The 1,123,631-nt window shown below is 47.3% G+C and overlaps 1 protein-coding gene across 1 annotated transcript; it reads right to left on the reverse strand.

Annotated features, from left to right (window-relative positions):
* Window positions 1-283,990: 283,990 nt before the first annotated feature.
* On the reverse strand, window positions 283,991-822,573 carry ERBB4 (erb-b2 receptor tyrosine kinase 4). Its single transcript, XM_054380880.1, has 28 exons — window positions 822,561-822,573; window positions 822,237-822,388; window positions 706,192-706,378; window positions 597,325-597,459; window positions 568,163-568,228; window positions 555,232-555,350; window positions 549,344-549,485; window positions 545,596-545,709; window positions 544,103-544,229; window positions 538,930-539,003; window positions 537,121-537,211; window positions 535,008-535,207; window positions 523,978-524,110; window positions 521,536-521,629; window positions 519,672-519,826; window positions 510,660-510,734; window positions 484,009-484,141; window positions 480,553-480,675; window positions 477,087-477,185; window positions 448,755-448,940; window positions 339,256-339,411; window positions 332,400-332,475; window positions 327,945-328,091; window positions 324,953-325,050; window positions 320,859-321,029; window positions 289,544-289,591; window positions 287,530-287,818; window positions 283,991-284,427 (listed from the first exon to the last, which is right to left on the reverse strand). The coding sequence occupies exons 1-28, from the start codon at window positions 822,571-822,573 to the stop codon at window positions 283,991-283,993; spliced, it is 3,840 nt and encodes a 1,279-aa protein (XP_054236855.1).
* Between the last annotated feature and the right edge of the window lie 301,058 nt (window positions 822,574-1,123,631).

Consider the following 1,123,631-nt stretch of genomic DNA (forward strand, 5'->3'; position numbering starts at 1 on the left):
GAGCAACCCCAGGCTGCTCCTGGCATGCACTCTGAAGCTCCTTGGGTTTCAAGAAGCTTTTAGTGTGGAGAGAGAGAAAGGGCAGGTTGGGAGTCCTGTGTTTTTAAAATTAGAATCACAGAATGGGCTGGGCTGGAAGGGACCTCCAAAGCTCATCCAGTCCAACCCCTCTGAAGTCAGCAGGGACATCCCCAACTAGATCAGGTTGCCCACAGCCCTGTCCAGCCTCACCTTCAATATCTCCAGACATGGGGCCTCAACCACCTCCCTGGGCAACCTCTTCCAGTGTTCCACCACCCTCATGCTGCACAACTTCTTCCTCACATCCAATCTCAATCTGCTCTGCTCTACTTTGAAGCCATTGTCCCTGGTGCTGTCCCTGCAGGCCTTAGCAAACATTTTCTCTGCAGCCTTCTTGCAGCCCCCTTCAGGTCCTGGCAGGTTGCTCTTAGGTCTCCCTGGAGCCTTCTCTTCTGCAGGCTGAATACCCCCAGCTCCCTCAGCCTGGCCTCACAGCAGAGCTGCTCCAACCCCCTGAGCATTTTCCTGTCCCTCTGGACCCTCTCCATCAGGTCCATGTCCTTCCAGTGCTGAGGGCTCCACAGCTGCACACAGCACTGCAGGTGAGGTCTCAGCAGAGCAGAGCAAAGTGGCAGAATCACCTCTCTGGCTCTGCTGGCAATGCTGCTTTGGATGCAGCCCGGAATTAATGCTGAAATAAGAAGGATATAAGATCTGATAAGAGCTCTGACTGAGAAGTACAAAGGGGTGGGAATAGGCTGTGTGGCCTTTTGGCAGCGTTGGGACTCTCTAAACAACTGAAGCTAAGTGTCATGGACTTAGTCATGAACCTTCTTTCTGACCTGGTTGAAATCCCAAATGCTCTTGGCAGGAGCATTTCTCCAGGCTGAACTTTTGTGATGAATGCAGCCCTGCCTGCTGTGCACAGGCAGAGCTTTGCACTTCTGAAGTAGAGATGTTACTCAAAACCAAACCAAGCCACAAACCCAACCAAAGAAACAAACAGAACCAAGCAAAGCTCCAGAGGAGCCTGAAGCCCTCAAGTATTCACCCACTGGGTGACTGATGGTGGTTAATGAAGCAGCACTCTTAATACTTCCTGCACCTTTATTTTTTTTCAGTGGCAAACATCCTATTAGCAACTGGTTCACAGGACCATTCAGGTTGGAAAAGTCCTTCAGGATCACCAAGTCCAACCCAGAACCCTACTCTACAAGGCTCACCCCGAAACCACAGCCCCAAGCACCACAGCCAAACCACCTTCAAACACAGCCAGGCTTGGGGACTCCACCACCTCCCTGCCCAGCACATTCCAATGCCTCACTCCTTCCCTCCCTGCTTTTACCTAGAATCACGGGATCACAGAATTGTCAGAGCTGGAAGGGACCTCAAGGATCTTCCAGTTCTAACCCCCCCTGCCATGGGGAGGGACACCTCACACTACAGCAGGTTGCTCACAGCCACATCCCGCCTGGCTGCAAAAAATTCCAGGGATGAAGCTTCTCCCTCTAGTAAGGAAGGAAGCAACTTCTTAAGTCACCTTTATTCACATGTGCTTTATCTCCTATTTCACCACTTCTCTTGTGAGCTGAACATGAAATAAATGCTCCAGATTGTGATTTCTGCTCCTTCTTACATGTTGTGTGACCTGGATTCTGCCCTTTCTTTTCATAAGTCTTCTTTTTAAGGCACTGATGAAGAGCAGTCTGTTAGGAATCCATCACTCCTCTGCCTGGCAGGGAGGGCCACAGTTAATGCAGAGCTGCTGTGTGCCTCAGAGGCAAGAAGGTTCTGAGGAAGGAACAGCAGGACAGAGAGAATGCTTCTCTTTCAGTTCAGCTGCAGGTATACATCAGAGGTGGCCAAGAAAGCCAAAGGCACCTTGACTGGGATTAGAAATACTGTGTCCAGCAGGATTGCAGCTGTGGTCTCAGCAGGGCAGAGCAGAGGGGGAGCAGAACCTCCCTAGCCCTGCTGGCCACACTTTTCTTGCTGTCCCCCAGTCTCCCATTGGCTATCTTGGCCACCAGGGCACATTGCTGTGCCATGCAGAACTTGCTGCCCACCAGCACTCCAAGCTCTTTCTCCATGGAGCTGCTCTCCAGCAGGGCATTCCCTACCCTGTCCTGGTGCCTGCTGTTGTTCCTCCCCAGCTGCAGGACCCTGCCCTTGTCCTTATTGAACTCCAGGAGTTTTGCCTGCAGCCAGCTCTCAGCCTGTGCAGCTCTGGTTGGATGCAGCACAGCCTGACAGGTGTCAGCCACCCCCCAGGTTGGGATCATCAGAACTTGCTGAGGGTGCACTCAATGCCCTCAGCCAGGTTGTTGGTAAAGATATTGAACCAAACAGGGCCCAGAACTGATCCCTGAGGAGCACCACTGGCTACAAGCCTCCATCCTGACTCTGTGCCACTGATCAAAACCCTCTGGACTCTGTTGTCAAGCAGTTTTCAATCCACTTCACTGCCCAAAGGCATCCTGGCTGGGATTAGAAATGCTGTGTCCAGCAGGAGCAGGCAGGGGATTGTCACCTGGGACTCAGCTCTGGGGAGGCCACACCTGGAGTGTTGTGTCCAGTTTGGGGCACCTGAATCCAAGAGAGATGTGGAGGTGCTGGAGGGAGTGCAGAGGAGGGCAAAGATTCTGGGAAGGGCCTGGAGAAGAAATGTGATGAAGAGCAAGTGAAGGAGCTGGGGATGGTTAGTGTGAAGCAGAGGAGGCTGAGGGGAGACCTCCTGGCTCTCTGCAGCTCCCTGAAAGGAGGTTGTGCAGAGGTTGGTGCTGCTCTCTTCTCACAGCTCATTAGCCAGAGAAGAAGAGGGAAGAGCCTCAAGCTGCAGCAGGGCAGGGTCAGACTGGATAAGAGGAAGAATTTTTTCCCCTCAAGAGTGTTCAGGGATTGGAATGTGCTGGGCAGGGAGATGGTGGAGTGCCCAAGACTGGCTGTGTTTGAAGGTGGTTTGGCTGTGGTGCCTGGGGCTGTGGTTTAGGGGTGAGCCTTGCAGAGTAGGGTTGTGGGTTGGACTTGATGATCCTGAGGGTCTCTTCCAACCTGAATGGTTCTGTGAGTCTGTGATAAAGGAGACAGAGCAGTTTGTGCAGCAAATTTTATCCCAGTCAGCAAACAAAAATGGAATGATACAGACCTATCTATATCTGTGATCCTGTGAATGGGGAAGCCCTGATTTCCCAGGGGATTTGTATGAACCCTAAATGAGGAGGCAGGTGATGGAGCAGTGGGCTGAGAGCCATGCAAGTGAGGGCAGCTTTACAGGAGGGGCTGCCAGTTGCTGAAAATGGGGAAAGAAAACTTCACGGCTTTCAACTCAGCTTTCTCAAGCAGTGCAAAGCACTTAGCTCCCTGTGTGGGGGGTGTTGTGTATCTGAGCACACATAATCTTTACCTTCCTCTCATTACTTACTTGCAGCAGCTGCAGGTACTTAAGCCAAATCTTCTTTGCTGTCCAGGACTCTCCTATAATGAGAGTGGAATAGAGTGGAAAAAACACACCAAGGGCTGAATGTGTGCTGAGTACTCTGTAATTAGGCAGCAGTTTTAATGTTTTGCTGCTGGTGCTAAATTCTGGTCCCTTCCCCACTCCTCTGAAGTGGGTGACACTGATGTCCTTGCACATTTCATCAGACCCATCTATAGTTACTCTGTCCCCTCATCTCCTTTCAGTGCCTCCTCCCCCTTCCTGCCTGAAGGGGGGAAAGAAAAAGCTGTTTCTGAGCTGACTGGTGCAAGATGAAACTTGTAACTCCTGTCATGGTCAGGAGGAGCCAAGAAAATCATTTGCCAGCTTACCTTCTGCAAACACTGAATGCTGGTGGAATTTGCTCCTCAGTAGGATTTTCTCGCTTGTGTAATGGAGGTGCAGACACTGTAGGCAAAGGGCTTTAAGTATCTCCAGCTGTTGGGATCAGTGCAGGCCTCCGAAGGAATCACAAAACCCCCAGAAGTTACAATTGGTATTCTTTGTACCATGCTCATCTCTGCTTTCAAAAGATTCTGCCTCATGAATGTCTTCTTCATATTAATCTTGGGTGAGGTGACACTGCCAGATGAAAGGAGAATGCTGTTCAGAGCAAGAGATTTCCTAATCTAGGAGCAGTCAAGAAATCTTACTCATTTCTACTGCCTTGAAAGAAGGCTGATAAAGAGACACAGGAAGGTACAAGAGGCAGCACAAAGCACAGCTTCTCAGATAAGCACAAGAGAAGGTGGCAAGGGCCCTGATGAAATATGAAGGGGTCTAATTTTCAGTGACATAGACATGAGTTTTATTGCTCAGCAGTCAGGCTGCTGAAACACTCTCTGGAGCCACAGCCCTCTGAGTGTGCCAGGTGCTGGGAGCAGCCCAGGCTCCATTCCCAGGAGACACTGCTGGGCATTGGGGTCAAGCTCTATATCCACTGGATCACCTTCCTCCATTTACCTTTCTGCTCTCAACACAACTTCAATTACTTGGAGATTGCTCAGGCAGCCTCTTGCAGAGGTGAGGAGGGAAAAAGCAAAAAGCAGTGAGAGTTTGGCATGTGGAAAGCAAGGAGAGGAGAAAGTAAAAGTGAAGACAACCTGGGAGTGCTGGTGGGCAGCAGGTTGTGCATGGGACAGCAATGTGTCCTGGTGGCCAAGAAGGCCAATGGGGTCCTGGGGGGCATTAAGAGGAGTGTGTCCAGCAGAGCCAGGGAGGTTCTCCTCCCCCTCTCCTCTGCCCTGCTGAGACCTCACCTGGAATATTGCATCCAGGTCTGGGCTCCCCAGTTCAGGAGGGACAGGGATCTGCTGGAGAGAGTCCAAGGGAGGGCTGCAAGGATGCTGAAGGGCCTGGAGCACTGCCTGGGGAGGAGAGGCTGAGAGCCCTGGGGCTGTTTAGTCTGGAGAGGTGAAGGCTGAGAGGGGATTTAATAAATGTTTGTAAATATCTGAGGGATATCTGAAAGGGGATCTGATCAATGTCTATCAATAGCTGAGGGCTGGGGGGCAGGAAGGAAGGGACAGGGACAGGCTCTGCTCACTTGTGCCCTGGGATAGGCCAAGGGGCAATGGATGGAAACTGCAGCACAGGAGGTTCCACCTCAACAGGAGGAGGAACTTCTTGACTGTGAGGGTGACAGAGCACTGGAACAGACTGCCCAGAGAGTTGTGGAGTCTCCTTCTCTGGAGCCTTTGCAGCCCTGTCTGGATGTGTTCCTGTGTGACCTGTGCTGGATTCTCTGGTCCTGCTCTGGCAGGGGGGTTGGACTGGAAGATCTCCACAGGTCCCTTCCAACTCCTAACTTCCTCTGATCCTGTGAACTTATTGCTGCCATTTTCTGCTTTTCTGGTAGAAGTCTTAAAACACAGGAAGATGAAAGCCTATGGTTTACAGAAGTGACAAAAAAAGAATACAACAGTGAAGAGGTTTTTAAAAGAACTCTTTTCTCTGAAACAATAAAAATCAGGTTTCTGAAAGTCCTTGGAAGCAGCCAAGTAGGAGTCTCCATGATCAGAAAGAGCTCTTGGTACTGTGCAGAACAATAAACCTTGCTTGGCTTGCAGGCTGCAGGGTTTTCTTGTTGCCTCCAGCCTGCAAGGAATCTTTTTTCCCTTCCCCCACATCCCATGTGTGTTTTGTACTCTCAAGGTTTAAAACCCTATTTGTGCTTCAGTTCTCTCTGCCTGCATCAAAGCCATCTAGGAGTCTGTCTGGAAGCTCAGTGCCTCTCTGTGTTTACCATGAAGCCATCCTTAAAGCAGGGAAGGGGTTGCCAGTCAGCACCATCCTAAGCCCCACAGCTGCACTGTGAGGGCAAGTACCACTGGCCGACTGCAAGGACCTGGAGGAGGGCACTGCCAGCAAGTTTGCTGAGGACACCGAACTGGGAGGAGTGGCTGACACAGCAGGGTTGTGCTGCCATTCAGCCTGACCTGGACAGGCTGAGAGCTGGGCAAGGAGAAATGGAATGAAGTTCAACAAGGGCAGGGGGAGAGTCTTGCACCTGGGCAAGAACAACCTCATGGAGCAGGAGAGGTTGGGGACTGAGCTGTTGGAGAGCAGGGAAGGGGAAAAGGACCTGGGGGTCCTGGTGGATGGGAGGTTGCCCATGAGCCAGCAATGTGCTCTGGTGGCCAAGAAGGCCAATGGCATCCTGGGGTGGATTAGAAGGGCTGTGGTCAGTAGGTCAGAGAGGTTCTCCTCCCCCTCTACTCTGCACTGCTGAGGCCACATCTGGAAGATTGTGTCCAGTTCTGGGCCCCTCAGTTCAGGAAGGACCTCAGGGAACTGCTTGAGAGAGTCCAGCACAGAGCCACAAAGATGCTGAAGGCAGTGGAAGATCTTCCTGATGAGGAGAGCCTGAGGGAGCTGAGGGCTCTGGAGCTTGGAGAGGAGGAGCCTGAGAGGTGACCTCATTGCTGGTGCTAAAGATGTGCAGGGGGCGTGCCCAGAGGCTGGAGCCAGGCTCTGCTGGGTGATGCCCAATGCCAGCACAAGGGGCAGTGGTGGAAGCTGAGGCAGAGGAAGTTCCATGGAAACAGGAGGAAGAATTTTTTCCCTGTGAGGGTGACAGAGGCCTGGAAGAGGCTGCCCAGGGGGGTTGTGGAGTCTCCCTCTCTGGAGATATTCAAGACCCACCTGGATGTGTTCCTGTGTGACCTGCTCTAGGTGCTGCTGCCCTGGCAGGGGGGTTGGACTGGATGAGCTTTGGAGGTACTTAACAACCCCTAACATTCTGTGACTCTGTGATGCTGTGACTCTGTGCTGCCTCTGTCCCAGCCAGATGTGAGGAGTCACTACAGGAGAGTGAGCTCATTCTCACTAGATCAATCCCTATCAGCCTAGGTCCATCCCTATCAATTGCTTTGTGCTCAGTTCTAGACACTGAGATGCAGCAAGAAGAAAAGGAGAGGCCAAGGTGAGGTGGTAAAGGGAGAGAGCACCTCTGGTTCCTTCTGTTCATAGTATCTGTAGCACCAAATCGCAGTCAGAACAGCCCTGGCCCTTCAGCAGACAGAATGAGTGCTGCTGCCAGCTCTGCAAGGACAGGAGGTGCTGCCATGCAGGATGAAGAGTGTTGAATGCTGCTGCTGTAGCCTTCTGCAGGGCCTGGAGATCTGCTGTGCTCCTACAGCTGCCACACAGTACCCAAAGCCTCTCCTTTTCTTCTTGTCAAGCACTGAGCAGAAAGCAAGTGACAGGGATGGATCTAGATTGATAGGGATGGATCTAGATTGATAGGGAAGGATCTAGATTGATAGGGAAGAATCTAGTTTGATAGGGATAGATCTAGTTTGATAGGAATGGATCTAGTTTGATAGGGATGGATCTAGTTTGATAGGGATGGATCTAGTTTGACAGGGATGGATCTAGTTTGATAGGGATGGATCTAGTTTGATAGGGATGGATCTACTTAGGCTACAACATTTGTTTCAGCCTCACAGTGAGGGGAGTTGAAATATGAACCTTCATAATGCATCCTGATGAAGTGGAGCAGAGGACGTTTTGTCCTCTGTCAGGGAAGGCTGAACTCTCACTCATCCTCCTAACTGACCCCTGTTGAACTCTGCAGACTGATAGTAGCAGCTGAGGGAAACTCTTTCAGCCCAAGGAAGTTTGTAAAGAAGGAACTGAGAGACAAAAGCCTTCCTTGCAAAGTTTTGTGATAATATATTGGGGGGGAAAAGAAGAATAATATCTAGGGGGTCCTGCTGAGTGTTCTGGGATTGCCATGAGCTTGGATGAATGCTCTAAATCATCTTAAGAGGATCCAAGAGTAGCAAGGGCAGCTGCTTTGCAGGGAGCTGCAAGCACTGCCAAGAGTTCTGGCAGAAAATGGCAGCAATAAGCTCAGAGGATCACAGATCATAGGATGTTAGGGGTTGGAAGGGATCTCTGGAGATCTTCCAGGCAAACCCCCCCCCCCCCCCGCCACCCCTTGCCAGAGCAGAACCAGAGAATCCAGCACAGGTCACACAGGAACACATCCAGACAGGGCTGCAAAGGCTCCAGAGAAGGAGACTCCACAATCTCTCTGGGCAGCCTGTTCCAGTGCTCTGTCACCCTCACAGTCAAGAAGTTCCTCCTCCTGTTGAGGTGGAACCTCCTGTGCTGCAGTTTCCATCCATTGCCCCTTGGCCTATCCCAGGGCACAACTGAGCAGAGCCTGTCCCTGTCCCTTCCTTCCTGACCCCAGCCCTCAGCTATTGATAGACATTGATCAGATCCCTCTCAGTCTTTTCTTCAGACTAAACAGCCCCAGGGCTCTCAGCCTCTCCTCCCCAGGCACTGCTCCAGTCCCTTCAGCATCCTTGCAGCCCTCCTTTGGACTCTCTCCAGCAGACCCCTGTCCCTCCTGAACTGGGGAGCCCAGACCTGGATGCAATATTCCAGCTGAGGTCTCAGCAGGGCAGAGGAGAGGGGGAGGAGAACCTCTCTGGCTCTGCTGGACACACTCCTCTGACTGCCCCCCAGGAAAGGTCAATTTTAAAGGTCAGTTTTAAAGGTCTATTTTATTTTTAGTCCCATAAAGAGTTGGGGTTTTTTAACCTCTATGGATATTTTGGGTGTTTTTTTGTCAGTGTCTGCAGAGCTGCTTATGCAAGAACAACCCCAGGCTTGTGTTGCTGTGCTGCTTCCCCTCTGCTTTCAGCCTCTGGTGGAAATGATTGCCCAAGATTGCCCATCACAGAGGAGCAGCTGCCTTCTCAGCAGACAACATTTGCTCTTCCAGCTAGAGACAATTTTGTTCTGGTTTTGTGTTTCTGGTGGCTTCTTTTTTTTCTTTGCCCTGACTTCCTGAGTGTTGCTAAATGCTGCCAAGCTCTTGTCCTTCAAGATCTCTTGTAGTAATGAGACCTCATTACAGCTTAAAAGCTGTTCACTGGCTTGGAGAGGCACTAGCAGCCATCCCCTTAGGGTAGAACAACTCTTAGGAAAGTGGCTTAGGTTCTGACTCAAGATCATGGGGCATGGGCTGAAGAGTTTGCTGCTTTTCATGATCCCTGGGAAACAGAATGGTGGAGGTCTGACAGTGAATAAGTGACCCTTGCCCAGAGTCAAAGCTGAGCCTTTAGTCAAATTGTGAATGCATTGCTGTGGGCAGCTGAAAGCAAATAAATAGTGTGTGCTTACTGCCAGAAAGGCTGAGTGTACATTGCACCCTAGAATAAACCTGGGAGTCCTTTGTGGTGCTCTTCCAGCAGCTACAAAGGCACCAGGATTTATCTACGTTGCAACACAGCCTGATCTGTTGAGCCTGCAATGAAAGACTCAGCAGTGCTGCATCAGCAATAGTGTGGCCAGCAGGAGCAGGGAGGGCATCCTGCCTGGTGCTCAGCACTGGGTAGATCACACCTGCAGTGCTGTGTCCAGTTCTGGGCTCCTCAGGTTAAGAAAGATGTTGTCGCTGGGTTAGGAACTGGCTGGAGGGCCGAGCCCAGAGAGTGGTGGTGAATGGTGCCACTGCCAGCTGGCAGCCTAGTCACCAGTGTCACTAGTGGTGTCCCCCAGGTATCAGTGCTGGGCCCCATCCTGTTCAATATCTTTATTGATGATCTGGATGAGGGGATTGAGTCCATCATCAGTAAATTTGCAGATGACCCAAGATGGGAGCAGGTGTGGATCTGTTAGAAGGTAGAAGGGCTCTGCAGAGGGACCTTGCCAGGCTGGACAGATGGGCAGAGTCCAACAGGATGGCATTCAACAAATCCAAGTGCCGGGTGCTGCACTTTGGCCACAACAACCCCATGCAGAGCTACAGGCTGGGGTCAGAGTGGCTGGAGAGCAGCCAGACAGAAAGGGACCTGGGGGTACTGGTTGACAGCCGCCTGAACATGAGCCAGCAGTGTGCCCAGGTGGCCAAGAGAGCCAATGGCATCCTGGCCTGCATCAGGCATAGTGTGGCCAGCAGGAGCAGGGAGGTCGTTGTCCCCCTGTACACAGCATTGGTTAGACCACACCTTGAGTACTGTGTCCAGTTCTGGGCCCCTCAGTTTAGGAAAGATGTTGAATTGCTGGAGCATGTCCAGAGAAGGGCAACGAGACTGGTGAGAGGCCTTGAGCACAAGCCCTATGAGGAGAGGCTGAGGGAGCTGGGACTGTTTAGCCTGGAGAAGAGGAGGCTCAGGGGAGACCTCACTGCTGTCAACAACTACCTGAAGGGAGGTTGTAGCCAGGAGGGGGTTTGTCTCTTCTCCCAGGCAACCAGCAGCAGAACAAGAGGACACAGTCTCAAGCTGCGCCAGGGGAGATTTAGGCTGGAGGTGAGGAGAAAATTCTTCACAGAGAGAGTGGTTGGCCATTGGAATGTGCTGCCCAGGGAGGTGGTGGAGTCACCATCCCTGGAGGTGTTCAAGAGGGGATTGGATGTGGCACTTGTTGCCATGGTTTAGATAGTCATGAGGTGTAGGGTGACAGGTTGGACTCGATGACCTTTGAGGTCTCTTCCAGCCTTCTTGATTCTATGTTGAGATGCTGGAAGGTGTCCAGAGAAGGGCACCAAAGTTGGGGAGGGGTCTGGAGCTGAAGGCTGGGGAGGGATCTGGAGCACAAAGCTGAGGAGGGGTCTGGAGCAGAAGGCTGGGGAAGGGTTTGGAGCACAAGGCTGGGGAAGGATCTGGAGCAGAAGGCTGGGGAGGGATCCGGAGCACAAGGCTGGGGAGGGGTCTGGAGCACAGCCCTGTAAGGAGAGGCTGAGGGAGCTGGGGGTGTTTAGCCTGGAGAAAAGGAGGCTCAGGGGAGACCTCATTGCTCTCTACAACTCCCTGAAGGGAGGTTGCAGCCAGGTGGGGGTTGGTCTCCTCTCCCAGGCAAGCAGTGCCAGAAGGAGAGGACACCATCTCCAACTGCACCAGGGGAGGTTTAGGCGGAATGTGAGGAAGAAATTCTTCCCAGACAGAGAGAATGGCCATTGGGATGTGCTGCCCAGGGAGGGGGTGGGGTTGATGTCCCTGGAGGTGTTTAAGAAAAGCCTGAATGAGGCACTCAGTGCCATGGTCTGGTTGATCAGTTAGAGTTAGGTGATCAGTTGGACTTGATGATCTTGGAGATCTCTCCCAACCTGCTTGATTCTGTGGTCATTTATATCTCATTCAGATACCCAAGCACATGTTGCCCCAGCAGCAGTATCTCATGGAGAGCAAAACTAGAAATGGGGAGATTCAGACTGGATGTGAGGAAGAAGTTGTGCAGCATGAGGGTGGTGGAACACTGGAAGAGGTTGCCCAGGGAAGTGGTTGAGGCTCCATCCCTGGAGATATTGAAGGTGAGGCTGGACAGGGCTGTGGGCAACCTGATCTGGTTGGGGATGTCCCTGCTGAGTGCAGAGGATGAGCTTTGGAGGTCCCTTCTGGCCCAGACCTTTCTGTGAGTCTCTGATCCAAAGACACTGGAAACCAGGCAGGTAAATAGAGGCTCCTGAGGGCACCTAGGCAGAGGCTCCAACGGGCACAGGCAGTAGAGGGGAAGAAGGACTGACATTTAATAGTCACTGGGCAAATTCCAGCTTTGTTAGCTTACCTTGGTCAGGAATTGCTTCCAGGACATTGCAGGCAGCCTCAGGGGTTGCTCCATTCTGAAAGAGCTGGAAGGGATTCTGAGTGCAGGCAGAGTCATGCTCTGTAACTAGCTGGGAGAGGAACAGATGACTGTGGCATCAAACTCACAGACCCAGCAGCAGCTGAGCCTGATGTGTTTGCTGGGATTTGCTTTTGGGACATGGAGTTCCACATAGCCTTCGTCTGATGGAGTGTAGTCCTTGCCTGGAGAGAAGGAATATTTTTGCTTTATTCTCTTTTTCAAGGACATCCCCAACTAGATCAGGTTGCCCACTGTCCAGCCTCACCTTCAATATCTCCAGGCATGGAGCCTCAACCACCTCCCTGGGCAACCTCTTCCAGTCTTCCACCACCCTCATGATTCCTAACATCCTCACATCCAATCTCAATCTGCTCTGCTCTACTTTGAGGCCATTGTCCCTGCTCCTGTCCCTGCAGGCCTTTGCAAACAGTCTCTCTGCAGCCTTCTTGCAGCCCCATTCAGGTCCTGGCAAGTTGCTCTTAGGTCTCCCTGGAGACTTCTCTTCTCCAGGCTGAACACCCCCAGCTCCCTCAGCCTGGCCTCACAGCAGAGCTGCTCCAACCCCCTGAGCATTTCTGTGTCCCTCCTCTGGACCTTCTCCATCAGGTCCATGTCCTTCCTGTGTTGAGAGCTCCAGAGCTGCACACAGCACTGCAGGTGAGGTCTCAGCAGAGCAGAGCAAAGTGGCAGAATCACCTCTCTGGCTCTGCTGGCAATGCTGCTTTGGATGCAGCCCAGGCTGCCCTTGGCCTTCTGTGCTGCAAGCTCACCCTGCCTGCTCCTGGCCAGCTTCTCATCCCCCAGCACCCCTAAGGCCTTTTTCTCAGGGCTGCTTTCTCTCCCCTCCTCCCCCAGCCTGTCTTGACAGTGAGGATTGTTCCAGCCCAGGAGCAGGATCCTGCACTTGCTCTTGTTGAACCTTCCTTAGAAACCTGGGGAGTTTTGCAGTGCCTCACGCCCTCTCAGGTGTGGTAGCTTCTGGAACTGGATGGATTTGATTTAGTTATCTGTCTGTTACAGTTCAGAACCAGATTCTAGTTGCAGAATTTTCCAGAGGATTTTGGACAGTCTGAGGAGTCCTTAAAGTTCATCATTATAATTAAAGAAGAATCCGTCTCACCCAGCTGGTGTGAAGAACAGCTTCTATTCTGCAGAACAAGTTACTCTCTCTCTCTCTCTGCTCCTGCTTAGGCTTCGGACTTTGCTTTTCTCCCTCTGACCTTTTGGCTGCTGTGTTTTGACTTCTGCAAGGCACAGGTGGGTGGAGAGGGACCATGTGTGGCTGCATAGCCTTCTGGGCCCCTTGGTGCCCAGGAGGGGATAAAAGAGCTTCACTAAGGTACAGGGGGAGCCTGTGCTGTTGTTAAGCTGTGCAGAGATGTGTCAATATACCTTGTACAGGTTTGTTGTTTCTCGGCTTTTGTGGTTAGTCTCAGCAGCATCTGCCAGCAGTCAGGCTCCTGGGAAGTGAGGAAAGTGCTGAGTGCCACCATGCAGTCAGTCCCATACAGGCTGATGGCAAAGCCCCAGAGCCCTTGCTCTCAAACAGGACCTCTGTACCTTACCTTGCTCCCAGGTTATAGAGCCAAGTGGTGCCCTGCACTTCCCTCCACACTGCAGTTCAAGCAGTCACTCCTCATGGCTGCAGGTACCATCAGGAAGTCCTCTTCTCATCCTCCTCTACAAACTGATGTGGAATGGAACACTAAGGTCAGGGTTGGTTTTTTTCATCCTGCTGAGAAGCCTGGGAAAAGGCTTCATTGTGCTCTATTTCAAAAGCCACAAACCCTCTGCTCTGCCCTGCTGAGACCTCACCTGGAATATTGCATCCAGGTCTGGGCTCTCCAGTTCAGGAGGGACAGGGATCTGCTGGATAGAGTCCGAGGGAAGGCTGCAAGGATGCTGAAGGGCCTGGAGCACTGCCTGGGGGAGGAGAGGCTGAGAGCCCTGGGGGTCTTTAGTGTGGAGAGGAGAAGACTGAGAGGGATCTGATCAATGTCTATCAATAGCTGAGGGCTGGGGGGCAGGAAGGAAGGTACAGGGACAGGCTCTGCTCAGTTGTGCCCTGGGATAGGACAAGGGGCAATGGATGGAAACTGCAGCACAGGAGGTTCCACCTCAACAGGAGAAGGAACTTCTTGACTGTGAGGGTGACAGAGCACTGGAACAGGCTGCCCAGAGAGGTTGTGGAGTCTCCTTGTCTGGAGCCTTTGCAGCCCTGTCTGGATGTGTTCCTGTGTGACCTGTGCTGGATTCTCTGATCCTGCTCTGGCAGGGGGGGTTGGACTGGAAGCTCTCCAGAGGTCCCTTCCAACCCCTAACATCCTATGATCTGTGATCCTCTGAGCTTATTGCTGCCATTTTCTGCCAGAACTCTTGGCAGTGCTTGCAGCTCCCTGCAAAGCAGCTGCCCTTGCTACTCTTGGATCCTCTTAAGATGATTTAGAGCTGGCTGCTTATCTCCTTTGCTTTGCCTGCTCAGTAGTTTTCTCACCTGCCCCCCTTGAGGTGGGTGGAGATTATCCCCCAACAACTTGGAGCTTTACCTCCTAAATGCATCCCCAGACTGGCTCAGAAGCTTTGGAAGCTCAATGAAAGTTATCTTTACAAAAGCTGAGCTAAAATCTAGAGGTACAAAATGTGATGAATATGTACCAAAGGTATTTACATATATTTACAATTCCAGAAAAAACAAATACTAGGAATTCCCTTGTACAGAACTGCAGCCCCCCTGGACAGCCTAGAAGGCTGCTTGCAGCCTCCTCCTCTCCTCTTTTTCCCTTCCTGGTACCTCAGAGGCACAATATGAGAGCAGAAGATCAGGAGAGAGAGAAGGGAGCAAACCATGTAAAAGACAGAAGAGACCTCATGGCTCCCTACAGGAGGTTGTGGAGAGGTTGGTGCTGGTCTCATCTCACAGCTCGTTAGCCATAGAAGAAGAGGGAGCAGCCTCAAACTGCAGCAGAGCAGGTTCAGATTGGACAGGAGGAAGAATTTTTTCCCATCAAGAGTGGTCAGGGATTGGAATGTGCTGGGCAGGGAGGTGGTGGAGTCCCCAAGCCTGGCTGTGTTTGAAGGTGGTTTGGGTGTGGTGCTTGGGGCTGTGGTTTAGGGGTGAGCCTTGTAGAGTAGGGTTGTGGGTTGGACTTGGTGATCCTGAGCGAGTTTTCCAACATGAATATTTCTGTGAGTCTGTGAAAAAGGAAACAGAGTAGTTTGTGCAGCAAACTACAGAATAGTTTGTGCAGGTGACTTCAGAAGTTGCTTCCTTCCTTACTAGAGGGAGAAGCTTCATCCCTGGAGGTTTTTTCATCCAGGCTGGATGTGGCTGTGAGCAACCTGCTGTAGTGTGAGGTGTCCCTGCCCGTGGCAGGGGGGTTGGAACTGGATGATCCTTGAGGTCCCTTCCAACCCTGACAATTCTGTGGTCCTGTAATTCTAGGTAAAAGCAGAGAGGGAAGGAGTGAGGCATTGGAATGTGCTGCCCAGGCAGGTGGTGGAGTCCCCAAGCCTAGCTGTGTTTGAAAACAAATGGAATCATAGAATCATAGAATCATAGAATCAAACAATCATAGAATCATAGAATCAAAGAATCAAAGAATCATAGAATCATAGAATCATAGAATCATACAATCAGTCAGGGTTGGAAGAAACCACAAGGATCATCCAGTTCCAAGCCCCCTGCCATGGGCAGGGAATGACATAGACCTATCTATATTATTCTTTTGTACCCAACCCCCTGCTTCATTTAGCTTTTCCTCAAACATCTCCAGAAAGTTCCTATTCTTGTGGACAGTTAGGACACCAGGGTAAAGTATCAGCCTTAAACCATCACAGCCCTAAGCACATGGGGTGCTTTATAACATTAGGAAGGATTTATTTATTTATTAATTATTATTATTATTATTATTATTATTATTATTATTATTATTTCCCCCCAGGTCTGTAAATTGTGCCACTAATATCCACCCATGCTGCTGTGATTCTGTGACCCTAGCTGTGTTTGAAGGTGGTTTGGCTGTGGTGCTTGGGGCTGTGGTTTAGGGCTGAGGTTTGTAGAGTAGGGTTCTGGGCTGGACTTGGTGATCCTGAAGATCTTTTCCAGCCTGAATCTTTCTGTGATCCTGAAGGTCTTTTCCAACCTGAGTCTTTCTGTGATTCTGTAACCCTGGCTGTGTTTAAAGGTCATTTGGATGTGGTGTTTGGGGCTATGGTTTAGAGGGGTGAACTTCATAGAGTAGGGTTCTGGGTTGGTCTTGGTGATCCTGAGGGCCTTTTCCAACCTGAATGTTTCTGTGATCCTGTGATTCTGTAACCCATCTCCCCTGCAAACCTTGCTCTGGGCAAATGGCTATTAGGATGTAAACAGGAGGGAAAAGTTTTTCCCTGTGAGGGTGACAGAGCCCTGGAACTGTGTGCACAGGGAGGTTGTGGATTCTCCCTCCCTGGAGCTGTTCAAGACCCACCTGGATGTGTTCCTGTGTGACCTTGGTCTGGGTGACCCTGCTTTGGCAGGGGGGTTGAACTGGATGAGCTTTGGAGGTCCCTTCCTAATATTCTGTGATTCTGTGGTTATCTGAAGGAGTCATCTGCAGTTGTAGGTGATGTACACCCAGCAGCAAGTGCAGCCAAGCAGCTTGGGTGATGATGAGGGAGTCATTCCTTTGCTGCCTTAAGCAGGTCAGTAGCTCATACCTGCAGTCACAGGAAGTTTTGTTACTGTAGATAAGGTTTCCAGGCTGAAACTCCTGAGATTTTTTCCTCTGGCTGACTCCCAGGTGCCCTTGGACACAACTCTTCACCTGTGGTATCTCCTGCAGTGCTGCAGTGCTGCAATGGCACATGGGGGAGCTGATGGGGAGAAGTATTTGCCCAAAGAAATTGCATTCCTTGCCATGGATTTATTGCAGTGGTGGCTTGGGTTTGGGGGTTTTTTTATCTGTTTTTGTTTGGTCTGGTTTTAAGAATAATCGTTAAAAAAAAGACAGATAAAATCTTTAAGTGATTTTTTTTTTTTCAGGATCATTTTTCTTTATGCTTATATTAAAAACAAAGGTAAAGAAGGAAGCTCAAAACCCCAGAGTCTCTTCATGGTAACAGGGGGGCAGCAAACTGTGCCACTTGTGCTAAATGTAAGCATTCAGTTGTCAATAAATTACCAATTCATGCTTCTGAACGTGCTAATAAAAAGAGAGAAAAGGAGAGAAGAAGGAGGGAAACTTGGGAGGTTTATGTTTTACTGCCAGGCATTTGGGTTTATGTTTATCTCAGAGAAAGTAACTCCATATATCAGCATAATTGACTTACCAACTGCCTTTGAAAATGAAACAATATAAAAAAAGAGATTTTTGCTACAGCAGAACAGCCTCTTATGCTGGAGAATACCCTGCATGGGTTTTCCACTAAGCAAAACTTTTTTTTTTTTTTTTTTTTTTTGAATCAGTGGTTTAAGCTTTTCACAGTGTTCCTATTTTGTGGTACAATCATGGCAGAGAACAAGCAAGGTCACAGCTGCTGCTGGTCTCTTCTCACAGCTCATTAGCCATAGGAGAAGAGGGAACAGCCTCAAGCTGCAGCAGGGCAGGTTCAGGCTGGACAGGAGGAAGAATTTTTTCCCACCAAGAATGGTCAGGGGTTGGAATGTGCTGGGCAAGGAGGTGGTGGAGTCCCCAAGCCTGGCTGTGTTTGAAGGTGGTTTGGCTGTGGTGCTTGGGGCTGTGGTTTAGGGGTGACCCTTGTAGAGTAGGGTTGTGGGTTGGACTTGGTGATCCTGAGAGGCTTTTCCATCCTGAAAGGTTTCTATGATTCTGTGATATATGCAAGCAAAATGTTTGTTGTTCCCTTAAACCCCAAACAAACCCTCACTTATCTACCATCATTGACTAATTGATCCCTGGAAATCTATGGAGTGAAGCCTTCCCCCCACCCTACTTGCTTCCAGCTATTGGCTTGGTGCCTTTTGAACAAGAGTGATTCATAGGCAGTTTGTTCACATCATAGAATCACAGAACCATAGAGTTGTCAAGGTTGGGAGGGACCTCAAGGATCATCCAGTTCCAACCCCTCTGCCATGGGCAGGACAAGGTATAAGAATATGATGTTGAAGGAGAAGGGAATGGCCTCTTCTATGTACTATGTCCTCTGCTTCTACATCATCCTATCTGCATTGTCCCTTTCTTCTTATCATAGAATCACAGAATCATGGAATTGTCAGGATTGGAAGGGACCTCAAGGAGCAGCCAGCTCCTACTCCCCTGCCATGGCCAGGGACACCTCACACTACAGCAGGTTGCTCACAGCCACATCCAGCCTGGCTGCAAAAACCTCCAGGCATGAGGCTTCCACCACCTCCCTGGGCAATTTCTTCTAGTATCTCACCACCCTCATGGGGAAGAATTTCTTCCCTCCTGACCAGGGATTTTGATCCACCCTGCTTTTAAGGGATCACCCTTAGCATCCTGCAACAGGAAAGCAGGACAGGCAAGCAGCTGAAACTGTGGATTTTTCCACCATGTAGCACAACAAAAAAACCAAGTTTTGCTGCTGATGTGTTTTGGAAACAGCATTGGTAGCACTTCCTCTTCGAGTCAGTCAGTAAAGCAGAGGATGGGATTGTGGCAGGCCATAAACCCCCCTGCTGCTGCTGCTATAAGGACTTTAATTACTCACCTCATTACAGGTTGACCAAGGGAGGTTGGCAGCGATGCCAGCTCCACCGCAGCTGCAAAGGATTTATTCTTCCTCAATGATGAGTGGGAAAGGCTCTAAAAACACTGTACAAGGTTGGCTAATAAACTGCATTTGATTAGCCACAGTCATTAGGAGTGTTTACAAGCTGGTGTGCCTATCAAGCATTCTGATGAGAGCGCTTTACCTTAATTGCAGCCGTTCTGGGATTGCAACACAAAGCCAGAAAGCTGGAAAGCACTTTGGCGTAGGCATATGTCAGGTCAAGATTTATAGCCAGATAGTGAGCAGCTAGCTTGGCAGCAGGTACTTTAAGTGGTTACAGTGCTGGCCTCATCAAGTCATTTGTGGCTTGTTCAAAGCAGATTGATAGTGCTGATTTGTGGGTGTTTGTGGCTGGGAGGGAAATTCGTGTGCTTTAGCCGTGGATCTCCTCGGAGCATCACAGGCTGCTGAGCTCTGACAGCAGACCAGAAAGCTGGCAGCACGCCCTTCTTCCACCCCTGCTTTCCTTTGGTGGGCATAGGGAAAGGAGAAAAAGGTCAGAAGAGCCTCCCCACCCCACCTCCCCTCATGCAGTGAGCCCCTTGTGAAGATTTAAACATGGGGTTCCTGAGTTCCATCCTAATACCACCAGCCCCACTGTGGCTTTCTTGTGTGGAGTTGGAGTACAACCTCCCTTTCCTAGTGCCCTGCCTGCAGATTGGCATCTTGCAGCTTGGAGCCAATTTCTAGAGCTCTTCCAGCAGCACCAGGGGTGCAGTTCCTGGAAGTGCTGCTTGGTTAGGGGTTGTGGTGTTCTCCTGTGTTGGCAGCAACACATCCCAGGCTGTGATACACCCAAGTAGCAGTCCTGTGATCAAAGGAATGACAGGCTGGTGGAAAACTGAGATTCATCTGAGAAGAGGCTCAGTGAGAAAAGCCTCTCTGCTTACAGTCTTTGGCTCTCTGTTTATTGCCTTTCAGCCTCTCTGAGAAAAATGTGCCCTGCTTACAAGGAAAAACAGTGGAGTTGTTGTTCATTGTGCTGACAATCCTGCAAATCCAACCTGAATTTGCAGGATCATGCTGGTTTGTTTACTTTTTATGTCTAATCTCCAGGAGTAAATGTTCTGCAGGCAAGCCACATCCTCAGTAGTAACTCTGCAAGCCTGCTGTGTTGGGTTTTTTTCTTTTTGTGTGTGTGTCTGTGTGCTGATTTTCCCTGGTGCCCCCAAATGATGCCTAGGAACGAGCCAGGAGCAATGCATGCAAAGGAGCAGCTCCATGCTGCTGGCTTAGCTGTGGTGGTGCTGCAGTTCTGATAGCTCTAAAGGGGAAAAAAGGGCTGTGGGAAGCAGGCAGCATTCAGAGCAGTGGTCACCTGGGAGCAAACCTTTCAGGACATCAGGTATGGCAAGATGCAGGTCAGGGCAAGTTTCATAGCTGTTTTTGTAAATCACACCTCGTACCATCAGTGAGTGTGGGAAGCAAACAGCTCTGCTCCTCCCCTTCCCTGTTTCTAGCTGAGTCTAAAAGCTACCAAATGACACAGCTGCACCTGCTTTGACACTTGGCTAATTATTGCTGTCCTCTGGCTGACCTGAGATCACTTGGGCTGCAGCAGGTGCAGTCCTGGGAGTACTTCACCTCCCTTTCAGAAGCAGCCAAATCTGCAGCCTGGTGAATTCTGCCTAGCTCACAATTTCAGACTCTCCACTTCACACAGATGAGGAAAACAGCAGCAATGTTTTCTAGGGAGCACAATGAAAACACAGCCCCTGGACTGACCCTCTGGCAGATGCCTAAACATGCCAACTAACACTGACCTTGGCGAGCTAACAGCCTCTCTGCTTCTTAAATCTTTGCCTTCTGCCTGGGGGGAGGAGGCCCCTGGGAGAGGTCCCTTGGGGAAAGTCCCTTTGGGGGAAGCAAAAGGAGCTTGGTTGTGCTTTTCTGTTGATTGCACATATTTGTAAATGCTGTGACTAGTGTCTATTTGTATATATTCATTGCATTGCATCAGAGATTGTGGATTTGCTTGTAAATACAGCTTGCATTTGCTGCCAGACTGAGCTAGCCTGGTCAGCGTTGGTGTGGGAGGGGGATTTCAGCTCTCACACTGTTACAATGTCCAACCTAAACCTGCCCTGCTCCAGTTTCAATCCATTGCCCCTCATCCTATCACTCCAAGGCCTTCTGAACAGTCCCTCCCCAGCCTTCCTCCAGACACTGAAATGCAGCTATAAGGAATCCCTGGAGACTTCTCTTCTCCAGGCTGAACACCCCCAGTTCTTTCAGCCTCTCTTTGCAGGAGGAGGCCCCTTGGGGAGAGGTCCCTTGGGGAAAGTCCCTTTGGGGGAAGCAAAGGGAGCTTGGTTGTGCTTCTTCTGTTGATTGTACATATTTGTAAATGCTGTGAATAGTGTCTATTTGTATATATTCATTGCATTGCATCAGAGATTGTGGATTTGCTTGTAAATACAGCTTGCATTTGCTGCCAGACTGAGCTAGCCTGGTCAGCGTTGGTGTGGGAGGGGGATTTCAGCTCTCACACTGTTACAATATATAAACAACATCACTGCCAGAAATAGTAAATATAAGAAACCATCCATATGGTTTTTCTTACACTCAGTCCCTCCCCAGCAAAGAGAAAACCCCCTGTGTGCCCAGTGCTGCATGACTGTGTCTGTGAGTGCCTGTGCTTGCTTGATGAGGGGGGAGATAGTGTCCATATGTGTGAGCATCTGCATGGGGAGAGCTAGGACTAACCCTGCTGAGGGGATGAGACTCACACCAGTACAACTCCATCTCTTTCCATAAGCTGAGTGCAAAACTGCAGCTGGCCCTCCTGATATGGGAAGGGAACATATGGCCAGTGATCTGCAGGGAAGAGGCTTGTCAGACCATGCATTTCAGACCTGCATTTGAGAGCAGGTAGAGACTGAGACTGCACCCCCAGGAGTAGGAAGTTCTGTAGCCTAGGGGCTGATGCCAGGTAAATACTGATGTCTGCAGGGTATGCTGTGCTGTGTCTCATGGGCCTCAGCACTGCTGACACCATGGGAGAAGAAAGGAAGGTCTGCAGAGGTAAAGGACTGAAACTTGTTCTTTTTGAATCCTGTTCCAGGACTAATTCTAATATTGATCCTGTTCTTCTAGGAATTGAAGACCTACTTTTCTGCCTGGTGGTTGTATAGAGGGGCTTGAGGTCACAGGAGCTGCCTTGATGAACTGAGGGATTAGAACTCCACAGTGGCATTCATCCTGCCTAGTCTGACTGAAAGTTACATTTCTTGTGGAGAATCACAGAGTCATAGAACTGTCCCATGGCCAGGGACACCTCACACTACAGCAGGTTGCTCACAGCCACATCCAGCCTGGCTGCAAAAACCTCCAGGCGTGAGGCTTCCACCACCTCCCTGGGCAACCTGTGCCAGTGTCTCACCACCCTCATGGGGAACAACTTCTTCCTAACATCCAATCTCAATCTACCCTCCCCTAGATCACAGCAGGCCACACCCCCATAGCTCCTCCTTGTGTTTTTTCCCAGCAGTTCATTACCTGCAGTAATGTCAAGGACTGAGCCCAGTGGGCAGGTTGAGGACCAGGAATGACTGTGGTGCATGCCACACATAGTGCTCAGAGAAGGCCACACATGGGAAATCACACAGCTAGATGAACACAAAAATGCTCAGGGGGTTGGAGCAGCTCTGCTAGGAGGACAGGCTGAGGGAGCTGGGGGTGTTCAGCCTGGAGATAAGAAGGCCCAAGGGAGACCTAAGAGCAACCTGCCAGGATCTGAAGGGGGCTCCAAGAAGGCTGCAGAGAGACTGTTTGCAAAGGGCTGCAGAGACAGGACCAGGGACAATGACTTCAAAGTAGAGCAGAGCAGATTGAGATTGGATGTGAGGAAGAAGTTGTGCAGCATGAGGGTGATGGAACACTGGAAGAGGTTGCCCAGGGAGGTGGTTGAGGCTCCATCCCTGGAGATATTGAAGGTGAGGCTGGACAGGGCTGTGGGCAACCTGATCTAGTTGGGGATGTCTCTGCTAACTGTGGGGAGGTTGAACTGGATGAGCTTTGGAAGTCGCTTACAACCCAGACCATTCCATGATTCCATGATTCTATGATTCCATACATACCCCAAAGCACTGGAAATAGCCTATTGCCTGAATTCAGCTGCAGGAAGTTTGCCAAAGGGTCAGAGGTAAATTTTAATGTGAACTACTTATAAATCCTTTTATATTTGTAATATTCTGTTGAGATTGGGCTGATACCATGCACTGGGAGATCACAGCCACATCCAGCCTGGCTGCAAAACCCTCCAGGCATGAGGCTTCCACCACCTCCCTGGGCAACCTGTGCCAGTGTCTCACCACCCTCTTAGGGAACAACTTCTTCCTAACATCCAATCTCAATCTCCCAATTTCTAGTTTTGCTCCATTCCCCCCCAGTCCTATCACTCCCTGACACCCTCAAAAGTCCCTCCCCAGCTTTCCTGTAGCCCCTTTCAGATACTGCAAGGCCACAAGAAGGTCTCCTCAGAGTCTTCTCTTCTCCAGACTGAACAACCCCAACTCTCCCAGGCTGTCTCCATAGAAGAGACTTTTTGGCTCCAGGTTGCACAGAGCCCTATCCAGCCTGGTCTTATCCTGTGAACAACTGTCTTGGAGGGACACAAGCCCCCAGACATGCCCTAAACCGGACAATGGGTTAGGTGTCTGGAACCATAGAATCCAGCACAGGTCACACAGGAACACATCCAGACAGGGCTGCAAAGGCTCCAGACAAGGAGACTCCACAACCTCTCTGGACAGCCTGTTCCACTGCTCTGTCACCCTCACAGTCAAGAAGTTCCTCCTCATGTGGAGGTGGAACCTCCTGTGCTGCAGTTTCCATCCATTGCCCCTTGTCCTATCCCAGGGCACAACTGAGCAGAGCCTGTCCCTGTCTCTTCCTTCCTGACCCCCAGCCCTCAGCTATTGATAGACATTGATCAGATTCCTCTCAGTCTTCTCCTCTCCACACTAAACACCCCCAGGGCTCTCAGCTTCTCCTCACCAGGCAGTGCTCCAGTCCCTTCAGCATCCTTGCAGCCCTCCCTTGGACTCTCTCCAGCAGATCCCTGTCCCTCCTGAACTGGGGAGCCCAGCCCTCAGCTATTGATAGACATTGATCAGATCCCTGCTTATGAATGTTTAATTCCTGTGTTGCACATGGCCTGACCCTTGTGACACAGCTGTGAACTGAGTGTGTGTCTGGCCATGTTTGGAGAAGTCTGAAGCTATAGTTTAAAGTATCAGCTTTCTATCTTTTAATGCCCATCATAATCTTGGGGAGTCTGTTAATTGCTGTTCTTCCACCCTATTTGGGGGTTGGTGGGTGACAAATGAAGGCAGGAACCCTGTTGGTGTCTAGCAATGAGATTCCAGAAATGAATCTCCTCCAAACCTGCTCCATCAGGTCCATGTCCTTCCTGTGTTGAGGGCTGCTGACATGTGCACAGTGCTCCAGGTGAGGTCTCAGCAGGGCAGAGATTCTCAGAGAATCTGTAAATAGGTGCTGTTAGTATTTCTCACAGGATTTTGGGGTTAATAATATTTTATTAATCATAGCACCAATTGTTAAATATTAATAATTCCATGACAGCAGTGTCCTGAGAAGTTCTCACAAGGCACTCATTAAGCAACCTGCTAAACAGGAGTGAGTTTCTGCCCAGTGTACTCTGAACCACACAGCAGAATGATGCAGTCAGCTACCATGAGCTCAGGTCCTGCTCCTACCATTCAAATGGTACTACTGAGACCACAGCTGCAATCCTGTGTCCAGTTCTGGGCTCCCCAGGTCAAGAGAGACAGAGACCTGCTGGAGAGAGTCCAAGGGAGAGCCAGGAGGATGCTTAGGGGACTTGAGCATCTGCCCTGGGAAGAGAGACTGAGAGCCCTGGGGCTGTTTAGTCTGGAGAGGAGAAGGCTGAGAGGGGATCTGATCAATGTCTATCAATAGCTGAGGGCTGGGGGTCAAGAGGATGGGGCCAAACTATTTTCAGTGGTGCACAGCTAGATAAGACTTGAACAGAGAAGGCTTCACTTCAACATGAGGAGAATATTCTTTGGTGTGAGGGTGCCAGAGCCTTGGAGCAGGCTGCCCAGAGAGGTTGTGGAGTCTCCTTCTCTGGAGCCTTTCCAACCCCAGCTGGATGCACTCCCCTGGGTGCTGATACTCTGGCAGGGGGCTTGGACTGGGTGATCTCTGGAGGTCCCTTCCAACCTCTAATGCACCGTGATACTGTGAAATGTAGCCCAGCTGAGGGCTGATCCAACTGCTGGGACTCACTGCCATGAACAACGTCTGCAGTAGAACAATCAGGCTCCTGGACTTTGGGAGCTTCTCCAGCCTGGCTGTTAGCCTGCAAATCTCTCCCTTACAAGCAAACAATTAAAGCAATAGGTATTTGGTGCAGTCACAAGAGAGCAGCAACATCAGCATGCCTGTTTAAATGATTTACCATCTAGGATGGCATCTCTGCCAGGGGCTTATCTTGAGCCCTGGGGTTCACTTTCCATTTCTTTTTCTTTTTTTTTTTCTGGCCCCCAAATCTGCTGCTGGTCTTTTCTCTGAGAGTCTGAGAGCTGCTGACTTCTTTCTCTGAGCCAGCCACTATTAGTCACTTGGGCTAAGCCCTGCCAGGGTTTTATTTCCTGCAAGACCCAGAGAGGGATTTAAAGCCTTGCAACAAAGCCACAAAGGCTTTGCTGACCATTTAACCGAAACTGGTGCTCTCTGTCACCCACCCATGATAGCCCTGAGGGACTCACAATCACAGAATCACAGAATCAATAAGGTTGGAAAAGACCTCAAGAATTATCAAAGTCCAACCTGTCACTCAGGACCTCATGACCACTAAACCATGGCACCAAGTGCCACCTCCAATCCCCTCCTGAACACTTTCAGGGATGGTGACTGCACTACCTCCCTGGGAAGTACATTCCAACATCTAACAACTCTCTCCATGAAGAACTTTCTCCTCACCTCCAGCCTAAACCTTCCCTGGTGCAGCTTGAGACTGTGTCCTCTTGTTCTGGTGCTGGTTGCCTGGGAGAAGAGACCAAACCCCTTCTGGCTACAACCTCCCTTCATGGAGTTGTAGAGAGCAGTGAGGTCTCCCCTGAGTCTCCTCTTCTCCAGGGTAAACACCCCCAGCTCCCTCAGCCTCTCCTCACAGGGTTTGTGTTCGAGGCCTCTCCCCAACCTCGTTGCCCTTCTCTGGACACCTTCCAGTATCTCAATGTCCTTCTGGAATTGAGGGACTCAACCAAGATGAAGGCTGATGTGGCACCCTGATGGATCCAGCCTTGTGTCAGCAAGGTCAGAGCCTGACCTCCAGGTGTGAGAGGCCATCTGGCCCAAGAAGGAGCCACAATCTTGATGTCTCCTCACAGGGGCATCGCTGGCAATGTTACAAAGCAGAATCAGAGCCCTTGGAAGCAATGAAAGCTGTGCTCCAGTGTCACAGGACTTGGCATGGATGCTCAGCCCACTGAGCCAGCAGGGATTTTCCCATACAGACTTACCTTGAAAAGATCCTCAGTATGCAGGCAGTGATCTGGAGAGACCTGCTGAGATAGTCTGGATGCCACCTCTCATCTCACCACTCCCCACCTGGGGTACTGCGTCCAGTTCTGGAGCCTCTGTTACAAGAAGGATCTGGAGGTGCTGGAAGGTGTCCAGAGAAGGGCCACCAGGATGAGCAGAGGGCTGGAGCACCTCTCCTATGAGAACAGACTGAGAGAGTTGGGGCTGTTCAGTCTGGAGAGGAGAAGGCTCTGAGGAGAGCTTCTTGTGGCCTTGCAGTATCTGAAGGGAGTTACAAGAAAGCTGGGGAGGGACTTTTGAGGCTATCAGGTAGTGATAGGACTGGGGGCAATGGAATAAAGCTGGAAGTGGGGAGATTAAGGCTGGATGTGAGGAAGAAGTTCTTCCCCATGAGAGTGGTGAGAGCCTGGAATGGGTTGTCCAGGGACGTGGTTGGAGCCCCATCCCTGGATGTGTTTAAGGCCAGGCTGGATGAGGCTCTGGCCAGCCTGATCGAGTGTGAGGTGTCCCTGCCCATGGCAGGGGGTTGGAACTGGCTGATTCTTGAGGTCCCTTCCAACCCTGACAATTCTGTGATTCTATGCCCTTAGCCTGGTTTCTAAAGAGAAATTCTGAGTCCTAACACTGATGGACAGACTCTCCCTGGTCAGGGCTGGACCTGCCCAGGTGATTTGAGCTTAGCAAGGCACAGGTCAGCACAGTGACCCTCCAATGTCAGGCAGAAGATGCCATAGAGCAGGAGTGCCAGATCCTTTTCTGTCCACACACATCTCCATGGTAGAAAAGGTTTGCCTGGACCTCCCCCGCAACCATCTCCTAGCTGGCTACACCTTACCAAACTGAAGTGTCACTGCCAGGTAACACTGCAGCCCTGGAAGTGCCTGGGTGAGATTTAACCTTGATTTACCCTCTGATTTATAAAGCTTAGCCCTTATTCAGAGCGCAGTACTCTGGGTGCAATGCTTCCAATCAATCCTGACACCTCTGCCCAGCCCAGCTCTGGCTGCAAGGGAGAAGGTAATGATGAAGCCTTGTGTTTGTTCAACCCCCTTTGGAATGTACAGCACTTGGTAAATGATTTATTGCAGTGGTAAATAATTCATGCCTCTAGAAATGGATTCCTGTCAACAATACATTCAGGCCCAGGCCTTCAGCTTCAGCTTCATGGTGGCAATATAGCTTTGCATGGGGAAACTGGTCCTGTTGCTGTGGGTTCTTATTTATGCTTTCAAATGGCATGCTTGTAGTCTTGGAGGTGTCTCTTGCTTCTGTAGGAGGAAACCTGTGAGGAGAGTGCAGGCTCACCAGGTGCAGGAGATGTGGTACTTGCCCTGCTTTGTGGGGGAGGGACAGGAGGAATTGCAGTGTGGGCTTCCTGCTGTGCTGTTAGTCTGAAAAGTGGAGTCCTCAGAAGGTCTTGGCTGATGGGGGTAGACATAAAGAGATAAAAACATTAAGGCAGATCTTTGCCTCTCACTCTTGCCCTCAACCTGTGATGGAGACTCCTTTGCTTGTCTGTTCTTGTCATGACTTCTCCTAGACCCCAGGTAGTTTCTTACCTGCATTTCTTTCTGGTCATACCTCATGGCAAGGAGATGGGAGTAATGCTTTCCACCATGTAGACCATTAGTTAGACCATTAGTTTTTCCCTTTCTTTCACACTGGCATGCTGTGAAACCTTCTTGGTGAACATCCTTGTTGTGGAGAACCTGGGCTATGGCTATTTTGCTAGATTTGGTTCTCATCTCCTTCCACCAGTGCCAACAGCTCTTCTACTGATGGGCACTAAGTGCATTCTGCCTACAGGAAGCCAGGATCATAGAATCATACAATCATAGAATGGTCTGAGTTGGAAGGGACATCCTAAACTCATCCAGTCCAAGCCCCTCTGCAGTCAGCAGGGACATCCCCAACTAGAGCAGGTTGCCCACAGCCCTCTCCAGCCTCACCTTGAAGATCTCCAGGGATGGAGCCTCAACTACCTCCCTGGGCAACCTCTTGCAGTGTTCCACTACCCTCATGCTGCACAACTTGTTCCTCACATCCAATCTCAATCTGCTCTGCTCTACTTTGAAGCCATTGTCCCTGCTCCTGTCCCTGCAGGCCTTTGAAAACAGTCTCTCTGCAGCCTTCTTGGAGCTTCCTTCAGGTCCTGGCAGGTTGCTCTTAGGTCTCCCTTGGGCCTTCTCTTCTCCAGGCTGAACACCCCCAGCTCCCTCAGCCTGGCCTCCTAGCAGAGCTGCTCCAACCCCCTGATTTTTTTGTGGCCCTCTGGACCTGCTCCATCAGGATACTTTCAGATTATGCAGGAGCTGACTTGTCCCCTATAGCTGTTGTCACAGCTGCTCCAATGAAGGAAAAACCTCCATGTAGAAAACATCAGCATGGAAAATATGTGGATGTTGACCTCATTCAGCTGTGGGTATTTGTATGTAATCTTCCCATCACCATGTGAAGTGACTGCAGAAGAGCAATTCATGGAAGGAAATGTCCCTTACCAGGAGGCACGGACCTGCAAAGTAAGTTGTCCAGGTCACAGGATCACAGGATCAGAGGATGTTAGGGGTTGGAAGGGACCTCCAAAGATCATCAAGTCCAACCCCCCTGCCAGAGCAGGACCAGAGAATCCAGCACAGGTCACACAGGAACACATCCAGACAGGGCTGCAAAGGCTCCAGAGAAGGAGACTCCACAACCTCTCTGGGCAGCCTGCTCCAGTGCTCTGGGACCCTCACAGTGAAGAAGTTCCTCCTCATGTTGAGGTGGAACCTCCTATTCTGGAGTTGATATCCATATCTACATTCACAAGTCCATCCACAGCCTTTCTTGGGGTTAGGAACAAGTTGTGCAGCATGAGGGTGGTGGAACACTGGAAGAGGTTGCCCAGGGAGGTGGTTGAGGCCCCGTCCCTGGAGATCGTCAAGGTGAGGCTGGACAGGGCTGTGGGCAACCTGATCTAGTTGGGGATGTCCCTGCTGACTGCAGAGGGGCTGGACTGGATGAGCTTTGAAGGTCCCTTCCATCCCAGACCATTCTGTAATTCTATGATTCCATGATTCTGTGATTCTATTATTCTATGATTCCATGAGTTGATGTTTCTGTGATTCTATGATTCTATTATTCTAAGATTCTGTGATTCTATGTTTTTATTATTCTAAGATTCTATGATTCCATGATTCTAAGATTCTATGATTCTGTGATTCTGTGATTCTGTGATTCTGTGATTCTATGATTCTCTGATTTTATGATTCTATGACTCTTATTCTGTGATTCTGTGATTCTATGACTCTCTGAGTATGGTTCTGTGATTCTGTGACACAGCTCCATCCCCACTGCCCTGTGGGCTCAGCTCTGTCAGTTGGCTGCAGCTCTGTGAACCGAAGCCCGTAGCTCGCAGAGTTGTGAAGTCAGGACAAAAAGCTTCTCTGGATTTGTGAATGAAAATGCAACAGGAAAATAATTCAATTTATCCTTCAGAGTCAGTAATCCCAAAGAGCCAGAGGTAAGGCATTTCACCTGGAGCCTGATTACTGTTTTCAAACAGCTCATTAAAGTGCCTGGTTTCCCAGTGCCTGCAGCGCCTTATCTCCAAGGGGTTTAGCACACCAAACACAGAGTAACTGAGACCTTGCAATCATTCTGTCACAACTATCAACAGCAGCCAGGGGAAAAAAACACCAAACAAACCTTCTGTTTTTCTTTTTTGAACAAGAGAGTTTAAAGGGAAGGAATTGCCTTCCAAAAATAGTTCCCAAGGCTTTCAGGAGTCGCTGGGGATTTTCAGGGGTCACTGTTGTTTGTTGGTACCCTTGAAGGGCTGCAGGGTTTAGGGAAGGGATGTCTGTCTTACCTCTGCTGTTTGCTTGCTGAGTCCTGTGGAGTGACTGGAGTGCAGCAGAGAGGCTGAGCTGAGAAGGGATGAAGTCTTTTCTAGTTATGACCCATAGGTGAACCAGCCTGACCCTCTGAGACTGAGTTAGAGAATCATAGAATGGTCCAGGCCAGAAGGGACCTCCAAAGCTCATCCAGTCCAAGCCCTCTGCAGTCAGCAGGGACATCCACAACTAGATCAACTAGATCAGGTTACCCTCCCTCCCTCCCTCCCTCCCTCCCTCCCTCCCTCCCTCCCTTCCTTCCTTCCTTCCTTCCTTCCTTCCTTCCTTCCTTCCTTCCTTCCTTCCTTCCTTCCTTCCTTCCTTCCTTCCTTCCTTCCTTCCTTCCTTCCTTCCTTCCTTCCTTCCTTCCTTCCTTCCTTCCTTCCTTCCTTCCTTCCTTCCTTCCTTCCTTCCTTCCTTCCTTCCTTCCTCCCTTCCTCCCTTCCTCCCTTCCTCTTCAGCACTGTCAGATGTATTTAAGAACAGTTTCTGAGGTGAGGCTGGAAGAGCAGAGGGAGTGGAAATGGGAATGTGCTGTTATGGAACGGGATGAAGCAGCTTCAGAAAGCAAAGGGGATTCTTTGATGATGCCTTTGTGGAGAGGTGGTCAAGGTAGGTGGTCAGACGATGCAAATGGCCTTGGAAAGGGCTGGAAGAAGGTGGGGGTGCCCTGATGAGAGTCTGCCCCACTTGTCCTGTCTGACATCCTTCCCACTCCCCTGGTGCTCCGGCTTTTGCCATGGGCACCACGGCAAGGCTGCCGAATCCCTGCTGCATTTAGGCTCCCAACCTGTCTGAGATCCTGGGGGACTCCATGGAGCTGTTCCACTCCCATCCCCCAGACCATCTGTGCAAGGCACAGAAATCCCCCAGTAATTTAACTGGACTCCATCCCACATGGCTGGGCTGTGTCTCCGCAGGAAGGAAACAGGGCTGGCATTGTCAAGGCAGCACAGGAGTGAATCCAACCCCCAGGCAACAGGGAGCCTCTGTCCACCTTGTGTCTGGCACCAACACTGGCTCTCAATCTCCCCCTTAACTTCTGCTTTCCCCAGGAAAATGAAAGAGACATCTTGGCTCCTTCCTCCCCCAGTAAGCACCCTGCAGGTGGGGGAAGGTCAGCAATGGTTTCTCCTTCCCTTCTTTTCTCCCTGTTCCTTTTAGCCTGTCATGAGCAGCCTTAGCAAATCCAATTTATCTTTCCATTTTTCATTCCTGATGGTGAATTTGAAGTGCTAACTGGTGCCCTGGGAAATGAGCTGTGCTAGAAGCCCTTGAGGACCCAGGGCTGCACAGGCACTGATGGATTGTGCAAGTCAGGAGAGCAAAGGAGCTGCTCTCCTCATGCTTGAAAACAACACAGTGCCCAGATGAACACCAGCAGAGGGGCTTCTCCTTTGTCTGTGATACAAAGATTCATGGCTGCTTCTTTTGGCCAGACTCAGGCCATTTCCCTTACTTAAGAGCCAGGTAAAGGAAGTTCACCATCCAAACATTTGTTCCAAACACACCTTTTCACCTTTTCCAACACAGGATTTCATCTGAGATGCATCAAGAAGGATGTGTCCAGCAGGTCTAGGGAAGTTCTTCTCCCCTCTCCTCGGCCATGCTGAGACCACACCTGCAATACTGGGTTGGAAGGGACCTCAGGGATCATCTAGTGACACTTCTTGGCCAAAATTTATGTTCCTTCCAGCTAACCTTACTGTGCAGCTGGGTGTGTTCTGCTATTTGCTGCATAGATATGCAGGCACTAACATCAGGTGGATTGCAAACTGGCTCCACAACAGAGTTCAGAGGGTCATCATCAGTGGCACAGAGTCAACCTGGAGGCCTGTGGCCAGTGGTGCTCCCCAGGGATCAGTCCTGGGCCCAGTTTGGTTCAATATCTTTATCAACAACCTGGCTGAGGGCATTGAGTGCACCCTCAGCAAGTTCTGATGATCCCAACCTGGGGGGTGGCTGACACCTGTCAGGCTGTGCTGCATCCAACCAGAGCTGCACAGGCTGAGAGCTGGCTGCAGGCAAAACTCCTGGAGTTCAATCAGGGCAAGGGCAGGGTCCTGCAGCTGGGGAGGAACAACAGCAGGCACCAGGACAGGTTAGGGAATGCCCTGCTGGAGAGCAGCTCCATGGAGAAAGAGCTTGTAGTGCTGGTGGGCAGCAAGATCTGCATGGGACAGCAATGTGCCCTGGTGGCCAAGAGAGCCAATGGGAGCCTGGGGGGCAGCAAGAAAAGTGTGGCCAGCAGGGCTAGGGAGGTTCTGCTCCCGCTCTGCTCTGCCCTGCTGAGAGCACAGCTGCAATCCTGTGTCCAGTTTGGGGCTGCCCAGGTCAAGAGAGACAGAGAGCTGCTGGAGAGAGTCCAAGGGAGAGGCAGGAGGATGCTTAGGGGACTTGAGCATCTGCCCTGGGAAGAGAGACTGAGAGCCCTGGGGCTGAAGAAGAGAAGGCTGAGAGGGAGTCTGATCAATGTCTCTCAAGAGCTGAGGGCTGGGGGTCAAGTGGAGGGGGCCAAGCTCTTTTGCGTGGTGCACAGCTAGAAGCCAAGGAACAATGGAGACAAACTGGAGCAGAGAAGGTTTCAGCTCAACAGGAGGAGAAACTTCTTTGGTGTGAGGGTGCCAGAGCCCTGGAGCAGGCTGCCCAGAGAGGTTGTGGAATCTCCTTCTCTGGAGCCTTTCCAACCCCAGCTGGATGCATTCCTGTGCAGACTCCCCTGGGTGCTCCTGCTCTGGCAGAGGGGTTGGACTGGATGATCTCTGGAGGTCCCTTCCAACAAGCCCTAATATTCTGTGGCAGTGTGATACCTCTTGCCATCCTTCCCCAGATAGTTAAGGCAGTTTAAGGGCAATTTCTGTGCCCCAAGCCTGTCCCTGCCCCTCACTGGCATGAGTGGATGAGCACTCTGCAGCAAGTAAGCGAAAAGCTTGTTTTGGCAGAGCTCCGAGTAACACTGCTGCAGCTGGGGGGTACCTGTATCAAGCTGGCACAATCTATAGCATCATTTAATTGCTTGAGGCAAAGAGAAAAGCAGTGAAGAAAACTCCAAGTCCCAAGGCAATAGATAAACTGTGGATCAGTTTGTGTTCTATTTTGAGCAGCAGAGGAGGGACCTGCATCAGCACTTACTGCATCTAGGATCCAAAAGCTGTCTCATAAATTCCAGCTAATTTCCTGACTTGGTTTAGAATGGAGCAGCAATCTGAACCACTTTTATATCTCTATTTTTATTGTAATGCTGTACAGAATATTTTTTTTTAACATTTGCCTTTTAATATCTTCCAGCCTGGTCTGCTGATGCTTGAGAAATCACAGGATCAGAGGAGGTTAGGGGTTGGAAGGGGTTGGAAGGGACCTCTGGAGATCTCCAAGCCCAGCCCCATTTTGCATTCTGCTCCATCACCATAAAAAGAGGAGAATTGTCTCCTCTTTCTGGGCTAGTAGCAATCACCAGGTACAGAACCACACACAGGATTCACCCACAGGGTGTTAGGGGTTGAAAGGGACCTCTGGAACTAATCTTCCAGTCCAACCCCCCTGCCAGAGCAGGACCAGAGAATCCAGCACAGGTCACACAGGAACACATCCAGACAGGGCTGCAAAGGCTCCAGAGAAGGAGACTCCACAACCTCTCTGGGCAGCCTGTTCCAGTGCTCTGTCACCCTCACAGTCAAGAAGTTCCTCCTCATGTGGAGGTGGAACCTCCTGTGCTGCAGTTTCCATCCATTGCCCCTTGGCCTATCCCAGGGTGCAAGTGAGTAGAGCCTGTCCCTGTCCCTTCCTTGCTGACCCCCAGCCCTCAGCTATTGATAGACATTGATCAGATCCCCTCTCAGTCTTCTCCTCTCCACACTAAACAGCCCCAGGGCTCTCAGCCTCTCCTCCCCAGGCAGTGCTCCATTCCCTTCAGCATTCTTGCAGCCCTCCCTTGGACTCTCTCCAGCAGATCCCTGTCCCTCCAGAACTGGGGAGTCCAGAACTGGATACAATATTCCAGGTGAGGTCTCAGCAGGGCAGAGGAGAGGGGGAGGAGAACCTCCCTGGCTCTGCTGGACACACTCCTCTGAATGCACCCCAGGACCCCATTGGCCTTCTTGGCCACCAGGACACATTGCTGTCCATGCAGAATTTGCCCAAGCCACCTCTCTCCTCCCGAGCAGGGTGCAGGGTCACTGAGGGAGCCTGCAGCTCTGTTTCAGAGCTGGTGCAAGCTCTCACACTGGCATGACAGAAAGGGTACAGGTCTGGTGAGCAGGTCCTCTGCAGCACAGAGCAAGAGGCTTTCCTGGGCAAAGGTATTGACTGGAGTGGGAATTTCTGTCCCCTGAGGTGTGCTGGGCATTGCTGTAGGTGAGTGCTGCCCTGGCTGCAGCTGCCAGGCACTCTCCTCAGAAGACTTCAACCATACATAATATAATATAATATAATATAATATAATATAATATAATATAATATAATATAATATAATATAATATAATATAATATAATATAATATAATATAATATAATATAATATAATATAATATAATATAATATAATATAATATAATATAATATAATATAAAGCAGCTGCACTGCTCTGCTGCCATTGGTCCATCATAAGCACTCCCAGCAAGTGTCTTTAGAACACAGCCTCTTTGATTTTTCAGGAGCTGGTATTCCTTTGGTATATTAACTCTGGAAATGTTTTTTTCTTACATTGCTTTGCTTTTCACAGTGATATGCTCTGCATCTTTTAATAATGATTATTAATAACAAATATGTGAAATAAAAAGAGTATATAATGATAATAATATTTTGATAATTACTATTATTACTATATTATAAATATATTCTATTTCTATGTGATATATGATGCACTATTAATATAATTAATATTTTAATTAATATTAATATTAAAATATTATTAACGTAATTATGTAATATTATTTTAATTGTTATTTATTATTTGTTATTAATACAAATACGTGAAATAACAAGAGTATATAATGATAATAATATTTTAATAATAACTATTATTTCTATATTATAAATAAATTATATTTCTATATAATATATAACACAACATTAATATAACTAATATTTTTATTAATGCTAATAATATGTTATTAACATAATTATATAATATTTTAAAATATTTATTTATCTATTTATTATTTTTACAAATATGTGGAATAACAAGAGTATATAATGATAATAATATTTCAATAATTACTATCATCACTACATATTTCTATATAACATATAATGCAATATTAATATAATGAATATTTTAGTCAATATTGATATTAAAATATTGTTAATATAATGATACAAGATTTTTTACATTTTTATTTATTATTTATTGTCATTACAAATATGTGATATAACAATAGTATGTAATGGTAATAATAGTTTAATAATTATTTTAATAATTGTTTTTCCTGCTGCACATGTTCTGGGGCAGATGTGCTTTTCCAGCAGGCTCTGCAGCTCTTGTGTGAGACAGCCAGCTCCATCTCCTGGGATATAGCTCAGTCCCTAGGCCATTAACAGAGTCCTTGAAAGGACTCACTCTTTTTATTCTTTTTGTTGTTGTTGTTCCCAGAGCTGAGGAATGCCCTGTGAAAGTGTTTACTGCCTGTGTGGGAGTAGGGGAAAGGAGAACATGTTGTGTTGTTCAGACTGCAGCCCTTTCAGAGATGGCTGCCAACACCTAGATTGCAGCCTTGGGGCTTAGAAAAGCCATAGCCTGCTGGTTCTTTAAAGGGAAGCTGATATTTGTCCCTAGATGTTCCACTCTGGACACTAAACCCCTGTGCATTCCCTGGAGAAAAGCAGAGATCCCAGTGAGTTGCTCCCAAAGAAGTTCCCAATTTGGTCCCTGCTTGGGCTGGGGGTCTTGGTGAGATTTAGAACCACAGAATTGTCAGGGTTGGAAGGGACCTCAAGGGTCAGCCAGTTCCAACCCCCTGCCATGGCCAGGGACACCTCACACTACAGCAGGTTGCTCACAGCCACATCCAGCTGGCTGCAAAAACCTCCAGGCATGAGGCTTCCACCACCTCCCTGGGCAACCTCTGCCAGTCTCTCACCACCCTCATGGGGAACAACTTCTTCCTAACATCCAATTTGAATCTCCCCACTTCTAGTTTTGCTCCATTCCCCCCAGTCCTATCACTCCCTGACACCCTCAAAAGTCCCTCCCCAGCTTTCCTGTAGCCCCCTTCAGATACTGGAATGCCACAAGAAGGTCTCCTGAGAGCCTTCTCCTCTCCAGACTGCACAACCCCAACTCTCTCAGTCTGTCTCCAGAGCAGAGCAGCTCCAGCCCTCTGCTCATCCTTGTGGCCCTTCTCTGGACACCTTCCAGCACCTCCAGATCCTTCCTGGAACAGAGGCTCCAGAACTGGACCCAGAGCTCCAGGTGTGGTCTGAGCAGAGTGGAGGAGAGGGGGAGAATCCCCTCCCTGGCCCTGCTGGCCACACTTCTCTTGCTGCAGCCCAGGCTCTGCTTGGCTCTCTGGGCTGCAAGTGCTCACTGCTGGCTCCTCTTGAGCTTCTCCTCCCCCAACAAACCCAAATATTGTAAATGTTGTGTGTTTTGTACACATTCATTGCATTTCATTGTGGATTGTAGTTTTGCTTGTAAATACAGATTCATTTGCTTCCAACTGAGCTAGTCTGGCAATTTAATGTTACGGGGAAATTTTCCACCCACCACACTAGTCCATCTGACCAGTGGAGAGGCAGCCTTAGCACTGCAAGAGAGAGAAGGGACAAAGCTGCAGTCCAAATGTGGCTCTTTGTAGATCTCTGAATGACAGCAGAGAGCTGGCAGTGTGCTGGGGAAGGCTAGCTCTTTCTTTGCACACTCTGACAGGGGCCTTAAAATGTATTTATAATAGCTGGGGATGGCTTGCCCTGAGGAGTGAACTTAATTCTTAGCCTGCCAGGCACTCCTTTGTGAGTGACAGTGATTTGTCCCCCGTGTGCTGTTTCTCCTTCTTGCCCTCTTGCATTCCCCTTGCATTTCACAGATCTGTCTTTGACAGTCTAATTTCATATAACTAATGACATCATGTAGTGAAATGAGCTCCTGTGTCCATTTGTCACGCCAGCACTGAGCTGCTTGGTAAATACTACTTTTACCACCTCTCCTCTTGAGCCTCTGCCATGGCTCAGCTTTCTGATCTCCCCTTAAAACAAATATTTTGCTGACATCAGTGCTCTGACTTCTATCTTCCACCTTCAGTGAAGTGGCTTTATAGAGCTGGAAGAGGCCTTTTGATGGCAAGCTGCAACACATAGATATATAGAGTCCTGCACCTGGGAAGGAAGAAGAAACTGCAGCAGGACAGGTTGGGAGGGGATCTGCTGGAGAGCAGCCCCAAGGAGAAGGAGCTGGGAGTGCTGGTGGACAACAAGTTCTGCATGGGACAGCAATGTGCCCTGGGGGCCAAGAAGGTCAATGGGGCCCTGGGGGGCATTCAGAGGAGTGTGTCCAGCAGAGCCAGGGAAGTTCTCCTCCCCCTCTCCTCTGCCCTGCTGAGACCTCACCTGGAATATTGCATCCAGGTCTGGGCTCCCCAGGTCAGGAGGAACAGGGATCTGCTGGAGACAGTCCAAGGGAGGGCTGCAAGGATGCTGAAGGGACTGGAGCACTGCCTGGGGAGGAGAGGCTGAGAGCCCTGGGGGTGTTTAGTCTGAAGAAGAGAAGACTGAGAGGGGATCTGATCAATGTCTATTAATATCTGAGGACTGGGGGGCAGGAAGGGAGGGGACAGGGACAGGCTCTGCTCACTTGTGCCCTGGGATAGGCCAAGGGGCAATGGATGGAAACTGCAGCACAGGAGGTTCCACCTCAACAGGAGGAGGAACTTCTTGACTGTGAGGGTGACAGAGCACTGGAACAGGCTGCCCAGAGAGGTTGTGGAGTCTCCTTCTCTGGAGCCTTTTCAACCCTGTCTGGAATTGTTCCTGTGTGACCTGTGCTGGATTCTCTGGTCCTGCTCTGGCAGGGGGGTTGGATTTGGGAGATCTCCAGAGGTCTCTTCCAACCCCTCACATCCTCTGATCCTGTGATCCTGTGAACCTGACATTGGTTACTTTAATTTTTTTTTTCAGGTAGAAATCTTGACAAGCACATCTCAACCTTCCCCCTCACCTTGGGATGGAAACAAAATGAAGGGGCAGAAAATCCCATCTCTGCCAAAATGAGAGAGTGCCACTGCTGGCTTTGGCAGGCATTAGGCTTTTTGACCCTGCAGCTTCTGGTCTTTACTCTTCACCCTTGATACAGAGCCACAGAGATCTATAGAGAGAGACCTTTCAGATAGAGGACTTGGGTGGTTGTGTTACTGCCTGCTTTTGGTAGAATTGATGATGATAAGAGGAACGGTGGAAAGGTAGAGCTTGAGGTCATTGCAGGACACATAAAAATGACAGCTCTGGTTGCTAATTAGAGAGATTTCCTTAGTAGGGCTCACCCCCAGGTTTGTAGCTGGGGATATAAACTGCACCTAGGATATGACTGCATCCAGTCACTCAGAGCAATGACTAATGGGGTTGGTGACAGCTTCTGACAAAGTTTTTGCCCTTGGCCACCAAAATATCTTGGGGCAATGAGTTGCACTATGGAGAGAAGGCCTCTTTGAGGACCTCATCTTAGCACAGCAGCAGGGACATCTCCCTGTTTTTGGGTGGGGAAGGTGCAAACAAGAGCATATGTGGCATCATCAGCTTCTTTCTCTTGCACTTCATCTTCAAATACTCTGTCATCCCTCTTTGGACATCCATCTGCATCCTCTGGCCCTGCAAGGAAGAGTCAGGTGCAGGTCACTTTTGAGGAATCAGAGTTTCCAGACCTGTTTTGTAGCTAATGCTTTCAAAATATGTATTTTTTTTTTTAACTGGATCCTTGCTTTTTGTATCACATCATCACAGAATCAGTGTTAGGGGCTGGAAGGGACCTCCAAAGCTCATCCAGTCCAACCCCCCTGCCAGAGCAGCATCACTTAGAGCAGGTCACACAGGAACACATCGAGCTGGGGTTTGGAATATCTCCAGAGACGGAGACTCCACAACCCCCCTGGGCAGCCTCTTCTAGGCCTCTGTCACCCTCACAGGGAAAAAATTCTTCCTCCTGTTTCCATGGAACTTCCTCTGCCTTAACTTCCACCACTGCCCCTTGTGCTGGCATTGGGCATCACCCAGCAGAGCCTGGCTCCAGCCTCTGAGCACGCCCCCTGCACATCTTGAGCACCAGCAATGAGGTCACCTCTCAGGCTCCTCCTCTCCGAGCTCCAGAGCCCTCAGCTCCCTCAGGCTCTCCTCATCAGGAAGATGTTCTACTCCCTTCAGCATCCTTGTGGCTCTGTGCTGGACTCTTTTAAGCAGTTCCCTGAGGTCCTTCTTGAGCTGAGGGGCCCAGAACTGGACACAATCTTCCAGATGTGGCCTCAGCAGGGCAGAATAGAGGGGGAGGAGAACCTCTCTTGACCTACTGACCACAGCCCTTCATCCACCCCAAGATGCCCTTGGCCTTTTTGGCCACCAGAGCACATTGCTGGCTCATGGGCAACCTCCATCCACCAGGACCCCCAGGTCCTTTTCCCCTTCCCTGCTCTCCAGCAGCTCAGTCCCCAACCTCTCCTGATACCTATGAATAGTTTGGTTTGGCCAAATCTTTCCTCCATCTCCTCTCAGTGAGGTGCAACAAAGTCCTTTGATTGAAAACTGCTGCTTCTTCCACTGTAACCCTGGCTCCTGGCCTCATCTTTTCCCAGCAGTGGCTCAGCCTTGGTCTCTGACATTAGCATAGATTTTCCAGACAAAATAAATTCTCAATAAAGGGAGGAGGAGGAGGAGGGCACAGCTCAGAGCTGGCAGCTTCACAGACCTCATCCATTCAAGAGAGCAGTGCAAATGACTTTGCTTATTACCTGTTTTGCAGAGTAGCCAGAGCACAACCTCCCCAAAATGAGAGAAATGGAGGGGTTTGTACTCATTTTCTGTACACCTGCTTCCCAGAAGGGAACAGAAAGTGAAGGGAGTGACTGGGACCAGTGCAGCACACCATGTCCATCCACCTGCCCTTTCTCAGTGTATGCTTAAATACATCTGTGTAGAGAGGACTTGTGTGTGTCAGGTGGGTTAGCCCTAGGATTGTACCTGGCATGTGGTAAAGTAAGATAAAATCATGGGGGCAGGTCTCCCAGGGGAGTGGGGACCATCCCAGCAGCACAACTGCTTGCTGCCTGCCTTGGCTTTTGCTCCTTGTCCTTGAGAGTGGTGGTGTCTGCAGAGACAATCAACCAGCTTGGAAAAGACCTTTGAGATCACCAGGACCAACCTCTCACCCAACACCATCAATCAAATCACCCATGGCACTGAGTGCCTCATCCAGGCTGCTTTTAAACACTTCCAGGGATGGTGATTCCACCACCTCCCTGGGCAGCACATCCCCATGGCCAATCTCTCTTTCTGGGAAGAATTTCTTCCTCATATCCAGCCCAAACCTCCCCTGGTGCAGCTGGAGAGTGTGTCTTCTCCTTCTGGCACTGTTGCCTAGGAGAGGAGACCAACCCCCACATGGCTACAATCTCCCTTCAGGGAGTTGTAGAGAGCAATGAGGTCTCCCCTGAGCCTCCTCTTCTCCAGACTAAACACCCCCAGCTCCCTCAGCCTCTCCTCACAGGGCTGTGCTGCAGACCCTTCCCCAGCCTTCTGCTCCAGACCCCTCCCCAGCCTTGGTGCCCTTCTCTGGACACCTTCCAGCATCTCAACATCTTTCTGAAACTGAGGAGCCCAAAACTGGACACAGCACTCAAGGTGTAGCCTAACCAGTGCTGAGCACAGGGCAGGAAGACTTCCCTGCTTCTGCTGGCCACAGTATTGCTGATGCAGGCCAGGATGCCATTGGCCTTCTTGGCCACCTGGGCACACTGCTGGCTCCTCTTCAGCTGCTGTCCACCAGCACCCCCAGGTCCCTCTCTGCCTGGCTGCTCTCCAGCCACTCTGTCCCCAGCCTGGAGCACTGCCTGGAGTTGTTGTGGCCAAAGACTAGAACTAAAGTGTAGCAGCTGTGGCCCTGCCTACTGTTCCCAACCACCACTGCCCTATGTGTGGTTTATAGTCCCAGCGTGAAGAGTGTTTGGGATGTAACTGAGCTGACCAGATCAGTTTCTTCTGCTATAGGAAGCTGACCCAGAAGACTCTGGACGTTTTCTGCCTGTCGTGGAGAGGGTGAATAGGGATGGAGGATGGTGATTATTAATTATGGATTATGAACATATGAGTTATGAATTATTGTTTATTATTACAAATATTCGATTAATTACTTTATATATATTGATTCGGATGCACGGTTGTAATAATATAGACCATAACTGATTTAGTATTTACAATTATACCCAATTATAATATTTACAGTCAATTTCTAATTAAGGGAACGAAAGAGTGCAGTTCCGCCGCTTGTCCACTAGATGGAGACTCGACAAAGCGCTTGCGGTTGCTAGCTATAGGTATAGACATATTTATAACGTTGTCACGAGGCAGGTTAAGCTGGAAATATCACGCGGCTATGCGCGGGCGCTTTGAATAGAACATTACTAAATGTTATACACATGAAGATACATGCAGCGAGACAAATTGCCGGATCACGCGGGCTCGCTGGGTATCTGCTTCTGCCCGAGGATGGCCCCGTTCGGGCGGCGCTTTCTTTCTCCCTCCCGGCTCGGGGGGCGGTGGGGGGGGGGGCGCAAAGTTGGCTTTCTCCTCCCGTGGTCTGCGGGAAGGGCAGTTCGCTTCTTTGTCCTCCCGCGGTCTGCGGGGGGGGCACTGGCTCTCTGACCGGGGGACGGCTCAGGAGGGCCAGGTCTTTTCGGTGCTCGGCCCTACGAACGAGGACGGTTTTCCCGTAGGCAGGTCTCCGGTGGGGGATGCGGTGACGCGATGCTTCCCCCTCCTCGGCTCGGCTCGAGGTGAGCTGACTGCCGCTTCTCTGGGCGACTGCTTCCATTTAAATTATAATGGTACAGTCATTGCCTTGACTTCAATGGAGAGGCTAATCTTTGCTCTCTCTCTTCCCTCGGGGAAAATCCCGGGTGTTTCGCCCTGATACGGGCTGCGGAGCGGCTACAGGGGGTGGCTCCTTTCACTCCCGCGGTCTGCGGGGGCCACGCAAGATGCGTTTCTGCTTATTCGGCTGCTTAATTAGCTTGCAGCGTTTCTGGACAGCCAGGCTTGGGCTAGTCCTTCCCCCTTTGGGTTACAGCTTACCCTCTTTGGGGGCTTCCCTCAGTCCTTTTCAGCTGGGTCTACGTCGCTTCTGGCGACGAGGTCATCCTTTGCGGGTCCTCGATGCACGCTCCATGGGCTGGCTTCCATGTTCGCAGAGGCTTCCGAGTACGCTTGCGTGAAAGGCTTATAGCTTACTCTATCGTGAGTTGCATGGTGGGTGAAAGCAGAAGGAGAGAGCAACGTGGCACCGAAATGGGGCAATACTTATAGACACTCGAGGCTGGACTTAGCCAATGGGCACATTGCCAACAACCTGCTTCCACCTATAGAAAGGTGAAGTGAGAATTATGCCCTTAGATGGACAGAGCATAGGCATCCCATTGAGATGGGTGCCTGCAGTTTATTATTCCCTTAGGAGACGGGCTGGTGCCTGAGCCTTTTGTCTTCCCTTCCTGAAAGGAGAGTGGAAGGGGGACTTCCCAGAACATGTTGGGACAAGTTGGCTGGTATCTGGGGACATAATTCTGGGCATGTGATGCCTTCACAACACTGCCCATTATGGGATCAACAGGGACAGGAGTAGCAACTACTTGTTTGAGGCTGGGCAAGATCTGCTTGTGTGTTGTCCACCCTCTGCAGTACAGTAAAATGGGTTTAGCTGAGAATGAGGATCAGACTGGAATACTGAACCCAGTTCTGGACTCCCCAGTTCAGGAGGAACAGGGATCTGTTGGAGAGAGTCCAAGGGAAGGCTGCAAGGATGCTGAAGGGACCGGAGCACTGCCTGGGGAGGAGAGGCTGAGAGCCCTGGAGGTGTTTAGTGTGGAGAGGAGAAGACTGAGAGAGATCTGATCAATGTCTATCAATAGCTGAGGGCTGGGGGTCAAGAGGGAGGGGACAGGGACAGGCTCTGCTCAGTTGCACCCTGGGATAGGCCAAGGGTCAATGGATGGAAACTGCAGCACAGGAAGTTCCACCTCAACATGACGAAAAACTTCTTCACTGTGTTTTTCTATATCAGGTTGGTCTTTGATGATCCTTGAGGTCTTTTCCAACCTTATTGATTCTGTGATTTTGTGAATCAGGTATTTTTAATGGCTTTTAATATTTTTATGCTTTAAAATATTTTTCACATTTTAAATATTTTACTTTAAAAAATTTTCACTTATTCTTAAATTTTAAAATATTTTGAATATTTTTATATTTTTAATAATTTTAAATATTTTTAATATTTTCATATATTTTAATACATTTAATATTTTAATAATTTTAGTATCTTTGTTTTTTAAATGTCTTAATATTTTAAATTATTTTACATATCTTAATATTTTAAAATATTTTTAATATTTCATAATGCTTTATATTTTTATATTTTAAAACACTGTAATATTTTAAATATTTTTATTTTTGTATTTTCAAATATTTCAAAATATTTTTAGTCAATTTTGGTATTTTTATGTTATTAAATATTTCAATATTTAAAACTAATTTTTTATATTTTTAATATTTTTAAATTTTTAAAAATTATTTTAATTTTTTTTACTATGTTCATGTCTTTAAATATTTTAACATTTTAAATTATTTTTCATATTTCCATCTATTTAAATATTTTTAATATTTTAAATTGCTTTTAATATGTTTCCATTTTAAAACATTTTAAATATTTTTAGTTATTTTAAATATTTTTAGTTATTTTAAACATTTTTATTTGAATAATTTTTATATTTAAAAATATTTTAATTAATTTTAATAATTTTTTCTATTTTAAATAATTTTTTAATATTTAAATTTATTTTCAGTACTGAATATGTCCGTGTGGTCTTATTAGCAAGATGGCAAACCACCAGGAGGTTTCTTTCTGATGTTTCTGCTCACATCAGTTCTTTGGGCTGGCCTGAGCATCACAGCTGACCTGGCCTGGATTAGCAGATTTGAGCTGGAAAACTGAGAGAAGCTGCAGATCACCTTTTTTCCTCCCCCCTCCAGCCCTCTCTACCAAGCTGGATAGATTTGATAGATTTTTTCCCCCTCATCTTTTTTCCCATACAGTCAAAGTGCTTCATTTGGGCAGGGCTGCAGTCCTTGATCACCTTCCTGTTTGCATTTTGATGTCGCTCTTGAGGCGAAGGGACCCCTCTGGTACTTCTCCTGCCTCCTCCACTCCTGGAACTTTGTCCCTGTCCTTTGGGATCTCTTTGCAAAAGATCAAGAGTGGAGAAGAGGCTTCAGATGCCATAAATATTGCAGGAAGCTGTGCTCATCAGAGAGCAGCCTCCTGTAAGATCAAGATGTCTTCCTGAGGGGGCATTGAGTCCTTCACAGTAAACAAGCTGGGAACATAAGCTCAGATGTTTTTATACTAAATCCATATACATGAAGCAGCCTGAGTGGCTGGGGTAAAGAAGTGTTATGTAAGGGAGCTTTCAAGATAACTACACAGGCAGGGAAACAAAAATGAAAAAAAAAAAAAAAAAGGAAGCAGAATCTGCAAATATGCTTAGGCACAAACCAGTTCCTACTCCTGATTCTCCCCTGCTCCACTCTGGAGAGACCAGAGAGCCAAGCAGAGCCTGGGCTGCAGCAAGAGAAGTGTGGCCAGCAGGGCCAGGGAGGGGATTCTCCCCCTCTGCTCCACTCTGCTCAGACCACACCTGGAGCTCTGGGTCCAGTTCTGGAGCCTCTGTTCCAGGAAGGATCTGGAGGTGCTGGAAGGTGTCCAGAGAAGGGCCACGAGGATGAGCAGAGGGCTGGAGCTGCTCTGCTCTGGAGACAGACTGAGAGAGTTGGGGTTGTTCAGTTTGGAAAGGAGAAGGCTCTGAGGAGACATTCTTGTGGCCCTTCAGGATCTGAAGAGGACTACAGGAAAGCTGGGGAGGGACTTTCGAGGGTGTCAGGGAGTGATAGGACTGGGGGGAATGGAGCAAAACTAGAAGTGGGGAGATTCAGATTGGATGTTGGGAAGAAGTTGCTCCCCAATGATGGTGGTGAGAGACTGGCAGAGGTTGCCCAGGGAGGTGGTGGAAGCCTCATGCCTGGAGGATTTTGCAGCCAGGCTGTGAGCAACCTGCTGTAGTGTGAGGTGTCCCTGCCCATGGCAGGGGGGGTTGGAACTGGCTGATCCTTGAGGTCCCTTCCAACCCTGACAGTTCTGTGATTCTGTGATCTTCTGATGACTTTAATTGTGTTAAAGGCCTAGAAGCAGGAAGTTCTCTTTACATTTGTGAATAGATTGTTCTGGGCTATAAGAATCTATTCCTGAGAGGAAAAATAAATACCATTATGCTGAGATGCTTTGCAAAATGTGCTGAATCTATGTTTTTTTTTTTTTTTTTTTTTTGCAGCCTGTCATTGCCTGGGGTTGCAAGAAAAATGATCATTTCCTGGGGAGTTAAGAGAGACAGAGATGGGTTACCTTCATCTTAAGGAGGGAAGGTAGAAGCAATGTGTCTTTATTTCTTTCTGTCTCAGGCTGCAGCAGGGGAGGTTGAGGCTGGATGCTGTGAAATATTTCTTGCCAGAGAGAGCTCTCAGACAATGGAATGGTCTGCCCAGGGCAGTGCTGGAGTCAGCATCCCTGGAGGTGTTCAAGCAGCCTTGGAGCTGTGCTTAGGGACATGGTTTGGTGCTGACCCTACAGTTCTGAGTGGAATCTTGGAGGGGTCTTCCAACCTGATGTTTTCTGTGATATTGAAAACTGGCTCAGATCAATGGCAGGTATTTTCAGCAGGTTTGTAAGCTGCCTGAAAGAGGTAAACTGCCAAGCAGTAAGTGCCCTGCAGTGAGAGCAGGAACCTGGCCAAGATTTGGTTTTGACAAGAGGTGGGTCATAGCCTTTGATTCTTTCATGACTTTGATACCACAGGGTGCCAAGACAAATGAAACTTCAGGGAGAAGGGGCCCATGGAAATTCAGGAGAATCAGGATGGTCCTGAATTGACCATTTGGGTCTGTTCATGATGGAGATACTCTCTTTCCCTCAGTGAAATCAGTCTCCTCTAGCCTGGGAGGAGGTAAGTGTTCTTAGAACCTCTGAGTCTCGAGGTTATTAACAACCCTAGATAATGATTTCAAGAAAATCCTTCCCTTATAAAGTATAACAAGGGAGAGAACTCAGGGGAAAAATGCTAGGAATATAAAGGGTTGATTAGAGAGAAAATGTTACTAGTGGTGATGAATTGGGATCATTTGAATTGCAGGAGGACAGAGCTGCAAACAATTTTGGCAAATGATGTTGCCTGCTCACAGGCACAGGTCCTAGGTTTCCCCAGCTAGGTTTCCCCAGCTAGCCACCACAAATTGATTTTGCTTTCACCTCTTCCCCTCTTCCATCCATTCTTGGCAGCATGGGGCTGTAATTCTCTGAAGGGAAGGCTAAGGGAATGTGAAACTCCCAGCCAGAGAGGTCAGTTTTCATGGGAGCACTCTGGTCCTGACTTGCAGCAGGGCTGCTCTGAGCTATTCCTCGACCTTGGGCAGGTCCAGAATGTTTATGTGCATTATGTTCACAGCCTTCCATCTCACAGATCCATCTGTGCTGCCTGCAGTAATGGCGATAATAAAGACTCCTGAGACATTTGCCAGGGTCTCTGCTACAAGAGCCACAAATTCCTCTCCACCAACCTTGTTCAGCACTGCTGGACTGGGGCTGTTTGGTTAGGGTTTTGCTCACTCTGCTCTTCTGAAAGTGTTTTGACATTGGTGCTCCTCTGAAGGGTGTAAGAGCAGCCATGTGTGCAGAATGTGTGGAGCATCCATTCAGACCCAAACCAGTACTGTTACAGATACATGTTTTAGTCAACATTTGCACCATTGTAAATAGGCAGGAGGTGATGTCTGACTTTTGGACTGACCTAGGTGGACCTGTCTTCCATGTGTGTGGCTGGAAAGTCACATTCTGAATTTAGGTTGTTCCTCTGCAAACAGACTTTGACAGCCAAAAGAATAAAGCAAAAGCATCCAAAAGGAAAGTTCCTCCTGCACAATACCTTCTGTAAGTGCATATTTCTCTGTTTATTTCCCTATTGATTTCTCTATTCCTCTATTTATTTATCTGTTTCCCTCTCTCTCTCTTTCCCTCTCTCTCTCTTTCCCTCTCTCTCTCTTTCCCTCTCTCTCTCTATTGCTGTGTCTCTGTCTCTCTGTCTCTCTCTCTCTCTCTCTGTCTCTCTCTCTCTCTCTCTCTCTGTCTCTGTCTCTCTCTGTCTCTCTCTCTCTGTCTCTGTCTCTCTGTCTCTCTCTCAGTCTCTCTCTCAGTCTCTCTCTGTCTCTCTGTCTCTCTGTCTCTCTCTGTCTCTCTGTCTCTCTCTGTCTCTCTCTCTCTCTGTCTCTCTGTCTCTCTGTCTCTCTCTGTCTCTCTGTCTCTCTCTGTCTCTCTCTCTCTCTCTCTCTGCCCTGTCTCTCTCTCTCTCTTCCCCTCTCTCTCTCTCTCTCTCGCCCTCTCTCTCTCTCTCTCCTCTCCTCTCTCTCTCTCTCTCCCCTCTCTCTCTCTCCCCTCTCCTCTCTCTCTCGCCCTCTCTCTCTCTCTCGCCCCTCTCTCTCTCTCTCTCGCCCCGATTCTCTCTCTCTCTCTCTCGCCCCGTCTCTCTCTCTCTCTCTCTCTCTCTCGCCCCCCTCTCTCTCTCTCACCCCGTCTCTCTCTCTCTGTCTCTCTCTCGCCCCGATTCTCTCTCCCTCTCTCGCCCCGTCTGTCTCTCTCGCCCCGTCTGTCTCTCTCGCCCCGTCTGTCTCTCTCTCGCCCCGTCTCTCTCTCTCTCTCTCTCCCCCTCCCCATCTCTCTCCCTCTCTCCCCCTCCCCGTCTCTCTCTCTCCCCCACCCCGTCTCTCTCTCTCTCTCCCCCTCCCCGTCTCTCTCTCTCCCCCTCCCGTCTCTCTCTCTCCCCCTCCCCGTCTCTCTCTCTCCCCCTCCCCGTCTCTCTCTCTCCCCCTCCCCGTCTCTCTCTCTCTCTCCCTCCCTCTCTCTCTCTCTCTCTCTCCCTCCTCGTCTCTCTCTCTCTCTCTCTCTCTCCCTCCCTCCCCATCTCTCTCTCTCTCTCTCTGTCTCTCTCTGTCTCTCTGTCTGTCTGTCTCTGTCTCTCTCTCTCTGTGTCTCTCTATTTCTCTATTCCTCTCTCTCTATTTCTCTATTCCTCTCTATTTCTCTGTTTCTTGTCTCCAGGGACAGAGACAACCTGTTCCCTGGGCAGCCTGTTCCAGTATTTTACCACTCTCATTCTTAAGAACTTACTCCTCATGTCTAGCCTAAATCTACCCCACTCTAGCTTAGCACCACTGCCCCTTGTCCTGTGGCTACAAGCCCTTCTAAAGAGTCCTTTCCAAGCCTTCCTGTAGGAAGACTTGAAACCCACCTGGATGTGCTCCAGAGCAAGCTGCTCTAAGTGAACCCAAGGTAGCAGTGTGGTTGGATGAGGTTATCACAGGACCACAGGATGTCAGGGGTTGGAAGGGACCCAAAGAGATCCTCCAGTCCAACCCACCTGCCAGAGCAGGAGCATGCAAGCTAGCTCATTTGTTAGTTGATACAAGGAAGGACTGGTTGAGGACATTGAAGTCAGGAACAGCCTTGGTGACAGTGACCATGACATGCTGGAGTTTAGTTTTATACAGGGTAGAAGCAGACCAACAAGCAGAATTACAGCCCTGGACTTCTGCAGAGCTGAATTTGCACACTTCAGAGACATACTTGCAGAAATGCCATGGGCTAAGATCTTCAGAGTCTCACCTCCATGGCCATGATCTCCAGAGGTCCCTTCCAACCCCTATCATTCTGTGATTCTACCTTAGCAGTGCACCATAGTTTGTTCTTTCATTAACTCTTGTGCTGGAGTCTCTGTTTCACTTCAATGAAAGCTGCAGTCCTCCCCCCTCTTACCAAATCGACTTCTGATCCAAGGCCTCCTTTAAGCAATCCAAAGTCTCTCATTGACCTTTGGGACATCAATGTGCCCTGATGGCATGATGGGATCCTGGGGTGCATTCAGAGGAGTATGGCCAGCAGAGCCAGGGAAGTTCTCCTCCCCCTCTCCTCTGCCCTGCTGAGACCTCACCTGGAATATTGCATCCAGGTCTGGGCTCCCCAGTTCAGGAGGAACAGGGATCTGCTGGAGAGAGTCCAAGGGAGGGCTGCAAGGATTCTGAAGGGCCTGGAGCACTGCCTGGGGAGGAGAGGCTGAGATCCCTAGGGGTGTTTAGTGTGGAGAGGAGAATACTGAGAGGGGATCTGATCAATGTCTATGAATAGCTGAGGGCTGGGGGTCAGGAAGGAAGGGACAGGGACAGGCTCTGCTCACTTGTGCCCTGGGATAGGCCAAGGGGCAATGGATGGAAACTGCAGCACAGGAGGTTCCACCTCCACATGAGGAGGAACTTCTTGACTGTGAGGGTGACAGAGCACTGGAACAGGCTGCCCAGAGAGGTTGTGGAGTCTCCTTCTCTGGAGCCTTTGCAGCCCTTTTTGGATGTGTTCCTGTGTCCTGTACTGGATTCTGTGGTCCTGCTATGGCAGAGGTTTTAGACTGGAAGATCTCCAGAGGTCTCTTCCAACCCCTAACATCTTCTGGTGCTGTTTGACTTCAAATGTTTTCAATCAGACCTCAGTGTTTTGTTTTGGTTTGTTTTTTTTCAAAGAGAAATGCAGTTAAAGTTTCTTCATCTCACTCTTCCCCTACTCTTCTTCTTGCTGTTCACACCTATGAGCCTGCAGGTTCTTTTCTGCTGTAATTTTTGATTTGTAAAGGAGGGATTCCCTGAGCTCCCTACCACAGGACCATGTGTCCCTATGGCCAGTGGTGACATGGAAAGCCAACTCTACCTGAGTTGTGGGCTAATATAATCCAAGCCACCTGTCTGGAAGCTCTGAAACAGGTTAAGGTGGGCTCCTGCCCAAGTGATTTAATTTGATGCAAAAAAAAAAATGTGTTCCTCAGGCTTAACAGGGCAGTGGGGTGCTGGTTGCAGACCAGCTTAGAGCACATCAGGCTGCTGAAGGCTGCACAAAATGAGGCTTTGGTGTACCTGAGAGCTTGATGAAAAGACGGCAAACACCTACCCAGATTAATCCTGTGCAATGCTTGCCTCAAAACACAGCATTGCCTCTTACAACCTGGGATGTTCAGAGGGAGCTGTACTCAGCCAGCCCTTCCAGCTGCTGCTCAGCAGACAGGACCTGAGAAATAAAAAAAGCAGCAAAGGCTTTCTGCAGCTTCTCATTCTGTTGTGTTCTGGTTTGTTGAATTTCACAGAATCACAGCAGCACAGAATGGTCCAGACTGGAAGAGACCTCCAAAGCTCATCCAGTCCAATTCCTTCTGCAGTCAGCAGGGACATCCCCAACTAGATCAGGTTGCCCACAGCCCTGTCCAGCCTCACCTTCAATATCTCCAGGGATGGAGCCTCAACCACCTCCCTGGGCAACCTCTTCCAGTGTTCCACCACCCTCATGCTGCACAACTTCTTCCTCACATCCAATCTCAATCTGCTCTGCTCTACTTTGAAGCCATTGTCCCTGGTCCTGTCCCTGCAGGCCTTTGCAAACAGTCTCTCTGCAGCCTTCTTGGAGCCCTTTCACGTCCTGGCAGGTTGCTCTTAGGTGTCCCTGGAGCCTTCTCTTCTCCAGGCTGAACACCCCCAGCTCCCTCAGCCTGTCCCCATAGCAGAGCTGCTCCAACCCCCTGAGCATTTCTGTGGCCCTCCTCTGGACCTCTCCATCAGGTCCATGTCCTTCCTTGGTTCCTGCTGTGTCTGAAGGTGGGGAAGGCTCAGGAGAAAGAGGCAGGCAGCAATATGCAAGGCTGGCTTCAGCAGGAGCTGTGGGTGTGGGAAGGAGCAGAAGCTGGCACTGGGAAAGGTCAGCAGTTTGCATGGCCTGATTTAAAGCAGGCACGTGCCAGGCTGCAGTGCCCCCAGGGGAGATCCCTTCTGTGGGTTTATGAACTATGGGAAAGAGGCCAAGTTAGCCCTAATTCTATTTTGTTTGATCAGCTATTTAAATAGTGAACTGTTTTCTTGGCTCTCTTCCCCACTGAGAGCACATCTTTATGCTCCTGACCTTTTCATTTAATGCAAGAGGCTCTTTGATTGCTTTGGACCATACCTCTGAACCCAGGTGAAGCCAGCTGCAGTCAGCTTGCTCTTCCATCACCTCTTTTTGAGGAGACAAAGCCCAAGGTTCCAAGGTTACTTCTTTCCCACGTTTTCAGTATCACAGAAGTACAGATTTTCTTTTTTTTTTTTTTCTTTTTTTTTTTCCCTTTTGGCGTCCCCCCCCCCCCCCCCCCATTTTCACTCTGCAGCCTTAGAAGGCTCTCTGGAATAAAGGGAAGTATGTTTAAGGATGTTACAGAATCACAACAAACATCCTGCTGGAAGAGTCCTCCAAGCTCATCCAGTCCAACCTTCCACCCAGCACTGCAGGGTCAGCACCAAACCATGTCCCTAAGCACAGCTCCAAGGCTGCTTGAACACCTCCAGGGATGCGGACTCCAGCACTGCCCTGGGCAGACCATTCCAATGGCTGAGAGCCCTCTCTGGAAAGAAATATTTCCTAGCATCCAGCCTGAGCCTGCCCTGCTGCAGCTTGGAACCATTTCCTCTGCTCCTGTCCCTTGCCCCCAAGGAGCAGAGGCTGTCCCCTCCTGGCTCCAACCTCCCTTCAGGGAGCTGTAGAGAGCACTGAGGTCTCCCTCAGCCTCCTCTTCTGCAGCCTGAACACCCCCAGCTCCCTCAGCCCCTCCTCTAGCCCAGGGGCTCCAGGCCCTTCTCCAGCCTCGTTGCCCTTCTCTGGACAGGCTCCAGCCCCTCAATGTCCTTGCTGCAGTGAGGGCCCAGAGCTGAACACAGTAAGTAGGTTTCCAGACAACACCAGGAGCACCTTGTAGCTTTGCTTTGAACAATGCTTGGAGAAAAACACAGATCAGCTATCTTCAACATATTTATTCCTCCTCCTTTCTTCTAAAGTTTTATTTAGCTATTAAAAAAAAATGGAGAGGAGAGCAGAGAAATTAACTCTCTGACACCTCTCTGCCATTTGTTTCTGAGGAATGTTCTCTACTCCAAGCACTGAGTTCCCTTGATATTCAACAGGGTCTGGATATACACTGAATGAGGAAGAGAATCACAGAATCACAGAGTGTTAGGGGCTGGAAGGGACCTCCAAAGCTCATCCAGTCCAACCCCCTGCCAGAGCAGCATCACCTAGAGCAGGTCACACAGGAACACATCCATCTGGGGTTGGAATATCTCCAGAGAGGGAGATTCCACAACCCCCCTGGATAGCCTCTTCCAGGGCTCTGTCACCCTCACAGTGAAATAATTCTTCCTCCTGTTTCCATGGAATTTTCTGATTCAATAGAATCCTGGACAGGTGCTCTGGCCTTTCCCACCTCTTGATTTGGGAAGGAGTGGGATGTGGGCCATGTACAGCTTCCTTTCCAAAGAGCTACTGACAATGGCTTGAAATTAGAGAAGAGGAGATTAAAATTGGATCCTAGGAAAAAGTTCTTTGCAGTAAGAGTGGTTGAGCACTGGCAGAGGTTGTCCAGGGAGGTGGTGGAAGCCTCATCCCTGGAGGTTTTTGCAGCTAGGCTGGATGTGGCTGTGAGCAACCTGCTGTAGTGTGAGGTGTCCCTGCCCATGGCAGGGGGGTTGGAACTGGATGAGCCTTGAGGTCCCTTCCAACCCTGACTGATTCTATGATTCTATTCTATGATAAGTTCTGCATCTGATTGTGCCTCTGATAAACCAAAGGTAATTAAAAAATAGAGCAGTGCTGCTGCTTTTTAACAGCTTGGAGCTGTCCCCATGGAAGGATCATCAAACAGTGGAAGGCTGTGAAGATTCAGCTCCCCAGCACCTGCTGGGCAGCCTGTGTCAAGATGAACAGTGTCTCAGCAGGTTATTAGAGTGAACATGAACACTTTTGAGGCTTTGTGGGTAGTTGTGGTATCACATTTTTATTATCTTCCACCCAAATGAAATTACTTCTTGTAATTGCTTGTCAGTCACAGGCCAACCCAGCTGACACAGGACAGCTTCTGTGTTGTGCACAGGGAGCAGGAGACAGAAGGGAGAAGATCTGACTGCTCTGGTGAGGGGAGGGGGATAGGAGGAGATGGAGAAAATATGACACAGAGAGAAAGAGAGGGAGAGGAAGGGTTCCTGCCTTGCACAGTGAGCTGAGACAGAATCACAGAACCACAGAATCACAGAATCACAGAACCACAGAATCAATAAGGTTGGAAAAAACCTCAAGGATCATCAAAGTCTAACCTGTCACCCAAGACCTCATGACCACTAAACCATGGCACCAAGTGCCACTCCAATCCCCTCTTGAACACCTCCAGGGATGGTGACTCCACCACCTCCCTGGGCAGCACATTCCAAGGGCTAACAACTCTCTCCATGAAGAACTTTCTCCTCAATCCATCCTAAACCTCCCCTGGTGCAGCTTGAGAGTGTGTCCTCTTGTTCTGGTGCTGGCTGCCTGGGAGAAGAGACCAAACCTCTCCTGGCTACAACCTCCCTTCAGGGAGTTGTAGAGAGCAATGAGGTCTCCCCTGAGCCTCCTCTTCTCCAGACTAAACACCCCCAGCTCCCTCAGCCTTTCCTCACAGGGCTGTGCTGCAGACCCTTCCCCAGCCTTCTGCTCCAGACCCCTCCCCAACCTTGGTGCCCTTCTCTGGACACCTTCCAGCATCTCAACATCTTTCTGAAACTGAGGAGCCCAGAACTGGACACAGCAGTCAAGGTGTGCCCTAACCAGTGCTGAGCACAGGGCAGGATGACTTCCCTGCTCCTGCTGGCCACAGTATTGCTGCTGCAGGCCAGGATGCCATTGGCCTTCTTGGCCACCTGGGCACACTGCTGGCTCCTCTTCAGCTGCTGTCCACCAGCACCCCCAGGTCCCTCTATGCCTGGCTGCTCTCCAGCCATCCCCACCCCAACCTGTAGCCTGCATGGGGTTGTTGTGTCCAAACCAGCTCTGGCCAAAGGACCTGACCAGAGCGAGCATCTTTAAGAGTTGTGAAGGGAGTGAGAGAGCTAATCCAGGGTGAGGCATGTGGCTGGCTGCAGGGGACTGCTTTGTGTGCAGTGTGTCAGCCATAGCAGCTCAGCAATTTCATGATAACATCAAATACTGCACCTCCTGCAGACAGGGCGGTGTGATGTGCAGGGAACAGCAGTCAGCAGGGGGTATAAGCTCCTCACGTTGCAGAGATCTGTGTCAGACAAGAGAATGAGCCACTCGGCTTGATTGCTTCGGGACAGCTCCGTCTTTTCTATTGCTCTGAAAGGAGGAGAGGGATGCCTGAGAACAAAAGTGCTGGGAGGGGGAGGGAGCACTGCAGCTATGTGGGAATGCAGGTTGTGGTGCTAGCAGATAGATGGCCTCTTCCAAGAAGGGCTCAGGGAGCCAAGAAATCATGGACAGTGTGTTACGGTGCAAGGGAGGGAGGGGATGGTGTTGGCTGCAGGCAGCAGCAGCCACAGCCCTGTCAGGGGAGCAGAGCTCACTGCAGACTTGCAGGCAGAGGTTGCCTGTCCCGGTGGAAAGAAAACTCTCAGCTCTGCACCTGCAGAAAGCAAGGGGTTCAAGATGTAATTCAGAGGGAAGTGTACCACTGAGAAGGCAAATCAGAGGGTCAGAGGATGTTAGGGCTTGGAAGGGACCTCTGGAGATCTTCCAGTCGAAACCCCTGCTAGAGCAGGACCAGAGAATCCAGCACAGGTCACACAGGAACGCATCCAGATGGGGCTGCAAAGGCTCCAGAGAAGGAGACTCCACAACCTCTCTGGGCAGCCTGTTCCAGTGCTCTGTCACCCTCACAGTCAAGAAGTTCCTCCTCCTGTTGAGGTGGAACCTCCTGTGCTGCAGTTTCCATCCATTGCCCCTTGGCCTATCCCAGGGCACAAGTGAGCAGAGCCTGTCCCTGTCCCTTCCTTCCTGACCCCCAGCCCTCAGCTATTGATAGACATTGATCAGATCCCCTCTCAGTCTTCTCCTCTCCACATTAAACACCCCCAGGGCTCTCAGCCTCTCCTCCCCAGGCAGTGCTCCAGTCCCTTCAGCATCCTTGCAGCCCTCCCTTGGACTCTATCCAGCAGATCCCTGTTCCTCCTGAACTGGGGAGCCCAGAACTGGATGCAATATTCCAGGTGAGGTCTCAGCAGGGCAGAGGAGAGGGGGAGGAGAACCTCCCTGGCTCTGCTGGACACACTCCTCTGAATGCCCCCCAGGACCCCATTGACCTTTTGGCCCCCAGGGCACATTGCTGTCCCATGCAGAACTTCTTGTCCACCAGCACTCCCAGCTCCTTCTCCTTGGGGCTGCTCTACAAACGGCCTCAGTGTTTGCCATGAAATGACATCAACCTGCCCCAGGAAGCAGGTTGCTGAGCTGCTTGAGAGCAACCTTCTCTATTGTGAGGTGTCCCTGGCCATGGCAGGGGGGTTGGAACTGGCTGATCCTTGAGCTCCCTTCCAACCCTGACAATTATGTGATTCTATGATTACAGACAGGCCCAGGCTGTGAGCACAAAAAAATGGAGGAAAAATCAAAAAAACCCCTCAGTCTCAAAATCTCCAAGTAAAAGTTTGGCCTCAAAAGGACTTTGTCTTGTGTGCAGCTGCTGTCAGCAGGAATGGGCATGGCCTCAACGACAGGGCAATCATTCTCTGCCTTCTGAAGTCTTCAGTGCTGCTTTCTGGCGTTTGCAGCTCCAACTTCCAACTCAGAGCCATTCTGTTTCCTCTTGCATCCAGGATGTGAACATGTTACCACTTTTCGACTCTCTGTGTACTGCACTATCAGCTGCCTTCTGCACTCTTTGGAGGACATATCTCCCTTCATGCATCCTGAACTTGTGACTTCCTGACTTCCTTCCGTGCCTCATCACTGCTGCTTCAGAGGAAGCTGAGCAGCTGCTCCTTAAGCCATGGCTCATGCTACTCACCAAATGCTGACTCAGTGACCAGTTGTAAGACCATGAGAAATTGCACCTTCTAGTTCCAGTGTGGGGATAGAGGCAAACCATAGCAGTGAGCACCACAGATCATGTTGGAAGTCCAACATCACATAGGTCACCAGCCTAGATGCTTCACCTGGGCCACAGCTGAAGGCTATCATCCTGCATTCGCAATCCCAGAATTGTCAGGGTTGGAAGGGACCTCAGAGATCATCCAGTTCCAACCCCCTGCCATGGGCAGGGACACCTCACACTACAGCAGGTTGCTCACAGTCACATCCAGCCTGGCTGCAAAAACCTCCAGGCATGAGGCTTCCACCACCTCTCTGGGCAACCTCTGCCAGTGTCCCACCACCCTCATGGGGAACAACTTCTTCCTAACATCCAGTCTGAGTTTCCCCACTTCTAGTTTTGCTCCATCCCCCCCAGTCCTATCACTCCCTGACACCAGCCCTCCAGCCCTCTGCTCATCCTCCTGGCCCTTCTCTGGACACCTTCCAGCACCTCCAGATCCTTTCTGGAACAGAGGCTCCAGAACTGGACCCAGAGCTCCAGGTGTGGTCTGAGCAGAGTGGAGCAGAGGGGGAGAATCCCCTCCCTGGCCCTGCTGGCCACACTTCTCTTGCTGCAGCCCAGGCTCTGCTTGGCTCTCTGGGCTGCAAGTGCTCACTGCTGGCTCCTCTTGAGCTTCTCCTCCCCCAGCACCCCCAAGGCCTTTGCTTCAGGGCTGCTCTCCAGCCAGTCCCTGCCCAGCCTGTATCAGTGCCTGGGATTGTCCTGACCCAGCTGCAGGACCTTGCACTTGGTGTGGTTGAACCTGATGAGGTTGGCTTGGGTCCAGCTCTGCATCCTGTCCAGGTCCCTCTGGATGGATCCCTTCCCTCCAGCTGTCAGCTGCACCACACAGCTTGGTGCTGAGGGCGCCTCAGTGCCACTCTCCATGTCACCAATGAAAATATTAAAGAAGACTGCTCCCAGTACTGATCCCTGAGGGACTCCACTTGTCCCTGGCCTCCACTTGGCCATGGACCATTGACCTCCACTCTCTGTGTGCAGCCATCAAGCCAGTTCTGTATCCACCCAGTGCTGCATCCACTTGCTTGAACTTACTGTGTGCTGTTCCCAAAGCAAATATGTTTAGCTCTTTAATTGTTTTTTTTTTTTTTTCCTTACTGTAACTAATTTCCTAGTGGGTGACTCCCTGCCTTGAGATAGGTTTTGTTGTGTAATTGCTGTTAACGATTAGAGCTCAGCATTAATTAAACAGATTGGTTTTCATTCTCAGACATGTTAGTTAAGATGCCTTCAGGCTATTAGTCTAGGAGGGGGTTCTTTTTGTTTTTAAAGTACTTCCTCATTAGAGCTTTGTCTCTTTTATCTGCATATGAGGATTCTTTGCTTCCTTTGTACTACAACATCAACCACAGCAGCATCAGCTTTTCCTTCCCTCAGCAGAAGCTAAACTCCAGTGCTCTATTGGAGACATAAAGGATGCCTTATGATACAGGTACAGCTCATACCTTGAGTTGTTTTGATTCTTGTTCTCCTGGATGCTTTTTGAATCACAGAGCGTCAGAGGTTGGAAGGGACCTCCAAGATCATTCCAGTCCAAGCCCCCTGCCAGAGCAGCATCACCCAGGGCAGTCTGCACAGGAATGCATCCAACTGGGGTTGGAAAAGGCTCCAGAGAAGGAGATTCCACAACCTCTCTGGGCAGCCTGCTCCAGGGCTCTGCCACCCTCACACCAAAGAAGTTTCTCCTTATGAAACCTTCTCTGCTCCAGTTTGTCTCCATTGGTCCTTGGCTTCCTGCTGTGCACCACGCAAAAGAGCTTGGCCCCCTCCACTTTACCCCCAGCCCTCAGCTATTGAGAGACATTGATCAGATCCCCTCTCAGCCTTCTCTTCTCCAGACTAAACAGCCCCAGGGCTCTCAGTCTCTCTTCCCAGGGCAGATGCTCAAATCCCCTAAGCATCCTCCTGCCTCTCCCTTGGACTCTCTCCAGCAGGTCACTGTCTCTCTTGATCTGGGGATCCCCAAACTGGACACAGGATTGCAGCTGTGGTCTCAGCAGGGCAGAGCAGAGGGGGAGCAGAACCTCCCTAGCCCTGCTGGCCACACTTTTCTTGCTGCCCTACAGGATGCCATTGGCTCTCTTGGCCACCAGGGCACATTGCTGTCCCATGCAGAACTTCCCCAGTCCTGAATCATGGATGATAGTATGATACTTACATATCAGTTTTACAACTTAATCTTGTAACTAGCATTGGAGTTTTGACCTGAACTCTGGAGTTTAACAGGATCCTTTTCTCCTTTCAAGTTGTTTTTCTGTGGTGAAGGATCTGATTGTGGACTGCTTGTCAGAACAATTGCAGATTTGGTTAACAGCAATTGCAGGAGAAGTCATTGCATTTGTTCAGACATCATGTAGAAGACAAAGTGAAAAATGGCATTTAATAACTCCTCTTTAGCTCCTGTCTTATCTGTGGAGCTACCACAGGCCCTGGGGAAAGCCAGTTGATCTTCACTTATAGCAGAGTCACCTCCATCACCTCCTTGGGTTGCTGTAGTAAATTGTTGTTGTTGTCACTGCAAATGTGAACCTTGGTTTTTTTGAACTTGGAGCCTGAGTATTTTCAGGTTTTGGTCCCTGAATCTTGTCATTCCTCTGTCTGATATAAAGTGCCCTGAGAGCTGATGGAAATCTTCCCTCCCATAAAGATAATGACAGGTGCTCAAGAGTTATGTCCAATTTGAATTTCAAAAGGGAAGTGATTAAAACTCCTGTCATCATTAGTGAGGAGGTTTGAACTGCTCTGAGATGTTCATGCTGTCAGAAGGTGGGATGCTGCTGTAACAAGCTAATCAATAGCATTCACTGAGCAGAGCTAGGGAGATGTTGTGCACCCTGTGCTGGTTGGTGTGAAGCAAGCCCCACACTTTCCCAGGAAGGGAGGCTTTGGATATTGATGTTTGTTGTCTCCATTGCACGGAATCATAGAACCACAGAAGGGCTCAGGCTAGAAGAGACCTCAGAGATCATCTAACCCAACCTCCAGCCGTGGGCACGGACACCTCTCAACCAGCCCAGGTTACTCAAGGCCCCATCCAACCTGCCCTCAACATCTCCAGGGAAGGGGGAGCCACAACCTCTCTGGACAATCAATGCCAGAGCCTTGCCACCCTCACAGTGAAGAATTTCTTCCTAAGATCCAATCTAAACCTCTTCTTCAGTTTCAATCCATTTCCTCTTGTCCTGTGGATGGACACTGTTGCAAAAAGTCCCTCTGCAGCCTTCCTGTAGGATCCCTTCAGCTATTGGCAGGCAGCTCTAAGGTCCCCCTCCAGGCTGAACACCCCCAGCTCCCTCAGCCTGTCCTCACAGCAGAGGTATTCCAGCCCCTGGATCATTGTTCTGGCCTCCTCTGGACTTGTTCCAACAGTTCTATATCTATATCTATATCTATATATCTCTATCTCTATCTCTATCTCTATCTCTATCTCTATCTCTATCTCTATCTCTATATCTATATCTATATCTATATCTATATCTATATCTATATCTATATCATCTATATCTATCTCTATTTATATCTATATATTCATCTATATCTATATTTAGATATAGATCTAAATATAGATGTAGATAACTAGATTTATGTGGTATCTATATCTAGAGATGGAGATAGAGATAGAGATAGAGATAAGAGATAGAGAGAGATACGAGTAACAAACGAGGTCCGCTACGAGATATCGCACGCTAACGCGCCCGAATCGCGCACTCTCGCAACGCTCTCGCTGCGCTCGCTCCCGATATCACGTCGCAATCTTACCTCACACCACACACACACTCTCTCCTCTCTCGCACCACTCTCACTCGCTCTCACTCTCACTCTCCCTCACACTCTTACCTCCCTCGCTCTGCACTCTGACCGCAACTCGTCTCTCTCACTCTCACTCTCGCTCGCTCATCACTCGCACTCTCTCACTCTCTCTCTCGCACTCTGACCTCTCTCTGACACTCTCACACTCTCACACTCTCACTTTCCTCGCTCTCGCTCTCCAGCACTCCTACTCTTTTTCTCTCTCTCTCTCTCTAATCACTTTTACCTCTTACTCTCTCTCTCTCTCGCTCACTCTCCATCACTCTCCACCTCTCTCTCTCCCTCGCACGCTCACTCTTATCCTCACGCTCATCACTCTCACACTCCCACTCTCATCACTCTCACTCTCACTCTCTCTCTCACTCTCACTCTCACTCTCACCTCGCACGATCACTATCACTCTCATCACTCTCACTTATCACTATCACTATCACTCGTCATCACGCTCAAAAAAAAAAACCCATACCCAACCCCACATCCACCATCCAAATAGTACCCAAATACATTGTGATGCAGATTTCAAGGTTAATTTCCTTGGTGGATAATCTTAAATCTCTACTGCTCTATTCCTTAACACTTTCAGAGTCAGTAAATGGCAATTTGGAGATCACAGTTTCTGCTCAGAACTGGTTTTATGTTTTGGTTTTGTTTTTTTTTTCCCTCCATAATGAGGGGGCTGCAATAATCTAAGAACTGAGTGGTATCAAAGTGCTTTACCTCATACTGAAGTACATTGATATAAACAGTCTTCCATTAAAACACTGTTTAAAAGGACATATTTAAAGCCACTAGGAGCACAGATGGGTTGCTTTTTAATTTTATTTTCCCCTCCCCCTACCCAATCAGATTAAGTGTAACATACAATGTCTGCGTGTAAAGGAAAGTTGAATGTTCCTGGTCAAGAGAGCCAATGGCATCCTGGAGGGCAGCAAGAAAAGTGTGGCCAGCAGGGCTAGGGAGGTTCTGCTCCCCCTCTGCTCTGCCCTGCTGAGACCACAGCTGCAATTCTGTGTCCAGTTCTGGGCTCCCCAGATCAAGAGAGACAGAGAGCTGCTGGAGAGAGTCCAAGGGAGAGGCAGGAGGATGCTTAGGGGACTTGAGAATCTCCCCTGTGAAGAGAGACTTAGAGCCCTGGGGCTGTTTAGTGTGGAGAAGAGAAGGATGAGGGGATCTGATCAATGTCTCTCAATAGCTGAGGGCTGGGGGTCAAGTGGAGGGAGCCAAGCTCTTTTGGGTGGTGCACAGCAGTAAGAGAAGAAACAGGTTCAAATTTGAACAGAGAAGATTAGGAGAAACTTCTTTCCAGTGAGGATGACAGAGCCCTGGAGCAGGCTGCCCAGAGAGGTTGTGGAGTCTCCTTCTCTGGAGCCTTTCCAACCCCAGCTGGATGCATTCCTGTGCAGACTGCCCTGGGTGCTGCTGCTCTGGCAGGGGGGTTGGACTGGGTGATCTCTGGAGGTCCCTTCCAACCTCTAACGTTCTGTGATGCTGTGATTCTTATCAATTTGAGAGGAGTCTGTGGCAGCATTTTAAAAAATAGAAAAAAAAAATAAAGCATTTAAAGTTGTGGTGCTTAGAGGAGCCAGCCTGGGGCACAGATTCTCCTACACATGTTGCATTTCTAAAGCCAGCCTGTGAGGAAGGATGCGTGTCTCCAACCACACCAACCCAGCTCTTTCATACCAATGATTTATGGGGCTGGCAGAGCAGCCCAGGTGAGCAGTGGGGGATTGGCCTCAAATGAGAGCACTTCAAGGTTATTGGCTTGGTGTGCATCAGAGGGCTTCACTGTTTCCCATCTCGGATCAGGAAACTTCACCTGGGGAAATGAGAGCAGTTATAAATAAGCCTCTTTAATGCCATCTATTGCATGAGGTTTCAGGTGCTTACTGCTAATACTGAGGCAAAATGCCCCAGCAGAGTAGGTGAAAGTAGAGAGGAAAAGGCCAGAGCACAACACAAGACCTGAGACTCCAGGGGGACTTTGAAGACCTTGGTGCTTTGGGACAGGGGCAAAGCCTTTGCTCCCTCTGCTTTGGGTAGTGCCCAGCTCCTGTTGCTCTCCTGTGAGCTGATAGTTTGGTAGCCACAAAGAAATGAGATCACAGATCAGAGGATGTCAGGGGTTGGAAGGGACCTCTGGAGATCTTCCAGTCCAAACCCCTGCCAGAGCAGGACCAGAGAATCCAGCACAGCTCACACAGGAACACATCCAGACAGGGCTGCAAAGGCTCCAGAGAAGGAGACTTCCCCAGGGAAGGAAAGGAACAAAACAACTCATTCCTGTGAGTACACAAGGAACTGCTGCTCTTGCAGGCACTGACTGCAAAACTCATTCTGCTTTGTCACAGGGCTTCATGCTCTTCACTTGCATAAAGACTTTTTTTCCCCTTCTCTTTTTTCTTTTTTATTTTCTTTTTGGTTTCTTTTTCCTTTTCTTTTGTTTTACTTTTTCTTTTCCTTTTTCTTTTTTCCTTTTCCTTTTTCTTTCTTTTTCTTTTTCTTTTCCTTTTTCTTTTCCTTTTCCTTTTCCTTTTCCTTTTTCCTTTTTCTTTTTCTTTTTCTTTTTCTTTTTCTTTTTCTTTTTCTTTTTCTTTTTCTTTTTCTTTTCTTTTCCTTTTCCTTTTCCTTTTTCTTTTTATTTTTTTCTTTTTCTTTTTCTTTTTTCTTTTTTCTTTTTTTTTTCTTTTTCTTTTTCTTTTTCTTTTTCTTTTTCTTTTGCTTTTGCTTTTGCTTTTGCTTTTGCTTTTCCTTTTCCTTTTTCTTTTTCTTTTTCTTTTTCTTTTTCTTTTCCTTTTCCTTTTTCTTTTTCTTTTTCTTTTTCTTTTTCTTTTTCTTTTTCTTTTTCTTTTTGTTTTTCTTTTTCTTTTTCTTTTTTCTTTTTCTTTTTCTTTTTCTTTTTCTTTTTCTTTTTCTTTTTCTTTTTCTTTTTCTTTTTCTTTTTTTTCTTTTTCTTTTTCTTTTTCTTCTTCTTTTTCTTTATCTTTTTTTCTTTCTCTTTCTCTTTCTCTTTCCTTCTCTTTTTTTCCTTTTCCTTTTCCTTTTCCTTTTTCTTTTTCTTTTTCTTTTTCTTTATCTTTATCTTTTTTTCTTTCTCTTTCTCTTTCCTTCTCTTTTTTTCCTTTTCCTTTTCCTTTTCATAGAATCATAGAATCATAGAATCAAGAAGGCTGGAAGAGACCTCAAAGATCATCGAGTCCAACCTGTCACCCTAAACCTCATGACTATCTAAACCATGGCACCAAGTGCCACATCCAATCCCCTCTTGAACACCTCCAGGGATGGTGACTCCACCACCTCCCTGGGCAGCACATTCCAATGGCCAACCACTCTCTCTGTGAAGAACTTTCTCCTCACCTCCAGCCTAAACCTCCCCTGGCGCAGCTTGAGACTGTGTCCTCTTGTTCTGCTGCTGGTTGCCTGGGAGAAGAGACAAACCCCCTCCTGGCGACAACCTCCCTTCAGGTAGTTGTAGAGAGCAATGAGGTCTCCCCTGAGCCTCCTCTTCTCCAAGCTAAACACCCCCAGCTCCCTCAGCCTCTCCTCAGAGGGCTTGTGCTCAAGGCCTCTCACCAGCCTCGTTGCCCTTCTCTGGACATGCTCCAGCAATTCAACATCTTTCCTAAACTGAGGGGCCCAGAACTGGACACAGTACTCAAGGTGTGGCCTAACCAGTGCTGTGTACAGGAGTACAATGACCTCCCTGCTCCTGCTGGCCACACTATGCCTGATGCAGGCCAGGATGCCATTGACTCTCTTGGCCACCTGGGCACACTGCTGACTCATGTTCAGGCGGCTGTCAACCAGTACCCCCAGGTCCCTTTCTGTCTGGCTGCTCTCCAGCCACTCTGACCCCAGCCTGTAGCTCTGCATGGGGTTGTTGTGGCCAAAGTGGAGCACCCGGCACTTGGATTTGTTGAATGCCATCCTGTTGGACTTTGCCCATCTGTCCAGCCTGTCAAGGTCCCTCTGCAGAGCCCTTCTACCTTCTAACAGATCCACACCTGCTCCCAGCTTGGTGTCATCTGCAAATTTACTGATGATGGACTCAATCCCCTCATCCAGATCATCAATAAAGATATTGAACAGGATGGGGCCCAGTGCTGATCCCTGGGGGACACCACTAGTGACAGGCTACCAGCTGGATGTGGCACCATTCACCACCACTCTCTGGGCTCGGCCCTCCAGCCAGTTCCTAACCCAGCACAGAGTGCTGCTGTCCAAGCCACAGGCTGACAGCTTGGCCAGGAGTTTGCTGTGGGGGACAGTGTCAAAGGCCTTGCTGAAGTCCAGGTAGACTACATCCACAGCCTTTCCTACATCCACCAGGCTGGTCACCTGATCATAGAAGGAGATCAGGTTGGTGAGGCAGGACCTGCCCTTCCTAAATCCATGTTGGCTGGGCCTGATTCCTTGGCCATCCTTCAGGTGCGCAGTGATTGCCCCCAAGAAAATCTGCTCCATGATTTTCCCTGGCACTGAGGTCAGGCTGACAGGCCTGTAGTTCCCAGGTTCTTCTGTCCGTTCCTTCTTGTGGATGGGTGTCACACTGGCCAGTTTCCAGTCTTCTGGGACCTCTCTAGTGAGCCAGGACTGGTGGAAAATGATGGAGAGAGGCTTGGCCAGCTCATCTGCCAGCTCTTTCAGCACCCTAGGATGAATCCCATTAGGTCCCATGGACTTGTGAATATCCAAGTGACTCAACATGTCTTGAACTAATTCCACATGGATTTCAGGAGTACAACACTGCTCCTTGACCCCATCAACCAGCTCAGGAGGCCAGTTATCCTGAAGTCCTCCTGCCTTACTGTTGAAAATGGAGGCAAAGAAGGTATTTAGAATCTCAGCCTTCTCCTCATCCTTAGTTACAATGTTACCCTCCACGTCCAATAAAGAGTGGAGGCTCCTCTTGCCCCTCTTTTTAGCATTAATATATTTATAAAAATGCTTTTTGTTGTCCTTCACGGAAGCGGCCAGTTTAATTTCTAACTGTGCTTTTGCCTCTCTAATTTTTCTTCTACATGATCTAACAACATCCTTAAACATATCACTAGTTGCCTTCCCCCCTTTCCAAAGGCGATAAACCCTCTTTTTTTCCCTTAAATCCTTCAGGAGCTGCTTGCTCATCCAGGCCGGTTGTCTTCCCCGCCGGCTCATCTTACGGCATGTGGGAACTGCCAGTTCCTGTGCGTTTAGGAGCTCCTGTTTGAAGTAGGTCCAACCATCCTGGACCCCTTTCTTCTTAAGGGATGTTACCCAGGGAACTTTCCGAATAAGTTGCCTGAACAACCTGAAGTTTGCCCTCCAAAAGTCCAAAGTGAGGGTTCTGTTACTGCTCCTCCCTATTTCCCTGCATATTGAAAACTCCACTATCTCATGGTCACTGCACCCTAGACAGCCTCCAACCATCACATCTCCCACCAGCCCTTCTCTATTTGAGAACAGCATATCAAGCAGAGCCTTACCCCTGGAAGGTTCACCTAAGAGCTGCATCAGGAAGTTGTCATCCATGCACTCTAGGAACCTTCTGGACTGTCTCCTCTCTGCTGAATTAAGTTCCCAGCAGATGTCTGGTAGGTTAAAGTCCCCCACAACGACAAGGTCTAATGATCTTGAGACAGCTTCCAGCTGCTTATAGAATATCTCATCGGCCTCCTCGTCCTGGTTGGGTGGTCTATAACAGACTCTAACCAGGATGTCAGTTTTGTGTGGCCTCCCTCTGATTTTAACCCACAAGCATTCAACCCTTTCTTCTGCAACCTCAAGTTCTGAGGCATCAAAGGATTCCCTAATATACAGGGCCACGCCTCCTCCTCTTCTCCCTTGCCTGTCTCTCCTAAAGAGCTTATAACCCCCCAGTGCGGTACTCCAATTGTGAGAATCGTCCCACCACGTTTCTGTGATGGCAACTACATCATAGTTCTCCTGGTGAAGCAAGAGTTCCAGTTCATCTTGTTTGTTGCCCATACTGCGTGCATTGGTGTACATGCACTTCAGCTGGGCTGCTGATTTCACCAGTTTATGTGGTCCTCCCTCCTCTCCAGGGAGACTGGTTTCCACACCTACCCCCTTCAGACCTAGTTTAAAGCCCTTCCAATGAGTCTTGCCAACCCCAGTGCCAGCACCCTCTTATCCTTTCTAGATAAATTCAACCCAACTTGGTCCAAGCAGGTCGGGTGCAGTAAGAGTTGCCCCGTGATCAAAGAAGCCAAAATTCCGCTGCTGGCACCACCTCCTAAGCCAACTGTTGATGGTGTGGGTTTTCCTGTTCCTCTCAGTGTACACCACTGCTGCTGAGGGAACTGAGCAGAACACCACTTGAGCTCCTGCCCCGTCAACCAATTTCCCAAGGGCCTTAAATTCCTTTTTAATCTTCCTGGTGCTGCTCTTTTCAATTTCTTCACTTCCAGCCTGGATTACCAGCAATGGGTAATAGTCAGAGGGCTGGATTAGTTTAGGTAACCTTTGGGTGATGTCCTTCACCCGGGCCCCAGGTAGGCAGCACACCTCCCTGTGGGATGGGTCGGGACGACATATGGGTCCCTCTGTTCCCCTCAAGAGAGAGTCTCCAACAACGATAGCCTTTCTCTTTTTCTTTGGAGCACTGGTCCTTAAGGTTTGGGGGGGGGCTGCTTCGTCTTTGGCATCTCCTTGATTGGTTCCTCTACAATACTCTCATCCACATTGCCATCAGCCTGCAGAGTCTCGTACTTATTGCTCAAGGGCAGCGGCGGAGGGGAAGAGGGTCGGAGTGCATTCCCTTTGCTTCCCCTGACAGGGACCTCTATCCATCCTCCACTGCTCCCCTCAACTGGAGGGGGTTTCAAAGCCTGTTCCCAGAAGCCTGTTCCCTTTTCCTTTTCCTTTTCCTTTTCCTTTTCCTTTTCCTTTTCCTTTTCCTTTTCCTTTTCCTTTTCCTTTTCCTTTTCCTTTTCCTTTTCCTTTTTTTTCCTTTTCCTTTTCCTTTTCCTTTTCTCTTTCCTTTTCCTTCTTCCAAGGTGAGTTTGTGTGTTTGAAAGTGTGTGACATCTCCTTGCTCTGCAGAAGGGGAGGAAGCTGTGACTAGCCTATATTTCCAAGCAGACAATGCAAAGAAGTCATGAAAAGAGAGAAATCATCTAGGTGCTCTGTGTCTAGAGGGGGATCCTCCTTGTAGAGCAGTGTGAAAGGGAACAAAGTAAGAGCCAAAGAAGTCAAGCAGCCTTGAAATTGCTCCAGACTCCTCTTCCTGTTTCTGGGGCTAGGGACACTACATTTACACCACACAAAAGGAAAACTAAATGGCGCATGAACAGCAATTTGAGCCCCTGGGGAAATATGAGGAAACTATATCAGATTGAGCATGTAGGAAAGAATTGTCAAAAGCATCCCAGGTGATAGAGTTATGGGAGAATAAGGAAGGACACAGATAAATGTGGGAAGGAGAAATAGCTGCTGAGTGCTGTGAAGCCTCATGTGTCAATCCAGTTGGGACCAAGGGCATCCTGACCTTCCCAGGAAGGAAGGAAGGAAGGAAGGAAGGAAGGAAGGAAGGAGGGAAGGAAGGAAGGAAGGAAGGAAGGAAGGAAGGAAGGAAGGAAGGAAGGAAGGAAGGAAGGAAGGAAGGAAGGAAGGAAGGAAGGAAGGAAGGAAGGAAGGAAGGAAGGAAGGAAGGAAGGAAGGAAGGAAGGAAGGAAGGAAGGAAGGAAGGAAGCTTCTTGAGAGACTGTCAGCTGTCTTCAGGAAACAAAGCTGAAGAAGACCTTGTGATTAAAAAATGAGGGCTGTTTGCTAAACGCAGCTCCTGGCCCAGGATTTGCTTGTGCCAGGCAAAGAACTGGAGCAGCATATTGTCTGGTTACTGGAGGGAGTGAGATGCTGCATGACATTAGGCTGCCCATGATCATGGCCACCATGAGAGTAAGAGTGATCAGGTCAAGTAAACCCAGCCAAGAAATTCCTCACCCCTCTGCAATCATTTCTGGTGTATGGAAAAGACTATTCTGTGCTGCAGCCAGGAACCTCAGTCAGTTAAGGGCTTCTTGGTCATTAGTTGTCCACAGATCCAGAACCAAGATCAACACATCATTTGTGGCCAGGTCTGGGAGCAAATGGAGTTGAACAGCTATAAAGAAATTCATTCATTGCCAGAGAAATGTGTCCCTTTCTAGTGGAATATTTCAGGATCTGTGTAACTTGTAAGTAGCAGCAACTTTTTTGTGGCCTTTGACACTGGTGCAAATTTCCAACAGATGAAAATCACAGGTTGTTAGGGGTTGCAAGGGACCTCTGGAGATCTTCCAGTCCAAACCCCTGCCAGAGCAGGACCAGAGAATCCAGCACAGGTCACACAGGAACACATCCAGACAGGGCTGCAAAGGCTCCAGAGAAGGAGACTCCACAACCTCTCTGCGCAGCCTGTTCCAGTGCTCTGTCACCCTCACAGTCAAGAAGTTCCTCCTCCTGTTGAGGTGGAACCTCCTGTGCTGCAGTTTCCATCCACTGCCCCTTGTCCTATCCCAGGGCACAAGTGAGCAGAGCCTGTCCCTGTCCCTTCCTGACCCCCAGCCCTCAGCTATTGATAGATATTGATCAGATCCTCTCTCAGTCTTCTCCTCTCCACACTAAACACCCGCAGGGCTCTCTGCCTCTCCTCCCCAGGCAGTGCTCCAGTCCCTTCAGCATCCTTGCAGCCCTCCCTTGGACTGTCTCCAGCAGATCCCTGTCCCTCCTGAACTGGGGAGCCCAGACCTGGATGCAATATTCCAGGTGAGGTCTCAGCAGGGCAGAGGAGAGGGGGAGGAGAACCTCCCTGGATCTGGTATCTATTCAAACTCAAGGCAAGAGAAACTCAAAATCTGGGAAGGAAATGTCTGGGCTTTTGTGCTGTGGACACAGCATGGAATAGGCACAAGTAACAAATTCACAGTCAGACATGTTGAGTGCACGCTCAGCAAGTTTGCTGATGACACCAAGCTGTGTGGTGCAGCAGACAGCTGGAGGGAAGGCATCCATCCAGAGGGACCTGGACAGGCTGGAGAGGTGGGCACAAGTCAAGATCAGGAGGTTCAACAAGACCAAGTGCAAGGTCCTGCAGCTGGGTCGAGGCAATCCCAAGCACAAATACAGGCTGGGCAGGGACTGGCTGGAGAGCAGCCCTGAGGAGAGGGACCTGGGGGTGCTGGGGGATGAGAAGCTCAACAGGAGCTGTCAATGTGCACTTGCAGCCCAGAAAGCCAGATCCTGGGCTGCAGCAAGAGAAGTGTGGCCAGCAGGTCAAGGGAGGTGATTCTCCCCCTCTGCTCAGCTCTGGTGAGACCCCACCTGGAGTACTGCATCCAGTTCTGGAGCCTCTACTACACGAGGGATGTGGACATGATGGACGGTGTCCAGAGAAGGGCCACCAGGATGAGCAAAGGGCTGGAGCTGCTCTGCTATGAGGACAGACTGAGAGAGTTGGGGCTGTTCAGTCTGGAGAAAAGAAGGCTCCAAGGTGACCTTCTTGTGGCCTTCCAGGATCTGAAGGGGGCTACAGGAAAGCTGAGGAGGAACTTTTTAGGATATCAGGTAGTGACAGGACCGGGGGGCATGGAATAAAGCTGGAAGTGGGGAGATTCAGGCTGGATGTGAGGAAGAAGTTCTTCCCCATGAGAGTGGTGAGAGCCTGGAATGGGTTGTACAGGGAGGCGGTTGAGGCCCCATCCCTGGAGATGTTTGCAGCCAGGCTGAATGAGGCTCTGGCCAGCCTGATGTAGTGTGAGGTGTCCCTGCCCATGGCAGGGGGTTGGAACTGCATGATCCTTGTGGTCACTTCCCACCCTGACTGATTCTATGATTCTATGATTCTATGATTCTATGATTCTATGACTCTATGATTCTATGATTCTATGATTCTATCATTCTATCATTCTATCATTCTATGACTCTATGATTCTATGATTCAATGATTCTATGATTCTATGATTCAATGATTCTATTATTCAATGATTCTATGATTCTATGATTCTATGATTCTATGATTCAATGACTCTATGACTCTATGATTCAGTGATTCAATGATTCCATGATTCTATAAATAGGGTTGCTGCAGCATGGATAGGCTCCATATGGATCCCTCTCCACACGTAGCACTGCTGACAAGGGGGCTGGGAAGAGCATGAAGCCCTTCAATTATCTTCCTGGTCCTAGATGGTTGACTGATTTTATGAAGATGGAAAATCACAAGTCCACCAATGCCAGCCCCACAAGCAGTTTGGTTGGCTGAATGCAGAAGAGGCTGAAAATTGCCACTCCTCATGTTTATAGGGATGGAGGCAGGTTTTGGGATGGTTATTTTGTTAAATATTTATGTCAAATATGCTGCCCTCTGCCAGAAAAGGAGAAAATAAAATCAGCTGTCAGTGTAATTGAAAATAGCAGGGGACTCCTGCTTCAACTGCCAACGTGGTTAAGCAAATTTAGCAGCAGAGGTTTTCTAGTATTTCAGTTTTCATTAAGAAGAGACAGGTAAAGGGTAATGAAATCCTGCAGAACTCATCTCAGAACCAAGCTGCTGCATTGTTTGGATCTGAGGACTGCAGCAAAAGAGTCCTGTGGGGCTCTGCAGCCACAGGGCTCCTGTAGGTTGTGTTCACCTTTACTTTTTGTCTAAGAGAACTGCTGGGCTGAAAGTAATGAGAGCATAGTTAGGAAAAAAATAAAGGTTTTATGTGTTTACCATAACTCTGTGAATGTGGCAGTTTAGGCTGGGCGCCCCCTGCCACTGCTGCATGAGATACACCTCTGGTGTCCTGGGTGCCCACCCACAGGGGTGGACACAGGAAAAGGCGTATTTCTACCCATAAGTCCTGCGCCCTATAAGGGCATCTGCAGAGTCATTCTCTTCCTCTTTCTTCCCTCTCTGCTCCCATGGGAGATGTCCTCTCTTATCGGGTAATGTCGGGGGAGTATCCTCAAGGCCTCTTAGGCCTGACTAGGCCTAATGCCAGGAGGAGAATGGAGGGGGGGGCAGTCTCAGACCTGGCCAGCCTGAGACTTGCCTAGCAGTGGGAGGGGGAGCCCTGAGGGTTTGGGTTTACCCTCAGGTGGGAAGAAGGGAAGGATTGGGAAGCTTTTGGGAATTCTGTGAGGGGTTCTGTACGCTTTGGGATACTCTTTGTCACTGTGCTTTGTAGTTTGTAGTTTTTTGTAGCTTCACCAATTGCTTTTCCATTTAAACTTTCCATCACTCTCCAATCCGTTTGTGTGAGTCTCATTCTTTGGTCCCTTTCGGGGCAAGAAAGGATCTGTCTGGCCCCAAACCAGCACAGTGAACAAAATATTTTTTTCAGTGCAGTACTGTCCAGAGAGTCCAAGGCTCCTTTGTATCACCAAACTGGCAGGCTTGGCTGAGACCCCTTGAAGGCTGTGAGGCCATTCAGAGACTTGGACAGACTGAGAGCTGGGCACAGAGGAACCTCTGGAGAGGAGAAGTGCAGAGTCCTGCACCTGGGAAGGAAGAAAAAAACTGCAGCAGGAGAGGTTGGGAGGGGATCTGCTGGAGAGCAGCCCCAAGGAGAAGGAGCTGGGAGTGCTGGTGGACAACAAGTTCTGCATGGGACACCAATGTGCCCTGTGGCCAAAAGGCCAATGGGGTCCTGGGGGGCATTCAGAGGAGTGTGTCCAGCAGATCCAGGGAGGTTCTCCTCCCCCTCTCCTCTGCCCTGCTGAGACCTCACCTGGAATATTGCATCCAGGTCTGGGCTCCCCAGTTCAGGAGGGACAGGGATCTGCTGGGAAGAGTCCAAGGGAGGGCTGCAAGGATGCTGAAGGGACTGGAGCACTGCCTGGAGAGGAGAGGCTGAGAGCCCTGGGGGTGTTTGGTCTGGAGAGGAGAAGGCTGAGAGGGATCTGATCAATGTCTATCAATAGCTGAGGGCTGGGGGGTCAGGAAGGAAGGGACAGGGACAGGCTCTGCTCATTTATGCCCTGGGACAGGACAAGGGACAATGGATGGAAACTGCAGCACAGGAGGTTCCACCTCAGCAGGAGGAGGAACTTCTTGACTGTGAGGGTGTCAGAACAGTGGAACAGGCTGCCCAGAGAGGTTGTGGAGTCTCCTTCTCTGGAGCCTTTGCAGCCCTGTGTGGATGTGTTTCTGTGTGAGCTGTGCTGGATTCTTTGGTCCTGCTCTGGCAGGGGGGGGTTGGCCTGGAAGATCTCCAGAGGTCCCTTGCAACCCCTAACATCCTCTGATCCTCTGATCCTACAAAAAGTTTCCTTAAAAGCCTTAGAGTTACATGTTTAGTCCCTGTCAAATCTTAGTAAGAGTTTGGATAGTCAGAGATGCTTCCAAACCCCCTTGGTCTGAATATGTCCCATGTTTGCTGCTCCCTCCTGGTCCAGCTATGCACTGCCTGCACATCACTGTGTTTATTCCAAGAGGTCTCTGGGTATATCCCAGAACAGGCTGAAATCTTCTAGAACATACACTGAGAAATGTGAAGCAGACTTGGCTAATGGGAGTGACTTGGAGAAGATGGCTGACTGCTGTCTATGCTTAGATCACTTCAGGAGTGAATTTGGGAGTAATGGAGTAACAGGGAAGTACATTCAGAATTAATATATTCATATAACTATTGTACAGCTAATTATTTGCCAAATAGCATTCATTACTGCACAGCAGAGGTCAAATAATGGGGAAAGTCTATTTGTGAATAAATTATTCAACTATTACTGCAAAATGTAGCAGTTGAATTATTCACAGAGACTAATTTTGGAGAGGAAATGTGATGAAGAGCAAGTGAAGGAGCTGGGGATGGTTAGTGTGAAGCAGAGGAGGCTGAGAGGAGACCTCCTGGCTCTCTGCAGCTCCCTGAAAGGAGGTTGTGGAGAGGTTGTGCCGCTCTCTTCTCACAGCTCATTAGCCAGAGGAGAAGAGGGAACAGCCTCAAGCTGCAGTAGGGCAGGGTCAGACTGGACAGGAGGAAGAATTTTTCCCATCAAGAGTGGTCAGAGATTGGGATGTGCTGGGTAGGGAGGTGGTGGAGTCCCCAAGCCTGGCTGTGTTTGAAGGTGGTTTGGCTGTGGTGCTTGGGGCTGTGGTTTAGGGGTGAGCCTTGTAGAGCAGGGTTGTGGGTTGGACTGTTGAGGGGAGAGGATGGTTCCAGTCTTATCTATGTCCTTCGAGGCCTGACTAATTTTTACTGCACAATCTTTGCCTGTTTAGGTCTAATACCAGGGAGCAATGGGAGGCAGTTTCAGGCCTGGCCAGGCTGAATGGAGGGCTGCAAGAAGGTGCAGAAGCTGGTGCAGAGCACTAGGGAAAAGCACAGGAAGTGGTGCAGGAGCAGAAGGTGGTGAGGGTGCCCGAGATGGGGCATGAGCACTGACTCACAAAGAGTATGAAAGAAATTTTTCATTCCCAGTGAGTGAGATGCTGGAGTTTTTTCTAGAGATCTGTGTTTTACAGTCCCCAAAGAGCCATGGTGAGTGCTGCCACTCAGCCCCTGCCTGCCTGGAGGTGAAGGGTTGTGTCAGGCACGTGGGCTCGGTGCTCAAAGCTGCTTGAGGCACCAGCACTGACTCACAGAATCACATCAAACATCCACTTGGAAGAGGCTTCCAAGCTCATCCAGTCCAACCTTCCACCCAGCACTGCAGGGTCAGCACCAAACCATGTCCCTAAGCACAGTTCCTTGGGCTCCTTGGGCTCCAAGGGCTGCTTGAACACCTCCAGGGATGCTGACTCCAGCACTGCCCTGGGCAGAACATTCCAATGGCTGAGAGCCCTCTCTGCCAAGAAATATTTCCTAGCATCCAACCTCAACCTACCCTGCTGCAGCTTGGAACCATTTCCTCTGCTCCTGTCCCTTGCCACCAAGGAGCAGAGGCTGTCCCCTCCTGGCTCCAACCTCCCTTCAGGGAGCTGTAGAGAGCACTGAGGTCTCCCTCAGCCTCCTCTTCTGCAGCCTGAACCCCCCCAGCTCCCTCAGCCCCTCCTCTAGCCCAGGGGCCCCAGGCCCTTCTCCAGCCTCGTTGCCCTTCTCTGGACAGGCTCCAGCCCCTCAATGTCCTTCCTGCAGTGAGGGCCCAGAGCTGAGCACAGCACTGGAGGTGTGGCCTCAGCAGTGCTGAGCACAGCACTGGAGGTGTGGCCTCAGCAGTGCTGAGCACAGGGGGATGGGCACCTCCTGGCCCTGCTGCCCACCCTGCTTCTGATCCCAGCCAGGATGCCTTTGGCTTTCTTGGCCCCCTGGGCACTGCTGGCTCATGGTCAGTGACTGCCAATCAACACCCCCAGCTCCCTCTCTGAGTCACAGCTTCCCAAACACACATCCCCAACTCTGTAGGTCTCCATGGGGTTGTTGTGACCCAGGTGCAGCACCTGGCCCTTGGCTGTGACTGAGGATGTGACACTGCTCCATGTTCTTATGGGAGGTTTAGCAACAAGTTCTGCATGCAGAAAATGTGTTAGGCTTCTTAGTTTTTCATGTTGCATCTTTCTGTGGTCTCCAAGAACTAAATCTCCTTTAGTGTTGCTGATAGCAGGAGAAACTGTTGAGACACAAAAATCATGTGCCTGGAAGAGAAAGAGTTCTGGTGTGACAGAGCTCAGGATCCAAGGCAGGTTGATGAACTACCCTAAACAGTGTGAGGTTTTACCCAAAACCCTGAGAAAGTCTCTCCTTAAGGGTTAGAAGAGGAAGTTCTGGGTTTGAGCACATGGCTGGTAGCTGTCTGGCTGTGAGCATCAAGAGGTGGCAGTGTTTCTGTGTGCTGGCAGCATTCCACTTGCTGGCTCCTCCTTGTACCCATCCTGTCTGACAGAAGGGTGTTCTGACTACACAGAAATATACTTCTGCTAATCACCTCTAAGAGTGTTATGACAAACAATTAATAATCTGACAAGAAAGGAACTATTTTTAATGGATTTCAATGAACACTTGATTTCATCTTTGAAGCAAGCCTCATTGTTATCCCATTACTGCAGTAAGAGTATGGGTAGCTGAAAGTGTGCTGTGGCCTTACTCTGCCTCCATGAGATCAGTGCTAGCAGGAGAAATGTGTCCAGCACCAACACATACAATCACAGAATTGTCAGGGTTGGGAAGGACTTCAAGGCTCAGCCAGTTCCAACCCCCCTGTCATGGGCAGGGACATCTCACACTACAGCAGGTTGCTCACAGCCACATCCAGCCTGGCTGCAAAAACCTCCAGGCATGAGGCTTCCACCACCTCCCTGGGCAACCTCTGCCAGTCTCTCACCATCCTCATGGGGAAGAATTTCTTCCTAACATCCAATCTCAATCTGCCCACTTCTAGTTTTGCTCCATTCCCCCCAGTCCTATCACTCCCTGAAACCCTCAAAAGTCCCTCCCCTGCTTTCCTGTAGCCCCCCGCAGATCTTGCAAGGCCACAAGAAGGTCTCCTGAGAGCCTTCCCTTCTCCAGACTGCACAACCCCAACTCTCTCAGTTTGTCTCCAGAGCAGAGCAGCTCCAGCCCTCTGATCGTCCTCATGGCCCTTTTCTGGACACCTTCCAGTACAGAAGCCTCAGGGAATAAATCACCTGTCAGGCCACAAATCACCTGTCAGGGCACATACATGTGGCAGCAACTGAATTTGTTTGGGAGGCAATTTTTTTTTGAAGAAAGAAGTTCTTTACCATGAGGGTGGTGGAACACTGGAACAGGTTGCCCAAGGAGGTGGTTGAGGCTCCATCCCTGGAGATATTGCAAGTGACGCTGGACAGGGGTTGGACAACCTGATCTAGTTGGGAATGTCCCTGCTGATTGCAGAGGGGCTTGTACTGGATGAGCTTTGTAGGTCCTTTCCAACCCAGACCAGTCTATGATTCTAATTCCATGGTCTGAGCATGCATACATTGGGTTTTAAAATAGGACACTGGAGGTCTGCAAGACATAGTCCAGAGCACTGGTTTTGCCGTTTCACAGTGTAAAGCTCAACCCAGAGTGTGCTGAACTGAGCTTACATAGTTTGCAAGATGAAACCCAGACCATTCTATGAGTCTATGACTGATTCTCTGATTCTGTGATTCTATGATTCTATGTTTTTTGTTTCTGTGATTCTGTGATTCTGTGATTCTGTGTTTCTATGACTTTTTGTTTCTGTGATTCTCTGATTCTCTGATTCTATGATTCTATGGTTTTGTGATTCTGATTCTAGGATTCTAAGATTTTATGTTTCTGTGATTCTGTGATTCTATGATTCTATGATTCTATGATTCTATGATTTTGTGATTCTGATTCCAGGATTCTAGGATTTTATGTTTCTGTGATTCTATGGCTTTGAGATTCTATGATTCTGTGTTTCTATGAATCTATGATTCTGTTTCTATGATTCTATGATTTTGTGATTCTATGATTCTGTGGTTCTGTGACTATAATTCTGTGACTCTATGACTCTATGATTTTATGACTCTTTGATTCTATGACTCTATGATTCTATGTTTCTATAATTCTATGATTCCATGATTCCATGAACTTGGAGCATTCCCAGCAACTTCTGTGGGCTTTAGATGAGATTTTGTATAGCTGACAACTGCTCATTTGTACATCAGCATCCTTGGTGATGTTCATTCTTCCAGTATGATAATAAGGACAGCTTTTTGTACTCCTTCCTGGTCTCCATGTATTGCAGTCTTCATTTGAGAATCTAAAACCTGCTGGTGATAGAGTCCAGGCGAAAGTGGTGTTTTGTCCTTTGATGCAGCTTGTGAAAACTAATGAACAAAGCCACTCCTTGCCTTCAGAGGAGGTTGTACAGCTTTCAGCCCAAACAATGGCCCTTTAGTAAGATGCTGACCTCTGCGGTCAATATTTTCCTGTGTGTCTTTGTAGGGGGTGTGTGGCAGTTTTTAGGCTGAATCTTGGGAAAATCCCTTAGAAAATAGTAGAAAAGGTAAATAAATTACCATTGGATGTAAAAGGAAATTAATGATGAGGTCTAAATAATCCTTTTGGCCTTGGGAACTGGCCTAAAGTTACTTGAATAAACTGCTCTGCCTCTCTTGCTCTGCTCTAGCCCTAGGTGATACCAGCTGGTGGCTCTGCTTTGTTTGCTGACCTTGGTTGTGTTCATTGCTGTGGCTAAATACTAACAGCTCTCTGCTTTCTCCTTTTCTTCTGTTTCCCTTGTATGGGAGAAGGAGGAGGAGGAGTGAGGGGGAAACTATTAGTAACCCCCTGGTTTTACCCAGAGAGGGTCTCTGTGCTGATTATAAATTGTAGATATATATATATATATACATATATTTTGCACATATTCATTGCATTTTCTGTTTCTAGATCTTAGTTTGCTTGTAAATGGAACTTCATTTGCTTCCAAATAGGACTTCATTTAGAATCATAGAATCAGTCAGGGTTGGAAGGGACCACAAGGATCATCCAGTTCCAATCCCCCTGCCATGGGCAGGGACACCTCACACTACATCAGGCTGGCCAGAGCCTCATCCAGCCTGGCTGCAAACATCTCCAGGGATGGGGCCTCAACCACCTCCCTGGACAACCCATTCCAGGCTCTCACCACTCTCATGGGGAAGAACTTCTTCCTCACATCCAGCCTGAATCTCCCCACTTCCAGCTTTATTCCATTCCTCCCAGTCCTATCGCTACCTGATATCCTTTGCTATATCCTGACATATTTGCTTCCAAATAGAAATCATTTTCTTCCAAAACCTTCTGTGCTGACCTGACTATTTATTTTGGAGGTAAATCTCCAAATTCATGTTGAGGGGGTGATTACCAAAGCCACCACAGGCGGTGAATAGGATATTTGGAATGGCCATTGGTAAATGTTAGCATCTTACAAGGCTTAAACCCAGACTGTGACAGATAACTGCAGCTGGCTGTGATTCAGGGAGGGAACATGAATGATCAGGAGGTTGGTAGAAGAGGAGTAAGTAATTCTTTCATCTTGATCATTTTCTCCCTGAAGCCAAATATCTGGCATATGGTGACAGCTTTGTAAAATAGTGTGATGGGCAGTAAGGATAGGGGCAGCTTAGATAAAGCCTGCTGAGACAGATTTGATATGGATATAAGGGATGGAGCCTGTCTGTGTCTTGCCTTTTCTGCTGCTTCTTTTTTTTTTTTCTTCTCTTTTTTCCTTTTTCTCCTTTTTTTTCCCTTTCCCTGGCTCTCTCCCTGGGTACTCAGGGAATTGTTAGGAACAGAAGGTAGCTGGCCCAGAATGCTAATATCTCTGCTTTGATAAGTCAGGGAGATGTTTTAATTAGGGAGAGGATGCAAAGGCTTAAAAGAATGTAGTTACTCCTGTAACTTGAAACCCCTGGAAACAATGCTGAGGGGCAGGAACCTGAGGACTGACTGGAGTTTATTTCTCTGGGAAAAGAAAACCAGATGTAGCTGATAGGTGGGTTTCTGATGTGGCCTTCTTGGAAAGCAGCTGTGTGGTTTGACTTCTGTTGGTTGGCTGCTCCCCAGGCAGCAGAGCCCTAACATGCACTTAGCATGTTATCAAGTGCTGTGTGATGGGTTTAAAGCTGTCTTTGTAATTTTGCTTCACAAAGTTCGAGCAAAGTGAAAGAATGTCAATAAGTCACTATTGGGTGTGAGAAAGCAAAATAAGGATTATGCTAAACACTTCCAGTGGAGAGAGAGAAATGGTTAAGAACCACTACTCAAAACAAGGTTGGGGAGTGGGCAGTCTCAGCTTGCTCAGCTTCTGTCTGCTGCTTCTTCTCTTTCCTGGCTGAAGATAACACAGTGACTGTGGCAAGCAAAGTCTAACAGCCTCTCTGCTTCTTGATTCTCTGCCTTCTGCCAGGAGGGTCTGGGGGGAGTCCTTCTGGCTGGTGGGGAGGCCTCCTGGAGGAAGCAAAGGGAGCTTGATTGTGCTTTCCTGTTGATTGTACATACTTGTAAATCATAGAATCATAGAATCAACCAGGTTGGAAATGACCTCCAAGCTCATCCAGTCCAACCTTTCTCCCAGCCCTATCCAATCAACCAGACCATGGCACTAAGTGCCTCATCCAGGCTGCTCTTGAACATCTCCAGGGATGGTGACTCCACCACCTCCCTGGGCAGCACATCCCAATGGGCAATCACCCTCTCTGTGAAGAACTTCCTCCTAATATCCAGCCTAGACCTCCCCTGGCACAACTTGAGACTGTGTCCTCTTGTTCTGCTGCTGGTTGCCTGGGAGAAGAGACCAACCCCCACCTGCCTACAACCTCCCCTCAGGGAGCTGTAGAGAGCAATGAGGTCTCCCCTGAGCCTCCTCTTCTCCAGGCTAAACAGTCCCAGCTCCTTCAGCCTCTCCTCATAGGGTTTGTGCTCCATACCCCTCCCCAGCTTTGTTGCCCTTCTCTGGACACCTTCCAGTACCTCAACATCTCTCTTGAATTGAGGAGCCCAGAACTGGACACAGGACTCAAGGTGTGGCCTGACCAGTGCTGAGTACACGGGAAGAATAACCTCCCTTGTCCTGCTGGCTACACTGTTCCTGATCCAGGCCAGGATGTCATTGGCAAATAGTGTCTATTTGTACCTATTCATTGCATTTCATCATAGGTTGTAGTTTTGCTTGTAAATACAGCTTGCATTTGCTGCCAGCCTGAGCTAGCCTGGTCAGTGTTGGTGTGGGAGGGGATTTCAGCTCTCACACTGTTACATGCTCTTACCCTGCACATTCTCACTTGCTCAAACAATGGAGATGAAGAGCACCTTTACCTGAGCCAAACACATATGAGAGTAGATGTGGAATGGGATCCAAGGCGGAATCCCTGCAGTTAGCTGGAAGAGAGGGGATCGCTCTTTATGCTGTTCCCAAGCACCAATATAGGCTGGGCAGGGACTGGCTTGAGAGCAGCACTGAAAACAAGGACTTGGGGGTGTGGGTGAGAATTCACCTGGAGCACTGTGTCCAGTTCTGGAGCCTCTATTACAGGAAAGATCTGGTTACAAGTTAAAATCAGTCACTTAAGATGATTATTGAGCTACTGGGGAATGTCCTGCAGCTGGGTCAGGGCAATCCCAGGCACTGATATAGGCTGGGCAGGGACTGGCTGGAGAGCAGCTCTGAAGAAAAGGCCTTGGGTGTGCTGGGAGAGGAGAAGCTCGAGAGGAGAAGCTCAAGAGGAGCCAGCAGTGAGCACTTGCAGCCCAGAGAGCCAAGCAGAGCCTGGGCTGCAGCAAGAGAAGTGTGGCCAGCAGGGCCAGGGAGGGGATTCTCCCCCTCTGCTCCACTCTGCTCAGACCACACCTGGAGCTCTGTGTCCAGTTCTGGAGCCCCTAGTACAAGAAGGATCTGGAGGTGCTTGATGGTGTTCAGAGAAGGGCCAGGAGGATGAACAGAGGGCTGGAGCTGCTCTGCTCTGGAGACAGCCTGAGAGAGTTGGGGTTGTGCAGTCTGGAGAAGAGAAGGCTCTGTGGCCTTCCAGTGTCTGAAGGGGGCCATAGGAGGAACTTTTTAGGGTGTCAGGTGACAATCCATTACTAAGAGCTGAATCTTGCCAGAGGGGCTTTGTAGTGCCAGTCCCGGCCAAGAAGCCCACCATGAACTGACCAGACACAGAAGAAAGGAAGTCTCTGTGCCAGCCCTAACATAACTGCTCAGAACCAAATTGTCCTACAATGGTGGACACCTAAGGACTGCAATCAGATGCAGTACTCTTGAAAGGTCACGGAATCAATGATTTTGGAAGAGACCTCCAAGACCATCAAGTCCAACTGATCACCCAACCCTAACTAATCAACCAGACCATGGCACTGAGTGCCTCACTCAGGCTTTTCTCCAGGAACATCAACCTCACCCCCACCCTGGGCAGCACATCCCCTTGGCCAATCTCTCTCTCTGGGAAGAACTTCTTTCTAAGCTCAAGCCTAAACTTCCCCCTGCACAGCTTGAGATTGTGTCCTCTTGTTCTGGTGCTGCTTGCCTGGGAGAGGAGACCAACCCCCACCTGGCTACAACCTCCCTTCAGGGAGTTGTACAGGGCAAGAAGGTCTTCCCTGAGCCTCCTCTTCTCCAGGCTGAACACCCCCAGCTCCCTCAGCCTCTCCTCACAGGGCTTGTGCTCCAGACCCTAAAATTGCCTTCAGTATCTGTTTCTCCCTTCTGTTTCTCTGTTTCTCTTTGCCATTTTCTCCTAAAGACAAGCATTTGTTTTTGTTTGATTGATTTTTGTTTGGTTGATTTTCTTTCTTCTGACCCCTCCTCTGATGACACCTAATTGCAGCACAAGGCTTCTTCCAGCTCACCTTCTCTGCCTCAGAACAGCTTCATGAGCCAGGGCAATGTATTGTTGCCTTCTCTCTTGCCTGCAGTGAACTCCTCGGTGCAATGATAAACTACTTGTATTAAATAACACAAGAAGAACGTTGAAGCAATAAATAAATCATCTCCTGCAGAACAAATCAGGGTAAGCTTTAAGTACTTCCAACCTCAGGAGCCATAGCATGCAAAAAAATTTGGTCCAGCCCTGCTGGAGTCAGTGTAAAGGATCCTGTAGGATTCCAGGAGCCTGGGATGGGGATTTGTGATTTCCAGGTGTGATGAGTTGACCCTGGCTGGGTGCCAGGTACCTACCAGAGCTGCTCTATCACTCTCCTTCAGGGAGAGATCACTCAGTGATTGCTGTACTGGCCTAAACACACTTGGCTTGGGGGAAAGGTAATTTAATCTGGGGGAAAGTTAATTTAATTTCTTATCAATCAAATCTGAGTAGGATAATGAGAAATAAACCCAAATTTTAAGAAACAACTTCCCTCCACTCTTCCCTTCTTCCAAGGCTTAACTTGACTCACAATTTGCCTTCCTTCTACCCTCACAGCAGCACAGAGGAATGGGGAATGGGGTTGTGGTCTGTTCACCACTCATGGTCTCTACTGCTCCTTTCTCCCCAGGGGAGGACTCCTCATACTCTTCCCCTGCTCTGCTGTAGGGTTCCTCCCACAGGAGACAGTTCTCTACAAATTACTCCACCATGAGCCCTTCCCACAGGCTCCAGTCCTTCCCAAACTGCTCCAGCATGAGGCCTTGTGGTAGTTTTAGGCTGTGCCTAGGAATATTTTCCACAGATTGAGTAGAAAGTAAATAAATTATCATTGGATCACAGTACATCAGAAGTTGGAAGGGAGCTCCAGAGATCATCAGGTCCAAGCCCCCTGCCAGAGCAGCAGGGGATCACTTAGGGTGGTCTGCACAGGAATGCATCCAGAAAAAGAGACTCCACAACCCCCTGGGCAGCCTGCTCCAGGGCTCTGGCACCCTCACATCAAAGAAGTTTCTCCTCCTGTTGAGCTGAAACCTTCTCTGTTCCAGTATGTCTCCATTGGTCCTTGGCTTCTTGCTGTGCACCACCCAAAAGAGCTTGGCCCCCTCCACTTGACCCCCAGCCCTCAGCTCTTGAGAGACATTGATCAGATCCCTCTCAGCCTTCTCTTCTCCACACTAAACAGCCCCAGGGCTCTCAGTCTCTCTTCCCAGGGCAGATGCTCAAATCCCCTAAGCATCCTCCTGCCTCTCCCTTGGACTCTCCAGCAGCTCTCTGTCTCTCTTGACCTGGGCAGCCCCAAACTGGACACAGGATTGCAGCTGTGGTCTCAGCAGGGCAGAGCAGAGGGGGAGCAGAACCTCCCTAGCCCTGCTGGCCACACTTTTCTTGCTGCCCCCCAGGCTCCCATTGGCTCTCTTGGCCACAAGAGCACATTGTTGTTCCATGCAGAACTTGCTGCCCACCAGTACTCCAAGGTCTTTCTCTGTGGAGCTGATTTCTAACAGGATGTAAAAGAGAAAATAATGATAAGGTCTAAATAATCCCTTAGGTCTGATAGCTAACATAAGGTTGGTTGTGTCAACTAACTCCTTCTCTTTTTGGTTTCTTTGCTCTAGCTGATGCTGTCTGGTTGCTCCTGCTGGCTTGCTGACCTTGGCTGCATTTCTTTGTTGTGGCTAAGTGCTAACAGCTACTCTCTGCTCTTCTCTCCCTTTCACCTTGTACAGAGTGGGGAAGGGAGCAGGGGAAGCTGTTGGTAGCCCCCTGGCTTTGAAAGCTGGGGAGGGACTTTTGAGGGTATCAGGGAGTGATAGGAATGGAGCAAATCTAGAAGTGGGGAGATTCAGACTGGATGTTAGGAAGAAGTTGTTCCCCATGAGGGTGGTGAGAGACTGGCAGAGGTTGCCCAGGGAGGTGGTGGAAGCCTCATGCCTGGAGGATTTTGCAGCCAGGCTGGATGTGGCTGTGAGCAACCTGCTGGAGTGTGAGGTGTCCCTGCCCATGGCAGGGGGGTTGGAACTGGCTGAGCCTTGAGGTCCTTTCCAACCCTGACAATTCTGTGATCCTATAACAATTTAACAGAATTGCCTCTCTTTGTACTCTGAACTGAGCACACAGCTTTCTTTTTTTCTTTTATTCCTTTCTTTTTTTTTTTTTTTTTAATGTTTTATGGCAGTTCCAGCACAGGAAAAAGGATTGGAGATGTAATGGTATTTAACTTAATTTTAGCTGGAATGGAGTTAGTGAGAATTCTGTGGGTAAAATAACAATTGAGTCAAAATGATATTTTCCATCAAAGCTGGAGGTGGGTTTTGTTTTGTTTTGTTTTGTTTTTCTCCTTTGCAGAGGAGTATTTTTTTCTAGGATCTCCTTGCAGGGGACTCCTAGGTCTGCAGCAGAAAGCAGTGTTTTAAGTGCTGACCTCAGCTGCAGAGGGCTTGTGTTCAAATCTCATTTTTAAGGATGAAGGAGGGGAGGAGTGGAACAACAACAAAAAAATGAACAACAAAAAAATGCTTCATAATTTGCAGTCCTGGGATTTTCATACAGAGGGTTTTTGCATTGCAAGATCATCCTGCAGGCTCTTTTCGGTTTTGTTTTGGTTTTAAATATGGGGAAATGGATCTCCTCTTTGCCTGGGAGGAAGGCAAATTTTGGCATCTGGAAGTGGTGGTTGTTGCCTTCTGCTCTGAGGACTTCATCTTCTCTGGAATGTGCTCTGGTGGCCAAGAAGGCCAATGGCATCCTGGGGTGGATTGGAAGGGCTGTGGTCAGTAGGTCAAGAGAGGTTCTCCTGCCCCTCTATTCTGCCCTGCTGAGGCCACATCTGGAATATTGTGTCCAGTTCTGGGCCCCTCAGGTCAGGAAGGACCTCAGGGAGCTGCTTGAATGTGTCCAGCACAGAGCCACAAAGATGCTGAAGGCAGTGGAAGATCTTCCTGATGAGGAGGGCCTGAGGGAGCTGAGGGCTCTGGAGCTTGGAGAGGAGGAGCCTGAGAGGTGACCTCATTGCTGGTGCTCAAGATGTGCAAGGGGAGTGCCCAGAGGCTGGAGCCAGGCTCTGCTGGGTGATGGCCAATGCCAGCACAAGGGGCAGTGGTGGAAGTTGAGGCAGAGGAAGTTCCATGGAAACAGGAGGAAGAATTTTTTCCCTGTGAGGGTGACAGAGCCCTGTAAGAGGCTTCCCAGGGGTGTTGTGGAGTGTCCCTTTCTGGAGATATTCCAACCCCACCTGGATGTGTTCCTGTGTGACCTGCTCTAGGTGTTCCTGCTCTGGCAGGGGGGTTGGACTGGATGAGCTTTGGAGGTCCCTTCCAGTCCCTAACATGCTGTGACTCTGTGACTTGCTGGGGAAGTCTGGGGAGCTCTGGGAGAAGGCTGCAGCACATTTCCAACACCTGGCAGGGCATAGGGGAGGTTGTGTTGACTCAATTGTTTGTGAAAGATTTCTGTTGGTATTTGTTTTAAAGTATACTCTAGGGGGGCAGTCACAGCTTGGATTCAGTGGTGATATAAATGCAGGAGAAAAGAGGTTTCCTGTTTCTGAAGAACCTGAGTCCTAAAATAGGTGAGGCTGAAAGTGCATGGGAGGAGGGAAATCCTCTCAAGGTTGTGCAGGAGGATGCAGAAATTCAGAGATCTGTAGTGATCACCTTGAGCTCCACAGGAGCCTGAAGGAGAGTTAGAACTGCAGGTCCAAGATGGCTCAGAGGAGTTCTTCAGCCTCTCCTTATCTGCCTCCACCATCTTAGAATCACCCAGGAGGTGTCTTGCAGTGAGCCAAGGCAGGTGCTGGGAGCAGCAGATGAACCTTCTTTTGTTTGTTGCTCTCTTGCCTTATGCCAAATGAAGTCTGTGATGCACACTGCTGAAAACCTCCCAATGAAATGTACCCCCTGGGCAGTGACTCTGCTGCTGTGTGCTCCACAAACCCTCCCAAGCATCAGGCCCTCGTTGTGTTCAGCCAGATCAAGAGCACTGCCCCAGCTAAAGATATGGTTTCAGAGCACAAGAGGAGGACAACCATAGAATCATGGAATGGTCTGGGCTGGAAGGGACCTAGAAAGCTCACCCAGTCCAAGACTTTGCCATCTGGGATTAAATATTAGACACTGAGAACAAGGAAAGGCTTTGGCTTGGAATCATAGAATGGTCCAGGCTGGAAGCTCCAAAGCTCATCTACTCCAACCCCTCTGCACTGAGCAGGGACATCCCCAACTAGAGCAGGTTGCCCACAGCCCTCTCCAGCCTCACCTTCAATATCTCCAGGGATGGAGCCTCAACCACCTCCCTGGGCAACCTCTTCCAGTGTTCCATCACTCTCATGCTGCACAACTTCTTCCTCACATCCAATCTCAATCTGCTCTGCTCTACTTTGAAGTCATTGTCCCTGGTCCTGTCCCTGCAGCCTTTGCAAACAGTCTCTCTGCAGCCTTCTTGGAGCCCCCTTCAGGTCCTGGCAGGTTGCTCTTAGGTGTCCCTGGAGCCTTCTCTTCTCCAGGCTGAACACCCCCAGCTCCCTCAACCTGGCCTCCTAGCAGAGCTACTCCAACCCCCTGAGCACTTTCCTGGCCCTCCTCTGGACCCTTTCCATCAGGTCCATGTCCTTCCTGTGCTGAGGGCTCCAGAGCTGCACACAGCACTGCAGGTGAGGTCTCAGCAGATCAGAGCAAAGTGGCAGAATCACCTCTCTGGCTCTGCTGGCAATGCTGCTTTGGATGCAGCCCAGGCTGCTCTTGGCCTTCTGTGCTGCAAGCTTACACTGCCTGCTCCTGGCCAGCTTCTCATCCCCCAGCACCCCCAAGGCCTTTTCCTCAGGGCTGCTTTCTCTCCCCTCCTCCCCCAGCCTGTCTTGACAGTGAGGATTGTTCCAGCCCAGGTGCAGAACCCTGCACTTGCTCTTGTTGAACCTCATGAGGTTCCCCTGGGCACCACCTCTGCAGCCTGTCCAGGTCCCTCTGGATGCCATCCTGTCCCTCTGGGGTATCCACAGCACCACTCAGCTTGGTGTCAGCTGCACCCTGGGATGCTGTTGGCCCTCTTGCCCACCAGGGCACATTGCTGACCCACAGAGGACTCTTTGGCTCTTTTCTCCACGTGAAACAGACCTGATTTCAGGACAGGAGCAGCTGGAGACAGGTGGATTTTAAACCTTTCTGAATTGTTTCCTGAACGTAATGTGAAGGTGCTGTGAGGAATTTCCAGCAGCCTGAGAAGAGGCATTTCCAAGGGCCAGGTTTTGTCTGGAAGTTGCCATGTCTGATAAGAATAGAAACCCACTGGTCAGGGAGCTTCCAGTCACAGCCTTCTTGCTGGGGAATCTGATGGTGCTGCCTGCTCTCTCCTGAGTGAATCACAGCCCCAGAAAACCTCTTCATTGCCTCTCTTACTCTCACCAGTTTCTTTTTGGGAATTCAGGTGAAAGCAGACATGGAGCTGTTGAGTTAAATGCCCAGGAGAGTTAAGATCAGCTCTGGGGAGATGGAATTATAAAGCCATAAACTTAGACACTTAAATCAGGAACTCTTTTAGCTAAGATTTGTTCCTGAAACCTTGCTCCAGAGTGTGGCTGTGGGCATCAAGCAACAGCCCCCAAATATCTTCCTTTAAATATTTGGTTAGCCACATATTGAAACGGCTGAGGGGACAGACAAACAGACAGCCAGAGTCTGCTCAGCAGGTTTGCTGATGATACCAAACTGGGAGGCTTGGCTGAGACCCCTGAAGGCTGTGAGGCCATTCAGAGACTTGGACAGACTGAGAGCTGGGCACAGAGGAACCTAATGAGGGTCAACAAGGAGAAGTGCAGAGTCCTGCACCTGGGAAGGAAGAAGAAACTGCAGCAGGACAGGTTGGGAGGGGATCTGCTGGAGAGCAGCCCCAAGGAGAAGGAGCTGGGAGTGCTGGTGGACAACAAGTTCTGCATGGGACACCAATGTGCTCTGGGGGCCAAAAAGGCCAATGGGGTCCTGGGGTGCATTCAGAGGAGTGTGTCCAGCAGAGCCAGGGAGGTTCTCCTCCCCCTCTCCTCTGCCCTGCTGAGACCTCACCTGGAATATTGCATCCAGGTCTGGGCTCCCCAGTTCAGGAGGGACAGGGATCTGCTGGAGAGAGTCCAAGGGAGGGCTGCAAGGATGCTGAAGGGACTGGAGCACTGCCTGGGGAGGAAAGGCTGAGAGCCCTGGGGCTGTTTGGTCTGGAGAGGAGAAGGCTGAGAGGGATCTGATCAATGTCTATCGATAGCTGAGGACTGGGGGTCAGGAAGGAAGGGACAGGGACAGGCTCTGCTCAGTTGTGCCCTGGGATAGGCCAAGGGGCAATGGATGGAAACTGCAGCACAGGAGGTTCCACCTCCACATGAGGAGGAAGTTCTTGACTGTGAGGGTGACAGAGCACTGGAACAGGCTGCCCAGAGAGGTTGTGGGGTCTCCTTGTGTGGAGCCTTTCCAGCCCTGTCTGGATGTGTTTCTGTGAGCTGTGCTGGATTCTCTGGTCCTGCTCTGGCAGGGGGGTTGGATTGGAAGATCTCCAGAGGTCCCTTCCAACCCCTAACATCCTCTACTCTGTGATCCTGTGATCAGAAGCAGGAGCCCACAAAATCTTCCTTGAGTTATGTGGTTTGGCAGACACTGAGCAGCATCCTTGCAGCAGGTTTCGAGCAGATGCCTGTGGCAGGGGTGGGATCTGAAGTCTTCTGACTCAGGCATCTGATCTGAAGAGGGAAGCAAAATTATAGCCATAAAACCTTACCCTCTGCTTCACCTTCCTGTTCTATTTATGGTTTTTGCAGCAGGGGGATGGGCAGAGCCCAGAGTCAGCGTTCAGATGGGTGGCAGGAGGGGGAGCTCAGTGCTCTGCAGGTGGCCTGGGCAGGCGAGAGTCAATCTGGTGCCTTTGGGAACCACTCTGCTGCACTGCTGGGGTTAGAATCCCTCTGCCAGGTTTGTGTTTCAGTGTATGGTGTAAGGGGAATGAGACTGAAAAGCATTTGTGGAGTGCTACCCCTGAAGGTCATGAGTATCACAGTCTCACAGTGTGTCAGAGTTTGGAAGGGACCTCCAGAGATCATCCAGTCCAAACCCCCTGCCAGAGCAGCAGCACCCAGGGCAGTCTGCACAGGAATGCATCCAGGTGGGGTTGGAAAGGCTCCACAGAAGGAGACTCCACAACCTCTCTGGGCAGCCTGCTCCAGTGCTCTGCCACCCTCACAGTCAAGAAGTTCTTCCTCATGTTGAGCTGAAACCTTCTCTGATCTAGTTTGAACCCATTGCTCCTTGGCTTATCACTGTGAGCCTGGACCCCTCCACTTGACCTCCAGCCCTCAGCTATTGGTAGACATTGATCAGATCCCCTCTCAGCCTTCTCCTCTCCAGATTAAACAGCCCCAGGGCTCTCAGTCTGTATCTGGGTCACAGAGTATCTTTGTTGGAAGTCAAGAGATTTAGACTGCATGTTAGGAACAAGTTCTGCACCATGAGGGTGGTGAAAGACTGCAGCAGGTTGCCCAGGGAGGTGGTTGGAGCCCCTTGTGCTGTCATGAGACTGGGGAAGGGACTGGAGGGCAAGGCTGATGAGGAGAGGCTGAGGGAACTGGGGGTGTTCAGCCTGGAGAAGAGGAGGCTCAGGGGGGACCTTATCACTCTCTACAACCACCTGAAGGGAAGCTGTAGGCAGGTGGGGGTCAGGCTCTGCTCCCAGGCAACTTGTGACAAGAGAAGAGGGCATGGCCTGAATCTGTGCCAAGGGAGGGTTAGGTTGGATGTTAGGAAGCACTTCCTGCTTGAAAGGGCAATCAGACCCTGGGATGGACTACCCAGGGAGGTGGTGGAGTCACCATCCCTGGAGGTGTTTAAGGCAAGCTTGGATGTGGCACTTGGTGGCAGGGTTTAGCTGATGTGGTGGGGGTGGGTCCAAGGCTGGACTGGATGATCTCAGAGGTCATTTCCAGCCTCAATAATTCTGTGACTCTGTGAGTAGGCATCACCCAGCAGAGCCTGACTCCATCCTCTTGACACTCACCCTTTACATCTTTATTAAGAGCAATGAGGTCACCTCTCAGGCTCCAATGGTGGAAGCTGAGGCAGAGGAAGTTCCATGGAAACAGGAGGAAGAATTCTTTCCCTGTGAGGTGACAGAGCCCTGGAACAGGCTGCCCAGGGGGGTGGTGGAGTCTCCCTCTCTGGAGATATTCCAGCCCCAGCTGGATGTGTTCCTGTGTGACCTGATCTAGGTGCTCCTGCTATGGCAAGGGGGTTGGACTGGATGAGCTTTGGAGGTCCCTTCCAGCCCCTAACACTCTGTGATTCTGTGATTCAATTGCAGATCTCTGAGCCATAAGTTGGTTGTCAGCATAGCTCAATTGCCCCTGAAAAGAAGTTCATTTGGGCAGAAGAATCATCCAGATGTAGGAAGTACACAAAACAGGGACTGGGGAATTTAACCAGCTCCTGTCTTGCACAATTGCTAAATAGAACAGATCCACAGCCTAATGAGGAACCAGACTGAACAGAATTGGGAGGCCTGCCAGCTGGCTGCAGTGCCAGGAATCAGCCTGGCATTTTAAACCCCTTTTTGGCCATCTTTTAAATTTTTTTTCCACATGGCAAAGCACTTCTACAAGTGTTTACAAAATGCTTTGCTGTTGTGGGACATTACAGGTCCCTGCCTTTTGGGTACTTTCCTATCTACTCACCTGTAGGTGATGTTTCAGCTCAGTGTGGTGTGCAGAAGGTTAGTTTTAGGACAGCTGCATTGCAGCAGGAAATGATAAATTAGGTGGAACTTGGGGGTCTGTGGCCAGTGGTGCTCCCCAGGGATCAGTCCTGGGCCCAGTTTGGTTCAATATCTTTATCAACAACCTGGCTGAGGGCACTGAGTGCACCCTCAGCAAGTTCTGATGATCCCAACCTGGGGGGTGGCTGACACCTGTCAGGCTGTGCTGCATCCAATCAGAGCTGCACAGGCTGAGAGCTGGCTGCAGGCAAAGCTCCTGGAGTTCAATCAGGACAAGGGCAGGGTCCTGCAGCTGGGGAGGAACAACAGCAGGCACCAGGACAGGTTAGGGAATGCCCTGCTGGAGAGCAGCTCCATGGAGAAAGAGCTTGGAGTGCTGGTGGGCAGCAAGTTCTGCATGGGACAGCAATGTGCCCTGGTGGCCAAGAGAGCCAAGGGGAGCCTGGGAGGCAGCAAGAAAAGTGTGGCCAGCAGGGCTAGGGAGGTTCTGCTCCCCCTCTGCTCTGCCCTGCTGAGAGCACAGCTGCAATCCTGTGTCCAGTTTGGTGCTCCCCAGGTCAAGAGAGACAGAGACCTGCTGGAGAGATTCCAAGGGAGAGCCACAAGGATGCTTAGGGGACTTGAGCATCTGCCCTGAGAAGAGAGACTGAGAGCCCTGGGGCTGTTTAATCTGGAGAGGAGAAGGCTGAGAGATGATCTGATCAATGTCTACCAATAGCTGAGTGCTGGGGGTCAAGTCGAGGGGGCCAAGCTCTTTTGGGTGGTGCACAGCAAGAAGCCAAGGACCAATGGAGACAAACTGGAGCAGAGAAGGTTTCAGCTCAACAGGAGGAAGAACTTCTTTGATGTGAGGGTGCCAGAGCCCTGGAGCAGGCTGCCCAGAGAGGTTGTGGAGTTTCCTTCTCTGGAGCCTTTCCAACCCCAGCTGGATGCATTCCTGTGCAGACTGCCCTGGGTGCTGCTGCTCTGGCAGGGGGGTTGGACTGGATGATCTCTGGAGGTCCCTTCCAACCTCTAATGTGCTCTGGTGCTGTGATTATTAACAGAGATGATGTTACTGAAGCTCAGTAGTAGCACAAAGGTGTTGAGGAGTATTTCATTTCCTCACACATTACCTTTCCAGCTCTTCTCTCCTCCTTGCTTGTAACTTCAAACTATGGGGATGGGTATGACAAAAGAAAATCAATTCTTTCCCCCCCTTCCTATTAAGGCTACAGCAGGATAACCCAATCACCCCAGGGCAGCCTAGGAAATCACAAAAGCTCCAGACATCTGAGGATGTTGCAGGTTTGACTGAGAATACAAATGCTGTGGCGAAGATGCTTTAGGTGTCTGCAAGAGGAGATTAATTCCATTAGCAGAGCAGCAAAATGCTGCCACAGCTGAAGTGCTCTTGTAAGAGGCCATGCTGCAGTTCCTTATAGGATACCTCATGGACCACGGATAAAGGGAGGGATTCTTTTAGGCAGAGGAATTCTTTTATGAATTTCATAGAATCACAGAACTGTCAGGGTTGGAAGGGACCTCAAGGCTCATCCAGTTCCAACCCCCCTGCCATGGGCAGGGGCACCTCACACTACAGCAGGTTGCTCACAGCCACATCCAGCCTGGCTGCAAAAACCTCCAGGCAGGAGGCTTCCACCACCTCCCTGGGCAACCTCTGCCAGTGTCTCACCACCATCATGGAGAACAACTTCTTCCTCACATCCAATCTCAATCTCCCCATTTCTAGTTTTGCTCCATTCCCCCCAGTCCTATCACTCCCTGACACCCTCAGAAGTCCCTCCCCAGCTTTCCTGTAGCCCCTTTCAGATCCTGGAACCCCATGAGAAGGTCTCCTCAGAGCCTTCTCTTCTCCACACTGCACAACCCCAACTCTCTCAGGCTGTCTCCAGAGCAGAACAGCTCCAGCCCTCTGCTCATCCTCATGGCCCTTCTCTGGACACCTTCCAGCACCTCCAGATCCTTCCTGGAACAGAGGCTCCAGAACTGGACCCAGAGCTCCAGGTGTGGTCTGAGCAGAGTGGAGCAGAGGGGGAGAATCCCCTCCCTGGCCCTGCTGGCCACACTTCTCTTGCTGCAGCCCAGGCTCTGCTTGGCTCTCTGGGCTGCAAGTGCTCACTGCTGGCTCCTCTTGAGCTTCTCCTCCTGCAACACACCCAGGTGTCCATGGAAGGCTGCTAGGTAGGAAGTTACTGAGCTATTGGGAAAACAGAGGTTAAGAAATGGCCACTGTACCAAAAATGAGCATGGAGAACATCCTAACTAACAGGGTGTGTGTGTCTCCCCTCAAAGCCACCAAGCTGGGGACCCTGGGGGTGCTGGTGGACAAGAAGTTCTGCATGGGACAGCAATGTGCCCTGGTGGCCAAGAAGTCCAATGGGGTCCTGGGGGGCATTCAGAGGAGTGTGTCCAGCAGAGCCAGGGAGGTTCTCCTCCCCCTCTCCTATGTCCTGCTGAGACCTCACCTGGAATATTGTATCCAGTTCTGGGCTCCTCAGTTCAGGAGGGACAGGGATCTGCTGGATAGAGTCCAAGGGAGGGCTGCAAGGATGCTGAAGGGACTGGAGCACTGCCTGGAGAGGAGAGGCTGAGAGCCCTGGGGCTGTTTAGTGTGGAGAGGAGAAGACTGAGAGGGATCTGATCAATGTCTATCAATAGCTGAGGGCTGGGGTCAGGAAGGAAGGGAGAGGGACAGGCTCTGCTCACTTGTGCCCTGGGATAGGACAAGGGGCAGTGGATGGAAACTGCAGCACAGGAGGTTCCACCTCAACAGGAGGCAGAACTTCTTGACTGTGAGGGTGACAGAGCACTGGAACAGGCTGCCCAGAGAGGTTGTGGAGTCTCCTTGTCTGCAGCCTTTGCAGCCCTGTCTGGCTGTGTTCCTGTGTGAGCTGTGCTAGATTCTCTGGTCCTGCTCTGGCAGGGGGGTTGGACCTGGAAGATCTCCAGCGGTTCCTTCCAACCCCTAACATCCTCTGATCCTGTGACAAATTATTAGAGAGGCATCCTAAGTACAGGGTGTCAGCTGCATCTGCTGGAACTTCCAGGTGGTGTGGCTGCAAAATAAAACAGGTGATTTTCTTCATCTGTTTTTAGCAGTAAAGAATGAAAATATCTTTTCTTCTTTGAAGTGACTCCATTTCATTCCAGTTGAGAAACAATCCTGTGCTCTAGGGGTGTAGAGGGACTTTCCTTGCCCTTTGCCTGTATGGTTCCTACTCTACAAATCAATGAAAGCCTGCAATATTTATGTGACATCTTGAAGCCCTCTTATAAAGAAAAGCTCTCTCCAACAACAGATACATGAAAATTTCCTCCACTTTCTGCCTCCATTTAGAGCCTTCAGCTGGGAAATGTCAGCTGCTCAGGGCTGCTCAGCTGAAGCATGGCTTGGGAGGCTTTTTTTTTTCTCCCCTTGAAAGAAAGACACATTGATATTGCAAAGTATTGATGCCTTCAGAAAGATGCAGTTAAAGAGCATTTTTATTTACTTTACAGCATCCACCCCTGTGCCCACAAATGAAGTCATTATCTGCCAGTGACTCTAAGCAGCTCCTACAGCAGTTTTCACCCCTAAGAGCTGGGAAAGAGCTGTGGGACTCTCCACTGGAGTAACACAGGGCTGCTAGGCTGAGGCCAAGAGGGTGAGGTTTAACCCCCAACTAATTAGAGAGAATCCCCCCTCAGCTCAGCTAGGGAGGGAAGCACATGAAGCTCTATTTACAAGCAAACTAACATCCAGAGACATGAAAAGCAAGGAGTATGTACAAAACATGCAAGGATATATATAAATAGATTGGTTTACAATTTATAAACAATCCAGAACCTCCTCAGAACCCCTCTGGCTGGATCCAGGGGACCTGTTCACCTCCTTCCCCACTCTCCCCCTCCTTCCTGGTACCTCACAGAACAGAGATCCCTGGCATGGCTCCAGGAGAGGGAGAGAGGGGATGGAGTCACCCATGAGTGAATTTGCAGATGACAGCAAGTTGGGAGGCAGTGTGGATCTCCTGGGGGTGGGAGGATGCTGCAGAGGGACCTGGCCAGGCTGGGTCAATGGGGCTGAGGCCAATGGGATGAGGTTTAACCAGGCCAAGTGCAGGGTGCTACACTTTGGCCACAGCAGCCCCATGCAGGCTACAGACTGGGGATGAGAGTGTGGAGAGCAGCCTGGCAGAGAGGGACCTGGCAGTGATGGGGGACAGCAGCTGGACAGGAGCCAGCAGTGTGCCCAGGGGCATGGAAGGCCAAGGGCATCCTGGCCTGGATCAGGAGCAGTGTGGGCAGCAGGAGCAGGGATGGAATTCTGTCCTGTGCTGGGCACTGGGGAGGCCTCACCTCCAGCACTGTGTGCAGCTCTGGGACTTCACTGCAAGAGAGATCCTGAGGTGCTGGAGCAGGTCCAGAGGAGAGCAACCAGACTGGGGAAGGGACTGGAGGGCAAGGCTGATGAGGAGAGGCTGAGGGAGCTGGGGGTGTTCAGCCTGGAGAAGAGGAGGCTCAGGGGGGACCTTATCACTCTCTACAACCACCTGAAGGGAACCTGAAGGCAGGTGGGCGTCAGGCTCTGCTCCCAGGCAACTTGTGACAAGAGGAGAGGGCATGGCCTGAAGCTGTGCCAGGGGAGGGTTAGGTTGGATGTTAGGAAGCACTTCCTGAAGGAAAGGGCAATCAGACCCTGGGATGGACTGCCCAGGGAGGTGGTGGAGTCACCATCCCTGGAGGTGTTTAAGGCAAGGTTGGAAGTGGCACTCAGTGCCATGGTCTGGTCGAGGTGGTGGGGTTGGGTCCTAGGCTGGGCAGGATGAGTCAGAGCTCTAGTCCAGCCTCAGTCATTCTGTGAGTCTGTGAAAATGGGAGGATTGTTTGGGTTTCACTGGCAAAGAGCTAGACTGGCTAAAGCTTTGCCATGTACTTTTTTTAAGGTTCTTGTTCTGGTTATCTTCTGTGCCTCCTACCTGATTCCTTCCTGAATTATGTAAATTAATATTAACTGATGTTGATTCTGGTCTTTTTTTGTTTGTTTGTTTTGGAGTTTTTTGTTGGTTTGTTTTTCTGTTTTGTTTTGGCTTTTTTGTTGTTGTTGTTTTGGTTTGGTTTTGTTCATTTGTTGTCATTTTTTGTTTTATTTTTTACTGAAACATTCCCAGACAAGGGGGGAGGGCAGAAATTCATATTCTGCACTTAGCCCAGCCCATTAGCTCCAACATTGTGAAGTTCTTTAGACCTAGAGCAGGCTCAGCAATTAGCAAGTGAAATGCAGCTACAGCAGAAGAGAGAGAGCTGCAATATTCCTGTTTGTTGTCTCCCATACACTCTGGCATCTTAATCAAACACAGTGGCATTTTTGTTCCAAAGCTGATGAACAGACTATTTTTAGTGAAGGAATCTAGCACTGCCCACTAATTAGGAGTTTATTCTTCACTGCTGCTAGCCACAGCCTCTTTTTTATCCCCCTGCTTTTTTAATTTTTTTTAAATTATTTTTATTTTTCCCCCCTGACTTTGTTTTGAGGCCACATAAGGAAATATTGCTGAGACCTTTGCCTTTTTCATCTGAAGATCAAATCGTTCCTACAAGGATCTCCTGTCCCAGAATCACAGAATCACAGAATCAATGAGGTTGGAAAAGACGTCAAGGATCATCAAAGTCCTACCCGTCACCCAAGACCTCATGACCACTAAACCACGGCATAAGTGCCACCTCCAATCCCCTCTTGAACACCTCCAGGGATGGTGACTCCCCCACCTCCCTGGGCAGCACATTCCAACCTCTAACAACTCTCTCCATGAAGAACTTTCTCCTCACCTCCAGCCTAAACCTCCCCTGGCACAGCTTGAAACTGTGCCCTCTTGTTCTGGTGCTGGTTGCCTGGGAGAAGAGCCCAACCCCCACCTGGCTACAACCTCCCTTCAATCCTACCACTTTCCCTCACAGTTAATGTCCATCAGCTGAGGTTCTGGTTCCTGCTCTTTTATTATCTGTTGATCCTTCTGTGACAGATCCTGTCAAAATTGAAGCAATGGGCCCTGGTAACAATAGATCTTTCTAGAAATGTTGCTTCATGGAGATGATTGGTAGTCAAAAACTGTTCCCTACCACTTCTCTTGCCAAACTCCAAAATGCTCAAACAGCTGGAGTACACTGGATGGACTGGGCTGACCCTGGTTCATTGTTGTAGTGCTGTGGGCAGCAGGGCCAGGAGGTGCCCATCCCCCTGTGCTCAGCACTGCTGAGGCCACACCTCCAGTGCTGTGCTCAGCTCTGGGCCCTCACTGCAGGAAGGACATTGAGGGGCTGGAGCCTGTCCAGAGAAGGGCAAGGAGGCTGGAAAAGGGCCTGGAGCCCCTGGGCTAGAGGAGGGGCTGAGGGAGCTGGGGGTGTTCAGGCTGCAGAAGAGGAGGCTGAGGAGACCTCAGTGCTCTCTACAGCTCCCTGAAGGGAGGTTGGAGCCAGGAGGGGACAGCCTCTGCTCCTTGGAGGCAAGGGACAGGAGCAGAGGAAATGGTTCCAAGCTGCAGCAGGGTAGGTTGAGGCTGGATGCTGGGAAATATTTCTTGGCAGAGAGGGCTCTCAGTCACTGGAATGATCTGCCCAGAGCAGTGCTGGAGTCAGCATCCCTGGAGGTGTTCAAGCAGCCTTGGAGCTGTGCTTAGGGACATGGTTTGGTGCTGACCCTGCAGTGCTGGGTGGAAGGTTGGACTGGATGAGCTTGGAAGGCTCTTCCAGCAGGATTTTTTTTGCTGTTTGCTGTGATTCTGATGAGACTGCTCAACCTCAGCACTGTTGAGTTAATGACAGTAGTCTACAGAGTAAGGTTTGTCTCTGTTTCCAGTGGTGACCCCGCTTTGGAAACCCTCCTTTGGGACCTGGTCAGTCACCTGGATAAAAAGTGGAGAGCTGCAAGTTTTCTTCTTGCCATACATGACTGCTTCTTGGCACTCAACCCTGGCATGCTTGGCTGTGAGGTGATTTCAGGAGGTGATAGACTAGCATTGGGGCTCAGCTTTTCACCTTGCATCCTGTACTGGCTTTTCTCTGTTGCAGTGTTAAATTCCAGGCCAGGTGCTAAGCTTAACAGCTCCAGGGAAATCAACATTCTGGATCCTCTTCCCTCCCTGTTAGGAAATTAAAAAGCTCTTGAAGCTTCTGATCCTGCAGAGGAGAGCACTGCTGGGAATTTGAGTGCACCACTGGCTTTATTAGAGCTAGACCTGAAAGTAAATTTGTTTAGGTGTGTTGGTGTTTGTAAAATGGAGGTTTAGATCCTATAAGCTGCCATGCAAGGGATGTGTTCTGTGTGACCTGTGCTGGGTTCTGTGCTCCTGCTCTGGCAGGGGGTTTGGACTCAATGCTGTGCAGAGATCCCTTCCAACCCCTACCATCCTCTGATCCTGTGATCCTGTGATCCTGTGGCCAAGAGAACCAATGGAATCCTGGGATGTATCAAGAAAGGTGTCCAGCAGGGCTAGGGAAGTTCTCCTACCTCTCTCCTCTGCCCTGCTGAGACCACAGCTGCAATCCTGTGTCCAGTTTGGGGCTCCCCATGTCAAGAGAGACAGAGACCTGCTGGAGAGAGTCCAAGGGAGAGCCACAAGGATGCTTAGGGACTTGAGCATCTGCCCTGGGAAGAGAGACTGAGAGCCCTGGGGCTGTTTAGTGTGGAGAAGAGAAGGCTGAGAGGGGATCTGATCAATGTCTCTCAAGAGCTGAGGGCTGGGGGTCAAGTGGAGGGGACCAAGCTCTTTTGCGTGGTGCACAGCAAGAAGCCAAGGACCAATGGAGACAAACTGGAACAGAGAAGGTTTCAGCTCAACAGGAGGAGAAACTTCTTTGGTGTGAGGGTGGCAGAGCCCTGGAGCAGGCTGCCCAGAGAGGTTGTGGAGTCTCCTTCTCTGGAGCCTTTCCAGCCCCACCTGGATGCATCCCTGTGCAGACTCCCCTGGGTGCTGCTGCTCTGGCAGGGGGGTTGGACTGGATGATCTCTGGAGGTCCCTTCCAACCTCTCATATACTGTGATGTGTGATCCTGAGATCCTGAGGCCTTTCCAAGCATCTAGAGGTAGTAAGGAGCCCCTAACAAGTGCACTGTAGGTCAGTCATAAGCTTGTACCCCCACCTTGGTGGTAGCAGCCCTTCAGAAGAGTGAGGTTCTCCTGCATCCTGCCTACCCATACTGAACTCAGGATCCAGTCCAGTGCAGCTGGGAGGACCTGCCTGAAGTCTCAGCTAGAAAATCTGTGTCTGCTCCATTCAGCCTGGGTATTGGTGACATAAATATGGAAGGTGAGAGGTCTCTACAGCTCTGGGTGCATTAACCCCAGGAAAAAGCAATGTGACAGGGCTGTGTCAGCCAAGAGTCACACTGCTGAATCACTTCATGTCAGGATTTAATTCCATGTTTCCCTTCTATTTCACATTTCACAGATTCACAGATTGCACTGGGTTGGAAGGGACGCTCAAAGGTCATCTTGTCCAGCCCTGCTGCAGTGAGCACTGACACCTCCAACCAGAGCAGGCTGCCCAGGGCCACATCAAGACTGATCTTGAATGTCTCCAGGGACCTGGCTCTCAACTACAACCCTGGGCAACCTGTTCCTGTCTTTTACTACTCCCATCTTAAAGAACTTTCTCCTGATGTCCAAACTAAATCTCCCCTGCTCCAGTTTCAAACCATTGCCCCTCATCCTATCACTCCAAGCCCTTCTGAACAGCCCCTCCCCAGCCCTGCTGTAGGTCCCCTTCAGATATTGAATCATAGCTAATAAGGTCTCCCTGGAGCCTTCTCCTCTCCAGGCTGAACTGCTCCAATTCTCTCAGCCCATCTTTGTAGCAGAGGTGCCCCAGCCCTCTGAAGAGGTGCTCCAGCCCAACAGCTTTGAGTTTTCTTGTACAAAATCCCAACTCTCCAATGATGAACATGTGATCCTGAGGGATTCTGAATTGTGAGGGACAGCAGAAACAGGGTAGTTAATGACTAAGATGCTTTTGATTCTTCTGAGTCACTCTGTTCACAGGATCAGAGGATGTTACGGGTTGGAAGGGACCCCTGGAGATCTCCCAGTACAACTTCCCTGCCAGAGCAGGACCAGAGAATCCAGCACAGGAGCTCAGGAACACATCCAGACAGGGCTGCAAAGGCTCCAGACAAGGAGACTCCACAACCTCTCTGGGCAGCCTGTTCCAGGGCTCTGTCACCCTCCCAGTGAAGAAGTTCCTCCTCATGTTGAGGTGGAACCTCCTGTGCTGCAGTTTCCATCCACTGCCCCTTGTCCTATCCCAGGGCACAAGTGAGCAGAGCCTGTCCCTGTCCCTTCCTTCCTGCCCCCCAGCCCTCAGCTATTGATAGACATTGATCAGATCCTTCTCAGTCTTCTCCTCTCCACACTAACAGCCCCAGGGCTCTCAGCCTCTCCTCCCCAGGCAGTGCTCCAGGTCCCTTCAGCATCCTTGCAGCCCTCCCTTGGACTCTCTCCAGCAGATCCCTGTCCCTCCTGAACTGGGGAGCCCAGACCTGGATACAATATTCCAGGTGTGGTTTCTTGGAAGTTTTGTGGGCTGCAGTGAAGCAGCTGTCCAGTCTCTTTTGATAAGGATATGTCAGCTTGAGCCAATGAACAGAAGGAAATCAATAAGCTGAACAAAGCTGTAAATGGGAGAGGTGGCCATGGAGGCAGAGGCTTCAATCCCACAGCTCCCATGGCAAAATAATAGCATCTCTCTGCAACTGCCAGGACCCTGCCAGGATTGTACCCTGGGAGTGGCCAGGGGCTTGCAGGAGAGTGTAGGGAGCCTGGCAACTGCTGGAGCAGGCAGGGGCAAGACAGCTGGCATCAGACAGCTGTGCAGCTGGGGTAGAGGAGACCTTAGAAAGGCAGGTGTTACTTCAAAGGCAATACAAACTTCAAGGCATTCAGGGTAATACTGCATGACAGAAGACCAAAAATGTTTCACAGATGCCTTCTGCCATGCTTTGCATCCCCCTAAAGCCAGGAAGTGTGCAGGCTTTTAAAGATCCTGTGAAAGGATTCTGACCACACTCATTTCAAGCTGCCTAGAAGGCACCCAGGTAACTTTGGAGCAATGGGAAGTGACAGCTTTAGTCTCTTGAGCTGTTCCTGCCCTAGAGGGGGGAGCATGGCTCATCCCCAGGCTTTTTGAAGGGTGGTATGTCTGAAAAAAGATAAAGCTGACTGCAAGCTCTGGCAGCCCCCAAAGAGCACCAGCAAGGGGGGAGTGCAGCTCTGAGAACCAGTGAAGGTCATTTTAAAAGCTCCAAGGAAAGAGTTCCTCTTATGCTGGGAGTTGAGCAGCTTGGCAGTCTTAGGGTCACTCTGTTCAGGCAGTAAGAGGAGGGTTGCACTCAGAGATCTCCAGAGGTCCCTTCCAACCCCTAACACCCTGTGGTGTGTGGTCTGTGAGGTGAACAGCACAGGTCAGGCTTCTTTTAAGGAAGAAGCAGGCTCATGGGGTTGTGCTGAGCAACAGGCAGAAGCAACAGGCACCTCTTGAGACCCAGCTGGTTCAGCCACCCATGTGATAATAACTTGGCTTCAAGGGAGAGAAGATATTCTGAGCTGGTTATAGGGACCCTAGAGTTACAGGTGAAAATCAGTTGCTAAAGATGAATATTGAGCTACTGGAGAAGGTCCTGCAGCTGGGTCAGGGCACTGATGTAGGCTGGGCAGGGACTGGCTGGAGAGCAGCCCTGAAGCAAAGGCCTTGGGGGTGCTGGGGGAGGATAAGCTCAAGAGGAGCCAGCAGTGAGCACTTGCAGCCCAGAGAGCCAAGCAGAGCCTGGGCTGCAGCAAGAGAATTGTGGCCAGCAGGGCCAGGGAGGGGATTCTCCCCCTCTGCTCCACTCTGCTCAGACCACACCTGGAGCTCTGGGTCCAGTTCTGGAGCCTCTGTTCCAGGAAGGATCTGGAGGTGCTGGAAGGTGTCCAGAGAAGGGCCATGAGGATGAGCAGAGGGCTGGAGCTGCTCTGCTCTGGAGACAGCCTGAGAGAGTTGGGGTTGTGCAGTCTGGAAAGGAGAAGGCTCTGAGGAGACCTTCTTGTGGCCCTTCAGGATCTGAAGAGGACTACAGGAAAGCTGGGGAGGGACTTTCGAGGGTGTCAGGGAGTGATAGGACTGGGGGGAATGGAGCAAAACTAGAAGTGGGGAGATTCAGATTGGATGTTGGGAAGAAGTTGCTCCCCATGAGGGTGGTGAGAGACTGGCACAGGTTGCCCGGGGAGGTGGTGGAAGCCTCATGCCTGGAGGATTTTGCAGCCAGGCTGTGAGCAACCTGCTGTAGTGTGAGGTGTCCCTGCCCATGGCAGGGGGGTTGGAACTGGCTGATCCTTGAGGTCCCTTCCAACCCTGACAGTTCTGTGATTCTGTGATCTTCTGATGACTTTAATTGTGTTAAAGGCCTAGAAGCAGGAAGTTCTCTTTACCTTTGTGAATAGATTGTTCTGGGCTATAAGAATCTATTCCTGAGAGGAAAAATAAATACCATTACGCTGAGATGCTTTGCAAAATGTGCTGAATCTATGGGTTTGGGTTTGTTTTTTTTTTTTTTTTTTTGCAGCCTGTCATTGCCTGGGGTTGCAAGAAAAATGGTCATTTCCTGGGGAGTTAAGAGAGACAGAGATGGGTTACAGGGTGTCAGGGAGTGATAGGACTGGGGGGAACGGAGCAAAACTAGAAGTAGCTCGACGGAGATTGGATGTTAGGAAGAAGTTGTTCCCCATGATGGTGGTGAGACACTGGCAGAGGTTGCCCAGGGAGGTGGTGGTAGACTCATGCCTCATGATTTTGGGTTTGTGAGGTTTTTTTCCTTTATTATTATTTGGTTGGTTGGGAGTTTCTTTATTATCGTTTTTTTTTCCCCTCTCTCTTCTTCCTTTGGATTCTGGGTGGCATCCTGCATCCCTATGTTCTGGAGCTTGACATTCTTGTGACTTCATGGATGACAAAACTTTACTCTGGTTCACTCCTGTGCAACTGGAAGCAACATCAATCCCTTCATACACAGCAAGGTCATGGAACTCTTGCCAAAATAATCTTTTTTTTTTTTTTAATACATTGATATTTGGGACTCTGGAATATTTTTTGCCCCCTTCTCAGCAGCCCTAGAGAGAGAGAGTTCAGACTGTGCAGAGCTTCTTTCACTGATGATCCCAACCTGGGGGGCGGCTGACACCTGTCAGGCTGTGCTGCATCCAACCAGAGCTGCACAGGCTGAGAGCTGGCTGCAGGCAAAGCTCCTGGAGTTCAATCAGGACAAGGGCAGGGTCCTGCAGCTGGGGAGGAACAACAGCAGGCACCAGGACAGGTTAGGGAATGCCCTGCTGGAGAGCAGCTCCGTGGAGAAAGAGCTTGGAGTGCTGGTGGGCAGCAAGTTCTGCATGGGACAGCAATGTGCCCTGGTGGCCAAGATAGCCAATGGGAGCCTGGGGGGCAGCAAGAAAAGTGTGGCCAGCAGGGCTAGGGAGGTTCTGTTCCCCTTCTGCTCTGCCCTGCTGAGATGACAAGAGAGCATTAAGATTTCCCTCTGCATCTGCAGTAATAATTAAATAAAGAAGTAATAATGATACTAATTCTGATGCTTTGCTGTGCTAACGTGATGGCCACTGTTAGTGTGATCAGCATGGAGATGTCTCTTGCTGCTGGGAAAGGTTTGCAATTAACACAGAGCTCTGGGGCTTTAGTGCTTGTTTTTTTTTTTTTTTTGTTTTGTTTTGTTTTGTTTTGTTGTTGTTGTTGTTCCATATTAATTCTTTTCATTATTATTATTTTATTATGGTTTTAATAAACACAGAAAGAACCACTGGAAAACTTCCAGTGCCTTTAATTCACAATGCTCAGCCCATGGAAATTGATTCACAGAATCACAAGGTGTTAGGGGTTGTTAGGTACCTCCAAAGCTCATCCAGTCCAACCCCCCTGCCAGAACAACATCACCTAGAGCAGGTCACACAGGAACACATCCATCTGGGGTTGGAATATCTCCAGAGAGGGAGACTCCACAACCCCCCCTGGGAAGCCTCTTCCAGGCCTCTGTCACCCTCACAGGGAAAAAATTCTTCCTTCTGTTTCCATGGAACTTCCTCTGCCTCAGCTTCCACCACTGCCCCTTGTGCTGGCATTGGCCATCACCCAGCAGAGCCTGGCTCCAGCCTCTGGGCACTCCCCCTGCACATCTTGAGCCCCAGCAATGAGGTCACCTCTCAGGCTCCTCCTCTCCAAGCTCCAGAGCCCTCAGCTCCCTCAGGCTCTCCTCGTCAGGAAGATCTTCCACTGCCTTCAGCATCTTTGTGGCTCTGTGCTGGACTCTCTCAAGCAGTGCCCTGAGGTCCTTCTTGAGCTGAGGGGCCCAGAACTGGACACAATCTTCCAGATGTGGCCTCAGTAGGGCAGAGGAGATGGGCAGGAAAACCTCTCTTGACCTACTCACCACAGCCCTTCTAATCCACCCCAGGCTGCCCTTGGCCTTCTTCGCCACCAGAGCACATTGCTGGATAATGGTCAACCAGCACCCCCAGGTCCTTTTCCCCTTCCCTGCTCTCCAACAGGTCAATCCCCAACTTGTACTGCTCCATGGGGTTGTTCTTTCCCAGGTGCATGACTCCTCACTTGCCAGCTAGGTTTTATTATTTTTCTGTCTTTCCTACTTGCTGGCTGTGATGGACCTCTGTGGCATGAGGTCTTGAGCACTGCCAAACTGACATCCATAATGAAGATCCATTACTTATGGCTGGCCTGGGTGCTTTTCTCTCACCAGATGGCTTGAGTCACTCATGTTTCACAAGCTTCTCAGGGGAAAGTGGGCTGGAGTGACCCAGGGCAGCATGCTGGAAATGCAATTAAAAACAAGAGACCTGGTACACAGGGCTGTGGCTGCTCCTCAGTCATGCAGTGTGATGGGTTTAAGACTCTCTTTGATTATTTTTTCTTCACAAAGTTGGAGCAGAGAAAGTGAAAGAATGTAAATAGATCACAGCTGGGTGTAAGAAAGCAAAATGATGATTGTTCTAAACACTCCCACTGGAGAGAGAGAAATGGTTGCGAATCGCTACTCAAAGTCATTCAGTCTCAGTTTGCTCTGCTGCTTTCTTCTTCTCCTTCTGCCTTTGGAAGATACCCCTCACCCCCTGCATACTGACCTTGACAAGATAACAGCCTCTTGGCTTCTTCGCTCTCTCTGCCTTCTGCCAAGGGGCCTGGGGGGAGTCCCCCTAGGGGGAGCCAGGAGGCTTGATTGTGTTTTTCTGCTGATTGTACCTATTTGTAAATGTTGTGAGTAGTGTCTCTTTGTACAGATTCAGTTTCATTTCACCAGAGATTGTAGATTTGCTTCAAAATACAGCTTGCATTTGCTGCCAGACTGACCTAGCCTGGTCAGTGTTGGTGTGGGAGGGGGATTTCAGCTCTCACAGTGTTCCATGCAGGAAAACCCAGATCCATGCCTGGCTCCAGCTCTCACACTGTTCCATGCAGGAAAACCCAGTTCCATGCCTGGCTCCAGCTCTCACACTATTCCACACAGGAAAACCCAGATCCATGCCTGGCTCCAGCTCTCACACTGTTCCATGCAGGAAAACCCAGTTCCATGCCTGACTCCAGCTCTCACACTGTTCCACACAGGAAAACCCAGATCCATGCCTGGCTCCAGCTCTCACACTGTTCCATGCAGGAAAACCCAGTTCCATGCCTGACTCCAGCTCTCACACTGCTCCGTGCAGGAAAACCCAGTTCAATGCCTGGCTCCAGCTCTCACACTGCTCCGTGCAGGAAAACCCAGTTCCATGCTGGGCTCCAGCTCTCATACTGTTCCATGCAGGAAAACCCATTTCCATGCTGTGCTCCTTCCTGGAAAAATAGGGAGGGTGTGCACAGACTGCAGTCTTGGCTTCTGTTGCTACGATGTTAATTTTTCCAGCTACCTCTGCAAGAAACACTCAGGTTTCAAAAACCATAAGTGGAAGATTATGGTGAAGGCACACCTGGAGTGCTGTGCCCAGCTGTGGGGCTTTTAAGGCTATGCCTTTACTTTTTCTTCACAAATTTTGAGCAGAAAGGTGAAAGAATGTCAATAAATCACTGTTGGGTGTAAGAAAGGGAAATAATGCTGTGAGGCCAGGCTGAGGGAGCTGGGGGTGTTCAGCCTGGAGAAGAGAAGGCTCCAGGGAGACCTAAGAGCAACCTGCCAGGACCTGAAGGGGGCTACAAGAAGGCTGCAGAGAGACTGTTTGCAAAGGCCTGCAGGGACAGGACCTGGCTTCAAAGTAGAGCAGAGCAGATTGAGATTGGGTGTGAGGAACAAGTTGTGCAGCATGAGGGTGGTGGAACACTGCAAGAGGTTGCCCAGGGAGGTGGTTGAGGCTCCATGCCTGGAGATATTGAAGGTGAGGCTGGACAGGGCTGTGGGCAACCTGATCTAGTTGAGGATGTCCCTGTTGACTGCAGAGAGGCTTGGACTGGATGAGCTTTGGAGGTCCCTTGTGGCCTGGACCATTCTATGACTCTGTGGGAGGGGAAGCCAATATTTCAGTGTGGTGCTAGGAATGAGCAGCTGCAAGCCAGAGCATGTGTCTGGCACCCACCTTCCTCTTGCCCCCAGTCCTCACCTGAGTGCCAGTGCTGTGGAAGTGGCAGCCTTGCTCTGTAATTAAATCCCAGCAAGTGTGCTGTGCTCAGGGTCTCATCCTCCCAGCCCATCAAAACCCCAGTACTCCAGGGAGATGCTGTTAATTGCCTGCGGGGATAAGCAAGGGGCACATGCAGCACAGCCTGACCACCTCCATGCTCCCAGCCCACCACAATTTGCTTCCAGCAGGCTGCTGTGAGGGGTCAGTGAGGGCTGGGAGCTGCAATTTGCAACTCCTAGTAGGATTCCACAAGTAATGGGATGAAATGCTGGGGCAGGGTATTGACCTCTAGCTGCCAGGGTTGCTCTGGCATTGGGAATAAGCAAATGTTAACGTGGGGGTGGTGATTGTCTCCTAAACAGGCAGCAGGGATGTTCAGATGCTGCTTGGTGACAGTGAATAGACCACTCTGAAGCCAGCAGATGCTGATTTCAATAAAATAATAGCACTTTCAGGCAAGGCTTTTCTGCAACTTCAAAGAGCCAGAATTAATAAGCAGGTGTTACTGGGAGCTATTGCTGCACAAAATCACAGAAATCACAGAACCACTCAGGTTGGAAAAGCCCCTCAGGATCACCAAGTCCAACCCACAACCCTACTCTACAAGGCTCACCCCCAAACCACAGCCCCAAGCACCACAGCCAAACCACCTTCAAACACAGCCAGGCTTGGGGACTCCACCACCTCCCTGGGAAACACGCATAAAATACACAGTCCAAGAGAGTTTGAGGGGGAGGGAGTTTCCTGCTCTAGGACATCTGCTGGTGCTCTATAATTAATCAATTTTCATTAGGTCATCTTGGTTGGTTTGGTTTTGTTGTTTTTTTTTTTTTTTTTTCTGGAATTCTCCAATGATCTTTGATTCTTAAGCATGACAAACATTTATCACAGCACCACAGTACATTAGAGATTGGAAGGGACCTCCAGAGGTCATCCAGTCCAACCCCCCTGCCAGAGCAGCAGCACCCAGGGGAGTCTGCACAGGAATGCATCCAGGTGTGGTTGGAAAGGCTCCACAGAAGGAGACTCCACAACCTCTCTGGGCAGCCTGCTCCGGGGCTCTGGCACCCTCACACCAAAGAAGTTTCTCCTCCTGTTGAGCTGAAACCTTCTCTGCTCCGGTTTGTCTCCATTGTTCCTTGTCCTATCACTATGCACCACGCAAAAGAGCTTGGCCCCCTCCACTTGATCCCCAGCCCTCAGCTCTTGAGAGACATTGATCAGATCCCCTCTCAGCCTTCTCTTCTCCACACTAAACAGCCCCAGAGCTCTCAGTCTCTCTTTTCAGGGCAGATGCTCAAGTCCCCTAAGCATCCTTGTGGCTCTCCCTTGGACTCTCTCCAGCAGGTCTCTTTCTCTCTTGACCTGGGGAGACCAGAACTGGACACAGGATTGCAGCTGTGGTCTCAGCAGGGCAGAGCAGAGGGGGAGCAGAACCTCCCTAGCCCTGCTGGCCACACTTTTCTTGCTGCCCTCCAGGACCCCATTAGCTCTCTTGGCCACCAGGGCACATTGCTCTCCCATGCTCAATATACTCTTTGCTCTTACACAGCTCCAATCAACACTGCTGTCAGGCTGGCAGCTGTCTTCAAGACGATGAAAATCAGAAGTAGGCATCCTGTTTGCTTGGGAAATAATTCAATGTGGACCTCAGCACAGCAACAGAGCAGCTTCACTGCTGGCTTTCAGCTCAGCCCTTCCTTTCTTCCCTTCAGTTAGCAGAACAGTGCTCTGCACAAAGGCAAATTGAAAGCCTCCACATTGCCCTGGCTTTTTATGGAGAGGCAGAACTCTGAGTGAGAGGTCTGGGGAGCATTAGTCTATCAGTTCCTTGGGAACCTGGCTGGGGGACAGCCCAGCGTGGCACTGAGCATAATGCACTTATCTGGAATTAATGGAGAGGACTTTTTGCAAGCCCTTGCATTTGGAGAACGCTGATTGTTGCAGCCTCCTGGCTCAATCTGCAGTCTTAGCTGGCTGGATTTGTGTACTGAGGTTGTTCCCTGCTCTGACTCACTTCTTCCAAGATCTCTGAATCTCAGACATTCCCTAAAGAGCCGCGAAAAGCTGAAATGCAAAATTGATCAGGACAGCAGTCTGCAGAATACACAAGGAGAATATCTGATGTTATTTCTTTCTTTTCCTGGCAGTTACATGGCAGCAGAAACCTTTTTCTCCATTTATCTGTTTCTATGAAGCTGGGGGAGGCACAGCAAACCCATTCAGTTGGGGCTGGGCTCTCTAAACGTGCTGCAGGCTGAGCAATCACCTGGTCATTAAGTTGGTACAATAGCCTGGTGGAAGACAAAGAGTTTAAAGCTGTGTGGTACTGCAGGGAGAGGAAAGCAGCAGTGAATGTTCCCTTCTCCTGTGAGGAAAGGCTGAGGGAAGGATATTGAGGTGCTGGAGCAGGTCCAGAGGAGAGCAACCAGACTGGGGAAGGGACTGGAGGGCAAGGCTGATGAGGAGAGGCTGAGGGAGCTGGGGGTGTTCAGCCTGGAGAAGAGGAGGCTCAGGGGGGACCTTATCACTCTCTACAACCACCTGAAGGGAAGCTGTAGGCAGGTGGGCGTCAGGCTCTGCTCCCAGGCAACTTGTGACAAGAGGAGAGGGCATGGCCTGAAGCTGTGCCAGGGGAGGGTTAGGTTGGATGTTAGGAAGCACTTCCTGCTTGAAAGGGCAATCAGACCCTGGGATGGACTGCCCAGGGAGGTGGTGGAGTCACCATCCGGGGAGGTGTTTAAGGCAAGCTTGGATGTGGCACTTGGTGGCAGGGTTTAGCTGATGTGGTGGGGGTGGGTCCTAGGCTGGACTTGATGATCTCAGATGTCTTTCCCAGCCTCAATCATTCTGTGACTCTCCATGCACTGTTTTACTCATCCCAGTGGCATGGGAGCCCTCTGTCCTCAGTGCCAGTCATTTTCAGCTGCTAACACTGCCTGGTGAGGCACTCTCCAGCTTCCAGGGGCTGCTTTCTCCTCCCAAACCAGGTATGCAATGTAAATACAGCATGGAGGACTCCCTGAGATGTTTTGGGTCAGGAAGGAAAGCTTTAGATTACCACGAGCTCTGTGTTTTGCAATCCCCTCCTTCTAGGAAAGAACTAGGTTTTCTGACCCTTTAGTTTTTAGTCTGGAGAGAAGACTTAGAGGGGACCTGGTCAATGTTTATCAATAGCTGAGGGCTGGGGGGCAGGAAGGGGACAGGGACAGGCTCTGCTCACTTGTGCCCTGGGATAGGACAAGCAGCAATGGATGGAAACTGCAGCACAGGAGGTTCCACCTCAACATAAGGAGGAACTTCTTGACTGTGAGGGTGACAGAGCACTGCAACAGACTGCCCCGAGAGGCTCTGGAGTCTCCTTGTCTGCAGCCTTTGCAGCCCTGTCTGTCTGTGTTCCTGTGTGAGCTGTGCTGGATTCTCTGGTCCTGCTCTGGCAGGGGGGGTTGGACTTGAAGATCTCCAGAGGTCCCTTCCAACCCCTAACATCCTCTGATCCTGTGACCCTCCCTGGGAGGCTGTTTCCCCCTCTTTTCCTTCTGCAGATGCTATGTCCTCCCTTCCCTAAATGGTAATACTGTGACTTACAAGATGATCTGAGCTCAAAATGAACTCTGAATGAAAATTACCCTCACTCTAGTGCTTCAAAAGGTCTCATGCTCCTTGTGACATCTCACTTTTGTTGATGGATCTTTTCCTATTTGCCATAATTTTGCCATAATTTCCTTCAGAATCATAGAATCACAGAACTGTCAGGGTTGGAAGGGACCTCAAGGATCATCCAGTTCCAACCCCCCTGCCATGGGCAGGGACACCTCACACTACAGCAGGTTGCTCACAAGCCACATCCAGCCTGGCTGCAAAAACCTCCAGGCAGGAGGCTTCCACCACCTCCCTGGGCAACCTGTGCCAGTGTCTCACCACCCTCATGGGGAACAACTTCCTAACATCCAATCTGAGTCTCCCCACTTTTACTTTTGCTCTATTTCCCCCAGTCCTATCACTCCCTGACACCCTCAAAAGTCCCTCCCCAGCTTTCCTGTAGCCCCCTTCAGATCCTGGAAGGTCACAAGAAGGTCTGTACTTGAGTAACCTGTGACCTGCTTGGTTTGCTGGGCAGCCCTTCCTCCATGTGCAGGGAGTGCTCCTCTGCCTCAGCCACTGCTACAGTGGAGAAAAAGAAGAGGCTGGAAGTGTAGTCAGAGCCCTGCAGATGGCACTGCCTTCCTGGGCTATTGGAGTGCCCCTTGCATGCCATGTGATGGGCTCAGCGTCCTCTTCAGTCAGAAGAGCTCTTCTTGCTCCAAGCCCTGGTTGGGGATGTTTGTAGCTGACAATGAAAAACAACACAGAGACTGCTAGGAAACTTCCCCCTGACTCCTCTTCATGTCCTTTTGTTTTTTCTGAGTTCTGTTCTGTTTGAGGTTTGTCTTCAAAGGGTTTTCAACAACTTCTTTCTACAGATTTTTTTATTGTATATATTTTTTTCTCCCCCCACCTGAAGTTCCCTGTGCCAATTAAGTGCCAAATTAGCTGCAGAGTTAATTGCCTCTTCCTAAGAGGACCCTGCTAGCAGGGATCCAAGGGAGGGGAATTTTGTCATCAGTGTTTCCTGGAAGATTCCCTCCTGCCAGGGCAGAACTGGCCTCCTTGGAAAGCAATGGCAGCATCAGGGACACAGTGGGAGTGATGCATCTCACATTGGTGCTGTTGGCTCTTTCCTCCTGCTGCAGTCACTTTGTCTGCACATAGCTCTGTTCCCACAGCTTTTCCTGAGGCACTGGGGACATATCTGCCCTGTAATGCAAACACAGAGCACTACTGGCTTCATGCTTACAGCTCCCTGGTCATGCCTGCCTGGCACATGGCAGCTGATGGGGCTATTTGTTTTTTAGGATCACACAGGATCAGAGGATATTAGGGGTTGGAAGGGACCTGTGGAGATCTTCCAGTCCAACCCCTGCCAGAGCAGGACCAGAGAATTCAGGACAGGTCACACAGGAACACATCCAGACAGGGCTGGAAAGGCTCCAGACAAGGAGACTCCACAACCTCTCTGCACAGCCTGTTCCAGTGCTCTGTCACCCTCACAGTCAAGAAGTTCCTCTTCATGTTGAGGTTGGAAACCTTCACCGACTCTATTTTGCACTCGTCAGATGTCTCATACTAACCATTAGTTCTTCATACAACAATTCACCCACCACACCACAGCATTTTACCACCCAATCCACATTATAACTCCAAAACAATCCCTCCACATAGAAATGTCTATGCCTCCCACCACTCTTAATAACTCATCCCCCACCCCCTTTCTCATTTCAACCCTTGTTCCACTTGTCTCACCACTTTGTGGCCACAAACCGCATGTAATAATGCTAGTACCTGACCATGTTACTACCATCCCAATAACAGTGTCCCTCAAGTGTGACCAAACAACCCAACGCCACCCACGTATGTCCTCTCCCCTCACACTCATACTCTGAATGCACCTCATCACCATATTCCACACAACATCATCCACACTCCCATGTGATCTAGTTATGACACATATTCTCACACCCGTCAGTACCAGACACTCCATCAACAACTCCCCTACTACACCGTGCAAACAACCCACTCTCTGTATTTGTCTACAGACCTCTGCAAGAAAATAACAATCCACCTCATCTCATAACTCCAAACACCAACTAGACTCACTTGAGTCATCGTTCTCACTCTGATCCATCTCATAGATCACTCATGCCACTCTCCCCCCGAATGCTGTCTCCATGTGAACACCAACATATGTATTCTGATCATCACAGAACACCCTACCCCGTACATGTTGTGTCTATGTTTCCACACTGTGTCCTCAGTGTATAATCTCACACACATCGCCAGCTATCACTATACCCCCTCTCATAGTCTTCCCAAGACTCACGCCACATGGTATCCGTATCTCGTCTGGATGTATTTCGCTCGTGCCTAATGTACGCCACCACATCAGTCCCACTGTGCACGCTCCCCACTATGTGTCCAGACTAGTCATACTCGAGAGATGTCCACGTTACTTTCTTTAACCTCTGAGAGTGATCCACAACAGCCCTCACCATCCCACCCCCCCCCCAACACCCTATTACCCCCATCATCCCTTCATCCACCCAACCATCCAACCCCCCCCCTACCCACCAAAAATATTTGATGTGTTCGTATACGCAAGTCTCGTACCTGCACAATCTTGCGCCTAGCTAACACTTACTAGTATTAACCACCCCCCCAATTCCACACCTCCCATACACCCACCTATCCCCATTATTCTTCCACATTCCATTATACATTATTCATATACCTCCCAACACCTCCACCATACTTCTATAACCCTTAACCCCCATCCCCCCATTTCCTTATCAATATATTCAATCATTCCTTTACATACTTCCACCAATCCCTACAACCACCATTCACACTCTATGTGTTGTCCCCCACTGTAGTCCCTCCGCTCCCCCCCCTGCAAATTAAAGAAATATCCTGATACATACACCCAATCCTCCCCTGTCACACCCCTATACCCCCCCTTCGCCGTACCATTACCCTAAGTCCACGTGACTCTCCGCCTACTCCACCACCCACCACCACCACACTCGCTCACCCCCTAACCCCCACCCCCCATTTCACACAACACTCTCGCACCCCCCCCACACCCCTATCTCTCGCATGCCACTACCCCACTCTCACCACCTCTCCCCCACCACCCCCCACCCCCTCACTCCCATCACACCGTAACAACTACCAACACCCTTGCACACACATCCCACACACTCGCACCCAACACCCCCTCCTCACCCACACCACAATTGTGACTCCCCCCCCCCATACATTTCATCCCACACCCCCACCACCCTCCACCACACCCCCCTCACCCTCATCCTCATCAAATCTCCCCCCCCTCTAAAATAACATCCATCTACCACCCCCCCACCACAAATCAAACACCTCCGCACTCACCACCACCACTATGTCTAGACCCTCTCGAATATGTTGCTCGTTCACTAATGTGTGACTAAACTACAAACAAGTTATGAGTTGTCTCTGCATTCCCTACGATTGTGATATCGCCCTTCCACTCAAAAACTCCCCAAACAATCCTCGCTGAAGATACAAGCTGTTCATCACATAGACATAATATATATTTGTATCCTGTTTATAAAACAATCCTCATTTTCTAAATGTATTCACCTTTTAAATAAAACTACGCTATCTCAAACACATGACGTCATAGCCTTATAGTGTCCTATATACTCTTGTACTATATATCCCAATAACTCATTATTGTTCAGCACACCCAACTCTAGTAAAAGGTATCACGAGAAACTAAGATATCAGTCGATTTGTGAATATATGTATACTCCAGACCTAACATCTTAGTCACTCCTCGCCAACCACCTCCACCCCCCCCCCAAGTCTCACCACCCGCCTCCCCACCCCTACTAAATTTCTCTACTCGTCATTGCATACCCTAGAGCAAAGAATCAATCTTCTCCAACTATATCCATACTCCCTATACAAATAACCTCCAATAGCCTGACCATACTCTACATCACCCACCGAACCACACAGTGTCTAACACCACACACTCCCTCTCCCCCCCACCCCCCCCACTCCCCCCCCCTACCCCCCCCCGTACGCACTCCCTTTCATAAACCATATTTTCTCATCTATGAAAAAACCCCTCCCTCGCCCCAACCTCCACCTCTAAAACATACACACACGAGAACTCAACAATATACAATTCTACACTAGTCTCATCTCGTGTATCATACCTCTCATCCCTATAAGCATGTTCACCCACATATATCAAATGCCCACTCGTTTACTCCTCCACACTTCTATGACCTTGAACACAACGTATCCCACCTGTGTTCTGACCCACCACCTAACTCATATGAGTCCCACAATAGACTTCTCCATCACATAATAACTCTATCACATCTCCAGTAACCTCTCTCGTCTGATCGTACACTCTGTCCACTACATCACACAAATCCCAGATACTCACCATCCCCCTGATACCCCATTATATCACCTCACCCACCAAATCCCCCAACAAAACCCCCTCAATTGCATAATGTACAACCAACCCACAATCTCACACACAGTTCATATGTTTTTACCCGTTATCGTCATACTTGTACATAATTGATGTCAGGTCACCTGTAGTGTGTACCCACTTTCTTCAACACACATTGCCTGCCCCCCAGTGCACGCTCTCCCTGTCCGTCATCTGTCAAATTTCCTAACATCCCTAACGACTCCCATCCGTCCAACTGAAGTGTTATCTCATACACAGTTGTGTGACTATAACCTCCATGAAAGATCGTAACAAATCGCATACCCCATACACATATACATCACCCATCCACACACTATCACACATATCTACATAAACCCACCCACCAATCTCTATCCATGTTCAAGTGACAAATGTGCTAGATCTAAACTGCACATATGATATATCTCGCCCAGCTCACGTGCTCCCACCCTCCACCATGAGACAAAATCTCCATCAATTCAATCTCTCCCCCCGTGTACCCTCTACACTATCAGTCTACCCAGCCAGTCCCCGTCACACCCTTATGATAGATACCATAGACACCCGACCATACCCAAATATAAATCCAAACTTACACCTACTACCCCTCTTGTAACGTCACTACACGCCTAACATCTCCTATCTAATCACAGATCTAAGATCTCTGAATGTGATACACTACCACTGCCTGACCCCTACATACATGATGGCTACAACTCAAGCGCGCTCAACAGTTACACAATTGTGTTTGTGTAGCGCGTGTACACATCTACCATGACTCCTCATCCCTCCACTACAACCTTTCTCAGTGTGTCTGACCACACCCTCTGCGATTCAACCCATAGAGACATATTGTGTTGCCAATAATCCCCAGCCACAAGTCCACACCCTACCTCACCTCTCTCCACCTTTCTCCTCCCCTCCTCCATCCATGATCTTCTCATTGTCACCGTGTGATTCCTCAAGCCACATCACCATTTATTAAACTACCTTCTGTGCCTGTCCACCATCCTTTAGTTCACCAACTTATATTGTATTGTCGCTCATATGTGACTTGTTTCCTGCAACAACGCCGTGAACCGCATGTTCTTCATCACACCTCTTTGCTAGTCATCCGACCTATGTTGTATGCGACCGCACATCAACTGCCAGTCACGTACGATGAAGTATACTGCTGCTCTATTACTCCAAAAAGTGTCTGTTGTGCCCTATACCTAATAGTCTGTAGATATGATATTCACTCTCTGTTACTGCTGTTTTTACACGGTGTCTACACTCACCATACCACTCGCTTATCTCGACCATCCTAACCTCAATGACACATATCTCTACGCACCTAAGTCCTCGCAAACATACCCAACTGTTATACTGTCACATCGCTCCACACTCCTGGCCTTGAGTGTATATCACGTTCTTGTGTAGTCTAAAAACAATAGTCACACTTGATAGTCTTCTTAACTGTGTCACCTAGCTATTGTTAGTCACCGATGAGCACGCTCTGTTATGATCTTGTGTTACCATCATTCTTGAGTGACCATTGTCTCTCTGTCATATTTCTGCAGTCGATGTATCTCATATGTGATTGAATGATCTGCTGCTCCCTACCTGCGCTGATCTGTGATCTGATGTGTTAATACATGTACACACTGAAATCACCGCATAGAAGCTCACGCACTATAATGAAGTGTTGAATACGCGTTGTCTATTTGTGTATTTCGTTGAAAAACTCTGTATGTTGTCCGCTCATTTTTCGCAATTTCTGAGGTTCCTTAGACATTGCGCTACAGAGTCACCAACATGCGTGTGTCTCTAGTGAATTTAGTGATCTTGCCAACTATGTGGTTCACTCAGTCGCTTGGTAGAAGGGTATTGTGTGATGTCACAATAGGACTTGCGGAGATCTGTCTGTGAGTGAGTCAGAATGTGTGGCACACTCCTGTACCCCAGGACGCTATGCCGCCCGTATATGAACGAGAGAGTCCGCTCATATACTATGCCTGTAGACAATGGAGGCTTGTGCGAGCTGTGTTCAGATCGATATAGCTTGTTTAATAATTCACTCGTCTTGTTTAACTGTCGCGCTCTCCTCAGTGTGATTATGATATTGTGTGCTATCTCAGTATATGATTAATACATGTGAGAATAAAACTTAGCAAGTAATATCTCCAAAGTAGTCTTTATGTAAGAGACAGTGATGGCAGAGTGTTTGTGTTCCATGTTGTCACTTGAGAAGTATCGTAAAGTGTCGTGTAGCTATGTCATGGTGTCAGTGAGGTCAGGCACTTCGTCGGAGGTCGGCCTACCATAGTAGAACTCGTGATCTATGTCATGTCAAATACTCCGAAGTGTGAGTTGGCCTGGAACAGAGCCCAGGGAGAGGCTGCTTTCGAAGCAATTCACGCTGTTAGAGGGAATCGTTTCTCAGACCAGTAATTAATGATAGAGCTAAAGGTCACAGAGTCTAGTGGCGTCGTCGCGCGATGTGTACTGACGAGTGAGTCACAGCGCATAACGTGTCATCAGACCACGCACACATAAGGAGAGAGGGCCTGCGCATTGCACCTTTGTGTCTCAGTGCTGCTCGACAGGCGGCTGACCTGTCTGCTACTCTCCAACTAGCTTAAGAGGTATTCCAGTGTCCTCGTTCAACATGTTGGTCTAGTGAATGAGTAGCTGTTGAAAACGCGTGAACACAATGGATTCAGAAGGTTGGGCCTCGAAGCGCATGTGGTGTTGAGTATATCAAGAAGGGGAGGTGTGCTCATTGCACATGACGCCTCGTCCAGTGAGTATGTGTCGTGGTCACACTGTCGTGTCAGAGTTGTCAATGTACTCTGTCGGAGCACGTGCAGAGAGACCTACGGCGGCGCGGGGACACCTGGAAGATTTGCATCCAGTCCTGGGCTTCCCAGGTCAAGAGGGACAGGGATCTGCTGGAGAGAGTCCAAGGGAGGACTGCAAGGATGCTGAAGAGTGCTGATGGATAACAAGTTATCCATGGGACAGCAATGTGCCCTGGTGGCCAAGAAGCCCAATGGGATCCTGGGATGTATTAAGAAGATTAAGTCCAGCAGATCCAGGGACATTCTCCTCCCCCTCTCCTCTGCCCTGGTGAGACCTCATCTTGAGTACTGTGTTCAGTTTTGGGCTCCCCAGTTCAGGAGGGACAGGGATCTGCTGGAGAGAGTCTAGCGGAGGGGTACGAGGATGATTAGGGGAATGGAGCACTGCCTGGGGAGGAGAGGCTGAGAGCCCTGGAGGTGGTTAGTGTGGAGAGGAGAAGACTGAGAGGGATCTGATCAATGTCTATCAATAGCTGAGGGCTGGGGATCAAGAGGGAGGGGACAGGGACAGGCTCTGCTCAGTTGCACCCTGGGATAGGAGAAGGGGCAATGGATGGAAACTGCAGCACAGGAGATTCCACCTCCACATGAGGAGGAACTTCTTGACTGTGAGGGTGACAGAGCACTGGAGCAGGCTGCCCAGAGAGGTTGTGGAGTCTCCTTGTCTGGAGCCTTTCCAGCCCTGTCTGGATGTGTTCCTGTGTGCGCTGTGATGGATTTTCTGGCAGGGGTGTTGGACTGGAAGATCTGCAGAGGTCCCTTCCAGCTCCTAACATGGACTGGAAGATCTGCAGAGGTCCCTTCCAGCTCCTAACATCCTCTGATCCTGTGATCCTGTGACACATCATTATAGAGGCATCCTGAGTGCAGGGTGCCAGCTGCATCTGCTGGAGCTTCCAGCTGGTGTGGCTGCAAAATAAAACAGGTGATTTTCTTCATCTTTTTTTAGCACTGTAACAGGCTGCCCAGAGAGGTTTTGGAGTCTCCTTGTCTGGAGCCTTTGCAGCCCTGTCTGTATATGTTCCTGTGTGACCTGTGCTCTGCTCTGGCGGGGGGGGGCAGGGGGGGGGGGGGGTTGGACTTGATGCTCTCCAGAGGTTCCTTTCAACCCTTAACATCCTCTGATGCTGTGATTGGTGATGAAGGAATGCAGAATTCAAGTATTTCCACAGGGAAGAAATAAGAGCAGAAACCCCAGAGGTTTGACAGTTCTGGGCAGCATTGCTTCCCAGTCCCATGACAAAGTGGAGCCCTTTTGAGGCATGAAATACCCAACTAACCTTGAAGCAAGGCAGCAGAGGATTTATGCACAGGGAGCAAGCACCTCACTGGGGCTGAATTGTGGCTTGGCCCCTGGGAAATCGGACGGCCCCCCTCACATGTGACAGCTGCTGCCTCTGTTAAACACTGCACAGCAAAAACCAGAAATTCATTCCACTGGCCAGGGAGTCCCAGAGAGAGCAGTCCCAGAAAGCAGAGCTCTGTGTGCTTGTCAGCAATCTGCAGTGGCAGCAGGTTTTGAGCAGCTCCTGAGCTCACTGTCCCACGGCAGCTACAAGACAGGAGATGGCTGCAGTGGGTTTGTCTTGGCCAGGGTTGGTTTTCTTCACTAACTCTTGGAGGGCTGTGGTTTGGATTTGTGCTGGGAACAGCAGGTGATAGCACAAGGAGGTTTTAGCTACTCTGAGCAGAGCTTACAGGGAGTCAAGGCCTTTTCTGCTCCTCTCACCAACCCCAAGCAGGTGGGAGCCCAAAAGCAGCTGGGAGGGGACCCAGCTGGGATATCATGCATCCATGTCATGGATGTGACAGCATCCTTAGCATGATTCTGGTCTGGCAGAAAGGGACCTGGGGGTGCTAATGGACAAGCAGCTGAATAGGAGCCAGCAGTGTGCCCAAGAAAGCCAAAGCCACTGGGGACAGTCTAGGCCTAATGGGGGGGAAGAAAGAGCCCTGGGGGTTTTGGGTAGACCCTCAGGTGGGGAGAAGGGAAGAGTTGGGAAGTCTTTGGGTGTTGTGTAAGGGACTCTGTATGCTTTGGGATTCTTTGCTACTATGCTTTGTAGGTTTTGTGGTTCCACCAATTGCTTTTCCATGGAAACTTTGCATCACTCTTCAGTCCTTCTGTGTGGGTGTCCTTCTTTTGTCCCTCTTGGGGCAAGAGAGGATCTGTCTGGCCTCAAACCAGCACACCTGCTCTAGGTGCTCCTGTCTGGCATGGGGGGATGGTCTGGATGAGCTTTGGAGGTCCCTTCCAGCCCCTGAGATTCTGTGATTCTGTGATATGTATTTCTTTTTAATATTAGCATTTTCACAAAAGCTGTTTTATTTTCCAGTCCACCAGTCTCCCTCCCTGAGTCCTTTCTGCTCTTTGGGAAGGGAGGGGAGGCTAATAGAGAGCATATGTCACTCATGGAGTGGCTGGCCCAGCCCTGACCCTTCACACCTGTGAAAGACATTCAGAATTTAGGGGTCCTAGTGCACAGAATTGCCACCTTTTCATTGGCTCCTCGTGGTCCTTTTTATCCTCTCAAGATATGCAAGAATGTTGAGGAGTCTGTGTTTGCAACAGCTCAGAGCCCCTCTCCCACCTTTGGTTCCTATGAGAGCTGCTGCACAGAGACAGTAGCCAGATCTCATGGAAGCAAACTGAACTGGCAAAAGGAATCAGAGAGAGCAGAGGAACTTCTTGACTGTAAGGGTGACAGAGCCCTGGAGCAGGCTGCCCAGAGAGGTTGTGGAGTCTCCTTGTCTGGAGCCTTTGCAGCCCTGTCTGGTTGTGTTCCTGTATGACCTGTGCTGGCTTCTATGGTCCTCCTCTGGCAGGGGGGTTTGACTGGATGATCTTCAGAGGTCCCTTCCAACCTCTGTCATCCTCTCATCCTCTGATCCAGAGGGGTTTGTCAGCAAGTTCAGCTACACAAGGTTCTGTCCAGCTACACAAGGTTCTGTCCAGCAGGTAGGAACTAGGGCTGAATGCCTACTTCCAACTTCAAGGAGGCTTGCACCAAGGAATGATAGGTGGGAGTGAAAGGGCCACTTCATGCTGACATTGCAATGCAGCCCTCCAAAGCTCTCCAGGAGAACTGCTGTAGCTTCAAAGCTTGGGGTTGACCACAGGGATTCTACAGCAACTGGAGCAGCAGCAGGACTCTGGTCATTGCCCAACAAAAATCCATGGTGGGCTTGGGGCTGCTTGTTCAAGGATCAGGTTGCCTCAGAGCAGTGCATGGCATGTCTGCAGAAATGTACATGCCGTGGAGAATTTCCCTTTTAAAGCTTTCAGAAATTTTTGCTTTGCTGGATGTCCAACAAACCAAGCACAAACATAGGCTGGGAAGGGACTGGCTGGAGAGCAGCCCTGAAGAAAAGGCCTTGGGGGTGCTGGGGGAGGAGAAGCTCAACAGGAGCCAACAGTGAGCACTTGCAGCCCAGAGAGCCAAGCAGAGCCTGGGCTGCAGCAAGAGAAGTGTGGCCAGCAGGGCCAGGGAGGGGATTCTCCCCCTCTGCTCCACTCTGCTGAGACCACACCTGGAGCTCTGTGTCCAGTTCTGGAGCCCCTAGTACAAGAAGGATCTGGAGGTGCTGGAAGGTGTCCAGGGAAGGGCCACGAGGAGGAGCAGAGGGCTGGAGCTGCTCTGCTCTGGAGACAGGCTGAGAGAGTTGGGGTTGTTCAGTCTGGAGAAGAGAAGGCTCCGAGGTGGCCTTCTTGTGGCCTTCCAGTATCTGAAGGGGACTACAAGAAAGCTGGGGAGGGACTTTTTAGGCTATCAGGTAGTAATAGGACTGGGGGGAATGGAATAAAGCTGGAAGTGGGGTGTGGCAGTTTAGGCTGGGTGCCCCTTGCCACTGCTGCATGAGATACACCTCTGATGTCCTGGGTGCTCGCCCAATAGGGGTGGACACAGAAAACGGCATATTTCTACCCATAAATCCTGCGCCCTATAAAGCGATCTGCAGAGTCATCCTCTTCCTCTTTCTTCCCTCTCTGCTCCCATGGGAGATGTCCTCTTTTATCGGGTAATGCCGGGGGAGTATCTCAGGCCTCTTAGGCCTGACTAGGCCTAATGCCAGGAGGAGAATGGAGGGGGGGGGCAGTCTCAGACCTGGCCAGCCCGAGACTTGCCTAGCAGTGGGAGGGGGGGGAAGGAAGAGCCCTGAGGGATTGGGTAGACCCTCAGGTGGGAGGAGGGAAGGATTGGGAAACCTCTGGGTACTGTGTGGGGGACTCTGTATGCTTTGGGATGTTCTTTTCCACTATGCTTTGTAGTTTGTAGTTTTTCTGTATTTTCATCAATCGCTTTTTTCCACTTAAACTTTTCCATCACTCTCCAATCCGTTTGCGTGTGTGATTCTTTTGTCCCTTTCGGGGCAAGAGATGTTCTGGCTGGCCTCAAACCAGCACATGGGGAGATTCAGACTGGATATGAGGAAGAAGTTCTTCCCCATGAGAGTGGTGAGAGCCTGGAATGGGTTGCCCAGGGAGGTGGTTGAGACCCCATCCCTGGAGGTGTTTAAGGCCAGGCTGGATGTGTCTGTGAGCAACCTGCTGTAGTGTGAGGTGTCCCTGCCCATGGCAGGGGGGTTGGAACTGGATGATCCTTGAGGTCCCTTCCAACCCTGACTGATTCTATGATTCTCTGTCAGCAAATGGTAAAAAGGTGCCTATAGTGCTGTCACAGACACAGGATTTGTCTCCTGGCTCAGAGCTACACCCAAGTAGAAAACATTCTCTGAAGGGTGGACAGGGGCAGGGCTGCTTAAAATCTTAACTTACAAATGGGTTCCTATTAGATGCCTCTGTAAATGCTAGATTTTTTTTTTTAAGTTGTTTTTGAACCCCTACCTTTTTGAAATTATTGACTTGCCAGCCCTGGCACTAAAGCAGAACTGAATCTCCTGATTGTGATCAGCTCTCCCTGGTTAGCTACAGTGTATGATTGCTATTGATCTCCTGGGAATATAAAACTAACAATGCTTTGGGCTTGGGAGCTGGGGAGATATTTATCTTCCCATCTTTAACTCTCATTTCCTATGAGAGAACATTTCCAGGTCTGTAAATTCTCACTGCAGTTGCACATTTTAGTATTTTCTATAGATTTTCAGTGTTTCCTACTAATGATTTTCATTGGTGATGGTGAACAAGAGGCTGGGGGTTTGTCCTACAACCTTCCATTCTGCTCTTGTCTGGAAATGCTCCCAAGGGCTGCTGGATATCATTAGGTAGGATGCTGGCAGATGGAGAGGGGTGGAATCGTTTTACAGCTTAGGTCTTCATCACCTGTCAGAACTGCATGAGGATTTAGGTTTAGATTTAGGCTGGGCAGGGACTGGCTTGAGAGCAGCCTTGAAGAAAAGGCCTTGGGGGTGCTGGGGGAGGAGAAGCTCAAGAAGAGCCCGCAGTGAGCACTTGCAGCCCAGAGAGCCAAGCAGAGCCTGGGCTGCAGCAAGAGAAGTGTGGCCAGCAGGGCCAGGGAGGGGATTCTCCCCCTCTGCTCCACTCTGCTCAGACCCCACCTGGAGCTCTGTGTACAGGTCTGGAGCCTCTGTTTCAGGAAGGATCTGGAGGTGCTGGAAGGTGTCCAGAGAAGGGCCACGAGGAGGAGCAGAGGGCTGGAGCTGCTCTGCTCTGGAGACAGGCTGAGAGAGTTGGGGTTGTTCAGTCGGGAGAGGAGAAGGCTCTGAGGACACCTTCTCTTGGGGTTCCAGGATCTGAAGGGGGCTACAGGAAATCTGGGGAGGGACTTTTGAGGGTGTCAGGGAGTGATAGGAGTGGGGAGAATGGAGCAAAACTAGAAGTGGGGAGATTCAGATTGGATGTGAGGAAGAAGTTGTTCCCCATGAGGGTGGTGAGACACTGGCAGAGGTTGCCCAGGGAGGTGGTGGAAGCCTCCTGCCTGGAGGTTTTTGCAGCCAGGCTGGATGTGACTGTGAGCAACCTGCTGTAGTGTGAGGTGTCCCTGGCCATGGCAGGGGGGTTGGAACTGGATGATCCTTGAGGTCCCTTCCAACTCTGACAATTTTGTGATTTTGTTTGGGTCCTGATCCCCATTTAAGGAGTGTATTGATTATGAGGTTTATGGATCTATCAAAAAGAGAGGAGTGACATGAATGTAATAAATGAGCTTTAGTATTAGTCCATTCTATGGCACAATTTCCTTTCAGAAGTGTTTTCTGCACCCAACTTGATCTGAAAAAGAGGGAAGTTCTCAGAAGCTCTCTTTTTGCCCATTTGTCCTTTCCAATGCTAGGGTAGGAGGGAATGGAGCAGCTGCAGGAGAGGGGAACCAGATCCCTCTCTTTGCCAGGCTTGTCCCTGTTATACCTGACAACAGGATGCTTCAAGAATGTGGTGGAGTGAGAAAAAAGGAGGTGTCCAAGCTGCTTTCTTTAGCTGTTTCTGTGTTTCCAGCCTGGGACAGTTGGCTGGCCTGGATGAGGTTGCTGAATCACAATTCACCTCCCTTGAGGGCAGGGGCATGTCTGAATGATCATACCACAACATCACAGAATAGTCTGGGTTGGAAGGAACCTCCAAAGCTCATCCAGTCCAACCCCCCTGCAGTCAACAAGGACATCCCCAACTAGATCTGGCTGCCCAGAGCCCTGTTGAGCATCTGTAATGTGGTGGGTTGAAAAATTCCACCCCCCCAACATTAAATTTTGCCAGACCAGCTCAGTTGGAAGCACCTGGAAGCTCTGTTTACAAGGAAAACTACACCCTACAATGGAATGCACTGGATATGCACAAAATACACAGCATTTACAATATTGACAGGGATTTACAATCAATGAACAGCACAAGGACCACCCCTGGCCAAAGAGCAGGGCAGCTGCTAATAGCTTCTCCCTTCCCTGCCTCCTCGCCTACCTCTCTGTACACAAAAGGGATAAGAGAAAGAAGCAGAGGCATTAGAACTTAGCCAAAACAATGCAGCCAAGATCAAGCAGAGGCCATCAGAAGTACAAAGTTAGTATCTGCCAGCCTGAGGAAACAAGAAGAGAGATTACAATGTCACAGTCTCACAGTATATTAGAGATTGGAAGGGACCTCCAGAGATCATCCAGTCCAAGCCCCCTGCCAGAGCAGGAGCACCCAGGGGAGTCTGCACAGGAATGCATCCAGCTGGGGTAGGAAAGGCTCCACAGAAGGAGACTCCACAACTTCTCTGGGCAGCCTGCTCCAGGGCTCTGGCACCCTCACACCAAAGAAGTTTCTCCTCCTGTTGAGCTGAAACCTTCTCTGCTCCAGTTTGTGTCCATTGGTCCTTGGCTTCTTGCTGTGCACCACCCAAAAGAGCTTGGCCCCCTCCACTTGACCCCCAGCCCTCAGCTCTTGAGAGACATTGATCAGATCCCCTCTCAGCCTTCTCTTCTCCACACTAAACAGCCCCAGGGCTCTCAGTCTCTCTTCCCAGGGCAGATGCTCAAGTCCCCTAAGCATCCTAGTGGCTCTCCCTTGGAATCTCTCCAGCAGGTCCCTGTCTCTCTTGACCTGGGGAGCACCAAACTGGACACAGGATTGCAGCTGTGGTCTCAGCGGGGCAGAGCAGAGGGGGAGCAGAACCTCCCTAGCCCTGCTGGCCACACTTTTCTTGCTGTCCCCCAGGCTCCCCTTGGCTCTCTTGGCCACCAGGGCACATTGCTGTGCCATGCAGAACTTGCTGCCCACCAGCACTCCAAGCTCTTTCTCCATGGAGCTGCTCTCCAGCAGGGCATTCCCTAACCTGTCCTGGTGCCTGCTGTTGTTCCTCCCCAGCTGCAAGACCCTGCACTTGTCCTGATTGAACTCCAGGAGCTTTGCCTGCAGCCAGCTCTCATCCTGTGCAGCTCTGGTTGGATGCAGCACAGCCTGACAGGTGTCAGCCACCCCCCAGGTTGGGATCATCAGAACTTGCTGAGGGTGCACTCAATGCCCTCAGCCAGGTTGTTGGTAAAGATACTGAACAAAACTGGACCCAGAACTGATCCCTGGGGAGCACCACTGGCCAGAGGCCTCCATCCTGACTCTGTGCCACTGATGCCAACCCTCTAAGCTCTGTTGTGGAGACAGTTTTCAATCCACCTCACTGACCAACCATCTGTGCCACATCTCCTGAGCTTTTCTATGAGGATGTTATGGAAGACAGCATCAAAAGCTTTACTGAAGCAAGCTATATGACACCCACTGCTCTGCCCTCATCTACCCACTTGGTCATAACTTCATAGAAGGCTATTAGGTTAGTTAGACAGTATTTCCCCTTGGTAAATCCATGTTGGCTATTCCTGATAACCTTCTTGTCTTCCCTGTGGTTAGAGATGACCTCCAGGATGAGCTGCTCCATCATCTTTCCAGGGATGGAGGTGAGGCTGACTGCTCTGTAGTTGCCTGGCTCCTCCTTCTTGTCTTTTTTGAAGACTGGAGTGACATTTGCTTTCTCCCAGTCATCAGGTACCTCTCCTGTTCTCCAGGACTTTTCAGAGATGATGGAGAGAGGTTCAGCAACAGTTGTTTTGGCACAACTGGTTGAAGACCCTTATCTTTCCAATGGGATTGGTTAGAACTTTCATTATTTTCCTTTTTACACCCAAGAGTGATTTATTTACATTTTACTGCATTTCTGTTCAGGATCTGTGAAAAGTTTTAAAGGCATAGCCTAAAACTACCACAGCAGCAATTTGAATACCTCCAGGGATGGGACCACAACCACCTCCTTGGCCTTTGTCTGCTTGGCTTGAGACAGTGTAGGCTGAGACAGGCAAACAGGGATGTGATCAGTTTCAGATGAACAGCCATAAGGAGGTGCCAAAAGATGGGTCCTGGCTTGTGTGGTGTGGTGACTGCAAAGAGTTTGGTGATTCCTCCACAGCACATGGCTGACTCTGAGTCTTCCTTAGAGCCAGAAAAGAAATCAGAAGGCAATGAGCTGAGAACATTTTGATCTCACACTGTTCTGAATGCTCTAGAGGGACAACAGGGTTGCTCCCTTTTAGTTTGGGTGTGGAAACAAGCAGACATGTGCAGAATTCAACACAAGGAGAGGAGCTTGGTGTTTGTTTCCCTTCACTCTTGAGGTTTTGTAGCCTTGGTGTGAGTTTGAGTTAAAATTCTTCCAAGAGGAGCTTATCTCACAGAGCAAACTGAACTTGCTGTGGAACGTGCCTGGATTTAATGCAGTTGGGTTTATTTCACTTTCTTTTCATTTGCTTCCCTTTCTTTCCATGAAGATGTGCAGTGCTTGCTGGGTCTTGATGGTTGTTTATGTATTAGTAAATAAGCTCCTCTTTCACAATTCATTCCTGTTATTTCTAAATTCATGTCTAGGTAATAATGACTTTCTTACTTGTCTTGAGCTATTTGCAAGGAATAAGAATTTACACACTGCCTCTGCTTGCTGACCTAAATGCTGTGTGTAGAGTGGAACTGTAGCCAGTGATTTTCTGATGATTTTCTTTTTTTTTTTTCTTTTCTTCTTTTTTTTCTTTAAATAAAATATTTTCTAAACATTTTTTTCTGGAAAAATGTTGGACCACAAAATTATCCCTGGCTTGTGTTAGAAATGACTGAAGATTGGTTGAAGGAGCCTACAAAGTCTGGCTTCCTGCCTTTGGTACCCACAGAGCACACAAAGGGAGTTGGGGGTGCTGGTGGGCAAGCAACTGAAGAGAAGCCAGCAGTGTGCCCAGGTGGCCAAGAAAGCCAAAGGCTGGGATTAGAAATGCTGTGTCCAGCAGGAGCAGGCAGGGGATTGTCCCCTGGAACTCAGCTCTGGGGAGGCCACACCTGGAGTGTTGTGTCCAGTTTGGGGCACCTGAATCCAAGAGAGATGTGGAGGTGCTGGAGGGAGTGCAGAGGAGGGCAAGGAAGCTGGGAAGGGCCTGGAGAAGAAATGTGATGAAGAGCAAGTGAAGGAGCTGGGGCTGGTTAGTGTGAAGCAGAGGAGGCTGAGGGGAGACCTCCTGGCTCTCTGCAGCTCCCTGAAAGGAGGTTGTGGAGAGTTTGGTGCCGCTCTCTTCTCACAGCTCATTAGCCAGAGAAGAAGAGGGAAGAGCCTCAAGCTGCAGCAGGGCAGGGTCAGACTGGACAGCAGGAAGAATTTTTTCCCATCCAGAGTGGTCAGGGATTGGAATGTGCTGGGCAGGGAGGTGGTGGAGTCCCCAGGCCTGGCTGTGTTTGAAGGTGGTTTGGCTGTGGTGCTTGGGGCTGTGGTTTAGGGGTGAGCCTTGTAGAGTAGGGTTGTGGGTTGGACTTGGTGATCCTGAGGGACTTTTCCAACCTGAATGTTGCTGTGAGTCTGTGAAGAGTGTTGTTATTCACAGTGGGGTTAAACCACTTGGCTCTAAGGCAGAGTCACATCTTTAAATCAGGCAGTATGCTTCCCTGGTCTACTTTATTACTCTTGGTATTTCCTCTCCTTTTCACACCAGCATGTGGAACAGAACATTTCATTTCAGAGCAAATGGAATGTCAAGTGAAATGATTTGGTGTGGGGATTTTGTTCTGCAAGGGAAACAAAATAAAAAAAAAGACGTTTGATCCATGACAGTTTAATTTATTTATTTAATTTTTATTCTGTACTCTTTAGTTCAGCAGCTGAAACAGAAAACCCATTGGTATTACAGCCCCTGTGTGCAACTAGAATCATAGAATGGTCTGGGATGGAAGGGACCTCCAAAGCTCATCCAGTCCAAGCCCCTCTGCACTCAGCAGGGACATCCCCAACTAGATCAGGTTGCCCACAGCCCTGTCCAGCCTCACCTTCAATATCTCCAGACATGGGACCTCAACCACCTCCCTGGGTAACCTCTTCCAGTCTTCCACCACCCTCATGCTGCACAACTTCTTCCTCACATCCAATCTCAATCTGTTCTGCTCTACTTTGAAGCCATTGTCCCTGGTCCTGTCCCTGCAGGCATTTGCAAACATTTTCTCTGCAGCCTTCTTGCAGCCCCCTTCAGGTCCTGGCAGGTTGCTCTTAGGTCTCCCTGGAGCCTTCTCTTCTCCAGGCTGAACACTCCCAGCTCCCTCAGCCTGGCCTCCTAGAAGAGCTGCTTCAACCCCCTGAGCATTTTCCTGTCCCTCCTCTGGACCCTCTTCATCAGGTCCATGTCCTTCCTATGTTGAGGGCTCTGGAGTTGGACTCAGCATTGGAGGTGAGATCTCCCCAGAGCAGAGCAGAGGGGTGGAATCTCCTCTCTCCATCTTTAGTCACACTGCTTTGGATGCAGCCCAGGCTGGCACTAGTCTTGGTGATGGGACTAAGAACTCTTTTGAGGTACAAATGTAGCTATTACTCTTTCTAAAGTAGAACTCTTAGAAACATAAGTGTTGAGATACTGTAATGTGTCCCTAGATTAAGTGCATATCAAAGCCAGGCAGAAATGGTACATTTTAAAAAGGAATGATGGCATTCAGTCATAATAATTGAAATCAGTTGCCCAGACTTCATTTTTTGACTTGTCTGTGATCACACACATGGCTCAGCTCACTGAATAAATGGTTCTGAGGCACTGAAATTAGATGCTTCTACAAAACATTCTTTTATTTAGGTTTCTGCAACAAGTGAAGACCAGGGACCAAGGTGGGATCCATATCCTGCCTGTTATGTTTGGGGCTATTTTGTGGTTTAAGCTTTCCTGCAGTCCAAAAGCCCAGATGGAATAGATTTAGGTTGCCTCCCCTCTCCCTTTTTCCAGTAAGGGAAAGCAAATTAGGCAGGTGTGATGGTTTAAAACTGTCTTTCTAATTTTTCTTCTCCAAGTTCAAGCAGAGAAGGTTAGAGAATGTAAATAAATCACTGTTGGGTGTAAGAAAGCAAAATAAGGATTGTTCTAAACACTTCAATTGGAGAGAGGGAAATGGTTAAGAACCACTACTCAAAACAAGGTTGGGAGTTGGGGCAGTCTCAGCTTGCTCAGCTTCTGTCTGCCTGCCTCTTCTCTTTCCTGGCTGAAGATAACACAGTGACCTTGGCAAGCTAAGTCTAACAGCCTCTCTGCTTCTTGATTCTCTGCCTTCTGCCAGGGGAGTCTGGGGGGAGTCATTCTGGTTGGGGGAAAGGCCCCTTGGAGGAAGCAAAGGGAGCTTGGTTGTGTTTTTCTGTTGATGGAACATACTTGTAAATGCTGTGACTAGTGTCTCTTCATTGCGTTTCATCATAGATTGTAGATTTGCTTGTAAATACAGCTTGCATTTGCTGCCAGACTGAGCTAGCCTGGTCAGTGCTGGTGTGGTAGAGGGATTTCAGCTCTCACACTGTTACAGCAGGAGAAAAGAGGAAGGAGAAAGGATCCATTATGACGGAAACAGTCTGGAATTGATTTGGAAGTAAAAAAATTTTAGCAAAATATAAAAGGCATGTGAGTTAAACGAAGGTTACAAAGGTATAAGGAAAAAGGGTAAATACAAATATATACAAACTCAGGCCCAGCTGGCAAAGGATTCTCTGGGTGCAAATGTGGATTCTCTTTGGATGCAGTCCTTAGGAGCCTGAAGCAGCATGGAGCAGGCTTCCAAGTGCTTACAGCAACAGCAGGAGCAGCACAAGATCTGTTGGGCAGGTGAGGAGCAGGAGCAATAGAAAGGGACAGGAAATGTCTCCCCTTAAATAAGCTTGGGTGGACAGGAAGTGGGAGTGGAATGGACTTTGACTTGGGGACCCCTGCCCCTGGGAGTGGGGAGCAAGTCTCTCTGCCCACCTGGGTCAGGTTTTTTTGTCCACCTGGGGGCTAGGTTCTTTTCAGCCCACCCCCCTCCAGGCCTGGGTGTAACCTGACAGAGGCCAGAAGTGGGACCCTGTAGAGGTAAAGGATGAGGATGTTTGAGACATCTGCTTAAGTCGGGTCACAGGGAGAAAGGATGTGCTACAGACATGAATTGTGGGTAAGTGTACAGCTAACACTGAGAGCAGCATGGGTTCATGGACTAGGGATAGAGCTGGAAATGTTTGAAATTCCCCAGGTGCTCCTAGGATGGGGCTGGTATGGTTTAATTTGCCAGAGGGCACCAGTCTTGGCCTTGTATAGAATTTTGCTATTAGTTTCATAATTGCTGGGTAATTATTACAAAGAAGCCATAAAACTCATTTGTAAGAGCCTGGTAACCCCAAGAGCTAAGTGCTGCAGCCTTGCAGCAGCCCTGGAGCAGTGGGACTCAAGAGTTATTGATCCAGACATCCCTGAGGCACAGGTCCCTTTTTAAACAATGGCAAACTGATTTCAGAGCATCCATGGCTCAGTTGCAAGTGCACAGATGTTTGTTTGGTCCTCTTGTATGGTAATTTGTGGCTGGGTTAGGAGCTCTTCTCTTTAGCATAACCTGCTGAGAGAGGATCATTCAGAAGGGAGTTTGGGGCTATGATTAATTTTCATAAAGAAGCTAATTTCTGACAACTGACAATAGGAGTAGCCTCAGGGAAAGCAACATCAGGCTGAGTGTACACTTCCCAGCACAACACTCTCCTGCTCTTTATTGTAGTAGGATCAGAAGATGTTAGGGGTTGGAAAGGACCTCTGCAGATCTTCCAGTCCAATACCTCATGCCAGAGCAGGACCAGAGAATCCAGCACAGGTCACACAGGAACACATCCAGACAGGGCTGCAAAGGCTCCAGACAAGGAGACTCCACAACCTCTCTGGACAGCCTGCTCCAGGGCTCTGGGACCCTCCTCATGTTGAGGTGGAACCTCTTGTGCTGCAGTTTCCATCCATTGCCCCTTGGCCTATCCCAGAGCACAGGTGAGAAGAGCCTGTCCCTGTCCCTTCCTGACCCCCAGCCCTCAGCTATTGATTAGACATTGATCAGATCCCTCTCAGCCTTCTCCTCTCCAGACTAAACAGCCCCAAGGCTCTCAGCCTCTCCTCCCCAGGCACTATTCCAGTCCCTTCAGCATCCTTGCAACCCTCCCTTGGACTCTGTTCAGCAGATCCCTGTCCCTCTTGAATTGGGGAGCCCACAACTGGATGCAATATTCCAGGTGAGGTCTCAGCAAGGCAGAGTAGAATGGAAAGAGAACCTCCTCCCTGGATCTGCTGGACACTCCCTTCTATTCCTTCAGGTACAGTTTTCCCACTGAAGGATGGAGAAGTCTCACCAGGTTTCAGGTCAATGTACTCAGTTTTTATCATTTCTAGAAATGTTTTGGTGCTGGGGAGCACTCCAAATCTTACCCAGACTGGAATTCAGTCTAAATTATCATGTCCTCCCCATCACATTGGTTCTGGTCATACCTGATGCTCCCTACAACTGATTTAGACTTTCTGGAGCTGCCATTGAGTTTTGGCCCCAAAGCTACACAGAAGCTGACATCTACAGAATCATAGAATGTTGGGGGCTGGAAGCGACCTCCAAAGCTCATCCAGTCTAACCCCCCTGCCAGAGCAGGATCACCTAGGGCAGGTCACACAGGAACACATCCAGATGGGTTTTGGATAGTTGTAGTGAAGAATCAACAACCCCCCCGGGCAGCCTGTTTCAGTGTTTTGTTACCCTTACAATGAAAAATAACGTCCTCTTGTTTGCTTGGAAAACATCTATCCTTACCCTAGTCCCTTCTTGCTCCTTAAAAACCTTTACCCAAGCAGCCAGTTGGTGGCCAGCTGCAGGGAGCATCACTGCTAAAAGTGCATCTAGCATCCCCTTGAGTGTCCTGTGGGTGCCTGTGGCTGCTGGCAGTGGCACAGGCACTGGGTGTTCCTCATGGGGTTGTTGTGAGGTCAGCAAAGCTTCAGCCTCTTCTTTTTCAGGAAATGAAAAATTGAGCATGATAAAAGCTCAGTTGCTTTGCTTGGCACTCTCTGCAGGTGAGGTCGAGTCAGTGCCTGGTAGTGGAGGCAATGCTGACTCTCATCTGAGTTTAGAAACTCTTTAGTGAAATATTCCAAGGGGATCTTTAAAGGCACTTGCTGTGGGTATAAGATTGGGTGTCTTGGCCATAGAGTACAGTCCTCCAGGGACTGGATAGTCCAAGGGGTGGGCACAGGAAAGTGTAATCTCTGTTCTGTTGTTCCCATCAGCCTGCACCCCCTTTATAAATGGACATTTCTGCCTGCTCTGACCTTTTCTCCCCCTCTCCTTGTTCCCAGCATGTCAGGTTGTTACCTCTTGTCTGCTGTTCCATGGGAGGCTTTTGGCCTTGAGCAGCCTGGAGATTTTTTGCTACACAATTTGGGCATGGTATAGGTGGGAAGCATTGAGGTATGGGGGGGAAGGGAGGGGTTTGGTGTTTGGCCTGGATGGGAGGGAAGGTTTGTGCAAGATTCTGCCCCAGTGAAGTTTTGGTCAGCCCAGGCTGGAGAACTGGGCTGAGGCTGAATATGGATTTGTGCATTTTGTACTGTCTGTGTTTGTGAAGAGACAAATTTGTGTATTTTGCATTTCTGTATCAATTTGGGAATAGTTATTTCCATTTAACTTTCCACTTCTCTGTGTGGAGTGGTTTTGTTTTGTTCCTTTGGGGAGGGGTAAGAGAGCTCTCTGTCTGCTCAACCCAAGAGAGTAAGACACTTAGTGAGGTGCAATATACCCAAATATGGCAAAACTCACTGTAGGAGGGTCCTCCTTAGGTTACAAAAGAGTCTTGTCACAGCATCACAGAATCACAGAGTCCTGGAATCACAGAATGTTAGGGGATGGAAGGGACCTCCAAAGCTCATCCAGTCCAACCCCCCTGCCAGAACAGCATCATCTAGAGCAGGTCACACAGGAACACATCCAGCTGGGGTTGGAATATCTCCAGAGGGAGACTCCACAACACCCCTGGGCAGCCTGGTCCAGGTCTCTGTCACCCTCACAGGGAAAAAAATTCTTCCTCCTGTTTCCATGGAACTTCCTCTGCCTCAGCTTCCGCCACTGCCCCTTGTGCTGGCATTGGCCATCACCCAGCAGAGCCTGGCTCCAGCCTCTGGGCACTCCCCCTGCACATCTTGAGCACCAGCAATGAGGTCACCTCTCAGGCTCCTCCTCTCCAAGCTCCAGAGCCCTCAGCTCCATCAGGCTCTCCTCGTCAAGAAGATCTTCCACTGCCTTCAGCATCTTTGTGGCTCTGTGCTGGACTCTCTCAAGCAGTTCCCTGAGGTCCTTCCTGAACTGAGAGGCCCAGAACTGGACACAATCTTCCAGATGTGGCCTCTGCAGGGCAGAGGAGAGGGGCAGGAGGACCTCTCTTGACCTACTCACCACAGCCCTTCTAATCCACCCCAGGATGCCCTTGGCCTTTTTGGCCACAAGAGCACATTGTTTTCCTTTTCTCCATTACTAACTTCCCTGTGAAAAAATAACCTGGTCTCTCTCTCAAGAAGCAGCAATCAATTCTAGAAGAACACGATGCCACTTACAACGCTGTGGAAGCACTCAGTGACTCATGGGTAGTCTCCATTAAAATATTAGATTATAGATCCTGTCTTAAAAATCAGTGGGAGGGATTGCCATGATAGACAATACCAAACTGGGAGGCTTGGCTGAGACCCCTGAAGGCTGTGAGGCCATTCAGAGACTTGGACAGACTGAGAGCTGGGCACAGAGGAACCTAATGAGGGTCAACAAGGAGAAGTGCAGAGTCCTGCACCTGGGAAGGAAGAAGAAACTGCAGCAGGACAGGTTGGGAGGGGATCTGCTGGAGAGCAGCCCCAAGGAGAAGGAGCTGGGGGTGCTGGTGGACAACAAGTTCTGCATGGGACACCAATGTGCTCTGGTGGCCAAGAAGGCCAATAGGGTCCTGGGGTGCATTCAGAGGAGTTGTGGCAGTTTAGGCTGGGTGCCCCCTGCCACTGCTGCATGAGATACACCTCTGGTGTCCTGGGTGCTCACCCAATAGGGGTGGACACAGGAAACGGCGTATTTCTACCCATAAATCCTGCGCCCAGAGTCATTCTCTTCCTCTTTCTTCCCTCTCTGCTCCCGTGGGAGATGCTCTCTTATCGGGTTACGGTGGGGGAGTATCTCTCTAGGCCTCTTAGGTCTGTCTAGGCCTAATGCCAGCAGTCTCGGACCTGGCCAGCCTGAGACTTGCCTAGCAGTGGGAGGGGAAGAAGGAGCCCTGGGGGGTTTGAGTTTACCCTCAGGTGGGAAGAAGGGAAGGATTGGGAAGCCTTTGGGAATTCTATGAGGGGTTCTGTACGCTTTGGGATACTCTTTGTCACTATGCTTTGTAGTTCGTAGTTCTCTGTAGCTTCACCAATTGCTTTTCCATTTAAACTTTCCATCACTCTCCAATCCGTTTGTGTGAGTCTCATTCTTTGGTCCCTTTCGGGGCAAGAGAGGATCTGTCTGGCCTCAAACCAGCACAGGAGTGTGTCCAGCAGAGCCAGGGAGGTTCTCCTCCCTCTCTCCTCTGCCCTGGCGAGACCTCACCTGGAATATTGCATCCAGTTGTGGGCTCCCCAGATCAGGAGGGACAGGGATCTGCTGGAGAGAGTCCAAGGGAGGGCTGCAAGGATGCTGAAGGGACTGGAGCACTGCCTGGGGAGGAGAGGCTGAGAGCCCTGGGGGTGTTTAGTGTGGAGAGGAGAAGACTGAGAGGGGATCTGATCAATGTCTATCAATAGCTGAGGGCTGGGGGTCAAGAGGGAGGGGACAGGGTCTGCTGAGTTGCACCCTGGGACAGGACAAGGAGCAATGGAAGGAAACTGCAGCACAGGAGGTTCCACCTCAACATGAAGAGGAACTTCTTCACTGTGAGGGTGACAGAGCACTGGAACAGGCTGTGCAGAGAGGTTGTGGAGTCTCCTTGTCTGGAGCCTTTGCAGCCCTGTCTGGCTGTGTTCCTGTGTGAGCTGTGCTGGATTCTCTGGTCCTGCTGTGGCAGGGGGAGTTGGACTGGGAGGTCTCTAGAGGTCCCTTCCAACCCCTAACATTCTCTGATCCTGTGATTACTTGACTCAGAGTGTTTAGATGGGCCAGTGTACCTCTGATTGCCATGGGTCACTGTCATCCTGCCACCATCACATGGATCTTGGTGACAGCAAGCCATCTCCAACAAAAACTAAATCTGCAGCATTTCCAAAACTCTGAGCCCCTGGGAATTCGAGCAGGCTCATTGAGTCTAACAGTTGGCATCTGTTGTTCCTAATTATTCCATAATAAATAGTGATGCAAATCCTGCTTGGGGAGGATCTTCCCTCTGCTTTTTAGAATCCAACATCAGAAGACAGAAGGCTTGAAGCTGAGGTTCAGTGCTCAGCAAGGTGATTAGGCAGTGGTGTTAGGAAGGGTTAGAAGGAGCCAGCAGCTGCCTCTGCTGCTCCTCAGAACACCCAGAAATGATTTTTTCTGGGTGGGGTGAGGGTTTCCCAAGGCACAAATGCTGAGTGGTGTCTGATGTGTCAGTGATTAACAGCTGAGCAAGTCTATGCAGACTAAATGAATTAGCATCCTGGTTTGAAAACACTCAGCTCTGCCCTTTCATGTGGAAGCTTTGCCATGAAAACAGAGAGCTCATGAGAAGGGCTTCAGATGGGATCCTGTTCCAGTTGGTTGGCAGAACTCCTCTGATAACTCCGTTCTCCATGATGTTGTCTTGGATGGTGTCTGTCAAACCTGCTAGGGGGAGAGGATTTAGGCCCTCTGATTGCAATCTGGATTCCAGTCTTGCCTCAACTTTAACTTCCTTCTTGTAAGGCAAAATAGTTATTTTTCTGTGCAGTTAAAATAGTTTCAGTGCTTCTCATGAAAGGGTGAGAGTAATTCAAGAGAAAAAGGGTGTACACTGTCACAGGATCAGAGGATGTTAGGCGTTGGAAGGGACCTCTGGAGATCTCCCAGTCCAACCCTCCTGCCACAGCAGGACCAGAGAATCCAGCACAGCTCACACAGGAACACATCCAGACAGGGCTGCAAAGGCTCCAGAGAAGGAGACTCCACAACCTCTCTGGGCAGCCTGTTCCAGTGCTCTGTTACCCTCACAGTCAAGAAGTTCCTTCTCATGTGGAGGTGGAACCTCCTGTGCTGCAGTTTCCATCCATTGCCCCTTGGCCTATCCCAGGACACAAGTGAGCAGAGCCTGTCCCTGTCCCTTCCTTCCTGACCCCCAGCCCTCAGCTATTGATAGACATTGATCAGATCCCCTCTCAGTCTTCTCCTCATAGGGCAGTGCTCCAGTCCCTTCAGCATCCTGGAGAGCAGCCTCAAGGAGAAGGAGCTGGGAGTGCTGGTGGACAACAAGTTCTGCATGGGACAGCAATGTGCCCTGGTGGCCAAGAAGGCCAATGGGGTCCTGGGGGGCATTCAGAGGAGTGTGTCCAGCAGAGCCAGGGAGGTTCTCCTCCCACTCTCCTCTGCCCTGCTGAGACCATCACCTGGAATATTGCATCCAGTTGTGGGCTCCCCAGTTCAGGAGGGACAGGGATCTGCTGGAGAGAGTCCAAGAGAGGGCTGCAAGGATGCTGAAGGTACTGGAGCACTGCCTGGGGAGGAGAGGCTGAGAGCCCTGGGGCTGTTTAGTGTGGAGAGGAGAAGACTGAGAGGGGATCTGATCAATGTTGGGGTTGGACTCAGTGGTCTCCAGAAGTCCCTTCCAACCCCTAACATCCTCTGATCCTGTGAGAAACAGTCCTCATCAGCTCTGCAGGGATTTCAGTGCTATACAGGATTCAAGGGTTAGCAAAATAGCAGGGCAAACATTTCTGTGCTTGTTTTAAACTCTTGGTTCATTGTCCACACTCCAAACAATGTCACCTTTGTGCTGCAAATGCTCTGGCTCTTGCCCTTGGCTTGTTTGAAGCTCATCTTGGCACACTGCTTCTTGTCTTGTGAGCCATGGCACAGGAGTTACCTACAGTTAAAAAAAAAAAAAAAAGTTATGGAAGAATCTAATGCCTGGGAAAGGGCAGACACCTGAACCAGGAACCATGGATGTAAATTAAAAAATAATGATAAAAGAATTAAAACAAGTGGAGCCTCCCCTCTTTGAGCTCCTGAGGTTACAGGCAAAGTCAGTCTGCCATGGCGAGTGGGGGCTTTGGAGCTGTGCCTGTAGGAGATCACCACAACAGAGACTGTGTTTCCATTCCTGGTGACCTGCTAACATTTTGCAAAGCCTCTCATTCTGCATGCAGGGAGTTGTGGCTCTTGTGGGTTGGTTTCTAACCCCTAAAAAAAAAAAAAAAAAAAAATGAGAACTTCACCCCAGAATGGAGATTTAGCCCTGGAATAAATCTACCACACTAACTCAGAGGTTTGGAAGGCAAGATGAAGAACTATTTACAAACAGCATCCTCACAGCTAAACTGAGGCAGCGTGGTCTGGAGGATCAGGGAGTGAGGTGGATGGGAAGCGGCTGCAGGGAAGAAGTCAGAGAGTTGTGGTCACTGGGACAGTCTAGATGGAGGCCTGGCTCTACTGGAGTCCCTCAGGGACTGGGACCAGAGCTGTTCAATATATTCATCAGCAACCTGGATGGAGAGCAGGGAAGGGGAAAAGGACCTGGGGGTCCTGCTGGATGGGAGGTTGCCCATGAGCCAGCAATGTGCTCTGGTGGCCAAGAAGGCCAATGGCATCCTGGGGTGGATTAGAAGAGCTGTGGTGAGTAGGTCAAGAGATGTTCTCCTGCCCATCTCCTCTGCCCTGCTGAGGCCATATCTGGAAGATTGTGTCCAGTTCTGGGCCCCTCAGGTCAGGAAGGACCTCAGGGAACTGCTTGAGAGAGTCCAGCACAGAGCCACAAAGATGCTGATGGCAGTGGAAGATCTTCCTGATGAGGAGGGCCTGAGGGAGCTGAGGGCTCTGGAGCTTGGAGAGGAGGAGCCTGAGAGGTGACCTCATTGCTGGTGCTCAAGATGTGCAGGGGGAGTGCCCAGAGGCTGGAGCCAGGCTCTGCTGGGTGATGCCCAATGCCAGCACAAGGGGCAGTGGTGGAAGCTGAGGCAGAGGAAGTTCCATGGAAACAGGAGGAAGAATTTTTTCCCTGTGAGGTGACAGAGGCCTGGAAGAGGCTGCCCAGGGGGGTTGTGGAGTCTCCCTCTCTGGAGATATTCCAACCCCAGCTGGATGTGTTCCTGTGTGACCTGCTCTAGGTGCTCCTGCTCTGGCAGGGGGGTTGGACTGGATGAGCTTTGGAGGTCCCTTCCAGCCCCTAACATTCTGTGATTCTGTGAAATATGAAAGTGTAAAAGGCACTAAACCATAATCTGGGTATATTTACCCATATGCACAATTCAAGAACAATCAGACACATTCCCTCACACAAATTCATCTCTTCTCATCCTCCTGTACAAAAAAAGCAATGGCTTTCCCCCCAGCCCCTGTACAAGGGAAATAGGGAGAAAGCAGAGAGGGTCCTGCTGCTCTTTAGCTGTAACAAGAAGCTCAGCCAAGGGCAGTGAAGCCAAGCGAAGATAAAGCCAAGGCAGCAGCCAGCAGCAGGCAGAGCTGCTAAAACAGAAGATATTCAACAAACCAATGGAATGATATTAACCTATCCAGTGGTGCCATGCTGGGTCCAGGCCCTAACATTATTTATCTTCTACTCAAAGTCTGTGGAAAATTCCTCCTTACCATTAGTGTCTAAGCCAGCTGTCAACTATAAGTGTGGGACATTGTGCTTCTGCACTTAGACCTTGAGCAAGACACCACAATCCCAGTGTTTCGGAGGGAAAATCATATGGGGAGAAGCTGAGGGAGCTGGGGGTGTTCAGCCTGGAGAAGAGGAGGCTCAGGGGGGACCTTATCACTCTCTACAACCACCTGAAGGGAAGCTGTAGGCAGGTGGGGGTCAGGCTCTGCTCCCAGGCAACTTGTGACAAGAGGAGAGGGCATGGCCTGAAGCTGTGCCAGGGGAGGGTTAGGCTGGATGTTAGGAAGCACTTCCTGCTTGAAAGGGCAATCAGACCCTGGGATGGACTGCCCAGGGAGGTGGTGGAGTCACCGTCCCTGGAGGTGTTTAAGAAAAGCTTGGATGTGGCACTTGGTGGCAGGGTTTAGCTGATGTGGTGGTGTTGGGTCCTAGGATGGAATTGATGATCTCAGAGGTCTTTTCCAGCCTCCACAATTCTGTGATTTCGTGATTTGGTAGACCAGTGTGTAGACCACAACTTGAGTGCTGTGTCCAGTTCTGAGCCACTCAGTTTAAGAAAGATGTTGAGATGCTGGAAGATGTCCAGAGAAGGGCAACAAAGCTGTGGAGGGGTCTGGAACACAAGGCTGGGGAGGGGTCTGGAGCACAGCCCTTGAGGAGAGGCTGAGGGAGCTGGGGGTGTTTAGCCTGGAGAGGAGGAGGCTCAGGGGAGACCTCATTGCTCTCTACAACTACCTGAAGGGAGGTTGTAGCCAGGTGGGGGTTGGTCTCTTCTCCCAGACAACAGTGCCAAAAGGAGAATACACAGTCTCCAGCTGCACCAGGGGAGGTTTGGGCTGGAGGTGAGGAAGAAATTCTTCCCAGACAGAGAGATTGGCCATTGGGATGTGCTGCCCATTGAGGTGGTGGAGTCACCGTCCCTGGAGGTGTTTAAGAAAAGCTTGGATGTGGCACTTGGTGGCAGGGTTTAGCTGATGTGGTGGTGTTGGGTCCTAGGCTGGAGTTGATGATCTCAGAGGAATTTTCCAGCCTCCACAATTCTGTGATTTCGTGATTTGGTAGACCAGTGTGTAGACCACAACTTGAGTGCTGTGTCCAGTTCTGAGCCACTCAGTTTAAGAAAGATGTTGAGATGCTGGAAGATGTCCAGAGAAGGGCAACAAAGCTGTGGAGGGGTCTGGAACACAAGGCTGGGGAGGGGTCTGGAGCACAGCCCTTGAGGAGAGGCTGAGGGAGCTGGGGGTGTTTAGCCTGGAGAGGAGGAGGCTCAGGGGAGACCTCATTGCTCTCTACAACTACCTGAAGGGAGGTTGTAGCCAGGTGGGGGTTGGTCTCTTCTCCCAGACAACAGTGCCAAAAGGAGAATACCCAGTCTCCAGCTGCACCAGGGGAGGTTTGGGCTGGAGGTGAGGAAGAAATTCTTCCCAGACAGAGAGATTGGCCATTGGGATGTGCTGCCCATTGAGGTGGTGGAGTCACCATCCCTGGAAGTGTTTCAAAGCAGCCTGGATGAGGCACTCAGTGCCATGGGTGAGTTGATTGGATGGTGCTGGGTAGGAGGTTGGACTGGATGACCTTGAAGGTCTTTTTCAATCTGGTTAATTCTGTAAAGCAACAGAAGTCACTAATTTTGTCAGAGACAACCTGGGAAGGCAGGCCGCAAGCCAAGGTCTTTTCCAACCAGTTTCATTCTGTGATGCTGTGGTTCTGTAATATTACAACAACGAAATTCAACCTCTCTACCCACCTGGGGCAGCTCAGGCTCTGTATGTTGTTATCTTTCACAGCAGGCAAAACCTTTAGCTGCTGCTGCTGCTGTGCACCCTCTGTGTTTTTAAGCAGATATTTCATTCAGGACCTTAGGAATACAGACAACAATAAACACTGCTCAAACTTTTACTGGCAGATAGCAGAGGCAATTCCAATGAGCCAACCTTTTATGAGACAAGCAAAAAAACCACTATCAGGAATTCCTTGCCTTGATCTAAAACCTTACCAAAGTTTTGCTCACTGTGACAATTTCCTTTGTTTCAGAGTTGTAAATCATCATTATACCAGGGGCATTGGAAGAAAAAAAAAAAAGATCTGCTCTCCCGGTGCAGAAACAGTGCTGCTGTCCCTTCTGATTGCTTTTCATCAGCCTCCTCGTAGTAATTGTCATTTTCAACTTTTTTGACCTGAATTTCTGTGCATATTGCCTTGGTTTCTGTCTGTAGGGGTTTGTTTCTTTGCTTGGTTGATTGCTTGGGAGGTGGTTGGGGTTTTCTTTGTGTTGTTTTTTGCTTTAAGTAAGTTTTCTACCCTTAGAACTAAAGAGAGGAAAAGAAAAACAACAGAACTTTAAAGCCTACCTGACCTGTAAGGAGCAAAAAACCAAAGTACAAACAAAAAGAAAAAAACATCAACTCCCCTGTGTGGGTTTTTCCATCCCAAAAAGAACAAACACCAACTCCCCTGTGTGGATCTTCCATCCCTAAAAGAACAAACATCAACTCCCCTGTGTGGATCTTCCATCCCAAAAAGAATAAACATCAACTCCCCTGTGTGGATCTTCCATCCCCAAAAGAACAAACATCAACTCCCCTGTGTGGATTTTTCCATCCCAAAAGAACAAACATCAACTCCCCTGTGTGGATTTTCCATCCCTAAAAGAAAACACATCAACTCCCCTGTGTGGATCTTCCATCCCAAAAAGAATAAACATCAACTCCCCTGTGTGGATCTTCCATCCCTAAAAGAACAAACATCAACTCCCCTGTGTGGATCTTCCATCCCAAAAAGAACAAACATCAACTCCCCTGTGTGGATTTTCCATCCCAAAAAGAACAAACACCAATTCCCCTGTGTGGATCTTCATTCCTAAAAAAACAAACATCAACTCCCCTGTGTGGGTTTTTCCATCCCCCAAAAGAACAAACACCAACTGCCCTGTGTGGATCTTCCATCCCCAAAAGAACAAACATCAACTCCCCTGTGTGGATTTTTCCATCCCAAAAGAACAAACATCAACTCCCCTGTGTGGATTTTCCATCCCAATTTCAGCCAGCTTTGAAGCAGCTAAGTGTAGGGATTGGTGTTACATAATGCAGGCTGTATCCTCATGGCTCCTGGAGGAGTCAGAGCAGGAGCTGGATGACAGCAAACTTTAGATGTCACCTGCATAGAGTCACGGAAGTGTTAGGGTTGGAAGGGACCTCAAGGATCATCCAGTTAAAACCCTTCCCCTTCCCTTCCCATCTTTCCTGTAGCTCCCTTCAGATCCTGGCAGGCCACAAGAAGGTCTCCTCAGAGCCTTCTCTTCTCCAGACTGCACAACCCCAACTCTCTCAGCCTGTCTCCACAGCAAAGCAGCTCCAGCCCTCTGCTCCTCCTCGTGGCCCTTCTCTGGACACCTTCCAGCACCTCCAGATCCTTCCTGGAACAGAGGCTCCAGAACTGGACCCAGAGCTCCAGGTGTGGTCTGAGCAGAGTGGAGCAGAGGGGGAGAATCCCCTCCCTGGCCCTGCTGGCCACACTTCTCTTGCTGCAGTCCAGGCTCTGCTTGGCTCTCTGGGCTGCAAGTGCTCACTGCTGGCTTCTCTTGAGCTTCTCCTCCCCCAGCACCCCCAAGGCCTTTTCTTCAGAGCTGCTCTCCAGCCAGTCCCTGCCCAGCCTATATCAGTGCCTGGGAATAGCTTCTCTCCCTTGAAGCCAAGTTTCAGAAGCAGATGGCACATTTCTGTGACCCTTCAGAGATTCCTTACAGTGGGGTAGATTAAAGAAGGGGCTTCCATTGTCTCTTGGAAGGCTTGAATATCCTCAGGACCCTTCTCCAAAATAAAAGAAAAGATGCCCAAATTTGGTGCTTTCTTTTTCAGATGTGCAACATACATCCCTCATATGCCACCTCAAAAGTGTCCTCCAGGAAAATGGACCAAACAACCACAAAGGTCTGCATTTGGATTTCTTCACAATGAGGAGGGCAGAGTCTACTACTAAACAACTCTTCTAGTTGAGGATGTCCCAGATGACTGCAGAGGGTGTTGGACTGTTGGATGACTTTTGGAGGTCCTTCCAACCCAGAGTATTCTGTGATTCTATGTGACTTCACATACAGGACAGAGAATTTCTGGATAGTAAACAAAAGAGCTGAAGCAACTTCCTAATGAGCTGGAATGATTTATAGCTTCTGGTGCTCCTGACACCTATTTGAAACTCTGACCACTTTCTGCTGTAGGCACAGTTAATAAAAGCTGGAATAGCTAATCCTGGATTTTCCTCAAGTGGAAGTTTTAACTACTCCAAACATCCAACTGATAGACCAAAGCAACTACTACTGAGCCCTCCAGACACCTGCAGTAAGAGACAGGCTCAAGTCACATGAAGTCAACAAAAGACATCAAAAACTTGTACCAAACTGTACTCATTTCACCTCAGTCAAAGTGTCTGTCAGTGGTCCATGGCCAAGTGGAGAGAGTCCCTCAGATCAGTACTGGGATTAGTCTTGTTTAACATCTGTGTTGGTGACTTGTACAGTGGCACTGAGGCAGCCTCAGCACCAAGCTGTGTGGTGCAGCAGACAGGCTGGAGGGAAGGGATCCATCCAGAGGGACCTGGACAGGCTGCAGAGCTGGACCCAAGCCAAGCTCATGAGGTTCAACAAGACCAAGTGCAAGGTCCTGCAGCTGGGTCAGGACAATCCCAGACACTGATATAGGCTGGGCAGGGTCTGGCTTGAACAAGAGGCTAGGAGTTTGTCCTACAACCTTCCATTCTGCTCTTGTCTGGAAATGCTCCCAAGGGCTGCTGGATATCATTAGGTAGGATGCTGGCAGATGGAGAGGGGTGGAATCGTTTTACAGCTTAGGTCTTCATCACCTGTCAGAACTGCATGAGGATTTAGGTTTAGGATTTACGCTGGGCAGGGACTGGCTTGAGAGCAGCCTTGAAGAAAAGGCCTTGGGGGTGCTGGGGGAGGAGAAGCTCAACAGGAGCCAGCAGTGAGCACTTGCAACCCAGAGAGCCAAGCAGAGCCTGGGCTGCAGCAGGAGAAGTGTGGCCAGCAGGGCCAGGGAGGGGATTCTCCCCCTCTGCTCCACTCTGCTGAGACCACACCTGGAGCCTTGTGTCCAGTTCTGGAGCCTCTGTTCCAAGAAGGATCTGGAGGCGCTGGAAGGTGTCCAGAGAAGGGCCACGAGGATGAGCAGAGGGCTGGAGCTGCTCTGCTCTGGAGACAGACTGAGAGAGTTGAGGTTGTGCAGTCTGGAGAGGAGAAGGCACTGAGGAGACCTTCTTGTGGCCTTTCAGTATCTGAAGGAGGCTACAGAAAAGCTGGGGAGGGACTTTTGAGGGTGTCAGGGAGTGATAGGACTGGGGGGAATGGAGCAAAACTAGAGCGAAATACCCCATGCTCCGCTCTCAGCCCTTCCTTCAAGCCATGCCCATGCACACTGGCAAAGCATCCAGCACAGCACTGCCTCCCATTTATGCAATTATTTTCTAACTTAAATTGGACCTGGGGGGCCTTGCCAAAGCTCTCTCATGCAAAATCACTGCATAAACCTCTCCCAACTGATTGCATATGCAAGAGTTCTCCCTCTCTCTCCTATGGTCCATGCCTCTTTCTGCACAAAGAGTGATTTATTATTTTAGCAATAGAAAGCTGCAGATATAGGCTAATGGAAGTGGCTGAAATTGTAACCACTTTGCTTAGCAATTACACATGTGACAATTTCATTTATCTGCTAGGCCAGCAGCTTAATTTACATCCCTGCTGAATGGTTAATTGTCAAAGTGCACTTTGATGCAGCAGCAGCAGGGCAGGGACAAGGCTGGACTGAAAGAAAAAGCTTCTTTTAATAATTACCTCTGCAATTAATTATACTACTAAAACAGCCAACAGCAAGTAAGATCAGTGGAGAGAAAGAAAACATCAGAGCATTTACACATGGAAATAGAACATGAGGCTGGCACCATGTAGATGACTTTTTAGGATGTCAGGGAGTGATGGGACTGGGAGGAATAGAGCAAAACTAGAAGTGGATAGATTCAGATTGGATGTTAGGAAGAAGTTGTTCCCCATGAGGGTGGTGAGACACTGGCAGAGGTTGCCCAGGGAGGTGGTGGAAGCCTCATGCCTGGAGGTTTTTGCAGCCAGGCTGGATGTGGCTGTGAGCAACCTGCTGTAGTGTGAGGTGTCCCTGGCCATGGCAGGGGGGTTGGAACTGGATGAGCCTTGAGGTCCCTTCCAACTGTCATAGTAGGGCCATGACAGGCTTTAAGATGTCTAGACAGGGTCCCTTTCTCTCCCCTCCTTCCTGCACGAAAACAGGGCAACGCAGGAAAAAGAACAAAGGGGACAGGACTCTGCTTGTCTGGTAAACAAGATGCTTATCTGGGGTGAGAGCAAGTAAGCTGACCACTGCTCCTCCAGACTCAAGGTCCTGGCTTCTGCCCAGGTTACAGCCTGGCAGAACACTTTCCATTGGGCAGCTACACGTTAGCTTCAGTGCCCCACTGGACCAACTGGCCTCTGGCATTTTGTATATGAAGGCCACCAGGATGAGCAGAGGGCTGTAGCACCTCTCCTATGAGGACAGACTGAAAGAGTTGGGGCTGTTCAGTCTGGAGAAGAGAAGGCTCTGAGGTGACTTTCTTGTGGCCTTCCAGGATCTGAAGGAGGCTACAAGAAAGCTGGGGAGGGACTGTTTGGGATATCAGGGAGTGATAGGACTGGGGGGAAGGGAATAAAGCTGGAAGTGGGGAGATTCAGACTGGATGTGAGGAAGAAGTTCTTCCCCATGAGAGTGGTGAGAGCCTGGAATGGGTTGTCCAGGGACATGGTTGAGGCCCCATCCCTGGAGGTGTTTGCAGCCAGGCTGGATGAGGCTCTGGCCAACCTGATGTAGTGTGAGGTGTCCCTGCCCATGGCAGGAGGGTTGCAACTGGATGATCCTTGTGGTCCCTTCCAACCCTGACTGGTTCTATGATTCTGTGATTCTATACACACAAGTGACTTGGTAGTCACCCTTGCCTTGCCTTGCCTTGCCTTGCTCAAGCCTGCTTCAGCCTTGCCTTGCTTTCAAGCCTACTTGGACCTGTCTCATAGAAGCTGCCTCCGATTGTCCTGCCCTGCCTCGAGTGCCTGGTCCAGAGCCTGGGATATAGCCACGAGCAATAGCCAGCAAGCCAGAGAAGCCAGGAGCCTAGAAGCTGGATCTGCCTGGCCTGCTTCCCCTTGCCCCCAGCCTGGTGCTGTGCCTCAGTGTCCCCAGGAGCCAAGCCAGCTCCGTCCCCCAGAGCGTCGTTCACTGCCTGCCACCCGCTGCAGCCAGCCCAGCCTGGGCCCAGGCAGTGACCTCTCCTTGCTGGCAATCTGCTGTGCTGTGCCCTACCAGAGTGACCCAAAGGTAACACAGCAGCAGCAGCAGCATCCCCCATGGGCGTGAAACCAGCTGTGAGTAACTCATTCACTGCCCTATGGGTTTAGAGGTTCTTATCCTGCCTCCCCTGCTGTAACTGAGCTCTGTCTGCTCTTGGGGACCTTTTCCTTCCAAGTTCTTGCCTCCTAGTTTGCATAGAGCAGTTTGTATTTGCCCTAAGACTGCACATTCCCATTGGAAATCTATCTTCCAATCGTACAAGGATCCTCTTCAACAAGTTTTGGCATATTTATATTAATAAAGGTTACTATTTTTATTAATACCCCCTCCCCATATCGTTTGTTATGGTTGTGAGGGTAATTAATTAATAATATCCCCCCCTCGACCACAACACCAACCCTGACAATTCTATGACTCTGTGGGGTCTCTCTTTGCCCCAACACTTATCAGTAGCACTGACAAAGGAACCCTGACCCACACTGAAGTGCCTACCTTCAGTTGGAGCTTACCACACACTGCAGGCTCTGAGCAGGTCCAGCACAGCTGCTGACCTGATTCAATAGCTGCAAGGTGTTTGGTCTTCCTGCAATTTCCCAATATTGCAATCTCCCCAGAAATATTGGCAGATCAAGATAAAACAATTTCAGCTATTCCTCAGTGGCTTCCTCTGCACTGATTTCAGGCTCTTCTTGAAATGCTAATACATCATCCTCGCTGCTGTCCCCTCGCAGCCTGTTCCCTGAAGGGGATTCAGATTGCCTTCTTAGTAGCAGTTTATTTCCTGATCACATTTCTCCTGTTAGGGTGATCTCAGGAGGAGACCAAAGAGCAACCATCATTTTGCAGTGTAGCTTTCTCTAGCCAACTATTAGCAAGGCATATATGATCTTTCTGGTTGTGCTGGCTTGGATGAGGCAAAGAGCTCACTGAGATGTTAATTGTGTTAATAGTGAAGGCACAGAGCCCTCTGTCAGCTAGGAAGGAGTTTGTACACAAAGCCAACCTGTGCCTCAAAGCACCTCCATAAAACACTCTCTCTTTGCCTGAGAACCAGATATTCCTGCTGCCCATGACACCAGAGGGTGTTTACAGATGCCTTCATGTGTCTTCTTTGCTAGGACCATTTAATGCTAAACATAGAATCACAGAATGGTCCAGGCCAGAACTGTCCTCCAAAGCTCATCCAGTCCAAGCCCTCTGCACTCAGCAGGGACATGTCCAATTAGATCAGGTTGCCCACAGCCCTCTCCAGCCTCACCTTCAATATCTCCAGGGATGGGACCTCAACCACACCCCTGGGCAATCTCTTGCAGTGTTCCATCACCCTCATGCTGCACAACTTCTTCCTCACATCCAATCTCAATCTGCTCTCCTCTACTTTGAAGCCATTGTCCCTGCTCCTGTCCCTGCAGGCCTTTGCAGTCTCTCTGCAGCCTTCTTGGAGCCCCCTTCAGGTCCTGGCAGGTTGCTCTTAGGTGTCCCTGGAGCCTTCTCTTCTCCAGGCTGAACACTCCCAGCTCCCTCAGCCTGGCCTCCTAGCAGAGCTGCTCCAACCGCCTGAGCATTTTCATGGCCCTCCTCTGGACCTCCTCCATCAGGTCCATGTCCTTCCTGTGTTGAGGGCTCCAGAGTTGGACTCAGCACTGCAGGTGAGGTCTCCCCAGAGCAGAGCAGAGGGGCAGGATCCCTTCTCTCCATCTCTGGCAATGCTGCTTTGGATGCAGCCCAGGCTGCCCTTGGCCTTCTGTGCTGCAAGCTCACACTGCCTGTTCATGCCCAGTGCCCAAAGAAGGCTGTCAGCTCCTGACAGAAGTGAACCCAGTTGCTCTTTGTGTCCAACCTTAGTGGGGAGGCTCTACCACCAGCTGAGCTCCTGCCAGCAGAGCTGCAACGTGTGTGGTGCCTGAGCAGCCTGCAACCCTCAGGTGCAGGGCTGAATTGATCTGAAAAGTCTCCCTGGAGCCTCCTCTTCTCCAGGCTGAACACCCCCAGCTGCTTTTAACTTACACCCTGGGAGCTTCAGAGATGAGATTTCTATCCACTGACAAATCATGGCTGGGTGAATACTAGAGGCAGATACTTTTCTACATCAGGTGTGTGTTACAGTTGGAAACTAAAACTGAGCTGTAAACGGAATTTTCCCGAGGTTTGGGACAGTTCCAGAGGGGTGGGCTCCTCAAAGTTTGCGTCCTAATAATGCTAAGTCTATCTAGTTCAATTGGTCTGAAGAATAATAATAGGTTAAAATCAGTCCCTTGGAGTATCGAAAACCTTTGGTCTTGCAGCAGAGCTGTTTTGGGCTCTCTTGGCTGCTGGATCTTGCTGCTTCACTCAGGGGATTCAGGCTGTGCTATCTTCCTTCTGACCTTGAGCCTTTGCTATTTGGTTTCTGTAAGAGGCACAGAGGGAAGGGAGAGGCTGAGCTTTCCTTGGGGCCCTCTGTCCCTAAGGGGAACTTGTGTGAGCTCTTAAACTGTGTCTGTAAATGTAACTACACTCTGTACATGTTTACTGCCTTTTATACTATAACACTGAGGTTCTTTTGTAAATGCAATTCCATTTTTGCCTCCAAATTCTGAGGGTGGTAGATTTGCTCTCTGGGGCCACAGTTACTGAAAGAAATGGTTGGGAGGGGATCTAATTCAACCCATAACAGTGTGAAACACCCTTCATCCTAACCCTGCTGAATGATAAGGGAATGGAGATCTGTGCTGTGCTGCGTTAAGCCCAGCCCAGGAGGAGTGGGATGGAAAACCTGACCCCAGTTGGGCAAAGAAACCTGACCCCAGGTGGGCAAAGGAACCTGACCCCAGTTGGGCAAAGAAACCTGACCCCAGGTGGGCAAAGGAACCTGACCCCAGGTGGGCAAAGAAACCTGACCCCAGGTGGGCAAAGGAACCTGACCCCAAGTGGGCAAAGAAACCTGACCCCAGGTGGGCAGGAAGTCCTGCCTCCACCTCCTAGGGGAAATTGCCCCCAGGTTAAAGTTTATTGCACTCCCACTGCCTATCCACAACCCTATTGCAGAGGGGCAATTTTCTGCATCTCTCTCTCTCTCTTTCTCCTGCCCTTGGCTCTCCAACACCCTTGAGCTGTTGTTGTGAGCTGCCAACCATGTGGCCCAGCCTGCTCCATGTGGTCCCAGACACCTAAGGGGACTGCATCCACACGGAATCCATCTTCCACCCAGAGAATCATTTGCCAGCTGTGTCTGTTTTGTATATATTTTTATTTGTCCCTTTTCCTCACACTTTTGTAACCTTCCTTTTACTTAAACACCTTTTGTTTTTCCTTAAACTTACCTTTGTACTTCCAAATCAGTGCAAAACTGTTCTTTTGATGTTTTACTTCTCTCTTCTCCTCCTGCCTAATTTTCTTTCCCAAACAGAAAAAGGGGAGAAGGGAGGCAAAATAAATTCTGTTCCATTGGGCTTTGGGGCTCCAGGAAAAGCTTACACAGCTACATGTGGAAAGGGCTTGGTTATTCCACAGAAGTGATTTCATCTGCAGATGAAGGGCAGGGGAAATACTTATCCTTAAGCTCTACACAACAGCAGGAAGACCAAAGTGGGTGTAAAATGTTGTTTGACACCCAGGCAATGCAGGTTTTAAGGTCTGTTACAAAGTGCAGAGTGGCAAAGGCGAAGACCCTATTTGCTTTCCCAGCCCTGCTAGTCTCACTGGTGCAAACAGCCCAGGGAATTCAAGGCCATCAAATGCACCTCAGTGAAGAAGGGCTGGAGAAGAGGTTTTTCAGCTGGCATAAATCCAGGTCATTCTTTGGGGTGCATTCAGAGCAATGTGTCCAGCAGAGCCAGGGAGGTTCTGCTCCCCCTCTCCTCTGCCCTGCTGAGACCCCACCCGGAATATTGCATCCAGTTCTGGGCTCCCCAGTTCAGGAGGGACAGGGATCTGCTGGAGAGAGTCCAAGGGAGGGCTGCAAGGATGCTGAAGGGACTGGAGCACTGCCTGGGGAGGAGAGGCTGAGAGCCTTGGGGAGAGCTCCTCTGGAGAGGAGAAGACTGAGAGGGGATCTGATCAATGTCTATCAACAGCTGAGGGCTGGGGATCAAGAGGGAGGGGACAGGGACAGGCTCTGCTCACTTGTGCCCTGGGGTAGCACAAGGAGCAATGGATGGAAACTCCAGCACAGGAGGTTCCACCTCAACATGAGAAGGAACAACTTCTCTGTGAAGGTGACAGAGCACTGAAAGAGGCTGCCCAGAGAGGTTGTAGAGCCTCCTTGTCTGGAGCCTTTGCAGCCCTGTCTGGCTGTGTTCCTGTGTGAGCTGTGCTAGATTCTCTGGTCCTGCTCTGACAGGAGGGTAGGACTGGAAGATCTCCAGAGGTCCCTTCCAACCCCCTTCCAATCCTGTGATCCCAGTGTGACTATGGTTGTTAAACTTTTGGGGCAAGTACCTGGTGAGTACCTACAAGAGCTGGTGAGTAGAATGGGCCCTGGAGAGCATCTCTATTTGGTAGCAGGACTGGAAGAGTGAGACTTTTTCCAGGATTAATGTGAGCCATTAGGGCTTTGTGCTCATGTTATTGATGGATTTTGCTCTATTGAATTTATTGCCTCAAATTCCTTCTCTGTTAACAAATGACAGTGTATTTTACAACCATTGGGTATTCTTGGAGGATACTCCTGGAGCATCTTTCAAATTCCTTTGTGTAGGATGCCTTTGGGGGTCTTCAGTGTTTTGGATTTTTAGCACCCAAATAGGAATGAAATTTGGAAGGCAGCTTGGGTTTGATTTTTCACAGCATTGTGTCTTGTGCAGCCCTTGAAATCTGGGCACTGAGAGCAGGAGATAAAACACCTTCCATGCAGAAACTCAGAGCACCACACTGGCTTTGTTCTCTTTGTAGTGCTACCTGAAAGCTGGAACCCAGCAATAAATAAAGCCTTCTCTTTCTGCTTTTCCAAGTGATGCAGCCCACTCCCTCTGCTTCAGGTGGCAGCAGCAGAGCTACTTACCAGGCTTTCTTTGTAGTCACTGCTAAGAAACAGGCACTTCTGGAGCATGATTCATCTGATCTGTTCCAGATGCCTACCTGGGGAGGAGGTGGGATGCACTGCTTCTCTCTGACACCTGTGAAGGGAGCCTTTCCATGTCTGCTTCAGACTTAGGCATCTAATCCTAGCTGTCAGCTGTTCAGCCCCTTCCCCTGATGATCTTAGTTGTCCCTGATCTCTCTAGTTGTCCCTTCTGGAGAGAAAAAGACAAAAGGCCTCCTCTAAGTCAGGCTGTTTTTTGGCAGCTGAGCAGTGCAATAACACAAAGTCCAGTGCAGGGGTAGAATTCTTCAATTTAAAACAGGCAGTTCCCAGATTAAAACCTACATACTTCCCAGGCTTCCTCCTGTGGGAAGGAATGAGGTTAGACTCAATGATCTGGGCTTAATGATCTCAAGGATGTGGCCAGCAGGTCAAGGGAGGTGATTCTCCCCCTGTGCTCAGCTCTGGTGAGACCACACCTGGAGTACTGTGTCCAGTTCTGGAGCCCTTATTACAAGAGGGATATGGACATGCTGGAACGTGTCCAGAGAAGGGTCATGAGGATGAGAAGAGGGCTGGAGCTGCTCTGCTATGAGGACAGACTGAGAGAGTTGGGGCTGTTCAATCTGGAGAAGAGAAGGCTCTGAGGTGACCTTCTTGTGGCCTTCCAGGATCCGAAGGGGGCTACAGAAAAGCTGGGGAGGGACTTTTGAGGCTATCAGGGAGTGACAGGACTGAGGGGAATGGAATAAAGCTGGAAGTGGGGAGATTCAGGATGGATGTGAGGAAGAAGTTCTTCCCCATGAGAGTGGTGAGAGCCTGGAATGGGTTGTCCAGGGAGGTGATTGAGGCCCCATCCCTGGAGGTGTTTGCAGCCAGGCTGGATGAGGCTCTGGCCAGCCTGATGTAGTGTGAGGTGTCCCTGCCCATGGCAGGAGGGTTGGAACTACATGATCCTTGTGGTCCTTTCCAAACCTGACTGATTCTATGATTCTATGATCTCCAGAAGTCCCTTCCAACACTTAACACCCTGTGATCCTGGAGTGCTTGGTGATGCTCTTGCACCATAGACACTCTGCTCTGCAGAGGGTGAATTACCCTCTTCCAAAGGGGACAACCAGCCCTGGCAGGAGGTTGGTTGCTTTTGGCTATTGATACAAGGAGACAGCAATTTCCTTTCAGGAGCCAGTGTGATAAAAACAAAAAGCTGGGACCTGGCTCCCAGTTTTCTACCCTTACTGCAGCCTCCTGCCATGCCTTTTGCTACAGCTGCCCCACTGTCCCACCTCTTTTCTTGGGACAGTTTACCTGGGTGACCAGATTTCCACACTTAACCCTTGCTGTGAGTCTAATGGGGGAAAAAATAATTAAAAGTAAGTCAGAAGCATCCACTGAAAAGAAGAGACAAATTGCTTTGTTTATAGAGGGGAAAGAGATTAAAAGATGGTCTAGAAAAGAGGCTGGGAGGTGAGGATAAAGTAGAAACCAGCAAGCAGCTGGCAGAGTGGATGGTCAGTTCTTGCTCTTGAAAATGCTCTTACACATACCAGTGACCCTTGAAGGGTGGCTTTGATTGATTGGACAACCCCAGCTAAGTGGGCAGCACAGAGTCTATTTTTCACAGCTCCTGGAGACAGGCCTGCTAGCCCAGGCTCAGTAGCAGCTTGGGTAGCTCTTTTCTAACCCCTTTGCACTGCCATTAGACATTCTGCAGGCTGCCAAAGGAGGGGTAATGAAAATCAAGCCAAGGGACACCTAAAACCTCACTCCATCAAGGACAGAGTCTGCTGTGTGGATTGTCAGGAGAGGTTTAGCTATTGGCAGAGTCTTCTCTCCTGGAGGCAGGACAGTCAAGCTACTGAATTCTCCATAAATTTTCCTGTCATTCATCTGCCAGAAGTATTTTTCTGAGAGGCTGCTGTTCCATTCAGATACTCCCTCTTCTGTAATCGAATGATTTATTATCTGAGCAATGAAGAAAAATATATTACCTTGGAACTTATGAATGCCTAATGGTATGTAAGCCACAGTAATGAATCGCTCCTTGCCCTCCCCTCCCTTCCTCAGGTACATCTGGGTGTTTATTTCTACATAAATTTCCATTTATTTATGTCCTCCCAGGTTCTCCTTCACAAAGGGGAATTCCCAAGTTAGGGTCTTGGAGAGTTTGAGATACCTGAGTTAGAGAACAAACAAACAGGAACTGTAAGTCCTCCAGCTTCCTGCTTCCCTCTCTGCTTGCTTTTGCTCTGCTTCTCTGAGCTATCAGCACTGCTTCCCTCCCTGGCAGATGTGGTTTTGACTCAGGTAATCTGGGTGTGGAGCTTTGCCCACATCTGAGCACAGGCTAAGGAGAGCCAAGGTCCTTTGTGTGGTTGAGGAAGGGCTGGTGTGGAGTCATAGCATCATAGAATGGTCCTGGCCAGAAGGGACCTCCAAAGCTCATCCAGTCCAAGCCCTCTGCACTCAGCAGGGACATCCCCAACTAGAGCAGGTTGCCCACAGCCTTCTCCAGCCTCAACTTCAATATCTCCAGGCATGGGGCCTCAACCACCTCCCTGGGCAACCTCTTGCAGTGTTCCACCACCCTCATGCTGCACAACTTCTTCCTCACATCCAATCTCAATCTGCTCTGCTCTACTTTGAAGCCATTGTCCCTGGTCCTGTCCCTGCAGGCCTTTGCAAACAGTCTCTCTGCAGCCTTCTTGGAGCCCTCTTCAGGTCCTGGCAGGTTGCTCTTAGGTCTCCCTGGAGCCTTCTCTTCTCCAGGCTGAACACTCCCAGCTCCCTCAGCCTGGCCTCCTAGCAGAGCTGCTCCAACCCCCTGAGCATTTTCATGGCCCTCCTCTGGACCTGCTCCATCAAGTCCATGTCCTTCCTGTGTTGAGGGCTCCAGAGCTGCACACAGCATTGCAGGTGAGGTCTCAGCAGAGCAGAGCAGAGCAGAGAGGTAGGATCCCCCTGATCATTTCTGTGTCCCTGCTCCGGACCCTCTCCATCGTGTCCATGTCCTTCCAAGTCAGAGAAGTGCTGCATCCCCTACAGGTTGTTGTGGTGAGAAGTGCCCAAGGGGTGCTCCCCAGGACACAATGTGCCTTAGAGTCCTTTTCTAGTCTATAGTCTTAGGTTTTGCTTGTATCTGAATAAAATTAATCAAGCCAAGGGTCTAACATCATCTAGCTGGAGTAGGAGGAAAAAAAAAAAAAAACCCTCCCTCCCTCTTGCCTTGAGGGAGCAGTGCTGGGGAGAAGCTGAAGCCTGTCATGGAGTGAAATGAACTTGGTGATACAAGATGCTCAGAGTGACTCCAAATGTGCTACATTCGGGTCCTGAGCACAACTCTCAAGCTGTGTAGCCTTCACCACAAGGTTGTTTTTTTCCACTCTACTGCATTACTCCATCTGGACCCATTTGGAAGACAAGGCAGTGACATGCACGATGGCAGAGCCATTAGGAAGGAAGGAATCTGTCTGGACTAGGTGGAAAATTGTTTAAGCTGATTCAGTGGCTTGGCCTTGGCCACTGCTGTGCTCAACAAGCTGGAGTGGATAAATAGTAGTTCCATGATAGGTAGAGTGACACCAGGGAAAGCAGACTGCCACACAATCTTTAAACCTCTGCTGCCCTTTGCCAGGGAACCTTCCAAGCAGGCTGCTGCTTATGGTTATCTTAAAGAGATATTTGCAAACATCTCTGTGCCACTTCCATGTGTCCCAGTTGGATAGTCTCATGATATGCTTGAAATCTAACACCCAGATGTGTTCTCTTAGGCTGGAGGGGGTAGAAAACTTTGATGGTGAGTAGAGACCCAGATGTGCTGTTGAGAATCTGCATGGTCAGGGACCCAGATGTGCTGTTGAGAAGCTGGATGGTCAGTGACCCAGATGTGCAGTTGAGAAGCTGGATGGTCAGAGACCCACATGTGCTGTTGAGAATCTGCATGGTCAGAGACCCAGATGTGCTGTTGAGAAGCTGGATGGTCAGTGACCCAGATGTGCAGTTCAGAAGCTGGATGATCTGTGACCCAGAATTGCTGTTCAGAAGCTGGATGGTCAGGGACCCAGATGTGCTGTTCAGAAGCTGGATGGTCAGAGACCCAGATGTGTTGTTCAGAAGCTGGATGGTCAGAGACCCAGATGTGCAGTTCAGAAGCTGGATGGTCAGAGACCCAGATGTGCAGTTCAGAAGCTGGATGGTCAGAGACCCAGACCTGCTGTTCAGAATCTGGATGGTCAGATCCAGATGTGCAGTTCAGAAGCTGGATGGTCAGAGATCCAGATGTGTTGTTCAGAAGCTGGATGGTCATTTACCCAGATGTGCTGTTGAAAAGCTGGATGGGCAATGAGCCAGATGTGCTGTTCAGAAGCTGGATGGTCAGAGACCCAGCTGTGCTGTTCAGAAGCTGGACAGTCAGTGACCCAGATTTGCTGTTCAGAAGCTGGATGGTCAGAGATCCAGATGTGCTGTTCAGAAGGCGGATGGTGAGAGTCAGATGTGCTGTTCAGAAACTGGATGTTCAGGGACCCAGATGTGCAGTTCAGAAGCTGGATGGTCATTGACCCAGATGTGCTGTTGAGAATCTGCATGGTCAGGGACCCAGATGTGCAGTTGAGAAGCTGGATGGTCAGGGACCCAGATGTGCAGTTGAGAAGCTGGATGGTCAGAGACCCACATGTGCTGTTGAGAATCTGCATGGTCAGAGACCCAGATGTGCTGTTGAGAAGCTGGATGGTCAGTGACCCAGAATTGCTGTTCAGAAGCTGGATGGTCAGGGACCCAGATGTGCTGTTCAGAAGCTGGATGGTCAGGGACCCAGACCTGCTGTTCAGAAGCTGGATGGTCAGAGACCCAGACCTGCTGTTCAGAAGCTGGATGATCAGAGCCAGATGTGCTGTTCAGAAGCTGCATGGTCAGAGCCAGATGTGCTGTTCAGAAGCTGGATGGTCAGAGCCAGATGTGTTGTTGAGAAGCTGGATGGTCAGAGACCCAGATGTGCAGTTCAGAAGCTGGATGGTCAGAGACCCAGACCTGCTGTTCAGAATCAGGATGGTCAGATCCAGACGTGCAGTTCAGAAGCTGGATGGTCAGAGATCCAGATGTGTTGTTCAGAAGCTGGATGGTCATTTACCCAGATGTGCTGTTGAAAAGCTGGATGGGCAATGAGCCAGATGTGCTGTTCAGAAGCTGGATGGTCAGAGACCCAGCTGTGCTGTTCAGAAGCTGGACAGTCAGTGACCCAGATTTGCTGTTCAGAAGCTGGATGGTCAGAGATCCAGATGTGCTGTTCAGAAGGCGGATGGTGAGAGTCAGATGTGCTGTTCAGAAACTGGATGTTCAGGGACCCAGATGTGCAGTTCAGAAGCTGGATGGTCATTGACCCAGATGTGCTGTTGAGAATCTGCATGGTCAGGGACCCAAATGTGCTGTTGAGAAGCTGGATGGTCAGTGACCCAGATGTGCTGTTGAGAAGCTTGATGGTCAGTGACCCAAATGTGCTGTTGAGAAGCTGGATGGTCAGTGACCCAGATGTGTTGTTCAGAAGCTGGATGGTCAGAGACCTAGATGTGCTGTTGAGAAGCTGGATGGTCAGTGACCCAGATGTGTTGTTCAGAAGCTGGATGGTCTGTGGCCCAGATTTGCTGTTGAGTAGCTGGATGGTCAGTGACCCAGATGTGTTTTTCAGAAGCTGGATGGTCAGAGACCCAGATGTGCTGTTGAGAATCTGCATGGTCAGAGACCCAGATGTGCTATTGAGAAGCTGGATGGTCAGTGCCCCAGATGTGCTATTCAGAAGCTGGATGGTCAGTGACCCAGATGTGCTTTTGAGAAGCTGGAGGGTCAGAGACCCAGACCTGCTGTTCAGAAGCTGGATGGTGAGGGACCCAGATGTGCTTTTGAGAAGCTGGACGATCAGTGACCCAGATGTGCTGTTGAGAAGCTGGATGGTCAGAGCCAGATGTGCAGTTCAGAAGCTGGATGGTCAGAGACCCAGATGTGCTGTTCAGAAGCTGGAGGGTCAGAGATCCAGATGTGCTGTTCAGAATCTGGATGGTCAGAGTCAGATGTGGTGTTCAGAAGCTGGATGGTCAGAACCAGATGTGCTGTTGCGAAGCTATATGGTCAGTGACCCAGATGTGTTGTTCAGAAACTGGATGGTCAGTGACCCGGATGTGCTGTTGAGAAGCTGGATGGTCAGAGACCCACATGTGCAGTTGAGAAGCTGGATGGTCAGTGACCCAGATGTGCTGTTCAGAAGCTGGATGGTCATTGACCCAGATGTGCTGTTGAGAAACTGGATGGTCAGAGACCCACATGTGTTGTTTAGAAGCTGGATGGTCTGTGACCCAGATGTGTTGTCCAGAAGCTGGATGATCAGAGCCAGATGTGCAGTTCAGAGGCTGGATGGTCAGATGCATATGTGGTGTTCAGAAGCTGGATGATCAGAGACAGATGTGCAGTTCAGGAGCTGGATGGTCAGAGACCCAGATGTGCTTCTGAGAAGCTGGATGATCAGAGACCCAGACCTGCTGTTCAGATGCTGAATGGTCAGAGACCCAGATGTGCTTTTGAGAAGATGGATGGTCAGGACCCAGATGTGCTGTTCAGAAGCTGAATGGCCAGAGACAGATGTCCTGTTCAGAAGCTGGATGGTCAGTGACCCAGATGTGTTGTTCAGAAGCTGGATGGTCAGTGACCCATATGTGTTGTCCAGAAGCTGGATGATCAGGGCCAGATTTGCAGTTCAGGAGCTGGATGGTCAGAGACCCAGATGTGCTTTTGAGAAGCTGGATGATCAGAGACCCACACGTGCTGTTGAGAAGCTGGATGGTCAGGGACCCAGATGTGCTTTTGAGAAGCTGGATGATCAGAGACCCAGACCTGCTGTTCAGAAGCTGGATGGTCAGAGACCCAGATGTGCGGTTCAGAAGCTGGATGGTCAGGGACCCAGATGTGCTGTTCAGAAGCTGGATGGTCAGAGACAGATGTCCTGTTCAGAATCTGGATGGTCATTGACCCAGATGTGCAGTTCAGAAGCTGGATGGTCAGTGACCCAGATGTGGTGTTCAGAAACTGAATGGTCAGGGACTGTGATGGTTTGAAACTGTCTTTTTAATTTTTTCCTTGCAAAGTTCAGAACAGAGATAGTGAAAGAACGTAAATAAGTCACTATTGGGTGTAAGAAAGCAAAATAACGATTGTTCTAAACACTTCCATTGGATAGATAGAAATGTTTAAGAACTATTACCCAAAACAAAGTAGGCACTCTGCACATTCTGCGTTCTGCAGTGGGGGCAGTTGCTGGGCTGTCTGGCTGCTGTTTCTTCTTCTCTTCTGGCTGAAGATAACACACTGACCTTGGCAGCTAAGTTAACAACTTTCTGATTAACAAACTCTGCTTCTCTGTCCAGGGAGGTCTGGGGGGAAGCTCCTGGGAGAGAGAGAGGCCCCTTTGGGAGGGTGCCCTTTGGGGGGAAGCAAAGGAAGATTGGTTGTGCTTTTCTGTTGATTGTATATATTTGTAAATGTTGTGAATTTTGTATATTTGTACATATTCATTGCATTTCATCCTAGATTTTAGACTCTGCTTGTAAATACAGCTTTTCATTTGCTTCCAGACTGGGCTAGCCTGGTTATTGTCGGTGGGGGGGAATTTCAGCTCACACTGACACAGGGACCCAGATGTGGTGCTCAGAAACTGGATGGTCAGAGACCCAGATGTGCTGTTTAGAATCTGGATGGTCAGACCCAGATGTGTTGTTCAGAAGCTGGATGGTCAGTGACCCAGATGTGCTGTTTAGAATCTGGATGGTCAGACCCAGATGTGTTGTTCAGAAGCTGGATGGTCAGAGCCAGATGTGCTGTTCAGAAGCTGGATGGTCAGAGCCCGTTGTGCTGTTCATAACCTGGATATCTAGCACACAGAAATTCCATTGAAAATCCCAGGCAAGGCCTTTTTTCACCCTTGCTGTATTCAGTACATGTCAGAGGGCAAAAGAATATCAATAACTGTTCCCTATAAGAGCTGTAGGGAACAATCCCAGTTTTACCTGCTCTGTTAAAACATCATAAGGCAGGACAGGCAGTGCATCAGCTTTCCTCCCTCTCGGGCTGCAATTTGTGGTTCTGAAGGGATTACTAAAGCCTCTGTATTTCAATGAGAGCTTTAACAAGGCAGGATTGCCAAAGTCTCTCAAACAGGGAGCAGGGCTCTGGCCAGAGGCAGACTTCTCAGTGCCTGGCAGTGCACACACACACACACAGAGGCACTATTAGCTCACTCAAGACTGAGGCAGGCTTTAGCAAAATGAAGATGTTACTAGGAAAAAAACATTAAAAAGAAAACCTTCTCCACCCCTGCAGGGATGCATTTGCATTTGAAGGGGGGTTTTAGTCTTTTTTCTTGTGCTCACAAGAAGTCTTGCATTAAATATTAATACAGTGTTGGGTTGGTTTGGTTGGGCTGGTTTGGGTTGGTTTGGGTTGGTTTGGTTGGGCTGGGTTGGGTTGGGTTGGTTTGGATTGGGTTATTTTGGTTTGGGTTGGGTTGGGTTGGGTTGTGTTGCATTGTGTTGCGTTGCATTTGATTGGGTTGGGTTGGGTTGGTTTGTTTTGGTTTGTTTTGGTTTGTTTTGGGTTGTTTTGGGTTGGGTTGAGTTGGGTTGAGTTGGGTTGGGTTGGGTTGGGTTGGGTTGAGTTGGGTTGGGTTGGGTTGGGTTATTTTTGTTTTTTTTTTTCTTTATGTTACTGTACACTTTCCACACACCTGGAAATTAACTCCATTGTAATCACAATAACCCTGGGGGAAAAAAAAAAAAAAGAAGACAACAAAGCTCCCTGTTTATGCTAGGGGAAAAAAAAAAAAAAAGAAATATATCAAAAGCAGGTTGAAGAGTTTCGTTTTTCCAGGGGTTGCCAAATTCTTTGACTGCAGTGACTGAAGATTCAGGCAAGGAACTATATCTGGGTTCCTTTTTTATTAAAATCCAGTAGAACAACAGGGCAGGCAGACCAGGGAAAGCACAGAGAGAGAGCTTGTAAAAACCTGCTTAGCAGCCTTATCTCATCTCAGGGCCTTGTACTCTCTGCAGGCAAGTCCAAAGGAACACCAGGATTTTGATGATTTCAGCTGCAGGGTGTCTTGTCCTGGGATTTTCTGAAGGCTGGAGTGGGATGTGTTGAGAGCAGATGAGGTGGCAGGGGGACCACATGAATGCCCTTGCAGTGGTTGGTGTCCTTGCAGTGGTTGGTGCCCTTGCAGTGGTTGGTGCCCTTGCACTGATAGGAGCCCCTGCAGTGGTTGGTGCCCTTGCACTGCTCGGTGCCCTTGCACTTGTTGGTGTCCTTGCAGTGGTTGTTGCCCTTGTACTGGTTGGTGTCCTTGCAGTGGTTGGTGCCCTTGCAGTGGTTGGACCTCATTGCTGTTGCTCAAGATGTGCAGGGGGAGTGCCCAGAGGCTGGAGCCAGGCTCTGCTGGGTGATGCCCAATGCCAGCACAAGGGACAGTGGTGGAAGCTGAGGCAGAGGAAGTTCCATGGAAACAGGAGGAAGAATTTTTTTCCCTGTGAGAGTGACAGAGGCCTGGACCAGGCTGCCCAGGGGGGTTGTGGAGTCTTCCTCTCTGGAGGTATTCAAGACCCTCCTGGATGTGTTCTTGTGTGACCTGCTCTAGGTGCTCCTGGATGGTTGGACTGGATGAGCTTTGGAGGTCCCTTCCAGCCCCTGGCATTCTGTGATTCTGAAGGCACACCAGAAACATCCTCATTAATGCTGTCATGAGCACAAGGGCAGGATTGGGTGCCCCTGATTCTGGTGCAGTTCCATTTGCACCTGCACTGGCTGGAGCAGGATTTGGTGCACTTTGCTGTATGCACCAATTCCTCTGCTCTGATGGCTGGCAGTTTTTTTTTAACTAGGTTCTGGAATTTCTGAGCAAGATAGGAATGTGTGAACTGAGATTTGAATTTGCAGCAATGCAATAAAGGAAGAAGGGTATTTTCCATAGGTGTAATGGACTCTAGAAATATAATATCTAAAAGCACAGTGATTGCATTTTCATGTGCTCAATATGAAATCCAGTAAGGTACCTCAGCTGTAGACCCCCATTAAATTGCTATTTTATCTGAAGATTTGTCACTGATACTCTCAGTCAAGCTTCAGATCTCAGGATGAAGCCTCTCTTCTGGCAAACTGATTTGTTTAGGCTTGCTGTACTTACAATCACAGAATGGTCTGGGAATGAAGGCACCTCCAAAGCTCAGCCAGTCCAAGCCCCTTTGCACTCAGCAGGGACATCCCCAACTAGATCAGGCTGTCCACAGCCCTCTCCAGCCTCACCTTCAATATCTCCAGGCATGGGGCCTCAACTACCTCCCTGGGCAACCTCTTCCAGTGTTCCACCACCCTCATGCTGCACAACTTCTTCCTCACATCCAATCTCAATCTGCTCTGCTCTACTTTGAAGCCATTGTCCCTGCTCCTGTCCCTGCAGCCCTTTGCAAACAGTCTCTCTGCAGCCTTCTTGGAGCCCCCTTCAGGTCCTGGCAGGTTGCTCTTAGGTGTCCCTGGAGCCTTCTCTTCTGCAGGCTGAACACTCCCAGCTCCCTCAGCCTGGCCTCCTAGCAGAGCTGCTCCAACTCCCTGATCATTGTTGTGGCCTTCTCTGGACCTGCTCCATCAGGTCCATGTCCTTCCTGTGTTGAGGGCTCCAGAGCTGCACACAGCACTGCAGGTGAGGTCTCCCCAGAGCAGAGCAGAGGGACAGGATCCCCTCCCTCCACCTCTGACCACATTGCTTTGGATGAAGCCCAGGCTGCCTTTGTCCTGAGCTCACACTGATTGTTTTCATGATCCTCCTCTGGACCTGCTCCATCAGGTCCATGTCCTTCCTCTGTTGAGGGCTCCAGACCTCAATATGTCAAATTCTCCCTGTCAGTTGCTAGAGATTAAATAAAGATAGAGGAAAGAATTTCTTCCTAGGTCCTGGTTGCCTTTTTTTTTATGTGTTGCCTACCAGTTGACTTTCCTTATCAGGCTGAAGGGAAAAGCTGAAATTCAAGAAGCACTGACTTAGCTGAGCTGTGTGTTTGGATGGCACCTGCTAAAAGCCAGCAGACCATAGTATTTACAAGTCTTCACTAAACACTTAAATCTATTTTGTGGGCAAAAGGATTTGAAGCTAATTTATTTCTGTTGAAAGAATAATTTAAGCAAGTTAGCATTTTGTTGACAGCAACATTGATGGAATTCATTTTGTCTCCATAAGTGATTGGACAGTTGGCTGAATGCATTTCCTCCAGCAGAATGAAGGATGTGCCAGGACTCTCAAACAGGGTTTCCTCCATGCTTTCAGCTCACTTTGTCAACAGAAGGACTACAAAATCCTTTTGCCTACAGAAGGAACTCCTGTGTTAATTGTTTGTCAATAAAGAGTGCAAAGCCAAACAAGCCTCTGTTGGAACACTGATAAAAATGCACAGGGGGGGTGTGTGTCTGTGCAGAAACACACAGAGCTGTGTGCCTTGGTGTTGTGCTTTAAGCTTTCCTGCAGTCCCAAAGCCCAAGTGGAACAGATTTAGGTTGCCTCCCCTCTCCAATTTTTTGCCCTGTTAGGGGAAAGCAAATTAGGCAGGAGAAAAGAGAGGGAAAATCATGAAAGAAACAGTCTGGATTTGGAAGTGAAAAGGTAAGTCTAACAAAATATAAAAGGCATTTGAGTAAAGGAAGGTTGCAAAGGTCAAAAAGGGTAAATAAAAATATAAACAAAACCAGGCCCAGCTGGCAAAGGATTCTCTGGGTGCAAATGTGGATTCTCTTTAGATGCAATCCTTAGGAGTTTGGATGCAGCGTGGAGCAGCAGGGAGCAGCAGGAGGTCTATCAGTTAGGCAAGGGCAGGAGAAAAGAGAAAGACACAGGAAAGGTCTCCCCTCAAACAGGCTTTGTGGACAGGGAGGGGCAGTGGCATAGACTTTGACCCAGGGACCCCTGCCCCTGGGAGTGGGGACCAAGTCTCTCTGCCCACCTGGGTCAGGTTTCTTTGTCCATCTGGGGTTAGGCTCTTTTCAGCCCACCTTCCTCTGGGTGGTGCTTGTCAGAGTCCAAATGTCACAAACCAAGCGCCTGGTGTTTGAGCCAAGCTGGGATGTGGCACAGTCTGGATATCATTCATAGATTCATAGAATGGTTTAGGTTGGAAAGGACCTTGTAGATCATCTAATTCTGAGTACTCTGCCATGGGCGGGGACGCCTCCCAGGTTGCTCAAGACTTCACAACATCAACATCCTGTGGTTTTGAAGGCATCACAAAGAATTCAGTAGTGTAGAAAGGCAAAACACAGGGGCCAGAGAGCCACTGATATTGTTTGTATCAGGGAGTCAAAGTCTTCCATTGTGAAGGTTAATTCCATTTCTACTTGGTATGGTTCAAACACATGGATCTGCAGTGGTTTTCCTACCTTCACAGAATCACAGGGACACCTCACACCAGAGCAGGTTGCTCACAGCCACATCCAGCCTCGCTGCAAAAACCTCCAGGGATGAGGCTTCCACCACCTCCCTGAACAACCTGTGCCAGTGTCTCACCACCCTCATGCTGAAGAATTTCTTCCTAACATCCAATCTGAATCTCCCCACTTCTAGTGTTGCTCCATTCCCCCCAGGCCTATCACTCCCTGACACCCTCAAAAGCCCCTCCCCAGCTTTCCTGTAGCCCCCTTCAGATCCTGGAATGCCACAAGGAGGTCTGCTGGGAGCTTTCTCCTCTGCAGACTGAAAAACCTCAACTCTCTCAGCCTGTCTCCATACCTTGAAGAGTTGTATCAGAAAGAGATGTGGCAGATGAGTAGCAGAGAGGAGGATGTGTTGTAATCAGATCATGCTGGCTTGGAGCTGAACCATAACAAAATAAACTTCATTAGATGAAAGTCCTATAGGGAAACATCTCTCAGACTCCAGGAATAGATTTGTCTTTTTGAGCACAGAACCTCCCCTCTCATTCTGGACAGGTGCCAATTCATGAGGTACATGGAGTCATAGAATCATGGAGTCATAAAATCATAGAGTCATAGAAACAACCAGGTTGGAAGAGGCCTCCAAGCTCATCCAGTCCAGCCTATCACCCAGCCCCATCCAATCAACCAGACCATGGCACTAAGTGCCTCATCCAGGCTTCTCTTGAACATCTCCAGGGATGGCGACTTCACCACCTCCCTGGGCAGCACATTCCAATGGGAAAATCACCCTCTCTGTGAAGAACTTCCTCCTAATATCCAGCCTAGACCTCCCCTGGCACAACTTGAGACTGTGTCCCCTCCTTCTGCTGCTGGCTGCCTGGAAGAAGAGACCAACCCCCACCTGCCTACAACCTCCCTTCAGGGAGTTGTAGACAGCAATGTGGTCACCCCTGAGCCTCCTCTTCTCCGGGCTAAACACCCCCACGTCCTTCAGCCTCTCCTCATAGGGTTTGTCTTCCAGACCCCTCCCCAGCCTTGTGTTCCAGACCCCTCCCCAGCTTCGTTGCCCTTCTCTGGACACGTTCCAGTACCTCAACATCTCTCTTGAATTGAGGAGCCCAGAACTGGACACAGGACTCAAGGTGTGGCCTGACCAGAGCTGAGTACAGGGCAAGAATAACCTCCCTTGTCCTGCTGGCTACACTATTGGTGATCCAGGCCAGGATGCCATTGGCTCTCCTGGCCACCTGGGCACACTGCTGGCTCATGTTCAGCTACTATCAACCAGCACCCCCAGGTCCCTCTGCCTGGCTGCTCTCCAGCCACTCCAGTCTCTTCCGGTCAGTAAAGTCTCTTCTGCTCAGTGAAGTCTGTTCTGGTCAGTTTGTTTTCCCCAGGCCCTTTAGAACCTGTGGTCTCCTGACTTTCCATGGAGAGCCCAGCAGCCAGCTTTACAGCCAGTCCCCCACTGCAGGCCCAGGGCAGGCTTTGGAAGATGCTGGCTGCAGAGGTGCCTCAGCATGAGCACTGCAGGTGTGAGCTGCAGCCCCCTGGTGAGTGCCTGCTGGACCCATGCTAATGTGACCAGTGCAGCTTGCAACCTTTTCACTCCCTTTTCACTCTGGGCTTTCTGCCAGAGGCATGGTTTGTGTGTTACAGATTAGCATGGCAATGAGCCCCAGGTGCTGCCTCATCCTCCCTGCATTTCTCATCATCTCCTCTCCAGCACTGCTCCAGCTTCACCACCACTGGCCTGGGACCAGCTGACACCACCTCTGTTCTGCTGATTAAGTGCATGGGGATGATGGCATTGCTAACCAGGCCTTGGCTCCTGGAGGCACTGAGCTGCCAGTGGCCTGGGAAGCAGCAGCATATGCTGCAGTCATTAGTGACTGGTGAGCAGCAAGGGAATCTGCCATGTCTGATTTGCTCTGCCTTCTGTAGCAAGAGCAGTTGTGGCTCTGTGCAGGGCACAGCACAATGTGCTCAGCCAAGAAAGTCTGGGTAAATGGTGTAATCAATCTGGAAACAGCCCACCGCTGCTCATGCTCTGCCCCACAGATCTCTTGCTCACACCTTAAGGCAAAAGGCAAAAGCCAGCAGGGAAATGTTTTGGAAGTACTGCAAAAAACTGCACAGAAAAAGGTGCAATGGACACTCAAGCACATACAATCATGGGATGGGCTGGGCCAGAAGGGACCTCCAAAGCTCATCCAGTCCAACCCCTCTGCTCTCAGCAGGGACATCCCCAACTAGAGCAGGTTGCCCACAGCCCTGTCCAGCCTCACCTTCAATATCTCCAGGCATGGAACCTCAACCACCTCCCTGGGCAACCTCTTGCAGTGTTCCACCACCCTCACGCTGCACAACTTGTTCCTCACATCCAATCTCAATCTGCTCTGCTCTACTTTGAAGCCATTGTCCCTGCTCCTGTCCCTGCAGGCCTTTGCAAACAGTCTCTCTGCAGCCTTCTTGGAGCCCTCTTCAAGTCCTGGCAGGTTGCTCTTAGGTCTCCCTGAAGCCTTCTTTTCTCCAGGCTGAACACCCCCAGCTCCCTCAGCCTGTCCTCATAGCAGAGCTGCTCCAACCCCCTGAGCATTTTCCTGGCCTCCTCTGGACCCTCTTCATCAGGTCCATGTCCTTCCTGTGTTGAGGACTCCAGACCTGTACACAGCACTGCAGGTGAGGTCTCAGCAGAGCAGAGCAAAGTGGCAGAATCACCTCTCTGGCTCTGCTTCAAAGTCACTCCTGTCCATAAAGCTGATCTTGCAGCCCAGTAACTCCTCAGGGCCAGCCAGGGGGAGGAGAGTGAGATTTCACTGCAGGCAAAGGCAGCACAGTTGGAAAAAAAAATGAAAAGCCTGTGCTGTGTGCTGCAAGAAGGGGAGAAGGGAGCCCTTGCTATTGAACCTGCAATGTTATATAATATCTTAAACCCAAAAATTGAGCCACCAGAAAGGCCAAACCCTGCTCTCTTCTGCCTACAGGCATTTTCTTTGCTGAAGTAGTTATCCCTGCTGCTGGCTCCCAGCACAATTATCTCCTCAATGACTCGGCCTACATTACATCTCCACCTTCTAGAGGAAACCTTAAGTGTCATTTCAGTGTGTGAAGGGGATGGAAGAATCCTTCTCAGGTTGTAAATTACTGGCAGAGTCATTTAAAGCCCTAATAACTAAGTGCATGAATGACTGGAGAGCCCTAGTGAGGTTGGTGTGCAAAGATCACACAGGGACCATTTCTGAGTGCAAACTGAAGCAATCCTTCCTGGCAAGGCTGTGTGGGGGTTTGATGTGAGGAGCAGAAATGGGCAGCAGTTATTCCACCTCTATCAAAAAGAGGAGCAGAGATGGCAGCAGTTATTCCACCTCTGTCAAAAAGACTCAGGAATTAGGTGGTTTACAGCTGTGTGTGGGAACATCCAGTTCTGGGCTCCTCAGTTCAGGGATCTGCTGGAGAGAGTCAAAGGGAGGGCTGCAAGGATGTTGAAGGGACTGGAACACTGCCTGGGGAGGAGAGGCTGAGAGCCCTGGGGGTGTTTAGTCTGGAGAGGAGAAGACTGAGAGGGGATCTGATCAATGTCTATCAATAGCTGAGGGCTGGGGGTCAGCAAGGAAGGGACAGGGACAGCCTCTGCTCACTTGTGCCCTGGGATAGGCCAAGGGGCAATGGATGGAAACTGCAGCATAGGAGGTTCCACCTCAACATGAGGAGGAACTTCTTGACTGTGAGGGTGACAGAGCCCTGGAACAGGCTGCCCAGAGAGGTTGTGGAGTCTCCTTCTGTGGAGCCTTTGCAGCCCTGTCTGGATGTGTTCCTGTGTGACCTGTGCTGGATTCTCTGGTCCTGCTCTGGCAGCAGGGGTTGGACTGGAGGATCTCCAGAGGTTGGAAGGGACCTCTGGAGATCTTCCAGTCCAACCCCCCTGCTAGAACAGGACCAGAGAATCCATCACAGGTCACACAGGAATACATCCAGATGGGTCTTGAAAGTCTCCAGACAAGGAGACTCCACAACCTCTCTGGGCAGCCTGTTCCAGTGCTCTGGGACCCTCACAGTGAAGACATTCCTCCTCCTGTTGAGGTGAAACCTCCTGTGCTGGAGTTCTCCCCAGGCAGTGACGCTGAGTCCTCAATTATCACCATGCTAGAGCCCTAGTGCATGCTCAGGAGGTTTCTGTGCTGCACTTGCTCATTTTGCTGCTTCTAAGTCATCCCCTGGTCACCTTGCGCTCTCCAGTAGCCTTGCTTTTAGTCTCTCATGCATCTCTCCACTAACCATTCATGGCCCCCATCACAGAGCAGATAAATTCCTCTATGGACTGCTTAGTGCAAGACCAGAGTCCCACCACCAGATCCTTGTGTCTGAAAGGAGCAGGTAGGGAGTGCAGCCCTGGAAACTGAGATGCTAGAAATGTAGCACATCAAACTCCCACTGAATCTAATCACTTTGTCAAGCTCACTTTTAGCCTGTTTGAGGCCCCACTCTACCCATTCTGGGAACAGACTTCATCCTTAATGTCCAAAGACAAATCTCACCTTTCCTTTTGGGCAGAGAGGGTTCAGCTGTGTCAGCTAGAGGGGAGTGGCAGCAGTGTCATCTCCCTTCTCTTTTTATAGCCTCATGAAAAGGCATAAGAATGATGCTTTAGAAACAATAGGGATGACTCATGAGGGATGACTGTATCTGACTCATCAGGTGTGAGAGTATTCCAGAGCCTTGAAGTACATCTCCATGCACTGAGGCTTGGGCTGGGGGCTGTGTGTATCACAGTCTCACAGTCTCATAGTTTATCAGAGGTTGGAAGGGACCTCAAGACATCGTCAGGTCTAAGCCCCCTGCCAGAGCAGGATCACCTAGGATAGTCCACATAGGAATGCATCCAGGTGGGGTTGGAAAGGCTCCAGAGAAGGAGACTCCACAACCCTCCTGGGGAGCCTGCTCTAGGGCTCTGGCACCCTCACACCAAAGAAGTTTCTCCTCCTGTTGAGCTGAAACCTTCTCTGGTCCAGTTTGTCTCCATTGTTCCTTGTCCTATCACTGTGTACCACCCAACAGAGCTTGGCCCCCTCCACTTGACCCCCAGCCCTCAGCTATTGAGAGACATTGATCAGATCCCCTCTCAGACTTCTTCAGACTAAACAGCCCCAGGGCTCTCAGTCTCTCTTCCCAGGGCAGATGCTCAAGTCCCCTAAGCATCCTCCTGGCTCTCCCTGGGACTCTCTCCAGCAGGTCTCTGTCTCTCTGGACCTGGAGAGCCCCAAACAGGATTGCAGCTGTGGTCTCAGCAGGGCAGAGCAGAGAGGTAGAAGAACTTCCCTCGACCTCTGTGTGTGTATGGGTTATTTTTCATCTCTGGAAGAAGAATGATCCTCATGCATTTCCAGATACACCCAGCACAAACCAACCTCTTCCTGCACACTGTGTGTGTGACTTACAACATCCAGTGGCCTTTCTGAAATGTTCCCAGCCTCTAAGGAAGTGTGGCATTGAGCACACTTTCCATATCCCCTGCTTCCAGTTCTGGGCTATGGCTGATGGCTGCTACAGTGGGAACTTGAACTTTCTAAAGGGCAACAAAGCTGGGGAGGGGTCTGGAGCACAAGGCTGGGGAGGGGTCTGGAGCACAGCCCTTGAGGAGAGGCTGAGGGAGCTGGGGGTGTTTAGCCTGGAGAAGAGGAGGCTCAGGGGAGACCTCATTGCTCTCTACAACTCCCTGAAGGGAGGTTGTAGGCAGGTGAGGGTTGGTCTCTTCTCCCAGGCAACCAGCAGCAGAAGGAGGGGACACAGTCTCAAGTTGTGCCAGGGGAGGTCTAGGCTGGATATTTGGAGGAAGTTCTTCACAGAGAGGGTGATTTTCCCATTGGAATGTGCTGCCCAGGGAGGTGGTGGAGTCACCATCCCTGGAAGTGTTTCAAAGCAGCCTGGATGAGGCACTCAGTGCCATGGGTGAGTTGATTGGGTGGTGCTGGGTGAGAGGTTGGACTGGATGATCTTGAAGTTCTTTTCCAACCTGGGTTATTCTGTAAAGCAACAGAAGTCACTAATTTTGTCAGAGACAGCCTGGGAAAGTAGGCCCCAAGCCAAGGGCTGGCTTGCAAAGATCCCCAGTGTTATCCAGGGATTTTACACTGATCCAAGCAGGCTCTGCCCATTTTGCTTCAAAACCAGGAAAGCCCAGCTCAGAAATGCCTGTGCAGTGCACAGACACCCAGAGGATGAATGGCCTGTCCCTTTAAGCAGCACCATTAAGCACTATGAATCCCTCAGTGATACAGACAGGCACTTTCACTACCTTTCTAACAAACCCTTGTGATCAATCAGCTGTCTCAGTCCATCAGAAAAGGAAGCTGTCACTTGCCTGGGCTCTGCCACAGGCATTCTGTCAGTCAGATAGGCAGAGGTGCTAACCTGACCCCCCTGGGGCAAGACTCAGGATCATCACCAGCCCAGCCCTTTGCTCCTTGCCTGGGGAGGTCAGGGAGCTTCACTGCTTTCACAGACAGAAAAGCCTTTTACAGCTCTTTGTTAGCACAGACATTCCTTGCAAGGAAAGGCAGGGTGATGGATTAATGAAACCAGCCAGTGCACTGTTGATGAGTTCCCTCCATGCTCACTTTCTTCCTCTGGATTATAACCACAGCTACTTCTCCCTTGAAGTGGATGCAAGCCCCTGGGACTACACCTGCCAGCATTATTTTCCAGTGCTGTGACATGTAGTGGCATCTTGTCCCATTTGCTTTGCAGCTGGGAGAATGTGAAGACCTTAAAAGAACAGTGTGGCCAGCAGGGCCAGGGAGGGGATTCTCCCCCTCTGCTCAGCTCTGCTGAGACCCCACCTGGACTACTGCATCCAATTCTGGAGCCTCTGTTACAAGAGGGATCTGGAGGTGCTGGAAGGTGTCCAGAGAAGGGCCAGGAGGATGAGCAGAGGCCTGGAGCTGCTCTCCTATGAGGATGGACTGAAAAAGTTGGGGCTGTTCAGTCTGGAGAAGAGAAGGCTCTGAGGTGACCTTCTTGTGGCCTTCCAGGATCTGAAGGGGGCCTCCAAGAAAGCTGGAGAGGGACTTTTTAGGCTATCAGGGAGTGATAAGAATAGGGGGAATGGAATAAAGCTGGAAGTGGGGAGATTCAGGCTGGATGTGAGGAAGAAGTTCTTCCCCATGAGAGTGGTGAGAGCCTGGAATGGGTTGTCCAGGGAGGTGGCTGGGGCCCCATCCCTGGAGGTGTTTGCAGCCAGGCTGGATGAGGCTCTGGCCAGCCTGATCTAGTGTGAGGTGTCCCTGTCCATGGCAGGGGGATTGGAACTGGATGATCCTTGTGGTCCCTTCCATTCTATGATAACAGATCACAATAAAATGGGAGAGCTCACACATCTGAATTGCAAAGATGTGTCCAGCTCTGGAGCCCTCCGCACAGGAAGGACATGGACCTTATGGATCAGGTCCAGAGGAGGGCCACAAGAAGGGATGTTGGCAACCCTGTTCTTAGAAGGGAAACTACCCTAGGCTGCTCATCCAAGTGGATTGCAGGGAGCTGCTCCCAGGCTTACAGCCAGCTGGGCTTGGCTAAGGCTTGTTCAAGTCTGGCTCATGGTGCAGAAATACTCAGGGCAGCTGAAGAGCTGAGTGTTCCTCAGGAAAGAGGGAAATCCATATTTTATCTCTGCCACCAATTACTGCAAACCACTGTGAGGGTCTGCTTAGCTGGGAGAGGGTAGAATGTGGCAGGACAGCACCTGCTTCCTTGGGGCTCTCTTTGGTTGTGTTCTGATAACAGCACATCTAATGTGTGAGAGACTTTACAGGACACAGAAGACAGCTTCTGTGGTAACTGCTGTTTGGAAAGGCAAACCTCATGAAGGTCAATCAGGACAAGTGAAGGGTCCTGCAGCTGGGGAGGAACAACAGCAGGCACCAGGACAGGTTAGGGAATGCCCTGCTGGAGAGCAGCTCCATGGAGAAAGAGCTTGGAGTGCTGGTGGGCAGCAAGTTCTGCATGGGACAGCAATGTGCCCTGGTGGCCAAGAGAGCCAATGGGAGCCTGGGGGGCAGCAAGAAAAGTGTGGCCAGCAGGGCTAGGGAGGTTCTGCTCCCCCTCTGCTCTGCGCTGCAATCCTGTGTCCAGTTTGGGGCTCCCCAGTTCAGGAGAGACAGAGACCTGCTGGAGAGAGTCCCAGGGAGAGGCAGGAGGATGATTAAGGGACTTGAGCATATGCCCTGGGAAGAGAGACTGAGAGCCCTGGGGCTGTTTAGTGTGGAGAAGAGAAGGCTGAGAGGGGATCTGATCAATGTCTCTCAAAAGCTGAGGGCTGGGGATCAAGTGGAGGGGGCCAAGCTCTTTTGGGTGGTGCACAGCAATAAGCCAAGGAACAATGGAGACAAACTGGACCAGAGAAGGTTTCAGCTCAACAGGAGGAGAAACTTCTTTGGTGTGAGGGTGCCAGAGCCCTGGAGCAGGCTGCCCAGAGAGGTTGTGGAGTCTCCTTCTCTGGAGCCTTTCAAACCTCACCTGGATGCATTCCAGTGCAGTTTCCATCCATTGTCCCTTGGCCTATCCCAGGGCAAAAGTGAGCAGAGCCTGTCCCTGTCCCTTCCTACCTTACCCCCAGCCCTCAGCTATTGAGAGACATTGATCAGATCCCCTCTCAGCCTTCTCTTCTCCACACTGAACAGCCCCAGTGCTCTCAGCCTCTCTTCCCAAGGCAGATGCTCAAGTCTCCTAAGCATCCTCCTGGCTCTCCCTTGGACTCTCTCCAGCACATCCCTGCCATAGAATCATAGAATTGTCAGGGTTGGAAGGGACCTCAAAGATCATCCAGTTCCATCCCCCCTGCCATGTCCCTCTTGAACAGTTTGTGACTTTTCCGTAATTATTCCAAGTCCCTTGGCTGTGTCCCCTTTCTGAAGGACAAATGCTCTTTCTGGTTCTGTGATGCTGCAGATCAGAGCCACAAACCTTTGTGGTCTTGCCTGTACAGATATAGAAAATGCTCATGTCCTGTGGCAGTGACCTCAAAGCCTGCCCCTTACCTGCTCATTGCTCACAGCAGTTCACAGAGGGTACCCAGTACAGCAATCTGCCATCTGCATGCAATCCCTGCTCTGTGTGTGGAATCCTCCATGCCTATATTTATATAAATAACTAAATATTTCCTAATTACAACTCCAGCTTCTCTTCCCAGAGCATGGCTGTGCCTCCATACAATTTAATGATTCAGGGAATCATAGAATCATAGAAACAACCAACTTAGCATAAAGGAGTGGAAGGCTGTAATACCAGGTGGGAAGGCAGGTGAAATTTGAGTAGACAAGGTGTTCAAGCAGCTTGTGGAGATGGCTTAGGGACATGGTTTGGTGTTGACCCTTCAGTGCTGGGTCAAAGGTTGGACTGGATGAGCTTGGAGTTCTCTTCTAACAGGATGTTTGCTGTGATTCTTAGTGTGAAAACTGCAGGTGGTATAAATACAGAAGGAGGAGAGATGGCTCTGAACACCCTGCCAGATGCCCCTCTTTCCAGTTATGGCTGTCTGCTCTCAGCACAGAGGCAGAGACTATATGAAAGGAGGGAAAAAGCAAATTTCTTCACGTGGGAGCTGACAGTGCCATTGATGAGATGAGTGTGCAGATCTATTTCCCTGGAGAAAGCCTTCACGTCAGAAGTGACCTCTTAATCCCACAGCTGATTCCCAGGACTCCTGCCTCCCACTTGCAGAGGCAAGCTAAACATCTTTGATCCTGTGCAGGGCTCACCCCTGTAAGAGGATCAAGACTGCAGGGAAGTTATTAGAGACTTAGCTCCTGCATTTCCTTTGAAGAGAATGGAGAGACAACAAGAATAAACTTTGCAGCAGGGAAGAGGAAAGATGAGGTTGAGAAAAAGCATAACAGTGGAGAAGAGGAAAGATGAGGCTGTTGCTTAGGCAGTGGGGTAGCCTTGGTATGCTGTGGAAGCAGCAATGTGTGCGTAGAGGAGTCACTGTGGAGCAAGCAGGAGCATCCTTGCCTGCTGCTCTGTGGGGAGAGGTACTGCACTACTTCAGAGCTCCTCTTCCTTCTCTGGTGCTCTAAGATTTAAGGATGATTTCTCCCATGGTGAAGGTGCACAACTGCTGCTTGGGTTAGGGAATCTTCATGAGGGTAGGGAGGTTCTGAAGAGGGACTTGGATAGATTGGATCCATGGCCAACATTACCAGGAGGAGCTTCAACAAGGCCAAGTGCCAGGGCCTGACCTTGGGGCACAACAACCCCAAGCAGTGCTCCAGGCTTGGGGCAGTGTGGCTGGAAAGCTGCTGGCAGAAAGGGAGTTGGGGGTGCTGATGGCCAAGCAGCTGAAGAGGAGCCAGCAGTGTGCCCAGGTGGCCAAGAAAGCCAAAGGCATCCTGGCTGGGATCAGAAATGCTGTGTCCAGCAGGAGCAGGCAGGGGATTGTCCCCTGGGACTCAGCTCTGGGGAGGCCACACCTGGAGTGTTGTGTCCAGTTTGGGGCACCTGAATCCAAGAGAGATGTGGAGGTGCTGGAGGGAGTGCAGAGGAGGGCAAGGAAGCTGGGAAGGGCCTGGAGAAGAAATGTGATGAAGAGCAAGTGAAGGAGCTGGGGATGGTTAGTGTGAAGCAGAGGAGGCTGAGGGGAGACCTCCTGGCTCTCTGCAGCTCCCTGAAAGGAGGTTGTGGAGAGGTTGGTGCTGCTCTCTTCTCACAGCTCATTAGCCAGAGAAGAAGAGGGAACAGCCTCAAGCTGCAGCAGGGCAGGGTCAGACTGGAGAGCAGGAAGAATTTTTTCCTGTCAAGAGTGGTCAGGGATTGGAATGTGCTGGGCAGGGAGGTGGTGGAGTCCCCAAGTCTGGCTATGTTTGAAGGTGGTTTGGCTGTGGTGCCTGGGGCTGTGGTTTAGGGGTGAGCCTTGTAGAGTAGGGTTGTGGGTTGGGCTTGGGGATCCTGAGGGGCTTTTCCCACCTGAATAGTTCTGTGATTCTGTGAATCTCTCTGTTAGCTGTGTGGAATTTCATTGTACCTTCCTGTTAAGGGCACTGCTGCCTTGTTTCCACTGCAGAATGAGACACTCATGGAGAGGTGAGGCGGTACCAAAACCTATGCAAGGAAAAAGAGCTTTGGTATTTACTCTACACATGAAGAATCCTGTGAACAGCTGTGTGTGAATTACCACTGCTGTGTCAGGTAGTGCTTCCTTCAAAATTAGAGAGCTGGCTTTAGTTGCTAATCATTTTGCTTGGGTTGATCCTCTGCACAAATACTGCTGTGGGCTGGCTTTCTAAAGCTGCTGTTCGTTCAGCCAAGTCTCTTCACCTGTCTGCCAGGTTACAGCCAGCCCAGGAGGGAGTGGGCTGAAAAGAACCTAGATCCCATTTAGATGGAGAAACCTGACCCAGGTGGCCAGAGAGACTTGGTCCCCAATCCCAGGGGGAGGTGTCTCCGGGTCAAAGTTTATTCCACTGCCCTTTCCTGTCCACCCAAACTTATTCAAGGGGAGACATTTCCTGTCCCTTTCTATTGCTCCTGCTCCTCACCTGCCCAACAGACCTTGTGCTGCTCCTGCTGTTGCTGTAACCACTTGGGGGCCTGCTCCATGCTGCTCCAGACTCCTAAGGACTGCATCCAAAGAGAATCCACATTTGCACCCAGGGAATCCTTTGCCAGCTGGGCCTGGTTTGGTATATATTTTTATTTACCTTTTTTCCTTACACCTTTGTAACCTTCCTTTTCACTCAAATGCCTTTCATGCTTTGTTAAATTTACCTTTTTACTTCCAAATCAATTCCAGACTGTTTCATGATTTCACCTCTCTTTTCTCCTGCCTAATTCACCTTTTGCCATGAAAAAAGGAAGAGGGGAGGCAACCTAAAACTGGGCTTTTGGACTGCAGGAAAGCTTAAACCATAACAACCTGGGTTTGGAAACAAGGCATTGAGAATGCTGCTTTGATCTGTATGGACTAAAAAAACCTTAGTGGAAATCTTTTCCTGAGGGTTTTGAATGATGGTGCCTGTTGCATCCAGCATGCAGCTTTCTGCTGTGCTACACAAAGTCAGGCAAAGCTTGATGAGGTGTTTGGGGAATAGAGTTTGCATGTGGTGGGGAGAGACCTGTTGATTTTAGCAGGGAAAAGAGTCAATACTCTTGGAGCATGAAACATCCCTTTCTATCTGCTGGCAATGACTGTCAGCTGCAGCTTTCATAGAATCATAAAACGAATCATAGAATGGTCTGGGCCAGAAGGGACCTCCAAAGCTCATCCAGTCCAAACCCCTCTGCACTCAGCAGGGACATCCCCAACTAGATCAGGTTGCCCACAGCCCTCTCTAGCCTCACCTTCAATATCTCCAGGGATGGGGCCTCAACCACCTCCCTGGGCAACCTCTTCCAGTGTTCCACCACCCTCATGCTGCACAACTTCTTCCTCACATCCAATCTCAATCTGCTCTGCTCTACTTTGAAGCCATTGTCCCTGCTCCTGTCCCTGCAGACCTTTGCAAACAGTCTCTCTGCAGCCTTCTTGGAGCCCCCTTCAGGTCCTGGCAGGTTGCTCTTAGGTCTCCCTGCAGCCTTCTCTTCTCCAGGCTGAACACCCCCAGCTCCCTCAGCCTGGCCTCACAGCAGAGCTGCTCCAACCCCCTGAGCATTTCTTTGGCCTCCTCTGGACCCTCTCCATCAAGTCCATGTCCTTTCTGTGTTGAGGGCTCCAGAGCTGCACACAGCACTGCAGGTGAGATCTCAGCAGAGCAGAGCAAAGTGGCAGAATCACCTCTCTGGCTCTGCTGGCAATGCTGCTTTGGATGCAGCCCAGGCTGCCCTTGGCCTTCTGTGCTGCAAGCTCACCCTGCCTGCTCCTGGCCAGCTTCTCATCCCCCAGCACCCCCAAGTCCTTTTCCTCAGGGCTGCTTCTTATCCCCACTTCCCCCAACCTGTATTGATAGTGAGGATTGTTCCTCAGGTGCAGTACCTTGCAGAACCTTCAGTCTCACTGATTTACCACCCATGTGTCCCTTGCCCAGGACCACAGTGCCAGGTCAGTGTTTGAAACTGCTGAAGCTGCCTGCCCAGGGGGACTCTTTTATTGCCATGTGAGTTTGCATTTGTACATCCTTCTTGTGTTTGCACCCTGCAGGCAGGGAAGCCATCCTGATCCAATGCAGGGGGCAAGGAAAATGAGGCTTCAGTGGTGGTGTTCTCTGACCTTTGAGCACAGGGTGGTGCTGTCATTGGCAGCTCATGGGACAGAGTTATACTGGAGTCAGCTTGCAGCAAATCTTCCATGGTGCTGTAGTTCCTGGGACAGTCACTAACCACTTCAGAACAGGGTTTCACCTACTGAAGGGTTTGCCTGTGCTGCATCAAGTAGGAAAACAATTTGAAATATGCAGTGGATTTTGAATTATAGATATCCCAAGCCTGAAGAAACCACTGAACCTCTCTCACTGAACCTCTCTCACTCATCATTCTACATCAAGGCTTTCTGATTCCCCAGAGGTGGTCTTCAACAGATATTGGTTAAATTTTAAAGACATCAAAAAGATGTCCAGATTCTCTCCCTCCTTGCTTCAGTTCATTATTGATTTGCTCATTAACATTGCAGATGAGTGGAGTGAGCTCTCCAACATGCTTAGATCTTCAGTGCTGAGTGCCAGTGGTGGGGATGAGTGTGGTGACTGCTGCCACCTCCACATGGCTGCTTTCTGCTGGTGGGCTGGTTGCTCCAGAGCAGCTTGCTGAACTCAGCAGTGGCCACATCCCTTCTGCATGTGGAAACCCTCCTGAAAGCAGGGATGTGCAAACCATAATCCATGCAGAGACCTGAAAGGATCCTCCGTAGAAGAGGTGGAGGGCAAAATATGGTAAAATATGGGTTTGATAGATAGACTTTGAGGTGGATAAAGAACTGGCTTGATAGCCACACCCAGAGAGGGGCTGTCAATGGGCCTGTGGCCAAGTGGAGGCCAGTGACAAGTCCCTCAGGGATCAGTACTGGGGCTAGTCTTGTGTAACATCTTTGCTCGTGACACAGAGCAGCACTGGAACCTCTCTCCCTGGGCTTCCCCCATCTGTGCCTTGCCCCAGGAAGCTGCTTTCTGAATGAGCATTAGATTTTAGATACCTACACAGAAACCATGTGGTATTGAATCCAATCCAGAGAGAAAAAAATCAACAAACAACCTACTTAGCTAAGCTCTTGCTCATCACTAAATTAATCTTCAGTATTTTTTTTTATGTACAAGGAAATTGCCTCTTGAGCTGCAGTGGCTTTTATTGCCTGGCTGCATTGCCTGCTGTGGTTGCTGCCAGCTTGGCTCCTGGGGCTCTTTGCTGAATTACTACCTCATCTTACCTGCTTCTCCCTTGTTGTAGAAGCAGTTATTGCTTGGCAGAAGCTGGAAGTACAAAGCCATAAGGCTGCCAGCCCCATCCTTGGCCTGCAGACATTGTTGCACAGCTGAGCAAGCAGCCTGGCAGCCACTGAACTGCAGTAACTCAGGGGAACCTTGCAGGAAATAAGGAGGCTCACTCCTCCTCTGCTCCTTAAGCAATGCAGCAACTACCAAGGGGATGGTAGCTGGCAAGAAAGTTAAGACCACATGTTTTTGTACAGAGCAGGCTCTTCTTGCTCTGAGACTTTGCTGGAGGATCACAGCATCATAGAAAACATCCACTTGGAAGAGCCCTCCAAGCTCATCCGGTCCAACCTTACACCCAGCACTGCAGGGGCAACACCAAACCATGTCCAAGCTCCAAGGCTGCTTGAACACCTCCAGGGATGCTGACTCCAGCACTGCCCTGGGCAGACCATTCCAATGGCTGAAGAATGTCTCTCTGGCAAGAAATATTTCCTAGCATCCAGCCTGAACCTGCCCTGCTGCAGCTTGGAACCATTTCCTCTGCTCCTGTCCCTTGCCACCAAGGAGCAGAGGCTGTCCCCTCCTGGCTCCAACCTCCCTTCAGGGAGCTGCAGAGAGCAAGGAGGTCTCCCTCAGCTTCCTCTTCTGCAGCCTGAACACCCCCAGCTCCCTCAGCCCCTCCTCTAGCCCAGGGGCTACAGGCCCTTCTCCAGTCTCCTTGCCCTTCTCTGGACAGGCTCCAGCCCCTCAATGTCCTTCCTGCAGTGAGGGCCCAGAGCTGAGCACAGCACTGGAGGTGTGGCCCCAGCAGTGCTGAGCACAGGGGGATGGGCACCTCCTGGCCCTGCTGCCCACCCTGCTTCTGATCCCAGCCAGGATGCCTTTGGCTTTCTTGGCCCCCTGGGCACTGCTGGCTCATGGTCAGTGACTGCCCACCAACACCCCCAGCTCCTTCTCTGAGTCACAGCTTCCCAACCACACATCCCCAGGTCTGTAGCTCCCCATGGGGTTGTTGTGATCCAAGTGCAGGACCTGGCACTTGGCCTTGTTACACTTTATGCAATTAGCCTGGACCCATCTCTCTAACCTGTCCAGGTCCCGCATCCCTGGGGTCCTGACCACCCAGTTAACAGTCCCAGAGACATGTACTGCCACAGCAACAGCTCTGAGGATCATGTGCAAGCCATCAGCTAGCCAGCATCCAGCTGCTGAGGTCTGCATGCCCAAAATGAGTGAGCACAGAGCAGAGAGGGACTTGGTGCAGCCTGCAGACAGCTCCCACAGCCACAGGCAAAACAGAACAAGTCATCTACTTGAACAGGGAGTGTACATCTGGAGCTGCTCCTGCTCTGGGGATGGCTGGGCCCTTGGGTGTGCATGTATATAGATATAGATAGAGATAGATAGATAGAGATAGATAAATAGATAGATATAGATAGGTAGATACAGATAGATAGATAGATAGATAGATAGAGATAGATAGGTAGATACAGATAGAGAGAGAGATAGATAGAGATAGGTAGATAGATAGATAGATAGAGATAGATAGAGATAGATAGATAGATAGAGATAGGTAGATAGAGAGATAGAGATAGAGAGAGAGAGATAGAGATAGAGATAGATAGATAGATATAGGTAGATAGATAGAGAGATAGATAGATAGATAGATAAAGATAGATAGATAGATATAGATAGATAGGTAGGTAGATAGATAGATAGATAGATAGATAGATAGATATAGATAGGTAGGTAGATAGGTAGGTAGATAGATAGATAGATAGATATAGATAGGTAGGTAGGTAGATAGGTAGGTAGATAGATAGATAGATTGATTGATAGATAGATAGAGATAGGTAGATAGATAGATACATATAAATCTGCATATATGTAGTTAGTTGTAAAATGGATTTCTTCAGCCCTAATAAATGTTGAGAGCACCCTCAGCAAGTCTGATGATGACACCAAGCTGTGTGGTGCAGCTGACAGGCTGGAGGGAAGGGATCCATCCAGAGGGACCTGGACAGGCTCAAGAGCTGAGCCCAAGCCAACCTCATCAGGTTCAACAAGACCAAGTGCAAGGTCCTGCAGCTGGGGCAGGGCAATCCCAGGCACTGATAGAGGCTGGGCAGGGACTGGCTGGAGAGCAGCCTTGAAGAAAGGGCCTTGGGGGTGCTGGGGGAGGAGAAGTTCAAGAGGAGCCAGCAGTGAGCACTTGCAGCCCAGAGAGCCAAGCAGAGCCTGGGCTGCAGCAAGAGAAGTGTGGCCAGCAGGGCCAGGGAGGGGATTCTCCCCCTCTGCTCCACTCTGCTCAGACCACACCTGGAGCTCTGGGTCCAGTTCTGGAGCCTCTGTTCCAGGAAGGATCTGGAGGTGCTGGAAGGTGTCCAGAGAAGGGCCACGAGGATGAGCAGAGGGCTGGAGCTGCTCTGCTCTGGAGACAGCCTGAGAGAGTTGGGGTTGTGCAGTTTGGAGAGGAGAAGGCACTGAGGAGACCTTCTTGCGGCCTTCCAGGATCTGAAGGGGGCTACAGGAAAGCTGGGGAGGGACTTTTGAGGGTGTCAGGGAGTGATAGGACTGGGGAGAATGGAGCAAAACTAGAAGTGGGGAGATTCAGATTGGATGTGAGGAAGAAGTTGTTCCCCATGAGGGTGGTGAGACACTGGCACAGGTTGCCCAGGGAGGTGGTGGAAACCTCATCCCTGGAGGTTTTTGCAGCCAGGCTGGATGTGGCTGTGAGCAACCTGCTGTAGTGTGAGGTGTCCCTGCCCATGGCAGGGGGTTTGAGCTGGCTGATCCTTGTGGTCCCTTCCATCCCAGACAATTCTCTGATTCTATGATTTCTCAAGTGTGGCCTTTAAAACCCAAGTGTTGTTACACTCAGATTTTCATTAGTATTAACCCTCTGCTCACACTTTGCTTTATAGGGGTGCTGAGAGAGGTCATAAACCCTAAAGAAAAGGGAAAGAGAAGACCTGACTCATTGGATGAAAGCAGTGAAATCACTTCCAGGCCCACAGATTGATGGATGAAATGTTGGTAGTAAAGATTCTACAACCCAGATGGGAAGATTTTGAAGTAGGCTATTCCCATTAAATTCTTACTGCCTAAAAGCAAACTTCTTAAAATCAAATGTGTGCCAGATAATTCATTGGGCATTACAGCCAGATGGAAATGGGATGGTTTCACCTGCCAGAACTCAAGGGGCTACAAAATGCCAGACTGTAAGGCATTGTGCTGTTGAAATGCCCTGGACTGAGGTCGTGAGGAAGGAATTGGTAACTGGAACCTGGAGTCTCTGGAGACTAGAAGCAAGAAACAAAAAAAAAAAAGAAAAAAAAAAAAGAAAAAAATTGGGGGTGGGGAGGGAGGAGGAAGGAGCATTTCTGTGTTCTGTTTGCCATGATTTGGATGTTCACAGGTTCAGAGGATGTTAGGGGTTGGAATGGACCTCTGGAGATCTTCCAGCCCAACTCCCCTGCCAGAGCAGGACCAGAGAATTCAGCACAGCTCACACAGGAACACACCCAGACAGGGCTGCAAAGGCTCCACAGAAGGAGACTCCACAACCTCTCTGGGCAGCCTGCTCCAGTACTCTGTCACCCTCACAGTCAAGAAGTTCCTCCTCCTGTTGAGGTGGAACCTCCTGTGCTGCAGTTTCCATCCATTGCCCCTTGGCCTATCCAAGGGCACAAGTGAGCAGAGCCTGTCCCTGTCCCTTCCTTTCTGACCCCCAACCCTCAGGTATTGATGGGTATTGATCATATCCCCTCTCAGCCTTCTCCTCTCCACACTAAACAGCCCCAGGGCTCTCAGCTGTTGTTCATCAGAGTCCTGTCACAGCATGTGCAAGGCTGGAGCATGCCTGGGAGCAGGGTGAGAGAAGGCCATGCAGAGCCAACCTGCAGAGCAGAGCCACTTTCTAGATCTCCAGGGACCCTGGCAAAGTCTCAGGGGGACAGAGGACACTTGGTTCCCACTGACTTGGTGGTGGGCTAGAAAAACCTCTCCTAAGGACCTGGACAGGCTGGAGAGCTGGGCAGAAGCCAGCCTCATCAGGTTCAACAAGACCAAGTGCAGGGTCCTGCAGCTGGGTTGAAGCAATCCCAAGCACAAATCCAGGCTGGGCAGGGACTAGCTGGAGAGCAGCCCTGAGGAGAGGGACTTGGGGGTGCTGGGGGAGGAGAAGCTCAACAGGAGCCAGCAGTGAGCACTTGCCGCCCAGAGAGCCAAGCAGAGCCTGGGCTGCAGCAAGAGAAGTGTGGCCAGCAGGGCCAGGGAGAGGATTCTCCCCCTCTGCTCCACTCTGCTCAGACCACACCTGGAGCTCTGGGTCCAGTTCTGGAGCCTCTGTTCCAGGAAGGATCTGGAAGTGCTGGAAGGTGTCCAGAGAAGGGCCATGAGGATGAGCAGAGGGCTGGAGCTGCTCTGCTCTGGAGACAGCCTGAGAGAGTTGGGGTTGTTCAGTCTGGAGAGGAGAAGGCTCTGAGGAGACCTTCTTGTGGCCTTCCAGGATCTGAAGGGGACTACAAGAAAGCTGGGGAGGGACTTTTGAGGCTATCAGGGAGTTACAGGACTGGGGGGAATGGAACAAAGCTGGAAGTGGGGAGATTCAGACTGGATGTGAGGAAGAAGTTCTTCCCCATGAGAGTGGTGAGAGCCTGGAATGGGTTGTCCAGGGAGGTGGTTGAGGCCCCATCCCTGGAGGTGTTTGCAGCCAGGCTGGATGAGGCTCTTGCCAGCCTGGTGTAGTGTGAGGTGTCCCTGCCCATGGCAGGGGGCTTGGAACTGGCTGATCCTTGTGGTCTCTTCCAACCCTGACTGGTTCTATTATTTTATGATTCTATGGCTCTATGATTCCATGATTCTATGATTCTATAACTTGGTGGTGGGCTTGAAAAACCTCTCCCAAGTGCCAGGTTAGGCTCTCCATGCTGCCTTGAATGCTTTGGGCCAATCCTCACTACTATCAGGGCACAGAATGTTCTCACTCCTGTATTTTCTTCTCTTCTTTCATGCTTCCTTTTTTTTTTTTCTGTTTATAGAGTGGAATCATTTTCTCTCCTTTTGTGAAAAAAAAAAAAAAGGAAAAGAAAAAGAAAAAAAAAGGAGAAAGTGCTGTCAGGATCATGTCCTATTACTTAAAGTGCTTGTTCTGCTCCATGTACACACCAATGTAATTACTCTGGCTGTATGAAAGATGCATGAAGGTTTAATTTCGGGAAGCGAGCCAAAGATCTCTTCTGAACGTGGAGCTGTTTGATGTAGGCTTCTGCAGGGTAATTGAATTACTCATCAAGTGCTGTATCAATGAAATCATTGTGCTTAAACTCTGTGTACTTAAGTAACTCCAGCCTGGAGGCTATGGCAACTGCACTAACCCTCTTAGTGATTTCTTGGGGTTGTTTTCTTTGGTTGAATATGCATCTTTTATACCTCTTAATAATGCTGTCCTTTTCTAGCTGCTGCTGTGTCCTTCACATCAGAGGGGTTTTTATCCCATCACTCATAAAGGATTTTCCTGCCACTGCTTATACTAAGGGACTTCTCAGACATCCTCCTCACAGGCCCCTTGCTGCCTTCCTCCTCCTCAGCCATTGGGAATCCTGCTGCAACGTCACTCTGCTGCTGAATTCAGCAAGGGCAGAGTCTTGCACCTGGGAAAGAACAACCCCATGGAGCAGGAGAGGTTGGGGACTGAGCTGCTGGAGAGCAGGGAAGGGGAAAAGGACCTGGGGGTCCTGGTGGATGGGAGGTTGCCCATGAGCCAGCAATGTGCTCTGGTGGCCAAGAAGGCCAATGGCATCCTGGGGTGGATTAGAAGAACTGTGGTCAGTAGGTCCAGAGAGGTTCTCCTCCCCGTCTCTTCTGCCCTGCTGAGGCCACATCTGGAAGATTGTGTCCAGTTCTGGGCCCCTCAGCTCAAGAAGGACCTCAGGGAACTGCTTGAGAGAGTCCAGCACAGAGCCACAAAATGATTCAGGGAGTGGAACTTCTTCCTGATGAGGAGAGGCTGAGGGAGCTGAGGGCTCTGTAGCTTGGAGAGGAGGAGCCTGAGAGGTGACCTCATTGCTGGTGCTAAAGATGTGTAGGGTGAGTGCCCAGAGGCTGGAGCCAGGCTCTGCTGGGTGATGCCCAATGCCAGCACAAGGGGCAGTGGCTGCAAGCTAGAGCACAGGAGGTTGCATGTGAATATGAGCCAGCAGTGAGCACTTGCAGCCCAGAGAGCCAAGCAGAGCCTGGGCTGCAGCAAGAGAAGTGTGGCCAGCAGGGCCAGGGAGGGGATTCTCCCCCTCTGCTCCACTCTGCTCAGACCACACCTGGAGCTCTGGGTCCAGTTCTGGAGCCTCTGTTCCAGGAAGGATCTGGAGGTGCTGGAAGGTGTCCAGAGAAGGGCCACGAGGATGAGCAGAGGGCTGGAGCTGCTCTGCTCTGGAGACAGCCTGAGAGAGTTGGGGTTGTTCAGTCTGGAGAGGAGAAGGCTCTGAGGAGACCTTCTTGTGGCCTTCCAGGATCTGAAGGGGGCTACAGGAAAGCTGGGGAGGGACTTTTGAGGGTGTCAGGGAGTGATAGGAGTGGTGGGGATGAAGCAAAAGTAGAAGTGGGGAGATTCAGATTGGATGTGAGGAAGAAGTTGTTCCCCATGAGGGTGGTGAGACACTGGCAGAGGTTGCCCAGGGAGGTGGTAGAAGCCTCATGCCTGGAGGTTTTTTGCAGCCAGGCTGGATGTGGCTGTGAGCAACCTGCTGTAGTGTGAGGTGTCCCTGCTCATGGACCTCCTGTCCCTGCTGCCCACCCTGTTTATGATCCTAGCCAGGATGCCTCTTGGTTTCCATTTGCTGCTTTTGTTTACATGAAGAGCTTCAATGCAAATCCTCTGCTAGTAAGAAAAATTCCTTGATTCCCATAGTTTGTTCTCCTCAGGGCTGATGTGTGAACCATGGAAAAGGAAATGCTGGATTGTCTTCAATGTGGGTGACTCTCTAACAGAGACACTGGAAATGTCTTCACTAGTAGCTGAACAGAAGGGATGTAAATCCCTCTCAACATGAGTTTTCAGCCTGTGATCAAGGATCTTTTTTCTTTGATGTTTTATGTGAGGAAAAGCCAATGTTTGACATCACCTTCAGAACAACAACATCCTATTTCTTGCCACTGCTAGCTGCTGGTGCAGGAATTTCAACATCAAAACATTTTTTTCCACCTTCTGTTCTTCGCCACAAGCCACTCTTTGTGGCATTCTGTGTCAACTTAACAAACCTGAGATTCATTCCTTTCCTTGTTTGTTTTCTTTCTTTCCTACTAAAGAGAGCAGGCAAAGGAGGTGGGACCAAACCAGCTGCCTTTAGAATAGAATTTATCATATCTGGACTGCTTCCTTAATTATACTTGTTTCTAATTTGCAGGGTGTTTAGTCATGCTCATGGGCCAGGGTACAGTCAGGTCAGAACCTGGAATGGCAGCTCAAGAGTTCAGGTCTGACCCAAGTGTGGCTCACAGCTTTGCTGCACAGCACAGCACTGTGGAACCATCTTTGCTACACCTGGCCAGATGTCTCCTCCTCCTTAACAAGAGTTCAGGTCTGACCCAAGTGTGGCTCACAGCCTTGCTGCACAGCACAGCACTGTGGAACCATCTTTGTACACCTGGCCAGATGTCTCCTCCTTACTAAAGATTCAGTGTGACCCAAGTGTGGATCACAGCTTTGCTGCACAGCACAGCACTGTGGAACCATCTTTGCTACACCTGGCCAGATGTCTCCTCCTCCTTAACAAGGGTTCAGGACTGACCCAAGTATAGCTCACAGCCTTGCTGCACAGCACAGCAGTGTGGAACCATCTTTGTACACCTGGCCAGATGTCTCCTCCTCCTCCCTAACAAGGGTGGAGGTCTGAGCCTCCCCAGCATTTGCTGCTACTCCTCCTCTCCCTGCTTCCACAGCCCTCTAGCAAGTCCTGGTTTTCCCCTGGTGCTTTGGTCTCCCAGGTGTGCAACAGAGAGCTCCCATGAGGGAGCAAGGCTGTGTTCCACAGCCAGCAGCACCACACAGGGCTGCTCCCTCACCAGCATGTCTAATGGCTGTGCCAGCAGCACTAGAGATTAATATTGCACACCTCTCTTGGTGACATGGATAGTGGCACTGAGGCACCCTCAGCACCAAGCTGTGTGGTGTGGCTGACAGGCTGGAGGGAAGGGATCCATCCAGAGGGACCTGGACAGGCTGCAGAGCTGGGCCCAAGACAACCTCTTCAGGTTCAACCAGACCAAGTGCAAGGTCCTGCAGCTGGGGCAGGGCAATCCCAGGCACTGATAGATGCTGGGTAGGGACAGGCTGGAGAGCAGCTCTGAAGGAAAAGCCTTGGGGGTGCTGGGGGAGGAGAAGCTCAACAGGAGCCAGCAGTGAGCACTTGCAACCCAGAGAGCCAAGCAGAGCCTGGGCTGCAGCAAAAGAAGTGTGGCCAGCAGGGCCAGGGAGGGGATTCTCCCCCTCTGCTCCACTCTGCTCAGACCACACCTGGAGCTCTGGGTCCCGTTCTGGAGCCTCTGTTCTAGGAAGGATCTGGAGGTGCTGGAATGTGTCCAGAGAAGGGCCACGAGGATGAGCAGAGGGCTGGAGCTGCTCTGCTCTGGAGACAGCCTGAGAGAGTTGGGGTTGTGCAGTCTGGAGAAGAGAAGGCTCCCAGGAGACCTTCTTGCGGCCTTCCAGGATCTGAAGGGGGCTACAGGAAAGCTGGGGAGGGACTTTTGAGGGTGTCAGGGAGTGATGGGACTGGGGAGTTGAAGCAAAACTAGAAATGGGTAGATTCAGTCTGGATGTTAGGAAGAAGTTGTTCCCCATGAGGGTGGTGAGACACTGGAAGAGGTTGCCCAGGGAGGTGGTGGAAGCCTCATGCCTGGAGGTTTTTGCAGCCAGGTTGGAGGTGGCTGTGAGCAACCTGCTGTAGTGTGAGGTGTCCCTGCCCATGGCAGGGGGGTTGGAACTGGATGATCCTTGAGGTCCCTTCCAACCCTGACAATTCTGTGAGTCTAAAACTAAAGGTTTGCAGGCCAGAGTTTGATCTGTAGGGCTTGGAGGGTGTCAGCTCCCTGTAGCTGAGGGCATGATCTGTCTTTCTGCACTTCTGCTCTCTGCCCTATTGATTCACAGTGGAAAGGGTTATGGCTTCAGGACTGCTCCCTCAACATGAGGCAGAGGACAATGACCAGGATGCACCTGAAGTTATTTTTATACAATGCCAATGAAAATTCTGTTTAAGTCTGATTAATGTTCTTCACCCAGGGTAACTAATGTGCAGATTCTCTCACACTTTTAACATCAGGGATCTTACCAGTACCTCAGCCTCTGTGGTACTGTCTCTTCCCTTCACCTTTACCTTTTCCCTTTCTCCTGCAGTTCAATACTTGCATTTCCCTCACCTCTGCTGTGCTATTCCACTTCAATTGCACAAAGCTCCAGGGACCAATTCTCTACAGAAATCAGCCAATAGTGCCAGCAGGGAGCAGCAGCTGGAGACCAGCTCCTTCCAGCTCTCTGCCACAAGAAGGCATTAGGAGGAAGGGCTTGACCATGAGGCTGTTTGCAAAGGCCTATAGGGACAGGACCAGGGGCAATGGCCTCAAAGTAGAGCAGAGCAGGTTGAGATTGGATATGAGGAAGAAGTTGTGCAGCATGAGGTTGGTGGAACACTGGAAGAGGTTGCCCAGGGAGGTGGTTGACGCTCCATCCCTGGAGATCTTCAAGGTGAGGCTGGACAGGGCTGTGGACAACCTGATCTAGTTGGGGATGTCCCTGCTGAGTGAAGAGTGGTTGGACTGGATGAGCTTTGGAGGTCCCTTCCAACCCAGACCATTCTGTGATTCTATGATCCCTCTGTAGCACAGGCCTGGGAAGGATGAAGGGTGTTGGTGTGAAGCTTCCCCCAAGAGATGAGGGGAGAAGAGAGGAGGGGAGAGGAGGACAGGGGAAGAAAGGAGAAGGGAGGGGAGGGGAAGGGAAGGGAGGGGAGGGGAGGGGAGGGGAGAAGGATAGGGGAAGAGAGGAGAAGGGAGGGGAGGGGAGGGGAGGGGAGGGGAAGAGAAGAGAGGGAAGATGAGAGGAGAAAGGAATTCCCCATCTCACAAAGAGAAGATCAGTTGCTCACGAAGAGCTGTCAACTGATTCCAGGGAATTGTGCCTGTATGGGAATTGGGGGTGTGTGTGTGTGTGTGTGTGTGTGAAAATTTGTCTTCTTGTGAAGCTACAAAGGACATTAGGGAAGTGCAGTGTTTTTTTTTCTTAGTGATTCTACTGATGTTCTAGGTTTTAATTTCAATTTCTGAACTAATTCATGGCATTTGCTTTAAAAGTGTCATAAAAGCAACCTTTGACACGTTTCTTAAGGCATATTCAAACATTAAATGAAATAACCCCCCCCCCCCAGAACTTAGGATGCAATGTAATGTTGTGCCTCAGAAAGGATATTTAAAGTAGGTGATCACAGGCTCACAGGATGTTAGGGGTTGGAAGGGATCTTCTGAGATCTTCCAGTCCAACCCCCCTGCCAGAGGTCACACAGAAACACATCCAGACAGGGCTGGAAAGGCTCCAGACAAGGAGACTCCACAACCTCTCTGGGCAGCCTGTTCCAGTGCTCTGTCACCTTCACAGTGAAGAAGTTCCTCCTCATGTTGAGGTGGAACCTCCTGTGCTGCAGTTTCCATCCATTGCTCCTTGTCCTATCCCAGGGCACAAGTGAGCAGAGCCTGTCCCTGTCCCTTCCTTGCTGACCCCCAGCCCTCAGCTATTGATAGACATTGATCAGATCCCTCTCAGCCTTCTCCTCTCCACACTAAACACCCCTAGGGCTCTCAGCCTCTCCTCCCCAGGCAGTGTTCCAGTCCCTTCAGTATCCTTGGAGCCCTCCCTTGGACTCTCTCCAGCAGATCCCTGTCCCTCCTGAACTGGGGAGCCCAGAACTGGATGCAATATTCCAGGTGAGGTCCTGTCTAGGACTATGTATGAACCAGAGCCCTTAAAACTGTGGCAGAAAGGTGATCCATGGAGATGACAGCCACAGCAAACACTGCACTGCTGACACCACTTATACCCTCCTCAGCAAAATGTACCTAAGGAGAGCACTTCAGCCTCCAGTGCTCTTAAGAATGATAACTTCATTGTTTAAAAGGAAAAAAAAAAGAATTAGCAGGGGTGGGAGGGGTTTTTATTAAGAACGTTTAACAGTTGGGCTGTCCCTTGGGGAGGGGTTGCTGGTGCAGAGGTGACAGGTGAGTTTCATGAGTTTAGTGATGGATATCGTTAGTGCTTGTATTTCACATGGAGATTAATGATCTCATTTTCTATTCATTCCGTGTGACAGTAAAAGCAAATAATCTGGGGTTGTGGGATGAAGAAAAAAAGAAACAAAAACAAACAAACAGAAAAACCCAAAAACAGCAGAGAAAGGAATTTCAGTGCAGATACAAAGATAAAAGAAGACCCTGGGGGTGTTGGCTGGCAGTCACTGAACTTGGCCATGTGGCCAAGAAAGCCAATGGCATCCTGGCTTGGGTCCAGGCTAATTGCATGAAGTTTAAGAAGGGCAAGGGCCAGGTCCTGCACCTGGGTCACAACAACCCCATGGGGAGCTACAGACCTGGGGATGTGTGGCTGGAAAGCTGCAACCTGGAGAAGGAGCTGGGGGTGTTGGTGGGCAGTCACTGACCATGAACCAGCAGTGCCCAGCTAGTCAAGAAAGCCAAAGGCATCCTGGCTGGGATCAGAAGCAGGGTGGGCAGCAGGGCCAGGAGGTGCCCATCCCCCTGTGCTCAGCACTGCTGGGGCCGCACCTCCAGTGCTGTGTTCAGCTCTGGGCCCTCACTGCAGCAAGGACATTGAGGCGCTGGAGCCTGTCCAGAGAAGGGCAAGGAGGCTGGAGAAGGGCCTGTAGCCCCTGGGCTAGAGGAGGGGCTGAGGGAGCTGGGGATGTTCAGGCTGCAGAAGAGGAGGCTGAGGGAGACCTCCTTGCTCTCTGCAGCTCCCTGAAGGGAGGTTGGAGCCAGAAGGGGACAGCCTCTGCTCCTTGGTGGCAAGGGACAGGAGCAGAGGAAATGGTTACAAGCTGCAGCAGGGCAGGTTCAGGCTGGATGCTAGGAAATATTTCTTGGCAGAGAGGGCTCTCAGCCATTGGAATGGTCTGCCCAGGGCAGTGCTGGAGTCAGCATCCCTGGAGGTGTTCAAGCAGCCTTGGAGTTGTGCTTAGGGACATGGTTTGGTGCTGACCCTGCAGTGCTGGGTGGAAGGTTGGACTGGATGAGCTTGGACGGCTGTTCCAAGTAGATGTTTGCTGTCATTCTGTGTGATTCCATTTGTGAGACCCTTCCTGATATGCAGCTACCTCTCCCTGCTCCCACTCTGTCCCACTCAGACACTCTAAGCTGCTTTTGGGAAGGAAAATCCCTTATTTCTTCAAGTAGGATGCCAGAATGTCCTGCAGTTTCCAATATTTGTACTGAGTTGTGTAAAAGGATTTCTGCTCTATGTGTGTGTGTGTCACCATCTAATGTTTTGGTTTGTTTTTAAATTTGGTTTTCTGAGTGGGTGATCAAACTGTGGCTGTTGGAGGGCTGTGCTGCATTGTTGGCTTGGGGGCCTCTGTGAGCAACTGGTGTGCCTCCAGGTCTGCCTGTAGCTTGGGTTTAAGATGAAGTTATCCCCAGGGGAGCCAAGAAATGGTGTGGGCTGAATTTCCTTCAGAGAAAGCTTTGTTTGCCTGTGGTTCAAAAGGTGAGTGGATGCAGCCATGTAGAACCTTTGTCTCTATGGGGAGGCTGCTCTGCTACGTCTGTTCTGGACACCACCTCTACAACTGGGTGGAATAATGTACTGGCAAAACAAAGAAGGTATGGAACTGACTTAAAATGAGACGAGGATTAGCCTACACACTCAGCTATGAATTGGAAGCAAACAGTGTTGTAATTTAGGGTGTTCAGTTCTCTGTTGGTGCCCTACTCTCTGGTGGCTGCAGTGCTGTAAACATCAAGAGGGCTGCATTTTCAGTAAGTCCTCTCTAGCTGTCCTCTCAATTTTACTATGTAAAGAACTTCCTCTGCTTAAAAGCTTAAGTGAGGGTCTCAAAATATCTGAAAAAAAAAAGTAGTAAATTTCTCAGTTTTGAACCACAGCACATTAGAGGTTGGAAGGGACCTCCAGAGATCATCAGGTCCAACCCCCCTGCCAGAGCAGCAGCACCCAGGGGAGTCTGCACAGGAATGCATCCAGCTGGGGTTAGAAAGGCTCCAGAGAAGGAGACTCCACAACCTCTCTGGGCAGCTTGCTCCAGGGCTCTGGCACCCTCACACCAAAGAAGTTTCTCCTCCTGTTGAGCTGAAACCTTCTCTGCTCCAGTTTGTCTCCATTGTTCCTTGGCTTCTTGCTGTGCACCACCCAAAAGAGCTTGGTCCCCTCCACTTGACCCCCATCCCTCAGCTCTTGAGAGACATTGATCAGATCCCCTCTCAGCCTTCTCTTCTTCAGACTAAACAGCCCCAGGGCTCTCAGTCTCTCTTCCCAGGGGAGATGCTCAAGTCCCCTAAGCATCCTCCTGCCTCTCCCTTGGACTCTCTCCAGCAGCTCTCTGTCTCTCTTGACCTGGGGAGCCCCAAACTGGACACAGGATTGCAGCTGTGGTCTCAGCAGGGCAGAGCAGAGGGGGAGCAGAACCTCCCTACCCCTGCTGGCCACACTTTTCTTGCTGGCCTCCAGGCTCCCATTGGTTCTCTTGGCCACCAGTGCACATTGCTGTGCCATGCAGAACTTGTTGCCCACCAGCACTCCAAGCTCTTTCTCCATGGAGCTGCTCTCCAGCAGGGCATTCCCTAACCTGTCCTGGTACATGCTGTTGTTCCTCCCCAGCTGCAGGACCCTGCCCTTGTCCTGATTGACCTCCAGGAGGTTTGCCTGCAGCCAGCTCTCAGCCTTCTAAGCCTTTTAAGCAGCTCCAGTGGTATTATTTCAGTCTGGTTTACTTCTGAGCACTGATTATCCACACTCAGTAGCCGCTGCTTTTGGCTGTCTTGCATTGCTGTGGAGAAATGCAGCAGTGGGAAGCTCCATGTCTCACAGAATCACAGACTATATCTAGTTGTAATAGACCTCAAAGATCACCCAGCCCAGCTCTCAACCCTCTCACTTCTCTCTTTTTTGGCTTGAAAATCAGTACAGCTTTTCCAATACAGCTTTCCACTCACTGAATGCTTTCCTCACCCTCTAGTTGTAAGTGCAGTGTAAGTCTCTTAAGTTGTAAGAGAGTTGTAAAACTCTCTGACTGGAGTAGGATATGTGAAGAAACATTATCAAAAATCTAGCATCTTGAAAGAGATACAACAAGGTTTAGATTGGATCTGAGGAAGAACTTCTTCTCTAGGAGGGTGGGAAGGCTCTGGCATGGGTTGTGGATGTCCCCTCCCTGGAGATGCTGAAGGTCAGGCTGGATGAGGCCTTGAGTAACCTGGGCTGGTTGAGAGGTGTCCCTGCCCATGGCAGGAGGTTGGGTTAGATGATAGGACTGTGGAGGAATGGACAAAACTTGAAATGGGGAAATTCAGATTGGATGTTAGGAAGAAATTCTTCCCCATGAGGGTGGTGAGAGACTGGAAGAGGTTGCCCAGGGAGGTGGTGGAAGCCTCATGCCTGGAGGTTTTTGCAGCCAGGCTGGATGTGGCTGTGAGCAACCTGCTGTAGTGTGAGGTGTCCCTGCCCATGGCAGGGGGGTTGGAACTGGATGATCCTTGAGGTCCCTTCCAACCCTGACAATTCTGTGATTCTATGTTTTCTCTAAAGTCTCTCCCAGCCGAAGCCATTCTGTGATTCTATGAAGTGTGATGACTGCCAGAACATTTGATTTTTGAGTGCAGCTTCACAAACACACCTCTCAAACACCATTTTGCTGCAGAGCTGTAAAGCATTGTGAAGGGAAGGCTTCACCTCTCTGAGTAATAAATGGAAAAGAATAAAAAGCCTGATCAGAACTAACAGAGAGCAGGTAAATGACAGGTGAAGTTTAAGCCATTTAATAGAATAAATCCTATTTATCAAGGCCTGCAGGCACAGGGCCTAGCCCAGTTTGGGTTAACTGGGGTCTTGCAGCACATCACAGGTTGATTTGTTTGTCCCTGTGTGACACTTCATGAGCATGCAGGTGCCATTTATAGAGCTCTCTCTCAGAGAGCTGTCAGCAATGGCAGTGGGAAGGGCTACAACATTTGAATCAATATCTCCTGGCTCCCTACACCCACCTGGACCCTTGTCTGTCAATGTGCTGCTTGCTCTCTCCCACTGGAGTCTTCCTGGTCTACAAAGTCCCTCCTCCAAAGTCTCTCCTCCAAAGTCCCTCCTCCAAAAGCCCTTCCAAGGTCCCTCCTGAACCCTTTAGAGAGGGATCCCCTCCACTGGAGGCACGTCTCCAAACCCCCTTTGCTTTTGTCCTTCTCTTCTTTGGTTGGTTTTACAAAGCAGCAACTGTTATTGATTATTCCATCCTATCAATCCTGTTGTTAGTGTTCACAGAGGGGACCTCTCCCTCCAAGTGTTGGATGCCATGGACTCAATGCTCTCTGGAGGTGCCTTCCAACCCCTAACATTCTGTAATTCTTCCATTCTCTCCTGTGGCAACTTGCTTTAAGGCCTTTAGGTTGCTCCTTGAACAAGGGTGGGTGGTCCTTCAGCTCAGCCTTTAAAGTCACAATAAGTAAAGTCTGTAGGCAGTTGCTAAGCAAAGGAAGAAAAGGGCAGGAAGAAGCTTCTCCATTTCTACCCACACCTTGTCTGCACAGGCTCCTTCCCACTGCAGAGCTGGGAGCCGTGTTCTGTGTCCTAGTTTAGAGGGGGAACAGATTGCTCTGTTGCTGCAAAAGGGGCAAAAGAATAAGGCTCACACAAATGGACTGCAAAACTACCAAGCATAGCAATTCAAAGAAATCCCCAATCTGATCGTAACACAGCAGTTCCTTTACAACAAAACCCTCACACTCCCCTTCCCCTACCAGGGGTTCACCTCTTTCTTCCCTGCCCCCATTGCTAGGCTGGTTTCAAGCTGGCCAGACCTGAACTGCTCTCACTTTTGACCATGGCATTAGGCCTAAACACGCCAAGATTGTGCAGGAAATAAAAAGGGCAAAGAGGCCTCTGATGCTCCCCCATCATTACCAGGTAAGAGAAAGTCTCTCTCCCATGGGGGCAGAGAGGGAAGAAAGAGAGTGTGGTAGCTTGAAACTTCTCCTAACATTAAATTTGCCAGCCCAGCCCAGCTGGAAGCAAATGAAGCTGTATTCACAAGCAAAACTGCAATCTACAATGAAATGCAGTGAATATGTGCAAAATATACAATACTTACAACGTTTACAGGTATTTATAAACAGCACAAGGACCCCCCCAGGCCAAAAACCAGGGGACCTGCAACAGCTTCTCCTCCCTGCCCCCCTCTTTACCTCCCTGTACACAAAAAGGGACAAGAGAAAGAGCTGAGAAGATGTTGTTAATACCAGTCACAACAAAAGCAATGCAGTCAAGATCAGTAAAGCCAGGAGAAGCATCAGCCAGAGCCACAGAAGCAAAAAGAGAGCAAGATGGTTAAACAAGACCAGCTTCAGTCCATTATCTCTCCAATGGGATTGTTCAGAACCATCATTATTTTCCTTTTAGCATCCAATGGTGATTTATTTACATCCTACCACTTTCTGTTCAAGATCTGTGGAATATTGTAAAGGTACAGCCTGAAACTACCACAGAGATAGACAATAACTTTGCAGCCAGATTGCTAAGGGTGCAGGATTAGTGGGTGTCATAGTACATCAGAGGTTGGAAGGGACCTCCAGAGATCATCAGGTCCAAACCCCCTGCCAGAGCAGGATCACCTAGAATAGTCCACACAGGAATGCATCCAGCTGGGGTTGGAAAGTCTCTAGAGAAGGAGACTTCACAACCCTCCTGGGCAGCCTGTTCCAGGGCTCTGTCACCCTTACACCAAAGAACTTTCTCCTCATGTTGAGCTCAAATCTTCTCTGTTCCAGTTTTTTGCTATGCACCACCCAAAAGATCTTGGCCCCCTCCACTTGACCCCCAACCCTCAGCTCTTGAGAGACATTGATCAGATCCCCTCTCAGCCTTCTCTTCTCCAGACTAAACAGCCCCAGGGCTCTCAGTCTCTCTTCCCAGGGCAGATGCTCAAGTCCCCTAAGCATCCTCCTGCCTCTCCCTTGGACTCTCTCCAGCAGCTCTCTGTCTCTCTTGACCTGGGCAGCACCAAACTGGACACAGGATTGCAGCTGTGGTCTCAGCAGGGCAGAGCAGAGGGGGAGCAGAACCTCCCTACCCCTGCTGGCCACACTTTTCTTGCTGCCTCCCAGGCTCCCATTGGCTCTCTTGGCCACAGGAGCACATTGTTGTTCCATGGAGAGCAGAAATAGACTATTCCCTACGTCCACCCACTGGGATGGACACTCTGGACACTGGAGGTCTCAACTCTCTGCCTTCTCGTTTGGAGGCACCCAGCCTGAACAGCCACACCTAGGGAGAATGTCTTCTGCTTTCCCCTGCAGAGCAAAGCTGCACCTGTGGAAAATTGAGACTGAATTAGTTCAGAGCCTGTTGGGTTATAACAGACTTCACAGTCTGGAGGAAAACAAAATCACCATCCCCAGAAAGCATGCAGCTGAGAAAATGGCTCTTGTAACCTTTCTTCATGGTGGCAAGCTCGAAAAGGAGGATTAAGCCAGTCTGAGGTGGGAGAGATCATTGCCCGTGCAGGCTGTGAGTCTCCTGGTTGCATACACAACGCCAGGCACAGTCTGCAAGCCTGGTGGGAATGGTTCACTACTGAAAGGCAGCAAAAATAGAAGGATTTGTAAAGGGTCTGTCCTGTCTTGCGAACTCCCTTTCTTTGTGACTGGTGTCCTTTACTTCCACTGCATGTTGTAGCAAATTGCAAGCACTGGGTTTGCTTCTCTGACCAAAGTCAATCAGTTTTTTCCAGATAAAGCAAGAGAACTACCCAGGTTTAGCTAAATCTTTGCTCAGATTTGACCCAGCAGGGCAGAGGACTGAAGCTGCAGGGCCAAGTCCTGCCCTGTTGAAGTGCTGTTCCCATGAGGGGAGCAGCCAAAGGGCATTGCTGCAGTTGGGAATGTGATTCTCTTCAAGGAGTGCTGCTCACCCACTTGCCTTTCCCTGTGTATTACAGGAAGAAAGGAAAATGACAACAGCTGCCTGAGCTTCAACTGAGACCCAGCTGGCTAGAAAGCTTGCTGGCAGTCTGTCCTGTTCTCTGTGTAGCTTCTTCATTGCTTTATCTGGTGGTGTTCAGCATTCTTAGTTCCTCTGTCACCTGATCTGTAGGGTGATAACAGCAGAGATCAAACGCAAGGATTTTGTCTTAGGAGCCCTATCAAGCACAGCACAGGTTTGATGTGGCAGAAGCAATAAGCACTGCATCTGCTGGTGTGCAGTGATAATTCTCTTATCAATTAGCCTGTCACTCACAGGCTTGTGCCAGCTTCCCAGCCCTGTGCCATGTGCTGGTAACAGTAATCACAGGATCAGAGGATGTTAGGGGTTGGAAGGGACCTCTGGAGACTGTCGAGTCCAACTTCCCTGCCAGAACAGGACCAGAGAATCCAGCACAGGTCACACAGGAACACATCCAGACAGGGCTGCAAAGGCTCCAGAGAAGGAGACTCCACAACATCTCTGGGCAGCCTGTTCCAGTGCTCTGGGACCCTCACAGGGAAGAAGTTTCTCCTCATGTTGAGGTGGAACCTCCTGTGCTGCAGTTTTCATCCATTGCCCCTTGGCCTATCCCAGGGCACAACTGAGCAGAGTCTGTCCCTGTTCCTTCCTGACCCCCAGCTCTCAGGTATTGATAGACATTGATCAGATCCCCTCTCAGAGTGACTATGCTCATCTTCGGTAATAGAGTCTGCCCTGCAAATCTCTCATGTTGAATGATGGACAAACTGAAGACATAATAGAGTTGTAAGGGACTGCTTAGCCCCAATGAAATGATAGCACAAATAGGTCCAAGCCTAATGCACTGTTTTATATCTATATATCAAAAATTGCACCCTCAGGACAGCTAGGAGTAGCTTGTAGAAGGTGCATCAGGGTTTCAGTGCTCCTTTGAGCTTCCAAAGACAGCACATACTGGCAAGGGAGGCACTGAGTGTGGTGAGCAGGCTGTTGTGTGGTGTGAAACCACCACTGAACGTCAGCAGTGCTGATACACTGCTCCCTCTTGTCCTCTATTCAACTGCTCTGAGAACTGAGCAGCTTTAAGCAATCTCCTCGTGTGACAGATGCACTCCACCCCCAAACTAGCAGCAGTTTGCTGGAGGCTCCAAAGGAGGTAAAGGCCTGGGAAAAAGCTGGGCCAAGAATGCCTCTAGGAAACTCCCAAAGGAGCAGAGTGACACAGTGAGCACTGCTGTGTATGGGCTTGGGACAGGGATCATGAAGTTACCACAGGAACAGCAGCTGGGTACAAGGAGTCTTATGCATACCTCTCCCACCCACAGTGTGCAAATGGCTATGAGCTCACCTCTGCACTCCATAGGTTACACCCTGGTGAGCCTTCCTTGAGCTCTCCCTGCTAAGCAAGGTGGCTGCATGGACGTGACCTACTCTGCCCTGCTGAGACCTCACCTGGAATATTGCATCCAGTCTTGGGCTCCCGAGGTCAAGAGGGACAGGGATCTGCTGGAGAGAGTCCAAGGGAGGGCTGCAAGGATACTGAAGGGACTGGAGCACTGCCTGGGGAGGAGAGGCTGAGAGCCCTGGGGGTGTTTAGTGTGGAGAGGAGAAGACTGAGAGGGGATCTGATCAATGTCTATCAATAGCTGAGGGCTGGGGGTCAGGAAGGAAGGGACAGGGACAGGCTCTGCTCATTTGTGCCCTGTGATAGGCCAAGGAGCAATGGATGGAAACTGCAGCACAGGAGGTTCCACCTTGTCTTGGAGAGGGTGAATAGGGATGGAAGATGGTGATTATTAATTATAAAAATATGAGTTATGAAAGTATTGTTTATTATTATTAATATTCGATTACTTTATATATATTGATTCGGATGCACGGTTGTAATAATATAGACCATAACTGATTTAGTATTTACAATTATACCCAATTATAATATTTACAGTCAATTTCTAATTAAGGGAACGAAAGGGTGCAGTTCCGCTGCTTGTCCACTAGATGGAGACTCGACAAAGCGCTTGCGGTTGCTAGCTATAGGTATAGACATATTTATAACGTTGTCACGAGGCAGGTTAAGCTGGAAATATCACGCGGCTATGCGCGGGCGCTTTGAATAGAACATTACTAAATGTTATACACATGAAGATACATGTAGCGAGACAAATTGCCGGATCATGCTCGGTGGGTATCTGCTTCTGCCCGAGGATGGCCCCGTTCGGGCGGCGCATTCTTTCTCCCTCCCGGCTCGGGGTGTGCGGGGGGGCGCAAAGTTGGCTTTCTCCTCCCGCGGTCTGCGGGAAGGGCAGTTCGCTTCTTTGTCCTCCCGCGGTCTGCGGGGGGGGGACTGGCTCTCTGACCGGGGGACGGCTCAGGAGGGCCAGGTCTTTTCGGTGCTCGGCCCTACGAACGAGGACGGTTTTCCCGTAGGCAGGTCTTCGGTGGGGGATGCGGTGACGCGATGCTTCCCCCTCCTCGGCTCGGCTCGAGGTGAGCTGACTGCTGCTTCTCTGGGCGACTGCTTCCATTTAAATTATAATGGTACAGTCATTGCCTTGACTTCAATGGAGAGGCTAATCTTTGCTCTCTCTCTTCCCTCGGGGAAAATCCCGGGTGTTTCGCCCTGATACGGGCTGCGGAGCAGCTACAGGGGGTGGCTCCTTTCACTCCCGCGGTCTGCGGGGGCCACGCAAGATGCGTTTCTGCTTATTTGACTGCTTAATTAGCTTGCAGCGTTTCTGGACAGCCAGGCTTGGGCTAGTCCTTCCCCCTTTGGGTTACAGCTTACCCTCTTTGGGGGCTTCCCTCAGTCCTTTTCAACTGGGTCTACGTCGCTTCTGGCGACGAGGTCATCCTTTGCGGGTCCTCGATGCACGCTCCGTGGGCTGGCTTCCATGTTTGCAGAGGCTTCCATTTCGCTTGCGTGGGAAGGCTTATAGCTTACTCTATCGTGAGTTGCATGATGGGTGAAAGCAAAGGAGAGAGCAACGTGGCACCGAAATGGGGCAATACTTATAGACACTCGAGGGTGGACTTAGCCAATGGGCATACTTACCAACAACCTGCTTCCACCTATAGAAAGGTGAAGCTAGAATTATGCCCTTAGATGGACAGAGCATAGGCATCCCATTGACATGGGTGCCTGCAGTTGTTTATTCCCTTAGGAGACAAGCTGGCACCTGAACCTTTTGTCTTCCCCTCCTGAAAGGAGGATGGAAGGGGGACTTCCCAGAACATGTTGGGACAAGTTAGCTGGTATCTGGAGGCATAATTCTGGGCATCTGATGCCTTCACGACACACCTCAACATGAGGAGGAACTTCTTGACTATGAGGATGACAGAGCACTGGAAGAGGCTGCCCAGAGAGGTTGTGGAGTCTCCTTCTCTGGAGCCTTTCCAGCCCTGTCTTGGATGTGTTCCTGTGTGAGCTGTGCTGGATTCTCTGCTCCTGCTCTGGCAGGAAGGTTGGACTTGAAGATCTCCAGAGGTCCCTTCCAACCCCTAACATCCTCTGATCCTGTGATCTCCTTTTGAGCTAGGGCACCTCTTAAGATGAAGCATGGGCCTTTGGTTTGAAATAATTTCCATCATGTGGAGTACTCTCTCTACTCACCTAGAAGCCCTGTAGACTGGGGGGAAAATATATAAAAGATAACCAAATTAGAAAAAGGAGGCAATTCCTTCTGGTTTATTGTGAACATGGTTTCTCTTACAACCTTTTCACCTAAGGAGTAGGGGCAAACTGGATCTGAGGTGCACAGCACACAGGAGTGCATTCCCTAAAGGGTTCTCTTCCTCACTGCTTGCAATGCCTCTTGGTGGGTAGGAAAAGCCTCAGTGGTGCTGCCCAGCCCTTGCCCAGTGCTGAGGGCACAGCTCAGCTCAGCTCACTGCACCATGCAGGCCATAAATGCAAGCAAAGATGCCAAAGCAACCTTTCTGTGTGAATTAAGCCAACTGCCTCCAAAGCTAAGGACCTCCTTTTGTTTAAAAGCTGCAAACAATTCCTGATTTTTTTTTCTCTCTTCCCCTACTTCTGCAAGGTCATTCAGGCTCCCCTCTGTTGTTTTTTTTTTTCCTCTCTCATGCATATGAGGGAGCAAATGATTGTTTAATCAACACTGGGTAGTGGAGGTCTTTGTGGAGACACCTGGAAAGAAACTTGAATGCAGCCATTCAAGCCTGCAGATATGCCTAGCAAGGCAGAGATGGGAAGCCTGTCATGGTTTGTCTGCCTGGAATGGGGCTGTCAGGAATCACCTCCCTCTCCTTTGGGGCAAAAGTGGAAACTCAGCCTGTCATAATCACATCTTCAGTAGCCCTTGGTGCAACACAAACTGATTTATGGTGGGTGGAAGTATGTGAGTTCAGCTGAGGGTATGGCTTTACACCTCTCTTTGTCTTTGAATGTCTTCTACAGACAACTGAAAAACAAAGGATTGTAGAGAACCAGGGTGGGCAGCAGGGCGAGGAGGTGCCCATCCCTCTGTGCTCAGCACTGCTGAGGCCACACCTCCAGTGCTGTGCTCAGCTCTGGGCCCTCACTGCAGGAAGGTCATTGAGGGGCTGGAGCCTGTCCAGAGAAGGGCAAGGAGGCTGGAGAAGGGCCTGGAGCCCCTGGGCTAGAAGAGGGGCTGAGGGAGCTGGGGGTGTTCAAGCTGGAGAAGAGGAGGCTGAGGGAGACCTCCTTGCTCTCTACAGCTCCCTGAAGGGAGGTTGGAGCCAGGAAGGGACAGCCTCTGCTCCTTGGAGGCAAGGGACAGGAGCAGAGGAAATGGTTCCAAGCTGCAGCAGGGGAGGTTGAGGCTGGATGCTAGGAAATGTTTCTTGGCAGAGAGGGCTCTCAGCCTTTGGAATGTTCTGCCCAGGGCAGTGCTGGAGTCCGCATCCCTGGAGGTGTTCCAGCAGCCTTGTAGCTATGCTTAGGGACATGGTTTGCTGTCGACACTGCAGTGCTGGGTGGAAGGTTGGAGTGGATGAGCTCGGAGGGCTCTTCCAACAAGGTATTTTCTGTGAATCTGATTCTGTACCTTTTGCCTTCCTTGTTGGATCTGCCCACGGGGCTTTGAATCATAGATCCCAAATCCTGCTCTGACCTTCTCCTTTGGCATGTTCTGCAATAGGCTTTGCTAGGTAGTAGCTGGCACCCTAAGAAAAACTGCAGAGCAGTGTACCCCTTGCATTCCTCATGGGTCTGCCCATGTGGATGGGATTTCAGGCATGGCATCCACAGGGGAAAGCAAAGAAACTCTGAATTTTCTTGGGCTGTAGGACTCACTGTGCTCTTATGGAAAAAAACAAAACATAAAGTATCAGTAAGGTAGGAGGAACAGTTAATAGAATTTGTAGGAGGATCCAGGGAGCATCAATTAGGCATTGCACCAAATATCTGATTTGATTGTCTTGTCATGCACTGCTTTTCAGTATTGCTATTGCTGGTACCAAGCAGGAAATAAATGCAAACAAAGATGCAATAGGATGATTTCTGTGGGAATTAAGCCAACTTTCTCCAAAGCTAAGGGCCTTCCTCTGTTTCCAAGCTGCAAACTATTCCTGACTTTTTCTCTTTTCCCCTACTTCTGCAATGTCATTCATGTTCCCCTCTGTATTTTTTTCCCCTCTCCCATACATATGAAGGTGCAAATCATTGTTTAATCAACACTGGGGAGTGGAGGTCTTTGTGGAGACAACTGCAAAGAAACTGGTGGGGAGTTTTTTTCTCTTGCAGCTGAACATTTTGTATTCAACTAACATCTTCTTGATCACTTTTCCATGCCAAAGAACTAGAGAGGTGTTTAGGGGAGAAAAAAGAAACCACAAAACCTTTCACAGCCTCTCCAAGCACTGAGCTCATTAAAGTATCAATATAAAAGAAGAGGAAACCATGATTGTTTTTCCCTATGAGGTGTTGATGTTTCCTCATGTTGCTGCAGGATCCATGTACAGACACTTGCAGGGAATGTTAATATGAGGGCTGGGCTGGGAGGTGCCAACCACCTGGGTGGCAAGAGCTGACTATGAGCCAGCAGTGTGCCCAGCTGGCACAGAAGGCCAAGGGGATGTTGGCTGGTATCAGGAGCAGTGTGGGCAGCAGGAGCAGGGATGGAATTCTGCCCTGTGCTGGGCACTGGGGAGGCCTCACCTCCAGCACTGTGTGCAGCTCTGGGACTTCACTGCAAGAGAGATCCTGAGGTGCTGGAGCAGGTCCAGAGGAGAGCAACCAGACTGGGGAAGGGACTGGAGGGCAAGGCTGATGAGGAGAGGCTGAGGGAGCTGGGGGTGTTCAGCCTGGAGAAGAGGAGACTCAGGGGGGACCTTATCACTCTCTACAACCACCTGAAGGGAAGCTGTAGGCAGGTGGGCGTCAGGCTCTGCTCCCAGGCAACTTGTGACAAGAGGAGAGGGCATGGCCTGAAGCTGTGCCAGGGGAGGGTTAGGTTGGATGTTAGGAAGCACTTCCTGCTGGAAAGGGCAATCAGACCCTGGGATGGACTGCCCAGGGAAGTGGTGGAGTCACCATCCCTGGAGGTGTTTAAGGCAAGGTTGGATGTGACACTCAGTGCCATGGTCTGGTCGAGGTGGTGGGGTTGGGTCCTAGGCTGGGCTGGATGAGCTCAGAGCTCTAGTCCAGCCTCAGTCATTCTGTGAGTCTGTGACAGGCACCAAAATGAGTGTGGCTTATTTTGCTTTTACTTGGAGGATGAGAAAGGGAAGTAGATGGTCAACCTCATTTCTGGTCTGGTACAATATTCTAGAGTCAAAGACAACAGTGCAGAATAACACTGAAGCAGGACACATTACATAGCTCCCATTGGCAGTGGCAGGAGTATTGTTGTGAGCATGGACTTTTCTCCCTGCCCATGTTCAGGATGGCTTAAAAAGGAAAAACATAATGTGCAAGTGGAGTTGTACAGAGCTGTACCTGAGAGAGGCTTGGGAGCAGAACTTATAAAGCTTGACATTTTGTATGGAGTTTGTTTCTTGTACGTTTGTTAGATGGTTTTAAATTATCACAGAATGACACAATGTCAGAGGTTGGAAGGGACCTCCAGAGATCATCCAGTCCAAGACCCCTGCCAGAGCAGCTCCACCCAGGGGAGTCTGCACAGGAATGCATCCAGCTGGGGTTGGAAAGGCTCCAGAGAAGGAGACTCCACAACCTCTCTGGGCAGCCTGCTCCAGGGCTCTGGAACCTTCACACCAAAGAAGTTTCTCCTCCTGTTGAGCTGAAACCTTCTCTGCTCCAGTTTGTCTCCATTGGTCCTTGGCTTCTTGCTGTGCACCACCCAAAAGAGCTTGGTCCCCTCCACTTGACCCCCAGACCTCAGCTCTTGAGAGACATTGATCAAATCCCTCTCAGCCTTCTCCACACTAAACAGCCCCAGGGCCCTCAGTCTCTATTCCCAGGGCAGATGCTCAAGTCCCCTAAGCATCCTCCTGCCTCTCCCTTAGACTCTCTCCAGCAGGTCTCTGTTTCTCTTGACCTGGGCAGCACCAAACTGGACACAGGATTGCAGCTGTGGTCTCAGCAGGGCAGAGCAGAGGGGGAGCAGAACCTCCCTAGCCCTGCTGGCCACACTTTTCTTGCTGCCTCCCAGGCTCCCATTGGCTCTCTTGGCTACTAGGGCACATTGCTGTGCCATGCAGAACTTGCTGCCCACCAGCACTCCAAGCTCTTTCTCCATGGAGCTGCTCTCCAGCAGGGCATTCCCTAATCTGCATTGATTTGCTTTTATTTTCAGCTCTTCCCTGAGGATGGAGATTTAGTGATGATTAAAATATTTGAGCAGTAGCTGCCCCAAATTGCTTTCAGGATATTTATATTTAAATAGGAGGTGATTGCAATCTACTAAAGCATGGCAGTAGTGGCCATGTAAATGTTGTAGAATGCACGCAGAAATATACAAGTGGAAAAGAAATACAATCATAGAACCACAGAATCGTCAGTGTTGGAAGAGACCTCAAGGATCATCCAGTTTCAACCCCCCTGCCATGGGCAGGGACACCTCACACTACAGCAGGTTGCTCACAGTCACATCCAGCCTGGCTGCAAAAACCTCCAGGCATGAGGCTTCCACCACCTCCCTGGGCAACCTGTGCCAGTGTCTCATCACTCTCATGGGGAACAACTTCTTCCTCACATCCAATCTGAATCTCCCCACTTCTACTTTTGCTCCACCCCCCCCAGTCCTATCACTCCCTGACACCCTCAAAAGTCCCTCCCCAGCTTTCCTGTAGCCCCCTTCAGATACTGGAAGGCCACAAGAAGGTCTCCTGGGAGCCTTCTCTTCTCCAGACTGCACAACCCCAACTCTCTCAGGCTGTCTCCAGATCAGAGCAGCTCCAGCCCTCTGCTCATCCTCATGGCCCTTCTCTAGACACCTTCCAGCACCTCCAGATCCTTCCTGGAACAGAGGCTCCAGAACTGGACCCAGAGCTCCAGGTGTGGTCTGAGCAGAGTGGAGCAGAGGGGGGAATCCCCTCCCTGGCCCTGCTGGCCACACTTCTCTTGCTGCAGCCCAGGCTCTGCTTGGCCCTCTGGGCTGCAAGTGCTCACTGCTGGCTCCTCTTGAGCTTCTCCTCCCCCAGCACCCAACCAGTGCTCCAAAATGGTATGGTCCAAATATGATATTCTGAAACTTATCCTCTTTGGATGTATTTGTTGTCAGTCCATACTGGAAACAAAACAAATGTTGACATATCCAAATGTTCTGCAGGCCAGCCAAGCATCCTGGGTAAAAAGAGAAAAAGTAGAGGGCAAACTTGAATGAGAGAAAAAAACAACAACAAAAACAGAACAAACCAAAACAAACCAAAAACCAAAGTCTGGGGAAAGATGAGAGAGAAGTAGCAGATTTGATGTTTTAAAATTAATATTCAGTTAGGCAAAACAGTCAGGGAAGGAACAGCATGATATTCCCAGATGGAATCAGGGGAAGCTCAGTCTCTTTATTGAACCTTTTCATGCAGTAGCCAAAGTAGATATTCACCAGACATAATCTTTATTTATTTTAAATTAATGATGGCTGGATCCTGCCACTTGCACCAACAGAACAGCTTTACTGAAGTTGCTTCTCACTGACTCTAAGGTCTGTTTATATTAACCCATAACAGGATCAGGATCAGAGGATATTAGGGGTTGAAAGGGACCTCTGGAGGACTTTGAGTTCAACCCCCCTGCCAGAGCCGGACCAGAGAATCATAGAATGGTCCAGGCTGGAAGGGACTTCCAAAGGTCCTGCAAAGGTCTGACCTCCCTGCAGTCGGCAGGGATATCCCCAACTAGATCAGGCTGCCCAGAGCCCTGTCCAGCATCACCTTGAATATCTCCAGGGGTGGGGCCTCAACCACCTCCCTGGGCAACTGTAGCAGAGCAGCTCCAGCCCTCTGCTCATCCTCGTGGCCCTTCTCTGGACACCTTCCAGCACCTCCAGATCCTTCCTGGAACAGAGGCTCCAGAACTGGACCCAGAGCTCCATGTATGGTCTCAGCAGAGTGGAGCAGAGGGGGAGAATCCCCTCCCTGGCCCTGCTGGCCACACTTCTCTTGCTGCAGCCCAGGCTCTGCTTGGCTCTCTGGGCTGCAAGTGCTCACTGCTGGCTCCTCTTGAGCTTCTCCTCCCCCAGCACCCCCAAGGCCTTTTCTTCAGGGCTGCTCTCCAGCCAGTCCCTGCCCAGCCTCTATCAGTGCCTGGGATTGCCCTGACCCAGCTGCAGGACCTCATGAGGCTGTCATATGTCCAGCTCTGCAGCCTGTCCAGGTCCCTCTGGATGGATCCCTTCCCTCCAGCTGTCAGCCACACCACACAGCTTGGTGCTGAGGCTGCCTCAGTGCCACTGTCCGTGTCACCAACAAGGATACTGAACAAGCTTAGTCCCAGGACTGATCCCTGAGGGACTCCACTTGTCCCTGGCCTCCACTTGGCCATGGACGATTGACAGCCACTCTTTGGGTGCAGCCATCAAGCCAGTCTGTATCCACTTGAATGGTCCAAACATCAATCCCATGTTGTACCAGCTTGGAGACAGGATGCTGTGTGGGACAGTGTTGAAGGCTTGCATGGTCTGTGCTGACTCTCAGAGGGCTCTGATGCTCCTGTCTCATGGGGCAGCCCCCAGCTCCCCTGTCCTTTCCCTCCCAACAAATCCAAAGTGTGTGCAGCTGCAGCAAACATGTGCAAGCTTTATCAGCTCCAGCCAGGTGGAACTTTGGCCTTCTACCAGACACCTATGGTATAACTCAGGCCACTTTCCCTCCTCCCCTGCCTCTTCCTGCATGAAACAGCAGCTGTAAAGCACAGCTATGGGCAGCAGCAAATCCTTCCAGAATTTCTGCCTTCCAGAGATGGGTAGCAGTCCCTGTTTCTCACCATCTTCCTCTCTCCCTTCCTTGCTCTCCTTTAGGGACAGGTGCAATAATTCTGCTCTTTACATGTCCTCCTTCCAGCTAGATAACTAATGATTACCATTATAGCCCTGCCAGAGTAGGTAACTGCAATACTCTTCATTATATATCTGTCTCCCAGCCAGTACCAGCAGTACTCTAAATTATGAACCTTTCTTCCTTTTTCTCTGCCAGGCAGGTAATTGTTATGCTCATCTTTATGTCTCTTTCCCTGGAGCTGTAATAGTTTTCATTGTATCCCCTCAGAGCTTATTATGGTAATGTTCCTTACTGTATATTTCAGAGTCATAAGAGGGTTATTTTTTTTTTTCATCTGTAGTATTTTGCCTTCTATATTTCTTACAATTTGGGGTAATTAAAATAGTGTCCTTAGGCTGCCAGCTTTCAGAAGGATTCTGCTTTTCCTCTCAGGACTGTTTCTGGGTTGGAAGTGCCCTTTTGGACTTCAGTAGTGTTTGTTATCCATGGCTGGGTTTATTATCCAAGCCTGGGATCAGCTGTGGAAGATGCTGAGAGGGGTTTGGTCTCCCTTGATGCTTAGGACTCACCTTCAGGAGTCAAGGTGTCCTACATGGCTGCATTTTCATGTCCACCACTTTGTAACTTGAGGTGGCAAGCTGTTCAGAGGAATCATAGAATCCAGGCTGGATGTGGCTGTGAGCAACCTGCTCTAGAGTGAGGTGTCCCTGCCCATGGCAGAGGGGTTAGAACTGGGTGATCCTTGAGGTCCCTTCCAGCCCTCACAATTCTGTGATTCTGTAGAATGGTCTGGGCCAGAAGGGACCTCCAAAGCTCATTCAGTCCTACCCCATCTGCACTCAGCAGGGACATCCTCAACTAGATCAGGTTGCCCACAGCCCTGTCCAGCCTCACCTTCAATATCTCCAGGCATGGGGCCCCTACCACCTCCCTGGGCAACCTCTTGCAGTGTTCCACCACCCTCATGCTGCACAACTTGTTCCTCACATCCAATCTCAATCTGCTCTGCTCTACTTTGAAGCCATTGTCCCTGGTCCTGTCCCTGCAGGCCTTTGCAAACAGTCTCTCTGCAGCCTTCTTGCTGAGAAGGTACTGGAAAACCACTCTTCAGTGCCCAGCACTGATTTTTATTTCACTCTTCTTTCTTATCTCATGATGTAAAATCTGTTATGCATGAGGAACTGAGGAAAGTTTCCCAAACTCAGCTATGACTCCTTGATTATTATGAAGAGCCTTGTTCAACATCTTTGTCAGTGCCATGGACAGGGGCATTGAGTGCACCCTCAGCAAGTCTGCTGATGACACCAAGCTGTGTGGTGTGGCTGACAGCTGGAGTGAAGGGATCCATCCAGAGGGACCTGAACAGGCTGCTGGAGAGCTGGGCCCATGACAACCTCATCAGGTTCAACAAGACCAAGTGCAAGGTCCTGCAGCTGGGTCAGGGCAATCCCAGGCACTGATAGAGGCTGGGCAAGGACGGGCTGGAGAGCAGCCCTGAGGAGAGGGACTTGGGGGGCTGGGGGAGGAGAAGCTCAAGAGGAGCCAGCAGTGAGCACTTGCAGCCCAGAGAGCCAAGCAGAGCCTGGGCTGCAGCAAGAGAAGTGTGGCCAGCAGGGCCAGGGAGGGGATTCTCCCCCTCTGCTCCACTCTGCTCAGACCACACCTGGAGCTCTGGGTCCAGTTCTGGAGCCTCTGTTCCAGGAAGGATCTGGAGGTGCTGGAAGGTGTCCAGAGAAGGGCCATGAGGATGAGCAGAGGGCTGGAGCTGCTCTGCTCTGGAGACAGCCTGAGAGTTGGGGTTGTTCAGTCAGGAGAGGAGAAGGCTCTGAGGTGTCCTTCTTGTGGCCTTCCTGAAGGGGAAGTATCTGAAGGGGGCTACAGGAAAGCTGGGGAGGGACTTCTTAGGCTATCAGGTAGTGATAGGACTGGGGGGAATGGAATAAAGCTGGAAGTGGGGAGATTCAGGCTGGATGTGAGGAAGAAGTTCTTCCCCATGAGAGTGGTGAGAGCCTGGAATGGGTTGTCCAGGGAGGTGGTTGAGGCCCCATCCCTGGAGGTGTTTAAGGCCAGGCTGGATGAGGCTCTGGCCAGCCTGATCCAGTGTGAGGTGTCCCTGCCCATGGCAGGGGGTTGGAACTGGATGATCCTTGTGGTCCCTTCCAACCCTGAGTGATTCTGTGATTCTATCATTCTAAGAGTTACCCTTCTGAGACTTCAGTGTTTCCTCTTTGTTTTCCTTCTCCCAGTACGATGTCCTCCCTTCGGCCCCGCTGGGGCAGGCATTATGCTGTGGGTTTTAGGCGGTCTTCCTCCTTGCAGCATGTGTACTAAACAGGTTAATAAACCAGTGGTTGGAGATCAATTTATGTAAGACAACTCCAAGCTGCAAGCCCAATCTGCAAATCACTTTGATAAACCATTCAGTAAATGTAGCTGCATAAATATCACAGAGGAATAAATTGGGACCGGTTTGAGAGTAGGAAAGGAGGGCTACAGATTTGCAGCATGGTTCAGGGACTGCAAATCAAATCAAACCCAATTTTGTCTCCTGTTCCATCTGTTATTAGAGAATCAAAATTCTGATCAGCCTCACAAAAAGATTTCCTTGTACTGGCTGAGTCTCCTAAGTGAGCCTGAGTGGTAATTTCAGGAAAACATTTCGACAGATTGAGTAGAAAAGTGGCAGGATGTAAATAAATTACCAGTGGATGTAAAAGAGAAAATAATAAAGTCTAAATAATCCCTTTGGTGTGATAGCTAACATGAAGTTAGTTGTGTAAACCAACTCTCTTTTGGGCTTCTCTGCTCTAGCTGGTGGCTTCTGCTGGCTTGCTGACCTTGGCTGTGTTTCTTTGTTTTGGCTAAGCACTAACAGCTACTCTCTGCTCTTCTTGCCTGGTAAGATCATGGAGCAGATTCTCCTGGAGGCACTTCTGAGACAGAAGAATAGTGAAGAGGGGATTTGGTACAGTCAGCATGGGTTTAAACAAGGGCAAATCCTGCCTGGCAAACCTGGTGGCCTTCTATGAACAGGTCACAACATTAATAGATGAGGGGAGAGCAACTGATGTCATTGACCTGGACCTGAACAAAGCCTTCCACACAGTCCCACACCACATCCTGCTCTCCAAACTGGTGACACATGGGTTTGATGGGTGGACCACGAGATGGATACAGAACTGGCTTGATGGCCACACCCAAAGGTTGGATGTCAATGGCTCCATGTCCCAGTGGAGGCCAGGGACAAGTGGAGTCCCTCAGGGATCAGTCCTGGGACCAGTCTTGTTCAACATCTTTGTTGGTGCCATGGACAGTGGCACTGAGTGCACCCTCAGCAAGTTTGCTGATGACACCAAGCTGTGTGGTGCAGCAGACAGGCTGGAGGGAAGGGATCCATCCAGAGGGACCTGGACAGGCTGGAGAGGTGAGCCCATGACAACCTCATCAGGTTCAACAAGACCAAGTGCAAGGTCCTGCATCTGGGTCGAAGCAATCCCAAGCACAAATCCAGGCTGGGCAGGGACTAGCTGGAGAGCAGCCCTGAAGAGAGGGACTTGGGGGTGCAGGGGATGAGAAGCTCAACATGAGCTATCAATGTGCACTTGCAGCCCAGAGAGCCAACCAGATCCTGGGCTGCATCAGGAGAAGTGTGGCCAGCAGGTCAAGGGAGGTGATTCTCCCCCTCTGCTCAGCTCAGTGAGACCCCACCTGGAGTACTGTGTCCAGTTCTGGAGCCTCTGTTATGGACATGCTGGAAGGTGTCCAGAGAAGGGCCATGAGTATGATCAGAGGGCTGGAGCTGCTCTGCTATGAGGAGAGACTGAAAGAGTTGGGGCTGTTCAGTCTGGAGAAGAGAAGGCTCCGAGGTGACCTTATTGTGGCTTTCCAGTATCTGAAGGGGGCTACAAGAAAGCTGGGGAGGGACTTCTTAGGCTATCAGGTAGTGATAGGACTGGGGGGAATGGAATAAAGCTGGAAGTGGGGAGATTCAGGCTGGATGTGAGGAAGAAGTTCTTCCCCATGAGAGTGGTGAGAGCCTAGAATGGGTTGTCCAGGGAGGTGGTTGGGGCCTCATCCCTGGAGGTGTTTGCAGCCAGGCTGGATGAAGCTCCGGCCAGCCTGATGTAGTGTGAGGTGTCCCTGCCCATGGCAGGGGGGTTGAAACTGGATGATCCTTGTGGTCCCTTCCAACTCTCACTGATTCTATGATTCTATGATTCTATGATTCTTTCTCCTGTGCACAGGGGGAATGAAGGGGAAGAGGAGGAAGCTGTTGGTAACCCCCTGGTTTTGTCCAATAGGCTTCTTGTGCTGTTTATAAATTGTACATACCTGTAAATACTGGAGAATTTGCACATCTTCATTGCAGTCCAGATTCCTAGATTGCAGTTCTTCTTGTAAACAGAGCTGCATTTGCCTTCATCTGAGCTGCTCTGGCTATTTTATTTTGGGGGGATAATTTCAACCCACCACAGCCTGCCTCTGCTTGTAAGCCAACACTGCCTCTAAAAGAACAAATGGGAAAGCTGCCTGTCCACACCTCCAGCACAAACCAGCTGGGAAGCAAAATGCATTTCAAGAACCATTTCATTTGAATGTTGAGATGAAATGGAGCAGGAGCTGCTCAGAAGAGCAGTGGGGATCCAGGTCAGGGACATAACATATGGAGAACTCTCAAACTTCACAGGAAAGTGATAGGTAGAGCTGAAGGAGGTAATTTTCAAGAGGAAGACCTGTGAATAGCATCACTTCCAAGAACTGTGTTATTAAAATTGCCACCTCGTTGGCTGGCATGGAGAGAACCCACAGAGGAAATCAGCTGGCAGCATTTAAGCTCTAATCACAAGAAGTCAGTGAAAATGGAGGGCATTCTGCAGCTGAGGAGGAAGCTGCAAAGTGGATTGCAAAGAGCAGCACATTCAGGAGATGGGCTTCCAGCAAACCCTTCAGCTTAGATGAGAAAGAGATGCTGGCAATACTTTTCATATAAAGGGAAATTGAATTCTTACCCAGATTAAGGAGGGGGGCAGAAATGGGAATCTAGTGTGACTGTGAAATTCCCTCTGTGGTAATCTGATCTGTAGACTATCAGCCGGGGAAGGCTTTATCTGTCATTACCTGCCAAGGAGAATTTCTCAAGCAAAATGTCCAAAGCAGTCACCAGAAGTGATTGCTGTCAGCAGCAAAAGTCCATCGAAGTCGGAAGAGCAGAGCTGGGGTGGGGCTGCACATCTCCTGTGGAAACAGTTCCCACAGTCACAGAAGCATTGAGCTTGGAAGAGCCCCTCAGGATCACCAAGTCCAACCGACAACCCTGCTCTACAAGGCTCACCCCTAAACCACAGCCCCAAGCACCACAGCCAAACCACCTTCAAACACAGCCAGGCTTGGGGACTCCACCACCTCCCTGCCCAGCACATTCCAATTCCTGACCACTCCTGATGGGAAAAAAATCTTCCTCCTGTGCAGTCTGAACCTGTCCTGTTGCAGCTTGAGACTGTTCCCTCTTCTTCTCTGGCTAATGAGCTGTGAGAAGAGAGCAGCAGCAACCTCTCCACAACCTCCTTTCAGGGAGCTGGAGAGAGCAGGTTGCTCACAGCCACATCCAGCCTGGCTGCAAAAACCTCCAGCCATGAGGCTTCCACTGCCTCCCAGGGCAACCTCTTCCAGTCTCTCAGCACCCTCATGGTGTAAAACTTCTTCCTAACATCCAATATGAATCTCTCCACTTCTAGTTTTGCTCCATTCCCCCCAGTCCTATCACTCCCTGATGCCCTCAAAAGTCCCTCCCCAGCTTTCCTGTAGCCCCCTTCAGAACCTGGAAGGCAACAAGAAAGTCTCCTTGGAATCTTCTCTTCTCTACTTGCTCTTTATCAGATTGCTTCTCCAGGCCCTTCCCAGCTTCCTTGCCCTCCTCTGCACTTCCTCCAGCACCTCCACATCTCTCTTGCATTGAGATGCCCCAAACTGGACACAACACTCCAGGTGTGGCCTCCCCAAAGCTGAGTCCCAGGGGACAATCCCCTGCCTACTCCTGCTGGACACAGCATTTCTAATGCCAGCCAGGATGCCTTTGGCTTTCTTGGCCACCTGGGCACACTGCTGGCTCCTCTTCAGCTGCTTGGCCATCAGCACCCCCAGCTCCCTTTCTGCCAGCAGCTTTCCAGCCACACTGCCCCAAGCCTGCAGCATTGCTTGGGGTTGTTGTGCCCCAAGGTCAGGCCCTGGCACTTGGCCTTGTTGAAGCTCCTCCTGGTACGGTTGGCCATGGATCCAATCTGTCCAAGATGAGAAATAAACTCAGGTCATGAGGTGTTTGGTGTAAATTGCTGTTGAGTTCATTGGGTGTAAATCCAGGCTTGAAAGTGAGAGGTAAAAGCACATGCTGCCCAAAGTCCTCCACTCCTGCACCTCTCTTTCCTGGATGAAATGTGTTCATGCCTCATCTCCTCATCTATAACCCAGCTACCTGGGCACTCTGAGCTCTGCCTTACCTGGTGGGAAGGATAGGCTACCAGATTGCATCATAACCATAACTGCTAAATGTTCAATTTACCCAGGTGAACCAGGCTGTGAATATTAATGTACTGTCTGCAATCCAGTGCTGCAGAGCCCACCCCAGGCCTCTTTTACACTCCCCAGAAACCACACAGGATAAATGCAGAGTCCTGCACCTGGGAAGGAAGAAGAAACTGCAGTAGGACAGGTTGGGAGGGGATCTGCTGGAGAGCAGCCCCAAGGAGAAGGAGCTGGGAGTGCTGCTGAACAACAAGTTCTGCATGAGACAGCAATGTGCCCTGGTGGCCAAAAGGCCAATGGGGTCCTGGGGGGCATTCAGAGGAGTGTGTCCAGAAGACCAGGGAGGCTCTCCTCCCCCTCTCCTCTGCCTTTCTGAAACCTCAGCTGGAATATTGCATCCAGGTCTGGGCTCCCCAGTTCAGGAGGGACAGGGATCTGCTGGAGAGAGTCCAAGGGAGGGCTGCAAGGATGCTGAAGGGACTGGAGCACTGCCTGGGGAGGAGAGGCTGAGAGCCCTGGGGGTGTTTAGTGTGGAGAGGAGAAGGCTGAGAGGGGATCTGATCAATGTCTATCAATAGTTGAGGGCTGGGGGTCAGGAAGGAAAGGACAGGGACAGGCTCTGCTCATTTGTGCCCTGTGATAGGCCAAGGGGCAATGGATGGAAACTGCAGCACAGGAGGTTCCACCTCAACAGGAGGAGGAACTTCTTGACTGTGAGGGTGACAGAGCACTGGAAGAGGCTGCCCAGAGAGGTTGTGGAGTCTCCTTGTCTGGAGCCTTTGCAGCCCTGTCTGGATGTGTTCCTGTGTGACCTGTGCTGGATTCTCTGGTCCTGCTCTGGCAGGGGGAGTTGGACTGGAAGACCTCCAGAGGTCCTTTCCAACCCCTAACATCCTCTGAACCTGTGAGTAGCAGCACCTCCCTGTGCTGAGTGCAGAGCTGCTGTTGATGTGGCACTGCTTCCACCTGGTTCCTCTCTCTGCATGGACACAGGGTGAATAAGAACAGACGATGAAGCAGTGAGTGAAGCCCCTCAAGAAGGAAGCTGTGTGCTGGGCTCATTTCTCTTAACCTTTATCTTGTCCAGTGTCGTGTTTAGTGGTGGACTTGACTCTGTTAACTGTTGGATTGGAGGTTTTGGAGATCTTTTGCAGCCTTTAAGATTCTGTGATCTCTGCTGTGCACAGTGAAGCCACACCTCTGGGACACCAACAGAACTGCAGTTTTTAGTATTAGCCTTCATCTCCTTCTTATGCATGGTTGGCCAGAACAAGGGCACCTCAGACTGCATATCTCCAGACACCCAAACTCTTCGGAGGGCTGCCATGCTGATGCTGTACAGATCTGAGGAGGGCTGGAGGGGTTGCTAGGCTGTGCCAAACCATGGCTAGGGCTTGCTGCAGAGCTTTGGTGCAGAGCATCATGCTGTGATGTGTGGCCTCTGCTCAGACCTGGGCTGAGGCAGCACAAGAGCTAGCTGCAGAAACAGGCACACAAAGCAGGAGTCCCCAGAGCTGCACCTGAAAGGTTCAGTTGGACTCTGTTGATGGTTTCCTGTTTCAGCCCAAGAGGACCAGGAACATCCTGTTGAGCACTAACCACAAGATGGGAAGTCTGAGGCTAAACAAAGAGCAGAGATGAGGCAAAGCATTTGCTCAGAGACATGGGGATGTTCTGATGTCCTGGGGCTTTCATGTCACAGGGCTTTTTGACACACACACACAAGTGAGATATGGCACTGAACTGGGCTTGCAACTTGACACTGCTGCAGGAAGTCTATAGCTGACAGTTTTGTATGGCATATGATCCCTGATGGAACATTTTGGATTCCAGGCAGGCATTGTACATTTAGCTAAGAGCTTCCAGGGGCTGGAACCATCAGCATTACCTTCAGTAAGGATGGCAGCAAGATTCAAATCTTTACTTGCTAAGTAAAAGCCTGACAGCAACTCTACAGTGTAAGCAGTCATCTCCACCAAGTCTGTGGGGAGTGGGAAGGGGAGCAGGAATACCCCAGCCTGTTTGGCTGCTTCAGAAGGACTCTGAAGTGCAGTTCAGGATTTATGCACCTGACTCCCTCCATGTTTTAAAAACATGATCAAACCCACTGTGATTTATGCAGAAGTGAATGTGACATCCTAAAGAGTAGAATCACAGAGTTGTCAGGCTGGAAGGGACCTCAAGGATCATCCAGTTCCAACCCCCCTGCCATGGGCAGGGACACCTCACACTACAGCAGGTTGCTCACAGCCACATCCAACCTGGCTGCAAAAACCTCCAGGCAGGAGGCTTCCACCACCTCCCTGGGCAACCTCTGCCAGTCTCTCACCACCCTCATGGGGAACAACTTCTTCCTAACATCCAGACTGAATTTACCAACTTCTAGTTTTGCTCTATTCCCCCTACTCCCTGACACCCTCAGAAGTCCCTCCCCAGCTTTCCTATAGCTCCCTTCAGATGCTTGAAGGCCACAAGAAGGTCTCCTGGGAGCATTCTCTTCTCCAGACTAACAACCCCAACTCTCTGAGGCTGTCTCCAGAGCAGAGCAGCTCCAGCCCTCTGCTCATCCTCCTGGCCCTTCTCTGGACACCTTCCAGCACTTCCAGATCCTTCTTGTGATAGGGCCTCTGGAGTAGTGCATGAAAACCTTAGGTTAATCTTGTGTAGTGGGTTGAAAATTCCCCCCTACATTAACTGTGCCAGACCAGCCTTGTTGAAGACAAATGAAGCTGTATTTACAAGGAAAACTATCCTCTACAATGGAATGCAATGAATGTGTACAAAATATCCAACATTTACAATATTTGCAGGTATTTACAATTGATAAACAGCACAAGAACCTCCCTGGACAAAAAACAGGGGAGCTGCTAATAGCTTCCCACTCCCTGCCTCCCTCTCCTTACCCCCCTGGACACATACAGACAAGAGAAAAAATAACAGAGATTTATTTTGTTAGGATACTCAGCGAAAACACCACAGCCAAGGTCAAGAAGAAGCAAGTTAGTGTCTCTCAGAGAGAGGAAGCCAAAAGAGAGACAGAAAGTTTACCAAACTGTTATTGTAGCTCTCTCTCCAATGGATTGTTTAGAACTATCATTATTTTCTTTTTTACACCCATAGTGATTTCTTTACATTCTGCCACTTTCTGTTCAAGATCTGTGGAAAATAGTAAAGGCACAGCCTGAAACTACCACATCCTGAAAGCTGAGCAGAGTAGTAGCTGTGGCTTTGTTTTGCTGCCTGTGGTCCTGTGGTCATCAGCACTGTGCAGAAGAAAATACTGACAGAGCAGCAAAGACAGGCTGGGACTTGCCTTCCTGACAGCTGAATGTGGTGCCAGAGGGCTGTGCCACACACACCACTCACTTGTGATGTAGCAAGAAAACATCATCACCATCCTTTGAAATCGTCATAAAGACATCCAGGTCCCTGTCTTCTCCCTTTGTGATATTCCATCAGGGCTGTCCAGCTCAGCAGCTAAACACAGCCAGAGTGGGGCTGCATGGCTCTTTGGGCTGCTAGTATGCACTGTGGATTTCTTTCACAGCCCCTGGAACTTTAAGCTTAGAGAAAGGATAGCTGAGCAAGTAACCAATCCCACCCTGTTTGTGCAGCTGAGTAAAGACACTTCACAGAATCACACAGCAAATATCCTGTTGGAAGAGCCCTCCAAGCTCATCCAGTCCAACCCTCGACCCAGCACTGCAGGGTCAACACCAAACCATGTCCCTAAGCACAGCTCCAAGGCTGCTTGAACACCTCCAGGGATGCTGACTCCAGCACTGCCCTGGTCTGAGAACCTTCTGTGGCAAGAAATATTTCCTAGCATCCAGCCTGAACCTCCCCTGCTGCAACTTGGAAACATTTCCTCTGCTCCTGTCCCTTGCCACCAAGGAGCAGAGGCTGTCCCCTCCTGGCTCCAACCTCCCTTCAGGGAGCTGCAGAGAGCAATGTCTCCCTCAGCCTCCTCTTCTGCAGCCTGAACACCCCCAGCTCCCTCAGCCCCTCCTCTAGCCCAGGTGCTCCAGGCCCTTCTCCAGCCTTGTTGCTCCTTGACACTCCACTTGACCCCCACCCCTCAGATATTGATAGACATTGATCAGATTTCTTCTCAGTCTTCTCTTCTCAGGACTAAACAGCCCCAGGGCTCTCAGGGAAGATGCTCAAGTCCCCTAAGCCTTTCCCTTGGAGTCTCTGCAGCAGGTCTCTGTCTCTCTTGAACTGGGGAGCCCCAAACTAGACACAGTATTCCAAATGTGGTCTCAGCAGGGCAGAGCAGAGGGGGAGAAGAACCTCCCTAGGCCTATTAGCTGATTATCAATAGTCCTTTAAGCCCTAATAGAACAGCAAGGGCTGGTTTCCTCATCCCATCTCTGGGCCAGATCCAGACCACACGTTCAAAGCAATAGAACTGAAATGCTGGCAAAATCAAGGGAGTAAATCACAGCAGTGGGAGATCAAACTACAAAGGGGATTTCTTTGCCTCCACAGAGACAATTTGCTATATCATGTTAGCCTGCCAGCCAAACTCATCAATTCACCTTCATTATATTAGCCACAAGCACCTGTCAACAGCTGAGCACAGCTCTGGCAGTGAACACTCTGCAAGGCAGAAGAGAGAGAAGTGCTCTTAATTCAAAAGGCAGGCTCAGTGCCTGCTCCTCTCCTTCAAAGAGCACAGAGCCATTCCTCTCCACCACGGCCCTGCACATTCCAATTGATCTGCAACCAACCTGCGTTGTCTAAATGCTGCTGCTGCTGAGTCTGAACCTCAGCAAAAAATCCATTTGCGAGAAATGAAAGTTGCCAATTAAAATCTGGCTGTTTATGTTCCTTCAGGGAGCTGAGGAGGGGGAGGCAGAGAGAAAGGAAAAGCCAAATAACTCATTAAGTGATCTATATTGTGCCAGTACAGTTGGCAATTATAATTATCCTAATAAGACTTTCCCACTTATATAAGCCCTTCTATTCAGGGATCTCAAAACACTTTGCATCCATTAATGATGTTAGCTTCATAATGTTCCTGACCTCATTTACAGGTGAGGGAATTGAGGAAAAGAGAGAAAACATCACCATTTTCTGTTAGCAGATAACTTTCAGTTTGAAACTGCCTGCAAAGTTTGCACACCTGAAACCAAAGCCACCCTGAAAACCCAGGGTCGGTTCTGTGCTCACACTCTGAGTGAGTACCACAAGAAGCCAGCTCCAAAAAGCCTCCTGAGAATTGTGTGAGCAGGGCAGGCCCACCTGCAAATCTTCTGCAAAGAGCCTTGGCTCACAGAAATCTCTCACCATGGAAAGGTGGCAGACTCTTACTCAACCTCAAGAGGTTCCCAGGTGAACCTCATGAGGTTCAACAAGAGCAAGTGCAAGGTTCTGCACTTGGACTGGAACAATCCTCACTGTCAATACAGGCTGGGGGAGGAGGGGAGAGAAAGCAGCCCTGAGGAAAAGGACTTGGGGGTGCTGGGGAATGAGAAGCTGGCCAGGAGCAGGCAGTGTGAGCTTGCAGCACAGAAGGCTAATGACAGATCCCCTCTCAGTCTTGTCCTCTCCAGACTAAACAGCCCCAGGGCTCTCAACCTGGAAAACAAAGGGCTCCAGGGAGGCCTAATAGCAACCTTCCAGTACCTGAAGGGGGCTCCAAGAAGAATGCAGAGAGACTGTTTGCAAAGGCCTGCAGGGACAGGACCAGGGACAATGGCTTCAAAGTAGAGCAGAGCAGATTGAGATTGGATGTGAGGAAGAAGTTGTGCAGCGTGAGGGTGGTGGAACACTGAAACAGGTTGCCCAGGGAGGTGGTTGAGGCCCCATGCCTGGAGATATTGAAGGTGAGGCTGGACAGGGCTGTGGGCAACCTGATCTAGTTGGGGATGTCCCTGCTGAGTGCACACGGAGTAGGACTGAATGAGCTTTGGAGGTCCCTTCTGGCCTGGACCATTCTACAGTTCTATGATTCTATGGCTTAACCCTTACATCACCATTAATGTGATGTCTCTAAAGAGTCTACAGAAATATTTACATTGGCAGCCCAAAATTTTAGAGTTTAACAGAATGAGAATGCTACCTTCAAGTCAGGGAGGAGCTTGTTGAGGCTGCCAAAACTTTTTGTCTGCAATTAGAAATTAATTTTATCACTGCAGGTACTCATGAATTTGACAGAGAGAAGACTCATCCCACAAATCCTCCTTTGTGGGCCTCTTCTCCACATGGCCACTTTCTTCTCAAAAATGAAATTAACTTTCTTGCACACACCACTGAAATTCCCTTCACAACCAGATAGCCAAATAATGTTAATACTAATTTTAATTCTGAAAAGCATACAGGAAAGGGGATTTCTTTCTCATTATTAGTGGAAGAAAAGCCCTATTTAGCATATCTAAATGAAAGGTATAAGATCAATAACCTGCACAATAGTAATCATGGAGAAGCTACAAGATGGAATTACTCTCTCAGGGCTTTTATCAAGGTAGTTATCATAACTTAAACATGAAATCCATCCAGAAATCACTCAGAGAATTCAGTACCCACACACTTCTTTACTGGAAATAATTCCCCATGCAGTGGTAAATGCTCTCTGTTTATGTCTCTATAATTCAGGTTATGTTAGCAATTAGCACTCAGAGTTTCACACTTCAGAGTGCTACACTTCATGAAAGTTAGAGGAATTTGCCAGACTGCTGCCTGATGAGGCTGGAAGAGAAGGCAGCACAGAACGCAAGAACATGGTGAGAGAATCCTCTCTTGGGCATGTAAATCACCTGGGCATGTGCTGATGTCATTAGGAACTGGGGAGTGTCTCAGCAAAGATCATCCTGAAGGACCCTTCCTGATGTGTCAGCTCTGCTCACCCAGACAGCAGCTGCCCAGGGCTGTGCTGGATAGCGGATGGTAAAGGGGTGCAGAGGCTGCTCAGCACAGACCCCTGCAAGCACACAGGGAAGACCCCCAGAATGTGACAAGTGTGTGAGCTGTGGTGAATGAACCAGGCACATAAAAGCCCTGGGCTGTGCCAGCTTACTGGGGAGAACATCACTGGGGACATCTCAGGCTGGAGACAGCAGCCCAGGATATCTCTCCCCACACCACCAGCAAAGAAGAACCATGGGGTGGTAACTATTTTCCTTCTCCCTCTTCCTCCATTGTCTCTCTCCCCCTCTCTCCCTTTTCTTTCTTTGTTTTGTTTGCTCCATTTTCTCTCATTTCCCCATCGTGATCTATGATCTCATTCATGTCTCAATTTCACTCAGGGACATGCTCAAAAAGAGCTACATCCTCCCTCCCAGCTTCTGGACCAAGACACATGGGTAGTGTTGGTCTCCTAGGCTGACAGCACAGGAGGTTTCACCTCAACATGAGGAGGAACTTCTTCACTGTGAGGGTCCCAGAGCATGGGAACAGGCTGCCCAGAGAGCTTCTGGAGTCTTCTTCTCTGGAGACTTTCAAGACTCATCTGGATGTGTTCCTGTGTGAGCTGTGCTGGATTCTCTGGTCCTGCTCTGGCAGGGGGGTTGGACTGGAAGATCTCCAGAGGTCCCTTCCAACCCCTAACATCCTCTGATCTTGTGACAGACAGCCAGGGAAGGGCAAATGGACCACTCATGCCTAGTGTAGCTCAGCTGCAACGGGTTCCTACTGAGCTCCAATAAAAGAAAGGCAGGAAGCTGCTTGCCACATGGAAAGCACTGCTGTATGCTTCAGGGTGATTAAAATAGCAACTTCCCTCTGCAAGGTTAAAAGCAGCAAAGTCCGTCTCATGGTGAGGCCTTTGTCAGAGGGTGATGGGTAGCACCAGGCATTTTATTCTTGCTGTCTCCAAAGTTCTCCTAATTAGGTATTACAATGTGGATTTGGTTGTGGAGAAACCATTTTAATTACTGCTAACACTCTGGGGGGGGATTACTGCTGTGCCTGGAGCAGCTCAGCATTCTGCTGCCTCATAGCCATGACAGGAGAAAAACCCAATGTGTTGTGTGGCTAAAAATACCTTTTGGAGTTTATCAACTGATCTTCTGCAATTGAAGACGGCCCACATCCTTCCTATCAGCATGGGCTGGGGGGTGTGGTGGTAGAAAGCAGCCCTGAGGAAAAGAACTTGGGGGTGCTGGGGAATGAGAAGCTGGCCAGGAGCAGGCAGGGTGAGCTTGCAGCACAGAAGGCCAAGGGCAGCCTGGGCTGCATCCAAAGCAGCATTGCCAGCAGAGCCAGAGAGGTGATTCTGCCACTTTGCTCTGCTCTGCTGAGACCTCACCTGCAGTGCTGTGTGCAGCTCTGGAGCCCTCAGCACAGGAAGGACATGGACCTGATGGAGAGGCTCCAGAGGAGGGCCAGGAAAATGCTCAGGGGGTTGGAGCAGCTCTGCTAGGAGGCCAGGGTGAGGGAGCTGGGGGTGTTCAGCCTGGAGAAGAGAAGGCTCCAGGGAGACCTAAGAGCAACCTGCCAGGACCTGAAGGGGGCTGCAAGAAGGCTGCAGAGAGACTGTTTGCAAAGGCCTGCAGGGACAGGACCAGGGACAATGGCTTCAAAGTAGAGCAGAGCAGATTGAGATTGGATGTGAGGAAGAAGTTGTGCAGCATGAGGGTGGTGGAACACTGGAACAGGCTGCCCAGGGATGTGTGTCACAGAATCATAATAACATAGAATCATAGATTCACAGAATCATAGAATAACAGAATCATAGAATCATAAAATCATAGAATCATTGAATGCTCCAGACCAGAAGGGACCTCCAAAGCTCATCCAGTCCAAGCTCCTCTGCAGTTGGCAGGGACATCCCCAACTAGATCAGGTTGTCCACAGCCCTGTCCAGCCTCACCTTCAATATCTCCAGGTATGGAGCCTCTACCACCTCCCTGGTCAACCTGTTCCAGTGTTCCACCACCCTCATAGTAAAGAACTTGTTCCTCACATCCTGATAAAAACTGGCTTGATGGCCGCATCCAAAGAGTGGCTGTCAATGGCTCCATGTCCCAGTGGAGGCCAGGGACAAGTGGAGTCCCTCAGGGGTCAGTACTGGGACCAGTCTTGTTCAACATCTTTGTTGGTGCCATGGACAGAGGCATTGAGTGCACTCTCAGCAAGTTTGCTGATGACACCAAGATGTGTAGTGCAGCAGACAGCTGGAGGGAAGGAATCCATCCAGAGGGACCCGGACAGGCTGGAGAGGTGTGCACAGGCCAACCTTATGAGGTTCAACAAGACCAAGTGCAAGGTCCTGCATCTGGGTTGAAGCAATCCCAAGCACAAATCCAGGCTGGGCAGGGACTGGCTAGAGAGCAGCTGTGAGGAGAGGGACTTGGGTGTGCTGGGAGATGAGAAGCTCAACATGAGCTGTCAGTGTGCACTTGCAACCCAGAGAACCAAGCAGAGCCTGGGCTGCATCAGAAGTGTGGCCAGCAGGTCAAGGGAGGTGATTCTCCCCCTCTGCTCCACTCTGCTGAGACCCCACCTGGAGTACTGCATCCAGTTCTGGAGCCCCTATTACAAGAGGGATATGGACATGATGGAAGGTGTCCAGAGAAGGGCCATGAGGATGATCAGAGGGCTGGAGCACCTCTTCTATGAGGACAGACTGAAAGAGTTGGGGCTGTTCAGTCTGGAGAAGAGAAGGCTCTGAGGAGACCTTCTTGTGGCCTTCCAGTATCTGAAGGGGGCCTCCAAGAAAGCTGGGGAGAGACTTTTTAGGCTATCAGGGAGTGATAGGACTAGGGGGAATGGAATAAAGCTGGAAGTGGGGAGATTCAGGCTGGATGTGAGGAAGAAGTTCTTCCCCATGAGAGTGGTGAGAGCCTAGAATGGGTTGTCCAGGGAGGTGGTTGGGGCCCCATCCCTGGAGGTGTTTGCAGCCAGGCTGGATGAGGCTCTGGCCAGCCTGATGTAGTGTGAGGTGTCCCTGCCCATGGCAGAGGGGTTGGAACTGGATGATCCTTGTGGTCCTTTCCAACCCTGACTGATTCTATTCTATCCGATCTCAATCTGCTCTGCTCTACTTTGAAGCCATTGCCCCTGGTCCTGTCCCTGCAGGCCTTTGCAAACAGTCTCTCTGCAGCCTTCTTGGCACCCGTTCAGGTCCTGGCAGGTTGCTCTTAGGTCTCCCTGGAGCCTTCTCCTCTGCAGACTGAACACCCCCAGCTCCCTCAGCCTGGCCTCACAGCAGAGCTGCTCCAACCCCCTGAGCATTTCTTTGGCCTCCTCTGGACCCACTCCATCAGGTCCATGTCCTTCCTGTGTTGAGGGCTCCAGACCTGACCCCCCAGGGGCGGGTTCCCCAGGTCATATAATTTCTTCCCAATTTCCTGCCTGCCCCCTCTGTAAGGAGGAAGAATTTCCCTTTCGCTCTCTCTTGCTCTTTGCCTGCCTGCCTGTCTGACGGCCGGGCCTGCCATCTCGTCCTGGCCTACCTCCACGCGTCAGGTCCTACACCCACAGCATCCATTGCCATCTGCGATCTTGTTCTGTATATCTCTGTGTTTATCCCCTGCCCTATGTCCCTGTAGAACCTTTTTCCCTAAATACCTTTTATTTGTTGTAAAAATTACTTTCTTAATTCCTAATTTCTGTGCAAGTCTTTTGTTTCCTCTTCTGCTTCCCCTGCCTACCTTCTCCCTAGGGAGGCAGTGGGAGGGGGAAGGTGGTGGGGGGGGTTGGGTAACCTACATTCCACCCCATGGGTTTGAGCCCTGGAAACCCAAACGGCGACACCTTGGGAAACATAAACTCTGGGAATAAAGCCACAGCTGTAGCCTCAAAGCTGAAGTAAATCTTGGCAGCCTCCAATCACCAGCCAAACACCCAGGGAGAACATTTCAATTACCACCAGCTCTCTAGCCTAGCACACAAAGCCAAACAGATCCATAGAATAGCCAGCAGGGCCAGGGAGGGGATTCTCCCCCTCTGCTCCACTCTGCTCAGACCACACCTGGAGCTCTGGGTCCAGTTCTGGAGTCTCTGTTCCAGGAAGGATCTGGAGGTGTTGGAAGGTGTCCAGAGAAGGGCCACAAGGATGAGAAGAGAGCTGGAGCTGCTCTGCTCTGGAGACAGACTGAGAGAGTTGGGGTTGTTAGTCTGGAGAAAAGAAGGCTCTAAGGAGACCTTCTTGTGGCCTTCCAGTATCTGAAGGGGGCTACAGGAAAGCTGGGGAGGGACTTCTGAGGGTGTCAGGGACTGGGGAATGGAACAGAACTAGAAGTGGGAAGATTAAGACTAGAGGTCAAGAAGAAGTTGTTCCCCATGAGGGTGGTGAGACCCTGGCAGAGGTTGCCCAGGGAGGTGGTGGAAGCCTCATGCCTGGAGGTTTTTGCAGCCAGGCTGGATGTGGCTGTGAGCAACCTGCTGTAGTGTGAGTTGTCCCTGCCCATGGCAGGGGGGTTGGAACTGGCTGATCCTTGAGGTCCCTTCCAACCCTGACAATTCTATGATTCTATGCTTCTGTGTCCCTGCTGACTGTGGGGAGGTTGGACTGGATGAGTTTTGGAGGTCCCTTCCAGCCTGGAGCTTTCTATGATTCTGTATCTTGAAAAATTTCAGGACAGGTGCTGTTAAAGCTCTGTGGTAACTTAGAAAAGGCTCTCAGCTTCACAGAGCAACAAGCACAGGAGAAAAAACTGTGGGTGGCCAGTCTGAGACCAGGGAGCACCACAGTTACAAGCTGTGATGTTCAATACCCTGTACAAAAAGCTTTAGCTCTCCTGCAGCTGGTCCTCCTCGAGAAGGATGTTAAGTATATTGAATACTTATTTTAAAGTTCTCCTGCTTTCTGAAGAAATCCAAACCATCCCTTCTACATATTCATAGCTGGTTTTACAAACCACAGGGCCAGACCCTCAGCTAGAATAAATCAGTGCAGTTCCACCCAAGTAAGTGGAGTGTGAGCAGTTTTCACAGTTGTCACAGTGATGAACCAAGGAACAATGGGTTCAAACTTGAACGTTGAAGATTTCAGCTCAGCATGAGTAGAAACTTCTTTCCAGTGAGGCTGCCCAGAGCGGTTGTGGTGACTCCTTCTGTGGAACCTTTCAAACCCCACCTGGATGCATTCCTGTGCAGACTCCCCTGGGTGCTGCTGCTCTGGCAGGGGGGTTGGACTGGATGACCTCTTGAGGTCCCTTCCAACCTCTGACATACTGTGATACTGTGTGAGATGAAAAATCCTAGGCCTTTATCACAGGCACCTCTGTATTTCCCAGTGTTCCCATATTTCTGCCCTAAATCCCCCCCTTGATTTCCAGCTAAGACTAATGCTTGTGAACAGACACCTCTGCCTCTCCAGCAGTGTGTTCTGGACCTTCTCAAGCATTTCCTTGTCAATTGTGTTCACTCAGATTTTGTTATGTGCATACCTTGTCTCCAGCATGGTTTGTGAGTGCTTGAAAGGAATAATCAAGCCCAGAGCTAATCAGCAAATAGACTCAGTGAGCTTATGGCAGCAGGATAAGCAGGATTAGCACTTCAGGAGGACAAAACCAATAGAGATGGGCACTCAGTGTGCAGGTTTCACTCTCAAGCCAAGAGTGTCATGTAAAGCAGGGACAAGGGAGCTCTTAGTGCTTTTGTTTCTAAGCAGGGATCTTCAGGAAAGCACAACACTGCAGAGTGGAAACTGAAAGTTTGTAAATATTTATATGACAAATGAATTCAGTGGGAATGGAGAGAACACTGCTCTAACATTTTATTCTCCTTTGCTAAAGGGCTGTGAGCACAGGCTGAAAGCACACACAATGGCAATGCATGCACTGCATGCAGCCCTGTGAGCACGCAGCAATCCCTATGGCAAGGGGCTTCTGGAGGTCTGCAGTCAATCCCGTGCTCAGAGCAGGGTTACATTTAATCTTGGATCCCATTGCTCTGCACCTTTTCCATTCAAATTCCCAAGCAACTTTTCCATGCAAATTCTCAAAACCTGAAACAATGGAAATTGCACCAAACTGGGACAATGGAAATTGCACCAAACTGGGACAAGGGAAATTGCACCAAACTGCAACATTGGAAATTGCACCAAACTGGGAAAATGGAAATTTCACCAAACTGGGACAATGGAAATTGCACCAAACTGGGACAATGGAAATTGCACCAAACTGGGACAATGGAAGTTACACCAAACTGGGACAAGCGTGACCCACACTCTGGACTACCTGCTGCCTTGCTTAACTGCTCCTGCTATCAATGTATTTTTCATTCTGCTTGACAAGAATTTCTCCTGCTGCATCCTGTTCCTGTTGCCTCTTGTCCCATGCACTCCTGGGAAGGGTCTGATGCCTTCACCTCTGTAGCGACCACCCATCAGTAGTCACAGTCTGCAGTTAGCTCCGCCCATACCCAAAGCCTCCAGGCTGAGCAATCCTACTTCCCTAACTTCCCTGGCTTGTGTGCTTCATCTAGCCTCCAAACACCTTCACAGTCCTCCACTGGACTCACTCCAGTGTCTCAGCATCTCTCTTGCAGCCTCCAAAGCAGACATGCCCACTATGGCCCAATCCCTGATGATATTTGCAAAGGAAGGCTGAAATGAAAAGTGTCCAACATACCTGCTCCCTTTGGAAATCCTCACAATCATTCACTGCCAGTGGGCAAACGCAGAACTCACTAGTCCCACACAACAAAAGCTGAGAAATTCAAATAATTTCTGCCAGTCCTTATCAATTGCCTTCTGCAGCTGGGAAGGAAGAATAAACTGCAGCAGGACAGGTTGGGAGGGGATCTGCTGGACAGCAGCCCCAAGGAGAAGGAGCTGGGAGTGCTGCTGGACAAGAAGTTCTGCATGGGACAGCAATGTGCCCTGGGGGCCAAGAAGGCCAATGGGGTCCTGAGGGGCATTCAGAGGAGTATGTCCAGCAGATCCAGGGAGGTTCTCCTCCCCCTCTCTATCCTGCTGAGACCTCAGCTGGAATATTGCATCCAGGTCTGGGCTCCCCAATTCAGGAGGGACAGGGATCTGCTGGATAGAGTCCAAGGGAGGGCTGCAAGGATGCTGAAGGGCCTGGAGCACTGCCTGAGGAGGAGAGGCTGAGTGCCCTGGGGGTGTTTAGTCTGGAGAAGAGAAGACTGAGAGGGGATCTGATCAATGTCTATCAATAGCTGAGGGCTGGGGGTCAGCAAGGAAGGGACAGGGACAGGCTCTGCTCACTTGTGCCCTGGGATAGGCCAAGGGGCAATGGATGGAAACTCCAGCACAGGAGGTTCCACCTCAACATGAGGAGGAACTTCTTGACTGTGAGGGTGACAGAGCACTGGAAGAGGCTGCCCAGAGAGGTTGTGGAGTCTCCTTGTCTGGGGCCTTTGCAGCCCTGTCTGGATGTGTTCCTGTGTGAGCTGTGCTGGATTCTCTGGTCCTGCTCTTGCAGGGGGGTTGGCCTGGAAGATCTCCAGTGGTCCCTTCCAACCTCTAACATCCTCTGATCCTGTGCTTTTCAAGCCTTATTGCCCATTGTACTGGTTTGAGGCCAGCCAGAACATCTCTTGCCCCGAAAGGGACAAAAGAATCACACACGCAAACAGATTGGAGAGTGATGGAAAGTTTAAAGGGAAAAGCAATTGGTGAAACTACAGAAAAACTACACAGCATAGTGGCAAAGAACATCCTAAAGCATACAGAGTCCCTTTACATAGTACCCAGAGGTTTCCCAATCCTTCCATTCTCCCACCTGAGGGTCTACCCAAACCCCCCAGGGCTCTTCCTTCCCCCCGCCTCCCACTGCTAGGCAAGTCTCAGGCTGGCCAGGTCTGAGACTGCCCCCCCCCTCCATTCTCCTCCTGGCATTAGACCTAGTCAGGCCTAAGAGGCCTGAGATACTCCCCCTGCACTATCTGATAAGAGAGGACATCTCCCGTGGGAGCAGAGAGGGAAGAAAGAGGAAGAGAATGACTTTGCAGATAGCTTTATAGGGCGCAGGATTTATGGGTAGAAATACACCGTTTCCTGTGTCCACCCCTATTGGGCGGGCACCCAGGACACCAGAGGTGTATCTCATGCAGCAGTGGCAGGGGGCACCCAGCCCAAACTGCCACACCCATCTTTCTACCTGCAGAGCATTCAGAATTTATGGGCTCAAGGTATGAAGTGCATGTCAATTTGCAATACTTTTGAGAGCTTTTTAGTATCTCCTCCACACTGAACCCGGAAGGTTTCCAGGCTGACACTGCCCAAATCTTGCAGAATGACATGGCCATGCTCTTTGGGAAGTGCATTCCAACACTACACATTGCTTCTGCATCTCTCACACACAAAAAAATCAATACAGAGTTTGTCATTTCCAGGTGGGAATGTGTAGGTTGGGATAGGCTTGAGAATAGAAAGAAATAAATCCTTTCTTGTGCTAGGAAAGTGCTTGGACAGAAGTGAATTAGGCTCAAAGGACTGAAATGTTAAAGCTTCCCTTAAAAACAGGATTCATTTTTCTACAGGGAAGGAGTTGGGTTGTGCTTCCAAAGGATCCAACAGGGTTTATTTTTTGTTGTTGTTGTTGTCACATGCCAGACGTTTGGACCAATTCAGAGATATTTTGTCATTCCACAGGTCCAGCACAGTGAGCAGGGACTCTCTAGTGCCACAAATTGACCTAGTTCTAGAGGGGAGATTTCCTTGGCAAAGGTGCTCCCCCATTTAATTTCACAGTTGTTCCAGGGATGAGGGAAACCAATGCATGGGAAGAAAATCTGAGGCACTGAAGGGCTCTGAGCTAATGGGAAAAGACAGAGCAACAATCTGGAGACTGAAAGAGCAATTCCAAGCTGCAAGTTGACACATCCTGAGGAGTTATGCATTTACTATGAGAAACAACTGGTGTAGGCACTGGGGTTTCCATTTAATAATGCTCTCCAGTAGACAGCCAGCACCTTGCAAAACACATGGTAGCATAAGGCCAAGCACATTGCAGAGCCACAGCCTGGCTCTAGCCTGACTGCTTTTTAATTACATAAAAAGTTCATAGCAAGCCAATCATAGAGTCATAGAATCATAGAGTTATAGAGTCATAAAATCATAGAGTCATAGTCATAGAATCAGAGTCATAGAGTCATAGAATCACAGAATCATAGTCACAGAATCATAGAGTCATAGAGTCACGGAATCATAGAATGAGAGTCATAGAGTCATAGAATCATAGAATCACAGAGTCATAGAGTCAGAGTCATAGAGTCTTAGAGTCAAAGAGTCATAGAATCATAGAATCATAGAGTCATAGAACCATAGAGTCATAAAGTCATAGTCATAGAGTCATAGAATCATAGAGTCATGGAGTCATAGAGTCATAGAGTCATAGAATGGCTAAGGTTGGAAGGGACCTCAGAGATCATCTACTCCAACCTCCCTGTCATGGGCAGGGACACCTCTCTCAGCTAGACTTGGTTGCTCAAAGCCTCATCCAGCCTGGTCTTAAACAGCCCCAGGCAGGAGGCATCCACAACCTGCCTGGGAAACCTGTTCCAGAGTCTCACCACCCTCACACTGAAGAACCTTTTCCTCAGCTCCACTGTGACCCTGCTCTGCCTCAGCTTTGAACCATTCCCCCTTGTCCTGTCTATAGACACCCCCGGGAAAAGTCCCTCTGCAGCCTTCCTAGAGGATTTATTTAGGTACTGCATGACAGTTGTAAGGTTCCCCTGAGGTCCTCTCCAGGCCAAACACCCCCTGCCTCTGCAGCCTATTCCCATGGCAGAGGTGGCTCCAGCCCTTGGACCATGCTTGTGGCCCTCCTCTGGACTCGTTTCAAAATCTCTGTTTTATTCTTCTGCTGGGGACACCAGATAGAAGGAGATGATTTCCCTCTGCTGACAGACACCTCTCCCCCAGCAGCAGAAAATATGGATTGCCTGGGGATGTGTGGCTGGAAAGCTGTGACTTGGAGAGGCACCTGGGGGGATTGGTTGACAGTTGACTGACCATGAGCCAGCAGTGCCCAGGGGGCCAAGAAAGCCAAAGGTATCCTGGCTGGGATCAGAAGCAGGGTGGGCAGCAGGGCCAGGAGGTGCCCATCCCCCTGTGCTCAGTACTGCTGAGGCCACACCTCCAGTGCTGTGCTCAGCTCTGGGCCCTCACTGCAGGAAGGATATTGAGGGGCTGGAGCCTGCAGGGCAGTGAGGCTGGAGAAGGGCCTGGAGCCCCTGGACTAGAGGAGGGGCTGAGGGAGCTGGGGGTGTTCAGGCTGCAGAAGAGGAAGCTGAGGGAGACCTCAGTGCTCTCTGCAGCTCCCTGAAGGGAGGTTGGAGCCAGGAGGGGACAGCCTCTGCTCCTTGGTGGCAAGGGAGAGGAGCAGAGGAAATGGTTCCAGGCTGCGGCAGAGGAGGCTCAGGCTGGATGCTAGGAAATATTTCTTCAGGGATGATCTTGGAGGGCTCTCCCAACCAGATGAATTCTGTGACTCTGTGTGATTCCCTCTGCTTCTACCCAGGTGTTCTCAAAGCTGACAGCCTCACTGGTGGCAGGGTGGGGAGTAGGAGGAATCTGCAGATTTCCATGCAGGATCCAAAACAAGAAGCAGAAATGTTGCAAAACAAGGGCATTTCTTTAGAGGAAGGAGAAGGAAGGAGGAAGAGAAACTAAGGACTTATGGAGCCCTGAGTGATCATTTATCTTTGCTCACCAGTATCCTTTATGAATGCAATTGCTCTGCTGAGCTTGGCACATTGCCTGTAACATTTGAGGACCTTGCTGCCTTAGCAAAGTGTCTCTCCTGAATTCATTCCATTCACAGGTTGTTGTCTGACAAAGCAGAATGTCCTTTTTCATGTTCCTCATCTAAGGAAGCTCATGGGATAATAGAAGCAGAGCTCTTAGCCCTAAACTAAGCTTTTGTATCACAGTATCACAACACCACAGCACATTAGAGGTTGGAAGGGACCTCCAGAGATCATCCAGTCCAAGCCCCCTGCCAGAGCAGGAGCACCCAGGGGAGTCTGCACAGGAATGCATCCAGCTGGGGTTGGAAAAGGCTCCACAGAAGGAGACTCCACAACCTCTCTGGGCGGCCTGCTCCAGGGCTCTGGCACCCTCACACCAAAGAAGTTTCTTCTCCTGTTGAGCTGAAACCTTCTCTGCTCCAGTTTGTCTCCATTGCTCCTTGGCTTCTTGCTCTGCACCACCCAAAAGAGCTTGGCCCCCTCCACTTGACCCCCAGCCTTCAGTTATTGATAGACATTGATCAGATCCCCTCTCAGCCTTCTCTTCTTCAGACTAAACAGCCCCAGGGCTCTCAGTCTCTCTTTACAGGGGAGATGCTCAACTCCCCTAAGAATCCTCCTGGCTCTCCCTCTCTCCAGCAGGTCTCTGTCTCTCTTGACCTGGGCAGCCCAAACTGGACACAGGATTGCAGCTGTGGTCTCCCCAAGGCAGAGTAGAGGGAAATAATTTCCACCCTCACTTTTGGAAATATCATAGCTGCAAGGCACTTTGATGGTGCCATGAAGGGATGTGCATCTAGTTTCTTAATTACAGGAGAATAAACCTGTTTGGGTTATTGCCTTTGCTTGATGTTCCAATGAAAGCTGAAAACTGCATGCACATGTCACGATATCAAGGCATGGCTAAAGGCATTATTATAGTTCAAGGCTCTCATCATGCTAAGGAGAAAAAAAAAATCCAAACCCCAGCCTTGTTTTCCTGTCTCCACTCCATCCAGGGCGTAGTATTCAGTGGCAATGCACTCGACCCTGCAAGCTTCACCTCCTGCTTCCCTTCTGCTGCTGGCTCCCACAAGTAACTGAACTAATACTGTTCTCTCAAAGCTCAACTCATCCATATCACAAGTACCATGTGAAGAAAAGCTCTGGCTGTGCCTCCCTTTCCTGCATGGCAAAAAGGGATTGACCATGCTTAGCCTTGGAGGAAACCCAATCTTTTGCACGACACCCCTGAGGATGGGGCAGCTCCTCTTTCCTGATGGCAAAGCTGCCTTCCCTCCCATCACCCCACCAGGCAGGGACTGGTTTTGCTTCTCCAGCTTTTCTCCAGGAGATGGCTTCTCATCAGAGGGAAATGGCACTGAGAGAAGGTGGCTGGTTTATTGCTCAGAGTGCTGCAGACAGAGCCCTAATTCTCAGCTGCCATGAACCCTTGTGATTAAAGTCAGGAGAGCCACCATTATTTACACCACACAGGCTTGAGGCTGCCAAGATCTGAATTCCTGCCTATTATCCAAGCTGCCTGGACCCAGAGAGAAGAAAAACATTATTATTCTCAGTATACATCAAAACTATTTATTTTCCCAATGCATTCTCTTCTCTTCTGCAGGAAGCTGTTCAGTGTTTAAATGTCACTGAAGGCAGCAGAGGAGGCCTGGGCTCAGTTCCTGCTCTCAGGGACAAACCACTTTCCCTGTTCTTCTACTGGATTCTTCCCATTCTTCTGGCGCCATGAGGCACTGAAACTTCCTGATGAAAAGGCTGAAGAAAGCCTGCACACCTTGCAATGACAGTGGTGTCCCTCAGGGGTCTGTTCTGGGACCTGTGCTGTTTAATATTTCTGTCAGTGCTATAGAGGGCAGAATCCAGGCACCATCAGCAGTGTGCAGATGGCACCAAGCTGAGTGGTGCTGTGGATACTCCAGAGGGACAGGATGGCATCCAGAGGGACCTGGACAGGCTGGAGAGGTGGTACCCAGGGGAACCTCATGAGGGTCAACAAGAGCAAGTGCAAGGTTCTGCACCTGGGACAAAACAATCCTCACTATCAATACAGGCTGGGGGAGGAGGGGAGAGAAAGCAGCCCTGAGGAAAAGGACTTGGGGGTGCTGGGGGATGAGAAGCTGGCCAGGAGCAGGCAGGGTGTGATATGGTCACAAATGCACTGTTGCAATCCCACATCTGGGGCCCAATGCAATCAGTTTGTTTTTCCCTGTGTTCCAGACTGAATTTTAGCAATTATCTTGAGAAGAAATGTGATGAAGAGCAACTGAAGAAGCTGGGGATGGTTAGTTTGAAGCAGAGGAGGCTGAGGGGAGACCTCCTGGCTCTCTCCAGCTCCCTGAAAGGAGGTTGTGCAGAGGTTGTGCTGCTGTCTTCTCACAGCTCATTAGCCAGAGAAGAGGGAACAGCCTCAAGCTGCAGCAGGGCAGGGTCAGACTGGACAGGAGGAAGAATTTTTTCCTACCAAGAGTGGTCAGCGCTTGGAATGTGCTGGGCAGGGAGGTGGTGGAGTCCCCAAGCCTGGCTGTGTTTGAAGGTGGTTTGACTGTGGTGCTTGGGGCTGTGGTTTAGGGGTGAGCCTTGTAGAGTAAGGTTGTGGGATGGACTTGGTGCTCCTGAGGGACTTTTCCAACCTGAATGCTTCTGTGATTCTGTGAGTCTATGAAGAAACCTTTCCCATGCAGCTCCTTTGCAGTTTTACCATGTGAAAAATCATAAGATGCCAAACTCCCAGTGCCTGACCTGGGGTGAGAGTTCAGCCACTCTTCTGCACATTGCATCCACTCAAGCCCCTTGGGTAACCTTCCATCCTGAGGGCTGAGGCTGGTGGTTTGAGGTTATTCTCTGGGGGGTTGTGCCTTCTAGTGGTTTGGGTGCAACTGCTGCAGGCAGCTGCTGCCACCTCCCTGGGCAACCTCTTCCAGTGTTCCACCACCCTCATGCTGCACAACTTGTTCCTCACATCCAATCTCAATCTGCTCTGCTCTACTTTGAAGCCATTGTCCCTGGTCCTGTCCTTGCAGGCCTTTGCAAACAGTCTCTCTGCAGCCTTCTTGCAGCCCCCTTCAGGTCCTGGCAAGTTGCTCTTAGGTCTCCCTGGAGCCTTCTCTTCTCCTGGATCCTGCTTTCTATAGCACTGACAGAAATACTGAAACAGACTGAAATGGAGAGAGCTGAGGGTGTTCAGCCTGGAGAGGAAGAGGCTCCAGGAGCAACATTCCAGTACCTGAAAGGAGGCTACCAGAAGGCTGGAGATGTTGTGGATGTCCCTGCTGACTGCAGAGAGGTTGGACTGGATGACCTTTGGAGGTCCCTTCTGGCCTGGCCCATTCCATGATTCTGTGAAAGCATGTTCTTGCCCACACAAGCTGGGTGTTGAAGCCTAAAACCTGGGGAGTGCAGGCAGACAGCTGAATTCCAGAAAGCAGCAAGGTGTTGTTAATCTGAATTATTGATGATGCAAGATACAGCCAGGAATGTGAGCATTTCTGTGTCCCTCTCTGTATTTTAATACCCATATATATATATATTTTATATGCTTATTCTCAAGTGTTTTTCCAGCTTGGAGCTCACACCATAGCCAACCAGCTCTCCGGTGGGACTTGAAGGCCTTGCAAACATCCATCTCCTACATGGTTCCTGACAGGCCTCTCCACCTGGATGATGCAAGCAGGGGACCTGCAGTTGCAGCAAAGCTTCAGACTGCTTCTGTTTGTTGGTGTCAGTATGGCTGAGGCTGGCACCTGCCTGCTGGGCAGGGGAGCACACTTACACCGAAGGAATCTGAGAGAAGGATATGAAGAAGGTTCATGAGCTCATGAAAAGTCCTGTCCTGTGGCAGCTGGGTGTTGGATGGTGAGGCTCACTCTGGCTCAAAGGCAGTACCTGGGGTCTGAGTGCTTTGGGTGCAGAGTGTCCCTGCCCAGTGGTGTGCATGCCCCGCTGCCTGCAGCTCCCTTGGCAGGCTGGGGGAAGAGGGTGGTGTGCAGTCAGAGGAATCTCAAGATCTCACCCCTCACAAAGGCAGCCTGCACAAGAGGGACTGGAAACCCTGTCCAAGCTCTCCTGTGCCACAGACACCATCTTCACAAGCGGTGTGCTCGGACCACACAATCACAGAATGGTCTGGGTTGGAAGGGACCTCCAGAGTTCATCCAGTCCAACCCCTCTGCACTCAGCAGGGACATCCCCAACTAGATCAGGTTGCCCACAGCCATGTCCAGCCTCACCTTCAATGTCTCCAGGGATGGAGCCTCAACCACCTCCCTGGGCAACCTCTTCCAATGTTTGCTCATGCTGCACAACTTCTTCCTCACATCCAATCTCAATCTGCTCTGCTCTACTTTGAAGCCATTGTCCCTGGTCCTGTCCCTGCAGGCCTTTGCAAACAGTCTCTCTGCAGCCTTCTTGCAGCACCCTTCAGGTCCTGGCAGGTTGCTCTTAGGTCTCCTTGGAGCCTTTTCTTCTCCAGGCTGAACACCCCCAGCTCCCTCACCCTGGCCTCACAGCAGAGTTGCTCCAACCCTCTGAGCTCTACAGGTACCTCAGCCCTAACAGAAAGTGCTGGGAAGGGAGATTTGCCTTTCATCCTGTGTGTGTTGTTTTTTTTTTTTTTCCTCTTTTAAACTCTTAGTGTTTTCTCTCTTTTTCCTTTTTGAGGGGAGAGATTGTGTCTGGTGGAGAGATGAGAGCTGACATGCTGCAATAAACAGCCAGTGGGCTTGGCTATGTGTTCAGACAATTTTGAGACCATGCCAGGCTGCTGGCATTCTGGAGTTGTGCTACACCTCACAAGCTGCTAGCAGAGAGCTGAGGGAAGTGCTAACCACACATCAGCTGATCACATCCAAGTTGCCACAGTGACAGTGGACACCAGAATGTTTTCAATACAGCCTTTTGTGCCTCATTTTCAGGTGCCCAAAACAGAAGCCTGCCTGGAGAAGCAGATGGGATTGATGCAAAGTGTGTGCTGAAGTGAGAGGATGTTTGTGTGGCTCCTTAGCCATGCCCAGAGGTCTCTTAGTGCCAAGAAGTTCTATGGGCAAGCTCAGCTGCTTCATCTCAGTTACAGCTCCTGAATCTACTTAGCTCTGGTCCACAGCCTGAGGAGACTATCTCTGGGGTGCATTTCATTTTATTCTCTGAATCCCACCCAGAGTTCCCTTTAGTGTGACCTCTGGAGCACAGGACAAAGCTGCGGATGAATTGTGTCTTCTAAAAGCCCAGTGTGTGATCTCCATTTGGGACCAGAACTGCTCTTCCTACACCTGTCACAGTCCTGTGGAAATCATAGAATCACAGAATGGTCTTGGGTTGGAAGGGACCTCCACAGCTCATCCAGTCCAACCCCTCTGCAGTCAGCAGGGACATCCCCAACTAGAGCAGGTTGCCCACAGCCCTGTCCAGCCTCACCTTCAATATCTCCAGGGATGGAGCCTCAACCACCCCCCTGGGCAACCTGTGCCAGTGTTCCACCACCCTCATGCTGCACAACTTGTTCCTCACATCCAATCTCAATCTGCTCTGCTCTACTTTGAAGCCATTGTCCCTGCTCCTGTCCCTGCAGGCCTTTGCAAACAGTCTCTCTGCAGCCTTCTTGGAGCCCCTTCAGGTCCTGGCAGGTTGCTCTTAGGTCTTCCTGGAGCCTTCTCTTCTCCAGGCTGAACACCCCCAGCTCCCTCAGCTTGGCCTCCTAGCAGAGCTGCTCCTGAGATATGGATTGACATCAGGAGAAGACCAGCAGCATTTCAGTGCCCATATCACTGTCCATGTATCAAAAGATTCAGAAATCTTATATTTAATCAGCAGCAAAATTTACCTCCAGAGCGAGGAGGAAACACATTGCTTTGAACCTTTATGCAGTCAACTATGCAGAGAATGTTTCTACCACATACGCATTGTCCAAATGTTCCTGCTCTCTGAATTTCCCTCTTGGATGACACTTCTCCCCCCACCCCAAATTAATTGCCTTCCATTGGATGAATCAATATTTCTCTCAAGAAGAAGGGGAAAAAAATCAAAGAGCTAAAAATGTATGCTGTGTAGAAAACACAGTGCAAGTGCACTGAACAGCCTAAAGATAATCTCTCCAGAGACTGTGGTCATTTATAAACCCTGAAATGTAAATCTGGAAATTGCTTTACCAAGTTAATACAAAGAGAAGAACTGAAAAGAGCCTACAAAGGTGATGCAGAATCCCAGAACCACAGAATGTTAGGAGCTGGAAGGGACCTCCAAAACTCATCCAGTCCAACATCCCTGCCAGAGCAGGAGCACCTGGAGCAGGTCACACAGGAACACATCCAGGTGGGATTAGAATTTCTCCAGAGAGGGAAAACCCCCTTGGGGAGCCTCTTCCAGGGCTCTGTCACCCTCACAGGGAAAAAATTCTATGGCCTCAGCAGGGCAGAGGAGGTGGGGAGGAGAACCTCTCTGGACCTACTGACCACAGCCCTTCTAATCCACCCCATGATGCCCCCCAAGAAGGCCACCAGAGCACATTGCGGGCTCATGGTCAAACTCCCCTCCACCAGGACCCCCAGGTCCTTTTCCCCTTCCCTGCTCTCCAGCAGCTCAGTCCCCAACCTCTCCTGCTCCATGGGGTTGTTCTTGCCCAGAACACATATCTGTTAAGTTTTCCCCTCTATTTTTCCCAGCTGTGGAAGGTTAGAGTCATGTCTTGTTTGTCAATAAAAGATTTTCTAGGCCTTTCCAGGTACACCTCACAGAGCAATTACCCAAATGATCACTGCCAAATGAGACATCTCTGAAATAGCCTTGGCTGTAGGCATAACTAATAGCTTATTCGTACTATGTGCAAGCTCTGGCTTCCAGTCATTTGCAAAACATCTAAAATAAGTTCTCCATCCAGATGCAATAAAATATTTACCCCTCCCCAAGGGCAGGCTAAGATGGAATATGCTGAAACAGTTTGTGGAGTGTCTAACAAACCAGAGCCTCATCTGTGCTTCTCCTTAAGAAGGCATGGAGCAAACAGACAAACTGGATGCCAGGTGGGGAACACAGGGGCAGAGTGTCCCCTGAGCACCCAGCCTGGGGGCAGTGGAGTTTACCAGCCCATGGAACAGCTGTCCTCCAGGTTTGCCTTTTGCCCCAAAATGCACTTCTCTAGAGAGAGCTTTCCACTCAGAAGAGAACAAGGTGCTTCCCAGAGTAAAAGCATGAATGTCTTTCCTTTCATTGCTGCTCCAGCCCTTCACAGCCTTCAAGGAAGGACTTCATGTCACACAGAAATGATTTTACAAAACCCTGACCAGTCTCAAAAGAAAATTAGCACAGCATCACAGTACCACAGAACATTAGAGGTTGGAAGGGACCTCCAGAGATCATCCAGTCCAAGTGCCCTGCCAGAGCAGCATCACCCAGGAGAGTCTGCACAGGAATGCATCCAGCTGGGGTTGGAAAGGCTCCAGAGAAGGAGACTCCACAACCTCTCTGGGCAGCCTGCTCCAGGGCTCTGGCACCCTCACTCTAAAGAAGTTTCTCCTCCTGTTGAGCTGAAACCCTCTCTGTTCCAGTTCGTCTCCATTGTTTCTTGGCTTATTGCTGTGTACCACCCAAAAGAGCTTGGCTCCCTCCACTTGACCCCCAGCCCTCAGCTATTGATAGACATTGATCAGATCCCTCTCAGCCTTCTCCTCTCCAGACCAAACAGCCTCAGGGCTCTCAGTCTCAATCAATATTATCCAAACTACCCTCCAATCTCTGCACAAAACCAGTGGCATGAGCTACAGGAAAGCACAGCACAGCTCTCTGCCTTGCTCATGCCTTGTTGGAACAGTCCTTGCACATTCCCATTAAAGTGCTTAAGAGCAGAGGAAGGGAATGTTCCTCCATTAGAGACTGCAGACTTCTTGTAATACCTAAGTGATCTGCATGGCTGGGCTCTCTCTAACAGGCATTTCCCACTACCATATGAAAGGAGACAGGATTCCTGATTGGCACTGGGGTGAGAGTCTGGCACCACCACTGCTGGTCTCCAGAACCAGCACATAGAATCATAGAATCACAGAATTGTTGGGGTTGGAAGGGACCTAAAGGATCACCCAGCTCCAACCCCCCTGCAGGCTGCACGTCCAGCCTGGCTGCAAAAACCTCCAGGGATGAGGCTTCCACCACCACCCTGGGCAACCTGTGCCAGTGTCTCACCACTCTCATGGGGAACAACTTCTTCCTAACATCCAGTCTGAATCTCCCCATTTCTAGTTTTGCTCCACTCCCCCCAGTCTTATCACTCCCTGACACCCTCAGAAGTCCTTCCCCAGCTTTCCTGTAGCCCCCTTCAGACACCTTCAGCACAGCCCAGAAAGCCTTGTGCAGCAGAAATCAGGAATGCAGGTCCCTTGGTGTGTGGTTTCTGACTGCAGAGCATCATGGTACAGTGTCACTCCCTTTGCCCTGGCAGCAGAGAGCCCTTTGCCCTGGCAGCAGAGAGCCCTGAGCCAGGCAGATCCCAGCCCCACGCTTTGGCAGCTGGGTGCTGCCACTGCCACTCTTTCAGACACAGCTTCTAAGTTCAACATATTTTGCCTCTCAATTCCTTTTCAGATATTTCCCCTTTGGAGACACTTCTGCTGTGCTCTTTGACCCTCACCAGGCAGTGCAGTACAACATTTCTGGCAGGTTGCTGCTGCAGGCTGGTCCACTGCCTAGAGCTCCTCTGACCTCCAAGGGACCAGGGTGACGTTGCTGACAATTGTCTGTGCAATGAAAGCAAGGAAGCTGTGAAGGGCTTGGAGAATAAATCTGATGAAGAGCAACTGAAGGATCTGGGGCTGCTTAGTTTGAAGAACAGGAGGCTGAGGGGAGACACAAACACCCTCTCACTTCAGCCACACTTTGCATCAAACCCATCTGCTTCTCCACACAAGCCTCTGTTGGAGGGCACCTGAGAATGAGACACAAAAGGCTGCATTGAAAACATTTTGGTGTCCATTGTCACTTGTGTGTCACTATTATGGGATTCTCTGAAATGGCCACAAATGCACTGTTGCAGTCCCACATCTGGGGCCCAATGCAATCAATTTGTCCAGACTGAATTTTAGCAATGATCTTGAGAAGGAAGGAGATGAAGAGCAACTGAAGGAGCTGGGGATGGTTAGTGTGAAGCAGAGGAGGCTGAGGGGAGACCTCCTGGCTCTCTCCAGCTCCCTGAAAGGAGGTTGTGGAGAGGTTGCTGCTGCTGTCTTCTCACAGCTCATTAGCCAGAGAAGAAGAGGGAACAGCCTCAAGCTGCAGCAGGGCAGGGTCAGACTGGGCATTAGGAAGATTTTTTTTCCCTTCAAGAGTGGTCAGGGTTTGGGTTGTGCTGGGCAGGGAGGTGGTGGATTCCCCAAGCCTGGCTGTGTTTGAAGGTGGTTTGGCTGTGGTGCTTGGGGCTGTGGTTTAGGGGTGAGCCTTGCAGAGTAGGGTTGTGGGTTGGACTTGGTGATCCTGAGGGACTTTTCCAACCTGAATGTTCCTGTGTGATTCTGTGCACTTCTGGGCAGGCCACCTGCCGGCACTGCACTGATGGAGCTGCCAATCTCATCAGCACCAGGTCTGTCTCTGCTAGTTTCTGTCTTTGAGGGATTTCTTCCTTCCCTTCACCAGCACAGTGCCCCCTCCCCTCAGTAACTCTGTATATGCTTTAATTTATGCAAGCCTCAGTCATCAACTTGGCTCTGGGGAGTCTTTTCCAAAGGGGAAACTGTTGTTGTTTCCTCTAGAAAGAAGGCAGAGCATTCCCTTTACACACTTGTCTGAAGTGATAAGCTGTAGTGCTCCCAAGCTCCAGCAGCTGCCAGTTGTGAGGGCAGCACAGGCTCCATCCCCCCTCCAGCCTGCCCTCCTTTAATGCAGTTCTTGCAGCCTCCCCAGGCTGACAGATCTGCTGCCACACAGTTACTGCTATTTTTTTATGATCTCATTTCACCTCCAGCACATCTTGGTGCTATTCTGCTGTAATCACAGGTGTTAGGAAATGGGGCAAACTCTGGGCTTTTTTCCTGCTGGACTTGTTTATTGATGTTCTTTTTGAAAGTTGCTGCCAATGTGGAAGTTTAACTGCCTCTAAGCTGTAAAGCATAGCTCTGATGGCAACACAGCTTGCAAGGGCTCACAGAGCCCCTCTATAAATGGGATAGATTTACTGAGCTACTACACTGCCCATGTTAATAATCAAAGAGCCAATAACAACTCCCATGTCCAGTCATGCCAGAACCCTAACACATCTGCATCTTTTTGTTATCTGGCCTTCTGAGTTGGAAGGGACCTCTGGAAGTCTCCCAGTCCAACCCCCTGCCAGAGCAGGGCCAGAGAATCCAGCACAGGTCACACAGGAGCACATCCAGACAGGGCTGGAAAGTTTTTCAAGTCAGGCTGGATGTGGCTCTGGGCAGGAAGTTTCTCTGCCCATGGCAGAGGGGTTGGAACTGGATGATCCTTGAGGTCCCTTCCAATCCTGACAATTCTATGATTCTATGCATATGTAGAAACCACCTCATCTGCTCTCCTTCTGACCACAACCAGAGGGAACACTACATTGGGGTTGGCAGTGCCTCTACAAAAACACTCAGGAAGCCTCACCCTTCCATAATCTGCTATCCTTATAGCCAGTAAACTTATCACCAGAAATACTCTGTCTCTGTGTCTGTGTGCTGGTTTGAGGCCAGCCAGAACATCTCTTGCCCCGAAAGGGACAAAAGAATCACACACGCAAACAGATTGGAGAGTGATGGAAAGTTTAAAGGGAAAAGCAATTGGTGAAACTACAGAAAAACTACACAGCATAGTGGCAAAGAACATCCTAAAGCATACATAGTCCCTTACATAGTACCCAGAGGTTTCCCAATCCTTCCCTCCTCCCACCTGAGGGTCTACCCAAACCCTCAGGGCTCTTTCTTCCCCCGTCCCTCTGCTAGGCAAGTCTCAGGCTGGCCAGGTCTGAGACTGCCCCCCCCCTCCATTCTCCTCCTGGCATTAGGCCTAGTCAGGCCTAAGAGGCCTGAGATACTCCCCTGGCACTATCCGATAAGAGAGGACATCTCCCGTGGGAGCAGAGAGGGAAGAAAGAGGAAGAGGATGACTCTTCAGATGGCTTTATAGGGCGCAGGATTTATGGGTAGAAATACACCGTTTCCTGTGTCCACCCCTATTGGGCGGGCACCCAGGACACCAGAGGTGTATCTCATGCAGCTGTGGCAGGGGGCACCCAGCCCAAACTGCCACAGTCTGCCTCTCTGAAAGGGTAGCTACCCTTCACCCTTACATTCAACCATACCACGAGAACTAGTCTCTGAATCAAGCAGAAAAATGGTCCTGATTTCTGCAGTTCTGGAGACTAAAAACACACCTACAGAGATCTATTGAAATATATGGCTTCATAGAAATGTATAATTCCAGAGGGAAATATATACAGACATCTGTATCTGTACCTACATCTATCTATATCTGTATCATCTCTATCTGTCTTTACATCTCTATTTCTACCTATCTCTCTCTCTCTCTGTATCTCTCTCTCTCTCTCTCTCTCTCTCTCTCTCTCTCTCTCTCTCTCTATCTCTATCTCTATCTCTATCTCTATCCTCTATCTATCTCTATCTCTATCTCTATCTCTATCTCTATCTCTATCTCTATCTCTATCTCTATCTCTATCTATCTCTATCTCTATCTCTATCTCTATCTCTATCTCTATCTCTATCTCTATCTCTATCTCTATCTCTATCCAGATACAACAAAAAAGTAGTATGTCAGAAAAGTGCTACCTCCAACAAAAGTGTCCCAAAGTTCTCCTTTAATCCTTCCCCCAGTATTACAGAATCACCAAATCACAGAGTCACCCAGGTTGAAAAGACCTTCAAGATCATTCAGTCCAACCTCTCACCCAGCACCATCCAATCAACTCACCCATGGCACTGAGTGCCTCATCCAGGCTGCTTTGAAACACTTCCAGGGATGGTGACTCCACCACCTCAATGGGCAGCACATCCCCGTGGCCAATCTCTCTGTCTGGGAAGAATTTCTTCCTCACATCCAGCCCAAACCTCCCCTGGTGCAGCTGGAGACTGTGTCCTCTCCTTCTGTCCCTGGGTGCCTGGGAGAAGAGACCAACCCCCACCCGGCTACAACCTCCCTTCAGGGAGTTGTAGAGAGCAAGAAGGTTTCGCCTGAGCCTCCTCTTCTCCAGGCTAAACACCCCCAGCTCCCTCAGCCTCTCCTCACAGGGCTGTGCTCCAGATCCCTCCCCAGCCTTCTGCTCCAGATCCCTCTCCAGCTTTGTTGCCTTTCTTTGGACACCTTCCAACATCTCAACATCTTTCTTACACTGAGGAGCCCAGAACTGGACACAGCACTCAAGGTGTGACCTGACCAGTACTGAGCACAGGGCAGGATGACTTCCCTGCTCCTGCTGGCCACAGTATTGCTGCTGCAGGCCAGGATGCCATTGGCCTTCTTGGCCACCTGGGCACACTGCTGGGTCCTCTTCAGCTGCTGTCAACCAGCACCCCCAGGTCCCTCTCTGCCTGGCTGCTCTCCAGCCACTCTGTCCCCAGCCTGGAGCACTGCCTGGGGTTGTTGTGGCCAAAAGGTAGAACCCAGCACTCAGCCTTGTTAAACCTCATGCCCTTGGACTCTGCCTATCTGTCCAGCCTGGCAAGGTCCCGCTGCAGAGCCCTCCTGCCCTGTAACAGATCAACTCCTGACCCCAGCTTGGTGTCATCTGCAAACTTCCTGATGGTGGACTCAATCCCCTCATCCAGATCGTCAGTACAGATATTGAACAGGATTGAGCTCAACTCTGATCAGTTTTTCTCATGTCCTGGGAAGAGTTGAAGAAACAGCATCCATTAACACTGCCTCAAACTTCAACACTGATGTGATTGCACCTGCCCAGTGCAGTCTGGCTCAGAAATACCTGATGAACACTGGAAACTCACCTCCAGTGCTTGCCATCAGGAGAAGGCCTCACATTCTGGTCTCCAAGCTGGTGCAGTCTAGGTTTGATGTTTGGACCATTCAGTCGATACAGATCTGGCTTGATGGCTGCACCCAAAGAGTGGCTGTCAATAGCCCATGGCCAGGTGGAGGCCAGTGACAAGTGAAGTCCCTCAGGGATCATTCCTGGGACCAGTCTTGTTCAACATCTTTGTTGGTGCCATGGACAGAGGCATTGGATGCACCCTCAGCAAGTTTGCTGTTGACACCAAGCTGTGTGGTGTGGCTGACAGCTGGAGGGAAGGGATCCATCCAGAGGGACCTGGACAGGCTGCAGAACTGGGCCCAAGTCAGCCTCATGAGGTTCAACAAGACCAAGTGCAGCTGGATCAGGGCAATCCCAGGCACTGATAGAGGCTGGGCAGGGACTGCCTGCAGAGCAGCCCTGAAGAAAAGGCCTTGGGGGTGCTGGGGGAGGAGAAGCACAGCAGGAGCCAGCAGTGAGCACTTGCAGCCCAGAGAGCCAAGCAGAGCCTGGGCTGCAGCAGGAGAAGTGTGGCCAGCAGGGCCAGGGAGGGGATTCTCCCCTTCTGCTCCACACTGCTGAGACCACACCTGGAGCTCTGTGTCCAGTTCTGGAGCCTCTGTTCCAGGAAGGATCTGGAGGTGCTGGAAGGTGTCCAGAGAAGGATGAGCAGAGGGCTGGAGCTGCTCTCCCTGTGAGGACAGCCTGAGAGAGTTGGGGATTCTATGAAGGCAGCTAAGAAGCCCTCTTAGAAGAGCTCATGGCTGGGTCATTGGGAAATTTGGAGTAGCCAGAAGGTTCTCAGGGGGGTTGGAAGTGCTGGAAATAAGATTTCTTTGAAAAAGAAGTCTTGGGTTTAGATACTGTATGGGAGATAAAGAAAAATTAGTTTCCTGCCTCAGTCTTAAGGCCTTTGTGAATATCTAACCAGGAGAATTTGTGTTGCACTGAAATAACGTGTGGTGTTCCAATTTCCTGATGACCCGTCAAAAATGGCTTAAATAATCAAGATCCTGCATTTCCATCACAGGCTGTTTTCTTTTCTTGTCTTCTCCAGAGATGGCCATTCTCTGTTCTCTTCCTATGAATTAATTAGGTCTTTCAGACCCCCAGTAAAATAAAATAAAATAAAATAAAATAAAATAAGTAAAATAAAAAAAAAAACAAATACCATACAATGAGTAAATAAAATTAAATAACTAAAATAAATAAAATACAAGAAAAAAAAGTACAATAAAATAAATTAAAACAGAAATGAAATAAATAAAATTAACAAAATACAATAAAATGAAATTAAATGAAATAAAATAAAATAAAGCAAGGCTGGATGTGGCTGTGAGCAACCTGCTGTAATGTGAGGTGTCCCTGCCCATGGCAGGGGGGTTGGAACTGGATGATCCTTGAGGTCCATTCCAGCCCTGAATACTCTATGATTCTATGAATAGGTTGCATTTCTTTCCTGTATTCTGCCTACACTGAAGCTTGGTGGAAGCTGGTCACAGAATGGTTACACTTAACTGAAAACTAAGCAAAAAGGCAAGTTAGAGTATTGACTCTACAGTCAATTCCTGCATGAATACCAAATGTGTTTTCCTTCCTTAGCACTCTTGTTTTCACGTGTGTTTTGCCAAGGGGCATTGTAATATTGGATATTCAGATGTATTGCAATCCCATAATGGTTTTGCAGTCATGCATAAAAGGATGGAACACATAGTGTGGTTTCCTGAAGTGCAACCCTTCAAGCACTGAGGGGTTATTTTTGGATATTCCTAACACATGGAGCCTCTGCTACAAGGCATTTGTGGAACTCTGCTTTGTTTAGCAGCAGCTCCAGCAGAACATCTGCACCTGCAGCTCTCTCAAAGCAGCTCTCTTGCTTCTTGAAGCAAAAGCTAACAAACTACCTTGAGGGCTTTCTCTCTGTAACAACTTTCCATTTGTGGAGAGAAGAGTCATATGATCTCACTAGAAACAAATTAAAGAATGGCCTCAAGGGAAAGTGTTTTTCATCAGAATCTTCAGCTCCTCCTCCACAAGCTGCTGGGCTTTCATTGCAGCTGCCCATTGCTGACATAAAATTATCTGACACTGGCAGAACTTGTGACACACAGTAGAGCTCTAGTGGCTTTCCTTGTCACTGTCAGGTAGATATAATTCAGGCCTTTAAATCAATTATTATTGCACCAGAACAAGCACTAAGCAGGGCTGGGTGGGGTTTATTTACTTCAACCGAGACAGAGCCTGTTTGGTGCTGTGTACTGCAAGTCTTAGCAACTGCCAGTTCTGGTGAACTGATGGTCTGTTCACAGGATCACACAGGATCACAGGATGCTAGGGGTTGGAAGGGACTTCTGGAGATCTTCCAGTCCAACCCCTCTGCCAGAGCAGGACCACAGAATCCAGCACAGGTCATACAGGAACACATCCAGACAGGGCTGCAAAGGCTCCAGACAAGGAGACTCCACAACCTCTCTGGGCAGCCTGTTCCAGTGCTCTGCCACCCTCACAGTGAAGAAGTTCCTCCTCATGTTGAGGTGGAACCTCCTGTGCTGGAGTTTCCATCCATTGCCCTTTGTCCTGTCACAGGGCACAACTGAGCAGAGCCTGTCCCTGTCCCTTCCTTGCTGACCCCCAGCCCTCAGCTATTGATAGACATTGATCAGATCCCTCTTAACCTTCTCTTCTCCAGACTAAACAGGGCTCTCAGCCTCTCCTTCCCAGGCAGTGCTCCAGTCCTTTCAGCATCCTTGCAGCCCTCCCTTGGACTGTCTCCAGCAGATCCCTGTCCCTCTTGAACTGGGGAGCCCAGAACTGGATGCAATATTCCAGGTGGGGCCTCAGCAGGGCAGAGAAGAGGGGGAAAAGACCCTCCCTGGATCTGCTGGACACACTCCTCCCCCAGGACCCCATTGGCCTTCTTGGCCACCAGGGCATCAGCTTCAGTTCAAACTGTCTGGTTATTACCAGTGACCTTCTTCTTCTCCCATTATGTTTTAATTGCCCCTAAGATCCAGGAAAGAAAGGGTCTGAGCAATCTCCACACTTGTTTGGAGGATTTGTTGTATGAGTTCCTTATCTTGCTTTTGTCATCCTTTAGCACAGCCTGAGAGATTTAGCAGGTAAACAAAAAGGCATTATGCACTTATTGCTCACTGTCTTAGAAACCAGCCCTCAGTTCCTCAACTGCAGGGAAAGACTGGAAATCATATTACCCTTTACATATCTTTTCTTATTTCCACAGCACTCCTTTAATCCCTTCCCAGCCTCTGTGAAAGGTTTTGGAGGCAGACTGCTCTGACTTCTGCTGTCATCCTCCAGCCCACAGATATGGAGCAGGAGGCATCACATGGGAGTAAAACCTCTCACAGGGGCATTCCCTTCCTGTATCCAGAGGGTGTCATTTTATTCCATATTATTTTTTTATCTCATCCCAAAGCCCAAAAGACTGCAGGTGGGGTGTTTCCTGCACTCCGTTGTTGCAGGAATATCAAAGAGCAGATTTAGATTGGGTGTTAGGAACAAGTTGTGCATCATGAGGGTGGTGGAACACTGGAACAGGTTGCCCAGGGAGGTGGTTGACGCTCCATTCCTGGAGATATTGAAGGTGAGGCTGGACAGGGCTCTGGGCAACCTGATCTAGTTGGGGATGTCCCTGCTGAGTGCAGAGGGGTTGGGCTGGATGAGTTTTGGAGGTCCCTTCCAACCCAGACCATTCTGTGATGCTGTGACCATGGAGGCTCTGGTCTTGACCACAAACCCAAGAAACATTAAGTTTCCTCTCAAAACCAGCTCCCCAAGACAAAAACCTATTGGAGACAGAGGCTTTGGCACTCCCACCAGCTCTGGTTGGTGAGGTGCTTCACCTACCATGAAAGAAATATGTGGCTTGGAGCTAGTCATCTGCTGAAATCATGAGGGAGGGAGGTAATCTGTGTTGCTAGTTAATCTAGACCTGGAGCCACAGAATCACAGAATTAACCAGGTTGGAAAAGATCTTTGAGATCACCCAGTCCAACCTATCACCCAGCACCATCCAATCAACTCACCCATGGCACTGAGTGCCTCATCCAGGCTGCTTTTAAACACCTCCAGGGATAGTGACTCCACCACCTCTCCCTGGGCAGCACATCCCAATGGCCAATCTCTCTCTCTGGGAGGAATTTCTTCCTCACTTCCAGCCCAAACCTCCCCTGGTGCAGCTGGAGACTGTGTCCTCTCCTTTTGTCCCTGCTTGCCTGGGAGAAGAGACCAACCCCCACCTGGCTACAACCTTCTTTCAGGTATTAGAGCAAGAAGGTCTCCCCTGAGCCTCCTCTTCCCTAGGCTAAACACCCCCAGCTCCAGAGCCAGAGACTGTGTGCAAGCCCTTCCTTGTTGAGTTAGGAGGAAATGCCCCTGAGGCTGGAGCCATGCTGAATGCAAGGTCTGCTCCTTGCAAACATCACAGAGGGTGTTTTCATTTCTGTGTGCTGGGAAGCTAATATCCATGTGTTTGTGTGCTGCCAGCCCTGGGAGTGAGCAAATGTCCTCTAACTGCAATTTCAGACTGGTCAAGGTAAGTGACCTTTTACATTAAGTGCTTCCAAATCTCCAATTTAGCCAGGGATGTGAGAAATCTCTGCTAATTGCAGGCCTGCCAGGAGGCCAAAAGTGCAGAGGGGAGATGAGGAGGGTGCAGAGGGGAGATGAGGAGGGTTCTGAGCATGCTTTAAAGGTACAGCATCGACAGCAGCAGGGGGTTTGGCTTGCACTAACACACTTACATTAACACACTGTCCTGGGCTCTATGGTTCAGGTGGAGTTGTGTATGAAGAGGACCAAAAATTTCAGAGGGCTTGAAATATTGGAGTCTGTCATTAATGACAGGATCAGAGGATGTTTGGGGCTGGAAGGGACCTCTGGAAATCTTCCAGACTGTGCTGGTTTGAGGCCAGCTAGAACATCTCTTGCCCCAAAAGGGACAAAAGAATGACACACACAAAGGGATTGGAGAGTGATGGAAAAGTTTAAATGGAAAAGCAAATTGGTGAAGCTACAGAAAACTACAAACTACAAAGCATAGTGGAAAACAACATCCTAAAGCATACAGAACCCCCTCACAGAATTCCCAAAAGCTTCCCAATCCTCCCTTCCTCCCACCAGAAGGTCTACCCAAACCCTCAGGGCTCTTCCTTCCCCCCCCCCCCTCCCACTGCTAGGCAAGTCTCAGGCTGGCCAGGTCTGAGACTGCCCCCCCCCCCCCCCTCCATTCTCCTCCTGGCATTAGGCCTAGTCAGGCCTAAGAGGCCTGAGATACCCCCCCGGCATTACCCAATAAGAGAGGACATCTCTCATGGGAGCAGAGAGGGAAGAAAGAGGAAGAGGATGACTCTGCAGATGGCTTTATAGGGCGCAGGATTTATGGGTAGAAATACGCCCTTTCCTGAGTCCACCCCTATTGGGCGGGTACCTGGGACACCAGAGGTGTATCTCATGCAGCAGTGGCAGGGGGCACCCAGCCTAAACTGCCACATACCACCCCTTATTTCATACCCATAATTCCTGCACCCAAAACATATCATCAGATCAGAGACAGTTCTTAGATGACATGTCTGGCAAAGTCCAGGTCCTCATCTGGGCATCTTTCCGAAAGGTCTGTCCCTCAGGCTCAGGTCACAGTTCATTCCAGCTCTTCTTCCTCATCCTGTGGAACCTCCCAGCGACGCAGAGTTCATTCCTCTGCACGGTGAGCTCTTCATGGGTCCGATGGGCATCCTGGCCACCTGGAAACAACCTCACAACTTCTCAATCAAACATCAACCTCCATCCACTCAAGCAGCATGTCTCCACCCCTTGAGGCAATCGAGTCAGAGCAATCAGGCTCCTCGACTCGACTCCTTCCACCCCTTGCAGGCAACAGCACGCCAAGATATTTTTTCCAAAGCTGCACGGACCTTTCCCAAGCCCAGTGCTGACTGCTTCCAGCCGCGGCCCGAAGCTAATACGGATGCACACCGTGCACAGGCACACCGCTCCCCCTGAGCGTACTCATGCCGAGGCATAGAGGCATCCGGCTACACAGCCCTCCCCCGGAGAGGGCGTGGCTGCACTGCAGCCCGCCGAGAAGAGAGGCGGAGCCAGGTGCTTAGGCGCCATTTTCGGAACGCGTCCGAAAGTCAAGGGAGAGATAACAGCGAGAGCCGCCGTCACCTCTGCAGCCGCCATACAGATCCAAACCGCCGCCACCCCTCAGGCCACACGAGCGGCTTTTCCAGCCAAAGCTACGCTCGCTCCCTGGGCCCTCGGAAGCAGCCTTTGAACTGGAGCCACTGCCCGCCTTCTTGAATACGGGAGCCACCGCTCACCTCCCGCTGCGGCCAGCCCCCACCGCCGCGGGACAAGCCGACCCTGGTCTGCTTCCGACTGTCCCTCCCCCTTCCTCGGCTCCGCGCCACTCTGCTCGCCACTGGCGCCGTGGGGAACAAAAGGGAAAGGGACAGGCACCGCATTCTTAAGCTTTTCCCCCGAAGCAAGTGGCTACAAAATCACTGCTGCCGCTTGGAAGGGCAGATGGGATTCTACGCCACCACCATGCACCAGGGCGCCCCTCGGAACCCACAAAACGCCCACACGATTTGCCAGCACAAAGCCTTGAGCCCAGCCACCAAAACCAACAACGCCCAGATACCATTTTAACTTTTCCACCCCTGCACCTCTCCAAACCAACCTGCAGAGCCCTGCAGTAACCATCTTCTGCTACCAAAAAATCTGTGCTGGTTTGAGGCCAGCCAGAACATCTCTTGCCCCAAAAGGGACAAAAGAATGACACACGCAAATGGATTGGAGAGTGATGGAAAAGTTCAAATGGAAAAGCAAATTGGTGAAGCTACAGAAAACTACAAACTACAAAGCATAGTGGAAAAGAACATCCCAAAGCATACAGAACCCCCTCACAGAATTCCCAAAAGCTTCCCAATCCTCCCTTCCTCCCACCTGAGGGTCTACCCAATCCCTCAGGGCTCTTCCTTCCCCCCCACCCCCCCCCCCCCCCCACTGCTAGGCAAGTCTCAGGCTGGCCAGGTCTGAGACTGCCCCCCACCTCCATTCTCCTCCTGGCATTAGGCCTAGTCAGGCCTAAGAGGCCTGAGATACCCCCCCAGCATTACCCAATAAGAGAGGACATCTCCCGTGGGAGCAGAGAGGGAAGAAAGAGGAAGAGGATGACTTTGCCGATGGCTTTATAGGGCGCAGGATTTATGGGTAGAAATACGCCCTTTCCTGTGTCCACCCCTATTGGGCGGGTACCTGGGACACCAGAGGTGTTCTCATGCAGCAGTGGCAGGGGGCACCCAGCCTAAACTGCCACACAGGCCAACCCCCCTGCTAGAGCAGGACTAGAGAATCCAGCACAGGTCACACAGGAACACATCCAGACAGGGCTGGAAAGGCTCCAGAGAAGGAGACAAGGGCAAGGAAAAGGGGCAGGGTATATAAACTATAGCACAGGAGGTTCCACCTCAACATGAGGAGGATCTTCTTCACTGTGAGGCTTACAGAGCATTGGAACAGGCTGCCCAGGGAGCTTCTGGAGTCTCCTTCTCTGGAAATGTTCAAGGCCCTTCTGGATGTGTTCCGGTGTGACCTGTGCTGGATACCATTATCCTGTTCTGGCAGGGGTGAAGGGTGGATTGTAATATCTCCAGAGATCTTTTCCAAACCCTAACATCCTGTGAGACTCCACAACCTCTCTGGGCAGCCTCTTCCAGTGCTCTGTCACCCTTACAATAAAGAAGTTCCTCCTCATGTTGAAGTGGAACCTCCTGTGCGGTAGTTTCCATCCATTGCCCCTTGTCCTATCAGAGGGCACAACTGAACTGTCCCTGTCCCTTCCCTCTTGACCCCCAGCCCTCCACTACTGATAGACATTGATCAGATCTCCTCTCAGTCTTCTCCTCTCCAGACTAAACAGGCCCAGGGCTCTCAGCCTCTCCTTGCCAGGCAGTGCTCCAGTCCCTTCAGCATCCTTGGAGCCCTCCCTTGGATCCTCTCCAACAGATCCCTGTCCCTCCTGACATGGGGAGCCCAGATCTGGCTGCAGTATTCCAGCTTTCACTCACTATGCCCTTGATTCTGATAGCCAAGGGGAAGCGGCTAGGCTGTGCTAGGCAGCAAAGGAGTCACCCTCTCTACACCTGCCTCTGGTTTTGGTGCCAGCCCCTGCTGCAGGCTGGACCCCTGCTCTCCTCCTTCTCTGTGCAGTAACATCCCCAAGGACTTGCACACAGTGCTTAAAACAAAATGGCTTATTACTGTAAGAGGTATCACTTGAGAAGGTGAGCCCAGCTCTTTCCCTTTTATATCCTTTTTAATAAAGCACATTTTGAAACTCACTGACCTTTCTCCTTTTTTTTTTTCTTTTCCCTTTTTCGAGTTCCCTGCATTATGTAGAAAAAAAAAAAAAAAACAACCCATCAGTGTGAAGTGGCCTCTAATGCAGTTTATTACCACTAACAAGGGAATGGACCATAACTCTAAAGAGACAAAGCCTCAAGTGAGCTATGAAGGTCATTTCCTTGCAGCCAGAAAGCAAATGTAGCGCTGACTGCTTCCCATGCTACTGGCAACGTGGGCTGCTGTCACTTTTCTTGTAAGAAATAGTAAAAATTCAGTTTTGTGGGGTTTTCCCCCTTCCTTTCAGATGTAGTTTCACACAATCAGTCCTCCCCCACTTTGCAGGGCAGGAAGGTGAATATTTGTATGGATTTTTCCAGCATTATTTATACTGCTCTGGATTTAATGGTTGATTTGTGCATGAAGCTTTAGGAGACACAAGCCCCTGATGGCATACCCAGCCACTGCTCCTGCCTTCTGGAATCACACAATCACAGAAACATTCAGCTTGGAAGAGACCCTCAGGATCACCAAGTCCAACCCACAACCCTACTCTGCAAGGCTCACCCCTAAACCACAGCCCCAAGCACCACAGCCAAACCACCTTCAAACACAGCCAGGCTTGGGGACTCCACCACCTCCCTGCCCAGCACATTCCAATCCCTGACCACTCTGGAGGAGAAAAAATTCTTCCTCCTGTCCTGTCTGACCCTGCCCTGCTGCAGCTTAAGGCTGTTCCCTCTTCTTCTCTGGCTAATGAGCTGTGAGAAGAGAGCAGCAGCAACCTCTGCACAACCTCCTTTCAGGGAGCTGCAGAGAGCCAGGAGGTCTCCCCTCAGCCTCCTCTGCTTCACACTAACCAGCCCCAGCTCCTTCACTTGCTCTTCATCACATTTCTTCTCCAGGCCCTTCCCAGCTTCCTTGCCCTCCTCTGCACTCCCTCCAGCACCTCCACATCTCTCTTGGATTCAGGTGCCCCAAACTGGACACAACGCTCCAGGTATGGCCTCCCCAGAGCTGAGTCCCAGGGGACAATCCCCTGCCTGCTCCTGCTGGACACAGCATTTCTAATCGCAGCCAGGATGCCTTTGGCTTTCTTGGCCACCTGGGCACACTGCTGGCTCCTATTCAGTTGTGTGGCAGTTTGGGCTGGGTGCCCCCTGCCACTGCTGCATGAGATACACCTCTGGTGTCCCAGGTACCTGCCCAACAGGGGTGGACACAGGAAAGGGCGTATTTCTACCCATAAATCCTGCGCCCTAGAAAGCCATCGGCAAAGTCATCCTCTTCCTCTTTCTTCCCTCTCTGCTCCCATGGGAGATGTCCTCTCTTATCAGGTAATGCCGGGGGGGTATCTCAGGCCTCTTAGGCCTGACTAGGCCTAATGCCAGGAGGAGAACGGAGGGGGGGCGCAGTCTCAGACCTGGCCAGCCTGAGACTTGCCTAGCAAGGGGGGGGGGGGGGGGGGCGGGGGGGGGGGGGGAAGGAAGAGCCCTGAGGGATTGGGTAGACCCTCAGGTGGGAGGAGGGAAGGATTGAGAAATCTCTGGGTACTGTGTGGGGGACTCTGTATGCTTTGGGATGTTCTTTTCCACTATGCTTTGTAGTTTGTAGTTTTTCTGTATTTTCACCAATCGCTTTTTTCCACTTAAACTTTTCCATCACTCTCCAATCCGTTTGTGTGTGTCATTCTTTTGTCCCTTTCGGGGCAAGAGATGTTCTGGCTGGCCTCAAACCAGCACAAGCTACTTGGCCATTAGAACCCCCAGCTTGTTCCACCCAAGGCCAGGGACACATTCCAGTGGACATCAGTTGGTTTCACACTGCTGTGCTATTTCCCAGTGCTCCTGTGAGGAGCAAAGCTGCCAGCAGGGTGGGAATTTCAGTTAAGGAAAAGCCATGACACTGCTGGGCTGCCTGAGAGCCACTGCACTGCTTTCAGGCACAGTTGCCAGGTTGACACAGTGCAGGGAGAAGGCTGTGCTGGCTGCTCCCCAGACCTGGATGGATGTGCCTGGTGGCTGGATGGGGGCCTCAGCAGTAGACTTCATCATGTTGTTGACTATGTCTGCAGCAGCTCAAGGATGTGAGAGGCAGTACCAGCTCCTAGAGCAGCAGCTTGCCACAGCCAGTTCCTGAGGATAGAGGCAGACCTTGGAGCCAAAGGAGACCATTTACAGACTGCCACATCCAACCTCCCAGACAAGTGGCCTGAGTATTTCATCCCATCAGCCTGACCTGAAGTCCTGGTGGACAACAAGTTCTGCATGGGACAGCAATGTGCCCTGGTGGCCAAGAAGGCCAATGGGGTGATGATGTCTCCTGGACTGTGCAGGACTGGACGGAACAGGGAAAGGCGATGAGGTCCCCATCCCAGGACCAGCTTAAGGCAGAGTCAGGGCAGATACTTAAACACTCTCCAATTCTCAGTCAGTTTTTGGCCCTGGGGCATTTTTAGCAATTCCCCCCTTCTCTTTATATTGTTTGACTTTTGCCAGCATGCTACAACAGCCCAGTCCAGCTGGGCCACAAACGGGGATGGGGCTTATGCCAGTTTAAGCCCAGCCTGGGGGGGGTGGGCTGAAGAAAAACTGACCCCAGGTGGGCAGAGACCCCTGGCCCCCTCACAGGGGGAGGGGTCCCCAGCTCAAACTTTATTCCACTCTCACTTCCTGTCCACAACCTTATTTAAGAGAGGACAACTCCTGCCTTTGCCCCTCTTGCTCCTTGGCTGTCCAGCACCCTGTCTGCTGCAGCCACATGGCCAAGCCTGTTTCCATGTGGTCCCAGACAACTAAGGGGACTGCATACAAAGAGAACCTATCTTCCATCCAAAGAGAATCCATCTTCCACCCAGAGATTCCATCTTCCACCCAGAGAATCCTTTGCCAGCTGTGTCCTGTTTTCTATATATTTTTATTTATCCATTTCCCTTATACCTTTGTAAACTTTCTTTTACTTAAATACCTTTAATGTTTTTGTTAAACTTACCTTTTTACTTCCAAATTGAGGCAAGGTTGTTCTTTCATTGTTTTACCTCTCTCTTCTTCCCCTGCCTAATTTTCTTTTCTACCAGGAAAGGGGAAAGGAGAGAGGGAAGGCAACCTTAATCTGTTCCATTGGGCTTTTGGGGAAAGATGAAACCTGCAGAGCTGCCCTGTCACCCACAGGACATATGTGTCTGACAGTGCTCCAGGTGGATACAGCTCCCTCTTTCCAGTTGCATCACTTCCACAGGACTGTGCTTGGGTTTTAGCAGCTGTGAAAGGTGCCAGACTGGCAGACACCTTTGCAGAGCCTGAGCGAGGCCTGAGCTCCCACACACCTTTCATCTCACAGGAACAAACCTGTGAAGGGTGGCAGAGAACTCAGCTCCATGTGAGAAAAGCTAATGGAGGGGGAGGTTCAGGCTCAGTGGCACATTGCCTGCAGCAGCTGCTTCCAGGGTCCCCAGAAAGGTGATCTGCCAGTTGCCAGGCTGCACTCTTGGCCACGGGTCAGGGCCAAGTCCCTCTCTCAGCATCATGCCAATGCCATTGAAGGAAGGAGGAGGCAGGAAAGAGGAGGCAGGAAGGAGGAGGCAGGAAGGAGGAGGCAGGGAGAAGCTTTTGTTCAGACTGTGGAAATTTTCAGTAAAATGAAAACAAATTGCTCTAAGTAAACCATTTGTCACAGTCTGATTACTCTGCTGCCACTCTGGGAACACCAATTTGTCATGCTAGATCAGGGTAACAGCAGGCAGCCTCCAGGAAGCCTCGTGCTGCCTTCTGGCTGTTTTTTGCTTGCAAATGGTGAGGGCAGTGGGGATCTCCCATAGCTCTTTCCCATGCCACATCCCTCCAGGAGGCAGAGGGACATGCCTGGGGACCTGCATCTAGCATGGCACTGGTGAAGGGCCCTTACTTCCCAGCCAGCACCTCCACTTCCTTGTGCTGCAACTCTACCTGAGACCTGTTGAACGTGGGACTCTCACCTATGTATTTAGTTATGTCCTGGGCTGCAGCAGGAGAAGTGTGGCCAGCAGGGCCAGGGAGGGGATTCTCCCCCTCTGCTCCACTCTGCTCAGACCCCACCTGGAGCTCTGTGTCCAGTTCTGGAGCCTCTGTTCCAGGAAGGATCTGGAGGTGCTGGAAGGTGTCCAGAGAAGGGCCAGGAGGATGAGCAGAGGGCTGGAGCTGCTCTGCTCTGGAGACAGACTGAGAGAGTTGGGGGTGTGCAGTCTGGAGAGGAGAAGGCTCTGAGGAGACCTTCTTGTGGCCTTCCAGGATCTGAAGGGAGCTACAGGAAAGCTGGGGAGGGACTTTTGAGGGTGTAAAGTAGGGATAGGACTGGGGGGAATGGAGGAAAACTAGAAGTGAGGAGATTCAGATTGGATGTTAGGAAGTTCTTCCCCATGAGGGTGATGAGACACTGGCACAGGTTGCCCAGGGAGGTGGTGGAAGCCTCATGCCTGGAGGTTTTTGCAGCCAGGCTGGATGTGGCTGTGAGCAACGTCCTGTAGTGTGAGGTGTCCCTGCCCATGGCAGGGGGGTTGGAACTGGATGATCCTTGAGGTCCTTTCCAACCCTGACAGTTCTGTGATTCTATGATTTTATGGCCAGAAAAGGTAGAATCTTCCCTAAATTATAGAAAAGCATCCACATTCACAGCACCCAGGAAGGGCAGAGGGCCTGGAATAACAACAATCCACTGCACTGTGCAGTCCACAGCATCACAGAATTAACCAGGCTGGAAAAGACCTCTGAGATCATCCAGTCCAACCTCTCACCCAGCACCATTCAATCAACTCACCCATGGCACTGAGTGCCTCATACAGGCTGCTTTGAAACACTTCCAGGGATGGTGACTCCACCACCTCCCTGGACAGCATATCCCAATGGCCAATCTCTCTGTCTGGGAAGAATTTCTTCCTCACATCCAACCCAGACCTCCCCTGGCACAGCAAGTTTCCCAGGATACTGAGCCCTTAGGTACTGTGGAGGAGGAACTTCTTCACTGTGAGGGCCCCAGAGCACTGGAGCAGGCTGCCCAGAGAGGTTGTGGAGTCTCCTTCTCTGGAGCCTTTGCAGCCCTGTCTGGATGTGTTCCTGTGTGACCTGTGCTGGATTCTCTGGTCCTGCTCTGGCAGGGGGTTGGACTGGAAGATCTCCAGAGGTCCCTACCAACCCCTAACACCCTTTGAGCCTGTGATCATGTTCAGTGTCAGCAAGGATGCTTTAGATAGGGTGCAAAGCAGCACCTCCTGCACTCACTAACACCCCTTGCCTTTCAAAGATTTGTTTTTACTCTGTGTGTTTAACACTGAGAGGGATCATAGCACATTGCTCTGCACCTTAATTGTTTGGCAAATGTCATAGTGTAAGAGCAAATCCCTGTCTTGGCCTTGCAGGGTACCATGACATTCTCATGCTGCCAAGAAGCCTCTGCAAGCTGCTTCTGAGAGCACCTGTCCCAAGCACATTTTGTGTTCCACAAACCTTTCCTTCTCTGGAGCCTTTGCAGCCCTGTCTGGATGTGTTCCTGTGTGAGCTGTGCAGGATTCTTTGGTCCTGCTCTGGCAGGGGGGTTGGACTGGAAGCTCTCCAGAGGTCCCTTCCAACCCCTCACATGCTGTGATCCTGTGAGTGCAGAGTGGGATTTGCTGAGAGTACAACCACTTGCTAAAGAAGCTTCTGCTCTCCCCCTCTCTTCACACAGTGCCTGTTGCCTACCAGAGCTATCCTACCCCAGTGTAATTGTCTAACAATTGTTCCACACTGAGAAAATAGTTCTGATTACAGGCATTAACACACTGAGGCATTAAAGCTTCCTCACTGTAATTACCCTTGAGCTTAGTCTCACAAATGAATTAATGCTCTGATCACTTGGACTAATAGAACCAGCAAAAGGGTGAGGAATTGCTGCCAAATCAGATAAAATCAAGCATGGCATCAGTTAATTAATTTCATGGCTTGGGGAGGAGAGGGGGGAAGGGAGAGAGGAGAAAGGGGGTCAGCAACATGCTGAAAAGTATCTCCCCCTTGGTGATGTCTTTGGAGACAGAAATACACAAAGAGGGAAAGATGGGCCTGGGGAAAGGGAAAAGATGCATACCAGGTGTGGTGGGTTCAGGAATTAACCCCTCAACATAAATTTGGAGAATTACCCCAACAATAAACCACCAGAGTAGCTCAGAAGGTTTTGGAAGCAAATGAAGCTCTATTTAAAATCAAGCTAAAAATCCAGAAATATGGAATGCAATGAATATGTACCAAATATCAATAGATTTACATAGATTTGCAAGTTAGAAACAACACACAGAGCTCTCTGGACAAAGCCAGGGGGGCTCCTTGCAGCTTTCCCCTCTTCCCCCTCCTTCTCCTTCCCTTCACAGTATTACAGCACCACAGCACATTAGAGGTTGGAAGGGACCTCCAGAGATCATCCAGTCCAAGCCCCCTGCCAGAGCAGGAGCACCCAGGGGAGTCTGCACAGGAATGCATCCAGATGGGGTTTGAATATGTCCAGAGAAGGAGACTCCACAACCTCTCTGGGCAGCCTGCTCCAGGGCTCTGGCACCCTCACACCAAAGAAGTTTCTCCTCCTGTTGAGCTGAAACCTTCTCTGGTCCAGTTTGTCTCCATTGTTCCTTGGCTTCTTGCTGTGCACCACCCAAAAGAGCTTGGCCCCCTCCACTTTACCCCCAGCCCTCAGCTACTGATAGGCATTGATCAGCTCTAGCTGTGCTGAGATGTGTGGTGGGTTGAGATCAGCCCCCAAGTATTTTGAGAGAATTCCCCCCAAAATGCAATTGCCAGAGCAGCTGAGTTTGGGATAGAAGCAACTGAAGCTCTATTTCCAAGCACACAACAATCTAGAAATATGGAATGCAATGAATATGTACAAAATATCCAATATTGACATGGATTTAGGATCTCAGGTAGTGATAGGACTGGAGGGAATGGAATAAAGCTGGAAGTGGGGAGATTCAGGATGGATATGAGGAAGAAGTTCTTCACCATGAGAATGGTGAGAGCCTGGAATGGGTTATCCAGGGAGGTGGTTGAGGCCCCATCCCTGGAGGTGTTTGCAGCCAGGCTGGATGAGGCTCTGGCCAGCCTGATCGAGTGTGAGGTGTCCCTGCCCATGGCAGGAGGGTTGGAACTGGGTGATCCTTGTGGTCCCTTCCAACCCTGAGTGATTCTATGATTCTATTTATCTGATTTTACAAGTTAGATACAACACAAGGACCCCCCTGGGCAAAACCTGGGGGCTCCTGACAGCTTCCCCTTCTCCCCAACCCCCCAGACAAGGGAAAAGAGAAAGAGGAGGAAAGCAGAGAGTAGGTTGTTAGCTACTTAGCCACAACAAAGAACACAGCCAAGGCCAGCAACAGCAAAGCAGAGCCAGCAGCTGGTATCAGCTAGGGCCAGGAGCCCAGAAAGAGATAGAGCTAGTGGGCACAACTAACTTTCTGTCGTTATCAGACCAAAGGCATTACTTAAACCTTATCATTATTTTCCCTTTTACATCCAATGGTAATTTATTTACGCTCTGCCACTTTCTACTCAATCTGTGGAGAACATCTTCAGCATCAGCCTAAAAGTGCCACAAGGTGCAAGTCTTACCTGCTCTGCCTTGCTCCCTGGTAAGAGGAGCTGCTCACACCTGGGTTTCTTCCGGGCTGGTGAACACATGGTGCACTTCCTAGAGCCTATTTTCTTTTAGAGGCAACCCAAGCACTAGACCCAATCACTGCCAGGTGTTCAAATAATCGGTACTGAGCTCTTTTGGGTAGGGGACCTGGGGCTTTGTTTCTGTACTTCAGTTCGCCAGGAGTAAGCAAGTAAGAATAGAATAATTTCCTTACCTCTGAGGGATGCTCTGTGTGGAAAGGCTTGTGGAACACAAAATGTGCTTAGGACAGGTGCTCTCAGAAGCAGCTTGCAGAGGCTTCTTGGCAGCATGAGAATGTCATGGTACCCTGCAAGGGATTTGCTCTTACACTATGACATTTGCCAAACAATTAAGGTGCAGAGCAATGTGCTATGATCCCTCTCAGTGTTAAACACACAGAGCAAAAACAAATCTGTGAAAGGCAAGGGGTGTTAGTGAGTGCAGGAGGTGCTGCTTTGCACCTTATCTAAAGCATCCTTGCTGACACTGAACATGATCACAGGCTCAAAGGGTGTTAGGGGTTGGTAGGGACTTCTGGAGATCTTCCAGTCCAACCCCCTGCCAGAGCAGGACCACAGAATCCAGCACAGCTCACACAGGAACCCAACCAGACAGGGCTCCAGAGAAGGAGACTCCACAACCTCTTTGGGCAGCCTGTTCCAGTGCTCTGGGGCCCTCACAGTCAAGAAGTTCCTCCTCATGTTGAGGTGGAACCTCCTGTGCTGCAGTTTCCATCCATTGCCCCTTGGCCTATCCCAGGGAGCAACTGAGCAGAGCCTGTCCCTGTCCCCTCCCTCTTGACACTCCGCCCTCAGTATTTACAAACATTTATTAAATCCTCTCTCAGTCTTCTCCTCTCCACACTAAACAGCCCCAGGGCTCTCAGCCTCTCCTCCCCAGGCAGTGCTCTAATTCCTTCATCATCCTCATCGCCCTCCCTTGGACTCTCTCCAGCAGATCCCTGTCCCTCCTGAACTGGGGAGCCCACAACTGGATGCAATATTCCAGGTGAGATCTCAGCAGAGCAGAGGAGAGGGGGAGGAGAACCTCCCTGGCTCTGCTGGACACACTCCTCTGAATGCCCCCCAGGACCCCATTGGCCTTCTTGGCCATCAGGGCACATTGCTGTTCCATGCAGAACTTGTTGGCCACGAGCACCCCCAGCTCCTTCTCCTTGGGGCTGCTCTCCAGCAGATCCCCTCCCAACCTGTCCTGCTGCAGTTTTTTCTTCCTTCCCAGGTGCAGGACTCTGCACTTCTCCTTGTTGACCCTCATTAGGTTCCTCTCTGCCCAGCTCTCAGTCTGTCCAAGTCTCTGAATGGCCTCACAGCCTTCAGGGGTCTAAGCCAAGCCTCCCAGTGTGGTATCATTAGGAAACCTGCTGAGCAGACTCTGTCTGTCTGTCTGTCCCTCATCAATGTCACTGATGAAGACGTTAAACACTCTCTGTTCCTCTTCACCCCTTCCTCAGGTTCTGCAGTCTTACACCAGTTGCAAAGCCATCTCTCTCTCTCTCTCTCTCTGTCAGGGCAGGTGGTGTGGGGCATGGAGGAATGAAGATACCTCTGATGTTTTCTCTGAGACATACACATCCCAGGCTTTTGCTTCTGGAGTCCCACTTTAGGTCCATGCAGAGAAATCATTAATTTCAGAGGTGCTCCCCAGTAAATCAAATGATTTATCTTGATTTTAGTGCTGCATTTGAACCTGTCTCCCACAGCATCCTCACAGACAAAGTGAGGCAGTTTGGTCTGGGTGGTCAGGGAGTGAGGTGAATGGGAAGCGGTCGAAGGGAAGCTAGAGAGTTGTGGTCAATGGGATGGAGACCAGTTGGAGGCCTGGGTCTAGTGGAGTCCCTCAGGGGTCAGCACGGGGACCAGAGCTGTTCAATAGATTCATCAAGGACCTGGATGAGGGCACAGAGGGCACTGCCAGCAAGTTTGCTGATGGCACCAAACTGGGAGGAGTGGCTGACACAGCAGGGTTGTGCTGCCATTCAGTGAAACCTGGACAGGCTGAGAGCTGGGCAGGGAGAAATGGAATGAAGTTCAACAAGGGCAAGGGGAGAGTCTTGCACCTGGGCAAGAACAACCTCATGGAGCAGGAGAGGTTGGGGACTGAGCTGTTGGAGAGCAAGGAAGGGGAAAAGGACCTGGGGTCCTGGTGGATGGGAGGTTGCCCATGAGCCAGCAATGTGCTCTGGTGGCCAAGAAGGCCAAGGGCATCCTGGGGTGGATTAGAAGGGCTGTGGTGAGTAGGCTGAGAGAGGTTCTCCTGCCCCTCTCCTCTGCCCTGCTGAGGCCACATCTGGAAGACTGTATCCAGTTCTGGGCCCCTCAGTTCAGGAAGGACCTCAGGGAACTGCTTGAAAGAATCCAGAGCAGACTCATAAAGATGCTGAAGGCAGTGGAAGATCTTCCTGATGAGGAGAGCCTGAGGGAGCTGAGGGCTCTGGAGCTTGCAGAGGAGGAGCCTGAGAGGTGACCTCATTGCTGGTGCTAAAGATGTGCAGGGGGAGTGCCCAGAGGCTGGAGCCAGGCTCTGCTGGGTGATGCCCAATGCCAGCACAAGGGGCAGTGGTGGAAGCTGAGGCAGAGGAAGTTCCATGGAAACAGGAGGAAGAATTTTTTCCCTGTGAGGGTGACAGAAGCCTGGAAGAGGCTGCCCAAGGGAGTTGTGGAGTCTCCCTCTCTGGAGAGATTCAAGACCCTCCTGGATGTGTTCCTGTGTGACCTGCTCCAGGTGATGCTGCTCTGGCAGGGAGGGTGGACTGGATGAGCTTTGGAGGTCCCTTCCAGCCCCTAACATTCTGTGATACTGGGATTTTTTATTTGTTTAACCAGTTCTTTCCAGTCAAAAGATGGCTAGGAGCCTGTGAACTTTGGGACTGACATTCTCCCTCTTTTGCCCACCTGAAGGGCTCTCTGTTGACCTTGTGGTGGGGATGCATCTTGCCAGGGTGCAAGTGCTGCCAGGCAAAGGAAAGCAGCTGTTGATGAAGGGACCCTTATGGGCACAGTGGGACCACAGAAGCACAGCAAGGGGTCAAAATTTCTTCCTGAGGAAGGTCATTTTCTCTTGTTCTATGGTTCTCTGACTGACTGAGCTGTCAGTGCCCTTGTCTGACCAGAAAACTCCTAGCTTTATGTCAGCTACCCTAAATGTGTCTGGTTTAGTTTTTTTTCCCAGAAGCAGTCAGGGAACTTGCAGCTAAATGTATAAAGTTCAACTTTTAATAAAAAGACCTCTGCTAGAAAATATCTGGCACCAGAAAACATCCCCCAGTGCCACCACCCTGCCTACGGCTCAGCAGTGGCCACACAGAGGCTGCACAGCATGCCTCATGTCCTGGCCTGCTGTGGGACCATGTGGGGACATGCAGGCACCCCACAGGCTGCATGGGGGGCACCCTGCAAAGGGGTTTCAGGAGGCTGCAGAGCATGTCTGATGGCACAGAATCAGTCCCACAGACCATTAGAGGTTGGAAGGGACCTCCAGAGATCATCCAGTCCAAGCCCCCTGCTGGTGCAGGAGCACCCAGGGGAGTCTGCACAGGAATGCATCCAGATGGGGTTTGAATATGTCCAGAGAAGGAGAATCCACAACCTCTCTGGGCAGCCTGCTCCAGGGCTCTGGCACCCTCACACCAAAGAAATTTCTCCTCCTGTTGAGCTGAAACCTTCTCTGCTCCAGTTTGTCTCCATTGTTCCTTGGCTTCTTGCTGTGCACCACCCAAAAGAGTTTGGCCCCCTCCACTTGATCCCCAGCCCTCAGCTCTTGAGAGACATTGATCAGATCCCCTCTCAGCCTTCTTTTCTCCTCACTAAACAGCCCCAGGGCTCTCAGTCTCTCTTCCCAGGGCAGATGCTCAAGTCCCCTAAGCATCCTTGTGGCTCTCCCTTGGAATCTCTCCAGCAGGTCTCTATCTCTCTTGACCTGAGGAGCCCCAAACTGGACACAGGATTGCAGGCTGTATGGTTGCCACCTTGCAAAGGGGTTTCAGGGAAAGATACAGCCCTGACTCCTGCCTGCACAGGGTGGGCTGTGGTGGAACCCAGTGCTGCTGTCCCTGCAGAGGCTGTTGGTTTCCTGCAGCAGGAGAAGGACAGGGACACAGCTGTGGGTGAGGATCAGGAGTGTGGCAGTGAGGAGCAGTTCATGCCTGCAGCATGGGCCAAGGGAAGATGGGGACAGCCCAGTGCCTGCACCCCAGTGCTGCTGGTTCAGGGCAATTCAGCCTCACAGGAGGGCTGATTCCTACTTGCTTTACCCCTTGCTCCAGCTGGCATGTGGCATTTGCAGGCAGGTTTTGTTTAGCCTCTTCACTCCAGATGTAGCAGCCCTCTAAAAGTGAGGATGAATTTGCTGCAGTCTCTGTGAGCTGCACAGTGTGTCCAGGCAGAGGGACAGCTGTGAACCCCACAGAGTAATTCCTCTTCCTTCCTGAACAGCCACACTGACTTCCTCTGTCACTGGGTGAGTCACAGAATCACAGAACTCTCAGGGTTGGAAGGGACCTCAAGGCTCAGCCAGTTCCAACCCCCCTGCCATGGGCAGGGACACCTCACACACCAGCAGGTTGCTCTCAGCCACATCCAGCCTGGCTGCAAAATCCTTCAGGGATGAGGCTTCCACCAGCTCCCTGGGCAACCTGTGCCAGTGTCTCACCACCCTCATGGGGAACAACTTCTTCCTAACATCCAATCTGAATCTCCCCACTTCTAGTTTTGCTCCATCCCCCCAGTCCTATCACTCCCTGACACCCTCAGATGTCCCTCCCCAGATTTCCTGTAGCCCCCTTCAGATCCTGGAAGGCCACAAGAAGGTCTCCTCAGAGCCTTCTCCTCTCCAGACTGCACACCCCCAACTCTCTCAGTCTGTCTCCAGAGCAGAGCAGCTCCAGCCCTCTGCTCATCCTCATGGCCCTTCTCTGGACACCTTCCAGTACTTCCAGATCCTTTGTTCTAGCCCCCATTTAAGATGCTCCCAGCACTTGTGCTTCCCAGCTGGGGAGAGATTTTACTGCAAAAACCCTGGAGGTCCTCTAATGCACAAGGCGCTGTAGCTCGCAGAAATCCTGCTCTGGGGTGATGTCCCATGAGAAATGCATTTCCTGGTGTTTGAAGACAAGCCTCTAGCTGTGCTGGATTGGCAGTGTCCTCAGCAGCCCCTGTGTTAGCCCGCAGCAGCATTCCAAGCCTCCTGCCACAGCATGGGTAGGGGATGCAGTGAGTTGCTGTGATGGGTTGAAACTGTCTGTTTAATATTTCTGTGCAAAGTTCAAGCAGAGAAAGCTAAAGGATGTAAATAAGTCACCATTGGGTGTAAGAAAGCAAAATGATAATTGTTCTAAACACTTCCAGCGGAGAGAGAGAAATGGTTAAGAACCACTACTCAAAACAGGGTTTGGGCAGTTGGAGTCTGGGTTTGCAACTTCTGGCTGGCTTCTGGCTGGCTGGGCTTCTGTCTGGCTGCTTCTGTCTGGCTGGGCTTCTGTCTGGCTGCTGCTTCTTCTCTTCTGGCTGAAGATAACACAGTGACCTTGGCAAGCTAAATCTAACAGCCTCTCTGCTTCTTAACTCTCTGCCTTTTGTGAGGGGTCTGAAGGGAGGAGGCCCCTGGGAGGGAGGCCCCCTGGGGTAAGTCCCCTAGGGGGAAGCAAAAGGAGCTTGGTTGTGCTTTTCTGTTGATTGTACCTATTTGTAAATGTTGTGAATAGTGTCTCTTTGTACAGATTCAGTGCATTGCATCAGAGATTGTGGATTTGCTTGTAAATACAGCTTGCATTTGCTGCCAGACTGAGCTAGCCTGGTCAGTGTCGGTGTGGAGGGGGATTTCAGCTCTCACTGATACAGTTGACAACGATGTGTTTTGCAGGGAGGATGAAGCTGGTGCCAGTGACAACCAGGACCAGAGCTGCCTGCTCAGGTGGCCTCACAAGGCTGTCTGCACCCAGAAGAAGGCAAGACCAGATCTGAAGCTTCTGTTGTCATTAGTGACATCAATGAAGAACAAATGATTTCCTCTCTGTCCCACAGCTGGGCTTGCAAAGGGACTGTGGCAGTGACTTCCCTCATGGTTCACACCTGATTTTTAGCAGGACTGCTGTGAGCTTTGTTCAAGCCTTAGGACACAACAAAACCCTGCTGGGGCGCCTGATGAGGTCTAAGACCTCTTTTAACAGCACAAGAGCAGGGAGGCTCTGCAGGCAGGAAGGACAAAAGGGGCTGGGCAATTGCAAACCAAATGCTGTCCCTGCCCCTCACAGAACCACAGAATGGTCCAGGCCAGAAGGGACCTCCAAAGCTCACCCAGTCCAACCCCTCCTGTAGTCAGGTGGGGATTTATCTGTTGGCTCTGGCACCAGCTTGCCAGGCAAGATGAGACAAGCTCTCTCCTCACATCTTTCACCTGCCCCACAGTTTTCACCCCACATCCCCCTGGTCCTTGCTCTGCTGAGGAGGTCAAACCCCCATTAGCTGTGTTACCCAGAAAGGTGCTGAAGCCTGGGCTGAGCCCACTGAACCATCCAAGGCCTCCAAGCTTTCCCAGCCAAGGGGCAAGAAGCAGCAGGAGACACAGCCCAGCTGCTGCTTGATGAATGTCACTTCTCAGGATTAGTCCAGAGCTGCTGTAGCTAACCTTTGAAATAATCATCCCTGAACAATAGCTTCTGAAATCTTCACCTCCTCCTCCTCCTCTTTCTGTCTTTATTGGAAGCTGTAGAACATTTCTGTTCTGACAGGAAACATGCTCCTTTGTTTCTCCACTACATTTGACTGAAATGAGGCTGCCTCCTTGCATAAGGGTACACACCTCTGAATTCTGAGCTGTTCTGAGCCCTGTGCAGTTGGGAGTCTTTTAACCCCTTCAGTCTCAGGAAACCACTTGATAAAAGTCTTCCAGGCCATTAATCTGGATGGGGTCTTACCCTGATTACAAACAGTGAGTGCACACCAATGAAATAAAAAATACAATCAGCTGAATCAATTAGAGAATGAATATCTCCATTCTCTCACCTGAACCTGGGGGTTAGATGCTTTCAGACCATTTCCACCTGACAGAACATAGTCCCTGTGCCTTTAGTCCTGCATGGTGAGCTAACAGATGGAGGAAGAATCAAGAGCAAGTTCTGCATGGGACAGCAATGTGCCCTTGTGGCCAAGAGAGTCAATGGGATCCTGGGGGGCAGCAAGAAAAGTGTGGCCAGCAGGGCTGGGGAGGTTCTGCTCCCCTCTGCTCTGCCCTGCTGAGACCACAGCCTGCAATCCTGTGTCCAGTTTGGGGCTCCTCAGGTCAAGAGAGACAGAGACCTGCTGGAGAGAGGCCAAGGGAGAGCCACAAGGATGCTTAGGGGACTTGAGCATCTGCCCTGGGAAGAGAGACTGAGAGCCCTGGGGCTGTTTAGTGTGGAGAAGAGAAGGCTGAGAGGGATCTGATCAATGTCTCTCAACAGCTGAGGGCTGGGGGTCAAGTGGAGGGGGCTAAGCTCTTTTGGGTGGTGCACAGCAAGAAGCCAAGGAACAATGGAGACAAACTGGACCAGAGAAGGTTTCAGCTCAACAGGAGGAGAAACTTCTTTGGTGTGAGGGTGCCAGAGCCCTGGAACAGGCTGCCCAGAGAGGTTGTGGAATCTCCTTCTCTGGAGCCTTTCCAACTCCATCTGGATGCATTCCTGTGCAGACTCCCCTGGGTGCTCCTGCACCGGCAGGGGGGCTGGACTGGATGATCTCTGGAGGTCCCTTCCAACCTCTAATGGTCTGTGGGACTGTGATACTGTGATTCCTATCCCAAACCCAGATATCAGACTTCTAATGCCTCCCCCAGCAAAGACTGCTGAACCCTTGCCCTGCCCAGTGATGTTGGCCACAGTGCTGGAGCTCAAGGCTCATGCCACAGCCCCATCCCTTCACACAGCTCATGCACCAGCATCCCACTCTGTCTGCTAGTCACAGATCACAGCATCACAGAATGTTAGGGGCTGGAAGGGACCTCGAAAAATCGTCCAGTCCAAGCCCCCTGCCAGAGCAGCATCACCTAGAGCAGGTCACACAGGAACACATCCAGCTGGGGTTGGAATATCTCCAGATAGGGACACTCCACAACCCTCCCTGGGAAGCCTCTTCCAGGCCTCTGTCACCCTCAGAGGGAAAAAATTCTTCCTCCTGTTTCCATGGAACTTTCTCTGCCTCAACTTCCATCCCTGCCCCTTGTGCTGGCATTGGGCATCACCCAGCAGAGCCTGGCTCCAGCCTCTGGGCACTCCCCCTGCACATCTTTAGTACCAACAATGAGGTCACCTCTCAGGCTCCTCCTCTCCTCAGCTCCCTCAGGCTCTCCTCGTGAGGAAGATGTTCCCTTCCTGAATCATTTTTGTAGCTCTGTGATGGACTCTCTCAAGCAGTTCCCTGAGGTCCTTCCTGAACTGAGGGGCCCAGAACTGGACACAATATTCCAGATGTGGCCTCAGCAGGGCAAAGGAGAGGGGCAGGAGGATGTCTGACTGATGCTCTTCCCACAGCTGTGCTGGTCAGAGAGGCAATGGGTAGGCCAAGGCCAGGATGCTCTGTGGGGACCTGAGGGAATAAACTGCTGGCCCTCAGCATTTTCAAGAGGTGCAGCCTTGCTGGTGGTGTTACCAGCCTGGTTGAGAGGTAGGGGGTTAGAGGCCAGATGTGAGCACCTGTGGTGACGCAGCTCATGTAGGTTCAGGGGCTTCCTGCCCTGCCCTGCAAAGCAAGAGGTTGCCTCCATCGAGTCACACTGCAAATCCCCACTGCAAGGCACCTGCAAAATGCTCTGCATATGTCTCTGACTGCCTCAGGAAAGCAAAACTCCTTGCTCAGAAGTTTTGGTTACTTTGCCCTTGGTTATGGCTTCACAGAAGCAAAGAAAACAACCTGCAGGAAGAGTGGAGTTACTGAGCCTGAATTATTTTTCCTTGTCACACAGCAGTGAGAGCCAGAGGACTCCAGCAGCATTGGTAAGGAAAAGCTGCTGGGCTGCAAGCAGCCAGAGACCTCCAGGCTGTGGGGAGAGGAGCAGTGGCACCTGAAAGGGTGCCTGAGGTATCCTCCAGCCAAAAAAATTATAGAATGGTCTGGGTTGGAAGGGACCTCCAAAGCTCATCCAGTCCAACCCCTCTGCACTCAGCAGGGACATCCCCAACTAGATCAGGTTGCCCACAGCCTTGTCCAGCCTCACCTTCAATATCTCCAGGCATGGGGCCTCAACCACCTCCCTGGGCAACCTCTTCCAGTGTTCCACCACCCTCATGCTGCACAACTTCTTCCTCACATCCAATCTAAATCTGCTCTGCTCTACTTTGAAGCCATTGTCCCTGCTCCTGTCCCTGCAGGCCTTTGCAAACAGTCTCTCTGCAGCCTTCTTGGAGCCCCCTTCAGGTCCTGGCAGGTTGCTCTTACGTGTCCCTGGAGCCTTCTCTTCTCCAGGCTGAACACCTCCAGCTCCCTCAGCCTGGCCTCCTAGCAGAGCTGCTCCAACCCCCTGAGCATTTTCCTGGCCCTCCTCTGGAGCCTCTCCATCAGGTCCATGTCCTTCCTGTGCTGAGGGCTCCAGAGCTGCACACAGCACTGCAGGTGAGGTCTCAGCAGAGCAGAGCAGAGTAGAGGGTCAGCTCTGTCACTCTCAGCCTCTCTGGTACCCACAGCTTGCTGCTCACCAAAGCTACCAGGATGAACCTGGGCATGCACTGTTTGCTGTGACACTGACATTGACACCCCCTGGCCTTGCCATGGCTGCCAGGCTGGTGCCCTGGTCCCTGAGGACAGTGTGCAATGGTGTGTGTGTGTGTGTGTAGGTGTGTGCAAGCCAGGGCTTGCTGGGATTACCTCAGAGTTCTCCTGCTGCCCTTGAGGCCTCAGGGGTTGGCTCAGGCCATGGCCACTGTGTGGTGGACCAGCACTGGGCAGCTCCTGAGTGGTTCCTCTTACCTGTCAGGCATGGTTGTCTTCTCCCTGGTGTCTGGAAGTGCACTCAATCAAAACCAGCATTGTTTTGTTCTTCTCTGTAAACAGTGCCAGTGCAGAGCAAACATTTCACTGTCTGCTGCTTCCTGTTCCTGCACAACCTGGCAGTCCTGCACAGGGCAGATAAAGCTGTGGGGAGAGGAAGTTCTTGCCTCATTTCTCTCTCTGGCAGGGCACACAGTCTGTCTGCTCCAGATATGCCAACCTTTAATGGCTAAGTCTGCCCTCATGGCAGCTTCTCTGAGGTCCCTGCTTGGAAGCCATCCCTACCCCAGCAAATACTCTGAGTTTAGCAAATCAGCAAATTCAGACAACGAAATGTTCCCTGCTGCCTTGCTCTCTCCTCAGGTCACAGCATGTACCACAACAGTGTTTGCCTGATGGCTTTGCTCCTGGGCTGGAGCCCTTCTGATAGCCTTCTATGATGCTGGAACAGAATGGGGAGATGCAGGGAGGGCAGGGGGGTAGCCTGCCTTGACCTTAGCAAGGCTTTTGACACTGCCTCCCATAACATCCTGGTGAGCAAGATGAGGAGGTGTGGAATGGAAGAGCAGAGAGGGAGATGGATTAGGAACTGTTGACACAACAGAGTGCAAAGAGTGGTCATCAATGGTGCCAAGCCCAGCTGGAGAGCTGTGACCAGTGAATCAGTGCTGGGTCTGATCCTGTTCAACATCTTCATTAATGACATTGATGAGGGGAGAGACAGACAGACAGACAGAGTCTGCTCAGCAGGTTTCCTAATGATACCACACTGGGAGGCTTGGCTTAGACCCCTGAAGGCTGTGAGGCCATTCAGAGACTTGGACAGACTGAGAGCTGGGCAGAGAGGAACCTAATGAGGGTCAACAAGGAGAAGTGCAGAGTCCTGCACCTGGGAAGGAAGAAGAAACTGCAGCAGGACAGGTTGGGAGGGGATCTGCTGGAGAGCAGCCCCAAGGAGAAGGAGCTGGGGGTGCTGGTGGACAACAAGTTCTGCATGGAACAGCAATGTGCCCTGGTGGCCAAGAAGGCCAATGGGGTCCTGGGGTGCATTCAGAGGAGTGTGTCCAGCAGAGCCAGGGAGGTTCTCCTCCCCCTCTCCTCTGCCCTGCTGAGAACCCCCCTGGAATATTGCATCCAGTTCTGGGCTCCCCGGTTCTGGAGGGACAGAGATCTGCTGGAGAGAGTCCAAGGGAGGGATCCAAGGATGCTGAAGGGCCTGGAGCACTGCCTGGGGAAGAGAGGCTGAGAGCCCTGGGGCTGTTTAGTCTGGAGAGAAGACTGAGAGGGGATCTGATCAATGTCTATCAATAGGTGAGGGTTGGGGGTCAGGAAGGAAGGGACAGGGACAGGGACAGGCTCTGCTCAGTTGCACCCTGTGACAGGACAAGGGGCAATGGATGGAAACTGCAGCACAGGAGGTTCCACCTCAACAGGAGGAGGAACTTCTTGACTGTGAGGGTCCCAGAGCACTGGAACAGGCTGCCCAGAGAGGTTGTGGAATCTCCTTGTCTGGAGCCTTTCCAGCCCTGTCTGGATGTGTTCCTGTGTGAGCTGTGCTGGATTCTGTGGTCCTGCTCTGGCAGGGGGGTTGGCCTGGAAGATCTCCAGAGGTCCATCCCAACACCTAAAATCCTCTGATCCTGTGATCCCTTCACTCAGGCCCTCTGAAAGGCCTTTGTTCAGCTCATGAGTGACCGCTGCTGGGTGCCTGTAGCATGCTCAGTGCATCTGAGAGGCTGCAAACCAACCTCCCTCTGACCATGCAGCAGAGAAGAAGCACTCAGTAAGACAGGCCGGGGGCTTCTGCTGGGCTCCTCTGGTCTGCTCAGCAGGAAGTCACAGTAAGTAGGAATTCATTGACTGTGGCTTGTTTTGCTCAGTTTGCAGGGTTCAGGGGTGCCACAATTGCTTTGAAGCAAAGCAATACTCTGGCATTCAGCACAGGTAGCAGCTGGGGCACCCTACTGTGTTAGAAGGTGAGAGAAGAAGGAAACCACACATCTGTGGAAAGCTGCTTGGGTACCTAGCAAAGGAGGAGAGAAGGGCAGGTTGTTCTCATCCCCAGCTGCTGCTTTATTCTGCTCAGAGACAAGGCTGTGCAGGGCTGGTCAGTGCTGACTGATGCTGTGTTGGAGTGGTGACTGCCTGTGGCCAGCCAGCAGGGTTTTGGGGCAGCTGTGTCCACGAGTGCTGTTCAAGTTGCCTTCCCTGATTCCTCCAGCTGTGGTTCAGCTGCCAAGGAAAGCAGGGCAAGCACCCCAGCCCCCAGCCCCAGCTGGACCACAAAGGGCAGAGGGAGAGAGGCAGAGACTCACAGAATGACTGAGGCTGGACTAGAGTGCTGAGCTCATCCAGCCCAGCCTAGGACCCAACCCCACCACCTCGACCAGACCATGGCACTGAGTGCCACTTCCAACCTTGCATTAAACACCTCCAGGGATGGTGACTCCACCACCTCCCTGGGCAGTCCATCCCAGGGTCTGATTGCCCTTTCAAGCAGGAAGTGCTTCCTAACATCCAACTTAACCCTCCCCTGGCACAGCTTCAGGCCATGCCCTCTACTCTTGTCACAAGTTGCCTGGGAGCAGAGCCTGACGCCCACCTGCCTACAGCTTCCCTTCAGGTGGTTGTAGAGAGTGATAAGGTCCCCCCTGAGTCTCCTCGTCTCCAGGCTGAACACCCCCAGCTCCCTCAACCTCCCCTCATCAGCCTTGCCCTCCAGTCCCTTCCCCAGTCTGGTTGCTCTCCTCTGGACTTGCTCCAGCACTTCAGGATTTCTCTTGAAACAAGGCAAGGCACAGGTGACGAAGCAGCAGGTCACAAAAGAGATCAATTTGCTTTTCATGCAGTTTCTTCACCCCTTCTGCCCTCCCCTGCTTCCATCCCCTGCCCAGACCTCTTCCCTGCCTTGCCAAGAGCAGGCTTTGGTACAAAGGTCAGAAAAATCAGGACCATTTCTGCTGTGTGGGAACAAAAGGTTTCCTCTGCTGCAGTTCCTCTGTTCAGTTCTGCTGAAGGCCCTCCCCTGGGGGAACAGAGGAGACCCCCTGTGTGACAGGGACAAAAGCAGATGACTATGGGGGTGGCTGGAAGGAACCCATGACTGCTTCCCTTGTTGCCACAGCCTTGCTGACTTGCTGGTGCTTTGCAGGGGGCAGCTCAGGCAGGTTTCCTCTGCGTGGGAATAGTAAAGGCTTTTCTTGGTGGGGAAAACAGGAGGGTAGGACTGGAGGCTTCCTCACACAGCCCGAAGAGACACAGTTTAGGCTGTTTTGTGCTAAGTTAGATGTTCACTTTCTACCTCTTACATGCTGTGGCCCTGATTCAGCATGGTGGAGAAGGTGGTGTGAAAGGCTGGGGGGGGGGCAAGGCTGTGTCAAGCTCTTGTTTCACTGCTGGCCCACAACAGGAAAGTCGAGTGTGGCAAAGAGAGGACAGCAGCTGGGTTTTGCTAAGAGCAGCCTGCTACACAGCTTGCCTGAGTGCTGCTGGTCTACTGGGGGCCTGCAATTTTATGTATTTAATTGCAGATGTTTGGAAAACAAAGTGGGCTTGTCTTAAAGGTCGTGATTAACATTCACTTGGCTCTTACCTCTTGCACTTCTGCAGCCCTCTCCCTGTTATCTGCATCTCAGCCTGCTGTCCCACTGCGTGTGAAGACACTCTGGTGGCCTCCACCAGGCTGCAGGAAGCACAACAATAGAAATATAGAAAACACAGTAAACTCCCACATGGAAGAGCCCTCCAAGCTCATCCTGTCCAACCTTCCACCCAGCACTGCAGGGGCAACACCAAACCATGTCCCTAAGCACAGCTCCAAGGCTGCTGGAACACCTCCAGGGATGCTGACTCCAGCACTGCCCTGGGCAGACCATTCCAATGGCTGAGAGCCCTCTCTGCCAAGAAATATTTCCTAGCATCCAGCCTCAACCTGCCCTGCTGCAGCTTGGAACCATTTCTTCTGCTCCTGTCCCTTGCCTCCAAGGAGCAGAGGCTGTCCCCTTCTGGCTCCAACCTCCCTTCAGGGAGCTGCAGAGAGCAAGGAGGTCTCCCTCAGCCTCCTCTTCTGCAGCCTGAACATCCCCAGCTCCCTCAGCCCCTCCCCTAGCCCAGGGGCTACAGGCCCTTCTCCAGCCTCCTTACCCTTCTCTGGACAGGCTCCAGCCCCTCAATGACCTTCCTGCAGTGAGGGCCCAGAGCTGAGCACAGCACTGGAGGTGTGGCCTCAGCAATGCTGAGCACAGAGGGATGGGCACCTCCTGGCCCTGCTGCCCACCCTGCTTCTGATCCCAGCCAGGATGCCTTTGGCTTTCTTGCCCAGCTGTTTGTGCAGGTTGTGTTTTGTCTGGCCAGGAAAGGAGCCTTTTGTTGTGCTGTAGGAAGCACTCAGCTACTGCACTTCAGCAGTGGCCACAGCCCCAGCAGTGCAGCTGAGCTGGTTTGTGCCTGCTGATGGTTTTCACCTGCTGCACAAGCAGGCTTTGTGTTACAGGGGCTGGTCACTGGATGCCTTTGGTAGCTGTACAACCACAGTATGGTTTGCTAACTGAGGGCAGGCTTTACCGTCAGTTGTTTGATTCTCTGGGCTGATCCAGTACTACTGAAAGTGCTCAGCCAGCCTCCTGCCTGGAGACTGGGGCCACTGCTGGGCCCTGGGCAGACCATTCCAGTGTCTGAGGTCCCTCTCTGGCAAGAAATATTTTCTAGCATCCAGCTAGGGCCACCTGGTAAAGGCCAGTGTTGGTGTGTTTGCCTTTGCACACACAGCCCTCCCCTCCTCCAAGCTGTGGGACTTGGAGATGTTTTTGTTAAACTGCTGGATCGACTTTCTTCAGGTCTGAGCACCTTGCTGTGCACATCTCCCTCTGGTCCTGGAGTGACAGTGCAGCAGAGGACTTCATCCCCATTAGTGCATTGTGAAACTGTTTGAAGGCTCTCAGTTGTGCTTTCAGCAGCAGCTTCAAGCCTTGAATGCAGTAATGTAGTGGCCTTTGCCAGACTTGACTGAGGGAGCAGCTGAGACTGTGGAATTAATGTTGGTTCACTGGAAAATGCTGGACTTTGAGTTGTTCTTTCTTTCTGTTTTCTGTCTGCTCTTTCTTTGTTTCTCTTTTTTTTTCTCTCTTTCTGGTTTTCTTCCCCTTCCCTTCCCTTCCCTTCCCTTCCCTTCCCTTCCCTTCCCTTCCCTTCCCTTCCCTTCCCTTCCCTTCCCAAAGGTGCTCCCTGGCTGGTCACAGGGCTGCACAACGGCTTCCAGGTCTGTCCTTGGATCACAGCCACCTGAGTCAGGGATGCTGCAGCTCCAGAGGCAGAGTGGGGAGAACAGGAGAGACATTTGGAGTTTGGCAGGGTGATATTCCAGCACACCCCAGGAGCACCACAGGGCCAAGGAGTGGGCAGATTTGGGTTGGGATGGAGCCACCCCCAGCCCAACCAAGGTGCCCAGTGTAAGACTTTCCCTGAGTAGGGTGTGAGGAGGCCACTCACTGTGCCAGAACAGAGGTGGAGCCTTTGCGTGGCTGGAAACGCTCAGGCCCCAGCAAGAGATTTCACAGGTGCAGAGAGTTTGTTTCATATTTTATTGAATCTCATTTATATTAAATTAAAAATATATTTCTGACAGATTCATGTAACAAAAAGGCAGAACAGTTCTCAAATTGTTCAGCAGGAATGAGCATGGGGGTTGATGCAAGGTGGGTTGCAGCCTACTTTTGCCTTAACGAACAGATAAAGCTCTACCCCCAAGGACCATAAGGAGAAACTCAGGACTGCACTCAGGCAAAAATAGAACCACATAAAGGGGGGGATCCACAGGTTTCTCCCCAGCCTCCAAACAAGACAAAAGGGGAGGGAAGGAAGGGGGAAAAAAACGAAAAAAAAGAGGCCCCAAAAAACCAAAAGGAACAAAAACCAGGCACAAACAAAAAGGAAGAAAAAACAGGCACAAAAAAAAGGAACAAAAAACAGGCACAAACAAAAAGGAACAAAAAACAGGCACAAACAAAAAGGAACAAAAACAGGCACCGACAAAAAGGAAAAACAGGCACACACACAAAAAAGGAACAAAAAACAGGCATAAAACCATGAAAAGGAACAAAAAACAGGCACCAAAAAAAGGAAGAAAAAACAGGCACAAAAAAGAAGAAAAAACAGGCACACAAAAAAAAAGGAAGAATAAACAGGCACAAAAAAGGGAATTAAAAACAGGCACAAAAAAAAAAGGAAGAAAAAACAGGGACAAAATCACAGAACAAAAACCAGAAAAAAAAAAAAAAAAAAACAAAAACAAAGGAAGACAAAACGGGCACAAAAAAAGGAACAACAAACAAGCACAAAAAAAAAAGAAAAAAAACCAGGCACAATAAAAGAAAGGAAGAATAAACAGGCACAAAAAAAAAATGGAAGAAAAAAGAAGGAACAAAAAAAAAAGGAAGAAAAAACAGGCACCAAAAAAGGAACAAAAAACAGGGACAAAATAACAGAACAAAAACCAGGCACAAAATCAAAAAAAAGGAAGAAAAAACAGGCACAAAAAAGGGAACAAAAAACAAGCACAAAAAAGGAAGAAAAAACAGAAACAAAAAGAAAAAAGGAACAAAAAAAGGCACACACAAAAAAAGTAACAACCACAACAAAAAAAGGAACAAAAAAAAAGGAAGAGAAGGAGAACCCATGTAAAGAAGGGAAATGATGCTAAAGTATGTAGCTAATATTAACCCAGGTCAGTGTGTTAGCAGAGCAGAATCCTCTAAGAGAGCTAAGCAGGAGAAAGGAAAGGTTAAAGTAACATTACGCCACACACGCTTGGCATACCCCTACTGTGGAAGCAAGTGCAGAAAGGCTGAACACACCACAACAGTGCTGAAACACAGAATCACACAGAATGCCAAAAATGGGATTTCTAAACCAAAACCAGAGGGTGGGAAGGGGGGAAGAGAGGGGAAAGGAGGAGCGGCTTAAATCACGAGCAAAATTACCTATATACAAATCAACTCTAAAGGACAATTATGTTCCAAAGAATGGCGCCCACGAGGGAAATAAAAGCAACGTTACCCTTATTTACAAATGCAACTAGCTGTGTCTTGTAACAAGCTATAAAAATACTATTCACATTTTCAAAGTAACATACAGTAGGTTTAGTAGGGTTTTTTTAATTTTTGTTTCAGAAAGGCAGCTAACTCTGAATGCATCACTGCGAGGAAGGAGTGGCTCCCCCCAACACGCTGCTGCTGCTGCTTCCCTTCTTCTGGAGGTACTTGGTAAGGCAGAAGTGTTGTTGTTTAGTCTCTCTGCACCTTGAGAAGGTGGACAGCTGGCTCAAGGCCAGCCCCTTCTGCCCCATCTCTGCCCAGCTTTCTTTCCCTGGACTGGGCTGGCTGCAGTGAGCGTGGCCCACGGAGGCAGCTTCCCCGGCTCTGGGAAGGGGGTGTCTCACAGGTGCTGTCCCTGCATTGCCTTCCAGATGGGGCTTGGCCTTTGATTCTCGAGGGGGCAGTAATGTCATCCCCCCAGGCCTGGGAACCTGAGCCTCATCAGAAAAGAGAAAATCTACAGTTCAAGACTGCCAGGTCAAGAAATGCATTCTGGGTCTCTCTGGTGTTTAGAACGAGACTGATTTTCCTCCTCACTTTTCTCACCCCATGCTAGGGCTGATGCCTCCCCAAGAAATTCCAGCTTAGGGTTGCTGTCCATCCAGAGAGTCCAGCTTACCACATTGGGGAAATGGCAAGAGCTGGGCAAAACCAAAGGGGGGGAAACCATGGTGAGCGATGCATCGAACGCGTGCAGATGCCTGACGTCAAAATGCTGTATAAAACCTGCAGGCTCTTCCCTTCACCTGCAGTGCTCTCTGTACACAGCCCACCCCAAAAGACGAGTGCCTAGCAGCTCCCTGCAGCCCTCGTTTCCATGTGAGCAGTGGTTTAGTGCATTCAAAGTTAGCTACCCCCTACACAGCTGCTCAGTTAATAATCGACCCATTTAACAGCAGTACCACTTTATGCTACATATGTCAGAGTACCTCACCTCAAAAGAAGGGCTACCTATCTACACTGACTTAGAAAATATCAGTCACAGTCTCTCGCTGTGGTCATCCCAAAAGGCTTTAGTCTTCGGAGTGCTATGGACAATGCAGTGCTCCCTGCCTAAGAGGGCCCAGGGGCTGGGCAGGGTGCAGGGACAGTGGCGTTGCGGGGAGCAAACAGATGCCGGTGGGTGCTCGGGGCAGCGGCGGCTGGCAGTTCAGTGTCTGAGTGTGCCCTGGGCACACCTGGGCTGCCAGCAACAGGCTGCTGCCTGGGATGCACCTCTGCCACGGTGGCTTCATCCATGACACGTCTGAAGCACAATTTCATGGCTTTTTTTTAATTTTATTTTACTTTTTACTGGGGAGGGGAGAAGACCTGGGGCATCATTCTTCACCCTGCAGACCACCTCACACACCACCCCTTGAGCCTCCTCTTTGCCAAGCCCCACCAAGCTCACTCTCAGAATTAAAAAAGGTAAGAAAAGCAGTTCTGACTCCCATTGTTTCCTAACAGACCATGTCCTGAAGTTCACACTTCTCACCTTTTCCCAGCTCCCTGGGCAAGGGGCCTGGCTAGAGGGGACCTTGGCTGGAAACACCTCCCAGCCTGGCTCTGGTTAGGAGGTGCAATTGACTGCAATTCAAGCTAGTCCCACCACCATCAGCTGGACCTGAACCCACCAGCTTCCACCACAAGCTGCTCAGCATGGCCCAAACCTACAGGTAGACCCCAGCCACCACTGCCATACCCTGATGGCAGCCAGCAGTTTCCCCAGGAACAAGGAGCTCCCCAGCCTAGAACTGGACCACTCCCCAACAGAGGTATGGGAATATGACCTTCTGATAAAGCAAAGGTGGAGACGAGATTTTTCACAGAATCACAGAGTGTTAGGGGCTGGAAGGGTCCTCAAGAGCTCATCCAGTCTAACTCCCCTGCCAGAGCAGGAGCACCTAGAGCAGATCACAGAGAAACTCATCCAGGAAGGTCTTGAACATCTCCAGAAAGGGAGACTCCACAACCCCCCCTGGGAAGCCTCTTCCAGGCCTCTGTCACCTCACAGGGAGAAAATTCTTCCTCCTGTTTCCATGAACTTCCTCTGCTTCAACTTCCACCACTGCCCCTTGTGCTGGCATTGGGCATCACCCAGCAGAGCCTGGCTCTGGACACTCAACCTGCACATCTTTAGCAACAGCAATGAGGTCACCTCTCAAGCTCCTTCGCTTCAAGCTGAAGAGTCCTCAGCTCCCTCAGGCTCTCCTTGTGATGAAGATGTTCCACTGCCTTCAGCATCTTTGTGGCTTTGTGCTGGACTCTCTGTAGTAACTTCCTGCCCTCTTGAACTGAAGGCCCAGAGCTGGACACAATATTCCAGATGTGGCCTCACCAGGGCAGAGTAGAGAGGGAGGAGAACCTCTCTTGACCTACTGACCACAGCCCTTCTAATCTACCCCAGGATGCCCTTGGCCTTCTTGGCCACCAGAGCACATTGCTGGCTCATGGTCAACCTCCCCTCCACCAGGACCCCCAGGTCCTTTTCTCCTTCCCTGCTCTTCATTTGTTGGCATTTTAGAGTGGTGTTTCTAAGCACTGAGCTTTATTTCTGCTACTTATGCCCAATTTGAAGGCCCCAGCTGCAGCAGTGACTTTTTCCTAGCTGTGCAATGCTCAGCAAGAGCCAGAAAAGAGAGGGAATCCTGCAAACACAGCCACACTGCCCAGAAGCTGCCCTGTGGGACAACTGCAGCTCCTGGCACCTGGTGAAGTGTCAATCCTGCAGCCAACCACCCCCACCCCACCCCACTCTGCAGTGCCTTGACTTTCTAAAACAGAATTTGAACCCAAGATTTTCTGTAACAATAGCTTTGCCAGCAGCAGAGGCCCAAGATCCATCAGAACAAGCAGACTGCAAGTGACAGAGCTACAAGTGAAGGGGCATGCTGTCTGCCTGTACCACCTGCAGTTCCTGTCCACTCTGAGCTTCCCTTGAAGAGCCATAGGAGAGCTATAGGTCATGCTGAAGCTTGTGTTCCACCTGCCACCCTCAAGCTAAGCAGCCTTCAAACAAGGTAAACACTTTCCCAAGCTCAGTAACTCCAAGAAGTGATGGGGGAAGCAGGGAGGAAGCCCTGAACCAGCAGTGGTGCCAAAGGAGGGGAAAACCGTCCCCAGCAGGCAGTGATGCCCCAGCTGCTGGGTCCTGGGGCACTGATGATACTCATGCCCCCTCCCCCTCAAGGTGTCTGCATATAAGGAGTGAGGGTGCTGCACTGGTTGCTACCCCTTCCATCAGGAGATGCTTTCACAGAGTGGAGAGGGCTCCCTGAGGGCAGCACAGCTGATGGGATGTCTTCAGCACTGCTGGGGAGTGATGTGATCAGCCACCTCCCTCTGGCTTGTGCCAAAGCCTCCTCATCTCCTGGGTGCTACAGAGCAGCCCAGGTAATCTCTGCCTTCCTTTAGCTGCCATGGGGCAGGGACACCTACACAGACACCCCAGCAGAATATTCCTTGCTGAGTTTCCCATGCAGGCCCATCCTATCTTTCCCCAGAAGCTCAAGCTGCATTTCTGGGCTGACTCAAGTGACAGCTTTTGACCCACACTGCCCAAGCTCTGTCTATGACTAAGGAAAGGCTAAATCCACAGAAGGTAGCTCCTGTTAAGCCCCATCCCTGGAGGTTTTCAAGGCCAGGCTGGATGTGGCTCTGGGCAGCCTGCTGTAGTGTGAGGTGTCCCTGCCCATGTCAGGGGTATTGGAACTGGATGATCCTTGAGGTCCCTTCCAACCCTGACAATTCTCTGACTCTATGACTGTTCTGCTGTTGCTGCCTCACTTGCTGCTCTGCATTTCCACACTACTTAACACATCAGATCACAGCCATGGCCAAGCTGCTCTCCCAGTTGCCATTTTCCTTACATCTAGGCTGGGACTGGTGGTATCTGAGGGTAGGGGAGAATGCCACCCCTGTAACTCCCTCTCAAGTCTTTATTGGAAACCAGTATTGGATCCGTGGTACATCATGCACAGGCTGCCCTGCGCTGCACCACACTGACACAGGTGCCCTTTGCACACAGCCCCTGGGCTCACCAGCACCCATGGGACAGGCCAGGAAAGGTATTTCTCCATCCATCCAGGAAACAGCTGGCATGAGATCACTGCAGACAATTCCTGCAGCCCAGAAATGCACTCTAGAGTAGAGAAGAGGTGCACCCAGGGTTAAGCCACCTGCTCTCTGCACAAAGTAAAGGGTTCCTGGGCTGAGATCAGGGTACCTGAAACAGACCTGCATGGTGCCTCCTACTGCTGATTCTCAGCTGGCTTTATCTCCACTGCTTCCTGCCTGTGACAGACAACCACTCTGAGAGTAAGAAGCAAACAACTCTGCTACACCTGAGTGAATGGTGAATGGCCATTAAGAATCCCTTGTGGCAGAAAAAAATGAAGGCAGCTGAAGAAGGAAACTCAAAAGTAGTTGGCTTCAGCCATGCAGCCTCTGCCAGTCAGGGACTGCACTGCCACAGCCATACAAGCCTCTGCCAGTCAGGGCCAGGTGAAGCACTGGTGCTGATGCCTTCGCCCACTGCTGTGTGCTGACAAAATGCAGTTTGTGTGTAGAAACATCTGCTGTTGCCCCAAAGCTGTAACTGTTCATTACCCCCCTGACCTTTCACAATGTAGTCATGTGAGTATTTGCCATGATTTCACCACATACACTCACCCAGATGAGCTCGGACCAGCCAGCTACTTCTGCTGATCCGGTTAGGGCAGGCAAACAGCTCTGCTCTCAGGTTTGCTTTCCTAACTATGGCTAAACTTCCTTTGTCAAAGACAGAAACCTGCCAAAGCAGCAACCATTCTGCCAGAGGACACAAACCCATTTGACAGGCTGTGCCCAGAATGCTGCCATCCTCACTGGGGAACAGAACCACCTAACCAGACGCTCAGCACCATGCAGGCACAGATGTGCCAATAAAGGTGAACAAAAGGACCCTTCCTGGCAGTTGCAACTCAAACCAGAAGCTCAGAAAAGGAAAAGTGCCCATTGGGAAAGCTGCAGCCTGTTGAGTTTTCCACCATCAGGCATTTCTGTGCTCATTAACTCTTTGTTTGCCCTCTGCTATTCAAGGCAATGCCAGAGCAGTTCAGCATCGCTGCCCGCCAGAGCCCCAGCAGAAGGTAGCTTCTGTTCTGGTCTTCATGATACCTCACTTCAAGGAACCTCTGCATTTCCATGCTACTTAATACAGTATATCACACCCACAGCCCACGAGTAGAATGAATAAATAATTCAAGTTTTGCAAGAAATCAAAAGTTAAACTGTCAAACCCCATGATTACTTACACGTGATGATTCCACAGGCCTGTTTCCAATACCAACAGTGCTTAATTGCCAGGGAAACCATCAGGCTCACCTTCCATTAGCAGCTACATCCCAGCACCACCACCCCACCAGAGGCTGGCAGTGTGTACTCTTCTGCCCCAGCAGCTTCTGAGAGCAGCTGTCTGAGCCCAAACACCTCAGCTGGACCAGGATTTGGACTTTTCTCCATGAGGAGCTACCCTGTTACAAAATCTGTTCTAGGACAAGACAACCCCTTTCTCCACCTACCCATGCATCCCAGCTGCTCCTCCACTGAAACAGGACACTCACACTCCTGTGCTAGTTTGTCTCCAAGCCTCTTCTTTGCAGCTTGGCAATTGCATCCCAACCTGTGAGACCTCTGCCTGTGCCTCAGACAACACCCTGAGCACACTGCCACCGGAAAGCTTCCCCCAGAGCAGCCTCTGCAGGCCCCCATGCTGCCCCTCTCAACCCCAGCCCCTGCCCAGTGCCTGGCTTTGCCCCCTGCCAAGCTCATGAGGAGTTACAGGAGGGCACCAGGGAGACGCATGACGTGTTTGGAACCCTCTATCCTACTTGATTGGCACGCAGGTCTTTTTGTTCTGCCACCACAAGCTACCTTGGTACCACTTGACCCAGCATCTCCTTTAAGAAGCTCCACTTGTCCTTGCTGCTTTCAAACTCTTCAGCTCCATACTTGGTTTACAGGTTTCATCTCCACCCCGCAGCTTGTTCTAGATGGCCTGAACATCCTTGAGGCAGAACAGGCTGCTGGCTGAACCACCCTTGACCACAACTAACCCAGGTTTGAAACCTCTTCCTACCTGTGTCAAGCTGACCCCTCAGCCACCACGATTTAGGTAACTATTGCTTGGGGTTTTATCTTTCATCTGCTTCTCTACGATTAAAGGTGGCAAGCTGTTGAGATGGAAGGGATTCAGAGGAGCTGGATGCCGTTTCCAGACCACTTGGTTGTTGATGGATTTTTGGCCAGCTTAGGTCATCCCAAAGATCTCAATGCTTAACAGTAATGGAGTGCATAAACTGAAATACTCTTGTATCACCCAAGCCTGCCATCCACCAGGTAATGTTTCTTCCCCTTTAAAAGCCATGATGGATAGGGACAGAAGTAGAACTCTAGGGGCACTTAACAGCTCCTTGAGAGTTTGGGTGGGAACTAAGTATACAAATGCTCTTACACACATGGGTCTTGGTGTGTTGGGAGCAAACCATCAATGTCTCTGGCCCTTACACCTCCCTTCCCGGCTCCATCCACCACAGGTTGCTAAAAACGTCCAGAACTCTGGCTGAAAGGTATTTCCAAGGAGGGGGCCAGGGGATGGACTGGGGTGGGGGTGTCTACCTAAAAACCAAGGCTGATGAAAGCATAACTAAGTGCAGGGAGTCTGACTCATACTTATTTACATCTTTGACAGAAAGCTCTGCCAGTCATGCACATTTTGACTTCTCAAACCTCATATGCAGCATCTTCTGTGCCTCTTAGAAAAAAAGAATTCTGTGCTGTGCTGCAAGGCAGAGCAAGGCTTTTGTTTTTTTTTTTTTCTTCTTCTCTGATGCCTCTCAGAGCTTGCTCTGCTGTCCTTCCCCTGGCAGCAGTAAGAGCTGGCTGCTCTGTCACTGTTCTACGAAGCGGTCGATGCAATGGCCTCTCCCAACTGGCAGACGTCGTTCCAAAGACTTGGTTTCTTCATTTTGGCATTTCCACAGTCACCCTTTACATGTAACTCATTATTTTTATTATTTTTCTTTTTTAATTTAAAATCATTATTTTGTGTTTTGCTGGTCACTTCATATTGCTTCATTCAAAATCCAGAAAACAGTTCAAATAAAATCAGAGCTGAAGTGCAAACTAACTTTCCAGTGGAATTCTATGTGCGTTTTCTCCAGTCCAGTGTCTGTCTTCCAGTTTTACAGGACCCTTCCCACAACCACCCCACAGAATACCGAGCAGACTTCATCACCCATATCAAAGTCTCCAGTTCTCCATCTTGTCCTCAGTGTTGCCTGACAGCATCCCCAACTCCCTTCAGGATCAGGAAGAAGAAAAAGAGGGAAGGATTTGCTTGTGTCTTGTGACGTACTCATAGTCAGCAGGTATAAAACAGGGAAGAGAAGCTTTCTGCTTACAAATCTTGGTTTCTTGGTGTGTCTTTTAGCTTCAAAAAGGAACATCTTGGAGGGGTGGTTTTGTTGCTCTCTCCTGAATGGTTGCTTTTTGTGTGTGCTAAAAGAGTTTGTCGTGTTGGCACGTGTACAGAAATGGCTGTGGCATGTACCAGTTCCGAGTAGGGAGCTTTGTGGTTAGGGCTTGGCACAAGCTCACGGTGTGGCTCGGGACAAGGGCTTAGCTGCTTGCTAGAGTCACATCATCATTCCTTGGAAAGTCACAAGGAGCATCTGAGCGATTATGGGAAGACAGCTTGGCTGTTAGGTTTGCTGGGGCAGGAAGTGTTAGAGAAAGCAACTGGGTTCTCAGTCTCCATCACTATGTTACCAAATGTGATATAAAAACTGTGAGCATTTCCCCCTCATGGAAACCGCACTGAGATTTCCAGGAATGCTGCAGAGCCTCATCAGTTCCTGCTGAAGGGAACAGCCTACAGTGTCTGGGTGGAATCACAGAACTCGCTCGACAGCAGGCAACACTGCCACCAGCCTTTGCTGGTACCATCTGGCTTCTCCAACCGTCCAACCCTCCGCCTCTGTGGGAAGTAAGAATCGCCAGCTTGTGTGTGCCTTCCTCCAGTCTCTTTCCTTCCTTCCTTCCTTCCTGGTTCCCAATGCAATCTGCAAAGAGCTCCAAGAGATCCCTTCATTTGGAAATATCAAAAATGAGTGAACTGGCAAGAAGAGGAAGCTCATGGGAGAATGGGAAGGAGGGAGGGGAGAGAGGAAAGGAGAGGAAGAGCGAAGGAGTGAGGCAGTTAGAGGGTTGCCTTTCCACCTCCGCGAGACTGCCAGCCCTACACCACCGTGTTTCGGTGTCTGTAGGGCGGTGGGGGCAGCACAGTGCCAGGCTTCAGGGAGAACTCGGCGAGGTACTCAGGGTTCTCCGCCACGAGGGGCCGGATCCGCCCGTTCTGCCTGTACAGGTATTTGGTGCTGTACTCCTGCAGGTAGTCCGGCTGGTGCAGCGTGCTGCGCGGGGGCAGGCTGTGGTTCCAGTAGTCTGGGTTGTCAAAGGCCTTCTTGGCTTTCTCCGGCTGATTGCCCTTCAGGTACTCGGCACCCTCCAGGGTGTTGGCGAAGGTGTTGAGGTACAGCGGCTCGTTGATGTACTCCTCCTCCGCCTTGGGCTGCCCGTTGGATGCCTTCTGGTACTCAGGGTTGTCCACGGCCTGCAGGTCTCCGTTCTTCCGCCGGGAAACAAAAGGGTTCTCTTCCACAGGGTTCAGGTAATCTGCAGGAAAGGCGGAAAATAAGTCAGCAAAGACAAGGAGCAAGACACTCACAGGATCAGAGGATGATAGGGGTTGGAAGGGACCTCCAAAGATCAACCAGTCCAATCCCCCCTGCCAGAGCAGCACCAGAGAATCCAGCACAGGTCACACAGGAACACATCCAGACAGGGATGCAAAGGCTCCAGAGAAGGAGCTGAGCCTTAGCCTGTGTGGCTTGCTTGATCCTGGACTTCTCAGTGTATCACCTAGAGAGCCAAACATACAGAGTGACTTCTGCCTCTGCTGCTGACTCTTTGTGCAGACTTGGACACATCAGCCAAAGGCTCTGCTCTGCAGTCTCACAGTCCAGAAAGCTTTGCAGAAATCTTAGCTAAGCCTCTATGCACCAGGGCCATCCCCAAGGGCTAACTTCCAAGACAGCTTCATATCCAACAGAACAACTTGCCTGATTAAAACCCTTCCATCCCTGAAGGACAAAGGGCCTTGAAGCATTAAGGGGAAAAAATGATTCAAAGGAGCCCTGGAAAAGGTACAAGAGAGCTTTATATCAGCTTCAAAACAGAACTTGGTGCAGGTTGTAATTGCTTCAAATCACTTTCTGTGGATTAACACCACAAAAATTGTAACTGAATGACAAGATCACAGATCACAGGAACAGAGGATGTTAGGGGTTAGCAGTAATTAAAATGGTTTCTCCACAACCAAATCCACATTGTAATACCTAATTAGGAGAACTTTGGAGACAGCAAGAATAAAATGCCTGGTGCTACCCATCACCCTCTGACAAAGGCCTCACCATGAGACGGACTTTGCTGCTTTTAACCTTGCAGAGGGAAGTTGCTATTTTAATCCCCCTGAAGCATACAGCAGTGCTTTCCATGTGGCAAGCAGCTTCCTGCCTTTCTTTTATTGGAGCTCAGTAGGAACCCGTTGCAGCTAAGCTACACTAGGCATGAGTGGTCCATTTTCCCTTCCCTGGCTGTCTGTCACAAGATCAGAGGATGTTAGGGGTTGGAAGGGACCTCTGGAGATCTTCCAGTCCAACCCCCCTGCCAGAGCAGGACCAGAGAATCCAGCACAGCTCACACAGGAACGCATCCAGACAGGGATGCAAAGGCTCCAGAGAAGGAGACTCCACAACCTCTTTGGGCAGCCTGCTCCAGTGCTCTGTCACCTTCGCAGTCAAGAAGTTCCTCCTCATGTTGAGGTGGAACCTCCTGTGCTGCAATTTCCATCCATTGCTGCTTGTCCTATCCCAGGGCACAAGTGAGCAGAACCTGTCCCTGTCCCTTCCTTCCTGACCCCCAGCCCTCAGCTATTGATAGACATTGATCAGATCCCTCTCAGCCTTCTCCTCTCCATACTAAACAGCCCCAGGGCTCTCAGCCTCTCCTCCCCAGGCACTGCTCCAGGCCCTTCAGCATCCTTGCAGCCCTCCCTTGGACTCTCTCCAGCAGATCCCTGTCCCTTCTGAACTGGGGAGCCCACAACTGGATGCAATATTCCAGGTGAGGTCTCACTATGGCAGAAAGACTTTAAGGATACAGGGAGTCTGCATGGGGAGGGAAGAGAAACGTAAAGAGATTCTCTGTTCTGGGTTAAGAACACCCCCAGCTTTCTGCCAGCAGCTTTCCAGCCACACTGCCCCAAGCCTGGAGCATTGCTTGGGGTTGCTGGGCCCCAGCTGTAGGACCTGGCACTTGGCATTGTTGAAGCTCCTCCTGGTAATATTGGCCATGGATCCGATTGATCCAATTCTAAACTTCTCTTGGCTATCAAATGCCAGCTGTGTGTATCAGTTTGGTGATATGTGCAGCAGGATATTTACCAGGCACAATGCCATGAAGATAAAGAAGATCAATAATAAAACAAAGCGGAGGCCACATCTGGCACATTCTTTTCTTGGAGAGAATTGAAGACTTCTGTTTGGATAAGAAGAGAGCTTTCTATTTTTTTTTTCCTTTTCTCTTGCAATTTCACAGAAAGTAAATAGGGGGAATTACCTAACTTTTATTTTGGCACATTTGAGCTTTTCTAAGTAGAAAACATACGCAAAGAAGAACAAATCCCTACGCAGAGAAATATTAACCTAGTCAGAATGGTTCAGCATTGCTGGGTTACTCAATAAAGATTTTTTTTTAGTGAAAAACTGCTGATGTAGAATCACAGAATTGTCAGGGTTGGAAGGGACCTGGCTCCAGTTTGATGGTGGCAGTGGTTGAGTGGCACCTTGCTTTCACAATCCATTGTTTGCTGCAATGTCAAGATTTCAAAATGCCATTTAAAGATCATAGAATCATAGAATTGTCAGGGTTAGAAGGGACCTCAAGGAGCAGCCAGCTCCTACCCCCCTGCCATGGCCAGGGACACCTCACACTACAGCAGGTTGCTCACAGCCACATCCAGCCTGGCTGCAAAAACCTCCAGGCATGAGGCTTCCACCACCTCCCTGGGCAACCTCTGCCAGTGTCTCACCACCCTCATGGGGAACAACTTCTTCTTAACATCAAATCTGAATCTCCTCACTTCTAGTTTTGCTCCATTCCCCCCAGTCCTATAACTCCCTGACACCCTCAGAAGTCCCTCCCCAGCTTTCCTGTAGCCCCCTTCAGATCCTGGAAGGCCACAAGAAGGTCTCCTCAGAGCCTTCTCCTCTCCAGACTGCACAACCCCAACTCTCTCAGGCTGTCTCCAGAGCAGAGCAGCTCCAGCCTTCTGATCACCCTCGTGGCCCTTCTCTGGACACCTTTCAGCACCTCCAGATCCTTCCTGGAACAGAGGCTCCAGAACTGGACACAGAGGTCCAGGTGTGGTCTCAGCAAAGTGGAGCAGAGGGGGAGAATCCCCTCCCTGGCCCTGCTGGCCACACTTCTCTTGCTGCAGCCCAGGCTCTGCTTGGCTCTCTGGGCTGCAAGTGCTCACTGCTGGCTCCTCTTGAGCTTCTCATCTCCCAGCACCCCCAAGTCCTTTTCTGCAGGGCTTCTCTCCAGCCAGTCCCTGCCCAGCCTGTACTGGTGCCTGGGATTGCCCCAGCTCAGATGCAGAAAGAGGGAATAGAGTCAGACTCGATCAGGAGCTTGCCCAAAAAGAGAATTCTGTACCTGTTTTAGGCTTGTCTCTCATAGGTGTCATGTAGCCATCCTCATCCAGCTCTCCCTGGACCCCCCTCTCAGGTATGAAGACAGTGGGGTCAGCGCTGTACCTCTGGGTGCTGCTGTCCTCCTTGGCCAAGGTTGCCACTTGCTTCCGCAGGGTCCCGTTGCAGCAAGTGTCCTCAAAGATCTCTGCTGTGGCCCCTTGAGCAGCTGGGGCCTCTGGTATGCAGCCAGGAGCTCTGTATGGCATCGGCACCTCAGCAGCATAGCCACCATCTCTATAGACAAACTGGTTCTGTTGGAAAAGAAGAGGCAGCATGAGAAAGGAGGCCCTACAAGGAAAGAGGGTTCAGCAGCAAGTCCCCACAGAATCACAGAGTGTTAGGGGCTGGAAGGGACCTCCAAAGTTCATCCAGTCCAACCCCCCTGCCAGAGCAGGAGCACCTAGAGCAGGTCACACAGGAACACATCCAGCTGGGGTTGGAATATCTCCAGATAGGGACACTCCACAACTCCCCAGGGAAGCCTCTTCCAGGCCTCTGTCACCCTCACAGGGAAAAAATTCTTCCTCCTGTTTCCATGGAACTTCCTCTGCCTCAACTTCCACCACTGCCCCTTGTGCTGGCATTGGGCATCACCCAGCAGAGCCTGGCTCCAGCCTCTGGGCACTCCCCCTGCACATCTTGAGCAACAGCAATGAGGTCACCTCTCAGGCTCCTCCTCTCCAAGCTCCAGAGCCCTCAGCTCCCTCAGGCTCTCCTCATCAGGAAGATCTTCCACTGCCTTCAGCATCTTTGTGGCTCTGTGCTGGACTCTCTCAAGCAGTTCCCTGAGGTCCTTCTTGAACTGAGGGGCCCAGAACTGGACACAATCTTCCAGATGTGGCCTCAGCAGGGCAGAGGAGAGGGGGAGGAGAACCTCTCTGACCTACTAACCATAGCCCTTCTAATCCACCCCAGGATGCCCTTGGCCTTCTTGGCCACCAGAGCACACTGCTATGGCAAGACTCCTGTGCCTTTCCTGCCACACTTGTTCAGTGATGCATTTCACCAGGCAGGTGAAGCCTTCTCCACCCTGCAGACCACCACATTTCCAGTGCAGTGGCACCAGCAGAGGCAGAGACTCTGCCGTGGACTGGCACAGTATCTGTTTGCCCAGTGGTGCTGAGCCAGCTTCCCCTCCCAGGGAGGGACCATCAGAGCAGCAAGGGGAGCAGGGAAGCAAGCTGACTGCTCAGGGCTGGAAATGGGGCTGGGAAAGAAGCAGGAACATCCTCCCTGCACAGGTGGAGGTTGGATACACACAGCTGTAGAAGGCAAAGGCAGTATCTCCCTATTAGTTTGGTGACCTCCCCTCATTTCTGAACAAACTCCTTCAACCTCACTTCTGCAAAGTGGCCTGGGGATAGAGGCCATCATCATCTCTGAACTCTATTCCTGCGGGGGTTTGCTTTTAGGGTGTCCTGCAGTGGCAATCACACAGTGACTCCAACGCTGCATGACTCTGCCAGGCAGTTAATGCCAGGCTGGTGAGCTGTCTTCATATTGCTGCCTGACAACCTCCCACCCTGCTTCTCAGAGAGGGCATTGGGCAAGGGAATTTCCACAGCATAACCTAGAAACAGCAAGGAAAAATTTTTGAAGGGAAGTTGGCAACTGGCAGTATTTTGGCTGTGGGCCCATGGAGCTTGCATGTGAATCACAGAGTGTTAGTGGCTGGAAGGGACCTTGAGAGATCCTCCAGTCCAACCCCCCTGCCAGAGCAGGAGCACCTAGAGCAGGTCACACAGGAACACATCCAGGTGGGTCTTGAATATCTCCAGAGAGGGAGACTCAACAACCCCCTGGGCAGGCTGAGTGGAGAGCTCTTAACTGTTTGATTGCTTTCAGAAACACTTTGTTCACTGGTGGCTTTGGTTTGGGACATCTATGAAGGAAAAAAAAAGGGGGTTGAAACAGAAAACACACAGTGAAGGAAGGAGGAAAACCTAAAGGATGAAGTTTGAATGTGAAATACTTACTCCTGATATAGGGGTGTAGGCAGGAGGAGGGCTGTGTCCAATTTCACTCTAATAGGAAAGAAAAATGGAATGATGGATATGTAATAAGAGGTCACACCAATGAAACAAGTCAGATGAGCTGTATGAGCTAATGGGGAGAAACATGCACTGCCTTCAAGTTCCCTAACTGAATCCACAACTGGAAGGATGGAGTCAATGCAAATGCCTCACCAGCATCCACAAACTCTGTGCCTCACCAGTGTGGGGCAGCTCCTCTTGCTGCATGTTTCACCTGCTCACAGCTGGACATCCTGCAAATGTCTCCTGTTTAATGTTTGGAAGGGGACATTGTGCAATAAGAGAGGCAGATGGTGCACTCAGCTTCAGAGGAAATGCAGGGCAGGAGGAGCACAAAACACATCCAGCTCTGAGCCAAGGCTTCTTCTCCCAGGGACAAAGCAGGAGAGGTGGAACTGGAGGGCAGAAGGGTGCAGGGCTGTCACTGGGCTGTCACAGCTAGCTCAAGTATCACAGGAAAAACAGCCCCTGAGCTTTGGTAGTCCCAAGCAGCACAGCATCTCCTGGATGTCAAGACTCCAACACATCCTGCTTTTAACATACCCCCCCCTGTCCTGGCTTAAGATTCTCACAAGCAAGCCCCACACGCACAGATCAGGAGGGAAAAGGAACACAAAGTGCACAAGGTTCTGTGTGACACAAGGTGCACAAGGTTCTATGTGACACAAAGTGCAGAGGGGCTTGACTGGATGACCTTTGGTGTTCTCTTCTGTCCTGGACCATTCTATGATGCTGTAATAACATCATAACAACAGGGCCTCCTTAAACAGCCCTGTCCCCACCAGACCACGGCACCAAGTGCCACATCCAACCTTGCCTTAAACACCTCCAGGGATGGTGACTCCATCACCTCCCTGGGAAGTCCATCCCAGGGTCTGATTGCCCTTTCCAGCAGGAAGTGCTTCCTAACATCCAACCTAACCCTCCCCTGGCACAGCTTCAGGCCATGCCCTCTCCTCTTGTCACAAGTTGCCTGGGAGCAGAGCCTGACCCCCACCTGCCTACAGCTTCCCTTCAGGTGGTTGTAGAGAGTGATAAGGTCCCCCCCGAGTCTCCTCGTCTCCAGGCTGAACACCCCCAGCTCCCTCAGCCTCTCCTCATCAGCCTTGCCCTCCAGTCCCTTCCCCAGTCTGGTTGCTCTCCTCTGGACCTGCTCCAGCACTTCAGGATCTCTCTTGCAGTGAGGTCCCAGAGCTGCACACAGTGCTGGAGGTGAGGCCTCCCCAGTGCCCAGCACAGGGCAGAATTCCATCCCTGCTCCTGCTGCCCACACTGCTCCTGATCCAGGCCAGGATGCCCTTGGCCTTCCATGCCCCTGGGCACACTGCTGGCTCCTGTCCAGCTACTGTCCCCCAGCACTGCCAGGTCCCTCTCTGCCAGGCTGCTCTCCACACTCTCATCCCCAGTCTGTAGCCTGCATGGGGCTGCTGTGGCCAAAGTGTAGCACCCTGCACTTGGCCTGGTTAAACCTCATCCCATTTACCTCAGCCACATTGACCCAGCCTGGTCAGAGCCCTCTGAAGAGTTTTCCTACCTTCCGGCATATCCACACTGCCCCCAGCTTGGTGTCATCTGCCAGTTTACTTACAGACTGGATCCCCTCATCAATAAAGACATTGAATGGAAGATCTCAGTAATGCTATTTTCTTCATGCCTCCCCTTTGGGTTTCTACTAAACATAACTGTCTTGCAACATCCTTAACACAGAACCTTACAGCTTACCACTGGTCTCTCTCTGCAAACTCTTAAAATTCTTTACTCTTTTCCCCTATTAGTTAATATCTTGCGGTCACTCTTTCAAAAAAAAAAAAAAAAAAAAAAAAAGAAAAAAGAAAAAGAAAAAAGGCAAAGAAAACAACTGTGGTGCCAGCTAATGGGGCTGAAAATGTGATAGAATTGCTTAAGTATCATTCAGTTGCCTGCTAACTGTACTATGATGTCATCATTTTACAGGCTTCCAAAATAATTACCCCCTGCCAACTCTTATTGTTCAGGAGGTGAATCACACTGTGAGCAGAAAAGCCATTTGAACCTTCCCAAGTGCAGCTTAAATGGCTTCATTTGCATGTGCAAGCCAATTTACCTCCTTGGTTTTGGTTTGAGTGGTTGATTTAGCATCTTAAGTGCTACCTGGAAAGAAGATCTGGGGGTTTGGATTGCTCATCCTGGAACTCTGACCCGAAGGGTCAAGATCTCTAGCTTGATGAGGTGGACAGAGGCTCACAGACCTATATAAGCCAACTTTAAAAAGTCTCAAATTCCATACTTTGAAAAACAAACAGACAAACAAGATCAGCAACCAGCCCTGCTGGATCCTGTGACATCCATTCTGTCCATTAGCTCTGCAGTGCACACATCCACAGGGACTTCAACTCTAAGCATCCTCCAGGAGCCAAGCCTGGTTAGCTGCCCCTGAGCAGCCCTACCCAGAAATGCCTGAGATTGCGTTCTTCATACCACATGGCTGAATTTTAGGCACAAACATGACATAGACTCACAGAATCACAGAACACATCCAGTTGGAAGAGGCCTCCAAGCTCATCCAGTCCAACCTTCCACCCAGCACTGCAGGGGCCACCCCAAACCATGTCCCTAAGCACAGCTCCAAGGCTGCTGGAACACCTCCAGGGATGCTGACTCCAGCACTGCTCTGGGCAGACCATTCCAATGGCTGAGAGCCCTCTCTGGCAAGAAATATTTCCTAGCATCCAGCCTCAACCTGCCCTGCTGCAGCTTGGAACCATTTCCTCTGCTCCTGTCCCTTGCCACCAAGGAGCAGAGGCTGCCCCCTCCTGGCTCCAACCTCCCTTCAGGGAGCTGCAGAGAGCAAGGAGGTCTCCCTCAGCCTCCTCTTCTGCAGCCTGAACACCCCCAGCTCCCTCAGCCCCTCCTCTAGCCCAGGGGCTCCAGGCCCTTTTCCAGCCTCCTTGCCCTTCTCTGGACAGGCTCCAGCCCCTCAATGTCCTTCCTGCAGTGAGGGCCCAGAGCTGAGCACAGCACTGGAGGTGTGGCCTCAGCAGTGCTGAGCACAGGGGGATGGGCACCTCCTGGCCCTGCTGCCCACCCTGCTTCTGATCCCAGCCAGGATGCCTTTGGCTTTCTTGGCCACCTGGGCACTGCTGGCTCATATTCAATCGACTGTCAACCAACACGCCAGCTCCCTCCTGAGCCATCAGGGAGATCAGGTGACAAACAAGCAAATGTCCCCTACAGCCTTCTCAGAGGCCCTTTGGTATTGAACACCACTGCCATAACCCCTAACATCTGTGCAAAATGAGCCTTGCTGAAAGAGAGGTTTTGTGACCATTGTCTTGTGTTAGTGCTTCGTGGTCATTCATTTCATTTTCCAGCTCCTTGCTTGTAAGACCTCCCAGAGGTAAATATCTCCTCCTCTGGTCTTCCTAATTCTGTGATTCTGTAACAAGAGGACACAGTCCCCAGCTGCACCCAGACAGAGAGATTGGCCATTGGGATGTGCTGCCCATTGAGGTGGTGGAGTCACCATCCCTGGAAGTGTTTCAAAGCAGCCTGGATGAGGCACTCAGTGCCATGGGTGAGTTGATTGGATGGTGCTGGGTGATAGGTTGGACTGGATGATCTCAAAGGGCTTTTCCAACCTCGTTCATTGTGTAATGCTGTGATTCTCTGTAGCAAGGACATTGTATTTTCAGGCTGCACCTTAAACTGCAATGAAATCAAAGACTTGTTGGCACCTGCCACTCCTATTTGTGTAGTGGTGTGAATGTCTCTCTGGTGTCTGCCTGGTCTCTTTCCATGTGAGTCCTGCCTGGAGTACAGCACCCAGAGGTCTGCCCTGCCTGCCCATCCCACACCACCCCTGTGCTCGCTTACAGCTGCACACACAGCAGACTGCACGTGGAGAAAATGCTGCAGGTACCTTCTTCCTAACATCCAATCTGAATCTCCCCATTTCTAGTTTTGTTCCATTCCCCCCAGTCCTATCACTCCCTGACACCCTCAAAAGTCCGTCCCCAGCTTTCTTGTAGCACCCTTCAGGTACTGGAAGGCCACAAGAAGGTCTCCTGGGAACCTTCTCTTCTCCAGACGGCACAACCCCAACTCTCTCAGTCTGTCCTCATAGGGGAGGAGCTCCAGCCCTCTGCTCATCCTCATGGTACTCCTCAGCACACACTCCAACAGCTCCATGTCTGGTTTTTTGTGTTGGGGTCTCCAGAGCTGGACACGTTACTCCAGGTGGGGTCTCAATGAGAGTGGAGTAGAGGGGAAAGAAGCCCCTCCCTTTTCTCCATGAAAAGCAGGGGGTGAAGCCAGACTACTGCTAGTCCACATAATGCAGCTTTGGGGCTGTGAGTGGTACAGGACTATCACCCTATGGAAAACAAATACAGCTTTATTTTGCAGCATGATCCACACTTCCCTTGCTAGCACAACCTCCCAACAGCATCCTTCCTGCTATGGAACTGGTCTTGCCTGTCCCCACAGGAGACGTGCAGATACATTTGATAGATTGAGATTGGATGTTAGGAAGAAGTTGTTCCCCATGAGGGTGGTGAGACACTGGCACAGGTTGCCCAGGGAGGTGGTGGAAGCCTCATGCCTGGAGGTTTTTGCAGCCAGGCTGCATGTGGCTGTGAGCAACCTGCTGTAGTGTGAGGTGTCCCTGGCCATGGCAGGGGGTTGGAACTGGATGATCCTTGAGGTCCCTTCCAACCCTGATAATTTTATGACTCTATGTTTATTACTGCTTTTTGTTCTTAAGCAGCCTGCTAAGATCACAGACTGAGAGAATTTCTTTACTGAAGGCAAGTTTCTGCCAGCACAAATGCACACATACACACATTTTAACCTACTCTGATCCTGCTCCTGTCCACACGAAAAGCCAATTCCCTTTCACTGTCCTGGCCTCCTACACACAAAACCACTAAAGCATAAGAAACCCAAGAGCACCAAACCACAAAGCTGGAGTGAACCATTCCCACCTTCTCCCTCGGATGCTCCTCACATGTCATGTTCAGGGGCATCTCGTCCATGCTTAAGGCATCTCAGTGATAATCTGTTTTGATCAAGCTCTGCCACACTGGTTTCTACCAGCTCAGTCCTGAGCTGTGAGCTCCCCAGCTCAGGAGAGACAGAGACCTGCTGGAGAGAGGCCAAGGGAGAGGCAGGACGATGATTAGGGGACTTGAGCATCTTCCCTGGGGAGAGAGACTGAGAGCCCTGGGGCTGTTTATTATGGAGAAGAGAAGGCTGAGAGGGGATCTGATCAATGTCTCTCAAGAGCTGAGGGCTGGGGGTCAAGTGGAGGGGGCCAAGCTCTTTTGGGTGCTGCACAGCAAGTAACCAAGGAACAATGGAGACAAACTGGACCAGAGAAGGTTTTAGCTCAACAGGAGGAGAAACTTCTTTGGTGTGAGGGAGCCAGAGCCCTGGAGCAGGTTGCCCAGAGAGGTTGTGGAGTCTCCTTCTCTGGACATATTCAAACCCCAGATGGATGCATTCCTGTGCAAACTCCCCTGGGTGCTGCTGCTCTGGCAGGGGGGTTGGACTGGATGATCTCTGGAGGTCTCTTCCAACCTTTACTGCACTGTGATACTGTGAAATAACTCACTTTCCTCCACCTAGAATATGTTTACCTGACTTTAAACCACATCAGTACCCAGGCTTGAGTTGCCCAACTGCAGGCTCCTAACATGCCAGACTGAGCAGAGCTTGCTTCAAGCAGCACTACTGCAGCAGTCACCTAGGGAGCAGGGCAGCTGACTTGTGTGTGGATCTGAATGATACATCTGGCATGCTCTGGTGGGGCTGCAGGCAGAGCACACAACACAGACCTGTCCCACCAGCCCTGAGCAAACTCCAGCTACCTTCCAAGGGAACAGCTTGGTATTTACCACAGAATTTGAACTGAAATGCAAACAGGGAAGGCCATGAGAGAAGAGCAGCCACCTCTGCTCAGAAGTAGTCTTGCTTCCCTCTGACCACAGAGCTAACAGCTTGCTCTGCCCTCTTCCAGACAGCTCACAGCAAACAGGTCTCAGATGAAAATCAAAGGCAAAGGAGCAAGTGCACCATGAGAGCACTGTAATGTAAAACAGAAATGAAATGTGGTTTGTGTAGTTATAGCTAGAAGGCTTTGCAGACCTCTGGAGATTTCTGGTCCTAGCACAGAGCAGGGCCATATATAAAAGGAAAGGATTAGATGTACCCCATGACTGTGACAGTCTCTGCAGCTCACAGCACCACTGCTCTGGTATTCCTCAGGAGCTCTCTTCCATCCAGCCTGGGCTGCTGACCCTAGTAAAGAAAACTCCATTCCCCACTGGGCGCTTTGCTCTAGACTATGAAGAAAAGTTCTCATCAGCCTCACTGCCAGGTGTCATGGCTTGGCACTAGGTGCAGGTCATTGTTGGCATCCTGCATCATTTCTGCACACACCAATAACCCAGTCACAGCACACTGGAGATGCACATCCTTCTCCCCCTCCACTCTGCCTTGGGGAGACCTGCAATCCTGTGTCCAGTCTGGGGCTCCCCAGTTCAGGAGAGACAGAGACCTGCTGGAGAGAGGCCAAGGAAGAGCCAGGAGGAGGATTAGGGGACTTGAGCATCTGCCCTGGGAAGAGAGACTGAGAGCCCTGGGGCTGTTTAGTATGGAGAAGAGAAGGCTGAGAGGGGATCTGATAAATGTCTCTCAAGAGCTGAGGGCTGGGGGTCAAGTGGGGGGGGCCAAGCTCTTTTGGGTGGTGCACAGCAATAAGCCAAGGAACAATGGAGACAAACTGGAACAGAAAAGGTTTCAGCTCAACAGGAGGAGAAACTTCTTTGGTGTGAGGGTGCCAGAGCCCTGGAGCAGGCTGCCCAGAGAGGTTGTGGAGTCTCCTTCTCTGGACATATTCAAACCCCAGCTGGATGCATTCCTGTGCAGACTCCCCTGGGTGATGCTGCTCTGGCAGGGGGCTTGGACTGGAAGATCTCTGGAGGTCCCTTCCAACCTCTAATGTGCTGTGACTCCCTGATTCTCTGAAGCTGCTTTGGGATGTGTGTGTGTTGTGCATCTACTGCAAGCAAAGAAACAGCAGCTTGGCCCTTCTGAGTCAGTGTAGCCCGCCAGCACATACATTTTTCCAGTGAGAGGAAAGGGGACCCTGTTATTCAACAACACAGCAGGGTAGCAATAAAATATAGAGGTTGTTGACAGCAGCTATGCAGCAATTTACAGCAGCCTTAGTTCAACAGCCATAAACTTCCACTGGGGATCAATGGATCTTTGCTGGAGATGATCAAACCCCAGGCTCCCTCCCAGCATTACTCCTCCTCAGAATGTCTGTAAACATTTTAACTGGAAAGCTGAGACACAAGTATGCAAGAAAAGAATGCAAGCATCATCCTGTGTTTCCTAAATTGCTCCAGCTTCTGAGGCCTCACCTGGAATTTTGCATTCAGGTCTGGGCTCCCCAGTTCTGGAGAGACAGGGATCTGCTGGAAAGAGTCCAAGGGAGGGTGTGATGGTTTGAAACTGTCTTTTTAATTTTTCCTTGCAAAGTTCAGAACAGAGAAAGTGAAAGAATGTAAATAAGTCACTATTGGGTGTAAGAAAGCAAAATAACGATTGTTCTAAACACTTCCATTGGATAGATAGAAATGTTTAAGAACTATTACCCAAAACAAAGTAGGCACTCTGCACATTCTGCGTTCTGCAGTGGGGGCAGTTGCTGGGCTGTCTGGCTGCTGTTTTCTTCTTCTCTTCTGGCTGAAGATAACACGTACTGACCTTGGCAGCTAAGTTAACAACTTTCTGCTTAACTAACTCTGCTTCTCTGTCCAGGGGGGTCTGGGGGGAAGCTCCTGGGAGAGAGAGAGGCCCCTTTGGGAGGGTCCCCTTGGGGGGAAGCAAAGGGAGATCGATTGTGCTTTTTCTGTTGATTGTATATATTTGTGAATGTTGTGAATTTTGTATATTTGTACATATTCATTGCATTTCATTGTAGATTTTAGACTTTGCTTGTAAATACAGCTTTTCATTTGCTTCCAGACTGGGCTAGCCTGGTTATTGTTGGTGGGGGGGGAATTTCAGCTCATGCTGACACACATTTTCTTTTTGGCGCCCAACGTGGGGCTCGATTGCTTGTGATTTATTTCTGCTCAGATTAGGAAGTAAAATGAAGCTGTTTTGGATTTTGAGTAATTTTATTTCATCTATTATCGGTGCAATTGTCTACAGATGGGCCGTTTCCTGCATGATAGACAAGATTGTGAGATATGTGGCATATAAGTCGTTTCTTTGGGTTAAGAACAAGTTACTGAATGTTGGTGAATTATGTTGTGGTCTTATTGGGCTAAGAAGCTATGGTAACTCAACTATGGATGTGCTAGCAGACACATATGAGTTTGTTACTCCTCTTACAACTACAGAGGGTCCTTGGAACCAGTGGTACCCTAGATATCTTGTGCTAGCCTTAATCTTAATTTTGTTGCTTTTTGGAATAATCATATGGCTACTGATAGCACTGTGTCAAAAAAGACATAAGGCTACTTGCTCTTCCAACTCTGCTGTAAATGTGAAAACCAAGCCAGTAAATTTGGTTGCCACTTGTGATGCTTTGAAACTGTCTTTTTAATTTTTCCTTGCAAAGTTCAGAACAGAGAAGGTGAAAGAATGTAAATAAGTCACTATTGGGTGTAAGAAAGCAAAATAACGATTGTTCTAAACACTTCCATTGGATAGATAGAAATGTTTAAGAACTATTACCCAAAACAAAGTAGGCACTCTGCACATTCTGCGTTCTGCAGTGGGGGCAGTTGCTGGGCTGTCTGGCTGCTGTTTCTTCTTCTCTTCTGGCTGAAGATAACACGTACTGACCTTGGCAGCTAAGTTAACAACTTTCTGCTTAACTAACTCTGCTTCTCTGTCCAGGGGGGTCTGGGGGGAAGCTCCTGGGAGAGAGAGAGGCCCCTTTGGGAGGGTCCCCTTGGGGGGAAGCAAAGGGAGATCGGTTGTGCTTTTTCTGTTGATTGTATATATTTGTGAATGTTGTGAATTTTGTATATTTGTACATATTCATTGCATTTCATTGTAGATTTTAGACTCTGCTTGTAAATACAGCCTTCATTTGCTTCCAGACTGAGCTAGCCTGGTTATTGTCGGTGGGGGGGAATTTCAGCTCACACCGATACACCACTATCACCAGAAAGCGTAAAGGAGCTGCAGGAGGAGATGCAGATGCTGCAGGAGATGGTGCAGATGGAGATGAGGGTCCTTCTACTCAGGGTCCCTCTGTTAAGAAAGATCCTTCTGATGAGGAAGAGAGGGTTAGCCTTAAAACTCTGGTAGACCTCTTGAGACCCCACATGGATGATGGAGATGTAGGTCAAGATGTAGACCCTGGTAGATTAGCAACTGCTGGCAGAGCCTCTGAACTCAAGGAAATTCAGTGGAGGATTACAACAGGATTATGGGGACAGCGACCTCAGGATGATGATGATGAGGAGGAGGAGGATGACATACAGTCAGCTAATGCACCCAGACAGGAAATTAGACATGTGAGAAAGGATTACATCAGAGGAGATAATGAGCCAGTCCTGTCTTGGCTAGCCAGGTGTTTTGATATGGGAGCCCCAGCACTGGTGGTAGGCGACAAGTCGGCCTCTCAGTTGGGGATGCTCTCAAAGGATACAGGCATAGACAGGCACCTAGGCAAGTGCATTGGTAAAGTTTCTCTGTGGGCACGCCTCCTACTGGCAGTCTCGCTGAGGTACCCCAGCAGAGATGATTTACCATGGAACCCTAAGCCTTGGACCACAATAGCTGAGGGAATCAAGCGTCTGAGAGAGTTTGCTGTGAGAGAAGTAATGTATGGAGATCATAAGACTCTGAATCCTGATGAAATTCCTGTTGGTACAGGCCTTGCCAAAAAGCTCATTAAGCTTGCTCCTCCTAATTATGCTACTATTCTGGCAAGCAGGATTGTGGCAAGAAATTATGGTGGAGTGCCTCCTACTGTTGCCCATTTCACTGACCAAATGAGGCAGCTGGAGGATAGTCTTGCACGTACTTCTTTGGTTTCAGCCATTGAAACTCTGTCTGGAGAGATAAAGAATTGCATGAAAGAGCTGAAGGAGGAACTTAAAACATCCATATCCAACTTGATGAAGGGGGATGATTCTGATTCCTCTTCCTCCAGATGGATACAAGTTTCAGCTGTTAGGAACAGACGTGCTCCAAGAAGGCCATTCCAGAATAGGTCAAACCAAAACAGACAGCAGAGGCAATCACGTGGCAGTATCTGGATAACTCTGCGTGATCAGTTTGGTGAGAACATGAACAGATGGGATGGTCAACCAACTTCTGATCTTTTCAAGAGGTTATGGGAGCTGCAGAGGGGCAGATCCCGAGGTAACAATACCAGGAGGGTAGCTGTCGCTTCCTCAGTTTCCCAGAACAACTCTGATAGCTCCAACAGTGATCCTAATTCTGATGCTGGACGTTGTGCCAGCTGTACATGTGGAGGTAATCCCCACCATTAGGGGTGCCCTGCCTTCCGCCAGGGGGAGGTAAGGGATAATGGAGATAACAGAATCTATTGGGATGTGTACATCCAGTGGCCTGGCACTTCAAAATTTCAGAAGTACAGGGCCTTGGTTGACACAGGAGCTCAGTGCACCATAATACCATCAAATTATCAAGGGGGAGAATCTATAACTATTCAGGGAGTCACTGGTGGATCTCAAGAGTTGTTTAAGATAGAGGTTGACATAAGTTTAACTGGAAAGCAGTGGAAGAAACATACTATTGTAACAGGTCCTAATGCACCTTGTATTTTGGGAATTGATTTTCTGAGAGAAGGGCATTTTAAAGACCCTAAGGGTTACAAATGGGCTTTTGGAGTAGCAACTGTAGAAATTGATGGAGGAAAATTGAAGTTGTCCATTAGACCTGAGCTTTCAGATGAATCTGCAGTTGTGGGACAACATGAGATAGAGGATGTAAAGCTGCCGGTTGCTTCTCAAACTGTGCATCACAGACAATACAGAACCAACCGTGACTCTTTGGTGCCCATTCAAAACTTGATTCGTCAGTTGGAGAGTCAGAAGGTCATCAGCAAAACTCATTCACCTTTCAACAGTCCAATCTGGCCTGTGAGAAAGCAGAATGGAGAGTGGCGTCTGACAGTTGATTTCCGTGCCTTGAATGAAGTAACTCCACCCATGAGTGCAGCTGTACCAGACATGATGGAACTCCAATATGAGCTGGAATCCAAGCAGGCCAAATGGTATGCTACCATAGACATTGCTAATGCTTTCTTCTCTATTCCCATAGCAGAGGAATGCAGGCCTCAGTTTGCTTTCACCTGGAGAGGCATTCAGTACACATTCAATCGTTTGCCCCAGGGGTGGATTCACAGTTCAACCATCTGCCATGCAGTGATCCATGATGCTTTGGAGAAAGGTGGAGCTCCAGAACACATTCAGTTCATCGATGACATCATCGTCTGGGGTGAGACTGCTGAAGAAGTCTTCGAGAAAGGTAACAAAATCATTGACATTCTCTTGCAAGCTGGTTTGGCTATCAAGCGAGACAAGGTGAAAGGACCTGCCAGAGAAATCCAGTTTCTGGGAGTGCGGTGGCAAGATGGTCGCCGTCACATCCCAATGGATGTGATAAACAGAGTCTCCACCATGGCAAATCCCATCAACAAGAAAGAAACTCTGCGTTTCTTAGGCATAGTGGGATTTTGGAGACTGCACATTCCTGGATACAGTCAGATTGTGAAACCTCTCTATGATGTGACTCGAAAGAGAAACAGTTTCCAATGGGGTCCTGAGCAACAAGCAGCCTTTGACCAGATCAAGCGAGAGGTAGTCCAAGCAATGGGTCTGGGACCTGTCCGAACTGGTCCAGACATTAAGAACATTCTGTACACAGCCGCGAGTGACAATGGTCCAACCTGGTGCTTATGGCAAAGAGCTCCAGGGGAGACACGAGGACGTCCTCTTGGTTTCTGGGGTCGTGGCTACAGAGGCTCAGAGGCAAACTACACTCCAACAGAGAAAGAGATTTTAGCTGCTTATGAAGGAGTGAAAGCTGCTTCTGAAGTGATTGGAACTGAGTCACAACTTCTTCTAGCTCCTAGATTGCCAGTTCTGAATTGGATGTTCAAAGGCAAAGGTTCTTCACCACATCATGCAACAGATGCTACCTGGTCTAAGTGGATGGCTCTGATAACACAGAGAGCTCGAATGGGAAATCTCGAAAGGCCTGGTTTGGTGGAGGTGATCACAAACTGGCCAGAAGGCACAAGCTGTGCTAAACCTCCAGAGGAGAGAGTAACTCGTGCTGAGGAAGCTCCTCCTTACAGTGATCTGTCTGATGATGAAAAGAGATATGCTTTGTTCACAGACGGTTCCTGTCGTCTTGTTGGGAACAAGCGGAGATGGAAATCTGCAGTGTGGAGTCCAACGCGCAGAGTTGCAGAAGCGAGAGATGGAGAAGGAGAATCCAGTCAATTTGCAGAGGTAAAAGCTGTCCAGCTAGCTCTTAACGTAGCTGAACGTGAGAGATGGCCAAAGCTTTATCTCTACACTGACTCGTGGATGGTAGCCAATGCCTTGTGGGGTTGGCTGAAAAACTGGAAGAAGAATGGCTGGCAGAGGAAAGGAAAGCCAATCTGGGCTGCAGATCTGTGGCAAGACATTGCTGCTCGCATTGAGAGAATCCCAGTGAAAGTGAGACACATCGATGCTCACATTCCTAAGAGCAAAGCTACTGAGGAACAACAACACAACCATCAGGCAGATCTAGCTGCAAGAGTTTCCCAGGTGGACACAAACTCTGATCCTGATCCTGATCTTGACTGGAAACACCGAGGTGAGCTGTTCTTAGCTCGGTGGGCCCATGACTCGTCAGGACATCAAGGCAGAGATGCAACCTACCGATGGGCTCGTGACAGATCCATTGACATTTCCATGGATGCTATCACACAAGTCATCCATGACTGTGACATTTGTGCTGCTATTAAGCAGGCAAAGCGGATCAAGCCCTTGTGGTACGGTGACCGATGGTCCAAGTACAAGTATGGTGAAGCCTGGCAGATTGACTACACCACTCTACCTCGTTCTCGATCTGGTAAGCAGTATGTGCTGACTATGGTAGAGGCAAGCACTGGATGGCTGGAAACTTATCCAGTTCCTCATGCAACTGCACGTAACACCATTCTTGGTCTGGAAAGACAAATCCTGTGGAGACACGGAACTCCAGAGAGGATTCAGTCAGACAACGGAACTCATTTCAAGAGCAATCTTGTAAAAAACTGGGCCAAAGAGCACGGCATCGAGTGGATATTCCACATTCCCTACTATGCACCAGCTGCAGGGAAGATCGAACGCTACAATGGTTTGCTGAAAACCACTCTCAAAGCCATGGGGGGTGGATCTTTGAAAAACTGGGAGAAACATTTAGCACAAGCAACCTGGTTGGTGAATAGCAGAGGTTCAGTGAATCGAGCTGGACCTGCCCAATCAGATTTGTTGCGAAAGGAGGAAGGTGATAGAGTTCCTGTTATCAGAGAAAAGAATCTGTTAGGCAAAACTGTTTGGGTATTTTCTCCTTCAGGAGAGGCCAAACCTGTCCGAGGGGTGGTTTCTGCTGAAGGTCCTGGTCACACCTATTGGGTGATGCAAGAAAATGGTGAAATTCAGTGTATTCCACAAAGAAATCTAACTTTGGCTGAGAGAGGTTAAATTCAGAGTGTTGCGCAGAACAGCATCGCGCCCAAGAGGAGAGTCCATAAGATCTACGGTGCATGAACCCTGAGAGCCCTGAGTCACCTGAGAGTCCCTGTTCCTTTCTTCGCTCCATCTGCGAGGAAACAAGCTGTTTGCTGTTTTTCCTGTGATTTGACCCTTTTGAATCTTCCACATCTGAGATAGCCGGAATGGACTATGGTCTTTATTCACTTATTGTTGTAGATATTATTTTAGATTAGATAAATGGTAGTAGCAGCCAATGGAATTGTTTAGAAGGGGTGGACTGTGATTGTTTGAAACTGTCTTTTTAATTTTTCCTTGCAAAGTTCAGAACAGAGAAAGTGAAAGAATGTAAATAAGTCACTATTGGGTGTAAGAAAGCAAAATAACGATTGTTCTAAACACTTCCATTGGATAGATAGAAATGTTTAAGAACTATTACCCAAAACAAAGTAGGCACTCTGCACATTCTGCGTTCGGCAGTGGGGGCAGTTGCTGGGCTGTCTGGCTGCTGTTTTCTTCTTCTCTTCTGGCTGAAGATAACAGTACTGACCTTGGCAGCTAAGTTAACAACTTTCTGCTTAACTAACTCTGCTTCTCTGTCCAGGGGGGTCTGGGGGGAAGCTCCTGGGAGAGAGAGAGGCCCCTTTGGGAGGGTCCCCTTGGGGGGAAGCAAAGGGAGATCGGTTGTGCTTTTTCTGTTGATTGTATATATTTGTGAATGTTGTGAATTTTGTATATTTGTACATATTCATTGCATTTCATTGTAGATTTTAGACTTTGCTTGTAAATACAGCTTTTCATTTGCTTCCAGACTGGGCTAGCCTGGTTATTGTTGGTGGGGGGGGAATTTCAGCTCACACCGACACAGAGGGCTCCAAGGATGCTGAAGGGACTGGCACACTGCCTGGGGAGGAGACACTGAGAGCCCTGGGGCTGTTCAGTGTGGAGAGGAGAAGGCTGAGAGGGATCTGATCAATGTCTATCAATAGCTGAGGGCTGGAGGTCAGGGAGGAAGGGACAGGGACAGGCTCTGCTCACTTGTGCCCTTGGATAGGCCAAGGGGCAAGGGATGGAAACTAAAGCACAAGAGGTTGCACCTAACATGAGGAGGAACTTCTTCCCTGTGAGGGTCCCAGAGCACTGGAACAGGCTGCGCAGAGAGGTTGTGGAGTCTCCTTCTCTGGAGCCTTTGCAGTCCTGCCTGGATGTGTTCCTGTGTGACCTCTGGCAGGGGGATTGGACTGGAAGATCTCAGAAGGTCCCTTCCAACACCTAACATCCTCTGATCCTGTGACTGCTGCTTCCACAATCTAGACACAAAACATTCAGTTTAGATCAGTGAGGGGGAAAAAAAACTTATAATTGAAGGAAGGAATAAGCCTTGTCTGCACTTCAGTCTTTTCTGGTTGCTGTTTGTCTCAAGAGATGCAAGATTTGCAGGCAGCCTGAGCTCTAACTCAGTTGACACAGGCTGTCTATATCCTCTGGATGGGCCACATCACTTCCTGGCATTTTGGTAAGTTTATAGACATCCCTGAACTTGTTCAAAATACGGATATTTCACTGCTGACCTGAGTTCAAGTCAGTACTGACTGACTTCATAGCTTCAGGTGAGTCAATTCTTACCCCACTGCACTGTTTTGCACCATTGTCTCTCCTAACAGCTGTTCTAAGACTTACAAACTCATTCAGAGAAGAGCCTATGTCCAAGTTGGAATACAGCCTCCTAGGAGCCCTGTGAAGAGGAACTGGCATTTATCACAAACCAAACACACCTAACAGCTTTGGCATAGTGGCTGTGGAGTTTTAGGCTGTGCCTAGGAAAATTTTCCTAGGATTGAGTAGAAAAGTGGTAGAATGTAAATAAATTACCTTTGGATGTAAAAGGGAAAACAATGATAAGGTCTAACTAATCCCTTTGGTCTGATAACTGACAGAAAGTTAGTTGTATAAACTAACTCTCTCTTTGCAGCTCTTGGCTCTAGCAGATACCTGCTGGTAGCTTTTGCCTAGCTGTTACTGACCTTGGCTGTGTTCTTTGTTGTGGCTAAGTACTAGAATCATAGAATCATAGAATCAGTCAGGGTTGGAAGGGACCACAAGGATCATCCAGTTCCAACCCCCCTGCCATGGGCAGGGACACCTCACGCTAGATCAGGCTGGCCAGAGCCTCATCCAGCCTGGCCTTAAACACCTCCAGGGATGGGGCCTCAACCACCTCCCTGGACAACCCATTCCAGGCTCTCACCATTCTCATAACAGCAAACCTCTGCTCTTCTCTCTACTACTACTCCTCTCTACTAACAGCAACTCTCCGCTCTTCTCTCTACTACTACTCCTCTCTACTAACAGCAACTCTCTGCTCTTCTCTCTACCACTACTACTGTTTACAAACAGCTACTCTCTGCTCTTCTCTCTCTCTCTTTTCCCTGGGGGGAAGGAAGCAGGGAGGGGGAAGCTTTTGGTAGCCCCCTGGTTTTGTCCAGGGTTATTTTTGTGTTGTTTATAAACTGCAAATACATGTAAATATTGTGTATTTTGTACACATTCATTGCATTCCATATTTCTAGATTGTAGTCTGCTAGTAAATAGAGCTTCATTTGCTTTCCAACTGAGCTGGTCTGGCAATTTTATTTTGGGGCAATTTTTTCTCCAAAATAGTTTGGGAGGGGGCATAATTTCAACTCACCACAGCAGCATAGGCAATGCCATGCTTAAATATTGCACAGAGTATCACTTGTGTTCGTACTGGCAAATACCAGCCACACACCTTGGAATTTCAGCCTAACTTCACCAAGCAGAGCACTCCAAAATTACAGCAAAAGCAATGGAAACAAATAATCTGTTGAGAGATGCATGGTGTGGACAGAAAATTCAGTATCCAGGCACACTGAGGGGGAAATGGGGGGGGGGGGGGGGGGGGGGGGGGAGAATGCTTTTCCAGAGAGTCACCTCCTATACCTGGGCTGAGAATCAAAGCATTCTCTTGTTGTATGGCACCAAAAGCTCTCCCTGAGGACCCCCTTTGTTTTTTAGACCTTAGACATTGTCACTCCAACCTTCAGAATAGCTGGGAAACAGACTTCAGCTGGCACATTGATCATCTGGACAAGGGGATTGAGTCCATAACCAGGAATTGTGCAGATGACACCAAGCTGGGGTCAGGAGTTGATCTGTTAGAGGGCAAGAGGGCTTTGCAGAGGGACCTTGCCAGGCTGGACAGATGGGCAGAGTCCAAGGGCAGGAGGTTTAACAAGGCTGAGTGCTGGGTTCTACCCTTTGGCCACAACAACCCCAGGCAGTGCTCCAGGCTGGGGACAGAGTGGCTGGAGAGCAGCCAGGCAGAGAGGGACCTGGGGGTGCTGGTGGAGAGCTGCTGAAGAGGAGCCAGCAGTGTGCCCAGGTGGCCAAGAAGGCCAATGGCATCCTGGCCTGCAGCAGCAATAGTGTGGCCAGCAGGAGCAGGGAAGTCATCCTGCCCTGTGCTCAGCACTGGTCAGGCCACACCTTGAGTCCTGTGTTCAGTTCTGGGCTCCTCAATTCAAGAGAGATGTTGAGGTGCTGGAAGGTGTCCAGAGAAGGGCAACAAGGCTGGGGAGGGGTCTGGAGCACAGCCGTGTGAGGAGAGGCTGAGGGAGCTGGGTGTGTTTAGCCTGGAGAAGAGGAGGCTTAGGGGAGACCTCATTGCTCTCTACAACTACCTGAAGGGAGGTTGTAGGCAGGTGGGGGTTGGTCTCTTCTCCCAGGCAAGCAGCACCAGAACAAGAGGACAGAGTCTCAAGCTGTGCAGGGGGAAGTTTAGGCTTGATCTTAGAGAGAAGTTCTTCCCAGAGAGAGAGACTGGCCATTGGGATGTGCTGCCCAGGTGGGGTTGATGTCCCTGAGGTGTTTAAGAAAAGCCTGAATGAGGCACTCAGTGCCATGGTCTCGTTGATTACTTAGGGTTGGGTGATCAGTTGGACTTGATGATCTTGGAGGTCTCTCCCAATCTGCTTGATTCTGTGATGCTGTGATATGATCTAAGCATGGCACAAAGAGGAGGATGCAAGAACTCCTTTTCCCCTGTTACTCTGTATTAAGGCAGCAGGAGTGTCAAACAGAGCAGGAAGAGAGGCAGCTTGCCTGTGCCTGCCCTTGCCTGTCAATCTCTTTTACTCCCATGTCCTCCCTGTCACTCACCACTGGCTTTCTGTAGCTCCTTTTTTAATACATTCTCCAAGACATTTTGCAGTCAGTGGCAGCTTCTGCCATGAGGCTAACTCCCTGCAGTTTGGGAGAGACAACACCACTATTTCCTAGCTGCCTAACAATTCCTTGTGGGAGAGAAGGGTCAAGGCACTGCTCCTATTCATATGCTGTAGCATCTGTCCAAAATGCAGCAGCAGCATCTCCTTTTCTGTACAAACCTCAAGCTTCAAATCCCAAAACAGGGCAAGGAGGGGGAAATAGGACCAAAACCACGACATGGTCATCATTTGTGATTGTGACATGGCAGACAAGGGGGAAAAAAAGAAAGAAAGAGAGAGAAAAAGTACAAAAGAAAGTTGATGAGCAGCAGCCCTTTCCTATGCCATCTTCCCTAGTCTGTTTTATACAGTAATCAAAGGATATTCTGAGCCTCTCAAAATGCCATCAGCCCTCATTGAGAATGAAATAGAGCACATCTCCACTGCAGCCTTTCCAGCAGTAATCATTACAGCATGCTGGCCTGAACAGGGAGCTCTTACAGACAAAGAGGGGGGTTAAAAATAAAAGAAAGGGAAAAAAAAAATTCCTTCCTAAAAATCTGAATAGAAACTTGATGATAATCTCTGAATTTTATTATGCAAGGGGGAAGAGAAACCTGTAATTGTGCACTCTTGGTCTCTTATGGCAAAGAATAGGCTGCTTGATGAAATGCTGATTTGATTTAAAGCAGGGCTGAGGTTCTGGTGGCAATAATACACTAAAATAAATAACCATCCAGCTGATTGGAATAAAATAATATTTTTTTTTTACTACTCTATATCTAAACTTCATCTGTGCCTCCTCCCACTTCTCCCCTCCACATCTTTTGGAGACTCTTATTATAGCTTTGGCCGTTTTTTGCCCTCCCCTGCCACAGCATTTCACAGGACAGTTCAAGAGAGACAGAGACCTGCTGGAGAGAGTCCAAGGGAGAGCCAGGAGGATTCTTAGGGGAGTTGAGCATCTCCCCTGTAAAGAGAGACTGAGAGCCCTGGGGCTGTTTAGTCTGAAGAAGAGAAGGCTGAGAGGGGATCTGATCAATGTCTATCAATAACTGAAGGCTGGGGGTCAAGTGGAGGGGGCCAAGCTCTTTTGGGTGGTGCAGAGCAAGAAGCCAAGGAGCAATGGAGACAAACTGGAGCAGAGAAGGTTTCAGCTCAACAGGAGGAGAAACTTCTTTGGTGTGAGGGTGCCAGAGCCCTGGAGCAGGCTGCCCAGAGAGGTTGTGGAGTCTCCTTCTCTGGAGCCTTTCCAGCCCCGGATGGATGCATTCCTGTGCAGACTCCCCTGAGTGATGCTGTTCTGGTAGGGGGCTTGGACTGGATGATCTCTGGAGGTCCCTTCCAACCTCTACTGTACTGTGGTGCTCTGACAGACAGACTCTGCCTGGCTAACAGGTAGAAAGAGCAGTACTGGGCACAGGATGCTCCAGAGTGCTCCTGCCACCTTACACTGGCAGCAGCATCACAGCAGTCCCACTGCCATGGGCCACTCTGGATGGCCCTCTGTGGCTCCTGAGCCTCAACCATGATGGGCAGACAGGTGTTCAGGTGACGACTCCTTGGAGCCCTGCCAGCTGCCTTTCCAAATCAGGGCCCCTTTGTATTTTCAAGTCCTTTCATTATTTTAAGCAAATGACAGCTCTGATTCCTCAGAAAAAGGCTATTTTTTCCACCCACAATTTCTGCTTCAAAGCTAAGTCACCAAAGGAAGACTTTTTTTCTCCCAGCTCTCATAATTATTTCCTGACTCTTAGTCCACTTTTCCCTCTCCTGAATTATGCAGAGTTGTTTAGCTTGCTCTTTTCCAAGAATGCCTCATCAGTGCAGTGGAGAAATATTTATTACTTACTCTCTTTATATCTATTGACTTTTTTTTTTCTTTTTTTCTTTTCCTTTTCAAGAGAGAAGACAAAATGGACCAGCTGTGAGCTCTCTTGACTGCTAACACAGCCAGCAGCTATTCATGGATTAAGCAGATGCTGCCTGATTTTAAACCAGTTGATATTAAAGCTCAATAAATTCCTATGCCGTGGCATGGAAAGCAATAGACAGCTACAGCCTTTTGCATCAATTCCACTGAACATTAACTCATGGCAGGTCTCACCAGGAAGCACTGGGAGGTGGAGATTTGTTATTGAGTACATATTAAACCTGTAACAAACAAATTGCCACCCCACATTAAATCTATCTGCTTGAATGGGACAGAAAACAGGCAATATCACAGCAGCACAGTAGCACAGGACCTCAGAGGTTGGAAGGGAGCTCCAGAGATCTTCCAGTCCAAGCCCGCTGCCAGAGCAGGAGCACCCAGGGGAGTCTGCACAGGAATGCATCCAGTGGTGGGGGTTGCAAAGGCTCCAGAGAAGGAGACTCCACAACCTCTCTGGGCAGCCTGCTCCAGGGCTCTGGCACCCTCACACCAAAGAAGTTTCTCCTCCTGTTGAGCTGAAACCTTCTCTGCTCCAGTTTGTCTCCATTGTTCCTTGGCTTCTTGCTGTGCACCACCCAAAAGAGCTTGGCCCCCTCCACTTGACCCCCAGCCCTCAGCTGTTGAGAGACATTGATCAGATCCCCTCTCAGCCTTCTCTTCTCCACACTAAACAGCCCCAGGGCTCTCAGTCTCTCTTCACAGGGGAGATGCTCAAGTCCCTTAAGCATCCTCCTGCCTCTCCCTTGGACTCTCTCCAGCAGGTCTCTGTCTCTCTTGAACTGGGAAGCCCCAAACTGGACACAGGATTGCAGCTGTGGTCTCAGCAGGGCAGAGCAGAGGGGGAGCAGAACCTCCCTAGCCCTGCTGGCCACACTTTTCTTGCTGCCAGCACGTCTGATGTCCAGCTTGTCCTGGACTGCTGTGAGGCCATGTGAGGCCATGCAGGCACCCCACAGGCTGTATGGATGCCACACTCAGCTGAAACCTTCTCTGTTTATGCTTGAATGCATGAAAATGCATGAAAAATATCCTGGTGTAAGGCACCTGACCTGATAAATCATGAGGCAATTTGACACATTGGTCCTGCTCCTCTGTTCAGGCTGAGGAGGGCTTGCTCCTGGAGGAAATTTCATTGATCTCAGCTGGCCTGGTTGTAAAGCAAGAAACTGAAGCAACTTGCAAAGAACTCTCTGTCAAGAGTCAACATCATCTGTTCTCTTTGGAGTGAACTTTCTTCCTTTCCTCTGGCAAACTTAGCACATTTGAAAGGGTATTTAAATACTTACATTCCAAATCTACTTTTTTTTTTTTTGAGAAGCTTTCATTTTTCATGTAAATTATTAAAACTGAAGAAAAAAAAAATCCCTCCTGTATTTTACAGTCTCCTTTTGCATGCTTATCCTTAGTACTTAGTTCACTCGGTGCAATGGAATTATGTGGACTAGCAGCAGTCTGGCTTCACCCCCTGCTTTTCATGGAGAAAAGGGAGGGGCTTCTTTCCCCTCTACTCCACTCTCATTGAGACCCCACCTGGAGTAATGTGTCCAGCTCTGGAGACCCCAACACAAAAAACCAGACATGGAGCTGTTGGAGTGTGTGCTGACGAGTACCATGAGGATGAGCAGAGGGCTGGAGCTCCTCCCCTGTGAGGACAGACTGAGAGAGTTGGGGGTGTACAGTCTGGAGAAGAGAAGGTTCCCAGGACTTCTTGTGGCCTTCCAGTACCTGAAGGGTGCTACAAGAAAGCTGGGGAGGAACTTTTGAGGGTGTCAGGGAGTGATAGACTGGGGGGAATGGAGCAAAACTAGAAATGGGGAGATTCAGATTGGATGTTAGGAAGAAGTTGTTCCCCGTGAGGGTGGTGAGACACTGGCAGAGGTTGCCCAGGGAGGTGGTGGAAGCCTCATGCCTGGAGATTTTTGCAGCCAGGCTGGATGTGGCTGTGAGCAACCTGATGTAGTGTGAGTTGTCCCTGCCCATGGCAGGGGGGTTGGAACTTGATGATCCTTGAGGTCCCTTCCAACCCTGACAATTCTGTGATTTCATTGAAGCACTTGCAGAAAGAAGTTACTGAGTCTGGAAAAAAAAAAAAACAAACAAAACAAACCCAAACACAGACTGCTAAGATTTTAAGAAAGTTTCTGATCACCTTTTAAGGAGAAGGGATAGAAACAAATAAAAAGGTCTAGGACCTGACAGATTGCAGTCAATAAGCATCAACTCCAAGGAAGATTTGGTCATAATATCTTTGAGAATATATTGCAGAAGCAGAGGGGTGGCAAACACCAAACTGAACTCAGCTAAAAAGGAGACATGAGTGTGGTCCTTCTTTTAGAGCAGATGTAGAAATGGCACCATCCTACTCAGCCCCAGAAATTGCAGCTCCTTGACCTAGCACACACAAAAAAAAGGATAATGGCAGACATTAATAGGATCCAAACCCTGCTAGAGAGTCACCATCAACTGCCCAGTGAGACCTTCCAACACTGTGATGTATTTTCCTTCCAATCTGTGTCCAGCAGGAGCAGGCAGGGGATTGTCCCCTGGGACTCAGCTCTGGGGATGCCACACCTGCAGTGTTGTGTCCAGTTTGGGGCAGCTCAATCCAAGAGAGATGTGGAGGTGCTGGAGGGAGTGCAGAGGAGGGCAAGGAAGCTGGGAAGGACCTGAGGAAGATGTTCTTCACCATGAGAATGGTGAGAGCCTGGAATGGGTTGTCCAGGGAGGTGGTTGAGGCCCCAACCCTGGAGGTGTTTAAGGCCAGGCTGGATGAGGCTCTGGCCAGCCTGATCTAGTGTGAGGTGTCCCTGCCCATGGCAGGGGGGTTGGAACTGGATGATCCTTGTGGTCCATTCCAACCCTGACTGATTCTATGATTCTATGATTCTAAATGTGATGAAGAGCAAGTGAAGGAGCTGGGGATGGTTAGTGTGAAGCAGAGGAGGCTGAGGGGAGACCTCCTGGCTCTCTCCAGCTCCTTGAAAGGAGGTTGTGCAGAGGTTGTGCTGCTCTCTTCTCACAGCTCATTAGCCAGAGAAGAAGAGGGAACAGCCTCAAGCTGCAGCAGGGCAGGGTCAGACTGGACAGGAGGAAGAATTTTTTCCATCCAGAGTGGTCAGGGATTGGAATGTGCTGGGCAGGAAGGTGGTTGAGTCCCCAAGCCTGGCTGTGTTTGAAGGTGGTTTGGCTGTGGTGCTTGGGGCTGTGGTTTAGGGGTAAGCCTTGTAGAGTAGGGTTCTGGGCTGGACTTGGTGATCCTGAGGATCTCTTCCAAGCTGAATGCTTCTGTGATTCTGTGATTGTGACATGCTGTGAGGTGCCCCTCCAACTTCTAACTGCTGCCCAAAAAATCTCCTTCCAGCTCTGCTGAAGACAGTGGTGCCTACAATCTCCTCTTCCAAGCCTGCTATATTTCTGTACGTAAAAGAGGTCACATTAGACCTCAGAGCTGATCTGCCACCACTGAAGCACTGCAGGTGCCTAATAAATTCATCTTTGTCACTTAAACCTCTAATAAAAGTCACTGGACTCTGGTGTCAATGCCACTGGGTGACCAGTCCCTGTTGTCTATACCAAGCTTTGGAAGGGAAACTGTCATATGTCAGGCAGGTGTGAAACACACCTGAAACCCAGGGGATAACCACCTCCTTTTGTAATCCTGTGATTTGAAAATGGCTACCTTTCAAACTCAGCAACCTGAACAAATTCATCACAGAGAGAGCTTCTTGCCTGGATTCTCTCTGGAATCATCTTTTTGCATGCAGACCTTCAGCCACGGAGCACTGCCAGATCTAACCCTGCAGCAAGCAGGACTGCTGCATCCCACACCCTACACAGGGAGGCTGAGAATTGCCTTTTGTCATGCCAGAGCCTGCTGCAGCCAGGCAGAAGGGTGCCTCCCTGCACAGATGAATTAGGCACCTCAGAAAACAATAGCTTGATGTTTAATGGCAGGGCTGGCAGGTGCTCCCCTGATACACAGCACATGGACCAACATTACAGAGGCAGTATCAACAAGTCATAAACAGCAGAGACAGCCTTCAGCAGGAATTAGCCAAGGATTGAGAGAGGAAAAAGCATCCTGGGGTACACAGAATGTTTCCTGGCTGAGCATTATCTCTGTCCACAGAGGACAGCACTCATTACAAACACCTGAATGAATCATCTAATGGCTGTGAATGAAGCACTCTCTAGAACTAGCTGGGGCCCTGTGCTCCTGGAAGCACTGCTGAGGATTTAGCTTATCTGGCTGAAGCACAGAGCTTCTAAAACTCCATATTTCTAGAATATCTCTTGACAAGAGAAAAGAAAACCTGGAAAAAGCTGAGGAGCTGGAAATTGCAACTGAAGAGCTCCAGATGTAATGAAAGAATTCAATTTAGCCTAGGATGCTGATTTTCACTTAAAAGCTGCATCAGTCTCAAGCTGAGCTCCTAGCAGAGGGCACTGTTGTGGGCTACACTGCCTGCAGGCTTCTGCTCCTGGGAGCACAGCTCCCAAAGATGTGCTAGAATGAAGCCAGTGTGGGTGTGATGGAAACACTGAAGCTGTGTCTGAGCCTTGCATCTTCACAAATCTCATTAATCCTCAAGGATGGAGAATGTGACACTTCTTGGAGAAGTTGAAACTCCCTGGAAGAGTTCCCTCTTTCCAGCCCTCTTTCCATGGGCTGCTAGCTCAGTGTTGTCGATTCAGATCACAGGATCACAGATCAGAGGACGTTAGGGGTTGGAAGGGACCTCTGGAGATCTCCAAGTCCAACTCCCCTGCCAGAGCAGGACCAGAGAATCCAGCACAGCTCACACAGGAACACATCCAGACAGGGCTGGAAAGGCTCCAGAGAAGGAGACTCCACAACCTCTTTGGGCAGCCTGTTCCAGTGCTCTGGGACCCTCACAGGGAAGAAGTTCCTCCTCATGTTGAGGTGGAACCTCCTGTGCTGCAGTTTCCATCCATTGCCCCTTGGCCTATCCAAGGGCACAAGTGAGCAGAGCCTGTCCCTGTCCCTTCCTTCCTGACCCCCAGCTCTCAGCTATTGATAGACATTGATCAGATCCCTCTCAGCCTTCTCCTCTCCACACTAAACAGCCCCAGGGCTCTCAGCCTCTCCTCCCCAGGCAGTGCTCCAGTCCCTTCAGCATCCTTGGAGCCCTCCCTTGGATTCTGTCCAGCAGATCCCTGTGCCTCCTGAGCTGGGGAACCCAGAACTGGATGCAATATTGCAGGTGAAGTCTCACCCAGGCAGAGGGGGAGGAGAACCTCTCTCACATAGCTTCTTTCTTCACACAGACCTCAGCCAGCCTCTCCCAGGCAACAAGCTCTAAGGATTTAGGACCAAGATCAGCCTAAAGAAACTTCAGAGCTTTCCTAGAAAGCTCTTCCTTAATTCCCCAACTTCAAAGCCTGAGTGTGAGGAAGCTCATGATCTCCCTGCTTGCTTCCTGGAGAAGAAATGTGATGAAGAGCAAGTGAAGGAGCTGGGGATGGTTAGTGTGAAGCAGAGGAGGCTGAGGGGAGACCTCCTGGCTCTCTCCAGCTCCCTGAAAGGAGGTTGTGCAGAGGTTGGTGCTGCTCTCTTCTCACAGCTCATTAGCCAGAGGAGAAGAGGGAACAGCCTTAAGCTGCAGCAGGGCAGGGTCAGACTGGACAGGAGGAAGAATTTTTTCCCATCAAGAGTGGTCAGGGATTGGAATGTGCTGGGCAGGGAGGTGGTGGAGTCCCCAAGCCTGGCTGTGTTTGAAGGTGGTTTGGCTGTGGTGCTTGGGGCTGTGGTTTAGGGGTGAGCCTTGTAGAGTAGGGTTGTGGGTTGGACTTGGTGATCCTGAGGGGCTTTTCCAACCTGAATGGTTCTGTGAGTCTGTGAGTCCTGCAAGCTTCTGCCCCCAGCAGAGCTGCACTGCTGGAGCACTCCAATCAAAGTGTCAGTACAAGACACTCAGAGAAGGAGCTCAGCACTCTGCCATCATACAGCTGACTCTTTTCTCCCTGAAAAGTCAGAGCAGTCAGAGCTGCTCAGAAGAGAGATAGTGCCTTTGATGCTCTGGTCTCTGAACACCACAGGAAGATCACACAGCTCCTGCCTGTGTGTTTTACCTCACCAAACTGCAAGGCAATCTCCCCATAACATTTAATTTGCCAGCCACAGGGAACACAAACTGCCTGAGCTGTATCAATTCAGTTGGCATCCATGGCTGGAAAGCAGCACCACGAAGTTGTGCAATATTTATATTCACTACACCAAGCAAGCAGGAATCACAAACCACCCACAGGAAACACAGACACAGCATCAGACAAGTGCAGATAGAGAGCTCTGACAGCATTTCAGCTCTGTGTGATTCGTGTAGCTGACATCCATGTGCACTCAGCTATGCACAGCAGATGCACTATTGCCTGAAACAAACTCCTGTGTGTTTTGCATTAAATCCACCTCAGTCTTCACTGAAGGAATAGTCAATGCACCAAGAACCTGAGTGCTTCAGAAGAAACAACAGCTGCCTAGCTTCCTGCTCAGAGAGCAAACAAATGTGCTATATCCAGAAAAAAAAAGCCTTCCTGCAAAGCAAGCTAGGTAGGCTTAGCTGCTATGGGACTGCCAGCCTGCCCCCAAGCCCTCCCAGCAACAAGGCCCTGTGGCCTTCCTGCAGTCCAGATGTCCTGCAGTAGGAGCAGTCCATTTAGGAGAGGGAGAACTGCTAGCAAACAAAGCAGAGACTGAAGCTAATCTGAGACACCAGACAGGCATCCAAACTCTGCAGGCAATCCTGCTACAGAAGCCAAGTTCCAATGACATCAACAAGTGCTACTATAAATCACTTCAATGGCAATTCCTTTGCCAAGCTCTTCTTTTACTCTTAAAAATGACTCCTCCATAAAGAGGCTCCTGCCATCCACAGAAACTATAAACATGGAAAGGCTACAAAGACTTACAGCTTTCTCTCCCCAGCTGCCCTTCCCAAGGCTACCTGGGTCAGGAAACTTGGCTCAGAATCTAAACACCTGACAAAGTTTAGATTTCCAGAGGAAGCAAGGGAAAAATTCCCAGCAGTAGGAGTCACTGAAAGAAGGACACAGTCTTGATACTGTCACAGTATCACAGGATCAGAGGATGTTAGGGGTTGGAAGGGACCTCTGGAGATCTTCCAGGCCAACCCCCCTGCCACAGCAGGACCAGAGAATCCAGCACAGGTTACACAGGAACACATCCAGACAGGACCGGAAAGGTTCCAGACAAGAAGACTCCACAACCTCTCTGGGCAGCCTCTTCCAGTGCTCTGTCACCCTCACAGTCAAGAAGTTCCTCCTCATGTTGAGGTGGAACCTCCTGTGCTGCAGTTTCCATCCATTGCCCCTTGGCCTATCCCAAGGCATGAGTGAGCAGAGCCTGTCCCAGTCCCTTCCTTCCTGACCCCCAGCACTCAGCTATTGATAGATATTGATCAGATCCCCTCTCAGCCTTCTCCTCTCCAGACTGAACAGCCCCAGGGCTCAGACTAAAGAGCCTACACTGAACTGCAAAGTGAAGCTTCTGCTGAGCTCAGTGGCAGAAGATGACAGACATGCTCCAAGAGGGGAAATTGTGAGCTGCAGAGGGGAGACCTCACAGCAGGAAGGTGACGGAGTCTCTTTGTGGCAAAAATCAAGGCACAGTGTCTGTCTCTGCCGGTCTGCTGACGTAGAGGAGATCATATGTGAGAGAAGGCTGAGGGGAGACCTCCTGGCTCTCTCCAGCTCCCTGAAAGGAGGTTGTGGAGAGGTTGGTGCTGCTCTCTTCTCACAGCTCATTAGCCAGAGAAGAAGAGGGAGCAGCCTCAAGCTGCAGCAGGGCAGGTTCAGATTGGACAGGAGGAAGAATTTTTCCCATCCAGAGTGGTCAGGGATTGGAATGTGCTGGGCAGGGAGGTGGTGGAGTCCCCAAGCCTGGCTGTGTTTGAAGGTGGTTTGGCTGTGGTGCTTGGGGCTGTGGTTTAGGGGTGAGCCTTGTAGAGTAGGGTTGTGGGTTGGACTTGGTGATCCTGAGGGACTTTTCCAACCTGAATGTTTCCTTGTGATTCTGTGAAATAGCTCCATCAGGTTTGAATCTGGGCAATGACTGTGAGAGAGTCACTTGAATTTCACAATGATAGCAATAATGATAATGGTGATGAACCAAATGCCTCTGCTGGCTTCCTGTGCCTGTCCCAGTGACCACGTCAGCTGCCCAAACAACACATTGGAAAGAACTCTATCAGAATATGTTGAAATTAATTCCCTCAGCTCCCTCTTAGCTGGAACTGAAGACAGAGGGCAAAAGGAGCTGCTGAAAAGGCAAGTACATTTCCCTGCTGATCCTTCCTCCCTGAAATCTGCCCCAGAATTCCCAGTAAACATGTCAGTGAGATGACTATAGGGGTTCTGACTCTGCTGCCTCAGCTCCATGCTGGTACAGATGGCAGTACAGACCTTGGTGAAACTAAGCTGCAGTGATTTACCCCACTGTGACAGTCAGCACCTTTAAAAGGCGACTATTGCCGTTTCCTTCTTTTCTCAGAGGTTGGCAGCAAACAGAACTTCTCCAGAGACAGCTTGGAGTAAAACTGAATTATTTCTGATCAGCATCAGCACTGAAAATTAACTCTTGCTGCCACAAAGAGGAAGTTTCTTGCTTATTGCTATCTTTCAGTGAAGCACTACCTGAGTCCAACTTACCAGAGGGACTACAATCGTAGAATCACAGAATATTCAGGGCTGGAAGGGACCTCAAGGATCATCCAGTTCCAACCCCCCTGCCATGGGCAGGGACACCTCACACTACAGCAGGTTGCTCACAGCCACATCCAACCTGGCTGCAAAAACCTCCAGGGATGAGGCTTCCACTACCTCCCTGGGCAACCTGTGCCAGTGTCTCACCACCCTCATGAGGAGCAACTTATTCCTAACACCCAGTCTGAATTTACCAAGATCTAGTTTTGCTCCATTCCCCCCACTCCTATCACTCCCTGACACCCTCAAAAGTCCCTCCCCTGATTTCCTGTAGCCCCCTTCAGATATTGGAAGGCCACAAGAAGGTCTCCTCAGAGCCTTCTCCTCTCCAGACTGCACAACCTCAACTCTCTCAGTCTATCTCCAGAGCAGAGCAGCTCCAGCCCTCTGGTCATCCTCGTGGCCCTTCTCTGGACACCTTTCAGCACCTCCAGATCCTTCCTGTAACAGAGGCTCCAGCCAGTCCCTGCCCAGCCTATATCAGTGCCTGGGATTGCCCTGAGCCAGCTGCAGGACCTTGAACTTCGTCTTGTTGAACCTCATGAGGTTGTCTTGGGCCCAGCTCTGCAGCCTGTCCAGGTCCCTCTGGATGGATCCCTTCCCTCCTGCTTCTTCCAAAGACCTCTGGCCTATTTGTCTTTAGAAACAGTAGCAATTTCCTTATGAATTGGCAAGGTGTTCCTTAAGATCAGATTTTTGTCTTCCTTATTCCAGAGGAGCACTGATTTATTCAGGAGAGTTGAAGGAACTTCACAGTCAGATGTGGTTTATACACTCCTGCCTCCTTTGTTTCCCTCTTCCCTGCCTCGTAAGGTGTAATCAGTTCAGAGCAGGGGATGAATTTGGAACTTCTCTGGCTAAGAACAAATGTCCAAAAGGTTTCTAAAGCATGAGGAACAAGCACTGACATTTCAGTGAGGCTCCACAGAGTATTTGAAATGTGACTTTCCAAATGAAAGAAGTACAGACTTCAAACCAACAAACAAATCCCTGATGGCCAAATCATAGAATCATAGAATCAGTCAAGGGTTGGAAGGGACCACAAGGAACATCCAGTTCGAAGCCCCCTGCCATGGGCAGGGACACCTCACACTACATCAGGCTGGCCAGAGTCTCATCCAGCCTGGCCTTAAACACCTCCAGGGATGGGGCCTCAACCACCTCCCTGGACAACCCATTCCAGGGTCTCATCACTCTCATGGGGAAGAACTTCTTCCTCACATCCAGTCTGAATCTCCCCACTTCCAGCTTCATTCCATTCCCCCCAGTCCTATTACTACCTGATATCCTAAAAAGTCCCTCCCCAGCTTTCTTGTAGCCTCCTTCAGATACTGGAAGACTTCTGATGTTTGTGCAAATGTCCTCACATTAGTAATGGCATTCACCACCTTTTAGTTTTGTGAGAAGAACTTGCACTTAGGCCACCAAAATGATGGAGTCAAGCACAGGAGGAGGCAGAGGTAAGAGCTGTGGGCAGGGAGGTCAGGAGTGAAAAGGGGTTCTGGAAAGCTGAACTCAAATCTCCACCTGCAGCAGGGCTGCTGTAACACAGAGGCTGATCACAGAATGTCAGGGGTTGGAAGGGAGATCTTCCAGTCCAACTCCCCTGCCAGAGCAGGACCAGAGAATCCAGCACAGCTCACACAGGAACACATCCAGACAGGGCTGCAAAGGCTCCAGAGAAGGAGACTCCACAACCTCCCTAGGCAGCCTGTTCCAGTGCTCTGGGACCCTCACAGTCAAGAAGTTCTTCCTCATGTTGAGGTGGAACCTCCTGTGCTGCAGTTTCCATCCATTACCCCTTGTCCTATCACAGGAGGCAGGACTCAGTTCACAAGAACTCATACACCAGGTCTGAGACTGCTCTGGAGATGTCAGTAGTCAGTGATTAGAGAAAGACACCTCCAGAAAGTAACTTCTCCCCTTGTAGATGTCCAAGGCAGGCAGCAATAATCACCCTCTGGGTGGCAGGAAATGAAGCCTAGATGAAGAGCTTAGATGATATTTCTGTCCTTCTGATGGTTGCAGTTATGTGAGCTGAATTCTACAACACTCTCTGTGCCTCAGCTACCCCTGCAGGCTGAAGAGCATTTCCTCCTCTGAGCAGGATGTTATGAAGATCACCATGCTGAAATCTGTGACCTGCTCAGCAAAAAAATCCCCAGATGCTTGTGAAGGAGAGTCATGAAAGCATCACCTACAGATAAGGAAAGGGGCTGAAATCTGGCTGCAGACAAAGCAGTAGCTTTATATTCCAGCTGCCCTCACTTACAGCACTGCCAGCCCTGTCAAGACAGCAGCACTGCAGGGATGGGGGAATGAAAGCTGTGCACCTCCAGGCCAGGATGGACCCCAGCTGAGAACCATCACCTCTGGATTCCCCAAGCCTCAGCTGTGCCTTCAGGACAGATGGATCAAGTCAAGACTTTGCTCACTCAAGGCCAAGCTGTGAATTGGGAATTCACTGAGGCACAGTGAAGAGGGGACCCACTGACAACATATTTACAGTGGCTCTCCTTCCAAAGAGAGCTTGTGATTCCCAAGGCAGCCCTGGGCTGTGGCTGCTGAGTGCACTTCAGCCTCCACCTGTGCTTTTATAAGAACCAGCACCTCCTGCCAGGCCTCCTTCTTACCCTGTTGGAATCAATTCTTGTCCTGGACGTGTAGATGGGAGGAGGGATGTTGAAGGCTTGAGGAACAAGATATTCTTCAGCATCCATCATATCTTCCAGGTCTTCCTCATCAAGAAGGTTCTGGAAGAACTTGCTGTCATTTGGGCTTGGGAGCTTCATACGATCATCTCCCTAAAAAGGTTGCATTGAGAGAGGACAACGGTCAAAAGATGCATGAATTTCCAAAAAAAGGGAAACTTCAGCCTCCCTCATGCCCTGACAGCCAGGCTGCAGGGACCACACATAGAATCATGCAGTCATAGAATCACAGAATCATAAAGTCACAGAATCATAGAATTATAAAAGCACAAAATCATAGAATCATAGTCATAGAGTCATAGAATCATAGAGTCATAGAGTCATAGAATCATCACATGCTGCTTTGCTCTAAAGCACCACATCCACATATTTTTTTTCCTCCTTTTCCCCAGCCCCCCCCCCCCCTACCCCTCCCCCACACTGGGAATATGATGACTGAAAGAGAATAACTGCATAGAATCACAGAATAGTCTGGGTTGGAAGGGACCTCCAAAGCTCATCCAGTCCAAGCCCTCTGCAGTCAGCAGGGACATCCCCAACTAGAGCAGGTTGCCCACAGCCCTGTCCAGCCTCACCTTCAATATCTCCAGGCATGGAGCCTCAACCACCTCCCTGGGCAACCTCTTCCAGTCTTCCACCACCCTCATGCTGCACAACTTGTTCCTCACATCCAATCTCAATCTGCTCTGCTCTACTTTGAAGCCATTGTCCCTGCTCCTGTCCCTGCAGGCCTTTGCAAACAGTCTCTCTGCAGCCTTCTTGGAGCCCCCTTTAGGTCCTGGCAGGTTGCTCTTAGGTGTCCCTGGGGCCTTCTCTTCTCCAGGCTGAACACCCCCAGCTCCCTCAGCCTGGCCTCCTAGCAGAGCTGCTCCAACCCCCTGAGCATTTTCATGGCCCTCCTCTGGACCCTCTCCATCAGGTCCATGTCCTTCGTGTGTTGGGGGCTCCAGAGCTGCACACAGCAAAGCAGGTGAGGTTGCAGTAGAGGAGAGCAAAGTGGCAGAATCACCTCTCTGGCTCTGCGGGCAATGCTGCTTTGGATTGTGGAGGGTTGAAATTCCCCTCCCACATTAACCACAGCAGACTAGCTCAGTTCAGAAGCACATGTAGCTGTATTTACAAGCAAAAACTACAGCCTACAATGGAATGCAATGAATCTGTACAAATATACAGGATTTACAGGATTTACAAACATGTACAATTAACAGAAACAGCACAAAACCCTCCTGGCCAAAGCCAGGAAAGCTGCTTCCCCCTTCCCTGCCTTCCCCAAACCCCTCTGGCAGAAGGAAGAAAGACAAGAAGCAGAGAGGTTGTTAGAACTTAGCTTCCCAGGTCAGTATGCCAGGATGTTATCTGTGAAAGCAAAGCCAGAGGAGAAATGCAGACTGCCCAGCAGAGAAACACTAGACAGACTGACTGACAGACTGCCTGTACTTTGTTTTCAGTACTGACCCTTCAACATTTCTCTCTCTCTAATGGAAGTGTTTAGAATAATCAGTTTCTTACATCCAGTTGTGATGTATTTACATTCTTTTTGCTTTTCTGCTTGAACTCTATGAAAAGAAATTAAAGGCATAGCCTTAAAACCACCACATGGATAAATCAAGTAAAGCCATTTCTTGATGTTCCTGTGTTATTTTTTCTTCTGTTTTTAGACCACAAGCTCAGTTTCTGAGCCTAGCCCTGATGTATTTAGTGAAATATCTCAGCTATTTAGGTTCACATGTGGGGTGGGGTTAAAATTACATGGAAACTGATGTGGCTGGTTGTTTGCTTTATTGCAATTTGTATTTTTAGGGACTAAGAGGCTAAACTTCCTTCTCATTTCTCTCTACATATATGGAAAGTTCTGCAGAATGTAACAGAGCTGAAAAACAATAAAAACCCAACCAGGGAGCAACAGCAGGAACAATAATAGGTATTGTTATTGAAATAGCATCCTCAGGCTGGAGAGCCACGTCAGTGCTGCACTTTGCTTGATGCCACAAAATATCCCCAAGAGCAGTCCATATCCCATATCCCAAACACTTAACAGCCCACAGAAATGATGCTAAACTTAACTGCATGGCTAAAGGATGGGCTCCCACTCCACAGGAGTTGTTATGCCATGGGTGAAATGATGGCTGTGCTGTGGGCTGCATACAGAGTGCTCTGCACACATGGAACTGATGGAGAGGGTCCAGAAGAGGGCCAGGAAAATGGTCAGGGGGCTGGAGCAGCTCTGCTATGAGGCCAGGCTGAGGGAGCTGGGGGTGTTCAGCCTGGAGAAGAGAAGGCTCGAGGGAGACCTAAGAGCAACCTGCCTGCTCAATATCTTTATTGATGATCTGGACAAGGGGATTGAGTCCACCATGAGTAAGTTTGCAGACGACACCAAGTTAGGAGCAGGAGTTGATCTGTTAGAGGGCAGGAGGGTTCTGCAGAGGGACCTTGCCAGGCTGGACAGATGGGCAGAGACCAACAGGATGGCATTGAGCAAGTCCAAGTGCCAGGTGCTGCACTTTGGCCACAACAACCCCAGGCAGTGCTACAGGCTGGGGTGGGGATGGCTGGAGAGCAGCCAAGCAGAGAGGGACCTGGGGGTGCTGGTAGACAGCAGCTGAAGAGGAGCCAGCAGTGTGCCCAGGTGGCCAAGAAGGCCAATGGCATCCTGGCCTGCATCAGCAATAGTGTGGCCAGCAGGAGCAGGGAAGTCATCCTGCCCTGTGCTCAGCACTGGTTAGGGCACACCTTGAGTGCTGTGTCCAGTTCTGGGCTCCTCAGTTTAAGAAGGACATTGAGAGACTTGAACGTGTCCAGAGAAGGGCAGCAAGGCTGGGGAGGGGTCTGGAGCAGAAGGCTGGGGAGGGGTCTGGAGCACAGCTGTGTGAGGAGAGGCTGAGGGAGCTGGGGGTGTTTAGCCTGGAGAAGAGGAGGCTCAGGGGAGACCTTCTTGCTCTCTACAACTCCCTGAAGGGAGGTTGTAGCCAGGTGGGGGTTGGTCTCTTCTCCCAGGCAAGCAGCACCAGAACAAGAGGACACAGTCTGAAGCTGCACCAGGGGAAGTTTAGGCTGGAGTTGAGGAGAAAGTTCTTCACAGAAAGAGTAATTGGTCATGGAATGTGCTGCCCAGGGAGGTGGTGGAGTCACCATCCCTGAAGGTGTTCAAAAAAGGATTGGACATGGCACTTGGAGCCAGGGTTTAGTTAGTCATGAGGTGCTGGATGATAGGTTGGACTTGATGATCTCTGAGGTCTTTTCCAACCTGGTTGATTCTATGATTCTATGATTAAGTCATTCAATCAGACTGATTTTTCCAGAATCATTTTTATCAGAGGAACTTGCAACTCAGCTCCACAAATCCTCTTGACTCATACTTAACTCTTCAGATATGTTTTAATTCTCCTCAAGCTGAAGGAGAGCAGAGTAGCTTCACACACCATGAGCAGGCGAGCACCTCTACACACTGAAACCAAACACCATCTGCTCAGCCTAGCACTACACCCAGAAGCAATCAAGAGACACAAAGTGGCCGCAACTGAACTTCTGGCAGCTCTTCAGCTTGAGTCTGAAATGTAATATGGATAGATTGGCTCCATGGCCAACGTTAAAGGGATGAGCTCCAACAAGGCCAAGTGTCAAGTTCTTTATTATGAGGGTGATGGAACACTGGAACAGGTTGCCCAGGGAGGTGGTGGAGGCCCCTTTCCTGGAGACATTCAAAGTCAGGCTTGATGGGGCTCTGAGCAGCCTGGTCTGCTAAAGATGTCACTGCTTACTGCAGGGGAGTTGGCCTGGCTGATCCCCAGCTGTCCTTTCCAAACCAATGTCCTCTATGATTATTATATTGTTTTGGAGGTACTGACCCTGGCCACTCTACTTCATTCTTGCACAGTACCACAGTCACTGTTTGCTTGAAAACCAAGAACACCTCGAACTTAAGAGACTGAAAGGCCACCCCCTTAACAGTCAGGTTGGGCAGACAGAATTCTTGTTTCTTTTTTGTATTCCCCTGATGTTTCAGAGTTGCTCACCTGAATGACCAGGTATCTCTGAGGGTCTCGAGCCATTCTAGAGAACTCAGCAGCCAGCTCCTTGAATTTTGGTCTGCTGTCTGCATCAATCATCCAGCCTGGGGACAGATGAAAGATGAGAAAGAAAACAGTCAATTGTCAAGGGAAGACATCATCCTCTGCTTAAAACCTCACAAATTTGAAGTCCTTGATGAAGTCCTTGATAGCTCTGGCCTAAAGAAAAGCTGCAACAGAGAGCACAGAAGAATGGAAAGTTAGAACCCTGGGATGAATCTAAAGTGGAAGACATCTGGATTTGACCAGAGAAGGCTGGGCTGGTCCACAATGCATGGATGTCTTCTTGTCATGGTTTAGAGCAGGACAGATCGCTCTGATGCCCCTGGGGCAAAAGCAAACCACTTCACACACAGGGCTGGAGTATTGGAAAGCTTAAATGGAAAATCCATTCACCAGCTACAATACTACAACATTCCAAGGAATAGTGATGAGCACAGCAAAGCATATCAAATACAGAGGAAGGCTGATCTGGGTTTGACAGAGAAGCTCATTAAACCAAGAACCTCCACCAAATCAGAACACAAAACCCCAGTTGCTCCTTCTCTCCCCACCTGGGGTTTAACATATGCCCCAGGGCTCTTTCTTCCCCCCCATTGCTAGGCTGGATTCAGGCTGCCCAGGCCTGAAACTGCCTCCCCTTGGTCCCTGCCATTAGACCTAAACAGGCCAAGATTGTGCAGGAAAAATTAGTCAGGCCTTGAAACCCACAGCTAAAACTGGACCCATCCTCCCCCACAGCAGAGAAGGGAGCTCACTGCCTGCAGGGAGGAGAAGGGGAAGAAAGAGAGAGGCAATAATTCTGCAGCCAGATGTGCAGAGCTGTAGGATTTGTGGGAGGGAATCCTAAGCTTACACTTCCAGGACAGCTCCTGAACACTCTGCAACTTCTGGAGGACTGCAGCTTTGTGCTTCCTTTTTACAGACACCCATCTCGAACTGGGACACTTCTTAATTTGCTCTGAGCTCCTGTTCCTCATCTCCAAAACAGAGAGAACACCACCAACTTGCAATTTGCTGTGCCTGTCTTGCCCATTTAGATGTCAGCTCTGACTGCCTTTTCTTATGGATGTGTCCAACCTCTAATATAGAATCATAGAATTGTCAGGGTTGGAAGGGACCTCAAGGAGCAGCCAGTTCCAATCCCCCCTGCCATGGGCAGGGACACCTCACACTACAGCAGGTTGCTCACAGCCACATGCAGCCTGGCTGCAAAAACCTCCAGGCATGAGGCTTCCACCACCTCCCTGGGCAACCTCTGCCAGTGTCTCACCACCCTCATGGGGAACAACTTCTTCCTAACATCCAATCTCAATCTCCCCACTTCTACTTTTGCTCCATTCCCCCCAGTCCTATCACTCCCTGACACCCTAAAAATCAGATCTTGCTCTAGGAGGTTTATTACAAAGTTACTACTAAATACAGTTTTACTTTCACTGACTTACTGTTCCACAGGACCTTAGGTGAAAAATGAGCTGTTCAGCTCTGGGTGACCCTGCTCTGGCAGGGGGCTGGATGACCTTTCAAGGTCCCTTCCAAGTCCTAATCTTCAGTGATGCAGGATGACTGACCTGGCATCCACCTCCCAGGTCATTCTGCACTCCTGTGCCTGCATCACAGACCCCACACAAAGCACTAGATGGTATTTTCATCCAGGAAGAGGGATTCTTTTGTCCTCTGCTCTTCACGAAGCATTCATTAAGAACAACAACTCCCAATCCCTACTAAAGCTGTCTGAAAAACAAGCAAGTAGTATAGGCAGCCACCATCAGCAACCAACTCTATCTCAATGTCAGCTTTTCCTAATGGAAGATCCTATCAGTCAATTCCCAAGAACAGGTTCTCCTTCTCCAGGGAGGCTAAAGGAACCAGACCTTACCTCCTTCATGCTATTTATCTGAAGAGGTGACCAACAGAGTTAAAACAAAGCTACCACAGCTTGGAAAGAATTTCACACAGACATTGCAGGCCTCAGTCTGCACAGCTGGCTGCAACTTTCCATCTGTTAGCTTCTCCCTTTGCCCACTGAGCCCTTCCTCACACCCATCAGAAATCCTATCAGATGGAACATTTTTGCACCCAGCCAACGTGAAGCCCCTTGCACTCTTCAGATAATTTCCATACAACAGTTTTCAGAAGGTCTCTTTATTTCTCTCTTCTAGTCATGTTGTCTTCCTTTCAGTGTTTTTTTGTGTACAGAGCAAAAGAGACAGGAATGAGGAAGATGGATGAGGTGTCTATATGTTAATCTCACTTAAATTAAATTAGAAACACCAGAGAGATGCTCCTAATTCTTTTTAAATTAGAAGCACAGCCTTGGAGGATACTGTCACTAGTGTGAGTATCTTGGAGGTAAAAGGATAGCAAGAAACACTGTGCAGGCTGTTTGCCGTTTATTTTTGTTATTTTTGCTAAAGTAGAAATATTCATAAATTATTGTACTGGAGTGAGCCTGATAAAATTTATCCTCTCTGTGGCACTTCTTGTATTAATTTAATTTCCCTTTTCATTATTACCGTTACAGTCATCACTCTTGTTAGTAACAATAACACCTCCATGCTTTCTCTCCTCAATATTTGGAACCAGCCTTTCTCTGTACAACCTTCACTGGCTGGATAGCCATGTCCCATAATTATGTTTAATGCTATCATTTCTTAACATCAGAATCAACTGTCATGGAAATGGGCAGGATTTACAATAACGATCATACAACTCTGACTTCACAGTAAGGCTGTGAGATACCATCTGACAGTAATAAGAGGCTGAGGCAATTCAACTCCTGTCTTTTGCAACTGCAACACATGTGCAGGCAGCATTTAAATGGCATTTACAGTGCCTTGGGAAGCTTCTCTTCTGAAGCAGCCTGCCCTCTTACCCAGTACTGCCAGAGACCACAGCTGCAAATGTTCTAGGGACTTTAGAAGTGACAATGACTTACACTTCACCATCACCATATAAACATCAATAGTACAGATTGGAGGCTGGGGCAAGCGCTCTCCTTTCTCCAAGAGGTCAGGGATCTCTCGAGTAGGGATTCCATCGTATGGCTTCCCACCAAAGGTCATAAGCTCCCAGATAGTTACTCCTAAACAGAAAAAACAGGAAAAAAATAAAAGAATTGAGGTCATCCTCTTTATATTCCTTCATAGTTTCCCACAACACCAAGTTCTGAACTGCAATCTCTTCTTGGCTTTATGGGGGTAAGAAGCAGCATGATCGATCTGAGGCACAAGGGAAGGTCTAAGTCAAATAAATGGCACTGAAGTAAATGGATGCAGTAACAAAAAAATGTATCACACTTTTATCACAGCAGAAGGGAGAATGGATGGTTGATGGACTCCATTATTTTAAGGGGGAAACCCACAGATGTTCCCTAACTCAGAGCATCAATTTCCCCCTAAGGCAGAGCACTGAGCAATGATGTCATTGTCTTTGCCTTGTAAGTCATTCCCAGCCACTTGTGTTATTTTTCCCTTCAATAACATAATGGATTTGAGTTATGACCATGCTGTGCTTCAAAATCCAAGATTCTCCTTGTTGAACAGCCACAGGACTTGTTTTGGCATCTGAGCTGGACATCAAGACCATATATCATGAATAACAGAATTCATCCCCCAACAAAAATCTTCAGTCTTGCCAAAGCTGCTCTCACCACAGCTTAACTGTGTATTTTTATTGCAGAGGTCATGTCCGACATGCCTGCAGATCAGTGACCATATTGTGGCATCTGTCACACTAATGTGAAAGGTGCTGGGCAGAATTACCACCTGTATGAAACACACATCTATTTCACACTCATTTACCTCTTCTTTGATGTTCAGTAACTGTAACTTGCCAATTGCTTTTGCTCTTGTCCTTTGTGACTACAGATACCCTGGGCTTCATGGACTTGAAGTGAACTTTATAAACAGAGGCATATTTTATCCTAAGTGATGCAAGGTGTACTGAATCTGAGGAGAAAGAGCAGCTTGACATGATTGATTTAACTTTCCTAGGTTTTTCCTCAGCTGAATAGAAGAGAGCAGCTAACCACTCACAGCAAACACTATCTTCTGCTGCTACCCACAGAGAAAAGTAAATGATGAACAGCACTGAACACCTTCATGAGAGAGTCCAAGGGAGAGCCAGGAGGATGTTTAGAGGACTTGAGTATCTCCCCTGGGAAGAGAGACTGAGAGCCCTGGGGCTGTTTAGTCTGGAGAGGAGAATGCTGAGAGGGGATCTGATCAATGTCTATCAATAACTGAGGGCTGGGGGTCAAGTGGAGGGGGCCAAGCTCTTTTGGGTGGTGCACAGCCAGAAGCCAAGGAACAATAGGTACAAGCTTGTGCAGAGATTTCATCTCAACATGAGGAGAAACTTCTTTCCAGTGAGAGTGACAGAGCCCTGGAGCAGGCTGCCCAGAGAGGTTGTGGAATCTCCTCCTCTGGAGACTACCAGAGAAGGAGATTCCACAATCTGGACAGTCTGTGCAGACTACCCTGGGTGATGCTGCTTTTGGCAGAGGGGTTGGACTGGATGATCTCTGGAGGTCCCTTCCAACCTCTCACACTCTGTGATTCTGCAATATGGCAACAAGAAATGCAAACAGGAGTCCACAGCCTTAGACACTGCTGAAAGTTCCACTTACAAAGGTATAGATGATTTTATTACTAACAGCTCTAATGGATAAACAGGCAGACAGCTCAGCAGATGTGACACAGCAGCTTGTCTGGACAAAGGAATTAACATTTATGATTATCAAACATGACTTTTATTTTGGGGTGTGTGTGGGGTCCACACGAGCTGACCTGTTAGCTAGCTTGAAGAGCTCGTGCTGTGTCCAGCAGGGGCAGGCAGGGGATTGTCCCTTGGGACTGAGCTCTGGGGAGGCCACACCTGGAGTGTTGTGTCCAGTTTAGGGCACCTGAATCCAAGAGAGATGTGGAGGTGCTGGAGGGAGTGCAGAGGAGGGCAAGGAAGCTGGGAAGGGCCTGGAGAAGAAATGTGATGAAGAGCAACTGAAGAAGCTGGGGATGATTAGTGTGAAGCAGAGGAGGCTGAGAGGAGACCTCCTGGCTCTCTTCAGCTCCCTGAAAGGAGGTTGTGGAGAGGTTGGTGCTGCTCTCTTCTCACAGCTCATTAGCCAGAGAAGAAGAGGGAAGAGCCTCAAGCTGCAGCAGGGCAGGTTCAGACTGGACAGAAGGAAGAATTTTTTCCCATCCAGAGTGGTCAGGCCTTGGAATATGCTGCCCAGAGAGGTGGTGGAGTACTCCAAGCCTGTCTGTGTTTGAAGGTGGTTTGGCTGTGGTTTAGGGGTGAGCCTTGCAGAGTAGGGTTGTGGGTTGGACTTGGTGATCCTGAGGTGCTTTTCCAACCTGAATGTTTCTGTGTGATTCTGTGACTCTGTCTCTTTCTCTTCATTCTCTTGCTCTGTGTTATGACAAATTCCCTTTCATCTCACTGTTGGAATAGAAAGTTCCATCAGCTTGAAAATGCTTTTTGACATCTATGGCCTTTTATTCAAAGGACTCCTGAAAATGATGTCCTGTAGCTGTATTTTTAGGACTCTGTGGCTGTGCTCAGAAAGGTCGTCTTCTGTCACAGTAATCAGCCTAACTGCTACCAGCCTAGACCTTACAGCTGTCATCCCAGCAGGGGCAGCAAGATAATATACTTCAGTGAGCAGGGAAGTAACCCAGGAGACAAGTAACAATTGCTGTTTAGAGAAACAAAGGGAAACTAAGGGGAAAAAAAAAAAAAAAAAAAAAAAAAAGGAAAGAAAGGATGTGTTCCTGTGTAACCTGTGCAGTTCCTGCTCTGGCAGGAGGGTTGGAGTGGAAGATCTCCAGAGGTCCCTTCCAGCCCCTAACAAAAAAAGGAAAAAAAGAATTTGGACAAAAAAAGGAAAAATGAAAAACAAAAAGAAAAAAATGGGAAAGAGGAAAAAATATGGAAAAGAAAAAAATGGAAAAAGGAAAAGGCAAAAAAGGAAAATAATAAGAAAAAAAGAAAAAAGAAAAATTTTTAAAATTAAAAAGGAAAAATTAAAGAAGAAAAAAGAAAAATATTTTTAAAAAGAAAAAAGGAAAAAAGGAACAAAACAGGAAAAAGAGGAAAAGAAAAGGAAATAACAAAGAAAAAAGAAAAAAGGGTTATAGGGAAAAAATGAAACAAAATGAAAAAAAGGAAAAATCAGGAAAAAAGAAAAAAGGAAAGAAAAAGAAAAAACAGGAAAAATGTGGAAAAAAGGAAAAAAAAAGGAAAAGGAAAAAAGGAAAATGATAAGGAAAAAAACAAAATAAAAAGAAGGAAAAGCAAACGCTAGTGGCATGAAATCCCCTAAGAAAAGAAGGTATCTTTAACCCAGCAACACAATTTTGCCTATTGGCTGCAGTTTGATGGTGGCAGTGGTTGACTGGCACCTTGCTTTCACAATCCATGGTTTACTGCAATGCCAAGATGCCAAAATGCTATTTAAAGATCATAGCATCACAGAATTGTCAGGGTTGGAAGGGACCTCAAGGATCATCCAGTTCCAACCTCCTGCCATGGGCAGGGACACCTCACACTACAGCAGGTTGCTCACAGCCACATCCAGCCTGGCTGCAAAAACCTCCAGGCATGAGGCTTCCACCACCTCCCTGGGCAACATCTGCCAATGTCTCACCACCCTCATGGGGAACAACTTCTTCCTAACATCCAATCTCAATCTACCCACTTCTAGTTTTGCTCCATTCTCCCCAGTCCTATCACCCCCTGACACCCTCAAAAGTCCCTCCCCAGCTTTTCTGTAGCTCCCTTCAGATCCTGGAAGACCACAAGAATGTCTCCTCAGAACCTTCTCTTCTCCAGACTGCACAACCCCAACTCTCTCAGGCTGTCTCCAGAGCAGAGCAGCTCCAGCCCTCTGGTCATCCTCGTGGCCCTTCTCTGGACACCTTTCAGCACCTCCAGATCCTTCCTAGAACAGAGGCTCCAGAACTGGACACAGAGGTCCAGGTGTGGTCTCAGCAAAGTGGAGCAGAGGGGGAGAATCCCCTCCCTGGCCCTGCTGGCCACACTTCTCTTGCTGCAGCCCAGGCTCTGCTTGGCTCTCTGGGCTGCAAGTGCTCACTGCTGGCTCCTGCTGAGCTTCTCCTCCCCCAGCACCCCCAAGGCCTTTTCTTCAAGGCTGCTCTCCAGCCAGTCCCTGCCCAGCCTACATCAGTGTCCCTTCCCCTGCAGGGTGATTGGACTTTTGGGCTCCCTGCCGACCCAAACCATTTTGTGATGTTATGATTGGTGCTGGTAAGGTAACCCTGCTCTGGCAGGGGGGTTGGAGTCTATGATCTCCATAGGTCCCTCCCAACCACTTCCATCCTGTGATAAGGATAAAGAGATAAAGGTTCAAACTGCAGTTGTGCAGGTTTACCATAGCTCCAGACGTCACTCTGGTGGGTGAATTTCCTGTAGTGTATGCACTCCAGAGCCATCCACTTAATTGGCATCTAGGGAAAGACAAGAGAAAAGTGACCTGAGAAATACAACATTGAAACAGTGCAGCCAGGCAGTCACATCCTGCACAGACACAGCAGCTTCCTCCATCTCCTTTCTCAGCTGAGCCTGGAAAAATAAGGCAGAACTGCCCAGCAGCGGAAATGATTGCTCCTGTCCACTAGACTGGTGCTTGGCCTCATAAAACATAGGGAGGTGAGCAATGCTGACCAGTCTTCTGCTGAACATCTCATACCACACCAATTTTAATGATTTAAATGTAATGGAACTCCTCACTTTGCCATCATACCCTTATAAAGATGGAACCATCACAAATGCCACATCCAATCTCTCTAAATCAGAGAATCACAGAATCTTAGTAGGGCTTAGGCTGGAAGAGACCTCAGAGATCATCTAACTCAACCTCCTGCCATGGGCAGGGACACCTCTCAACCAGCCCAGGTTACTCAAGGCCCCATCCAACCTGCCCTCAACATCTCCAGGGAGGGGCCACCCACAACCTCTCTGGACAATCCATGCCAGAGCCTTGCTACCTTCATAGTGAAGAATTTCTCCCTAAGATCCAATCTAAACCTATTCTACTTCAGTTTCAATCCATTTTCTCTTGTCCTATGGGTGGACACTGTTGTAAAAAGTCCCTCTGCAGCCTTCCTGTAGGATCCCTTCAGCTATTGGCAGGCAGCTCTAAGGTCCCCCTGGAGCCTTCTCCCCTCCAGGCTGAACACCCCCAGCTCCCTCACAGCAGAGGTGTTGCAGGCCCTGGATCATCTTTGTGGCTTCCTCTGGACTTGTTCCAACAGATCTATGTCCCTCTCATGGTGGGGACACCAGAACTGGAGGCAGGATTGGAGGTGAGTTCTCAGCATAGCAGAGCCAAGGGGTAGAATCCCCTCTCTTGCCCTGCTGCCCACACTCCTCCTGATTCATCCCAGCACACATCTGCCTGCTGGGCTCCATGAGGGCACTGCTGGCTCCTGGGGAGCTTCTCATCTACCAACATCCCTGAGTCCTTCTCTTCAGGGCTACTCTCAACCCACTCTATACCCAGCCTCTATTTGTGCCTGGGATTGCCCTCACCCAGGTGCAGCACCTTGCCCTTGGCTTGTTGCACCTCATGCAGCTGGTACTGGCACATTTCTCAAGCCTGTCAAGGTCCCTTTGGATGGAACCCTGCCCTCCAGTGACTCCAGCACTCCACACAGCTTGGTGTCATCAGCAAACCTGCTGAGGGTGCACTTGATGCCATTGTCCATGGCAGTGACAAAGATGTGGGACAGCACTGGACCCAGAACAGAGCCCTGGGGAGCTCTACTTTTCTCTGGTCTTCAAAATCTGAAGTGCAGCTGAGGAGGTGGAATACAGATGCTCTTCCTCCTCAACACTTCACATAAACAGACATTGCTTTCTTGTTTGCTCTCTAATAAGGCTAATTACTAATACAGCATCCATAATATTTTACAGTCCACATCATCATTATCAGAGTAAACAGGCAATAGGAAAAATTTATAATGCTTAATTTATAGCTCCTAATATCCATTAGGAACTCAGCCTTCCCAGTTCTATGTATTCTTACTGCTCTGAGGAAAGCTGCCCCACAAAGCAAGCCAAAAGCCATGAGCGACCCTCTGGCTCTGAATCACTCTTGTGGGGAGCTCATGACTTCTGACAGACAGAGTTCACAGGACCACAGGACCAGAGGATGTTAGGGAGTGGAAGGAACCTCCGAAGAATATCAAGTCCAACCCCCCTGCCAGAGCAGGACCACAGGATCTAGTGCAGGTTGCACAGGAATGCAACCAGATGGGTCTTGAAAGGCTCCAGAGAAGAAGACTCCACAACCTCTCTGGGCAGCTTGCTCCAGTGCTCTGTCACCCTCACAGTCAAGAAGTTCCTCCTCCTGTTGAGGTGGAACCTCCTGTGCTGCAGTTTCCATTCCTTGCCCCTTGGCCTATCCCAGGGTGCAATTGAGCAGAGCCTGTCCCTGTCCCCTCCCTCTTGACACTCAGCCCTCAGATATTTACAAACATTTATTAAATCCACTCTCAGTCTTCTCCTCTCAACACTAAACACCTCCAGGGCTCTCAGCCTCTCCTCACCAGGCACTTCAGCATCCTTGCAGCCCTCCCTTGGACTCTCTCCAGCAGATCCCTGTCCCTCCTGAGCTGGGGAGCCCACAACTGGATGCAATATTCCAGGTGAGGTCTCAGCAGGGCAGAGGAGAGGGGGAGGAGAACCTCCCTGGCTCTGCTGGACACACTCCTCTGAATGCCTCCCAGGATCCCATTGGCCTTCTTGGCCACCAGGATACATTGCTGTCCCATGCAGAACTTGCTGCCCACCAGGTTGTGTGGGCAAACACAACCCTAGGTTTGGTATAAGGTTCCCTCTTGAGTTTGTGTTAAAATCAGATCCACAGTGTTTCCTCTTCCTGAGCTGGGCCTGTGAGGCACAGTCCTGCTGTCCATTAATTTCTCATGGACATACATTAACATCAGATTTCCACCTGGCATGAACTTGTACAGGTTGCCTCTAATTGGGAGCTCTGGAAGATGCACTGGAATACCACCAGGGAGAGAGGTAACTATGCAAAACCTGAACAGCTGGTGGGTGTAAAAGCAGAGGATGTGCCTTCATTCAAATCCTTATGAAAATACCTTCCATGCAGCTGAGTAATGAGCATAACCTATAGAGCTGAGGTGGCAAAAATAGCACTCTTTAATAAAAGCTGGCTTAGCACTTGTAAGGACACTTCATCCTCCTCCACAGAACTCTGCACAACTCTCTTGCCTTCATTCCCATCAAATCCACTGGGTAGCTCCAACTTGAAGAACTGCTGAAGTAGCAAAGCTGCACTGCTCATCATGGGACAGCTTAGGGTGGAAGGGATCTCAAGAGTCTCTTGTCCAACCTCAGGTTCAAAGCAGGTTCAGCTATGAGATCAGATCAAGTTTATCTTATTTAATATGTTTGTTTGCAACATGGAGAGTGGCACTGAGGCACCCTCAGCACCAAGCTGTGTGGTGCAGCTGACAGTTGGAGCGAAGGGATCCATCCAGAGGGACCTGGACAGGATGCAGAGCTGGGCTCAAGCCAACCCCATCAGGTTCAACAAGACCAAGTGCAAAGTCCTGCAGCTGGCTCAGGGCAATCCCAGGCACTGATATAGGCTGGGCAGGGACTGGCTGGAGAGCAGCTCTGAAGAAAAGGCCTTGGGGGTGCTGGGGGAGGAGAAGCTCAGCAGGAGCCAGCAGTGAGCACTTGCAGCCCAGAGAGCCAAGCAGAGCCTGGGCTGCAGCAAGAGAAGTGTGGCCAGCAGGGCCAGGGAGGGGATTCTCCCCCTCTGCTCCACTCTGCTCAGACCACACCTGGAGCTCTGGGTCCAGTTCTGGAGCCTCTGTTCCAGGAAGGATCTGGAGGTGCTGGAAGGTGTCCAGAGAAGGGCCATGAGGAGGAGCAGAGGGCTGGAGCTGCTCTGCTCTGGAGACAGCCTGAGAGAGTTGGGGTTGTGCAGTCTGGAGAAGAGGAGGCTCTGAGGAGACATTCTTGTGGTCTTCCAGGATCTGAAGGAGGCTACAGGAAATCAGGGGAGGGACTTTTGAGGGTGTCAGGGAGTGATAGGACTGGGGGGGAATGGAGCAAAACTAGAAGAGGGTAGATTGAGATTGGATGTTAGGAAGAAGTTGGTGAGGGTGGTGAGACACTGGCAGAGGTTGCCCAGGGAGGTGGTGGAAGCCTCATGCCTGGAGGTTTTTGCAGCCAGGCTGGATGTGGCTGTGAGCAACCTGCTGTAGTGTGAGGAGCTGCAACTGTATGACCCTTGAGGTCCCTTCCAACCCTGACAATTCTGTGATGATTCCAGTCTGGACTTGAAAATCTCCAAAAATGAAAATTGCTCCACCCTAAGCAACCTGATCACTGTTTAATTGTCTTGATGGTGAAAAAGCTTTTCCTTTTATCTAGTCTGAATCTACCTTAGCAGCCTCTCAACACAAGTTTGAACTGAAAATGTCTTCTGGATTTCACAGGATGCTTCGCTGGAATGTGACACATCTGACATGCAAAGCCTTCTCCAGAATTCCCACCACTGTGATTGGCTTGACAAGATAACAACAGCTGCCAGGAAAAAGCTAGTTCACAAGGACCAGCTCATTTTCTATCATTCACTGGCTGATGAAGGGAAGAGGTAGAGTGGCTACTGAAGAGGAGATTAGACAACTGAAGGGATCAGGGAAAACTGCCAAAACTCCACCTTCCCAGCTAGGAGGTCTCTTTACTGGGGAAATGGGAAAGCACTGGTGTCTCCTTTCAAGCTCTTCACCTCATTGACTTTGATGCTGCTGTGACCCTTGGAACAGCTGCCAAGTGCATCAGCCACAAGAGAATGGCAGCAGCTCATGCAGCAGCAAAGCAAACACTAACAACAGCTGTTGGTACCAGACAAGGGCAGAAGTGAGAAGAGAAAAACACAGGTAGCAAGTAGACAGAAAGCAAACTGAACATTCAGGAAAAGGAAAGACAGGAGAGGCAGAATCCCTTAGGATTTTGTGACAGGTTGAAATGTGGAATTGAAAGATGCTTAGGGAGCAGCTAGCAGCAGTATGCACTTAGAGCCTTTGCTTACAGCCTTCTGAATTGCACGATGCATTATAGAATCACAGAACACAGCCACTTGGAAGAGCCCTCCAAGCTCATCCAGTCCAGCCTTCCACCCAGCACTGCAGGGTCAGCACCAAACCATGTCCCTAAGCACAGCTCCAAGGCTGCTTGAACACCTCCAGGGATGGGGACTCCAGCACTGCCCTGGGCAGACCATTCCAATGGCTGAGAGCCCTCTCTGCCAAGAAATATTTCCTAGCATCCAGCCTGAGCCTGCCCTGCTGCAGCTTGGAACCATTTCCTCTGCTCCTGTCCCTTGCCACCAAGGCGCAGAGGCTGTCCCCGCCTGGCTCCAACCTCCCTTCAGGGAGCTGCAGAGAGCACTGAGGTCTCCCTCAGCCTCCTCTTCTGCAGCCTGAACACCCCCAGCTCCCTCAGCCCCTCCTCTAGCCCAGGGCCTCCAGGCCCTTCTCCAGCCTCCTTGCCCTTCTCTGGACAAGCTCCAGCCCCTCAATGTCCTTCCTGCAGTGAGGGCCCAGAGCTGAGCACAGCACTGGAGGTGTGGCCTCAGCAGTGCTGAGCACAGAGGGATGGGCACCTCCTGGCCCTGCTGCCCACCCTGCTTCTGATCCCAGCCAGGATGCCTTTGGCTTTCTTGGCCCCCTGGGCACTGCTGGCTCATGGTCAGTGATTGCCAACCAACACCCCCAGCTCCCTCTCTGAGCAGTGGTCTTCCAGCCTTCTGATCATTTTCCTGGCCCTCCTCTGGACCTGCTCCATCAGGTCCATGTCCTTCTTACATAAAAGCCTCCAGTCCTCTAGACCTGTACTCAGCACTCCAGGTGAGGTCTCAGCAGAGCAGAGCAGAAGGGCAGGATCCTCTCTCCCCATCTCTGGCAATGCTGCTTTGGATGCAGCCCAGGCTGCCCTTGGCCTTCTGTGCTGCAAGCTCACACTGCCTGCTCCTGGCCAGCTTCTCATCTCCCAGCACCCCCAAGTCTTTTTCCTCAGGGCTGCTTTCCCTCCCCTCACCCCCAGACTGTATTGGCCCTGAGGGTTGCTCTCTGTAGTAAATGTGTATCACAGTGTGAGTTCCTCCCCAGGGCAGTGTCTGCCTGTGACCTGTTAACTCTGTCACAAAGTCTGTCAGTGGCCTGTGCTGTTTCTTGCATCCATGCTGAATGCCAGGCCCCTGGAAAGCTATCTGGAGGATAATTTTGACACCACACATTTTCCCCATGTTACCTTTTAGCCTCACCTCATTTCTAACATCCTCAGATGCTCAGTCCTGGGCCCTTCACTATCAGAGGGACATTGAGGCTCAGGAGCATGATCAGAGAGGGGCAATGAGGCTGGAGAAGGGCCTGGAGCACCCAGGCTATGAGGACAGGGTGAGGGAGCTGAGGGTGTTCAGCCTGCAGAAGAGAAGGCTCCAGGGAGACCTAAGAGCAACCTGCCAGGACCTGAAGGGGGCTCCAAGAAGGCTGCAGAGGGACTGTTTGCAAAGGCCTGCAGAGACAGGACCAGGGACAATGGCTTCAAAGTAGAGCAGAGCAGATTGAGATTGGATGTGAGGAAGAAGTTGTGCAGCATGAGGGTAGTGGAACACTGGAAGAGGTTGCCCAGGGAGGTGGTTGAGGCTCCATCCCTGGAGATATTGAAGGTGAGGCTGGACAGGGCTGTGGGCAACCTGATCTAGTTGAGGATGTCCCTGCTGACTGCAGAGGGGCTTGGACTGGATGAGCTTTGGAGGTCCCTTCCGACCCAGACCATTCTGTGATTCTGTGATTCTATAACCTGTGAAGAAAATCAAAGCTCAGTTTACTATAGCCCAAAGAGGTGAGAGAAATTGTAGCTTGCAGCTGCACTTTTAATAAACACTTCACCAGTAAGGACACAGTAACCTGGATACAGGTCTGCAGCTCCTTTCATCCCTTCAGCTGGGTCAGCAGATGGAATGTAAAAATACAGCTTGCAACAGAGACATCAGGAGAGTTTCTGACCCTCCAATTACTGAACAGGACCAAGGGCTCCATCCCTGGAGATATTGAAGGTGAGGCTGGACAGGGCTGTGGGCAGCAGGATGTCCCTGCTGACTGCAGAGGGGCTTGGACTGGATGAGCTTTGGAGGTCCCTTCTGGCCTGGAGCATTCTATGATTCTATGTTCAGGACTCACCTTCCCTCCATCAGCATTATACTCTTTTTCATCCCCTTCCAGAAGCCTGGCCAAGCCAAAGTCAGTGATCTTCACGTGGTTTGGTGATTTCACCAGGACATTACGGGCTGCCAAGTCTCGGTGGACAAGTCTCCTCTCCTCCAGGTACATCATTCCCTGAAAGACAAGGAACAGTAAAGTTATATTAATGAGTCATCCATATTTTCTTCAGGACTATTTTACACTGGACACACTTAAAATTTCAAGTTCCCTTCTTACTATTCACAATAAGGAAGTGTCCTAGGGAGCAGAATTTACACACTGCCCCTTGCTCTGAGCAGGAGGTGGGATTAGATGACCTTAGGTTCCTTACACTGTACATGATTCTCTAAAATTCTATGGCAGTTGCCAAAGGAATAAAACTCCAGGTAGATATCTCCTCTGCTCCAGCAAGTTTAAAGTCTGGAGCTGTGAGGCAAAGAAAAGAAGTATTATGGCACTTATTTTTCAGGGAGGAAATCTCAAGGCCATAAAAAATAATCATAGAATCACAGAACTGTCAGGGTTGGAAGGGACCTCAAGGATCATCCAGTTCCAACCCCCCTGCCATGGGCAGGGACACCTCACACTACAGCAGGTTGCTCACAGCCACATCCAGCCTGGCTGCAAAAATCTCCAGGCATGAGGTTTCCACCACCTCCCTGGGCAACCTGTGCCAGTGGCTCACCACTCTCATGGTGTAAATCTTCTTGCTGACAATAGTAATCAGCTTAGCCAGAGACCCACAGAAATTAGGGCAGACTGGGAACTGATCCCAGCTCTTCTGCATTCCAAGCAAGTGTCTTCAATTCAAGATCAGGCTTCTTATCCATCTCCCAATGCTTGTAAAGCTGGACACAAACTTTAACTGCCCTCAGGTGCTGCAGCCCCCTTGCTTTTTCACTCCCTTGGAATGGGGCAGTACCATAAGCCTGCAGATCAATGGCCATGTTTCAGAGGAGCACACACATTCTGTGCTCATTCTTTTTATTGTTTTGCCTTTAAAGGTCATGTAACATAGACTCAATCTACCTGGCCTGACCCTTATTCTTATCCTGATGGGAGACTACCTCAGTATGGGAGTTTGCATGAAGCTTTGTGACACCAAGCTGAACACCAAAACCTGCTCTTATTGATTCCATGACACACAAAGGATAGCCAGGCAGGGCTCCAAGCCCTATAATTTCATTAAAAAGCATTTATGACAGTAAGCATCACTGTAAGAACCCACAAATGAAATAAAATCACATATTTGATGAATTCTTTTAACGTAACTTTTAATCTTTAGTTTATATTAGCTCTGTTTAATATATATGGTAATTAAAAAAAAGCCACTGCTGAATAGCAGACAGATCACATTATCCTCTAATTCAGGTGATAATTCAGAGAGTCACAGGCAGTGATTAAAATAACCAAATCACTCAGTGTCATGGGCATTCTTATGTCACAGCATAAGAATCTTACACACACCTATCCCCATGGTGGTGGGCAGCAAATTTTGCATGGGACAGCAATGTGCCCTGGTGGCCAAGAAGGCCAATGGGGTCCTGGGGGGCATTCAGAGGAGTGTGTCCAGCAGAGCCAGGGAGGTTCTCCTCCCCCTCTTTTCTGCCCTGCTGAGACCATCACCTGGAATATTGCATCCAGTTGTGGGCTCCCCAGTTCAGGAGGGACAGGGATCTGCTGGAGAGAGTCCAAGGGAGGACTCCAAGGATGTTGAAGGGACTGGAGCACTGCCTGGGGAGGAGAGGCTGAGAGCCCTGGGGCTGTTTAGTGTGGAGAGGAGAAGACTGAGAGGGGATTTAATAAATGTTTATAAATATCTGAGTGCTGGGGGTCAAGAGGGAGGGAAAAGCCTCTGCTCAATTGAACCCTGTGATAGGCCAAGGGGCAATGGATGGAAACTGCAGCACAGGAGGTTCCACCTCAACAGGAGGAGGAACTTCTTGACTGTGAGGGTGACAGAGCACTGGAACAGGTTGCCCAGAGAGGTTGTGTAGTCTCCTTCTCTGGAGCCTTTGCAGCCCTGTCTGGATGTGTTCCTGTGTGCCCTGTGCTGGATTCTGTGGTCCTGCTCTGGTAGGGGGGTTGGACTGGAAGATCTCCAGAGGTCCCTTCCAACCCCTAACATCCTCTGATCCTGTGATGCTTTAATCCTAGGGGGACAATGCATATGGGTAAGCCACCACACATGGCCAGAATGTAGCTCAGTCTTGACAGAAAATGAATATCTTTACAGAAAAGCAGCAAGTGGAGTTCTGAACTGCCGTGGCTTTGAGGAGAAAAATTTCAGTGCACAGACACTGCTGAAAGGTTTGGAGGTATGTGGGAGAGTGTTTGGCACAAACACTCTGTCATTTGAACCTGGAAGGCCTTGCTGCAGTCAACATGGGGGTGGTTTGAAAGGAAACCCAGGGACCCTGGCACAAAGCAAATCGAATTATTTGTTATACGCACTGCTAGTTGAAGCTAACACACTCTCTTGCCAATTGCCAATCAATACTTTTGTCTGTTGAATATCAGAACTTTAAGTCTTTGAAAGTATGGGGGGTTTTGACATAAAATTAAGTCTTGTAGAATAGGAGCAACTAAATCTCTTAGGTCAAGCAACTGTAAGTCACAGAATAAACACAGCTTGAAAACCAGAGACAGTATGACTAGTACAAGATTTACCATCTGAAGAAATCCTAAATGCAGTTAAGAGCAGAGGAAAAGTAGCCACAAGGGTGGCCCTGTAAAATTCAGACAGAGATTCCTGTAAACCTTGTTTCACACCTCTAACACTGACAAGAAACCAGAAAGGGCTCCTGGGCTTGTTCAGCCTGCAGAAGAGAAGGCTCCAGGGAGAACTAGCAGCAATCTTCCAGTACCTGAAGGGGCTACAAGAAGGCTGCAGAGAGACTGTTTGCAAAGGTCTGCAGGGACAGGACCAGGGACAGTGGCTTCAAAGTAGAGCAGAGCAGATTGAGATTGGATGTGAGGAACAAGTTCTGCACCATGAGGGTGGTGGAATGCTGGAACAGGTTGCCCAGGGAGGTGGTTGAAGCCCCTTCCCTCAAGGTGAGGCTCAGTGAGGCTCTGGGCAACTTGATCTAGCTGGGGATGTCCCTGTTGTCTGCAGACGGGTTGGACTGAATGAGCTTTGGAGGTCCCTTCCAGCCCAGACCATCCTGTGATTCACAACAATAACACTGCTCACAGCAAGTACTCTGGGAAGCAGGTGGAGTACAGCAGCCTCCCAGTCTCAGGTCCCTCCCTTTCCCCTGGGGGTCTTGCAGCCAGGCTGCTGAGTTGTCTGCAGGTAGGTGTCAAGCAACCTCTCTGGAGATGCCTCAACAAGGCACTGAGCAAGCACCCTGCCCATGCTGGGCTGGGCTGAACAGTGTCTGCAGGCAAGTAGGGCTCTGAATGCTTTGAGGAGAACGTTTGAAGAGACAGAGACCATTGCCTGTGCACTTCCTTAAGTAGAGAAATACAGGAAAACAGAGAAGAATAAGAGATTACAATACCCTTGGAGAAACTGTCCACCCCCCTGGGACTCTCTAGAGGACTCTTCTTTATAGTTAGACCAATTAACTCTTAATTTCCCTTGACCTACAGGGGTTCAACCCAATACTCTCATAGAAAGATGTGTGGTCACCAATCCGAGCACTGCTTCTAACCAGTGCCACACCTGGCTTTCTTTTCTCCCCAGAGAGAGGGTAAAAAGAGCTGTCTGTGTATCACTGCACTCACAGCTTACTTCACCTCTTTCCAACAACCTTCTCAGGGCTTTTCCCCACCTGTGTTATCTGTAAAGATAAAACCAACACATGCCAGGTTCACAGCTGCAAAGTCCTCTGCAGGTCCATGACCTGCATGAATGTCAACCTTCTTAGGAATACTCATAAATATGTTTGATTTTCCTGATACTTTACCAACAGGTTTTACAGGTGGATGGCAGAAATAGAAGAGAAAATATACATGTGTGTACACACATATATATATATATCAGTAGATAAGATTCTACAAGCATAATGAAATCAACCTGAACATGGTAATCTTATAGTATTCACTGCAGCAATGCTGTCTAAACACATGTACAGATGCCAAGAATCATCATCTGAAGACTCTTTTGAACCTGGCAGGAAAAGTGTTCTCTGTGCTGCTCTAATCTTTTTACATGATACAGAAGTATGAAAACAAACAAAAAAACAAAACCCCCTACCCTCTGCATGACACAGCTGGTGCCACCAGCACCCAACAAGCCCATGATCAAATACCAGGAAGACAGAACCACAGAACTGTCAGGGTTGGAAGGGACCTCAAGGATCATCCAGCTCCAACCCCCCTGCCATGGGCAGGGACACCTCACACTACAGCAGGTTGCTCACAGCCACATCCAGCCTGGCTGCAAAAACCTCCAGGCATGAGGCTTCCACCACCTCCCTGGGCAACCTCTGCCAGTCTCTCACCACCCTCATGGGGAACAACTTCTTCCTAAAATCCAATCTCAATCTACCCACTTCTATTTTTGCTTCACTACCCCCCCCCCCCCCCCCAGTCCTATCACTCCCTGACACCCTAAAAAGTCCCTCCCCAGATCTCCTGTAGCCCCCTTCAGATACTGGAAGGCCACAAGAAGGTCTCCTCAGAGCCTTCTCTTCTCCAGACTGCACAACCCCAACTCTCTCAAGCTGTCTCCAGAGCAGAGCAGCTCCAGCCCTCTGCTCATTCTCGTGGCCCTTCTCTGGGCACCTTCCAGCACCTCCAGATCCTTCCTAGAACAGAGGCTCCAGACCTGGACACACTGCTCCAGGTATGGTCTCAGCAGAGTGGAGTAGAGGGGGTGTAGTAGAGGATGTTCTACAAGAGTTACAAGTGACTCTACACCCTGAGAATGGAAGGAGATCTCTTGGTAATGATGACACTCTGATGTCTGATCCAAAGGACACTGCACTGTGCCATTTGTGGGGTGATCAGTGAGTCTGGGGAAATGAAGAGCCCTTCAGGACTTGTCCAAAGTAGAGCTATGCAGATCCCATATAACTATCAAAGCAGAACATGTCCAGATAGTAAGAAGCCTCATACTTTAGCATACATGTCAGAAAATCCACAGTATAGTGGGACTTTAATGATGAATCACAGACTCACAGAACCATTCAGGTTGGAAAAGTCCCTCAGGAGCACCAAGTCCAACCAACAACCCTACTCTACAAGGCTCACCCCTAAACCACAGCCCCAAGCACCACAGCCAAACCACCTTCAAACACAGCCAGGCTTGGGGACTCCACCACCTCCCTGCCCAGCACATTCCAATCCCTGACCACTCTGGAGGGGAAAAAATTCTTCCTCCTGTCCAGTCTGACCCTGCCCTGCTGCAGCTTGAGGCTGTTCCCTCTTCTGCTCTGGCTAATGAGCTGTGAGAAGAGAGCAGCACCAACCTCTGCACAACCTCCTTTCAGGGAGCTGCAGAGAGCCAGGAGGTCTCCCCTCAGCCTCCTCTGCTTCACAATAACCATCCCCAGCTCCTTCAGTTGTTCTTCATCACATTTCTTCTCCAGGCCCTTTCCAGCTTCCTTGCGCTCCTCTGCACTCACTCCAGCACCTCCACATCTCTCTTGGATTCAGGTGCCCCAAACTGGACACAGCACTCCAGGTGTGGCCTCCCCAGAGCTCAGTCCCAGGGGACAATCCCCTGCCTGCTCCTGCTGGACACAGCATTTCTAATCCCAGCCAGGATGCCTTTGGCTTTCTTGGCCACCTGGGCACACTGCTGGCTCCTCTTCAGCTGTTTGTCCCTTATCACCCCCAGGTACCTTTCTGCCAGCAGCTTTCCATCCCCAACCCACTGAGAGAAAAAAAATGTACCATGCAGCCATTAAGGCTCAGTTTTCCACATTATGTCTGAGCCCAGATTCATGTCACCTGAACACAAGAATCAGTCACAAGCTACCCATCACTGACACTTCTTCAGCACAGTCAGGACAGAGGTATCCTCACCAAGAATGTCATTAGAAATGCACTTACTGCCAGGATCCTTTAACATAAAACCACTCTCTGAACCAGTGCCTGAGCCCATTAAGAAAACAAACAGCCACTGCAGACTGATGTAATGCAGGTAAGTGGAGGAAGTCCCTTTGGAACTTGAAGATGAGTGAGGCAGAGCTTTTTATCTTTCAGAACTTCACCCCTCATCCTCACCCAGCACCAGAGCCATGAGTGAAGACAAACCTGTGCTGTATGGATCTTTACCTAGAGCTGCACAGCAGGAAAACCCTCTGCAGTGTAGGTCCCTTCCACCTGTGTGATTATGCAGCTGGGAAAACGTAAATGCTCCTTCCAGAAGCAGAGACAAATGCTCTTGCCAGGGCTTTGATTAATGTTAAAGGTCTTTTATCCTTGCCTACACAGTTACTAACTTGCTCTGCCCCTGTGTTTTTACATTTCACAGAAGGCTTGCAACAGCTCTAGGGGAAACCAACAGCACTGCTGAGGGGTAGAATAGGTTTGCGAAAAGCCAAGATGGCTTTGTTCAAAGATAGGAGTTGGACAGGAGGAACGTAAATTGCTATCAGGAACAAAACACTACTAAGAATTTCCTGCCTGTCCCTTTCCAGCCTTGATAGGTTTCTATGTAATAATTAAGCAGGGGGGAAAATCAGCAGTTTTACTAGCTGAGATGAATCCTGCTCTCTCTCCATCAGTTTACTTTTGGAGCTGGCTAGAAATACTAACTGCTCAATAAAGAACATAAGCAGGTATGCTGGCTTGGGCTGGTTTTGGCCACTTCTCCCAAGTAACTAATGACAGGACAAGAGGAAAGGGCCTGAAATTCTGCCAGGGGAGGTCTAGGTTTGACATCAGAAACAATCTCTTTGCTGCAAGAGTGGTCAGGCATTGGAACAAGCTCCCCAGGGAGGTGGTAGAGTCACCATCCTTGGAGGTGTTCAGGAAATGTGTGGACATGGCACCTGGGGACATGGTCAAATGGTGTAAGGTTGAAGGTTGGGCTTGATGATCTTAGAGGTCTTTTCCAGCTTTAATGAGTCTATGATTCTATGACTCTAAGTCATTAAATGAAAGTCCCTTTGGGATAATCATCAGAGACAAACTGAAGTGTGTGGAAAATCACAGAGAAAATCACAGAATCACAGAAACATTCAGCTTGGAAGAGACCCTCAGGATCACCAAGTCCAACCCACAACCCTACTCTGCAAGGCTCACCCCTAAACCACAGCCCCAAGCACCACAGCCAAACCACCTTCAAACACAGCCAGGCTTGGGGACTCCAACCACCTCCCTGCCCAGCACATCCCAATCCCTGACCACTCTTGATGGGAAAAAATTCTTCCTCCTGTCCAGTCTGAACCTGCCCTGCTGCAGCTTAAGGCTGTTCCCTCTTCTTCTCTGGCTAATGAGCTGTGAGAAGAGAGCAGCACAACCTCTGCACAACCTCCTTTCAAGGAGCTGGAGAGAGCCAGGAGGTCTCCCCTCAGCCTCCTCTGCTTCACATTAACCATCCCCAGCTCCTTCACTTGCTCTTCATCACATTTCTTCTCCAGGCCCTTCCCAGCTTCCTTGCCCTCCTCTGCACTCCCTCCAGCACCTCCACATCTCTCTTGGATTCAGGTGCCCCAAACTGGACACAACACTCCAGGTGTGGCCTCCCCAGAGCTGAGTCCCAGGGGACAATCCCCTGCCTGCTCCTGCTGGACACAGCATTTCTGATCCCAGCCAGGATGCCTTTGGCTTTCTTGGCCACCTGGGCACACTGCTGGCTCCTCTTCAGTTGCACCAACCCAACCTGTAGTATATACTTATTTAAGTCTTTGCACAATGGCAGCCATCCCTTTGCAAGCCAATTTGAGTGTAACAAATAAGGATAAAGGCCTTCCCCTGCCCCTAGAACTTCAGCAACACCAGCAAATGGTGAAGGTACTATAGACACTTTTTGCCAGTGTGACTTTTTGCTGTTTTCTATAAAAAACCCAATTATCTCCCAGAACAGAGGGAATGTGGCTCTTTTCCCAAGCAGGAATCCGGGGCAGCCTGCCTTTCTCAGGCAGTACTTTACCCCACCAAAGCCAGCATGCACAGCACCAATCAGGCAGGTGAAGGGAGAAAATTTCAACTCAGATCTCATGGACGTTAATCTCCAGGCCTGGAGACTGCCCTCTTTTCATCCCAATAACTTGAGGTCAGCTTAATAACAGGAATCACTACAGAAAGCCTCAAATGATCATCTTTCCCCCCACTTACCCCACAGAAAAAAAAAAAAAAGAAAGTGTAATTTTCCCTGGGGCTCAGTAAGCTTTCAAGGGAACCAGTGCCCTTTGTTGTCAGCAGCAACCAGAATCAGCTAAGTAGCTGTTACTCCAGAGTTAGCAGTGGGAGGGAGAAAAATGACACTGCTCTGAATTACAGTGACTCAGCTGCAGAGGTGTGATTTGTTATGTAGGGCTGCCTGGGAGCCTGCCCTGGAGGTCATCCTGACAGCCCAGGAAGAGCAGAGGATGCTCTTTGAGTCCAGCGCTGCCCAAAGGAGCTGGGCACTCACAGCCTGTGTTACACACACCCCCCAGCAGCTCGGCTGCCAAGCACTGCTGAGCATCCACAGCTCTGCTGACTTCAGCAAGGGGGGACAGGTAGGCCCTCTCCTGCCTCCTGGACTGTGCAATCACCCTGATATTTCACAGGATCACAGGATGTTAGGGGTTGGAAGGGACCGCTGGAGATCATTGAGTCCAAGCCCCCATGCCAGAGCAGGAGGAGGTAAATTACCTCCAATTTTTATGGTGTGAAGCAAAATGGAAAGAGGCCACAAGGCTGAAATTTAGATGAGAATTAGAGGAAAGACAGAGCCTGCACTACACTGACAAGGGATTCATACAGGGAGGAAGCATCAGAAAATGAGAGGAGAAGCAAGTCTGTAAGCTTGTGACATTTCAAGATTTAACTGACTGGGCTGAGCAGACATTCTGATGGGCCCAGACCCACTAAATGAAAAATCTCTGGAGTGCCTTCTCAGCCAGTCAGAGCACAGACAAATGGGTCACTGCTGCCTGGCACAGGATTTGGAGGCTGTGGGTTTTTTCAGACGAAGCTCTGTATTCTGGGTGAGTCCTGAAGTTCCTCAGGCATCCCTCGAAGGGGAGTTCATTCCCCTGCCACCATCAAACAATGTCCTTTGTCTGAACTCCTGTGGAAAGTATGAGTTGTCTCCCTGGCTCCTTCAAATTATGCAGACATCTGAATTAGGTGGTGCTGAACATAAAGAGTCTGTGAAGCACTTTATGTTCTTCTGAGGAAAGATATTACAGAAATGTGCATTAAGCAGCATAAGCAATGAGATGCACACCAGGTATCTCAGGTGTATGCCCAGACTGCAAGTGCCTCTCAGGTCTGGTCCCACTTCCACTCACACATCTGCAGCTGCTGCATAGGCTGTTTGAGACAGCAGAAAAGAACTACATCAGTCATCTGACAGCTTGTCAACCAAATGGGGAGACAAGGGAAGAGCAGTGGATATCATCTACCTTGACTCCAGTAAGGCTTTTGATACTATCTGCCATACAACCTCACAGAACAGCTCAAGAAATGTAGCAGAGGGCTGGTCCATGAGGTGGACTGAAAAATGTCTCCACAACAGAGTTCAGAGGGTTGGCATCAGTGGCACAGAGTCAGGATGGAGGCCTCTGGCCAGTGGTGCTCCCCAGGGATCAGTCCTGGGCCCAGTTTGGTTCAATATCTTTATCAACAACCTGGCTGAGGGCACTGAGTGCACCCCCAGCAAGTTCTGATGATCCCAACCTGGGGGGTGGCTGACACCTGTCAGGCTGTGCTGCATCCAACCAGAGCTGCACAGGCTGAGAGCTGGCTGCAGGCAAAGCTCCTGGAGTTCAATCAGGACAAGGGCAGGGTCCTGCAGCTGGGGAGGAACAACAGCAGGCACCAGGACAGGTTAGGGAATGCCCTGCTGGAGAGCAGCTCCATGGAGAAAGAGCTTGGAGTGCTGGTGGGCAGCAAGTTCTGCATGGCACAGCAATGTGCCCTGGTGGCCAAGAGAGCCAATGGGAGCCTGGGGGGCAGCATGAAAAGTGTGGCCAGCAGGGCTAGGGAGGTTCTGCTCCCCCTCTGCTCTGCCCTGCTGAGACCACAGCTGCAATCCTGTGTCCAGTTTGGGGCTCCCCAGGTCTAGAGGGACAGAGACCTGCTGGAGAGAGTCCAAGGGAGAGCCAGGAGGAGGATTAGGGGACTTGAGCATCTTCCCTGTGAAGAGAGACTGAGAGCCCTGGGGCTGTTTAGTCTGAAGAAGAGAAGGCTGAGAGGGAGTCTGATCAATGTCTACCAATAGCTGAGGGCTGGGGGTCAAGTGGAGGGGGCCAAACCCTTTTGGGTGGTGCACAGCAAGAAGCCAAGGAACAATGGAGACAAACTGAAGCAGAGAAGGTTTCAGCTCAACAGGAGGAGAAACTTCTTTGGCGTGAGGGTGCCAGAGCCCTGGACAAGGCTGCCCAGAGAGGTTGTGGAGTTTCCTTCTCTGGAGCCTTTCCAACCCCAGCTGGATGCATTCCTGTGCAGACTCCCCTGGGTGATGCTGCAGGGGTTGGACCTGATGATCTCTGGAGGTCCCTTCCAACCTCTTATGTTCTGTGGTGCTGTCATTCTGAGATTCCTATGCATGACAATCCCCAGGGGAGGAGCTGTGGAGGAGCATCTAAAGTCCAGTTTGAAATTAACTCGAGGCTACTGCCACAGCGCTTCCTTAAGGCAATGCATGCAAGGTGCTCTCCCATGCCTTCTGTGATCAAACTGGTTCATGCTGGCTGTGTTACCACTCCCCTTAGGTTGGGTGGGCACAGGTGCATCAGCCTGCCTCAATATCTTCTCCTGATTACCAAAAGGGCAGGCAGTGTGAGCTTGCAGCACAGAAGGCCAAGGGCAGCCTGGGCTGCATCCAAAGCAGCATTGCCAGCAGAGCCAGAGAGGTGATTCTGCCACTTTGCTCTGCTCTTCTCTGCTGAGACCTCACCTGCAGTGCTGTGTCCACCTCTGGAGCCCTCAACATAGGAAGGACATGGACCTGATGGATAGGGTTCAGAGGAGGGCCAAGAGAATGCTCAGGGGGTTGGAGCAGCTCTGCTAGGAGGCCAGGGTGAGGGAGCTGGGGGTGTTCAGCCTGCAGAAGAGAAGGCTCCAGGGAGAACTAAGAGCAACCTGCCAGGACCTGAAGGGGCTCCAAGAAGACTGCAGAGAGACTGTTTGCAAAGGCCTGCAGGGACAGGACCAGGGACAATGGCTTCAAAGTAGAGCAGAGCAGATTGAGATTGGATGTGAGGAACAAGTTGTGCAGCATGAGGGTGGTGGAACACTGGAAGAGGTTGCCCAGGGAGGTGGTTGAGGCCCCATCCCTGGAGATATTGAAGGTGAGGCTGGACAGGGCTGTGGGCAACCTGATCTAGTTGGGGATGTCCCTGCTGACTGCAGAGGGGCTTGGACTGGATGAGCCTTGGAGTTTCCTTCCGACCCAGACCATTCTGTGATTCTGTGATTCTATAACCTGTGAAGAAAATCAAAGCTCAGTTTACTACAGCCCAAAGAGGTGAGAGAAATTGTAGCTTGCAGCTGCACTTTTAATAAACACTTCACCAGTAAGGACACAGTAACCTGGATACAGGTCTGCAGCTCCTTTCATCCCTTCAGCTGGGTCAGCAGATGGAATGTAAAAATACAGCTTGCAACAGAGACATCAGTAGAGTTTCTGACCCTCCAATTACTGAACAGGACCAAGGGCTCTAATAGGAAAAACTTGATAAATTCAGGGACTCGTAGGTAAAGGGTCACCCCTGCACTTTGATAAAGCACTCAGCATTTGATGCCTCCCTGCTAGCTCTGCAGTATCTGCCTCTCACAAGGGCTTCAGAAGGTGAGCACAACCCAGCCAGGCGTCTGCAAGAGACTCCTCTCAGGCTGCACTGTCCCAAGGAGGAAGAGGATAAAAATAAGGCAGAAATCTACAGACAGTCCTTGAGTAAGAAAGAGAAGGACTGCTCAGACAGACTGCTGCTCCTCTGCAGGGATGCCCTTCCCCTGAGCACCCCAGGGGCTGGGCTCTGCCTGCTGTGTCCACTGCAGGTAACACAGCTCATCTGGCTGGGGAAGCACAGAAGCATGAAGCACTGTTCCCCTTCAGACTGCAGCTACCTGTTTTCAACACCTTTTTTTCTGCAAAGGAATCACAGAATTGTTCTAGTTGGGAAAGGCCTCTAAGGTCATCAAGTCCAGCTGTCAACCCAACAGCACCATGGCCATTAAACCATGTCTCAAAGTGCCATGGCCACGGGTTTTCTGAACAGCTCTGGGGATGGTGCCTCCACTCCTGCCCTGGGCAGCCTGTCCAAGTGCCCAGCCATGCTTTCTGGAAGCAATTTCCCCCTAACATTCATGGCACAACCTCAAGCCATTTTCTCTCATTCTACCACTTCATACTAGGGGGAAGAGACCTACACCAACCTCATTCCAACCTCCTTTCAGGTAGTTGGAGACAACAATTAAGGTCTCCACTCTCACAGGATCACACACAGAAAACATTCAGTTGGAAGAGCCCTCCAAGCTCATCTAGTCCAACCTTCTACCCAGCACTGCAGGGGCAACACCAAACCATGTCCCTAAGCACAGCTCCAAGGCTGCTTGAACACCTCCAGGGATGGGGACTCCAGCACTGCCCTGGGCAGACCATTCCAATGGCTGAGAGCCCTCTCTGCCAAGAAATATTTCCTAGCATCCAGCCTCAACCTCCCCAGATTAAGCCACCCCAGCTCCCTCAGCCATTCCTCATAAGGTTTTTTCTCACAACCTACACTGCTCTTCTCTGGACCTGCTCCAGAACCTCAATGCCCTCCTGGTAGTGAGAGGCCCAAAACTGAACCCAGTATTCAAGGGGCAGCCTCACCAGGGTGCTGTTGGCCTTCTTGGCCACCTGAGTACATTTCTGGCTACTGTTCAGACAGCTGTTGACCAGCAGCCCCAGGCCTTTTCTGCCAGGCAGCTTTCCATCTGCTCTGCTCCAAGCCTGCAGCATTGCATGGGGCTGGTGTGCCCCAAGTGCAGGACCAAGCCCTTGGCCTTATTAAACCTCATAAACTGACCTTGGTCCTTCAATCCAGCCTGTCCAGATCCCTCTGAAGAGCCTTCCTACCTTTGAGCAGATCAACACTCCTGCCCCCAGCCTTCTGCCATTTCAAAAAGCCTTTAAATGAGAACCAACTGCCTAAACCACCAACTGATTGCTGCAGAACTCCCCTTGCTGGGCAACAAACGCTCCCTGCTCAGTACCCATAGCTGAGGGGCTGGCAGGAACACAGCCAGCCCTCAAGGCTGTCAATCGCTGTTTCAAAATTGAATCCCAGTACCCTGTGCCACACATGCCAGCAGGGAGAGTATACCCACCCTATGCTTTGGAGAGTACTCAGAGACTTCAGGCTTCAGCTCCCAGTGGATCACACACTCCTGGAAAATGTTTGATGCTTTTCAAAGTGGCAGCCAAAGGGGGAAGCACATTAATGGTTTGAAAAGGCTGAAATGGTTTGAAAAGCAGTGCTATTCTTCTCTCTCAGAGTAATTGCTGCAGTTAGCCTAGCTCCAGCTCCTTCCTCTGACAAGGCAGGCAGGTTGTGAATGTGTTCTGTAAAAGAGCTCCCAGCTAGCTTGGAGCATTGAGCTGGGACCAGTGCTGGTCAGGGCTCTGTAGTTACAGACTGCCCACGAGGGAGGCAAAGTGGTGTGGCAGTTTTAGGCTGATGCCTAGGGAACTTTCCACAGATCTTGAGTAGAAAGTGGTAGAATGTAAATAAATTTCTGGAATGCGTCCAGAGAAGGGCAACAAGGCTGGGGAGGGGTCTGGAGCACAAAGCTGGGGAGGCGTCTGGAACACAAATCTGGGGAGGGGTCTGGAGCACAGCCTTGTGAGGAGAGGCTGAAGGAACTGGGGTTGGTTAGCTTGGAGAAGAGGAGACTCAGGGGAGACCTCATTGCTCTCTTCAACTACCTGAAAGGAGGTTGTAGCCAGGTGGGAGTTGGTCTCTTCTCCCAGGCAAGCAGCACCAGAACAAGAGGACAGAGTCTCCAACTGTGCAGGGGGAAGTTTAGGCTTGATCTGAGAAAGAAGTTCTTCCCAGACAGAGATTGGCCATTGGGATGTGCTGCCCAGGAGGGGGTGGGGTTGATGTCCCTGGAGGTGTTTAAGAAAAGCATGAATGAGGCACTCAGTGCCATGGTCTGGTTGATTAGTGAGGGTTGGGTGATCAGTTGGACTTGGGAAAGGGAAAATAATGATAAGGTCTAAAGAACCTCATTGGTCTCATAACTAACATAAAGTTAGTTGTATAAACTATTTCTGTCTTTTTTCTTGGCTCTAGCTCTAGCTGATACCAGCTGGCTTCTGCTTGGCTGTTGCTGAACTTGGCTGTGTTCTTTTTGTGGTTAAGTACTAACAGCTACTCTCTGCTTTTCTCTTCTTTCTCTTTTTCCCTTGTCCAGGGGGAGCAGGGAGGTGGAAGGGGCAGTTATTGGTAGTCCTCTGGTTTTGTCCAGGGGAGTCTTTGTGTTGTTCATAAATTGTAAATGTTGTGTATTTTGTACATATTCATTGCATCCCATATTTCTAGATTTTAGCTTCCTTGTAAATAGAGCTTCATTTGCTTCCAAAACCTTCTGAGCTGGTCTGGCAACTTATTTTGGGGTAGTTTTTTTCTCCAGATTAATGTTGGGGGCTATTTCCTCAAGCCACCACACTTGGCCTTCTTGAAGCAAAGCCTGCAGGGACACCTGCCCTTGGAGGGCCAGCAGCATACTAAGCACAGGGCTGCATTTCCCCCAGCCCAGCCACTGACCTCTTGCCAACACAATTACCATCAGGAGAGTCTGTTGTGGAGTGCATTTGCTCTCCCCAAGAAAGTGTATTTGAAATGGATTACTTCTGCTCCTTAAGCAGGAGATCAATAGAGATGTGGGCTGCAATAAGTTCAGAGATGTCTGTGCAGCACTTATCCTCAGTGTCTCCTCTGAAATTAATTAAAAATCAATGAAGTGTGCAGCCTATTAATAAGGAACCTCCAGATGAACAGAGACAAGCACAGCATTCCCTCAGCACCAGAACAAATGCAGCCCTGGTGCAAACAGGAGGCACTCAAACAGTACCTGAGGAACTGTGACCTTTCATGGCTATGCCCTGCAGCTGACTGAACTGCAAGAGCTGCAGCTTTATGCACCCTCAAGGAGTTATCTGCTCTTTGGTTCAAGGTGGTTCACAGGATCAGAGGATGTTAGGGGTTGGAAGGGACCTCTGGAGATCTTCCAGGCCCTGCCAGTGCAGGACCATGGAATCCAGCACAGGTCACACAGGAACATATCCAGACAGGGCTGGAAAGGTTGCAGACAAGGAGACTCCACAACCTCTCTGGGCAGCCTGTTCCAGTGCTCTGTCACCCTCACAGTCAAGAACTTCCTCCTCATATTGAGGTGGAACCTCCTGTGCTGCAGTTTCCATCCATTGCCCCTTGGCCTATCCCAGGGCACAAGTGAGCAGAGCCTGTCCCTGTCCCTTCCTTCCTGACCTCCAGCCCTCAAATATTGAGATCAGATCCCCTCTCAGTCTTCTCCTCTCCACACTAAACAGCCCCAGAGCTCTCAGCCTCTCCTCACCAGGCAGTGCTCCAGTCCCTTTAGCATCCTTGCAGCCCTCCCTTGGACTCTCTCGAGTAGCTCCTGCTGGTTAAACAGCAGGACTTGAGGGAAGCATTCAGAGGCTTCAGAGTTACTGCACTGGTCTGAGGACAAAGAAAAACCATCAGCATGAAGATCTGATCTGGCAAACACCTGGCAGGGTGCAGTATAAGTGTACTTTGTCCCTCCTGGAGGTCACTTGTGGGATTCAGCTCAGCTTCCTGTCCTGGTTTGAGCTCAAACAGAACTAACTCTGCTCAGGGATTTCCTTCCAGCTCAGTCTCTTGTCAGTAACTGTGCTTTCTGAAGTCAGTGCTGTGTTTTTGCAGGCAGTGCCTGCTTCCCATAGTGCTAATGCTCAGTGTGTCAGTATCCAGGAGTGGTGTGCAGACCAAGGTCACTGCTAAATCTTCTGTACTAAATGGGGATGAAGAGTAAAAGGCACCTGTAGGGAGGAGCAGACAGGACAGGTGACCCTACACTGAGCAATGAGGTGTTCCAGTCCATACACCTCAACTTGAGTAAAAGCTGGGGGATCACAAGGGTCAACTCATTCTTCTTCAGTGGCCAGCAACCACTCTGCCTGATCTGCCTTCCATTGTGATCCATGAGTTCCTGAATCCAGTCCCAAAAGCCAGCTCCTGAACCTACTTCCATCTGCTGCTCAAGTCCAGCCTGGGACTTCTACAGAGCACCAGTGGTGATGGTGACTAATTGCCATCAGGGGGGTTGAGTTCAGTCCTGCCTTTGTACATATTTCATTCTGCTGTTATGGTTTCATTAAAGCAGTTATAGTTTCATTTTTCCAGTTCATAAGTGTCTCTCCACTATTCCTTTTCTCCTCCCCTTTAGAGAAGGGAAAAGGGTGAACAGAGCATCTGCCACTCGTCTAGTAGATGGCTCAGCCTTAACCCTTGACACTTGAAATTACAGAATCAGTCAGGGTTGGAAGGGACCACAAGGATCATCCAGTTCCAACCCCCCTGCCATGGGTAGGGACACCTCACACTAGATCAGGCTGGCCAGAGCCTCATCCAGCCTGGCCTTAAACACCTCCAGGGAACTTCTGCAACAACCTGAAGACTACCCCTTGCAATCTGGTGAATGCTTAATTACTGTGGAATTTGCCTGGGTATAGAAATCAGCTGGGCAGGTGCTGGTGAAAGGCATTTTTGCTGCTGGTTTCTGTTAGTCAGGACTCCCATCACTACTATTCCCCCCCTCCCAGCCCAGCACTGTTAGCATGGAATGCACAGAATACAGAGCAGTTTACAGCACTCTTAGAGCTGCCCACTCAGGGCAGGCTCCCTGCTGAGCACATAGCCAGAAAAAGAGCTTCCAGCAGAGGAGATTCTCATTAAAAGAACCAACACTTTATGTTAATAAACACAACAAGAGAATAAAGAAATAAAATACTTAACAAACAAAGCTGTGTTTTAGAAGGAGAAAGATGAAATCACAGAATTAACCAGGTTGGAAAAGACCTCTGAGATCATCCAGTCCAACCTATCACCCAGCACCACCCAATCAACTCACCCATGGCACTGAGTGCCTCATCCAGGCTGCTTTTAAACACTTCCAGGGATGGTGACTCCACCACCTCAATGGGCAGCACATCCCCATGGCCAGTCTCTCTGTCTGGGAAGAATTTCTTCCTCACATCCAGCACAAACCTCCCCTGGTACAGCTGGAGACTGTGTCCTATCCTGCTGTCTCTGTTGCCTGGGAGAAGAGACCAACCCCCACCTGCCTACAACCTCCCTTCAGGCAGTTGTAGACAGCAATGAGGTCTCGCCTGAGCCTCCTCTTCTCCAGGCTAAACACCCCCAGCTCCCTCATGCCTCTCCTCACAGGGCTGTGCTCCAGACCCCTCCCCAGCCTTGTTGCCCTTCTCTGCCGTTCCAGCACCTGAACATCCTTCTTGAATGGAGGGGCCCAGCACTTGCCGAGGATCCGTGGTGCTGGGGCAGAGGCAGGGACTGCTCCTAAGTCAGGCCAACACACCACCTTGCTTCCTTTATTTCCCAACCCACCTTTCCCAGACAGCTTTCCTGGGAAATGAGCCAGCCCTGCCTGGGGCAGTTTCCATTCAGACGCCGTAAGACCCAGGGGTGAGGCAAGGGAGACGCCTCCCTTGCCAGGAAGTCCTGCAGCCACAGCAGGAGGGGTAAGGCAAAGCCCCCTGCTGAGAAGCAAGCTCCAGGGCTGGCCAAGCATCGATGTTGTCTCTTTCCTGGTGTCTCCTTTTGTCTGGGCTTGAAAGCTGGGGTGGAACAAAGGAGTGCTGCTGAGAGAGCACCGCTCTGCGGGTTCTGCTGCACCCTCCCCCCACGTGGAAAGCAGCTCCTAGCAGTTAGGAGACTTCTCTCTGCTAAAAAAGGGACTTTAAAGGCATTTCTTCCTTCTCTGCTTACTGGCTTTGGTGAGGGTATTTCTGGGTCTCTGGAGAGATCTTATCTTTTTTTCTTTTTTTTTTTTTTTTTTTTCCCCCAAGTCAGTGTGCAGTGAGTTTTGGTTCATCTTTCCAAAGACTCCAAGCCCCTGGTAATCTGACCAGTTGTGACAGAAACACTCAGCCAAAGGCCAGACCTATAAATTCTGCTGTGTTGGAAGGAGAGGAGATCTAAATCACAGAATCACAGCAAACATCTGGTTGGAAGAGCCCTCCAAGTTCATCCAGTCCAACCTTCTACCCAGCACTGCAGGGTCAGCACCAAACCATGTGCCTAAGCACAACTCCAAGGCTGCTTGAACACCTCCAGGGATGCTGACTCCAGCACTGCCCTGGGCAGACCATTCCAATGGCTGAGAGCCCTCTCTGCCAAGAAATATTTCCTAGCATCCAGCCTCAACCTGCCCTGCTGCAGCTTGGAACTATTTCCTCTCCTCCTGTCCCTTACTCCCAGGGAGCAGAGGCTGTCCCCTCCTGGCTCCAACCTCCATTTAGGGGAGTTGTAGAGAGCAATGAGGTCTCCCTCAGCCTCCTCTTCTGCAGCCTGAACACCCCCAGCTCCCTCAGCCCCTCCTCTAGCCCAGGGCCTCCAGGCCCTTCTCCAGCCTCCTTGCCCTTCTCTGGACAGGCTCCAGCCCCTCAATGTCCTTCCTGCAGTGAGGGCCCAGAGCTGAGCACAGCACTGGAGGTGTGGCCTCAGCAGTGCTGAGCACAGAGGGATGGGCACCTCCTGGCCCTGCTGCCCACCCTGCTTCTGATCCCAGCCAGGATGCCTTTGGCTTTCTTGGCCCCCTGGGCACTGCTGGTTCATGGTCAGTGACTGCCAACCAACACCCCCACGGCCCTCTCTGAGTCACAGTTTCCCAACCACACATCCCCAGGTCTGTAGCTCCCCATGGGGTTGTTGTGACCCAGGTGGAATGAACCAGAGTTTGTTTGTATAACTCTCCTGGTTTCTCTGCCTCCTTCATACCCTCACCCAGGACCACAGAGCAATTTCCCAGCAGAAGTGCACTGCTGAACTGGCAGGACACGTGCTGGATGTAAGGTGTGTTGGTATTTACCCTGTGGTGCAGGTTATGAAAACAAACTACATGACCAAAGAAGTCTTTCCTGCATCTGTGCACCTGACTGGTTCAGAGGTGCTCAGGTTTTCAGACAGCTGAAACTTCCTGTTCCCTTCTGTCATGGGCAGTGCCCCTGGGCATGCAGGGGGAACTGCAGGGGCTACTATCCTAGGTGTTCAGATGGAAACACTACCAGATGAGCACACAGCGGCTTTCTTTGCACTGCAAAAGGCAAATATGTACAGAATGCCACTGATCCCACTCCCAACACTGGAGAGCCCAAGTTTTTGACCTCAAGATACATATTTCATAAGGGACTTTTTGTGCAGATCAAAGCTGTCAGCTCTATCTTGTGTTCTCATGAAATTAAGGATGGATAGTTTGGCCCTTCTTTTTTCCTCTCAGCAGAGAGGACAATTTGGGCTGAATTTCTGATGCAGGCATCTTCATTTGAAAGATGCCTGTGGAGCACACAGAGTGTCAGGACTCACAGAATCACACAGAACCATTCAGATTGGAAGAGACCCTCAGGATCGCCAACCCACAACCCTACTCTACAAGGCTCACCCCTAAACCACAGCCCCAAGCACCACAGCCAAACCACCTTCAAACACAGCCAGGCTTGGGGACTCCACCACCTCCCTGCCCAGCACATTCCAATCCCTGACCGCTCTTGAGGGGAAAAAATTCTTCCTCCTGTCCAGTCTGAACCTGCCCTGCTGCAGCCTGAGGCTGTTCCCTCTTCTTCCATGGCTAATGAGCTGTGAGAAGAGAGCAGCACCAACCTCTCCACAACCTCCTTTCAGGGAGCTGGAGAGAGCCAGGAGGTCTCCCCTCAGCCTCCTCTACTTCACACTAACCATCCCCAGCTCCTTCAGTTGTTCTTCATCACATTTCTTCTCCAGGCCCTTCTCAGGTTCCTTGCGCTCCTCTGCATTTTCTATGACTGCTTACAAACATCATCCTTTCACTGTATCCAGGAATGCATCAGGACAAGGGAAGTGCTGGGTCCCCTACAAACCAGTGCTTTCCCTCACAGCTTTTTGCACTGCAGGGGCCACTGGGCTCTGCAGGAGGAAGGTGAAACAAATGCAGATTTACTCTCTCCCAGTTTTCTCCTCATGTGGGCAGAGCAAGCAGTCAGTCTGCATGATGGCTCCTGGGAGTCCTGCTTGGGACTGCAACACCAGTTCCACAAAAGAGAATGCTCTGACTTTATTCTAAATGCTTTGCATACCCTGATTGAAGAGAGTTCTTGAATCAATTAAAGCTTTGAACTTCCAAAGTCTGTTGCCACTACCTTTCTGAGCTCTTCCTCCAAGCCCACATCAAAGGTAACCATAGTTACCCATTTCATAGCTTTTTGTTTGTTTGTTTGTTTGTTTGTTTTGTTTCTCCTTTTCTAATTGAGAAGCTTATGACAGCTGACAGCACAGGAGAGGCCAGCCACACAAACTGATGATGGCTGGAGAAACCTGCTAAATAATCCATTAAGCTTCCTCAACAGATCCAGATGAATGCTAGCAGGGGTGGCTGGGAGACAGAAATGTGGTTTCAAAAGGCATCTTTTCCCCCAGCTCAAAAGTCATATAATTATTAATGGTTCAGAGCATGCCTGTGTTGACAGGAGAGGCCAGGGGGGGTGAGGCAAACTGCCACCACACCCCACTAGCTGCCTGCACCCAAGCTGAAGAGCCCTTAGTGTGTGTGTGGGGCGTGATTAATCATTAACCACAGCCTGCCACCTTTTTCTCTCCATTTCATGATGCTGTGGAGGATGTTTATAGCACAGACAACTTATCCAAGCCTATAGGAAAGGTTGAAAATGCTCTTTGAGCACATGGACACCACAGCCAGTGACTGTGTACTGGTAGAGGCTGAGCACTGAGGTGCATGACCTGTGCCCTTCCTTGCTCAGCACTGTCTAGACAGTAACACCAACTGCATGGAGACCACAGAATGATTAAGGCTGGACTAGAGCTCTGAGCTCATCCAGCCCAGCCTAGGACCCAACCCCACCACACCCACCAGACCATGGCACTGAGTGCCACATCCAACCTTGCCTTAAACACCTCCAGGGATGGTGACTCCACCACCTCCCTGGGCAGTCCATCCCAGGGTCTGATTGCCCTTTCCATCAGGAAGTGCTTCCTAACATCCAAACTAAATGTGATAGGGGGTAACATATCCAGGCTGAGTTAAGACAAGCCCTCAGCTCACTTTGTTACAGGTTACTCCAACAAAATAAGGCATAATTGAACCCTGTAAGCATACAGGGCTCTGGGCAGCCTGATCTAGTGGAGGATGTCCCTGCTGACTGCAGAGGGGTTGGACTGGATGACCTCTGGAGGTCCCTTCCAACCCAGACCATTCTGTGATTCTATGACTCTATGGTTCTATAATTCTATTATTCTAAGAAGCTATAATTCTATGATTCTATTATTCTATGATTCTGTGATTCTATGATTCTATTATTCTACAATTCTATGATTCTTTTTCTATAATTCTATGAGTCTATATTTCTATAATTCTATGATTCCATGATTCTGAAATTCTATAATTCTATGATTCTATAATTCTGTTTCTATAATCTTATGATTCTATAATTCTATGATTCTATGTTTCTATTATTCTATGATTCTGTGATTCTATGATTCTATGTTTCTATAATTCTATGATTTAATGTTTCTATAATCCTATGATTCTATAATTCTGATTCTGTAATTCTGTTTCTATAATCCTATGATTCTATAATTCTATGATTCTATGTTTCTATAATTCTATGATTCTATAATTCTATGATTCTTTTTCTATAATTCTGTTTCTATAATTCTATAATTCTAGGATTCTTTGGTTCTATGATTCTGTGATTGCTATGGAGCACTGACTGCAGTAATACTTTGTGCTATACATCTCACTCGTTCTGCTAAGCAGTTCCCACTGTTCTGCCAGAAGAGCACAACCCCACACAGAGGAGAAACTCTGAAGCTGTAAAAGCCTAGAAAGAAACCTTCTCTATATGCCTAAATGAAACTGGATTCTCCTTTCTGCCTGGATCACAGAAATACCCAAATGTGCCTTGTCTGGAGCTTTCCAAGGCCATTTGTTCACAAGGTGAATCCCAAAGATGGAGGCTGCGGACCCAAATCCGAGAAGCTTCTCAGCGAGTGAGGATTGGTTCTTTGAACTGCTCTCTACACACTCCCCAGTGCTAGCAAATACCTCAGTTACCTTTTGTCAAGCTGTCTCTGTCCCAGGGATGCCATCATTTATCTGAAAAGACTCTGACATCCCAAACTTTGAGCATGTGGGTGGGGGAATGCATTGGAAATGTGGAGAGCTGCTGAGCTGAAGCAGGTGACCTGAGCTGAACAAAAGGAATCAGGGCAGGTGCATTTCCACTCACACTCACAGTACAAGTGTCTTATGACACAGTCACTAAAGTTAAAGAGAGATTTCCCATTACTCAGGACTAGGAGAGATTCAAGCCTTGGGTCAGGGCTGTTGCCATTGCATAGCACCCAGCTGGGGCCTGTGCTGTGGGTTCAAATGGGTTTTAGTTGTTGGCAAAGTAGTTCACAGAATCATAGAGTGTTAGGGGCTGGAAGGGACCTCCAAAGCTCATCCAGTCCAGCCCCCCCTGCCAGAACACGAGCACCTAGAGCAGGTCACACAGGAACACATCCAGCTGGGGTTGGAATATCTCCAGAGAGGGAGACTCCACAACCCCGCTGGGCAGCCTCTTCCAGGTCTCTGTCACTCTCACAGGGAAAAAGAAAGTCTTCCTCCTGTTTCCATGGAACTTCCTCTGCCTCACCTTCCACCACTGCCCCTCGTGCTGGCATTGGGCATCACCCAGCAGAGCCTGGCTCCAGTCTCTGGGCACTCCCCCTGCACATCTTTAGCACCAGCAATGAGGTCACCTCTCAGGCTCCTCCTCTCCCTCAGGCTCTCCTCATACTTCACTGGGGGAAGCACAGGAACCCCAATACCCTTAGGTTCCTCTGAAATCTCAAACCTTTTCTGGGAAGATTCATGCTTGACTTTTCTCCCCATGGCTTTTTGCCTCTCACTCTAACCCACAGCCAGGAACTTGTCTGTGGCTTACAATAAGGTTTGAAGTAATCAACTGCTAGTCCTGGCTACAGAATATGTGTGGAGCTTGCCTGGAGTAGCTAAAGGCCTTTTAACTGGAATAAATTTTGTCCTCTAGCCTGTGACCAAGACCATCTGAGGACTGGCAGCTAACATCCTGCCTAAGGAGTTGTCCCTGCTCCTCCTGTAGTTCTTCAGAAGCATTTCCATGCTTGAACTAATGCACCAGCACTGCCAATCTGCCATGCAGCCACAACTGGTTTTGCCAGACTGCCAGGCAGACACATGAGCCTTCTTTTTCTTAGCACTGAAAAAAGAGTCATAAAGAAAGGATCTGCTGATGGTAAAAATTATTGCAGTGAGTAGAAAAGTCTCCTGCTGATGTTGGTTCATTTGGATGACATCCAAACACAAGACATCTCCAAGCATATTTTCCACCTGTCTCTTGGCTGGAGTTTTCTGCCATACCCCCTTCTCTTGGCTGCTTCATCCACAGTTATCTCCCTCTCTCTTTTAAACTGCCTGGATGTATCACAGGCTGAGCTGTAGGAACTCCCCATTTCCCCAAGGACCCCAGAATGGTCTGGGTTGGAAGGGACATCCAAAGCTCATCCAGTCCAAGGCCCTCTGCAGTCAGCAGGGACATCCCCAACTCTGGTTGGCCAGAGCCTTCTCCAGCCTCACCTTCAATATCTCCAGGCATGGGGCCTCAACCACCTCCCTGGGCAACCTCTTCCAGTGTTCCACCACCCTCATGCTGCACAACTTGTTCCTCACATCCAATCTCAATCTGCTCTGCTCTACTTTGAAGCCATTGTCCCTGGTCCTGTCCCTGCACGCCTTTGCAAACAGTCTCTCCACACTGTTTTTTTTTTACTTCTTTAATTAAAACTAACTGGCACCAGGCTTAAAATGTTTCTGCATCTTGACTGAAACACATAGATTAAAACATAAGCCAAGGCACAACAGGACCCCTCTTTAAAAAGCTCTTTCCAGTAAGGCTTCTTTAGGAGCATGGCAAGGAGAACCAGACTGTCACTGAGGAAAACTGGAGCACAGTCACCAGGTGGTAGGGATTCTATGGAAAGAACCTCTTGCCTCGAGGCACTGAGCTAGCTGAGGATGCCTGGGATCCTCCCACACACCTGGGATCCTCCCACACACCTGGGATCACACCCAGACACCTATCAAGTGGTTTCTTGCCAGGGAGATTATTATGAGAACACAGCACATTCATCACCCATTCTGGCTCTGCCTCTCCAGAAAACTCACATGAATCTGCACTGGCTGAAAAGCTGGGTCCAAAGAGTGGTGGGAATGGAGCTAAGTCTGGCTGGTGCCCAGGCACCAGTGGTGTCCCCCAGGGCTCAGTGCTGGGTCCTGTCCTCTTTAATGTCTTCATCAATGATCTGGATGAGGGGATTGAGGCACCCTCAGTAAGTCTGCAGATGGCACCAAGCTGGGTGGCTGTGTCCATCTGCTGGAGGGTAGGGAGGCTTTGCAGCAGGACCTGGAAAGCTCACACCCAAGGGGCAAGGCTAATTGTATGAAATTTAACAAGGCCAAGGGCCAGGTCCTACACCTGGGTCACAACAACCCCATGGAAAGCTACAGACCTGGGGATGTGTGGTTGGGAAGCTGTGACTCAGAGACGGAGCTGGGGGTGTTGGTTGGCAGTCACTGACCATGAACCAGCAGTGCCCAGGGGGCCAAGAAAGCCAAAGGCATCCTGGCTGGGATCAGAAGCAGGGTGGGCAGCAGGGCCAGGAGGTGCCCATCCCTCTGTGCTCAGCACTGCTGAGGCCACACCTCCAGTGCTGTGCTCAGCTCTGGGCCCTCACTGCAGGAAGGACACTGAGGGGCTGGAGCCTGTCCAGAGAAGGGCAAGGAGGCTGGAGAAGGGCCTGGAGGCCCTGGGCTAGAGGAGGGGCTGAGGGAGCTGGGGGTGTTCAGGCTGCAGAAGAGGAGGCTGAGGGAGACCTCATTGCTCTCTCCAGCTCCCCTAAATGGAGGTTGGAGCCAGGAGGGGACAGCCTCTGCTCCCTGGGAGTAAGGGACAGGAGGAGAGGAAATGGTTCCAAGCTGCAGCAGGGCAGGTTCAGGCTGGATGCTAGGAAATATTTCTTGGCAGAGAGGGCTCTCAGCCATTGGAATGGTCTGCCCAGGGCAGTGCTGGAGTCAGCATCCCTGGAGGTGTTCCAGCAGCCTTGGAGCTGTGCTTAGGGACATGGTTTGGTGTTGCCCCTGCAGTGCTGGGTGGAAGGTTGGACTGGATGAGCTTGGAGGGCTCTTCCAACCAGATGTTTGCTGTGACTCCTCCAAACTGCACTGCTATGAATATTGCTTTTAGCACACCCAGCACAGGTCCTGGAGCACCTCCAGTCCCAGGCTCCAGACACACATTGGTTCATTTCTACATCTCTAACCAAGCACACCAGACTGGTGCAGTTGCCCTGGGTGTATATTTATCTATCTTCCCTTCTCTAGTAATTTTTCATGCTTTTGACTGTTTCTCAGCCCAGTTTGGCCCTCCACTTGTCTCAGCAGTTTTGCATTCCTGTGAGTTTCCTGCAAGCCAGTAGACAAGGAGAGAAGAGAGACTGTGGTGGTTTTGCTGCTGTTGAGGTTGCACAGTGGGCACTGGATCCTACACCTAAGAGAGAGAAACTATTGAGGGTCCTTTCACTAGCACTAGGAACATATTAAATTCCAGATAACCTAATCACCTGACAGAAATCATAGGCAATCATCTCTCAGCAGCTCTACAGCTCATAAACTTGCTTTTCTAAATAGCTTCAGGGAGCCTCACTGATCACAACTCCCATGAGGTTCTATGGGAGGAAAAAATGCAACTCTCTTTACAAACACTCCTAGCCTGAAAGGAGGACTTGGAGCAGCTTCTCTGGGGGTCTGCAAACCAGGACAGGAAATGGTCAACTCCCTTGAGCTGCTGAATGATACTAAAGAGCAGCTACAGAGGTGCTGGTAAGGAGCTCAGAGAGAGCTTTTCTCCAGGAAAACTACTGGAAGTTCTGTCCTCCAAAAGGAAATTTCTGTGACAAAATCTCACTCAGCAGAGTCCACAAAGCCTTGAGGACCACCTGGCCTCAAAGTTACCTTAGCTGAGGCCTCATGGATGGTGGTGTTCCCTATGGACAGCAGGTATTCAGGACTGGGAAAGAGACAAGCAGAGGTTCCTCTCACTAACTATGGGGCTGGAAGCCTGGGGTGGGACATGCAGCTTAGGTAAGGCTGAGCTGTCTGCACATTGCCAAGGCCAAGGCTGGATGCACTCTAGCTGCTCTAGCCCCATATTGCATGTGGGTAATGGAAGCAGTCCAGGTCCCCTCAACCTGGCAATGCCATGGCAACAAGCCAGGACACTGCCTCTGGGCCAGGCTTGTAAGTGCTGTATAGTGTCCTGCTGCACTGCACAGATTCCCACTGAACTGGACCTTTCTGCCCTGCCTTCCAGTATGTGGTGGGGCTACAATCTGTAGAGCTTGCCTGGCAGCAATGATGACATCCCTAGAGCACAAAAAGGCTTCAGGAAGCTTAACACAGACCTAATTTACTCCTCCTCAAGGACCTTGAAGCCTCTTCCAATAACAATTGAAAACCCTCTCTGAAATCCTGAGGTCTTGAGATCAACTAGTTCTGAGGGAGTTGGGTATCCTTCCAACACTGAGCTGCCTTCAAAGGTCCTGACGTGTCCTGATGATGCTGCAGGTGTGCCTGTATCCTACTCTAACAAAGGGGCAATCCTACCACAGATGCATCCAGGATAAAAGACCTGGGCTCATTTGATGGTTTAGTAGTCATGAGATCTTGGGTGACAAGTCAGACTTGATGATCCTTGAAGTCTTTTCCAACCTTATTGATTCTGTGATTCTGTGACTTTGCTCTCTTACCAGTGGCATGCTGGACAATCTGGATGGCAAATGAACTGGGACCTGGAGCAGCCTGAAGGCAGTTTGTTGTGGCAGTCTCCTGCTTGGACTCTCAGCTGGTTAATCATGTTGGTGAGCCCTAAAAGCCTTCCTTCCTTTCCCCCTTTTCCTTCAGCAGGAGTACTAATTACAGTCTCATCTACCCAGATGCCTATCTTTGTGAAACTCATACAAAGATAAGATCTATGAGACCTTTTCTCCCATGCCAAACCTGAAAAAATTCAACCAACACTTTGAAAAGTTATTGCAAGGGAAACTGACAGGTACAGAGACTGCAATGAGGCTAATTTCCATAGAATACTTACATATATCCCAGAGAAGATTTACATACATCCACAGTGAAACAACAGCACAAAACCACAGAACCACAGAATCATCAGGGCTGGAAGGGACCTCAAGGCTCATCCAGTTCCAACCCCCCTGCCATGGGCAGGGACACCTCACACTACAGCAGCCACATCCAGCCTGGCTGCAAAAACCTCCAGGCATGAGGCTTCCACCACCTCCCTGGGCAACCTGTGCCACTGTCTCACCACCCTCATGGTCAACAACTTCTTCCTAACATCCAATCTGAATCTCCCCATTTCTAGTTTTGTTCCATCCCCCCCAGTCCTATCACTCCCTGACACCCTCAAAAGTCCCTCCCCAGCTCTCTTGTAGCCCCCTTCAGATCCTGGAAGGCCACAAGAAGGTCACCTTGGAGCCTTCTCCTCTCCAGACTGCACAACCCCAACTCTCTCAGTCTGTCTCCACAGCAGAGCAGCTCCAGCCCTCTGCTCATCCTTGTGGTCCTTCTCTGGACACTTTCCAGCACCTCCAGATCCTTCCTGTAATAGAGGCTCCAGAACTGGATGCAGCAGTTTAGGTTAAGGAGATGTGCAAAGCCAGCAGAAGAAACAGCAACTTTTATTTAGTAGTCCCTAGGGGGAAAAAAAAGAGATGAAAATGGGAAGGAGTGCAGAAGAAGATGAATTTATGAGGGCAGTGCTCTCAGTTTCCAAGGGAGCTCAGGTAAGGTCATTGTCAGTGTTTGCCACTGTGCAGGAAATGCCCACACGTTCCCTTGCAATTAGCTGAGCACTAGAATCAAACCTGCACTACTTGCAAACTTGCAATCTGTTTACTATTCTGGGTTGTGTCTTTTTATGTGTCTGATGCAATTTTCATTGCTTTTATCTTTTATGGCAGGACTTGGTTCAGACCACAATAATCACTGTATTAATGTTGGTTTTTTTTTCTTAGCCACTCCAAGCAGAGCTGTTCATTACTGCAGAAACAGCAAGCCTCCCCAGCCCATCATTAACTCCCACTGCTTTAATTATGAGAAAGGAAAGAAAATACCCTCTGTGGAAGACTTTGTGCATTGTAAATATGAATCTTAACACAAAGCCATAAAAAAGAAACCAGGCAAGTCAGTTTCTGAAGGGAAGATTCTGGTAAAGATCAGATTTTGTTTGGTAGAAACTCAGATTCTCACCCTGCCAAACCACCCTCTTTCTGCTCTACACCCACTGAAATGAACTGCAGCACAGCTGCCTGCAGAAGGATGAAGTCCTTACAACTGTCCTCACAATGAATTCAGACCACATCCCCAGATCTCAATTTGACAAAGTTCAGGGAAATGTCAGTTCAGAAGCATGGAGAAAAGACAGGAACTGGGATTCTAATTGCAGACAGTTCTCCTTGGGGGCAAGGGACAGGAGCAGAGGAAATGGTTCCAAGCTGCAGCAGGGCAGGTTGAGGCTGGATGCTAGGAAATATTTCTTGGCAGAGAGGGCTCTCAGACACTGGAATGGTCTGCCCAGGGCAGTGCTGGAGTCACCAACCCTGGAGGTGTTCAAGCAGCCTTGGAGCTGTGCTTAGGGACATGGTTTGGTGTTGCCCCTGCAGTGCTGGGTGGAAGGTTGGACTGGATGAGCTTGGAGGGCTCTTCCAACAGAATGTTTCCTGTGATTCTGTAATGTGGGTAAAGTTTTGATGAGGATCTGAGCCTGGACTTCTTTCTACTTTGGACTGGTTTCTTCAGCTACACTCACAACAGAAGGCAAATCAATAAACCCACTGCTTGCATTAATACAGAAAAGCTACACCTCTCAGGGTGGGTCAAAGGGATCCACAGGCTTAGTTAGGGTCATTCTGACCTCAGGACTCTTGCATCTCAAACTGAAGCATAAGACAAATGCCACAAAGTACAAACTGCCTGTCCACGTTGCCAGCATGGAGTACTTCAAGTTCAGTACTAACACAAATGGTGCCTCAGAGACCCCAAGTTTGTCTGCAGAGTAGGAAGTCCAGAAAGCTTGAGGTGCTGAGGCTGAGCACTCTGTATGTATCCAAATGGGAAAAGCTGGCCCTTGTCTCTCTGACTTTGAGAGTGACTGGCACCAACACTGTGCTATTTCACATCTCAAGGTGCTAATAGTCAAAGTGCAAGGTCCTGCATCTGGGTAGGGCCAATCCCAGGCAAACTGGGGACAGAATGGGTTGAGAGTAGCCCTGAAGAGAAGGACTCAGGGGTGCTGATAGATGAGAAGCTCCCCAGCAGTGCCCTCATGGAGCCCAGCAGGCAGCAGTGTGCTGGGATGCAGCAGGAGGAGTGTGGGCAGCAGGGCAAGAGAGGGGATTCTGCCCCTTGGCTCTGCTATGCTCAGAGCCCACCTCCAATCCTGCCTCCAGTTCTGGTGTCCCCAGCAGGAGAGGGACATAGATCTGTTGGAACAAGTCCAGAGGAAGCCACAAAGATGATCCAGGGGCTGGAACACCTCTGCTGTGAGGACAGAGGGAGCTGGAGGTGTTCAGCCTGGAGAAGAGAAGGCTCCAGGGGGACCTTATAGCTGCCTGCCAATAGCTGAAGGGATCCTACAGGAAGGCTGCAGAGGGACTTTTTACAACAGTGTCCACCAACAGGACAAGGGGAAATGGATTGGAACTGAAGGAGAATAGGTTTAGATTGGATCTTAGGAAGAAATTCTTCACTGTGAGGGTTGCAAGGCTCTGTCATGGATTGTCCAGAGAGGTTGTGGCTGCCCCCTCCCTGGAGATGTTGAAGGGCAGGTTGGATGGGGCCTTGAGTAACCTGGGCTGGTTGAGAGGTATCCCTGCCCATGGCAGGAGGTTGGGTTAGATGATCTCTGAGGTCTCTTCCAGCCTGAGCCCTACTAAGATTCTAGGATTCTATGATAATTGGCTAAAAAAAAGCTAACATAAGAAAAAAAAAGCTTAATGTAAAGCACAAATGATACACTGGGGTGTTACAATTCCTCCAGTCTGAGATTTCAGCAATCTTCTCTTTTCAAATCCTGGAAGAAGTAACACACAGGATAAAGATGCAAACTCACTAGACTGCAGATCCAGGGAGACTCTCCTCCCCCTCTGCTCTGCCCTGCTGAGAGCACACCTGCAATCCTGTGTCCAGTTTGGGGATTCTCAGATTAAGAGAGACAGAGACTTGCTGGAGAGAGTCCAAGGGTGATTAGGGGACTTGAGCATCTCCCCTGAGAAGAGAAACTGAGAGCCCTGGGGCTTAGTCTGGAGAGGAGAAGGCTGAGAGGGGATCTGATCAATGTCTATCAACAGCTGAAGGCTGGGGCTCAAGTGGAGGGGGCCAAGCTCTTTTGCGTGGTGCAAAGTAATATAATCCAAGGAACAATGGAGACAAACTTGAACAGGGAAGGTTTCAGCTCAACAGGAGGAGAAACTTCTTTCCAGTGAGGGTGCCAGAGCCCTGGAGCAGGCTACCCAGAGAGGTTGTGGAGTCTCCTTCTCTGGAGCCTTTCAAACCCCAGCTGGATGCATTCCTGTGCAGACTCCCCTGGGTGCTCCTGCTCTGGCAGGGGGCTTGGACTGGATGATCTCTGGAGGTCCCTTCCAACCCCTAATGTTCTCTGATTCTGTGAAAGGGTTTTTGTGTCCATTCCTCATCCAGCCCAGAGGGTCACACCTGAGTTCAACTCATTTGCTTCCAGCCACTAAGTTGGGCAATAGATGTGATTAGACAAATAGGTGAGAAACTCCAGGGACCTTGTTACTGGTCAAGGTTTCCTGCTTATTCAGGACTATTTTAAAAGGATACTAATAGGAGCAAAGAGAATCACATGCCTGACATGCACATTAGCAATACATTCAAGCACCATCAAATCACAAATTAGAACAAAACCAGGAGAAGAAAATTTGTTTGTTTTTTTTTTTTCCCTTAATACAAATAAGCAACTTAAAAACTGCTTGCAGCAGGACATTTGATTTGTTCATATCCTTGTTACATTATATTCAGTTCAACTACTGCATGACCTAGCAGGAGTATCATTAGAGGTGGTAACGCCAGGGAGAAGCTTCTTCCATGTGTCTTTGCTGATTAACTGATTCTAGCAGTAATAGCTGGAGCAACACTGACCATGCCCAGTAACTCACTGCATAATTGTTTCCATGGGATCATAGAACTGTCAGGGTTGGAAGGGACCTCAAGGATCAACCAGTTCCAACCCCCCTGCCATGGGCAGGGACACCTCACACTACAGCAGGTTGCTCACAGCCACATCCAGCCTGGCTGCAAAAACCTCCAGCCATGAGGCTTCCACCACCTCCCTGGGCAACCTCTGCCAGTGTCTCATCACCCTCATGGGGAACAACTTCTTCCTAACATCCAATCTGAATCTACCCATTTCTAGTTTTGCTCCATTCCCCCCAGTCCTATCACTCCCTGACACCCTCAAAAGTCCCTCCCCAGCTTTCCTGTAGCTCCCTTCAAATCCTGGAAGGCCACAAGAAGGTTTCCCCAGAGCCTTCTCCTCTCCAGACTGCACAACCCCAACTCTCTCAGTCTGTCTCCAGAGCAGAGCAGCTCCAGCCCTCTGCTCATCCTCATGGCCCTTAATAGATATAGATATAGATATGGATATGGATAGAGATAGAGATAGATAGAGATAGAGATAGAGATAGAGATAGAGATAGAGATAGAGATAGAGATAGAGATAGAGATAGAGATAGAGATAGAGATAGAGATAGAGATAGAGATAGAGATATAGAGGTAGAGATAGAGATAGAGATAGAGAGATAGAGATAGAGATACAGACATAGAGATAGAGAGATAGAGATAGAGCTAGAGATAGAGAAAGAGAGAGAGAGAGAGAGATATGATAGAGATACAGACAGAGATAGAGATGATAGAGATAGAGATAGATAGATAGATAGATATAGATATAGGTATAGATACATATTTACGTGTGTGTGTACACACATGCATAACAGCTAATATGACAAATATGAAATGTTTACTGCAATACAATAAACCTCTTGAGAACCTGACCTGGCATCCATGAAAAGCCTTTTCACCTCCCACAGCCGTTGGATTAAAGTGAATGCAGTGAAAAAGCCAGAGAGCAACTGAGAAAAAAAAGCCTAATGGGATCTTCACAATCACCTTTAAGTGCTGCATAATGATCAGGTTCAGCTTTGAAAGACCAATATTTGAAAATAGAAATCACCTCACATTCTGTATTGCTGCTGGATGCTATTTGAAAATAGAAATCACCTCACAATCTGTATTGCTGCTGGATACTATTTGAAAATAGAAATCACCTCACAATCTGTATTGCTGCTGGATGCTTCCTGTCAGCTCTGCAGCTGAGTCTGTCTTGGGCCTCTACCCCTTATAAAAATCCTCACCAAGCTTGACTACACCACCAGTGACCACAACCATTAATGGGAATTGCTGCTGAAGGGAATGAGCACTTTCACTGCTTTTGGACTGGCTGTCCCTTGCCTCTACCCCTTTGGGAAGCACTTCAGGAACATGGGCATCAAGAAACCTAAAACCCTCCAGGCAGAAGAGCTCCTGACATCAATAGTGTCTGCTGGCTACTGCAGTGACACCACAGGTCCTTCCCTTGGATTCACAAGCTGCAGCCACATTAGGTCTCACAGCATCACAAAATGGTAGGGGCTAGAGGGGACCTCTGGGGATCATCTAGTCCAAGCCCCTGCTAAAGCAGGTTCACCTTCAGCAGGTTGCCCAGGATAGTGCTGAGATGAGTTTTGAAGGTCTCCAGAGGAGGAGACTCCACAACCTCTCTGGGAAGCCTGCTCCAGATCTCCAGAGAAGACTCCACAACCTCTCTGGGCAGCCTGCTCCAGGTCTCCAGCGGAGGAGACTCCACAACCTCTCTGGGCAGCCTGCTCCAATGCTCCATCACCCTCACAGGAAAGCTTTTTCCTTCTGTTTAAGTGGAAGTTCCTGTGTTCTAGCTTGTGCCCATTGTCCCTTCTCCTGTCACTGAGAACTAGTGAAAGGATGCTGGCCCCATCCTCTTGACCCCTGCCCTTTAGATACTGAGCAGCCTTGAGGAGATCCCCTCTCAGTCTTCTCCAGGCTAAAGAGCCACAGGTTTCTCAGCCTGTCCTTGTCACAGAGATGTTTCAGTCCCCTTAGCGTCTTTGTAGCTTCCAGTGGACTCTCTCCACTAGTTCCCTGTCTCTCTTGAACTGAGAGGCCCAGAACTGGACACAGTACTCCAGATGTGGTGTTACCAGGGCAGAATAGAGGGGGAGGAGACCCTCCCTTGCCCTGGTGGTCACAGGCTTCTTAATGCACCTCAGGATCCCATTTGCCTTCTTGGCCACAAGAGCACACTGCTCAAGCCACTTCTGCTTCTGCACAAAGTCCAACTGGAGTTCACTAATGGGCTGAGGATGATGCATAAAGAAGCATCTCTCAGCCTGAGCTTCACCTCAGAGAAAAGTCAGGTCAGGACTGAAGGGCTGCAGTCCTCTTGGGGGCTGGATGGTGTTGCACAGGAGAAGAGCTCAGCTTGAGAGGACTGCAGCTAGATCTGCCAGGTAGGACTAGAGGAAGCATGCTGTGAAATGGTTGTTTCTTGACAAAAACGTGTGTGGTACTTTCAGATTTGTCCACAGACCTTGAACAAAAAGTGGTAGAATGTAAATAAATCACCACTGGGTGTGAAAAGGGAAATAATGATAAGTTCTAAACAATCCATTGGAGAGACAGCTACCATAAGAATTAGTTTGGTAAACTTTCTCTCCCTCTCTTGGTTTCTTGGGAGATACTAACTTTGTGCTTCTGCTGGCTTCTGCTGACCTTGGCTGCATTGCTTTGGCTAGGTTCTAACAACTCTCTGCTCTTTTCTCTTGTCCCTTTGTGTCCAGTGGGGGTAAAGAGGGGGGCAGGGAGTGGGAAGCTATTAGCAGCTCCCCATGGCTTTTGCCCAGGGAGGTTCTTGTGCTGTTTATCAATTGTAAATACCTGCAAATATTGTAAATGTTGGATATTTCGTACGCATCCATTGCATTTTGTTGTAGAGTGTAGTTTTCCTTGTAAATACAGCTCCATTTGCTTCCAACTGGGTTGGGCTGGGCTGGCAATTTAATGCTGGGGGGAAATTTCAACCCACCATAATGTATTTCCACAGGAATGTGAGCTGAGCACCTTTGGCTGATCCCAATTCCCTATAGCTGCTCTATGATCAAGAGGCTCAAACAGAAGACACACAACTGCATTTCCAGCATGGCTACAAGACCAACCAAAATCATGGAACCAAATCCATCTCCTGCTGGACAAACCCCCGGTTCTGCAACCCAGGCTGATTTCTGGGCACTACTTTTCACAGAAGATGGATGATAGGGTTAGCATAGAGACTTACTGCAGAAGAAGCAAGAGTTTGTAGAGTGCAACCACCACAGTTGGTGACAAGTAGGTTTTTATTTAAGAAACTGTTCTGGCTTCATGCAGTTGTCCCAGTTTGAGCTGGGTGCCTGCAAAAAGGAAGCACAAAGCTGCAGTCCTCCAGAAGTTGCAGAGTGTCCAGGAGCTGTCCTGGAAGTGTAAGCTTTGGATTCCCTCCCACAAATCCTGCAGCTCTGCACATCTGGCTGCAGAGTTATTGCCTCTCTCTTTCTTCCCCTTCTCCTCCCTGCAGGCAGTGAGCTCCCTTCTCTGCTGTGGGGGAGGATGGGTCCAGTCTTAGCTGTGGGTTTCAAGGCCTGACTAATTTTTCCTGCACAATCTTGACCTGTTTAGGTCTAATGGCAGGGACCAAGGGGAGGCAGTTTCAGGCCTGGGCAGCCTGAATCCAGCCTAGCAATGGGGGGGAAGAAAGAGCCCTGGGGCAAAAGGAGCACTGGGTTGTGGTCTGATTTGGTTTTTGGCTTAATGAGCTTCTCTGTCAAACCCAGATCAGCCTTCCTCTGTATTTGATATGCTTTGCTGTGCTCATCACTATTCCTTGGAACGTTGTAGTGTGGTAGCTGGTGAATGGTTTTTCCATTTAATCTTTCCAATACTCCAGCCCTGTGTGTGAAGTGGTTTGCTTTTGCCCCAGGAACATCAGAGCAATCTGTCCTGCTCTAAACCACAACAACAGTCCCTGCCTGCCTGCCTGTATTTCCAACAGCTGCTCAGCTCTTTCCATAGTGTGTGGGGTTTGTGCCTGGGGGTGGGTTGGTAGGAGGGGAGGTGCTGCTATTAAGAACTTGGAGAAGCAACCCTGGCTACCAGTTGGAGCTGCCTGTGGCTAAGGCTGAGCCAACCACCACCTTTGCACCAACAGCCTTGGTGGTTCCCAGCCAATGCACTAAAAAAGGAGAGGCTGAGAGCCCTGGGGGTGTTTAGTGTGGAGAGGAGAAGACTGAGAGGGGATCTGATCAATGTCTATCAATAGCTGAGGGCTGGGGGTCAAGCAAGGGACAGGGACAGGCTCTGCTCAGTTGTACCCTGGGATAGGACAAGGGGCAATGGATGGAAAGTACAGCACAGGAGGTTCCACCTCAACAGGAGGAGGAACTACTTCACCGTGAGGGTGACAGAGCCCTGGAGCAGGCTTCCCAGAGAGGTTGTGGAGTCTCCTTCTCTGGAGCCTTTGCAGCCCTGTCTGGATGTGTTCCTGTGTGATCTGTGCTGGATTCTGTGGTCCTGTTCTGGCAGACGGGGTTGGACTCTATGATCTTCAAAGATCCCTTCCAACCCCTAACATCCTCTGATCCTGTGATACCTAAGAGCAGGAAACCTGTTGGTTAATCTTCTTTGACTCTGAGAGCTCCTTTGGTTTGGAGTTGCTGTGGGCCAGGAGAGAGACAACCATACAGACAGCCAGGTCAGTGAGGAGGGAGAGGAGAAGCTATGGCAAAGAGGAGCCATTCCCCTTCAGGCAGTGGTGAGTGGCAGGCAGGCTGAGCTCCTGCAGCAGATGGAGATCAGCAGTGGAGATGAATCCTGCTCTGCAGCCCAGACAGGACCCCAGGCTGATCAAGGACCAGACTGAAGCCACATTGGCAGCACATGGGTGTCACACTGCCCCAGGGACACCATGCACATGGCCCTGAACAAAGGTGGCCACAGGCACCTGCCAGGCCATAGGTGCAGCTGCAGCCAGTACCTCTGACAAGCATTCCCTGTTCAGGTCCAGCTCATGCAGGGTTTTTCTGTCTGTGTTACTTGCTGGTTTTCTTCTGGCCTTGAGCTGCCATTCACAAATGAACATGGAAATGGAGAATCTAAGGGCTGAATAAGCCATCAGGAAAGGGAACAGACCAGGATTTACTCATCATGGCATTGTGCAGCATGGAAAAGAGAAGGCTCAGGGCAGACCTTCCAGTACCTGAAGGGGGTTACAAGAAGGCTGCAGAGACTGTTTGCAAAGGCCTGCAGGGACAGGACCAGGGACAATGGCTTCAAAGTAGAGCAGAGCAGATTGAGATTGGATGTGAGTAACAAGTTCTGCACCATGAGGGTGATGGAACACTGGAACAGGTTGCCCAGGGAGGTGGTTGAGGCCCCATGCCTGGAGATATTGAAGGTGAGGCTGGACAGGGCTGTGGGCAACCTGCTCTAGTTGGGGATGTCCCTGCTGAATGCAGAGGGGTTGGACTGGATGAGCTTTGGAGGTCCCTTCCAACCCAGACCATTCTGTGATTCAGTGATCTCATACAACCTCCTCTCCTTGCCTCAGTTGTGATTGGGACCATGGCTCTGTTTAGCAGGGAGGGGCCCCCCAGAGCTCCCTTAGTTTTGTGAAGATGTGTGGCAGAAGCAATCACTTTATCAAGTGGTCAAACAAAGAGTGCTGCTGGTTCTCACAGGGCTTGTGAGACTCATCCAGCTGCTCTGCCCCCTCCCTTGGCTGAAGTAATCTGCTGTCTGACTGAGGAATGCTACCAGTGTTTAGAAATGCTTAGAAAACATTTTCCAAAGGGAAAGAAGTGTGATCCCTTCAGCTCTTCCCTGCCACTGCCACCCCCACCCCCAACCAGCCATCCAGCTGCCCTGCTGCCTGCTCCCCTCTCTGCCACCCCTCTGCCTGCCTCTCCTCATGACTGCATTTCAAACACCCTTTAGTGTGTTTGCTTCATGCCCTGTCACACCTTTTAATTCCAGTCCCCAGCCAGTCAACAATGCACTCTGCCAGCTCACCACAGCTGGAGCTGCTGCTGCTTGGCTGCAGAGCTCTGCTGAAGCAGGGGGGAATTGTTTGTTTTTTCCACAGCAGGCTTCATGGAAAATGCTGAAGCCTAGTGCAGGCTAGAGACTGCCATTAAACTGCAATTCCCTGATAGGCTGGGAACCAGCATGTCCTACCAGCTGGCCTGGGAAAGGGTTTCTGTGCTTCTAAACACACATTTGGGTTTGCAGTGCCCCAGTCTGAAGGGAAGAACCTGCTGCAGCCCCAGCCAGGGGCAGATTTTCCCAGTGCATGGCAGCACCCAGGAGCTCTGAAGCCTTCCAAGATGGCCAGGCTATTCCAGCAGCCCCTTCCTTCCACATTAGCCTCAGCAGGGAATGTCCTTCTCCTTCCCTGTCCCAGGGGTTGCAGCCTCAGCTTTCCTTCCAAATCACAGACTCACAGACTCACAGAATCACAGAACCATTCAGATTGGAAAGGTCCCTCAGGATCACCAAGTCCAACCCACAACCCTACTCTACAAGGCTCACCCCTAAACCACAGCCCCAAGCACCACAGCCAAACCACCTTCAAACACAGCCAGGCTTGGGGACTCCACCACCTCCCTGCCCAGCACATTCCAATCCCTGACCACTCTTGAGGGGAAAAAATTCTTCCTCCTGTCCAGTCTGACCCTGCCCTGCTGCAGCTTGAGGCTGTTCCGTCTTCTTCCATGGCTAATGAGCTGTGAGAAGAAAGCAGCAACCTCTCCACAATCTCCTTTCAGGGAGCTGCAGAGAGCCAGGAGGTCTCCCCTCAGCCTCCTCTGCTTCACACTAACCAGCCCCAGCTCCTTCACTTGCTCTTCATCACATTTCTTCTCCAGGCCCTTCCCAGCTTCCTTGCTCTCCTCTGCACTCCCTCCAGCACCTCCACATCTCTCTTGGATTCAGGTGCCCCAAACTGGACACAACACTCCAGGTGTGGCCTCCCCAGAGCTGAGTCCCAGGGGACAATCCCCTGCCTGCTCCTGCTGGACACAGCATTTCTGATCCCAGCCAGGATGCCTTTGGCTTTCTTGGCCACCTGGGCACACTGCTGGCTCCTCTTCAGCTGCTTGGCCATCAGCACCCCCAACTCCCTTTCTGCCAGCAGCTTTCCAGCCACATTGTCCCAAGCCTGGAGCATTGCTTGGGGTTGTTGTGCCCCAGGGTCAGGCCCTGGCACTTGGCCTTGTTGAAGCTCCTCCTGGTAAGGTTGGCCATGGATCCAAACTATCCAAGTCCCTCTGTGAAGGCTCCAGGGAGACCTAAGAGCAACCTGCGAGGACCTGAAGGGGGCTGCAAGAAGGCTGCAGAGAGACTGTTTGCAAAGGCCTGCAGGGACAGGACCAGGGACAATGGCTTCAAAGTAGAGCAGAGAAGATTGAGATTGGATGTGAGGAACAAGCTGTGCAGCATGAGGGTGGTGGAACACTGGAACAGGTTGCCCAGGGAGGTGGTTGTGGCTCCATGCCTGGAGATATTGAAGATGAGGCTGGACAGGGCAACCTGCTCTGGTTGGGGATGTCCCTGCTGAGTGCAGAGGGGTTGGACTGGATGAGCCTTGGAGGTCCTCTCTGGCCTGGACCAGTCTGTGATTCCAAGTGAGAAGGTCTGTGGCTGCACAGCCACTGCCTGTTGGGTAGCTCTGCACAAGGCAAAGGGCTGCAAAGCCAAACCTCCCATGAGCCATGGCACAGAACAGACCCTGCATGAGGCAGACCTAGTTTTAACCAGAGGAAAAAAAAGACCCCAAGCTTCAATTTAAAAACAAAAACCAAACCCAAACCAAACCAAAACAAAACCCCAACCAACCAAACAAAAAAAGCCTTATCTATCGTGAACTTACCCTAGTGCTGCCTTCTCAGACCTCAGTGCCTTAGTTCATGCTGGTCTGGAAACAAAGATGTTCAGGAGATCTGCAGTGGTCCTGCTGTGTGTGTGGAGCAACACAGGCTGGTTTATTTTCCCTCCAGATTTCTGGAGTGGTAAAACCAATGTGAGGGAAGTATAGCAAGGGTGACCAGGGAGGGTTGGTAGCACCTCCAGTGCTGTAAGCTGATTTCTTAGTACAAATGCAAAGCCATGGCTCCTGCAAGTGAAGAGCTGGGATCCTTTTCACAGGGCACACCTGCTGATTGGATTTTAGGCCTCACATATTGTAGTCTGCATTTCTAAGCCTTGTTTCAGGTGCCCAGACCCCTCTCTATTTTGTGGCATCCTGCATCCCCAATGCCAGCACAAGGGGCAGGGTGCAGGGTGAGTGCCCAGAGGCTGGAGCCAGGCTCTGCTGGGTGATGCCCAATGCCAGCACAAGGGGCAGGGTGCAGGGTGAGTGCCCAGAGGCTGGAGCCAGGCTCTGCTGGGTGGTGCCCAATGATAGCACAAGGGGCAGTGGTGGAAGTTGAGGCAGAGGAAGTTCCATGGAAACAGGAGGAAGAATTTTTTCCCTGTGAGGGTGACAGAGGCTGCCCAGGGGGGTTGTGGTGTCTCCCTCTCTGGAGAGATTCAAGACCCTTCTGGATGTGTTCCTGTGTGACCTGCTCTAGGTGATGCTGCTCTGGCAGGGGGGTTGAACTGGATGAGCTTTGGAGGTCCCTTCCAGCCCCTGACATTCTGTGACTGTGATTCAGAGGTGGTCTGGTAGAGACCGAGGATAGGGCAGAAAGGGGAGGCGGTGCTGTTTGCTGTGGCTTCCATCCTGCTCCATTCCCTTTCCAGGATGAATGCAGGAACTTTCCCTGCCCCTTTGTCAGTGAGAGAGGAATATGCAGCATCAAACAGGCCATGTTAAAGTGCTGCCTGGGATATGAGCTGAGGGAGCTGGAGCCTGTGCTTATGTCAACAGCAGCTTTCACATCTCACAGGCATGGGGAGATGAAGGTCACTGAGGAAGAGCACTTGAATCAACACCAACCCAGCTGACACTGTGAAGCTTGAAAGAAAAAAATGCTCCTTTTTTTTTTCTTTTTTCACTTCTCTATTTCTATAACAAAAAAAAATACTAGGAGAAAAAAAATGTACTAAAAACTATCTCAGCAGCCGCCACTCAGCCCTAGACCCCATGCACCTCTCAGACAATGCTGTGCCTCCCCAGCACGCAAGCAGTGTGAATGCTGCCAATCTCTTGCCATTTCTGGCTTTATGCAGAACTGAGCTCTGGGGCTGGAACCTGCTGTTCCCTGTCTTTAAAGCCACATTGCCAGCCAGATGTTTGATGCCACTGGGAAAAGTCCCTGCATGAAATACCAAGAGTGACCAAGTAGCAGAAAGTGACAGAGGGAGAGAGAAATGCACATTGCAAGTCTGATCCATGCATCATTCCAACAGGGAGAGGCAGCTGAAGTGCACTGAGGGTCAAGTTCCAGCCATTCTTTCTTCCTGTGTGCATGGTGCTGAGTTCTGCTCTGAGCTGGGGCTCCAAACACAGACTAGTTTTAAACACACAGCACATGACTTCATCTGGCAGCAATATTGTACTCCTGTACAGTCTTCCACAAATGTGTTCACAGAACTCACTGTGGTGTGCCTGACAGCTGGACGGAAGGGATCCATCCAGAAGGATCTGGACAGGCTGCAGAACTGGGCCCAAGTCAGCCTCATCAGGTTCAACAAGACCAAGTTCAAGGTCCTGCAGCTGGGGCAGGGCAATCCCAGGCACTGATAGAGGCTGGGCAGGGACTGGCTTGAGAGTAGACTTGAAGGAAAGGCCTTGGGGGTGCTGGGGGATGAGAAGCTCAAGAGGAGCCAGCAGTGAGCACTTGCAGCCCAGAGAGCCAAGCAGAGCCTGGGCTGCAGCAAAAGAAGTGTGGCCAGCAGGGCCAGGGAGGGGATTCTCCCCCTCTGCTCCACTCTGCTCAGACCACACCTGGAGCTCTGGGTCCAGTTCTGGAGCCTCTGTTCCAGGAAGGATCTGGAGGTGCTGGAAGGTGTCCAGAGAAGGGCCATGAGGGTGAGCAGAGGGCTGGAGCTGCTCTGCTGTGGAGACAGACTGAGAGAGTTGGGGTTGTGCAGTCTGGAGAGGAGAAGGCTCTGAGGAGACCTTCTTGTGGCCTTCCAGGATCTGAAGGGAGCTACAAGAAATCTGGGGAGGGACTTCTGAGTGTGTCAGGGAGTGATAGGACGGGGGGCAATGGAGCAAAACCAGAAGTGAGGAGATTCAGATTGTATGTTAGGAAGAAGTTGTTCCCCATGAGGGTGGTGAGACACTGGCACAGGTTGCCCAGGGAGGTGGTGGAAGCCTCATGCCTGGAGATTTTTGCAGCCAGGCTGGATGTGGCTGTGAGCAACCTGATGTAGTGTGGGGTGTCCCTGCCCATGGCAGTGGGGTTGGAATGGATGAGCCTTGAGGTCCCTTCCATCCCTGAGAATTCTGTGATTCTATGAACATGAACAACCCTTCCATTACCTGCATATATTAAGTAGGTAAGGACTTCCACCAGCACAAAACCCAGGAGGGATTCTGAGGACTTAAAAAGGTGAGACAAAAAGTCCCAATCTTGTGACCACCTGATGGCACTGTCCTTGCAGGACACTACTGCCTGCCCTCAGTCCAGCACAATGCTAACCCCCTCAAATCAGCAGTGGGGTGTTGCTCTTCTAAAGGATGGGGAATTCAGCCTTCCCTTTAAACAACCAGCACAACAGCTACTGGAGTGTGGCTGCAGCCACCACAATGTGATGGTAAATCCTAGCACACCGCTTCAGGAGAGGGAGAGATTAAGGCTAATAAAGCAACAAGGCAGGACATTGATTTTTCAGGCTTACAAGATGTTTCAGACAGGGCTGGCTCACTGGAATTTGACATCTTGTTAAGAGTTTAGCATGAACATCATGTACAGGCTCTGCCATGGATTAACTTCAGCAGCCAGGGTGAGTTTTTATGGTGGGAGTGTGTGTGGGGGGGTCCTGCTTTTTGTGTTTTGTTTCTATTTCTTTTTCAGTATGAAATTCTTCATTTGCCACAAAACCAGAAAGCAAAAGTTAAATTCTACAGAATGTTCCCTGTGTTGCTGGCAATTTCCTTTCTGTCCTGCACTGCATTCTCCTGTAAGATCCATGCTGACTGGGATACCCACCCTGAGGAAGGCAACTGAACTGGGCAGGCAGCCAGGGATGCCTGACCACAGTCACAGCCACTCCTGGACCACTAGAGAGAGGATCAGTATTAAGGCTCAATAGCAATCCCAAACTCTCTAGTTTTTCACTATGGACCAAAGTGCAGCTAATCTTACCATTACCTTTTGTTTCCTTTAGATAAGCAGCAACTGGAGAAAGGAAGGAGTATGCTGCCAGGACAGTTTCATCAGCAGGACTGTGTGCCAACACTACTTACAGAATCACAGAATGGTCTGGGTTGGAAGGGACCTCCAAAGCTCATCCAGTCCAAGCCCTCTGCACTCAGCAGGGTCATCCCCAACCAGATCAGGTTGTCCACATCCCTGTCCAGCCTCACCTGCAGTATCTCCAGGCATGGGGCCTCAACCACCTCCCTGGGCAACCTCTTCCAGTGTTCCACCACCCTCATGCTGCACAACTTCTTCCTCACATCCAATCTCAATCTGCTCTGCTCTACTTTGAAGCCATTGACCCTGGTCCTGTCCGTGCAGGCCTTTGCAAACAGTCTCTCTGCAGCCTTCTTGCAGCCCCTTTCAGGTCCTGGCAGGTTGCTCTTAGGTCTCCCTGGAGCCTTCTCTTCTCCAGGCTGAACACCCCCAGCCTGACCTCATAGCAGAACTGCTCCAACCCCCTGAACATTGTCATGGTCTCCTCTGGACCCTCTCCATCAGGTCCATGTCCTTCCTGTGTTGAGGGCTCCAGAGGTGGACACAGCACTGCAGGTGAGGTCTCAGCAGAGCAGAGCAGAGCAAAGTGGCAGAATCACCTCTGTAGGTCTGCTGGCAATGCTGCTTTGGATGCAGCCCAGGCTGCCCTTGGCCTCCTGTGCTGCAAGCACCACATTATTGCTCTCCTCACCCCCAGAAGGGTGCAGAGCACACAGAGTCTCCAGACACAAACTCACTGTCCTTGTATGTTCACTCCTGAAGGGCAATTCCCACTGCAAAGAAATGCCAAGGTGCAGAACAGTTGGAGTTTGTGCCAATATTTGTTTGAGATGGTAGGAATCTGTAGTGAGGCGTAATCAGGTGCTCCTGCTCTGGCAGGGGGTTTGGACTGGATGATCTCTCCAGGTCCCTTCCAGCCCCTAACATTCTGTGAGTTCAGCCAAGGCAGGCTTAGCAGCCCTGGTGAAGGACTTTATAAAACCTCCACACAGAACTGCTTTGGTTTGTAAGTCACCATTGTTGTCCCACACAAAAGCCTTCACTTAGCAGGAGTCAAGGGGCAGCATTTTTTTTTGTGATGGGTAAAAGCTGCCTCACATCTCTACAGGGAGTTAAGCAGATGAAACGCTTCAGCTGACAGAGGGAATGCCTGTTTGCCATCACATGTGAATGGGGCTGTGCCCTCTGCTTCATGTGCAGCTGCAAGGCAGCTCTGAGGCCATAGGAACAAACTCATTCAGCACTGAGAGAAGGGAAGCTGTGTCTGAAGCTTCCATGCACTCAGCCCAGCTGGGTCTGAGGTCACAGTCAGTGTAGGAAGCCTACGAGAAGGATGAGGAGAGGCTGTTCCCAAAGGCCTCCAAGGACAGGAGCAGGGACAATGGCTTCAAAGTAGAGCAGAGCAGATTGAGATTGGATGTGAGGAAGAAGTTGTGCAGCATGAGGGTGGTGGAACACTGGAAGAGGCTGCCCAGGGAGGTGGTTGAGGCTCCATCCCTGGAGATATTGAAGGTGAGGCTGGACAGGGCTCTGGGCAACCTAATCTAGTTGGGAATGTTCCTGCTGACTGTGGGGAGGTAAGACTGCAGGACCTTTGCAGGACCTTTGGAGGTACCTTCCAACCCAGACCATTCTGTGATTCTACACAACTGTGACTGCAACCAGGTTTGCCTTGTGCCTGCTCCTCCACTGTGTCACTACAGTTCATGGGGCATAACAAATCATCTCCTTATCAGTGAGACTTGAAAAGACCTTGATTCCACCTTGTATTTTGGAGCAATTTAAGTTTTGCTCTGTTTCCATTCATAAGATGCCTCAAAATTAGCAGAGTCAGGAAAAGGATTGGCTGAGATCATCAGGCCACTACCAGAATCCCACTCTGGGGGAGAACACATAGCTTGCTCTGTTGATGTTCTCCTGCAGAGAACTTCCTGCAGCAATGTATCTCAACAGCCTTCTCTTGGGTGTGCTGGTCCCTTTCCTAGGAGCAAGATGCTCTGTCAGCTGTCTCCCTGAGCAGCCAGCTTACCTGACACAGCTTCTGAGTTTTGCTTCTACCAATCTGAATAATCTATGTACCCATTTCTGCAAAGGATTTAGGCATGAAGCACCACCATCTTCACTTCCCCCTCCCCTCTCTTCTTGGTGTGGTAGTTTTAGGCTGATGCCTAGGAAAATTTTCCACAAATATTAAAAGTAAAAGTAGAAGGTAAATAAATCACCATTGGATGTAAAGGGAAAATAATGATGAGGTTTAAATAATGCTTTTGGTCTGATAGCTAACATAAAGTTAGTTGCATAGTCTATTCTGTCACTTTCTTGGCTCTAGCTCTAGCTGATGGCTTTTGCTTGGCTGTTGCTCACCTGGGCTGTGTTCTTGTGGTGGCTGAGTAACTAACAGCTACTCTCTGCTTTTCTCCTCTTTCTTTTTCCCTTGTATAGGGTGGAGGAAAGGGAGCAGGGAGGGGGAAGCTGTTGGTAGTCCCCTGGTTTAGTCCAGGGGGGTTCTTGTGCTGTTCATACATTGTAAATCCATGTAAATATTGGATATTTTGTACATATTCATTGCATTTCATATTTGTAGATTGTAGTGTACTTGGAAACAGAGCTTCATTTGCTTCCACTGAGCTAGTCTGGCAATTTTATTGTGGGGGGTAATTTTGACCCACCACACTTAGCTATCCTCTGTGCCTCTGGACATTGCAAAGGCCCTGCAGTACAACTTGCCTGCTCAGGGATGTGCATTACCTGAAGAAACTTCTGCTAGCAGCTGAAGTGATGCACAGCAGACCAGAGAAAAAAGGCTACCAATTCTACTTAGTTGCACCTACGAAATATGCAGCAAATAACAAACAAGCACAGCAATTTAGAGAGCCCTCCCAGAGGACAAAACCCAGAAGTAAAAACCAGGGGTGACAGAGAAGAAACCCAACCAACCAAAAAGTATTGCTGGAAAGCATTAAACTTTAGAAGTAAAGAGGGACCCTGGAGAGACACCATGAGAAGGACATACATCTGTTGGGAAAAGGCCAGAGGATGATCCAGAGGCTGGAACACCTCTGCTGTGAGGACAGACTGAGGGAGCTGGGGGTGTTCAGCCTGGAGAAGAGAAGGCTCCAGGGGGACCTTAGAGCTGCCTGCCAATAGCTGAAGGGATCCTACAGGAAGGCTGCAGAGAGACTTTTTACAACAGTGTCCACCCATAGGACAAGAGGAAATGGATTGAAACTGAAGGAGAATAGGTTTAGATTGGATCTTAGGAAGAAACTATTCACTGTGAGGGTGGCAAGGCTCTGTCATGGATTGTCCAGAGAGGTTGTGGCTACCCCCTCCCTGGAGATGTTGAAGGCCAGGTTGGATGGGGCCTTGAGTAACCTGGACTGGTTGAGAGGTGTCCCTGACCATGGCAGGAGGTTGGGTTAGATGATCTCTGAGGTCTCTTCCAGCCTGAGCCTTTCCATGATTCTATGACTCAGGGTCCAACACTGCCTGTGCTTCAGGTCTGGAAGCAAGCTTGATGCTCATTGGCCAGGCTGTCCACAGAGCTGCCTCTAGCAGTGACTTTGTCATTGTGGGTTGTGCCTTGGGGTTCCAGGTTGGATTAGATGATCTCTAACGTCTCTTCCAGCCTAGGCCATTCTATGATTCTATGAAATATTTGCTGTGAGGAAATAATCCCAACAGGATGAGAGAATGTCCTGCTGTGCATGGGGATCCTTCCAGTATCTGAAGGGGGCTACAAGAAAGCTGGGGAGAGACAGGACTGGGGGGAATGGAATAAAGCTAGAAGTGGGGAGATTCAGACTGGATGTGAGGAAGAAGTTCTTCCCCATGAGAGTGGTGAGAGCCTGGAATGGGTTGTCCAGGGAGGTGGTTGAGGCTCGATCCCTGGAGGTGTATAAGGCCAGGCTGGATGTGGCTGTGAGCGGCCTGCTCTAGTGTGAGGTGTCCCTGCCCATGGCAGGGGAGTTGGAACTGGATGTTCCTTGTGGTCCCTTCCAACCCTGACTGATTCTATGATTCTATGATCCTGCCATGGCACAGAGCAGGGAGGAGATGTTCCTGTCACAAGGCTATCTGGACACTAAGGAGCTGTCATGGGTTTAGCCAGCTGGATCTGCTGATGAGCATTCAATACCACTGTGACACCATGCCAGCTTCAAAACCAAAGTGCTGGCTGCAGCAAAGCATCCTGGGGCTTCAAGTTCAGAGTGTAACATGAGAGGTTTCTTGTTTCCAGTTTGGGATGTTGGTCTTTCCTGCCAGGCTGGCTGCCTGCTCGTGGGGTGTGGGTTTGGTTTATGTGTGGCTTCTGCTGCTGCTTTTGCTGTACTCTTGCTGTGCCATAGGCTGGGGTAGCTGTACAGTTCCTCATTTCATTGAACTCCTCATCTCAACCCATTTTTATGGTATTACTTTCCCCAGCTTGTGAGAGCAGGCTGACCTAAACCAGGGCAGTTTGTTTTGGTGCCCAAGGTGGGGCACAAAAAGGGTTGAGCAAACGAGAAGCAAACTAACAAGAGGATTCAATTAAGGCTTGTCAAAAGAATGTGGTATTTTATTTTTTAATTAGCATGTTTGCCATGTTGATTCATTTGCTTTCTGGGGGGGTGTGGGGCTGATAACCTGGGCTCCAGCCCTGGCTACATTATATAATACCTTATGACATGTTTACTCCACTAGCCACTTGGTTTGTATGACCCAACTGATGGGCCAGGCTTTGTCCACAGCAATACAGATCCTTCCCAAAAATGCCACCTGGAGATCTGAGGTTGGATAATTGTGGCAAGAGGTGTGGGAGAGAATGGGCAAGGGCCTAGGGTGATGGCCACCTCCTGTGTTTTGGAATTTCACCTGTGAGCAAGTGCAAAATGCTGACAAATCAGTGAAAGATTTGGAGAATGTCTGTTGTCAGCCTGTTCTGGAGAGACAGAAATCCCTATGAGGCATTGAGGCCAGTTCCATGCCTATCAAACCCTTAAAGGAGACCAGAAGCATTGCACTAGTAGGCATTCCATATGAAAAGCAGGATGGACCCACCAAATAACAGCAAGCATCATGATTTCAGGGGGCTGGGTGCTAGCACAAGCTTTTGCCAGGTGTGAGAGAGCGTATGGATGTCTGCTTTTATGATCATTTCTTGGACAGAAGTTCTTCCCCATGAGGGTGGTGAGACACTGGCACAGGTTGCCCAGGGAAGTGGTGGAAGCCTCATCCCTGGAGGTTTTTACAGCCAGGCTGGATGTGGCTGTGAGCAACCTGCTGAAGTGTGAGGTGTCCCTGCCCATGGCAGGGGGGTTGGAGCTGGCTGATCCTTGAGGTCCCTTCCAACCCTGTGAGTCTGTAACAGAAGGGGTGGCTATGACATACATAGATAAGAAAAGCACACTGGATGAAGTCACCATTATACAGCCAGTGCCTAGGAAGGTCACTAATATTGACTGCTTGATTAAAAATGAGATTTATAAAAATAGAATCTGATGCCTAGCTTGTATACATGATATACTGCAAACTACAGATAATGCACCAGGGGATTTATTGCTAAAAACCCATTTGATTCTCTAAGCCTTAGGTAATTGAAAACCTGCAGGCGAGTAACAAAAAGGCTGCTCTCTAGAAATTCATTCTTCTGGAAAAAAAAAAAAAAAAGAAAAAAGGGAAAAAAATACAAAAGAAAAAAGGGGAAAAAAAAAGAAGAAAAAAGAAAAAAGAAAAAGGAAAAAAATAAGAAAAAAGAAAGAAAAGAAAAAGGAGAAAAGAAAAAGGAAAAAAGAAAAAAGAAAAAAAGAAGAAAGAAGAAAGAAAAAAGAAAAAAGAAAAAGGAAAAAAGAAAAAAGAAAAGAAAAAAGAAAAAAGAAAAGAAAAAAGAAAAAAGAAAAGAAAAAAGGAAAAAAAGAAAAGAGAAAAGAGAAAAGAAAAAAATTTAAAAATAAAGAAAAAGGAAAAAAGCAAAAGGAAAATAATAAAAGGAAAAAAGAAAAAAAGGAAAAAGAGAAAAGAAAAATAATTAAAAAAGAAAAAAGTAAAGAAAATGAATAAAAAGGAAAAAGAGAAAAGAAAAAAATGAAAAGAGAAAAAAGAAAAAAGAAAGAAAAAGAAAAAATGGAAAAAAAAGGAAAGAAAAAGGAAAAAGAAAGAAAAAAGAAAATAAAAGAAAAAATAAGCAAAATTTAAAAGACAAAAAGAGGAGAAAAGAAGAAAAGTAAAAAGAAAAACAAAGGAAAAAAAGAAAAACACTGCTAAACATTCTCCTCTGTAAAAACCCAAACAGAGAAGGAAACAGAAAAAAACAAAAGAAACCCACAACAAAACCCCTAACCCTTAAAGCAGCAGAGCTTTGTGCTTCATCACTCCATGTACTGCATTGTCAAGCAGAGTGGCAGATCAGACGGAGCTGACAGCTCTCCAGAGCAGCCCTCAGAGCCCTCTGTGCAGGAGGCTGGAACGGCACAGACCTGATCCTGCATGTAATGAGGCTGAGGAGCGCTGGAAGGCAAACTCCCTGCCCCAGCTGCAGGGCAGGAGCAGACAGGCTGCCTGCCAGGCCTCAGCCTGTGCCCCTCTGCATCTGCAAATTCAGACACAGGCATCACCCTCTCGCCCAGGTGGCTTTGTTCAGGGGAGGTACCCTCATGGGGAGGAGGAAACAAAAACACAAGGTTCTGTTTGCCATAAATGCACTGCACAAAAAGAAACTATTAAATATAGTTAATTTAATAATTGATAATTTAAATTATATTTAATGGAATAAAATGTGGTGGCAGAGAGCCATGAATACACATCTGGATACAGACTGCAGCGAGCTTGCCACATGGAAGTCTGCTGGTCAAGAGAGGTTCTCCTCCCCCTCTCCTCTGCCCTGCTGACGCCACAACTGGAATATTGTGCCCAGTTCCAGGCCCCTCAGTTCAGGAAGGATCTCAGGGAACTGCTTGAGAGAGTCCAGCACAGAGCCACAAAGATGCTGAAGGCAGTGGAAGATCTTCCTGATGAGGAGAGCCTGAGGGAGCTGAGGGCTCTGTAGGTTGGAGAGGAAGAGCCTGAGAGGTGACCTCATTGCTGGTGCTAAAGATGTGCAGGGGGAGTGCCCAGAGGCTGGAGCCAGGCTCTGCTGGGTGATGGCCAATGCCAGCACAAGGGTCAGTGGTGGAAGCTGAGGCAGAGGAAGTTCCATGGAAACAGGAGGAAGAATTCTTTCCCTGTGAGGGTGACAGAGGCCTGGACCAGGCTGCCCAGGGGGGTTGTAGAGTCTCCCTCTCTGGAGATATTCCAACCCCAGCTGGATGTGTTCCTGTGTGACCTGCTCTAGGTGACCCTGCTCTGGCAGGGGGGTTGGACTGGATGAGCTTTGGAGGTCCCTTCCAGCCCCTAACATTCTGTGATTGTGTGACTCTGTGACATTACATTAAAACTCCACTACTTGCACTCAAAGTGCCTTACTCAGGAATCCAGAGAACATACAGTCAAATCCAGGAAACACTGGCAAACCTGTGCCCCTTTTTGCATGCCTTAGGTTAAGCAGACTGGAAAAGCCTCATTAACTGGTGACAGCTTTAGCTGAAGATCTTGTGCACCAGGCTGGCTGAGAATATTTGGCCTCGTTAAATTACAAAAAAACCCAAACCAAAACAAAACAAAAAAACCCACTACACACACAAGCAACAAAAAAAGCCCCAAACCAAACAAAAAAGTTGCTCTAATACTCCATTCAGTTTGTCTAATTTCACTTCAACTGGTATCCATATAACTGATCACTTGCATTCCTCGTGGAACTGTCCTGGAGACAGCCACTTCACACAGCTGAACATAGCAAACATAATTGCTCCTTCAGTTTGCTCCTGCTGGTGTTGTCCCAAAAAGGCTCTGCATGACCACAGAGACTTCTCACAACCTCTCAGCAGGTCAGGCAATCCATGGAGAAAGATCCTAGCAGCCAGCAAGTTCTGCATGGGACAGCAATGTGCCCTTGTGGCCAAGAGACACAATGGTATCCTGAGCTGCATCAAGAAAAGTGTGGCCAGCAGGGCTATGGAGCTTCTCCTTCCCCTCTGCTCTGCCCTGCTGAGACCACACCTGGAATGCTGTGTCCAGTTTTGGGCTCCTCAGTACAAGAGAGGTAGGAGAGAGTCCAACAAGGGCTATGAGGATGACTAGGGGACTTGAACATCTCTGCTATGAAGAAAGATTGAGAGTCCTCAGGCTGTTTAGTCTGGAAAAGAGCAGGCTGAGAGGAGACCTTATCAAGGTCTATAAATATCTGAGGGGTGGGTGTCAGGATGAAGGTGCCAGGCTCTTTTCAGTGGTGCCCAGAAATAGGACCACGAACAACAGATGTCAGCTGCAGCACAGGAAGTTCCACCAGCATAAGGAGAAACTTCTTTGCTATGAGGGTGATGGAGCCCTGGAACAGGCTGCCCAGCAGGGTTGTGGAGTCTCCTCTGGGGACTTTCAAGATCAGCCTGGATATGTTCCTGTGCAGCCTGCCCTGAGTGATCCTGCTCTGGCAGGAGGGTTGGACTGGATCTCCAGAGGTGCCTTCCAACCCCTATCATTCCATGATTATTCTTTGCATATTATTCCCCTCTGCCATTGCTAGGCTGGATTCAGGCTGCCCAGGCCTGAAACTGCCTCCCCTTGCTCCCTGGCATTAGACCTAAACAGGCCAAGATTGTGCAGGAAAAATTAGTCAGGCCTTGAAACCCACAGCTAAGACTGGACCCATCCTCCCCCACAGCAGAGAAGGGAGTTCACTGCCTCGGGGAGGAGAAGGGGAAAAAAGAGAGAGGGAGAGAGGCAGTAACTCTGCAGCCAGATGTGCAGAGCTGTAGGATTTGTGGGAGGGAATCCAAAGCTTACACTTTCAGGACAGCTCCTGGACACTCTGCACCTTCTGGAGGACTGCAGCTTTGTGCTTCCTTTTTGCAGGCACCCAGCTCAAACTGGGACACACTCTTTGCTCAGCCTGCAAGATCCAAGGTGGGCACATAATTTTTCCTGCACATCACAGAACTCAACCCTGCAGCTTCTCCTCACATGTCCATTCTCTCTGTGCCAGTTTGGATTGCTCTCTCTTTCTGCCTTGTGTTACAGCAGTGGCTTTTCCTTTTCTAGCAGATAGTTAATAAGTGCATGAACCACAGCAAAACTAAGCAATAGGAATACCAGCTGAGGAGGAACAGTGCATTGAAAAGATTGAGTTACTCCTTTTCAACATCATCCTGCACTGATTGAACTGTCACTGGCCACAACCAGTCTGGCTCCAGGAACTTGGTCCAAGAGGACACTCCTTGAGAGCAGACACTCCCCTGAGCACTCTGCCTGGGAGAATGTGCCAGTGGTCATGACAGCTCCCAACAGAGACATAGAATCATAGAATCAGTCAGGGTTGGAAGGGACCACAAGGATCACCCAGTTCCAACCCCCCTGCCATGGGCAGGGACACCTCACACTAGATCAGGCTGGCCAGAGCCTCATCCAGCCTGGCTGCAAACACCTCCAGGGATGGGGCCTCAACCACCTCCCTGGACAACCCATTCCAGGCTCTCACCACTCTCATGAGGAAGAACTTCTTCCTCACATCCAGTCTGAATCTCCCCACTTCCAGCTTTATTCCATTCCCCCTAGTCCTATCACTACCTGATCACTTCCCTCTTGTCACCACCCACCATGGACAAGCAATCTTATCCTCAGTATCCCCCAAACCAACCACAGAAGCTGTAACATGCTCAGAATCACAGAATCACAGAAACATTGAGGTTGGAAGAGACCCTCAGGATCACCAAGTCCAACCCACAACCCTACTCTACAAGGCTCACCCCTAAACCACAGTCCCAAGCACCACAGCCAAACCACCTTCAAACACAGCCAGGCTTGGGGACTCCACCACCTCCCTGCCCAGCACATTCCAATCCCTGACCACTCTTGATGGGTAAAAATTCTTCCTCCTGTCCAGTCTGAACCTGCCCTGCTGCAGCTTGCGGCCGTTCCCTCTTGCTCCATGGCTAATGAGCTGTGAGAAGACAGCAGCATCATGACCTGTACAGGGGAGGAGAGCTACAGGCTCCTCTCCTCCTCTAACCCATGGGGACCTGTACACGCTGTGATGTGCCTCTTGCTTCCCCACTCCTCTCTGTTCAGCTCTGCACACACAGACACACGTGCAGGCATTCCCAAGGCTTCATTGCTGCACTTTAGGCTGATGAAAGGAGCAGCTTTACAGCAAACCCCTCTGGGACTGACTGCACATTCTGCAAAACTGCCTCTACAGCAAGGAAATTAATAAATAAACAACATGACCCTCCCTTTTGATTTAGACTGCAATTCCCTTTTTAATAACTATCTGCTTTCTCAGCACAAGCATCAACTGAACAGTATTTAACAGGAGGCATTCAGAGGACTTCAGTTATGAACTAGGCTGTAAAGTTCTTCCTCCTTTTATTTTTTTTTAATATTTTTGTTTCCTCAAACACTTTACTAAGTGGCATTGTGTTCAAATTACTCTTCAAACAGATGCATTTCTTCCAGTTTTTACATCAGGGAATAGGGCTGCTCTCTTCCTGCCTGACTCTCCTGTTCTCCTCATGGCCATCAGAGTAAAAAAAAAAAAAAAAAAAAAAAAATGGGTAAAAGAAAAAAAGCTAAACAAAACCAAACAGAACTAAACAGCACACTAAAACCAAAAAGCCCAGGCACCAAATAAACACTGCCCCAGATGAATCCCACGTTTCAATCACTCAGTGCTCTTTATCTTGCTACACGCAGCAGTTTTGGTTGAAAATGAATAAAAGCATTTAAGTCTCACAGCCAGCCCTGTCCATTTTAAATGCCAAAACCACATTTGACTTTGTAATGAACTGCAGAGCTGTTTATGTAGCCTCCACGTTTTAGAATCCAGCAATTGTCCCCTTGAAACCACTCATTACTGCCCAGTGTGCTGATTAGAGCCTCAGGCAAGTGCAAGGGCAGCTTAATCTCCTACCACCGCCATTGCCAAGGGCTCCTTTATTAGGTATTGCCACTCTCTACTGAGCAGAGCTTCTACAAAATGCTTTAACAGCTACATCTCCAAAGTGTCGTGAGGAGGGACCTGGACAGGCTGCAGAGGTGGTGCCCAGGGGAACCTCATGAGGTTCAACAAGAGCAAGTGCAGGGTTCTGCTCCTGGACTGGAACAATCCTCACTATCAATACAGGCTGGGGGAGGAGGGGAGAGAAAGCAGCCCTGAGGAAAAGGACTTGGGGGTGTTGGGGGATGAGAAGCTGGCCAGGAGCAGGCAGTGTGAGCTTGCAGCACAGAAGGCCAAGGGCAGCCTGGGCTGCATCCAAAGCAGTGTGGCCAGAGATGGAGAGAGAGGATCCTGCCCCTCTGCTCTGGGGAGACCTCACCTGCAGTGCTGTGTACAGCTCTGGAGCCCTTAACACAGGAAGGACATGGACCTGATGGAGAGGGTCCAGAGGAGGGACACAAAAATGATCAGGGAGTTGGAGCAGCTCTGCTATGAGGACAGGCTGAGGGAGCTGGGGGTGTTCAGCCTGGAGAAGAGAAGGCTCCAGGGAGACCTAAAAGCAACCTTCTAGTACGTGAAGAGTGCTCCAAGAAGGCTGCAGAGAGACTGTTTGCAAAGGCCTGCAGGGACAGGAGCAAGGACAATGGCTTCAAAGTAGAGCAGAGCAGATTGGATGTCAGGAACAAGTTGTGCAGCATGAGGGTGGTGGAACACTGAAACAGGTTGCCCAGGGAGGTGGTTGAGGCCCCATGCCTGGAGATATTGAAGGTGAGGCTGGACAGGGCTGTGGGCAACCTGCTCTAGTTGGGGATGTCCCTGCTGAGTGCAGAGGGATTGGACTGGATGAGCTTTGGAGGTCCCTTTCATCCCAGACCATTCTGTGATTCTGTGAACATTCACTAATAAACCTAAAAGGTAGGTAAGTGGAATAAGTTACTGGGGAAAGCTGTATCCTAAAAGGGCCAAACAGTAGGACAGCCTTCATTTAGGAGCTGGAGTCACATCCTCTAGGCCAGTAACAGCAAGCCTGAGGAAGGGGAGATACTGCTGCAGAGAACCAGCCACAGCACTTTAACATTTGACAAGACAGGTGAGGAAAAAAGTGCTGCTCTCAAAGCAGTGCCAGTGAGAACCAGCTAGACATGACAGGCAGCCAGCCAGCCCTTCTGTCTTTCCAGTCTTACAGCAGGTGATCAACAGCAGGCACAGAGAACACAGAAATTCCCCTACATTTTAGCTGCTTTGCACTGCTCACATGTCAATCTTCTGCTTAAAAACTGTTTCAGCTGATTGCCTCATAGGAGGACAAAATAATAACCCTTCCTCCCAGCTTAGGAGGAGAGCAGTGATGTATCCTGATAATGAAAATGAAGCAGAGTTGAGCTATGCTTCAACAACCCATTCACCACATGGCCCAAGCATGGAGAAGGAGGCACACACAAGAGGAGTTGCATTTCACTTCTTAATGCAGCAGCATCCAGCTGACTAAAAGGGACTCTGTGTGAGCAATGGGGTTGGACCCAAGCGAGCCTGACAGGCCAAGTCCAAACTGCCCTTGAGTATCAAGCTCATACAAGACAGAGATGGTGCTGGCTCAAGTCAGTCTGAATTGAGTCAGCTCTTAGAATCACAGAATCATAGAATCACAGAATTGTCAGGGTTGGAAGGGACCTCAAGGATCATCCAGTTCCAACCCCCCTGCCATGGGCAGGGACACCTCACACTACAGCAGGTTGCTCACAGCCACATCCAGCCTGGCTGCAAAAACCTCCAGGCATGAGGCTTCCACCACCTCCCTGGGCAACCTCTGCCAGTCTCTCACCACCCTCATGGGGAACAACTTCTTCCTAACATCCAATCTCAATCTCCCCATTTCTAGTTTTGCTCCATTCCCCCCAATCCTATCACTCCCTGACACCCTCAAAAGTCCCTCCCCAGATTTCCTGTAGTCCCCATCAGATCCTGGAAGACCACAAGAAGGTTTCCTCAGAGCCTTCTCTTCTCCAGACTGCACAACCCCAACTCTCTCAGTCTGTCTCCAGAGTAGAGCAGCTCCAGCCCTCTGCTCATCCTCATGGCCCTTCTCTGGTCACCTTCAAGCACCTCCAGATCCTTCCTGGAACAGAGGCTCCAGAACTGGACACAGAGCTCCAGGTGGGGTCTGAGCAGAGTGGAGCAGAGGGGGAGAATCCCCTCCCTAGCCCTGCTGGCCACACTTCTCTTGCTGCAGCCCAGGCTCTGCTTGGCTCCATCTGGGCTGCAAGTGCTCACTGCTGGCTCCTCTTGAGCTTCACATCCCCCAGCACCCCCAAGGCCTTCTCCTCAGGGCTGCTCTCCAGCCAGTCCCTGCCCAGCCTGTATCAGTGCCTGGCATTGCCCCGACCCAGATGCAGGACCTTGAACTTGGTTTTGTTGAACTAAGACAGATAAATAGTTAGAGAGATAGATAGATAAACGGATAGATAGATAGATAGATAGATAGATAGATAGATAGATAGATAGATAGACAGACAGATAGATACCAGCAGCAACTGGCAACAGAAGGAGGGGACACAGTCTCAGGCTGTGCCAGGAGAGGTATAGGCTGGATATTAGGAGGAAGTTCTTCACAGAGAGGGTGATTGCCCATTGGGTGCTGCCCAGGGAGGTGGTGGAGTTGCCATCCCTGGAGATGTTCAAGAGAAGCCTGGATGAGGCACTCAGTGCCATGGTCTGGTTGATTGCTTAGGGCTGGGTGCTAGGTTGGACTGGATGATCTTGGAGGTCTCTTCCAACCTGGTTGATTCTATGATTTTAAGATAGATGGAAAGACAGATGGATAGGTAGATAGATGGATAGATAGGTAGGTAGATAGGCAGGTGATATATAGATATATAGATAGGTGATATATAGATAGATAGGTAGATAGGTGATAGATAGATAGGTAGATGATAGATAGATAGATAGATAGATAGATAGATAGATAGATAGATAGATAGATAGATAGATAGATATGATAAACCCATACTGGTGCACTTAACTGCTTTAGAGAAAAAAATGCATTTCTAAAAGGGGAAAAAAAGAAGGAAAAAAGTTTCTGTAACACCTCCCTCTTACTAATACTTTCAAACTTCTGTGCTGGGAAACAGAACTGAGGTAGTGGGAAGCTGAAGAAAATTGCCTTTTCTTACTCTGTTGCTGACATGGAGAAGAACTGCAGAGAGCAAAGGAACTCACACAGACACACATATTTCAAGGCAGGGACAGAAACAAAGCTCCTTGAAGATATCTTTGTGGTACACCTCAGCTCCAAGGGGTCAGCAGTGGTAACTGGTGTTGGTGTGTTTTTCCCAGTGCCATGTGCTGGTTGCAGCTCATTCAGAGGCTTGTTGGTCTGAGAGCTGAGCTGGATAAAAGAACCACAGCACCTTTTCCTTCCATGTGGCAGAGCTGGAGCAGCAAGAGGGCATTATGCTATTGCTTTAAATCACACTGACAGTGGAGGGCCACTGGGGTTAGGTGGGATAAGCAAAGTTGCACAACTACTAGTGGTAGAAGTAATTAGCTGGTGTAATGAAGAGCATGGAAAAAATCAAAAAGAGAGGAGTTTCGGCCAGCAGAGCGCTGTCCTGTCAGCATTAGCATTCTCCAAGGCTCGGGCAGAACAATGCAGTGCTGAGCCTCTGCTAATCTCTACACATGGCTGCCCATGAAGAGAGTAATTAAGAAACGTCATTGTCTCCTTGGGAAAATACCACGGCGTCTGGGAAGAATGATGATGATCACGGCCCTCTGCTCCCTCTCTCTCCTCTTTGTTGAGGTGGCCTGGCAATGGCTGGGAGCTGAGGGCGCTTCTGTTCTGCCTTTTGTCAGGCAGCAGCCCAAACAAAGCTCTGTGGCTGAGCCACAACAGAGCCACTGCAGGCACGCCCAAAGTCTGCAGCAGCAGCCGAAGCCACATCTGCAACGGCTGAGAGCCCTGGGGCTGTTCAGTCTGGAGAGGAGAAGGCTGAGAGGGATCTGATCAATGTCTATCAATATTTGAGGGCTGGGGGTCAGGAGGGAAGGGACAGGGACAGGCTCTGCTCACTTGTGCCCTGGGATAGGCCAAGGGGCAATGGATGGAAACTGCAGCACAGGAGGTTCCACCTCAACATGAGGAGGAACTTCTTGACTGTGAGGGTGACAGAGCACTGGAACAGGCTGCCCAGAGAGGTTGTGGAGTCTCCTTCTTTGGAGCCTTTGCAGCCCTGTCTGGATGTATTCCTGTGTGAGCTGTGCTGGATTCTATTGTCACAGAAACATTTTTCGTTCATTCAGGTTGGAAAAGTCCCTCAGGAGCACCAAGTCCAATGCAGAATTCTACAAGGCTCACCCCTAAACCACAGCCCCAAGCACCACAGCCAAACCACCTTCAAACACAGCCAGGCTTGGGGACTCCACCACCTCTCTGGGCAGCACATTCCAATGCTTGGTCCTGCTCTGGCAGAGGGGTTGGATTCGAAGATCTCCAGAGGTCCCTCCCAACCCCTAACATCCTCTGATCCTGTGACCCCAACTAAACAGTTTTTAAAATGCAAATGTCTGGCACAAGAGGGACAAAAGCTTATCAAGTCTGATCCCTGGAGAGGAGGGCTTTTACCAGAGCTCCTGCATCTGACAGGTGCTCATTGTTTTGGGGAAAGCTGTGGGGTGTGCTGGAGTCACTGGAGGGCAGGGATCCATCCAAAGGGACCTTGGCAGGATTGAGAAATGTGCCAGTGCCAGCTGCATGAGGTGCAACAAGCCAAGAGCAAGGTGTTGCACCTGGGTCAGGGCAATCCCAGGCAAAAATACAGGCTGGGTATAGAGTGGGTTGAGAGTAGCCCTGAAGAGAAGGACTTGGGGGTGTTGGTAGATGAGAAGCTCCCCAGGAGCCAGCAGTGCCCTCATGCAGCCCAGCAGGATCAGGAGGAGTGTGGGCAGCAGGGCAGGAGAGGGGATTCTGCCCCTTGGCTCTGCTCAGAGCCCACCTCCAATCCTACCTCCAGTTCTGGTGTCCCCATCAAGAGAGAGACATACATAGATCTGTTGGAACAAGTCCAGAGGAGGCCACAAAGATGATCCAGGGGCTGGAACACCTCTGCTATGAGGACAGGCTGAGGGAGCTGGGGGTGTTCAGCCTGGAGGGGAGAAGGCTCCAGGGGGACCTTAGAGCTGCCTGCCAGTAGCTGAAGGGATCCTACAGGAAGGCTGCAGAGAGACTTTTTACAACAGCGTCCACCCATAGGACAAGAGAAAATGGATTGAAACTGAAGAAGAATAGGTTTAGATTGGATCTTAGGAAGAAATTATTCACTAGGAAGGTGACAAGACTCTGGCATGGATTGTTCAGAGAGGTTGTGGCTGCCCTCTCCCTGGAGATGTTGAAGGCCAGGTTGGATGGGGCCTTGAGTAACCTGGGCTGGTTGAGAGGTGTCCCTGCCCATGGCAGGAGGTTGAGTTAGATGATCTCTGAGGTCTCTTCCAGCCTGAGCCCTTCTAGGATTGTATAAAGAGGGAGTGCTACAGCCCTTGCCCAGGAACTGGGGAAGTCCACACAGGATAGCTGTTTCAGGTCTGATTCCAGCCCAAAAGCAGCATTCCTGCAGTGGTGTGCAGCTGTGTCACCTACAGAAGAGATCAGTACTTCCAGGCCAGCATAAGGAAGGCAACTGCTGTCCTTCCAGAGCTGAGCCAGACTGGTGCCGTCCTTTACTAGGTGACCTTTGCATTCTACTCATGCTTTGTCAATCAGCCGTAAGAGGCTGGCTCTGCTAATTGACACTGCCTGAAAACAGACACATAAAACTGATCTGAAGGGTTATAACCTCGAGTGTCCTAATAGAGATCTGTCCAAGAGCTCCATCCTACTGGGGAGCAAAGCAGGTGTACTCTCAGAGAGCAATGCAAAGGCCATTGCCAGGATTCAATGAAGAAGCTAAACACCACTCTGCTGTTATTCCTCTCCCTGCCTACTAGATTTGCACCCCTGAAATATAGGAGAGCTGAAAGCAACCTTGCTGGTCACAGTGATACCTGGAAAAATACCAGCAAGCCCCTTACTGAAGGATTCAGACCCAAAGGGTTACAGCAGCACTCTGCTAATGAGGCTGAGCAATTCAAATACTTTTTTCCTTCCCCAAAATTTCATTCCAGGATGTTTACTCTGCTCTCTGAAATGAAGCAGTTGTGTCTACATAGCTAACACACCTTTGATTTTCCAATTCACCACACATTTGGGTTGTACTAGAGGGTAACTATTTGAAGCTGACAAGCAGGCAGGCTATAGAGTTTAAGCATAACACTTCCTGCTTCTGTTTATTCCAGACTGTTTCCCTGATGAAATGGAAAGGAGATGAGAAACTTGGATGTGAAAAGTGTCTTTTGTGGTTCTGTGATACACAGCACAAAAGGCACAGGTTCCTCACTTGGGGTCAGGAACAAGTTGTGCAGCATGAGGGTGGTGGAACACTTGGAACAGGTTGCCCAGGGAGGTGGTTGAGGCCCCATCCCTGGAGATATTGAAGGTGAGGCTGGACAGGGCTGTGGGCAACCTGATCTAGTTGGGGATGCCCCTGCTGACTGCAGAGGGGCTTGGACTGGATGAGCTTTGGAGGTCCCTTCCAACCCAGGCCATTCCATGATTCTATGATTCTATGGGTCTAGGAGTGTATGATTCTGGGATATTATGACTGTAGGATTCTATGATTCTGTGGTTGTGTGATTGTATGTTTCTATGATCCTCTGATTCTGGGATTCTGTGATTCTATGATTCTGGAATTCTATGATTCTGAAATTCTATGATTCTGTGATTCTGTGATTTTGTGATTCTATGATTCTGTGATTGTATGATTCTGTGATTTTGTGATTCTATGATTCTGTGATTCTATGATTCTGTGATTCTATAATTCTATGATTCTATGATTCTACAATTGTGTGATTCTCTTTCTATAATTCTGTTTCTATAATTCTATGATTATATATTTCTAAAATTCAATGATTCTATAATTCTATGATTCTATAATTCTACGATTCTGTTTCTATAATTCTATGATTCTATGATTCTATGATTCTATGATTCTATAATTCTGTGATTCTGTCATTCTATGATTGTATGGTTCTGTGATTCTCAGACACCTGTACAACTCATAATTGCTTCCAGTGACATGGAAGCTTTCAGGCAAAATGCAGCATTGATTAGCATGTTCTGAAATTCTGAGCAGCTATTTTATCTTTTTTCCTTTCCTGCAAGCATGATTACATACAGAATGCCAACATCATATTGAAGGAATAAATGAGAAGAAAATTAGAAAAGGAAAAAAAAAAAATCTTGTTCAGCCTGCCCTGATTATGGTAACTGTCATTCTCCAAAGGAGTCTGATAGGTCCCTGTTAGCAATCTCTAGCTTCCCAATTTCAACACATTATCTAGTGACACTGCCGGTTTAGTCTGGCAGTCCCCCTCAGGATACAGCTGAAACCAATCAGGTAAGTAAGTAGGCAAAAGATAATCACAGTCATGTTATAAATATAATGGGGAAAAAAGAATATTTGAAAAGAGCTGAATGCACAGTTTTCAGGAGATGGAAAGTGATGGAAAATGACAACTCCTCATGGGCAGGTTCAGAAAAAAAGGGGTGGGAAAAAGTAACCCTTTTGTAATGGCTTTTGGAAGAAGGGATAAGGAATTTGTAATTTTGACATTGAACTACTCCAAGAATAGTAAAAAAAAAAAAAAATACTAAAATCTTTTAGAAGTCCAACTGGAGAATGACATAATCTTGCCTGATGGAGTTGCAATCCCTGCAAAGGTTGTGGTGTCCTCTGTAGCTTTTCTCTGCCTCTCTCTACAGCACCTGCCATTTTTCTTTGGCTAAGGATGGGTGGGTTTGTACAGGGGCATTTTTACATGGCTCCTGGGCATTCAGTCATGATGCCCCTGAGTCCTTGGAGTGGAACAGTGGAAGCATGACAGGGGTGTGGTCAACTGATGCAGACTGGGAAAGCTGCAAAGCTCCTAAACCTCCTTTTGGTCTCATGTACAATACAGACTCTGATGAGGCAGAGTCTTGTATCTGCCCATTTGTATCTGGCCACACCCAAAGAGTGGCTGTCAATGGCTCCATGTCCCAGTGGAGGCCAGGGACAAGCAGAGTTCCTCAGGGATCAGTCCTGGGACCAGTCTTGTTCAACATCTTTGTTGGTGCCATGGACAGTGGCATTGAGTGCACCCTCAGCAAGTTTGCTGATGACACCAAGCTGTGTGGTGCAGCAGACAGCTGGAGGGAAGGGATCCATCCAGAGGGACCTGGACAGGCTGGAGAGGTGAGCACAAGCCAAGCTCATGAGGTTCAACAAGACCAAGTGCAAGGTCCTGCATCTGGGTCGAGGCAATCCCAAGCACAAATCCAGGCTGGGCAGGGACTGGCTGGAGAGCAGCCCTGAGGAGAGGGACTTGGGGGTGCTGTGGTATGAGAAGCTCAACAGGAGTTGTCAGTGTGCACTTGCAGCCCAGAAAGCCAACCAGATCCTGGGCTGCATCAGGAGAAGTATGGCCAGCAGGTCAAGGGAGGTGATTCTCCCCCTCTGCTCAGCTCTGGTGAGACCACACCTGGAGTACTGTGTCCACTTCTGGAGCCTCTGTTACAAGAGGGATATGGACATGCTGGAAGGTGTCCAGAGAAGGGCCACCAGGATGAGCAGAGGGCTGGAGCTGCTCTGCTATGAGCACAGCTTGAGAGAGTTGGGGCTGTGCAGTCTGGAGAAGAGAAGGCTCTGAGGTGACCTTCTTGTGGCTTTCCAGTATCTGAAGGGCGTTACAAGAAAGCTGGGGAGGGACTTTTGAGGGTGTCAGGGAGTGATAGGACTGGGGGAATGGAATAAAGCTGGAAGTGGGGAGATTCAGACTGGATGTGAGGAAGAAGTTCTTCCCCATGAGAGTGGTGAGAGCCTGGAATGGGATGTCCAGGGAGGTGGTTGAGGCCCCATCCCTGGAGGTGTTTGCAGCCAGGCTGGATGAGGCTCTGGCCAGCCTGATCTAGTGTGAGGTGTCCCTGCCCATGGCAGGGGGGTTGGAACTGGATGATCCTTGTGGTCCCTTCCAACCCTGACTGATTCTATGATTCTATGATCTCTCTTGTTTTGTCATTACCCTCCATAGACCCTTGACCTTAACCCAGAAGTGTCCACATGACAAAAGATGACCTCTTCTTCCCTGGATTATCAAAGCTTGAAGTGGAAGATCTCACCAAGAATTGTTGTGTATGAGATCCTGAAGCAGGCTTCATTTTTGAAAGCAGTGTTCTTCATATCCAGCAAAACAGGTCGCCCTGCCACAGGTGACCTCCCAGATGATCTTTATTTGGCTTGGACAAATTCCCACAGTGAGAGAATCCTCTCTTGAACACATAAATCACCCTGTGATCATGGAGATTACATTGAGAACAGAGAATCACAGAATGCCAGGGGCTGGAAGGGACCTTGAAAGCTCATCCAGTCCAACGCCCCTGCCAGAGCAGGGCCACCCAGAGCAGGTCACACAGGAACACATCCAGGTGGGTTTGGAATCTCTCCAGAGAGGGAAACTCCACAACCCCTCTGGGCAGCCTCTTCCAGTGTCTCCACAAAGATAAGTTCCTCCTGAACAACCTACCTGATGTATCAGCTCTCCCCACCAAGACAGCAACTGCCCAGGCATGTGGTGGATGGCAAAGAGGGGCAGAGGCTACTCAGTGTTGAGCCCTGCAAGCCTACAGGAAGACCCCCTGGAAGTCACCCCTGGAAGTCACCTATGCATTGTTAATGTGACATGGGTGTGAGCCAGAATCATGCAATCATGGAATCATAGAATGGAAACATAAGAGTCTTGGAATAATGGAGGCATAGAATTATAGAGTCATGGAACCATAGAATCATGGAATCAGAGAGTCATAGAATTACAGAATCATGGAATCATAGATTGGAACCATAGAATCATAGAATCGTACAATCATAGAATCATGGAATCATAGAGTCATGGAACCATAGAATCATGGAATCACAGAGTCATAGAATTACAGAATCCTGTAATCATAGAATGGAACTATAGAATCATAGAATCCTAGAGTCATACAATCATACAATCATAGAATCATGGAATCATACTGTGGTCTGGGTTGGAAGGGACCTCCTAAGGTCACCTAGTCCAAACACATCACAAGCTGAAGGAACATCAGCTTTAGTGACAGCAGAACACCCTCTTAGCAGCCTGCCCAGGAACATCTCTTCCCTCCTCCCCAACAAAGAAAGAACCCTGGGGTGGTAATTACTTCTCTCCATCTCTCCTGCTCTCTCTCTTTCTCCATTCTCTCTCTCCCTGTCTCTCTCTTTTATTTTCCTTCTTTCTCTGTTTATCTGCAAGAAATAAAGTCTCACTTTGATATCTGACCTCAGTTGTGTCTAAATTTCACTCAGGGGAATGTTCAAAAGAACTGCCTCTCCTTCCTAGCTTCCAGACCAAGACACACAGATGCTTAAACTCCAATGGATTTGAACTTGGAGGGAGTTCGTTCACACATTTTCAAAGGGGTTGCTAATAAAATGGAAAGCTCTGAGCCTGTGTTAACAGAACACCTGGCTGAATGGGAAGGTACAACTTCATTCCTGGAGCTCTGTGTCCAGTTCTGGAGTCCCTAGTACAAGAAGGATCTGGAGGTGCTGGAAGGTGACCAGAGAAGGGCCATGAGGATGAGCAGAGGGCTGGAGCTGCTCTGCTCTGGAGACAGACTGAGAGAGTTGGGGTTGTGCAGTCTGGAGAGGAGAAGGCTCTGAGGAGACCTTCTTGTTGGACTACAGGAAAGCTGGAGAGGGACTTTTTTGGGGGTCAGGGAGTGATAGGACTCAGGGGAATGGAACAAAACTAGAAGTGATATTAGGAAGAAGTTGTTCCCCATGAGGGTGGTGAGACACTGGCACAGGTTGCCCAGGGAGGTGGTGGAAGCTTCATGCCTGGAGGTTTTTGCAGCCAGGCTGGATGTGGCTGTGACCAACCTGCTGTAGTGTGAGGTGTCCCTGCCCATGGCAGGGGAGTTGGAACTGGATGATCCTTGAGGTCCCTTCCAACTCTGACAATTCTGTGATTCTATCATTCTATGATTCCTTTCTTCCTTCAAAGTCTCTTCATTTCCTAAGATGGGTCCCAAGGAGCAAAGAACCACAAAGCTTCAAAAGAACAGAGAAACACTGGGCTGAACACTGCAGGCCCTAGCAAAGCAGACTTCTTCTGTGGGCTGCTTTGCTATGAGGTTGTAAAACAGAAAAAGAGAGAAGGGTAAAAAATGTATGTGGTGAAGGAGGGTGGAAATTACATTTAATAGGGCTATAAAATTCTGCCTGACTCAGATCAAATGCTTCTGTCACTGCTGTCAGGCAAAATTAGGGCAGATGAGTATTAAGGGTGCATTCTTTTGAATCCGTAGCTCTGCCTCTCACATTGATTTGTGGCAATGGGTCACTACAGAGTCCCTTAAGAGGTACATGTACGGATGGACATGAGTTGCAGCCAGCAGTGCTAAATCTTGAGTGCATGCATGTCTGCATCAGTTCCATTTTGCTCCATGAGCCTCTTTTAACCACATTCATTATTGTGACAACAGGTTGAAGCTGCAATTCACCATCTGCCTAAACCACATTAACCTTCATGCAACCTCATATTATTATTGGTAGGCTTTGTCTGAAATTTAAAATCCTCTTAATATAAGCTGGGGGGACACACCACTGTTGCACTTAACATCATCCCTTCCATTAAATGCACAACCATCCTTCTCCAGTGCAGCTGGAAACTTGCATATGAGATTGATTTTATTGACTGGAACACACTAGGCTCTTAAGACAGCACTGGTGTGTTACTGACTGCCTTGTACTGCAGGAGAATCTTCAAACACACCCCCAGCCCTCCTCATCCCTGCTTGTCAGCAGCTGCCATTCTGGTCACAGAATCACAGAACCAACCAGGTTGGAAGAGACCTCCACGACCATCAAGTCCAACTGATCAACCCTAACTAATCAACTCACCCATGGCACTGAGTGCCTCATCCAGGCTACTTTTAAACACTTCCAGGGATGGTGACTCCACCACCTCCCTGGGCAGCACATCCCCATGGCCAATCTCTCTTTCTGGGAAGAATTTCTTCCTCACATCCAGCCCAAACCTCCCCTGGTGCAGCTGGAGACTGTGTCCTCTCCTTCTGTCCCTGCATGCCTGGGAGAAGAGACCAACCCCCTTCAGGGAGTTGTAGAGAGCAATGAGGTCACCCCTGAGCCTCCTCTTCTCCAGGCTAAACACCCTCAGCTCCCTCAGCCTCTCCTCAAGGGCTGTGCTCCGGATCCCTCCCCAGCCTTGTGCTCCAGACCTTTCCCCAGCTTTGTTGCCCTTCTCTGGTCCACACTGATGGGCTGCTGATGTGCATCACCAGAGTCCCTCCTCTACACTTCTAGAGTCACAGACCTGAGATTTGCCAACCACTTGAAATGCCACAATGCTATTGCTACAGAATCTTTTCAAAGGACTGCAAGTAGCTCTGGGTGTTGAGTATCCACTGAAAAACAGGGCCAGGTCCCTCTAGTGGGAGTATGAACACAGCCTGCTGGTGCAGCATAACTACTTTGAATTATAGAACATTAGAAATTGGAAGGGACCTCCAGAGATCATCCAGTTCCAGCCCCCTGCCAGAGCAGGAACACCCAGGGGAGTCTGCACAGGAATGCATCCAGGTGGGGTTGGAAAGGCTCCAGAGAAGGAGACTCCACAACCTCTCTGGGCAGCCTGCTCCAGGGCTCTGGCACCCTCACACCAAAGAAGTTTCTCCTCCTGTTGAGCTGAAACCTTCTCTATTCCAATTTGTACCTGTTGTTTCTTGGCTTCTTGCTGTGCACCGCCCGAAAGAGCTTAGCCCCCTCCACTTGACCTCCAGCCCTCATCTATTGAGAGACATTGATCAGATCCCCTCTCAGCCTTCTCTTCGCCACACTAAACAGCCCCAGGGCTCTCAGTCTGTCTTCACAGGGGAGATGCTCAAGTCCCCTAAGCATCCTCAGAGCTCTCCCTTGGACTCTCTCCAGCAGGTCTCTGTCTTTCCTGAACTGGGGAGCCCAGAAATGGACACAGGATTGCAGCTGTGGTCTCAGCAGGGCAGAGCAGAGGAGGAGCAGAACCTCCCTAGCCCTGCTGGCCACACTTTTCTTGCTGCCCCCCAGGCTCCCATTGGCTCTCTTGGCTACCAGGGCACATTGCTGTCCCATGCAGACCTTGCTTTGAGGCAGTAGCACCACATCCAGTACTTGCTTCTGTTTTGCAGAAGTATGGAATGAGCCTGAGGAAGTTCAATGAATGCGGTATACATCACACATCTGCTCTACTTCTTCCATGAGAGCCCAGAGCCTTTCCATACCTGCACACCTAACCCTTCTGAGGGCTGATGACACACCCCCTTACAACACCTTCATAGCTGAACAAAGCAGCAGCTGTTATTACTATCAAAAAAACCCCTGTTTTAGTAGATCTTTTACATAAAAATCCAATTAATAAACCTGGTCCCTGAAAATATGTCACAGTTTCATGAGTCAGGTTAAAGCTTCCAGAGGAGGTGGTAGGTTTCTTCCTCATTCCAGCATGTGTTTGGCTCAGACCACACCTGGCACATCTGCTTGCAGCTGGCATTCACTCCAAGCAGCAGGCAGCCAGGAGAGCCTGCAGCTCAGGAAAGCTTCCCTGTGTCTAAAGGGGCACATTGAGCACATGCTCAAGGCCATTTCCTCAATCACACCCAAAGTCAAAACTCACTTCTCAGTTACCTGATTTAGAAGTGCCTGAGGGAGGAGCAGAGCTGTCATTGACTTTCAGTCAGCTAAAGGGTTCAGAGTCTGATGAGACAGTGACAGGCTGCACACCACTGTCTGCTGCTGTCCACAGATTCCCAACTCTAATTTCCTAATGACATCTTCCTGATGAGGAGAGCCTGAGGGAGCTGAGGGCTCTGTAGCTTGGAGAGGAGGAGCCTGAGAGGTGACCTCATTGCTGGTGCTAAAGATGTGCAGGGTGAGTGCCCAGAGGCTGGAGCCAGGTTCTGCTGGGTGATGCCCAAGGACAGCACAAGGGGCAGTGGTGGAAGCTGAGGCAGAGGAAGTTCCATTGAAACAGGAAGAATTTTTTCCCTGTGAGGGTGAGAGGCCTGGAAGAGGCTGCCCAGGGGGGTTGTGGAGTCTCCCTCTCTGGAGAGATTCAAAACCCAGCTGGATGTGTTCCTGTGTGATCTGCTCTAGGTGTTCCTGCTCTGGCAGGGGGGTTGGACTGGATGAGCTTTCAAGGTCCCTTCCAGCCCCTGGCATTCTGTGACTCTGTCATTTGGGCAACAATGTCCCAAACAGGACCACAGAAGCCCATTACCACATCTTGGCTTCATTTCACAATGTCACTCTTGAAACTGCCAAGAGGAAAGTGAAGCAGCTTTTCTGAGCTTTTGATATTTCTGTGATATTACATGTATCTTTATATAAAATAAATACTTTTACACTTCAAATTCATGCTTCCCTAGTGACAGCAACTTGTATTGTTTCCCAGCAAGGTACTCAGCAATACTTTGATGCAAATAGGAGAAATGAAGGTTTGCAGCTAAAAATGTTTTCGTAGAATCACAGAATGGTCTGGGTTGGAAGGGATCTCCAAAGCTCATCCAGTCCAAGCCCCTCTGCACTCAGCAGGGACATCCCCAACTAGATCAGGTTGTCCACAGCCCTGTCCAGCCTCACCTTGAGTATCTCCAGGGATGAAGCCTCAACCACCTCCCTGGGCAACCTGTTTCAGTGTTCCACCACCCTCATGCTGCACAACTTGTTCCTGACATCCAATCTCAATCTGCTCTGCTCTACTTTGAAGCCATTGTCCCTGCTCCTGTCCCTGCAGGCCTTTGCAAACACCCAGTTCTGCAAGGTAATTCATTGCTTCATTCCATTCTCTCTGAGGACAGCATGCTGGTTCATTGGCTTTCAAGAAATACATAGAATTTACCTTCTTATTGTCTCCTCTCCTTACAGATCACACTGCTCCGTGCTCTGCTCAGCTCTCTGCAGAACTTTCCACTGTTGCTACCACTATTAGTGAGATATTTCTCACATAGTGTACACTTCAGCTTTATCACCCACTGCCACTCTGTACTTCAGCCATCACACCAAGAGTGAGTGCTGCAGAATATGAACACCTGACAAAGTTTAGTGAGATTGCCAGAGGATGCCAGAGAAAAATTCCCAGCACTGAAAGGACACAGTCTTGTTACTGTCACAGGATCAGAAGATGTCAGGGGCTGGAAGCGACCTCTGGAGATCTTCCAGTCCAACCCCAGAATCCAGCACAGGTCACACAGGAACACATCCAGACAGGGCTGCAAAGGCTCCAGAGAAGGAGACTCCACAACCTCTCTGGGCAGCCTCTTCCAGTGCTCTGTCACCCTCACAGTCAAGAAGTTCCTCCTCAGGTTGAGGTGGAACCTCCTGTGCTGCAGTTTCCATTCATTGCCCCTTGGCCTATCCCAGGGCACAAGTGAGCAGAGCCTGTCCCTGTCCCTTCCTTCCTGACCCTCACCCCTCAGCTATTGATAGACATTGATCAGATCCCCTCTCAGTCTTCTCCTCTCCAGACTAAACAGCCCCAGGGCTCTCAGCCTCTCCTCACCAGGCACAAGCCCCAGCCCCTTGCTAGGACTCCCTGGGAATGCGGGGCTCCCAGTCCTGCAGAGGCTAAGTGCTGTGTTGGAAGATTTAGGGGCCAAGGCTGGGGATGATGTGTCACTTGGAAAACAAACGTCTTTGTTTTGCTGCTGCAGGATCCTTCACTCTCAATGCTTTAGTTAAGCTTCAGTAGCCATATTTCACCAGGAGAGCATTATGTGCTGACGATTATGCCCTTCTATTAACATCATTGTCTTTTCAATCTGTGAAAGGTTACATTAAGCAGAAAGAAGGCATGCAGGAGACTAGAGAAAGGAGGGCACCTACCCTTTCAGGGGAGAGAAGTAAAAAAAGGATCATTCAAATTATCATCCTGACATTTATTTTTATACAAAGGGAAATAGAATCAGAAACGTAACAGTGTTTTGGTGACCTGAATACCAACAGAAAGCAAATTAAAAGCCACACCACAGATGCAAGTGACAGAACAGATTCTTCCCCCTGCTATGCTTACAAGGGGGAGGTGAATAGCATTAACTGGGAAATGGTTCTCCTGTGGGCTTGTCCACAGCAGCCATTGCTGGCATGCCTGAGAAAGCACAGTGATGATCAAAGAGGTGGATCTGATGTGTGCTACCTTACTGTAGACCCTTAGCTGTCCAAAGGATCCAGGAAGACCAAGAGCAACTAGCAGTTTTGAAACATGAGTACTGCAACAGCCTCCACAGCCACAGGATGAAGCACAGCTACCAGCAGGCGCTGAGAGCCAGCGCAGTGCCAGACGAACATCCCAGAACAATTCCAGCAGCCCAGGCAGTGCTGTTGCAGTGGCTCTGCAGAGAGCAGAGCTGCCCCAAATGCACACCCCCTACCCATGGGCACAGCCCCAGGCACCTGCATTCCAAACCCACACAGCCAAGGGAGCTGCCTGGAGCAAAGAGGAGCTGCAGGCTTTCTCTGCATCAGGTAGCAGTGGTGAAGACCTGAGAGGCAGCCAGGATTTGCTTGGGGTTCTTAATTGACACAGGAGGAGAAGAAAGGCCCCAGTAAATCCAACAGGTTATACATTTGGAATGTTGTGCTCAGCCCAGGCACCAGTGGTGTCCCTCAGGGCTCAGTGCTGGGCCCTGTCCTCTTTAATGTCTTCATCAATGATCTGGATGAGGAGATTGAGGCACCCTCAGTAAGTCTGCAGATGGCACCAAGCTGGGTGGCTGTGTCCATCTGCTGGAGGGTAGGGAGGCTTTGCAGCAGGACCTGGACAGCTCACACCCATGGGGCAAGGCTAATTGTATCAAATTTAACAAGGCCAAGGGCCAGGTCCTGCACCTGGGTCACAACAACCCCATGGGGAGCTACAGACCTGGGGATGTGTGGTTGGGAAGCTGTGACTCAGAGACGGAGCTGGGGGTGTTGGTTGGCAGTCACTGACCATGAGCCAGCAGTGCCCAGGGGGCCAAGAAAGCCAAAGGCATCCTGGCTGGGATCAGAAGCAGGGTGGGCAGCAGGGCCAGGAGGTGCCCATCCCCCTGTGCTCAGTACTGCTGAGGCCACACCTCCAGTGCTGTGCTCAGCTCTGGGCCCTCACTGCAGGAAGGACATTGAGGGGCTGGAGCCTGTCCAGAGAAGGGCAAGAAGGCTGGAGAAGGGCCTGGAGCCCCTGGGCTAGAGGAGGGGCTGAGGGAGCTGGGGGTGTTCAGGCTGCAGAAGAGGAGGCTGAGGGAGACCTCATTGCTCTCTGCAGCTCCCTGAAGAGAGGTTGGAGCCAGGAGGGGACAGCCTCTGCTCCTTGGTGGCAAGGGACAGGAGCAGAGGAAATGGTTCCAAGCTGCAGCAGGGCAGGCTCAGGCTGGATGCTAGGAAATATTTCTTGGCAGAGAGGGCTCTCAGCCATTGGAATGGTCTGCCCAGGGCAGTGCTGGAGTCCCCATCCCTGGAGGTGTTCAAGCAGCCTTGGAGCTGTGCTTAGGGACATGGTTTGGTGTTGCCCCTGCAGTGCTGGGTGGAAGGTTGGACTGGATGAGCTTGGAGGGCTCTTCCAACCAGATGTTTGCTGTGATTCTGTTCTACACTGAAGGCTCCCTCTTAATGAGGACTACGATTTAGAACAGCCTCAGTGCCCCAGCATAGCACTGCTGGACTTGCTTCCAAGGTGTCACCATTCAGCTGGAGTTGCTGATCAGCAGCATAGGAAGCTCTGGAAATCGATAAATGTGATGGTTTGAAACCGTCTTTTTTAATTTTTTCCTTGCAAAGTTCAAAACAGAGACAGTGAAAGAGTGTAAATGAGTCACTATTGGGTGTAGGAAATCAAAACACTGATTGTTCTAAACACTTCCATTGGATAGATAGAAATGTTTAAGAACTATTACCCAAAACAAAGTGGGCTCTCTGCACATTCTGCGTTCTGAAGTCGGGGCAGTTGCTGGGCTGTCTGGCTGCTGTTTTCTTCTTCTTCTCTTCTGGCTGAAGATAACACGTACTGACCTTGGCAGCTAAGTTAACAACTTTCTGCTCTAACTAACTCTGCTTTCTGTCCAAGGGAGGTCTAGGGGGGAGGCTCCTGGGAGAGGGAGGCCCCTTTGGGAAGGGTCCCCTTTGGGGGGAAGCAAAGGGAGATTGGTTGTGCTTTTCTGTTGATTGTATATATTTGTAAATGTTGTGAATTTTGTATATTTGTACATATTCATTGCATTTCATCATAGATTGTAGATTCTGCTTTGTAAATACAGCTTTCATTTGCTTCCAGACTGGGCTAGCCTGGTTATTGTCAGTGGGGGAGGAATTTCAGCTCACACTGACACACGTCACTTACTATGTACTTGCAGGTTGTGATTTTTAAATAATTGTGGGAAAGGGGTGGGCAAATACAGGAGGAAGAGGCCTGCATTCTTCTTTCCAAAACTGAACTGAAGGTGCATTTGTATTGTTCATCAAGCACTGGCAGAGGACAATTGAGAGAGCAGAGAATCTCCTGCTGCCTAGGGTGCTGCAATTGACTGACTCTGCTACCTGAGAGATCCCATTAGTTATTGGCTAGGAGATCTCGGAACAATCTGTTTACACCCATTTGCTGTTCATCTGGATGGGTTTATGACCTGTACTTAACTGACTCTGTGCATAACTCAGGGGCTCTTTCTCCCCTTTCCCATGCTGTGCTGTCTATTGTACATACTGTAGGAGCACTCTGTAACCACAACCCATGCCATGGAGGGAAGGGGATGATTTTTGCACATTCCCTTAGTGCCTGAGAGGCTGCTCACTGAATGGAGAGGTCAGCTGAAGTAGAAGAGAACCAGGAGGGCACCCTGCCTGGAGGCTGACTCTGTGCTTTGGAAAAACTGAAGAATGGCAGAGTTGCTAAACAGTTCTAGCAGCTGCACCCCTGTTTGACACCAGAGCAAAATCACCAAGAGTCAGATTGTGATCTCCTGTGACAGGCAGCACTTTGCTCCACCTGCATGGGTAGAGGCCTTCTGAGCTTTGTCCTTGAAATTAAAACTCCTACCAAGAAAATCACATCCCCGAAAAAAAAAATCTGCATATTCATCCCTATAACTGTCTCACTGCTCCTCACTTGCTCTTTTCCTAATTTTCTCCTTGGGACTTGTGCTCTGCACACAGACAGAGATGAAAGTTTAGTAGTTCAATCTGCAGTTGCCAATGGAAGGCATGGAAGCACAGAAATAGCTTTATAGCTTTTACAAAACTTTGTTTTGTAGTATTTCTAAAGGTGCTCCCCACAGAAGCATTTGTTTGCCCTTTACCAAGCAGGCAGAATTACACAGTCTGGAACTGCACTTTCTCACCTGAAATGACTGATTAGAAGACTGTTTCTAAGGGAAGTCAGGGGTAATACCTGTCACAAGTCACTATCTGCAAGGACCTAACACTTAGAAAAAAAATTGTACAGAATCTTAATTCCTTTATGACTGGAAAGGATTAGGGTTTAGAACAAGGCAATTACACAACTGAGAAACTTACACTTGCCCATGTGGTATAGAATCATAGAACTGTCAGGATTGGAAGGGACCTCAAGGATCATCCATTCCAACCCCCCTGCCATGGGCAGGGATACCTCACACTACAGCAGGTTGCTCACAGCCACATCCAGCCTGGCTGCAAAAACCTCCAGGCATGAGGCTTCCACCACCTCCCTGAGAAACCTGTGCCAGTGTCTCACCGCCCTCATGGGGAACAACTTCTTCCTAACATCCAATCTCAGTCTCCCCATTTCTAGTTTTGCTCCATTCTCCCCAGTCCTATCACTCCCTGACACCCTCAAAAGTCCCTCCCCTGATTTCCTGTAGCCCCCTTCAGATCCTGGAAGGCCACAAAAAGGTCTCCTCAGAGCCTTCTCCTCTCCAAACTGAACAACCCCAACTCTCTCAGTCTGTCTCCAGAGCAGAGCAGCTCCAGCCCTCTGCTCATCCTCATGGCCCTTCTCTGGACACCTTCCAGCACCTCCAGATCCTTCCTGGAACAGAGGCTCCAGAACTGGACACAGAGCTCCAGGTGGGGTCTGAGCAGAGTGGAGCAGAGGGGGAGAATCCCCTCCCTAGCCCTGCTGGCCACACTTCTCTTGCTGCAGCCCAGGCTCTGCTTGGCTCTCTGGGCTGCAAGTGCTCACTGCTGGCTCCTGTTGAGCTTCTCCTGCCCTAGCACATCCAAGTCCTCTGTTCTCTTCAGAGCTCTGCACAGACATAGAAATGTTAGTTAGAAGGCTGATCTGGAACTCACCTAGCCCAATCTCCTTTCAAAGCAAGACTTTCAATGCTGATGTGACTTCTCCAAGATCATTTAAAGCAAAGTGGTAACTTGCATATGTTGTGCTTCCTAAACAATTAATCTATTGATGTGCAATGAGAAAAGGGTCTATAAATAAATCCTCCCTGAAGGTGCAAGATGTCACACATCTCACAGCTCTGCCTAGCCACTAGAAGGCTGCTCACAAGATCTGTGAGCTGACCAACTGTTACCATTACTTCTGTTGGATCAGGGAATCAGTTAGGCTGGGAAAGACCTTTAAGATCATTGGGTCCAGTCATTAACCTAACACTACCAAGTCTGCTGCCAAACTATGCCCTAAGGACCATGTCTACCTGTGTTTTAAACACCTGCAGGGGTGGTGACTCAACCACTTCCCTGGGCTGCCTGTTTTAGGGCTTCACAATCCTTTTGGTGAATACTTTTTTCTAATGTCCAACCAAAACCTTCCCTGGCATGACTTGAAGCCACTTCCTCCCATCCTGTCACTTGCTGCTTGGGAGAACAGAGCTACCTCCAGCTAGCTGCAACCTCCCTTCAGGTAGCTGCAGAGCATGAGAAAATGTCACCTCAGCATCCTCAGTTCCCTCAGCTGCTCCTCACAGGACTTGTTCTCTAGACCCTTTACCACCTTTGTTGCCTTTCTCTGGGTCCATTCCAGCACCTCAGTGTTTTTCCTGTTGTGGTGGCCCCAAAACTGAATACAGTATTCAAGGTGCAGTCTCACCAGTGCAGAGTGCAGGGGGACTTCAACCTACATTGAGTTCAAACCACACAGCAGCCTCTGCCTGGCCTTCCTTAATCCCAGGGAAAGCAGGTCACAGGGCACAACTGCCTGCAGATGAAGACAGCCCTGCATGTCCCCATGAAGCAGGACAAGGCTACACCACTGAGGATTTTCTGTGTCCTTGCCTGCAAGCAGATCCCCAGGAGGTGGCTGAGCACACTGTGGGCTGTTCCTGAGAACATACATTAAATTACTTCTAAGAAGAAAAGACTCCCACTTGCAGCCAGGCCACTTCTGCCTCAGCCTGTGCAAAACAAAACTGGGGACTGGATGGCACCACAAGGATTGAGCAACACACAGGTTCCAAACACCACAGAGCTCCAGGCTGAGGTTCACACTGAAGTCTGTGCCAGCTAGGAATGCGCCACTTTAGGCTGGGTGCTTCCAAAAAAGCAGACACAGAGTCAAAACTTCCAGTGTCCAGAGTGCTCAGCCCAGTGGGTGGAGAATAATCTATTTCTAGCCATCACTCCTGCACCCTTATCAACCTGGCTGCAAAGTTCTTGTCTTCTCTTTCTTCCCTCTCTGCCCCCGTGGGACAGAGACTCTCTCTTACCTGGTAATAATGGGGGAGTATCAGAGGCCTCTTTGGCCTGGGTAACTTTTTTCCTGCACAATCTTGGCCTGTTTAGGCCTAATGCCAAGGTAAAAATGATGGGGGGTGGGGTGGGGACCAGTTCAGGCCTGGCCAGCCTGAAACTAGCTCAGCACTGGGGGAGGATTTTGGGTGAACCCCAGGTGGGGAAAAGGGAAGTGTTGGGCTTTTGGTCTGGTGAAAGGAACTTGTATGTTAAGTTTCCTTTGCTGTGCTCGCCATTAATGTTTTGTAGTTTTTGTAGTATGTTAACTGCTTTTCCATTTAACCTTCCCACCCCTATCCAATCCGTTTGTGTGAGCCCCTTTTGCAGCAGTAGAGCAATCTCTCCCCCTCTAATCTAGGAAGGAACTAAACCAAGGAACTAGAATTTTGTTGAAATTCCAACAATTGAGCTAGAGAACACAACTGAAATCATTGAAATCCCAACACTTGTGCCACTCACTCACCAGTACCAGCCACATGTGCCAGTGGCCAACAATGATACACTTGGACAACAGGCAGGAACTGCAGAAAAGACAAATGAGTCCTTGTGGGGCTAATCCTGGGCTGTAATTTCAGTTCAAGCTCCCAGGACAACTCAAGCCAAGAGTCTGAAGCCTGGAGCACGCTGAACCTAATGAGAAATGGCAAGCTGCAGAAAGCTATCTCTGACTTCCCCTTGAAACAGCATGCTCTGCTAATCAATGGAATGGTTTTACATGCCCTCCCCCAGCTCCCACTAAGGCTGCCTCCATTTCAGAACTCATTCTTTAATTGGGATGAGAAGAAGCCTTTCCAAATGCCAAGGTAAATGAGCATCAGCAGGGTGACAGATGAAAAGAGGGATGTGCTCTCTACAGAGACATCAGCATATAGACACAGATTAGATTAAATAACATCTACCTGATCTTTTATACTCTAGTTCTGCTCTTGCATCACCACACTTAAGCACAGACAACTTGAAGAGATTGTGGTTGGCCAGGAAAACTTCCATGCTGGAATGGGGAAAACCTTTGAATACGTAACTCTTCAGGTGAAGTTCTCCACTGACTGCTAACTGCAATGAAGAGAGGGAGAGAGATGCCTGCCAGCTCCATGTGTGCAGTGGTTTGAGCTACTCCCTAAAGTCCCTTAGCTTAGATATTGATTGTGACTAGAGGAGTTATAGAGACCTTGGAGTATAAGATACATACCATAGGGATTGGATACAAAAGGATAACAATAGATAGGTTAATATCATTCCATTGGAGTAGTGAAAACCTTCTATCTTGCAGCAGAGTTTTGTCTGTGCTGTTTGCCTGCTCGCTCTGGGCTGCTCCACTTCAGGTTTCAGGCTGTGCTATCCTCCCTCTGACCTTGGGCTTCCCTATTTCATGTCTCTAAAGGTGCAGGGGGAATGCCAAGAGGGAGCCTGTGGTCAGCATAGCTGTCTTGGGGCCTTCTGTCCCCACGAGGGGGCAAAGAGCTGAACCAAAGGCACAGGGGTGTCCTGTGCTGTCGTTATGCTGTGTATATAAATGTAAATACATTCTGGACAGATTTAGTGCCTTTTGGACTGTTAGATTTAGGGGGGGTTGTAAATGCAATTCCATTGTCACTTCCAAGTTCTGAGTGTGGTGAGATTCGCTCTCTGGGGCAGAATTCTGAAGGAAATAAGTGACTGGGGGGATCTGATTCAACCCCTAACAATATGGCTCCCAGGTACAGCAGCAGGCCTGAAGGAGAATTAGGAGACTTGTTCTAGAGACTGCTGAAGGGCTTGGGGGCTTTGACCTGTTTTTTTCTTCTCAACAAGAAGTCCTTCACAATCAGCCAGGGATTCTGATTTAGAAACTGTGCAAAGAACCCTACACTGAGATGTGTGTTCTGCTACTGAGCCTGTACCTACTATTAGAAACTTCAGACAAAGCAATGAGTTACAGATCTGCTAAAGCTGAAACACAAAATACCTGCTGCTCCTAACAACCTTCAGCTTGCTGTTGGGCTCAAAACAACTCATTAGCTGTCTCTCTTCAGGGCAGGGAAAGATTAGATTATCAATTATAAAGCAGACTACTTAGAGTCTCTGCTATCTGTTTCTGGTGTGTTTCTGTGGCTTCATTAACCAACAATCAGCCAGAAATGATGTCTAGTCTGAGTCAGCTGCAAAGCCAAGGCTGCTGCAACTATCTAATGCATATCTGTGTCTCTAATCATTCCTACTCACAGCATTTGTGAGTGCTGCAGCTGGCTCAGGCACTTTTGACTATGCCAAGCACTTTTCCTGTTGGGAACTGAGAGATAATGAGATTTTAATAAATGGTTGAGATGGAAACAGAAGTATGTCCATGCAACTTGAGAATTCTGGCCATGAGGCATAGTTAACACAAGCACTGCATCACAGCTTCATGCCAGCAGGGCCAGGGAGGGGATTCTCCCCCTCTGCTCCACTCTGCTCAGACCACACCTGGAGTTCTGTGTCCAGTTCTGGAGCCTCTGTTCCAGGAAGGATCTGGAGGTGCTGGAAGGTGTCCAGAGAAGGGCCATGAGGATGAGCAGAGGGCTGGAGCTGCTCTGCTATGAGACAGACTGAGAGTTGGGGTTGTTCAGTCTGGAGAAGAGAAGACTCCCAGGAGACCTTTTTGTGGCCTTCCAGTATCTGAAGGGGGCTACAGGAAAGCTGGGGAGGGACTTTTAGGGTGTCAGGGAGTGGAAGGACTGGGGGGATGGAGCAAAACTAGAAGAGGGTAGATTCAGATTGGATGTTAGGAAGAAGTTGTTCCCCATGAGGGTGGTGAGACACTGGCACAGGTTGCCCAGGGAGGTGGTGGAAGCTTCATGCCTGGAGGTTTTTGCAGCCAGGCTGGATGTGGCTGTGAGCAACCTGCTGTAGTGTGAGGTGTCCCTGGCCATGGCAGGGGGGTTGGAGCTAGATGATCCATGAGGTCCCTTTCCAACCCCAACAATTCTATGATTCTATATTCCACATTTATTTAGACTGATATTATCACTTCTCAGGCTTGATAAAGCATTGTCTGAATGTGCTACAGCCCAAAATCACAGAGCAAAACTGGTCAGCATGAACCACCTTTATCTAAAGAGTTTACCCCCAAGGTACCTCCCCTAACCACATTGCTGTGTAAATAAAGCAAGCATAGAGTTGGTTACTGTATGTCAGCTGGCAGGTGGCAATTTAGGAAGATATGGCAATTATCACACTTTCAGATAGCCACAAAGGTGAACGCTTTGTGTGAAATCTAACCACTGCTCTAACCTTCAGCTTAATGAAAACAAACAGTGAGTGACTGCAGCACAGAAGGTCAAGGGCATCCTGGGCTGCATCCAAAGCAACATGGCCAGAGATGGGGAGAGGGGATCCTGCCCCTCTGCTCTGGGGAGACCTCACCTGCAGTGCTGAGTACAGGTCTGGAGCCCTCAACACAGGAAGGACATGGACCTCATGGAGCAGGTCCACAGGAGGAACACAAAAATGCTCAGGGGGTTGGAGCAGCTATGCTATGAGGCCAGGCTGAGGGAGCTGGGGGTGTTCAGCCTGGAGAATTTGAAACTAGAGAGCAGATCCTCACAAGTTCTGCACACAAAGTAACTGTGAAACAAAAACTGGTCTTGAGATTACCTTTCTTGGAAGTGCCAGATGACTTCATGTGATTGGAATCAGTTGAATGCTACTCACTATCCATCCTTCTGCAGCACAATTCCTACACTGCATAAGCAGGAGGCACACAGTTGGCACTTAGGGAAAAGCCTCTGCAATGCAACTGTCTTTCTGCTTCTGATTTTGCAGATTTCCAGTTCAGGTAGATTCATCATATCAAGCAAAAGAGCACATCCAGCAACAGGAAAACATATTCAAGAATGTCATCTAAAATTGCTGGGGAAAATACCAAGAGGCCTAATACCTTGCTGCCAGTACAGAAATGTACACTTAAAAAAGGAAAGGCAAAGGTCAATGGATGCACCAGAATAAACAACCCACGGGGTAGAAAGTTGTAAGACCACAGGAAGATGAGCTACAGCAAAACAACTCCTGCAATCTACTGCAAGCATTCTAATGCACTTGGACCCCCATGTGCCCATCAGGACTTCAAGGGCTAGAGGGCAGGAGGGCTCTGCAGAGGGACCTTGCCAGGCTGGACAGATAGGCAGAGTCCAAGGGCATGAGGTTTAACAAGGCTGAGTGCTGGGTTCTACCCTTTGGCCACAACAACCCCAGGCAGTGTTACAGGCTGGGGACAGAGTGGCTGGAGAGCAGCCAGGCAAGGAGGGACCTGGGGGGGCTGGTGGAGAGCTGCTGAAGAGGACCCAGCAGTGTGCCCAGGTGGCCAAGAAGGCCAATGGCATCCTGGCCTGCATCAGCAATAGTGTGGCCAGGAGGAGAAGGGAAGTCATCCTGCCCTGTGCTCAGCATTGGTTAGGTCACGCCTTGAGTGCTGTGTCCAGTTCTGGGCTCCTCAGTTTAAGAAAGATGTTGAGGTGCTGGTAGGTGTCCAGAGAAGGGCAACAAGGCTGGGGAGGGGTCTGGAGCACAGCCGTGTGAGGAGAGGCTGAGGAAGCTGGGGGTGTTTAGCCTGGAGAAGAGGAGGCTCAGGGGAGACCTTCTTGCTCTCTACAACTCCCTGAAGGGAGGTTGTAGCCAGGTGGGGGTTGGTCTCTTCTCAAGAGGACACAGTCTCAAGCTGCACCAGGGGAGGTTTGGGCTGGAGGTGAGGAAGAAATTCTTCCCAGAAAGAGAGATTGGCCATTGCGATGTGCTGCCTGGGGAGGTGATGGAGTCACCATCCCTGGAAGTGTTTAAAAGCAGCCTGGATGAGGCACTCAGTGCCATGGGTGAGTTGATTGGATGGTGCTGGATGATCTTGAAGGTCTTTTCCAACCTGGTTAATTGTGTGATTCTGTGACAAAAAACAGGGGCAAGTGTGCTCTGGGGCACATAGGTGGTAAATCCCTTCTAGAATGAGGTAGCCCTGCACAGCATCAGTCTGCACAGCAGCTGTGGGCTTCAGCCTCCCCAGACCACAAAGGCAAGTCCTTTTGTTTTCCCAAGCTGATTTTGCTGCAAACACAACCACTCTTCTGGCACACATCAGTGGTAAAATCCTGATAGTGATCTTTTATAGGTGGTTAACAGCTTGCAACAGTTCTTTACTTCTCTCCCTTCCCTCAAATAATGGTATGGGATGCTGTAGTGTTCAGACACAGCTCTCCCTGTAATCATAACGTGACACCTTGTCATGGGAAAACACAGAGTGGAACTATCAGTTTCTTATCAGATGGTGCACTATTAACTAGCATTAAAGGCTGCTGCTACTTACAGAAAGCTATAACAGCTGTTTTCTGTGTTAAAAGCACCTCCTTGCTCGTGTTGCAGTCAAGCAAATCACAGAATCACAGAGCTGGCAGGGTCGGAAGGGACCTCAAGGACCATCCAGTTCCAACCCCCATGCTAACAGAAAGCACCTCCAATTAGTTATTCTTTTCTAATTACATTTTATTGTTATTATTGAAATATGTGTCTATGTCAGAATCAGGTATGGTCTGATATGCTACACTTGGCACACCACAACCTACGTTCCAGGAAAGAAAGCAAAACCATGGGGGGAATGGATTTTAAATGGACTTGCTGGAGTTTCCCTCATGGTGCATTTTTGCAGGTTTTCTTTAAAAGCATAAACTTTTTCCCCCTGCAGATGTTAAAATCCTGGTCACTGGCCAGCTCTGACAGGCAAAAGGATCTTCACCATCTGTTTTTCATCACTTCTTTAAAGCCATTCGTGTAGCAGCCAAGGTAAAGACTGGAAGTCAAAGAGAGACCAGCTCCAACGAGGGGGGAACCATATGCAAGCTACCCTTGAGATCTCTACAGAAACACAAATCAGCAGCTGGGCTGGACAGGACCACAAGCCATTGACAAACACCCCACATCTGAGACATAATTCTGTTTCACAGAGCCAGCCCTTGGAACTCACTTGTAAGAGACAGATAACAGAAAATGGCTCTCATTTAGGACTGCATTAGCCAAAGGGTCAAAAGCCTGCTTGCCTCACAGATTGCTTATTTATTTAGCATTTCCTGCAATTTACCTCCAAACTCAGCCTGGTTCATCAAATCCCTCGCTGACCACCACTTAACTTTGTGATGCTCACAGAATCACAGAATGCTCTGGGTTGGAAGGGACCTCCAAAGCTCTCCAGGTCCCTCTACAGTCAGCAGGGACATCCCCAACTAGATCAGGTTGCCCACAGACCTGTCCAGCCTCACCTTCAATATCTCCAGGGATGGGGCCTCAACCTGGGCACCAGTGCGCCCTGGGCAACCAGTGCTCCATCACCTCCATGGCAAAGAATTTTTTCTTAACATCCAATCCCAGTCTGCTCTGCTCTAGTTTGAAGCCCCCAGGAAGAACTATTCTAAACCAAAGTCAGCCTTCTCAATCACAGTTTCAAGTTTTATCCCAACGAGTCCGGGATCCCCACCCAATAAGCATGACAGCTGTGGGCAAAGGCCCTGCAGCACACTGCAAAAGACTGTGACTGTGTCAGAGATGGATTTTACCCTGAAATTCTGACACAGAGGAGGAAACCAAACAGTTGTGATATGGGAAAGGAATCAGAGATGAGAATAAGTTGATTAAATATGAGCAAGCAGTGCCCAGGGGGCCAAGAAAGCCAAAGGCAACCTGGCTGGGATCAGAAGCAGGGTGGGCAGCAGGGCCAGGAGGTGCCCATCCCCCTGTGCTCAGCATTGCTGAGGCCACACCTCCAGTGCTGTGCTCAGCTCTGGGCCCTCACTGCAGGAAGGACATTGAGGGGCTGGAGCCTGTCCAGAGAAGGGCAAGGAGGCTGGAGAAGGGCCTGGAGCCCCTGGGCTAGAGGAGGGGCTGAGGGAGCTGGGGGTGTTCAGGCTGCAGAAGAGGAGGCTGAGGGAGACCTCCTTGCTCTCTGCAGCTCCCTGAAGGGAGGTTGGAGCCAGGAGGGGACAGCCTCTGCTCCTTGGTGGCAAGGGACAGGAGCAGAAGAAATGGTTCCAAGCTGCAGCAGGGCAGGCTCAGGCTGGATGCTAGGAAATATTTCTTGGCAGAGAGGGCTCTCAGCCATTGGAATGGTCTGCCCAGGGCAGTGCTAGAGTCCCCATCCCTGGAGGTGTTCAAGCAGCCTTGGAGCTGTGCTTAGGGACATAGTTTGGTGTTGCCCCTGCAGTGCTGGGTGGAAGGTTGGACTGGATGAGCTTGGAGGGCTCTTCCAACCAGATGTTTGCTGTGATTTTGTGCAAGATAACCATTCTCAGGTAAAATCCTGCAACAAGGAGCTGTGAGTGGTAGTGAGGCTGGGATTTAGCAGAGATGCTTCTTTAGCATAAGAAGAGGAGTCTGGTGATGCAGACCCAGGCTGTTAAGGGCTGATTCAGTTTGCTTCTGAAGTGCTCTATTACAACAGCTTTCCATGATGGCAAAGCAAAAAATTCCTAAAAACTGTCACCTCAAAATTAGTTAAAGATAGACTACAGTAAAAGAAATATGAAGTTAAGCAAAGACTAGAAGAAATGAAGATGATTTAACTAACAGTGAAATGAAGGCTGTGTGTCAGATCACAAATAATGAAAGGAAGCTCTGGTGAGTGACTCAAAATACAAAGATTGGTACTTTCAAAATAAAAGCACTGCTGCCCTTTAACAATGAACTTGGTAAAGTGTGGAAGAACTTGAAGAAGGCTGAAGATTTCATAATGTCTGGTTTAGAGCAGAGCAGGCCTTGATGAGTAAAACCTGCCTACATTATTGGTATGTGGTTCCAGTTAAGGCTTTGCTTAAGGTACAAGTGCCAAATATTCCTTCCTTCCTGGTCATCCTTGTGCCTTTTTCCTTTTTTTACTTTTTCTTTTCCTTTTCCTTTTTTTTTTTTCCTATTTTTTCTTTTCCTTTTTTTCTTTTTTTCTTTTTATTTTTCTTTCTCGTTTTCTTTTTTTCCATTTCTATATATTTTTTCTTTAGTTTTTCTTTTTCCGCTTCTATATATGTTTTCTTTTTCTTCTTTTTCTTCTTTTTATTTTTCTTTTAATTTCTTTTTCTTTTTCTTATTTTTCTCTTTATGCTTACAGGAAACAGATGTAAAGAAAAAGTAGCCCAGTCAACTACCATGGCAAATCCCTGCAGCCCAGCCCTTCAGACAGAACCACTCCCTGAAGCTCCACTGACTTCAAAGCCAATTTGCCCTGGCTAGGAGCCTGCTCAGAAAAGGATGGGAGCTGAATGCAATAAAGAAGCAGTGAGCACTGCAACCCAACCCAAAAATCCCTCAGCTTCAGGAAGCCAATTTCATAGCTTCCACCTTGCACACAATAGAATCCTCTGCAAGAGCTGCCAGGAACTGAAACCTCTGTGTGTTAGACAGCACAGGGCTGGGAGCAACAGCATCACCTCTGGGAACACTGATGGGGAGCAGGAAGGAGGAAGCTGAGTATGATGGTTCAGTGCAAGGGATAAGCTGCCTGTTCCCCAACACAAAACTGGGGGGAGAAGTAACACACCAAATTCAGGGGTGAGATAAAGAGGTAAAAGTTTAATATAACTTATAGAATCATGGAATTGTCTGGTTTGGAAGGGACCTCAAGGATCATCCAGTTCCAACCCCCCTGCCATAAGCAGGGACACCTCACACTACAGCAGGTTGCCCACAGCCACATTCAGCCTGGCTGCAAAAACGTCCAGGGATGAAGCTTCCACCACCTCCCTGGGCAACCTCTGCCACTCTCTCATCACCCTCATGGGGAATAACTTCTTCCTAACATCCAATCTGAATATCCCCACTTCTAGTTTTGCTCCATTCCCCCCAGTCCTATCACTCCCTGACACCCTCAAAAGTCCCTTCCCAGCTTTCCTGTAGCCCCCTTCAGATACTGGAAGGCCAAAAGAAGGTCTCCTGGGAGCCCTCTCCTCTCCAGCTGAACAGTTCTATGATTCTATCCTTGGAGAGCAGTTACAGCTTGTGGGGTGCTCAGCTGTCTGGGACACTACTAACTACACTGCATGCCAGTGGCCCAGATATGATCCACACACATGTCTGATTCTAGCCCGTCAGTAGCAACAGCAAGGAACCAAACCCAGCCAGTGTAAGGTACTAAAGGCTCTGAAGTATCTTCTCAGCTGTTAAGATGTGCTTCAGAAGCATAGAGCTCGATTCAAAGTGGGCTGCTTTGCATTATCACAGTGCTAATGACAAATGCCTTTGCAATTTTCTGAGTTAAAAACCTGCCACAAATTCAACCTGTGCTCACCACAGCTTGGGAGGCAAAGCAAAACAAAGACCCACAACACAGCCCCAATACTGAGCTGTCAAAACAAAGGTTTTTTTGACCGTTTCTGTAATTAAATTTTCTTTCTTTCTGACATCCATGGTTATAAAATGAGATGTAAAAGGAATTATTATTAGTATTACAATTCAAGACAGAAGATGCTGTGCAGAGCATAACACCATTACTAAGATTTTAGTCTTAGACATAGAATCACAGAATCACACAGAATGATTGAGGCTGGACTAGAGCTCTGAGCTCATCCAGCCCAGCCTAGGACCCAACCACACCACACCGACCAGACCATGGCACTGAGTGCCACATCCAACCTTGCCTTAAACACCTCCAGGGATGGTGACTCCACCACTTCCCTGGGCAGTCCATCCCAGGGTCTGATTGCCCTTTCCATCAGGAAGTGCTTCCTAATATCCAACCTAACCCTCCCCTGGCACAGCTTCAGGCCATGCCCTCTCCTCTTGTCACAAGTTGCCTGGGAGCAGAGCCTGACCCCCACTTGCCTACAGCTTCCCTTCAGGTGGTTGTAGAGAGTGATAAGGTCCCCCTTGAGTCTCCTCTTCTCCAGGCTGAACACCCCCAGCTCCTTCAGCTTCTCCACATCAGCTTTTCCCTCCAGTCCCTCCAGACAGAACAGCACATGGGCAAGAAAGTCAAGTAAGAGTGAAGAGAGGAAAGACTACAGAGGAGAAGGCAACTAGTAGCACTTGTAAAGAGGCAGGGAACTCATAACTAATGAATGGGAGGCAAGAACTGTGGCAGCTAAAACACAAGCCATTATTCTGTAAATATCGGTAGACACACAGGTCTGAATATCAAAGAGAGTAAGAAGGCAAGATAGATAGGAAAAGAGTCAGAGAATGTGGGATGTATTCTCCCTTCAATAAAACATTGTCCAGGTGGGTGAGCTCTGAAGAGTTTTAAGGAGAGCTAAAATGAAAGACTGGGCTGTCCCAGCTGTTCCCCAGACTGCCAGCTGTGCAAAAGAAAGGCTGCAGGTCATTAGTCCCCAACATGAGACAGAACACTCTGTATTTACATGCAATAAAGTCTTCATTACACAATTCCATCGTGCTTGTATTCCACCTACTGTACACTTACCAGGAATTACTAACAGCAAGCTCTAGGCAAAGGCAAAAGGGAAAAAAAATCTGAAGTGAAATCTTTTTTTTTTTTTTTTCCTGAGGGTGAAGCAGGTTGAACCCAGGAGATTGATTCTGATCTGTTTACTCACATGGACAGCATCATCACTGCATGAATAGGCTTGCTGATTTCAGTGAAAACTCAGGATGATGCATTCATTATTCAGTTCAGCTAATGGAATCAGAACCTGCTTGAATTTGAATGGGGAATTAGTAAGGAGAGAAAGTAAGAAACAGGAAAAAACCCAAGGAGCAACCCAAAGTGCAAAGCAGAACCTGATCTGTGCCTGCTCCAGATTGCAGAGCTGGGCTGTCTCCCAGAAAAGCCTGAGAATGCTCTGTCTCATTGTTTGCTCTTGTCCTGTTGCTCAGCTCTGAAACAGGGAACCAATGGCAACTGTCATCAGATTCTGCTCCTTAAAAGCAACCATGCCCTTCAGCCATTTTGGCTGGTGAGCTGATCGGGATCGACACCGGGTCAGCTGTGCCTGCTTTGGGTTCTTTCTCTTTTCGTTTCTTTTCGGGGTTTGCGGGGCGGAAGGACCCTGGCAGAGAGCGACAACCAGCGGTCGTCCTCTCGCGTGCCTGCTCGGGATTGTGACGTCAGCCGCGGGAATTTTTAAAACCCGGCGAGGCTAAGCGCGCGACTCCATTTTGGCTGGTGAGCTATAGGCTTCTTGCCTGCTTGCACATGCCAGGTCAGCTGACAGGATACAGGAAAAAAAAAAAAAAAACCAAGAAAAACCACCACAAAACCAAACCAAACCAAACCAAACCAAAACTCTCAATAAAATCTCCGATCTCAAGATCTCTTGCCAGCAGGTACCTACCATGGTAACAACTCGGACAAAGGGTGTTAAACATGCAGTAGGTTCCCAGACTGAGTCTCTCTGCAAGCATGCTGGTGTTCAGGCTTCTAGCTGCAGTGAGTGTTCGAGCCTGGCACTTGGTGTGGAGGGTGAAGGAGACACCTGTGTCAGGTGTGACCAGGTGAATTGTCTCTTAAATTTGGTAGCTGAGCTGAAGGATGAAGTGGCTGAGCTGAAAGCAGAGGTAGCAAGGCTCAGGACCATACGAGAATGTGAAAGGGAGTTGGATATGTGGGAACAGGCTTTGAAACCCTCTCCAGTTGAGGGGAGCAGTGGAGGATGGATACAGGTCCCTGTCAGGGGAAGCAAAGGGAATGCACCCCGACCCTCTTCCCCTCCCCCGCTGCCCTTGAGCAATAAGTATGAGACTCTGCAGGCTGAGGGCAATGTGGATGAGAGTATTGTAGAGGAACCAATCAAGGAGATGCCAAAGATGAAGCAGCCCCCCCCAAACCTTAAGGACCAGTGCTCCAAAGAAAAAGAGAAAGGCTATAGTTATTGGAGACTCTCTCTTGAGGGGAACAGAGGGACCCATATGTCGTCCCGACCCATCCCATAGGGAGGTGTGCTGCCTACCTGGGGCCCAGGTGAGGGACATAACCCAAAGGTTACCTAAACTAATCCAGCCCTCTGATTATTACCCATTGCTGGTAATCCAGGCTGGAAGTGAAGAAATTGAAAAGAGCAGCACCAGGAAGATTAAAAAGGAATTTAAGGCCCTTGAGAAATTGATTGATGGGGCAGGAGCTCAAGTGGTGTTCTGCTCAGTTCCCTCAGCAGCAGTGGTGTACACTGAGAGGAACAGGAAAACCCACACCATCAACAGTTGGCTTAGGAGGTGGTGCCAGCAGCGAAATTTTGGCTTCTTTGATCACGGGGCAACTCTTACTGCACCCGACCTGCTTGGACCAAGTTGGGTTGAATTTATCTAGAAAGGATAAGAGGGTGCTGGCACTGGGGTTGGCAGGACTCATTGGGAGGGCTTTAAACTAGGTCAGAAGGGGGTGGGTGTGGAAACCAGTCTCCCTGGAGAGGAGGGAGGACCACATAAACTGGTGAAATCAGCAGCCCAGCTGAAGTGCATGTACACCAATGCATGCGGTATGGGCAACAAACAAGATGAACTGGAACTCTTGGTTCACCAGGCGAACTATGATGTAGTTGCCATCACAGAAACATGGTGGGACAATTCTCACAATTGGAGTACCGCACTGGGGGGTTATAAGCTCTTTAGGAGAGACAGGCAAGGGAGAAGAGGAGGAGGGGTGGCCCTGCATATTAGGGAATCCCTTGATGCCTCAGAACTTGATGTTGCAGATGAAAGGGTTGAATGCTTGTGGGTTAAAATCAGAGGGAGGCCACACAAAACTGACATCCTGGTTGGAGTCTGTTATAGACCACCCAACCAGGACGAGGAGGCTGATGAGATATTCTATAAGCAGCTGGAAGCTGTCTCAAGATCATCAGACCTTGTCCTTGTGGGGAACTTTAACCTACCAGACATCTGCTGGGAACTTAATTCAGCAGAGAGGAGACAGTCCAGAAGGTTCCTAGAGTGCATGGATGACAACTTCCTGATGCAGCTCTTAGGTGAACCTACCAGGGACAAGGCTCTGCTTGATCTGCTGTTCTGAAATAGAGAAGGGCTGGTGGGAGATGTGATGGTTGGAGGCTGTCTAGGGTGCAGTGACCATGAGATAGTGGAGTTTTCAATATGCAGGGAAATAGGGAGGAGCAGTAACAGAACCCTCACTTTGGACTTTTGGAGGGCAAACTTCAGGTTGTTCAGGCAACTTATTCGGAAAGTTCCCTGGGTAACATCCCTTAAGAAGAAAGGGGTCCAGGATGGTTGGACCTACTTCAAACAGGAGCTCCTAAACGCACAGGAACTGGCAGTTCCCACATGCCATAAGACGAGCCGGCGGGGAAGACGACCGGCCTGGATGAGCAAGCAGCTCCTGAAGGATTTAAGGGAAAAAAGAGGGTTTATCGCCTTTGGAAAGGGGGGGAGGCAACTAGTGATATGTTTAAGGATGTTGCTAGATCATGTAGAAGAAAAATTAGAGAGGCAAAAGCACAGTTAGAAATTAAACTGGCCGCTTCCGTGAAGGACAACAAAAAGCATTTTTATAAATATATTAATGCTAAAAAGAGGGGCAAGAGGAGCCTCCACTCTTTATTGGACGTGGAGGGTAACATTGTAACTAAGGATGAGGAGAAGGCTGAGATTCTAAATACCTTCTTTGCCTCCATTTTCAACAGTAAGGCAGGAGGACTTCAGGATAACTGGCCTCCTGAGCTGGTTGCTGGGGTCAAGGAGCAGTGTTGTACTCCTGAAATCCATGTGGAATTAGTTCGAGACATGTTGAGTCACTTGGATATTCACAAGTCCATGGGACCTGATGGGATTCATCCTAGGGTGCTGAAAGAGCTGGCAGATGAGCTGGCCAAGCCTCTCTCCATCATTTTCCACCAGTCCTGGCTCACTGGAGAGGTCCCAGAAGACTGGAAACTGGCCTGTGTGACACCCATCCACAAGAAGGGCTGAACAGAAGAACCTGGGAACTACAGGCCTGTCAGTCTGACCTCAGTGCCAGGGAAAATCATGGAGCAGATTGTCTTGGGGGGCAATCACTGCGCACCTGAAGGATGGCCAAGGAATCAGGCCCAGCCAACATGGATTTAGGAAGGGCAGGTCCTGCCTCACCAACCTGATCTCCTTCTATGATCAGGTAAGCAGCCTGGTGGACGTAGGAAAGGCTGTTGATGTAGTCTACCTGGACTTCAGTCCAAGTGCATTTCATAATCTTATCAAGCTCCATCTTAAAAGTCATTCATTAGTTTGATTCCATTCCTTCTATTAGAAGGTTTGACAACCTTACCACTCACAGTGGCTAATAAACTTCTTCTAATCTTCACTCTAAAATTTATTCATGGCCAGTTCAGACTCATTCATTCTCATGCCAATGTTGTCCTTTACCTCTCTCACTTGTTTTCCTCTTGGGTGTTTTTATAGCTAACACTCAGCATACAAACCTTCCTTTAGCTCAACTAAACAGACCCAAACATCTCATCTCTTCTCCTGTGATTGGCTTTGCAATGCCCCAATCCACTTCACCTGTTGCAATTTGATCTCACCTTTTGGGTACCAGGGGACGTTTTTCACTGTTAGCCAGAGCAGATAAAGTGAGAGCTCTGTTCAGTGCTAACAACAGTTCCTGCCTAACTTAACTGCAAGTGTTTATTTAAATCTAAAAATGTGCAAAAAAAAAAACCCTAAACAAACAAACTAAAAAACACCACCAAAAAATGGCATAAAGAATCACCAAGACTCTTTCCAGTTTAGACACACAAAATGCTCTGCGGAATGCAAACTGGACACACCTGGAGTGCTGTGTCCAGTTTGGGGCACCTCAGTCCAAGAGAGATGTGGAGGTGCTGGAGGGAGTGCAGAGGAGGGCAAGGAAGCTGGGAAGGGCCTGGAGAAGAAATGTGATGAAGAGCAAGTGAAGGAGCTGGGGATGGGTAGTGTGAAGCAGAGGAGGCTGAGGGGAGACCTCCTGGCTCTCTCCAGCTCCCTGAAAGGAGGTTGTGGAGAGGTTGGTGCTGCTCTCTTCTCACAGCTCATTAGCCACAGAAGAAGAGGGAAGAGCCTCAAGCAGGGCAGGTTCAGACTGGACAGGAGGAAGAATTTTTTCCCATCAATAGTGGTCAGGGATTGGAATGTGCTGGGCAGGGAGGTGGTAGAGTCCCCAGGACTGGCTGTGTTTGAAGGTGGTTTGGCTGCAGTGCTTGGGGCTGTGGTTTAGGGGTGAGCCTTGCAGAGTAGGGTTGTGGGTTGGACTTGGTGATCCTGAGGGACTTTTCCAAACTGAATGTTTCTCTGTTATTCTATGAAAATCACTGCCACCTGGCATTCACAGAATTGCACTCTGTTGTTGCAGTCTACTCACAGTCAAACTCTTTCTCGAATGACTCCTGCCTCTTAAACCATCTTCACTCCCAAGCCCATAGAAATTAATGTACTTTCTAACGTTTCAAGTCCCTTTCTGGTCTCTTATGATTTAATTCTTTCTCCTCACAGAATCATAGGATAGTCTGGGTTGGAAGGGACCTCAAGGCTCAGCCAGTTCCAGCCCCCCTGCCATAAGCAGGGACACCTCACACTACAGCAGGCTGCTCACAGCCACATCCAGCCTGGCTGCAAAAACCTCCAGGCATGAGGCTTCCACCACCTCCCTGGGCAACCTCTTCCAGTCTCTTATCACCCTCATGGGGAACAACTTCTTCCTAACATCCAATCTCCATCTCCCCGCTTCTAGTTTTGCTCCACCCCCTCAATCCTATCACTCCCTGACACCCTAAAAAGTCCCTTCCCAGATTTCCTGTAGCCCCCTTCAGGTACTGAAATGCCACAAGAAGGTCTCCTGGGAGCCTTCTCCTCTCCAGACTGCACAACCCCAACTCTCTCAGTCTGTCTCCAGAGCAGAGCAGCTCCAGCCCTCTGTTCATCCTCATGGATCTTCTCTGGACACCTTCCAGCACCTCCAGATCCTTCCTGGAACAGAGGCTCCAGAACTGGACACAGAGCTCCAGGTGGGGTCTCAGCAGAGTGGAGCAAAGGGGCAAATCCCCTCCCTGGCCCTGCTGGCCACACTTTTCAGAGATCCATAACCGAATCCTATTTCTCCTCTAATAGGAGACATTAATCTGCGGCAGGACTTCAGTTTTCAGTCATGCCCCATGTGGAACATGATCCCCTCTGTTTGCTAACCTGGGCAGGCAGGAAACAAAAATAGAAACAGTGAAGATTTTACTCCGGCCGACAGACAAGAGCAGAGTGTACAGAAGCAGGAAGGCCACAGGATAAAGGAAGAAACCCAAACTGCAGTGAGAATTGCTGCGTGCTGAGAGCTAATTTGCACAACCAGGCTGGACAGAAACAGATGGGCTCCAGGAAATGGGGATGGCAGTGACTAATGTCTCCTGGCTGGCCAATGACCCTGCAGGCCTGAGGGCTGCCATGGCACCTGAAACAGTGCCAGCAGCTGCTTGGAGCTGCCCCCTCCCCTCTCACATTGCACTAAGCAGACTCTCCTTGGGTCTCTGCATCACATGGAGATTTCACAGCATCCCCAAGCACTGCATTCTTGCAGCTGTCCCCAGGCACTGCATTCTTGCAGCTATCCCCAGGCAGTGCCTTCTTGCAGCATCCCCAGGCACTGCATTCTTGCAGCTGTCCCCAGGCACTGCATTCTTGCAGCTATCCCCAGGCAGTGCCTTCTTGCAGCTATCCCCAGTTTACCAAGGGGCTGCTTAACTGACAGTAGATCACTGCTGCAGGTGTGCATCATTGCATTCATTGCTGGGTTTCAGGGGAGCTCAGCTGCAGCAGATGTTCTGTGTCATGTATTCCATCTCTGTGTTTCTCTAGAACTTTACTTCGGGATGGAAGGATTGTACCAGCAAAGTACCAGGATGTAAGGTGCCATCTTCAGGTTTCATTTATGGCTTGAGCTATACCTCTGAGAGGCTTCACACAAGGATATGGAGTAACAGCCACTTTGGTACTTTTTTCAGGGCCCCCTGATACAGTAATTGATGACAGGACAAGGAGACAACAGCCTTCAGCATGCTGCTGCTGCTGGCTCCCACTTGGACAGAAAAGCAGTGGGAGTGGATAGTTTGGGGTTTTTAGGACACATCTGGATCTGGGACGTGATCAGTAGCTCTTCTGCTAACAGACATCTGCTAGGTTTGATCTCATACTTAAGGACCACAGCTTTCATCTGGAACAGCTTCTGCCAAGCATCTACCTTCCCCTCTAGCAGACCAGTTCTTTTCCTTGTACAAAAGGCTACTGAATTTGTGCTGAGCACTGGATTGCACAGGAGAGCTTTGAGATCTAGCTGAGAACACTCAGCTAGGGGCACATCCTTTACCCCCCCAGAACCTTTTGCAAATAGCCTTGCAGCATCTCCTGAAGACACTCAGGTGGGTTTAGGGGCGGGGTTTTGTGGGGCACATGCATCCTGTGGTACTCTGCCAAAGTGTGGGGGAGTTGTAACTTTAAAGACCAATGCCTTGGCCACCCATTTCTTGTAGCTATCCAAGCAGGATAAGCTATGCTATAAAATACCCAGCTGAAAGAAAGGCACTCACTAGGGAAAATGCATTTTCATTGATGGGTATATATAGACAGAACTCCAGCAACTTCAAAATAGCCAAATACACATATTTCTTGAAGAATAATAATAACAAAAAAATGCTTTGGGCTGAGACATTTTATGCCAAGTCACAATCCCAAGCAAAAATTTTATGGTGGAGTCACAAAGCTGAAAAATATGGGTTTATAATGGAAATCATGACAGACCCTACTAGGTGCTCCTATAATATCTTGAATTTGATTTAGGAGTGGTTTTCAATCATGCTTTCCCAAGCCTGTATGTTGGGGATTGCTAGGGAAAGTCTAATGTTTGCCACCCCCCTGCCAGTGCTGCTCAGGGTACTTGATGAAGATGCTCAGGACAAGCCAGCCTCTGGGCTTTGGTAGCCTGCAGCTGGCAGGTTCCCAGTATCAGAGACCCCACAAATCATAGAATAATAGAATCAGTCAAGGTTGGAGGGGACCACAAGGATGATCCAGTTGCAACCCCCCTGCCATGAGTGGGATACCTCACACTAGATAAGGCTGGCCAGAGCCTCATCCAGCCTGGCTGCAAACACCTCCAGGGATGGGGCTCCAACCACCTCCCTGGACAACCCTTTCCAGGCTCTCACCACTCTCATGGGGAAGAACTTCTTCCTCACATCCAGCCTGAATCTCCCCACTTCCAGCTTTATTCCATTCCCCCAGTCCTATCACTATGTCAGTGCTAAGTGCACCTTTCATTTAAATAAACAATAAATTGTCTGTCTCTGTGCAATAAACTGTTCATTTCTGTGCCTTTGCAAAAAATCTGAAAAAAATCTTCCTCTGCTTCTTTTCTAGCAACTGTGAATCATGAAACTGTTTTGAGGAGTGCTGGAGTTTTTAAGGGGAATGGAAAAGAAAGCCAAGATAAGCCTGGAGAAGAGGAGACTCAGGAGAGACCTCATTGCTGTCTACAACTCCCTGAAGGGAGGTTGTAGTCAGGTGGGGGTTGGTCTCTCCTCCCAGGCAACAGTGACAGAAGGAGAGGACAGCTGCACCAGGAGAGGTTTGGGATGAATGTGAGGAAGAAATTCTTCCCAGAGAGAGAGATTGGCCATTGGGATGCGCTGCCCAGGGAGGTGGTGGAGTCACCATCCCTGGAAGTGTTTCAAAGCAGCCTGGAAGAGGCACTCAGTGCCAAGGGTGAGTTGATTGGATGGTGCTGGGTGATAGGTTGGACTGGATGATCTCAAAGGTCTTTTCCAAGCTGGTTAATTCTGTGCTTCTGTGATAATCCAGGAGTCAGATTAAAATTGGAGAAAGAATAATTACTACCCACAACAAACCTCTCCAGGTCACTGCCAAGCTGCAAGCATCCTTGCTCACAGGACCCTCCACCCCGTGCAGAAAAGAAATCCAGCCACATTTGTATTAGCAATTCCAACCTTATCTTAGTCCTTACCTGCTTTGTCCCAGATTCCCTCTGTGTCTTTGTCACCACCTGCACCCTTCACATTTATCCCTCTGTAAATTAAGCTGTCAGAGAGCTACAAGGTTAGCCCACGCTTGTCTTCTAGGCAGCACAGTCAGTTGAGAGAGAGTCACCTTCAAAGACTGAGTCATCCCACCCAGCTCTGGAGCTAATGACCAAATACATACATACACACACACACACACTACAGACCATAAACAACTCAAAGGCTATCACAGTGGAGTTATTACATCTGCCAGAAGAACCTCAGAGAATCAGAGGTCAGGGCACAAAGCTGGAAGAGGCCATTTTTACATGGACCCAGTCTCAGATTTTTGTTCCTGTGGTTCTGAGGATATCTTCTGGATTCAAATATCCCTCCCCTACAAAGCAGAATAGCACACACAGAATAGCACATAGAATCATGGAAGTGTCAGGGTTGGAAGGGATCTCAAAGATCAGCCATTTCAACCCCCCTGCCATGGGCAGGGACACCTCACACTAGATCAGGTTGCCAGAGCCTCATCCAGCCTGGCTGCAAACACCTCCAGGGATGGGGCCTCAACCACCTCCCTGGACAACCCATTCCAGGCTCTCACCACTCTCATGGGGAAGAACTTCTTCCTCACATCCAGCCTGAATCTCCCCACTTCCAGCTTTATTCCATTCCCCCCAGTCCTGTCACTACCTGAGAACTTAAAAAGTCCTTCCCCAGAATACTTACATATATCCCAGAGAAGATTTACATACATTCACAGTGTAACAACAGCACAAAACCACAAAATCACAGAATCATCAGGGCTGTAAGGGACCTCAAGGCTCAGCCAGTTCCAACCCCTCTGCCATGGGCAGGGACACCTCACACTACAGCAGGTTGCTCACAGCCACATCCAGCCTGGCTGCAAAAACCTCCAGGCATGAGGCTTCCACCACCTCCCTGGGCAACCTCTACCAGTGTCTCACCACCCTCAGGGGGAACGACTTTTTCCTAACATCCAATCTGAATCTCCCCACTTCTTGTTTTGCTCCATCCCCCCCAGTCCTATCACAACCTGACCTTTTTGGGAAAAGTCCCTCCCTTCAGATCCTGGAAGGCCACAAGAATGTCACCTCAGAGCCTTCTCCTCTCCAGACTGAACAACCCCAACTCTCTCAGGCTGTCTCCAGAGCAGAGCAGCTCCAGCCCTCTGCTCATCCTTGTGGCCCTTCTCTGGACACCTTCCAGCACCTCCAGATCTTTCCTGTAATAGAGGCTCCAGAACTGGACACAGAACTGGACATGGGGCTCATCAGTATTAAAAGCCTCAACCCCAAATGTATCATGAGACAAATGAAGAAACTGAGGCTCTCTGCAACTCCTGCACTGAGATGCTACAACACAGAAGGTTTAGTAGGTGCTAGGCAGGATGCTCCCACACTCTTTCAGAGCACTGAACAGGGACCAGCTAGAGGGAGCCAAGCAGCCAGAGAATGAGAATGAAGAATGACACTGAAGAAAGAGCAACAGAAAACAGACTGACACAAAACACTGTAAAAGAGAGAGGTAAAGAAAGCAAAGGGCAAAACTACAGAGAAGAAAGGAGGGAGATTTTGATGTGTGCACAACCTGAGATGAAGGAAAGGGAAAGACAAACCAACCTTGTTCAGCATTTAAGTTGCTGAGTTTTTCCTGTGTGCTCCTGAATTTCAATGCTTTTCACAGGAAATTTCTTTTGTGGAGAGCTGAGTTTGGCAGAAGTTACTAACTCAGATCAATCCTGGTGACTAATGACACACAAACCTCCACACAGAGGTACACAACCATGCAGGAGCAGGTGAAATGGAATACTGTGCCCAACATGGAATCACACAGAGCACACAAACAGTGCCATTGTGTTTTAATAGGATCCAATTCCCTTCTTTAGTTGAAGAATTATTTCTAGCCATAGCAACTACCAGTCAAGGAAAGAGTCAGCAGGCACTGATCCTGTGTCTCAGCACACTAGCATGTACTCACATTAACCTGAGCAGGGTGTCAGGGAGTGATAGGGCTGGGGGGATGGAGCAAAACTAGAAATGGGGAGATTCAGATTGGATGTTAGGAAGAAGTTGTTCCCCATGAGGGTGGTGAGAGACTGGAAGAGTGTGGCAGTTTAGGATGGGTGCCCCCTGCCACTGCTGCATGAGATACACCTCTGGTGTCCCAGGTACCCGCCCAATAGGGGTGGACACAGGAAACGGCATATTTCTACCCATAAATCCTGCGCCCTATAAAGCCATCGGCAGAGTCATCCTCTTCCTCTTTTTCTTCCCTCTCCGCTCCCATGGGAGATGTCCTCTCTTATCGGGTAATGCCGGGGGGAGGTATCTCAGGCCTCTTAGGCCTGACTAAGCCTAATGCCAGGAGGAGAATGGAGGGGGGGGCAGTCTCAGACCTGGCCAGCCTGAGACTTGCCTAGCAGTGGGGGGGGGGGGAAGGATTGGGTAGACCCTCAGGTGGGAGGAAGGGAGGATTGGGAAGCTTTTTGGGAATTCTGTAAGGGGGTTCTGTATGCCTTAGGATGTTCTTTTCCACTATGCTTTGTAGTTTGTAGTTTTCTGTAGCTTCACCAATTTGCTTTTCCATTTAAACTTTTCCATCACTCTCCAATCTGTTTGGGTGTGTCATTCTTTCGTCCCTTTCGGGGCAAGAGATGTTCTGGCTGGCCTCAAACCAGCACAGATTTTTTGGTAGCAGAGGATGGTTACTGCAGGGCTCTGCAGGTTGGTTTGGAGAGGTGCAGGGGTGGAAAAGTTAAAATGGTATCTGGGCGTTGTTGTTTTTGGTGGCTGGGCTCAAGGCTTTGTGCTGGCGCAATCGTGTGGGCGTTTTGTGGGTTCCGAGGGGATGCCCTGGTGCATAGCGGTGGCATAGAATCCCGTCTGCCCTTCCAAGCGGCAGCAGTGATTTTGTAGCCACTTGCTTCGGGGGAAAAGCTTAAGAATGCGGTGCCTGTCCCTTTCCCTTTTGTTCCCCGCGGCGCCAGCAGCGAGCAGAGCGGCGCAGAGCCGAGGAAGGGGGAGGGACAGTCGGAAGCAGACCAGGGTCGGCTTGTCCCGCGGCGGTGGGGGCTGGCCGCAGCGGGAGGTGAGCGATGGCTCCCGTAATCAAGAAGGCGGGCAGTGGCTCCAGTTCAAAGGCTGCTTCCGAGGGCCCAGGGAGCGACGGTAGCTTTGGCTGGAAAAGCCGCTCGTGTGGCCCGAGGGGTGGCGGCGGTTTGGATCTGTACCGTGGCTGCAGAGGTGACGGCGGCTCTCGCTGTTATCTCTCCCTTGACTTTCGGACGCGTTCCGAAAACGGCGCCTAAGCACCTGGCTCCGCCTCTCTTCTCGGCTGGCTGCAGTGCAGCCACGCCCTCTCCGGGGGAGGGCTGTGTAGCCGGATGCCTCCATGCCTCGGCATGCGTACGCTCAGGGGGAGCGGTGTGCCTGTGCACGGTGTGCATCCGTATTAGCCTCGGGCCGCGGCTGGAAGCGGTCAGCACTGGGCTTGGGAAAGGTCTGTGCAGCTTTGAAAAAAAAAAATCTCAGCGTGCTGTTGCCTGCAAGGGGTGGAAGCAGTCGAGTCGAGGAGCCTGATTGTTCTGACTCAATTGCCCCAAGGGGTGGAGACATGCCGCTTGAGTGGATGGAGATTGATGTTTGATTGAGAAGTTGTGAGGTTGTTTCCAGGTGGCCAGGATGCCCATCGGACCCATGAAGAGCTCACCGTGCAGAAGAATGAACTCTGCGTCACTGGGAGGTTCCACAGGATGAGGGAGAAGAGCTGGAATGAACTGTGACCTGAGCCCGAGGGACAGACCTTTCAGAAGGATGCCCAGATGAGGACCTGGACTTTGCCAGACATGTCATCTAAGAACTGTCTCTGATCTGATGATATGTTTTGGGTGCAGGAATTATGGGTATGAAATAAGGGGTGGTATGTGGCAGTTTAGGCTGGGTGCCCCCTGCCACTGCTGCATGAGATACACCTCTGGTGTCCCAGGTACCCGCCCAATAGGGGTGGACACAGGAAACGGCATATTTCTACCCATAAATCCTGCGCCCTATAAAGCCATCGGCAGAGTCATCCTCTTCCTCTTTTTCTTCCCTCTCCGCTCCCATGGGAGATGTCCTCTCTTATCGGGTAATGCCGGGGGGGGGTATCTCAGGCCTCTTAGGCCTGACTAAGCCTAATGCCAGGAGGAGAATGGAGGGGGGGCAGTCTCAGACCTGGCCAGCCTGAGACTTGCCTAGCAGTGGGAGGGGGAGGGGGGGAAGGAAGAGCCCTGAGGGATTGGGTAGACCCTCAGGTGGGAGGAAGGGAGGATTGGGAAGCTTTTTGGGAATTCTGTGAGGGGGTTCTGTATGCCTTAGGATGTTCTTTTCCACTATGCTTTGTAGTTTGTAGTTTTTCTGTAGCTTCACCAATTTGCTTTTCCATTTAAACTTTTCCATCACTCTCCAATCCATTTGCGTGTGTCATTCTTTTGTCCCTTTCGGGGCAAGAGATGTTCTGGCTGGCCTCAAACCAGTACAAAGAGGTCGCCCAGGGAGGTGGTGGAAGCCTCATGCCTGGAGGTTTTTGCAGCCAGGCTGGATGTGGCTGTGAGCAATCTGCTGTAGTGTGAGGTGTCCCTGGCCATGGCAGGGGCGTTGGAACTGGATGAGCCTTGAGGTCCCTTCCAACCCTGACACCTCTATGATTCTATGATTCTGCAGGTCCATGGTGGATACTGGCAAGAACAGTTAAGCCATATCATGAGTTAGAAGGACCAACCCTTCAACCCTGTACTCCAGATCACCCAACTGACCACTCAGGAATTGGCACACAAGCTAAATTCCCCTAGGAACTGCAGCTATCACTCGGGGAAGTCTGACAGCACCAGACGAAATGGTTCCAAGCTGCAGCAGGGCAGGTTCAGGTTGGATGTTAGGAAATATTTCTTGGCAGAGAGGGCTCTCAGCCATTGGAATGGTTTGCCCAGGGCAGTGCTGGAGTCACCATCCCTGGAGGTGTTCAAGCAGCCTTGGAGCTGCTGCTTAGGGACATGGTTTGGTGCTGGATGGAAGGTTGGACTGGATGAGCTTGAAGGTCTCCTCTGAGTGGATGTTTTCTGTGATTCTCTGAAGCGTTGCGAAGCATGAGGACAGCAGGCTAGGAAACCACCTGCAGAGCATTGCCAGTGTCTGAGCAGTGAACAGAAAAAATCTAAGGGTCACTAGGACGTGGGAGTGGAAATGAAAGTATGCAAACATCCCTGGAGATATTCCAGGTGAGGCTGGACAGGGCTGTGGGCAACCTGATCTAGTTGGGGATGTCCCTGCTGAGTGCAGAGGGCTTGGACTGGGTGACCTTTGGAGGTCCCTTCCAACCCAGACCATTCTGTGATTCTACGGTTCCAAGACTAATAACCTGGGAGAGCCTGCATGTGGCATGGAGGCTTCTGCCCCTAAGCAGAGCACCCCGTCCAGGAAGCTGCAGGAGTGAGTTGGTGTGATCATAGAATCATAGAATGGGCCAGGCCAGAAGGGACTTCCAAAGTTCATCCAGTCTGACCTCCCCACAGTCAGCAGGGACATCCCCAACTAGATCAGGTTGCCCAGCACCTCACTGAGTCTTACCTGGAATATCTCTAGGAAGGAGGACTCAACTACCTCCCTGGGCAACCTGTTCCAGCACCTCGCCCTGGTATTGGCTGCTCCAAGACCGGGAAGGCAGCAAGTGGCTCACAGCAGCAAACTGCAGGGATGGTAATGGACTTGCTTGCAGTGATAATTATCACAGCCCTCAGCCCTGGGCCTTGCCAGGGTGAGCACATCAGGAGGGGGATAGCATGATAATGATACAATTAGCCATGTCATGGCGAGGGGCTCTGGGAATAGAGACATCTCAAAGCTGAAAATGCAGACAGCTGATAGATGACTGTCATTAAGTCCTTTGTTCACTCCATCGTGGAGGAGTCTCTAAGCTCTAGGGTAGGCTCCTTTAACGAAAAAGAAAGACCTTGAACCACAGCCACCATCCTCCACCTCTTCCCAACCTGTCCAGCCATTCCTGATTCCTCCCCACTTCAGACAGCTTCTCTCTCATCCCATCTGCAGCAGGATAACAAAAGCTGTCTCTAACAAGCCATTGCCAATCCATCAAGTCTTGATGGCAGAGACAGGCTCCTCACCCCACAGTGCAGCCAAGGGCACCTCACTTGCCTGCAGTCCTGCCTGCTCAGAGCTTCCCTCACTCCATGCATGAGAAGTGCACACTGAAAGCCATTGGATTTGTGGGGGGAGCACTGCACCAGCTTCAGGATCAGCTTCCAAGTTGCATAAATGATCACAAGTCACAGAATTACAGAATGACAGAATGTTAGGGGCTGGAAGGGACCTCCAAAGCTCATCCAGTCCAACCCCCCTGCCAGGGCAGGAGCACCTAGAGCAGGTGACACAGGAACACATCCAGGTGGGTTTGGAATATCTCCAGAGAGGGAGACTCCATAACCTCCCCAGGAAGCCTCTTCCAGGGCTCTGTCACCCTCACAGGGGAAAAAAAAATTCTTCCTCCTATTCCCATGGAACTTCCTGTGTCTCAACTTCCACCACTGCCCCTTGTGCTGGCATTGGGCATCACCCAGCAGAGCCTGGCTCCAGCCTCTGGGCACTCCCCCTGCACATCTTTAGCACCAGCAATGAGGTCACCTCTCAGGCTCCTCCTCTCCAAGCTACAGAGCCCTCAGCTCCCTCAGGCTCTCCTTATCAGGAAGATCTTCCACTGCCTTCAGCATTTTAGTGAGTCTGCTCTGGATTCTCTCAAGCAGTTCCCTGAGGTCCTTCTTGAACTAAGAGGCCCAGAACTGGACACAATATTCCACTTATGGCCTCAGTAGGGCAGAGGAGAGGGGCAGGAGAACCTCTCTGGACCTACTGACCACAGCCCTTCTAATCCACCCCAGGATGCCATTGGCCTTCTTGGCCACCAGAGCACATTGCTGGCTCACGGGCAACCTCGCACCCACCAGGACCCCCAGGTCCTTTTCCGCTTCCCTGCTCTCCAGCAGCTCAGTCTCCCATCTCTCCTGCTCCATGAGGTTGTTCTTGCCCAGATGCAAAACTCCCCCCTTGCCCTTGTTGCATTTCATTCCATTTCTCCCTGCCCAGCTCTCAGCCTAAGTCTGGCTGAAGTCCTTTGAAGTTCACACAGCCTGTGAACTCGCATCCAGCTGAGAAGCACTGCCTTGGTCAGTAATGAAATGCACTTTTCTAAAAAGCCTGGAATAGAGAGAGGCTTCAGGAGGTGCCAGGAGAACTGCAGAAGGGCACTGCACTCTCATGAGCTTAAAAAGGAAAGAGAGCAGCGTGGTCAGGAGGCTTTGCAAGTGCCTTTGGCTTCATGGCTCCTGGAGACTCCCAGCTGCAGATCTGCACTGCTGGCAGGGAATCCTTAAAGAGAAGCATGACTGCAAGTGTGCCAGAATAAAAAACTCCACAGAGTTGCACTGTGCACCTGCTTCATTCAAATTCCTTGGCCAGGCTCCTTTCTGCTTTCCTTTCCTGGAGTGTTTTCCGACATTGTTTTCCTGCCCACCCAGATAACTGATGCTGTGCAGGGCTTTAGCTAAGGTAATTTGAGACTTCTTTCACACTGAAAAGGTATAAAAAGTAATCCCCTCAAGTACTTGATTTTCCTTCCATGACATTCCACTGTACCAGTCTACCCCTGCTTCACCTCATCAGCATTCTGAAGGGTTAAAAATGAATGATCATAGTCCAGAAGGCAAAAAAACAGGCCTGGCAGCCCCTGAGGGATACAGAGCAGAACAGAGTGGGGCACCAGCTAAGACCCAGGAGAGGTGGGCTCTCCTCCACAGGCCAGGGGGTCTTAGGCAAGCTCCTGCATTGCAGGAAGGCTGTTCCCTTCTCACTCTCTGTCTTAGTTTTTAGAGTAGACAGAAACACTTTTACTCCCCAAAGAAGTAAAATAAAGAGGCTCTTGCTGAATTGGAGAGAAATACAGAATTATACTCAAAAATATACAGGAAAACACAGAACACATGAATCCTTAACACCTAATAGATATACAGGATACATGACAACCCCCCAGAAACCTTCCCCCCAACCAGAATAAACCACAAACCCAAGATGCTCCTTTTCCCCCCCTCATTTCCTCCCTAGCCTAAGCAGTCCAAGACTGCACAGGAGAAAATTAGTCAGGCCTCTGAAAGTCAGAAAAAGGTTTACTCCCCCATGCTACCAGCTAAGGACTCCCTCCAGAGAGCCAAAGGAAGGGAGGAAGAGACTGAGTTGGGAACTTCAGGATTGAATAACGAAGTTACAATTTTCCAGGTCCAGCTCCTGGACCTTTCTGGTCCCCTTAGAGGACTCAACTCAATGTTTTTTTTTATAAAAAGGCACCCACCTCAAACCATGACCCTCTTGCTCTGCCATGTCTGCTTGGGATCAGGCAAAGGTCCCTCATCCAGCCCAAGCCCCCTGCCAGAGCTGCATCACCCAGGGGAGTCTGCACAGGAATGCTTCCAGGTGGGGTTGGAAAGGCTCCAGAGAAGGAGACTCCACAACCTCTCTGGGCAGCCTGTTCCAGGGCTCTGGCACCTTCACACCAAAGAAGTTTCTCCTGCTGTTGAGCTGAAACCTTCTCTGTTCAAGTTTGTCTCATTGTTCCTTGGCTTCTTGCTGTGCACCACCCAAAAGAGCTTGGCCCCCTCCACTTGACCCCCAGCCTTCAGCTATTGATAGACATTGATCAGATCCCTCTCAGCCTTCTCCTCTCCAGCCTAAACAGCCCCAAGACAGGTGGCTTATAGTTAACTTCACCTTGTGGCAGAGTGTAACCAACTTCTGCCTAGTAAACTCCAGATGTTTCTTCTCTTCTTGAATGCATTACCATGAGAATGTCCTCAACTCCATACCTGCAGCTTGCCAAGGAATGTGTTTGGGCAGCAGCTCTAGGAAGCTATCTTCATACATGACCACAGATTACTGCTTTCCTGGACTTCAAACTTCACACAACATTGCTGAGCTGAACTCAGAGCTGAGAGGGTAGAACACTGAGTCCCTAAGTGAGACACTGCCCATAGAACTCAGAGCTGAGAGGGTAGAACACTGAGTCCCTGAGTGAGACACTACCCATAGAACTCAGAGGTGAGAGGGTAGAACACTGAGTCCCTAAGTGAGACACTAGCCATGGAAATGAGACACCAGGAGATGCCTCCTGTATATGCAAAGCAGAAGGGAAGAGCCCTGTCAGACACAGCTGCTAACAGCCACGTTTTATGCAGGATGCTCTGGGGCTACTCTGTTTTTATAATATTCATCCATAAAATGAGAGTCTAAAGCTCCTGGAAAGAGAACACAATTACCCTACCACGATAAAACAGACAGAGGAAATTCAACACAAGCTGTATGAGCAAAAATAAAGGCATCCAAGTTTTTTTTTTTTTTCAATTGGCAGTAGATAATACTTAATAACTGCCCTATCCTCAGCCTGCAGAAATGATCTCTGGAGCCATATGCAGGGCTGGCAGCCAGGCACAGTGCCTAAGCAGTTTGTGCAGAAGTGGAGACATACGGAAATGCAGAGCCTGGCAGAGCAAGTGACCTCTGAAGCAGTGCCTTCGATAAACAAATGCCTGCAGGCTGGCAGATGGGGGAAGCGCAGCAGGGAGGGACGGAAGGCTGCTGCAGCACCAACACCATTTCAAGAGGTTCCTGAAGATCAGCCTGAAATTGGGAACCCAGGTGTTTCCCACTCCTTCAGCCCTCTGCCTGCTGGGGAAAATTCTCTTTGTACACAGAGGGAAGGCTGAAGGATGTGTCTGACAAAGGACCAGCAGCTGCTTTGGAGAGCGGAGGATAGGAGCAAGGGATGGCTTATGGCTTTTGCCTGCTGCATTGGTAATCATGGCTTTGGTAGCCTTCACACAGGAACAACCAATCACTCCCAGAAGGCAAAGCAAGAGGTTGTGGCAGTTTAAGGCTGATGCCTAGAAAGTTTTCCACTGATTTTGAGTAAAAGGTGGTAGAATGTAAATAAATCACCATTGGATGTAAAGGGAAAATAATGATAAGGTCTAAATGATGCCTTTGGTCTGATAATGACAGAAAGTCAGTTGTGTCAACTAATTCTTTCTCTTTTTCTCAGCTCTCGGCTCTAGCTGATAGCAGCTGGTGGCTTTTGCTTGGTTATTGCTGACTTTGGCTGCATTCCTGTTGTGGCTAAGTACTAACAACCTACTCACTGCTCTCTTCTCTCTCTTTTCCCTTGTATAGGGTGGGGGAAGGGAGTGGAGAGGGGGAAGCTGTTGGTAGCCCCCAGGTTTTGTCCAGGGGGGTTCTTGTGCTGTTTATAAATTGTAAATATATGTAAATACTGGATATTTTGTACATATTCATTGCATTCCATATCTCTAGATTGTAGCGTGCTTGTAAATAGAGCTTCATCTACTTTCCAACGGAGCTGGTCTGGCAACTTTATTTTGGGGGTAATTCCAACCCACCACAGAGGTGGAGAAACACTTTCAAGGCATGTGGCAGAGCCTGGAAGGTGAGCACAATGGATACAGATATGTGGGGTACACAGCCCTCTCCTGCAGCCAGTGGAAACCTCTGCTTGATGCAACAGCCACCTTCTGCATCCCTTCCTCTGAAGACCAATCTATTGTTAAGCAAGTGGAATCTTTCCTATTTGCAGGCTGACTTAGACACTGTTACATGTGACAGAGGAGTGGAAAACAAGTGTTGGTACTTCTCTGCTGTTAGCAGGGCACTAGCACAGTTACTCCACACTTTGGGATAAGGGGACTCCATGTCTGGTGATCTCAGACTTTTTCTCCTGTACATCACAGAATCATAGAATCTAAAAATCAGCTGTTCCAACCCCCTCTGCAGTCAGCAGGGACATCCCCAACCAGACCAGGATGCCCAGGGTCTTATCAAGCCTCACCCTGAATATCTCCAGGGATGGCGCCTCAATCACCTCCCTGTTCCACTGTTCCACCACCCTCATGGTGCAGAACTTATTCCTAACATCCAATCTAAATCTGCTCTTCTCTAGTTTAAATTCATTGTCCCTCGTCCTGTCCCTGCAGGCCTTTGGAAAGAGAAGAACCAGTTAGAACCAGTTTCACTGTGCCGAGAATCACCATGGGAAAACCAGGACCTGCCTTCCCCAGGTATGCCAGCTGTAAGCTTCACTAAATCAGCTGTCCCACAGCAAAGCAAGAAGAGGATGAGTCAGTGGCCATCTGCCTGCACAGAGGGAGAAGGAAGGTGGATTCTCTTCTCACCTATGCCACTGTGTATATGTTTTGTAATAAATATCAACAGCCACTGCCAGTCAAGGGAGTGGAGAACAGATGGGAACGAGGTTGTGTTGAGATAAAGGACTCCATTAGGAATCTGTGTTTTCTCCCCCACCTTCCCTGGTTGCATAACAGCCCTGAATAATCCTTTGCAAATCCCCATATGCAGGCAATCCCCAGCAGTGTGTTCCAACATTACTCTGTGCAGCTCTGGCTGCTCTACCACTACAGCACAGAAGAAAAAAAAAAAAAACAAAAACAACTTAACACATCTACAAAATGCTGCAACATCAGAATGTGGGATTGTGAATTAGTTGTGGCTCAGAGCAACATGATCTTGTGGAGGGTGTTGCTGCCCATAGCAAGGGAGTTGGAACTAGAGGATCCTTGGGGTCCTTTCCAACCCTGACAATTCTGTGATTGCCCCCAAGTCTTCTGTGGATCACCCCTCTGCTCAGCATTCCAGCTACTTCATCTACAGTCACCTGCAGGCAGGTTTGACAACAGCTCTGATCCCAGAAAGAAAACAGTCCCTATTCATGAGGAGCCTCAAACTCCTCCTTCTCCTTGAACAAAACCTCAGGGCTAGCTGAATGTCTTTAATTTTCTCACGTTTGTAAGAAAATGTTTGGTATCTAAGTTTTTAAAAGAAGTGATCATTTACCTGATGGCTCTTTGGCCCAGCAACCCAATTGCTGCACCTGCAGGTTTCTCTCCAGCGATAAAAGTTTATCATTACAACTTGAATTAAGATTTTTGTAATAGATATTGTAGCAAATTCACCTGTGGCAGTTTTAGGCTGATGCCTAGGAAGATTCCACAGAAAATAGCAGAAAGGTAAATAAATTACCATTAGATGGAAAAGGAAAATACTGATAAGGTCCCAACACTTCCACTGGCCTTGCTAGCTGGCACAGTTAGTTGCATAAAGTGTTCTGTCTCTTTCTTGGCTCTAGCTCTAACTGATACTAGCTGGTGGCTTCTGCTTGGCTGTGCTGACCTTGGCTGTGTTCTTTGCTGTGGCTAAGCACCAAAAAGCTACACTCTCTGCTTTCTCCTTTCCTCCTCTTTCCCTTCTACAGGGAGGGGGGGCAGAGAGAGGGTAGCTATTGGTAGCCCCCTGTCCTTCTCCAGAGGGGGTCTCTGTGTTGTTTATAAATTGTAAAAATATGTGAATATATGTATTTTGTACATATTCATTGCATTTCATGTTTCTAGATTTTAGTTTGCTTGTAAATAGAGCCTGATTTGTCTCCAAAACCTTCTGAGCTGGTCTGGTGAATTATTCTGGGGGTAATTCTCCAAATTCACTTTGGAGGAGTGATTACCAAACCCACCACATCACCAAAGGTTGATGACTTTCTGTCAGAGGGCAGTCTGTGGTACCCATTTGTATGTAACAAGCATATTCACCATAATAATCTAAACTTTAAATAATTCCTAACTAACTCTAAATAAAAAGTGGGTTCCAGACTGTCATTGGTAGGAATGCCATTGTACAAAACTCTGGTTGCAGAAAAACAGTGTCTAAAATGGGTAAAATTTGTGACCCTCTGTGCTCTCTGGTTATTCTTTGCAACTGACTTGCACAACACCCAGTACCTAAACATAGCTAAAAGCCAGGGAAAGCTTTGTGCAAGGGTTACATTAAGGCTGCATTTATGACTGTAATAGTTTAGCACAAGGGCTAAACTGCCTGCTCCCCCAGCACAAAAGTGAGAGGAGACCTCACACACATACCTCAGGGGTGCGATAAAGAGACAAGATAAGAGTTTAATGGAACTTTTTTTTTTCTTCTTTTTCTCTTTATGTTTACAGGAAACAGATGTAAAGAAAAAGTAGCCCAGTCAACTACCATGGCAAATTCCTGCAGCCCAGCCCTTCAGACAGAACCACTTCCTGAAGCTCCACTGACTTCAAAGCCAATTTGCCCTGGCTAGGAGCCTGCTCAGAAAAGGATGGGAGCTGAATGCAATAAAGAAGCAGTGAGCACTGCAACCCAACCCAAAAATCCCTCAGCTTCAGGAAGCCTATTTCATAGCTTCCACCTTGCACACAATAGAATCCTCTGCAAGAGCTGCCAGGAACTGAAACCTCTGTGTGTTAGACAGCACAGGGCTGGGAGCAACAGCATCACCTCTGGGAACACTGATGGGGAGCAGGAAGGAGAAAGCTGAGTGTGACAGTTCAGTGCAAGGGATAAGCTGCCTGTTCCCCAACACAAAACTGGGGGGAGAAGTAACACACCAAATTCAGGGGTGAGATAAAGAGGTAAGAGTTTAATATAACATAAGATACCATCATCACAATGCACAGCTAGCTACCTTAGCCAATGGCCTAATTAATCTAATAATACAATGCATGATTACCTTAGTTTAGCCTATCTGCAGAAGCAGTGCAGTGAAGTACAGGAGAAAAAAACAGCATAAAGCAGAAAACCAAACCTAGAGCTACCTGACTCCCTCCTGTTCCACCACCATGCCTGCAGAAAGGAGGCAGCACCTAAGACATGGAACCCAGGAGCAGCAACCAGTATGGGAAGCCTCCCATGCTGCAATCTGAACTTCAAGATCCATCAGGCTTTGCTCCAGTCAGCACTTCCATTTTGGAAGCTGGCATGAGGCAGGATGGTGTGGATAACAACAGCATGGTGTGGATAACAGTAGCAGGTTCAGCTCAATCCATGACAACAACCTACACCCTTCTGCCTCAGCTGAGGTGCAGCCTGTATCTGAATGATAACAGATAACAGAGCTCTTGCTCCTAAAAGCCCAGAGGAAAGCAGGGAACATTTTGCCACAGCAAGCAAAGCAGGATCCAGCCCCTGCAATTTCCCATCCTGCAGAGAGGAGCAATGTTACCCTCCAGCCTCAGCTGTTGTGATAGGTCTTAAACACAGCAGAACTGTGGTGGTTCCCAAAGGAGTGACACAAAGTGAATATTTCTCTTCTTGGCAGTGTGTGGGCTGACAATTGATAGCATATCAGGAATTAAACTTGCAATGCACACTGAGAAAGGTTGAAAACTACAACCAGCTTACATCAGTAGCTATGAATAATGAACAATACAAGAGGCTGAAAACTCACTTGGTGATCGACACCCCAGATGCCACACAGGACCTGCTTTTTTGTTTTTCCCCCCTGAAAGCCTCCCCTCCCCCATTAGCACTGAGTTGGAAAGACAGTCCAGAAAACCACTTTGCTTTACATATTAACAAGCAGTCTACAACCTTGCAAGCAGCCAAAATAGTATTTCAAGAAATACCAAAACCTTCTCGGAAGCACAAATGTGCCTAAAAAACTCCTCATGAAACAAACCCTCCCAAAACAACCAAACCTCTTGTTGTTTCAGGGTGGTTTTTTGGTATATTGTTTTTGCATGTCCTGTTTTCCAGTTAGTCATGAAAATGACACAAAAAGAAGAGTAGGAGCCACATACCTTAGCTATTTGGACACACCAGTTCAGCAGAAGCTGGGAGCCGATGTTATCCTTATGTTCATGAACATAATCCAGCAGGCAGCCATGGGGCATCAGCTGAGTGACCAGCTGAATGGTGGGGCTCAGGCAGACACCAAGGAGTCTAACCAGGTGTGGGTGGTCCATGCTGGCCATAATCAGAGCTTCCTGTAACAACAAAAGTGACTCAGTTACTCCACCTCCTTGGAAAAACATCATCTCATTCTGGCAAATCCTTCACTGGCAGTTTGTGACCACAGGATCAGAGGATGTTAGGGGTTGGAAGGGACCTCTGGAGAGCTTCCAGTCCAACCCCCTGCCAGAGCAGCACAGGTCACACAGGAACACATCCAGACAGGGCTGGAAAGACTCCAGAGAAGGAGACTCCAAAACCTCTCTGGGTAGCCTGTTCCAGTGCTCTGTAACCCTCACAGTGAAGAAGTTCCTCCTCATGTTGAGGAGGAACCTCCTATGCTGGAGTTTATACCCACTGCCCCTGTTCCTTGCCTTTGTCTCCTTCTCTGGAGACTTTCCAGTATGCACTTAGAGCCTTTGCTTATAGCCTTCTGAATTGCACAATGCATTACAGAATCACAGAACACATTCAGCTGGAAGAAACCTCCAAGATCATCCAGTCCAACCTTCCACCCAGCACTGCAGGGGCAACACCAAACTATGTCCCTAAGCACAGCTCCAAGGCTGCTTGAACACCTCCAGGGATGCTGACTCCAGCACTGCCCTGGGCAGACCATTCCAATGGCTGAGAGCCCTCTCTGGCAAGAAATATTTCCTAGCATCCAGCCTGAGCCTGCCCTGCTGCAGCTTGGAACCATTTCTTCTGCTCCTGTCCCTTGCCACCAAGGCGCAGAGGCTGTCCCCTCCTGGCTCCAACCTCCCTTCAGGGAGCTGCAGAGAGCAATGAGGTCTCCCTCAGCCTCCTCTTCTGCAGCCTGAACACCCCCAGCTCCCTCATCCCCTCCTCTAGCCCAGGGGCTCCAGGCCCTTTTCCAGCCTCCCTGCCCTTCTCTGGACAGGCTCCAGCCCCTCAATGTCCTTCCTGCAGTGAGGGCCCAGAGCTGAGCACAGGGGGATGGGCACCTCCCTCATCCTGCTCAGTGTTTCTCACAAGACTTTGTTTCACTCTTTATTCATCTCTTCCTGATCATCTCCTCTCAGAGGCTGCCACCTAGCAAGCTTAGTTGTCCCATAGTAGGGATAAGAAGGACTTCATCTCACCTGTGCTATTAGGCCCTAGAGTTCATACCACTGACAAGCAACACAGGAGCTCCTTACAAACCCCCTACCCATCAGTTCTTAGAGCTAATGCTGCCATCAACCAACTGGCATTCAAAAGAGGCAGGCAGAAAGCTTTTCTCTCTCATTCACCAAGCTGAGCTTCTCCATTTCAAGACCACTTTCATCATGGCAGTGGAACAATGGAAAGTGAGATGAAACTGCAGCTTTGCAAAGCTATTTTGGTTCTTTCTCTCAAAAAAACATATGTGACAGCTTTCTGACAACTTAAACAGCTGCCTGAGTGCCAATGGAGACAGAAAGAGGGGAAAAAAAAGGAGGGATGGGGAAAAGTTGCCATATGAGGAACAGAGCATACCCCCCAACTCATCAAAGTTGTTGTTTTGTTATTTAGGGGTTTTTTTCTTTCTCTATATTAAGGCCAAAAAAAAAAAAAAAAAAGTCCTGGCAAGTAGGTTGAGTTTGTATTAAAGGAAATTGCTCATCATAGTACAATGAATATTTGAAACCCAATTGCAGAGTATTTGCATAATAGTTCTCTCTCTTTCTTTCCCTCTTTTTTTCCTTTTTTTTATTTTTTTGTTAAAACCAAAAGACACTAATTGTAGGCTTTCTTTTCCCCAATAAGAAAAGAGCAGATGGTCTCCACTGGGGGGGGAGCACCTCCTTCCTTTTTCTTCCTAAATCTATGAGAAGAAATGAAATCAATAAATGAATAAATGGTGGCTGCTCAATGGGATGGCTGGAGGGGGAGCTGTCAGGAACGACTCTGAGGGAGCAAACTGGTGTAGATAAGGTCTCCTGCAAGCTATCTGAGCCTGTCTTGGGCCATCACTAGGAAATGTCACTGAGGGCCACCTGTTGACAGGTACATTATTCAATCTCAGATTGCAAAATCAGTCTGCCTCATGTTTTCTTTTTTCCCCTGCAGGGGCATAAGGGCATAGATAGAATCATAGAGTCGTAGAAACAACCAGGTTGGAAGAGACCTCCAAGCTCATCCAGTCCAACCTAGCACTCAGCCCTAAGCAATCAACCAGACCATGGCACTAAGTGCCTCATCCAGGCTTCTCTTGAACATCTCCAGGGATGGTGACTCCACCACCTCCCTGGGCAGCCCATTCCAATGGAAAATCACCCTCTCTGTGAAGAACTTCCTCCTAATATCCAGCCTAGACCTCCCCTGGCACAACTTGAGACTGTGTCCCCTCCTTCTGCTGCTGGTTGCCTGGGAGAAGAGACCAACCTCCACCTGCCTACAACCTCCCTTCAGGGAGTTGTAGAGAGCAATGTGGTCACCCCTGAGCCTCCTCTTCTCCGGGCTAAACACCCCCAGCTCCCTCAGGCTCTCCTCATAGGGTTTGTGCTCCAGACCCCTCCCCAGCCTTGTTGCCCTTCTCTGGACACCTTCCAGTACCTCAACATCTCTCTTGAATTGAGGAGCCCAGAACTGGACACAGCACTCAAGGTGTGGCCTGACCAGTGCTGAGTACAGGGGAACAATAACCTCCCTTGTCCTGCTGGCTACACTACTGCTGATCCAGGCCAGGATGCCATTGGCTCTCCTGGCCACCTGGGCACACTGCTGGCTCATGTTCAGCCTACTATCGACCAGCACCCCCAGGTCCCTCTCTGCCTGGCTGCTCTCCAGCCACTCTGTCCCCAGCCTGTAGCACTGCTTGGGGTTGTTGTGGCCAAAGTGTAGAACCCTGCACTTAGTCTTGTTCAGTCTCATCCCATTGGCCTCTGCCCACCCATCCAGCCTGTCCAGGTCCCTCTGCAGGGCCCTCCTGCCCTCCAACAGATCAACTCCTGCTCCTAACTTGGTGTCATCTGCAAACTTCCTGATGATGGACTCCATCCCCTCATCCAGATCATCAATAAAGATATTGAACAGGATGGGGCCCAGCACTGATCCCTGGGGACACCACTAGTGACTGGCTGCCAGCTGGATGTGGCACCATTCACCACCACTCTCTGGGCCTGGCCAGATAGCACGTGGTGCCCTCTCCCTCTCTGAGCACAAGTATGAGCCTCTCCAGGAGCACTTCTCCTGACAATGAGACCTAATCAAAGCAGGGACAATATATTCTTTTTGCTGGCAAAGGCAGCAGATGGAAAGCCTTGAGGTAGATGCTCCATTAGTCTCCAGCTACTTGGCATTTCCAGCCTGTCTGAGTCCAAGGCAAAGCCTCTTCTGCCCAAGAAGAAAGGGAAACAGAGCCATTTGTCTCCTTCAGATGTTATGGGAAAGCACAGATTCTCCCAAGAGTGTTGGGCAACAGTTCCAAGAAAAGATAGAAATGTTGTTAATAGAATACTATGGACTGCTCTGTAATTAATTGAGACACACAACAGGGAGCAAGGAAATCTTCATTAGCCATCTAAGTCACTAATGGATACTAAGGTAACACAAATCCTGGCTCCACATAGCTGTTCTCATTAGCAAAACTGTTCTTATTTTTATTGAACTCACAGCCACAGGAGAGCTAAGTTCAGGCTTACATCTATCCAGCACAACTCCAACACAAAGGAAAAGAGATTGCAATTGTTCTGCTAGAGCCCAATTAGACAAACCAGGCAACAACAACAGAGACATTGTGACTTAGCAGCATTTCAAAGATCTGCTCCACACATAAGGAACAGGAAGTCCTCCTTTAAAATCTGTTTGGATATGACAGACCCTAGAGCTACAACCTCCATGGCACTTAGGCACTCTGCAGCTTGTTTCCCAAGGACATTTTCTGAGCCATTTAAGCAGGTAAGGCACCTTGGCTGCCTGACCCTGGCATGCTTGCAACTGCCCTCATCTCTTGGTAGCTTTCCATCTGCAGATCTTGTCTCTGTATTCAACTGGCAGGATTAGATGAGAGATTCTAAACTCTGCTTATTCTAATCTAGTGTACAGCAAATTGAGGTGCAGAAAAGCACAACCTCCTGTCCAGAGTCACATAGGAAGTCTAGAACAGAATCACAGAATGGTCTGGGTTGGAAGGGACCTCCAAAGCTCATCCAGTCCAACCCCTCTGTACTCAGCAGGGACATCCCCAACTAGATCAGGTTTCCCAGAGCCCTGTCCAGCCTCACCTTCAATATCTCCAGGCATGGGGCCTCCACCACCCTCATGCTGCACAACTTGTTCCTCACATCCAATCTGAATCTGCTCTGCTCTACTTTGAAGCCATTGGCCCTTGTTCTGTCATTGAAGGCCTTTGCAAACAGTCTCTGCAGCCTTCTTGGAGCCCCCTTCAGGTACCAGCAGACTGCTCTTAGCTCTCCCTGGAGCCTTCTCTTCTCCAGGCTGAACACCCCCAGCTCCCTCAGCCTGGCTTTTAACAGAGCTGCTCCAACCCCCTGATCATTTTTGTGGACCTCCTCTGGACCCTCTCTATCAGGTCCATGTCCTTCTTGTGTTGAGGGCTCCAGAGCTGCACACAGCACTGCAGGTGAGGTCTCAGCAGAGCAGAGTAAAGTGGCAGAATCACCTCTCTGGCTCTGCTGGCAATGCTGCTTTGGATGCAGCCCAGGATATGACTGGGAACTGAGTCCCAGACCACTTTATCTTTCTCTTCCAAACTTTGGAGATTGAAATAGAAGAGAGGAGGGGGAGAGGAATGATGAGGACACAGTACTTTATCTTTCTGCCAGGAGTCAGAGTCTTTGTAACATCATGTGCTTACACTAGCCTCTAGAAATGACAGGAGTGGTGACAGTTTTGAAAGGCTCCTGTGGGACATCAGGCACCCTTCTTCCTTTACCTGCAGGGGTCTTATCACAAGAGTAACCCCCAGCCAATCCAAATCTCCTCCTGGAATTTGTTTGCTGTTGCTTCTCAGGTACTAATTGGCCCAGCAGTGCATGGCAGCCACGCACAGGGCAGGTGTGAGCCAGACAGCTTAGGCACAGGGAGCTGCTGTGGAGCTCAGCTTGCCCTTACCTCCAAGATGTATTCTGCAGCCTGTGGACAGCCCTGAGCAGCAGAGGCTGGGGGACTGCAAGATCTCCAGTGGGTCACTCAAAACCAAGGCTGTGCACATCTATTCCATTCCCAGCAATGCTTCCAGTGGTAATGTATCTGAGGGGAAGGCTGGTGAAGAAGAGCTTCAGTGCAGAAGGCAACTCATGGTGAGAGCAGCTTGGCAGGGCTGTTGTGATGTCCTCCCAGACTCCTCCCAACAGGGCAGCAAGTGACTTTAAGTGAGCCTTCCACATTCCAATCAGTATTGTGTTTCTCAGACATGCTTCTTTGATCACATCATAGAATCATAGAATCATAGAATCAGTCAGGGTTGGAAGGGACCACAAGGATCATCCAGTTCCAACCCCCCTGCCATGGGCAGGGACACCTCACACTAGATCAGGCTGGCCAGAGCCTCATCCAGCCTGGCTGCAAACACCTCCAGGGATGAGGCCCCAACCACCTCCCTGGACAACCCATTCCAGGCTCTCACCAGTCTCATAGTGAAGAACTTCTTCCTCATGTCCAGTCTTAATCTCCCCACGTCCAGCTTTCTTCCATTCCCCCCAGTCCTATCACTCCCTGATATCCTAAAAAGTCCCTTCCCAGTTTTCTTGTAGCCCCCTTCAGATACTGGAAAGCCACAATAAGGTCACCTCAGAGCCTTCTCTTCTCCAGACTGCACAGCCCCAACTCTCTCAAGCTGTGCTCATAGCAGAGCAGCTCCAGCCCTCCGCTCATCCTGGTGACCCTTCTCTGGACACCTTCCAGCATGTCCATATCCCACCTGTAATAGAGGCTCCAGAACTGGATGCAGTACTCCAGGTGGGGTCTCACCAGAGCTGAGCAGAGGGGGAGAATCACCTCCCTTGACCTGCTGGCCACACTTCTCTTGCTGCAGCCCAGGATCTGGTTGGCTTTCTGGGCTGCAAGTGCACATTGACAGCTCCTGTTGAGCTTCTCATCCCCTGCACCCCCAAGTCCCTCTCCTCAGGGCTGCTCTCCAGCCAGTCACTGCCCAGCCTGGATTTGTGCTTGGGATTGCCTCGACTGATCATGTTGATCAGTCCTCAGCTCTGCCCATTTTGAATGTGGTTGAATCATCACAGAACCACAGAATATTAGGGGCTGGAAGGGACCTTCAAAGCTCATCCAGTCCAACCCCCTGCCAGAGCAGGAGCACCTAGAGCAGGTCACACAGGAACACATCCAGGTGGGGTTGGAATATCTCCAAAGAGGGAGACTCCACAACCCCCCTGGGCAGCCTCTTCCAGGCCTCTGTCACCCTCACAGGGAAAAAAAATTTTCTTCCTGTTTCCATGGAACTTCCTCTGCCTCAACTTCCACCACTGACCTTTGTGCTGGCATTGGGCATCACCCAGCAGAGCCTGGCTCCAGCCTCTGGGCACTCCCCCTGCACACCTTGAGCACCAGCAATGAGGTCACCTCTCAGGCTCCTCCTCTGCAAGCTACAGAGCCTTCAGCCCCCTCAGGCTCTCCTTGTGATGAAGACGTTCCACTGCCTTCAGCATCTTTGTGGCTCTGTGCTGGACTGTCTTATTCAGTTCCCTGAGGTCCTTTCTGAACTGAGGGGCCCAGTACTGGACAGATGTGGCCTCAGCAGGGCAGAGTAGAGGGGGAGGAGAACCTCTCTGGACCTACTCACCACAACCCTTCTAATCCAGCCCAGGCTGCCCTTGCCTCTATTGGCCAGCAGAGCACATTGCTGGCTCGTTAAGCTCAGCTCCTGTGATTCCCATACCCAGCTCTACATGACATAATTACACTGCACAATGCTGAGCACTGACCCAGCTGCAGGTGCAGTTAGTAACAGAGCTGCTTACACAAGGAGGGCAAGGTCATAGCTCCCAGAGAGCCATCCCCAGCCCTGTGGACTCTGGTTTCTCTTGACCCTCTTTTTGTTGCTGATGCATTTGAAATAACATTTTTTGTTGCCTTTTACAGCTGTACCAGATGAAGTTCTAGCTAGGCTTCTGCCTTTCTAATTATCTCTCTGCATATCCCAACAATATCTTTATAGTCTTCCTCAGCTGCCTGCCCCTTCTTCCAAAGCCAGTAAGCTCTTTCTTTCCCCTGGGTGGCAGTGAAAGCTCCCTAGCCACCTAGGCCAAGTCTTCTTCCCCACCTGCTCATCTCTTGGCACATGGGGATGGCCTGCTCCTCTGCCTTTTTCCTTCTTGAAACATGTCCAGCCAGTCTCCAGCATTATCTCCATTTATTCTCCACGTGGCGTGGTCCAGGACACCGTTCTCTTCCAGCACATGTCCTTGTCAGAACACCAGTTCAGTACATGGCCAAGCATCCCTGTCCAGACCACTCCTGAGATGGTGGATATGGCTTACAGGCAACCTCAGAGACTCCTGGGGCCCTGAAACCAGGAGGAGCTAAGAGCAAACCATCACCATACTGAGTTCAAACCCACACTCCAAAGGAAATCTGAACATCAGAAGCAGTCAATGGACCTTTCCTCAGCTGCTTACAGAACCTCTGAAACACGTTAACAGATTGTGCCACTAAGAGCCCTGTACTGTGTAGTGGACCCCAGAACAGAGTCACACAATGGTAGGGGTTGGAAGGCACCCCCTGGGATCATCTGGCCCAACTCCCATGCTGGAGCAGGTTTGCCTAAATTAGGTTGCACAGGAAGGTGTCCAGGCAGGTTTTGAAAGTCTCCAGAAAAGGAGACTCCACAACCTCTCTGGGTAGCCTGCTCCAGTTCTCCCTTACCCTCAAAGTAGTTTCTCCTTCAGTTCAAGTGAAGCCTCCTGTGTTCTAGTTTGTACTCACTGCCCCTCATCCTACCACTGGACACCACTGAGAGGAGCCCAGCCCCATCTGCATGGCCTCCACCCTGTAGGTATTTATATGCATTGATAAGAACCCCTCTCAGTCTTTCTTTCCAGGCTGAAGAGCCCCAGGCCTCTCAGCCTCTCCTCCTGAGAGAGATGCCACAGTCCCTTCATGGCCCTCCACTGCACTCTCTCCAGTAGTTCACCGTCTCTGTAATCAAGGAGCCCAGAACTGGACGTGAGATTGCAGATGCAGCCTCACCAGGGCAGAGTAGAGAGGGAGAACCTCCCCTCACCTGCTGGTCAGAACTCTTCTTACTGCACCTTCTAATGGCCTGCTTGATAACCTCACCTTCCTGCTGCTGAAGACACCACCCAACAGGAGAACCAGCCTGTGAAGCAACACTGATTGCCTCCTTCCATCACACTAAAGTCTGGCAGAAGCAAACAAATGCTCTTTCTGAAGGCTTGTTCTCTAAGACACAAGCTTTCTGAGCACCAATGTACAGGGAGCACTGGGAGCAGCTCACTTACACATCACCCATGTCCTCTTCCAGTGCTTCACAAGTATGTGCAGCCCCTCACAGCCAGGGAAGGACAAACATTCTTCTTGTGCCAGACAGCTGTAACAGATCTGCTGCCCCAATTCAGCAGACCCTGGGTAGATTCTACTTCTCCACTTAAGGCAGATGAACAGATGAGCAGCCCTGAATCTACCCTGGGTAGATTCTACTGTTCCACTTAAGGCAGATGAACAGATGAGCAGCCCTGAATCTTCCCTGGGTAGATTCTACTGCTCCACTTATGGCAGGTGAACAGCTGAGCAGCCCTGAATCTACCCTGGGTAAATTCCAGTGCTCCACTTAAGGCAGATGAACAGGTAAGGAGCTAGTGAGCAGGGACAGTCTGAAAAGTCTTTGGCTTCCCAGCTTTCTACTCCAGACTGTTCCCACCATAAAATGCTCTTAAACTTAACAAAACCAAGCAAAACAAGGCAGAAGAGAACAATTCACCTGCTTCCCCCTAATAACTGCAGAGTAAATAAATGCATTTAAAAGCTAACTTCCCACTGTGCTGTGCATTTTTCCTGCAAGAACAAGCTGTGCTGTGGCAGCAGGAGAGAAGCTACAGTGCCTACACTGCTCTTGACATTCATTTTCCAGTGTTTCTAGTGGCCTCTCTGGGGCCCATGGCTGACCTGCTTCAGAGCAGATCCAGTTACAGCCCAACAGATTTCCAGTGCCTTTGGTTTGCCTGCTAGGTCTCACATGGCTTTGAGGTTGCAGCCAACTTAACCTGTGCAGTCTGCACAATCACTTAAGCAGAGAGACAGCACAACATAGACACACACAGGATCAGAGGATGTTAGGGGTTGGAAAGGACCTCCAAAGATCTTCCAGGCCAACCCCCTGCCAGAGCAGGACCAGAGAATCCAGCACAGGTCACACAGGAAAACACATCCAGACAGGGCTGGAAAGGCTTCAGAGAAGGAGACTCCACAACCTCTCTGGGCAGCCTGTTCCAGTGCTCTGTCACCCTCACAGTGAAGAAGTTCCTCCTCCTGTTGAGGTGGAACCTCCTGTGCTGCAGTTTCCATCAATTGCCCCTTGGCCTATCCCAGGGCACAAGTGAGCAGAGCCTGTCCCTGTCCTTTCCTTCCTGACCCCCAGCCCTCAGCTATTGATAGACATTGATCAGATCCCTCTCAGTCTTCTCCTCTCCAGACTAAACAGCCCCAGGCCTCTCAGCCTCTCCTCATCAGGCAGTGCTCCAGTCCCTTCCTCATCCTCACCAGCATTTATCACACCCCACAGCCCCCCAGTGCTGTGTTTGCCCTGTACTTGCTGTGCAGGATGCTGGGGCTGATTGCTTTACAGCTCTGCTAAGCTCTCAGCCCTGGGGCTGCCATTTCTCAGTACTCAGGCAGATGCTCCCTGGCAAGCTGCTGCTGAAATGTCTCAGCCATTTCTGAGAACCAAACACAAGATGCAGCCATGGGGACCAACAAAGGATATCAGAGTTCCACAGTGGGACAGTAGCAAACAGAGGGAGGACAGTAACAGCATAAACTGCCACAGCTGTTTTTCCAAGGCCCATTTTATAGTCATTAGGAGCAGACACATTTAACAGGGCACTTGATGGCAAAAGCCTCATTTGGGACTTGGTAACAGCTTCTCTAACCAATTTTACTGCTTCATAACAACCCTTGAATGCTGCCAGGACAGATTTCACCCTGAGATTACTGCTGTAGACTCAGGTGAGCATGGTAGCACAGCCCACACCCTGTGATGAAACAGGCTTCTGCCTCTGAACCCTCCTGAGAGAGGCTGACAACATCCAGATTGTATACAACACATTAGCTCAACAATAAGGTCTCTGAGGAGACCAGGACCTGAAGGAGGCTGCAAGAAAGCTGAGGAGGGACTTTTGAGGGTGTCAGGGAGTGATGGGACTGGGGGGAATGAAGCAAAACTAGAAGTGGGGAGATTCAGATTGGATGTTAGGAAGAAGTTGTTCCCCATGAGGGTGTTGAGACACTGGCACAGGTTGCCCAGGGTGGTGGTGGTGGAAGCCTCATGCCTGGAGGTTTTTGCAGCCAGGCTGGATGTGGCTGTGAGCAACCTGCTGTAGTGTGAGGTGTCCCTGCCCATGGCAGAGGGGTTGGAACTGGATGATCCTTGAGGTCCCTTCCAACCCTGACAATTCTGTGGTTCTATGAACATGAACAACCCTTTCATTATCTGACAATTCTGTGATTGTATGATCTTACTGGAGAAGCAGGGTCCAGAAGGCAATGAAGAATGGTATAATAATGATAATAATAATGATAATAATAATAATATCTTTCTATTCATCCATGTCCATACTCCAAGCACAAAGCAAGAGGAATACCTGACAGCATGCAGTTCAGCAGTGGTGGCTGCACTGAAATGCACCTTCAGGTCAGGATCCTGCATGTTCACAAAGACAATCTATCACTTTATCTTTGGGGAAATGCTAAGTTTGGATGGCCCAGCAAGAAGTAACTGGAGGTCTTCACTACAAAGCCACATTATTAAGTAAGTCCAACAGGCTGTTAGCTGTAATTCTGCACTAACCATCATCCCCTTGGAACCACCCCATGCTTGTTTTGCTTTAGGCAGACATGCTGAGGAAGTTCTGTGTGCCTAAGCAGAGAAGCTAACAGTGTGTGCTCTGTTAAATGTGTGCTTCTTCAGAGCCAGGACAGACTCTCAGCATTAGAGGGACTGCAGGCTGTCAGTGCCTGGTTCTGAGCTTGACCTCTTTTGGACAGAAGACATTTGAGCTTTTTGAGTTCAGTTTGCAATGAGGAGCTTGACCAGAGGTCTGCTGGGTAGCAAATGGAGTTATTGCATACGTAGCCTGGGTTATCACAGAAATCACAGAAAACATCCAGTTGGAAGAGCCCTCCAAGCTCATCCAGTCCAACCTTCCACCCAGAACTGCAGGGTCAGCACCAAACCATGTCCCTAAGCAGCAGCTCCAAGGCTGCTTGAACACCTCCAGGGATGGTGACTCCAGCACTGCCCTGGGCAGACCATTCCAATGCCTGGGAACCCTCTCTGGGAAGAAATATTTCCTAGCATCCAGCCTGAACCTCCCCTGGTGCTTCTAGTTCAATCTTTCACTTTAAGAAACAGCCCTAGGGCTCTCAGCCTCTCCTCACCAGGCAGTGCTCCAATCCCTCCAGCATCCTTGCAGCCCTCACTTGGTTCTCCAGCAGATCCCTGTCCCTCCTGAACTGGGGAGCCCAGAACTGGATGCAATATTCCAGGTGAGGTCTTAGCAGGGCAGAGGAGGGGGGGAGGAGAACCTCCCTGGATCTGCTGGACACACTCCTCCGAATGCACCCCAGGACCCCATTGGCCTTTTTGGCCACCAGGGCACATTGCTGTCCCATGCAGAATTTGTTGTCCACCAGCACCCCCAGGTCCTTCTCCACAGGACTGCTCTCATCATTATTTCAGAAGTCTGTCAAAAGCAGTTTGTTCCTTACCATTTTGATGCAACCAGCAGAAAGGTTTGCAGTTTGAAACTGGCAGCCTAAACCAGCACTCACTACAGCAGGATCCCAAAGGGAGGGCAAACAGGCAGTACCACTGCCCAGCTCACAAACCTTTCCAGCCTGGGGGAGACTAAATCTTGTCTCTCTTGTACATATAAATCAACAAAGATAAAATCACCTTTGCTCAGGTGCTCAGCTGCTCAGAGGTGTGGTGCAAGCACATCCTGGGTGTTTTGCCTGAGAAGACCATTGGTGCCCAGCAGAGGGATGGTGTAAAGGTCTCTGGACTATGCATCAGATCTGTTCCTGGCTTGATAAGCCCAGGGATGTGTGTTGGAGGAGTGAGAGGCGGAGGGGCAAGGGGCAAAAGCCCACCCTGCAGGCACAAGGACTCCCTGGAAGGTGCAACACAGACAGGATGGTTGTGAAGGGCTCTGCCCACTGACAGCACAGCTGGCAGCCCCACAGGCATTAATGTGGGCCAGGGGGAGGTACCATTAACTGGATAAAAGCCCTGAGTCAATATCACTACCAGCTTGTGCGGAGAAAACACCACCTTGAACATCCAGTCTGAATCATAGAATCAACCAGGTTGGAAAAAACTCAGAGATCATCAAGTCCAACCTATCACCCAGCACCTCATGACTAACTAAACCATGGCTCCAAGTGCCATGTCCAATCCTTTTGAACACCTCCAGGGATGGTGACTCCACCACCTCCCTGGGCAGCACATTCCATGGCAAATTACTCTTTCTGGGAAGAACTTTCTCCTCACCTCCAGACTAAACTTCCCCTGGCACAGCTCTAGACTGTGTCTTCTTGTTCTGGTGCCTGTTGCCTGGGAGAAGAGACCAACCCCCTTCAGGTAGTTGTAGAGAGCAAGAAGGTCTCCCCTGAGCCTCCGCTTCTCCAGGCTAAACACCCCCAGCTCCCTCAGCCTGTCCTCACAGGGCTGTGCTCCAGACCCCTCCCCAGCCTTGTTGCCCTTCTCTGGACACATTCAAGTGTCTCAATATCCTTCTTAAATTGAGCTGAAGGCAGCTCAGGAAGCCTCTCTCCACCACCAGCACCCTTCCTCAGAAGGACCATGCCATGCCCTAAGTTTTGCCTGCTGTAAGAAAAGAATCACTCCTGGACAAGAGAAAAGCACTCCACTGAAGACACCACATGCTGGAAGCTGCTCAGAGAAGGGAAAAACATTACAGGATTTGGACTTTGGGATCTCTTCCTCACCTCCTTCAGCTGAGGACAGCACAAGACAATGACATCTCTCCCTCTCCCTCCTCTCCTCCAAGCCAAAGCAGCAGCACCCTTCCTTGGACTTCCTCCAGGCAATGCAATTGTCTTGGGGGGGTGGTAATAGAATCTCTTTCCTGCTCTTCTCCTCTCTCTCTCTCAATTCCTCCTTTAATAAATAGCTTCTCTTTTGATATTGACCTCCTTTGTGCCTTAATGTCACCACACAGGAATGTTTGAAAGAGAACTTAGTCTCCTCCTCCTCCGGACCAAGACACAGCCTCAGCTGCAGGTTCCTTTCAGAAGGAGGGAGTTAGAGCTTTGATTTTCAGTTTCAGATGAGCAATGGCAAGGTCTCAAGAATGAGTGAGAGAGAGAGATAAAAAAAGAGTCTCTCAAGTTCTCACTCCTTTCTGAAGGGTCTGAGGACATTACTTTGAAATCTTGTGGTATCCCTGAAAAGCTTGACTTTATAATCACACACTCAAAGCTGCTTTCTCCTTCAGGATCAATTTAAAGGGATAGCACCAGAATGAAACATAATTTCATGAAGCGTACTATCAACATGAAGAGTTGTTCTAATCAAAGATACATTCTGTCCATAACTCAGGTAATTCAGCTCCTGCACTGAGAATTCAAGACAGACTCATCTCCATGTTTCCCTCATCTGTATTCAGCTGCCTCAGAGCATCACACTCAGGACTCAATTACTGCAAAAGGACGATGATACTGAAACAGAAAAAGGTTTCATTGGATTGTTTGGTTCACTGTTAGACCTCTCTTCTTTTTGACCAAGGTGGTATCAAAGAGCCACAGAGCCATCAAAAGCTGTCACACATTTCCTGTGTTACAGTACTTTCTTCCTTTCAGCATTACTCTGTCTGCTCTTTTCTCTTTAGTTTCTACCAAGTTTTCCTCCACCTTTTTCCTCTCTGCTTTATTTGTTCTTTTACCATCCTGCTGACCCCCACTCTTCTTCTGAAGAGGACACTACAATTAAAAACCTCTTTAACAAAATGCTTGAAAGGAAACCATTGCCACCCCCAAACCCCATACACCTCCTGCCTTCTGTGCAGGATTGCATTGCTCTCCACGTGCTGCGAGGCTGAGCTCTGCCTTGTGCTGCTCTGGCCAGGGCAGGGCCTCCACCTCCTGGGCCGACTCAGGTGGTCCTCAGCCCCACTGTTGTAGGACAGCCTTAAAGCAGCCCATATGGGAGCAATGGGAGATGATGGCAATCTGGAGATGTCCATGCAGGGAGAGGCTGGGGCTGCCCCAAACCAGTCACAGCTCGCTCCAGCCACCCCAGGCTGGTCTGCACCACTGCGGCCGGCAACCAGTGGGGAGGAGACCAGGCTGGGGCTGGGCCAGGGCCAGGAAAGGGAGCAGGCCCCATCAATATCTTCATGCAGGCTTTTGTTGTTCTTCACACAATCACAGAATATGTCCATCTGGAAGAGACCTCCAAGTTCATCCAACCCAGCCTTCCACCCAGCACTTTTTGCGTTTTTTTTTTCTGTTGTGCAAGCAAATTATGCCACTCATGTACAGCAAGGTGGCCTCGTCTGCAAGAGACTTTGATTAAGTCTGTTTTGTCACAGGAAACACCCAGTTGGAAGCTAATCCAGCTCCAAGCTCATCCAGTTCAACCTTCCACCCAGCACTGCAGGGGCAACACCAAACCATGTGCCTAAGCACAGATCCAAGGCTGCTTGAACACCTCCAGGGATGCTGACTCCAGCACTGCCCTGGGTAGACCATTCCAATGGCTGAGAGCCCTCTCTGCCAAGAAATATTTCCTAGCATCCAGCCTGAGCCTGCCCTGCTGCAGCTTGGAACCATTTCCTCTGCTCCTGTCCCTTGCCCCCAAGGAGCAGAGGCTGCCCCCTCCTGGCTCCAACCTCCCTTCAGGGAGCTGGAGAGAGCACTGAGGTCTCCCTCAGACTCCTCTTCTGCAGCCTGAACACCCCCAGCTCCCTCAGCCCCTCCTCATAGGTCATGTTCTTGTTTGCTAATAATGAATCAGCTTTTAAATATTTATGTAATTTGGCAATAAATTCAGTTACATTCCAGAAGCTGAGTCTGTTTTGCCTGTGACAGTAACCAAGAGTGGTTTCCCTACCCTCACTCTGTCCCTGTTCCTCTTTTGTCTCTCCAGTCCCACTGGTGAGGTGTTGGCTGTGAGCCAGAATGGCTGCTCTACCCCCTTCCATGGCCACGGGATGATACCCAACCAGTTACTAACCTGGCTCAGGAAAGTGGCTGGAATTCAGGAATGAAATGCAAACCTGGCTCACATCCCTGCCTTCTCTACAGATAAGTTTCAGAGGGAGGATTCTTATAAACCCTAAAACTGGAAGCTTATCTGATGCTCTGATCATCAGGTTTCATCCACCTGGATGTGTTCCTGTGTGACCTGCTCTAGCTGTCCCTGCTCTGGCAGGGGGGTTGGACTGGAAGAGCTTTCAAGGTCCCTTCCAGCCCCTAACATTCTGTGATTCTGTGATTCATGAACCTCTCTAAACTTCCACAAGATTTGAGCATGTCCCACTGTCAGGGAAAGACATGCAGACCTAACAGTGTATTACAATAAGAATGAATCAGTTCTTCCTGTTGATAAAATCCTGACAGGTGCAGTAACTCCCACATCACACACTATGATCTTCAACATACAGCCATGTTCAGGCCAGGCTTCTGTCAAGACAAGTCAAACAACTCTAAGAATGAACCTTCATGACTGAGGGGCCAACAGCCTGTCAGCAGTACAAACCCTGCACTCACATCAACAAATGCAACTGTCTTTATTTGCTTGCACTCAGGGCTCAGTAGGCACTCCCACAAAAACAAGATCTCACTGAAGTTCAGAAACCAAGAACACAAGCAACAGGGAACATTACTTCAATGATTCTGCCACTCTGCTCTGCTCTGCTCTGGGGAGACCTCACCTGGAGTACTGAGTCCAGCTCTGGAGCCCTCAACACAGGAAGGACATGGAGCTGATGGAGCAGGTCCAGAGGAGGGCCAGGAAAATGCTCAGGGGGTTAGAGCAGCTCTGCTAGGAGGACAGGCTGAGGGAGCTGGGGGAGATCAGCCTGGAGAAGAGAAGGCTCCAGGGAGACCTAAGAGCAACCTGCCAGGACCTGAAGGGAACTACAAGAAAGCTGCAGAGAGACTGTTTGCAAAGGCCTGCAGGGACAGGAGCAGGGACAATGGCTTCAAAGTAGAGCAGAGCAGATGGAGATTGGATGTGAGGAAGAAGTTGTGCAGCATGAGGGTGGTGGAAGACTGGAAGAGGTTGCCCAGGGAGGTGGTTGAGGCCCCATGCCTGGAGATATTGAAGGTGAGGCTGGACAGGGCTGTGGGCAACCTGATCTAGTTGGGGATGTCCCTGCTGAGTGCAGAGGGGCTTGGACTGCATGAGCTTTGGAGGTCCCTTCCAACCCAGATCATTCTATGATCCTGTGACATTTGCAGTGTATTGCAAGTTGGAATTGCCTATTTTATAGACAATGTGCAATCTGAGAGAGGCAAAAACAGGTCAAATAATAATTTACATTATTCTTTCATCCTCTTTGTGAATCCCCACAATCCCAAGAACTATGTTAGCACAATGGTATGGTAACACAGACCCAGAATTTCCAGAGCACTGTGCAAATAAAAAGGACTCTATGAGGAAAACCCAAAACCTATTTGTCCTGCATTTCCTACAGCAAACTGTGACAGCACTGACTGAAGTGAATCTGCTTGGTAGTACTCAGAGGTACCTTACAGCTGTCCAGGAAAGGAAGTGACACTGCCAAGGAAATTTACACAAAGGAGGTACAGTTAGAAAACCCCAAGGCACTACCCACAGTGACAAAGTCACTGCTAGAGACAGACTCACAGCAGCTCTGTGGACAGCCTAGACAATGAGCATCAAGCTTGCTTCCAGACCTGAAGCACAGGCAGTGTTGGACCCTGAATCATAGAATCATGGAAGGGCTCTGGCTGAAAAAGACCTCAGAGATCATCTAACCCAACCTCCTGCCATGGGCAGTGACACCTCTCAACCAGCACAGGTTATTCAAGGCCACAACCTCTCTGGACAACCCATGCCAGAGCCTTGCCACCCTCCTAGTGAAGAATTTCTCCCTAAGATCCAATCTAAACTTATTCTCCTTCAGTTTCAATTCATTTCCTCTTGTCCTGTGAGTGGACACTCTTGTAAAAAGTCCCTCTGCAGCCTTCCTGTAGGATCCCTGCAGCTATTGGAAAGCAGCTTTAAGGTGCCCCCGAAGTCTTCTCTTCCCCAGGGTGAACACCCCCAGCTCCCTCAGCCTGCCCTCACAGCAGAGGTATTGCAGCCCTTGGATCACAGAATGATAGAATCACAGAACTGTCAGGGTTGGAAGGGACCTCAAGGATCATCCATTCCAACCCCTCTGCCATGGGCAGGGACACCTCACACTACAGCAGGTTGCTCACAGCCACATCCAGCCTGGCTGCAAAACCTCCAGGGCCTTAAAACCTTCCACCACCTCCCTGGGCAACCTGTGCCAGTGTCTCACCACCCTCATGGGGAACAACTTCTTCCTAATGTCCAATCTGAATCACTCTGTAGCCCTCCCCAGAGTTTTGCCACCCACCACCTCAGTGCCAAAACCACTAATCCAGGGGTTGACACTGAATAAAAAGCAGGAAAAAGCATCCATGGATATTGCACTACCAGTATTTCTTACCAACACAGCTACTGGGGATGGCTTCTCCAAAAAAAAAGAAGCAAAGCTACATAAAATTATTCATTTGTATCTATTCCTTGCAGCAGGCATTTATACTTTGATTTTTAAAGAGTTCACAGGCTCACAGGATATTAGGGGTTGGAAGGGACCTCTGGAGATCTTCCAGTCCAACCCCCCTGCCAGAGCAGGACCAGAGAATCCAGCACAGCTCACATAGGAACACATCCAGACAGGGCTGGAAAGGCTTCAGAGAAGGAGACTCCACAACCTCTCTGGGCAGCCTGTTCCAGTACTCTGTCACCCTCACAGTCAAGAAGTTCCTCCTTGTGTTGAGGTGCAACCTCCTGTGCTGGAGTTTCCATCCATTGCCCCTTGTCCTATCCCAGGGTGCAACTGAGCAGAGCCTGTCCCTGTCCCTTCCTTCCTGACCTCCAGCCCTCAGATATTGATAAACATTGATCAGATTCCCCCCTCAGTCTTCTCTTCTTCAGACTAAGCAGCCCCTAGGTGAGGAATCCACTGCATTTTATCTCCCATTGCCAAACTTCAGCAGGAACTCTGTCTTTTAGTTCCAGGAAATTAATATATTTTTACCATAAAATATCTGCTCAGTATTTTGCCAAGTGAACATTTCCACACATTCATTCACCTTCCTTCCTCATTTCAACCATTTCTTTCCAAAACCTTTCCTTACTATGTTAACTTCTCAGAGGACTCACATTTCCAGCAGCTGGCTGCAGCCACTGACCTTAACCAACAATATTTCAGTTCAAAACCAACACCAATTGGCTTGTCCTCAGAAAACATACAAAGAGCAGAATTCACTTTTATAGACATATACAAATCATTCCACTGAGCTCCAAAAGGTGCTGCCTAGCCAGAAAAGGCATAGAATCACAGAATCACAGAATCACAGAATGGTCTGGGTTGGAAGGGACCTCCAAAGCTCATCCAGTCCAAACCTCTCTGCACTCAGCAGGGACATCCCCAACTAGATCAGGTTGCCCACAGCCCTGTCCAGCCTCACCTTGAAGATCTCCAGGCATGGAGCCTCAACCACCTCCCTGGGCAACCTGTTCCAGTGTTCCACCACCCTCATGCTGCACAACTTGTTCCTAACATCCAATCTCCATCTGCTCTGCTCTACTCTGAAGCCATTGTCCCTGGTCCTGTCCCTGCAGGCCTTTGCAAACAGTCTCTCTGTAGCCTTCTTGCAGCCCCCTTCAGGTCCTGGCAGGTTGCTCTTAGGTCTCCCTGGAGCCTTCTCTTCACCAGGCTGAACTCAGCCTGTCCTTGTAGCAGAGCTGCTCCAACCCCCTAAGCATTTTGTGGCCTTCCTCTGGATCCAAATATGCATATGCAACACAGTTGTAATTTGTCAACATATCTCAAAAACCTCCACAGCTGTATTTTCTTGGACACTTGGATACCATTTTTCATGTAAAACATTAAGCTAACAGCAGGCTCTGGTCTATCTGAAACCCAGGCAATCTATTTTGCACAATGCTTATTTGTCTATGCAATTAAAAACTTCTCACCTGTCCCTTATGAGAGAGCCTCAGGGAGCTGAGGGCTCTGTAGCTTGGAGAGGAGGAGCCTGAGAGCTGACCTCATTGCTGGTGATCAAGATGTGCAGGGGGAGTGCCCAGAGGCTGGAGCCAGGCTCTGCTGGGTGATGCCCAATGCCAGCACAAGGGTCAGTGGTGGAAGCTGAGGCAGAGGAAGTTCCATTGGAACAGGAGGAAGATTTTTTTCCCTGTGAGGTGACAGAGTCCCGGACCAGGCTGCCCAGGGGGGTTGTGGAGTCTCCCTCTTTGGAGATATTCCAACCCCACCTTGATTTGTTCCTGTGTAACCTGCTCTAGGTGCTCCTGCTCTGGCAGGGGGGTTGGGCTGGATGAGCTTTGGAGGTCCCTTCCAGCCCCTAACACTCTGTGATTCTGTGACTCTCTGTAAAGCAGAAACATTCAGGATACAATTTTTCCTGCAGACTGGATTACATACAGATTGGCAATGCTATGTTGGAGGAACAAATGAGGAGAAAATAGAAAATATTAAAAAAAATTATCATTATAAGTATCTTCTCTTCAGCTAAGAGGTAAGACACCTTTTCTCTCTCCTGTGTTGCCTTGTATCAATAGTCACCCAGCTTCTTTCAAGAACCTGAGCTGAAGGAAAGCACTGACTAATAGCAAGAGATGTTTTCACCTCAGGCACATTCTCACTGGGTAATTAGCTAAAGCATCTTTGTCTGCAAACAAACCTCAAACAGCATCTACTGCTCTCCATGAGCATTTCAAATCCAATTTCAAACCAGAATAGCATTAAAATTAAAAATTAATTTATAAACTCAGAATCATTTGCTCAGAGCTTAGAAGATGTGTGTGGTAATTCATGGAGTCCCAGCTATAAACAGGTACAATAATTACTCCACCCTTTATTTGTTGTGTCTGCCTTGACTGACACCACTTCAGGGCTGGAAAAGCTCTTCGTTTCTTCACAAAACAAACACATTTTAGGATGAGAAGTTACACAAGAGCAATGTGGAAAACATTGGTCTGCAAAATCTTTGTGGGTTTGGAACTGCTGTTTCAGTGTTGAAGGACCAAGCACCTCAGAGCAGCAGTTACTGCTCTGTGGACTTCCAGACACATTATGACCTAAGCTCCTCAGTTTACTCCAGTAGCTGCCCTGAAGTCTGAAAGGTGTTGGCAGAATATAACAAACATTAGCAGCAAGCCAGTCATGGACCAGGTCATAGGATCACAGACCATCTCCTACACAGTAACAGACCCCAAAACTCTTCCATGTCACAGGATCAGAGGATGTTAAGGGTTGGAAGGGACCTCTGGAGGTCCTCCAGTCCAACCCCCCTGCCAGAGCAGGAACATAGAAGCCAGACAGGGCTGGGAAGGCTCCAGAGAAGGAGACTCGACAACTTCTCTGGGCAGCCTCTTCCAGTGCTCTGTCACCCTCACAGTCAAGAAGTTCTTCCTCATGTTGAGGTGGAACCTCCTGTGCTGGAGTTTCCATCCATTGCCCCTTGTCCTATCCCAGGGTCTCTTCCTGTCCCTTCCTTCCCGACCCTCAGCCCTCAGCTATTGATAGACATTGATCAGATCCCTCTCAGTCTTCTCCTCTCCAGACTCACCCTCAGGGCTCTCAGCCTCTCCTCCCCAGGCAGTGCTCCAGGCCCTTCAGCATCCTTGGAGCCCTCAGACTCTCTCCAGTAGATCCCTGTCCCTCCTGAACTGGAGAGCCCAGAACTTCTTCAAACAGATCCATGTCCCTCTCACAGTGGGCACACCAGATCTGGAGGCAGAGTTGGAGGTAGCAAAGCAGAGCCGAGGGGCAGAATCCCTTCTCTTGCCCTGCTGCCCACGCTCCTCCTGATGCATCCCAGCACACAGCTGCCTGCTGGGCTGCATGAGGGCACTGCTGGCTCCTGGGAAGCTTCTCATCTACCAATACTCCCAAGTCTTTCTCTTCAGGGCTACTCTCAACCCACTCTGTACCCAGCCTGTATTTGTATCTAGGAGTGGCCCAACCCAGGTGCAGGACCTTGCTCTTTGGCTTGTTGAACCTCATGCAGTCAGCACTGGCACATTTCTCAAGTCTGTCAAGGTCCCTTTGAATAGATCTCTGCCCTGAAGGTTTATCTGCCACAAAGCACTAAGAGGGAAGCATTCCAAGCCACAGCACCTTGAAGATAAAATGTGCTTTGACAGTGATAGCTGAAGCTCAGCACTGTAAGCCTCTGCCCCTGCACACTCACATTTCTATGAACATGGGCACACTCTGAGAATTTGTTGGTATAAAATGGTCTCACAGTCATTTTTCTTCCTGACTGCAACACAAAGCATCTTGCTCTTCCTTAACTTTATGTTGACTTGGTACTTTAGCGGTGTAAAAATCAATATGGCAAATGAAAGACAATAATCCCCCCAGGGCCTGGAATCACTTTCTGCATTGTTGCAAACCTCTGAATTGCACTGTGGCTAACCTCTGAGTTGCACTGTGGCTAACCTCTGAGTTGCATTGCTGCAAACCTCTGAATTGCACTGTGGCTAACCTCTGAATTGCACTGTGTCTAATCTGTGAGTTGCATTGCTGCTAACCTGTGAGTTGCATTGTGCCCCCTCACCAGCAGCAGCAGGCAAGCTCTGTCCCTTACTGCAGTTTGCAGTCGGAGCACTGTGCCAGCAAAACTGTTTGCAAACAGCCTGGCTTGTCTGTCTGTGCTTACACTGCAGCCCTCCTGTGTGTGTGTGCTTTCCCCAGACAGCCACATGCTCCTGCAGATGGAAGATCTATGCACACACACTCACACAGCTTACCCTCACACAGCATACTGGGAAAAATGACAGAAGACATATAAAGAGAACATTATTACTTAGGATAGAAATAACAGAAATGTGGCCTTGAAATAGTTACTCTTCAGATGACTAAAAGCAGTTAGCCTTCAACAATGATATGATTTCCAGCTTCTGTAGAGGCTGATGACTAGAGGTTGATGACTCTCAGGACTTGTGCATCGTATGCAGAGCTCTCAAGGGCAGCCTGGCTCCTGGCATCTCTGGGCAGGCTGGAAATTGCAACTGCAGTCACAGTGAGCTTCTGTGCCTGGAACTGACAGGACAACAGTTCCCCCTCCTAGTGGCTCTACTTACAGTGTGTGAAAGAGAGCAGGCTGCACAAAAAGGTGAGTTAGGTCACCCCTGCCTTCCACCCCAGCAACCTAACATGATGGAGTGAAAATGTGTTGGAATCAGAGCTGAAGAACACCAGCAGGCAGTGCAGCAACAGGGCTGGTCGTTACCAGCTGCACTTACACAGAGCCCTTATGGCAGCTGGAAAGGAGGAGGTTTACATAAACGACAGCAGAAAAGGATGAGGAAAGTGTCTCACTGCTGCCAGAAAGGGTCTCATTTGATCCTAAAGCTGCCCCTTAAACTGCAGTTCAAGATGAACTTGGCTGTATTTCCCAAGCAGTCAGTGGAACTACCCTGGGGTGCCTGGAGCTCTCATCCAGCCTAGCACTAGCTTTTCAGTCTTTCAAAAGCATCTGCCTGGGCTGTTGAAGGGCTGGGTCAAACACTCAGCTAGCAGAAGGTGCATACAAGGAATTAAGGGGAGGACAAAAATATTTCTCCAGTCATCCTCACATAGTCTTACATGGCTGCCCAGGGAAGTGGTGGAGTCCCCAAGCCTGGCTGTGTTTGAAGGTGGTTTGGCTGTGGTGCTTGGGGCTGTGGTTTAGGGGTGAGCCTTGTAGAGTAGGGTTCTGGGTTGGATTTGGTGATCCTGAGGGTCTCTTCCAAGACGAATGTTTCTGTGATTCTGTGATATCAGGCAGGATCTTACAAGAAGACTCAATGTAAATGCACCTCTGACAAGTGAGAAATTGTACATCCCAAAGTGTGTCCACAGAGAGTCACAGGTGTTCCTCTGTGGGTCAGAGAAGGAATCCAAAAGTTTCAGCTCAGAACCTCCTGTGTTTAATGCCAATGGTGAAAACAGAGGCCAGGCAAGACCTCCCTCCCCTGCCCCACCTGACTAGCTGTATCTCCAGTGTACTCTCCATGATGTTACCTAAACATACCAGAAGAAAGCACCTAGACCTGTCCAGGCCCTTGCAGGTTTTCAGTTGAGCAGGAGATAAAAATTCTTTTTCTAGCCAGCTACATAATGTTTTGTTTTTTTCCTCTTGAAAGCTCTGAAGATTTGTTTGACTACAATTTAGGACAAGCTGTTTGTCTTCCTTACTGCACTAGACCTGACTGCTTTATTAACTTAATTAGGCCAGACATAAATAAAAGATGTGGGTATCAGCCCCCTACATGCAGCTCTAATTTGTTTGCTGCCTGCCTGGCGGAGGTCATTGTCACTTACTACCTTTACACTTCACTTGACAAATGCTCTCCTGCACACTGACTGCTGCTCCCAGAGCCAGCAGGGCACCACTCTTAAGTCCAGGTGAAGTCAAGAAGCCCCCCTAGATCTTAATTATAAAGCCATAAAAGAAACCAACTGCCTCTGAAGCTCTCTTACCAGGAAACAAATGAGAATGGGAAATTTATTTCCAACCATAAATCCCCAAACCCTTCAGTTTAATTTTTCCCAGGTTAACTTTTTCACCTATCTAAGCAGCACTGCCTTCTATTATTAGCTTCTGGCCCAATATCAGCTGACCACCATCAGTCAAACTGTCTTCATCTCAATGAGCTCAGGGACTCCCAAGAAACTCTGTGTATGCAGGCTTGGGCTTGCAGCCTCTAATTATTTTCTAACAGATAATGGAGCATTTAAGTTCAGAAGGGATAGATTAAACTTGTAAGTGGATCAAAACCCTGGACAAAATCACAGCTCACAGGATTACTTACTGGCAACATCAGGCTTACAAGGCTAGAGTGGAAAGGCCCTCAGTCTGTTTCCCCATGATGAGTTAGCTTAAATATCTAAGCTTTTATGCTCAGAGTTGGTTTATTAGACCTTCCAACAGCAGCATGGCTCAGGAATGTACTACATTACTTGGTAAGCACATGGTTTGATGCCATCTGCTCAGGCCAACAGTTACTGCCTTAGCAGACAACCACAGCAGGTAAATAATTTGAGGCTGAGGAGGGGAAACTGTTTTGATAAGCCAAATTGTAAGTCTCCCTTCAATCAGTTGGCCTCTCAAGCTGCATGTTTTCCTCCTTTCCTCACAAGGGGCCTCTCCTCCCTCTCTACAACTCACTGCCTTTGTACATTCAAGTACCAGCCTTAGGGTGGGGAGCAGGATATCCTTCCCTCCTGACACTCCCTGCAGCCCTTGGGGAGTCTCCTCCCAGACAAAGAATGATAGAACCACAGAATTGTCAGGGTTAGAAGTGACCTCAAGGCTCATCCAGTTCCAACCCCCCTGCCATGGCCAGGGACACCTCACACTACAGCAGGTTGCTCACAGCCACATCCAGCCTGGCTGCAAAAACCTCCAAACATGAGGCTTCCACCACCTCCCTGGGCAACCTCTGCCAGTGTCTCACCACTCTCATGGGGAACAACTTCTTCCTAACATCCAATCTCCATCTCCCCACTTCTAGTTTTGCTCCATTCCCCCCAGTCCTATCACTCCCTGACACCCTCAGAAGTCCCTCCCCAGCTTTCCTGTAGCCCCCTTAAGATCCTGCAAGGCCACAAGAAGGTCTCCTGGGAGCCTTCCCTTCTCCAGACTGCACAACCCCAACTCTCTCAGTCTGTCTCCAGGGCAGAGGAGCTCCAGCCCTCTGCTCATCCTCGTGGCCCTTCTCTGGACACCTTCAGCATCTGCCCTGCTGAGGGCTACAAAGTGTGACTAGCCAAGGAGAGGGAGAAACTTTGCCCCACAACCAAAGCACCTAACCTTTAGGTTATTATTAACCTCTGGGACTAAAAATAACTTTGTTTTTTTCATCACCTTGTTACCACTGGGTCAGAGATTCATGAGAAACTGCTAAAAGAGAAACCTTTCCTAGTGTGGCTGTACCTTACCTAGCTGAAACCTCTAGAGTTTCCAACAAACCTTCATCATTTCCAAGTCATTTTTCAGAAGTTAAGACACACATCCTGGAGGGAATGTGGCCCAGTGAATTAAGTCAGCTGCTCAGACTGAGCTGTCAAACCTTATGCAAGTAACTTTGTCTTTTATCAAGGACCTGATGTTTGCTTTGCAGAGCACTTCAAGGTTACTCAGCCCCAGAGGAGATATTATTATTATTTCTCTATCAGATCAGGGGTCATAGCCTCAGCTAGTGCCAGCTGCTCAGTGCCACTGACTTTCATGCATTGATGCAGACTTGGGGTGTGTGGTTGGAGAGCTCTGACTTGGAAAGGGACCTGTGGGTTCTGGTTGACAATCACTGACCATGAACCAGCAGTGCCCAGGGGGACAAGAAAGCCAATGTCTTGAGTGAGAACCAGGGTGGGCAGCAGGGCCAGGAGGTGCCCATCCCCCTGTGCTCAGCACTGCTGAGGCCACACCTCCAGTGCTGTGCTCAGCTCTGGGCCCTCACTGCAGGAAGGACATTGAGGGGCTGGAGCCTGTCCAGAGAAGGGCAGGGAGGCTGGAGAAGGGCCTGGAGGCCCTGGGCTAGAGGAGGGGCTGAGGGAGCTGGGGGTGTTCAGGCTGCAGAAGAGGAGGCTGAGGGAGACCTCATTGCTCTCTCCAGCTCCCTGAAGGGAGATTGGAGCCAGGAGGGGACAGCCTCTGCTCCTTAGGGGCAAGGGACAGGAGGAGAGGAAATGGTTCCAAGCTGCAGCAGGGCAGGTTCAGGCTGGATGCTAGGAAATATTTCTTAGTCACCATCCCTGGAGGTATTCAAGCAGCCTGTGGAGCTGGTGCTTAGGGACATGGTTTGGTGTTGACCCTGCATTTGCTGGGTGGGAGGTTGGAGTGGATGAGCTTGGAAGTCTCTTCCAATCAGATGTTTGCTGTGATTCTGAGTGATTCTGTGATAGGACAAGAGGCAATGGATGGGAACTGCAGCACAGGAGGTTCCACCTCAACATAGGAGGAACTTCTTCATTGTGTGGGTGACAGAGCACTGGAACAGGCTGCCCAGATTGGTTGTGGAGTCTCCTTGTCTGGAGCCTTTGCAGCCCTGTCTGGATGTGTTCCTGTGTGAGCTGTGCTGGGTTCTCTGGTCCTGCTCTGGCAGGGGGTTGGACTGGAAGATCTCCAGAGGTCCCTTCCAACCCCTAACATCCTCTGATTCTGTGACCTCATATTAACAATACTTCAGATTAGTAAAGCAAAGGGGATTTTAAAACACACCATCTTTTATTTTGTTTCCTCTCCTTGCTGTTCACTACTGCTGCTGCTGCTGCCAGCTCCCAGACTTCTCAGAACACTGAAGCAGAGGAGAGCTGAGGCTAAATTTCTCTTCCTGTGAATTCTGCACTCATGTAACATGGTAACATGCTTCCCTGAAATTCCTTCTCTCTTTTGTCTCTTGCTCCTCTGCCACAGAAAGACAAAATGTCTGGCACATGAGACAGAGGAGTTTCAAGTGCTCCACTGAAGGGATGACAATTTCACAGAATCACAGAAACATTCAGGTTGGAAGAAACCCTCAGGATCACCAAATCCAACCCAGAACCCTACTCTGCAAGGCTAACCCTCAAATCACAGCCCCAAGCACCACAGCCAAACCACCTTCAAACACAGCCAGGCTTGGGGACTCCACCACCTCCCTGGGCAGCGCATTCCAATCCCTGACCACTCTTGATGGGAAAAAATTCTTCCTCCTGTCCAGTCTGAACCTGCCCTGCTTGAGGCTGTTCCCTCTTCTTCTCTAGCTAATGAGCTGTGAGAAGAGAGCAGCACCAACCTCTCCACAATCTCCTTTCAGGGAGCTGCAGAGAGCCAGGAGGTCTCCTCTCAGCCTCCTCTGCTTCACACTAACCATCCCCAGCTCCTTCACTTGCTCTTCATCACATTTCTTCTCCAGGCCCTTCCCAGCTTCCTTGCCCTCCTCTGCACTCCCTCCAGCACCTCCACATCTCTCTTGAATTCAGGTGCCCCAAACTGGACACAACACTCCAGGTGTGGCCTCCCCAGAGCTGAGTCCCAGGGGACAATCCCCTGCCTGCTCCTGCTAGACACAGCATTTCTGATCCCAGCCAGGATGCCTTTGGCTTTCTTGGCCACCTGGGCACACTGCTGGCTCCTATTCACTGCTTGTCCATCAGCACCCCCAGCTCCCTTTCTGCCAGCTGCTTTCCAGCCACACTTCTGATTTGTGAGGAAACTCCAAGCATCATAGGGTGCACAATACCTGCACAGGGAGAACCTCAACCCTTCATTACCACAGCACTGGCATCACCCTGGTCACCCAGGTACTTGGGGTTGTACAAGAGAATGATCTGCATGAAACAAACAATTGGCAGAGCACGGCCTAATACAGATCTGCTTGGCTGCACAGCTTCAGAGGAGCAGGACTGAGCTCCCTGCAGCTGAGGTGCAACCTTGTCTGGTTGTTTTTGTTGGGACATTGCTGCAACAGGGAATGCTGTGGAGATGCAGCACCACTGAGCATGGCAAAGACTAAGGGAAGGTGGAAGTGGCCTGCACACAAAATCTGAGCAGCTGAGTTTTTCCAGGGACATGACACCGTGACACTCACTGTAAACAAGCACAAGACTGGTCCTGTGCATGTGCCTCCTCCTGCTATTGAAACACAAGGAAAGTAAAGTGACAAAAACTCTTCTTTGCAGTCTCTGCAGGCTACAGAACAGACACACACCATGCGTCCCAGGAACACTCAAAGATATTGATCACCTCTTACTTACATCCATAAACTCCACATTGGCCTTTGGACCAGTGGTCTCATTCAGGATCTTAATGGCCACAGGAATCTTTACAGTTTCTCCCTCAGGGACCCAAATACCCTAGGAAAAAAATCAAACAAACAAAGAAACAAAAAAGAAGAAGTGCCAGAAGATGAGTAAGACAGCAATCACAAAAGCTTCATTCAGAGATAGAGCTCTTTTTGATGCATCCTGTCACATTATGCAGACCAGTTAGGAACTGCAGAACTGAGAACATATAGAGCTATAAAATAATAGTAAAAATCCCACAAAACTACTTCTTTCAGCAAAGTACAGTGCAAGATTTTGTGTAAGTGACTATTCTCAGTAGGGCCCCTGGATTTTCCTACCCACAAGCAGGTTTCTGGAGAGCTACTTCAGCACATCAACACTTGTGGGGGTTTTAGGCTGATGTCTAGGAAATGTTCCACAGATGAGTAGAAAAGTGGTAGAATGCAAATGAATCACATTGGATGCAGAAGGGAAAATAATGATAAGGTCTAAATTATCCCTTTGGTCTGATAACTGACAGACAGTTAGTTGTATAAACTAACTCTTTTTGGGTTCTTCACTCTAGCTGATACTACCTGGTGCTCTTGTTTGGCTGTTCCTGACCCTAGCTGCATTCTTTGTTGTGGCTAAGTACTAACAAGATACTCTCTGCTCTTCTTTCTCTTGTCCCTTGTACAGGGCAGAAAGGGGGGAAGAGGAGGAAGCTGTTGGTACCCACCTGGTTTTGCCCCGGGGGGCTCTTGTGCTGTTTATAAATTGTCAATCCATGTAAATATTGGAGATTTTGTACATATCCATTGCATTTAATATTTCTAGACTGTAGTGTGCTTGTAAACAGAGCTTCATGTGCTTTCAACTGGGCTGGGCTGGCAATTTTATTTTGGAGGTAATTTCAACCCACCACAAGGCTGCACTTGCTTTTCCAACTAACTATTTGTTCTGATCAAACTCAGCAGAACTCTGGATTTTGTGTCTGGATCCTCATGCTCAACTCCCTGAAGCTACCAGTAAAGTCTCCAAACTGATTAGCACCAGGTCATAGTATTAGGCAGGGACAGGAGAGAGCAACATATTTGTGGTGAAACATTTAAGGGCTATTTTTCTCATGAATTGCTGTCTGAACATTAACAACTTAGATGCCTAGAAAGTAAACTTCAACAATAAACTTTAAAACCATGTGTGTTGGGCTGGGTTCCCATCCTTCCTGACTATTGTTGTGTTCTTGGCAACTTTCTGGCACCCATCTCTATCATTATTGTCTAAGTGGATCCAAACTGATGATCCAAAGGTGTATTCCCATGATCTTGTAGCTTGAGTGGCTTCCTCTGTACTGCTTCCATTTCCTCCTCAGTCTGAAGACAGATGCAGCACCTGCCCTCCTCCAGTGCTCTGACACACCACCTGGATTTGGCAGGTTTGGGTTGGGTGATTGGCTTGACTTGTTCATTAAAACCTTACTTCATGCCTTTGCTTTGGACATGAGCAATACATCTTAAAAAAAAATATTTAATTGAAGTATTTTTTTCTCTTGTGAGTTCTGGTTGTTAAAGGGTGCATTGACATTACTCATCTTTTCCCTTTAAAGGGAAGGAGCAAAACATATTATGGATTAGCTAATGACAAGGTAAAACATCACTCTTATGAGCGCCATGTAATGCAGAATGAGAGATGAAGTCACCCTGACTTTCCAAAAGCATTCTCTGAAGTAAGAGCAGAATGACAAACTTTGATGCTGCATTGTAACCTGAAGGCAGCCCAGCTTGTGCAGCTCTCTGGCATGCAAGAATGCTTGCGGCTGACATTCCCCTTCTCACCAAGAAAAAATTTCTGTATGTCTGCTTCTGGCAGTTTTAGGCTGATGCCTAGGAAATTTTCCACAGATTGAGTAGAAAGTGGTAGAATGTAAATAAATTACCACTGGATGCAGGGGACAAATAATGATAAGGTCTAAATAATCCTTTTGGTCTGATAAGTGACAGAAAGTTAGTTGTGTAAACTAACTCTCTCTCTTTTTGGCTTCTTTGCTCTAGCTGATACCAGCTGGCTGCTCTTGCCTGGCTGTTGCTGACCTTGGCTGTGTTCTTGTGGTGGCTAAGTACTAACAACCTACTCTCTGCTTTTCTCTCTTTTCCCTTGTATGGGGTGGGGGGAAGGGAGTTGAGAGAGAAAAGCTGTTGTCAGCCCCCTGATTTTGTCCAGGGGGGTTCTTGTGCTGTTTATAGATTGTAAATATATGTAAATACTGGATATTTTATACATATCCATTGCATTTCATATTTCTAGATATTAGTTTTGCTTGTAAACAGAGCTTCGTTTGCTTTCCACCTGAGCTGGTCTGGCAATTTAACTTTGGGGGTAATTTCAGCCCACCACACTGCTCAAAGCTGAAGCCAACACTTGAGCCTGACCATGCCCTCCTTCCACACAACCCACTGCCCTGAGTTTCCCAGACACCTCATGAGCCCAGACACAGCACAGGGAGGTTTGCTGCAATTCAGAACTTGACAGTTCCAAAGCTACATGAGAAAACTCTCTGCTGTGCAGCGTGTGGTGGTAAGCCAATACACATAGCCACGTACGAATCCAGACAGGCCTTAAGACGTCTAGACAGGTCCTTTCTCTCCCCTCCTTCCTGCCACAACAACAGGGCAAGGCGGGAAAAGGAACAAAGGGGACAGGCCCTTGCCTGTCTGGTAAACAAGATGCCTATCTGGGGTCAGGGCACGAAAGCTCCACCAGATACGAGGTCCTGGCCTCTGCCTTTTATGTCATAACCTGGCAGAAGGCTTTTCCATTGGGCAGCTACATGTTAGCTTTAGTGCCTCATTGGACCAAGTGACCTCAGGCATTTTGTATATATACAAGTGTCTGGGGAGCCTGGGGGCTCCTGCTCAAATCAGCTTTTTGCTCAGATCTGCCTTGCTCAGATCCTGCTCGCTCAAATCTGCCTTGCTCAAGCCTTGCTCACATCTGCTGAAGCCTCTTCTCACTTCAACCCTTGTTGTCTCGAGTGCTTCGAGTGCCTGGTCCAGAGCCCTGGGATAAAGCCTGAGCCTGGAACTGGATTACAAACCGACAGTTTCTGGAGCCTGTCAGCAGAGAGAGCGAGCTAGGGACCATCTCCAAATTCCCACTCTACTCCTCGTGAGTAAACCCTGACCTGATCATATTTTCCTAAGGGTTATTGGTTGGCCTTTGGTTCATAAGTGGGTGAAGCTATTTGTGTCATAGCTTTTCCCAGTCTCTGAACTCTAAATTGTGTCAAAATTGCCATTAAGCATCCTGGAAGAATTTACGACCAAATAGAACCTGTAAATAATTCTATCAGTTTTGCACATAGTTTTGGGGTGGGGTTTTGGGAAAATAAAAATAACTAGATTTTATAATTCCTGCCTCGTTAATTTAACCCAAACTAATACATAGTGATGACTTTTACCTTGTAGACAGTTCCAAAGGCACCAGAGCCAAGAACCTTGACTCGCTTCAGCTCAGTTTCCTTCAGGATACGAAGCTGTGCTTGGTTGGGTGCTGTGCCACTTGGAGTCAAGGGTTCCACAAGCTAGGAAGGAAATCCAACAGGCTTAAAGATTTGGAAACATGAAGAGCTGCCAGAAGTCCATACTGAAAAGAGCAAACCAGCAGAACACTGGAATTACACAGGGGTAGTGTCTATTGACCTGCCAACCTGTGGAGGGCTTTCTCACCTTCAAAAGCAAATGAGCAATGCTACAAAGTCAAGAAAACTGATCAGGAAAACCCTCAGTCCACATTCAGTAATACCCATCAGGAGCTGCACAATGGAATTATGATCTGGAAATGGATGTCACAACAACACATCCAAGGGCTTTTGGTAATGCAGGTGGGGTATATACTTCCTCTAGGACAGAAATACAGCATGCATTTGCAGTGCACCACATTCTATACTTGCCCATTTTAGTGTCTCTTAGATGATTCAGATTTCTTTATCATAGCCCTGACTGAATGGCTCATCACGTTCTTACTCAGGTTTGGGCTCCTGGAGCATCACAAACTGCTCCAGTAGGTGACTGGGCTAATTAATTTTGCTCAAAAAAATATTGGGTTAAGAAAAGGTAATAAAACCAACAGCACTAACTCAGATTAGCATAGAAATAATCTGTGAGCTGTCTCATGTCCAGTTCTGGAGCCCCAATTACAAGAAGGATCTGGAGGTGTCCAGAGAAGGGCCACAAGGATGAGCAGAGGGCTGGAGCTGCTCTGCTCTGGAGACAGACTGAGAGAGTTGGGGTTGTTCAGTCTGGAGAGGAGAAGGCTCCCAGGAGATCTTCTTGTGGCCTTCCAGGATCTGAAGGGGGCTACAAGAAAGCTGGAAAGGGACTTTTGGGGATGTCAGGTATTGATAGGACTGAGGGATGGATCCAAGCTGGAGGAGGGAAGATTGCGATCAGGGTTAGGAATGCTGATAGTGCAACATCTGTGGATGCTTTTTTCCTGCTTTTTATTAAATGTCAACCCCTGGACTACTGATTTTGGCAGTGAGATGCAAAAGTCTGGGGTGCTGTCGGAACAAGTCCAGAGGAAGGCCACAAAGATGATTCAGATTGGATATTTGGAAGAAGTTCTTCCCCGTGAGGGTGGTGAGACACTGGAAAAGGTTGCCCAGGGAGGTGGTGGAAGCCTCATCCCTGGAGGTATTTAAGGGCAGGCTAGATGTGGCTGTGAGCAACCTGATGAAGTGTGAGGTGTGGCAGGGGGGTTGGAAGTGCATGATTCTTGAGGTCACTTCCAGTCCTGACAATTCTGTGATTCTATGATTCTTTAGAGTGATTTCTCTTTCCTCCTCCCCACTGGAGATGCCCTGCACTTTAACCATGAAAGCAAGCTTTACTGTAGCAAAAAAGCAGTCAGACTGGCAGAACACTTCTGTGTTTTCAGTTTGTGAAGACTGCCAACAGTTTCTGTGCCACAGTCCACAATTACAAATGTGGCTAAAGAAATGTTGTGAGGGTTCTGGTAGAGTTTTCTGGAGAACAATCTACAAAAATACTCAGTTACAGCACCCAGCTGACTTTAGCTGAAGCTATGGTTGCTTGTGTGTTTATCTCAGCATGCTCCTGATTTAATCTTCAGTTTCCAAGCCAAGACAACAGCTTCCCCACATGTTCAGCAGGAGGCCCTGGGTCCCTCAGGAACTGCTGTCAGTCCCAGCTTTTATCTGACCAAACGGAGAATGAAAGCTGGGCTTCAAAGTGAACACTTCCCAAAACCAATGAATATTACCTGCTTAAAACAATCTATGCTTCAGTAGCGGCTGATGCAGGGCAAGATTTACCTTGTACTGAGCACTGCTTTCCATGCAACTGAACAGGATTTAACTAGCAACACATATTCTAGACGAGCATAAAGATAGGTAGGCAAACAGACTGGGGATGCATGAATTATTTGCTCTGCAGTATAGATGAGCAGGAGCAAGACCCTTGGAAGGGCACAGAAGCCAGCATTCTTAACAGAGCCTAATGAAAGAATCACTAACACTGTGCCCAAGCTTTATCAGCTTACAAAGGAGCAACCTAATTTAAAAGTATCATCCCTTGCAAAGTGTCTCAGGTGTAGGACTGAGCAGATTGTAGGAATCACCTTTGCTGTAGCTGAAAGGTAATGATTTAATGTTATGCTTAAAACATACTTCCTAGAGTGCCCCCTCCACTCCTGGCATTTCAAAGATGAGGTTGAACTGGGCACAGAACTCCTTCCTAGAGCTCTGCTACAGATTTTTTTCTGGCTGCACTGTGAACTTCGTTTGGTTAAGCTGTGGGAAGTATCTTGGCTCAATAAAATGTATTACTGTTCATGAACAGGCTTTGACAAAATCTGAACCATAAGGGCAATGTAGGCACTGAATAAAAATGAAGTTACAAGCTCTTAATTTAAGTATTCCTGATGAGGTTAAGTTTGCATCAGAGCTTACTGAAGGAACTTAAAAGCAATTTTACTTCCAAGTCCACCTCAGTATGCACTTGGTGAAAACCTGTAATGTTTATGCATGAAAGCTCCTAAGTATACTGATGAACTTTGATGGGATCACAGGATCACAGATCAGAGGATGTTAGGGGTTGGAAGGGACCTCTGGAGATCTTCCAGTCCAACCCCCTGCCAGAGCAGGACCAGAGAATCCAGCACAGCTCACACAGGAACACATCCAGACAGGGCTGCAAAGGCTCCAGACAAGGAGACTCCACAACCAATCTGGGCAGCCTGTTCCAGTGCTCTGTCACCCTCACAATCAAGAAGTTCCTCCTTGTGTTGAGGTGCAACCTCCTGTGCTGGAGTTTCCATCCATTGCCCCTTATCCTATCTCAGGGCATAACTGAGCAGAAACTGTCCCTGTCCCTTCCTTCCTGACCCCCAGCCCTCAGCTATTGATAGACATTGATCAGATCCCCTCTCAGTCTTCTTCTCTCCACACTAAACAGCCCCAGGCCTCTCAGCCTCTCCTCCCCAGGCAGTGCTCCAAGCCCTTCAGCATCCTTGCAGCCTTCCCTTGGACTCTCTCCAGCAGATCCCTGTCCCTCCTGAACTGGGGAGCCCACAACTGGATGCAATATTCTAGTTGGGACCTCACTAGGGCAGAAGTTCATTTGACAGCAGGATGGAAGGTTAAAAACAAATCTGCTGTTACAATGACTTCATGATCACATGGACCTGTTTTGGTCCCCAGAAGTCAGGGATCTCTTTATGTGCAGACACAACCATCATGACATAGCTTCATTCCTTCACTCAGATTAGTCCTGGAGAAGTTAGTGAGATGATTTCTGCAGACCTATCTGGTAATGGGACTGAAGACCTGCCCATCTCTAACAGAAAGGCAGAACTTCTCTTTGCAAACACTCTGCTGGAAGCAGCCCTCTCTCACCTCAGTCTCCAGGAACCTTCGCAGTGCTCTCTTCTTCTTAATGCTTTTGCGCCGAACGTAGACGGCAAAGGTCAAGCCCAGGATGACGATGATGAAGAGGCCACCAATAACTCCCGCAGCAATCAGGGGGGTTCTAGCAATCAGAATCAGAGACTTTATTTTTAGGAAGGGTGAGAGACCCCAGAGTGGCTGAGTACATAGAACAACATCACTTGGAAAGCCTACTAACTGCCTTAGGACCAGGATTTCTTACATCAGTCCAAACAGGAAGGCAGAGGAAACACAGTAACACAGAGTAGGACTTCTCCTGGTTTCAATCAATACACCAATCCTGCTTCTTTCAAACCACCATGCACAGGTGAGGAGTTGTGTGGACAAGGAGACACAACATGCATTTGGATGGCAAAGGCAAATCTGCAATGGCAAAACGAAGATACAGGTATCTGCAGCTTCCCAGCAAGAGCTTTGACTATGCTTACCATGACCATGAGCACTGGAACAGGTTGCCCAGGGAGGTGGTTGAGGCCCAGTCCCTGGAGATATTAAAGGTGAGGCTGGACAGGGCTCTGGGCAACCTGATCTAGTGAAGGATGTCCCTGCTGACTGCAGTGGGGTTGGACTGGAGGTCCTTTCCAACCGACACCATTCTATGATTCTGTGATACTCTGTCTCCACCTTCATTATCTCATGGGCTTCTGCATTTAGGGGAAAACTAAGGGAACATTCCCAAAGTACCAATATGAGATATCTTCCTGAGTCAGGGGACTGAGAGGCAAATTCAGCCATGGTGTTTCACAGACAAATCTGGAGGCTTGATTGTCGTGCACCATTGCCCATTCAAGGATACTTACATCTGAGTAATGCAACTCATGACTAGAAGCACACAGATATCATAGAATCACAGAAACATTCAGCTTGGAAAAGCCCCTCAGGACCACCAAATCCAACCCACAACCCTACTCTACAAGGCTCACCCCTAAACCGCAGCCCCAAGCATCACAGCCAAACCACCTTCAAACACAGCCAGGCTTGGGGACTCTACCACCTCCCTGCCCAGCACATTCGAAGGCCTGACCACTCTTGATGGGAAAAAATTCTTCCTCCTGTGCAGTCTGACCCTGCCCTGCTGCATCTTGAGGCTCTTCCCTCTTCTTCTCTGGCTAATGAGCTGTGAGAAGAGACCAGCAGCAACCTCTCCATGACTTACTTTCAGGGAGCTGGAGAGAGCCAGGAGGTCTCCCCTCAGTCTCCTCTGCTTCACACTAATCATCCCCAGCTCCTTCACTTGCTCTTCACTGCTTCCTTGCGCTCCTCTGCACACACCCTGTTGGAACTCCTTGCTCAAACACTTTGGTCAGGGGCTGAGGCTGCATCCATCTGGTCTTGCTGTGTCTCTTCAGTACAGCCAAATGCCAGACCAAAAGCCTGATGTGTTGGCACCAAAAAGCTCTTGTGAACAATACCAAGCAAGGCTCAGTTCCTGCACAAAACCTACTGTCCCTTCACTACTCCTAGATCTCATTTTGGCTTTCCAGTTCTTGAGCAGCATGAGCTACAACTACTAATTTCTTTTTCCATAGTGATAACGTATGGCAGATTGGCAGCAGAGTAGATCCTATACAAGCACAAAACAAAAAGAGTTTCTCAGAGAGTTGCTCTAACTTGGGAGCCCACATTTGGAGGTCGCCCACAGAGTCAGTGCAGAGAAGCAAAGAAAAAGTCAAAGCAAGAGGTGCTCTAACTGAATGTTCTTTCTTTCTGTCTGTGCTTCTAAAATTGAGTAGCAGCCTCCAACCCAAAACCTCAAATTAGTCATTTTCACAGCACAAAACAACTAACCAACATAAACACACTGATAGCACTCAACTCCCCTCCAGCAACGGCTGGACAGCAGCTCGAAGGATGAGGACATGAAGACAGCATAACAAATCAGAGCAGGAGTGGTGTCAAAAGCATTGCCTGCTCCCTACAGGAGGTAGTTGAACTAGTGTCAAGCTTGTGGAAGCATCACTGCTGTGCTTTAGCAGCCTTCCTCCTTACAACTGAATGATGATGAAGCTCCATTCTGGCCTATGAAGAAAAATGCAGCACAGAGCTACTGAAAATGTAGTATGCCATGGAACCAGCAAAGTGTTTATCCAGCTCTTTATTCCAAGCCTGCTACAAAGCAGAGCAGTGGGAGGCAGTGCCATCTAACCTGGTTTGGTGTGTTAAGATGTGTCTACATTAGTACTGAGTACCATTTTGGTGCTCATTAAGATGTGTCTGCATTAGCACTGATACCATTTTGGTGCTCAGTAAGATGTGTCTGTATTAGCACTGAGTACCATTTTGGTGCTCATCTCTAAACCATCCTAAGTGTCCTTCATCACTGCAGTTTGGTTCAGAGAGGTCTCAAAGTACAGGATCTGGATTAATTTCAGATGCAAGCCAGAAGGTACCTGATGTGCTCCAACCCCTAACTGACTTTAGAGCCCACAGGGTCAGCACAGAGTTAACCCCAAGAGGCCTAGCCTAGACTTTGGGACTGTTAGCTATCTCATCCTCCAGATCCAGTCCTTCTGTGTCATTCTCTTCACATTAATAGAGACAAAGGCTCAGACTTCCACATCCAGCTATGAAAGCACCACTGCAATGCTTGCCCAACACATTAACATTGCACAACAGCAGATCTGCTACAGTTCAGAGACTTTGAGATGCAGGCATAAAACCTGTAAATAAAGGAATCTGAATGCTGGCTGGATGGGAAATGGATTATGATGTTTGGGAAACACAACTTCAGTACAACCTAACTCCTCAGGCAGTGACACCCCTCCATCTAGTTTGGCCTTAACACACATCAGCCTTTGCAACACCACTGTTTGCTCTGTCATTACAGTGCTCAGATTCAAGCACCTGGCATATCCACCCCAAAAAACACTCCACTTGCATGTTTTTTCCCATGATGCTGATGCAAGATGCTCTTTAATAGGCAATTAAGAAAACCCCCTGGACATCTTTCATGGAGCTACTACTGACTGGTGTTCTCGAACAGAGGGATTGCTATTTGTATTTATGACACCATGTGAACAATCATCTAATTTCTAACAACCACCACCAAAGCACAGCTTAACGAAACAGGCAGGAGATCTCTCAGCTTTAAAGTGCATATTAACAACTATCATAACAGCTGTCAAAATAAATAATTAGAGGTTTATGCTACTGTGTAAACTAAGAATGTTGCAAACAATATTTACATGATGGACCATAATAAGGAAATGGTTCCAAAGGAGACATAACAACTACTGAAGTTACACATTCCTTGCAGCCCTTTTATTGTTATAGAGTATCACAGTACCTTAGAAGTTGGAAGGGACCTCCAGAGATCATCCAGTCCAAGCCCCCTGCCAGAGCAGCATCACCCAGGGGAGTCTGCACAGGAATGTATCCAGGTGGGGTTGGAAAGGCTCCAGAGAAGGACACTCCACAACCTCTCTGGGCAGCCTACTCCAAGGCTCTGGCACCCTCACACCAAAGTTTATCCTCATGTTGAGCTGAAACCTTCTCTGTTCAAGCTTGTACCTGTTGTTCCTTGGCTTATTGCTCTGCACCACCCAAAAGAGCTTGGCCCCCTCCACTTGACCCCCCGCCCTCAGCTATTGGTAGACATTGATCAGATCCCTCTCAGCCTTCTCCTCTCCAGACTAAACAGCCCCAGGGCTCTCAGTCTCTCTTCACAGGGAAAATGCTTAAGTCCCCAGATCATCCTCATTGCTCTCCCTTGGACTCTCTCCAGCAGGTCTCTGTCTCTCTTGACCTGGGGAGCCCAGAACTGGACAGAGGATTGCAGAGCACAGGGGTTCAGAATGAACCTTCATGATGTATCTTTCACTGGCTTTAAAAGAAAGCCCTCATCATTTTTAGCAGTGAATTGAAAACAAGGGGATTGGAAAACTTCACCAAAGGAGCATGTAGTCATTACTGCAAAATACACTGGGGTTGAAAATCAGAGCTGAGTTTTCAGGAGCTACCATCTAAACACACCATAAAGTCAGCTTGCAAAGGCAACATAAGAGGAGCAACCCACCAAGCAGGAAAAATGCATATTGAAATACTAAACAAATGCATGAAAGACAGCAAAAGCTCTGCTTTTCCCTCAAACAGTGAACAGTTGCCTTCACTCCTAAGTCCACTACCCCTGCATGAAAACAATGCCAAAGAGAGCTGAGGGGATGTGATTGCAGCCCATGCAGCTTCTCCTTACCCTGTTACCGAGCTAAGCCCCAGAGCCAACAACCATGCCCTGCATTTGCTGTACTGCCAAATGACAGCTCACTGCCTCCAGCGCCTCCCGCTGCCATGGGTGCACTTCGCTCTCATTTCCAACCACACAGAGATGATTTTCTAAGCTCCAGTGTGTTCCCTTCCTCTCTTGGGGTGCTCATGTTTGTTGGGCTGAGCTTGCCTTTCTATCTGTTGCGCTAACTCCTTCACATCTCCTCTATCATTCCTCAACTATTTTCATGTTTGCAGTTTCTGATATTGAATACCTTGGTACATTTCATTAACATGCTGGTTCCTGCTCAATGGTCAGGTTGTTTAACATGGATCCCTGCAAGGTGGTGCTGCTCAGAGGTGTTGCTGAAGACAATAAATCCCCTTTGGCCCATTTTATGTTTTGGGTTTTTTAAATCCAATCCTTTTTTTTTTTCATATGCACCTAAGAGTTCAGCTTCACATGCAGCTGGACATACAAATCTCCTTAGCTGTAGTGGCATTAAAGGATTCATCCACTTTTATTTTTGTTACATTACTGTCCCACAGCCACCTGTCAATGCAGTTCACTACATTTACCCACCTCAGACTACTGCCCACTTAAAACTAATTCCATGCAAGTTAACAGGAGCAATATTGATGAGGAGACAGAAATTTCACTACCAATACCCCAGCATTTTGTTAAGTCCTTCTGATAGGCATGGAGACTGTTTCTCTGCTATGGCTCAGAAAGGCTAAAGCCAAGCAAAGAGAGGCAGTTCTGTGTCAGTCCTTTGGAGACAGCACAAACAACAGACAGCCAAAACCCAGACCTAGGTCACATTTCTTTCAGTTTCACTATGAACCCAACACCACCAAACTCCTGATATAGGCACTGAATCACAGAATCAAAGAATCACTGAATCACTGAATCAAGGAATCAAGGAATCCAGGAATCACTGAATCAAGGAATCCAGGAATCACTGAATCAAGGAATCACTGAATTGCTGAATCACTGCATCACTGAATCTAGGAATCAAAGAATCACAGAATCACTGAATCTAGGAATCACTGAATCACAGAATCACTGAATCTAGGAATCACTGAATCACTGAATCTAGGAATCACTGAATTACTGAATCACTGAATTTAGGAATCACTGAATCACTGAATCACAGAATCACTGAATCTAGGAATCAATGAATCACCGAATCACAGAATCAGTCTCAGAATCAAGAAGGGTGGAAGAGACCTCCAAGATCATCAAGTCCAACTGATCACCCAACCCCGACTAATCAACTAGACCATGGCACTAAGTGCCTCATTTAGGCTTTTCTTAAACACCTCCAGGCACACTGACCCCACCACTTCCCTGGGCAGCCCATCCCAATGGCCAAACTCTCTTTCTTTCTTTCTAAGATCAAGCCTAAACCTCCCCTGCACAGCTTGAGACTGTGTCCTCTTGTTCTGTCACTGGTTGCCTGGGAAAAGAGACCAACCCCCACCTGTCTGCAACCTCCCTTCAGGTAGAATCATAGAATCAGTCAGGGTTTGAAGGGACCACAAGGATCACCCAGTTCCAACCCCCCTGCCATGGCCAGGGACACCTCACACTAGATTAGGCTGGCCAGAGCCTCATCCAGCCTGGCTGCAAACACCTCCAGGGATGGGGCCTCAACCACCTCCCTGGGCAACCCATTCCAGGCTCTCACCACTCTCATGGGGAAGAACTTCTTCCTTATGTCCAGCCTGAATCTCCCCACTTCCAGCTTTGTTCCATTCCCCCCAGTCCTGTCACTCCCCAGCTTTCTTGTAGCCCCCTTCAGATACTGGAAGACCACAAAAAGGTCACCTCAGAGCCTTCTCTTTTCCAGACTGAACAGCCCCAACTTTCTCAGTCTGTCCTCAATGGAGAGGTGCTCCAGACAGGTAGTTGTAGACAGCAATAAGGTTTCCCCTGAGTCTCCTCCTGCTTTCCTTTATGCACTGAAAATCTACCCAAGAAGATGAAAACAATCTTTGCCAGGCATTTCTGGGCTTATCTGCTCATCACAATATAATGAAGAGGCCAAGGAGCATGGCCCAGAATCATAATCCAACCTCATATAACTAATTTGCTATCCCCCACCCCTCCACAGCTGAGCAGAGAATACCCAGTTAAAGACTGGGAGAAGCAGCAGCAGGGGAGGGAAAAAATTCACATGGGAAAAAACCTGCCTTGGAGAGTGGAAACTGTATCTGTGGCTGTGTTGAAAGCAAGACTCCAGTCTTCTCTTGGGAGAAATTAATAATGGATTCATTTTAAAATGTATGCTGTGTTTTCATATTTAAAAAGCCTGTGAAATCCACTCTTACACACCAAAACTGAGATCAAAAAAGGTTCACAGTTAGTCATCCAGGGTGGACAAGGTTGCTCAACAGGAGGGCCTTGCGTCACTCCATCCACCCATAGCATCTGCAATTCCCATGGTGCCTTGAGATCAGGTATTAAAGGCTAATTACTGATTTAGAGGATTATATGATCTCATACTCATTACACCCTCAAAGACCTGCCCAGTAGTCACTTCTTGTAGGTTTTTGCTGTCAAGGCATTAGTTTACTCCTGAAGGACAATTCATGTGCTTCATACTCCTCACCCAGTCCAAAGGGGACTGTGGCCAACTTTGAAGCAGCACTTCTAGAGATCTGCTGGAATCTGCTAATCCTGGAATGATAACCTTAGTATTTAATACATACAAGATAAACCACCATATTGGGAAACAAATTTCTTTATGCTTTACTATCTTCTCTCTGTTGTGCAGCACTGCCCAGCAGAGCTCTACAACCATGACTTCCAGAGGGCCTCCTGTTCACAAACTGGGGATCCCCTGGGGCTGGGAAAAATTCATCTCATGTCATGAGATGAATTAAGAGGCTAAGAAGTTAAGACACTAAGATGTGCTCAGCCTTGTATTTTTCCTTTCCCAGCTCTCCACCTCACCTGAGGGTGTTTTTGAAAGTGACAGGTGTCACCATTCATGTTCAGTCTGGGGGCCTTTATCATGTGAAAACACCAAACTTGACTGGCAGCTGGTCTCAAGGACTACCAATTTCATATTGAATCTGGATGTGGGCCAACAGCATCCTCTGCACTGTCAGCCAGGTGTAAACTCTGGAGGCTGCTCTAGCCACAACTTGTCAATATGCAAAATGACCACAGCATTGCACTCCATTGTCTAGGTCCATTCAGAAGTTAAACATCAGTTTTCACTCTAGACAAGGCTAATGCTGCCAAACTGCTGTCTATAGTTGTCACAGTTTTAGGCTGATGCCTAGGAAAATACCAGAGACTTTGAATAGAAAAAAGGTAAATAAAGGTTAGCCACTGGATGCAGAAGAGTAACCTAGATAGGTCTATATCATTGCATTTGCTTGCAGACTGGGATCAAAGTTAGCTGCATAAACTATTCTCTCCCTTTTCACTTCTTGCTCTCTGCAGCTTCCATGGCTTGCTCCCTTACCTCTCTTTCCTGACCTTCTGCTGGCTGAACTGACTTTGTGTTGTGTCTCTGAAGGTACTGGGGAAGAGAAAAGGGAAGAGGTTGTGAGCACCCCCCGCTGGACTTCCCAGAGGGGTCTGGGAATGATTCAAGGGCATCTTTGTGTTGTTTCTAAATTGTGAATATATGCAAATGTATTTTGTACACATTCATTGCATTTTATATTTCTAGAGTTTGCTTGCTTTGTAAATGCAGATTCATTCTGCTTTCAAACCAACTGAGCTAGTCTGGGGATTTATTTTTGGGGGGGTAATTCTCCAAATTTGTTGGGGAGTCTCAAACCACCACAACAGTCAAAACTGCTTTTTTTTACCCACACTGATTCCCATATTGGAGCCTTCCTCAGGCAGCCATTTAAGGACATTTCCAGATAACTCTAATCAAGTTATCTGTATGCACAAATGTTTTCTTCACTGGCTTTGCCAAGAGAGAACAACAGGCTTGCAGATGTGCTGCTGTTAGTGTATACCAAAATATTTCACACATGGAGACACCATCTACTGCAGGTTTGCACAGGTTTTGGTTATCTGTTTCCTGAAAACAAACAGCAACAGGGCACAAATAAATCTATTAATGTGCATCTCTTCAGTTTTAACTGTGTCTTGCTCATGCCTCAAACATTCAAGTAAATCTTTGAAAATAATCTAGAATTCTAGAATTTGATAGTCATTGATTATAAATTGATGACATCTTCATCATTATTAGGCAGACAGAATGTGCAGTGGCTTTCCTCAAAACTAGTTTTAAATCCAAATGGCATCATTTAGGAGAACAACCACATTTCTGTTATGTTTTCACCACAAACTACTAAGAACTCTCTATTTTAACTCCCTGTTAATACATTTGTCCGGGAATGAATACTGAAACCTCTGGATTACAGCATCACCATGGAGGCTTTTCATAGGCTTCCCTCCCTGCAAAACGGCAAAGCCCAGCTGACATTTTTGCACCCCTGGTATTTTTAGGCTGAGATGTTTCCCTTTGGATACACCATAAGAAAGCAATGTTCTTGTTAAGAACTTGCACATGGCTTTGTTTGCTGGCTTGTGCTCTAAGTAAACAGCTTAATAGTCCCTGTAAAATCTGCCAAGTCAGGTACCATATAATGGAGATTGATTTATCTGTGACAGAAAGCCAGTTAAACCCATGAGATTGGACTCCCAGGAGAAGCCAGTACATGTTAAGGAAAAATCACAGGATCAGAGGGTGTTAGAGGTTGGAAGGGACCTCTGGAGAGCTTCCAGTCCAACCCCCCTGCCAGAGCAGGACCAGAGAATCCAGCACAGCTCACACAGGAACACATCCAGACAGGGCTGCAAAGGCTCCAGAGAAGGAGACTCCACAACCTCTCTGGGCAGCCTGTTCCAGTGCTCCAGGACCCTTCCAGTCAAGAAGTTCTTCCTCAAGTTGGGGTGGAACCTCCTGCGTAGTTCATATCCATTGCCCCTTGGCCTATCCCAGGGCACAAGTGAGCAGAGCCTGTCCCTGTCCCTTCCTTCCTGACCCCCAGCCCTCAGCTATTGATAGACATTGATCAGATCCCCTCTCAGTCTTCTCCTCTCCACACTAAACAGCCCCAGGCCTCTCAGCCTCTCCTCCCCAGGCAGTGCTCCAAGCCCTTCAGCATCCTTGGAGCCTTCCCTTGGACTCTCTCCAGCAGATCCCTGTCCCTCCTGAACTGGGGAGCCCACAACTTGATGCAATATTCCAGGTGAGGCCTCACCAGGGCAGAATAGAGGAGGAGGAGAACTTCCCTGGATCTGCTGGACACACTCCTCTGAATGCACTCCAGGACCCCATTGGCCTTCTTGGCCACTAGGGCACATTGCTGTCCCATGCAGAACTTGTTGTCCACCAGCATTCCCAGCTCCTTCTCCTTGGGGCTGCTCTCCAGCAGATCCCCTCCCAACCTGTCCTGCTGCAGTTTCTTCTTCCTTCCCAGGTGCAGGACTCTGCACTTCTCCTTGTTGACCCTCATTAGGTTCCTCTCTGCCCAGCTCTCAGTCTGTCCAAGTCTCTGAATGGCCTCATAGCCTTCAGGTGTCTCAGCCAAGCCTCCCAGTTTGGTATCACAGATTGGTTCATCTGTGACAGAAAGCCAATTAATTCCACTAGACTGGGCTTCCAGGTGAAGCCAACTCATCATGTTAAGGAAGAATCCTCCTTATAAGCTTGCCATATTTCCTGGTTTTGTCAGGAAGAGGAACATTTTGCTTTCAGTAAAGGAAATGGGAGCTGTGATGACCATTGGTGCTGATGGCCTGCTCTGAAAACAACCTCATCAGCATCACCTCCAGGCCTCTCTCTGCATAAAGCATTCCTGTTAGGAGCAATAAACTCAACCTGCTTCTCTGCAACCAGTTGCAGTCAACTGGGCTCAAAGCTTATTCCTGTACATAAAAATTATTAGTAGGAAACCTTGCTTTCTCAAAGAGAGACATAAAGCACATTGCCCTGTAGGACATCATGTGCTGAGAGGCAACTTTGTCTGATGGCCCTGCTTTGTATTCATTAACTGTCAGACCCACGAGTGCCACAGAGCAGCACAAGCTGAGCCAGAGAGCTTTCCATCACTGGAGGAGTTGGGAGAAAGACAAGGTAATGCCCATATTAAATCAGCAGGTAGCTAACACTCTGTGGGAGCTGAGTTACACAGACAATACAAATCCTAGCACAAAATTGGCCATTGGACCCGAGCAGGAACATTTCCTTCACTCTGCAGGGGCTGCTCAGGGCAGATCTTTACAACGGTTTTCTTCATTGCTACATTTTGGGTTCTGTCACACCTTCTAGCAGACATGAGTAGGCCAATTACCTTCAGCCTTCACCCTGCACAATTTTTCACACAGAAGGCTGAACTCAAGCCCAAATGGCTCTGAAATGACTTCAGCCTACCCTGAGCTTTGCTCCAGCAGTGACTATACAGATGAGTGAGTCCTGCAGCAATAGGAATCCATTAGCATTTTGGGGGGCAGCTTGAGTCAGGCTAATTCATGCCATTTCCTTTGCACAGCTAACAAACAGTTATGGAGATAGATGCATGCTCCAGAGTCTGGAAGAACAATCAGACCTGTGGGGACATGTTCTCATGATGAATTAGATGTTCCCTACTCTGTTGTCTACAATTTGGAATACTCAATATTAGGCACAGGACACGGAGTGAAATTCACTCCCGTTGGGTGATAGATCAAATTGTAAAGAACAGAGGACAGGAAGGAATGTTTGGGGAGTAATTTAAATAATCACAGAACCACAGAACATTAGAGATTGGAAGGGACCTTCAGAGATCATTGAGTCCAACCCCCCTGCCAGAGCAGGAATCAAGAGGAGGAAACCCCTTTGAATACTGTGCTCTTCCTTCTGCTGCTATTCTTTTTATTTTAAAGTACTTTCCAGGCTCCACTGGGGCAAAGTGCTTGTAATTCACTGAAGTTCCTGTGAAGCTTTTGCTGGAAATGAGCTCTTCAGCATAATCATAGATTCACAGAATGGGTTGGGTTGGAAGGTACCTTGAAGATCACCTACTTCCAACCCCTCTGGGAAAGATAGGATATACCTAACCTCACAGACAATTGACCAAATCCTTGCCTGTAGCACTGCAGAGGTAGTTTTATACCTTTAAGCACTTCTGCCAAGAGGAAGGTTTCTCCATGCCATACCTTTCATTTTTATTTCACAATTCATTGTCTTTCTTATGAAAATCTCTCTTTTTACACCAGTCTTCCCTCAGAGTAATCATTCAGAAGATTGAAGCAGCACAGAGAGATTTGTTTGTCTAAGTGGTTGTGAACAGTGGACTCTGTAACGAGGCAGCAAGCATTTGCTTCATAGGCTCCAGGAGGATTTCACAGTAGGGAACCTTCAAGGACTGCATTTGGGGACCAAGCCTGAGACGCTCTCCCAGAACCCCTCCTTCTGAAGTCTCTATGACTTTACCTTTCCCCTTTGTGAGAAGAGGTTTTGTACATTAAACAAAGCCCTAACTTTTGCGAGACCATTTCTGCTCCAGCTCTGCACCTACCTTCTATGCTCCATCTCACCTAGGAGAACAAGCCTCTTCACAGGAGCCAGCTGTCAGAACAAGGGGCACTGGCAGAGGGGGAAAACCAAAACAATCATCACAATGAAATGTGAGGTGATAAGCTGATGAGAACTGCCACACCATGTTCCCAATCTTCAAGTGTCTTCTCATATCCAACTCACAGAACCACAGAATGTTAGAGGTTGGAAGGGACCTCTGGAGATCATCCAGTCCAAACCCCTGCCTAAACAGGAACACATAGGGCAGGCTGCACAGGAATGCATCCAGGCAGGTTTTGAAAGTCTCCAGAGAAGGACACTCCACAACCTCTCTGGCACCCTGCTCCAGGGCTCTGGCACCCTCACTGGAAAGAAGTAATCTCCTCCTGTTGAGGTAGAACCTCCTTTGTTCTACCTTGCCTCCATTGTTCCTTGGCTTATTGCTGTGTACCACCCAAAAGAGCTTGGCCCCCTCCACTTGACCCCCAGCCCTCAGCTATTGATAGATCCCTCTCAGCCTTCTCTTATCCACACTAAACAGCCCCAGGGCTCTCAGTCTCTCTTCCCAGGGCAGATGCTCAAGTCCCCTAAGCATCCTTCTGGCTGTCCCTTGGACTCTCTCCAGCAGGTCTCTGTCTCTCTTGACCTGGGGAGCCCCAAACTGGACACAGGATTGCAGCTGTGGTCTCAGCACAGCAGAGCAGAGGAGAAGCAGAACCTCCCTAGCCCTGCTGGCCACACTTTTCTTGCTGCCCCCCGGGATCCCATTGGCTTTCTTGGCCACAAGGGCACATTGCTGTCCCATGCAGAAACTGCTGCCCACCAGCATTCCAAAACTGATTTGTTTTGTGATAAATGTAGAGGTTCCATGGGTTTAAGCTGAGTTTTTTTACAAGTGGTGGCATTAAAGTATGTTTTGCACCTCCATTTGAGATTTAAGTTAGAGCACAGGGAGGATTTGGAGAAGACTGTGTTTGGAAAGATGCAGCCCTCTCTCAGTCATGCATTCCCTGAGTTCATACAGAGATATGCACACGCCATGAACAAGTTTTCCTTCAAATGCTAAGTCACAAAGAACACTTTAACACAGCAGTGCTTCCTTCTGCACCCTTATGAATGTCTATAGAAACAAGCACTTCAGGATACATTTATCAGGATACTACCAATGGCCATGATGCTGCCAACTTCAACATACTGTTCAGCAATTCCTCATTTGAGTTAAATATGCAGAATTTATCTCTGTGGAGCATAGCAGGGAATAAATGCAGCCAGTGCTCATAAATAGTAAGGAAAATCCAATGGGAGATAAAGAGCAGGGTACATGGAATCTATTCCTGAGTCTGCCTGCTGCTTCTTGCAGATTGATCACTGTTATTGTACAGGGATAGCTTTCTGTCTGAAGACTCTACACAAACTGTATTGATCATCAGAAGATCCTATTTGACTATGGGGAAAAGCTCACACAAAATTAGGATCGTGCTTCTGAGGCACAGCTTACAGCAGACCATCTCCTACACAATAACAGACCCCAAAACTCTTAGGAGAAGCAAAACAAGACCAATGAGACCTTTGAACAAACACTTAAATCTTTACTTCTGTGGCTATCATGAGAGAGAGAATAGGATCACACAGGATCAGAGGATGTTAGGGGTTGGAAAGGACCTCCAGAGATCTTCCAGTCCAACCCCCCTGCCAGAGCAGGACCAGAGAATCCAGCACAGCTCACATAGGAACACATCCAGACAGGGCTGGAAAGGCTCCAGACAAGGAGACTCCACAACCAATCTGGGCAGCCTGTTCCAGTGCTCTGTCACCCTCACAGTCAAAAAGTTCCTCCTCCTGCTGAGGTGGAACCTCCTGTGCTGGAGTTTCCATCCATTGCCCCTTGTCCTGTCACAGGGCACAAGTAGCAAAGACTGTCCCTGTCCTTTCCTTCCTGACCCCCAGCCCTCAGATATTGATAGACATTGATCAGATCCCCTCTCAAGTCTTCTCTCCAGGCTAAAAAGCCCCAGGCCTCTCAGTCTTTCCTTCAGTCCCTTCAGCATCCTTGTAGCCCTCCCTTGGACTCTCTCCAGCAGATCCCTGTCCCTCCTGAACTGGGGAGCCCACAACTGGATGCAATATTCCAGGTGAGGCCTCACCGGGGCAGAATAGAGGAGGAGGAGAACCTCCCTGGATCTGCTGGACACACTCCTCTGAATGCACTCCAGGACCCCATTGGCCTTCTTGGCCCCCAGGGCACATTGCTGTCCCATGCAGAACTTGTTGTCCACCAGCATTCCCAACTTGAAAACCTGAAAATCCCCAAACACTCTCCTTCACTCCTCTCCTCTTTGGGTATCCACAGCCACCCAAAGGAGTCAGTTTGACTTCACTGACTGCAAATTGAGCCAAGGGAGATGTGTCTGTGCCCCTGTTGGTCACCATGTTCCTAACCCAAGCTAGGACACTTTGCAGATGACCCACCACACCATGCTAGATTGGCAATAGCAGGCACTGCAATGTCCTGAAAGACCATACCCAGCAACACAATACACTACAGGTTCTAACTTGGCTGACCCTTAACAGCATCAAGAGGAGCAAAAGAAACAGCAACAAATCACTGGAAACTATGATCAACCCTTTCATTTGCCTCTACTCTTTCCCTGCCATCTCTTCTTTTCACACATGTTGTAGACTGGACAGGAGGAAGAATTTTTTCCCATCAAGAGTGGTCAGGCATTGGAATGTGCTGCCCAGGGAGGTGGTGGAGTCCCCAAGCCTGGCTGTGTCTCAGGGTGGTTTGGGTGTGGTGTTTTGGGCTCTGGCCTAGGGGTGAGCCTTGTAGAGTGGGGTTCTGGGTTGGACTTGGTGATCCTGAGGTTCTTTTCCAGCCTGAATGGTTCTGTGATTCTGTGTGTTACCTTCTAGCTTCTGTGTCTGTTAAGCAGTATTTGTGCTACTGAATTGCAGTGAGATGCCTAAATATCCTTAGGTTTACTACAAGCAGACAGCTACGATTTCAAATGGAATGGTGATGAAAGTAAGAACATGTCATGAAAACCCAAGTGAGCATTTTAAGAGGCAGGTACCACCTTGGTGTGCTGCTTTGATGGCTTCTCTTTCCAATATCACAGGCAGGGGATTGGTAGTCATTCAGACAAATTATTACAGGAAACAGTTCACACTTCTTCCTTAAAAGGCTGATTACATTTCAGACAATTTTCCTGCAGGTACTATAAGAAAAACTTCCTATAATTTACAAGCCAGGCTTGATTACATCAAGCCTGTCCCACATGTGGTGGGTTTAGGAATTACACTTGATATGAATTTGGAGAATTACCCCCAAAATAAATCACCAGACTAGCTCAGAAGGTTTTGGAAGCAAATGGAGCTATGTTTGCAGGCAAACTACAATCCTTCAAACGTAACACCATGTGTAACCAAAGTCTGGCCTTTGTCCTGATGATAAGGTTGAATTTGTTCTCAGATTTCTGCCTAAGTGCCACAGCTCCTCAGGGTGAGGGACCACCAGCTCTGTTGAAAGATGTACCAGAAAGGTAAAACACACAGCAAGCTCCTCACAACCCTCTGCCAGTGGAAAGGTCCATTAGAACTGGCCAGCACGTGTTCTTCACCATTGTCTCACAATCTTTCTTGCCTCTTTGATCATTTGCTGAGCGTCCATCACAGAAATCATCTACACTATCTTTGATTGACTCAACAGCTGCCATGTCTGCAAAGGAGCCTGTTCACTACCGTCTGAGGATGGTGTCATTAAAAATTGCCTTAAGACTGCATAAAGAAGTGTGAACCTTTTTGCAAAGAGCACTGCCATCCCCACAGAAAGCTTCACTTTCAATGGTTACTTACCAATAAAAATCTGTAGACACCAGACATTCCAAAACTTCATAGGACCAAAGACATCCCCACCAAAGCACCTCCCAAGAAGAAGGAAGGGAGGGAGGACAGCAAGATTACTTTAGAGATGTCAGAAAGGAATAAATCTGTTTCAAAGCCAAACACAGTCCCCACTTACAGCAGATTCCAGGGCTGAACACACTGACTTTGGTCTGAAGAGGTCTAATCAAGCAGACCTGACTGTACACATGCTACAACATCAGCACACAGAATCACAGAATCAATAAAGTTGGAAAAGACCTTTAAGAGCATAAAGTCCAACCATAACCCAACTACCATGACCCCTAAACTATATTCTGAAGCACCACATCTACAGCTTCATGAACACCTTCAAGCATGGCAACACCACCACCTCCCTGGGCAGCCTGCTCCAATGCCTGATCACACTTTTCAGTAAAGAAGTTTTTCCTAATGTCCAACCTAAACCTCCCCTGGTGCAGCTTAAGCCCATTTCCTCTCATCCTATCCCTGGTTACTTGGGAGAAGAGAACAACACCAGCCTCACTCCTTCAGGTAGTTGTAGAGAGTGTCCTCTCAGCCTTCTCTTCTCCACACTAACCCTCAGCCACTCCTTGTAGGACATGCTCTCCAAAGCCCCCACTAGCCTTGGTGCTCTCCTTTCCTCTCCTATCTGCCTGTAGGACCACACAGGTTTTCACAACACCTGATTGTAGACATTATATTCATAGAATCACAGAATTGTCAGGGCTGGAAGGGAGCTCAAGAATCATCCAGTTCAAATCCCCCTGCCATGGGCAGGGACACCTCACACTACAGCAGCTTGCTCACAGCCACATCCAGCCTGGCTGCAAAAACCTCCAGGCATGAGGCTTCCACCACCTCCCTGGGCAACCTTTGCCAGTCTCTCACCACTCTCATGGGGAAGAACTTCTTCCTGACATCCAATCTGAATCTTCCCACTTCTAGTTTTGCTCCATTCCCCCCAGTCCTATCACTCCCTAACAACCTCAAAAGTCCCTCCCCAGCTTTCCTGTAGCTCCCTTCAGATTCTGGAAGGCCATAAGAAGGTCTCCTCAGAGCCTTCTCCTCTCCAAAGTGAACAGCCTCAACTCTCTCAGACTGTCTCCATAGCAGAGGAGCTCCAGCCCTCTCCTCATCCTCATGGTCCTTGTTCTGTGGTTCTCCATATTTCCTTCCCTCCAGCCCTGAGGCCAGGCAGCAGAGCACATCTGACCTCTTCCTCTCCAAACCAGGTCGCTATGTCTCATGAATCCTGGTTTCCTGTGGCTGAATCCTACTAAATCCTTGCTGGGAGGCCAGTTTGCAGGTCTGGGGAGTTCTTAGGGGAGTCAGGTGCTACCAGAAGGACAATGTGGGTTTGCAGGTGAATGAAGATCTCTCATCTAGTTCCAGCAATGTTCTGTTTTAAAGACCTCCAACCAAGACCTTCCTGTTTCATGCAAGAATTGCAGGTCCTTTATCCCCTTACAGGTCACAGTGAGTATGGCAGAAGGCAGAGAATTAAGTCTTGGCCAGACTCTAACTCCAATGCATTTGTAATGCAAATTGTCTGACTGTGAAGGAGTGACAAATCCTACATTACACAGGGAGACTGGGAGTGAGCCTGCAAGCTTCGCTTCTGATTTACTCTAAGTTAAATACTGATGAATTATTAAAAACCATTCACTGAGGTTTAAGCAACTCTACATCTTATATATTTCTAAAGCTCTACCAATGTATTTTTAATCACAGATAATTAATTTATAACAACATTAAATCTAAATTAAATCCTCATTTCAAGCCATGGAAGAAGCCCATAGGAAAGAGTGGTGAGATCTATAGTGTTGCTCTGGAATAAGGTCATCTCTTCACAGCACAGTTTTATTTCTGCCTCCTATGTTATCTGTGCAGCCAAACCACTGCAGACACATGACACAAGGCTGATGCAGCCTAATGAGAAACAAAAGCAGTGACCTCTGCAGCAGGGCTCTGTGCTGTTTGCCATTCTACCAAACCATTTTCAAGTTGGAATTTCCTGACACTTCTTGTCTTTCAGCAGTGACCTACTACAGCTGGCCTCATCAATACTTAGTTTTTTCTGCTCACAGTTTCAGTTTTCTGGGAAAAAAAAAAAAAGAGTTTTTGTTTGGGTTGGGTTTTTTCATGTATTTGAAAATTTATTTTGCAACTTGTGGTATTGAGAAAAATCTCTGCAAAAATAAATCTGGTTATGACCTCACAAAGCTTAAATTGGAGAACTTCTGGAGAGTAAGTCTTATGAGCATTGGCTGAGGCAACTGGGATCCGTCTGAAGAAGAGGAGGCTGAGGGGAGACCTCATTGCTCTCCTAAGCTACCTGAAAGGAAGTTGTAGTGAGGTAGGAGTCAGCCTCTACTCCCAAGTGAGTAGTGATGGGACGAGAGGAAATGGCTTGAAATTGTGCCAGGAGGAGTTTAGATTGGATGTGAGCAAAAATTTCCTCGTGGAAAGAGTGGTCAGGCGTTGGAACAGGCTGCCCAGGGAGGTGGTGGAGCCATTGTCCATGGAGCTGTTAGAAGAACATGTAGACATGGCACTTTGGGACATGGGTTAATGGCCATGGTGGTGCTGGGTTAATGGTTGGACTGGATAGTCTTAAAGGTCTTTTCCAACAGAAATGACTCCATGGCAAGTGCTTAGTGAGCATTGTGATTAGGGCACTTGTGTACTTTCCATGACACACTTCATAACATTGAGAAGCTTGCTGTTGAGATGGGGCTAACATAACTACACAGCTCACCAAGCTGGGCCTTGCAGAGAGGGATAGGACTTAATAAACACTTGGGCTGAAGTTCAGGGACAACAGAGGTGCTACAAAAGGAATGATGTTGATTTGGGTGCTAAGCAGACCAGAGACAGGCCCCTGCCTGTTTCTGCAGAAACCCTGCTTGCTTACTTGCTTTTCAAGAGTGGGTATGGCACTGATGGATCTGCAGATCTCAGCAGCTGAGAATGGCACAAGGGCTGGCACACACCCAATGAGACAGTAAGGACTGCCACACCTGTGCCCAGGTGACATGCCAAAGCAACTTCCAACACCTGACTGTAGCATTTCTTTGTTGGGCACACAGCACTAGGCAGTCAGGAACACTATCCAAACCCACCCAACGATCACAGCTACTGTGAAACCTGCTCTGTGAGTATCAATAACTCCAGGATGCCCTGTAAGCAGTTGGCTCACATTGCACCCTCTGTGTAGCAAACTGTAGAACCATCACATCCCTGACCTTATTCTATCCTGTGCACTGTCAACAGCAGCCTCAAAGTACTGGAGCCACAGAATGGATTATGAAAAGCACTTGTGTGACAATTGCTGCTAGTTCTTTCACTCCTCCAACACTGATAGCTTATTTCTCTCTATAGTAGTAGGGTCATGGCAAATCCTCCCATGCTATGAGACCACACCAGCTAATCCTGCTGAGTAAAGCAGATCACAGAATGTTAGGGGCTGAAGGGACTTCCAGAAGTCACTGAGTCCAACCCCCCTGCCAGAGCAGGATCACTTAAGTCAGGCTGCACAGGAACACATCCAGGTAGGTTTTGAAAGTCTCCAGAGGAGAAGACTCCACAACCTCTCCGGGCAGCCTGCTCCAGTGCTCTGTCACCCTCACCATAAAGTAGTGTCTCCTCATGTTGAGGTGGAACATGAAGTAGGAACCCCTTGCAGATCCCAGACAAATCTTTATGAGCATGTTACAGACAATGAGAGCTTTTCCATCTGAGTTTAGATCTGTATAGCAGAAAAGAAGGAACCTCCGCCTAGCTCCTTTGCTAAGCAGGCCAGTCTTCCTAAGTGGGAGTAGTAAAAAAGTGAAGAACTACAGAAATCACAGCAGGAATCACAAATGTGTTCCTCCTGAAGCTCCAGGCAGTGAAATGTGACAACAAAGGCTCCCACAAGAAAGGTCTGTGTGAAAAATGAGTTCCCTAGCAGCCAGTTCTAACAGAGCAGGGATTTCTCTGTCTGTCCTAAGCAGGTCACATGTGAGCTCTACCCAACCCACAGAGGGAGGACAAGAAACTGCCTGCTTTTATAGTCTTGATTCTTAACAAATAAAACCAAATCTGTTCCTTCAACTGCTCTGACACTGCAACAGAAAGCTGCATAGTCAAAGTCTCTCAAGAGCAGCTACGTTACCACTCAAGTACTATAGCTTAGTTCATATACTCACAGATTTCCCTCTTCCCTTATACAAAGGTTCTCTTCCCCTCCAGAACGGCTATAATTATTTTATAAAAATACAGAGCATATGGAACATTTCCCTCCAAGCAATGGAACAGAGAGCCATAAAAGCAATTAACATAAGCAATTTATTAGAGGTGGTTTCCCTTCCCCATCATCTACTCTGAGCTGCTGCTGCTGGATTCTATCGGAGTCCTACTGGGTGGGGGTAGAAGCAGCTCGGGAAGGATCTGCCTGCATTACATAGGGTTTGCTGTTATTTAGCTCTCTTACACACAGAGAGAACATAAACCCAGCTTTGGGGTTTTTTGGCTTAGGAAATGATGATTTGTTGAGAGAACATCCATGGGTGATACACAGCTAGCATCAGGATTGTAATTGAAGTTACCATCTACACATCATTTGATGTAACCACTTGCAAAGAGGGGTCCTGGCTAATTAGCTTCTGTTAGTTAAATGGGAAATGTGAATGACATTTTCTTAGGGCATAAACAGAGAGAGGCATCAGCTTGCCAGAGTAATAACATCAAGGTGCAAGTTCTTTCCTATCATGTCCAACATATGCTTTTGATGACATCTTCAGACTTACAATCTCTCACACACTGGAAAACAGAAACTTCACTCCCCCTTTGACAGCCCTGAGCTCTCTCAGTATTAAGCTGAATGGATCACAGGATGGATGCACACCTTTAAAAGTCATACCTAAAGTAAAAGCTTTCTCCACAGCCTTGCTTAAAGAATTGAGTTAGCTAAACCTTTCTGGTGGACTTGAGAGCAGGAAAGCTTAGAGGAACCATCCTTTCATGACTGGCTAATTTTCTTAATGGATGGCAGAGCCACGTTTTCACAGCTTTCCAATCATCCCTTCAGGCAATGGTTACCAAACCTTTGAGGAAGGCATGCTCTTCCTTTCACTTTTTGTTCCAGAGCTTCCAACAACAATGCTGCTCTACCCAAAGAGACCACTGACCGCAGCTGTCAGAAAGGAGGACTGCCACTCCAGTAGGAGCTGGGAAAGGAGGTTGACTGACTCCTTTGGGCACCCTGGAAATTCCAGCTTCCCTCTGCTATCTTTGGTGGTTTCTAACAAATGCTGATCTAGAAGGGGGAGCCCACACTGAAGCTTTACAGTCATGATCCAGCATCTACCCCCCTGTCCCCAAAAGGCAGAAAAGAGCTACAGGCTGCTGAGACACAAAGCTCTTGTCCCCTCTGCATTCCTGGGATAAGATTCTCAGCATGGGAAGAAGGGAGGAACACTGAGAAGCAGTGACATTGGTTACATGCCAGCTAAGGACTCCATCTAGCATGGGGAATTCTTTGCTGGCCTGTGCCATTCCTTCAAGTCTCTGCGTCATCAGAGCAGCTCCAGGAGGTCAGCCAGGAAAGTAATTAATGTGATTCACAGAGTCATGATCAGACAGCATTGTGACAGGGATGATGCGAGTTAAACACAGTGTAGAGACAGACAGAACACAAATCACAGGTGTGAGCAAAGCCTTGCCCTGCCTCCTGACTTCAAATGCAGCACACCAAGTGCTATAATGGCAAGAACTGGAATGTGCAAGTAGAAGAGGAAATTGTTTCAGAGTTTGGACTTCCTGGCAGTTAAGCATACAGAGAAAGCCTTTGTGAGGTTAAATTGAAGACCAACAATAAATGTGGGTCCTTACAGGGTAAAAAAAGGCATATGAGATCCATCAATTAACCTAACAGGCTTTTGAAAAATACATAATGTAGTCTAGAATCACAGAACTGTCAGGGTTGGAAGGGACCTCAAGGCTCAGCCAGTTCCAACCCCCCTGCCATGGCCAGGGACACCTCACACTACAGCAGGTTGCTCACAGCCACATCCAGCCTGGCTGCAAAAACCTCCAGGCATGAGGCTTCTACCACCTCCCTGGGCAACCTCTGCCAGTCTCTCACCACCCTCACGGGGAACAACTTCTTCCTAACATCCAATCTCCATCTCCCCACTTCTAGTTTTGCTCCATTCTCCCCAGTCCTATCACTTCCTGACACTCTCCGAAGTCCCTCCCCAGCTTTCCTGTAGCCCCCTTCAGATTCTGAAAGGCCACAAGAAGGTCTCCTGGGAGCCTTCTCCTCTCCAGACTGAACAACCCCAACTCTCTCAGCCTGTCTCCAGAGCAGAGCAGCTCCAGCCCTCTGCTCATCCTCATGGCCCTTCTCTGGACACCTTCCAGCACCTCCAGATCCTTCCTGGAACAGAGGCTCCAGAACTGGACCCAGAGCTCCAGGTGTGGTCTGAGCAGAGTGGAGGAGAGGGGGAGAATCCCCTCCCTGGCCCTGCTGGCCACACTTCTCTTGCTGCAGCCCAGGCTCTGCTTGGCTCTCTGGGCTGCAAGTGCTCACTGCTGGCTCCTCTTGAGCTTCTCCTCCCCCAGCACCCCCAAGGCCTTTTCTTCAGGGCTGCTCTCAAACCTAAATCGGTGCCTGGGATTGTCCTGACCCAGATGCAGGACCGTCTCCTGCATGGATGAGGCCAAACTATTTTCCAGGTGTGCTTTGGCCCTTCTAATTTTCTCCCTGCAGGAGAGTACAATCTTGTACTCCTCCCAAGTGGCCTGCCCCTTATTCCAAAGACTTTAGGCACCCAAAACTCTCTATTTAGTCAGGCTGACCTTCTTCCCCACCGATTTGTCTTTTGGCACATGGGGACAGCCTGTTCCTGTGCCTTTAAGAGTTCCCTCCTGAACAGTTACAGAAGCCCTCCAGTCGGTGGTTCATGGAGATATCCATTTGCAAACTGCAAAACTGGAAAGACAGGAAACACTGGTGTGAAAGTGAAGATGAGAGCTGTCTTGTTTGTGGTTAGAGTCCTGCTTTCACTGCCTGCCTGGAGAGAACCTTGCCCTTCAACTCACTGCTAATTCACAGCAATGGAAGAAATCCAAGTCGATGGCTAAGAGTAAAACTAATTATTATTTTATGGTCTGCAAAGCCCAAGGAAGGCATGGAATTGCTAAAGGGACATGAAGAATGTCCTGTCTATCGTGAAACACATCCATGCTTGATTTACACCCTTACAGTAATGAAAAGCATCACTTTGCCAGGGCAGTTTTGCCCATTGTCAGGCCAAACAAAATGAACCTTTTCCATTAGAAAGAAAACAAACAAACAAACAGCACCACCGACAACACCAACAGAAAAAAAAAAAACAAAACAACAAAGCAAACAAACAAAAATAAAAGCACAATTTCACTGCTGAATACAAAGGTCTGATAGCTCCTTCTGTGCTTGGAAGTGGCAGAACACATTACTGACATTAAACACAGAGCAGAAAGTTTCAAAGTTGGAACACAAACTAAATTCCTCAGCTCTAAAGGAAAACATTTGAGAGCATTCCTCCTCTGACTGAATGAAGCAGGAAATGATTCCCTTGAGTAGAGAAAAACAATTGATTTAGTTTCCAGTGCTCTTTCTTGGTAATTTGCTTTCCTATCTTGACAGCAGATTCAAAGAGCCAAACCCTACATTTCACACAACATGAAAAGCCAAGATCAGCGCTGCCTGCTAACATGTGGCTGCAGCCTGGCACCCCACCAGGCAAGACTTTCTTTAGCATCATGCTGTCATGTTTGACTTCCACTTCTTTAATTTCATTTGTAAATCCAGGGCCCATTCTAACACCCACTGTGGTTAACAGGACTCTTTCCATCGAATGGTTACTTGGCAGTACCTCCAGGGACTTTACTACATCCTGAACATTTTCAGTGCAATGGAAAATTCTGAGTTACATCACTTGAATTAAAAACTGAATGAGATTTGACTGGCTTTTGGGCTGACAGAGGAAGCTAGAGTGATTAGAATCATAGAATGATCGGGGTTGGAAGGGACCTCCAAAGCTCCTCCAGTCCAAGCCCCTCTGCACTCAGCAGGGACATCGTCTACTAGATCAGGTTGCCCACAGCCCTCTTCAGCCTCACCTTCAATATCTCCAGGGATGGGGCCTCAACCACCTCCCTGGGCAACCTCTTCTAGTGTTCCACCACCCTCATATTGCACAACTTGTTCCTCACATCCAATTTCCATCTGCTCTGCTCTACTTTGAAGCCATTGTCCCTGCTCCTGTCCCTGCAGGCCTTTGCAAACAGTCTCTCTGCAGCCTTCTTGGAGCCCCCTTCAGGTCCTGGCAGGTTGCTCTTAGGTCTCCCTGGAGCCTTCTCTTCAGGCTGAACACCCCCAGCTCCTTCAGCCTGTCCTCATAGCAGAGCTGCTCCACCCCCCTGACCATTTTTGTGGCCCTCCTCTGGACCCTCTCCATCAGGTCCATGTCCTTGTTGTTTTGATGGCTCCAGAGCTGGACACAGCACTGCAGGTGAGGTCTCCCCAGAGCAGAGCAGAGCAGAGTGGCAGAATCACCTCTCTCCATCTGGCTGTAACACTGCTAAGAGCTACGCTACAGCCAATAAATTGTCTTCCTAGTATCAAAGCCTTAATATTCCCTCAAAAACTGATTAAAAATCCAATTGATGAAGGAGTTTAATTGGTTCCTGTTCTCTTAGCCTAGATAGCCCTTTCAGTTTATGCAAATAATAAATACTGAGTTTGTGCTCTGAGTAAAGTTGACCCAATGGAGACCTCTGACTGCTGGCTTGTTTTGGGCAGATGAGGAGTTCATCTGCAAATGGGGACCCCACAGTAGCATCTCTATCAGGATACAGCACATCAGTAAAAAAATACTGAAATACTGAATAAGTCAGTCTTCTGTCACTGATTCATTGGTCCATGAGCTCAATCAAAACTGGAACAAGGCTACCATTTGATAGCATATAGAGAACCCTTGTTTTCAAGTCAAATCACATTCTCCCTCAACAGGTAGAAATGGCAACATTCACATCAGCTACACAACAGGAAGGAAAGGAAACTTAAAATCTTAAACAAAAAAATGGAAAAAAAAATAAATCAAAGTAAAATCCTTAATGAGGTGAAGCTGACTGAAATGAGAGATTTTTTTCATCCAGTTCTAGCTGAGGACAGTAATCCCAAAGCCTGGAAGTCATACTAACCAGTTTGAATCAAAAATTAACTCAATGGCAATGAAAGACTTTTATGAAAAAGAATGGAAGTAATAACTGAAATCTTTTGAGTCTTCTTAAATCAATTTGTTTCAATCATCATGACGGAAAAATACGATTGCTGCAAGATTACAATATTTTAACAGAAAAAAAAATTAAAAGATTATCAAATGATGGTGTTATGTGAACTGAAAAATTCAGTTTTGCTGAAACATTTACTTTTTCTCCAGACAAGTATAGAAGAAAAAGCTTCATTTACTTTTCAGCTGTCAAAAAAACAAAAAAAATAAACCAAACCAAACCAAACCTCTCAAAACAACAAGCAGCACTCAACCCAACCACTACCACTCAGCCAACCATCACTCAGCCATCCACCACCACTCAGCCATCCACCACCACTCAGCCATCCACCACCACTCAGCCAACCATCATTCAGCCATCCACCATCACTCAGCCATTCACCACCACTCAGCCATCCACCACCACTCAGCCAACCATCACTCAGCCATCCGCCACCACTCAGCCATCCACCACCACTCAGCCAACCACCACCACTCAGCCATCCACCACCACCACTCAGCCAACCACCACCACCCCTCAGCCATCCACCACCACTCAGCCATCCACCACCACTCAGCCAACCACCACTCAGCCATCCACCACCACTCAGCCAACCACCACCACTCAGCCAACCAGCACCACTCAGCCAACCAGCACCACTCAGCCATCCAGCACCCCTCAACCATCCACCACCACTCAGCCAATCACCATCACCACTCCACCAACCACCACCACTCAGCCATCCATCATCACTCAGCCAACCAAAAACATTTAAGTCACAGAGAATAAAACTAAAAAAACCCCAAGAAAGTAAATTCCAGTTTAAAGAAAATTCCAATTTATGTGAAATTTCATCAAGAATTATGTATTTCTGCAGAAAAATTCAGAATTTAACCTAAAAATATTTTTAAGTAGTTTAAAACTTTAAAAAAAATCAGAATTTAACCTAAAAGTAATTTTTAAAATCATTTAAAACTCTTTTAAAAACTCAGAACTTAACCTAAAAGTAGTTTTTAAAATAGTTTAAAACATAAAAAACCCAGAATGTAACCTAAACATAATTTAAAACCAGCTTAAAACTTTTTTAAAAATTCAGAATTTAAGCTAAAAATAATTTTAAAAACTAGTTTAAAACTTTTTTAAAAATTCAGAATTTAACCCAATTTTTAAAATAGTGTTAAACTTAAAAAAAAAACAGAATTCAACCTGAAAATATTTTAAGAGTTTAAAACTTTAAAAAAAATCAGAATTTAGCCTTAAAATAATTTTTAAGAATAGTTTAAAATTTAAAAAAAAGAATCAGAATTTAACCTGGAAATAATTTTTAAATGCATCTCAAATCCACTGAAGCAAACTGGATCCTGACTTGGCTTTCCCAAGGCCATGTGGCCATTCAGAGGCTTTGCTCCGTGCAGCACGAGTGCTGTGCTCCCCCCTCTTGCCTTCTGACCAAACTGGTTAGTGTGAGCCCCTCAGGCTGTGAGCCCCCAGGCTGTGAGCCCCTCAGGCTGTGACCTCCAGGCTGTGAGCCCCTCGGGCTGTGAGACCCCAGGCTGTGAGCCCCTTAGGCTGTGAGCCCCTCGGGCTGTGAGCCCCTTAGGCTGTGAGCCCCCGGGCTGTGAGCCCCTGGGGCCGTGAGCCCAGAGGTGTGCCCCGGGGGGTGCTGGCCGTTACCTAGCGTGCTGCGGTAACGCGGACTGTCGCGTCCAGGGATAGTAAATGCAGTCATGACTAGCGGGACCTCTACACCTGCAGGCAATTACAGAACACAAGAGGTCATTGGCCATTCACAAGGACATGCAGAGCATGCGCCCTTGTCCACATGTGGAGGATGGAAGACACACAGGGAGCGCTCACTCAGCAAGTACCTATCCATCAGGCCGATGCAGTCCTCCATGCGCGGCCCTATGCACCTGCAGCAAATCCAAACGGGAAAAAGGGAGAGAAAGAGAGAGAGCTGTTATTCACACAACCCAGAGGCAGGGATCCCCTCGCTCCTAATCACCGCTCTGAAGAGAGGACCACATCACTGCCAAATTACAGCTTGTAAGGAAAACAAACTTGGGATGGGAACAATAACAGCAACATGAAAAGCACTCTGAGGCTGGGAAAATCTTGGCTCAAACAGTGCTTGAGGCAGGTCTCACCTTCCTACGTGGGAGGCCTGACAATAGAGCTGCTTTTTCTGGATGCTGTCTGAATCATTAAACCAGTGATTACTGCACAAAAAAGCTGCTCCTTTCCAAGATGAGAGCTCCAGGAGCACAACGCAGAACTTGTTTTTCTTTTTGCTTTCTGTAACTGACACAGCTGCTCAGTTTGTTCTGAGCTCCCAGCCAGGGCAACTGCACAGATACTATGGAAGCTCACTATGGAATGCTCAGGGATATACTTTCAACAACAAAACCCAGAACAGAATAGTGTCTGCCAATCCAGGCATTTCATTCTGCCTTCCTTAGATGCTTCCAAAAGTCCTCCACCTGCAAAATCCCCAAATGCTCCCCAAAGGCAATGGAAAAGCAGGGAATCAGCTATGCAGCACCACTGAACCACCACCACCCAGGGAAAGAATCCATCTGCAGGGATAGAAATGCAGGGATTTACCTTGGCCTCATGAAGAGCAGTGTGTGGTGGTTTAGGGCCCCTGCATTCGAACAGCAAGGCAGCTACACATTTACACAGCAGCCAGGGTTCTCAGACACAGAAAGGTAAAGCTCAGCTTTTAGGGCCTTAGTGCTGAAGGCCCAGCTACTCCCTCTGTAACCACAGGGAGCAGGAGGCTCTCAGCATTTTAAGGAAGCCAAATTACTTCTCTCAACTCTTTAACAGGACCTGCAAGCCCTTTTATGGACAGGTTTTTTTGGCTGCATGTCTACCACAGGAGCAGGTAATCTGACACATCAGTAGACTGGAACTCACTTCTGTTGAGGCATTTTGAATTTAAGTTATGATCCTCGACTCTGTGTCGAGTCTCCTGCTTTGAGTTTGGCTTTGATAGAAGGATATGCATGTCAAAAAATCTGAAAGAGTTCAACTGTGCTCCCAGGAGAGCTTCTTTCCACTTCACCATCTCATGCCACTCATCAGCTTTTGCTGCATTTAAATTAGGTAGCACTTTGCCATTATAAAAATAAATGCTGTGAATTCAGTTTCCCCTTACCTGCACATCAGGGAGAGCAGAACGACAGTGAACCTCCCCTCTTGTTTAATTCTTATGTAAAAAACTGACATGGAAACACAAACTGTAAGGATTTTCTCAATAATTCTTTCCTTCAGCAAATGTGCAGATGCAGAAAGAATTCATTAAACACCCAGCTGGACTGATAATTGAATAAAAATGGGAAATGTAGACTTAAACATAGTTCAAACACTGAGAGAGGATTCTTGATGGGCATTTTTGGAGATATCAGCAGTCCTGGGATTCAGACTCCAGCATTCAGGCCTGTGAATTCTGACCAGTCTCAAACAGACTCCAGCATTTCGGCTTTTCCTGGCATTCTCAACAATTTGGAGAACACCACTGAAGGAGGCTGTTAAAAAAGTTTTTCATTTCCTGGCATGTCAAGAGAATCTGAGCTCAGATTCCCAGCCCCAAACAGGACACTGTCCAGGGTGCAGCTGCCACTGCTTGTAGTCAAATTGAACAGTTTCCTACTCTCTAGGGAACTGGCTGATCTGATTACATGCAGTGAAGTACACCACCACTGTGTGAGCAATGGCAACAGATATCAACAAGCTCTTTTGCACCACCAAGTCACCAGATATTCTTTCCTCTGGAAGTAACTTCCTTGGTTTCAGGCTTTTTGACACATCTCAGTGCCAACATGGTACAATCACAGAGCATGCTGGTATTCCATTCACCCCCAGGCCTCCTCTTCTTCTGCTTGGAGTCTGGGCATTGTTTTATTTCCAAGGCTGCTGTGTGAAATGAATTGGTTAAGTGATCCATGCCAAATTTTAATGATATATTCAGTACCTTACAACAGTTCAATGGAGCTTTTACAGAAAATCACACTTGGAGCTCACCTTTGCATCCTCTGGAAGAAAATTACAGGTTAGAAGGGTTTTGAAAACTGAGCTAACTACTGGTTTATGATGAAAGATCTTTTCTCCTTTGTCACAAATACTGCTGCCCATCAATTTTCCTTCAGGTTGAAAAGAGAGGTCTCAACTGTGCACAGGCATGGAGTAGCAAAGACATTTCCCATCAGATGAATTCTTAAAAATCTTTATTGTTAGAAACAAACAAGGACAGGAGAAAATGTGAGTTGTGACAATGGTCTGGTCAGGATAAGGCCAAACAACTCAAACCCAGGGGGTTACTTGGCTAATGGGAAGTGCATACTGATGATGATTGGAAGAAAGTTGAACTGGGGCAGGGGACAGGAGGAAATTTTGCATCATCAGAAGAGTTTCTCATTCAGAGTTTGTTGCCATTGAATTTGGACTATTGTTTCATCTGGAATTCATAATTATTTCCTAAAAATAGACCTAAGCTTTAGGGGCAAGAGAGTACTTATGCCTTCTGGACCACACACATGCTGATAGGGCTCCTTGACTTCTGTGGTCTTGGCTTAGAAGGACAATAAAGTTTTGGTGTAAAGGAATGCTCTTCCTTGAAAGAGTTGTATGAGAAACTGCCTTCCTACGATGAGAGGATGTGCCCAGTGAGATGTCCCATTTGTGCCTCAGGCTGGCAAATGCAATTATACAATTAGCATTTTATTTCTGTGGAAGTGTTCCATTCTGGCTAGCTCTGCCAGAAGAAGTGCCAAATGCTTCCTGTCTCTTGAACTAAATGAGAGAGCTGTCCCACGTGCCTCAGCTCTGCTCCAGACTGGCTGCAACTAGCTGATTTCTATCATGGGTATGCTAGGCCAAGAGCACAGTTGTTGACTCCAAGGAAGTCATGCCTCAATAGTTCTCTTGGTCTCATTATGAGGCCTGGCTCAAAGCATAAAGCAATCGTTTGGAAGTGCCACGACCACACTGGCAATACACTCATGGAAAGCACAGAGGTGGGATAGATCATGGAACACCTTAGGCTGGAAGAGACCTCAGAGATCATCTAACCCAACCTCCTGCCATGGGCAGGGACACCTCTCAACCAGCCCAGGTTACTCAAGGTCCCATCCAACCTGCCCTTCAACATCTCCAGGGAGGGGGCAGCCACAACCTCTCTGGACTAATCCAGAGGTTTGCCACCCTCCTAGTGAGGAATTTCTTCCTAAGATCCAATTTAAACCTATTCTCCTTCATTCAATCCTTTTCCCCTTGTCCTGTGGATGGGCACTCTTGTAAAAAGTCCCTCTGCAGCCTTCCTGTAGGATTCCTTCAGCTGTTGGAAGGCAGCTCTAAGGTTCCCCCAGAGACTTCTCCTTGGTGAGGGCAACAGGTGAGGAGGACTGGAAAGAACTTAGGAGAACTAAGAAGGCATTTTAGCAAGCAGCCTTGTTCAAAAGCAGCAGCCCTGCAGGAATGAGATACCAGCACACTGGGAGCACTGCTCTGGAGCACTTCAACACTTTTTGACAGATATCCAAGCTGTGCTGCGAGGGCATTGGTTTCACTCCAGCAACTGATCTGACAGAGAGGAGAACAGACATGCGAGGTGAAATAGAATTACTGTTCCTTTGTACTACTCCTTTGTGAGGCAGATACCAACATGTGTTCCCTCCACAAAGTATTTCACCAAAGAGTCCTGATGATTGAGGGGAATTTAAATATTCATTTCCAAAGGAAGGGTATGGACCTAAAGGGGGTGGGTGTGGAAACCAGTCTCCCTGGAGAGGAGGGAGGACTACATAAACTGGTGAAATCAGCAGCCCAGCTGAAGTGCATGTACACCAATGCACGCAGTATGGGCAACAAACAAGATGAACTGGAACTCTTGGTTCACCAGGCGAACTATGATGTAGTTGCCATCACAGAAACATGGTGGGACAATTCTCACAATTGGAGTACCGCACTGTGGGGTTATAAGCTCTTTAGGAGAGACAGGCAAGGGAGAAGAGGAGGAGGGATGGCCCTGTATATTAGGGAATCCTTTGATGCCTCAGAGCTTGAGGTTGATGATGAAAGGGCTGAATGCTTGTGGGTTAAAATCAGAGGGAGGCCACACAAAACTGACATCCTGGTTGGAGTCTGTTATAGACCACCCAACCAGGACGAGGAGGCTGATGAGATATTCTATAAGCAGCTGGAAGCTGTCTCAAGATCATCAGACCTTGTCCTTGTGGGGAACTTTAACCTACCAGACATCTGCTGGGAACTTAATTCAGCAGAGAGGAGACAGTCCAGAAGGTTCCTAGAGTGCATGGATGACAACTTCCTGATGCAGCTCTTAGGTGAACCTACCAGGGACAAGGCTCTGCTTGATCTGCTGTTCTGAAATAGAGAAGGGCTGGTGGGAGATGTGATGGTTGGAGGCTGTCTAGGGTGCAGTGACCATGAGATAGTGGAGTTTTCAATATGCAGGGAAATAGGGAGGAGCAGTAACAGAACCCTCACTTTGGACTTTTGGAGGGCAAACTTCAGGTTGTTCAGGCAACTTATTCGGAAAGTTCCCTGGGTAACATCCCTTAAGAAGAAAGGGGTCCAGGATGGTTGGACCTACTTCAAACAGGAGCTCCTAAACGCACAGGAACTGGCAGTTCCCACATGCCATAAGACGAGCCGGCGGGGAAGACGACCGGCCTGGATGAGCAAGCAGCTCCTGAAGGATTTAAGGGAAAAAAAGAGGGTTTATCGCCTTTGGAAAGGGGGGGAGGCAACTAGTGATATGTTTAAGGATGTTGCTAGATCATGTAGAAGAAAAATTAGAGAGGCAAAAGCACAGTTAGAAATTAAACTGGCCGCTTCCGTGAAGGACAACAAAAAGCATTTTTATAAATATATTAATGCTAAAAAGAGGGGCAAGAGGAGCCTCCACTCTTTATTGGACGTGGAGGGTAACATTGTAACTAAGGATGAGGAGAAGGCTGAGATTCTAAATACCTTCTTTGCCTCCATTTTCAACAGTAAGGCAGGAGGACTTCAGGATAACTGGCCTCCTGAGCTGGTTGCTGGGGTCAAGGAGCAGTGTTGTACTCCTGAAATCCATGTGGAATTAGTTCGAGACATGTTGAGTCACTTGGATATTCACAAGTCCATGGGACCTGATGGGATTCATCCTAGGGTGCTGAAAGAGCTGGCAGATGAGCTGGCCAAGCCTCTCTCCATCATTTTCCACCAGTCCTGGCTCACTGGAGAGGTCCCAGAAGACTGGAAACTGGCCAGTGTGACACCCATCCACAAGAAGGGCTGAACAGAAGAACCTGGAAACTACAGGCCTGTCAGCCTGACCTCAGTGCCAGGGAAAATCATGGAGCAGATTGTCTTGGGGGCAATCACTGCGCACCTGAAGGATGGCCAAGGAATCAGGCCCAGCCAACATGGGTTTAGGAAGGGCAGGTCCTGCCTCACCAACCTGATCTCCTTCTATGATCAGGTGACCAGCCTGGTGGACATAGGAAAGGCTGTGGATGTAGTCTACCTGGACTTCAGCAAGGCCTTTGACACTGTCCCCCACAGCAAACTCCTGGCCATGCTGGCAGCCTGTGGCTTGGACAGCAGCACTCTGTGCTGGGTTAGGAACTGGCTGGAGGGCTGAGCCCAGAGAGTGGTGGTGAATGGTGCCACATCCAGCTGGCAGCCTGTCACTAGTGGTGTCCCCCAGGGATCAGTGCTGGGCCCCATCCTGTTCAATATCTTTATTGATGATCTGGATGAGGGGATTGAGTCCATCATCACTAAATTTGCAGATGACACCAAGCTGGGAGCAGGTGTTGATCTGTTAGAAGGTAGAAGGGCTCTGCAGAGGGACCTTGACAGGCTGGACAGATGGGCAGAGTCCAACAGGATGGCATTCAACAAATCCAAGTGCCGGGTGCTCCACTTTGGCCACAACAACCCCATGCGGAGCTACAGGCTGGGGTCAGAGTGGCTGGAGAGCAGCCAGACAGAAAGGGACCTGGGGGTACTGGTTGACAGCCACCTGAACATGAGCCAGCAGTGTGCCCAGGTGGCCAAGAGAGCCAATGGCATCCTGGCCTGCATCAGGAATAGTGTGGCCAGCAGGAGCAAGGGAGGTCATTGTACCCCTGTACACAGCACTGGTTAGGCCACACCTTGGGTACTGTGTCCAGTTCTGGGCCCCTCAGTTTAGGAAAGATGTTGAATTGCTGGAGCATGTCCAGAGAAGGGCAACGAGGCTGGTGAGAGGCCTTGAGCACAAGCCCTATGAGGAGAGGCTGAGGGAGCTGGGACTGTTTAGCCTGGAGAAGAGGAGGCTCAGGGGTGACCTCATTGCTGTCTACAACTACCTGAAGGGAGGTTGTAGCCAGGTGGGGGTTGGTCTCTTCTCCCAGGCAACCAGCAGCAGAACAAGAGGACACAGTCTCAAGCTGCGCCAGGGGAGGTTTAGGCTGGAGGTGAGGAGAAAGTACTTCACAGAGAGAGTGGTTGGCCATTGGAATGGGCTGAGGTGTTCAAGAGGGGATTGGATGTGGCACTTGGTGCCATGGTTTAGATAGTCATGAGGTTCAGGGTGACAGGTTGAACTCGATGATCTTCGAGGTCTCTTCCAGCCTTCTTGATTCTATGATTCTATGATTCTATGATTCTAAAGAATTCAACATTGAAGGAGAAAAGGAGAGAGAGTAACTGGTTTCCTTTCTCTCTGTGGGCAGATTCAGCCCCTGACAGCACTGGCAAGAAGATGGACAGCCTATAGATCCCAAACATCTCAGGCAGTCATTAACAGTTTCATTAACATAATCACAAGCCTGAGAGTCTTTAAGAACACTAGAGAGGAACACCCACACCTACTCAGGTTTGGGTGGTGGTGGTGTGGGGTTTTTAATGAGGGGTAACAAATCCCAAGGATAGACACATTAACTCTTAATAAAAGGAGGATTTCCATCATAGAATGCAAGGGATTGGGAAGGACCTCCAGAGATCATGAGTCCAACCCCTAGGAACAGTACTTGGCTCATGGCAAAAGGACAGCTCCCCATCTGGGGAGATAACCACACCTTGGCAAACGTGACCTGGGAGAGACTTTTGGCCCTTTACCTCATGGCAGTTTGTCACTTCTCTGGAGACTGGCATGCAGTGCTAAATGAGATTCCTTCACCTAATCAGCTACAGAAAATAAAAAGGAAAACCTGAAAGGTGAAGGCTTAAATGACACCATAAGTCTGAAAGTTGAAGGATTAAACAACAACAGAACTCAACAGAAGTGAACCCTTTGTTACCCAGGGTTGCCAATGAACACTGCCAAGTTACAATCACCTTCAGTCCTTCCTATTTGATTATGAACCCGATTGTTAGACTTCCATCACAAGGCATAAAAGCCTCCTTCTGTGATCTCTTTCCATCCAGGGTGACAAAAATAACCGATCACTGGCCTATAAAGAAGTGGAAAGGCAAGAAAAACATTCTGCTCCCTTCCTGGTCCAGGAGAAACACAATTGGGCCATGAAGATTAGGTCAGTTAGACATTCCCAGAAAAGGAGATTAAAGAAAAGGAAGTGTCACATCCTGCTCTTCTGAGAGGCCAGCAGAGTTGTGAGGCACTCCCTGTGCAGAGCAGACACCATCCACCATCCACCATCTACAGCTGGGTTAGTCAGATATGATTGGAACTGGCTCTCCTGCCGCTTCCAGAAGCCAGCACCAGAGCTCATCTTTCTGTCTTGTTTCTTCTTACCCCCTTCTTCCACAGCAGCAGCATTTTGTATAGTGTGTAACTGATTTCAAGGGTCCAAGGGGAAGCAAACCTGTAACAGACCCTGGCTGTGTCTTTGAAGTCTCCCTTTCATTTCTCTAATGGCTCTGTTGTAATTAGATTTGCAAAACCAGCAAAAGGTCTCCTTTTGAATGGCCACAGCTGTTGGCATCACGATTACATTGAATAATTTGCTGGTTTCATTTTAGTTGCTAAACAATAAGAAACAATGAGAGCCTCTTGTTGAAGATGATTTCATTGGCTAAGTTTTCTCTTTTTTTTCCCCTGGCTGCCTTTGCCTTTCTTTGTGTGCTGGGCACCAACTACCCCATCAAAAAGACATTTATACCTTCTGTGGGCCATGCAAAACAACAGCTGGTATGTCACTACTCTTCTTTTGTTAAACAAATGTAAGAAGTGATTTTGGGCACTCAGGACCTGAGAAATGAATGCTCAGACTCAGACACCTGTGCAAAGTCTGTTTTCAGAAAAACCCTGTGCATCAGTCCTCATGAAAAAAAGAGCAGCAAAACTTTGATCTCACAGAAGTGCTGCTGGGTTAGTTCACCATCACTGAAGAGCAGGGATGAAAATCCTGTCAATAAGTAAATACTAAATATAAAGTCGTTTCTCCTGTCTACATTGAAGCCCAACCAGTGGCAGACAGAAGGAAAGCCAAGAGCAGTGCTATGAAAAGTTGCTCTCTGTGGGTTTCCAAAGGGGTGTATGAGTTTTGCTGATAAGCTGTTGGATACTCATGACTGGAACCTGACTGTCACAAGGCCTGAAAATCAAAGGTTAGGTTTCTGCTGCACACCCTCTGTGTTCAGGAGTGCTTTACAAGGCAACCTGAGTGTAAATTTTCACATGCTATAAACAGCCAGCCCCATGGCTCACCCCCCAGACCTTGCACTTACCCTTGGCTGCAGTTTGGATGACACGGATGGCACTCGCGATCCTCATCAGCATATTTGAAAATGAAGCTGTTGGCTCCCTGTAAGCCATCAGGGCACTTTTCCACACAATTTGGACCATCCTTAAAGTGGAAACACTTTGTGCAGTGGTCAGGTCCCTGGAAAGTGTGGAAGAAAAGAATAAAGTGCGTTCAGGTTACTCTGTCCTCTGCTGCACTAGAATTGCAGGTCCTAGACTGACAGCACACTCAGCAGTGCCTGCAGCAGCATTCCTTTCCCAGTGGCCAGTGAGTTAGCTACATGGTTCCAGTCTCTGGTAAGGAGCAGCTGATGTGTAAACCTGCAGGTTCTGGCCATAAACTTATCCTGTAAGATGTAACACTAAATTCTAGCTTCTAAATAGCTTTCTCAGTGTTATTGGTGTGCTTAACACAATGGAACTCATGCCCACTTTCACTCTGAGAAATTCCCCACAACATTCTTCAGGCTTGAGCTACATCTGCAAAGCAACCGCAATGGCCTTTCAGTAGGGTCCCTGAGCTCTGCATTCCATAATTGCTTTCCACACTGCATTCTCCCTGTGGAATCTGGTCACGACAGTACTGATGATCTAGAGGCTCTCCTTTTCCTTAGTGCATATACAGACTAAATAACAAGGGGGAATGGTTTGAAGCTGAGGGAGAGCAGGGTTAGACTGAAGCTAAGGAAGAAGTTCTTCAGTAGGTGGGTAGTGAGACTCTGGAACAGGCTGCCCAGGGAGGCTGTGGATGCTTCCTCTCTGGGGGTGTTCAAGGCCTGGTTGGATGAGGCCTTGAGCAGCCAAGTCTACTTGAGAGGTGTCCCTGCCTGTGGTGGGGAGGTTGAAGCAGATGAGCTCTAAGGTCTCTTCCAACCTAAGCCATGCTGTGATTCTGTGAAGTATGAACCAAGGCTCCTGGACAAAGCAAAAGCACAATTTCAACACTGTGATGAAAAGCCAGCTTATAACTAAATCTGGTGTTCAGGATGGACACTGGTCCAGGATTTCATGTCCTATGGATAATTTTCCAATGCTATGAACACCTGAAACATCAGCTTCCAGCTTTTTGGATGTGTGGCAGCAAACAGAATTTGCAACAAAAATTATAATGACTTTTTTTTCACTTTAGTATGTACACCACAGAAACAAGGAAATAAACCATGGGTTACATTTTCTCAACATTGAAGAGCTAAAATACAACTTATGGTTGCAGAGGATACTCACTGCTTTTAATCCTGGCAATACAAAAGGACCAAAAGAAAGATAACTTCTACCTCACAGCAGAGCAATAATCTTTTAAAGACTCGCTGGCCATTATGAAGGTGACAGCCACAGCTAACATTCATTTAGCATGCCTGGAAACCATTCTCTCTCAAACAACCTACAAGGCTAACCTAAGGTAAAAAGGAAAAAAGAGAAAACCCCCAACATATTGTTCAAGCTAACTGAGGGATTAAGATAAAGTCCCACAAAAAAAAAAATGTAACTGAAGTTGTAGCAGAACAAAGCAGAACAGAGAATAAAGAATCGAGGTGGTGATAAGAGAGGGCACTCAAATCACAACTGCATGCAACTCTCTGCATCTGTGTTACTGAGGCATTAGGACAATTTGGGAATGAAAAGAAGAACTTTTAAAACCCCTTCTTTAAGCAGGCTGATCCTAGACAGCTTATTGCCTGCACCAATCCAACACAAGCAGCGTTCTTTCCCTGCATGCACACTGCAGATGTTCTCTGCTTTTGTTGGTGCTGATTTTCAGCAGGCACTTTCAAGCCTGGTGGCAGGGAAGGTGTGTGCTGTTGCTCCCTTGAAGAATCTAGCCCCTAGCACAGGAAGCTTTGCTCTTACCGGCCCATAGCAGGTGATCATGTTCTCTTCCATCTTCTCACATTGGGGATCACACTCCACACACACAGAGCCGTTCACAAATTCCCGAAATTCCCTAGGAAAACACCGTCAGGGAGGTTAGGGGAAAGCAAGAAGATAGACTGCAACTGAAACAAGGCAGCTGGCTCTTCACATGGTGGCAACCATCTCATCTTCACTAAGGTCAGGAGGCTGTGCCAGCTGAGATCACTACTGCTAACAACATTATGCAAGGTCCTACATCTGAGTCGGCACAATCCAAGGCACAAATAGAAACTGGGCACAGAGTGGGTTGAGAGTAGCCCTGAAGAGAAGGACTCAGGGGTGCTGGTAGATGAGAAGCTTCCCAGGATCCAGCAGTGCCCTCATGCAGCCCAGCAGGCCGCTGTGTGGTGGGGTGCAGCAGGAGGAGTGTGGGCAGCAGGGCAAGAGAGGGGATTCTGCCCCTTGGCTCTGCTCAGAGCCCACATCCAATCCTGCCTCCAGTTCTGGTGTCCCCACCATGAGAGGGACATAGATCTCTTGGAACAAGTCCAGAGGAGGCCACAAAGATGATCCAGGGGCTGGAACACCTCTGCTATGAGGACAGGCTGAGGGAGCTGGGGGTGTTCAGCCTGGAGAAGAGAAGGCTCCAGGGGGACCTTAGAGCTGCCTGCCAATAGCTGAAGGGATCCTACAGGAAGGCTGCAGAGGGACTTTTTACAACAGTGTCCACCAACAGGACAAGAGGAAATGGATTGAAACTGAAGGAGAATAGGTTTAGATTGGATCTTAAGGAGAAAGTTTTCACTGCAAGTGTGGCAAGGCTCTGGCATGGATTGTCCAGAGAGGTTGTGGCTGCCCTCTCCCTGGAGATGTTGAAGGGCAGCTGTTGGATGGGGCCTTGAGTAACCTGGGCTGGTTGAGAGGTGTCCCTGCCCATGGCAGGAGGTTGGGTTAGATGATCTCTAAGGTTCTCTTCCAGCCTAAGCCCTTCTAGGATTATGCAAGTCAAGTAGAAGACATCTTGCTTCTAGTATAAAACCATAGTGGCTTTGTCCCCTCTTCTGTAAGAAATAAAGACCTTTTTTATCCATGCCATTGTCATGTATGGCTCAGATTCAGGAAGCCACTTCTTGCATGTGAGAGATCACCCTCAGGTAGGAAAAGATTAGCAAAAGCATTTCTTACAGTGCTGCTCTGGTTGAGTCACACTTCCAGGAGCTCTGGTTTTAATACCTCTCTCCAAAAGCCCTGCAACTTCTTCATCAACAATCATTACAGACTGAGGTCTCAATCTAAAAAATCTCCAAACAAGTCTTTTTGCTCATTTATTTGATGAACACACAAGAAATTATCACTAATGTGGGGTTTTAAAAACATCTTAAATTATTATTTATTAACCACTTATAAGGGGGAATAAAAGTAGTAGCTCTTCCTTCAAACATCAGTTGTCTCATTTTGGCTGCCAGCTCCCCCTCACAAAAACCTTCCAGCACACTCTCAACACAATTTTTACCACTCTCATCTAGGCTGAGATGAATTAACCTCTGAACAGATCACTTATTAGCTCCAACTAACCACGGACAAACTCTGTGTAACTAGTTCAGACTGGACACATCTAGGCCTTGCAGATGAATCCCACCTCACTGCATGAACCAGGTGAAATATTTGCATTAACCACTCAAAGATGTGCTGCACACTCATGTGAGTGGCCTCCAGTAATAGCCAGGGGCAAGCTGGGTGCCTCCCTGGTTTGTTTACATCATTCCTCTACAGTCAGAGGTTCCCTTACAATAATACAGGTGAGGAGAAGCTCACTGGACTGCTGCAAGTGAGCTGAGCATTCCCTGAATTGGGACATGAATCTGTTGAGCACGAAGAGAGGAGCCAAATACATCTGCCATGCAGAACTTGCTGTCCACCAGCACTCCCAGGTCCTTCTCTACAGGGCTGCTCTCCAGCAGACCACTTCCCAGCCTGTACTGCTGCAGTTTCTTCTTCCTTCCCAGGTGCAGGATTCTGCACTTATCTATAGTTTCCTGGAACCTCTTTCTTGCCCTTTTTGATGACTGGAGTGACATTGGCTTTGCTCCAATCCACAGGCACCTCTCCTGTTTGCCATGATTTTGCACCAATGATGTCAAGTAGTCAAGTAGGGCTTGTTCAGCATCATCAACAATACAAAAGGTGCAATCAACTTTTGATGCTGCGTGGAAGTTTTAGTTAGCAGAGTACGAGGTAAAGCCTTTTCTACAAGTATGTATATAGAAGAATGTGGAAATCCTTAGAACTTATCCCAAAATATCTTTCACTCAGTATCAGTAATATTGGCAATGGAGCCAGACACTTAATGATTAATGTAAACCCCAAACAACTTCCTCATTGATGTCCTGAACAAGATAATCAGCAGCTCCAGGGGGAAGTGCAAGGAAAACGTCTTACCCATCATACAGGTTACAAGAGTCTATGCAGGTCCTTCCCCTGATGAAGCGCTTGCAGGAGAGACACTGGTCAGGTCCTGGCCCCCAGCAGCCATCACTTGAGCATAACTCATTACACACCATTCCATCAGCAGCTGCAGAGAGACAGAGCACACTGCCATTAATTTACACAGCCCTCTGGATCTCAGAGGAAAAGATTTCATTCAGCATTCCACCACACCTAGGAAAGTGAACCTCCAGATTTTCTAGAAACAGAACTGAGGAGAAGCCAAAAATTATCCTCAGCCAGCTACAGGAACACACTGTGCACCTTCAGCTTGAATGCCACACACCAACCAGACTATCCTTTCAGAAAGGCTATGAAAAAGAGAGGAAAAGATCCAAGAGAGTGCTGAAAGGATGATCAAAACTAGAGAAGAGAATCATAGAATCACACAGAGTCATCCAGGCTAGACAGGAGCTCCGAGCTGATCCAGCACAGCCATTTCACCCACTGCACCAAGTCTGTCACCACACCATGTCCCCAAGCACTAGATCTAAGCACCTTCAGGGATGGCAACTCAACCACCTCCCTGGGCAGCTGTTCCAGTGCCTCACAACCCTGTCTGTGAAAAAATGTTTCCTAATGTCCAGCCTAAACCTCCCCTGGCACAGCTTGAGGCCATTCCTCCAATTCTGTCCTTATTGCATAATAAACAGAGAAGTAGCCTTAGATTTGGATGAGAAAAACCATGATAAACATCTGTAAAGTCAGGAATGACAAGGAGAAGGTAAAGCAGCATGAATTATAGAATCACAGAAACAACCAGGTTGGAAGAGACCTCCAAGCTCATCCAGTCCAACCTACCACCCAGCCCCATCCAATCAACCAGACCATGGCACTAAAGTGCCTCATCCAGGCTTCTCTTGAACATCTCCAGGGACACTGACCCCACCCCATCCGTGGGCAGCACATCCCAATGGCCAGTCTCTCTCTCTGGGAAGAACTTCCTCCTAACATCCAGCCTAGACCTCTCCTGGTGCAGCTTGAAACTGTGTCCTCTTGTTCTGGTGCTGGTTGCTTGAGAGAAGAGCCCAACCCCTACCTGGCTACAATCTCCCTTCAGGGAGTTGAGGAGAGCAATGAGGTCTGCCCTGAGCCTCCTCTTCTCCAGGCTAAACACCCCCAGCTCCCTCAACCTCTCCCCACAGGGCTGTGCTCCAGACTCCTCCCCAGCTTTGTTGCCCTTCTCTGGACACGTTCCAGTACCTCAACATCTCTCTTGAATTGAGGAGCCCAGGACTGGACACAGCACTCAAGGTGTGACCAGTGCTGAGTACAGGGAAGAATAACCTCCCTTGTCCTGCTGGCCACACTATTCCTGATCCAGGCCAGGATGCCATTGGCTCTCCTGGCCACCTGGGCACACTGCTGGCTCATGTTCAGCCTACTATTGACCAGCACCCCCAGGTCCCTCTCTGCCTGGCTGCTCTCCAGCCACTCTGTCCCCAGCCTGTAGCACTGCTTGGGGTTGTTGTGGCCAAAGTGTAGAACCCTGCACTTAGCCTTGTTAAATCTCATCCCAGTGGCCTCTGCCCACCCATCCAGCCTGTCCAGGTCCCTCTGCAGGGCCCTCCTGCCCTCCAACAGATCAACTCCTGCTCCTAACTTGGTGTCCTCTGCAAACTTCCTGATGATGGACTCCATCCCCTCATCCAGATCATCAGTAAAGGTATTGAACAAGATGGGGCCCAGCACTGATCCCTGGGGGACACCACCAGTGACTGGCTGCCAGCTGGATGTGGCACCATTCACCACCACAATACATGAAAGTATTGTACCTGGTTTCTTCCAAGTCCCTCATGGGCATTCAAAGAGACAGGGACCCTATAGAGTTCAGAATGCAGAGTTTTCTTCACAGAAGATACAGAGCAAGCTGCAGATTTGAAGGGCATGGCACATGATAGAAATTTAAATGATTTGAAAAACCAGTGGTCCAAATCCAGAGAAGGGCTAGTGAGCTAAAATATAAATCAGCATATCTGAAGTGAGGACTCTCAGAAATCAAATTCATGGTTGGTGGAGAAAGAGTTGAAGGGAAGTCACCATTAATGGCGATTTGTAAATTGTTTATTGAAAAAGCACCTGAATAACCAGCCTTGATATCACAGCCCCCAAACCCCCATAAAATACACAGTGAAAACAGGGCAAGGGGGAAGGGTGGCTTCCACAGCACCATTCATTCTGTATTTTTATTGGTGTTATGGGTTGAATTAGATCCCCCCCAACCATTTCTCCTTCAGTAAATCTGCCCCCAGAGAGCAAATCCATCACATGCAGAATTTGGAAGTGAAAATGGAATTGTATTTACAAAAGAAAAGAAACTAAATATATAACAGCATAAAAGGCAATAAACCTGTACAAAATGTAGTTACATTTATACACACAGTTTGACAGCTCACACAAGTTCCCCTGGTCCCCTCCTCGCTCCCACCCCCCCTCCTTAGGGACAGCAGGCCCCAAGGAAAGCTCAGCCTCGCCCTTCCACTTGTACCTCTTACAGAAACCAAATAGCAAAGGCCCAAGGTCAGAAGGAAGATAGCACAGCCTGAATTCCAAAAGCAAAGCAACAAGATCCAGCAGCCAAGAGAGCCCAAACCAACTCTGCTGCAAGACATAAGGTTCTCAATACACCAATATCCATTATATTATCTTATCTGTGGTTATTATTCCATATCCAGTCCCTCCATTATTTATCTTATATTCAGAAGTCTCTAGAAATTCCTATTCACAAATAGTATCTGAGTTAGAGACTAGCTCAAAAATACCAAAATTTGATGTAGATCTTTCTTTCCATAGTATCTACAGGACTGTGACAGATGCAGAAAAGGAGCACAGAGCAAAAGGAAGCACAAGTTATCTCTCCAGCACCTGAAGAAAGTCCAGCTGCACAGCATCAGCCACAACCTGGCATGTGAAAGGGTAGATCTCTTAATCTCAATTCACTCCTGCACAATGAAAAGCTTTATGCAAATGGATTACAGACTAGACTGGGTAGATTACAAACAAGCAAGAACTGAAGGAGCAGAGATGGAAACTATATATATAAACACCTGTTTGTTTTTTAAACCACAAGAAACCATTTCAGGGAAGTGTCAAATAATAATTAAAAGTATGCGCACGGGTAGAATTCTACCACCCCCTCCAATGCTGCAGTACAGGAGATGTCCAGTTGGGAACAAACACCACAGTGCATACATATCAACACCAGCAACTGCACATCCCAGTATGGCTGCACAGCAAGGGGACTGGAAGAATAATAAAAAACAGCCAACCAACAAACCAAGCAACTCTGTTTTCACTGCAGGATACCTGATGGTTTTGTCTGCACTATCAAGGCTGGAATGCTGCAGTCAGGTGCTGAAACAGAATCACAGCAAACATCCCTTGGAAGAGACCTCCAAGCTCATCCAGACAAACCCTCAACTGCAGGGGCATGTCCCTAAGCACCAGCTCCAAGGCTGCTTGGACACCTCCAGGGATGGTGACTCCAGCACTGCCCATTCCAATGTCTGAGAGCTCCCTCTGCCAAGAAATATTTCCTAGCATCCAGCTTGAACTTCTCCTGCTGCAGCTTGAAACCATTTTCTCTGCTCCCGTCCCTTGCCACCAAGGAGCAGAGGCTGTCCCCTCCGGGCTCCAACTTCTCCGGGCTTCAGGGAGCTGGAAAGAGCAATGAGGTCTCCCTCAGCCTCTTCCCTGAACTCTGTTTTATGCTGGCAGTCAAAAGAACCACACCACACAAAGGCTGTATGAGCAGAGACAAAAATGTCTGCTTTTCACTGTTGTCCCAACCCCAAGTGTAGCAACATTTTTGTTAGAGCTACCAGACACCAGCAGCTCCACTATGCTGCCACTGACTGAACCTCCTAGCAATCAAAGGAACTAGGCAGAGGCTTTGCAGTAACAAATGCTCCAGGTGTAGCCCACAGGGTCCTTTCTCATCTACATTCAGATATTGCTTGTACATCTCAGTCTAATGCTGGCTTTATGCAGTACAGCTCAGGAAGTGCTGACCTGGCAGCAAAGGCCTCTTTCAGATTCATTGCCTACAGGAACACCCAGCAAACATCCCAGGTGAGACAGCTGGGGGTCCTTACAGGGGACCCCCAATTATGCCTTAGGATTTAGAGCACACTTGAGGGTTCCCCCAGAGGAGATCCAGCACTTCATGTCTGGTCTGCCAATGTCCCTTAATCCCATCCATTCTCATCGCAGAATCACAGAACCATTCAGGTTGGAAAAGTCCCTCAGGATCACCAAGTCCACCCCAGAACCCTACTCTACAAGGCTCACCCCTAAACCACAGCCCCAAGCACCACAGCCAAACCACCAAACACAGCCAGGCTTGGGGACTCCACCACCTCCCTGCCCAGCACATTCCAAGGCCTGACCACTCTTGATGGGAAAAAATTCTTCCTCCTGTCCAGTCTGACCCTGCCCTGCTGCAGCTTGAGGCTAATGAGCTGTGAGAAGAAAGCAGCACCAACCTCTCCACAACCTCCTTTCAGGGAGCTGGAGAGAGCCATGAAGTTCACCCTCAGCCTCCTCTCATGGTGATGTGTGACTGACACTGACCACAGAAACTAGGAGCTTTGCCACAGGGACATTGTCTGCCACAGAGACACCTGGGATGGACAGTTAAACTGGATCAAGAAATATATAAATAATGATAATTTAATGATAATGACAAATAAATAATGACAATTTATCAAACATACAAACAAAATGCCCAACCAACCAAACAAAACCAAAACAACAAAAACCCCAACCTAACCCAAGCCAAAACCAAAACAACAAGAAGAAAAGGAAGAAACCCAAACCCATAAACTCTAATAGTTCTAATCAAGCAATCCTTTCATATGAATAGTTTTATTTTCTAGTCAATGAATCACTGTGAGACTTGTCATGCAATAAAATACTCTCCTTGCTTTGACAACTGCTTTGTGTCTTAAGAGTATTAATAATCCTTCTGATTTTGTTTTATACACTCTCATCCCTGAAAGACAGTTTCTAACTGCTTCTTCCCCTTTTGGTAACCTGAAATTGTGCTTTTATTACTACTGGTTTCCTTTCTTTTCATTTTTCTCAGCTGTTAGACTACTCTGAAGCCAGAATTTATTTACAGACACACACCAGTATTATATAGATATTAGATATTATTTATCATAGAACAGTTTGAGTTGGAAGAGACCTTTAAAGGTCACGTAGTCCAACCTCCGTGCAGTCAGCAGGGACATAGAATCACAGAACCACAGAATAATAGACTCATAGAAAGGTCTCAGTTGAAAGGGACCTCCAAAGCTCATCCAGTCCAACCCCCTCTGCAGTCAGCAGGGACATCCTCAAATAGATCAGGTTGCCCACAGCCCTGTCCAGCCTCACCTTCAATATCTCCAGGCATGGGGCCTCAGCCACCTCCCTGGGCAAGCTCTTCCAGTCTTCCACCACCCTCATGCTGTTCCTCACATTCAATCTAAATCTGCTCTGCTCTAGTGTGAAGCCATTGCCCTTGGTCCTGTACATGCAGGCCTTTGCAAACAGCCTCTCTGCATCCTACACACAGGATATAGTGTATATCATATAAGATATACCCTATATTGCACAGGATATATTATATTATTACACAGGATATATTATGCTGGATATATTTATATTATATTTATACTTACTTATATTTATACCTATGTATTATGTTTAGTACAGCACTAAACTATCCCTTCAAATAGCAAGTAACACCACTACAAGATAGCTCAGAATATACACTGCATGTACTTATCATGCAGAGAAAAAGAGGGATTTCCAGTAAAGAAAATCATTCCCCCATTGAAACCAGCCAGCACAGTGCCTGTACTCTATGAAGAAAGCAGTAGGGGAAAAAAACCCAACCAAACAAAAACCAAACAAACCACTATTTGCTTCTGCTTATTTCTACATCACAGACTTGGTTTTGTATATGAATCTGGGCAAGAAATGATTGTTTGTCAGCTTCTAAACACCAGTTCCACTTGTCTGTCTTCTCCTCCTTCAGCTCTCTAGGTGGCTAAGGAAATGTTCCATCTTACAGACATCACTTGGCGTTTCCACGGGCTGGGCATGTTCTGAGGCTCCAGAGTATCACCCAGCCCTGGGTGGAAGGCAGGAAGGAAGGAAGGAAGAAAGGAAGGAAGGAAGGAAGGAAGGAAGGAAGGAAGGAAGGAAGGAAGGAAGGAAGGAAGGAAGGAAGGAAGGAAGGAAGGAAGGAAGGAAGGAAGGAAGGAAGGAAGGAAGGGAGGAGGGAGGAGGGAGGAGGGAGGGAGGAGGGAGGGAGGGAAGGAAGGAAGGAAGGAAGGAAGGAAGGAAGGAAGGAAGGAAGGAAGGAAGGAAGGAAGGAAGGAAGGAAGGAAGGAAGGAAGGAAGGAAGGAAGGAGGAAGGAAGGAAGGAAGGAAGGAAGGAAGGAAGGAAGGAAGGAAGGAAGGAAGGAAGGAAGGAAGGAAGGAAGGAAGGAAGGGAGGCAGGAAGGAAGGCAGGAAGGAAGGAAGGCTTCAATTAGCTTTGTATCAGAACTGATAATGAATGTAGTAATTTATTAGACTTGTTAATTGGTGGCTAAATTTTCATAACTCATAACAATCACATTGGTAGCAACCTTTGCCTCGCAAGGTCTCACTGCATGCCACAGTTGTCACTAAAGACAAAAGGAATTATTTCAATAACTTTGGCTAAAAGGGTTTTTTTTTTTTTTTTTGTTGTGCATTTCTTTTGTGCCTGCTCATATTTGACACAGGGCACCTCTGACTTGTGTGTAAAAAAGCCTTGCTGGGTGAAGGAGGCAGATTCCACACTTCAGCAGGGAGCAACAGTAAAACCTAACTGCCGAGGCACATTCTCCAGGCATTCACTCTGCATTAATAATGCTCCTCACAAAGTAAGGTTTATGCACAGTGTTTAACATCACAGTTTATGGTAGTAGACAACTAAAGTCCACATGAAATGAGAGCTTCGTGCACTGCATTTTAGATAAATGCTCTCCAGCTAATTTTGGAGAATCACAGAATGGCCTTGGAGATTATCTAATCCAACCTCCCTGCCATGGGCAGAGATGCCCCATCCAAGGCCATGAAAATGCTCAACCCTCTGCTACAAGGACAGGCTGAGGGAGCTGGGGGTGTTCAGCCTGGAAAAGGCTCGGGGGAAACCTTATAGCAACCTTCCAGTACCTGAAAGGGGCTACAAGAAGGCCTGCAGGGACAGGACCAGGGACAACGGCTTCAAATTAGGGCAGAGCAGATTGAGTTTGGATGTGAGGAACAAGTTCTTTACTATGAGGGCAGTGGAATACTGGAACAGGTTGCCCAGGGAGGTGGTTGAGGCCCCATCCCTGGAAATATTGAAGGAGAGGCTGGACAGGGTTCGGGACAACCTGATCTAGTTGAGGATGTCCCTGCTGACTGCAGAGGAGATTGGACTGGATGACCTTTGTAGGTCCCTTCCAACCCAGACCATTCTGTCATTCTATGATTCTATAATGGCTCAGGCTGGGAAAGACCTCAGAGATCATCTAACCCAACCTCCTGCCATGGGCAGGGACACCTCTCAACCAACCCAGGTTACTCAAGGCCCCATCCAACCTGCCCTTCAACATCTCCAGGGAGGGGGCAGCCACAACGTCTCTGGACAATCCATGACAGAGTCTTATCATGGCACACAAAGTACACTTGTTACTAGACTGCTAGCACAGAACTAAGTTCCTCCTCACCATCTGATCCTATTACACTGGAACCCCACTGCAGGGGAAAGCAAACCACCATCCCTGGGCAGATGTGATTCTCTTTCTTGGCAACATGTCTATTTTCCAAATAATTCACCATTTTTCATAGCTGGCTTTTGGTGTGGGGGCAGGAAAAACAGGCTCAAAGTACAAGCCATGCACAAATGCACTAGCTGGCAAGGCTGAAGATACCAGTTAATCACAGGGAATCAGGAGCATTCCTCCAAGTTTCAAAGGAGTTGATGGTGCCAAGAAATGCATGCTTTTCCCTTGCAAAGTTTGTATTATTCAATATTCAAATGATATTCACCTTCAGAAGAACTCAAAGCAAAGAAAAAGGCATGAGACTAAAAAAAAAATAAATTAAAACCAAGAGAACAGAACCATTACAATGACACAAAGCTCATGGATGTTGGTCAGCTGGAACTAATTCAGAAGAAGATAAAGTTGTGTGTTTTGAAAATAGAGACTGTGCAGCCTTCTTTGTCCTGCAACTGGTTAACTTATTTCAGTATTCAGGACTATTCTTGAACTCTTGATCAATGCTTCATTCCCATGAGACATTACCATCACATGTCTCATCACTTCTGGATGACAAAGAACTGTGCTACTCTGACAGACAGCTGGGTTCATTCACTCATGCCTCTGTCACCTCTTTGTTGAGTTATGGTAGTAAAGGACACCAGGGTGTAAAGCTGTTCAACACACCGGACACCCTTGCACCTCCCCACTACAGAAGCAGCAGCAGACACCCATCTCTCCTCCACCTTCTGTATTGCCTTCCCACAAGATGTTCTACCAAATGTAAAGGTGTAATCCATAGTTCCACAGCCTATGCTGAGGGCATCTTCTGCAAACACAGACACAGACAAAAGCTTCTGCCCAGTCCTGTTCAGCACATCCTTCTGTCCCATTTAACAGATAATTTCCATTGAAGTATGCTGCAGTTTGGAAGTGAAAGTTAGGAAACATCCCTTTCCCTCTACACCCTCAGGCAGAATCACAAGTATCTACATCAACGGAGTCACCATCCCTGGAGGTGTTCCAGAAATGTGTGGATATGGAACTTTGGGACATGGTTTAATAACCACAGTGGTCTGATGTTGATGGTTGGACTCGATGATCTTACAGGACTTTTCCAACTGAGACAATTCTATGATTCTATGAAGAGCAAGATGCATTTCTCTAACTTTCACTCTTTTAACTTGTATGTAGCCTAATAATGATGATGATGGTGACACTACTACCACTGAAACTCAGAAGAACAAAACCATGCAGGAACCTACCAAACAGGACTTCACACCTTACGCAGCTCTAACATGGCAGAGGAGATTAGAAAATAACTGAACAGCAGCTGCAAACAGTGAGGGGCACAGCCACAGACTCTCAAAGCACAGCAGAAGAGTACTTCAAAAGGATAGGAGGGAAAAACAAAACCAAAGGAACTAACAAGGTAAGTTAAAGTAGGACCACAGCTTGAAAAATACGCAAAGCAAACCCATCTGGCTGGTGAAAGCACGAACTCCTGAAGTATCACTTACACATACAGCAATTTATTGACCCTCCTCTCTTGCCAGCACTCTAACAGATGCTTGCCATCAACTGTATTGCTGCTACAATATGGTGGTATTGATGGTATTAATGTCATCTGATCCTTGACTTCTGTATAAGCAAACTGGTTCATCTGCTGCATCACACTCATAGATTCTTAGATTCATAGAATACCAGGTTGGAAGTGACCTCGGTGGCCAAGAGAGCCAATGGCATCCTGGCCTGCATCAGGCATAGTTTGGCCAGCAGGAGCAGGGAGGTCATTGTACCCCTGTACACAGCACTGGTTAGGCCACACCTTGAGTACTGTGTCCAGTTCTGGGCCCCTCAGTTTAGGAAAGATGTTGAATTGCTGGAGCATGTCCAGAGAAGGGCAACGAGGCTGGTGAGAGGCCTTGAGCACAAGCCCTATGAGGAGAGGCTGAGGGAGCTGGGATTGTTTAGCCTGGAGAAGAGAAGGCTCAGGGGAGACCTCATTGCTGTCTACAACTACCTGAAGGGAGGTTGTAGCCAGGAGGGGTTTGGTCTCTTCTCCCAGGCAACCAGCAGCAGAACAAGAGGACACAGTCTCAAGCTGCGCCAGGGGAGGTTTAGGCTGGAGGGCATGGAGAAAGTTCTTCACAGAGAGAGTGGCTGGCCATTGGAATGGGCTGCCCAGGGAGGTGGTGGAGTCACCATCCCTGGAGGTGTTCAAGAGGGGATTGGACGTGGCACTTGGTGCCATGGTTTAGATAGGCATGAGGTGTAGGGTGACAGGTTGGACTCGATGATCCTTGAGGTCTCTTCCAACCTTCTTGATTCTATTCTATTCTATTCTATTCTATTCTATTCTATTCTATTCTATTCTATTCTATTCTATTCTATTCTATTCTATTCTATTCTATTCTATTCTAACCTTTCAGGGTAAGAATACAGTTTAAATGACGTGGCCCAGCACCCTGTCAAGATGGGCCTTGGAACTGCCTACACTCATTTGCTTTTTAGTGCTATGATCTCAGTCCAGGTACTGACACATCAACTTTTCTGAAAGAAAGTTAGGCCCAGTTAAAAGTTATCTTCTTTATCAGAAGGAGAAACTCAGCAGTTCAAAGTGAAGCAGGCTAGGGGAAACAAAATATGATAACCTCACTCCATAAGGAAAGGACTGTAGTCTGCCAGTCTGTAAAATCAGTGCCTCTCACAAGCACTGCATTCAGTCTACATTTACAGCCTTCAGAATTCCTATTTGTGAAACCAGATCTTCAATTTGGGAATTTCACATCATGGTAAGGCAGTACAGCTCTCTCCTCTCTTTCATTTATTCCTATTTGTGAAACCAGATCTTCAATCTGGGAAGTTCCCATCATGGTATGGCAGTATAGCTCTCTCCTCTCTTTCATTTATTCCTATTTGTGAAACCAGATCTTCAGTCTGGAAGTTCACATCATGGTAAGGCAGTACAGATCTCTCCTCTCATTTATTCCTTAAACAGCTCACTTGCTTCTAAATCTGTTAAGAGGCAGTCTGGTCCAAACCCTTAGATTCTGCATATGGTCACAACTCCACTGATGTCCCTGGAGCTGTAAGAGACATCAGCCCAGTTTCTGGCCCATGCACTGCACTATATCCTCTGAGGAGCTGTACCATTTCCCCCCCCAAGAGAGCCAGGTGCAGCCATGAAGGCCTGTAGTGAGCAGCATCAGTACTTACTGCAGTTCTCTGCCTTTTTGTTCCGATGGATCACTGTCTTCTGGCTGGGTGTGCTGAAGAGGCTGCTCCAGTTCACAGTGTGGTAGTAGCACAGATTGCTGTTGTCTGTTATGTAGATGTTGCCAGCACTGATTTGCTTCAAGGACTGAAACTGCAGAGAGGTGATGCCTTGCTGCTTTAGGATGAGCAAGGAAAGGCCACTGCGATGAAAACAAACATAAGAGAGGACAGGAATTAGCTCCAGAAGGCAGAACATATTAGAGCTGGCTGGGAATTTCCCACTGTGGTAGTTTTAGGCAGATGCCTAGGAAATTTTCCACAGATCTTGAGTAGAAAGTGATAGAATGTAAATAAATCACCATTGGATGTAAAGGGAAAATAATGGTAAGGTCTAAATAATGCCTTTGGTCTCTGATAACTGACAGAAAGTTAGTTGTGTAAACTAACTCTATCTCCTTCTGGGCTCTTGGCTCTAGAGGGGAAAGCTGTTGGTAGCCCCCTGGTTTTGTCCAGGGGGGTCTCTTTGTTGTTTCTAAATTGTAAATCCATGTAACTATTGGCTATTTTGTCCATATTCATTGCATTCCATATTTCTAGATTGCAGTTTTGCTTGTAAATAGAGCTTAATTTTCTTTCAACTAAGCTAGTCTGGCAATTTTATTTTGGGGGGTAATTCTCTCAAATTAGTTGGGGGGTAATTTCAACCCACCACACTCACTAGAATTGGTTCCTAATGCCAAGATGATCTTCCTGGCAAAACTGAAGTTTGGTCAGAAACCATTTGGTTTGGGGAGACACAAACGTTTTATAAGTCAAAATCCAGTTCTACCGCCTTGAAAAGAGGGAGTCCTGCAAGAGCTGTGACACCACAGCTGGTGCTGCTGGCAGTGACAGGCCAAGTGGGCTCACAGAGCTCCTCAGCTAGTGCCACTTGATCCATTAACATCTTTTGGAGACAAAGTGCTCTTGAGAAAACTGAGTAAAATCCAGTTTGTTGGGGTTTTTTGTAGGGTTCTTTTTTTGGCAGAATTAATACCATGATAGTTTATCTGCTCAGGAGAAACTGACAAAGTCATGCAAAACGTATTAAACATCTTCTGTCAGGCATCAAATTAATGTAATTTATAGTAATAGAGGAAGAAATTGTTATTTTCAAGGAAATTTTTCCAGCTGACTTTCTACATTTCATTTTTCTTTTGTTGTGATATGTGGTTATCTCCTTTATTCATCAAAGGAACAGCAAATGGTTGTCTGTGTAACAAGGGAATTATTGCACATATTTTTTGACTGAAGGCAGGCAATGTCAAGTTTCTGGGCACCCTTCAAGTTATTATATTTTAATGATTGCAATTGTTTTCCAGCTGCTCCAATACAAATTGCTGCTTCCAAAAAGAATGCTGGGAGGTAATTCAGCTTCAGGGTTTGACTGCTGTTCCTGTTCTCCTCGCCTTACTGCTGAAGATGCCAGCAGAACCCCACGACAAATTGACTGCATGTACACAGTGGGGAGCCAGAGGTAGCTCTTTAGATCATTCTGGTGCCTCCTTGTGTTTCCCCCCATTATTTGTCACCATATCTTCTCCTCTTCTAAACAATTCCTCCACAGGGGTTTTCACAAGGAAACACCTCTGGCAAAATAATGAAACCACCAAGCTAATGCACACCGCACCTGCAAGGCACCTCAGTGATGTCAGTGCTCTTCTATCTTCTACTGTTTCTTAAGACTGCTTTGTTCTTTGGGCACAGGAGCCTGCACTTCCAGCCACAGCCATGAACTTCCTGAGCATAGTGCTCAGGTCTCTTGTTAATGCCTTTTAAGATGTGTTTGACATTCACAAGGTGTTTTAACCCACCAAGGGTACTTGCTGGACAATGAGTTAAGAGATACAGCAGTGGGCCAAGGCTGCCTTCTATTTTAAAGAGCAAATCACTATATTCAAGAAGTATTGCCCATTATTGATCAACAAAGACACTGTTAGGGAATACCTTGAAAACAGAGGAAAACACATCGTTTCTTATGCACTTCCCAAGGCATGCTGCATTCTGTGCTCCTGAAGAAAGACTCATGGAATATTAACTAACAAGGACTGCATCAACAGAGGGAGCATCTTACCTGTAGAGAGCTCTCCCACCAATAGTAACCAAGTTAGAAAAGACCCTGAAATCTGTCATGTTCTCAGGCCACGACTGGATGTTCAAATATCCTGAGGGGAAAACAGGCAAGCAGAGGAATGTCAATGACTTCAGCCATAAGGACTGCTTTATCATACACATCAGCTAGGGCAGGCTTGGCCTCCACATGAAAGGCAGTGCTGGTTTCAGAAAAGGAAATAAATAGGTAATGAATGCTGCAGACTAGCACATTTGAATTCATCAGGCTGCTCACCACTGGCTCCTCCAAGAAAGCAAAGCAGGGCTTGTCACAGCAGCATCACTTCCACTTTCAGCAGCCACAGTGAGTGTGAGCCTAAACAAAAGCTGGGATCTTGCAAGGCTTCCCAAGCCTTTTCTACACAGCAGAAGCAGGAAAAAATGAATAATTGTCTAAATTAAGAACATTCAGTTTTAAATATGGCAGACACTTAGGACAGAAACTGAGAGAGCTGTCACAATTCATTACAAGGTGACAAGAGCTCCCTAACCCAAAGAACTTGCATTCCATTCTGAGTGCGTGTGTGAGGATGCTCTGCACAAAGCTAATCTGGTGCTACAGAGACCTCTGCAGAGTGCAGTTCCCTGAGATCTTGATCACTGCTGGACTGAACTGCAGTACCTCTTCAAGCACTGAGGGAACTCCACTTAAGTAGTAGAGCTGAGCCCATCAATTAGTGTGCTTAAGAAGAGAAAATAACAAATACCCAGACACCAGACTATCTTTGACATTTATTACTGAGAAATTTAGAGCTTACTTTCATTTTCTAATACTACTGCCTCACTGAAATGCACAACTTTGGAGAGGTGAACCACGTGGGAGAGAACTAATTTCAAATGCCAAATGCTTGTGGAACTCCATCAAGCTACAATTGCTTTGCATTATCCAAAGATTTTTCTTATGTGCATGAAATAGGGAAATGCAAAAAAAAAATCTAATTGTATCATGGAACTTCCTATGCCTCAGTTCCCACCATTGCCCCTGGTGCTGTTGTTGGGCATCACCCAGCAGAGCTTGGCTCCAGCCTCTGGGCACTCCCCCTGCACATCTTTAGCACCACCAATCAATTCTCAGGCTCCTCCTCTCTGAGCTACAGAGCCTTCAGCTCCCTCAGGCTCTCCTCATGAAGAAGATGTTCCACTGCCTTCAGCATCTTTGTGGCTCTGCTCTGGACTCTCTCAAGAAGTTCCCTGAGGTCCTTCTTGAACTGAGGGGCCCAGAACTGGACACAATCTTCCAGATGTGGCCTCAGCAGGGCAGAGTAGAAGGGGAGGAGAACCTCTCTTGACCTACTTACCACAGCCCTTCTAATCCACCCCAGGATGCCATTGGCCTTCTTGGCCACCAGAGCACATTGCTGGCTCAGGGTCAACCTCCCATCCACTAGAAGCTAATCTGCAGCAGCATCTGCTCTTGAAACAAAACAAGCAGCTGTAATACTAGATTGGCTTCTCTGTCTTTTTCCAAGGCATATTTCAAACTCTTTCAAGTGAGGACCAAGATCTCTCACCCACTGAACAGCAAAGTCTTGGTCTTCCGAACCTCATGCACCCAAAAGGTAACAGGCCTTGAGTATTCATGAGCAAAGGACAACACATTTGTGACTATCAACAAATATGGAAGTCATTGTGCATTAAAACTTTATGGTATTTGGAGCACAGTGACCTTAAAGAAAAAAAAAACACCTTGCATTCTTCAGAAGATCCAATAAATGACAACCATAAAGACAGAGTGAGGAGTTCAGAGGGCAGGGTATCACAAGTGTGTTACCTGTTATCTCCCGCACAGTTTGGAAGATATTCAGTTTCTCTGGATTGATTGCAGCAATTGTGTGGTAAGGGTCCCTGAAAGATCAAAAGGACAAAACGTGATACTCTGAAGAAAACAAAGACCAGGTTCTCACAGAATCACACAGAACCATTCAGGTTGGAAGAGATGCTCAGGATCACCAAGTCCAACCCACAACCCTACTCTACAAGGCTCACCCCTAAACCACAGCCCCAAGCACCACAGCCAAACCACCTTCAAACACAGCCAGGCTTGGGGACTCCACCACCTCCCTGCCCAGCACATTCCAATCCCTGACCGCTCTTGATGGGAAAAAATTCTTCCTCCTGTCCAGTCTGAACCTGCCCTGCTGCAGATTGAGGCTGTTCCCTCTTCTTCTCTGGCTAATGAGCTGTGAGAAGAGAGCAGCACCAACCTCTCTACAACCTCCTTTCAGGGAGCTGGAGAGAGCCAGGAGGTCTCTCCAGCTTCAAACTAACCATCCCCAGCTTCTTCAGCTGCTCTTCATCAGATTTACTCTCCAGGCTACTGAAACATGAGATTATCTACAAGCAAAGGAAAATCAAGAGCATGCCAGCAGCTCCTGGTGCATGGCATTAAAAAGGTTCACTTTGTAGATGTGATTTAGAGCAGGACAGATTGCTCTGATGCCCCTGGGGCAAAAGCAAACCACTTCACACACAGGGTTGGAGTACTGGAAAGCTTAAATGGAAAATCCATTCACCAGCTACAATACTACAACATTCCAATGCATAGTGATGAGCACAGCAAAGCATATCAAATACATAGGAAGGCTGATCTGGGTTTGACAGAGAAGCTCATTAAGCCAAAAACTTCACACAAAACCTCCACCAAATCAGACCACAAACCCCCAGTTGCTCCTTCTCTCCCCACCCGTGGTTCAACATATGCCCCAGTGATGGTTTCAGGCTGGCCAGGCCTGAAACTGCTTCCCCTTGGTCCCTGGCATTAGACCTAAACAGGCCTAGACTGTGCAGGAAAAATTAGATAAAAATTATCTGTGGCCTTAAAAGCCACAGATAAGACTGGAACCATCCTCCCCCACACCAGAGAAGGGAGCTCACTGCCTCCAGGGATGTGCAGAGGAAGAAAGAGAAAGCAGCTGACTTCTCAGCCAGCTTTATAAAGATGCAGGATTTATGGGAAGAAACATGATTCCCTCTGTCCACCCACTGGGCTGGACACTCTGGACCCTGGAGGTCTGTCATTTAAGCACCCAGCTCCAACTGGGTTATGAGAACATCAGAAAACAGAGATAATTTCCAAGCCAGGATCAGTTAGAATTGTACTGAATTCAGTCTAGGCCTTTTGGAGTTTGAGCTGGATAGCTTAAGAATTTGAAAAGGGCAATTAAGCAAGATGTCCAAAGGCTGGAAAAGGAAATACTGCCATCAAACAAACCCATGTGCATAGACAAATCCCAAGAAGACCCTGAGGACAAAGTAACTCATTCAAGCTGGGGTTGAAGTATAGGTGAACCAAGAGGAAAGATGTTATCTTTGTGAGATCGTGGGAGGCTGTGAGTCCTTCCAGCATACTGCCCTTCAAAAGTGGAGTTTGAATCTTAGCTGGCTGCCAGCATGGTCCACAGCCTGCTTAAGGATGGCTGCACCTGTATGGCCTGGTCTAGGATTTGCGAGAGCTAACAGTTGGAGTTCACAGAGCATAATTTGCTGTGATACAGCCTTACAAGTAACTATTATAGCTACAGTTCCAAATGTGGATGCCTTCTGTTAGATATCAAGTCTGACAGGATTGATTTCATGTCTTTAATCACCCAAAAAGATATCATTCAAGTCTTGGACAGCTTAAGTTCCTTTCATAAGCAGTGGAGAAGACAGGCATATTTTCACTTCTGTGGAGACCTTCAAGAACTGCCTGGGTGTGTTCCTGTGTGGCCTGCCCTAGGTGATCCTGCTCTGGCAGGGGGGGTTGGGCTGGATGAGCTTTGGAGGTCCCTTCCAACCCAGACCATTCTGTCATTCTATGACTCTATATTAGCATAAACAGATGAGGCTGACCTTAATTTCAAGTCTGTCATCATTTAGTAAACCTTTTCCTTTTTCCTCTGATTTTAAAGGAGTCAAGCTTCTCCAGCTATTGAAGAGGGTAGGAACCATCCTCAGAAAACGTGGAGCAGGCATTTCCATCTCTCCTCCTTATGCTTTCCCAGCACATCATTTGTGGAACTGGAACATGCAGATAATCAGCCAGGCTGTGCCTGGGGACAGACCTCAACACGTTAGTGTGGAGGCAGACTGATGGGGTCACTTCTGACCATGCTGCAGATGACTCCAGGTTAGCAGTAACAAAATGAGTTCTTGAACCTTAACATAAAGCCCAGTAGACCACAGAAACATCATATACACTTAATAGTAACAATCTGAGGCTCTCAGAAAGCCAGATAAAAAAGTCTTGGCTGTCTGAGAAACACAGCACTTTGCTTTTAACATGCATTACCATTAAAAAAGAAAACCCTTTTCTGTACCAAACATGAGGTCGCTGAATTTCACCTCCAAATTCTAAGGTAAAAGAGTCTTCAAAGATAAGAAATCTGCTTTTAACCCCCTTGAACAGCCAAGGGCATGATATGTTTTATGAACATTCAAAGCTGTGGAACAATGCAGTCAACTTCTACCATCCTTATTAGCAGAGCTGGGGTTTTCCAGTAGGTTTTTCAGCTGAATTTTACAAGAATGAGAGTCTCAGTTCACTCTGAAACTGGAGTTTAACAACTACAAGGATCAAAAAAAGCTGGTGAGCACTGAGGGCTTTTTGCTCCTGCTGTGAGTCCAGCTGGGGTGAGAGGAGGGAGGAAGCATTTGTTTCTAGTTGAGGATGTCCATCCTTAGACCTAGAGCTCTCTGTATATCTCACTCCTTCACAAGCAGCCACACAAGCTGAAGGCACTTTGGCTTTTTAGCACCCCAAACAGAAGGAAACAACAGAGAGAAGATTACTTTATCTATGTGCTTCAGCAGAGGATAACCTTAAAAGAATCACAGAATCATAGAATGGCTCAGGCTGGAAGAGACCTCAGAGATCATCTAACCCAACCTCCTGCCATGGGTAGGGACACCTCTCAACCAGCCCAGGCTACTCAAGGCCCCATCCAACCTGCCCTCAACATCTCCAGGGAGGGGGCAGCCACAACCTCTCTGGACAATCCATGCCAGAGCTTTGCCACCCTCCTAGTGAAGAATTTCTTCCTAAGATCCAATCTAGACCTATTCTCCTTCACTTTCAATCCATTTCCTTTTGTACTATGGGTGGACACTGTTGTAAAAAGTCCCTCTGCAGCCTTTCTGTAGGATCCCTTCAGGTACAGGAAAGCAGCTCTAAGGTCCCTCTGGAATCTTCTCTTCTCCAGGCTGAACAATCCCAGTTCCCTCATCCTGTCCTCACAGTAGAAGTGTTCCAGCCTCACAGATACTTTAATACATACTGCTGTAATTTATGCTGTGGGGAAAATATAGATTGCAGAACTCAGTGTCCTCATATGTAACATTTGGAGCGAGTTTTCTTCATAAAGAATAATACATCAAGTGCTACAGGGTTTCAACATTATGTTTCCTAGACCTGTATTCTTCTATAGAACAAAATATTTTAACCCTCTGCTTATGGACTATAGCTTAGATACTGTTCATATGAATATGGTTTCATGCGAGATTTGGTTTGGTCCCTTTAAATCATCATTTTTACTGAGATTCAGCTTGTAACTTGGCAGCTAATGTAACTTCTGCAATAAAAGCAGTTACAATATCACAGCACCACAGTACCTTAGAGGTTGGAAGGGACCTCCAGAGATCATCCAGTCCAACCTACCTGCCAGAGCAGGAGCACCCAGGGGAGTCTGCACAGGAATGCAAACAGCTGGGGTTGGAAAGGCTCCAGAGAAGGAGACTCCACAACCTCTCTGGGCAGCCTGCTCCAGGGCTCTGGCACCCTCACACCAAAGAAGTTTCTCCTCATGTTGAGCTGAAACTTTCTCTCTTCCAGTCTGTATCCATTGGTCCTTGGCTTATTGCTGTGCACCACCCAAAAGAGCTTGGCCCCGTCCACTTGACCCCCAGCCCTCAGCTATTGATAGACATTGATCAGATCCCCTCTCCACCTTCTCTTCTCCAGACTCTCAGTCTCTCTTCCCAAGGGAGATGCTCAAGTCCCCTAAGCATCCTCCTGCCTCTCCCTTGGACTCTATCCAGCAGGCCTCTGTCTCTCTTGACCTGGGGAGCCCCAAACTGGACACAGGATTGCAGCTGTGGTCTCAGCAGGGCAGAGCAGAGAAGACAGGGCAAAGAACCTTCCTAGCCCTGCTGGCCACACTTTTCTTGCTGCACCCCAGGATCCCATTGGATCTTTTGGCTACCAGGGCACATTGCTGTCCCATGCAGAACTTGCTGCCCACCAGCACTCCAAGGGCCTTCTCCATGGAGCTGCTCTCCAGCAGGGCATTCCCTAACCTGTCCTGGTGCCTGCTGTCTTTCCTCCCCAGATGCAGGACCCTGCACTTGTCCTTCTTGAACTGCATGAGGTTTGCCTGCAGCCAGCTCTCAGCCTGTCCAGCTCTCGCAGCCATGTAGCCATATTTAAACCATTTCAGCCACATTTAACCCAAAGACTGGATTTAAACACCAGCGTGTTATGCACTGACTGCAGCTGAAACTCCAATCTCGACTTCAAGGCTGACTTCAAGAGGGCAGCTTTCGTGCATGTGCATGCAGTGACAGGCACCCAGGCCATGACACTTTATGCTAAGTGAGGCACTCTCTCTGCATGTGGCTGCTGAGCAAATGAAATCCAAACCAAACTAATGGAAGGTAATTTCCCTTCCTCTTTCCCATTCTCTCCTCAGCGGTGATGGTAAGCCAGGACTGAGGCTCATACGATAACCACAGACCACAGCTGCTTTTTCTCTTTCTAGAGCAGACAATCCTTCACATCCTTTCTTTTTGTAGAGGTTGAATCATAAGAATCAAGTTAATGCTTCCCTTCATAATGGAAGGCAGAAAAGTAATTTATCCTGGATCTGCTGCTCCACAAAGGAAGCCTGTAGCCATCATTAGGAGGAGAGGTGGTTACAGTTCCTTTCAGCTACCACAACGACATCCCATCTGACCATGTTTTCACTTACCCGTGAATCCCAGTAACAAGGAAGATAAGGTTGCCATTGATCTTGGTGCAGTTGATGAACTTGTCAATGTTGCTGGAATCCACCGTCTGAGCTGACACTAAACTCCCTGTTCCAATGCCATCACAAGCTGCCAAGACAAAGAGTTTGTGTCAAGAACCAGGGAAAGCAACTCCTGAACCAGGACATGTTGGCATTCTGGGCACAAGCCTGCAGTTCTTTCAAAGACAAAGCAGCAGAGAGGGGTAAAAACAGCACCCCTTGCCCACAGTGCCAAAGCAGCAGGTGACAGTTTAAAAACTGAGCCTAAGTACCTGCCACAGAAGGACATCCTGGCACATAGGTTAAGGTATTCCAGATTAGATCTAAAGGCAGGTGTGAACCACCCAAAATCCCACTGAAGCCAGCTGTAAACAGAGAGGTATAACTTAGCTCAGACCAGCCTGGTGGCCATTCCACTTCTTTGTGCACTACTCACAGCTGAAACTGAATGGTCCTAACACTCCCAGTGAGAAAACTTCTCTCCATAGCCTTTCTATGGAATTTACTTTGTATTTTCTGGGACATAGAAGACATCCAGGAAAAAAATTCCTCATGACTTCCATCACAAAATGTGTCCTACCTCCATCAATGGTAACTATCAGCAGCACATCTGAACCTTTTACACACATGTGGTAATCTTCCTTCTCACAGAGTAAGACTAAGATCTTGACAGGAAGATGCTATGTGCACTTCCATGCATAGAACTCTCCACCCAGCAAAGAAGCTATGTGCTGCAGTCATACCATAGACAAAAGCTAGAGCTTTAGCATGCTCCCCCTTGGATCATATCATACAGTCATAGAATTGTCAGGGTTGGAAGGGACCTCAAGGATCATCTAGTTCCAATCCCCCTGCCATGGGCAGGGACACCTCACACTACAGCAGGTTGCTCACAGCCACGTCCAGCCTGGCTGCAAAAAACTCCAGGGATGAGGCTTCCACCACCTCCCTGGGCAACCTGTGCCAGTCTCTCACCACCCTCATGGGGAAGATCTGAATCTACCCGCTTCTAGTCTTGCTCCACCCCCCAGTCCTATCCCTGACACCCTAAAATGTCCCTCCCCAGCTTTCTTGTAGCCTCCTTCAGATACTGGAAGGCCACAAGAAGGTCTCCTCAGAGCCTTCTCTTCTTCCTGTGGAAGGACTGAAGGACAGCTCTCAAACCCCACCAGGAAATACTTGTCACAACAGAATAAATAATTCTTCCAGCTTTCTCTAAAGCCAACAGAGAAATCCCTTTTATCTAATGAAAAGTAATTGGTTTGGTTCTGTTACCATTACAACTGAATACATTTTCATTCTGTTGTGTAGACCTCACACACAGCCTACAGCAGCTTTAAGTCCTGTGGCTATCTGAAGGCTTCCAGCATCCTCATAAAGAGTATTTCAGGCCAGCCTGCTCTGCTCTATGACAGCACAGGCTACACTCAAGGAAATTTATATCAAACTCCTACCTTTAGGACAAATGTCAGTGCAGGGCTTGCACATCTTAATGCCATTTTCTTCAACTTCCATCTTGGAGCTGGGACATGCACGGACACAAGAGCTGGAATCCACCACAAAGTTATCTGAAGAGAAACAGAAGAGATTTGCAGGAAGTGACTCAGTGGACCCAAAAGCACTGGGACACAGGCTTGGGGATGTTGTGTCAGTCCATAATTACTAATTACCTCAGCACTGCCAGATTGGCATTAACAATTAACGCTCAGTGCTTTCTGAAGCATGCAAGCAAGCAAATGAAGCACATTTTCAGAGGCTTAAGAAAATCCATGACTTGTCAGGCCTGATCTCCTCTCCTCCCCTAATTTCCTTTTGTTATTATTTGTAGTTAAAAAAAGCTACACTAATTTGAGGTTAAGTAAAAGGAGATGCTCTACCCTGTCTCTTTCAATTACAAACAGACAGATACACCTGGGATCAAACACTGCAAAGGACAAGTTTTGCCTTGTAGAACAACTGCCAAGGGCAATACAGAGTGATCCTACCTAATTGAAGGACTTCATTTTGTCAAAACAGGAGAGAAAAATAACAAAACAAAACACACACAGACAAAGAAGGAATAAAGGTCAATGAAGTATTTGGACAAAGAGTCATATCAGGAAGAAAGGCATGGAGGGAGAGAGAGAGGAAGGGAGAGAGGGAGGAAGGGAGAGAGGGAGGAAGGGAGTGAAGGAGGGAGTGAAGGAAGGAAGGAAGGAAGGAAGGAAGGAAGGAAGGAAGGAAGGAAGGAAGGAAGGAAGGAAGGAAGGAAGGAAGGAAGGAAGGAAGGAAGGAAGGAAGGAAGGAAGGGAGGGAGGGAGGGAGGGAAGGAAGAAAGGAAGGAAGGAAGGAAGAAAGAAGGAAGGAAGGAAGGAAGGAAGGAAGGAAGGAAGGAAGGAAGGAAGGAAGGAAGGAAGGAAGGAAGGAAGGAAGGAAGGAAGGAAGGAAGGAAGGAAGGAAGGAAGGAAGGAGGGAAGGAAGGAAGGGAGGGAGGGAGGGAGGGAAGGAAGAAAGGAAGGAAGGAAGGAAGAAAGAAGGAAGGAAGGAAGGAAGGAAGGAAGGAAGGAAGGAAGGAAGGAAGGAAGAAGGAAGGAAGAAGGAAGGAAGGAAGGAAGGAAGGAAGAAGGAAGGAAGGAAGAAGAAGGAAGGAAGGAAAGAAGGAAGAAAGAAAGAAAGAAAGAAAGAAAGAAAGAAAGAAAGAAAGAAAGAAAGAAAGAAAGAAAGAAAGAAAGAAAGAAAGAAAGAAAGAAAGAAAGAAAGAAAGAAAGAAAGAAAGAAAGAAAGAGAGAGAGAAAGAAAGAAAGAAAGAAAGAAAGAAAGAAAGAAAGAAAGAAAGAAAGAAAGAAAGAAAGAAAGAAAGAAAGAAAGAAAGAAAGAAAGAAAGAAGAAAGAAAGAAAGAAAGAAAGAAAGAAAGAAAGAAAGAAAGAAAGAAAGAAAGAAAGAAAGAAAGAAAGAAAGAAAGAAAGAAAGAAAGAAAGAAAGAAAGAAAGAAAGAAAGAAAGAAAGAAAGAAAGAAAGAAGGAAGAAAGTTCAGTGAAGTAAGTGAAGTATTTGGACAAAGACTCATATTCCTTAAGCAGTGCATGCAATACCAGTTTTGTTTAAAGGGATGAATGATGAAATAAATAAATCAACAAAACACCTTCCTTCAAAAACCCTACCCCCTCTTTTAGAGACAGGATTAAGCCTTGAGGTTCCAGACTTGGCTCTTGGCTTGGGTTACATTCTCGCCATCCTTCTTGGGTAAAATAATGAGTGCACAACACAAGGACACAGAGAGAAGAATACCCTCCCCCTTATTCTTTTTTCTAACTAAAGCAGTAGTATCAAAGCCAGTGGAAGTGATTGGCCTCTGATTTTTCCTGTGGCTTGTCACCATCTGTCTGGCATCTCAGAAACATGTGATTCTTACATGTGTTGCATTATTCTTTTATTATTAATTCCCTCCTCCTGCAGCAGGACAGATTGGGATGTGATCTGCTGGAGAGCAACCCTGTGGAGAAGGAGCTGGGAGTGCTGGGGGACAACAAGTTCTGCATGGGACAGAAATGTGCCCTGGTGGCCAAGAAGGCCAATGGGATCCTGGGGGGCATTCAGAGGAGTGTGTCCAGCAGAGCCAGGGAGGTTCTCCTCCCCCTCTCCTCTGCCCTGCTGAGACCTCACCTGGAATATTGCATCCAGTTCTGGGCTCCCTAGTTCAGGAGGGACAGGGATCTGCTGGATAGAGTCCAAGGGAGGGCTGCAAGGATGCTGAAGGGCCTGGAGCACTGCCTGGGGAGGAGAGGATGAGAGCCCTGGGGCTGTTTAGTGTGGAGAGGAGAAGGCTGAGAGGGGATCTGATCAATGTCTATCAATAGTTGAGGGCTGGAGGTCAGGAAGGAAGGGACAGGGACAGGCTCTGCTCAGTTGCACCCTGGGATAGGCCAAGGGGCAATGGATGGAAACTCCAGCACAGGAGGTTGCACCTCAACACAAGGAGGAACTTCTTGATTGTGAGGGTTACAGAGCACTGGAACAGGCTGCCCAAAGAGATTGTGGAGTCTCCTTCTCTGGAGCCTTTGCAGCCCTGTCTGGTTGTGTTCCTGTGTGAGCTGTGCTGGATTCTCTGGTCCTGCTCTGGCAGGGGGGTTGGACTGGAAGATCTCCAGAAGTCCCTTCCAACCCCTAACATCTTCTGATCCAGTGAAAATAATTATGGTAATGTTTTGTCAAACCATCATTTTTCTAAGTTAAGAAAAGGACATCAGGATCATAAAAGCCCTTGGTGCCAGTTAGTCCTGGTGGAAGACTCTTGATTTTGGGCAATAGAAATTTCTGCCCTTCTACAACCCACTAACCCCTATAAGCTTTTGGCACTGCTTCAGCAGCTCATGCTGAAATTCACACACACTCACCTAAAGCACAAATGCAGTCAGTGGTGCTGGAGAAAACAGAAATCTGCTCAATCCCCTTTCTTTAAGGAAATCACTACAGGGATACTTGGGGAGTGTCAGGAACCCAGCATGTCACTGACTGCATGAGAGAATCCTCTCTTGAACGTGTAAATCACCTGGGGATGTGCTGATGATATTAAGAACTGAGGAGTGTCACAATAAAGATAAGGTCATCCTGAAGAACCCTTCCTGATGTGTCAGCTCTGCTCACCCAGACAGCGGCTGCCCAAGGCTGTGATGGACAGTGGACAGCAAAGATGGGCACAGGCCACCTGCCAGCACACAGGAAAGACCCCCAGGGAATGTGAAAAGGGTGTGGGCCAGGAGGGGCTTTGATGAATGAACCAGGAACATAAAAGCCTTGGGCTATGCCAGCTTACTGGGGAGAACATCACCAGGGACAGCTCAGGCTGGAGGCAGCAGCCCACATCATCTCTCCCCCCTCACCCTGCACCAAAGAAGGACCATGGGGTGGTAACTATCTTGCCTGCTGTCTCTTTCTCCATTCTCTCTCTCCCTTGTCTTTCTCTGTTTTGTTTGCTCCATGTTCTCTCTCTTTAATAAATAGCCTCATCATGATCTATGACCTTGTTCATGTCTTAATTTCACTCAGGGGAATGTACAAAAGGAACTGCATCTCCCTCCCAGCTCCTCGAACAAGGCATTGCAGTTAACACCCAAGTTCCTACAGGCTGCAAGCACTTGTGGAGCTGCAGAGGTGCTGCACTGAGCTCTTGTTTTGTAAGGCTCAGCCCTCAGGGCAGGGAGGGGCAGCTGCACAGCACTTACGTGGGCACTTCTTGACGCAAAAGGCCCCATAGGTGTACTTGGCATTGTGGTTGTGCTCCAGCTGAAAGGTGGTAGGGTTGTACACAAAGGTCTGGGGACACTGCGTGACACAGGCGCCACTGTCGTTGAAATTCATGCAGGCCTACAAAACAAGGCAGAAAGCAACACTCAGTCAAACCAAACAGCTGCTCTGCTGTGCCCTGGGCTGGGGGGGGGAGGGATGCTGGATGAGAGACCCCCAGCACTGGCCTTGTCTCAAGCAGTGCTGCTGAAGGGTGGGGGAGCACACGGCACTCTGCAGCCCTGAGGGTGCTGCCCCGGCCTGCACCTGCCTGAGGACATGGGGGGAAGCAGGGGGTCAGGGGGCCGGAGGAGACCACACTGTCCCTGCTGCTCTGCTCGGCCCCACGCCTCGGCAGGCAGCAGGGGAAAGAGTGACAGCCATGGGGCACAGCCATGCTTGGTGCTGCCCATGGCCTAGAGAGCACCACATGGCACAGCCCTGCTTGGTGCTGCCCATGGCCTAGAGAACACCACACGGCACAGCCCTGCTTAGTGCTGCCCATGGCCTAGAGAGCACCACATGGCACAGCCATGCTGGGTGCTGCCCATGGCCTAGAGAACACCACATGGCACAGCCCTGCTTGGTGCTGCCCATGGCCTAGAGAACACCACATGGCACAGCTCTGCTTGGTGCTGCCCATGGCCTAGAGAACACCACATGGCACAGCTCTGCTTGGTGCTGCCCATGGCCTAGAGAGCACCACATGGCACAGCTCTACTTGGTGCTGTACATGGCCTAGAGAACACCACATGGCACAGCCCTGCTTGGTGCTGCCCATGGCCTAGAGAGCACCACATGGCACAGCCCTGCCTGGTTTCAGTTGGGTTGTTCTTTTTTGTGTCATTGTTGTTTTGTCTTTTGGTTTGTTTGTTTGTTTGTTTGTTGGGGGGGGGTTGTTTGTTGTTTTTATTTGGTCTGGGGGTTTGTCTGTTTTCTTTCCTTTGCAAATACAGTGTGTTTTGTTCACACTTGCCTCAACTGCAAGGAATGTGATGATAGTTTTCTAACCTTCCTCCTGGCACCTTATATTTCTGGCCAGTATCTCAGCACAGAGATGACCCACCAAAAGGGGCTGAGTGAACCCCCCCAGTCTGAAGCACAGTTGACTGCTGCAGCCCTTCGGACAAACACCTAACACCCTTGTAATTTGTTTCATAACTATTCTCACTGCTAGCAATCAGCTCCTTCACCACTCCATAGGACGTTCTAAAGCTGCCAGGGGCCAACAGCTATTTATCATCATCTAAACAAATGCTAATGACCCTTTCAGAGGTCCAGTCTTCATATGTCTTACAGCACCAGCCCATCCTCCAGCAGAAAACTGCAGTTCCCAATAAGAAAGTGAGAGGGATAAGGACTTCTTTTGTGCTGGCACAGGAGGGGGTCATTTCCCTAAGTGGCAAGTTTAACAAGGTCACTTGCTTCACACACTGGGAAAAGAAAATAGGACTTTGGATCACTTAGCATTCATGTTCAGCCACCCACAGCTGCCAGAGGACAGGGCCCTGACAAATACAGAGGCAAGCGTGTGGATAAAGAAAGGTAATGGTATGCAGGGAAAATAACTGACCGTGCCAGATGGATAATTAGGAATAGAAAAGCCCACCGACTTTGAAGGTCCTTATCACCACGTACCACGGCTAGCTCATGACAAACTGGTGGAGTAATATTCACAGTGTCAATGTCAAATAAACATGAAAGCTGTAGCCTGGCTTGGACCCCTCTAGCAGTGTCAGCATTCAGTGCTGCTGCTTTCTGCTTCCCCCCAACATGTCCTTCAGAAGTCAGGCTGCTTCAGAAGTTTTAGCCCAGGGATGAAACCTTCTGGTCCTTTTCTAGGTTGTAAAAACTACAGCTGGGTTTCAATCTTTAAAGAGTCAACAAGCATACCAACAAGCTTGCCATGTTCCCTCCCCTCCTGGGCTGGGACTGAGAGGATTACACAGAATCACACAGAACCATTCAGGTTGAAGGGATGCTCAGGATCACCAAGTCCAACCCACAACCCTGCTCTACAAGGCTCACTCCTAAACCACAGCCCCAAGCACCACAGCCAAACCACCTTCAAACACAGCCAGGCTTGGGGAATCCACCACCTCCCTGCCCAGCACATTCCAAGCCCTGACCACTCTTGATGGGAAAAAATTCTTCCTCCTGTCCAGTCTGAACCTGCCCTGCTGCAGCTTGAGACTGTTCCCTCTTTTTCTATGTCTAACGACCTGTGAGAAGAGAGCAGCACCAACCTCTCCACAACCTCCTTTCAGGGAGCTGGAGAGAGCCAGGAGGTCTCCCCTCAGCCTCCTGTGCTTCAAACTAAGCAGCCCCAGCTCCTCCAGTCTCTCTTCTTCAGTAAGAAAGATTCCTATGTTCTGTTGCTTTTACTAACAGTCCTTATTTCCATTCAGATCAGGACCACCAGGACTGAGGGAGGTCTCTCATCACAACAGAAGATTTCAGATGAGAGGGGCTAATGATATAACCAAAAGGACTCTTCTGCTGAAAATGACAAACAGGCAGTTCCAAGATGAAGAACTGTCCTACGTAGATTCATAGAATGGTTTGGGTTGGAAGAGACCTTGAAGATCATCCAGTTCCAACCCCCTGCCATGGGCAGAGACACCTCCCACCAGCCCAGGTTGCTCAAGCTCTCATACAGCCTGGCCTTGAACACCTCCAGGAAGGGGGTATCCACAACCTCCCTGGGCAACCTTTTCCAGAGTCTCCCCACCCTCACTGTAAAGAATTTCTTCCTAATCTCCAGCCTAAATCTACTCTCCTCAAGCTTCACTCCTTTCCCTCTTGTTCTGTCACAACAAGCCTTTGTAAAAAGTCCTTTTCTTTGATGATCCTTGAGGTCCCTTCCAACCCTGACAATTCTATGATTCTATGATTATTATTTTCTTGCTTTTGGAACTGAATATGCAAATGATTTTATGGCAGCATATGGAGGAGGGTGGATAAATTTTATCTGGAAATACTAAAACCATATTTACAACAGGCTGCTGTTGCAAGCTGCCATAATATGCTAAAGGATTTGCAATGCTTCATAAAATGGGTTTTTATTTATTAATAAATATTGGGTTTGTTTGTTTCCTCAGCACATTTTTCACACTTGCTGTTGACTTCAGAGGTGCTTTAGCACACACATGACAACCTTCTGGTGTTGCTGAGCCAGTAAAGCACACCAGTGCTCTTTGGAGAGATGGTACTTCTCAGGAAAAGCTCATCTACAACACTTGGAAACTTGTCATTTATGATTATGGTGCTTTGTATACATTTGGAATTGCTTCAGTAATCCATGCAATCTCCTAGCATTTGGTGCTAAATGACATTAATTTGTGAATGGAAGCACAGGAAAATACACAGGGAAAAGCCAAAGTCCTGTATCTCAGCTGACAGCTAAGCACAACTGTCTGTAGCCTACAGGGTTACACTTCTCACCCCGTACTAAGCAAGCAATGAGTAGTCCTGAAAACTGCCAGACCCCTGATGGATTTCTTTTACATTGCTCTCAGGCCAGGAGTGACTGAGAATCAAGCCCTGGGTGCTTCTCTGCTGGATCAGAACAGCCATGCTGGCTGCAGTCCAGCCTACATACTTCCAACAACTGCCTCAGATCAAGAAGTCTGGAGCTTTATTTCAGCCTGCAGCATTGCAGAACTTTTCCTGAAACAACTAGCTCTTAACCTTTGAACATGGATGTACATCAGCTTTGAGCATGGTCCTTCAGATGTTCCTCAACGATCTCACAGGAACAGTAACTGCAGTTTTCCTCTTCCCTTTGCCTATTTACATGTCTGGAACAGAATGTCATTTCCCCCTCTCTCTACCTGAAAGCCAACACAGAACTTTCATTGCTTTTGAAGCACACCGCCTTTCATGTTCAGATGACATCTGAATAGGGAGCAAGTTCCAGGTTCAGTCCAGGAAAGAAACATTTTGCTGGTCCGTTATGATCCACTTGCTTACACTACCAAAACTTCCGTAATTTTCCATCCCATCCCATCCCTCCTCCCAGTCCTAACTGGCAGATGTTTAGAGGAGGATATCTACTTTGTAGATGTTTGTCTCTTCAATCACCTGGTACCTAGGATTGTTTAGCCCTAGGTTTGCTTTCCCTGAAAACATCAGCAAAAGTTATCTCTGCAACCCTGTGAGATGAGTTATTTGAGATCAGTGTGGAGTTCTGAAGCAGCTTACACCATGAGACACAATGGACTAGAAAGAAGACAAATCTATTCATATTATCTTTTTTTTTTTAAGGAAAAAGTTAGCCTTTTCCTCTTTTCATCTTAAGCACACACAGCATGCATTTGAGGTAGAGTATTTTCATAGATTCATAGAATGGTTTGGGTTGGAAGGGACCTTAAAGATCACCTAATTCCAAGCCCCTGCCATGGACAGGGACACCTCCCACCAGCCCAGGTTGCTCAAGGCCTCATTTAACCTGGCCATGAACACCTCAGGGAGGGGACATCCACAGCCTCCATGGGCAACCTGTTCCAGTGTCTCCCCAATCTCACTGTGAAGAATTTCTTCCTAATCTCCAGTCTCAATCTACTCTCCTCAAATTCAATCAATTCCCTCTTGTTCTGTCACAAGAAGCCCTCGTAAAAAGTCCTTTCCTGGCTTTCTTGTAGTGCCCTTCAGGTACTGGAAGACTGCTCTAAGGTCACCCAGGAGCCTTCTCAAGGCTGAACAGCCCCAGCTTTCATTGTCTGTCCCCATAATGCTCCAGCCTCTGATCCCTGTGACCCTTTTCTGGACTCGCTCCAGCAGTTCCAAGTCCTTCTTATCCTTAGTGTTCATCTAATTCCAACCCCCAGCCATGGGCAGGGACAGCTCCCACCACCCAGGTTGCTCAAGGCCTCATCCAACCTGGTCTTGAACACCTCCAGTGAGGGGGCAGCCACAACCTCCCTGGGTAGCCTATTCCATCCATCTTCAGTAAGAAGTACACCCAATAAAAAACTCTGCATTTCAATCAAGTCTGGCAGTAATGGGGAACAACTTTCACAGCGAAGGCAAATGGTGTTCTTGACTTTTAAACACAAAGCACACAGCAGTAATCAAAGCCATGCTGCAATGTAATGACAGAATCTTGATCGCCTCAGAAAGTTAATTTCAGAAAAGCAGAAGATAAAACCCAGTGATATTAGCATATCAATAGTTCCCAATCTGTTAATGGGCTATAGTAAGTAGATAAGCAATGTTAATATATGTGAAAAACATTAAATACTACATTTTGCAGTCTAAACCTGGCAGCCTGCATGCAGTGCATTAAGGACAAACTGCTTGAAAGAGTCCAGCACAGAGCCACAGAAATGATGAAGGCAGTGGAACATCTTCTTCAAGAGGAGAGCCAGAGTGAGCTGAGGCTCTGTGGCTTGGAGAGGAGGAGCCTGAGAGGTGACCTCATTGCTGGTGCTCAAGATGTGCAGGGTGAGTGCCCAGAGGCTGGAGCCAGGCTCTGCTGGGTGATGCCCAATGACAGCACAAGGAGCAGTGGTGGAAGTTGAGGCAGAGAAAGTTCCATGGAAACAGGAAGAAATTGTTTTTCCCTGTGAGGGTGACAGAGGCCTGGAAGAGGCTGCCCAGGGGGGTTGTGGAGTCTCCCTCTCTGGAGGTATTCCAAGCCCTCCCGATTATGTTCTTGTGTGACCTGCTCTAGGTGACCCTGCTCTGGCAGGGCGGTTGGACTGGATGAGCTCTGGAGGTCCCTTCCAGCCCCTAACATTGACTCTGTGAGAGTGGTGAATCTCCTGGACTAAAGCCGTGAGTGTGTGCAGTGTGGCTGCAGGGGGACGAGGGGAGTCAGACGTACAAAGCAGTCGGTGTCCTTGGGTCCGGAGCAGCCCCCGGCGCACTCGCGGTGGCAGCAGTCGCTGACGTAGGGCCCATAGCAGCGTCCGTCGCACTGCTCCGCGCACACTGTCTTCGTCACTGCGAGGGGCAGCAGAAAGCACCACGTCAGAGTCATGACTGAGCAGAGAGACCTTCACCTGCACCCCGAGGCAAACAGCAAACTCAACAGTCTACTGAAAACCCCCCTTGATGCTAAGGGTTCTTTAGAAACAGATATGTTGCTCGAGGAGTGCAGAGGAAGAGTTTTTAAGGTGTTTGCTCTTCCCCTTGGAAATTAGTGTGGAATATTATTTCCAGATCATTAGTGTTTTTATAAACATCTGATGGAAGGATATGAAAAAAACCAAACCTCACAAAATAACAGAGGGGCTCCCCAGTTCCAGTGCAGCCCCCAGAAAGGACAGCAACACTGAGAAGATGACTGCAGTTCAGAGTGAGGCCAGCATTCTGAGAGCCAAATGCTGCTCTTGAGGGCAACCCATCTGACAGACAGGCAGTGAGAGAACAGAACAGAGCCTGCAGATTGCAATGCATTTGGAAACACCACTTACCTTCCAGTGGTATCACATTACTGTAGCTCAGGGCTTAGTTCTGTGCAAAGAATGGTCAACAAGTAGAGCATCCTCCTCCCCTCACTAATCTAGAACTTCTATCTTTATTTTTGGAAAAACAAATTAGTTTTATCCACAGGACTGCACCAACCACTGCCTACAAAATGCCAGGAAGCTGTGCTGTCAGCTGTGTTTTGATAAAAGCAGGGACATTACCCTTCTGTAATTAACCTTTACCATTTATTTTGTTAAAAGCATTTAATTATTTCTCTATGAAAAATGCTTTTCAAGAAGCCAGAGTTCGTAAAATTCTATCCACCTTCCTGCTCTGCTCTACCATTTCATGTATTGGTAACTCCTCTGTAAGTGCTTTCCAGTCCAAGTCCCCTCCACTCTCTGCCAGGGAAACTTCAGGCAAAACCAGAGCTTCTTGATGCACAGAATATTTATTGAGGACATAAAAATGTAAATAAGTAAAGAGGAGTCATCATTTATAATCTACAGAAGAAAGCGATGCACTTTTAGAGCAATTGCATCTTGCTGATCCCAGAGGCAAACTCCCTGTGGTTCCTTATGCACTCTCATTTCAGAAATGAGGGAAATTTCTGTCAATGCCCTTGCTGCCAACTCCGCCAGAGAAGCAGGAGCTGTTTGCTTAAGTACCAGCACTGATAAACATTAGAGCAGAGGTATCACACAGTGCTGTATGGGAAGCAAAACACACACGTCACATTCTGCCACCACCACTCTGTCAGCTCATAGGGACAAAGGCTCATCTCAAAGAAAGGAATGAAGACCTCATTTAGTCAGTGACTCTATATTGTCTTCTGCCAGTTCAGAAACTGGTCCAAAGTGCCTTGATCTGCACTGGGCCAGGCACTATGCCCTCTGAACTCAAAAGGAGACCAGGGTCAGACTTATCCTGACTTGATGAAGGACTCTGTTTACCAGAGGCTCCCCTTGACCATCTGTGGAGCACAAGATATTTATACCAGCCTGTCCCACAATCAAAGACCCTGCCTTTATCTGTGTCACTCCTCAAACAAAGATCTGCCCTCCAGGCCAAGGGGGCACCATCCAAACTCTCTGCCTCCCTGTTGCACACAGAGCACTCATGGCCGTGCTTACCTCTCCTCTTAAAACAACCTCTCCTCTGCCACCCCTTGCTGCCTCTCTGGATGGCACTATGGCTGCCAGCACAGGGCAGCCCCTGAGGACCTACACTGGGCCGCTCTTCACTGGGCTGCATCCCTCCTGAGCAGGCTCAGTATTCCCCTCTGAAGGTTCTGCATGCAGAGGGTACAGTGCCTGGCTTCTCCTCACCAGCACCAGCCCACCCACCACAGCCTAAAATGTCACAGCACACCAGCAGCATTTTGATTTCTTTTCTTTTTTTTTGGTGGGTTGGCTGGTTAGTTGGTTGGTTGGTTTGTTGGTTGGTTGGTTGGTTGGTTGGCAGGCTGGGTGGGTGGGTAGTTGGTTGGTTGGTTGGTTGGTTGGTTGGTTGGTTGGCTGGCTGGCTGGCTGGCTGGCTGGCTGGCTGGTTGGTTGGTTGGTTGGTTGGCTGGCTGGTTGGTTGGCTGGTTGGCTGGCTGGCTGGCTGGCTGGCTGGCTGGCTGGTTGGTTGGTTGGCTGGCTGGCTGGCTGGCTGGTTGGCTGGCTGGTTGGCTGGCTGGCTGGCTGGCTGGCTCGTTGGTTGGTTGGTTGGTTGGTTGGTTGGTTGGTTGGTTGGTTGGTTGGTTGGTTGGTTGGTTGGTTTTTTCACTTGCACCAGCAGCAGCAAGCCAAGGAGCCAAATTTCAAGTGGGCACACCCAACAGTGTTATGACAGGTGAAGAGGATGTGACTCCATGGTCACTCAGTGGAAGAATGCTGTAAAAAACATTCTTCACAGCAATCTAATACTTTGCTTAAACCTACCTCTGTGTAAGCCACCTTAGTAGCTCATTTGTAATTCATTTACCTCAGTGCTGGCTGCAGGTCAGGATGTCTGCCATGACCATATAACCATTACTTCCCAAGGAGGAGGACTCCTGGCAGACTTTGAAACAGGCAAAGGGGCCTAGACTGTGCAGCATGTCCGTTCCATCACCCACAAAAGGAATCCTCCACTGCTGCCTCCCTGAAAGCAAGCCCTGAGGAGGTGAATCCCCTGCCTGGAGGGAAGGAGGGAATTGCATCTCCTGTGCCTGGTGTTTGTGACCACTATCCCCACTGACTGTTTTAGGAAAGGCAAGATCTCTTCCTCACCTCAGGAGGTAGTGCTTTCAGTTAGCCAAGCTGTGTCCTGGCAGGATTACAGAGCTCTCTCAAGCTGAGCTGCAGGTAATAGTGCTTCCCTAGGCTGCATAGCTCACACAGCAGCAGGGAACCAGCTCCAACAGCAGTGATGGATTTCAGCAATTTACTGACACCTTTTCAGCAGTTATCCCTCTCTGAGTCACTCTTTCTCTACAGCCCTGCTGTAATGCTCATCAAATGTAGAAAGATACAGATACTGTCTTTAAAAAAACAAATCCAAACCCTAACTTTTGAAGAGGATACAACAATTATTCCACAGTGTTTCCTTTAAAAAAAAAAAAAAAAAAAAAAAAAAAAAGCCCCAGTAGCCCCAGCAGCAGGGATGGCCTGGAGGGTTATGGCCCTGTTGTCAGCACAATACTGAGAGAGTGACAAGCCCAACTCTGCTTGTGGTTAGGCCCCGGCTTACTGAGGGTCTCTAGCATGCTGTTCAGGACAGGCAGCACTGTGAGTTTTCCTGAAGCTATCCAGCAGTTTGCATAATCTGCAGTCACAGAATCACAGAATCTCAGCAGCACAGAATTAACCAGGTTGGAAAAGACCTTCAAGATCATCCAGTCCAACCTATCACCCAACACCATCCAATCAACTCACCCATGGCCTCATCCAGTCTTATTTTAAACACTTCCAGGAACAGTGACTCCATCACCTCCCTGGGCAGCACATCCCAATAGCCAATCTCTCTGTCTGGGAAGAATTTCTTCCTCATATCCAGCCCAAACCTCTCCCCTGGTGCAGCTGGAGACTGTGTCCTCTCCTTCTGTCACTGTTGCCTGGGAGAAGAGACCAACTCCCACCGGGCTACAATCTCCCTTCAGGTAGTTGTAGATGGCAATAAGGTCTCCCTTGAGCCTCCTCTTCTCCAGGCTAAACACCCCCAGCTCCCTCAGCCTCTCCTCACAGGGCTGTGCTCCAGACCCCTCACCAGCCTTGTGCTCCAGACCCCTCACCACCTTTGTTGCTCCTCTCTGGACACGTTCAAGCAGCTCAACATCTTTCTTGAACTGAGGGGCCCAGAACCAGACACAGTACTCAAGGTGTGCTCCAACCAGTGCTGAGTACAGCAAAGGTTTCTCTCTGCTCTACCCTAATTGTTTGTTTTGCCATAGTAACTGCCAGCATTTTACTCTAGGAAAAGGCCACCTGCATACTGCTCTACCCTAATTGTTTGTTTTGCCATAGTAACTGCCAGCATTTTACTCTAGGAAAAGGCCACCTACATACTGTGCTTATCTTTGGCTTCGTTGCATGCTGTATCCTGCCAGTGAGGATCCAGCTCTGAGGAGGACCTCTCAGGTATTGTCAGTGGCACCACTCACCAAGGCAGGAAAGAGCTTAGTGGGCTCAATGTTTTTAAGGACTCATACTCAAGACAGTTTGCACTGAAGGCTTTTCCCCAAAGCAAACCACAGTGCAGTACTATCTATTGGGTGAAGTCCTGAAATAATAAGATTATTCAGATTTCAGTAAACACAACTCAACAATTGAGCTTCCTGCCATCGTTATCACTTGGTAAGTCAGAAGAAAACCAGCATAGTGTCAATGCTTTCAAAAGACAGAAGCTTTTGCTCCGAAAACATTCATACAAAGGCAATTGACTGATTTTATAGCTGTCACTCAAGACCTGTTTGATTCCCATGATATCAAACACTGTGTTCAGGCTCATGAACATTGGCAGGTGGCTCCTAGAGGAGACACATGGCTCAAGATGGTGGCGAGAAGAGAGTGGGGACAGATGGTAGGGAACTGGGCAACAGCTGGGAACAGGCAGCATCAACTGAGAGCAACACTGCTGCAAGCTGGAAGGTGTCCAGAGAAGAGCCATGAGGATGAGCAGAGGGCTGGAGCTCCTCTCCTATGAGGACAGACTGAGAGAGTTGGGGTTGTTCAGTCTGAAGAAGAGAAGGCTCTGAGGAAACCTTCTTGTGGCCTTCCAGTATCTGAAAGGGGCTCCAGGAAAGCTGGAGAGGGACTTTTTGGGTTGTCAGGTAGTGATAGGACTGGGGGGAATGGAGCAAAAGTAGGGAGCAAAACTAGAAGTGGGGAGATTCACATTGGATGTTAGGAAGAAGTTCTTCCCCATGAAGATGGAGAGATACTGGCACAGGTTGCCCAGGGAGGTGGTGAAAGCCTTGTCCCTGGAGGTTTTTGCAGCCAGGCTGGATGTGGCTGTGAGCAACCTGCTGTAGTGTGAGGTGTCCCTGCCCATGGCAGGGGGGTTGGAACTGGCTGATCCTTGAGGTCCCATCCAACCCTGACAATTCTGTGATTCTATGATTCTAAGCTGAGAGAGAAGAGTGGAGCAGTAATGACACAGCATGGAGACTGTTCAGGGAGGAGCTGGTGGACAGAGGCAATCAGGAGGAGCCTTCATATTGTGTCCTTCTTGCAGCCCAGACACATACAGGAGGTCCAGGAGCAGAGCCTCCTCACACAATGTAAATGTAGGGAGAAGCTGAAGCTTGAAGTTTTAAACTAGACTTTCTGAGGGTCAGCACAACTACCTGCCCTGACTCTATGAGATCCCAAGGCATCTGTGAGTTTGGCTGCATAGAACTGTCACAGACAGGGCCAGGACAGCAAAGGACAGTGACAAACAACAAGGTCTGAATAAAAGTGTTCCATGCATTGGTGTGGGTTGTTGGGGAAGTGCAGAACACAGCATGTCAATCCCTGCACTACAAGCTGTGTTGGACACGGGGTGGGATGGGCACTTCATATATGTGTGCAATTAATTACTCTCTCTTATTGTTTGCCTTAATCTGTAATTATGTCAGGGCACTACAAACCTATGAAGGGAAGGAACTGAAATCAGTGAAGTCTTATGACCATGCAAAGTTATCAGAGAAACAGGAGGAGTTTAATTAAAGATGCTGGCTCCAAGCTGAAACACTGAGTAATTGATGTAAGCTGCTGCTTCAGCTATTTCTGACCCCCCACCAGGCCCCTGCTTACTTTTTGGTGTTCTAAGTGGATACTTGCTGCACTGGCACCTTCTCAGCTGCACAAACACTGTGTAAGTACAATTCCACTCAGGCCAGCCCCTGTACACATGCACATTCCTGAAGCTTCTCACCTTTGCTGAAGGTGGATGATTGGGGGTTGACTTAAAGGCTCTTTGTCTTTTTTTGCATACCTTTAGTTGGGCCTATATTTTTATTTAAATTCTTCTTATTTGTTTCAGTTACCTTGAGAGTAGCCCTGAAGAGGGCTTGGGGGTTTTGGTAGATGAGAAGCTTCCCAGGAGCCAGCAGTGCCCTCCTGCAGCCCAGCAGGCAGCTGTGTGCTGGAATGCAGCAGGAGGAGTGTGGGCAGCAGGGCAGGAGAGGGGATCCTGCCCCTTGGCTCTGCTACGCTCAGAGCCCACCTCCAATCCTGCCTCCAGTTCTGGTGCCCCCACCATGAGAGGGACATAGATCTCTTGGAACAAGTCCAGAGGAGGCCACCGAGATAATCCAGAGACTGCAACACCTCTACTGTGAGGACAGACTGAGGGAGCTGGGGGTGTTCAGCCTGGAGAAGAGAAGGCTCCAGGAGGACCTTAGAGCTGCCTGCCAATAGCTGAAGGGATCCTATAGGAAGGCTGCAGAGGGACTTTTTACAACAGTGTCCACCAACAGGACAAGAGGAAATGGATTGAAACTGAAGGAGAATAGGTTTAGATTGGATCTTAAGGAGAAAGTTTTCACTGCAAGGGTGGCAAGGCTCTGGCATGGATTGTCCAGAGAGGTTGTGGCTGCCCCCTCCCTGGAGATGTTGGATGGAGCCTTGAGTAACCTGGGCTGGTTGAGAGGTGTCCCTGCCCATGGCAGGAGGTTGGGTTAGATGATCTCTGAGGTCTCTTCCAGCCTAAGCATATGAGTGTATGACTCCTGTAGGACAAAGTACATAATCTGTCATTCTAATAAAAACTTGCATGGAATTTCTAAAAGTTTCCTTTCTTTTTTCTTTTTTTTTTTTTTTTTAATATGAAAAGTAAAAAAAAAAAAAAAAAAAAAAAGCAAAACAGCAAATACCAAAACAACTCTTAACAGACAGCAGCAAAAATAATAACAACCTAACCATAGATTTTAAAATTTGATTAGTAACTTGATGAGGGCACAGAGGGCACTGCCAGCAAGTTTGCTGATGACACCAGGCTGACACAGGAGGTTTGTGCTGCCATTCAGCCTGACCTGGACAGGCTGAGAGCTGGACAGGGAGAAATGGAATGAAATTCAACAGGGGTAAGGGGAGAATCTGGCACCTGGGAAAGAAGAACCTCATGGAGCAGGAGAGGTTGGGGACTGAGCTGTTGGAGAGCAGGGAAGGGGAAAAGGGCCTGGGGGTCCTGGTGGAGGGGAGGTTGACCCTAAGCCAGCAATGTGCTCTGGTGGCCAAGAAGGCCAAGGGCATCCTGGGGTGGATTAGAAGAGCTGTGGTGAGTAGGTTGAGAGAAGTTCTCCTCCCCCTCTACTCTGCCCTGCTGTGGTCATATCTGGAATATTGTGTCCAGTTCCAGGCCCCTCAGTTCAAGAAGGACCTCAGGGAACTGCTTGAAAGAATCCAGAGCAGATGCATGAAGATGCTGAAGGCAGTGGAACATCTTCCTGATGAGGAGAGCCTGAGGGAGCTGAGGGCTCTGTAGCTTGCAGAGGAGGAGCCTGAGAGGTGACCTCATTGCTGGTGCTCAAGATGTGCAGGGGGAGTGCCCAGAGGCTGGAGCCAGGCTCTGCTGGTTGATGCCCAATGCCAGCACAAGGGGCAGTGGTGGAAGTTGAGACACAGGAAGTTCCATGGAAACAGGAGGAAGAATTTTTTTTTCCCTGTGAGGGTGACAGAGGCCTGGAAGAGGCTGCCCAGGGGGCTTGTGGAGTCTCCCTCTCTGGAGATATTCCAACCCCAGCTGGATGTGTTCCTGTGTGACCTGCTCTAGGTGACCCTGCTCTGGCAGGGGGGGTTGGACTGGATGAGCTTTCGAGGTCCCTTCCAGCCCTTAACATTCTGTGATTCTGTGAGCTTCCAAAATGGTTTGCTCCTGTGTTTTTTTAAGGGGGTTACATTCTATTGAGTGAGTGCCCAATGCTCTGGAAAACATTCTTTCTAAAGAAGTTCCACATTAGCCTTTTCTGGCATAAGACTACATCTACCTTTTACATTTTCAATACTACTGTTTACTAATGTTTTCATTGCAAAAGAAAAATGGATTATTAAATGTGTAAACCTGTACACTGAAATTACATCTTCTCTACCTCCTAGTAGAACAAGGTATCTTAAATTCCTATTAACTGCCATCTTCAATATGTAAATTTCCCTGTCACAGTCAGACAGACATTAGGACAGAGTCAGATGCAGGTGGTGTTGCACACAGAGTTAGAAGCACAGAGAGACATTGCTGGAAGGCAACATAAGAAGGAGCTGGATGGATGATATTCATCCAACAAAGCAAAAGGATTTGGAGGTTTTTCCATATGTAATTTGAAATGGAAGCCACGGATTAAGATCTTTCATTTTTTTTTATCCTTTCCCAGGAAAATAATTTAAATCTTATCTTGGAAGGGGGGCTCATTAGATTTTTTTGCTTCAGTGACTCCATGAAAAAAAAGAAGAAATGATTAAAATGCAGCCATGCCTCTGGCTTGTTTCTAGGAACAAAACAGTTTGACAAGGGGATGCAGTCCTGCATTTGAAGCTGGTGCATCTCCAACGTGACGAGGTTAAGGTGTTTGCTGTTTGTGACACCAACCAGCCTATCTCCAGACTGTACCTAACCATAGCCCTTAGGAGTCTGAGAGTCAGGCCTGCTTTTTAAAGTCAGAAATGAAGGCAGCAAAAGCACCACTTGCAGTTTCCTGTTTTGAGTCTCTACTCCTTTGCTTTGCTTCCAACAGTTTGGGAAAAAAAAAAAAAAACAAAAAACCCAAAAACCAAAAAAACCCAAAAACCAAACCACATTTTGAGCAAGTGCGAAGAAGAAATACCAACTGCCAGCCTAATAGGCAGCCTCTGCCTTAAATCCTGCTGTTTACCCCGAAGGTACAGGGAGGTCAGGAAGGCAAAGAGGAAATACACAATAGAAAATTAACTTCTGTCCCTGACAATCAGAGGCTGCAGTGTGCTTGAAGGTAGAAGGCTGTGGAGCAGCTATTTCAAATGTGAGCTGTGATCAGTGTATCTCCCTGTAGATGTTACAGTTTGAAGGGGCAACTTTAGCCTAGTCCCTGACTGCAAAGACTGAAAGTAAAATACATTACCATTGGATATAAAAGGAAAATAATGCTAAGGTCTATAGAATTCATTGGCTTGCTAACGAGATATAGAGCAGAGGCACAAACAGTTCTTGGTCTCTTTTCTTCTGCTTGCAACTTCTCTCTCTCTCTCCTGTGGCCTTTGCCAGGGGATCTCTGTTCTGACTACTGTGTGAGGCAACAGGAAGGAGGGAGGGACTGGGGGGGAGGAGGTGAACAGGTTCCCTGTATCCATCCAGGGGGCTCTGAGGAGTGTCTGTGTTGTTTATCAATTGTAAATATCTCTGTATTGTACATCTATTGTCTATTTTGTACATATTCATTGCATTTCATATCTCCAGATTTTAGTTTGCTTGTAAATAGAGCTTCATTTGCTTCCCTCCCAAACTGAGCTGGTCTGGAGATTTATTTTGGGGGCAGTTCCCCAAATTAGTTGGGGGTAATTTCAACCCACCACACACACATCTTTCCACCATTTGTTACTTTACATCCATGGCTCCATCCCCACTGTTGGGATTTGAGAGGGCAGTCAGTGAGCAGAGAGAGCTGTCAGTCCTGCAGCACACCCAGCCTGCAGCAAACCAGCCTGCAGCTCTGCTAAGCTCCTGACTTCACTGCAGGTAAGTTTTGGTTTCCCTGGTATTAGTACATTAATCCACCAAATCACTTTGCTTATGTAAGAGCAGTGCTTTGTGCAGGTTGAGACCATGGGAGCTGATCCAGCCACAGAGATGTCTGCAGTCCCATAGAAGCCCACTGGACTTTCCACCTTTATGCAAGGCTGGAGATAAGGATCACAGAATCACAGAACATTAGAGGTTGGAAGGGACCTCCAGAGATCATCCAGTCCAAGATGATGCCAGAGCAGGAGCACCCAGGGGAGTCTGCACAGGAATGCATCCAGCTGGGTTGGAAAGGCTCCAGAGAAGCAGACTCCACAACCTCTCTGGGCAGCCTGCTTCAGGGCTCTGGCACCCTCACACCAAAGAAGTTTCTCCTCATATTGAGCTGAAACCTTCTCTGTTCCAGTTTGTCTCCATTGGTCCTTGGCTTATTGCTGTGCACCACCCAACAGAGCCTGGCCCCGTCCACTTGACCCCCACCCCTCAGCTATTGATACACATTGACACATTGATCAGATCCCCTCTCAGCCTTCTCTTCGCCACACTAAACAGTCCCAGGGCTCTCAGTCTCTCTTCACAGAGGAGATGCTCAAGTCCCTTAATCATCCTCCTGGCTTTCCCTTGGAATCTCTCCAGCAGATCTCTGTCTCTCTTGACCTGGGGAGCCCCAAACTGGACACAGGATTGCAGCTGTGGTCTCAGCAGGACAGAGCAGAGGGGGAGCAGAACCTCCCTAGCCCTGCTGGCCACACTTTTCTTGCTGCCCCCCAGGCTCCCATTGGCTCTCTTGGCTACCAGGGCACATTGCTGTCCCATGCAGAACTTGCTGCCTACCAGCACTCCAAGGGCCTTCTCCATGGAGCTGCTCTCCAGCAGCAGGGCATTCCCTAACCTGTCCTGGTGCCTGCTGTCTTTCCTCCCCAGATGCAGGACCCTGCACTTGTCCTGACTGAACTCCAGGAGGTTTGCCTGCAGCCAGCTCTCAGCCTGTCCAGCTCTGGTTGGATGCAGCACAGCCTGACAGGTGTCAGCCACCCCCCAGGTTGGGATCATCAGGAACTTGCTGAGGGTGCACTCAGTGCCCTGAGCCAGGTCGTTGATAAAGATACTGAACAAAACTGGGCCCAGTACTGATCCCTGGGGAGCACCACTGTCCACAAACCTCCAGATAGACTCTGTGCCACCCTAAGGACTCAGCCAGGAACACACTGTTCTTGTGCCATCTATCTGCCAGGGTTTGCAGTGCTATTGAGTAAACTAACCACAGAAGGTCTGAACAGGTCTGTAGTCACACAGCAGTGGGTGACCCAGGGTCTTACAGAGGTTATTGCTTTAATAGACAAATAGGTCTCTCATTAAGTCCCTTTCCATTAGCTACTTCAGCACATAACCTTGATGCAAAGAGGCTTTCTGAGCACTGACTTCCTCAAGGCTTTCATAAAGACTGCCAGCAGAGGCAGAAGCTGTATTGGCTTGATTCAGGTGAAGCAGAACCTGCGTAACATCACTCCACTGGGTTTGTCACACAGTTATCTCTACAACCTGTCCTAAAGCATTTTTAATCACACCTACGGATAAAAACCAATATGAAACAGCAATATAGGAACATGTTGACTTCAGTGGAGCTGCAACTGCCATCAGCTTTGCCAGCAACATCAGCTGATGCTCCTGAAGGAAAAGCAGTACCTGGCAGGGTGGCAGAGCCTCTGCAGGTGCACAGCTCCGTCCTCCCTTGCTTTGCTGTGGACACCAGGTCAGGTTGAACTTCCTGCTCATGCTCACTGGCAACATGTTCATGTTAAGCTGTCTGCCATTTCTAATTTCCTCTTATCTCTTGCTCCAAGTAGTCACACACACAAATAAAAAAAAAAAAAAAGAAAAAGAAAAAGAAAAAGAAAAAGAAAAAGAAAAAGAAAAAGAAAAAGAAAAAGAAAAAGAAAAAGAAAAAGAAAAAGAAAAAGAAAAAGAAAAAGAAAAAGAAAAAAAGAAAAAGAAAAAGGAAAAGGAAAAGGAAAAGGAAAAGGAAAAGGAAAAGGAAAAGGAAAAGGAAAAGGAAAAGGAAAAAGGAAAAGGAAAAAGAAAAAGAAAAAGAAAAAGAAAAAGAAAAAGAAAAAGAAAAAGAAAAAGAGAAAAAAAGGCACAGCTGCACTGTTCCAAATATTTCCAACCAAAAAAAAAGGCAGGTGACATCGGCTATCACCAGCGGAGAGGCTTAGCTGGTGTGCTTGCCTGATAGCGCTTCATTTTTCACAATCCCTGCTTCCTATCTACAGCTCAGCCAAGGAGAGAAGCAGAAGCCTGAGCAGGGCTCTCCGGGGAAGATAGCAGCAACCATTTCATTTCCTAGGAAGAGTGACTCCAGCAAACACAACCAATTTCCAGCCTCCTCGATTTCAGAGGAAGGCTCAGTAAAGGATAGCTCTATTCCCACAAGGAGGAGAAAGGAAAAGCTTGGAGGAAAAGACAGCTCTCAGTTCTCTCCTCTTTTGTATTTGCTAATATCGTGACTGCACTTCTAGCTCTCTAATGCCTGTCTGAAGGAGCTGAAAGCACACAAGGAAGAAGCTCTCTCCATATAGTTCTTTTTCTTCATTTTAATGCTCTTTAAATTCAAGAGGACAGACAGACATTGTGAACAACCCTTCGCTTCCCACCTTCTTCACAAAACAACCATTATTCTCTCTTTCCCTACAGCACAAAGACATTCTGGGGTTTTTCTAAGCACATAACTAATATTCCCAGGCTCCCACGGAAATTAACAGGAGTACTCTGGCATTAGGAACTTTGCAGTGTGAGGCCATGGTTAAAGATCTCCAAATCTGCCCGGTGGCTTCTCCTCTTCCTGCAGTGTTCATTGCAGGGGATTTCAAAATAAGCACCAATATTCTCAGGAGCCCTGCTTCGTGTTGCCATCAAGTGAGAAGAAAATTCAAGTAAGCTTAAGCATTGTGAAAAAGCACAAGGGAGAAAAGGAAACCACAAATTCACAGGGGTGGAAAAAGAGCATATCAGCTGTTGGGGGGGGGAAAGGATTTCAAATAGTTTTTATTTTAAACCAGATTTTATAATATCCCTTCACAATTAAAAAACAAACAAACAAACAAAAAAACCCCGCCCAAACCACACAAAGAAAACCCCAGGATCCCTTTTTTCCCAGTCCTTTGTTTCCCAGATTCTTGCATACTTACAGGTCTGGCAGTGATTCTCCGTGGGTCCCCAGCATCGGCCTGTGCAGGACTTATGGCAACGGCCACCTGCAGGACAAAGAGGAATGGAGGCAGATTAGAAATGTGGATTCCTTCCATTTCATCAGTCTCCAGCAGTGCTGAAGAGCAGAGCCCAGCCTGTCTTTGAAGGGGCTTTATGCCTTATCAAGTTTGAAACAGAGCCTGTAAAAAATGCCCAGACAAACAGCCAGAGCTGGTGTCAAGCCTACATGAAATGTGGCTGCTCACCTAAGTGCTTTAGACCCTAAGTGCCTCTCTGCTATGTATGATGCCTGTGACACCTTAAAACCAAATCATATCAACAAGGCTGGTGGAATGAAGAACAACTTCACCACTCAGTGCTATTACTATAGCTCTGCACAGCCTATGTAAGACCCACTCACTACTCCATGGCAGAAGAGATGGCTGTGCGAGAGAGAATAGATAGCTATCAGCTATCTATCTATCTATCTATCTATCTATCTATCTATCTATCTATCTATCTATCTATCTATCATCTACCAACCTACCTACCTACCTAATATTCAGTTTAATCTGATCAGTGAGGTGATAGAGTCCATGCCTTCCCTTCAAAGCCAACCCTCTCCACCTTGCACAGCCGTTCTGTACAATAGCCTGGCAAAGGACACATGCACTGAACAAACACCTAACCACAAGGGCAGCTAAGCTCACAGAGCCTTCCCCTTTCTGGCTGCTGGTTCTCTAGTGCTCTGCAGCTGTGCTTCTGAGGAACTCCTGTTCCTTCTGAACCTGGAAGTCATGCTCTGCATGATTCTTCACATGCTGACAGGTTTAGTCCCTTGAGAAAAGGAACTGTAGGTGCTTCCACTGTAAAGTGCAGATGCAGGAGGAAGACTTATCAATGGCAGCTTTTATAAACTACTTAGTAATAATTAGTGACTGAAACTTGCTTTGCATGACGAGATGGTGGAGTTCACATCTTCCATTTCACAGCCAAGTGGTGACCACTGTGTGAGGAAATGGAAAGCAGATAGAAGAACAGCACATTCTCCCCTGGCTGCACCTTCTGCTGTCTGACAGAACATGCCCAGTGCCACTCCAGTCCTGACTGCAAGCAAACAGAGACCTCGTTCCACAGCTCCCATCCTGATATGGCCAGACCTCAGCCACACTGCTACACCTATGCTTCTTTCTCCTGAATGCTCCCACAGCTCTGGGGAGACCTCACCTGGAGTACTGTGTACAGCTCCGGAGCCCTCCACACAGAAAGGACATGGACCTGATGGAGCAGGTCCAGAGGAGGGACATGAAAATGATCAAGGAGTTGGAGAAGCTCTGCTATGAGGACAGGCTGAGGGAGCTGGGGGTGTTCAGCCTAGAGAAGAGAAGGCTCCAGGGAGACCTAAGAGCAACCTGCCAGGACCTGAAGGGGGCTCCAAGAAGGCTGCAGAGAGACTGTTTGCAAAGGCCTGCAGGGACAGGAGCAGGGACAATGGCTTCAAAGTAGAGCAGAGCAGATTGAGATTGGATGTGAGGAATAAATTCTGCAGCATGAGGGTGGGGGAACACTGGAACAGGTTGCCCAGGGAGGTGGTTGAGGCCCCATCCCTGGAGATATTGAAGGTGAGGCTGGACAGAGTTCTGGGCAACGTGATCTAGTGGAGGATTTCCCTGCTGACTGCACAGGGGTTTGGACTGGATGAGCTTTGGAGGTCCCTTCTGGCCCAGACAATTCTGTGATTCGATGATTCTATGAAAAGAGAGGACTGCTGCCTGGCTAGCAGTGTGCCCTACAGGACAGCACACAGCTGAGCCATCCCCCAGCCCAGGGCAGTCAGGCCAGGCCAGACTTTCTGTCACTCCCTTTTCAAAGCTACCACTCTTGCCCCCGCACTGGCACTGTTCTATTGAAGATGTTACACAGTAATTACCACACTGGGTGCCAGTTCCCTCTTTAAAACCACCAACTCCTTGCTGCAGTCATGTTCATTTAAAGCAATTAGACTTGGGAAGTGTTGTTGCTGACATCACCAGCACATAATCAGCTGTCACACTGCCATCTGCTTATTCAGATCACAAATGTACTATAACTACATAATGCAAACTCGTTCTGGCAGGCAGGGAGGGGGCTCCATCTGGCATGAATAATGCAACTTTAATCACTAATAACAATTATTATGATTATTAAGAGACTACTGGAACCCTGTGCAGAAAGCACACACATCTGCATTGGCTTCTAGGAACAGAAGTGTAGAAAGAAGGTGAGGTAAATGGTGAACCAGAGGAAGAATTTTAACAGAGGAGGCTTCATAAGGTACAGCTGAATAAAAATGATCCCCAGAGAGTGGGTTCTACATACCAGCTATGCTTGACCAGCAGAAGAAGTGAGAAGGGGAAAGGATCCTGGATGTACACTCAGATGCAGTTCCTCACAGTCAAATCTCAGGCTTAAGGGGTCTGGATGTACTAAGAAATCCAGAAGTCTTGCAGGTAGATGCAGTACAAAGCACTGCACAGGGATGTAGAGAGACTGTTTGCAAAGGCCTGAAGTGATAAGACCAGCAGCTCAACCAGGTGGTTGAGGCCCCATGCCTGGAGATATTGAAGGTGAGGCTGGACAGGGCTCTGGGCAACCTATCTAGTAGAGGATGTCCCTGATGACTGCAGAGGGGGTTGGACTGGATGAGCTTTGGAGGTCCCTTCCAACCCAGACCATTCTGTGACCCACATATTCCTGAGGCAGAATAAAGCACCACTTTGGCTGCTTCTTCCTCATTCTGTCCCTGAACTCTAACCCCTTCCAAAACACACTGCCTGCACTGAGCTTTCCACTGCAATATGTGCTGCAGGGTAACATAGAGGAAACTTAGAAATTATGTGGAGACATGCTTGAACTAGAGAGTCCCCCCAGACTTCTGCTAAGACCTACATTTACATCAAAACCTTCCCATTTGAAATTCCTAGGTGCTGAACTGATCCTCGCCATGCAACTATAAATGTATTCAGCCACTTCTGCTCCTCCTGGAAATGAAAGGGATACAGAATCATCAAAAACAATTGTAATTTTTTATTTTTTTGTTTTAACTTGCATGCCTGCTTCCTGGTACATGACTTTGTTTGGCAGTGTCAGATGATAATTTGCATTTAAATGGAGATATTTAACAAGAAAGCAAGAAAAGGCTGCCGGTTCCCTTTCTTTTTTCTCCCTGGGAGCTCAAAGTGTCTGTTTCATTGTTTTGGCTTTTCTCAGCGGCACAGACACAACAAGCAGTTGAGCTCCTAGGCAGCAGACCTCTGAATTGCATTGCTACCTGTCCTTTTGAAGGTCAAACTATACTGAGAAGTAAAAACAAAGCCCAAACCCCCTCCCAATAGTGTGTCACAGGATCACAGATCACAGGATGTTAGGAGTTGGAAGAGACCTCTAAAGATTTTCCAGTCCAACCCCCTGCCAGAGCAGGACCAGAGAATCCAGCACAGGTCACACAGGAACACATCCAGACAGGGCTGGAAAACCTCCAGAGAAGGAGACTCCACAACCTCTCTGGGCAGCACTGTTCCAGTGCTCTGTAACCCTCACAGTGAAGAACTTCCTCCTCACGTTAAGGTGGAACCTCCTGTGCTGGAGTTTCCACCCTTTGCCCCTTGGCCTATCCCAGGGCACAAGCGAGCAGAGCCTGTCCCTGTCCCTTCCTTCCTGACCTCCAGTCCTCAGCTATTGATAGACATTGATCAGATCCCTCTCAGCCTTCTCTTCCCCAGACTAAACACCCCCGGGCCTCTCAGCCTCTCCTCAGGCAGTGCTCCAGTCCCTTCAGCATCCTTGGAGCCCTCCCTTGGAGTCTCTCCAGTAGATCCCTGTCCCTCCAGAACTGGGGAGCCCAGAACTGGATGCAATATTCCAGGTGAGGTCTCAGCAGGGCAGAGGAGAGGGGGAGGAGAACTTCCCTGGATCTGCTGGACACACTCCTCTTGATGCACCCCAGTGTCTGGATCAGTTGCTTTGTTTAAAGAGTAAAATAACTTCCTCTGCCTTCAGTATCAGCTGGTCCAGATTCTGGTCCATACCTCACCTGTTTCTCCCCACTGTAGTAAGGACAGATTGCTACCATTCCAGATCAGCTCTGCAAATCCAGCACACAAACAATCCCATGGAAGGCAGCCTAAGCAGTCAGGAGCAGAGGGAGCATTCATGTGAGGAGCAGGTCTCCTGATTAGATTTGTATGTCAGGTTTAAATGATAATAAATCTACTGACCCTAAGACTGGCACAAACTCCTTGAAAGAATTATGCTGCTTCTCATGGATCTTTCTGTATATATTCTATATGTTCCTTAGGATTTTGGACTGGAGTGAGCCAACAGATTTGAGAAAAAAATATCAATAAAATCCATTATTCCTTTGACTCCTTGTGTCTCTAAAATAGACATACAGCAGCAAGAGCTAAAAGAAACAACTCATCAAGAGACAGGAAATCATGAAGCTGCAGAAGTGTTCTTCCTTTTGCTCTGATGCAGCAGAGAGGAAAGAGGTAGAACTCCTTCCTATGATTTTTCTCCACTGGATGCTTACATCAACACGAGGAGGAACTTTTTCACTGTAAGGGTGATAGAGCACTGGAACAGGCTGCCCAGAGGGGCTCTGGAGTTTCCTTCTCTGGAATCTTTCCAGTCCTGTCTGGATGTGTTCCTGTGTGAGCTGTGATAGATTCTGTGGTCCTGCTCTGGCAGGGGGGTTGGACTGGAGGATCTTTGGAGGTCCCTTCCAACCCCTAACATCCTCTGATCCTGTGATCCTGCAAAACGATGCTGAAGTGTTGGTGGCTAGCAGTGGGACCTAGGAACCTAGGAAAACTCAGCAGCAGTAAAATAGCCCATCTGTAACAACTCATCATGTATGTTCTTGCAATCAAAAAAAGAGAATCAAGAATTAGCTGGAATTTGGCAGGAAATACATAAACAAACAAACAAATAAATTCTGCAGGGTTTTACCTTGCCCATTAACTTAATTTTTGCAGATTACTGAAGACACGTAAAAACAAAACAATAAAAACAAACAAATACAAAAAGGTGTTGGGTTTTTCTTTTTTTCTTTCTTTTCTGAGTGAGGTAAGGAAGGGAACAACCTGGAAAGTCTCCTGCCCCATTCCAGCTGTGATGCGTCAGTAGATTTCTGCCCCTTAATGGGGCATGCCCCTTTGCATGCACAATGACATTTTATTCCTCAGGCTGCAGAAGAGAGAAAGGAGCTAAAAGAAGCCTTATATAATTTTTACAAGGTTTATTGAATCTGAGTTTAGAAAGGGCAGATTCTCACTGGAACATGAGAATGAATTTTGCTTTGGCAGATTCCATGCAGAAAACCCATAACTTGTCTCTCGGGTTCATCTTCCCTTGGCCTATCCTACCACCACATGTATTCATTATGGACTCTGGTGCAGAGGACCATTGCAGCCTCCAGGACAGAGTTTTATTTGTGGGAGATGCTTCTGCTGTACCAGATGGGGAAAAATCCCCAGCAGAAAACAGCTGCTGACTAGCCAGGAAAATACCAAGGTTACTTCATCCTTGTGCTTTCCTCAGAATAAAGAAGGGCTTTCCTTTGGCTTCAGGCCAGCTTTATTATTTCAGGAACAGTAAAATCTCAAAGGATTAAGTTACTGACAAGACAAGAAAAATGAAGTCCTCCTCTTAGGTTTAAGCTCAGTGTAGTTCAGAGAAGAAACCCTGCTTCTTCCCATCAGCTCTGCCAGCTGCCTGAAGCAGACCTCTCTCAGTAGAAGGAAAGCAGAAACAAGAAGGCATAGTCTCACTTTGCACAAAGCTTGCCTTTGTGGATGGTTTCTATCAGGCTAATAAATCATTAATAAACATTAGCATGTCTGCAACACACTGAGATTGAAGCGTGAACAAACACAGCCAAAGTAAAGTGGCTTTGATGAGGATGAGCCGTGGTTATAAGCAGCCTCTTGACTTCTTTGACAGTCTGAAATAATTGATTAACTATCAAAACATCTATAAATCATTTATTACCTTCTGTGAGCCACTTATAAACCCATCCTTCACCTAAAAAATTCACTGCTGCAAAAATGCTAGAGATGGATAGAGATGTTACTAGGATGGAACCAGCCCGAAGGTCCAAGAAGACACAGCTGCACTCTGTGATGAGAGTCCCCTTCTCCTCCTTCCATTGCCTAGATGGGAAGAAAGGTCTAAATACACTGGAGTGTTGTTTTTCTAGGCAGCTGAGATTCCTTAGTTTTATGTCTGAAGAGATAAAAAAATCAAAATAGGACTCACACAAGGCAGCAGAACATTAACAGGAATTCAAGATAGGATTGTTGTGATGGATTGGTCTGCCTTTATCAGGCTGCAATGCTTTCCCTGCCCTCCTCTCACTGTTCCTATAGTCCCACATTCAGTCACTCACACTTCTTTGTGAAGGAAAAAACAGTTTGCATTTTCTACCAGCCCTGTGCTAGCCTTCAGATCCCTCCTATTGATTTGAAAGTTAATTACCCAACAGAGATTCACACTTTTCAGGATTTCCTTTCTTTATGGCAGGAGAAGTACATGTGGCAGGGGAAATACATGTGGCAGGGGAAGTACATGTGGCAGGGGAAGTACATGTGGCAAGGGAAGCACATGTGGCAGGGGAAATACATGTGGCAGGGGAAAGGGAAGCTTTCTGTAAAAGAAGAAAGCATCTCATGCAAACCTGTAGGGATCATTTTCTCTTCCGTTCCCTAGAAGCATTATGTGACACAGAAATCTAAGGGTCAGTTCCTCTACTGCTATCAAACTATGTTGCTTTCCCTGATGTCAGGTGAGTTCACCTAGGGATGTATCACCAAATATTTTTCTGCCATGGGATTAAGCCCATAATATTCAGGATTTCTTTAACAAGCTCTTCCTGCACTCTTTTATTACTTTTTGTTACTTTTATTCTGGCAAATGGAAGCACTTCAACTGACCTTTTAGTCTCCTATCTGAGCTCTTGCTTCTACCTCAAAGCCTCCATGCCCAATAGAGGTAATCACAGAATAACAAAATCACAGCAAACATCCTGTTGGAAGAGACCTTCAAGCTCATCCAGTCCAACCTTCCACCCAGCACTGCAGGGTCAGCACCAAACCATGTCCCTAAGCACAGTTCCAAGGCTGCTTGAACACCTCACCTCTAGGGATGGTGACTCCAGCACTGCCCTGGGCAGACCATTCCAATGGCTGAGAGTCCTCTCTTCCAAGAAATATTTCCTAGCATCCATCCTGAACCTCCCCTGCTGCAGCTTGTAACCATTTCCTCTGCTCCTGTCCATTGCCACCAAGGAGAGAAGACTGCCCCCTCCTCACTCCAACCTCCCTTCAGGGAGCTGTAGAGAGAATGAGGGCTCCCTCAGCCTCCTCTTCTCCAGCCTGAACCCCCACAGATACTAATGGGATGCCTTTACAGTGTTCATCAGTGATGAATGCTCGGACTGTAGAAATCACAGAGCCTTCTGTGGATGCTACCACCATCCATAAGCCAATTTTCTATTGCCCAGCCCATAACTGCAAGCCATGCATCCAGCAGGCAGGGACTGCTGGGGCTCAGTAATGGTGAAAGTGAACTTCCTCTAATGATTGCTTCCAACAGGTACTTCCTGCTCTGTCATTCAATGGCTCCATCTTCCCCTCATCTTCCTCAGTAGATAAGAAGAGAGAGGAACAGAAATGGAGACTGAGGCATAGGCAGCTGAAAGGAAACCAGCAGGGGAAATAGGTCTGGGAAATGAAAACAATCCAAGGAATGGAAAGAGATACAGGGACAGAGCGAGGGAGAGTAAGGAGAGGGAACAGAGATAAAACAGAACCCAAACTGAAGAAAACAAAACGTCAACACCAAAGAGGGATGCATTTGCTTGAGCAGTGTGGGATAGAGACAACCCTGGTCTGCAGTTTGGGCCCAAGGATCTTCTGAGAGCTGCGAAATTACAAAGTACCAGCAGACAGCCTGTTGGCAGGCAGGCTTGGTCTGAAGAGAGATTGGCCACCAGAGGTGCAGCAGTGAATGGAAAGGCAAGAAGAGCACAGCAGCAGCACCCAGCGGGCTCGGGCTGGCAGACTGTCACTGACAGCTCTGGGCTGAGAGCAAGCTCCCTGTAAGGGCACTGCAGCTGCTGCACAAACACATCCGCAGGCCACAGCAAGGGCTGCAGGAAGGGGCCTGAGGGGGTGATGAAGACAGAGGTTATATTTCTGTGTAGAACAGGCCAGGCAGCACTGGTAAGCCTGGATGACTCGCTGCATTAATTTCTGGTTTAGTCATCCACACAAAATAAAAACCTTCACATATGACACAGTCTAAACTTTTACACCGATTAAGAAATTAGGAGCTATTAATTATCACTGCTCATAGCTGTTGGCGCAGAGCAGTGTAAGTGAATTCCCCCTGCTGTGGAGGGGAAATCATTCCCATCAGCACCATGTGCCTGTCTGAGCACACACACACAGAGGGAGCCTGAGCACACAGGGAGACACAGCTGGAAGGCTAAAGAACAGGTCAAGGCATACCTGCTGCCTGGCAGGCTCATCAAGAACAAGCCCTCAGGAGTATGTCATAGAATCATAGAATCATAGAATCAACCAGGTTAGAAGAGACCTCCAAGATCATCCAGTCCAACCTGTCACCCAGCCCTAAGGAATCAACTAGACCATAGCACTAAGTGCCTCATCCAGGCTTCTCTTCAATGTCTCCAGTGATGGCAACTCCACCACCTCCCTGGGCATCACATCCCAATGGGCAATCACCCTCTCTGTGAAGAACTTCCTCCTAATATCCAGCCTATACCTCCCCTGGCACAGCCTGAGACTGTGTCCCATCCTTCTGCTGCTGGTTGCCTGGGAGAAGAGACCAACCTCCACCTGGCTAATTACTGCTGTTCCAAAAGGATATTGCCTTCTAGTAACCCAGAGATAGCTACCCATCCTTGCACACCTGCAGCTGGATCTCTGTCTCTGAACAGTGGAGCAGTTTGGTCCCTGTCATTAAGGTCAGGTCACATAATCACAGGATCACAGAATCATAGAATCACGGAACAGTTTAGTGATTCTAAACTCTGCCTATTCCAATTTAGTGGACAGCAAATTAAAGTACAGAAAAGCACAACCTACTATCCAAAATCATGTAGGAAGTCTAGAGCAGAATCACAGAATGGTCTGGGATGAAAGGGACCTCCAAAGCTCATCCAATCCAAACCCTACTGCACTCAGCAGGGACATCCCCAACTAGATCAGGTTGCCCACAGCCCTCTCCAGCCTCACCTTCAATATCTCCAGGGATGGGGCCTCACATGGGCAACCTGTTCCAGTGTTCCCCCACCCTCACACTGCAGAACTTCTTCCTTGCATCCAATCTCCATCTGCTCGGCTCTACTTTGAAGCCATTTTGCCTGGTCCTGTCCCTGCAGGCCTTTGCAAACAGTCTCTCTGCAGCCTTCTTGGAGCCCCTTCAGGTCTTGGCAGGTTGCTCTTAGGTCTCCCTGGAGCCTTCTCTTCCCCATGCTGAACACCCCCAGCTCCCTCAGCCTGTCCTCACAGCAGAGCTTCTCCAACTCCCTGAGCATTTTTGTGGCCCTTTTCTGGACCTGCTCCATCAGGTCTATGTCCTTCCTATATTGAGGGCTCCGGAGCTGGATGCAGCACTGCAGGTGAGGTCTCCCCACAGCAGAGCAGAGGGGCAGGATCCCCTCTTCCCATCTCCAGTAATGCTGCTTTGGATGCAGCCCAGGCTGCCCTTGGCCTTCTGTGCTGCAAGCTCACACTGCCTGCTCCTGGCCAGTTTCTCCCCCACCAGCACCTCCAAGTCCTTTTCCTCAGGGCTGCTTTCTCTCCCCTCCTCCCCCAGCCTGTATTGACAGTGAGGATTGTTCCAGCCCAGGTGCAGAGCCCTGCACTTGCTCTTGTTGAACCTCATGAGGTTCACCTGGGCAGCACCTCTGCAGCCTGTCCAGGTCCCTCTGGATGCCATCCTGTCCCTCTGGGGTATCCACAGCACCACTCAGCTTGGTGCCATCTGCACACTGCTTATGCTGCCTGGATCCTGCTCTCTACAGTATTGATGGAAATATTAAACAGCACAGGTCCCATTATGGACCCCTGAGGGACACCACTTGAAACATCCTCCCTCACAAGGACATCCTCAAAGCACACATCACAACCATGGGCCCCTTCAAAATACAGAGGAAGCTCTGACTTTCCCTTTGCTCTGCAGAAAGGAGAAGGTGATGCTCCACCATCTGTAGATGCTGACACTCAAGTGGAATGTGGCGTTGTGCACTCCTTTGTTTATTGTGATGAAGACTCTCAGCCCCCAGGACTGCACCCCAAGAATCAACCTATAGGCTTCTGGAAATGGGGAGCATGGAGCAGGAGGCCTTGCTTCCCAAGCACAGCTCTCCAGACAAGTCAAGGAGCTCTGAAGGGAGAGAGCTGGACACAGCATGCAGTCATTCTCGGGTTCTTGCCCCACAGCTCAGTACTTCTGATCATTGGAGCTGGGGCTTAGCTAAGCATCAGTACTTGCCCCTCAGACTATTTCTGTATCTTACCTGATGGTTACTTAAGACTTAGGATTTCAACAGGAGTAGAAAAGACCACAACTCAACCTGGGGCAGTTTCCACTAGTAGGTGGGAGATAGGAGGTACAGATTTGAATGCCTTCAGGCAGGGCAAGAAACTGAACCCTGCTCTTCCACATCCTTGGGGAGCTCCTAAGCTGCTAATGTATTCCATACAAGGGGAGAAAAGTCCCTCTTATTGGGGAAATTTGAGTGTGAGCAGAAGACAGGTGTGTGAAGGGGAGGAGGCAGGCAGATAGGCACTGCAGAGTCCCAGCAGACAGAGACCATAAAAAGACACCACCTTCTATTCTTTCTGTTCATTCCAGCATTTTCCCCTGGCTTGCTCCCGGCAGTACTATTTTAATGGGCTCCCTCCTCTGCATGGAGGTGTCTGGAAGCCCAAGTTTTCTATCCAGGAAGCATCCACTGCAATGCCTAATACTGTGACACCCACACCCTTCCTTGCCCCAGAATACTGCCCATTAGCTCTCAGCCCAGGGCCTTTCCATCCTTGCTCACAGAAACAGCTCTGCAGTGTGGCAGCACATGACAGCAAAACCAGAAGCAAGGCAGGCTGCAGCAGCTCCTCCTGGGCACAGCAATCAGATGTGCATGAGGAGAGGGAGGAGAGGAAGGGGAGAGGGGAGGAGAGGAAGGGGAGAGGGGAGGGAAGTGGAGGGGGGGGGAGAGGGGAGGGAAGTGGAGGGGAGGGGAGAGGAGAGGGGAGTGGAAGGGAGGGGGGAGGAGAGGAGAGGGAGAGGAGAGGGAGAGGAGAGGGAGAGGAGAGGGAGAGGGAGAGGGAGAGGGAGAGGAGAGGGAGAGGAGAGGGAGAGGGAGAGGAGAGGAGAGGGAGAGGGAGAGGAGAGGGAGAGGGAGAGGAGAGGGAGAGGGAGAGGAGAGGGAGAGGGAGAGGAGAGGGAGAGGAGAGGGAGAGGAGAGGGAGAGGAGAGGAGAGGAGAGGAGAGGAGAGGAGAGGAGAGGAGAGGAGAGGAGAGGAGAGGAGAGTTCTTGTGCTTGTTTAATACCAACTTCCCCACCCCTCTAACAGATGTGGTCAGTCAATACCACGTAAGTCACAATAATGTTCTGTAATGTTCCTGTGATGCTGCCACAGCAGTAATAAAGCTCAAACAGAGGGGCATACAGTTTTCATTTTTTAACCAAAGTAATAACCTCAAAGAAAGGAAGTGAGAAGTCAAAACTGAAGTAGCTTTTAAAATTCATTTAACATTTTTTGGATGTCATGTAATGTTCCTAGAGCCTGGGTAGGTGCAGCCAGGCATGCTAACGCTTTAACCAGCTTCTGACTGGGAATGCTACAGAGAAACTCAGCATTAAAGCTGCAACTCAGAGAGGGATCTGGGGGTTCTGGCTGACAGTCGACTAAATATGAGACAGCAGTGCCCAAGTGGCCAAGAAAGCCAAAGGCATCCTGGCTGGGATCAGAAGCAGGGTGGGCAGCAGGGCCAGGAGGTGCCCATCCCCCTGTGCTCAGCATTGCTGAGGCCACACCTCCAGTGCTGTGCTCAGCACTGCTGAGGCCACACCTCCAGTGCTGTGCTCAGCTCTGGGCCCTCACTGCAGGAAGGACATTGAGGGGCTGGAGCCTGTCCAGAGAAGGGCAAGGAGGCTGGAGAAGGGCCTGGAGCCCTGGGGCTAGAGGAGGGGCTGAGGGAGCTGGGGGTGTTCAGGCAGGAGAAGAGGAGGCTGAGGGAGACCTTCTTGCTCTCTACAACTCCCGTGAAGGGAGGTTGGAGCCAGGAGGGGACAGCCTTTGCTCCCTGGGGGTAAGGGACAGGAGCAGAGGAAATGGTTCCAAGCTGCAGCAGGGGAGGTTCAGGCTGGATGCTAGGAAATATTTCTTGGCAGAGAGGGCTCTCAGCCATTGGAATGGTCTGCCCAGGGCAGTGCTGGAGTCAGCATCCCTGGAGGTGTTCAAGCAGCCTTGGAGCTGTGCTTAGGCACATGGTTTGGTGTTGACCCTGCAGAGCTGGGTGGAAGGTTGGACTGGATGAGCTTGGAGGGCTCTTCCAACCAGATGTTTGCTGTGATTCCCATGAAATCTAGACTCCAGTTTTAGACAAACTTTAGATAAGTATCATACTGTGCTTAATGAGAAGTAACTGCTTATTCAAAATGTACCTCTAGCAATGTGAAACCAAAGTGATTATTACACAAAAATGCTTGGGCAACAGAAGGCTGTTTTCACTTGGAGAACACTACTGGGCTATGGACTCTGATATTTAGATTGACTGTTTGCTGTACTCAATATTAAATGCAAACAGTCATGCAAACAAAACTCAGACTGCAATTTCCTGGGTAATCTTCAGCTGTCAGAGACCTGCAGAGAGGTGATGCTGTGGACGCTCTGTGAGTATCATGTAGTCACAATAGGGTGAGTTTGGTATGAAGTTGTTTTCATCATTAGCAGTTTGTATAAAGCCACCTGAAAGCCCTGCATTAAGTATCTTTTGTAGAATCAAAGAATTACAGAATTGTCAGGGCAGGAAGGGACCTCAAAGACCACCCAGTTCCAACCTCCCTACCATGGGCAGGGACACCTCACACTAGAGCAGGCTGCTCAGAGCCACATCCAGCCTGGCGTTTTTAAGGGACGGGGCTTCCACCACCTCCCTGGGCAACCTGTCCTTTTCCCTGCAAATATTTCCAACATCTTCCCCTCTGCCAGGATACTTCACTGATGACTGCTTGGATAAGTTTTTTGAAAGTAAACTAAGTTCCTACAAGAGCACCAGAGAGAACATTTGTGAGATGTGAAAGCTCCTTCGGCTAGTGATCCAAGGAGATATTGATGTGCAGATCCTACACGCCAGGACAGAGAGTGTGAGGGGCTGCAGGAGCACAAAATGCACTCTTTGTTTTTCTTTCATACTTCCTACACCTTGCCCATTGCTTAGCAGAGAGAAACTTCCCTTCCAGTCGCTCAGTCTCATCTGAAGCCGCAGCACTGTCCTCTGCCCTGCAGGAGGAACAGCCCTGGGTCTGAGCAGAGCAGAAGGCAGATCCCTTTAGCCAGGTTGTCAGCAAAGGCAGGACAGGAACTTTAGTGATAGTTCTGAGAATTCCTGCCAAAACAGCCATGCATGACAAAATCCTTTAAAAAAATGCAGGCATGATAGCAGTAAGGGCTTGGGGTGGCTTTGTGTTTCATGCAAGCAACAGAGCAGGCTGCTGGGAGAAGCCTGTCAGGACTCTGTCTGGCTAGTCCCAGCACTGCACCCACCCACTGCTACCCAGCCAGACACCTACCTCACACCCTGTGCAGCAGCACCAGCCAAGCTGCCTCTGAGCTGGTGGCTGAGATCTGCATCTTGCAGATCTAACAACAGACAGTTTCAAAAGTGTGGGAGGCACACAGCAGCACCAAGAACCAGTAGCTACAATAAAGCAGCTGCTTTTATAGTCTTTCTTTTCCTCCTCTTTCTCTAAACAGATCTTCAAAGGTAGCTAGCTGGAGCAGCTGGAGCTTGCTGTGAAAGAGCAGTTCCACGCACCCACCCACTCACTACAGATCTGCCAATTACCATTCAATTACACTAGTTTGAATATTCAGAATATTTGGGGTTTATTTGGGATAAAGCAAGCTGCTTAAAATGGCAGGGATGCTTTCATTTGAACTAAAAAGTCTTTCCCTTGCGCAATATATTGCTTAAACACCAACCTGCTTACAAACAGGTGGCATACAGTAATACATTATGCACACACAGGTTGCCATTAAAGGTAAGCATTTGCCAACAGATCACAGAACCACAGAATATTAGGGGTTGGAAGGGACCTCAAAAGCTCATCCAGTCCAACCCCCCTGCCAGAGCAGCATCACCTAGAGCAGGTCACACAGGAACACATCAAGGAGGGTTTTGAATATCTCTGGAAAGGGAGACTCCACCATTCCCCTGGGCAGCCTGTTCCAGTTTCTGTCACCCTCACAGGGAAAAAATTCTTCCTCCTGTTTCCATGGAACTTCCTCTGCCTCAGCTTCCACCATTGCCCCTTGTGCTGCCATTGGGCATCACCCAGAAGAGCCTGGCTCCAGCCTCTGGGCACTCACCCTGCACATCTTGAGCACCAGCAATGAGGTCACCTCTCAGGCTCCTCCTCTCCAAGCTATAGAGCCCTCAGCTCCCTCAGGCTCTCCTTGTGAGGAAGACATTCCACTGCCTTCATCATTTCTGTGGCTGTGTGCTGGACTCTTCAAAGAAGTTCCAGTTGCCAGAGCACAATTTCAATTCTGGAGCTACAGAAGGAGTGCCACATTGTAAGAGTTTCAAACACCAGCCTGGTAACCTGTGCCACCCGGTAAGAGATTGGCCCTGCACTGCTCCAAGAAGGGAGGAAGAGAACACAAGAATCAAGAATCAAGAATCAAGAATCAAGAAGGTTGGAAGAGACCTCAAGGATCATCGAGTCCAACCTGTCACCCTACACCTCATGCCTATCTAAACCATGGCACCAAGTGCCACGTCCAATCCCCTCTTGAACACCTCCAGGGATGGTGACTCCACCACCTCCCTGGGCAGCACATTCCAATGGCCAACCACTCTCTCTATGAAGAACAACAAACCAGTTCAGCCACCTTGTCAGGGAAAGGGTTGGGTTGGGGATTTTTTGCTTATCTTTTTGCAAAATACAATTTTCCCTGTCAAGAGATGTCCCTGTCAGAGGGCTGGCTTTCTCCATGCCCTCTCCTCTGTCCAGGACTCCCAAAGATCCCTGGCTTTGTGGCAACTCCCTTGCTAGATCCCTGCACTAGGGTCTGGCAGCCTAAGGAGTCCCTTCTGGCATTGTTGCTTCCCATTAGCCAGGTCATTTGTGTTTCTTACTTCTTATTCAGCGAACTCAAGTGTTAGAGCCATTGCATTTCCACTGCACGCCACCTCTGCCTGCCTTTCAAACCTGTTTCAAGGGCATACACCAAATGACAAATCCCTTCTGAAAATGCTGGCTGAAGGTACTTACTTATTAGGAAACTAAACTGATTCCCTTTATTCAAGCCACACTGCTCTGGAATGAGGGAAAACACTACAGGCAGCTGAAAGCAGTTCAGCTTGCCATACTAATGCAAAGCAAGTGCACTGTACTGATGGATTTCATGTATTCCTCCATCCTCAGTTACATACACTTGGTAAAAATCCTGTTCCTTACAATCAGTTTCTTCTGGTACTATATTTGTCCTTCAGTTCCAGCTGAATAAATAAATTCTGTCCTGACTAGAGAGCCCTTAATGGTGAAGCAAAGCAACCTCCACATGTGCTGAACAAAAGGCAGCTCTGGGACTTTGTGTCTGTCTGTGCTCAGCTCTGATATAAATTTTCTTTCCAGCTGAGATATCCATGGAGCTGTAGCTGCTGCTACAGCACAGTGCTACCAGCCCTCGAAGTGTGATCCACATGCAAGGAGCTTTCACAAAATGGTTTAGTAACTGGTGGCTTTGCATGGAGAAGAAGCCTTTCTCCTTTTCTCTTTTGCTGCCAGTGACACCTATGGCAGGGAAAAGATTCTGTACCCCAACCACCTGTCTGAGGAGCTCCTGTTTGCCTGTCTCCAAACCTGCATTTAAAATGTCAAGTAATAACCCCAATGAAAGGTTATAATTTAACAAAGTCTGCAATAACAAATGTCCTCGGGGGTATACTTTCTGGAGTGCCATTACCTCCAAATTCTAGGTACAGCAGGAATGACACACCAGCCACGCTGGGAGCTGGCTTACAGCATGCATTACTCACAGAATCACAGAATCACAAAATGTTAGGGGCTGGAAGGGACTTCCAAAGCTCATCCAGTCCAACCCCCCTGCCAGAGCAGGAGCACCTAGAGCAGATCACACAGGAACACATCCAGGTGGGGTTGGAATATCTCCAGAGGGAGACTCCACAACCCCCCTCGGCAGCCTGCTCCAGGGCTCCGGTCACCCTCACAGGGAATTTTTTTTCCTCATGTTTCCACGGAACTTCCTATGCTTCAAAAATTCTTCTGTTTTTAAGCAAAGGAGTAGAAAACATTACCCAACACATAAGCTCCTTTGGGTTGCAGTAGGACTTTATCTGACCTGAGCTCTCATGTCTCCTTCCATGGTAAACAGGCAGGAAACAGGGTGGGACTACAGCACAGGAGGTTCCACTTCAACAAGGAGGAAGAACTTCTTCACTGTGAGGGTCACAGAGCACTGGAACAGGCTGCCCAGGGAGGTTGTGGAGTCTCCTTCTCTGGAGCCTTTCCAGCCCTGTCTGGATGTGTTGCTGTGTGACCTGTGCTGGATTCTCTGGTCCTGCTCTTGCAGGAAGGTTGGACTGGAAGAACTCCAGAGGTCCCTTCCAACCCCTAACATCCTCTGATCCTGTGAGTCCTGGGTTGCTGAGAACTTTGAACAGCAAAGTGTCACTTGCTTTCCCTGTCAGGAGGGTTGAAGATGCTGGGCTCTGATGAGGCCAGTTAATATCTGCACTGTCTGATGCTACTACTGTGGAAAAAAAATAGCTGTGAGATGTTATCATGAATTTATGGGGAAGTCACTTCCCTCTTTTCTTTCTACCAGCACACATAAATATGCTGCTGTTACTCTGCCCTTCTGTAGAGCAAAATCCTCATGCTTTGAGAAAGCAGAAAGGACAAAAGGAGACCTGTGTCTCTGGACTGAAGGGCTGGGGGTGGGTGATTTACACTTGTTAATTATGTAGATGTAATTGTCTCCTGTTACAGGCACATCCACTGCTCTGAGGGAAAGCAACACTGCAGCAGCCCTCACAAATCCTTCCTGACCAATGGTACTTTTACACCTGAGAGAAAGGACTGGACTTTAGGAATAATTTTTCCCATCAAGAGTGGTCAGACCTTGGAATGTGCTGCCCAGGGAGGTGGTGGAGTCCCCAAGCCTGGCTGTGTTTGAAGGTGCTTTGGCTGTGGTGCTTGGGGCTGTGGTTTAGGTGTGAGCCTTGCAGAGTAGGGTTGTGGGTTGGACTTGGTGATCCTGAGGGGCTTTTCCAACCTGAATGTTTCTATGATTCTGTAACTCTATCCTTACTCCTGTGATCATCCAAGACTCCTCACTTAACCAGTGTGATTTCCCAATGGTAGCAGGACTGATCCTGTGCCGCAGTCTGGTTTGGATGGTGCAGCTGGAAACACTGGTGTGCACGTGTGTAGCCCAGCCTAACTGAGAACTTGGTTGGGAATTCTGGGAGAGATTGAAAGGATCCAAGGAAACCCTGTTCTTCATAACTATCACACAGCTACTTCAGAATTAAATACCCAATGGTCTGAGCTCAGCATAAATCTGCAGACAAGTCACTATGTGTAAAAATGATCCCTTTGTAATATTGCAACCACAGGTACAAAAAATGACTTACTGTGCTCTGTGAAGAATTGCAAGGTCACTGCTGAACACTGAATCAAGGAGCTGGCTACCCTTCAGACCTCATTCTGTAACTGCAAGAAATGGCTGTGCACAAATCCACCTACATCCCTCGGCACCAGCTCCACACACAGGCTGTTAGCACCCAAAGGAGAACAAAGCTCATCACATACACAAACTTCCAGTCAAACATCAACCTCCTTCTTGTGACACACTCTGCAAGAAGGCACTGTGTGTACTGGAAGGGACGCAGACCTAGCCATATGGCTCATTTGCTCCCACACCAACTAACTAACTAAATAAATAAATGCTCTTTTGGCTTTAATCTAGTCTGAAAAAAAGAGACATATCTACTTTTCATGGTTTAACGAGTGGATGGATTGCTCTATTGCCCCAGAAAGGGGGAAAAGAATAAAGCTCACACAATTGGCATTGATAGTGATGGAGAGTTCAAATGGAAAAGCTCTTTACAAACTATAATGCTACAGTTACAAACTGGTGAGCATAGCCAAGCATATGAAATACACACAGCCTAGGCTTGACACACAAGCACATTAAGCCAAAGCAGATACACAAAACCTTCCACCAGACCAAAACCCCAGTACTCGTTTTCTTCCTCCAGCTGGAGTTTACCATAAGCCCCAATTCTCTTTCTCTCCCCACCTCCCATGTTGCTAGCCTGGTTTCAGGCTGGCCATGCCCAAACTGCCCCCCTTTGTTTCTCTCTCCCCCTATGCCTAAAAAAAAAATACCAGAAGACAAGAGAGGTGCCTCCCAGAGGAGTAGAGAGGGAAGAAAGAGGAAGAAAATCACCTTGCAACCAGACATATAGGGATGCAGGATTCATGGGAAGAAATACAAAGATTGCACCTTCCAGTACACCTTCTGGCCTGGACAATCCAGCTCCTGGAGGTCTCAACTCTGTGACCCTCACCTAGGCTCAAATGGACACACTACTAAGCTAATTTTCTACCAAATTGTTCTTGTTTCTGCAATATTTTAAAGAGGCATCTCTCTAGAAATCGTTAGTCTTTGTCTTGCCAGGGGAGGAATCTGCAGCAGAACCTGGCCCAGCAAACTCCAGCTATCAGGGCCCACACTGTAGCAGGTTAACCTAAATGCAGCAGCTCACAAAGACCAAAGACAGGAAAGGCAGAAAGAACAAAAAGAAAGGAGCATCATCCAGGGCCAGCACTGACCCACATCCACCAAACCCATACTATCCAGGGATCAGTGTGTGAGCTGTGATGCTTCCAAACACACCTGCCCCCAGGTAAGGGCACTCCCAGCCTGGGCTGTCTGCACCAGGGAACACAGAGCTGCCTTCCTAAGTGCCTGAACTAGCAGCTGGCTAGTTCATTTGCCGTTCCTTTAATTAAAATGCAAAGCACTGGATAATGGTAAACATTTAATTAGATTTGTCTCTATGTTTCAATATTAATAAAGCACATGAAAAATGCATTAAGAGCCAGCTAATTGGGGGCTCTCCAAAAGGAGCTGTAAATGAGCAATTAGAATACAATTGGGGTGTGGTTCCCCAGGGATCCTCTCAGGACTGCTGCTGCTTAATATTCCAGACAAAGGTTTAGAAATTATTAACAAATCCCAGGCAATAAAATATAGAGATGACAGGAAGCCTGCAATCCCAGCAAATTACAGTGAAGAGCAGCCAGTGTTAGAGAGTGAGCAGGCTGCTGGATCAACTGGAGGAACTCCCACCAAATGCCTCTGTGGCCAAAGATGAGGCTGCACATTTTGGAATGAAGCAGACAGGCTGTGCTTGCTGAAGGAAAACTGGGAGTCTCTACACCACACAGATGTGAGAGGTTCCTCATGAGAAGCTGAAACACAAACTATACAATTTGTACATCTGCAAGGTATTGGTTACATCAGTAATAAAATGCCAAGACACATTTTTTGTTTGGTTTCTACCTTCCAAAAGCACATTGAAAAATACAGGTATTTTATGTAGGATCAGAGCATGTTAGGGGTTGGAATGGACCAATGGAGATTATCAAGTCCAACCCCCCTGCCAGAGCATAGAATCCAGCACAGGTCACACAGGAACACATCCAGACAGGGCTGGAAAGGCTCCAGACAAGGAGACTCCACAACCTCTCTGGGCAGCCTGTTCCAGTGCTCTGTCACCCTCACATTGAAGAAGTTCTTCCTCCTGTTGAGGTGGAACCTCCTGTGCTGGAGTTTCCATCAATTGCCCCTTGTCCTACACTGAAAAACACAGATATTTTACACTGAGGAACAACTAAACTTCTAGAGCTGGAAAGAGATTCCTCCCTCTGAAAGATGTGAGATGACTCTGCTCAGGCTATGGAGAAACACTCAGGAGCTGAGCTGATTACATGGTGTCTGCCATTTCTGCAGAGAGAAAATGCTGCTTCTGAGAGGGTTCTTTGAGCTCCCTGGAGAAGATGCAAGATGCAACAATACCTGCAGTTTAAAGACTGTGTTCAGATCAGAAATGAAGGCAGCCAGCATCATCTATTGTAATGCCAGGGAAGTAAGCATCTTCTCAAGGGTCTGCTGCAGTTCTGTAATGCTTCAGAGCAGTGTCAGGAGAGTGTACAGAGGACCCAAACCCCATGGTCACCCATTCAGGGGCTGTGGGAGTAGTCACTGTGGGGCTGGGGCAGATTCTGAAACTCAAAGCTGGGCTGGGACACAGGCTGTGGTTGGGAAAATCACTGAGCTCAGTGCCGGGCAAGAAGATGAGACTTCAGCACCTCCACATACAGGAATTCAGAGCTCATGGTGCTTCAAGGCTTATTTTGCCCTTGAAAAATCTATGAATCAATAGGTAAGAAAGAGGGGAGAACTTTTAAAGCACAGTCGTTCACCAAGGAATTGACTGAGGCAGAGGTACACAGCTGAAGGCCAAGCCTCTCCTTCCTATGCCTCGTGGTGCAATGGACAAGTGCTTCTGCCTGGCTCAGCACTGTGCTGTTCTCACACGACCAGGTGCCGTTAGACACAAAGCAGTGGCAGAGGAGTGCTGTGTCATCAACAGCAAGTGACTGAAGGCCTTCTGCTTGAAAAAATGTCCTGCCAAAGATTCCAGGGCTTTTTCCCAGCTGACAGGGGCTGGGTAACACAGCAAGCTCAAGTCAGGGAAAAATTTTCCACAGATCCCATTGCACTTCAGAGTCTGAGCAGAAAGTTCAGTTCAGGAGAACACTTGTGTTACCAATAGAGGCTGATAAGGTGAGACATTAATGCAAACATAAATCACTCAGCAATTTGGCTCCGCCTCCCATGGAGGTAGATACAGAAGTCACTAAAGATTATAAAGGTTGGCCAGCAGATTGAGGGAGGTGGTCCTCCCCCTCTGCTCCACTCTGCTGAGACCACACCTGGAGCACTGTGTCCAGTTCTGGAGCCTCTGTTCCAGGAAAGATCTGGAGGTGCTGGAAGGTGTCCAGAAAAGGGCCATGAGGATGAGCAGAGGGCTGGAGCTGCTCTGCCATGATTCAGAGAGTTGGGGTTTTACAGTCTGGAGAAGAGAAGGCTCTGAGGAGATCTTCTTGTGGCCTTCCAGTATCTGAAGGTGGCTACAGGAAAGCTGGGGAGGGACTTTTTAGGGTGTCAGGGAGTGATAGGACTGGGGGGAATGAAGTAAAACTAGAAATGGGTAGATTGAAATTGGATGTTAGGAAAGAAGTTCTTCCTCATGAGGGTGATGAGACACGGGCGACAGGTTGCCCAGGGAGGTGGTGGAAGCCTCATCCCTGGAGGTTTTTAAGGCCAGGATGTGGCTGTGAGCAGCCTGTTCTAGTGTGAGGTGTCCCTGCCCATGGCAGGGGGGTTGGAGCTGGATGATCCTTGAGGTCATTCCAACCCTGACAATTCTGTGATTCTGTGAAGGTTCAGTATTCAGTTGAGAGTATCTTCAGAATCTAGCAATGGTTACAAATGGTTTGAGAAACAGTGTTTGGATAAAGCTAGATCCACAAGCAGTAAATTCCCCCAATAACAAAGGGCAGGAATTTCCCAGAGACTTTAGGAATAATCAATTACTCACAATGCTGCTGGCCAATTGTGGGAATTCCTCTTTTGTCTCTTTTTATGGGAAAATCCTCCTGAACTGTGTTGCTAATTATCATCCATGTGTGTGGTGGGGAAAAAACCCATGAGAGAAGAGCCTAACGCTCCCTGCAGCTCACCTGCTTTATCCAGCCAGCTAATTTGTGTTGGGATTGTCACCAGACAAAGGCTAGAATTGATAACCATCATCTCTCTGCTTAAACATGCCCAAATATGCCCAAAACATGCCCAGACCTGACCCTGCATGGGGTCTGTGCCTGGCAGGATATATGGCTTGGGTGAAGGGCCCATGTAAAATCCAGGAATGCACAGGCCTGGGAGGGGGAGGTCTCAATCTTCTGGCTCCCTTCATCCCAGCCTCACTGTTCCCCCCCATCCTGGCTTCATGGGGAGCAGGGAGGGGTTTTGGGTGCCCTGCCACAACTTGAAAATAGGCTTGATTTTCAGAGTCCCATGGTACCCAGCTCTTGGCACATGCCAGCAAGCAGCACAGCATTTTTCCTGAATAATTTCTTGAAGAGCATATTTAAAACAAAAACAAACAAAACCCAACAAAAGCAAACCAACCTTGAAAATGGAAAGTAATTTTAAAACCTTTATTATTCAAAGAGTTACCAACTCCATCCTGGACAATCATCCACATAGTTTCAGTATTTTTAGATGTGTAATTGATTTATTTATTTGAACCTATTCCATCTGCTATGGAATCATTAGGGTACACAATAATTCCAACCCTTCAGGCTTTCCTGTGAGACAAAGTCTCCAAGTAAAGCTCCAGTGGAAATGCTGATTTGAAACATAATTCCGTGTCAGTCCTTTGCTGATAGCAGAAATAACAGACAGGCAAAACCCAGACCTAGGTCACACTTCTCTCAGCTTCACCATGAACCCACCACCACCAAACTGCTGATACAGGCACAGAATCACAGAAATCAACCAGGTTGAAAGAGACCTCCAAGATCATCAAGTCCAACTGATCACCCAACCCTATCTAATCAACCAGACCATGGCACTGAGTGCCTCATTCAGGCTTTTCTTAAATACCTCCAGGTATTGGAAACCAATGCACAACTTTGCTTATCTATGCAGGACTAGGGCAGAGGGGTTGGACTAGATGGTTTTCAGAGGTCTTTTCCAAACCTCACCATGCCGGGATCCTGTGATAGTCAGATTTAAACTTTATCTTTTGATACCCAAGAATATAATCCAAGAGAATGGATTGAAGCTTGAGGAGCAACCTGGTCTAGTGAAAAATGTCCCTGCCCATGGCAGGGGGGTTAGAACTAGATGATCATTAAGGTCCCTTCCAACCCAGACCATTCTGTGGATCTGTGAAGTTGTCTACCAGTCCAGAGGCATTTTAGGCAGGAAGTCTAATCCTGATGTCCTGCTTTATTTCTTGCACCATGGCTGGGAATTGTACCTTTTGTTTCTACCTCTGAAGGGCAGAGCTCAAGCTTTTTAGTGACAGGGCCAAATCCAACAGGCCTTGGATGTGGGCAATATGCTTTTGCAAAACATGGCTCTACCATGCTTGGCTAATGCTTGAATTCGTGGTTTCTTTTTGGAAGGAGAGAAAACAGATTTTCAGCACTGAAGAAACAAATTCAATAACATCTACCTAAAGGGATTTTGTTTGTTGCTGGTTTTTTTCCTCCTTAGACAGTTAAGCACTTTTGAGACTCCCACTGCAAGGTGCCCAGCTTAAAAGCCCAGGCTGACAGTGTTGATTTCAGGTAAATGGAAGAGAAGGCTGCTGTCAAACTACAATTAATTTTAAAAGTTTCAGCCACAAGACACCAGTGTGGGAATGCTCTGAATACAGTAAATATTGCTATTATTTCAGCATTACAAGTCACAACACCAGGCACAGAAGTACCTGTCCTCAGAGAGCTGAGCACACGTGATCCCTGTGCATTTGTTTATTGCATGCCAGCAGCACACAACCAAGCTCCATGCCTGCAGCCACTGCCTGTGCTCATCTTAACAGGAGGATGGTGCCATTCAGAGGCCTCTAACATCAGCTCTTCTGCATGCATTTGATCAGAACACAAAGCAATAGAGAGAATACATGTAAGGCCAAAGGAAAAAAGGGGAACTTAGGGTTTATGTGTCTGTAGTATTTCTATCGTAGTGCTTAAGACGCCATGGTGATTTCACTGGCTTCTGGACACTGCAGAGGCAATGAAAGTATGCAAAGAAGGGAATCACGGTAAACATCCAGTTGGAAGAGCCCCCCAAGCTCATCCAGTCCAACCTTCCATCCAGCACTGAAGGATGAACACCAAACCATGTCCCCAGGCACCAGCTCCACAGGCTGCTTGAACACCTCCAGCAACAGTGACTTCCAGCACTGCCCTGGGCAGACCATTCCAATGGCTGAGAACCATCTCTGGGAAGAAATATTTCCTAGCATCCAGACCGAGCCTCCCCTGGCACAGCTTGAAACCATTTCCTCTGCTCCCGAATCAGAAAAGCTTTATTCCCAGAGCTCTCTGGCCATACTCTCTTCTGTCTAACACCAACATAAATGCAGGGGATTGCCAGGGTTAGCAGACCCAGGGTATGAAACAAGCACAGGGGTAGGGGACTGATTTTATATTAGAGCATCTTCATTTCACTCCACCCTTTTGTCCTCCTCCTCTTCTCCTGATTGCCTTGGAACAGCAGGGAGGGTTGCAAGTGGAATTATCTCTGAAGTGGGACCATTATGAGCTCCCTGTCTGGCTGGGGAAGAGAGCAGCATGGGCAGCTTGCAGCACTGCTCCCTGCTGGGGAAGGAGGCAGAAGGAGCACGGCTGAGCCCTGATGTGCACACACAGAGTGTATGGCACTGCTCGCAGCACAGCAGTGCACTCATACTGACCTGCTGCAGTCCTCCTTGCAGCAGCCAAGTCCTCACAAGCACTGGGCTCCTGTCTGAAGGCAGGGCCTTGTTTCTTCAGACATGCAGACACGTGGGGGGATGTCCTATCTGCTTTGGAGGGCTGGAAACAGCAACAATGATGCCAAAACACCCAGCTGGGGTTTAGGCTTTAGGACCTACTGGAACTATGAAGTATCTCCTTCTGACACTCATGCCAGTTCTCAGCCTTTTATCACTGAAATATTCTCTGCCATGGAGCACGCTGGAGGTGGTCACAGTGAAATGGCCCTAACAATTCCTGGGGCTTAAACTCTCCTCCAGTCCTGCCAGCCATGGCTAAACATGGCACAAAGGCCATCTGCTCAGGTCTTACATGACTGCACAAAGGCCAATGCATCTCCTCAGGTCTTACATGACTGCACAAAGGCCATCTACTCAGGTCTTACATGATCACACATCTACACAGACTCCCCCAAATTACTGCTAGTATGGGCTTTGTTGAACCAACAGGTTTGGTTGGTTTAGATTTCCAGGTCAAAGCAGCCTCCCTGACAGACCTTCTCCTGAAAAACTGATTAGATAAGTAGTAAAACTGCTCTTTCTTTTCAAGATATGCTGACCTGGGAAGTCCCAGAGGGCTTTCCATGACATCCCTTGCAGTTAGGATATTCTTGGTAATGCCAAGCAACATGTAACTTACTCAGTTCCAGTAGGACTTAGCTGAGCTTTGCATTTGACAGGAGTCACCTGAGACTCCAGACAATTTAATACAGTCAGCTAAAATAAACAGTAAATACATACACATGCTGGGTCAAGAAAAGCGTGACAAGATGAGGGGCAATAGCTTCGGACTAGAGCAGAGCAGATTTAGATTGGATGTTAGGAGCAGGTTCTTTACTATGAGGGTGGTGGAACACTGGAACAGATTGCCCAAGGAGGTGGTTGAGGCCCCATCCCTGGAGATGTTGAAGGTGAGGCTGGACAAGGGCTCTGGGCAACTAGAGTTGGGGATGTCCCTGCTGACTGCATGGAGGTCAGACTGGATGAGCTTTGGAGGTCCCTTCAGGCCTGGACCATTCTATGATTCTATGATTCTGTGAGTTAGTCTATGGAGAGGAGAACCAAACTTTGCAAAGCACTGAGTACCATTTAGAGCAGTGGGGAAGCAGCCATTCTGTGCCCAGCAGGCACCCACACTGCCTAAGCAGATTATGAACTGTGACAGGTGAGCCAGATCTGAGAAGCCTATACCTTACTTAATGACACTCCACACTGATCTCTGTTCTAAAATTATAATTCAGTGTTCATTTCTCCAAGTTCTTTCTGCACCAGTACAAATATCTTGTCTTATTCCTTTCATAAGCTACCACTGTAGCATATTTCCTTTCTCTTGCCTCTTGACAGGTAGTAATAAGGTTCCACATTTGAGTGATTTCATTTGAAGGCTTTAAAGAGAGGTATATATATATATATATATACATACATGTATATATATATATATATACACCCCCCCACCTTTCTGTGAGTGCATGTAATTCCATGTGTGGATGCACACATGGAGAGCTGTTTAATTTTAGGTTACTTTAAACTGTGTTTCCTGTACCTGAATTCTTTTCCTCCCAAAGCCTTAACACAGTTGTTAAACCATTTTAGTCATTTATTTGCCTTCTGTGTAATGGGGTTTAGATTTTCACCTGTGTCAATTGTGAAGACAGAAATAGTTTGGATCAGCTAATTAGGGGTCATGAATAGTACTGAGATGGAAATCTAGTTTCTTGGGGAAGAACATTTAAGTTTATTAAATTAAATATAGCCCAGATGTGCTCTCTTCCATCCCAAGCAAGGATAAATAAAGTAGAATCATAGAATTGTCAGGGTTGGAAGGGACCTCAAGGATCATCCAGTTCCAAATCCCCTGCCATGGGCAGGGACATCTCACACTACAGCAGGTTGCTCACAGCCACATCCAACCTAGCTGCGAAAACCTCCAGGCATGAGGCTTCCACCACCTCCCTGGGCAATCTGTGCCACTGTCTCACCACCCTCATGGGGAACAACTTCTTCCTAATATCCAGTCTGAATCTACCCATTTCTAGTTTTGCTCCATTCCCCCCAGTCCTATCACTCTCTGTCCCCTAAAAGGTCCCTCTGCAGCTTTCCTTCAGATCCTGGAAGGCCACAAGAAGGTCTCCTCAGAGCCTTCTCTTCTCCAGACTGAACAACCCCAACTCTCTCAGTCTGTCTCCAGAGCAGCACAGCTCCAGCCCTCTGCTCATCTCATGGCCTTTCTCTGGACACCTTCCAGCACCTCCAGGGCTTTACTGCAATAGAGGCTCCAGAACTGGACACAGAGCACCAGGTGGGGTCTCACTAGCGTGGAGTAGAGGGGAAGAATGACCTCCCTGGCCCTGCTGGCTATGCTAAGTAAAATTTGTGTGGCTATCTTAATGAAGCTGCCTTTGTACATAGCTCTCAGTCATCCCTGGAACAATGTTGTTTACCAGGTTTACCATGCACAAATGGTAAAGTACAAATTGATCCTTCCTTAGGTTTCAAAACAACTCAAAATGAATGCAAAAATGTTTTAAGAAAACTGAACTTAAGTAGCTACATTCTCTCTTCATGCTGTGGGAGCTAATATTTGTCTTTATCTCTTTCAGGGTGTGATTTCAAAAGTACTCAGCACTGATCTTGCTCTGAGTCCTCTGGAGTCTCCAGTAAAGCTTTCCTTAGCTTAAAAAGATAGCATTGATGTTGGTTGCTTTTCAAGAGGAGCTGATTACCTTGGTGCTGCAGAAGCATTTGTCTTGAAGAACTGCCAGAGTTTCAAAGAAAACCCAAGAGCAGAACAAAAACTGAGTAACAACCAAGTCTGTTTCTTGTTGATGACTCACAGAAGGGTACAGGCATTCCCAACCTTCAAAGGTTTTATCAGTTCTGCTTAGAACTGAGCATCACCAGTGATAAGCAGGTTTAATATGCAAATGAGGAAGCTGGCTTCATTACAGCTGTGTCAGGTTTCCAGCCAGAAGGCAGAACTGAAGAGCCTCAGCTCCAGAGTTGGGAAATTGAGGAGCAGTGGAGTTTGGCAGTGCTCCCAGAGGAAGTCTTCTCTCAAGTAGTTGTGCCCTGCTTTTGGGGGTAGCAGGTAGACATACAAAAGCAAGCCAGCCTGCCATAACATCTCTTACATCACAAAACACCTGGTTAAATAAAAGCTGCTTCTTACAAATTATAGGGACACATCAAATGGGTATAATTTTTTTGTATTTAATTTCTGAATTCCAACCATACAACAGAAGAACTTCTGGAAGAAAAAAAACAAACTACTAAAAACTAAAACTACTAAAAACTGAAGTTTTTCTTGGCTATAGCAGAAGCTGAAGAGGCCATCAGTTATTTATACATCCTTGAGGGACACTCTGGATTGTTTACCACATCCTAAAATGTCCCTACACCCAGAATTCTCAGAACAATATGTCTGCTCTGGTGTCACTTCTGACATCAGATATAAAATTCTTCCCAGCCTGTACCTGAATTTCAATGCTAACACATCCTGAGGGTAGTGATTAATAGCATAGTATTCATTTGGAATGCATTTACTCTGTTATGGAACATTTTACTCTAAACACTTTGTATCCCTGTCACCACCATTCCCTAGAACTCATTATTGCTGCAAGAATCATCAAAATACTACTAAATGTGAATAACTGTAGGGAAGGGAAATAGAGAAAAGAGATAAAGAAAATTAATCAAGCATTAAAATAGAGAGAACACATCAAAAACAGAGAAGTATTTGCTGTATCATGAAGAGCACCCCAGCCTCTGCAAGTTCTCTTCCTTCACAGAAATACACCACAGGATGACTCTTTCTGTGAGGTTCCTTTCTCATATGAAGTCAGAATATCTCTGAGCCCATGCCATAATTACTCCAGCAGTTAATTATGATGCCATGGACATTGCAATTGTGACTCAAGGACCAGCCTGAGCAGCAGGAACACATTCAAAGCAAACAATAACATCTGTGCTTCCGCAGCAGCACAGTGGCTTTAGCAATAAATGGGGGGAGGAGAGGGAAATACACAGAAGAGAGAACATGTAGAGGATGTCTGATGTTCCCCAAAACTCTCCATAGACAAAGTGTTTTTAACATTAGCTTAAGTGCTGCTACAAGCATCACAGAGGGAACATTTACAGATACAGCCCTGGACATAATTCGAGTGTTTCCTATGGAGCAGATGAGAAGGCTCAGACTAAACCCAGTACTTACATCCTGAGCTACCATTCGTTGGAACCAGAGTGAAGTTGGAGGCCCAGGGGTTACGCACAATATCCTGCCAGTGAATGGTGTCTGCGAAGCAAAGGAATTTGTTCTGGCCAACGTAGACTCCACCATTCAGTATTTCTGCAGAAAGAACAAGAGAACACACTTGTAAGACCTTAGGCATGCAGCTGATTAAATCCGTGCTGCTTGGTGTCCTGGAAAGACAGGGAGCAAAATTTAAATGCACAAAATTCTCACTGTAATCTCACTTAATACTCTGACAGTTGGAGGGTAAGTAGCTCACAGCAAACACCAACACACAGAAGAGACCTGAGGAAGGCAGGGCCAGTGCTGTGAGCTAGGTCACTGGGCCTGTGGAACAGTACTGTTAGTTGTGCAGCTGTTCCACTGACTTTGACAGCAGCACAAGCAATCAGCCACACTGAGATGCGTTTCATATCCCTCTGTGCCCAGCACTGCTGAGGCCACACCTCCAGTGCTGTGCTCAGCTCTGGGCCCTCACTGCAGTAAGGACATTGAGGGGCTGGAGCCTGTCCAGAGAAGGGCAACAAGGCTGGAGAAGGGCCTGGAGCCCCTGAGAAGGAGCTGGGGGTGTTCAGGCAGGAGAAGAGGAGGCTGAGGGCAGATCTCATTGCTCTCTACAACTCCCTGAAGGGAGGTTGCATCAAGGAGGGGGCAGCCTCTGCTCCTTGGTGGTAAGGGACAGGAGGAGAGGAAATGGTTCCAAGATGCCCCGGGGAGGTTCAGGCTGGATGCCAGGAAATATTTCTTGGCAGAGAGGGCTCTCAGCCATTGGAATGGTCTGCCCAGGGCAGTGCTGGAGTCAGCATCCCTGGAGGTGTTCAAGCAGCCTTGGAGCTGTGCTTAGGGACATGGTTTGGCGATGACCCTGCAGTGTTGGGTGGAAGGTTGGACTGGATGAGCTTGGAGGGCTCTTCCAACAGGATGTGTTCTGTGATTGTACCTTGACTATGGTAGCAGTGATGAAGGTTGGCTGATAATCCTCGTGTCCCAGGAATACCTTTAAAAACTCCAGTGGGAAAGATCAGATTTGACCATAGGAAGACTAGATCTTAGATTTTATGTTAGGTACAACAAACAGGCTGTGAGGGCTTAGCTTTTGGGGTTCAAATAAAAGATTTCATCTTTTTTTTTTCTTTTTTTTTAGTTTGATATCTTTGCTGTAGGCTTCTAGGATCTGTGTGTGTCTGTGTGTCTGTGTGTCTGTATACAGTGGCAAAATTAAAGCAATCAAAAGGCTAATTACAGGTTGGCAGGTCAGTAATGTTATCAATAACATACCGAGTGTATGAGCAATTGTTGTTTCTTAGGCAAATACTCTCCTCCTACCCGTCTGAAAGTTATCCCTGTATTTCCAGATTCTGTTTTAGCCCACTGATTGCAAGCTTAACACTTTTTATTTACTGGAGATAAACTAGAAATGGGTAGATTCAGATTGGATCAGGGAGGTAGTAGAAGCTCCATTCCTGGAGGTTTTTAAGGCCAAACTGGATGTGGCTCTGGACAGCCTGATCTAGTGGAAATTGTCCCTACCCATGGCAGCAGGGTGGAAGATCTTTGAGGTCCCTTCCAACCCTGACAATTCTGTGATTCTGTAATGCTGACACACAACAAGGAAGGAATTACTGCATATTTGTTCTTTAAATCTCAGGTTTGCAGGCTGTAGCATGCAGGGGAGGAAGCACCCAATGAAAGAAGTCATTAGAGGATTATCTGTAACTACATCCTGCCACCCTGTTAATCAGTTCGGAGTATTACTCTTTCTCAGAAAGCTCTGGTTTAAAAGCTTGGCTTTTCATTGAACAGGGGCTTAAAAATGAAAACAATATTAATAATCGTATAGAGAAAAGAGTCCAGATTAGAGACACAGCAATGATCTGGCTGCATGATACTCTTATCATATCCAGACAAACCCAAATATACAGCATCTGCTAGCAATTGTCCTCGGGGGGAAAAGTGGGTCTCAGAAGACCACTTGAAAACATGACCAGTGATGATTTGTCTGTGTTGCCCCTGCTCTACAGGATTACCCAATCCATTGTGGCCCAGACTTGGAGTAAAAATAACATTGAATACGCCACAAAAATCTGTGAATCTACGTTCATAGCTGAAACAGTTGCACAGGATTCCAAATAGTGCCTCCATCAGCTGGGATGGCTGAACACCTGCCACTGGCAGCATTTCTGGTCTGAGAGCATTGACTCCTGACAATACCCATCAAATGTTCTTTTCTGCTGGGAACTTTGATGCATTCCTCTGTAGCAGGCAGCATCTCACTCCAAAAGTCATTTTAACAGTTTCAGTTTGTAGAAAAAGACTTTTTCCAGCACAAAAGTAACTAGAAACTGTCCCCTCTCTACTGCAGGGGAAGCTGACCACTTTCCCTGTGATTTATTACAGGATCACAGGATCAGAGGATATTAGGGGTTAGAAGGGACCTCTGGAGAACTTCCAGTCCAACCCCCCTGCCAGAGCACATCCGGCACAGGTCACACAGGAACACATCCAGACAGGGCTGCAAAGTCTCCAGACGAGGAGACTCCACAACCTCTCTGGGCAGCCTGTTCCAGTGCTCTGTGACCCTCACGGTGAAGAAGTTCCTGAGCATGGAAAATGCTCTGACTTCCCTCAGCACTGAATAATAGCTGTTGTTCCTGGTGCCTTTCCCCAAAACCACACTGCAGCATCTATCCTTGCCCTGCTCTGTACCATTTCTCACAGGTGACAGAGTTAAAGCTTCCTGCTCTGTGCAGTGAGGCACTACTAAACCTGAGCCACAATATCCAAGATGGGCTCTCACCTACATTAAGTAACCCTGAGTTCACAGTTTCCCACAACCTTTAGAGTACTTGTGCTAGGCTCTTACTGCTCTGTGGCATCCAGATTCATTCCCTTTCCCCCTTCCTGTTCCAAGCTGTATCTTGCTCTTCTTTATGCCAAGGCTCTGGCATGTGTAAATCAGCACAGATGCATTGGCTTCACTGACTTGACTGCATTTTGCACTTCTCCACCCTCCCTTAGCAAGAACAATGCCTGCAAAGACCTAATAAGCCCTGCTGCATGTTAAGCAAACGAAGCACAAATGTAATCAATATACAATGGAGCTGCTGTACAAGGAGCTCATCATCATAAAGTCATCATCTCATTTCAATTTACAGTGCTGGAAGTGCCAGATAAAGTTAAACAACAAACTGGAGGAGAAAGGCAGCTCTGCCTGTGCAGACGAGCTAACAAAGGGAGCCAGGCAGAACCAGGCTGCTTCTCCCATTGGCAGCACCTGAGGTGCCTCTTTGCTGAGCTCTTTCTGAGGCTAGAGCAGAAAGGGGTCTGACAAGTCTTTTACTGAATGTTGTGACTTCTGCTGTGGAGAAGGAAGCTCCTTTCTGCCAAAGCAGCATGAAAAGGGACTGCTCACAGTGGAACAGATGTTCCATTTGAGGGAGAATATAATTTTGTTTTCTACACCAATTTTTTTGTGACAGTGGAATGTTGTTAATCCAAACCAACACCACTGCTGCCTGGGTCAGAAGGCAGAGCAATTGGCTTGATCAACTGCTGCCCAGGCTACTTTTGCAGTGCAGCAGAGGTTACCCTTGGACTTTGTGCTGCTCAGGGACAGAGAGTTAGTTACAAAAGGGGATTTTGAAGCACAAGCCCCACTGGCTCACATTGGGAGAGGAGTTCCTACCACTGTCTCTCATTTTGGCATCAGGGCTGGAGCAAAGGAGAGGTTCCAAGACTTTTTACCACTGACTCTGAAGTGAATGCAGAATCTTATCTCCATTATTAGAGCTACTTTACTGGGTTAAAAGTGTGCAATTCTGTAACCAAAGATGAAAAGAAATTAGCAAGTGCACTTGCCACTGATTCTATCATTATTTTGCTTATTGCTCCCAAATTAGAATCACTTAGGCTGGAAAAGACCTTTAAGATCATCAAGTCCAACTTATGTCTGCATATTATTAAAATTCTATTAAATGGTTATTGATTCAGGAAGCTAAATCAGAAATGTATTCTCTGTTATATCTGCTATTTTCTTGTGTCTGTTAGCCCAGGGATGAAGCAGAACCATTACCTCATCACTTTGGTAACCTACCACACAATATTTACAACACCAGCAGGAGAAATGGAAACATAAAGGATCAGAGTAGGGGTTGGAAGGGACCTCTGGAGATCTTCCATTCCAACTCCCCTGCCAGAGCAGGACCACAGACTCCAGCAGAGGTCACACAGGGACACACCCAGACATGGATAGAGTTTCCATCCTTTGTCCCTTGGCCTATCCCAGGGCACAAGTCAGCAGATGCTGTCCTTGTCCCTACCTTCCTGAACCCCAGTCCTCAGCTATTGATAGACATTGATCAGATCCTTCTCAGTCTTCTCCTCTCCACACTAACCACCCCCAGGGCTCTCAGCCTCTCCCCTCCCAGGCAGTGCTCCAGTCCGTTCAGCATCCTTGGAGCCCTCCCTTGGACTCTCTCCAGGAGATCCCTGTCCCTCCTGAACTGGGGAGTCCACAACTGGATGCAGTATTCCAGGTGAGATCTCACCAGGGCAGAGTAGAGGGAGGAGAACCTCCCTGGATCTGCTGGACACACTCCTCTTGATGTACCCCAGGACCCCATTGGCCTTCTTGGCCACCTTTTCCACAGGGCGGCTCTCTGGCAGGTCTCTGATAACCATGAAACATGAGTTCTGTTACACATCCATAAAGTGCCATGACACAGAGATTTGTACCTCACATACAATTTATACTTTAGTCTGCTAAACTCAAAAAGGGGCTGCATTCCTCACACCTAACAGAGTGAGTCTGACCACTCATTGAGAATGTGTTACCCCCACCAGAAGGCTAAGATCACTGCACGTAAGGGACAGCAGCTCTGCAAGTGTGCTGTCTGTTTACACCAGAGATGGACAAAACTCTTCTTCATCCATCTGTTAAAAGAGTCTTTCCTTCAGCTGACTTTTTCTTGTGTGAAGGGTATTCCCTCACAGTCTCTGATCTAATTTCTAATGTGGCTTAGACTACCAGAACCATACCCACATTGTGCAATGTATCCTGAAGTGCAAGGAACTCGTGTGCTGATACGCAGTGGCACTGCAGGCATCCATTCAGCAGCAGAATCTGGTTCTAAATCGGTTAGAAAATTGCTATTGCTATTCAAGGCTGCAAATTAAAGGCCCTTCTCTGCTGCTATGAAGCCAGTTAGCACAACGAGCTGCAAGAAGTCTTGGCCAGAGGGAGAAGAGCCAGCTCTGAAGTGGGCAGAGAAAGGGTAATGAGTTAATTATAAAATGTGGTGGGCATGTCCTCTCTAGCAATAACAAAAGCACAACAGAAGGAAACTTTTTCCTTCCAAGCTGGCTGCCTACTAAGGAAACAGCTGCCTTTTACACTACACCACACACAGGCACACTCTGCACATCCACATTATATAGTGTATCTTAATTGCCAAGGTCAGCCTCTGTTAGAGCTGAAGCATCTTTGCTGGCAGCGCTGTGTCCCAGGTGATGGTGACCTGCTGTCAGATGCTCCCAAAACACTGTCATAGATGCTGGATGCATTACCCCAAAGTGGCTTTGGCCTGGCAATTTCATGCCAAACCAAGTCTTTTGATCTCTTAGCACAGCTGATTGCTGATGACCCACTGGGAAAGCACTTCAGGTCCATCATTAATAAGCTGTGTCTTAAAGGGTAATGAGAACTGGGTGCTTGAGGAGACAATAGCTCATCCATCATCAATCAAGATCTGAAGTTTTTATACAGATGATTTAAGAAGAGTTGGACTGTGTAAAATTGAAATGTCACAGTTGTATTGGGGAATGGGGGAGGCTTGGTAATGAAAATGAGAGTTTTAACCTTCTCCATTTCAGCTCAATGACCATACTCTGAAGCTCACGGATGTGGAATCTGTGTACCAGCTAGAATCCCCAGACAACCTTCAATCTAAATTACACAGTTTCAAGTAAAGATTATTTGGGTCATTAGCTGGAAGTCAGTTTCAAGGCTTGATGGTAACGGCAAGATATTCTTTACTTCTATCAAAAGCAATCAGTGTTATGTGCAGCCTGTGGGGCTGCACTTCCGACTGCTCGATAACTAAGAGCACTGGATTGCTGCATTTGAACTGAAATCTTCCAAATCCAGCTACCTATTTTGCTGCTTAAGTAAAAATGGAGTCATTTGATTACCTTTCACTCAGTTTGAAGGGGTACCTTTCTCACCATTTCGCTGCAAATGTGTGTGAAGATGGGCTCAAGGGGTCCTTGAGATTCATTCAGCTACTCCATTAAAGGACAACAGGCTCTGGTCAGCTCTTCCTTTAGCAAGCTCCCTGAAGGGAATGTCAGCCACATTATCCAGCTCAGAGAAGAGCTCTATATCTTCCGGGAGTATTCCTCTCTCTGTGCATGCCCTCAACTCCTCCTTCTCACAGACTTACTAAAACTAAGACACCAAATCATTTAGCCAGTTACTTTGTAAAAGGAAACACCACCACAAACCATCCCAGCCCTTTGCAGTACACACACCTATTGTAGGCTAGAGACTGAGTGTGCTACCATGGAGATAAAAGTCCTCTGGCGATAGGGAGTCCAAGGGCCTGGACAGTCCCAGGGGGTGGACACAGGAAACTGTAATCTGTTATTCCACCCCATAACCCTGCATCCTCATCCTAAAGGGAGGTTGTAGCCTTGTGTTGGGCAGGAGGGGCAGAGATCTTGGCCGGGTTGTGGCCTAGCTGAGGCCTGGTGGGCTCAGCTCAGAAGCTAGGCCCAAGTTGATTCTGATTATGCAAGTATTCCTTTTGCCTTGAATACCTTTTGTATTTGTTATGTATTTGCAAATAGTATTTCTATGTAACCTCCAATCCTGTGTGCTTTTATTTTACTCCTTTGGGGTGAAATCATAGAATCAGTCAGGGTGGGAAGTGACCACAAGGATCATCCAGTTCCAACCCCCCTGCCATGGGCAGGGACACCTCACACCACATCAGGTTGGCCAGAGCCTCATCCAGCCTGGCTGCAAACACCTCCAGGGATGGGGCCTCAACCACCTCCCTGGACAACCCATTCCAGGCTCTCACCACTCTCATGGGGAAGAACTTCTTCCTCACATCCAGCCTGAATCTCCCCACTTCCAGCTTTATTCCATTCCCCCTACTCCTATCACTACCTGATAGCCTAAAAAGTCCCTCCCCAGCTTTCTTGTAGGCCCCCTTCAGATACTGGAAAGCCACAAGAAGGTCACCTCGGAGCCTTCTCTCTCCAGACTGAACAGCCCTAACTCTTTCAGTCTGTCCTCATAGCAGAGCAGCTCCAGCCCTTTGATCATCCTCATGGCCCTTCTCTGGACACGTTCCAGCATGTCCATATCCCTCTTGTAACAGAGGCTCCAGAACTGGACACAGCTCCTGTCCCAGCTCAACTCAGGACAACACCAAAGTCACAACAGATGTCCTGTGACTGCCTCATCCCTGGGGAAGTACAAGCCGGTGTGCAAGTCTCTGCCACACTAATGGGCACCATTTAGCCTCACACCCAGAGCACTTACTGAGCACTTACTAAGCACTTACTTCTCATGACATTCTGCTGCTCGTGGCTTAGATGGGCACAGGCTCTGCTGGGTACAGCGCTGGCTGGCTGGCCAGTGAGAGTAGTGGTCAATGGATTCAAATCCACCTGGAGGCCAGGCACAAGTGGTCTTCCCCAAGGCTCAGTGTTGGAACCAGTCCTGTTCAATTTCTCTATCAATGACGTGGATGAGGGGATTGAGAGCAAACTTACTCTCAGTAAGTTTGCAGAAGACACAAAATTAGGTGGTGGCATTGATCTGCTTGAGGGTAGGGAGGCTCTACAGAGGCACCTGGACAGGTTGGACCCATGGGCTAAGGTCAGCTGTATGAGCTTCATCAAGGCCACATGCTGGGTCCTGCACCTGGGCCACACCATGAATGCTACAGGCTTGGGGAAGAATGGCTGGAGAGCTGTGTGGAGGAAAAGGATCTGGGGGTATTGACTGACAAGAGGATGAACATGAGCCAGCTGTGTGCACAGGTGGTCAAGAAGGCCAAAGGCATCCTGGCCTGTATTAGTGTGACCAGCAGGAGCAGGGAGGTGATTGTCCCTCTGTGCTCAGCACTGGTGAGGCTGCACCTCAAGTTCTGTGCTCAGCTCTGGGCACTGCCCCACAGGAAGGACATCAAGGGGCTGGAGTGGGGACAAGGAAGGGAGACTGAACTGGTGAGGGGCTGGAGAACAAGGCCTGTGAGGAGCAGCTGAGGGAGCTGGGGCTGTTTGGTCTACAAAAAAGGAGGCTGAGGAGAGACCTTATTGCTCTCTACAGCTACCTGAAAGGAGGTTGCAGAGAGGTAGGCTCTGGTCTCTTCTCACAAGTAACTTATGACAGAACAAGAGGCATGGCCTCAAGCTGCTCCAGGGGAGGTTTAGGTTGGACATTAGGAAACCTTTTTTCACAGACAGGGTTGTGAGGCACTGGAACAGCTGCCCAGGGAGGTGGCTGAGTTGCCATCCCTGGATGTGTCTAAAAGCCATCTAGATCTGGTGCCTGGGGACATGGTGTGCTGACAGACTTGGTGCAGAGGGTGAAATAGCTGCACTGGATGAGCTCAGAGCTCCTTTCTGGCCTGGATAAGTCGTGATTCTAAGACCACTGGGCACATAAACGATGGCCACATGGCTCTAAGGGGTTCAGTGCACAGAGAAAGTCACCCAAAATACTATGAAAGAGAGCAAAAACTGCTGAATCAAGTAATGAAAAAACCCCTCACCCATCCAAAGGGAAGAAAGCAGCTGTCTGAGATGTGCTGCTGTTCACAACAAACACTCCTGTTCTGAAGGAGAATTTTATTCTTTTTCAATCAAGGCACTTGGGTTGTGCTAAAGGAATAGTCTTCATAATCCAGCTGGATTCTCTTGTCCTAGTGGCTACTCAGTTTAACCCATCTTGCAAAGATCACAGCAGCTTTTGCCTACCTGCATCTTGATTTCTCAAAGGGTTTGGGCCCAGGTTTACATTTAAATCATCTCCTTCCCCTCCATCCTGGAGAAGGCTTCCTGCTCCTGTAATAATTACTCTGTTTTGACAACAGAGAATAAAAAGATGCATTGATTTCAACCAACACTACTTTAGCTAACAATATACCTGCCATCAGTACCACATATCCTTGATGTTAATTAACAACAGGGTAGGCTTAAAGCAGCATGACCAGTCTCAGCTCAGGTGTTAGCTGTAGAAGCAGCAGTAGCTGTTTACAAGGTTACCCATCTCATTTCTTTGCCTCTTTTCCCATCACTAGATTTTGAAAGCTGCTTGACCCAGCTGACTTTGCAGGTGAGGAGCTTTCATGTAGTATGTTGACTCTGTTATGAGGATATTAATTTTCAGAGGGAGAAGTTAATTACCTCACTTCTTTGCCCAGTCAAATTCTGATCCCAATACTACCAACCAAGGCCATGACTTACTGTTTTCCTAACACAATTTTGGAAAGTGACAGATTAACAAACATAAACCATAATACTGTAACAATTCACACAGCCTCCTCTGGTTTTCTCCAAACCAGAGAGAGAGAGAGACAGAAAAGGGCCTGGTGATCCCTTGGGGTGGTGAAATAGACATGAGTCAGAGGTACACTCAAGTGATGAAAGGTGGTCAGAAAACGGGATGCAGAAGGTGAGGGAGGTGAAGATATACTGAAGATGCACCTGAAGCCCTGGGTTCATTTTGAGCACCCTGCTGCAACACAGTTGTTGCCAAGCTGTAAGAGACTTCAGGGAAGGCCTACTATGGTGGTTAGAGGCTGGAGGACTTGTTACATGAGGAGAGGTGAGAGAACCTGGGCTTGTCCAGCCTGAAGAATTGTTAGGGTTGGAATTGTTAGGGTTGGAAGGAACCTCAAGGATCATCCAGTTTCAACCCCCCTGCCATGGCCAGGGACACCTCACACTAGATCAGGTTGCCCAGAGCCACATCCAGCCTGGTTGAAAAAACCTGCAGGGATGAGGCTGCCACCACCTCCCTGGGTGACCTGTCCCAGTGTCTCCTCACCCTCATCATGGTGAATAACTTCTTCCTAACATTCAATCTGAACCTACCCATTTCTACTTTTTTCCATTTCTCCCAGTCCTATCACTACCTGATACCCTAAAAAGTCCCTCCCCAGCTATCTTGTAGACCCCCCTAAGATACTGGAAGGCCACAATAAGGTCTGCTTGGAGCCTTCTCTTCTCCAGACTGCACAACCCCAACTCTCTCAGTCTGTCCTCATAGCGGAGGAGCTCCAACCCTCTGCTCATCCTCGTGGCCCTTCTCTGGACACACTCCAGCACATCCAGAGCTTTCCTTGTACTAGGGGCTCCAGAACTGGACGCAGTGCTCCAGGTGGGGTCTCACCAGAAGAGATGACTGGGGAAGGGAGACACTGCAGACTACCTCTACCTAGAGGAGGGCTACAAGGGAACACAGAGTAGACTCTTCTGAGAAGGGCACAGTTTAAGGGCAAGCTGCCACACGCACAACCCACACCATGGAAATCACTGATTAGACATCAGGAAAATACTCTTCAAAGCCTGAGCAGTTAAGCAGAGGAGCAGTGACCAGAGATGCAGTGATACTACTTCATCTTGAGATTTTCAGAAACAAAGAACAGCAGTCTGGTCCTTGTCTGAAGCTATTCTTGCTCTGAGATTGGACCATTGGCCTCCCAATATCCCTTCCAATATAAAGTTTTTTCCTTATATAATTATCAATCACCTACTACTACAGCATTTTTCCAGGCTCCATGAGCAGCCACTCTCCATTTTTATAGAAGCAGACTGCACTTTAAACTCTTATCTGCTGATAAGCATTTGGTGATCCAAAACACCTCTCTAGAAGATAAGGTGTATTTAACAGTATGTCCTGGGTATGTCCTAACAAGTGCTGCAGCATTTGAAGTACAGGGCCCATGTCACCATTGCTGTCCCCCATTGCCTGCAAAGGGCAAATCTGGGCTAAGAACCATTGCAGCTTTCCCTGCAAACTGCTGCCCTTTGAGCTTTTGACTTTTTGTTAGCAAAAAGAAAATTGCGTTCATTGAAGTCACTGTAATGAGTCACTGATAAGGTTCAAATTACTGTCTTTGGAGAGCATGACACACAGCTCGCTCACCCCAGAGGGCCCACTCTTGAGCTTCATAAGAGCAGCAACACACTGGCAGGCAGAAAGGAGCAGTCCTTGCATTCACAGGAGCCATGGCTTCATATCCATGTAACAGTTGGGGATGTCCCTCCTGACTGTAGAGGGGTTTGGACTGGATGACCTTTGGAGGTCCCTTCCTGCCCATTCTGTGATTCTATGATTTTTCTTCATAACCTCTCTTGAGCTTTCGCTGTGACTGAAGCCTTTCTCCCGGTGGATGGTTTCCGTTCCCTCATGAGGGGCAGTATGTTTGTTTATTTGCCAGCCCTACAACATCAGCAGCGGCTTCCAGGAGAGTTTTCTAGTGCCTCCAGGATGTATCTGTTGGCTGCAGATACACCCACAAACTTTAGAGATCTACCAGTTAAGGCTTCCTGGGGTAAGACTGGTCCTTCAACCATCCTCCTTCACCTATGACCAGCTGTTGTGCTAGTTCAGAATCCATGTGTGTGATACTGGGACCTAAAGCTTACTGTCCCACTGCTCCAACAGGGACTCAGCCTATCTCCTTCCATTCCAATCTCAAGGGCAGGCAGCCAAAGGAGTCTGAAGAAGCATGGGGCAGCAGTGGAGAGAACATCCTGTTCCAGGCCAGAAGAAGTGGAAGGTGGTGCTCAGAGCCACCTAACAGGTATCAGGTGCAACCGAGCCAAACTAAACCCTTAGGGAAACCAACTCTCCACTGAAAACTTTACCTTCTGTTTCATATCTATGTGGGCCAGATTTGAAAAATGGCACAGAGAGTATTTATTTTCTCTTTTTTTTTTCCCCCTCTCCCAAACCTTTTACACACTCATCCCTAGCAGGGTGTTCACATCATTTCTTCGCCCAGGATGAGGCCACACACTTTGATTGATGCCCTTCTGTGTTGCCAAGACAGACATAAGCATTTTAAATGTCTCTGCTTGTCAGGACCTTTGCTAGATAATATTTTGATCAAACCTGTAATGTTTCATGTCTGCTAGTGGCAGCTCTCAATTTATCTTTTCCATCTGCTAAGATGTGTAGCTGTGAGACAAGCGTGTCCCTGTTCTCCTGGCATCAGCTCCTTACAAGACACAGAGGCCTGATGCTTCGTCTGCCATTGCTGCTGCACCCTTCCCAAGCAGGTGCTTCACAGGGAAGTCAAGCACCAGTAGGAACAGACACCTCAGCAAGGCCATGGGCATCTCAGTGCATATATTTGGTTTGGGTGAGCTGGAGTTAATTGTCCCCAGAGCACCTTTCCAGAGCTGTTTGGCAGTGCTGTAGCTGGGTGTCAATAATACAACAGTGCTTTGGCTGTTGCTGAACCCAGCACCCAGGCTGTGCTTTTCCAACATTCCCCTGCCCCAAGAGCATGCTGAGGGGTGGGCAAGATCTTGGGATGGGACACAGCCAGGCCAGCTGACCCAAACTGGCCAAAGGGGTATTCCATGGCAGATGATGTCATAAGGTCAGTGCCAGAAGGCAGTGTGGGGTCATTGGTCGATGGCTGTGCATACTGGAGCCCTGCTGCCTGGAGTGACCAAAAAGTGCCTGCTGAGAACAACAGCCTGGTTTGCTTTGGCTTTGCATCAGTAAATTGCTTCCAGCTTTTTACAGGCCTTTTGTTATATTTTCCCCTCTCCCCTGTCCATCTAAGAAGGGGAGTGATAGAGTGGCTTTGGTGGGTGCTTTACCCCCAGACAGTGCCAAACCACCACAATGCCGCAGGGTTTCCCTACAGCATCCCCAGGAGCTTCAACTCTGGCTTTATTTGGAGGTATATATTTTAATTCTTTTCATAGGATGGCTGACAAACTCCAGCAGCCTGCTTTCTATCCCCAGCACATCTGGCACTTGGGCCACACACTTGGAGCCTAAGTGCCTCAAGTACATCCTGATTGGTATCAACATGCAGAAATTCCTTCTCCCTTCAGAAAAAAAAAAAAAAATCTGGATTAGTGGTGGTTTCCTCCATTTTCTGAAAGGCTGTAAAAAATTACTGGCTCCATAGAGCCCTTCTCTTTCAAAACTGTCATAATGTAGCTTGGAATAATCTTGGAATGCTGCCCATACCCACGTCCAGCTGCATCCTGTGTTTCAGTACAAGCATTTGCATAGGGGCTGGTAATTGGCATGCAGCTGGTTTGATGCCAGCTCCAGCAATTTGCATAACCCAGCTAATTTTTTTTCCTGGGCTCAAAAGAGGAGTCTCTGTCCACTGTGCTTAAAATTTCTATATGGGATGCGTTCAAATCTGCTCTCACATTTCTGTGCCTCACTGTTAACCTCTCCTGAGATACGGTGTAGACTCTTCCAAGAGGAATTTTAATGGAAGTCTGTCTGAGGTGGGCAGTGGCTGTGCCTTTCCCTGGCTCTCCTGTGCCTACACTGTAGGAGCCACACACTGAAAATCCTCTTCCTGCAGAGGACTGTGAAGTGACTCTTCTTTGTCTCCCGTGAGCCAGGAGGACCTTGGATTGCATTTGCCTTCCCCACACAGTGGCTGGGGACAGCCTGACAGCCAAAAGAAGACCTCTAAACTGAGGACACAGCAATCACACAGACCTTGTTTGTAAATTAATGAGCTTGATAAGGTCTGAGCCTCAAGTATCCCAACTCATATTTCCTCTCCTTTAACTGCTGTATTGGCTGAGGTCACTTTTAGTTTTGTGTCTTTCCTTTGCCTGCACATTTCATTCAGGATTCAGATCTGATGGGGTGTCAGGGAGCTGGTCCCTGATAGAGCCACGAGGATGCTTAGGGGACTTGAGTATCTCCCCAGTGAAGAGAAACTGAAAGCCTTGGGGCTGTTTAGTCTGGAGAAGAGAAGGCTGAGAGGGGATCTGATCAATGTCTATCAATAGCTGAGGGCTGGGGGTCAAGTGGAGGGGGCCAAGCTCTTTTCAGTGGTGCAGAGTAATGAGCCAAGGAACAATGGAGACAAAATGGAACAGAGAAGGTTTCAGCTCCACAGGAGGAGAAACTTCTTTCCAGCGAGGGTGCCAGAGCCCTGGAGCAGGCTGCCCAGAGAGGTTGTGGAGTCTCCTTCTCTGGAGCCTTTCAAACCCCACCTGGATACATTCCTGTGCAGACTCCCCTGGGTGCTGCTGCTCTGGCAGGGGGTTGGACTGGATGATCTCTGGAGGTCCCTTCCAACCTCTAATGTGCTGTGGTAGTGTGATACTATGGTACTGTGACTCATGCTGATCCACTTACTCTGCAGAAACACAGTTGAGGTTTTCCTGCTAACTTTTCTTACTCCTTGAACTCCCATGCCTTCTGTGATCCTCATTTTTGACCACATCCTTTCCAACCTTAATTATGCCTGGTTGCTGTGCATCTATTATCAGGTAGTAATAAAACAGTGGAAATAACTAAAATATGGCTGTTATGTAAAAAATGGATCCAAAATTCAGGCCAGTTTTCCTTGAAATATTAACCTCAGACTGAGGGAAACAAGCACAAAGGAATTCATGCCAAAATGATCACCTTGGACAGTGGGAGCTAAAGAATGGGGGACAAAGTTCTAAACACAAGAAAGAGTTTAGGATTAGTTCATTCACTTTTGTTACAGAATCAGAGTCACAGAACAGTTTGGATTGGAAGGGACCTTAAAGATCATCCAGTTCCAACCGCCTGCCAAGCTGCTCAAGGCCTCACTCAGCCTGGTCTTAAAGTCTTCCAGGGAGGAGGCTATGCAAGAAAAGCACCATGGAGATGACTTCACTAAACTTCCTACAAATCCCACCAGGTTCAGCTCACCAGCAACTTAACACCAAACACCAAAGGGAAAAAAAGAAGTCAATAATTGACTTTGGAATTGCTCTATTTATAGCCAACTCATCCTGACATACAGAGGAGACACCTGACTTAGCTGGAGGCATTTAATTTACTTTGTTTTTATCAATAACATAACAGAGCTTCACTTTTCTCTGTGCTTCATTAATGAGACCAACATCATACTTCCACTTTTGTCTTAGATTTACAGACTGATTCCTGAAAACTAAGCCAGCTTCCAGTTAATTTGACAGCACTTCTGCAGAGCTATTTATCTTTTTTTCTTTTTTTTTTCCTACAATAAAATAAAAATATTTTTCCCCAATTCACTGGTGAAAGCTGGATGGTAGCCGGTCCAGGCTGCCAGGATGCCTGTCCCTTCTTGGAGGTGATTCTCCCCCTCTACTCCTCTACTCCTCTCTGGTGAGACTCCACCTGGAACACTGTGTCCAGTTCTGGAGCCTCTAGTACAGGATAGATCTGGAGGTGCTGGAAGGTGTCCAGAGAAGGGCCACGAGGATGAGCAGAGGGCTGGAGCTGTTGTGGTATGGAGACAGACTGAGAGAGTTGGGGTTGTGCAGTCTGGAGAAGAGAAGGCTCTGAGAAGACCTTCTTGTGGCCTTCCAGTACCTGAAGGGGGCTATAGGAAAGCTGGGGAGGGACTTTTGAGGGTGTCAGGGGGTGATAGGACTGGGGGGAATGAAGCAAAACTAGAAGTGGGGAGATTGAGATTGGATGTTAGGAAGAAGTTCCCCATGAGGGTGGTGAGACACTGGCACAGGTTTCTCAGGGAGGTGGTGGCAGCCTCATCCCTGGAGGTTTTTGCAGCCAGGCTGGATGTGGCTGTGAGCAACCTGCTACACCAGGTGTGAGGTGTCCCTGCCCATGGCAGGGGGTTTGGAGCTGGATGATCCTTCAGGTCCCTTCCTGCCCTGACAATTAATTCTATGATCGTATGATACTTCCACTTCCTGTATAGTCCCAGCTTGCACTTTAGTTTGACCAGCAGGTCTCTACTCAGCCATGATGGTTAAGGCTCTCTCCTCAAATGTTCCCCAGTCCCACCTTCTCTTAGACAGGAGTCCTTCTCATTTCCCACCCATCCTAATTTAAAAACACCTCATCCCACACACTTAGCTTTTTTAAAGCGACAGTGGGAAAAACCTCTTCTTTCTTTCCATCAGTATTTTGATTGTAACCAACAGGGTTGTAAGCATTCTCCCAACAGAGCCATTTCTGTTCCCAGCAGATGAATTGCACTGAACCTGAGCCACTTTCAGTTATGTTGCAGGAGGTGAAGAGTAGTGGTGTGGCCTGGAGTAACATAGAGGTGAAAGTGCAGTGAGATCCCTGCCTCCAACAGAGGACACACTCTGCTCCCAGCAGCAGCTTGTCACACTCTGGCCAGCCTCTTCTCTACCTCGCTTCTGCTCTGCATCTAAGCAACCTGCAGGAAAAGGCAGGCTGCTTTCCTTGTCACGTTTGACAGCAGAATGCACTTTCTTCCCGGAAAAAGGATGGGTTTGCTAGCAGCCTTTTACTACTCTGCAGTTAAACTAGTCCAGAGCGCTTCTGCCTGCAGGCAGCCAAAGCTGCAGTTTGTCCTTGTCTACACTCCAGCTAAACTGCAGCTGGCACTGATTGATGGTAGTTATTTCAGAGAGATCATAATGATGTAGGCAACAGGAGGGAAGAGTAAGTGCCCAGACTCACCAATTCTGCTGCACTAACTGCTGTCCTTAGCATTACAAACCACTCTTGGTTCTTTTTTGCCAAAGAGCTTCCCAAATAACCCCACTGCAAGAGAGGGAGGGCACATGAACAGACCATGAGCTGAGAGTCACTGAGGGCAAAGCAGAGCAGCTATTCCCCTGGCTTCAGGGTAGGGTTCAAGCCTGCCTCTCTGCCCCTGCATTGCCCACAGTTAGCTCCGTGGCTTTTCTTACCATCGCCTCTTACAGCCATCGCATCTGGGACACAACTTGCAAATAAACAAATAATCACAGGAGATATCCTCAATGATAAATTATCTCTCAGTCTACTGAGTGCTGTGGCCTAGAATTGAATAAATGTTGGACAAGAATATTCATGCAATCAAATATAAAAAGGAGAAATATATTCTTCTGAGTTATTACAAGTCCTTGTTTGGCTTTAATAGCTTCTGAAGTTCTTGCTGAAATCACATAAGCAGTCAGTGTAAGGCTGCAGGAGTTATGTACCTGGCTATTCCTGCTCTTCAAAGGTTCCAAAAGATCTGCTGGTTGGCAAGAGCAATTCATTAGCAACACTGAAAAGAATATTCCTTTTTTGCAAAGTCTTGGATGAAGCAGTGGAGGGGGAGGTGACTCCAGGAGAGTCAAGCCTTGTGAAGGCCTGCAAGCTGTGTGCCTCTGGGCAAATTCCCAAAGCTGAAATCTCAATGAATTCATGGTTCTTAATTCCACAGGATCTCTAATTACAGACAAGAAAAGGTAATGAGATGTGATGTAAATGTTTAAACGAAAATAAAGAAAACAAGCCTGTCACATTTACTAGCCAGCCCCCCAGACAGAGCTTCCCACGTGCTGAGCGTCCAGGCAGGTGCTCAGATCAACTCACCAACTCCACAGGCATGGTGACGGAGGAGGAAGTAAAACAACTCCTCAGTAGAGGCTATCTCCTTACAAAGAAAGTTTTCTCTTTCAGTCCACCTTTATAGGTCTGACAAGTTTCAGTGGCTACAATAAGCTGCATCCTGGAACTTCCCTACCTTAGTGGGAAAATCTCCTCCTTCCCATAACAAACTCCCCTATGTGTCAGCTCCCTGCCCTTCTCCACAGCCTTCTCCTGTCCTTGGGACTTCCTCATGGCCTCCCTGCCCACCCCATCCTGCTCTCCAAAGGCACAGGGCACATGCACTGGGGGCTCTCAGTCAGGGCCATGTTTATACTGGAAGCACTGGGGGGGAAGCAGCCTTCCTCCCACTGCCCCACCACGGCCTCTGCCACAGAGCACTTTGCACCCACATGGGAGCTGCTGCCAAAGCAGCCTCCCCAGTGCCACCCTGCCCTTTTCTGCCTGTTCCCCAAGCCACAGAAGACAACAAAAACCCAGGGCTCTTCCCATGGAGAAGAGAGGCAGCATGTTAAACACCATCACTGCTGGCTCACGTACGCTCTTCAAAGCTGGAGCAAAGATTCCCAGGCAAGCAGGGCGAGGGTCCTCATGGCAATGCGGACAGAGCAGAGGCAGATAACTCCACCAGCTGCTTCACAGGGAGTGGACAGCAAAGGGCAATTGGGTTTGAGTGCTGTGGAGTGAGCAGGATCTGCTCCAGGGCTTTGAGGTCATTAATCACTGTTTTTTATTTTTTAACATACACAAGGATCTTGCCCTTCCCTTTCCCCTCTGTTTTACACCATTTTAGGACTAAACTCTTAGAACAGGATCTTGTGAATGGAAGCATCACTAGCAAGGGACAAGCAAACAATCCTGTGAGCAGCTACAATCTCTGCAGACACAAGCAGCTGTGGAGAAGTCCCACCAGGAGCCAAGCCTGGGCTGCACCATGGTGGTATAGCCTCACTGGCTATACCCAGGAGCAGGCAAGAGGGTGTTTCCATCATGGTGCAGCAGCTTGCAGGAACACCTCCAGCCCCTCTGCCTTTGGGTTAACTTAGGAGGGGAGGAAGGAGGTCAACAAAGCTCCATGTTGCACAGCACAAAATTCAACCTTGTGTGGTGGTAGGCCATGACACATGGCCCAGTACAAATCCAGACAGGCCTTAAGATGTCTAGACAGGTCCTTTCTCTCCCCTCCTTCCTGCCACAACAACAGGGCAAGGCGGGAAAAGGAACAAAGGAGACAGGCCCTTGCCTGTCTGGTAAACAAGATGCCTATCTGGGGTCAGGGCATGAAAGCTCCACCAGATATGAGGTCCTGGCCTCTGCCTTTTATGATCATAACCTGGCAGAAGGCTTTTCCATTGGGCAGCTACATGTTAGCTTTAGTGCCTCATTGGACCAAGTGACCTCAGGCATTTTGTATATATGCAAGTGGCTGGGGAGCCTGGGGGCTCCTGCTCAGATCGGCTTTTTCCTCAGATCCACTTTTTGCTCAGATCCGCTTTTGCTCCAATCCGCCCTCACTCAGATCTGCCTTGCTCAAGCCTTGCTCACATCTGCTGAAGCCTCTCCTCACTTCAACCCTTGTTGTCTCAAGTGTCCTGCCTTGCTTCAAGTGCCTGGTCCAGAGCCCTGGGATAAAGCCTGAGCCTGGAACTGGATTACAAACCGACAGTTTCTGGAGCCTGTCAGCAGAGAGAGCGAGCTAGGGACCATCTCCAAATACCCACTCTACTCCTCGTGAGTAAACCCTGGCCTGATCATATTTTCCTAAGGATTATTGGTTGGCCTTTGGTTCATAAGTGGGTGAAGCTATTTGTGTCATAGCTTTTCCCAGTCTCTGAACTCTAAATTGTGTCAAAATTGCCATTAAGCATCCTGGAAGAATTCACGACCAAATAGAACCTGTAAATAATTCTATCAGTTTTGTACATAGTTTTGGGGTGGGGTTTTGGGAAAGTAAAAATAACTAGATTGTATAATTCCTGTCTTGTTAATTTAACTCAAAACTAATACACCCTGGTCTTCTGTGCAGTGCTGTCAGCATGAACCACAGACTGGGCATGAACAGAGCCATCTCCTTGCACACCAAGAGAGGGGAGATTCCTCAGCCTGTAGCACATATGAAGATGATGTACTGGAGGAAGGGGTTCCATACACAGAGAGACACGTCACTGAAATGACACCACTGGCACACGTGAGTTGTGGAAAGAGCCAGCACTCTCCAATGAGATAGACCGACACCTGCTTAAAACCATACAGGGAATTATGGGTTTCAGTACAGCTCTGTGGCTCTTTTTTTTTTTTCTCCCCAATAAAGTTTTCCTACTACTGACTGTGTCAGTCTCCTCTCTCAGCACCCTTTAACTTAATACCACTCAAACAGTCCAAGCAAAGTCAGGCTGGAGCACTGCATGGGGTGCACATGCTGCCAGCTTCAGAGGTTTGGTTGTTTTTCAAAGGCTGCCAGGCACTTTCCAGAACAGGTTAGGATTGCTCAGAAGAGTAGCAGGGATTGTTGTAAACAAGAAGCAATTCCTTCTCCCCAGTTCCCAAGGAAACAAGAGGAAGCACATTAATTACAGTGGGGTTTGGTGCTCAGGATGAGCAGAAAGCATGTCACAGGTCACAACCAAAGCAGATGCCAGCCGAGGATGTGCAAGAGGGGGAAGAACCTCATTGCCACTCCATCCATCTCTCCTATGCATCTACCTTGTGTGAGACTGTCTCTGAGGGCTTAGGCTGCACCATTGGAGAAGGCAGAGCTGGGCAAGAGGATGAATTTGAACAAGCAAACTCAGCTCAAACTTCTCTTCCTCTTCAAGCCCTGTGATGCGCTCTAGTTGCATGAATGACAGCTGAGACTGAACTAGCTCAAGCCTTGCCCCTTCCTGTAAAGTGAACAGAGGAGAAAATGTCCTTGAGCACCTGCCAGAGCCTGTCACAAGAGGTACAAAGCACTCAGGGCTCCGGCAGGCAGTCTGAGATCTCTGGATTCACACATTTCCCTATCTGGGAAGCAAAACACAGCTCTGAGAGTATGCTGTAATGCACTTGTTCTTCTTCACCTGCTTCTGAGTTATGGAAGAGGTGATTTAAGTCCAAACAAGTTGGAACCTGAACTTTCTGTTCACAGCTGCCTAAATCTGGCAGAGATGTGAGAGCTGGTTCAACAGAGAAATGCTGCCATTGAAACACTGGCTGCTTCTCCAAGCACAGCGTGTGCTGTAATGGGCATCCACACCACAGCAGCCTCAAGTCTCCTGGATGCTGCTCACTCTCCCTGTACCACAGAATATTGTTAACTGCATCTTACTCAGGAGCCAAATCTTCTATTTTACCTCTCTGTCAGAGTGGTCAGAAATCAGCAGTCCTGGCACCTAGCTCTCAGTGTGCCCTGCTGAGACTTGAACTCCTGTGCTTCAAAAGGGAGCATGGGAGCAGCAGGAGGCTGCAGTAGCACCCACACTGTAAATTAAATCTCCCATATGGCACACAGGTACTTGGAGGAGACTTAAAGACATCTCAGCTATGGAAAAACCAGAAAGGCACTCACTGCATGAAGATGGCCAAGCATCAAACACTCAGGTGAACAACCTTATGATGATGAAACAACCATCTGTAAATATAACACCTAGGGATTTTTTTTCTTTGGTAATTGCAACTCCTTTTCAGGAATAATTAACCTTCCCTAGCATAGGAAATGTTTTGGGCCAGAGAATAATCAACAGAAGGCTGAGTGTGTTTCAAAGCTGAAAAGCTTTCAAAGCTGTTCAGTCATAGGTAGGGTCCCTCTGAACTCAAAACTCAGTTTTGTATTTATGTTGTTGTTTAAAACTGAGATTTATGAAATTGGCAACTGTTACAATTTGAAGGGGGAACTTTAGCCTAGATCCTGACCACAAAGACTGAAAATAAAATTACCATTGGGTACAAAAGCAAAATAATGCTAAGGTCTAAGAATTCATTGGCTTGCTAATGGGATACAGAGCAGAGGCACAAACAGTTCTTGCTCTCTTTTCTTCTTCTGTCACTTCTGCTTGCAACTTCTCTCTCTCTCTCCTGTGGCCTTGCCAGGGATTTCTGTTCTGACTACTGTGTGAGGTAACAGGAAGGAGGGAGGGAATGGGGGAGGAAGTGAACAGTGCCCTGGATCTGTCCAGGGGGCTCTGAGGAGTTTCTGTGTTGTTTATCAATTGTAAATGTATAGATATAGTACATCTATTGCCTATTTTGTACATATTCATTGCACTTCATATTTCTATATTGTAGTTTGCTTGTAAATAGAGCTTCATTTGCTTCCCTCCCAAACTGAGCTGGTCTGGAGATTTATTCTGGGGGTAGTTCTCCAAACTAGTTGGGGGTAATTTCAACCTACCACAGCAACTCTAAAACCCAATACAGAAGCAGCCACCATAGGCACCCTTGGTCTAGCTGTTATAACAGGTTACTAAACAGCTACGGATACACAAACTCACTGTGCCTATCAGAAAACGCTAAAACGCCACCCCACTGATGTAGAGAAGTTTTGCTTACCAGCAGCTTTTGTGTGTTCCATACAAAACTCCAAGAATGAGGGGGGTTTGCCTCTGAGGTATTCCCTGTGATGTATCATTATTGTTCCAGTAATACCGTTACAGTTTGAAGGGGGAACTTTAGCCTAGATCCTGACTGCAAAGACTGAAAGTAAAATGAATTATCATTGGATGCAAAAGGAAAATAATGCTAAGGTCTATATAATTCATTGGCTTGCTAATGGGATATAAAGCAGAGGCACAAGGAGTCCTCTCTCCTTCACCTGTCACTTCTGCTTGCAACTTCTCTCTCTCTCCTGTGGCCTTTGCCAGGGCATCTCTGTTCTGACTACTGCGTGAAGCAACAGGAAGGAGGGAGGGAGTGCGAGAAGAGGTGAACAGTGCCCTGGATCCATCCAGGAGGGGCTCTGAGGAGTTTCTGTGTTGTTTATCAATTGTAAATATCTCTGTATTGTACATCTATTGTATGTTTTCTACATATTCATTGCATTTCATATCTCCAGATTTTAGTTTGTTTGTAAATAGAGCTTCATTTGCTTCCCTTCCAAACTGAGCTAGTCTGGAGATTTATCTGAGGGGGTAGTTTCTCCAAATTAGTTGGGGATAATTTCAACCCACCACAAATACCAATCTCAGCAATTAATCCAGTGCAAGCAGAAGTTACAGTAGGTAGCAATCTGCACATCAGGGATGCCAATAATGTTACCTTCCTCTGACTTTCTGCCAATCATTTTGAATTGCTCATTAAATAATCGATGCTCTTTTCCTGAGCAAGTGAGACACTGAAAAAAACCATGCTGAAGAAGAAGTAAGGTGAAGCTGCCCAGAGCTTCCATGTACTTCCCATTGCACTTGTTCAGGATGGATACATCACCAGGCTCTTCTGAAGAGCCTGCTGGGCTAGACAGGTGGTATGGCAGAAACTGGATGAGATGTTAAGATGCATTTCTTTTGTGCCCTTCTCTCACTGCTTAAAAAATACTTAAGACTCCTCTGAGTCTTTACTCTTTAACCTTGCTCTGTATTTGAGGCAGGGTGTACTGGCTTCAGGAGTTTCTGTTTGTTTGTTGATTCATTGTGTAGTTAACCTTGTGCTTACTACTCAAGGAATGGCTAAAGCCCTGTATGTCACTGCCTTGCTCAATAAAACACATTCAGTGTTTTCAGAACCCACAGGCTGGCCTAGCTGTACGAGCGGTTGCAGTCACTGCTTGGGGCTGGCTGTTGCATGGTACTACACAACCGATTCCTCTAACAGATGAAACTTGTAATGAACCTTAGCCTTCCCCTTACATAAAAAATTAACTTTCAGGCTTAAGAGTTCCTTCACTCTCCATGCAAATGAAAATTTCTCCAAGTCTCCCAATACCTTTTGCTGCAGGTCCAAATGGTTTCATTTACCTGCTGTGAATGTTTGCACAAGTAAAATCCCACTCAAGAGAAAACCCAAACCTCTCAGAGCCCCACATAAGAGAGCTTGCCTATCACTTCAAACCAGAAAAATCCATGTGGATGACCCAAAACATCTCTTCCTGACTATTTTGGCCTATGGGAGCTTCAATCTCCACCAAGGATCAGAAACGAATGCTGTGACCAGCACAAGCAGCCCCCATGCCCTGCAAAGAACAACTGGATTCATCATCACTGCACAGGTTTTATCACCACCTCCCAGATAAACCTGAGTGGAAAAAATACCTAATGTGTGTTAGGGGTTGAATCAGATCCCCCCAGTCACTTATTTCCTTCAGAATTCTGCCCCAGAGAGCGAATCTCACCACACTCAGAACTTGGAAGTGACAATGGAATTGCATTTACAACCCCCCTAAATCTAACAGTCCAAAAGGCACTAAACCTGTCCAGAATGTATTTACATTTATATACACAGCATAACGACAGCACAGGACACCCCTGTGCCTTTGGTTCAGCTCTTTGCCCCCTCGTGGGGACAGAGGGCCCCAAGACAAATATGCTGACCACAGGCTCCCTCTTGACATTCCCCCTGCACCTTTAGAGAAGTAACACAGAAAAGCCCAAGGTCAGAGGGAGGATAGCACAGCCCAAAGCCAAAGCAGAGTGAGCAGGCAAAAGGAAGCGCACAAACAAAACTCTGCTGCAGACAGAAGGTTATTAACCTATCTATTAATATTCTTTTGTATCAAATCCCCTATTATTTATCTTACACTCAAATGTCTCTGGAATTTTCATAACTACAACTAGTAACCAAGCTAGGGACTAGCTCAAACTGCCACAATGTGTTACTTTGTTTGCCAGATACAACGGTATTAAAATCCCCACCAAAGTATCAACTAAGTCTGATGATGATCCATCAACAGGGCACTGCTGTGGCTACAGGCAAGTATAGGTCTTTATAGATATTCCATATCCAGTGAATCTCACCCCTCCTTGCACAGCTGAGGACACACTCTCCTACCATTTCAAGTGTTCTTTACAGAATTTTAATTTGAAAGAAATAAAAAATAATCCTGGGTCACTTGAAAATATTTCTACCAGCACTGCAGCTTTTGTTTGCTGGAACACAACAGTGTTTATATATCTTCTGAATGCATTCCTTGGGGGTACACAATGGACCAGAAGGAAGGCCTGGCCTGGTCTGAGCTAGAACAGCATTAGTTCTGATCAGTGATTTGACTTTTCAGCTCAGTCTTCTCCAGGTGACTGCACTTTCTGAAGCTAACAGCACATTTGTGCAGACAGTACTGGGAATGCTGACATCCCCTGGGACTCAGCTCTGGGGAGGCCACACCTGGAGTGTTGTGTCCAGTTTGGGGCACCTGAATCCAAGAGAGATGTGGAGGTGCTGGAGGGAGTGCAGAGGAGGGCAAGGAAGCTGGGCAGGGACTGGAGAAGAAATGTGATGAAGAGCAAGTGAAGGAGCTGGGGATGGTTAGCGTGAAGCTGAGGAGAGACCTCCTGGCTCTCTGCAGCTCCCTGAAAGGAGGTTGTGGAGAGGTTGGTGCTGCTCTCTTCTCACAGCTCATTAGCCAGAGAAGAAGAGGGAACAGCCTCAATCTGCAGCAGGGCAGGTTCAGACTGGACAGGAGGAAGAATTTTTTCCCATCAAGAGTTGGATTGGGATGTGCTGCCCAGGGAGGTGGAGTCCCCAAGCCTGGCTGTGTTTGAAGGTGATTTGGCTGTGGTGCCTGGGGCTGTGGTTTAGGGGTGAGCCTTGTTCTGGGTTGGACTTGGTGATCCTGAGGGTCATTCCAAGCTGAATGTTTCTGTGATTCTGTGAGTCTGTGAATGCAGTTTCAGAAATTGGCTCCTGGACCTGGTTCCCATCTGCCACTGAGTCCAGTCTGGGACTTCTGTCTCAGCATCAGTGGTGGTAATGATTTCATTGCCACCAGGGTGGTTGGGTTCAGTATCGGTCATGTAGATATTTGTATATGTTCCAATTTTTTATTATTATTATTATTTAAATTTAAATAGTTTCAGTTTTCTTTCCCATTTCCTAAGTCTCTCTCCCTTACTCTCTCTTCCCTTTCCCTTAGGGAAGGGAGAGGGGTTAAGAGAGGGCATCTGTCACTTGTATGGGGGCTGGCCCAGCCCTAACCCTTGACAAGCCCAATAAATGGAGTGACCTATTTAAAGGCCAGTAAAATGCACCAGGGCAAATAAACAACCAAGACCCCCATGTTGACTTTAAAATACCCAAGGCCTTTAGAAAAACAAATGACTACTCAAATAACTGTCATTCCTGAGCTGTTTCTTAGCCAAGACAACTTAGTGACTCAGCTCCCAGCCTGGCAATTAGAAGCTGGCAAAGTAGCTGATTGATACAATAACAGTGCTTAAATTAATGAAGCAGATAATGCCTATAATCAAGAAGAAAAACCTAGAAAGGGTCTAGGTAGAATATTATTGCACCACAAAAGAGTTGATTTGGTTTGATTTCAGTTGTGCCTCTGTGTGTTTACTAAACGGGGTTGGTTTTATAGAGACTTTCACCTCTTTACACACACAGTAGCTCCCATTAAAATGCCAGCTTAACTAAAGATAAATCTCAGAGAGTTTATGGGATGTTTATGCAAGTTTATGGGATGTGGAACCCATAGAAAATTTCAGTTGCCTGTCCCTAAAATCTGCCGCTCACTCTTCAGTAGCAATCTGTTTGCTGAACTTCAGAGCTACTCAGATCTGGTGTGGACAGAAAAGGAACTGACAGATTTATATGTCAAAACGAGATCTCTGGAAGCTGTCCCTTTTCCTTAGTGACTTCAAATTCTGTTCTCAAATGTTTCTGACCACTTAGCACATCCACAAATCTCTGCAAGCACGCCGGATGTTCATTTCTGACAGATTTTAAACCTTGCCTGCTGACGCAAATGAACGGTGCCTCTCCTCGGGGATGGGAACAGTCAGTGGACTTTGCTGGAGCCACAGGATCTCATTGGGGAGTATTTTAGGGCTTATTGCAATTGGCCCTTTGCCAGCTTCCCACAGAGAAAGCTGGACTAACTGGAAGATATATCACAAGATTCTGACACTTCATATTTCTTCATCACTGGCAGGACCATCATCCTTCAAAAGTCCATTTCCAACTCAGCTGTCAGCAGAATAAAAGTCATTCTTCTAAAAAGTCTAAGCAAGTGAAAAAAGATAAATGGATTTGATCTAATTTAAAAGTTGTCAAAGATGTAAAATGACATGAGAAGACACAAGTATTGGTTCACTTAGCAAAGCAGCCTCAGGCAGGGGCTTAAATGCCCATCTTTGGTAAACACAGGCAAGCGGTCCTTTCCCAAGCTGTAAGGAATTCATATTGCAGAGATAACCTTGGGACAGATATGATGTCCTTTGCTCTATCACCTGTCGCAGATCCACTTTCGTGTCTTGCCAAGCTCTCAAGGTGCATGCCTGCTCTCTGGAGTAGGAAGCAGATGGCATCTGTCAGAGTGCCAGAGGTTGTCGTTAAAAACAAATGGAGAAATAATAACAAACTGAAGAAACGCCCAGTACCCGGGAACCGCTGCCAGGCGCTCTCCGGTTTAAGATGGCACTCTTGCTGTAACAAAAGGACTGGATGAAAGGCACTTACACATGGCACTGTGACTGCCTGGTTACAGTGTTGGATGAATTCCTGGTTGTATTGATAACCCAGCGCCCTGCTGTGTGTGCAGAGAGCAAACACCGCCACTCAGAACTTCACGAGCCCTGCTAAAGGTGCCTGGTTCAAAGGATGCAAATCCAAGCCTCGGATCAAATATGGAAACTAGACACAGCACCTAAGCCTTTACAATCCATTGTCGCCTTCAGTTCATAGCCACAAACATAAACAGCAACACCAACCTACCAGAAAAGAATGTGGGAGAGAAGAGAGCAGTTGCACAGGCACTCGATCAAAGCTTGGAAAGACTCTGCAGTTAGGTTATGCAGCCAGAGGAAACCCCAAGGTCTCAAGCTCCAGTGCCTGCCCTTCCTGTAACCCAGGCAGATGAAATGATCAACACATTGTAAAGAAGGATCCACTCATGCCACACCTACCACACAGACATGGACATGCAACACAACCACAGGAGCTACTTGACCTAATTTGCTCTTCTCTTGCCAGCACTCTGCTTCTAGATGCCAACAGAGAGCCCCAGCACCCAAGTATCTATGCAGCATTGCTCACACCTGCCCTCTGCTCTGTACATTTGCAAGCAGCAGAGACCCAAATGGCTGCAGCACCCAGGAATCCAGCTGCAGCACCCAGGAATCCAGCTGCAGCAGCAGTACTGATGTGTGCAGGCTCTGCAGTCTGTGGAAGCTGTCTTCTTCTCAGTGGATGTAAAGCTAATGCTGAGCTAACACCTGAGGTCCCTGAAACACACCCCAGATGCTGCAGTCAATCACAGTGGATAATGGCAGACCCAGTTCCTTCTTCCACATTGCTAACATGGTGTGCCCTTCCCTCACCTGCCTCTCACACAGAGTTCCAGAAGGAAGCTCTCATTGATTCCTGCTTTATACGAACTGCTGGATCAAACACTGTTCTTATCGATGGCAAAAGGTTTTTAGGTAATAAAATGAACCAAAGCAAAGCAAAACTCGAACCCTATCCAATGTCCTCTTCTCTTCTTCTACTTTATGCACACTCACTTAACAAAACTTCAGCCCAGGAGCCCAGGGAGATCCACATTCCATTCACAGAATCATAGAATCACAGAATGGTCTGGGTGGTTGGAAGGGACCTCCAAAGCTCATCCACTCCAACCTCCTCTGCAGTCAGCAGGGAAATCCTCCACTAGATCAGGTTGCCCAGAGTCCTGTCCAGCCTCACCCTCAATATCTCCAGGAATGGGGCCTCAACCACCTCCCTGGGCAAGCTCTTCCAGTGTTCCACCACCCTTATGCTGCACAACTTGTTCCTCACATCCAATCTCAATATCTGCTCTGCTCTAGTTTGAAGCCATTGTCCCTGGTCCTGTCCCTGCAGGCCTTTGCAAACAGTCTCTCTGCAGCCCCCTTCAGGTACTGGAAGGTTGCTCTTAGGTCTCCCTGGAGCCTTCTCTTCTCCAGGCCAAACACACCCCACCTCCTGTCTCCTCATGTCCGGTTTCTCATCCCCCAGCACCCCCAAGTCCTTTTCCTCAGGGCTGCTTTCTCTCCCCTCCTCCCCCAGCCTATATTGACAGTGAGGATTGTTCTGTCCCAGGTGCAGAGCCCTGCACTTGCTCTTGTTGAACCTCATGAGGTTCACCTGGGCAGCACCTCTGCAGCCTGTCCAGGTCCCTCTAGATGCCATCCTGTCCCTCTGGGGTATCCACAGCACCACTCAGCTTGGTGCCATCTGCACACTGCTGATGGTGCCTGGATCCTGCTCTCTATAGCACTGACAGAAATAATTAAACAGCACAGGTCCCAGAACAGACTCCTGAGGTACCACTGAAGACAGCACATTTAAAATAGGAAACCTACATCTGCAGTATTTGACACACTAAACTTTTTGCTTAAACTGTGGTTTTGTCAGACTTGAAAGCTATCCAGAATTCAAAGGTAGAAGCAATTTGCCCATGATATTTCTGGTGCAAAGGCTACAAAGAACATGTTTTTAATACCACCTCCTCTTTTCAGCAGTCTTCTTTCCATTCCATAGCACACAGGGCTGAACAACAAAAGACTAAGAGCTTGAGGACCATGAGAAGACCATGAAAAAACACTCAGAATCTACAACTAGCAGTTTCCGTGTGTCATGGGCTGAGCTGAACCTGCTGCTCTTACCTACACCATGCTGCAGGCATGCCAGCTTCAGAAATGGAGGTGCTGGCTGGAGCTTGAAGTTACAGGGCTTGAAGTTCAGATTGCAGCATGGGAGGCTTCCTGTGCCAGTTGTTGCTCCTGGGCTCCAGGTCTTCGGTGTTGGCTCCTTTCTGCAGGCATGGTGGTGAGATGGGTGGGAGTTGAGCAGCTCTCTGGTTTGGGGTTTCTGGTTTATGCTGGGTTTCTTGTTTGACTTTTCCCCCTGGTATTTCACTGCACTGCTTCTGCAAATAGGCTAAGCTAAAGTGATCATGCATTGTATTATTAGATTAATTAGATCATTAGCTAAGGTAATTGTGCATTGTGATTATGATATGATATATTAAACTCTTCCCTTGTCTATCTCACCCCTGAGTTGTGTATGCTTCCTTTCCCCTTGCTTTTATGTTGGGGATTATGCAGATTAGCCCCTGTGCACCACACAGGATTCCCTTTCTCCCTCTAATACTCAGATTCAGTCTTAAACTCTGAAGCTTCCAGCAATGTCCAAAGTGCCAAGACTGTGTATGTGGGTACAGTCAGAAACTCACCTGCCCATCCAAGCAAGTGTCAGCCATTGGTGATGTACACACTTCCCTAATGCTACAGCTGACTGGAGGGAATGAAGCTGATGGCAAGTGGTCAGATTCTTGTTTCTTCATGAAGCACAGGCACAAGCAGTTATGGATTGCACACTAATGTCACCCTTTCTTTAGGAGCATGCATAGGAGATGCAGCACAGTAACCTAGTGCAGCTCAGCAAGAGGTGAAACAGCTGAAGCATTCAGAGGCATTCAAGGAACCAGATGTTCTTGTAAGTATTTGCAAAAACTGAGCTGAAGCCATCTGGTCTCCATGTTTTGCCACTTGGAAGATGTGATACTGTATTGTCAATTTCCTCTCATGATATTGCTGATTCTAATTGAGGGTTCTGCTCCTCTGAGGGTCATGGGGTGTTAAGCTTCTCCCAGAAATTATGCCCTGGTTCCAAAGTGATACTTGCTATGTAAGATGAAATCTAAATAATTGAATACAGAACTCTGCCACCTTCTCCCTCCCTCCCTGTCTCCTCCAGAGCTGGCACTGTCAGTGAAACTGCAAAGGGATAGCTAAACACCACCAGCAGAGTGGCTTTCTCCAAACCTCAAAGTTTGCTTTAGCAGTTCAGTTGTAGTTGACACTTTGTGGTCTTGACACTGTGAAGCTGAGAAGCAGTGAAGTTTAGCTTGCAGAGCCCAGAGAGTTATTTTAAGACCTTCCGCTCTGTGTCTAGGATGCCCTTAAACACTTCTGGCTGCCAGGGCTATTGCAGTGGAGGTTATTATCTCCTACCAGATTCCTCTTTCACAGGGATTCCTCCTGTGTTTTAACACTCCCTGGGCAGCCCTACCCTTCAGCTTCCCATACACTCCTCAAGGGTTATCACCAGATAAAAGGGTTGTGGAGACAACTGTTGTGGCTCACTAGAATTTGGTTGCCACCACTGGAGGCCATCAACCTGCAGCTTTAATAATAGCATCTTTGGAACCAAGAGGACCTGTGTGCCCCCATTTTATCAGTGCTGGGGCCTTAGCAGGGCTGAGGATCACATTTCAGTCCATGAAGCCATGGGGATTTACAGTGTTTGCATTCAGTCTTACATCTTTGGCTTTGTCCTCAAAGCACATAATTTTGCTTTCCAAAGTTCTCTCCCTTCTCTGTGCTACCTCACAAGTCACCATACAGGAAAAAGCTGCTTGGTCAGGATAAATAGCAGCTGCCCTTTAGAGGCACTTAAATAAAGGAACTCTCCTGCAGGACACTGCCAGCATTTGTTCTGTGCAGTGGGCTCTGCTCAGGCCTGCAGTACCCCACACCTGGGCACACCAAAGGCAGTGCTGAACACATTCACCTTGTTCCAGTACACTGTGCTTGGAACAGATCTCTTGATCGCTGCTGGGCTTTCTACACAAGTAGGTGTTAACTTAAGGGGTCAGGAAAGCTCTTTTCTGGAAAAGAAATGTTAACTGTTTATCATGACTGGACAGGAGAGCTTCCTGCTCTGGGTGTGCACAGGCTTCATATGCAAGGGTGCACAGAAAGGCAATCACAGGAGCATAGGATCAGAGGATGTTAGGCACCTCCAGAGATCATTGAGTCCAACCCCCCTGCCAGAGCAGGAACATGGAATCCAGCACAGGTCGCACAGGAACACATCCAAACAGGGCTGCAAAGGCTCCAGAGAAGGAGACTCCACAACCTGTTCTGTCACCCTTACAGTGAAGAAGTTCCTCCTCATGTTGAGGTGGAACCTCCTGTGCTGGAGTTTATATCAACTGCCCCTTGCCATTTCAAGCTGGAGCTCACAGCACACTGCCACCTGCAAAACACTCCTCAAAGTCCATTCCCAAAGGCCTTTCTCCAGACTAACTTCAAGTAAATCAGGACAAAGACTTGGTGTTTCCAAAGTCTGTATCATGACCAGGTAGGCTTTATTCTTGGGAAAAAAAAATCCTAAATTGTTTTTTCTGTGCCCATTTACTCCAGTGCTTCTACTTACAGCTCACTCCTTGTGTCTGAGCATTTGCTTTCTGTGTTTAAGCACAAACAAGCTAAGCTTTCCCTGCTGCAGCATTCACAGTTCTCCACAGCATTTCATGCAAAATTGAAGACTTTCCAAATCTGGATTCTTTGGAGTTGGAAAAGTTCTACCAAGACAAAGCATTCCCTGCTGCTGTCCTATTTCTGTACTGTCAGGCTTGCTCCCTTTGTAGTTTCTCATAACATGCTGGAACAAAACCCAGGGCATGTCAGGACTGGAAGTGTTGCCCATGTACCGAGCACACGCTGCTGGTCCCACGTGAGTGCCTATTGTTTCAGGAGAGCTTTGATGACATGGTGTCAGAAATAAACCAGCAGGGAGATTGCTCCTGTCAGGGCATCACAAATACCTTATTTTAGTGCTGCAGGATCCTTCAGCTCTAACAGCTCCTTTGACCAACCCCAGCACAAGCTGTGCCATGCAGTCGTTTCCTGCAGGGCTTAGGAAGAACAAGGAGAAATCATAGAATCACAGAACTGTCAGGGTTGGAAGGGACCTCAAGGCTCAGCCAGTTCCAACCCCCCTGCCATGGGCAGGGACACCTCACACCTAGTGTAGCAGGTTGCTCACAGCCACATCCAGCCTGGCTGCAAAAACCTCCAGGCACGAGGCTTCCACCACCTCCCTGGACAACCTGTGCCAGTGTCTCACCACCCTCATGGGGAACAACTTCTTCCTAACATCCAATCTGAACGTCCCCACTTCTAGTTTTGCTCCATTCCCCCCAGTCCTATCACTCCCTGACATCCTAAAAAGTATCTAAAAAAAACAAGGTGGACTGAGGTCATGGACAGAAAGGGTCTGTGTAGAGTTTCAGCCTCTTGAGAGTCTAAACACTGAGGAGCACCCCTTGAAAATTGTGTGCATTGTGCACCATTGAGGCTTTCTCTAGGAAAGTGGGTTGGGAACGTTGTGGTAAACCTCAAAGGCCTGGTGATATCAAAACGCTTTTCTGGATGCTTGCAGAATATAGCAGACCCCTGAAAAATATTAGCAGATGGGCTCCTGTTGAACCACACCTGCAACATCTCCAGGCATGAGGGTTCCACCCCCTCCCTGGGCAACCCAGTCCAGTGTTCCACCACCCTCATGCTGCACAACTTGTTCCTAACATCCAATTTAAATCTGCTCTGCTCTAGTTTGAAGCCATTGTCCCTGGTCCTGTCCCTGCAGGCCTTTGCAAACAGTTTCTCTGCAGCCTTCTTGGAGCCCACTTCAGGTACTGGAAGGTCACTGTTAGATATCCCAGTCTGAACATCCCCTGCTCCCTCAGCTTCTCCTCATAGCAGAGCTGTACCAACCCCCTGAGCATTTTCCTGGCCCTCCTCTGGACCTGCTCCATCAAGTCCATGTCCTTCCTGTGCTGAGGGTTCCAGAGCTGCACACAGCACTGCAGGTGAGGTCTCAGAAGAGCAGAGCAGAGGGGCAAGATGCTTTCTCCCCATCTCTGGCAATGCTGCTTTGGATGCAGCCCAGGTTGCCATTGGCCTTCTGTGCTGCAAGCTCACACTGCCTGCTCCTGGCCAGCATCTCATCCCCCAGCACCCCCAAGTCCTTTTCCTCAGGGCTGCTTTCTCTCCCCTCCTTCCCCAGCCTGTATTGACAGTGAGGATTGTTCCAGCCCAGGTGCAGAACCCTGCACTTGCTCTTGTTGAACCTCATGAGGTTCACCTGGGCAGCACCTCTGCAGCCTGTCCAGGTCCCTCTGGATGCCATCCTGTCCTTCTGGGGTATCCACAGAACCACTCAGCTTGGTGTCATCTGCACACTGCTGATGCTGCCTGGGTCCTGATCTCTATAGCACTGATGAAAATATTAACCAGCACAGGGTCCATTACGGATGCCTGAGGGACACCACTGTCACTGCTCTCCATCTAGACTTGGAGCCACTGAGCACCACCCTCTGGATGTGACCACCCAGGCAATTCCTTATCCACTGAACAACCACCCAGCAAATCCACATCTCTCCACCATGACCAGCAGGATGTTGTGGGGGCTGTGTCAGAGGCCTTGCAGAATCCACAGGTCATCCCTTGTCCACTACCAGAGTCACATTATCATAGAAAGCCACCAGGCTGGCCAGGCAGGACCTGCCCCTCATAAAGCCTTGCTGGCTGGCTTGGATCACCTCCCTGTCCTCCATGTGCCTCAGCCTGGCATCTAGGAGGATCTGTTCCATGACCTCCCCAGACATGGAGGGAATAATAACCAAAGAAATCAGTGTATTTTCTAGGTGTTCTACAGTGCAAGCAGTAAAACTGTAGTAACAGAACAGAGAAACCTACTCAGCCAGGCCCAGGGCTAACTGACTACTAGACTCTGCATCATGGGAACAGAAAGTAGGGATATTGACACAACCCCCTTGGAAGATCTGGCCAAAGCAGGAATTTTGTGTGATGGTATTTCCAGTAGATCCCAGATTGGCCATCCCAGCAAGAACTGAGGCTATGATTTTAGTTCATTTAAAAACAGCAGGAGAGATGGGCATGGCCAAAACACCAACAAACTAGTGGGGTACAGCACGAGGACCAGAGCCCCAAAAGAATGGGAGTTGTTTTCTCATGAGGATGCATGAAGCTCTTGTGACAAATTCTGCTGCATCCAGGAAGTGTCAAAATAGTTCAGCACTGCTGAGGCCACACCTCCAGTGCTGTGCTCAGGTCTGGGCCCTCACTCCAGGAAGGACACTGAGGGGCTGGAGCCTGTCCAGAGAAGGGCAACGAGGCTGGAGAAGGGCCTGGAGCCCCTGGGCTAGAGGAGGGGCTGAGGGAGCTGGGGGTGTTCAGGCTGCAGAAGAGGAGGCTGAGGGAGACCTCATTGCTCTCTGCAGCTCCCTGAAGGGAGGTTGGAGTGAGGAGGGGGCAGTCTCCTCTCCTTGGTGGCAATGGACAGGAGCAGAGGAAATGGTTCCAAGCTGCAGCAGCGGAGGTTCAGGCTGGATGCTAGGAAATATTTCTTGGCAGAGAGGGTTCCCAGACATTTGAATGGTCTGCCCAGGGCAGTGCTGGAGTCAGCATCCCTGGAGGTGTTCAAGCAGCCTTGGAGCTGTGCTTAGGGACATGGTTTGGTATTGAGCCTGCAGTGCTGGGTGGAAGGTTGGACTGGATGAGCTTGGAGGTCTCTTCCAACAGGATGTGTTCTGTGATTCTGTTAATTCTTTCTGCTTGATACTGCTGTCTGCAATAACTGATTTGGCCAGTGAAGTATCTCCACCACACAGGACTGAATTGCTGCAGCATGGAGATGAATCTATGAGTGATATTTTGATTTGGGGTTAAACCATTAGTATTACCTGGCCTGGATCCCTGAACCAGTAAATGTTCATTTTGTTTTAGATCAGAAAACAGCTGTAAGACCTGATTTCAGGGGACTCCAAATTCTGAGGTCTGACTTCATTGTCTTTTGAGTTGAAAGTAAAAAATTTTAATTCCTCTGGCAATAAAAAAGATCTGTTTCTCAGATTACTTGGAGCATTTAGTTTCAGCAAATGTAAATATTTCCTTTTGATTTGCCCTTAGGAAAAAAAAATGTATTACAAAGGAAAATATTCAAAGCCAAAGAGATTTTAAAAATGAAAAGCTGAAACAGTACATCAGCAGAACCATCTTGGGAGAGGCAGGAAATCCCCAAAGTCACTGCTGCTGGAACAGCCTCCTCCACAAAATCCTTGCAGTCTGACAGAGGCAGACATTGCCACTGAGCACAGCTCACTTGCAGCTCTGCCAAGGTCTCCCTTAGACATCTCTCATGCACTAAAGTAGTCCACAGTACATGCTCTGAAGAGCTGTGCCCTTCCATCAGTTAGGCTAAAAACATTCTCTAGGGCATCATGAAGCACAGCAGATCATGTTCCCAGCTGGGACTGAGAGAAAAAGAGACAACTTCTAAAACAAGCTGCTGCATAGGGAGGGTTAAATAATATTACTTAATTAGGAGAGCAGGTTTGGCTCTTTGCTACTGGTTTTCAGGACTCAAAATGCCTTACAAAAAAAAAAAAAGGAGTGTTTGAAATCTGAAAATTACATTTTCATTGTGTTGGGAACTAATTCTAATTAAGATCTTGTCTCAAAATACACGGAATCAAAAAAGAAAACACAGATTATCTGGGGGAACTAAAAATATTGCTTCCCCAGCAACAGCAAGGCTGTGCTGTCAGAAAGCTCCTTCCTGCCTTGAAAGCTTGACAAGAGAATATAATGATGAAGGAGATATTAGCAGCTGTGCAAAAGTAGCCAGGATAGTGAAATAAAACACTGCAAAAGGAGCAGACAGATTTTCACAGCACCATTTTGATCTGAAAGGCCTAAGAAGCCAAGAAATGTTTTCCTCATCACCTTCAGAAGACAGGCCTTGAAATGGCTTCCCAGAGTCTTTAGGAGACACCAGCACTGTGTGGTATGTTCTCATTTTCAAGGTGTCACTCATGATACTGGTTGGAGGGAAGAAGTCGGAGAGTTGTGGTCACTGGGACAGAGTCTGGTTGGAGGTCTGTGTCCAATGGAGTCACTCAGGGGTCAGGACTGGGACCACAACTGTTCAATATCATAGAATCATAGAATCAATCAGGTTGGAAAAGACCTCAGGGATCATCAAGTCCAACCTATCACCCAGCACCTCATGACTAACCAAACCATGGCTTCAAGTGCCACGTCCAATCCTTTTTTGAACACCTATATTCATCAATGACCTGGATGAGGGCACAGATGGCATTGCCAGCAAATTTGCTGAGGACACCAAAGTGGGTGGAGGGGCTGACACAGGAGGGTTGTGCTGTCATTCAGCCTGACCTGGACAGGCTGAGAGCTGGGCAGGGAGAAATGGAATGAAGTTCAACAAGGGCAAGGGGAAAGTCTTGTACCTAGGAAAGAACAACCTCATGGAGCAGGAGAGGTTGGGGACTGAGCTGCTGGAGAGCAGGGAAGGGGAAAAGGACCTGGGGGTCCTGGTGGATGGGAGGTTGCCCATGAGACAGCAATGTGCTCTGGTGGCCAAGAGGGCCAAGGGCATCCTGGGCTGGATTAGAAGGGCTGTGGTCAGTAGGTCCAGGGAGGTTCTCCTCCCCCTCTCCTCTGCCCTGCTGAGACCACATCTGGAATCCTGTGTCCAGTTCTGGGCCCCTCAGTCCAAGAAGGACCTCAGGGAACTGCTTGAAAGAGTCCAGCACAGAGCCACAAAGATGATGAAGGCAGTGGAACATCTTCCTCATAAGGAGAGCCTGAAGGAGCTGAGGGCTCTGTAGCTTGGTTGAACAGCTTTGGAGACCACAAGAGGAGAGGAGAGCTACAATTCTGAGATCAGGATGCCTTGGTGGTCAGAGCAAAGTCTGTGACCCAGAAGATCCAGGTATAATTTGCTTGGTATGACACAAAATGTTCTGTGCTCTGGGGAAAATCATCCTTGTCCTGGTCTCTATTGGTACAACAGAGACAGCAGCAAGTCTCTGACCTCTGAGGATGCCACTAAGCTGCAGACACTGACAACAAGAAGATCCAGTGTCAGTCCAAACCAGCAGAGAATGTAACAGCTGCTTCAGCTGAGAAGCAGGGACCAGCACCCTTGTGTGGAAAGCTCCCATTCTAAACCCTTTGTCAAATGCCTAAGACGCCCCCTAGGGATAGGAGAGCCAAGAGCATGATCTTAACCTCAAAACATCAAGTGCTCCTCTACATTCTGGCTGTGGAAAGGCTGTTCCACAGGCCACCAAGTAACTGGAAGAAGAAATATGCTTCACTCTGTGTGTGTGACAGATGGGGGAACAAAATCCATCTCCCTGTGCTTTGTGAAGCTCTTCAATGTCTGTATAAGAACCACCTACTAATTATTTATTGTATCCATTCTGGAAGTGCACAGCACAGAGGCTCAGGGGAAGATCTTTCATCTTCCCTGCTGTGTATTCCTCTGGGTCAGGGCTTTAGCACTGTGGTGTCTGGAGGCCTTGCTGCTCCCACAAGTGCAATGGAGGTTCAGCACTAAAACAGAATTATTAAGTGGCCTTATTAACTTGCAAGTTTGTTCATTGGCTAAACAATTAATGTGCACCTTGGCTCCTTGTCCTGGGAGGGATCTTGCTTTCTTCAGTTCCCTAAGAAACTGGTTTGTGCCTACTCACATTGTTCTGTGAAGGCAAATGGGATTGCTTTTAATACCACGTTCATGTTATGAAGTTCTGATTAAAGATAACTACCATTACAGGAAAATCACTGATGATTGCTGCTTGGCTTGTTTTGGATTTATTTTTTCTCTAGTAGGTTGATTAGTCATCTGTGTGCACAGCCTACAAAGAGTGGCACAGCAAGAGAGATTAGAAATAAAATGCAGATTTACACCCAGTAAAGGGGCTCTCAAATTTTAAAAATATAAAGAGAAGAAGCAGGCAAACCCTCTCAAGGTGAAGTTACCACAAAGCAGCACACAAGACACCTCCTTCACAGAATCACAGCAAACATCACATTGAACAATTTTTTTACTTAATTGGAGGGTTTGAGCTCTTTGGTTGGTTTGTTTGTTTGGGGGTTTTTGTGATTTATTTTTGTTGTTTTGTTCTGTTGGTTTGTTTTTTTGTATCAAAAGAATGATGACTCTGATCCCCCACTTCAGTGATTCAGTCCAAAAAACATAGAAAATTCCTTTGGGAATGTCCAAACATTTCCTTCTTTAATTGAAGATAATATTCTGCAGCTACCTTTAGAGATAGAATTTGAAATTAATGCTCCTGCCTTTTTTCCTCCCAAGTCCTCACAGAAGATATGAACCAATACTCCTACCAGTGTAAATCTAATTTTTTTTATTAGTATTATTTTCATGCCTAGGAAAGAAAAAAAATGGGAAAAAAAAAAAAGAAAGAAAACTCCTATACTGATGTAATCCCTAAATAGAATCATAGAGTTGTCAGGGTTGGAAGGGACCTCAAGGATCAGCCAGTTCCAACCCCCCTGCCATGGGCAGGGACACCTCACACTACAGCAGGTTGCTCACAGCCACATCCAGCCTGGCTGCAAAAACCTCCAGGGATGAGGCTTCCACCACCTCGCTGGGCAACCTGTGCCAGTGTTTCACCACCCTCATGGGGAACAACTTCTTCCTGACATCCAATCTGAATCTCCCCACTTCTGGTTTTGCTCCAGTAAGTAAAAAGTGTTAAGCTTGCAATCAGTGGGCTAAAACAGAATCTGGAAATATAGGGATGACTTTCAGACAGGTAGGAGAAGAGTATTTGCCTAAGAAACAACAATTCTCATACACTCAGTATGTTATTGATAACATTACTGACCTGCCAACCTGTAATTAGCCTTTTGATTGTTTTAACCTTGCTATTCTATACACACACCCACAGAGAGACAGAGCCTAGAAGCCTACAGCAAAGATATCAAACTAAAAAAAATTTAAAAAAAAAAGAAGATGAACTCTTTTATTTGAACCCCAAAGGCTAAGCCCTGCCAGCCTGTTTTCAGTAGCTCAGTAGCACTGTGCCTGCTGCATTAGCTAAAGCTCAGAGCTCAAGGAATCCCTGCACTGCTCTGGTAGTGTTCACAGTGTTTGTCAATGTTATTAGAGTGAGCAGGAGTTAGGAGGAGTCAGGTGAAGCAAATCTCCATCCAAAGGAAAAATCCCACAATTTATCTGTTCTTCCCTCCTGATTCCTTAGAGATCCTTACTGGCAGCGTACATGAAGTATTCTGTGCATGCCATAGCAGCATACCAACAAGGAGCACTGACAAGCAGTCTGGAGGCAAGAGCTGGAGGTTGCACAGCCAGAACCTTTGCCTTTGCCATCTCTAATCGTATGAGCAAGATCCAGAGGGTGCCCCTTAAAAGGAAAAAGCCTCTGCAATTAAGGTTGGTCACCAGATAAACATATTTCAACATCATAGTCAGAACTGAGCAAGGCAAGACAGCAAACCCTCTAGGCTCCAAAAGTGCTCTGCTGATCTACAAGAGGAAACTCTCCATCATGACTCTCCTCCACCATTCCAGCACACCTCTGCAAGTTCACAAGATCAGAGGATGCTAAGGGTTGGAAGAGACCTCTGGAGATCTTCCAGTCCAATCCCCCTGCCAGAGCAGGACCACAGAATCCAGCACAGGTCACACAGGAACACATCCAGACAGGGCTGCAAAGGCTCCAGAGAAGGAGACTCCACAACCTCTCTGGGCAGCCTGCTCCAGGGCTCTGGCACCCTCACAATGAAGAAGTTCCTCCTCATGTTGAGGTGGAACCTCCTGTGTTGCAGTTTCCATCCTTTGCCCCTTGTCCTATCCCAGGGCACAAGTGAGCAGAGCCTGTCCCTGTCCCTTCCTTCCTGACCCCCAGCCCTCAGCTATTGATAGACATTGTTCAGATCCCCTCTCAGTATTCTCCTCTCCAGACTAAACACCCCCAGGGCTCTCAGCGTCTCCTCATCACCCTCCAGTTCCTCCAGCATCCTTGTAGCCCTCCCTTGGAATCTCCAGCAGATTCCTGTCCCTCTTGAACTGGGGAGCCCAGAACTGGATGCAATATTCCAGGTGGGGCCTGACCAGGGCAGGGTAGAGGGGAAGGAGAACCTCCCTGGATCTGCTGGATAAACCTTCACCAGCACCTGGCTATAAGCAACAATCACTACTTCCCAAATCAAGGATATGATGTCACAGTCCTTGAAATTACTGGTCCAAGGGTAAAACCCCAAAGGAAACAAACAAAGCATTTTAGATGGCAGTGGTAGAGCACAGAAACACTGGAGAGCCACAATCCCAACATCATTATTGGTGTTTGTCAACTGGAAGGTACTGGAAATGTAAATATAGAGACCTGCTTCAGGTGGCACTGTACAAGGCCCTCTCAGCAGGGCTGGAGCCTCATGTGGTCTAAAGCAGGGCAATACTATTTTTTTTTTAATTCCCCTAGAAGAATGCGGTACTGATACCAGTAATTCACCATCAAAGTAAGCAAACTCTGCCAAAGCAGGCATTTCTCAGACCTAGTATTTTCAATTACACACATTTGCTCCTAATAGTTACACCCAGCTGGCAGAGCAGCATTGCACCACACACATCAAAGAGGTCCACTGCTCTCCCAGGGCTTGGCTGTAGGCACAGCCTGCTCTGCTGTGCCTACAGAGCTCCAGCAGCATGCCCAGTGTGGCATCAGCACCCTGGGTTTCTGCTGTGCACCATGCTTGCTCAGTTTTTCACCCTGTGTTTCTCAACCTGTGTTTTCAAAAAGTCTTTATGACAAAAACATTTACTCTGGAGAAGAAATCACCGTGTCCCTTGCTGGGAAATAATTAGGTGAGTTTATGCTGTGCTGGCTGCAGCAGTCCAGACCTGTGCTAGCAGGAGGAAGAGATGCCTCGAGGCTCTCATCACAAGCCCTTTGGGGAGCTGGGGTCAGCTCCCTGTGTCCCTCCCTGGACAGATTCCTTCTAACACCTGTAGCTTGCCTTTCACACAGATCCAAGCATGTGTCCATTTTGAGGAGCTTTAAGTCTCTCAAATCAAACTCACCACCTCAATTAGGATGGCGACTCTGCAGGAGACTGATTCCAGACTGGTGCTCCACCAACACACTCCTTTCTTCAGTTTTGATTAAAGCTTTTCTATTCCCTGTAAGTACCTGTAGGAAGAGCTGCTGTGCCTGGAGCACTGCCTCCCACCAGCCAGTCCAGTAGACAAGCACAGAACATCACAGAGGTGTTCACCTCGAGAGGTCTTGGCTCCTTTCAGAGAGCTAAAGCTTTAAAAAATCATGAGCATCTTCTCAGAAAATATACAGCCTTCTGCTTGAGCTTGTCCTCCTTGGCATTCTCATAAGCAAGCCAAAGAAAGGTGTTTTGGGGAAAATCTGGGAGGGGTGTGAAAGGTGGTGGAGCAGTTGTGTGGGGAATAGCTGCTGCTGGCTTGAGGTAAACATGGAGCCCTAGAAAGGGAGTGATGTGGAGCAGCCTCTCTGATCCTCTACAGCTACAGCCTGCTGATGGACAAGAATTTATGCTCATATGTTTACAGACAACACCAAGGCGTGAAGGACCTCAGATAAAAGGGAGATTAGAATTGGAATTCAAATTCTGGAAAATAAAAAAAAAAGGTCCAAAAAGAATAAAATTCACTGGGAAAAGTGCCAGGGACTATCCTTAGACAGAAATAATGCCCTGCACAAACCAAGGGGGAGAAAAGAGTAGAGAAGTTCTTCAGAAAAGCATTTTGATCCACAGCCCTAAAATACCATCACAAGCTAGCTGTGACACCTTGTCACTAAGAGAGTGCAGTGTGCAGAGAGGCACAAAGCCTGCAGTGTTCCTGAGATAATCCTTTCACACTGCTTGTCCCAGGCAAGACGGCAGCTCAGACACTGGCTGAGTTTGAGCTTCAAAATGAGATGGACCCAGGGAGAAAATCCAGAGGAAAAAAATGAGAAGCCAGAGGAAGCCTAGGGTAGACAGAAAGAAATGGAAAAGAGGATTGAGAAGGAAGGTGATAAAAGTCATTCCTGCACAGAGGGAAGGTGCATGGTCATGGTGAACAGACATAGAATCAAAAGCCACAACACAGGAGGGAAGGATTCAGAAGAAGTGAACCATGAGGATCAGCTCCAGCTTGCCTTGAGAAGCCACCTGCAATACAAGAGCTTCTTTTACATGTAACACTGGCACAGTGGCTTGCTCTGGGCAGCCCTTGTTAGATCACTAAGCTGACTGCCGGCCTGCCTGCCTGAGAGCTCTGCTCTGCAGATGGGAAGCGCTCAGCTTCCCATCCTCTTAAGCTTAAAATGAAGCAAAACCAAAACAAAATACTGCGTCCTACGAATGAAAGCTCACCCATCAAAAGATCAAAATTCACTATTATGTTAGGGTTTAGGAATCACCCCCCAACATGAATTTCGAGAATTAGCCCCAAAATAAATCACCAGATTACCCCAGAAGGTTTTGGAAGCAAATAAATCTCTATTTACAAGCAAACTAAAAATCTAGAAATAGGAAATGCAATGAGTATGTACTATATATATATATATATATTTACAATTTAGAAACAACACAAAGACTCCTCTGGACAAAGCCAGGGGGCTAACAACAGCCTCCTTCTAGCCACCCCCTTCCTTCCTTCCTCCTTCCCTTCTTCCCTCTCCCCGCTCCCTGCCACCCCACTGCCCCCTACAAGGGAAAGAGGAGGAAAGGAGAAAGGTGTTAGTATAGTTTGCTAGTACTTAGCCACAACAAGGAACACAGCCAAGGTCAGTAAAGCCAAGCAAAGACACCAGCTAGTAGCAGCTGAAGTGTAGAAGCAGGAAAGAGTTAGCAGGAAAGAGTTGTTTATACAACTACTTTTACCCCATTAGCAAGCCAATGGAATTACTTAGACCTTATCATTACTTTCCTTTTGCATCCAGAGGTAAATTTATTTGCATTTCACAATTTTCTCTGTGATTTTCCTAGGCATCAGCCTGTAATTGTGACAACTCTCAATAAGAGCTACCAATCTGCCTGGCCAAGTCAGCTGACACACTCCTTTGGGTCCCACCTGGAGTCCTCAGCACTTGCAAAAAGCAAACTGACAGCTAAGGGAAACCAAGGTGTGTACAGCTGAGGTAGCTCTTCTTAACACATCGTGGGAAGGCTTTCGAAGGACTTTTTGGCAGGCACCCTCCTGCCAACAGCTCTGCAGGGCTGGGAGGCAGGCAGCAGGTTTGAGGAGGGTGTTAATTACAGGATGACATTCATAGCCCTTGCCTTACATCACCACCTGCGCCTCCTTATCCAGCACAACCCACACCGGGAGAGCTTCTGCCTCCAAACACCAAGGGGACTCTTAAGAGTGTGTAACAGGGAAGGACGTTTGTTCAAAGCCCCCAGCAAACAATGTCTTGCTCTTCCCCCAACGTTTTTTTAAATTTAGATTAGTTATTCTTTGTCTGCTTAATTTGTTCTCCTTAAACTCCTTTGTGGTCAGAAGAGCTTAAGGCAACATTTCCCCAGTTGTTAAACACCCCTCAGTAGAGCTGAGGTTTCAAAAGGCTCCTTGTTTATGCCATCGGGCCAAGATTTCCAGGAGGGGTAAATGCTAACCAAAGGGGGGAAGTTGACACAGTGAGGAGGGGACCATTTTTAGTGGGGGAAATAACCACTGCTTATGGAAAAACAAACTACTTCAAGGAGTGTCAACCCAGATCTCCAAAAGTGGAAGCACGTTATGAAAAGAGAAGCCCAAAATAGGTCAGCGTGTGTAGCTATTTGAAAGGGTTTATTTTCTGTTTCCCAAATGATTCTGTAAAGGAGAGCTGTTATTGACAAGCCTAAGCAAGAGAGGAAATCCTCAGTGAGCTCAGTCCCAAATGATGAACAGCTGATATGCCACGTGTAGCAGCTTTGGAAATGACAGTTTGCAAGCATTCCTTTAAGCAAGCAGTCTCAAGGTAGTGAGGCCACAGCCCAGGGCAGACAGAAATATCACCACACAACGCAGGCACTGGAATGGAAGCGAATGGCAGAGGACTTCCCACCCATGTGTAATTGCTTTTCAACTGTGTGCAGTGAACCCTTCCAGGGGATCAAGGCTGGCCCCTCAGAAAATGTGGGCTCAGCTCCAAGGGCTCCTCTCCCTGCAGCAGGTTTTTATCCTTCCTGTAAAATGAATTACATTTAGGACCAAAATATGCTACTCGTGGAACTCTTACAAGCATGTTTTGTATTGCAGTGTGTGAGCAGAGGAGCAAAAGGGCCTGTGCATGAGTAAAATGTCTGATTCATCAAGGGAAAAAGACTCTGAAAATATTCTGATTCCTGGGCATTTATTATTTTCCAGTAATTCAATGTTCTTCCTTCTTTTCACTCAAACTGCATTATAATTTGTGACATGAAAGGTCATCAAAAGGACAAATACTGCACTGCCTGTCATAGCTGAGGAGAAGGAAAGCTGGAGAGAGGTGGTTTTGCCAAGATGATGTTTTGAGGATTTCAGACTACATTTGAGGGTAGGCATCACATCTGCAGATAACTGAGAGGCACTGCTGCCTCCTTCCTTTCCAAGTGAGGTATTTCCCTTCCCTTCTCCCATAGAGTTTCTCCTCTGGACTGCTTCATGTCCTCCCTTCCTGCTAAACAAGATAAGCCCAGGGAGCAAAAATATTCATAACAAAGTTCAGCAAGGTCAAGCTTAACTCTTCAGTGTAAATAGGGCTCCAAACTCCCATGAATGGTTAAAACAAACAAAACCTGAAGAGTTTGGCTTTGTCCTTTCCTTTTCATTGGAGACAGATTGTGTTTCTTGCCTCCTTCTGAGCCTTTGAGACCTGTGTTACTCTGTTTCTTCTGCATCACAAAGCCTGCTCTTCACAGAATCATAGCACCATAGAATACACTGAGTTGGAAGGGACCTCCAAAGGTCATCTAGTCCAAATCCCCTGCAGTGAGCAGGGACATCCTCCACTACCTCAGTTTGCTCTGAGTCCTGTCAAGCCTCACCTTGAATATCTTCAGGGATGGGGCCTCAACTACTTCCCTGAGCAACATGTTCCAGTGTTCCACCATGCTCAAGACAAAGAACCTGTTCCTACCACCCAGTCCAGATCTACTCTAATTTAAAACCACTGTTCCTCGTCCTGTCCCTGCAGGCCTTTTCAAACAGTCTCTCTGCAGCCTTCTTGCAGCCCCTTCAGGTACTGGAAGGTTGCTCTTAGGTCTCCCTGAAGCCTTCTCTTCTCTAGGCTGAACACCCCCAGCTCCCTCAGCCTGTCCTTGTAGCAGAGCTGCTCCAGTCCCACAGTCATTTTTGTGGCCCTCCTGTGGATCTGCTCCATCAGGTCCATGTCCTTCCTGCATTGAGGACTATACAGATGCTGCCTGGACTTCACTACTATGACCATACCCCTGGTTTACACTTGCAAAAAATCAAGGGGTCCAGGCAACAATTAAGGAGAGGCTATTTACAGAAAGCTTCACAGTTCTCTTAGAGCAAACTTCGAGGTGAACACATAGCAGGCTGGTTTGAAACTTCCTCTGCTGTTCTCTGTGACCTTCGCCTTTCCAGATGAAATTAATAAAATGCATTCGCTGACTTCAATGATCTGTGACTCCAAATTACACACTGGGTTTACTTTTTAGCTCAATACAAACACCTAATTATATTTAGAAAAAAGTTTAACATTAGAACCTTAGCCTGGGCCAGTCTGAATTGTTAATGCATGTCACAATGCCAGCTGTGCATTCTGAACCTATTAATGATTATTTCACATGGCCTTAATATCTGCAGAATCATTTCAGATGATCATCAGAGGGCTGAAGCTCCTCTCCAATGGGCACAGACTGAGAGAGTTGGGGTTTTTCAGCCTGGAGAGAAGGCAGCTCCAAGGAGACGTTATTGTGTCCTTCCAGGATCTGAAGGGGGCTACAGAAAAGCTGGGGAGGGACTTTTGAGGGTGTCACGGAGTGATAGGACTGGGGGGGATGAAGCAAAAGTAGAAATGGGGAGATTCAGATTGGATGTTAGGAAGAAGTTGTTCCCCATGAGGGTGGTGAGACACTGGCAGAGGTTGCCCAGGGAGGTGGTGGAAGCCTCATCCCTGAAAGATTTTGCAGCCAGGCTGGATGTGGCTGTGAGCAACCTGCTGTAGTGTGAGGTGTCCCTGGCCATGGCAGGGGGGGGTGGAACTGGCTGATTCTTGAGGTCCTTTCCAACCCTGACAATTCTGTGATTTTCAGCAGCAAGCCAGTTCAAGTCTAACATCTGACCACTATATACTGTAAATTGCTTATGACCAGCAAATTGTCCCTGAGGGAATTGGTTGTTTCCAAAGCAAACTGACCTGACCCATCAGAGCTGAGCTGATGCTGTTTGCCACACACAGCTGTCACGAGCAGAGTGAAGCTGGCTCCTCGGCCTCTGGAAGCGGAGGGGATCACTGAGCTGCCTTTGCTCTGAGCACCACAGTGGCAGCTAGGTTCACACACACTTACTTCCCAGCACAGAGTAACCCTCTCGGTTATCTCCCATTTCTGCTCTTTCTTTCCCATCACAGCAGAGCAGATAAGAGGTCAAGAAAGTGCAAAAAGGAAACGATTGCTGCAGGACCTTGGTGATTTGCTTTTCTGGCTGCTGCTGGCACTGAAGGGAAGGCAGGATTAATGGATTTTTTTTCTGGGCAAAAATAATTATGATCCTGTATTTATTTTTTTTTCATCCTTTAACTCCTATGAATTACATGAGTTCATTTAAATACATGGGGCTTAAGGAGCTTTCTCTTCCAACAAAACAAAAAGATGCTAAGCTCCATCTCCACAAGCATTATCACCATAAGCAAAGCAATGACAGACACATGCAAATCCAAATATGCATTATTAGAGCCTAGCAGGTGATTGAGGCTGTCCACGACTGCATTCACAACCATCTGCAGAACTTTGACTTCATACTGCCCTGTCTGTGCACACTGGCCAGTGAAAACTAGACATCTTCATGTCTCCCTTGGGAGGAGAATGTATAATGAGGAAAAAATTACAATAAAAATGCAAGAACCTACCAACCTTTTTTCTCCCTGTTTTTTAACCAAACCAAACAACAACAACAAACACCAAAACCAACACAACACCAACAAAACCCACTTTGCTTCATTTAGCCAAAGGAGAGGTTGGTGCAGGAGGCTGGAAGGAGTCAAGAGCTCCCACTGCCTTGCAGGCACGGCATTCATTCCACTCAACTAGCACAAGAAAACGTTGGTCATTGCATGTGAATCCCAAACTTCTCTGAGCTGACTGCTCACATCCAGCAACCTCAAAAAAAGGTCATAAATGCACCCAGAGCACTGCTGAACTGAATTCCCCCTGCATACGCAGATGAGCTGCAAAGGGTCACTCCAGAAGGCTGAGGGGGAAGAAATGTGATTACCACAGGTGCTGCTCTTCAGCCAGGCTGTAACTGCTGCAGGTGAGACTGGCAGATCAAGCCAGGCCTTTTAATTACTTTCATTGGATATAAAGGGTTGGCTGTGGAAAGTTTCAAAGCTATCCACCACTCTCTGCTATATATCTAAAAGAATAAATAAAGACTTCAAGTGTCAAGGCACTTTATCAAACAGAAGAGACCTGATTAGACTATAGTGATACCTGAAACACATCCACAGCACAGGCTTGGCTTGGCTCAGAACTAAGAGCACACACAAAAAGCCATCTCAAATCTTTGCTAGGCTTGGAAGTCCACAGGAACCAAGGACTGTCACATCATTACAGCAACTAAGATTCCAGATACCACAGCAGTCCCTTGGTTTAGGGTGTATCTCTTTTTCTGCTTCTGCTGCCAGAGAATGACAAAGGAGCCTAAACAATATAGTGTAAGAACACAACATTTGCCCAAGGTCAGGTGCATGTGGAATGGCTACTTCAGATGTCTCCACTACACACAAGAGCCCGAATTTCAGCCTAACTCTAAACACCTCACAGGATTTTAAAGAAAAAGATGGAGGAACAGACATGAATCTGCAGCTCTGGGTATGGGCTATGCCTAACCTGAACTGCACAGAAGATTGAAAATGTTTCACTCCAGCTTGGTTTAAAACCCAGCCAGAGGTTTCAGACAGGCATCAGTTTTCCCCTTGTTCAATTTTCTCCCCTGCTTTCTAGATCTAATGAAGATTTCCTCCACCTGCCCCCATGTCTAATGGGCTTCTTTCTCATGAACAAAACCACTTTGGACCATGCAGTGTTCTGGGGGGTTTACCTGTGTGCAATGGATTTAGAAAGACTGGGATTTAGAGATAGCAGCAAACCTCACCGACTTGCTCCAGCCTCCCCCTCCAGCCCCATGTTGTGTGTCTAATCAAAAGCACCGGATAGAAGAAATTAAAAAGTTCCTTCCCCAGGCACTTTTCCCCAGTGCTGCTTTTGTTGTTCAGCTCTTTAGTTCTGTTCTCACTTTTAACAGTTTGTGAAGCTTTGACTAGCAGAGAAATTATGCTAAGCATACTTAAAAGGAGTGCTGCCTATAAAATACCATATTTACAGTTTGAGAGCACTGGCAATAAACGTGGTTTGTATCATTTCAGAAGAACACAACAGTTACTTTCTTTTGTTAACACATTCTAGCCACAACAGCATCTCTCGCTCAAGGAGATCAAAACCCACTAGCCAAAAGCCACTCCCTGTTAGTCCTGCTGAGTGTCCTTGGCTCATCACGTCCACTGATCAGACTGGAAGGCATTTCTCAAGATTTGCTTTGAGGAGAAGATTTTGAGAGGCAACCAGCATTTGGTAAAACAGGCTACATATGTGGGAGAGCCTGCTCAAGCCTGAGAGATCTTACTTGATTTCACAGCGTTTGGTAGGGTTTTGTCTGTCTTTGGGAGGAGATGACTTTGCTTCTGCATGTAACCAACATTCAGGAGCTTGCTTTACTTCCTTTTTTACATGCTGGCAATTGGACATATAGTTATATATAATAGCTTTTTTGCACAAAATGACAATGACTTTTTCAGTCAGCATCAGAGTTTCTCAGCTCCCCACAGCTGTGTGTGTTTATGCAGAAAGCAGAGCCCCTTGCCCTCTGTTTTGCCTAAAGGTACACTCTGGTCCTAAATGACTTTTATCACTTCCCTTGGCTAAATCACAGAATCACAGAATGTTAGGGGCTGGCAGGGACACTTTCCAAACTGAATGTGCTTGCTGGAGTTCTGCCTCCACTGCAAACAGAGTAGCTGCCTCGATGTCTCCTGGAGGAACCTTATTTTCAGGAGTTAAAAGCTCCAGCACACATCTTGCCACTAAGGGAGAGTAACAATGAGTGAATCTTAGGGTTTGAGTGCATGCAGGTCACTGCTCACTCCTTCTACCTCATCAGAAAATTAGGAGAAAAAAGGAAACCCTCCTCCTCCCCTCTAATCCTTTCAGACAAACTCTTGTTTCAATTACTCTTGTTTCCTTCCCACACTTGCTGAGCCCTGCAGTTTGTTCAGCTGTAGAAGCAACTGTCCCTTGCATCTTCTCTCTCGTCCCCTGCTTCTCCTGAGCTATTTCGGGTTGAAACCCATCTCTTGCTAGAACAGACAACATCAGTATAGCTCTCCCAACAAATTGAGGCAAGAATATTCAGCAGCTGCCTAGGCTTCTTAAAAACTCAGTAATCCTTTAATCTCCAAACACCGTTGTTTTGTCTTTTTTTTTTTTTTTCCATAAAAGATTCACAAGCCAAACAAATGCAATATGGATCAAAAATTCAATCAGAATGCTTAGAATGCAATTACATTCATCAGGGTGTTCTGTTAGGTTGGATATTAAATCTGGGGTTTATTGAATATCCTCCTTTTATTATAAAGCAATATTTTTTACTCTGTAAATTACCTGATCCCTAGGCTAAAGTCGTCTTTGCCCAAAACATATACAGAAAATAGAGGAAGGAAGGCGCAGAAGGGCTGGTCTGAAGTTCCTGAGCAAGATTGCCCCAGTGGAGACAGCAGCCAGAGATAAATAAGACAGTGAGCAAAGACACTTCCACTGAAGCAGGGAGGCTAATTTCAGAACCTGTGATTCTGCAGGTATGGCTTTAATAAGTAGTTGTCAAATGAGTTCCTTCTTCAACTCCATTGTTCAAAGCAAATCCATGTACCTGCTTGCACCTCCCTATGAGTGGTTTCCCCCTCTCCTGGCAGTTCTAAAGGAGTTCTGAAATGCATTCACATTGTTTTGCACCAGAGCTGTTTGGAAATTTTCCAACCCAATGGATTTTTCCTGGGGAAATGCCAACCTGTTTCAACCAAAAGGTTTAGTGAAAATGCAACTTCAACCCCTCTCCTCTGCCTTGGTGAGGCTACCTCTGGAACATTGTGCCCTGCTCTGGACCCCTCATTCAGGAAGGACTTCAGGGAACTACTTGAGAGAGTCCAGCACAGAGGCACAAAAATGATTCGGGGAGTAGAACATCTTCCTCACAAGGAGAGCTTGAGGGAGCTGAGGGCTCTGTAGCTTGGAGAGGAGGAGCCTGAGAGGTGACCTCATTGCTGGTGCTAAAGATTTGCAGGGGGAGTGCCCAGAGGCTGGAGCCAGGCTCTGATGGGTGATGCCCAAGGACAGCACAAGGGGCAGTGGTGGAAGTTGAGGCAGAGGAAGTTCCATGGAAATAGGAGGAAGAATTTTTTCCCTGTGAGGGTGGCATAGGCCTGGAAGAGGCTGCCCAGGAAGTGGGGGATTGTGGAGTCTCCCTCCCTGGAGATATTCAAGACCTGCCTGGATGTGTTCCTGTGTGACCTGCTCTAGGTGACCCTGCTCTGGCAGGGGGGTTGGACTGGAGTATCTTTTGAGGTCCCTTCCAGCCCCTGGCATTCTGTGATTCTGTGATTCTTCAGCACAGACACATTTCACACTGGGGAAGGAGCTCCCAGGAAGAGATCTCCCCTATTCAGCCAACTTTGGCACAAGCATCTCATGCTCAGGCTTGAGGGCAGGAGGATTTGGCTCTTTCTTCTGGCACAAAGCAAGGAACAAGGTGATCCCATGTTCAGACCATCACTGGGCTCAGTGGGCTATCAGCTCCTTTGGGGGAGAAACAGTAAGGTGTCCCCCTTCACCCCTTCTCCTGCTCCTCCTCCACCCTTCATTCTTCCCACCAGAAATGCTTTGCCTTTATTGGAATCTGCAGGCCAGCAAACCCCCAAACCCTCTTTTCTGCTCCCATGGAGAGGTAAAACTTCAGCCGAGTGCAGATGCCCAGCAGGCTGTCACCATTAGCTTCCTGCAGAGCCTCCAGCACAGCCAGGCCCAATCTGCCAGGTGTGCAGTAGCTTTCCTGTCCTGCAATTGAGTTCCTCAGCATTCAAGCACAATCAAAAGCTGTCAAGTAAAAGGCTGATTTTCCTTCATATGAGAGCACACGGGTCACCTTCCACTGCAGGGAAGGGGCAGTTCTCACTTGCTCAGTGGTGGTTTAAGGCTACTTTCTCTGCCGTTTCTCAGATGTTAGCTGATAGACCTTCAGCAGCTCTTATCACAGTGCATTGACAAAGAGGTTCAAGCCCTCAATAGCTTGCTGTGCACAATCAGAGAAGGCCAGAGATGGCACTGGCTTAATGATTTCGATAATCTGCACATTAGGGCTCAGAAATTAATCTAATTAACACTGCATCAGTCTCTTTAGTGGTTTGAGACAGACTGGGTTAGTGTTTTTATGACTGGCTTGGACAACATCAGCAGAGTATGAGTGGGGTCCCCGCTGTGTATACATTGAGAAGTCCATTATGATTTGAATTGTGCCATGGTCCAGATGCTGGAGGCAATAACTTGCAAAGCCTTGGTGTCTCTGCACTCTGCCCCTAGGTGTTTCTTCACAAAAGTAAGCTGTGATGCTGTTAGATGCCTGAAATTTGCAGTCTTTTATGGCAGCTGGACAGAGCTCTGTACTGCTTCCCTCAGCAAAGCGAAGCAGCATTTTCCCAGCTGACATTCATCTGGGTTTGACTGACAGATGTCACAATCCAGTGTCTGTAATATCTCAGCTTGGCACCAATACCTGAAGGGAGGTTGGAGTGAGGAGGGGGCAGCCTCTGCTCCTTGGTGGCAAGAGACAGGAGGAGAGGAAATGGTTCCAAGATGCAGCAGGGGAGGCTCAGGCTGGATGCTAGACAATATTTCTTCGCAGGGAGGGGTCTCAGCCATTGGAATGGTCTGCCCAGGGCAGTGCTGGAGTCAGCATCCCTGGAGGTATTCAAGCAGCCTTGGAGCTGTGCTTAGGGACATGGTTTAGTGCTGACCCTGCAGTGCTGGGTGGAAGGTTGGACTGGATGATCTCTGGGGGTCTTTTCCAAATGGATGTTTTCTGTGATTCGATGATCTCTGTGAAACAGCAGTGTCTGAATGCACTTCACCAAACCTCACCTATTGTTCCCACAACCATTTCTGAAGCACCAAGTATCAGTGTACTAAAAGGTCCTTCCAAAGAGTTCCATTTCCAGCTTCTCAGATGCTCACTGACATATCCTCTTCCAGTGGAGACAACTTGCATTTCTCTTCCTGCGGTGCGTATTGTAACTCACTACCAACTAGGAATACTGGACTGGAGATTTCTGCAGAAGACTGTAGAGGTTTCCCAAAAATCCATCACTGATATGATTAAAGGTTTTACAGCAAGTGGAAGATACACTTTGGAATAAATTGTTCTGAAATAACAATACCAAGCATTGTGGTTAACCTGAATTCAAACCCAAAGGCCCTTCTGGGTGACACTCATTTGCTTCCTTTAAAATACTTGCTAACAACTAAATTCCTTCAATTAAATGAGTGAAATCCATTCAAATCTACCACCAATCTACAAAAAAACTTTGGTTTGCTCATCCTGGCAGTTTTGGTGGGGACACTGGGGCCCCCTCTTCCATCTGCAGAGATGGGACACACAGGAAGGGGCTCAGCACAGAGTTGCCTCTAAGTCCTGGGGTGTCTGGGCCACCCTGACAGCTCTTGTCGAGAAGGATGAGAGCATTCTGCACAAGACCTTGAGTTGTGACTTTTCTTTCCAAAAGATTTCTTTCCATAAATTATGGAAAGGTGTCAAGGCAGCCACACAGAACAATTTGGACATTGCTCCCAGTTAAAGAAAATACTGCTGGTCCCTTATTTTCTCCCAGTTTGCCTTTTTTTTTTTCCCCTCTTTCGTTTGTTCCAGAAGATACAAAGACACTCAATTAGAAAAAGATTTTAAATCTCCTAGAAAAAAACTCTGCAAGGAGCATAATGAAGATCACAGAATTAACCTGGTTGGAAAAGACCTTTAAGATCATCCAGTCCAACCTATCACCAAACACGATCCAATCAACTCACCCATGGCATCCAGGCTGGGTTTAAACACTTCCAGGGATGGTGACTCCACCACCTCCCTGGGCAGCACATCCCAGTGGCCAATCTCTCTGTCTGGGAAGAATTTCTTCCTCACATCCAGCCCAAACCTCCCCTGGTACAGCTTGAGACTGTGTCCTCTCCTTCTGTGCCTGGGAGAAGAGACCAACCCCCACCTGGCTACAACCTCCTTTCAGGTAGTTGTAGAGAGAGCGATGAGGTCTCCTCTGAGCCTCCTCTTCTCCAGGCTAAACACCCCCAGCTCCCTCAGCCTCTCCTCACAGGGCTGTGCTCCAGACCCCTCCCCAGCCTTGTTGCCCTTCTCTGGACACATTCCAGCATCTCAACACCTTTCTTAAACTGAGGGGCCCAGAACTGGACACAGTCCTCAAGGTGTTGTTTCTCTTTTCATAGCTGAAACAGTGCATAATCTAGATGGAGAATGCTTGCTTTCCACACAGTTCTATTAAAGATCCGTAACGGTGTAAGTGAAATGCAGGGAAAAAATAGGATTAAATATATTCCTTCATGCTTTCATATGTAAAATACAACCTACAAATAATCTGTTCAATATGGAGACTGGCTCCTCGCAGGCACAAAACATTCTTAGCTAATGCCAATAGTCCGTTCCCTCCTCCCCAGGCTGGATAGGGCCTTGAGTAATCTGGTCTAGGTGAGAGGCAGGAGGTTAGATACATAGACTAGGGGAAAGAGGTGATAGAAAGCAGCCCTGAGTCTGACTCTTCCCCCTGTGATGAAAGCATTAACTTTTTTTTCCAGCTGCTGGGTTATTTTCTGCCACACATGGACAGGGCTATTCCTGATTTATGGACACACTACAGTAGCTATTCCTGGTAAAAAAGTGTCTTGCAAAAATAGTTACTTTTTTCTTTTTTTTTTTTTTTTTTTAATTAAAAGCTTTAAATAATCCATGAATTTAAATGAAGAAGGCTATAGAACTTTGAAAGCCAGAGGTTAAATAGGCTGCCAGAGACAGGAATCTCACACGAGGGCTCTTCCATTATGGTGGGGGATCGCTCACCTAGCACAACCAAATGCAAACCTTCCCTAAACTGCAAACTGCTAGGAGGGAAAAGGATGCACTGGAAGAGCTTCAGAGACAAGGGTTCATCTCATGGAACACCCTGCAGCAGGGCTTCAGACCAACCTCACCAACCAGAATGAAAGGCCAAAAGAATGCATTTGATGCCAGAGCCAAGCCAAGGGGAAATGTTCATCAGAGTTCAGCCAGAGGTGATGCACCAGCCTCGAATCTGCTCTACTGCCTGTCTCCTGGAGCCAGGGAATACTGAGGCTTTTAATATGCACATTTACTGCACTGCAGGTTTAGCTCTTCACCTCCAGAACCCCGCAGGATGTGACAAGTTCCTTTAGCTTCATTCTACCTTTGCCAGTGCCAACTCCTCTGCTCATTTACAGTAACATCAATAAGGAAGCAATCAAAGCCCATCAAGAGGTCATCTGCTCCACTCTGCTGACCCCTTAAGTAGGTGTTTCCACAGTGACCACAGAGCAGGCAATTGGGCAGTACTTAAGGCCCACTTCACACTTATTTCAGTGTGATCTGGGCCTGCACCAGGTCGGCTTTCACATTCACCACAGCTCTGTTGATCACTGCTCTCCAGTCCTGTAGTCATCCTTGGCCCCTGCAAACTGGAAAATATTTTTAAACCCTAAAAGCAGCAGCCACAGTGGCTTAATTCACTCCCAGGAAAAATTACTGCAAGAGATGCAGAAGAGTATTGGTCCCGATCCAATAAGCTGCTCTTGCCACAAAGTCCAAGCAGGGAGAGTGACTCTGCCCTGCTCTGGTCTTCACCAGTCTCATTTCCCCAGCAGACAAATGTACATCTCTCAGAGGTATTACAACAGATAAAATGGGCCACACAAAATAACCTCAGTATTAATGGCAATGATACTCATTTAGTAAGTAGATGAAGAATGAAATCAGATCCTCCCTGGGAAAGTAACTCACTTAGATTTCACCTTCTGCAGCATCCAATTTACCAAAACTTCCTTTACACTGTGCTTCATTTTCACTTTTACTCCTGTCTCTTCATTTTCATCAGAGCCATCGCTGAATCCCGAGTAAATCACAAAACTTTGGGAAAACAAAAGGAAAAGCAACACAGCTTCTGTGAGTCTATAGCCAATACAGACCTGAGCAGGTGACAACTGCAGACTGGAGCAGTCACAGAAAGTAGTTTAAAAGTGTCATGTCGAACAAACTGCAGCATGTCTTCAGTGCACCCAGGACAGTATTCCATGGCAGGAAAACCCTGTATTAGCTAAATCTAAAGGCAGGAAAAGCACCCAAAACACCACTCTGTAGTCATTTATGGCAAACAACTTTGTTTCAGAGACAAAGGTGCGCACTTAGGAGGTTGAACACAAGAAAATGCAAAAACTTAGGCATGAGAAGTACCTGAACATAGAAGCAGCAACTGAAGGAGCTGGGGATGGTTACTCTGAAGAGGAGGCTGAGGGTGAACCTCCTGGCTCTCTCCAGCTCCCTGAAAGGAGGTTGTGGAGAGGTTGGTGCTGCTCTCTTCTCACAGCTCATTAGTCACAGAACAAGAGGGAACAGCCTTAAGCTGCAGCAGAGCAGGTTCAGACTGGACAGGAGGAAGAATTTTTTCCCATCAAGAGTGGTCAGGCCTTGGAATGTGCTGCCCAGGGAGGTGGTGGAGTCCCCAGCCTGTCTGTGTTTGAAGGTGGTTTGGCTGTGGTGCTTGGGGCTCTGGTTTAGGGGTTAGCTAAATGGAGCAACAGCCCCACTGCCCCCACAGCAAACCTCTCTATGCACTACTTTCTTGGGTCTGATCAGTTTATAGTGCAAATGGCAAATAAACACAAACCTTAAGTCTCTGTGCAAAGATTTACTCTGCTCTCGTGAGACTTCACCTGGACTACCGTGTACAGGTTGGGAACCCTCAATATAGAAAGGACATGGACCTGATGGAGCAGGTCCAGAGGAGGGCCAGGAAAATGATCAGGGGATTGGAGCAGCTCTGCTACAAGGACAAGCTGAGGGAGCTGGGGGTGTTCAGCCTGAAGAAGAAAAGGCTCCAGGGAGACCTAATAGCAACCTTCCAGTACCTGAAGGGGGCTCCAAGAAGGCTGGAAAGAGACTGTTTGCAAAGGCCTACAGGGACAAAATGAGGAACAATGGCTTCAAACTAGAGCAGAGCAGATTTAGATTGGGTGTTAGGAACAAGTTGTGCAGCATGAGGGTGGTGGAACACTGCAACAGGTTGCCCAGGGAGGTGGTTGAGGCCCCATGCCTGGAGATATTGAAGGTGAGGCTGGAGAGGGCTGTGGGCAATCTGATCTAGTTGGGGATGTCCCTGCTGACTTCAGAGAGGTTGGACTGGATGAGCTTTGGCAGTCCCTTCCAACCCAGACCATTCTGTAATTCTATGACTTGGAACAACCCAGGCCACTCCAGGGATGAGTGAGCGTTTTGGCATGGTACAGCTGTTGCACAGTGCCTTGAACAGTTTGTGACAGGAACAGCAGAACTTCTGAACTACTTCAAGGATTGGTCTTTATACACATCTTGATATTCTTTCTTAAGATAGCTTTAGGTAAAAAAACCAAAAAAACTCACAACAACAGATGTCTTCATTGAATTGTTGATCCTTTGATAATGAAGCAAGCGATTTCTGGAGCAGCCTCAGGGAAATCTACTTTGGTTTTTAAGCAATAAAGCAAATTAGCAGCATGGCTTTAAAGGGTAACAGAGTAAGCAGCTCCAGTAGTAGGGGAAGAAGAGGATATGATTAAAAAAATCAATTTGTTGTTATGTTGTGATACTGTTTATCATCAGTAACAGCACAAAATCAGCTCCTCTGTGTTCCATGAAGACCTGATTCCTGCACACAGTCAGACATTCCAGACTCTGCCCTGAGCAGCTTGTACAAAGGATAGACAAGGCAGGCACAAGGAAGGCACAGAGGTACAAACAGGCATCATGCAGCAGGACAGAGCAGCATTGGCCACACCATGGCCAGAGCCACTGCCTGGGATGCACAACACATGGATCCATCCTGAGTCTCACTGAGCCTCCCAAAGACATCCAACATCAAACAACGTAACCCAATCCCTGCCCGAGCGCCTGTCTGGAGTGTCTTCAGAGAGCAGCGTGGCACAGAGCAAATGCTGCTTCTCTCCTGCACATCACCTGAAAGGATTACCTGGTCCCTGACTGTGACAGGGAAACACCCACTCCTGCCCAGGGCTGTGGCACAGGAAGAGCTGAGGGATCCCAGGAGCTGGCAAGCTGTGGCACTCCCAGGCGTTTCCAGGGGGTGGGGGGGATCTGCTGTACTGCAGCAGCTAGGCTGTGCTTGATAGCTAAGCTGGCTCCCTGTGAGGTAGGTTAGGCACCTTTCTGAGCAGCTACACTTCTGGGACAGAAGAACAAGCTTTAGCTGTGCTCCCAGCCCCCTAGGAGCTACACAGCTGCTCCAGCACAGCGCTGGACTTGGACTAAGGTATTCTGGTGCACAACTCAGCATGGTGGTGGTGAAGAGAGGCAACTCAGACTCAGCTGTGAGCATGAGCAAAGCAAACTCACACTGACCCATGAAAGACTGCAAACGTAACTTCACCCACCATGCAATTAGCAGTGCAAGCAGATCTCCTCCTGAGGAGTCCAGTCTGATGAGTTCTCTAGCACTCCTTCACTGGAACAGCAGGCAGGAAATGAGTCAGGGCCATTCTACTCTAAAAACCATATGGCATTCCCCACTGCCTCAAACACCTTGGGAGCATTGCCCCCACCACAAGGGGACACTCCTACCACCGCTGCCTCGCAGGAGCTGGGGCATGTGCACAACAGAAAGACGGAAGAAGCACAGATCGAAGGAGTCTCCCTTCTCCCCCAGAGGCCATCAGCACATCCTGCAGCAGACCCCTCACAAGGGTTTTCTGACTGTCAAGGCATCACCGAGTTCACCTCTCTTTTCCCTCCAAGACCCCTAAATCTTCCTCTTGTTCCATCAGCAGGCACCTTAAAGAGGACAGTGGGGCACAGAGCTCACACCACCGGCTCTCCACCACTTGGCTCTGCTGAGCCACCTTTCCCTGACAGCTTTGGGCAGCCAGAACTGAGACAGAACAGAGGCTGTCCTGCCTTACTGCTGCACTTGTGGGCAACCCTCACTCATGCCCTGCAGCACCTGGCATTCCCTAACAGCTCCCTGTATGCTGATCACTCACCGCACTCAGACACTGATGAGGACACAGCCGGAAGAGCCACAGCTGCAGGCAATGCCAAAGCTCCTCTGTACCACCATGCTTCCAAGGTACCAGCTCAGTACCATCAGAAATTCCCACCAGTGCTGCTGGGGCTTTGATTTGTTTTGTAAGCAGCTACAGTTCAAATTGTACAGAGTATCTTCATCTTCATCAGATGCTGGGCAATGCCAGGCCCTGGCACAGGGAACTGCAATGGCGCAGTGATGCAATGTCCCTTCAAGGCAACAGGTTGATGCATGTTTTTAACTCAGGCAAACTACTGGTGGTCACAGAATTGCTGGTTATTTGCTAGGCTCCAAGTCAGGGGGTTGAAAAGGTATCTCACCTGGAACATTCAACACTCTGGCTTTCCACATGGATGGTTTTACCACATCTGAAAACTTCACCTTCCATCATCTCACAGCAGCTTGCAAGTTGGAGTGTAAAAGAAAGCTTTTCTCTCCCTTAATGGATAAAACAGGCTTGTCCTGGACAGTATGTTTGCACAACACCATGTTCCAAAATACACTTTCTTTTCCTTTTTTGGATTTATTTTTCACATGGAAATGACCACTAGCACTGCTTCACACCACAGAGAGAGGAACAAAAATAAAAAAGGAAGGCAAAGAGAGCAAAAACTGTCACAGATGAGGAAAAAGAAAATGTTTATTTGGCAAAACCAAGACTAAGTAGAAAGAAAAAGGCAAACTTGAATGACAGCTCTTACAATGTAACCTGATGGGCATGGTGATATCTCTTATACCAACTGTTAGCCTTAGGATGGGAAGCTGGCACCACTATGGTCCTGCAAATGAAGAGAGCCTAAAAGCAGTTCACTGGTGTCTGGGGTGGGGCTGGAAAATCCTCTCTCAGGGCCCTTTGCTGCCTGTGATGTTACAAGCTGCACTGTGGAGGTAGGTACCAGAGAGCTGGAAAGCCTTGGACAAAAAAGCACTGGGATATATAGTTTTAAATTGTCTGTCTGGCCCTCTTTCCCTCCTCAGCTTGGGCACTAGGCTGTCTGAAGGGGACGAGGATGAGCAAGTGGAGACAGGTGACACTAACTGAAGGGGTCTAAACCAGTTCTTACTTGTACCAAGACTCCCGGCCAGCCCATAGGCTGCTGAGAGCAGTGCAACAGCCTCACTCCTGTCTCTGTTTCTGCTGTGGCCAGTTTGATATCTTGCCATACCTGCCTTCTTCATCTGCAGGCTGCCTGCAGTGAGACCTGCATACTTAGTATTCTTCTGTGGTGGGATCCTGCACAAACACACATCGATGTGACCCGCTGCATACCTTCAAAGCCTTCCACATCAAAAGATGGTGGGAAAGCCTTTACTGAACATGGGCTACAAGACAAAATGGACTCATGCACCACCTTCTGCATTTTAATTTCAGCTACTATGTGGAATATAAAGAAACGAAGCAGAGGCTGGGTTCTTCTGACACACTGAGATCAGTGGAGTGGAGATGCCCTGCTGGCATTCACTGTTTGCTCCAGAAAGACAATATTGTGGAAATGAAGGTAAGGGTGAGAAACTGTGCATTTGACACATCTGCAACAAAAATCCACACCAAGTATCAGTCTACTCCTTTTGGCCCCATGGAGAAGGACCTGGGAGTCCTGGTGGACAAGTTCTGCATGGGACAGCAATGTACCCTTGTGACCAAGAAGGCCAATGGGATCCTGGGGTGCATTAAGAAGAGTGTGTCCAGCAGATCCAGGGAGGTTCTCCTCCCGCTCTGTTCTCCTCCCACTCTGTTCTGCCCTAGTGAGACCTCACCTGGAATACTGCATCCAGTTCTGGGCTCCCCAGTTCAGGAGGGACAGGGATCTGCTGGAGAGAGTCCAAGGGAGGGCACAAGGATGTTGAAAGGACTGGAGCACTGCCTGGGAGGGGAGAGGCTGAGAGCCCTGGGGCTGTTTAGTGTGAAGAGGAGAAGACTGAGAGGGGATCAGATCAATGTCTATCAATGGCTGAGACTGGGGGTCAGGAAAGAAGGGACAGGGACAGCGTCTGCTCAGTTGCACCCTGTGACAGGACAAGGGCCAATGGATATAAACTACAGCACAGGAGGTTCCGCCTCAACCTGAGGAAGAACTTCTTCACTGTGAGGGTGACAGAGCACTGGAGCAGGCTGCCCAGGGAGGTTGTGGAGTCTCCTTCTCTGGAGGCTTTCCACCCCTGTCTGGATGTGTTCCTGTGTGACCTGTGCTGGATTCTCTGGTCCTGTTCTGGCAGGGGAGTTGGACTGGAAACTCTCCAGAGATCCCTTCCAGCCCCTAACGTCCTCTGATCTGTGATCCTGTTTTAATGTGTAATGAGAAAAGGTGTTAAAAACTAACCCATGACAGGAATCATGCAGCACTGCTGAGCCTGAGCTGTCTTTCTGCCACTTGTCAAGTCTGCAATATTGTCCAGCACCTCTCGAGTGAACTACTAATTCATCACAAATATCTGTTCCCCTTATACCACAGAACAGAAGGGTATGTGCTGCAGCACATTTAACTTCTGTAAGGAATTTGTCTGTCTGTGCACAACCACAAACCAGCTGTTAGTGTGTGCCAGAAGGCTTCTGACAGCCTTCCTAAGGATTTCTCACAAAACCATTTGGATCCCTGCAGCAGCTAATGTGGAGACACAGACCAGTTGTTGCTGTACATCACCATCTTGTCACAGGCAGCCTTTGTAGACAGCAAGAATCTAGGGCCAGTGGATTTATTGCTGTGGACAGAAGCATCATTTCCTGCCCCAGCATCTCCATGATTTGGGAAATATTATGCTTCTATTCCTCAACTGCCCAAATTTCCTCCTGATCATTTGGTGGGTTGCTGATTGCTTTACAGTGACCTGGCAAGGCCTCACTTCCTGCTTGACAGCTACCGAGAGGGCCAGAGAATGTTCTGACTTGCAGGTGGCCTGGGTGAGAGCTGAATCACAGCCCTTCCACCTCCAATGGAGGAATTAAGCAGGTATCCTCCTGGGAAGAAACAGCTGAGTTCACTGCTTTCTGTTTCCCATCTTTTACATGAAAGCAATAGAACTACTTTGTACTTGTTTCCAATTCTCAGTTAAACAAAAGATTCTTCTTTGTAGGTGTTAACAAAACAAACAGAGGCTTAGTCACCCCAATTACTCTTACCTGCAGATTTTACACCACCTCACCCATCGAGGCTAAATAATTAACTAAGCCTTCTGTTTCATAAGCTCTTCACACATCTTAGTCTGCACTTTTCTGCTGTTCTGCCCCTTGCTGATACAGTTTTATCTTGCAAGTTTATTGACAGTAAATATCATACATTTTTATTTTCTCAGAAGGAATCTCTGGTGCTTTGGACCTTGCTACAGCTATGGCTCTTCAGGGTGATATAAACTTTGCATAATGAATTACTATTTAATATTAACAACTGAATTATTAATAATTAACAGAATGCCAAGCAGTAGCAGCATGTTCCAGATTATCACCACCTAAGGATCACCACTGAACAGAAGCAAAGTTTGACCTTGGACAGAAGAAAACTGAAAATAAAGAGGGTAAAGGAGTCAGGAAAGGAGGGAAAATTGATTCAAGATAACAAAAGAAAAATCTGACAATGTGAGTAAAGGAGAAATGCAAAAGCCGATTTGACACAAAGCATGCTTGAGTTTTTGTTTTAAACACCCTAAGCCATAAGGGCTTTCTGTTGCCACACCCCCAGGTGCTTTATTTCTCACAGAGAAACTGCAGCAGATTGCAGGGTACAGTTTTAACTTAGAGAGCCATTGGAGTGACAGGTATCAGAACCACATCTGACCACTGCACTATTACAGCCAGCAAGAGTATTTCATTAGTGAGGCCAAGAAGAGATGACAATAACAGCCCATGGCCCTAACTGACAGGGCAGGAAGTGCAAAAGCCAAAACAGAGTTGAGTTGAAAACTAAAGAAAATCATAGAATAGTAGAATTGTCAGGGTTGGAAGGGACCTCAAGAGTTATCCAGTTCCAACTCCCCTGCCATGGGCAGGAACACCTCACACTAGAGCAGGTTGCTCAGAGCCACATGCAGCTCTGGAGCCCTCAATATAGGAAGGACATGGACCTGATGGACCAGATCCAGAGGAGGGCCAGGAAAATGATCAGGGGGATGAAGCAGCTCTGCTATGAGGACAGGCTGAGGGAGCTGGGGGTGTTCATCCTGGAGAAGAGAAGGCTCCAGGGAGACCTAACAGTGACCTTCCAGTACCTGAAGCGGGATACAAGAAGGCTGGAGGGAGACTGTTTGCAAAGGCCTGCAGGGACAGGATGAGAGACAATGGCTTCAAAGCAGAGGAGAGCAGATTTACATTAGGAACAAGTTGTGCAGCATGAGAGTGGTGGAACTCTGCAACAGGTTGCCCAGGGAGGTGGTTGAGGCCCCATGCTTGGAGATATTGAAGGTGAGGCTTAACAGGGCTGAACCTGGCACAGCTACTGAGAAATAAATAGGGCTCTTACTCTCCCTTTGGTCTTTAACTGCCTGTTTCTGAAACTGTGAGCCTCACCCTCAGCAGCCATAAATTTGCACAGCTCCTTTACAATCAGTGCACCCTGCCTATTTGCACCAGATGAACACCTTGTCCTACACTTGCCATGGCTTTCTGCATTCAGATGGGCTGGAAAATTCAGATTTCTCAGTTCTAAATGCATCTCTGAACCTCTCGTTTTTCCAGTGCACCTACCCCTCCTTCCCTCTCCCTTCCATTTTAACCTACAATTTTTCAGGTCATTTAGTTCAGAATGCAAACACAGATGACTTATTGGGAGCTGACTTTCTTTCACAAGGACTAATAAGCATATCTGCACTAACAAAAATAGGGACTCCCAGCTCAGGAAAGCATGATTCAGGAGGGGCCTCAGCAATTTAACATGCAAATGCTTGCCCCAAAACTTCACAGAATCAGAGAACCACAGAATTACTGAGGCTGGATAGAGCTCTGAGCTCATCCAGCCCAGCCTAGGACCCAACCCCACCACCTCGACCAGACCATGGCACTGAGTGCCACATCCAACCTTGCATTAAACACCTCCAGGGATGGTGACTCCACACCTCCCTGGGCAGTCCATCCCAGTGTCTGATTGCCCTTTCCATCAGGAAGTGCTTCCTAAGATCCAGCCTAACCCTCCCTTGGCACAGCTTCAGGCCATGCCCTCTCCTCTTGTCACAAGTTGCTAGGGAGCAGAGCCTGTCCCCCACCATAGGAAAAGGGAAAAAAACCCCAGAGCTATAGAAAGATGCAACTTCTCTTCAGGTAGTTCTAGAGTGGTCCCCCCTGAGTCTCCTCTTCTCCAGGCTTCTCCAGCTCCCTCAGCCTCTCCCCATCAGCCTTTCCCTCCAGACCATTCCCCAGTCTCATCACTCTCCTCTGGACCTGCTCCAGCACCTCAGGATCTCTCTTGCAGGAAGGGGCTCAGAGCTTCACACAGTGCTGGAGGTGAGGCCTCACCAGTGTCAAACAGAGGGGCAGAATTCCATCGCTAGTCCTGCTGGCCACATTGTTTCTGATACAGACCAAGATGCCATTTGCCTTCCGTGCCCCCTGGGCACACTGCTGGCTCATTTCCAGCTAGCTGAAACAAACTTTCAAGATGTGGATATAAAATGAGAGTAGCAGAAAGGACCACGCCAGTGAAATTAGCTATAATTTTATGTACTGCCACCACTTCATCACCAGGATGAAAAGAAAGATCAACCAAAGGGGAAAGGGTAATCATGGCTGCTCTTCAACACATCACACACAAAACACTGTGGAGATGCTGAGGCCTGGAAAAGGGCTAAGCTAAAAGGAAAAGGGCAATGGAGAGAGTAAGGGCTGACCCCTACAAAAGTGTCATTTATATGAGACAAGTTGCTCCTCCAGGCTCAGAATTTAACTTGTTTTTACTGCTGTTTTATTACTTTTTCCATTCTGCCATGACAAGCTAATGATTTTTGCAAAAATGTACCATGACAAATCTGCCCCTGCAGGTGGTTTTACACACACTACCTTCACAGAAGACTTTGATCCCTCTTCTCTTTTTAGTTTTTCTCCTTTGGTTGTGTTTTCAGAATATTTTTCTTCCAAAAAGTGATCAAAGGAGCAAAAAACAGACACTGAGGAGCTTGTAGATGGGAGACAATCCAAGATGGTCCCTCCAAACCAAGGGACACAAGGAAGGATTGCAGCAGACATCACTTATCTCTACTTCTTATCACTGCAGTGCATCACTTGCAGACCTGCTTGCAGTCAGGAACATTCAATGTGATACTTGGATGGTCACGAGGCACTGAAGAGAGGAATTACTGCTCCTGAGAAATCATGATGCTGACATGTCAGTCCTGCCCTAGGCTTCCCACCCAAGACCATCCCATGTGCTGTCAGGAAGAGCTGAAAACAGTGGCAGGAGAACTCTCACAAATGGAGGTCACCTTCAGGAAGTATCGAGGAAAGCCCTTTTGCTGTGGGAACTCTGACTGTGAAGCCAACCTAACACCCACAGGCAGTTCTGATTTCTGTGTTCCACACATACCACACCACCAGGTGAGCTGCAGCACTCCATCTTTCAAGTTCCACATTGTACTGCCACCAGGACACACAGTCCAGCTTCCTGCCCTGGCCAAGGCAGCTGAGTACCAAGCAGGTGAGAGCTGCCCACCTCCTTTTATTACTCTGGATCGTATTCCCTAATGTAACTATTACCGGAGACCTGTGAGTGAAATAGCAACAGCTATGGAACGGAGGCTGGGAAGAGAAGATGGGGTGATATGGACTTTATAAACACTTATAACTTCTAAAGATTATTCCTTTTGAAGCTAGACATACATTTTAATCAGCTACTTTTATCATTATTCATGAATGAATTATTAATTACTTCTCTTGACTAAAAATACCATTTCCAGCTTGCTGCAAAAATACACACACAGAGACACGCAGAAACATGAAAAAATAAGCCAAGAAAAGGAGGCTATTCCACATCATTAGCACTAAAGGCCGGGCTGGGTATTTGATCTCAGTTTAATTATGAATGCCTAGTTTGAAAGAACATTTCCACATCAGCAGTCAGTAAGGCTGCAGTGCTCACTTGGGTGTGAGCCACGTTCAGAGGCAGTGCTGGCAGAGGCTTGGTTTCCAGCAGCTCCACTCGCTGTGGTAATGGGGAGTGTACACCAGGACCTGCACCACCATGGCTGCTGCCTTTCTTCTTCAAATGCCTTTCTTCTTCTGACTTCATCTTCAAAGCTGGGGAAAACTCAACAACTCAACCTTGTGGCTACTTCTGATCACAGAATTAGAATTGTTAGGGTTGGAAGGGACCTCAAGGTGTGATAGGACGAGGGGTAATGGATATAAACTACAGCACAGGAGGTTTCACCTCAACAGGAGGAAGAACTTCTTCACTGTGAGGGTCCTAGAGCACTGAACAGGCTGCCCAGAGGCATTTGGAGTCTCCTTCTTTGGAGACATTCAAAACCCATCTGGATGTGTTCCTGTGCAACCTGCAATAGATTCTGTGGTCCTGCTCTGGCAGGGGGGTTGGACTCGGGGATCTTCGGAGGTCCCTTCCAACCCCTGACATCCTGTGATCATCTAATTCCAACCCCCCTGCCATGGGCAGAGACACCTCACACTAGATCAGGTTGCTCAGAACCCAGCAACTTGAGGCTGCAGCCACTCCAAGAACTCTGTGTCCTGAAACTTATGAGAGTAAAGAGAATAGGGCAAATACAGAGCATTGAGCTACCACCTCACTGTACAGGTGGGGAAAAGAGGTAAAGATGGTAGAGACAACTTACCCATGTCAGGAAAAATCATCTGAGATCTGTCTCCCAAAGCAAATCCATTAAGCTGCACAATTACTAAGATGACCCAGGGGCTGGAACACCTCTGCTATGAGGACAGGCTGAGGGAACAAGGGTTCTTCAGCCTGGAGAAGAGAAAACTCTGGGGGGACCTTAAAGCTGCCTTCCAGTATCTGAAGGGATCCTACAGGAAGGCTGCAGAGGGACTTTTTACAACAGTGTCCACCAACAGGACAAGGGGAAATGGATTGAAATTGGGGAATAGGTTTCGATTGGATTTTAGGAAGAAATTCTTCACTAGGAGGGTGGCGAGGCTCTGGCATGGATTGTCCAGAGAGGTTGTGGATGCCCCCTCCCTGGAGATGTTGAAGGGCAGGTTGGATGAGGCCTTGAGTAACCTGGGCTGGTTGAGAGGGGTCCCTGCCCATGGCAGGAGGTTGGGTTAGATGATCTCTGAGGTCTCTTCCAGCCTGAGCCCTTCTATGATTACTTTCATTTTCTTACCTCTCTCCCATCTATCTCTCTGTCTGTCTATACCACTGAAGATGGGAAAACTCTCTGGAATATGCACATTCACACCCTCTGACCTCTCCTTTCTCCAGATTGTCATCTACAGGGGTCTGGCTGGAAACACAGTTAATCCACAAAGGAATTCAGAATGGTTCTATAAAGAGCAATGTCATGCTTCCTATCATACACCACCATATTGTATGGAAGCATCTTCATGACGGTGTTGCTCAAAGAGCTGCTAGGGGGAGGGTGGTGGGAAGAAGATAGAAGGTGGTAGCTGGGAACCAGCAGCGATGGAAGGCTGACCAGCTTGTAGGGTTGTTTGGGGGTTTTTCCCCATAATGATAGAGGCCTTTTGTTATCTAACTGGGTTTCCTTGATGAGGACATCTCTTCAGAAGCTGCTGCAATGTTAATTTCTTAAATGATCAAAAAGCTTCTAAAGTAAGAAAACGCTGCACTCTCAGGGAAGAGGGGAAGGGTTCAGAGGAATGGAAATGCCTTGCTGCTCTTTAGCAATCTGGGCCATCCTCTGAATGCTGTCAGTTTTAACAGTTTGTGGTTTCACTGCATGGCGGTATGTAAATATTCACAGAGATATTAACATTGAATGACTGCAAAAAGCCTCTTGTTTTGCCAGAGGCCTAGCAAAAATTTTCCCAGGTTTCATGAACCTTGTCTGGGCTATTTAAATTGTTGCTGTACTACACATCTGCCTCAAGTCTACTGCAGCTTCCAGTACAGGAGCAGTTTCTTACCATGTGTTTATCATGACCGGGGCAGACAAAGTAATGCTGCCAATGGAAAGCACATCCAAGAGACAGCTTTCACAAAACCTTACCTGAGGAGCCCAAAGTCTTTGTACCATGATGATGAGAGAGGGCTTGGGTGTTTATCAGAGAACACCCAAGCACAGGTGAACAGCAACTGTTCACCTGCACAGCACTAGGAGATGTTTGGGTTTTTTAAATCAGGGAAGGTGCTTGAAGTGGAATCTGTTGAACTTCAGTACTTCTGACCTCTCAAGGACAAAGAGCTCCTCTGGCATTTCTGCCTCTCTGAATCATGTTTACAGCTCTATCCCTTTTTTTGCCTTCCAGGCTTCCAGAGGGATTTTGTTCACTTACGTTGAATATTGCTGGGCGTGCTCTTTCAGGTTCATTTTCAGCTCAGCTGGTTTGTAGATCTTGCTCAGTCTGCTCACACCTGACTCTGCTTTACCTGTGCCTTCCTACTTCTAAGCCAGAAGTAGGACCTCCAGGGACCCCACGCTCGGCGTGCTGACGGCACTGCGGGGCACACACGGTCTCTGCTGACTTTTCAGCTCGCAAAGCACAGCAAGTGCAGAGCACATTCAGGTCAGGCTTTTCCAGACTGGAATCGCACACATCGCTTCGGTTTGTTATTAATATTTCATTAATTTTCCAGCTACAGTGGTTTTCCCTTGGGAGATCATTAATAAAATACCACCCAAACCAGCAAGATAACAGGCAAAGTGACCAAACTACAGAACAAGTTTAATTACCTTGGCGGTATGCCTTTGCAAATTAAAGAATTGTGTAAGCTAAAGCTTTGATGATGAGAAGCTCTATGGCTTCCTATATCTTGTCATTTTAATTAATTCTCTGATTTTCCCCCCTCACTTCCTCTGTTTTGTCTGGAAGAAGAATGAAAAGTGCCTGTAGTGTTAATGGAGGGTTGCTAGGAGGATCTGAGCAAAGTTTACCCAGTGGAGACACCTCACCAATATGTAAACCTCCCAGGGAATTCTGTGCTACCCAAAGAGGTAACTCTTTCAGGGATAAAGAAAAATGAGAGGTTGCTCAATTAACTACATCTTATCTCTTCCAAGATTAGAATATAAATGCTGCCAGTAGCTAGTCTCTGAGAGTTAAAAGTAACCCAAAGAAGAAAAGAAGCAAATAGCATTTTTGAGGTCTGCTCACAGAAATTACATAGCAACTAACCAATTAACGAGCATAAGCCACCCAAAGAGCTAGAGCAAGAGGGTAGAGGAGCACAAAAAAAGAAAAACACTCATTGTTTCCCTAAAAATATCAGTACCTAGTGGCAGTGCCACACACAATGTTGAGTTTGCAGGAGATACAAGCTCCTCCTGGAAGGATTTGAACTGAGGCATGTAGGAACACTCTCAATGGAACAGAGTTGGTCACATGAATCCAACCAAGCATGGAGAGAAACCCTCTCCCATTTCATTATCTGCAGATGGCTTTCCCATGTTTCTTCCTTAGGTTGCTTTCTTCTCCAGTGATGAACAAAAACGGGTTTCACACACAAGTCCTCTAGCTTGGATTATTTCTACAGCAGATGATTTTTTTTTTTTAGCTCCATCTGCTTTGGAATACCCCAAGTTGTCTGGGTCACAGGATCAAAGATCAGAGGATGTTAGGTGTTGGAAGGGACCTCTGGAGGTCTTCAAGCCCAAGCCCCCTGCCAGAGAAGGAGACTCCACAACCTCTCTGGGCAGCCTGTTCCAGTGCTCTGTCACCCTTACAGTAACGTTCTTCCTCATGTTGAGGTGGAACTTCCTGGGCTGCAGTTTCCATCCACAGGGCACAAGCCCTTCCTTCCTGACCCCCAGCCCTCAGATATTGACAGACATTGATCAGATCCCCTCTGAGCCTTCTCTTCTCCAGACCAAACAGCCCCACGGCTCTCAGCCTCTCCTCATTAGGCAGTGCTCCAGGCCCTTCAGCATCCTTGGAGCCCCCCCTTGGAGTCTCTCCAGCAAATTCCTGTCCCTCTTGAACTGAGGAGCAATGTTCCAGGTGGGGCCTCACCAGGGCAGAGCAGATGGTCTTTGTCCAAAAGTAAAGTGTCCACTACCCGTGTTCACAAATTGATTTGAATGACGACATCTTCATATCAGATCTACTATTTACTGTAGAAAACAAACTTTGTTTTCCTTGATACATTAAATCCTCAGGATGTAAAATAGCATCAGCATAAAAAAGATCATCAAAATTTAGCCCTTAGTGATTCTAGCACCATTTCATTTGTGAGAAAATAATCAATATTAAAGTAGGAGGTTTTGTAAGTATCCATGAAACTACAAGCCATGTGCATGTGCATGCCTGGGTGCATAGAAAGTCCTATTGAAGCTACATCAGACATAAATGTGCAGTCTTGAGAACAATTCATGCCTGCCTGTATTCTCAGGAAAAAAAAGTGCATAGACAGATGTGCATCTCTTAAAATTAACTTTCCTGTTGGTAGTGTTCTTGGATTCAGCCTGGAATTAATTTACTGTGCAGTAGGCCCTACTGAGCTACAGTATTTTTAAACCCAGCAAAGGAAAAATGAAGTAGATTTGTCAGACAGGGAAGAAGCTGAAAGGTAAGCAGTTCCTTTGCCAAAACAGAAAGTCAATAACTGATTGCTTGATGCTTCACTAAAAAAGTTGAATCTTTACTGACAGAACAGTGAAACCTGTTAGAAAATGTACAGATTATTTAAAGAGAGACAAGGAACCAGAAGGGTCTGGCACAGGAAATAAAGAAACTGTTGTCATAATCTTCTCCTACACTTAGTATGACTTTGACCATCCTCAGCAGCTCTTGCGATACACAACAAAATCAGTTCCAGAAGAAATCTGCATACAGGATCTTTTTTTTTTACAGTGCTCAAGGTGTGTTTCTAGAGTCACATGAAAAACAAAAAACAATCTAAACAAGAAAACAGATAAGCAAGGCACTGACCAAGCCCAAAGAGGCACCAGCAAGTCATTCTCTTTGCCCTTCTGACTAAGTCACAAAAAAGTTTTGCCTAACCAAAAGCAAACCCTACCTACAGGGCTGAAAAGTGCTGAACTCCTGTGGACAGCCCATAGTCTACCACACATTAAAGCTTACCAGATGGTTGAGTGAACAACTTTAATGACCCCAAACCTGTCAAAACATGAAGAAGTGGGGCTCTGTGCACAAAGAGCGCTGAGGGAAGCCAGGTTTTCAACACAGGAGCCTAATGAAGGCTCTCCAGCCAGGACTGAGTGGTGCTGTCAGTATGCCAGAGGGACAGGATGGCATCCAGAGGGACCTGGACAGGCTGCAGAGGTGGTGCCCAGGTGAACCTCATGAGGTTCAACAAGTGCAAGTACAGGGTTCTGCACTTGGGCTGGAACAATCCTCACTATCAATACAGGCTGGGGGAGGAGGGGAGAGAAAGCAGCCCTGAGGAAAAGGACTTGGAGGTGCTGGTGGGAGAGAAGCTGGACAGAAGCAGGCAGTGCGAGCTAGCAGCACAGAAGGCCAATGGCAGCCTGGGCTGCATCCAAAACAGCTTTGCCAGAGATGGAGAGAGGGGATCCTGCCCCTCTGCTCTGCTCTGGGGAGACCTCACCTGGAGTGCTGCATCCAGCTCTAGAGCCCTCAATATAGGAAGGACATGGACCTGATGGAGCAGGTCCAGGGGAGGGCCAGGAAAATAATCAGGAGGTTGGAGCAGCTCTGCTACCAGGACAGGCTGAGGGAGCTGGAGGTGTTCAGCCTGAAGAAGAAAAGGCTCCAGGGGGACCTAATAGCAACCTTCCACTACCTGAAGGGGGCTACAAGAAGGCTGGAAAGAGACTGTTTGCAAAGGCCTGCAGGGACAAAACAAGGGACAATGGCTTCAAAGTAGAGCAGAGCAGATGTAGATTGGATGTGAGGAACAAGTTGTGCAGCATGAGGGTGGTGGAACACTGGACTGGGTTGCCCAGGGAGGTGGTTGAGCCCCCATGCCTGGAGATATTGAATGTGAGACTGGACAGGGCTGTGGGCAACCTGATCTAGTTGGGGTGTCCCTGCTGAGTACAGAGGGGTTGGATTGGATGAGCTTTGGTGGTCCCTTCCAACCCAGACCATTCTGTGATTCTAAGATGGCTTTGGTCAAAGTGGCTGACAACTTGGTGCTGTGTTTGACACCTGTAGCTCCTTGGAGGATTGTGTCCAGTTTTGGTGACAAAATATGAATAAAGATTAAGTGAATCAAGTCCAGAAATGAGCCATGACAGTTAGAAAGCATGATTCACAGCGAAAGACCTCTCAATCCCTATCAGTCTTCTGTGCTGACCTTATCACAATCCACACTTACCAAGACAGGGAACAGACCAAGTAAGAAAAGGCTCTTCACTAGCAGACGAATAGGCTGGACATGACAAGGAATGCTACAGGAATTCAGGTACAAAAAACTCCATGGTCTCTGGGTGGGACAGTTACCAGCCAGCCCAGCAAACAGCCAGAGCTGAGGCAAAACTCCTTTGCGGAAGTTTCCTTCTGAAGGCAGCCAGGCCGTTGCCAGTGCATAGGAAGCAGTGAGCATTTTCTGGGCTGCTGCATGCAGGAGATGTAACTATATAACCACATGGTCTTTTTCAGGCTTTAAAGGGAGATGGTCTTTGGAAATCATGGAGTCAGATGGGGCTTAGGGCTCTAAGAGCATTCGATATACAATATTCAAATAATAACCTGTAAGTCCCTGAGTCTACTGCTGGAGACAAACCCTTTGCCATATTGTGCGCTTACCTGGCAGGACTTGCCGAGGTCAGCATCCTTCCCTTCCCCTGCTCCATGGGGAGGGGTTTCAGCAGGCACCTGGTGAGCGTTCACCAGTGACTTCAGTGCAGCAAAGTCCTGCCAGTTCACCACCACCACTGACTGCTTTAGCAAACCCTGCCCCATGTGCACAGACATTCATTGGTTCCATCCCTGTTTTACTATGGAACATGTCTTAAAACATTGCCTTGGGGAGCCTGAAAAAATACTAAAGTAATTACATGGTAAATTATGTAAATTGCTATGTTAATTTTGAAATTACTTCACTGTCTAAAATGCCTACAGCTTTTAGTGTCCTCTTGTGAAGGCGGTGTGAACATTTTCTTGCACTATGTTGAAAAAGCACAAAGGGAAGGAAACATGAATTTTCCAAGATGTCTGGAGTATTTCCAGGGGCCAGAAACCCATAGCTGCTCATTAGAGTCAGGTAGTAGAAGAGAAATGAAGAGCCACATTTTGCTGTTTGGATGCAGGGATGCTTGGGAGCAGAAGCACATTGGGCTTGGTGACTTATCTGCTGCCATCACACAACCACCAGCTTCTTCTCCAACAGAATAACCTCATTTTCTACACCTCTTCCCATTAACTTCCTACTTCCTCTGGAAAATTGAATTCACTGCTTGCTAATTTTGACAGGAAGTCTGTGAATAACAAAACCTTGCACCTTTACATCCTCAAACCAGGCTTAGTAGCCAACTACACAACAGGTACCCCAGGAGCACGTTACTGTAAGGCAGGAAGATCTGCTTGCACAAAACATGCTGCCATTGCCCATATGAAATATTTCCTGGTTACATATCATAATTCCCACTCTCTGGAGATCCTTCCAAAGGCTCCTCCTAGTTTCATGCAGGTTTGCTGTTAGCCACTGCTCATCCAAAGGTAGTCTGCTGTAGGTCAGCAGTGAAGCAGGATGCTGTAGTCCAGAGGAGCCAGTGGCTTAGAGAGGAGCCTGAGAGGTGACCTCATTGCTGGTGATAAAGATGTGAGTGCTCAGAGGCTGGAGCCAGGCTCTGATGGGTGATGCCCAATGACAGCACAAGGGGCAGTGGTGGAAGCTGAGGCATAAGAAGTTCCACGGAAACAGGAGGAAATTTTTTTCCCTGTGAGCATGACAGAACACTGGAACAGGCTGCCCTGGGGGGTTGTGGAGTCTCCCCCTCTGGAGATACCCAAAACCTACCTGGATGTGTTCCTGTGTGACCTGCTCTGAGTGATCTCTGGAGGTCCCTTTCAGCCCCTAACATTCAGTGATTCTGTGTGATTCTGTGAATTCCTAGAGGAATGCCACTCGCTCCGAGAGGAGGGAAAACATCTGTGTACTTTTTGTGAAGGAGAAGGAATGAACGAATGAGGATCCCCCAGTCTGCTGCAGTCCTGCGTGGCTAGGTTTTATCACTGCGAGAAGCTCCACACCTAGCAGCTGAATACATGTTCACACCAGTGGATGCTTCAGCCTGAAATGCTAGGAAGTCCAGATTCTGACTGAGAGTGGCTAAACAATAAGCTCAGCCATTCAGCCATTTATAATTACTTAGTCATGATTGCCTTTATGGAAAAGGCCTCAAAGAATGTAAGCAGCATCCACATCTTTTAAATAAATCAGTTAAGAATAGAGATTTTATTGAGAAGCACATTAAAGCAGATGGGTACAGAGCAATAAGCTTTCATCTTTAATTAGTGAGGAAAACAGTGACCTGCTTTCAGTTTTAAAAATGTGTGCAGTACTAATTTACAGGGCACAGAGCACACCAGGGCCTAAGTAATTCCAGGTCTGGCTGACTGTGAACCACCGCTGCAGCATGCCTTGCTAATGCTCAGAGTATGCTTTTAATATGCTAAGTGTATCCGTAAAAGGATACTAAAAGCCTTACATTAGCATTTTCTGGATGATCTTTGAATAGATGATCAGTGCCAGACAGGCTGAGACTCACTGCCATGGCCTAATTAAAAACGAAAAGTGTACCATATTGACCTAACAAAAGGAATTTCTTCATCCCAGCTTACATCTGGTCTTTTTAGTCCCTTGGCTAGAGCCAGGCAAACTGAGCAGCCTTTGATAGCTGTCACTCTGGGATGCTGGGTTTTAATCTCAAAGAATCTTCCTAATTTTGCTTTTTTTTTTTTTTTTTTGGTATGTAAAAAGAAAATATTGTGGCTTCCAGTAGGAGCAATATTTAGCCTACTCATCAGGTACCTTCTGGTGCCTGCAGCACTCAGCAATGAGGAAGTCTTCCTCAGCCAAGGATCAATACTTGATCTATACCAGAAGAGGTGCAATAGATCACCTGCAAAGTATCTATGCATTGTTATAAATGGAAATCAAATTACATAAGGCTGTCAAGAGCAATTCACCCCAAGTTACCTAGATGCAGTTTCTCCAGTCAATGCAGATAAGAGCATTTAAGTTATGGTGACCAAGCACAACTCTGCCTTACTTACACTACACTACTGCCTCAATGTTAAATTTGTTAAATCTGATAAATCTAATAATCCACAGTGGAGGATGTAATGGTTTAGTGCAAAGGCTAACCTGTCTGCTTCCCCAACACGAAAGTGAGGGGAAGAGTGACACACAAACCTCAGGGTTGAGATAAAGAGAAGACTTTAATCATCAGATACCATAAGCACAATGTGTAATTACCTTAACTAATAATCTAATTAATCTAAAAATACAATGCATAATTACCTTATATTAGCCTATTTGCAGAAGAAAAGCAGTGAAATACACAGGGGAAAAAAACAAAAAACCAGAGCAGAAAGCAGAAAGAGAAAGCCAGCAGCTAACCGACTGCCACTCTTTCTGCCACCATGCCTGCAGAAAAGAGCCCACACCCAAGACCAGGAACCCAGAAGCAGGAACCGGCACAGGAAGCCTCCCATGTTGCAATCTGAACTTCAAGCTCCCTGATACTTTGCTGCAGTTAGCACTTTCACTTTGGGAAGCTGGCATGACTGTGGTATGCTGTGGATAGCAGCAGGTTCAGCTCAATGCATGACAAACCTCATGAAACTTATGTGTGTGTCCTCTGCAGGGAAGCAACACCCAATAACTACCAGTTTGCCAGTCCACCTCCTCAGATTAGCAAAAGAATGGAGCAATGGGAATGTCTCAAGCTTTAGTTTGGCCTTAGTTCTACCACATTGTCCCTAGCCACAGACACCTAATTTATGTATGTGTGTGGAAATACCTCTTCAGAGTGACCTCACGTGGTAAAATCAAGTCTTCATTTGCCAGGGTGACATTCCCCTTCTCTCTTCAACTTTCCCCCTCTCCACACTACTCCTTTTATGAAATTATAAAACAGGAACAGTGAGGAAAGTAAATCATTACCTAATGCATAGCTTTCTACTGACAGGATCAGAATTTGTGACTGCTTCCTCTCTGCTTCTCTTTTCCTGTACTTTTTCAACATGCAGCCTGCCATCTGCATCTTCATTACACACCTTAGGGAGAGGGGATTAAATCTTTGCCCTCAACAGAACAGTGAGAGGGTTGTGTATTTTGTTTTTCTTAAACAGAGCCCTGACGCATTAAGTTTCATAAACATCTTATGAGTCCCTGGTTCTTGCCCTGGACCACTGAGGTCCATCTGATTTAGAAGTCAGTCTTTCCACTTCAATATCCAGTGATTTAAGAAATACTAGGACGAATGCTGGCAGGCATAGCAAAGGCAAACCATGCTGTCAAAACCTCATTATGCAATTACTATACTACACAGGTGTTTGGTTAATGAAAAGCAAGTTTCCATGTTTTGTTGAGGGACCTCTGCCTTCCTGCTAAGAACAGCACAGCTAAAAGCTAGCTGCTAAAAGCAGCCATGTAACTCAAGTCTGTATGACTCTGCTAAACTGCTCACGAGCTGTTGTAACTTTGGGGTTGCAAATTAAGCTTTCAGGGATATTCTAAAACCAGATCCCAGGTTTCTCACATATCAGAGCTGGCTGAGAATGAACTGTTCCCTTCACAGCTCAGAACTATCAGACACAGAAATCACAATCCCTGGCAGAGAAAAACACATTTTCAACTCCTGATGAAAGTACTTCTTGTTGGTATGCCAGAAATGTCTCTGGCAAGTTAACAATGTCTTCCATACACTCAGTTGTTGTCTATTCTATTTTAAAATCCAGATTTGCCAGGTTCCTATGTCTGAGGAAAATAATACCTTAAAGGGCTGGGTTCAATGAGACAAGGGGAATCTCTAGTATTTAGGTTCCTATTCTAACTTATTTTTTCAAGTCTGTTTCAAGTCTGAAAACTTACCAAGTTCCCTGTATGCTGAATGCACAAACAAGCCCTTCAGTTTCACTGCCCTGTCTTACACTCAAGCACCTTTCTGTACTTCCATGATTTTACAAGGGCAACTGATGTCACTTTCAGACTCCAAAATATACCTACTCCACAGGGTTGCATGCATAAAGAACAGATAGATAGGTCTTTGGCTTGCTTAAAATTAGAGGTCCAGAGCTGAACTGCCAGGCTACACTGGGACACTGCTGCAGAGATACTGAAGACAGGGACTCTAGCTCTCCCCACCATGGTACACAGTCACAGCAAGCAGTGAGCAGAGGCACCTCCAGTCCCAGGCAGTGACCAAGGGAACCAGGTATTTGCTGACCTCACACATTTTTCCAGAGTCTGCTTTTGATATTTGTACTTAATTTAGCAGTACTCAATATACCATTTAAAGAACAAAATCAATAGATGGGATGAGGAATAAGGGCATTTTCTGCAAGCATCATCAAACCCTCAAAGAATCTGCTTTGAAGCAGGTGAGAAAACTGGGGAAGTCTTAGAGTTGTGGAGATATTTTCCCTCTCCCTCATATGATGAGTTTGGCTTGGCTAGTTTGAATTTAACATGACCTGTCAATGAAGTACAAAACTGCTGCTTGCACCAGAACTGCCTGAGAAGTGATCATGGTGAACGTGTCAGACACAAACTATGAGCAAGGGCACATTCTGTGGTGGCAGGGATGATGTCCATGAAGCACAACCATGCTGGCTTTGCTTCTCATAGCCCTGGGGGAACTCCCCCTCCTGATCTCAGCACAGCCCTTTCCTTTCATGAGAGCAGGTTTTCCCCTGCCAGCCCTTCCCCAAGCCGCCGTGGTTCGGCCTGTGCCAACCCTTCCCCAAGCCGCCGTGGTTCAGCCTGTGCCCTCCCTTCCCCAGGTCGCCGTGGTTCGGCCTGTGCCGACCCTTCCCCAAGCCGCCGTGGTTCATCCTGTGCCCTCCCTTCCCCAAGCTGCCGTGCTTCGGCCTGTGCCCTCCCTTCCCCAAGCCACCGTGGTTCGGCCTGTGCCAGCCCTTCCCCAAGCTGCCGTGCTTCGGCCTGTGCCCTCCCTTCCCCAGGTCGCCGTGGTTCGGCCTGTGCCGGCCCTTCCCCAGGTTGCTGTGGTTCAGGCTGTGCTCCAGAAGGTGCTGCTCTCACCCAGGTCTGGCTCCAGCAGCGCCTGTGGTCATCAACCTGACTGCCAGCAGCCACAAGTGTCCTTGGGCTGAAACTGATCTCCAAACCGAAAGGCCTGTGAAGAGTGGGAATTCCTGCAAAAGGCCCTTCTCTTTGCTTCAGGCACCCCTTAAGTGGTATCTATTTCTGGACAGATTACAAACACTGAAGACAGTTGTTGCCACATTTAAAAATAGCCCTGGAAGAAGGTTTAACCTTTCCTTGACCATCAGCAAATTGTAATCATTATTCCTGGATCAAAAAGGCAATTATTTGGCAGATCCTATAAAGGAATGAAGGGATCAGGCACATCCCCATGTGACACTGCTACAGGAGTTCCTCACCCCACCTAACGTTGAGTCTACAGCCTAATAGCTATCCCAGTGTGTGAGTCCTAGAGTGAGATCCCCAATGTGTTAAAATGTTGAAGCAACATTTGTGTCCAGATCTGGGAACCTCACTACAAGAGAAACATTGAGGTTCTGGAACATGTCCAAAGAAGATGATCAGAGGGCTGGAGCACCTCTCTTATGAGGACAGGATGAGAGAGTTGGGGCTATTCAGTCTGGAGAAGAGAAGGTTCCTAGGAGACCTAATTGTGGCCTTTCAGTATCTGAAGGGGGCTACAGGAAAGCTGGGGAGGGACTTTTGAGGGTGTCAGGGAGTGATAGGACTGGGGGGAATGGATCCAGCTAGAGGAGGGGAGATTTAGATTAGACATTAGGAAGAAGTTCTTCACCGTAAGGGTGACACTGGAACAAGTTGCCCAGGGAGGACGTGGAAGCCTCATCCCTGGAAGTATTTAAGGCCAGGCTGGATGTGGCTCTGAGTAACCTGATCTAATGTGAGGTGCCCCTGCCCATGGCAGGGGGGTTGGAACTGGATGACCCTTGAAGTCCCTTCCAACCCTGACAATTCTGTAATCCACCACTCCAACATCAAGTATTTATATAGCTATGAGAACAGCAGGAAAATGTCCTGGTTTTGAAGCGCTCAGGAGCTTCCATTCACCTGCTGTTTTAATTGTGATCTCATTTAAGCTGGGGCTTTAACACAAACCATTTGTTTTGTAATTTCTTTTCTCAAGTAAAAGGCTTTATCTGTCTCAAAAACTAACACTTAGTGGAGCTGCACCACAGTGTGTTTAGCGAGGGCTGCATCCTGACCAAGGGTTCATACAAGCACATCGAGCCAGCACTGTTTAAGGTGTGAATTGAAGATGATGTAATCAAAGTAGAGCACAGCCTCTGTGGATGGTCCAACACAGATATACACAGGGTGTCTGTCACCACATATTTAAGACATTAGGAAAAGGTTTAATCTGTTAAATAAATCCCTCTGCTGTTGATAGTTAAGTGATCCATCAGTTTTATGCAACTCCATCTCAAGTAATTTCAAAGCTTATCCAAGTCACCCTGGTCACTGCTCTCACAAAGTTTACTTCTCAGCTTGGCATCAAGCAGTGGGCTCACGTTCACAGTCCAGTGGCACGCTAGCTACAGATACAGGCACAAGTGCATCCATGCAAGGTGGGAACCAAAAGGAAGCATCTCCTGGCCTCATGCTCTCCAAACTCCTGCTAGACTCACATGACACCTTGACCAGATAGTGAAGCCCAACTCCCATCAGCTTGTTGTGTGAGCAACCCAAGCCTGTGTCTGCAAGGCAACACTTCATCTTCATTGCTCCTCTGGCTCTTCACACTAAACAGAATGGAACTGCACACTGAGGGACTATTTAAAATACCTTTCCAGGAATAGTCTCAAATACATCCTTCCCTTCCTATAACTGGATTCGAGACAGATCTTCTTGAACTGCAGAACTTTTAAAAGCTCTGCTTAATGCTAAGGGAGACACAGATTCACAGCACATGTAGTGGCAGGCAGGGACATGGGATGGGTGCCACATGCATTCCCAGACACATCTCACCCATCAGCTCCCACCCCAGCCCTGCAGAGCATCCAGAAACCAGGGGACCAGACCTTCCTCACAACTGAAATGGTTAAACAACTACCATCCATACGTCCATCCAAAATCAGTGGGGACACTCAAGAGTTGTTGGGAGGCTTCGGGAACCTCATCTGTGCACCCTTCCTGGTCATCACTTTGTTTTGTCTTTCATATGTCCATGGCTTTCACAAACAATATATACAGAAAAGGGGAAATACCACATGTAAAGCATATGGATGCCTTTAAAACACAGCTAAATTTTGAAATCTAAGTATGATCAGTAAGAAAAATAATGAAAGCAAGCCCTGTGGCTTTATGCTGTGTGTGTGTAGGGACATACAGACAAACCTTTTGCTTGGGGAAGGCAAATGTTCATCTTACTTGATTTGCACTGCAATAATGGGCAATTTTCATGGAGCAAAGCACCAAAGGATGTGATATTACATAAGGAAAGCCCTCATTTTCATTTTTAAATCATCCATTTGTCATGGGAAATGTAAAAACAATTTATGAAATTAAGATATATAATAGAGTGATGATGAAAGGTCTCATCCAAAGTCAATGGGAAAAGTTAATTCATTTCACTTTGTTTTGGATTTATATCACACCATGAAGAAAGAAACAGAGGGCAAGGTGTGTGTGCAGGGCACATGAGGGAGGGCAGCACCAGTGTGGCTGGCCCAGCCCAGCTCTAACGGAAAGCGAGCTCAGGCTGGATTTGGGCCAGGCAGGTTTTCTTCCCCCTCTACTCTGCCCTAGTGAGACCTCTCCTGGAATATTGCATCCAGTTCTAGGCTCCCCAGTTCAGGAGGGACAGGGACCTGCTGGAGAGAGACCAAGGGAGGGTTACAAGGATGCTGAAAGGGATTGGAGCACTGCCTGGTGAGAAGGGGCTGAAAGCCCTGGGGCTGTTTAGTGTGGAGAGGAGAAGACTGAGAGGGGATCAGATCAATGTCTACCAATAGCTGAGGGCTGGGGGTCAAGAGGGAGGGGACAGGCTCTGCTCATTTGCACCCTGTGACAGGACAAGAGGCAATAGATGTAAACTACAGCACAGGAGATTCCACCTCAACATGAGGAGGAACTTCTTTACTTTGAGGGTCACAGAGCACTGGAGCAGGCTGCCCAGAGAGGTTGTGGAGTCTCCTTCTCTGGAGACTTTCAAAACCCATCCGGATGTGTTCCTGTGCCACCTGTGCTGGATTCTATGGTCCTGCTCTGGCAGGGTGGGGTTGAAGGTCGAGGGCCTCCAGAGGTCCCTTCCAACCCCTAACATCCTCTGATCCTGTGATCCATTCATAGGTGAGGCTTGCTGGCAAGTGAGTGAGTCCCTCGCACAAAACCTGACAGACACAAAACCTAGTTTCTCAAGAAAAAAACAACTGCAAGCACAGCCACCTGTAAGGGGAATAGAGATAGGAATACCAGGACACTAACTATGGGATCTTACAGTCCCAAAGACTGTAGGAACAAAGATTCCTATATTAAGCAGGGGGAATTTTAAGGTTATAGATGCAAGGAATCTTGAAAGCAAGGAAGTTCTTTGAACATGCAAAAACCTGAAACAGCTCTACTACACTGAACATAGAAACAGTCCAGAAGTGTCTGTCTAAATACAATGCCAGAAGAAAGTCACATCTCTGACCTCAAAGTGCCTTGTCCCTTCTTAATATTCATGCAATGCCAAACCAGAGACATGAAATCAGGCCTGCTTCATACCCACTGCAAGCTCCTCTTTAACAGGAATTCTGTAATCAGTCATGATCATCAAACAGTGGGGTGGGGCTCAGCTACCCATTCCCTAGTCTGGAAAGGCTATCAGGGGCTGACACTGTCTTCTTCCTGCCACAGGAAGGACAACATCCCACTCCAGGAACTCACAAGTGGGCAAGAGTGAGGAACTGCCTTTTCAGAGAGGAGAAAAGAGAAGAGCATCTTTCTGCCAGTGGTCAGGACAATGCTACAGGTGTCTGAAACAACACCACAGGCAAGAGACTTCCATTTCTTCTGCACGAGGTCAGTGCTGTTCTGGGATGGAGCATGCTGCTCAGCAACGGAGCTGGTGACAACGCTGGAAAGAATTTCCATGGCAGTAATCTGAGCAGACTGTTAGAGTAGGGATGATACTTTTGTCCCTTTTTTGAAGTTGAATCTATACTCTGAGATACCAGCACCAAAATACATGAGGCAAGCCGCAGGACAGCACTGGATGAAACTAGTTTGAAGGCAGTTTTCAAATTTGTAATCCCATTGATTTGTAATCCCTGTATTTAATTTCTTCACTCTTGTAATTGAGGAAGGTTTTGAATACTATTGCATATTTTGGAGAAAAATCTTACAGCTTGGTCCAGCTTAAGTGTGATTTTTGGAATAAGCATGGTGTGGTGGGTTGAAATTACCCCCAACTAATTTGGAGAACTCCCCCCCCAAATAAATCTCCAGACCAGCTCAGTTTGTGATGGAAGCAAATGAAGCTCTATTTACAAGCAAACTACAATATAGAAATAGGAAATGCAATGAATATGTACAAAATAGACAATAGATAATTTATAAACAACACAGAAACTCCTCAGACCCCCTGGAGGGATACAGGGCACTGTTCACCTCCTTCCCCACTCCCTCCTTCCTTCCTGTTACCTCAAGCCGCAGTCAAAACAGAGATCTCCTGGCAAGGCCACAAGGAGAGAGAGAGAAGTTGGAAGCAGAAGCACCAGAAGAAGAAAAGAGAGCAAGAACTGTTTGTGCCTCTTCTCTATATTCCATTAGCAAGCCAATGAATTCTATAGACCTTAGCATTATTTTCCTTTTATATCCAATGGTAATTACTTTCAGTCCTTGCAGTCAGAGACTAGGCTAAAGTTCCCCCTTCAAACTGTAACACATGGCAATAGGAGTTCAGGAATATCATTATCAATATCACTGTCATTAAACACTTGCCCTACAAAAGGAGGAGCAGAGATCACATGAGGCTGGCACCCATCTTTGTCTTAGATACCTGATGGAAACTGCCTCTTAGTCCTTTACAGGCTGAATTTATTCTACTGGGTGAACAAGGATGGGCAGCACAAGGCACAACAAAGAGGTGCAACTTGCCAAAGGTTGCACAGGAAGGGGGTGCTGGTCTCTGGAGCCTCAGGTCAATGTCTGGCACCTGGGAGATGCTCTCTGACGCATCTGACTGTAACTCTCTGTGCCAGTTTTTGACTGCAGGTGAGATGAATGGCCACAGCACAACGAAGTGGCTATGAGCATATATGAAGGCTTATTGAGCCATAAATCTGGGAAGCAATATATTCAGGTGATTTCCAAGTTCTCCTAAGTTTTATGAAACCTATTTTTTAGCCAAACAACTGCAAATGAGCAGTGCCTGGTGACATTTTCTTACATTTTACCTTATTATGCCTTAGTGGTAAATTGTTCTCACCAATCAGTGTTGCAGTATCAGAGAGACTGTTAAAGACCTAAAGAAACTAGAGATAAGAGATTTGACTGACTGTCTCTACACAATGGGCTCCTTTTCTATTTTCAGCATAACTTAGAGCCACTATTAAAATAATAAACCAGTACAATGATCAATTAACAGAGTCGAGAAGCAGGTATGCCAGTCAAAACTGGCAGCTGTACTATAAGGATAAATCAAAGTAACAGCAGTACTGAGAGAGAAGCAGTTTACCCCTGAATGCGGAACACCTTTGCTATGAGGATAGGCTGAGGGATCTGGGGTTATTCAGCCTGTAGAAGAGAAGGATCCAGGGGGACCTTAAAGCTGTCTTCCTATACCTGATTGGAGCCTGTAGGAAGGCTGCAGAGGGACTTTTTACAACAATGTCCACCAACAGGACAAGGAGAAATGGATTGAAACTGAAGTAGAATAGGTTTAGATTGGATTTTAGGAAGAAATTCTTCACTAGGAGGGTGGAAAGACTCTGACATGGATTGTCCAGAGAGGCTGTGGCTGCCCTCTCCCTGGAGATGTTGAAAGCCAGGTTGGATGGGGCCTTGAGTAACCTGGGCTGGTTGAGAGGTGTCCCTGCCCATGGCAGGAGGTTGGGTTAGATGATCTCTGAGGTACCTTCCAGCCTAGACCGTTCTATGATTCTATGATCAAACATTTGTTCTTTTCCAATTACATTCAGCAAGTACCTGATTTATTCATTTACAAGCATCTCTCCACCACAGAATAGTGTCTGCCCATGGAGACACTCACGGTTTTGTGGCACTGTTCATGAACAGCACCTTCAGAAAGTTTTCAAAGACTGTTGAAAAACCCCAAGAGCTTAAAAATAAAGCATGCTTATGTTCTCTTCCCCTACATTTGGGCTAACAATGTTGGAAGCATGGTTGTCCAAAAGCCAGCCAATGGCACACACATTTGGTTTCTGTTTCTGAGAGATTACCTCAGGGTCACTCACTTTGGCAGTTGAGACTTCTGCAGGCTGCTTAATGAGTACCAGAATCCCGCTGTTGTGTCCTCCTCCTCTCATATACCACTTAGGAGCTGGCAGGCCCTGTTAACCATTTGGAAAGCAGGCCTGTTGTGAGGGTAGCAGCTCATTAAATGCTGTTCCTCAGAGCTAATAAACTCGCATTAGCTGAATTCTACATTGCAAGTGACTGGCAAAGCTCAGACCTCCCTGTTGCATTCCCTGGCTATCACACAGCACGGTGCACCACAGTAATTAACATGAAAATGCATGCTAATTCTGTTGATATTTGATGCAGAGCAGTGTTGCCTCAAAGTGGTTGTCAAAACCATGTTTGCTGATAATAAACAGTTCCTATGCAAGTGAATGTGGCATCCTGCAGCCTCAGTCTTTATCCTATTACACTGTTAGGGGCTCTCAACTCTAAATATTCATGGTGAGAAAAGAAGCCATAATTTTTTGGATGCTAACAGTAGTGATTGTTGAATGTCATTGGGCTTTGGTAGAGCTTAAGGTTGTTGCTACAGCCTGAAGGGGGAACTTTAGCCTAGTTCCTGACTGCAAAGACTGAAAGTTAAAAAAAATTTACCCTTGGATACAAAAGGAAAACAATGCTAAGGTCTATAGAGTTCATTGGCTTGCTAACGAGATACAGAGCAGAGGCACAAACAGTTCTTGCTCCCTTCTTCTGTCACTTCTGCTTGCAAGTTCTCTCTCTCTCTCTCTCCTGTGGCCTTGCCAGGGGATCTCTGTTCTGACTGCTGTGTGAGGTAACAGGAAGGAGGGAGGGAGTGGAGGAGGAGGTGAACAGTGCCCTGGATCCATCCAGGAGGGGCTCTGAGGAGTTTCTGTGTTGTTTATCAATTGTAAATATCTCTGTATTGTACATCTATTGTATGTTTTGTACATATTAATTGCATTTCATGTCTCCAGATTTTAGTTTGCTTGTAAATAGAGCTTCATTTGCTTCCATCCCAAACTGAGCTGGTCTGGAGATTTATTTGGTGGGGAGTTCTCCAAATTAGTTGTAGGTAATTTCAACCCACCTCAGCTGTCTAAGAAAGAGCTAGAGCACAATCCATTTATAAAGTAGCAACTGAAAGGAAGCCTCCTAAAAGGTCACATTTAGGCATGGAAATAAAGGACACATTCAAACAACAGCATACTTTTAGGGTTTAGAAACAAACAAAACACTGCAGGGCCTAATTCTGCCAATGCTTATACACACACTTCTCTAAACAGTTGAAAAATTGCTATTTGCTGTCAGTGACTCACTTTCAGCACTCAGTTTTCTAAACCCTAGGTGCAGAGCCTGATGCATTACTCCTAAGCAAACAACAAGAACTCACTAGTTGCTCCAGGATGGGTGTGTGCCCTGCGAAGGAATCAAAGAGTCCACCTTCCTCCAACTTGTTTTTGTTAAATGTTCTAAAAAGATTCATTTATTGTTTTCAACAAACTGCAAGAATGATAAACAGATCTGATGCCTGAAATATCCGTTTGGGACAGAGTCACCAGGGAGAAAGACAGTACAAGGAGCTGCAGTTCTTCAGAGCAGGCAGAAGATCAGAGGAGGAGCGTTCCCAGAAGAAAGGCATTCCCCCCTCTCTATAGGACATGGGACAGATCAAAGTCAGTGAGTGGCTGGTAACTATACTAATTTCCTCTAAACACACACTGTGCATGTGCATACAATGAGGCTTGATCTGTTTGACTCATTATCAGTCACCAGATGAGAGCACAAACTGTGGACAGCACAGACCTTGAACAGCCTGCAAACATATTCACAAAAGGCACAGTGTCTGCCATCTATTTCATGGAGCACACCAGCTCACTGCCCTGCTGCACTCTTCTTCCACTGCACCTTCATGGAAGGAATGAAAATATCTCCTTAAAAATAGCCAGGGAGCTTTTCATAAAGCAGGCTTTCTAGGAAGCCTATCCTATGGTTGCAACAAGTCCAGAGGAGGCCACAAAGATGATCCAGGGGCTGGAACACCTCTGCTATGAGGACAGGCTGAGGGAATTTGGATTGTTCAGTCTGGAGAAGAGAAGGCTCACAGGGACCTTAAAGCTGCCTTCCAGCACCTGAAGGGATCCTCCAGGAAGGCTGCAGAGGGACTTTTTACAACCATGTCCACCCATAGGACAAGGGGAAATGGATTGAAACTGAAGGAGAATAGGTTTAGATTGGTTCTTAGGAAGAAATTCTTCACTGTGAGGGTAGCAAGGCTCTGGCATGGACTGTCCAGAGAGGTTGTGGCTGCCCCGTCCCTGGAGATGTGGAAGACCAGGCTGGATGGGGCCTTGAGTAACCTGGGCTGGTTGAGAGGTGTCCCTGCCCATGGTAGAGAGGTTGGGTTAGAAAGCTTAAGCTGTTCTATGATTCTATGACTCTATGTTTCTATGATTCTATGATCCCATCTCATTCTTCTCCCTGGTCCTCTATAACTATTCCTGATCATGGTGTTCCCTTACAGAGCTCGTTGCTTCAGCATTACCCCAGAGCAGTGAGTCTGTGACTCTCAGTTGCTATGCCATTTTTCATTGCAACAGGGGAGTCATTGCTGGCACTCTTGCCTATCCCAGACTGCAGCTTCTCACAGTCACCTACTCCCTTGGATGAGCACATTAATTAAAATGTCATTGTGCCATTTCTTTCTGTGTAAGGTCATGGGTTTGTTTTTAAGAAGAACAAAGCAAGGTGGGAGAAATGCAGAAGTGAGGTATGGGTAGATAAGAGCATTACTAATTACATCTTCCATCTGCCTGCGATCCTGTGATACTGCTGAAATGTGAGCATGAGATCCAGCAGAAGGATGCAGCAGAAGGCTGCAAATGGGATTCTGGGCACTGACCAGCTCCCCCTCTTCCAGTGGAACCACTCTGGATGACTTTAATAAATTGTTCATGCCTTTCAGTTCTCACTCACAAGGCTTGGACAGAAGACAGAGATTGATTTAACAGAGAATAAATGTAATGCTCTGCAAGTAGCTTAGACTGCATGAATTAATCAATTATCCAAGTACATCCCACTTTAATACATTCATTACTATTCTAATCTTTAATCAACTGCTTGTTCCATATACAGCGTGGTTCCCATCTTCCTGTGTGAAGAACAATACTCACTTTGCAAAGGAAAAACACAGCTTCCAGTGCCAAACATGGAAAATCAGGTGTGGGGAGATCTGTCTCATGTGAACAGCCTGGTAACTAAGGGCTTATGGACCAGGCTGGCACTCACTGTGCCTTTCTTTGCTACACACACTACATATATTTATTGGAGATCAGTAACACAAACTGATCCAAAAAATTATTTTACCTTCACATCTCAGCTTGTTACATGCAACTGCAGCTTCCCCAGCCAGCTACTGAATTTCCTGCAGACAGAAGTGCTGTCCAGCTGGAATTTATTTGTTTGAAAAGGGGGAAGAAATTTTGAAAACTGTTTGCATCACCTCTAGGTCTTCATCTGTGTTGCTACTCTCTTCCCACCTCCTCTGTCTCCAGTGTAGAGTAACTCCATTCCCAGAGGAAACAGCCCACCCCAGCAAGGCCTGACACAAAGTCCACTTAAGGCTAGAGAACTTCTTCCCTGGTCTCAGTGGGTGTCAATGAATGCCCATAAGACACTGGTGTCAATTTTTTGATCCACTTATTCTGTACAATGGGTGACCTGTATGTGATTGATTCAAGTCTATCAGTCACTGTTCCTGTAGGAATTTCATTAATTTCTCCTCAAACAGGAGAGTTTCTGCCAGAAAGTGCCAGCAATGTGCTCTGGTGGCCAAGGAGGCCAATGGCATCCTGGGGTGGATTAGAAGGGCTGTGGTTAGTAGGTCAGAGAGGTTCTCCTCCCCCTCTCCTCTGCCTTGGTGAGGCCACATCTGGAATATTGTGTCCAGTTCTGTGCCCCTCAGTTCAATAAGGACCTCAGGGAACTGCTTGAAAGAATCCAGAGCAGACCCACAAAGATGCTGAAGGCAATGGAACATCTTCCTCACAAGGAGAGCTTGAGGAAGCTGATGAGGGCTCTGTAGCTTGGAGAGGAGGAGCCTGAGAGGTGACCTCATTGCTGGTACTAAAGATGTGCAGGGGGAGTGCCCAGAGGCTGGAGGCAGGCTCTGATGGGTGATGCCCAAGGACAGCACAAGGGGCAGTGGTGGAAGTTGAGGCAGAGGAAGTTCCATGGAAACAGGAGGAAGAATTTTTTCCCTGTGAGGGTGACAGAGCCCTGGAACAGGCTGCCCAAGGGGGTTGTGGAGTCTCCCTCTCTGGAGATATTCAAACCCCACTTGGATGTGTTCCTGTGTGACCTGCTCTAGGTGATCCTGCTCTGGCAGGGGATCTTTTCCTGAAGGATCTTTTGAGGTCCCTTCCAGCCCCTGGCATTCTGTGACTGTGATTCTGTGATTCTGTGAATGCCCACCACTAGCCAGGAGCTGAGCAAGGCTTTGCTCTAAGACAAATCCTTCATCAGGATGCCAAGAGGAGTCCTGGCGACAGAAGGCCAGGGCATGGAGTGCAGCGAGGGAAAGTGAGATCTGAGGTTGAAGGTAAAAGTGGATCAGAAATTATCTGCAACAGTGAGAAAAAGGCATTTGCTGATAACAAGCCTGGTGCTGGATGTGCATACATACTTCACTATCTAGCCTTTCATCCGGAGCCAGAGGATTTATCCTTCAGGCATGAAAGATGGAACAGCTTAAAATGGTCAGTGACCACGGAAAGCTTTAGCAGATTATTATCTTTCTAATCCACAACATTTACTTTTTCAGGATTTATTGGAGCTAAAACAAAAGTGATTAGTGTTCTGCTTTTCCGAGAGTAAGAGACTCCATTCCTACATACAGCCTGTAACAAACAGATAGTCCTGGCTGGAAAGTGGCCAACAAGAGAAAGTTTCATCACCTAGAATATGTTCACAGCACCAGACATGACTTGTGCAGTTCCTAATAAGCACCTGGACCTTCTAGAAGTTAAGCAAAAGATGAGACACTGCCCCACCCTGCAAGCACACAATGGAAGGTGGTGTGGAAAGCCCTTTGGCTCTCTCAGAGCCTTTGCTGGCTGTGCTATTTTTACGAATGTGGGAGAAGGAGCCCCCAGCATTCCACACTCTCAGTCAGCCCCCAAGAAGTCATAACTGAAAAATGCTGAGATGTTAAAAATACTCAGTGTTATTTTTTTGGCTGAGCATTCTGCCTTCAGAGAATTCAGGGTTCGTATTTTTCATTCTTACTCTGCATTTGTGATGGCTGGAAATAGATTTATTTGTTTTCAAATGGGAAGCTGAAATCCTCAGGCCATCACCAAATGTGAGCACCTAAGGTTTTAAGAAGAATTCTCAAGCTGACTTTCCCAAGCCTGTCTATGCAATTTAAGATCTTGAATGTCTTTTTCAGAATAGCACAGGAACCTGAGACTTCAGGATTGCATGGCCCACCCTGTCCAAACAGGACCTGTGTTCCTAGAGTGCTTTCCATTTTAAAAGGCATTTAGATGGCTAACTCTCAGTAATCTAAGTTAGATGCTTCTCTGCTTTTGAACGTGGCTCTTGCCACCTTTCAAAAGCAGGGCTTATTATTTTAGGTCTTTGACTTTTGAAAGTTGTACTTAAAATATTGCCACATTAGCAATAAAGTAAAAGACAGCAAAGACAGCACTTGTAAGCTGCAAGGCTGAGTGCAAGCACATCCTGGGCTGCAGCAAGAGAAGTGTGGCCAGCAGCTTAAGAGAGGTGATTCTTCCCCTCTACTCCACTCTGCTGAGACCCCATCTGGAGCACTGTGTCCAGATCTGGAGACCCTGTTACAGGAAAGATCTGGAGGTGCTGGAAGGTGTCCAGAGAAGGGCCATGAGGATGAGCAGAGAGCTGGAGCTGCTCTGCTCTGGAGACAGCCTGAGAGAGTTGGGGTTGTTCAGTCTGGAGAAGAGAAGGCTCCCAGGAGACCTTCTTGTGGCATTCCAGGATCTGAAGGGGGCTACAGGAAAGCTGGGGAGGGACTTTTGAGGGTGTCAGGAAGTGATAGGACCAGGGGGGATGGAGCAAAACTAGAAACGGGGAGATTCAGATTGGATGTTAGGAAGAAGTTGTTCCCCATGAGGGTGGTGAGACACTGGCACAGGTTGCCCAGGGTGGTGGTGGTGGAAGCCTCATGCCTGGAGGTTTTTGCAGCCAGGCTGGATGTGGCTGTGAGCAACCTGCTGTAGTGTGAGGTGTCCCTGCCCATGGCAGGGGGGTTGGAACTGGATGATCCTTGAGGTCTCTTCCAACCCTGACAATTCTGTGATTCCGTGACACATGTAAGAGAAGTAACAAACCAGAAAACTTTTTTCTTCCCATCCTCTTACTTATACTGATTTAATTTGTTTCTGTGTTTGGAGACATCAAATTTGTTCCTTCAAATCTCTCTAACGCTTAGAAGCGTAGACTTGTTCCGGTTGGCAAAGACCTCTAAGATCATCAAGTCCAACTTAAAATGATGAAACTCAACTCCCTAAGTGGAACAACTGAACACTGCCAGGATTTATATATTAATAATCTGGTAGCTTTCCAAACACAGACATAGGAATGCCCCTTGGTCTTGCAAAAGGCACAAAGTTCTACAAGGCAACTAACACAGCTTCCCCCTGCAAACCTGAGACCGGGACAGCTTTGTCTCGCAGGCAGTCCCCTTTGGTCTGTTACAAAACCAACAAGCAATGTGCGTCCTCACACACACACAACCCAGCCTGGGCTCTTACTCCACTTGGTACCTGAAAACACATCCTAGGCTTTAGTGTATTTGCAATGAATACCTCTCTTCAATCTCTCCAGCACAAAAATGTTCCTTTCTTATCAAAGATGCTAGAATCAAAGATGAATCAAATTAACTCTAGGTTAATTCCTCTAGTTCTTCATTCCCTTTGAGGCTGAAAGGACAACAGACATGCTTGTGAAAGTTTCCTTCCCCAGTGGGAGCTGCAACTCAGATGTGAATCTGCACAGACCTTTGAAGCAGTTAGGATTTCAGTGTCCCTTCTCCTGTGAAGGTTACGTCTGCAGTGCAATCACACGAGCTCAGGCCACTGGTGTATTGTGAACAGGGTGATTCAGGTAGCACGGAGAACATTTTGGCCTGCAGCCCAAGCATTTACTTAGTATGTGTGCAAGCCTTTGTGGCTTGCCCCACTGCCAGCTGAGCCAGGTGGTGTGCTGGGCTTTCAGTCTCTGGCTTGTGCAGTGCAGCACATCAGCGCCTGCAAGGACAGGACAGAACACACAGTACCTCTCTCTGTCAGCCCACAGACAGACTGAATTCTGCACACACCCACGCTGCCACGCTGCACCTGGCCTGCTGCTCTGAGGCACGTTGTGGATGCCACGTGATTGGTGTGTTAACAAACCCCTCCCTCAACCACACGCTTGTAAACCTCAGCCTGGACACAACCTGCACGGTGAAGCAATTCTACCCTTCTCTCTTTCCTTCCAAATTCCACTGAGTGATGACTACTCTAGCTCACCTCATGCTTTTTCTTCTCCCTCCATTTCATGCCCCCTCAAATTTTATTCACTTTCAGGATCTTCCAGAGCCTATCATTCTCTCATACACTATTTATGTCCTCCCACCTTCAATAAGCCTGTCATGCCACCTTTCATTAAACACAAGATCTATTTCCAAACATCTTTTGTTCTTTCTTTTATACTGCATCTCAAAGATGTGGATCTCCAGCACGCTATATCATTGACTTCTTTCAAATCTTTACCCTCAAACCTTCTTTGTCTTCATACTGAAGTGAAACTTGGCTGCCTTGGTGGCTACGGATGTGCAGAGCTGATGCTCCCCATCAGACACTGCTCTGTTTCCCTGCGTTTGCTCTACCCACCTCTCTGGGTCCACTGGGGGCCTCCTGTCTTAATCACACTGAGGTGTTTAGGGCAAAGGCTCTTTTCCTCACTTTCCTACAGATTTCTAAGCCATTATAGGAAAGTGCTGCAGATAACTCCTCTGTAAACAGATAATTGTGTTCTAGAAAACAAAAAAAAAAAAGGTAGCTCAGGTCTCTCCAGTAACATTTACAAAAGTTTGTGTTTATTTGCTAGCTCACTACTTAAAAGGTGAACACAGCCCCTGATGTAGAAGTGCCTCTACAGAAACACTTTTCTCCACAGGCAAGAGAAAGTTTGGTGTTTACTGAGAGTAGTTCAGGAGGTTCTGCTGTTGCCATTTAACAGTGTCCCACCAACTAAGCTTCCGTAACAGGTCCAGGAATCCTCTGTAAAAAGAAGGCAAAACACTCAGTCATGTAATCCACTTAGGGTGTCACGAGCAGAGAGGTCGCCAGTTACCACAACTCAAGAGCAGATGATAGGTTACCAGTTACCACAGCTCAAGCAGGGAGTGATCACTTATGAACAAGCAACTCATGACCCCATGGTAACCACCTGTAACCATCTTCCCCAGCCTGTCTTCACAGAGGATTAAGGGGAAACTATGGCCCTCACTGCAGGCCCAGTGGCCAGCTCAGGAATATGATTGGTTTGGTTTCAATTTGGTCCAAAGCGTTTTGGGCACTTCAGATTAGCTCTTGGTGGCTGAGATAAAAAGAGCCTAATGGCTGAAGGAACTCTGGTGTATAGCACAAAGAGACACCAAGCTCAGCCAAAGCTGAAAAACGCTGTCTGAAAAGGGAAAGAAATCCTTACGTGAGAGCTCTTAACTGTTCTTGTTTGGCTTGAGGGGCATTAGGTAAGCTGGTAGAGAAGTAGACCTGTAAGCCTTTTGTCCCTCTTCTTTTCTCCAGATACTAGATAACAGTGCACCTGGGAGCAAAAGGCTTAAATAAAGTCTTTTTCAAACAGCTGCCTTGCAGAAATAGGGCTGCTACTGAGGTATTTATGCAAGGCTAGTATTGCTTCAAGGTCAAAACTAGGTACAAGGGCACCTCAGCATTACTGCCAGCAAGGTAAAAGACACTTTTCCCCTTTACTTGTCTTGGCCAAAGCAGCAGCAACAAATAAGAAAGGCTTATTCTCCACATAAGACTTGCCCTGGTTTAACTAAAATCAGTTTTGAAGAGCAGTGAGTTCAGCAGGTATGAAATCCCAAGTGGATGCCCTTGACTTAGTGCACAGACATCAATTTGTCTCATCTGAGTTACTGAAGTAGGCCAAATCAATAGGAGGCACTTGTAAATGGATTGAAAAGAACATCCGTGCAGGGTTTGTTTCAATTTAACAAGTCATGGTAAGGAGCAAGTTTCGTTAGACCCAGGTGAGCTCTCTCTGCTGGCTCTCCTTGAACTCTAGCCTGTGGTAATAATTGCCCACATAAAGCACAGAGAAAAGCAGCCCCTGGATTTCTGAGCAGGCTGCCCTGAGTCTTTGCATCAGATCCCACACCAGAAGGATGCGAAAGCTGCAGTCAGAGCCTCGTACCATCAACCTCCCACAGCCAGGGCACCCTGCAATGCCAAAGCATGCAGACAGCAGCTACATGCCAATGCTAGGACAGAGCCAGCAACCTTCTCCAGTGACCTCTGAGATGCTGCAAATAGCACAGCTTCTGCTTCAAGGCTATGCCTGTGGCAGTCAGCAGCAGCAAGGCTCATGGAAAGACCTCAGACTTGGACTGGATACCAACAACAGATGGGCATAGAACAGTTTTGAAATGGTCCTCTAAAGCACAGGCAAACAACCCATCTACTACCTGTTTGTAAGCTGGTGCTCCCCAGGAGACACAGCCCTGAGCAGCACTGCCCCTGCAGACCCCAGCTGTCAGCATGCCACGGAGCACACACACTTGGCACCCCAGTGCAGAGCGGGAAGGAAGCTGCAGCTGCACTTGCCCAGCTCTCTCCTCCCCTCTGCTCAGCCACATCTGGTCCCTGAGAAGGCTGTAAGAGGATGACATACGCAACAGTGGTTCTGTGATCTTAACCAGGTTGAAGGCAGCCCCTTCCAGCCCTCCTTCCCTTAGTGACTAACCGTTATTTCCATGCTCCATAGTTTCCTTCCAACGACTGTCACAGTAAGGTAACGTCACAACCGGGCTCCGCACTAGCAAACATTATCATAGCTTCAGCCAGAGCAAGTGCAGGCTCCTGCACCAGGGACAGGACAACCCTCACTATCAATACAGGCTGGGGGAGGAGGGGACAGAAAGCAGCCCTGAGGAAAAGAACTTGGGAGTGCTGGGGGATGAGAAGCTGGACAGGAGCAGGCAGTGTGGGCTTGCAGCACAGAAGGCCAATGGCAGCCTGGGCTGCATCCAAAGCAGCATTGCCAGAGATGGAGAGGGGATCCTGCCCCTCTGCTCTCCTCTGGGGAGACCTCACCTGGAGTGCTGTGTACAGGTCTGGAGCCCTCAACACAGGAAGAACATGGACCTGATGGAGAGAGTCCAGAGGAGGGCCAGGAAAATGCTCAGGGCAGGTCTGCTACAAGGACAGACTGAGGGACCTGGGGGTGTTCAGCCTGGAGAAGAGAAGGCTCCAGGGAGACCTAATAGCAGCCTGCCAGTACCTGAAGGGGCTACAAGAAGGCTGCAGAGACTGTTTGCAAAGGCCTGCAGGGACAGGACAAGGAACAAACTAGAGCAGAGCAGATTTAGATTGGATGTTAGGAACATGTTCTGCAGCATGAGAATGGTGGAACATTGCAACAGGTTGCCCAAGGAGGTGGTTGAGGCCCCATCCCTGGAGATATTAAAGGTGAGGCTGGACAGGGCTCTGTCTAGTTGGGGATGTCCCTTCTGACTGCAAGAGGGGCTTGGACTAGATGAGCTTTGGAGGTCCCTTCCAACCCAGACCATTCTGTGATTCTATGATCTCTTCCCAGAAACACCGAAAGAATAATAAGATGGAGGGCAGCTGTCTCCAGTGAAGGATCCAAGAAAGACAATTTAGCAAACAGGAGGATATATGCCCAGGAAGTCTCTGTCACACTTGGCCCTCCTGCTGTGACAATCAATAATCTATGTCGCCCAAATGCAGGATGGAAAGTCTCCGAGCAGAGGAGCACACAGAGGAGATGACAGAGCTGCACCACAACCAGCAGCTGCTCTGATACATTTACAGCTTGCTCTTTGTATCTGTTTCTCATTGGACACACTTACAGCAAAGGCAATATCTTATGACTGATACTGGGATGAAATACAAGCAGAAAACAACTTTCTGATGCTTTTTAAGGTCTTTCCAAACCCTTTCATTTCCTAGACCAGGAACTTCTGCATTTGACTACCTATTAATATGAAAGTCATTAGATCTTTTTTTTTTTTTTTTTATATTAGAATGGGATGTCTCAAAGCCTGTTTCAGCAGAACACTTCTAGGAGTCCCCAGTTTCATTAAAATGAGGGGGTTGGACTGGATCATAGGATCAAAGGATCAGAGGATGTTAGGGGTTGGAAGGGATCTCCGAAGGTCATTGAGTCCAACCTCCCTGCCAGAGTAGGACCAGAGAATCCATCACAGGTCACAGAGGAACACATCCAGGTGGGTTTTCAAAGTCTCCAGAGAAGGAGATTCCACAATCTCTCTGGGCAGCCTGTTCCAGTGCTCTGTCACCCTCACAGTGAAGAAGTTCTTCATGTTGAGGTGGAACCTCCTGTGCTGTAGTTTATATCCATTGCCCCTTGTCGTATCCCAGGGTGTAAGTGAGCAGAGCCTGTCCCCTGCCTCTTGACCCCCAGCCCTCAGATATTTATAAACATTTATTAAATCCCTTCTCAGTCTTCTCTTCTCCAGACTAAAAAGCCCCAGGGATGGATGACCTTTGGAGGTCCCTTCCAACCCAGACCATTCTGTGATTAAAATTAATTTCAGTGACTGATGCAAGATCCAAGCTATGAACTACCATGTGCAGGAAGCATTACCTGCCCATTACCCACCACTGCTTCCTTGGCTAGTGCCAGTGGTAAACAGAACCATTCTCATGAGCTGTGCCACGTTCACCCCTTTCAGGCACAATTTTTATCCACTTCCACTTTCATTTTTAACTACAAATGTGAAGCAAACCAATACTTTATATCTACAGATGCTTTAGTGAGGTGAAATCCAATGGAAAAGAGAATTCACTCTAAACCAGACTCAGTTCTTATTGTTCAATGAATACAATGAATTTTTTAACATTTTTTTCATATGGTGGACAATGTGAATTCCTTTATAGAATAAACTATGAAACGCTGTTAAACATCATCAGCCACACATTTGCAGGTTCAAATGAAAGATGGTGCCTGAGAGTTTCAGCACTTCTCCCCTTGCTTTTTAAACTACTCCCTTCTCACAGAAAGCTCCTGTCTGATATTTTTGAGTTTAAAGGAAGTTCTCAAAAATCTGTGACTAGCACAAACTGAAGTTTACATACAGGAGGCTGGAGCTCATGAGCTTCGTTCACTCTGTACAATAGTCTTAGCAACACCGTCCTGAACCTCTCCACATACCCTCAGCCTCTTCATCCTGCCCTCAGGTACCTGCGCCCCAGAGGCATCTTTGGAGCTGCCTGCCTCTCCAGCCCCTACACTGTGATGGAAGCAGCTCACAGAGTGTTCACACAACTTCTAGCATCAATCTGAATGCACACACAGCTGACCAGGTGAGAAACACCACCACAAAAAAGCCCCAGCACCACAATCTCCTCTCTCAGCACAGCAGAGAGATGTCTCTGATGGTGCCCTTCCTCTGCCCTGCATCAGGAGCAGCTGCAGTTCCAAACCTCCAACACGTGGCTATGCTGTTTGTGCCGGGCAGAAGCAGAGGCTGGGTCTCAAGGGAGCTGCAGCCTGAGCATGGTGTTTGTACAGTGATGAGCCAGATGGATGCCCTCCTGCTGCTAAGCTTTAAAGAAATGAAAGCACACCTATGCAAGTTTCACAAGAGAGAAGGGAAAAAAATAAAAAGAAAGGAAAGCAGAGGTTTCAGAGCAGACAGCCCCTTGAGCCATTTCCAAACATCAAAGAGAAAGGCCTCCAGCCTGCTCTCCTCATCTGATACCTTTGCTCCCACACTCCATGCCTGCAGGCACCTTCCCAGCCATGCACAAAGGCTCCTGCAGCTGTGGACAGCTCAGTGTCCACATGCTTCACCTGCCTCCCTCTCTGATTTCCTCATGCTCTCACTTCAGGCCAATCCCAGATGATTTGCTACGGAAGGTGGCTCTGGTGGAGCTGGGTTGGACCAAGCAGGGAGTCTGGAATGGCAGAGAAATCCAGCAGCTCTGTACAAGCCATGCTCCTGCACAGCCTGTGTGCTCCTGCACACCCTGCCTCCTCCTGCACACCAGTCTGCTCCTGCACAGCCTGCCTGCTTCTGCACACTGTCTGCTCCTGCACACCCTGCCTGCTCCTACACGCTCTGTCTGCTGCTGCACACCCTGCCTGCTCCCCCATAGCCTGTCTGCTCCTGTACAGTCTGCCTGCTCCTGCACACCTTTCCTGCTCCCTCACAGCCTGTCTGCTCCCCGACAGCCTGTATGCACCCCCACCTGTCACGCACTCCCAGTCCAGCTGAGTCCTTCTGCTGCGCCATTAGGTGGTGGGGCACACACCCAGCTATTTCTCACTCTCACCTCTCTTCATATGGTCCTGTCCCTTCTTCTACAGGTGACCCTCTATGTGACCTTTTCCTGCCCATCTCTGCCTCAGCAGCTCTGCAGGGATGATGGGCAGGTCTCTGTCTTCCAGTGTCTACAAAGCACACTACCAGTGCCAGCATGCCCAGCTACCCAAAACTGCTGCCCTTGAACCCATCCCTGTCATCATGTCCACTCAGGTGGGGCAGGGCATGGTGGCAAATGAGGAAGGGCAGGAAGGGTCTCTGGACTGCAACTGTCAAGCTCATTTACTTCACCCAGTCACGTAAGGAAAGCTCCTGACACTAACCTCCTTGCTCCTCATCAGGAATTGCTTTTACCTGTGTGCTGCTGTAGAGGCAGTGCTCATATGGGTCAGCTATGCACCCTCACTCTGGAAGCTGGAGGCGCCATAGCACTGCAGACAGGCTCAGTCTTTTGGAATGTCTTCTTTCATGGTCTAGCACACAACACATCCTCAGAAGAGCAGCATTTCCTGTCCTTACCCCAGCATACAAAGCTTGTGTGATCAAGCTCTGGTTCAGATACACTCTTAATGAGCTGCTGCTCATTAATCTCGTAAACTCTTAAAGAGCTGCTGCCCTGCCAGTCCAAACTGCCACATGTCAGTTTTGATGAGACTTGTCCCAGTCCTGGCCAGGGTGATACTTGGGATGCTTCAAGAAACAGGTTTGAGTGGATGCAAGGAACAAAAAGCCTGGGCTGGAGCTGGCCAAGTGGAAAGTGGGAACACTTGCCTCTGACAACCTGCAGGCAGTGAAGGCTCCATGACAGTCTTGTCCCTGAGCTCAGTGCCTGAGAGGGCATCTCTGCCCCCTCTGTCTTCAGGGGCTTCCCTGGAGCTAGATGTAGTAAATGAAAGTTTTTGGTTCATTGCCCCTCCAGTCCTTCCATATAGAGTTCCTAGGGAATTTCCCTCACATGACATGAAAATTAAAAAGGCATGGAAATATTCTAGCAACAGCAATTATTTCCACCATGTAAACCCAGGGGTCTGATCCAACCTTCTTCAAACTCAGTGGGACTTCTGTATTTGTAACGAGTGGTGTCCTTGCCAGCTCCTTACTCCTACAGGCTGGACAAGAAAAGCTCACAAAAGGAACTCACTCTTGGATTTGAGTTTAAATCCAGGTCTGTGGCATACGCTGCCCTGTAGACAAATGCTGCCTTGCAGACATATGCTATAAAGCCCCTGAAATGCCTCTGCTGAGCTTTAAGTAAAGGCACTAAACTTGGCACCTCATCCCCAGAGCTTCATGCCATTTGGAGCCCTGGATGTCAGCAGCCCTACACTGCTGGAGGCTGGTCCCTCTGCCCCACCAGCAGCTCACAGCTTACAGCCCCACTGCAGGCAGTGTGCCCACCACCCCGTGGCAACCTTGCTTAGTAGCCTGCCTTCTGCTAAGGAGTCCTGATAAGTTGCCCTCCCCATGTAACACAAGCCTTGGACTGTTTTACAAAAGCATCCAATTCCTTGCCAGTCATAGCCTGTCAGAAGGAAATAAGAAAATCAATGAAATTAGAAGACTGTAGAGAGAAAGAGGGGGAAAATAGCCACTGAAATGAATGCTGCTTTCATTTCTCTGAAATGAAGATGCATTACTGGAATAGCAAGGATTTTAATTTCTAAAATATCTAGTCAAGAGCAGAGCTTGGCCTGGGCTGTGGAGTACAGCCCAGCTCTTTGTCCTTCCCAAGCAGGCAGTGAGCTGGGGTCTGTTTTCCAGCAGCACTGTCACTATAAATTGTACAATTCCTTCCTAACTGTAATGCATACTGCATTTTACTGAAGTCACAGTGTAGCTCAACACAGATCTGGCTGCTGAAGGTGGATGTTTTGAATTGCCACCCATCCCTGACCCATGTGACTGAAATGGAGGAATTACTTTGCTCAGATGCTGAACTCCCTGCGACACGTGTGGCCAGAGAAATCCCTGTGCTGAAGCTCTCAAGTCACTGAAGTCAGGCAAAGCTACTCCATTCCTAGAAGCTTCAGTGGCACTGGATTTATCTTGATTGTCCACATTTCTAAAAAGCTAAATGGTGTTTCATACCTCCAGAACATGCAGGATTTCTTATTTCATAACTGAAAAATGCACAGATAGAGAGAACTACTGCAGAGAGGTGGAAAGGAGAAAGTGCCAAGCAAAGGGGGATGAATGGCATTATTATTTGATGTGGCATTATCAGGGGACAACAGCAGCACACTTGGATGTATTTTATAATGATATTTAAACTAACACATGTCAGTGTTAAAAGCTGATGCTCTCTGAGTAGCATTTCCATAGTAAACTGTCCAGGTAAGTCTAATTAAATGAGGCCAACATTATTGGCTCTGTTACACAAGTGGTGACTGACGACAGAACGTAGTAGAGGTGTAGGTTATACACCACAGAGCTGGGAAGGCTTTCCCCTATCCAGCCATTCCTCCCAAGGCCACTACTACTCTTTATCCAGCAGTCATATAGTTAAAAGCCTGAAAGCCCAGGGTCTGTTGGCAGAGACCATTGTTAGCCAGGAGCAATCTGCTGTGCCCACCTTATTTAGCCCATGCACAGGACCCCTGTGGTATGTTCATTCCTAGGCTCAGTGCTAGCTGGGGATCCCTGTACAGAGCTCTGCTGTGAGGTGTAGACATGTCTTGAGTCAGCTGTCATTAGCTGCTATTAATCCTGACAGAGCACCCTGAACACAACATCCTTAAAAGGGCTTAAGTGAGAGTTAGGCACTAGTTAACTTATAAATTAAAGCCTGAATTAAATTAACTACTGAAGAAAGCAAAAGACAATTCAGATTTCAGTGTATTATGAAGTTAAAGCAAGTAAGCCAGTTTACACCAGCTAAGGATTTGGCCTAGTTTCTCCTGCCCTTGGTTTTAAGCCCTGTTGTGTTGCAAGAGGAGCTGCATGACACTGGAGGTTCACATCAAACATTTTGTGTGTTCCTTTTACTAAGCTGTTTTAGACCATTTGCGGTCCACTATATGCATTTTGTAGTCGATATGAGAATAGTGGTGGGTAAGAGGACAGCAGCAAACAATTTTCTGTGGGACCCTTTGAATTTCCAGTTAAATACATTTACCAAGGTATCATTAATATGATGACCCTTTTGTTTAATCCCTTGCCATAACCACTCCAAAGGAAGCTGTGCACTTTTAACTCCAGGGACAGAACTGAAACAGTAAAGCACTTTGACATAAAAACACTGAGCAGAAACTGTCCATCAAGAAGTTGCAAAGAATCACAGACATCAGTTACACCATTTAGCATGACAAAGGCACATCCAGATCCTTCAGAGAGGTTGTGCCAAATTGTAACCTTACTAAAAACAGTGTCCCACCCTTGCTGCTAAACATAATACATTCATGAGTACAAATCTCACAGGGCTCAACCTCAGCATTACTCAGTATTACTCTCAGCCACACACAATATACCTGGCTGACTTGATAACACCTGGGAGCAGACTTTGCTAGCTGGAGGCAGCTGCTCTTCAGCCTACAGCTGTAATCCAAGGAGAGCCTGGAAGCATTGCCAGGCACGGATACCAACAGGCAGAGAGCAGCCTGAACCCACACTGGTAACGGCCTCCATGCTCTGCACAGGGCAGCTGCGCACCGACCGCCAGCAGAGATCAGGCTCCAGGCCCTCCTGGTTGTCCAGTCACTCCTACCATGTCAGGGAGGGCAGCAGCTGGAATGGGGCAGGAAACAATCTGACAATGTCCTAGCGGGGTGCAGACAGACGTGCCAGCAGGCATGCCTGCACTGAGGAGCATGAGCACAGCCACAAGCCATGGCACATCTTCCCATTGGGGTGAGGGGAACAAGGGGAGCCTGGCACAGCCTGGCCCTGCCCCTGTGGCCTGCACACAGAAGAGCTTTCCTTTCCCAAGGGCACCACAGTCATGCTGCCTCCCTTTTCTCCTATCCACAGGCTGCTCAGCAAAGATGTGCTGGGATACAGGTGCCTCTGTGGTGCATCGGCTCAGAGGACACAGGGAAAGGAGCACTCCTGGGCAGCCACAGAACCCCTGCAGCTTCTTCTCCAGGACGGAGCACTCCTGGGCAGCCACAGAAACCCTGCAGCTTCTTCTCCAGGACAGAGAACTCCTGCAGCAGCCCTGCACACAGAGGGTACCAAAGGGATTTTTCAACAAATTCCTCACTCCTGCATGTATCCTAGCAACACCTCTCTGAGGTGAGAGATATGCTGCCTTACCCACCTGTTGCACAGGAAGCCTGAGGCAAGTCACATATTGCTTTCTTCTTAGCTCCCCTGCTACTAGGAAGGCACAGCAATTAAGAGAGATGCCATCATCACCATGCTGCAGCCTCAGCTGCTCTGGCCAAGTGGCACGCCCCTACCTCCTCAGGGGCTTGTGCAGTGTGCTCCAAGGGAAGGTCTTACTGGCACAAGCTGAGGACTTTATGAGAAAGACCGTAAAAAGGGGGTGGTCTTCATCCCTTCTGCAAAAATGCTTTATGTGCAGCCACACAGTGCTGAAGGAGCTCAGGTCGTGAGTGAGTATGCAAAGAAGATTCCTGAAAACACTGCAAGTCCAAAATGTGCACAGTGAACGAGACAAAGGAAATTCAGCTCCTTCTGTGCCCCTTCATTCAACCTGATTAAGCTGCAATATAATTATAGCAAATGAGCAGTCCTTGTTAAAAAACAAAACCAAGAAATTGATTGAAAAGCAATGTTTTTCATGAGAGAGATTTTGTTTTGTTTCTCCCTCCTCTAAAGAATTTTGTATTTCTTGTGGGAAAAAAAAAGAAAGAACATTAAAATCTTACACAAATTATCATAGAACTTGTTTTGGTCTAAAGAACTAATAAAAATAGATTTTATCAACACCCCCCCAAGATCCCAAACTTAGTGCAAAAATCTGTAGAAGGGGAAATTCAGAATGGTTGAGTCTCTGCCACCAGTGAAGATGGTCCTTTGCTATGATTCTCCTGCCCATCAAATTAGATTGTTTCCTTTGGCTGTCACTGACCAAATCCTTTCACCTCCCATATGCATTTGTCACCTGAATCTCTGATATCTTCATTTATCACCTCTCTGCATTCTTGCAGAACAAGCAGATAAGACCCTGCACATTTTGCTGGGGTTTTTGTGTGTGTTACTAAACTAATCACAGCTAAATCTGTTTTATTCTAATACATTAAAGCATTCAGTGGTTGTGCAGGGACATGCCAGGGAGCCTCTGTCCCCAAATCCAAGAGGGGAGACAAGGTTAACACTGCTCAAAGATACATCATTTGCTGCAGATCTCTTTTATTCATCTTCATCGGAGGAAAATGTGGAATATTCACGAGGGGGTTTGGCACTAGAGAGTTATCCCTCCTTCCCCACTGATGGAGATAAATGACATAATGAAACACAGCCACCAGGTACTCTCTGTTTGCAGCACTCAAAGTGTGAACAATGATTCTGCCCTCTCATTGGAGAAGTTAAGGTTGACTGCCCTGCTACCTGGGGAAGACAGGAATGATTTGCACTCCCTCACAGGCAGCGAATGGAAGGAAGCAGCACATCCTCTCCCTCAGCCTCGGTTACTCTGCTGATCTTAGGCTGCAAAATACCTCCAGCCTGTCAAACCTGCCTTTATACTTCAAGGCCATTTGGCAGCTGAATCTGCAATCTGTGATGAGTCCAGCTGAGATGGCAGCAGCCCCTTCCTTAGTTCAATGTCTGTTTGGTTTTGACACTTCTGTGAGACCATTAACATAAGAATTTATTCGAAAGAAGTGCCAAAAGCATTTTTATAGGTGAGAGTTTTTCCAAGTGTCACATGAATTCCAGGACATGGTCCTGGCCTGTGCTACACAGAGGAAAACTCCTTGGAGTTGACAGACATCATGAGTGAGAAGCAGATCATGTTTTCTGTGTGAGATGAAACTTGCTGCCTTCAGAGCTGTCACTGTTTAATAGCCTAACAGAGGAAATTCAGCATTTATAGCTACATTTAAATATGAAAACTTGACAGACATGTCTGGCAATAAAAACACAGCTGTTCCCTACACACTGCAATTAATGCAGCAGTGCTGCATGTGGGGCTGAGCCCTGGCTCTGGTGAAGTCTGAGGATGATGTGCAGGTGAGAGCAGCATCCTCATGGATTCAGCATGGGGAGCAGCATTTGTGTACTTTGAGGTGCTGAGCAGAAATGCCCTCGGGATCCCAGCATCCAGATGATGCACAAATAACAACAGAGATTCCCAAACTTCTCCTGCCTGACCAACTTGATCTCCTTTTATGACCAGGTGACCGCCTGGTGGATGTGGGGCAGCCTGTGGATGTAGTCTACCTGGACTTCAGCAAAGCCTTTGGCAAACTCTGGCCAAGCTGTCAGCCTGTGGCTTGGACAGGAGCACTCTGTGCTGGGTTAGGAACTGGCTGGAGGGCCGGGCCCAGAGAGTGGTGGTGAATGGTGCCACTGTCAGCTGGCAGCCAGGCACTAGTGGTGTCCCCAGGGATCAGTGCTGGGCCCCATCCTGTTCAATATCTTTTCTGATGATCTGGATGAGGGGATGGAGTCCATCATCAGTAAGTTTGCAGATGACACCAAGCTGGGAGCAGGAGTTGATCTGTTAGAGGGCAGGAGGTCTCTGCAGAGGGACCTTGACAGGTTGGATAGCTGGGCAGAGACCAAGGGCATGAGATTTAACAAGGCTGAGTGCTGGGTTCTACCCTTTGGCCACAACAACCCCAGGCAGTGCTCCAGGCTGGGGACGGAGTGGCTGGAGAGCAGCCAGGCAGAGAGGGATCGGGGGGGGGGGCTGGTGGAGAGCAGCTGAACAGGAGCCAGCAGTGTGCTTAGGTGGCCAAGAAGGCCAATGGCATCCTGGCCTGCATCAGCAATAGTGTGGCCAGCAGGAGCAGGGAAGTCATCCTGCCCTGTGCTCAGCACTGGTTAGGTCACACCTTGAGTGCTGTGTCCAGTTCTGGGCTCCTCAGTTTAAGAAAGATGTTGAGGTGCTGGAAGGTGTCCAAAGAAGGGCACCAAGGCTGGGGAGGGGTCTGGAGCACAGCCGTGTGAGGAGAGGCTGAGGAAGGTGGGGCTGTTTAGCCTGGAGAAGAGGAGGCTCAGGGGAGACCTTCTTGCTCTCTACAACTCCCTGAAGGGAGGTTGTAGCCAGGTGGGGGTTGGTCTCTTCTCCCAGGCAACACTGCCAGAAGGAGACGACACAGGCTCAAGCTGCACCAGGGGAGGTTTGGGCTGGATGTGAGGAAGAAATTCTTCCCAGAAAGAGAGATTGGCCATTGGGATGTGCTGCCTGGGGTGGTGGTGGAGTCACTGTCCCTGGAGGTGTTTAAAGCAGCCTGGATGAGGCACTCAGTGCCATGGGTGAGTTGATTGGATGGTGTTGTGTTAGATAGATTGGACTTGATGATCTCAAAGGTCTTTTCCAACCTGGTTAATTCTGTGATGCTGTGAACAAGGGATGATCCCTGGCAAGGTAACTCTCTAGGTGCAAGGCAGGAGCTCTATTTATATGCAACTCAAGTGGAAGAGATGTACCGTTCAAAATTGATCTCTTGAAAACTGCAGTGGACTAGAAGCTTGAAGGATGCAAGCTTACAGGGGCTGCTTTATCTGAAACTGAATAACAAACCACTGGTGTTTCCTGATGTAAACATGGAGCAGCTGGTATACACTGGATAGGTTCAGACCACAGCCTTGCAACACCACCAGCTCCCACACCCACCCATGACTTTTCTGCAGCTACTAGTGATGAGGATGTGTTAGGTTAAGAAATGAAGTGTTAATAAACTCCAGGATGAGCATCTGCAGCAAGCAGCACGTTGTGGGTTAAAAAAGCCAGGTGCATCTTGCCAGTGTACAAAATGGCAGAGAGCAGCTGCTGAAGAGACTCATGAGGCCCTGGCACACGCTCTCCAGAAAATATGAAGAGTATTCTGCAGCACATACTGGCTCATATTCAGCACCCAGAAGCTATTTTAAGTGCTCACTGGAGACAAGTTGGTGTTATTAGGGCACTTTTCTTCCAAGAGACAACAACACATTTTGAGTCAAATAATCCCATCAGAGGGCTTTGTAAACACCTAAATCAGATGAAGTGGCTGTGTTGATCTCGTGTGAGGAGAGATCCAGAGGCTGAGCAGAGGTCTTCTTATGACACTCAAAAAGAAAAAGAAAGTCAAGCTATTTGCTGGGCAGCTTTGGTGCTGTGCCTATCACATGAAAGCAGCTTCCAGAGACAACCTCTGGAGGCCTGTTGAGGAGGGCAGGTGGTTCAAGAAGGGAATCTTGAACTGGAGCCCACAGGATAAGTTTTTTTTTACGTTACTGAGAGGCAAAGCCAGGGCTAAACAAGCACTGAAAATACAGCCCCCACTTGCAGAACTCACCTTGGGAGAACAACAGCAGCCTCAGACACAAGAGGAAAGGGTTCCTGTCCTCTGGCTTTAGCCTTACATCACTTCTCTGTCTCAGTTTCATCTGATTTAATACTTTTTACAAAGCATGTTGAGCCCCCAGCAGAAGTATAGCAAGCAACAGTACTACTACCCAGTGCTATGGCTCTGTATTGTGTCACAATGAATACTCTAAAGCAGAAAGATGGGGAAAAATACAGGAAATGAGAGGAGTAAATTGAACTAAGGTAGTGATAGAGAGAAAAACAGTAGGGACAGGTATTTAGAGACCTTGGGGAGCACTTTGATATCAGCAGTGTGGAAAACTGTTAACAATAAGACCGGGAGAAAGAATCCGATTGGAAAAAGTCACCCAAACCTGGTTTATTTTGTGTATTTCAAGTCTCCTTTTCTCTCCTGCTTTAGAAACCTTGGCTAGGTACAGCCCAGTGAGGTTTGAAGAACAAGGAACCGTCTGCACTTGTGTGCTGCTCTGAATACTGCCACATGACAAAAAATTAGTGAGTGAAGACTGCCTAAATATAGTCCAGAAGGCTCCCACCTCTCTGTACTCAGTCAGCATTTAGCCACCTCCAGAAACAACATGGACTTGGCTTAAATTTGTGTCTCAAGAAAATAACCACCTTTCTCACAACGTACACTTGGCTATTTTGGCTTGGAAAAGGAAGCTCTAAGGCTGCCCAGAGAAGGGCAACAAAGCTGGTGAGGGAGAGTCTGAGGGAGCTGGGGTTGTTTAGCCTGGAGAAGAGGAGGCTCAGGGGAGATCTCATTGCTCTCTACAACTACCTGAAGGGAGGTTGTAGCCAGGTGGGGGTTGGTCTCTTCTCCCAGACAACACTGCCAGAAGGAGAAGACACAGTCTCAAGCTGCACCAGGGGAGGTTTGGGCTGGAGGTGAGGAAGAAATTCTTCCCAGAAAGAGATTGGCCATTGGGATGTGCTGCCCAGGGAGGTAGTGGAGTCACCATCCCTGGAAGTAGAATTATAGAATCAGTCAGGGTTGGAAGGGACCACAAGGATCATCCAGTTCCAACCCCCCTGCCATGGGCAGGGACACCTCATACTAGATCAGGCTGGCCAGAGCCTCATCCAGCCTGGCTGCAAACTCCTCCAGGGATGGGGCCTCAACCACCTCCCTGGACAACCCATTCCAGGCTCTCACCACTCTCATGGGGAAGAACTCCTTCCTTACATCCAGCCTGAATCTCCCCACTTCCAGCTTTGTCCAGCCTCGATGATGCACTCACTACCATGGGTTAGTTGATAAGATGGTGTTGGGTGATAGGTTGGACTTGGTGATCTTGAAGGTCTTTTCCAACCTGGTTAATTCTGTGATGCTGTAAAATTAAGCACACCAAAGACACAGTCTCCTCTTCCCACCTTCTCCCTCTCCCCCAGCTCCCAGTTGTGGCAGTTTTAGGCAGATGCCTAGAAAAATTTTCCACAGATCCTGAGTAAAATGGTAGAATGCAAATAAATTACCATTGGATGTAAAAGGGAAAATAATGATAAAGTCTAAATAATCCCTTTGATCTGGTAACTAACATAAAGTTAGTTGTACAAACTAACTCTTGCTCTTTTCAGCTTCTCTACCCTAGCTGATACTAGCTGGTTGCTTCTGCTGGCTTGCTCACCTTGGCTGTGTTCCTCTGTTGTGGCTAAGTACTAACAATCTACCATCTGCTCTTCTCTCTCTCTCTTGTACCTTGTATAGGGTGGGGGAAGGGAGCAGGGAGGAGGAAGGTCTTGGTAACCCCCTGTTTTTGTGCCTAAAACTGCCACACCAGTGCAGCAGCAATGGTGACACAGACAGCAGCAAGAGCAGAGGCAGAGGGGATGCTAAAGCTAAGCTGGCTTGGCAGCAAACGTGTGACATCTGAAGCAACACATGTGCCACAACCAGGGACTGCAAGGAACCCAACCTGTTGCTGTTCTTGAAACTAAGAAAGAAGTTCATCTCCTCTTTCAACATCCAACTTTTGCTTTGAGTATGCTCTTGGTGTGAATTCCATACACAGCCTTTGATCAGTACTGATAAAAGTACAGTCATGGCCTACGACAGGAAGGAAATGAAGAACCAAGCAGCCTCTCAAACCATGAACAGCTGCCAGCCTGCTGTGGCACTTCTGCCCTTTGCAGACTGCAAGTGACTGAGAGCAAGCACAAGGCAAATACTCAACAAGCAGATCTCTCCCTTATGACCAACCCAGAACATTTGCAAGGCTCACTTACCCGTCAAGTTCTTCAAGCCAAGTTCCCTGAGCCCAAAGTTGCCATCCTTCCTGTAGTTAAGGAATATGGCCAAAGCATAGCGCTCCTCGTAGAGCTTGGTCCCACGGACAATGCGCAGGTTCTCCAGGGGCAGGTACTCAAACTGATTCAAAGCCACCAAAACGTAGCCTGTGACTTCTCGAATAGACTGGAACACAGAAATTAAACAAACACTTCAGAAACTGTCCATTTTCCATCATCCTGCATTTCTCACATGGGGATGCTGTAGCATGAGAGCTGGTACCCCTCCAAAAAATCAACACAATCCAACAAAACAGCTTTGGAAAACAAATTATGTTTCCACTTACTGATTTTAGCCACATGCTGATTTTAACCACATACCTGTTTTAATTTACAGAATCACAGAATGTTAGGGCCTGGAGGGGACCTTGAAAGACCATCCAGTCCAACCTCCCTGCCAGAGCAGGGTCACCTAGAGCAGATCACACAGGAACACATCCAGGTGGGTCTTGAACATCTCCAGAGAGGGAGACTCCACAACCCCCCTGGGAAGCCTGGTCCAGGGCTCTGTCACCCTCACAGGGAAAAAATTCTTCCTCCTGTTTCCATGGAACTTCCTATGCCTCAGCTCCCACCATTGCCCCTGGTGCTGTGTTGGGCATCACCCAGCAGAGCCTGGCTCCAGCCTCTGGGTACTCACCCTGCGCATTTTTAGCAACAGCAGTGCGGTCACCTCTCAGGCTCCTCCTCTCCAAGCCTTGGCTCCAAGGCTCCAAGCCTTCAGCTCTCTCAGGCTCTCCTCACAAGGAAGATGTTCCACTCCCTGAATCATCTTTGTGGCTCCGTGCTGGATTCTTTCAAGCAGTTCCCTGAAGTCCTTCTTGAACTGAGAGGCCCAGAACTGGGCACAATATTCCAGACGCAGCCTCACCAGGGGCAGGAGAACCTCTCTTGACCTACAAACCATAGCCCTTCTAATCTACCCCAGAATGGCATTGCACTTCTTAGCCACAAGAGCACGTTCCTGGCTCATGGTCAACCTTCCATCCACTAGGAGTTTGCACCAGCTGAGGGATGGTTCCTGCCCAGAGCTGCTCCCAGAAACAGGAGCTCCTTTGTTGGAAAGAGTCTCTTAAATACAGTTTTGAAACCCCACCAAATTCAATGCCTGCAACCACTGAATCACACAGCTCTGTGTCTGTGTATTTAATAGACAAAAATGGATATAACTATTTGTGTGCTTAAATGGCTGCATGCACTTTTCCCTTCCCTTTGGCAAAGTCGATACCTTCAACAATACACAGAAAGAACATTTCTGCTTAACATGCACAGACTGTAACTGACATGCTGGGGATTCCAGTCAATAGTGTAATAAAAACAAAGAGGCAAATGATAGCAGCCATCGAATTACAGCTGTTCTGTAGGTATCATTAATAAAGAGAGGCAGCGCTGATTTGCAGCACAAAGGACGAGCTTTTGCTTTGCTGCTTCAGCACTTCTGCCATGATTTGGTACATAAGTGTGCAAGAGCTTTTAATTACCTTTGTGGAAGTTTGTAACATTATTAATGAGCGTGGCAGCATGCATACGGATGGATTTATGTGCCACAAACTCTAAGCACTAGATGTCCTTCTGAAGGCAAACATCTGTACTCAGCTGAAGCTGCTGAAAAAAACTCTGGAGCCATCTCAAGGCTTGCCTGGCATCTAAACAGAGCACACTGTCATTACAGGACTTAGATGAGAACCCAGTGAGTTGAGCTAGTTGAAAAGTATGGTTCAGGAGATCAATACTAACTGTGGAGATGCATTCTACCCTGGGATGCTGATTCCACTATAATTAGAAGTTTTCCAGCAGTTTCATGATAGCTCTCTGCTTTCAGAAAGTTCAGCTTAGCCAGTTCGGCCAGGAATTTGTTTTTCCATCATACACAAAAATTTCCTGAGGCTGGCTTTTGCAGCATCTCGTCACAATTTGGGACATACTGATATTGTACTCAGAGCTTTAATTTCTCCAGTGATATTCTGAGGCTATTGTAATTGCTCTAATTAATTTAAAGGCATGTTTAACTTGGAATCGATTTGAAAGAAATTAAAAGCTGTTCCAAAGCTGCATCTGACCAAGTCCTCCCTGCCAATTTCTGTCACTTACAGCCACACTCTCTACTTCTAGGATATGTCTTGTTTACTGACATGCAGCAATTCCCATGGAAAGGGCTCTAATTCAGCGTGGCAATAAAATTACACACGCTCACCAGCAAATCTTAACGGCAAAATTAAATGAGGAGAAAAGGGCAGAATTCTGTTATTAATAATTATGAGCAGTATTGCAGCACCTCTTTATTTGCCAGGGAAATTCCATGTCAATCCTGACAAAAGATCATCATGAAATTGATCCTGGAATCATGGAACTGTTGAGGTTGAAAGAGGCTTTTGAGATCGTCAAGCGCAAGCATTTGCCTAGAGCTCACAATCCTGCCACTACTGCTAAGCCACTGCCACTAAACCACGTCCCTCGGCACCACATCCATGAATCCTTTAAAAACCTCCAGGGATGGGGACTCTACCACCTCCCTGGGCTTTCTCTTCTCCAGGCTGAACAGCACCAACTCTCTGAGCTCGTCCTCATAGGAGAGGTTCTCCAGCCCTCTGATCATCTTCATGGCATGCCCTGGACCTGCTCCAACAGTTCCATGTCCCTCTTTTGTTGGGGGCTCTAGAACTAGAGGCAGTACAGCAAGTGGAGGAGCACAAGAGCAGAGTAGAGGGGCAGAATCTGGTACTAGTTACTAGTACATAGCCACCTGACCAAACAATTCTAGTGGTCTGTTATTTTAATTTGGGGGGGGGGGGTTACTTTATTTTTTAATTTCAACTGGACTGGAAAAAGCAAAGCAAGAAGACCTTTTGCAGGATGGTGTGGTTCCTGATTGGTCCAGCTTGAAAAACCACACCATGTGTGCTGCAGGCAGCTCAGGTTGCAGCTGCTCTGGCTAATACTGTGGCTTTGTCAGTTTTGACATGGTTCTCACTGAAAATGGACACCTGCACACTTAAAGTTCAACCTAAGCCCTACTAGAGCCATTGCAAAGATGCCTGTTGTGTTCCAGGTATACTCACAAATACTCATGCTGGAGGGATGAGCTAGCCTAATCACTGCAACTCGTGCCAAGCTTAGGCATGATTTGAACCCTTTAGCATTTGCATACAAATGCTTCCCTGTTCAGATATCCTACTGCCCTATTTGAGCCATTTTTGCTTCAACATTAATCTATGTCCCACCAAGAAGGGAGGATGACTCACAGTAGTAGTAGGTGGAGTGTCACCTCCTAGTTTGATTATCCTGCTAGAGTTGCAGATCCTTAGAAAAATACATTCCTTGTGGGTCTGTCTCTCAGGAAAGAAAAACAAACAAAAATGCAAATAATTGCATCTTGTTCCCTTAACCTACAACTGGAATGGAAAGAGTAAGCAGGTTAAGGGAAAAACAGACTTCAAGCTGAAAGTTTCTGATGGGGAACTCTGGCAATCTCCAGTCTTGATGGCTGATCACTGATTTTGAGGGACCCCCCCTCTAACCAGCATTATTTTGACTGGAATTCATGGCCTTTGTGATCTTGCCGATCCTTGCCCCCTTTCCAGCTCCTGAGACACAACCTATTATACAAGGAAAACATCAAGAGAAGCAGTGACAGGCTCACACTCCCACAGCATGCTTGCTGCTTGGGTAAATACATTTTGGCCCCCCAAAGTTTGGGGACATGGCAGCAGGAATGAGCAGACAGGTTTGAATGAGGAAAAGGCCAAAACTCACAGGCTGTGTGTCACAGAGACAAGGGACACTGTTCATACAATCCTCCAAGCAGACACAGCCATTCACAGCAGATGAAGAGACACCTCTGAAGATTTGAGAGTCACACACACAGAATCACACACAGGTTGGAAGGGACCTCCAAAACTCATCCAGTCCAACCCCCTCTACACTCAGCAGGAACATCCCCAGCTAGATCAGGTTGCCCAGAGCCCTGTCCAGCCTCACCTTCAATATCTCCAGCACTGGGGCCTCAACCATCTCCCTGGGCAACCTGTTCCAGTGTTCTACCACCCTCAGACTGCAGACCTTGTTCCTAACATCCAATCTAAATCTCCTCTGTTCTAGTTTGAAGCCATTGTCCCCGGTCCTGTCCCTGCAGGCCTTTGCAAACAGTCTCTCTGCAGCCACCTTGGAGCCCCTTCAGGTCCTGGCAGGTTGTTCTTAGGTCTCCCTGGAGCCTTCTCTTCTCCAGGTTGAACACCCCCAGCTCCCTCAGCCTGGCCTCACAGCAGAGCTGCTCCAACCCCCTGAGCATTTTCTTGGCCCTCCTTTGGATCCTTTCCATCAGGTCCATGTCCTTCCTGTGTTGAGGGCTCTAGAGCTGTACACAAGCACTGCAGGTAAGGTCTCAGAGCAAAGTCAAAGGTGTCTGTCTCTCTGTCTGGGCCTGTTAGGTACCAGATCCTGAAAGAGAAAAGGGGCTGCTTCTTGCAGGAAATAACAGAAAGGGAGAGAGCCTTAGTTCTTGATAAATCTAAAGCCTCATGAGCTGCTTTACAACCACACCAAGTCACAGGATATATTCACCAGAGAAAAGCTCTTCATCTGCACTTCTGGACAGGAGGCCAGAGCAGCTGCTTTGGAGGCTGCAGGTGGGCACAGCCAGGTGAACAGAGAAGCAGGGTCTCCAAATGATATCAAAACCAAAAGGGTTGCTTTCAGAGGTTCTTTTTCAGGTGGACTGCAGAAATGAGCTCTACACCACCTATTCCCTTAATTCAACATGAGCTGAGCACTAGTAAAGCATTTTAAGCTCCCAACAGCTAAGCTAGAATTATCCTGTCAGGTGGGAGTAAAAAGGCAAGATTGTCCCTTGCCATCTTAAATCCTTCTTTGGCTGAAGTCAAAGGGATTTGAGCAAAACAGAGCAAAGTAACAGCGAAAACTTCATTATTCTGCCCAGAACAACAGATCAATGAATGATTAGAGGAGCTGATGTTTCTCATAAACTCTACCAAGTCTTCTTCACATCTATCAGGGAAGGTTAGGCTGTGGCTAAGGCACCAAAGAGAGCTACATTGTGCAGCTTTATTTCAGCTGCAGATGCATTATTTATTTGGTCACTGAACCTGATCCAGTAAAGCCCTTGCTGCCCCTGGACTGGACATGTGTCCCTTACATGGCAGTCAGAGCAACGTGAACCTGCTGTGGGGGTCAGTTCACTCTTGTGGCACCCCAGACAATTTGTCATCTTTTAGGTTATTTTTCCTCTTTTCCATAAAAGCTATGTACGTTTTGAATCTGCTTTGATCTGACTTTGAAAGTGCCAGCAAAGAAAATGTCAGGGACAAGGATCACCTGAAGAATGAGGATGCTTGGTTCACAAACATTGTAAAAAAGTCTTAAAGAATACACATATTCAGCACATTTACTTGAGAGACAAAGGCAAAATACTTTTCTTTTCCAGCACTCATTTGCAAACAGACAAAGATGCTGTGGTCTGGGGAAGTCCTGAGTGGTAACTCCAGGGATATAAAGGAAGTCAGCCACTGGGAAAAGTCTAGGGAGGCACAAAGGGGTTCCACAGAAAAGTGGGTTCTTGTTCTTCTACCACAAGGAGAGAAGTAGAAAGAGCAAAGAACTTTAAAGTAGATGCACATAGGGAATAAGCCAAGTGGACACTTCATCCCATCTGTTGCAAATACAGTAATTTCTATTTTCAGAGGATATCCATTTCAGGAGGCAGCAGCAAGACTCCTTTCATGGCTCAGCTGCCAGCAGATAACAGACGTCTCCTGACTCTGATCCAAGGAGCCAGGCTGACCCACCAAAGTGAACTGTGTGCTTTGTCACATTACATTAAAGCCTAATAAAGCCAGATTTCTAACTTGCACAAAGGGAAAATATTTTCTAAGTGCTTTTTTCCCACCTTCATAACAGTTAACACACTGCAGCAAAGTCATGATTGAAATAACAAATGTGAATAGTCACCCACATCAGCTCCTGCAAAAGCTTTGCACAGCCTAAGATGGCTTGAACAGAGTGGTTTGCATGTTGCTTTTGGAGCATTTAAAGGTAAGCATTTACCTCTGTTTGGAGCTGCACAACATCCAACTGGCCACAATTGATTTCTGGTTTTATTAAGAGCAGACTGTTTGCAAAGGCCTGCAGTGACAGGACCAGGGGCAATGGCTTCAAACTAGAGCAGAGCAGATTTAGATTGGATGTGAGGAACAAGTTCTGCACCATGAGGATAGTAAAACACTGGAAGAGGTTGCCCAGGGAGGTGGTGTGGGCCCCATCCCTGGAGATATTCAAGGCGAGGCTGGACAGGGCTGTGGGCAACATGATCTAGTTGAGGATGTCCCTGCTGACTGCAGGGGATTGGAGTGGATGAGCTTTGGAGGTCCCTTCCAACCCAGACCATTCTGTGATTCTATGATGATTTTGTGACAGGCACAAGAGGCGTTTAAAGGTAATCTTGTCAAGAGCCATACCTGAGGAGCCTTCCACTGCTGCATGGCTGCAAAAGTGAACTGAGAGTCAGTTATTTGACTGCTGGTAAAAACTTTAATTCCCATTCTTGCCCTCACAGACATCCAGTCTTGTTTGGAACAATGCTTACAAAATATTAACAATGTCCTAGGCAGCAGATCAATGGACACAGTATTTGATTTTTCCAGATTTAAAGAAGCAGTCAGCTCAGTGCACTTTTTGTTACAGCTGATGGAAATTTCTAAAGTGAAGATTTTGCTGCATAATTTATAGAATCCACTTTGGGAGTAGCTGAACTAAAGCTTTGTTTTCTGAAGGGTTGTTCTTTATGTTTCCTCATTCCAGGAGTGACACCTAAACTGAAGAAGTCATTATTTACCAAGTAGGAATCACAGTGTTGCATACATGAGTGTGGTGGTTTGGCCCTGGCTGGGAGTCAAGTGCCCACCACAGCCACTCTATCACTCCCCCTTTTCGATGGACATTGGGGCGGGGAAAATATAACAGAAGCAATTTAATAATTATGATAACCACAAGCAAATGGCTGTGCACAGAACGCAAAAGCGAAGAGAGATATTATTCTCTACTGCCCATCAGTAGGCAGTGGTCAGGCTCAGGCAGCAGGGCTCTGTGAGTAACGGTTGCCATTGATGAATATCCCCCACACTGCCTTCTGTCACTTAGTTCTTATATCTGAGCTGACATCATCTGCCACGGAATACCCTTTGGCCAGTTTAGGGTCAGTTGGCCTGGCTGTGTCCCCTCCCAAGATCTTGCCTGACCCTCCGCGTACTCATGATGTATTAGAGAACCACAAAGTACAGACCTCCAGGAGGTCTAAAGAGGTCCAGGATGTGGACTGGAAGGTGTATTTCATTCCAGTAACTCCTGCATTCCTATAAAACTGGCTGCTGTTTCAGATTTCTTCCTCTTTTCCCTCCCTCTCTCCTCCCAGAAGGATGCCCAGGCTGTTACCTCTTATGGGAGAGGCCTAGGTATCAGCATTGGCAATGATGCTAAGTAGGCCTGGAGCTGCCTAATTGGGGCCTGGAGCTGCCAAGCCAAATTTTAGCTGTGTCACAATGGTGTGGTATGGAGGGTAGAGAGGCATGGTGGGGTGGGGGCATGAAGTTCTGGATTTGCTGGCCTGGTTTAAAGGGAAGTTTGTGTGATGCTTTGGCTTAAGGAGCTTCTGTGTTAAGCCCAGACTATGGATTTTGGTGTATTTTATCTGCTTTGTACTGTTGCATGTACTGGTGAATAGCATTTCTATTTAAACTTTCCAATCCCATCCAACCCTTTGGGTGAGCATTTTTCTTTTGCCCCTTGTGGAAGAGGTAAAAGAGCAAATCTGTCTGGCCCTAAACTAAGAATATTCTTGGGGAAGGGGAATGTTGGAAAAGCACAGCCTGGGTGCTGGTTCAGCAGTAGCCAAAACACTGCTGTGTTATTGACACCCAGATACAGCACTGCCAAACAGCTTAGGAAAGATGCTCTGGGGAGAGTTAACTCCAGCTCAGCCAAACCCAATACAATGAAGCAAGTGGAATCTGAGCCAATGTAGGTATTACCAAAGGATCAAGGGAGAGTTTGGAAACAAAAAAACCCCCAAGCCTAGAGTCCATTAAACTGCAGATCAATGCCCAAATCTGGCATCTGGCAAGGAAGCCTCATAAACAGCACATTAGTGACAGTGATAGGCAAAAAATGGGGAGCCTTTGAAATGGGTATTGTGACTTATTTTGCAAAGTATTGCTGGGAAAAGAGTGTGATCAGGCTCACATCAATCTTTGAGAGTCTTTCCAGTCTTTTCTGTCCTAAGGAACTAGAGCGTATTTCCTCTATTTGTGTACCTGCTTGGGAAGTGTGTCATTTGGCCATTGGATTGGGCTGCCCAGGGAGGTGGTGAAGTCACCATTCCTGGAGGTGTTCAAGGGGGGATTGGACGTGGCACTTGGTGCCATGGTTTAGATAGTCATGAGGTTTAGGGTGACAGGTTGGACTCGATGATCTTTGAGGTCTCTTCCAACCTTCTTGATTCTATGATTCTATGATTCTATGACTGAGTGCATACAATAAACACTAAGCTGTTTATGTTGATGTGATAGGGTTAGGAATTGCTGCCCCACCACAACAATTGGATATGCCTCTATACCCCCAAAGAAACAGAGAGTTACCTCCAGAATAAATCACCAGACTAGCTCAGATTCTAGGAAGCAACATGAAGTTATATTTACAAAAACTGAATATGAAACTATATAAGGTGATAAGACATATACAAAATATATTTACATATATATTTACAACTCAACAATCAGAAATACCCCCCTGGGCAGCCCAGAGAGACTGCTAGCAACCTCCTCCCCCACTCCCTAGTACCTCACACACAGTGGTGTGTAGCAAGGCCATGGAGAGAGAGAAAAGCTGCAAGCAGAAGCAACAGAACAGAAAGAAAAAAGCTCTATCTGTACAACCAAGTCTAAGCTATCCAGCAAAAGAAAGGGATGATATGTACCTATCAGTTGTCGTTACTCTGTATCCAATAGGAAAGTTTATTTACCTCTTACTCTAAGTCTATGGAAAATCCCTACTCTTACGTTGCAATTAGGAACTAGGCTAAAGTTCCAGCTTCAAACCATAGCAGTTGAGCAATATTATGACCCAGACAACATCTCCACTTTGTAACAACCCAATTTTCACAGCTCCACCCTTTCTGTCCTGAGGAAAGCCATGGATGACCACATCCTTAGCAAGTCAGTAAGAATTTATTACTATATCTGTAATACCTGATGGACTTTCCACAGATTTGCAGAGTGGTTTCCAGGGGAGTTTATTTTTCAGCTCCCAAGGAAAAACTTAGTCCTAAATTAGAACAGAAAGACTAAAATGAGTGTTCTGCTGTTGCAAAATGCTTTACCATTTGGGCTGTTTGGTAGCAGCTACCTTTTGCAGGAATTCAAAGCACATCAGCCCAGTTACAGAATTTCACACTGGAGAGATTGATTCCTTTTGCTTTCTCTGCCTTTGGAAATTTCAGTCAAGTAAATAACGGTTCCTTTGCAGGCAACGTAAAACTGCACAAACTGCTACTTCATAAAGCAAGTAATAGCAACAGTTTGGAAGGATTTTAGGGAAGTAATAACCATGGGAAAACACATCCCCTTTTAGCAGTTTACCTCAGCCAGTCACAGCCTATGAGAAGCCATGAGTACATTCCAAGGTCTCAGGATGCTTTCATCAGGAAAGACAAAGCAATGTCTGTCCCACCAAACCCATGCCTGAAACTGCTTTTGAGAGGCAGCATGGGCCAGCAGCATGAGCACTGCACTGGGATGTCTGCACCTACAATCAGCTTTGACATTCCCTTTCTGTAGTCACATCATTGTTAGAGCAAAGGTGCTCTCCTAGCAGCATAAGGAACCTTGCTTTAGGGTCATATTTACACAAAGTTCCACTGGCATCCTGAGATGTCAGTGGACAGAACTAAGCTGAAGTATTTGTTTTGGCAAAGGAAGATATCATCTATAAATTAAAAGGGAAAAAAAAGCCACAACCTTAAGTTCCTCACTGTTCCTACTTGTACTCTAAATCCTGATGACATTTTTGCTTGTTTTAATGCTGAGGCTGCTTAGTTGGTCCTCTGGATCATGAAAGTGGTCAAGGCATGTCAGGGAGTCCACCCATGCTCAAGTCTCCTTCTAACAGAAAGAAAATGGAACAGGAGGAGGCACAGGACCAATGCTTACAGAATCTCACAGCTCAGAAGCACTCCTGGCTTCTCCAGCTTATGTGCAGCCTGAGACAAGAAGTGGATGAAGTTTATACAGGGAACAAAAAGGAGAGGTGAAAAAAGGCTTTCTTGCATATGATGGTTATGAAAGGCGAAGCCAAGTAGAAGTGCAGCCCCCAACAGGGTGTTCAGAATTACACATGCTGTAAGCAAGCTGCCTGCAAAGAGCCTAGGAACGTTTTGTAAGCATTTAACAGTAGAGGGAAGTTTTATTTGTGGCTTTAATATGTGATGAATGACAGGCTTTGTACATCAAACACTGCTTTCTTGTTTTCCCAGTACACAGCCAGGTGAGTTGGTATGAATTCTGGGAAAGTCTATAGCTTGCCATAGAAATTAAATATGTTTATTACCATTTCTCCACTATCTACTGTGGAAGCAATGGGAACCCTGGGCTGGCATGATTCCCAATGCTAGGAGTGACACAGAATTAATTAAACATCCCAGAGATCTGAACCACAGGACTTCTCTATTTGTCTATTCTAACTGCAGGTGAAGGTGTCAGGCCACTCCTGAAAGCAGCCAGCTGCTTCTATTTCAGGCTGCAGGAGCTGCCTACACAGAGCCAGGATTTGTTCACCTTGCCAAGTTTCAGCTAAACACTCTCAGCTGGGGCTTTTAGTTCCTTGCAAGGAGCAAATGCCTGGCTGCCAAGCCCTGCAAAAGCAGTGAGCTTGTTTTTGGAGAGCTTTACTTTCCCAAGCAAACACTTCCTCAGAACAAACCCAAAACATTCAGTTTGTTTCATGTGTGCCACAACCACTCTTTAATGAGTATTTTAAATGCATTTCCTGGGAAGAGCTGACTTTATTGGCACTCTAGGACATTTTTGCACACATAAATGTGTGAATATTGGAGGAGCTGTTGACTGTTTGCCTGGTTTCATTGGATTTTACCAACTCCTTGTTTCTAGTAGAGCACATACAAATAGATCATCTGAGCCCAACATCACACCCCCTTATTGAAACTGTTTCAGCTTTTGTAACTCTAATCTCTTCAAGAATAGAAACCCTAGAGAGATTCATTAACGGCAGGCTTTTGATTAGGTTTCTTTCCATTAAGATAAAAAATGAAGAGGCTTTCTTGTTTTTAAAGCTGTGCTTTTGTTTTGTTTATCTAAGCAGTGGGAGAACAGCTCTGTTATTCAGCCTTCGATATATTGTTAAAGTCCCCTTCAAGGATAGATCCTTGGTTTATAAGATGTGAGCATTTAGTAAATGCATCAGATTTTCAGATTCAGAGGTATCATTTAGCAAAGACACCGAAGCTGCCAATTTGGAGATTAGGCAGGGTGCCACTAGCCAGGAAAACAACCTGTAAGCTGCAGTGGCTGAACTCACCATGAGGTAAGATTTCTCTCTACATTCATTCCTCTACTTTTCTTCTAGGGGCCATGTTCAAAACTTCTTCCACTCATTACATTGCCTGTGTGGTTCCTTGATGAAGGAAGATGTCCCATCTTATGGGAGATGAGAGCTCTTATTTATTTTGTAAATTATGACCAGAATAACCAGACACCTTAAATGCAGCCTTGCTCCTATATGCAGTTGTCAAAACAGGGAGCAAGTGATGGTTCCCTTAAGGTGCACAAACACTGGAAGGGGGTGCTGGAAATGTTCTACATAAAAGTACTTCTCTCTTTTTTTTTTTTTTTTTTTTTCCCAGGAAGAAGATTAGAAAAAGTAATTTGCTCTTAATATAAACATTTCTAAAGCTTCAGCATTCAGAGTCTAGAAGAAATGGTGATTTGATGATGGCAAAAGAGGTCAGAGAGGAAAGGGGACTTGCCCTTGATCAGGAGCAGAGAGGGACATGTGTTTTTCCTCATGCAAAGTAGATCCAGGCAGCTGTCATTATCTAACTGCTGAATGCTGGAGTTTTCAATCTTACTGCTTTATTTTTATACCATTTTATTCTTTTTTTTAAAGGAGAAGCATAGCAAGGAAAGTGTAACAGTCTGTACAAGTTATAATTTCCTTCAATACTTATCACCAGAAAATGACTGGACAGGCAATCTTTTGCCAATGGCTTAATTAGAGGAAACCTCTATATTCAATAATGTACTTTAATGTGCTGAGCCACACACAATAGCTCATTGAAGGAGAGAAAGCAGAGTGGTTATTGTCACAGCTAAGGGTAGAAGAAAGGTTCAGTCATTAAAGTCATTGCAGAAACAACATTATTAACTGTACAGGAGTAATCTCAGAGGAGTTCCCAGCTGATTGACAATGATGAAATAATGCAGCAGGCTAAGGAAGGGCTTCTCTCCTCACCTGGCTTTATTGCTACCCTTATTACTTTTCCCTGAAAGGGAGATTTTCAAGCACTGCTATTGTACTTGGTATCAAATAAAGTCAAGCATGGCAGGTTTCAAATGTTGCCATCTGAAGACCTGAATAGAGGGTGCTCCCCAGTGCTGCACCCTTCAGAAGGAGCAGTCCAGCAGCCAGACCCCCCCAAAACTCATCACTCACTCACCCCAGTGAGCCAGCTTGTGCCCGAAAACCACAGAAACAGCAAAGTTTGCTCTGGGTGGGCTGAAACCTATCCATGACTACTTCCTTAACATCCCTGATCATAGTGGGGATGTATCCTCCCTCAGAAAGAGGATGGAAGGTGTTGACTGGTCATCCAAGACCTAAGATAAGACTTTAGCATAGCCAGCAGAGATTTCTCTTCCAAGAAGAGAAAGGTGGAAGTTGGCTTTGGCCTGGTAGTGGCCTTGAAAATGTGTTTGTCATCCAGTGGGAAAAGAAAAGGTGACTCAGGAGAAAGAAGCACTCAAGGACCCAACTACACCAGAAGGCCAGCAGTGGTATTTCACAGATGTAAATGACTTCACAGTCTGTAAACTATGCAGAAAGTGTCAGTCTCTATGAGCTCAGAGCATCAAAGGTCAGATTATTATGAAATCATTACAGGAGGGCTGCTTTTACTTAGCAGAGAATTGCTGAGCCTAAGCACACTCTAGAGAACCAATAGGAAAAGGAATCATTTAAATTCTCCTTTTTTTGTTTTAACAAATATCACTACCATTTTGACTGCAGCAGTACTAACTGAACTCTAAAAAATGCGTGAGGATTTTCAGAATTAAAATTTGCCACTGTGAAGTTTTCAGAAATTTCACAGAATCACAGAATGGTCTGGGTTGGAAGGGACCTCCAAAGCTCATCCAGTTCAACCCTCTCTGCAATCAGCAGGGACATCCCCAACTACATCAGGTTGCCCACAGCCCTGTCCAGCCTCACCTTCAATATCTCCAGGGGTGGGGCCTCAACCATCTCCCTGGGCAACCTGTTCCAATGTTCCACCACCCTCATATTGCACAACTTCTTCCTAACATCCAATCTCAATCTGCTCTGCTCTACTTTGAAGCCACTGTTTCTGGTCCTGTTCCTGCAGGCCTCTGCAAACAGTCTCTCTGCAGCCTTCTTGGAGCCCCTTCAGGTTGCTGGCAGGTTGCTCTTAGGTCTCTGTGGAGCCTTCTCTTCTCCAGGCTGAACACCCCCAGCTCCCTCAGCCTGTCCTCATAGCAGAGCTGCTCCAACCCCCTGATGATTTTTGTGCCTTCCTCTGGACCTGCTCCATCAGGTCCATGTTCTTCCTGTGCTGAGGGCTCCAGACCTGGATGCAGTACTCCAGGTGAGGTGTCATCAGAGCAGAGGGGCAGGGCAGAGCAGAGCAGAGGGGCAGGATGCCCTCTCTCCACCTCTGGCCACATGGCTTTGGATGCAGCCCAGGCTGCCATTGGCCTTCAGATCTTCTGCACAATACATGTGTCTGTATGCACACACAGACACACACACATATATGTAAGAATTTACAAATACACATATACACAAAACACCACAGAAAGTGCCTATGTTGTATTCCTGGAGAACTTCTGAATGTCTACAATTGAAATCCTTTGGTACTTCCCTCACCAAATTGCACAACATTGTGGGAGAAGAGAAAGATCCTGGCTAAAATGCTTTTATTCTCAGCTGAACAAAGCCAGTCCTCATTCTCACAGCACCCAGTTTGACACTGAGCCTCTATCAACAAGTATAATACCAGGTTAAAGCTGCAGTCATTTCTGGCTCCAAAGGACATTTATTTTCCTTTTTACTCAATTCTATTCTACTTGTAGCAACCAGGGCTTTTGAGAACCAGCTGGGAAAGCAAAAGATGGCAGGTCAGGGGCATTTCACTCCTGCAACTGAAGCACTGAGTCAGTACACTCAGCACCAGCCCTCCCTGTGTCCACACATGGCATTGCCTAAAGTTTCCACACACTGCAGCCAGACAGCTGCTCTGTCCATGCTGCTCCACATCCTCTTTAAACAATTCTTTTTCTCCTCCTTCTTCTTTACACAGCCTTAGACAGAAGAGACACTTCAATTTTGAATAGCTGCTCTGAAACTGAGTTCTTTTCTTGCATGAGCCCACCGACTAAGGGCTATGTTTGTCCTTGCCTCTATGTCCCCCTCTTCCCAGCTGTCTACCAGATGCAGCAGGCACACCTTTTAAGCCTCAAAAACATCTTACAGAGTGGATAAATCCATTTGGTTTTCCTGAATTCAGTAATTTTATTTCTGGAATAAACCTGATTTGTGGCTGGTGTAAGTCACAGAATCACAGAATGTTAGGGTCTGGAATGGACCTCGAAAGCTTATCCAGTCCAACCCCCCTGCCAGACCAGGATCACCTGGAGCAGATCACACAGGAACACATCCAGGTGGGGTTGGAATATCTTCAGAGAGGGAGACTCCACAACTCCCCTGGGAAGCCTCTTCCAGGGCTCTGTCACCCTCACAGGGTAAAAATTCTTCCTCCTGTTTCCATGGAACTTCCTCTGCCTCAGCTTCCACCACTGCCCCTTGTGCTGGCATTGGGCATCACCCTGCAGAGGTGCTGGGTGCTCTGGCCTATAGGCACTCACCCTGTGCATCTTTAGCAACAGCAATGAGGTCACCTCTCAGGCTCCTCCTCTCCAAGATACAGAGCCCTCAGCTCCCTCAAGCTCTCCTTGTAAGGAAGATGTTCCATTCCCTTCAGCATCTTTGTGGCTCTGTGCTGGACTCTCTCAAGCAGTTCCCTGAGAGCCTTCTTGAACTGAGGGGCACAGAACTGGACACAATATCCTTAAATGTCAATAAACATAATCTCATACGCTTTAGAGTCATGTCCTTAAATGGTAAGGGCATGCCTCAAAAACCCCATCTGGTCATACAACAATCCTGCATAGATTTCTCCAAGATACCTCAAAATTAGCCTTTTCTGTCCCATAAAGCCATGAGATCAGATGCACTTACTACATGCAAAGCACACCTCACGTACTTCAATATTTGAAGCAGTAACTATTTAAGCTGGCACTTGTGGGTGCCTGGTCCTTTGAAGTATTGTGTGTGTTAGTGTGTGAGCTGGCACATGTTGCATGCCATACTCTGGAAGTCCCCCTGCCAGGGGCAGACGTGGCCTGTGTGTAGCAATGTGACTCACAGATGCAGCAAGGTATTTACAGTATTTCTCCTAATGGCTTTCCATGTATGGTTGACCTTTCAGATGAATACTTCAGCATCCTACTTTGCCAATGTCTGTTACAGTACTTCCCTATCCCTGTTTGACCCTGCCAGTCCATGAATATTTGATACTAAATTATAGCATTATAAACCAAAGGATAAATTCTGCCCAAGGATGCAAGCCCTCCAGACCTTCATTACACTATCCAGTGTGAATGCTAAAGGCCTGTCATTTCCAGAGCTTTGGGCTTTGGCTTCTGTTGAACTACAACTTGAGAAAGAAGGGAATTGCCACTTGCCCATGCCTTCTCCAAAGCAAAAGGGGTTTATTTCACTTGACATTTGCTCATGTGCTAGTGCTGTCCTTTAGTTAAAGTTGCTCTCATGTATTGACAGCAATTAATTCACCATTTGAGGTTTTGTTTTGCTACATTAAACAAGCCAAGCTCAGCTCTTCCATTCTCCTTTCAGAGGCTCTGTATTCCCTACCACCAGCCCAGAAGTTCATCTCTCTGCTTTTCTGTCTCCCAAAAGGGGGTGTAGCAAACTTTCTTTCGCGTTCATCAAAGCACCAGCTTTCTTCCCCTCTTGTCCATTTAGAATGGGAGCTTTCCAGAAGAGGGCAAAGTCTGTGTCTTACCAGGTCTTAGTGCTGTGTAATGGAATTCTTAACTGAAATCAGGGTACAAAGCCAAGAGTAAAACACAAGCTGTCAGTAGTTACAGAAAAAAGGCAATATTTTTGCAAGTCAACATCTAGAGTTTAGTGAAGGAAGCTGAAAGTGGCTGTTCCGTGTAAGTGTTGCTCTAAAATCACCCATCAGAACAGAGCTGATGACAAGGTCTGCACACCCTGCACCACAACCCTCAGCAACCCTGCCACTTCCAGTGAAGCCTTACTGGCTTTTCCATCTTCTCTTTCCAACAGTTTGGAGCCCCAAAGTAAGGTTCATGTCTCATCAGCAGCTAAACATCAGCAGGCACTCCCTGCCTGAAGAGATAGTCCAGCTGTGGCACCCTAGCAGCTTTGCCTGGCCAGAATAGTCTAAAGGTGGTACCAATGCCTACATGGGACTCCATTAGCTCAGGCAACCAGATTCACAGCAAACTTCAGGGAAGGAAGAACTGTCCCCCAGCTCCCAACACAACATCATGGTGTAAGGCATAACATCTGCTGCAGAAACTGTCACCTTTGCCACCCTCACTGCAAATATTAGACAGAAGACCCAGATGTGAGATGAGAATCTGGAAGGCACTGGAGGCTCATTCTCCTGTCACTTCACATTCTAGTGTTCCCAAACTGCAACACGGCAAACTGCATTTTCCTTTGCTGCCAGAATCAAAATTAACTCACAGGACACTTACTAATTACCACGTGGCCTCTGCTTTGGCTGTTCTTGATGAGATTTATAACTAAAGCTGAATCAATTAAACCAGAGAGAACTCCAACAAAGCATCTCTTTAAACCATAATTTCATCATTTTCCCTCTAAGGGCCAAGAAGTGGTGTGAGATATCTGAGGCTAAATGTACCCAACTGTTCCATGAGAAATCCTCATCTTTAATCACAGGCTGCTTCAAAGGAACTCCCAATAGCTTTTATTAATTATCTTTACACTATGTCCCTTCATGGAACTGAAAGCATTCCCCCACTCTTACCAGTCCACACACTGCTGGCACTGCAGGACACCTGAGGAATGGGTTTGGTCAGAGCTGCTGATGAGGTTGCACGTGAGGGTATGCATGTGCCTGCACAGGGGAGGGCTACAGAACTGGTGGCCAGACATGGAGGTTTGCCTGCCTGCACAGCTCCTCACAGCAGGTATTTTCCTTCCAGGAAAGTTGTGCTGAGATTAATTTCAACTGCACTGACAACACTGAATATGTATTTCAGTATTAGCAATTATATGGCATGCCAAGTGGAGGGAAATATTTTCCTTTCAGAGAAGTAATCAGGCTTAGAACTGGTCTGGAGAGCTCCTGAACTGCAGCATAAGACCATGAACTCCATTGCATGTCTCCAGAGGCTTTGCTGTGCTTACTGCAGCTGTAGCCAACTGTGTCTGTCTTACTTAGAAGAGGCTTGGTACCAGTTCAGGCAGGAGGACAAAGAACCATGTTAAGGCCAGCTACAGCCAGGGGCCATAGCCAAGTTTTTCAATGAGAAAAGACTGGAGCGGAAACTCTAGCACTTTGGGATGGAGGTACATATGCATGGGCCGGACAAACCCAGCCTCCGTATGTAAGCTAGAGGGCTTAATTCTGCCTTAAAGAATGTGCTCCAAACCACGCAGGTCATGGTGCTGTCCCTGCTCTGCAAAAACACAACCACACACAGCTGCTGCTGTCGAAGCACAGATGGAAATGTTTTCTTTTCTGCCTCAGGATGTCCTCCTTGGGAGATGTCAGCGTGTCAAACTCCATCATCCTTTCCAAGCTAACGGCATTTTGAGGGGAAGATGATTTAGTCAGAAGAGCATCTCTGGGTAAAAATGTTTCTGATACCTTTCTCTGGAGCCACACTTCATGCAAAATTCATATTTGGAAATTCTGAGCCTGAAGCAGACTAAATGGCACAGGCATTCCAAGTTTCCCACCTCCAGAACGTGACTTACTTCGTACTGAATAAGAACTATTGTCTTATTCTCTGAGAACTGAATACCTATCGCAGCATAGTACAGTGACGCATGGTGGCTTATAACCAAACAGACTCCACCTGAAGCAGATTGGGACTGGATGATGAAGTTTTGCCATGAGCCAGAAGCTCTGCCCTGAAGGCCTGTTCAGAGCCTAACTATAGTATGACCAGCTCTAGGAATTACTGCACAGCATTCAACTCTTTAAGCACACTGATCACAGCACACAGGCCACAGTGGTAGATGAGACAGATAAGACAGGCTGAGGGAGCTGGGGGTGTTCAGCCTGGAGAAGAGAAGGCTCCAGGGAGACCTAATAGCAGCCTGCCAGTACCTGAAGGGGCTACAAGAAGGCTGCAGAGAGACTGTTTGCAAAGGCCTGCAGGGACAGGACGAGGGACAATGGCTTCAAAGTAGAGCAGAGCAGATTGAGATTGGATGTGAGGAAGAAGTTCTGCAGCATGAGGGTGGTGGAAGACTGGAACAGGTTGCCCAGGGAGATGGTTGAGGCCCCACCCCTGGAGATATTGAAGGTGAGGCTGGACAGGGCTGTGGGCAACCTGATCTAGTTGGGGATGTCCCTGCTGATTGCAGAGGGAGTTGAACTGGATGAGCTTTGGAGATCCCTTCCAACCCAGGTGATTCTATAACTCTGTGATCAGGGTGCTAAATTGCTCTCTGTTGCACAGCTTCCTACACTTATCTTCTACAGTTCCTGGCTGCCTTTCCTGGGACCCTCTTTTCCAAGCATTATTAGGCAGCAGCTAAAGGGCTGATCAAGCGTGGGACAGCCAAATATTCTTCCTGCTCTTCATGTTGTGATTAAACTTTTCTCCTCAAACCTCAACACTTGGCTAATCAGTATAATTTACATTTCTTTCTGTATAACCACTTGCCACTCCTGAGGTGCAGCTCAGAAAGTAGGCTCTTTCTCAAAGCTACTTATGGACACAAGAAAACTCAGTGCAAGAAAGACAGGGGTAGGACAAGGAGGGAGGGAAAGAGGGCTGCCTTTAGATGGGAAAAAATGCTGACATGACAAATCTTCTCCCTTAATCAACTTATTTACCTTCTTGAAAGCTCATGATGACAAACGACCTGAACTGGAGCAGCCTGGGAGCTGATATCCCTCAGCGTCCGCCGCAGTAAATTATTGCCTGGCTCTGCTGATGGAGATGGAGAGAGGTGATAGTGTTCCATAACAAAGGATAAATGGCAATATCCACCATTTCTTTCCACTCTGCAACCAAGCTGCTAGCATAGAGTGCCTAGACTAGGAAGTTAGTGCTATTAAAATGAAATGTCTTTCTCCCTTTCTTTATTTTCTCCCTAAGGTGAACAATGGCCATAAAGCAGCTATATATTTCCTAATAAATACTGTGCTGTGCTAGAATCAGATAACTGAGTTTATGCTAAGTTCTCAAATGCATTTTTGGCAACAAATAGTCATTCAGATATCAATAAACATTGTGCACTTCATCATCACCCTGCTGAGTTTTCAGCTGGCAAGGGAGCTATTTATATTACGTGTCTTGCAATTCCCAGATTCTCAGTATCCCACTATGGCTATTCCTACCCTCTCCTTAGCTCAGAGATGGCTTCTGAGGTGCGTGTGTGATGCTCTGCTGTGCTGTTCCTGTGTATCACTCAGCAGGTAAGCTCCTGTTCACCACATCACAGATGCAGCCTGGGAACAAAGTATGGGAGACTGCGAGCAGTTCCTACTGTCCTGAAAGTGAGGATTTAACTAGTGGTAACTTCACAGTGTGGTTCCACTCTGGCAGCTATGGATTTAATTACACACTCCAGAAGGACACAGCCATTAGCATATGCATGAAATGCAGTACAGAGCCTTTGACTAGGCTACTCTAAACACTGCAAGGCCTGAAGCACAGTTCAGGGAGCAGGGCACAAGGGAAGAAGAAGGTCATGCCAATGCTATATCAAAATAGCAACTGGAGATGAAGCCAGGGAGCAAGATCTCTCCAGTTTGCAAGGGTGCAGTGAGATCAGCACAATCAATAGGCTGCTGTGCAAATGTTGATTAGAAGCAGTGCATGGCTTCTGTTTCTCAAACAAAAGCCCTGGTGCTTACTGAGAGAGAGGTGGGAATCTGCTCATTTTGCATTGCAAGGATTAGCAATGGAAAAGTGCTGGAGAACCTGCTCCAGTCCTCTGCTGTGTCAATGGTGAGTGTCCTCTGAAATCAGCAGCTTCACTCCGCAGGTGAGGGATTTCCCTGCACACCTCTCACTGCTGCAGCAGTGACAACTCCCTTGCTACCCTGGGCTGGAACAATCCTCACTATCAATACAGGCTGGGGGCAGGGCGGGGAAGGTGACAGAAAGCAGCCCTGAGGAAAAGGACTTCGAGGTGCTGATGAACAAGAAGCTGGACATGAGCAGGCAGTGTGAGCTTGCAGCACAGAAGGCCAGTGGCAGCCTGGACTGCATCAAAAGCAGTGTGGCCAGAGATGGAGAGAGGGCATTCTGCTCCTCTGCTCTGCTCTGGTCAGACCTCACCTGGAGGGAGCTTTAAGAAAGACGGAGAGAGAATGTTTGCGAAGGCCTGCAGTGACAGGACCAAGAGCAATGGCTTCAGACTAGAGTAGAGCAGATTTAGATTGGATGTGAGGAACAAGTTCTGCACCATGAGGGTGGTGGAACACTGGAAGAGGTTGCCAGGGAGGTGGTTGAGGCCTCACCCCTGAAGATACTCAAGGTGAGGCTGGACAGGGCTGTGGGCAACCTGATCTAGTTGGGGATGTCCCTGCTGACTGCAGAGGGAGTTGGGCTGGATGAGCTTTGGAGGTCCCTTCCAACCTGGGTGATTCCATGATTCTATAACTATGAGAACAGAGTTTCCATGTTTCTTGTCTTAAGAGCCAGAAGCACGGAACTGCTAACAGTGCTTACAGTTTATTTGTTAGGCAGGTAAAAAAATCACAGGGATCCTCTACACAGAGCAAAGCAGGGAGCAACACTGGAGCTGCTGTTGTCAGTGATGTTGTCACCATGGACACAGATAGATTCAATTCCTAAATGCCCTTAGATTCAGACAAGTCTTAGTTAAACTTGCAGGCTCTCAGTTTCAGCAGCTGCTGTGCCTGTTTATTAGATACTGTGACAACACAACTCTTACCCTTCTCTGGGATTAGTTTCATTTAAACATGAGATTAAAACTGTCCTGCTCACTGAACTCACCTTGCTCACCACAACTAACCTTTTCCATGAGTGGCACCACAACTAACCTTTTCCATGAGTGGCACAAGGATGGAGAAAGCTCAGGAGGCTGCAGGGCTCTGCTCAAGAGCCAGAGGTGAAGAAAAGAAGCAGAAAGCATGGCTGCTGGTTTTCCCTAATGCTTCCTGGAGGGAATTTCCTCAAGACTCAGAGTGTGGTGAGGCTCAAACTACAACAGATCCCTTCAGGAAAGCACTGACTTGGGCCTCTGCCTCTTACCCTGTGATTATTTTCCCAGTCCTTGCTGGAACATGTTGTCATTGGAAGTTCCACCTGACTGATAAATTCAGCTGAAGCCACACAATGCAAGTTAGAAGGGAAGAGGAATGAGGAACAGGCAGATACAACCTTGAACTGCTGAGAAATCTGTCTGTAAAGGGAGACAGAACTAAAGAAAGAGAAGGCTTCTCCACCTGCTTACCTTCTCCCTCATTCCACTCAAGACGGAAGCCAACACAGAGTGGGGAGAGTTGGCTCCAGATCATTTATGGTTTTGATCTCCAGTTTGGAATGAAATCCAGGTACCAGGGACACCATGCTGATGATGCAAGGATATTACACCTATCACTGAATCTCCTTGAACAATGAGGATCAGCAGTCCCAGAAAACTACCAAAACCAGGTCTGACCTGAGTCAGGGCTCTGAAAAATTGCCAGTGTTGAGGGTGGTGAGATTACGTGATGGATGTCAGACAGCAGAAGGCTGGATAAAGTAGGAAGAATCAGGAGGAGGAAGACTCTGAGGGTGGCAAGTACCTGCTTTAAGGACAGTGGCTGAATACACTTTCACTCTCCTGGGTGATGGTGAAATGTGTGCCAGTCCACCTGCAGAGTGAAGGCAGGGACAGGACTGGAGCAAAGAGCCAGGGTGTCCCCAGTCCTATCCTCAACACCACAGGCATGGATTGAGGGCAGAGACAGTGAAGGCATCAGCTATGGATCCAAGATGTCACAGCAGTAACAAAATGATGACGTCCAGCATATGTCTGGCACTTCCCTCCTTCAAATGGCAGAGCTACTGGGAACGTTTGAAAAGCATTGCCTATAAAACATGTCAGAGTGATTGACTGACCAGAAGCATGTAAATAAAAGAGCCCTAAATTGCATAATTTGGGTAAATATGTATTTATACAGTTTGGAAAGAAAAGCCTTGTTACTCAGCTGTTGGGCAGCAGCAGCAGCACAGGAGATGTTCTGGTTTGTAATGCAAATCAGGTAATTTGGGACAGGCATTCTGTCCATTAAAAATGCAAAGCAAGACCCATGTGAAATGCTGTTCATTTGCAGTAGCCACTTTTCAAAGTGTAATTTCTCAAGCATTTACATATCTTGGGTGGGGTTTTTTTGGGTAAAAAAAGTCGATTAAACAGTATTTAGAATATTTGCCGTATATCAAGTGTTGGATCAAGGTACTTTTGAGCTACAGAAACACAAAAATGGCAATAGAAAGTGGCAAATTACTGATTTCCTTCTCTTAAATCACATAGAAATTAAATAGCACAGTCTCATATTTCTGGTAGGCCAAACATTTTTAATTACAAACAATCAGATCTCCATTAAATTAGATGATCATCTCTGCCAACTCCTGGCCCCTGGAAGAGTAGTGAGGCTGAAAAATAGAGGCACAGAGCATTCAACAGTGAGAAAGTCTCATCTGAAGCAGAGTTTGTGCTCTGCAGGTCAGCCCCACACAAGCTGAGCCTCCAACAACGATCAGCAGGGATAAAGGACAGTTTTAACCTCCCTGATAGAAGGTTTTTGGCTGGCCCTCACAGTAGTTTCACAGGTACTTCAAATCTTTGCTGTGACTGTGCACATTTCAGCTCCTTTCCTCCCTCTCCACGTGGCCTGTTGAAGGATCTTTCAAGGACAGTGGCTGGGAGGTGCACATGTCACATCATGGTGCACAGGACAGATCATGGTTGCATGTGTTTCCTATAGTTATCTCAAGAACCTTTGAGCTCTCCATGTCAGGGATACCTCCCCACTGTTGTGACTCCTGGAGAGGGAGCTCATAGAATCATAGAATTGTCAGGGTTGGAAGGGACCTCAAGGATCATACAGTTCCAACCCCCCTGCCATGGGCAGGGACACCTCACACTACAGCAGGTTGCTCACAGCCACATCTAGCCTGGCTGCAAAAACTTCCAGGGATGAGGCTTCCACCACCTCCCTGGGCAACCTCTGCCAGTGTCTCACCACCCTCATGGGGAAGAATTTCTTCCTAACATCCAGTCTGAATCTACCCATTTCTAGTTTTGCTCTATTTCCCCCAGTCCTATCACTCCCTGACACCCTCAAAAGTCCCTCCCCAGCTTTCCTGTAGCCCCCTTCAGATCCTGGAAAGCCACAAGAAGGTCTCCTCAGAGCCTTCTCCTCTCCAGACTGCACAACCCCAACTCTCTCAGTCTGTCTCATAGCAGAGCAGCTCCAGCCCTCTGCTTATCCTCATGGCCCTTCTCTGGACACCTTCCAGCACCTCCAGATCCTTCCTGGAACAGAGGCTCCAGATCTGGACACAGAGCTCCAGGTGGGGGTCTCAGCAGAGTGGAGCAGAGGAGGAGAATCCCCTCCCTGGCCCTGCTGGCCACACTTCTCTTGCTGCAGCCCAGGCTCTGCTTGGCTCTCTGGGCTGCAAGTGCTCACTGCTGGCTCCTGTTGAGCTTCTCATCCCCCAGCACCTCCAAGGCCTTTTCTTCAGGGCTGCTCTCAAGCCAGCTGTGTTCTCCCTTCCTGTTGACTTGTCAGGCTTAATCCCTAAATGTGCAGACCCTTACAAGTATCACAGAGATTCTTCTTGGGGATCCAGAGGCTAACTCTGTACCTCCCCTTGCAATGCCAGCTTTGCTGGGCCGGTCTCAGAAGGATCCTGAAGTTGAGCTGTGCTCCCCAAGCATAGGAGCTTGCTGACCACAGCATGGAAAGGAATATCCACAGAAAATGATGGAGAAATAAGTGAACAGAGTATGTTTTTACCACAATGCCACTCCAGCCCACGTGGTTGAGCAATATAATTTTGCCTTGCTACAAAACACAAAAACAATTCATATGCACTAAGTTAGAAACAGGGATTTCATTTTCAGATATTTTTTGCAGCTCTCGACCAGCAGCATCTTTCCTCACCTACAAAAACTGATGGCCTGGCACTGCCCAGGCCCCCCTGCCACCACCAGCAGCTGGAGGGTCAGCATTTCTCCTGCAGGACACCTAATTCTCAGAGCGAAGCTAGGACACAGCAATAGGATCTCTGGGTCCAAGGCCTGATCCCAGCCATGCTGCAGCGGTCATTGTGTAACCCGTGGTGGTACCGGTTTGGCCTGTGCTCAGCTGCTGGCTCTCCAGTCCAAATCCCACCTCATACACTGGGGACCAAGCAAATGGACTTGATGAGCTCAGAGATCCTTTCCTGCCTGGATCAGAGGTCTTGGTGTTGGACTGGATGATCTCAGAAGTCTTTTCCAGCCCAAACAACCCTATGAGTCTACAAACCCGCAGGCTTTACCAACATTTGGAACATGCCCAGGAATGCTTGGGAGCACTCCTGGAGGCTATCACAGAGAAAGGATTATTTAAACCCAGCTACTTTATTATTTTCCCAGCAGTGTGTCAAACAACAAGCCTTGAAGTGGTGAAGCCAAGCCACAGTCTTTGTCAGATTAGCCCTCCTAGAAGCCTTCTAAAATCCACCACAAATGTCAGCTCTGAAGGAACAGGCAGATAAAAAGCAGCTTCCAGTCCCCATCCCCTAACTTTCAGTTCAAATTGCAAAAACGATTCCACAGTCCCATTACAAATCAGATCTGAAAAATGCTGCTTGATTATTTTTAAAGAGCTCAAACTAGGTCACCAAAAATAGAGTCTCTAATGGGCTAAATGTGGAAAATGACTGCTCAAAATTAACAAGTTCCTGGGCTCCAGGACTACACAAAAGCTTTCTGAGTGGATTGCTTGCAACTACATGAACTATATCCTCTGCCACTCAAGGCAAAACCCCAGCCTGCCAGATGCTAAGTGCTCATTTGTGCAAAGTGTAAAATAGTTTTCAAAAAACTATAAAGGAATTTTTATTCTTAGAAAATAACTCTCCAGCTTCTCTTCCCTTCATTAAGAAGTGCTTTACAAACACAGCACCTGAGGCTGGCCAGCTGAGCCACCACAAAGCAGTAGCTTTCAGCTCCTGTTGCTGCTCCCAGACTGTTGGCAAGCACGTGGTGGGGGACAGCATTCTGCCCCTGGACTAACAGGACCACCAGAAGGTTTGCATAAGAAGACCCCTTCATGAGAGAATGCCAGGTGGTAGAGAGCCATTTTGCTAGGCAAAGGCCCAAGTACATGGCTAGCAAGCTCTACCAGGCTGCCTGCTCCACCACCATGCTGAAAACCACAGAAGTCAGAAGGCAGGGGAGTATTTGCCTTAGCGTCAAAGGCAGGGAAGCTCATGTTGAGGGGCACCAGCCTCAAACCATGACACCTCAGCAGAAATGTCCTCCAAGCAGTGGTGGCCAAAAGTCACTGACCACACATCGAGGTATTGCAGAAGCACTGCAGGATGCCCCTGTGTGGAGTTCAGTGGGACTTACGCAGCAGTACTCAGAGCATGGCCGCAAGTTCCAGTGCAAACCTGTACCTGTCCAGTATCTATGCAAACCCTAGGCTACAAAGAATGATAGGAAACGTCCTGTTTCTTCTCAGAGCCACAATTTGACCCCCTACATACCAAAACCAGTGGCTAAATCCTAGAAGAACAAGCAGGTCCCAAAGTAACTGCCTTAGGCACGACACACTGTCACACTCCCTCTCCCGAAACCGAGGAACAGCCAGAATGTCATCTCAGCTCCTTGAAGCATTCCACAATTAAACCCAGCACTGTTTTCAAAGGACAGCCAGCAGATGGAGAGAGAGGATTCTGCCACTCTGCTCTGCTCTGGGGAGACCTCACCTGCAGGGCTGTGTCCAGCTCTAGAGCCCTCAATATAGGAAGGGCATGGACCTGAGGCAGCAGGTCCAGAGGAGGGCCAGGAAAATGATCAGGGGGATGGAGCAGCTCTGCTATGAGGACAGGCTGAGTGAGCTGGGGGTGTTCAGCCTGGAGAAAAAAAGGCTCCAGGGAGACCAAATAGCAACCTTCCAATACCTGAAGGGGGCTACAAGAAGACTGGAAAGAGACTGTTTACAAAGGCCTGCAGGGACAGGACGAGGGACAATGGCTTCAAACTAGAGAAGAGCAGATTTAGATTGGATGTGAGGAACAAGTTCTGCACCATGAGGGTAGTGGAACACTGGAACAAGTTGCCCAGGGAGATGGTTGTGACCTCATCCCTGGAGATATTGAAGGTGAGGCTGGACAGGGCTCTGGACAACCTGATCTAGTTGGGGATGTCCCTGCTGACTGCAGAGGGAGTTGGACTGGATGAGCTTTGGAGGTCCCTTCCAACCCAGACCATTCTGTAATTCTTTGACATAAATCAATGGGAACCATCCTGCTCTGGAGCTAATCCCTGGCCCCCATTTCAGTTGTATCCCTCCAGTGATGTGCAGTATCTGTAGTTCTCCTAGCTTCTCTCCATCATAATTTGATTTAATGCAGAAAATGATGAAAAAGGCTCTCAAGATTGTGGTGTGTAAAGCTCTGATAACAAGGGGAGAAATGTTAGGTACCCCAAGTGCTTTCTCTCAAGAACCTTCCATCTTTTGAACAAATATTTCCATGGATAAAAGCAAATTCTGCCAGATTCATGGAAACAGATAGAGAAAACATCCTTCTGGGAAGTACACACAGGCCTGAGTAGTAAACAGATGTGCTCATGGTTTGGACATGAGTCAGCCTCTGCACAGAGCTCATGACAAATCGATCGAAGGGCCTTCTTGCTTTTGGAAGAGACCACTTCAGACACATTTTGGAAATAGCCTAGCTAGCAAAGGCTTAAAATCCAGAAAGCTGAAGTGGTACTTTACAGCCTCACCTTTGTCAAATGATTAGTTAAATTTTACCTTTGCCTATTTCCTTCCTGTAGGGTGAAGATTTTGCATAAGGCTTCAGAAAAGGCATGCTTCAGTACATGCCAAGCAGGATCCTGACTCCTCTGCAGCCTACCTTCACCCTCTCTGTGGATCTGACCTGGGAGGATTTCAAGGCTGAGTGTGTTTGCTCAAGAGCACAAACAGGGCTGATTTGTTTTGTTCTGCATTTCATGGTTGCTATGCATGCCTACTAGCTTGCAGCCCACAGAAATATCACTCTCCTGTAGACAGAGCAACCTTTGAATAAAAAAGTGAAGCATTAAAAAAAAAATACATATATATAAAAAATTAAAATTCTGTGTTGAAAGCCCAGCCCTATGTCGGAGCAAACTCCATCTCTTCAGATTCTCCACCTACACGGTGAGAACCCTGCTACACTTGTCCTCTTACATTACACTACGCGGCATGATGGAACAAGGCATCAATAACAGCACAATGTGAAGTGTGAAGCAAAACCAGAAAGTTCTAAACAGATCTTGTTTTGAAAACATGGGGTTTTTTTCTCAGAGAGTGTCTGTCTCAGGGTACCAAGATACAGAGAGGTTTCCCGCTTCTGGGGAGGTGGCATGAAAGCACGAGTAAAATGTATGGTACCCTCTGATATCAGCTCAGGGGTGGCAAGGAAGTGACAGACTGAGGTGATAGCCAAGGGTGAGTCCAAATTAACCTGCTTATTAACAGCCTTGCAGCTTGTCTTGGGAGGATGGCAAAGAAGAAGGCACCTACCATCATCCTATGCTTACTGCTGCTCCTGTGTGCACTGTGCTGTAGCCTGCTGAACACAAAGGGGGCTGCAGCACAGTAGCTGCTCCTGGCACAGGCTTTTCCAGCTAGCAGCAGAGAAAGGATGGGGATGTGGCAGCAACAGACTTGCTTTGGTCTTTTTATAATAGCTGTGGAATTAGAAATGCACTCAAAATAACAGGTTTGCCAATAGTTTTAAGGCCCATTACCAAACTTCAGACTTGTTAGCTCACATAAGAATTGTATTTCTCAGAGGGCAGCAGAAATGTTGTGTGATTAAACTGCTGTCACCATGCTTTGCTCTGCTACAGTTACAGTCTTGTATCTGTGATCCCTTCAGTGCAGTCAGCTGCTTGGCACTGCATGGTGTGTAGGAGTCCAGATAGCCTTTCCCCACAGTAAACACGAGGGTAGCTTTCCAGCGTGGGCGGCCTACTGGAGAGCTCTGCACAATTCATCAAGGGTCAGTGGGATACAGTTCCACCAGAAATGTCTGTGGGACTAACATAGTTTAGGGTGTGGGCACTGGTGTCATTGCAGCACACTCGTGTGTGGATGTGGGCGCTGGTTAGCTGGCATACATTTTCTGTACACAGCTGTAGGAAGTTGTACACAGGGAAATTAATTTCACAGGATCACAGCCTAAAGTCTTTTCAGGCAAATCGCCCACTGATTTCAGAGAGAGGACTGCCAGCACCTTAACATTTTTACTCAAAGGCCTCTCTTTCTTAATATGAAGCCAACACCTTTAACACCGTGTGATATCCTTGGTGTCCTGTATAGAACTTCTTAAGCTTTACAAGCAACAAGAGCTCATGGATGTGATCGAGCAAGTCTAAGAGAAGGTGCATAAAGCAGATTTACATTGGATGTTAGGAACAAGTTCTGCACCATCAGGGTGGTGGAATACTGGAACAGGTTGCCCAGGGAGGTGGTTTGGGCCCCATCCGTGGAGTTATTCAAGATGAGGCTAGACAGTGCTCTGGGCAGCCTGATCTAGTTGGGGATGTCCCTGCTGACTGCAGAGGGGCTTGGATTGGATGAGCTTTGGAGGTCCCTTCCAACCCAGACCATTCTGTGATTCTATGATCAGGTGATTCAAATCCTCATTCATTAATGCAGGAAGTGACAGCAAAGACACTAATTTGCCCAAATCTCAGCTCCTTCTCTTCTCTCCTTCCATTTTCCAAATATTATTTCCCTTCCTTTAAGTAAAAAGCCACTCAACATCTTCCATTTAACAGCTTGGCACAAAACCTGTACCCTAAAACCTTGGTGCAGATTTATGGCAGAGATCCTCAATCAAGCTTCAGCAAAACTAATGATTTCTACTGGGATTTTACACTGCAAGCTACCCAAAGCATTATTACATTCGGGCAACCAGCCTGTCGTAACCAGGTTATGGGCACAGCACTTAGAGAAGAAGATGAATTCGGGCTTAGCCAGTGGAAGTACACAACTCATTGGACAATTCTACACGCAGATGTTTAACACAGCTGAATCTGACAAGGACCTAGAGTCAGGAATTATGAATCAAAACTGCACTTCAGGACTGAGACTTCAGAGCAGGACCTATAAATTCATAATGGTATCAGAACCACTTGTGAGACACAGGGCATGGTAAAGTTAGCAATTACTCTACTGTGTCAACTAGATGAAAAATGAGCAAATTTTCTTCTGCCCCTAAGTGGTGGATCACAGAACCTGCTGGTGAGAGCTGCAGCTCTAGCAGTGTGCAGAGGGCTCCAGGAGAGGGACTGCAGAGGCCAGGACAAGGAAAGGATAAGAAAAGCCAGGATAGGGCCATTAGTTGCCAAATGCCATCTAGCAGTTTAATTATTTAGTGCTTTGAAACAAGCTATTTCTAGCAGTAAAGACTTGGGATATGCAAGTTTTTACCATATGGCAGCTCTGACAAGTGCTCACTGAACCTTTGTGAGCCCTTCCTTTCCCTCCGTGCAGTGAAGTTGCCCTCTAAAGTCTCAAAAGCTGATCCTTGGGGAGAGCAGCAGAGCTTTCATTGGCTATTTTATGGACAGGGATGCTCATCAAGAGCTGCACAACCAGTCTGGAACTTGGGCAAAGCACCTTCCCACCATAAAAGAGTAACCAAGTTAGCTTCTCGATCAATGCCTCTTGTTTTCTCACTTGACAAAGAGTAGTTATCCATCACTCAAACCATTTAGTGCATTAGTCAATGAAATCCAAAACATCACAGGATCAGAGGATGTTAGGGGTTGGAAGGGACCTCTGGAAATCATTGAGTACAACCCCTGTTACCAGAGCAGGACCACAGAATCCAGCACAGCTCACACAGGAACACATCCAGACAGGGCTGGAAAGGCTCCAGAGAAGGAGACTCCACAACCTCTCTGGGCAGCCTGCTGCACGGCTCTGTCACCCTTACAGTAAAGTTCTTCCTTGTATTGAGGTGGAACCTCCTGTGCTGCAGTTTCCATCCATTGCCCCTTGTCCTATCACAGGGTAAAAATGAGCAGAGACTGTCCCTGTCTCTTCCTTCCTGAACCCCAGCCCTCAGGTATTGATAGACATTGATCGGATGCCCTCTCAGTCTTCTCCTCTCCAGCCCCAGGGCTCTCAGTCTCTCCTCACCAGGCAGTGCTCCAGTCCCTTCAGCACCCTTATAGCCCTCCCCGTCCCTCCTGAACTGGGGAGCCCACAGCTGGATGCAATATTCCAGGTGAGGTCTCACCAGGGCAGAGGAGAGGGGGAGAATAACCTCCCTGGATCTGCTGGACACACTCCTCTTAACACACCCCAGGATCCCATTGGCCCTCTTGGCCCTTGATGCCACATCTCTGCCTCTGTTTCCTCTTCTGCGACCTCTAATGTAAGTTCTTTTGTGCTTCCTGCAGTACTTCACGACCTGGGGAAGGAGAAGGGAGAGGCTGGGCAGAGTGACGTGGTGGCCCCAAGCCTGAAAGAGCCAGCAGTGTCCGGCAAGCATGGAGCTAGATCCCATTGGCCTTCTTGGCCACAAGGACACATTGCTGTCCCATGCAGAAATTGTTGTCCACCAGCACTCCCAGGTCCTTCTCCACAGGGCTGCTCTCCCACAAATCACCTCCCAGCCAGTACTACTGCAGTTTATTATTCCTTCCCAGATGAAGGACTCTGCACTTACCCTTCTCATGAGTTTGAAAATTCACTCCAGATATTTTTTCTTTTAAAACACTCTTTCCCCCCCTCCTTTTTTTTCCTGTCAGAACAGAACTGTTCTTTCGTGTGGCTCTTCGAGGCACACACACTACAGCACTCTCGCATCTCCCTGCACAAACCACTCCTGACTGCTGCCATGAACCAGCAAGCAAATAATCCAATAATAAAACAGCAGAATCCAAAGCACCTGCATGATTCTGCCATGCAGCAGACATCCATGTCCTTTTCTAGACAGCAGTACAACATCTTCCTTTCTAATGCAAACTTCCACCCACCCACGTACCACACACGACGACTCAAAAAGCAAAGGCAGCAGATTAATGATGCCTCTGATGTTGCCCAGGTTTTGATCCTGTCATTAGCCAGTGCTGGAAGATTGGCATCCCTGGATTCACAGCAGCCTCCTCCAGTGGTGGCTGCATCTGTCAGGTGGTGGCAGAAACACCACCAGTGCCACCACCACATCCATCCCTGATTTTTTGGTGCCATTCCTGCAAATACAGTCCTACTTCATGAAAAAGTTCAGCCACACTGAATTTGCTTGATTTTCTTTCTCCTCCTTAGAAACCTGATTAATCCAAGATTAGGACCAAAACTACTGAGTTCCTTTCTATTCCAGTGCGGAATAGAAAGTTAGCAAGATTTTGTTTAAGAGAATGATGAAATATCCAAGGTCAAGTATTTTTAAAGCATTCTTTTAAGTGCAATAACCTAAACACAGGAAAACAAGGATTTTTCTTTCTTGTGTTTTTTTTTTTTACTTCTTTTTTTCCTTTCTTCTTTTATAATTTCTTTTTTTCTTTTTTCTTCTTTTTTTTTGTTTAATTAAGATGAAAATCATCGCAGAAATATGTAGATGAAAAACCCCATAGCTCTGACTGTCCTTTTCAACTCTGTTCTGGAGCACAAGAAGCTTTCTTCTCCTTGGCAAAGAAACTTCTGCTTTCATGGTTCTTTTTGCCATAGGCTCTAATTTTTGAATAACAGCTAATTCAATCTTGTTGCTGAACTGTTTGGGGCTTCGTTTCCTATTAGAGACCAACTTTGGAGTTTTGCCATAATTTTGCTGTGTCTACAGTTTATCTGATTTTTATCGACTGCTTTAATTAAAATGACTTGCAGTACAAAACTAATTGATATTGTGATAAAATAATTAATAGCAATTAATTCATTTTGGAGTAATTAGCCTATGTAATTTTCCCTTCAGCTGAGATTCTCTGCCTCTCGGAAGCCATGCCCTTGGGGCAGGAGAAGTAAAACAGCAATGTTTCTTTATCCAGGCATCCACAGAGGATGCTCAGCCCTTCCCCTAAGCCCTTCCCTTCATCCCAGGGCCTCTGTGAACAGTTTTTGGTATTCTGAGCACCCCTTCACCAGCCCCAAACAGGATCAGTATTTCTACCCAGTGAGCATCGGGCTAGGTACCAGCCTCTCTCTAAATGCAGTTCAGGAGCAGAGGAAAAGTTTCCAAGCTGCAGCAGGAGAGGTTCAGGCTGGATGCTAGGAAATACTTCTTCCCAGAGAGGGCTCTCAGACATTGGAATGGTCTGCCCAGGGCAGTGCTGCAGTCACCATCCCTGGAGGTGTTCAAGCAGCCTTGGAGCTGGTGCTTAGGGACATGGTTTGGTGTTGAGCCTGCAGTGCTGGGTGGAAGGTTGGACTGGATGAGCTTGAAGGTCCTTTCCAAGTGGAGGTTTTCTGTGATTCTGTGATTTCTGTGAGGTATTTTGTGGAGAGATTGGCCGGGAAATATGAAGACACTGCATTTTAATTAGCCTCTTTCAAACTATAATGGTTTGCCTACTGACAGCATTGTATGCACACTATAAAACAAAAGCATTTTTTCCCCATCCCCAGCATTTTTCTCTCTCCCAGCCCTTCACTTTGGTATACACAGTGTAAGCCTCATATCAAGTGTGCATCCCTGTGAAGCACATCAGGATTTTTCCAGACAGTGCAAACTCACAGCAAGTGCTTACTTTGCCCTGTAGGCCTAAAAATTACCTGGAGGCTTACGTCTGCTTTTCAGAGGGAACTTCCCACTTACAACTCAAATAACCTTTGGCTTCCAGTTGAACTCAAGACCCTAACTCCTTCGGAAGCCAGGAGCTGTGCATCCCAAGGATGTGCAGAGGTGGGTGAGCAGGGCAGGAGGGTGCATGACTGTGCAACGTCCAACACAAATAACAATCAAAAGGCAACCTGTGGGTGCTGGCAGTCTTGCTGGCTGGGAAGCAATGCTTGTGGTGCAAAGACAGACTGTGAATGCTGGGTAGGAAAATTGCTTTGGAAGTGCACAGCACTTCTTAATACAGTGTCAAAGGCAGGAAGCAGACCCTGGCAAAGCAGGCACTTGACAGGTCTGAGTTTTCCATTTGAAAATCTTTTCTGAGGAAGTAAATGAGAGATTCTGCTGCTGGTAGCTGTGAAGCAGAGCAGAACAGATTGTATGGTCTTTGCTACCTGAAACCATGCATCCTAAATAATCTTCTAGACTACTGAAAAACACCAAAGGAGCTGTCACCTAGGAACCCCTATGCATTGCACCATACAAGCTTACAAAGTTAGAAACACAATGCAGGTGCAAGGCACTCCTCAACTTCTGCAGCCGTTGGTGGAAGGAACTAAATCCATCCACAGGTTGGCAGGAACTGCCTCACCATGGTGCAAGAGAAGACACTGATCCAGGGGCTGCTTCAGGCTGACAAAGTGAAGGGTGAATAACTGCATCCCATCCCCCCAACAGTAGACACTGCTTAGAGGGATTGGGGGCAAGGCTGCGAGCCCCTTACTGACAGCATCCAAACCTAACCCCCAGACACATCACTGGCCTGGCAGAGTATGATGAAACAAGACATCCAAAAGCAAAGCAATCTAAACATCAAATTGAGTTCCTGTGGTCTTGACAACAGAAAGCTTTCTGTACAAACATTTCCCTTGTAGCTCTTCTCCCTTACTGGCCATTTTTTATTATACATTTTGTATGTTGTTACCAAGCTGCTACTTTTTCATTTTCAATGCAGACCTTTTTCTGTCTATCATGTATCTATCACCCAGCTCTAGAGCTGTCTTTACCTCATATTGTGAACTTGTGACACTCCAAAGGTGAATTATAATTGCTCTGGGAATTTATTCTAAGTTCTTTCCACAGAACATGCAAATTTCCTCTTCCACTGCTTTCCTCAAAACCTCCTCTGTGTTTGTGTCCGTGGTTCAACAGCTAGTACCAGCTCCTTGGACACATAGATGCTTTCACAAGGTTGTCTCCTCCAGAAAACCTCTTGCTATCTGCAGAGGAGGACTTTGTCAGTGGTCTCTAATTTCTGATAGAGGAATTCACAGCCCCAGGGATTTGCTTGCTGTTTTATCTGGGCATAATGAGCAGGTTTGACATAAGACACCACAGAAGCAGGAGTTTTATAGAAAATACTTTGCATTTCATTGCACAAGTTTCATCTTTTTTTTCACTACTACCATCAGCCCTCTTTGGAGGAGGTACAAAAGCCCCAGAACAGGGTATTGTGTGGTCTCTTGTTTGATGGGGAAACGAATGATGATTTTACCTTCCCCTTCTTGTTTCTGCTTGGTTTTGGCTCTCTCTGAACAATAAGAACAAATAAAATCTATTCCTGCGTTGTTCCAGATTATGGAACAACAGTGATAGAAACATCATGCCCTGAAATTGCAGCAACCACGTCATGGCTGTTGAGCCCAGAAATGACAGCCACAGCTTTTCTTGAGGGACAGGCAAGGGAGAGGGAGTTGGAACTTTCAGCCAAAAATGCCAACTCAAGCCTAACTTTTTCCAGTGCCTTTTTATCTTCATTTTGTCTTTTTATTTAATTTATAATATCTATTTTTCTACATTCTTTTTCATTTTTCAGCAATTTTGGAAATCCCAAAGGAAAAAAGGCATGTTTTGCTTGACCTCAGACTGAACTATTTCCAGCGAGCTGACTGGAATACACTGGTCCAGACTGATTCACCCTTAACTTGCCAAGGCGTTACTGCATGACACTGAGGATTTGGAGCTTTGCTGATTTTTAAGCTGAACTTGCAGCTTATACAACACTGTGGTGCAGCTGGTACCATCACACCTCTCAACACAAATCACTGTGTCATTGTCAGTGCACTTCTGCATGGGCATTTCATCCTGCAGAATTCCTGGGCATTTTAACTTGCCATCGTAGATCAGGATTCCCATAAACCTTGAGAGGGCAGAATTTTCCCATAAGGCAGGAGCATCAGTGTTGCATTTAGCCTTGCAGTTTCCATTGATGATGCTAGTGGAGAAGCCTGCTGCTGCTCCTCAATAGCTCATTATCCAAAATAATTTGGCAATGCTTATTTAAAATAAAAACCCAAACTAACCCTGGCCAAGATTGAGTACCAGAGAATTGAAAGAAAAAAGCCATTTGGTCTCACTGACCCTGAAGCTAGTGAAAATCAACACCAAGGTGAAGGCAGGAGGAATGAGTTGTGACAAGATGAGAAAGTAGCTCTACTTCAGTTATAAAAGAAAATCTATGAAAAGTTGAAGGAGATAAACAGAAGGTGCTTCATGCAAGAATCACCCAGGCCTTATTATGTCAGGAGAAGGAATAATTCTTTTCTCCTTACCTCCCTTTTCCTACCCTGAGTGTTAAACATAGAGAAACACAAGTTCCTGATGAACCGACTTGCATGGAGGGCTTCTGGCCAGCTCAACAACCAGACGAATTCTAACTGTGATGAGACTAACCCAAAAGAAATCTTTCCTTTTTCAGCTTCCCAAATTAGCCTTTAATGAGATTATAGGAAATTAATGGATTTTAGTCTCCTTCCACCAAGTAGAAATGGCGTTTAAAAAGTAATCATTACACAGATGTTCTGTTCTCTTCCCTTTGCACAGCTCCTGACCAACAGATAACCCCCCCAAAATGTCAAGCACCTAATGTAGCCATAAGTAACATTACTGGGCCTTATGTTACTATCCTGCTCAAAGAAGACTCTTGGAGAGGTCAATAGGGAGCCCTGGACAAGGGACTGTGGATATTCCTAAACCAATACCACACGCTGGCAGAGGAGTAGTGCATCCTAAAAGGTGCAAGTACGTGAGGAAGATGAAGTTTTTCACAAGACTAGTTAAAATAGATTGAAATGATTAAAAAGGGCTGGAGGGAGAAAGAGATTGAAGGGAATATAATGAGGCAAGGCACTGGATGTCACTGTGGGTGGAAGAAGACAAAGGCAGAACAGATGTGCAAGATGACAGGATTGCTACCAGCAAGCTGGAAACAGCTGAAAATTCACCCTTTGAATGTTAAGATTTACGTTCAGTACTACCAGGCAGCAACAAGTGAATGGCAGTCATTTTTTTATGTCACACTGCAATATGGAGGTCAATAGATTTACAGAGCAAGTTTGGCAGACTTAGTTGTGACAACTTTTTGGAGGGAAAAAATAACAACTTTGCAGCTGAACCCCACTGGACTTACCTGCCTGTATGGGACCACTTCATAGAGGGAGTCTGTAGTGCAGGAGATGACAGGAGGTATTTAAATCTACATTTGTGGGCTCTAGAAAGTCACTGAAGTTTTAAGGACTGGAGCAATTTGAAAAGCTACTGAATTTCACATTGGAGGCTCAAGAGTAATCAAATTGTGGGAACATTGCTGGCAGTGACCATGCCCACACCAGGCTAACCACACTCATGAGTGCTTCTGACTCAGAGAGCTCTGCAATAATAAGTCAGCATTTTTATATCCACTATACTGAAAATATGTATCCTGGAAAGACATGGTTTGGGTATATTTATATGGCCCTGGCCCTTTCCTCCCATACAGGCCACCCCAAAACCCTTCCCACATCAACAGCCCCATACCAATCCAGCTCAGACCTCACAGCACCCTCCCTGGAGGAGCTTCTCCAGCATCAGTAGCTCCCTCCAAAGCTGCACCAGACCCAGCTTCCACCTCCCTATGGACATCCCCAGCCACCCCAGTGTCCTGCCACATCCCTCTCCAGAACCCGGGCAGGCCTGCGAGGCAGCTGGCCTCATTCTGCCTCATCTCACAGAAACACCCTGAGGCCTCTGCCCTGAGCATCACCTCCCAGGGGCCCAGTCAGAGTCTGGTGGCTTATCACTGAACCTTCAGCCCAGATTTCTTCACTGTTTTGCAAAGTTTGTCTCAAATCCACAGGGAATTCCTCCAAGGAAAAGCCTTTCCATAGGCCATGGCAGTGTTCAGGTGGCAGGAACTGTGAGCTGCCACAAACCCTATGTATAGCACAGCTAGGTGAAGGCCACCTAGGTGCAGAGCTCACACTCAGGTATGGTCAGGGATCCTGACAGACTGTCGAGGAGCCTCCAAGCCATGGAACAGGGCAGAGCAGCACAGCAAAGAGCAAGAGGAGCTGATCACTTTGTGCCACAGCTCTCTGGAAATCAATTTGCAGCTCAGCTTTGTGATTTTCATTGCTAACAGGGATGCAGTTTATAAATATATCATGAGAGGTTTGCACATAACTTTGTGAGTCATAACCAGGAGCTTGACTCATTTATTGTTAGAGCAGAGCAGACTTAGACTGGATGTTAGGAACAAGTTCTGCACCAGGGGGATGCAGGAGTTCTGCACAGGTTGCCTAGGGAGGTGGTTGTGGCCCCATCCCTGAAGCTGGACAGGGCTCTGGCAACCTGATCTAGTTGGGGATGCCCCTGCTGACTGCAGAGGGGGATGGACTGGATGAGCTTTGGAGGTCCCTTCCAAACCAGACCATTCCGTGATTAAGGCCATTTTTAAGAGTGTTTCAATAATGCCAAAATACTTAATTGCATACTTAAGGATTAGAGGAGTTTCAGCACACACGAACTTCCATTTGATGATTCATACAACAATTCACTAAAACCATTTCAATACCTATTTAAAAAAACACAAAACAGTTCCAGTCACTCAGTGAGAGAGCAGAAATCATTAAGGATGGCATATGGAGATGGTAGCAAAGATGCGTGTGACTAAACACACCTTACCAGCCAAAAACCAGTGAAATATTCCTCAGAGTAGTTCTCTCTCAACTCATGCTACAGGAAATCTCCAAAGTACAGCAGATGGCAAATTCTTACAAATACCAGGGATGTGAGAGGAACAGGAAACTGGCCATCAGCAACTTGCTAACCACATCAGGAGTAGAAACCTCACACCATTAGAAAATGAGCGTTTTAACTAAGCAAGTGCTTAAGGTTCATTTTTATCTAGCACAGAGAAGCAGGTACTCAAGTCCCACATAGCAAAGGCGTTTACCCACAGATGTCAGAAAGCTTTGCTGGATGGTCTGTCATGGAGTCCAGACTGCAATGAATGGTTAAGGCATCTACAAGAGGGACTCCAGACATATCAGTCATGGGAATCGGTAACACAAATACATGCAGAAAAAGTAACATGCCAAAATGGTGCTCACGAGCCAAACGCACTGGCAAGATACACAATGAAGTACTGCATTTGTCCTTTTAAAACTACATCCAACTCATGCAGAACTCTTAGCTCTCACATAGACAGAAACTGTTTGGGATCAAACAAATGAACCCTTGCAGGAGTATGGAAGCACAAAACCTGAACGATCTGCAAGTCCTGAGCTTTGCTGGCAGAGTTTGTTCCAGTAGCACAAAGGAGCTGAGGCTAGCTGACATGATGCAACAGAGAAGTTGTGTCCACCTCCAGAAGAACTGTGTCCCGGGAAAATCCTTCCTCAATGCTACTTTTGCCATTTCTGCACATGTATGTTCAAGCCTGCATCACACCCTGCAGCCTTATAAAGCCTGACTTCCAGTGGTCTCCTGGCCCAAAGCAGGGATATCAGGCAGCATTTCAAGAAGCCTCACAAGGTCAGTAATTTTCAGCAGGAAGGTTAAAACATCAAGGTTTGTTGCTCTAGCAAACATGTCTTCTGTAAAAATAACCATGTGAGTAAAGAAGTACTGTATCTTGACAGAAGTAAAATGTTCATTTTAAATAGCAGATAAAAATGTCTATTATCATAGAATCATAGCATGGTCTGGGTTGGAAGGGACCTCCAAAGCTCATCCACTTCTACCCCCTTTGCAGTCAGCAGGGACATCCCCAACTAGATCAGGTTGTCCAGGCCCTGTCCAGCCTCACCTTCAATATCTCAAGGGATAGGGCCTCAACCACCTCCTTGGGCAACCTGTTCCAGTGTTCCACCACCCTCATAGTAAAGAACCTGCTCCTAACATCCAATGTAAGTCTGCTCTTCTCTAGTTTGAAGCCACTGTCCCTCATCCTGTCCCTGCAGACCTTTGCAGTCTTCTGCAGCCTTCTCGTAGCCCCCTTCAGGTAATGGAAGTTTGCTATTAGGTCTCCCTGGAGTCTTCTCTTCTCCAGGCTGAACACCCCCAGCTCCCTCAGCCTGTCCTTGTAGCAGAGCTGCTCCAGCCTACTGATTATTTTCATGCCCTCCTCTGGACCTGCTCCCTCAGGTCCATGTCCTTCCTGTATTGAGAGCTGCAGACATGAACACAGTACTCCAGGTGACCTCTCAACAGAGCAAAGTGTCAGAATCTCCTCTCTGGATCTGCTCTCTGTTGGGCTCTACACATGCCCAACACCTCAGGAATGGGGCTCATCTGCAGGTAAGAAGGCAATCCCACTGACTTAAACCAGTAGAGATTAACATGTCACTCCACAGCTCTTCATGGATACCTCAGACTGTCTCTCAACACTATCATTTCCTTCAGGCACTGTAAAGGTCACCAGCAGAGAACAGGGAAATGTTTGCTGCCTGCAGGCTCTTTGAAATATTTCAAGGTACTACATTTGCTCAGCGGATTTCCTTTCTGCCTCTTTTTTGATCTATGGAAAAAGAAAGCTATCTTAAATGTTTTGATAATAAGTACTCAAAGACTATTTATTCATGTCATTAGAACACAGTTTGCAAGCCTTTGCATTTTTTCTTTATTTTTAACTATTGGGAAGAGGGTGGGGAGAAGCACAAACAACTAGATTTATGAGGCTGGCATGGATTCAAAGCCAGAGCTGGTCATAAAAACAGCTTTGAGTACAAGATACAATAATTAAGCCAGTCCTGTGAAGCTTTTTGATGGATGTGGTCTTCCCTCAAGTCATGAAGTCCTACTGGAGAAACTTCAACTTGTCATACCCTTTTAAAAAATATCCAAAGGCTCCCCAAGCCCAAATCTCTTTGGAGTGATTTGAGAGCATCACCCATGCTAAGCTTTATCATCTTCTCCATGCCTCAAACTTGAGCTACTTGAAGGTTATCTCAGTGCAGCAAGAGAGGCACTCAACATGAACATCAAACTGGAGGGCAAACAACTTCCCTAGGATGCACCTTAGAAACATTGCAGGAGGTCACCTCAGGATCAGTCAGCTTCCCTGTTAGGGTTGTAGGGAAGGAGTGTGCTTCCCTAAACAAAGGGAGCACTTCAGTGCTAAATTCCGTCCAAGTGCCAAAAGTTAGCTCCAGCCAATGAATAACCCAAAGCAATCGCTGGGTTCATTTGTATTGATTTACCATCACAGCTAATGAGTTCTGACCCAGACCCACAGCCATCAGCCTAACTACTGCTGACACCACACCATGTATCTTTCCCTGGGCCTAGAGTTAAAGTCTAGAAGCATTTTTCTTTGGAGAAGAGCACATTTGATTTTGATCACAAATGTCTTTGTGTGATCCATTGCCACTTCACACAGCCTCCTGAATTCTTCATTAGTTTGCAGAACAAGCAGGGGTAATTGTGTTGTATTTTGTTCATAGCCTTGTTAACTTAGAGTCTAAAAACGATCATTGGCAGTCAGAACTGTGTTCTGACACCTTCTGAAATCATACTTCTCTAGAGCTCAAGTTTGGGTTTTTTTTTTTCCAGAGGAAGAAGGGAAGAAAGCCTCCCCATTTATCTCTGACCTGTAAAGCCTCTATTTGTGCCAATCTTCCATGACTGAAATACCATAATGATCAGATGCTTTCTTTCCTTCTTGGTGTATGACTTGCAACTGCCAGAATATATAGGAAAGGGTAAACAAACTCACTTTTCAGGATCTCCCCTTGGGACAGCATGCATTTGGAAGGTCTGGCTTTCACTTGCCTGCCATTGGTCTACCCAGTATGGTTTTGGGGTGGCTAAAATATCTCCTGTGGGCCTCTTGGAGACTTGTTCACTATTTGCTCTGCTCAAGCACACAGATTCAACCGAGTCCTACAGCGTGCATGAAAATACAGTGCAATTTGGGGAATTTTAGCCTACATAGAAGGCCCACTTGAACTGGCTGCATGGGCAAAATGGAATAGTGACATAGAAATCTTTCCTTTTTTTTCACTTTTCACATATTTTCACAGTTTGGATAGGATTTTTTTTTTTTTTTTTTTTTGGAGTGGGGGAAGCTTACACTTTGCAGATACAAAACTGATTTCCCTGAACTCCCTCCTCTTGGATCACTACAACTGACCCAAGTTCTTATCTTACTTAGATTGTGTTACTTGCATACTTTTACACATGCAGGGACAGTGACTTCAAAGGAAGACTCTTTGGAAACTCCTTCAGTGCCTCTGTCTTCAGCAGATACATTTCTAACCCATACCTAAACCCCACACAGAGAGCTTTCCATGGATCTGATACAGAGATAAACTGTCAGCATCTCTAAGGAAACTGGTTTTGTTCCACAAATGCTTGCATTTGAAAATACACTGCAGAAAATGAAAATCACAGAATCACAGAAACATTCAGGTTGGAAAAGACCCTCAGGATCACCAAGTCCAACCCAGAACCCTAATCTACATATCCCCAAGCACCACATCCAAAGAACCTTTAAACACATCCAGGGTTGGGGACTCCACCACCTCCCTGGGCAGTGCATTCCAATGCCTGACCACTCTTGCTGGGAAAAAAATTCCTCTTGCTGTCCAGTCTGAATCTGCTCTGCTGCAGCTTGAATCAAGTCATACAGTCTATGAGATTAAATTAAAGCATATTCAATCCTCACACAGATAGTTTTTCATATGTAGGAAGGCAGGTGGTGTGACTTTGTGTCATGGGATCCCTGTCTCTTGCAAGCCTGCAGCCAGAGAACCTAACAGAAAGACACTGGGAGTAGTTTCCCGCAAAGGCAACAAAAGCCAAGCAGTCATTTATTCTGCTTTCAAAATGCAACATACCCTCACAAATGTCAGTGACCCACAGGAAGATGTTTAGAAAAGGGCAGTATTCGGCCACAGAAAAAGCCACACTGCCAGAAACAGATCTGGCCAAGAAATGCCAGTTTGTAAAAGCAACACACAGAACTACAAATCACAAAGACCTTTGAAGAAAAGCCAAGTGGAATATTTGGTTAACAAAACCAAAATCTGAACCAAAAGAATCTTAGTTATGTTTAGAGAAAAAGTTTAATTGAAAACATCTGGAGAAAAATAATAAGCAGGTAGATATAGTCCTTATTTTTATCTTGGTCATTAAAATCAAGATAATTTCACCAGCTTGAAGCATGGGCACTGAGCTATTTTGGAGATGCTGCGCTGCAGTTGTCAGAGCTGTAGCTGGGAAAAGGATAAAAGCATTTCCTAATTCTTTAGCTGAGGCCATGGAAAACATTTTGTATCAAATAAAAAAAAAAAAAAAAATCAGGACTGGAAAGTGCTGCCTGCATTGTGAAACCCTGTGATGCTTTTCCCCAGCTGCCCAGCATCACAATGCATCCTCTAGAGAGATCTGGCACCATCCTGAGCCTTTCATTGACCCTTTTTGTGATCAGTTGCTGTCCCCTCACATGATCTAAGCAAAGATCTAAGTGTATTGCTGAATATTTCTCACCAAGCCAGGCAAGGGCAGAAGTGCTTGAAGGAGAAAGAGGATCACCTCATTACATGACACCACTCCAATGATTTCTCACTGCAATGTTTATCTTCCTGGCTGGTTGCACTCTGCTTTTGGCAAACACCAGCTTTAGAATTACCCCTTCTCTGCCATCAGTAGTTTCTTGTTTTATGCTGCTTTGTGAGACACAGCCCTGACACAGGCACATTTTATAAAGCAAGATGTTTGCAAGCAAGATGCCACTTGTCACACTTGTCTGTGGGCAGGAGGCTGGCCATTCAGCAAGTGGCTGCTCACATCACTCCCTCGAATCATAGAATCATAGAATCATAGAATCATAGAATCATAGAATCAAGAAGGCTGGAAGAGACCTCAAAGATCATCGAGTCCAACCTGTCACCCTAAACCTCATGAATATCTAAACCATGGCACCAAGTGCCACGTCCAATCCCCCCTTGAACACCTCCAGGGATGGTGACTCCACCACCTCCCTGGGCAGCACATTCCAATGGCCAACCACTCTCTCTGTGAAGAACTTTCTCCTCACCTCCAGCCTAAATCTCCTCTGGTGCAGCTTGAGACTGTGTCTTCTTGTTCTGCTGCTGGTTACCTGGGAGAAGAGACCAAACCCTTCCTGGCTACATCCTCCCTTCAGGTAGGTGTAGAGAGCAATGAGGTCTCCCCTGAGCTTCCTCTTCTCCAGGCTAAACAATCCCAGCTCCCTCAGCCTCTCCTTATACGGCTTGTGCTCAAGGCCTCTCACCAGCCTTGTTGCCCTTCTCTGCACATGCTCCAGCAATTCAACATCTTTCCTAAACTGAGGGGCCCAGAACTGGACACAGTACTCAAGGTGTGGCCTAACCAGTGCTGTGTACAGGGGTACAATGATCTCCCTGCTCCTGCTGGCCACACTATGCCTGATGCAGGCCAGGATGCCATTGGCTCTCTTGGCCACCTGGGCACACTGCTGACTCATGTTCAGGCAGCTGTCAACCAGTACCCCCAGGTCCCTTTCCACCTGGCTGCTCTCCAGCCACTCTGACCCCAGCCTGTAGCTCTGCACGGGGTTGTTGTGGCCAAAGTGCAGCACCCAGCACTTGGATTTATTGAATGCCATCCTGTTGGACTCTGCCCATCTGTCTAAATGGTCAAGGTCCTCACAGGAGGAACAGCTCAGATCTCACTCCCAGCCTTGGCAAAATGGATAGACGCACCAAATGTCTGAAAGAGGAAATGGAAGGCATCAACTAAGGAGGCAGAGTTTTGGGTGAAGGACAATACCATTGACCATGGGATTGCAATGACTGCCACACAATTCAGGTACACTGAAACTTGGCGTTGTTTCTATCTACCGTTAAAAAAAAAAAAAATTGCTGGAGGGGCTTTAAAAGAATTCAACAGGCTGGATGCAGGTGTCTGTTTAGGTACTGGACTGTTCCTGTACTTAAATGGATTTAAACCGGCTTGGTCACAGGCAGAGACACAGAAAAAGGAAGATATCTAAAGGCACAATGGAAATTAATAGAGAAATTCCCCCAGACAGCTCCAAATTGCCACATTTTCCCTGGAGAAAGCAGCCTGGACTATGGCCAGGAGCCACACTAGCCCTTATCACACCCATGAAATGGGCTGGAGTATCAGCACATCACCTGGCTTTGTGCTCTCCTTTATCCCAGCACCTCTAAATATTTATCGACACCGATAGAGCAGGCACCACACTTCAGCTGCTGCACAGCCAGCTTTATCGGGCTTTTCCACACTGGAGGAGGGAATAATGAGCAGCCTTACAAATTCTGAAAGTAATTGCAAACCTGCAGCATGCAGGGCTAATGATAGCCTTAAAGAAACAGCTGTAAGCTGCTGCACTTACACCAGGGATGAGTCTACTCCACTGAAACCTGATGTTGCTGATTCACAGGAATAAGAGGTAAGCTGCAGAGAGGATCAAAGTTCAGAGAAACCCCTGTGTTTTAGATGCTTACCTGAATTATCCTGGCCTCTTGCATCTGCTGGGCTGCAGCAGAAGCTCTTCACAAGCAGTCTTTGATGTGTTTTCTGGTACTCCTGATACTTTTTATTACACCTGGTATTTGTGACAGGTGCACAAAAAAAAAAAAAAAAGAAAGAAAACCCAAAACACCCTCAACTTCAGCCTGTTGATGTATGCTGTACTCCTCCTGGATGACATTACCTGTGCTGCAGTAGTAGCTGGAAGCAACATCAAACCCAACAAGAAGGTCCTACCTTGGACAGCTGATAGACAAACTCAAAGCCACGAGAAGCAGCAATTTCTTGGGGGATGAACATGAAAAGCAGGGCAGAACATGCTCATCCTTCCCGGGGCTGAGAGAATTGCTCTGTCTGTGGGAGAGTTCAAGGGAGATCAGAATTAAGGCCACATAGCACATTTCTTGGGCTCTCATCAAGAGACCCTCTCCTGCCAAACAGGTGCCTCTGAAAGACATCTGGATGGGAATGCTGGCAGGTTGCGTAGCATAATAAAGGGGAAAATAACAGCAAGAGTGAGGTTAATTAAACATTTCTGAGTCTTTAAAAAGTACTGGAGTCACCCCTTCAGCACAGCCAAAGCTCTGGGACAGAGCAGACAGCACCCCTCCCAATAACAAGCTGATTTCAGCCTTATTTAGTGTTCCAGTGACTTCATTTTCCTGAAGCATTCAGCTAGGCAGTGGCACAGGCAGCTCCTCGCATGGCACATTGTTCTGACAGACCACAGCCCTGTTGTTTTTAAAACCTCATTAAATACATATTCAGCTGTCAGACATTAGCACACTTTACAAAAATGAAATGGATGGTTGAGACTGAGAGCCCAGTCTGCTGTGCTGTCCCTGTTTTACCCCAGCTCTGCCAGCAGGCTCCATGCAGCGTGTGAGCCGCTGCAGCATAGTCGCTGTAATACCCAACACACAAAAGGATGAGTCAAAGGCAGAATGTCAGGTCACATTTTTCAGGCTTAACTCAGGATTTAATTGCATTTAGAGGTTTAAGGCAGGCTGTTACAACCACCTTTAAGGTAATCTCACATAAGAGGGAGTATCCATGTCCCACACCCAGGTACACCTGCGAACCCTCTCTGCTGCTAAGCCCTCGCTCAGTACAGTGCTGGCAGACCCCTCCTCTCCTTATTGTTCACTGACTGCTGCTGAAGAATCAGTTTGACCTGTTCAGTCAGGAACCACAGGTATGGCTCATGTCAAGGCATGGGACTCACCTCCAACTCAGCTACAGAAACACACAGGGAAACCGCTACAGGGATTTTACAAAGAGAGAGGCTCTGAAATTACTGAATCAGGAGCTGAAGCTTCTGGGAGCAAGGCCCCCTGAGCCTCTACAGGATTTTGTGTGTCTATTTAGCAGTCAGCAGCTAATCCTGTTAACATTGGAGAGCTCAGCCCACATGAAACACAGGGCACATGGCTGGGACACTGTCTGTGTCTTCCTTCTCTGGAAACGCATGTACTATTAGAACTGCAACTGGTGGGCATCACAAGCAAATTCCTCCAAAGGAGAAGGGTGCACTGGCTAATATCATGTTGGTGGATCATCACAAAAATTTAAATCAAATCTGTAACTGTAAAGAAGAAACCAGAGGTAAAGGCACCTGGAAAAGCAGCAACCCCATGACAGAGGCTTAACTTTTCCTTTGCATACAGTACAGAAACCATGAGCAGCATCACTTCTGTTGGCTAAAACATCAACGTGTTAGACCAGGCATCCACCTGTGGATGCACCTGTCCAGCCTAACCCTAAAGGTCTGTATCCATCACTATCAGTTTGCAAACATAGTGCTGCCATTCTCACACTGACCCTAACTGTGCAGCACTCAGTCAGTCCTCTGCCAGTGTTTGCTGACCTTGCCTCCTGGCACTCAGGGACACATGCCCATCTGTGGTAAAATAATCAAGCAAAGGAATAAATAATAAAATCCCTCTTTGCCCCAATACTACTCCTTGGCCAAGCACTGTCTGCTGTGGCCAGCAGAGCACCAGCAGGAACATTCAGACATTTTCTGACAGGTCTTCTACTTCAGGCCTTTCTCTCACTGTTCCCCAACCTCTCCGACTGTTTCACAGAACCACAGGATGGTAGGCATCGGAAGGGACTTCTGAAGATCATCCAGTCCAACCCTCCTGCTAGAGCAGGATCACCCAGTCAATCAGAAAGAAACACACTGTGGTGGGTTTAAATTACCCCCAACTAATTTGGAGAACTATCCCCAAAATAAATCTCCAGACCAGCTCAGTTTGGGATGGAAGCAAATGAAGCTCTATTTACAAGCAAACTACAATATAGAAATATGAAATACAATGAATGTGTACAAAATAGACAATAGATGTACAATATAGGTATATTTAGAATTGATAAACAACACATAAATTCCTCAGACCCCCCCCCTTGATGGATTGAGGGGACCTGTTCACCTCCTCCCCCACTCCCTCCCTCCTTCCTGGTACCTCACACAGTAGTCAGAACAGAGATCCCTGGCAAGGCCACAGGAGAGAGAGAGAGAGAGAGAAGTTGCAAGCAGAAGTGGCAGAAGAAGAAAAGAGAGCAAGAACTGTTTGTGCCTCTGCTCTGTATCCCATTAGCAAGCCAATGAATTCTATAGACCTCTTTTGCTTTGATATCTGGTAGTCAGGAACTAGGCTGAAGTTCCCCTTTCAAACAGTAACACACATCCAGGGTTTTGAATGCCTCCAGAGATGGAGATTCCACACCTGCTCTAGGCAGCCTGTTCCAGTGCTCTGCCAACCTCAAAGTGAGGAATTCTTTTCCTTGTGTTTATATTGAACCTCCTGTGTTCCAGCTTGTGTCCACTGCCCCTTGTCCTGTCACTGGATACCACTGAGAAGAGTCTGGCTCCATCCTCATTCAATGTCATAGGCATAACCTATCCTATCCTATGCTAAAATACACCTCCTGGTTTACTTGTCAAGTACCTGAGCACATTGAAAAGGACAAAGAAGATCAAAAGTAACCCTGAATGCTCACTTATTGTTTTGAAGACAATTATAGACCGGAGCCTGCCAAATCAACATGAAGATTCTATTATTCCAAACATTTGTTTGGACTGAAGCACTGCAGAGCAGAACTCCCTCTTCCAAAATAGTTTCTTGTCATGATCCTTGGGTGAGGTTCTTTGGACTGCATCATCATGCAAATACTCTACAAATAGTTGAAGATCCAAGGTATTATTTTGTGCTTTTTACTCAAAATTAAGAATCCAAATTCTCCCATGCAAAGAAAATTATCCTGCTTGCTATAATAAAATAAATAAACAAAATAAATGCTGGCTGAGCCTCCTCTGGCTGTTCGGATCAGCAGGAGCAGTAAAAAGGGAAATTTCTTCTCCCCATCTTCAAATAGTATTTGAATCAAATACTTGTTGCAGCAAGAGAAAGCTTGGGTTGTTTTTGTCATCAGATGTGAGATCAAGGAGAGATGAGATGCTCTAGGATGAAAGGCAGTTATCCCAGATGAAAGACTCGACCCCAAAGAAGATGTAAAATGCCTGCACAAAGGTGCTGGGAGAGAAGCACAACTAACTGCAGGACGTCAGATGCAGCTCCAGCACATCTGCTCTCTCAGTGCCTCGTGCAAACAAGCACCAGAGGAGCCAGCAGGCTGGTGGCTGCTTATGAAGTGCTTCTGGGATGAAGCCCACCACCTCCAATGCCAGCGTCATCCCTGCCTAACCTTTACTGGAGGTTTATGATGCTCCTGGGGAATTTCTGACCACAGACCTCCCCTGTTCTGTGGCAGTTCCTACTGAGCAACATTTTCATTGCAAGTCTCAGATAGCTCATTTTTAGGGACTCGCCCCTAACCATACATCAACTCTCATGTGGGACCTCCAGTCTTGTGTTCAGCTCTGGGCCCCTCACTCCCATTGGGAGAGGACATTGAGGGGCTGGAGCCTGTCCAGAGAAGGGCAACGAGACTGGAGAAGGGCCTGGAGCAGCTGGGCTATGAGGAGGGACTGAGGGAGCTGGGAGTGTTCAGGCTGGAGAAAAGGAGGCTGAGGGGAGGTTGGAGCGAGGAGGGGACAGCCTCTTCTCCTTGGTGGCAAGGGACAGGAGAAGAGGAAATGGTTCCAAGATTGTGGCATGGGAGGTTCAGGCTGGATGCTAGAGAATACTTCTTGCCAGAGAGGGCTCTCAGCCATTGGAATGGTCTGCCCAGAGCAGTGCTGGAGTCACCAACCCTGGAGGTGTTCAAGCAGCCTTGGAGCTGGTGTGCAGGGACATGGTTTGGTGTTGACCCTGCAGTGCTGGGTGGAAGGTTGGACTGGAAGATCCAAACATCCTGACAGATGGCAGAGCAAAGTGGCCCCACTTTGCTCTGGCAGCTCCTTCTCACCAGCCTCCTGTGACACTTGCCCCCTCCTGGGTGGCCTCTGCTTGGTGTCCAGGGGAATTGGGTGACCTTCGCATAAACTGCTGTGTAACCACAACTGCTACGCCACTTTGTCTCTTTCCTTGCCTTCACTCCTAAGTTATTTTTCAGGTTGGCTTAGACAAATCCAGTCTGGCTCCACATAAGATGCTGCAGATGCAATTATGCAGATCCTGATTACACCTGTAATAAAACCTGCCCCATCTCATTTCCTAACCCCAAACCTGTAAAGGCAGTACATCACAAAAATCTGTTAACCACCAAACACTTCTCTCATGGAAACACTCTCCATTTTGGGAAGGTTGTTTTGAAGCTCATTTTTCAATTTATAGGCCCCCTACCTGCTTTTCATCAGGATCACATCAGGAACACCCTCAGATAATCAGACAGAAACAGGCTCAGCATAAGAAGAGCTCCGACAACCTGTGGGAAGTAGGCTAAAACCCATAATAACCACAAAAACCAAACTGAAATCAAGGTAAATCAAAATCATCATAGAAAATGTGCAGATTAGAGATTAGCAGCTATTACTGCAGAGATAACATCATGTTAAAGAAAGAAAAAGGGCAATGCAAAAACTGACTTCCAGCCTTAAAAGACTCAACTTGGTTCATGTTGGTTCAGCATCTTCATTGCTGACAGAGATCTAAACCCTTCCTCACTCTGTAGTGAAACACACCAAAAAGAAAAACAGGAGGAAAAAACTTCTCTCCTGTGAGGGTGCTGGAGCCCTGGAGCAGGCTGCCCAAAGAGGTTGTGGAGTCTCCTTCTCTGGAGACTTTCCAAACCTACCTTGATGTCTTCCTGTGTGCCTGTCCCTACATCATCCTGCTCTGGCAGGGTTGTTGGACTGGATGATCTCTGGAGGTCCCTTCCAACCCCTCACATTCTGTGATTCTGTGAAAACTGCAGGCTTGCTTGTGAAAATTGCTGGTCTACAGCCTGTCTGAGGAAGCTCCAGAAGCAGATGGATGCTCACAGAAAGCTGAGCTGGGGGCGCACCAGATAAAACTCAGATACAAGGATTATTGCATCTGAAACACCTTGCAAATAGTTCTTTACCTACTTTGATTTTTAGTATACCATCAACACATGGTCCTGGAATAACCACCAAAAAATTACCTTCTAAGACACCCAAACACAGACATTTTGCTGTGTCTGTGCCCTTTCCTGCATTTCTTTTGGTAAATTTGGTAAATTCAGTGGAATTTAATTTGTTAAAAAACAAACAAACAAACAAACAAAAAAACCCTACCTGGGGTGTCAAAAAAAAAACAGTCCAGGAGCACAGAGAGTGCTTGAGAGCCTGCTAACTGGAGTTTAACTGAATAATTTCAACAGCTTCACAGTACCCAAATACTCCAAACTTAAAGCAAACAAACATTATAGAATTAACAAAGAGGTGCCAATCTGATTAAAATCAATCTAGAGGCACCTCTAAACACCAAGGGAGCCTGATTAGTAGCTGTTTATAGGACCTGCTTAAGCAAATTGAGGAGGAGTAATAATTCTGATCTTGTTATTTTGCCAGAAAGATTTTTCTCACCTCCAAACCCTTCCTTCAGATTCAATTTAGTTAAAGATCCTGCTTTAAAACAAGTCAGCACCTTTTGTGGCAGAATTCCTTCCAAATAGCAGCTTTTGGAAGATGCCATACTGCAGGAGTGACTGCTGCCTGTTGTCATACTCCAGGTTGGAAAGCTGCAACTCAGACAGGGACCTGGGAGTTCTGGTTGACAGTGGCCAAGAAAGCCAATGGCATCCTGGCTCGGATCAGAAGCAGGGTGGGCAGAAGGGACAGAAGGTGACCATCCCCCTGTGCTCAGAACTGCTGAGGCCACACCTTGAGCGTTGTGTTCAGTTCTGGGCCACTCACTCCTGGAAGGACACTGAGGAGCTGGAGCCTGTCCAGAGAAGGGCAAGGAGGCTGGAGAAGGGCCTGGAGCACCTGGTCTAGAGGAGGGGCTGAGGGAGCTGGGGGTGTTCAGGCTGGAGAAGAGGAGGCTGAGGATTGCTCTCTACATCTCCCTGAGGGAGGTTGGAGCCAGGAGGGGACAGCCTCTGCTCCATGGTGGCAAGGGACAGGAGCAGAGGAAATGTTTCCAAGCTGCTGCAAGGGAGGCTCAGGCTGGATGCTAGAGAATATTTCTTGGCAGAGAGGGCTCTCAGCCATTGGAATGGTCTGCCCAGGGCAGTGCTGGAGTCACCACCCCTGGAGGTGTTCCAGTAGCCTGTGGAGCTAATGCTTAGGGACATGGTTTGGTGTTGACCCTGCAGTACTGGGTCAAAAGTTGGACTGATGAGCTTGGAGGTCTCTTCCAACTAGAATTTTTCTGTGATGTTGTGACTATACCCTCCTAAGGCTGCATAAAGGGTTTTCTTTGCTAGAGAAAGGAGTCATAGGTGTTCAGAGCTGCTCAGCCAGGCAGTGCCCAGGACTCACAGTGGTTTTCTCCATCGTGCTGGCTGCCTCACTGCAGTGGAATTGATTACAAATGGCCCCTGATGTAAATTTTTCACAGTGCATATTTATCTGGACCACCCACACTTTTTCCTTTCTCCCATCAGTTTGAGTGACACATTAATGAATTCCTGTTGCAAAATAGATGGCAAGACTTTTGCAAATATTTGGAGCAGGAATGGGGGAGGTGGGAGAGATCTTAAAATATAGGCAAGTGTTCAATTCCCTTCTTACGTCCACAGGTGTCCCCTGCAAACTGCCTACATTCCTCATCCAGGCAGTGTCTGTGAACTAGCCCAAAAACCTTTTGGGGTGCTTTGCTCTTTCATCTGTCTACCGTGTTAGTCACCCAGCTGTGCAATGAGTAATGCCAGACACCTAGTAAGGGGCTATAAGGAAAGAAAATCCTGTTAAGTGCTTCAGCTGGACAATAATTACTGCTGGGAAGAGACCCAGCCAGAGAGAGATACAGAGAGTGAAAGGGAATCAATCTCCACAGACATGGTGCTGTGTTCTACTCCTGCAGACTGGCTATGCATGTGAACAGCTGTGGCTGAAGAACTGCAGCACCTGAGCACATCTGGCTCATAGGGAACACAAGACACCTTACATCCGAAATAAAAAGAGGGTTTTAAGGTGTTTCAAGAATGGCATTTGTCAAAGGGAGAGAAGACAAGAATAAATAAATAAATATCTGAGAAAAGAATGAAATTGGGGCTGAAAACCAACGCTTTCAGAAGCAAAAACATTTTTCAACTGGACACAGCACTCTGGGTTGGGAGAAAACTGGTTGCTAGACAGAGCTGTTCTGTAAGTCAGGAGGAAAATGATGAGCCCCAGGCAAATTTCTAAACACCCTGAAGACCAGTAAATCCTGGAAAGTCCCAGAAGAGGAGATGGAGCATGGGATGAGAGTGTTTCTTCCCTTGCATGACCTGTGTAATTTCATGACTGGTCTGAAGACAGATTACATCAAAACCCTCCTTTGGCAAAAACACTGAAGAAAGCAAAAACTGAAACAGGAGACAGAAGTACTGCTAGACCCTCTTCAAAGCCAAGAAATCCTTAGAGAAGATGGGGATCAAAACACAGTAGGCTCAGGTTTGCCTGGCCTAGACTGTCTAGAGATTTCACAGGGCCGAGCTGATACACAGGACCTAGCTGATACACAGGACCTTCTGGGACTGCGACAGACACGAAAAGACAGGAGACCTCCCCAGTGTTCACAAACCCTTCCCACTCTGCAATGCAAGACCTTACAGCATAACAAGAAGAAAGGAGAAGAGATGGCAGAGCTACTCCAACCCCTGCAGTTATGTATCTGTCTGAATACTGTATCTTATTAGCCACAGGACCAGTATCCTGTGAGATGCCTCTGCAGATGCTTATCTTAACTCTCCCCACCTCCTCCTCCCTCAACCAAGCCTAAAGGTAGCAACTGCAGAATTTGCAACCTCAGTCTGTGAGAGGACATCTGCAGCCCCAAACAATACCCAGCAGAACCAATCACTCACTGTTGCTCTTTCAGGCATTGAGTGGGAAAGCAAAGTCTAGAGGCTCAATCTGTGGGTGCTGCCCCTCCCCTACAAACAGCACAGCTGCTGAAATGCATTTCTTTTTAGAAAGAGGGGAGAAAGATTTTTTTCAGTATCCAATTCACAGAGCTTTGCTTTCTCCTTTTTTTCCTTTTTTATTTCCTAATGTGAAAAGTGCTTTGTGAATGGGCCAGCTAAAATTATTTATAATGAGCTAATTTCCATAAAATTGGGCTAATTAATTTCCATGCTGCCTGATGAAAATTGCTAACCGTTTTTTTCACTGACAGCTAAGGTACTCACACCCATCTGACTGGAAGAAGGTCCAGGCTGGATCCTCAGCTAGTGTGCATCACCAGATAGCTCCTAAACCATAGAGAGCAGTGTGCTCACATACACAGGGAAAAAAACAGTCTGAGCCACTTCCTGGTGTATATTGGGGTGACCACGTTATCTTCCAGCAGTGCATGTATAAATGGAGAGGCACAATGGAAAATTTGCTCTTCAAGCTCCTGAAAGCCAAGCAAAGACTCTGCTCAAGTTGATTCCATTCTGCTCTGGTCGATTCCATTCACCCTCCCACTGGATTTCGGCAGAATATCATCAGTCTTGGTGCAGCAGTCAGCCAGGGAGAGGAGGGGCACCTCAAAGGGAAAATGAGGAATAACCTTAGGGGAACACTTCAGTGCCTTGAGGATTCACAAACAGCCATGGGCTATGTATGCTCTTAACTGATCTGCATATGAAAATTGGCCCTAAAGGGATTAGTATTCCCCTTCTCAAAACCATTTCACACAGCATTAGCAGATACAAGTCCAGCCTTGGCTAGTCTTGCTGAGCACAGTTGACTTTGCAGAACAAAACATTCATGTCCTACACATCAACAGGATTTCACAGGTGTGATTAAAGGCATTATCTGGCCAGTCTCAAAGGCAGGAAAGTGCTCCTTATAACATCTTTGTGTTGTGGGCTACACTTTGACAGCATTTTCTAAATCACATTAAGCTTTAAGTCCCTAAGCCCCCACAGCACCAAAAGCAACTATGGTTGGCATTCAGAAAGGTATTATAGAGTTGTAACATGGGCTTGAGATGCTTCTTGAACTCCTAAGAAACACTGTATTGGTATTCTTTTGTAATTCCCATCCAAACTCTTTCCTGTAAGCTCACCATCACACCTTCTCTAATGCCAACATCTGCACCTCTGGCCTCCCTGACAACACAGACCACCCTTCCCAGACATAAAAACTGTTCATGTATAACACCCTGGATCAACTTGTTTATTGTACCATGGTAAACCTAAGTAAGGCAAAATGACACAGCTTCTTCTTCACCTCTGAATGCTGCTAAGTGATACTGCACAAAGCTGCTTTTGCGTTAGGCTTGCTAATACAAATCAAATTAGGCACTGACCAGGTACCAGGTTGGTATGCGACACGGAAATGCATGATCTGCACTGGCTGCTGCAAGATACAGGAACTGTGCTTGTGCAAATCATGTATCTTGTAAAGACTCCACAGTTACTGGGAGCTACACACTAGCTGTAACTTATTGCTTACTGCCTTGAGCAATTCATCTGCTCCTGGCCTCAGGCTTACACTTTTAAATAATCTACACAAATTAGTCGGCAGATGTTTCAGTGTCTGAGGCTATCCTTTGTCCCCTCATCGTGCAGACCTCGGGCTCTGTGTCAGTCTGAAGCCACTGGGATGCTACTTTCCAGAAGTATCATGGGAAAGGTGGGGAGGTGTGACTGTGAGCTACAGTTGTCACCTCTATAGCGAGATCTGTGAGACACTCCAGGTTGGTTGGTGGGATGAGTCACAGTGAGCCTGCATGCTGCAGTGTGGAGATGGGAATGCTCTGCCCTCCTGTGAACACCTCCCAGACAAGGGCTGCCCCAGGGACACAACTGGCACTGCCTGTGCTCTACTAACCAAGCTCTGCCAGCAGCTGCACCGTGCCGTCCACCTCCAAAATCCAGATGGCAACCACACAGGGTGATGCTGCAGCAGGAGGTGTGGGTGAGGGATGTTGTGTTGATACCCTGGACCCTTTTGGAAACAAACCCAGTGATCCTGGTGCCTTGGGAGGAAGATCCTTTGACCTGTCTGTTCATCTTCCCAGAAGGAGAGATTGGCCATTGGGGTGTGCTGCCCAGGGAGCTGGTGGAGTCACCATCCCTGGAAGTGTTTAAAACCAGACTGGATGAGGTACTCAGTGCCATGGGTTAGTTGATTGGATGGTGTTGGACTTGATGATCTCAGAGGTCTTTCCAACCATGAACATGCATACTTTTGTTACTGATATAAATGCCCAAACCTTGTCAGCAAAGAACAATGCTTTATAGAAGGACCACAGGTACCTCTTGCATTGTGACACACAAGTATATGTATATTTAACACGTTGCATTTGTAACCTTCTTAACAGCACTCCTAGAAACTCACAAGTGTTTGCCATGTACCCACTATAAGGAAACACAACTCTACGACTCCTGCAACTTTGACATCTGAGACTGTTCCCCATTGCTGATGACTGATGGAAACTCTTTAAGAACTCACTCAGAGGGTTCATTTCTCTATTGCCTTTATGCTCCCTGTTAGTCACAACCACAGTACAGACATATGAATATATATACACACATATATGATACAGCTAAAACATTAATATATGTCAAGCCAAGATCTCTTTCTTCTTTTATTTAGCCTCTTGCCCTTATAAAGGTACTTTGTTCTACTGAAATATTAATTGTGATTTTTCTTTCCCTGCATCTCTCTACATTTGTCTTTTGGACACAGACCTGATGCAGCAGGTTCAGAGGAGGCCATGAAAATGATCAGGGGTTTGGAGTAGCACTGCTATGAGGACAGGCTGAGGGAGCTGGGGGTGTTCAGCCTGAAGAAGAGAAGGCTCAAGGGAGACCTAATAGCAACCTTCAGGTACCTGAAGGGGCTTCAAGAAGGCTGCAGAGAGACTGTTTGCAGAAGATTGCAGGGACAGGGCCAGGGGCAATGGCTTCAAACTAGAGAAAGGCAGATTGAGATTGGATGTTAGGAAGAAGTTCTGCACCATGAGGGTAGTGGAAGATTCAAACAGGTTGCCCAAGGTGGTGGTTGAGGCCCCATCCCTGGACACATTCAAGGTGAGGCTGGTCAGGGCTGTGGGCAACATGATCTAGTTGAGGACGTCCCTGCTGAATGCAGAGGGGCTTGGACTGGATGAGCTTTGGAGGTCCCTTCCACAGACCGTTCTGTGATTCTATTAGGAGACAGCTACCACATCCTACTCACCTCAGTATCTGACCCCAGCTTTTAATTCCCTTTTGCAAATGGCAATCAAGCCCTTCTGAACAGGTCAGTCCTGGCTATCAAGGAAGCTACAACCTCAGATTATAAATGCACAAGCAATCAGAATAGAATATAAAATATGAGGAGGATTAAAGGGAGACAGAATACAGCAGAGATGCTGTAACACACTGTGCATGGGCAGTCCAGATCCATGTGTCCATGTCCACAACTAGAAAGGACATAATTAAAATAAGGAAAGCCACAATAAAAAGGTGACAACTGAAATGAAAAGGAGAAATGATAACGTTCTCATCACTAAGTGGGGAGGAGATGGATTGTAAAATTGTTTAACCTCCCTCCAAACATGCAACTGTGATTAAAAAAAAGGTGAAAGCCACCAAATTTAAGCCTGATAAATGGATATAAAAATTAATTCCAATGCCCTGTTAGCTGTGGCTCTTGCCCCACTGTGGTACCATTAAACTCATGCCTTTAGAAAAGGATTTCAGCAAGGATCCCACAGTTGAAATTCCATTATGACCAGCGTATTCTCAGGTAGAAGAACAAATCTTTTTAAGGTGTAAAAACACAATTCCTGCTGGCTTGGGGCACAGATTAGTGCCTTTAATCAGATCTGAGAATGAGCTTTACTTGTGGGAAAGGATTCACTGCCTGCACCAGCTGACTGCAGACCTGTGGGTTCCTGCCCAGTCCAGCCCCACTGCTCTGCTCCACTAGGCTGGCAGTCTCCCAAGAGCCACCATTCCTCTGCTGCTCTTGCTGTTCCCTGCAAGGAATAGCCAATGAACAACTTCTCCTATCATCATTTCCACATTTCAATTGCTAAGTTTGGCCCAAAACCAAAATGCAGAGGTAAAGAAATCAACCATGCCTGTTTTTAAAACAAGCAAGTTGAATCATAGAATCACAGAATTGTCAGGGTTGGAAGGGACCTCAAGGATCATCCAGCTCCAACATCCCCTCCTCCCCTCTGCCATGGGCAGGGACACCTCACACTACAGCAGGTTGCTCACAGCCACATCCAGCCTGGCTGCAAAAACTTCCAGGGATGAGGCTTCCACCACCTCCCTGGGCAACCTCTTCCAGTCTCTCACCACCCTCAGGGGGAAGAACTTTTTCCTAACATCCAATCTGAATCGCCCCACTTCTAGTTTTGCTCCATTCCCCTCAGTCCTTCCACTCCCTGACACCTTAAAAAGTCCCTCCCCAGCTTTCTTGTAGCCCCCTTCAGATGCTGGAAGGCCACAAGAAGGTCTCCTTGGAGCCTTCTCCTCTCCAGACTAAACAGCCCCAAGTCTCTCAGCCTGTCTCGAGCAGAAGTGCTCCAGCCCTCTGATTATCCTCCAGAAAGAATCCACTCAAGTTCTCAGGGCAGATTAATGGGGACATTTGTATCAGCTGAAGCAGCTACAACACAGCAGCCAGCTTCACCCCACTAGGTGAGACCTGCAGACTAAGGGCACATCCTCAAACTGAGATAAGTGACAGAAGTTCTTGAGAGGGCCCCATCCTGATCAGAGAAACTGATTCTCCTGCTCAGAAGCATTGTGCTGGGTTAAGTGCTTAGCTGCCTGCACAGCATCAGCCACAAGCAGCAGAAGATACCCTGTGGCCATCAGTCACTACTGCCTGCTCACAAACTAAGCTTTCCTGCTTGACTCAAAACTTGCCTAAAGTCCTATTGACAGGGCACACTGAAGCCCAACACACAGGCTTGTTAATACATATTCTACGCCTGCAACAGAAGTGCTCATGGAAACACAATGAAATCCTTGCAAGACAGAGACATGCACTTTTTATCAGGGAACAAACTTCCCAAACTTCTAACTTCTAACAGGGAAAACCCAACCAAAACAAAGATCATTGTGCCCAATGTGTTTTTCCCTCAGACTGAGGCAAAAAAAAAAATCTAGAAAAATATTGAAGTGAATCAAAATCCTCTTGTTTCTTTTGCTGCAATAACTTTATTCTATCATGCCTTTAATTTGCTGCATATAGGATGTGTCATTTGGATTGTATTTTAAGGCTAGGGCTTTTCCACAGGCATTCAAGAGATGTAGGCGTCTGATTTTTACACACAGTTCCCAGTAACTGAAATCCTACTCCATCCAGGCTGCAGCAGGCAGCAGGCAGCAGGCAGCACTGGGTCTGTCTCCACGCACTGACTCGCAGTGTGCTGCTAATACCTGAACTTAGCATTCATTCTGCAATTACTCTAATGAATAGAGGGCCTCAGCCATGGCACTTCAGATCAAGATTTAAGAGACTTTAATCACATTTATTTACTTTGCTTCCAGGGCAGAGTCAGCCCTACACAGCCACAAATCCCAGTGCACAACCACTGCAAGCTGCAAGAACTCCAGCTCCTCTCACTTGTCCCCTGATAAACCCCCAAACTGTTGTCCACAGGGTGCATTCAGGTTGCTCTGGATCAAGGTGAGGCAAGGTCCCTGAATGCACAACCTCAGGTTGCCAGTATAGCCTGTAATGAAGGGAAAAAAGGATGTGTGGGTCCTAGTGGATGGGAGGTTGATCATGAGCCAGCAATGTGCTCTTGTGGCCAGGAAGGCCAAGGGCATCCTGGGGTGGATTAGAAGGGCTGTGGTGACTAGGTCAAGAGAGGTTCTCCTCCCCCTATACTCTGCCCTGCTGAGGCCACATCTGGAATGTCCAGTTCTGGACCCTTCAGATCAAGAAAGACCTCAGGGAACTGCTTGAAAGAGCTCAGCACAGAGGCACAAAAATGATTCAGGGAGTGGAACATCTTCCTGATGAGAAGAGCCTGAAGGAGCTGAGAGCTCTGTAGCTTGGAGAGGAAGAGCCTGAGAGGTGACCTCATTGCTGTTGCTAAAGATGTGCAGGGGGAGTGCCCAGAGGCTGGAGCCAGGCTCTGCTGGGTGATGCCCAATGACAGCACAAGGGGCAGTGGCATAGAAGTTCCATGGAAACATGAGGATTTTTTTTTTTTCCTCTGAGGGTGAAAAGCCCTGGAACAGGCTGCCTAAGGGGGTTGTAGGATCTCCCTCTCTGGAGATATTCAAGACCCAGCTGGATGTGTTCCTGTGTGACCTGCTCTAGGTGATCCTGCTCTGGCAGGGGGGTTGGACTTGAATATCTTTGAGGTCCCTTCCAGACCCTAACATTCTATGATTCTGCGATTCCCCTTACAAATGCAACAACTTTCATCCTCAAACTCCACTCATCATTAGCACCAAAGCCTCTGCCCTTTGATGCTCAGACACCTTATTTTTTTTAACCTAAACTCAATTGCTGACACTCGTCTAACTCTGTACTTTCAGCTACTATACTTCTTTTTATTCTTTTGTGTTTCTTCCTTCCTCACCAGCAAACTTAAATCCTTTTAGCCCTCTGCATTTTAACTCACCTAAACAGGTTCCCAGCTTGCAACCAGCAAGTGTTCTGCACTGGCCATCTTTGCAGCCAAGCTCCTAGCTGCTCAGTCCATCTAAATCTCATCTGTTTATGCTGGTGCCACCTTTCTGTCACCATGCAGCAGCTACTCCATGTCTCACCATAAGTACAACATCCTCCTTTCTGCTGCATGCCTTTACTTGCCTTGAAATAACATTCTAGTATTTTATTGTTTCTTACTGACCAAACACTCACTACTTGAGCTGGGTACTATGCCTGTAAAGCCTGCAAAAGGATGCAATTCTAAAATAAAATGTAGTGAGCCACAAAGCTGAACTCTAAGTCACTAAACAAACTGACCAAACCAGTCCTCCTGTTGTCCTCTTTCCTCAGAAATTGTGCTGTTGATGATGATAATCAGTGTGAGCTGGTTTGATTTTCTATAGAAAAACTATCCTAAGGTGAAGGGGAGAAGTGAACCCAAAAATTAAAAAAAAAAAAAAATGCTGTCAACAATATCCTCAGCTGTCTGAGGAGGCATGCAGACTGCAGTCCTGCAGAAGGTACCCATGCTGAGGGTGTTCTGATGGACCAGAGATGGGGGCACAAACTCACCCTGTACTGTTAGCATGTCCCACAGTATAGGTTTAAACTTGACTGGAAAACACCTTGACAGAAATTATTGATGTGTCAAGATCTGCACACTGTGATGGGAATGGGGTTTGACAAGGTTAGTACAGATACCTGTGCTTGTGGTTAGGCTCATCCACACACTTACAGCACTGCTCTAGTAACTTAAGACACCCCCTTGGGATGTGGGAGGCAGGAAGAAAATCCTGCTTTGTTGGATTAGGGGGAAATAGACACAAAGCAGGGTATTTTACAGTAATGTTTGTTTCCATAGCCTGATACTCAAGACAGAAAGGCTTCCTTATTACAAAATCACAGAAACATCCAGTTGGAAGACACCTCCAAGCTCATGCAGTCCAACCCTCGAACGCTGGGGTGTGACTGTAGGGATCACCAAACCATGTCCCTAAGCATCAGCTCCACAGGCTGCTTGAACACCTCCAGGGATGGTGACTCCAGCACTGCCCTGGCCAGACCATTCCAATGGCTGAGAGCCCTCTCTGCCAAGAAATATTTCCTAACATCCAGCCTCAACCTCCCCTCCTGCAGCTTAGAACCATTTCCTCTGCTCCTATTGCTTGTCCCCAAGGAGCAGACCCTGCCCCCTCCTCGCTCCAACCTCCCTTAGGGCAGTTGTAGAGAGCAATGAGGATTAGTTTTGTACAAAGCTGAAGCCAACCTTTGGTCATTTCACCAGCAAATGAAAAATCAAATCCAGGTACATCAGCCTCCCTCAAGCACTGCTCCTTAATCCCAAGCAGCTTTTTACCACAGCAAAAGTCAAACTGCAGAGGTGGGATCGATCTCACACCCCTCTTTGAGGTGCATCAATATGAAATCACCAATCAGTCTTTAAGCCGTACTGCAGCAGCTCCCATCAACTGCGGCTGCAGGCTCTTAAATCTTGATCTTAAATGTCGTGGTTGAGTACCTCGATTCAGGACTGCGGGTGGGGGGTGTGCCCGGAGGCAGCCCAACACCTCCCCTGCTGGAGACCAGGCTTCGGGGCACAGGGCGGATTGGATCCGATTAAGCAAAACTCCCAGCCCCGGAGCTTTGTAGCGAGAGCCAGGCTAGTGCTGCTCTTCGTCAGGGCTTTGTGGGCAGCAGGAGGGAAACGAAGGCACAGGAGCAACAGAAGGGCAGGGGGCCAGTTCTGTATCTTCATTTGTACCACCGCAGGGTTGCCCTCAGCATCCCCAGCACCCCAAACGCAATCACCTGGGCAGACAGGAGAAACTCCAAGGCGTTTGGGCAGTGCTTTCACTCCAGATCTGTCCCTCCATGATGAATAGGTGCCTCTGATCAGAGGTGAATTTGCAGCAGTATCTGCTGCCCTTTAGTCCCAGAGAGCTGCCCACAAACTGATTTCCTCCACAGCAAGGAGGATCGAGGAGGGTCTTGAGGATAAAGGGCTTCAAACAAGGACTGCCCCGCTGCTGGGCTGCTTTTTGCTGTATGCACCCTAGCAATCCCACACCCCACACCTCCCTCAACAAAACATGTGGAAGGAAAGAGGGAAATAACAGTATCACTGTGAGTGTCGCCTGCTGCGGCGAAGGCAGGCAGCCGACACCGCAGCAGAGAAAGCATGTCCTTCAATATTTAACTTCTTCACTCTTTGTTCTCTGTCTCAAGTTGAACAATACGTTAATTACCTGATGAAGCGTTATAATTACTTTAACAGCTCTGCTCTTAGTTATAATTACTGCATCAACACTTTCTTTTTCGTATGCTTCAATCTATACCTATTACATTGTCATGATGAAGACACATTAACATTATAATACCGTATAATTAGCTGATGAGCAATTAAATTATTCCACTGCTCTTGTTCCTCTTTGCCAAGAGGTTGCTTTCCAAGTGCTATTATCTTCTTTTTCTCTGGTTTGCTTCAGAGGCTGGGATTTTTTTCCTTCATTTTCAAACAGGACCTCAAACACTTTGTCCAAATGGTTTCATTTAAAATTTCCGGAGTATGGTAGTTCAGGTTCTAGGAGGAGTTAATTTGTTTAAAATAGTTTAAACTTCTTTCCTCTCGACTTCAAACTGCTTTTGTTTTCCAATAGCTGCCTAGAATAGGAAAGTGTCAGAGAAATATTTGTGTAAAAGATAAGAGAATAATTAATTTCTCCTTTAAAACACTTCAAGACATGTCATGGGATCATGCTGATAGGGAAGAAACTGGGAGGAACAAAACAAAAGCAACTCCCCCCAAAAAAACCCCAAGAAATGAAACATTGTTTCTGGGTTTGTATTTATATTACTTTGTACCTCAAGGGGAAAACTCGAAGTATTTTTAGCACTTTAACATCCAAAAGAAAAAAGTTGGTAAAAAGCTCAGTGCAACTATTCCAGAAGCCTGACTCAATCTACACAGCAGCATGGGCAAATTTCTTGCAGCACACAGGAAGCCTCCTAACAGTGTGTACTACGCAATAATGCTGGGTGGACTTTTTTACCTCTACCACTTATCTTGACTATTAGCCTGCTTTCTAAGACCCATTTACCTTGTCCTCTCCCTTGATTTTTGTAGCTGAAAATTGCTTATTCAGCTTTCATCAGTGCAAGTGATTGGTATGGTACTGTACAGCCTTTCCCCTCTCACTCTCCTGGCAAAAATCACTTTAATATGCTTGTAAAACGTCTAAAGCACTGCATCAATCCAAAACACTGGATGCATCAGTTTTAGGTGGCAATGGGCTGCTAGTTTCCAGTCTGGAATTATTGCTTACATCCTTTCAGCCACACTTTGTGATCAGGGCTGTTGCTCTTCAATTAACACTTTGCAATCAATCAGTTCTTCTGATGTAATATCAGAGAAATATGAGCAAACAGCCTTGACGACAGAGCAGACCCCTGGTGATGAAGTTCAATACCAGATATTTGGGGACCTGTCTGTCACCAAACAGCACTGACCTACAGCGGGTTTCTCGGTCTTTCTTAGTACCAGAAACCCTCCACGTCCATTTGAAGAGAAGAACTGCTCAAAATCACGGCTGTTTGCTGTCTTGATTAAATTCCTCAGTTTCAGACCTACCCTCTGAGTCTTCTGCCATCTACCATAGCAAAGCCAAGTGTCTCATCTTCATACTCAAGCTGTTACTGGGCAGAATTCCTGATTTGCCTGTGCTTGCCTTCATCTTTAACCAAGGAAACCCTGAGAGCCCTGACTAGATTTGTTGCATTGAGGATTACTAGAAATGTATGGCAGCTAAATAAACATCCAGAGGATCGAAAGTTGGCATAAAAGGGTGTTTCGGTTTTGCTCATTCCTGATGGCTCCCTGTCTCTGCAACACCTGCATCTACCTCATTACCAGTGCACTCAGTGGTGTTCAGCATCCATGCCCTGAAGCCTGCCTTGGTCCTGCTCGTGCCCACCACAGCCACTCCAGCTCTTCACCCTCCAATGCAAGGACAGTTTCCACATGAATGATCTGCTCGTGTGAAGGCTTGGAGTTTGCTCTCCTCCTCCCTGTGTTAGTTGTAACACTTCTGGGTGAGGTGTGAGACATTGAAGGCTTTGTCAGATGGGAAAGCACCAGGAAAATCAGCACTTATCCTTTCTGATCCACTGCTACTTCCCACAGTGCTCAGGATAAACTGTGTTAATCCCAGACTGAAATCTCAGCTCTAGGGGCCATTCACACCTGTGATAAGTTTTGGAAGCTTCTATTCATCTACTGGCAGCTCTGTGTATCTAAGTTATTTTTCAATCCTACAGATGGAGCGTATGTTATTTGTTTGGGCACCCTCTTTATTCTCCATGAAAACTCCTCTTTATGTTCTATAAAGCTCTTTGCATAGACACTGAGAAAGCACAAGACAGGGCTGCAAGACAATAAACAGAGCTGAAAAGAAGCAGAGAGGCTGATGCCTCCCTGTTCTCTGATCCACCCCACAGCCCCATCTCTGCACACACAGGTCACAGCATTGCTCATGCCATGACCCAGGTGAGCTCCAGCTCTGAGGAAGCCACCGGCTGGGTGTTGCCATCTGGGTGCCCACAAGCTGCCTCTTGCCTCAGTAAGGGCATCACAAATGGGCAGCAACCTGCACGGTGCTTTTTCTTTCTTGATATCTCTATCTGCTGGAGCAGGGATAGAAAGTTCAACATGTTGGCAACACATTGCTTCAGGCCTTTTTTTGTCAATGCTCTTTCCAAAAAAAAGCCATTGGACAATCATGGCACACAAGCACAGCCAGCCAGCTTATTTGTTTAGCCCTGATTCCTTCTCATTCTCCAAGGACATAGCACCAGCAACATATGTACCTTGGACAGCCAGGCTTTAGTACCACATTCATTGGCGTCAGCTCCACCTTCCATGAAACAGTCCCAACAGGGATCAGTGGAGACAAATATCTGCCAGGTGGGGCTGGTGTGGCACCCCAGTAGCCTCCAAACCTCCCCAGGTGCTCCTGCAAAACAGACTCACCACTCTGGGTGAAGCTGAACAACGCTCTGCAAGGGGAACCAAAAAATAGCAGCTACAGCAGCTTGCCTAGTTTGTAGGATTCACAGAGGCTAGGATGGAGCAAGCCTAAGACCTGCAGTTAAGAATACAGGTCCTTGTCATTGGGGCCTTGCTTCTGAAGTCCTACATGCAGACCTGATCCACTCCAAAGCAAGACTGCTGCCTCCCTTGGTTATAGACATGAAAAAGAAGCTCTCTGGTCTGGTTCAGCCCTCTGATTATTAACCTTTTTTGGTTATTCAGGTTGGAAATGATGAGGTTGCAGAGGAAAGTCCAATGGCAATAATAAAAGGGATGAGGTGATAGAAAGCAGCCCTGAGGAAAAGGACTTGGGGGTGATGGGGGATGAGAAGCTGGACAGGAGCAGGCAGTGTGAGCTTGCAGCACAGAAGGCCAATGGCATCCTGGGCTGCATCCAAAGGAACATGGCCAGAGATGGAGAAAGTGGATCCTGCCCCTCTGCTCTGCTCTGGGGAGACCTCACCAGCAGTGCTGTGTCCAGCTCTGGAGCCCTCAACACAGGAAGGACATGGACCTTATGTAGCAGGTCCAGAGGAGGCCACAAAAATGATCAGGTGGTCGGAGCAGTTCTGCTAGGAGGACAGGCTGAGGGAGCTGGGGGTGTTCAGTCTGGAGAAGAGAAGGCTCCAGGGAGACCTAAGAGCAACCTGCCAGTACCTGAAGGGGCTCCAAGAAGGCTGCAGAGAGGCTGTTTGCAAAGGCCTGCAGGGACAAGACAAGGGCCAGTGGCTTCAAATTAGAGCAGAGCAGATTTAGATTGGATGTTAGGAAGAAGTTGTGCAGCATGAGGGTGGTGGAACACTGGAACAGGTTGCCCAGAGAGGTGGTTGAGGCCCCATCCCTGGAGATATTGAAGGTGAGGCTCAGCAGGGCTGTGGGCAACCTGATCTAGTTGAAGATGTCCCTGCTGACTGTAGAAGAGTTTGGACTGGATGACCTTTGAAGGTCCCTTCTAACACAGATCATTCTGTGATTCTATGAACTCCCATTCCCAGACAAGCTTCTGGAGAGACTAACCCAGCACATGGATCTGGTGTGGGTACACCCTGAATACTAATAGTCCCAGCACCTTCATGCAAAGGTCTCCCCACTAGCTGTCTCCAGAAGAAATACTCAGCCTTTGGAAGGGTTTTATTCTCCCCCTGCAGAGCACATGACCCTGTCAGTGCTGGGGCCCAGGCTTCCCGGGGCTGTGGCTTTTCTTTACAGTACTGACTGAATTCAGAAGAATGATCTGCAGCAGGTCCCAGTGCCTGCCGGGGTCACCGCCCCAGGCTGAGGAGCTGCAATTGGTGTTTCATTTTCAGAGGAAAGGTCAGCTCCAGCCTCTGCAGCTATACTGAACTGGTCTGACCTCTCTCTCCCCCTCTCCTCTACAACGTGCTTTTCTCAGTGCTCACGGCATTGTGGCTTCAAACAACATCTCATCAGCTCTGCCCATGTCGTTTATTTCCCTGTCTTGTTCTGAGCTGTTTGCACATGGCCCCTGGTGTCTCAGTAGGGGAGCACTTTACAAAGAAAATGATGAGGAGGGTTAAAAGGATGCAACTTGGTAATTCACACTAGCAGCAGCAGCCAGATGTCTTATTGCCTTAGAAAGAAACAAAAGCAGAAGATAGATTATCCTCATGGTGCTTTAGTTGTGCAAAGAACACTTTAAAAATGAAAGGAAAATAATGCAGCAGATGCAAAACCTGAAGAGCTTAAGTGAGCTGAAAATCCAAGGTACCAGCACAAGCCCTGCCCTTCCTCACGATGTTGTCCATCATCAGTACCTGCAGTCAGTGAGGTTTAGGTAGCCTAAGCCTCCCTTCAAGCAAAGAGCTTCTGCATGATGTTTGGCTACACCAAGACACATATTTCTAGTTGTTATTAAAAGCAGGACATGCATACATTTGCAGCAGGGGCTACAGGAACAGAGAGACAGCATGGGAAGGACAGACCCTGCCTCAGTGCATGTCACTGGTGACCCTGCATGGCCTTTGCTGTAAATAGCTGGGATTACAGCTTGTTTTTTCCAAAGAAAAAGTACAAAGGGAAGAGAAAGCCATGGGCTGGATAAGAAAGTGCTCCTCCTGCAAAATTACAGAGCACAGTACTATGGCATCTGAAATAAAATTATGACACACGGTATCAAGCCAGGTACAAAAAGGGAGGCTCTCTCACACCATGGCAGATAGGAGAAGCACCAGGTACCTGCACAAGGGCTCTAGGCTCTGAGAAGCAGAACCACAGAATCACAGAATTGTCAGGGTTGGAAGGGACCTCAAGGATCATCCAGTTCCAATCCCCCTGACATGGCCTCACACTACAGCAGGTTGCTCACAGCCACATCCAGCCTGGCTGCAAAAACCTCCAGGGATGAGGCTTCCACCACCTCCCTGGGCAACCTCTGCCAGTCTCTCACCACCCTCATGGGGAACAACTTCTTCCTAACATCCAATCTGAATCTACCCACTTCTACTTTTGCTCCACTCCCCCCAGTCCTATCCTAAGTCCCTCCCCAGCTGTTTTGTAGCCCCCTTCAGAAGGGGGGCCCTGGAAGGCTTCCTTGGAGCCTTCTCCAGACTGAACAACTCCAAATCTCTCAGCCTGTCCTCACAAGAGAGCCTTTTGCATTTTCACATGATCCTCTCACACTGAACCAATGTGGAGCAGCAAAAAACCTCATCTGAAGATCACATAATTCAGGTTCAGCTGATAAAACACACACCAAATGATTTACAATTATCAGTCCCCATTTGCAGTCCCCAGTTGAGCTGCCATCTGGGTGTATCCTACCCACATTTGGGGTGTCTCGGCCCCTCTTGGCAGTTTGGGAGAATTGAGGCCCCACTGGACCTTGCAATGAAAAAATCCATAACTTCCAAGGCCCCACAGCAAAACCCACCCAGTCTGCAGAGCTAGTCTCCAACCCTCCATGCTGCTGAGACATGTTTGCATGCCATCTCAGACTGGCAGAGAAAATCTGGTGGAGATGAAAACAGTGCCAAAGGTTTTGCAGAAAAAAATCTTTTTCTTTATAGGAACTGTGAAATACCATAAAGCATTTCCAGGAGCACATAGCTTATAGAGCAGGGTTTAGCAGTGCGCCATGGAGGGAGAAGCAGCCATGCACAGATCTAGGGACTGTAAATCTGATCACCTTCTGAAAACCATCTGGCACCTAGCGTTGAGCCTAAATCTAGTTCTGCCTCGGTAGCAAGAAATAAAGCAGTGAAATACTGCAGGTAGCGAACAAGATCAAACTTGTAGGGAAAATAAAAGAGGACCTTCAGTACTAAAAGATCCTCTTCTCTTTTTTCTTTTTTTTTTTTTTCCTCTTCCTTCTCTCTTCTCTTCATAAAGACATTCACTGAGAACCTGAATTAATGCTTCTTCAAGCCAATTTTCCACTGAATTTCATGAAGCTGTGGATTTTGCTCCTGGTGAACTTGGTGGTAGTATCAAGAATGGTTTCTTCACATACAGAGTTTTCAGGCTTAAGTGTGCCTCTGTATTTTCTCAGCCCTTCGACGTGACACAGGAAAAACTTTGGCAGCTCTCACAAACACGCAAGGACTATGATCGTGCTGAAATCACACTGCAGGTTATGTTTGCAGGGTCTCAAGTCCAGGAAACAGCTGCTTAGCAGAAAAAACCTCACATGACACCACTAGCATCAAGGGAGCTCAGTTAATCTAGACTGGCAGCAGATCTGGCCTAGTACCTGAACGTATTTACTGAAACTCTCAAGATCATTTAGTCTGGACAGAGTTTGCATGTCCAGCACTGACACTGGGTAGGAGATGTCTTGTATACAAATAAAATCAGGATAGGTGTTTCTGTGGTTCTAGAAATTATCTAGATTGGACAGAGTGAGTATGCCTTGTATTGAGACTAAGGTTGTTAAGGTACCCAAAGAAAATCAGGAAACACTCGATTCTTGTGAGTCATATTAAAAAGAACTTGATCAAACAGTAGGTTTTTGGCTTTTGTATATCTCACCCCAGATGCAACTCCTGCACCAGAGCTGGCTGGGGCCCCCAGAGCTGGCAAGGCACTACTCATTCAGTAAGGCACATGCAAGCACGCTGCTAGAGCTGGCTTTCAAGGGGTTTCTGAAGGTCAATGGAATATCTCAGTGGAGCCATCTCGTGTCCTGTTGCTCCAGAACACTGATATGCCAGAAAGATGAGTGTAGCCTGGAGTGCTGCTGGGGCCACTCACCTGCTGAGGAGCACTGGCAGCCCAGTGCAACCACAAACCTCGGGTTTCCTGCAGCACCAATGGCAACCAAGCCACACTCCAGCAACTCCACTACCTGTAAGTAAGGTCTCAAGGGATGTGCATGAGCCAAAGCAAGGACAAGAGTGGGCTAATAATGCCGAGTTTAATCACTGCTAGAATTTTGTTCCTCCATTTTGGGTCAGTTAAGACAGGAAAAAGCAGTCCATGGAGGGAGGCTCCATGAAGAGCAGGGTAAGAGCCCTTCAGCTGTGAGGCTGGCAGTTACAGCAGGTGGGACAAGACGGAAAAATGAAACACATCCCTGGGCCAATCTTTCCTCCTTTTATGTCTTGGCTACGACTCTTTCCTTTATCTAGGAAGGCTGTAAGCTGCTGATTGGGTTTTTTGGCCATTTATTTGAACAAGGGTTGAGGTCAAGCAAAAGAGTGCCACACCAGACCCATTCCAAGGTTAAACAAATTAATATAGTCTTCAAGGGTGACATGTATGTGGGTGACATGCTCTGTCCTGCAAGAAAAAAAAGCAATGCTGAAATGGCTTTTACCTTTTATTGTAAAGCTGTAACTGAGTAGGAGAAGTAAGCTGAACTGTCAGCAGGGACCCTGTGTACTTCTTTGTGCATTATTCCTTCTGATAACCAAGAAGGGAAAAGGGAAGATTTCTCATATCTGCCATGAAAAGGCCATTTTTGTCAGAGCACACCAATACTTGCTGTGTTACTATTAGTTTTAAGCTGAAATCTCACTTTTTATGGGCAAAAAAAAGGCAAACAAAAACATTTAAATTATCTTCAGACAGACACTTATGCTGAGCACTTAGCAGGACTCCCATCAGAAGATCACAGCATCAGAATATGTAAGGGGTTGGAAAGGACCTCTGGAGATCTTCGAGGCCAACCCCCCTGCCAGAGCAGGACCAGAGAATCCAGCACAGGTCACACAGGAACACAGCCAGACAGGGCTGGAAAGGCCCCAGAGAAAGAGACTCCACAGCCTCTCTGGGGAGACTGCTCCAGTGCTTTGTGACCCTTACATGTTGAGGAAGAACTGTGTTGTTCCAATGCTGTAGTTCACATCCATTGCTCCTTGTCCTATCCCAGGGTGTAAATGAGCAGAGCTTGTCCCCTCCCTCTTGACCCCCAACCCTCAGCTATTGATAGACATTGATCAGATCCCCTCTCAGTCTTCTCCTCTCCACACTAAACAGCCCCAGAGCTCTCAGCCTCTCCTCATCAGGCAGTGCTCCAGTCCCTTCAGCGTCCTTGTAGCCCTCCCTTGGACTCTCTCCAGCACATCCCTGTCCCTCTTGAACTGGGGAGCCCAGAACTGGGTACAATATTTTAGGTGAGGTCTCACTAGGGCAGAGTAGAGGGGGAGGAGAACCTCCCTCAGCCTGCTGGGCCTCACCAGTGTGCCAGACGTTATTTTCCAAGGCAAAGGAATCCATTGCCCCTCAGTCTGTGAGGTTGGGCAGAGTGCTGGAGGAAGAGGCAGCTGCCAGCTGCTTCCTTCCATCCCCAACATTTAATGCATGGCACTGTGCCTCGGCGAGCACTGTACCTTCCAGCTCCCACCTGGATATAACAAACACTGAACCAGTGGGGACAGACACTGCTCCTCCTTTGGGATAAATGGGAAAAGCAGCTGGGGTTGGTGATTGGAACACAGCAGATGCCTCCAAAACAAAAGGCATGTCCATGTCTCAGCTATGTGGGGGGAAGTTCTGCCAGCTCAGTAGGGGACAGCATGTGTGAGGGAAACTGAAGACCCTAGCCATACCCAAGGAAGGAGCAGAAACGCAAGGCAAGACTCCCTGTGACTGGGAAAAGCTTGGCCCCATGCAAGGACAGCATGTGCTGGGCTGAGCAGCGACTTGTGGCTGAGGCTTGGAAGAGTAACTAAAGCAATTACCTCCTCTGATATTTTAAACTCCTTCTGCATTCAGAGAAAAAGTGCTTTGGACAGTGACAGATGGTCCCTCGTGAATCTGGCTGTGTCAGTTTGAGGCTCTGGACGTGTCCAGGCAGTCTTCTGTGCCATGGCCCTGCAGCAGTGGAGGTGGCAGAAGGTGACCGGGGACCAGCATTTGCAACCCAGACACATCCCAGGTGGAGAAGGTAGGCTTTTGACTTCAGCTGCCAACAGAGGTGGGCTTTCACTCAAATGGTGGCCAAGAAAGCAGAGCCTCAAGGGGTTCTGATGGTGGGACAGGAAGCTGCAGGTGGGTATATTTTAACCTGGCATGCAGCAAAGTGCACCATAACAGGGCTGCCTCCATCCTCAGCAATCTCCATACCTATAACTGCAAGTGGGAAATAAGCATTAAAAATGCCTGTCTGCGAATTCCATGTCTCTTCTTGGACAAAAATACTTTTAGACAGAACTCTGGGAAGTTGCTTAGATTGGGAAGGGCAGCAATAAGAAGGATTCACTCTTGAGTCCATTGGCACAGCTCATGTGCAGAGGAAGACTGAAGTCCAGAGAGAACAAATAACTGTGCTGCAAGACTTGCATTGCAGTGCAGCAGGGACTGCATCATATCCCAGACATGAAAGTGAAACTAAAGTGGGGACCACCTTTTTCCTGGTACTTCCAGACTCAAATTCACAGAATCACAGAATGGAATGGCAGAGGTTGGAAGATTGCCTAGTCCAACCCCCCAGCTAATGCAGGTTCACCTAGAGTAGGTTGCACAGGAATGTAATGTCCAGATGGGTTTGGAAAGCCTCCAGGGAAGAGACTCCTTGGGGAGCCTGTCCAGTGCTCCAGCACCTTCACAGAAAAACGTTTTCCCTGACTTTATCCAGACCTTGTGGAGCAAGCTGCACTGGTGTGTGGACGCAGAGAGGTGCACACAGAGCTGGAAGCCTTTGGGCAATGCTACAAGCAAAGCGTTCCACTTAATAAAGCTAATAACCAAGCGCTCAGCATCTACTGGAACCTGCCACCTCACTCCCTCACAAACTGCATGCCCCTAATCAGCATTCCTCCTGACAGGTTCATACTGTAATTGATAAAATTAAACTAAGTGCTATTGTGCCAACTGGAAGTGTAATTTAAATTCCCTCTATTTAAAATGCTGCTAGCTCTTGTACAGAAAACGCTGTACTTGAGGTAAGCACCTTACTTTTAATTCCCTGCTTTCTTCTCATGTCAAGTATTTTCCTGTGGCTAAGCTAGCTCCCAGGTCTGGTCTGGTCTGTAAGTCTTCTTTCAGTCATCACCACAAATCTGAAATGAGGTACTTGAACGCTGTATTACTCAACACAGCACCTTCCATGACGCCTGCTTATGCATAACCGCCAGCAATGGAAAGAATAGCCCTCAAGAAGCATGTCCCAGCACACTCCTGTAATTGAAAATGCAGCAGGAGAAAACAAAGAGAGGAGTGACAGCTCCAGGTATCACAAAGCGATAGGAAATAACCAAAATGCTTATCTCCTCAGAGGCATAGCAGAATCAGTACCTCTCCATCAGCATGGGGCTTGTAACAAAGACAATGCTCCTCCTGTCCTGGGGATAAAGAAGATCTCGGTAAGTAAAACTGCTACAACCATCAGCTTGCTCGTAACATGGAGAGAAAAACAAAATATGTGCAGAAGCAGGGGATAGCCAGTGAGAAATCCCTCAGTGTGAGAAATGTAAGTCCAGAAACATGTTGTCTGAAGAGACAATGTAAAAAATCATAGAATCATTGAAGTTGGGAAAGACCTCCAACATCATGAAGTCCAACCTCCTACCCAGCACCTACATGACCACTAAACTACAGCCCAATGTGTCACATCTACTTGTTTTTTGAACACCTCCAGGGACAGTGACTCCACCACCTCCTGTACAGCCTGCTCCAATGGCCCATCACTCTTTCAGTAAAGAAATTCTTCCTAATATCCAACCTAAACTTTTCCTGGTGCAGCTTGAGGCCATTTCCTCTTCTCCTGTTGTTAGGGAAGAAGAGGTTAACACCAGCCTCACTACAACCTCCTTTCAGGTAGTCGTAGCAAGCAATAAGGTCTCCTCTCAGCCTCCTCTTCTTCAGGCCAACATTGTATCAGCACACACTCTGCGCACTCAGATTTAATACAAAGGGATATGGTAAAAACTGCTCCAGATTTTAAGTTTCCTCTGCTCCGCAGCCATCCACTTTTAGGTGTTACCTACAGTGAGTAGTGGGTGAATTCCACATTGTGCATGCTAATAGCAATGGCAAAGAAAGCCTCCCAGCATACCTCACCAAATTAACTTTTATAGCCTTTTCTCACATTGACCATGATGTTAGTGCTACTGTCCTCCTATCCAGGTGATGAGAACAGACCTGGATGTTCCAGCATTTCTATTTTCCAGCCACTCAGAGATCAAAAAGTCAGTTTTCAGGCTTGCACTGGCTCAAAATCCCCAGCCCACACAGACAGGATTCTGTGAAAGATGCTGACAGGGCAAAACCAGCATTTCCTACCAACAGGAGTTAAAAACATCCTGAATTCATACATCATGGGAGGAAACAGAAGAAGGCAACTGGAATGGAAACAGCCTCCTGGGGAGAGAGCTGTGAGCACAGCATCCAAGGGAAAGGTGATCTGGATTGAGGGAAAAAACGGGGAAAAAAGGAAAGAGCTTTCCAGAAGAAATGTAAGAGCCCATTCCTGGAGAGCATCCATACTGACTGCTTGCAGCAAACACGTTCTGTGCAGCACGATGGGAAGGATACAACTCTCCAGGATGCAGATCAGCACTTCTCAAGTTCCTGGTACATGATGACTGAAGGAGAAGTTTAGTGAGATGGGTGATGCTACAAGATGGGACAGAATACCTGCTTTCCAGCAGCAGGATTCACACCTATGTGCCCTGGAAGCACAAGAACCATAGAATCACAAACTGGTTTGAGTTGTGAGGGACCTGAAAGATCATCTAGTTCCAATCTTTCTGCCATGGACAAGGAAATCTTCTACCAGAGAAGGTTGCTCAAAGTGCTGTCCAATGCTTCCAGGTAGGAGGCATACACAACCTCTCTGGGCAACCTATTCCATTGCCTCACCACTCTCACAGTTAAGTATTTTTTCCTTACCTCTAATCTAAATCTACCCTCTGTCATATTAGGGCCATTACTCCTTGTCTTACTGCTGTGTGCAGCTGGAACAATTGCTGCACATACCTCAGGCATACATGGCTGTGATCTTGTATCCCTGGCAGCAGCCACAACACATGGTCTAAACCTTCCAGGAGTTCTACACTACATACAGCAGGTAAGACTGACAGCTGTGTTGTAGGCTAAGGGCTAACAGTGGGCAGGTGGGAATCACCCAACCCAGTGGGATCACCAGGTCTTGTTATAGCCTGGTGGGGAACTGCTGCCATATGGTAACGCCTACCCCCATCCAGGGAACCCATTGCCATCCAAGATCAGGTCCTCAATTCCTCTGTACATCCCTTTCCTCTTAATACTTTTTATTAAAATTAATTTTTTTAACTTCCAATTCTGCACAAATCATTTTGTTTATCCTTTTACTTCCCCTGCCTATCTTTGCCCTGTCAGAGGGGAAAGGGAGGAAAGAGAGGAAGGTAATCTAAATTCTGTCCCAGAAGTTTTTGCCCTGAAAACTTAAAAGGGGGCAAACTGTCAGAAAGTGTTCATTTTCTAACTGTTCTCTCAAACAGCAATGTCTTCTCTCAAAAGTACAGATTTTAAAAAAAAAAATAATAGATTAAAAGTTAGTTGACAGAACTGTGGTTAAACACTCTGCTGGACCCATGTCTTTTGCTACTTCTTAGCACCACCTTGTTCAATTAAAAAACCCAAACCAAACCAGATTTTTTTTCCTTTTCGACTATATTGTAGACATTGAAACCACGGATTTGGCTGAAACAGCTCGTTTTCTGTGATTTATTGCTCCTTACTTATTCCTATCTAGCTGGTAATTTATCTAAATGAAATCTCTTAAGACACTTGGCATGAATGCCAGAAATCATGCTTCACCATACACTGAAAAACACCTTTGAGTGGAAGGAGTTCCATACAGGAATGGGGGCCTACACAGGGCAGTGCGTCACCAAACCGCAAGCAGAACTTTTGCCTGTTTTCTATCATGCCTCAGAGATGATCTAAATCATCACTTTCCATGAACCTGGGAGGAGGAGAGGGGTCTGCAGATGATCAGCCAAGACAAGTCCTCCTGCCTTAGGGAATACCAGTGAGCTGTGCCCACCCACACCAGCTGAGGAGCTGCCCCTCCCACTACGTTTGGCAGCTTCCTCTTGATGGATATGTTTCAACTAATCTACTGTGCCTCTGGAAAGCAAACTGAGATTTTAAACGTGAGGTCAACATGTGGTAGTGTTTGAGGGCTACATTGCCAGGTCTCTAAGGAAGGAGCAGAAGAGAAACAGCAAGGTGAAATGCAGGGAGGGGGGAAATGGATGAACAATAACTTTATGATAAGAATCATGTAAGAGAGAAAAGAATTAGCAATCTTAGCATGAATTGAAGTCAGAAGGACAAAGGTGACCTGGCTTCGGCCACAGCAAAGGCCATCAAACCAGAGTTTTGGAGGCAAGGAATCACACGATTATTTTCTTGACTTCCTGGTGGTTATCATCTGTTAAGGGCTGTGTATGCCAAGCATGCGCTACCTACGCACACAGCATTTCCATCCTACCTCTCTAATTGGTCTAATCATGGATTTCATTATTAAGGCAATTTCTAATGTCACACATTGCATTAACCAACTCTTTCAATTTATTTTCTCCCCTACTTTTCTCAGCTAATAAAAGGATAACAAGGAGGAAGGGGAATGAAGCTGCCCGTGTTCAACATTGTTAATATTTAAACAAACCCTTTGAGTAGACTTTTGAAGTTCACACCTCTCCAGAACTTCAGCAGCTTGATTTCATTTTTATTGTGACTGCTGATTGGAAACAGTTTCTCTAGAGGTTTGTAGGGTTTATAGGGCACTAGGACACTGGTATTCAGATGGATGGATGTAAATGGTAGCTTGGAAATGCCTAGAGCCTCACTAGCCCCCAGCAGCCTGGCTTGCTGTGGTTCCTCCTTTTTAAAGCCCATCAGAAGCAGACGAGTACCTCGGTTGTCACTCAGCTTTTAAATCAACTAGGAACACCTTTGCATTTTCTTCTACTCACAAACTCCTCAGTTTGCTTCTTAAAATGGATTTACCTATTTATTTGCTGTCAACTGCTACTAGTTTTTTTGCTGGGACCTTAAATGAGCAGAGGACATTGTCTGGTTGGCTCACTTCAGTGACTCACTGCAACTGATGGCTGCTTAATTTGGTTGAGAAAGCAGTAGCAACTGGGCTGCTAATTCAGACAAAAATAAATCCCTAGGGCAAAATCCCAAGTGGGGGGCTTACAGGCAGGTCTGTCCTACTCTGAGATTGCTCAGAAAGCCCTTCTAAAATCCTCAGCAAGCACCTCAAGTAGCACAGGGGCATGCTGCAAAGGCAGGACCAAGTGCAGAGCTGCAGCCACTGGCATGCAAAAGAGGACAAGATAAGCCCTTGAGATGTCCCAGCCCTAATCCCTGCAATAGTGTTTTGGCACCAGCACAAACAAAAAGCTCTCTGCATCACTGTAGACCTAGATAACTACACTTCATCCTGACTTCATTGTGCAGTGATGACAAACAAGCATGGAGAAAAGCTGTCTTGCAAAGGACACTAATTGATAAGGCAAGATCAGTGGGGAAGTTATTCATAACTGAAATTATCCACTATCTGGCTTTCAGTGACTTCATTGGCTTGGCTGCTATGTTTCCTATTACGCTTACAGAGCTCAGAGCCATTTAAACTGAAGATGTCATCTGCAGCAATTCAATGCTAAACATGTTTTTGCCATCCACAGGAGTCTGTCTGGCAACTCATGACATAACTCATGTTAAGAAGTTCTGCCCCTGTCTACATCATAAGACATAATGAAGAGTGACTTAGTTAGCATGATGAAAAACACTCCTGATTTGTAACTGAAGACAGAATTTCACTTACTGTTCATTAGTTAGAGCAGGCCCCACTGATCAGTGTCAGAAGGGACTGTCACTGTGCTGGACAGCCAAAGCTTCGTTTCACCCAAGCCTTTAAAAGCATCAGCACCTGGGCTGGTCACAGCATTCATTTTTGCTCCACAGACACACACAGCCGTAGCTATGGAGGGCTGCATCCCTTTCCAGTGTACCAGCCTGTAGGCCTTCTCCAAAGCAAGCAAAAAGCTGGACTTGGTTCCCAAATTGTGTCCCCCACCACTGCCCTAGGTGCATGTTTGAACACAAACTGATTATCATAGAATCATAGAATCATAGAATCAAGAAGGCTGGAAGAGACCTCAAAGATCATCGAGTCCAACCTGTCACCCTAAACCTCATGACTATCTAAACCATGGCACCAAGTGCCATGTCCAATCCCCTCTTGAACACCTCCAGGGATGGTGACTCCACCACCTCCCTGGGCAGCACATTCCAATGGCCAACCACTCTCTCTGTGAAGAACTTTCTCCTCACCTCCAGCCTAAACCTCCCCTGGCGCAGCTTGAGACTGTGTCCTCTTGTTCTGCTGCTGGTTGCCTGGGAGAAGAGACCAACCCCCTCCTGGCTACAACCTCCCTTCAGGTAGTTGTAGACAGCAATGAGGTCACCCCTGAGCCTCCTCTTCTCCAGGCTAAACAATCCCAGCTCTCTCAGCCTCTCCTCATAGGGCTTGTGCTCAAGGCCTCTCACCAGCCTCGTTGCCCTTCTCTGCACATGCTCCAGCAATTCAACATCTTTCCTAAACTGAGGGGCCCAGAACTGGACACAGTACTCAAGGTGTGGCCTAACCAGTGCTGTGTACAGGGGTACAATGACCTCCCTGCTCCTGCTGGCCACACTATTCCTGATGCAGGCCAGGATGCCATTGGCTCTCTTGGCCACCTGGGCACACTGCTGACTCATGTTCAGGCGGCTGTCAACCAGTACCCCCAGGTTCCTTTCCACCTGGCTGCTCTCCAGCCACTCTGACCCCAGCCTGTAGCTCTGCATGGGGTTGTTGTGGCCAAAGTGGAGCACCCGGCACTTGGATTTGTTGAATGCCATCCTGTTGGACTCTGCCCATCTGTCCAGCCTGTCAAGGTCCCTCTGCAGAGCCCTTCTACCTTCTAACAGATCAACATCTGCTCCCAGCTTGGTGTCATCTGCAAATTTACTGATGATGGACTCAATCCCCTCATCCAGATCATCAATAAAGATATTGAACAGGATGGGGCCCAGCACTGATCCCTGGGGGACACCACTAGTGCCTGGCTGCCAGCTGGATGTGGCACCATTCACCACCACTCTCTGGGCTCGGCCCTCCAGCCAGTTCCTAACCCAGCACAGAGTGCTGCTGTCCAAGCCACAGGCTGACAGCTTGGCCAGGAGTTTGCTGTGGGGGACAGTATCAAAGGCCTTGCTGAAGTCCAAGTAGACTACATCCACAGCCTTTCCTACGTCCACCAGGCTGGTCACCTGATCATAGAAGGAGATCAGGTTGGTGAGGCAGGACCTGCCCTTCCTAAATCCATGTTGGCTGGGCCTGATTCCTTGGCCATCCTTCAGGTGCGCAGTGATTGCCCCCAAGACAATCTGCTCCATGATTTTCCCTGGCACTGAGGTCAGGCTGACAGGCCTGTAGTTCCCAGGTTCTTCTGTGCGTCCCTTCTTGTGGATGGGTGTCACATTGGCCAGTTTCCAGTCTTCTGGGACCTGCAGCTATTTTCCTGCAGCTGTGGAGAATAGGAGAGACTGAAAAGTGGGGAAAGACACAGAGACAAATGGCTGACATCACTACCAGCAACACAGGAATTCAGCCTTGTGGCCAGCACTGAGGTCCTAGGCAGTGAAGAAGCCCTGACAAGCAGACAAGGCATGCTAGAAGAGACAGATAGTAAAAACTAACCAACAGCCTGATCCTAAGCTTCAATCAAATTGTGCACAGGCTATGAAATGCAGCAAAAGGTAGAAGTTTGTAACAGGATAAACTCATTTAATAAGCAGCTTACTTGAAGGCACAAGTCTCTCAAGAGTGTCACGTGTGATCCCATGGTGAAGCTCAGGCCACCTATCTCTGTCCCTAGCCCTTGGTGCAAAAAACCTTCCCAAATGCTAAATGCTGCCTAAACACGGATAAATGTAGGTGCTCGGATTGACTGTTCTTTGCCACAGCATGACTGACAGCTTACAGAAACTAGGGAGAGAATTAATGTGCTTAAAAGTGCCAGAATAATCACAATATATTTACATTTTTCTGACACATAAGTCAAACATTTATCATTTCTTAAAATGTAGCTATGATACTTTCTCTAAACTGTCATGAGTCACAATGTAATTACATGGTAATCATATGGCAATTAATTTATATGATATTCATTTGAAACAGAGAAGAATTAGACTTGTGATAGCATGCAAAATTAACAGGCACACCAGACAAGGAATGGAAATAAGCCACTGGAAAAAAAAAGAAATGTAGTAGGAAAATGTGTGTTAAAATCAATGTTGAAACAAATTGTTCCAAGCTTTGGGGAAAAGCTGTGAGACAAAATGTGAGACAAAATGTAAGAACTTTTACAGACCAATGAAACGAGATAAACTTACCGTCCAGCCCCCAGACTTGAATTTTCTGGAAAACTCTTATTTACAAACAGGACAGGAGGCTAGGGCACTAGTCCTAAAACTGTAACACCTTCCTTTGTTTTCCTTTATGTAGTGCAGTTTGAGAACTGTCAAAAGATACCTGCCCTGTAAGTGTTTATAAGCAGATTCTTTTCTATATGAACTGCAGTTTCTCCAAGCCAAGAGAGCTGTTTCTGGCCAGGTTTAGTCCAAACCAGTGTTTTCTCCAACTGTTTTCACTGTGCGCCCTTCACTCCATGCACAATTTAGCTTCTCTTGATCCCCATCTCTGGGCTCTCCCTTGTCTGGCTTCTTGCTTCTCTGTTTCTGCCTTTGACCTTGCTTGCTTGGCTGGCTGATTTATGCTTGAGTTTGGTAAGGTACAGTGCAGGATAGAGATAACTTAGCTATACACAGACTTCTATGTCCAGCGGGTTGTGGGTATGTACAGGGAGGGAAGAGCTGGATTATCTGTACAAGGCCACCGCTGTTGAATTGTAAATATATAAATATATGTTATACATGTTTATTGCCTTTTACACTTTCATATTTAGTCTACCTTTGTAAACAGAATTCCGTTTTACTTCCATATTCTGAGTAAGTGTGGTAAATTTACTCCTTGGGTTGAATTTCCAAACTGTTGTGTGGTACAATCTGAACAACATGAGGCCAAAGCACAAAGGACCCATGTGGCAGTTCAGGCTGGGTGCCTCCCGTCACTGCCACATAAGCTACACCTCTGGTGTCCCCAGTGTCCAACCCAATCAGGTGGACACAGGAAATGGCGTATTTCTACCCAGAAATCCTGTGCCCTATCCATCCATCTGCAAACTCATTCTCTTCCTCTTTCTTCCCTCTTCCTCTTTCTTCCCTCTCTGCTCCCGTGGGAGATGCTCCCTATCGGGTAACAGTGGGGGGTTATCTCAAGGCCTCTTAGGTCTGTCTAGGCCTCATGCCAGGAGGAGAAGGGGGAAGCATTCTCAGACCTGGCCAGCCTGAGACTAGCCTAGCAGTGGGGGGGAAGAAAGAGCCCTGGGGGTTTTGGGTAGACCCTCAGGTGGGGAGAAAGGAAGAGTTGGGAGGCCTTCGGGTGTTGTGCAAGGGACTCCGTATGCTTGTAGTTTCTGTAGTTTAACCAATTACTTTTCCATTTAAACTTTCCATCACTCCTCAATCTGTTTGTGTGAGTGTCATTCTTTTGTCCCTCTCGGGGCAAGAGAGGATCTGTCTGGCCTCAAACCAGCACAACCCACAAGCTTCTCTGTGCCTCATTTTAGGATTTCAGGTCTCCGAGATGCTATCAAGGCTTATGAGAACAGATGCTGTGATATGGCACACCCTGGTGATGCTCACACACTAACAGAAAATCAGTGACAATACCAAGTGCTCTCTGTCCTTCAGAGACCTCCAGCCCCACAACCTTTTTCTGATTTATTAGATAACTCCAGGTCAAAACTAGCTAACTTGGGCACTGAGCTCTGGGCACCAAACTGAACCCTGTGACAATGGGAAGCACCAAGAGATGAGGCTGGGGGGTGGCAAAGAGGGTATGGGCACAGTCTCTGTCTATAAACCTGGGAGTGGGAAGATGGACGACAGGGAAGCAAAAGAGACAAGCTAAAAAAAAAAAACAGAAGGGAGCACCAAAAAAATCCTTAACTTAGAAAAGGCTTTTAGCAGAAGCAGAGTAAATAAGAAAAAAATGAAAACTGTTTCACAGTGAAGAAAATGAAGATGCCCTATGTGGTGAATTATTCCATTTACAGCTTCCTTTTAAAAAGTTCCACTAATTAATGACTTCAGCTGATCTCATTCTTATTCACAAGACAGCCTGTATTTATTTTGCAAGGAAAATGTTTAACTGGAATAGCCTTTTGAGGTCTTCCTAACTCATCCTCAGCAGTTGTCTTGGGAAACAGCTCTGTAGTCATATTTAATACATGCACTGTGTACAGCAACTGTGATGAAAGAGGAATAAAATTATACAATTATTGCATTAATTATACATAAGACATTTTCGTTCAGTGGCCCTTGGTGATTATCAGAATAGCTTGGGTCACCTGAACCAAGCTCAGCCCGCACAGCCTTCACCTTAACGCTGCGACCGGCATGCCTAGGACACTGCCAGCAGCTGGTAACAGTGAAACCCAACACTTACTTGATAAAAAAAACCCCAGAAAGTAGGTGAGGTGGGGCACAGGGGTCACACAGGAGGCTGCATCATCTTCCCAGAAATCCTCTTAGCCTGCATGGGTCAGTGTCTGGCTGCATCCAAAGCGGCATTGCCAGAGATGGAGAGGAGGGGATTCTGCCACTTTACTCTGGTGAGACCTCACCTGGAGTACTGCATCCAACTCTGGAGCCCTCAACACAGGAAGGACATGGACCTGATGGAGCAAGTCCAGAGGAGTGTCACAAAAACGATCAGGCGGCTGGAGCAGCTTGGCTACAAGGACAGGCTGAGGGAGCTGGGGGTGTTCAGCCTGGAGAAGAGGAGGCTCCAGGGAGACCTAATAGCAGCCTGCCAGTACCTGAAGGGGGCTACAAGAAGGCTGCAGAGAGACTGTTTGCAAAGGCCTGGAGGGACAAGACAACGGCCAGTGGCTTCAAACTAGAGCAGATTGAGATTGGATGTGAAGAACAAGTTCAGCACCATGAGAGTAGTGGAACACTGGAAGAGGTTGTCCAGAGAGGTGGTTGTGGCCCCATCCCTGGAGATATCAAGGTGAGGCTCAGCAGGGCTCTGGGCAACCTGATCTAGTTGGGGATGTCCCTGCTGAGTGCAGAAGGGTTGGACTGGATGAGCTTTGGTGGTCCCTTCCAACCCAGACCATTCTGTGATTCTGTGATTCTGTGAAAGATTGCAACCCAAATCCAGCCCTGCCTCTCACCTTGGGATGCTCTTGTAGCACACCTGGAACTGCTGCATTTTCATAGCCATTGAAGTCAATCTGCAATCATTTCCCTGTTCCCTTCTTCCTCACCTCCTTCAATCACAGGGTCTGGCCTATGAGCTCCCCTGCACCAGGAAATGGGAAGCACCATATTTTGGTGACCCTGGTTCCTGGAGAGCTCTCTGTGCACCTGAGGAAACATCATCCTGCAGGAATGTATTTTCTCTCCATCACTGCAGGTTAGGGTGTCCCAAATCCTGAACTACAGAAACCACATGCTGATATGGGGTGGGAAAGCATGGAGGCATAGCCACCACAGCAGATGTGGTGCCATGGTTAGCATTGAACCACCCCTAGCCAGGAGCACTCACCACATTGGCAAAATCACCAAATGAATCAGTCTGAAGAAAAAAATCTGAACTGTTTTTGAGGACAGAGTAGAGGAATGATGGTCATTATGGCAGCGGCAAGTTCTGACCACAAACACCAGAAGACGGTGGAGGTGGCATCGAATGCCATGTGGGATAGACCCTAATAAAGACACAGGAGATCTGTGGGTTGGCAGCTGCTCTGGGCCTTTCACATGTGTTGACTGAGAACATCTTGGTGTCTCCCTTGCACACATGTAAAATGGGGCATGAATCATCTCTGGTCAGCCACCAGCACAGAGCAGAGGTGATGGCATTCAGGCTGCATGATAAGTGACACTCAACATCATCCCATCACTTCTTATATATCACAACTTCATTCTAGCTGTCATGCTACAGAGCCACTCTTGGGCTCTTCCTCTGTACTTCATGGAAGAAAAATGAGTATTTCAAGTTCCTGATCCCGTTTACCAGCAGCTTTTCAATTTGTGTGGAGTAAATACACCAAGGCTTAGGCAAATAATGAAAAAAATAATAATTACCTAATTAATTCTCTGATTGATTTGATAAATGGTCTCCAAACAGAGAGAAAATGGGATCATAAATAATGTACTCCTCTGCTGATGGAAACTGTTTTGAATAAACTTGCACATGCCTAGAAGTGTTCACTGAGACATCTCCTGTAGAAACGCAGGTCCCGTGTCTGCCAGGGACCAGCAGCCTGAGTTCTGGTGTACTGTTACTCCATCTGATACAACGTCTGCTGGTTTAGGAGCACATGGAGTATAAAACTAGTATATAAAGGAGCTGAGGCAGAGGGATCTCCGAGTCCAGAGAGGTGAGACAGTTGCACCTTAGATCAGTGGACCTCCTTAGGTACAGTATGCACACAGTAAATGAAGCTGAGTTTGTATTTCCATAAGGGTAGAGAAAGACTTCAAGTGGCTTGGCTTTTCTATAGAATCACAGAAATATTCAGGTTGGAAAAGACACTCAGGATCACCAAGTCCAACCCAGAACCCTACTCTGCAAGGCTCACCCCTAAGCAAGCACCACCTTTAGACACATCCAGGCTTGGGGATTCCACTACCTCCCTGGGCAGCACATTCCAATCCCTGACCACTCTTGCTAGGAAAAAAATTCTTCCTCCTGCCCAGTCTGAACCTGCCCTGCTGCAGCTTGAGGCTGTTCCCTCTTGTTCTATCACTAATTGCCTGTGAGAAGAGACCAGAACCAGCCTCTCCACAACCTCCTTTCAGGGAGCTGTAGAGAGCCATGAGGTCTCCCCTCAGCCTCCTCTTCTTCAAACTAAACAGCCCCAGCTCCTTGAGATGCTCCTCATCAGATTTATTCTCCAGTAAATAATAATTTATTCTCTTTTCCAAAACCTGAAATGCCACCTGGTCCAACCTCAAACACAGCCAACAGCTGCTGTCTCCAGGCACAGGCTGGTACACCTGCACAGTACCAGGCATGTGCAGATCTCCAGAACACCTTCTCTAGACTCTGCAGCAAATCCATCCTCCTCTCCTTGGCAAACTCCCAAGGCAGCCAGGCTCACTGGAAAAGCTGAACCTTGTGCCTGTTCCCTGCTGCCCTCCCTGTCTGCAAAGCTAACGTCTGGGAAGCACACCTTCAACTTTTACGTCTATGTGAGGTGCATGGAGAGGAGCACATAAATTTCTCATCATATCATCGAGCAGTATGAAGAAACCCTCAAACACTCTGAAATGCTTAACAAGGCAAAATCCTTGGATCCACCAGATCATGACTCCACTCTGCACCGATTGGATTCCTCTCTGGCATTTGAGGGATTTCAGGCTGGAAATAAAGGATGAGCTCTTCCACCTCCTGTGCCTTCTGCCATCTTTCCTGCATGGGCAACTTAGTGTCAGCTCAGCCCACAGGGGCTGGAGGCAGCACACGTCTTTCTAACCCTCAGGATCATCCATCGAAGCAACATCTCTCTGCTGTGCGTTGCAGCTACCCAAAAAAAGAACCTCATTAGGCCAAAGCTTTCCACAATCTCTCTTCAAACCAGGCCAAAACCCCAGGCCTCAAATGCTGCCCCCCCACCATACTTCCCTAAACCTCCCCACACAGACCCGAATGATGGAGCTAAAAATTCAGCTTGCCAGCAGCACTGGGGCCCACTCCCCTGAATGGCAAAGAAAAGGCAGCCTGTGTCAGGAAAGGAGCAGGGAGAGGAGAAGGGAGGTTGAGCAGCTTGTCCTTCATAAAAGGGAGTGCAGGCATTATGGGAATCGAATAACAAAAGATTACACTTTCCAGTCCCCCCCTGGTCCTCTCTAGCCTCTGAGATCTATGGTTAAGACATAGAATCACAGAATTGTCAGGGTTGGAAGGGACCTCAAGGATCATCCAGTGCCAACCCCCCTGCCATGGCCAGGGACACCTCACACTACAGCAGATTGCTCACAGCCACATCCAGCCTAGCCTTAAAAATCTCCAGGGATGAGGCTTCCACCACCTCCCTGGGCAACCTGTGCCAGTCTCTCTCCACCCTCATGGGGAAGAACTTCTTCCTAACATCCAATCTGAATCTACCCATTTCTAGTTTTGCTCTATTTTCCCCAGTCCTATCACTCCCTGACATCTTAGCTCTTAAACCCTTAACAAGGTCCCTTCCAGACCATTTTGTGATTATGTGAGGTTTTCTTTGCATAACTCCCCAGGCTTTGCTGTGCTGGCTGACTGTGGGGCAGGAAAAAAAAAAAAAGAAGAAGAAGAAAAAAAAGAAAACTGTGCTTATCTTGTTCCTGCTTTTTATGCCCAAAACAGTTTTCACAGATGACACTTGATGGAAAATGCTTTAATGGACTATAAATTCTGCCATCTCTTCTGTGCCTGCTCCAGGCTTCAGTTAGAAACTGAAGAAGAAAACTATTTGTACATAAATCAATTGCTCTTCTATGGATAAAACCAGTCAATGTGGGTGATCAGATCCAGTTCAATTAGTGCCTCCACCACAGCAATGAGAAAAATACTCTACCATGAACTCTTGTAAATCTAAGGGAAAAGGCTCCAGCAGGGACTTAGCAATTCCTGGGCTAATTGCACATAATTAAACAACGCAACAGAACCATTTACAATAACTTCAATGAAGTTCAATGATACACAGATTTACTAATTTTATTACAACATCTGTGATCTTCCTTTTGTTCCATTTATTACACGTCTTATGAAGGCAAGAGCTCACTCCAGTACAACCTGTATTTTTATGAATAACTTATTTCCAATCAAATTTTAACCCAGCAAAGAAAAGGTAGGTCTGATAAAATGAGGGGACAAAGTGTCTGCTCAGCAAGTTTGCTGATGATACAAAACTGGGAGGAAGAATAAACTGCAGCAGTACAGGCTGGGAGGGGATCTGCTGGAGAGCAGCCCTGTGGAGAAGGACCTGGAAGTGCTGCTGGGCAACAAGTTCTGCATGGGACAGCAATGTGCCCTGGTGGCCAAGAAGGCCAACGGGATCCTGGCATGCATTCAGAGGAGTGTGTCCAGCAGAGCCAGGGAGGTTGCATCCAGTTCTGGACTCCCCAGTTCAGGAGGGACAGGGATCTGCTGAAGAGAGTCCAGCATATGGCTCCAAGGATGCTGAAGGGACTGGAGCACTGCCTGATTAGGAAAGGCTGAGAGCCCTGGGGGTGTTTAGTATGGAGAGGAGAAGACTGAGAGGGGATCTGATCAATGTCTATCAATAGCTGAGGGCTGGGGGTCAGGAAGGAAGGGACAGGGACAGCCTCTGCTCACTTGTGCCCAGGGAAAGGGCAATGGATGTAAACTGCAGCACAGGAAGTTCCACCACAATATGAGGAAGAGCTTCTTTACTGGAAGGGTCCCAGAGGTTGTGGAGTCTCCTTCTCTGGAGGCTTTCCAGTCCTGTCTGGATGTGTTCCTGTGTGACCTGTGCTGGATTCTATGGTCCTGCTCTGGCAGGGGGGGCGGACTGGAAGATCTCCAGATGTCCCTTCCAACCCCTAACATCCTGTGATCCTGTGTCATGGAGGAAAAAAAGAAAAATAAAAATAAATCTATCCCTATTAGGTTGAAGAAAGTCTCCCCAAAACAAAAGTATCAACACAGGGGAAAACAAAACAAAACAAAACAAACAAACCAACCCAGGATCCATTTTTGGTTGACTGAAGTAAATTGAATGTTGCAAATAGCTGCAACTGAGAAGGGGAAGGAAAACACATTGGAAAATCTGGGTGCTCATCACTTTGTAGTGTACCTGAATTTATTATTTCAAACAAAGAACTTTGAGTTGAAACAAAAACCAAAAACCAACCAACCAAAGTCAGTTGTCACCAAACAATATTTCCCAATATTTTTTTAAAACTTGTGAAAACAATAAAGATTTCTCACCTGGGTCAATCCCAAATGACCCTTCTAATTCTTTCTCAGTTCAGTTGTCAAGCTGAAGTGTCAAATATTTGCATGGTTTTGGCTTCCCTTGGTCACAAATTCTGCTTTCCCACCTCACCCAGGTGAGCGCTGAAGCAATGAGGTCTCTTATCCATTCACTTTTTCTCCCTTATTGCAAACGCTTTATCATCTACAGCAGAAAAAGTACTGATGAAACACCCTTCCAATACCACCAGAAGAGGACCCCCAATTTACCAAGATGAAATCACCTCACAGAGACACAGTGAAGCCATGAGCTGAGGTGTTCATGCTCATCCCTCCAGCAGTTTTTTTTTCCCTCAGGGGTGCTGGGTGATGGCCTCACTGCTGGCTTTCAGCTAACAGCCCCAGGAAAGGACAGTTCCTCAAGGGTCTGGCATGTGCACAAGGAGCTCAGTTTTAAAGCTAAAATGAAATAACTGATTTGACTTTTAGCAGGGGAATAGGATTGCCCCACTCACTGCAATACTGGGTTGCTGAATAGTGGAATATGTTTCAGCCTGCATCAGTGGTCCTCAGAGGTCCTAAAGAAAATCCCCGGTCTGGTTTCAATGTGCCTTTGCTCCAGTGAGTAAGTTTTAGAGGTCTCCTGAGGAAGACTTTAAAAAAATAAATAAGGTGGAAACCCTGAGTGAAACCAGGAAGAATTAAATAAGGAATCTTAGAAAGAAGGATGATTATGCACTTTCTTACATTTCTAGGATGAAAATCACTGACAGGCATCCAGAAGAGAAGAAGGAGCAGAGATCTTAATGCAAGATGGAGCAACCACATGCCAAAGGTGCATGAGTGGGTTCGGTGAAAGCCAGAATGGGATGAGGAGACCTGGATTTCTGCCTCATAAGAAGGCTTTCCAGACCTCAACGACAGGCAGGAGCAAAACTGCCTCTAATGTAGTCAGATATCTGGGTTGTTGGGATCCCTGGGAGAAAAGCCTCTCCTCAGTTATCACATGGCAGCCCTGGAGCAAACTAGTGAACTCTCTGTTGCAGACAGCAAAGGGGGTTCACGCTATCAGCTCCAATATAAGGGACTGCAGTTTAGCCCTCTTGTATTTAGGGAATCAGCACATATGTCCTGCCTGTGGTACTGTTCCTCCTACCAGCCTTTTTCTACAGCTTGCCCAACTTACTGCCTCTTTCAAGAAGACAGACTTCCACAGAGAGTAAATCGCAATCAGTCTTCATTAAAAATAACAATAAAACCAAAAAGCAAGACTGCCCCCAGCAGCTGGCAGCCTCTCCTATGGTTACCCCATCAGCTGCACCAGGCAGATCTTCCACACTCTCCCCTTAGCTTGCAAAGCATGCCAGAAAAATGAGGAGGACATCAAAAAGGATGAAAGAGAAACTGAAGCTTTGAAATGTCTGGCAATGAATCTGAAATCTGATGAAGAACCTATTGTGGTTTTTTTCCCTAGTAGTATTGTTCCAAGCAGTATGGGCTTGTAAAAGCCTAATCACTTCCATCCTGCTCATCAATCACAGGAGGAAACTGATGCCTCTCACAACACAGTGAGCCTCAAATTGGCTCCCACCAATAATAAAAGGTAGTGGAGAAGGACAATCCCTTCTGAGGATTCTAATAAATCTTGTCTAGACAAGGAACACAGAGAAATGGAAAAGATTTCTTGGAAGGCTGTGGCCATCCAGCCCCGTCCCACTTACATTATTGATACAACTTGCTGCAACCGATACTTTAATAGGAAATTTCATATTTTGGTTCTTGTTATTCAGCATCATCCAAAATTAAACATTAAACTTTAAATATTCGAAAACCGGTGAGGGCAGTAATCGAAGCTGATGGAAACAGCACACTGGCACTGCTCGTGCTGCATGCGCTTGCCTGGCTGCAAAAATGCCACAGAGATGTTGTTACTCCTCTCATTTTCAGCAGTTGCTGACATTTTACTGAAATTTATTTTGATTTTCTGCTCTTCTTCTTAAACATAACAACAACGCTGCAATTCTAATAACAAACGACAGCTCTCACATCAGAAAGACCTTTCAGCAGAGAGCCTTTTCTGCCAGCAAAGGTGCCTGAGCTCTGTGTTCAGGGACAGCTTGTGGAGCAGACACTGCATCAACCCAAGGGCCTGCTCTCCTCCTTACACTCAGCAGTACATCACCCCTTGGGTTTTTTCTTTTGGTAGCCCATCCTTTTCAATGTAGGGGTCCACCTGTCAGCTACCAGCAAAAATTCCATTCCAGCCTGTGTCTGGTGTATGTTTTAGATGGCTTCCTCCTCCACTTTTATCTGTCAGAAGCGCTAAAGACTCCCAGAAGCCATAAAGTGTTTCTGACATTCATGGCTTTTAGATCCCAGGTTTCAAAGAACTGCTGAAGGTTATGTGGATTAAGCCCCCCAAACCGTATTTCTAGAAAGCTGGAGTTTAAATAAATATTAAAATTAAAAAAAAAAAGGTGTTTTGCTGTCACAGCGATCAGCCAAAACTGTTACTGAATCAGAGCATATGGGAGCTGAAAGCCATCAGAGAAACGTGTGATGTTCCAGGCTGCTAAGATTTGCTCTCTCCAGCAGAGATCAGAGGCAGCAGGGAAGCAGAAGAGGCATTTAGCTCAATTAAAACATAAACAAATAAAAACAAAGCCTCGTATTGAGTGAGATGATGGCCGATTACCCACCAGTTAAGCAAGGGCTCAGAAAAATCATTTCCTCTTAAAAGTGTTATCAGACCAAGAGCCCTTTTTGTTTTGTGAGAGCCCCAGAGGGGCACTCCAAGATGCCTCTGGAGGATGGAGATGAAGACGTTTACTTAAGGAAACGAGAGGAGCCTTTACTGGGAGCTCTCCCGAAACCCAAGGCCTCCTTATTTTGCTTCTGAGGAGTCCTGGCTAACCAGACACCACAGAATTCATCTTTCTGGCAAAGGAACATCCAGTGGACAATGTATGCAGCAGATCTGATGAATATTTGCATCTGCTATGAATTCAGGGCATGATGCAGCATTAAAATTTCATGGGAGAAAAAAAAACAACCAAACAAAAAAACCCCACAAAATTGCCTAAGGAGCCATCAAGTTTGGGCTCCTTGCAATTGCTGCGCTGGTTCCAGGCAGCAGACACTGTCAAACTGCAAGTTGCTTCACCTAACAACATTTCAGCCCTTACTAGACATAAAAAGAAATGTAATTTCCTTCTAGAGGTCAGAGTTAAAACCAGCACTTGAGGTACAGCAATTCAGCAAAGGCTTTAACGAATAACTGAAACTTTAAAATCAGCAAAGCCAGAACCCAGAACTATGCCTCACAATCCAAAGGCATATTTGGAGGAAGGTAACCTTTCATGTGAGCAGCTGAGGTGCAGAAACATAATCAAAATTATTTCTCTTTACACTGAAATCTCAAGTGGTGTGTCAGCTCTGATCAAAGTCATTTAAATAAATAGGAATTCTGTAACTCCTGGCTGCAGGCTTAGCTGGCTCCGATGTGTTCGGGCAAGCGTTCACACATTACCTTATTTGAAATGGTTTCCAACAGTGTTGATCTCTTTGAATTCCATCTATTCAGACCAGTGGGGCTGAGGACACCAACCCCAGCACTAAGGAGTCCCATAAGATCTCTTGGAAACAGCTGCCTTGTACCTATCAACACCGGGCCATAAAAATCCCGGTTCCACCTAAGGAGAGGCAGAAAATTTCCAAATCCAAGTTGCTCCAAACATCACCTTAGAACTCCTTTGTCAGAAAATAAACATCCCTGTGGGTAGTTCACTCCTCCTTTGTTGGGGCATTCGCAACATTGTACGATGTAGATGGGGAAGCATGTGTAAACAATGTGGCTATGTTAACCAATCGGCTTCCTGGAAGGGGCGCGTGCAGTACGCGTGGACAAGACGGCGTAGCCAATAGAAGGACGCATGCTCGCGGCATGAAGGCGGAGCGGAAAAGTTTGGTCGATATAAGCAACTACCGATGGTTCAATAAAGTTGGGTTTGAACTTGCATCACATTGATGTGTCGTTCTTCCCGCTCACCTGTATGGCCCGCGGCATTTGGTGACCCCGACGTGATACTGATTGGGGATGGAGACATCAGAGCTGCAGAGCACTGAGGATCCTGCTCCCAGTGGAGAGGAAGCTGGGCGCCCGAAGAAAGGCGGATTCATGCACGGCTGACCGGTGAGTCAGGGAGAAAACAGGGCAGGATGGGGTCGACTGTATCAGCCATAGAAGAAGCCGTAGTAGATAGCCTGTTAAGGCTGGCTGAGAAAAGGGAAACTAATTTGCCGAAGCCCGCGTTGATGGAACTGCTTGCTTGGGCACGAAGAAGGGGTTATTTGAACTCTATGCGAGATGCTTATAGTCAGGAAGTTTGGCAGAAGATAGGACAGGAGCTCTGGGAGAGCGTGCAGACAGAATCTAAGGAGGCAAAACACTTGGCTAAAACATATCGAACAGTGCGTTTGTTGCTTGATCAAGTTCATGGGGAGGCGACCGCTGCGGCCGCTTGGAAACAGATGATCCAAGACGTCACCGCAAAGGGAACAAAATCAGAATTGCCTGACAATTGGCCGCCTATCGATAGTTCTATAGACTGTCAAGACTCTCCCGTTGCTTGCCCTGTAACAACATCAAATATGACCAGGGCAGAGAAGATTGCCTGGGGTCTGGACAGGGATGATTTGCCCCCCTATAACCCCGATTGTGAAGCAAATAAATATTTGCCACCTTATGCAACTGGTCCGAATCAAAGTGACTCTGTTGTGATTAACATGACGGCACAGGGCGCTGCAAATACTGAGGCGACTGCCTCTTTTTCTGGAGAAAGTGGAAACATGGAAATAGATTCCACTGCTTTTTGGGATCAATTGCAGACTGTTTTTTCCTCTTCAGAGACCTCGGGGAGGGATCACGGTAGTGCCGCAGCTGCAAACAATCCATATCAAGAACTAAGAAAAGAACTGCGACAGCAGAGAGAGGCTATGACAGAACTTCTGGAGCAAATGAGGAGACTTGATCGTGATTCGAAAAAACGGGACATCAAAGATGCTTATAAGGCAGCACATGGTTCTATAGTTACTGGGTTGAGAAATATAGAAAAGCAATTAGAAGAAATAGATAAAAAGGCCAGAAATTTTGAGAAAGCAAATATGTGCGGTGGGGGAAATGTTGATACTGATATACCAATGGTTTCATTGCCTAGAGATCCTTCATTTAATGCGGATAAAAGGTATAGGGGTCTTGCTCAATTTTGTATCTTGCAAGGAGATTTTAGTTTTGAACCCATTGCTGCGCCTGTAGTACGGCGTGGTGGGGGACCGACTTGGGAGCCCTTGGACTGGAAGCTTGTTCAATCTATACAAAATACAATAATGCAATTTGGGTATCAAAACAAGCTGGTTAAAAATCAAATCACGGCTCTCATAAAATATCAAGATTTAGTTCCTGCTGATCTCAGGGCAGTGATGGAGCTCGTTTTAACCCCCACAGCTTTCATGTTATGGGTAACCAAATGGCAAGACTTGTTAGAGATAAAACAGGTAGAGAACTTGAATCTCCCTGGTACTGATCCTTTGCGTACGGCAACTCTGGATCAGTTAATGGGCAGCGGTCAGTTTAAGGACCCCTCAGTGCAAGCGGCAGTGCATCTGCATATATTGAGCCAGTCAAAGAATGCTGGTCTGCAAGCCTTTTTGTCTCTACCTCAAATTGGTACTCCTTCTTTACCATACACAAAAATCACTCAAGGACCTAATGAATCATTCTTTGGGTATGTAGATCGTATAAGGGAAGCCTTAGAAAATGCCCTCAATGTCGAACCTGAACTAAAGGGACTTCTCACCAAAGAAATTACGGTGCAAAATGCGAACGCAGCATGCAAGCAATTAATAGCAACTCTGCCACCAACAGCTTCTATTCTCAAATAATAGAAGTGTGTGCCAGAGCTCCTTTGATTGATGAACAAGAAAAGGCAAAAATACATGCTCATGCATTGGCGGCCACACTTAAAATGCAACAAAATTTAGGCAAAGGAGACAGGGGACCTTCACGCTGTTACCAATGTGGTCAGCGTGGTTATTTTAAGAAGCAGTGTCCCAATCAAAATGGTAGCAGAAATAGTCTAAATGGCAATTGCGCTAGATGTGGTAAATATGGTCACCGGGCAGCAGATTGCCGATCCAAATTCAATAAGAATGGGATGCCATTAACATGGAATCAAAATCAGGGAAACAGAGCCAGCCGCGGGGGGCGGGACGCAGCCAACAAGTATCCCTCCCCTCAGAAAATGGCGATGGCTGTCTCAGCCGAATGCGAGCAGCCACAACAGGAAGTGCTGGGGTCGACTTGGCAGTGGCTGAACCAGCAGACATATTTGATACCCAAATACATGTAGTATCTTCAACTGAGTCAGGGCCATTAGGGTTTGGGTTGTCGGCATTATTAACAGAGAGATCATCGGCAACAAAAAAAGGGATATTTGTGCTTCCAGGAGTTGTTGACGCCAACTATCAGGGTGTAATTTGTATTATGGTTCGATGTTTTGCGCCCCCTGTCCATATTCCAAAAGGAAGCACGATAGCGGAGTTGGTACCATTTAAATCACAAGTTTCCAAAACAGAAAACCAGGAAAGGGGTACGGGAGGGTTTGGATCTACTGGCGAACCGCAGGTATTGTTCTGTAAAACGCTTGGTTTAGAAAGACCTTTGATGTCTGTAACAATTTCAGGTCCTAGTAGTATTATTTTAGAAGGCTTGCAGATGATGTTGGACACAGGGGCGGATGTATCTGTTTTACCCCTTGATCTCTGGCCTGTAGCGTGGCCTTTGGAGGATCCTGGATCTGACTTAGTGGGAATCGGAGGGAGCAGTTCAACCAAAATTAGTAAGGAATTTGTTTTATTCACCAATGAGGAGGGACAGCAAGCTTGGGCAAAGCCCTATGTCCTACAGACAAATCTTCTCCTCTTGGGCAGAGATATACTGAGTCAATGGGGAGTTAAGATCCAGACAAATTTTTAGTTGCGGCCACTGATAGCAGCTCCCGCCCTACTCTAAAGTTGCAATGGAAGAATGAAGATCCGCTATGGGTGGATCAGTGGCCGTTAACTCAAGAGAGGCTGCAAATTGTTGAAAGTTTAGTTCAGGAACAACTTGAATTGGGACATATAAAACCATCCGTCAGTCCTTGGAACATGCCGATTTTTACTATACAGAAAAAATCGGGGAAGTGGAGACTGTTGCATGATTTAAGAGCAGTCAATAATAGAATGGTAGAAATGGGGGCATTATAACCAGGATTACCATCTCCAGTTATGTTGCCCCAACATTGGAATCTACTTATTTTGGATCTGAAAGATTGCTTTTTCACAATACCACTGCATGAGGAAGACAGCGATAAATTTGCTTTCACAGTTCTGTCTGTTAATAGATCTGCACCCTCTAAACGGTTTCAATGGGTGGTCCTGCCCCAAGGTATGAAAAATTCACCAACAATTTGTCAATGGTTTGTAGATCAGGCATTAGCTCTGTGGAGAAAAAATAACCCTGACTTGATTACTTACCATTACATGGATGATTTGTTAATTGCCTCCCCAATGCCACTTCCATTACAAAAAGAGCAAGAAGTGACTCAAGCATTAGCAAAATATGGTTTAGTAATTGCACAAGAGAAAATTCAGCGTCGTGCACCATGGGTATATTTAGGCATGCAGATTCTAGAAACACGTTTGAGACCTCAAAAATTGAATCTTAATACAAAGATTGAAAATTTGAATGATGTGCAAAGACTGGTTGGTGATTTACAATGGTTAAGAATATATTGTGGGATCACCAATTCTGATTTAAAGCCACTAATTGATCTTTTAAAAGGTGGGAAATCCCCTTCTGACCCTCGAGCATTGACTCCCACAGCATACCAGGCTTTACAAGTAATAGGAGAAAAAATACGGAATAATATGGCAGATCGAATTGTACCTGGTGTTCCTTTCACTATTATTTGTTATAATCAAGACAGGGAAGTGGCTGCTTTGATTACTCAGATTTCTAAAGATGATTCAGTGTTAATTCTGGAATGGGTATTCCATAGCAGTACGTTGAAGGCCACTATAACTACAAGGCCAGACGCAGTCAGAAATTTACTGTTAAAAGCAAGAAATAGATTAAGGACAATTGCGGCGACAGACCCAGCTCAAATTATTTTGCCATTGAAAAATATCAATCTTGCAGATTCATGGATGGAACAATCTGATGCTTTTGCGACGGCTGTCCATGGAATTAGACTGGATAATCATTACCCAAAACACCCTTTGTTTAAAACAAATTTGATAATAGAACAGGACTCCTTGCAAGTAGAATCTCCCCTTTCAGAGGGGATCACTATTTTTACGGACGCCAGTAGTATGACAGGGAAATATGGATATGCTCATCAAATCAACGGGCTATGGAATACCCAGGTAGAAAAGACAAAGGGGTCAGTTCAGATTTTGGAATTAAAAGCAGTTCTTACGGTATTTCAGGATTTCCGGAGGACACCCTTGAATATTATAATTGACTCAAAATATGTGGTTGAAGTAGTAAAGCGTTTAAATAATGCAATCTTAGGCGGTATAACTAATCCAGTCCTTGAGATGTGTATCTTGGAGCTACAGTCTGAAATTATTGCACGTCAACATCCATGGTGGGTCATGCATATCAGAAGCCATTCTAATTTGCCAGGGTTACTAGCTGAAGGGAATTCATTCATAGACAGCAAAGTAGTAAGCAAAGTATCCACAGAAGATGTTTTGGCACAAGCACTTCAGTCACATACATTTTTTCATTAATCGGCACGGTCATTGATGAAGTCCTTTGGGATTTCTAAAACAGATGCTCGTTCAATAATTGCCAGTTGCCCTGATTGTGCCCGATTAACTCCCATTTCGGCTGAAGGGACTAATCTGCGGGGCCTAGAACCTCACCAGGTCTGGCAAACGGATGTCACCGAATTTCCTCCGTTCGGTGCCATTAAATACATCCATGTCACAATAGATACATGTTCTAAAGCAATTTGGGCAACTTCACATAAGTCAACCAACAGTTTGGCTTGTATTCAGCATTGGACAACAGCCATTGCAGTGTTAGGGCGACCAGACACTATTAAGACCGACAATGCTCCAGCTTACTTGAGTAACAAAGTTCATGAGTTTTTTCAGAATTGGAAAATTACACACTTGACAGGTACACCCTATAATTCAGGAGGGCAAGCCATTGTTGAACGAGCGCACCAGGATCTAAAACGGCTTTTCACAATATATAAAAAAGAGGGGGAAAGGAGTCCATACCTCACTATAGCAAAGGCATGCTATGTGTTAAATTGGTTAAATCCACAGACAGAACAAAATTTAGTTCCTATGTTCTCTCACCTGCTTAACAGAAATGACTTTTCTCAGCATGAGGTATTAGTACAAATCTTTGAACCTTTGGCCCAGCAATGGAATGGACCAGTCTGCTTACTGACTTGGGGAAGGGGTTATGCTTGTGTGTCTGCAGGAGAGTCAACAAGGTGGATTCCAGCCAAGTGGGTTCGACCGTGGATACGGCCCGCATCTGATCCAGGTCAAACAGACTCGGACAACAATACGAAAGATTGAAAGTGAAGTCTCTGATTTTGGCCCAAGGACATGGTTGTCAAGAAATCAAGGGAATGTGTTGTTTTAATCTTTCAGCCCACAGCGTATCTATTCAAAAGGATATTTGGATGCTCAAGGAAAATACAAAAAAAAAGAGGTTAAGCAGCAAAGTGGTTCGTTAGACAATTGGTTTAATAGTTTGTTTTCAAATTGGGGTCTCCCAGGCTGGGTTGCTGGTGTCCTTGAAATGCTGATACCTACAATTTTTGCTTTGCTAATTATATGCTTACTGTTGCCATGTTTAATCCAATGCATGCTAAGTAGTGTAACGAAGAGTGTGAATTTGTTATTTAAGAAAAAGGGGGGAGGTGTTGGGGCATTCGCAACATTGTACGATGTAGATGGGGAAGCATGTGTAAACAGTGTGGCTATGTTAACCAATCGGCTTCCTGGAAGGGGCTCATGCAGTACGCGTGGACAAGACGGCGTAGCCAATAGAAGGACGCATGCTCGCGGCATGAAGGCGGAGCGGAAAAGTTTGGTCGATATAAGCAACTACCGATGGTTCAATAAAGTTGGGTTTGAACTTGCCTCACATTGATGTGTCGTTCTTCCCGCTCGCCTGTATGGCCCGCGGCACTCCTTGGTGCCCAAAAGCGTGCAGGCACTGGTAACAGACCCACAGCAGGATCCCTACTGTGCAAATCAGCTATCTTATGCTGCAGTGATGGAACTCTAACAAGAATAATAACTACAAACATCCAAACAGTTGCACAAAGGGGAATTCTTCCTACTTGGAGCTGTTGTTCCCTCTCCATCCAGTCACTAAGGTGTGGGTGCCTGCACTGCAGGACATATTCCAGCCCTGCTGACAGACGTCACCTGCTAGCACCCTGTGCACCTCTTTGGGTTTGCTCAGACATTGTATTCCCAAGCAGCACATTGCTAACAGAAGCTGGGAAAGGTGGGGGTACAGAGCTGAGAGCAGAGAAAAACAACAACTCACACTAGGAACTTTCAACCCCTATGTACTGGTAACACAATGCTGAGGTAAGGAATGCAAACCCAGCACTTTCCATCGGTGCTGAACAAGCATTTCAAATCTCTGAAACACCAGTGTATTAGTTTTGAGTTAAATTAACGAGGCAGGAATTATAAAATATAGTTATTTTTATTTTCCCGAAATCCCACCCCAAAACTATGTACAAAACTGATAGAATTATTTACGGATTCTATTGGGTCGTGAACTCTTCCAGGATGCTTAATATCAATTTAGAGAGTTCAGAGACTGGAAAAAGCTATGACACAAATAGCTTCACCCACTTATGAACCAAAGGCCAACCAATAACCCTTAGGAAAATACAGTTAGGCCAGGATTTACTCATGAGGAGTAGAGTGGGAATTTGGAGATGGTCCCTAGCTCGCTCTCTCTGCTGACAGGCTCCAGAAACTGTCAGTTTGGAATCCAGTTCCAGACTCAGGCTTTATCCCAGGGCTCTGGAACCAGGCACTCGAAGCGAGGCAGGACACTCAAGACGAGGCTTGAAGTGAGAAGAGGCTTCAGCAGATGTGAGCAAGGCTTGAGCAAGGCAGATTTGAGTGAGGGCGGATCAGAGCAAGGCAGATCTGAGCAGGAGCCCCCAGGCTACCAGGCCACTTGTATATATACAAAATGCCTGAGGTCAGTTGGTCCAATGAGGCACTAAAGCTAACATGTAGCTGCCCAGTGGAAAAGCCTTCTGCCAGGCTATGACCATAAAAGGCAGAGGCCAAGACCTCGTATCTGGGGGAGCTTTTGTGCTCTGACCCCAGACAGGCATCTTGTTTACCAGACAGGGAAGGGCCTGTCCCCTTTGTTCCTTTTCCCGCATTGCCCTGTTGTTTTAGCAGGAAGGAGGAGAGAGAAAGGACCTGTCTAGACATCTTGAGGCCTGTCTGGATTTGTACTGGGACATGTGTCATGGCCTACCAAAACAACCAGAGAGCAAGACAAGTACATGAGGTTGAATGGCTGTGTGCAGTCTGCACTTGCAGCACAGAAGGCCAATGGCAGCCTGGGCTGCATCTAAAGCAGTGTGGCCAGAGATGGAGAAAGGGGATCCTGCCCCTCTGCTCTGCTCTGGGGAGACCTCACCTGCAGTGCTATGTCCAGCTCTGGAGCCCTCAATACAGGAAGGACACAGACCTGATGGAGGAGGTCCAGATGAGGGCCAGGAAAATGATCAGGGGGCTGGAGCAGCTCTGCTACAAGGACAGGCTGAGGGAGCTGGGGGTGTTCAGCCTGGAGAAGAGAAGGCTCCAGGGAGGCCTAATAGCAGCCTGACAGTACCTGAAGGGGCTCCAAGAAGGCTGCAGAGAGACTGTTTGCAAAGGCCTTCAATGACAGGACAAGGGTCAATGGCTTCAAACTAGAGCAGAGCAGATTTAGATTGGATGTTAGGAACAAATTCTGCACCACAAGGGTGGTGGAACGCTGGAAGCCCAGGAAGGTTCTTAGGGCCCCATCCCTGGAGATATTCAAGGTGAGGCTGGACAGGGCTCTGATCTAGTTGAGGGTGCCCCTTCTTACTGCAGAGGGATGTCAACCGAGACCATTCTGTGATTTTATGATTGTGTGAACTGGGAAGCTTTCTGATAACTGGTAAATGATGCCTGCATCACTACAATCCATTAGAGAGAAAAAAAAAAATTTAAATAATTACCTCTTCTGCTAAATAAAAACAACACCTTTTGGTCAAACCCCAGAATTATGAAGCGAAAGCAAAATGGTATTTTAATCATTTACCAAAATTTGCTCTTGCACTAATTCCATCCAGCTCTGGTTAGCCCTACGCTGCTCAGCCACACGTCCACCAACAGAAACCCAATGTATCCCACGTTGGGCAATGGCCGGGCTGCTGCGACAGACACAAACATATTGATGCTGGACTAGACTGAAATGTGCTGCACCTACTCTGCCCAGGGAAGTCCTGGCTTCCCAGCCAGGAACACCTGTAGCCATGTCTTTACTGCCTGATTTTGAGTCTTTGTTGCTTCATCAGTGTAGTCTAGGCATGTACAGGCTGAGCACACAGCAGAACCATTTGCAAGGTGAGAGGTCTTCACTGTAAATACAGAAAGGTTTCTCAGTTTCACTGGCCAGTAACAGAGCCAGTTCTGATCAAAAGGAAAAGATCACATGGAAACAGTTGCTTTGCAGTGACTGGATTTACTTGCAGACTAAACCCAGTGCTTCCTGGCAGGCCCTAACCATACGTGTGTAGTTTTACACATTTGATCAGTTTGAGTGATTCTGGTGTCACCCAACCGGGGACACTTACAGGCAGTGTGAGAAATAAATGACCTTTTAACCGCATTTTATTCTGCCATATATGCATTGTTCTGCTGAAATAATTCATTGTATCCTAATGAAAGGAGCAGAGCTCACACCAGGATTGAATGGATGCTCACTCCCCCTGATGGGTATTTATGTGCAGGGCTAGAGGGGCTGTAATGGAAGATCTATCGTTAGTGCCTGAGCCCATTTTGTCTTCATTTCACATGATACGAGCGAACTGAGTGTTTTTTCCAGGGTATAATTGATCTATGGCTGAAACAAATCAGCTTTGGAGCTAAGTGAGGAGATGAAGTAGTGGATAATCTCCAGTTTAAAACCAGCTGTTCTGCTGAGATCAAATGATTACCTTGGCACTGAAATGATTAGCTGACACAGGAGTGCGTTTCAGCATCCGCTGCCATTACCGGGCACCGCTGCGCAACCTCCGGCCACCATGGGGCCAGGCACCCAAGCTAATTGACAGCACGGCTGGGATCAGCTGCCCTTTGCTAAATTGATGGACCTCACCTGGCCTTAATTACAAATATCAGCATTTTCAGGAAATAAATAGGCAGAGAAGGCAGGGAGAAGGATACCCAGCCACTGCCCAGGAAACTACAGCAAATGCCAGCAGATTGTTTTAGGTTTAAGCTGTGCAGACGCTACTCTCTCTGCTCTCTGTAGTAGTTTTAACACAGCATAAATATTTGCAAATATTTCCCTTTGCTTGCATGTCTCTGACAATTAGAGAGAATGAAATTCAGCCCACCTCATTTCACAGTGCCCTTCTGTAGGGATTCCTGCAATGGTTGTTTTTAAGAGGTTTCCCTGGTTCAGGCAAGGTAAAGCAGGTACCACCTGCTCACAAGAAGGTCACAAAAACAGGACAGAAATGAAGGGAGGACACAAGTCTGTAGCTGCCTCTTTTTTTTTTCCTTAATCACCTTCGGTGCTTCCAGCTACAACAGCCTTTTGCATAGAACCTGAAGACAACCAAGGCTGCACAGCAGATGAAATGTGCTCACATGAGCAGGCCACGGGGACTGGCTACCATAGCACTAGAGACGTTCTGCACTGAGCTCCCCAGCTTGGAGAGCAGGAGGGTAACCCAACTTCAGAGTACATTTCACAGAATCACAGAATGTTGGCGGTTGGAAGGGATCTCCAAAGATCACTGGGTCCAACCCCTTCTGCCAAAGCAGGATCACCTAGGGCAGGCCACACAGGAACACATCCAGGCTGGCTTTGAAAATCTCCAGAGACTTTCTTTCACCTAAAAATTCACAAAACTTCAAAGAAATTAAAGATAGTATTCAAGAAATGACAGCAATCGGTCAGACCTGTCAGGTCAAGTTTTCTAAGCCCGTGTCAAAGCAAGGCAGCTCCTTACAACAGATGCATTTCCTTCTAGTTGATCAGCACCTTGGAAAGGAAGCCAGCAACGCTTTCTGGAACCAAAGAGGTTACCTCACAGTTTTGCAGAGGCAGTCATTAATTCCCTGATACTCATTATGGAGTTCCCTTTCCTAGGCCTTTGCTCTGCACCACACTTTTGAAGGCTGAACTGTAATTATTCCTGAGGTAAGTATCATACAGGATTGCTGCTCTTCATTTCCAGCAGCAAGACAACAATGTGCCTCATCATCCCTTTCACTGTTTCTGGAGGGGAAGCCAATGAGCGCAGGGAATGGGGGAGGTAGAGTGGGGTGTTGCCAGAGGCCCACCTCCAAACTCAACACAGAAGGTGTCCTGCTTTGTCTAAACCAGAAACACTGGTGTGAAAAGGATTTAAAGAAATTATGTTCTTTATCTCAAGCTTCTCCATATGGAGGCAGCACCATACCTCCAGGCAGCCATCAGCATTGGAGGGCATCCTTATCATTGTTTCACGTCATATGCATAATCATCAGCATGATTATTGAGAATTGTAAAACCATTTATAACGTTTTACAGCTTCTTTGGTGGCACTTTATGATCCAAATCAACCCCCAAAACATCAGAAATCAGAATGAGCGGTGACACCAGGCTCTGGATACTATTCAAGCTCTCAGACCACTTCTATCCTATTCCAACTGAACAGCATTTACTTTGAGGGTCTCATCTAAGCCTGAGCATAAACTCTTAGGAAATGTGGGTTTGGTATAACCTGTCTCTCCAGTGAGCAACATTAAGCTATCACTATTTTTCTTCCTGTACAAAACAGCACAGGTTTGTCAAAATCAGAATGATATTTCTACTTCACCTTTTGAAATTTTCAAGTTTATTATGTTCAGACAGTACCTCAAAGCACTTCATTCCTCCTCTCTGGTAATGAGCCAATGACCACCAAAAGAGCAGAAGAAAGATTCTGCACTATTCAGTGCAGCATGCAGGTGCTATTACCCTTCTACTTAACTTCAAACACAATCATCAGAAGTCGATGAGACCAGATGTGCTTAACCACCTGCAGAAGTACTGCCTTGAACTAGGTCCTTGTTGCTTTAACCAAAAGCTCTCAATCCCACCTTTCTGTGATGATGTTTGACACTGAGAAGTCACCTGTACTCTCACCTGAGAAGTCACCAGGACTTAATTTCACATCCCCTGAGATTCAGTACTCGGAGCCAGCTTGCACCGACCAGCAACACACACAGGATGCTGCTAACAGAGATATGACTGCTGGCTGTTTGTTGGGCTGGGCAAACCCATTCTTCAACCCAAAAAAGACACTACCCCCTAGCCAGCTCCAGGCTCCCTGGCTCCCCACACCAGCCCTACACAATGAAGCAGCTTTCACTAGGAGACACCTTGTGAGTGCTCCCCTTGACATGCTGTTGTTGAGGTGGATGCTCAGGAAGGCCAACTACTCCCTTGCCCCCAGACATCCTGGGTATCTCCACAGGATGTCTGCAAAGTAGGAGGGACTGCAATTAGACGGCCCAGCTCTAGTACCAGGTTTGGGGTGGGAGTGTTGCTGTTGCTGAATGCTGTGATCTGCACAATTGTGCTGCCATTTCTGAACTCCAAAAGCCCTCAGGCAGGCATCTACAGAAGAAACCTTTAAAATTGATCTGGTTCAGCACCGAAATTGTTGGCTAAGCCTCCATCCGTCCCTCTGCTTCTCCACCTCTTGACACAGCTTCCAGCAAAAGACTTTGCTTTCCCTTCCATACAGCTTTTAACAGCAATTCGAGCCCACTGATCCAGGACTCTGAGTCACTCTATTACAATGCAAGATTATTCAGCTCTCTGACAGTTGGTTTGTTTAATTTCATTTTAGTCCATAGTAAAATGGGATCAGAGGGAGGGAGGGCTGGAGGAAAAAATGGCAACCTATTGCCTAAATGCTCAGGAAAACAGAAAAACGTCAAAGTATGAAACACTTCCACTTGGTGTAGGCTGCTGTACCACAATTCCATCTGTAGCTATATGCCTAATACCCTGCCTGTGCCTCTCCACTTCAAGCTCTGCACCACAGAAAGAATGGAGAGGGCAGGTGGACAAAGAGAAGAATAAGAAAGCCTTAAAGACACCAGAGCAAAGCTTGTCAGGGGGCAGCGGGAACCGGCAGAGGTTATGCCATCTAGCTAGGGATAAGCCTCAGCTTGAAAACTCCTAACACTCACCATTTACAACAAATAATTTTTCTTTCCATGGCTGGAAGAAACCCACCGCTTTGCTGTACAACCTAATAACTCTGCTTAGCCCTTAAAAGCCTTTGCACCTACTTTTATTTTCTTTACTTCTGTTTTTTACCTTCACTCCACTGTTTGCTTTGCTCCAGCTTCAATCAGGGTAGCATATCCGGTGGCATGGGTAGAGGAGAAGATTATATTTTCAAAAGTGAGGTGCTTGAAAGGGAGGGCAGAATTGGTTTAGCTTGCCTAAAGGGAAGATCAGCTTCTAAGAGCAACAAGGACTAAGTAAGGAGGTTTGCATTCTGATTTCTAATAATGTCCTCCCCACCAGCAGCAGCACCTTGATAGTACCCAACACAGCAGCTTCTGGGTTCTGGCTTAGCTACAGGTATTTTACAGCCATGCAGAGGGTGGCAGTAACAAACCCCTTCCTGGAAGACACAAGAAATAGTCTGGTGAGACAATAAGCAATGGGGGAAAAAATAAATAGTCTGTATTTAACTTAAAAAAATAAAATGAGCAAAAACACAAGGCTGGAGCCATGAATTTCAACAGTTGCTTATCTTCATGTTAAGGATTCAGTTCCTGATCAAGGGGTTGGAGCACCTCTGCTACAAGGACTGGCTGAGGGAGCAGGAGGTGTTCAGTCTGGAGAAGAGAAGGCTCCAGGGAGACCTAATAGCAATCTTCCAGTACCTGAAGGCGGCTGTAAGAAGGCTGGAGAGAGACTGTTCCCAAAAGCCTTCAGTGACAGAACCAGGGTCAATGGCTTCAAACTAGAGCAGAGCAGATTTAGATTGGATGTGAGGAACAAATTCTGCACCATGAAGGTAGTGGAACACTGGAACAGGTTGCCCAGGGAGGTGGTTGGGGTCCCATCCCTGGAGATATTGAAGGTGAGGCTGGACAGGGCTCTGAGCAGCCAGATCTAGTTGGGGATGTCCCTGCTGAGGGGTTAGACCTTTGGAGGTCCCTTCCAACCCAGACCATTCTGTGATTCTATGATTCTACATTTTTGTTGGTTAGCTAAGACTCAGAGTGCCAAGACCAGCTGGAAAGCACAACTAGTTGGTCATGATACACAGGCTGCTCAAGCATAGGTGAAAGAGGGTCACATAGCAGACAAGTGAGGATGTAATGCTGGCCCAGGAGCAACACCAGACCACTGCACTGTAGCATGGGAAGAAAGCTTACCTGCACCTGAAAGATTTCCAGCAGCCATTGCCCATAGTCCACCAGAACACACTGATCATGAAGGGATGGGCTGGGATCCTCATGAACCCCCAGATACATCCCCATAGCAAGTTGTTCGGAAGGGAATGAGTTCTGTGTTAAAGGGGAGGAAGAGGGAAAGGTCTCATTGCCTGTTGCTGACGCTATGTAACCCAGGTGCAGGAACACATCCATTTCTCAGACTGCTCAACACTTTGAACAAAGAGGCCCTAGACTGTTGAGGTGATGGTAGTCTTTGCAACCTTCTCTAGATGCTTTCTTCTATCATTAATATCCTCTGCATACTGCCCAGGCAGAGCTGCTGCCAAGTGGCACCCATCCACCACATTACCTCTGCCAAACCTGAAGCTGTCAAGCCCACATCCTGGCACTCCTTCACAAGCAGGTCCACTGGGCTTGCAGGCATCTCTGCAGTACACAAAAGCTTCCAGAGGGGCTCAGGAAGTTCAGCAGGACCAAAAAGAACAGACCTTCACCTCATTTCATGAAGACCAGCAGTGCAGCCCATGGGCATGGGGGAGCCACCCCACATCTCTTCCCCAGTGATTTACTCTCCCTAACAGAAGGACAGCTTTACTGCAGCCAGCAAAAAGGGACAGCAAGTGAAAAGGATGCTACTGATCTCCAGCATGTGTGCAGCCTGGCTTACACTGAATAATTTAAGTCAGGCTTCTTTTATCTCTCTCCTGTTTCAGAGTTGCTACTACTGCCATGCACACAAAGCAGAAGGGCTTCCAAGACAGCTGGAGCTGAGAAGCCTCCTGTACAATGGGAGCTGAAAGGGAATGCTGAAAGACAATTTTATTAAAGAGACTCTTTAATCATCCTGGACTTCTAATCTTCACCTCTCATCTGCACATGTGATACAGCTGAAGGATGCTCCCCACAGCTGACAGCAACTCAGGCAGAGACCACGAGAGAGCTGGGGAGGCTCTTAGGCACTGCAAACACAATGAAGTGGGGCATGAAGTTGCAGGTTGGGATCCATCCCCACATCCTCCCAGAGTCTCAGCAGGAAGCCTCTCTGAACTGCTGGTCCATGGGTGCACGTGTCGGTGAAAGCCTGTTGTCACCACCTGCCACTTGCTCCTCACAGATGACAGCATGTGTTTGGTACAGCAAATCACTCACAGGCCTGTGACATGAGGGAGTGCAACCACTCACGCTTCCAGTGGCTTTGGCAGCGCTCCCAAGAGCCAGCCCTGCAGCAGATGGCATGTGAGGAGCAGCTCAGTAACATTCCCAGCAGGCACAGCCTCCCCTGGAAAAGGATATCATCTGCAGCCTTCCTCCAATACAGCCTCCCAAAAAAATCACGCTGTGGGGACAGGGAGAGACACAGCACCTGGCACACACAGAGGGAAGAGGCCTCTTTACAGCCCATCCCTATGCCAAACCAGGAGCCACACCCCATGACTCTCCTCAAAAACACAAGTGGTTACCCCAAGCTGTATCTTTCACACACAGCCACCCAAAAAGTATTGCTAAATGAATGGGGCCACAACTAATGTACATCTATTTGGTCACAGCTTGGCAAACTTGGCTCCAGGATTACTGGGTATTAATTCTCTTCTCTGGTTGTCTTGCAGAAGCTAAACATTTAATTCAAGCAGAAGAGTATCAGCTTGCAGCATCTTGTGAGGGTGACAGGCTGCACAGAGAGGTTCTGGAATCTCATGCCTGGATGCATACCTGTGCAGACTGTCCTAAGTGTATCTGCTTTAGCAGGGATGTTGGACTGGGTGATCTCCATAGGTCCCTTCCCACCCCTACCATTCTGTGATTCTGTAATTAAGTTTCTCTTGGCCAAAGCAAAGCTCAAAAGCCACTGCAGAGCTGATCTGGGGTGCTTGCTGGTGTTGGTAAGAAAGGGATGAGAGAGGGGAAAGAGAGGTTGAACAACTGGACTTTCCAGTTTCCTTTCAGAAGAGGAGTTTGGCAGCATGTATGCAAAAGAAAGGAGACTCCTAGCCCAGTGATTCTGCCTGTTGCAATGCCCTGGACAGCCAAGAAAATAAAAGAATCAGGCTGGGAGGAATAGAAAGCCCAAGTCAAAAAGTGGCTGTGAAAAAGCTTTAGCTGTGTGGAGGGATGAGCTGCAGGACTGTAAACAATGTTTAAAACAGTCTGGGCAAGAGCTGGGCAGAAATAACTGCACAGCAAGAAAGGCCACTATGGCAGGGCAAGGAAGAGTGGGGAGGAGAAGCCCTGCACCTCCATGGAGGGCTAGAGTGAGGGAGCAGTCATCAGTGTGGGCAGCATGGCAGGCACAGGGAGACTGGCAGCTGCCTGGGATTATTTGTGAGTGGCCAGGCATAAAGGGGAAATCTGGGCAGAAAGGCAGTGGGGGAGGCAGATGGGAGGCTGGCAGCTACACAGGCAGCTTTTTGAGCAGAAGGAAGGGCTGATGTGAACAGGGTCTCTCTGCTGTCGTGCTACACCTAGCAGAGGGGATGCACCAGCAGCAGCTAGAGGCTTACACTCAAGAGGCCTCAGAAGAGGCAACATGGTGGTACCATGTCCTGTACCTATAAAAAATGTGTTGAAACTAGACAGGCTGGGAAGGGAGGAAGGGAAGCACAGGGGCTGCTAAGGGTAGCCTGTGGAGCTGCAAGGCCATACCTGCACAACAGCCACCTGACAGGGACAGCAGAGGAAAGCAGACACTGTAGAGACGTGGATGCTCTATCAGTGTAACACAGGGGGATAAGCAATGGAAGCACAAAACCAACCTAAGACCTCTAAACACATTTAGGCCAGGGAGCACTTGATGCCTTTATCTACCTGCTGGGAGGCTCTGGGTTTGGTGGGGTTGGGATGGAGTTTGGTGAGATTATGTTAGGGACTATATGCATTGTGGCATTTGTCTTCAACAGCAGGGACCAGCCATGGACAGCCCAGGCACTGCCCACACATCAAGGGACAAGGGCAATGGGAACATGAGTTACCATAATACCACCTGGCACTCAGATACTCACTGTGGCCACAGCATGGGTTTCCCATGTCACTACCCACTTCTGAACACAGGACAGGTCTGGAAGATCCCACAAATCCAGGCTGCTCCTCACCTTGGCAATCAATACTCCCTGGCCAGTTTGAGATCAGTTTAAATTGCTTGGATTATTTTAAGACCTTGTGTCTGCAAAAGCCATAGGAAATGGCAGAAGAAGCTGTCTTCCCAGAGGAGAGCTGGGTTACACACATGGCTCTGGTTCATCCAACACAGTTGGCAGCTAATCATGGGTGGCATAAAACATCTTGCCCATCACAGAAGCACAGCCTGGCACGCCTCCTGTGACCCATCTAGCACAGCAGTTGTGTTTATTGCTGTGTGCACTGGGTGCCTTAGCCAGGTTTGTACAGCAAGCTGGAGGTGTCCTCTTCCATGTGGCATGCACAGCTCTGCAGCTCAGACTGCTGCTGGCACCATCACTTGCCTATTCGTGCTTCACCTTCTAATGGACAAGGTCCTGGGAGGGCAATTACAAATACATAAACACATGTATTTGATTTCCAGGTCTGTCATTACCTGGAGGCCACTTTGCCTTTTGCTAGCCAAGGACAAAACACATGCTAGTGAGGCTGTCTTGATGCAGCTCACTGTGGGACAAATGCTACAGGGCAGCTTTGTTCAGTGAAGCCCCCTCAAAACCCCATGCAGGTGTAGAGCCAGACTACAATGATTTCCATCACTTCTGGGGAAAAAAACCCTCTGCCCAGGCATAGCCACCCTGTATCCTCTCTTTCTGGGGGCCTCCTAACAGGCACTACTTCACACTCCCTTTCTGCTGAGCTGGGACCCTATGGAAGCCTGTTTTGCTGCAGAAGGGGATGAAGGGCTGTGCTGCCAGAACTTCAGGAGCCATACACATCAGCACAGTGATCTGCTGAGCAAACTGGACAAGGCAATATCCTCCTGACTCAGCACTTCCCTTCCCAACATGTCTGTCCAGGCTGCAGGCTCCCTCTGTGCCCATGTCTCCATTGAGATCTGTCTCCAGAGCTTTTAGAAGGGTCAACTTAGACCTGCTTTGCTATAAAAAGACCAAAAAGCTGGGGAAAAAAAAAATTAAAAGGATTGCTTTTTTTTTTTTTTTTTTTTTTTTTTTTTTTTTTTTTTTTTTTTAAACCAGAAGCATCTCTGAATGCCGGGGGTGGGGGGCAGGCAGCATGGTTTGCAGCCAACTCTTCCCATGGCTTCTCTGGCAGTCCTCCTGCCTTGGAGGGGTCTGCCTAATAGAGTCTCCTCCAACGCTATAAGCACAACCAGCAGCAAAAATATGTGAAACCCAACTGCCCAAAATTCCATCTGCCACAAAATATAAAGAGGATAGTAAGGCAAGTGCCAAGTATGGGCTGGCATTGGTTTTGGCCAAGCACATGGTTATGCTTGCTGACACAGGGAGGAAGGGCTTATACATCTTTGCAGTAACTGCAGTGGCTGTAAAGCTGCCCACCAGGGAACACCCATCCTGTTAAAAGACAGGCAGATAATTCCTAGAATGGCTCAGGTTGTAAGGGACCTCAGAGACCATCCACTCCAACCTCCCTGCCAGGGGCAGGGATGCCTCTCAGCCAGACTTAGCTGCCCAAGGCTTCATCCAACCTGGCCCTGAAGATCCCCCAGGGAGAAGGCATCCACAACCTCCCTGGGCAACCCACTCCCACCACCTTCCCACCTCCCACCAAGTCTCACCACCCTCATACTGAAGAATTTCTTCCTCAGATCCAGTCTAACCCTGCTCTGCCTCAGCTTCAAACTATACCCCCTTGTCCTGTCTTTAGACACCCTCAGGAAAAGTCCCTCTGCAGCCTTCCTGTAGGTTCCCTTCAGGTAATGGAAGGCAGCTGGAAGGTCCCCCTGGAGTCCTCTCCTCTCCAGGCTGAACACCCCTGGCTCCCTCAACCTGTCCGCATAGCATTGTGGCCTTCTTCTGGACTCACTCCAACAGTTCCATGTCCTTTTTATGATGGGAACCAGAAAATATCCATAGGGTGAACACAAAAACTATTTTCCATCTAATTGTTTATGAGAGATGAAACTAAGGGGGAAAAAAATCCCAGACCAAATCCAGACAAGAATAAAAATGAATACCAAATAGGTGTAGAAGAGGCTCTGCTCAGGAATGTCCAGTGATAGGACAAGGAGCAATGGCTGCAAGCAGGAGCAGAGGAGGTGCCACGGGGAACAGAGGGAGAAACTTTTTCACTGTAAGGGTGACAGAGCCCTGTTATGGGCTGCCCAGAGAGATGGTTGCCAGTGTAGCTGTGGCCAGGGGTGCTACAGAGACTCCACAGAGGTAAATAAAAAAAGAATTTATAAAGCAGTGGTAGATCATTTTCAAGGCTGTTGATTGCAGTCCACGATCATTTGGGAGAGTTATGGCAGGGAGCAGCACAGAATTTTGGTCATGTCCTCAAAAATAAATAATCTGAATTGGTTAAATAAAATCCACGCACGAGAAGACAATTTACTGACTGACTCACTGAAAGGCTGGGGATTAGTCAGAGGTAACTCTCGTTTACCAAGTGTGTTTAACAGGCAGAATACTTGCAGCAGATTGCTTTGTGATATACTAATTGTGTATTTTACTTGGAGAATTGAATACAAAGCTGCTGGTAAGAAATAAGAACTGTCCACAATACAGTCAGCTTGGCCAAGTGACACTAAATAGGCTCCTGCTTACTGTGGCCAGTTCTGGGCCCCTCAGGTTAAGAAAGATGAGATGCTCAAACGTGTCCAGAGAAGGCCACCAAGGATGAGGAGGGATCTATAGCACAAGGCTGGGGAGAGGTCTGGAGCACAGCCCTGTGAGGAGAGGCTGAGGGAGCTGGGGGTATTTAGCCTGGAGAAGAGGAGGCTCAGGGGAGACCTTATTGATCTCTACAACTCCCTGAAAGGAGGTTGTAGTCAGGTGAGGGCTGGTCTCTTCTCCCAGGCAACCAGTGACAAGATGAGAGGACACAGTCTCAAGGTGCACCAGGGGAGGTTTGGGCTGGATGTGAGGAAGAAATTCTTCCCAGAAAGAGAGATTGGACATTGGGATCATAGAATCATAGAATCATAGAATCATAGAATCAAGAAGGCTGGAAGAGACCTCAAAGATCATCGAGTCCAACCTGTCACCCTAAACCTCATGACTATCTAAACCATGGCACCAAGTGCCACGTCCAATCCCCTCTTGAACACCTCCAGGGACAGTGACTCCACCACCTCCCTGGGCAGCCCATTCCAATGGCCAACCACTCTCTCTGTGAAGAACTTTCTCTTCACCTCCAGCCTAAACCTCCCCTGGCGCAGCTTGAGACTGTGTCCTCTTGTTCTGCTGCTGGTTGCCTGGGAGAAGAGACCAACTCCCTCCTGGCTACAACCTCCCTTCAGGTAGTTGTAGACAGCAATGAGGTCACCCTGAGCCTACCGACCCTGGAAGTGTTTAAAACAGACTGGATGAGGCACTAACCCAGTGCCATGGGTTAGTTGATTAGATGGTGTTGGGTGATATGTTGGACTGCATGATCACAAAGGTCTTTTCCAACCTGGTTAATTCTGTGATGCTGTGTGATTCTGAAACCAGTTGTTTGCAACATGAATGAGTTCACAACCTGAGCTTCTCAAGATCTTTTTTTTCTGAAATTCAAAGTAGGGAAATAAATCTCAGCTCTAGCCTTCACGAGACTCAAGTTACACACCAGCTCAACCAGCTTTTCTAGTCTCATGCAGCAAGATCTAGTGCAAGATGCTGGCCCATGCATTTAGTTGAAGGACGCCAGTGGGTTGGGAAGCAGTGGGAGATGGAGCCTGACCTCTTCCTGCAGTCACTGCCAACTTGCTAGGAGAGCCTGGACATGTGACTGGGACAAAGGAGCCCTTGGGGACCGTTTTCCACCCAATTATTTGTCCTGCCTGGTTCAGTCATGCTCCTGGAAACAGTAAGTGCCTTTCCCTACACTTGCAGTGCCTGTGACAGTGGAGAGCCTGCCTTGGTCATGACAGGCAGCAATCCAGGACATTAACCTAAGCTTCATGTCATTGCCAAAGCTTGCAGTGGACATTTTCTGTGTGTAAGCTGAGCCTCAGAAGAATTCCAAAGCAAACCAGCTATCAGCCTGCAGTCAGAACAGCTTGCCTTGCCCAGCACTCAGGCTTAGACACACTTTTTCCTTTATCAGGCCACCCATTGTGGCCATGGTAGAGGGAAGTACCAAGCAGAAGGAACAGGACTGATGGAGCTGCAGGGTGATATGTGCAGAGGACAGCTTCACGTTGCAATAGCTCATCCTTCTTTTGGCCATCCACAGGCAAGCAATACCAAGACTGCAATAGGACCAGGAGCAAAAATAAAATACATATAATGAAAGCAGCAGATCTATACTCCTGTTCTGAGCACATCTGAGAAGGTTAGGAAAAAAACACTGGTGACATGCAATCCCTTCTTGCATAAATGAAGCTCCCTGCAACCTCAAAGCCAGGCACTTGCAGGCCTGGAAGTTTAAGTGGTTGAGCACTTCATTCAGGTGACAGGCAGCCCTTTTTAGTCATCATCATCAGATATCCAGAGAGCTAAATCATAGGCATAAAGCAAATCTACTTAGAGAATAAATGTCTAAATAAATATGAGAGATGGGATGATGATCTTTTAATGTTCCTCTTCAGGGTAAATAAAATTACAGGCTTTTTTTCCACTTCAATTTGTTTATCATTGCATGATAAAAAGGCTCAGCATGCCTAGCTCACTAGGCCTTCTCTCATTCCTGGAGCGAGAGGCTGCCTAGCTAAGCTGAGCACTAATGACGAGGCAGGAGGGCACCCACAGCCACGGTAACCATCAGCCAGGCACACAGACAAACCAAGGATGCATCAGCTGCCTATCTGAAGTCCATTGAGTGCATGAAGAGGCAATTTCTGCAGCAGAGTCTAAAGAAAACAGGAGCAGGCTGGAGGAACATCAACTTGCACAACGAGTTTACCATATTTAAGTCTAAGAGAGACAAAAAGCCTTTCTTTTAGTTATCTGCCATCTGCCACCTTCATTTGGCCATTAAACCCATTTTTAAAGTGATAAATCAAGTGATGCTGCATAACTAATGAATGCTGAATTATCGGTGTAAATATGCCAACATTTATTTATTTATTTGCCTCTCCTAGAACATGTTCTCCTCTCCTTGCTTTTCTAGTTTAATGACTACAATTTATCATACTAACTAGACTTCCAGTTTGCTGCGGTTTGTTTCAAGATCTGCTTTTTGCTGAGACATCTGTGAGAGAGGTAAGAAAAGTAATAAAACTAATTAAAAAGTGATAGTAGCTGCCACCCCAAAGTACAAGTGACCAAACCGCCTTCGTTTACTACATGACTCTTCTTCCTAACTGATTCCAATGCCCCCTTTCCACCAATACTTCACTTTACTTATGGCAGCTTTCCACAAGGAACGTAACTCCTCAAATTGCCACATCATTTGCTTTCCCTACCTACCAACAGGAGGCATAAAGAGGTGAAACAGGTGAACCATCTGTGACGAATTCCAGCCATGCACGAAGGCCCAGTCAAGGGCTTCGGGGGCACTAGAAATCCCAGCAATGCCCGAATCAGTGCATGGATCCTGCTCCCATAGGAGATATCTGTCTGCTGCCTAACGTGGTGCGAAACATTGGCCCAGCTGCACCAAGGCTGTATCTGTTTCAGAGCACAGGCATATGTGTTTTCCCCACCTGCCACAACTGCGAAATGTATAGATAGCATTTACTTCCTAGGCATTTGTCGCTCAAATTAACAGGCAACCTGTTAGTCTGACTGCAATTAGCACCCTAGACTTTGCTCCAGATGTAGCTGGTAGCTGAGACTTGCTCACAGATCTTTCAGCAGTCCTGTGGAGGCTCTGAGTAAACACAGGTCAATGTATAGAATGGAAATCCTCTGAAATCCCCAACAAATTTAACATGAAGCAAAGCTAAGCAGGCTGCTGGAGAATCTGCTTTGCCTCTGTTAGAGCCTGGAATGGCAAGCTGCCATTTGTGCAGACTGAAGTGGAGCCTGAGGGCCAAGCGTAACACAACCTGCTGTGCTGAGTCTGGCCGCCCGCTTCCTGCTGCCGAATCCGAGCCCTGCTGCCGCCGCTTGCTCCGTGCTGCTGGTGAGCATTCCACACGAACCCTGAAACCTGACAGCAGCACTCTGTGTGCATGCAAGCCACACCACAGGACAGGAGCAGTGTAAACCATCCTCTGTGCCATGGCAACCACACTGCCGCAGGCTGCCTTTTCTGGTGTGGGCCTCACACCTACCTACCACTTTCTTCCATGCTGCAGACACATCACCTGCAGCATCCTCGTATGTTCCCCTAAGTATACTGCATCAATCATCTACTGCGACACTTCTTCAAGCATCATCAGTTTTGGAACATTAAATAGTGGTGGGCTTAAGCTCTTGTAATTCAGCATTGACCTGCGTGGCTGCTAGCACTTTAACAGGCAACCACCATGAGATGCCCCTTCAGAAACCCTGAAGCATGATGATTACTCAAAAGAGAGCATACAACCCAGGTACCACAGTGGTCAGACAGCCTTCCTCTATCACAGACATTCCCCTGGATGCTGGAGATTCAGTTAGGCTCCTAACTCCAGTCTTGTACAGACAGAGGCTTTTATGCTTCTTGACCAATCACTTCTTTTCCCTTAAATGCTTACAAACATTGCCCGAGTTCTTCCCTTGCTTAGTCTATCACTCAGTCCATGCAGAGCACTTTACTAAGATTAGCTTCTCCAAGCCTTCAGTGCTTATCTCCATGACTTTTCTAAACCCTACCTTACCTGCTTTGTGGCTGCTGGTGACAGAGGGGATAGAGACCTGTGTGGGCCCCCCTACTCTGCATAGTGACACGGCTTTCTCCCTCGAGCCCTGGATCAGCCTAAATGACGTGCGCTCAGAGCACCTGCCACAGCAACGGCACTGATGTTCTTCTCTGACATTTTATTGTCCTCTTATATTGCAGTGGAGCTGGTGGGAAAGAGATTTGCACTTCTCCAGCCCAGCACTGGTAGCTACTGCCCTGAACACAAAGCTGTAAGGAAAGAAGCAGGCTGCTTACCCGCAGGAAGGAGAGGTCCCTGTTGTGCTCAATGCTGGTGATTTCCAGGTTGCCCATAACTACCTCACAGTTCTCATAGTACTTGCGCAGAGCCCGGTACTGCTGCTCGAGGTCAGAGAGGGAGCTCAGCTTGTTCTCGGTGCCAGCACACACTGCAAGAAACCACAGAACAGACAGGATGAGTGTGGAAGAGGGGCACAGGAGAAGAGAAGGAAATAAAGCTACGATGCAAGGATACAGGTAATTGTAACACAAATCCTGAGTGATTCACCAGACTGATTCCTCGACAAAACCCCAGCAGAGGTGACCCGAACGGGAAGGTACAAATATGGTCCATGACCACCTCAGCAGTTTAACTACACCTCACCAGATGAGATGAAGTGCTGGTATTTACCAGCAAAGGCAGACAAGCTGAATGTGCAGAAATGCAGAGAAAATGCAAAACTAGTTGATCCCAACATCTATAGGTTCAAACCCAGGGCTCAGAGAGGGCCCTACAAGTTCTGCTAATAACAGAACAGAGAGGTGCTAATGACATACTGAGGAATGTAAGGCTGGAGAGAGCTGTGTATCCAAGATGACCTGGGGAATCCCACATTTTCCCTACTCACCTATGTTCAGAAAGGTCTGTTGGACAAGCCAAGAGCAACCTGACCAGATGGCTTATACCGAACACCGTGTTTCCCACACTACCCTGAACACTCCAGCTCTTCCCAGCCTCATGCAATTAAACAGGAAAAAGAGACCAGCAAAAGCCATGCTGCCTTTCCACAAGTCGCCACACAATGGACAGTCAGATGAGTTAGGAAACAGCATCCTAAGTTAGTTTTCAGGAGATGCCCTATAATATTATATCACTCTGCTCTATGTTTTGCAGTCCAGTTCAAAGCCACTGCAGACTCACAGCTGAGACTATCAGCCTGCTGTGCAGCAAGCAAACCCAAAACCAAATGTAGGGAAGAAACACAGCAGTAGCGTTTTACGGCAGCAGCTTTTCACCCAGCCTGCCAAGACAGCACTGCTATGCAAATGGTCAAACGTGGGCTGGGCTTTTTGTGTGGGGGTGTGTGTGCACTCACTTGTCCACTTTATCAGCAGCTGGTGGGTTGCTCTTACCTGCAAATAAATGAATCTGAATATCTCCAAACTCCAGAAAGGGGCATTCTATTGTGCAAAATATGTGCCAGACAAGAGCAGCATTTCTGGAGCCATTCCCACTCCTGGAGATCAATACAAACAAAACTTTCCACAACTGGAGCCATAATCAGTAAAATTGGCTAAAATATGCTCTTTTGAATGATGTGAGTCCTATTTTTTAAATATCAAAAGTAATTAGCTTTTTGAGAACTACTGTTACTAACTGCTTACTTACTACCCCCCTGCCTTTTTTGTAATAGAAATGGGAACAGTTCTCTCTCTGTTCTCTGTGCTGCAGAGCAATCTGCTCTTGTGCCAGGGTGATTGGAGCTTCAAGCAGCCTCTTGGCAAAAAGCTTCGGGTGGCAGCCAGAAACCCATGAGCTGCTCAAGGTTTTCTCCTAAGGAAGCACCCTCTGCCCTAAAAATGGCAGCAAAAATCTGTTCCTCCTGAACTGTAACTCCCCATCAGGGAGAGATAGCAGAGGCTGGTTTCATGGTAAGCCATTCAGAGGATGGTTTTATCAGATCACTTTCAGGGTTTGTGTTTCCAGTGGCTAAACAGTACGAACCAAAGCTGCGCAGGGAGTTTACAGGACTGAGGTTGGAAGTACATGTTTGGTCTAGTAACCAAAGGAAATACTCTAAGGGATTTTATTATTATTATTATTTTCCTTCTACGCCCTTCTGATGGGGTAAGAGTATGATTTCCAAGTCCTTGTTATGTTGAAACTTAACAAACTTGAAATATTTGACATATATTCATTAGGCTGCATTGCAAAACCCCCAGACTGTCTGGGTTTGCCCAGGTTTAAAAAACAACAACTACCACCTCATTTAAAAGCTTAATTTAAAGGACCAACATAAGCAATTGATTTTTTTTTTTCTTGTGGAACCTCACCACATAGAGTAAAGCATACCTAAACAACATGTTATTTTTAATATCTGTAATAGCCATTTGGGGAGATTCCCAAGATGGAAAGACATAGTCCCACTGGGACATGATATAGCTCTTCTGCACTGGAAACTCCTGGAATAATCAAGTACTGCTAGTAGGGGATGGCACATCTTGCTTTCTGAAATACAAAGCCCTGGTGAGACCCCACCTGGACTACTGTGTCGAGTTCTGGAGCCCCTATTACAGGAAAGATCTGGAATGTGTCCAGAGAAGGACCACAAGGGTGATCGGAGGATTGGAGCTCCTCTGCTATGAGGACAGACTGAGAGAGTTGGCGTGGTTCAGTCTGGAGAGGAGAAGACTCCAAGGAGACCTTATTGTGGCCTTCCAGTATCTGAAATGGGCTACAAAAAAGCTGGGGAGGGCATTTTAGGGTGTCAGGTAGTGATAAGACTGGGGGGAATGGAGCAACACTTTTGATATCCAGATTGGATGTCGAAAATAATTTCTTCACCATGAGGGTGGTGAGACACTGGAACTGAATGCCCAGGGAGGTGGTGGAAGCCCCAAGTTTTTAAGGCCAAATTTTTAAGGCCAGGCTGGATGTGGCTGTGAGCAACCTGCTCTAGTGTGAGGTGTCCCTGCCAATGGCAGGGAAGTTGAAACTGGATGATCCTTGAGGTCCCTTCCAGCTCTGACAATTCTGTGATTCTATGATTTTATCCTGGTTCCTACTTAAAGTCTTACTCAGAATAAGACCACGATCTGCCCTACAAGCAACTCCACCCTCCTGGGCACCACACTCCTGTCCCTGCCAGAAGATGGATGAAAATGTTTGCTACCAATTACAAAATTGGTTTGTTTTCTTCTTCATTAAATGCAGCAGCCTTCATCCAAAAAGCCTGACTGTGTTTCCAGCCGAGTAAGTATTGTTCTGTCTTAAGCTCCAGAGGACTAATAAATAATTTCTGTTTCATTTTGTAATCAGTGCTAAGGATCAACACAGATCAGAAAACAATTCCAGCAGCTCAGCTAATAAAGCTACACTGCAGCACGGCTAGTTTATGTTGCACACCCATTAAACGTCTCCCAGAAGCTAATTTATCCATTTGTTGCTGTAAGGAGGCAGAACACCTGCATCCTGCTCTTGCAAGAGGATTCAACGGAGGTGAAGCCAACCCAGATGTCATCTGGGGTGGCAAATTTTATTTGAGTGCAAGTAATTTTGTACATGCAAACCACTACAGTCACTATCAGGTTTTGATATTGCTATGGAATTCAATTCTTTCAGATGAATGAAGAAGAAATAACATTGATCCTTTACATTTATCTCAGTAATTGCAAGCATTTAATTTCTGTCTTAAAAAAAGAACTATCCTCTGTTACATGAAACATCTCTTTGTTCCAGGTTACACCTAGGCCTCTGCTGCCTGCCTGAAGAGACCTCATTGCTCTCTACAGCTCCCTGAAGGGAGGTTGGAGTGAGGAGGGGGCAGCCTCTGCTCCTTGGTGGCAAGGGACAGAAGGAGAGGAAATGGTTCCAAGCTGCAGCAGGAGGTTCAGGCTGGATGCTAGGAAACATTTCTTGGCAGAGAGGACTCTCCGCCATTGGAATGGTCTGCCCAGGGCAGTGCTGGAGTCACCATCCCTGGAGGTGTTCAAGTGGCTGTGGAACTGGTGCTTAGGGACATGGTTTGGTGTTGAGCCTGTAGTGCTGGGTGGAAGGTTGGACTGGATGAGCTTGGAGGTCTCTTCCAACTGGAGGTATTCTGTGATATTTGGCAAAAGATTTGTGCAACCTGGCTCCTCCCAACTCTGCCACAGAATTTGGGAAACTAGGGAAAGTCACTGCCCAGAGACAATCGTCTCAGCCACTGCATGGATTGGCTTGGCTTTTGCACTTCTGTGCTGTCCTGACAGGTCAACTCCCCTCAACAGCAACCCAAAAATAAAACCAAAATTAAATAAATAAATAAATAAACAAAAAAGGTTACCTGTAACTAAGTTGCATACTAAAAGTGAGACTATACTACGTCAACCGGGGGGTGCAGCACTGCAGATTTTTTTGCCAGTGGTACCCAACCAGCAATGCAGCCATTGCGGAAACATCTCTGAGTGGGAGAGAACTGCTGTCCCAAAGCCAATGTGGGAGTAACCATAATTTATAATCCATTATTATAAAAACCTACTAATATCTGTTAATTAATTTACAGAACAGTTTGTTGCTTGTTTTGTTTTGTTTTCTTGAACATATACTCTTGATGCACTTAATGATTATGTCAGACTGAAAACACAAAAGAGGAAACTGTGAAAGTATTTAAGGAAAGCAAATCGAATGAATTGCCCTTTGCAGAAGCATAGAGCTGGGGCAGTATCTGCATTCGTTGCAGAGAGTCCTTTAAAACAGAGGGTGGGGTTTTTAAAGCAAAATACAACTATCAGGATAAAAGCCATTCCTGCCATGAGGTAGAAATGCTGCTGCTAGGTACAACTGCAAAGGTGCTCATCCTTGCCCACACACACACCAGGGAGCCAAGCCTGGGAAGGACACATGCCAGGAAGCAGGCTATGAACTAGTAGTTAACACTAAATTTTATTTCTCCATTCTGAACCACAAGAGCCAGTTCTGAGCTGCTCCAGGGCAAAAATAATTGTTTTGGGTCTGTTTTTTCCAAAACACACAAGCACAAAAGTAACTGTGTGAAAGAAGAGCTGGGCAGGGGTTGTACAGCATCCCCAGTCTCCTTGCCTCCAAGCTTGACACAGAGCACAAACATCTCAACCTCCTACACATCTCCTGAAACAGCAACAGGCATTAATATGTTGGAGCAGCTCTTTAAAACTTAGTGCCAAAAGAATGCACATTTTCAGGGATGCTCCAGATGTGTACAGGCATAAGCATGAGCACATGAAATGTGTTTCCATGCCAGGCCCTGTAAACCCACCATGATCTTTCTTTCACAAGCTCTCCTCAAAGCACTGTTTTGTATATGATTAGACACTGTATTTTATAAAGCCCCAGAAACCAATGAGCAGCAGGAAAATAAAGACTGTGTGTTAAAAGTAGTCCCTGCAGCAGAACCCCTCCTGGTTAACAAACAAATGCTAATTTCTCTGCCTGTAACAAAGTCCAAAAAGTAGCAGCTTAAGTTTTGCCTCCCCAAGTCTGCAGTTTCTTCACTCTCGATCACCTCAGAGCACCTATGCTCCTGACTTGCATGGTAAGTTTTAGAGCCATATCAATGAGGGAAACCCTTCACTGCCCTTTCAGAGCACACCCAGGACTTGCCCTTATGTATTTCTCAACAGAACCCCCCCGTGAGGTGTCGGCTGGCATCCTGTAGCAGGTTACCAGCACGTTGTACAGCTCTCAAACAACTCTCCACCAACACACAGGAAGCCATTCCCTCTATTTCCACACCGGCAACAAAGCTCTGAGTGTGCTCATGTAGTGCCCTCACAGATACCCACCACAAACGTTCCCCCAGGCTGAAGGGTGGGAACCTTTCCACCCAGGAATCCCCAGACTGGTACTCAGGCTGCCATCCTATAGCCACTTCCCTCCTACACACCAAACCTAAGCGATGTTGGGTGGGCACTGGGGCAGAGCTCTGCTTGTCCCTCACAGCAGTGGTTGTCAGGCATTACTGACACATTCACAGTTGCTTACTTATTACCAAGCTACTTAAAGCAATGGAGAAGAGCCTCAGCTCCTAATGACCCCAATTACAGCCGTAATAATTGTCTGTATTGAACTGAATTTATGTTTTTCATCAATATTCATGCACATGACTTGGAAATTGATTTTCCATTGACTTTCTTTTTTCTTTTTTTTTTTTTTCATAACAAAGCTAAATAATTTGAATGCTCATTCAAAGGCAGCAAATAATGGAGACATTTTTAAATGTCCTATAGCTTCTGCTTTTTAGGCTATTATTTTGTTCTGCTGCTGATAAATCTATACATGAAATTAAGAAATCATATTTGACTCAATCTAGCCGTGTGTCTTGTAATGCTAATGGATTTTTTAATCCTTCCTGCTCAACAGATGAACTAACTTCTGAAAGGAGGTCAACTTGTTTCATTTCTTTTTTAACCTCTCCCCAGGCTTGCCTCAGTTTGGGAGAGTGAATCTCCAGCATGGGCATCCCCCGCCCCCACCTTGAAATACCTGTGTCCCACTCCTCTCCCAAAGTACACTCAAACAGCAATGAGGCACCATCACTGCCAACTCCAAGGAAGTTTTCTCAAGTGTGGGGCTATATCCTTTGGGATAATAAAGTATTTATTATTATCTTTGCTCTTTAAGCCTCTGCCTGAACACAGTACAACCTCCCTTTGTCGATCAGTTTTTCAAGGGGGCCAAAACCACAAGAGGAGGCTTAAGCTCTTGAACAAGTTTATGAAAACAGAATCACACATTCCTTCATCCTAGGCAGGATAAGCCCAACAACAGTCAGCATCTCCTTCTAACACATTATTTTCCCCTACTTGCCACTTATTTATGTAATCAGCTGTGTTTTTTTACAGACAGCACCATCATCAGGGTTTCTTGAAATGCAGCTAACCTAACCTTATTAGTTTACTAATAATTGCAAACACTCATGGCAATTTGTTAAGGTCCCCAGATGGGGGGGAAATACTCAAGGCCCTGAAGTAACAGCTAATTGCCAGCAATGATGCCAGCAGTCCCTGTTCATTTCATTATGCTCCACGTTCTCAGGAACTGCCTGGGCACCCTGGCATGTGTGCTCACAGGAGAAGGGGTAAACACACTTTTAATCCTTACATTATTATTTTACAACTCTCCTTGAATGACCTGCACAAGCCCTCAATTTTCTTGCAGTTAGGCACGTCCTAATGAAGGGAGGGACCGTCTGCACTTGCAGTCTTGCAGATGTCTCCTGGGAGAAAGCAAAACATTCCTGGAGGTCACCAGCCCTTTTCCTGTAAACCTAGTGGTTTCTGAGAGTGTTTGAAAATCAGAGGCTTGCTCCTCCTATGTGAGAGAATGTAATGAAGGAGAGAACAATTTTCTTCATACTCCTAATTAAAAGCTCAGCTGGCGCAAGCATTTTCCTTCCATGAGGCTTACTCTACCCTAGAAAATTATCATCCCATTTGAATCCAGTTGCATGCAATCAATTCACCTGCCAGGCACCCCTGGACAGCCACAGGGCCATGAGGGAAGGTGAGCATTGTCATCCAGCTACCATCAGGGTGTCACCCAGCAGGATGTCATTAGGATGAGGTGACACAACAGAGGCTGGCCCAAGGTGGCTGTGAGCCACACTATCAATGTCTTAATCCCTTCTACTTGCACACAAACATTCCAGAAACATAAGTCTAGAAGTGCTATTATTTACTGTGATTTCCAAGTTAAGCTCTCCACAACTACTAAATGAAGTAAAGCAAAACAATTAACTGTAACTTTCATCCAGACTGCAGTGCTAAAAGGACACTTTCATAGGCTTTCTTCTCTTTGCATGAAGAGGTCCCTGGATTGATAGCATCAGGGACAGCTTGCTGCGATGCGAGAGACGGGACGAGGCCTATTGCAAGCCAAATGTCGATTTATTGTACAAAGCTTTTTCTTTATATAGGTTAACATAGTATCAGAAGGCAGCTTGTAATTGGTCATTGGTATGTCCATACTACAGTTGTAAATTCATGATTGGCTACAGAGAGAAAGTATCACACGAACACATATATTTTTCAGAAGGCTTAAGCATACGTCAGGCAAGAGATAAAGGGATTCCATAATTCTGTCCTGAGTTTTGCTTTGTTCTTGTTATCAGGTCCCTGCATAACTCCCTTAGGTCACAGTGGCCTCTAGGGAGCCGACCTGTCTGTGTTTTCCTTCTAGCTGCGCTCTGTTCCCAGGGTTTGCTACCCATCAGGGGTTAAAGCACCTCCTTCTATCAGTAAGACAGTGTCTGGAGTTCTGGTCCCTAAATCAATTCCTTCATTTCCCCCTCCCTGTTGAACGATAAGGATTCTCTTGAGTGATCGATTAATTAAGCCTTGTAAAAATTGCAATATACAGGGTAAAAAAAGCAATAAAAAAAGCAAAACAGCAAAAACATAAATGATTGTTTTAGCAAGACTACGAAGTCAGCCATAAGCATTGATGCCCTAATATTTGCTTGCTAAACTCCCAAATATCCTTTCCTAGGCCACTGGAACAGCTTCTCAGCACTTCCAGAAAAGTTGCAGGGACATGTATCATCAAGGTGGTTTCATCTCCATAGAGGCTGATCAGGTGCCACCTACAAAAGGAAGTCTCTCCCAGTGTTACAAACAGGAACACCAACAGGCACAGGAAAGACTGACAGTGATTGTCATTCTTCATCAAGAATGATTAGCTACTTGCCATAACAGTTTCTGGAGCTGGTGGCACCTTCTCCTTGCACTGAGTTCTCCAAGATCTGTCTGGTGGGTGCAGCACATTTTACCAATCTAGCACTCCTGTTCACACCAACCAAAACCAACAGCATCAAAACGCTGTTTAGATTTATATTGCAGCACTTCAAGGATAATTGTCTGTGCCAAACATGTCAAGCTACTGTCATCTGCTTGCTCTATGCCAATATTTCCAGCATCGTTTCAGTTTCATCACATATCTTTGTGTAATGTAACTGGAAAGGACAAAATGGGAAAAATGTACTGCATGGTCAAACCTTTGTCAGCAGTTTGTCCTCTCCAGGCTTTTGTACCATATGATTTTCTCCAGGTACTTGTCGTTCCCCTTTTCTCCCTCCTTTCCACAGACACACTTTCTTTCCTCATTTCATTCTATTTTGAGGGTAAATAGTTGCTTCTTAACTATAATGTAGGTACTGGACTTGACAAGCAATTAAAGCAAACAATTTCCACTCATCTAACTTTGCCAAATTAGTCATCTGCCATCTGCTCTATCATCTGGTTCTCCTTGAGGTCTTGCTGTGAATTTGGAAGCATTTGCTCCAACAAGGAGGCAGCCTCCAAGCTGGCAAGAAACCCAAAGGACAGAGGTGACACGTGCTGCTCGCCACCGCTGCCACTGGGCCAGCTCCAAGGAGGTGCTTACTGGCTCCGGTGGTCAAACTGGCAAATTACCAGCATGCAAGTTGTGAAAGATAAGCAGCTAAAATTCAATATTCCTTCTATGGCCACTGCTACAGCTTGGCAGATTAGGAAAAGTGTGGGGTTTTATTACAGGATATAGGATGATTTTTTTTTTTTTATTTAAATGTCTTCATTATTTCCAAGTTAGTTCCCAAGGAAGTAAATAACCTAAACAAGCAATTAGAGATTATTTAGGAATTATTTGAGAACCCAGCTTAGGAACAGTAAGGTCTCATTTTGAGACAGTGAAAAGGCTTTCAAATAGCTCTGAAACACAATGCTGGTCTCCCCTGCACTCCAATTTCTGAGCACTGGCAGGGTCTTTCTTTCACCAGGTTCTCAGTTTGGGCATCTCATTGGGTCTCCCAATACACCCAAGAGTATCACTAGCATCCCTTTTCCAAATGACTCTGAGGAAATTCAATAGCACTTCACAGTGCAAGTTAGTTCACACAACTGTTGTTGCTCTGAACAATCCCATGGAAGAATCACTCTCCCTGTTGTTGGTGGAGACAATTACAGACTGTCTGTTGAGTTACTGGCCTCCAGTTTGGCCACTTATGTGCAGTAACCAAATTAAACTGGTGAATCTCTTTACGCCAAGAACTATAATTCCCTCCCTACAGTACCAAAGTACAGACCATTACCAATGCTTTATAAAATTTGTAAGTCTATAGACAAAGGATCATGAGTAATACAAGGCCACATGTTCTTGAGTAGCAAAGCTCCAAGCTGAGGACCTAAGAGTTTGCAAATACTGCTCTCCCTGCTTTCCAAACCTCACCCTCACCCCAGCACAGCAGCAATGGCTTATTTAACTTCATTCTCTCCATTACTGCACCATAGAGAACCATGGCTCCCTACCAGTGCTGGGAAAAGGAGCAGCAGGAAGATGGTGTAGCACAAACCATAAGCACCAGGTGAACCCATGAATGGGTGAGGGGAGGGCAGGCAGAGCAGAATCAGGCACTTGGACTGGCTTTTTGTATCTGTGCCTTCAACACAAATCTATTTAGTGAGAGACGCCAGGAGCAGCTGCTGCAAGGTTGCCCAAAAATAATTTTCCAGCTCACAAGCCAGGATGCTTTGCTTGGGACATGAAGGGCTTCTTCCCCTCCTGCAGCAGTCTCCTGGAGGCCCAGGGGTGTTCAGCTTGCACAGAGCATTGCCAGGGTGCTGTGAAGGTGGATGTCTTACCCAGCAGCTCTTGCCTCTGCACTGGGATTCATGTGGCTCCATGACAGCCAGGGCCCTGCACTTGCCTGCCTTCCTGTCTTTTCTTTCCCTTCCCCAGAGGGGCTCTGAATACTGCAAGCATTCACTCAACTTAAATGCATTTTAATTAACATTGTACAAACACAGTGAGCTTGTGCATGCACAAGGGAGAACATTCATTCAGCTCCTGCCTGATTCTCAGCCTGAGAAATCCAGCGGGAGCCCTGGCAGCCACTGCAATGGGAACGGGACTGCGGTCCTCACTGCCTCTACAATATTTAAAATGCATTTGGCAAGCTGCACATAAGACCTCAGATCCCACTTGCTAGTATTTAAGCACTATGTAAAAGATGCAACTCAGACAGGGTAGGTGGGAGAGGTGCTTTCAGATCTGCCAACATAAGCACGAGTAATTAGTCACCACTGAAGCACACAGCAACTGCTGCACTGTTACAGGGTAAGCACAAGCCACCTAAAAAAGGTATTTCCCTGAGATCTCCCACAGAATTTTTTCTTGCTTTACATTAGTAATTATCAGATAATCCAAATGCCACCTAATAAAATTGTTAAAATAAACATGACATTTAAACACAAAGCAATGGACTGCTTTGGAAAGAACAACCTTCTCAAATCCCATCAACCCTGCAAGACAGAACTGCAGAGGAGCTTCAACAAACAGTCCCTAGAAAAACATTTGAAAAACAAAAAAATCACCATCTCCCAGGGGCACCTGAGATGACCATGCCAGCAGGGCTTGGGTGTCCCCATCAACCAGGCAAGAGTAAACCCAACATTTCAGAGCTGCCTTGCTCAAGTGCTTCAAGGTGACTGTGCAATGCAGGAGAATGTGATTACAGAACCTACCCTGTTCTAGCCAATAAGCACAAGTCTATTAAGACAAAACTGCATGTAGTGTATTTTTCATTGATGAAAATAACAGGCTCTCAAGCAACACGATAACCTTGTCAAGCAGGCAGGAGAATTCAGCTCATGGAAGACAGCTGAAATTACAATTAATCTAAACTTGGAATTACTGCAGAGGAGGGGAATGGTGATGCAGTTGCTGGGAGAGGCAGGGGTTGCACTGAGGCTGGCTGAGCCCAGGAGTTTGGAACACTGCACTTTGTCTGCACCACATCCTGGGGTTTGTGGTGGTCATATACATTATGATCACCAAGGCAAAGGATCAATCTAAAGTGCTTTCTTACACAATGGTTGTATTTTCTTATTTGCCCACAGATCAACTAAGCAATCAAATCCATACATTATTAAGCCAAGTTCTTTCAGGTGTCAGCCTACTGGCAAGAAAAAGAAATGTTCAGGAACTGAAGCCTACACAAGAACCTTTTTTACTTCTGTGTGCTATGTATAAAAAAATACAGTCTAGTCCTAAGCTGGCATCTTCTGCCACAGATGAGCCTTCATGTGTGTTTCATTGGCAGAGCTTTGTGCAGGTTGCTGAGCACATAGGGCACTGCTGCTGGGCATGATCAGGTGGAGGTGCAAGTGAACACCACACTCACACTTTCTCAAACCTGCATGTTTTGAATCAAGCTTTTAAACGAAAAGGTAAATAAAAGCCTGGGCACCCAATAAACTCTTCCAGAAGCAGGACTTGCATTTGAATTGGTAACCTCATTGTACCTGAGCAGTATATTGAAGGCAAACGCCTGCAGTGCTGAAGCTTCTGCCTGTTTTACCTGGGAGGTGAGGATTGAGTGTCTGCATTTGATGAGCTTCGCAGTTTGTCTCACTGATTCTTCAAAAATGACTGAGATGACAGGCTGCCCTGCCCCACTTTACCCAATTCCTATTGAACTTTTGTCACTACTCCACTTTTCAAGTCAACAATGGGACATGGGGAGAGTCAAAGTTGCTGTATAACTGCTCCTCAAATGCACCTCCCCTACAGTCAAATCTGGCAAAGCAACTTCAAAATCTCTAATTTTCCTTTTTCTACCTATTTCTGCACTGCACTAACCTATGGAATATTATTGGTTACTTTTTGTTTCATGTACTTCCAGAAATCACCTCAAAAGGTAAGTTCTAAGTAATTGTGTATTGTGAATTCTTTCTAGATCAGTTTGCTCAAATATACTCCCTGGTAATATTTCCTGTTCTTTCTGTTGGGGTCTTTAAAATGCACTCCATATACATTTCATAAATGCTTGGGTTTACTCCCATCCCCTTGCCCCAGACACTGCCCTTAAACCTCTGTCCATTGATTGTGACAATACCAATTTGTAAAGGTCAATGGAAAGCTTCTCTGACAGTTGAACTCAGAAAGCAATTTTAAAATGAGTTATTTATCTTTCTCTACAAAGCAAAATGCCAACAGAATCAGAAGCCAAGTTCTTTATTTCAGTAGCCTGACCAGTAGCTTTGATAGGTTTGGATCCCTAATGGCCACTAACACTCACTGGAGATATGAGCTTGTTTGAGGGTCCTATGAAATAATAAATTAAAACAGCAGGTTTATGAAGAGAAAGGTTTATGAAAAGAAGAACATCAATTTTCTGCTCTTCTCAAAACCTCTGCAGACCCTGGGTAACACAGTTCCCAGGGACTGCCACACAAGTGTCATCAATGTAGGTGACACTTAGCTTCATACACGAATAACTTCTTTTGCACTAAACCCACCACAACCATCTGGCTAAGTCAAGAAACAGACTACATCAACTGATTTTGATGCTTGTACCGAGAGAAGAGGTTAATTTGTTTGGGGCTGTGATCAAAAGCCTCTTCAAAACGCTTCCACCCTTGCCCTTATCCCACCGTTATCTGAGTTATCTCAAATTCATAAGCACTGAAATGGGATTGCACAATTGATGGCACCGTTACACATGAAGAAAAGGTGCCATAAATCAAAGAAAACAGTTACATAAATGAACATAAAAGTGCAGGGAAATGTCACAAGGCAGTAATAAAGTATCTTCCAAATGGTAAATCCCAGCAGCAGAAGCACCATTAGCTTTGCATCCTCCCCTCAGCAGCAGCAGGACTGGTTTATGGCTCGAGCACTCAGTGCTGGAGCTCACCTCCTTCAGTAACTGCGGGCTCAGGCAAGAGCACACACCCTCGGTGGGGAGCAGGGGGAGGCAGGAGGAAACAAAGGCAGCAAATGCACATTTCCACACAGACCAGTCAGAGGTACCACCACGAGCCTGTGGGGTTTCCCCTGCTGCTAACTCTACCTGGAACACAGGAGCATATCACATGTACCTATTCCCACATACACAGATAAGGTATGTAAAATATAGTTGATTTTTTTGAACTGTTGAGATGAAGGAAAGGCAATGCCTTCTACGACACTAGAGCTGCCCCACACACAGCAGCAGCAGCACCAGGAAAAGATGTGGACAGATTAAAACTTCAGCCAATAGCATACAGAGAGGATGGCAGAAGAAAAATCACTCTAAGATTGAGTGTGGTGCAGAAATCTCTCGCCCCAACCACCCTTATGGTTCTCCAAGGGATTTCCTTCCCATGCTGATTGTTCCACTGAGGCTTCACATGATCGAGTAGGGGCAACCACCAGCCTGTGCCCTTGGGCTTATTTCTCATGTCTGTGCATTGAGCCATATCCTGAAACTTTTGAGTTTGGAAAATTCCCAAGACTATTCCTGACCTCTTAAGAGGACATTTTCATACACCTTAATCCTTCAAGGGGTAAATATTAGCTCACTGTTAAAAAAATATTTTGACACATCAGTGAGATACGATCTGTTTTCTGGTTCTTAACCCAAGGCAAGGGGAACAAAAGGAAAAGACACAACAGATTGTTGGCTGTGTTTTTCAAAGACACCAGAGATATTCCCACAGACTAAAGGCAGCTTCAACATTCTTGACTCTCACAAGAAGATGACAGCATTTCTGCCTCAAGACCTCTCCATTTGATTCTCTTCTCATAAACAAACACTGAGAAACGGGGATGAATGACAGGCATCTAGCTCCTCACCATCACCTGGAAAGCAAAAGGCACATTATTAGCAGCCTCATTAAGAAGAAAAGGCCAAAACGCAATTTTTCCAATGCAATATCTCTGCAAGGAGCCTGCTCCCTGGGTCCCTGTTTCATTAATACCTTTCTCTTGCTCCACTCCATGACCTGGTTCAGTGCAGCCTGGGAAATGGGAGGGGAGCAGGAGGGGGAGCCCTGGCAGAGGGCACAGGGCACCCAGCATGTGATCCTGGTCAAACCCTATGCCGGGGGCTCTGGCTGCAGCCCTGTGCTTAAGTGATGCAGGAGCACGCGTGGCCAGAGCGGCTCGCTGCAGATTTACCCACGGCAAAACGTCCTTGAAGCTGCCTGCCTGTGATGGGGACATGGCAACCAAAATCACTGAAGCTAATTTTATGGTGAGTAACAAGCCTGGGTCTGCACCACTCGCAGTGATGGTGACCCCATCCTTAATAACACCCAAAAATGACCTCGCAGGACGCAGAGAAGCTCCCAGGAGCAGGGTGCCTTGTTTTTCCTCATTCCCACCCTGCTCACCAAATGCGTTCCCTTCTTATTGCAACCACCAAAAACGCACAACCCAGCCAGGGTTGCCAGAAACAGCTTAATTAATAACAATTAGCTGCAGCATGATTGTGATTCAGGTGGCATTTTGGAGCATGAAGGAGAAACTGGACACTTCTGCTTGTGTGCATGGAGGTAAGAAATTCCAGGGCAAGAGACCGGAAAGCGAGTAGCTGAGAGGTGCCAAGGCTCCAGCGCAGTGTAACATCACCAAATGAGTTCAATGTCACAGCAAGGTACAGCGCTGCTCCCAGCATTATTAGCCCTTGCAGAGCTCCAGTAATGTTTGGTCAAACACCTCAGGAGCACATCACTGGGATCTTATAAAATATTTTCCTATTTTGGAGGGGGGTGTGTGTGGAAAGAATAAATTTCTGCTCACAATAGAGGGGAAGCAACAGGCTCGAAAGCAGCCCTGAGGGGGTGAGATGCCAGCAGGAAGGAGGGAGCACAGGGTGCCAGCCCCACACTCCTCGAAGCCAGCCAGTCCCTGCTCAACAGTGAGTGCTCCAGAGGGGGCCTGGCACTCCCCTCCTCGTTGCAGAGAAGGGGAAGGGCACTTTATGAAATTGCAGTTGTCTAAAGTGGTCAAAACACCTGCCAGTCACTGCAGGTTTATTGGCTGCACTCCCCGTGAGGGGGCCACATCTGAGTGCCTCCACCTTAATTAGCATCACCACAGTCAGATGCAAATTATGTATGAATGTACATAGGGAATATGAAGACAGACTCAGTCACTGCTCTCAGACAAGGGGGAAAATGTGAAAGCTTCAAGGCTTTTTGTTGGAAAACAAGTGGAACTCTTAGCTAGAGACAGAGCAGAGCCTGCTATCAACAGAGAGTATTCCCTGGCTCCTGCAGGGACAGCAGCGGCTGGCTCCCTCCTCGTAGAAGTTTTAAAACCAAAACAAGACAAGATGACCCTACAGGATCATGTTCTGAAATCATGGAAAGGCACAGAAACACATGCCCAGTTTATAAGCTAAATGTGAGCACACAGGGCATTTTACAAGGCAGCTGGGCAACTCCAGGCAGGTCTATGAACTTGTCAGGAAAACTGCACACATGTGCTTAGATTGATTCTCACAAGGCTTCCCCCAGCTTTACATGGCATCATCACCTTGACCTCAGGGAAATAACTGTCCTGTATGTAAAGTATACATACCTACTGGCAAAAGAGAACATGCTACAGCCATCTTGCTGGCAGAGGGAATTCCAGGTAGCACTGCCTGACCAGGAGGGAATGTTTGAAGGTTGTTGTGATACAGGTGGGATGCAGCTACAAAACCAGGTGCTCCAGACTCCTTATCTGCAGTAAGAATCGCATTTCTAAAGCAGGTAGACCAAGAACACGTGTACTAAAACTAGAAGAGAGTGGCTCCTGCCCCAAAGCCAGGCAACAAATCCTACCTCAGCAGAGCACTAATACCCAGGGGAAAGCTATCATATGCTCAGCAACATATGCTGTCCTTACAGTCTCAAAATAATCTAAGCCATAGTTCTGTACAAATGAAAACTGTTCCAGGGCTTCTGCCAAAGCCTGCAGATACATAGGCCAAACACACGTCTTCCGGCAGCACAAATCCACCTTACTTGTCTCCAGCACTACCATCCTCAGAAGTCACAGCTGGATCAACTTCACCAGTGCTACCTAATGCTCAGCAGCCAAGGAAATGGAGACCACCATGTGGTGGTGATGAGCAGTTTATCCTGGCAGCACCTTTTGTCACGTGCAGCTAGAGCATGGAACTAGATTTTTATTTTCTGTTAAGTCTCTGCAAGATGACTCATTTTGCCATGACAAATTCCCCTCAAACTTAAGTTTGACAAAATGCATCATCATGAGGACTGGTTGGGCATCAGTGTCCTTCCTACTGGTACCAGTGGATGAGAAAAGCCAGTGGCTGATAAACAGCTTTGGATTCTACTGTGTTACCCACAAAAGGCTGAAAGGTCTGTGGTTCTCCACACTCAAGCAAAGGAGACAAAAGAAAAACATTACCTCACATTTGGACTTAGAGAAAACTTAGGAAAACCTCTCAGCCCCACCTCAAACTCAAACTAAGGCCTTCTGTGAACATACTACTTGCAGGTAATATTCCTGCTTAAGAAAAGCATCACTCCTGGTTCAGCTGCCTTGCTAAACCAGGTTGTGCTTGAATCTGAAACTAACTGAAACTAATGTAGATCTGGTTGTAAAAGCAACAAACAAGTTCAAAATTGGGTTTAAGCCTGATGTACTTCTTCCCAACAGAGATTACAGTTGTTTGCCACAGAATCACAGAAAACATCCTTTTGGAAGAGACCTCCAAGCTCATCCAGTCCAACCTTCAACCCAGCACTGAAGAATCAACACCAAATCATGTTCCTAAGCTCCACAGGCTGCTGGAACACCTCCAGGGATGGTGACTCCAGCACTGCCATGGGCAGACCATTCCAGTGGCTGAGAGCCCTCTCTGCCAAGAAATATTTCCTAGCATCCAGCCTGAGCCTCCCCTGCTGCAGCTTGGAACCATTTCCTCTGCTCCTGTCCATTGCCACCAAGGAGAAGAGGCTGCCTCCTCCTCCTCCTTGCTCCAACCTCCCTTCAGAGAGCTGCAGAGAGCAATGAGGTCTCCCTCAGCCTCCTCTTCTCCAGCTCCCTCAGCCCCACCTCTAGACCAGGTGCTTCAGGCCCTTCTCCAGCCTCATTGCCCTTCTCTGGACAGGCTCCAGCCCCTCGACGTCCTTCCTGAAGTGAGTGGCCCAGAACTGAACACAACGTTCAAAGTGTGGCCTAAGCAGTGCTGAGCACAGGGGGATGATCACCTCCCTGTCCCTGATGCCCACCCTGTTTCTATTCCAAGCCAGGATGCCATTGGTTTTCATATCATTTAAAATACGGTGGTACCACTCCCCCAAAAGGTCACAGAAATCTGTCAGACCCCACCATGATCTGCCATAGGGGAGCTACAAACACTTGCTGAAGTTCATGGTTCTCCATTATCCTTGTCTCTTCATGAAAGAAGGCAAATTTCTTACAGTGGGCTTGGAAACAGTGTGAAGCCTCATCCAGAAAAACACAGGTCCTGGCAAACCATTTGAGAGTGGCACCCCAAATTGGGGGTGCAGAGGATGGCCGTGGATGGGATACTCATCCCCTGCTTTGCAGAAAGCACCTCCCTAGGTCAGACACACACTCTGCCACTGTTCTCTCTGCTCCCGCTGGCACTCCATGATTAATATCACATCAAATTTGTCTCTGTACAATATCCCAATCGATCTCTCTTTGCATAATGTTCTCTTTACATCAGGTGACAGTTTTAGTGATTCCTCCTTTATTTGCATGTCCCCTTGAAGAAGCTTCATTTCTCCTTCTAATCAAGTCATTAATTTTCACAAAAATCCTTCCCACCCCAAGATGGTTGGGTTCTAATTTGTCTCTGTCACACAAGTGACAAGTACTACCTCATTGCCATGCTGTGATGTTCCTACACATACCCGTATTTGAATAGGAAAAGCACCAAGATTATTTTTGCCACAGCCATAACTGCTTTCCTCTATGGCAGTTTGATTCTATCATGATCCTTCCTTCAGGTATTTTGTAGTAATATTACGCAGCTGCTTGCTTTTTATTTCAAAGCAGCTCTTGCTCATCAGTTTTTGGTAATGGGAGAAGTGGAAATGATAATGCCGAAATAACTTTTCATTTTATGTTCTCTGCATCTTGTTTACCAACAGTGCTGCCCACCTGAGATGTCAGTATATGCCCCCCTGCTGTCAGACTGATTCTTCTTTCTAAAACCTCTTCCATATGCCTCTAACAAAGGCTGAATGCATCATGGCAAGACACAGCTCATGCAGGCTGAAATCCCACCTGGGTAGCTCCTCCCCTTCCTAGTCATCTTCCAATTACATTCCCTGCTCCTCCAGTATCTTTATTTTTTCCAAAACTGTCCTCCCTAATCCTGGACCATCATTCAGGAGAGTCAGGAAATGCTCTGAGGAAAGCTAACGTGAAGGGTGGTTATGAAGGACAAAGAAGGGCTGTACAGAGGACACACAACTCGTGTGACACTTGCCTTTTGTTATCAAAACAGTGGAATTACCAACTCACAGAATCACAGAATGGTCTGGGTTGGAAGGGACCTCTAAAAGTCATCCAGTCCAACCCTTTCTGCAGTCAGCAGGGAAATCCTCAATTAGATCAGGTTGCTCAGGGCCCTGTCCAGCCTCACCTTGAACATCTCCAGCAATGTAATTACATGGTAATCATATGGCAATTAATTTATATGATATTAATTTGAAACAGAGAAGAATTAGGCTTGTGATGGCATGCAAGACAAGGAATGGAAATAAGGCACTGGAAAAAAAACCAACCAACCAACCAACCAAACCAACAACCCTCTAGTAGGAAATGTGTGTTAAAATCAGTGTTGAAAAATTGCTCCAAGCTTTGGGGAAAAGCTGTGAGACTGAACCATTCAGATTCCTCTTTCATAACTTCTTTCTGAAAAAACCTCTCACAAGTTTTCTCTAACTCAAGGTTAACATCTTCAATCCATTGTAAGCAACCACTGTACTCTTCTTACAACATAGAATCACAGATTCATAGAATCACAGAATGGTCTGAGTTGGAAGGGACCTCCCAAGCTCATCCATTCCAAGGCCTCTGCACTCAGCAGGGACATCCCCAACTAGATCAGGTTGCCCACAGCCCTGTCCAGCCTCACCTTGAATATCTCCAGGGATGGGGCCTCAACCACCTCCCTGGGCAGCCTGTTTCAGTGTTCCACTACTCTCACGCTGCAGAACTTGTTCCTAACACCCAAACTAAATCTGCTCTGCTCTAGTTTGAAGCCCTGCAGGCCTTTGCAAACAGTCTCTCTGCATGTCATTTACTACAGCACTGACACATCTCAGAAATATGCATAGCGAAGTCAAAGACTGAAAGTCGGAGTTGACAAGACTCCTCTGTTTGTGTCATCGCCACTGGACAGTTCTTACTCTCCTCCTATCCATGACACACTTTCTGCCAACAATCAGTGCTCTGCCACCACTAAGCCTGCTGAACTACAACCATGGACTTTTCCAGGGGGAGGATATTGAGGATTCACATCAAACCTCCAATTTTCTTCTGCTACTTACCATAAGGCATTGACTTGGTATTAACATCAAAAACCTGGCCTCAGATTCAAAAACCTGACCTCATATTTTAAGAACATTGATTGAATCCTTTCTTATCTTATGCTGCTTCTCCTCAGGAAAATATACCCGAGCTCCAGAATCATCCCCAAAATCTTATATATGGGGAAAAAGACTGGGGCTGCAGCTTCTTTTCTTGCTATTCCCAGCACACAGGATATTAGATACCAACAAATTCCAGTCCAGCACTATTAAATAAGCCCAACTTTTCTCCTAAAAGCACACGGTTTTTGCTTCATTAAAGCATCAGGATTGTATGCAGACCCTTGACGGCTGCTCTGCCTTTTTGATGCCTTTCCGTTGTTCTGCTTACCATAGCACCTTGCAGAGAACTCCACTAAAAGTGATAGGGAAAAAGAAATGGAATTATTCACAGAGGATCTCAAGACCTTGCAAGGGTGTTATTTTATTGTCAGTTCAGCAGATATTTTTTACCAATGGGCCTGGATTACCTGTTTATAAATTCACATGGTGCTCCAGGTTCATGCTGCTGCTCCATGGTAACACTGAGTGCAGCCCTCCAGGAAGAGGGTTATTCACCAGTGCAGTGTCCTGGTCCTTGCTCTCAAGGCTTTTCATAGCAGTGCTTCTCCTTCCTTACCTGACCTCTTCTCCTTTATTGCATTTCCTTCTGCCCCTCCTCTACCATGCCCCAGCACCAGGTTCATCTGCATCCTCCACACAACCCTCATCTGCAAGGCCACTGTTTGCTCTCACATCTCCTAAAAGTCCCCATCTCCTCTCACATCAAGCCAGAACCACTCAAGTGAGGTAAGAGAAACCTGCTAAAACTGCTAGGACGAGAAGAAACGGCCTCAAGTTGTGTCTGTAGAGACTTAGATCAAATATTAGGAAATACTTCTTTACTGACAAATTGGTCAAGCGTTGGGACAGGCTGCCCAGGGCAGTGGTGGAGTCCCCATCCCTGGAGGTATTTAAAAACTACACAGACTTCACACTTTGGGACACAGTTCAGTGGCATAGTAATGTTGGGTTGACAGCTGGACTTGATGTTCTTGGAGGGCTTTTCCAATCTTAATGATTCTGTGATGAAGAGCTGCCTCAACACCTCCAAACTATGCAGCACTATCAAGTTGGAGCACTCTGCCAGCACGCCCCTGTCCCCAGACAGGAACTCAGACACTGCGCTGGGGTTAATGTTAGTGCTGACAGAAGCAAGCTGCAAGGCACAAATTACAGAAACACATACTCAATTGCAAGTGTTCCAGACTCAGCTAATAGGAGTGAATTGTGACTGTAAGGATTGATTTTGTGTGATACCATCTCTCTCCCACTCCTGCTCTTATTGGCAGTTATGTTGTGTGCAAACATTGCTCACTTTTCGGCAACCTTGTAATTGCCCAACTCAATGGAATTCTCAGTCATAAGAAGGCAAAGTATTAGAGGGTTTCCTGACATGTTTCCTGGTTTTATCAGAGTAGAATCATAGAATCATAGAATTCACAGGATTGGAAGGGACCCCAAGGACCATCCAGTTCCAGCCCCCCTGACATGGGCAGACACCTCACACTACAGCAGGTTGCTCACAGCCACATCCAGCCTGGCTGCAAAAACCTCCAGGCATGAGGCTGCCACCACCTCCCTGGGCAACCTGTGCCAGTCTCTCACCACCCTCATGGGGAAGAATTTCTTCCTAACATCCAGTCTGAATCTACTCATTTCTAGTTTTGCTCAATTTCCCGCAGTCCTATCACTCCCTGACACCCCCAAAAGTCCCTCCCCAGCTTTCCTGTAGCCCCCTTCAGATACTGGAAGGCCACAAGAAGGTCTCCTCAGAGCCTTCTCCTTTCCAGACTGAAGAACCCAACTCTCTCAGTCTGTCTCCATAGAAGAGCAGCTCCAGCCCTCTGCTCATCCTCATGGCTCTTCACTGTACTCTTTCTTGTAACAGGAGCTCCAGAACTGGACACAGAGCTCCAGGTGGGGTCTCAGCAGAGTGGAGTAGAGGGGGAGCATCACCTCCATTGACCTGCTGGCTATGCATGCTGGCTACACCATATTTAGGCATCACTTCAACTCCCAACTTCAAGAAGAAAATTAGTTATTATTTTTTAAAATAAAACTCCGAATTAAACTGACAACAAAGGTTGGGGGTTTCATGCTTCTACCACAAAATCCTCCAACTGCATTTCAGTGTCAGATTGAAAACCCAACAGAGCAGGTGTAAAGCATGTGCACAGGGAGAAGGCACTTGTGCTTTTTAATCATCCTGAAACAAAACCACTAAAAATGACAGCTTGAAGAACAGCAGCGAACAACCTATTTCTAGATCTGGAGGAAATGTCATTATTTGTAAAAGTTCAGCCACTCTTGGGGAAAAAAAAAAAAGTAAATGTATGAACTTCAGAAAATCTCTTTTTTCCCAGCTGGGAAAATTTGTTACCATTTGTATAAAGCCTTGTATGAAATAATGTGAAACAACACTTGGCGAGACTACCCAACAAAGATTCAGATTCATTTTGTATGATAGATTTATCTTGTTGGTCCCCAGACTAAAAACTTTTCATTCAGTTCTAATTTACTCAGCTGGGCTCTTGATTTTATAGACATGCAGCAAACTCAACACAGATAAATCACCTTGCAAAGAGCAGATTTAGAGTACAAGGAGATGTGAAGGCTGTGCTCTCATGTAAAAGACAGAAAGAGAAATTCCCATGTTTTCCAGGCCATCACGTTCAATAAGAAATGAAATTAAACTGAAAACTTGTGCATCTACTTCTCCTTTTCCCATCAGATCACTGTTATTGCTAGATCACTTCTGAACATCTGAAGAATGCCAGAATTTTGTCCAAGTCAGTCCACAGTGTTCCAAGGCTGAAAGTTTCATCTATGAAACACTGTTAAGGCATTGCCTTCCTTTCCTCCTTCTGCATTTCTAGGAATATTTAGTCTGGAGAGAAGACTGAGAGGGGATGTCCAAGTGGGGGCCAGTGACAAGTGGAGTCCCTCAAGGATCAGTACTGGCACCAGCATTGTTCAAGAGCTTTGCTGGCAACATGGAGAGTGGCACTGAGGCACCCTCAGCACCAAGCTGTGTGGTGTGCCTGATGGCTGGAGGGAAGGGATCCATCCAGAGGGACCTGGACAGGCTGCAGAGCTGGGCCCAAGCCAACCTCAGGAAGTTCAAGAAGACCAAGTGCAAGGTCCTGCAGCTGGGTCAGGGCAATCCCAGGCACTGATAGAGGCTGGGCAGGGAATGGCTTGAAAGCAGCCCTGAGGAAAAGGCCTTGGGGGTGCTGGGGGATGAGAAGCTCAAGAGGAGCCAGCAGTGAGCACTTGCAGCCCAGAGAGCCAAGCAGAGCCTGGGCTGCAGCAAGAGAAGTTAGGCCAGCAGGGCCAGGGAGGGGATTCTCCCCCTCTGCTCCACTCTGCTCAGACCACACCTGGAGCTCTGTGTCCAGATCTGGAGCCTCTGTTCCAGGAAGGATCTGGAGGTGCTGGAAGGTGTCCAGAGAAGGGCCATGAGGATAAGCAGAGGGCTGGAGCTGCTCTGCTGTGGAGACAGACTGAGAGAGTTGGGGTTCTTCAGTCTGGAAAGGAGAAGGCTCTGAGAAGACCTTCTTGTGGCCTTCCAGTAACTGAAGGGGGCTACAGAAAAGCTGGGGAGGGACTTTTGGCGGTGTCAGGGAGTGATAGGACTGCGGGAAATTGAGCAAAACTAGAAATGGGTAGATTCAGACTGGATGTTAGGAAGAAGTTCTTCCCCATGAGGGTGGTGAGAGACTGGCACAGGTTGCCCAGGGAGGTGGTGGAAGCCTCATGCCTGGAGATTTTTGCAGCCAGGCTGGATGTGGCTGTGAGCAACCTGCTGTAATGTGAGGTGTCTGCCCATGCCAGAGGGGCTGGAACTGGGTGATCCCTGAGGTCCCTTCCAACCCTGACAGTTGTATGATTCTATGATTCTATATCTGAGGGCTGGGGGTCAGGAAGGAAGGGACAGGGACAGCCTCTGCTCACTTGTGCCCTGGGATAGGACAAGGGGCAATGGATGGAAACTCCAGCACAGGAGGTTCCACCTCAACAGGAGGAGGAATTTCTTCACTGTGAGAGTGACAGAGCACTGGAACAGGCTGCCCAGAGAGGTTGTGGAGTCTCCTTCTCTGGAGACTTTCCAGCCCTGTCTGGATGTGTTCCTGTGTGACCTGTGCTGGATTCTCTGGTCCTGCTCTGGCAGAGGGTTGGACTCGAAGATCTCCAGAGGTCCCTTCCAACCGCTAACATCCTCTGATCCTGTGATCACATGATTCTAAAAGAGACTAAATCTTTGGGGGAACCACATCTAGTAACACTTTTTTTTCCCATTTCTGGGTGACCTGCTGATTGTATTTTGACTTCAGTCCTTAGGCATCCAAATACAGATTACTGTGACCTTATGCTGCGCATCAAAGCAGAATCACCGTCTGACCAGGGATGTATGTGAGAAGACAATATCTCAACTACGACCAAATTTTGTGCTGAATTCAAGCCCTCTTCTTGGATCACTCACACTTATCCCTCAGCTGCTCAAACCCATCTCTGCTCCTGGAGCAACCTCAGTGAACCTCCAATTTCAAATACCCTGGGAATTCGAAACACCTGCACCCCCCCCCTCTGCTCCACCTCCCCCCCAAAAAAAAAAAACCCAAACCAAACCAACAACAACAATAAAAAAACAGCAAAACAAACCCAACAAAAACTATAAGAGAGAGAAAGCTGCTGCAAAGAGGAGACTCGCGGGTATAAAATCATCATCTGGAAAAGAGTTCAGAGACACTAACATGGATTCTCAATAACAAACAATCAAAGAAGTCAGATCTGCCAAACCAAGGCAGTCCATGAAAGACATGGAGAAACACTCAATATGAAAGCAAGGAAGATGGTGATGTGGCTATAAGGTCAGGAAGGGGTAAGACACTGCCAAATCTGACATAAACCTGTTCATGTTGCTGGTGTTGAAGGTTTCATTCAGTAGGCTGGCTATCAGTAAGAGCAACAGGGTTTCTTTTCTTATTGTTAATTAACCTCCCTGGAAGAATTCATATCTTATTTTAGAACTTCCAAGCCTTTCTTTAGGTACTTACAGAGCATCCAAGCATTTACTCAGGGCCTGGATTTCAGGTAGGGCACAAGACCTGTGTTTCACAGCTTGGAGTGTGGCATCTCTGAGAACACATTTTTTACCAAATGTAGGCCTAAAATTTAAAACACCTGCCTTAGTACCAGCTCTTAGAGAGTTATACAGCTATGAGCATTTTCCAAACACAGTGGAACATCTCAGTGAAAGGAAGGAGAATTTGCAAGGGTCAAGTCTTCCCTGAAATTAAATAAACTCCTCAAACTTTAAAACCTGAAGACTTAGGTACATGCCTGAAAATATTCCATTTGCTGAGATTAGTGAAGAGAAAGAAAAAGAATCAAAACTGTATCAGTCAAAATGGCCCCTCTGATTAAAATACATCTTGTGTTCAGGTCTGGGAAAGGTTTCTTGGGGATTAACGCTGGATTTTATTTTGTGCTGTGTGAATTCCCGGCTGTATATCCCATGCATAGTATTGTCACAAACATCAGATAAGTAGAATCTCCTCTATCTCATTCTAACTTCAGTTTGTCTGGTGAGTGGAGAGAATAACCAGTTTTTTCTCCACTAACAACAAAAAGAATATAATTTTTTTTCTTCGCTTCTGTCTGTGTTTATGTTTTCATACTTGCTTTTGGGATCCCACAGCAGTGAGGTTAAATTGCAAGCCCGTTGTTGTTGGCCATGATTGATAGTTAACTCCACCACATTCAAAATTCCCACGCCCTAAAGCTGCCACTTTTACATTTTCTTCTCTTGCTCAGTAGAAACTGTCTCGGGGAGAGAAGAAGGACGGGGCTGGATTGAGATTGATCATCCTCCCAGTGGCATTTGAAGATTCAAGTTGTGCCTTATCTCCAGGTGCAGCAGGGAAGCTGCAGCAGCACCACCTCTGCAGACATCAGCGGGGGCTACCTGCTCGGATATTGAGTTTCCAAGAGGTTTAAAAGGCTTCTGAGTGCTCCTATCATCAGCACAGGTATCCTCTACTGCAGTCCCTCTGGAGCCAAATGAAACCAACATCTCTAAGAGATGCAACAGCACCTGCTGACTTTAACCTGTTTAGAATTGGACGTGATAAGAAAAAGAACAGACTACAGTGACTGCTTCATTCCTCAGACGAGTTACCGCAATGATCTGGGGACACTGACAGGGCTATGAAGATCTTTTGGCTTTAAAGGAATGCTGGACACCAAAAATGCTCAAATTAGTTCAAAACTTGTTCCTAGGCTGAAAACACATTGTTTTTCATGTTTCAAATTAAGGAAGAAAAGATCTTCATCATTTCTTACTTGTAAAAGTTCTCTGAAGTCACTAGGAATGGAGCGATGCCTAAAGCCAACTATGCTGAAGTGCTTTGTCAAATTGGGTCAACATGCCTTTGACCACAAGTCACTTAGAGAGGAGGTTCCCTTACCAGATACTTCTGAGAATTTAAGGGCAGATGGACTGAGAACAAGTGCATCAAAACTTTCTACTACCAGTTTGCTTTAGACTGTTCCTGAGTAAATTCACAGCTCCCACTGCTTGTCCAGGAAGCAAGAGTCTACATCTAGCTGAAGATGTCCACACTGAACTACCAGGCTCAGGGTTTCACTACCAGTTTTGAACAAGCTGCACATCTACCAAACCTGCTACTGCAAAACAAAACAGTTCAATACTGTTTACAGTCAAGGATATCCTTTGCAGTCAGCAACAATAATTCTACAGCCTCCAAGTCAGAAACGTGAGGAAATACCTTACTCATCTCTGTCTCAAGGATGGAAGCCAATGTGTTCTGGAAGAGCGTACATGTTTCCATTTTGTGACTGTAACAAGGGTGAGTACCCTTGAACCACCACAAGCACAGCCCTTCCATTTTGAAATTTAAATTCAGACAAAAACTGAAGTGCAAGATTGCTGCATCTTCTTAATGATCCTGAAGTGAAACAAAGGAGACAGAGGCATGCAGCAGTAAGGTTAAAGAGGATGTTTAGGTGGACATACAAGTAGAGAGGAAGACAAGCAAACCCGGGGAGTTCTGCAGCAAAATAACTCTCAGGAAACTTTTCAAGGCAGAATCAGAAGAGCAGGCTTAGAAGAGGTCCTGGGAGGTCAGAGCCATTAGTTCTGCCCAGATGAACAATCCTTCCTACTATAGAGCTCTCTGTATACTCTCACATGTTAGTAAAGACTTAGATGACTGCTGGATATATTTTGTTACATGACCCATCCAAGGCCACTGAGTCCTCTGTTAAAATGAGCGTATATGCCCACATGCCTCTGCTACAATCCTCATACCTTCTGTTTCTGTCTCACCTGCCCCCACTTACTTCTTGTCGTCCTAATTGCACCACTGCAAGACGTCTAGGACTCAGTCTCTCCTTACGTTTATTTGTATAGCACCTGTGGCACCTATTCCCTCAATCAGTTTCAGGATGTGAAAGTAAGAGGAACAGTAATCAAATTCTCTTCTTCCTTCTGTAAATGTGAACACACTGCTTGTTCCTCATCACCCCACTCGCATGACTTTTCCACAGCTGACTTCTTACTAGCATGAAAGGAACCTTCTCTTCCCCTCATTGGATTTTGCAAAGGTGACTCACTCCTCCAGATCATAGGCAGCAGCTCAGGACAAAAGGTGTCATAGGCTTTGCACTGATGATGCACATCAACATCCCTCATCTCTTTGCAGCAATCTCAGTCAAACACTCAGAAGGGCAATCACTGCTACAGTGTCAAGACCAGGTCCTGACTGGAGGTCAGTAACAGCAGCACACCAGCAGCTGGCTGTGCACCCATCCCTGCAAGGCCATACCCAGCCCTCTCTCTTAATGGCTCTGAAATTCAGGAGGATATGCAAGGACAGATTTTGGCTCAAACTAATGTAGAACAAACACATTTTTTTCTTTCCTATTACAAAATAGTTTAGTGTTTTTAATAGCTTCAGACCCATGCTACATGAAATTCTTTCCTGCAATTCAGTGACCATCCCACCCATGGTTGCCACTAAAGGTTACCCAAAGGAAGTTCAGCCTCCTTAATAGTTCATCTTAATTTTTTTATTTTTTTACCCATTTAAAACCAGAAAACTCAACCCCAGGTAAGTTGGGTAAAATTAGGGATGATGAAGACATCTCAGCATAGCTGCATTTGCTTCCCAGTGTAGCCTGGGGCATCACTGTCACAGCTTAATACCTTAAATTCTTTCATGCAATGCCAGGACTTTTCCAGGTTGGAGCATCTTTGGGGAGTAAGAGGTGTGAGGAATCTCACAGCTGATGTTCATTGGAGTTTACCCAAACCACCTTTACTTTTCATCTAATGACCTGAAGAAAAGCAACCCAAATCATCTCTATTTAGCAGTAACTGAGTTTGAGGAAAACAAACACACAAGAGAAACAAATGACATCTGAGCAAATAACTCTGAGACAAAGGTGGAAAGGCATTGCTGGGAGAACCTCTGGGAACTCCCTGCCTGCTGCTGAGGCAGCCAGCCTCCAGTACATGCTGAAGCACAGAGATGAAGGCTGCGCTCCGACTGATGCCAGTGGCCGAGGCTTCTCATGTGCACGGCAGCAAGCAGAGAGGGGGAACAGCGCAGCCCAGAGAGCAGAACAGTGTCTGAAGCCTTTTCCAGAAAGCCAGGGAGATAAAAGATGACAACTACAAAGCACAAAGCCTGAATGGTGAAGGTTAAATATGGGCTCCCACTGCCGTTATTTATCCCCTGAAACAGCTGGGAAACTTCCACAGCAGTTAATATATCACAGAGCAGAAGAGGTGAGCGCAACCGCATAAACACATCTCGGGGCCTGCTCCCGTTGCCATTAAGCGCTGCCTCGCTAAGGGCTGCCATTAGCCAGCCTCCTGCTGCCAGCACTCTGATTGAACGCTGCAGGTGGAGCCAAGAATTGTAGTGAAGCATCTCTGAAGATGACTCACAGGCTGCTTTTCTGGGAAACAACATCAACGTGGTGATTTTGGGAGGGGCTGAGGCCACTCATGTGCTTGCGCCTCCATTCTCCACCTGTCCCTCTGTCATGTCACCTCTCATGCAGGGAAAAATGCAGAAGAGGATGCATTAAATAAGGGGAAATTACTGACTGTTCCCAGAAGGCTCAAGCTGCAAAAGGCAACAGGGATGAAATCAAATGGAAAAGACTGCATTCATACAATCATAGAATGGCTTCAGTTGGAAGGTACCTTACTGATCAACCAGTTCCAACCCCCCTGCCATGGGCAGGGACACCTCACACTAGATGAGGTTGTTCAAGGTCTATTCCAGCCTGGTCTGGAAGACCTCCAGGAATGAGCCATCCACAGCTTCTCTGGGCAACTCATTTCAATGTCTTACCACCCTCACAGTAAGGAACTAATGTCCTAAATCTACTCTAAATCTCCCCTGCCCTAGTTGAAAACCATTCTCCCTTGTCCTATCGTCACATGCTCAATAAACAGTCCCTCTCCAGTGTAACAGGTTAAAGCAAACCTGAACAGGTTAACCAGCTTTTTCTCTACAATACTGAAGTGAGGGCAAAGTAACACACAAAAACCTCTGCACTGAGACAGAGTTGAGAGAAGAGTTTACTGAATAAATGAAATAATGATAATAATATGCTCAGTTCCCCCAGGCTAGTTGCAGAAAAAAAGCACAGCAGAAAGCAGCAGAAAGCAGCAGCAAGCAGAAGCAAACAAACTAAAAGCCCAAGCCAGGAGCTACTCCCCCAATCTTCCCTGTCCTGCTGCCATCTCAGTGGAAGAGCCAACACCCAAAACCCCCCAGAATCCCAAAGCAGCAACTTTGGAACAAGAAGCCTCTCATGTTGCAATCTGAACTTCAAGCTCCACACTACTTTGCTCCAGGCAACACTTTCATTTTGAAGCTGGCATGACTGCGGCATGGTTGGATAACAGCAAATATTCAGCTTAACCCATGACATCCAGTTCACTCAAGATGTCAACCCTGAAAAATGACCAAGGGCTAATCTCCTAGAGGCCAGAACAGGCCAGGGAGAAGTGTGTCAAGGCTAGAAGTCACAATATCACAGTATATCAGAGGTTGGAAGGAACCTCAAGAGATCATCAGGTCCAACCCTCCTGCCAGAGCAGCATCACTTAGGATAGTCTGCACAGGAACGCATCCAGGTGGGTTTTGAAAGTCTCCAGAGAAGGAGAATCCACAGCCCCCCTGGGGAGCCTGTTCTAGTGCTCTGTCACCCTCACAGTAAAGAAGTTTCTCCTCATGTTGAGCTGAAATCTTCTATGTTCTAGTTCGAACCCATTGTTGTCTTCTCACTGTGAACCACCAAAATGAGCCTGACCCCTCCACTTGACACCCACCCCTCAGTGGTGGGTATTGATAAGACACTGATCAGATCCCCTCTCAGTCTTCTCTTCTCAAGACTAAATAGCCCCAGGGATCTCAGTCTCTCTTCATAGAGGAGATGCTCAAGTCCCCTAATCATCCTTGTGGCTCTCCATTGGATTCTCTCCAGCAGGTCTCTCTCTGTCTTAAACTGGGGAGCCCAAAACTGGACACCGTATTCCACATATGGTCTCAGCAGGGCAGAGTAGAGAGGTAGAAGAACTTCTGTAGCCCTGCTGGACACACCTTTCTTGATACATCCCAGGATCCCCTTGGCTCTCTTGGCCACAAAAGCACATTGTTGTTCCATGGAAAACTTGCTGTCCACTAGCAGTCCAAGGCCTTTCTCTGTGGAGCTGCTTTCCAGCAGGGCAGCCCCTAACCTGTACTGGTGCCTGTTGCCTGTCTATGACAAAATATATGTATTTATGGGTGCAAGAATCCAAAACATGTGAAGCATCTTCTCACAGTGTTACTATCACTCTGACTGCAACAGAACGGGGGTGAGGCTGCAGAGCAGTTCTTGGTTCAGCTTTGCACACACAAGGTATAGTACTACTGCATGCTGGAGCTGCTAGCTCAGACACAGAAGCATACTAAGGTGAAATAGTGAGCTTTATGTCCCTTGGGGAGGAAGCCTGGTAAGAGTATTTAAAGCTATTAGGGTCTTGTACCACATATTCTACAGAAGGCATCTAGTGTCCGCAAAAAGGCCCATCCCAGTCTCACTTTTTCATGCTCCCCAAGTACCATAATTCTCCTGAGTAATTTGAGAAAAACTGAGCCCACAGGCTTACTTGACCAAAGCTCTTTATGGACAAAAATTGCATGGTGGTTAACATATTTATGTGAAGTAAAAGCAAATTGGAACACGCCTGGGGATGTCAGAGCTGTGTGTCTGCCCAGTCCCTTGACCCAGGAGGCTGCCAAGCAGCACAAACCACACAACCTCAAGCCAATGTATCTCTCAAGGACAAGTTTACTCTTTGACTTGCTCAGAAAAAAATCACCCAAACCAATGCAAGCTAAATGGAAAAAGCTATGTCAAGGTTCAAAGCACCTGAACGGAGCAGAAAACTTCCTGTAGCTTTAACCATGACTGTCACTGTTACTTTCGGGAGCAAAATGTAATGGAAATGGTAACAAAACTCATCACAATTAGGGTGCATCAGACAGATGCCTTTGAAGTGAAGGAGCGGTGATAATTACAGTGTATAAGCAAAAAAATTGGTTTTACTGTTCAGAAATCTTCTTCCCTTTTATATGGGGGAATGCAGCATCTGCTACTAATATAATGCACCAATAATTGAGGCATATAGTGCATGCTCACGGGAACCATAAGGCTGCTTTATTTATCCTTGGCCAACTGCGAAGACAAACAGATTTTACCGAAAGCGGTACATATGGAATCCTGTCTTCGTGGAGAGACTATGTATTTCTGCAGGGAGGTAAGCACTGAAACACTGCTAATGAAGCTAGCAAAAAATGTAGTAGTACCATCAAGTTTGACCTTGAATCCTTCCCTCTGTGTGGAGAAGTGGCATCCAGGTTAGCCAAGTACATGTGAAGGGAATGGTTTTAAGACTTACTAGGAGCCTGAGGTTACTGAAAAAAAAAAGAAAATCGAGCTGCAAAGTCTAAAACTACCATAAGCTCCTGCTTGAAACACTAGCAGAAGAGTCTAGATTAAAGGTAAATCAACAAAGAGTGAATACAACTTCTGTGCCCTGCCACTATGCCTTGTGCGCAACCAATACACTCATATACTGCTTACTACAGGTGACTCAGAAAAAGAAAAAAAAAACAAACACAAAACAACACAAAAAGGTATTAAATACACAGGCACACAAATAAATGGAGTTCAGAAAGCCTGGCAGGTGGTCAGCTAGCTGGTACTCATTCCATGAAGTGATCTTGCACACAGGTGTTTCATTTTGGATTTGACAGCCAGCCAAAAGCAGACGTATTTTGGGGGGATCCCTCACAGTTGCTGCACGTAGAGACTGGGAGAGCTCTCCATGCCAACCTGCACTCATTACAATAATCCTCCTTCCTAATGGATTCAGAGGTGCAGCCCGATCTCTCACTTTGCTCTTTTGCAATGGGATTATAAACCAAATCTGTCTGCCAAGGTGCTTGGACAATAACCCTAACAGTATTTCTTTCTCCTTTCTCTGCTAATTAAAATGCTGCTATCTTCATCCTTTAAGGAGACCTGGAAATGATGACAGGAACTCCATTAGGTTCAGCCTTTTGATTAACTCCAGCATGTAATATTTAGCTTCTGATGGTTTGTAAGCAGAGAGGGAAATGACGACTTTGCTTAGGAAGATGCTAGATAAAAATGTCCTAAAAGCAACATTTCCGTTGACTCCATAAAAGAGTTGTTTGGCTTTCCACACTCTCAACCTCCACTGACTGCAGTGAATCAAAATCTGTGGTAGAAGCTTTCAAATACACACAGGAGAATATCCATTTCTCTTCCTAGGGTTGTAAGTAAAAGATATATATCGGCTTTAAGAAAAACAAACTGCATCTGCTTATGAACAAGTACAGACTGCAAGCAAGGGTTCTTTTACAAAATCTAACAGAATCACAGAATCAACCAGGTTGGAAGAGACCTCCAAGATCATCAAGACCAACCGATAACCCACCCTAACTAATCAACTAGACCATGGCACTAAGTGCCTCATCCAGAATTTTCTCAAGCACCTCCAGGGATGTTGACCGCCCCTTCCCTCCACCTCCCTGGGCAGCCCATTCCAATGGGCAATCTCTGAGAAGAACTTCTTTCTAAAATCAAGCCTAAACTTCCCCGTGCACAGCCTGAGACTGTGTCCTCTTGTTTTGTCACTGGTTTCCTGGGAGAAGAGACCAGCCCCCACCTGGCTACAACTACCCTTCAGGTAGTTGTAGACGGCAATAAGGTCTCCCCTGAGCCTCCTCTTCTCCAGGCTAAACAAACCGAGCTCCCTCAGCTGTTCCTCATAGGGCTGTGCTCCAGACCCCTCACCTAGGAAGTCAGCTTCTGTCACCAACTGTCCAATCAAGTCTCAGAAGCAAATCATGTCTCCAACAAATGCTCATCAGCTACATTAGAACAATCTCCAAATGATTTTATTAACCTGTGGTGACGATAAAAAAACCAACAACTTCAAAATACTTACCCAGGTCTCTCCCTAAAGTGAGAGCCAGTCTTTACTAACCATGTAGAGCCAGACCTAATCCACCTTCACTCCCACAAGTTTCTGAGCCAGACCTAATCCACCTTCACTCCTACAAGTTTCTGAGCCAGGACATCCTGTATGTCTGAGAGAAACAAAAACCTTTATTTAAGCCAGTTCTGTTCCTAACATCTTCCAGTGATGACTATCACACAGTCTCTGTATGGAAACTACTGCAATGCTTCATCACCCTCAGTGGTAGAAAGATTCCCCCAAACATCTAAGCTCTGGCATACCTGCTGGTGTTTAAAAATCCTGACTCATCCAATGTCCTTCTCTGCAGTATCCTTACACATACAGGGCACTAGCTACCTCCCTCCACCCCAGGTCTCTTCAAACCCTTCATTCATCTTCCCCTTTCTCTTTTGTTTTGCCCAAAATTTGGCACAGCAGTTTATTTCACCCCTGCACCCACCCAAGGAGATACTCTGTTCATAGCACCAAATATTATGCTACCTTTCTTTGCAGGAGCTCACACCTAGCTTTTGGCTATGAATTCCTCTAACCTGCATATTAACAACAGCTATCACAGGGAATGTCTTTGCTTTGGCATCCATTCCAACATAAGGTGCTAGGTGTCTCACAGCATGGTTCTGCCATACACAGGATTAGGCTCCCATTCTGAAATGGGTTCTATAGAATGGCTTTTAGTTCTGAATACATTGGCTGTAGTAGTACCTGAATGAACCACTTCCATTCATACAATGAAGACAGAAGAAAAAGAGTTTACTAGGTGAATCCCCTCTATAAGTGCTTCAAAAAATGAGTTTGAGTTACACAGTTTAGAAATTATGCATTTAGCTTCACCTAAAAGTCAGCAAACTCTGCCTTTCCCACCACCTGACAGGGTTCTGGTGTAGGTGAGGGAAGACAAAGGGGAGATCAGCAGCATGGCTATGGGGACTTGGTGAGACACAGACCCCAGTCCTGTGCCACTATCACTTCAGCTCCATCCATCTACCCTCTTATTTGATTTACTGATCTATTACCCATTTATATTAGGAGCTTCTTCAGGGCAAAATTGAAGCCTGTGTCTCCATGAAAGGCTCTAAAGAAACCCACACACATTCAACAATCATTACAGGGCAGTATTTTACTCTGTAAGCCTATTAAACAAGAGATGAAATACCAAGCCACTGAAATCACAGCACCAGCGTGGTTTCTCAGACACAGCCCTTAGAAGACCACATATCTTTTATTCTCAGGATTCCCAGAAACTTTATTTTTGTTATATATTCCAGAAGCCATTATCCACAGACAAGACTTTAACTCAGTGCTTTCAGTAAAGAATGGGTGTTCAGAAGCTGCTAGCATCACTCACTACTGCTTGCAAATGCTGGCATTACAAGCGTAATTTCTTCTGAGCAGGATGAATTACATTTAGATTAATAACAGAGACTCTGAAAGACTTGGAAATGTATTTACCAGGCATTAGTTCCAAACTGAGTTTGCAGCTTGGATTTGTTCACCAACCCCTGGAATCAAGGTCTGTCTAACACTAAAGAAGCTCTTCACAGTAAAGTAAAAACAATTTAATGCAGTTTAATTGTTTCATGGAAGCATCTTTAAAATTATGCATAATTTGTTTCCCAGAAGTCTCGGGAAAATAGCTGAAGATAAATTGCTCTTGTCAAGAGAGACCAGGCAGGCCCCGGTGCTCTTCAGTACCAGCCTTGCTCCACAACCACTGCCGCAGGGACTGGTGAGCCCTGAGTGGTGTGCTACACTTGCACACTCTGTTGTGCCTTTTGACACAGGGGGCAGTTTGAACCATTAGAAGGAACCACAGAAGGCACAGAATTTGAGTCAGTCTCTGAAAATAAAGAGCAATTTGGACTGCAGTCAGCCCCAGATCTCAAAGTTAACTGAATCTCCCTACGCAGTCTCCAGTACACAGCAAGCCTTCAAAAAGGGATGCTTGGAGCTCACCCTCACCACACGAACTTGGGAACTGGAAATATTTGCCATGAGGGGCAAGATGGGTTACATTCACAGTCAGTCCAGACCACAGACTCATCAAGTTCTTCACCAAATTCCTGCCAGAGGTCTTGATGCTTTGGAGAAGCTTTTAAGCTTCTGGTTTCATGTCCAAAACAAGGCATCTCCCTGGGAATCTTCAAATACCTCCAAGGATTTATTTGAGTAGTTTATACAAGTGACCTCTCTGTATTTCCTTTCTCCCTGCCTCTGGGAACCTTTTGCCTGCTCAGATATGTTACAGTGGTTGTGTTTTGTGACTGACAATTATCTCATAATGAAAAACAAGTCACAATTAATAAAGCTCAAAACTAATACCTGCTAAACTCATTTAATGATTTAATGAAGTAGGAGAGAGTCTTATGAAAAGATTTTAAAAGCAAGGGAATCAATTCGCAATTAGAGGCAACAATCATTTGACAGCCTGCATGCTCCCAAGGTAAAAGATGGGGAAGAAAGGAAGGGAGGGAAAAAAAACCCAAAACCCACCCAGAAAAAAGCCAGAAACACACACACACACACAAACAACCAAACCCCCCCCTCCAAAAACACCAAAAAAAATTCCTCAAACAAAAGAAAATCACCAACCCACAAACAAAAGCAAAGCAAAGCAAACCCATACAATTTTGTTTTCTGTTATTTTTCTTTGTATACTTTTGAAAGGGAAGCCTATGTCAGTATCCCCCTCTGATTGTAAGGGCTGGATAAAAACTCACAGCATGCTGCCAAGGTTTGCAACATTCCTGGCTTGTCCACATGTGCTTGTGGCATCTGTAAAAGGGAAGTCTGAACCCAACTCATTGTTGCATGACCCAGTAACAGCACAGCATGATTCTGAACTGTAGTGAGTGTATCAGAGGGAAACTGAACCTGGAAAAAGAGCTGTGCCTCCCCATTCTGGCAAGGAAACCACCCCAGGAGCAGCTGGAGGCAAGTTCACAGCAACACCACCCCCCTCTGCTCCCAGTCCTACACCGCTGTCTCTCTGAGCCTCAGCTGCACACCGTCCCCACTGCCAGGCTGCCAACAGACAGGAGGCTGGCTGGAGGACAAGTACCTCAGCAGCACCAAACGGCCTCCTAGCAGCTATGAATCCTGAGGGCAGGTGCTGCCACAAGCAGATATCGATTCCACAGGACCAGGAAACACTGTGCTAGGGACTTGGAAAGGAATTCCTAGCTGGTACCTAACTGCAAAGACAATGCAGGTTCCATTTACAATTGTAAATTTGATTCTTGAATGATGATGCACCTTTAAATGTTTTTGCTCTCAACCAGCTCTGCTAATTAATAAGCCTAAAACTAATTTAATGTTGTGCTATTATTAATCACTATTACAGAAGAGAAACATTGAATGCAGGAGCACCCTACACAGGAGTTTTCATGGCGTTAGACTTTCACCAGGAAGTGTGTCACAACACCCCAGGTAAAACAGCACAGGCAGCAACAAAAAAATCCACAAAACCAACCAAAAAACCCCAAAGCCAACAAAACCCCCAAACCGGGAAAACACTGAACAGCAGGCTTTTAAATAACTGACAAGAAAAACTGACTTTAGGGAGAGCATTTATCCCACCATCACAATACCCACATTTTACAGAAACACCACCAGAGCCCAGTTTGGTTTACAAGGCATGTACCACTTTGGGGAAAAAAGAGCTTGATAAACTTCAAGAGGCTTTGCCAGAAGCCAACAGAGGCAATGAAGAGGAGGGGAGACAAGGAACTCTAGGTCAATAGATGTGGGTAAGTCAAAACACATAATGTAGGCATTTTTCTTTTCAACCCATTTCAAGGACCATTTTAACCACTTGAAGCACACTGTATCTGGAATAATCCCTTTCCCACCTGCAATGCTAACCATAGTAGTTATCTACTTATTTTTCCCCTAAAAAATGGTGAGTCAATAGTTCTAATAATCAGATTTCAACATCTCATTTCTAGACAGGTCAGATGGCAGCTCTCTGATGTCACCAGCTCCAGTGACATTTTCCAGCTAGGCTTTAGAAGGCTAATGCAAGGTTGTACACCCATGGGACTTCCCTGTAACTTCAGAGCAGCCAAGTAGCTGAATCCTTCTTAGTTATCCACATAACTCTCTACTGTTGGTGTTTTTTTAGGGGAAAAAGTCCTACAGTTCATGCTCAGTAAACAACTCAAAATCTACTAAGGAAATGCAGGGTTTTAGAGAGGGTGAAATAAAGAATACCGAGATTTGCAGAGTTGGACCAGATCTCACCTTCCATTATGAATATACTCACAAACATCTATCTACTTGCAAGTTTACCACCAGGCTTATTCTACTGCTACCCATGCCTTGCATGGCTGTTCCCACCCTCCCTCTAAACATAGCACTTGGAGGTACCCTAGGAGGTAACCACTCAACTTGGGGGATTGGGACAGGTAGGTAAGAGGAACCACAGTGCACAGGCAGGAAAAACCTGCAGGGCTGTTAACACTCAATTCTCCTCTCCTTATGGTTATTAGCAGCAAAATAGGCTTTTCTTTCTCATGGACAGACATGAGGAGCAGTGACAGCAACAGTAGACCCTCCCCAGAGCAGCTCTTAGCTGGGGACATGCTCTTCACTTGCTTTGCATCCAAATGAGCTCTCTGCCCATCAGAGTACTGTATTTATTAGCCATCTGTATTACACATCTCACAGAATGAAAAATCATTCCACACTCCTTCATTTTGAGGCTGCTAAAGGTCACTCTGCCTTGAGGGTGAAATAGAAATGCTACAAGCTACAATACAAAGTGCTACTGTCCCCTCCTGCATACTCTAATACACCTTCTCTCTCTCTCTCTCAAAAAAAAAAAAAAAGAAGAAGAAAGAGTTCACAACTCCTCTTTATGCTGAATACAAGGACTTTAAGGCCCAAAAATGACCAGGTGAGCTGCCTGCACTCCTGCAGATCCTTCCAAGTCAAAGGAATGACAGACCTCAGGGTATCAACTGGTGGTTGAACCAGATGCAATTTGCTGAAACTCCGTTTACTTTGATGGTTCACATCTGGTTCAGCAATGATTTACACCACCTTCCATCCTGTCAAGTCACAGATTTGTGTTTTATTTTTACTGGACCTACAGGAGCTTTACAGACTGGGAAAAAAAAACCACACACACACACACACACATACACAAAAAACCCAAAACAAAAACACACAAAAAAACCCACTCCCATGTTCCGCTCCTGTACACACAGAATCACAGAATTGGGTCCTTTTGGGTTGGAAGGGACCACCAAAGCTCATCCAGTCCAACCCCCTCTGCAGTCAGCAGGGACATCCCCAATTAGATCAGGTTGCCCAGAGCCCTGTCCAGCCTCAACTTGATTATCTCCAGGGATGGGGCCACAACCACCTCCCTGGGCAACCTGTTCCAGTGTTTCACTACCCTCATGGTGGAGAACTTGTTCCTGACATCCAATCTAAATCTGCTCTTCTCTAGTTTGAAGCCATTTTCCCTGGTTCTGTCCCTGCAGGCCTTAGCAAACAGTCTCTCTGCAGCCTTCTTGCAGCCCCCTTCAGGTATTGGATGGTCACTGCTAGGGTCTCCCTGGAACCTTCTCTTCTCCAGGTTGAACACCCCCAGCTCCTTCAGCCTGTCTTCCTGTATGGCACAGACCTCCTGGTTCCAATTATATACAACCCAAACTGTGAAGTTGGAATCATTTTGCCCTTCCTTTCCTCTTATGTGATGGCAGTAACAATAAATTAATATAAACCATAATATTTTCACCCCCAATGCACAAGGGTTTGCAATATAAGCCACAGCTGCCAAAAGAGGTTAAATCGTTTTCAGTTTGTGGGCTCCAGAAATTTCACAGTGAAAGCTTCAATCATGTACAGAAAACCTTTGCATGTTAACAGCAAACCTCTTTTCTTCCTTGTGTTTTCTGGAGCTTGCCACAAAAAGCATACTGGCTCCTAAGAGCACAATTTTAAAATCCTGTTCTAGAGAAATCCTAAGCTCTTGATGAGCACATTGTCCCCACACTCTTAAATATATAAACACCTTGATATAAAGTCCTTATTTCAGAATATAAAGCCCTGAACCCAATTTTTCTCTCCAGAAATGCTCCCCAGATGCTCTCCAGAAGAAAAGAACTGCAAGCAAGTTCAGAATCTCTTTTCCCAAACCACCATGAATTCTCTCAGCTGATTTAGAAGCTTAGCTCTGGGTACTGTGTTGGATAGTGGCAACACGAGGTGTCTTGGAGTTTTCAGGTTACACAGGAGAAATAACCTCCCCATGCTCAGCCTGTGACAAATAAGACTCTTATTTGCCTGGCTAAACCACAGCCTTATACTACACATAGGAAAAGGTGACAAAACTATACTTTCCCAGAAATGAGGCAGGGTCAGAAGGAAACTGTCATGGCCCCTTGTTGCAACAAGAGCATCTTACATTCTCTTTGCCATTGGAGGAGAGAACGTGTTCAGCAACTGGGAGCTCAAAGGAGTTTTCATCACAGCCATCACTGAGCACAGCAAGCAACACAAACTTCATGTGCAAGACATCAGCATCGCAAATATCCTTCCATCATGCTTCAAGCTGCTTCACCTGGGGAACACCATGATGTTAAAGTTCATTGCTGCAAAATACAGATGTAATTTTCTAGTGTTTAACTTCACAGCATTATTGTTGAACCAAGACAGATTTAAGCCCTTACTTAAATGGTTTTGCTTAGTCAAGGTCTAAATTGGATTGGAATTATTACAGAAGTATTTCTGTGGTGCCCAAACCATCTCAAGCGAAATGTACTGCCCAGATCTCCCTGGCTTCACCTTCCACAGTTCACCTGAGGAGCAACAGGAAATATTTTAAGAAGTTATTCTCCTTCCCTTTTTAATAAAATGTTCCCTCCATCCCCAAATCCAATTTAAATACAAAACAATAAAACACACATTAGTCTTCCTGTCAAAAATTGCAATCACTTCTCAGATAAAGAACACCGACTCAGCCCCAAGGCTGTAGCTAGCCAGGTTTCATTTGACTATTATGTTCTCTGGGAAAAAAAAAGAAAGAAATCTCTCTCTGCTGACACAATCAAGATTGCAATAGCCAAAACACCACAGCTGTTTTTTGAGTATTTCAGATAATTCTCTGCCACCATTGATATTAGGACCACCTGCCTCGTCCAGTGCTCTGCTATGCTCATCAGCGTGCCAATAGGAGTATCTGCCACCCTCCCAGCTGCAGAGCTTCTAAAGATTTAATTTTGGCTATTATTTCCTCTGCAATGCTATTTTTGCATGACAGGAACCAGAAGCAGAGGCTGCTGAAAGGAAATGAAGAATTTAGCTGTAACTATAAAAGCTGCAAATTTGAGGGCAGCTCTCGGACTCAACGCATTGACCTTTCAAGACAGCAAAGTGTCCCAGCACGTGCTTACATTAAAGCACCTGAATAATTTCACCAACTTCAAAGGGACTCATAATGTGCCTTAATCTAGGCATAGATTTAGGAACAGATCCCCAGGTGCGCTCAGCATCATGTTCCACAAAATACACACCAGGGGCCACGTTTGGCCTGAGGACAGATGCAGAAAGTTTCTATTCCCACCTCTCTGGTTCAGATGTCATTATCCAAATGAGTTGCTCCTTGAAAAAATGAAGCTTCTGTTTTCTTCTTAAATGAAACTGCCAGCAATGTGAACCCTGGCAGCTTCCAGTCAATGACACAAAATAACAACACAAGACCACAACACCCCTGAGTTCACTGAACACATAGCAGGAGATGATGATATTGAAGCATGCCTTGAGATACCCCATAATATATTATTATAATCTTTACAAAGCCTTCAATAAAGAGGTTAGTTATGGATTAAATGGTCATGCTTGCTTGTGTATCTTCAGGCTACTAAGTCTTAAAATGCAATAACACAGTCAGAGAGATCTTAATAACAGGAAGAGTGGGATTCCTCCTATGCATTTCTTGCCATTCAAACGTGCAGCCCAGTGCCACTAGTTAAGTTTTACCTAGCTGGGAAGAGGCACGCTATTGAAAGAGGGCAATTCAACCTGAAATGATTGCTTCATCTGGGATAAAATCATCCTTACAGGTATCCACTGATGAGAGGAGTCTAGCACACTTAGTACTTCAGCAAAATGGTATCTCAGCCATCTTTCAACCCTCATTGCAATCCCCTTCCTAGTTGCTGAATGCAGACTTATTTACATTTCATTTTTTCCTTGAATGGGACAGATTCAAATCATGAAGACCAGCTGTGATACATCTTAGTCGTAGTATTTCCCTCATCAGTTTACAAAGCTAGTTGTAGAGAAGAGCTGGGTTTAGCTGGAGTTTGTCCTGCTGGGAACACAGCAGCCTGGAGCAGTGCCAGCTGAGCCCACACATCAGCCTTTCATTGCATCCCGAGTACCTGAGCTGATCTGCACAGTGACATCATACCATGCAGGTTAGGCTGCTTTAATGAGTTCATCAGGATTTTAGAGTGATTTGTGATTGTTTTCACAGTCACTGCAAACCATTAGTGAGTATCTTTCAAACAGAACTTTGCAAGTCGGACCTGCACCTGAGTAAGGACAGTTTCCCCACAAGCTGATTCAATGCCCTGGTTTGAAGTTCATTACCAGACTGGGAGGAATTCCGTGTTTGAAGGACTGGCCACTGCTCCAGACTCTCTCAGACATTTGCTCAGCCTACAGAAATTTACTTTTTCATTTGTGGGATGCTGCAGCTTATTGCCTGATTAAGACAAGGATGGCTTTCGTCACCCTGATGTTTTCATTTGGAATTCTATTGGCAAGCTAAAGTACCAGTTAAAATAAGTTGTGCGTTCATTACTGGCAAGCCCAGATAGAAACAGAACAACTCAAACAGCCAAAAATTCCTCATTGCCTAGGAATAACATAACACTTAGGAGAGAAACTGGTTCTAACAGGTTAGGGTCAAGAAAGTACAAGAGGCCACCTAGGTGATTCCAACCTCTTCAGACACCTACAGCTGGCCATGTTCATTCCTCACAAAAGAAGTTCATGTGGCAAAATCAGTGCTGCTGTTGTCCTCCCCCCAGTGCATTTTTCCTGAAAACTACCCTTGCAGGATGGGAAGGAATGCAATATGATATGGAGTTAATGGTGGAGGGCGAAGCACTTCCCTTCATAAATTCCTCATTAATGAATACCAGAAAGAAAGTCTATAGACCTTAATCCCTGAGAAGCCCTGACAGGGCTGCAGTCTTAGGAAGGCTCTTACTGCACTGTGCATAAAGACTGAATGCAACAAATGGTAATGGGCGAATCCTCATGTGGGTATCACAGACAGGTTCACTAGAGAGCTCCTCTGGGCATTCTGCTGCCTTGCCACAGACCAATAGTCATACTTCAAAATAACACCAAATTTCTAACCTCTTCCTCACATCAAAGCAAAGTGTTGAGAAAGTTTTGGCTGACACACTGAAGCCTCCAGTCACTTTGGAGACAGGTTTGCATGGAGAGAATCATAGAATTAACCAGAAGAGGAAATGTGTTTCATAGCAAGATGTAAAATTCTAACCTTGGAGAGTGAACAGAGATGATACACAGATTATTGCAGAATCCCCAAAGCAAATGACCTGGGCAACATTTCACTGCACTCCACACAATTCCTTCATGTAGTTTAAACATCTAAGTGGTCACTGTTTTCCTTGACTTAGGGCTAGGCTACAGGTGTAATTTTGGTTGGGGTCTCTCTCTTTCCATAACCTGTGCTCATGGGTGGATTTCTTGAAATTGTCTTGTGAGTTACCTGAGAAACAATTCTGAACTGAGAGTGGGAAAGAGATGGAAAGAAAACTTTAACCGAAAGAAAAGTATGATTATGCCACTCCAGGAGAGGCATCCACTGTCTGGCATTACATCCCCTCCTGTTCCCCTGAAAGCAAGCAACCATCTCATTTACAGAGAACCCGTTGTGAGCTGCCCGGGAGGGCTAAGAACAAGGCAGGCCCCTACCTGCAGAGTGGCTCTATTTATATTCCCACTTAGTTCACCTGCTTTCTGCAAATTTTGCAGTTACACTGCAGACATCAATCCTGCTTTCAGCAGGGAGGTGGGAACCCCCTCTGGCACTTTCTATTTTTAAACAACTGAAGTTGTTTTGTATTTCTTAAACCGTATTGATCCAGAAGGCTAATGATAGTTTTTATTAAAGCTCCTTTTTTATGCTCTGTCACACAGGAAGCCTTGGAAATTACAATTAATAATATGGAAAATGTTTTAAATCTATTTTAGTGCACGAGTCTGCTGCTGACTCCTGCTACGAGCAAACAGAACAATAAGCACAAATTCTGTTGCTCCCACATGGAAGCACAGACAGAAGCCTACAGACAATGGAGAGGGCTTATACAGAATCACAGAATCATTATATAAGGTGCAACAGCTACCACACACCTTTCGTTTACATTATTTTGTCCGTCATGTGAACAAATAATAAAAAGAACACAGCCACAATCCTCTAGTTCAGATATACTGAAATACACACACAGCTCCTCCCCCAAAGTAACTTAATATTCAGTTAATGAATGGAATGAGGAACTGAGATTTATTATACAAAGAGTTCCCCATACCCACCCTTCAGCGTGTGAAAAAGTCGAGGTCAGTCGAAATATCTTGTTAACATAAAGGCAATTTGTCAAATCATCACTGATACACTGACCTTTGAGTGTAAGAAAACCCCACCCAGCCCCTGCATGGACATGGCTAAGTGATGGAAAACAGAAGAGAAGGAGTAGGTTTGGGTCACCAAGAGGCTTGTTGCCATTCAGTCCCATTGTGTGCTCACACCTGCCCTGAACTCAGGCATGTTTCTCTGCAGAAAAGGATGACCCTGGGTGCCCACTCCTCATCACCTTCTACTGCCACCCATATCTGTCAAATATACTTGCAATATTACAACAAACCAGTCAAATCTGAGGAAGTAAAAATGAAAAATTACTCCCTTCCTCTGTAAACAAACAAACAAAATAACACCCCCATCCCCTTACCCCTACCCCCACCCCCCAATTGCCATTAGGTGGATCTAAACCACTGCTTCTCCTCTAGGAAAAAAACATAACACACATTTCCATCAAATAGCACTGCTGGGAATTAACAAGCTCATAAAAAGGACTTTAAGGATGCATTAAACTTGGGTTGGGGAACTCTCTTGCATTTGCAGCATAAATACTAATAAAATTACAAATCTGTCATTAATTTTTTACATCCCTGCCAAGTGATAAAGATGCCACTCAAAAGACAACAGACATACAGTTGGGGTGAAAAACTGAACAGGCCAGTTTACTTACAGCAGGCCAAATTACTTACACCCTATAAATTCTTCATACATATACCCAGGGATTGATATCGGATACGTTGTGAGGGCAAGGCAAAAGAGCAGTGAAGGCAGGATCCCAGCAGCACGCTCTAAAGGGCAGGGCTTCCCAAGCAATAAGCCGGTTGTGCCAGGCCCTGGCTGACAACCCACCAGGGTGGCCCATTAGAGCCATACAACTTTCTTGCTGTACTTAACACACCAGCGTATTCAGTGTGCTCATTGTTTCAGCCAGTAACAACCCCTGGCTAATTGCTACACATAGAGGGGAAATTAAAAGGATGGTCCTCTGAGACTGTTTTGTCTGTCTCCAAATGAATATAATTAGCAGAGGAGTGGAGAAGATCGTAATTGCTTCAGACTTAGTGGTATAGGAGGGATTTAGGGATTAAGATTTAGGGGAACAACAGGTCTGCCAGCTCAGTATTTGAGAATGCAGAGCAATAACATGCAAAGGACATTACAGTGAAAACCCTTGATACTTTGGACTGGAATAACAAGGCAAATTGGCCAGAAATGGGCAATGACCTCTTGGCATGTACAAGGATCTGACACCAATTACCAAACAGATCCAAGCACATCTTGAGGTGCCTTGTCTGGTATTGGAAATTCACCTCTTGTTTAAGCGAAGAAATGGGTGCTGGGTAGCTGCTCAGCCTGAACCCAATAGGGTGTGGTGAGGTTTTCAGCTTCTGTGCAATAGTGAAAACAGTGGCACCTTTAATAGACCCACCAGTGACAGCAGGAAAAAGCAGACGACGAGCTGGAAAAGAATGACACAATCCCAAAGAGTTGTGCTCATTGCTCTGTACTGACTACCTTGCAATGCTACCCTCTTCCACAAGTGTTTCGTTCACAGCCTTCAGTCATCAAAATTCACTTCATAATCTGCATTTAAAATAACACTTTCTTTAATTCACTCCAAAATTTGTTATCTGAGATACTTTTCCTCTGCATTTCCCCTCAGCATCACTTGAACTAAGACTCAACCATAGCATGCTTCAGTTATTCCCCACGTACCTGTCTCCATGCAAGCCAAGCCCCTATCACATAAATCTAGCTTAGAAACCCATTGTGCCTGAAACTAACTAATTTTTTACTAGCTTCACAAAACCTATTTTTTGCCCAACCCCTCACAAACACAACAGGTATGATTTCACCATGGATCTCAAGCCACACAGGCTATGTTGCCATGGAAACATGAAACCAACCGAAACAGCCAATAAATGCTCACATGGTTACAACTCCCCTGGTCCATCAGTCCTTCCTTCACCTTCTTTCCTTTGGAAGAAAGGGGAAAACGTGCTACTAATACAATCCAGCCATTGATGGATACCAAGAACTGCTCTTCTCCTCTTCTTGCTCTTTAGAAAGTCCCCAGAGCTGCTTTGAGACATGTGCATGTCAAGAAAGCACCAGCAGGATTTAATCAGTCTGTTCATCCCAGTGCATCTCCAGCCTTTCCTGAAGGCAGGGAAGGACACACACCACAGCTGGCAAATCACAGGGCTCCTGCACCAAATCTTGCCCTCCCATACAGCCACCACATGCCTGGATGGCTGTGCAGCAGGTCACATCAGATAGGGTTTCTCCAAGGTTTTAGACTCACACTGTGTGAAAGGTCAAAGTACATTCCATCCTTGTGTCTTCTTCACATTTTGTAGAACCGTAGTATGGTAGACGTTTGGAAGGGACCTCTAAAGATCAATGAGTCCAACCCGCCTGCCAAAGCAGGATCAGCTGGGGCAGGTCACACAGGAACACATCCAGACAGGTCTTGAAAGTCTCTAGAGGAGTCTCTCAAACCACCTGAGCTGTCATTACGCCTCAAGGTGCAGTGATGGTCATACAGCCATCTCGACCATTTCTGATTACTCATTTATTCTATAAAGAAGAGGTATTTTCTTTGATAACCTTCATCCCAACAGGAGCCACAGCCACAAGAATCCTCTGATGAGGGAACTGGGATTATTCAGTCTTGGAGAAGAGGAGGCTGAGGAGAGACTTCATTGCTTTCTAGAACTCCCTGAAAGAAGGTTGGGGTGGCATGGGGATCAGTCTCTGCTCCCTAGAAACAAGTGATAGAATGAGAGGAAATGCCCTGAAATTGTGCCAGAGGAATTTTAGGCTGGATATTAGAAAATATTTTGAAAGGGTCATCAAACACTGGAATAGTCTACCCAGGGATGTGGTGGAATCACCATCCCTGGAGGTGTGGACGTGGTTTTTAGGGATATGGTCTAGGGCAGACCTTGGAATGCAGGGTCAGAGGCTGGACTATATATGCATATAGTATTACTCTTATAGGAAGGTGTAAGTGCTTGGAAAAATCTTGAAATGGACAAATAAAAGACACGGATCATATTCAGCATTCCTTTGTGTGTTTTCCACCACAATATTTAACAGACTTGCTACAGCACCAAAGCAGGACTACATTTTATTTCTGTTGCATACATAAATCACATGAGAAATGAAGAAGCCACTGAGATCAACAGGACTCTCCCCAGCAGTTTCAATTGCCCTCAGGTCACCACCCTCACAGCCTGTTGAGCACTGAGACACTTTAAACTTTCTGGTTTTCTCCCTTTTGAGTGACACCACTGAAGTGTGTCAAACTGAATTTCTCAGCTCAAGATCTTCACAGAAATGTGCAGCTAAAGAATGCAATAAAGGTGACACAACTAAGCCAATAAAAGGTTGCTGGGTTTGTTTCTATGTTCTGTGATCCTAGGTCATGTTAAATCACTGGTTTGTTATTAAAAAAGAAAACCACAAAAATATAAAATTGCCTCCTTCCTTCTGCCTACTCCCCACTAGCAACTGCCCCATCTTGGTCTTTTTATCAATAGGCTTTCTGAAGAAAGCAGAGGCCAGCCCAAAAGTGCTTGAATATCTAAAAATACCATTATTTTCCCTCAAGAATGAGTAAACAGCAAACTGAAAAGCACTTCATAAACCCATATATTACACACACAGCAGCAGTACTGCCAATAGTAGTGCCTCAAAATCATGAGTTACATAAACCTCAGAGCCCTGTAGTTTGGATAGATACTCACTTTGCAGCATCAAGCAGTTGAGCATGAAATCCCAGAATCATAGAATTGTTTCGATCAGAAAAGGCCTCTATGATCACAAAGTCCACTTGTTGGACTAACAGCACCATGGTCATTAAACCATGTCCCCAGGCGCCATGTCTACATGGGTTTGAAGCCGGATCAAGTGGATTTACAGGCAACTTGTGGTGGATTGGCCCTGGCTTGGGGCCAAATGCCCACCAAAGCCACTCTATCGCTCCCCTTCTTAGATTGACAGGGGAGAGGGGAAAATGTAACAAAAGCCAAAGCAAACCAGGCTGTTGTTCTCTGCTGCCCATCAGCAGTATTTGTTTGGTCACTCCACGCAGCAGGGCTCCAATATGCACAGCAGCTGCTCGGAGCACAGAGGCCATCGACCAACGTCCCCACACTGCCTTCTGGCACTGACCTTATGACATCATCTGCCAGGGAATACCCTTTTGGCCAGTTTGGGTCAGCTGGCCTGGCTGTGTCCCATCCCAAGATCTTGCCCACCCCTCAGTGTGCTCTTGGGGCAGGGGAATGTTGGAAAAGCACAGCCTGGGTGCTGGGTTCAGCAGCAGCCAAAGCACTGCTGTGTTACTGTGGAAGTTTAGGCTGGGTACCCCCTGCTACTGCCACATATGTTACACCTCTGGTGTCCTGAATGTCCACCCAATAAGGGTGGACACAGGAAACGGCTTATTTCTACCCATAAATCCTGCGCCCTATAAATCCATCCGCAAAGTCATTCTCTTTCTCTTTCTTCCCTCTCTGCTCCCATGAGAGATGCTCTCTTATCGGGTTACACCGGGGGAGTATCTTCAAGGCCTCTTAGGCTTGTCTAGGCCTAATGCCAGGAGGAGAATGGAGGGGGGGCAGTCTCAGACCTGGCCAGCCTGAGACTTACCCAGCAGTGGGAGAGGGGAAGAAAGAGCCCTGGGGGTTTTGGGTAGACCCTCAGGTGGGAGAAGGGAAGGAAGGATTGGGAAGCTTTGGGAATTATGTATGGGCCTCTGTATGCTTTGGAATATTCTTTGCCACTATGCTTTGTAGTTTTCTGTAGCTTCACCAACTGCTTTTCCATTTAAGCTTTCTATCACTCTCCAATCCGTTTGTGTGAGTGTCATTCTTTTGTCCCTCTCGGGGCAAGAGAGGATCTGTCTGGCCTCAAACCAGCACAGTTATTGACACCCAGCTACAGCACTGCCAAACAGCTCTGGAAAGGTGCTCTGGGGACAATTAACTCCAGCTCAGCCAAACCAAATCCACAACTGAAGAACTGAGGTACAACATAACATCTCCTTCTCCAGAGCCCCAAATCCTAACAACAAAATGGTCCCTACTGTCACCAAGCCTGATGCACAGACAGTGGCTTCATTTAAGATGGTTCTTTCCTTTTCAGTGTCTTCCCTTTTAATTCATGATAATCTACCAGGAATCTTTCCTCTACAAATTCTTGAGAACTCACATTTGAGGCTTTTCCCTCTTGTTCTATCACTAATTACCTGTGAGAAGAGACCGGCACCAACCTCTCCACAATGTCCTTTCAGGTAGCTGTAGAGAGCCATGAGGTCTCCCCTCAGCCTCCTCTTGTTCAAACTAAGCAGCCCCTGCTCCTTCAGTCGTTTTCATCAGATTTCTTGTCCAGGCTGTTCCCCAGCTTCCTTGCCCTCCTCTGCACTCGCTCCAGCACCTTCATCTCTCTCATGTATTGAGATGTATTGAGACTTATCATAGTGTTGAAGTATGTAATGTCTGTTGATTAATTCCCCTCTTTGTCATCAGCTAAACAACATGCAGCTCCTACTACATCAAATTACCTTAAAATGATAAAAACAGAGTGCATTGTCTTTCTGCTTTGCAGTATATGCAATCATATCTGAGGATGATACCTGAACAACTCTGAAAGACACGGGCAACAGTCACTCAGCCCAAAGGCTGATACTGTTCGTTTTGATTCTGGTCATGTTTTGAGAAGACCTTCAACCAAACATCTGAAAAACAGAAAAGTCATTTGGACTAAGTTTTTCGGGCTGACTTCTTCTCTCTTTTACTAAGCTCTGAAGCAAGACCAGATCTGTCATTACAGGTAACACTCAGATTTGAGCTATTTTTCATTACTTTGTGGAATGAATATATTGATGTTAGGAAACCTGCTGCAAAACACAAGCCACCATGATTTTCTGGTGTTCTCGATGCAAAGCAGCTGCAGCATTGTAGACCTCATTTTAGCATCAGATAAATTGACCATAACTAATTCAGTAATTCTGCAAACTTTTCTATTTTAACTAATTCAGAGGAAGAGGGAGTAACACCTTAAATTGGGAGTTTGCTAGCAGCACCTTCTATTACAACACACTGGAAAGGAGATATTCACATTCACAGAATGGTCTGGGTTGGAAGGGACCTCCAAAGCTCATCCAGTCCAACCCCTCTGCACTCAGCAGGGACATCCCCAACTAGATCAGGTTGTCCAGAGCCCTGTCCAGCCTCACCTTCAATATTTCCAGGGATGAGTCCACAACCACCTCCCTGGGCAATCTGTTTCAGTGTTCCACCACCCTCATGGTGCAGAACTTGTTCCTCACATCCAATCTAAATCTGCTCTCCTCTAGTTTGAAGCCATTGTCCCTCCTCCTGTCCCTGCAGGCCTTTGCAAACAGTCTCTCTGCTGCCTTCTTGTAGCCCCCTTCAGGTACTGGCAGGTTGCTATTAGGCCTTCCCAGAGCCTTCTCTTCTCCAGGTTGAACACCCCCAGCTCCCTCAGCCTTTCCTCATAGCAAAGCTGCTCCAACCCCCTGAGCATTTTTGTGGCCCTCCTCTGGACCTGCTCCATCAGGTCCATGTCCTTCCTGTGTTGAGGGCTCCAGACCTGGATATGGTACTCCAGGTGAGGTCTCCCCAGAGCAGAGGTGCAGGATCCTCTCTCCCCATCTCTGATCATGCTGCTTTGGATGCAGCCCAGGCTGCCATTGGCCTTCTGTGCTGCAAGCTCACACTGCCTGCCCCTGTCCAGCTTCTCACCCACCATCCCACATTGATAGGATTTCATACCAGAGACATTTTCATACCTGACTGACAAAAATATATTACGGTTATGACAACAACAAAAAAATCCACAAGAAAGTGATATTCAAGACTCTTTCAGCTCCGCTGTGGTATTCAGCAATGTCGTAGGCTCTGTCGACATGGTTCTGATGTAAAGGGACAGCTCTAAAAAACCTTCTACCAGTGATCTTTGTGGCAAGCACGAATGGCACTAAGCTGTAAACATGCACTTTTCCTAGGATGCCCCAGCTTTTCTCTCCTGAGAGAGGGAATAGTAGCAATTGTAGTAGCTGAGAGCAGTTCAACAGCATTCAACTGGCTCTGTCTGGTGCTCACCACAGCGTGAATGAGGTAGATGGCTGGTGTCAAACACATCCTAGGAGATACATCCCTGAATTTCCTTATTTTTTCATTGCTTTTGTATTCCAGGACTAGCACATGGCCTAAAAATGGCAGAGCATCTGATTGCTGCCTCCCTTTAGAGTTTGCAATTCAGTACCAGACAATCTGGCTGATCTGCAGAAACCTTCACAGATGCTTACCAAGCATTTTTCCAAGATTGCTCATAGTTAATCAGGACTAGAGGGTAGTTACTTCCCTATATTACATGTTTCTAAGCACACTTGATGAAAAGAATGCAACCTAGGAGGTTTTTTAATATACATCAACTGCACATACTGCATCCCATTGCCCCAGCAAAACCACAGAGAAGTGTCATGGACATCGCACAGCACACACTGGCACAATCCTAAGGTCTTGGGGCCAGCTACCTATGTCTTTTTTTAATAAACAATGATAATCTTAGGAGAAAACTCTAAATGAACCTAAGATGTTATTTGAAGGCAACCATTATATTTTTATTTCCCCTGGCTTGAGGGTTTAATTGACTGTCATCCATGCACCTCATTACATAAGTCATGCAAGCTTCCATCACAAAGTTCCCACATTGCGATGCCACTTTTGCAACCCAGAGCTTAGGTAGTACAGAAAGACTTGTCTAGGATCACTGAACCCAGGCCTGGTTTTGCATCTGAGCCAGGGAAGAGTTACAGCAGATATATCTTCAGAAGCAGTCTGAAAGGCTGGACAAAAGTTTTCCTAGGACCCCTCCTGCTCCCAGACTTGTAGCTTTCCATATCTGTCTGCCAAGTGTCTGGTCAGAAATTAATCTCCCCAGTCTACCTCATCAAGTCTACCTCAGTCTCCACAATCACTTAGCCAAAAATTCAGAAGAAATCCAGAGTAATAGAAACAAATAAGAGCACAGAAGTCTTAGGAACTATAAATCATTGCTATGATGCTTCAAGTCACACAGTCCTCATCATTTCATCATCCTGACTCCCAGCTAGCCCTTGTTTTCAGATATGCTGCAGGCCTTGCATTTGGTGTACTAGCCAGGTTATTTTGGCAGGACTGGCTCTGGCTCAAAGCCACAGCACCACTCAGCTTGGAGATCAAGGCAGAGTGACATTTGCTCTTCTGCCATGTAAAACCAGCTTAAAAAAAAACCCACCCAGATGTAACTTCTGCCTTTTTCTAATTACATGAAAGCAATAAATTCCCATATAAATAAAGAGATCCTCCAGAGACTTCTTAGATTATTAAAGGCACAGTCCTTTTAGTTGACTTCTTTTTTCTTTTGGTGAGAATAACGTCACCTCTGTCAACATACTTTAGCCAAAAGCAACCAACTGCAAAAGCCCTGCCAGTTTGTTGGAGTTTCTGAACATCATTCTTTAGCTCTGACCTTGCTCAGTGTGACATTCAGACTCCCCACAGTTAAGGAACCAGCGAACTCAAGGACCAGGGGTTCAATGTGAAGGCACACTTCTTCCCAAGGATAAATAACTCTTCCCCCACACCTCTGCAATGGAAGATGCTCTAACGCTACAGTTTGAAGATGAAAAGTTGTAAATAACATCAGATCACATATTGGCATCACCTGCTTAACACAGAAAGAAGAATTAGATGGAAAATGGTAACAGTTGTGGTATGTTAGATAACAAAATGAATCCTGCAATGCTGGGCCTAGTGTGCCAGCAAGGCAGAAAACATTTATGCTTCTGGTCCTCCCAGTTTGCAAGCCTGGAAGTTACTCAACAATTAAATAAGTAACTACAAACTCTTTAAAGACTTACTAAAAACTTCTGGAAGCAGCAGCCACAAACAGTAAGATGTATGGCTGCTCTGTTGGGATACAAAACTGAAGAAGGTGAGAAGATGAGGTCAGGATAAGCAAGGGCAGGTCTGCTTTCTGGTATTTAAAAAGTCTGTTCCTAACTGATGGAGCTCTTGCACTGACTACCGCAGATTTCATCTGTGGGACTCTGGAAAGGACTGAACAGCCTGGAGATGAGGGCTTAGTGGCTGCTCAAGAGCTAGGAGTTTCCCACCAAAGGTCCTGAGCCCACTGCTTCCACCGTGGGTCTCCCAGGGGGGCATACATTCAGCACTTCTTATTTCCTAGGCATTCACCAATAAACTACTCCACAAAAATGCTAGGGAAATAACTACCAATTTGCAGACACTTTAGATCAGGGCTGGTCAGGTTTAATTGAACAAAGACCTTTACAGTCCAAAGACAAAATATTTCATTTGAAATATCCCAGGTTGGACTACTGGGAATTTCTTATGTAAATGTGCAGTCCCAGGGAAGTAAAACTTCATTAAAATTTGCCAAATCAGGCAAGCCAGAAACTGGAGCTCTGGCCTCTTGCATCTCAGGCCATTATTCGGGTTATGAAAGCACATTTACTTCTGGAAGACTGATGTCTCCATGAAGCGTTTAAGCTTAACCAAAATGGCAGATGAAGAGATTTCTAACTACATGAGCATGAGGAGCTTTTGAAGGGCTTATGAGACTTTGCAAGAGAGAGAAAGAAGAAAGCTTTATGGCTGACAGGGATGGCATCTACAGTTTTTCTGACCTGTACAAGAAGGTATGGCCTTCTGAAAGTGATCAAATCAGCAGCTCAGTTTAACCCACCAACCACAACCAACAGGGTTTTAATCTGACAAGTTGCAATGTTTATTGGACTGACATTACCACCTAGTTTCGCCAAAACACAGATTAAATAAATCTTGACTTTATTTCCAGTTCATTGCAGCTAATGACTTTGAACTTAAGGGCCATCAGCAGGAAAATATGCTAACTTACCACAGGAAGTAGAAGGTACCTTGAAAGAAGGAACTGCACCAATTTATGCCAAGAAAACTGGACATCAATGAATATTGTTGGACTGTTCTCTGCAACACCAGGTTTCTGGCCCAGACAAACATGTTTCTCATCTGCAGTTATTATCTTCTGCCAATATAAATCCAGCCAAACTGGCTCCATCTAACTCTCACTCAGAAACAAACACAGAAAAGAGAAGCCTTTATCAAGAAACAGTCCTGCATCATGCAGAGGAGCTCTCCTTTTTCCTTGCTCGAGGTAATTATCTTCTCGTAATTATATCTACTAGTATACTTCCCTTTTGCTGTCAGTTTCAGGGGTGCTTCTTATAAAGGTGGGACTGATGATATAAGGACTGAGACCTAACAGATACCTGACAGATTCTCAAACACAGCCAAAAATCCCTTGACATTTGATGGAAGCTTTGGATCTTTCAAAGACACCATGGAATGTGGCAGTAGGATGTCCTTTTCTCACTGCACAGCTCACAGAAGATCTTGTGGAACAGGAGAGGAACACACTGTATTTTACTCCCTGGTGGCCTGCAGTCAGAAAGATAGCATCACAGTTCCACTGTGTACAAACATGGAAAAGCTCAACCAATGTCTAAAACACATCTTCAGGACATTGGTTCAAATTTTATCTCAGCATTACAAAACACTGAATGAGAGTAAATGTTTCTATTGGTTGCAAAGCCATGTAGTGCATGACCATGGGTGCAGAGGAATGACGTGAGATACAAAGGCTGAGCTTTAGGGAAGATGTCATAAGTACTTCTCTCCTAACTCAGCCATATTTTTCTGAGTCTGAATCTCCTCTGAGAAACTACTTACACCCTGTCCACACTATTGAATAACATAGAATTGTCAAACAGACTCTCACAACCAAGTGGCTTCCATCATAAAAACAAAGTAACAAATGAATCCCTTGTGTATAAACAACTGAGCCACAGGAACAGGTAAACAGAAATTGCAAATGAAATAAAATTACTTCCTCCTGCTCTTTCAGGTAATATTTTTCCTCCAAAGTGTAACAGAATGAATTAGATTAGGCTTGCTTCTTAACACCTTTATCTTGTTGAATCCTCCCGTAGCAGGTAGAGGTGGCAGCAATATCTTTCACCTGGCGACATTCCTTTGTCTAACTCCTTCAGTTACCCTATGCCTGAGATCATGTCAAAGATTTGGAGACTCAGCACCCTTTTTTTAAAACCACCAGACATGTTAGTAGTCTGAATTGACATGGCAACAAGGATGCCCCCAGGCCTCCATAAAGTTATTAATATTTTGCTTCCAATTTCTCAGTGAGTTCCTGTAGATGTGAGTGCTTGTCTACAGGGACATGTTTAGGATGCTCTTTGCTATGTTCTCACTGGTGGGTCATTGAAAGGCTTCAACACTTCAAAGGTTTGGGAAAGACTGGATCTATGTTTGTCTTCCTTCTGTCATCTTTGTTAGCAAGCAGTGGTCCAATGCTTCACTGCCTATCTCTCAACAGAAAACATCGAGAGCTGGTGCTTGCATCACCTGTTTTTCATTAGCTGCAACATGTGCCATGGTTTTGTAACATGATTGCTATGCACAGAAAAGTTTTCTGCTTGGTAACTTTACCACTGTCTCCAGCATTGTGCTTCATCAGTGCTCTGTGAGGTTAGCAGTGAAATCGTTAGTAAGTAGATGCAATACATTCTAGGACACTTACAATCACCGCTTCCCTTTGTGGAGAGGCAAACACAATTTTTCTACTGCAGTAACTCTTGGAACACTTTCTGAAAAATCTTACAGCAATTGAGCTAATTTAGCACTGCCAAGCAGATGCCAGAAATTAAAAGTTGCAAGAATGAGAGACTTGCACGAGTGCCAAAGACAGAAGAAAACTGCAAGATCCAAGATTATCATTCTCTCGCCTGTATGGAAGTAATTGTAATTATTGTTTGGTTCTCAACTATTCTAGTGCAGAGACCAAAGAAAGACATCTATCAAGACACTTGAATTCATTTAGGCACCCTGCTCAAAGGGGTAACAAACTCTAGGCTAAAAATACCATTGACATTTCAATATTAATAAAGATGTGTGCTCAAGTATCACTGTAGTGATCCTTCTGCAATAGCTTTGCGATGTCTCTGTCGACTTCTGGCTTCCATCTGCCTTCCAAGTTCCTGAAGGTTATGTGCACGTTGTCCAAAACCCACCACTTGACCAATTCCTGAGTATGCAGGCATTTTAAATTACCTGTTCCCAAACTCTGTACTTTACATTAGTAATGTGAATGATTGTAAGAAATTTAAAATTGATACAAGAAACTGAAGTGGCTGCTAACAAACTCAAACTTACTTAGGGTTCAACTTTGTGAAGCAAAGTAAGAGAAAGCAAAGATCCCAGTCCCAATTGGTGCTTAAGAATACTTTTCAAAAGCATCTACTCTTTATTCAGCACTCCCTGAGCTTACAGGAAACACTTGGAGGACACTACAGAAACTAATTTGAATGCCCATCCCTTGAGCACAACATACAGCTGCTTAAAAAATACCCACCCTCTCCTAACAGTTTCATTTCATCCAGTCCTCTCACAATATTGCCCAGCACTCAGCAAATATCAGAATCAGAATCAGTCAGGGTTGGAAGGGACCACAAGGATCATCTAGTTCCAAACCCCCTGCCATGGGCAGGGACACCTCACACTAGATCAGGCTGGCCAGAGCCTCATCCAGCCTGGCCTTAAACACCTCCAGGGATGGGGCCCCAACCACCTCCCTGGACAACCCATTCCAGGCTCTCACCAATCTCATGGTGAAGAACTTCTTCCTCACTTCCAGCCTGAATCTCCCCACTTCCAGCTTTATTCCATATCAAAGACACCCATCCTCAACAGACCTATTCCCAAACTTCTGCATTAAAACCCAGCACATATATTTTCACAAATTTTCTTCCTTGCCCACTCTACAAGGTCAGCACATCCAGAAGAGAACAAGCCAGACCCACTCAGGGTCCTAGCAATGCACCTTGTCACAAAGTGCCTGTTCTCAAGGTGATGCCAAACAGCTGGATGTTAAACCTGGACTCTACAAAGCACAAACCTCTCTCCTCCATGCATGGACACAAGCACATTCAGTATGGTAATTGTTAGGAAATAATCAACATGGAGCTTGACAGTGTCAGAGCATCACTCCTCCAGGTACAATGGCACCCTAATGAAGAAGCCCCTGGAGTTACCATGGATGGAACCCTTTCCTCAGCGAGGCTGACAAAGGTGCATTTATTCACCGCTGCCTCCTTTGAATCTCTGCCTGTCACTAACTCTTTGTAATTACGTGCGCGGGTCGGTTCCAGCCGCATTGCCTTCTCCCAGAGTTGTGGGCATATTAATAAAAATAAATAAGCCCAGCTTGCTAAAAGTGCTTTAAGAGGTGGATGTCCAATTAAATTCCCAGGCTCCTTTGAAAATCCTTGCATTTTTCACTGTCAGATGCCATTAGAATAAAAAAGGTCAGAGCCAAAGAGGGATTTGTGTAATTCTGCATGCAGAAGACAGTCTGCAAGCAGACGGGATTAGAGACGCAGCACCAAATGCTTCCCAGCAGAGATTCAAAGTTTGGTGTGCAAAAAAAGATACTGCACTGATGAATTTACTTTGGTTACAGCCAGGTGAAAAGCAGCAGCACATTTTTTGGAATGTTTTCAGAAACTTCTGCCTAAACACTGTTCAAAGACAGACCAGCACAGCTCGTTACTTGAACTCCTGCATTAGTAAGCAGACAGACAGCATCATTTCAGGGATTCACCGCATGGCACATGCTCCACAAGCAGGACAATAAATTTAGATGAGAACAGAGACAGGAAGACAGATGTTTTGTGTTTTAACAGCTCCAAGAAATGCTTCATGCAACCTGATCAGCAAAGCCCAATGGGCTGTTTTTATAGTGTGGATCTATCTAGAAGGTTAAGTGAGAAAATAAGCTTTAGAAATATCACTTATCAGTGCAGTGTCACCGTGCAGCTACCAGGGAAGATTATCCTACACCAAACAAACAAGTAAGCACCAGGAGAGAATCCCATTAGCAACTGAAAACCCATAGCCTTTGTAGTGGCTGACATTTGCATACATTACAATTGCACCATGTTTAAAAACTGCAAATTGGATTTTGTTTTTCCCTGTCTACCTGCCCATTTTTCTTTAAATTGATTTATTAATGTCCACTGTTGCTTTGCAGTTTTATCCTTTTAGCAATAATAGATGCAATATATCACAAAAACAAATTTTTAAGAGTACATCATTAGAGTGATGTAGCACTGGTAATAAACCCCTTCACACTTGGATGAACTTAAATCAGTTTCTCTTTATTGATTTTTGGTCATAACATAATTTTAAAGTTCAACTCAGTTAATAAAAAGGAGATTTGCTCTGGTGTTGTGTGTAAAACACTCATGCACTAAGTTTTCATGCCATGCAAAGGCTCTTAATGATATACACATTCCCTCATGTCTTATCATCTCTGCTGACCCCCATTCATCTGCAAGTCTTTATTGCCACACAGAATCACAGAAACATCCAGGTTGGAAAAGACCCTCAGGATCACCATGTCCTACCCAGAACCCTACTCTACAAGGCTCACCCCTAAACCACAGCCCCAAGCACCACTTCAAATACAGCCAGGCTTGGGGACTCTACCACGTCCCTGGGCAGCATATTCCAATGCCTGACCACTCTTGATGGGAAAAGATCCTTCTTAATGTCCAGTCTGAACCTGCCCTGCTGCAGCTTGAGGCTGTTCCCTCTTCTTCTATGGCTAATGAGCTGTGAGAAGATACCAGCACCAACCTCTCCACAGCCTCCTTTCAGGGAGCTGTAAAGCCATGAGATCTCCCCTCAGCCTCCTCTTCTTCCAACTGACCATCCCCAGCTCCTTCAGTTGCTCTTCATCACGTTTCTTCTCCAGGACCTTTACAGCTTCCTTGCCCTCCTCTGCACTCCCTCCAGCACCTCCACATCTCTCTTGGATTGAGGTGCCCGAAACTGGACACAACACTCCAGGTGTGGCCTCCCCAGAGCTGAATACCAGGGGACATTTCCCTCCCTGCTCCTGCTGGACACAGCATTTCTAATCCCAGCCAGGATATCTTTGGCTTTCTTGGCCACCTGGGCACACTGCTGGCTCCTATTCAGTTGCTTGTCCATTAGCACCCCCAGATCCCTTTCTACCAGGCAGCTTTCCAGCCACACTGCCCCAAGCCTGGAGCATTGCTTGGAGTTGTTGTGACTCAAGTGCAGGCCCTGGCACTTGGCCTTGTTAAGGCTCCTCTTGTTAATGTTGGCGATGGATCTGTTAGAGCCTCCCTACCCTGGTGCAGATCAACACTGACACCTCACTTGGTGTCTTTTACCAACTTATTGCTGACATGCTCTGTGTCTTCATCAAGGTCATCAATAAAGATGTCAAACAGAAGTGGTCCCAACAGTTGAGCCCTGCACAACTTAGAGCACAATAGATCTTTACCCTGTGACCATCTATCAAAACACTTGCAGTCATTTCATCATTCCAGCAGCATTCTGAACGATTTTACCAAACTTTCTCACTTTACAGAGTGTTCTGGTTGGTAAAACCAGCTGCACAACCACATTTTTTAGTTTCTTTCAGCAGAAAATTAATAATTCACCTGTTCCACTTAGATTTTTTAACAGTGTATGGATAAAAATCTGGTAGAACAGTTACATGTCTGTTTTCTTGGTTTTGTTATTTTTAAAATACACTTTTTAATCTGCCAGAAATACAGAGTCATGCAGAGTAAGTTAAGGACAGCTGGGCTTTGGGGCTTTGGGCTTTCTTGGTTCAAATGGCTTGATAAGGAAATGTATGACATGACAGGTGTGTAATCACTTATCTCCAATTTTCTTGCCCCCCTGAAAAGGATTGTGGCACAGATTAAAGATGTGACTTCACTGCCATTACAGTCTCCAAAGGACAATGTAGATGCTCCCACTCCTTTGCTCGACTGGTGTCTCTCCATAGCGCAAAGACCATGGAGAAAAGCAGCAGCCAAATCCAACAAAGAGAACAGACCCATCGCAGAGAAAGGTGCCACATCTCTGAAGAAATGAAAGAATTTGAGCCGTTTGTGTTTTCCCAGAACTCGTCAAATAGTTTTAGAAATAAGACACAAAAAGCTAGCAGTGCAATAGTGCTCATGAGACCCTTGGCCACTTGAACCTTCTCCACCTTCCTTTTTAGGCTGCCATTTCATAGAAAACCAGGAAATTAACTGCCTGGCTTGAGATCTTTAGGAAGGCTCTGTGCTTTCATCCAGCATTTGTGCAGAACCCAGCCGTCACACTCTCGACATAACACAAATAACTGGGCAACGGCAACTCTGAGCAAAGCTCATGGTTTGCTTTGCCCTTCCCCCCCATGCCACTCATCAGCCACTCTGAGCTCTCACGTGGAGGCCTTGGTGCCTTCTCAGAGCCTACTGTAACACTGCAAAAGAAACCTGCGTATCTGAATGTTGCATAATTTACTACATGTTATTTAATTGGGATCTGCTTGGTTTATTGTATTATTATTATTCGCTCACACTTAACAGGTCACAGAGTGTTTCCAGAATGGTCTCCTACAGACATAACAGGGGGTGATTGGTCCTGGAACAGTTCATAATGTTAGTAAAGGCTGATAAGATACGTAGGGGTTGGAAAGAAAGATACACCAGACTATGACCCCAGATGGGTTCTAACAGATTCTGTGCTACAAAGTTATCCACTCAACGTCTTACCTAATGCAGCACTTAGCCTACAGATAGCTTCATTTACTGGCTTACACCAGAAACTTTAAAGAAGCAAACAGAAATGACATCACTTGGAGCTGGTTGCTCGTAAGGAGACTTCATATCTAATGATGAGAACAGCTTGCTTTCATCCCAGATGGCAAGTTAGTGTTATGTACATTTATTTATTCAACAGGAAACTTAGGGACAGTAATGTCTGCATTTGCTGGCACATAATTTGCAAGATTTGTGTCCCTAAAAAAAAATCAGACAAATGAACTAGTGAATCATAAACCAAAAGCTATGTGCTCGCCACCAAAAGAAAGGAATTTTGCAATGCTTCAGAAATCCTTCACCACATCATCACCAACATTTACTCAGGGAGAAGAACTCCTTCCACAGGAAGCACTTGTTTCTGGTTTTCTTTTGCTTAGATGGCTGTCTGTGTATGGCCTTAATAAAACCTTGCCCATGCACTCACAGCCACTGAACAGCTGCTGGTAGGATTCACATCTGTACCACGTCTGTGCAAAGACATACAGGCAAACTCTGAAAGCAAAATTGGTTGTTATGACTAAGTTGCCTTGACTGGTTAAAAAAAGGCAAGAAAAAAAGGAAGAGGTTTTATCATTTTAATTCCCAGTCTGCACTACTATTTTGTTTCTAAATGGATTTTAGATTCATCCCTCTCTAGCTTTGTCCTGGAAGATTTGCATCAACAGCTACTTACAAGAAAACGAAAATTAATCCTATATCTGACATGTACTGTACAAGAATAAGCAGTTCAGATTTGGCCTTACAACAGAAATGCAGCAGGCACCAGCTCGGCACATGACTAATTTCTCAGCAGGGGAGAGGTGCAATTCACACACTGGGGGCTGGGCAGGACAGCAGAGCTGCTGGCACCCACCAGCAGAGCCCAGAGCAGCCCCGGCCACCCTGCTCCTTCTCACCCAGCTCTATTAGCACTAAGCTGCTAATGAGGAAATCCATAACCTTTTTACAACAGCTGCTGTCAAATATTCTTTCTTGACACGTAATGGTGTATTGATTTTTAATTTCAAAATATGCAAACATGACATTTGCAGTAGTGACTCCATCCACACTAGAGCTGTATTTTTGGACTTTTCGATCTGTATCACATTTTGCAAGCATTTGCCATCAATAGGTACGCAAAAGTAACCGAACCATGAGGGCCTGCTTGCCTGTATGATTATGGATTCCTCCCTGAATAAAAACCTGTTATAAAAGCTGATGTAAACAGCTGGAATGAACCTGTCACACCTCAAGGTTAATTTAATTCCACAGAGATGGAGGTATTCTGGATGGAGCAGTACCCCTACCTTGACTTAGTGCCTGCTCTACATTTCCTGCTCTAAGAGCAAACCCAATAGTGTTACTCAGGCTCCCACATGCCTGGCTGGATGCACACCTTTTTTTCCTTCCTTTGAAAGGGTGATGGTGGAAACAGCAAAACAGACCCATCACTTGTGCAGATGAGATTTAGGAAAAACATGTTTTGTATCTATAAAAATAATTTTACAACTGACTAATTGAATACAATCAAATATTTGCACAACGTTCATTTTCTGGCATAGGTCCCTAACACTGGGGAGGAGGAAAACTGGGGAGGTCACTGTCACATCAGCAACATGTTTTTAATTAAAAAAAAAAAAAAAGGACAAAAGTTCTGGCCATACTGTGCAACACAAGCTATGCACATGCTGGAATAATGTAGCACAACTTGAAAGAAACTTCTGATAGTATCATTCTGCCCCAAGCTTGCCCCATTTCTTGCTGGAGATGGGCTCCATCTTCAGGGGCTGCCAGGGAGAAAAAACAGTAGCACTATGGCCAAATGGAAAAGGACTGACCTTGGGCAGTGGACAGCAACAGGTGCAGAGGAGAACCACATTGAGGATGACAAATCACGGGTACCAAGCTGGCAAGGCAGGGAATGAGCAGTACCACAGGCAGAAGAGATGGTGCTTGGTCCATCATCTATAAAGTCTTGACTTGGTCACTTTTGTGTACCTGAGTACAGCAGGAGAGGCACAGTCCCAAACCAATCCCCTCTCCCCAGTGGATGAGTAGTTGACTTTGAAATGGGTCACTTTTTACATGGCCAGGCAAAACTACATGGCTGAGAAATTACTGAGGAAATAGCCAGTAATTCAATTCATTAGATGATATGGAATCGTTGAACTGTAGGAATGTCTGGGTTGAAAGGGACCTCCAAAGGTCATCCAGTCCAACCCCCTCTGCAGTCAGCAGGGACATCCTCAACTAGATCAGGTTGCCCAGAGCCCTGTCCAGCCTCACCTTCAATATCTGCAGGGATGAGGCCTCAACCATCTCTCTGGGCAACCTGTTTCACTACCCTCACAGTAAAGAACTTGTTCCTGACATCCAATCTAAATCTGCTCTGCTCTAGTTTGAAGCCATTGTCCCTTGCCCTGTCCCTGCAGGCCTTTGCAAGCAGTCTCTCTTCAGCCTTCCTGTAGCCCCCTTCAAGTATTGACAGGCTGCTATTAGGTCTCCCTGGAGCCTTCTCTCCTGCAGGCTGAACACTCCCAGCTCCCTTAGCCTGTCCTCATAGCAGAGCTGCTTCAGCCTCCTGATCATTTTTGTGGCTCTCCTCTGGACCTGCTCCATCAGCTCCATGTCCTTCCTGTGTTGAATATCTTGATTTCTTATTAGTTCAGGGACACATGGGGTAAAAGGAAAAAGAAGCTATTCCTCAGTATAGCCATTCATTGTCTCCACCTACACTGCAGAGGCAAGAATTTGCATCACTTGGAGTGCCCTTATAATTACTGAGCCCCTCTTTTTCTTCTCAGATACATACAAATTTTACCTATGATAGCAAAACCAGCTCTGGACAAATAAATGTAAAAATAAAATAAAAATAATAAAACAAACAAATAACCACCAAAGTTTAGGACACATCTCCAGCTGAGATAAACTGGAATGGCTTTTAGTGACTTCCAACAGAGCGACAGTGATTTACACCAGGTGAGACTCTGGCCTTACATTTTATTTTCAATTCATTCCTAATGTACTTAAAATATCTTCTTGGAATTAATGTCCTGTAATAAAATACATCCCAAGAGTGCACGCACTGAACATCAAGAAAAGGAAAACTACATCTTGCATAGACTTATGCCATGTTCATCATCATTCCCTTAATTTTTAAGCAATTCAAAAGGAAAAAAAAAAGATGAATATTTCTTGGGATGTACCCTATAATCTTACAACATATTTAGAATAGGAAATCAAAGCTGAGCTAAACTACCAATTGTGTCAGCAAAAACAGCCTTTCATGGCAAAATGACAATTTTCTGTCTTTGAAAGCTGCCTTTTCCAGCTTAAAACATTTTTTAAAAGTGATTTTCTCTTTTTTGTGCAAACCAGCAAAAATACATTCCTCCCTGTAAGACTTTTTCCAAAATAAATATGTAATTTATTTTTTTTACTGTAAGTCTCTTGGAGATCAGTCATTTGGTAGCAAAAGATTAAAAAACAGCATTTAACTAAAGAAAGGCAAATAATCAAGGCATCCACATTATGAGCAGCTACAGGTTTATTCAGATATTCAGTGGGTTTATTTTTACCTCCTCCTAAACACCTTCCCTGTGTGCAGTCTTGCCCCCATCGTGTAAAATACAAGTCCATCTGACTTTGCCCCAGCTCTCCTATTTGTAAGGCACAGTCCCTCAACACAGAGCATGTTTAAGGGCGTCTTTGGAGGCTACCAACTGAAAAGGCAGCAGCACGACACAAGCAGTCTCAAAGGAGCATCACATTATGCGAGCTGGTATGTCTCCAACTGTAATCTCTGCTCCCAGCTCCGATGGCACTTGGAACATTTCAGCACATGCTTTTAGACTTCCATGATTTCTCAGGGAATTTACTTTTCTTTTTTTATTTGCAAAACAATGTGAGGTATTCTGTATGAACAGAGGCACTCAGTCTCCAACACTCCTCCAGGCACAGGTCGCTCAACATGAGCTTGGTGGGACAAGTTCCTCAAAGCAACTCTTCAATTAGCTTTCTCTACAGCTGGATATTTAAATGATTCTCACTTTGGGCTCACGACATTTTCCAATTATGCCCTAGCATGTGCACACCATATAAATCACAGCACCTGTGAATCAGGTACTTTTGAGCGAGATCTGGCACCAGCTTTGCATCTGGTTGCACTCTTTTTAGGCACCAGAGGTTCTAAAGCACAGCCTGTACACAAAAAGGAAATGGGACATCCAGTTATGCATCCTGCACAGCTAATACTGCGTTAGACTCCTGCAGGATCTGAGCAACAACACTTCTAGCACCCTTAGTAGGTGGCAACAGAAGGGCAACTTGATAAAGCCAAAGCTGTAGGTATAAATAAAAATGAAATTATTTTAAATTGCTAGCTCAGCACAAGAGGGCATAAAAACTGGGGGGAACAGAGACCCAAGTGTTAGCCTCTTCCCAGACAAGGAAAAGAAAAGGCAAAATCAGCACTCAGTTCTTGCTGGTGTACCAGGTCCCAGCTAGGAGCTCTGCAGGGCCAAATTAAACCTTGGTGGTGGGTGGCAGGAGAGGCAGCGACAGTGCAATGAAATGCAGCAGTGATGGATCACTCACCTCTGCCTACCTCCCAGAAAGATGCAAATCCATCACCAAGCAGCAGGGGTGGAGAGTCCCCCCTGCATGCTGCGCACAGGGTGGATTGAAAGCAGGACACTGGGCTCTTCCCGTTCTGCTTCCAAGACAGAGTTGTACAGTACACCAAAGTGCCAGGTTTGGGGAACTCGACCTCCTGTGCTTTGTCATGGACTAGGGGGTTTGCCACTGCATGCGCCCCATGCTGGCAAGGTTTCTGTGACCAGTGGGCAAAGCAGGAAGGGAAAAAGCTTTGTATCACGCAGAACATGAGTCCAGCTTGGCTTAATTCAGGAGATATTTCTCTGAGTGGCACTTGCTCATCAACTCTGTCACCACTTCATGAACCAAAACTGAGACTGTGAAATGTTGCGTGGGGTCCTGAGCACATAAAGCTGCTGGAAACCATGAGGGACAGCAACACCACTTCATTGCTTGGGATGGGCCCTGCTCCTAAGGTTTCCTTCATCTTCCCAACAGGGTCAGCACCCAAGCTTTTCCCAGAGAAAAAGGAAACATAGTACCAGGCTGTCATATCAATAACTGAGTCCTGAGTTTATTTTAATCAGTTGCTGAAAACTGTAACACTGTGGAGAGAGTCACATCAAGGAGAAGGCTACCACTACAAAACTGCAGAAGTGAGCTTTAGTATCATTTCACAGTTATTTTAAAACCATTTCAGTTGAGCAAGTGAAAATGAGGCTGGCAAACCCAGAGCTAGCAGTGGTCTCTAGTGGGAAAAAGTCAGAGTGAAATTACAAATTCAGTTAAAAATCCCCCACAATGTCTATGACACATCATCAACACTAGGGGAAAGAAACCCAAACAATACTTTGTTGATACCAGATCAAGAGGAGGAAAACCCACCAACATCTCTGTTCACACTGACACCTCCTCATGCACTCAGGGACACTCCTACAGGGTTACAAACCACAGCCTCTCTCAAGCCTGCCCCTGCTAGCTGGAGAGAACAGCAGCTCCACAGACCCTGGGAAGGGGATGCTGACCACTTCCAGAACCTTCTTGTACCACCCCAGCAAGTATTCAGTTTTCCAGCAGTACTTGCAAAATACACTGAGATTGAAGAGCAGGTCCTGGTGACCATGCAGATAATCCAAGGAGACATCTGCAATTGCAAGATAAGGCAAATCAAGGGTGAGAAAGCACTCTGCAGAAGTCTTTGGCTTGACCACGGTCTACTTTTTCTCCTCCAAAAGCCTTGTTACCCGCTGCCTCTCCCTTGGTACCTTCCCCACATCCAAGGGATTTTCTCTCCCTTGGTCTCTGAATTTGCACAGAGCATTCAGATAGTCTGCACTGTACACATGAAAACACAAATTCGCTAGCAAAAGGCAACTTCTGCTGTAACAGATAGCATCGTGAAAATGAAACTCGCTACATTACGTTCAAGCCATCTTACTTCAACATCAAAGATTCTGAGAACCCCTGTTCTGCTGAATACCTCCATTTAAAGAGGGAGATTTTCTGCTGATTGGATTATAACATAAGTGAAAATTCATGCACTTTAATGATAAAATCCATTATTAGGGGTAAAGATGAATGTATAGTCATGGGGCATATTAGTAACTAACTTTTAAATAGAGATTATTTCTCCAAACAAAAAGGCAGAAATAATCCTCTCTAAACCTGCTTAATTTTTAATACTTGCTGCCAACAGCTAGATCTGCTTGCTCCCATTCCTGATGTACCATAAAACCTTATGCTTGTAATATATCCTCTGTGTGTGTGCCACATCACTTACCCAACAGAAAAAGATTAAATCCAAACCTGTAAAACTGAAAATTGGAAAATCATCTGTGAAAAAGTGTTGATCAGAGGTCCTTGACATCTGGGGAAAGGCTGCCTTACCCTCATCCTTAGGGAAAGGAGAGCATAGGGAGTGCTGGATAAGCCCCCTGGCAGCCCATGCTCATGGCATGCACCTTCAAGCAGTGAAGGACAAGGAGAAAATGGGGTCAGTATCGGGGCCATCATCAGTGACGCCTGTACTAACACTGAACATGTCCTCTGTAAAGCTGCTGCTGACTCTGCACCACAGACGGTGGCAATCTAAGAAACAGCTAAAACCCCATGCCAGAGAGACCTTGACAAACCTGAGGATGGACACCCTCAGCAAACTGGTGGGATCTGATAGGGAAAAGGGCTAATTTCTGCCTGGGGCATGCAGACTACCACAGTGCAGTGGGCAGTGGAGCAGTGGCCTCACAGTGGAGGGCTGCAGAGATGCTGGGGACACTGAGCCGTCAATTGGGCTTCCCTGTGCTGGTGGAGAGGTAACCAACTGCCATAACTATCCTCCCAATGGGAAGGAGGATGCTATTCCTGGACACAGTAATGCTCCTTGAAACCAATGATCTTCAGAAGTCCCTTCCAGCCCCTACCATTCTGAACCAGCGTAAGTAAACCACTCCAGTGCCAGGGACTCCCCTGTAAATGCAGCTTGAGCTGGGTGATCCCCAAAGGGCCTCATTGGTGGCATTTCTGTCATTGTGCAGCCCAAAAACTACAGGTAAAAGTTTTAACAGAGTCTCTGAGAACTACTTATATTACTTACTCTAGGACTAAGGCTCTCTATCACAGCCAGGCCATAGAGTGGATGAATCTGCCTTCTGTCAGGCAGCATCAAAGGTATGAATAAAGCATTACAAGGCAATTGCAGTAATGCAGATCTTTGAACTGTGATCTGCTTTCCCATTGCTGCAGCCCCAGCCACAGCAGCAGAAGAAAAAAAACCCATTCATTACACTGGAACCTTCTTTTGATGTTGACTAGAGATGGAATAGATCATGCTCAGACCCTATGGATTATTGGTCAGTATATAAAAAAGACCTTTATGAAGGATGACTTCTGCCTGCAGAACCATGCAGGGTGGTGTGCCTCACAGTGATGAACCACTGTGTCCTTCGACACTGCACTGTCAAAGCAAAACCAAGGGAGATTTGGTGGCTCCCTGCCAGCCCACTCCAACTAAAGGCCATGCCACACCAGTCATGTTATTACACTAATGAAGACCTGATATAAAAACAGGGAAAACTGTCCATCACCTATTTCAATCTGTCAAAAATTATTTATTCCAGCTAGCCTTTGCTCTCCTTCCTCCTAGCATTTCTTTTCCTTCCTTGTATCCTTTTTCTTTCAGCCACCATTTCCAGAAAAGGTTACTGATTTGCAGTCTTTAGGATCATGCACAGTAAAGAAGCTGAAGATTTGGTTCATGATATGCTCAGGGGAGCTCGAAGGTGATCCCACAGATGAGTGTTACCACAAATTACATGCAGCTTTTGAATGCACCAGTCTGGCTCTTCCCTTCCTCCTTCTAGAGCCTCGTCCTGCAAGAATGTTCATATAAAGATCAACAGAACAGGCTCACTCACAGAAGCAGCAGCCTCAGATACCTGTTTCTTATTTAGAGCAAGTCTTCTTTAAGGTCTTAGTCCAATAAACACTCAAAACATGTGAACAATATCCTTGATTTCTGGGAGCTACTCATGTTTAAAGATGTACAAATGCCTCGGAGCTGACCAGAGTCAGACGTGCATTGGCATAGAGTTAGCTTTTAAAAGTGGAGAGAACTGTTCAGTTAATAAATTACTTTGGTCATGGGGGAGCAGCTAACAACAGCACAACTCGAGTGAAAACAATGCAGAGGAAAATGTGTTTAGAGTCCAGCCCTGGAGGGCTCACAGCACCTTCCATGCCCAATGACTTCCTAAGAAGGCTGCACGAGGCACCCAGCCTGGTGCACGAGGGGATGAATCATGCCAAACAGGATCACTTTTTAATTTTCTCAATTACCTCTGTAACCAGATCCATATGTCTTAGAAATCTGCCCTATTTCTGACAGTAAGTAATGCTTTCCCTGCTGTAAATTCAGTTAGTTATTCTTCACCAAGGAATTGCTTTTAAGGACATCCTGCTGCATCTGTGTTTTATTTGTGAGAGGACAAGAACTTCTGTCATGCAACAGTCAGTGGAATAGCTCCAGACACACAAGAGAATATATTTTCCAACAAGAAGATATTTTTTCAATGAATGGCTGCACTGCATTTTATACAAGGCCCTGTTATGCTTTATGACTGACCACACCACCATCCAAAAGTCAGGGAACAGAATTCCTCAGAATCATTTCTGTTACATGCACATGCACACAGATATGCATATATAAAAATACAAGCTGGAGTATTCTTTGGCTTGTTTTACACAGTTAATGTTTCCATTTTCTTTTTCCTTTCTGATTTTCTTTTTATCAAAACTAAAACTCTCATAAGTCACACAGTTCCTGGAGTGTGGCTTTTAGGAATGCAAAACATCTCAACATTGATTTTTAAGAGGAAACAAAACTCCAGTTGGAGTTAGAATTATCTGCAGATATTAGACCTGATGCTTTAAGATGTCAGAGCAGTAGTTTACACAATAATTTTGCACAGTTAAGAAGCAAAAAGAAAGAAAGAAAGAAGCTACAATGTGTTCTCTTGGACAGAAATTTCAAGTAAAAAGGGCCATTCTGTTTCATAATTCTCTAAAGTTCCAGAAACTTTTATCATCACGGCATCTGAACCTTTCCTCAAACATTGAGGAGCTTTTCTAACTGTAAAATGACAATGCCAGTTCTGCCTCTGTGATGGCAGGACCCACAAACACTTTTAATAGGAGCCAGATTCCCCAGCACACAGCAAAGTAACCCAACCACCTCTGGCAGTCAGCATTTCTCCCGATCTCCTTGACTTTCACCAGCGCCCTTCCTAAAATCCAACATTTCCAGTGACAGCTTCAGTCATCAGTAACAGCTCAGGACAAATTCCCTTTCATGGGAAATAGTCAACCCTGCTCTTAATGGCTGTTTTGACAAGCTGAAAGATTTGCCTGAGAGAAGGGAGCGGTGGGAAAAAAAGACCCCACCAGCATATAAATAAAAATAAAAGCATAAAATTCTCTAAAAATAAAAGCATACACCAGCCATTGGGGGAAACGATAACAAAATGCTATTGAGATGAAAGCCATGAACTCTTGGAGATGCTGACTCCCTGCCAGGACCCCTGAAAGAGCACAGTGCAGCATTATTCACCCAAGAGCTGATCTGAGCATGCAGGGCAGCACCCGGGGCAACACCCCGTGCCCAGCCTGACTGCAGGGCCCTCCCTGGGCTGCTGCTTTCTGCTGCCTCAGAGCAAACAGCCCTTCACATCTCACCTCTGCAAAGAGAAGGGACTTGCCCCCCTGATTCTCAGCTAATGCCAGTTTCTCATCTGGTTAGGTGAGTCAGGTGAGACCCACATACTGTCCGTTCTCACTGTGACATCCTCTTTTTCTCAATCATAGACTCTCAGAATCATCCAGGCCAGAAAGGAGGTCTGAGCTCATCCAGTGCAGCTATTTCACCCTCTGCACCAAGTCTGTCAGCACACCATGTCCCGAGGCACCAGATCTAGATGGTTTTTAGACACATCCAGGGACGGTGACTCAGGGATCCCTGGGCAGCTGTTCCAGTGCCTCACAACCCTGTCTGTGAAAAAAGGTTTCCTAATGTCCAACCTAAACCTCCCCTGGAGCAGCTTGAGGCCATGCCTCTCGTTCTGTCATAAGTTACTTGTGAGAAGAGACCAGAGAAGAGACCTCTCTGCAACCTCCTTTCAGGTAGCTGTAGAGAGCAGTAAGGTCTCTCCTCAGCCTCCTTCTTTGTAGGCCCCAGCTCCCTCAGCTGCTCCTCACAGGCCTTCTCCTCTGAAGGACCAGAACTTTGCTACTTTAATTCCTCCAATTAAATAAAAATGACACAAGATAATCAAATCTTACTGTAGCATAAAGCCTCAGTGCCTGACTACCATGAATAAGAATGTAATATTCAACCTCAAATAGCCATCTCAGTTTGTAAAAAGCATTGCCAACAATAAGCGGAAAGGAAGGTTGGAAGGTTGACACCACATGGGAGCTTAAGGACCATACAGCAGCAGTGCACAAATTCTGTCACATCTTGTAAAGCCTCATTCCTTCACTTTGATCATAAAAATAAGGCAGAGCATCCAGCAAGTTTCCTATGCCTTCTCCTGATGACTGGAGGAGCCAGGGCATCTTGTTCTGTGGCCCCAGAGCCAGCACACAGCACGCAGTGGGTTGCTCTGACTCGCTTAGGAACTCCAGGGTCTGCCTTGACACCATGGTTGTGGGACCTGGTGGGGCCAAAAGATTACCCAAGACAACTCCTGTGGGAATGAGAATATGGACTGTCCTTCCCCACCCCAATGCAGACAAATGCAACCCATTTTATATGGACTTTTGCTACACAGCCTAAAAAGCTTTCCTGCTCTGCTTCAAAACCTGTTTTCCATTTAGCTACTTCATAACAATAAAGGAGGTGGCATTACACTCAAAGTCCTTTAGCTGCTTACCAAGTCCTCAGAGGAGCAGGTGTTTTTCCACACATCTTTAAGGCAATGCTAATTACATTATACACAGTGGCAAATATAAACACAGGGGACAAAAATAAGTATTACTGTTGCTTCCACAGGCTTCCACTCATTCACAGCAGGAGACAAGGAAGCAAGGTACCCTCACAACTTGTCAAGTCTTCCCTCCTGTCATGCTGCAGCAGATGAGTCTCAGGCTCTTACCCCTTCGAGGAGCTTGCCTCTATCTGGGAGTGGACATTGATCGCTACACTGCTGTTTTAAAAGGGTTATTCTCCAATGCTAAAGCAAAAACAATCCCCTTCTCTAAAAACAATCCTGGGAATGATCGGCTGCAAGGTCACAGTGCTTAAGAGGGCCACAACAACCCCATGCAGAGCTACAGGCTGGAGTCAGAATGGCTGGAGAGCAGCCAGGCAGAAAGGGACCTGGGGGTACTGGTTGACAGCCGCCTGAACATGAGCCAGCAGTGTGCCCAGGTGGCCAAGAGAGCCAATGGCATCCTGGCCTGCATCAGGAATAGAGTGGCCAGCAGGAGCAGGGAGGTCATTGTACCCCTGTACACAGCACTGGTTAGGCCACACCTTGAGTACTGTGTCCAGTTCTGGGCCCCTCAGTTTAGGAAAGATGTTGAATTGCTGGAGCATGTGCAGAGAAGGGCAACGAGGCTGGTGAGAGGCCTTGAGCACAGGCCCTATGAGGAGAGGCTGAGGGAGCTGGGACTGTTTAGCCTGGAGAAGAGGAGGCTCGGGGTGACCTCATTGCTGTCTACAACTACCTGAAGGGAGGTTGTAGCCAGGAGGGGGTTGGTCTCTTCTCCCAGGCAACCAGCACCAGAACAAGAGGACACAGTCTCAAGCTGCACCAGGGGAGGTTTAGGCTGGAGGTGAGGAGAAAGTTCTTCACAGAGAGAGTGGTTGGCCGTTGGAATGTGCTGCCCAGGGAGGTGGTGGAGTCACCATCCCTGGAGGTGTTCAAGAGGGGATTGGACGTGGCACTTGGTGACATGGTTTAGATATTCATGAGGTTTAGGGTGACAGGTTGGACTCGATGATCTTTGAGGTCTCTTCCAGCCTTCTTGATTCTATGATTCTATGATCTTTACGCAGTACCTCTCATCTGTCAGCACTCAGACTCATCCACCTTTAACAACACACACATGAAGTTCACAGCTGACACCCCCTCTCCTCTCTGCTAAGCTGACCAGCTCCCGTGCAGCTGATGGTGCCTTGTTAATGGTTGGAGTCGATCTTAAAGGCCTTTTCCAACCCAAACCACACCATGAAATGATATGCATATTTACTTATCTTGCATTAAGTTGTAAGCAAAATGTAAAGGATGCTCAACACAGTTAATAACTAAGTACTGTGAATCCCATAGTGAATGTGCATAGCCACATATAAATTATATATGATCATGAACATTTATTTATACATGTGCATAAGCACAGATATGATTTTTGTAATTCCCTTATAAAACTGGAGAGTAGCTCTTCTCCATCATTGCTTCTTTCAGTTGATTAAATCAAATGCCTGTGAAGGATCATAAGGATGGTTATAAAAAAAACAAAACAAGGTAAATTTTACTTTTAAAAAAGTCAGAATACTTTCTCAGTTTCAGTGTAATTTCTGAGTTTTCACAGCAGAGCCCAGTCCTATCCAGGAAGGAGAAGGGATGACACGGGATTCCTGCCGCATAGCACTGCTGGAGATGGCAGAGCAGGACTGGATCTGGTCACAGGGTGCCAACAGTGGTAAGCCATTTTCACAGAATCACAGAATATTAGGGAAGGGACCTCAAAAGCTCATCCAGTCCAACCCCCCTGCAAGAGCAGGATCACCTAGAGCAGATCACACAGGAACACATCCAGGTGGGTGGGTTTTAAATGTTTCCATGGAACTTCCTCTGCCTCAGCTTCCACCATTGCCCTTTGTGCTGTCATTGGGCATCACCAAGCAGAGCCTGGCTCCATCCTCTTGGCACTCATCCTGCACATCTTTATCAACAGCAATGAGTTCACCTCTCAGGCTCCTCCTCTCCAAGATACAGAGTCCCAGTTCCCTCAGGCTCTCCTCATGAGGAAGATCTTCCACTGACTTAATAATATCTGTGGCTCTGTGCTGGACTCTTTCAAGCAGTCCCCTGAGGTCCTTTCTGAACTGAGGGGCCCAGAATTGGACACAATATTCCAGATGTGGCCTCACTAGGGAGGAGTAGAGGGGCAGGAGAACCTCTCTCAACCTACTAACCACAGCCCTTCTAATCCACCCCAGGCCACTGGGCTTCTTGACCACAAGAGCACATTGCTGGCACTTTCCTCCACTAGGACCCCCAGGTCCTTTTCCCCTTCACTGCTCTCCAGCAGGTCAGTCCCCAACCTATCCTGCTCCATGCAGTTATTCTTTCCCAGGTGCAAGACTCTCCCCTTGCCCTTGTTGAACTTCATTCCATTTCTCCCTGCCCAGCTCTCATCCTGTCCAGGTCAGGCTGAATGGCAGCACAACCCTCCTGTGTCAGCCCCTCCACCCAGTTTGGTGTCCTCAGCAAACTTGCTGGCAGTGCCCCCATCCAGGTCATCGATGAATATATTGAAGAGCTCTGGTCCCAGTACTGATCCCTGACTGACTCCACTAGACACAGGCCTCCAACTAGACACATGCCTGCATGCAGAAAAATCCTTTTGTCTTGTAGTGTTCACAGCTGACATACAGGAAAACAAAGAGGAATTCAGCATATGACCAACTCTTCCATGCAGACCTTGGTCAGAGAGCTCCTAGGGGCTCCTCCATCCACCCAGGGTATGTGGGTGCAACCAGGAGGCTCTGTGAGGACACAGTGACAATGTGACTTGGGAAGTTCAGATGATACCCAGGTGTGCAGGTATCAGAGCGAGGACATGTTACATATTCTTCCACATCTTGCCTGGCCTCATCCTATCAGTGAGGGTCTCCTGTGAATCCAGGGTCACATTTACCAACACCCAGCAAGTGTCTGAGCCACCCTAAAGGGTCTAATAGGCAGCAGAAGCTTGTTTCAGCCTTCTAAGTTTTGCCCAGAGATGTTCCAAATCTCTGCAACTACCTACATCAGCTGTGAGGAGCAGAGCAAAGGCTTGTTTTAACAGTGCACTTCTTCCCTGTATTTCAACTTCTCCCCTCCACCTGCTGCCATAACAACACAGCACTAATAAGAACATTCCTCTTCCACACTGAGAAGCTGGAAAAATTGTTCTCTGAGCTATTTATTTGAAACAATTCTTGTCTAGACTTCAGATGTAACAGGGCAGGGAGTTCAAGTTAACCATCCTACTCAGAAAAATAAGACTGGAAGAACTGAAGGACCAAACAAACTACCACATCCATGTCTGAGCTGAGCAAAATGACCACTCTTCTTCCAAGTCACACAGTTCACTCTCCTTATTTAATGTGTGTTGGTGCAACCAATTCTGTACAATTCTATTACAGAGAGCCTCAAAGATGAAGATGACAGGTCCTGTAGGACTGGTGATAACAGACACCAGTGGGTGTGTTGGGCTCAGCAAATCAAATTCTCACCCAGGTCCAAGGGACTCAAGTGATTTTAAAAACAAAACCAAACAACAATAAAATACAATATAAATAAATAAATAAATGAAGATAAAAAATCTCCTAAGGCAGCCTAGATTCTGTGCATGGTTGGAGTAGTGCATGCAGGGCTAACTTTCAGCATGCTCAAATCGAGTGTATTTCTGCTTGGCAAGAGATTGCTCAGAGTAGTTATGTCACAGCAGAGTGTTTACAACCAGTGCAAGTCAAGGAAAAACATGCAAAGAGTATCATTGTCCAGTTTTCAGTACAACGGGTAAACCAGATTAATACCAGTAGAAGCCAATTTACATTTCTATATTTCAAAAGGAAATGGTAGCTACTTTATCTTCCTACTAATACAAATGGAATCAAGCTTGCACATCACTTGGTTAATGTCTGTCTAGCTCTGCATGACAAACCTTAAGGTAGTCCACACAGCAAGCTCTGTCAGCTCTAATTGCTAGCAGGAGGAAAGGGAAGGCACGAGGTGCTATAACACAAGCTGGTGCTCCAACTTTGCTCCTCGCTTGCCGTATGCATGCATGGTTCAGGGGCAGCAGAGCCTGTTACTGCAAGACAAATTCAGAGCTAAAAGGATATGGCAGCTCTCCACACTGCAGTCTGATTGCATTAGACTGAGCATATCACAAGAAATAAATATTTAGACAGGGTAGATGGCACCCTGAACACATCAAAGTGTCACTTCTGATCTCAGACAACTGAAAGGCGCTCTCCTCTTCCTGTGCTCACGTGAAGCTTGCCACCACTCACTGTCTCATCCAGATGGTGTGCAGGCAGCACCCTTCTGCTTCGTTCCTAGACAGCTCAGGGCCACAGACAAGCTGCCATGTTCTTTCTGTCTCTCTGCACTGGCTCATCAATCACTGCCAGAGCATCTACTGCAGTACAGGCTCCTTCACTGCTGCTCTTGTCTCAAGATCAAAAAGGAAAGAAAAAAAACCAAATAATCTCCAAACCCTAAACTACAATTAGGCTTCAGCTGCGCCATAGGTAATTAAGAAATCTTGGAGCTTGTGACTTCCCAGGAGGTAGTGGACTTGATTAAAATCAAAGCAGTTCATTTGAAGAGGGTGGTGTGACTCTCTTTCTGCCAGACTTCAGGCCCATGGAAACCCCTCACTGGTAGCTATGTATGCTCAGAGTATTAGGATAAATGTTTTCATATGTAAATTGAGCAAGAATTCCTCACTGCCCTGCCTACAGAGCTGCTTTATTGCTTCTCCAACACAGTTGTGCCCAGCAAACAACAAAAGGCAACCTGTGTTTATAGGGCATTGGCCTGGCATCCAAGAAATCTGTGCTCAAAATACTCAGTGTGCCAAATGTCAGCATTGTGATGTGGGCAGGTCAAACACTGCTCTGCCTCATAATTCCCCCATTAGGAAAAATTGTAACAATTTGTACTTCTCTCCCACTTAACCTACATAAACTTCTCAGAATGGAGATGAACTCTAATTACCCAGAAGCACAGTAGCAAATGAGGCAGGTGCCCTCTCCTCTTTGTGGGTGCCATCTCACACAACCAAAAGAGCAAATGAAAAACATTGTACCAGGTACTTCTGGACACTCTCCTTCCTGCCTCTCAGGTTGTCACAAAACCAGTTCACACTGGGTAGGTCTGGTCAGTGCAACATGCAGCCCCAGCCCTCTCTGGGGTCGGTAGCCATCACCTGCTTTATGGCAGGTTGGAGAGCAGCACAGGGGCTTTTTTTGAGTGGGATGCAGGGAACAGTGGTCCCCTCTGTGCTGTGGCATTTGACGCAATTACAGCTGCCAACAGGAAAAAGAGGGAAGAAAGTTAAGCTGCAATTTGTGACAGCAGAGCTTCTGCTGGATTCAAACTAATTGCCCACCATTAGCTGTAATTGGTGCACATTGTCCAGTGCAGGCAAAGCCAGGATTTGTCTTAAAAGGAGAAGCAACCATAGCTATGAGGGGTGAAGCCACCACAAGCACATTCCCTGCATTAACATTAGCCAGGGCAGGTACAATGTCACAGAATCACAGAATGTTAGGGGTTGGAAAGGAGCTCTAGAGGATCAGCAGGTCCAACCTCCCTGCCAAAGCAGTATCACCTAGGGCAGACCACACATGAATGCACCCAGATGGGTTTTGAAAGTCTCCAAAGGAGACTCCACAACCTCTCTGGGCAGCCTGTTCCAGTGCTATGTCACTGCTCAAGTGTCCTCAGTGATGTTCCATCAATGCTAGCCATGTTCCTTCTCCACTCATCCTGTGAAGGGCTTCATCACCCATAGCAGAAAATGAAGTTGCACCTCCTAGAAATATCAACTGAGTTAGGGGATCAAAGAAGTAATGAGCTAAATATAAACAGAATGCTGCAAGAAAGACATTGGATGTGCTCAAGCAACTTAAAGGACAATGAAGCTGGTGAAGGGTCTAGAGCACAAGTCCTATGAGGAGCAGCTGGGGGAACTGGGATTGTTTAGTCTGGGGAAGAGAAGGCTCAGAGGAGACCTTAATCACTTACTATAACCACGTGAAAGAAGGTTGTAGAGAGGTGAGGGTTGGCCTGTTCTCCCAGGTAACAAGCAACAGAATGAGAGGAAATGGCCTCAAGTTGCACCAAGGGAGGTTTACACTGGATATGAGGAAAAACTGTTTCACTGAAAGAGAGGTTAAACATTGAAAGAGGCTGCCCAGAAAAGTGGTGGAATCACTGTTCTTGCAAGTGTTCCAAAAGCTTGTAGATGTGGTGCTTAGGGACACAATTTAGTGGTGGACTTGGCAGTGTTAGGTTAATGATCTGACTTGATGATCTTGGAGAATTTTCCAGTTTTAATGATTGTACAATTCTCTGACATTATCCAGCAATGCAGGTGAAGGCCAGAGCACTTGAAAGCAGTGGATTGCCTAGGAAAGCATCAGAGAAAGATGGACAAGTGAGTAGGTGATGCTTTGTGCTACAGGGTGTGTTAAGATGAGATCAAAAACCCACAAGCTGTAAGGGAAACTAATGAGCCACGTGGGCAAGGCTTCTCATGAGGCAACCTGCCCACCTGAACATGACACAGCCTGAAATGGAAGCTGACAGCATGAAGGGAGGAAAAATGATCACAGTGACACAACCTGAGGTTCTGGCTGCCCAGTTCCTGTTCTGACATCTGAAAAAGCACTGTCCCACAACAGTGAACCAAGACAACTTAATTGCTGTTTCAAAATAATTGCTCTTGGTTGGCTCTTCTTCCTTCAGTACACACTTAGCCCATCTGAGCTGTTTAAGTTCCCATTTGCAGTCTCTCAGATCAGGTTGCCCACAGCCCTGTCCTAGTTGAGGATGTCCCTGCTGACTGCAGAGTGGCTTGAACTGGATGACCTTTGGAGGTCCCTTCCAACTCAAACCATTCTATGATTCTATATATCAGACAGCAAGTTGTCTGACAAGGCCATGTCTTCCATTTCAATCAAAAAGCAGTTCATAGAAAGTAATTGTGACAAAATTACAACAGGAAATCTGAAACTCAGCCCCCAGGTACATCACGGATGCAGGACAAATTTCTGGCAAGAGTTTTGCCTGGTGTTTGGCTGTAGATTTCTACAGTTTCAAGCACACCCATGGCAGGGCTGCTGGTGGAGGACAATTCAAACCTATCATGCCAGAAGGAAGCCTGGATGAGTACCTGGACAGAGGGCAAGGATGTATTTCTTGCTTAAGGCCCACTTGAGCCCTCCAGCTCCAGCTGCCTGGTTCGTCCAGATGTTTGCCTCCTTCAAAGCACTGGAGTCAGTGTGTGCCCCCACGGGGCTACAAGCATATTAAAGAGCAAGAGACAAATTACTTAGTAGCCTTAATCCTTACAATTACATGAGATAAAAAAGAGTTGCTTTAAGCATAGCTATGACTGAGATCTGGTGCTTCAGACTCGATCTTGATGATCAAAATCCCTAAAATGTAAGAACAGATTATTGAGATAGAAATGCAAAACCTGGTCAGGGGCTCATTTACAAGAATGCTTATTTCAGATAACGGATGGCCCCAATTAGCCCCTAGGCTGCAGAAATGTCTTCAGAGAGCAGGTTTTGTATCCCCATATCCAGAGGAACACTATTAAAAGAGCTCAGGGGTGTCTTTGCCACAGTGGGAGCATCAAGTCAAACGTGAAATAAGCAGGGAAAGCAAGCAGATCTCTGATTTCCCCTGAGGGAAAATGATGCCCACTGACAGGCTGATAAAGCGGCTAAAATCTGATCCTCCTAGCCACATGGCAGAGCCAAACAAATCCGATGCAAATGTCTTCAGTGTTTCCCACAGCTGTACAACAGCGAAAGCAACATCAGGTGAGGATTAAGGGAAGAAATTAACACTCTGACACCGGAGGAGATGAACATCATAACATTTCAGAAGACTTTGAAACTTATTTCCCCACCAAGATCTTTTAAGCCAAAAACCCCTCCCCAAGAACTAAGCTCTAAAACGCCACCTGTGAGTTCACAGACTGCAGAAAATCACCACGAGTGAGGTCACTCCAAAACACTAAATATAGATGTGGCTCTGCAGAGAGAGATGCTTTGTCGACTGGACTGAGCTTTACCATGGCACCACCTTCATGGCCATGAACACAGCAGCATGTAAGCAGAGGTCTTTACAGCCTGGTCAAATGGAGATGCAGCCCCCTCCTTGACAGCTTGTCCTCTGCAGAAACAGTATTTCTGCTCTGCCTCAGATTTTGACATTTACAGAGAGGCTCAGGGAGCAGCTTCACATCTCTGCCAACCACAGTCAGTATTTGTTTGCCCTGTTAAGGCACTTGGGTTTGGTCTCTGTTTGCACTCTTACCACTGGCAGAGACAGCAGTGCAGGCTGTGTGCCCCATCCAGGCCACGTTGCAGGTCTGAATCACCTCAAGCCATGAATACAGGCCTGAGGTGAAGGTGTCTATGCTGAAGACCCATGGCAGCAGCCTCCCTCACTGTGTGTGTGTGCTGGGAAGAGGATATCTCTGCTCTGTCTCCCCACCACCCAGGAGGTGCCAACACAGCACAGTTTGTAGCTCAGCTCTGCTGCTCAGTAAGCATAAGAGCCAATTTTCTTCATCCCCTTTCATCTAAACCTCAACATACACAGCTTGTTCCCATGCTGTTGCTCTCCCAGACTTCCTGCCTTACAGTCAACTCATTAACTGTCCTCATAAAATCAACAGCAGCATTTCACAGCGTACTGGGGCTGGCTGCAAGAGTGTTAAATGTTCCCCACAGCAGCCCTCCTCGTGCTGTGCTTTGTATTGGTGGCCAGAAAGGTGTGGGTAATGCATTTTGGACACTGCTGAACAGTGCTTGTGCAGCACTGTCCTCCCAACAGGACTGTCTCTCCCAGCATTCCCTCCTCACTAGTAGATTAAGGGTGGACAAGATCTTGGGAGGCAACATAGCCAGTACAGCTGATCCAAATTGACCAAAGGGATATTCCATACCACATGACATCTGCTCAGCAATAAAAATTAAGAAAAAGGAGAAGGAGGGGGTGGTGGTGGATTTGTTATTACATTTGTCTTCCAGAGCAACCACTACACATAGTGAAGCCTTGCTTCCTGGGAAGTGGCTGAACACCACCTACCCATAGGATGTAGAAAATAAATCTTTTATTTTCCTCTTTCTATGCATGGACTTTGCATTTTCTTTAACAAACTCTCCTCCTCTTGACTCAAGTTTTTTTCCATCTTATTTTCTTCCCATCTCATCCTGTTGAAGAGGGAAGTGACAGAGCATCTTGGTTGACACCTACCATCCAGCCAAGGTGAACCCACCACACACAGATGGCCACATTGAATATAAAATAGCCTGCTCCTTCATCTTTCTGCAAGACACAGGAGCCAAGATGCCTTCCTATTCTGGACCTATGCTAACCACACCAAAGGAGGGAACCCATGTTTAGCATCTGTCTCAGGAACACTTGAGCCATGCACATGGTCTGGATGGGGTGAGGCAGGGCAGGACAGTCCATGGGATGCTGGCAACCTCCACAGAAAATCCTGCTCCATCAGCACAGGTATGAGACACTGACCACTGTCAGAGTATTTGCAGGGTGTCCAGGACCCAAAACTTCCATCCATGCATCAGATACTCAATACTGAGGGCAAATTCTGCCTGTGATGTTAGGCAAATTCCCTGGGCTCTGTACCTCTGGACTTGGGGTTCATCTTCACAAACGGGTGTGTTTGAGATGGAGATCATCTGCTCCTGCACAAGAAGCTCACATCTCAGGGCACCTGTGTGTTATGTTTACAACAGGTAATAAATCACATTTAAAGTCTGTGCATTATCAGATTGCCAAACCCCACCCTTGACTTGCTAAGCTGGCAGGAATGTCAACGTTACAGATAGGCAGCACAGACAGGCAGCACAGTCGCTCCCGATCATCATTAGCCATTTGCAGGGCTTGGATCTGCAATGAAGAAACCCAGGCACGAGCTTACAGGCTCCTGCTCTGCAAGGAGCAGCAAGTATTTATTTAATTTCTAACAGAGACCCCTGCAGCAAGCATACCTTGTCAGAAAGAAAACCCTGCAATAGGAAGTCCCACTCTTGCTCTGTTGAAATCTGTTGCTGTGAATGTGACACACACTCAATTTTCAAAGAATTAAATTGGCTGTGAAGGCTGAAAGCCAGGGCCTGCAGCTCAGCTGGAAAGGCTGGAGCTGAAGCACTCAGATGTGGAAGCCCAGATGCATCTGAGGGTTTATCAGAATACTCTTATTTTTCATAGTTGGACCACTGGGCAAACCTGACACTGCTGCCTTCTGCAGAAGCTGCCGGGGAGGCTGTGCACTTGGCCAGCTTCTCAGCACAAGTGAAATGGCACTGGCTGGGTAAGAATCAACATGACTTAAAACGGATTTTTACCCAAGCACCTGTGCCAACCTATCCCCAAATCCAGCAACATGGCATGCTCCTGCCTCTCCCTCTCAGCTGACCTTGCATAGATTATAAACAGAAGCATCCTCCTGTGGGGAAGATGCAAAGCTGCAGGACAGAGCAAATAAAAAAGCTCCTCTGAGCAGTTTCCAGCAAGTCCCATTGAAACCTTCCCACTTTATGTCAGCTCCCTAAAAATCTAAACTGCTTTAACCTGCAGGCCCAGTGCTCTGTGGCAACACAGCACACAACAAATAATAAAAAAAAACTGCTTCAATTAACTTTTTATGACTTCTTGAAAACCATCTGTGTGATTTTGCAGCATTTCCTTTTAATCCCACCGACAGAATTATGTTCATCTGCCTGAAACACCGCATTCGTTGTGACTACCACAAGACCTCATTTGGTGGACGTCATGGCCCATTACCTGTTTTTAATAGCAGGCCAACTCTCTCCAGTTTGCCTGTGCTGCGGCAGACAATGTGCTCCTGCAATGGCTGGGAGCAGCATGAGTCCCACGGCTGTCCCACAGCCCCTGCTCACCAGCGCTGAGCAGCAGAGAATAAGGAGATTGCACAACTGGGTTCTTGAGATGCATACCTCTCTGCCCATTCCTTTGGGCAGCCACTTATGCCCATGCAAAGGAGTTTTCAGCATTTTACACCCACCCAAATGCTGAGGAGCACATTGGGATCACAGCAGCCTGGCACATACCTGAATATATTTAGAGCCCATTAAGTCTCATCAGTATCCTCTGGGACAAGGCAGGAGCCCAGGGGAGGGCTGCAAGGGGGGAGCTTGCAAGCTGATGGCCAGTAGTGGGGCAGCCTCTTCAGCCCCTTCCATTGTATGCCAGCACAGGCTCTCCTTGTTCCCCACTGCCCAGTTCTCGGGGAGCTGGGACATTCCTCTCCTCTGCCTTTCCCTTTTGTGTACTGAGCCCGGCAGTGCTTCCAGACTGTCTGCACAGCCCTCGGCACTCAGTGTCCCCATAGTGCAAGGGACCCCCTTGACCCATATCTGGAAGACAGACCTGATTCTGCTCCCTTCGGCTCTTCTGCTAAAAACGCTTTACCCTTTGATTTAGCAGAGGTGTCTTTGAGGCGCTGCTTTTAACTTTTTGGTCTTCCAGCAGGATTTCGGTCATTATGAGAGACTGAGAGCGAGACAGATCTGAAATGGTGATAATGGGGTGAATGCACAGGATCAGTCCGTCTGCTGCTCCACCAGGTATTTTGAGCATTGTTAACGAACCGCAATGGCAAAAGCACCACTGCTAAAAAGCCAACCATAACCTGACAGAAAGAGTTAAAAGACTGATGTGAGGTTTGTCGTGTCCCTGGGCTTCCAAACAGATCCTGAGAGTGCCCGGTGCCCTCTGATCAGCCTCTTGGTACCTGTCTGCCCATCAGAGTAAATAATGGGAAGATTTTGTCAAGTGTCTGCCTCCCCTGCTTGCATAATCATGCAATGGATTTAACCACCAACAACCAGGTAGTAGTGCTTGCAGTGTGCAAACCTTTGAAATGTAGTTTTCTTGGGAAAGTGAAGGAAAAAAAAACAACAAATCAAAACAAACACACACACCCTTCCCCCCCCCACCGACCACCACTAAAAACCCAACCACAAAACCCCCAAAACAACCTAAAACCAAAACAACAAACACCTCTACAAATCCAAATGCAGCTGGAGCAGCATGTCACAAAAATCAGTGATAAAAAATTCATAACAACACCTCCAGGCTAGAAGGGTGTCTGTTTATTTTATTTACTAAGCCACTATCTGGGAGCCTGAAGCCTGATTTCACACCAATCCTCTCATGAAACATCTAGATCAACATAGTGCAGATTAGGGTGAAACGCAGACAGCAGCACTGGAGCTGCCTGCAGAGATCACAGCATTAAGGAGACAAAAGCCCTACATGGGTTGTTTTTTCCTCCCTAAAAGTCCCCCTTTTGGCATCAATAAACATTTTGCTCCTCCTTGCTGAGTTCTCCCTCAGCTGCTCTGCTAGGTTGCACTGACAGATCAACAGCCCAAACGCAAGCCTGCAGGTGACAGCATCAGAGTCAGCCCAGGACATGGCCGGGTGACCCAGGGAACTGATTTTTCAAGAATCCACAACCTTGTTTATTCTGTGGTGCCCTCACAGAGAAACCGTAACATGCTACTGAGTTACTGAAGCTGCTGCTTCTGTTGAAGAGGAAGGACTCCTCACTGAAAGAGTAGGACAGTGTGGTTTCCCCTAGGTTTGTTTTCTCCATCTTAACGAGCTTACACAGGGAAGGTTAAAGCTAATTTCAGAGATATCAATTGCTCAAAATCATGATCTTATAGGGAGAGATTATCACTCTGAAATGGCTCGTTTCAAAGGAGGCAGCTAATAGCTGTGCTTGAAGCCTGCAAAGTCTTTCAGAATATAGAGTATCCCTACTGACGTGTTGGTTTCAGCCTCATCTTGAAGCTGCTCACTTCATGGTTCTGTGCTCTTCATGTGTAACATTTTTTTTTAATTCCTCCTTTATGTTGCTGCCTGGAAGACCACAAAAGCACAAGGAAAATTAGCTTGGCCAAATTGCTTACACAGAGAAGAGTAAAGCATCCTACACCTAAGGATCTCCAGGAATCTGCTGTCCTACTTTGCAGGGAGAGGAGACTCTGCATACCACAACCAGCACAATAGCAGACAAGGAGCTCAAGTACTAAAACCTGAAAAGGGTCAACAACATAAACTGCTGTATCAAGAGCAACTTTTCTCACTAAAGAGGCCAGGTTTGTTTGGTAATCTAGTGCATTCAGGGGCTGAAACATTCACAAAGGGATCTCTGAATTCCCTCACCTCTAGTACATTTAGCTATATCTCTGTATTAGTTTTGGGTTAAATTAATGAGTTGGGAATTATAAAATATAGTTATTTTTGTTTTCCCAAAACCCCACCCCAACACTATGTACAAAAACTGATAGAATTATTTACAGGTTCTATTTGGTCATGAATTCTTCCAGGATGCTTAATGGCAATTTTGACATAATTTAGAGAGTTCAGAGACTGGAAAAAGCTATGACACAAATAGCTTCACCCACTTATGAACCAAAGGCCAACCAATAACCCTTAGGAAAATACAATTAGGCCAGGGTTTACTCATGAGGAGTAGAGTGGGAATTTGGAGATGGTCCTTAGCTCGCTCTCTCTGCTGACAGGCTCCAGAAACTGTCAGTTTGGAATCCAGTTCCAGGCTCAGGCTTTATCCCAGGGCTCTGGACCAGGCACTTGAAGCAAGGCAGGACATTCGAGACGACAAGGGTTGAAGTGAGGAGAGGCTTCAGCAGATGTGAGCAAGGCTTGAGCACGGCAGATTTGAGCGAGCAGGATCAGAGCAAGGCAGATCTAAGCAAAAAGCCAATTTGAGAAGGAGCCCCCAGGCTACCAGGCCACTTGTATATATACAAAATGCCTGAGGTCACTTGGTCCAATGGGGCACTAAAGCTAACATGTAGCTGCCCAATGGAAAAGCCTTCTGCCAGGTTATGACCATAAAAGGCAGAGGCCAGGACCTCGTATCTGGTGAGCTTTTGTGCCCTGACCCCAGATAGGCATCTTGTTTACCAGACAGGCAAGGGCCTGTCCCCTTTGTTCCTTTTCCTGCCTTGCCCTGTTGTTGTGGCAGGAAGGAGGGGAGAGAAAGGACCTGTCTAGACATCTTAAGGCCTGTCTGGATTTGTACTTGGCTAGGTGTCATGGTCTACCACCACAATCTCTTAAGCCTCCATTCCTTCAAGCACTGCTCTGCCATCACCTCTAGGGCAATACAGTGCTGCTTGCTATGCTTTGGGGAACTAAGGCCCAGAGAGACCTTGCAGCTTCCCCCAAACACTAGATCTGTCCCTCCAGCTTGCAAGCTGAGCACAGCTGAATGCTGTAAAGAAATGCAGGGCCAGTCCTCAGCTACTCACAACCAGCAGCACTCCACTGTGAACTGGAGTATTTAAACATGCTGATAGGGCACTTGGAGCCCAAGATGCAAGATCAGCCTCCTTTGCATAACTTCCTAGTCATGCAAGTCTTTGTTTGTACAAGTGGAGAAAGGGAGCTACTTTTCCATTGCAGTAACAGGGACATGCTCAATGGCTGACGATGGCTCTTTTATCTCAGGTACACCCTGTTCAAACATGCACACAAATAAAGCCCTTCCTTCAAATGCTGTAACTATGGCACACTGTAATGGGCTCTAGGCAAGACCTTAATGTGAAGAGATTAGTCCCCTGAACAAAAATCTGCCACATCAGGCGTTAGTACCACAGCATGCACTACAGCCCAGCAGAGACAATGCAACAGAAGCCTCCTGCCTTCAAAATAGATCAATGAATGCTTCAAAGAGCGAAAGAAAAGCAGAATGATAATCCAGGTTTCCTAGAAACTCATCTCAGAGCCCAGCATTCACACAGCCACATGGAGCCCTGATCTAAGTGCCCTCCCAGGGAAGATGACTCCTCTTCGCCTCTCCCAGGTGAGGGCCTGGCAGCCCTGACCAGCTCTCAACAAAGCCTCAAACCTGAGGCTCCTGTCCTCCCATAAGCTTCTTATAAATAAAAGGTGCAGCTTTTGAAACTGCAGAAGAGAATAACAGATACCACAAGTAAACAAGGGCTTTATTCCAGCCCTTCTTGTCACTCTCTCCCAAGAAGATTTCTCTGAAAACCAGAAACAACAGCTGTCCTCTGGAGATGCTCCATCAGCAATCTGTCTCATTTCCCAAAAACAAAACAAAACAAAACCAAACAAACAACAAAAAAACCCACCAAACCTGGAACCTTTTGATTTGCAGCACTTTCTGGGCACAGGCTAAACCATTTTAGACAGAAAAGTTCTCCTTTTTCAGACTTGGGTTCCTAAAATGCATTAAAAAAGAACAACACGGAAAAGACAATGCTCACATTGCTTAAACTTGCACAAGTGAGACAGTAACTACAGGGAGAAAAGGACGCCACTTCTCTCAACTCCCCATTTCAGGTACCACTCACACAACAGATGAGCTCTTGTGAAGGACAGAGCTGCCCTTTCTACATGTTTCACAGCCTTTGGGCTAGCAATGGACATCTGGGATTGTCTGAAAGAGCAGAAGAAGGACAAGATGCATCTCCTTGGCAGCAAGGACATCAGCTGCTTGCTGGGTATTAAAATGAAAGACCACCATGTACTGCCAGAGGTAAAAACCCTGTTTATCTGTTGGAGACCAGCCTCCAGATCCTTCTCGTTCCCTAATGGTATTTGTTTCCACATTTGTGCTTGTCTGAAGAGGTGTGAAACAGAACTCGTTATCAAGATAAATGACCTATTTTACAAGCTTCCAAAAGTGACAAAAGCAAAGGTTACACAGTGCTGCAGAGATCCAAAGACTTCAGTGCACAAATCCAAATTAATCTTCCACAGGAACAAGTTAGGAAGAAGTTCTTTACTATGAGGGTAGTGGAACACTGGAACAAGTGTGAATATCTCCACCCATGGAGATATTCAAGGCGAGACTGGACAGGGCTTTGGGCAACCTGATCTAGTTGAGGATGTCCCTGCTGAGTGCAGAGGGGGTTGGACTGGATGAACTTCAGCGGTCCCTTCCAACCCAGACCATTCTATGATTCTACAAAACAACTTTGTGGCAACAAAGTCCCAAGTCATTACACCTTTGGTGCAGAATAGTTATCTTGCAAACCAGCCCACAAGCAACAGCCCCACAACCTTTACAACCACTCACTTTGTACAATCACCAGGATGGATAACAGCAGGTGAGGCTTCTGCTGAGGTTCATATCCACTGTGTTCAGGTTCAGTGAGGCAGCATTTAGGCATCTCAGCCCCGGGCTGTCTAATTAAGTGTGACCATGTGCTGCTTCAAGTCCCTGTCATGCAGGTCCAAGAAATATAGGACTGCCTGTTTAAAAAGCAAGCTGCTCATATTTTTCAGACGGTAGAGGTAAGACTGAGTCAGCCATCCAGGAGTTTTGGAACCAGTGCTGCAATTTACTTTTATTTGCCCTAAGAATGAAATAAACACAACAGTATTACCAGAAGGTTTTCCAACCCCACAGTGGGGGAAAAGAAGAATAGTATAATATAAAGCTTTTTCAAAGCAATTTGTAATTTCTGCTTCCCTCCCCCAAATCTTCCTGCACCTACAACTGTATTTCAAGTCTGGAGCAAACACCAGCAAACTTCCATTTCCTCCTCAAGCTGTCCCAACCTATGCTTTTTGTGCAGGTTAAAACCTCCTACGACACAGGCTTTGGCTCTTGCTTTTTAAGAAGAATGTTTTCCTTAGACACTGCAGGGGCCTGGCTTGCCATGAAGCTCTGGGTAAAAACTGCAGCTGGGTTAAGGTAATTCATCCCTCCCTGCCCTGGCTCACCATCCCTTAGTTATGGGAGGAATGAAATAAACTCAAATCACCGTTTTATCTTACAAGTCAATGGAGCTCTAAATTGCCTTTAAATCTGAGGTCTAGTCAACAGGCTGCACAGCAAACAGCATTCTCACAACTTCTGCAGGGGCTGGACAGAAACCACTCTCCTGCTTCCTTCCCAGGTCAGGCTACTAGCATTAATATCCCAACTACAGCTGAGCTCAGCCCCCTTCAAAAGTCCCTCTTACTTCCTACTCCTCAGACAAGGGCTGAGAAATTTCCTCACTGATTGCTCTTCCTGAAGGCCCCCATGCCCAGCAGCAGCAGCTAGAGTGAATAATTACTTCTGCTAAAGCTCTTCATTGCTCAAGCACAAATCTTGGAGCTGAGAGTGTATTTTGACAGAATGGAGAGGAAGGTTGGTTATGCCTTGTACCAGGCCTGTAGCATGGCCAGCCTTGAAAATCAGACATGCTTGACCTTGTTTCTTCCAGTAGCCTCATGCTAGTGACAGAGGTGCAGATGTGGGAGGCTCTCAACTTTCATCCAAAGGGAGGGAGATCAATAAACAGCAGCCACAGCCAAAGGCACACAGGAACTAGGTATCATTTGCATCTATTTGGGATTTGCACGTTTTAGTGAAGCCCATGTCCAGTTGAAATCAATTTGTGACCAGTGATATAGCACCTCCTAAATCCTGTTTCAAAACATAAAATAGAACATAAACGATGGCCTTTTACTCTGAGGAAGTCACCCCTCATCTGCACCCCCAGAAGCAGAGGAGGTAACCCACCCTGGGACAGCAGAGACTGCTATTTCCATATGTCATCCTGCAGTACCCAGAGAGAGGGGAACCTCAGGGAACAGGTCTGCCCATCTTGACTAATTTCTGCATATTATACATAAGCACAAGCTCAGAGTGAGCAATTTGAAGCCCTAATCTGCAAATACCAGCTCAACTGGATGTCCCTGGGTGTGGTGGATGCAAGAAGTAAATAGGTGCATATAAGTATTTTGGGCTAATGCGCTGGCAGAAAGGGGATTTAGGCTCAACATTGACTTTTGGGGAGTATCCAAGAGGATCTAGGGCCCATCCCTGTCTGTGATGGGACACTGGGCTGAACACATTCCACACAGAAGTTATTTGTAGAAGGAAGTCCTTAAATTATAGGCATAAACCATCCCTTTTGTTTTCTCTCTTTCCACGCCCGTGTTTGGCATGCAGGCAATCACATTCACTTGTTCAATTCACTGAAGGAATTAGGCACAGGCAAATCTTTTGGTTCATTGGTTATTGGACTGAGCTGAAGCAACGATTATCACTGCTGGAAGTCCACGTGTTTCCCTGCCAGGTCTAGTTATTGTAGAAATTTTTACACATTTGATGAAGGATTTATTTTCCATCCCCCAGAAAAGATTAAATCCTCTTTGCAGCTCATGTCATTTACATGTCTAATCTTTTCAGTTCTACCCATCAGCTCTGCCCAGCAAGTCCATTACAGCTGAAGCTCCTGGTTGGAACAGCCAGGCTAAGTACATTATTTATCATTTGGAAAATTCAGATTTCAAAGCTATGGCTTTCCTTGAAACTGTTTTTCTTGCTTGTTTGGACGCACAGTAAGACACACCATTTCTTTTTATATTTTGGTGCTTTCCATTTATGTTTTTGTTGCAAACTTGAGGAAAAAAGGAATGAAGTGCTGTTCAGTCCTTGTCATGGATTGTCCTGCCTCATATGTGATTAAAGCATTGCCTAGAATAGTGTGATTTTATATTTGATTTATTTTTTTCAAAAATAAATTATATACTATTGAAGGTGATCCTTGGCATGTGTTTTGTTATTTTGCTTCACACATTGTTCACAGTGCTTGTCATGGCAACATGACAAGCAAAAACACCGTGAAAAACAGCTCCCAAGTAACCTGATTGAGCCTTAATGATAAAACTCAGGAGGTGCCTCCAGTCTGAGGCTCAGGGAAGGATTGAGAATGATTATTTAATGGAAGAATAGAAGAGACTCTGTGTGTCTGTGTCTATACAGCACTTGTAAATGAGGAACCACAACCCTTATAATGCACCACAGTCCCTGCATAAGCAGGCTGTACATCATCAGGGCATCCCTGTACCTATTTAAGCAGACACCTGCCCATGCTGATGTCTAGTCCACAGGTTTGCCAATAACTTGCTGAAGTAAATGACTTGCTGAAGTAAATGACTTGCTGAAGCAGAGCCTGCCCCAGAAAGAAGTTTCTCAAGAGAAAAGATTTCATGCAGCTGAAGATCATCTCACACAGCATTTGAGAAAAGGAAAAATCAAAGCTCTATGGGCAAGGCAGTTCCTCAAGTATTCTCTGAATGCTCAATGCTCTAACCCTAATGCTCTTTTAATAAGGTTTGTGGGGTGCATTTGTTCTATTGTCTATCCTCCATCTGCTCAGTAAACAGAATAATGCAAAAACACGGTCCTGGAGTGATTTGTTGATTCATCATACCTGCTTCAAACTGTTCAGTGAATGCTACGAGACCAAACCCAATTACTACATCTCACATTTCTTTCCTCCTAGCAGAGATGCCCCTAGGAAGGCAGTATGTCCACAGGAAAAGCAAGAGGACCAGGGCAGCAGCCTGCAGCCAAGTGTTTTTTTCCCCTGCAGCACTTAACAGGAAACCCAGCGTAGCTGCATCACTCTCTCATATTTAACAGAAGGTAAGACCATGCACAGTTCCCATTGGGGAACTGGGGCCCACAAAAAAGCCAGAGGAGGATTTTTTTTTCACAAGGGCATACAGTGATAGGACAGGTGGTTGTGGCTTCAGAGAGATTTAGATAGATGTAAGGATAAACTTCTTCACTGTGAGGGTGGGAGGCAGTGGAGCAGGGGGCCTCAGGCACCTGTGGATGGGGCTCTCCCTGGAAGTGTTAAGGCCAGGCTGTATGGGGATTTGAGCAACCAGTGTCCCTGTCCCTGGAAAGCAGATTGGAACTAGATGATCTTTAAGGTCTGTTTCCGCCAAAACCATTCTACATTTCTATGATGAATTCCCTTAAAACACCTCCCACGTTCCAGTATGAACACTCATTTACTTTAACAGTCCAAAGCTCCTCATTCTGTCCCAAAGCAAGGATGGCAGTACCAGTTTTAAGCACACAAAGGTTTCTCCCTCAATATTCTCAACCAGAAGTTTGTGGGAGAACACATTACCATTTCCAGACCTACTTGTCATAGGGGAAAGAACTTAACTCTTCTGGAAAGTAATTGCAAAGGTTCTATCTTTAGGTGAAGAAGTAACTGCCTTCCAGAATGAAACAACAGATCCTGGTTGCAGAATGACCACTGCTGGCCAATGCCACTAGAGGAGTGACTCGCCCACCCTGGTCCCATATCGAGGGAGGGTGCAAACAACAACTACAGGCATTTTACTGGAACATCACGTTCCACATCTGACAGCAGCAAGGAGGACTGGAGCCCTTTAATCAAATTTAAATACTGTTTGTTTGCAGGAATTGTGACTCAGCCCAGTACCTCCTGAGTTATTAACATTTCTTAAGCCCTGGAGCTTTTCATGGAGCTGTGGTATTGCAATCATTTTGTTAGTCTGTTAATTTTGATAACAATTACCCATTTTACTGAGAAGCAGAGGTGACAGAAAACAACACCCTAGCCCTCAAAACTACTTTAAAACATGAAATTCTTTCTACAAAGAGTAGCTATGATGAGGAACATGGACAAAGCCAAACTACAGAACATTCTGATGTGCCCTTCACAAATAGCCACAAAACTTCTTCCAGAAGCCAAACAACACGTTCTGACAACCCTCCTGCAGCACTTGCTAATGCCAGCCACCCAACAGACCCCAGGCTTAAATAGCAGTGGCTTTCCTGTGCTTAAGGAACTGGCAAACAGGCAGCGTGCAACAGAACTGCAGCAGGGCATGTGGCAGAGCTGTCATGGGGTGAGTGCCATTTCCCTCTGGGCAGAGCTGCCACTGAACCCCACTCTTGGCTCCAGAAGCCCAGCTCAATACCCTTACACAAACAGGTATCTAGAGAGCATCAGACACACAAGCAGCAACACCAGGAGAAGCTTGTCCACAGCAGATACGGGCAGTAAACCAGCAAATCTGCTTTACATCAAAAATGGGCAGCTGCTATGCTTTGGGAGTTGGTTTGTTTGTGGGTGTTGGGTTTTTTGTTTGTTTTTGTGGGGGGGGGGGGGTGTTTGGTTGGTTGGTTTTGTTTGGGTTTTTTTTTTTTTGTGTGTGTGTGTAGGTCTTCTTAAAATAAAATTAAACAGAAATCAAGTGCCTGACCCCCTGATACATGCACAGGCTGACTGCCCTCATTCCTCCAAAGAGCCCAACATCTTCCACACTTCAAAACCAACCTGGTAGCTACAGGGCTCATGCCATGTCTCATCATATGCAACTGAGAAATGCTTTGGTTTTATGCTGCTTCCACACCTTCATAGTATTGAAAACACCAAAAAACCCAAACAGATAACAACAACAATAAAATTTCAGCTTGCTCAGTAGATAATTTTCTTTAGCTACCATACTAAGGTCTATCAACTACAGAATCACAACAAAAAGATCAATAGGTCCACTGAGATAGGAGAGTGGGAGGAGGAGGAAGACTTCTCCCACCCTATTACCAATATTCAGACAAATCAACACTGCACACTTCAGTAGGACTGGCCCTATACCAAACAGACAGAGTGTGACCTATTGATTTTGAAGCTCCTGATGGGTCACATCCATTTTTGGATGTATCTCTTCTCTACCCAGTGCAATGCCTTCTGAATGCAACAGGTAGAAAAACATGCACACATGGCACAATTAAATAAATTACAGCATTTGTGTAGCAGTATTATGACTTACTCTGGAAGGCTTGCAAAAGGCTAAATGTCAAAGACACCTCTGATGGCAAATTAAAATTCAAACAGATTAGAGCACACATTAGCTGCATACAGCAACTCCCCCTGCACTTAGCAGCAGCACTATTCATGCAGCAAGGATGAGAACTTCCCTGCAAAGGCAGCAAACAAGCTGGTGCTGCCCATGATCTGATGTGGTTTGACACAACTGCATTGTTGAACGCTTGCTGTTGTGTTTTGGTACGAGGAGGCAGCTGGCAGGCAGCACGCTGGGCTCGCCTGCCCCTACCTTTGTCCCTGCCATGACACCACAGCCAGGGAGCACTCCCAACAAAACCTTTCATTGGGAGGCATGTGCCATTGCCTTTTTGATTATCCATCTCCCCATACAATAAAATCCAGCTGATACAGAACTCTGTAAGTGCCACCAAGTCAAACTGCAGGAAAAAGTTCATTTAGCAGCACAGAAACACCTCTGAAATTCTCATTTATTGGATTTTTTTCTGCCAGTCATGTTAATTCCAACACAAATGTCAAAACATGATTAAAAAAAGTTGCTTGATCTGATTGCTGTTGATCTGCTTGCTGTTGACTGAGCAACAAGGAAGGCTCTCTGCATATAACTGGAAACAAAATCTCTGGTTCAGTGATTTTCTGTCTTTTGTACATCTTCAGGCAAACCCTAAGAATTCTGTGATTTCATGCAAAATCAAAAGCGATCTTCCCAGCTCTGAACAGTCTGAACAGGACTGAAGGCCCTCAGGTCCTTTGAGCAAGTCCCTGGCACACAACCTATTTCACGTTTTTCTAGCTTACATGGAAACCTGCTAGGAAACCTCTTCCCACTGTTCCTAGCAGGAAACTGTTCTAGGCTTCCCTCTTTAGCCAGTTAAATGCACGCGTCTGCTTCCCAGTCTAAACTGAATCACAAGTACTTCAAAGCAGATTTTTCTCCTCATGGGTATTTCTTAGAGAGCATTTGCTTTATGATCAGAAGTGACAACAGATTATTAAAGAAATGACAAAATGGTCCCAAGAATTACATGAACTAAACTTCTATGGGACTGCAAAACTCCCATCCAAGTCAAAGGTAGCCATCAGGCAGCTCTAAAACAACCACTGCTCTGTATATAAATAAAAATCAGGTGCCACAAGAACAATTCTCATGTCTTAATAGAAGCTAACAGTGATATTCTGGCCCTAATTTGGGATCATCAAGTTGTCCACAGGCTGAGGCTGTACTCTCAGTACTGGAGTGAATTAAACCAGCCTCTGAAAACTATGTAGTGCCATCCCTACCCATAAGAGACATAGTGCCTTACATCCACATCTAGAACCCTGCTGCCTCTGCTTCTCTCCAGCCTGTTTAAAACTAAACCCCTTCCCCTCCTCATCTATGCATGGCAAGGATCAAAGAAGCCCATCATCAGACAGGTTTGACTAAATACATATTATCATGGGGAAATAAAGCTTTCTGTGTCACAGATGCATAAAAATACCTCATGAAGTTATGAGCTGTTGAATAAAAACTGTCCAATTGATCGATTTCTGTCTTTGCCAATTAAATAAAACCAGAGCTCCTCTATCTTTTAATGCAACGATAACTGTGAACCGCAACAGTTCAAGCAACTCTTAACTTGTCTCACCTTCATATTCTATCTTAGAGTAACCACTGAAGCAGCATTTAGTATATAGGACACACTGAGCCATTGTGCTAATCAGTCCCTGCAGACTTTTTGCGCTTTGCTGCAAAAGCAATTTTCATTTTTTAACTCCAATACCCTCTAAGCACACAATACATTTTCCAAAACATCTCATAGCTTGAAAGACTTGGAGTTGGTGCCCTGTCCACTCCCTTCCTTCCCCCCTGCCCCTTTTCATTAAAATATTTAACCTTGGTGTGTCGGTGTGAGCTGAAATTCCCCCCCCCCACCGACAATAACCAGGCTAGCTCAGTCTGGAAGCAAATGAAAAGCTGTATTTACAAGCAGATGAAATGCAATGAATATGTACAAATATACAAAATTCACAACATTTACAAATATATACAATCAACAGAAAAGCACAACCGATCTCCCTTTGCTTCCCCCCAAGGGGACCCTCCCAAAGGGGGCCTCCCTCTCCCAGGAGCTTCCCCCCCAGACCCCCCTGGACAGAGAAGCAGAGTTTAGTTAGAGCAGAAAGTTGTTAACTTAGCTGCCAAGGTCAGTGTGTTATCTTCAGCCAGAAGAGAAGAAGAAACAGCAACCAGACAGCCCAGCAACTGCCCCCACTGCCGAACGCCGAATGTGCAGAATGCCTACTTTGTTTTGGGTAATAGTTCTTAAACATTTCTATCTATCCAATGGAAGTGTTTAGAACAATCGTTATTTTGCTTTCTTACACCCAATAGTGACTTATTTACATTCTTTCACTTTCTCTGTTCTGAACTTTGCAAGGGAAAATTAAAAAGACAATTTCAAACCATCACACTTGGCATGTCTTTCACTCCAAGAGCCAAACCCAGAACCATGGACTGCAGCAAGCACTCTGGCACCTTCTCCACTAACATCTTGTCTCAGTCTCCCTTTTTCAATAGAGATGTGGCACCAGAAAAGGTTGACTTTATCAGTGGGTGTTTGGGTAGCAGAGAGAGAAGTTCCCATGTGCAAGGGCAAGGAGCTCTGAAAAGACCTGTTCAACACAGGAACATAGTGAGTAGGCAAAGAAAGGAAAACCCACCCAGCTTGCTCATGTGTTTTTGACACAGAGCTAAACTTTTCCTTTAAATGAAGCAATTTTCTTCTTCTAAACATGCAATTACTGCACTTAATCAAAGCAGTAGATTAGTTGGGTAAACACAGAGCCCCCAGAAGCCTGCAAGTTTTCAGTGAGAAATAAATGGTGCTTAAAAGCACATCTTTCTGTGCTGCATTTGTAAACATTTTGGCCTGTGCCAAACCAAGGTGCCTCACTATTTTCCAAAAGTAGTTTCCAACTACTTTTCCTAAATTTTTCCCTTCTGCTCTCTCATTGCTTCTGAGAAATCCTGGCAGGTCAGGCAATGAAGTCAGTGGTGGGGTTTTTTCAGTCTTGCTCCAAGGGCCACCAGGATGGATGTTCACAAGCTTATCAACAGTCCTGGCAGTAAAGTCAAGAGTTGTGACAAGAACAATACACACAGCCCAAATTTCTGATAGTCAGGCACACGGGGTGGCTCCTGTGGCAACACTATCTGAAGCTGTCCCTGAAATGTAACTCACAGAAACAAGAAGGCTGCATTTCTCCTCATCTAGCAAACAAACCAACCAAAGCTGAAATTCAGACTGTGGAGGAGCATATTAGTTCCACCTTAATAAATCACTTTGTAAAATAAATCTTTTCCCACTCAGATAAGCTGGTATCACAGGACTTTACATGCTCTGAAATGTGCCATTAGGGCAGGATTTGTCATTGCCATGTTTATCTCAGGCATTTTAGAGGAAGTCATAGATGTGCCTTACTGTCGTGACAGGAGCTGTTTTCACTATAATGCTGTGATAATGCAACAGCACAGATCATTGCTAGATACCACATTTACAGTTATGTCTGGGAGCAACTACTCAACCCAACTGCAGAGAGGAGTCTTCACTGGAAATGTGCCAGCAGGAGACTGAACCTGAACTGAAATAATATTCAAAACACTTTCAGTTAAACTGCCTATGTGCAAATTGCAGTTGAATTAAAAACAATGTTTAAGGGTTAAAAAATACGTATTCCTTGGACAGACAACTCTGAGATGTCTATTGGCTAAACAAAACTTTAAAAAATAAGAAAAAATTATGTTAATAAAAGGACAGAAGCAATTCCTGTGTTACTGGCAATTGCTAACACCCCACCCCTATCTTATTGGCCTGATGCTTAGCTGCCAGTGACAAGTACCTGATCTGGACCTTGGAGCGAGCAACAGTTGATGGGGTAAGCAGCAAGTGATTCAGAGTCTATAGGGGAAAGCCTTTAGCAATGTCCTAGTTTCAGAGTGAACAGATTAGCTTTGGTGTATTTTGAACAACTTTAGTTTTGCACTTGATTTTAAAAATATGCATCCCCTGTGCTTTTTCATGTGACAGTTGCATGAATTACCCACAGCAGGGAAACGGAGGCAGGGGTCCCCAGCCCTGGGCAAGCCCTGTGATGTCTGCAGGTACAACTGTAGCAGGGGAAGATGAGGTAACCCAGCCAGAGAAGATGTTCATACAGGATGATCTCCTCATGGCAGTACCATTGACAGAAGAGAAGCCTCCATTAGCACATCATGCACCTTTGCTCTCTCCAGCCACAAACAGAACCTCCTTGCTGGAGGGTTTGGGGCAGCACTACAAGCACATGGGTGCCGTAAGTCAGGAGCATTGTGTACAACACTGGAAAAAATTCGATTATTCTCAGTGCCTCTCCATTAAGTCCTTTGTCTTTGCTTAGCAGGCTTGAAAGAGAGAGTGGGCCCTATGTGTTCTTCAGAGCATGACTGCTTTGCTCTGGATGAATTTCTGTGCCTCACATAACACTCTTCTTTATAAAGAATACTTTTTCTTTTCTTCTGAAAACATTCTTACAAGCATTAGTAAGTAGAGGGAGCACAACCATCTAATTTAGCCCTGATTGCAGAAATTCTTAAGACCTAACTGGTACTCAGAGCACGTAACCGACAGATAAACTTGTCCCATCTGCAATACCCAGAGTAATTTTTATACACTGCTGGAGAAAGTAAGAGTGAGCCACCATGGCACATTTCAAGTAGCTGCTGCCAAATTGTCTCAGTAACCTGAGTTCTCTTTTCTCATGGTAAGGTTTGAAAATGCCCCACTCCTGGTACAACCAACATGCCCAACTGCTCCATCCCTTTCAAGACATTTATTTCTATCAGTAAATAAAAATTAAAACTGGTGCATCAATTATTTCTGTCTGGTTATCCTGAAATTCTCCTCCCAGGAAAGCCAGCAGAGGATGCTCAGACAAGAAACAGAAGCATTCATTTAATTTGACTATAAAGCAGAAAATGAATAAAATAAAAATCAAGGTCAGTCTTTTCCAGGCTGCTTAACCAAGCCTGGAGATGGAAAGAAAGAAATGTCCAAGAAATATTTCTTGTAATGTCCTAGATGTAGGAGGGAACAGTTTCCTGCCCCAACAGGAGCTTTACCTTGGCAGGGCACAAAGCTGTCTCTGGCACAGTGCCGCAGGACTCTGTTATACTCAGCAGAGCTGAGGGAAAAGAAACATCCAAGGCTGATTTGAGCCTCAGAGAACTCATGGGAGCCTCTTGTCAACACATTCCCAAGAACTGACTCTGTAGTAGAGGATATTTAATTCCCAAGGAAACTTAAATGTTAAAAATCCATGTTAAAAGGAAGCACATGACAGCCATGCCCCGCAGGGCATCCCAAAACCCATAGTCTTGCCAGCAAGCCCTACTCCCTCAAAGCCTAAAACACTAAAGGCCTCCCTGCCCCCCCATTCCCTTCTGCCCTTGCTCCCAGGCAGGATCCTTTTCTGCTTATTTTTTTTTGTTTTCACTATTTATTTAATCTAATTTCTTAGAAAAGCTCCATCATAAGCCATCTGATGACTTTGTAAATGCAAAGGGCCAATGTTGTGGAACAGACAATCTAATGACATAGTGTTTAGTGTTCCCTAAAGTGGGAGACAGATGAAGAGAAATGGTGAACTGGCAACCTTAGCATAATTAAGACAAGGCTGAGTGCTTGCTATAGTGCCATTACATTAATCTCACATCGGTGGCACCTGGCTCGAATTTATGAGATACGTAAAAAGGGCCTCTCTGACTGACCTTGATAAGACAGTGTTATTTATCACGTGAGGGATCAGGCAAGGATGCTAGGTGGGAGGGGGTGGACAAAGAAATGTGCTAGGAAGGGGATGAAATTTGCTTACACCTGAAATTTTAAATAAGAGTACAGCAGCTGCATCTGGCAACTACAGTCAGTCAATACAGCTTTGTATCATGAGCACCACAGAAGATAAGAGTGGAACAACCCAGGCACTTAGCACAGCACAGCCTTGTGAAGTCAAAACTTAAAGCAGGCAGATTTTTAAAACTGGCAGATTTTTACATCGAAGAGTTTACTCTTACGCTTCAAAATTCCCTTTTGAAATAAAATGAAATCTGTACATAAACCAGCTATCTCATTTTGGAAAAATCTGTGCACTAAAATGATATAGACTGTATATATATATTTTATTCATTTTGTGCTAGATGATGACTTGATGCATTTCATTATGTTTTAAAAGTAAACAAACGGAGGACAATAAAACTTTAGAGTAAATATTTACTTCCTACAGAAAAAAAAAACCCCACACATAAAAGCATAAATATTGCAATAAACCAACTTGAGACTCCCCGGTGACTGTGACTGCAGACACCAACTGCATGCAAAGCTGACCCCAAGACAAAGAAGCCCCTCCCTGCCAAAACCTATCTTTCCATTTCCCAGAATGAACTGCACTAGAGGTTACTTCAATCCTGAAGGGTCTCCATCCAGAGCAGGACAAAGATTATACAATATGTTTTTGGAGAAAACAACTGAAGAGAGCTAAGCCAAACTTTACAGCATCACAGAATTAACCAGCTTGGAAAAGACATTTGAGACAATCAAGTCCAACCTATCACCCAATAGCAGCTAATGAACTAACCCATGGCACCAAGTGTCTCATCCAGTCTGTTTTAACATTTCCAGGGACGGTGACTCCACCACCTCCCCAGGCAGCACATCCCAATGGCCAATTTCTCTTTCTGGGAAGAATTTCTTCCTCACATCCAACCCAGACCTCCCTTGGTGCAGCTTGAGACTATGTCCTCTCCTTCTGTCACTGGTTGCCTGGGAGAAGAGACCAACTCCCACCTGGCTACAATCTCCTTTCAGGGAGTTGTAGAGAGCAATGAGGTCTCCCCTGAGTCTCCTCTTCTCCAAGCTAACCAACCCCAGTTCCTTCAGCCTGCCCTCACAGGGCTTGTGCTCCAGACCCCTCGCCTTGTGCATCTTTGGATCTTAGAGCACACTGTTTAAAGTAAAGCCCTCAGTATTCATAAAGAACAGTACATGTTATGAAGCTTCAGTGTAAAGAGCAGGAATTGCTCTTCATATCTGCTCTGAAGCATTTGTGATATCTGCAACAACTCTGACTCTTCATAAAAACCGGAAATGAAAACCATTGAGCTGTATTTCTTAAGCACTAGTATTTCTATCCACATTTTTTCTAGCAAATAATAGGAAATTATTTTCTGTTGTGAAAAATGGAATTGTAGTGAAATACCCTCAGAAATTTTGAGTTGCTGTTTTGTGCTCTCCAGCTGAAACCCAAGGAAACAAGGGGGGACAGAAACAACAGAAGGGACAGAAACAAGGTAAAAGGGTGTGATTTTTATCCTTCTGCAGTCAGTCACAAGCTTGGTGAGTTACTGGCAAAGTAATAACATATACTAAGGCTTCTGCCAAAAGATGCTGCACGACCAGCGGTATCCACTCTTACAATCTGCTGTTAAGTCAGAGAGAGATCTATCAGATCCACACACAACAAGTTTCAGCTTCTTACCTGCAGATTATTTGTTCCCTGCCATTTCAGCATGGGCACAGTTTGCCAAATAGAGTTTCCTCTGAGGACGTTGCCCAAGGACTTGGGAAAAGTGAGTGCATAGCTGTCAGACACCAGACACTTCTGCTCTCCACCAGTATCTTCCCCTTGGTCACCAGATTCACAACCCAGCTGCCCCCTATTGAACACCTAGGCCCATTGAAGCCCCTCAGAAACACGCAAACTCATTTGCTGTTTCCTTAGACAGGGGATCAGAAACATTCCTGTGCTTTTATTGTTGGTGCCAAAATGCAGAACTCACGTTTTAAACTGTAACCAAACAAATGTGGAAGTCAGTAGTTTCCTACAGACTTTTTCAAACACAGTAAAGGCAAAGAAACTACCTGTGAGCTATACTTGTCAGAACACCAAGCTGGAAAAAATAATGTGATCCATTTCTGATGGGTAGCTACCACACTCAGGCCAGATTATTTTCCCTGGGGAATGCCCTTGGCACAGGTGAAATAGAAAAAAGCCACACAATTTTGAGCCTTGCAGCAGTATTACTCCAGCAAAGGGAGAATGTTGTAGCATTTTTGTATACCTTGGACCTCTAAGCTGCATGGATTTTCATAATCACAAAGCCGGTAAGTGACTTTTAAAAATAAACAAACAAACTCGCTTTAAGCCTTGTTCTTGAACCTACTTGGACCGGTCTCGTAGAAGCTGCCTCGAGTGCCTGGTCCAGACCCTGGGATAAAGCCACAAGCCCATACACAGCAAGCCAGGGAAGCCATGAGCCTAGAAGCTGGATCTGCCTAGCCTGCTTCCCTTTGCCACCAGAATTGTGCTGTGCCTCAGTTTACCCAGGAACCAAGCCAGCGCCTGTCACGAGAAGCTTCGATAATTGCCCGCTGTCACCAGATCAGCCTGGGACCACACGGCAAACCCTTCTTGCCAGCAATCTGCTGTGCCAGTGCCGTACGAGAGCATTCCACAGCTAACATACAGCAGCAGCAGCATCCCCCACGTGGGTAAAACCAGCTGTGAGTAATTAACTCATTGTCCTTTGGGTTCTTACTGAGTCTCCCCCTGCTTTAATTGAGTGCTATCTGCTCTCGGGGACCTTCTCTTTCCAAGTTATCACCTCCTAATTTGCATATAATTGTTTGTATTTTGCCCTAAGACTGTACATTCCCATTGCAAATCTATATTCCAGCTGTACAATGATCCTATTTAATGAGTTTTGGCAATTTTCATAAAGGGTTACTAATATTTTTATTAAAACCCATTTGCCATATTCTTTATTATTGTAAGGGTAATTACTTAATAATCCCTGTTGCAACACCTACTATCATCCTTGAGAGGAAATCATACTGCTGACAGCTGAGGAGGGTCTAACTGACATCTAGAAGACACTGAAGCATCTGCTTCAAATTGGTAAGGTGAGGACTTCCTGGCTCCTCTAGGAGGAAAAATGTGTTGTGCTCTGCTTCTTCCAGCTGTTTTAAGGGTAAAGAGAAGAATTGCATGAGGATTTGCTGGAGGAGCCTTGTAGAGGTGACCTGCACCAAGCTCACCTAGCACCAGGGAGCCACAGCCTGAGCTGAGACTGCAGCCAGAGGGAGCCCACCCAGCATGGGCTCCATCCTCCTGGCACAAACCCAGATCTCTTTCATCAAATAACACTTCCTGGGGTGTAAAATAATACTGCTACCAGAGTCAGCACCTCTGAGCAAACAAGACTCTATGGTGTATTTCTGTTGAAACTGGATTTATGTTGTTGGACACTTTACACACTCAGAGAAGCCTGCCCCTCTCCGATCTGGCTTTCAGAGCTGGCAAACTTGGTTTCAGACATAAATTTGTGCTCAAATTTCAGGGAAATCCCCAAGACATGGCACTCCCTTCCTCACCCACACTTCATAACAAAGCTTTATGGCTCCCTCTGAAAAATGCCACTTCCAGTCAGATAAACCAGCATAGCTTCTGCTCCCAACTCCTACATGCTTATAATCCCAGCTCGGCTGTCAGAAGAGAAAGGACAGTTAAATAAAATTAAATAAAGTTAAATAAACCACAGTTTTTCTGATCCACTCCAAGTTTAAATAACCTTGTGCAGCACCCACCAGGAAAATTCAGCAAGGCCCATTTATTACCAGCACAAAGAAAGAAAAATCCACAAAAATAAACCCAAAGCAGGATTTGCTAAAGCTGGTAACAACTGAAATAGTTGGTCTGCTCTGAAATAGTTTTTTGTTGATTTTATATTACGGTATTTCTTATCCAGAATTTCTTCATTCCAGACAATTTCTTAAACTAAAAACTGAAGAAAGAACTATGAAGACAAAATAAAATTTATTTAAATATCTTAGCAATCAATTTGTTAATGATTTTGCATGTTTCCTTACAAATTAACTTTAATCAAACCTTGTTCCTGCTGAATTTAGAGACTGACCTTTGCCAACTAAATAAATCTGGGGTTTAACTCAATCAGATTTTACTTCCATCACCTGACAATAGGGGCCTACAAAAGGCAGCAGCTGTGCCAAATGCTGCAATAACAGCAAAGACAGCATAGCCGATTGCATTGCAGGCAAGCAGGACCCTTTACACGCCGAGTTCCTAGAGCCTGCCCCTGTGCCAATGGCATCATTTTCACCTGAGCGTGTTCACCACTGCCTTTCCTGCCCATGCATGCATGCCTGCGGGGAGCAGGAAAGATCTTATAAACCTTCATGTCTTCCCTGCTGCCACTTTCTAGGCTCCCTCCCACTGCTGGAAATATTTTGGCCAAAGTTTGTTTTTAAACTGATGTCTGAGAGAAATGCTGAATAGCAAATGGAAACATTACACTGTGATGAAAAAGCGTATGAGAGGAAGATACCATGAATAGTAAACTGCAACAAAGAGGAACTATTTACACATAAAAGGGGGTTACCAAAGTTGCCATTCAACTTGTGTTAATCAACAGGTTCAGATAAGGCCCAGTCCTTTTCACAGGATAAGCTCCATCAGACCTTCCAATTTAAATAATTTCGTTTATAACTCCTTTTCATCACCACACAAAGACTCCATTTTCTCTCCTTCTCTCTTTGTTGGGGCTGTTTACTCCCAAGTCTGTCTCTGAACTCTCTGTCTAATTAGCTGTTGATAGATCTGCTGCCCTGTTTCCACAAACATTTAATTCCGCCATCAGTCCTATTTACATTACAGCATGTTGCATTGTCTTTTACCAACCTAATTTTGTTTGAGTGAATGTAAATCCCATTAGGCAGTCACTATGTACCTATTAGACTGTGGCATATAAACTCAACCCCCCTCCTTATTTACAAGAGTGAACATAAGGCCAAATTCATAAAGCATTTCTAGGACATTGAAATTTGTACTTTCTCCTAAACTACAGGAAATTCTTAAAGGCTGAAAAACCCTTTTCTTCAAGGTAGTATTGTTGAACTGCCCAAAACTCAGCATGCTCCAACCACCCCATACCCGACAATAATGCTTTTATAATTCTAATGAGTCCCCAGAGAGGGATCACTAATTAGAGCAGTGATTTAAAGTTGTCATTACCAGTTGCTCTACATCTATTCTGGATTTCACTTCATTTTTTTCTGTTGGAGAAGAATACTTGGCTAAGCTGCCCAGCGGCAACAAAACAAACCCTGACACATCCCTCTTTTTCCTAAGCTAACTGGCATAGTAACTGGCAAAGAAAAGTCTGTATGAAACTCATGAAGATGATCAGTATGGTTTTGAAGTTTCACCTGGAGTGAACTTTCATTCAAAAGACAATCTGAGTTTGGCCAAAAATTTTACCAGCTGAGCTGGAGTCAACTCTTGCCTGAGTTTTTCCTGAGGAAGGGAAATTTTCCCTGCTCTATCAACACTGGGCATGTGGTAGTCAGCAGCCTGAAATTCCACAGGTTCAGGGAACAAGTGCTGCTTTGTAGTATCATAGGCATGCTCAACATGGGATGTCAGCAGCAATCTGAAGTCTTGAGCACTCCTCAAACAACAGCAAAGCACAGTGTACTGCAGAGCATACCTCCAACACAGCTAATCCTTGGCTGACATGAGGAGTGTATGCTATGAAGCTGCTGCTCCACAGCTTGGAAGAGTGGAAACCATGAAAAATGATTAAAGCTAATGCTATATAAAAATACTCTGCAGGAACAGGCCAGTGCAATTTCATGGAACCACCCCAATTTCTAAGAAATTCTTGCACAGCAAGTGCAATATCCAAACAGCAATAGTATTCTTGCCAGGGTAATCTGGGACAGCTGGTTTAATCAATCAACACTCTTCACACTGTAGCAAAACCTACAAACTGAAACACAGTTGAAATAAAAACATTCACAGAGGTAACTAACAAGTTGCAGACACTAAGAAATTCAGTTTGGCCCCAAAGACAGCATAGGAATTTTCTTTTGCAATTTTGTCCCATTAAAAAAAAACACAAATCCAAAGAAAACCTGTCCAATGCTACTCCATAAAAATAGCAAAGGTTGATAACATTTTACTATGACCCCTGAAACAGACAAAAGTGTTCCAATTCAATGAGCTGAAAAGTACAATTTCAAGCTGAATTAATTGAACAGCCTTTCTGGGAGAAAAAAAAAGAAGGGATTGTAAAATTGCCAATATGACTCGTGTAAATTATTATTATTTTTCTAAATACCCAAGCGTTACGTGTTTTGTTTTGTTTTGTTTTAATTAAAATTGTTGGTTTGTTGGAGATTTTTGGTCTTTTTGCTTGGTTTTCATCATTTAGAAGCCATATACAAGGGAAAGATAAGATAAAAGGACTAAATAACTTCATAATGAAATGGCATCAGAAAACAACCCAATCTTGCAATTAAGTAAACTTTCCCTTGGACACTGAATGGAAATTCCATGGCTCATCCACTTGCACCCAAAGAGCCAGAGTGGTGAGCATCTAAGGCACTGGTACTTTGAAGCGCGTCACGTAGATGCATGGTTCCTATCAACCTTTGTTAAGAGTAGGAAGCACAGCTGCTTTCTGAATAAAAAGCTTAGGACCAGTGCTTTCATGATCACTCAAATGGTCTGAAAGGATCACGATATGAGTTGAAGCAGTAACTACCATGCCAGTAAGCACAGAGAAGCATTCCCATTTGCTAGTTATTTTCTCTCTGGTTTTGTCAGAATTGCCATTATAAAATTAAACCAAATGCAACATATAGTTTTCAGTGTAAATGAAGTAATTTTTATTTCAAGTTTAGAAACAAGCAAACAAACTCAAAAAGATGTTTTGCATCCATGTCCATGCTTATTTCAGGCTACTCACTGCCTAATTTTAAAGCAAAGAACACAAAACAGAGATAACACCTCCAGGTGTATGATACAAACCTGCATTTCCATGACAGACTGCTAATTTCCTTGCCACATATGCTCTAATTTTGGATAATGGCCTGACTTGAAATTACAGCTCACATTTGATGGATCTAGCTGATCAGCATTTCCCCACTGTTTATACTGTGGGAAGCAGGCGGGAAAAACAAATGTGAAGGAAGGTCATTTCACTTGCAAGATTCCCAGGTGACTCAAAGGCACACTTCCCTGCTATTCCCAGCTGGCTCCCCCAGGTTCCATGCCCACCTGCTCAGCTTGGGAGCAGCCCAGGATTTATTAACTCCTACCTGTGGCTGGCAGCTCTCCCTACTTTACCCAGCCTACTGCAGATTTTTATACTCTACTGCACACAAATCCTCATCTGCTAGATGAAATACCAGGACTCAGAACCACATCAATGTCAATCCAGCACTAATTGATTGTTAATGTCCAAACAGGCTGCTGATTGGCACCAATTTGTTAGCTATAGATTACCAAATCCTTTGAGACACTAAATCAGTGTGGTGTAATTCACAGGGCTAGAATAGCATAGTCTTTTAGTTACCCAACCTTCATGCAACCCTTTAAAAATGTTATTCTTAAAAGACGGTTGGTCAGTCAAGTCGTATAAGCAAGAGATGGACACTGAAAATCTTACATAGAAATGCATTTCAACGCCTCTAAAAGCAGATTTGAGAGCTGGTTTTACATCCTACCTGCAGGTCCCTGCAAGTGACTCAAATGCAGTGATATCTGATGCCATGGTCAAACTCCTCTCTACATATTCTACACTGAAATAATAAAAAAATGCATAAAAATTAAAGCCTAAAACTTCTGTAGCAGTTCTACAGAGGCATGCCTTATCCCTGGAGAGGTTCAAGAAGCTGTACATGTGGTGCTTCAGGATATAGTTTAGTGGTCATGGTAACTGGGTTATCATAGGGCTCAATAATCTTAAAGGTCTTTTCCAACCTTACTGATTCTATGACTCTATAACATGAAAGAAAGCTCAGAGCAATGTCTTTAATCTGCTCCTCTCCACTGGAAATAGGAACTTCACTCAAAACATAGATGACCTACTGCTATCTCCTTCCATGTCATGTGAAGCAAAGAACTTCTAGTCCAACTCCAACCTCAATATACTATGATGACACCTCTGGAGGTCCCTTCCAACTCAGACCATTTCACAACTTTATGAGTTTTCTCCACTAAACAGTTATCCAGGCCTCTGGGGGTAACCCTTCATGAGAACAGCAGATAATATTGAAGGAAACACCCACATCAAAGCCTTTCTCTGTACTCCCAGTTCAGAAAATAACTGAACTCAGATGGCTCTTTACCCCTTGCTATTGGCAACCTCAGGAAAACCAGACAAAATTTAAAAACTAACACCTAAACAGTTTTGATCCTCAACTGAGATCCTGCTATATGGGACCAGGATCTTTGTCGTCCTTTGAATACCATGGGCATTGTGTTGCATACAGATACCTTTGTGTGATATCCCCACGTTCCATATGGAACGTTCCCTGCTCCAAGACAAAGTAAGCTGCTCTCCAGATGCAGCTTTGCTCACAGAAGACCTCAGGGAAAAAGCAGGTAGGCATTTTCCCTGTGCTCCCCAGGTAGGGTGACATTTCCTTCCTCCCACTGCCCACACACGCCCCTGGCTGCTTACCTCTCTGCAATCCAAGAGCACTGTTCTGTGACAAACTGTGTTCTGTCTTACTTAAATTATGGCTTTAAAGACAAACCTCAGTTTTTCTAGTCTAGATGCTTGGCACTGATGAAAACTAGCCCTAAACCCATTGTCACTTCTTAGACTCCGTATCAGATGTCGTAAACCAAAACACATTTTAAAGGCTTTCTGCACAGCAGTTTGTTTGCAGCAAAGCCAGTGAAGCTCTGATAGAGCAGTATGAAATTATGGACCTCCTATTTCCTGTGCTTTGGAAAAATAAAACTGTTGTATTTTTACTGAGATCATACCTTGAAATATTACGTTTCTGATGTGAAAAACGTGTTTTATCTACCAACAAACATAGCTTTCGGCTTTCTACCTCAGCTCTTTCCTGCCTGACTGTATTCCAGAAAACATTTGTTGGTTGCGTTTCTACTGCACCCCATTCTTCCACCCTTGCTATCATCTACATATCATTTATACTGCCACTATGTATTGTCTCTCTACCACATATTCTTGAGGTTTTTTTTCTACTAAATATTAAAGATAAACTTTTCAAAACAGACACCTTTCAGTGATCCCTATGCATTCTCTAGATGTGTGCTAGGTAGTTGTGCTTTGCCTCTTGTCTTTTGTTTTTTTTTTTTAAATCCACATTTGTACAGATGCAAAGTAGAGGACACTACAAGGAGAGAACCATGCTCTGCAGGCTGCACATGTGCACATTGCACAAGCAGGAAGAAACTCTTTGGTTGCACTCACACAGCTGAAAGAGAGGCGTCAGGAAGTGAACAGCCAGAAGGGCATGGTAGGGTGCTAATTCTTGGAAACATCTTAGAGACACTCTTTTAGCGGATTGATTTTCATGTACTTTCAGGATGACACAAAGCCATGTGTGAGAACCCCTCTCAGTTACCCAGTGAACTGGGTCGTGTGTGCAGCATTAGTTAGATGGTCCTAGGATGTGACAGCAGAGAAGGAACCAGCTGTCCAAGGCTAATGTGCCATCTGTGCCTAAAATATTCTGCCAATTGTGTTGGCAGAACATAAAAAGTGTGTCCCTTTATCAGGCTATAAATCACAAGCAGGTCTTGCACACTGTCGATTAAACGCTGATATACTGAGTGGCTTGAATGCTTCACTGACTTCCAGGCTTTTGAGTGTGACACTTGGTGGGACGACCACTATGGAGGTCATGAGCTTAAAGCACCAATGCAGCCTGAAAAACTTCAAGTGACAGGTTCATGTTTGCTGACATCCAGCAGTCCCATATGGTAATGGGTTTAAAAGCAGCAGCACAACAAATTATTAGCATTTCATTATTATATTTTCCTTATTCCTGGGAAACTGGATTGAGTATTTTCCCATCCTTCTAGTTACACTAAGAGACAAATACACCTATTCAGTCTTCTCTCAAGTAGTATTTTTGTAGAAGAGGCTTCAGTCCTGCAATCAGGGCCTTGACCATGGGCTGGGTGGACTCAGTTCCCAGATCAGTGTAAAACTCAGGTAAGCAGGTTCACAGAATCCCTCGCATCCTTCTACCAAAGCCTTACCAGTTCTTAGTCCCTGCAGGTCAACACATATTACAAAACTCTGTGGAACCACTGAGAAAGCCGGAGGCACACACCACTGCCACTGCTGAAATTATCTTGGTCAGAAGAGAGAAAAGTCATACCTGTGGATTCACTTTGGTTGCTAAAGCAAACAAAAATGAAGGAAGATTGAAAACTGAAAACAGATTCTACACCTTACCCTCTTAATAAACAACTACTGACTGAGACAAAGAAAGAAGATACTGTTACCTTTGTGACTGCCAAATGTGGTACATTAGACATCACCAAACATCCAGAATGAATCACATTGTATGACATCGTTCTTGCATTGACAATGCCATAAAATACAGGACTAAATCCACTGATCCTTATCCTGGGAGTACTGAACATCAGACTTATTGGCCAACCTGTCCTTTTTTCTCTTTTAATTATGAAGTCATCTCTTTTCCCCCTTTGAAATAAGGGAAGAACACAAAGTATTTCAAGAGTAAGTTTGTAGTATTGCTTAAATCTTGTTTAAAACAGCAAGAAATAATTTGATCTATTTTGAAACTGGTTCCCGAATCATCTTTGTCCTTCTGGATGCAGAAGGGAGAAGTGGTCAAACTCAAAGAAACATTTTCATTAGACGTCTGGAAAGCAAACAGCTCTACTGCAGAGTTATATAAGATACCACTTTTGTCATGAGCTACTGCTAAAGGGAACTGGCATCAGTAAGTAGAAGAAGTTTGGTTGTCTCCTGAGAGAAGCAATTTAGCACACATTGAAATGAGTAACATGCTAGTGACTTAAAAAACAAAACTGAAAATTAAACAAAAAACCCCCAGCACCCAAACAGATATAAAAAAAAAACAAAAAAAAAAAACATAAAAACCAAACCAAACCAAAACAAAACCCACAAAGCCCCCCCCAAAAAACAAACAAACAAAAACCCCCAAGCCCTCAAGTACAACATGTACCTGATCATTCCAATGATAGTATTCTTGGGAACTGAATTTCCACAGACCAGAGCCTCTGTTGTCAGATCAGAGGGAAAAGCCCCTCATATTTACAACCTCAGGATGATTTGTAACTCTCGGGGAGGTGGCTCTGCCATTCACATGCACACTCACCTTCAAACAGCTGCTGGGTGTTGGGGTTCCATGGGGCAAGATGGTGGACTTGGGGGAAGAACTCTGGTGGGACAATTTTCACCATGAAATCTCAGTTTTCACCACAAACCCATAAATCTGCTTTTTAGCATTTTGGTAAGCAGAAGAAAGACACAAACACACACAAAAAAGATTCCTTCAAAGCCCATGTGCAGTTCCTGGCATCTGCATTCACTTGTCTATCAAATGCATGACAAATTTCAACAGAGATTTTTTTCTTTCCCTGGAGATTATTAACACCAATATTGATGAACATTTTGGGGTACCTGCACTGCAAGACACAAAGACAAAAAAATGATTATTGAATGTAACTCATGCTTTTCAAAAGCCTGGTCTCTGTCATCACCACCAGGAATAGTAGTAAGGGCAATTTTCCAGATATCCAGTGCATTAGTAATTCACTGTTGATCTCCACTGCCTACTTGTTAACAAAACAGCACTTCAAAGCCTATGTGAAACTCTCTTCCCCACAATAAATAAGTAATCTAAGTGAGTCAGCTTTTCCTGAGGAGATTTTCATAGCAATATCTAAATTACAGTGCCATGATAAAAAAAAAAAAAAAGGAAAGAGTAAGGGTAGGAAATTCAGTAAACATCTGGCCTTCAGAAGATTTTCCTATCAAAAGGCAAGACCAATGAAAATTCATAGTGAGAGAAATTAGTAGAAAACAATAACGATCTATTAACTATTGATGGAAATGTTATAGTATTGTTCCTTATTCTCTCTTGCTGTGCTTGGTCTATTCACATCAGAACCACAAGTGACTGTTAGACTTTGTAGCCAACTACTGCACGCGCACTTTCAACCCACCTTGCTATTTTCCTGTGCGCTTATTCTGCCGGCTTCCTCTTTTTCCTCACAGATGTAACTCCTAGTTCACTACCAACCATCATTAATGTTGCAAAGCCAGAGGAGAGGTGCTCCAGCCCTCTGATCATCCTTGTGGCCTTTCTCTGGACACATTCCAGCACCTCCTGTAATAGGGGCTCCAGAACTGGACACAGTACTCCAGGTGGGGTCTCACCAGAATGGAGTAGAGGGGGAGAATAACCTCCCTTGACCTGCTGGCTATGCTTCTCTTGATGCAGCCCAGGATGTGATTGGCTTTCCAGGCTGCAAGTGCACACTGCTGGCTCCTGTTGAGCTTCTCATCCCCCAGCACCCCCAAGTCCTTTTCTTCAGGGCTGCTCTCAAGCCAGTCCCTGCCCAGCCTATATCAGTGCCTGGGATTGCCCCAGCCCAGCTGCAGGACCTTGCACTTGGTCTTGTTGAACCTCATGAGGTTGTCATGGGCTCACCTCTGCAGTCTGTCAAGGTCCCTCTGGATTGATCCCTCTGGAGGGAACTCCAGCGTGTCTGCTGCACCACAGAGCTTGGTGGTGTCAGCAAACTTGCTGAGGGAGCCTCAATGCCACTGTCCATGTCACCAACAAAGATGTTGAACAAGACTGGTCCCAGTCTGGATCCCTGAGGAACCCCACTTGTCACTGGCCTCCATTTGGACATGGACCCATTGACAGCCACTCTTCTGGTGTGGCCATCCAGTGGCCTTCCAGTATCTGAAGGGGGCCTACAAGAAAGCTGGGGTGAGGGACTTTTTAGGGTGTCAGGTAATGATAGGACTAGGGGGAATGGAGCAAAACTAGAAGTGGGTAGATTCAGGTTGGATATTAGGAACTAGTTTTTCACCATGAGGGTGGTGAGAGACTGGAACAGGTTGCCCAGGGAGGTGGTGGAAGCCTTATCCCTGGAGGTTTTTGCATCCAGGCTAGATGTGGCTGTGAGCAACCTGATCTAGTTGGGGGTGTTCCTGCCCATGGCAGGGGGGGTTGGAACTGGATGAACCTTGAGGTCCCTTCCAACCCTAAAAATTCTATGATTCTATGATTCTAAAATCATAAGAACAAGAGAAGGGATGAGTTTACAAAACATAGATGCAAGGTCTTACCATACCTACTGCCAAAAATCACCACAGAGAACTAACGTTACCATGCTGTCTGGTATTGCCCAGCTAGCCCCTTGGCTAAGTGCAAAGAAACCCATGGCAACAGAAAGCCACAGAGTCTTTATCTGAGAATTCAAATGTCATTGAATACTCCAAAGGTTGCTGAGAGGTCCCCGTCATCTTCTGTATGCCAGGAGATGGAATAAAGAGTTCAGCCTGAAGAAGAGTTTTCAAAGGCTCACTTCCACCAAGTTAAGATGCACTTCCTGATTTTTCCTGTGTAACAAAGCTACAAGGAAGACAAAGGGTGTGTTAATACTTGGCTTTTCTAACACTAAAGGAGGAGCTGTAGTGCTTACTCCTCAGTGACTTTGGTGTGCTTTGCAAAGTGACATGCATATGTATAGGTTTATAGAGAAAAGAGATTTAACAGTGAAAAACAAATACTAGTGCTACTGCTTACATCAAAGGATGGCATTAAAAAGAATTCTAATTACAGTTATTGAAAGTGTTAGTCACTGACATGGGAACAGTTAACCAAAGAGCTAAGCAAGAGATACAGAAAGCCATTAAAGCAGATGTATTTTTCTGAAACAGGCAATCATTCCTGGCTAGCAGGTCTTACTGGAGGAGAGTCAATAACCCCAGTGAGGTATTACTCTGAGTAGCACCTCTTGGCTATATAACCAGCAGGAACAGTTTCTAACAAAACACTGTGTTGAAGGGCTGCGGGGGGCAACATTTCTAATCAGGAGCCTCAAGTGCATCAGGTAGCATTATACATTGCTTTAAGTCGTTGAAGTCAACTCCACTGTTTAAGGAAATCAAAATTATATGCCTAAATCATTTTCTTAGGATTTGTTAAGAGGACAAAGCAGACAGTTCCTTCATAGGAACCTTCAGTTGACCAAATGAAAGAAAAAGCTAATTTATTTGCTATAAAGCACTGTTTCTATGGAAAAAAAATCTTTTAAACGAGACAAATGGCAGCTGAGCACCAAGTTCCCATTGATCCTTGAGCCTAACTCGCATATGGAAATCACCCATATGACTTACACTGGACTGCCAAGTATTCCTTTCGAGCTCATTTTCAGAAGAGCACATGGTTCTTCTTGCATTCATTACTAACAAAAACCTCACAATGGAAAAAGAGCCATTAAGAGCCAATCAGGGATGGCTAGAAATGCTATAAGGTGAACCTCTGCTTCTGTCCAGCATGAATAACCAATAGCATCTGCCTAAAACATGCTATACATACACTTAATCAATTGCATGTCCTTCATGAGAGACTGAGTGATTGCTCTGGAGAGCTCAAAATCATGGCTCGTTATTGCCAGCTAGGTGAAACAGTGTTTGAGGCACAGCAGTAATGACATCTCATTATTCAGAGAGAACAGCCCCCATAATATCTGTGACCCATCACTGTAGTGAGCCACAAGGATGAACAGTTGCATGGAGAAATCCCAGACTCCAGGCAGAAATGAGCTGGTGGACAGCTTACAGATATTTCTGTTGTGTGAAGAGATCATGTAGTATTTCTGAGAATTCTTTTCCTTCCCCTAGGAAGTATCCTGGTCTTCCAGCTGAGCTAACTTTATTTACAGTAGTTTCTTCACACAGGGTGTAACACATTTGATTTTAGCCTCACAACTCATCTGCAGTGGATTCTAGATTAGACCAGCCTGGTTGTTACCTGTGTTTCATTTACAGATAGCAGCTTTTCCTCTACGCACACATAGGCTCCACATCTTCCACCTCTGCTGCTGGAGCAAGTTGGGGGATGCCTTTACATCAGCAAATTGTTTCACCTAAGCAGCAGCCTCAAAAAGCAGGTTAATTTGCACTGCTCAAGCATAATCACCTTAAAGAAGGAAAAAATTCATTACTTTAGTGATGTTTCCTGGTCCACTGCACCATTGTTGGAAACTCTGTCAGTAAACAAATTGCATCTAACACTGTGCCCTTCTGCTAAACAGATCTCCTGAGAATATCTGGCAGCAGAACACAAGTATCTCTCTACAAATGCTGGATACATTCTTCATTTACTTTTTTTTTTCCCCCTTAGATGTAAATGCTGAAACTTTCCTTTCAAGAAAATAATTTTCAAAGACAATTATTTTTTCCTATAGCAGCAGCCACTTTGGGTACTTCAACCCACACAGAGAAAAAGGACTGATCTTCAGAAAGTCATGAGGATCCCCTGCTAAAAAACAAATAAAGCAGATGTTTCCACATCTGTGTGTTACAGTATTTGGGAGTACTCACTTCAGAACTGCTAGCTACATCAAACTACCAGGTTCACCTGAAGAGGAAGCAAAACCCCAACGTTTTAGGCAATTGTCCTCTTAACTGCTAGCCAGGACCACAGAAACAGATACCCTCCTGGGAAGTCACCACTGCAACACTGAACTATCATAGTTTGAAAATCACTCTAAAGGACAGATGGAACTTGCAAAACAGGCTGAAAGCTTTGTTGGCAAGCAACGATTCTTGTGAACTAAATTCATCACCAAGTTGTACGCTCCTTTCCCTCCAGCAAGCTCTCCTCTCACTTCAGGGTTTCTTCAACAATTACTGAATTTATTTACTTTTTGGTGTATGGAAATTACAGCAGTTAGTGAGAACTGGAATGGGCAAATTTAATTTCTTTCTACTCCAGTGGACTTTTAGCATAGCTGCCAGTTATGGCTATTTAAATGATTATGCCATGTGGAGGTTTATGTCAAACCAACCATCTCCCCAAACACCACTAGATGTTGTGCTGAGAGGTTTACATACCCCACACTCAGGGTAACTGCAGACAGTCCTGATGATCTTCCTGCCCAGTAGAGCAGGGGTCATCTCCAGGGACCACAGTTGTCCCCAACAGGAGCTTTGGGCTATTAAGCACTTTTGAACGTTCAACCCCAATGACCATCTGATAACAACAAAGCACTTTGAAGTGTGAACCCTAAAGAGTCTGTAAAATGAATGCATAGTAATAACACATCCCAAAACAACCCTGTTTTTCAAACTCAAATATATTGTGAAACTCCCGTCCTGTCTGTCACCTTTGCACAGTATAACTTCATTTCACATTAGCCTTATTTGCCTGCAGCCAGGGCTGGCAGCACAGAAAATACAAAACCAGAGTGTATGCAAGCAAGGGGAAGTGGAGAATTCTCACAAGGAAGGTTATTACACACTGGAAAATTATTAATGCAAGACATGGCTCAGAAAGAACAAACTTATGAGAAAAAAAGTTGTTGAACTATGTAATTTTCTCTGTGAGATAGAAAGTACTCCCGTTATTTTGCTCCCCTCACCCATCCTTTAATTTTGAGCAGATATACAGAGGGAAATGCTGCAGCAGTACAGAAATCCAAAACCTGCAAAAATGGGCAGGAGTTTGGAAACAACCGTAGGCAGTTCCGGTGTGGAAGACTTTAATTTTCTCTAAAGCCCTGCTTGGCAGGTTCAAGTGAGACTCAGCACTACGTCTAATGTGACTATTTTAAGTCATCACTGAAACATCCTCAGGTCTTCAGAGTTTTGGGGCTGTTCTGGTGTTGTTTTCTTTTTTTTTTATCGAAGCTGAAACTGCCAGCTAGCAAAGCATTTTGAGTGACCTTTTAGTCTGCTGACATCTTAAGGAGAGCTTGTTTTCCCAGGAGCCTTCAACACAGAAAGAGTTGGCAGACTTCACAAACACTTGCACATACTCTTACAAATTCACCAGGCCAAGAAATGGAAACTTTAGCACCAGAGGAGTGGCAGAAACTGCCAAGACCCTCCAGCTCAGACGCCAGCACAGAACTGCTGAAATGAAAAGCGATGTTCACAAATCAGTGTGCAATGATGTGAGTGCAATTTATGCTTTGCTTTCTGAGGCAAGCCTGAGGCTCGGGAGAAAGTGAGCTGCTAAACATTATTACACCCATGTATAGTTCAGAATAATCTGTTACAGGGCTGGGAAACAGAAGAAATTAGTCAGGACTGAGACAGGACAAAAGAATGGAACTATAGCGCAAACTGACCTTTTCACATCCATAGTTTTGAGAAGGAGAGTTTAGGTAATTAACGACTCTTACAGCAAAGCACACAGTGAGGAAAGCAGTTTCCTGCCCACTGTTTTCAATGGGTTGGTTACAGCATCATAAGCTACACTCAAAGCCTGTAAGGATCCAATCCAGAACCTGGGAGCGCTGGTCTGAACCCTGCTTTCTGTCTGCTCTTGCCTTTTCATTGACTCCAGCAAACCTTGGCAGACATCTGATTTTGCTGCCGCAAAGTCCAGCTGCATGAACTTTGAGGAAAGACACCTCAACAGATAAGTAAGAGTTAAAAAAAGAACAAAAACGGGGAACTTCAGAAAATTAACATTTTGTGATACTGGGCAAGACAACAGAGAAAGTGAATGCAGCAGCACGCAAGAGTATCCCAGCGGGTTCTTGCGTTACAAACTTTGTTCCAAAAAGGTGTTTCGGAGATAACTATTTCAAGGCAGGCATCAATCAATTTTAACTGAGTCAGGCTTCTTTACTGAGTTTGTACTTTGTATTTTTCTTGAACAAGCATTTTCCTTGAAAGAAGGCACACTGAAAAATGCTGCCTGTCTGATGTGGGGAAAATAATGCTGTGCATATTCCTAATGCACCCAGCCAGCTACTCTGACAAGACACATTTCCTCAAGACTCATCAAAACATACAACCCTGTCCCTTAACCTCTTTGACACCCATTCTCAGCTACATCTCAATACATTGTGAGCTAAACATGATGCATGCCAGAGCTCTGAATGCTAAACAGGATAACTAACACTAATAGTGAAAAGCAAACCACATCTGAATATGAATTGGTATTCTCAAATTAAATAGCTCTGATTTTGATATCTAGTAAACATATTTATAATCATTCAGATGCTAAAATATGTGCTTCTAGTCCTTGGATGAATAAACATGAAAGCTGTGCCTGTTGATAAGTACTTACACATTCATTTCTTTAGTTGGAATACAAATTACACTTTTGACGGATTCCTTTTTTTCTTGTCCTTCTTCCCCTCCCCCCCCCTTTTTTTTTAATTAAATGAACTAGGACCCTTTCAGCTAGTTTGTGTCATTTTAACACCACCACTGACTATGAATGGTGCACAAATCCATTATATATGATTCCACCAGTGTTCTGACAAAAGCCTTCCACACTTCAGCAGATTTGCTGCTTGGGTTGGTCAATAGCCTGCTTCATTTCTTTCTTTTAGTTCTTTATATGAAGAGGCATTCTCAGTTCAACATCTTGTTTATGTACAAACATCAGATTTTTATGATAGCCATAAAGAATAATAAGCGAGTGCGGTTAGAAGCTTGGGAAGGGAAAAAAACCAACCCACCAACCAACCAAGCAAACAAACAAAAGGCAAAAAGCAGAAAACACAACAACCACCGAATGGGGAGGGGGGGGAGGGAAAGGCAGATAATTCCAATTGTTAGGACATGTTTTCAATGGTTAAATTGCTGAGAAAGCAAAAGGAAGAGGGCATGCAGAACCTTAAACCTACATCCAGTTGGAAGAAGGATCACTTGGCATGATTCTGCCACCCTCTGAGTCTGAACAGGGTGAATTTTACCTTCTGTGAGCTTTGGAAGCAACAGAACTGACAAGGGAGGCAAAAATACATGCTTGGACACAATAATTTATCTTATGAATAGAGCATAAAATGAGCTGCTCTTACAACTGTTCCAAGATCTTCTATGAAGGTAAGCAGAGGGAGAAGGATCTCTCCATGTGGACACCCACGTGCCCAGCAGCACTAACAAAGCTGGCAGGTGTCATCCAAAGTGCTGGATGCCTGTTCCTAGAATCAGATCAGTCAATGAAAGAAGAGCTGGTGAGTGCTCACTGTCCAAGACACAAGAGGTGAAGAAGTGCTACCATCCTCAAGAGTCAAGGGAGAGGCACCTTACCCAAACAGATACAGGAAAATCCTAGAGGAGCTAAATCCAAAAGGTAGGTTACAAAGCAGTCAAATGACATTCTAATCACTACTACATCCTCCTCCTCTTCATTCTTATGAATGCTTAGGTTCGTCACCTTCCCCTTCAGGCAAATATTTAATTGGAATTATGGGATCTAAAATTGTCCCTCAATATCTTACCCTGTCTGAATTCCTACATGTTTTGAAGAAGCGTGCATGCTGTTTATCATTCTTTAATAATTATAGACCTCCAACATTGAGTCCAACACTGCCAAGTCCACCACTAAACTGTGTCCCTAAGCTCCTCATCTACATGTTTTTGGAACACTTCCAATGGCAATTCCACCATTTCCCTGGGTAGCCTGTTCTGATGCTTAACCACTCATTCAGAGAAGAGGTTTTTTTCCTAATACCCACTTTAAACCTCTACTGGCACAACTTGAGGCCATTTCTTCTCATTCTGTTTCTTGCTACCTGGGAGAATAGACCAACTCCAACCTCTCTGCAACCTCCTTTCAGGTAGTTGCAGAGAGAAGTAACGCCTCCCCTGAGCCTCCTCTTCTCCAGACTAAATGACCACAGTTCCCTCAGCTGCTTCTTGTAAGATTTATGGTACTACCTAGACATTTCTAAAGTCACAGTACACAAACCAGCAGTCAAGCTCTTCAAAAAGAAAGAAAGAAAACAATCAAATTGACACAAGAGAATAAGGGGGGTGAGGGGGGGTGAGAAAGAAAAAAACCCACTGAAAATACTTTCAGTCTTTCATAATTTCTTTTCTTTGCCATATGGTTCTGGAACCCTTCCCTATCATTTCTATATTACGTTTTACCCAAACAGTGAAGTCCAGAAAAGACTTTCAAGAACTTAAAAAACAAAAGGAAAAGAAGTGGTAGCAATGATGTCATGCAGATAATTTGAAAAGCAAAGATTCCCAAAGAAAGCTAATTATCATGAGATGCATGAAAACCAGAATGGGAAACACTAGAAACAGCAGATACGACTGACATTTACTTGAGCCATGCTACATGGCACTGTGATTTTTTTCAAGGATGCTTAAATGGGAATCTTCTCTCCTTGCCCCCAAGTATCAAACCAACAGTAAATCCAGTACTGAGTCAGGCTTGCATCACTTCTTGGATGCTTCTGGAGGACGCTAAACTCCACTGCTACAACAGATCACCTGACCCTTTCAAGCATGTGTTTGTAGTTGAAAAGTACATGAACACATCCAGCTCAACAAGGAAAAAGCATTTCACAAATTAAAACTGACCCTGATCTTCTAAAAACAGTCTCTCATCCCGAGCCCACACATACCAACTGCAGATCCTCTGTCAGGGACATTCACATTCAACATTTGGCATTGACAGGGCTGCTTCTTTTAAACAAGGGCCTCAATCAAAATGCTAGCCTATGCAGAGACAAGGATGCTCGGCAGACTCTTTCTTCTTTCTTCAAATGGCATGATTAATAGGAACACAAATGCAAAACCTCATAATCTAAATAATTCTAGAGAAAGAGGGAAAATGTGACACCCTGTATTTTAAAGCATAATGTTATGCACAGGCTGGACCACTTTTACCAATGAAGCAAGACATGATATGATGGTTAATAAATATTCAATACAAAAAAAGAAGAAATATGAATTTGATGACGTTTGTAGGCAATTAGAGCAATTTATTTCACTATTAACATGATAGACTAAGTGGAAATCAGCTCAGAGTGAAAATGCAGTTTTACTGCTCAGCATTCTGACCATGGTGTAACTAAGTAATTAAGTGGGTGAGGGGTACCCACAACTGACTTCTCCAGCAAGGTGGCCATTCATCACATTCCTGTCCCCTACCAGAATGGCACTGAGACTCTACTTGTAGGGCAAAGAAGGCCAATGGCATCCTGGCCTGTATTAGTTGGGCAGCAGGAGCAGGGAGGTGATTGTCCCTCTGTGCTCAGCACTGGTGAGGCTGCACCTCAAGTGCTGTGCTCAGCTCTGGGCACTGCCCCACAGGAAGGACATCAAGGGGCTGGAGTGGGGACAGGGAAGGGAGACTGAGCTGGTGAGGGGCTGGAGAACAAGGCCTGTGAGGAGCAGCTGAGGGAGCTGGGGCTGTTTGGTCTACAAAAAAGGAGGCTGAGGAGAGACCTTATTGCTCTCTACAGCTACCTGAAAGGAGGTTGCAGAGAGGTAGGCTCTGGTCTCTTCTCACAAGTAACTTATGACAGAACAAGAGACATGGCCTCAAGCTGCTCCAGGGGAGGTTTAGGTTGGACATTAGGAAACCTTTTTTCACAGACAGGGTTGTGAGGCACTGGAACAGCTGCCCAGGGATCCCTGAGTCGCCATCCCTGGATGTGTCTAAAAGCCATCTAGATCTGGTGCCTGGGGACATGGTCTGGTGACAGACTTGGTGCAGAGGGTGAAATGGTTGCACTGGACGAGCTCAGAGCTCCTGTCAAGCCTGGATGATTCTGAGATTGATCCTATGTGTGCATGCCTGCTTGTAACACTGCAGGGGGGACTTCTTTCCACTATGCAAAGATCATTTCCCATAGAGCGAGCTTATCCCTGCTTCTGCTGCTCCACTAGCTGCAGTTATGAGGTGCAAGGTTTAATTTACTGTTTGCTTGCTTTGAAAAAAATCCCACACCAATAGTTAGACCTTAAGCAAGTCAACATATTATCTGATTCAAGACTAAATCTGAAAAGTTATGCCATGTCTATTTCTCCCATGGAACTCCTTAGGAAACCAGGGCTTTCTTACATCAGGCCTTGCAGAAATGAGGAAATACAGTTAATACACCACATGTGGCTCTTCTACCTGCCAAAAGGTTTAGAACAGGATTGGCATAGATATGTAAATATAAATATACACATTCCAATTGAGAGAGGCGATACTGTAGTCCAGTATTTCCAGATAAATGTCACTGTTTATGCATGTTAACCAACACCTAAATCATTTCCTTACCCTTTCAACAGCGGGTACTGCTCCAAACAGATCTAGCAAGCTGGTCTGTCACTGAGTTGCTGTTTCTGACAGACTCTCCAGCAACAGAGTTAACAGTCAATTATGTTTGACAGATTGTGTGATGTTCATAAATGTTCCCTTTCTAAAATAGCTGCTTGTCTGGCAGCACATACAATGACAGATGTGCAAAAACACTTGCTCTATACAGTTCCTCCTTTTGACTAACTTCCCCCAAACACTGTCTTTTTGCAAACAATCAAAACAAACAACAACAACAAACCCCATTACACCAAAAAACCCAAACCAAACCACATCGAAACCAAACAACTCACAAAACCAAGCCACCCCCAAACCCAGAAAACTTCAAATCTGAGTGCTTGCAAGCTTACGTTGTGTACAAAAACTAAAATGGACAAGTTTGGAAGGCCTGAATTTTAAGAAACTTTAAAGGAATTTCAGGAAGTCTGCATGTTATCTAGGACCCTGCAAAGAAAATCTCTTCACAGTGGCTCCAGCTGGACACATAAAAATTGCAGGTGCATTTGAAAACCTATTACTAAACTGTCTTGAATCATATAACACACAACTTGGATATTGCTACTTACGATTTCAGAGCTGATCCATCCAATAATAGCCATCACCATGGGAGCAAGGAAACAAGCACCAGTGAAAGGGAAAAATCTTTCCTTAATCCTTGAAAACCCAGAGAGATGTGACTACCTCCCTTCAGCTGTGTTTCAGCCATTGACTTGCTGCTGAAGCAAGTAGAACTTTGCAACAATGGTGTCCCATCTAAAATTTTATGGATCAGAATTCCAGTTTGAGTAAAGATATCTATCTTTACTGATAGATACCTACACTTTCCTGATCAATCTGACTTAATTTCTAAGAGAAAAGAGGGAGCTGAAAGCTTTGATCTGGCAGACCTTGAGAAAACATGTTCTCTAGTGTAAATATTCCCATCTATTTCACATTTTGACTACAGAGTTTCAGGAAAGAAATCAAGAAAAGGAAGGAATCAAGCTATCCAAATTAAATCTACTTCAATGAGCTTAATTTCAGCTCTGCATGTAACAAATTTACCTATAGAGCAAACACTGCAGCCTAGCCAAAGCAGTATCGATTCATTGTTAGAGCAGACAATGTTGCATCATCAGTTTCTGAGACAAGACAGGGTTGACTTTCTGCATGTACTGGTGTACACAGTGGCAAAGAACACATATGTGCATACCCATTTTTTAACAGTGATGAGCTACCATACTAATTTGTGCTAACAGGTTAGATAATATCCTGGCTCTACTGAAATTAAAAGAAAACTTGCAATAGTCTTTGGTGTGACCAGAATTACAGCCAAGCACTATCTGCAGAGGCCAAAACCTCCCTCATCTCCAGAAACCAGACAAGGTCGACTTTAATTGAACCCACTAAAAAAACTAAGAAAAGGATTTGAAGTGCAAACTAGTTCATGAAGGATTCATGACATTGCTGTAAGATATAAAGTTATATTCTAGTTTTAAAAACACATGTGGCACTGATGCACAAAGTAAAGTTGAAAGAGTGAGATAATCAGCCATCTTCTATACTAAGAGGAATACCTTGATCCTAACTTGCAGCTCCACTGCCCACCATGTCAGGGCATCAGAAGGCTGCCTCAGTAACAAGGAACCTGTAGCTATGCACTTACATTGCCACAGCATTGTGAGGAGTTACTGATAAGAAAAAAAAAAGAGAAATCAAAAAGAAAGCACAGCATTTTTAATCATCAAAATTTCACTCTCTCTCCCAGGCTGAAAACAGAGAGCACCTCATTAACACAAAGGTGACTGGACACAGGCACTGCAGCATGCAGGTTCCCCTGCCTGTGCCTGGCAAATACCACAGGCACAGCTGTGACAGGGGCATTACACACAACACAGAGTCCAGCACAATGCCACAAACCGCTCTTAGTGGGAGGCTAACAAAACACTCTGCCTGTAGCAGAACAGCAGATATCTGCTCTCTACAGTCTGAACAAATCCTTCATCTGATTACCAAGTATTTTAGAGGACTGCAAGGGAGCAGACCAGTGAAACTCCCCACCCCATGCCTTTCTGTCCTAACTGTGTATGAGCAGAGCTCATTATGCATCTCAGGAGTCACCACCTTCTGCTAATAACAGATTGCATTAATGATGACATTGTTTTAATGCTTTCTCAACTTGCATTTGCATTTATCCAAATGCCATCGTGTTAAGCACAGTTGTGTCTGGGACATCACATTTACAGTAGCATCTGTTGAGCTACTGACACAAGATATGTGCCACATTAGAATTTCTTCTGACAACCATCACACTGAAAGAGCTAATGCTTCATTAAAGCTTCCCTGAAGTTTCAGAGACATTGTGGTCTCCACATGCCCTTCATGTTTCCTGGAGTCACAGGAAGAGTTACACGGACATAGTTTCTTTTCTCCAAACTTCTTGGTGTTTGGGAGTTTGGTGGTGATGGTTGTTGTTGTTGGTTTGTTCAGTGGTGGTGGTGGTGTGATGGTATTATGTTTGTTTTTAATTTCCTTCATATATGCTTTCAAGGATGAATTCAAAACATTTCTTTCTCCAAGTTTTGTTACTATGCTCCAGCTTTGTCTGTTCAAAACCCAGTCCCTAAGAACTGCATCAGCCACGGGGCCACCTGTGGCTGCCCTGTTTTTCTCTGCCATGCCCTCAAGGCAGAAATGCCTCAAAATGGTCCAACCCACTCTGGAGCCCTTTGGGGAAAGCAGCACCCCAATCACAGTGATGGTTCCCTTGGAGACAGGGCTGCAAGGTGACATTTTGTGCTGCCCATGATGCTGATGAGCCCTTCTGAGCAGCCCATCCTCAAGACAGCAGGGGAGCCAGCCAGGCATAGCAGCCTTTTTCTCCTTGGGGCCTCCTTTTACTGAGCGGCCCTTTCTCAGGTAAAAGCAGAAGAAAAAGACAATAGTCATACCTGGAAGACACAGAAACCTCAAAAAATACTTCCAAAGCTGTTGGGAGTGTCGTGGCTTGCCTTGGTAGTGTACAAATACTGCCGAGGCAGTGGTGAGCACCCACACAGATTTGCCCAGGCATCCACCAGAAATGTCACTTGCAAGACAGGCACTGCCAGATGATTCTGCCCTCTCCATCACCATTTTGAGCCAGAAATGCTTCTTGTGGAGAAGGGGTCACCATCCCTCAGGCACAGTGCTTCCCCCTCCTTCCTCTCTCACAACTCCTCAGTGAGAGGAGTGTCTTGCTATCCCTCACAGTGGCCAGGTCCCTGTCATCCTCCTCAGAAGGGTCAGGGGCATCTTTGCAGCAGTAATATCAGAGAAGCTGGACATAGCAGGAAAAAAAAGTCTGTAGGCAGGATGAAACAATAACATCAGGGTGCTCTTCACCAGAGAGTGCTGGAGGAGCTTCAGAAAATGCAAGCAAGTTGGCCAAGGCAGGCACCCTTGGCAACAGCAGCCACTGTGCCAGCAGTTGGTCAGTGAGTCCCACCCCCAACATGACCTTGGAGGGGGTCCTGGGAGCTGAGGATCACCATGTCCAATTTCCAACCCTGCTAACACTGCAGATGTCATGGGTTGAGTTTTAGTCTGCTGCTATTCAGTTTTAGCCTGCTGCTACTCAAACCATCCTGCCTCATGCCAGCTTCAAAACTGAAAGTGCTGGCTGCAGCAAAGTCCTATGGGGTTTGAAGTTCAGATTGAAACATGGGAGGCTTCCTGTGCTGGTTGCTGCCTCTGGGCTCTGGGTTTTCCTAGGTGTGGCTCCTTTCCACAGGGATGACAGCAAGACGAGTGGGAATGGGGTAGCTGCTGGTTTTCTTTTATGCTGTTGGGGTTTTTTTCTGTATTTTGCTGCTCTTCTGCAAATAGGCTAAGCTAATCATGCATTGTACTTTTAATTAGATTATTAGCTAAGGTAATTGTGCATTTATGTTATCTCATTTATTTCAAACCCAAGTTTGTGTGTTACTTTTCCCTCATTTCTACGTTGGGGGAGCAAGGCAGGTTAACCCTGGCATTAACCCATTACAATAGAGTTTAGTATGATCAGACAAGTAAGAAAGATCTTTCAAGAAAAGAACTTTCATGCCTTCCATAAAGAGAAATCTCACCTCGATAACCTGAAGCGATGTGAGGTGGTCAGCTGGCATGTGAATGAATAGGATTCTCAATTAACGAGATTTTCAAAAAGTCTTCGACAAAGTCAATGGAAAAGATTATTAAAGTAAGATGGACCTGAAGGAAAGTCTCTTTTATGGACCAAACACTGGTTAGAAAGCAACAGATTTGAGGATGATTTAAAACTAGAACTGCAGTCCCCTAGGGATACATGCTCATGAGAATTTCATCACAGACCTGGAGAAGGAAGAAATAATGAAATCTCAGAGCGGGCACACAAAGCTAAACCATTTTGAGTTGTCAAATGGGACAGCAATGGTAAAGAACAGCAGCACAAAATAAAAAAGCTGAGTGAGTGTGCAGAATGTGGCAGTGCAGCCTCAGCAGATATCCCTACATGTATTACCTTTAACCATAATAACCTAAACCATTCCTTTGTGACCCTGAACTTATGGAAGTCACAACTTTGTATCTTGCAGTCATGGTTGGCAGTTATCTGAAATCACCAGGTCATTGTGCAGTGCCCTCCAAAATAAGAATCAACAAAATGCTGTGAAATACACTGTGCAAGAAACAGGTGTTTTGCCACTTCAAAAGCCCTTGGCATGCCCCCATCCTGCACACAGAGTTGGTCTCAGATAAGTTGCAGTAGTCAGGCAAGGGCAACTTACATGATAAAAGGAATGGAGCTGCAACTTTGAAAAAGGTGAGTACAAAAACTCAGAGTACTCAACCCGAGGAGGAGAAAGATGAAGACAATTTGGTGGTATAAAGGTCATAAAAACATGGATGCAATAGATAAGCTTTAGGAACTGCAGTTTGCCAAGTACTACACAATGGGAATTAGGGGGAATTGGTAAAACCAGGAGGAGATCAATTTAGAAGATAATTTAGAAGACAAGGGACACAGTAAGAGTGTGTCCAGCAGATCCAGGGAGGTTCTCCTCCCCCTCTACTCTGCCCTCATCTTGAGTACTGCGTTCAATTTTGGGCTCCCCAGTTTAGGAGGGACAGGGACCTGCTGGAAAGGGTCCAGCAGAGGGATAGAAGTATGATTAGGGGACTGGAGCACTGCCTTATGAGGAGAGGCTGAGGGACCTGGGGCTGTTTAGTCTGGAAAAGAGATTTAGAGAGGATTTAATAAATGTTTATAAGTATCTGAAGGCTGGGTTTCAGGAGGGAGGGGACAGGCTCTTCTCACTTGCTCCCTGTGATAGGACAAGGAGCAATGGACCTAAGCTGCACCACAGGAGGTTCCACCTCAACACAAGGGGGAAATTCTTTACTGTAAGGGTCACAGACCACTGGAACAGGCTCCCCAGAGAGGTTGAGGAGTCTCCTTCTCTGGAGCCTTTCAAGGCTCGTCTGGATGCATTCCTCTGTGACTTGAGCTAGATTGTATGGTCCTGCTCTGGCAGGGGGTTGGACTCGATGATCTATATTTGGGTCCCTTCCAACCCCTGACATTCTGTGATCCTGTGAATTTCTTAGTGCAGGAAGTGATGAACATCTGCAACTTGCTGCTGCGCAAGACCGGAGAGACAGGCAATGCCAAGGTCTCAAAAGGGGCTGGACAAATTCATGGACAAAAGAGTCACAAACAGGTACTGGGATGGTAGGCAGGGACCTCACATCACCCAGACAACTTGTGGGTGGGGGAAGAATGCTATAGGAGAGGCCAGGCTGCTTCCTCTCAGTAAGCACCGTCCCCTTTTGCCATGCAGTATGGCAGACTGGCTGAACCACCATACCAAAATGCAGAGTTTTATACAAAAGGTCCTTCAAAATGCTAAAATAGATAAATAAATAAATTCCATTTGAAAGACTTCCCTGATGACCAAGTCTTTGCAAAGCCTTGGAGTATTTCCCAGTGTTATATGTGACCTGTACACTTTAACAGAATTAGGTCACTGGGTGCTGGAGAGTAAAGGAGAAACAAAAGGAGAACAAGGAAGAACAATGTCCAAATCTGCCCAAATCATCAGATGACTCCAAATGTTCAGCTGAAATCTCTGGCTAGGTCTTCAGTGCCCCAAGTGCTTTCACCATCCTTGGTGTGTCAGCATAAATTATTGTCAATGTTCATTCTTTTGTTTCTTCCCTTTCCTAACAGATGTAGTAATTGCACATTTGGACACTGGCAATGTTTCTAATTGTGTAGTGGGGGCAGAGGTAGAATTAATTAATGATCCAGGGTAGATAGAAATTCCAAGTTAATTTCTTGCAGGTTTTCGAGGGGTTACTTATGGCTGGAGGTGTTCTTGCAGACTCCCAGTTCTGTCACAGATCTTGGCCATGCCTGCCAATGAGAAACCAGCCATTTTGGAAACAGATATTGAAGGACCCACTGCCACAAAACTAGTTTCTTAGTAGCTGGAGTCAATGCAAAGCAGTACTTCCAGAAATTAAATTTTCCTGCTGGGAGCATGGTAGAGTGAGTGTTTCATCCAGCCCCCAACATACCCTGTTTTTCCTCATCTGTTCATCTGTCTTTGCATTGGATGCAGCTACTACTGTCTGCATATCAGAAGAGAGTTGCTTTCCATCAAGGAAAACAACAGGAGCAAACCACATGTGCACAAAAATGCAGACTGTTTCAAAGCCAGCGGAAATAATCGAGGCCATCCCAGTCTTCAGGCAACTGTGTAAGTGAACTGCTAACTGGGAGATGAGCTCCAGATGTGACATGGATCAGATGCCCTGGGCCTCTGAGAGATGAGCATATAGCACAAAGTATACAATTTGCCAAGGGGGAGGCAGTCACAGACCTGGCTAATCCACACAAGCACACCTCTGCTTTGACAGGGAGCCACTTGCTGGAGTATTGTAAACTGCCACAAAAGAACCTGACAGAAGAAAGGCAACCACAGAAAAAATGAATAAACCTTGTTTGAAGTCACGATCACAACTCCTGCTCTTCTCTGCAAGTTTTAAAACTTGTTAAATGAATACACCATAAATTATATCTATGGAAGGTTAAATGTCTAGTGAAAATGAGGCTGTTCAGTTAATAATGCAGTCTTAGATGGAGTTAAGAGGCAATAATTCTCAACGAGATGATTATGTTTCACAGCTTCCAAGATTAATAACAACATTTACATTTTCAGTGTCTAGTTATTTTGGGTGGTTTCAGTTTAGGGTATGAGATTTATGAGAGAGAGAGAGAGACACTTCCTGAAAAAAAAAACAAACCACAACTATGTCCCATCTCTGAACTCCAGGTTTCTAGTGTCAAAATTTACTACCATTTCTTTTTCTTACCAAAAAAAGAAAAAAAAAAAAGAAAAGAAAAAAATCCTCCTGTGAAATTTTTTCATGTGTACACAAAATCTGCTACCCAAACCCTCAATAATATATATCCAGTGCAAATACATGACTACAGCCTTTGTGAAGCTCATCTGGTATAACAAGATAAGACTCTGTATGACCCATTGTCATTGCTGGAGCTGTAATTTTTCCTGAGTCAAGAACACAACACAAATTTGGACAGCACAAGACCAACCCAAATGCCATTTCTTCAACCAACAGCCAGCACAAGAGCAGGGACTCTCCAGCTAAGCTGATCTCAGTTCCACAACCTAGAGTGCAATCAAGCCCAGGCCTTCCCCGGGCCTGGGAAACAGCACTTGACCCTGCTAACCTAGCATCAGCAATGTATACCAGCAAACTAAAGGCTGAACCAGCTCTGAACACGCAGAAACCAGCAGGACTCCACTTCTATAAGAGACGCAAGGTCCCCTGCAGCCTCTACATATATTTTATTATGCAGCTTCTCAAGCCATGTCTTGAATTCCTCTTTTTACTGTCATGATAGTTTTTTTAATAAGCAAAACCTGCTGACAAACTGTGCTCACAGCCTTGCTCAAACAACTGCACCTCAGCTTTTGAGGAACACATGACTCAGACACCACCACCACCTCTCTTGACAGAAATGAGCTAGCTGGACTTCTGCTGTGACAAACCTCCAGGCTCCCTAAAATTGCCCTTTCACCAGATTCAGTGATTGCAACCTTGCAAGCAAATACTTAAATTCTCACTTCATGTGCTTTCTTTTATCATTAGATTTCTCCTACTGGATGTACCCAAGCTGCATGATTAACTCTCACTCACCATGAAACAAGTTTTCAGATGAATTTACCTTGGAGTCGCCAGCGATTATGAGCAAGTTCCCCATCACTAACTCTCAGGACTACATCCACACTGCCCAGCCTTTGGATAAAAGCTGACTGTCAATAAAGTACTGCAAGAAATTGCCTGCTTGGCATGTGTAGTGTCAGCTGATGGACAGTAATCGAGCAACTAGCTTATCCTGACAATACCAGGACAGCCTGTAAGTGTCAGGAAAGAATTTAGGCTCAGTTGGTTTATTTTTAAAAATGCTCCCCAAAAAAAGGATTTTCATTTGCCTTCCAGCTTGGTCTCTCTAAAGAAGAGCAAGATACTTCTTTTGGTTTGCAAGTGGCTGTTGATGTTTAGCAAATTACACAGCTCCAGGCATTATTATTTTTCAAGCTACTAACAGCTTGAATAGGTCTTTTATGCACTGTGGCATTCCAGAAAGTCCTAGCTCTAACTTTACATGCTGTGTCTCTGCATTAACTCAGAGATACAACTACTGCAGATGTAGAGTCCAGGAGTGTTAAAAATTAAGGTTACTTTGTGATCTAATACCAAGTGTAATTAGGGTAATTACTGTCTTTTTATAAATTACAACTACTTAGATCCCTTGCAAGGCACACATTTTGAAATATTGCTGTTGTTTCTTTTTAAATAATTTCATTTATCCTATGTATACACACACACATATAAGCAAAGGTGACAGAATCACAAAATGGTCTGGGCTGGAATGGGCCTCCAAAGGTCATCCAGTCCAACCCCCTCTGCAGTAAGCAGGGCATCCTCAATTAGAACAGGTTGAGCCTCACCTTGAATATTTCCAGCAATGGGGCCTCAACCACCTCCCTGGGCAATCTGTTCCAGTGTTCCAACACCCTCATGGTGCAGAACTTGTTCCTAACATCCAATCTAAATCTGCTCTGCTCTAGTTTGAAGTCATTGCCCCTTGTCCTGTCACTGCAGGCCTTTGCAAAGTCTCTGTCCATCCCTCTTGTAGCCCCCTTCAGGTACTGGAAGGTTGCTCCAAGGTCTCCCTGGAATCTTCTCTTCTCCAGGCTGAACAATCCCAGCTCCCATAGCCTGTCCTAGTAGCAGAGCTGCTCCAACCCCCTGATCATTTTCATGGCCTTCCTCTGGACCTGCTCCATCAGGTCCATGTCCTTCCTGTATTGAGGGCTCCAGACCTGGTTGCAGTACTCCAGGTGAGGTCTCACCAGAGCAAAGTCATCCTCTTATTTTCAGTATTGACACACCACAGATAGGAGTCTTGTCACCTCACTAATTTTAGGTACTTGCCACACTGCGAAAGCAACTCTGATGTGAATGCTAGTTGCCTTAAGTGAGGCAGACAAGTGCTGGCAGAAATGACATATTACACCTCTGCAAAATGGAAAAAATGAATACACAACTGCATATCAAGCAAGACATGACTGAAAGCATCAGACCTCTAAGAAACACCTAGTAAAACACAAGGCAGGAAGTGGAAACACTTTTAATACAAATGAAAAACACAATAAATGCAAACTTGGCCTAATTTTAAAGCCACAGGAGTTGCTTCAGGTAATTGCACAAGATTAACTTTGTGCATTTCACTCTTGGTAACGCCATGAGGAACAGGGTAGCTCCCAAGATTTATCTCCTTAAATCCTAGAATTATCTCACTAAATTCTATTCAGCCAAAGCAAAACAAGTGAATATCAAACAGAGTAATGAATTTCTCTTCCCAACCCCACTCCACTGTGTCCTTCAGTTTACTGCTGTATTTCCATCACACTTGAAGTGCTTACTGTTAGAATACTGAAAGTGAACAGCCAGCTAAATCAACATCCACCTGTCATTAGGGAGCTGGATGACATTCCCTGTCACAGAAGAACAAAAAGAAGATATGTCTCGATGGCCATCTTTCACCCCAGCAGATGCCAGCGTTGGCAGATGGCTGAAAGGACAGTGGCTCAATTCGCTTTTGATCACTGATTGGAGTTAGGAAGAACAGCTCTGCCCAGGCACTCCTGCATTCGGATACAGCAGCTTCGAACAGAAGAGGCACTTGGTAATCTGACAGCATTCAACTCCCTTCTCCAAAGGATATGAAGAGACAGATTAAGACAAACCTTGCGCCAAGCTTTAAAACGCTTTTCTAATGACAAGCTAGAAATCAATGATTCTCCTATGTTCCACCACTTCCTTGAACTTACCAGTGCAGTGGAAAGTATTTGACTCAGTATTTGACACAGATTACTCCTGAATTCCAAAATCTGTTAAAAAACTGTATTCTGTTGGAGAAGGGCACATATTCAGTTTCTGGAGTTTGCTATAAAGAATACACAGAACAAGAAACCAAACACCCAGCTGAGCTCCACAGTCCATTACCAAGTTCAAGTGTTTTACATGGAAGTCTGACAATCACGGATGACATCAAGGAGTGCTTGGGTGATCTGATTCACCATCTTAGTCCCTTCATTTCAGCACATATAATTTGTTTGTGTGGCATCCCCCACCCTGTGTCATGCCCCTTCCTACATGGCATACCTTGTTCAGCTTCAAAGAACAAGACTGATGGATTTTTCTTTTAAAGAATGCTGCTGCCAGCCCTAAGGACACAGTTCACCCAGCCTCTGACATTTCATATATTAGAGACAGGCTAGGAACAATGTAAAGTTTCTTAATCTATCCTGACCTCAAGTCTACAAATCCAAGATGTGCAAACCTTTCATTCCTCCATTAATTTGAGACAATCACAGGAGTCTATTATATAAAATCAAAGCCAATTACTCCAATAGGATGCCAAATCCCATTTCAACACAAGGCTTACACTGCAAGAACTGTTTTACTCACGGGTTTTGAAAGCACTGCTGCCAATCTTAAAATGCTTATCCACCAGCCCAAGTCAGAAAGCAGTTGTACAGGTAGACACACGTTGCACAGGCATGCACATTATTGAAATCCACACAGAAACAGAATTAAAACTCTCCAAAAGGTTAATTCTCATAGAAGTAGTGACTAAGGGGTGGCCAAAGGGCAGGAAGCCACAGGGTGCTGCCATGGGAAAGGATTTTGTGATGTGGGGTCAGGTCTGCAGCTGTTGAGAAGGTGTCCTGAAGGGATAAAAGCCTCAAAAATGTCCTGAACCAGACAATGGAGCAGGAGCTAGGAGGTCTGGTTTTTCAGGAGATTGCCCATATTGCCCAGGCTTGTCTGAACATGCCCTGAGGTCCAAGTGGGCCAGGTGTGTGTGACTTTGGCCACGTTTGGAGAAAACTGATTCTATAGGTTAAAGTATCAGATTTCTGTCTCTTAATCTTTGTTGTCATTGGCCATCATTGTCTCAGGAAATCTATATAAATACTAGCCCAAAGAGTGAGTCCCTTGCCTTGCCTTGTCCAAGACTGGGGAGAAGCCACAAGCCTTAACCCTGCAAGCCCAAGAAGCCAAGCCTTGCTCACCTTGCAGTTTGGAATCCGAGCTGTGCTTCAGTTTACCCAGAAAGACTGCAAGTGCCCCTCGCAGAAACGTGTTGTAAAGCCCAGGAGTAGGCAGACGTGACCTGCCGGGCTGAGGGACGAACCCTGGAGCAGCCAAGACCCCCGGGGACAATTTTGTTTTATTGGAAGAAGTAACAAGAACTGCTGCAAATATTGCAGCTGGAAGAACCTCTCCAAAACAGGCAGAGCTACCAAGCTGACAAGCCCTATAAGCCTTGGCAGCAACCACTTTTCTACAAAGCCTTCAGAGATAAACCCAGTATGTGGTACACCAATAAGCTGCAGAAGCCAACAGAAAGTGAAATTATTTCTTCAGCTTTCACCTGTTTGACACCAGTTTGGTTTTGTTTAAATCCCCACATGTGCCGTGTGGTGCCGTGATCTGTGGATTACAAATATGGCGATTGAATGTACTGAAGTGATTTGCAGTGAGTAATCTACGAAATTTGATTGTTTATAAGCATCTGTTAAAAGGTCTGTTGCCCTAGAGAATTCTAGAGTGTCTCCCTCCTCGTGGGCAAAGCCAGCATGTTGCCAATGTTATTTTTCTTTACAGTTTAAATTTGTGTTTGTTATTTCTGGTTTTTGTTAACATTGTTTAAGTTGTTACATGTTCCTGCTGGTGTGGTATCTGTTCCACAAATGAATATTTTGAACCAGTAAATAGGTTTTATTAATATTTTACACTAGATTTTTTAATTAAAAAATATTAATATTTTTATTAATTGTCCCACCTATTAAATGTTAATAATAACCATACATTCATAACAGGAGGAGAGCAGCCAAATATCCTAGATGTCTTCAGCTGAAGGAGGAAGGCAAATGCGGAGAAGCAGCAGAGCCAGCTGCCTTGAATGTCTTGCACTGTTGGAGAGGGAGGTCCCTAGGTGTTGCAGCACAATGATCCTTTCCCCAGTGTGGTGGGTTGAAAATTCACCCCCACCATTAACTTTGCCAGACCAGCTCAGTTGGAAGCAAATGAAAGCTGTATTTACAAGCAAAACTACATTCTACAATGGAATGCAATGAATATGTACAAAATATACAGTATTTACAGTATTTTCAGGTATTTACAATTAACAAACAGAACAAGGACCCCCCTGGACAAAGGCCAGGGGAAGCTCATAGCTTCTCCCTTCCCTGCCTCCCACCCTACCCTCTGTGTACAAAAAAGAGATAAGAGAAAGAAGCAGAGAAGTTAATACCAGTCACAACAAAAAGTGATGCAGCCAAGGTCAGTAAGCCAGTTAGTATCTCCCAGAGTGAAGAAGCAAGAAGAGGGAGAAATTGTTCTGGGAACCAAATCTCATGGTAGATATCACTCCAATGGGATTGTTTAGAATTACCATTATTTCCTTTTAACACCCAATAGTGATTTCTTTACATTTTACTACTTTCTGTAAAAGATCTCTGAAAAATGTTAAGGCATAGCCTAAAACTACCACACCCAGATGGGCTAGAAAGGGGGACAGGATTACTATGAGCTGGTCCTCCCCTTACCAACCCTGGTCAGCAGAGTCTGGGTGGTGGGTAGGTGTGATATGGGTTCAAATAATTCCCCTGGAGCAAATGAAGGTGAAACAACACCAAAGGGCTGCTGATCTGGGACTGTTAAATTGAACTGGAGCAGAGGGAAAATGGAAGGCGAAAGCAGTGGTGAAAATACAGACCAAAGAGAAGGGAGATCACCATTGTCCTGGCTTGAAAACAGTGGCTTTGTCACAGAAGGGCCATGCCACATGGCATTCTCTAGGCCATGGGCAGGGCCATGCCAAATAGCATTCTCTAGGCCATGGGCAGCAGGAGAGCAGAGCTGTGCCATGTGCTGTTCTCTAGGCCATGGGCAGCACCAAGCATGGCTGTGCCCTGTGGTTTGTCTCCAGGCCACGGGCTGTGAGTGGAGTGGTTGAGCAGAGCTGTGCCATGTGGCTCTTCTGCAGGCTGCAGGCAGCAGTGGGGAGAGCTGAGTGGAGTGGCCAGACAGCAGTACATGCTGCCTGCTGCAGAGGCCTCTAAGCATGCAGGCAGCAGCAGGAAGGCAGGGCCATGCCACGTGGCTTGTCTCCAGGCCTCTTGCCAGGTGCGGGGCTGAGCGGAGCAGCGTAGACTGCACGGCTTCCTCCGGCCTCCTGTTCTCTTCCGCTTCCTTGGCAGCCCCCCCGTTTTTTCCCTCACACCCCATGCGGCAGGGCGGTGTTCATCAAAGTCCCTTGTGCACCCCCACCCTCAGTGGTGCTGTTTGAGCTAATGCAAACACTTGGGGTCTCACAAGGGTATGAGGAAATAGGAGAGACCAAGATCACTATCACCTCCCAAGTTTTCTGCAAGGCAAGTGAATCCACTAGGAAAAGCTGTAAAACCTCCCACAAAAGCATTTTGCAAAGATTGGCAGCAATGGATCATATGTGCCAGTAGGGAAGACACATGCAACATACCAAGAAAAATGGCAATATTGCTGACAGAGAACTAGGGAAAAGCAACTGGAAAAACAGCAGCTTCTGCAGGCTTCTGCAGCTCTGCTTTACATAAAATGCTACCTTCGATATGAGTTAAATATTTATGACCCCACATCTATACACATACCTGCACAGACATAAGGAACTTGTTCTACTATCCACTGAAGTGAGGCAGGAAATGGAAAATAAATATGCCAGGGAAGGATTGGGTTTTGTATAGATAATAAATGTGATTTTGCCAAGGAATTTATGACTGGAGAAAGGGAGGCAATGCAGAAACTGCAAGTGCCTCAATATGCAGGATCCTGTCACTACAACACATCAAGCCAAGCTAGCAAGTGAAAATGTAATAGCAAAGTTGTGATTAGGTACATACACTGTATCCTTCTTGGTTTTATTTATTCATATCAGACAGATTATTTATCCTTTGATTTCAGTCTCTGGTCCTGCTGCACCTCAGTATACTGTGGTACCTAGATCAGTTAACAGCCTCATAGGCATATTTTTGTCATTCCATACAGCTGAATTTGTAGCTTAGTAATGGAGAGATCTTCTATTCCAGCATTTCTTGGGTGGAAATTGACCCTTTTCAGCTATACCACCTGATATCCCCATTTGCTTTACTGCCTTGCACGATCCCACGTTACTAGCAAACACACAGCCAGTCTTTATGTCACTACAAACATAACTCAAGATGAATGCACATCATGGTGTGAGTGAAGTGCCGCAGAAGAACAAAGTCAGATAATAAAGATGTGGAGAAAGCTGGTTTGTGTTGCAGGGCAAAGAGCTGCTATTCTTCATGAACAGACTCCAGAAGTTGGGATCCAAACCCTATCTCTCCAATCTAGGAATTACAAACAACATTTTCCACAGAGAAATGACAGTGCCCTTAACAATATGCTTTACCTTTTGGTCAGCCCTGAAGTGTCAGGCAGTCTGACTAGATGACCACTGTAGTTCCCTCCCAGCTGAAATATTCTGTTCTGATCTGGCTGCCTGTGCCCTAGGTTCCAGGGAGAGCAGTAAAGAAGATGATTCCCTGGCACTGCTTAGAAGTTTTACTACAAAACTAAGACTCTTCTTTGAAATAGTTTCAGCTGATCAGTATTTGTGGCAAAGGAAGGAGAGGTCCTGAACAAGGTTTTGCATTTCCACTTTTTCCTTTGAGAATCTGACATCTGAAACATCACTTGCCTGATTGCTAGGAAGTAACACTTCTGTATGCAAATACTCCAGCCTTTGACTTACTGTGCAAAAGCTCTACAGCAGCAGCTTGTAAATAACAAAAAGCTGCCAACGCTGGGCTGTCAGCATACCGCAAGAACCTACAGATTGTGCTGTCTTTTAGGGAAAGTATGGGGGTACAACCAGTCTAAAAAGACAGATCTTTCATTCATAACTAGCTCAGCATGCCATATTCCTGATGTCCTTTCTCTTGTGTTGATTCAGGTCATTTGACTTCTATTGCATCTTTGGGTCTTATTAAGTCCATCAAACTACAAAACACATGTGAAAATGTGCCTAAAATGCACTGAGAATCTCAAGAGATTCATGAAAGCCAGTCAACTTCAGTAGGAGCTGGCCAGCCAACCAAAAATCCAAGACATTGCCAACTGACCTTGTTAGAAGAGAAAAAAGCTCCTATCTAGAAGTGCATAGCAAGCACCAACTCTATCTCACTGTCAGGGACACTTGCTGATTACCTTACTTCATATCTGTTATTTAAGGCATTTGACACCATATCCCACAGCATCCTTGCAGCTAAGCTGAGGCAGTGTGGTCTGGATGATCAGGTAGTGAGGTGGATTGAGAACTGGTTGGAGGGAAGAAGTCAGAGAGTTGTGGTCACTGGTACAGAGTCTAGTTGGAGGCCTGTGTCTAGCGGAGTCACTCAGGGGTCAATACTGGGACCAGAGCTGTTCAATAGATTCATCAATGACCTGGATGAGGGCACATAGGGCACTGCCAGCAAGTTCGTTGAGGACACCAAACTGGGTGGAGGGGCTGACACAGGGAGGGTGGTGCTGTCATTCAGCCTGACCTGGACAGGCTGAGAGCTGGGCAGGAGAAATGGAATGAAGTTCAACAAGGGCAAGGGGAGAGTCTTGCACCTGGGAAAGAAAAACTGCATGGAGCAGGATAGGTTGGGGACTGACCTGCTGGAGAGCAGTGAAGGGGAAAAGGACCTGGGGGCCCTAGTGGATGGGAGGTTGACCATGAGCCAGCAATGGGCTCTTGTGGCCAAGAAAGTTAATGGCATCCTCAGTTGTATTAGAAGGCCTGTGTTGAGTAGATTGGGAGAGCTTCTCCTCCCTCTCTACTCTGCCCCGGTGAAGCCAAACCTGGAATATTGTGTTCAGTTCTGGGCCCTCAGTTCAAGAAGGACCTCAGGGAACTGCTTGAAAGAGCCCAGTGCAGAGCCGCGAAAATGATTCAGGGAGTGGAACATCTTCCTTACAAGGAGAGCCTGAGGGAACTGAGGGCTCTGTAGCTTGGAGAGGAGGAGCCTCAGAGGTGCCTTCATTCCTGTTGCTAAAGATGTGCAAGGTGAGTGCCCAGAGGCTGGAGCCAGGCTCTGCTGGGTGATGCCCAAAGACAGCACAAGGGGCAATGGTGGAAGTTGAGGCATAGGAAGTTCCATGGAGCCAGGAAGAAGAATTTTTAATTTGTGAAGGTGATGGAGCCCTGGAGCAGGCTGACCAGGGGGGCTGTAGAGTCTCCCTCTCTTATCCAGACCTGCCTGGATGTGTTCCTGTGTGATCTGGTATAGGCGATCCTGCTCTGGCAGGGGGGTTGGACTGGATGATCTCTCGACGTCCCTTCCAGCCTGTGGCATTCTGTGATTCTGTAATCCAGAAAAGACTCTAGTAGGAGATACAGGAGGACAATAATCCCCCAAAATACAACCAGGAAGAGTAATTCCAGTACTGTGAAACGCAGCAAGCCCCTTGTTCACCAGCTGCAGGCCCAGAGCTCAACAATACTAATTAGTAAGGCAGTGCTCAAGGTCTGAAGACCATCCTCCAGACATATCTTGCATGAAAGTGGCATCTGCTACTTGGTCTGAGCATACACAAATAGGCAACACTCTTAGGAGAAAAATGAGTTTGATATCATCCTAAACTGTTGAACTAAACCTAAATTACCTAGTCAAACCAGACCCTGGCTGTAAACCAAACAGTATTATTGCTGACAGATCACAGTGTTATACTTATCAGACACCAATAATGCTGGCCTAGACAGCTGAGCCTTTGCCACCAGCCTGCTGTAGGTCATTGGGGGCTCCATTATTGAATCACAGGGACCTCCAAATGTCATCTAGTCCAACTCCCCTGCAGGGAGCTGGGACATCCTCCACCTAGATCAGGTTGCTCAGAGCCTTGTTCAGCCTGACCTTGAATATCTCCACAGATGGGGCCCCAATTACCTCCCTGGGCAACCTGTTGTAGTGTTCATCCCTCTGTACCTTTGTTTTCTCCTCCTCTTTGTTGTTTTGCTGAGCTGTAAGCTCTTTGTAAAGGTTTCTGGTCCCTTACTAAGTGCTTGCCCTACCTCTAGTTGAAGACAATTTCAACTTTGTTTCAAGACTAGAACGCAACTTTGATTCCAAGGTAAGTAAATACATGCATAAATCCTGCAGGCAGAAGGTGTCAGTTTTCCTCTCAACCCCCTTCCCTTTCTCACCCAAAATTCATCATGAAAAGAATATGGAATGGTGAATGTTTAACAAACAGATCTTTAAACACTTACAAGAAAAAAAGAGATCTCCGATTGTTAAAATTCCACTGAATTGCACATGCAGACACACACATGCAAAATGCAAAGCTCATCACATCATAATCATGGCATGCAGCATAATTATCAGGGAAAGCTTTATTAGATGAAAATGAGCCTGTTGTAAGAGATTTCCTTGCATTTATTCTTCCGCCATTATCCTGGACAGGCATTCATTCAGCTTTTCAAATTAATATGCTTAGTTTTCTAAGGAGGAGATCAGAATAGTGGAATTCTGTAAGGAACTCAATTACCAAAGAAAATAATTGCTTGAGCATTCAAGAAATTTGAACTGCCTCTAATTGTGACTAGTAGATTATTATCTGTATATGCAAGACACTTTGAAGTGAACTTAGACATACAGCTAGTTACGTCTTGAGGATGGTACCTGCTAAGATTTCTAAGACTCCTTTCAGACACCAAGGAGCTCAGTCTCAGTCTCAGAGAGCTGAAACTACCAGGTTGATTTTGTTGGCTTTCAAAGAGGCATGCAAAAAGCCAATATCCCTTCTCAGAAGGTAAAAAGCAGAGAACAACAATAACAAAATCACCAAGGGAATTTTGCTTTGGATTTGTGCCTGTCCCATTTTAAATTCCTTTGGTGTGGATGAATGTTAGCAAGTTGCTGTATGGTTGCCCCTTTTGATGCTTGAAGCCTGTGCTGCCTGGTTGTACACTTGGTACATTCAGGTGGTGGCTATAGCTTGACAGTGGCATAGCTTTGATAAATGTTGCTATTGTGCCTGTGAGCTCTTCTATAGCTCAGAGATAAGCAGAACTGCTGGAACATGAGGTAAAAAAGAAAAAGGTTTAAAACCAAGAAGTTTGGGACTTTTCAGAGAGTAAACCTAGATACTTTGTATGGGAAAGATTTGAGGACGGTTCACTTTTTCTCTGAATATAAGCACACACTACAGGGAAAAAAGATTATAATATTGAGAAAATATTTGAGAATTACAACAGACGTTAAAGAATACAGAATCTACAGGATGAACAATAAGTATCTAGCAGAAATGGTGTGGGAAGTGTACCTTGCAGATCAGCACCAAAATGGTACAAAAACTAGAGAAAGATCCAGGAAGGATATGCTGAAGCTCAGACAGCAGGTGTAAGGATATAGTAGCACAGAGGCTATGTGGACAACTGGAGACCTGCAGATCCTTATGTGCAGGTTTTACACTAGAAAAATAACTGTGGCACCTGAAAGTAGCAAAAAACTAAACAGGAAATGAAAAATGGAACTGAGGTGCATGGGAGAGCACACTGAGAAACCAAAGGCAAAATTGCAAGGTGCAAGTGAAGAGGAAGAGCAACTTCTCTTTTTTTTTTTTTTTTTTTTTGTTTTTGTTGTTGTTGTTGTTCCACAATAATGTCATGAGGCAGCCAAGCAGTACTGAAGGCCAGATCTCTCCAGAGATGCAGAAAGATCTGTGCTGGTGCCTTGGTGAGAAAGCCATGGACATTTTCTCTGTACAGATGACTTCAAACAGAAAGAGGCTGAAAGACAGGCGTGCAGAGTAACCAGGGAGCCCACTTTCAGAGAACAGGCTCAGAAACTGAACTTACTTAGACTCAGAAAATAAAGGTTAAAAGGGCATTTAGCTGTTTACTACACACACATTAGCAAGGAGGTACAGTTCTACAAAACCAACCAACCAACCAACCTTGTTTAACAATGCTGGCACCAGTACATACAAAAGCAGGGTAGGCAAAGTAGACTCAGGCTGGCAATAAGGGTTTCTTAACATCCCAGGAATCCCAGAACTGAGGGATTCCTCAGTTCCTGTTTTGCTCCTCCCAGAGCAAAAGCAGAGCACTTTAAGGCAGAGCATGGAAATTTTTAAGAAGGGATTACATGATACAATGGCTTGCAAGAACTGAGGTGTAACTGGACAGCCTTCTGCTTCCTCTCAGTTGCTATCTCAGATTTTTCCCAATATAAACACACTTTTACCACCACAGGTCCAGTTTTGTTCCATGAAAAAGGCAAACACTGCCTCATAAAATGGTAATTCTCTGTTTACTGGTCAAATGTGAGCTCATTCTACTTAAAAATGCCTTCAGGATGAGCTTTGCTGTATCACACTTCCCCATATGCAGCTGAGTACATGGTCAAAACACAAATGCATTTCAATACAGACTCACCCCTTCCAGAGATGTTTTCCAGTCTTGGCTTTGCAGTTCAAAGACAACTTGACAGTAATTCACCCCACCAGCCTTTAAAATCCATCAGAGAGCACTCCACTCTTTTTACACACCTATAAAACCTGGGTTGTGACCAACCACATTTTGTCTGCACTCTGGCTTCAGGTAGCTTGGCCAAGCCATTTCAGCTATACAGCTTTCTGACACAGAAGTGGTGTTACTCATGTGTTGAGGTTACTGCACTGCCTGTCATTTCTTACTGCAGGAAAAAAAATTACTTGAAATATCAAACAGAGCGTCAATGAGGGAAGTCTCATGGAAGTTTAATGCAGGAGCCAGTTCAAAAGGAGAAAAAAACAGCTTATGAAGTTACTCAAACAGCACGTGTACTGGAAGGCAAATTGTTTTGATTTGCTGGGCTTTGTTTTCATTATTGATAAATGACAAAGCTATAAAGCAGCAATGACATTCCTTAAGTTCTGCTTTCATTTCTAGCACTGTCCTCAAGTTCCTCACCCATGAATTATGCTTCAAAGCACAGTTTTCCTGAAACCATACCATGAAATGCATCTATTCCATGACTGGGCAAGTTAAAAAAGAAGCCAACTTTTCCCTAGATTTGCAGCTCTCTCCCACATATGTGTAACGCTCTTTGCTCCATAGCTGCTGGGACCTGCCTCCAATCCAATCACATCTGCTTCTTATTTCACCTTTCCCTGGTTTCCAGAACTATTTTCCTTTGCTTCAAATCCTGGAGCAAGTTAGTGGCATCTTTCCATGGTTTTAGGGAACATCTCCCAGCCTGCTGCTGACCTGAGAACCAAGACTTCCAGGTGCAACTGTGCTCTTATGTGCTCTCTAGCCTCAGCAGCAGTTAAGTAAATTGTCCCCTGCTGAGACCAGGCTTCACCCTGCTTGTGGTGCATTTGAATACCAATCCTCCTAAAGGGCCCTTACCTCTGTTTTTCCAGCCTCTTCTCTTGCACAGGGGAGCTGAACTGGCTGCATATGGTAGTTGGCCACGGACAACACATCCCATCAATTACTACAGAGAAGTCAGAGCAGTCTGACCACTCAGCCCTGCTCTCACTTGAATTTCTAGTCCCACAACGGCCACCCACTGCAGATACCAGGCAAACCTCACCACACACAGCACTTTATAGACACCAATGCTGGCCTCTATTTGCCTTCAAAGAGCAACAAGTTCATAGGACATGTGCAGAGATGCCGAATTCTGAATTAACAGAACATTTGCCAAACCCCGCTAGCAGCATACTGAAGATATGCCATTAAATATTCATTTCAGAGGGGCTTTCAGACACACGACTTCCATAACCAACATGCTGCCCCTTCCTCACATTACCTTGTATCTCTTCAGGAAAACACTACTGTTCCCTCAACCAAGTTCCAGGAGATTTGAATCAAATTTGTATTTTTGCTAGTCAGCTCTCCATCCACAATAAAGGGAAAGGCAGTAGTAAGAAAGTGGAAACTGACTGCAGTATATTATCATTATAGCAGAACTACAAGAAGGATCACAAAGATAAGACAGCTATCACACAGAGTATGGAGTCTTTCTCCAGTCTGCAGGCAGCTTACGATGACAATGTACCAACACAGGCACTTCAACTCTAACCTACTGGTGGCATTTTAAATGCTACAAGCCATTTCACTTCCAATTATTTTAATGGAAAGCTCATGCTATTGTCCCACAGTTGTGAGGTTAGGAGAAATGTAAGCAAGATCACAGGGTTAGCATGTCTCCAGCTCAGAAGACACTGCCTTCAGCATTTGGGCAACCACTTGGCTTCAGTCCCAAACTCCAACAGAAGACATTGCAGAAAGTTTGCAGTGATGGTCAAGCCTAGACTGTACTGAATGCAAGTGACCATGTCCATCCCTGGTCCATGAAAGGGTATCACAAATAGTTTTTTTAAGTGAACATCTCCACTTCCAGGCTTATTCATTTTCCTTGAAGGTGTACAGCAGCTCTGCGGGGATCACTCATTTACCCTGCCTTTTCCCAAGGAAACCAAGACATCCAAACAGAATGAAAGAAGAAAGAATTAGATGGGTAACCATCTGTATGACTTAGAAGCAATCCCATTGGAGAGCATCATATCTCCAGTCCAACATGGCTGTTCCTACTCCACATATGATTTTTAAAAATCATGAATGCGCCATTATCTGTCTAGGACTTCAGTGAAACACAAAGGAACTCATAGGCAATAAAGCACCAACTGCTTCCCTGCAGCTAAGTTTCTCACAGTTTAACAACAAACACTTAATGTCATTTATAGCCCCTGTGGTTGACACTTTCCAAGTAGATACCTGCCAGAGTGGATATTTATAGTCCCTGTGCTAAGAAACACATCAGTGAAGTTCTGTTCAGCTAACATCAACAATACATATCTATGTCAGTATGCATGCATACATTTACATACAACTGTGTGTAAATGAATGTATGTATATCTATATCTTATGTATAAACATGTATAAATATATATGTACACATTTTCACAGGTGGTAGACAAAAACAAGAGTTTTTGGGCAAAGGCCTTCCATGCATACCAGTGAGAGCTCCTGTCTGGAATCATAAGACCCGAGGGTAAGGATAAGCTCCTTTTTCTTGAAATTCCATAGTCCATATGAGCTGAGACAGGGTAGGGTAACACCTGGAACAAGTCTGGTAGTCCTGTACTGGAATATAAGGCATCTGCAGGTGGGCATCAAACACCTAGCATGCAGCTGACCACAGAGGAAAAAACTTGTGGGTTAAAAAGGATGGCCCTTAGACAAAGGTTTCAGATGAACACAGCAGTTAAGCAATATTTAATTCCCACAGAGTTCAGTCAGGTTTGCAAATGTGTTCAAAGCTATGTGTAAGCGTGTAAGCCTAAGTGACTCCTGAGCAAGGACAGCAGATGATCCATTATGGGAAGGTTAATAAGAAGTCTGAAGCACTTGCAGCACAGAAGGCCAGTGGCAGCCTGGGCTGCATCAAAGGATGTGTGGCCAAAAGATGGAGAGAGGTGATCCTGCCACTCTGCTCTGCTCTGCTGAGACCTCACCTGGAGCACTGCACCCAGCTCTGGAGCCCTGATGTAGCAGGTCCAGAGGAGGCCACAAAAATCATCAGGGGGCTAGAGCAGCTCTGCTACGAGGACAGGCTGAGGGAGCTGGGGGTGTTCAGCCTGGAGAAGAGAGGGCTCTGGGAAGACCTAAGAGCAACCTTCCAGTACCTGAAGGGGCTCCAAGAAGGCTGCAGAGAGACTGTTTGCAAAGGGCTGGGAAAATGGCTTCAAACTAGAGAAGCACAGATTTAGATTGGAAGTTAGGAACAAGTTCTGCACCATGAGAGTAGTGGAACACTGGAACAGGTTGCCCAGGGAGGTGATTGGGGCCCCATCCCTGGAGATATTCAAGGTGAGGTTGGACAGGGCTCTGGGCAACCTGAGCTAGTTGAGGATGTCCCTGCTGACTACAGAGGGGGTTGGACTGGATGACCTTCAGAAGTCCCTTCCAACCCAGACCATTCTGCGATTCTGTGATTCTGTGTGAGATGCAACACTCGGACATCCTCTACTCATCCCACACCCATTGGCACTGTTAAACCATCTCTGGCAGCCACGTTACAAGGGTTTGTAAAATAGCTTACACTGAGCTCACTTGACAGTTATAATGACTTTAGGAATTAAAAAATTAGAAACTAAAGTTAAGGCCTGGTTTATGGCGATCATCTTATGCCCAGAGTAAAATTATAGTTGTCACAGGTGCTAGCTTACACAAGTTCGGTTTTGGTTTGGTTTGGTTTGTTTTTTAATTATTTTCCAGTCTGTTATTGTTACTAAACACTGCAGAACTCCAAATCCCACATGCAAAATTTTCATTCAGCTCTGCCCAGGGTTTGTTTTCCAGACCCTCCTATTCAGTTATGTTGGAATTGTAAAGGCAGATGGAACGTTAAACTTTACTTAGACCCTGAAGTACAGCCCACATCATGCCTGGAGAAACACAGCTTCTCCAGGGCTGAAGAAGAGTGAGGGGTGCCACCAGCTGCAGCTCCTGACCACCACAAGGGAAGTCCTTGATCCACGGTGGACCAAAGGCTGAGCTCTGCTTTAAAAGGAGTTAAACTTTTGCCCCTCTTTTGCCTCCTAGCAAGCTGTCCCCACAATTTCAAACCTGGGTTCCCTTCCAAAATGACTTGATCTGTGCTCTTCATCTTTTTGCAATCAGAGATGGGAGACATGTAATGTAGGCTACACAAGACAGAAAATAGCACTTCATAATACCCTATGGCCCTTCTTATTTTGACACATCCAGTGAGTCGGCAGAGTCCTTGTGAAGGAAACTGCTTAGATCACAGAACAATGTCTAAAAGACCTTCCAAGACTTTCCAAGATTGTATAAAAGACAATCCAAGGAGGAAACAGCATCAGTTTTCATGGCCCCATTCATTATATGGAGAGCTGACGGAAACTTGGCATTCAGCAGAAATTAAGTAGTATCTACTATAAGCAGCATAATTTGTGCCAAGTTTACTAATCCTGAGTAGGCTCTATTCAGTTATTCTGGTGTTTCATACAGCAGCAGTGTGGTAGAAGTGAAAGAGATCTTCCCCATCTCATTACAGCTGATAGAACATGAGAATTAATGCACTGAAGTAAATGCAATAACTGTGATGCCATGAAACTTCTGGTTTCCAGCCTATAAACACTACAAGCCCTCAAAGTGCCCTGAAGATAAAACAAGACACAGGATTTAGTTCCAAAGTCATGGTTAATGATAGCACATCTCAGAAGTGATATTAAACTGTAAACCTTGGTGGAAAAGGCAGTCTCTCCATATTAGAGATCAGGATGAAGCCTATGGCCGTATTATCTTATACATCAACTTCACAGGTTTAACACTTTCCTCCAAGTCTCTGGTGCTCTGCGTATCAGAAATAGAGGGTGTACAGGGGATTTCACAGCCTGGTAAAAATTCTATATTCTATTTTTTTTAATAAAATGAAAATATCTAATAAATAACAGAAGCTTGGCATCAAGGAAGATGCTAACAATGGCAAGTTATTTCCTCAGAAATGGACTGACTTTACAAACCCATGGAGATCCACAGAACAGTACTCTTCTAGACATCATCAATACTCCTTCACCCCACTAAACTGATGTCTTTAAACAGATTTCACACCTCAGCTTACATATCTTCCCAATTAAAATAGGAACTGACTTCCAAATTCTGATTAACTTGCAGAGGAATCTCATCAGAGGCTGTGGAGCAGCACGGGAACCATGTGGCTTTCAATAAGCTGACAGAAAACAACCAGAAATAACTGACTCTGTTACTAACATTCCTGTTTGGAAGCCAGCAGTGACCCTGGTTCCTGTAAGAAGGGCTGCTGGCTTTTCATTTAACTGCTCATTCAGCTCCATTTTTCAATCCTCCCACTCCAACAAATTTAACTAGCAACAGTAAATTACTGTACAAGGAGAATACACTTCCTGTCTACATAAATGATAACAGAAAAGTTCCTAATGGGCCTGGTACGTGGGAAGAGGCTGGCTTTGTTCAACATGCTGGATGGTTTCTTCGCAACAAACAGAAGCTTCATTCACTCAGCCTCCTTATCTGCACCTGTTGGCGCTGCAGCTTGGCAGCTTTTCCATGCTGCTGTGCCGTACGTTATTTCCTCTAGAAAACTAGAGGTCAAGCCTGCCTATAGGGTGTCAATTGGAGGTGGCTGTTGGGGCACCTCAGCACCACTCCACTGAGCTGGCAGCACATCTCCGGGCCCCCACCAAGCACGAGCAGCTACCTGTCCCCCTCCACAAGCCTGCTGCCTTCAGTGCTGTGCTCCTCCTGACAAGTAATTCATGACACCAATCCCCTGGAGGCCCCAAACAGGGCTCAGTTCACCCTCCTTTCTCAGTGATGCAACTTCTGTATTTTGACAGGTTGAAGATTTTCTATTTACGCCATTACATTACCTATTGCTTCTGCATCTTAGGAGCAGCCCCGTGGGCAAATATGCCTGAAAAAAATAATGGAAATGTACATGGTTGTTTTAACTTCCCCAAGTCTCTGAAGTGGGAATTTATCTTGCAGATGCTTTCACATGAGTTACCTTATCCTGAAAGGGATACGCTCACCAAGCTGAGCAAAGGCTTTGATGAGTAAAAGAAACTAAGAAAATGAGGGTATTGGCAATTAGCTGCCTTTGTTTTATCAGCAGACCGGATACTGCTCTAATTACACCACATTCAACTTTGTACCAGCATGGACCCTTAAAAAGCCCTGTCCTTCCCACATCATTAATATAGCTCATGTCCTGTGCCAGCGCAGGGCCACCACTGCAAGATAAACAACATTAATGCAACACAACAGCTACACTTAAAAAACACATTTGTTGTCAGATTAGCCCAGCTCCCAGGTGAGCAGCAAACACTCAAATCTACACAGCAGTTGAGGAAAGTGCAAATACCAAAGGTATCTAAGTAGAGCATGTCACAGGGCACTGACTTAGATTTATGGTGGGCACAGACATTGAAAAGTTCACTGAGAAGTGGTCAGAGATTTCATAGACTCATAGAATGGTCTGGGTTGGAAGGGACCTCCAAAAGTCATCCAGTCCTACCCCCTCTGCAGTCAGCAGGGACATCCCCAACTACATTAGGTTGCCCAGAGCCCTCCTGAGCCTCACCTTGAGTATCTCCAGGGATGCTGATTGACTCAATGTACTTTATTTACATCACCAATCCCACAGTCTCTGTAGGCCCTGAATTTTCAACTAAGCTAGCAAGATTTAACAGATGCTACAAAGTGCACAGTGTCAGTAAAAGAAACCTACAATTTCAGAGCTTCCTACCAGGAGCAGATGTCATCCTCAGGAGGTTTGCAAAATCTTTATCAAGCTATCTCAAAAAGCATCTGCAATTAGGAGAAGGGACGAAAAGAATTACTACACCCCTCCTATTAATGATAGCTGGAGTCAGCTTAATCTCCATGCAATGGTCTTCAAGAGCTACTCCCACAATTCTGGCTGAGCTTGTATTTTCCTGCTGCTTGTGGCACGTGTGTTTGTTTGAAACCGACAGCAATTGTGGCTCTGTATGCAAGCAGAGCTTACAAAATATGAGATACATTCACTCAGGCAGGGATAATATCACATCACCTTCTCATTATCTAGGTTACCTTGCATATGATCACAGACCTCCAAAGTGATCATGTCCTAGTGCCAAGCACTCTCGGCACTTCACTTTGGCTCTGGGTAAAGTCTGAAAGCAGCGTGTCACTATACCCCAATCTCCTTTATTGTTCATCGTATCATCTGCAGTGAACAGCTTCTCCTCTCAATCTTGTTCTCAAGCCTTCACAAACGCTTCATTATCTTTTCTGCACTAGAAACTGGTACAGTAATAGAGCTGCTCACCCAGTCATCAAGCTGTGTCAGTCTTTGTCGGTACACGGCCAATGCTTGCAGCCTATCAGCTGCTGGTAGAGCACATAACGCACAATGTGTTCTTAGCTGGACTGTGAATTTTACTTGAGAGAAAAAAGGAAATTGTATCTCATGCATGTCCACATTGCCTCCATACCTTTGAGCCTGCTCTTCTCTGTTTTTGCCCAATTTAATGTACTTTGTTCCTGACATGCCTTTTTGATTTCCTAGGCAGTTTGGTCCTTACCTAGCCCTTGGCACATTCATGAAATAATTATTCACTTTTGAGGTAACCTGCTAGAAAAAAGATTAGAAAATAAGTTTTCAAAGGAAGAAATCCATGCATATGACTATGGCATTGCTTAGCAAAAGAGAAAACCAAGAACTATCAAGGAAGGAGAGTAAACTAAACACCTGCTAAATTTTGTAACACAACAGGTAACCCATCTTTTCTCAAGTACAAAGACGAGTAACTTGTCACAAACTGGAATTTCTGCCAAAAATCTTGTTTTGGAATGTAATTAACTAGAAATGCTGATATCCTTGGGAATTAATAGAAATGAGCCCCACCTTGAAATGACACATCAGTGTCCTCACTTTGCTGCCCTAATCAGCACTGCCCAGGCTACATCTCCTCCTCGACCTTTCCTCTTTACCACTGTTCTGAAATACAAATACATTTAAAACAGGGCATGCAGATTTCATGTCTTTCATTAGTAGCCGGGAACTGACCACAATTAAAATTACTGTACCATGAGTAGTACTTATAAGGCCTGAAAAGTTATTTCATTTTCTGCTGGAAGTGCTGGCTAAATTTCCAAGGGAGCAAGAACAATATTACAGTGCCTGTTGCCAGCCCACCGAATGAGACTGACTGCAAACCTGTTACCAACATTTGCCATTTAATCTGTTAGTTGCATCTGAGAATGGATGTGTGTAACAAAACAGCTGGCTCATTAGCATTTGGGTAAGGAAAAAACCATACTTCAGACAGCTGGCTCATTAGCATTTGGGTAAGGAAAAAACCATACTTCAGACAGTGCTCTTCAACCCTTCAATCCAATTTATATGTGGACTGCACTGGACTCTACTCAGAGGATGGCACAACTTACAAGAGGAAGTGACCTGCATTAAAACAACAAATACACCTGGTGTGAAAGCAGTGAACTTTAAAAGCCTTTCAGAAATTCAGAATATTATTTAGTCAATCATATACCATGGAGCTGTATGTCATTTTGATAAATTAGCTTGAAAGGCTTGAAGCGTAATAAAGTCAAATTCGGACTCTAGACTACAACAATCATGAATGCTGTGTAAAATCCTTCTCACAACAAAAGTCACTGGTTAATGCTTAAGATAATTTTGAACCTGATTAAGGTCAGTGGCTGCATAATGGGTTTGGGCCTCACTGGCTTTCTGTGAATTTGGGTGCTCAGTGCAGGAGTGACAACAAAATCATCAACCTCAGGGGGAATACCTGCTCACCTACAAAAGCTGCTTAGGATTTGGCATCCCTGAAAGTTAGCTTGCCAAAAAAACCCCAAACAAACAAAATCAAAACAAACCAAAACCCAGCAACAAAAAAACTCAACCAAACAAAACCCCACCAAAAACCTAGTATTTTTTTCAGGAAAAAATCGTGAAAAATATGGCATTTTGTTCCCTTGAGTTTCTCTGCAGACTGAAGTAACACTGTGCAACACAGAAGAGGGCAAGACGTGCTGCAGACACAATGGAACTAATTTATCAAGGAGAGCGACAGAAAGATGCTGAGAAGAGAGCATGTTCCTTCGCTACAAATACAGAGTGGTGGTGGGAAGCCTTCAGGCACAGCACCCGGTCTCTCTCCAGGAATTAGTGAGTTCAGGATTTTTGATGTCTGATCACCGTTTCAGACTTCAAACCAGCGCTGCACTGAGAATGGAGATGCGCTGCCACTCTTCAGAGAAGTGGTGCAGGACATGGCACAGGTGGTCATGCTTCTCTGGACTGGGCTTGCCTACTGCAAAGTCTTTCCTAGGGGGTTTCCCAGCCCCACGTACAGGCCTGTCTTTTTCAGAAGCAAGTACTGCTTTTCCTGTTGTTTCTGACTTTATCTGTACAAAAACTGGTGAATAAAGCATGTTATCCAAAGTCCAATGACAGCCTTCATGGCCAATTGTTCCTCTTTCCATCATGATCTTCCCATTCCACTGCTGGTACTCAGCGGCAGGCTGATTGATGGGCACTGGAGGAAAGAGTAGCCCCCATCACTCACAGTCATTTCTGCCAGCACATTCCCACTCTCAGGGCCACAGGCTCCTGAAGGAGCAAGTGTTACTCACACATTGGCTTTGCAAAAGCATAACCTTGGGGAAGGAGTAAAAAAAGAGCATTATCTTTCACCAGGAGTAAACACCAGGCATCCAGACTAAATTGGTGCTGGAGGAAGGAAAAAAAAAATACAGGAAGATTTTCCTGCCAGTGAATCTAAAAGAATCTAGCATTTGATCTGCCACTATTTCTTCATCTAGGTAATATCTCTGACTCCAGCATAGTCAATCTTGTATGAGTCCCAGCGATTCTGCTAAGGAAAGGATGGAGGACTCTGCCCATCACCCTAACAAGCAGCTGAACTTCAGACACTTAAGGCACATTCCAAATGGCAGAGCTGCTCCAAAGTCCACAAAAAAAGTTACTTTTTCCAGTCAGCTTTCCTTGTTGAAGGCTGCTGAGCAGACGTCACTCAGCTCCCCTCCTGAAGGCAGCCCCAATAGCTCCTCTTTGGTTTGGCTCAGATATGCCAGATATGCAGCACAATCGAAAACTGCTCTGTTTTACTTTGCATTAGACTTTGGGCATTGCCTTCCTGCTTCTGGAAGAAGAAATAAGACCCAAAGTAGGGAAATCACCTTCACAGTGCTCTGCAGAGCACTTGTGGCTCTTTTAGTAGTCATCAAGCTTTATTGTCCTAACACTTGCTTCTTTTCACCAACCCTTCCAAATATTATATACTGCTCTGCTTTCCTGAAAGCCCTCCCAGGAGTGCTTAGTCTCTCCCTTTCTCCCCCCCTCCTCACTTTTCCTCCCAAATATCCCCTTTAACCACCATCCCTGCCGAGGAGATCATGCAGGCTCTCTGGGCTGCCGTAGATGGAAATAAACCCCTTCCCAGCCTCCAAATTTGAATTATTCCTTTGTTCAAGGGTCCACACCACTTTGCTCAATTTGTATCAGTGCTTACTCTCTCAGCCCCCCTCTCTGTGAGTGTGGTATGCAGCAAACAATGTAAATTCCACTTTTCCCACCTTCCAGAGCTGGTCCTGTGCATCACTTCTACTGATGGAAGCATGGTCAAAACCTCACTAAGATGGCATCTCAATTCCCCACCATTCTCAGGCCATGAAATGAGACTCTCCCTGTGCATTTAGAGAAACTGTGCACAGCATCCAGTTTACCTCTTCTTACACCAGAATGAATCTTAGCACTGCAGCTTTGGGTTACTTCAGCAGACTGTCTAAACCAGTTCTACCATCTTCTTTCATAAAGATCTCCTCTTCACCATAGGAGCCTTATGCATATAGAATATCTACTTAACATAAAAATCCAACCAAAGAAAGCAAACCTATAGTTTCTGTAAAACAACATATATGTCCATGGGCTGCTCTGCCTCCCAGTTTTTCCATAAGAGCACCTAAAGAAATGTGGGTGGTATATCTTCTGAAATTTCCTAATGTTGTTTGTGATGAAAATAAACAACTTGGTGGGATCATTTCCTTGAACATTACTCCCCTGGGAAGATGCCTTTCACCTTTGCATACAGAGGGGGCTTTGCCCAGTATTTTCACACCTATTCTTGGTCACAATCAGGGCTGCCTGGAATATCTGACGTGGCATGACCACATCCAGCAGCTTCCTGCATTTTGATTTAACTTTGCCAAATACACGAAGTAAGAGGGTAAAGAAAAGGAAAACAAAAAACTGAGATTAATCTGCCCAGAGTCACAGAAGGCCCTTCTTGCATATTTTTAAAACAAAAACGCCCCCATACTCAGGTTTCTGTTTCCCTACGCCTCAGCTGGGTTTTGATACACAAACACCTCTGAAGCAGCCCATTTTTCCCAAGAGGAAGGATACCAACCCCGGGTGCTCCTGCACAATCCACAGCCACGGGTGCTGTTGGCCAGCCCCTTCCCCCTGAATTGCCGTCTGTGCAGGGCAGATCAATGGTGGTCTGTGTGCAGACAGAGCCTGTGTCAGGCCAAACACAATGCTGGTGGTGCTGCCTCAATGCTGCATTTCACTCCTAGGACCTTTCTGCTTGCTACTAAACCCTCAATAGGTTAAAAGAAGCCCTGCTTAAGGCAGGGAGGAAGGTGGAAGGCACAACATAAATAAATGCATCGCCCCAAGAATCCTCATGCTATGACAAAGGATGATTGTCTCCTGTCCCTGGGAGAGCAGAGCTACGGGCTGGGCTGGCTTTCCAGCTTTTATCTCAATTACAGAGAACTGTTTTACAAAGGTCTGGGGCAGCATAATCAGCATTCTATGCCTAATATTACACATCTAAAGCCGTGATTACATTTAAGGAAGGTTATTGCTATGTAGCATAGCACAATGAGCTTGCTATTGAGTAGGGGCCATGTTTTAATTTTGCTCCTGATGAAATAATGAAAGGGCCGTTTCCATAGGAAATCACAAGAATTTATTAACTCAAGGACCCTCATATCCTGCTTTCAAACCAGGATTTCACTTTAAATTCAAGGACATCTGAATTCCTGTACCTCAACCATTGCAGTGCTGCAAAAACAACCCTGTTTTGGGTTTGAATGCAGAGAAAGAGTCAGTGAAGCTCAGCATGCATATTGCTGTGCATGACCTCAACTCTTAAAGTCACCCTTATTTATTAGTATGCATCCCTTCCCCAAGCAGGCTTAATTCAGGTTTCCCAACTATGCATAGTTAATAGGTCTTACCTTGCCTATCTGCCTGGTGGATCAGGCACTAATTTTTCTGTAAGAAAGAATCCAAGTAACCACAACTACATTTGAGAACAGGTCTACAACGTTCAGACTTTGCCACCAATCTTGAAAAGCTGTTCCAGTTTATAATCTCTGCATTGTGTTACAGTTTACCTCTCAAGTGTAATTAATTTACAGAAATTACCTAAAAATAATTTTAAAATGTTTCTAAGATGGATGGCACATGGGCTTCAGGACATAAGGACATCTCAGATGGTTTCTTTGGGAAATCAGAAGGATCCTTCTCAAATATTTTTTAACATGACTCTCAGGTTTGCTTTCAGTGATCACTTCCCCCATGTGATAATTATTGCTCTGCAACTCCTCTGTGTTGAGGATGGTGAGGAGAGTGGCACGGACAGCTGGACTCCCTTAGCAGCATGCAAAACAAGCTCTACTTGCTCCTCAAACCAGAGGTGAAGTCTTTGCAGTTTGCAGGAAAGACATATTCATGTACATGAGAACCGGAATGAGATGGGACTCACTTCTGCTTGTTCTAAACAACACAGAAGGCTGGGGTGCTGCAGTACTGGAGCCATGCACAAAATAAGGTGCATGAGGCAGGATCAGAAGGCTGACTTGGCTTAAGCTACTGAGTAGAAAAATATTATCTTCAATAGGCTTTATCGAATTCCAGCCACATTATTCACCCATAGATTTTGGGTTCTGAACAGTTCACAGCTCTAAACCTCTTTAAAGCCAGCAAGATCTCTGTATTTGTGCAACAGCTTTAAAAAGCCAACATTTGTTTGAGTGTACAAACATACTTAAGTCTGTTCTTCAAATAGAAATTGATTAAAACAGGGCTTCTCAATTAAACTAGCATATATTAACATTTATCAATTTCTTCTCACTCCTTTAGTTTAGTCTCAGGGTGATGAATACACCACGAAGACATCAGCCAGCTCCTGATACCACAGCCACTGAGAAAGCCCAGGAGGTGCACACCAGTAGCTGCCTTCTGCCAGCACCATGGACATATATGCTCTGCAGCAAAGTTCAGCAAGATGAAGGTGACTTTCTGTGTCCCCTGATGGCTGAATGCCATACATCTTAGCCCAGGGTAGGATGCAGCTTCAGGGAAATGGTGGCAGGTTCAGATCAACAATTTTCTCAGCATTTGCAACATGGCCCTGATTCTGCAGCCATGCACCCCAGGAGTTGCAGTAAACAGCAGGGCTGAGGCTTGCCTTGGCCAGGGAGCAATGCAGGCACCCTTGACTGCAGCTCCTTGCTTTTCCTCCACAAACAAACTCCCTCTCAGCTGGCAAACTCTTCTGCAGCAGGTCAGCGAGTGTTGTCTTCTGTGAGGATATAGCATTTCCCCTAGCAAGGCAGCCCCCCTGTGCCACAGTTGCACACACCATTTCTTTTATGTTCAGAATATATTCCAAGCAAAACCAAAGCACAGACAGAAATCCGTGTATTTTGGCAGCAAGAACACCACTCTGAAATGATTGCACTGAGTTCTCCATAGTGCAGTCTGAATCTACAGCGAGAGATGAGTCGGTGCTCCCAAGATCAGGTGTGCTGTCTGCCTGGTGGATGCTATGGCATGGGGTACCACCCCACACAGCTCATTTTAACTCCCCAGAGCAGAAAAGGTAAGACCAGAAAGGTGGTAAACACTCTTGAAAATCTAGAAGTGCACAAAAAGAAGTGCTAAGTCATTCCTCATCATTAATGTGGTGCTACAGTAAAAGCCCTCCAGATATACAACTTTCATTTTTATTCCATTGTGTCTTGGAAACATAACAAAGTCAGGATGAATGACAGAAAAACAAACAACCCCCCAGTCTGTGATGTGCTTTAGATGATGATTCACACACTAACATGCAAGTATAAAGTTTGCCCTTTCCTTTTTTCCAATGAAGGGTCTCAAATCCGGCTCCAGCATTGCCTCAAGTTCACTGTTGTTTGCAGAACAAAGATACTGCCCTGTGCAGTGCCACAAACACTTCCACAGCAGCGAGTGACTGAAAGGAGAAGGTGTTTCAGGGGCGAAAGGGAATAAGACATTTACTGTGTAATGACACAGCATATATGTTGAAGAGGAAAACAGAACTGAAGCACCCTTTCCTTTTTTAATCCTGAAGTCAAAAAGAACAGAAACCTTCTCTCTATCAAAATAGGTAGCTTTGCTTTCCACACAGCAGCAAAAATTGCATAGAAAACCTGGTAGATGACCAGAATATATCTTGTCCTCCAGGAAAAGTGTCAGAGACTTTTAAGGTGTTGTTGAGACTCATGAGAGCATGTTCTCCCTTTACTTTAAACTACCAGAACTGTAAACCTGATGTATAGCATCATCTAAAAAAAAGGCAAAGGCTTCCAGCCATCAAAAGCAGTGCAACATAAACGTAAATATTTGATTCCTAGGAGCAGCCATATAACAGAAGAAGGGAGCATTCCTACGAGTGTAAACTCATTTACAGTTCTGCCCCCAAGCTCCTCCATTTCAATATATAAAGCAGAAAGATAATCTCCATACAGCTTTCTCTTCATAACCTAAAAAAAGAAGTGTCAGAGCCAAATGAACGCATTTTATACTTGTTCAGTATGTTATTTCCTATCTAATATTGCAGAGTTTCTTTTGATTTCTTCTGCTGGAGGTGGTACTTTGCCATACCAGCTCAGTCAAGGAGGTTCCTGGCTTACAGCTGCGAAACCTCCCTAACCACTATAACCACAAAGAGGAAAGGTTTTGGCCAACCAATGCAACTGCTCACCATATAAACTCAGAAACCTGATTTATTAATGGTAATAAAGAAGCAACATGAAATTAGGGGGAGCAGTGGCTTGTTCCAGATAAGTCAATAACTGTTTCGTCACTGACCAGAGTAGGAATCAGGACATGGGTCAGTGCAATTGAATTCTTTTTACGTTTTTGAAGTTTGGGCAGCAATATATTAATTTACCATTTGCTTGACAGGACATTTTCTCTGCAATTTATTTAATGAGGAGAATCAGAGGAAGAAACAAATGAGACAGGACAGAGGCATAAGATTCATGGTGGGTTGAAAAGAGAAGAGGAAAGAAGAGATGTGATTATGTCCCTCTATGTCCATAAGGAGAACCATAAACTTGAGCAAGAACAAAAGAGTTTATGAAGCACATGGAGCTGCAACAGGGGAAGCAACAAAATAAAATCAGGTGGATGTAGCATGAAGGTTTTCTCAGAGAGAACAACAGGCAGCAAAAGGCTGCCCAGCGTGAACAGAAGGCACACAAGGAGACATCCTCCCTCATCCAACATGTTCACACCATGTTGGATGGAAGTGTCTTGGTGCAGTAAGAGCAGAGGCAACTGAAGTCCCTCCTTTACCCACAGGGAATACACAGAATGCCCTGCAGTACCCCTGCACCACCCAGCTGAATGCACCTTCCTCTGGGTCTGCACTGGCTAACAGAGATCACCAACGCCAATGAACATGCAGAACAAAAGAAAGCCACGCACAGCACCCAGCACCCACAGTGCACGCATTTGGGGAATTCTGATGCACACTAAGTCCAAACGCAGCATCCAGCACCCACAGTACATACATTCTGGGAATCTGATGCACACTAGGTCCAAACATAGCACCCAGCACCCACAGTTCACGCATTTGGGGAATTCTGACACACACTAGGTCCAGTCTGGTCCCATGGACTAAACACTCGTGAGCAATCAGAGGGCTTGACAGAGATTTGGAGTATATCACCCAGAGGAGTTTCACCCCAGAGAAATTCAGCATAAGCACCTCGAGGCAGCTCCATAGTATGAACCCAAACACATCCAGTGGGGACAATGCTGGAGATCCTCTTTGAAAGCACACTCCATGTGTGACCTGGAATTGTAACAGGGGAATAAAATTCCCTAGGCAAAAAATACATATGTCTCAGTGGGAAGCATAACTGCTGGGTGTTGCTCAAGGCTGAGCCATCCCAAGATCAAATGCAGCCACATCAAGCTGTCTGTCATTTTTAATTACTACGAAGAATGTCCTGTTCACAGCCATGTAGCTAGGGCCAGCCTGGGCAGACGATGGCACATACAGGTACTCAGTAGCCATTCAACAGATTAGGTGATCTCTCTACACGCCATCACAGTAATTTAATCACAGCTTGGATACTGCATTTGCAAGCACTTTCTCTTTTGGAAAAGTCCACAATATACCAAAATCTGCTCTTCTGTACTGCAGTGTTGAGCTCTTACAGTCAGATCATCTTCACCAACTCCTTTCATCCTCGCTTAATGTGCTGTATGAGAAATGGATGCTCTATTCAGCTCCTTGATTTATCCAGGTAAAATCAATTCAAGCTGATTGCAACCTACTGAAATGGCAAGTACTGGACACACATTTAAATGTAAATATCTATTGTGACACAGTGAAACATTTAGACTGGCTCCAGGACCAGCATTTGTCTCTATACATCACTTCACAGCAAAGCACTACTCCAGAAAAGGCCTTTTGAAGAGCACTAGAAAATCCTACAGAGGTGAGAGAAAGTGTTGCTGACACTGTCTGGACACGCACAACCATTGCTGTTGGCTTCTCTGCCTGCTAGACACCCACCTTGCCTGCACCACTCTGCACCATCTCCACCATTTTCCTGTAAGACACACACACACAAAGTAACTAAACAAAAATAAAGGTTGTCTAATGCTACACGGCCAATACCTACTGCAAGTCTAGATGGCTGCAAGGCTGCCTAAGAAGGACTTGTGCAGCACCTGGGGCTCAGAGAGCTCTTTGCCTGACGATTGACAAAGTGCCATTTCTTTACCTCCCAGCAACACAGAAGCTGGAAATTCCCCCCACGTGCTATCCACAAGCTCAAGATGCACCAGAACTTGCAATTTTATTTTCCTCTGTTGCACTGCCCTTTACTCTGAGTTTTGCTCAGGCATGAGGAGCCTGCAGGCATCATCGAAATCCTCCTCCGCAGCACAGAGCGACTTTACACAGGTAGTTTTGGGGACAATGTACTGAAGTTCCACCCTTCTGTGACTCAAGTATGAACACCACAAGAAAATAATTTCTCTTTAAACATTTGTCGCCAAAGGCAAATTGTTTTCCTGTACAGCTCACAGAGCTATCAGAACACCAGGCAAATAAATGCTCTCCATTACAGGAGCAACCAACCCCATAAAAAACAAACAAAAAAAAAAAAGACAGCAAATCAGCACAACACAAACCCTACACCTTACATTTCTTGCCTGTGTTTTCACATATGCTGCTACTCAGTGAATTTAAGCAGCAAATAAATCAGCTCCTTACACAAAGGCTTCAATGCAGGACCATGCTGACAGAGCATTTCCTCAGTATGTGGGCTGTACGTGGTCAGAGACATATAAGAAAAGCTTCCATTTCTCAGGTTTGCTTCTCTTGAGAACCAGCACTACACAGCAGTGAAGCACATGGCACCCAGGAACACAAGGATGATATTCAGCAGTGTGGTTATTGTCTTAGCAAGGTAAACACTGATACCTCTGCTTGCTCCTGCCTCACTCTGCCTGTTGCTCCTTCAACCACCTGAGCAGACTCATATACAAAATCACATATGTACAGGAAGAAAATTAGCAACCTTGTGAATTTGTCCATCTCACACCAGTGCAGACAAAACTCAACACATCCTTTATGAAATATTTTGGACAGTAACTGGATACTTGGGGTTTTTGGTGTTGGTCATTCACAGGAGAGTTTTACTGCAAAGATCTCTGTAAGTGATACAGCTCTCCTGTACATTGCTGCTGTGAGGAATTCATACATCAGGTTGCCCAGAGACACTGTGGATGCCCCCTCTGTGGAAGTATCCAAAGCCAGATTGGACAGGGCCTTGAGCAAGCCAATCTAGATTATCTTTAAGGTCCCTTCCAACCCAAACTATGATTCTATCAGTGTAATGCCCATGCACGATCACCATATATAACTGAGCATACAATAACATCAAACACAATAAGTAAACAAATATATTATCTTAGGTTTCAGTGAAAATGTATCTGGTTGCAGCCTATTAGATGAGAGCAGAGCAGATGAAAGGTTCTTGTAGTGGTGCATAAAATGCAAGGAAAGTTTTGCCTGGTTTCCATAAAACCAGAGTCCTTGTCCTGTGGCACTATCATTTCATCCAACTTTATCTCCCAGCTGGTAGATTGCTTAACCCCAGGAGGGTTTCTCCCAAAGAGATCTGTAATCACATAGCCAGAGAACACTTTGCGGGAGATGTGGCTAGTAAGGCAATAAGAACAATCCACATTCACCCTTTTATGTGCTGTGATTTGTTTGTGGTCAGGAAAGAAAATGGTGGCACCATTCCCCCCGTTGCCATGTCTCCCCCAGAAGCCCTGACTGACAGCCTCTCCACGCTTCACTGCTCCAAACCAACGTCATGTGTCATCCTGCAGCAGTCAGCTCGACACACAGCCACTGCTCTCTGTTCTGGGAATGTTAGGGACATGCTGATGACAGAGCAAGGTAAGTTACCACTACTTAATTCCTACTGGGTACAATATTAGAGACAATGAGCAGTAGCACAAAGCTTGCAAGCAGACTTGGGGCTTATTATCTCAGCACAGATCCTCCAAAGCACACCCGAAAAATTATCTTTGGGATATTCTGCCCTACCAGGATCTCCCGAACATGTTTTTCTGACAATATAACCCAGGTCCACAGTGGAGCAGGAAAAATACCTTTGGCCTGATGAGTCCTCCAAAATTTTTTGGCAAAGTATGTATTTACCCTTACAGCCAAACTGCATGCACCTCTAGTGACACCACAAGTAACCACCAAAATGATTGCTTGGATGAGTTACAGAAGGAAAGTGACCCCACCATAAGCACTGCAGATGCCAAGTGAGAGAAAGCAAAGCTCAGACAGCAAAAGCAACAGTCAGAGCAAGGCCAGGATATTCACAAAGCCATGGTACAGACAAGCCCTGGGGATGAGACTCTAGAGAAACGCCCTCCCAAACACCATGCTGAAGTCCTTATGGAGCAAAAGGGCACACAGACATGAGGGGCACACTCTTGCCCCAGCATTCAACAACGACAGTGTCTTGGCTTTGCCCACAGGAAAAAGTGCCTTCAGGAGACGGCAGCTCAAGATTACCACTACCTTCACCCTGATCCTTTGCTGGAAGAGCTGGAGAAACGTTTTGGAACCTCCTCAAGTGGACTACTTAACCATTACATCTTGCAAAGAGTAGGTCAGCTGAGCCCAGCTAACTGGTTGTATTAGTTTGGTTTCAATTAACACAGTGGGAATTATAAAATATAGTTATTTTTATTTTCCCAAAAACCCCACCCCAAAACTATGTACAAAACTGATAGAATTATTTACAGGTTCTATTTGGTCATGAATTCTTCCAGGATGCTTAATGGCAATTTTGACACAATTTAAAGAGTTCAGAGACTGGAAAAAGCTATGACTCAAATAGCTTCACCCACTTATAAACCAAAGGCCAACCAATAACCCTTAGGAAAATATGATCAGGCCAGGGTTTACTCACGAGGAGTAGAGTGGGAATTTGGAGATAGTCCCTAGCTCACTCTCTCTGCTGACAGGCTCCAGAAACTGTCGGTTTGGAATCCAGTTCCAGGGCTCTGGACCAGGCACTTGAAGCAAAGCAGGACACTCGAGACGACGAGGCTTGAAGTGAGGAGAGGCTTCAGCAGATTTGAGCAAGGCTTGAGCAAGGCAGATCTGAGCAAGAGCCCCGAGGCTACCAGGCCACTTGCATATATATAAAATACCAGAGGTCAGTTGGTCCAATGGGGCACTAAAGCTAACATGTAGCTGCCCAATGGAAAGCGTTCTGCCAGGCTATGACCATAAAGGCAGAGGCCAGGACCTCATATCTGGGGAAGCTTACAGTGCTCTGACCGCAGATAGGCATCTTGTTTACCAGACAGGCAAGGTCCTGTCCCCTTTGCTCCTTTTCCCACATTGCCCTGTTTTTGTGGTGGGAAGGAGGGGAGAGAAAAGAACCTGTCTAGACATCTTAAGGCCTGTCTGGATTTGAACTGGGCCATGTGTCATGGCCTTACCACCACACTGGTTTCCACCTAGCTGCTCCAGCAAGCAGTTTGTGCTCAGCAACTAAATATAGCAGCTCTGCACAGGTTTGCCAACAGTTGGTTCTCTGCTCTTCACAATTATGAAAACAGTAAAAGGGAAAAGCCAATAACTTAGGAAGAAAAGTGCCTTTTAGACAATCACAGAGAAAAAGAACTTCTAGGCTATGAGCAGCACCACGGCTAGGTGCTCTGCAAGATGATGCCTTGCCCATTTTGAGGGACCACCTGGATCTACTGCTATTGTCATAGTCCCACCACCAGCTACCCCTGCCACCTCCACCATCTGCCTCTCACAGTAAAAAGGCTCCGGTACAGCAGCATCTTTCACCTCCTCTCTCTTGCACCCTCTTCACCCCCATTCATTTTTCCCTGCTCTCTGGTTTCCCTCATAGGTTTTTTTTGTTATTTCTTTCTTGCTTCCCTCCACCAGAACAAGTCCAGCCGACGCCTTTCACTTACCCCAAGACTACTTTCTGCTCATTAGGAACACAGGAGTAGGTCCCTGTTACACTATATTTAATCATATTATTTAGCAACCAGATGTCTTTGTAAGGTGTGAATTATTCCAGGCAAATATGTTCCTTGACAATCAAAGGAGAGAAAATTCCAACTCCAGCTGTGACCCAAGGGACTCAATTTGTTTACATTGGTGGTGCTTATTCAACACCTCCTTAATAAAGAAATCTCCAGCACTTCTTGTCATTGCTTATGGGGGCATCTCAATGACTACATGATTTGGACAGCAAGATACAGCCCAAGATTCAGTGCTGTTCTAAAGGATGCCATAGCAAATGATGCTACTGTGAAGAAGAAAGCTGATACATGTAATCAAACACTACAACCAAATACTGAAATTTTAAGTCAACTGAATATTGATCACATATTTAATACTGTCATTAAACCACTTGAAGATAGTGTAATATGATCCCTCAGCTCCTGGAGAGCACCTAGTGCCAGGGAGGCAACATGCAGCAGATTACCCACAGAACAAGCATGTAATGAGTTCAGGTAGATGATTGCTCATTTATCCCTTCCTGATAGGAGCAAGGAGCTGCTGAAGCACGGGGAAGAGCCCCTCTTCTGCTAAGTGCTAGTTTGGGTAATGGATACAGGTGCTAGAAGCTACAGAAGCAGCTTTCACCTGATGCACTCTGTGGCTTTGCACAGGAGTTGACTTTTTAGATGCTCTTAACTGCATTATTACTTTCAGAACAAATTATTATCCAGAGGTCAGACTCTGATGGCCTTACCCCAGTTTCTCGAACAGCTACTTCATGCTTCCCAGGTTTAAAAGCCAAGTTCTAGGATCCAACCTCAGAGAGTAAGGAGCAGCAGCTCTGGTCTTCTGTCCAGAATAGCCAGAGCAAAGTACACTATCTGCACCAAGCACTGCTAGTACATAAGGTTTTGAGCAGAGATTAGTCCCTGCCATAGGCCAATAAAGGGATCAGAGTGTGAGACATCTTCCAGGCACGAGCCACAATACAGCTGCAGATGGGGCACTGCTAGGGCAGCACCCATGCGGTGCTCAGGTGGATCCTTGTTTGCCCTCAGAAAAAGGTGATGCAGAATCATAAGACAGAGCCAAACTTTAAATATACTAGGAATAGAGAAAAAAGGATGACAAAAGCAAAAGACAGTGAAGAGGACTACAGCAGCGGGGTGAGTGCACAAGCCCTCAGCAACATCTTCTAGAGCACTTTGCTCCCAAACTGCTGGAACCACGCTGCATTGCACCGATCCCTGGTGCAGCTATCTGCAACCGCCTGGCTGGGGCCTCTTGTCAGGAGGCTTATTTACTAACCCAAGGAATAAACCATCTCATGTAACCTAATTTACTGCACAATTTCACAGCACTTCCAGAAAAAGTCATCCTGGTGCCACAGTGATTACCAGCCCCAATCTCTGCATGTCTCTTAAACTGGATGATGTTTTGTGCTGTTTCATCCATAATTGTAGCACAGGAGAAATCAGTTGGATCATTATTTATTTATTTTTATGCCAAACAGTAATACCCCACTACTCTTCCCCATTATTTCACATATCTACACAAAGGGCATTATGTTGATTAAATTACATCACGTAAGGAAGCTGGAGAGGGACTGCTTACAAAGGCATGTAGCACTAGGGCAAAGGACAATGGTTTTAAACCAGATTTAAATTCGACATTAGGAAGAAGTTCTTCGCTATGAGGGAGGTGGAACACTGCAACAGGTTACCCAGGGAGGTAGTAGAGGCCCCATCCCTGGAGACATTCAAGATCAGGCTCTATGGGGCTCTGAGCAACCTGACATAGTTGGGGATGTCCTGCAGGGGAGTTGGACTAGATGACCTTCAAAGGTCTCTTCAAAGCCAATGAATTCCACGTTAATGATGCACTTTTTTTTTCAGTACAGAAGTGTGGTAGTTTGAGCTCTGAGTTTAGGAGCTCAAATGATAATAGACTGAAGTTCCTCCTCCTGCCCCTCTCCCTTTCTCTCGGCAGGGTGGAGAGAGAGAAGAAAGGAAAAAAAAAAGGGTAGGGGAAAAAAAAAAATAAATTCATGAAAGAAATAGTCTGAAGTCAGTTTGAAAGTAGGAGAAGTAAATTTTTCTCTTTTTTTTTTTTTTTTTTTACAAAAGGGAAAGGAAAAACTAATTTTGTATATATATATATATACACACACATATATATCAGTAACGGGGGGTTAACAGAGGCGAGGGATGAGGGTAAGCGGGAAAAATATACAAAACCAAGCCTGGATGGCCTTGTGTTCCCCTGGATGTCGGTGGATTCAGTTGGGAGAGAGAAAGGGCCCCAGCCACGTGGTGCGGTGCAGGAGGCAGTGACAGCAACAGCAGCAGGAGATCTCTTCGAGGAAAGAGAGAGTGAGCAGCAAGATGTCCGCCCTTTTTATAGGCTTGCAGGACAGGAAGGGGGAGTGGAATAGACCACCTTTGAGTCAGGGGACCACCTTCTCCCAGCAGGGGAGGGGCCAAGCCCTCCCCCAGATTAAGTTTCTTTTGTCCACCTGGGGCTGGGTTCTTCTCAGACCCATCCAGGATGGGTGTGCCCCAGAACAAGGTAAAAAAACCACCCCAAGACCTACAATTGTCAGCCAATTCTCTCCCTGACTTGCAGGTTTTCACAGGCTAGGTACTTGCACCCAGTAGCAAGGATGCGCTAACAAGCCAAAGAAATAATATCAAATAATAGCAAATCACTGAACTTGGATTTCTAGGGTTCCTGTTGGCTGGCAAAAGTCTGTTGCCCAAGAGCAGAGGGCTGGAAAGCACTGCCTTATTATCACCATCTGTCTGCTAGACAAGGCACTTAGAAGCTTTAGCTGCTGTAAACACACCCTTGATCACAGGTAAGGAATCTGCTGTAAGAGGGGTTTGTACCGGCAAACCTCAGGGGCATAGGGCTGAGTCTGGGGCACATGCAGCTCCAAACTGCGCATGAAGGACAGTGAGAGGGCATGTGAAAAACTTCAGCTGGCTCAGCCTTGGGGTGCTTTCGAAGCTGCTGATGATTCACCAGGGACGCGTTTGCAGCAGGTACCATGGCTCATCATTCCGTATCTCTCAGAATCCTCCCCCAGCTCTCCAGTGGCTCATGGTGAGGCACCTCTGCAGCCACAGTTTGTTTCTCCACATTTAATAATGCTCTATGGATTTTTCTTCTATGAATGCATTCCTTGCTGTATTTCAAAACATGTCATTGATTTGAGTGGTGTTTAAACAAACTCAGGAACTCAGGCTTAAAGCTGTCACCACCATAAATAAGTGAATGAAACCCATGATGAGCTGTGCCTAGTCCTGTTAGAGATTAATTTGGCCCCTGCCAGTCACTGCAGACAGACAAGCCAGCGTTCCTGACAAGGCACCTGGACTTTATGTCTTCCTACGTTTGAGGCCAATTCCTGCTTTTGGCAAAAGCACTGTGGCATAGTCCAATCTCCTCTTGTACCTCCTCACCTCAGGAAAACCACAAGGCAATGGCTTTCCCAGGGTGAGATGAGAGATGTCACCTGCACCTGCTGCAGGTGTTCCACTAAAAAAACATTTTCTTGGTGACACCTGCATGGGTACATCCACACATGGCTGACGCAAACAAACAGTTACATGACCAGGAGAAGTATTTGATCATCGCTTTGTATGTAGCACTGAGTCCCACTTTCATGTGCTGCAGCACAATAGAGAACCACAGCACAAAACTCAAGAGCAAGTCTCCAGGCTGAAGAAACCCATCTCTGAATCTCTTCTTCCTTGCCCACTCACCTCACTTTGCACAATTCCCTGGTTACAAAGTTAAGCAAGAGAAACAGCCAACCAGGGGCATTTTTTTTTATCACAGTCTACAGCCTGACAGTTTCTATATGCCAACCATGAAGCATCCTTCTGCTGGGTGAACACCACAGTGATCAGGAGCTTCAAAATACTGCCCAACTATTGATGATACTGCTGAGATTTTTAAGCAGCTGAATCCTGCACTGAAGCCATGTGAGCAAATGTGTATTTTTACCCCTCTGGTGTCATGTGTCTGCATGCCCATACACAGCTTGTTTCAGTAAAACAGCAAGAACAGCTCAAAGGGGAACCCTAAGCCCTTTATTTTGAAGGCAAGCAGGTGAAGATGATTGATGATAAATGGAAAAGGGGAGAGCCACCAGTCCATGTTGCTGCCAAATTTCCTGGTGACCTGTTTTTAATGACTAGAGCATAACGCATAGGGCTGGACTTCTCATATAGAAAATGTTTTGAGCGGTGAAGCCCTGCAGACAGACTCTAAAACAAAGCAGTCAAAGAAATATCATGGAGAAGCCCTCGAAGAAGGGCTGAAAAAACAGTGCTTGACCCAGAGTTGCCATATCCCCCATGGTTCCCCATGGCCATCCCTGGCACCTCTGCCCTCCTCCCAGGTACAGAGTTTTGCCCAAGATTTTTCACAAATGCATGAAATGCTCTTTCCCAGTTATTCCCAAGCAGAGCCCCTCCTTTTATCTATTAAAACAACAACATATATTTCTGTTTTAAGCCTCTCAACTCCTACTATAAAAGCAGACTGGGTCAGCATCCTTGCAGGCTGCACTTGTGGAAAGGAGGAAAAAAAGAAACTGCAGAGAGCAACTAAAAAAGGCTGATTAAAAAAAAAATCCACATTCTCCCTTGAGACTTCTAACATTTTTTCCCTTTAAAAAACAAGAAAATAAAACAATCAACAATACTAATTAATTTTTTTTCCTGCTAAGCTAGCTGAATCAGCTCCTCCAGAACCAGTACATTACCTCAGTTTATTACAGTAAAATATACTGTGGACATTTAACAGGGGGACAGAAGCACTTGGTGGCTTCTTCCAGGGTAGAAACAGGGCCAAGAACACAAATGCAAGGATGGAAGCAGACCATACAACCAAGACGTAGCAGTTTATGAGCCACTGAGAGTCCACTCTTCCTGGGGTAGTTCAGCAACACATCTATATAGCTTCTAAACCCATAACACTTCCCAAGAGAGCACCCTACCTCCCCGCCACACCTATCAGGTGCCACACCAAAAAGACACATGCAAGAGGCTCCTAAGGACATGTGAACTACTATGGGAGATGTGTAGGACCTATGATCGGATGCAAGACAGGATGTAAATATCTTATCATATTTTAAAATGCACAGATTCACTGAAGGGAGTTGACTCAAAAAAGTAACAGCCTTACTCTGGGGCCTTGAGCAACTTTGGTCTAGTAGGAGGTGTCCCTACCCATGGTAGCAGGGTTGGAATTTGATGGTCTTTAAGGTCCCTTCCAATCCAAACCATTCTGTGATTCTTGTGCCCTTCCAATACTGTGACCCTCAATTTAATAATCTATGCTTATCTGGCAAAAGCAAAAACATCCTGGAGGAGTGCTGGGATAAAACTGCCTTAGTAGTGACCAGGCACATGAAAAACATTTCCAACTCCTGTAGAAGGGATCAGAAACAAGGAGATATTTTCCTCTTCCTCTCATCATAAGCCCCTGTGAGCAGCTGGGTGATTGTCAGACTCTGTAGTTGCTCTCCCTTTGCTGAAAGCCTCCCAGCCATTCTGGGGGACAGTTTCCCCAGGTACAGGTTGCTCCACCTCCTGCCTCCTGCCTCCAGCTCTGTCCTGGGCACCAACAGGCTGCCAGGCACACCGCTTTGCCATAAACCTTTGATAAAAGCAATTCTTTATCTCTGATGTAAAACACCTTCCTTCCTCCGTCTTCTCTGACAATCATCACTCGGAAGCGCCTCTGTATTTTATACAGCAGCATAAAAACTTATGAGTGGAAAAAGAAACCCCACTGGTGGCAGAGAGAGACCGCCAGTTCCACAAGACTGGTTTAACATTTCCATGCTTCTCCAACACACTACATCACTTTCCTTTTCTGTTGCTTAAATACACTCAACAGTTCATGCTCTAAGGACTAGCAAGGACTAGCAAGGTGGAGGGCTCAAGCCTTTCACAAGCATTTTGATGGGTCCTTGCTGCTCAGGGTGAGCAAGGCTGCTGGCATTGCTTCCAGGGGTAATTGAAGAGACTTTGTAAAGGTTAGGACAAAATTAAGATCAAACTTTCACGTTCTCTATACTTTCTTTTCTCAAATGGTATTTTGAAGAAATTATTGCTGCAATAAAAGAAAGGACAAATACATGTCAGTAATAGAAAGCAAATTGATATTCCAGCTGTGACAAATGGGCCATGCCACACTGTGCCCCTGGTCAGAGGAGACCCCAGCCCAGCCTTGCTTAATGGGAACTTCTCATCCTCTCCTGTCAGGCCAACTTTCCACCTGGAGATTTGATATTTGCCTTCATGGCTGGTTCTTAATCAAATGGGGTACTTCTGGAATGAAATTACCATGGCTGTATTACAGATGTAAGACATTTCACTTCAAGGGCGTAAGCCAACCATTAAATAATGGACATTAGAAAGAAAGTTTCCTTGTGAGCAAGTTAGCATGCCCTGACGCCACCACTCACACCTCTGATCACAGAATGGCACTTTTGCAATGCACTGCCCACCTTCTCCCATGCACTTGCATTCTTCCTGGCATGTGGGATATGATCTTTCTATGCTGTCCCTTCCCACAGGGGACATGTCTTCAAGCCCCGAGGATCCAACTCCCGTGTAATGACTTTTCCCCTTGCAAAAAGCAAATGTGGGTCATGACAAGGACCATGGCAAAAAGCAGCACTATTTTTATTAAATAGGTCAGACCTCCCTGTCCAAAGAGGCTGTGGTTCTCCAGCCCCAACCACATACCAAAGAAGCTCTAAGAGCTTTGCCATTGCCTTTGGATGTATCAGGATGAAGCTCCATGTTTGCTTCTGGCCCCCAGAGGCATCCAATTTCCATTCACAGGGATGGGCTGTGACTTGAGAGGGCTCCCCTCCCTGGAAAGCACTACTGTAGCCACATGCCACAGCTTTTCTTTATTATAGCCACCTTTTAGGGCTGTGAAACCACCCAAAATCTGCACCAGCAGCTACCCCAGCAGCCCAAGTGCCCACCACAGGTAGGATCTGCTGTGCAGTACCCAGAATTGCTGTTTCTAGGGAAGATTAGTTAAGATCAGAGCAAAGAAGAGACTCCCCTTTAAACCTCCACATTGTGGCAGGCTCCAGATGAATAAGGTCCTGTTGCACACACACAGTAAAGCAAGTGGTTCAGCTGAGAAGGAAGGGACATTTTATGGGCCATCACTTTTAGCAGCATTTCTGTGAGATACTTTCAGATTATACTAACTCTCTTTTTTATTTTTTTACCCCATCTGTTCTAACTCAAATCAGGACATTTCCCACTTTAAGATAATTCCAAAACAACTTGATTACACATAATACACATCAGTGGTAACTGTATTGAAGAAAAAGCTTTTCCTTGTTACTGTCTAGTGCTCAGTTTTCCAATTTTTTTTCATGCATTTAATACAACTTGTTATGTACCAATATCATCAAAAGTGGCATGCTGGTTTTATAGTGATTAAATCATCTCTAAAGAACCCAGCAATAAAACAGTTGGAAAGCAACCTGATCCTGCTGGAAATCCATTTGTTTTAAAAAGGGGAGACTTGCTGGGAAGGGCACTGATTAAATCAGTTGAGACTGTATAAAACAGTGGGGCTGGGGGAAAGCAGCTGGGCAACACCAGAAACATCATTATTGCACACCTAAGTATTTGTGGAGATCACATTGGGTGTGTGAATTTCCTGTGATGAATCTGTGTCCAGCTCTGGAGTCCTCAACACAGGAAGGACATGGACCTGTTGGAACAAGTCTGGAGGAAGGCCACAAAGATGGTCAGAGGGCTGGAGCACCTCTCTTACGAAGACAGGCTGAGAGGGTTGGGGTTGTTCAGCGTGGAGAAGAGAAGGCTCTGGTGAGACATTTTAGTGGCATTTCAACATCTGCAGATGAGGGCTGTGGAGGGACTGTCTACAAAGGCATGTAGCGCTAGGACAAGGGGCAATGGTTTTAAAATAGAGCAGGGTAGATTTAGATTACACATTACAAGGAAGTTCTTTACAATGAGAATAGTGAAATACTGGGAACAGATTGCCCAGAGAGGTGGGTAGAAGCCTCATCCCTGGAGATATTCAAGGTCAGACCTGATGGGGCCCTGAGCAACCTGATCTAATTAAAGACGTCCCTGCTCACCACAAGGGGGTTGGACAAGATGACCTTCAAGGGTTCCTTACAACCTGATGCATTCTGTGATTCCTGTCTGGAACAACAGATGCATACAACATCTATATACATGCTGTATATAACATTCAGCCATTAAACAAAGAGCCAAACCCAAGGCTAACGCTTCTCAGCAGTATTCATAGAATCATAGAATCAACCAGGTTGGAAGAGATCTCCAAGATCATTCAGTCTGACCTATCACCCAGCCCTATCCAATCAACTAGACCATGGCACTAAGTGGCTCATCCAGGCTTTTCTTGAACATTCCAGGGATGGTGACTCCACCACCTCCCTGGGCAGCCCATTCCAATGGGCAATCACTCTCTCTGTGAAGAACTTCCTCCTAATATCCAGCCTAGACCTCCCCTGGCACAACTTGAGACTGTGTCCTCTTGTTCTGCTGCTGGTTGCCTGGGAGAAGAGACCAACCCCCACCTGCCTACAACCTCCTCTCAGGTAGTTGTAGACAGCAATGAGGTCACCCTTGAGCCTCTTCTTCTCCAGGCTAAACAACACCAGCTCCCTCAGCCTTGCCCCACAGGGCTGTGCTCCAGACCCCTCCCCAGCTTCGTTGCCCTTCTCTGGACACATTCCAGTACCTCAACATCACTCTTGAATTGAGGGGCCCAGAACTGGACACAGGACGCAAGGTGTGGCCTGACCAGTGCTGAGTACAGGGGAAGAATAACCACCCTTGTCCTGCTGGCTACACTATTCCTGATCCAGGCCAGGATGTCATTGGCTCTCCTGGCCGCCTGGGCACACTGCTGGCTCATGTTCAGGCTACTATCAACCAGCACCCCCAGGTCCCTTTCTGTCTGGCTGCTCTCCAGCCACTCTGTCCCCAGCCTGTAGTGTTGCTTGGGGTTGTTGTGGCCAAAGTGTAGAACCCTGCACTTAGCCTTGTTAAATCTAATCCCATTACCATGAAGATAAATGCAGCTCTTGCAAACTCCTGCCACTTGCAGGCAATATCCCAGCACACAGAGCAGGGCTGGAGCTGGGGAGCAGGATGCCAGCTTCCCTTGTTCAACATTTTACCCCTGCAAAGAGGAGCAGTTGGGGGAGGACACTGGTGTTTCTTCTTCCTGGTGAAGCTCCTGGAGGTTCATGAATAAGGAACCACACCTACACCACCAGCACCTGCAGGACTACTGATACTCTTTCCTCCACCCACTTAATCATTTTTATTTAACAACCGCTGGAGTACCACTCCTTTATAAATGAAGTGCAAGGGATAATTGCATTATTTGTACAAAACTATTACTTTCTAAAGGTTTTAAAAATAGACATAATGGAGTTAGGCAAGGAAATGCTCAATATGAATAAAATTCCTAAATACTGCAACATTTGGAGTCTTACAATCCATCTCTTGTACTTCCTCTCACTTTTTAAAATATTTGACAGTGCTGTTTAATTTTTTTATTACGAATACTGCCTACATGCCCTGCTAGGCAGTAGTTCAAATGAGAGAAGTTAATCTGTGTCCATATACCCCTTCAAACAGCTCAAGTTCCTCTGCCATCTGTCAGCAATCAAAGTCACAGAGTTGATCCCTTCATTCAAAGGTGAAAACTCAACAGCACATGGGTTCAGGGGCAGGTGGCACTCCTCAGGCAAGAAAAAGCTTTGGGCTTCTCCTGTGTTACATTAGATTAGACCAGAGCAATCAGATCTTCATTACTCTTCTAATATTCGTGTTAACGTCAACCACAAGAAAGTCATCAACAGCCAAACTGACCGATACAGAAAGCGTCTGCTCAGCAACAGATGCATTGAGAAACTATCCTGACCGGGAAGATTATTTGTGTACACACATACATATATTTATTTATGTATGCATGCAAGCACTGAAGCTTTACATTAGTTTTAGGGATATTAAAAAAAAAAATAAAAGGGTTGAAAACTTTGAAAATCTTAGATGTGACAGAAAAGGCTGACCAGCTTCCACATGTTTTCCATGGAACTGTCAGGTCTGCAGTCCATTTTCTAATGGCACTGCTTTTGGCAAGGGGAAAGAAACAACTTGAAACCAGGGAGGAAGAAAAAGCTGTCCCAGTACAAAACACAGAAAACTGAGAGCAAGAAAAAATACTTAATATAAAAAATGAAGCAGACTAGTTCTAGGAGGAATGAGCTGCTCACCTGTTGGGAATGGCCATGGGTTTTCTGTTTCCATTGAACAAAATGCAAAGTGCAATTTAATATTAAAGAGAATAGCAGGAGGATTGGGGTAACACTGAAAGGTTTCCCATGGTTCCCACAGCTTCCTACAACAGCTCTTCTTCCTGGAATTCCCCTGTAAAACACATACCATCTTTTCATAACATTAGCAGGGCTTGCATGGCATTGCATCCTATCTGTGCTTTCTGTAACCCGTACTTTCGCACTCTAGAAGCTAAAGATAATGGCCAATGCACCAGGAGGAACTACTCTAAAGTGGGGACATAGTCATCTACTGGGCTTGGCCATGGGTTTGCTGTCTCCACTGATCATACAGAAAACTGTAATAGTGACAGTAAAATAGCCACTTATTTAGTTAAAAAAAAAAAAAAGAAAAAATATATCCCTAAGAACTCCCAGTCCAAGGTAGCCCACATGCCAGTGGACCCCTGTCTGGAGGTAAAGGTACCACATTGGCCCTTAGCACACCCTCCCTGGGGACAGGCAGGCATGCTCCCTTTCTGGGGCAAGGTGCCCAGCTTGTAGGTCTGAGATGCCTCTAAGAAGCTGTCATTAGCAATCTATTCCTGCTTTCCTCTGGTTTCTGTCTATCTAGCTCATTAGCTTCAAAAATATTTCAGGGAGGAAAGGAAAAAGGCTTATAAGAAAAATAAACACATCTTTGTTTGCTCTGAAAATGGAAACTACAAGATTAAAGGTATCTGTAAAAAAATTAGTGTCACAGATGAGCTGGGAGCTGTTTTGTTTTTTAAATCAAGACAGTGAACACCCAAAGGCACACTGTTCCCCTGCTAAACCACCAGCTATTTGAATATCCTTTACTTTGTTCACCTCCTTTATCTTATTTTCTTACCCTGACTACTTTCTCTCTCTGTAAGCAGCAATCTTTACCTACAGCATTGTCTGAAGTATTTACCTTACAACTTCATGCTGCCATGGTTAGCTACAAAGATGCTTCTCAGCCTAAAATTTGGATAACTGCAGAAGACCAGAGCGAATGAGCAAACAGTGCCTTGGATTACATGGCCTGGCTCATTTTCAGACATACTGAAATCCAGCAGCAACTGGGAGCCTTAGGCAAAATTACTTGACTCCCAATCACAATCTGACTGGCTTAATGTCGTTAAATGCATTAAGCCCTGCTACCCTTCCAGGGTAAGGAGTCAGTCACAGATGCAAAGGTACTATGCTGGGAAGTTGTTATTCCAATTTGATGATTGCTGCCTTCTTTCCTCCTCCTTGTTATTCTGGTTATTCCTCCTTCAGTCGTGTCACAGTCAGATGCTAGCCGCTGCCAAATAAACCCTTTGGAGAACATAAGGATGTTACATGCTTCATGATTACTAAAGAAAACATCTAGTACTCTAATAAGGATTTTACATAGTTCAGTTTAACTCTTGTGTCCTAGTATTATGCTCCCATGAACTCTCCACAAAGCTGTGCCCTCTGCCTGCTTTCTGAGCCCAACTTTCAACCTCTGCTTCTCCTTCCCTGCCCAGAGAAACCGAGAGAGAATGCAGACAAAGGGCACTCTGGGATGCCCACAGCTTGCCCTGATCATTCCTGCCAGCTGCTTCTTAAACCTCTGATCACATTCAGATTTTTGCCTCCATGGTGGCATGTTGCTTTGGGAGCTGCCCATGGAAAACCATGGAAAAGGCTCTTCCCCCCTTCCAACCCCTACCACTCTATGATTCCATGACTTACTAAGTACTACTGGGGGCAGCAGCAGGAGAAACAACCTTCCTGCAAGAAGACATTTTACAACACATTGCATTAACTACCATTGCATTCACTCCCTCTTCCCATTCCTTCTTTGATGCTGAAATACACCCCAGTGCCCTGGGTAAAACTTTCTACCACAGAGCTGGTAACCATTTGAAAGTTTACTTGCAGCACTTAAAATTACTCATTTGAAGCAGCAAAACAGAACAAATTAGAGTTTATGTGTGTTTCTGCTGTAAAAACCACAGTTCCTTCAATCAATAATGAAAAGCTGTGTAGAAATGTTGAACATGCTTGACCTGAAGAAAAAAGTTTACTCAGTAACCTGTGTTTGCACCACTGAATCGAAGGCCAAGAACACATCTTGCATAAGAAAGTATGGGGTACCAGTCTAAAACCTGGAAAAGGGGAATTCCTACACTACTTTAGGAAAAAAAAAAAAAAAACCCAACCAACCAAAAAAAAAAAATTTTTTTTCAGTGTATCATTGCATTTGTCCCGCTCGTAAATAAACCTCAGAAAAACCTCCTGTGGTGATGCTCTTCTCCTTCTTGAGGGAAATCAATGAAAACAACTTTCTTACACACACACACACATATATATGTACAAATGCATACATACATATAAATGTGTATATAGGTCACAGAACCACAGAAACATTCAGGTTGGAAAAGTCTCTCAGGATCACCAAGTCCAACCCAGAACCCTATTCTACAAGGCTCACCCCTAAACCATAGCCCCAAGCATCATATCCAAACCACCTTTAAACACAGCCAGACGTGGGGACTCCACCACCTCCCTGGGCAGCACATTCCAATGCCTGACCACTCTTGGCTGTGAAAAATTGTCCAGTCTAAACCTACCCAGTCATAGCTTGAGGCCATTCCCTCTTGTTAAAAAAATAATCTAAACAATAGAAAAGTCACATCATGGCTGTTTTTATAGAGAAGACAGACAATTAAATGGTTCATTAGTATACAGGTTACCTTTTTTCCCCCCATAAGAATCACCCCCCAAGGACTCCAGACAGACCAAAGGCATAGAAAGGACCCTGACCCTGGCTATAATGAAGGAAGATCACTCCTGCTATATTTGTATCTCTAATGGAAATGGTTGCTGGCAAAAAGAAGTCCTGATGCCTTTTGTTGAAGAAAGGCCAGGCTGTGATTAGCACACTGCACAAAAGGATGAAGAATACTGTCCATTTGAAACTCTGGACTCCGAAGTGTTTTATTATCAAGGTTAGCAAAAGCTTGGATGAATCAATATGCTTTGTGCATCCACTGCACAGTTCAAAGCTGCCTGTCTGCTGATTTCATAGCTGCACACACATCTGTCAAGAACTGTAAAAACTGTATGGAGAAAATAATATAAGTTTTAAGTCTACATCAGTTTAGCTTTTCTTTCTCCATTTTCTTCACCATCCTGAAATCCCTAAAGCACTTTCTCCAAGCATCTAAAACTTTGCTTCATTATAAAACAGAATATTGAGCATCTCTCACTCATCTCAGGCAGCAAAATCTATTTATCCTATAACAGAAATGGTCTGAAAGTCACAAAGAGTCCCACAAAGTTCTGCACAGAGCTCCTCTGGCATTAACAGCAGCATAAATAAAAAGAAACCCACCAAAACAACATTCAGTAGCAGATTCCTTCAAATCATCAATATCTATTACACCCATTGCTTGATCTTGATTTACAGAATGGTTTGGATTGGAGAAGACCTTAAAGATCATCCAGTTCCAACCCCACTGCCATGGGCAGAGACACCTCCCACCAGCCCAGGTTGCTCAAGGCCTCATCCAGCCTGGCCTTGAACACGTCCAAGGAGGGACATCCAGGGTATCCCTGGGCAACCTGTTCCAGTGTCTCATCACTCTCAATGTAAAAAGTTTCTTCCTAACCTCTAGTCTGAATCTCCCCTCCTCAAGCTTTAATTCATTCCCTCTCATCCTTATAGAAGTTCTTTCCTGGCATTCTTGTAGGCAGTTTTCAGATACTGGAGGCTGCTCTAAGGTCTCCCCAGAGACTTTTTTCTGCAGCTTGAACAGCCCCAACACTCTCAGTCTGCCCGATAGGAAAGGTGGTCCAGCCCTCTGATCATCTTTCTGGCCTTGAGCATCACCTCAAAGCCCTCTAACAGTAGGCTTGTTCTAAGTCATCTCCCCCAGGCTGGAAGCTATCAAGGCACAAAGTTCATATAGGCATGGAAATTCAAGGTCAAGAATGACTGTATGTAACATAAACAATACCAAAAATGTTAAAATTTATGATTCCCTGCTATTTGAGAGAAGAAAGTAATTCCTGTGGATGACACAAGATGGCAAGATTAAGATACTTGCAGCAGTAACAAAATGGGTAATTAATTCTTCCAATAATGAGCTTTAATCCTTCCAAGATAGTAGGATCTGTGGCAATGTTAAACTGGAATTCAGTTCAGCAACTATGCCAGCTAAACATGGGTTTGATTAATTATGGGAATGAGGTAATCAATTCAGCATTGCTCCTGCGGAGAAAATGAGCATGGAAGTACCGAGCTACACTCCAATCTGAAGCATCACTGGGACAGCTCCACTCCACAACACGCTCTTACAAGACAGTCTTGGAAGCAAAGTCAGTGTTAGCCCTGCATCCCTTTCAAATAACTTCCTTGTCCTGCTCCTGAAGCACACAGCAACACTCCCAACAACTTCCACATGTTGATAATTATGACAGCTATGAACTTGCATCACAAAGCAACCATCAATATTCAGAGTTTCTGACCTTCCAGTTTTGTTGGGAAAGTCTGAACCTCAGCCTTTCACCCAAGGTGGACTTAATTGTATTTATAAAAAAGCATGTAGGAAACACTCTGCTTTACTCTGTTCTCCTTAGCAAAGCACACTGTAAACATTGCACTACCTCAGTCTTGGTGAGCTGGTGATGTGTCTTTGCTTATTAACTCCACCAATGCACAGTCTGGGACCAACCCAATGGTTCTCACTGCACAGCTTGGCCAACAACCCTGAAGCCATTAGTAAGTTATGAGGAAGCAAACAAACCAGACTAATTTTTATGAGGAAGCTACCCAGCATGACAACATAGTAATGATGTTCATGTTGTGCTTTTTGAGGAGGCACTTTCATCTGGACACAGTTTCCAGTCTGTCTTGATCAGGGTGATCAGCAGGACCCTGAGCAACTTCTATGTGAAGTCCACACTGGTGCCACTTTGGACCAGAGTTGGGCAAGATGACCTCACACAGCTACATCCAACTGAAGCTGGCCAACCCACTGGTGAAAGACTAGAAGGGTGGAAAGATGGAAGTGATCCCTTGTTGAAGCCTCAGGGGCAGTCCAAGGGGAAGACTCAGTCGAAATGGCCATGTCTTGAATACTCAGGCTACTCTCTACATTACACAGTGCTTGTATTAACTGCAAGCCTCAATCAAGGGCTGTTTTGACAGCTTCAAATGAGGGAGATGGTTCTTCATGAAGGAATTCAAGCTGTACTCATTGAATCAAAAACTCTCTCTCTCACACTCTGCATCTGCCAATCTTACCAGGCTGCCTAGGCCTTAGAAATAAAGAAGAAAACGAAGGCAGTGTGGCATTTTTATGCCACATTGTTGATTCATTTATAATTCATTACAAATTGCATTGCAAATATTTGGCTAAAGTGCCATGATATTGGGAATGACAACTATTTCTCCCCCCCCCCCCCCCCCTTCCCCCCTTAAACTAACTGAGATCAGAAATAATACCTCACACTTAGTCTGGGAATGAATCCACCTCAGGACAGAGGTGGAGACAAAGAACAGCCACCTCCTAGATTCTGTGGACCTGGGGTAAGAACTAGACAGCAAGAAACTCCCAAGTAGGGAGGGACTCCTTCAGAAAATCTGTGGAATTGGTGCATGTCATTACAAATTGGCAAGTACCTGCACACATTCATGCATGTTGTTACAACAGAAGTATTCATTCACTGAAACATCCTACAAAACCACTCCATATAGCAAAGTGAGGTACAAAGAGTCAAACAATCAAACAATCTTTATTTTCCCCCAGTATTTAATTCCCTCGAGTAGGTCACCCAGACATTTTGGCACAGTGTTTCACCACGAAGCTCAGGCTTGAATGAAGAGGGAAATCTTGTTCAGAGTGTTGCTGAAAGCCGTTTTGCAGACTACTGAGGTTTGAAGGTGGGTGGAAAGAGCTTGCTTTCTGCATTGAGAGATCAGCAAACTCTGTGACATTGATATCTGCAGCCTACACAGACCTCCAGCAACACTGACAACCAAGCTGAAACACAACTGGTTATAATCCCTCATACCCTGGGGAGTGGTACCCTTTGGTTTTTAAGCTCCTGTAAATTGGGTTTTGTTTAATCATGATTATCATTACTCTCTTGGACTCTGTTGAGGGGATGCAAGCAAAGACCAATCTCGACTTGAAAAACAGCTAACACTTAAAATGGTTGTTCTTAGAGGTCTAGTGGTTTACTTGCACGTCATCTTGTACTGGGTGGGAAAAGCATGGAACAAAGCATAAAGCAAACACATATACACTTTTTTCTTATAAAAAGAAATAACACAACACCAGAGGCAGTTCTCACAGCTTGAAACTCTTAAGGCTGAAATAGAGGGATACGTCTAATATTGTACATCTGAAGAAATGACCAGGCAAGATCGAGACATCACTCACTCTTGCTAAATTTTTATTTATGAGCAGGATTGGAGGGCTTTAGGAGACTCAGGCAGTTTTAGCAAGTGACAGCGATAGCTGGAAGATTTCACCTGGGTGCCCTGACACCACAAGGGTGAATTCATAGGCAATGCAGAGGAGCAGAGAGCTGAATCCATCCAGGTTGAATGAAGCTGTAGGGGCAGCTGTTCACATTGCATCTGGAAATCCCAGCTGGTGTGAACTGGCAGCAGAGGAGTGCACAGGAGAGTTTAGCCTCACTGATTTTCAAAGCCTTTCCCAGGTGCTGCAGCTCCCTCTGACAGACAATGCCCAGAGGAGCTGGCACCAGCCATATCCACTGCAAAATAAGAAACAGTCCCAGTTCTGTTCCTGACTGCAAAATCACAATTTATTTTACCACACATAGTTAAACAAACAAACAAACAAACAAACAAACAAACCCCTATTCCCTTTCTTCAACAAAATCAGTTTCAGACCCTGAGGATATACTCTTCTACCAGGCACTAACCATGAGACTTGAAACCACCACTGATCTCACTGGAGAAAGTTCCTGTGAATGTAACTGGGCCAGGATTTCCCGCCTCGTACTGCAAACATTGCCGTGTTACTGTGGTGTGCAGAATGGATTACAGCAGCCTTGCTAACTCTGAATAGCAGCGGAGCCAGCCAACAAGCCAGTGCCTTTTATTATTCCCCCATCCTCACTCCTTAGTATGCACCCGAGCGTGCGTGGCACAAAGCTGCAGCCCTTTCTTCGTGCTTCCGCACGGGGCACCGTTCTCGTGGCAACTCAGTGGCATTCCTCCCAACATGAAGGCTGCCTTCATTCAGAGGGGCATGCAGGTGTTCTTTCTCCACGCCAACAAGGGCAGCAGCTGTACTGATGTTGGCCAAAAACTTGTAGGCCCCAGATTGGGCATCCTTCTCCCTGTGGGGGCTCTGCAGCACAGCCAGACCCAAAACTGCATCCAGTACTCCGGGAGGCACAGGAGAGACCTGGTAGATGTTCACAGAGAAGAATAACCTGTGTGTATGTATGCATCTGCCATCCAGCTAGTCACAGGATCACAGCATCATTTTGGTTGGAAGAGACCTTTCAGATGACCAAGTTCAACCATTAACCCAGCACTACCAAGTCCACCACTAAACTATGCCCTGCAGCACCACATCTACACCACTTTTCAATCCCTTCAGGGATAGTGACTTTACCACTGCCTTGGGCAATCTGTTCCAGGGCTTGACAACCCCTTCAGTGAAGACATATTTCCCCATGTCCAAACTAAGCCTCCTCTGTGTGGTAATGCAAAGACTCACATATGCACCCCTTGGTTATGGGAGAGGCGCTCAGTGCTGAATATGGTCACCTTGAGGCTAGAAATTACTTAGTTAATCCCACCCATTCAATGGTTTCTCTACTAAATAAGTTATCCTGTCAATATTCCTTACTTATGGGGAGTTTTCTCAGGATGGACCAACAAACCAGAAAAAATTGGAATCCTATTTAGTCCTATGAATGGTCAAAGTCCACTTCTGGAAGATAAATGTCTGTGCCGGCACACAGATGCTTAGACACGTTCAGGAAGTGCCAGTGCCCCTTTGTGACAAATCTCTGCTGAAACGATAAAGAATTTAATAGCTAATGGCCCGACAGCCCAACTATCTCCCGCAGAAACCTTGCCAGCCATGAACACTGTGCCACATCTTTACTCAAAAAAGTAGTGCCTTCTTCTATTTGTTTATATATATATATATATATATATATATATATGCATGCTTCTGGCTGTATGAATATTACTTTCATTTTTAAACTGAAGTTCATATAAGGAATATTTACTTCTGCCTATGATTATTCGGGGGGGTTGTTTTTCTCCTACAGAATGATAGATGATACTGTCTTTTCAAACTGACAGAATAAAAGAGATTACAGTGATAATCAGGTTACTTTAAACAAAAGAAAACGAGAGATTCAGAGATCCCCTTCTGCCTAACAATCCTCATAGTTAATATTTTCATCTGCCGGGTGAGCACTATTTCTGTGCGAATTCGAGCATATTGCTTTCCCACTAAAGCATTTTCTGGCTTCTTAGACATTCTCTAAGGATTTTCAACTAAAATAGGTTATGGTTTCAAAAAGCACTCCTAACAGAAACTGGACAAGATATATCATAGCATTTGTGTTTACATTATAATAAAAGAAAATGAGGAATATTCCATCTACATGATCATGAATTTAATAAAAATAAATAATTAAAAGACACAAAAAGCAATGGAAGGGAATAAAATGTCTTTCCACACCCAACCAGCCAGCAAAAAAACAAACAAACAAACAAAAAACCCAGCAGCAGAGATTTACATTTCTGGAGTACACACAGAATCCATGAACCTTTGACCTTGAGGGAAGCTCCAAAATTCAAAATGGGCACACTGATTACCCACCTCCAGTCCCATGGCTACAGTTCAGTTTTTCCTTCTCACCTCCAAGCTCAAGTTTCTAAGTTCCATCCAACTGCGTTTTTTTTTCCCCCTACACTTTTAACATTCAGCATGGAAAACAAACCATGACTGGTGCCACATGTTCCTCTCTAACAGGCATTTGAGGACAAGAAGGGGGTGGTATTGGAGCAGCAACTATAGCCCTCTAGGTTTAAGACCCAGACCACAGAAAGGACTGAAATAAATGCACATACCCACTGCAGCCCTCAAGTCTTTCAGTCAATGCATCTGCCAAAATGCTTTGACAGGTCCCAAAGAAAATGGGCAGCTAGGAGAAGGCCCTAGGTTTCATTTCATCTTCCCAGGTTCAGCGACTCACATCTGGATTTAACACCAAACCAGAATAAATTTCAGTCTGGCATGGATTTGATCTCAGTATCAGCTCAGCCACAACACTCAGCAGTCTGCCTGTGCATTGCTAAAATGTCAACCCTTTGTTACCATTCAATTAAAAGCACAATTAGGCATTAGGGGAGACTTCTGCACGCATCTTCAACTGCGACAATCTGCAAAAGGTCCATTCCCAAGAGCACTGATAGATTTGGTGAGACTTACTCACCTACATGGTACCCATGGTCCTTGAAAAGGACCCATTCCCGCAGGTGAGCTTCTCAGACATGTCAGACATATGCAGGATCAAGGGGCTTTGCAAATTCAAGGACCAAATTAAATTTGCATCTTTAAAGTACATTTGATCTGCAACACCAAATTTCACAAAACCAAAAAGCCTTCCACATGTAAGATGGGCTTGGGTTAACAAACAGGAAGTGTTCATTAGTGGTGCACATACAGATCTCAGCATTGTAGGGCTGATTTAAAACACTGGGTAAATTAATGGAAATAATCATTACAATCACCACCATTACTACTACAATAAAAAAAATAACAAAAAGCAGGTAAGTATAAGGCTAGAAATCTTTAAAATGGGATAGAAACTGTTTGAAGGCAAAACTGAGTCAAAGCCCTAATGCTGCATTAAAACACCTGTTGGTAAACTTCAGGGCATTCCTCTCTTTCCCATCAGGCAGCAGTTCTCAGAGAGGGGGCTGTCTCCCATAAGCACTGGAGAAAGCCATGGAAATGGGCATAAAGAGGCACACAGAGCAGAGATGGAGGAAAACCACACTTTCAATTCACATTTTATTCTCCTTTTTTCTCTCTAGACACATGAAAGGCTCATTGGCATCCACTTTTTTGCTTCCCTTCTGTTGAATTTCTAAGCATGCTATGTGTATTCATAAAGGCTGCAGAAATGTCAGCATTAGAAACGTAACTCTAAGTAGCTATGGAAAGGTCTAGTCTAAAAACCTCCAAGGAAACTGTCCCACAACTGCCCAGCTTAAGCCTGTACTTCTAAACTAGACCAAACCAGGAATAATCTTTGACAAAGTATTTTAATTTTCCTTTGCTGAAAATGCTGATTCCTCATAACCCAAGCTCCCTTCTTTGTTAGAGAAACCCTGTAATTTCAATACCACAACATATGGTCAGAAGCAGAGTGGAGACAAAAAGTGGAGGCCAAAAAACATCATGAGACAAGCCAAGTGCTGCCTACTGCAGAGGAGATCCAGCATGGGATATGGGTATAAGCAACAGAATAAGGACAGGGCAGGCAAAACAACTCCAAACCTACATGTTCTGTGTTCCATTGGGGTGCTTATTCCCAAATGAGGATTTGCCCATTCCAATGGACAATCACCCTCTCTGGGAAGAACTTCCTCCTAATATCCAGCCTGTACCTCCCCTGGACAACTTGAGATTGTGTCCTCTTGTTCTGCTGCTGGTTGCCTGAGAGAAGAGACCAACCCCCACCTGCCTACAACCTCCTCTCAGGTAGTTGTAGACAGCAATGAGGTCACCCCTGAGCCTCCTCTTCTCCAGGCTAAACAACACCAGCTCCCTCAGCCTCTCCTCATAGGGTTTGTGCTCCGGACCCCTCCCCAGCTTCGTTGCCCTTCTCTGGACACGTTCCAGTACCTCAACATCACTCTTGAATTGAGGAGCCCAGAACTGGACACAGGACGCAAGGTGTGGCCTGACCAGTGCTGAGCACAGGGGAACAATAACCTCCCTTGTCCTGCTGGCCACACTATTCCTGATGCAGGCCAGGATGCCATTGGCTCTCCTGGCCACACTGCTGGCTCATGTTCAGGCTACTATCAACCAGCACCCCCAGGTCCCTCTCTGCCTGGCTGTTCTCCAGCCACTCTGTCCCCAGCCTGCAGCACTGCTTGGGGTTGTTGTGGCCGAAGTGTAGAACCCTGCACTTAGCCTTGTTAAATCTCATCCCATTGGCCTCTGCCCACCTGTCCAGCCTGTCCAGGTCCCTCTGCAGGGCCCTTCTACCCTCCAACAGATCAACTCCTGCTCCTAACTTAATTGTCATCTGCAAACTTACTGATGATGGACTCAATTCCTTCATCCACATCATCAATAAAGATATTGAACAGGATGGGGCACAGCACTGATCCCTGGGGGACACCACTAGTGACTGGCCACCAGCTGGATGTGGCACTGTTCACCACCACTCTCTGGGCCTGGCCCTCCAGCCAGTTCTTGACCCATTTCAGAGTGAATCTGTCCAAACCACGAGCTGCCAGCTTTACCAGGAGCTTCTTGTGGCAGACAGTGTCCAAACATTGATTCCATCATCCGAAAAATACTGCACCAGATGAAGCCAAACGACCAAAAAATTATTTCTTATTGAATTTCATTTCGCATTTCTTCACATGGTAATTAAAAAGCTTATGGCCAAAGACATAGGAAGCACTAAAAATGATGCATATGAAAAGATCTTACTGAACTTAATGCAGCATGAAATTATCCAGCAGGCTGGGTTAAATACTTTGCTGTAAAAACACACAGCATAAAAGCATGTTTCACTGCTCTTTGTTTAAGAGTTGAGATAATTAAAAAAGACAGGATTTCCAAATACTAAATAAAAATAATTTTAAAAAAATTACATATTTACATTCTCAGAAAGTTCCTACAAGTACAGCTCACTGCCTGCAACAGTACCAGTCACAAATGGCAAACTCCTCTCTTTTAATGCTTTGCAGCCATCCTTTCCAAAGCAATCTGAACGACAGAAGTCATATTTCTGTTCTGATTGACTTTTCATTTTACCAGGATCAATGTGTTTAAAACACTATCATGAGGTAGCCTGAAATATTTCAGGGTTATGGTTATTTTACAAATTATTTACAAATTAATCCTAAAATAGCAAATAAAAATGACTGCTGAATAATTTCAGTAATGCTTCCCAATGTTTGCACAATTCTTTGCTTAGTTCTCACTAGTCCAAATGCTTCTGCTGGCATGGAGACCTGGAGATGTGTAGACACAGGCTATGTCTACACTGCATATTCTGGCAAAGTAAGAGTTCGCTTGTATTCTTTTTAAAGCCTGATCTCTGTCAGTGTTGACGTAAAGGCATAGCTTTCAAGAGAGGTTCTCCTCCCCATCTACTCTGCCATGGTGAGGTCTCATCTGGAATGTTCTGTCCAGTTATGAGCTCCCCAGTTCAAGAAGGACAGGAAGCTGCTTACAAAGGTATAACAAAGGGCTATGAAGATGAGTGGGGGACTAGAACATCTCTCTTATGAAGAAAGAGAAGGCTGAGGGGAGACCCCATTGCTCTCTACAGCTCCCTGAAGGGAGGCTGAAGCGAGGAGGGGGCAGCCTCTGCTTCTTGGTGTCAAGAGAAAGAAGCAGAGGAAGTGGTTCCAAGCTGCAGCAGGGGAGGTTCAGGCTGGATGCTAGGAAATATTTCTTCCCAGAGAGGTTCTCAGCCATTGGAATGGTCTGCCCAGGGCAGTGCTGGAGTCACCATCCCTGGAGGTGTTCAAGCAGCCTTGGAGCTGGCACTTAGGGACATGATTTGGTGTTGACCCTGCAGTGCTGGGTGGAAGGTTGGACTGGATGAGCTTGGAGGTCCCTTCCAACAGGATGTTTTCTGTGATTCTGTGATTCTATGAAAGGTTTAGGGACTTGGGACTTTTTAAGCTGGGTAAGAGAAGATTGAGGGGGAAACTTATCAATGCTTAAAAATACTTGAAGTGCAGGTGTCAGAAGGATGAAATCAGTCTCTTCAGTGGTGTCCAGTGACAGGACAAGAGGTAATAGGCACAAACTTGAACATAGGAAGCTCCACCTAAACATAAGGAGGAACTTCTTTACTTTGAGGGTGGCAGAGAACTGGAACAAGCTGACCAGAGAGGTTGTGGAGTCTCCGTCTCTGGAGTCATACAAATCCCACCTGTACACTGTACTGCTCTAGGTGAACCTGCTCTGGCAGAGGGGTTGGACTGGATCTCCAGAGATCCTTTCCAACCCCTATCATTCTATGACTCTGAGCAAACTTTCTTATGCAGAGGTTAATGGGATGTTCTTCAAACAACCTGCTGGTAGCCCACTGGTAACCCACTGCATTCAGGGCAAGACTGGGAGCACCCATTGATGAGGAGAGGAATCCTGTGTGTTCTGACAGCAGTTGTCATAATGCATTGCTTATCTTGCAGGGTGTCAGCTGGCTGGTGTGACTGCACCATGACATTCACTCCCTTGCCATTTGAACTGCATCCCCTCCTTCTCACATGATCAGCCACGAGAGCGTTCAAAACAAAGTAAATAGAGCTTCTAAAATTCAGCAGGGAGAGAAGTGGATGCAAAATAATTAGTAAGAAACCAAATTAAGGAAGCAGAATGCGAGTTTTGCCTACTGAGTACTTCAGAAGCAATTTTAAATGTGGTAAAAGCTGTCAAATATTATGTTAATCTTAATTTCTTTGAAAAACCTTGCAGTTGATAGAATACTAAAAAAGGCGACCATGTTAAATGTTGCTGGTATCATTCCCCACTACACCAAATTTACCAAATAGCTGTTTCGGTCCTTTTAGAGTAAGCTTTCCATGTGCCTTTCTTTCTATTGGTTGTTATTCCCCGTCATCCCCCTTCCCTCCCCCCTGGACAGAGAAAGATAATAATGCTGAGGATACTTATTTTCCAAAATACTCTAATTAAGTCAGTGGAGACTCCAGGAGCTCGATACCATAAATAGAGAAAATAAACAGAACATATCAATCAAATCATCCCAGCCTGAATTGCATCTGTAACAAAAACAAGGAAGCACACAGCAACCTATTCAGTAGGGGAATAACAGAGAAAATATCGACTTGTTAAAGAGAAGGTATGGACGTATTTTGAGCTCCCAGGTGGTTGTAATTGTTTCTAAATAAAGCTAAAAGTCCAGCTGCATGGTCAGCCAGATCCTGAAAAGATTCATACTGCTGAACTGCAAACAGGTGGGATTTTTATCATCATTTCTCCTCTGTTTCTTTCCTTGGAACAAAAATACCAATTACCTGCTAACTCTGAAAAGGAAATACAAGGTGTGCACTCTGGTAGTCTTTTACTAGCCACTGAAATACTTCTGTATTTATATTGTGCTACGTTTCTGCATTTATTGACCTTTTGGGTGGCCTTAAATGAGTCTGAAATACAACTACAGTTGTGGCACATCCCCATAAGGGTTTCTAGTGCCCAAAAGCCTCTCCTAAGCCATGCCTTGGTATGAGTTTGAGTAGAGGAGCACTGTGAAGACCCCACAGGGAGCATCCGCAGGCAGCACTGCAGCATTGAGCAAGATAGATACTCATTGCTAGAGTAAGGCTTGTACGTGAAATGCTCCTAACCGCCTCTCTAAATGAATCTGGTTGTTTGGGGCAGAGACTATATTAATTACTGCTGTAAGAACTGCTGTGGCTTTTCCTTCTGACCCCACTTGGTCCCTCCTGCTCAGCACTGGGCTCCAGTGACCATGTTGGCTGAGAGGCAGAAAAACCTCTCCTTTTTTGAGTGGTAATTAGAATTCTCCTTGTAACAATAAAATCCTTTCTCTGATTAAATTTCAATCTGAGCAGGTTCATTTTCTCATTTGCAGAGATTTTATTAGTTTGTGGGAATGTCTGCTTTCTCTCCTTTGAATTCATTCTTAAATTACTCTCCCCTTTCCTTTTTTTCTTTTTTTCCCTTACAAAATCCCTCTCTTTCAAGTGACATTTGCCAACATTAGTCTGATTTAAGAACTTTTATCCAACCCATTGCCTTTTACTTAACTATATTGCTTCCAAGACCACTGGGAACTCTAGGCATTAATCATCAGCATTTGCACTAAAGCTCACTTTAGGCAAGGAGTTACTGTTTCTTTGGGGACTGCAGTGCACCATCAGCTGAAATGCTCCAAGCAGTTTGCTCTGGTAAATTAACTCTAATAGTAAACACTCTCCCCACACCCACCAATGCCCCTCTTCTTAAAACACGTTCTGCAGCACTGCAGACCAACGGCATGGCTGGGATTGGCATATCTCATACCCAGCCTTATCTTGTCCCTCAATTTAGGCTAAACTTCCCTGCCTACCTGCCCTTAGTCAAGGTCTTGGAGCAAAAGACCAAACTTGTTTTGCTTGGCCAAATTGGTCAGTGGTGTGGTGTCCAGAATCATTTCCATTTGTAAAAGACCTCTAAGGTCATCAAGTCCAGCCACTGACCATGGCCGTTATACCATGTCCCAAAGTACCATGTCTACACATTGGGGTTTTTTTTTAATACCTCCAGAGATGGTGACTTCACCACTTTCCTGGGCAAACTATTCCAATGCCTGACTGCCCTTTCAGTAAATGTGTCACTCTTTCAGAAAGTGTGGCATCCACCAGCAGACTTAAAGCTGGATCACCTTGATCGGAGCCCACCCTGCCAGGGGCAAGATGCAAGATGCTCTTGGCTAGGAAGGGCAACACATTACTGATGTCTGATAAAGTGGGGAAACACTATTATGAGCTCAGTGAGGCCACCCAGCCTGGCAGTGAGGGCCAGGGACTGGCAATGCCAAGTAAGCAGAAGGCAGAGGGTGCAGCATCTCTGAATGTAGAACAAACTCTATACAGTACCCAGCACCACATATGAATGAAAAAACAAACTCACAACACGTTGCACCAAACAAAAAACACCTTGCATTCAGTGTTAGGTTTGCCACTGCAGCACAACCTTTGCACTGGAGAGAGCAAAGCCCAGAGCTCTTCCCTTTACCAAAAGCTCTGACCACTTTGCCAGGCTGCATCTGAAGCCATTGCTTGCATCACAGCAGCTGCTACATGCCTACAAGTAACTAACAGGTGCACCTTATGAGGTTAAGTAAAGTGAAAGCACGAGGTCCTGCACCTCATTATCCATGCAGGCTGTGGGATGATGTGATAAGAGAGCAGCCTTGCAGAAAAGGACTTTGGGATGCTGGTGGACAAGAATCTTGATATGAGCCAGAAATGCACTTGCAGCCCAAAAGGTCAAGCATATCTTGGGCTGCATCAAAAGAAGCATGGCCAGCAGACAGAGAGGTGATTCTGCCAGTCTGCTCTGGTAAGACCTCACCTGGAGTACTGTGTCCAGCTCTGGAGTCTTCAACACTTCAGAAGATCCAGGACATTGACCTGCTGGAGCAGGTTTAGAGGAGGGCCACAAAGGTGATCAGAGGACTGGAGCTTGAAGGCTTCAGGGAGACCTGATAGAGGCCTTCCAGTACCTGAAAAGAGAGCTGGGGAGGGACCATTTATGAGGACTTGTAGTGAACGGACAAGGGGTGATGGTACATTTAGGTTAGACATAAGGAGAAAGTTCTTTACAATGTTGTAGTGAAATACTGCACTGAGTTGCCCAGAGAGGTGATGGAGACCCCACCCTGGACACATTCAAGGTCAAACGATGTGGCCCTGAGCAACCTGATCTAGTTAAAGATGTCCCCACTCACTGCAGGGGGGTTGGACAAGATGACCTTTGAGGGTCCCTTCTATTCTGATGTATTCTATGATAATATCTTCCAGATTCTGTATCTGAGCTCAAACCCATCTTCAGTCCTTATGGCCAGTTAAATCAAGGGTTTGTTTGTATTTTGTAGCATTGCCTCAACTCCATCACCTTGTACAATTCAGGGTGCACCCAGTCAATTGTAGATACCAGCTATTAAAATATCAAACCATTTTCCAAGCACAGGGAAATTACCTAGCTGCTTCCACTTACTTCAGATGGCATGGGGAAATAAAATGGGAAAATGCACTACAGCATCAGCCTCAATCCCAAGGATGTCTCCCCAAGGTAGCTATGCCCTTGCTTCCAGTTTTAAGGTGCATTCTGCATAAATCCCAAGCACGAGGGCTGTGTCCAGAAACAACACAAAATTTCCAGGGTTCCCAAGGAGGCATTAGGCTCCCAGAGATGTCCCTTGATCAGATAGGGCTTGCATGACAAATGTTCAGGCTTTGTTCCTCTGTAAGTTCACATGACATCTTGCATTGGTTTAATTTTCGGTTTGTGTTTATTATTAGAGACCTGAGGTCACATTTCTAGTCAGAACAAATCAGTGGTAGCAAACACATTTACGGGAGGTCAGCAAGCACCTAAGATCAAGTTTCTAAAGGCATGAGGTAGAAGGGGGTGCCCAGCAAGGTTTTACAAATGCCAGACACAGGTCTGGTGCCTGAGCCCCATTTGCTTTCATGGAGATGGAGGGCTGGTCTACAAGGTGAAAATCAGCACCAAGTAAGTCACATCTTGAATTTCACATGCATTTGTATTCCCCCCAGATTGCCCATGTGAACAGATTTAATCTGCATTACAAATGTCTTTTCATGGCTGAAGTCAACCCAGAGCTATTCTTTCAAGGGTAGGGGAAAGTTGAGGCTCTGCTACTACACATTTCAGCTCCAGTTCCTGGTGTATTTTTCTTGCTCTAGCAACATGGACTTAAAAATACACTCCTGATTTCTACAAGTCTAAGCATAACTAAAAATTCTTAGGCATCTAGTAATGCATCTCAGACATGCTACCTATAGAATCATAGAATGGCTTAGGCTGGAAGAGACCTTAGAGATCATCTAATTCAACCTCCCTGCCAAGGGCAGGGACACCTCTCAACTAGACACAAGGCCACATCCAACCTGGCCTTGACATCTCCACTTAATTAGCAGGCTTTGAACTTATAAGCCATGTCTCTGTTAAGTTCTCCTGTCTTTTCCCTGTGATTATAGCATAAGGTTCAAAGCAGCTCTCATCAAATTCAGATACCTGAAGAGACTATCAGCTCTACAGGCCAAATAGCCAAACACTCAGACACAGAGGCAAAATTAAAATCAAAAGCCTAGATGATCACTTCAGTTTTAATTAGATGTTACCAGCACTATGACTTAAGTTGAGGCTGCAGGCTGAGATGTTGATTTAAAGCTGTAGCTAATATGTTTTATTGCCAGATTTGCTCATAGTCAAAGCTAATTATCCCTATTATGCTTACATGATTTTTCAAACAATGACCAAAAAAAGCATTATAAAGGAGAGTGTGCAGCAAGCAGACCAGTGTGCCAGCCTCTGTGTGTGTGCACATGCCTGTGCCTATTCACCAACTATTTAAAACCTAGAGCTGCAGTCATATGAGAAGAAAACCAAGCAATGAGCAAATGAAGTAAGAGTGGTAAAGTTAAATATCTCATTTCCAAGATGCATCAGGAAACATATAACGCAGTAAGAAGATCCTATGCCGTTACTGAATATCCTGAATACTGCAATATTATGCAAAGTGTGATTGGGAGTGTGGGGGGGAGAAGGGCTAAGAAATGCTGAGTAGTGTTTTGCAAGCATCTCTTAGAAAGTAAGAGGGGAGATTAAAGAGCATTTTCTGTGGTTGTCTACATGGAAAATAAAATCCTGGGTTTTTTTAATGCTTCTCAATATTACAACTTCCTTCTATTTTTACCTTTGGGCAAATGAAGAATGAGGAATCCTAGAATGCATTGGGTTGGAAGGGACCCTCACAGGTCCTCTTGTCCAACCCCCCTGTAGTGAGCAGGGACATCTTTAAATAGATCAGGTTGTTCAGGGTCCCATCAAGTTTGACGTTCAATGTCTCCATGGATGGTGCTTTCACCTCCGCAATTGATGCTGAAGAAAAAGAAGGTGGAAGTTTGAAGTTTCTACTTTTACAGTTTTCCAAATTCCATGAAATTTCAAATGAAGCAGTAATTGGCAACCCCTAACTACTCAATTTGAAGTAAAACCTTGCCATCGCCATTGCTCTTTATTCCCACTTGAGCAAAGACCCAAGAGTGTTTGCTCTAAGTTTCATCTCTCTATCCTTTGCCTCCACTTTGAACAGGTGTTCAGGGTCCAACATCCACCTTCTCTTCTACCAGGGAGCCTCCTACGATGCTTGAGGCTACTAAAGAGAGGCCCAGAAAATCATCTTCCATGACTTAAACCAAAACCAGCAGACATACAGTCAGCCAATGCTTTTCCTCCCCCACCCCTTCAGTCAAAACAGATTTCATTTTGCTTCTGTTTTGATTCAAAAAGGAAAACATTCTGGAAGCTAAAAGCATGCTTCCAAATCGCAAACACATCCATCAAATTGCAAACACATCCATTTTCTTGGGGAAAAAAGCAAACAAACAAACAACAAAAAAACAACAATAAAAAAAGGAACAAAAAAATCCCAAACCCCAGTTCTTGTGATATTCACACAGGGCTGTGATGCTTCACTGGTTAAGGAGAGTCCTCCAGTGCAGGAAGGGCCACCAGGGAGGAACAGCCTGGGTTACTGTGGGACACCTGCACTGTTTTTTTTTGAGTCAAACAGTACCCAAGTTTCAGTCTTGTCTGACGGCTGGAGCTGGCAGTCAGTTCTCCTATGAAACTGACACTGTTTTCCTTGATGTTTTTGAAGGAATGCAAGAGGGGTCTCCAAGTTGCTGGAGGGACCTGCAACAGTTGTGGAGCGAGCATGGTGAAAAGCTCATGTAAATGGAACGTTGTAGGGCAAAAAGTCAGAAGAAGAAAATGTTACACCTTTTCTGAACATATGCTACATATGCAGATGGATTTTTCACTACTCACCTGCGTCCACAATGTCTTCTGTTTATACTTTTACTAACTAGTAGTTACACCCCCAGCATGTACAGGGACATTATTCTTTCCTAATTCTTTCTGTTGAAGGAGGCATCATGCCAGCTAATATCCAGCCATGCCATGGAGCTCATTGTACAGCCCAGGAACATCAATCCCGAGGCATATAGATCCATGGAAGTACCTCCTCAAGTAAGGAGACAACTGCAGAGGGGTGACTGCTCACCCCCTAACCAAGCAGGGATGACCTTGTCACATAAATGTTGCTGAAGTAGCAGTTTGCTGTCAGTAGATAAGCAAGGCACTTTCCCAACATTATTAATGCAGCAGCAAAGCACAGACTGCAAAGACCCTTCCAATACCTCACATACACAGGATTAAAAGACATACAGTGAATATGACTATGTTGTAACTATATAACACCTTGATGAAAGGCTAACAGAAAAGAACAAAACCAACAAAAACCCAAAAAAGACCAGCTGTCTTAGTATTTTAAGTGCCACCACATTTGATAGCTTTGGGCTTTGGCTGGAAAGAGGACCCAACAGACATTCCTTCTCATAACTGCTTCTGCATTTACAGTCGTAAGACTGTAAAACAATTTTTATGAGAAATGCTCTAAATCAGTTCCAGATTTTCTGAATTCCTTACACTTGTCTAGAGGGAAAAATAAAAGAGGATAGGAAAGCACTGAAAACCCAATGTTTTTTTAAAACCAACTCCTACGTTGTTCCAACAGCCATGCTGCTGTTTCAGACCCAACACCGGAACTGGGTCGAGCCTTGTTACCCGAGCACCTGGGATGTTCATTAACATGTGAGTACCCTGCCTTGTACACACACAGCATAGCTGGCCTGGTTCAGGAATGATTGGTTCAGATCCTGAGGATCTGAGAGCACTAATGCCTCTGTACAGACCTTTTTTTATCTTATTTCATCATTTCATATATATTACAAAGGCACACCACCATCCAGCATGCAAACAGTGACAAAGTGTGCAGGATTATGTACCTATCACACTGCTCAAAACAGAACTTCAGTCCCCAGACTGCTGTGTAGGAATGACAACAGAAGGAGATAATGACTGCAAAAACTTCAATCCCCTGATTGCATGCATGGTGGATCTCCTCTGCTGCTCAAGCCCATGTTACACTTGTAGTTTATGAATACAGAATGGCCTGGTTGGAAAAGGCTTTCAGAGCCAACCACAACCCAACATCTCCCTGTACACGACGGTTCCTCAGCCCCTCATCCAAATGTCTTTCAAACACCTGCTATCTGCTATGCTGTGGTTTCAAATATGTAGCACTATTTACAAAGTACTAAGACCATCAGGACTTTAACACTTCAAAAGCAGGCTTGAAATATTGCCAGCAGGACCTTGTAATACTGATCAGGATTAATCTGAACTCCAGTATTACCAGATCTCCTGAAGTGGGGAAGAAAACACTGCTTTGAAGGTGTATTGAGGTGTTTATGGCACATTCACCTTCGTGCTGGCAGACAGCAGGTCTATATTCCTGCCTGACAAACCTGGTGGCCTTCTATGAACAGGTCACAACATTAATAGATGAGGGGCGAGCAACTGATGTCATTTACCTGGACCTGAGCAAAGCCTTCAACACTGTCCTGCACCACATCCTGCTCTCCAAACTGGTGAAACATGGGTTTGATGGGTGGACCACGAGATGGATAAAGAACTGGCTTGATGGCCACACCCAAAGAGTGGCTGTCAATGGCTCCATGTCCTAGTGGAGGCCAGTGACAAGCGGAGTCCCTCAGGGATCAGTCCTGGGACCAGAATTGTTCAACATCTTTGTCAGTGCCATGGACAGTGGCATTGAGTGCACCCTCAGCAAGTTTGCTGATGCCATCAAGCTGTGTGGTGCAGCAGACAGGCTGGAGGGAAGGGATGCCATCCAGAGGGACCGTGACAGGCTGGAGAGGTGGGCACAAGCCAACCTCATGAGGTTCAACAAGACAAAGTGCAAGGTCCTGCATCTGGGTAGAGGCAATCCCAAGCACAAATACAGGCTGGGCAGGGACTGGCTGGAAAGCAGCCCTGAGGAGAGGGACAAGAAGCTCAACATGAGCTGTCAGTGTGTACCTGCAGCCCAGAAAGCCAACCAGATCCTGGGCTGCATCAAGAGAAGTGTGGCCAGCAGGTCAAAGGAGGTGATTCTCCCCCTCTACTCAGCTCTGGTGGGACCCCACCTGGAGTACTGCGTCCAGTTCTGGAGCCTCTATTACAAGAGGGATATGGACATGCTGGAAGGTGTCCAGAAAAGGGCCATCAGGATGAGCAGAGGGCTGGAGCTGCTCTGTTATGAGGACAGACTGAGAGAGTTGGGGCTGTTCAGTCTGGAGAAAAGAAGGCTCTGAGGTGACCTTCTTGTGGCCTTCCAGTATCTGAAGGGGGCCTACAAGAAAGCTGGGGAAGGACTTTTTAGGATATCAGGTAGTGATAGGACTCGGGGGAATGGAATAAAGCTGGAAGCCGGGACATTCAGACTGGACATGAGGAAGAAGTTCTTCACCATGGTGAGACCCTGGAATGGGTTGTCCATGGAGGTGGTTGAGGCCCCATCCCTGGAGGTGTTTAAGGCCAGGCTGGATGAGGCTCTGGCCAGCCTGATCTAGTGTGAGATGTCCCTGCCCATGACAGGGGGGTTGGAACTAGATGATCCTTGTGGTCCCTTCCAACCCTGACTGATTCTATGATTCTATGATCACAGCCTCTGTATCAGCAAGCTCAAGGAAAGCCAATAAAAGGCTTTAGAGATGGGGGGTACTCAGTGTAATTGTATGAGCACAATCACAGGCTGCAGTGTGAAAATATACAGGTAAAATCCCCTTAAGGATGCTTTACACCAGAGCAGACCCATCCTCTCTGAGAGAAGGTTTATCAGTCTCCTAACTTACTATGACCTCGCTGATTCTACTGCACAAAAGCCCTGGAAATCTAAGTGGGGTGTCTTGACTGAGCCCATCTGACCTGTCTCCCTTATACCTCAGGAATCACTCACAGTCAATACATTTCTGAACTAATGAAGAGTTTCTTTCTTTCCCTGGCTAGACTCACTCAGCATCATACATGTTAGCATCGTACCTTGCAATGAATTGCAAGATGCTGGAGGAAATGGATGTGTCATCTTTTGGACTGCAGCAGCAGCATGTGCTTACTACTAATATTTGCTTCTAGTGAGTAAAACAGAAGCTGTCCAAATTGGCATACAGACATAACTTGCGTAGGTGGCAATCCCATGGAAATCAGCAGCATGATCAGTGCAGGCACACAAACACTTCCACCTCTCGGAGTCTTCCAACTGTTCTTTCCCAAGATGAGTGGCCATAAAAGCTAAGTGGCACTGAGTGCAACCAGAGGTTTAATTTATTATATTCTGTTCAAAAGCTGCCTCAAGTTGGATTCATCAAACTCCCTGTGCCTGCATTGTTTTGTACATTCCTGATGTTTTATTTATACTTCTTTCATGTTAATAGAAAAAGATCCTGGGTTATCCATAGGTTCAGGCTGCCAATAAATGCTAGGACTCTTAAGTTGTGTTGCTTGCTCACCCCAGTAATGAGAGGTTTGTAACAAAATCATTCAATGCTGGCACCATTTATTGACTTTGTAATACAACCAGTTGTCTAACTCACTACCATTAATTGATCCCATGGAAGTCAAGCTTAAAAGAAAGAGAAAACTCACCCTATTAGCACAGCAAGGTTTCCCACTGACAGCTCACTAAAAGACTGTCAGCTGAATTATTTCCAGGCCTAACCCCTGGAGCTCAGAAATGCTTCTGTGCCCAGGACTGATGGGGAAAGCAAACCAAAACATGTTGCTATCTGCTGTCTTTTGCAAAGCTCACCCAGAACCAGCTTTCCTGAGTGAGAATGTGCCATGACCAGATAGACTCAGAAATTGAAAACACAACCTGTTTTATTCAGTTTTAAAAAATCATTTTCTGAATTAGGGATGAACTTCAGAACACATGAAGTTCAGAAGTCAAGTAAAACACACCCAGTATCAGTGTGGGTCAGGAAAATGTCCCTTTGATCATTTAAATAGCATTCAGATGCTCAAGACATACCTAGAGAATGATCAATGGTGGACTTTGTAAGCTTTAGAATGCTGGAAAAACATCATTCTGATTACAAGGACCCAGAGGTTTCTGACCCTCAAGGGACAGGTCTCTTAGTGCTCAAAAGCTGACATATAATGGAAAAGAGTTGGTATTTTTCCTGAAGAGTAGAGAGGGTCAAAGTCAAGATTTTCTTCTACTTTTTTTTTTAAAGGCTTTACAAGTTCCTGAAGTCACTTGTATTACAGAAATATATTCCTAGCATTTTGATTTGACCACTAAAGCAAATTCTATGCAGAAAGGAAGAAGAGATGCACATAATATCAATCACAGCTCTGACATGATATAAAATACTTCAGAAAATGGATGAGTAGCTTCTTGGCTACTCTTAAAGACATCAAATGTAATTCAGACTCTGCTTCCTCCAACTATGGGTAACCCAGCCACCAGAAATTTTCAACAATAAAAAAAATTAAATCATACATAAACTCTACAAGGATGTGTAAACTGGATCATAAAGTTAGTGCTCACAAATTCCGGTGCTGGAGCCAGCCAGCCAGACACACACAGGGCCTATATCCTGGATAAAGACTGCAATGTCAAATTACCCTAATTATTTTATTGGAACAAAAGCTCTGAAGAGTTTTGGTTGTGAAATGCTGATACACTTAATTTCCCTTTGACAGCTCATTGTCCCAGTGCTGCCTGGCTGAGAGGAAAGGCTCTTCCAGCTAAATACCTTGCTCTGTTCTAAATGCTTCAGTGTATTTATCTTCATCATAATACCCCAAAATCTGAGTAGCACATACAGGGAGACACTTTTGTCTTATAAAATAGATGAAGAATGTACATGTTAGGCTTTTTTTCTGCCTCCTTCATTTACTGTGCTATACTCACAGCCTGAGAAGGTAAAGATGGCAAGAAGGCACAGCAACTAGAAATTGGGAAGACTAACCTGGGCATTAGAGGTCATGCCCATGGTGCAAAAGCAGGAGTAGATCAGTATGTTTAAACCATCACCATCTAACACCACTATTGTCAAATTTTAGGGGGAGGCCTTGGGATGGCCTATGAGCCCATTGGCCTTACTATAACGTGGACTGAAGGTGCCTGCAGGACTGCTTTAGACCCTTTCATCTCTTCATGCACACCTGAAGTGGGACACCAGAATTTGTTTTTTGCAAATGAAATTTAGGATACCTGCACCAAAGACATGCTGTGAACCAAACCAGCATGCCATGAGGGTGGTAGACAGATTTGCCTTAACTGTGCTACTTCCCTGAACCAAAATGCTTCCCTAAGCAGATACAAACTATGGGGAAAGGAAAATGTGTTTGCCAAAAGTTATGGCACAGCAGAAAAACCAAACCTTCTAGTGGAATACATTGAGGATGCAGATTTATAACTGCACATAGGCTTGAGAAGTTGGTAGAGACTTAAACACATTTACAAACAAAAAGACAGAATCCAAAGGATCCCTTGGGTGGAACAGGTATCTCTCCTTTTTCTGCTTTATTAAAAGCATATTTCAGCTCAGGCTGATTTTGCTCAGATTTGATTTTCAGGTTCCCCATCCTTTAGAGAAAAAAAAAAATCCCACTGGATGCAAATATAGCTGCAGGAGTGAGCTCACACATGAGTCTGGGTCTTCACTGCTTTTATTTGCTGTTCTGCTCCCCACGAAGCCAAACCAAGCGATGTGACTGATGCATTTGATTAATTTGTTTTCTGTCAACAGAGCCTTGGTTTCGTGGGGCATTTGTCAGTTTACGAAGAACTTAAATTATTGCAAGAAATATAAATGATAGCTGAATACAAAGGTTTTTATTTGTGTTCACTCAAAGACATGAAGATATTCTTCAGTGCTGAGATTTACCCTGGTGCCTCCCAGGGTGCTGATGTCAATTCCAGTCCAGAGCGTGAGTTTTGGCCTGCAGCGCTGGGTAAAAGAATCACAAAGCAGTAAAAGAATCACACTTCCAGTGTGGGATAAAGAAAAGAACTAATATCCAGCTCGTCACACTCTGCTTCCCTGCACTCCTACCTAAGCAAGTCAGAGGAAGATGCAAGGAGGGAAATGCCAACAGGATCTGTGAAATTCAGTTCTGGATCGTATATGGTGAGAGTTTTCCCCAATCCACCAGCAGCTGAGTTCACTAATGATATCTGCTCACATAAAATGTCACCATTCCCTTTCTTAAGGGAATGCTTTGTAAAACTTCACAAGTGACAGGTTCATAGTCCTGTTCACTAAAGGTCATAAAAACCTGTATTCTCATTTTCTGCTGCTGAAGCCAATAGGTGCAATTTAGAGCCCGCAGTTTGGCAGCATGATTGCTGCTCACCATGGAAGAGGCTCCCTGAATACCGATACCACAGCTCCAATTTGGCAGGCTAAAAGTCTCCTAAAATTGTCAAGTGCTGCCATAACTTTATATGACTTCATTCCACAACCCCAGCTATTTGTAAAATAAAGTGCTCAAAGAAATTTCAGGGCTCCAATTACAGTATTTAAAAGGAAATGTACTGCTGGAGACCTTGCTGCGCTCATACTCAAATTCTCCTGCAAATCTGCACTCAAATGGTTCCAAATTGGTTCCTGTGGAGTAGAGTTACTAGAAATCAGTGCGGCATTTTTCACTTCATTTCCTAATGACTTTAAAAAGCTGGGAAGTGAGAAGCATATTGAATGGATTTATGATGATACCCAGGGATGCTGTAACCCCACAGCAAATAGCCACAATGCAGGTTTTTGTCTGTGTGGCTGCCCTGCTGCAGGTAAACTTTCCCAACTCTCAACCAATTCTGCCATGTCTGTTTTCCACCATTTTAGAAAAATTACTGAGAAACAAACCAAAACAAAACAAGAGAGAAAAAAAAAAAAAAGCTATGTCCTGAAGGAGGCTCCACATGCTAGGACCTGCCTGAACACAGTCAACTTTACTGAGCAAAACCCTTTGCTGAGGGTCGTGCTCCTGATGTATTCTGCCAAAACAATACTCCTCTTCAGCCTCACCCTCACAGGGAGTTTCACATAGCTATTTTAATCCCTGAGCAGAAGCATCTACATTCATGAAGCCCAAAGCAGGAAAAATAGCCAAAATCTTGTTGATAGGGATTATATAAATACCTATCAGGAACATGAAGCAGGTATTAATTTACGATAAAATATAGGTAATTGATCAAAAGGAAAATTACCATTGAGCCTTTCAGTCCGGAAAAGAGTTCTAATAACAAAATAGAGGGGACAAAAAGTTCTGTTTTTATTGAAAATGAGTGGTTCCTCAAAAGGGAACATAACAAGCCCTAAACTAAAGGCACTGAAAAGTCTGACATGGAAACCCCAAACAATAGTAAACTGTACTGCGTCCAGTGCTCTCAGCATAAGAGGTACATTGAATTTTTGGAGCAGGTCCAGAGGATGGCCATGAAGATGATCAGAGAGCTGGAGCACCCTCCCCTCTGGGGACAGGCTCCAAGAGTTGGGGCTGTTCAGCCTGGAGAAGAGAAGGCTCCAGGGAGACTTTAGAGCATATACTTCCAAGTACCTGAAAAAGACCTACAGGGTATCTGGGGAGTGACTTCTAACAAGGGCTTGTAGTGATAGGACGAGAGGGAATGGATTGAAGATGGAAGAGGATAGACTTAGACTGGAGATTATGAAGAAATTCTTTACAGCAAGGGTAATGAGACACTGGAGAAGGTTGCCCAGGGAGGTCATGGATACCCCCTCACTGGAAGTGCTCAAAGCCAGACTGGATGAGGTCTTGAGCAACCTGATCTAGTAGAAGGTGTCCCTGCCCAAGGTAGGGCAGTTGAAATTAGATGACCTTTAAGGTCCCTTCCAATCCAAACCATTCTATGAAGCTATGAAAACATGTGTTGGGAAAAGGTTTCAGTAGAATAGAAGGGAGCATTTCCTGTTGAATATTTAGTTTTCCAGTTTAGTGCTTCTCAGATGTGGGTCAGCAATCTTAATATTAGCTGTTATGCTGACAAACACAAACCCATGTGTGATGGTTTGAAACTGTCTTTTTAATTTTTCCTTGCAAAGTTCAGAACAGAGAAAGTTAAAGAATGTAAATAAGTCACTATTGGGTGTAAGAAAGCAAAATAACGATTGTTCTAAACACTTCCATTGGATAGATAGAAATGTTTAAGAACTATTACCCAAAACAAAGTAGGCACTCTGCACATTCTGCGTTCGGCAGTGGGGGCAGTTGCTGGGCTGTCTGGCTGCTGTTTCTTCTTCTCTTCTGGCTGAAGATAACACGTACTGACCTTGGCAGCTAAGTTAACAATTTTCTGCTTAACTAACTCTGCTTCTCTGTCCAGGGGGGTCTGGGGGGGAAGCTCCTGGGAGAGGGAGGCCCCTTTGGGAGGGTCCCCTTGGGGGGAAGCAAAGGGAGATCGATTGTGCTTTTTCTGTTGATTGTATATATTTGTGAATGTCGTGAATTTTGTATATTTGTATATATTCATTGCATTTCATTGTAGATTTTAGACTCTGCTTGTAAATACAGCTTTTCATTTGCTTCCAGACTGGGCTAGCCTGGTTATTGTTGGTGGGGGGGGGAATTTCAGCTCACACCGACACACCATGCTAGGAAAACACCTGCAGAACACAGTATGCAATGGGTTCAAAAATATCCCACTAAACCCATTACCACGCTGTTCTCCAGCGCTGGGCAAGTACAAACTTCTGTCCAAAGGCCCAACAACTCACTCCAGTATTAGCACCCGAACTGAAATGGCAGTTTGGATAGATGTGACAGCTGGAGAAAACTGCTTTCCAGCAGCACTTCCTAGGTTCTTTACAACAGCAGATAAAAATTGGCACATTGGCGTTCTGCATTTCGCTAACTCCAGCACAGAAATGATAAGCTGGATTTGTTTCAGGTTCCTTTGGTCCACACATTGCTTGGAACAGTCCTGATAAGATTTTACGGCAGATTACTTTTCCTGCAGGGAAGGCAAGACTGCAGGAGAAAAATGTGGCATTGTTTGTACTAACAGGAAAATTAAAAAAAAAATAAAATCCTTGTAATTTTCACAAGATAACATCGGAAGGACTTACTGGGAGACACAAAGAGCTGCTGATTGCCTTGGGAGCTCTGCATTTGTGGCTTAAAGGTTATCTAGACTCAAAGTAACTCCAAATACCTCCTTGTCTTCTTTCTTTTCTAGACCTGAAAAGGAAGATGCATAAGTAACAAATGGTCTTGCTTGCTGGCACACTTCTGAATTCATGTGCACCACAGAAAACATCTGGTTGGAAGAGACCTCCAAGCTCATCCAGCCCAACCTTTGACCCGGCACTGAAGAGTCAACACCAAACCATGACCTTAAGCACCAGCTCCACAGGCTGCCTGAATACCTCCAGGGATGGTGACTCCAGTACTGCCCTGGGCAGATCATTCCAAGTCTGGGAACTCTTCCAGTGCAGAAACATATCCTAGCATCCAGCCTGAACCTCCCCTGCTGCAGCTTGGAACCATTCCCTCTGCTCCTGTCCCCTACCACCAAGGAGCAGAGGCTGCCCCCTCCTTGCTCCAACCTCCTTTCAGGGAAGTTGTAGAGAGCAATGAGATCTCCCCTCAGCCTCCTCTTCTGCAGCCTGAACACCCTCAGCCCCTCCTCACAGCCCAGGTGCTCCAGGCCCTTCTCCAGCCTCATTGCCCTTCCCTGGATAGTCTCCAGCCCCTCAGTGTCCTTCCTGAAGTGAGTGGCCCAGAACTGAACACAGGACTCGAGGTGTGGCCTCAGCAGTGCTGAGCACAGGGGGATGATCACCTCCCTATCCCTGCTGCCCACCCTGTTTCTGATCCAAGCCAGGATGTCTTTGGCTTTTTTGGCCATATGGGCACTGCTGGCTCATATTTAATTGACTGTCAGCCAGAACCCCCAGGTCCCTCTCCGAGCCATAGCTTTCCAACCACACATCCCCACATCTGTAGCTCACCATGGGACTGTTGTGACCCAGGTGGAGGACCTGGTACTTGGCCTAGTTAAACTTCATACAATTAGTCATCCCATAACAACCTCCAAGGGGTTCCTCTCTTTCAAGTTCCTCCTCACCTATGTTGAAATCGAGGTGTCTTTGCCAAGTATTGCCATTTGGCTACAGCAGATGACAGTGAGGAAGATAGAGGTGAAATGAGTGAGTCCTTGCTGGCAGGCTGCTCCTGAGCAGAGAGCTAAGAACAGGGTAATAGAATGCACAGGTCTTGTATATATACACTGTATTTCACCATTGAGATGCAGATGTTTTCCTCTCTTTCATTGCACATTACACATCACATGATCTGCATCTCTGGAGAACAGAGACATTCATGGTAACAGGTTGTCTGAAACTTTGCATTTTTCAGTCATTTGTAATCAGCTGTTTTTACAAAGAGCTGCAGCTAAGAGCTTTCCCTGGAAATATGGGACAAGTTTAGCAGTAACTATGGGAAAGCTTTTAATAGCAGGGTTGAGACAGGGATGAAGGTAAAGTGAAAGCTGTCACAGTAAATCCCAGGTGAGACACCTTAGTGCATCTTCCTGTTGTAAGTTACCACCAGCTCTGTGTGACAGCTCTTCATGCTTTCACTTTGCTCCTTTTTTCCATCATTTCATGTCGTTGTTACTAAATGGTGCAATTTGCCTTTTGTTCTTCGGTGCATTAGTTAATTAATGTCTCTCCACCATACTGCCTACCACTGAGTGCCCTTCAAATGTTCTTAGAACCAAATTTTCATCTGCCTTTTTTTCTACTAACACCTCTATACTAATGGGTGGGAAAAGTATTCCTTAGAAAAAATTAATCAATTATCCCAGCTCCTTCTGATTTGCAAGTCCTGTATTTATTCAGCATCTTGTTTTAAAAAATGTATTTACTTCCGTCCCTCTGCCTTAAACCTTAAATTCATGGTGCAAGGCAGCAGCATTTGCAGGTTGGATATTTACCTAATTAGCTGTAGTTAATTAAGCCTTTTATATAGAGCCCTTTCCTAGTTCTGGTAATTCCCCAACAATGTCCTTCAAATTCACCTGCTTAAGAGGAGATAAAACGGACAGAAAAAACTACAATGCTTCACCCACCACCGCATCACCTTGCTAGAGCGGCCCGAACCATCAAACCTCAACCTCCACCACAAACTATACTTCAAAGATCAGTTTGACACCTCTCAAATCAGATGACAGCTCCTCAACAGCCAAAATGCAATGTCCAAAAAATCATGTGATGTACATTTCTGTACCTTGAGCTAAGTCTTCTACAAGCTCCACAAGCGACCAGATATTCTGCTATGGAAATGATGGATGCTCTCCTGGTCCTGCGTTTGCAATGCCAATCAGCATGTCTGCACTTATCATCCAAGGACAAATGGTTATTTCAACTATATTCTACTGGAGTTTTTAATAACAAAGTGTCTTGATCCTATTCACAGTAACATTCAGTCTGAGTCATTGTCTTCCATCCCCAAAAATGGCTGCAAAGCCAAATGGGGAAGAAAAGAATAAAAGCTCTGCACAGCAGGTTACAATAACTGTAACAGTTGTCCTGCAATGCCTATTTGCGCTGTTACATCTCTTCTAGAGCATTTTCATTTCAAAATAGAATGCATCCATCACATTTAGAATATACAGATGTAATTTACCTGTTTTTAGATAAATGGGAAAATATCCCAGAAAGTCATAGCAACAAGCTGTCTTACTGTACCTTACCACCTCCATCTTCCACCAAGTGGTAGATCTGCCCATTGTCTTTGGTTGAACACTCTGAGGTGCATATTCAGTTTGTGGTTTGAGGGGCCCATTTTGTCACTATTTGCTTCTTTATTTCATTTGGAGGCTGCACCACAATCAGCTTCACTGGCTGAGACACAAGTACTTTCCTGCCCAGCAGCTCTTGCACAAACAAGTGGTGTCCCACACATGAACTGCTGCAAAGTTTCAGGTGCCTGTTTGCTCAGAGAAAACCCATGATACGTCTTGCTCCCTGGCTCTATTCCCCTTCCATTTCTGCTAATCTTCAGATCCCTTTCTCAGTCTGTTACTAATTCATACCTCCGGTCTGCTGCCTCACCTCTTCTTACCTGCTAGAAAGATTTGGCTTTCTATATAATAAGGTACAATTGCAATACAAAATCCTGGAAACTTCTCTGTTCCCACACCATTCCCTAACTCCCTAAAGACAAACCTTCATGTTTCTTTGTGATATTACCTTCTAGCTTAAAATAAAAAGAACACATGGAATAGTTCAAGCTAGACCTGCAAGGGACACCAAGACAATGTCTACTTCAACTGCCCCATACTACAGAGGAGGACCAGCAGTATCTAAAAGTCAGACACAGAATATCTGAAGGACCTAAGTAACTGTGTCCCATCTGTCGTTGCTCCTTACAACAGAAGGCATTTTCTAATATCAGACTTGATGGGAGTCTTGCTACTTCCTTGGGCCCTGTCTCTTTATGCTGCCTGATGTGGGTATCTCCTCCAGTCTGTAGCAACCTGCTACCTCAAAGCTACAACCAGCTCTACCGTCTGTCTTCTACTCTGTAAGTTAAATGATCAGCCTTGACCAAATATATTGTCCCTCCAGCTCCCAATCATTCTTGCTGCTCCCATTCAGATGGACATTGGGACACTCAATGTCCATCTAAGAGTAGTGCTTGGACTGCAACCTGCTGTGCACTGGTCTTAGGAAAAAACACACACAAAAGCCCCTTCAAAACAAGCAAATTAAAACCCCAACTGAACCTAGGTTCCAACAACCTCAGGTCAGATAGCTGCATCAACTTTGACCTTCAAAAGCCACCTAATCACTGTCAACTTCAGATCGAGAACTCCTACAATGGGCATAAACCTCCTATCATTCATCCCTTTCCAAAAAAAGCTATTTGGATGACAAACTCTTGTTAACTACCAAGCACAGCAGGAGGATCTCAGCTGCTCTTGGTACAGCTACAATACAAATAATTCATGGAAGTTGTTCACTCAACTCGTATGAATCACTGCCACTTCAGGGAAGTCAAGAGGCCAGAACCCCTCTTTACATTAAAAATATATAGATCTCCAGAGTCCCCTGATGAGTTTTATCTAGTGATCTAGAATTGTATTTTCTGACTAATCAAAGTTGTGCTTTTTTTCAGTGTCATCAAATTCCTCACATCCATTGTGCCTGCTGGAACTTTGTAACTCGACCCATGTCTTCACTCCTTATGTACATGATTCATCCGCAACTGCCTTTTCTCCCTTTGTTGGGCTCCCCAACAATTCAAAGGGAGTACCCAAGATAAACACAAGGCTTTTCTAGTTTGGGTAGGTACTGTCCTGCCATAAGTTTTTTACTTTGAGCTGCTGGTCTAGTGGGACCAATTGATATGGAAATTAGTATAATTACCAGCATGAACAATCTGTTATTTTCTATACCATCACCAATGGTTCACCATATTACCATCTGAATAGGAGGAGGTAGCTAATGGGCCATATGTTAAAAAAGCAGGTTACTTACATCTTCATTTGCAAATGAAAAGCAAGAATGACAGCTATGTAGTACAGATATGACCACTGATCATATTTCAGTTCCCAGAACCCCCACCACGAAGAAATCCCAGGTATCAAATTACCACAGGAGTCTCTTGGCTCTGAATACTATTGACTTCATGACATTGCTCCAAAAATCACTTCTGATATGCCAACATACCAACTACATTTCATGTATCACAAGAAAGTATTTGAGAATCTATTCTACAACAGCTACAAAATTGTGATACATCCCAATAGTCCAAAGTTTCCCAGTGAAGCTGTAGGGAGGAAGTTCATACAAACCACCAACTATGCAACAGATACACCCAGCAGTGCCCCATCTCCAGTTCTCAGTCCCAGCCTCTACTGATGAGCTATGTTATGCCTTCAGAAGACCAGTGCCATACAGATGATGGGCTGAAAGAAGCACTGGGGGAAGCAACTATGTATTCTGACTTTCTTCCAGGAAAAGCACCATGGAGCACTGACTTAAGCAGAAATTAATCACCACACTCAGTTGTAACAGGTAAGGTGGACAGAAGGGTCATCTGCTCTGTGACAGGAGGCACTTAATGGTAAAGCTAAATTAAGACATTATCGCTCTGTACCCTGAGCTGCTTGCTCGCAACTGTGATTAAAAAAGACAGGGGGAAAAAAAATACTATTTTTAAGCCAAACTCATCTGCCAAGTTCTGAGAGCAGACCTATAAAGAGATCCATGGACACAATGACAAGAGCATGGAAGTGATGACTGAAGATTGCAAATGAAACAAAACCAAAACTCTAAATTGTAAATCAGAATTTTCTGGAGTGAGAGGTCAGGTTTTTTCTGCATTTCTGCAGCATGAATGCCAGGTAGGACAAGGAAGCCAGTCCCCAGCTCTGACCACAGCAGCACACCTCACTTGCAAGCTGGACATGCAGCAAGGTTGTTTGCTGGTGGTACTTCCCCATAAGCAAAGAGAAATGTCAGTGCATGCATTGGGGATGACAGGATAGTCATAAACTCCCCAGCTGATTGATAGTAAAGTGTTCTGCTTCAGCAGTGCTGCTGCTATTAGCAGCATTCATATTTAATATATCCTTGCAAAGATGCTACTTTGTTCTTTGGGAACAGACTTTCTTCCTCAATGTCCTAGCTTTCCCCCTTCCTCCTACATATCCAACCACTCAGTGGTTGAAAACCAAAACACCACCAAGTTGAGAGGAAGCCAAGACACTCTTAAATATATTGCCATTAGAGCTCCCAGAAAGCAAACTAATTACACTGAAAATTATGAGCTAAAGAGAACCAATGTGACACCAAAACTGACCATTCAAGATGCGCTAAGGATCGTTGATGTATATATTATTTCTCACTCAAAATAAGACTGGGAAGTTTTAAATTTTTTGTGAAAATAATCCTGTCAGTGATGACATCTCTAATGCAATATATGGGTGAAGCTCTGGCAGCTCTTGCTTGTTTTGTCTCATCCCCATTTCCATCACCCTCCTGGGAAATGGCATCACTCTGCAGGATGCTCTAGAGACCCATCAGTCTACTTCCCAGATGGAAACTCAAGTGATAGCCCTAGGAGGAAACTATAACTACCTACATACTCCTTTTTTTCCCCTTCATTCTTCAATGACTTTAAAAATTACGTTAACATCTCCTCTTTCAGTAAGGAAGAATGAGGCAGTCGAATCACAACATGCTGGCATGTATAGCTTCTAATGGATATAAATAGCATGTTTAAATCTGTCAAAATAATGTACAGTATTTCCCAAAGTTTCCTTTCAGTGCATACAGTTGACAAGTGAAATAGTTTTCCAATTGCAAATAATTTTTGGGAACAGCCTAAAGAATGAGGACATTCATCAATGTGTTTATTAATATGGGTAGAAAGAATAATGGATGCAATATCTGCTAAGGGGGCATCACATTATGATACACACTTTAACTAATTCTCAATCTAACAAAAAGAAAGGGGAAAAGACTATACCGCATCCCAGGAAGGCTCTTAGTATTTGCCTCCTGCCCCATCTTTAGGCACTTTTAGCACCCAATTAATTAATAACTGCTGCTTGGGTTTTGCTGCTGGGCAACTTCTGTATCCTGGTTGTGGATCATAATCTGGCACTAAAAGTTTAATAGGTGCATTGCAATTCTCTCTGAGATGCACCCCATTGAGTGTTAAATAACTTATTTTTTTGTAAATATAGTGCCCTTATTTTATTACTTTTTTTAACCTGAAAGCAACATAATGCTTCAATAACTCTACCTGTCACCAATAGCAGTAATTAGCACTTGTGTTGCTTCATTGAGAGAATCCGATAGAATCCAATTAGGGATTTTGTTTTTCTCCCCCCGTTGTTTTTCTAAAGTCATCACTGCACTTGGCTGAGCTGCATTTTCATGCTGTGTAGCCGAGTTCATTAAACACAAGTGCTCGTCTGGGGGGTGTTTTTTTGGTGCCATTTGTAAAGGCTGTGCCCTGGGAGGCTGGCGGCAGCAGCACCACAGATTGTGCCAGACAAGAACAACAGAGAGAAAGAAAGAGAGAGAGAGAGAGAAAGAAAGAGAGAGAGGGAGAAAGAAGGAGAGAGAGAGGGAGAAAGAAGGAGTGAGAGAGAAAGAAAGAGAGAGAAAGAGAGAGAAAGAAAGAGAGAGAGAAAGAAAGAGAGAGAGAAAGAAAGAGGAGGAGAGAGAGAAAGAGGAGGAGAGAGAAAGAAAGAGGGGGAGAGAGAAAGAAAGAGGGGGAGAGAAAAAGAGGGGGGGAGAGAGAAAGAGAGGGGGAGAGAAAAAGAGAGAGGGGAAGAGAAAGAGAGGGGGAGAGAGAAAGAAAGGGGGAGAGAGAAAGAGAGGGAGAGGGATTAGGGGGAGAGAGAAAGAGAGGGGGAGAGAGAAAGAGAGGGGGAAGGGAGGGGGGGGAGGAAAGGAGGGAGTGGGTGGGAGGAAAAGAGGGAGTGAAGAAAGGGGGGAGGAAGGGAAGGAGAGAGGAAGGGGGGGAGGGAGGGAGGAAGGGGGAAAGAGAGGGGGAAGGGGAAAGGGAGGGAGGGGGAAGGAAGGGAGGAAGGGAGGGAGGGGGGGAAGGAAGGGAATGAGGGGGAGGGAGGGATGGGGAGGAAGGGGAAGGGGGGGAGGAAGGGGAAGTGAGGGAGGGAGGGAGGGATGGGGAGGGAGGGATGAAGGGGGAGGGAGAGAGCAAGCAAGCGAGCAAGCGAGGTAGCTGCTCTGCCTCCATTACAAGTAAATAACAACGGCAGCATTAAAAGTAAAATCACCCATCCTTCCAGCACCAAGCCCGCAGCAAACAGGGATCCAAATAACAGGATGAACAACAGACTGTTTTGGTACCAAAACCTACCCTGGCTAAAGTCTTCAGCGAGAAAGACAGTGAGAGTCAGACTAACACAACAAGAGGAGTGCAGGAGTACCAGCAAACATCACTAACTGAGCAAGGACATACACCACAGCCTGTTTTGCAGCCAACCAGGAAAGCATCTCAGAATCACAGGAAGGTCCATCCCATCACCAGGTCTGGGCAAGGGGATTGAGCACAGCTTGTTATCGAGCACACCTCATCACCGTGTAGGATGGTAGTGACAAACAAGGTAAATCCTGACCTTGCAGCAGTTGTCACCAAGGCTAGCAACTTTCCAGTGGCTATAGAAGGACCTCAGACAGTGTCCAGCTGGCTAACCCAAAACCAGCACAAAAACTTAGCACAAGCTGGAAAGGAATGGGCCACTGAGGGGCCATGGCAGACTCAGAAAAGCAATTTAAAATCATTTAAAACTGCATGTTTGTTCATGCTCTTTGGGGAAAGCACCCATGATGCCTTCCAGCAACTCCCACCAGCTCCCAGCATGGTCACAGTCCCCGCCCTGTGGCTCAGCAGCAGTGGCAGGAGTAGAAGCTATTTGCAGCCCTTAATAAATGCCACAAAGCTTCAGGAAAAGGGGTAAGCACATGGAAAAACCTTACCAGTGAGGAATTCAAAAGGCCAGCTCGGTCTGGCTGAGCTCTCTAGAGACAGTCCACTAACCAGCATGGATCGCCATGTCCTGCAACCTCAAGAAATAATTTGCTTTTTGAATTTGCACCCTCTTTTGCTAGTATGTGCAAAATAATTACTGCATAAGCAAACAGCAACAGGAGATGTAAGCAGCACGTCCCACAAAGGATGATTTTCAGTTCTGAGCATATGAAGGGGAAGGATATGAAGGAGTACCAAGTGGCTGCACTTCTGAATACTGCCCAGTGGGTTTGCAATTCCCCCACCCACTTCCATCAGCAAATCTTCTAGCAGCTGGCAGAGCAACAAAATTCTGTCTTTGTGTGTCACAGGACAGATAGTAGTCAGTCTTACTTTGAGGCAGTTTTAATTTTTTTAATTCCTTCATTTTTGCATAGAAACAGCTTTAAAGCCCTACGGAAAACAGATACTGCTGGTCTCCATGTATCAAGGTTCTTCAAGGGAAAAAAAAACCCAACAAAACCAAACACAACAAACAAACAAACACCAAATAAAATAACCAGAACAACAAATTCTTCAACTACCTCAACGCACTTGCTCCACTGTCCGACAGAGACACCATTTGCCACAGTTTTTTCTGGTCTGAGCTGAGCACTTCAGAAATGCAAGCTTTTCGGATTGCAAAATATTTTGGAGACGCTGACAAGCTGTGCCAGGACATCTGAAAAAGAGCACCTTTTTACACCACCCAGAATCACAAACATTTGTCTTTGCCTTGGTATTACTTTCTTGGAAATAGAAATAATTTTTAAATTAAATTTAAAAGCTTTTAAAATTAAATTACTCACAATTTACAGCCTGATTCTTCTATATCCCTAAAAATACCACCAATAAAAAGACAGACATTCTGAACTCTCTATTAAATAAACTAAAAAATGTTTTGGCTTTCCCTTGCTTTTATATGTCAGCCAAGAAATAAAACCCTGCTGTTAAGCCCTTGTCTTCACCAGCAGTAACTCTGGACAAAACCATTAATCATGCAAAATTTATTCAACACATTTTGCCTTTTATGCTAAGTGCAAATAATCCACAAATTAAAAGGAGAGCAACTAGGGTTGACACCATGACAATTAAAAGCTTTGGAAGAAATTAAAAAGCTTGTGCTTCAGGGCATGAGCTGACCTCTAGTTAAGAGGAACTAAGAGAAGCTGAATCAAAACTGCAGCAAGTGGAACCAAAAGTGCCTTCAGGAGAAAGGCTTCTGCAAACAGCCAGCACTGCCTCTTGCCAGAGATGGACCACAGATCACAACTTATGAGCTATCTTGGCACACTTGAAAACCTCTTATGTAATATTTGTTGTTTCATATGCTACATTTCCCTAATCCACGGTAGCACTCTGTCTCTCAGGGCAGTGTGTATTAATTTGGGTTAAATTAACAAGGTGGGAATTATAAAATTTAGTTATTTTTGTTTTCCCAAAAACCCCACCCCAAAACTATGTACAAAACTGATAAAATTATTTACAGGTTCTATTCAGTTGTGAATTCTTCCAGGATGCTTATGGCAATTTTGACATAATTTAGAGAGTTCAGAGACTGGAAAAAGCTATGACACAAATAGCTTCACCCACTTATGAACCAAAGGCCAACATATAACCTTTAGGAAGATCTGAGCAGGCCAGGGTTTACTCACGAGGATTAGAGTAGGAATTTGGAGATGGTCCCTAGCTCGCTCTCTCTGCTGACAGGCTCCAGAAACTGTTGGTTTGGAATCCAGTTCCAGGCTCAGGCTTTATCCCCGGGCTCTGGACCAGGCACTCGAAGTGAGGCAGGACACTTGAGAAGATAAGGGTTTTGAAGTGAGGTGAGGCTTCAGCAGATTTGAGCAAGGCTTGAGCAAGATAGATCTGGGCAAGGCTTGAGCAAGTCTTCAGCAAGCAACCGCAAGGAGTATCTGAGCAAGGCCCCTAGGCTACCAGGCCACTTGCATGTATACAAAATGCCAGAGGTCAGTTGGTCCAATGGGGCACTAAAGCTAACATGTAGCTGCCCAATGGAAAAGCCTTCTGCTAGGCTATGACCATAAAAGGCAGAGGCCAGGACCTCGTATTTGGGGAAGCTTAAGTGCTCTGACCGCAGATAGGCATCTTGTTTACCAGACAGGCAAGGGTCCTGTCTTTTGTGGCAGGAAGGAGGGGAGAGAAAGGACCTGTCTAGACATCTTAATGCCTGTCTGGATTTGTACTTGGCCATGTGTCATGGCCTTACCACCACACGGTGGGAAGCCTCGGTGCTAGCAAGTCTAGGAAGTAACCCAGGGTTTTCCAGACATGCATTTGCACAGGACCCCAGAAACGTGCTCATGCATATAGCCTATTCCAGATGTGCACACCCAAGCACAACCACCACAACCACCACATGTACACACACACACAAGTGTGCAATGATTAAGGGAAATGAGGCTGGAGAGGGGCCTGGAGCACCTGGCCTAGGAGCAGTATCTAAGGGAGATGTGGGTGCTCAGTCTGGAAGAGGCAGAGGGGAGACCTCCTTGTTCTCTACAGCTCCCTGAAGGGAGGCTGGAGCAAGAAGGGGGAAGGCTCTTCTCCTTGGTGGCAAGAGACAGGAGTAGAGGGAATGGTCCCAAGCTGCAGCAGGGGAGGTTCAGGCTGGATACTAGGATATGTTTCTGCACTGGAAGGGTTCCCAGACATTGGAATGGTCTGCCTAGGCCAGTGCTGGAGTCACCATCCCTGGAGGTGTTAAGGGTCATGGATTAGTGCTGACCCCTTAATACTAGGTCAAAGGTTGGGCTAGATGAGCTTGGAGGTCTCTTCCAACAGGATGTTTTCTGTGATTCTGTGATTTCAGTATATTGTAGACAGGTCCATCCCTGGAATCTTTCCCAGCCCTGGTGATTCCCCACCCCAGGTTCAGTGTAGACCAGCTTATAAAGCGTAGACCGACATGAAGCAGCACCCACCAGGCAGTGGAGATGCCTTGACTGCAGGTGACAAGGTAAGTGTGAATTTTGGGTAATTGCCATTTTTTTAAGCCAGAAGAGAGTAGGAGGATTGAATCAACTACTTGACAAAAAAATGCTTCTTGCTGCATTTGGGAGACAAGCACATTTGTGAAAAAGTGAACTCTCATCTTCCCCAGGAACATTTTTCTGACTTACAGCCAAAAAAACAGCGGGTGATGCATGAAAATCTCCTAGAACATATAATTCAAGGAACAATACAAAGCCAGAAAAATCCTTGTGATTTTGGAAGTGCTTTTCAAATCAACAACAGAGCAAGTAACAAGTACATGAAATGAGACAGAGCTAAAATGAACTTACGACAAATGTTAAATGTCAATGTAACAATCAAGGACCAAAGCAAAAGCAGGAGAAAAAAAGGGCCCATGATTAAGAGTGCTACATTTCCTACTCAGACAGACAGTCCCATCAATGCTGCAAACACCATCATGTCCCTCACAGAGAATTAATAGAAATGTCACTCTTCTCAGGAAAGACACAACCTCCTTTCTGCAGGCACAGAAGCAGCATGTAAATCTGGGGTATGTTCTCAAGAGTACATTAGCTCAGCTCCCCAAATGTGTCCTGGGTGCAATCAGGTATCTCCTCAACCCCTACTGCAGCTTCTAGAAAGTATCTCAAAGCACATTTCACAAAGCCTGTATAATTTTACATCTGGGAAAACTGAGGCCACTCCAGCTTTTTAACAGTAAGATTCCAGATATCAAGTTTTGGTACATCTCAGTGTCACTACAAGAAAGACATCATTGCTGGAATATGTCCAGAAAAGGGCAACAAACCTGGTGAAGGGTCTGAAGAACAAGTCTTATGAGGAGTGACTGGGGAAACTGGGGTTGTCTTAGTCTGGAGAAGAGACTGAAGGGAGACCTCACTGCCCTTTACAACTATCAGAATGGAGGTTATAGTGAGGTGGGGATTGGTGTCTTCTCCCTAGTATCAAGCGATAGGAGAGGAACTGGGCTCAAAAAGGTGACAGGGAAAGGTTAGATTGGCTATTGGGAAAAATATCTTCACCAAAATGGTGGTCAGGGATTGGAATAGGATGCCCCTGGAGGTGGTGGAGTCATGTAGAGATGGCACTTCAGGACATGGTGTAATGGCCATGGTGGTGTTAGGTCAATGGTTGGACTCGATGATCTTAGAGTCTTTGCCAACTGAAACAATTCTGTGAATGTATGATCTTTCCTCCTCTGTCTCAGTTCTCCAGCTCATAAGCTCTCTGTGCTTACACCCTGGGACAAATCAAGGACGCCAAATAATGTCAGAAAATGAGGGATTCTCCATCACAGCATTTAAAGCAGACACTGGCTGACCTCCTCAGCAGAGCTGGAGGGTTTTTCTGGTAGGTTTGATGCACTTTTTATTATCTTCCTATTTATTTTAAGTTCTGCTAAGCCCAGTGGAGAAGGTTTGCAGTTTATATTGTGCTACACTGATCCTCTGCCTACTTGTTTTTGTAGCATATGGCCATTGAGGTTACAGCCTCTCTTTCAATTCTGTGTCAAGCTGCATTACTTCAAATTTTGTTTAATACCAAAATCCATATGACACTTCTCTCTGCAGGCATCTCTTCTGTTCAAACTCCGATTTTATCTCCACCTTTTTTCCTTTAACTACTCTGTATGTCCACAACATACCAATGCAAAGCCTGTACCACCCCCAGAGGGGTCAGATGCAAGGAGGAGAGATTAGCGCTCATGCTCAGATTTTTGTTGCATAACTACTTATTAGCAATAACATCAGACCTATTTGTGAACTGCTAATAATTAGCTATTGCTAAACCTTTGTAATATTAAGCAGGCTTCTCTTCTTTTACCTCCATTCCATATCTTGCCACCAAAAAAAAATCTCATTCAATTTTACATTTTCCTTCCCTGTTTCAAGCAATTTTCCTCTTGGTTTCTCCACAAATAGCTCATTACAGGTCTATTGGCTCAAGACACATCTTGCTGGTGTGTCAGGTACTTGGTTTTCTCATGGACCAAACAGTTCTCCTTGGAGAAAATCAGTATCTTCAAGGAAAGGAGACCCACAGGGTGATCTGTTCAACACAATTTGACTAGGAAAGGTTCCTTAACACATCAGTCCTTCAAACTGAAATGCAGAGCGTCATCAAAAACTCTGTCAGTTCTGCTTTAAATGCTACCAAGCACTCTGATGTTTTTGCAATTACGTTCATATCATTTTCGTGGTCAGCTCCAAACCTCTGTGATCTGAGCAGACCTCCACAGTATAGTACCAACCACGTACCTTGGACCTCAAGAGAGCAATGTCTGGTTACTGTAGCACTAACATTAAGGTCAGTCTCTTTGGAGACTGTTTTGTTTGTGTGGTTCATCACACAACAGGAGACACCACTCTTACTTAAATTTCTCCAGTAACAACTCAACACTTTCCACCTGTGCTATTCATTAATTCCTTTCTCTTCCATCATTTGCATTTGATAAATGCATTTCTTGTTCAATTACAATTGCCTTACTGAAAACCCACCCTAATTATCACCTTATTCCCCATAAACTAAGGAGATGCCTGCTGAAAAGCTGGTTCATACAAAGTCTTGCTCATCTTAATGGGTCTGTCAATCCTCCCAAAGGCTATCGAATATTGAATATCAATAGCAAAACCCCATCCTTAGAGGTGAAGAACAGCATTTTTAAAAAAAGGTCTCTCAGAGTATTACCTGCAAGGCTGAGCACAGGCACTCAGGTGAAGAACATCTTTTTTCTTTCCTTTCCTATAGAAGATAGAGTTGAAGACAAAAATTTTAACCCATGTTAAAGACATGAGGAATAACGCAGCTTCAAACCAGGAATAAACCAAACTTTTTCTGTCTACAAAACGTCAGCGGTGGAAAGCTGCTGTCCTTTTCATTTCCTTTCTTCTCCCTTTTAACGAACAGGAATTCCTCATAGAGAGCTATTTTTTAACAAGCATACCAGAGTTAAACAGCAAAGGCTCAATTTTCAGGTAACATTAATCAGCATCGCTCCATCAAAGTAAAATCTATTTATACCAGCTGTGTTCTTTGTAATGTAATTTCAAAGCATTCCTGTCATCTGTCCCTGGCTTTATGAGGGGCAGAAGGCAGAAAATTTACTGAAAGCCCAAGGAAAAAGATAGTAATAGAGATCTCATAGTGATGATTGCAGAATCAATATGACAATGATGGAGACCTAATGGCTCTGAATCATTTTATTACATCCAGCTGGTCTTCAGGACTGCCCCAAACCAGTAAACAGAGAACAAAAAATCATCAAAGTATCTTAGCTAAGCCCCACAGCTACTAAACCTGTGCAGAGACACAGTGTTATCCTAAGTGCCACATCACCAGTATGCCAAGGGACATGCCAGCCATTGGAAGCCCCCAGCCATCATGGCATGCTGTGGTCTTGTGCCTGCCCTGCATCCCCAAGACTGAGAGGGGTTTCTGGGGCCGGGGAAGCTGCAAATGCCCAAGAGGGAAAGTGGGACAAGGGTGACATTATTCCCCACACAGTACCTGAGTCACTGGAGTTCACATCACCTTTTTTTTCCCCAAAACTTGTTTATGGAAGGCAGTTACCATCATTCATTTTGACATTAAAAAAAAAAAAATAATAGTAGTAACAGAGCTCCAGGGAGCAAGGGAGAGTGCCCAGTCACGACATGGGCACAAAGGTATGCAAGGAATGAGGAAGAGGGAAGTGGCTCAGATGCCCAGGGCCCCATAAATCACATTGGGCAGAGGATGGCCTTTCACACGCTGCCCACTACTAGAGGTTTGTGACGTGCAAAGTCCTCCTCTTTGCTTTGCAGGGACAATGAGTGCTCACGAGTTATTAAAACACAGCCTGATTGTGAGTCAGAACAAATAAAGCTGCTTGGAAAAGAGGGAGATACAAGGTATGCAAACTTTACTAAGCAAGCATGCAGGTCAAAAATCTCCTGAAGGGGTGAGCACATCTATTTTTGTCTCTGTGGGCGATGCTGATGCAGTGGATAGCTGCTAACATCAGTTGTGGTGCTAACACCAAGACCTGGAGAGGGCAACAGTTCCTGCAAAAAAAGAAATCAATGGGAATTTCATTGACACTTTACAGAACAGCATTTCTGATCAGAAAGAGAGCTGAGGTGGTGACTTTCTTCTCTTCATTTTTTGCCACCATCACCCCCTATCACTTTAACCTGTGTTTAAGGAAGTAAAACATCTCTCATACAAGAAAAGGCTGAGAGACCTGGGGCTGGTTAGCCTGGAGAAGAGAAGGATCAGAGGGCATCTGATCAATGTTTACAAACAAGAAGGACTTCAAATATATCAGTAGGAAAAGGAAGAATAGGGAAGGTGTGGGGCCACTGCTGGACAAGGAGGCAGCCCTGATAACTGAGGATGCAGAGAAGGCAGAGTTGCTGAATGCCTTCTTTGCTTCAATCTTTACACCCAAGACTGAACTTCCTTATGTACTCCAGAAGGAGAGGAAGCCTGGAGGAGGGATTGCTCCCCACTGGTCAATGAAGACTGGCTTAAGGATCAGTTGCACCAATTGAATATTCACAAGTCCATGGGCCCTGATGAGATGAACCCGAGAGTGCTGAGAGAGCTGGCAGATATTATCGCTCTGCCACTCTCCATAATTTTTGCCAAATCCTGGCAGACAGGAGAGGTGCTGAGGACTGTAGGAGAGCCAATGTCACTCCAGGCTTCAAAAAGGGCAAGAAAGAGGTTCCAGGGAACTATTGACCAGTCAGCCTCACCTCCATCCCTGGAAAAATGATGGAGCAGCTCCTACTGGAGGGCAGCTCAAGGCACTTGGAAGAGAAGAAGGTTATCAGGAGAAGTCCACATGGGTTTACCAAGGGGAAATCCTGCTTGACTAATCTGATAGCACTCTATGATGCCATAATGAATTGGTAGATTCAGGGAGACCAGTGGATGTAGTCTACCTTGACCTTAGCAAGGCCTTTGACTCCGTCTCCCATCCTAGTAAGCGAGCTCAGGAAGTGTGGGATGGAAGAGCAGACAGTGAGGTGGATTAGGAACTGGTTACAAGAGTTCAGTGGTGATCAATGGTGCCAGGTCCCTCTGGAGAGCTGTACCCAGTGGAGTGCCCCATGGACCAGTGCTGGGTCTGGTGCTGTTCAACATCTTCATCAATGACATTGATGAGGGAACAGACAGACAGAGTCTGCTCAGCAAGGATGCTGATGACATCAAACTGGGAGGCTTGGCTGATACCGCTGAAGGCTGTGCAGCCATCCAGCAAGACTTGGACAGAGCTGGGCACAGAGGAGCCAAATGAGGTTCAACAAGGACAAGTGCAGAGTCCTGCATCTGGGGAGGAATAATAAACTGCACCAGTACAGGTTGGGAGGCTGGAGAGCAGCCCTGTGGAGAGGGACCTGGGAGTCCTGGTAGATAAGTTACCCATGGGACAGCAATGTACCCCTGTGGCTAAGAAGGCCAATGGGATCCTGGGGTGTATTAAGAAGAGTGTGTCCAGCAGATCCAGGGAGGTTCTCCTCCCCCTCTACTCTGCCCTTGTGAGACCTCATCTTGAATACTGCATTCAGTTTTAGGCTCCTCAGTTTAGGAGGGGCAGGGACCTGCTGGAGAGGGTCCAGCAGAGGGATAGAAGGATGATTAGGGGACTGGAGCACTGCCTTATGAGGAGAGGCTGAGGGACCTGGGGTTGTTTAGTCTGGAAAAGAGAAGACTTAGAGGGGATTTAATACATGTTTATAAATATCTGAGGGCTGGGTGTCAGGAGGGAGGGGACAGGCTCTTCTCACTTGCTCCCTGTGATAGGACAAGGAGCAATGGATGTAAGCTGCACCACAGGAGGTTCCACCTCAACACAAGGGGGAAATTCTTTACTGTAAGGGTCACAGACCACTGGAACAGGCTCCCCAGGGAAATTGTGGAGTCTCCTTCTCTGGAGCCTTTCAAGGCCCGTCTGGATGCATTCCTCTGTGACCTGAGCTAGATTGTATGGTCCTGCTCTGGCAGGGGGGTTGGACTAGATGATCTCTTTGGGTCCCTTCCAACCCCTGACATCTGTGATCCTGTGATCAACAAATACCTTAAGGGTGGGTGTCAAGATGATAGGACCAGTCTTTTTTAGTGGTGCCCAGTGATAGGACAAGGGGCAATGAATACAAACTAGAACTCAGGAATTTCTGGCTCAACATGAGGAAAAACTGCGAGGGTGCCAGAGTCCTGAGCAGGCTGCCCAGAGAGATTGTGGAGGCTCCTCCTCTGGGGACTTTCGAAAACCATGTGGACATATTTCTGCGTGCCCTGCCCTAGGTGATCCTGCTTTGGCAGGGGAGTTTGAAATCCAGAGGTCCCTTCCAACCCCTACCATTCTGTGATTCTTTTTTGAAAAATACAAAACTTTCAGACCACTGGGCCATAATTTCAGTTGTGCTCTTTTTCTGCATCAACAGTCTTTGGAGCCAAACGAATAACTTTAACAACAAAAACTAACATTTCATACGCATGCCCTCAGTTATATACAGTTTGTACACATTTGTACATACAGTTATAGTCACAGTGTATATATAGTTATAGTCTAAAAGGTCACATTTTCATTTCATTTCAGGGCTAAACACAAGTTTCCTGGTTTCTTAGTTTTATTTTCACAGAAGGGAAGATTTCTGCAGAGACTTGCATCTGGCTGATGACTTCTTACAGGAAGAAACCAAGCTTCTCAATGGGAAAGGCTGGCAGGGCTGGGTCCCTGCATAATAAACAGATGGGGAAAAAGTTCTGCTGGGACATTATTTTTAAATGTGATGGGATCACCCAGACATCATATAGCAATTGTCATACCACAAATTCTTTGCCTGATGGAGATCAAGAACTGTAAATAAACTCCCAAGGCAACAGATACCCTAGTGCAGACTTTAATCTATCAAATATGGTAATTGTTAGCACAACCTAACAACTTGCTGGCTTGCAAATTAATCACTCAGTCTGAGCAGCAAGGTGCATCTTTTTATAACTAACGCTTGACATATGAAGTGTGGCTAATAAGATGCCTCTAAATTTAAGAGTCTCACAACATGCCCCTTAAGGAGATAATTGCTTACATTGAAGGCCTTGATCCCAAAAAGGCTGCAGAGAACAATATGCAACACTTCTCTCCACCTGCTCCCTTACCACTGGAAGGGAGGTCAGAGCAGACCATCTCTAGCTGGAATGTCAAGAAGGACATCACAGGCTGTGACAAAAACCAGTATGATCTAGTAGACCAAAAAGCTTATGAAGTTCTGACCCAGAATATGCACCTGGCTATTCCAAGACTTCAACAATTTTGACCTAATAAATTTGAACAATACATTTTGAACAACATAGGTTCAAAACCTATGTTTTGAAGAATACTTGCAGTTTCTTCCTTCTATTATCAACCTCTCTTGCTGTCCAGACGTAATCAAATATAAAGCCTTTCCTCACACACAGTTTTCTTCCCCTAGCTAGTGTTCACCTCTTCTCAACTAACCCCCAGTTCACTCTGCTTATTCATCTGCTCCTCAAGGAGGTGGCTAAGATCTCACAATCTTCAGCCTCAGAGCTTCTCCCCAGAGATTTATGTGCATTATCTATCAGATTGCTTACTTCCTGGTGCCTCCTTGTGATCTTTTTTAGACATGAATTTGTTTAAAAGACAGAAAATTTCAGACAGAAAAGTTTCAGACAGAAAGGCCTCCTCCTGGCTTAAGGGTGTCCATTCCCTACGGGAACCACAGTAGAGTTTGTATTTTCTACATAATGTTTTCACAGTCTGCAGTGATTTCAAATAGAGTAGTGAGAAATTTGAAGAAAACAGAGGAATCGAAACTTCACAAAATATTAAATGCAAAAGATTTAGATCTTGACAGATTTTGGGCCAAGTTGGAGGCCTGTGGCCAGTGGTGTACCCCAGGGATCAGTACTGGGTCCAGTATTGTTCAACATCTTCATTAATGACCTAGATGAGGGGATAGAGTGGACCCTCAGCAAGTTTGCTGATGATACAAAAGCTGGGAGGGGTGGCTGACACACCTGAAGGTTGTGCTGTCCAATGAGATATGGACAGGCTGGAGAGATGGGCAATGGTGAACGTCATGAAGTTTAATAAGGACAAGTGTAGAGTCCTACACTGAGGTGTGTCCACAAGAATTGTGAAAAATATAGTGGTCCTGATCCAGCCGGTCCCAGCACGGTGAGCTAAAATACAAACTGACAGAGCAGGCTGCGAGGAGGTCACCATCGCCGCAGGGTGGACCAAATGGCCATGACCTGCAGAGCCGGTGGCTATTGATTAAGTTCATGAATGGTACAGTTCCACTTTCCCACAGCCTACCTGCCCTGAGCCCACTGTTTTATCTTATTTTCACAGGTAGCTTTCTCCCCAGTTGCTTTTCCCATCCACTTAAAGATACAGCATTTCGTTATCTTTTACTCCCATACTTTCACACATGGTTCTGGTTACACCATCTATTATCAACCTCTGGGGGCCCCACACAGACATGAAGGCCATCCAAACATCCCATTAACTAATACCTGGGTTCCCACACTGTACCTGGGGAGAAACAATACCAGACATCAGTACAGATTAGGGGTCATCCTGCTGGAAAGCAGCTCCAAAGAGAAAGACCTTGGCATCCTAGTAGACAGCAAGTTCTCCATGGGACAGCAATGTGACTTTGTGGCCAAGAGGGACAATGGTATCCCGGGGCTCATTAAGAAGAGTGTGTTCAGCACGTCTAGGGATGTTGTCCTCCCCCTCTACTCTGCCCTGGTGAGACCACACCTGGAATACTGTGTCCAGTTTTGGGCTCCCCAATTCAAAACAGGGATCTACTGGAGAGGGTCCAACCAAGAGCTACAAGGATGTAAAGGGACTTGCACATCTCTCTTAGGAGAAAGACTGAGAGACCTGGGACTATTTAGTCTGGAGAAGAGAAAGCTGAGAGGGGAATATTAGTAATGTCTACATATATCTGAGGGGTGGGTGTCAAGAGGAACAAACAAACTCTTTTCAGTGGCACCCAGTAATAGGACAAGGAATAACAGATATAAGCTAGAACACAGGACGTTCCACCTCAATGTGAAGAGAAACTTCTTTAATGTGAGGGTGATAGAGCACTGGAACAGGCTGCCCAGAGAGGTTGTGGAGTCTCCTTTTCTGGAGACTTTCCAAACCAGCCTGGATGTGTTCCTGTGTGGCCTGCCCTGGGTGATCCTGCTTTGGCAGGGAGGGTTGGACCTGATGATTTCTGGAGGCCCCTTCCAACACCTTACATTCTGTGATTCTGTGAAAGGGAATTTACTGAGTAACTCTAAAATCATGATTTACAAGTAAATACAACATCTCAGTTCACATGGTAATCAATTCCATGCTTGCCTAAGTTCATTTTGATAACAAAATGAGTGTATTTTTGTTAAGAATGAACTCCCTCAAAACCACAAAGATAGGACAGTGCATCCCGCACCTAAGTCAGGGATGTGACACCAGTCAAAGCATGCTGAGTCCTCCAAACTACAACCTGAACTTGTGAATAGTTCAGAGATTCCATCTGTCAAGCACTTTTATCAGTGAAATTAGGGAAGAGCACAGATGCTGCCTCTCCATTATTTCTGAAGAACTGGACCTGATGGCCAACAAGGCTCAGGCTAGGATGTGGATAAATTCCTGAGTATCTGTGAAATCTGGAAGGAGGTTAAAACAAACCCTTTTGCTCCTGATTTACCTTGCCCCACAAAATGATAAACCTTACTGTCCACTTCTTTGAATCTTTTTTAACAGAGGCATCCAAACCTCAGCAGCATGATGGCACATGAAGTCACACAAGTGGCAAGAAGCTGAAAAACAGCTATGAGAGAAGTCTGCTGCACTACAAGACAAAATTCAAGGAAATGAGAGGAGGATCATCCAAGGTTATGACGGTGTCATGGGTTACAGGTAGGAATCTAACACTTTCCCCTGGGGCAGCTTGAGTGATTTTTCAGAACTGCACTGTAGGCCAAATTAAACCGTAGCAATCAGCAACAATAAAAATTCCGCGTACAGCACTGGCTTTATTTCATTTTGTTTTCACTGGAAGTTGTCAAAATATCTACTTACATCATGACAGCTGATCATTGCCAATCTGGAGAGGCTGAGCTACTTCTAAATTAAGAGCTGTGACAGGAGCACTAAAGAAATGAGTCACCTGAATTAGAGCAGCAGCTAATAGAAGAAACTGCTATCAACTAATTAATGCTTATTTCTACTATCAGAGGTTTTACAGAATTGTAACCTAGATATATATAAACATAAATAAGTGATGAACAGAATCAAATGCCACTATACTTCCTTCCTTCAGTATATAACTCCTTGTCTGTGGGAAGAGTAGTGAACTAATTAATCAAGTTCAAGGGGCCACCAGATTATCAGAAGGCTGATACTGTACTGAGTTGGCATTTGCATTTTAAATTTGGTATTCCATTTCTTAGATAAACATTACTGGCTACTTTATATAAGCCTTTTATCTTCTTGTAAAGCAGGAGGATTTACTATTAGAATGACACTATCCTTAGTTTTTCTTCATGTCCCTTCTGACACCATTGTGGTCAAACCTCTCTTCCTGTTGCAGCTGCTGAACAGTAGCACAAAAAAAGGCATCTAGTTGTTTAGCATATACTCTTCCACACAATAAGTGGGAAGGAGACCTGGCTGTTCCTACATGACCAATTTGCTTTGCTCTTTTCAACACCAATGTTGAGGAGCACAGCTGTTTTGCCTCTACAGCTCCTCACGGCTCAGAACAGCAGCACAGTAAATAAGCTTCACAAGTAGTATGTTCTGAAACTTCAGTGTCTTAGCAAAGAGTCAGCTCGAGAATCTGCTCCAAGTCCTTGCTTACGCAGATGCACGAATTCACACATACCTCCTCTGCATACCCTTCTCAGCAGTTCAAAAACTTCACACCTGTGTCTCTTTATTAGGAGTTAAGTTTCTTAAGCTCTGGGAGCAAGGGAAAAAGTAAAGCACAGGCACAGTTTAGGAGCTGGAGGATGATGGTGAACTGCAGGCATTCAGCTTTTCATTCTCAGCCATGGAGAGGCTGGGAAATGAGATATGTAAATGACACCTCAAACTGGAGGCAACAGCAATGTGCCCCATAAGAGGCAATTTCAAAACTGGTGACAAAGTGGGTGAGACAATGCACAACTCTCCCCTAGGACAAGTGCAGCCTCATGTCACTTAATGGCACTGATAGGACCGGGCAGCATGCAACCAAATGCTGCACACTGCCAAGACATCTTATCTGACCTGCTTGTTCCAGAAACATTGCTTCAGGTAAATCTGAAAAGGGAAAGAGCTGTAGTTTCTGCAAGGCCAGGATCCCACCAGGTCAGTGACCTTTCCAGGAGAAGCATGGAGAAAAAGGCATGTCCCTCTCCTTCTTGCAGGCTCATTCCTCCACATTAAAGGCTTTATGATGAACTTTAAGCGCCATCTTATGTATCAGGGAAGTTTCAGAAGGTGGCTTCTGTAGAACCTGGTACTTTACTGCTCACTGAACAGGGTTGGTTTGGCATTAAAAAGGACTGTGTTACCATCAAAAATGGCCTAAACACAGCAAATCCAATGCACAGAGATGACCAACATTTTTCACAAAATTTTTAACTCCCTAAGTCCCACCCCAATCCTTTCAGCCACCTTCTAGCACAACAATAAGCAGTGCTCCACACAGGTTATGCCTGACCTCGGAGATCCCATTCCCATGGACAAAGATACACAGCCCATCCACTGATGACAGTAGGACCATAAAGCAATCTACTAGAGACACCTCAGTGTGGGTTTCTGTGATAGCCCAATCCTCTATTGTCTCAAAACAATGCATATGGCAGGGCAGGACTGATAGCCCTTGAGGAGACTATTGGCTCAAAGTGTGACATACCTGCTCTTGAACAGACAAGCTGAATGCCTTAATAGCTCTGGAGGAGAGCTGCTGGTTTGAAAACGAAAAGAAGTAATTCCTGCAGAGATGGAAATGCCCTCTTTAAAATGATGTGACAGACATTGCACTGCAGGAGCCTGGTGCTTTCTCATGTGCCAAAAGAGCAAAAAAGGACCACAACTTCCAGGGTCCAGGTGTGGCATCTGCCACAGAAGACCCAGCTGAGATGTACACCTGCCACTGTAGGACTCAGACTATGCCTGTGAAAACATCACAGGATCCAAGGAGTAGTGATGTCTTTCTTTTTCTGACTTCTTAACATTCTCCCTCTTTCTCTCTCTCTCTTTCTTTCCCTCTCCTTTTTCCTCCCATTTTTCGCTCTGCTCTGGTCCACTACCAAGAGTTTTCATTGTCTCTAATAAACCAAACTCATCAGCTTTTTGATGTGGGTTTGCTTAAATTTAACCCAAGGGAACTTCTGAATCTTAGTGCAACCCCCTCCGCTGCCGAGGGTTGGCTCAGGATACCAGGTCATGACAGTTTCCACACAGGTGTGTGCTCATCTCACACTCTGAAATCAGGTTTACCCTCTCTGTGTGAGGCTGTGGCACACCACTTCTATATGAAAAAGCAATATGTAGGCATTAATTGCTTCTATTTATTACTGTTGCATCCTCTCATTCAAAATATCATTTAGACCCAAATTAAGAGCTAGATTGCTAAATATGCTTTAATCATAACATTTTCCAAAGAACAAAAGGCAGAGAAACAGCAGCCATTTTGCCTTCATCCGTCTTCTCTTGTCGCCAAAGCCCTTTCAGACACTCACCCATTTATCACTTAGTAATCATTAGTGTTTTTCATTCCCACACCCACAGATTGCTGAGGACTGTTACATTTTCATTTACTTAACTTTTTTTTTTTTTCTTTTTAATAATGTGTGGTGTTAGGGATTTTATTTGTTTGGTTTGGTTTGCTTTATTAAGGTTGGACAAAACCTCTAAGATCGCCCACTCCAACTGTCATCCCAACACCATCATGGCCAATACACCATGCCCCCAAGTGCTATACCACAGGTATTTTGAACGCCTCTTGGGGTGGTGACTCCACCATCCCCTGGGCAGCCTGTGCCAGTTCTGGACCACTCTTGCAATGAAAAAATTATTCCTAATCTCCAACCTAAACCTCCCCTGGCACAATTTCAGGCCTTTTCCTCTTGTACTGTTGCTTGTTCCTTGCAAGGAGACCAGCCCCCACCTCACTCCCTTCTATCTTCTCAACCGTCTTCTAACTTCTTTTTATTAAAGTTCTCATTTAAAACAGGGGCCCTGAAACTCATATCCAACCCTGCACCATCTGTATTGAGATGTACCCCTGCATAATGAACAGCCAAAAATTTTAAAGTAAAAGGTGAGCAGTCAAATACAGACAGTCCACACCATTGACAAAAATCTTGATTTTATCTTACAGCATTTCAATAATTTTCTTCAATACATACTTAAAAATAAGTCATTCTGAGTTAGAATTGTAGTTTTTGCTCAAAATGAGAATCACAGAAAACATCTGGTTGGAAGAGACCTCCAAGATCATCCAGCCCAACCTTTGACCCAGTACTGAGGGGTCAGCACCAGCTCCTGGAGGTGCTTGAACACCTCCAGGGATGGTGACTCCAGCATTGCCCTGGGCAGACCATTCCAATGTCTGGGAACTCTTTCAGTGTAGAAACATATCCTAGCATCAAGCCTGAACCTCCCCTGCTGCAGCTTGGAACCATTCCCTCTGCTCCTGTCCCTTACCACCAAGGAGCAGAGGCTGTCCCCTCCTCGCTCCAGCCTCCTTTCAGGGAGCTGTAGAGAGCAATGAGGTCTCCCCTCAGCCTCCTCTTCTCCAGCCCGAACACCCCCAGCTCCCTCAGCCCCTCCTCGTAGCCCAGGTGCTCCAGGCCCTTCTCTGGATAGTCTCCAGCCCCTCAGTGCCCTCCCTGGAGTGAGTGGCCCAGAACTGAACACAGGACTCGAGGTGTGGCCTCAGCAGTGCTGAGCACAGGGGGATGATCACCTCCCTATCCCTGCTGCCCACCCTGTTTCTGATCCAAGCCAGGATGTCTTTGGCTTTTTTGGCCATATGGGCACTGCTGGCTCATATTTAATCTACTGTGAACCGGAACCCCCAGGTTCCTCTCCAAGCCACAGCTTCCCAGCTACACATCCACAAGTCCGTAGCTCACCATGGGACTGTTGTGACCCAGGTGGAGGACCTGCTGAGTAGAGGAAGAAGCAATTAAGCTCCAAATAACATGTGAAATGTAGTGAAAACTACATTAGTTCTCATCCATCATGGGCACTGATGTGGCTTGTATGCATCTGGATATGACGGGAACAGCACCACATCCAAGTAGACCACAGATGGGACATGGCCAGGAGACGCACTAGCAGTATTCCCACAGCAGCATCTGCTTGTGGCAGTTTAGGCTGGGTGCCCCCTGCCACTGCCACATGAGATACACCTCTGGTGTCCTGGGTGCCCACCCACAGGGGTGGACACAGGAAACGACGTATTTCTACCCATAAATCCTGCACCCTATAAGGCCATCTGCAAAGTCATTCTCTTCCTCTTTCTTCCCTCTCTGCTCCCATGGGAGATGTCCTCTCTTATCGGGTAATGCCGGGGGAGTATCCTCAAGGCCTCTTAGGCCTGTCTAGGCCTAATGCCAGGAGGAGAATGGAGGGGGGGGCAGTCTCAGACCTGGCCAGCCTGAGACTTGCCTAGCAGCGGGAGGGGGAAGAAAGAGCCCTGGGGGGTTTGGGTTTACCCTCAGGTGGGAAGAAGGGAAGGATTGGGAAGCTTTGGGAATTCTGTGAGGGGTTCTGTACGCTTTGGGATACTCTTTGTCACTATGCTTTGTGGTTTGTAGTTCTCTGTAGCTTCACCAATTGCTTTTCCATTTAAACTTTCCATCACTCTCCAATCCGTTTGTGTGAGTCTCATTCTTTTGTCCCTTTCGGGGCAAGAGACGATGTGTCTGGCCCCAAACCAGCACAGATTTTTTAACTCGGAAGAAAAATCAATTTGAATGGGGCAGTGAGCAACAACAAGCCTTTGAACAGATCAAGCAAGAGATAGCTCGTGCAGTGGCACTTGGGCCCATCCGCACAGGACCATCGGTGCAAAATATCCTTTACACCGCGGCCGGGGAACATGGTCTTACTTGGAGCCTCTGGCAGAAGACAGCAGGTGAAACCCGAGGTCGGCCATTGGGATTTTGGAGTAGAGGATATCGAGGATCAGAAGCCCACTATACACCAACTGAGAAGGAGATTCTAGCAGCCTATGAAGGAGTTCGAGCTGCTTCAGAAGTAGTGGGTACAGAAGCACCTCTCCTCTTAGCACCCAGGTTACCTGTGCTGCACTGGATGTTCAGAGGGAACGTCCCTTCTACGCATCATGCGACTAGTGCTACATGGAGTAAGTGGGTAGCACTGATTACGCAGCGAGCTCGGCTAGGGAAACCCAACCACCCAGGAATTCTGGAAGAGATTATGGACTGGCCAGAAGGCAGAGACTTCGGAGCATCACCTGAGGAGGTGGCTCGTGCCCAGGAGGCACCACCATACAACGAGTTACCTGAAGATGAAAGGCCTTACGCTCTGTTTACTGATGGATCCTGTCGTGTGATAGGAAACCATCCTCTGCTACCAAAAAATCTGTGCTGGTTTGGGGCCAGACACATCGTCTCTTGCCCCGAAAGGGACAAAAGAATGAGACTCACACAAACGGATTGGAGAGTGATGGAAAGTTTAAATGGAAAAGCAATTGGTGAAGCTACAGAGAACTACAAACCACAAAGCATAGTGACAAAGAGTATCCCAAAGCGTACAGAACCCCTCACAGAATTCCTAAAGCTTCCCAATCCTTCCCTTCTTCCCACCTGAGGGTAAACCCAAACCCCCCAGGGCTCTTTCTTCCCCCTCCCGCTGCTAGGCAAGTCTCAGGCTGGCCAGGTCTGAGACTGCCCCCCCCTCCATTCTCCTCCTGGCATTAGGCCTAGACAGGCCTAAGAGGCCTTGAGGATACTCCCCCGGCATTACCCGATAAGAGAGGACATCTCCCATGGGAGCAGAGAGGGAAGAAAGAGGAAGAGAATGACTTTGCAGATGGCCTTATAGGGTGCAGGATTTATGGGTAGAAATACGTCGTTTCCTGTGTCCACCCCTGTGGGTGGGCACCCAGGACACCAGAGGTGTATCTCATGCGGCAGTGGCAGGGGGCACCCAGCCTAAACTGCCACACTGCTGGAGAGTCACTTATCGAAAGAAGACCTTGCTCTCAATGAAATTGACTCAATTTATATTGAAGGAGGAGGCACTGTTACTATATCTCCTTTTGTTCTTGGGGAGGCACAAGCAACAAATCACCTCTGCATCTGGCAGCAGTACCATGGACGGAATCCTGCTCATTTATTCCCTTATTGCAAGACAAACCAGCCAGAGCTATTGGGGATTTTTTGCAGAAGAGCATGCACAAGTAGAGAAAGAAGAAAGGATCATTTTCCAAAGTTTGGGTTTACACAAGGGATTTTCTTTTAGAAACACTGATTTTTTTTCTTTTTGCCTCCCTTTTGGAAAAAACCAAAACCCTACCTTCCCAGTTTTAGCTTGCTTTCAAACACCACTTGCTTTCCAATTTTCCAAAATACTTGGGCACTCATTTCAGGACCTTACATTGTTTTACTTCAGTTTTAAGAAGAAGGAAGAACATGGACTTGGAGTTGGAGCTGGAGCATCTCTGCTATGAGGACAGGCTGAGGGAGCTGGTGGTGTTCTGCCTGGAGAGGAGAAGGCTCCAGGGAGACCTAATAGAGACCTTACAGTACCTGAAGGAGGTCTACAAGTAGGACGGAGAGAGACTGTTTCCAAAGGCCTGCAGTGACAGGATGAGGGGCAATGGCTTCAAAATACAGATGAGCAGATTTAGATTGGATATTAGGAACAAGTTCTGCACCATGAGGGCAGTGGAACACAGGAACAGATTGCCCAAATTGGTGGTTGGGGTCCCATCCCTGGAGATATTCAAGGTGAGGCTGGACAGGGCTCTGGGCAGCCTGATCTAATTGAAGATGTCCCTGCTGACAGCAGAGGTGGTTGGACTGGATGACCTCTGGAGGTCCCTTCTAACCCAGACCATTCTGTGATTGTGTGTGTGACTGAGGAGGTGCAAAATCAGCCATTTCTTTCTAGTTATTAAGCTAAGGCAGTCTGAAAGCTCAACTGTTAGAGAAAAATAAAAAGCAAAAGAGTAGGTTTCTTCTAGAACATGTAAGAATCATAGAATCATAGAATCAACCAGGTTGGAAGAGATCTCCAAGATCATCCAGTCCAATCGATCACCCAGCCCTAAGCAATCAACCAGACCATGGCACTAAGTGCCTCATCCAGTCTCCTCTTGAACGTCTCCAGAGATGGCGACTCCACCACCTCCCTGGGCAACCCATTCCAATGGGCAATCACCCTCTCTGTGAAGAACTTCCTCCTAATATCCAGCCTATACCTCCCCTGGCACAACTTGAGACTGTGTCCCGTCCTTCTGCTGCTGGTTGCCTGGGAGAAGATACCAATTCCCACCTGCCTACAACCTCCCTTCAGGTAATTGTAGACAGCAATGAGGTCACCCCTGAGTCTCCTCTTCTCCAGGCTAAACAACCTCAGCTCCCTCAGCCTCTCCTCATAGGGTTTGTGTTCCAGACCCCTCCACAGCTTCGTTGCCCTTCTCTGGACACGTTCCAGTACGTCAACATCTCACTTGAACTGAAGGGCCCAGAACCGAACACAGGACTCAAGGTGTGGCCTGACCAGTGCTGAGTACAGGGGAAGAATAACCAGCACCCCCAGGTCCCTCTCTGTCTGGCCACTCTCCAGCCACTCTGTCCCCAGCCTGGGGGTTGTTGTGGCCAAAGTGTAGAACCCTGCACTTAGCCTTGTTAAATCTCATCCCATTGGCCTCTGCCCACCCATCCAGCCTGTCCAGGTCCCTCTGCAGGGACACTCTACACTCCAACAGATCAACTCCTGCTCCTAACTTGGCGTCATCTGCAAACTTACTGATGATGGACTCCATCCCCTCATCCAGATCATCAATAAAGATATTGAACAGGATGGGGCCCAGCACTGATCCCTGGGGGACACCACTAGTGACTGGCCGCCAACTGGATGTGGCACCATTCACCACCACTCTCTGGGCCCGGCCCTCCAGCCAGTTCTTGGCCCATTACCTTGACTTAAACTAACAGGATACTCTTAGTGGAAAAGTTATTCACATGAAGAATACTTGCTCAGCTGTAGAAGAGACTGAGAAATCGTAAGAGGTCAATGTGAATGAAGAAAGCAGACAGTGTTCTTTAATACCAGAGAGTGGAACAGGGAAGTATTAAGGTCCAACAAAGAGCTATGAGGATGACTGTGGGACTTGAACATCTCTGCTGTGAAGAAAGACTAAGAGACCTAGGGCTGTTCAGTCCCGAGAAGGCTAAGAGGGGATCTTATTAGTGTCTACAAATACCTGGGCAGTGGGTGTTAAAAGTGCCAGGGTCTTTTTAGTGGTGCCCAGTAATGGATCAAGGAATAACATGTATAAGCTGGAACACAAGTCCCACCTCAATGTCAGGAGAGACTTCTTTAACCTGAGGGTGACAGAGCACTGGAGCAGGCTGCCCAGACAAGTTGTGGAGTCTCCTCCCCTGCAGACATTAAAAACCTGCCTGGATGTGTTCCTGTGTGGCCTGCCCTAGGTGATCCTGCTTTGGCAGAGGGGCTAGACTATATGATCTTTGTAGGTCCTTTCCATTCTATGATTCTGTGATTTGTAGGCACTAATTTCTTCAAGGTCATAAAAACACACAAACTGAATGTTCATCACCTTCAGCATTCAACCCATCACCTCTCCTCTCAGTTAGCTGTATTCACTCAACAGGGTCCTTCTTGGGTAAACCAGGAAATCCTGTCCCTCATTTCTTACAGATCTCCATCCACAGCATCAGTCCTCCCAACCCACAACAAGGCACAGCCCAACAGTACAGAGAATCCTACAGCAATTTGGGGACTAGGGGTACTTGCAGAGAGCCCTTTCTGGTGGGCATGACAACTGATAGCAGATCAGAAGAAATTACCTAAGTCCCTGTAACGAAAAGAAAAAAAAAGCAAAGCGGGAAAGGGAAAGGGAAAGGGAAAGGGAAAGGGAAAGGGAAGGGAAAGGAAAGGAAAAGGAAAGGAAAAGGAAAGGAAAAGGAAAGGAAAAGGAAAGGAAAAGAAAGGAAAAGAAAGGAAAAGAAAGGAAAAGGAAAGGAAAAGGAAAGGAAAAGGAAAGGAAAAGGAAAGGAAAAGGAAAGGAAAAGGAAAGGAAAAGAAAGGAAAAGAAAGGAAAAGAAAGGAAAAGAAAGGAAAAGAAAGGAAAAGAAAGGAAAAGGAAAGGAAAAGGAAAGGAAAAGGAAAGGAAAAGGAAAGGAAAAGGAAAGGAAAGGAAAGGAAAGGAAAGGAAAGGAAAGGAAAGGAAAGGAAAGGAAAGGAAAGGAAAGGAAAGGAAAGGAAAGGAAAGGAAAGGAAAGGAAAGGAAAGGAAAGGAAAGGAAAGGAAAGGAAAGGAAAGGAAAGGAAAGGAAAGGAAAGGAAAGGAAAGGAAAGGAAAGGAAAGGAAAGGAAAGGAAAGGAAAAAGAAAAGGGAAAAAGTGCTCTGCAGGCTGAAAATTGCTGACTTACATTTATTCAACTAATGTGCAATTATTATTACATGAAACTCTACATGGAAAAAAGGAGCCTAATTAGAAAGCTAATGAAAATTAAGTGTTTTACAAGAAAGTTACCTAAGCATAAAGTCAACTAGATGTCATGCTGGTTTTTACATCCAGGGGCACCATCATTGGAAAAGTTGGCATGCAGACATGGAGGAAACAGAGAAAGCCAAAATCTTCCAGAAGCTGTCTCGCCACGCTGTCAGTGTTTTCCTCCCTAAGCATACATTTTAATATGCTATAGAACATTCAGTGCAGCATTTGAAAACTGTTCTCTACGTGATATTTAGAAACTAAACTTTTGCAAATGAACGTTCGGAGAGAAAACAGAGGTTTCCAGGGGGGGATGGGGACCAAACTCAGCACAAAATTCAAAGCTTTCCCTTGCGGCCCCAAATTGCTGAGTATTGGAGATGCATAACAAGAGACAGGGTTCAATCTCTCTGCAGACCAATGTCCTGCATAAATGAAACCAGTAGCAAATTATGATATTGTTTGCTATTTATTACTTTTCTCCAGTTTGATTATTTTTCCCTCACTTTTAAGTTCAACAAAAGTATCGGCTGCAAGTTAGTGCAGACAGATTTCACCACAACTCACTTCACCAACTTCAGCCATAAAGCCACCCTAATAGCTCTGAAAGGCTAATGGGAGGAAAAAAGAGAGAGAGACACAGAAACACACAAATTCCCAGTGAGACATTGTGGGTAAGAGAGGGTAACAGCCCTCCAGCTTGACCAGCCCTATTGACAGAACAAAGGAGCTTCTGGCCTGGCAGCAGAGATGGGGAGAATAGAAGGGAAGAGGGGGAAGTGGGGGGAGAAGGGGAAGGAGGGGAAAGGAAGAAAGAAAAGGAAGTAGCACTCATTCTTGTGTTGTGAGGTCCTAACTATGCAAAGCTTTCATGCTGCAAAGAAAAGTGCTATTGAGGGAAGGTGGAGGGGACCAAAATACTGGGAGGGAAATGAGCAAACACGCTGCAGTACCCGCTGTGAGGAGCTCAGGATCCTTCAGCAGCACTGACACCTCCTGTAAAAAGAAATAATTTACCAAGCCAGGCGACGGGAAAGACACCTATTTCCAAATGAACAAAATAACTACTTTCTTGACAGATTTGCATCTCCTGCTGCTAGCAACCTGCAGGTGCACACCATCTCTAAGCATCCTGCACAGGGCAAACGTGGATTGCAAGCCACCACAAGTTGGATCACATATTCACCTTTCCTGTATGTACATGTAACGTTCAGCACAGCCACCTACATTAGGTCTGCTTTTCTGCAAAAAGAGGAAGAAATTAAATTATGAGCAAATAAACTTCAGTCGGACAGGCAGAAAGGGCAGGAGAGCTCCAAACTACCAGGACAGCCCCCACTACAGCCAGCTCCAGCTGAACAATTTGAGGGCTTGCAACAAAAGGATTTACCTCCTCACTGCCTCTCAGATACAAACATTTCTCTTACCATAGTCCCGCAAAACTGCAACCTCCAAATGCCAGTGTTACTAACAACTACAGAGTTGTTAAGTAGTCACTTGCAGCAAGTTATAAACTTTCTTTCTCCTCAACCCTTCTTTTCCAAAGAAAAATCCTCTAAATTTGCATTTACAGCCCCATCGATATAGATGAAAATATCTCACAGGCTGGAGTGTTTTGCTCCCTGAAGTCTTCCCCCCAGCACTGAGCACCAGAACAGGATCTGTGTGCATCAGGACCTCCCACCCAGTTTACAAAACAAAACAAAACAACAAACAAACTGTGATGGTTTAAAACTGTTACACAAACAAAAAAACCCTGAACAACCAAAAAACAACCACCATTGTAGATGTTTTTCACGTTTTGTTTTTCTATTGGATAAAACACTGGAAAATGTAAGCCACAAATGGCATTGTACATTTTTTGCCTGGGTCTAGCAACAATCAGATCAAAGACATTTTACCCAAGTAAGGACCACAAAGCTTACAACTTAGTTCACATTCCACAATAAGTACTACCTCAATGATTATGATTTTCATCCACAAATCTCGAACTGTTAGGCAGAAAACAGGAGAAAAAGTGAAAAAGAGAGATTTCCTTTTGGAAAGGGGAAATCACTCACCACCAGCCAAGAAATGTGACGAAATTGTAATCCAGGTTACCCTCATTTTCCACATTTTTCATTGGAGCTTCATCACCTCCCTTACCCTTAAGCCACACGTCTTTGGATCACTTTGGAGATGCATTTGGGAAGCCCTCCATGAAATGTGCAGTATTTATCTCCTTGACCCTGAAATGTGGTTATTTTGACAAGTAGCCATTCAACACACAGAAAGAAAAAATATTTTCTGGCTCTAAATGTTAATCACACTTTAAAAATTTGTAAACTGTAGCCATGGGACAGAAAAAAAGTTGGGGGGAAATCCCTGTTACAATAGCCACACATTGACAACCTAACAGACACAAACTATTTTGTGTCTTTCCCAGCAAGTTTCATTCAATTAGCTGCATGGCCACATTCAAAAGGTGATTAATTGAGGTCTATTCTTGTCTATAGAATTACAGTCCCTCAATGATGTATGCAAAGGCATAAGGAAATCTTAGACTTAAAAGCTCAGCTGCCTTGACTAAATATTGAAAGCACAGAAGCAGAGAGAAGGGGGAAGGAGAAAGGCACTCAGCATTCAGATCTCACCCGCGATGGAGCAATGAATTTCCCACTCTCCAATGTGATGAGATGACCAATGCAGTGGCGTAGTGCACACATGAGTATTTGTCTCTTAGCACTCCAAACCCAAAGCAGGAGAGCACTGAAACAGCTCCCTAATGATGTACTGGGAGTCCTGGGATGGTCACTAGGGCACCCGAATGCTGACTCTTTTTGCCATGTTTTAAAATGATTACTATTATTTTTTTCAGAGTAATGTTTTTTTTCCACCACTGTTTTCTTTTTGGTTTTTTGTTTTTGTTTTTTTTTAATTATTTCATTATTAAGCAACTGGCCATAAGCAAATTCTTTGACACTGTCCTGCACCACATCCTGCTCTCCAAACTGGTGAAATATGGGTTTGATGGGTGGACCACGAGATGGATAAAGAACTGGCTTGATGGCCACACCCAAAGAGTGGCTGTCAATGGCTCATTGTCCCAGTGGAGGCCAGGGACAAACAGAGTCCCTCAGGGATCAGTCCTGGGACCAGAATTGTTCAACATCTTTGTTGGTGCTATGGACAGTGGCATTGAGTGCACTCTCAGCAAGTTTGCTGATGACACCAAGATGTGTGGTGCAGCAGACAGGCTGGAGGGAAGGGATCCATCCAGAGGGACCGTGACAGGCTGGAGAGGTGGGCACAAGCCAACCTCATGAGGTTCAACAAGACCAAGTGTAGGGTCCTGCATCTGGGTCAAGGCAATCCCAAGCACAAATACAGGCTGGGCAGGGACTGGCTGGAGAACAGCCCTGAGGAGAGGGACTTGGGGGTGCTGGTGGATGAGAAGCTCAACATGAGCTGTCAGCGTGCACCCGCAGTCCAGAAAGCCAACCAGATCCTGGGCTGCATCAAGAGAAGTGTGGCCAGCAGGTCAAGGGAGGTGATTCTCCCCCTCTACTCAGCTCTGGTGGGACCCCACCTGGAGTACTGCGTCCAGTTCTGGAGCCTCTATTACAAGAGGGATATGGACATGCTGGAAGGTGTCCAGAAAAGGGCCATCAGGATGAGCAGAGGGCTGGAGCTGCTCTGTTATGAGGACAGACTGAGAGAGTTGGGGCTGTTCAGTCTGGAGAAAAGAAGGCTCTGAGGTGACCTTCTTGTGGCCTTCCAGGATCTGAAGGGGGCCTACAAGAAAGCTGGGGAAGGATTTTTTAGGATATCAGGTAGTGATAGGACTCGGGGGAATGGAATAAAGCTGGAAGTGGGGAGATTCAGACTGGACATGAGGAAGAAGTTCTTTCCCATGAGAGTGGTGAGAGCCTGGAATGGGTTGTCCAGGGAGGTGGTTGAGGCCCCATCCCTGGAGGTGTTTAAGGCCAGGCTGGATGAGGCTCTGGCCAGCTTGATCTAGTGTGAGATGTCCCTGCCCATGACAGGGGGGTTGGAACTGGATGATCCTTGTGGTCCCTTCCAACCCTTACTGATTCTGTGATTCTATGATTCTAACTTCAGCATGTTCATTTGTTCATCATTCCTGGGGTGGTTTGAACATACACATCTGGGTACTTTCCACCAAGTAAGTAATTTAAGATGTTCATGGGACTCCATCCTAGGCTGAGGAGCAGAAGGGAAATAAAGAGAAACATAAAATATACTTAAGAGTAATGATCCCAGTCTTTATGCTGGTGGCTTGCTCTATCTGCCCATACAGCTCTAGGCCCAGCCAGACAACGAGCACCAAGCACCTGCTTCTACCACTCCGCCAAGGTCTCTAGCTCTTCACTTGCTTTAGAACAGATTTCCAGGAACTGAAGAGTTAGACATGCTCAAGGGCTCCTTTGGTCTGATATCTCATGCCCAATTTTGTGGATTTCCAAAGAACCAGCTTGCCTAGAAGCAGCAGGCAGAATTTATGTTAGCAATGCCAGCCAAAGCTGCAAAAGAATGAAACCAGCAAGAAAAATGAAGAACTAACCCTTATAATAATCATGAAGATGACAGGAACAAAGTAAGTTTTCAGGTCTTCCAGCCTTCATGGACCCCCCACCAGACAACGCTCAGTGCCTGTAGGCACCTACCAGACTTTCTTTGACCAACAAAATCCAGATCTGCAGCCTCATTCAGACCCACTACAGAACACCTGTCACACACAAGAGCCTCAAATGCCAACAGTACTAGTCCCAGAGTAATTCTCAAACCCTGTTCTCATGTATTGCAGGCAGCTGGAGTCTTCACGTCAGCCAAGAGCAGCAAATCTCTGCTGAAACGTGGTAGGGGCTTTATACATTTCTTTATGCAAGATTAGTAAAGAATTTTCTTCTAACTTTCAGTGACTTTTGTGCATTACTGCCTTGTCCATGCCTCACAGCCCATACACTTCCTGTGGTTTTCAAGTCAGCATTGCAAGTACACCTGGAGGTCAACACTGCAGACAGCCCACTGACAGGGTTGAAGTTCAGACTGGATGATCCTGGAGGTCTCTTCCAACCAGATATATTCTATGATTCTGACAACCTAAACAGTACAGCCCATCTGCTTTAGAAGAGGATAGCTGTAGTTTCAACTTGCCCTATCTTTATTCATAAAGATTCAATTCTGCAACGTGGCACCAAGAACATGCAACACCATGCAGACCTGTTGGCCAGTCCTCCTGTGGAAGCTGCTTCATCTTACAGGCAGGACATCACACCACAGGCTTCCCTTCAAGCATGGGCATACATGGTCTCTCCTCTGCTACATCCGCCACCCCAGAAGAGGGGTCTTGAGCCTCAACCCATCTGCACAACACAGTCACAGTAAAAAACAAAATTCTAAATCATCTAAAATGATCTCTAATACCAGAGGTGACTTGTAGATTTTCTCCCAAGAATGCAGGGTATATGCAATGGTATATAATGTACCAACTGGATTCCAAACGGCCTCTGAATCAGAATAATGTGTAACTACCACTGTGACTACAGGAGCACTGCTCTAACAAAACATGAAAACCCAAACAGCTCGTCACAAACATTAAGCGCCTGGCTTTGCAGCAGATGCATTTTTCATTTATTCAGTTCTGTTACAGCACATGCAGTATTAAAAGCAACAGATAATTAAATAGATGAGAGTCATACAGTGCTAGGTAAAAAGCTGCCATTTACTGTATCAGTAAATGAAGGGATCTTTCCATTATTCTTCTTTTACAGATTTTGTTGTCTTTGCCCTTGAAGTTTCTGCCATCTGTAGCATAATAACTGTTTGTTTCTGCCTTTTTTTGTCCAGGTATAAGAAATTCAACATCATATAATCAGAGGAAAAAAAATAAAGAACTCGGAAAAGATACCTGCAGAAGAATGATTACAGATGATCTGACTCTACTACCTGACCCTACTTCTTTTCCCCAGAAGGTTCATACACAAGTGAAGTAGAATATCTAATTTTTATTTTAAAAAGTATTCATTACCTCATGATGTAAAACAAAACAAGACAAAACAAAACAAAAAACCCCACCAACACAACTGACATGCTGGGATTCTTATCATGGCAAATCTAGCATGTGGAATTCACACTGCACCCAAATAGGTATAGATACATCAACCCTCACCTTTTCTTTATAGCATGGCTTACTTTGACTAGTGAATCAGCACTGCACATTTGGGCTGGTGTGTGCCCAGGAGCTTTCCTGATTGAATTGGCCCACTTATCCAAAAGCTTTCTTCTATGCTTGTATTTCATAAACTGGAGGAAAATAATAAAATGGAAGTGGGAAGCAAGTAGAAAAAGGTCGTTCAAAACCAGCTCCGTACCAACAACCAGAGCAATCTACTGAATATATATTTGTAACAAATGCAGAAGATGGAAAGCTTAGGAAAAGGAGAAGCAGAAGAGATTCACAGTAGGTCGAAGTCTGAGTGAAGTTGGTACTGCCTGAACACATCTCAGTGATCATCTTACAGGCATAAATATGCAATTTTATCCATTTGAAGAGAAAGTTTAATGTTTCTAAATTGTTAGGTATCAGAAACAAAGAAATGTCTCCTCTGACAGATGGAAGCTGGGATGAATAATGTCACAGGTATGAAACAGAGTACTGTTACTATGCAAATCTCTGAGCAGCTCCTGTAAATCCACTTACAGTAACCGTTAAACACCCCAAAGATGTTAAATGAAAATGGAAGCAGACTTGGTGACAGCTTTCACTGAAGCACAGACAGAGGGAAAAATCAACAGGACATATATGTGGAGAAGGCTACGTTAGGTCAGAGGAAGAAGAGAAGAAATAGCTGCACCTTAAACTTTCCTGTTAAGATAGCGTCCCAATGAAGGGGCTGGCCATCACAAGGGGAGTATGGGGAAAAAAAAAAGCATTTTGCAGCATATTCACTGCACAGAGTTGTAGGAGAAGCCAATTCTTGAAGGATTAAGACACCATGAAAGAAGTCCAGAAGCAATGAGCTTGTAAATTCAGTGATCATGCACCTCAGCTAGATTACTTTCATCTTTAGGACCTGAGATCTGACTGAAGGCAAAATTGCACACAGTCTGTAAAATAAAAGACAAATTTCTTCTCGCACCTAAAGGTTAGACTGTGTTGTGCCAGATGCATCCTCTGTCCACATGGGAATTTTTGGAAGGTGCAATGTGCATCTTTGCTGAGAGCTTCCCAGTGACCTCAAGAGCAGCAAGGAGGTGGCAGGACACAACACCCACAACAATTCTGGGGTGCTCATCAGGCACCAGCTACACAGTCCCTTGAAGAGCACCTTCTAAAATGCACCCCTATATATTTATATTTTATTTCTATTAGAAACAGGAAGGGAAGAAATAAAAAAAGGCAGGAAACAAATATATATGTAGTTATATAAAAATAGGAGAAAATAGCTAGAGAAAACAGGGGCAGCAGAGAGCCCTGTGGCATGGCCTGCACCTAGGCAAGAGCTCAGAGATACAGGAACCTTTCAGCTGCCAGTCTGTGTAGCATGCCATGGTGCACTGTAAAGGAACATTTACTGCCAAGGAACTGTAAAGAAATATTGATGCAGTTCACTATGCAAATATTTTCTTGTTGACAAAGGAAGAAACAGGACATTTTTTTCATCATTTTCCTTCTGGTAAGAAAAGGCTTTGAAGGTATCAAATAGCAACACCACAAGCCTCACCATTACCCTCGCACTGACACTCGAAATCCATAAGCAGGCACAACAGCATGCATATACACTCCCAACATTACTTTCTCGCTATTCAGAAATGAAGTGCCACTTTTAAATATTTCCACTTTACTTGCTTTGAATTGCCAGAGATCAAATGAGTCAGTTAAGTGCCGTCTCTTTGTTCAGAGGCGAGATGAAGGTAATTTGCTTCTCGGTGCATCTGTTTCCTCATCAGCCCAGTAAGGGCCAAGCTAATTAGGGGAGGAAAACAATATGGTCATATGGATAGGCCAGATTGCCCGTCACTCAGCTATTCAGGAGGCAGGTTGTGTTATGAGCACAGTAAACAGATAAGGAGTCTTCATGCCTCTCCACACCATGCTTCAGTTAAAAAAAAAAAAAAAAAAAAAAAAAAAAAAAAGGACTTCTAGCGCTCAGATAGTTACCTAAATATTTTTAGCATCAATCCAAAAGGTTCCTTGCCAAATCCTGACATCACTGATGTGCCCATGATGAACACTGCTGCTGTGTGCTCTGGCAAGGATCCACGTGCCAAGGTTTCAACTGGAGCAGCTCACCAGCACCAAAGTCAGGCACACTGCACCACTTGCTCACCTGACTGGGCACAGGGTGACCCTGTCTTATGCTGCAGGAAGCATGAGCAAGCTGCAGCATGGGCATGTGGAATTTAGTATCAATTAAATGGGTGATGCTGACGAAGTCATTCAAAATCCCTTTTCTGCTGACTTTAATCTACACAGCTAAGCACAACTCCATTTTCCAGCAGACTAGTACAAGTGAATGCGGGGCTCTCCCTACTCCAAGACCTGCCCACACAGAAAAGGGGAAGGCACCCATCTGGAGGATGACAGATTTTGTGATGCATCAAACTCTTCAGTTTCTGACTCCCTAACACCTCCCACACCATGATTTTTTAACATTACATGCTTTGAAAGCAATTGAAACTCTTAAGAAGTAGTACATGATTACAACCCATCTAAAAAGCTCTTACTGCTATTCCCTTCACTAGCCAATGCTGAAAATCCCTTATTTTTAACCATTTGTAGTTTCAAAGGATTTAGCTACACAAATGGTTTCAAACACCTCTGACTCTGCAGCACTGAGGAATCCCAACTCAATCATGTGGGCCAGTGCCCCAATTCAGCTTGAAATCATTTATCCAGAATCTGATGTCAAAAATTATTTTCTTGGTAAACTGCAAACATACAAGTGCAGGAGAAAAACAACTTTAAGGAGACAAGATAGAGTTAAATAATCCCCAGTCACTCATAAGCAATCCCACTGTGGCATTTTTCTATTTGTTAAGAGAAGATATGGAATATCAGCAGAAGTTCATTTATTCACTGGCCTGTAAAAATCAAGCAGCAGTAGACATCTCATTTACGACACTTAAGCTTTATTTGCTACTACAACATGAAATGGTATAAAGATACAGCAAACAAGTTAACTCATATCGAGCACATTACGAACGCAATCAGCCTAACCAAGGGGTTTCATATCTCCCTGTTAGCTACCTGTGCTGGTTTGGGGCCAGACAGATCGTCTCTTGCCGCGAAAGGGACAAAAGAATGAGACTCACACAAACGGATTGGAGAGTGATGGAAAGTTTAAATGGAAAAGCAATTGGTGAAGCTACAGAGAACTACAAACTACAAACCATAGTGACAAAGAGTATCCCAAAGCGTACAGAACCCCTCACAGAATTCCCAAAGGCTTCCCAGTCCTTCCCTTCTTCCCACCTGAGGGTAAACCCAAACCCCCCAGGGCTCTTTCTTCCCCCTCCCGCTGCTAGGCAAGTCTCAGGCTGGCCAGGTCTGAGACTGCCCCCCCCTCCATTCTCCTCCTGGCATTAGGCCTAGACAGGCCTAAGAGGCCTTGAGGATACTCCCCCGGCATTACCCGATAAGAGAGGACATCTCCCATGGGAGCAGAGAGGGAAGAAAGAGGAAGAGAATGACTCTGCAGATGGCATTATAGGGTGCAGGATTTATGGGTAGAAATACGCCATTTCCTGTGTCCACCCCTAGTGGGTGGGCACCCAGGACACCAGAGGTGTATCTCATGCGGCAGTGGCAGGGGGCACCCACCCTAAACTGCCACACTACCCCAAGATACAGACTTAGTGCTTGATACTGCAAAACCAGCTTCTTTTTTTCCTTTTCATTTAAAAATGTATTTATTTTAATAGAGCATTCCCAGCAGATCTGTCTTTACATTGATTAGAATTATCCCAACAAAGTCTTCTCCTCAAGCAAGGAATAGTTTGGCATGGCTTGCTAAAATGTAAACTAAAAAAAAAAAAATCGCTAAACCCCAGAACTTTTAATGGAAACCACTCTTCACACACCAGGGAAACTGCACATAAAGCACAATGCTTGTGGAGCTCCTGCTTGAAGAGGGCGGCAGATGCTAACGCTTGCATGGGTTCGAAGAAGCAAACAAATTCTCAGCTGAAAAGCCTCCACCAAGTGCAATTCAATGAAGGTCTCCACCTCCTGCTCAGGGGGCTGAGCCAGAAATCAGTGGGAGCCTGGTGAAGTTGTCTGAGTAGAATTTTATATGCAGGTCTTGCTCTTATATCCTCCAAAGGATAAGTAGTAACCACTCTCTGAGCCAGGTTACTGGGTAAGGAAGACTGTGGTTTGACCCTGCCAAGTTATATGTTCTCATATGGACCATTTCACCCTGCTTTATGCTCTGCATCTGTGCAAAGGTTGATCCCACCCCATTGCTCAATCCTTCCTCATTTAGTTCAAAGTATATAAAGAACAAACAAACAAAAAAAAAAAGCCCACCCACTGCAATGGAGCAGACTCCACATTTTCCAGCAGTAAGTGTGGAAGCAAAGTTAACTGGGAACTGCTACCTGGCTTTGCCACAGTAATTACAACAGACTGACAGCACCTAGACTGCATGGAGGCAGCCACAAAGTCACTGTGCTGTGGTTTTGGCTATAAAATTATAAAGAAAGTTGTCTCTGCAGCAAGTATAAAGAAATATCCAGGTCCAACCTGGCAAACCATTGCATGTAAAATCCCAGAGATGGCCACACCACTTCATTTTGGCAAATGAAACTGAGAGGTCTAAAAGACTGAAGGCAAGCCTCAGAAATTGTAGCAAGAATGTGCATTAATAAAAACCAAAAAAACAAACCACAAATAGCAATGAACAAAAGGGAGTGCTTGAGTTTTAAGAGACGCCTTAAAACCAGCCAACACTGAAAGCATTTAAATTCTGGCAGCTTCAGAAGTAAGTGCCAGCACGAATTTAGATACTTGGATACATTCAAAGTCTTCCAGTTGCAGTTTCACTAGAAAATAATGAAACCCTACACAATCAAATCATTATAAATAAAGTTTCTTTGAGCTCAGTGGAAGACAGTGCTGATGGATTCATGATCTATGCTGCTGTAATAAAGCTAGCAATAATTCTGATGTACTAATTTTTTTTTTCCTTTTAAAAAAGATAATCTGGATTTTTGTAAGCAATGCCTGCTCAGGAATTTCAGCTGAGCTGAACACTGTATGTCACTGACATTGTCACTATGCTTTAAGGCAATTAGGGAGACTGAAGCCAGATGGCTGAAAATGACCAAAATTACACGGTACATTCTGTTTATTAGTTAGGATTATTATTCAGGATATAATTGCTTTTAACAGACTATTTATCATTATTAAGATTACAATGATGTGCAAGATGAAAAACATGATTTTTCAATTGCAGTTCTCCCCACTCTGTTCAGAACTTTTCTTGAATGTCTGAACTAATAAATTGCAAAATAATAAATAGAAAATAATAAAAGAAACCCATTTCATTAGCCAGACACATAGACTTTGGAACATGACCAGAGTCTGCAAAATGATGCCAACAAAAAGAATTTTCCCAACGCAACTTCTGCACTGCCGCTCACCTGCACCGCTGGGAGTCTCTCAGAGTGATGGCAGCATGCTCAACACCTGCAAGACTGCTTAAAGAACATCATAAATTCAACTAAATCCCCTTTGAAAAGGCTACCTCTAAAAGATCCATCCCTCCTGAGCTCCAGCTGAACAAGAAAACATAGGAAAGGCAGGTTTCACAAGGACTAATAACAGGAAAATCAATTGGGAGAGACATCCCAGTAGTAGCAAGTGCATTGCTCCAGCAAAGGCCAGGGCTCGTCCTATAATCCACTATTTACTTCCATGGATACCAACATATCTATCTCCCTCCTTCAGTAGGTGACACAGCCCCTGATATGGGTTTTCATAGAATCACAGAATTGTCAGGGTTGGAAGGGACCTCAAGGATCACCCAGTTCCAACCCCCGAGCCGTGGGCAGGGACACCTCACACTACAGCAGGTTGCTCACAGCCACATCCAGCCTGGCTGCAAAAACTTCCAGGGATGAGGCTTCCACCACCTCCCTGGGCAACCTCTTCCAGTCTCTCACCAACCTCACGGGGAAGAATTTCTTCCTAACATCCCATCTGAATCTACCTATTTCTAATTTTGGTCCATTCCCCCCAGTCCTATCACTCCCTGACACCCTAAAAAATCCCTCCCCAGCTTTCTTGGAGCCCCCTTCAGATACTGGAAGGCCACAATAAAGTCTCCTCTCCAGACTGAACAACCCCAACTCAGTCTGTCTCCAGAGCAGAGCAGCTCCAGCCCTCTGCTCATCCTCATGGCCCTTCTCTGGACACCTTCCAGCACCTCCAGATCCTTCCTGTAATAGAGGCTCCAGAACTGGACACAGAGCTCCAGGTGGAGTCTCACCAGAGCAGAGCCGAGGGGAAGGATCACCTCCCTCAACCTGCTGGCCACACTTCTCTTGCTCTGCTTGGCTCTCTAGGCTGCAAGTGCTCACTGCTGGCTCCTGTTGAACTTCTCATCCCCCAGCACCCCCAAGGCCTTTTCTTCAGGGCTGCTCTCCAGCCAGTCCTTCCCAGCCTATATCAGTGCCTGGGATTGTCCTGACCCAGCTGCAGGACCTTGCATGTGGTGGTGTTGAACCTCATGAGGTTGCCCTGGGCCCAGCTCTGCAGCCTGTCCAGGTCTTCTGAGGGTGGAAGGACCCCAAAGGGACAAGCGGGACCAGTGCAAGCTGTCCTCCAGTACGCCTGCTCGGGAAGTGACATCGCTGGGGGGTGTTGCCTGGGAACTGCGTGGAATTTAATCATGAATTAGCATGAGACCGCCATTGCAGCACGAGGGCAGCTGCGGGAAAGCTCGTCTGCTCACAGGAAAGCGGCGAGTAGCGCATGGGGTGGGGGGGGAAGGCCCGATTTCCCGAAGGAGTTGAGCCATGGTTATGACTCGGTCTCAGGCTGTCTGTAAAACTGTGGGTACCCAAACAGAGCCTACATATAAGCATGCAAGTGTTCAGGCATGCAGCTGCAATGAGTGTTGGAGCCTGGCACAAGAGGTCGAGGGTGGCAGAGCCAATGCCTGCATTAGGTGTGAGCAGATCAATGATCTACTTAACCTAGTGGTTGTGCTGAAGGATGAAGTAGAAAGACTAAGGACCATAAGGGAATGTGAAAGGGAGTTAGATATGTGGTACCAGGCTCTGCAGACCCCCTTAGCAGAGGGAAGCGACACAAGAAGCAGCGGGGAGTGGATACAGTGGCCTGTCAGAAGGGGCAAGGTAAACCCCTTCCAGCCCCCCTCACCTCCTCAGCTGCCCTTGCACAACAGATATGGCGCACTAGAGGTTGAGGGTGAGGTGATCGTGGAAACAAAAGCAACACCATCTGGGGGGTTGACTAAAGAAAATCAGTCCCCCCCTCGCATCAGAACTTGTACACAAAAGAAAAAGAGGAGTGTAACTGTGATTGGTGATTCCCTTCGGAAAGGAACAGAGGGCCCTATATGTCGGCGGGACCCTACCCACAGGGTACTCTGCTGCCTCCCTGGAGCCCGGGTCAGGGATGTTACCAGAAGGCTGCCCAATGTAGTACATCCCTCTGACTACTATCCCTTGCTAGTTATGCAAGTGGGAAGTGATAAGGTCAATACCAGAAGACTTAAATCAATAAAAAGGGACTTCAAGGCACTGGGAAAAGCAGTAGAGGGACCGGGGCACAGGTAATTTTTTCATCTATACCCTTAGTTGCAGGCATGAATGCTGAAAGGAACAGGTGGTGAGATTTAACAAGGCTAAGTGCAGGGTTCTACACTTCGGCCACAACAACCCCAAGCAGCGCTACAGGTTGGGGACAGAGTGGCTGGAGAGCAGCCAGGCAGAGAGGGACCTGGGGGTGCTGGGTGATAGTAGCCTGAAAATGAGCCTGCAGTGTGCCCAGGAGGCCAGGACAGCCAATGGCATCCTGGCCTGCATCAGGAATAGTGTAGCCAGCAGGACAAGGGAGGTTATTCTTCCCCTGTACTCAGCACTGGTCAGGCCACACCTTGAGTCCTGTGTCCAGTTCTGGGCTCCTCAATTCAAGAGAGATGTTGAGGTACTGGAACGTGTCCAGAGAAGGGCAACGAAGCTGGGGAGGGGTCTGGAACACAAACCCTATGAGGAGAGGCTGAAGGAGCTGGGGGTGTTTAGCCTGGAGAAGAGGAGGCTCAGGGGTGACCTCATTGCTGTCTACAACTACCTGAAGGGAGGTTGTAGGCAGGTGGGAATTGGTATCTTCTCCCAGGCAACCAGCAGCAGAAGGAGGGGACACAGTCTCAAGTTGTGCCAGGGGAGGTATAGGCTGGATATTAGGAGGAAGTTCTTCACAGAGAGGGTGATTGCCCATTGGAATGGGCTGCCCAGGGAGGTGGTGGAGTTGCAATCGCTGGAGACGTTCAAGAGGAGACTGGATGAGGCACTTAGTGCCATGGTCTGGTTGATTGCTTAGGGCTGGGTGATCGATTGGACTGGATGATCTTGGAGATCTCTTCCAACCTGGTTGATTCTATGATTCTATGATTCCCTCTGAATGGATCCCTTCCCTCCAGCTGTCAGCCACACCACCCAGCTTGGTGCTGAGGTTGTCTCAGTACCACTGTCCATGTCACCAGTGAAGATGTTAAACAAGACTGGTCCCAGTACTGATCCCTGAAGGACTCCACTTGCCACTGGCCTCCACTTGCCTATGAACCCACTGACAGCCACTCTTGGGTGCAGCCATCAAGCCAGTTCTTTATCCACTGAATGGTCCATCCATTAAACCCATATTGCACCAGCTTGGAGACCAGGATGCCTTGCACAACAGTGTCGAAGGCTTTGCTCAGGTCCGGATAAATGATGTCAGTTGCTCTCCCCTCATCTATTAATGTTGGGACCTTGTCACAGAAGGCCACCAGGTTTGTCAGGCAGGATTTGCCCCTAGTGCAGTGGTGTTGATTGTATCCAATCTCCTCATTATTATTCTTCTGCCTCAGGAGTGCCTCCAGTAGGATCTGCTCCATGAGCTGACCAGGCACAGAGGTGAGACTGACTGGCCTATAGCTTCCTGGTGCTTCCTTCTTTCCCTTTTTGAAAACAGAGGTTATGTTTCCCCTTTTCCAGTCAGTGAGGACCTCCCTGGACTGCCATGACTTTAGGAATATAATAGAGAGGGGTTTAGCAACCTCATCCTCAGCTCCCTCAGCACCTGTGGGTGTATCTCATCAAGTCCCATGAACTTGAACACTTTCATGTTCTTCAGATGGTCACAAACCTGATCATCACTCACCATGGGCAGTTCCTTCTTCCAGTCTCTGCCATTATCTTCCATTACTCCGGGAGTGCAGCTGGAGCCCTTGCCAGAAAAGACTGAGGTAAAGAAGTCATTAAGAACCACACCATGTCACTTGCCACCAGTTCACCTGTTTCCTTTCTGAGGGGGCCTACACCTTCCCTAGGCTTCTTTTTACCATTAATATACCTATAGAAATTTTTGCTGTTCCCCTTGATCTCCCTGGCTAGATTGAATTCTAACTCCTTGTAGAGTTTCTTTGGCCAGCTGATCCCTGAAGTGATCAAAGTCTGCATGCCTAAAGTCCAGGGGCGTAAGCTTGGGATACATCCTCCTATTTGCCCTAAGGATCTTTAATTCTATCACTTTGTGGTCACTGCAGCCAAGGTTATCCCTGAGCCTCACATTGCTCACAAGCCTTTCCCTATTGGTGAGAACAAAGTCCAGCATAGCACCTTTTCTTGTTGGTTCCTCTACCATCTGGAGGAGGAATTTCTCATCTATGCATTCCAGGAACATCCTGGATTGCTGGTGCCTTGCTGAAACCCTCTTCCTCAGTTCAATTTTTTAATACTCAGTGATATAAATAATCATGTTGGAATAAAGAAGGTTGAATGCTTCTGCCTCTGAGATATCTGCTGTTCAACAGGTTTGGAAATTTGAGTCCTGTAACTCTGAACTCTCAGATTTATAAATCCAACTGTTAGCAGATGGAGATCAGTGATATATTGGAACAAAAAGTTAAGTACTCCTACCAGAGCCTGCCTCAGAAGGTAAGAGCATATAGGCAACTCACCAGTAGACGACAGCCTCAGGTAGCCAAAAGTCCTACTCTTTTGATTCTAGGAATATTAAGTTAAAGGGAAAAAAGGTGCAATATAGGTTTCTGCCCCTGAAGTCAAGGAACAGTTGTAACAATATGAGATGTGTGAATCAAGTCGCTGTGGTAGTTTTAGGCTGTGCCTAGAAAATTTTCCACAGATCTTGAACAGAAAGTGGTAGCATGTAAATAAATTACCCTTGGAGGTAAAAGAGAAAATAATGAGAAGTTCTAAATAATCCCATTGGACAGACTACTAACAAAGTTAGTTTGTATAAACTAACTCTCTCTCTTTTCACTTCCTTTGCTCTAGCAGATACTAGCTCTGCCTTCTGCTGGCTTTGCTGACCTTGACTGCATACTTTGCTGTGTTCAGTACTCACAGCCTATTCTCTGCTCTCTCTTGTCCCATGTATTGGGGGGGGTGGGGGGGGGGCTGAGAGGCAGGGAGAAGGGAGCAGGGGAAGCTGTTGGTAACCCCTTGGTTTTGTCCAGGGGGGGTTCTTGTGTTGTTTATAGATTCTACATATATGTAAACATTGTATATTTTGTACATATTCATTGCATTCAATTTCTAGGTTGTAGTTTTGCTTGTAAATACAGCTTCATTTGCTTTCTAACTGAGCTAGTCTGGCAATTTTATCTTGCAGGGAATTTTCAATCCACCACAGTCATTTAAGCTTTTAACTTAATATATACTCAGTAATCATCTGATGATTTATCTTTTCTACAGTTTTTTGGGAGTGTTTAGTTTTAGCTATCCACCAAAATTTCAAAATACACTATGCCACTTTTCAACTGCAGCTCAGCTTTGTTCCTTTTGCTACAGAAGAAGGTGCTCTGACGCTATTTGTTACTAATGATGAATTATCACTTGCCCAACCTGTGGGTTTTTCAACAGTACCACTCTTCTCTCCTTCCAGTTCCTACAGACAACTTAGCATCTCAGCCCACAGAGCCATGACATTCTCAATGCTTTTGGCTATTGCTAGGTTGGGATTTTAAGACTTCTCCTAAAAGCAGGGGGGGGAAAGATAAATAAAGCCTGTAGTAATACACATAAAGTGTCCTCTAAAGTGGACAAAATTAGGCACCATTTAGAAAAATTGCATCAGACAAGAAAAGCAACATCCTTGCTCACTGTGATCCTCACCAGTAATTTTTGGACAGAAGAGTGAAGAATCGAGGGAAGAAGCAGAGTATGGTGTGCAGATACCCATTAAAATCATATTACATTTTCTCAAAATCCATATACTTCCCATGTTACTTCATCTCCCCCCACACCTACCTCCTCATTGCCCTCAACTAATAGCAGTAATGACCTTGACACATGGCTTTTGCTTAGAATTAATAGCTTGCTGGTGTTAACGGCCCTTGGCTACACCTTGAGCCATCAGCTCCTCCCAGACAGTCATTAATCCCAAGGAAATAACTTGCACCTCAATCATTATTACTTAACTAGCTCCACACAATCTGTGGATCTGCAACACCACACCAAAGAGTTGGCTTGTAAATTATGAGTGAGAAAACTTTCAAGTCAAATGATTCAAAATACTGCATCAAAACCTAATTAGAGCCATTTTAACATACTAAGAAATAAAAGATAATTATTTTGGGGCTGAATCAGCTACTTGAGTAAGGAAATCAATTGCTTTTGACTCAGTGGAGAATTCGAGTGACTATTTTGCAACACTATGGTGCATGCTGCAGCAGCCAGCTAAAAGCACAAACCCCAGCTTGCACTTTAGCAACCAAGTGCTGCTTTCTAATATGCTGCTAATGCACCCAGTAACAGTTTTTGCTCCACTGGGGGAGACTGAGGAGGATGCACTAAGCAATCAGAGGATTTCATAGATTCACAGATTTTTTTTGGTTGGAAAAGACCTCTAGGATCACCAAATCCAACCATCAACCTAACACCATCATGGCCATTAAAACATGTCTCAAAGTGCCATGTCCACACATTTCGTGAACACCTCCAGGAATGGTGACTCCACTGCCTTCCTGGGCAGCCTGTTCCAATCCCTGACCACTCTTTCTATAAAGGTATTTTTCCTAATATCCAATCTAAATCTCCCTTGGCACAATTTCAGGCCATTTCCTCGTCCTATCGCTTGATACTAGAGAGAAGAGACCGACCCCCACCTCACTACAACCTCCTTTCAGGGAGCTGTAGAGAGCAATGAGGTCTTCACTCAGCTTCCTCTTCTCCAGACTAAACAATCCCAGTTCCCTCAGCTGTTCCTTATAAGACTTTTCTCTAGACTCTTCACTAGTTTGGGCCATTTGCAACAAAATCCTGTTATTAAAGGATTCCCCAAGAACTGCCTAATGCTCCTACAGAAGTAGCCTGGGCTGCTGCAGCTCCTCTTTCTGTTTCGTTGCTCCTCTCACGTACTCCTGCCACCTTTAGGGCAGGTGTTTTTCCCAGATTACATGTCCTCTGCAGAGCCAAATATGATTAATTATGTTCTTTCATTATCAGTCACCCAAAGTGAAGACAGACCTCATATTTCATGATGCTGCATTAATATCTCCATCTCAAAGGAGGCCCAACCTCATCACTGCCTAATTCAAGCCCAAAGTCTCTTCTGTCTCCTTCCTGGCTCCCTAAGGACAACAGGGAAACAGGTTTTAGTAGCGGCAGAGACAAGGGAAGATGAACATTCTCATCAAAATAAAATACAATAAAAGACTGATCCATAGAGGAAGATAAGCCTGAGGAAACAATTCAGATGAAGAGGATGCCTGATGATTTAAACGTGAGGCTCAAAGGGAAAATGAGATGTCTATAATTATGAAAGAAGTTGGTTTTCATTGCCTGGACTGTTATTAGCTGGGATAGGAAATGAGACAACAGCCAAAGACTTCATAAATCAGCCAGTACCGCATGTTGCTGCTCCTTGGCATTATGCAAACATCTGCCCACACCTGCACAGGGAGTCACCAGGATCCTGTGCTTTCCTTGGGAGATGGCTTTCCTTCTTGGCTCATCTCCTTCAACTAGTGAACTTCACTGAGATAAATATAAGTGTACAGCCAGCAGCAGACTGCCAAACCTGAGCACCTTCCAGACTTCACTTTTCTTTCTCTGTCCTACAACCACCTACATGCCACAACCTGCCAAACAGGCATTTTAACGCTCATTATCAAAGGTCACACCAGCATTAAGAGGGCTTGTGCATCATGCTGCTTTCCCATCATAGTACCTTTCCTTTGTGGTTTGTTTTTATTGATTTTCCAATGAGGATTCACCCATGCCACTGAGCTTTCTTCCTCCTCCTCCCCCCAGGCTGGCCACCCACCTGCCCTAATATCTCTGTAATTATAAGGAAGAGCATTCCAGGTCATTGGCAGACTTTGCTAATTGAAAACTGGGGAGGTAATCATTTGGCCCAGGGAAAAGCCCCACTCGTGTGCCATATTATGGACCACCATCTGTTTGCTAAATTAGTTGAGGTGAAATATTAACATAGAAATGACTGACACCAATTATTTTTAAGGAGTTTGCCTGAACACACCTCACTGAAGCTCTCCCTGAGAAACAAGACTCTCTTCCAAGCAATCAAGATACAGAATAGCCAGACTTTCTTAAGCATAAATCCAGTAACTTACCCATGATGGACCTTCCCAGTATCATCAATTTAATGGGACCAGCATCCTCAGATCTCACTACACTGAGCAAACATTCATCTCTCCTGCAGAGATACACAGGTCCCTCTCTCCGGGGGAAAATGTGTGGTGTCATATCATGATGAGGGCATCCCCACACATGGGGTCACTTCTTAAATCACTGTAAATATCCAAACTTTGGGAGATTAGAAAGCTCTCACAAGCTCTGGCCTGCTGGCTTATGGATAACAGGACAGAAATACCATCACTACTTTATCCCATATCACAAGGCTGTATCAATGGTGATCACCTGCTTCTCTTCACAATTCCCACAACAGCCAAATTCTCTCCATCTGGGGTGGAACCTCAGCACCACTTTAGCAGCGAGCAATCCAATTCCACATTTTCACACTCAATGTCTGAAAGCAAACACAGGTGAGGAGCATCTGAAGTCAGGACCACCTTGGGCACCCATGTCCCATTGCGCCTCAGAAAACATCAGGGAGAACTGCGCACCACAACATACAGGTAACATAATGGTCAGGCTCCTCCCTCCATCTTCATGAGATTTACCCTTCTACCACCATCACAGCAACTGTCAGCATAACGTTATCACCACAAGCCAAAATCCATGTGCCACCATGCACACCCGCATGGGAAAAAACAGTCCTTGAATCTGAAACCCCCTGCCATTAGAAGAAAACAGAAAGGAGTCAGAACCAAGGCTGGGGACAGGCAGCTGGTGCAGAGGCATGCCAGGAAACCTAGGGCCCTGGGACCCTAGGCCTCTGAAGCAGCTCCCAAGCGCCACCGCAAAGCCCTGTTCAGTCACTTTGTCCAGAGCCATAGTTGAAAAACCAGATCCACGGACGAGTGGGGCCCTTCTTCCACTCCAACCTGCATGCACAGAACAGGAGGTGCACCACAGCAAATAAAAACAAAGATGCTACTCAAGCAAGGAATCTAATTTCACTAATTAAAATTGTAACAACAGCTGTAAAACAAAGTAATATTAAAGCACATCATATATTTGCCATTTATGAGTTACCATTGTACAGAGAAGACCTCTCTTCTCCACTGCTGCTTACTTACCTAGGTGAAGAAAAACCTGCAAATACAATTATTTTCCCTCTCTATTTGTATCTTTCCACTCAGCACACACCCTCTGGGGCAGGACGGCTGCAAGACCAGGGATTTCACAATACCATAAAGCATCTGTCGCTTGCCACAGAGATACACAGCACCAGTACCATGTTGTATGCTTTATAGATGCATACAGAGCCAGACATGGGAAAATGCAAACATATTGTCATAAGGTCCAGTAAAGCAGTGCCACTGGAGCAGCAATAAGAAGGACTCCTTCATGAGCCCAAAGGTCCTTTTTGCCCTCACCAGTAAAGTGTCTGTACCTCTGCTAGCCCACACAGCATTGGGGGAAGGAAGACCAAAGGCACTAAAGCCACTTCCCTGAACCACACACAGCCTTCAAACTCACAGCAAGTGCACTTTCAGGAACCTGGAGTCACACCTGAATTCTGTACTTGGACATACAATAAAGTTAGCAATTAGTTCTGTGGGCAAACTGCTTCCCTCCATCTCTTTGATGTTTGTTATTTTTGCACTGATTGTTTTGCTGAGAGAGGAATTTGGATTTTCCATTATCCTTCAGGGACAATGGCGAAGTGCTTAATGTGGAAAAAAAATCACCCACAAAGCCTAATATGATACTGACAGTTAAATCTGAAACCCTTTCAATCAAATATTATAAGTACAAAGGTCACATCACCACCTCAAACATCAACTTCCCCCACACCCCTTTCGTAAGAGGGCTATTTTTATTTTTGCTTAAGCATCAGAACAAGTAATGGGGAAAAAATTGAGGAGTTCCTGAGGCAAGAGCTCATTAGTGACTCACCATGATAATTAACAGTTCAGCTGACCCCATCAGGAGTCAAAATGTATTTTCTGATGGAAATGGAGCATGTCTCCAGAAACCTCACTGCAGCCATTCAAAACTCACACACATACAGGTGGCACTAACAAGAAACAGGATTTAGTATTACAGACTGCATTTATATTAGGATATCAGTAAACAACAGCAAATAAAGAAAGCAATATTTGCACAATGCGTTGATACATTTTCCTCAGACTTTGTCAGGTGTCAGGTGTCAGCTGTAATAAACGAAGCTTTTACTGGGTGCAGACGACAATTTAAACAAATCAGCGCAAATCCCTAAAGGAAACAAGCAGCAACATATTCGGTAGTATTTCATCATTTTGGAGCCAGCAGAACGAAGCTGACAGGTACACAAGATAAATACTTTGTTCTGTCACGCTGTGTCATGTTGGGGAAAACACAGAGTGTTAGATGACCTTTGGAGGCACAGCCCCTGGAAGCTTTCCTTCTCACTGCCAAGCCACTGTTTGCAGAAGGGGAAAAAAGAAGATAAAATAGAAACACCCCTTCAAGGTGCTGCCTCACAGCAGCTGCAAGTCAAAGGATGCAGCCACTCAACGTGGCTTCCCAGTAGAGGTTTTGCTGCAGAAGCCCAAGAACAGAAGAGCTGTCAGAGCTGAAGGCAGCACCTCTGCACTTCCTGCAGCTCTGCAAACCAACAAAAATATGCTCCTCATAGAGCTGAAAGAAATAAGATGGTGCAAGTTAATTACTATTGATCACTGTTTCCTTCCAGCAAAATGAACATTCCCTTTTTTTTAATTTCTAAAGAAATATACCCTTTTGCTCCTTGTAGGATTTGAAAGGCTGAGCCAGGCTGAGCAGAAACCAGTCCTGCTGCCCTTCTCAGAGCGTGGCTGTGGCACAGCAGCAGAACCCAAAGACAGTATCTTCTGTCCCCAAACTGCTTTACTCAGCCAGATGAAATCACACTGGGACACCTCCCTTGAACAGGCTCCAGTAGACCATGGCATGCCCCAACACTACAGCCAATTCACTTGTAACGTGCACGTTGATACAGATTTCTGTGGAATGCAACGCATGAGATCTATGATGATGCACTGAACCCTAAACATGGTACCAAATGCCCATTAAGGCCCTTGATAACTCTTTACTTATTCTAGACATGCTGAAATTCCATTTGGTTTTGAATTTGTTATTTTTTTTGTCCCATGCAGCCAGGGCAAGCAATGCTGGGAAACAGACATGACAGCTCCACCTAATTTTTGCATGATAAATAGCCTCACTGTGAGTACTCTGGGATCACGGAAAGCAGAATACTGAAGTGCTTTGGATGGAACAGCAAGTATTAATAAACACCTTTGAATCCTGAAGCATGGTGCAGGGAGTGCTTTTAAACAGTAAAGGCATCTAATGGGACAAACTGTCTGGTCTCACCGTACTGGGATGTACCTACTGCCCTCCCACTTGCCACTACTGCTGCTCACTGGCAATAGAACAATAACTTTTAGATTTTTAACTAAAAAAAAAAAAAAAAGTTAGAGTTTCCATTTTTTAAGTGCTAGATAAGCAAGAAAACTAATTCAATAAAGATGGATGCAAAGCCACAAAGATAAGCAAGACAACTGAGAGCTGGGTTTAGTGTGTAAAACTAATTTTAGGCATATTTTTAATTAAAGTATCAAATATGTAATTTCTTTAAAATACATCACTTATTTTCTCAAATAACTGTAACAACTAACTACAGATATAATATTAATCATAAGTATGGTAACAGTTGAGATGTTTCCCCTCCCCTTTCTCGCATGGAAGATGACAAGCAACAGACCATCCTCATTAATTACACTGTCACTTTTATGTAACAACCCACAGTTACAGAATCTCCATAATAAATGATATGTATTTGTATCAACTTCCTAGCTTTCATATGCATGTATCTAATTACTGTGGAAGAGACAAATAAGTAATTAAGCCATTTGCAGATATAGAAGTCTGAAATTATCAGTGTAAAAAGATAGGTAATGGAAAGCTGGCCTGCCACAACACATAGCAAAAAGCAATAATACTAAAAAGCAGATAAGGTAAAAGTGCATCTGTAATTACCAACAGTATGCTAAACATTCAAGTGTCACATTATTATGAATTAATTTAACATTCATTGGAGTTGCTCTGATAATAATGAATCCATTTGCCACTTGCTTTGCCTTCAGATAAGACTCCAGTAGTAACTCAGTCATTAAATGTTAATTAAGAAAGACTTAATTAAACATGGGACAGAGTAGTCAGATATTGGAAGTGTTTTGACCTCCCAAAAGCATTGCATAGAATAAAAGAAAAAATAAAATAAACAGGCACATCAAAAGGACCTCTTATCTTCTATTCTAGCCAGATTCCTTCAGAAAGTAAATACCAGATGGTTGCTGAGCATGTTGCATGTTTTCAAGCGCTCCAAATCTTTGCATTTTGTGACCAAGACCAACAAAATCAGCCTGTTTCAACCCCAGTGACGCTGAAGTTCCCGTAGGTCTAATCAGGCAGAAGAGACAAGCCCACTACTCATCAGAGCCTGCTACAAAGCTAAGGACAGCAGAACATCCATCTTCATGTCCATATGAGCTCAGCACAACATGGGCATGGCCTGTGATGGTCGGATGGACAGCAACAACCACTTCCTCATCTCAACCAAAACCCAATCACAGAGATGAGACAGCTAGCAGGCAGCATCCCTCCCATAGCACATATGTGTGTCCACCCTCTGTAAAGTACTGCCACACAATGTTTTATGTGCCATGGCAACTAAACCAGCATGGCACTTCATGTTAAAAAGGAAAAATACTCAGTGGAAAGAATAAAGAAGAAATCCAAGTAGCAACAACTTGTTGAGAGCATCTATTAACTAATACTGAACCACAATAAAATACTTTCAGAAGTACAAGTGGCATCCCCAGGAATACTAAATGGTTTCATTATTTTTACTGCTTATAGACTGAGTATCAAATTCATAATAAAGAAACTATTGCAAGAAATAGAAGCAGCATGACAACTGCCTTTACTGCCCATCTTCCCATACCCTAGATCTGGCAAAGCACAAGAAGAAAGACTGACATGTCCTAGTCTTCTCTTACTGAGATTTAATTCAGAAAATGCCCCTTTCCTCCCTGTTTTTGTCCCAGGAAAGGATGATCCTGGGCAGGGCATGCTGTGTGTTTTTTGGGGAGGTGGGACCACTAAGTGGGAAGGATGCCACTTCACAGAGGCATGCAGCTGATGACAGATCTGTTTCTTCTAACAAGCCGACAAGGACCAGAGCCCTTCCCAGTGGTGGGAAGCGAGGCTTTCCTGCTGCAGAACTTCCATTTTCTTACCAGAAGGAGCTTTCACCAGGCACTCTGCTCAGGGAGATAACCAAGTGCAATTTCACACACACCACTGCTGCTCAACAAGGGACAGGGACAATAACTTTATTTACTTTAGGATGACCCTAGCTGATGATGATATTCAGCAAGCGAAGCTTGCCTGAAGTGGATCGCAAAAAAAAAAAAACAAAAAAAAACAAACTACAAAAACAAACCAACAAAACCCACCTGGTTTCTATGTTTTCTCTCCTCTGCTGCTCTCTTTCCCTACATTCTTCCACCCTCCTCACCTTGCCATGGGAAAGCACATTTTTGCAGGCAAGAGCTAATCTCTCTTGTCTTCAACAGAGGCCCATGCACTCCTATACAGACAACAGACTGGGGGACACACACACTAAAAATAACAACAGTGCTGCCCTCAGAAGTACCCTGATGCTAAAACAATATGACAGCTGCCATTCGCCTTTCCCAGGGAAATCAAAGGAGGAGTTTAGTCATCCCGACCTGCTGGATACCGCAGCAAGTGCTGCTGTCACTGGGGGATTAGCAGCTCCCACTAAAGGTTACCAAAAGCAAGGCTGCGGGGTGCCCATGACATCCCATATAGTGAGGCAGGAGGGTCAGCATGGGACCAGATTCAGACCCACAGGAACCCAAGGCCAGCAGAGCTCACACAGCCACAGGGTTTGGTCCACAGGGGGCAAAGTGAGAGTGAAGGGAAAGCAACGGTGCCAGTGTTTCTTCTCCTTCTGCCTTCCCATTCACAACTCCTAGAAACATTCTTGCTGTCCCAGCAGAGAGAGCAAGAGACGGAGAATCTGCATAAGTAGATAGGAGGCACCTGCTGATATAAAACCAACACACATTTTATTCCAATGCTTTGTGCAAACTTTTAAAAAATCAAATATCTAGAAAGATGTACAAAAGTGCATTGCCATCACTCTTCTACCAGCTCTCTTAAAGACCTCTTACATTCTGCCCTCTTTAATTTGGTATCTACTTTAATTTGCAAGAAACCCCTCAGATTACCTTAACTTCCTAATAAACTGTGCCAAATCAAGCAAATAAAAAAAAATTGCAGAGAAGCAGTCTGACTACATTGTGCCTCATTATTGTATAAACCTTTATTGCTTTCCCTTTTTTTTTTTTTTCCCACGAAAACATTTAAGCCTTCCAGACTTCTGCTTTTTGCCAATTAAGAGTGCAGCTCACTACACTTTTCAGGCAGCAAGACACAGACATTATTTCATGCACTCTGGGCTCAGCAGCTTGCAGTAACACAGTTAACACCACAGCTTGCAGTAACACCACCTAAAGAACAGCCAAGGGAACTTCAGTCTCTTGCCTACTACAGGAGTCACTACAAGCCAAGGTTTATTCTTTAATTATTTTCTGTCTCCATTTTGTGTGGGTTTGGGTTTTTTGGTTGGTTTTTTTGTTTTTTTTTCTTTTGGGTTTATTTCTTTTGATGGTGGTGGGGTGGTTGGTGTTTTTGCAAGGCATGGGGACAGAGTTTAGTTATTTCTGCATGGATGCAAGATGAAAGAGGCTGTTGCTTCTCATTGCAGTGCTATTTATTATAGGTTGCTGACTTAACATAGCTTCCCCCCGCCCTTCCAATGCATAAAAAAAACCCAAAAAACCCAAACCAACCAAACAAAAAAAAAACCCAAAACAACCAAAAAAACCCCAAACCAAAAGGCAAACGGGTGAGAGTTCCTTAGCAGTGTCTCACTCACTTCTTTGAAAGGTTTTATTTATTTATATAGTGATCTGACAAGAGAGATGCATCAGCTTGTTTTCAGAGTCTTCCTGCTGAAAAAGTTACCCTTTTATTAGGAGGTTTTAGAATGCACACACACAATAGAAGAGCACATGTCAGGAAAAGAAACTGCGAGATTAACAAGATGCACAGAAAAAGAAAGAAAAATGTATACTGAAATCAGGGGAAGGGAGGGGAATACTGTAGGCTTGCTCCTGCATAAGCCAGATGTACAGTAAGGACAGAAAGAGGGTAATAAGAAATTAAGCTCCACATCCTCAGTTGGTGTAAATCAGCATTATCCCTCCAACTCCCCTTGCTGCAGCAAGACACCCTTTCCCAAAAGCCCATCTGGTTTAAGAGTTGGTTCTAGTCTCTCATCAGCAGTTCCTCCTAGTTTAATTCATAGTTTCAAATGAAAAGATTTTATAGATCTATGTTCTGTCCTGAGATGAGTTTGCCTAGAGCTCTGAGCAATAAATCGATGATAAATCAATTTTCATGCGCTGTGCTTTGCAGTCTGCTTTTTTTCATACAGTGCTGAGAGCTGTGTATAAAATACCACATTCCTTACTTGATTTTTAAAGGTAGGCTAATGCCTCTAAAAATGAAGAATACCCACAGCCTATTTTAAGACCCTAACAGTATACCAGAACTGCCTTAATAAAAACACCTTTTAATTCACCTCCAGTATTTTATTTCATGGCCAGATTAAGAGATAAACAAGTCTGCACCAAAGGCTCTGGAAGTTGCAGCAGTGACACAGGAGCAACCCAAACCTGAAAGTAAAAAGGCTTTGCAAGCTGTGTCGGTGTGAGCTGAAATTCCTCCCCCACTGACAATAACCAGGCTAGCTCAGTCTGGAAGCAAATGAAAAGCTGTATTTACAAGCAGAGTCTAAAATCTACAATGAAATGCAATGAATATGTACAAATATACAACATTCACAACATTCACAAATATATACAATCAACAGAAAAGCACAACCGATCTCCCTTTGCTTCCCCCCAAGGGGACCCTCCCAAAGGGGCCTCTGTCTCTCCCAGGAGCTTCCCCCCAGACCCCCCTGGACAGAGAAGCAGAGTTAGTTAAGCAGAAAGTTGTTAACCTAGCTGCCAAGGTCAGTACGTGTTATCTTCAGCCAGAAGAGAAGAAGAAACAGCAGCCAGACAGCCCAGCAACTGCCCCCACTGCCAAGCGCAGAATGTGCAGAGTGCCTACTTTGTTTTGAGTAATAGTTCTTAAACATTTCTATCTATCCAATGGAAGTGTTTAGAACAATCAGTATTTTGCTTTCTTACACCCAATAGTGACTTATTTACATTCTTTCACTTTCTCTGTTCTGAACTTTGCAAGGAAAAATTCAAAAGACAGTTTCAAACCATCACACAAGCTCTCTGCAGGGTCAAGCCTGACAACCCACAAACTCCACTACAATTTTGAGTCACACAGCCGGCTGTCACCCACAGAACCAACACCTGACTCAGAGGAGACCAGTCCTGTGTCTTCCTATTCATCAGTTACCACTGGACAGCACACTTCAACCCTTTCAGCTGTGTTTTCTCACAGCAGTACCTATAGCAGAGCACAACAGTTGCTACAGAGCAAGGAGAGCTGTGAGCTCTGCTGGTAATATGATCAGTGCTATTGTTTGCACAGCACATTTTTAATCTTACCCTATCTTGGAATTACTTTATGGATTTATACCTTTACTCAAAGGGCTGTCCATCACATGAACTTGAACTGAGACCATGGACCAGAAATTCGTGCCTTTGGAGAGCTCTCAAGTCTTCAAAACTGCATTTCCCAATCCTGAGGACCAACAGCATAAAGGCAAGCTGATCAACACCAATGGCCACAAAAGCCTTACCAACAATGTCTACATACTCTGATAGGCCTGTAAACACTGACATCACAGCTATCACCAAGAAGCCACTAGCTTCCCCTACAAGAACCCCATCCTCCCCAGAGGCAGGGGTCTGATGGATCTCTACACGGAGGAATAAAGAAAATGCAATCACTTGCACTGGAATTTGGAGGGACTGCCTGTGCATCTTGCAAAAACTCAAAGGGTTTTTAGTTTGGCAAAGTGAGCCAAGACAGACTTCAACAAGCCTCATGTGCTCTGACACCACTCCCAGTTGCCTCATTCAAACGTAATTTCAGGAGCAACTGGAATTTTTGGCTGCAGCTCAACTACAAACTGTGCCATTTCTGATGCCATCTCCTTCACCCTCTGTGGATGCATGTTATTCATTAAAGGTATGGAAGAGGAAGGTTTTTTCCAAGATCTAGCTAACATGCATATAAGATGTGAAAGATGTAACTTTTGTATATGGCAACCTGCTCCTTGTCATAACCTCCCAGAAACACCAGCCAAAGCAAACTACATACCACATGTCCAGAAACAAAATGAAAATACAGCGCTGATGATTTTGGAATTTTGGGCTTGAATCTTTTCACCATTTTACAGCAGTCGTGCTAATGAAGCATGGAAGGGAAAGGTGACTTCTTAGTCTGAGCTCTCACTTCTGGTTCAGTTGCTGAGGCTACCCAACATGCTTGAACTCCTATTTGCTCTCCTTTCCACTGTGTCCCAAGCTGTGAAATTAATATGCACAGAGGACAGAAACCTCTCAGGAATAAAAAGTATCCTTAATACGCTCCTGCTTATTCCTTCCCAGGATCAGCATACCATCACTTTGGAAAGACAACCCAGCAAGAAACCAAGGTGTCACTTTGTCCTTCAGTGACAGCATCCATCCCACATGCACACTGGGTGACTCCTTGTGGAAAATCCCTTGTTGGGAGGGAGCACTGCAGCATTAGGAGCTGAGGGACCACGCAGGGCTGTCAACCGCTCTCCTGTACAGCAGCAGAAACACACCAAGAATAGGGCAGCCACATTCAGACCTGGACAACTGGCAAGCACAGTACACAGATCTAATGTGCAGGTAACTACTCAAGACAGCTGGTTCTTGGGGCAAATCAAGGGGTTTGGGCCCAAAGAGCCAGGTTTTAATGAGGAGGTACACAAGAGAAACTGCTTTTGCTTCTCAGTCCACCTACACAGGAATGATAGGCACTTTGCACAGGAGCACTCATTCTGCCACAGACAAGTCCAGCGGCACAGCTGCTGCTGAGGCTGCAAGGAAAAATTCCATCCAAAGTACTTTTTAAAATAAATTAGCAAATTTAATTTATAATTCCCACCTGCACTCACTCCACTGCCCCAGGCCAGGCCCAAATGCTTTGCCAGGCTGTGGCTTCTCCTGTTCCAAGTTTCAAAACTCTGAGGTCCCCTAAAGATTTCTGCCAAATCTGCCTTCTCGCATGTGGCAAACTGAGGCCTAAAATGATCAGGTGCACTAGGGATTTGCAGTGGGAAGCACAGTGCAATCAGACGATGCTTTGGATGGGAACGCAGTTCTATGGGAACAATCTGGACAACGTTTCCTTCATCTCTGTCTGCAGAGATCCATAGTACATGTCTTTCTCTAAAGACACAAGCTAGTACTCTCTCCTTGGAAGCAGTGCCAAATTTTGGCAATAAATCATCACTAATGACCTCTGGGGGTTAAAGCCTAGACGTGAGAGCCAGCCACACAATTCCTCTGTTTTTCTTGGAGATGACATTAACTCTCCCTCCTCTGATACACTGAGTAGCCATGGCCACAGTGATCAGAACCCCTGGGTCCATGCCAGACAACACAAGATCTTGCATTAACTGCAAAGTGGTGGTTGAAAGCAGATCCACAGATACGGTTTTGAATTCTTCCATCAAAAAACGATACCTTGGCAGCACATTAGACAAAATAAAATACATATAACCCTGAAGTATGTGTAAATATACGCATAAATATACAAATCAAACGACTGCTTTGCAAAAGCATTAATGACTGAACACCCAGAAGCACCTTTAATGCTGGCTGACCTGTGTCTGAAAGAGCACTTGCACCCACAGCTTCACTGCTGAACCTGCTGAACTGCTAAATCCCTCCAAGTAGATGCAAGTAGCTTTTAGTTTTGCATATTTTATTTATCTGCTGCTTATCTATACCGATTTGGAAAAGCCTCTCACATGCCTGCAGCAACTCCAATACTCTGTTTAGTTTTGGGCCTCTCACTACAAGGACATTGAGTTGCTGGAGCATGTCCAGAGAAGGGCAACAAAGCTGGTGAAGAGTCTAAAGCACAAGTCTTATGAGGAGCAGCTGAGAGAACTGGGATGGCTTAGTCTGGAGACAAGAAGGCTGCAGGGAGACCTCATTGCTCTCTACAATTACCTGAAAGGAGGTCAGAGTGAGGTGAGGGTCAGCCTCTTCTCCCTAGTATCAGATGATAGGACAAGAGGAAATGGCCTGAAATTGTGCCGGGGAGGTTTAGATTGGATATTAGAAAAAATGTCTTTAGGACAAGAGTGGTCAGGCATTGGAACAAGCTGCCTAGGGAGGTGGTGCAGTCACCATCCCTGGAGGTATCACAATATCACAGTATATCAGAGGTTGGAAGGGACCTCAAGAGATCATCAGGTCCAACCCCCCTGCCAGAGCAGGATCATACAGGATAGTCCGCACAGGAATGCATCCAGGTGGGTTTTGACAGTCTCCAGAGAAGGGGACTCCACAACCCCCCTGGGGAGCCTGTTCCAGTGCTCTGTCACCCTCACTGTAAAGAAGCTTCTCCTCATGTTGAGGTGAAATCTTCTATGTTCAAGTTTGAACCCATTGTTCCTTGTCTTATCAATGTGAACCACCAAAAACCCCCTCCACTTGACACCCACCCCTCAGCTATTGATAGACATTGATCAGATCCCCTCTCAGCCTTCTCTTCTCTAGACTAAACAGCCCCAGGGCTCTCAGTCTCTCTTCACAGGGGAGATGAACAAGTCCGCTACTCATCCTCGTGGTTCTCCGTTGGAGGTGTTCAAGAAAGGTGTGGACATGACACTTCAGGACATAGTGGTCTTAGCTTGATGGTAAGACTCAATCTTAGAGTTCTTTTCCAACTGAAACAATGTTATGATTCCTTGAACTACTGTGCCACAACCATGTATTTCAGGAGCATTTCTCATCAGACAGTCATTGAAAGTCTACCAATACTTGCTAGGTTTCAGAGGAAAAAGACTTTCCCCTTCAGTCCCAGTGGCTTGCTACTACCCTTTACACAAAGGCAAAACACACAAGGCTGGTAAGGGGAGGACATCAATAAAAGGGGAAGGTGCAACACAATGTTGTCATATCTAGAAAGCTGCATTTTCTACCATGAATATTAAAAGCCAAATTTGCAAAGTTGGTTAATTTTGCATGCAAATGGACAGTTACACATCTAACTGACCATTTGTGCAAGCAATTACACACACAATTACCTGATTGCATAATTGTGTGGGCCTAATTCTGAAATTGGGTCTTACATTTTCTGTTGAACACAAGCTCTATATCTATAATATCTATTTAATAAATAGATATTGAGTAGTTTTGAAGCAGAAGTCGTCCAGACCTACTGAGTCAAAATCAAATGATGACAAAACATGTCAAATTTTGTATTTACCAGAAAAAAACCAAGAACAACACACAACCCTAGCATGAAGTAGCACCTGCCCAACAAACAGAGACACAAATGTCTCTCCTGAAACTTCTAGTCCTATAAATTGTGACAGCAAAACAATAAATGTAGGCACAAACATGCCAGAAATCTTCATCAGAAGCACTCGCAAGTTTCCTACAGTATTTTTTTTCAGAGGAAGGCCTGAAGTCTTCTTCTGGGGCATTCTTGTTGCTTGGGTTGTACTCTAGGGAGAAAAACCAAAGTAAAACTACATTAAAAGAAACCTAGTATTAACCAGACAGCAGCTTGTGCTGTGACTTCACCAAACAAACCCTGAAGATCAGGCAAAATTCAGGCTTTGAATTATGAGGTGGCACAGATTTTTTGTATGTGATCCAAGGAATATTTTATGGAATAATCCTAAAAACTCTTAATTTTCTTGTGAATGTGATCCACAAGTCTCTATTTTACATGTCAACCAAAAGCCCTTTAAGATTAACTGTCAGAGTCCTTGAGTTTTGGCAAAGTATCAATTTTCTGTGTGGATGATGCATTAAATTTAGGGCAATTGTTACTACTGCAGGCAAAGCAATACAGCTATTACCAAGCTATTTCTGCCTTGCAAATCCATAAGTAATTATATTGCTAGAAATCCAAACTTTGTGGGAAAGAAATGAAGTAGAGTGTTAAAACCAAAGATTATCACTGAGGTTGTAACTGCCAGTTCTCTCAGGATGCATGTCAGTGAAAAGAGCTGATATCACTGTCCCTGAGCCACCAGCCCTGGGGAAAGGTAACTGTAGTGCCCTCAAGCCTGTATTTCACCTATGGCACCTATACTTAAGACCACAGAGAGGATTTGAGGCACCACTTCCTCCTTTCTCCACCCTTCCCTGATATTTTGGTACCTGCTGCTTGTATTTATTTCTATCACATCTCTGCACATCACAAAGGCCCTGTACTACCTGGCATTCAGACACACTCTTCTCAATATTATTAAGTCACAGTTGTATGATCAGAGAAGTGAGGCTCCACCAGCACCTCATCTGTTAACTCCCCAGGAAAACCTTGTTTTACTTGGCAAAATAAGCCTCTGAACTTGTGCCAGCAAATAAACAGGGGGCTTATTCCAAATATTCCTAGAAAGAAAAGAATGCTCCAGTTTACATGAGTCAAGTTCTCAGAGAATTTAATCAATGACTGGTTTAAGAAACACAGATATAATGAGTTTCGGTGATCTCAGGCATGTTCTGCATGAGTTAGCTGAGATCCCAAAAACCCTGTTACTCTGGCTCACATCAGCACTATCCAAATCAAAGAGCAAAAAGCCAGGTAGCAGTGCATTCCTCTTTCCTACCTGGCACTGCCTCAGCACTCATCCACCCAGAACCCACAGCATTGCTGCCTCCAGAAGGTATTTAAATACCTTTTCAGCACCCAGAAGACACAAACATCATTAAGACTCAGGACAAATAATAAAAACCTTAAATTATCCCCAAAAGGCAACACAAACAATTCTAAACTTGACAGCGCTACCCAACCTCAAAGTTTCCCCATTGGAAGAGGGCCCCAGACACTGGTGAGCTAAAAACAATGCTCTTAAAAACACTGACGTCCTGAATGTACCAGTAGCTGATGTCATTTTACCACATCACTTGGCGGGGGGGGTGGGGTGGGGTGGGGGTGGTGTGAAGTCAGCCTAGACCCAAGGACCCAAATGGAAACAAACACCACAGCAATTCTCACATAACCTAGGACAATTCATATACTTTTAACCCAGCAAAAGCCCAAGGACAGATAGCATTTGGAGCAGAAGCTCTCTGCACAAATGGACAGGATTCATCTGGGACAGACAGGACCTACAGAAATCACACACCCTCATATGGCCTTTACTTGGAGAAAGCTACTATTCACAAGGCTTTTTTTTTTACTCAGTGAGACTGAGATTGTTCAAGATGACCACAAACGTTTGGCAAGGCCATTTTCCAGTATCAAGGGACAGCCGCCCAGTAACTGCTCTATTGTAGCATCAGACATAACCATACATTTTAATGTCTTAACCACACATCATGGCATCATGGGGACTAAAACTATTGAGAGTCTTAATAAACCCAAGTTTCCAACTCCAAAGTCACCACCAGTATTTGCAAGATTTTGCAAAATCGTAAGTCAGCCAACCTCTGAGTAAAGTCACACAAATTATGGCTTAAAATATAAAATAAAAATTCGAGTTTTACTTTGTGTCTCTTAAGCAAATAGATTTTTAACTTCTCTGCAAACAGAACAGCTAAAGATGCTTTTTATTCTTTCTGCAAAGAGTGAGATTCTCATAACTCCAAGATCTTGGAATAAAATTAATGTGTGAATCTCTTTGTAAATCTTCCAAAAAAGAGAAAGGGAAAAAAAAAAAAGGCAGCAGAATTTCTCCTTCTCTCCTCCATCTTTATCTAATACAATAAAGGCTATTTAGGAAGATGTTTTACTAAAGGCTTAAGCTGCACACCTAAACCCTTCAGCAGCTAGAAACATTCAACATAAATCTGATTTTGTTTCCTTTCTGAGCAACTGGAGTGAGCCACAGCAAATGTAAAGTTTTGCTACATTTAGCAACTCCAGAAAGACCTTCCAACCTAAGAGATGCTGCAGGCATCACATTTATTGATGCAGCAGCTGCTTGCTGTATCGTCACATGGAGAGGCATCACAGTGACATGTCATGATTTTAGCATGTTGTGCAACACAAGGGCAATGTAAACACTGTAAAACTTATCACCGCTATATAGAGACTCCAATAACTTTGTTTTTCTTCTATGATCTTCCCAATACAAAGCCCACCCCAGAGTGACACCAGGGCTGCATGGCTAGCAGCAGCTTTAAATGTGTTCCACAAGTGGACCTAAACATGTGCGATTTTAAGCCCAGCTCAAAACTCCAGGAGACAAACGCAGAGAAATCTGGGGAGAAACCTGCTGCAACCGGAGGCACATCAGCACTGACACAAAAGCCCTTCTCTGTCTCAGGGAACAGCAAAGAAAGAAAAGTAACAAAGGCTTTACATTTACTTTGAAAATTTCCGTTTTCTCTTAACAGGATATTAATTCCCTTCTTCCCATGAACTCCACTGGCTCTGAAGGGAAGGGCTCCCACCTTACATGGCTGAAGCCCCTGGCAGAATCAGGTCCCCAGGCATTTCACTGGGACACTGTGACGAGCCACTGAGTCAGCTCATGGAGGGCATGAAATAGCAGAGACCAGATCTCAATTTACTAAACAAAATCAGCTGCACACCATTCCATTTGCGTATTGGTTTCTCCTGCTCACCATTCGCTAATTCAGGCAGCGGCGACCGCTGCGATACACATAGAGTAATAAAGGCAGCTTGCAAATGAAACAGGCATATGTATTATTTTTGCCTCCTTCCTATACAATTTCATGGCTTTTTCCATACACTCCAATCTGTACGTCCTCCGAGCATTATGAATAGCTACTAAAGAATGTTATCTGCCTACCAATCACTTCAGCTTCCTACTTAATGGCAAGTTCATTTTTAGAGCATCAAATATATCAAGAGGGACAATGGTTACTAAATTTGAAGTCAACAACAACTGGAGAATGCTAGGTACTTCACTGGTATTTTTATCATTACAAAAATATCTCTTGAAATAAATGAGCCTTTTTTCACCCTTTCAAAGAGATAATAAAAATAATACTGTATCCTAAATATTGCCACATATCCTTAGCAATTTAAATTTAGATATATACATTTTTACTGCCAAAGGTAATGAGCAAAAATATCCACAACTCAACTTTGCATAGCCAATCAGAGAAAAAAAGAAATCTTAAAATTACAGCTGGATAGCAGCCACGGTGCAGCCGATGAGCAGTCGCCAGCATAGAGACACCCTTGGAACAGGGGTTAAAGCAAAATAACTTTTAGGAACAAAAGCTTACCCTTGCATCTGGCTGTGAGGCTAACCTTAAAAGTATTAAAGTATTCCATTAGTATACCAAGCATGGTACATAATCTTTTATGCTTAAAATGTTTAGTATTTCAACTTAGTTTCAATTAGCAGAAATTCAACATTAGGATATGTATCAAGTTAAGTGTGATGAGTTTTCTTCCTATCCATGCACCAAAACGTCTTCATCCCACCAGCACTGGCTCCCACCGGACCTACACCTACAGGAGAAAGGTCCTTAGCACCTGCTGGGGTTCAAGTGAGCCAAACATCATCACAAATCTCTTTCCAGCATGTTCAGTTCTACACAGTGAGGTATTTAAGTGGATGCTTAAATGTAATACACACAAGCAGGTTAGCAGTATCTGCTCAGGTACCTCCCAGCACAAGCTGCCCCACAGCAGATGCTGTCCTAGGAAAACAGGAGATGCGAGTGCAGAAGCTCCGTTTGGAGAGGCTTGGAGGAGCAGCAGGAGCCAAGCCATGTGAGAGTAAGACAGGGGCAGCTTTCAGATCTTTACCCAGTGTATCATCACCAACTCCAGACACAAGAGTAGTGTTGCTCTCTTGCAGTGATGCTACAGCCAACACTGCTTTGCCATTTCACAGAGCTCTGGGCTTTTCCAATTTATTCATAACACAACTTTGTTCAGAAGGGGGTTATTTTCTTAGAGTGTACAAGCTTTATCCCTTCATCCTCCCTCTGGCTCAACCCGTTTCCTTCATGAAACAAAATGCCACAAAACGCCACAAAACTCAGGGTAAGGGTGAAAGAAAGAGAGAGGTCAGGTTATCACAACTCCATTAACAGACATTTAGTATGCAGTTTAGTTGAGCAGCTGCAGGCAGAGGGTCAGATAATGTTCATCAGTGCCACAGTAAACTCCCCACATGGATTTAAAACCTGTCAGCATCACGATCCACAGCTCAACATCTCGCTATGCCTGTTGTGCTGGAGGCACAGGCTGAGGTGGTGACCTGCATGCCATAGGGATACTCAGCCCCTGGCTCCTCTGCCAGCAAAGTGCTGAGCTCTTCCTCGGGGTCTGTGGCCTCCCCAAGGTCTGCTGGGTCCCATTTCCACAACTTTCTTACTCCCCTGGTTGCAGTGATGGTTTGCTGCACAGAGACACTGAGGCTTATGGTGGGTAGGTGTCACCTCACATACCAGCAGTGGAGTGGGTCAATGCTGCATCAGTATCACACTGGCATGGCTACAAACCAGCCAGGACTGCTGGGGAGGAAAGGTTCACCCCTCGCTGGCATCAGCTATGGGCTAGTCCCCGAGACCAGTGCCCATCTATACATCTTTTTGGAAGACTTCTGTAAGCTTTATATTTATGCAAGCTCAACAGCAGCTTGTGATGAGATACAGGAGTCATGTCACTATGTGACATTGCAAGACTGATTTATTAGGAAAAGATTAAGAAAGATCAAGTTATAAACATCTGTTCAGTCACTGTACACCTACCTGCACAGACAGCAGGAGAAAGAGGAACCAAAAACAGAATGAGCAGATCTTAGAAATCTCTGAAAAGGATTTTACTTTTATGACTGATCATTTTTTTATAGCCCTGAAAAGAACTGCACCCATTAGAAGTTTAGGGCTTACTTTCCCTTTATTTTTTTCTCCATTTTTCCCCACCTTCTCCTTTGCCAGAAGCTAGACTTTAAGGACTTTAGGCACAGAAAGAAGCAGTTGCCACTTGAAAACAAAAATACTCCTCGATGTTCTTACAATATGAATTGCTATTCCTCATATGTATTTATATTCTTGGTATTGTTACAGTGTTCCAAGTTTACAGCAGGCCTAGGACATGCTCCTGTAGTTGCAACTATAGACTTGCTGTCTAAACACCTGCCAATGTCAGACCCTCAGTTATCACTGATGCACAAGCTAATATTCATCTGTCTTGGACTTCGCATCTCCTTTATGCAAAGTGAGAAGGAGGACAAGTTCCCTGGCAGGCTGAGAATTAAAAAAAATAAAAAGGTGGAGATAGATATGGATATATATAGCAGCAGCTGTTCAAAGACTTCAGGAGGCTTGGCATGTGCCTGTATGCCCAGCAGAGGTAGCGGACAGTGCAGAAATCAAACCATTTATTACATGGACACACAGCTTGTCACAAGGAAGCTGCTCCTGAGCACAGCTCAAACCATTTGTCCAAAGCAGTAAGTCAGTAAACAAACATTAACTAAAGTTGCTGAAATGATGAATCTTTCTGGCAGGCTTCAGGACTCCCATGGGATAATTCAGCATACATAAAATCCACCCGCAGCCTGTGTTTGTTTGCAAAAGGAAAACCTTTAAGTCACTGAAAACAAGAGCCTGTCATACACCCTGAGGACTTGCCAGCACACGGCAACAGCCCGGCCACGGGCACCTCCTCCTGCTTGTATATTCCGAGAACAAGCCTCTGCTCCTTTCCTGGCAGAACTGCCTCGGTGCACTGAGAGCAGCAGAGTCCACAGGGGCAGACCTGTCTTAGCTGTTTCCTACAGAGCTGTCATCGCCTACCAGTAGCCTTAAGAACAGAAATGTCTGGCTGCACTGTGTTAAACCCTCATCTGCATAGGCAGGACACAAAGCAAGTTCAGAAGCTTTCAGGGAACTGTCATATTGCCCCATATGAAGCACCACATACCAGCTCATCCTTACTGTCCTAAAGAAATCAGAGGAGGGTTACTTGTGATGCCAAAGCACTTGCATTTGAGAAAAGGACCAGAATTAAAATTTCCAATAAAAGAAAGATAGAAAGAAAAGAGAAACCTATGGGTTACACTGTCTTTTTGAGATAGTATTTGCATTGCAAAAGGACCACTTGACACAAGTTAATGGTGCTGAGTGACAAGGTATCTTATTTTTCCTTTCCTAACTTGCCACAACAGTTACAGCACTATTAAGACCAGGTACTTAATTTCTAGTTTTAACTTGTTCACTTTCTGTACCCTATCATCAGTCTGGTCCTGACTTCTGGTTAGCTTAACAACTTCTTTAGAATATAAACCTAGAAATTTGATCACGGTTTTAAGTATCTCTGAGTATGATCAAACTATCCTGAAATTCTCATTGAAGCCACCTGAACTCCTTCCGTTACTCATCTGAAGCACTTCATAGTCTTCAAGTTACTATCCCAGCACATTATTACACCTCCCCTAGCTTACAAGCACGGAAGGTGGGGACAGGACTCATGGGGCAGCAGATTCCCTGCAACTCCTTTCCCTCTGGGTACTCAAAATGCTGCTCCCCGGCCCGGGAGAGAGGTGCTGAGCAACGGGACCAGAGACTGAGAAATCACCTCTCCAGCTCCGGACTGCCTGGGAGTTCCTGGGGGCTGCTGCCACCTAGAGATTCTCACGCAGCAAGGCTGCAGGCATGCCACCCCATCCCATCCATAAAACCTTTGAACGTGCATGGTCTTGATGACAGACTGTGCTTTCAGCTACAGTGTGAGTAAACTTGCTGATGTTTGCTAAAACTTACTTCAAAAAAAACCCACCAAAACCAAACAAAAACCCACACACTTTACCATTCCCTGAAAACTAGGAGAAAACATTTAGTTAAATTAAGCACTGTGGCTAATTCTCTGCTAGAAAATCGAGGGCATTTTGGAACAAGTCAGCATTACAAATTAAGGTCAGCAGAGCAAAGCAGCACTTGGCTCACTGCACTTGCAGGGTCCTGGGCCCCTCACTGCCATGTTCACAGGGGAACCAATGTGGCTCTGCCTGCTACCCATCCCACTTCTCTCCTGTGCAGGTTCAGAAGGACTTCTCTCTCTGTAAACTGCTAATGTCAAGTCTCATTTTGTTTACTCATAGGCATGCATTTCAAATCCTTATTATTATTGTTTTCATGTTAATTACAAGTGCAGCTCTTAGTGCCAGAATCCATACACACATACATCAGTTACCATGTCTTTCAAAAAAAGAAGTTACAGTTAAGTCACCCAGGCATTTTAGCATGTCAGTACTGGCAGGGTGGGTGTACATGGCAGGGTGCACAGTGCAATTCAGTGCAGAAGCTGCCCCCAATTCCCTGAGGATGCCCAGAACTGCAGGGCCAAATCCAGTCTCCTCTGCCCTGCAGCAGTGTGGGCTCACAGTGCCCTCAGGGGACACACAGGGACAGTGTTAGCCTGCCCTGGCTACCATGCAGAGATCTCCCCCCAGGCCTCTACACCACAGACCTAAAGCCAGGCATGCATCAGGGAGAGCAACACTTCCAGGAGGGATGCAGGATCCATAGCAGCACCAACTCCCCTTTACTAAAAGGGCTGAGACAGGACATCCCCTTTGCAGGGCCTGAGTCATCTGATGGCATGTACAGACTGAAACTCCCAGTCAATATTTATCATGCCTTTCCACAGGCACTAGGAGCTCAGCCTAATTTTAACCATCAAATAGACATTGTGGCAGAATAAACGGGAGAGATGCCAAAGAGACTGCTGCAAAGGAGGGGAGCTGCATCTCTCCAGTGGCATGTGGCATGTCCCATCTGACATGGCCCAGAGAAAAGCAGTGGCATGGAATTAAAGCCTGCCCATACTCAGCCTGTACTTGCTCCTCTCTGACAAACAAACAAAAACGTTGCAAAAATATTTGAAGTATAATTAATTTCTCAGAGCAGCTGAATATTTCAAACAGTGCTAAGTTAATGTGGCTGTAATTATTTAACAAGTCAACAGCCCAGTTATCAGTTATCAGAAAAAGGAGTTAATTTATCAGCTATTCCCAAGCAGAACAGACTCACCAGCTTCCAGGTAACAGCCCAAGCTGTTTGGCTCACATGTTTGCAGTGCACAGCTCAGCCAGGGTTATTATATCCCCAAGAATGGAGACAGATACAATAAAAAAACCACCAAATGTATTCATGTGTTTGCATCTTAATATCGGATCAAAAGTTTGGCCAACAGCTCACTTGCGGGAGCGAAAGCATCATCACCTCCTTTGATGCTCTGAAAATTCAGATAACAGCTAGAGCCCAAAAATCCAGGAAAACTCACAGTCAGAGGGGTCCTAAATACCTGCACACCAAGGCTCACCTGTACAGCCTGCCTTGCTATGTCAGCAAGCACCAAGCAGTAAGAGACAATCATTTGTAGCTGCCATTACCCTCAGTAGCACCTAAACACGTCCAAACATAAATTATCACTCCAATCCCATTATTTTAATTCAATAGATTTTTCCTTTTTTAGTACAGTGCAGGGCATAGAGGCTGTTCTGCAGCACCGATCCAGAAGGCTTCCCAGGGGGTGGCAGGTGAGTCATTCTGGACCAGTATCTTTTATTGGTATAAATTCAGCACGGAAGCATCTTTGGGATCGTCCACCCCAGCAGCCATGTCCTAGCGGTGGAGAAGGTGGGCTGGAGAGCACAGGAGCTGCCCTGTTGGGACGGATGCTGTCCAAAATCAGGGCAGGCTACAGGGAAAGTCTGAGACAGAAAAGTACCAAGTCTGGAGAAGAGGCAGGCTGCTTGTAAACAGGGAGGCAGGCAAAAAGGTACAGCAAACCAGAGCCTGGGAAATAAAGAATGCAATGCTCTCTCTCCTGGGATTTATGGATTTCAAATGAAGGGAAAAAAAAACCAACCAATCAACCAACCAACCAAAACCCAAAGCAAAGCAAAGCAAACCAAACAAACAAACAAAAAATAAACCAAACAAACAAACAAAAAAAAAAAAACACAAAAAAAACCCCCAAAACACACAAACCTAAAGGGAAAGCAGCCGCAGCCGACCAGCATTTCACCCCTCCTGATTCGAAGGATTAGGAAATAATCACACGGAGAAAAAGTAAACTGTGCACTAAGATCAAAACTGCCTGCGAAGCTTAACCAGGCAAGCGAAGTCAGGACACGCTTCTTTCACTTCTCATCAAATATCATAATCTCCGTTACATAAAGCCCCAAAATACAAACTGAATTGCAAGAATGAGGAGCTGTTGCACCAATACCGCCCAAACATCATAAATTTTGCATGACTGGGGAGGGGGAAAAAAATAGTGGGGGGGAATAAAAAGTTACAAAGATTGACAAGATTGCTTTTTAATGTTTTATTCACAGCCCAAGCTCCGGAGAAACATGATGCGGCGGTAGGGCGATCCTAGTGCGCGCACCAGGCGACCACACAAACACAGCTCGGCACAACGGCGGCGGACAGCCACTCCGATCGACTGCTCCGACGCAAAACGACTAGCAAATTAAGCCAACGCTGCAAGTTTCCCTCCAGAAAGTTAAAAAATCAGGCAGAGCCTGCCGGAGGAAAACGCGCTTTTCCTGCCTTTAACTTCCGAGCCGACCGCTCGCTCTCCCGCGGACAAAAACCCACTCAGAGCCGTGTTTGTATGGCAGCGCTCGGACACACCTCACAACTACAACCTGTACGCGTAAGGGGAAATCTTCCTCCTCTGTCCGGCCAAGTTTGGGAGCGCAGCTCCCTTGGGGCTGCAGCGGCACGTGCGCGGCTACTGCCGGCGGAAACACCGCGGCCTGCCGGGGGTCTGGCAGAGGACGGACTGCCGCGGAGCCCGGGCAGCCGGTACCCGAGCAGGGACACCCGAGCGCTGCTGCCGGCAAAGGGCAGCTGCTTTAGGGGGGATGGACCGGACTCCCAGGTAGGCCCCCAGCCCGCAACGCGCTATAATTTAGAGCAGTAATAATATCAAGTACGAGGGTGTCGCCGCGCCGCTGCCAGGAAGCAGTGGGCTGCGCGGAAGATCCGCGGCGCGGTGGATCCCTCAAGGGCTTGTCGCCCTCTGGCCACCGCCTCTCCGCGGGACCCGAACAAACTCCCGCACCCCTCGCTGGGAATGGGGAACCCGCTGCCCCACCGGCGCCACAGCAGTTAGCGGAAGAGCGACGCTCAACCCTCCGCTCCGCCCCTCACCGCGGAACCGGGCCGCTCTCACGCACCTGCTTGCGCCGCCGCGGCGGCCCGAGGGGCCCCGGCCGCCACCACCAACACGCAGCAGCTCCACCACAGCAGCCCCCCGGCCGCCGCCGGCATCTCGCCGCTGCTTCCCTCAGCGCCGCCGCCTCGCCACCACCGCCGCCGCCGCCATCCTCCGCGCAGCCTCCGCGCTGCCGCCGCCGGCTCCCAAAAGTTGCCGCCGCCGAGCCGCCGCCCCCTGCGCCGCCCCTCCGCGGGCGCACCGCGGCGCCGACGGGGCGGCCGACGCTGCCGGCAGCGGGGCGCTGCGCCGCCAGCACGAGCGAAGCGGAGCGAAGCGGAACGGCGCGGAACGGAGGGAGCCGAGCGGGAGGAGGATAAGGGAGGAGGAGCGGCGGGACCGAGCAAGGGGGCGGGCGGCGGGCGGGGGCCGGCGCCGCGCGGGACCGCCCTACACCACCCCCTGCACACACACATCCACGCACCGAAACACGTACCCGCACCCTCCACACCTGCAGAGCGGCGGGGGTAGCATAGGAAGTTTTGCCGCCTCCCGCCGTCCCGCGGCAGCCAGCGCATAAGCAGGGCGGCCACACACACGGAGGGACACGGGGACACCCCCCGAGGTAGGTCACAGCAGGGAAGCCTCCCCAAAGAGACGAAGGCAGAGGCAGAATGAAGCTGAGAGAAGTCCGGAGTGGGTCGGGCCGATCCCGGATCAGTACCGGCCGCTGCTGAAGGGTGGGAAACGTCAGCATGAAGCATGCTCGGGCCGCTTACCTGGAGCTGCTTCTGCCATCCGAACCAGGTGGGGACGTGGCACCTGGGTGCTGCCCCCCACAACCTGGGTGTTCACAGCCCCACACCTTCCCATGCCAGGTGTGAAGGCCAAAGCGCCCACACTGCACTCTGATGCCAGGGTGTCATGTGGACGTTGGGGGCTGCAGGCACCCAGCACTCCGGTGGGATGACTGGCAAGCTTTGGGGTGGAAGAGGTGGAAAGGAGGGTAGTGGGGCAGGGTGACGGAACCTGGAGCTCACTCTTCAGTGTGGTGGGTGGACTTCACACTGAAGCAGCTGATGAGCAGCCACATCTTCCAGCCCATTTACAAAGTTGCACAGAGATGTGGCAACATTTCCCACCAGTGCATTGAGTATCTGCCATCCTGACAGCCCCTGCCAGTCTGATGGAACCTCCTAGATGCACGGAGGTGGGGAAAGCTACAGTGCAGGGATCCTACAAGCACCATCCAACTGCCACGCCATCCCCTTCACTAACACCCACCCCAACAGGCATGAAATGCCAACACAGACATTCTCTCAGGTCCAGCAGGCGTCGAGGCTTGTAATGGCAAGACGGTGACCAAAAATCTCAACATCTCATCACAAGTTTGAGACAGCAGCGGCCATTTATCGCCCTTGACAAGTAAATTGGCATCCTCAGATCCTCAGACACAGCTTAACTGAACTCCACAAGCATTCGAGAGAAGAAAGGAGAGGCATCTTTAGTTCTTTGTGTTGCTGCCCTGAAATGCTTAAGGTTTTGCTGTCTCCAGTCTCTGAGCCAACCCTTGTGGAGCTCCTCACCGCTTTGTCTGGTGTATGCAACACTTCTTGGAGCACCCCTCTTACCAGATGCCTCAATGGTTTTCCTCAGCATCCCCAAGCAGATTTAATGGAGGAATGCAGCAGCAAGCCTCTTACCTCCAGCTGGTTCCAACAGAGCAGTTTTCCCATAGGAATTAACCAAGCTTCAGAGGACCAACTCCAGTCCCTTTCACTAAACTGCCTCTTTTCTAGCAAACGCAAAAGCTCACTCATATTAAAAAAAAAAAAATACCCATAGCCAGATGGTATTTCTCCAAAGAGTTTTAGCAGAAAAGAATTAGCTGGGCTCTGCAGAAAGGAGGCTGTAAAGAAGGAAGTTTTATTGCCCTCAGTGCTGCATCTCACTGCCCTGTGACTGCTCAGTGTCCATCAGCAGTGGCAAAGTGGCAGTTCTGCCAGCCAGCACCATGGCAGGAGGAGGTAAAGGCAGTGGAGAAGCAGAGCCCAGACATGCGGGGTCTTCAGCATCTTCATCAGTGATGTCCTTTAGAACATCACTTGGATGAGCCCAGCTGGGCAAGGCCAGGAGCCAGCCCAGACCCTTGCTGGTGGGATTAACTGCAGTGCTAGTTGTCCCTCCTTGCTACCCCTAGGAAAAATAGCCTAATTCCTTTCTGTCACAGAAACAGATCCAACAGGAGGCTGCAGGACAAAACTTGCTCAAATACTGAACTAGAAAAATGTTGCTCTATCGCCTTTCAGTAAACAGTGGCTAATTGCTCTGGCTGGAGCTGCCTTACCTTCAAGACTGGAAGGTACAGATGGAGCAACGATAGCAAAGGCTCCTTACCTAATGTTGGCTGTACATTAATCACAAATGTTTGCTATGCAAATCTTGTAATACAAAGCAATTATGGCTGCTCCCATACTGACCTCATGTTTATTTATTACACGAACTCTTCATTTGAACCTTGTCTAGTCTCTTTTCCTGTGTAAGCGTATTAGCTCGTGGCTTCCAAAGGCACCCAGCTGAGGAACTGTATATTTATTTGCAGCATGGAGGGACAGGGCACGCCACACCAACTGTAATGCAGAGCCCAGAGCCTCCGCTTTTGCACCCATGACTCTTCATGCAAAATATTCTCACCCCAAGGTCTTTGCCGAGATGAAGGACACTTTCTAGCAGCGCAGGGCTGTGACACCAGGTTTGCTCGGATACTGCAGTATTAATCAATGGTTAATGCACACTGTCAGCCTGAGGAGTCCCACAATAAAACTCCAGTTGGGCTTTTTAGGGCCCACTTAATAAAGGTAGAATTTTACACAGTCATTCATCCTTGGCTTTGCCACCTTTGCCTGCCTCTGGGTTGCTGAGTGGTAAAATGATTTAACTTTGTGACCACATAAGTTGCAAGAGTACTGCTGAAAGGGGCAGAATTTGGGTAGCTGGAGCACTGGGTATCTTTAAGCAGCAAATATTCTCTCACCACAGAAGCTTTTTCTCCATGTGATTTAATGTTGAACAACAGTGGCATCCAGTGTGCAGAGGGTTTTCTCCTGGACTGCTCATGGCAGCTTGCTCCTTCAGTTTTGCTCTATGATCTCTCTAGATTAGCATGAAGTAGCATTTCTAAATTTATCTGGATTTAGCATTCTTGTTTATTTCTTCAGTTTGGCTGCATGGCAGGCAGAGCCATGGATTAACTTTTGCAGCATACAGTTTTATATGTGGTAGGTTACGGTCCACTATGTAGTCTAGAGCTAGGCAGGACTTCAAAATCAGCCATCCATCTGAGCTGATCAGGCAAGGCCACTACAGGCAAGGCTTCCCATGGGTGCCTGCCTTGAACCAGACTCTCTTCTCTGTCCTCTCATGGTTCCCTCCACATCCACAATTGCTATTGGTGCTCTTTAATTGGGAGAAAACCATAGAAAAGCCCCTTGAGCCTGAGGTAAATAAAATCCTGCTATTATAGCCCCCAACCCTCTGCTCCCATCCACAGCATCCCTTCATTTCTTGCTGCTCTTTCTTCTGCTCTCACCACTGCTTTCAGATCTTCCCAGTGTAGTGACCTTTTCTGATGTAATTAACACAGCATTTCCCATTGCTTCCAAATCTTTAATAAAGACATTAGCAAAGAGCAGGCCTGGTGATGAACCCAGCAATGCCATGCTGCGTGCATTGCCCCGCCCGAATCATCCCTCTCCGGAGTCACCCTTCCATTAGGATCTCAGCTGGCTTTCCATACATCTGACAACTTATGTGCCCCCATCAATCTGAAACATTTCTTTCCCCTCAGGTATTTCTCTTTTATGGTGCAGCTGTAGCTTTTGCTAATTGTTTGTGAAATCACATTTCTTTTCCTTTTTTCTGAAGTAATATTTATCTTGAGAGGCTGAATTAAAAAGCACCCATAAATGACTAATGGTAATTAATAAAAATGAAGAAATAATTGGGAAATATTTTTAAATGTGTATGCCTGGGGTCAAACTCCTAAATTCGCATTTCAGTAGGAGCAGCCTGGGATTTTTTTTCCCTTCCTGAAGGAGGAGCAGTTCCCATTACTGCCTCAGCAGGGTAAGACACAAACAGAAGAACAGGGAATACTCCCAAACCCCCTGAACCTGAGGGGTGGCAGAGCTTACTGGACCATTCCAGCAGCAGACAGCTTGCTTCTGCCCTCCTTCCTTCTCCAAGAGGATGTGGATCACCTCTGTCAGGGCAAGTGGGGATTTAAGCAGCTGGTGAACGTCTTGGCCCTCTTGAAAAGCAGCACATTTAACCAATGGAGAGCCCTATCACTTCCACAGGACATGTATAAAGGGATTAGACATTTAAGGGCAAGACAATTACAGTAAAAAAAAAAAAAAAAAAGCAGCAATGGGAGTCTTTTTGTGGTTCAGAGCACAAATCAGCCTCTTACTGCTTTCTCTTGCAGGGAGTGCAGTCACAAATGTCAAACTCAGGGATTTTTGTATCTGGTTGTGAAATATCCGGGAAAGAGCAGTGTCATTGGAATGAGCACAGGACTGTTTGCCTGAGTCAGCACTGCCACTGCATCCCGGTGGCTTTGGGAGAGGGGATGAGCATGATGGCATAGAGTTGAGCGTATGGTTACATCCTGTAGAGCAGGACTTGGGTGTGCACAGAGCAGGTTTTGCCGGCTGCTCACCCTTGCCTGCTCTCCTGCTGATAATTTGTCACCACTGCTTTCCTTTTGCCACTGTGGACTAGTGGAAAATCAGATCCAACCCTGATATCTAAACCCAACCTCATTAAAAGGTCATATCTTGCAAACTAGCACAGCCACCCTAACCAAAGGAGTGCCTGGCTAATTGTCATCTGTGTGAAATTGGTTTTGTGGTTTCCATAGGATCAGGTGCGGTTTCCTCCTCTCCCCCCTCAACTTTGGTTATGTTCCAGTCATGGATGAGCATCTGATTTGCAGAAGATACTGAATTCTGCAGCCACAAACCTGTTTCCAAACTCCTGGGTTTGCTTCCACCCAGGATGGTGCAGGGGTAGGAAGGCATCATGTTTTGCTCTGCTACACTGCAGCTTCTGCAGGCACTCTGAGAGCACAAAGCACCTCCCAAGGTGTCACACAGAGTAGGTTTGAATCATACATGTCACCATTAGGGCAATGCATCACTTTATTTTCATTGCTTCTTGCAGTGTCAAGTGGGACTAATCTGGCCAAGCTGGCACTTGTAGAACAAACTCTAGCTTCCTCCCGCTTCCTGGTGTGGAGGAGGATGTATACATCACAGTCATAAATTGTTTAGCTGAAAGCATGGGACGACTTGTGCCTTGCACAGCAGAATCTTGGGTCATTTAACAAAGCAAGCGTGTCTCAGCTGTCGTGACAGAGACACTCCTTGTCAGCTATGTTGAACGAGGAGCCCTGGTCATTAGGCAACATGTGCTGGAGCACGTGAAGCTGGAAGAGAGCATCTCTGGATAGAGGGGTTCAGTGGAGTTGCAGGCAGCCCTGAAGCTAGTACAAACACACTGCATTAGATAAATGTTCATGCAGGTACCCCCTCATCTACCAGTGCAGCCTTCCTTGTATATGATGAGCAGCCAAAACCTAGTGGAAGAAGAAAGCTGTACAAGATGATGACGGCATCTCAAATCCCAACAGCTGCAATCCTTGCAAATGCCAACTAGCCCACCTTAAATTGATATTGAGACAGTTAATTATGGAAGATTTTTATAGGAGCAGGACAATAAATACAAGATCTGTATGCATACACTCACATGAGCAGCACCCTGAAAGTACATTGCCTTTGTACATAACAGTGGTGAATATCTGAGGAGAAAAAGAGTGGTGCAGAGTCATCTCCACCTCCTCCATCTCCTGCAGGGAAGACACTCTGCTGCTTGGCTGAGATCCCCAGTCCCACATTTACATAAGTGGGACCTACAATGGGAGCAGTATGGGGTTCAGCTGTGTTTGCAGGACTTCAGAGATGATATCATAACCCCAGAGGCAGAGGAAAATGGAACTCCAAGTGGGCTGTGAGATGTGAGCTCAGCCATTCATTGGGGCCAGTCAATCCAGCATTGACAGTGGACCCATTGTAGGGTGGTGCCATTCACTAATATGCCTTCCCCCGCCTCCCCAATATTATTGTTTGTGGAGTACAAAAATTCCCCTGGAGCACAAAGAAGTGTTTTCTGACAACCTGAAAGAGGCCACTCAATTAGATCATAGAAAAACTATGTTAATATCTAGCCAATACAACATGGGCTTCAGAACTGTGTTTTCTGGAACTAAGGACTGACCTGAAGAGTGCAATTTAGACTGCACTTCGTGTTTTGCTGCATTTGTGTCATTTGTAGCAAAAAGTTATAAGTATCTCCATCAAATTGGACATAAAACAGGTCTAAGAGGCCCTCTCTGAATTAGGGCATCCTATTGTTTCTGTTTGTTATTGCGTTTTTTTGGTGGGTTTTTTTTTTTGCATTTTTGTTTGGTTTTGTGTGTGTGTGTGTGGGTCGTTGGGGTTTTTTTTTGTGGGTGTTTTGGTGGTGGTGGTTTTTCCTTTTCCTTTTCCTTTTCCTTTTTTTTTTTTTGTATGTGGTCCTCATGCATATATCAATCTTCTTTGTAACCTGCCTTTCCAAGGGCCTAGCTTACATTCAACAGCTCCTTCTCTTAAAGCACATTAGTTCTCAGCCCAATAGAAGATTCAGCTTGTTTTTAACCCTGGTCCACATTCAAAGTGGTTGTTCTTTCCTCCTGACAGAGTCAAATATGGCATTTAAATACAGCATCCCCTTGCCTAGACCTCTCTTGCTCATCTTTCATTCCCACTTCTCCCTTCTTCATGATCCTGGTGATGGGTCTCACATCTCAGCCAAATCCTTGCAGGTCAGTGTTTTCCTGCCACAATTCATGTCTTCCCTCTTTTTGAAAATAAAAGAATTCCCAACTGGCATTGAGCAGAAAGTAGTAAAAAGCAATATAGAGGTCACTCACTTGACACCAGAAGAGTTTCTTCTTGTAGTTGGTGAATAACAATTCAGTCCAGTTCTGATACATACTTCTCAGGCTATGTGATGCAAGCATATCGACATCTTAATAACATGTGCTTCAGCATTTTGCAAGCCCAGTGCTATAGACTCACAATCTGGTCTGGGATTTCTCCTTCTGGAGTCAAACACTGCAGTGTTTTCTATATGTACACTTGGGAAATTTCAAGGGAGGCTAAAGTACATCCCATTCTCCAAAGTACACCCATTCTCCAAAGCACATTTGAAGCTCCCAGTCACAATTACTTACATAGCAGTTTCTGACACCTTTTTTTGGACAAAGTTTTCCTCTGAAAAATTCATTTGTACAGCACAGAATGTGTCTATAAATAATAGACACTCCAGCTCACCTACCTCTCTATGTTTCTGTAGGTGATACAAGCTCTGTTTGTGGCAAAATAGAGAAAATCAACACTGCCTCGTTATCAGTACACATCCCCAGGCAGGCACAATTTGCTAGGTGGTCCCATTTCCCTGGTAATTCTTTGTTTCTATAGCAATCCCACCAAGAAGAGTTTCCCATTGTGATGGAGGAAAAAGACCATGGACCCAGGACCACGATGACTTTGCTAACTTCAAATACCTTACAAATAAATCTTCATTATCAAATTTGCCTTCCAAAAATCACCATTGTTTCAATCTTCTCCTTTTAATGTGCCCGCTATGCCATGTTCCATCACTTCCCATTTGCTTATAAGCAGCTGAGCACAGGCTCACACTCCTTATTTGTAGGAGTGACTGCACCAGTCAGAACCTCTCAGGTTGTTGTTCTTGTGCTAACTTGTTCTATTAATTCTTGATTTTCTGTAGAGCTGCAGGAGTCACAAAGATACTGGTGTGAATGGAGACACTGAATAACTTAGGAAACTGCACCAAAGAGGGTTTAAAACCCAGCTTGTAATAAATTTGGCAATTTAAATTGCTTCTCTTCATCAATGTGGCAAAAGCAAATGTCTGTACAAGCCACTGCTGAGTTGGTACCTGGGGCTCCAGGCGCTGCTTAGCAGGCAGATCACATGCAGTGCTTTCACATGCCAGGCATCCCTGGGGCCAGGGCCCACCAGCAGCCACAGCAGAAAGCTGAGCACTACTACCAAGGCAAGGGCAAAACTTCTGCTGGCAGGCCAGGAGCAAGGCTGCGTGTCACCTTGTCTGAGGCATCTGTGCAAATCTCCACCCAAATACTCCCTTTTTTGCCCCATTTCTTTTTTTTATTCTTTTTTTTTATTCCTGGAATGCAGCCATTTGTGAGGTGAATGCTCTCTTCTTGCCCTGATTTTCTCTTTTTTTTCTTAAGAGCATACACTTGAAAAAATAAACTTTCAGCAAGGAGAGGTACTATATAAATATTTTTATTTATTCTAAACATTTATTTAAATATGTATGTTTAACTTCTTTTACTGTTTGTCTGCATGTTTGGTCATCAGGAAAAATAAAAGGGCACTACTTCAAGTTATGTTGACCGTCCCACCACCCTAACAACAGCAAACTGGGGAACAGATGTGGCGTCAACAGTCATGGGGATTCATTCTGCTGCTTTTGATCCTCATGCTGTGTATTGAATGTCTGGCATGTTTCTCAGAGACATTGCTCTTATCACTGAAAAAGGGTAAAGGATAGACTGATGATCTAAACAAAGAAATACTCTATCTTTTTTTTTTTTTTTTTTTTTTTAGGTAAAAAGGACAATGACATTGTTGGAAAATAAGCCAAGGGAAAAAAACATAAACAAACCCCCCCCAACAACACAAACCCCCAACAACACGAAGCCCCAGACATCCCATCCTGATTTGAAGTAATCCTCAAAGGAAGGAAAACCCTTGCCATCTGCAAGCCCTCCCATATCACCCTCTTAATTTCCTAATCAGGCTGCTCTGATCATACAGGAGGTGACTTGAGTCTGAATCCTGCCCCACTATCCATGATACATTCATTTGATCACTTACTACCTTCAGTGCAGTTTTTCTGAATTTTCCTCATTTGAGTAGTTTCCCTCTTCTGCTGTAGAAACCTGCCACAAATTGCATCTATCTCTGCAAGCAGAGGATCATTGTGCACTTTACTCCTAAGGTTTAAATTAAGACTAAACAAAGACTCAGAATTTAAGCTTAAATGTTTAGCTCTGGACTAATTATGTTTGTAAGGTTCAATTGGCTTGGCAAGCATCAGAGTTAAAAAAAAAAGCACAACAAAACAACCAAAACAAACAAACCCCAACAAAAGCTCCAAACAATATTTACACATTGAAGAACACAGCAAATCCTCCCTTGAAAACGCACAAAAAATCCCCATAGCTCTCTGGTATGCTTTCAGCCTCCTTTTATTTTAACATTGTCCAATTTCCTGGGAAAAAAAAAAAAAGCCAAGTGACTATCTTGTTATTTAAAAATAATGAAATATCTGAGATGTTTGTGCATGCCTGTTCTAGCAGCTCTCACATGCATATTAGAGCTGTGCTTCTGTTCCACATATTCCACATCTCTAAATGGATGAAGATCTGAAGTACAGATCCCCTTTGCAGCTATTATATAGCACTTTCCAAGAATTATGTTTAAATACTAAGCTGCTGTTTATCTTCCACTCAAGTCTTTAATTACAATTCCAGCCATTGGCTGGATCAAGTTTTCATTTTTATAGTATTTTTCCTCTCTGTAGCGATGTCTTGTAAACAGCCTGCATATTTATAACTATGAAGGACATGGGAAAGCCAGTGAATATTTTGTGGTATTAAGAAAGAAATAGCTGTGGTTACTGCCTTATACAATGCACTTGATACATTTGAATAATCTGAATTTTTATTGCAGCAGTCTTTGAAATAAAAAGCTACATTTTTCTTTTTAAAAACTAATTAAATAATGCCTAAAAGTAGTCTAATAATTTAGTCTAAACCACAGGGAGAAATGAAAGGCTGCTTGGATGTAGTGACTCACTGGATTATTGGAAACATCTTTGTGGCTGCAACTGCTTTGACTTACTGATACATCTTTTCCCTTTATTTCTGATAACAGGATCACTGTAGAGCTTTTATGAAAAATGAAATTTCTCTTTTTTCCCATGGAAATGTTTAGATGGGTTGGAGAAATACACCTAAAATGATGAGATTTTTAACAGCCAAAGTCTACCAGGCATAGATTTATATGTATGTGATCTGTAGACATCTATCTGCCCATCTTCATTCTTGCAACTTATCCTTGCATGCTTTCTCCTTTCTGTAGATTGACTGATCAGTTTATCCTCCTTTGTTATGAATAAAACGCCTTTAGAAATTAAACACTACGCTTGCACTACCTCAGGGAATCCTTTGCAGCCTCTGTATATAAAAGAGATGTGAATTGAAACACTGTTCTACTGTGGGATGTTAAGTAGATTACTCCTCCCACTGTGCCAGCAAGCACCATTGTCAGCATTAAACTAACTTATTAATAGCCAGATACACTTAAAAAAAAAAGAAAGCTATTTATAATTAAGTGCAAGGAAACAATCAACTAACCAGCAATGCTAAGAAAGGTTTGCCTCTTTACTGGTGGCACCTTTCTGGTAGACACTCTGAGCATCTCATCTCTCTGTAGGTATGCAGAAGCATAATTGTGTCAACCCACCTCCAGTATCATTACTAATATTTAAATAAATGAGTTATAAGCTGTGGGATTCAGAAGGAGATTGCATGCTTTGGTGGCACTTCACACACTGACAAACGTGAAAAATGTTGCCTTGTAAACATAGTTGTCTCTGTTGATCAAGAGATGTGGTATGGAAAGATATTACTCACTGTAACCCCTGAGATACCTCACAAAGATGGATTTCAGTAAAAATCAGAGTCGTGAAACTTAACCTGTCTTTTTTTCACAGGCTCAGGATTAAAGACAAATAGTGTATATTCACTTTCGACGATCTCTATGCTTTACAAAGCCATGACCAGCATTACTGATAGCACCATGTTTCTTTTAACTATATGGAAAAAAATGCTCAGAGGGATGGGCTGAAGTGCCAGTTTAGCATTGGTGATACAGACAGATATGCCACCCATTGTTTTGAAGTGGATATTCTTTTGACTGTGCATTGAAGACCAGGTGAAATGAACTATAACTCCCAGCCAGTTGCACTGCTGTACAGCTCAGTAGTGGAAGGGCCTTCTTTCTGAGCAGCTTCCTCATCTTCATGAGCCATCACCACCTCATTTTTCCTGATGACATCTTGGTGCTCAGCTCCCTCATAGGATCAAGGCTTGGGGAGCTATCAAGGCCTGGACATGAGGCTGCTGCTGGTTACTTTTCTGGTTACCAGAAAAGGTTCCCGTCTCCTGCCATCAGAATGAACTGAAGGTGTGAAGGGAGCAAAGCCTGTGGTGGATCAGCCAACTCAAAAGCAAGAATTAGTCTGAAGATAATTCTTATCCTCTCAAAACTTTAACCTAAGGAGTCCAAGGGAAAAAAAGACAAACCCAAACCAACAAAAAACACCTGAAACCAAAGCAACTAAACAAAAAAAACCCACAAAAAAGTCATCTTGTGTTGGCCATTGACTTTACTTAGCTTGACAAGCATTGCAGAAAGGGGTAGAGTAGGGTATGCTTTAGGTAAGGCATAACTCCTGTTCCAGTCGTTGCTGGGTCTGCTTAGTCCTTACAGATTTTGACATATTGAGGAAAGCCTCCACAGTGTAGATAACTGCAGTGAAGTAAGAGGCTGTCTTGAATATTAAGGACTCAGTCTATATGAATGCAGAGATGCTCACAATCTCTGCCTTGGCAAGACCCATCCTTCCACCCTCCTCAGAAGACATCCCTTCATCAACTGTGAGCGCCAGAGCTGGGTCCTCAAAACTTTGTCTTTCCCTCCCACTTTTAATATTCTTGTCATATAACATGGGAACCTAAAATGAGCTGGTGACTTTGCTACAATAGTAAAGGAAAATCATTATGTCATCATTGTTTGACCTTGCAAAAAGTAAAGTACCTGAACTCCTGTCTTCTGATCTTGAGACACCATTTACACAGATAAGTAAATTGTCATGAAAGAAAGTTATCTGTGTGGGACTGGTGTAGATTCATCTGTCCTACAGCATCAGGTAAAGGTGAAGGCAGCTCACTACCACACACACTCAGGTGCAGCAGTTTGCACATCCAGAAAGCTTTTTGTTCCAGAAAATGAAAGGAAAACAAATAAGAGAAGTTAATTTGTAATCCTGATAATAAAAAGCAGTGCAGGGAAACAGGTAGCTTTACACTGTGGAAGGTAAAATGGCATGACACTTCTTCACCTGTTTAAATTGCCATCACCAGTGACGCTTTTAATTCCTTTTAAACCAGCAAAAACCTGTGGCATAATCACTTCTCTAGGGCTTGATGGCCAGAGAGTCACCTCTGGGCATGTAGCAGAGGTGACTGCTGTGCTGAGGTTTCATAAAATCACAGAATGATAGGGGTTGGAAGGGATTTCAGTCAAGTCCAACACCCCCTGCAAAGTAGTATTATCTAAGGCTCACCTCACTGGAATGTGTCCAGGTGGGGTCTGAGTTTGTACAGAAGAAGACTCCACAATCTCTCTGGGTTGCCTGCTCTAGGGCTCCATCAACCTCACAATAAGGAAGTTTTCCCTTATGTTGAGGTGCAGCTTCCTCTGTTCCAGTTTGTGTGTTGCCACTTGTCCCATCACTGGGCACCACTGAAAACATGACTGGCCCCCTCTTGACACCCACCCTTCAGATGTTGTTAAACATTAATATGATCCCTCTTAATCTTCTCCAGACTAAACAGCCTCAAGTCTCTCAGCCTTTCCTCATAAGACACGTTGCTGTCCCGTGGATAACTTACTCTTCACCAGGACTCCAAGGTCCTTTTCTATGGAGATGGTTTGATCATGTCAACCACTAATTCTTACTGGTACATGGTGCTACTCCTCCTCAGGTGCAGGACTCTACGCTTATCCTTGTTGAACTTCATTAGGTTCTCTTTTGCCCATCTCTCCATTCTATCCAGATCTTGCTGAATGGCAGACAGTTTGGTTGACTATCAGTTCAGGAGCGCGTGGGATGTTGTAGGTCATTGTGGGCTTCTCATCTGGGGCACTTGTCCACCCATAAGCATCGATTCTGGGTATATTCAGCTGATAAACAGCCAACCTCTTGCTCCTTGGTGCTTTAAGCTCTACTGTACAGCCCAGGTGCTTGCTCCAAAAAGAAATGGCTTTTATTTATGTATTTAAATGCAAAATTTAATTTTGCAACAGGGAGTCTGTTGTAACTGCTCCCTGTTGCTAAGTACTGCTGTTCAACACCAGTCAAAATGCTCCTGGAGACTGCAAAGATGCTGCTGCCTACAGTGTTCTCCTGCAATCCAACAGTGCCCTCTCATGGCTGCAGTGTTGCCAAAAGACAACATTTAAAGGGGCACACAGACAACTATAGCCTAAAAATCACAGGGTATTCCTTCTCTTCCCTTCTCATTTCTTGTCTTATCTTTTGAACATGGGAAAAGAAAAGGAAAATTATGTCTTCTCTTTTCCTTTCTGTAAAGTAAGAGGAGGGGGAAGAGAGGTCAGAGGAAAAGGGGGGGGGGGGGGTTTGAAGAGAGGAGGTAAAGAGAGTAAGGGAAAGGGGAAGGAGGTGAGGAGGAAGAAGGGAACGGAAAGGGTAGGGGGAGAGGGGAAGGAAATAGAGGGAAAGGAAAAGAGATAACAAGGATTATCTTTCACTTTATTTTCTTACAGAACCCTACAGAGCCCTATGGACTCCTGTGGACCCTTAGAGAGCCCAAAGGACCCCTACACACTCCTACAGAGCTCTATGGACCACTACGAATGCCTGTGAACCCCTACTGACACCTAGGGGCCCCTACAGACCTCTGAAGACCCCTGCAGACCCCCACAAACCTATACTGAACCCTGCAAACCCCTACAGAGGCCCACAGACCCCTGTGGACCACTGCAGACATCTATCAAACTCTGCAGAGGCCTATGAAGACCTACTAACAACTATCCCTGCAGATCCCTGTGGAAAAATACAAAGCTCTGCAGATCTCTACGGAGCCCTGCAGAAAACCACAGAGACCTATGGACCCCTAATGAGCCCTACAGAACCCTACAGATGCCTGTGGACCCCTACAGAGCACAAGAGACTCTTATGGACCACTACAGAGACCTACAGAGCCTTGAGGGCCCCTTTGAACCAATACAAAGCTGTACAGATCCCCACAGAGCCCTCCAAATTCCTGTGAATCATTGTAGACACCGACAGAACTCTATGGACCCCTGCTAACCCCTGTGAACAAAACAAAGTGCTACAGAGCCCTACAGACCTCTGTGGACCCCTACAAGGATCTACAGACCCTTACAGACTCCTATGGACATCTGCAGAACCCTGTGGACTCCTACGGAACAATACAACACCTTACAGACACCTATAGACCCTTGAAAACCACTAGAGAGCCTTGTCAAGCCATGCAGAGCCCTGTGGTCCTCTACGGATACTTACAGAGCTCTACAGAGCCCTACAGAGGCCTATGGACCCTTGCAGAATCCTATAGAACCCTACAGACTCCTACAGACCCATACGGAGCTCTACAGATCCCTATGCAACTCTATGGACCACTGCAGACCTCTACAGAGCCCTAAAGAGACCTGCGGAACTCTGTTGAGCCCTGAGAACCCTAGAGTAACCTATGGAGCCCTACAGAGAACTGCAGAACCCTGTGCACTCCTACAGAGACCTACAGAGCCCTGCAGACCCCTATGTTCCCTACAGACACCTGCAGAATCGTACCAACCCCTGTGGACCACTACAGAGCCCTACAGAGGTATGCAGAACCCTACAGACCCCCGTGGACAAATACAAAGCCCTGTTGAGCCCTACAGAGCCCTGTGGACCCCATACAGACACCAGCAGAAGCCTACAGAGACCTACAGAGTGCCAGGGAGCCCCAAGGAACATTATGGACACCGGTGGACCCCTGTGTACCCCTTCAGACCCCTAGAGAACACTGTGTACCCCTGTGGAACCCTAGAGATTCCCTACAGAACAATACAGAGCCCTACGGACCCCTGCTGATGCCTGTGGACTCCTGGAGTACCATATGGAGCCCTAAGGAGCCCCACAGAGCCCCATGGACCTCTACCAAACCCTGCACAACCCTATGGTCCACTGTGGACCCCTACAGACCCCTACAAATCCCTAGTGAGCCCTACAGAGCCAAGCAGAAGCCTGCAGACCCCTGTGGAAACGAACAGACCCCTGCAGACCCTTACAAAGCCCTAAAGAGCTCTATGGACCCCTATAGAGCCCAGTGGAACCCTGATGATGCCTGCAGACCACTGAAGTACCCTACAGAGCCCTAAGGAACCTTACAGAGCCTTACGAAGCTCTAGAGAGCCCTACAGACTTCTATGGACCTGTACAGATCCCTGTGGACTCCTACAGAGTCCAACAGACCCTATGGAACCCTGTAGATCCCTATGGATTCCTACACAGCCCTAGGGAACCCTGTGGACCCTAATGGACCCTCTATATTCATTATAGACCCCTAAAGACACCTCTGGAACCCTGGGGACACCTGTGTACCCCTGCAGACCCCTGTGGACCAGTACAAAATTCTGCAGACCCCCACAGAGCCCCAGAGAACCCTGTGGACCCATACAGACCCCTACACACCTACTGACCCCTACAGAGTCCTGAGGAGCTATACAGAGCTCTATGGACTCCTATGTACCCTTTTTGTAACCCTATGGACACCTGCGAAAACCTGTGGACCCCTACGGAGCTCTGTGGAGCCCTACAGACCTCTATAGATCAAGACAGAGGCCTGCAGAACCTTGTGAAACCCCTACAGAGCCCTGTGGATCCCTACAGAACCTTGCAGACCCCTATAGAGCCCTACAGAACCCTGTGGACCCCTACAGATCCACACAGAGCTCTGTGGACCTCTGTGGTACCCTGTGGAACCCTATACAGCTGTCAAGCCTTGTGGACCCCTACAGAGTCCTACAGAGCTGTACAGAGCCTGTGGACCCCTATAGAGCTCTACAGAGTCCTACAGAGCCCAATGGATATCTATAGAGCCCTACAGAACCCTGTGGAACCCTACGAAGCCCTACAGATCCCTGTGGACCCCTACAGAGCCCTGTGGACCCCTACAGAGCCCTGTGGAGCCCTGTGAACCTTTAGAGAGCCCTGTGGACCCATTCAGATCCCTACAAAGCCCTACAGAACCTTACAGAGCCCTGTGGAGTACGTACAGAGCCCCACAGCAACCTACAGAGCACTATGTACTCATGTGGACCTTTGTGGAACAATACAAAACCCTACAGAGCCCTTTGGACCCCTATGGTGCCCTGTGGACCCCTACAGAGCCCTGTGGATGTAGTGAAGGCATATGCCCAGAATTATGCCCCAAATATTGCCAAAACTTGTCCCAACATGTTTTGCTCACATGCCCCTGTCACCCTCCCTTCTGGAGTGGGTGCTCAGCCCAGAGCTGAGTAAACGAAGGGCCAGGCATCAAAAGCTGCAGTAAACAATGCAACCTGCCTTTTCTGGGGTAAACAAGTTTATGCGCCCACCTTGTGGGATGTTTGTGCTTCTTCCAAGTTTGGGCATAATTCTAGCCCCATGCTTTGCCATTGGCTAAAGGTTTACCACGTTTGAGTATTAGCTAAATCCAAGCCTTGAGCATATTATGAATATTACCCCAAATTGTAAGCTCTTTGCTCTTTTATGCTGTTCTGCCCCATTGCACGTGCTTTGCCTTTGTGCATGTGCTCTGCCTTTGTGCACATCTCTGCCAGGAGCACCTGTGGATGCCCCATACAGCTTCACAAACGACTGCCCCATAACTCTAGAAATGAGAAAGCAGTCTCCAAGAGGAATCGGCAGCACTTGGTTAGTCTGACCTGAGAGGAGAAAGCCACGCCACTTGGCACTGCTCCCCTCATGTTCTCCAGCAGCCTTGGAAGAGGAACTGCCCCCCACAGCATCCTGCAGACTCAGCAGGACTGCCAGCAAGGAGAGCCACCTGAGAGACCATTCCAGATGAACCTGCCTGTCGGCAGAAGTCTATACCACACCCCCTGCAGCCGTTGGAGAAGGCTTGCCTCCATGTATCTGGAAGGGACTGCTGCTGGGAGCCAGTGTCGGGTCCCCGCAAGCCCGTGAGCCTTGGAGCCAGCCGCAGCAGCCAGCATAGCAGTAATTTAGCAACAAGGGAAACTGTATCTTTTCAGTGTTCACCCATTTAACACCACTTTCGGTTCTGTTTAAAATCCCCGAGCTTTAGCCCATGTGGTATTGTAACTAGTGGTTTATAAGCAGCACCCTGGCTATGCTCTGAGCCATAATTCATGATCATAAATTGTTTTAAGTCTCTGAAAGGTTCCTCTAATTGTATGCCTTGACACTTGGCTTCTTCCAGATATCTAGCAGCTGCTGGTGTCTTGTCGAGTCGCCATCTGGTGGACAAGCAGCAGAATTGCACCCAGCTGCCAAATAACTGTTTTGTATTTTTCTAATTAGGTTCAAAATTCTTATACTTTACCAGTTTATGGGATATGTTCCATGATGGTGCACTAGAATCTTCATATAAATATTGACAAAAGGTTATTAATAAATTTTTTAATGATGTGATACTGTGAATATTAAAAAATATAATTTTCATATTTTCATAATTCATAATTAATAAACTTATTCACCACAGTGGAAACTTAAAGAGCCCTGTGGAACCCTACATAGTCCTAAGGAATCCTAAAGAGCCCTATAGACCCCTGGAGAGCCCTCCAGAGCCCTACAAAACCCTACAGACCCCTATATAGACCTAAGGACTCCTACATAGCCCTACAGAGCCCTCTGGACCCCTACAGAGCCTTACAGAGTCCTACAGAGCCCCAGGGCCCCCTGAATAGCCCCAAATTGCCCTGTGCAATCCTACAGAGCACTGTGGACCCATACAGAGTCCTATACGTCCCTGTGGACACATTCAGATCCCTACTGAGCCCTGCGGAACCCTACAGAGCCCTGTGGATCCCTACAGAGCCTTACAGAGTCCTACAGAGCCCTGTGAACCCCTACAGAGCCCCATGGAGCCATGAGCAATCCTACAGAGCTTGGTGGACTCCTACAAAGCCCTTCAGAACCCTGTGGACCTTTACAGAGGCCTGCAGAGCTATACAGAGCCCTGTGGATGCTGACAGAGCCAAAAAAAGCCCTGTGGAACTCTATGGAGCCCTACAGTGTACCACAGAGCCCTGTGGAATCCTACAGAACCCTACACAATCCTACAAAGCCCTACGAAACCCTACATACCCTAAGGACTCCTACAGAGCCCTGCAGTGAGGTATAGAGAACTGTGTAACACTGCTAAACAGTCAGCTGCAAAACAAAGCTGAATAAGGACCTGTGGCCCCTGTGGAGTCCCACAGAGCATGAGGATCCATACTGATGTGTTTCCAAGAAATAGTCAGAATGAAGCTTAGAATTCTGGGCAAGGAATTTCCTGGAAGGAGGTGCAAACATTCCTAAGCAGCTGGAAAGAGTTTGAAATAAATCAAAACAGAAGGGTGTTAAAAAAGAAACAGCCTTGACCTACGCTTCTTTTTCCCATAGTACATTACCAAGAGAGGGCACAAATGGCGATTAGAATTCTGGGATAGCATTTTCCTGTCAGGACCTGCAACCATTCCTCAGAAGCTAGAAAGAGATGGTTGACTGAAAGAAAAAGACGCAAAGAAAAATATTGGGGGAGAAAAAAACTAAAGGAAAAAGTGCAGTGCATAAACTTCTATCCAACTTCAGTGTATTTTCAGGAGACAGTTTCAATGCTGCTTGAAATTCTGGGCTAGCCCTTTCCTGTCAGCACTTACAGCCATCTATAAGCTCTGGCAAACAGACGCTTTCTAAGCAGCAGAGAGACAAAACAACACATTGGAGACTAACAAATGAAGGGAAACACCTAGACCCAATTTCTATTTCCATTTGGTCTCTTTTGAGCAGAGAGTCTGAATAGAGCTTGAAATTCAGGGCTAGCTCTCTCCTGTCAGCACTGTCACTTGCGGCCGTGTACAGAATGTTCTTAATGTCTGGACCAGTTCGGACAGGTCCCAGACCCATCGCTTGGACTACCTCTCGCTTGATCTGGTCAAAGGCTGCTTGTTGCTCAGGACCCCATTGGAAACTGTTTCTCTTTCGAGTCACATCATAGAGAGGTTTCACAATCTGACTGTATCCAGGAATGTGCAGTCTCCAAAATCCCACTATGCCTAAGAAACGCAGAGTTTCTTTCTTGTTGATGGGATTTGCCATGGTGGAGACTCTGTTTATCACATCCATTGGGATGTGACGGCGACCATCTTGCCACCGCACTCCCAGAAACTGGATTTCTCTGGCAGGTCCTTTCACCTTGTCTCGCTTGATAGCGAAACCAGCTTGCAAGAGAATGTCAAGGATTTTGTTACCTTTCTCGAAGACTTCTTCAGCAGTCTCACCCCAGACGATGATGTCATCGATGAACTGAATGTGTTCTGGAGCTCCACCTTTCTCCAAAGCATCATGGATCACTGCATGGCAGATGGTTGAACTGTGAATCCACCCCTGGGGCAAACGATTGAATGTGTACTGAATGCCTCTCCAGGTGAAAGCAAACTGAGGCCTGCATTCCTCTGCTATGGGAATAGAGAAGAAAGCATTAGCAATGTCTATGGTAGCATACCATTTGGCCTGCTTGGATTCCAGCTCATATTGGAGTTCCATCATGTCTGGTACAGCTGCACTCATGGGTGGAGTTACTTCATTCAAGGCACGGAAATCAACTGTCAGACGCCACTCTCCATTCTGCTTTCTCACAGGCCAGATTGGACTGTTGAAAGGTGAATGAGTTTTGCTGATGACCTTCTGACTCTCCAACTGACGAATCAAGTTTTGAATGGGCACCAAAGAGTCACGGTTGGTTCTGTATTGTCTGTGATGCACAGTTTGAGAAGCAACCGGCAGCTTTACATCCTCTATCTCATGTTGTCCCACAACTGCAGATTCATCTGAAAGCTCAGGTCTGATAGGACAACTTCAATTTTCCTCCATCAATTTCTACAGTTGCTATTCCAAAAGCCCATTTGTAACCCTTAGGGTCTTTAAAAACGCCCTTCTCTCAGAAAGTCAATTCCCAAAATACAAGGTGCATTAGGACCTGTTACAATAGTATGTTTCTTCCACTGCTTCCCAGTTAAACTTATATCAACCTCTATCTTAAACAACTCTTGAGATCCACCAGTGACTCCCTGAATAGTTATATAGATTCTCCCCCTTGATAATTTGATGGTATTATGGTGCACTGAGCTCCTGTGTCAACCAAGGCCCTGTACTTCTGAAATTTTGAAGTGCCAGGCCACTGGATGTACACATCCCAATAGATTCTGTTATCTCCATTATCCCTTACCTCCCCCTGGCGGAAGGCAGGGCACCCCTAATGGTGGGGATTACCTCCACATGTACAGCTGGCACAACGTCCAGCACCAGAATTAGGATCACTGTTGGAGCTATCAGAGTTGTTCTGGGAAACTGAGGAAGCGACAGCTACCCTCCTGGTATTGCTACCTCGGGATCTGCCCCTCTGCAGCTCCCGTAACCTCTTGAAAAGATCAGAAGTTGGTTGACCATCCCATCTGTTCATGTTCTCACCAAACTGATCACGCAGAGTTATCCAGATACTGCCACGTGATTGCCTCTGCTGTCTGTTTTGGTTTGACCTATTCTGGAATGGCCTTCTTGGAGCACGTCTGTTTCCTGAACAGCTGAAACTTGTATCCATCTGGAGGAAGAGGAATTAGAATCATCCCCCTTCATCAAGTTGGATATGGAGGTTTTAAGTTCCTCCTTCAGCTCTTTCATGCAATTCTTCATTTCTCCAGACAAAGTTTCAATGGCTGAAACCAAAGAAGTACGTGCAAGACTATCCTCCAACTGCCTCATTTGGTCAGTGAAATGGCCAACAGTAGGAGGTGCTCCACCATAATTTCTTGCCACAATCCTGCTTGCCAGAATAGTAGCATAATTAGGAGGAGCAAGCTTAATGAGCTTTTTGGCAAGGCCTGTTCCAACAGGAATTTCATCAGGATTCAGAGTCTTATGATCTCCATACATTACTTCTCTCACAGCAAACTCTCTCAGACGCTTGATTCCCTCAGCTATTGTGGTCCAAGGCTTAGGGTTCCATGGTAAATCATCTCTGCTGGGGTACCTCAGCGAGACTGCCAGTAGGAGGCGTGCCCACAGAGAAACTTTACCAATGCACTTGCCTAGGTGCCTGTCTATGCCTGTATCCTTTGAGAGCATCCCCAACTGAGAGGCCGACTTGTCACCTACCACCAATGCTGGGGCTCCCATATCAAAACACCTGGCTAGCCAAGACAGGACTGGCTCATTATCTCCTCTGATGTAATCCTTCCTCACATGTCTAATTTCCTGTCTGGGTGCATTAGCTGACTGTATGTCATCCTCATCATCATCATCATCATCATCATCATCCTGAGGTCGCTGTCCCCATAATCCTATTTTAATCCTCCGTTGAATTTCTTTGAGTTCAGAGGCACTACCAGCAGTTGCTAATCTACCAGGGTCTACATCCTGACCTACATCTCCATCATCCATGTGGGGTCTCAAGAGGTCTACCAGAGTTTTAAGGCTAACCCTCTCTTCCTCATCAGAAGGATCTTTCTTAACAGAGGGACCCTGAGTAGAAGGACCCTCATCTCCATCTGCACCATCTCCTGCAGCATCTGCATCACCTTTACGCTTTCTGGTTACAGTGGCCACCAAATTTACTGGCTTGGTTTTCACATTCACAGCAGAGTTGGAAGAGCAAGTAGCCTTATGTCTTTCTTGATACAGTGCTATCAGTAGCCATATGATTATTCCAAGAAGCAACAAATTTAAGATTAAGGCTAGTACAAGATATCTAGGGTACCACTGGTTCCAAAGACCCTCTGTAGTTGTAAGAGGAGTAACAAACTCATATGTGTCTGCTAGCAGATCCATAGTTGAGTTACCATAGCTTCTTAGCCCAATAAGACCATAACAGAATTCACCAACATTCAGTAACTTGTTCTTAACCCAAAGAAACGACTTATATGCCACATATCTCACAATCTTGTCTATCATGCAAGAAATGGCCCATCTGTAAACAATCACACTGATAATAGATGAAATAGAATGACTCAGAATCCAAAACAGCTTCATTTTGCTTCCTAATCTGAGCAGAAATAAATCAAACAAGCAATCGAGCCCCGAGTTGGAGCGCCAAAAATAAAAAGTGTGTCGGTGTGAGCTGAAATTCCCCCCCCACCAACAATAACCAGGCTAGCTCAGTCTGGAAGCAAATGAAAAGCTGTATTTACAAGCAGAGTCTAAAATCTACAATGAAATGCAATGAATATGTACAAATATACAAAATTCACAACATTCACAAATATATACAATCAACAGAAAAAGCACAATCGATCTCCCTTTGCTTCCCCCCAAGGGGACCCTCCCAAAGGGGCCTCCCTCTCCCAGGAGCTTCCCCCCCAGACCCCCCTGGACAGAGAAGCAGAGTTAGTTAAGCAGAAAGTTGTTAACTTAGCTGCCAAGGTCAGTGTGTTATCTTCAGCCAGAAGAGAAGAAGAAACAGCAGCCAGACAGCCCAGCAACTGCCCCCACTGCCGAACGCAGAATGTGCAGAGTGCCTACTTTGTTTTGGGTAATAGTTCTTAAACATTTCTATCTATCCAATGGAAGTGTTTAGAACAATCGTTATTTTGCTTTCTTACACCCAATAGTGACTTATTTACATTCTTTCACTTTCTCTGTTTTGAACTTTGCAAGGAAAAATTAAAAAGACAGTTTCAAACCATCACAGCACTTACAGCCATCTCTAAGCATCTGCGAAAAAGTTGTTTTACAAGGCGCACAGAGAAAAAGCAAACCATTGGGGCCTAACACATGCAGGGAACCACCTAGCACCAAATTTCTTTTTCCATTTGCTCTCTTTTGAGGAGAGAGTCTAAATGGAGCTTGCAATTCTGGCCTAGCTCTTTCCTGTCACCAGTTACAGCCATGTCTAAGCAGGTGGAAAAAAGCTGCTTTACAAGCCGCACAGAGACAAAGAAAAGCATGGGGGCTAACACATCAAGGGAACACCTACCACCAAATTTCTTTTGCCAATTAGTGTATTTTGAGGAGAGAGACTAAATGGAGCTTGCAATTCTGGCCTAGCTCTTTCCTGTCACCAGTTACAGCCATGTCTAAGCAGGTGGAAAAAAGCTGCTTTACAAGCCGCACAGAGACAAAGAAAAGCATGGGGGCTAACACATCAAGGGAACATCCTAGCACCAAATTTCTTTTGCCATTAGTGTATTTTGAGGAGAGAGACTAAATGGAGCTTGCAATTCTGGCCTAGCTCTTTCCTGTCACCAGTTACAGCCATGTCTAAGCAGGTGGAAAAAAGCTGCTTTACAAGCCGCACAGAGACAAAGAAAAGCATGGGGGCTAACACATCAAGGGAACATCCTAGCACCAAATTTCTTTTGCCAATTAGTGTATTTTGAGGAGAGAGACTAAATGGAGCTTGCAATTCTGGCCTAGCTCTTTCCTGTCACCAGTTACAGCCATGTCTAAGCAGGTGGAAAAAAGCTGCTTTACAAGCCGCACAGAGACAAAGAAAAGCATGGGGGCTAACACATCAAGGGAACATCCTAGCACCAAATTTCTTTTGCCAATTAGTGTATTTTGAGGAGAGAGACTAAATGGAGCTTGCAATTCTGGCCTAGCTCTTTCCTGTCACCAGTTACAGCCATGTCTAAGCAGGTGGAAAAAAGCTGCTTTACAAGCCGCACAGAGACAAAGAAAAGCATGGGGGCTAACACATCAAGGGAACATCCTAGCACCAAATTTCTTTTGCCAGTTAGTGTATTTTGAGGAGAGAGACTAAATGGAGCTTGCAATTCTGGCCTAGCTCTTTCCTGTCACCAGTTACAGCCATGTCTAAGCAGGTGGAAAAAAGCTGCTTTACAAGCCGCACAGAGACAAAGAAAAGCATGGGGGCTAACACATCAAGGGAACATCCTAGCACCAAATTTCTTTTGCCAATTAGGGTATTTGGAGGAGAGAGACTAAATGGAGCTTGCAATTCTGGCCTAGCTCTTTCCTGTCACCAGTTACAGCCATGTCTAAGCAGGTGGAAAAAAGCTGCTTTACAAGCCGCACAGAGACAAAGAAAAGCATGGGGGCTAACACATCAAGGGAACATCCTAGCACCAAATTTCTTTTGCCAATTAGTGTATTTTGAGGAGAGAGGCTAAATGGAGCTTGGAATTGTGGCCTAGCTCTTTCGGGGGGGGGGGGGGGGGGGGGGGGGGGGGGGGGGGGGTAGTGTGTGTTCTGCGGGGGGGGGGGGGGATGA

This window comes from Indicator indicator, chromosome 5, assembly GCF_027791375.1.
Source record: "Indicator indicator isolate 239-I01 chromosome 5, UM_Iind_1.1, whole genome shotgun sequence".
In the NCBI taxonomy this organism is placed as follows: Eukaryota; Metazoa; Chordata; class Aves; order Piciformes; family Indicatoridae; genus Indicator; species Indicator indicator.

What these genes read in the sequence shown, in the direction of transcription:
- ERBB4 (XM_054380880.1), bottom strand. An exon ending in CCAAGGACACCGACTGCTTT is followed by an intron (nt 549,486 to 555,231) that starts GTACGTCTGACT and finishes CTTGTTTTGTAG; the next exon opens with GCCTGCATGAATTTCAACGA. An exon ending in CATCCAAACTGCAGCCAAGG is followed by an intron (nt 510,735 to 519,671) that starts GTAAGTGCAAGG and finishes AATTGCCTGCAG; the next exon opens with GTGTAGAGGTCCCGCTAGTC.